This window comes from Toxorhynchites rutilus, chromosome 1 (assembly GCF_029784135.1).
Source record: "Toxorhynchites rutilus septentrionalis strain SRP chromosome 1, ASM2978413v1, whole genome shotgun sequence".
NCBI classification, from domain to species: Eukaryota; Metazoa; Arthropoda; class Insecta; order Diptera; family Culicidae; genus Toxorhynchites; species Toxorhynchites rutilus.
This window is the reverse complement of record NC_073744.1, coordinates 199,350,711-200,387,735: the sequence shown is the minus strand read 5'-3', so window position 1 is coordinate 200,387,735 and position 1,037,025 is coordinate 199,350,711. Positions and strand designations below refer to the sequence as shown.

Below are 1,037,025 nucleotides of genomic sequence, written 5' to 3'. Positions count from 1 at the left end.
ATCCTTACATTTAATTCGACATCTAGCTAATTGGAGAGACCTGTTATGCGACAGGTTAATTGGACATTTTTAGCTCTAATTGGACATTTTGTGAACATCGAGTTCGTGGCCCAAATTATGGATCCACATTGAAAGTCGTCACCAGACGTCGACACTGTACCACTGTCATCGGGAATGTCCAATTGCAGGTCAAAACCACCTTCAATGCGACTAAGCGGTGTCTCGACATGTCGTATTAAATGTAAATTACTGTACTACAACCTGTCGTGTTCCCGTTTAAGCATCGTTGAATTCCAGTGACCGTTTCTGCTAACTTTGTTCTAGAGACTGACGTTCCATCGAATTAGTGGCATGCATCAGCCAAAGAGATATTTTAATTGCTCATTTTTCTCATTCTTATTAGCTGATACTATTCCGGACCAATGGTGCCAATGTTTCCGAATTATGTTCCTTTTACTTCTAATGCATCCGGATAATCGTATAAGACATTTGGCAACGCTGATCGGAACAGAGACAGATTAGAGCTTTTTTCTAATTTCGCTCTTATATTATTTTCCTCTCCTTATTTGTGGAGGAATGTTCTCACGTATTGCTTGCCTGTATGGGTAATCCAAGAATTCACTTGCATACAAAGCCAAAGCTTTACCATAGATCATGAGTAGATGAAACACAACGATTTTGTAATCGATTTTATTTACATATACCTATATTTCAATTGTTTCGCATTTCTTCTCTTGTCTTCATCTCATCTCCTACACAACCCTGTACTGTACTTACCACGATGTAAAGGTTTGTTACCAGTTCTGATCAGTTCTTTGTTTTTAAGAGGCTTTAAACTTTTCAGTTCATTCGTCTCTATGACAGCTTACCAAGTCCGACCACAATAGGCAACCCAGAAAGGTCGTAGCCAGTTCCGTAGGCGCTCCTCATGGTAAATTTGATCAGAAGTAATTTATTCACGGTTTCAGAAGTAACGGAAATTTCCGTACAGTATCATCGAGCCCTTCTTCGCCTCGAAACACTGCTTTGCATTACAGCTCGGCACAATATGGACCTCGAAAATTCCTAATCCAGCCATCTTACTCGCTATTTAAGTGTAGAATTACGAAACATTTGTCTTTTTCGTCGCTCTCTTCGATGGAAGTTCCGACTTTTGCTCGAAAAGACCCACTGCTTTCAAATGTATTTTAGGAACCGCTCTCTTTCCTGGTCTGCCCCTTCTGGGTTTCCAGGCCGTGATCAGATTTTCCCCAAACCGTTTCAGATCGTCACACATCGTTGATTTCGGAAAACAAAATATTTTACTAACTCCCAAATAGATAGATTTGAATTTTCGAGACGCGACGCGTTTGAACCATGATGTAAAAAATGAATTTATCCTGACAATCAACGCCTACTGTGATTCGATACTCTCTTAACTTGATGCAATTAATTTACAACTTGCAATGACTTGTAACAAGGTTGAAGGTGTTCCAGTCAAGAAACGCTCAAATCTGATAAGGAACGAATCGAGCGAGCAAAGATGCGGATGTCAAAATTAGCCAGAGTAGCCCGCAGTCCAATTTGACAACAAAAAGGCGACAGCTGGATCCCCTATAAGCGTTCAAAAACAGTTTTCTATTCCTGTAATTGCAGACTAAAGATACGATGTAAAATAAACGAAACTAATGTATCCAAAATTAAAAATTTTGTCCCGAAACTATGTTTCGCAAACTGGTGGGAGTCATACCTCCGGAACAGTCCATCCGATTTTGCGGACATAGTTTTTCCCAGATTCTCGACTGGATTTTCTGTCATCGTACGTATGAATTTTTTCGATATTTTGAAAACTGAAATTTTGATGAATGTTTTTGTTTAGATTTTGGAGGCAAAAACGCATTTAAAAAAAAAAGTCGCAATTTTATTAAAAATCAATATTTCGAAAAAAAATCCTACGTACGATGACTGAAAATATATCCAAGATCACGTAAAAAAATTGGTTGAAATCAATACAATAGAAAAACTTGTAGAACTCCCAACAGTTTACAAGGTTTAGGTTGAGAGGGATCAACAAACCGGTTGCAGCTATTCAGGGGACAGTCCAATTGACACAAATTTATTTTTTGTTTGTTGAATAACATACAGTAGAACCCCAATTATCCGCCAGCGGATGGTCCGCGGTGCGGACTATTCGTTACAACGAGTTCCATAGTAAATTCATTGGCCTTCCTGGAATGTGCCAATGAGTGGTAGGATCATGCTCTTCTGTTTTGGTCATGGCTTTCACATTATCTGACCATCGATGAACACGACCTTATAGATGGATAGTTTTATGATTTATGTACTGATAAAACATAGTTTTCATGCTGAAATGTGTTTTTTCGTGTTTGCACTTCATTTTTATTCCATTATAGCGTTATCCGCGATTTTCGTTACTCGCGGTGACGTTACCCGACTATTCCGCGGATAATCCGCGGTTATATCAGCTTAGTACAGTAGAACCCCCGATCGTCTTAGAATCGAAGTCAGCTGCTCAATCGTACGGGATCGCATTGATTTAATTAGAAATAAAGATGGAATTTGGTTACGTAACGATTACGGAAATAAAATCGATGCCTCCACCAAACAAAATTGTATCACTGTGTGCAATATTTATCTTCCATTCCTTCATTGTATCGAGCTAAATAGCTGTATCTGACAACAACATCGATCGAGAGAATGAGACTGTGGTTTGCCAACAAACAAATATTAGCTGTTATTAAGGTGAAGGTGGAAGCTAGCCACAAATGGCTGCCACAATGGCGCTCATTTCTTTCATCTCCCTCCCTTACCCCTCGCCGGAAAATCAATAATTCTGCGAAACAGTGTGAAGAAAATGATCGTTTGCACAAACTTCCCACCAAGTAATATTAACCAAAATCTAATCGATTACTCACCAAATATTAAATTTTCATCTGCCGTCGCAATGTATGGTGGAAAACGTCGGAAAACTCGAGCTAGTGCTCTGAAAGTTAACTTTTCATTTTTCAACTTTCCGCAATGGTTTTGTTTGCATTGGTGAAAACAATTTTATTTTTTCGACACTGATGCCAGACAACATCATTGAAACAGCTATAAAAACCACTCAATAAAATGTTATTCTTGAGTCATAGCGTTTCATGTAATGAAAATCAATAAAATAAAATTGTGTTGATATCAATACAATTATTATTTTTACGTTTAATGTGTCTATAATGTAAGTTTTAGCAACTTGAACATTGGTTAAGAAAATTGTTTTGCAGAGCTCGGAACACTGCCACGACTGCCTATGCTTTCAAAAATAGTAAACAGAAAAGTATTACATTCAATCAAAATGCCTCGGCCAACGAAGAGAAAGGGTTAAGGCTCTCCAACGTGAGTATGTGAAAACAATACGATTAACGAAGGAAAATATTAAGGAATTATCAATATCGAATTACTGTGCGGAAGAACTTGTTAATACCAAAAGAACCCCAATTCGCATGTGTTATAAGTTTGCTCATGTTACGCTCGCATATAATCAGAATTTTACTTCATATGCAAATGCACCTTCTATATATATATTTATATTTGCAATTGTTCATCGGAACATATCGTTCATACATTTTACTTTAGTATTGAATTGATATTTTTTTTTTAATGTATTCAAAGACTCGTGTCAATGATGCGCCACACAGTCTGATAAGTGAATTAATCTATTTACATGTGCTTCGCTTTTCTCTCACAAACACTACTACCCCATTTTTACACGTGTGTTTACCTATACTACTACAATGGCTAGCTTCCACCTTCACCATAAGGTCTAGCCATTGTACAGGTAAACCTCGATTTAACGTACATTTCACTTTCAAAATTGTACGTTGTATCGAATTGTACGTTATATCGAAGCATAATAAAGTACTCACAAACGTAGTCTATAATACATTATTGTGTTGTTGTTTTAGTAAAGTTAATGAATAACTTCAATCAGAAGACGAAGCCAGCCTTTCTCATGATGTTTTCCTTCGTACTGTTGATTAAAGCTTGATTCATTTAGAATCCGGAATCACAAAACCAGCTGTATTTTGGGATTTATTGAAGGCACAAAACTTGTTTTAGCATCACAATACAGGTAATTCATTGTTCTATCAGAAAAAAAAATATTGAAAAAAAATTTCCTTTACACTTTGGAAATGTGTACGTTATATCGAGGTAAAATGTACGTTATATCGAGTGACGTTATATCCAGGGTACGTTATAACGAGGGTTCGTTATATCGAAGTTTCCCTGTAGTAGTATAGGTAAACCCACGTGTAAAAATGCTGTAATAGTGTTTGTGAGAGAAGAGCAAGGCACACATAAATAAATCAATTCACTTATCAGACTGTGTGGCGCTCCATTGACACGAGTCTTTGAATACATTTGAAAAAAATAGCAATTCAATACTAAAGTAAAATGTATGAACGATATGTTCCGATGAACGATTGCAAATATATATATATATAAGTTACATATCAGTGGATAATGGATAAGTTTTTAAAAAAAACAAACACAATTTATGACCGATCACTAGTAACGACTAAAACAGACTGATTTATTCCTTCCAATAAACATTCATGCAAAGCCTAAGTCCCTGACTCTATTTCCCTATATCAGCAAATTCCATTACGTTTGGGCTGTCGCGTCGTCGGACTTCGCAGGAAGGTGTTCGGTTCAGGTGACTGTTAGCGTTGCAATTCATGTGCTATGTGCAGGTATGCTGTTGTTGCAGTTCTCGCTGATGGCCGTGGGATTTTGTCGGTTGCTACGTCGTAGTGCTGACCAATGATGATAACGTTGTTGCTAGTTATTCTTGTTGTTGTTGTAACGTCTTCAGCCGTTGGATTGGGTCGGATTCCTGGTTATGATTGGCTTCGCTGATAACTTTTTTTTTGATTGAATGTAATACTTTTCCGTTTACTGTTTTTGAAAGCATAGGCAACCGTGGCAGTGTTCCGAGCTCTGCAATACAATTTTCTTACTTAATGTTAATGTTGCTAGAACTTACATTATAGATCCAATAAACGTAGAAATAATAATTGTATTGATATCAACACAATTTTATTCTATTGATTTTCATGATATGAAACGCTACGGCTCAGGAATAACATTTTATTGTGTGGTTTTTATAACTGCTTCGATAATGTTGTCTGGCATCAGTGTCGAAAAAATAACGATGCTTTCACCAATACAAAAAAAACCATTGCCGAAGATTGAAAAATGATAATTGTTACGAAACCACAGGACAGTTTTGTCTGACAGTTGAGTGAATTCCGTACAACCCTGTTTTTCATCGCATATGTAAAGTGGAGCATAGCGGATAACTTCACTCCAAAAGTGACAAGCAACAACATAGTCGAAAAACGTGCTAGTAGCTACAGCTAGGCTATTTTCAAATTCAAATTTAGTAAATTGCCATTTCTTTTAATTCTTTAGTTAAATTAAAGTCTGCAAAAAGGTAAATATGGAACCTCCATCGATGAAATGTTGATCAAGTGAATTCAAGTTAGAATTTATTTCCGTTTAAGACCAGATTTATCGTAGCATACAGGTAGTCAGTAAGGTTTCAGGTAGAACATCAAAAAGTAACACGACAATGTAAGTGTACAGTAATCAGTATAAAAACGTCAAATCAGTACAAATATGTTTTCAGCTTTGAAGCTGTGTGAAAGCTGCTGTCAAAAGGTCTTTTCATCTGCCTGAAAACCTATCCGAACAATCTTCAAAGATTGTCTGCGGTTCTAGTCGAACAAAAAATGAACGACAACACAGCGAAACACTGTACCAAGTGCGATCGACCGGATTCGGCGGACAATCTCGTCGGTTGTGATACCTGCGAGACGTGGATGCATTTTTGGTGCGCGGGAGTGACGGAAATGCGAGTTGGAAATGCGATCAAAGCTGCATCGAGGATACCATGACCCAGTCTCGAGTGTCAACCGGTCGATCCGGATTTAGTAAATGCTCTTCACGGGTGGAGTTGAGCCTGCAAATGTTGGAGGAGCAGAAAGCCTTGCGGATAAAGAGGATAATGGTGGAAGCCGCTGTACAACGAAAGCTTGCCGAGGAGGAGGAAAAGTTTCTAAAGCAGAAATACGAGCTACTTATTGCCGAAGCAGATAACGCGGAAGAAGAAAGCAGTAGGAATACTAAATTGAGTAGTCGAGCGAGTAGAGTAAGGCCGATTACACATTATCCGGTTTCTGCCGGACCGGTTTGAAACCCAAATGGCAAATTTCGACCGTACCAACCTCTTCACGGCGCCGTGATGTAGCCGTCTACTGCGACTACAATGTCCGGTGACCGGACAAGCATTATTCGCGATCTCAGTAGTATAGTATCGACGTCTGGTGGAGACATCAGTTTGGGGAAGCAAATCATCCTCTATAAGATTATTAGACCTCAAAACTGTTTTAAGTTACTCAATTTTTTAATGAAAATTTTTACTTCATGTTATTTTATTACTCCAAACACGAAGTACTGACTTTTACTTAACCATTTTTGTATAATTTTCTTGATATTTTCACTAAAACTCATCATTATAATATAAAATCAATGTTAAACACAATTCTTGTTCAGGGATTTTTCCCTACTTGCAAAAGAACGTGTTACTTTATTACAAAACGAACATATTTCATCAGAAAATAATAATTTTCATTCATAATTTTTATTTTGTATATGAGTTTATTGCACCTGAAAATCCATTATAACTATCATTTCCCAAAAGCGGCGCACGAAGCTCTATGCCATCAACATGAATTGACAGTTTTTTGTCATGCTGTTAGTATTAGTGCAATTCAGGCAATTTTTCGTCTCATGTAATAGTATGTGTGCACTATTGACGTTTGTTTGTTGATTTTGAAACCAGTTGATAATTTGCAAGTGATGTGGATGCTGAAATTTTTATTTCACTTCTTCAACAACTACCAGTGCTGTGGAACTAATTCTGTGATGCAAATTTCTGCTCAAAGAGAAGCAATGGTCACAGGTGCACGATGTCATCATTGAGCATATTGCCACGGACGGTGTTATTAACGGTGAGTGGTGTTTTTCGACAAGCAGATCGAGTTATTTAATTAACCTCTATTTTTTGTTCACAGGCAACATTCCTTATTTGAAATTATTACTGAACGAGATCGGGGAGGTCAAACAAATCTTCAACTGGTTCATCGAGGGGCGGATTTTGAGCGACTTAATCGAGCTGAATGAGAAGGTTAGTTTTTGTTAATTTGAACACACTAAAAATAATTCTCTCGTCTAATATTCTTTGGGTATTCCAGTTTGACCTGACCCGGGACACGATCGACGACGAAACCGAGGCACTCAAGCCCAAACTGTCCTATATGTGCTCTGTGGTCAAAATGTTCCCATGCCCGACCCCAAAGCATCGGTTCTGTCAAAACGAAATTCCAGCTTATCTGATTCGGTCATTCTTTGCTCCGGATCCGCGTATTTATAGCTGTGATGCGAATTGGGCTCGAGAAGCTGCCATTGCCCCAGGATTACGTGCTCGAGGAATTGCGGCATATGTTGAGCGCGTTCTTGGACGAGGATCAGCGGAAGCAGCAATGGAATAGTGTTTGAACGAATTATGTTATTTTAATCGTTAAATTTTTTCTGTAATAATGAAATAAAAAACACTCTAAAATGAATAGATGTGCATACATACTCTTGTAAGTAATTTCCAAAATAATCACAGGAAGTGAACACATTATACATATAAATAAATAGTGCCTCTAGCTTATTACGGAATGTTATTATTATTGGTTCATCAAATTACACTTTTATCTAACCGTGTTTCTGAGACTGTTGAAAAAATATGTGGCAACAGAGCGTGTGAAATAAATCATGCTATTCGTGTATGCTTGGAAACAAAATAATTATGCGTATGAATGAGTAAACCGCAACTGGACTAGAGTTAGTTTTTGTAAACGTATTCTGAAGTGGGGCGGAAGTATTCACGATAGGTACGTTAAGAACGCCGTTATGATGCAGGATGTGCGTAATGTCCGTGAGGCCTGGTCTCACTTTGATCATGCTCATGTGTGCTACACTCCAACAATCGGCCTTATGTACTTTCCAAGGAACAAACATATGAGAACGCTCGTGGTTGCCGCAGCAGCTATGGGTTTAAGATTTTCCGTCTGCAGTCAGCTGCAAGTAACCGGAATATTTGAAGCAATGTTTACCTGTCAAATCCACTTATAAATAAATGCATGTATGTATTTGTGAGAGATGTACGGTTTTGTGTAGCACGAGGTCTCTTTCACATTGTTGTCCGGTTTTCCGTCCAAACCCAGCGGCGCTTTTTGAAACCGGTCCGGCAGAAACCGGATAATGTGTAATCGCCCTAAAGGTCCAATCGTGGCTGAGTAAACACAAAACCGGCACAGTTCAACAAGTCGCAGCTGAGCCGTCCAGTAGCGTGTTGCCATCGATGGTTGAAACAGCTCACCAGTTTAGTTTTTCCAAATCATCTCTTCCCATTGCTGAATTGACAATGAATACTACGATTCTGGCCTCGGATAAGTTAGAGCCGATGACGTTACCCTCGATTCAAACCAGTGGTCCATTTGGTGGACATACAGGATTGGGCGGCGGTGTGCCTGATTCCATTACTGTTCCACCTCCGTTTGTTGTCAATCAAATCAACTCAGTGACTGGTGGTATTTCTGCGTTGCGTATGTCCACTGCAAAACCGATGCAGGAGTCGCAGTATCCGATCTATAGCCAAGGATTAAGCAGGGTGCAGCAAGTGATGACAAATCCTACTTCGTCAATTTCAGTTATGCCGGCAGAGAATCAAGTTCCATCTTGGACAAATCGGAACCCCATTTGTTCATCAATCCAGACTCAACCAATCAACAACTTTACCGGTCCAACGAACATCTATCCTTCGGTGTCATCCGGCGTTCAACAGTATAGTGGAAACATGAAGCTGCCGACAGGAATTCCTAGTTTTCCAACGATGCAACCAGTCAGTCAAGCGTTTCATCCGTCGGTGCCGTTGCGAGGTCTTGGTCCGTCAGGTGAGCAACTGGCTGCGAGGCAAGTAATGCCAAGGGAGCTTCCATGCTTTTCTGGAAATCCTCAAGAATGGCCGCTTTTCTATAGCTCATTCTGCAATTCAACGGAGGCATGCGGTTACTCTGATTCCGAAAATTTAGCTAGGTTACAGCGATGTTTAAAGGGGAATGCACTGGAAGCAGTCAAAAGCAGGTTGTTGATGCCGCAGTCAGTACCATCTGTGATAGATACGTTGCGGAGATTGTATGGTAGCCCGGAAATACTGATTCACTCGCTCCTTCAAAGGCTGCGTACAGTTCCGTCTCCGAAAGTCGACAATCTCCATTCGTTGATCACATTTGGGCTGGCAGTGCAGAACGTAGTCGATCATATGTGCGTCGCAAATCTCAATGATCATTTGTGGAATCCAACACTGCTTCACGAGCTGGTGGAAAAACTCCCTTCCCAGCTTAAAATGGATTGGTCCCGGTTCAAGAGAGGCAGCACAAATGTCAATCTGGCGACATTCAGTGCATTCATGTCCGAACTAGTAAAGATGGCTTCGGATGTGACGCTTCCCATAGATAGTCTAGGAACACAGTCTAAATCCAACAAAGCTGAACAAAAGTTGTATGTACATTCCGAGAAAATGCAGAGTGAGAAAGTTGAAGTCCACGAGAAGAAACAGTCAATAGAACCGACGAAAAAAACCTGTACAATACGTCGGCAACGAAAATCACGTAATCGTGAATTGCGTCCAGTTTGAGGCGCTGAATATGGATGAAAGATGGGAAGTTATCAGACAGAAAAACTTGTGTAGAAGTTGTCTCATACCGCATCGAAGACGGCAAGGCCACCGTTCCAACAAGGAATGTGGTGTCGACGGATGCAGAATTCACCATCACAAGTTTCTACATTCAGCGAAGAGTCCTTCGCAGAATAGTATGGGAACCGCATGCTCAGTGCAGTCTACAAATAGTGCCGAGAGTGTCGTGCATCAAAATCTCCACTCTTCTGTCGCATACACTCTATTCCGATATTTACCTGTAACTATTCACGGCATTGGTCAGAAATTCAGCACCTTTGCTCTCTTAGATGACGGGTCAACATCTACCCTACTCGAATCTAATATTGCATCTGCGCTAGGTATTACTGGACCAACAGATGATCTTTGCTTAAACTGGACAGGTAATATATCGAGGGAAGAGAAGGGATCTCAACGAGTTACTGTGGTCATTTCCGGAGATAGAGAGACTCAACAACGTGCGGACAGTGCAGAAGCTCCGACTGCCGAGCCAAACAATTCAGTACGAACAGTTGCAGAAAAAGTATCCTCATCTGAAGGGTCTGCCGGTTCGCAGTTATATGGAAGCTACTCCTGAAATCATCATCGGACTGGAACACGTTCGACTTCTAACTTCGTTAAGAGTACGAGAAGGCGGAGAAAATGAGCCTGTGGCAGCGAGTACACGACTTGGTTGGTGTATTTTTGGAAAGAATTCCGACAGTGGTGTCATGTTGGAACAGCTCAACTTGCATATGGTTGGTGATATGGGAAATCGAGAGCCAAATGAGTCGATGAAACAATGTTTGGCTGTCGAGCAATCGAGCGTGACTGTCATGTCGAAAGCTGAAGAAGACGAGCGTGCGCGTGGTGCAACAGAAACAACCACTCGTCACGTGAACTTGTCTTCCGAAACGGGATTGGTGAGTAGTGTTCTGACATCCCTAGATCTTCATGTGACGAAACGAGTCCGGCCAACCGTACTGCCTTGTTTGAGATCAGGTAGTCGCAGGTATCTGGATGACTATGTACCATCCAAACTCAACATGACAGATACCGTTATCAAGTGGAAAAATGGGCGCGGATTCGGCAGTAAGAACCCTTGGTATAACGTATCAGATTTCCTGGACAAGTCATCGGAACACTGGCAACCAAATAAGTTCGAGGTAGTCTTCCTATTGCGCGGTACAGTACAGCAAATTGTGATAGACGTTTCCAGATTCACAGACTGGAACCGCTTATTGAGAGTAGCTAGCTTTGTCATACAGAGTGTATATTGTTACGGTTGAAAACAACCGGAACAAAATAGAGCCATTGATTCAATAATAAGAATTGAATGACAGTATAAATCGCGCAACCTAAAATAAATCCCACTCATACTTACCCAATCCACTTTGATACCTACCTGAAAGGCAATGCATGCTGTCAAAACAAAACGGAAATAATTGTAAAACTACTAACACAATATGTACAATGAGACCTAACATTCGGTTGGGAGATTTCCGGTCCCGAATGACGAAGGAATAGCTGGAAAGGAAGCAGTAGAGAAAGAGAGAGAGAGAGAGAGAGAGAGAAAGATGAAAATGAAGAGAAGAAGAATTCGAGCTTTGAAGGAAAGGAGGATGACTCGACTCCTTCTTAGCTCACGGACCGTCGAAGGAATCAAGTCGAGATTCGAGAAAAATTAAAGTTGGAATTACCTACCAAGAGTTCAAGTGAAAGTGCGTGAGTAAATAGGGGCAGGAGAAGTCACAGCTCCCAGGGACCGTCCATGCCGGGTGACATCCGCCCTCCTCGCAGAAGAAATCCGACGGTGGAGGTACCTCAGTGCCGGTGGTCAGCGAGCCCCCCTCGTAATCGTTGTTCCACACGCATACGGGTAAGTCGGTTGGACGCTTTTGAGGGCAGTACGGTGAGATCTGGTAGAGCCTAGCCCCGCTCACCGATACTGGAACCGATGAGATCGACCCCCGTGTGCGGGCACCGTGCGTGAGTAGAAAATCCGCCAAAATCTCTCTCTCTCTATTCTTCGGACTTACCTGGTTCCCATCTGTTCCTGTTCGGCCGCATCAATATACTAACCTTTAAACCTGAAAAGAAATAAATATAGATATATAAAGATACTTACCTTTCTCTTCTTATTGAATAACGAATCCTCATGATATAGTGATTCTACTTTATTCCGTAATCTTCCGTTGAAAAGTGAGTCCACGGCGCGTTATCGGTGAAGAGCCGACCCTGAGGCCATAATAACCTCTGAGCTAGCCGATACTTACAATATTACATGAAGGTTGCTAAGATTCCGAAACCGAAATTGTTGAATCAGAAGGAGTTTGAGTGTGCTGAAGACCTTCTTTGGAGCACCAAGTTGTTTGAACCAACGATGCCGTTCGAACCTGGCCATTTCGTCTTAGTCGTTGATGGAAGAAAATGGAATGAGTTGATCAAAGGTCAAGTAGTAGACGTAATCAGTGCAGCTGACGGGCAAATACAGCGTACGGTGGTGCAGACTAAAAGCGGACAAGTGACTGTAAAGCAAGCTCCTCTAGATCTTAAGGTATGTGGGTTCTCCGGAACTACACGGGCGGGGGAATGTTACGAAACCACAGGGCAGTTTCGTCTGACAGTTGACTGAATTCCGTACAACCCTGTTTTTCATCGCATATGTAAAGTGGAGCATAGCGGATAGCTTCACTCCAAAGTGACAAGCAACCACATAGTCGAAAAACGTGCTAGTAGCTACAGCTAGGCTATTTTCAAATTCAAATTTAGTAAATTGCCATTTCTATTAATTCTTTAGTTAAATTAAAGTCTGCAAAAAGGTAAATATGGAACCTCCATCGGTGAAATGTTGATCAAGTGAATTCAAATTAGAATTTATTTCCGTTTGAGACCAGATTTATCGTAGCATACAGGTAGTCAGTAAGGTTTCAGGTAGAACATCAAAAAGTAACACGACAATGTAAGTGTACAGTAATCAGTATAAAAACGTCAAATCAGTACAAATATATTTTCAGCTTTGAAGCTGTGTGAAAGCTGCTGTCAAAACGTCTTTTCGTCTGCCTGAAAACCTATCCGAACAATAATTTAACTTTCAGAGCACTAGCTCGAGTTTTCCGATGTTTTTCACTATACAGTGCGACAGTAAATGAAAATTTAATATCTTGTGAATAATCGATTAGATTTTGGTTGATATTACTTGATGGGAAGTGTGCGAAAACGATCATTTTTTTCACACTGTTTTGCAAAATTATTGATTTTCTGGCGAGGGGTGAGGGAGGGAGATGAAAGAAATGAGCGCCATTGTGGCTATAATCTAAGGAATCGAAATTCCCTAGATGCTTGCTATGAAGGCAAGACTTTTCGCTCGTCCTCTCTCGAGCGCTTCGTGATTAATCTAGGGAACTTATTTCCCTAAATGTCGGCAATTGAGGCCTAAGAATCACGGGAGTCAAATCTTTGCTAAGCCAGGGAACCTATTTCCCTGGACTTGTTTTTTGTCTCTTACGGGCTAAGCCCCTTCCATAATTCCCGTAATCACGAATACGTTTCAGAATCAGACGGCTCCAGATTGGTCCGTCCGAGTGAAACTCGTAACTACTTTCGGATGGGAAAATTTGGGTATGTTTTGGTTATACCTTTAATTTTGAGCTCCTTCCTTGTTAGGAGCTCTGGCCATGGATGCGTGGCGCCTAGTTTCCAACACTGGTGGGTGGTTTCGGATTTTGATTCACGAGAGCACAGTTTACGTTGTTAATTAGTTTACTTGTACTTTACAATTTGGAATTGAACCTTAAACTTAACGGTTAAAATTAGAAATTGAACTATGAAATCGAATATTGATCTTTAATGTTTGAAATATGAAATTGAACTTTAAAGTTTGAAATATGAAATTGAACTTTACAGTTTGAAATATGAAATTGAACTGACTTACTTCTTCCTCACTTAAACTATATATACATGTTTTTTAAGGGAGAGAACAATCTCCCTTTCCTATTCTCACAGATAACCAACCACGTGGTTATCTGCCTCCGAATTTCTCAGCGTGGGATTTTTCCCAGCTGTTTCCTATTCAGATAACCGAAACATATCGGTTATCTGTATTTACCGCATGGAACCTTTTCCACTTGTTTGCGGTCCTATGCTTCTCCCGTCATTCGCGCTTATCTTTGGTGCGCCGAAGAGGACGGGACCTAAACAAATTAGTGCGCTTTGCGCATGTTTACGCCTGTCGTAAACATATGCCTGATTATTTTTCCCTAAGTTGTTCTATCTTATTGGCGTGTACGCCCTTGTTCATATTTAGAATGTCAACAAACATCCTGATAATAGTTTACCCGCCTATTTCGTGCGGTCCTAATCTAATCTACCAGCGTGAGAATTTCTGTTTCTCTTCCTCCACTACGCCACCGTGTAGAGTCCCAAGCAAACATATGCCCTAATTTGCGTGCGTCATAAATTTACGCCGCTTATCGCTTAAACGCATGCGTTTAGCGTCCTATTTGGTCTTCGACCCTTCGCTCTCATGCGATAAGGCGCGAGACCATGCGGTTAGCAATTAGACTTTGCCTTCCGTACGGAACATCATCTTGCACGCTCTTTTGGTTTCTTCGTCCTCATGCGATAAGGAACGAACTTGGCTAATTGCCGTCATCAGGCATTATTTATTTTGTCTGGCTCCCTATCTGGGCTGCACTTGATCTTGTTGGAAGCTAAAGATGGAAAGAGAAACAGTCCCTTTTCGCCAAATGCGCTATTAAATCAAAATTTACATTGCGCCTGGAAGCGCTCCTATCATTCTGTGTGGGACACGACATAACTACTGTATGTCACCCTGCATTATATACTGCATATGCCGATGTGTAGTAAGAAATTGCACACAGCTCCGCAGTGAGCGTCTAACAGCCAAACTGGTAAGACAAGTGATAGGATTCCAGACAGTGAAGGGCGTAATGGGGGATTTCCTGATGGAGTTGGATGTCACACATTTGGCTACCGTGGTAGGTTTTGCTGCTGATAATTTGCAGCATTTAAATTAACCACATATATTGGATATTCAGGAAGAAAGGTAATCCCCCATTGCGAATCGAAGCAATGTGCCTTGTGAAAACAAAAAAGACGGGTGGGTAATGTCGGGGACATAACCGGAGTGACGTAGAACTATACAAAGGGGACAGCTTTTGTTAAATATATATTTTAAATATATTGTTTTATTTTCTCCTCCTACGTGAATACCTACCTATCTACCTGAAAAATGGATTAGTTTACTGTTTACTCTTTATGAACATGTTGATGGTTCTGAAAAGAACCTTTGGTGTTGTGTTTTTGTTATCACTCGATATTCCCATCTTGTTCGGTTAAACCTTCCTGTTTAGCTATTGTGTTTGCCACTCGCCACAACTTTCACGGTTGGAAAATTTCTTCCCATCCAGCTTGTGACATGTTGTTCAGTAAATTACATTTAATGCGACGTGCCGGAGAAACACTTTGCCACTCACTGAAACTAATTGTTGCCTTGATGAGCATGCAGGCTAAAAAGGGTCCTTTTCAGGATCACAAAATTATCTTCAATCTAAAGAGTTTATTGTTTTGTTATCACTCGATATCCCCATCTTGTTCGGCTAAACCTTCCTGTTTAGCGATTTGTTGCCACTCGTCACAGCTTTCACAGTTGGAAAATTTCGTCCCATCCAGCTTTGTGACATGTTGTACAGTAAATTACATTCAATGCGACGTGCCGAAGCGCCACTCAGTGTCGCATTGGAGGCAATTTTAACCTGTAATTGAACATTTGCGATGACAGTGGTACAGTGTCGACTTTCAATGGATAATTTGGATCTCTATGTTTACAAAAATGTCCAACTAAATATGTCGCATTACATCTCCGTCCAATTAGCTAAATGTCGAACTAATTGTAAATTACTGTACTTTCAATCTGGAAACAATTTAAGAATTGGTGAAAATTGAATAATCAGGAAAGCCCCCAACTATCAATAAGCTCAGAACAACTGCCAAATTCACATACTCATCAGATCCTGGCAAACAAATTATGAAAAAATCAATTTGTGTTTTATAATTATTTTGGATAATGTTTTAGAAAGCATTGAACTGTATTTCCTAAACTCTTTTTTGGAAGGTTTAATGGCCCTGAAAAGCGCCTTGTTTTATGGAATGGTTCCAATTTAGAAAACTTAGTACTCGTGGTTTTGAAAAAAAACCATTTCGAACGCCCTCGATGCCGCCTTATTCTGGATTTGCCACCAAAGCAGTTTGTATAAAGAACAAACTTTTTTCTTCTGCTACCTGATGCCGTTTTGCGATTGCGTTTGCCACTCGCCACTCGCTGCAACTGCCTGTTGTCTTGATGTCCACCGAACCGATGTGTTCTGTTCTGAATGCGGGTTTTCTTATCGTCGCGAGCAGCTTTGCCTGCTAACTCGATCACTTCGGGGGCCGAAACTATATAACGCCGGCTAGGTGGACTGGTGCTCTGGTACTATCGCGCTCGGCCTAGCTACCCTTGCGGGGAACTCCAGATCAACACGGTTCGAGCGGGATTTTGCCTTTCCCTTCACTTTTCCTCCTTTACCATGTCCAGACATGGCTGCTTGGGTTGATTTGTTTATGTGTTGTGATGCGAACCGATGTGGTGTACGGTTTGAATGAGAATGATCGTTACAGAAGGAAGGTATTGTATTATAGAGACTTTAAACTTTTGCAGTTCATTCGTCTCTAGCCTTGAGAAAGGCCCTTTGAAAACTCTACTCTATTTTACTCCAGCGCTACCACCTCCGCCCTCTTGCCTTGAGAAAGGCACTCGATCCCTCGCCGTCCAGCCCGTCCAGCAACGATGTTGTCCAGTCGGTGTCCACACAAAGAATGATCGTTACGGCAGCGGAGCGGGGATTTTTAAGCTGACTGGCTGGCTCGAGAATTACGCATGTGTGAGACTGCGACCAATGTTTCGTTCATTTTTTTCTTTTTCCTTTCCAATCGTGCTTCATTCTATTTCGCTGCTGCTCTGGTTGCCCGTTTTGGTCGGTACGATTTGAGGAGCACAAAATGGACCAATCAAAAATGGGCACATAGTGCATTTTGACAATGCTTGATATTTCACAATTATTCAATTATTTATCTCAAGAAAAATGAAATGTTATTCGTTATGATAGATGCGTAGATATATTTCCTATCAATTGATGCAAAAACCTTTGCGATCTATTGAGAAATGCTCGAGTTATAAGCGTTCCAAATCTTGCATTTTTTCCTACTTGTTCAGTGCCTAGATTTCCATTTCACCCCCTATATCTTCCGGTTAGACGTAGTCCTACGTCAAAAGTGAGAGAGAAAATATTGCGCGTTGAGAGAACCGCAGAGAAAAAAACATTGTTTGTCATGATTCAGGTCTATGCGCGTTGGGAGGACAGCATAGAAAAAGACAAAAAAATGTGTGCATGAGAAAAGCCCACAAAGCGTGTTGAGAGGACCGCATAAAACAATTGCTTTACATTTCTGTTAATGCGCGTTGAGAGTACCGCATTACAAAGATTAGAGAGATGTGTGCTTGAGAAGAACACACAAAGCGTGTTGGGAGAACCGCAAAGATAAAAAATTTGGCCTAAATTTTGTAAATGCGCGTTGAGAGAACCGCATAACAAAAGGTTAGAAAAATTTGTGCGCAAGCATAGCCCACAAAGCGCGTTGTGAGAACCGCATACCAATTGGAACCGTATTGGAAAAAACAGGAAGTGGGTTATATCTATGGTATAACCGCAAGGGTGACGTAGGACTATCGTTGATTTAGAGATCATTTGTTTGAAGTTGAATCTAAATCCATTCTGAATGAATGAATAAATGAATATTTGGGGGACTTCGAAAACGAGAGCGTTACACGATCGAGGCACAAGGTTTTATGCATCCAATATAGGATACGAAAAACCTTGTTTTGAAGAATAATCTTCAGAAGCTTTCCTGCTAACTGCACTTGATTAACAAATCACAAAACCAAATGTATTACATGGATATTTTATGGATAGAAAACATTAAAATAAACTCTTTCACATGAATGTATTTTCAAATTCCCAGAGGAACTGGCAGATTATTTTCAGTAACGATTAGATATTTCCACATTTTCCTCGATACTGGAAGCCACTGGTGGGCTAAATGCTAACTCGATAACCACCTGTTAATAGTACTTGATTGAAACATATCTGGACACAGTGTTACATGGATAGGAAACATTAAAGTAAACTCTTTCACATGAATGTATTTTTAAATTCCCAGAGGAACTGGCAGATTATTTTCCGAATCTTTCTCGATGCTGAATGTCATCCAAACGGAAAGAATTCCGTGCGTGTATGTGTGTGTGTAGCGGCTGCTTCGATGGTCACCTTCTCTTCTCCTGAAGGATCGGCTTCTCTGTGCTCCCTCACAGTTTCAAACAAACTGCTTGCGTTTGTTTACGGGCAGATCCCGATCCTTCGCCGTCAGGCACCCTCAGCATCGATGTTGTCTTGTCGATGTCCTCACGAAAAATGAATGCGTCTCACCACCAGAATATCGCTTAAGTATGCTTTTTGTGCGTGATTGAATCGAGAAAAGGCGCGGTTTACGATGGCAATTTGGAAGGCAAACTAGAGGGAATGAGCTCTCTGAGCTCGGAACTTTCGGCGACTGAGCAATAATCGATTGCGTACGCATACAATATTGGATACGGAAATATCCTACTGATGGGGAAGAATAATCTTCAGAAGCTATCCTGTTAATTGCGATTGATTGAAAAATCACAAAACCAAATGTATTTGGTCACAGTGTTACATGGATAGAAAACATTAAAGTAAACTCTTTCACATGAATGTATTTTTAAATTCCAAGAGGAACTGGCAGATTATTTTCAGTAACGATTAGATATTTCCACATTTCCCTCGATACTGGAAGCCCACCAGTGGTTAATGCTAACTCGATAACCACCTGTTAATAGCACTTGATTGAAACATATTTGGTCACAGTGTTACATGGATAGAAAACATTAAAAAATGGGTGGGTTATATCTATGATATTACCGCAAGGTTGACGTGGGACTACCTTAGCTTAGTAATCATTTGTTTGTATTGATTGAATAAAACAATTTCCAAATTCAATTGAATTCAATATATTTGAGTTGTGAGAAAAAATTTGAACAAATGCAATGTCTCTAGTGTCTGCACGATCTTACCAGGTACCTAAGTTTAGAAGACCGTGTTAGGGAAACGCATTCTAGTCTGTACAAAGGTAAGCGAGTACAAAAGTACTCGCAGTTTGCATGTGATTTCAATGCCGATTTCCCCAGACACCTTGGTTTAGAAGTCTTTATAGGTAATCAGATTTCAGTCGGAACAAAAATACTCCCGACATGCATGAATTTGCAATCCCAATTTTCCTAGACACCTTGGTTTTGAAGCCTGTGTTCAGGAAACATATTTTAGTCGGAACAAAAATGCTCTCGACTTGCATGTATTTGCATTGCCAATTTCCCCTCGCTCCATGGATTTGAAGTCTGTGTTAAGGAAACACATTTCAATTGGAACAAAAATACCCCAGACTTGCATGTATTTGCAATGCCAACTTCCCCACGCTCCTTGGATTTGAAGTCTGTGTTAGGGAAACACATTTCGGTGGGAACAAAAGCTCCCCCTACTTTCATGTATTTGCAATGTCGGTTTCTCCAATGTTGCTTGGTTTTAAAGTCTGTGTTAGGGAACACATTTCGGAGAGAACAAAAGTCCCCCTACTTTCATGTATTTGCAATTCCGATTTCCCCAAGGCTGCTTGGTTTTAAAGTCTGTGTTGGGGAAACCGTGAAGCGGGCCAATCAAAACGAGGCAGTAAGGGCGTTTAGATAACGCTTAACATTTTACAGTTATTCAATTATTTACCTAATGGAAAATAACATTTTACTAATTGCGATAGATGCGTAGAAATATTTCCTATCAATTGATGCAAACATCTTTCCGATTCAGTAGAAAATGTTCGAGTTATAAGCATTCGAAATCTTGCATTTTTTCCTGCATGTTTAGTGTTTATGTTTTCATTTTACCCCCCATATATTCCGGTTAGACGTAGTCCCACGTCAATAAGCTCTTTCACATGCATGTATTTTGTGTTCCTCTGGCAGATTATTTTCCGGATCTTTCTCGATGCTGAATGGCATCCAAACGGAAAGAATTCCGCGCGTGTATATGTGTGTGTAGCGGCTGCTTCGAGATCTTCCCGGGGAACCGTTTGTGGCATCACTCTCCTTCTGATGGATTCCCTTCTGGCCTAAGGTGCACAAACAGGCTCTTGGTGACACCGTTCATCCGCGCTTAAACGAAGAGCTTCACCACAACAGCGACAACATGCTCCAATGGCTGTTCAATTAGAACTGAGTGGATTTCCGAGCGGCGCTCGCTTATATACCGATTGGTGATTTCAATAGCCTGTTTTGAAAGCAATTTTAAGACTATTGAAACAAGTTTTTGGATCAAAAAGTAACAAGTATAGAACGCGTAGACATTTTATCTTTCGAATGAAGTTTTTATCATACCATTTCGTTCAGTTGTTTAGGAGCTATTAACGCTCAAAATCTCGGTCTCCGGCGTAACGCTTTCGTTTTCGAAACTTTGATTTTACACCCCGGTATAGAAATGAAAGACGTAGTCCTACGTCAAAAGAACTGTGTGCGTGAGAGGAGTCCAACGTAAATACATAGCGAGTTGAGAGTACCGTTGTATTATCTGCAGCAGAAAGAAAATAACGTAATGTACATGAGAGCATGTTGCATATTATAAGAAGGGATATGGAACTGATACGAACGAACTATGGCCGTATGTAATAGTGTTGAATAAAATATACATATACGTATGACGGTTGCCTTATAACAGTTTGTGTAATGGTTTAATAATACAAGTATAATGTGTAAATTATTTTCTGCGAGCCGCCATTACACAGTGTCCATGAACAGAAATAGGTGGAGCAGATGGAAAAGTTTGCGAGTATAGGGTGCGTGATAGCACGCGCTGCCATAGCTACTTTTCACATCGTGACGTCTATTATTATTTTTCTTGTTAGCTCATGGTTAAGTTAATTCATGGTTAAGTTAATATCATATTGAACAGTAGGAAGTAGACACTCATTGAGAAAAAAACAATTTATTTTCTATTACTCGAACGCCACATCCGAACGAAAAAATCAACATGTCTAGTGCGGAAAAGTATGCCCAAAACCAGTGGAAAGCTTTGAACACAGTGTGGGCAGAATGACCATCATTTTCAATAAATCGCGTAAAGAGCCGAAACGAGCATTGACAAGAGCCGCTGGATGGGCTCTACGTCTCAGCCCGTACAACTATGACATTGAGTACATAAAAGGGATGGGCAATATAGCGGACCCTTCGTCGCGGCTATATTGTGGAGATGATGACGCATTCAATGAAGAGGTCAGTGCATGGGAACTTTGCCACTTAGAACCGTTCGAGAGCGAATTCCTCACTGAGGAGGGAATCCGTGAGAACACAGAGCAAGACGATAAGGCCCATTTATACGTTGCTAGTAGCTGACTTGACAATGAGCAGCTACTGACCCGGTGGACTCGCTTGACAATTGGTTGACTCGCCTTGTCCGTTCACACAGTGTGAGCTGCTGGCGAGAAACAAGATACTACGGCACGGGTTTACCAGGGATGCCAGGCGACTTTTCAAATGTCCATCAAATAGTCAGAAACAGCAATCAGGTCCGAATTTGTCAAATGATTGGTCCAAAATCGACTTCTTTATTGGCAGTTTTCATCTTAGGTTTTCAGTTGAATGTATCATCACACAATTTTATAGCAAAACAAACGCTGATCGTGTTTAAAAATACATACTTTGTGCTGAATTTCTTTGAACTGAAGGTACTATCCGAAAAAGCAGAAAGAGAAAAGGATTCGGGCCAGGAATTAGATGCAAAGAAAAGGAGCAACAAATACAATATTGAAGGAACTCTACGATGAGGATCCCCGAGATTACAGAGCAGTGTTGATAATAACACCTGAACAAGTGAAAAAACTGTTGGATTTAATTGCTCCACGAATACAACGCCAAGATACAGTCATGAGGGATGCTGTACCTGCAAGAGTTAAATTAGAAATGACATTGATGTGCCTTTGTTTTGGAATATCGTTGGGATTGTTGTCGATATTTTTTAGAATCTCGAAAACATCCATAGCTCAGATAATTCCGAAAGGATGTGATGTTATAAATGGTAGTCTAAAAGATTTTTTTTTTTAATTTTATTTATTTTGTGAAATGAAAATGATAGTCGATTTGCAGGTGCAATAAATACGCTTCAAAAATTTTAATAATGAATGAAAATGTACTTTTTTAAATCGAATATGTATTCTGTTTCTTAGAACAATACTTTTTTTTGTAAGTTGTGATCTGATAATGATTCTATATTAGAGATTCTCAAGAAAACTATCTCAAAAAGAAAGCGTGCCCCGCCAGCGTGCAAAACGAAATAACAATTATTTCGTTTAGAAACTATGAGGGTTTTATTTGTTTTTCCAATAATTTTCAAGTCTATAAATATCTTCACATATTTTCAAATATCTTAAAAATAGAGACATTTCATTACATTTGGCATCACTGATTCGAACGCTAAATTCTGTTTTTGACGTTGTGAAGCATGCAAGTGCGAGTAAATTCAAAAAACTTTGAAGTAGCTCGCACGCCGGATCACACATGACAATAACTGGCATGATGTGTTCACACGGTGTGAGTAGCTGCACTGCAGTAACTGACTAGACCGACTCGTATGCTTACTCGCACCGTCTGAACCCGGCTATACTCTGACGGGTGTAATTCGTGGAAACACACACAAAAAGTTTGTCCTAATTCAAGTCAGAAGCGGACGATCTTGTCTTTATCGGTGGATTCATAACGAAGAAAGGGTGTGCTGTTATTCCTCAGCACTTCGTGAAAAAGCGCTGAAGGTAGCTTATGTAGGAATCCACTTGAAGCTAATATGAAAAGCATTCTTCGTAAGCGTGTATGGTGACCTAGGATGAGTGCTGATGCGGAAAAACAGGAAGTGGGTTATATCTATGGTATAACCGCAAGGGTGACGTAGGACTATCGTTGATTTAGAGATCATTTGTTTGAAGTTGAATCTAAATCCATTCTGAATGAATGAATAAATGAATATTTGGGGGACTTCGAAAACGAGAGCGTTACACGATCGAGGCACAAGGTTTTATGCATCCAATATAGGATACGAAAAACCTTGTTTTGAAGAATAATCTTCAGAAGCTTTCCTGCTAACTGCACTTGATTAACAAATCACAAAACCAAATGTATTACATGGATATTTTATGGATAGAAAACATTAAAATAAACTCTTTCACATGAATGTATTTTCAAATTCCCAGAGGAACTGGCAGATTATTTTCAGTAACGATTAGATATTTCCACATTTTCCTCGATACTGGAAGCCACTGGTGGGCTAAATACTAACTCGATAACCACCTGTTAATAGTACTTGATTGAAACATATCTGGACACAGTGTTACATGGATAGGAAACATTAAAGTAAACTCTTTCACATGAATGTATTTTTAAATTCCCAGAGGAACTGGCAGATTATTTTCCGAATCTTTCTCGATGCTGAATGTCATCCAAACGGAAAGAATTCCGTGCGTGTATGTGTGTGTGTAGCGGCTGCTTCGATGGTCACCTTCTCTTCTCCTGAAGGATCGGCTTCTCTGTGCTCCCTCACAGTTTCAAACAAACTGCTTGCGTTTGTTTACGGGCAGATCTCGATCCTTCGCCGTCAGGCACCCTCAGCATCGATGTTGTCTTGTCGATGTCCTCACGAAAAATGAATGCGTCTCACCACCAGAATATCGCTTAAGTATGCTTTTTGTGCGTGATTGAATCGAGAAAAGGCGCGGTTTACGATGGCAATTTGGAAGGCAAACTAGAGGGAATGAGCTCTCTGAGCTCGGAACTTTCGGCGACTGAGCAATAATCGATTGCGTACGCATACAATATTGGATACGGAAATATCCTACTGATGGGGAAGAATAATCTTCAGAAGCTATCCTGTTAATTGCGATTGATTGAAAAATCACAAAACCAAATGTATTTGGTCACAGTGTTACATGGATAGAAAACATTAAAGTAAACTCTTTCACATGAATGTATTTTTAAATTCCAAGAGGAACTGGCAGATTATTTTCAGTAACGATTAGATATTTCCACATTTCCCTCGATACTGGAAGCCCACCAGTGGTTAATGCTAACTCGATAACCACCTGTTAATAGCACTTGATTGAAACATATTTGGTCACAGTGTTACATGGATAGAAAACATTAAAATAAGCTCTTTCACATGCATGTATTTTGTGTTCCTCTGGCAGATTATTTTCCGGATCTTTCTCGATGCTGAATGGCATCCAAACGGAAAGAATTCCGCGCGTGTATATGTGTGTGTAGCGGCTGCTTCGAGATCTTCCCGGGGAACCGTTTGTGGCATCACTCTCCTTCTGATGGATTCCCTTCTGGCCTAAGGTGCACAAACAGGCTCTTGGTGACACCGTTCATCCGCGCTTAAACGAAGAGCTTCACCACAACAGCGACAACATGCTCCAATGGCTGTTCAATTAGAACTGAGTGGATTTCCGAGCGGCGCTCGCTTATATACCGATTGGTGATTTCAATAGCCTGTTTTGAAAGCAATTTTAAGACTATTGAAACAAGTTTTTGGATCAAAAAGTAACAAGTATAGAACGCGTAGACATTTTATCTTTCGAATGAAGTTTTTATCATACCATTTCGTTCAGTTGTTTAGGAGCTATTAACGCTCAAAATCTCGGTCTCCGGCGTAACGCTTTCGTTTTCGAAACTTTGATTTTACACCCCGGTATAGAAATGAAAGACGTAGTCCTACGTCAAAAAATGGATAAAATCTTGCGCCATTTGCTATGTAAACGGACGATCAATGCAACCACCTCCCGTGCAAAGAGCATTTGCCCCAAAAGTCGTATAGAGAACTACCGCTCTTGATTTCAACGGACCATACATAAAACTAGGGGGAATATCCATTTTGGTTATCATAGATCTCAGATCCAGGTACACTATAACGCGACCTGTGAAGTCAACAAAATTTGAGCACAGGAGAGCAGTATTGGATTTTATTTTTGACAGGGAGGGTTTCCCAAGGGCGATGAAGTCGGATAACGAACTGCCATTCAATGGCGAAGATTACATTAAATATTGCTCGGAGCGTGGCATTCAAACCATATTCTCGATACCTTTCTAGCTCCAGCAGAATGGGCTGGTAGAAAGCTTTATGAAAGTTGTAAATAAAGCCATGTATACTGCATTTCCAACAGAAACAAGCTACCAGAAAGAATTGCATGTTGCAGTTCAGTCTTATAACGCGGCAGATCACAGTGTAACCAAAATATCTCCGGAAGAAGTGTTAAATGGTCGCAAAATTAAGCATTGGTTGTCACTTTTAAGTTATGGTAAATCGGAACACGATGAACGGCTACTGGATGCAAGAGATCGTGAGACTAAACTCCTCTCGAAACAACGAGAGGATATTCGCCGTGGTGCAAAGGCGAGTAAGGTTAAACCAGGAGATATAGTTATCGTTGAACTCCCTTTCCGATATAGAGCTGAAAGTAGGTTCAGCGCGATGCGTTTTACTGTGATGCATGAACGAAACGGCAGCTTGATCCTTTGTAATTCTGGGGGGTCATCATGTGAGGCGTCATGCTACGCAGACCAAGAAGGTCCAGGTCCAGAATGATCTAATCCCATAGATTCGGCCAGGGATGGTTTCATTGAGCGACAAAATTTTTCATCAGGGCGGAAACTATCGGTTTGTGTCGTCAGCATAAATTTTCAATGCAGACTTTGATTTCTCCTAATGATTTTACTTTGCAATGTATAATGTATAGCTTTTTTTCAAATTGTTTTATTTTCTCTAGAGAAAAAGGGGGATGTGTGGGACACGACATGTCACCCTGCATTATATACTGCATATGCCGATGTGTAGTAAGAAATTGCACACAGCTCCGCAGTGAGCGTCTAACAGCCAAACTGGTAAGACAAGTGATAGGATTCCAGACAATGAATGGCGTAATGGGGGATTTCCTGATGGAGTTGGATGTCACACACATTCAATTTTACTGGGTCCGTAACAGTGGCAGTCATTTGTGGCTAGCTTCCACCTTCACCTTAAAGAACTGTAGTTTTTAAACAAATAAACGAAATGTCATGAAAGTTCACTCATAAGTTAATGACAAATGAACCTCTCGTAATGAATCTTGTTCATTTTTAGTAGCGCCATCATTTTTTTACTGGAATTTTCAACATCCCAGCCGTGATCCTCGAGTGACGTAAGCTGGCGTATATTTTCAAACGCTGGTAATTGATTTGTTTATCCCATCCTAAATTGTTCTGAAAAACTACTCCAATATTGATAGCATTATCAAAGTAGTTTAAAATCTCATTTCCCAGAGTAATATATGGCTAATTTGAAGGATTCTTTTGATGGGTTATAAACATTATTTTTGTTTTAGTTGTTTCATGCACACTCTAAGCACGATCGGTAAATCATTAATAAATAATGAAAATAATAAAGGAGCGATCCTTGAAGAACACCTGACAGAATGTTACCATTACATTTTACGACTTGAGTCCGTTGAGACAGGTATGATTCAATAAGTGTCACGGCAGCACTAGAAACTCCAAATTGCCTGGACTATGTTTTTAACAGTTTTACGTGAGAAATTCTGTCGAATGCTTCAGAAAAATCAATTTGTAATTAGAAATTGTGTACCTTTCTTATTGAAACCTTCAGAATGCTGAAGTTGATGAGCGAATTGGGCAGAACCAACAACCGAGCAACGCAACGGACACAATCCCGACGGACAAGAACCGTGGACTTTCGGATCGCGTGTATGGTAATGAACGAGCTGAATAATTTTCACGTCTTGTATTTGCGAGTAATGAATATGAACTGAATATAAGGTTAACAATGTGTATGAGAAAGGTATGCACTTTTCGCCCCGCCGTACCACAGATATGTGGAAAGATATCGTACATTCTACACTCCTCCTCGATATCTTAGCGGCTGCTGGCCTCGATTAGGCCCATCATCTCCGAGAACTCCTTCTGCTTCAGGCAACCTAGTGGCTTTGTGAGAATGTCAGCAATCATTGATTCTGATGGACAATATTGAACAACCACCAAGCCTTTATCTGACAGATCCTTAGCGAAATACATTCGTGTGTCGATGTGTTTGGATCGTCTGGAAGAACGATCAACCGAAATAAAATCTATACAGCTAGTATTGTCCTCAAACACGGTAGTAGGACCGTTCTGCTTCTCCTCAAAGTCTTCCAGCAGTTTTCGAAGCCAAAGTAGCTCCCGACATGCTTCCGATAAAGAAATGTATTCTGCTTCCATACTAGAAAGTGAAACGCTGGTCTGTTTGCGGCTGGCCCAACAGATAGTCGCTTGCCCAAGCTGGAATAAATACCCGGTATTGGACTTTCGGTCATCCGTGTCCCCGCTCCAGTCGGCATCGCTATAACCGACTAACTGTGCTGGTTCACCCCTGACACACTTTAGCTTGAGTTTGTAGTGGTTTGTCTTGACGAGGTATCTAACCACCCTTTTCAATTCCACCCAATCTGCTTCTGAAGGCTTACTCACTCTTCGACCGAGGATCGATACACTTGCTGACACATCCGGCCGCGTATTAACAGCCACATAGAGTAAGGCTCCGATTAAGCTCTGATACTGCTTGTTATCAGGCAACGCTTTGCTGCCTTCACGACTGCGGAAATATCCTGTGTCAAGAGGAATCTTGGAACCCTTGGCGCGTTCTAGATGAAACCGATTAGCGATCTTCATGATGTATCCGTACTGATCCAAAGAATAGTAACCTTCCGAATCCTTGGTGACTCTAATACTCAGAAAACAGCTGACTTCTCCAAGGGATGATAGCTTTAGCTTCTCTTTCAGCGCATACTCTACATGATCGATTTCTTCTTTGGACTCACATGCGACGATTATATCGTCCACATAAATCAGGAGATAGACGAATCCCCCAGAGACGCGTTTCTTGTACAAACATGGATCCACTCTAGCCTGCTTTAATCCAATCGCTCTGGATAGTCTCGTTCCAAATCCGCGCCCCCTGTTTGAGTCCATAGATACCGCGTTGAAGTCTACATACTAGCTTCTCCTGACCAGGCTTCTGAAACCCCCTGGGCTGTTGCATGTACAGCTCCTCATTTAATTGACTGTGCAAGTATGCATTCTTCACGTCTAAATGGCGAACGTTCATCTGCTTCTGACCAGCGAAAGTTAACAGGATCCTTAATGTGGTTTGCGTAGCTACCGGTGCAAAAACGGAATCGTAGTCGACACCAAACTGTTGTGAAAAACCCTGGGCAACTAAACGGGCTTTGTACTTGATAACGTTACCAAGGCTGTCCTCCTTTTTCTTGTACACCCACTTACTGCCAATTGGTTTTCGACCGACGGGCAAATCCACTAGTGTCCACGTTTCATTACGTATCAATGAGTCGTACTCTTCGTGCATAGCAGCTTCCCACAACTCCTTCTCCGAGCCTCGAGTTGCCTCCTCGTAACTGCTCGGGTCATCTTCCACAACCATTGCCACGTCAACAACGAAGTCTTGAAGCCACATCGGTTGAACCCCTCTGTTCGAACGCTTTTCACCAAGTTGCTGTCCATCAGACGCTGACGCTACAGCACGGTTATCGACCGGTTCTTGGTCGTCATAACCGTAAAACTCCTCCTCAGAATCATGCCCTGGCTCCACTTGAGCTTGCTGCTCCTCCTGAAGCAACTCCTCATGCACAGACTGTTCTTCGTCAACATCCAACTTGTTCTGCAACTCAGCGCCATCGACTCCAGCTTCTGGCCATCCGTCACTATCTCCAGTTTCATTCGATTGATTCGATTCAGATTCCATCATGTGTGAACCATTGCAATGTTCGATGAATCGCGCATCACGGCTGACCGTGATTCTGTTGGTTTCAGTATCCGACGAAGACTAGTTTCTGTGCTTTGCAGTCTAACTTGACCCTCTTAACTTCCGGAATATGTACATAAGCTGGGCATCCGAACACTCGAAGATGGCTCAATACAGGTGCCTTACCGAACCATTTCTCAAACGGCGTCTTGTCAACTGCACGGGAAGGGAGTCGATTTTGAACGTAAGCGGCAGTCATGATCGCCTCACCCCAATATTTCACATCGAGGCTTGCGTCAAGCAACATACACGTTGCCATCTCCTGCAACGTTCGATTTTTGCGCTCTGCTACACCGTTCTGCTGAGGGCTGTATGCAGCTGTGTACTGAGCCTGGATCCCCTCTTTCTCGAAAAACGCCTTCAACTCGCTGTTGACGTATTCGCCTCCTCCGTCCGATCTGATTACACAAGGCGCTCTTCCGAAACGCGTCTTGACGTGAGCGACATATCGTTTTATGCATCCTGCTACGTCTGACTTCTGGCGCAGCAAGCAAACGACAGTGTACCGGCTGAAGTCGTCAATGAGTGTCATCATATATCGGTTGCCTCCCGGGGTCACATTCACCATGGGTCCGCATACGTCGGTATGCACCAGGTCGAGTACTCTGGAAGCTCTACTACTGGAGGCTTTAGGGAAAGGAGTACGTGGAAGCTTACCTTTAAGACAGTCCTCACAGACCTGCCGTAATCCGCAATCTTGCATCCGGAATTCCACTCCAAGATTTCCCGCTTTCAGTTGGTCCAGGACCGTAGGATCTCTATGGCCAAACCGCCGATGCCAAATGTGTTGGCAGTTCGGCAGATGCTTTCCTTCCACACTCAGCTTTACATAATCAACAGTCTTCAGCATGAATAAATTTCCGTTTATCTCTCCCATCGCAACTGTCTTACCGGCTTCACTCACAACAGAGCACACTGAGTCAACAAAATTCACAAGAAAACCTTTCTTCGTCAGCTTTCGAACTGATATCAACCCACTGTCCAAATCCGATATGAAGAGCACTTCAGTTAACTTCACTTCAAGCACATTTCCTTTATCGTTCACACATTTCACGAATCCTTCGCCGATTCCGTGCGACTTTGATGTAGAACCGTCCGCGAGCACAACCTGCACCTGCTTGCTTTCATCCAACTCGGTGAAAAAGGCCCGATCATTGGTCATATGGCACGAACATCCACTGTCTATATACCAACAACCCTTTCTTCGTGAATTTCCGACGGTGAAACATATCGGAACATCCTTCTCGGTTGTCAATTTCGCCTTCACGTCACCTTTCTTCGCCTTCGATTTTCCCGCTCTGCCGCTTCTTGAGTCTTCACCACTTTTATTCTGCTGCAACTGCAGCCAAGAACGACAATCGTTCCGGAAATGGCCAGGCTTCTGGCAATGAAAGCACAACCGTTTCTTCAGCTTACTTGAATCCATCTTCATCGCTTTCTCACCAGACACCGAGAAACGCTCCTTCCGCCTTTGGTACTCGTCGAGCAACTTTTGCTTCACGAGTGACATTGTCAAATCTTCTTCCGGTCGGCTCTCCAAGGCCGTCACCAGACCGCTGTATGACTCCGGCAGGCTCCGAAGTATCATTGCAATTTGCAACGATTCTTCAAGCGCTTGGCCCGCGCACGCAAGACGAATGAAGAGCTCCTCCATTTCATATAGATGCTTTTCCAAATCTTCACCATCACCGTAATTAATGCTACATATCTTTTTAAGCAAGGAGACCCGCGACGTCATGGTCGTTTTTTCGTGATACTGCTGCAAACGACGCCAAACATCCTTGGCCGAAATCGCGTCTTTCACCAAATTAAGTTGATTGTCTTCTAAATACAGAACAATCACCGCGTGACACTTCATATCGTCTTTCGTCCATGCACTTGTGACCGGCTCCGGTTTTGCATCACATATAACGTACCACCGTTCTTCCCTTTTTAGGAGCATTTCCATTCGGGTTTTCCATATTGAATAATTATGATTATTCAATCGCGAGAATAAAAATTTCTCACTCATTTCTATTTCTTATTCACCCCGCGCGCGACGAATGGAACAAGTAAACCGTCAAACCGAATGGCTTTTACACACACACTCCCGTGCCCTACTGCACGTTATTTGAGGGAAAGTTTTCTTAACACACGCGGTCACGCTCAAATTTTCGTCCAGTTTTCTTAATAGAGTAGCCTCACTGTGCGTTTTGCCACTGCTACAATAATACACAGGAATCCATCACATCCACCGGAAAAAACAAGATGGCTCCTCTCGAAATTTCACTGGAGAAAACCAACTCTACTTATACACAAAAGCCGCCTAAAACATTTCACTCGAACGTCAATACCAAACTGGGCCCATAACCTGATGAGCGAATTGGGCAGAACCAACAACCGAGCAACGCAACGGACACAATCCCGACGGACAAGAACCGTGGACTTTCGGATCGCGTGTATGGTAATGAACGAGCTGAATAATTTTCACGTCTTGTATTTGCGAGTAATGAATATGAACTGAATATAAGGTTAACAATGTGTATGAGAAAGGTATGCACTTTTCGCCCCGCCGTACCACAGATATGTGGAAAGATATCGTACATTCTACAGAAGTTAAGGTATGATTTAAGTGCGATTCACATACAACATACACGTCACGTTCACGTCCCGTCACGTCACGATACGTCAATGATTCTACCATGCAATTCTCATGAAAACATTCACATACACCAGCAACGTAACGACCCGTCAGCATACGTTCAACGAAAACGACCGGCAGGGTTTGTAGAAAAGAATAATTGACGGAGACGGACGGCTCGTTTGGTTTTTGTCTGGGCTTTGTGTCTCGGCTTTTGTTTTGATTTGGTTGCACAGTAATTTACATCTACATCGACATTAAGCTAATTGAACAGATCTGTGATGCAACACGTTTCATTAGACATTTTTACCTCTAGTTGGACATTTTTGTAAACATTGAGTTCGGGGCCCAAATTATGGCCCCACATTGAAAGTCGCCACCAGTCGCAAATGTCCAATTACTGGTCGAAACTGACTCCAATGCGACACTGAGTGGTGCCTCAGCATATCGCTTTATAAGTAACTTACTGTACTTTTTATGCCAACATATCTCTTTGGAGCTAAGTCATTCGGAGTGAAAATCATTCGCGACTAGTTGAAAGAATTATTCTATTTATTATTATTGTTGCATAAGGGTCGGACTACGGGGTTTAAGCATTTAAATAATTGATTCTAGGCATGCTGATTTGAAAGAGGGCATTGCAATTTAAAATTGTTGTAGGTGGCGACACCATGAATAAAATTAAATTAATTAAATAAATCATTCGTTTGGCATTTGACGTGACGGTGCTGGTGGAAGCATTGACTGCATGTGTGAATTGGTGGAGACGTTGACGGAACGTAGACGTTCTTCTCCGTAACGTGCTATGTGAATCGCACATTAAACGGAAACCCGATTGGTAAGGACTGATCAAATCAAATCGAAATATTTCGAGATTGACTAGAAGATATGGAAAGTATTGCAGAAGATATATCTGACTCATCACACATGTTGAATTTCAACCCATTGTCTTTCATCGGAAGAACTGGTAAGAACTCATCCCAGCTTAAACATAAACAACGAAATGCGAACGGACACTTTTCTACTCAAACAGGACAAAACGTTTGTCCGTAAACCAAGACACCATTGCTACTCAATGCTCATAGATGAGGGCCTTGAGTAGCAATCTTCCTCATAAAGTCACCTTTATTTAGTGCAAGCTGAAAGTGCCTCTTCACTGAACAAGAAGCACCAATTGGATAATACGTCATTCATCGTAGCAGTAGACCCGAATCACAAAAACCACCAAAACAATGATCCTCGCGAAGGCGAAAGTCTCCTCCGGTCTCCACCCCACCCACGTAACAACAAGCGCAAGCAGAACGGCAAAGTTTTGCCCATTCAAAGTCGGTCCCGTTTTCATTTTTAAATAGACGGCCTTCATCAAATATCTGAATATAAATTAGGGTGCAGAAGGGATGGGGTGGGATTGAATCAAAATAACTTTTGGAGAGAGAAAGAAAAGAGCAACCCAAAATAGAGTGTTTATCTTTAATTAAAACCCAAAAGATTCACCTTCACCCAGCAATGTGCGCGGTTTAAAAATATCCTTTTTGGGAGAGAAACGCGAATAAAGACATTTTACCTGGAACATCGGTAAGCTATTTTCGTATTAAATTCTGGCAAAAAAAGAAATTAGTTTTTTTTCCTTCATTATAATTCTATAATTATATCAATATTAATATTAATTGTTACCAAAAATCCTAAATCTAAATCATATATCGAGAATAGAATCGATAAGAAGCATTCGTGGGATGAGGGCTTATTTTGTCCAAGATACTTTCGGGATGTCGAAGTGCTCCGTTAGGCTGTCCAGATGTTGGTTAAACTGTTCCACCCGCTGTTTGTGGGTCATCGAGGCCTTGTCCATAATGCGTTTCTTTTGCTGCGGGAATTAAAAAAAACCAGCCCAATGAATATAACTGAATGGTCTAAAGATCATCACATTTATAACTCACCATTTTCTCCTGCATCTTCTTGAACGATTCTTCGGCTTTCGTAAGCACCCGGCCCGGGGCACTCGGTTGTGACTGGTTGGATTGGCTGTTGGCGTTATCTTTCCCGCTGCTCTGTTCCACACTTTTCGCCACCTTTTCACGTAGCTTTTCCTTGTCCTTGCTTTTTTTCTTTTTCTTCTTGATTTCTGAGTCGCACTTTAGCTTGAGCTTGCTTTTGCTCGCATACTGATATTCATCGGACATATTTTCGGGGGAGGGCAGATCCTCTTTTAAAAAAACTTCGGAAAACTGGAGTCTGGTAGCGATTATTTATACGCTTTACGCGTCTCAACCAAAACAAAAACAATCTACCTGCTCATGTTTGACAGTTGTGTTGAGAAAGAACCTTACGAATGTTCAGTATTACACGGTGTATAGAATATTTTAAAGATGAGGATACGAGCAAGGCGCGTAGAAGTATATCCTAAGGTGGGCCAACTTGCTAAAACCACTCTTCAGCCATCTTGGAAGTCTACTGTGTTTTGTTTGTAAACAAAACACAATACGCTTGTGCCCAAGCTCGCTCGTGATCAGTCTGTCTCTTTCACACTTCAAGGAAAAAATTCCCTTTCTGCTTTCTTCCGTACTGTTTTCATATACCAACTTAGTGACGAAACGGCCTCACCTAGTACCATAGACCCGTCTTGGATACGAGAGCACCCACAGCGCAAAGTAAATAGAATACCAGGTATGCTATGTCGAAAAGAACTTAACTTTGAAATATCTCTGTTCGATGTCGTAAAGTTTTTCAAATATTGTGTTTCATTACTTGTTTGAAAATTAGGAAAAACTGACACACTTGAAGCTGATCTGATGATAAATACGCTATGAGCAGAATTATTAGATGGAGGCGATGGTAGAGTTTGCGAGCGTAGTGTGCGTAATAGCATGCGCTGACATAGATACTTTTCACAACGTGACGTCAATATTTGTGTTTACTTTCACTTGCCTTCCACATCTATGTGAAAACGCTATTTTCAGAAAGTTCTTTTATCAACTAAAATCAGATCTTGGAGTTCTTTTTTTTTTGGAGTTCCCACTGAATATGAGTATAATGTGACAGTGTGCAGTGGATATTTGTGGAATGATGTCGGAAAAGATTAATAAAAATGATATTTTTGTATGTCATTTTCACTCTCTCACCTTCACCGAAACTAACAAATTTTCGTTGTTTTCGCGTCGATATGATGATATTTTTAAGGCTCACAGTGTCGGTGTATGTGATTTGAGAAAACTGGTGCAGGATTAAGTAACATTTCATTGAAAATACTGCTATTCCCAAGGATTAACCCCCTACAGCCCAAGCCCGCCTTTAGCCGGGCTTCGCGGACTCTCTTTTCAAATAATCAGACATTATTTTCAATGTTCACCGCCACTAGAACGTCTTTAGAATATTTTCATCTATCACACATACACATTGTTTTTATGCTGGCAGTTTTCTGCTAGAAGTACGTTATGTTGAAAGTTGGAAATTCGTGATAAAAGTGGAGTAGAGTAGAAATTGGGCGGTAGAGGGTTAAGAATACGACTGTTCTTGGGACCTTTTTGCTCATGAAATGATGGAAATAAGTCACAATACAATTGTCATCTGTTAAAAAACAATCAGTTACAAGTTTTCATGAGCTATTTGGCTCATAAAATCATGATACCGTGAGTTTTTTTAACATTATTTTGTTTCTTCCATACACATTTCATATTGAATAAAATAATGACATCACCATGTTTAGTTTACCAATCCGTATATACTCTGCCTACTGTTCCACCTCATATGTACCTCATTGACAAATACGATATCGATATCGTGTTTTCATTGCAGGTAAAAGCTGGTTTAGAGTCTCCGTGAACGTGAACATGAACAGGTGGTGGAATTGTACGATCATTTTACGGTGAACTACATTGCGAACAAACGACTCAAAAAATCGTGGTGAGTAAAATGTTTTTGTTCACGTTCAAGTTCATATTAAAAGTTCGCCCGTTAAACCTAAACATCGAGCTTCAATAAAATAATTCGTATAAAATAAACAGTTGTTCACGGATCAACCCGAAGCAACGAAGTTTCTCAATCCGTGCAGAGATCCGATTGAATGGAATTGCATCCATATCGAAATTTTCATTGAAAACTCAAGAATTGCTAAACATATCCATTTACAGTTCAAGGTAGGTTTAGTGTTCCCGTGAACGTGAACGCGGACAATCACTTCAATCTGGCATCTAAAATACCCCATACTCCTGGAGACAATTCGCGAAGTGAACTAAACCTGCTGGCAAAGGGGACCACCATGGAATCTGGCACAAATCAAAACACGATCACTTATGCGTCGCAACACACTTTTTTATGTTAGATTTTATTATTCTGAACACTAGAATTATATTTTTTGAACTTTTTTCTTCTCATTAAAAAAATAACTAAAAAATACAAATTACACAAACTACAACATTTATTTCAATTCTGATTCAGTCAAAAAGGTCTGAAAACGTTTGCTCTTTTTATAGGAGAAACATTTGACAACATGGAGGAAAAAGCTAAATACACTTGAAAAATAAATTTTATTGACTCCTCACCCCCCAGATTACATCGTATTACCCACACAGTATCGCTTGGTATGCTTCAGGTTGAGCGAGGACCACTCACAGCGCTCATTTCTCTGAGGCAATTCGTGCGCTTCGCCCTCCGTAACCTTCCCTGGAACGACCCGGCTAATCTCCCTGATTATACGGCTCGCTGCCAACTTATAGACCTTCAGTTACTATCAGCACGAAGAACCCAGACACAACGGCTGTTCATATTCGACCTTTTGAAAAACAACATCGATTGTCCAGACCTACTTGAAAAAGTTTCGTTTTACGTTCCTCAACGTCAACTTAGACAATTGCCTTTAATTATCGTTCCTAGACATAGAACAAGTTATGGGTTCAACAGCCCATTCAGCAGCTGCCTAAGGGCGTTCAACAATGTTAGTAGCAGTTTCGACTTTAATATGGCTAAAAATGATTTTAAAAACCGAATAATGAACGTAGTTTAAGTTTAAGATCTGTGCGACTAGGTCGAAGATTAATAATAATAATAATAATAAAGGGAAGTCCACTGGTCCCGAACACATCGGTTATAAGATGATCAAGCAGCTGTCCCCGTTAGGTCAAACCACTCTCCTCGACATTTTTAACCCATTAACGACCAAGGTGTAAAAATTATTTTTTTGACGAAAGCCATTGTTGTATTTTCGATTATTAACGCTAAAGGAACTCCAATGTTCAAGAATTATTTTTTTCCCATCTTCCATTTTACGGGAAATGACTGTTCGAAAAATCGAACATTGGCCGAAACCCGCACTTTTTTTTTGCAAGTACAAACATACTGCGAACTAAAAGTCACTTCAATTTCCAAAACCTGCAAAGTACCAGAGTACTGAGAAAAAACAATGGCATAAAGGGTTGGGAGGTTATCATTCGGTCCGGCGGAAGAATATTCACACAAACAATCTCATTAGAATCCTCGTTACACGTACTGAACATTTCCTCCAGCACCTCCATAAAAGAATTTCTACGGGCCGCCATCACCTAAGGTTATTACGGACAAAAAATCATACAGATTTTCAATAATATTTGCTAAATTAATCGATATTTTCAAACATTTACAATTGAGAATGCCAGAATAAATGAAAAACCTTTCGTTTTCTAAAGTAAACAAATAAAAATGCGCAGCGGAGTTTGGATGTGTTGGTGTTGATTCAGCAGAAAAAAAAATTCTTTATGGCCAACGTTCGATTTTTCGAACATTCAATTCCCCCGGCTGTTATTTTCCTGTATGCGGCTCAATCGAATGATTTTCGCTCTATATCACAATGTATGTTCTTTTATCAAAGCAATACTGTAGAAAACTTCACATATTTTTGTATTTTATTGGGGTTTTTAATTGAAATTGAAAACACCTTCCAAACATACTTGCTTTAAATCGAATTTATTATCCAATAAAGTTACTCAAAATTGAATGAAATCGATATAAGTGGTAGCTAATAAATTAAGCTATCTTTTGGTGCAAAAACATTACCATATGGTCCCTGTCCAAAGACATGAAAAATTATCAAAGTTGCTGTTCGATTTTTCGAACGCTTGGCCTAAAATGGGTTAATGATCTCTGGTTGAAGCACGGCTTCCCAGCGGAATGGAGACATAGTATTGTGATCCCCATCCCCAAAGTCGGCCAGAACAGCTGCCCCGTGAAAGGATACCGGCCAATATCCTTGACCTCCTGTACGTCCAAGACCCTAGAGAGGATGGCGAACCGACGGCTCGTCACCTACCTGACCGAAAACAAGAAGTTGGACTGCCGACAGTTTTCCTTTCGACCGGGGATGGGCACAAACACGTATTTCGCATCCCTTGGAGAGGTGGTAGCTGAGGCCAGAAAAAATCGACAGCATCTGGAGATGGTAGCCCTGGATCTAGAGAAGGCGTACAACCGAACCTGGATTCCATTAGTTCTTAAAACACTGGCTGACAGGGGGGTAGACGGCAACCTGCTGCACTTTGTTCAAAACTTCGCGACAAACCGGACCTTTGAGGTAAAAGTCGGGAGCACCAGCTCCAGGCGCTTTCATGAAGAAACTGGTGTACCTCAAGCTTCCGTCTTAGCCGTCACACTCTTCCTGTTAGCGATGAACAGCCTGTTCCGGGTTATACCGAAGGGAGTATGCGTATTCACGTATGCGGACGACATCCTTTTGGTAGTGGTGGGGAACACGCACAGGGCACCACGCATCAAGATCCAGGCAGCTACCAATGCTATCGGTAAATGGGCTGTCGAACGAGGTTTTCGACTTTCGGCGCAAAAGAGTGGTCACATGGTGGTATGCAGTCACAAACACCAAGGTTGCAATTCGGGAGTCAAAATCTACAACGACCGCATTCCCCGCCGTAGAACGTTGAGAATCCTGGGAGTGGTGGTCGATTGCAACCTGAACTTCCAGCACCATTTCGACGAGGTGAAGAAAAGCTGTGCCACCCGGTTAAACCTCTTAAAAACCATCTCCAAACCTCACCGGAGTAACAACCGAACGATCCGTTTACGGGTGGCCAAAGCCATCATCAATAGCCGCCTCACCTACGGTCTCGAAGTGACATGCCTGGCCAGAGATAAACTCCTAAAAACTCTATCACCGATTTACAACAATGCACTACGGATTATCTCTGGTCTGCTACCATCAACACCAGCAGCCTCGGTATGCGCCGAAATAGGAGAACCTCCGTTTGACATTTTTGTGGACGCGGCGATAGTTTCCAGAACTGCGAGCTTTCTTGCTAAAACCAGCGGAGGTAAGGAGACACACCTGACTGTTTTAACGAACGAAATCTTGCAGCAGGTGACACACTCAAACGCCCCTCGATAGCTAAACAGCTTTGGTTTGGGACTAACGACTGGAGGTTGCCGGTGGTCCAAGTGGATGATACAATCAGGAACAACTTTCGAGCTGGGGCGAGCTCTGTGGGTCTGAAGCAAACCTTTGTCGAACTTGTCTCAAAAAAATATCACAATTATGAAATTCGCTACACGGACGGTTCCAAAGGGATGCAAGGAGTTGGTTTCGGGGTAAGCGGTCATAATAACTCTCTTATTTCCAGCAAGAAGCTCGTCGACATTTGCCAGGTTTTCTCGGCCGAAGCTGCCACTATACCGTCAAGCAAATCGATCCTGATAGTTACCGACTCGGCTAGCGTCATCGATGCCGTTGGCGCGGCTATAACTAGGCACCCATGGATACAAGCTATCAGGAGGTATCTGCTGCCGGATATAGTCCTCATGTGGGTCCCCGGACATAGTGGCATAGCCGGCAATGAAGCGGCCGACCGTTTCGCTGGAATCGGTCAGCTTGGACAACTTTTGACGCGCAAAGTACCGCTAGACGACATCAGACTATGGATCGCCAACACATTCAAAACTTTTTGGGCGGAAAAATGGTCCGTTGAAGCGACGCTGTTCCTCCGGAGAATCAAAGGATCCATCACCAGATTCGAAGACGTCAAAACGATGAGAGAGCAACGAATCTTATCCAGGTTAAGAACCGGCCACTGCAACATGTCACACAACTTCAACAGAGGACCCTTTCATCCCCTTTGTGACTTGTGCGAGATTCGCAATTCAGTCGAACACATCCTCTGTATTTGCCAAAAGTATGAGAACCTCCGGAACTCACACGGGATCAGCGGGAGCATTCGAGATGTGCTTGGCGACGACCCTTCACAAACTACTGCACTGCTCTGTTTTTTGAAAGATGCCGATCTGTACTTTAAAATTTGAACAAAAAAACTTGTGATTAAATCGAAGATCCTTGTTCCTTCCCCTTCGCGATAAGGGGAACAAGAACAGTCGGCATCTTCGAGTGGCGCGGATTCCCCATCTGTGGCCTGGGGCCATGGCAAGCGGACATCCTCGTCAAACCAGGGGAAAAAAAAGCTCAAATGCGTAGAAATTCTCGTGACGAAATCTGTTTTTGTTTTATTGTTTTATTGTTAATTGCCTGTCCGTATGTGCATGTAGAATGGATAGTAAGCGCACTTTGCGGCATGGTTTCGGCCGTTTTTACTAAGACGAACCAGCCAAGGAGGCTGAAAGTCTCAAAAATAAAGAATAAATTAAAAAAATAGGGTTTATGATTATGAATACGCGCTAGTTAAACAATTTAACGTTTCGTAGGTTTATGCAACATTCACTTGTAAATTGAACTGATAATATTAGTGTAGAAAACTTCTAATATTAGACTTGTCGATTTGTACTTCTATATTCATTACTAGCTGACCCGACGAACTTCGTCCCGCCCAAAATTGATTTTTTTATACTTTCAAACACTCACATTTTCTTACTACCGTCCAACACATATGGCCTTCCATTTTTATTCATTTAAATAGAAGATATAGGAGTGCGTCATTTCGCCTGAAAATCCATTTCCACTTTCGAACAAAGATCAATTTCATTAGCGCAAACATCAAATGGACTAACAACACTTATCATGATGTAATTGTAGAATATATGGGAATTCAATTTTCCGACCTTCGTTCAGAGTTTTCCGGAAATTTTCCGATTTTCTCTCCTCTATATGGATCTACGGGAAAAGATGAATAAAGCAAAATGAATACAGCTCAAAACGGACCATCCCTTCCTCGGGTTTCCGCACACCGACTCATTTGACCTTCGATTTTTATTTATGTAGATAGAAGATATAGGAATGCGTTATTTCGCCTGAAATCTAGTTCCATTTTCGAACAAAGTTCAATTTCATTAGCGCAAACATCAAAGTCGCAAAATTCAAAATTTCGAGTTATTGATTACATTTGGTTAAGCATTATTTAAGCTAGATACCACATTTATCAGACTTGGAAAATCACGCATACAGCAGGAATAACGGATCGAAATTGTTATGATTGATCAACGAAAACCCCTCAAAGTATGCAGTCAGAGCGGACCATTTACCATTTACCATGGCGAAATGGATCTATTTCAGACAGAATGGACAATTTCAAAATTTGAAAATTCAAAAAAATTCCAAGCGCCGAATTCAAACCAACAAAACTTTTTCTTGAAGCTAATAGGTATTTTGTCGAAATGGGCTTGAACCCGTTAGTGTAAAACGTGCACATTCTGAGTATATTAAAAATTTAACTTGATCCACTCTGACTGGACGGAACAGTGAAAAATACTAGTTTTCAGTGTGAATGATCGCAAAATGTACTATTTCAGAGTGCGGATTAGACTGTAGTCAGTGACGTTGGGTGAAGATTTCGCACCCGGGACGGCGAAGTAGATTTGTACCCCCCGCCGCCAGAAAAGGAATCAATCATATTTATGCAAGTTCTTCACATAAATTTGGTTCATTCTGCACCACTAAAATCGTCCACCCGGGGACGATCCTCTCCCCCCGTACCACCCAGTCAACGCCACGGACCGTAGCGATGTCAATGAATTCGTATTTGACGTATTTGAGATGATTGAAATAGGAAGTTTATGCTTGAATATGTTAGCCGTACAATCATATTCATACCTGTAATAGATTTTTTTTTTGACGTAGGACTACGTCTTTCATTTCTATACCGGGGTGTAAAATCAAAGTTTCGAAAACGAAAGCGTTACGCCGGAGACCGAGATTTTGAGCGTTAATAGCTCCTAAACAACTGAACGAAATGGTATGATAAACACTTTATTCGAAAGATAAAATGTCTACGCGTTCTATACTTGTTACTTTTTGATCCAAAAACTTGTTTCAATAGTCTTAAAATTGCTTTCAAAACAGGCTATTGAAATCACCAATCGGTATATAAGCGACCGCCACTCGGAAATCCACTCAGTTCTAATTGAACAACGATTGGAGCATGTTGTCGCTGTTGTGGTGAAGCTCTTCGTTTATCATGAAAGCGCGGATGAACGGTGTCACCAAGAGCCTGTTTGTGCACCTTAGGCCAGAAGGGAATCTATCAGTAGGAGAGTGATGCCACAAACGGTTCCCCGGGAAGATCTCGAAGCAGCCGCTACACACACACACACACACATACACGGGCGGAATTCTTTCCGTTTGGATGCCATTCAGCATCGAGAAAGATCCGGAAAATAATCTGCCAGTTCCTCTGGGAATTTAAAAATACATTCATGTGAAAGAGTTTATTTTAATGTTTTCTATCCATGTAACACTGTGACCAAATATGTTTCAATCAAGTGCTATTAACAGATGGTTATCGAGTTAGCATAAACCACTGGTGGGCTTCCAGTATCGAGGAAAATGTGGAAATATCTAATCGTTACTGAAAATAATCTGCCAGTTCCTCTGGGAATTTAAAAATACATTCATGTGAAGGAGTTTATTTTAATGTTTTCTATCCATGTAACACTGTGACCAAATACATTTGGTTTTGTGATTTTTCAATCAATCGCAATTAACAGGATAGCTTCTGAAGATTACTCTTCCTCATCAGTAGGATATTTCCGTATCCAATATTGGATGCATAAAACCTTGTGCCTCCAACGTAACGCTCTCGTTTTCGAAGTCCCTCAAATATTCATTCATTCAGAATGAACTCAGATTTAACAAATGATATCTAAATCAACGATAGTCCTACGTCCCCCTTGCGGTTATACCATAGATATAACCCACTTCCTGTTTTTTTTATCCAAAATATATATTTTTATTAAGGCTCATATGGCGTCAACCTGACCGGGCCGGGAGTTCAATATTTCGACAATGTTTGCCTTATAACTATGTTAGTAATATGTAACCGATTACTCGCGGTTGGCTCGAGGTTAGTATTACAAGTGTTTTCGTAATTGTGATGTTACTGTCTCCAATGCTCTGTACCTGTGCCCGACACAGGATACTTCCTTTTGGGATGCAGCTGACCATCATCACCAAGCCCCCTAGTCTGTACCCCATATCTAGCGTGGTGCGTCTTCTCGACTCGAGGAATCCAGGATAGAATGGTCACTAGCCGGCGCAAACATCAGCTCGTGTAGAGTTGTCATGAGCGGTACAACCTTTGGCTCTTGTTGAATGATCAGTGGACTGCACAACCTTTAGCCCGTGTATCTGTAAAGAGTGTGTGTATGTATTGCCGCGACTAAGTAAAAGTTTATATATCGGATAGGAGGGATATGAAACAGGGACACAACGAAGGAAACATCATTAAACGTTGACATCGGCGTTTCTGAGGAACAGGTATAGATGAAGCAGAAGATCAGTGTGATATTCCCACAATCAACAACACACAACACTATCAATTGTTCAAAAACCGAAATCCATTTCTCTCTAAATGTAATAATCAACACGCTCGTGCTGTCATACCAATTACACTCTAAATCTAGAATACCACATCCTCCCCTCACATTAAAAATAACGATACCAGAAAACACTGTACAAGAAACCTTATTCATTCATCAACTTGATCGATAGTATTAAAGAATCTCTGGGGTTTTCTGATCTGCTACGTGTCAAGGCGCTTCGTGATTGATTCTCCGTTATCTGGTAATGCACCTTCAGACGAACAGAACTTCTTAGGATCCTTTGTTAGTGATTCATGTGTTGTCAAAATGACTGCGATATCTTTATGTTGATTCAGGAACTTCCTCCCGCGCTGTTTGAATAAAAATGAGGGTAAACTTAGAGAAAAAAAAACTTCGCTCGCATGTTTTTTTTTTAAAAAATCATTTTTTTAAATTATTGATTTCTTGATTTCTCTCGTTAACTTCTATCCGAATATAATAAAAGTTGTTACCATTCGCCGAAATCCGTTCCAAATCATTCTTAACTATATCGCTCATCTTAAAGTTTTGTCGTGATCTCCCATGCAGAACATCTGATCAGCGTTTGAACGTTGCTCTGATTCCGCTCTGTGTACATTGAGGGGCGAATTCTCTTAAAAAGGCTTGAACCGCCACGAACCCGATAGCACTTTTGATGCTTATTTTCCTTGCTTAAGCTCTATCACTTTTGTTTCTTCCTAAACTCTACGCAATATACCGATCTCCACTAAAGTGATTCCTGGCCTTTCTCCATTCTCAACACTTTCCAGTTCTTCACTTGATTCCCCCGAAGACGAAATATCACTCACCCGCCAAAATCCGCTCATATTTACATAAAATTAACATTAAATATTGTAAATATTCGCGTTCGCAAACTGCGACTGGTTTCAGTGCAAGCAATTTTGAAATTAGGTTGAACGTCAACGCTGCTTATTTTCTTTTGTTTCATTTCATGAGCGGCAGTGTGGCTGTTTTCTGTAATTATATAATTATTTCAATTAATTTATTTTTAATGTTTGTTCATTTCTTTTATCCATTCACTTGTATATGCTGCTATTGTGCATTACCTGACTCAGCTGTTTTGTTGTAAACAAGTTGGCCTTGGGCTTGACCCGACTCAACTGTAACCGAAACACGATGTATAATTTTTCTGTACAAGTTGGTCTTGGGCTCAACCCGACTCAACTGTTTTGGCCTATACTCGACTCAAAACTTTTAGTACAAGTTGGCCTTGGGCTTGACCCGACTCAACTGTTTTGATCTCAGTAAAATCATTTTTCTGGCATCCCTTCTCGTCAGTTTCATTTCGAAACACTGGAAATGAAGGTAATGGAGATAGTGGAGTAACGAGCGATATCGCATGCACTGCCATAACCACCTTTCATATCGCAACGTCAATACTTGTGTCTGTTTCTTCCATATTCACAATGACGCCATCACATTTTGCTTACCAATACTGATATACTTCTTCTACTATTCCACCTCGATTTCTAACTCATTGTTTTCATCTGTTTCCCCGTCCAAACTAGAAACAAAATTATTATTTATCGTTTCTCTTTTTTATCACTTACCAATCTGAGAATTTGAATAAAATCATTCTCCTATCCAACGAATCTAGTATGGCAGGATCGCCAATGTGATATTCCCACAATCAACAACACACAACACTATCAATTGTTCAAAAACCGAAATCCATTTCTCTCTAAATGTAATAATCAACACGCTCGTGCTGTCATACCAATTACACTCTAAATCTAGAATACCACAATCAGGATCACGGCTACCTAAGATATCCCGGACGGGAATATCCGATTGTCTGCCTTTTGCTCTCAGTGCTCTAGAGAGCTGAGAGCGAGCAGCATGGAACCGGATACACGACCAGACAACATGCTCGATGTCGTGGTAGCCATCGCCACAATCACAAAGATTGTTTGCTGCGAGCCCAATGCGATAGAGATGCGCGTTTAGGTTGTAGTGATTGGACATAAGCCGAGATATCACGCGAATGAAATCACGACCTACATTCAATCCCTTAAACCAAGCTTTCGTCGAAACCTTAGGAATAATCGTGTGTAACCAGCGACTGAACTCATCTTCACTCCACATGCGCTGCCAACTAACGAGTGTGTCCTGACGAGGAATGTGAAAAAAATAATTATAGGCAATTTGCCTTTCAAAAAGTGTGCCTTCTGAAGCGCCCACCTTAGCTAGCGAGTCCGCATTCTCATTCCCCGGAATCGAGCAATGAGAGGGAACCCATGCTAAGGTAATCTTGAATAATTTTTCGACCATAACACTCAATAGATGTCTTATTCTTGTTAGGAAATAAGATGAGCGTTTATTAACTTTCATTGAGCGGATTACCTCTATTGAGCTGAGACTGTCTGAAAAAATAAAATAATGGTCGATGGGCAGTGTTTCAATGATCCCTAGAGCATAGTATATCGCACCCATTTCTGCGACATACACGGAACAAGGATCTTTGATGATATGATAGATGGCAGAGACTATTATGCTGAACGCAACTAAATGTTTATGCAGTTCCAACCTCACACTCCTTCTCGCTCTTAGTTTTCATTCATTGAGAAATATTTTTAAATTATTTAGTCATAGTGAACCAAGTCTCAAAAAATGCTTCATTTGGTTCAGTCAGAGTGGACCATGTACGTATAGGCAGCCAAATAATTGCCTTTTTTGTCATAATACTTGATGTTTTTTTACAATTATCATACAACAGAGAGTAGCTAACATTTCTGAGGACAATATTGATCAAAAAAAATAATAGCTTTGAAAATTGTAAAAAACTACAGTCCAAGTTCGCTTTTCTCATGAAAATGTAACATGATCCGTTTTAACTTAACACCGATTGTTATATGTGAGTTCAACTTTAAGAATTTTCTGTCCTTCGTTCAGAGTTTTCTAATTTTTCTCTCTGCCATATTGATCAACGGGAAGAAACGAATACAACAAAGGAAGGATGGCTCAAATCGAACCATTTCTTTCTCGGGTTTCCGCTAACCAACACACTTGGTCTTCCTTTGTTATTTATATAGAGGCAACAGGAATGTGTTGGAAGTTACAAGACTAAAATTATTAGTGGAATTTCGATAGTGCGCAGGACCCCAGGTTGAAATGTGTAATTGCAAAATATTGAGCCCAAAGCACCGATGACTTTCCCACCTACTTGAACAACCTTACCCCACCGAGCAGCGCGTTGCTGCATGGGAGCAAACTGTTCTGACGCCAACGTCAGTTTCAACTTTTCGGCAGAGAGAAGCACATCGGAAAACATAGCGAACCGTGCGACAGAAAGAGTCAGCCAGAAAAAATAGTGGCCGAAGAAAAAGCTGTTGAGCAAAACGAAGAGAAGTACGGAAAAAGTGATACGAACTCAAGCGAATGCGCTGCTTCTCTTCGGTCCCATACTATACATACTATGTACTCCGAATATTAACTGCGAAAGGTGATGATGATCACCCATCATGAAGCGTGTTTGTGCATCGAAAGTATACGGAAATCGTGCGAATAAACTCTCGAATCGTTGGTAATCCGTGGTGAAAAGTGTACCCTAGTGCTTCCCGCAAGTGAATAGTGCAGTGAGAGTCGCCAAGTCGTGCCGGAAGCCAGTGAAAACGATGGCCATGTCCAGCTGGATGATTCGCCATCGCAGCCAGCGACAGAAAAGTAAATATCGTGCGTTTGTGTGCCCGCAAATTCATTTATATATTGTTGCTCCAATCCCATCGTTCAAAATAATATGAAGACGACGATTGTCCAATTCCGGCCGTCGATGTTTGGTTCTTGGTGATTTGCCTTCCGTAGTGGCGTTGCATTCATGTTTGGTGCGGGAAAAAGTTTCGCAGTGTAGCCTCTCGTTGCGGGTATAATTTGGATGATCGGCAATAAGAAAGAAGCGGAAAAAAATCCGATGGGATGACGGCTTCATCCCTTGTTATTAGGTCATGCTTTACCAATAAACATCCGCTCGTGGATGGTCCGAGGCGTTCGTGGAATTCTTGCGGGATCCAAGACGAAAGGGAGAGTTTAGTTGTGCATTTGGTGTGAAGAGGTGAAATGGGAGCTGCTCGCGGCCGGTAGGGTTGCCAGTTTTCATCGATGGACAGCCGTGTCAAAGGCGGAAGGAATGCTGTGGTATTTTGATGACGATACTTGTGGAAATTATCTAGTTAATGGATGAATGCATGAATTTCATGCCACTGTCCTGTGTCCTGGCTGTCCTTAGGAAATGCGTAAGAATTTCGGTGTCCGTAATGAGAATAGAACACATAAATCATGTACAGTGATTCAAGCTCGAAATCGTACACCACCATTCAGATCTCTTTTGACGTAGAACTACGTCTTTCAGGAAGGGTGTCAAATCAGAAAACAGGTCACGTTTTTGTCAAATAAAGTTAACGTTAATAACTATTTTCACAGCGAACAAATTCTGATACTTTGCACACCAATGGAACCGGAAATTCTCTAAGATTCGTTTGATATACTATACAGTACAATCCACAAATGCCTAAACAGTTTAAATTAATGAAAAGTGGAACCATTCTCATTTTCCCATACATTTGTTCTGCCGATTTGTATGTATTCCCGAACAGAGCTGTCAGTAACGAGCAACTGACATTCGTTTCTGCCCGTTTTCAACATATTTGGTTTTGGGAAAGGGTTCCCGTACAACATCGAGTCTCACTCGTGGGTACTTTAATAACATAGAGCGATTGGAATTTAATTTCTTTTTTATTTTTATTGTCGTCAATCTAAATTGTAGACCGATACATTCTTAATACTACTTAAAACTAAAAACAGGAAGTGGGTTATATCTATGGTATAACCGCAAGGGTGACGTAGGACTATCGTTGATTTAGAGATCATTTGTTTGAAGTTGAATCTAAATCCATTCTGAATGAATGAATAAATGAATATTTGGGGGACTTCGAAAACGAGAGCGTTACGTTGGAGGCACAAGGTTTTATGCAACCAATATAGGATACGAAAAACCTTGTTCTGAAGAATAATCTTCAGAAGTTAACCTGCTAACTGTACTTGATTGACAAATCACAAACCCAAATGTATTATATGGATATTTTATGGATAGAAAACATTAAAATAAACTGTAATTTTCAATTCCAAGGGGAACTGGCAGATTATTTTCCAGCAACGATTAGATATTTCCACATTTTCCTCGATACTGGAAGCCCACCAGTGGTTAATACTAACTCGATAACCACCTGTTAATAGTACTTGATTGAAAAATATTTGGTCACAGTGTAACATGGATAGAAAACATTCAATTAAACTCTTTCACATGAATATATTTTGAAAATTCCCAAAGGAACTGGCAGATTATTTTCAGTAACGATTAGATATTTCCACATTTTCCTCGATACTGGAAGCCCACCAGTGGTTAATGCCAACTCGATAACCACCTGTTAATAGCACTTGATTGAAACATTATTTTATTTTTCCAGCAATGATTAGATCTTTCCGGAACTTTCGATGCTGAATGGCATCCTAACGGAAAGAGTTCTGCGCGTGTATGTGTCGATCCTTCGCCGTCCACCTCCTCCAGCACGTTAGGCAACGATGTTGTCTTGTCGATGTCCTCACGAAAAATGAATGTGTCTCACCACCAGAATATCGCTTAAGTATGCTTTTTGTGTGTGATTGAATCGAGAGAAGGTGTGGTTTACGATGACAATTTGGAAGGCAAACTAGAGGGGAATGAACTCTCTGAGCTCGGAACTTTCGGCGACTGAGCAATAATCGATTGCGGGCGCATACAATATTGGATACGGAAATATCCTACTGATGGGGAAGAATAATCTTCTGAAGCTAATTGCGATTGATTGAAAAACCACAAAACCAAATGTATTTGATCACAGTGTTACATGGAAAGAAAACATTCAAATAAACTTTTTAACATGAATATATTTTGAAAATTCCCAAAGGAACTGGCAGATTATTTTCAGTAACGATTAGATATTTCCACATTTTCCTCGATACTAGAAGCCCACCAGTGGTTAATGCCAACTCGATAACCACCTGTTAATAGCACTTGATTGAAACATATTTGGTCACAGTGTAACATGGATAGAAAACATTCAATTAAACTCTTTCACATGAATATATTTTGAAAATTCCCAGAGGAACTGGCAGATTATTTTCAGTAACGATTAGATATTTCCACATTTTCCTCGATACTGGAAGCCCACCAGTGGTTAATGCCAACTCGATAACTACCTGTTAAAAGCCGCGCGTGTATGTGTGTGTAGCGATGTCTTCCCAGGGAACCGTTTGTGGCATCACTCTCCTCCTGATAGATTCCCTTCTGGCCTAGGGTGCACAAACAGGCTCTTGGTGACACCGTTCATCCGCGCTTTCATGGTAAATAAAGAGCTTCACCGCAACAGCGACAACATGCTCCAATCGCTGTTCAATTAGAACTGAGTGGATTTCCGAGCGCCGCTCGCTTATATACCGATTGGTGATTTCAATAGCCTGTTTTGAAAGCAATTTTAAGACTATTGAAACAAGTTTTTGGATCAAAAAGTAACAAGTATATAACGCGTAGACATTTTATCTTTCGAATGAAGTGTTTATCATACCATTTCGTTCAGTTGTTTAGGAGCTATTAACGCTCAAAATCTCGGTCTCCGGCGTAACGCTTTCGTTTTCGAAACTTTGATTTTACACCCCGGTATAGAAATGAAAGACGTAGTCCTACGTCAAAATCTAAAGAGAGCTGGCTGGATAATTTATTCGTTTAATTTAAAAGACGATTTTAACAAGTTACAGAATCAATTTTTTTTAAATTTATTTATTTCGTCAAACCAGCGTAGACTAAATATGCTGCCCAAATATTACAGTGCTATATTATACTTATGCTATTCAGATAGTCTTTGAGCATTGATCTTGACATGGTTACATCAATTGTTTCACTGTGTTCGTTACAGAGGCTCATCATACGATTAATAGGACTATATTTGGCATAATTCGTTCTTCGATAATCTATGTAAAAAATGTTAGGGTTTCTCAGGTTCCTAATCGGTGCGTAAAAATTCAGGGTTCCTAATATTTCTTCTGAGTCCACTCGTTGTGATATGATATCAATAATAAATAGAATCATGGCAGAGTTCCGACGTTCTTTTAGGCTTTTAATATTGATTAGCATACAGCGTGCTTCATATGGAGGTAGATGATATGAAGACCAGCCTAGTTTACGAAGTGCAAATAACAAAAATTGTTTTTGTACAGATTCAATTCTGTCTTCGTGTGAAGTTATGTAGGGGGACCATACAATACTACAGTATTCGAGAATTGATCTGACGTATGTAATATACAATGTTTTTATTGTGTACGGATCGTGGAAATGGTAACTAAAGCGTTTAATGAAGCTCAACATATTATTTGCTCTATGGATGATTGTATTATAATGATCCACGAAGGTTAGTATCGAATCTAAGATCACACCTAAATCTCTTACTCGTTGACATCTACTGATGGGTTGATTACCCAGTATAACACCATTGTTCAATGGTGTTCTTCTTCTTGTAAAAGTAATCAAAGTGCATTTTCTAACATTGAGCTGTAATAAACTCTTAGTGCACCAATTATAAACTATGTCAACTTCATTTTTGAATGTTTGAGTCTTCTTCATTCTTTATTTCCATATACAGTTTCATATCATCTGCGTAGATAAGTGCCTTAACACTTTTAAGAAAAACGCAAACGTCATTAACAAATAAAATGAACAAAAGTGGCCCCAAATGAGAGCCTTGAGGAACTTCGGATGTAACAAATATTGGTTTTGAAATTTCCCCATTAAATCTTACCATTTGGGTGCGGTCAGTCAAATATGATTCTAGCCATTTCAATAGCTTGACTTCTATCCCTATTTTTTGAAGTTTAAGAAGGAGTAAGGGTATACCAACACGATCGAAAGCCTTACTAGAGTCAGTGTATAGAGCTTCAACTTGATTACCATTATCCATTGCATTCAAAGTGAATGTGACAAATTCCAGCAAATTTGTTGTTGTTGATCGTCCTTTGAAAAAACCGTGTTGCTTATTCGTAATTCGTGTCTTTAGTTGTTTAAAAAGTTTTTGGTTTATTATGGCTTCAAAGAGTTTTGGAATGCAAGATATAATTGCTACTCCACGATAATTTCTTACATCGGATCTATTACCGGATTTGAATATTGGTACAAGAAAAGAGTTTTTCCATATTTTTGGGAACCTTTCTGATTCCAATGACGTATGGAAAAGCCATAAAAGTGGATGAGTTAATTCAGATGCCAAATTTTTTATAAAAACCGGTGGAATTCCGTCAGGACCTGGCCCTTTCGAGACATCGAGCTTATTTAATGCGTCAAAAATTTCAATGTAAGTTAGTTTTCTGACTCCAACATCACATGGAAATTCTGGAAGAAATGCAAAGAAGTCACGATCTCGGTCCTCCTCAGCTGTTACAATATAAACTTCTTGAAAAAATGTTGCAAAGAGGTTGCAAATTTTTTCTGGGTCATTCCCCACGGTATCGTCAAGGTGCATGCGTGATGGAAAACCATTGCTTTTTAATTTTGTTTTTATGTAATTAAAGAAACTTTTCGGGTTTGATTTTATGTCCGACTGTTTTTAAGCTGTAATCTTCAAAAGCGCTTTTAACAGTTGAGTTGAGCTGTTCGCAAATGTTCAGATATTTTTGGAGATTAGCGTCAGATTTGTATTTCTTATAAAATTTATGTGCCTTCTGTTTTTTATTTTTTAGATTCTTTATGCTTTGATTAAACCAAATCGGATATTTTGTGTTCATATTTCTCCTTTTTCGTCTTCTTGGTATCTCCTGCTCTATAATTTCATTGATCATCGAGTAAAAAGTCGTCACTGCTACTTCAATGTTTTCCACACTTCTAAATAAATCCTGCCAGTTGATATAGTTAAGCTTACACCTAATTGATTGGTAATTTGCTTTAGTGTAATCAGAGACTTCCTCAAATTCATAATCAAATGGTTTTTGAGTGTTATCTATAAATATAGAATATTCGATAGCTGTGTGGAAAGCTTCATTTTTCCTAAGTGGAGTTAATGATTCGGTCACACAAAAATCTTCGGTCATATTTGTCAACAAGAAATCCAAGAAGCATTTCTGTCGATTCTGAACATTGTTTATTTGATTCAACCCAAGACCGGCTATTTTATCAAAAATAAATTGCAGAGTCTTATTATCACCAACAACTGGAAGCAAGATAAATTCATTTTCAGAATCAGTGATAAAGTCCGCATTTCGTTGATTGAAATCTCCGTATATATGGCTTTTTGATTCTGGTGCAAAGGAAGATAAAATATTTTCAGCAACTTCAAAGAATTTCTCATAACAACTAAGTTGAGCACGATCAGGGGGGAAGAAAACAGATGCAAATATATGTATCTCTCCCGCAATTAGTGCTTTGACCCACACTTGCTCAAACTCGTCGAATTCTGTTGTTGGAATATGTTCTGAATTTATTAATGAATTAATAGCAATAAGGACGCCGCCTCCCGATTTTTTATGGGATTTGTGAAGATTACGGTCATCTCTGAAGACATTAAAACGATCTCCGAATACTTCCTCGCTTCTAACACTATCATCCCAACTTGTCTCTGTGGCCATAATTATCGAGAAAGTAGAATCCAGAACATTAATTTGGATTTCTTTCATTTTAAGTGGACTAAACATTAAAGATATACACTGCATTTATTTAGATAAATGTATATTTCATGAAAGTATGTCTCCAGATTCCAGCAGAATAATCTTTCTGTTGCATGTTGTGAGGTTCGATCACATGTCAAGCGGAATATAGGAGCAAAAGGGTTCATAGTTGAATATAGGAGCAAAAGGTTCATATATAGACGCACCACTCTAGATATGGGGTACAGACTAGGGGGGCGTTGCTGATTAATGGTTAGCTGCATCCCAATAGGAAGTATCCCGTGTCGGGCACACGTACAGAGCATCGAAGACTGCAACATACCAATTATGAGAACACTTGTAATACTAACCTCGAGCCAACCGCGAGTAATCGGTTACATATTACTAACATAGTTGTAAGACAAAATATTGGACTCCCGGCCCCGTCAGGCTAACGCCACATGTGCCTTAATAAAATATATATTTTGGGGGAAAAAAAAAGTTTTTTATCGATATCTGATTGGGAAGGAAAAGTCTAATGCGAGTTGATTCAAATAAACGAGAAGATCTGATAGTCTTCGACTCTACTCGACTCTTTCGAGTCTACTGAAGAAATGAAAAATTAAATAGCTAAAAAAATACTACAAAAATTTCGATGCATTCTAAAATAATATCCGAAGTGATAAACAAGTAGATTCAATAATATAGTTTCGCAGTTCTACGTCGAAAACTGCGGTCGTGTCCTAGATACAACCCATTACAATTTTTTCCTTCTTTTGAAAGTTGAAAACCAGTTTTCGGAACATTCTATTTAGATGAAGTCATAGTGTCATATGAGAATGAGAAGGTTTGCTATCTGCTTTTAGAATAATGGTTTTTATTTCTCTAAGAATGACGAATGTATTAAAATTGATTCAAAGTCATATTCGTACGGTAGTTGAAATGTTAACTAGAGCCGATCCGAGTTCTTAATTATATTTAAAATACTATATATGAATAATATCCATAATGGACGGCGCCAGTGGTTAGCGTAACAGCCTCACAATCCGATCGGCCTGGGTTCAATCCCAGCTGGCGTCGTTGGGATTTTCTGAGGCGAGAAATCTCTGGTTACGTCTTCCTTCGGAGGGGAAGTAAAAGAAGTTGGCCCGGCTCATAAGTTGTTGAGTCTGATAGGTAGGAACAGGTGGAGTCGCCTCCCTGTTGTCGGTGATTGGCACTGAAGTGGCGGAAATAGGCCGACGAAAAATGAGCGAAGATAAAAAAAATATCCATAATGCTTTAGTTAGTAAGGTAGAAAACCGATTATTCGCGGTCGACTCGTGTTATGATCCCTTCATAATTTAGGTAACCTTGTAGTCAACACGCGAGGAATGTCATCATGGCGCGACAGGCTCTCGGTTTGTAAAACGACATCCAAGTAGCTAGGTGGTGATTTTGAAAACAGAAAAAATTGTATTCTCATACCGCAAGTACTTGAAGTGGTAAACTCTATTTTTTAGTATTTAAATTATCAAGGGAAATAGCTTCCAATTCATGTTCGATTTGTGTGTCGATTAACCCACCCATTGACAGGTTGAGAATAACCTAAAAATACGAAGAATACGTGTTCAAGAACTATTTTTCGTATTTCGAGAGCCATATACATAGTTCGTATTGGAGTTCCATATATTCCCGGCATGTTTCCAACAGCAGCTGAAGGTTAGAGTAGAAATCTGAAACGAGAAAAGATATAAATTCGGAAAAAATATAGCAAGTGCGGATAGAAAGAAGTAGTAGAAAAAAGGTGTAAAGGTGGGACCAAGGCGCTTATATCAATGTATAACAGGTGAAGCAAGATGTTACGAACACCCTCGAATGTTGGACGCTCGATGATTCGACGCATCGTGTAGTCGACTGACGAGCTACGAACCTTTAATGTCGAGTATCGAATATTCGCGTTGGAAGGTAATCCGTTCGTTGTGGATTACCTTCCAACGCGAGTGGCACATGTCAAAGGATTTTTGTCATTCGTTGATTCGGCACTCGATGACATTCGATACACCGCTACACGATTCGTCCGAATCTATCTTTGACAGGTTGGTTTGTTTACAAGTTTTAGATGAAGGAACTATGAAATTGATTCATAAAATTCAAAATATTGCAGTTTAATAATGTTGATTTTAAGCATTTTTAATTTACAGCCCGATATCAGTACAATTGCTACGGCAGCAATTTCAATACTCGCATCGTCATCCAGTTTTCTAACGTTTTTGATGGTAAATAAAAACAATAAACATTCGATCCAAATACTCGCCGAATGTTTGGACCGATTGCATTGAATCGAACATTCACTTCACCGTGTAGCAGCACATTCGTCACAACATTTGTCCATTCATCGAGCCAAATGTGTGAGTCCAACATTCGAGTGAAACGTTGGACGAACCGTGTAGCGCCCGCATAAGAAGGGGATTACGGTTTGTGGAGCGGGGGTTGTTCGTTTTGTTATTGCTAGTATACGCCATTTTTGCCTTACCACATGCTAGAATAGTGGAAATGAGCATCAAGCAATTTCAATATGGCTGAAAGTGCATTTCGTATGATTGTTTCACCTGGTATATATAGAGGCGCCTTGGGTGGGACCAGAGTGCCGCGCTATTCGTCGCGTTGCGACAATTGTGCTCTGACACTTCATTTTAAATATGTCTGTTTCCATTTAGTCGAACACAATAATGCGTTGCGTCATTAGCATCGTTGTACTAAACGCTAACATTTGTTCCAAACTGCTTGCGCCGAATTCGCGATGATAGTGGCATGGTGTCGACGTCTGGTCAGGGGATAGTAACTTCGAGCAAAAAAGTGGGACCGATTCGAGATTGCTTTTATGTAAACAGTGAACTTTTTTTACACTCTAAAAATGCTAAGACAAGACGTGACAACTGGCTTCTTACTCTTCTTTCTGCATTTTCGTCGACCAAGTGCTAGATAACAGGAAAGCGAGATGTGAAGATTGCCAAATGTCGGAAGATTATTTTCCAATGAAAAACATGTGTTCTTCGTGTCATGTATTTTCTGAGCTGCATCATTTTTTTGTGTTAATTCTTCAACCGAATGTCACATATTTCAAACAATAAGTACTTTCCTGTTATTTTGGTATGCAAAAAAATTAAATGTGAAGAGATAAAGAAAACTAGAAAACGTAGATTTGATAGCAGGAGTATATGTTGAAATACATGAATTAAATTCATAGTTCATTTTATTTATCAAGAGATTATGGGCCTTACCGTTTACACTTCACGATGAAATCGAAATGAACGACGCGCCATTAAATTTCGTTTCACGAGTTAAAGAAAATTATGCGTTTTCAGGTAGAATGAACCCTTTTCAAATAGAAATTATGAATAAAAATTAAATTTTCCGTATCAAATTTGTGTGAATGTGAATGGAAAACTTTGCTTTCTTCATTTGGTAAAATAATCTCGTACAAAAATTATATTTGAAGATAATTTTATATTATGATGATAAGTTTTAGTGAGAATATCGGAAAGTGTATAGAAAATAGGTCAAGTTAGGGTAAGAAAGACGTGCTTCAAGTAAATAAATAACGCCAAGTAAGAATTTTCATTCAGATTTTAGCATTTTAAAAGTGCCTTCGGACTGTGTAGTAAGGCTTGTTAAAAACTAATTTCGTATCCAGATGTCGGCACCGTATCGTTTCATCGCGGATACACTTCATTTCGTTTTCGCCGTGAAGTGTATACAGGAATAAGGCTTTATAATTCAACTATTTTTTTATCCCATTTATTTATTTAAGGCTCATTAGCATTTTTAGCTGTAACAGAGCCGAATTTTAATCGTGTACATGTCACATGGTTATCATATCTATAATTAGCACATTACACAGTTGCCATTCGCCAGTATTCCTTCTATACCATTACATATGGTACATTCACACAGTAGCCATTTAGGCGTAAGAGTTATTCTTTCTGTTCTTCCATTATCCAGTTGGACCACCGGACAGCGGAGACAGTTGATTGAGTTATTTATAGAACAGTAGCCCGATGTGTCTGCAGGGCAGAGCAGTTGTATGGATGAATCGATCTTATTTCGACCGTGGATCGATCTCCATCGCTGATGATTGTTGCGTGGACGTAGCTATTCTGTAACAACACAAAGATGGTCAATGAGGGCCCTGAGTTTTGAACTCACGATCGATCGCTTACTAAGCGAACGCGTAACCAATGTGGCTACGGAGACCCCCTTAATAATTCAACTATGATATTGTTCAAATACTAACAGTACTGAAATATTGATGAAATAATACATTCCCAAAATATAACATAGCGTTTATTCAAGTTTTTTTTGTAGGTATGCATGCTTTGTTCAGGTTCCAACATGTTTTTAAAATTTTTCCTGCTGCCTTGGTTGTTATTTGTTATTTGATCCTAATTTTATTGCTAACTGCTTTACTGTTGGAAAATAATTGAATGTTCTTCTCTGCTAGGCCGCTGCTATTATGCTATGCTAGATGGCAATCACAAAAAGATGTAGGGTGGAAATTCTGATGCAATGTTTCCCTCACTTCAGGAACTGAGCACCGGACGTAACAGAAACGAAAATATACAAAGAATCCATAATAGAAATTTTCGCTAAAATGAAATGTGAATGCAACTATTATTCAATTTTGAATATATTTGGCAACACTGTGAAAATGTTGGAAATCCCATTTTTGTATATTTATCTTTGTCAATTGTTTTCCTCATCAACCAATCAGAAGCCGAGTTGCAAGTGGTCCGAGTTTGACAGAAGAAGTGTTTCGGAATCGGCCCCCTATTGTCATGTCTCGTCTCAGTAAAAATGCACCGACTCGCACTGACAACTCAATGATATTGTCAATTTGTGCGAGATGCCTCAAAACAGCTGGGAATAAATATTGTTTATATACAGTAAGTTACATTTAATGCGACGTTCAGATTATTGGACAGACCTGTAATGTGACACGTTTAATTGGACATTTTTGTAAACATCGATGCGCCCAAATAGCATATACAGTAAGTTACCTCTAATCCTCGACATACCGAGGCACTACTCAGTGTCGCATTAGAGGTGATTGGCCTGTAATTGGACATTCACGATGATAGTGGTACAATGTCGACATCTGGTGGCGACTTTCAATCTGGGGCCATACTTTGGGTATCAAACTCGATGTTTACAAAATATTCAATTAGAGATGAAAATGTCCAATTATTTGTGTCCCATTACAGGTCGAAATGTGGAATTAGAGGTAACTTACTGTACATGCAAGGTTATTAGGCAATACCTAATAACATAATAAGTCTGTTGTCATACGAATATACGATTCATCACTGCCGTAAAAAAAATTGGCGGAAATTATTAAAGTAAAACGCGGCAGAGTTCTAAACGTAAGATAACTGGTTTGTAAATGTTTGTACTCATCACAAATTAAAACTCGGAAACCAGCTTATTAATTTTCTTCTTGTTGGGCTATCTTCAACATTTTCTTCAGGAAAAGTAGGGAATATAAGGATATTGTAACAACTTTGATGATTACACTATGTTCTTAAATCTATTCTTATATCTAATATGTATTTACATTTCAACTTATTCTACTGTTTATAGCAAGTAAATCAATTACTCGCAAAGAAAGAACATATTTGCTTTGTGAATAACCGAAACGACCGAAAAAATATTTGAGGTATTCAAGAACTGAATATTTGCTTGTCGTGTTTTGTGTCGCATATATTCGATAAGTACACGTTGATCAAATTTAATCGAACAGTGTATGAGCACTAGAGTGCCAATGGATGTATGGAAAAAAGTGACGCTTAAAGCGAACTTGATTAAAAACGTTGATTCCCACGAAAAAAGTCCTAGAGTGTCGATTTTTGACAAAAAAAAATCGGGATGACTGTAGATCTCGACGTTTCATGCAATTTGAAGACATTTGGCATCAATTTTTTTTTCGAACACCTTGATTTCCTATACTCCCCCCTTGGGTGATTTTTCGGTTTTCAAACAACTTAAATTTTGACCGCTGTCCGACACTAATAAATGAAGTCCGATTGAGCTGATATTTTGCATAGGGTAGTTTTTTGTGGGAATCAACATTTTGATTCAAGTTCGCTTTGAAAATTCGAGATGGGCATTTTCATTGCACTCAGAAAGAGAGAGAGAGAGAGAGAGAGAGAGAGAGAAAGAGAGAGAAAGAGAAATTTTCTTAATGAATTATTAAAGAGATTCAGTCTCCTGCGCTGCTTTGCCTCAAACGCTCGAATAAGGTTTGATTCATTCAGAATCCGGGGACACTGTCCATTTCATAACAGCGGTCCAAGCAGGCGTATCTAGATTTTTTTCGGAGCACATTGTTTGGAAAATCAATATTTTTCGATGGTAACAATTTCACGTTGATAGGTTTTGTTTGAAAAAGATGTGTAGGATAGAAGCCGAGAAAGGTAATTTGATTTTTGGACACTCACATTGAAAATCCGGCGTGGTCAGGCACTGAAATCACAAAACCTTTGAAAGCGGCTAAATCGACGTGTAAGATGTGCTGAAACGTTTCCGTGAACGTACAACTATTGTTCGGATGGATCAGAGGAGGGTCGTAGTGGGACTTACGATTGGAAGGTGAGGTTGAATATACAGGGTGGCGCATAAGTTACCCAACGCTCTCTCAAGGAAAAAAATCAACGATCGCGCTGCAACTATCGAGCGTGGTGGTTCCTAAGCGGTTCAGTTGTCGACTTCGTATCGTTTTTTATTCGAGAATAAAGATTTTGTATCGTGAAACATTTTTTATACGATTTTTTTTGTGCAAATCGGTTGCGTGACTTATGCGCACCCCTGTATTGAGAACAACTAATAGAACGCAAAAAACACAACTCCAGTTAAAGTACCATCCGGAGAATTGGTATGCGAGAAGGTTATTTAAAATTTCCGTGTCTGCAAGCAAACAAACAGGACAATGAAGCAAAATCTGGTGGCTAAAAAAGACGTACAACAAAGTTTTGATAAAGTACGAAGGATTCATGCCGATGGATGACGAAACGTACGTGAAGATGTATTCTGGACTATTCCCAGGCTTGAAATATAGAGTAGATATCCCCAGCAAATCTAAGTTCGTTTTGGCTGATAAATTTCCCTGCAAGGTATTCCCAGCTTTGGACAGAAAACCGAGGTTCTCGTCACAAACAAGACAATGGACTCGAAAGTGTATAGGGAAGAGTGTGAAGCGGAAATTGAAGAAGGTTGCCAAAGTGATTCGAGATACTGTAGACATGAAGAGATCGTGGGATAAAATGACCGCTGAGATCGACCAACAGGAAGTCTAGACTTTGATGGACACTTTTCCGAAGAAAAGTACGAAAGTTTATCAAAATCTGCATTTTTAAATAAAAAAAAACATAGAAGTATCAAGGAAGAGAAAGAAAGAGAAATATAAAGAAATAGAGAGGGAGAGAAATAGAATGTAATAGAGAGAGAAATATTAAAGGAATAGAGAGAGAGAAATATGAAGGGATAGAGAAAGAGAAATATGATAGGGATAGAGAGAGAGAAATGCGAAGGGATAGAGAGAGAAATATAAAAGAATAGAGAGATAAATAGAAAGGGATAGAGAGAAATAGAAAGGGAGAAAGAGAGAGAAACAGAAAGGGAGAAAGAGAGAGAAATAGAAAGGGAGAAAGAGAGAAATAGAAAGGGAGAGAGAGAGAAAGAGAAAGGAGGAGAGAGAGAGAAAAATAGAAAAGGAGAAAGAGAGAAATAGAAAGGGAGAAAGAGAGAGAGAGAGAAATAGAAAGGGAAAAAGAGAGAAATAGAAAGGGAGAGAGAGAGAAATAGAAAGGAGGAGAGAGATAGAGAAAAATAGAAAAGGAGAAAGAGAGAAATAGAAAGGGAGAAAGAGAGAGAAATAGAAAGGGAGAAAGAGAGAGAAATAGAAAGGGAGAAAGAGAGAGAAATAGAAAGGGGGAGAGAAATAGAGAAATAGAAAGGGAGAAAGAGAGAGAGAGAGAGAGAGAGAGAAATAGAAAGGGAGAAAGAGAGAGAGAGAGAAACAGAAAGGGAGAAAGAGAGAGAGAGAAACAGAAAGGGAGAAAGAGAGAGAGAGAGAAACAGAAAGGGAGAAAGAGAGAGAGAAACAGAAAGGGAGAAAGAGACATAAATAGAAAGGGAGAGAGAGAGAGAAATAGAAAGGAGGAGAGAGATAGAGAAAAATAGAAAAGGAGAAAGAGAAATAGAAAGGGAGAAAGAGAGAAATAGAAAGGGAGAAAGAGAGAGAAATAGAAAGGGGGAGAGAGAGAGAGAAATAGAAAGGGAGAAAGAGAGAGAGAGAAATAGAAAGGGAGAAAGAGAGAGAGAAATAAAAAGGGAGAAAGAGAGAGAGAGATAAATAGAAAGGGAGAAAGAGAGAGAAATAGAAAGGGAGAAAGAGAGAGAGAAATAGAAAGGGAGAAAGAGAGAGAAATAGAAAGGGAGAAAGAGAGAGAAATAGAAAAGGAGAAAGAGAGAGAAATAGAAAGGGTGAAAGAGAGAGAAATAGAAAGGGAGAAAGAGAGAGAAATAGAAAGGGAGAAAGAGAGAGAAATAGAAAGGGAGAAAGAGAGAGAGAGAAATAGAAAGGGAGAAAGAGAGAGAAATAGAAAGGGAGAAAGAGAGAGAAATAGAAAGGGAGAAAGAGAGAGAGAGAAATAGAAAGGGAGAAAGAGAGAGAGAAATAGAAAGGGAGAAAGAGAGAGAGAAATAGAAAGGGAGAAAGAGAGAGAAATAGAAAAGGAGAAAGAGAGAGAAATAGAAAAGGAGAAAGAGAGAAATAGAAAAGGAGAAAGAGAGAGAAATAGAAAGGGAGAAAGAGAGAGAAATAGAAAGGGAGAAAGAGAGAGAAATAGAAAGGGAGAAAGAGAGAAATAGAAAGGGAGAAAGAGAGAGAAATAGAAAGGGAGAAAGAGAGAGAAATAGAAAGGGAGAAAGAGAGAGAAATAGAAAGGGGGAGAGAGAGAGAAATAGAAAGGGAGAAAGAGAGAGAAAGGGAGAAAGAGAGTGAAATAGAAAGGGAGAGAAAGAGAGAAATAGAAAGGGAGAAAGAGAGAGAAATAGAAAGGGAGAAAGAGAGAAATAGAAAGGGAGAGAGAGAGAAAGAGAAAGGGAGAGAGAGAGAGAAAGAGAAAGAAGAGATAGAAGGAGAGAGAGAGAGAGAGAGAGAGAGAAAGAGATAGAAGGAGAGAGAGAGAAAGAGATAGAAGGAGAGGGAGAGAGAGATAGAGAAAGAGATAGAAGGAGAGGGAGAGAGAGATAGAGAAAGAGATAGAAGGAGAGAGAGAGAGAAGGGTGGCGACTACCTGGAAAACTCCATGAAAATACGAAAATTTCAGGGATTTGCATCATCTGCGGAACTACATTCGAGTTGGATTCCACATACATTCCTTCGTACACACAGAATGTGTTCGAGCAAATCCCATGGCAATTACAGTTTGCCGTGTAATGTTATTCACATTTTCAGACGATGCGAAAGGTTTCCCCGACGAAAATTTCTCTGCGCACAGGATCCGTTCTGTTCAATGTTGACAGAGGAATCCTAGCAATATAAGCTCCGCCGTGTTCAAATTATTGAGTATAATGCAGCCATTCGTGGTTTCAAATCACCGCATTCACAATTTATCAATTATCCAGCTAGCGGTCAGACGGCAGCGGCTTTTCAAAAAGCCTTTCCCAAGGCTGAGTTTAGTTCTCCAAGTTGGAACCGGAAAAAAAAATTGTTCAATTCCTTGAGTATGGCTACAGATCAGCTCCGCAGAAGGAATTTGAACAGAATCCAAGAAAACGACCAATAACATTGGACAGAGAGAATGTACAGTGGATCAAGACTGCTAACAATCGAACGCAGCCTAGTTCCTCAAAAAGTGTGCCGGAATGATTAGCATAACTCGATTATTCACTGACCAAATAAATCATGCGTCTAACGAGTGCAGATTATCATACCATCATTCTCGGGGTGAAGTCAAATGACACACGCGTGACATCGGTAGAATTAATCAATTAAAATCGCTCCGGGTTGTCGGGTAAACAAAAACAGTTCGAACCATGCCCTAGAAATGCTCCTTTTTAGAGTACTCCAGGGAACACCTCACAGAATAAATCCGCAACTTTTCGGAAGATATCGGGAATATTTAACAAGATTAAATCATCGTTATTATTACTGACATCAGATGGTGGGTTACATCATCGAGCCTATGCTACTGCGCCACCACAGAGAGAAGCTGCCCATGAAACGATCACCTTCAAATTGGTCCACACCGGGAGCACTGCTGGCAGCAGATTGTCCGCTCTCTCCTGCCCTCCCCCCCCCCAACCACAAACGACAGCGACGAGTGCCATAAATATGCACATATCGTCGTAGCATGACATGACGGATGTGCGCATTCCGGCCGCGACCGAATCGGGGCCCCCGTTTCGATTCTATACGACGTTTCTGTTGAATCAATTTCTTCACTTTTACTACCATATACACCACTCTCTTGGAGCAGTTTTCTACTACCAGCTGCTTGAACTGGTAGTAGTAGTAGTAGTATTTGTAGTTGGTGTAATAGTAGCACCAGTATTGGTGGTGCTGATAGTAGCTGCGCAGTATTATTTCATACCCATTCTGCACACACAAACGTGAGAGGGTTGCGGGACGATGCGTTGAAGAATGCTCCAACCGGGCGCAGCGGAAAATGTAAACAAAAAGTTGTAAGAACTGCATTGACCCTCTTTCCTCGCGCACAGTCTACCAATGGCTATTATTTTTCTCCTTTTTTATTGGGGAGATTTTTCAGCCGTAGGCTGGTTCATTTTTAATACGGATTTTCCTTGTTTTGCCCATAATCAAAAGCAAGAGACAAAAATATTCTACCCAAAAATAGTTGGCAACCGTACGAGAAAGCGAACATTCTGTTGAATAACCGCGTCATCGTCATCTGTCCGGGGGGAAGAAGAAAGAAGGATGCTGCTTCGAATACCGAAAATAAAGTAGGTTTTTGTTTTGTCGAACCAACAGATCGGACCAGGTGAAGACGCACGCGAGTGTCGGGGGCGAGCTGGGGGCGGTTCACGACCAATCGCGAAAGAGTGGCATACTAAAGACCACTTGTTTATTTGCGTTCAGAGTTTGTTTTGCTCGTTTGCTAGCCAGAAGACGGCCGACGACCGCGCCGCGCGTTGAGAATGTGCTTCGTATTCGCATGTTGTTTCTAGAAGCATTCTTGCGTGCATGCGTTATGAGCGAAGACGATCGGGGAAATCAATCGTCTGGCGTCGATGATGGAGAATGCGCTGCATCCGAATGAATCATAACTGCGCAACGAGTAGCTTTCGTTTTCTGATTTTGCCTTTCAAGGATATCCAAAAGATGGATATTGCGCATCATCACGTGTAACATGACATCTCGGAGGCAATGACGATGGGACGATAATGACGGAAGCCGGAAGAAACAATAAACTCCTTTGTTTCCCCGCTTTTCCTATCTTCCGAATACCGCATTAATTGCAGGTATTTTTGCGCAATTTGTTCACGATTTCCATAAATATTGGTATGGTACGAAAATATTCAGTCATCAAAACAATTATTCTCATTTCTATTTTGTTTATTTTCCTAAAATCTTTAATTGTATTCATGTGTTGGTGAAAAGTGCCCCCAAATCTTATCACCAGCACATATGAAACATACATATGCGTCACATCCCAAATTCGGCTCCATTTCCTTTTTTTCTTCTCGAGTTATGCGTTTCATTTGTATGGGAGCCCCCCTTTAGAGAGAAGGGAGGAGTGTCGAACTACCATAGAAACGTTCATCGATCCCTAAAACCTCTATATGCTAAGTTTGATTCCATTTGTTTGATTAGTTCTCGAGTTGTTCAGCTCTTTAGAGAGGGGAAAGGAGTGTCAAACCACCATAAAAACATTTATTGATCCTTAAAACCTCCACATGCCAAATTTGGTTCCGTTTGCTTGATCAGTTTTCGAGTTATGCAGAAATTTGTCCTTCATTTGTATGGCAGCTCCCCCTTAGAGAGAGGGTGGAGTGTCTAACCACCATAGGAACATTTATTGCACCTTAAAACCTCCATATGCCTAATTTAGTTTCATTTGCTTGATTAATTCTCGAGAAGTGCAGAAATTAGTGTTTCATTTATATGGCAGCCCCCCTTAGAGAGGGGGAGGGGTCTCGAAGTATCATAGGAACCTTCCCCGACCCCAAAAACCCCTACATACCAATTTTCATGTCGATCGGTTCAGTAATTTCCGAGTCCATAGGAATAAGACAGAAATCCATTTTTATATATGTGGGACGATTGGCATACCCCCCGGCGAAAAAACGAAGCGAAAGTTAGTTCTAAGTGATACTCCGATCGATGCAGACGCATCTTTGCGTTTGTTAATAATCTAAATTGAATAAAGATAATGTTAATATTTCTCAACAACTCCTTTCCCCAACTTTTCTTACATGGGGGCTCGTCCGGGAAGGAGTAATCGAGAAATTACTCGGTTGACGCGTAAAATCGCGAAAAAGTGATAAAAGTTGTAAAGAGTTGTAAAGTTGTAAGAGTTGGTTCCGAAATCAAAATGGCGGAACAAGTGGACGAGTTGTGCGAAGTTTTCACAAAAGCCGGATTGATGCGTGAATGTGAAAAACGAGGCTTGGCATCGGATGGATGCAAAAAGGAGATAGCACAGCGAATCGCATACCACGACAACACGATGGTTGCAAACGACGGTCGTTCGGGTACCAACGAGGTGTATGGAACGGCAAGCAACAGAACAGTGGTGACGATGACGCTGAAAATAACGATGATGAAAACGATGACAACGGTGTAAACGACGATGATGGTCATTATGATGACGACGGCGTAAACGATGACAATGATGACGATGAGCACGATGGTAGTAATGACGGTGAGCATGTTGGTAATAACGAAGAGGACGGCAATAGCCACGATATGTTTCACATTGCTCTGACGAAGAGAGGACGCACATCGACACCGAAAGACAGGAATCGGTTCATGCCTGAGCAGCACCAACCGTATTCGTTCAGAGATGTTGAAGATAGCATTGAAACGTACGGTGCCGAAGAGGGACAAGATGTTAAACTCTGGATGTCACTGTTCGAAGCGATATCCCGAACAGCTTATTGGAACGATGAACAAAAGCTAGTCATGTGCAGAAAAAAGTTGACGATCACTGCACGGAAATTTATGTTTGCGCAACGAGATGTCACTTCGTTTGCTAAATTGAAGAGTGCGTTGATCAAAGAGTTTGCTCCTTTCGTTCGTGCGAGTGACATTCATCGCCAGCTTGCAGCGCGAAAGAGAAAGTCAGACGAAGCCATACGTGATTACATCTACGCATCTACAGCGTATTGCTCACTCTATCGACCTTGATGAGCCGAGCGTTTGCGAGTACATTGTTGACGGAATAACCGACGATGAATTCCACCGATCACTGCTGTACGAGGCGCAAACGATTCGTCAGCTGAAGGAGAAGCTGTTAAATTTCGAGAAAGTACAGAAGAAGATCGTCAAACCGAAGTCACACGATGGTCAGCAGAGAAGAAAGGAGCAACGCGAGAAGGAGAAAAAGCAGCCGAACGTTAAGAAGTACTGCTTTAACTGTGGTGATTCGTCACACATTGCTGATGTCTGCCCGCAAAAGAGCGAAGGACCGAAGTGTTTTAATTGTAATTCGTTCGGTCACTTGTCGAAGAACTGTACGAATTCGGGTGAAAAAATGAAACACGATGGTGTAAAGAAGAGTGTGTCAAAAGTAAACAGATTGAAAAGTGTTGAGAGTGTTAATCCAAGTGTTTTGATTAACATTGACGACCGCGAAATCAGTGCAATCATTGATACATGAAGCGAGATTTCTCTGATCCGAAAAGATTTGTGGTTAGAACTACCGAATAACGAACGCAAACTCAAGAAGTCGGACATGAAAGTGCGCGGTTACGGTGGAGACGTGGAAGTTGTTTGCGGCGAATCAGTGCTTAACGTTTTTATCGAGAATGAGACGTATGAAATGCTTGTTTATGTTGTGCCGAAGGAAGCGATCGACGTGAAACTGCTGATTGGAATGGACTTCCTACGTGGTGTCAATTATTCTATCACCCCGAAAGGCGTACGAATCAAAAAGTTTCCGACAGAAGAGCTTGAGTGCGATGCAAAATGGATCCGCAGGATCGAAGAATATGTTGGTGTGAGTGAAATCGACGTACCATACCAGTACCGTGATGACGTCAAGAATCTTATTGGAAAATATCAACCGGTGTCATCTGTAACGGCGGCGAACAAATTGAAAATCACCTTGAATGACAATGAAGTAGTGTGCGTGAATCCACGACGGCTAGCTCCTCTCGAGAAGGAAATCGTGAAGAAGCAGATTGACGAGTGGTTGGCAAAGGGTATTATTCAACCTTCGCAAAGTGAGTACGCCAGTGCTGTAGTGGTAGTACCGAAGAAAGACGGATCCCGTCGCGTGTGTATTGATTACCGCGAAATCAATAAGAGGATGATCCGTGACAATTATCCTATGCCGAACGTGGAAGAACAGATCGATCAGCTGTCTAGTGCGCGAGTGTTTACAACGTTGGACTTGGAGAATTCGTAACTCCACGTACCTATTGATGAAGACAGTCGAAAATACACATCGTTCGTAACGAGTGACGGACAATTTGAGTTCTTGCGTGCCCCATTTGGACTGTGCACGAGTGGAAATGCTTTTGGACGGTTCATACACTCTGCTTTGAAAGAGTTGATCAACGATGGGACAATTTTAGTATTCGTGGACGACGTTATAATCCCATCGAACACTGAAGAAGAAGGACTGAAAAAGTTAGAAAAAGTGATGAAAGTGGCCGAAAAGGCAGGACTCAAGTTCAGTTGGAAGAAATGTGTGTTCCTGCAACGTCGTGTCGAGTACCTCGGCTACACGATCTACGATGGACGTGTTGAACCAGCGCCTTGCGAAGATAGAAAAGGTCAAGCAGTTCCCGATTCCGACGACGGTGAAGCAACTCCAGAGATTCTACGGTTTGGCAAGTTACTTTCGGAAATTTGTGCCCGCGTTTGCCGATGTCGCGCGACCTTTATCCCGTATGTTGAAAAAAGATAGTAAATTCGATTTTGACGACGAAGCGATTGCTGCCTTCAACCGCATAAAAGAATTTCTCGTAAGTTTTCCTGTGTTGCGAATATTCCGACCTGATGCAGAGACCGAAATTCATACCGACGCCAGTAAACACGGTTTAGCTGGCATTCTGATGCAACGCGCTGATGACGACAGTAGGTTCCACCCTTGTTATTATTACAGTCGTTTGACAAGTAACGCCGAGAAGAATTACCATGCCTATGAGCTAGAAACTTTGGCAGTGGTAGAAACGATCAAGAAGTTCCGATGCTATCTGTTGGGTCGTAAATTCGGGGTCATTACGGATTGCAGAGCTTTTAAAGATTCGATGAATAAAAAGAAGATGAACGCTCGAATCGCACGATGGATCGTCGATCTAGCTGAATTTGATTTTGATGTCGAGCACCGCCCTGGAGAAAAACTACCGCATGTTGATGCGCTGTCGCGAGCAAATGTTTTAATGATTTCTGCTTCTGTTAGCGCCCAAGTTGCTGAAGGTCAGCGAAACGACGAGAAAGCCAAAGCAATCATGGCTGCATTGGAGATTAACGGCGAGTACGGTGGATACAGCACAAGTGGCGGAGTTTTGTACGAGGATAACGGAGAGAACCGACGGCTGTATGTTCCGCAATCAATGGAAGCAACGATCGTACGAACGGCTCACGAGAAAGGGCACTTCGGAGTGAAGAAGACGAATGAACGAATCGCTAAGGACTATTTCATTCCTAGTCTGGAGGATAAAATCAAGCGCTGTATTGCCACGTGTGTTCCGTGTATCGTCAGCGAAAAGAAGCGTGGAAAGCTGGAAGGAGAACTTAAGCCGATCCCGAAGGGTGACGTGCCTTTGGATACCCTGCATGTGGACCATCTCGGACCAATGCCATCGACGCGCAAGTCTTATAACTATATTTTGACGGTGATTGACGGGTTTACGAAGTTTGTGTGGTTGTTTCCGACTAAATCAACTGGATCTGAAGAGACGTTGAAGAAGTTGCGAATTATATTCGATACGTTTGGCAATCCTCGAAGAATAATCAGTGACCGTGGTTCAGCGTTTACGTCAGGATTGTTTACCAAGTTTTGCTCGGACGAAGGGATTGATTTGCATATGATTGTCACCGGTGTTCCCCGTGGCAATGGACAGGTTGAACGTGTTCATCGCGTCATTATTCCGATGCTCACGAAGCTTTCGATCGACAAGCCTGAAGGATGGTTTAACCACGTCGCGAATGTGCCTAAACAACAGTTGGCAGAGGGCAATCCGAACAACTCCGTGTGAACTACTAATTGGTGTCAAAATGAGAACGAAGGAAGATGAAGCCCTGTACGAGATATTGCAGCAAGAATTACGGGACGACTTTCAACAATCACGGAATGAGTCAACGGAACTTGCTCATCAAAGCATCCAACAGATCCAGCAAGAGAATAAGAAGCAGTATAACCTACGCAGAAAGCAGTCGCAGCACTACCGACTTGGTGATGTTGTGGCCATTCCGAGAACACAATTCGGCGTTGGCCAGAAGGTGAAGCAGAAGTATTTTGGACCGTATGAGATTGTAGGAGTATGGCCGAACGATCGATACGAGGTGCGTAAGCTAGATGCCGAATCTGAAGGACCGAACAAGACGTCAACATCCGGAGATTCCCTTAAGCCGTGGTCACTTCCGGGACGGAAGTAATGTCAGGAAAGGCCTGTGGGACGATTGGCATACCCCCCGGCGAAAAAACGAAGCGAAAGTTAGTTCTAAGTGATACTCCGATCGATGCAGACGCATCTTTGCATTTCTTAATAATCTAAATTGAATAAAGATAATGTTAATATTTCTCAACAACTCCTTTCCTCAACTTTTCTTACATATATATAGATATTCAACTTGCAAAAAAATGAATTTTGTTTCGTAATTATTGATTGTAGTCGTTTTTTATTGTTTTCATGGCTTTGAACTAGGGGGCGATATGTCGATCATCTGAATCGGTCCAGTTCAAGAGTTGTGAATTTTTCTAGTGGAAAAATGGGGGAAAATTGTTTTTTCGAACCACTGGTTAACTTTGAAAAATCATATCTCTAAAACGAAACAGTAGTATCCGATATCGAGATATGTTATGTAAAAACCTTCAGCTTTCAAGAAAAAATATAGCGCCCTCTAGTTCGAAGCCATGAAAAAACGAATACAATCAATAATTATGAACACAAAATCCATTTGTTTTTTGCAAGTTCAATATTTTTCAATAAATTACTAGCTCATTGGCTCCAATTTGATCATTTTCATTCATTCGATCGTTCGATCATCTAAATCAATGGATCAAAAGTTATGAATTTTTGAAAAAAAAGGTATTTTTGGGAAAAAGTGGAAAACATTCATTTTCCGGATCACCCTAAAATGGAAATGGGCACCCAAAAAAAAAAAAATGCGGGTCTAATGTTTTGCGATAAAGATCAAAATTACCACTTTTGACGTATATCTGAGAACCACTATATCGTTTTGCCTTGGAATGGCTGTATTATTAGTCAAAGCCCAATACACAAACCACAAATCTTGTAAAAGCTTCACACAAAAAAAGGGTGGGTTGTATCTATGATATAACCGCAAGGTTGACGTGGGACTACCTTAGCTTAGTAATCATTTGTTTGTATTGATTAAATTTTTGATTAAATGAAACAATTTCCGAATTCAATTGAATTCAATACATTTGCGTTGTGAGTAAAAAGTTTGAACCAATGCCTTGTCTCTAGTGTCTGCACGATTTTACCAGGTACCTAAGTTTAGAAGACCGTTTTAGGGAAACGCCCTCTAGTCTGCACAAAGGCAAGCGAGTACAAATGTACTCGTAGTTTGCATGTATTTGCAATGCCAGTTTCCCCAGACACCTTGGTTTAGAAGTCTTTATAGGTAAACAGATTTCAGTCGTAACAAAAATACTCCCGATCTGCATGACTTTGCAATCCCAATTTCACTAGACATCTTGGTTCTGAAGCCTGTGTTGAGGAAACATATTTTAGTCGGAACAAAAATGCCCCGACTTGCATGTATCTACAATGCTAATTCCCCCTCGCTCCAAGGATTTGTAGTCTGTATTAGGGAAACACATTTCAGCCGGAACAAAAATGCCCCCAACTTGCATGAATTTGCAATGTCAACTTCCCCATGTCTTTCGATTTGAAGTCTGTGTTAGGGAAACACATTTTGGTGGGAACAAAAACTCCCCCTACTTTCATGTATTTGCAATTAGTGATCCCCGATAATCGTTCGATTAATCGATTAATCGAATACTTCCTAAAGAAATCGATTATTAATCGAACGAATACTGCGCAACCAATAATCGAAGCGAACGATTAATTTACGTCGATTAATCGTTCCAAACCCACAGAAAAAAACGCAGTTTTATCCTGAAATTCAATCATTATCTTTGGTGCTCCCCTAGACTCGTAAACGAAACTCAATGCAGTCAATACGAATTGAGCTTCTTTTGCGAGTTTGGGGGAGCGTAGAAGATGATAATTGATTTTCAGGCGAAATGAACACTTTTTTGATTCCAGATGGCTTTCTAGCAAATGAGAAATATTAGTCTAACTAATTATTTCTCTCATTGTGAAAATTAATCGATTAATCGATTATTTGGGACGATTAATCGTATCGAATAGCAAACTGCTGAAAAGTATGCGATTAGCTGATGAACGATTAATTTAAAAAATCAGAGATCACTATTTGGAATGTCGATTTCTCCAACGCTACTTGGTTTTGAAGTCTGTGTTAGGGAACACATTTCGGAGAGAACAAAAGTCCCCCTACTTTCGTGTATTTGCAATTCCGATTTCCCCAAGGCTGCTTGGTTTTGAAGTCCGTGTTGGGGAAACCGTAAAGCAGGCCAATCGAAACGAGGCAGTTAAGGTGTTTAAATAACGCTTAACATTTTACAGTTATTCAATTATTTATCTAATGAAAAATTACAGTTTTATTAATTGCGATAGAAACGTAGAAATATTACGTATCAATTGATGCAAACATCTTTCCGATCCAGTAGAAAATGTTCGAGTTATAAGCATTCGAAATCTTGCATTTTTTCCTGCATGTTCAGTGTTTATGTTTTCATTTTACCCCCCATATATTCCGGTTAGACGTAGTCCCACGTCAAAAAAACATCGGGCCTGATCACGAACGTTACTACACGGTGAAAAGGAGGTGAATTGTGTACAACGTTATTACGGCTGTCACCGTGTGTGTAGAATCCGGAAGAGTTCATCCGTCGTGACAACTTTGATGAACTCGGTGTTATTATGAATACCACGATACTGTCACGTCACGGAGAAAAACAAGTATATTTGTCACTTGTGTTTTAGATGGTGAAAGCTAGTCACGCGGAATGGAGTAAGTTTAATTTCGGATTTATTTAGCTTTTTTGCTAACATTTTAAATCTTGTCTTGCTTTTAGAGAAAAAAAAGATAAACAAACAGCAATTTACCCGCTTGGAGGCATTTTTAGAACGAAATCCTGACGTATCCAGAAAACGTGAATTTGTTTATTTAGATTCGATAAATGCGCTATGGGATATAATTGAGGATTAAAAATGTAGCTCCCGTAGACCGATTGAAACATGGCGAAAGGTCTAATTTCGATTGCCTTAAATGAATAGAAATTTTTTGTTTCTATTTTAAAAATTAGACTAACAGAGAGTTGCAACCCCATAAAATGGCAATGGAGGCCACTGGTCCAAAACGATAATTATGATTGATTATATATAGAATTGATTTGTTGATCTTTTGAATATAAAATAATAACTGTAATGTTCTTCCAATATTGCAGAGCTGGTTTTTGTAATTCAAACATTCGAAATTGGTGGACAAGACCCGAATCAGGACGATAGTTACATCGAATAAGGCCATCGATCTCTTGTTTTTACGTAATAGATATTTTCAACGATATTGTTTTGAAGACATACTTTGAATGAAAGAATATTTAAGTTTCAAATAAAAAAGAATCTATCATAGCAAAGCTTTTAAATTAATAATTTTTAAATTATTCTCTAGTTCTTTTTCCATAATTTTGATATCCGTCTAAAGAAAATCTGAATCATTTTCTGCTTTTGGCAAATTCCTTGAAACTCATCAGATGTTCCATATGAAAATTATGCTTCTGACCGACGCTACTGACCAGTTTCTGTTTAAATAATTATATCAAACCTCATGTCCCGTATATCAAATTAACCGAGAATGGGAAGGATATAAGGATTAAAGTTCAGAATTCCATATGGGAGTAGCTCAGATTATACTGATCATGACATGGATAAATTCGGGTTTATTCTGAGATATAGAAGATATTATTATTCATCAAAATTGTAGAAACGGTTCTTAAAAAATGATTTGACCGTTGACCTATACTAAATACTTCGCACTATTCAAACGAGTAAAACAGAGCTGAGTACAAGACTATGCGAGATATCGATTATTAAACTCATGATAGTCATGCTTTATCTCTAGAGTAACTTATACAGGGTTTTCCATTTCGGGCTTCCGAAAGTATACAGCCCTGCGCTGACAACCGTTTGACATAGCTGTCAACCAAAGCGTCATATCGTTAGTTGAATGTCTGCCATTTTACAATATGGATCGTTTTAGCATCGCACAACGTGTTAATTTTGTTAAATTATACTATAAAAATGATGAAAAACCGGCAAATGTTTTTCGAGCATTACGGACGGATTTTGGTCGTCATGGACGGCCTACAGAGCACACAATCGCTAATGTAGGGCGTAAATTCGAACAAACTGGATCCGTAGCGGATATTGTGAAACATGTGCATCATCGTAATGTGCGTTCGGCCGAAAATATTGCTGCTGTTGCTGCCAGTGTGGAGGATGACCCGAATGTTTCGATTCCACGGCGTGCTCAGCAATTGGGCTTGTCAAACACATCATAGTGGCGAATTTTGCATTTTGGACTTGCACCTACATCCATATAAAGTCCAACTGGTACAAAAATTAGAGCGTGGTGACGATGGAATGCGTCGGGCATACGTCGATTGGGTGAACGAACAACAGCAGTAAAATGCTGAATTTTCGCATCAAATTTTCTGCAGCGATGAGGCACATTTCGAGCTCGGTGGCTATGTGAACACCCAAAATTTCCGTACATGGGGCTCAGAAAATCCACACGTGATTGTTGAGAGGCCATTGCATCCGCCAAAAGTCACTGTTTGGTGCGCATTATGGTCTGGTGGAGTCATCGGGCCGTATTTCTTTGAAAATGAGGACGGCGAGACGGTAACTGTGAATGGTGAGCGCTATGGCCGCTTGTTAACCGATTTTTTTTTCAAAAATTGAAGATATCACCATGGCCATATTGCGAACGAAATTTGAGGGACGCATAATTTCGCGTTTTGGTGATGCCAATTGGCCGTCCAGATCATGCGATTTGAACTCGCTAGACTTTTTTTTTGTGGGGTTATGTGAAAGACCGTGTCTATGCCAACTCTCCGCAAACTCTTGAACATTTGAAAAACAACATTCGTGAAGTTATGACCGAGATACCGCCCCATATGTGCCGAAAAGTAATCGAAAATTACCTGTTCCGGATCAAGGTGTGCGAGGAAGCCCTAGGTGGACATTTGAATGATGTTGTATTTCACACATAATGGCATAAACCAAACTTTAATTTGAAATAAAAGTTTCATCGAAATTCGAATTCTAAGTGTGTTTTATTTCAATTTACTTTCGGAATTTAAAGTTGGAAAACCCTGTAGAAAGAGGAAATAAAATTACATTCTCATACGTTCAACAACTACATTATTCAAGAGCAGCCAAGTATTCCTCCTAATCTTTGAACCAGCGTTTGATTCAGCCAACTAACGCACCAAGCAAATGATTCATTGAATGAGTCCGAATAGTTGGCATTGAAATACCGAATCATCGAGGAATAACCGCAAACTTGTCATTCTAAAACATACGTTCAATTGAATGGAATATTATCTCATACACTTATTAATTTTACCTACATAACGTTTAAACGTCCGAAATTATGCAACCGACAGAACGTTCAAACGCCCGAAACTATGCAGCTGACATCTCTCTTATAAACGGGAATGAACTCTTTCACTTCACGGAGTTTATTTTGACACGTGACAATGATGATAGATACAAAAAGATTAAGGGCCTGATTCTCGAATACACTACGAATACACTTCACGGTGGAAACGGTATGAAACGCATTCGCGATGACAACAGTACGGTGTCGACATCAGGATGCGTGATTAGTTTCCCACTAAATTTATCATAATAAAATCAAATTATCTTCAGATTAAATTTTTGTATGAGATTATTACATCACAGTTTGATAAGAAGAGGTTAATTTTCATTAATGATTTTTTATTTGAAAAGTGTTCATTCTGCCTGAAAACTCATCATTATCTTCGACACTTCACTAACTCGTAAAACGTAGTTCAATGGCGTGCCGTTTATTTCGTTTCCACCGTGAAGTGTATTCGAGAATCAGGCGAAGTAAGTGAAGTGTAAGTGACGTGAAAGCGTTCGTGATCAGGCCCATCGATTTCTTTCTCATTTCACCCGGTCACTGTTCTGGACGTTTTTTTTTATCCCATTTATTTATTTAAGGCTCATTAGCATTTTAGCTGTAACAGAGCCGAATTTTAATCGTGTACATGTCACATGGTTATCATATCTATAATAATAGCACATTACATTACACAGTTGCCATTCGCCTGTGTTCCTTCTATACTATTGCATATCGTACATTTACACAGTAGCCATTTAGGCGTAAGAGTATTATTTCTGTTCTTCCATTATCCAGTTAGACCACCGGACAACGGAGACAGTTGATTGATCATTGTTGAGTTATTTATAGAACAGCAGCCCGATGTGTCTTGCAGAGCAGAGCAGTTGTATGGATGAATCGATCTTATTTCGACCGTGGATCGATCTCCATCGCTGATGATTGTTGCGTGGACGTAGCTATTCTGTAACAACACAAAGATGGTCAATGAGGGCCCTGAGTTTTGAACTCACGATCGATCGCTTACTAAGCGAACGCGCAACCAATGTGGCTACGGAGACCCCCGTTCTGGACGTTGCTGTTGATGAAATAAAACTGAAACTCAAAGCGATTTTTTTCTATTTATTTTCTATTTCATCCAAAAAAATATTGAACAATTTAAATATTGAAAATCCACAATTTAGGAAACTCAAAAACTACATATTTTGAAATTTGAAAATTTAATAATTTGAAGGGTTGAATAGTTTTAAAAATGTGATATCAAGAATTTCAAAAGAAAGTGAGGAAAATATGATTTGAGAAATCAAAAATTGCGTATTCCCAAATCAGAAAAATTCGCAAACTAAAAAATGGAAAAATTGAAGCATTTTGAAAATAGAAAACGTTGATAAAATTTTAAAGTATTGTTAAATATTGAAAAACTGAAAGCAAAAAAAAAACGAAAAATTTTAAAATTAATACATCCAAAAATTAAAAAAAAAATAATTTCAATCGAAAATAGTAATATAGGGCGGACTCGATAATATACAGTTTCGAATTTATTTTCACTGTATATAATCGAATTCTGTATATAATCGGGTCAAAACAATTTTTTTTAATCGGTTTTTAATTATATATTTTTCGTTTTTTTGAATAGAAAGGATCATATTTGATGAAAAAATCCTTCTATGCATATGTTGGAATTTCAACAACTACAGAGTTGTTTTTCGTGAAATAAGTCATATTTGAAATATAGAAAAATATTTCTTCTTCTTTTTTGGCTTTAAGAGGGTTTAAACTTTTCCGTTCATTCGCCTCTAAAAAATTCGCCTTTTTTTTCAAACTGTATATAATCGAAGCACATAAAATCGAGTCTGTATATAATCGAGCCCGACCTGTATTGGGAAATGTGGAAATTGGAAAAATAAAATTAGAAGAATTAATCGTGGAAGCGAATGATTTAAGAGTTCAAAAATAATGAACTCATATTCCTATTTTTCAAAATTGAAGAGTTAAAAAATCAAATTGAAAAATAGTCAATTGATACAAGTAATTGAAAAAATCTAAATTTATAATTGAAATAATAAAATGTCAAGAAAATTATGAAAAAAATGATGAATTTGTAATTAAAAATTTCAGAAAGAATATCAACTTTCCGAAATAGAGAAATTCGAAAATTCCAAAATAGTCACGTGAGGGTTGTGTCCGAGACACGACCGCATAGTTGACCTAGGATTCCGTTAGACTATCTGTTGATTTTAGATATGTTTGAAGAATTTGGTGGCCCTGAAAAGGGCCGTTTTGTTTGGTTGTTAGGAATTGTTTGTTCACTCCACCAGTGTTTACCGAGTGACGATGACAGAAGTATGATAAACAGTCGTTGGATGGTGCGTATCAGATAAAAGATACCAAAGTGGAACGAGATATGATGAAAACCGCCCTCTGTGATCCTAGACTAGATGCCTCCTGGGTTATGTATGGATGAAATAAAGAAAAAAACTCACTAATGTAATATAAGATAATTACCAATACCGAACACAATTATCAATTTTTCTCATCAGTAAAAACATGTTACTTTAATATAGAGAAAACATATTTGAAATGGAAAAGGTAAATTTCTTATATAATTTTTACTTTCTGTGTGTTTATTCAACCCAATGCGGATTTTAATTGGACTAACAACAACTAATACTAAATGTAGAGCATAGACGAAATCATTTTTTCTAATATTTCTTCACTTTTTCAATTTTTCTAACCGCATAAACTTTCCTTGGGTGAAAATGAACATAACGAAACAGACAGCTTAAATCAAACGACCCGTTCTCGAGCGGGAACACACCTTGATTTTTATTTATGAAAATTGACATAAATCGTTCCATATTTCAAGTCATTTTTAACACAACTGCAATAATACAATTTGACGCTTACACTTGTGCTAAATTTTTCACAATACACGATCGGTCACTGATATGAAATTTCACGAAGCAACGAACATTAAAGTTACACAAATTTAAATTTTATTTGCTAGAATTAATCGTATCACTCACCTCACTTGCAATATAAAAATACCCCTGACTTGCATATCTTTGCGATGCCGATTTCCCCCGGGCACCTTGGTTTTGATATCTCTGTTAGGGAATACATTTCGGTAGGAACAAAAGTTTCCCCTACTTTTATGTTTTTGCAATACCGATTTCCCCCAGGCAGTTTGGTTTTGATGTCTCTGTTAGTGACCCGCCGCACGAGTCGTCAATTCGACCAATTTGGGTATTTCCGTTGGGATAGGGGTTGAGATTTTTCAATTGTTCGATAGTTAGTTTCAGGCCATATATTCTCTTTAATATAAAAAATTGTTATGAAGTACCGAAACTGATTGACACAAATATTGCATCAATCCATTATGAAATGACTGAAATTGGACAATTTTCACGATGTGCTCGATTTTCGATTTTTATTTTGTACCCTAATATGTTCCCGAAAGTAATCCTACGTCAAAAGGAGTTATAAAAATCAAAAATCGAAGAGTTGAGAATAGAGAAAATGGAAAAATTAAAAGATGGTTAGATTTCAAAAAAATAAATTTTTCAACAATTAAAAAACGTGAAATAAAAACAAATGGGGAAACAGGTAAAAAACATAAAAAATAAAAATTTTCAAAAACTGTGAAATGCAAAAAAATATATATAAATGAATCCATCGGTGGCAAATTTCATTTCTGGAATTATACTTGCTCAGGAAGACGAAATCAGTAGTGTTCATAGATCTTCAATATCTGAGGTCGTACACTTTTCCATAATCGATGAACCCCGCGCTGTATCAAGCCCGTAAGATAGTCGTCGATAGATAGGTCTGACCTCCCAAACGAATTATTGTTCCACGTAGTCGATATGGGGTTAACATAATTTCCCTTTAACAAAATTTTTTTTTAATGTTTTTAACTGGGGAATTCTTCGCGAAGGCAAAAGATAAGTCATTGATCTATGTTATAAATATGAATAAATAAAGATTGAAATCTACGAATAATTGATGTTTGGCCATACGTTCGTAATTTAGGTTTTAGCTTTGTTTGTTCGATTATTCCAGTCTCTTTCAGCATCGGCCTTTAAAATATCCTAAATTTTCAGCGGCGGTATCCAATTTCGTCGAGCAACATTTCTTTGAGCTTTACTTTTATTTCATAAATTCCCCCTCCATTCCAGCTCGTGCCCCGGACAAGGACTGCTACCGTCTGGACCCAGCCAAAGGCACCCGGGAGAACGCCCACGATATCTACGCTTCGCTCAGCGTTCGCGCAACGAACGATACCAAACGACTCAGCCTGTTGAACGGGCTGGTGAAGCTGATCGAACGCTGGAAGAAGGAACATGAGATTGGCAGCTGCACGCTGCTGATCGGTAGTCCCCAGCGGAGACTGCTGCTGCAGCGAGATGTTGCACTGAGCTTCACCGTTGAAGAGTGGCTGTACGTTGTTAGTGCTTCGCTTGTGCATCAATCGACCCAGATCCGAGCCGGGGCGCTAAGAGCGGTACGGCATCTGCTGATGGTTCCTGGGGACGTGAGGATGCTCAACGAACTGCAGCTGGGACATTTGATTTGCCGGAGTTTCGATGTGTTGCTGAAGAACGAAGAAGAGCGAGTGCAGGCGCTGAAACTTATCCGTAAGCAGCTGGTGATAGCTCCCGAGCTGGTTTGCCCGGCGGTGGTGCGATGTTTGGTATCGCTGGGCGAAGGTGGCACAGAGGATCGAGCGGTGCGGGTTGACCGCAGCGATCGGATGCTGCGTGCTTGCTTGGCAACGCTGTGCGAATTTGGTGTCCTCAACCCGAAGCTACTGATTGTGTGTGGAGGCGTCAGTGCGATTACCAGGAACGTGCTGGAATGTCACAGTCCGCGGATAGCGGAAAGCCTGTGCGGAGTTTTACTCCACTTTCTAGAATGGCCAAAAACTCGACAAATCGCGGGAGTTAGGTTGGACTGTTTAGCCGCTCCGTACTGTGATTTCACCTATCGGCTGGGAATCATGGACAAGAACAAGGACGCAAGAGATCTCCGATTTACCTGTAGTCGTCTGGCGCTGCTCTCTGTCCTTCGCAGCTGGGCTGGAACAATCGAATTCTGCAATCCAACGAATCCCTCCGGTCTGAAGGCCATCATCGATGTGCTCTATCTCAATCAACTCGAAGTTCGCAAAGCTGTTCTAGATTTCCTCTACGAACTGCTCGGTCTTCCGCAGCCCGTTTGGACCGATGAATATTCGGTTGCCCTTTCCGTTGTCGATCCGGCCGAATATCAGGATTCGTGGCGCCTGAACGAGGGATTCGTCGCAGCGGAAGGTACAGCTGTGCTGCCATCTCTTGCCAGTCGGGTGCCAAACATCGCCGACATACACCTCGCACTGCTACTTTACTGTTTCATCGAGAATGGACTCCTCAACGCGCTGGTCGAAGTTATCGTTTCCAGTGACACCTTCATTTCGATTCGCGCGACTATTCTTCTGGGGAAAATTCTCCATCAAGTACATCAGCTGCTTCCGGCGGAAATCTGCAGCTCTTCTCCTTGCGCAACTCTGCCCACGCTGATCGCGAAGGCGACCGAAGGAAATCATCAGGCAAAGGCAGCGATTGCCTCGCTCCATCAGTTCCATCAAATGCTTCAGAATCGACCAGCAGCCTGTTCGCTCTTCCTCGATTGCATCATTCAGAACGGTGAACTGATAAACACCAGAATGTTCAAGCGGGAACTCAGTTCGCAGGTAAGCATTTTCAATTGTTAAATACCATTTTGGTTTGATTCATGTTTCTAACCTTGCAGGAAGCAGTTCCACTGCCGGCCACCAAGTATGCCACCGTCGACAGCAGCAACTCCGGCGTTAAACGAACCCGTCACGATTCCGTTGGTTCGACCGGGAGTTCGAGCGGTGGTGGTGGCATCAGCGGTCGTCTGGGCTATCTCTTCACCGGTAGTCTACCCCTGCCGAACGGATCATCGCTGGACGACAGCGCCATCAGTAGTATGGGCGGGGGCGGCGGTGTGGGAAAATCGGCCACAAGTGGGAGCAGCAAACGATCCAGTTTGAAGCGGACTCGCTTCCTGCACTTTTTCGACCATCTCAAAGAAAACGAACGACTGATTAAGGACTCGAATGTGCTGCTCAATAAGGACGCGAGCATGTGGGACTGGGACATTGTGATAACGATCTTCCGCTCGGACAGTCTGGGCAGCAAGCTGGACGATCAGAACACGCGGTTCATCAAGCGGATCATCGAGTATTTTAAGCCGAGCAACAATCGGTTTTCGCACCAGGAACTCAGCGGAAACACCAGCAATAGCAAGCTGCCGGCATACGTGACGGCGGCGTTGGAACTGATTGATTGGATGCAGCAGAGCCAGGAGGTGAGTTGTGAATGATCTCGGAATTTCGGTTTTTAACCCATTGCGGACCGCTCAGAGACTTCAGAGGCGAATGACATTTAAGTTTAAAGCCTCTATAAAATGAGCAAAGAAGAAAAGAACGAAACTGCGATTATTTGATAAAATTTATTGAATTAATTGATAAAGTTTGCATTTTTTGCACAATCTCTACGATATGGCTTGAAGAATAGGGATGCACGCGATCATTTTATCTATTCACTTAAGATTTGAATCAATTAGAATTCGGAATCCCAATTCATTTTATACTGGCGGTCGTAGTAGGCGTATCTTAAATCTTTTGACTGCAAATTGTTTGAAAAACAATATTTCTCGACAGTGAAAATTTCAGTTGATCCCTTTTGTTCAGAATAAGTTGTGTAGGATGGATGCCGAGAGAAGAAATTTGATTTTGAACACCTGCTTTAAAAATCCGGTGTGGTCAAATACTAAAATCACGAAATCACTGAAAGTGGACACAACTCTAACCAAAGTACCATCCGGAAAACTATATGTGAGAAATTTATCGTAATTTCTGTACCTGCAAGACGCTGCAGCAAAATTTGATGACCAAAAGACGCGCTCGTAAATTGTACAACAAGGTTTTGACGAAGTACGGAGGATGCATGCTGGTGGATGACTAAACGTACGTGAAAGTGGATTTTGGACAGCTCCCAGACCTGAAAATCTATAAGACACTGCTAGCGAAGACGTTCACAGCAAAGTGAGGCTCGTTTTGGCTGATTAATTTGTCAGGGTGTTCTTGATTCTTCTTCTTCTTCTTTTTGGCTTTAAGAGGGTTTAAACTTTTCAGTTCATTCGCCTCTAAGGGTTCTTGATTTGGTAAGGGATTTGCAGCTGTGGGTAGAAAACCAAGATTCTCGTCACAAGTAAGACGATGGACTCGAAAATGTGTAGAAGAGAAGTGCCTGCAGAAACGTCCGATGAAGTTTTGTATCGTATAACGTATAAAATCAACAACTTTTACGCCATATGAGCCTTAATAAAAAAAATATACTTTGGATAAAAAAAAACCTTTACGTGCGATTCAGTACACAAACTCTCTTCACCTAACGGTATGAAAATCAATGATGTACTGAAACTGCGTGAGCTTCCGCACCAATCTACTCGAGGCTGTCGTGACTATTCGACATTGGCAATGTTTCTTCTTTCAAACAATGCAGTCTCTTTGATATGGCGAAATATCAAAACATTTCATATTCTCCGCTATCGAAAACTCGCCCTTCGCCGACATCCTGAAGGAATTCCAAGACATCACTTTGCTCAATCAGAACCGACGACCCACCAAGACCATTCACCATATCATAACCATATATAATCTAGTTGTCTGACGCCCCCGGAGACTGCCGATTGACAAGCTGAATTTCGGTTTTTGATGGATCAAGGGATATTCCAGCCCTCGAAAAGCTGCTGGGCACTTGCTTAAGAAGTAAAACGGAACCTGGCGACCATGCAGTGACCATAAATGACTCATTGCAATCACGCTACCATGTACCGCACAGTCAAGATTTCTCTAACATCTTGCACGTTAAGAAAATTTTCTCCTGCATAGATCCCCTGCGAGCATATCATCAGATCCCCGTCACACCCGAGTACATACCGAAAACCGTCATCACAACTCTTTTTGGGCTGTTCGAATTCAAGTATATGACGTTCGGACTTCGGAATGCCGGTCAGGAGCTGCAGCGACACCTGCACGATATTTTGGGCGACCTCAACTTTATCTTCCCGTATGTTGACGATCTCAGCGTGGTATCCGACGATACTACGCAGCACAAGCAGCACCTGCGTACAGTATTCATCCGGCTACGTGATAATGATTTCACCATCAACGTTGGTAAGTTCCAAATCGGGCAAACAAAGGTTGAATTCCTCGGCCATCTCATCACTCAGGATGGCATCAAACCAAAACCAAGTAAGGTGAGGCTATCCTCACACCACAAGCCCCTCATCACTGCTTTCCAACAACGTCCAGAGAGAGCAAGTCTGACCTAGCAACGGTACCTCAGCACCATCAGCGAAAATACAACGGATATTCGACACGCACCCGGCGAGGAGAACCGAGTACGAGACATGTTATCGATTTCGATGCCTTAGCAACACAGCAGAAAACTGATGAAACTGAAGACATTATTCTCTATCTACCGTAACCTTTCTACTGAAGCCATCCGACCATTCGTCTCGCAGAACTTTCGGAATCAAATTATCGCTAAACTGCATAGCGATTCACACCCGGAGTTCGTGCGACTGCCAAACTCGATATTTTAATAAAAATTTGTTATATGCATTTTTAATATAAATTTTTTTTTGTACCTTCCATCAACCAGAAATACAACTGGTTTTGTGATTCCGGATTCTAAATGCTTGAAGCTTTATTACAATAGTTTTCCAATTTCTAATTGGAGCTATCTTCAATTTTCAAATGTTTGAATGCATGTCCAATAATTTTGGTTCGACCTATCAATGATACAGTAACTCCCCCCCCCCTCCATTTTTCGTTCCGCCCCAAACAGCTCGAATGCATACGTCTCCTGACCGACCTGTTCACCGACATCAGCCGGCAGCTGATGGCAATTCACGCGAAGAAATCTGCCCACGAGTGTCTGTTCAGCCCGGAGCACATGACCAGCACGATGAGCCAGCAGTACTTCCTGCTTATCGGGCGCATGTGTCGAACGGAGAAGGGTCTTAGTGTGCTCACCAACACCGATGTCTTCAAAGAGTAAGAGCCATCCATCGTTAGCGGTGCAAAATCATTTTATTCTCGTGCTCTTCTTAATCACACAGATTAACGACCATCGTGACGAAGACCAACCACATGTGTTACGTGAAGCTGATCGTTTCCGGACTGGACTACACCCTGGATGGTGAACCACGACGAATCCTAGCACGGGCACTGCTCAAGCATCCCTCGGCAAAGTTTCGACTGTACGCAACACAGTTTCTGCGGGTTTTGCTGCGCGCCCGACTGCCCAACTTCGAGGTGTGGGGCGTTCCGCTGCTGCTGAAGCTTGTCGACGAGAGCCAGGCTCGGTGCGTGCAGCTCGCAGCGCTTGAAATCCTCGAGGAGGCCTGTTACGAGCGGGTGTACCTGGAGGAACTAGTCAACGTGTGGCCCAACTTTGGCCGGACAGGGGATCACGGGAAGCTAGTCATGATGAAGTTCTACTCGATCCCACGCGGGTTGAACCATCCGGAGGCGAGGATCAAGAAGGAGATCGAACTGTGGGTTAGCAGCTACAACAAAAGGTATGTTGCAGAGAATCTCTTGATTGTGATTTTAAGTAACACGGGTGTCATTTTAACTTCAGATACGTTCTGCTGATCGAGGCGGATATCCACGCTCACCTCACGCAACACACCAAAACGGAGGACGGGACGTACAGTCGACGCCACTGTGCCCAACGAACAGGCGTATCGCCTCCAAACATGCTGCCGCATTTGTACGGTCAGCTAGTGCAGACCAACCAGGGGATGTCCAACCTGCAAGTCCACGGCGATATTCACAGTCTGGTCGAGACACTGGTGCGAGCGAAATGTGAAAACGATCGGGAAGTGTTGGAGCTGAAGGCCGCAATGTGGGCACTGGGACACTTCAGCACCAGCAAAGATGGGGTAGCCTATCTGGGCGAATCGCCCTTCAAGATCTACGAGCGGTTCGTGCATTTGACGAAGCATGCCGAGGTGTTTTCGGTCCGTTCGACGGCGCTCAATTGTCTGTGCCTTGTAGCTACCACCCAGCTGGGAGCGGATATTATGGCGAAGCTCGATTGGGTTTCAGTGCGGCACGATAGGAACACTAGCTGGCCGGTGTACGAGCCGGAAGAGTGGTGTCCAAAGCCATTCAACACCCCAGTGCGACAAAACTACGAACTAGCGCCGTATAACTACCCGGCACTGCCGGGAGTCAACGGAAAGTAAGTTCAGGGTAATTCCAATTCCCATCTTGTGCTAATTATTCAATTTTTATTTGCAGCATCTTGGAGGATGAGGCCGACGAGCAGCGATTGATTATATCCCGCATGGAAAGCACTTCTGTCGGTGAGGACCAAAGTGATTGCGCCCCTGGCGGCGGCACCGCCCTCTCCTCTAACATAACATCTCGCTCGAGAACACTCCCGGAGTCAGTTCTCGCTGCCAGTCGTACTCCCGCCTTCCAAAAACACAAACGATCGTTGTCCGAATCGAAAACAACGGACGGAATCAACCTGGTGAGTGCACTGTCGCATCAAAGCAATACCTTCCTGCAGCATCCCCCGCGGACGCGCTACAATTCCGGCACCTCGGATTCCAACACATCCGGCGTGAGCAGTTACGAGTCCATTTTCGGTGGTCGCTTCCAGTCGGACATGATGCAGCAGAGCCAACTGTCTCCCATCCCGAGCAGCTCGAATCTGATCGAGCTGAAGAAGACCTCGTCCGCGGAGGAAAAATATCGTCGCATATCGCTGACCGGGTTGCCGTTGCGCGAGTCGAACCAGATGTCGGCCCAGGACCTCCACGGGTACCACACGTTGCGAATATTGCGGCGTCGCTGTCGCCCAATGCTGTCGGAATCCGCCGCGGACGAGCTGGCTGAGATGATGGACGATGCGATGGCTAGCGTGACGTCCTCCTCGTCGACCTCGACCATCTCGAAGTTTCGGCTGCGTGCGTCCCGATCGATTTCCGAGCAGAACCGGAAGCTGAAGGTGCGCAGCCTGGATCGGAACTGTAGCTTCAATGCGATGATGGGGTGAGTGAAACTTGTATCTGTAGCTCTAAGTCAGTTGTTACCAACCGCAAGGGGTTGGTAACGTGATGAAAAAATCTTATTTACCTTCTTTAAAAAAATGAAATCTCGCATGATTTTCGAAATGGACCAATGTAGTATTATTTTTCCAATTCATTTATTTGTAAGGCTCAATCGCATGAGCTTTGTGGAGCCACTAATTCATGATTTGTTTATACAGAATTTCAACTTAAATCTATGTTTAGTAGGTTTCGACCGATTACTCGCGGTTTACTCGAGGTTAGAGGGGCAATAATTTTTGTGTGACGGGTCAGGTTAGGGATATGGATATGAGGTATCGTTGTCTCAACCGAGAGTTGCCGCACGCACTGTAGCATCGGGCATAATGACCAGGGATAGTACCTGGTGTTCGACTATCTGTCGAGGGTGGGTGATGGTGAGATGAGGGGACAAGACAAACAAACTAATAACGAAAAAGAAAAAAACACATTAAATTCATTACATTAAATTCTTATACTAGCCCGTTTCACAAACATATAGATCAACTGCATATAGCAGATGTCGCGAGTTCCCAACACGTCTCTAACAGGAACATAGGGTTGTCTTCCTTGGGCACTAAGGGCATTCAAAAGGTACTCTATGGATGCGTAGTTATTCGTACATTGCCAAGCTGCGTGATCGATGTCATCGTAACCGTTTCCACATCGACAGACATTGCTTTGAACAAAATTGATTCTGTGGAGCACATCTAGCGAGTAGTGGTTGGACATAAGTTTACTCATTACACGGCTGAAGTCACGACTTACGTCCAAACCTTTGAACCACGCTCTCGAAGAAACCAATGTAGTATTTACGTTAAACTAGAAAATGAATTGACTAGCGAGGATGAATGATTAACTAGCCCAGTCAGTGGTTATTCTAACTGATGCGACTAATGATTACAAATCTGCCTCTTCATTCAACTGACTTCAATCCACATTTCCACCCGCCTAGGAACGAAATTGTTACCCGCGTACGCAATCTTATTTTTACGTCCATATAAAGAGGAACGAAAATTTGATTTCTGATGCAAAAAAGTAGTTACCCCATTAATGGACGGTTTATTGACTATCCATCGTGAACTCAAACCAACGGAACTATACACTTATCAGGTATGCTATAAAGGTCCTAGTGTTAGAATTAGTAAACACCGTGCAAAATATCACACACACTGCACGCTTTTTTGACGAAGGCCTACGTCTAACCGGAAGATAAAGGGGGTGAAATGGAAATCTAGGCACTGAACAAGTAGGAAAAAATGCAAGATTTGGAACGCTTATAACTCGAGCATTTCTCAATAGATCGCAAAGGTTTTTGCATCAATTGATAGGAAATATATCTACGCATCTATCATAACGAATACCATTTCATTTTTCTTGAGATAAATAATTGAATAATTGTGAAATATCAAGCATTGTCAAAATGCACTATGTGCCCATTTTTGATTGGTTCATTTTGTGCTCCTCAAATCGTACCGACCAAAACGGGCAACCAGAGCAGCAGCGAAATAGAACGAAGCACGATTGGAAAGGAAAAAGAAAAAATGAACGAAACATTGGTCGCAGTCTCACACATGCGTAATTCTCGAGCCAGCCAGTCAGCTTAAAAATCCCCGCTCCGCTGCCGTAACGATCATTCTTTGTGTGGACACCGACTGGACAACATCGTTGCTGGACGAGCTGGACGGCGAGGGATCGAGTGCCTTTCTCAAGGCAAGAGGGCGGAGGTGGTAGCGCTGGAGTAGAGTAGAGTAGAGTTTTCAAAGGGCCTTTCTAAAGGCTAGAGACGAATGAACTGCAAAAGTTTAAAGTCTCTATAATACAATACCTTCCTTCCTTCCGTAACGATCATTCTCATTCAAACCGTACACCACATCGGTTCGCATCACAACACATCAACAAACCAACCCAAGCAGCCATGTCTGGACATGGTAAAGGAGGAAAAGTGAAGGGAAAGGCAAAATCCCGCTCGAACCGTGTTGATCTGGAGTTCCCCGCAAGGGTAGCTAGGCCGAGCGCGTTAGTACCAGTGCACCAGTCCACCTAGCCGGCGTTATATAGTTTCGGCCGCCGAAGTGATCGAGTTAGCTGGCAAAGCTGCTCGCGACGATAAGAAAACCCGCATTCGGAACAGAACACATTCGGTTCGGTGGACATCAAGACAACAGGCAGTTGCAGCGAATGGCGAGTGGCAAACGCAATCGCAAAACGGCATCAAGTAGCAGAAGAAAAAAGTTTGTTCTTTATACAAACTGCTTTGATGGCAAATCCAGAACAAGGCGGCATCGAGGACGTTCGAAATGGTTTTTTTTCAAAACCACGAGTACTAAGTTTTCTAAATTGGAACCATTCCATAAAACAAGGTGCTTTTCAGGGCCATTAAACCTTCCAAAAAAGAGTTTAGGAAATACAGTTCAATGCTTTCTAAAACATTATCCAAAATAATAATAAAACACAAATTGATTTTTTCATAATTTGTTTGCCAGGATATGATGAGTATGTGAATTTGGCAGTTGTTCTGAGCTTATTGATTTTCACCAATTCTTAAATTGCGCTAGAGTATAAAACACGCGGACCCCAAAAAAATATCTTATTTTCTTTCAAACCGTACACCCGTGTGGTTGTACGGCATCGGCATCGTGGACGTAACAAAGGAGGACAAGTTAAGGGAAAGGCAAAGTCTCACTCGAACCGTGCAGGTCTCCAGTTCCCTGTTGGTCGCATTCATTGATTGCTCCGCAAGGGTAACTAGGCCGAACGGATTGGTGCCGGAGCACCAGTATACCTAACAGCGATTATAGAGTTTCGGCCGTCGGAGTGCTCGAGTTGGCTTGCAAAGCTGCTCACGACAATCAGAAAACACGCATCAAGAACAGAGCAGCTTCGGTTCGGCAAGGCAACAATTAGTTTCAGTGAGTGGCAAAGTCGCATTAAATGTAATTTACTGAACAATATGTCACAAGCTGGATGGGAAGAAATTTTCCAACTGTGAAAGCTATGGCGAGTGGCAAACGCAACAGGAAGGTTTAACCGAACAAGATGGGAATATCGAGTGATAACAAAAACACAACAACAAAGGTTCTTTTCAGAACCATCAACATATTCATAAAGAGTAAACAGTAAACTAATCCATTTTTCAGGTAGATAGGTAGGTATTCACGTAGGAGAAGAAAATAAAACAATATATTTAAAATATATATTTAACAAAAGCTGTCCCCTTTGTATAGTCCTACGTCACTCCGGTTATGTCCCCGACATTACCCACCCGTCTTTTTTACGTGTGAGTAATTATCGTGTAAGATACAAAAAAATCTAGCTCACCTGTAGCGTATGTCAAACCTCGTTGGACTCAAACATCGATGCAAGCATACGTGATACATGGGAGAATTCGTTTTGGGGGAAGTCACTTCAAAATGCAATGAAGACAATTTGACTGGGAAGAATGAAATGAGACAGTCGAGTCGTAGAGGGGGAAGGGGCTAAGGGACCGACTGACTGTTTAGTCGAAACTGCGTAAAGAAGCCAGAAGTCATTTCCAACTGAATACGGATATAGTCAGTCAGATAGTCAGCTGACTTTCCTCAGTTGACTGTGACTATGCCGAGCCCTGACTGGGAGTATGAAGAAGTACCGGAATACAACAAGACGAACTTTGAAGCGATCAAATGTAGGTTACAAGCCATAAAATGGCAAACTTTATGGAACGGCGAAAGAGATGTCAACTCAACTGTACATGTTCTTCACGAAGTTCTGCATAACATAGCATCAGAATTTGTGCCGAACAAATGAAGACGAAGAAATTCAACCAGCAAATATCCTATTTGGTTTAACGCTCAAAAAATAAATTTAAAGAGTAGAAAACAAAAAGCACATGAAAACAAAAAATAGACAAAAGTCATCAAAATTTGCTGGAATATCAGAATATTCCTCAAGAACAAGATTTTTCCATTAAGAACACGAACCACACGAAGAGTATAATAGCAAGGTCAAAACTGAAGTCAAGTCATGCTCGAAGAAATTATTTAATTACGTAAAGTCTAAGTACAAAAGCAAAAACTTTACATCGCAGATGCATCTTCCAACGAAAATTTGTAATCTCTTTGCAAACGGAAAATTCAGTTTGTCTGTCCCCAGGGAACCGACGCTAACGACGTTAACGATTTTAAGTGCGTATATGATTTCAACTGATGTAGATTTGTTTTTAAACATACAATTAGGATACAATAGTTCCATATGGAATAAGGGAACTTTACTTCGGAGCTCACTTCCTTCGTGGGGGAAGTAAAATACGAAGTGCCCTGCCGGTCGTTGCCATCCAGGGTGAGATTGGTCTCGTTGTCCATCACCGCCACGTCTCGATTCGTCGGGAAAATCGACTTGACCATCTTATTCAGCCGCTGCCGCTGCGTCATTGCCTACTGCTCCGAGACCAGTGGTCGGGACTTCCGCTTCCTAACACATATGTCCATGTTCGCCAGGTACTTTCACACTGGTTTGGCTGGTTGCACCGACCTCCCGGTCAAGCACACGCAGCGATGTACCCACTTTTCCCTCGATCTTCCGCTTCAGCGTCTTTTGGAGCTTCAGGTTGCTCAGGGTCATCGGCCGTCCGAAACCGGGCTTTCTTGCTGCTCTGATTGTTGTCCAATAGTGCCAAGATGTTGTAGATGTCGGAACGGGCGTATCCGCCGTCCGCAAAGTGCCGCACGATGTCCGTTTTCGACGCGGCGGGGTACCGTTCTTTGAACGCGCACACTTCTGAACGGAGTAGCTTCACTGTTTTCGCCATCATGGTTACAGTACGACTGATAGATCTGTTATTTTTTTTCTGCTGACTCATGGGTTACTATGATTGATGCTGCATGGGTAGTTTCGTCAGTGCGTGAGAAGGTAAACCCATGAAAAATCGGCAATTTACAAACGTTAAGCGATATATTTTACAAAAAAAAAAACAATTGTGTGGCATTCCCTGGTCGAAAATTATTCGTTTTATTTTTTCTTCTATCTATCTCTCTCTTTGATAAAAAATGTGTTATTGTTGTTTATATTGTCATTCTTCATTCCGATAAGGTATGACGATTTCCGGAAGAGTCTACGACTGAAGCACCAAAGACTGCAGGTTCAAGCGAACGTCCGTGCACCTTGTTATGCAGGTAAATACAACAAAAAACGTTTCTCATAGTTGCAAATTACCAATTAGGAGTGTACCTTTTCCAGGAATTTGCCTCCCGCGCAATATTTTGGATCTGTTCCCGGTGGAACCATCCAACGGCACGTACGTATCCAGTTTCACACAGGACGAGCTGGAGGCGAGCGAAAATATAAGCAGCGTGAATAACCACAAAACACCCAACAGCAACAACCACCTGCTGAATGCCGATCGCGGGTCGATTGACCGAATGAAGTTCCTCAGAGCGGCATCTGTCGACAGCAACGGCGCAGCTTCTCATCTCCACGAGGAGTGTCTCCAGTGCTGCCGGCGGAGACGCAATCCCTCCGTCACAAGCAGTAGCAGCCGCAGTGAGTTCCTAAACTCGCCGGAAAGCTCATTCAGCGACGAGGCCGATCGGGTTCGAATGAACATCCTGCGGCACGTTCAACGGATGGCAAACCCGGTGTGGAGCAAACAAAGCCAAACGCACCTACTCGATCTCAAGCAGAAGCATGCGAGCACCTTCCAGGATATCTGTTTGTACTCCCAAGTGTGTCAACTGCTGGGGAAAAGCACCTATCGGCTGGGCTCTAGGAGGTTTCTCCAGGAGCTCTTTCTTGATTTAGACTTTGATACGTTCTACCGGGATCTGGAAGATATCTGCAACTCTAAGGCGGATCATCCTCCACCCGAAGAATCGCCAGTGAATGGAATCGTTCCCTGTGGTGGTGCAACGTCTCCGATAAAGACGAAAACAAATAAATCGACCATAGCGAACAACAATATTAGCAGTAGTGGTAACATAAGCATTAGGACTAACAGCAGTACGAAAGTGAACCATGCAGCTAGCACTAAACAACCGAACTCAACCCCAGAAGTAGAGCAGAGTAAGCAGACGCGTAGCAAGACGCCACCTCCGACCACTACCCCCGCAACAGTCGATGGTGGGAGCATTATCAATCCCATTGGTAAACCACTTCACCTGAGGTCACCTCCTTTAGCAAGTCTATACGAAACCAGTGTGGAGAATATCGCCGAAATGGGTTCAACACCGAAAGAGTCAGCCCTGCTGCGGGTGCAGGCTGCCCTTGGGCAGATTGAGAAGGTAATTCAAATATTGAAACGAACCGCTTTTCTTTGTTCAATGGCTCAGAATCCTTTTTTTCCCCGCTCAGCTTCAAAAGGCACTCAATCGTCACTCTACCGGCTCGGATGCCACGGATGGTGTCACCATGATCCCCTCGCAGCAGCAGCAGCAGCACGACGACGACGATGACGATCCGTCCTCTTCGTCCTCGTGCAAGACGACGGCCATCACTTTCGCCCAGGGCCAGAACCAAAACACCAAGTACCGGAACCGGCCGCGCTTCCACACGCTGGAGCTGGATCTGAGCTGCACCCGGAACAAATTTCCCATCCGGCGGGATCGATGTGGTCCGCGAGGCACGGACTATTCGCCCACAACTCCGACCGGTGGTTTTGGTGGTGATGGGGTTACCGGGCCAATTTTCGAATCCACCACGGAGCGGGCAGTTAGTAGTGCGCTCACGAGTCCCACACAGCCGGAGCTTCCGACGCTGTATTGTGAGCAGCGAGCGCAACAGCAGCAGCAGCTGAAGGGTTCCAAATCGGAGGCAGCTTTGATGGTTAGGAAATAGGAACGATGCAGGTATAATGGGCGGCGGCGGAATGCGTGCGAAAGAGATATGTGTTTGAATGCAAATTCTCTATTATGTTAGTTGTATTTTTTTCCTTCTTTAGATATTAACTATTTGTATTATATTCGACACCCACATGGAATGGTGTGGTGTGCAGCTGTTGCGCGGACAGGTTTTTCAGTCATTAGGATATTTATCTCGGACGACTATCATATTCATTTGGAGGACGCATACAAAAGATATACCTAGACGGAAGAATAGAGAGACTGTCAAGTGTGTTCCTACGGGGGCTCGAAATCGGGAGTGATGTTGAATCTCAAAGCATGAAATTTTTCAAGCAAGTTGCCGCTGAGAGTTCGTAACAAATTATGTATTGCACCGTTTTTTTTTTTCAATAAAAAGTGCAATTGGAGCCATCCTTGTTAAATAATATGAGGTCGCGTCTCAAATTATTCGATGTAAAGCAGATACAGTTCACGCGAAGGTGTTTTGGGTCAGGGGAGTGCAGCTATACGTCTCATCGTGGTAGAAATGGGGCTTACGTCACTCCGTTTTTATGATTTTACAGGATCATTGTTACGCGCGTTATGGCGGGTTTACATTAGGGAGATCTATAGCTATAGATGGATTTATTCACGTGAAAATAGGTGTAAACGGGTGAGAATAAATATGATACACTTATTCGAGGTATATATAACTTGAATAAATTCAGCAACGCTTGTGAATTTCTCACTGGTGAGAAATCACTAAAGTTGGATGCAGTTCTACTTTAGGTGAATAAATTCACCGAAAATATGAATACATTCATTATAAAAGTTCACGCTAGTGTAAACGGTTGATGCGATTTCTATAAATCTCATTATATTTCTTCACATGAATATATCACTAGTCTAAACCCACCCTTAGAAAGTCTCCCCGCGCGAAGGTTCGGGTTCGCGAGACTTTGTTAACCGACGAAACTGAAAGTACCGACGCGGTATCAACTGTTCTATGGCGGACCAATAAACGCACTTAGATGAGCTGATACTCGGTCTTTCCATCTTCCTTCTAGTTGCCTTGCTATTAAGAAGGCCTATGATACTGGAAGGAAGAAAAGAGTTTCACTCTTCTTAGTGCACTGGTTAGTTACAGTAGATTCCCTTGGCCTGGTCCGACTTCTAGCCTTACAATTTTGAAGGACTATGCACCTTGAAATGGGACCAAAGACAAACCTCTGTATAACCAGAGGATTTTCGGATCTTACCAAAACAGCTAGGCTATGCGTGTAGCGCGGGTCTCAATATAAACAAGTGCATTATGCTTATACTTTAAACGCCCTGGTTAAGTGATATAGCTTGCTTGCACTTTCCGTCAAGGTCATAAAATTATATTCTCAGAAAAAAGGGAAGGAGAGAAAAGACACATGGTTTTCTTCAGATAATTTATGTTTACATCTGTTTATGTTTTGGTCCTGCTATGGGGGAAAAGGATTTATTGAATTAATTTTATCACAGCGGTAACACTCATTTTTTCCCATTCTTGCAAACATTAGTGTTCGAATATCAGCGGCAACGAGGCTTTCTAATTGACCTTTCTCATGGTTTTCCAAAATGGCTGATAAAGTCTGAGAGCTTGAAAAATCCCTATAATTAGAAACATCATCATCATTACACCAATAAATCCGCACAGGCTGCAACATTCACAGAAACTCTCTAATTGCTGATATAGTAACATGAAATCGAAAAAAAAATCCAATTGACTTCAACGTGTGTTCCCCGCGTGCAACACACCGTATCTATCCATTTGCCCGATCAGTATCCACTCTCCGTTTTTCTCTCTCTCGACCATTCTCTGTTCTCTTAGGTCATGGCACACTTCTTCGAGCAGTGATGCCAGAGTATCAGACACCACTATGTCAATTCTACCAAAAAACCAAAAAATCATCGGTTGAGTAATCGACCTGTGGTTTATCCTCCTCCAAGATAATTTCTATATCTGGAGAAATCTGGACGAATCCTAAAAAGTCTAGACTAGTCAAAGGATAGTCTGGACGTCTGACCGAGCGATAGCTATCGGCGCAACTGTGAGACCCCCCGCATACTACAGACTTCCTGTCAACCAATAGTTTGGCCAACAGGTCAGCCTTCTGGTGCAAAAACCGACCCAACTGGATCGGCGTAATGTGCGCACATGCATACCTCTCCGTACTGATTAAGAAGCCGACCAAACTATCGGCCGACAAATCAGTATGCAGCCTGCGGGGGCTCCAATAGTTTGATTTACTTGTTACATGCGTGTAGGCATGTTTTGAGTTCTTTCTTCGTTTTATCCATCAATTCCTTCTCAGTTTTCGCGACAAAATTGTTGGAGTAGATCTTACGCTTCAGGTTTGCCCAGAAATTCTCGATGGGACGCAGCTGGAGGACGTTGGGCGGACTCGCCGACTTGGGTACCACATCGATATTCAACCGCTCCATCTTCTCTAACGATCGCTTCGAGTAGTGGGCCGATGCCAGATCCGGCCAGAATCGCGTCATCGCTCTTACGGTATTTCTTAATGAACGACGCAACTTCCGGCAGGGACTTCGGACTTGAAATTCGCTGCTGTGGATGACAATCCACACACAGCAGCACCTTCTTGGGGAACTTGGCGTGTGAAATAAACTTCACTTAGGAGTTCACTTCCTTCGTGGGGGAAGTAAAATACGGAGTCCCTGCCAGTAGTTGCCATCCAGGGTGAAATAGGTCTCGTCGTTCATCACCACCGCCACGTCGCGATTCGCCGCGAGAATCGACTTGACTTGGAACGGACTTCCGCTTCCTGACATGTATGTCCATGTTCGTCAGGTACTTTTTCACTGTCTGGCCGGTTGCACCAAGCTACCGGCCAAGCGCGTGCAGCGGTATAGCCACTTGTCTCTCGATCCTCCTCTTCAGCATCTTTTGGAGCTTGTTGTCGCTCAGGGCAGTCGACCGTCCGGAACCGGGCTTTCTTTCGATGCTCTGATTGTTGTCCAACAGAGCCAAGATGTTGTAGATACCGGAGCGGGCGTATCCGGCGTCCACAAAGTGTCGCACGATGTCCGTTTTCTACGCGGCGGGGTACCGTTCTTTGAACGCGCACACTTCTGAACGGAGTAGCTTCACTGTTTTCGTCATCACGGTTCGAGTTCGACTGATAGAGCTGTCAAATTTTCTCAGCTGACTCATGGGTTACTATGATTGATGCTGCGATGGTAGTCTCGTCAGTGAGTGTGAATGAAAATTCGGCAATCTTTATGCATTTTTTTTAATGCAAACGTTAAATAAGAAATTCTGTCACTGGTATCAATTTTAACGCGGGTTCGTTTTAAGGATTCTGTAATCGGAACGGAAGATCAAAGAGGATAAAAGTATGTTTGGGAGATTCAGTTGAAGTAGACTCAGCACACGAAGTATGCGCATTCATCACATGATTTCGAGGGGCAGGACCACTTGACACCAATTGACAGCCGTAAAAAACTCTCAATCCTCAGTACCCAACAACACTAACTAACTTAGACAGACCCCTCCCCCCTCACACACACACACACACTCCCAGAAAAATCAACCGATGATCAAAAAACGGAAGTATACAAAGCGAAACGCGAAATCAATGCAGGTTCCTAATATACATATATTGTACTGTATAATTATTGTGTAAGTTTTGCAGAGATTGTTTGTGTATAATTATATTTTTAACTTATTTATTCGGTTTTTGTCCACCATATAAGACAGCAGCAGCAGCTCTAATCGGACGCCACTATATTTTTTGCCCCAACGCTTAGGAATAGTGACCACGAATATATGTAGAAGATGGGAAATCATTCACTTTCCATCTTTCCTCAAAGAAATGAATAATTTATCTCAGAATATAACATGTATACATGTGTATGTAATGCTTTAATAGTCCTCTTTGTTCTTGTTTGGAAGGATAGGCTGAGAGAAGATTGAAACAAAAGAAAAACAAATACTAGAAATCACTATTCGAATACACAGGGGTTTAGTGAGTAACAACAGTTGTGTACGGAAATAAGAGTATTATCGCATAATTTTAATCCTTATCTACAACTTGGTTCGAGAGAGGGGAACAACGACTAGACACAAAGGTAGATACGCAATCAGAGAGTACTGTTTAACTTAACACTTTCTCGAATGTTCTGAGTTAGATATAAGAACAGTTGACGTGCGAAGCTTATTTATACGAATGTTGACGGAAAATTTATGTGTGCATGATGGTGAGTGGGTGGTTGACACGATCCAAAATACCTTCTCCTTACGTCGTCTACACGGTACTAGCTCATAGCGTTCCGGTTCCGGATGTCGATATCAAATTTCGAGGCAATTGATTTGTGAGTGTCGTCGTCAGTGTTGTTTCCGAGGTTTTAGTTTTGCGAGTTTGATGTAGACAATGAAGGAAACAATGAAAGATTGCGGGAGTTCTGATCCTAAGTAGATCCCCTTCCGGGTGAATATTGTAGGTAAAATAATTTGTATGTTCTATTTTTTGAGGAAAAATAAATATGGCGCGTTTTCAAAATTGAACTGTCCATTGTTTTATTTGCAAAAAAAGGTTGAAGAATCCAGAGAATGTTGATGAAGAGAATCGATCAATGCGGATGTGTCCTTTTTCTATCTATTTTTATGTGCATTTTTTATTGAAAGAACTAAATGCAGAAATAGAAGAACCCGAATTATCACCACCCTCTGACTGGCTTTTGATTTCGTCGATGACAAAAAAGAACTCCAAAATTGTAGTTTATATTCAGGGCGACCCCATTTGACATCGAACAAAATATCCTCGGCCCGTGCTGATTTCCCGTTACTTAATTCAAAGTTTGTATGCAAATTTTCGGATGTTTTCTCATCTCATCATCACTTGCTGCTGCTGTTGCTATTTCTATCTCTTTCTCGACAGTTGCGCGCGGATTGCCTTGAATGGGGTTCGTGGCGACTGAAACGCGCTGAAAGTAACAGGAGAGCAAATTTCGAAGGAGACGCCCGCCGAAAACGTCGCTCGCTTGAAGTTGCATAAATGTGGGTGTGGATTTGTATATATGGAAGCGCACGGTTGGATAGAGAGAGAGAGAGGGCGACTGAGTACATTTCTACGCTCTCTACATTCACATTCACTAACCCGTTAGGGGAATCTGTCAAACCATGTGAGTGCCACATATTTGCGAAGCGTCCGTGAGCGGCTAATGCAGTGATGCCATCTGCTCAATAGCCACAATCTTTTAAAAGTTGGATCATGCGGATTCGCGACTACGAAGCTGAATTTGACAGCTTGTGTGCGTGAAGCGAATGTCAACAAAGAATTGCAAAAAGAATGTGATTTTTAAACGCACCGTTTTTAACGTTTTTTGCAGCAATTTTCTTAATGGTGAGTATGTATCGAAAGAACTATCCTCTAGGATGCTAATTTAGTTAAATCACATAAATTTACTGCAGGGGAAAACGTTTTCTTACCGCATCCAAAGGACACTGTCTTTACTTGTGAAAAAGTAAACAAATTTTCAGGATACTAAATTTTAATAAAAATTAATAATTGTGTGCAAAATTTATCTTCCAAACAGTTGGAAAATGAGTTTTCCTTATGCAGTGAAAAAAACTTTGCCGTAGCTTAAGCTGAATTTAACTTATAAGTGTTTTTCTGTGACCTTGTGTCATGCATTATCAGGAGCCATCAGTCGGAGAAAATGAAACCTGCTACGTGGCTGTGGAGTTTGCGGATGTGTTCGATTACGCTGCGGGTGGAAGCCGTTTAGTCGTCGAAGGCGAAAAAGTATTCAAAGCTGGACATCTTTTAATAGTTGGTGTTGGAGAAGTTCACGATGAAGGCTTCAGTATTTTCTCGTCCTGCCTCCAGTCATCATCTCCAAGCTCGGAACCCCATACAATAAAAATTCGTACGAAAAACTCCTTCTCCAAATGGTTGTTTTCGTGTTCCTGTAAAGCTGGCAAAGGGAAGTGCAAACACGTCATGGCTGTTTTGTATCATTTGCTTATGTTTTATTTTATTTCTTTATTATTGCACATTTTGCACCAAGTTGGACTGTTTCACACTTTTTCAAAAGTGCGAAAATGTGAATAAAAGTGCGACCTTGCATCAAATCGATTTGCTGTCTTCAGCGCACTTATTCGTTATCAATCGAAGAATAAGTGCGCTGAAGACACCAACATGATTCGATGTTAGAGCGCACTTTTATTCGTATTTTCGCACTTATGGAAAAGGCCGAAACAGTCCAACTTGGTGCAAAATGCGCAATAACGTGTTTTGAATCATAAGTAATTAATTCGCCTCTGTGCATAAGGAATTACTTTGAACTCATCAAGAGGCTACTAATAAACGACTTGTTAAATAAAGGTAGTTTCAGGGAAGAAACACTTTAGTAAAGGCCTATTTATTTAAAAAAATATATTCATGTCTATTGTGCAGGAATCCGGTATTTCCTCTTCTAGCTTCACTGTAGATTTAGGCTTTTGACGATACTGCTTCACGAGAGACACTGCTTTGACAATAGATTCGAGCATTTCTCTTGATTTAAATCCAGTCCATGATACAAGATCGTCATCGCTTCCAAAGGAGATCGCTGAGATACGCTTGACTTTAAGTTCATCCAAATCCGTTGTGTCTACCTGAACTGCTTTCTCTACTGTAGGAACACAGACTTCGGGATGATCTGCACATTCAGCATCGATGGCAAGATCTGAAAGATTTGGTGTATCATGTCTCTGGTCCATCGCTGCCCCAACTTTGGCACGGTTTGCAGCACGTTCAGCACGGCCCTCAATAAGTCTTTTCCTGGCTTCGCTGATGGGAGGTTGTGGCAAATTCAAGTCGGGAACTGCTGATGGCCTAAGAATTAAGCGATCAGTGGCACGGCTTGTTGCTATAAAAAGTAAAATAATAATAAAAAAAATTATAATATTATTGCATCAAGGCGTGTATTACACTTCATACTTGGAGAGTAGAAGTTCGACACGGTGAAATGGAGGCTACTAATACGGGAGGTTTTTGTAGGTTCTATCTTTAGCCGTAGTCGTTGGATCCAGTCTAGATACCGCGATTTGTCCGTCGCAAACAATACGGCTTTTGAATTTTGCAGATTGTTCGGAGTCAGCTTCAAGCAAATTTCGTCCGACTTGCATGTTCTCCGGGCAATTTGCGCAGCTTTTGACGTCCATATTTCACACGTTCTAATAGCGAATTCGTTTTTAAAACTGAGTCAGTGCCACACTGACTCTGTAATAAAAAAACGTTTTCAGTTTCACGAATGCGGTGGTTTGTTGGTGTGCGTTGTATAGTCTGATTTGTTTATATTTGCGACGACAAATGTACAGTGTCGACGTCTGGTGGAGATATTAGTGCTTGGGAGGTAAAGTATTCTCTATAAGATCAGAAGGGCCAAGTGCAGTGTAAAAATATAAAAGTTTGAATGAAAATTTTTACTTCATATTGTTTGATTACCTAACACATGTAGTCCTGACACTCACTTAACCATTTGTCGATGCATTTCCTGTTTGTACCACAAATAATTACTATTATAATATAAAATCATCATTAGACACAGTTTTCGTTCAATGTTTCTGCGATATCGGAAAAAAACCCTCTTATTTCATCACATAAAATAAATATTCGATACGTTAAAGTAAATTTTCATTCCTAATTTTGATTTTGAGAGCATGTTTATTCCTCCTGAATATCCATAATAATTTTCGCCTCCCAATGAAAGCACACAGAGCTTAATGCCGTCTACACGAATATACTCTTCAGAATCAGAATCCGAATTGGATTACGATTCAAATAATACAAAAGCAAGAGCAGCAGGTTTTCCATTTCCATAGTCTCTATTTTTAGATTTTCCAAAACAATACTCGGAACTTGACAGTTCAGTATAGTTGTATTGGTGAACCCGAGTGCCAACCTGTGAAACATCTCAGTGCGAAACTAACAGCTTTCGGGGCGAACTAGTGCGAAACTGAGTGAATAAAAAAACGTTTTGACAGCAGTTAGGGCGGCACAGGGGTTGAAACTGAACAAAAACGAATTCGCTATAAGGAAAATATTTTGAAAAATATTAGAGCACTGATTGAATAGAAGCCAGATCTTTGTATTTTAGGTATTTTATGAACACTAAGCGGATATTTTTATATCAAATTTCATTAATTCGGTTTACCTCTCTCGCAGGTAGATTGACAGAGGGTGTACTTCAACGGCTTTTTTTCACTACTAAATGACAATAAATTTTGGTTCGTAGCATCGAAACAGCTAAGAAAAACTATTTCTCAACAATTTCCACTAATTGTAAGATAAACACGGTACAAGTTTTCGAGAAATCAATATATTAATTACAGAGAAAATATGCAACGGTTTGTTTACATATTTTTCACTCACACGCGAAACATTCATAGGTAGCAACACCGTACCTTCGATGTCGCGAATAGATTCAAATTGATTGTCGAAAAGAATCTATTGGAAAGGGCCTGGCCGGGTAAGGGAGTAAAAAGTGCCCCCAAACCAAATCACTAGCTGTATGGCAAATATTGTAAAGGATATTAAATAAGAAATTTTGGCGGTTTATTTGAAACCCTATGTGGTTTGACGTAGGATCTATAGTGAAAAACGTACTTTTTCGTTTATTTCACGCCATCCTCAATAGATCCGAGATAAAAATTTGAAAAAAATACTGAATGTACATCTTACCACGGTGTGTCAAGAAAAATTATCAAAAAAATATTTCATCAAAAATTTTAGTACTAAAAAATATTTTAAATTTTGAAATTTTTTTTTGGGATTTAGAGATTCAGTACTACTCTAATTCATATTTAAATGTGCTCTTACGGATATTCTAGATTGATAAATATCTTCAAGCTTTTTTTTTCAAACATCTAATAATAAAAAAAAAATAATAAAAGACGGGTGGGTAATGTCGGTGACATAACCGGAGTGACGTAGGACTATACAAAGGGGACAGCTTTTGCTAAATATATATTTTAAATATATTGTTTTATTTTCTTCTCCTACGTGAATTCTACCTATCTACCTGAAAAATGGATTAGTTTACTGTTTACTCTTTATGGACATGTTGGGGGTTCTGAAAAGAACCTTTGGTGTTGTGTTTTTGCGTTTTTTTTTTACAAACTTGATTTTTGATTTTTTTCTGAAGGCTTTGTACTTATTGAATGTTCAACGACGCGTATCTTTCGACGTATACACATATCGTACAATCAAAATGATGGCTGTGATAGGGAATGCATAGGTGGTCATCAGCTCGTTCACTATCATATATTTCACTATTGAGCACATTACCGTACCTTAAGCTGTGGTTTCGGAGACGAATGAAGTGTAAGATTTGTAGTCTCCGCAAACAAAGTGAATAGAAATGAAAAAGAACTGAGGTTTTGGAGACGAACTCTACGATCTGTCGAGAAATAAACGAGCTATAAGCGTTCTGAAAAACCAACAGTAAATACAGGGACGGATGACCTTCGGATTAAAGTCCTTTAAAATAAGAACAGAGCAGCAGGAAATACATAGCTCATCATGTTGCTCCTTAGTTATTTCTTTATGCAATGCAGATGTAACGTCAGTCAATTTTCAACATCAGTTATCAACCAAAGAAAGCAGTTATTGCTACCGAGAAAATTCGTTAATGCCATCCTGCATACAATGTGTTGTAATTTGAAGCCACTTTTAATTCGGAAACCATGCATGGGTTTGTGAAAACTGAATGATCAATTTAAAAGACCCAACCACCAATAAGTTCAAAAACAAGCATAAACAAAAAAAATCAGTTTATATTATATGTCATATTATGTCACTTTAGAATGCATTGGTATTGTGAAAAACTTTTAATAACTCTTCTTTGAAAGGTTTAATGGCCCTGAAAAGCGCCGTGTTTTACGGTGGCTGGTTTTGCCACCAAAGCAGTCTGTATAAACAAACTTTTTCTCTCTTCTACCTGCTGCCGTATTGCGATTGCGTTTACCACTCGCTGGAACTAGTTGTTGCCTTGATGAGCGCCGAACCGAAGCTGCTCTGTTCTTGATGCGGGTTTTCTGATTGTCGTGAGCAGCTTTGCAAGCCAACTCGAGCACACCGACGGTCGAAACTCTATAATCGCTGTTAGTGCTCCGACACCAATCCGTTCGGTCTAGTTACCCTTGCGGAGCAATCAGTGAATGCGACCAACAGGGAACTGGAGACCTGCACGATTCGAGTGAGACTTTGCCTTTCCCTTAACTTGTCCTCCTTTGTTAAGTCCACACGTCCACGTTGCTGCTTGTTTTCTTTTTATGATGTGATGCGATGCGATGTTAAACGATACCGTACAACCACACCGGTTTGAAAGAAAATGAGATATTTTTTTGGGGTCCGCGTGTTTTATACTCTAGCGGTACACGCTCACAGGATAGAGACACATCGGCTGATTCAGCCAAAGGGCGAGTCCAACGAGACGAACGAATGAGCGTTAAAAGGCAGCGATGGCAAAAAAATACATTCATTACGATTTGTTCGCTCGTTGGATTCACATGCAGGCTAAAAAGGGTCCTTTTCAGGATCACAAAATTATCTTCAATCTAAAGAGTTTATTGTTTTGTTATCACTCGATATCCCCATCTTGTTCGGCTAAACCTTGCTGTTTAGCGATTGCATTTGCCACTCGCCACAGCTTTCACAGTTGGAAAATTTCTTCCCATTCAGCTTGTGACATATTTTACAGCAAATTACATTCAATGGCACGTCGCATTACCACCACTCAGTATCGGATTGGAGGTAATTTTAACCTGTAATTAAACATTTGCGATGACAGTGGTACGGTGTCGACTTTCAATGTGGGGTTATAATTTGGATCTCTATGTTTACAAAAATGTCCAACTAAATAAGTCGCATTACATGTCCGTCCAATTAGCTAAATGTCGAACTAATTGTAAATTACTGTACTTTCAATCTGGAAACAATTCAAGAATTGGTGAAAATTGAATAATCTGGAAAGTCCCCAACTATCAATAAGCTCAGAACAACTGCCAAATTCACATACTCATCAGATCCTGGCAAACAAATTATGAAAAAATCAATTTGTGTTTTATTATTATTTTGGATATTATTTTAGAAAGCATTGAACTGTATTTCGAAAACTCTTTTTTGAAAGGTTTAATGGCCCTGATAAGCGCCGTGTTTTATGGAATGGTTTCAATTTAGAAAACTTAGTACTCGTGGTTTTGAAACAAAAACCATTTCGAACGCCCTCGATGCCGCCTTGTTCTGGATTTGCCACCAAAGCAGATTGTATAAAGAACAAACTTTTTTCTTCTGCTACCAGCTGCCGTTTTGCGATTGCGTTTGCCACTCGCCACTCGCTGCAACTGCCTGTTGTCTTGATGTCCACCGAACCGAATGTGTTCTGTTCCGAATGCGGGTTTTCTTATAGTCGCGAGCAGCTTTGCCAGCTAACTCGATCACTTCGGCGGCCGAAACTATATAACGCCGGCTAGGTGGACTGGTGCACTGGTACTAACGCGCTCGGCCTAGCTACCCTTGCGGGGAACTCCAGACCGACACGGTTCGAGCGGGTTTTGCCTTTCCCTTCACTTTTCCTCCTTTGCCATGTCCAGACATGGCTGCTTGGGTTGGTTTGTTGATGTGTTGTGATGCGAACTGATGTGGTGTACGGTTTGAATGAGAATGATCGTTACGGCAACGGAGCGGGTATTTAAGCTGACTGGCTGACTCGAGAATTACGCATGTGTGAGACTGCGACCAATGTTTCGTTCATTTTTTTCTTTTTCCTTTCCAATCGTGCTTCATTCTATTTCGCTGCTGCTCTGATTGCCCGTTTTGGTCGGTACGATTTGAGGAGCACAAAATGGACCAATCAAAAATGGGCACATAGTGGATTTGGACAATGCTTGATATTTCACAATTATTCAATTATTTATCTCAAGAAAAATGAAATGTTATTCATTATGATAGATGCGTAGATATATTTCCTATCAATTGATGCAAAAACCTTTGCGATCTATTGAGAAATGCTCGAGTTATAAGCGTTCCAAATCTTGCATTTTTTCCTACTTGTACAGTGCCTAGATTTCCATTTCACCCCCTATATCTTCCGGTTAGACGTAGTCCTACGTCAAAAAAAAAATACACAGTACAAAAAAATGTTGAGCTTGAGCTTGGGTAGGCTGTACAATTCGTAGGTGCTCTTCGTGATTGACCTTAACCAACCAAATTGCACACAGAACACTCAGAATGACGCTTTGGACTAGCAAATCATTCTCGTTGTGCAATTTTCGGTGATTCGAGCTTTAATTGGTCAATAACGACGCCGGCCACGTCCTTACAGTCACCAGGGGAAGGAAAGGAATGTTAGTATGATATTCGCCGCCCGAAGGCCAGAAGGGTCGCCTCTATAGCGTGGTTCCCTAGCGTTTATCATGGGAGGGATAGTTGTTAGTGGGAGAAGGTAAGAATCAGGATTCACTGAGGTAAGTGATGTGATTATGTTAACGTTGCAACTTCGTTCATATATACTATGACTTTTCACGTTCTATTTTAATGTAAAATTGCGACGCCGGTGGTTATCAATTTGCTACCTTAGAAGGTAACGGGATAGACTCCTCTATAAGGGTTCGCATTATGTGATATTCCACGCGTAGTACTCTATTGAGTACTCAAATCACGACTCCGAAGATTATTAGGGTGTAACCCGAGACGGTCGGGTATGAATGAATGGGGGAGTTGCTAGTGAACGGCTTAAGCGCCACTCCCGAAGGAGGCCGTTCACCACTGTTTCGGTGCCCAGCTGAGACTCTGCCAAAGGGCAGGTTTTTTTCCTTTGAACCCCCAAACACAGAAAGGTTTCAGGTTCGACCGTCCCAAGTACTTTGGGAAACGAACTGATTGCTGTGGCAATTGTTGCTAGCAACAATCGACCTCAGATCGATAAATAGATCCCACTTTTGCCTGCGTTATCATCACAGGTAATAATACCAACGGTCTCCGTATTCCCTTCTCGCTTGGGTAACCGGAACCAGCAAAATCATCAACCTAAAAAAACCAACGGGGAAAGCAAGGCTCGCTACTCGAGTTCCCTTCACAAAACCAGTTTTAGAATTCTCATCAAAACAAATAAACTAAATTTGCAAATACTCCAAAGAAAAGGTCTCTATTGATTTCCAATTTTCATTACAGTTCCATAAATTTCGTTACATTTTATTTACACGTTTTAATGAATCTATTTCCCCTATCACTCTCTAACATTTCCCTCAATTTAATTTATTCTCTCTTTCTACCTAAACTCCACTACCCTATTCTTCAGTTGGCTCGTTAAACTTTCCTACTAAAAACTTCACTTCTCTCATCATCATATCTTTATCCCCACAATCACATAATTTCTCGGGTGTTTTTCATTCAAATAACCGTGCTTGTTCCGTGATCATTCATAATCTCCCCTCTCTTTCCATCCCTATTTTCGGCAACAGTAATTTTTATTCATCGTGTCACTTCTTCATGTGTTCCTCCATAGGGAGCGGTGGGGGTGTGCTTATTCGCTCAACTTAATTTAGCCATTCAAACCAAATAATCGCAACCAGCGGAAAAATTAGCGTCGCTGGGAACTAGGATTTTTGTCTATTTGTTTCGATTCATGAAATTCATTACATACGTGGAAATTTAATTGGTTTGTTCGAATATGATCATATATGTTGTTAACTTGGGATTCGAACCGGGTACCCTTAACATGGGGGACCGGTCGACCAACTCGCTCGGCTACGATCGCTACTTGTATGCTTTCACGACCGTACCAGCTGAAATATCGTCATGCGCATGGAATAATAGTTTTTGTGTTACTCACGACCTTTTGAGTGCGATGTCCTAATTTTGATTGCGATGCTGCTTATGTTGCTTAGATCAGCGGGCCACCTCCCGCTTGTCGATGGTTATTTGATCGCTTGGATTAGCGGGTCTCCCCTCGTTTAAGCCAATCTTCGATGCTCCTGATGCTTGGTTCAGTGGGACTTCCTCCGCTTGAGTCGGTCGTTGATACTAAGGCTGCTGGGACCAGCGCTTAAACCGGTCGTCGTCGTTGCTCAATCCCTGCCAGCGCTTCGCGCTCTTTAGCTTGTGGTTGGCTGGCTCCTTCTCGCTGCACCGTGGGGTCTGGAGCGGCTCTAACTTCAAAACGGTGTTTCGGGAATTTGTTGCTGTTGGATTAATGCATATATTTCCACCCACGTGGAATATTAGGACATGTTTAATCACGCAATCAATCAAGCACGTTTTACCTTTCGATTTGACCACGCAAAGCACGATATTTCCTTCCTGTCTCTAATTTTTGAGCCACTATATAAAAAAAACTATCTACCCGGGAAAAAAATCCTAAAACTGGTTTGTAACAAAAAAAAAACACGTTTAACTAACCTAAACTTTTACACCGAGGCTCTTGGCGATGTCCGCCGGGTCCAGCCTCTTCCACGATACAGGATAAAGTGACCGAGAAGAATTTCAAAAATCCTCAGATCACCCAGGCGCGAAATAAGTTTTGTCTCCGCTATGTAATTGCCACAAAAGTGCGCAAGTACATAACATTTCTAAGAGTCGATTATCGCGGGCAACAATTGCCTCAATCATTAAGGCCATCCACCTTTAATCCCAAGTTCCTGATCTTGTCGGACCCTCCGTCCAACCCATATTTGGGCACAAAGCACCTGCTCTTTTGCAGAGTTTCAAACCCGAAACAGGAACAGCTCTTTCACTCCCCCTTTGAGTGAAGATGCAGCTCAACGTTCCCACAAAAGACATGTTCCAAAACAAAGAAGAAAATACTGAGTGCCGCGTCGCTAGAATGAAATGATTTTTGTCATCCCAGTTCTATCGACGTCTAAGCACTCATTGGAACCCTACAAATGCCTCTTGTAGAAAGTTGCCCGAAAGAAGCTATTCTGAAGCTAAGACAAGACCAGACAACTGGCTTCTTACTCTTCTTCGTCGTCCAAAAACGAAGCCATGACATGAAGATGCCAGAGCTGCCAAATATTATAAAATATCGGATTTTTCAAATTTCTATTTTAATGAATCGTAACATTTGGTTGGTGCGAATTCAATGATTATTGCATATTTTCAAATAGACAATCTCAAAAATATGCTTTAAAAGGATAAAATAAGTCTTTTAAATACCCATATCTATAATATAATCGTTTCCAAAACAAATTTGGGATTTTTTTTTAGCAAATAAATCTAATCTGACAACCGTTACAGCGTTATGCAGATTCTCATTGTCTGAACCAAAACATTCTATCTTATTATATGAGCAGGAATACAACCAAAACAACGTTAGGAAGCCATTTTATTCATACAAAACGTAATTCAAAAATAAAAATGAAGTGTAAAGCCTTAAATTGTGAGCGAAGGACGGATACTCATCCTGAGTATAAATTTTATCGGTTCCCTCAAGACAAAAATATTCGGAAAGAATGGATTCGATTTTGCGTGAACAGTGAATTAGAAGTTCCATTCTTTGAAATCAAATCAAGCACAAGAATATGTAGCGTAAGTATTAAAAACTAATTCTAAAACATATCCTAATACTAGTATATATACAGGCTCATTTTGTTGATGGGAAATACAATGAAAATGGAGTTACGAAAATTCCGACCTTAGCTGCATCCGCGAATGAGGAATGGGAAGAGATACAAAGTATTGAGAACAATTATGATTTGGTTGACGTATATGAAGGAGATAAACAACTACAGGAAGAAATATTTCGTTTGAAACATCAAATTTCCAAAATATGTTATTTTCTAATATTTTATATTGATGTAACCGTTAATAGAATTGTAAAACAATGGGAGAAAAAATGCGGATATCTGACCTCGAGAATTCGTGGAAAACAACCCTTGAAGAAGCTTTTCAGAGAAGATCAAATTAAGCTATTAACAGGAGAGGTTAAAAAAGTGAAACGTTGGTCCAATGAAACGATTACGGAAAATTTACAAATTCGGTTTGCATGTCAAGGTGGATACGACAAGCTTATTCAAAAAGGCTTCCCGTTCCCATCCACGAGGACTCTACTACGCCAAATTGAAGGAGTTCGTTTCAGTCCTGGTATGTAATTATAATCATATGTCTCATCGCATGTTAATATATGAAATGATATTTTGTAGGTATTCTTGAAGATATATTCGAGCTGCTACAACATAAAGTCTCCACAATGTCGGTTGAAGAAAAGGACTGCGGATTGGTTCTAGACGAAATGAGCATAGACGAGGCAAATGAGTTTTGCCAAAATACGAAGCAGTTTGTTGGAACAACAACGCTTCCTATGTCCCAAACTTTAGCCTGTAAAGCTTTGGTATTCATGCTAGTTGGAATCGCAGCGCGCTGGAAACAGGTGGTTGCTTTCGAGTACACCGGCAACTCTATACAAAAAGAGTTTTTGAAGAATGCTGTATTGTCTGCAGTTTCAAGAGCAGAGGGAATCAGTTTGCGTGTCCATTTTATAACAACAGATTCCGGGTCCGAAAACCAGCGCATGTGGAAGGATTTGGGGATCGATATTCGTCGCAAAAATGAGACATTAAATGCTGCGATACCTCATCCAAACGCTGAGAACAGAATGCTAGAGATCATACCCGATCCCGTACACGTATTTAAAAATACAGTACATGGCTGGTTGAACAATGTCTACCTGAAAGTTCCGGATTGGTATGTTCGTGAAAAAAAGCTAACATCCAATATTGTTCATCGAGACCATTTAACCACAATCGTGAACTCCGAAATAAACAACACGTTGCGGCTTTGTCACAGACTAACGGCCTCGGATGTGTGCTTTGACAACAGAACATCTTCAATAGATAAAATGAAAGTATGCAACGCAACAAAATATTGCAACAGGACGGTGGCTGCAGCATTGAAGTTTCATGCGGAAATACGAGAATTACCGGAGCTTCTTACTACCGCATGCTTCATAGAAGCCTTTGCTCGATGGTTCGAGCCCCTCAATAATAGGGCAGAAGAAAAAGTATTTTGTTTGAATGATCCTATGAAATATGACGAGGATATCGCTCATCTGAAGACCATGGTGCGGTTAATGTATGATCTCCAAGTAGGACACGGACATTGGAAACCATGGCAAACAAGTGTAATCGTTTGCACGAATGCAATTGTGAGGTTGACAGATCGGCTTTTGCATGAAGGACACCCACAAATATTTACATCGCGGTTCGTCCAAGATTGTCTGGAGAGTCTTTTCTCATTGATTCGTGCAAAGCAACGACGCCCAACTCCATTGCAATTCAGCAATAACTTGAAAATTGTGACTCTTTCGCAATACATGACCGTAGTACCGAATGCTTCGTATACAGCCGATACACAACAACATCTTATTGGATTGATAGATTTGCTATCAAAGCGGCGTGAAGAATGTTCAACCCAGAAATTGATGGACAATGAAGCAGCATCGACATCATATCGAATTTCAGCTTCATCTAATTCTAGTGATAATGTGGATGATATGAATATTGAATTCGACTATGAGTACACCGTCGATGAAGCGAAAACTTTTCTCGACAGAACAGAACAAAATTCGTTGTTCTATATAGCTGGTTTCATCATCAAAAAAATTATTCAGCGGGAAAGAACATGTCAGCAGTGTAACAAGAGATTGGTAGTCAGCAAAACACAACCTAGATTGTATCAACCGTCTCTTTTTTCATATTTGCGAGCTACAGCTTCTAACTCTCCCATCTGCATAGTGAATGATGAGACTTTTAATTTCTTCTTAGCAATGGAAATTCTATTCCGAAATATGAAATCGCATTTGGAACCTAACGAAGCTGATTTGCCGAAGAAAATGGCAGGAGAAATGTATGTTTTGCCATCCACTTTATTCCATTGTGAAAAAACAAGGAATGACATTATAAAAAAATTTATATCTTTTCGTTTAAAAAGCGGAGAAAACAAAAAAACAAGGAAACGAAAATTTGATAGTAGGAGCATGGCATGGTAGAAATAAAATATATTAGTATCAGAAACCAAATAGATTATTATTAAACTAAACTTATGTCCATTTCCATTTTAGTGTTGTCCGAAAACTCATTTTTTCCACTTTTTCCCAAAAATGACTTTTTCAAAAAATCATAACTTTTGTACCTCTGAACCGATTCAGATGATCAATAAATCTAATTGAAGCCAATGAGGTAGATTTTTAATAGAAAAAATATTGAAAAAAGTATTGAACTTGGAAAGAGGGTTCTAGAGAGGTGTTTTTTTCGTTTTAGAGTCATTATTTTGTAAATTTAACATGTTTTAAGTCTTCGTTCAATATTCTTATGTGACTAGACTAGACCTATGCGACTAGAATCCTATCTTTCCGGTAAGTGTGATATTTTTTCAAAAAAGATTGGCTTATTGGCTTCAATTTAATATGTCGATCATCTCAATCAGTTCAGTAGTTCAAATGTAATAAATTTTTGCAAAAAAATATTTTTGGATAAGAGTGGAAAAATGATTTTACGGACGACCGGTTAACTTTGAAAAGTCACTCAAAAACACAAAAAAGCCTATCTGATATCGAGATATGTTATGTAATAAATCCTCAGCTTTCAAGAAAAAACATAAAATATAAAAACATAAAAACAAAAAACATAAAAATAACAAAAAACAACTACAATCAATAGTTACGAAAACAAAATTCGATTTCTTGGCAAGCCTAATATTTTTCCAAAAAAGATTAATTGGCTTCAATTTGATATATCGATCATCTAAATCGGTTCAGTGATTCAAAAGTTATGAATTTTTAAAAAAGGCACTTTTAGGAAAAAGTTGAAAAAAATGATTTTTCGGACCACCCTAAAATAAGAAAAGGTCACCCTAACGAAAAAATAAAAAATACGGGTCTAATATTTTGCAATAAAGAAAGAAACTACCACTTTTCATGGAAATCTGAGGAGCACTATATCGGTTTGACATGAAATGGATGTATATATATATATATATATATATATATATATATATATATATATATATATATATATATATATATATATATATATATATATATATATATATATATATATATATATTTCAATTGGCAACACTGGAAAAATCGACTTTGTTTACAAAATTTATCGAAATCGACCAATCAGAAATCAGAACGACTGACAGAAATTTGGTCCGTAAAAGACCCCCTATTGTCTGATCTTATCTTAGTTCTGAAGCTTTGCAAAATCAGGGGGTCGGCATATCTGCATTTGTGTACCATGCTACAAGGGAGCTATCTAAAAAGGTAACGGAAAGAGCTCCTCTATGACGTTTCGAATCGACGACTGATGCTGTGACTAACGCTAATACTGTATTGTATTCTCAAATCGCGACGCCGAAAATTACTAGGGAGCTACCTAAGAAGGTAACAGAATGAACTCCTGTATAATGAATCAAATCAGCGATATATTCTATGATTTTTAATACCTAGTACTTTATTGTATTCCTAAATCGCGACACCGGAAGTTGTGGGCTAATGAAAAGGTAACAGACATAAGTTCCCTATAATAGCTAGAATCGAAATGTCCTGTGTCTTTTCGCGCATAGTACCATATTGAATATATAGAATGCGGAGCTGAAAGTTATGAACGAACTATCTAAGAGCTTTCAATAGCATAGAAACACACAGATTCATATAAACCACGCTTAACCCTTCAACAGGCCCCATCCGTCACGATCGACCTTATTCATCGACATTCTCTACGACTCAACGATAATAGCGTTTCCTCATCTGTTCGAAAACCAGGAGTGTAGAAGGGAATCTCGTTAATCAAACTATGGGGTCGAACTGTTGCAAAATTTGTTTGCAAGGCCGTGGTAATCGAAAGAGAAAGTCGACAGAGAGAATCGATCAAAACAGACATGTCCCATTGAAAAGTTAAGCATGAACTACTAACTACACACAAATAGAGTACATTATCTTACAAAGCAACCAAATTGAACGGTTTTAATGGCATTTAATTGAGACACTGAATCTAAAATCTTAGTTTCATGATCCTTTAGAAGAAATGCACAAATACTTCACATATTCATTTTAACAAATACAACAGATAACTAAGACAGAGATGAAACACTAATCAAGTTAGCTATAAAACATATAATAGAAATAACCGGCAATAAAAATCTGGATCCATCGCTAGTAAATTTATTATTAGATACAAAGATCTGCAGAAAAGCACGAATTCATATCCACATAACTAGCCATTATACGACATAAAGTATCTATGGTATCAAAAACAAACCGAAACATCCAAACCAACACAGGCACTCACATGCACACAAATATTGAGCAAAATAAAATAGTGAAACAGAAGAAAAATGCATTCATTTCTTAAGCGGACCTTACACGGTCAACTTTATTGACAATATGATGACATTTGAGAGCATAATGACAGCTGAACATGGCCGACGACGCAGAAATCCGGATTTTCTGATTTTCGAGCATCAATATCGTGACATTTCATATGGATGCATGATGTTGACGTTTTACCTCACGGACTTCCAGACTGAGTTGCCAGATATGCAAGCGCACATTTCATTTTTGTTAGTCTTTTTTGCGATTGCAATTAAAATTTATAAACTACTGAAATTGTAGGAATCATAAATGGAAGCTTTTGGTTTGGAAAACCGATACTTTGAATAGCAAAATACGGTACTTTTCACGATACAAATCAAAACTTCAAAGTAAACTGACAATGTGATGGTGGTGAGAGAGTGGATGAAACTTAACAACGTTTTAGGAATTTTTTAACGTTGAACTCGGTCATTCATTGCGCTAGTGAGCGGGTTGTGTGTTTCTTCACACTCCGCTATAAAATTTGGAGAATGAGAAGATCTGGGAAAATCACAGATGAAAAATCATCATGTGTTAATTCAAGCTACAGTAGAATCCCGATTATCCGCGGAATAGTCGGGCAAACTCACCGCGATTAACGAAAATCGCGGATGACCCATTAAAGGACAAAAAAATGCAAACACGAAAAGAGATGTTTCAACATAAAAACTATGTTCTATCAATACAGAAATCAATCAACTATCCCTCTATAAGGTCGTGTACATCAGTGACTAAATAATGTAAAAGCCATGACCACAACAAAAGAGTATGGGCCTACCACTCACTAACAAATTCCGGAAAGGCCTATTGATTTACTATGGAACTCGCAGTCACGAATAATCCGCAGGGCGGATCACCCGCTCGCGGATAACAGGGGTTCTACTGTCATAGTCTCATTTATGGAATAAAAACATTTGCTTGCAGATAAAATAACTTACATATATTTTCGCAAACTAAAATAATCTGGCATCTCTGGAACTGAAAGGAACAGTCTGTATTTGTGAAACGAGTATTATGATGTATTTTTGAGAAGAAAAACCGAATTCTAAAGTGTAAATTATGAATGAAAATGAACTTTTACGAATCAAATTAGTTTTCTATGTGAATGCAAATCACTTTTTTTCTGCAAGTGGTGAGAAAATCCCATACAAAAATTATGTCTGAAATTGACGTTATATTATAATAATACATTTTAGTAGGAATATCTGAAAATTCAGGGGAAATAGGTTAAGTTAAGGTTAGGACTACGCGCTTCAACTAATTAAATAATACCAAGTAGATATTTTCATTCAAATTTTACCAATAGAAAATTGCCTTTTAGCCTTCTAATCTGATTGAGAATAGTTTGGATCCCAAACTCAAATGTCGCCACTAGCCATCGCGGACATTTTCGTTGTCTCGGGTTGAGGGCGATATTGACCGTGTAAGGTGGAAAAATATTGATTGAGGTTAGATCAGATGTTGAAAGCCTAGCTGTCACGATATTGAAGACACTTATTGTCAATCCGGTTGATCGTGTAAGGTGCCCATTAGATTTATAGTTCAGCTACTGGCGACCAAGGAGCTGGAATTGACAGGTGGTTCGTTTTCGACAGTATGAGGATGAGGCATAGAAGATGCGGGAGGGGATGAAAAATTACAGCGACTTTTTTGTTTTCCAAAACTGCTACAGTGGTATTTATGCTCGTGAAGGGAAAAAATTGAAGATTTTCGGAAAAAGAAACATAATAGTGCGAAACGTAGAAAAAAGTCACAGTAAGTAATTCAACAATGTACACATTCTAGAATTTCATCACTGCAATGAAGGCACATTCTTTTTCCCTTCATTTCAGATGCCGTATTATTGCGCGGTGAAAGGATGTGGAAACAAGGCTCTACTTACAAAATGTGATCCGGACATTGTTTATCACACTTTCCCAAAAAGCGGAGAGAGATTAGACAGATGGATTAATTACTGTGGCCAATCAGAAAACTGGAAACCTCTGAAAAAGCAGGGTATCTGCTCGCGACATTTTCATGCAAGCAGTTATGATGAGCGGTATCGGATACGTCACCAGCTTATTGGTGCGAAGCAATGTAGGATGCTGCTTTCTAATGGTACTTTCTATTTTGTAAATTCTAAAATATTTGTACAGAACATGATTGACATTGCTTTTAGCCATTCCCACAATACATCGCCCGAATTTTCCTAGTGAGACCATTGCATGTTCCCTGGATGTCGTGACCACTGAAGAACACGAAAATCCATCATTTGAATTATGTAAGTAAAAGCGTTTACAAAATAGCGGTTATTACATTGAAAAACAATGAATTTTTTTCTTCTACACAAGCTCTACAACACACTAGATTTGAAGAAAATAGAGAAAACAATCTGAATACTTCCAATGTGTTCAATTTGGAGTTAAACTCAGCTTTGGCTACTATTGAAGAACTGAGAAAGAAGATAGAGGAGTTGGAAAAACACAAAACGCAAACAGCGGATAAAATTTTGGAGTTGAACAGTACATTAGTAGCACAACGCCAGCAAATTGAACTACTCAAAAAAGCAAATATGATGTTGTCATTGGAGAAAGAAAAAAATATGAAATCGTTCAGTAAGCAGTTGAAAGAACTTAAAAAGAAAACCACAATTTGTGAAACGGAACACATACTTAACACACAACTTATCAAACATGTACAAAAAATGTTGGATGGTGTTCTAACAAGGAATCAATTAGATGTTATCCTTGGGCGCAAGCAGAAGCCACGTTGGACTCCGGGTGAAATTTCGACAGCCTTTGCTATTCGCTATCTTAGCAAGCGATGTTATAAGTTTATTCGCGAAGATTTGCGCATTGCATTGCCAGGACTCACAACGCTCAATAACCATGCCAATTACTGTCCGATATCATCAGATATATGTACATTGTTGGCTTGGGAATGCAAGAAAAGCAGCTGGCATGCGTTATAACATACGATGAAATGAGCGTGCGTCAACTCATCGAATACGATCAAAAAATGGATGAGATTGTTGGACCGTACAAATATGCACAAGTAATCATGATACGTGGATTGTTTGCAAGTTGGAAGCAAATTGGGTTCGTTGCTTTTGACCAGCCAATGACAAGGCAAATTCAGAAAACAATCTGTGAGTTACACGCAATCCGTTACAACGTAGTTGCGATTAATTCGGACAATGGACCTGGAAACGTAATGCTGCGCAAAAATTTGGGAGTGACCTTAGATAGATCGTATTTTGAACATCCTGTCACAAAAGAGAATATTTATGTGTTCGGAGATAGTCCACATAACTTGAAGTTGTTGCGAAATTGGTTCGTTGGAGAGGGAATTCTGTGGAAAAACTTCAATATTAACTCTAGGTTAATTAGGGCCATCATTGAGGACAGGTCCTATTGTGAACTAACTCCGCTTTTTGCTCTTAATTATGGACACATCAATCTGACATCTCTTGAAAAACAGAACGTTGCAAAGGCCGCTCAACTTCTGTCTCACACAACATGAACTGTTCAGAAACAACTATTCAAAAATACAGCCGAAGAAGAAGAAGCCAGTATTGTAGCAGAATTCATAGAAAATTGTAATAGCTGGTTCGATATTTTCAACTCATACAATCCATTCGCACCAGTTGAAATGAAGAAATCTTATTCTGCCACTGATTACCAACTCCAAGCGTTGGACCAGATGATGCAAATGATGCAAGATTGTCGACCAATCAACAAAAGCGGGAAAGTCTATATGACCCTAACAACATTTCAGCAGTCGATCATAATGTCGATAAAATCGCTGAAATGCTTGTTCGCAGATATGAAACGAAAATATGACATAAAATTTATTTCAACATTTAAGGTAAGCGTAAATCTCTTTGAATAAATATATGAGGCCTTCCTATAAATCTATATGCATTTTCAGTTGAACCAAGATTTACTTGAGAATCTATTTTCTCAAATTCGTTCCAGAGGGGGTCTGAATGATAGGCCAGCTCCCCTGGACGTTATACGCCGAATACGCCTAATAATTCTCGGAAAAACTCCTGGGATCACACAAAACAACGTGAATACATACGACCAGAAGAATATATCTCACGTAGAGGACAACTATATCACGACCACGTTGTTCCAAAAAGCTGATATACAGTTGCTGGAAAATTCAGATTTGGCTGATGCGGAAGATTCTTCAAATCAACAATCTGATGAATGAAAGTATCCTGAAATGAGAGATGATAACTTCATGTAATCAAATTTTTTTTTCCTGCAGTTTTAACATTCACTGTCTACGACGATAACACTTGCCTTGAACATCGGAATGTGAATTCGTCATTACCGACCTCGGTTATGCAAAACAATCAAGAAAAGGATGGTTTTGCATATCTTTTAGGTTGGGTCGCATTTAAGTTGAAAAAAACACACCCAGACCTTGGAGATAAAACGAGCAATCTGTCTAATCGTGATGTTCCTCCTTTTTTAGCTAATTTGTCCTATGGTGGCTTAACTGTACCATCTGCAGCATTTCAAGTCGTTGGATTAGAAATGGAAAAAATCTTTGTTTCAAATTTAGGAGTTAATGGGTTCAATTTCAAGAAAGATGTGGTGTCCACCATTGTAAAACGAGTTCTTGAAGCTTATCCGAACTTCGATCCTACTATAGTCAAAACCTATATTAAAATAAGAACAATCGCTAGACTACGCTATTGCAATCTTCAATTGCAAGGGCTTCTAATGACTAGAAGGAATAACACAGATTTTTGTATAAATCGCAAACGAAGGAGTGGAGGAGCTGAAACTCGGAAAGATGTTAAAAAATACAAAAAGTTGAGCTCACAATAGAGTAGAACTGTATATATTATAGATAATACATTTTAAAAAACAACGAACAAATTGTTATATTATCTTAGTAAAACATAGCAACACATTGTTTCATTCATGTCCACCACTGTTTACAATCTCTAACTCCAACTTATTGAAAACAAATTAGACATATGTAATTATTTTCGACCTCTGGCTACTCTTATGGATAAGTCCCAAAAACAGTGTATACGATGTACATGGTCCATTGCAAGAATGTTTCTTGACATCAATACACTTCTAAATTCTCTTCTTGTGACTGCATACTTCCTCTCTTTTTAATGGCAAATTTTATTAAAATTTCAGCAGTCTCACATTGAAATAGAAAATGGTGTGAGCCTCATATATAATCGATTTTCAAAATTGTGCATCGATTACTCCAGTCCGATCAAACACACCTGAGCTGCTGCGAAAATCTCTAGCGCCTCTACAATATAAAAAAACAATTAATAACTTGTCTCAAATATTCTATTTTAACTTACCATATTGTAAGTAATTGAAACAATGATTTGCATTGCTGTTAGGGCTGACGACGTAGAACAGTAAACGCTTCATACAATGGGATACACATCATTTCATCCACGCAATTCAAAAGCAAACTGGCAGCAAACTCACTTTGTAAAACATTTGCACGCGCAATCCAAGCTACTGCGAAAAGCTCTAGGGGTTCTAGAAACAAAACGACAATTAATAACTTTCCTCAAATACTCCATTCTTACTTACCATATGCAGAATTGCAACAATCGTATGCATGATTTCTAGCTCTTTGTTTTGCTTCCTTTCCTCGTTTATGGCGCAGACCCGTCGATTCATGACAGCCAAATAGCTCTTGGTTTTTAAAACCGTTTGGCCGCTGTCAACCCGAACTCAAGTAATGGCCGAACGGCAATTCTGACATACCGTTCCACCTTACTGTACCGCCTTGCTGGCGACGTTCTAATGTGGTGATAGCATCACTGCGCATTTCAAATACTAATGCAAATGCGCTTCTTGCAGTTGAATAGTTCTCTGCTAGCGCTGGCGCTGTGTTGCTTCAATTTAGCGTAGTGTTTCACTTATACATACACACTTTTTCCACATTTGATGCTGTTGAGGTGATAACTTCATTACGCAAATCAAATACGGATGCAATTGCACGCAGCTGACACGAGCTAGCACATTCAAGCCGCTCAATAAAAAAAAAACACAAACACAGGCAAGAGAGATACACAAATGCTTCATCGATCACCAGATGATTTTCTTCCGAATCAATTTTATCAATGCTAATCGCTAATCGCGAAAACAAATCACAGCACTAGAACTAGATATCACTATTTTAACTTTTGATAGCACGGGTTTTTATCCTCATTCCATAACACACACGTGCAATGAAAAAACATGTCGCGACAAGAAATCGAGCGGGTGACGAACACGAACATATTAATATCGGCCAAACGAAATGGAGCACATCCAGACAACATTTTCTTCGCCGGATGATAATGCTTTCTTTCTCGAAATTTCTCCAGAGACATGAGGTGAATTCCGCTGGATTCGAGTACACTTAGAAGGAAGGCACACTTTTTACATTAATTAATACAGTAACTACAGCCTGAAAGACGAAAAACACAAACATTTGAAGAGAGAGTCAATACACAGTACAAAAAATGTTATAGATTTTCTGGCATTTCGAAATTTTGAAAAAAAATATTACTTTGAGACCACAAATCCGATTTGTTTTGACGTAGGATTACGTCTTTCGGGAACATATTTGGGGTACAAATTGAAAATCGAAAATCGAGTACATCGTGAAAATTGTCCAATTTCAAACGTTTATTGCTCGGTCATTTCATGATGGATTGATGATTTTTTTTTGCGTCAATCGATTGCGGTACTCCATAACAATTTATATTGACGAAAATAATATATGTCATGAAACTAACTATCGAACAATTGAAAAATCTCAACCCCTATCCTGACGGCAATATCCACTTCTGATTGGTCGAAATTGACGACACAAGCGGCGGGTCCCTAACAGAGACATCAAAACCAAGCTGCCTGGGGGAAATCGGCATTGCAAATATATGCAAGTCGGAGACATTTTTGTATTGCAAGTAAGGTGAGTGATAAGATTAATTCTAGCAAATGAAATTTAAATTTGGAACTTTAATGTTGGTTGCCTCGTGAAATTTCATATCAATAACCGATAGTGTATTGTGAAAAAATTAGCACAAGTGTAAGTGTAAAATTGTATATGTTAGTAGTTGTGTCAAAAATGACTTGATATATGAAACGATTTATTTCAATTTTCATAAATAAAAACCAAGGTGTGTTCCCGCTCGAGAACGAGCTGTCTGTTTTGTTGTGTTCATTTTCACTCAAAGAAAGTTTATTCGGATTGAAAAATTGGAAAAGTGAAGAAATATTACAAAAAGTTATTTCCCATATGGTCTACATATAGTGTTAAGTGCTGTTAGTCCAATTAAAATTCGCATATAAAGTAAAAGTATATAAGAATGTAAAAATTATGAAAGAAAATTACCTTTTCCATTCCAAATATGTTTTCTCTATGTTAAAGAAACATGTTTTTATGATGAGAAAAAATGATAATTGTGTTCGGTATTGGTAATTATCTTATATTACATTGGTGAGTTTTTTTTCTTTATTTCATCCATACATATCACAGGAGGCATTTCGTCTAGGATATCAGAGGGCGGTTTTCATCATATCTCGTTCCACTTCAGTATCTTTTATCTGATACGAACCATCCAACGACTGTTTACCATCCTTCTGTCATCATCACTCGGTAAACACTGGTGGAGTGAATAAACAATACGCAACAGCCTAATAAAATGACTCTTTCCAGGGACACCAAATCATTATCAAAGAGTTTAAAGATGTAATTCTTCAAACATATCCAAAATCAACAGATAGCCTAACGGAATCCTACGTCAACTATGCGGTCGTGTCTCGGACACAAGCATCCTGTGACTTTTTTTTTTATTTTAATCTTTCAATTGAAAACCACGAATACAATAAATTATCGTTTACAAAAAAATAAAAATAATAATGCAGACGATGAAGAAAATTATTTTTGTGTCACACAATGCTCTTAAAAATTCAGGAAAAATTACGCCACATGTAGAAAAAAGACACATACGAACGCATTTAAATAAAAATTTGAGCAGGAGTGGGTCTCAAAGGTATATTTTTTTTAAATTTCGAAATGTATGTGTATTTTTTTAAATTTTATTTTTATTATTAGATATTTGAAAAAAAAACAGTTTGAAGATATTTATCAATCTAGAAAATCCGTAAGAGCACATTTAAATATGAATTAGAGTAGTACTAAATCTCTAAAAAAAATTAAATATTTTTTCTAGTACTAAAATTTTTGATGAAATTTTTTTGATAATTTTTCTTGATACACCGTGGTAAGATGTACATTCAGTATTTTTTTCTAATTTTTATCTCGGATCTATTGAGGATGGCGTGAAATAAACGAAAAAGTACGTTTTTCACTATAGATCCTACGTCAAACCACATAGAGGTTCAAATAAACCACCAAAATTTCTTTTTGACGTAGGACTACGTCTTTCATTTCTATACCGGGGTGTAAAATCAAAGTTTCGAAAACGAAAGCGTTACGCCGGAGGCCGAGATTTTGAGCGTTAATAGCTCCTAAACAACTGAACGAAATGGTATGATAAACACTTCATTCGAAAGATAAAATGTCTACGCGTTCTATACTTGTTACTTTTTGATCCAAAAACTTGTTTCAATAGTCTTAAAATTGCTTTCAAAACAGGCTATTGAAATCACCAATCGGTATATAAGCGAGCGCCGCTCGGAAATCCACTCAGTTCTAATTGAACAGCGATTGGAGCATGTTGTCGCTATTGTGGTGAAGCTCTTCGTTTATCATGAAAGCGCGGATGAACGGTGCCACCAAGAGCCTGTTTGTGCACCTTAGGCCAGACATGAATCCATCAGGAGGATAGTGATGCCACAAACGGTTCCCCGGGAAGATCTCGAAGCAGCTGCTACACACACACACACACACACACATATATATATATATACACGCGCGGAATTCTTTCCGTTTGGATGCCATTCAGCATCGAGAAAGATCCGGAAAATAATCTGCCAGTTCCTCTGGGAATTTAAAATTACATTCATGTGAAAGAGTTTATATTGATGTTTTCTATCCATGTAACACTGTGACCAAATACATTTGGTTTTTTCATTTTTCAATCAATCGCGATTAACAGGATAGCTTCTGAAGATTATTCTTCCCCATCAGTAGGATATTTCCGTATCCAATATTGTATGCGCCCGCAATCGATTATTGCTCAGTCGCCGAAAGTTCCGAGCTCAGAGAGTTCATTCCCCTCTAGTTTGCCTTCCAAATTGCCATCGTAAACCACGCCTTCTCTCGATTCAATCCCGCACAAAAAGCATACTTAAGCGATATTCTGGTGGTGAGACGCATTCATTTTTCGTGAGGACATCGACAAGACAACATCGTTGCTGAGGATGCTGGACGGCGAAGGATCGAGATCTGCCCTGAAATGCAAGCAGTTTGTTTGAAACTGTGGGGAGCACAGAGAAGCCGATCCTTCAGGAGAAGAGAAGGTGACCATCGAAGCAGCCGCTACACACACACATACACGCACGGAATTCTTTCCGTTTGGATGAATGGCATCGAGAAAGATCCGGAAAATAATCTGCCAGTTCCTCTGGGAATTTCAAAATACTTCATGAGAAAGAGTTTATTTTAATGTTTTCTATCCATGTAACACTGTGACCAAATATTTTTCAATCAAGTGCTATTAACAGATGGTTATCGAATTAGCATTAACCACTGGTGGGCTTCCAGTATCGAGGAAAATGTGGAAATATCTAATCGTTCCTCTGGGAATTTAAAAATACATTCATGTGAAAGAGTTTATTTGAATGTTTTCTATCCATGTAACACTGTGACCAAATACATTTGGTTTTGTGATTTTTCAATCAATCGCAATTAACAGGATAGCTTCTGAAGATTATTCTTCCCCATCAGTAGGATATTTTCGTATCCAATATTGGATGCATAAAACCTTGTACCTCCAACGTAACGCTCTCGTTTTCGAAGTCCCTCAAATATTCATTTATTCATTCATTCAGCATGGATTCAGATTCAACTTCAAACAAAGGATCACTGAATCAACGATAGTCCTACGTCACCATTGCGGTTATACCATAGATATAACCCACTTTCTGTTTTTTTATGAAAGTTTGAGACCCCTTCCCCCTCTCTGAGTTGAATACCTAACATTTGAATACCAAAAAAGTGAACAAACCAAGATAATATTTTCGACTGGATAATCCAACATCAAATACTTTATCACTTTTTCCGGAGAGTGCACCCTCCATCACCCATATGCAACGGAAATTCCGTAGATTCGAAAGCCTTCGGATTTACACGAAAACAAATCTGGCATCCCTGGTGAAGAGCGACCGCTCCAAATCATAAAAGAGTTGTGTTTACATCGTTCTCGACTGAGTTCTCATCTACAATAGAATGTTAAAGGTTGAATACTATTAATATTTATAGGAAATTCAACAGTTTTTATATCACTTTAACAATATGAACGTGTTCGGTGCTTATAATTTGCTCAATATTAGTTTATTCCGTTATCCCAGCGAGATAAACCAGTGCAACCGAAAGAAGTACTAGAATCACAACAAACTACACACGACACAACAAAAAATGCCGATGCACAACATTACTAACAAAAGCATTTACTTCCAGAGGCGACCATATGTGTATGTGTGAACGCAACGAAACACCCAACTCGCGATACATAACAATATCGGATATGTCAGTCTGCATTGGACTGCTCAGCGAAACGAATCGGTTGGTTCCGCGAACGCAAACAATACAAAAGTGTTTTTCCTATAAAACCGAGCTTCAAGTGCAAGATAAGATTGCCTGCGAGTTGCAGAAGAATGTAACCATCATCAGCGCAGCGTGAATGATAGGTTGTTCAACATTCCACAAAGTGACGATAGTTAGTAATTAGATTAACAGTTCTGATGGACTAAGGTATTTTTCTATGTGAACAACTCGGAGAAGTCTACTGCTGAAGGGAGGAAAAAAAATCGAAAGTGACCACCGTCGTGTTGCTGTCGTCGTCATCATCGTGGGACCCAGGTCAGGTCAGTCAGCAGCTAGCCGCCTGTGGTAATCGCGTGTACCGTGGATATTTCGTCAGAGTGCAGCACTTCGACGACAGAAGGGATAACCTCGGGGCGGCCGCAGAGTGTGTGTTGTGATTATATGCCGTGTTTTTACAGCTATTTGCCTGCTGAAACAGCGATATTATGTAAATTTATTCATCCGACGGCAGTACAAAGTGGTGATAGCCCGCAGACGCTATGAGCGCAGTGAATAGTCGCGGTTTCCAGTGGTGATATCTCTCCCGAGAGTGTGCATCAAAGCTGTTCCAATTTGAATCCAGCAGGAATTAGGTTCTGCCTGTGTCGAGTGGGGGCGGCGACGGTGACGTTATTCGGTGTGAACCGAGTGAGGATTACTGCAGGACGAACGGCGAAAGTATGCATCCGTACTCACTATGATAGCGACGGGATCTAGGCGAGCTGGACAGAAAATGTCCAAACAACAGGGAAAATATGAGTTGCTTAAGGAGGATACTAGTTTAAGGTAAGAATACAAACACTGCATGTCCTCCAGAAGCACTGATTCTCGCGCACACGAAGTCACGTCGCGAGAGTAATGGGAACAAATTACCGAACGGAAGGACGCGACTAGTCTCGCATTTTTGCGTTTCTATTCCACGCTTCCTGTGTCTCATTGTCATCTTCGCACAGTCGTCGTTGTGTTTGCTGCTGAGCAATTCCAAATGAAATCGACAAATGACAAAACATGAGTATTTTTGATTCGAATGTAAACTTATATTCAGTTTAGGTTGGAGGAAATATGAGTTTCCCACAGCACTTGGGAATTTTTTTACTAATTTGTAATTTTTGAAAAGGGCGTATCAATTTCAGCAAGAGAAATCTTTGATAATTTATAGCTCAACAACTATGAGTCCTATCGAAATAGTGTCTTAGAAAGAGTTATAGAGTATTGATGTCCAAACGTGAAAAATATATACACTGAGAAAAAAATTGTACTTTTTTATTTACAAAAAAAAACTTTAATTTGCAATACAGCGCGGACTCGATTATACACAGTCTTCGATTTCTTTTCACTGTATATAATTGAATCCTGTACACAATCGAGTCAAAAAAAAAATTTCATTCGTGTTTTATATATGCATAGAAAACGAATAAAATTTTGACGTGGGACTACGTCTAACCGGAGTATATGGGGGGTGAAACGAAAACCTAAACACAGAACACGCAGGAAAAAATGAAAGATTCCGAATGCTTATAACTCGAACATTTTGTACTGGATCGGAAAGATGTTTGCATCAATTGATAGGAAATATTCCTATGCTTCTATCGCAATTAATGAAATGTTATTTTTCATTAGATAAACAATTGAATGACTGTAAAATGTTAAGCGGTATCTACATGCCCTAACTGCCTCATTTTGATTGGTCCGATCTACGGTTTCCCTAACACAGTCATCAAAACCAAGCAGCCTTGGGGAAATCGGCATTACAAATACATGAGAGACGGGGGTATTTTTGTTCCGAATGTGATTCCCTAACACAGGCTTTAAATCCAGGGAGCGTGGAAAAATTGGCATTCCAAATACATGTAAGTCGGGGTCATTTTTGTTCCGACTGAAATGTGTTTCTCTAACACAGACTTCAAATCCATGTAGCGTCTGGAAATCGGCACTGCAAATACATGAAAGTCGGGGGAATTTTTGTTCCGACTGAAATATGTTTTCCCAACACAGACTTCAGAACCAAAGTGTCTGAGGAAATTGGCATTGCAAATTCATGCAAGTCGGGGGCATTTTTGTTTGAACTGGAATGTGTTTGCCTAACACAGACTTCAAAACCAAGATGTCTGGGAAAATCAGCTCTGCAAATAAATGCAAACTTCGAGTACTTTTATACTCGCTTACCTTTGTGCAAACTAGAATATGTTTCCTTAACACGGTTTCCTAAACTTAGGAACCTGGGAAAATGTTCCATAGAAACCACATTAGACGATCATCCTAGAAGCCCATGAATAATCAAGCTGGTTGACAGCCTAATTTTGCACTATTAAGTATTGTTCCAACCTTCGAAGAATATAGACATACCAACAAACAAGTCTTTCCATTTGCTGGAGTCTGTAACAATTTTCAACCCACGACGAGTTCATTTCAACCCACTTCAAGACGATCCAGATCAAGCCCTTGCAAGATGTCCGACCAGGATTTGAGGAACGCAATTCTCCGGCTAACTGAACTGGTAGCTAGCCAACAAGAGCAGATTCAACTTCTCAACCGAACCGGTCAAGCCAACCAACCGGGAAGTGAGAAAATCATCGAATCGTTGGCCACGGGAATTGAAGACTTCTACTACGATCCTGACGGTGGAGTGTTTTTCGATGCATGGTTCGCGCGCTACGAGGATATCTTCAAGGTTGACGGCAAGAATCTGGACGATCCGGCGAAGGTGAGGCTACTCTTGAGGAAGATCGGCACCAAGTTCCATGAGCGGTACGTAAACAGTATCCTGCCAAAGCATCCTCGCGATTTCGGCCTGGACGACACGGTGAAGAAACTTAAGAAGCTTTTTGGCCGCCAAACCTCGCTGTTTAACGATCGCTACCGTTGTCTACAATATGTCAAGAACGAAGCAGACGATTTTTCAAGTTACGCTGCCTCTGTGAACAAGCACTGCGAAGCATTCCAGCTGACCAAGCTCACCGACGACCAATTCAAGGCACTACGTTTTGTTTGTGGTCTACAATCTCCCCGCGATGCAGACATCCGAACTCGATTGATCGGTAAGTTAGAAGCTGAAGAGCATGCTCCGCCAGCAGACGGCACGAAGCTCACACTGGAAAATCTCGTCGAGGAGTGCCATCGGTTTAACAATCTGAAGCAGGACACCAAGATGGTAGAGAAGCCCGTTCCGGAAAAATCCGTCGTCAACGCAGTTTCTACCAAGCCTGCTAAGAAGAAGCAACCGAAATCGCCGTGCTGGTTCTGCGGTGATTTACACTTTGTGAAGGAATGCCCCTATCAAGACCACAGCTGTAGCAAGTGCAAACGGAATGTGCATAAAGAAGGTTACTGCTCATCCGTGGAATCAAAACCGAAGTCTGCAAAGAAATTCGAAAAACCGAAATCCAAGGAATATGTGAAGTCCAAAGGAATTTCGGTGAAACGCATCGATCTCCAAAGGAAGAGGAAATACGTTACCGTCGGAATCAATGGCAATGATTCTGTTCTCCAGTTGGATTGCGCTTCCGATATCACGATCATTTCTACGCAAACCTGGAAGGCGATCGGAAAACCAGCCATCAGCGAAACCGAAATCACCGCCATCAGCGCTTCCAGAAATAAGATCGACATGACTGGAGAGTTCCTTGCTGAATTAACCATCCAAAGCGTGACGAAAGCAGGCTTTGTCTACGTGTCATCAAGCTCCGATTTGGATGTCCTTGGAATTGAAACAATCGACCTATTCGATCTGTGGTCAATTCCATTCAGCTCGCTGGTTAATGCTATCCAACATAAACCGGAAGACACTGGGCAAAAGCTGCGTACGAAGTTTCCTGAAGTGTTCCAGAGTACACTAGGCCGGTGCACCAAAGCGAAGGTTAAACTCTACCTGAAGCCCGAAGTCCGTCCAGTGTACTGTCCAAAGAGACCAGTTGCATACGCTGCCCTTCCAAAGGTGGATGCCGAACTTCAACGTCTTCAAGACAAGGGAATAATCTCACCAGTGAAGTTTTCCGACTGGGCAACCTCGATAGTCATGATCCGGAAGTCAGACAACGTTTCCGTCCGTATCTGCGGCGACTATTCTACAGGGTTGAACAACGCACTAGATTCAGATGCCCATCCGCTTCCGCATCCAGATGATGTTTTTGCTGATCTGGCTGGTTGCCGGTGTTTCTCCCAACTCGATCTATCTGATGCGTACCTGCAAGTCGAGGTTGAGGAGGAATCTCAGAAGTATCTAACGATCAACACTCACCGTGGACTGTTCAAATACAACCGTCTGCCGCCTGGAATCAAGTCCGCTCCTGGTGCGTTCCAAAGGATTATCGATAGCATGGTCGCTGGTATTCCTGGAGTGAAACCGTATCTGGATGACATCATGATTGCCGGTAGGACAAAGGAAGAACACGATCGCAGCCTCCATGAAGTTCTGGAACGGATCAAGACGTACGGTTTTCATCTGAGGATCGAAAAATGTCGATTTGGCCTATCGCAAATCAAGTTTCTAGGTCATATAATCGACAAAGGCGGCTTACGACCTGATCCAGCGAAGACTACCGCAATTTCGCAGATGCCAGCTCCAATGAACGTATCACAGCTTCGATCGTATCTTGGAGCTATCAATTATTATGGGCGTTTCGTCAAGCAGATGAAGGAGCTGAGAGCACCCATGGACTACTTGCTGAAACAAAACGTCAATTGGGAATGGACTGCAAGCTGCCAGAAGTCATTCGACAAGTTCAAAACGCTGCTCACTTCCGACTTGTTGCTGACGCACTTCGACCCGAACAAGGAAATCATTGTAGCAGATGATGCATCCAAAGACGGCTTGGGCGCTGTTATTATGCATCGCCTCCCGGATGGATCAGTGAAGGCAATTTCGCACATTTCAAGATCACTGACCCCTGCAGAGAAAAATTACGGCCAGATCGAGAAAGAAGCTTTGGCGCTGATTTTTGCTGTGACACGATTTCATAAAATGTTGTTCGGCCGGAAATTTACCTTGCAGACTGATCACCAACCACTTCTCAAGGTGTTCGGAAGCAAAAAAAAATTCCGGTATACACGGCCAACCGACTTCAACGCTGGGCGCTTACGCTGATGCTGTACGATTTCGACATCCAGTTCGTGCGCACTGAAGAATTTGGACACGCGGACCTCCTTTCAAGACTGATGAAATGCCATGCAACAGCCGATGAAGAATATGTCATTGCTTCTGTACAAATGGAAGCCGAAGTTTTAGATTCTTGCAAGCCGAGAGTACTTCTGCACCCGCATTTTTGTTGCACTCCGAAAAGTGTTTTCCTAGCACGGACTACAAAAGCGGATACGAACACAACGCTTTGGCTCGGTTATTAATTATTGCATTGAAGGATATGCCTTCATATCATCTGCTCACTGAATTTCTCCGCATACCATTTGATGATTAGGCAAAATGTTGTTATCCATTTGCTGCGATAACGCCTATTGATTAAACAACGTTCGACGTTTCAATATTCGTTCGACGTATATGTCAAAACCGGAACAGAGTGCCTGAAGTTCATCGAATCAATCAAATTCGCGGTTCGAGAAGTACGTACACTTGAGTGATGCATACTTCAGAAGGAAATCGTTTAATCGTTTGATAATTCTTCCGGTCACATATGTTGTCCTAGGCATCATACCAAACGTAAAAGGACTGTCATTAAATTTACCTGTAACGAAGAACATTATCTATCACAATGGATGAATTGACCTTACATGGCATTATACAATCTTTTTACTCACAATGCAAATATATTGAATTCAACTGAATTCCGGAATTGTTTCATTCCATCAAAAATTTAATCAATGCAAACGAATGATTGCTAAGCTAAGGTAGTCCCACGTCAACCTTGCGGTTATACCATAGATGTAACCCACCCATTTTTTTTTTATTTCGTTTATTGAGAATAAAAGGAGAATTTAATTTGTGATCCATCCCTTAAAGCCAGAAAATACCTTTCTCACATGAAAAAAAAATTATAGAAGGGTGTGTTCAAGACACGACCGCATTGTTGACGTAGAATTATGCGCTGTAGTTTAATTCAATTCGTTTGTTTATAACCGCGGATATTGTTTTACAATGCTACGAAAATTTTGAAATAACCATTCTACCAATTTGGTCGCCCTGCAATGTTCTTTTTTATTGTAGAATCATTTGACGATAATTGTTTGATGATTCATTCTTGTGCTCGCAGAACAATACATGCTCGAGATAAGCACAGCTGTCATCCATAGTGGAGAAAGTTTTGCTACCGACAAGCGAAACCAAATCACATACCAAATTTCAGAACGACATTTACTTTCTTGGTGACTAAATAAACGAAATAAACTCTATCTGTTAATCTCAACAACCTTGAAAAAAGTAGCACTGCTTCGTAATGCACACGGGAGCAGAATCAAATGGGGTTTCTGCGTAGCGAAGATGCATTATTTTACGTACGGGTTATGAAACACGCACGTACGCGTACAAATATCCATATATCGATAGCTTGAAGCAACTAACTATTGCCAGTGTAGATTAGCTTGGCTGTCATCCTTTGTGGAGAGAGTTTTCCTACCGTCATGCGAAATCAAATCACGGACAAAATTCCAGAACATTTATTTTCTTGGTGAGCTGACGATAGCCTAGCTTGATGATTCCCCACACAATTGTGTAGCTCAGAACCTTAAAGCAATGGCATCAGTTTGATGTAATGATTGCAATGCCAGAGACATCAGCGAGTGAGTAATTTGGTCGCGTCCACAGCTCAATCCGAAACGAAGACATGTGATGACGCAAAACAAGGAAGAACAAGCGATATTCATTGCTTTGAATACAGAACGTCTCGTCTCTAACCTTCAAAAAGGCCCTTGGAAAATTTTACTTCATCCATAATGTTACTCCTCCACCCCCATCGCCTGTAGAAAGGCATTCGATCCCTCGCCGTCCAGCTCGCCCAGCAACGATGTTGTTCAGTCGATTTCCTCACGAAGAATGAAAGTTTGCCTCAGCGAAATCCACTGTTTATACTCTAGGCAAATATTCCCTTTCGTTCTTCTTCTTTTCCTTTGTTCACGGAGACTTTACATCTTACGATTTCCCCTTCGTTGCTCGTCGATAAGTTGCTCGTTATTGACAGCTCTGTTCGGGAAAGCACACAAATGGACAGATCGAATGTATGAGGAAATGGGAATGCTTCCAATTTTCACCAATTAAAACCATATACAGACTATGGGATTGTAATGTGTAGCATATCAAATAAATCTTAGGGAATTTCCGATTCGTTTGTCATGCAAATCGACAGAATCCGTTAGCGGCAAAAATAGTTATTAACGTTAACTTTATTTCATAAAAACGTGACCTGTTTTCTGATTTGGCACCCTTAATGAAAGACGTAGTTCTACGTCAAAATCCTTCTACGCATATGTTCGAATTTCAACAATAACAGAGTTATAGACTTTGTTGCCTCAAACTTACTCTACACTAAAAAGTACGCCGCGTAAGCCAATTCTGTTGCTAAATGAGTGGATTTAAATAACTTTTTGGAAGTAAAAATTTCAAAATCAGTCATTTTTAATGTGTAATTATTAATTTTATCCCACAAATTTATATTAAACTTTTTTATCAATCAAATTAAAGCTCTCAAACCACTCTACAATTTGTTCTTTGACACCCAACTTCTATCTTTCTTAATTCCGCTGTAATATCGATATAAACAATTATGCGTTGAAAGCCACTAAAATAGAGAGAAAAAACAAAGATATAAACAATTCCTGGTGAAAATTCAAGCAAAATCTTCAAAAATCACGATTTTTACCCCACTGTACATATCACAGCCACTTAAATTCCACCTCAACGTTCAAAGGATACATTTTTTCTTGAAACAAGTCATTTTTGAAATGTAAAAAAAAATTCAATCTGTATATAATCGAATTACATATAATCGAGTCTGTACATAATAGAGTCCGCCCTGTATCTGAAATACATACTTTCTATTTTTTTTTTCATATAAAATAGAAGTCATGTAGAAAATTTTAAAAAAATAGGTACAAGATGGTAAAACTGGAACATCGAATCTTAAATCGAAAATTAAATCTTCGCGTGCGTATGTCTGTTCTCAGCCAAGAAAAAACTTTTTTACCGTGCAGAACTGTAGTCAAAAACCAGGACTGTTTCGAAAGATGGCACACGAACGAGAGTTTATATTCTATTTTTATATAAAAACAGCATTTCAAAACACATTATTCAGTAGATACACATCTAAAGTTCACAACGAATTGAAAAAATCTTGTTTATCTTTCATTGTCATACAAATTATGCATCACTGCTCTTCCAAGGAAAAATAATTCCAACCAGTATGGCGCCCATATCCGAATTGAATACGACCGCAAAGGGTTAACATGCAACTGTGTAACTATATAAAGACTATCATTATTTTGATATTTTTATACAATTTTGGTACATAGTCATGATTTGCAACTACAGTATGAATTTTGCATGTTTTATTTTGAAATGAAAAAACAGGAAGTGGGTTATACCTATGGTATAACCGCAAGGGTGACGTAGGACTATCGTTGATTTAGAGATCATTTGTTTGAAGTTGAATCTAAATCCATTCTGAATGAATGAATAAATGAATATTTGGGGGACTTCGAAAACGAGAGCGTTACGTTGGAGGCACAAGGTTTTATGCATCCAATATAGGATACGAAAAACCTTGTTCTGAAGAATAGTCTTCAAAAGCTTTCCTGCTAACTGCACTTGATTGACAAATCACAAAACCAAAGGTATTGTATGGATATTTTATGGATAGAAAACATTAAAATAAACTCTTTCGCTTGAATGTAATTTTCAATTCCAAGGGGAACTGGCAGATTAGTTTCCAGCAACGATTAGATATTTCCACATTTTCCTCGATACTGGAAGCCCACCAGTAGTTAATACTAACTCGATTACCACCTGTTAATAGCACTTGATTGAAAAATATTTGGTCACAGTGTTACATGGATAGAAAACATTAAAATAAACTCTTTCACATGAATGTATTTTTAAATTCCCAGAGGAACTGGCAGATTATTTTCCAGCAATGATTAGATCTTTCCGGAACTTTCTCGATGCTGAATGGCATCCAAGCGGAAAGAATTCTGCGCGTGTATGTGTCGATCCTTCGCCGTCCACCTCGTCCAGCACGTTAGGCAACGATGTTGTCTTGTCGATGTCCTCACGAAAAATGAATGCGTCTCACCACCAGAATATCGCTTGAGTATGTTTTGTGTGTGTGATTGAATCGAGAGAAGGTGTGGTTTACGATGGCAATTTGGAAGGCAAACTAGAGGGGAATGAACTCTCTGAGCTCGGAACTTTCGGCGACTGAGCAATAATCGATTGCGTGCGCATATAATATTGGATACGGAAATATCCTACTGATGGGGAAGAATAATCTTCAGAAGCTTTCCTGCTAATTACACTTGGTTGAAAAATTACAAAATCAAATGTATTTGGTCGCTGTGTTATTTGGTTAGAAAACATTAAAATAAACTCTTTCACATGAATTTATTTTTAAATTCCCAGAGGAACTGGCAGATTATATTCCAGAAATTAGGTCTTTCCGGAACTTTCTCGATGCTGAATGGCATCCAAACGGAAAGAATTCCACGCGTGTATGTGTGTGTGTAGCGATGTCTTCCCGGGGAACCGTTTGTGGCATCACTCTCCTCCTGATGGATTCCCTTCTGACCTAAGGTGCACAAACAGGCTCTTGGTGACACCGTTCATCCGCGTTTTCATGATTAACACGAAGAGCTTCACCACAACAGCGACAACATGCTCCAATCGCTGTTCAATCATAACTGAGGGGGTTTACAAGCGGCGCTCGCTTATATACCGATTGGTGATTTCAATAGCCTGTTTTGAGAACAATTTTAAGGCTATTGAAACTAGTTTTTGGATCAGAAAGTAACAAGTATATAACGCGTAGACATTTTATCTTTCGAATGAAGTGTTTATCATTCAATTTCGTTCAGTTGTTTAGGAGCTATTAACGCTCAAAATCTCGGTCTCCGGCGTAACGCTTTCGGTTTCAAAACTTTGATTTTACACCCCGGTATAGAAATGAAAGACGTAGTCCTACGTCAAAAAAATTCTCTGACGGTCCACCCCCAGGAGCTCTAGCCATACTGACTTTTGGAAGAAGATTGTTTGGACCGATTAGAGTAAGTTTGGGGTTAAATAACACAAAGAAGTGACAGCCTGAATTCTGAGCTATCCAGCCTACTCAAGCAACAGCAAGCAAGTGGAGGATCACTGCTTGTGTGGGGCTGCTTACTTGGAATGGGGTGGACAATCTCGTCAAGATCATTGTAAAGAAGACTGCTGAGTCCTACGCCAATGTCTTGGAGGAGAACTTAAAGCCGTCACTCAGGAAAATTAATACTAAAGGCTACATTTTCCAACAGGTCAATGATCCCAAGCACACCTCGAAGGTTGCGAAACGCTATTTGCCGTCCAAAATAATTAAAATGCTTGAGTGGACATCCCAGTCCCCAGATCCCAACTCCATTGAACATCTATGCACAATACTGGATGAAAAAATCCAATTAATTGGAGTTTTATATAAATGTGAAAATGAATACAAACAATGGCTTGTTTACATCCTTTCCATTGTAAGAAATGCGTTCATTTTCAAAAACAAAATCATGAAAAAGTATTTTGCGTGATGCTGTTTACTTTTTCCTTCCCAACACTGTACATAGAATATTTGGTAACTTATCGAGAAGCTCTTGATCAACCTGATAAATCTTCACAAACTGCTTTGTGATTAGTTCTCTGACACCAAATTGCTAGACTATTTACTTCCGTAGCAATTTAATTTTAAGCATCTTCAAAAATCACGAATTCTACCATTGTGTTCACACTGACAAGTATTTGAAAAAAAAACATCAGACAGCTCAACCTTTCTATTGTGAAATATGCAGAACCAGCATGAAGGAAAGTTTGAAAGTTCTTATTATTTCTAATTTATTGTCTTTCAGATTTACATATGTATGTTTTTATTTTTTATTTTCTATATATATGAAAATCTCGCCGTGAGGTTTGTTACCGAACTCCTCCAAAACGACTCGACCGATTTTGATGAAATTACGCACAAAAAACTTGGTAGGCATGAAAATAGGTTGTAAACTATATATGATACCGCTAGGATACCGATTTCCATATATTTGCTACCGATTAGGGTGGCCCTATGCAAAAAAAAAATCGAAAAATGATTAATTTTCGTGATTTTGTTTCGGAAGTAAGGAATGAAGTGCAATGTTCGGGTATTTTGAATATTGTTTAAGGTATATTTGAAGATGAGTTTTTAATTTTAATGCACGAAAAATGTTTATTACGCTGTTGAGAGCTGGATGCTATCTGAAAATCGGTACCTTGCTGGGGATATTGGTTCTGAAGCAACGGGGTGTTGCAGAACGAAAATTATAAGCAAATTCATAAAATTTCATGAATATGGCGGTATAACATGACGAACATATTAACCCATTAACGACCAAGCTGTAAAAATTATTTTTTTTTTACAAAAGCCATTGAAGTAATCTCGATTATTGACGGTTAAGAAACCCCAATGTTCAAGAATTATTTTTTTCCCATATTCCATTTTCCGGGAAATAACTGTTCGAAAAATCAACCATTGGCCGAAACCCGCATTTTTTTTTGGTACTACAAACATACTTAATATGTCAACTTCAATTAGTAAATTTACGGTATTCATAAATGCATCAATTTTACATTCCTGGACGAACAAGCACAGGAGGATGGTGGTCTCTAAGCATAAACCTAAATTAATCCACCTAAGGTAGATGTGACATTTCTTATTTCATGTAATTTTAACTTATTACTGGCCGGCTTTTTCTTTCAATTGAAAACATATGCAATAAAAATGTTAGCCGTGGAGAATTGTCAATGTTTAAGAATTATTTCTTCCCATTTATTCACTTCCCGAAAAATTGAACATTTCCCAAAACCTACACTGCCGTTCTACGCATGTCCCATGTTACTTTTTGATAATTTTTACTTTTCTTCATAAAACGATGTTTTTACACCTAATCTGCCGGTAAAACACGAAAAACAAAACTTATAGTTTGTTCACAGCTTCTAAAAAAACCATAATCTCAATTGTCCCATGTTGATATTCTAAGCATAACTGTACCACAGTCATTTCTGGTTTGAAAGAACGAATTAATTTTCAAACAAAAAAAATTATAGGAGGTTGTATTCAAGACACGACCGCATTGTTGACGTAGAACTACGCTGTCGCTTGTTTATAACTGCGGATATTATTCTATAATGCTACGAAAATCTTGAAATAACCATTCTACCAGTTTGGTCGCCCTAAAATGTTTTTTCATTGTAGAATTATTTGACGATAATTGTTTGATGATTCATTATTGTGCTCGCAGAAGAATACATGATCGAGATAAGCTCATCCTTAGTGGAGAAAGTTTTGCCACTGCCAAGCGAAACCAAATCACATACAAAATTTCAGAACGACATTTACTTTCTTGGTGACTAAATAAACGAATTAAACTCTATCTGTTATTCTCAACAACCTCGAAAAGAGTAGCACTGCTTCATTATGATCAATATTAGCGCAAATGCAATCCTAGTTGAAAGCAGCTGGCACGCGAGCCCAAATGAATTAATAACTTAATATAACTTATTGAACAACTTGGTATTTCCCAAATAGTTTTTTTTGGCGCACAACCTCAACACCTGCTTCACCATAGCGTCAGTTCAATGCATTGATGGCAGAACACACAATGTTAACTGATTGGAAAAAGGCTGAATATTTGCCTCAGTAGCGATTCAAAACCAATACCCTAGTGTAAATATTTCCCTCCCGCTATCTTTCTTGTTTATATTTATCATTACGACTGCATAATTTTCAACACCAAATCATTTGCCTCTAACCTTCAAAAAGACCCTTGACAAACTTTACTTTATCCATAATATTACTCCTCCACCTCCATTGCATTGAGAAAAGCATTCGTTGTTCAGTCGATTTCCTCACGAAGAATGAAAGTTTGCCTCAGCGAAATCAACTGTTTATACTCTAGGCAAATATTTCCCGTCGTTATTCTTCCTTTCCTTTGTTCACGGAGACTTTACATCTTACGATTTCCCCTTCGTTGCTCGTCGATAAGTTGCTCGTTATTGGCAGCTCTGTTCGGGAAAGCACACAAATGGACAGAACAAATGTATGAGGAAATGGGAATGCTTCCAATTTTCATCAATTAAAACCATATACAGACTATGGGATTGTAATGCATAGCATATCAAACAAATCTTAGGGAATTTCCGATTCGTTTGGTAAGTAAATCGCCAAAATCCATTCGCGGCAAAAATAGTTATTAATGTTAACATTATTTCATAAAAACGTGACCTGTTTTCTGATTTGGCACCCTTAATGAAAGACGTAGTTCTACGTCAAAAAATGGGTGGGTTATATCTATGATATAACCGCAAGGTTGACGTGGGACTACTTTAGCTTAGCAATCATTTGTTTGTATTGATTGACTTTCTGATTGAATCAAACAATTTCCGAATTTGATATATTCAGTTGTGAGTAAAAAAATTGAATAAATGCCATATAAGGTCAATTCATGCATTGTGATAGATTATGTTCTTCGTTATAAGTAAATTTAATGACATTTCTTTTACGTTACGACAAAATATGTGAACGGAAGAATTATCAAACGATTATTTTATTTTACATTTCCCTCTGAAGGTTGCATCTCTCAAGTGTACGTACTTCTTGAACCGCGAATTCGCTTAATTTGATGAATTTCAGGCACTCAGTTTCGATTTTGATATGTACGTCGAACGCATATTGTTTAATCATCGTTTGACAACGGAGAAGGAAAATCAAAAACAGAATCCGAGAGTATTGGGTACATCCCATTCTCAGTGATTCGCACGGCATGTATGTCGGATTCCAAAATTGAGAGCGAATTGAACTATCGATCAATAAACAATCGTCGTATGGCCGCAGGTCAAAACTAGCCAGTACTGATTAAACAGACGGCCGATAGTTTGCCGACAAAACAGTTTGAATGCGGTTTGCCGATACTGAATCGGTGAAGTGTGTGCATATGCATGTCGCTTTGTACTGATTAAGTCGGCCAGTCAGACTATCGGCCAACAAAAAAAAAACCCCGACTTGCATGAATTTTCAATGCCAATTTCCCCACGCTCCATGAATTTGAAGTATGTGTTAAGGAAATATATTCCAGCCAGAACAAAAATACTCCTGACTTGCATGAATTTGTAATGCCAGTTTCCCCACGCACCATTGATTTCAAGTCTACGTTAAGTAAACACATCAGAGTCGCAACAAAAATGCCCACGACTTACATGTATTCGCAATGCCAATTTCCCCACGCTCCATGGATTAAAAGTCCGTGTTAGGGAAACACATTTCAGTCAGAACAAAAATACTCCCGACTTTCATGTATTGGCAATGCCGATTTCCCCAATGCTGCTTGATTTTGATGGCTGTGTTGGGGAAACCGTTGGGGTAGTTAGGGCGTTTATATAACACTTAACGTTTTACAGTAATTCAATTGTTTATCTAATGAAAAATAACATTTTATTAATTGCGATAGATGCGTAGAAATATTCCCTATCAGTTGATGCAAACATCTTTCCGATCCAGTAAGAAATGTTCGAGTTATAAGCATTCGGAATCTTTCATTTTTTCTGCATGTTCTGTGTTTAGGTTTTCATTTTACCCCCCATATACTCCGGTTAGACGTAGTCCCACGTCAAAAAAGATCAACAGATCACGTGTTCACCTTGATTCAGCAAAGGTATTGCAGATCACTCCCTTCATCATAAAACGATGTTTTTATGCATACTCTTTCAGAAAACAACATCAAGCTCAATTGTCCCATATTGATATTCTAGGCATTACTATCCCACCATGAATTTTTAAACCCTTAACTAAGATGGATTGATTCAATTGAGGAAATCTTTTCACATTTCATTAAACAATAGTTTTCTGCTTATAAAAAATGGGTGGGTTATATCTATGATATAACCGCAAGGTTGACGTGGGACTACCTTAGCTTAGCAATCATTTGTTTGTATTGATTAAATTTTTGATTGAATGAAACAATTCCCGAATTTAATTGAATTCAATATTTTTGCTTTGTGAGTAAAAAGATTGTATAATTCCATATAAGATCAATTCATGCATTGTGATAGATTATGTTCTTCGTTACAAGTAAATTTAATGACAGTCCTTTTACGTTTGGTATGATGCCTAGGACAAAACATGTGAACGGAAGAATTATCAAACGATTATTTTATTTTACGTTTCCTTCTGAAGTTTGCATCTCTCAAGTGTACGTTTTTCTCGAACCGCGAATTTGCTCGATTTAATGAAATTCAGGCACTCAGTTTCGATTTTGACATGTGCGTCGATCGCATATTGCTTAATCAATAGGCGTCATCGCAGCAATTGGTTATCAACATCTTGCCTAACCATCAAATGGTATGCGTGGGAACTTATAGAGCAGAAGATATGAAGGCACATCCTTCAATGCAATCTTGAACAACCGAGCCAAAGCGTGGTGTTCGTACCCGCTTTTGTAATCCGTGTTAGGAAAACACTTTTCGGAGTGTAAAAAAAAAACATGCAAGTGCCGAAGTACCCCCGGAAGACCGTTTTAAGGAAACATATTCTAGTTTGCAAGCGAGTGCAAAAGTACTCGCAGTTTGCATTTATTCGCTGAGCCGGCTTCATCAGACATCATGGTTTTGAAGTCTGTGTTAGGCAAACACATTTCAGTCGGAACAAAAATACCCCGACTTGCATGTATATGCAATGCCAATTTCCCTAAGCTCCATGTATTTGAAGTCTGTGTTAGGGAAACACATTTCAGTCGGAACAAAAATGCCGCCGATTACATGTATTTGGAATGCCAATTTCCCCACACTCCTAGGATTTCAAGTCTGTGTTAGCGAAACACATTTCAGTCGGAACAGAAACACCCCTGACTTGCATGTATTTGCAATGCCAATTTCCCTAAGCTCCATGTATTTAAAGTCTGTGTTAGGGAAACTTTCATGTATTTGCAACCTTCATGTATTTGCAACCTTCATGTATTTGCAATGCCGATCTCTCCAACGCTGCTTGGTTTTGATGTCTGTGTTAGGGAACACATTTCGGTGAGAACAAAAGTCCCCATACTTTCATGTATTTGTAATGTTGATTTCCCCAAGGCTGCTTGGTTTTGATGGCTGCGTTAGGGAAACCGTAGATCGGGCCAATCAAAATGGAGCAGTGAGGGCGTTTAGATAACGCTTAACATTTTACAGTTATTCAATTGTTTATCTAATGAAAAATGACATTTTATTAATTGCGATAGAAGCGTAGAAATATTCCCTATCAATTGATGCAAACATCTTTCCGATCCAGTAAGAAATGTTCGAGTTATAAGCATTTGGAATCTTTCATTTTTTCCTGCATGTTCTGTGTCTAGGTTTTCATTTTACCCCCCATATACTCCGGTTAGACGTAGTCCCACGTCAAAAAAACCCAGTGTATTGCTAAGTAGAAAAGCTTCAACGTTCTAGTAGACAAATATGTTAGAAAATTTTGATTGCGTTTTTCTCAGTTGCTGATTTAGGAACATGGGACAACTATGCGTAGAACAGCAGTGCAAAGTACCAAAATGATGGGAAAAAACAATGGCATAGAGGGTTGGGAGGTTATTATTCAGCTTCTCCACTCACGAAATTCTACGGGCCGCCATCACCTAAGATTATTACGGACAAAAAATCATACAGATTTCCAACAATATTTGCTAAATTAAGCTATATTTGCAAACATTTACAATTGAAACCTATGAAAAACCTTCCATCTTCCAAAGTAAACAAACCGAAATGCGCTGCGGAAGTTAGATGTGTTGGTAAATGTTGGTTATGGCCAACGTTCGATTTTTCGAACACTCAATTTTTCCGGCTGTTATTTTCCTGTAGGAGACTCAATCGAATGATTTTTTACCTATATATCAATGTATTCATTTATCAAAGTAATAGTGTAGAAAAGTTCACATATGTTTGTATTTTATTGGGTTTTTTAGTTGAAATTGAACACACCTCCCGAACATACTCGCTTTATATCGAATTTATTGCCCAATAAAGTTATACAAAATTGAATGAACTTGATAGTAAGTGATGGGCAATTAAATTAAGCTATCTTTTGGTGCAAAAACATTACGATTTTTCGAACGCTTGGCCTGAAATGGGTTAAAGGAGCCTATTTACTATAAAAAAAAACAATAAATTAGAATTTTAAATATCTCGAGAATGACTGCATTTAGAAGGAGATTGATAAAAAGATTTTTTGTTTCAAATCACATCAGGATTCATAATTTATGGCTAAAAATGATTGTGAACATACAAAAATTCGAAGTTTCGAAAATTCATAAAAATTCACAGTTCGTCAAAAAAAATTTTACCATCTTGTACCCATTTTTTAAATTTTCTACATCTACATTTTTTTTGTAAATAAAAAAAGGGTACTCATTTTTTTCTCAGTGTATATTTCTTTTCACGTTTTAACATTAATACTTTGTAACTCTTTCTAAGATATTATTTCGATACGACACATAGTATTTGAGATATAAATGATCAAAGATTTCTCTTACTAAAATCGATACGCCCTTTTCAAAAGTTACACTTGAGTCAAAAAATTCCCAAATGCTGGGGAAAACTCATATTTCCTCCAACCTAAACGGAATATAAATTTTCATTCGAATCAAAAATACAAGATTTTAAAATTGGCATTTTTAGGTCGATTTCATTTGGAATTGCACTGCTGTTATTTACGACTAGTAGTGGCGCACTGGGGAGGCCCGAGAGCGGCTCGCCATGTTTTTCACCCTCCCCCTATTTGCTCCAACGTGTCGTTGTTGTTGTTGTTGATGCGTGTTGTGCTGTTTTTGCAAGGCAGCACTTATCATTCGACTGACTGGGTTTGTTTGCTGGCTGCTTTTAGCTGATTGGATGCGTCATTGATGTCCGCTGGTTATCACGCCACCAGCTCGACACGGTTCTGAAAGAAGGAATGAAAACAACTGTGATACGGAATTTGAATCAAAGCATGAAAATCACTTCGAGAAACCCTACAAAATAGGTCATTCGATACGGTAGTGATACTATCCAAAGCGGAAGGCATTAGTGGCAAAACCTCTCCTTTATTCTTTTCATTCTTCAACAGAGCCTCGAGGGGATGCAGAAGAAAATCACACACGCCATTGTCAGGAAGAAAGAAGGTGCTATCGAATTTCAAGCCATAAAGCCACCCTCTTCGGGTTGCTAAGAAATCCGTTTTCCCACTTGCAGGTGGTATACCGTTGCACCGGAACTGGGATTTTATTGCGGTTCCCCTACCTTGGGTCAGGTTTTCGTTGTGAAGGTTCACGAACGGAAATTAACACCGAAATACACAATTTATCACGAATGGGAATATTTCGTTTTCGTGAAATCAGGCCAGTTGATATGTAGAATTTTTCCAGGCAGCAGCAAGCGGTTAGTCAAACACAGTTGTTCCGATTCGGCACGCCATTCTCGCCTACACTGCCTGGAAATCGGTCCAGATGTTTTGAATATACAGTTGAAACGAATAGGTGCTGCTGAAACTAGTTGAAGTAGATTACGGCTGATTGACATCCAATTGTTGTAATAAACACGCCGAATTGTTGCGCGCTTTGGAATTAGGCATGTCAAACGTTGGAATGCCAGCGCGCAAAATAGTGTGTTCTAATTAATTTGGGAAATTTCCCCTATTTTGTACACAATGTTAAGTTTGTCTTATACATAATTCTAATTTGACGACAATTCCGTAGACCCCGAATAAGTTTCTCGTGTCGTTAGTTTTGGGTAAAGCTTCTAATTGTTTGTTTTTTGGATCTCATGAACAAGAGGATAGGATCTTAATAGATCAAACAGAAGATCAACAAATTCTACGAATTCATGATGAATCATTATAATCTTCACTCTATAATTAAATACCAAATCTACCGTCGCTATCGCCGGACGTGAACAGGAGGAGCTGCTAATGATAAGAACCGTGTTTTCTATGAGGACATTTGAACACAATTTTACTAGTCAAATTATTTTCGAATAACATGGAGTTATTACGGGGAAATCCACTGTAACGAATCCCGTAAAATTAATCTCTAATTATACACTAGATTTGAAGGGGGTTTTCGTGGCCACTTGATTGCGCGTTCACTTACTAAGCAATCGATCGTACGTACAAACTCAGGGCCCTCAAGCGATGGAGATCGATCCACGGTGGAACGAAGATCGATTCATCCGTACAATTGCTCTGCTCTGCAAGAAACATCGGGTTATTGTGCTATAAATAACACAACAATGATTATATCCAGTGTACCACGTACAGATTTATCTGGAATGGTACACATTTTTTTGACGTAGAACTTCGTCTTTCATTAAGGGTGCCAAATCAGAAAACAGGTCACGTTTTTATGAAATAAAGTAAACGTTAATAACTATTTTTGCCGTGAACGGATTTTGGCGATTTATATACTAAACGAATCGGAAATTCCGTAAGATTTGTTTAATATGTTATACATTAGAATCCCCTGGTTTGTAAATGGTTAAAATTCATGAAAACTTTAGCGTTTCTATTTTCTCATTCTCGTTCTGTCCATTTGTGTGCTTTCCCGAACAGAGCTGTCAATAACGAGCAACTTATCGACGACCAACGGAGGGGAAATCGTAGGATTTAATGTCTCCGTGAACGAAGGAAAAGTGGAAGAATGGAGGGGAATACTTGCCTAGAGTATAAACAGTGGATCTCGCTGAGGCAAACTTTCATTCGGCATCTAGTGATCCCCGATTTTTGAAATTAATCTTTCATCAGCTAATCGAATAGTTTTCAGCAGTTCGTTATTCGATACGATTAATCGACCCAAATAATCGATTAATCGATTAATCGCAATACTGAGAGAAATAATCCGTCAGACTAATATTTCTCATTTGCTAGAAAGCCATATGGAATCAAAAATATGTTAATTCCACCTGAAAATCAATTATTATCCTTTACGCTCCCCTAAAGTCGTAAAGAATGCTCAATTCGCGTTGACGGCATTGAGCTTCGTTTATGAACTTAAGGGAGCGTCAAAGATAATGATTGATTTTCAGGATAATGTGCGATTCACATAGCACGTTACGGAGAAGAACGTCTACGTTCCGTCAACGTCTCCACCAATTCACACATGCAGTCAATGCTTCCACCAGCACCGTCACGTCAAATGATAAACGAATGATTTATTTAATTTTATTCATGGTGTCTCAAATCAGCATGCCTAGAATCAGTTCTAAATTTTGAAAAATTCAATGAATGATTCTCATTGAATTTTTCAAAATTCAATTATTCAATTCAATTATTTAAATGCCGACCCTTATGCAATAATAATAATAAATAGAATAATTCTTTCAACTAGTCGCGAATGATTTTCACTCCGAAATTTGGAACTAAGAGATATGTTGGCATAAAAAGTACAGTAAGTTACTTGTAATGCGATATGCTGAGGCACCACTCAGTGTCGCATTGGAGTCAGTTTCGACCAGTAATTGGACATTTGCGACTGGTGGCGACTTTCAATGTGGGGCCATAATTTGGGCCCCGAACTCAATGTTTACAAAAATGTCCAATTAGAGGTAAAAATGTCTAATTAAACGTGTTGCATCACAGATCTGTTCAATTAGCTTAATGTCGATGTAGATGTAAATTACTTTATAATCAAATCAAAACAAAAGCCGAGAAACAAAGCCCAGACAAAAACCAAACGAGCCGTCCGTCTCCGTCAATTATTCTTTTCTATAAACCCTGCCGGTCGTTTTCGTTGAACGTATGCTGACGGGTCGTTACGTTGCTGGTAGATGTGAATGTTTTCATGAGAATTGCATGGTAGAATCATTGACGTATCGTGACGTGACGGGACGTGAACGTGACGTGTATGTTGTATGTGAATCGCACTTAAAACTGCAACGGCCGTACGTTTTTTTCTCTCAGCGTTTGGATCGATTAATCGACGTAAATTATTCGTTCGCTTCGATTATTGGTTGTGCAGTATTCGTTCGATTAATAATCGATTTCTGTAGGAAGTATTCGATTAATCGATTAATCGAACGATTATCGGGGATCACTATCGGCATCGTACTGTTGAGCAATCCAGTTCACTTTGCTTTCGCTGCGCTTCGATCTAAGATTGGACCCCACCAGTGGTAATTCAACTTGGATATCGTCGTGCGGTTTTTCCAGTTCGTTTTTCGCGATATTCGTATCGTGTATTTTTCTTTCCGCGTTATAAATTGGACGCTTCGCGTAGTGTGTGATGAGCAAGAAGAAACGAATGCATTCGAGGCAAGCGTCATCTAATGATGCACGCGATATTGGTGCAGTGAACGGCGCTCGCACTGAACCGAGCCTTCGCGAGTATGACACCGCATCGAACAACATCGAAGTAGGCGATTTCGGCGCGTCGGTCGAAAATGTAAATGCCGTTACCCAGGCAGCAACCAACATCAAGCTCCCCCCGCTGGTGGTGAAGGCTGTCGCTCATGACAAACTCATCACCGAATTCGCATCGATGGGTGTTACAGCAAAGTACAAGCTGTGTGGCATAATTCAGTCTTTTTCCAAGCAGTTAACATTGTTTGTTTTCCGTCATCATAAGGGCTTCGTTGGTGCCTTTGGTGCGCCAAAAAATGATTTGGGGAATACCAAGCATCTTGAATGTCTTACTGGAATGTTATAAGTTATTTGGGTTCGCGTGCCAGTTGCAAAACTGCCTTCAACTAGGATTGCACTTGCGCTAATATTGATCATAATGAAGCTTTGCACATGTTTTCGAAGTTGTTGTTAACAAAAAGAGTTTATTTCGCTTTTTTAGTCACCAAGAAAGTAAATGTCGTTCTGGAATTTTGTATGTGATTATTTTTCGCTTGCCAGTAACAAAACTTCCTTCCTCGCCTGACTGCCGGCGACACTACAGTGGTTACGTGCGCATAGTATCTCAGTGGTCGGCGACAGCACTTTAGTATCGTTTGCATTCTGTTGGGGTTTTGTTTAGGCAACAATAACTTACACACGCTATCGAGTTTTATGTTTTCATAAGTAGGAGAGATGGGGAAAAATGAGACATATTAAGAAGAACTTTAATTATATCTTTCGAAACTCATGTTTTTCCAAACTTAAATGCCTTAAATGAAATTTTTCGATTTTTTCGAATTAATCGGCCGAATATTTTTCAATGTTTTTACTAAAATCAAAACAGACCGAAAAGTAGAACATTTTTTCGATGATTACCCGCATGGACATATAGTGGAGGGAATATGGACAGGTTTGCAATATTTACGTATGTATATCTTCGCAAATACATGAAAGTAGGGGAACAGGGTTGAGAACTTATAAAAACTAACGATAAGATTAGTAAAACTTAACAATTTCTAATTTCCCGATAATTTCAAGAGCAGGCGGCGACAAGCCAAGTAATCCGAGTTAGCGCTGCCGGCGCCAAGCGCATATCTTTTTACGAACCGTGCGGACGTCAAAGTGTTAATTGATTTTTTGATTCCTAGTGAATAAATGAAACTATTTACGAATTCAATTGCAAACAAATCGCAATTAAATTCGTAAATAGTTTCATTCATTCACTAGTTTAATCAATAATTTAATCAATACACACAAAAGATAGCTCTGCGCAGCGGCGATATCGTACCCAATGAGAAACATCCGAGGTGGGATTATCGCTAATTGAAAAAATACAATTAATTACTAAACCAGCGGCAGTCCTACGTCAACCTTTCGGTTATATCATAGGTATAACCCGTCCATAGTTTTTGTCCTCCAACTCTGCACTTGCTCGTTTTCTGAAATTATGATTTCCTTTTTTTGGGCTACAGAATTAATTCTCCACATTTTGTACATTTCCATTGTAGAATCCTGGGAACGCTTCTAACACAACGTTATGGCTAGTCAAATTCAAATTGGAAAAGTTTCTGGGATTTGGCATTGCCGTAAACTTGAGCGTCATCAAAATCGAATCTTTTTTCTCATTTGTTTGATCAGCTCCATGGAAAAAAACTGCGACAAAATATCCTTTGAAATGATCTGCCTTTCGCTGTCCATCGTTCTGATAATTTCTTCTGCTGCTAGTCCAACCTAAAATTCTTGTCGCTTCTTAAATGATCTTCATATTTAAAAGCATCGGACATTGAAACAACGTAAGATTCCTAGCAGATATTAGTGACAATGATCAAATCAAAATATTTCAACTCTTCATGTAGCATCGTGAATTCAGGTTTTTCAGTCTGGAACAAACTATTCAATCTGTTGATATGGGTCAAAAAATATGTCGCACAGTCCGACGCAAATCCTTTCAGACGATTGTTGTGAGGAATTTCGTCCTTTTGAAACTGATCAATCATTGCATTGTAAATGCTTTTAAGGTCAGCAGTATCAAGCGATACTGCGGCGTAAAAGTCGTCATGTACCTTAATGTTGCTTTGTTCAAATGTAAGTAATTTCACAAATGGAAAAAAATCTGTACCAATCTGCACTTTTTGACGAAAATCTGTACTCTGTACCGTACAGAATCTGTACCAAAAAATAATAGGAGGTTGTGTCCAAGATACGACCGCATTGTGGACGTAGAACTACGCTGTTATTTTATATAAGTCGCTTGCTTATACCTTCAAATATTATTCTATAATGCTGTGAAATTTTAGAAACAACTGCTTGGTAGAATAATCTCTGAAATGATTTTTTCATTGTAGAATCAGTTGACGATAATTGATTTATGATTCATTCTTGCCCTCGCAAAACTATACCCTAGTCCTATCGTATGTCACAATTTGTTTCATGTCAATGCATTGAAAATTTACCTCGAACGCTATTCCGGCGGCCTTTTTCGCAATAGACATAGACTCAGTTTTTTATTTATTTATAATGATACTACATCCCATTGAGAGATTAGATCTTCTTCACAATTTTTCGCCAATAATCCCGATCCATGGCTGCAGTTCTCCAACTCCCGGCTGCACCGATTCTTGCCAAGTCCTGCTTCACCTGGTCCAACCACCTCGCTCGCTGGGCTCCTCTCCTTCTTGTTCCTACCGGATTCGATGCGAACACCATCTTTGCAGGGCTGCTGTCCGGCAATCTTGCAACATGCCCTGCCCATCGCACTCGTCCAGCCTTAGCGACTTTCTGAATGTTGGGTTCGCCGTAGAGTTGCGCCAGTTCGTGGTTCATTCTCCTTCTCCATACTCCGCTTTCCTGTACACCACCGTATATAGTTCTGAGCACTCGGCGTTCGAAAACTCCTAGCGCTTGTGAGTCCTCTTCAAGCATCGTCCATGCTTCGTGCCCATAGAGAACAACCGGTCGAATTAGGGATTTGTACATGGTACACTTCGTACTGGGTCGGAATTTGTTGGACCTCAAGGATTTGCGGAGCCCATACTTGCGGAGCACGACTTCCATTGACAATGCGTCTTCTAATTTCACGGCTGTTGTTGTCGTCTGTTGTTATCAACGAGCCAAGATAGACAAATTCCTCTACCACCTCGAGCTCGTCGCCGTCGATCACAATACTACTACCAAGAAGAACTCTGTTGATATCAGTTCCTCCAGCTAGCTTGAGCTTGGGTAGACTGTACAATTCGTAGTTGCTCTCCGTGATTGACCTGAACCAACCAAATTGCACACAGAACACTCAGAATGACGCTTGGGACTAGCAAATCATTCTCGTTGTGCAGTTTTCGGTGATTCGAGCTTTAAATGGTCAATAACGACGCCGGCCACGTCCTTACAGTCACCAGGGGCAGGGAAGGAATGTTAGTATGATATTCGCCGCCCGAAGGCCAGAAGGGTCGCCTCTATAGCGTGGTTCCCTAGCGTTTATCATGGGAGGGATAGTTGTTAGTGGGGAGAGGTAAGAATCAGGATTCACTGAGGTAAGTGATGTGATTATGTGAAAGCGAACAATCGACGGAACGAGAAAATGAAATTTCGAAAATCCTATGTGTCTCAACGCGCGGCAGAAATTATCTCTAGGTATCCTGAGAAGGAAAACCTGCAAAATTGATTGGACCGACTATAAATTCTATTATTTATTGCACGTATTTTTTATTGAAATCCAATCGTGACGGCGGAGAGTTTTCTTTGAGAAAAACTTGAGAAGGTAACCGAGAGAACAGCTCCAAAACTAATAATTCTAAATTCATCACGCGTCTTCTTTATCGACCTCCAATCCCGACGATGAAGAGTTGTCTTTGGGAAACCTGAGAAGGTAACCGAAGTCACGAGTACTATTTATAGAACTCCAATAACGATGGCGGAAAACTGTAGATTTCAAATATTATTTCCTGAAGCTGAAATTTGTAGTCTCAAACTTCAGATTGAAAATTTAAATATCGAATTCCGAATACCAAATCTAAAATACTCAATTTAGAATTTTCAATCCTTTAAATTTTATATTTCAAGCCTATGTTTTAATTATGAATTTAATTTAAAAAAATTAATTTAATAAATTATAAAAATTTTTAATTTCAAGTTCTAATTCCGAAATTTCATTATCTCACATTCTATTCTTGCCCATCTTGCATTGTGCACCCCAAGGGTTCGGCAAGTGAGCCAGCAGCTACCACATTTACACACATTTTCTATCTCACTCTCATTCTCAAATAGTTCCCTCTCCGGAAAAGCTGCCAGTCCTTCCTTAAGAGAATCACATTCATTTTTTCTAATTAGATTCCTGATGGAGCTGAAGAAAAGATGAAAAACAGAGAGACACTGGTGCTATTCGATTATAAGCTCTAAAGAAGTTAAGTAGGATTAATGTATGGATATAAAAAGAAGTAATATTATACAAAGAGTAATAAAGAACTTAGCTGGGATCGTTGTCAACTGATCATTCCTGCAATCCACCCTATAGTGATACCTGCACTACCGAACACACAGGCACATACTTCGCCCTAGCAATGATAAAAAAGAAGAACACACACATATACACACAAATGGAAACAGTCCGATAAAGCCAAACGAAATCTTCGCGTCTTCGCATCACAAACAATTGCTTTATTCGGAGATCATTAATTTTTAACTGCTTCAGTGAATCCTAAACACACTCGCGAATTTATGGCCAACCGCTAGAATCATACTCAACGATCAGCAGAGAAAAACGCGTTCGAACATGTCTGACGAAGCTAGAAGAACCAAACGAGGAGCGAAGAAAAAATGCGTCTTTTCCCGACGACTGCCCGAACGAACCTCCCCTATCAGTCCCTCCAGCTAGCATGTATTTAGTCTTAGACGCATTTATCCCAAGCCCAATCAGCCCTGCTTCGTGTTTCAGTCGGGTATACAAGTCGGCTACCGTCGCATGTGTTCTTCCGATTATGTCCACGTCGTCGGCGAAGCAGATAAACTGACTAGACTTGTTGAAAATCGTGCCCCGCATGTTGAAGCCCGCTCTCCGCATAACACCTTCCAGCGCCACGTTGAAGAGCAGACAGGAGTTACAGTTGATTATATACATGTTGCACCTGCACCTTTATTCCACATCTCATAACTACATCAATATATCTTTGGCACCGCGAGGAAACAACAACAATGACAACACTTGGAAGTATCAAATATCATGCTACATGTTATTTAGTATTGCCTCAAAGGGATCGCACCTCTAGGCATCGTTCGTACAACGTAAACCAAGCGCCAAACAAGCGTTCACCATAGCATGCCTACAGAGTCATACATTGGTGGCTTGAAACTACTAGGAATATAAACACTTCTCATCATTTTGCGCTATTCTCAAAAGAAACGCTTCTGTTAATATTACTGGCCTCGAAAAACAGTTGCATTACTTTCTCATGCTCGAGAGAAGCGCAGCTGTCACCCTTAGTGGAAGAAGTTTTGTTACTTTACTGGCAAGCGAAACTTAATCACATACAAAATTTGAGAACGACCTTTACCTTCTTGGTGACTAAACAAGCGAAATAAACTCTTTTTGTTAATAACGACCTCGAAAACAGTAGCAATGCTTCATTATGATCAATATTAGCGCAAATGCAATCCTAGTTGAAGGCGGTTTGGTGACTGACACGCGAACCCAAATAACTTATAACATTCCAGTAAGACATTCAAGATACTTGGTATTCCCCAAATAATTTTTTGGCGCACTACCTTGGCGCCTGCTTCGACATAACGTCAGTTTAATGCATTGATGTATTCTCAAAGGCACCAACGAAGCCCTTATGATGATGGAAAACAAACAATGTTAGCTTTTTGGAAAAAGATTGAATTATGCCACACAACTTGTACTCTGCTGTAACACCCATCGATGGGAATTCGCTGATGAGTTTGTCACAAGCGACCGCCTTCACCACCAGTGGGGGGAGCTTGATTTTGGTTGCTGTCTGGGTAACGGCATTTACATTTTCGACCGACGCGCTGAAATCGCCTACTTCGCTGTTGTTCGATCCGGTGTAACACTCGCGAAGGCTCGGTTCAGTGCGAGCGCTTTTCACTGCACCACGTCGCGTACCTCATTAGATGACGCTTGCCCCGTTATTTTATTGCCCCTGGCAAAGCGTTCGTTTTTTTGCAGGGCTCGAGCCTGCCTTCCTCTTCTTCTTGCTCATCACACACTACGCGAAGCGTCCAATTTATGACGCGGAAAGAAAAACACACGATACGAATAACGCGAAAAACGAACAGAAAAACCAAACGACGATATCCAAGTTGGATTACCACTGGTGGGGTCCAATCTTAGATCGAAGCGCAGCGAAAGCAAAGTGAACTGAATTGTCCAACAGTCCGAAGCCGAATGAAAGTTTGCCTCAGCTAGATCCACTGTTTATACTCTAGGCAAGTATTCCCCTTCATTTTTCCTCTTTTCCTTTGTTCACGGAGACATTAAATCCTACGATTTCCCCTTCGTTGGTCGTCGATAAGTTGCCCGTTATTGACAGCTCTGTTCGGAAAAGAACACAAATGGACAGAACAAATATATGGGAAAATGGAAACGCTTAAAGTTTCCATGAATTTTAACCATTTACAAACCAATGGATTCTAATGTATAGCATATTAAACAAATCTTACGGAATTTCCGATTCGTTCAGTATGTAAATCGCCAAAATCCGTCCGCGGCAAAAATAGTTATTAACGTTAACATTATTTCATAAAAACGTGACCTGTTTTCTGATTTGGCACCCTTAATGAAAGACAATTTAGTAAATATTCTAATTACTAAATGGCTATTACCTGGCAACTTCGATATAACGTACAGTCAATCGCAAAATTATGTATACCCCCCGTGTTGGTTAGTTATTGTTGAGTTTTCCGTGGTTAAAAAGTAAATGATTATAAGCGATTCATATTCATCGTAAAATTTGTCCTTTTCACTCTCATGTAGTGATTAGAAAAAATTGAAATGGTCACATTCCTACGTTGCAAAATTGAGTGTACAGTTCAAGATTTTCTTGAAAAGAAAATTGAAATCAGTTCAGGAATGGTCACTGAACACGGAATGCTCTCCCAGATCTCCTCAATCGTCTTTTTGAGTTCTGTTTCGTTCGCTGGATTTTTATTCTTCAGTCATTTGTTGATTCCCCGCCATAGATGCTCAATAGTGTTCAAAATCGGTGATTGCGGAGGTGTTTTGGGTTGATTGGGACATAATAGAGTAGGCACTCCCGCACGATGAAATCAGTTTGCTTCGGTTCATTATTTTGTTGAATAAACTCCATGGTTCCAGTTCCAGAAGCCGCCAATGAACCATACATCAACTGACTGCCGCCGCCGTGTTTTACTGTGGGAACCAAATGCTGAATCTGGAGCACCGATCCTGGTTTCATTCACACCATCTGTCCACCATCCGATTCAAAGAGATTAGGTTTCATCTCATCCGTACAAAGGACCTTGTTCCAGAACACCTTAGGTCTGTTCACATATGCCTTAGCTAACTGTAGTCGTTTTTTCATATTCACCTTTGAGATGAAAGACTTTTCACGGCAAACACGACATCTCAGATTGTTCCTGTATGCTACCCTCCGGACAGTGTCTGTGCTGGCAGGTCTTCCAATGGTGCCGGCTACTTCGGTAGTCAATTTAGGAATGTTTGTTTTAGGGTTCTTTCGAAATGTTCGCACAATTACTCGTTCATCATCAGAAGACAGGATATGTTTATGTCTTCTACTCGGGAGATTTTCCATGGTTCCTTTGTATTTCCACTTGTTTATGATTTTTTTTTTGCTGTAAAGTGAGTTCTTCAGACCCATATTTGTAATGGCGAAGATTGCAGTTCGTTGTATTTTGTGTCTAAGGAATATTACATAGTTGTTTGTGAAATCCTGTTCAATTTTGTGATAAATTGTAACCAGCTGGAAGCGTAATTGATAGTGCAAAAGATAAGTATAAGTTGCTACATCAACTGATATTTATTTTCAGCATTATCCCTAAAACAGCAGCAAGTGGGATTACCGCAAGCTGCTGTTGACTGAATTTCGTTTTTTTTGGTTGTGCTATTGTGTTGGAATTTCGCTACGCTCGTGCTTAGGCCAATGGATGAATGTGGTGTATGTAAGGATGGTATTGTGATCAGCGATGATCCGGTTGCTTGTGTTGGAAATTGTGGCGCTCGTATGCACAGGCGCTGCTCGAATCTAACTAAAGCAGCTGCAAAGCTGATCAATGATAATGTAAATATACTGTTTAAGTGTAATGAGTGTTTATCTGCTAGCAAAAGTGAGGCACATGATTTGATTGTTGACAATTCATTTTTGAAAGAGGAATTTTTTTTTTTTTTATTAAATCGTTTATTTTTACAGGCTCAGTTACATAAGTTTAAAGGAGCCAAACTCCTATTTGTATAGTTACAAGTATATATAAACATTTTTTATTAATTCTAATGTTAATGAAGTAGAGAACCGATTACTCGCGGCTTGCTCGAGTTTAGAAGGGTGACATTTTGTTTCAGGAAAAGGATGGGATATAAGGATATGTTGACAATGTTCACACTCACATTCGCACTCACATTCATCATACTCAATTCTTAAGCCTATCTTATATCTAACATGTATTTACATTTCACCTTATTCTATTGTTAGTAAGAAGGGATTTGATTTCTCGCGAAGGAAAAGGAAAAGGAGAATATAAGGATATAAGGACAATCACACACGAAGATCGATAGCTTTTAGGAAGACATATATTTGGGACATGTAATCAAGGTCTAACCGAGCCAACACATCTCTCACCGGCACATTGGGCTGCCTTCCTCTAGCCCGAAGAGAGTTTTCTAAATTCGATCTGGCAACAAGATACTCCTCGCACGACCAAACAACGTGTTCGATGTCGTGGTAACCTTGGCCATCGGCAAGATTAAAACGAAAGAGTAGCGCGTCTAACGAACAGTGATTGGACATGAGTCGGGAGAAGGTGCGAATAAAGTCCCGACTCAAGTCCAGACTTTTGAACCATGGTTTGAGGCTAACCTTAGGGATAATCGAGTGAAACCACCGGCCCAATTCATCTTCGTTCCATTTACGTTGCCAGTTAGCGATGGTATTTTTACGGACTAAAGAATAAAATTCATTGAAAGCGATTTGACGCTGATAAATATCGCCTTCAATTGCACCTACCTTCGCCAATGAGTCAGCCCTCTCGTTACCCGGAATTGAGCAATGTGAAGGGACCCAGACAAAGGTAATGACATAACAGCGTCTGGTTAAAGCACTCAAATTTTCTCGTATTCTCTCAAGGAAGTACGGCGAGTGCTTTTCCGGCCTCACTGAACGGATAGCTTCGACAGAGCTAAGACTATCCGTTACAACGTAATAGTGTTCAACAGGTCGTGAGGCGACGCTGTCCAGCGCCCAATGTATTGCTGCCAATTCAGCAATATACACAGAGCAAGGATTCTGAAGACTGTGGGAGGTGCTAAAAATTTCGTTGAACACTCCAAAACCTGTGGACTCATTCATAGAGGACCCATCAGTAAAGTACATATTATCACAATTGACACGCCCATACTTTGCATTGAAGATCGTAGGAACGATCCCCGATCGATGATAATCTGGAATTCCATGGATTTTCTCCTTCATGAACAGATCAAAATGTACAGAGGAATTTATGTAGTCAGGAAAACAAACACGGTTGGGAGTATACGAAGAAGGATCAACCTGCATGGAGATGAATTCATGATATGAGCTCATGAATCCTGAATGAAAATTTAGCTCGGTAAGCTGCTCAAAATTTCCGATCACCAATGGGTTCATTACCTTACACCGGATGAGGAACCGAAGAGATAATAAATTGAAGCGATCTTTTAGTGGGAGTACGCCTGCCAAAACCTCGAGACTCATGGTATGCGTTGAGGGCATACATCCCAACGCAATACGGAGACAAAGATACTGAATTCGCTCGAGTTTAATGAGGTGTGTTTTGGCAGCTGATTGAAAACAGAAACTGCCATACTCCATCACTGAGAGAATAGTTGTTCGATACAACATTATAAGATCTTCGGGATGGGCTCCCCACCAGGTGCCGGTAATTGCACGGAGAAAGTTTATTCTTTGTTGACATTTTTTACTCAGATACCTAATATGGGCCCCCCAAGTACATTTGGAGTCGAACCAGACCCCAAGATACTTGAATGACATAGCATGAGTGATCGGTTTACCCAAAAGTTGAAGCTTTGGTTTTGCTGGTCTATGCTTCCTAGAAAAAACCACCATCTCTGTTTTCTCCGTGGAGAATTCGATCCCTAGCCCAATGGCCCAGGTTGAAAAATTGTTCAAAGTATCTTGTAAGGGACCTTGCAGGTCGGATTCGTTTGATCCTACGACAGACACCACTCCATCATCTGCAAGTTGTCTTAGGCTGCAATTTTGTGTAAGACAATTGTCGATGTCGTTTACATAGAAGTTGTACAAAAGGGGGCTTAAACATGAGCCCTGGGGGAGGCCCATGTAGGAGACCCGATTTACTGTCGAATCCCCGTGAGAAAAATTCAACTGTTTCTCACAAAGCAAGTTATATAACATATTATTCAATAGAGGCGGCAGACCCCGAGAGTGGAATTTGTCTGACAAAACCTCTATTGAAACTGAATCAAAGGCCCCCTTTATGTCCAAGAATACTGAAGCCATTTGTTTTTTTTTCGGCGTAAGCCATTTGAATTTCTGAAGAAAGCAACGCAAGACAATCATTCGTCCCCTTGCCCCTGCGGAACCCATATTGTGTATCTGAGAGGAGGCCATTCGTTTCAACCCATTGATCAAGGCGAAACAAGATTATTTTCTCCAACAATTTCCGTATACAAGACAGCATTGCTATTGGGCGGTACGAATTGAAGTCGGACGCGGGTTTTCCGGGTTTTTGAATAGCTATAATTCGCACTTGTCTCCAATCATCTGGAACAATATTATGCTCCAGAAACCGATTGAATAAATTCAACAAGCGATGTTTCGCCACATCAGGGAGGTTTTTTAATAAGTTGAACTTAATTCTATCCGATCCCGGAGCAGAATTGTTACATGAAAGGAGAGCAAGTGAGAATTCTACCATCGAAAACTCGGAATCAAGATCGCACCTATCTTGTGGTATATCTCGAACAATTTTCTGCACGGGAGCGGAATCGGGACAAACCTTCCGTGCAAAATTAAAAATCCATCGATGTGAATATTCTTCGCTTTCATTCGATGAAGAGCGATTTCTCATGTTTCGAGCCACTTTCCATAATTTTTTCATTGACGTTTCTCGTGACAAACCTCCCACGAAATTTCGCCAATATGCACGTTTTTTCCCTTTGATCAAGTTTTTAAATTGATTTTCAAGGTCCAAATACGTTTGAAAATTCTCAATGGTTCCACGTTTCCGAAAAGCTTTAAATGCGTTCGATTTATCCTGATAAAGCTTGGAACATTGGCTATCCCACCATGGATTGGGAGGCCTTCGACGAATAGTGGAACCTGGGATGGGTTTCGTTTGAGCGCGAACCGCGCTGTCATATATCAAACGAGAAAGGAAGTTATACTCCTCCAATGGAGGTAAACCATCTCTGGAATTGATGGCTAGAGTAATCGCGTCCGCATATTTTTTCCAGTCAATGTGTCTTGTGAGGTCATATGCCAAATTTATAGATTCAGAAGAATTCGACCCAGTGGTGATGGAAATTTTGATTGGCAAGTGATCACTACCGTTGGGGTCCTGGATTACATTCCACTTGCAATCTAACGATAGTGAATTCGAGCAAAGCGAGAGGTCAAGAGCACTTGGGTTAGCAGGAGGTTTAGGTACACGTGTTGTTTCCCCAGTGTTCAAAACGGTCATATTGAAGCTGTTACAAAGGTCATATATCAACAATGAACGATAGTCGTCGTACTGTTCCCCCCAGGCAGTTCCGTGAGAGTTGAAGTCTCCCAAGATCAATCGTGGCTCAGGAAGGAGTGAGCACATGTCAACAAGTTGATTGCGGCTAACCGCAGCTCTCGGAGGCCAATACAAGCTGACAATACAGAGGTCTTTGCCTCTGATGTTTGCATGACAAGCAACAGCTTCGATCCCTCCAATAGGTGGAAGGTCAATTCGAAAAAATGAGTGGCACTTATTGATACCCAATAGCACCCCTCCGTATCTGTCATCACGGTCCAAGCGTATGATATTAAAATCGTGGAAATAGAGATCATCTCGCGAAGAAAGCCAAGTTTCGGACAGAGCAAAAACATCACAATTGAAGTTATGAATTAAAAATTTGAATGTATCCAATTTAGGGATAAGACTACGACAATTCCACTGTAAAACAGTGATGTCTCCGACCTCTCTATTTAAATTAGACATCAAGAGAGATAATCATTGCAAAGAGGGGCCATGTTTGCATCAATTGCTGCAAAATTGTCTTTAGTACTGGAAGCATTGCGGTGAAAATGGTTCTGATGGAGTCGGAAACATTAAAACACTTGAAGATTTGGTCCAAAAGGTCAGACAACTTTATAAATCCCGATTGGGAAGTTGAACTGGACGGAAAAACAGGGACAGTTGGGGTTTTTGATGTCCCCTCGAGTGCTGGGTCGTTCGAAGGTGAACTATTCCCACGGAATCCAGGAGGAACCTGATTTTGCTTGTCCGCTGCACTCGATTTTTTAGGCATGCTAACAGGGGATATCACCGGAGGGGCTTGTCCTTGAACTTTGGGAGTGGTCACATTTTTGCGCCGGGGATTCCCTTGGAAAATGAACGGTGTGCCCCCGTTAGCTGTGTCCGCTTCTATTTCGTCAACGGGCAACGTGGCGAAGACATTTTGTGTGTTGATTGGTTGTTGTTGTTGGGCCCGTGGAGAAGCGCCCTTTAAAATATCCGCAAAAGTGCGTTTCGAGCGTTCCTTCAAAGAGCGCTTCTGTTTCTCCCAGCGACTCTTGTAAGTTTCACACACTGAGAGCTCGTGTGGGGATCCCCCGCAATATGGACATTTATGCTCAGTCGCACTGCAGGATTTCCCCTCATGTTGCTCTCCGCAAGTGGCACAGCGCTCCTTGTTGGCACAATAATCTGAAGTGTGACCAACTGACTTGCATGTCATGGGCTTTGGCACGAAGAATCGCACAGGCAATCTCAATTTGCCCACCATGACGTAGTCAGGTAGAGCGGAACCAGCAAAAGTTACTCGAAACGAGTCTGACGGCGTGAATTTAGTTTTTCCCTCTTCCTGGGATACTTTTCCTAGTTGGCGGCTGTCCAAAATTTTAACACCCACCAACGGGAGTCTTTTAAATTTACCAACTCCTTCTTTTATCATTTCGCACGTCAGACCAGTTTCAGTTACCACCCCCGAGATTTCTACGTCATGGGAGGGCACGTAGACGCGATACTCTAGGGAGAATCTCTCGTCGATCACAATTGCATTCGCGTGTTTCCGATCACTCACGACAACACGCAGTTTGTTCGGTCTAACCTTAGAGATTTCGACCACGGAGGAATATAATCTTGCCAGATCTTTCGAAACCTGAATGACATTAATTGACTTTCCTTTTGGTTTAGGCCGGAAAAAAACAACCCATGGACCAGCTCCAAGTGCATCGTCTGGATAGACCTTGACACGAGGAGAGGAAACAACTGAGGGGGAGGACGAGGTCGATTGTTGAACGGGAGCGGGATCAGTTGGGCTGGGAGGCAAGTTCGGTAGTAGAGCGGAAGCGGGAGCAGGAGATTGAGGGGGCGAGGAGGAAAAGTTTGCCAATTTTCTTGAGGGGGGCTTGTTAAGGTAGATTACCTCTTTCTCTGAAGTGACATCTTCTGAGGGGGGAACGCGTTTAAGCGACTTCCCAGCCCCCGTTGTAGCTAGTGAGGAGGAAACAGTAGTTTCAATCTCCATGTCAACATGACATTCTGCCATTACGGCAGTTATAAAATAATATAATTTTTATTTTTTTTTGTATTTCTAAACCTAATATATATTATACCTAAATCGCACATCAATGCGAATGAATTGAAACGGTGTCCCAATCGAACCGCGTGGCAATCGCTCGGCACAGATGCAACGGTATATCGCACCAAAACACGATGATGGAATCGATGACGATGCTAAAGCACACACAGCGATGATACGGCACACGCACCGCGTTCGCCGTGGAGGACTTCTTCCTCACGCTGGTAGTGATTGCTGCTCTCCTCACTCGCGCAATAAAGAGAACCCCGTTAGGGCGAAATAACTTCACCAGCCACGAACTGATAACGGTATAATCTCCACTCTATAATAGACGCGAACAAATTTGCGACCGATGTCTTCGGACTGCGCGAGCTGAATGAACCAAAGAGGAAATGAAAAAGCTCAATTTCATATCTGAGACAATAACCAATATTCGTGATACGGTTGCTTTGCAGATAAACAGTGCATTGGAAGAAGCTAAACATGTTTTGGAAACGAGCCTTAATACTGCTCTTCAAGAACATATGAATAAGCTTGAGAGCAGTGTGGCTAGAATTGTGGAAAAAAATATATTGAACAAAAAACATGAAATTGAAAGTCAAAATATAGTTGCAATGAACAGGAAAAGAAGTGTTGAAAGCGATACGCGATCGGAATCTGATTTTAATCCTAGAAGGAAAATAAAGATTCTGTCGAATAGTAATGATAAACCAATTCTCATTGAAACCAAAAATGACGAGGTTTTTCATACTACTGACACATTATCTTTCGCGAACGTTGTTTCGAGAAATCCCAAGATATCAGAAAAACGTAAGGCTGGTCCTGTTATTGTTGTTAAACCGGTAGAGTCGATTCAAAGTAACGATAGTACCCGAAATGAAATAAAGAAAAAACTCGATCCAAAAATACATAATGTCCGCAGCTTTCGAAACGGGAAAGAAGGCTCGATTGTTATAGAGTGTGCAACAGTAGAAAAATGTAATTCGATAAAATCCGATATTGAAAGCAAATTAGGTGAAAAACATAAAGCTGTTGTCCCGAAACCATTAAAACCAAAAGTGAAAATTTTGGGAATGTCTGATCGGTATTCCTCTGATGTTTTCATAGACTTGTTGAAAAGTCAAAATGAAAACATCGGGATAGGTGACGTTAATGTGGTTACTATCTATGAGAATCCACGCTTCAAGTACAATAAATATAACGTAGTGCTTGAAGTTGACAGTAAGTCTTTCAAAAATTTAATTAGCGCTGCAAAAGTCAACATAGGATGGGATCGGTGTCCCGTAGTAGAAACATTCAATGTTATTAGGTGCTTCAAATGTGGATAATTCGGCCATATAAGTAAAAATTGTCCAAATGATGAAAAATGTTCTAAATTCATTCAACAACAACATTCCACATCTGAATGTTCATCGATATCGACCGAATGCGTTAACTGCCGAAAAATGAATAAAGAACGTAAGCTAAATTTGGACGTCGGTCATCCAGCATATAGTACAGACTGCCCAGCTCATAGAAACATTATAGAAAAGAGGAAATCTATCATTCGGTACGAACAATAGCAAACAACGACAAGTGCTCGAAGTAAAAACTCTAATATTCTGTATTTCAATATTGCTGGGTTGCCTACACACTTCAGTGAACTGAAACTAATTGTAGGTAACGAACGTCCATCGTTGGTATTTCTCACAGAAACTCATATAGTGAAGTGTTCGTAATAATTATATATTTACCTTGACTGGTATAATGAGTAAATTATAATCTGAGTGTATATTCCGTTTAACGGTCACCAACACAGTTATGGTGTAAATGTCATAACGCAGACGAAGGTCTGAACGAAGCGAGAGATAAAAAGTAAAGGCATTCGTATTCGAGTGCTCACTCCGAACAGTTGGTTTATTTTAATCAGTGAAAGAAAGAATATAACAAGTGGCGACGAGGAAAAAGGACTCCAAAAGAAAGGACGGCGAGGAATCATTTTCAATTGGTATTATACATCCTTGTACCATTGAAAAAGAATATAAAAGCATCGCAGCCCATAGACGCCAACGGACGCCATTACGCTGAAGGAATAATAGATTTATTATTCCTTTGTTATCGGATTGAGGTGTCCTGTCGTAGCTCCTGGTGAGTTTCCAGCGCTTCCACTTCATCCTTATCATCAGCGCAATCGATCTGGTTTGAATAGTGGCTCGTTTTTGTCGGCTCGTCCTTCTTGAGCAGTGTCGGATCAGGCTGCACTGCAGCATCAATTTGTGCGCTAGCCAAAGGGTGAAGTCCGCTAGCAGATACAGTAATTTCAATCCGAGTCGGCAACAGCTGAGAGGTGTTTCTGGTGAGTCAGTTTTTTTCTTTACCTTTTTCTGAAGAATAAGTGGCAGTCATTATCTGCGATAATTTTTATTTTTCTTACAATACAATATGGCTCAATCGAATATTAATAGTATTTTGGAACCATTCCGCAAGGGAAATTCCTTTAGTGACTGGGTTGAACGTTTAGGTTTTTTCTTTAATATGAATAAGGTTCTCGAGGGGGAGAAACGAGACCATTTCATAACCTTGAGTGGCCCTGTAATTTTTAGAGAGCTTAAATTATTGTATCCCAACAGCAATTTAGCTGATGTTTCTTATGAAGATATGGTTGCTAAATTAAAGGCACGACTGGACAAGACCGAATCAGATCTTGTGCAGCGATTAAAGTTTAATGTGAGAGTACAGCAGCCGGATGAATCGTTAGAGGATTTCGTGCTGTCTGTGAAACTTCAAGCGGAATTCTGTAATTTTGAAAATTTCAAAGAAATGGCTGTTAGGGATCGCATTGTAGCGGGTGTTCATGATAAAGCTCTTCAGCAAAGACTTTTGAACGAAGAAAAACTTACCTTGCAAACTGCGGAAAAGTTGATTGCGACTTGGGAAATCGCTAAAAACAATGTAAAAAACATGGATTATAATAATACTGCAAGTCTAATAGCTTCGATGAAACCCAGAGGGAGTCCAATGGGATCAAGTATGCGGAAATTAGCAACTACTTTTGAACTAGCTGCCAGATCCAATGGTATGACTGGTGCTGAGCAGAACAAGGGTGCAGTTAAGAGCCGGTTAGGTTATTCACCGTACCAAAGTGATCATCGGCAAAATCAGCAATGGCAGAGCAGGCACGGGCAGAATCGGCAATGGCAAAGTCGTGAACAGGACAAGCATAGGAATTATCAATCGAGTCGTCGAGATTACTCGCAGTTTGTATGCGATTTCTGCGGTGTCAAGGGACACATTAAGCGGAAATGTTTCAAATTGAAAAACATGCAAAGGAACGCGGTTAATATGGTTAATACTGATAATGCTGAATCCAACCCAGATGACATTTTGAGTGCTATGGTCAACCGTATGCGAGCGGATTCAGAGAGTGAACATGATGTGGATGGTAAGGAAAATATATTTCAATGTATGCATGTGTTGTGTGTTGGTAAAATAAGTGAACCTTGTCTTTTGAAAATGAAAATTAATAACGTTTGGTTTGACATGGAGGTGGATTGTGGTTCGTCTGTAACTGTTATGAGTAAAAAACAATATTACGAAAATTTTTCTAAAGTTTTAGCGAAAAGTGAAAAGAAATTGGTTGTTGTGAATGGGTCAAAACTTATGATTGAAGGTGAAGTAGATGTATTGGTGAATTTTAAAGGAAATTCTAAAATTTTAAGGCTTTTGGTGTTGGATACCAGCAACAATTTTACACCTTTGATTGGAAGGCCATGGTTGGATGTTTTTTTTCCAGATTGGAGGATTTTTTTTGTGAATTCCATTTGTTCTAATTTTGAAACAAATTGTACAGAAGAAGATGAAATTAAAATGAAGTACAAAGATGTTTTTGTTAAAAAATTTTCTTCCCCAATCCAGGGTTTTGAGGCGGATTTAGTTTTAAAATCTGAAGTTCCAATTTTTAAAAAGGCTTATCAAGTTCCTTTATCGTTTAAGGGATAAAGTCGTAGAATATTTACAGAAACTAGAAGATGAGAAGGTGATAACACCAATTAAGACGAGTGAATGGGCTTCCCCTGTAATTGTAGTAATGAAAAAGAATAATGAAATAAGACTAGTGATAGATTGCAAGGTTTCGATCAATAAATTTATTATTCCAAATACTTATCCTTTACCCACATCTCAAGATGTTTTTGCCGGTTTAGCTGGATGTAAGATTTTTTGCTCCTTGGATCTCGAGGGTGCTTATACTCAGTTGTCATTATCAGAGAGATCCAAAGAATTTATGGTAATAAATACTATTAAAGGGCTTTACAAATACAACCGCTTACCACAAGGCGCGTCATCCAGTGCTGCAATTTTCCAGCAAGTAATGGATCAGGTTCTACATGGAATTGAGCATGTTTCAGTATATTTGGATGATGTTTTGATCGCAGGTAAAGACTTGAACAATTGCAAAGAAAAACTGTTAATGGTGCTGGACAAACTTCAGAAAGCCAATATCAAAGTAAACTGGGACAAATGTCGATTTTTTGTAACGGAATTAGTTCATCTGGGACATATTATCAGCGAAAATGGTTTGAGGCCATGTTTAGACAAAATTTCTACAATAAATAAAGCAAAGTTGCCTCAAAATGAGACGGAACTGAAGTCATTTTTAGGATTAATCAATTACTATCATAAATTCATTCCTAATTTGTCTTCGAAGCTTTATTATTTATATAAATTATTGAAAACAGATGTTAAATTTAACTGGGATCGCAATTGTAATGAAGCCTTCATAGAAAGTAAAAAAGCACTCGTGGAAGCACAATTTTTAGAATTTTATGATCCCAATAAGCCAATTGTAATAGTTTCTGATGCTTCCGGTTATGGCTTGGGTGGAGTGATGGCTCATCTAATTGACGGTGTTGAAAAACCAATTTATTTCACATCTTTTTCGTTGAATGCAGCTCAACAAAAATATCCAATTCTGCATTTGGAGGCATTGGCTTTGGTTTGTACTGTGAGAAAGTTTCATAAGTTTGTGTTTGGCAAAAAGTTTTTTATTTATACAGATCATAAACCTTTAGTCGGCATTTTCGGTAAAGAAGGAAAGAATACAATTTATGCTACTAGATTGCAGAGATTTATATTGGAACTGTCGATTTACGAATTTGAAATTAATTATAGACCTTCAAAACGCTTGGGAAACGCTGATTTTTGTTCACGTTTTCCATTAGATCAACCTGTCCCTGTTGAATTTGACTTGAATATAATCAATAGTATTAATTTTAGTAGGGAAATTCCTATAGATTTTACTGTGATAGCTAGTAAAACCAAAGAAGATGAATTTTTACAGAATGTTATTTCATTCATGACAAATGGTTGGCCCGCAAAAGTAAACAAGCAATACATAGATGTGCATGCTAATCAGCAAGATTTAGAATTGGTGGATGAATGTCTACTATATCAAAATAGAGTAGTAGTACCTGTAGCAATGAAAAAACGAATTTTAAAACTTTTACATGCCAATCATGCAGGGATTGTTAAAATGAAGAGACTAGCTAGACAATGTGTTTATTGGTTTGGTGTAAATTCCGACATTGAAAATTATGTAAAGGCTTGCGATATATGCAACAGTATGATGATTGTACCAAAGACAAAAACTGAGTCCAAGTGGATACCAACAACAAGACCTTTTAGCAGAATCCACATTGATTTTTTCCATTCGAGCACCGCACATATCTGTTAGTGGTTGATAGTTATTCTAAATGGGTTGAGATAGAGCTGATGCGCGATGGCACAGACTGTAAGAAGATTTTGATAAAATTAGTAGCGCTATTCGCTAGGTTTGGATTACCAGACGTTGTGGTATCAGACGGAGGTCCTCCATTCAATGCGCATGCTTTTGTGAACTTTTTGAAGCAACAAGGAATTAATGTTCTAAAGAGTCCACCGTATAATCCATCTAGCAATGGACAAGCTGAAAGATTGGTGAGAACTGTAAAAGATGTACTTAAAAAGTTTTTAATTGATCCTGAATTTACACATCTGCATGCAGAGGATCAGATCAGCTTATTCTTAATGAATTATAGAAATAACTGTCTTTCCTTTGATAGAAATTTTCCTTCCCAAATGATTTTTTCTTATAAGCCTAAAACAATATTGGATTTGCTTAATCCAAAAAATTATTATAAAAAGTTTTTGTGGGAAGAACATAAGCATTATGATCAGACTACTAATGAAAAAGTCCCAGTAATTGATGATTTTGGTTCGAAGGATGGCGGGAATATCCCGAAAAGCCTAATAGATCCTTTCGACAATCTGACACCGGGGGATGAAGTTTGGTTCAGAAACCATAACCCTCATCATACAGCTAAATGGATCAAAGCAGATTTTATTAAAAGGCTTTCCCGCAATACTTTTCAGATTCAAATTGGAAACGTGCTAGCTATGGCGCATCGCGGTCAACTACGAATGAGTAAATGTGATGGTACTCACGAAAAACCCAATATTCGCTTGGTCCGGCAACGGCCGAGGCTAGACATCAGTGGTACCAGCCAGGAGGAGATTCACGGGTTCTCAAACGAAGAGATCCGGTGTAGGAGGAAAAGAAAAATCATGGTTGAAAGTTCAACGCAAGATATCGATGAATTGCCGAATGGTTTTCCAAGGCGCTCGAAAAGAATAAGAAGAGCGAATGTTAACGAAGATTATATTTATAATGTTGTTCACAGTTAGTGATGTCGAATTATTGTATTAGCATTAGTGAAGATTCTTGAATTATTTAAAATGGATTATAAATGTATATTTGAATTTTTTGAAACATGAAGTAAAAAGTCCTGAGAATAGTTAGAATTCTGAGCTTCCAAAAGGGGAAGAGCTGAAGTGTTCGTAATAATTATATATTTACCTTGACTGGTATAATGAGTAAATTATAATCTGAGTGTATATTCCGTTTAACGGTCACCAACACAGTTATGGTGTAAATGTCATAACGCAGACGAAGGTCTGAACGAAGCGAGAGATAAAAAGTAAAGGCATTCGTATTCGAGTGCTCACTCCGAACAGTTGGTTTATTTTAATCAGTGAAAGAAAGAATATAACAATAGTAGATGCGGAAGCTTGCGACCAATACTATATTTTGGGTTATAGAGTTGTTTTTTGCTTGTCGCACTCCAAACATACTGGAGGGGTTGCTATGTATATCCAGGAATCAATATGTTTCAACATTCGGTTCAACGAAGCGATTGATAACAATTGGTTTTTGGGTATTGTTATCGAGAGCGGCAATCAGATTGGAAATTACGGACTATTATACCACTCTCCCAGTTCTAGTGACCAGCGTTTTATTGAACTTTTATATAACTGGTTAGAGCATTTTTTAAATTTCTGTGGAATTAATATTATCGCAGGTGATTTCAATGTTAATTTGTTTGATGACTCATTTGCAGTGCCTGATGAATTATTTCGGATTAAAACAAACGGTTTTTGAAGCTAAACGAATTACCCAGTACAGCAAAACACTGATTGATCATGTTTATACAAATTTCGACACGGTTCAATCATTTACCGTTGATGAACTGAAAATAACTGATCATGAAACTATATACCTTAAAAGAATTTGTTTTGTACTAGAAAAGTCGGCTGGCATTGATGACGTCAATGCACAAGTTGCTCACTGAAAATAACTGATCATGAAACTATATTTATTAATTTCCATGATACTAACTGTGAAACAAATGATAGAGTTTTGACAAAGTGCTGGAAGAATTATTCCAAAGAGGCTCTGTGTGCGCTTGTAACTAGAAGCTTGGATTCTTATCCGGTATCGGGTGATTTAGAAACCAGGGCATCTTTTCTTACAGATTCTCTGCGAACATGTACTAAAAAACTAGTCAAACTTAAGTTGGTCGAGACTGAAAACACGAGCTTTTGGTATTGTCTTGACTTAGTGAGAATGAAACGTACGAGGGATAGATTTTTTTTTTTTTTTATCCAAAATATATATTTTTATTAAGGCTCATATGGCGTCAACCTGACGGGGCCGGGAGTTCAATATTTCGACAATGTTTGCCTTATAACTATGTTAGTAATATGTAACCGATTACTCGCGGTTGTCTCGAGGTTAGTATTACAAGTGTTTTCGTAATTGTGATGTTGCTGTCTTCAATGATCTGTACCTGTGCCCGACACGGGATACTTCCTATTGGGATGCAGCTGACCATTAATCAGCAACGCCCCCCTAGTCTGTACCCCATATCTAGCGTGGTGCGTCTTCTCGAGGAATCCAGGATAGAATGGTCACTAGCCGGCGCAATCATCAGCTCGTGTAGAGTTGTCATGAGCGGTACAACCTTTGGCTTTTGTTGAATCATCAGTGGACTGCACAACCTTTGGCCCGTGTATCTGTAAAGAGTGTGTGTATGTATTGCCGCGACTAAGTAAAAGTTTATAGATCGAATAGGAGGGATACGAAATAGGGACACAACGAAGGAAAAATCATTAAACGTTGACATTGGCGTTCCTGAGGAACAGGTATAGATGAAGCAGAAGATCAGGATCACGGCTACCTAAGATATCCCGGACGGGGATATCCGATTGTCTGCCTTTTGCTCTCAGTGCTCTAGAGAGCTGAGAGCGAGCAGCATGGAACCGGATACACGACCAGACAACATGCTCGATGTCGTGGTAGCCATCGCCACAATCACAAAGATTGTTTGCTGCGAGCCCAATTCGATAGAGATGCGCGTTTAGGTTGTAGTGATTGGACATAAGCCGAGATATCACGCGAATGAAATCACGACCGACATTCAATCCCTTAAACCAAGCTTTCGTCGAAACCTTAGGGATAATCGTGTGTAACCAACGACCGAACTCATCTTCACTCCACATGCGCTGCCAACTAACGAGTGTGTCCTGACGAGGAATGTGAAAAAATTCGTTATAAGTAATTTGCCTTTCAAAAAGTGTGCCTTCTGAAGCGCCCACCTTAGCTAGCGAGTCCGCTTTCTCATTCCCCGGAATCGAGCAATGAGAGGGAACCCATGCTAAGGTAATCTTGAATAATTTTTCGACCAAAACACTCAATAGATGTCTTATTCTTGTTAGGAAATAAGATGAGCGTTTATCAACTTTCATTGAGCGGATTGCCTCTATTGAGCTGAGACTGTCTGAAAAAATAAAATAGTGGTCGATGGGCAATGTTTCAATGATCCCTAATGCGTAATATATCGCACCCAGTTCAGCGACATATACGGAACAAGGATCTTTGAGTTTGAAAGAGGCACTGGAATTTTCATTGAAAATGCCGAAGCCAGTGGACCCGTTTATGCATGAACCGTCAGTAAAGAACATTTTATCAGATCTAACTTTCCCATATTCTGCCGAAAATATCTCCGGAATGTAATCGGAGCGTAGATGATCTGGGATTCCATGGATCTTTTGTCGCATGGACAGATCAAAATTGACAGAGGAATTGCAAAAGTATGGGAAGCAAACTTGGTTGGAGATGCCCGGTGAAGGGTGCACTTCATGGGTAAGGTACTCATGGTATAGAGACATAAAACTTGACTGAGGAGTCAGTTGGAGTAGATTTTCGAAGTTATCAATCACCAATGGATTCATGATCTTGCAACGGATGAGAAATCTGTAGGATAATTCTGTGAACCGAAGAGTAAGCGGGGGTACTCCTGCCAAGACTTCGAGACTCATCGTATGTGTCGAATGCAAACACCCCATGGCTATACGCCAGCAACGATATTGTATTCTTTCCAGCTTGAGAATATGAATCCTGGCAGCTGATCGGAAGCAAAAACTGCCATATTCTAACACTGATAATATCGTTGTTTTGTATAACTGAATGAGGTCTCCTGGATGGGCGCCCCACCATGTTCCGGTTATTGTTTGGAGAAAATTGATTCTTTGCTGGCATTTCTGTTTCAAATACGCAATGTGTATTCCCCAGGTACATTTAGAGTCAAAATATACTCCAAGGTATTTGAAAAACATCGAGTGCTTGATCGTTTTGCCGGATAGGTGAAGCTGGAATTGGGCGGGTTCGTGCTTCCTAGAAAAAAGGACCATTTCAGTTTTCTCCGTAGAGAATTCGATACCCAGCTTGAGAGCCCACGTGAACAGGTTGTTCAGGATATCTTGCAAGGATTTTTGCAGAACGGCGGGATTAGTACCGGTGATGGAAATAACTCCATCGTCTGCAAGTTGTCTCAACGTGCAATCTCTAGTTAGACAATCATCTATATCATTGACGTAAAAACTGTACAAGAGGGGGCTTAGGCAGGAGCCTTGTGGGAGGCCCATAAAACTGTAACGAGAAGATTTCAAGCTGCCATGATTGAAAAACATGTGCTTTTCTGAGAGTAAATTGTACAAGAAATTATTCAGAATTGGTGAAAGTCCACGATTATGAAGTTTCTCTGAGAGAATTTCCATGGAAACTGAATCAAATGCCCCTTTGATATCGAGAAAAACGGAAGCCATTTGTTCTTTGCGAGCAAATGCGATTTGGATTTCAGAAGATAGCAGCGCGAGACAATCGTTCGTCCCTTTACCTCGGCGGAAGCCAAACTGCGTATTTGACAGCAAATTGTTCGTTTCAACCCACTTGTCCAAACGAAGTAGAATCATTTTCTCTAACAATTTACAACGAATACAGGATAACATTGCAATCGGCCTATACGAGTTGTAATCGCATGCCGGCTTGTTGGGTTTCCGTATGGCTATCACTCTCACTTGTCTCCAGTCATGCGGGACAATATTCAGCTCCAGAAACTTGTTGAACAAGTTCAGCAAACGCTGTTTTGCCAAGTCGGGAAGATTCTTCAACAAGTTGAATTTAATCTTGTCCGACCCCGGAGCTGAATTGTTACATGAGAGGAGGGCAATTGAGAATTCCACCATCGAAAAATTCTCATAGTCGCATTGGAGTGGAATGTCGCGTACGACGCTTTGTGCAGGAACGGAATCGGGACAAACCTTTCTTGCAAATTTGAAAATCCAACGGTCAGAGTATTCCTCACTTTCATTTGTATGGTTCCAGCCACGCATTCTCCTAGCCGTATTCCAAAGAGTGCTCATAGCTGTCTCCCTTGACAAACCATTGACGAACTTCCGCCAATATCCACGCTTTTTTGCTTTAATCAGACCTTTTAGTTTGGCTTCTAGAGCTTGGTACTTTCGAAACCATTCCACTAATCCAGTTTTCCTGAATTTTTTGAAAGCGGATGATTTTTCAAGGTAGACCTTTGAGCACTCCTTGTCCCACCAAAGTGATGGAGGACGACGTCGGAAAGTGGTAGCAGGAACACGTTTCTTTTGAGCTTGAAGTGCGCTTTCGTAAATCAAACTCGATATAAAGTTATACTCTTCGAGTGGAGGAAGTTCATGCATTGAAACAAGTGCTTCAGATATTGTTTCTGCAAATTTTCTCCAGTCAATATTTTTCGTGAGGTCATACGCAATATCGACTGACTCACGAGAACCTGATTCATTGGCGATCGATAAAATTATTGGCAGGTGATCACTACCGTGGGGTTCTTGGATTACCTTCCACGTGCAATCCAGGGATAATGAAGAAGAGCAAAGTGATATGTCTAGCATACTTGCCCGTGCAGGAGGGTTGGCTATCCTAGTTGCTTCCCCTGTATTTAAAACTGTCATGTTGAAGTTGTCGCACAGATCATAAATCAACGTGGCACGGCTGTCATCATAGTGTGACCCCCATGCTGTTCCATGGGAGTTGAGGTCACCTAAGATTAGCCGCGGCTCCGGCAATGCCGCGATGATATCAAAAAACTGATGGCGGCCGACCATGGTTCTTGGAGGAATATATATCGAGGCAATGCAGAAGTCTTTGCCATTGATTTGTGTCTGTCAAGCGACAACTTCAATGCCTATCATCGATGGGAGAGTGACTCTATAGAAGGAGTGACATTTTTTGATCCCCAATAGTACGCCACCAAACGAGTCATTTCGATCGAGGCGAATAATGTTGAAATCGTGGAAATTCAGCTCGTCGGCTGAAGAAAGCCATGTTTCACAGAGGGAAAATACATCACAGTTAGAACTATGAACTAAAAATTTTAATTGATCTAGTTTAGGGATGATGCTTCTGCAATTCCACTGTATTACAGTGGTCAAATCCTTGACCTCTTGCACTGAATCAGGCATCGAGGGAAATGAACGCTGCTAAAAAACCACATTTTTCTTTCAAAAATGTTCTCACAATCGGAAGCAAACATAATACTATGCTTTTAAGAGGGTCATTTATATTTAGAGCATTTAAAATGTTGTCCACCAGGTCAGAAAGCGCAAGCAAACCAGATTGTGGCTGTTGCCTCGACCGCGAAAATGGAACAGACCGGGTGGGTGCTGCTCCGGGAAGTGTTGAGGACCCCTGGTGCGTGGAAGAACAGCTTAAACCAGGAGGTACTTGCTTCGGTCTATTCTCAGCACGTTCAATTCGAGTTTTCATTCCAACTTGGGAAGTTTCGGTCGTCTTTCTGGGGAGTGAAGGAAAAGAAGTAATTTTTCTTTTCCTGACGGCACCCTGCGATGTACCGGAACTTCCTGCATTGGGAGCGTCAGCAACAGGCTCGTCGTTCTGCAGAATGGAGTAGGGATTGTCCTGAGTCGTTGGAACGGAACTCTTAAGCATTTCTGCATAAGTCCGCTTGGAACGTTCCTTTAAGGAACGCTTGATTTTTTCTCCTCGTTGTTTGTACACCGGGCATTGAATAATATCAAGAGGAGTCCCGCCGCAATGAAGACACTTGTGCTCTTTCGCGCAAGGATTCTCATCATGGCTCTCTCCACAATCTGCGCAACGTTTTTTATTGCAACAATAGGCGGCCGTGTGACCGAGTTGCATACATTTGTTGCATTTCATTACCCGGGGTACAAACAACCGAACAGGTAAACGAAGTGCACCTATTGCAACGTAGTTTGGAAGGGCGGAACCCTCAAATGTCACACGAAAAGAGTTTGTCCGATTGAGAACACTTTTGTCATTTTTAAGTGACACAGATTTCAGTCGATCGCATGCAAGAATCTTCACAGTTTTTAGTGAAGAGTTCTTGAAGGGATAGATGTTACAAAAAGTTTCGTAGCACTAATAGTGCTATCGATTGGCGTTATTATACAGTTGCTCGCAATAATTATTCGAGATCGTTGAAAAAAGCCAGAACAGATCATATCCAGAGAAAGATCGACTAGAACAAAAATAATAGCAAACAGTTGTGGAAAATTTTAAAAAGGTTGGTGAAATCTAAAAACAGTTGCCCGCGATCCATAACTTTCGAGAATTCAGTTATAACATCAGAAAACCTAATAGCCAATAAGTTCAATTCATATTTCGTTGACAGTGTTTCACTTATTAATGAAAGTATCGATTTGGTAAGTGAACCTGACGAAATAGTACAGCCGACGGCCAGTGGATGTAAACTGGATTGTTTTCACCCAATAACTTTTGCGGACCTTAAAAGAATTTGTTTTGTACTAGAAAAGTCGGCTGGCATTGATGACGTCAGTGCAAAAGTTGTTCAAAATTGCTTTCATGTTATTGGACATTCCCTGCTGGACCTGATAAATGATTCTTTAAGAACTGGGCACGTGCCCATAGTTTGGAAGGAATCGTTAGTGGTTCCAATACAAAAAAACTATAGAAAAACTGCTAGAATTAGTCGTTAATGGCCAGCTGGTGAACTATTTGAATAATAACTCATTACTAGCACCACAGCAATCGGGATATCGGGAATCATATTCCTGTGAAACCGCCTTGAATTTGGTGTTAGCTAAGTGGAAGGAATATATCGAGAACAAAGAAGCGGTCATTGCAGTGTTTTTGGATTTGAAACGCGCATTTGAAACTATTTCCAGGCCCTTGTTGTTACAGACTCTGCGGGGCTTTGGTATGGAGGGTTCGGCATTCAAATGGTTTGAAAGTTATTTGAGTAAGAGAACTGTTTTTGCTAATTCTGTTTCTGAATCAATAGCTAGTACGTTCGGTGTTCCACAAGGAAGCGTGTTGGGGCCTATTTTATTCATAATGTACATAAATGACATGAAACGAGTCTTACGTTTTTGCGATATGAATTTATTTGCGGACGATACCGTTTTGTTCATAGCAGCCAGAAAATTGGAATCCGCAGCATTGCACTTAAATGGAGATTTGCATTGTCTTAGTATTTGGTTGAATTATAAGCAGTTAAAATTAAATGTTGGAAAAACCAAGTACATGGTATTTTCTTCGAGATATTATAACCGAGTGTTTGGTAGAGATAAATGGTGAGACACTTGATCGCGTTAGAGAGATAAAGTATCTTGGTGTTACTATAGATGACAAACTGCTTTTTAAGTCTCACATAGATAATGTCATCAAAAAAATTGCAAAAAATACGGTATCATGTTCCGTTTAAGAAACGAGTTGACAATTTCGAGTAAAGTTCAATTATATAAATCAATAATATCGCCACACATAGACTTCTGTTCATCCATTCTTTTTCTTGCTAACGAAACACAAATGTTGAGGCGTTATAATAGATTCACTTCTTCAGCTTTCATGCTAAACACGCTTCAATGGCTATCTGTGAAGCAAAGGATTGTATATTTAACTATGGTGTTCGTTTTCAAAATTATAAATGGATTGCTGCCTCGATATTTGTGTGATCGAATTGAAAGAAGTGATATTCATAGATATAATACCAGAAATGCAGACGAAGCACGAACACCTAACTTCTTAAGTAGAGTGTCACAGAACTCCCTATTTTTTAAAGGTGTAACTTATTTCAATTCGATGCCTAGGCACATTAAAAAAGCAACCACATTAGTGGATTTTAAACGACAGTGTATTTCACATATCAAAAATGTAATATAAATGGTTAAATTGTAATGAACGAAGTTGTTTTTAACGAATTGTGTTGGTGTATGTGTATGAAAGAATGAACTGCCATCTTCGTCCCAATGATAATGAAGGATTTTTTGTATGTTAAAGAAATGAAAAGAGAAAAAAAAGAAAGTAGTCTACATAAGTTTGAGCACGCGCGCGATAATGCAGCCATGAGAAATCTGAATTGTGATAGCGATTGGAACATGGTAGAGTTTGTTTTTATTGTGGAATTGGATATGTTAATTTCGTTAAAAAGAAGCACAGCTATGATTGGGGTTCGTTTAAGATCGAGGGAACGACTGTTGTCAAGTAAAGAAGGCTCAATAGCTATTTCTGAAGGATCAAGCAGACAACCGTCAGAATGAAGGGATAGGCTACAACCTGAAATTCATCCAACGGGTCAAATGTTCGATTAATCTGAAAAGTTAATAGTCTGCCAATTTTGGCAGTCAGTTTACAGTGAACTCAGAAGATGCTATGGGATAGCTTGACGGGACAGCAGGCGTTTCTTCTTGAGATTTAACTGAACTGAAAGATTTGCTGTGACTTCTTACAAACATGTCCGAAGAAACTTTTGAATAGACGAAGCTAAGTGAAATACCGATATCACAAAGAGGTGATTTCATATCTGCAAATTAAATCAGTTCATTTTTATTTGTAAAACTGGTTATGTATTAATTAACTATCAACTAGATAATCGACCAACTCAAACCTATGTAAGGGAATGAGGCGAGACCTTCATTATAATATATCTGCTATTTCCTGCAATGTATTTCCACGACAGTTCATATTTATTATCATTGTACGTGTAACAAAAATTTTTTCTTTCCTCTAACTTGCCATTTTGATAAAAAAAACCTTTTCAAAAATCAATAAAACAAGCACCAACTCTGCCCATGCAGTGGTTAAGTTTTGACACCAATCACTGTCGAAAAAAAGTGCGCTTATTCGCAAAGATCTAACTAACAAGGCTAATTTGATCGGAGAAATTTAAGGTGTAAACTCAATTTTGCGATGCCTAGAAAACGAACGTGATGAATTAAAGAGGCTTCAAACTTTTCAGCTCATTCGCCTCTACTAGAATAGAGATTGTTTTCAATTTTTAGGAATAAACAATTAGCAGAAAACTCTTCGCGGAATTTTATTGCACGTAAATGTGTGAGTAATTAATGTGCATCAAAAGAATCAAAATATTTTATACCAAATAAATGGAGAGTATAGTCAAGTAGCCATTGTACACTCAAATTTGCGATTGACTGTATGTCATGAAACTAACTATCGAGCAATTGAAAAATTCCAATCGTTATCCAAACGGAAATACCGCATTCTGATTGATCGTTATCGTGGATACATCCTGTATTTCCGAAATCGAATTCTGGGGTCAGACAGGGGACAGAAAATGAAGAATATCTCGGTCCATCAGCTCAACAAGAGCAGTTTTTCTGTAGATATCTCACAATCACTGCGACAAAGTATAACAAAACGTAGATACGTTTTATGACACCATGATAGTGGTTATTTTATTGGAGCTAAAACAACCCAAATGATGTCTGTTAAAAGATGAAGAGGGCTGAGATCAACTATGCTCCTATCGCACAAGTTTAACGGTGCCAGCTGTGCAAAATTCCGTTGATCAATATTCGTATAAATCATACAACGATAAACCAGACGCGGAGTGCCGAATGCATCCAAAGAATCGGAATATTCAAATCCCCTCGTCCCTGTCTGGCATCAAGTCGGCTATTCTCTCTTTCTGTTCTCACCGAACATAAAACAAAGCAAAACCAAATCCATATTTCATTATTCCAACAGGCTTCGCGTGATCCTTGATGAAATGACCTGTCCAAAGTCCGCCAACCGTGCAGTCGCCGTCCTTTGTTCACCACCATTTCGTTCGCCAAGGAAGCGGAAAAATGAGAATGGGAATCTCCCAGGAATAATGCTGAACAATGTTTGCTAACTCAATTGTGTAGTGAAAACGAATGGGTAATTAAACAATAAAGGCATACTGTTTGACTTTAGGGGGCAGAATTATCTCACCTTGCAAATATGCTGCATTGCACGGCGCTTATCACTTATCACTTATCAAATATCATTTAGGTGGGTCACAAATCAGGCTGATGTCGTAATATGTTTTCTTCGACTAGCTCTAGAGGAGAAGATGAAGTGGTTTAAATGAAATACAATACTAATTATCGGAGATACTCTCTGTCCCTCATCGATTTCTTTTGTGTTGTAACATACATATTGTTATGAAAAAAAAAATAGTGGTAGCCTTCACAATTGACCCCACTTCCCACCGGAAGTCGAACACTAAACACAACTCACCAAAAACCTCCATCGATGAAAGTCAACCGTAAAAAATGGGTGGGTTATATCTATGATATAACCGCAAGGTTGACGTGGGACTACTTTAGCTTAGCAATCATTTGTTTGTATTGATTGACTTTCTGATTGAATCAAACAATTTCCGAATTTGATATATTCAGTTGTGAGTAAAAAAATTGAATAAATGCCATATAAGGTCAATTCATGCATTGTGATAGATTATGTTCTTCGTTATAAGTAAATTTAATGACATTTCTTTTACGTTACGACAAAATATGTGAACGGAAGAATTATCAAACGATTATTTTATTTTACATTTCCCTCTGAAGGTTGCATCTCTCAAGTGTACGTACTTCTTGAACCGCGAATTCGCTTAATTTGATGAATTTCAGGCACTCAGTTTCGATTTTGATATGTACGTCGAACGCATATTGTTTAATCATCGTTTGACAACGGAGAAGGAAAATCAAAAACAGAATCCGAGAGTATTGGGTACATCCCATTCTCAGTGATTCGCACGGCATGTATGTCGGATTCCAAAATTGAGAGCGAATTGAACTATCGATCAATAAACAATCGTCGTATGGCCGCAGGTCAAAACTAGCCAGTACTGATTAAACAGACGGCCGATAGTAGTGTGTGCATATGCATGTCGCTTTGTACTGATTAAGTCGGCCAGTCAGACTATCGGCCAACAAAAAAAAACCCCGACTTGCATGAATTTTCAATGCCAATTTCCCCACGCTCCATGAATTTGAAGTATGTGTTAAGGAAATATATTCCAGCCAGAACAAAAATACTCCTGACTTGCATGAATTTGTAATGCCAGTTTCCCCACGCACCATTGATTTCAAGTCTACGTTAAGTAAACACATCAGAGTCGCAACAAAAATGCCCACGACTTACATGTATTCGCAATGCCAATTTCCCCACGCTCCATGGATTAAAAGTCCGTGTTAGGGAAACACATTTCAGTCAGAACAAAAATACTCCCGACTTTCATGTATTGGCAATGCCGATTTCCCCAATGCTGCTTGATTTTGATGGCTGTGTTGGGGAAACCGTAGGGGTAGTTAGGGCGTTTATATAACGCTTAACGTTTTACAGTAATTCAATTGTTTATCTAATGAAAAATAACATTTTATTAATTGCGATAGATGCGTAAAAATATTCCCTATCAGTTGATGCAAACATCTTTCCGATCCAGTAAGAAATGTTCGAGTTATAAGCATTCGGAATCTTTCATTTTTTCTGCATGTTCTGTGTTTAGGTTTTCATTTTACCCCCCATATACTCCGGTTAGACGTAGTCCCACGTCAAAAAATTATAGGAGGTTGTGTCCAAGACACGACCACATTGTTGACGTAGAACTACGCTGTTATTTTGCTCAAGTCGCTTGTTAATAACTTCGGATATTATTTCAGAATGCTGCGAAATTTTAGAAAAAACTGTTTGATAGAATGGTTTGTTCGCCATGAAATGATTTTTTTATTGTAGAATCAGTTGACGATAATTGATTGATGATTCATCCTTGCCCTCGAAGAACAATACACAAGCTGATCGCATGTCGCACTTTGTTTCATGTCAATGCATTGAAAATTTACCGCGAACACTATTCCAGTGTCCTATTTTTTTACAATCGACATACACTATTCCACATCTCATAACTACATCAATTTGTCTTTTGCACCGAATGGGAATAATAACAATGACAATACTTGCAAGTATCAAATACCATGGTACATGTTGTTTAGTATTGGCTCTGTGGAATCATACCACTAGACATCGTTCGTACAACGAAAACCAACCAGCACTAAACAAGCGTTCAACATAGCATGCATACAGAGCCATACATTAGTGGCTTGAAGCGACTAGGAATATAAACACTTCTCATCATTTTGCGCTAATCTCAAAAGAAACGCTCTCTGTTTATATTACTGGCTTCGAAAAAAATTGCATTACTTTCTCATGCTCGAGATGAACGTAGCTGTTATTCTTAGTGGAGAAAGTTTTGCTAGTGGCAAGCGAAACCCAATCACATACAAAATTCTAAAACAAATAAACGAAATAAATACTGTCTGTTAATCTCAATAACTTCGGAAGGACTTACATTGCTTCATTATGATCAAGATTAACGCAAATGCCATCCTTGTTGAAGGCAGTTTTGCGATTGGCACGTGAACCCAAATAACTCACAACTTTCCAGCACGACATTCGCTATGGTTTAGTTTGATATTCTTCAAATAACTAGCGGCCCGGCCTTTTATTTTTATAAGCTTCCCGCATAGTCGTTATATATAGATTCTCGCATTTTTTGACGTAGAACTACGTCTTTCATTAAGGGTGCCAAATCAGAAAACAGGTCACGTTTTTATGAAATAAAGTTAACGTTAATAACTATTTTTGCCGCGAACGGATTTTGGCGATTTACATACCAAACGAACCGGAAATTCCCTAAGATTTGTTTAATATCCTATACATCACAATCCCCTGATGTGTTAATGGTTAACATTCATGAAAACTATAAGCGTTTCCATTTTCCCATACATTTGTTCTGCTGATTGTGTACTTCCCCGAACAGAGCTATCAATAACGAGCAACTTATCGACGAACAACGAAGGGGAAATCGTAAGATTTAAAGTCTCCGTGAACAAAGGAAAGTAAGAAGAACGAAGGGGAATATTTCCGGAATATAAACAGTGGATCTCGCTGAGGCAAACTTCCAGTCTCGTTCTGTTTTCGAAGCAATGAACATCGCTTGTTCTTCCTCGTTTTACGTCATCACATGTCTTCGTTTCGGGTTGAGCTGTGGACGCGACCAAGTTATTCATTCGCTGATGTCTCTGGCATTGCAATCATTGCATCAAACTGACGCCATTACATTAAGGTTCTGAGCTACACAATTGTGTGGGGAATCATCAAGCTAGGCTATCGTCGGATCACCAAAAAAATTAATGTTCTGGAATTTGGTCTGTGATTTAGTTTCGCAAAAATCTCTCCACCAAGGATGGCAGCTAAGCTAATCTAGACCGGCAATATTAAAAGAAGGGGCTCATGTTGAAAAGAGCGCAAAACGGAATTAAATGTGTGTATATTTAGTTGCTTCAAATCATCGAAATATGGATATTCATGTGCGTACGTGCGTGTTTATTAACCCGTACGTAAAAATAGTGCTGGAGGGAAATATTTGCGTTAGGGTGTTAGTAATGAATCTCTGCGGAGGCAAATATTCAGTCTTTTTCCAATCAGTTAACATCGTTTGTTTTCCGTTATCATAAAGGCTTCGTTGGCGCCTTTGGCATTACATTCAATGGATTGATCAGACGGTATGGCGAAGCAGGCGTTAAGGTTGTGCGCCAAAAAAATATTTGGGGAATACCAAGCATGTCGTGCTGGAATGTTATAAATTATTTGGGTTCGCGTGCCAGTCGCAAAACTACTTTCAACTATGATTGCATTTGCGCTGATCTTGATCATAATCAGTGTTGCCACATTTAAATCTGTTCCAGAGGGGTTAAAAATCTTTCTCATCTGTACTTTTTCGTCCAAAAATCTGTACCATCGAAAATATTCGTTGTAGAAATTTAGCATGAAAAAATACTCATTTATTTACTACAAATACTACATTTACATTTCCAATTCCTTCGTGTGTTTTATAATGTTTATACATAGTTATTTTGAATCTAGATTGCGTACTATCATGAATAAAATATTTAAAAAAATCACTACAAGCGATACTGCGGCGTAAAAATCGTCGTGTACCTTAATGTTCTTTTATTCGAATGTAAGAAATTTCATGCACGGAAAAAATCTGAACCAATTTGTACCTCTTGACTAAAATCTGTACCGTACAGAATCTGTACCAAAAATAACGAAAAAGTCTGTACCTTTTCAGATAAATCTGTATGTGTGGTAACACTGATCATAATGAAGCAATGCTACTCTTTTCGAGGTAGTTGAGATTAACAGAAAAAGTTTTAAAAAAAGAAAAAGTCTTTCACCAAGAAAGTAAATGTCGTTCTGGAAATTTGTATGTGATTTGGTTTCGCTTGCCAATAGCAAAACTTTCTCCGCTAAGAATGACAGCTGCGCTTGAACATGGAAGAGTATTGCAACTTTTTTCGAGGCCAGTGATATAGGGTTGGGGAAAAAGAAATGTCGTATTTCTGATCGAAATTTGACGCTTTATTTAACAATTTAAGTCAAATATGCATCGTTTTGTTCGCAAACTTGTTGCCATTTAGAAGGCAACTTCATTATCCCCCTCTTTATTTGCAAAAACTCAGACAGCCAGTTTTCGCAAGCCTCTTTTGAGGCCATCTTAGTATCACCAATAGCGTTTTGCATGGACCGGAAGAGATGATAATCACTTGGAGCCAGGTCCGGACTATACGGTGGGTGCAATAGAACATCCCATCCGAGCTCCCGTAGCTTCTGGCGGGTCATCAAAGATGTGCGAGGCCGAGCGTTGTCCTGGTAGAAAACAACACTATTCCTATTGATCATTTCTGGCCGCTTCTGATCAATCGCCTGCTTCAAACGGTCAAGCTGCTCACAGTAGAGAACCGAGTTGAAGGTCTGGTCCAATCCCACCAAACACACATCAAAACCTTCCAGGCCGTCAATCCGGGCTTGGCGATGGTTTGGGCCGGCTCACCGCGCTTCGAACACGACTATTTTCGCTTTAGGCTGTCGTACGTGATCCACCAGTAACCATCTTCTTCAAAAATGGGTCGAGTTCGTTCCGTTTCAGCAGTGCATCGCAGGTGTTGATTAGGTCTAAAAGATTTTTTTGCGTCAACTCGTGTGGCACCCATTCATCCAGTTTTTTTGGAATTCAATCTTCTGCAAATGGTTCCAAACGGTTTTATGGTCTATACCCAGTTCCTGGCCAATCGAGCAAGTGCTCACATGCCGGTCTACTTGGATGATTTCAACGATTTTATCGGTTTTCACGACGATTGGCCTACCAGTACGGGGTGTATCTTCGACAGCCACTACACCAGAACGAAATCGATCAAACCAACGCTGTGCTGTGCGAATCGTTAAAGTATTGGGTCCATAAACTACACGAAATTTTTCGACCGCCTTCGTTGCAGGTAGTAAAAACGTAAAATATGGCGAATTTCTTGCTTGGTGGACACCATCTTTGAAGCGCTATAACATGAGACTGAAAAGGACAATCACAACACTGTCAAAATGACACTTGTAGCACAGATTGTCGTCTTTAAATAGCCGTATAGTATGTCCCGATGCGATAAGTACAGCACAAAATATGTTTAAGTGTTGCCATATATTGACAATATACGACATTTCTTTTTCCCCAACCCAATATTAACAGAAGCGTTTCTATTAAGAATAGCCAAAATGATGAGAACTGTTTATATTCCTAGTAAAGGGTGTGTCACATCAAATTGCATCACGGAAAAAACGCTGTAGAAATTTAATTTTTAGGAATTATATCTTCAGCTTTCGCTTATAATCAGATAAGAGTGTATAGATCACGTTGGCCATGCTTCACTGTCAATTTTTCGTAAATTTGGAAAAATGTCGTCGAACGAAAAAGAGCGTCGTGAATTAATCCTGTGCACTCATTTCGAGAATCCGGAGTTGTCACATCGGGACATCGGTAAGATGCTGGGAATCGTCCAATCCACGGTCAGCAGAGTACTAAAACGATACTTCGAGAACCTAACCATCGACCGGAAGGTGAAGAACGGCAAAAATGGTGCTCCGTCAGTGAAAAAGATCACAAGCGCGTAGTTAAGCAGTTTAGACGTGATCCGAGAAGTTCGGTCCGGGATGTCGCCAATAAGCTGAATTTGTCAAGTTCATTCGTCCAAGCAGCGGGAGGGCCTGCGTACATACAAGGTTCAGAAGGCTCCTAACCGCGACGAAAGGCAAAACATGGTGGGGAAGACGCGAGCCCGGAAGCTGTACACCGAAATGCTGACGAAGCCGCATTGCCTGGTAATGGTCGACGAAACCTACGTCAAAGCGGACTTTCGTCAGCTGCCGGGCCTGTTGTTCTTCTCCGCAGAGGACAAATTCAGCGTTCCGGAGGAGATTCGCATACAGAAACTATCCAAGTTTGCCAAAAAGTACATGGTGTGGCAAGCGATCTGCTCTTGCGGAAAGCGGAGCGCCCCCTTCGTGATGACCGGCACGGTAAACGGGCAGGTTTACCTTGAGGACTGCCTACAGAAGCGCTTACTACCACTATTGAAGCAGCACGAGGGCCCGACCATCTTCTGGCCGGATCTCGCTTCGTGCCACTATTCGAAGGACGTGTACGAAGCCAACGGGGTCACCTTCGTGCCAAAGGAAATGAACCCGCCCAACGCGCCGGAGCTTCGCCCAATAGAGAAATATTGGACGATTATGAAGCAGGCCCTCCGGAAGAACCCAAAAGTTGTCAAATCGGAGGCGGACTTCAAGAGAAAATGGATTTCTGTTCAAAAAAAACTACAACCTGACGTTGTACAGAACCTTATGGACGGGGTAAAGAGGAAGGTGCGAGCATACGGGCTTGGGCTCGAAGTATGAATAAAAAGAAAATGCCAAAAATTGTTTAATAGTTTTTATTTTACTGTCTAAAATTTTCAAAAGGATCGGTCTACTGGGCGAATTTCTACAGCGTTTTTCCGTGATGCAATTTGATGTGACACACCCTTTAGCTTCAAGGCACCGATACATGCATGCTATGACGAAACCTTGTTTTGCGCTGGATTTACGTTGTACGAATGATGTCTAGAGGTGCGATTCCACTGAGGCAGTACTAAATAACATGTAGCATGATATTTGATACTTGCAAGTTTTGTTAATGTTGTTGTTTCCATGCGGTGCCAAGGTTATATTGATGTAGTTATGAGATGTGGAATAATGGTGCTGGTACAGCCATATAATCGACTGTAGCTGAGTCTATGTAAATTGCGAAAAAGGCCACCGGAATAGCGTTCGAGCTATATTTTCAATGCATTGACATAAAACAAATTGCATTATACGATCAGCTAGTGTATTGTTAAGCGAAGGCAAGAATTAATCATCAATCAATTATCATTAATCAATTATTATAATTCTACAATAAATAAAACATTTCAGGGCGATCAAACCATTCTACTAACAGTTATTTCTAAAATTCCACAGCATTATAAAATAAATTATTAACAGTTATATAAAATAACAGCGTATTTCTACGTCAACAATGCGGTCGTATCTTGGACACAACCTCCTATATTTTTCTTTTCTTTTCTTTGATGTTTGTTTTTTCCTGTCACTATGTCACTATGTCTCTTTTCTTCAACTCTTTCTCCGCTTCTAATTTTTGCTCTTTTAGTCGTTTTTTCGCCTACAATTTAAAACTGAGTTTCTAACATAGCTAATATCGCTGCAGATTCTATTGCGATCCTGATCTGCTATAAGTTGTTTCAACGGTTTTTATTTTTATTTATTTTTCTTCCCTCCACTCACCCCCATCTCGAAGAAACTCTTATTCGAGAATCCTAGAGTTGGGCACCAATTATTTTTTGCTGAAAAAAAATATTTTAAGACAATTTACAATTCCACAGGACAAAACAAGATACTTAGGTACGAGGTGAGCGGACAATAACATGTAAAGCAAAGATGTATGGATCCCAGTGAAAATAGGATTTCTTTTAAGGGATCCAATATAATATACGAATATAACATAGTAAAAAAGATAAATAGAAACAACAAAAATTTGAATATAAAACATAGATTGTACAAAATTATGAGAAAAACTGGCAAGTATACAAAAATAAGAAAGCTAAACACTGAGGTGGATTATTGTGGTTGACCGAAATCTATACTAGGAAAACTCTTATGATCGATTTTAGGTATAGCTTCAATTTATTTTTAAAAAGATCTGAACGTGTTATTGCTCGGATTTCCGGTGGCAAAGCATTGAACCGGGACGGTCCATAAAACAAAATGCGCTGTTGACCAACATTGGTTGTTGCCCGACTTCGCATTACATTTTGGGCTTGTCGTGTGGAGTGTTGGTGATTTGCTGTAGGTTGTCAGGTTGTGATGGATATTATTGTCATTTATAACGCTGTAAATAAATTTTACAGTCTGTAATTCGCGCAGTCCAATAAGAGGCAGTATACTATGAGAATCGTCAGAGTACAAGTGCGAAATAGGATGAAGAATTGGTAGTCTGTATATGATTTTCAAACATCTATTCTGGAACACTTGTAATTTTTTTTAGTTTTGGGTCGGGACAAACGATGATTTTTTTTCCTAGGTGAGTGGAAGAACACATATTTTGTTTTTGAAAGATTAAGTGACAAAAGATTGTCTTGAAAATAAGTAAGAAGAACATTTAGATCATTTTCAATATTTGAGACGACGGTTTTTGATTCAGAACAAGGATAAAATAATGCAGTGTCGTCAGCAAATAGTCTAGCTGTTCCTATCAACGGAAGGTTACCTATATCATTAATGTACATAAGAAACAGCAGAGGCCCGATATTACTACCCTGGGGTACTCCTATATTTATTGGACGCAGGATACTTCTGGCATTATTCAATGCAACATATTTTTTTTTCTCAAAATATATATTTTATTAAGGCACATGTGGCGTTAGCCTGACGGGGCCGGGAGTCCAATATTTTGACAATTTCTGTCTTACAACTATGTTAGTAATAAGTAACCGATTACTCGCGGTTGGCTCGAGGTTAGTATTACAAGTGTTCTCATAATTGGTATGTTGCAGTCTTCGATGCTCTATACGTGTGCCCGACACGGGCTACTTCCTATTGGGATGCAGCCGACCATTAATCAGCAACGCTCCCTAGTCTGTACCCCATATCTAGCGTGGTGCGTCTTTCTCGCCTCGAGGAATCCAGGATAGAATGGTCACTAGCCGGCGCAATCATCAGCTCGTGTAGAGTTGTCATGAGCGGTACAACCTTTGGCTCTTGTTGAATGATCAGTGGACTGCACAACCTTTGGCCCGTGCATCTGTAAAGAGTGTGTGTATGTATTGCCGCGACTAAGTAAAAGTTTATCGTTTGGATAGGAGGGATATGAAACGGGGGCACAACGAAGGAAACATCATTAAACGTTGACATCGGCGTTTCTGAGGAACAGGTATAGATGAAGCAGAAGATCAGGATCACGGCTACCTAAGATATCCCGGACGGGGATATCCGACTGTCTGCCTTGTGCTCTCAGTGCTCTAGAGAGCTGAGAGCGAGCAGCATGGAACCGGATACACGACCAGACAACATGCTCGATGTCGTGGTAGCCATCGCCACAATCACAAAGATTGTTTGCTGCGAGTCCAATGCGATAGAGATGCGCGTTTAGGTTGTAGTGATTGGACATAAGCCGAGATATCACGCGAATGAAATCACGACCTACATTCAATCCCTTGAACCATGCACTCGTCGAGACCTTAGGGATAATCGTGTGTAACCAACGACCGAACTCATCACCACTTCACATGCGCTGCCAACTTACGAGCGTATACTGACGAGGAATGTGGAAAAATTCATTATAAGCAATTTGCCTTTCAAAAAGTGTGCCATCAAAAGCGCCCACCTTAGCTAGCGAGTCCGCTTTCTCATTCCCCGGAATCGAGCAATGAGAGGGAACCCATGCTAAGGTAATCTTGAATAATTTTTCGACCAAAACACTCAATAGTTGTCTTATTCTTGTTAGGAAATAAGATGAGCGTTTATCAACTTTCATTGAGCGGATTGCCTCTATTGAGCTGAGACTGTCTGAAAAAATAAAATAGTGGTCGATGGGCAATGTTTCAATGATCCCTAATGCGTAATATATCGCACCCAGTTCAGCGACATACACGGAACAAGGATCTTTGAGTTTGAAAGAGGCACTGGAATTTTCATTGAAGATGCCGAAGCCAGTGGACCCGTTTATGAATGAACCGTCAGTAAAGAACATTTTATCAGATCCAACTTTCCCATATTCTGCCGAAAATATCGGCGGAATAGAATCGGAGCGTAAGTGATCTGGGATTCCATAAGTGAGAATTGAACTCGTGACCTTGAGCGTGAGAGGTACGGATGTTACCACTACGCCACTACGTGAGAGGTACGGACGTTACCACTACGCCAGGATGTTACCACTACGCCATCTACGTACGCCGTGAGAGGTACGGATGTTATCACTACGCCGGATGTTACCACTACGCCACTACGCGAAGTACTGGTAGTAAGGGAACATCACTGAATATATGGCATATATGCAACATATTGGTGTCTATCGGTGAGATAATTTTGCACGAGGTCGTTGGCTATTCCTCGAATACCATAGATATTCAATTTTTTTAGTAATACATTATGATCGATTGTATCGAAGGTCTTTTTTAGGTCAAGAAATAGTGCTCTAACTACCTTTCTGTGATCGATTCCATCTATCAGCTCATCCACAAGCTCAGTGATGGCAGTTACAGTGCTGCTGCCACGCCGAAATCCGTACTGGAGCTGGTAGAAGACGTTATTTTTATTAAAAAAATCAAGAAATCTGACAATAATGAGCTTTTCAAATATTTTATTAAACACTGATAGGGTTGATATCGGTCGATAGTTGCTAGGATTCGTACAATCGCCGGATTTAAAATTTGGCACGACTCTAGCAATTTTTAGACAGTTTGGGTATCTTCCTGTAGACAGCAATATGTTGAACATTTCCGAGCAAATCCTAGAAAAGGCAACTGCGTTCGTTTTTATTACATTCACTGGGATATTATCAGATCCGCAACCTTTTTTGCTGTTCAGATCTTGTATGATCGTTAGCACCTCAGCTGGATTTGACGGATATAAAAAAATTGAGTTTGGGACATAACGAGTGTACATCGATGGATTACCATTATTACGCTTAGGAATTTCACGAGATAGTTGAGTTCCGATGCTTGAAAAATATTCGTTAAAAACTTCACACACTTCTCCGTCCTTTGTATACTCAATACCATCATTAATAAGATTAATTTGTGTTCTTTCCTTGGAGCGTCCAAAAATGGAATTAATTGCTTTGAGCCATGTCTCGCCAATCACTATGCATCTATGGACACGTCACACTGATTAATGAATAAAATTATTTTGTCGAATTTTGACGTAGGATTACGTCTTTCGGGAACATATTGGGGTACAAATTGAAAATCGAAAAACAAGCACATCGTGAAAATTGTCCAATTTCAAACGCTTATTGCTCAGTCATTTCACGATGGATTGATGAGATTTTTGCGTCAATCGAATTCTGCACTCCATAACAATTTTTGATATTGAAGAAAATAATATATGACTTCAAACTAACTATCGAACAGTTCAAAAATCTCAACCCCTATCCTAACGGAAATACCCACTTCTGATTGGTCGAAATTGACGACACATGCGGCGGTTCCCTAACATAGACAACAAAACCAAGCTGCCTGGGGGAAATCGGCATTGTAAATGCATGAAAGTAGGGGGGACTTTTGCTCCCACCGAAATGTGTTCCCTAACAGAGACATCAAAAACAAGCTGCCTGGGGGAAATTGGCATAGCAAATACATGAAAGAGGGAAAACTTTTGTTCCCTAACAGAGATTTCAAATTCAAGGTACCTGGGGAAAACCAGCATGTTAATACCCTCGTGGTCGATAGTTTAACAAATGGCGCGCACAAATAGATAGTGCTCATTATAACTTGATGGACGGTATTCGGAATTGTTTCCGATAATTCACAAGAAACACAATTTTACGAAAGGACACTTTATTTCAACGGACACTACATTTATTGGGGACAACTATTTTACGACTAACTAATTTAAAATCTGTGGTGGCGAACGAAAGCTCATCAGCTGTGTTATGCTGTTGTATTGGTGAATTTCTTGTTGATGTAACTAAGCGAGATCGACGTATAGCCTATTTCGAAATGCAATCACAGGGTTGAACAGCAATTGATTTCGGGCGAAATTCAATCGTCACTCACCCGTTGCTTATTAAATACACTAACTACTAACTCAACTCAACATAACTAGCGTGGACATTGCTGATTGCATACGTGCTGACAAATAAGTTGGGGGCGATGAACGAGTGTTTTTAGTGTTTAAGAATATTGAAGAATAGTAAGAAAATTAAAGAATGATGTTTCAATGAAATGAATAGAACTTATGTTTGATAGAATATAAATGAAATTTTAATTTGGAACTTTTATATTGGTTACTTCGTGAAATTTTATATAAAAAATTTTTCTCTGTAATAAAGTAACACGTTTTTTTTCTGGTGAGAAAAATTAATAAGTGTGTTCTCTCGTGATACGCATCACCCATTGACTAATCACCATCCTTCTATCATCAGTCGGTTGTGAACACTGGTGGAGTGAACAAACAATACCTAGCAACCAGACAAAACCGCTCTTTTTAGGGCCACCAAATCATTATCGAAGAGTTTATCAATGTTATTCTTCAAACATATCCAAAATCAGCATACAACAGATAGCCTAACGGAATCATACGTCAACTATGCGGTCGTGTCTCGGACACAACCCTCCTATGACTTTTTTTAAGTCATTTATTTCACGAACATTCCATTGAAGAATTCTCAAAAAGTTACCGTTAATATTTCTCAAGCTAATGTTCAGATCATTCACGTCGTCATGGGAAAAGTTATTGGTATTTGTATGAGTCATAGATTAAAAACCGGTAGCATCAATTCCAAGCTGCAGTAATTCATGTATTTAAAATTAAAATACCTTCATCTTGAACGGAATAACAAATTTGGCATCTTTTCTCTAGAAAAAAAGTACATAGAATCATAACCGCCTTTTTTCACCGCCTTTAAGAATAATTCAGGAATAATTCACAATTGTCTTCAGATTGATATATCATTTTGTCTTGTTTCGTGTTATGTTTTCTGCAACTCGTAACGCTGCAACACAATTGCAAGAGAATCTGATAAAATAAATACTATTTTTGGCATTTTCTGTTGAAGAAAAGTCTCATCCATGATACTAACTGTCGCTTTGGTCTCAACACCTCGAAAACGACAAAAACCCGAATTTTTCAATGATTTCGCCTAAGTTGCCTAAGACATTTGGAGTTCTGTTCAGTTTAAAGCAGAAGCGTTTGAAAATATTTTTTTTCATGCGTAGTACTGGTAGTAAGGAAACATCACTGAAACTTGAAAAAATTGAAATATACGTTTCAATCATTTCTGGTCGGATTTTTAAAAAGTTCACAAACAATACATTAGAGTACAGTAGACTTTCAATATGACCGTAGGTAGGTTTAGCAAGTTGATACACCAGTTTTCACACACCCAGAAAAAAACCTTGGTAAAAGAAGTTACCAAATATTTGGTAATGCAAACATTAGTAGAATGTACATATTGTCTGTACATATTACCAACCGTATGAAAAATGAATGTCAGATGCAATACACATCCCTACCAACGATTGATACATTTTACTATACGGTGTTGGTAAGTTTAACGATTGTCATTACTGGCAACCGCGAAAAAAATATATATCTGTCACCGTTTCAAATTTCACCGTGCGGATAGCAGCATAACATAAATTATTTTGGGAAGAAATCTGTGACGCTGACAAATGTTGTGATATCAGCCACGACAAACGGAAGCAGCCCAGGAAAGGCTGCCAAGTTAAACAAGAAAAATAAAAAAACAAATGCTGAGGTTGACCGAAGATCAATTGAAAGTACGATAAATAGCCCTGTGTTTTGTTCGTCCGCTGGAACCAATGAATCGGCGGTAATGTAATATTATCCGGCTATTTGTGGCCAAATTCCCAGCCAGAATATGCTGATGAACTTAGGAGCAACTAAAGTTGAGTTCGCTCGAGCCAGCGAAAACACCAGAGAAGGCACTTAATATAGCTTTCAAGTTCTGACTTACACAGCCGGTGCCTAAGGTACGGATGAATAGAACCGATACAGGCAGACAAATCCATGTTTAGATTCGATTATCAGCCGACCTTCTTGAAGTGAGCACTTCAACCATATGGTTGGTGCTCGGAATGCCACTGTGGAGTAAGAGTAGTCAGGTTCGGTCGGCTGATATGATTCATTTCGGCTATTCCTGGTACTCTCCATGCAGAATCAGAAGGGTAAATTTTACTGGGATCTTTCAAGCGGTCTACACGGCAGGTGTTATGCTGCCAAAACTAGTCGCTTCTCGTCGCCACTGCTGGTTATCGCCAAGAAGCTGGTTGAGGTAAATTCGGTTTGGCCAGAGAGATTTTTCGCAGATTGATCAAATGGCTTCAGGTTAAATTTTCCCATCTCTTACGGAACATGACGATGCAGAGAACAATCAAACTGCATAAACTGTCGGATGATACGATAACGCCTGGTTTCCGCAAAATACGAAGGCGGATTTGAAAGACACCCATCTATGCCGGAGAACAAGTTCCTTCACTGGTTCTTGCCCCAGGATGGTATCATCGATTGTTTCGTGGGGGAGTAGCGATTTTTTTCATTAAGTGTTATAACCAATGGCAACGATGGCCGATCATGACCGTACTAATAAAAGTGATTCAACCCATGTGTCAGATATGATAGTCCATCACTGCGGCTTTTGCAATGGTAGCATCCTTCGAACAGACTCATTATTCACATCTTCCTCAGTCACATCCGGTTTTGCAACAACAGCAGCAATATCATCACCACCAACCAACATAACTATGAAGCTGCAAAGGAGCGGGAAAAAACACGTCAATTCTTCCCGAAATCATTGGTTTTTCATCAATAAGTAGACAGTAGTAAACCTTGACAAAGGAATACTAAAATAACGTCATTATGAAAATGCTGTAGATTATTGTAAGTAGACTCTCAAATTTTAGAGGTTTTTGTTAACTTAAGGGGGAACCCCTGTCAGGAAAGTCGAAAAATAATTAACTTTAGACAAGAATTCATTACATTTTCGCTATCCAACTCTTGACGAGTAAAGTTCAGTGTCGTTATTGTGCGTTGCCACTTTTACTATTGTGCGATTGGTATAGTGTACGAGTGAAGGTCATTGCTGTCCGCTTTCGAATTGACCTTTTGTGAAGTGGAACAAAGGAAGCAGCGCTCTTGCAGCTTGCAGCCCTTGGCGGCTGTTGAACATCGGCATAACGGAATCGCCATCGTGTGGCTGTCGTTAACGGGAATTATCATCACGTGACCGTGTGAGCTATTCTTGCGCTATTGTGTTGATCCATAGCGCGTAGCCTCTGTTTCTCCCTGGTTAGGGCAGTAGAGCGCAGTATCGGAACAACTTTTATTTTAAGGTACACATATTTAATATTAATATTATTATTCAACTCATTTGTTCATTGTTTAATATTATTATCATAATTTATTTTTTTTTTTATTTTTTTTTTTCCAAAATATATATTTTTATAAAGGCTCATATGGCGTTAGCCTCACGGGGCCGGGAGTTCAATACAATTTTTCTTATTATCTATGTTAGTAATATGTAACCGATTACTCGCGGTTGGCTCGAGGTTAGTATTACAAGTGTTTTCGTAATTCGGATGTTGCTGTCTCCAATGCTCTGTACGTGTGCCCGACACGGGATACTTCCTATTGGGATGCAGCTGACCATTAATCAGCAACGCCCCCCTAGTCTGTACCTCATATCTAGCGTGGTGCGTCTTTCTCGAAACGAGGAATCCAGGATAGAATGGTCACTAGCCGGCGCAATCATCAGTTCGTGTAGAGTTGTCATGAGCGGTACCTTTGGCTCTTGTTGAATGATCAGTGGACTGCACAACCTTTGGCCCGTGTGTCTGTAAAGAGTGTGTGTATGTATTGCCACGACTAAGTAAAAGTTTATCGATCGGATAGGAGGGATATGAAACGGGGACACAACGAAGGAAACATCATTAAACGTTGACATCGGCGTTTCTGAGGAACAGGTATAGATGAAGCAGAAGATCAGGATCACGGCTACCTAAGATATCCCGGACGGGGATATCCGATTGTCTGCCTTGTGCTCTCAGTGCTCTAGAGAGCTGAGAGCGAGCAGCATGGAACCGGATACACGACCAGACAACATGCTCGATGTCGTGGTAGCCATCGCCACAATCACAAAGATTGTTTGCTGCGAGTCCAATGCGATAGAGATGCGCGTTTAGGTTGTAGTGATTGGACATAAGCCGAGATATCACGCGAATGAAATCACGACCTACATTCAATCCCTTGAACCATGCCCTCGTCGAGACCTTAGGGATAATCGTGTGTAACCAACGACCGAACTCATCTCCACTCCACATGCGCTGCCAACTTACGAGCGTATACTGACGAGGAATGTGGAAAAATTCATTATAAGCAATTTGCCTTTCAAAAAGAGTGCCTTCTAAAGCGCCCACCTTAGCTAGCGAGTCCGCTTTCTCATTCCCCGGAATCGAGTAATGAGAGGGAACCCATGCTAAGGTAATCTTGAATAATTTTTCGACCAAAACACTCAATAGATGTCTTATTCTTGTTAGGAAATAAGATGAGCGTTTATCAACCTTCATTGAGCGGATTGCCTCTAATGAGCTGAGACTGTCTGAAAAAATAAAATAGTGGTCGATGGGCAATGTTTCAATGATCCCCAGTGCGTAATATATCGCACCCAGTTCAGCGACATATACGGAACAAGGATCTTTGAGTTTGAAAGAGGCACTGGAATTTTCATTGAAGATGCCAAAGCCAGTGGACCCGTTTATGAATGAACCGTCAGTAAAGAACATTTTATCAGATCTAACTATGCCCCCATATTCTGCCGAAAATATCGGCGGAATAGAATCTGAGCGTAGATGATCTGGGATTCCATGGATTTTTTGTCGCATGGACAGATCAAAAATGACAGAGGAATTGCAAAAGTATGGGAAGCAAACTTGGTTGGAGATGCCTGGTGAAGGGTGCACGTCGTGGGTAAGGTACTCATGGTATAAAGACATAAAACTTGACTGAGGAGTCAGTTGTAGTAGATTTTCGAAGTTATCAATCACCAATGGATTCATGATCTTGCAACGGATGAGAAATCTGTAGGATAATTCTGTGAACCGAAGAGTAAGCGGGGGTACTCCTGCCAAAACTTCGAGACTCATCGTATGTGTCGAATGCAAACACCCCATTGCTATACGCAAGCAACGATATTGTATTCTCTCCAGCTTGAGAATATGAATCCTGGCAGCTGATCGGAAGCAAAAACTGCCATATTCTAACACTGATAATATCGTTGTTTTGTATAACTGAATGAGGTCTCCTGGATGGGCACCCCACCATGTTCCGGTTATTGTTTGGAGAAAATTGATTCTTTGCTGGCATTTCTGTTTCAAATACGCAATGTGTATTCCCCAGGTACATTTAGAGTCAAAATATACTCCAAGGTATTTAAAAAACATCGAGTGCTTGATCGTTTTGCCGGATAGGTGAAGCTGGAATTGGGCGGGTTCGTGCTTCCTAGAAAAAACGACCATTTCGGTTTTCTCCGTAGAGAATTCGATACCCAGCTTGAGAGCCCACGTGAACAGGTTGTTCAGGGTATCTTGCAAGGAATTTTGCAGAACGGCGGGATTAGTACCCGTGATGGAAATAACTCCATCGTCTGCAAGTTGTCTCAACGTGCAATCTCTAGTTAGACAATCATCAATATCATTGACGTAAAAACTGTACAAGAGGGGGCTTAGGCAGGAGCCTTGTGGGAGGCCCATAAAACTGTAACGAGAAGATTTCAAGCTGCCATGATTGAAAAACATGTGCTTTTCTGAGAGTAAATTGTACAAGAAATTATTCAGAATTGGTGAAAGTCCACGATTATGAAGTTTCTCTGAGAGAATTTCCATGGAAACTGAATCAAATGCCCCTTTGATATCGAGAAAAACGGAAGCCATTTGTTCTTTGCGAGCAAATGCGATTTGGATTTCAGAAGATAGCAGCGCGAGACAATCATTTGTCCCTTTACCTCGGCGGAAGCCAAACTGCGTATTTGACAGCAAATTGTTCGCTTCAACCCACTTGTCCAAACGAAGTAGAATCATTTTCTCTAACAATTTACGAATACAGGATAACATTGCAATCGGCCTATACGAATTGTGATCGCAAGCCGGCTTGTTGGGTTTTCGTATGGCTATCACTCTCACTTGTCTCCAGTCACGCGGGACAATATTCAGCTCCAGAAACTTGTTGAACAAGTTCAGCAAACGCTGTTTTGCCAAGTCGGGAAGATTCTTCAACAAGTTGAATTTAATCTTGTCCGACCCCGGAGCTGAATTGTTACATGAGAGGAGGGCAATTGAGAATTCCACCATCGAAAAATTCTCATAGTCGCATTGGAGTGGAATGTCGCGTACGACGCTTTGTGCAGGAACGGAATCGGGACAAACCTTTCTTGCAAATTTGAAAATCCAACGGTCAGAGTATTCCTCACTTTCATTTGTATGGTTCCAACCACGCATTCTCCTAGCCGTATTCCAAAGAGTGCTCATAGCGGTCTCCCTTGACAAACCATTGACGAACTTTCGCCAATATCCACGCTTTTTTGCTTTAATCAGACCTTTTAGTTTGGCTTCTAGAGCTTGGTACTTTCGAAACCATTCCACTAATCCAGTTTTCCTGAATTTTTTGAAAGCGGATGATTTTTCAAGGTAGACCTTTGAACACTCCTTGTCCCACCAAAGTGATGGAGGACGACGTCGGAAAGTGGTAGCCGGTACACGTTTACTTTGAGCTTGAAGTGCGCTTTCGTAAATCAAACTCGATATAAAGTTATACTCTTCGAGTGGAGGAAGTTCATGCATTGAAACAATTGCTTCAGATATTATTTCCGCAAATGTTCTCCAGTCAATATTCTTCGTGAGGTCATACGAAATATTGACTGACTCACGAGAGCTTGATTCATTAGCGATCGATAAAATTATTGGTAGGTGATCACTACCGTGGGGATCTTGGATTACCTTCCACGTGCAATCCAGGGATAACGAAGAAGAGCAAAGTGATATGTCTAGCATGCTTGCCCGTGCAGGAGGGTTGGCTATTCTAGTTGCTTCCCCAGTATTCAAAACTGTCAATTTGAAGTTGTAACACAGATCATAAATCAAAGTGGCACGGTTGTCATCGTAGAGTGAACCCCATGCTGTTCCATGGGAGTTGAGGTCACCTAAGATTAGCCGCGGCTCTGGCAGTGCCTCGATGATATCAAAAAACTGATGGCGGCCAACCATAGTTCTTGGAGGAATATATATCGAGGCAATGCAGAGGTCTTTGCCATTGATTTGTGTCTGGCAAGCGACAACTTCAATGCCTGTCATCGATGGGAGAGTGACTCTATAGAAGGAGTGGCATTTTTTGATCCCCAATAGTACGCCACCAAACGAGTCATTTCGATCGAGGCGAATAATGTTGAAATCGTGGAAATTCAGCTCGTCGGCTGAAGAAAGCCATGTTTCACAGAGGGAAAATACATCACAGTTAGAACTATGAACTAAAAATTTTAATTGATCTAGTTTAGGGATGATGCTTCTGCAATTCCACTGTATTACAGTGGTCAAATCCTTGACCTCTTGCACTGAATCAGGCATCGAGGGAAATGAACGCTGCTAAAAAACCACATTTTTCTTTCAAAAATGTTCTCACAATCGGAAGCAAACATAATACTATGCTTTTAAGAGGGTCATTTATATTTAAAGCATTTAAAATATTGTCCACCAGGTCAGAAAGCGCAAGCAAGCCAGATTGTGGCTGTTGCCTCGACCGCGAAAAAGGAACAGACGTGTTGGGCTCTGCTCCGGGAAGTGCTGAGGACCCCTGGTGCGTAGAAGAACCGCTTAAACCAGGAGGTACTTGCTTCGGTCTATTCTCAGCACGTTCGATACGAGGTTTCATTCCAACTTGGGAAGTTTCGGTCTTCTTTCTGGGGAGTGATGGAAAGGAAGTAATTTTTCTTTTCCTAATGGCACCCTGTGATGTACCGGAACTTCCTGCATTGGGAGCGTCTGCAACAGGCTCGTCGTTCTGCAGAATGGAGTAGGGATTGTCCTGAGTCGTTGAGGCGGTACTATTAAGCATTTCTGCATAAGTCCGCTTGGAACGTTCCTTTAAGGAACGCTTGAGTTTTTCCCCTCGTTGTATGTACACCGGGCATTGAGAAAGATCATGGGGGGCCCCGTCGCAATAAAGACACTTGCGCTCTTTTGCGCAAGAAGTCCCATCATGACTCTCTCCACAATCTGCGCAACGTTGTTTATTGCAACAATAGGCGGCCGTGTGACCGAGTTGCATACATTTGTTGCATTTCATTACCCGGGGTACAAACAACCGAACAGGTAAACGAAGAGCACCTATTGCAACGTAGTTTGGAAGAGCGGAACCCTCAAATGTCACTCGAAAAGAGTTTGTCCGATTGAGAACTCGTTTGTCATTTTTAAGTGACACAGACTTCAGTCGATCGCATTCAAGAATCTTCACACTTTTAAGTGAGGAATTCTTGAAGCGACCGACACCATCGAGTATCTCTTTTCGAGTCAAACCCTTTTCGTTTATTACACCGTCTATTTCAACGTTGCAACAGGGTACGTATACGCGATACTCAATCGCAAAGAGATCACAGCGCGTTATTGCATTCGCTTGGGTCCTGCAAGAGACGACAACTCGTAATTTGTCTGGCCCCATCCGAGTAATTTCAGTAACTTTGGAAAATTTCTGCGTTAGTTCTTTTGAGATGCGAATGACATTAAGAGGTTTTGATTTTCGTCTAAAGTATACAATGAATGGACCTTTGAATCCCTCCGGGTATTCCTTTAGACGAAAATCATGTTTTTCATCAATTTCCTCATCTTCAGAACTTTCTACTTCATATACAGAATTTTCCTCCTCAACGTCTGCTTCATCCTCCTGCTCTTCAGGAGGTGGGTCAGCATCAGAAACATTCAATGACGTGGATGGGGGATCCTCCCCACCCTCAGCCATAATAATGAATTAGTCACCTGTTCGATGTGAACAGTGTAGAATAATAATAAAAAATAGAAAAAAATAAATGAGTAAATAAATTATATTTGTATTCAAGGTATATATAAATTATATTTATTTCAATTTTTTATTGTATAAAATTCAAAAATGAAAAAAAGTTTCAACAAAAGTTCAACGGTAATGTAAGAAAGATGTACACCCCTAATGCCAACGCTTGCCGATTTGGTAAACACAATGTTGGACAATGGTGTAAATCGTACACAGGAGGTTGAAGGAATGATATATGGAACAATAGAAAAATAAAATTCTACTTGCCGCTGCTGTGTAGCGTGTGATGAATGTGTGTTGATCTGAACTGGATCCTCAGCGTCTCGATCGTGCACCACTTTTAATTGAGCTCGCTTCACTCGCAAGCACTGATGAAAAAAAAGCACAATATAGATCTGCGTGAAAAAAAAAACACCGTTATCGGATCGATTCTCAAACTTGTCCGATCAGCTCGCGAGTTCTCGAACGAATGATTTTATTTTTGTTTTGTAATTTTTTTTTTCGAGATTATTGTTAAAATCAATAATATATTAGAAATAAGACAGAAATTTTTGTACTATCCTCCATAGTGGAGGATCTCCAGAGATGGAGATCTCCGATAATGAATCCCATTTAAGATCTGGGAAAAAACATAAACGAGTCCCTCAAAAAGAAGATAATTCTTCTGGGGACGAATCTGCTCATCCTACCAAGCCCCCCTCTAAGAAAATAGCAAGCCTCCCTTCTGAACCGACTGTTACTTCCACTCCCCCTCTCCCACCATCGATTTCGCTTCACCCTTCTGATGTTTCAGATCCAACCCAATCCTCGTCCTCGTCCTCGTCCTCGTCTTCTCCCTCTGTTGTTTCCGCTCCACGTGTCAGAGTTTATCCAGAAGATGCACCTGGAACTGGCCCGTGGGTTGTTTTCCTCCGGCCAAAACCAAAAGGAAAAAGCCTTAACGTGATTCAGATCATGAAAGATCTGGCCAGATACACTTCTGTATCTGAAATTCGCAGGGTTAGACCGAACAAATTGCGGGTTGTCGTGAATGAACGGAAACACGCAAACGAGATTGTTGCTGACCAACACTTCACTCTCGAATATAGAACATTTATACCCTCCCATAACGTAGAAATTGAGGGGGTGATAACTGAAACGGGTCTGACGAGCGAACAAATAAAAAAAGAAGGAAAAGGCAAGTTCAAGAAGCTTCCCTCAATGGAAGTAAAGATCTTGGACTGTCGCCAACTCGGGAAACTCTCCCATGATGGGGACCAAACTAAATTTACGCCGTCAGACTCGTTTCGAGTCACTTTTGCTGGTGCCGCCCTCCCTGACTACGTTATGGTGGACAAATTGAGACTACCTGTGCGACTCTTCGTGCCAAAGCCCATGACTTGCAACAAATGCAAGTCAGTTGGTCACACTTCGGATTATTGTGCCAACAAGGAGCGCTGTGCCACTTGCGGAGAGCAACATGAGGGGAAATCCTGCAGTGCGACTGAGCATAAATGTCCATATTGCGGGGGATCCCCACACGAGCTCTCAGTTTGTGAAAATTACAAGAGTCGCTGGGAGAAACAGAAGCGCTCTTTAAGGGAACGCTCGAAACGCACTTTTGCGGAAATTTTAAAGGGCGCTTCTCCACTGGCATAACAACAACAACCAATCTCAACACACAATAGCTTTTCCACGTTGCCAGTTGATGAAATGGAAGCGGACACAGCTAGCGGGGGCACACCGTTTATTTTCAAAGGGAATCCCCGGCGCAAAAATGTGACCACTCCCAAAGTTCAAGGACAAGCCCCTCCGGTTATACCCTCTGTTAGTTTGCCTAAAAAATCGAGTGCAGCGGACAAGCAAAATCAGGTTCCTCCTGGCTTCCGTGGGAATAGTTCACCTTCGAACGACCCAGCACTCGAGGGGACATCAAAAACCCCAACTGTCCCTGTTTTTCCGTCCAGCTCAACTTCCCAATCGGGATTTATAAAGTTGTCTGACCTTTTGGATCAAATCTTCAAGTGTTTTAATGTTTCCGACTCCATCAGAACCCTTGTCATCTCAATGCTTCCAGTATTAAAGACAATTTTACAGCAATTGATGCAAACATGGCCCCTCCTTGCAATGATTATCTCTCTTGATGTCTAATTTAGATAGAGAGGTCGGAGATATCACTGTTTTTCAGTGGAATTGTCGTAGTCTTATCCCTAAATTGGATACATTCAAATTTTTAATTCATAACTTCAATTGTGATGTTTTTGCTCTGTCCGAAACTTGGCTTTCTTCGCGAGATGATATCTCTTTCCACGATTTTAATATTATACGCTTGGACCGCGATGACAGATACGGAGGGGTACTATTGGGGATCAATAAGTGCCACTCATTTTTTCGAATTGACCTTCCACCTATTGGAGGGATCGAAGCTGTTGCTTGTCATGCAAACATCAGAGGAAAAGACCTCTGTATTGTCAGCTTGTATTGGCCTCCGAGAGCTGCGGTTAGCCGCAATCAACTTGTTGACATGTGCTCACTCCTTCCTGAGCCACGATTGATCTTGGGAGACTTCAACTCTCACGGAACTGCCTGGGGGGAACAGTACGACGACAATCGTTCATTGTTGATATATGACCTTTGTAACAACTTCAATATGACCGTTTTGAACACTGGGGAAACAACACGTGTACCTAAACCTCCTGCTAAACCAAGTGCTCTTGACCTCTCGCTTTGCTCGAATTCACTATCGTTAGATTGCAAGTGGAATGTAATCCAGGATCCCAACGGTAGTGATCACTTGCCAATCAAAATTTCCATCACCATTGGGTCGAATTCTTCTGAATCTATAAACATGGCATATGACCTCACAAGACACATTGACTGGAAAAAATATTCGGACGCGATTGCTCTAGCCATCAATTCCAGAGATGGTTTACCTCCATTGGAGGAGTATAACTTCCTTTCTCGTTTGATCTATGACAGCGCGGTTCGCGCTCAAACGAAACCCATCCCAGGTTCCACCATTTCCCGAAGGCCTCCCAATCTATGGTGGGATAGCCAATGTTCCAAGCTTTATGTAGAAAAATCGAATGCATTTAAAGCTTTTCGGAAACGTGGAACCCCTGAAAATTTTCAGACGTATTTGGAACTTGAAAATCAATTTAAAAACTTGATCAAAGGGAAAAAACGTGCTTATTGGCGAAATTTCGTGGGAGGTTTGTCACGAGAAACGTCAATGAAAAAATTATGGAAAGTGGCTCGAAACATGAGAAATCGCTCTTCAACGAATGAAAGCGAAGAATATTCACATCGATGGATTTTGAATTTTGCACGGAAGGTTTGTCCTGATTCCGCTCCTGTGCAAAAAATTGTTCGAGATATACCACAAGATAGGTGCGATCTTGATTCCGAGTTTTCGATGGTAGAATTCTCTCTTGCTCTTTCTTCTTGTAACAATTCGGCTCCAGGAACGGATAGAATTAAGTTCAACTTGTTGAAACACCTCCCTGATGTGGCGAAACATCGCTTGTTGAATTTATTCAATCGGTTTCTGGAGCATAATATTGTTCCAGATGATTGGAGACAAGTGCGAATTATAGCTATTCAAAAACCCGGAAAACCCGCGTCCGACTTCAATTCGTACCGCCCAATAGCAATGCTGTCTTGTATACGGAAATTGTTGGAGAAAATGATCTTGTTTCGCCTTGATCGATGGGTTGAAAAGAATGGCCTACTCTCAGATACACAATATGGGTTCCGCAGGGGCAAGGGGACGAATGATTGTCTTGCGTTGCTTTCTTCAGAAATTCAAATGGCTTACGCCGAAAAAAAACAAATGGCTTCAGTATTCTTGGACATAAAGGGGGCGTTTGATTCAGTTTCAATAGAGGTCCTGTCAGACAAATTACACTCTCGGGGTCTGCCGCCTCTATTGAATAATATATTATATAACTTGCTTTGTGAGAAACATTTGAATTTTTCTCATGGAGATTCGGCAGTGAGTCGGATCTCTTACATGGGCCTCCCTCAGGGCTCATGTTTAAGCCCCCTTTTGTACAACTTCTATGTAAGCGACATCGACAATTGCCTTACACAAAATTGCAACCTAAGACAACTTGCAGATGATGGAGTGGTGTCTGTCGTAGGATCAAACGAATCCGACCTGCAAGGACCCTTACAAGATACTTTGAACAATTTTTCAACCTGGGCCATTGGGCTAGGGATCGAATTCTCCACGGAGAAAACAGAGATGGTGGTTTTTTCTAGGAAGCATAGACCAGCAAAACCAAAGCTTCAACTTTTGGGTAAACCGATCACTCATGCTATGTCATTCAAGTATCTTGGGGTCTGGTTCGACTCCAAATGTACTTGGGGGGCCCATATTAGGTATCTGAGTAAAAAATGTCAACAAAGAATAAACTTTCTCCGTACAATTACCGGCACCTGGTGGGGAGCCCATCCCGAAGATCTTATTATGTTGTATCGAACAACTATTCTCTCAGTGATGGAGTATGGCAGTTTCTGTTTTCAATCAGCTGCCAAAACACACCTCATTAAACTCGAGCGAATTCAGTATCTTTGTCTCCGTATTGCGTTGGGATGTATGCCCTCAACGCATACCATGAGTCTCGAGGTTTTGGCAGGCGTACTCCCACTAAAAGATCGCTTCAATTTATTATCTCTTCGGTTCTTCATTCGGTGTAAGGTTATGAACCCATTAGTGATCGGAAATTTTGAGCAGCTGATCGGGCTAAATTTTCATTCTGGATTCATGAGCTCATATCATGAATTCATCTCCATGCAGGTTGATCCTTCTTCGTATATTCCCAACCGTGTTTGTTTTCCTGACTACATCAATTCCTCTGTACATTTTGATCTGTTCATGAAGGAGAAAATCCATGGAATTCCAGATTATCATCGATCGGGGATCGTTCCTAAGATCTTCAATGCAAAGTATGAGCGTATCAATTGTGATAATATGTACTTTACTGATGGGTCCTCTATGAATGAGTCCACAGGATTTGGAGTGTTCAACGAATTTTTTAGCACCTCCCACAGTCTTCAGAATCCTTGCTCAGTGTATATTGCTGAATTGGCAGCGATATACTGGGCGCTGGACAGCGTCGCCTCACGACCTGTTGAACACTATTACATTGTAACGGATAGTCTTAGCTCTGTCGAAGCTATCCGTTCACTGAGGCCGAAAAAGCACTCGCCGTACTTCCTTGAGAGAATACGAGAAATTTTGAGTGCTTTAACCAGACGCTGTTATGTCATTACCTTCGTCTGGGTCCCTTCACATTGCTCAATTCCGGGTAATGAGAGGGCTGACTCATTGGCAAAGGTAGGTGCAATTGAAGGCGATATTTATCAGCGTCAAATCGCTTTCAATGAATTTTATTCTTTAGTCCGTAAAAATACCATCGCTAACTGGCAACGTAAATGGAACGAAGATGAATTGGGCCGGTGGTTTCACTCGATTATCCCTAAGGTTAGCCTCAAACCATGGTTCAAAAGTCTGGACTTGAGTCGGGACTTTATTCGCACCTTCTCCCGACTCATGTCCAATCACTGTTCGTTAGACGCGCTACTCTTTCGTTTTAATCTTGCCGATGGCAATATCTGTGCTGGTGGCCAAGGTTACCACGACATCGAACACGTTGTTTGGTCGTGCGAGGTGTATCTTGTTGCCAGATCGAATTTAGAAAACTCTCTTCGGGCCAGAGGGAGACAGCCCAATGTGCCGGTAAGAGATGTGTTGGCTCGGTTAGACCTTGATTACATGTCCCAAATATATGTCTTCCTAAAAGTTATCGATCTTCGTGTGTGATTGTCCTTATATCCTTATATTCTCCTTTTCCTTTTCCTTCGCGAGAAAGCAAATCCCTTCTTACTAACAATAGAATAAGGTGAAATGTAAATACGTATTAGATATAAGATAGGCTTAAGAATTGAGTATGATGAATGTGAGTGCGAATGTGAGTGTGAACATTGTCAACATATCCTTATATCCCTTCCTTTTCCTGAAAAAAATGTCACCCTTCTAAACTCGAGCAAACCGCGAGTAATCGGTTCTCTACTTCATTAACACTAGAATTAATGAAAAATGTTTATATATACTTGTAACAATACAGATAGGAGTTTGGCTCCTTTAAACTTATGTAACTGAGCCGGTAAAAATAAACGATTTAATAAAAAAAAAAAAAAAATACTTGTTGAATTATTGACCGGAATGTTCACATCTCCAATAATAGCACAATGCGATCCTCGATTGAAAGCACACATCGAATCAATCTTCTTGAAAAACGTCGAGAGATCATACGATGGGGGTCTGTACACGGCATGCAGATGAAAAGGGGATTCTCCGATATTCAATTTAACATACATATGATGAAATCCATTATGTTCCTCTTTGGCGAGCACATCAAAGTGAATTGCACTTCTGACGTACATGGCCAGGCCACCACCTTGGGAGTGAAGTCTACATGAGAAAATACTTCTATATCCGTCGATTCCATAAAGCCCACTGCGATCATCTTTCACCCATGTTTCTCCGATAACTATTACATCGATGCTTACACGACATACCGACAAAACTTCCTTAATTCTATCGAATTTGTCTAAGCAATTCATTCCTCTTACGTTGAACTGTAGTGTTTTAATTTGAAAACGTTTATTGTGCTGATTTGTATTTTTATTCAAAAGGTCATAAGATTCATAATAATAGTTAGCCATTCTTTATTTGTAACAGAAATCAATAAGTGTTACTATTCACGTGGACAAATGGGAACCTTTCGGCGAAGGAACATGAGAAGACGAGCTCATTACTGATGAGTTTAAAGTTCGCTTGAAGGTTGCTCGAGCCAAGGACTGTAACTGCTGTTTGCTACCAATTTGTTCAACTGCTGCTCCATCGTGACGCTTCAGCAATATCTTTCCATTTCTGCCAGGCCAAACGTATTTGATACCCAAAGTAGTCTGGAAATCCTTTGCTTCCTGCAACAAACTCCTACCATAATCCGTCAGCTCATCCCGAATAGTCACCGTCCGTTTCGAACCCACCAAAGATTCTGCAATCGATGATGCCAATAGTATACCGTGCGCTCGCTTCCGCTTAAATAATTCTTCTTTGTCTCGCTTGTTACGGAAAGTGACAAGAATGGGAGCCACCTGGTTTTTCGAAGCTTTCCCGAGCAGTCGTCTCACCTCACCGAAAGCAATTGGCTCAGAGAAATTACATTACCAATTTCCGATTCATTTGGTATGTGAATCGTCAAAATCCTCTCGCGGCAAAAATAGTTATCAACGTTAACTTTATTCCATAAAAACGTGACCTGTTTTCTGATTTGGCACCCTTGATGAAAGACGTAGTTCTACGTCAAAATATATAACAAGTATTCACATTGAACGACACGCGACCGCTTCCATCCCTTCCGGTTCGGTCCGGTCTGGTTCGGTCTGGTCTGTTGTGAGCGTTGGCCCACACTTAATCCTCCCTTTCTGTTTGGTTTTATTTGCTCTCTGTGCATTATTCATTCCCCAAATGTTTGCATAACTTGTTCCATTCGCTAATTCTTCCTTTCACGTCTTCTCCTCCCGTTACAGGAAAAAACACACCTACATCCAAGGATGCCTTCTGTTGGCCTTATGCACGATGTCCAGCGTGGCCGTGTACGCGACCTGGACGATGATCTACCGGCAGAACGTTATCATTCCACCGACACTAATCGGTAGGTTTGAATTTCCCCCGAAGTGAACCAAAATCAATTATTTCCGTCATAAATCCCTCGGCGTCAAAACTATCCGTCAATCATCAAAGCGTTCCACAATTTGAAACATTCGCACACACGAACGAAGTTCCCAAGTCACGAAAATCGTTATGCAAATGGGATCCTCTCGCTCGCCACCGACTGTTGCGTGTCCACCGCTACCAAAACCGAAACGATAACAGCACACACCTGATTACCTTTTTCCGTTTCTTTTTCCCGTTTTTCCTCTGTAGACATTCCACCCATTTGGCGGGAGCGGCTTCGCCATTACGCTAATAGTTACCACACCATCTTCCAGCAGCAGCACTACTCGCCGGGGGTGCCGCCTCCAGTGGTCTTCCCCGGCACACCGGAGACGGATGCACCGTTCGTGAATGTCACGGCGAATCTGGATCTGCTCAGTGCTGAATCGAGCACCACCGAAGAGCAGCGGCGCATCAAAGAGCTGGAAAATGAGCGGATTTTGCCGTCCAAATTCGGCAATTTCATCTACTCCCGGGAGATGTCCAAGGGAACGAAGGAGACGGCGAAAATTGTTTGCTACTACACAACTCCCTCGATGAGTGCGGACAGCGGGAACGTAAGGCTGCGGAGTAGTCTCTATCCGGAGCGCATCGATCCGTATCTGTGCACCCATTTGAACGTGGGCGTCATTGGGATCGTGAACGGGACGCTGTTCATCGACCAGGATCTGAGGGCGGTTTTCAACAGCACGCGGCAGCTGAAGAAGGCGAATCGGGACCTGAAGGTGCTGCTCTGGGTGGGAGGCGGTGGCATTGGGGGTTTCTCCGAGATGGTGGCCAACCATGCCAGTCGAAAGCAGTTCATCAAATCGCTGAAGGAAAACCTCGAGCTGTACCAGCTGGATGGGGTGGATCTGGACTGGGAGTTTCCCGGTAGTGGGAACAAAAATAGGATGCACTTCTCGCAGCTGCTGCACGAGATTCGAAGGGAGTACCAGCGGGAGCATCGAACGTACATTCTGAGCGTGGCGGTGGCCGCTCCGGCGACGATTGCCTATCTCTCGTACGATGTGCGGGAGATCAACAGCTACGCGGACTATGTCAACATAATGACGTACGACTATCACTTCTATTCGGGCTTTACGCCGCAGACAGGTGGGTAGTTGCAGTTATGTGTCATGTTTATCATTTTTGACGTATGACCACTGTGAGATTTTAGCCACCAAAATAGACCAGCCATTTCGGAGATGCTTTATGCTTTTGGCTGCAGAGCACCCGTCTTGCCCTCACCGCTGACAGAATACCGCTATCAAACACAGTCGTCTCGATCCACTTAAAACACTCAAAGCGCGGTCGTCTCAATCCGCTACAAATTTTCAAAGCACGGTCGTCACGATCCGTTACAAACTCTGCGGTCGTCTCGATCCGCTATAAATACTGCGGTCGTCACGATCCGCTTTCAATAACACCAAACGCGGTCGTTTTTGATGAACACAATTACGATCCGTTCCATCAACAATGTACATCATTACACATTTCAAGCAAAAAAATGCACATCACTACACATTTTCCCCTCATTCAACATAAAAAAAACCAAATGTGAGAAAAATACTCGTGTTCAACCATCTTTCTAGCTACCAGTGATAACACAAAAATCACAATGACACTTTCAATGAATACGATTCCGATCCGTTCTATCAACAATGTACATCACTATACATTTCAAGCAAAAAACGCACATCACTACATAACCACTAGGGTGGCAATGGATGAATGGAAAAAATTTCATCATCGAATTTCAAAAACCGACCACATTTTGTTTATTGGTCCAAAAAAAAAGACCTGTGCAAAGTTTCAGCTCATTCGAACATGATTTAGGGGTGCCTCAGAGCTCTCGAAGTTTTGATTTTTTTATCCTCGAAAATCTTCCTAGGGGGGGAGTAAAGGAAATTTTGAGAATCAAAATTTTGACGTAGGACTACGTCTTTCATTTCTATACCGGGGTGTAAAACCAAACTTTCGAGAACGAAAGCGTTACGTCGGAGACCGAGATTTTGAGCGTTAATAGCTCTTAAACAACTGAACGAAATGGTATGATAAACACTTCATTCCAAAGATAAAAGGTCTACGCGTCATATACTTGTTACTTTTTCATCCAGAAACTTGTTTCAATAGTCTTAAAATTGCTTTCAAAACAGGCTATTGAAATCACCAATCGGTATATAAGCGAGCGCCGCTCGTAAACCCCCTCAGTTATGATTGAACAGCGATTGGAGCATGTTGTTGCTGTGTTGTGAAGCTATTTTCGTTTATCATGAAAGCGCTAATGAACGGTGTCACCAAGAGCCTGTATGTGCACCTAAGGCCAGAAGGGAATCCATCAGGAGGAGAGTGATGCCACGGTTCCGCTTGAAACATCGGCCGCCACACACACATATACACGCGCGGAATTCTCGATGCTGAAAAATAATCTGCCAGTTCCCCTGGGAATTGAAAAATACATTCATGCGAAAGAGTTTATTTTAATGTTTTCTATCCATATAACACTGCAACCAAATACATTTGGTTTTGTGATTTTTCAATCAATCGCAATTAATCGGAAAGCTTCTGAATATTTTTTTTCCCATCAGTGGAAAACTTTCGTATCCAATATTGGATGCATAACATGAAAAACGTGAAAATCAAGTCATTTTCGAGCGATTATTTGCTTTCTACTCATATAATGCTGCGACCAAATACATTTCGTTTTGGATTTTTTCAATCAAGTGCGATCAACGTAAGACCACGTCTTTCGGCAATTTATTAGAGGTGCAATGAATCTTTAGGAATTCCCGCTCTACGCGCACTGGCAAACAATGTTTACTCAACAATTTCTCAAACGAGAAATGGGTGTTGTGAGAAAGGATTAGCGAACGCGAAAACGACAAACGGGAGAAAGATACGTTTGGAGGTTGAAGGAAATTGGCAGAAAACTTCTTCATTCTATCATTCAAATAATGTGATTCATACCACTTCGTTTTGCCAGAAAGAGATTATTAATGCTCAAAAGAGGAATCGAGTCCTCCGAGGAAATTACCCAGCGCAAATTAGAGTCGACTATCGATTGCGGCATTCGTACACAAATAATTTTATAATGCAGTTTCACCAAAGTGATTTCTTCGGATATATTCACTACATCATGTCATGTATTTCATATTCTTCATAAGGAAATCCATATCCATGGCACCTATCGGTATCGAATTATCATCGACACCACGATTTTCGCTAAATGCTCCTTTCAGTTCGGCCTGTAAAAAACTTTTCTGAACTCTAATCCATCAAATTGGGAGCCCTGAAAAGGGCCGTTGATTATATGCTAAGCTAATATAGCACGCTCTCCTCGGATACGATGGGCCAGCTGGATGTCCTTGGGCATGATGTGACGCGTTTTGCATGGATAACACACAAATTTTTTATCTTGAAGAAATGAACGAAAGCAAAGGAAGCGTCATTTTATAAACCATAAAAGTATAGAATCTAAACCCCATCCTTATTATATTCGTAAGTATACAGTAAGCTTATATAATAAAGAGGGTGAGGTTTACATTCGATACTTTTATGTTTTATAAAATGACACTTCCCTTGCTTTCGTTCATTTCTTACTCTACTCTTGCACCGTGAGGACTCGAGCTCGTTAGTCTTTCGCAGACAGCTAGTTAGTCTTTCAGTGGTAAGGCACATGAAAGCAGCTCGGATAAGCGCACCAGCAGCAGGATAGGTGAAGAAGCCACATCGCTATCGACCGGGAACTTTGCGTGAAATTCGTCGCTATCAGAAGTCGACCGAATTGCTGATCCGCAAGCTACCTTTGCAGCATTTGGTTCTTGGAATTGCTCAGGACTTCAAAACCGACTTGCGCTTCCAAAGTTCCGCGGTTATGACGCTGCAGGAGGCCTATTCGAAAATAACAATTTGTGTGCTGTCCATGCAAAACGCGTCACATCATGCCCAAGGACATCCAGCTGGCCCATCGTATCCGAGGAGAGCGTGCTATATTAGCTTAGCATATAATCAACGGCCCTTTTCAGGGCTCCAAATTTGATGGATTAGAGTTTAGAAAAGTTTTTTGCAGGCAAAACTGAAACGAGAATTTTCGTTTGGATGCCATACAGCATCGAGAAAATTCCGGAAAGATCTAATCGTTGCTGAAAAACAATCTGCCAGTTCCCTGGGAATTGAAAAATACATTCATGCGAAAGAGTTTATTTTAATGTTTTCTAACATATAACACAGCGACCAAATACATTTGATTTCGTAATATTTCAATCAAGTGTAATTAGCTGGAAAGCTTCTGAATATTATTCTTCCCCATCAGTAGGATATGTTCGTTTCCAATATTGGATGCGCGCGCAACGGAAAATGTTTCGTATCGCGAAAATTATATAATTTTCAATCACTTATTGCTCAGTCGCCGAAATTTTCATACTCAGAGAGTTTATTCTCCTCTAGTTTGCCTTCCAAATTGCCATCGTAAACCACACATTCTCTCGATTCAATCACGCACGAAAGGCATACTGAAATGATATTCTGGTGGTGAAACCGATTCATTTTTCGTGAGGCGTCGTACACAAATTACGTAACGCGATAAGGGGGGAGGGGTTAGATGTTGCGTTACTTTCTGTTTATTAGAGATAGGAAATTGCGTTACGAAAGTGGGGGGGGAGGTTCAAAATCCGGATTTTTGCGTTACGTAATTTGTGCACGACGCCTGAGGACATCGACAAGACAACATCGTTACTGAACGAGCTGAACGGCGAGGGATCGAGGTATTCATTACCTGGCTTGACCTGACCTGAAATGCAATCAGTTTGTTTTAACTGTGAGGGAGCGCAGAAAAGCCGATCGATCAGAAGGAGAAGAGAAGGTGACCAAGAGAGTATCAGCATCGAAATCCTCGGGAAGACATAGAAGCAGCCGCCACACACACACACATACACGCAACTCTTTTCGTTTGCTGGTTATCGAGAGGAAACCTGGAAAGAAATTATCGTTGCTGAAAAATAATCTGCCAGTTCCCCTTGGAATTGAAAATTACATTCAAGCGAGTTTATTTTAATGTTTTCTATCCATATAATACTGCGACCACATACATTTGGTTTTGTGATTTGTCAATCAAGTGCAGTTAGCAGGAAAGCTTCTGAAGATTATTCTTCAGAACAAGGTTTTTTGTATCCAATATTGGATGCATAAAACCTTGAGTCTTCAAAGTAACACTCTCGTTTTTGAAGTCACCCAAATATTTATTTATTCATTCATTCAGGATGGATTTAGATTCAACTTCAAACAAATGATCTCTAAATCAACGATAGTCCTACGTCACCCTTGCGGTTATACCATAGATAAACCCGCTTCCTGTTTTTCGCTCAGAGAGGCTTCGGATAGAAAACACGAACTGTAGACATCAAAGTGAAGGTGGAAGCTAGCCATTGTAGTAGTATAGGTAAACCCAAGTGTAAAAATGGGGTAATAGTGTTTGTGAAAGAAGAGCAAAGCACACGTAAATATATCAATTCACTTATCAGACTGTGTGGCGCTTCATCGATACGAGTCATTGAATACATTTGAAAAAATAACAATTCAATACAAAAGAAAAATGTATGAACGATATGCTCCGATGATCAATTGCAAATATAAATATATATAGAAGGTGCATTTGCATGTGAAGTAAAATTCTGATTATACGCGAGCGTAACATGAGCAAATTTATAACACATGCGACTTGGGTCTAGTTTGGTATTAACAAGTTCTTCCGCATAGTAACTCGATGTTGATAAATCCTTAATATTTTCCTTCGTTGATCGTTCGATTGATATTTCTTGATGGGAAGTGTGCGAAAACGATCATTTTCTTCACACTGTTTCGCAAAATAATTGATTTTCGGGCGAGGGGTGAGGGAGGGAGATGAAAGAAATGAGCGCCATTGTGGCAGCCATTTGTGGCTAGCTTCCACCTTCACCTTAAGGAACAATATTCATCCAATTTTCCATTTTCGATGCGGTTCTAAATTTTCCTTTTCATGTGCTTTGTGTACTTATGGGGTTCATATTCTGTGTTAAATGTACTAATCACAGCTACAGGTTGCTGTTGTCGCTATTCGTTATGCGCTTCGTATGCTCAGAAACTAAAACGAGTATTTATATGTGTGGTAACAATTTATGCATTTATTCATTCATTATTATAATTATAATTAATTATAAGAGAAGCAATATTTTTTTGGGTCATTGATTACTGGTGTGAAAATGTTTGAATATATATGGCCATACTAACTGATTGGTTATTGTAATGTTGTGTTCTGTTGGAATGGTTTGTTTTATGTGAAGTGTGGGTGGTGGTGGAACAAATGTATACTCGTAGTGTGCTTCAGTTGTATAGGAATCAGCCGCGATACATTTTCAGAACAAACTGACGTTTGCCAAATCAGCCAAAATTCGCGTCTGTAGCGTACAAACTTATTGTAGGTCCATTTTATTGTAGAGTTATTTCTCGGTAACCATCTCAGGTTCTCCGTGAATAAGATCTGTCATCGTGTGGCAGAATATTCTGAAAATAGGAATGTATGCGACGTGATAGGCCATTGAATTCAATGTAGGTTTATCCTACTACAGAGATGATTCCCGGCGACCTTCTCAGGTTTATCATAAATAACCTCCGTCGTTAGGTGATATTTAGAGTATTTACCGTGGAAAACATAGATTATATAACCGATTCGATTCATCATAGAGAAGTTCTTTCGGTTACATTCTTAGGTAGCCTAATAATGACCTCTGAGAATACAAGAGAGTACTATGCGCGAGAAGTCATATAATAAGTCGCCGATTCAAGTCATTGTAGAGGAATTCTACCTTCTCAGTGTGGGAGATAGGATTGGTGTTATAAAAACGGCACGCAGATGTTATAAAATTCATTCGATGTGGCAACAAATTTATAATAATAAATAAAGTGCTTCATCTGGTCAGGAGCTTTGAATCATTTGTGAATATGCTCTGAGAGATTAGAGCAATCGTAAGCCCTGTTATAAGGAATATGTATTGAACAATGCTGCTAAATGAAGGCGAAGACGGGAATGAGATTGCGAATCGGGAGTGTCAACCGAAAGCACTCTCCTCTCTTCTGTATGACATAATTGAAGATACCGAAAATATTAAAGAGGTACACAAGGACTTAACGATCTCTCGAGAATGAGTTGGATATTGAGTTTCAATGTCAGTCTCTGGATTATTCTTGTAGCGAGCAGTTGATTTTAAGCGACGCAGAGTGGTTACGACACTCAGGTAGCCCATTCATAACCCTTAAAGAATGCAATAGAGGAATACTACGCGATCTCATAATACTTTGTCGATTGAACCAAGGAATTGAGTTTTTTTTCGGTTACGTTCTCAGGAAGCCTAATTTGAATAATCTTCGACATCGCGATTTAAGAATACAAGAGAATACTAGGCGCGAAAATCATATAATAAGTAGTCGAGTTCTTGTAGACTTCTTTCGTTACCTTCTAAGGTAGCTCGTTGATAACCTCAGCCGGTGTTACTCGAAACATTCGATTTGTTCCATGTTTCGTCGAATCATTTCATATCCGCGTTAACATAATCACATCACTTACCGCAGTGAATCCTGATTCTTAACCTTTCCTACTAACAACTATCCCTCCCATGGTAATCGCTAGGGAACCACGCTATAGAGGCGACCCTTTTGGCCTTTGGGCGGCGATTATCATTCCTTCCCTTCCCCTGGTGACTGTAAGGACGTGGCCGGCGTCGTTATTGACCATTTAAAGCTCGAATCACCGAAAATTGCTCAAAGAGAATGATTTGCTAGTCCCAAGCGTCATTCTGTGTGTTCTTTGTGGAATTTGGTTGGTTCAGGTCGATCACGGAGAGCAACTACGAATTGTACAGTCTACCCAAGCTCAAGCTCAAGCTCAAGCTCTACAACAAGCGTCGAGCTGGGCGGTATGTTATTGTTTTTAGTTGTTGGAGGTCGTATACAGGGAAGTTTGGCGTGCCATAATAGCGTTCAGCCGATGTTATGAAATTAGTTGGTTTGGGGGATTTCCGTAAGGAAATCAAAAGTTGCTGACGAATGTAAATGTTGTTAGATATGGTATGCGGAAAAGTGGTTATATATAAGAATGCGGAATTGAGGATGAGAAAGAATGAGGGTCAGGATGTTTTGTGTTTAATTGGAATTGAGGTTAGTTAGTATGCTACAGTAATACTAACCTCGAGCCGACCGCGAGTAATCGGTTACATATTACTAACATAGATAATAAGAAAAACTGTCAAAATATTGAACTCCGGCCCCGTCAGGCTAACGCCATATGAGCCTTGATAAAAATATATATTTTGGAAAAAAAAAAAATTTGTAGATGTGATTCAATACAAGTATATTAGACACCGTACAGCCCGTTCTGTCGTTCTGCCCACTAATTAACCCCTTTCTTCCATATACCCGTAGGTTTAAACGCCCCGCTCTACCGGCGCCACAACGAGCACTCGATCTTCGGCACGCTCAACATCAACGCCTCCGTCCACTACTGGCTCTCGCAGGGCCTCGAGAAGAGCAAAATCGTGATCGGGCTGCCAACGTACGGGCACAGCTTCCGACTGGTCAGCTCACTCAACACCCGCATCGGTGCACCGGCCGCCGACTTCGGCCGGGTCGGTATGGTTGGGTTCGCTTCCTACTCGGAGATCTGCTGGTTCCGGCGGCATAACATCTACGTCCACCAGGTGTACGACGTGGAAAGCTGCTCGCCCTATCTGTACGCCGGCACGGAGTGGATCTCGTACGAGGACGAACGCAGCCTGGAGTGCAAAGCGAACTACATCAAGGACAATGGGTTCGGCGGCGCGATGATTTTCTCGCTGAACACCGACGACTTCGGAGAGTACTGCGCCGATAATGCGCTGTTTCGGGGCCAGCAGGAGGATGACACCGCTGGGATGCCCCTCGGCAGCAGCAGTAGTTTTCCTCTGCTGAGGAAAATACATTCAGTGCTGACGGGTTGATGATGTTCCACAGGGTGAACGGGGAAACGATACAATAACTAAAATACGACTTATAATTCTTAAGGGGGTGACGATACGAGACGATATTTGAGCGAACAGGGAAGAGAAGCTGGGAGAAGCTGGGTTCAATGGTAATTATTAGCTCGACTAAAGAAAAAAAAAACAAATAAAACATAAAATTGTAGCTAGCCATTAGAGAAGGAAAAAAAAAGTTATGAAAACAAAGATCAAATTGATATTACACCTCAAACTTTGGGGGAACACAGCACGGTCAAGACACAAAACAAAGCAAAAACAAACAAACAAAAAAAAAACTAGTGCTGATCTAGTCAACTCGCTTGATCCGATGGCGCGATTTCATGTTAGGAGGGAAGAGGGCAGCAAATAGACATTTCCTTTATCACGGCGTTATCAAGTATTCGTTGTTCGTTTATCGTCAAAAAAGCTGAGTGACAATTTAAAAAAATATGTGCACCTGTTTTAATTTAAACAATTGTCTTCCAGCGATGCAAATTGAAGTTGTTCTTAGATTTAATGCGACGGATTTTATTATGTTTCGAGTTCAGTATTCATTCCCCTGGGTATTACCAGAAAGACTTATGTTTTTGTTTATTTCAAAACACTTGCTCCGATTAAAAAGTGTTTTATTTCGATAAACATGCAAAAACAAGTAGTTAAACAAAAAAGAAAAACCAAGCAGCCTTATAGTTAGCTTGTATGTTGAAGCGGAAGGCGAGTAGCGCAAAGGATGTGACGCAACTTATTTTTATACACCACTTTTTGGGGGAGAGATCAAAATACGGCCCAGATACTCTTCCGTCTGCCGTCTTTGCATTTTATATGTTTTCAGACTGTGTAAGCTTTTTGTTCAATAATCAATACAGCAGAGCTAATAAATACAGATGGTGTGACTAGTCACAATATTTGATCGCAACCGTATCCGCAGATAACCCTAGTGCCAAAAACCAGAGAACTAAACAGATTATTCAATTACCACATAACTACTATTACCAACACAACCACCATTACTACTAATACTACGGCTACTCTCAAAATATTTATCGGTACAGGATATTCGCCAGACAAATAACAGAGCAAACAAAACAAACAAACGCCTACGCTTCATTGTAGAGAGAGAGAGATCTAATCGTTAACAATAGAGAGCGGCATGAAAGTAGAAACACACAAACACAAATTGCAGTTGAATTAAGGGGGTATTCTAGTGTAGAGACACGAATTTCGGACGTTTTTTCGAACTCCGTAAAAATAAAACAAAGAATATTTTTACTATCCATTATATCATTATTCGTTTATCTATCTTTCAACAATAAAACAAAAATAGGACGGAAAAAAAATATTCATAATTAGAATAGTTACATGCTGGTGAAGTGAGGGTGTTCAAAAAAAAGTTGTGCCATGGCGTACACGATTCCAGTCCTTCTGGTTATCCGAAACAAAAAAATCGAACAGATTCTGAATCAGTAAAGATGTCGCTATGGCATGAACCTCGGACAAGTCAAAAACATGGGTTTTAACAAAATGGCGGCCGTTTGAAAACAAAAATGCTGTTTAAAACGTCTTTTTTTGCGTTTACCGATTTTTTAAAAATAGTAAAATTAAAAAGTTATAATTTTTATTGGTTCATGCGATAGAGAGATGTATGCAGATTATTTTCATATAAATTTGACATAAATCGGTTCAGTAGAACTTGAGATATCGTGTACGCCAGTTAGAAAAAAACTAGTTCCGAGAGAAACGCGTTTGAAGTTCATTGTGATGGCCGTAACAGGTTAGATACCACATCACTAAGATGGCTCTAACTAGGTAAATAATAGGATTTTCGATAAGTCCTTTCTAGAGTATATTCTTGAATGCCTAAACTACAGAAATATGGTAAAAAAAAATTCGATTTTTTCAGATTTCTAGACTAGAATACCCCCTTAAATAGAAACACTTGTTAGAAGAATGGAACAGAGCAAAACGATCGATCGTCACACAATTCGCATTCGAACAATCAGGCAAAATTTGCGCGATCCGCGCATTAACTGACTTAATCCAAAATACGACAAAAAAAAAACTACTGCTACAAGGCTATGGTGTTTTCATGTTCTATGTTTTCGATTGATTTTCAAAAGTTTTTGATTCAAGATTGTTTATTTTTTATTTATTTGAAAACTTGTTTCACATTAAACGAATTTAGAACAAAAGGATATTATGGGGGAAAATTGGGGCTATAATAGATTGTTTTGTTGAAAATTAACACCAAAAGAATATTGCAACACAGTGAAAACAACAATGAAATTAAAAATCGCAAATCGGTGATAAATATAAGTAACTATTTTCCAAGCTCTGTTTTTTCTTTTAAATTGTATTGAGAAACCCACGGAGCATTACAACGCTAACTACCGTTGGCCATCCCCTTGAAATTGAGCGAACAATTTCCGTTTCAGTCTGTGTTGTCTAAAATGAGTACATTCATCGATTCTTCTAATGAAATCTTCAATTTTCTATTTCTCCATTCTCAATTCTTCGATCTTAAAAAATTTCAATTAATCGAATTCTAAATTTTTAGTTTTTCGATTTTTTAAATTCTCTGCATTTCCAATTTTATGAATTCCCTATTCCCTGTTTATTTTTGTTTTTGATTCTTGGAATATTCATTTTTTAATTTCCCGATTTTTTTTTCGAATTTCAATTTTTTTTTTTTCAAATTTTTAGTTTTCGCCTTTGAAAATTTTAGAAAATCATTTTAATTATTTCTATTTTTCAGTTTTCTCTATGTTTATATTCTTTTTAATAATTTAAATTTTATTTTTTTTCGAATTCTCACTTTTCAAAAGAATTGAAATTTTAAAGAAGAGAATTTAAGACATTAAGAATTTAAACATTTTCAGTTTCCTTATTTTTTTTTTTAATTTTTGGAATTCACAATTTACTGATTTATAATACTTCGAAATTTGAAATTTTAGGTATTCTTTTTTATTTTTTTTTTTAATTTACCGTATTCTAAAGTTTCGAGACATTAATTTTAGAAAATTTTCGATTTTTTTTTTTATTTTATCGATTTTTCTATTCTCCTAATTATTTTTCTTCGAATTTTCAATTCAATTCAATTTAATTTTTTTAGAGCTTCAAAATTTTCGAATTTAAAATATGTAAAACTTGATTTTTTTATAGTTTTTAGAACTTCAAAATTCTTGAATTAAAATTTTTTCCTAAATATAATTTTTCTAAATTTTAATTTTCTGAATTTAAAAAATTTTCAAAATATTCCAAAATTTCAAAGTTTTCTGATTTTTTTCTGTTGAATTCCCTGATTTTTTGAATTTTTTTCCAATTTTCTATTCTTCTTTTTTTAATTTTCTATTTTTCCATTCTCAATTCTTCGAATGTAGAATTGGATAAAATAACAATTTAAAAAGACCTTTTTAAATTGTTATTTTATCCAATTCTATGTTTTTAGTGTTCCGATTTTTCAATTCTCTGCATTTCAAATTTTCTGAATTGAATAATTGGATAAAATAACAATTTAAAAAGACCTGCTTAAAGTGTTATTTTATCCAATTCTAATTTTTTAGTGTTTCGATTTTTCAATTCTCTGCATTTCTAATTTTCTGAATTCCTATTCACTGATTTGATTTTTTTTTTGAATTTTGAATCTTTGGAATATTCATTTTAGAATTTCTCGTATTTCTTTTTTCGAATTTTATTTTTTTTAATTTACATTTTTTATTTTCAAATGTTTAGTTTCCGCATTTCAAATTTCTAGAAATTCAATTTGATTTTTTCTATTTTTCTATTTTCTCGAAGTATTTATTCTTCTAAATATTTTGTTTTAATTTTAAGTTTATCGAATTTTATTTTATTCTGAATAATCGAAAAATTATAAAAAAATTCTATTGATTTGATTATAATTTTTTTAATTGAATTTTTTCGTATTCTCAATTAGTTGAATTCAAAATTTTGAGAAATTCAGAATATTCAAATTTTTGATTTTTAAAATTCTAAATTTTCAGTCTTCCAACTTTTCCATTTTCCGATTTTTTGAAAATTTTTGGAATTCTAATTTTTCTAAACTCATTGAGTTCAAATTCATTTTTTTTAAATTTATAATTTTTTTAATGTTCAAATTTAGAATTTTCATCTTGTCAAATTTTAATTTTTTTTCAGTTTTCTAATTTTTATTTTTATTTTCATATTTTTGGATTTTGAAATTATTAGTTTTCATCTTTTCAAATCTTAGGTTTATCGAATTGAAAAATTCTCTAATCCCAAATTTTCGCATTTCAAGTTTTAATTTTTCTAAATTTAAATTGTTCAAAATGTTTAAAATTTTCGATTTTTTTTCATTTTCTCAATTTTTTAATTCTTTTAAATATTTTTGTTAGAATTTTCAATTTTTGTAATTTTCAATTCTTCGAATTTTAAATTCTTAGAATTTCTAAATTTTTGAATCATAATTTTTAGAGCTTCAGAATTTTCGAATTTTTAATCCCAATTTTTTTTTTGCCACTTTTTGAATTTTCTTAATTTTTAATTTTTTAAATTCCCATTTTATTGAAATTTTATTCTCCAAAATTTTGAATGATTCTAATTTGAAATTTTTAAATTTATTAATTTTTCGGAATTTCGAATGTTGGAATTCCTATTTTTATTCAAATTTCTCGAATCTTCATTTTTGTCTTAAAACATAATTATTTGAATTTCGAATTTAAAAAAAAAAATTCAAAGTGTTCGAAACCAAATCTTCTGTTACCTCTTTTACCATTTTAATGAATGTTCAATCTTTCGAATTTTGAATTCAGATTTCTCTATGAAATTTTTATTCTTCTTTCTTTTAATTTAGAAATTTTCGAAATTTCAATTTTTGAATTTTTAAATTCTTCATTGTCATCATTTCAAACCCTTCTTTAATTTCTTGAATTTAAAATTTTTCGAATCACCAATCCAAATAGATTGGAAATTCGGAAATAAAAAAAAACATTTTTCGCATTTCTTATTTAAATTTTTCTAAACATGAATTGTTCAAAGTTTAAAATTTTCAATTTTTTTTCATTTTCTCGATTTTTCTATTCTTCAAATTATTTTTCTTCGAATTTTAATTTTTCCGAATTCTCAATTCATCAAATTTAAAATTTTCAGAACTTCAAAATTTTCGAATTAGAAATTTAAGATTTTTCTTTTGCCACTTTTTGAATTTTCCAGGTGTTGAATGTTCTAAATTCTCAATTTATTGAATTTTCATTTTTCGAAATTTCAAATGATCCAAATTATCTTTTTTTTTCAATTTTTTAATTTTTTGAGATTTTAAATTGTTGGAATTCCTATTTTGATTTTAACTTATCGAACTTTATTTTTTGATTATATAAGATTATTTTTAATTTTTAATTTTTCGAATTAAAACTCTTCTGGATTTATTATTTTTTAAATTAATTTATAAATTTCCTTTTTTTCGAATCTTTCATTTATTTTTAATTCGCGAATCTCAGTCTGTGTTGTCTAAAATGAGTACATACATCGATTCTTCTAATGAATTCTTCAATTTTCTATTTCTCCATTCTCAATTCTTCGATTTTAAAAAATTTCAATTAATCGAATTCTAAATTTTTAGTTTTTCGATTTTTTAAATTCTCTGCATTTCTAATTTTATGAATTCCCTATTCCCTGTTTATTTTTGTTTTTGATTCTTGGAATATTCATTTTTTAATTTCCCGATTTTTTTTTCGAATTTCAATTTTTTTTTCAAATTTTTAGTTTTCGCCTTTCAAAATTTTAGAAAATCATTTTAATTATTTCTATTTTTCAGTTTTCTCTAAGTTTATATTCTTTTTAATAATTTAAATTTTATTTTTTTTCGAATTCTCACTTTTCAAAAGAATTGAAATTTTAAAGAAGAGAATTTAAGACATTAAGAATTTAAACATTTTCAGTTTCCTTATTTTTTTTTAATTTTTGGAATTCACAATTTACTGATTTATAATACTTCGAAATTTCAAATTTTAGGTATTCTTTTTTATTTTAAATTTACCGTATTCTAAAGTTTCGAGACATTAATTTTAGAAAATTTGCGTTTTTTTTTATTTTATCGATTTTTCTATTCTTCTAATTATTTTTCTTCGAATTTTCAATTCAATTCAATTTAATTTTTTTAGAACTTAAAAATTTTCGAATTTAAAATATGTAAAACTTGATTTTTTTATAGTTTTTAGAACTTCAAAATTCTTGAATTAAAATTTTTTCCTAAATATAATTTTTCTAAATTTTAATTTTCTGAATTTAAAAAATTTTCAAAATATTCCAAAATTTCAAAGTTTTCTGATTTTTTTCTGTTGAATTCCCTGATTTTTTGAATTTTTTTCCAATTTTCTATTCTTCTTTTTTTAATTTTCTATTTTTCCATTCTCAATTCTTCGAATGTAGAATTGGATAAAATAACAATTTAAAAAGACCTTTTTAAATTGTTATTTTATCCAATTCTATGTTTTTAGTGTTCCGATTTTTCAATTCTCTGCATTTCAAATTTTCTGAATTGAATAATTGGATAAAATAACAATTTAAAAAGACCTGCTTAAAGTGTTATTTTATCCAATTCTAATTTTTTAGTGTTTCGATTTTTCAATTCTCTGCATTTCTAATTTTCTGAATTCCTATTCACTGATTTGATTTTTTTTTTGAATTTTGAATCTTTGGAATATTCATTTTAGAATTTCTCGTATTTCTTTTTTCGAATTTTATTTTTTTTAATTTACATTTTTTATTTTCAAATGTTTAGTTTCCGCATTTCAAATTTCTAGAAATTCAATTTGATTTTTTCTATTTTTCTATTTTCTCGAAGTATTTATTCTTCTAAATATTTTGTTTTAATTTTAAGTTTATCGAATTTTATTTTATTCTGAATAATCGAAAAATTATAAAAAAATTCTATTGATTTGATTATAATTTTTTTAATTGAATTTTTTCGTATTCTCAATTAGTTGAATTCAAAATTTTGAGAAATTCAGAATATTCAAATTTTTGATTTTTAAAATTCTAAATTTTCAGTCTTCCAACTTTTCCATTTTCCGATTTTTTGAAAATTTTTGGAATTCTAATTTTTCTAAACTCATTGAGTTCAAATTCATTTTTTTTAAATTTATAATTTTTTTAATGTTCAAATTTAGAATTTTCATCTTGTCAAATTTTAATTTTTTTTCAGTTTTCTAATTTTTATTTTTATTTTCATATTTTTGGATTTTGAAATTCTTAGTTTTCATCTTTTCAAATCTTAGGTTTATCGAATTGAAAAATTCTCTAATCCCAAATTTTCGCATTTCAAGTTTTAATTCTCAATTTATTGAATTTTCATTTTGCGTAATTTCAAATGAACCAAATTTTCTTTTTTTTCAATTTTTAAATTTTTTGAGATTTTAAATTGTTGGAATTCCTATTTTGATTTTAACTTATCGAACTTTATTTTTTGATTATATAAGATTATTTTAAATTTTAAATTTTTCGAATTAAAACTCTTCTGGATTTATTATTTTTTAAATTAATTTATAAATTTCCTTTTTTTCGAATCTTTCATTTATTTTTAATTCGCGAATCTCCAATTTTAAGTTTTTCGGTTATGGTTTTGGTTTTCAATAACCAAAATTTTAATTTCTCGATTTCTCATGAATTTTCTATTCTACTATTTTTTTTAAAATTTTTAATTTTTTGAATCTCTAGTTCTTCGCATTTTTAATTCTCAGAATTTTCAATTTTAAAATTGGTTTTATTTTAGAATTCTTAAATAACAGTTTCATCATTTTCATTTTTCGGAATCCATTTTTTTAAATTTTTATTTTTATTTTGAATTAAATATTTTTCATCTAATTTTTCGAATTTGTTTCTCTTTAAATTTATTCTTTGTTTAATTTTTGAATATACATTTTTTTTGCATTTTAAATAACCCAAAATTTCAATTCTTTCTTCAATTTTCTATCCTTCTATTTTTTTTTAAATTTTGAATTTTTCGAATCTTCAATTCTTCAAATTTTCAATTTTTAGAATTTCATAATTTATTTTTCTTATTTCATTTTTCGGAAGTCAAAATTTTTGAAATTCTAATTTCTTGATTTTTTTCGAATTTGTTACTTTTTGAATTTTCAAATTTTTTCTCTGTTTCATTTTTTGTTCGAATGCTTCATTTTTTTTAAATTTTCACTTTTCTGCATTTCATAATTTTAATTTTTCCCCTTCAATTTTTCAAAAAAAAAAAATAATTGAATTCTATATTCTCAGTGTGCTAATTTTGAAATTTTTAAATTAAATTTTTTTTTTTTAATTTAGAAAAAATTAAAAAAAAATTGGAATTTTGTATTTCTCAAATTTTAAATTTTGTGCGCTTTTAAAATTTCCAAAATTTTAATTTTGTGAATTTGGAAACTTAGAAAAATAAAATAATTCTCAATTTTCAAATTTTTTCGTCTTTCTAAATATTATTTTTTCTGAATTTATTTTTTTCTGAACTTTTAAAAATTTCAGAATGTTCCAAAGTTTTTAAATTTTCATATTTTTTTTTTTTTAATTTCTTGAATTTTTTGAATTTTTAAATTTTCAAAATTTTCTTTTTTTTCTAACTATTATGAGTTTCCAGAAATTTCAGAATTTTTAGAATTACAGCGTGGACTCGATTATATACAGTTTTTGATTTCTTTTCACTGTATATAATCGAATCCTGTATATAATCGAGTCAAAAAAATTTTTTTTTCGTTTTTTTTGCATGTATTTTTCGTTTTCTGAATATAAAAGAAGAGTTTGATTTTTGATTCATCCCGTTAAAGTCAGAAAACACCTTTCTCACATGAAAAAAAATAATTTATCCAAATTATCTCAGAAAGTGATAGACGATAAAATTTGAATGAAAAAATCCTTCTACGCATATGTTCGAATTTCAACAATGACAGAGTTATTGAACTTTTTTTTGTTTCGGACTTTGTTGCCTCAAACTGGCTCTACATTACAAAGTACGCTACGGAATACAATTCTGTTGTTTTCATTTGAAAGATGTGAAAATTTAGTATATACAGACATACGATGAGTCTCGAAGTTTTGGCAGGAGTACCCCCGCTTACTCTTCCGTTCACAGAATTATCCTACAGATTTCTCATCCGTTGCAAGATCATGAATCCATTGGTGATTGATAACTTCGAAAATCTACTCCAACTGACTCCTCAGTCAAGTTTTATGTCTTTATACCATGAGTACCTTACCCACGACGTGCACCCTTCACCAGGCATCTCCAACCAAGTTTGCTTCCCATACTTCTGCAATTCCTCTGTCATTTTTGATCTGTCCATGCGACAAAAAATCCATGGAATACCAGATCACCTACGCTCCAATGTTATTCCGTCGATATTTTTGGAAAAATATGGGAAAGTTGGATCTGATAAAATGTTCTTTACTGACGGTTCATACATAAACGGGTCCACTGGCTTCGGCATCTTCAATGAAAATGCCAGTGCCTCTTTCAAACTCAAAGATCCTTGTTCCGTGTATGTCGCTGAACTGGGTGCGATATACTACGCACTGGGGATCATTGAAACACTGCCCATCGACCATTATTTTATTTTTTCAGACAGTCTCAGCTCGCTCAATGAAAGTTGATAAACGCTCATCTTATTTCCTAACAAGAATAAGACATCTATTGAGTGTTTTGGTCGAAAAATTATTCAAGATTACCTTAGCATGGGTTCCCTCTCATTGCTCGATTCCGGGGAATGAGAAAGCGGACTCGCTAGCTAAGGTGGGCGCTTCAGAAGGCACACTTTTTGAGAGGCAAATTGCCTATAATGAATTTTTTCACATTCCTCGTCAGGACACACTCGTTAGTTGGCAGCGCATGTGGAGTGAAGATGAGTTCGGTCGTTGGTTACACACGATTATCCCTAAGGTCTCGACGAGTGCATGGTTCAAGGGATTGAATGTAGGTCGTGATTTCATTCGCGTGATATCTCGGCTCATGTCCAATCACTACAACCTAAACGCGCATCTCTATCGCATTGGGCTCGTGTGGACACCCAGTAGTTTCTTTCGGTTATATGAAAAGACTTTCACGTACGCGTTCATACTGAGTTCGCCCAACTGGGTCAGACTCCCTTTTATTCAATTCGTTTATTTCTTACAACTAGCTACAACCTAAATTCTATTATTATGCGTGGTCAGGCGAATTGTAGTAAAACACATAACACATGTGTCCGAAAAGATGTCAACCGGAATCGAAAGCATAAATAGGAAACGTTTGCGCATTTGCGCAAGCATGTGTTTGTCATTAAATTCACGCTAGCGAAGCTAGCGAAGAAGTGCAAAAGTAAACAAAGGAAGTTAATGGTCAGCGCGTCATATTATGCAATAAATAACCATCGGAACCTTGGCCTGAATTTACGACATGGTTCGCATGTTTATTTTGGTTGCACAGCGTGACGCACTTGCTAGAATTTTGTTGCCATAAGGGCATGTGTATCGGGTTGTAGGTGGTCCAGTGATCCTGTTACACCTTCCCTCTTTTTGAGAATGATGTAATCTAATGGAATCATTCGTGTTCAGTAAATTTCGCCTAGAATTCGTCTGACCTTACAATTATTCTGGTTTTTGTATGTATAAACATGTTTGTTTAATATTTGGAATATGTACATTTTTTTTTGTATTCGAGTTAATTAACTAACTAATTACTAACTTGGTAAACTGTTGTAGTATACAATACAACATAGGTATTTGAATAGGTAATATTATAAACTCGTGATCGTCTGGGAATTTAATTTAGTTATGCATTCCCTTCCCCCTAATGGAGATGGGTTGCTCATTAGTTGCATTTTATTATGCGATTTTTATGTATAGTCTGTTTGTTTTTAGTTTTAATGTCTACAATTGTGACATTGGGATGCTCAATTGATATTATTTGGAATGGTCCAAGGTATATTTTATCTAGTTTTCTTCTGTTCTCATTCGTTAACAGGACTGAGTCTCCTATTTTTATTTGTATTGGTTTGGCAAGTTCACTTTGTTTATCTGTACGCTTCTTTTTTATTTTATCAATTAACTCTTTAGTAGTCTTTGCTGTAACTTTTAGTTTGAACTGTAGCTCTTTGTGGTAGTCTTCGAGATTGTATATTGGTTCTATATGTGTAGGATTTTGGATATTGAAGGGTAGTATGGCGTTTCTGCCAAAAACGAGTTCGAAAGGTGTGTAGGAAAAGTCTGTGTGAGGAGTCGTGTTGTAACAGAATGTGTAGTAAGGCAGCCAGTCATCCCAATCACTTTGTGTAGGGTTGACAAATTGTCTTACGTATTCATTCAGACAACGGTGATTCCTTTCTAGTCCTCCTATGGATTGGGGGTGATAGGGTGTCGAAAAATTTTGTTTTATCTGTAATAGTCTAGATATGTTCTCGAATAATTCATTCTTGTATTCGGTTCCTTGATCTGTTTGGATAACAGAAGGAGTGCCGTAAACAAGGATGCAGTTTTCGACGAAAGCTCTTGCTATTGTAGATGCTTGTTTGTCGGAGGTTGGTTTTATTATTACATATTTGGAAAGGTTACATTGGATAGTTAGGGCGTATCTGTTTCCGGAATTTGATTTATTGAAGGGGCCAATCGTGTCCATGGATATATGGTCGAAGGGTTTTTGAGGGGTTTTGGTTTGTATATAATTTTCGTTAGATGTCGTTAAGTATTTGTTCTGTTTGCACTGTATGCAATTTCTGACGTAATCATAAATTTCTTGTTTCATTTTTGTCCACGAATAGAGTCTACTGAGTTTTTTGTATAGTCGGCTGGCACCAACGTGTCCGCCTATTGGTGTGTTGTGAAAATTTTTTAGGATACTTAGTTTTTCTTCACTGCTTTCTATCACACGCTTGGGTGTGTAGAGCACTATTTGCAAGTCTTTTAGTGAGTCGTTACAAGTCTTCTTGAAGAGTTGAACGCTGCATAATTGGAATATTGCGCTCGATAACGCTAGAGCTATCACGCTTATTCTCAGTTTCTTGGTCATATTTTCAATTTTTTGTAATAAGTTTCCTAGGGATTTTTCGTCATTGCTTGCAATTTCAGTGTATGTCGACATTTTTTCTCTATATCCTGTTTTGTTTGTTATTGCGCATTTTATTATTTCAGTTTCATTTTCACAAGTGATTTCATTACTTTCAAATGCGCGTCCGCATTGAAGTTTGGGTAGACTCTCCCATTCTCTAGGTTCGACTGCCTCGTACACTTTAAGTTGATCAGACTCGGTGTTGTCGAGTGCAGTGAAATTCGCTTTTTCGGGGTTATTTTCAATTCTTTGTGTTTTCCTAGTCATGGCTCTAGTTTGCATGGCCATCACTGTTTTCAGTGTTTCAGAGTCAATTTTTATTCTTGATAGGGCATCAGCCGTTACATTTAGTTTTCCTTGTAAGTATTCTACGTCGAAATTAAATTCCTCTAGATCCAGCCTCATTCTAGTGAGTTTTGATGAGGGGTCTTTCATAGAAAATAGGTAAACTAAAGGTCTATGATCTGTCTTCACAGTGAATTTTCTACCATAAAGATAGGGTCTAAAATACGTTATTGCCCAGTGAATTGCAGTCAATTCCTGTTCAATCGTTGATTTATTTGCCTCACCTTTCGTGAAGGCTTTGCTCGCATAGGCTATTGGAAGTTCTATTCCGTCTTGTTCTTGGGTTAATACTGCGCCACATGCCACTTGCGAGGCGTCAGTTATTAGTTTGAATTCTCGTGTAAAATCAGGAAATTGAAGTAACGTTGGTGAAATGAGTTCATTCTTTAATTTATTAAATGCTATTTGACATTCGGGGGTCCAGTCAAATTTTACGTTTTTTCTTAGCAGTTTGTTCAATGGGTGTGCTATTTCTGCGAAATTCGGTATAAACCTTCGATAATAATTACAGAAGGCTACAAAACGCCTGACTTCATCGGGAGTCGAAGGTGTGGGGTAATTTAATATTGCTGAAAATTTTGTTTGGTCGGGCTGTATGCCGACAGCTGAAATATTGTGTCCTAGGTATGTCACGTCGGGTCTAAAAAATAAGCACTTTTGGGGATTTAATTTTAGGTTATACTTTTGTAGTTGTTGAAATACATTTTCTAAATTGTTGAGGTGATGAGTTACAGAACATCCAACAACGATTATGTCGTCAATATAAAGAAATGCACATTGGGGAGGTAGTCCGCTGAGAGCTATGGACATCATTCTCTGGAAACTGTTTGGGGATATATTAAGGCCGAAAGGTAACCTAGTGAATTCGTAGTGGCCGTTAGACGTTGAAAATGCTGTGTATTTTTTTGATTTGTCGTCAAGTTCTATTTGGTGAAAACCTGACATTAAATCTAATGTGGAAAAGTATTTTGCTCTACCTAAATTATCAAGGATTTCGTCTATTCTTGGAAGTGGAAATTTATCTGGTGTAATTTTTTTGTTTAGTTGGCGGAAATCAACCACCAATCGCCATTTCTTATCTTGGTTGTTAGATTTTTTGGGAACCAGTAATATTGGTGAGTTATATGGTGAGATGGAATGTTGAATTATTTTATTATCGAGCATGTGATTAATTTGTTTATTTATTTCTGTTGTTTGGGCTTCAGGTGTTCTGTAATTTTTTATATATACTGGAGTTTTGTCTTCTAAACATATTTTTTGCTTGTAGAAATTGTTTGTTGTTAATGTATCTTTTTCCAAAGCGAAAATGTCGTTATAAGTTGTACAAAGTTTGATAAGTTTAGTTTTCGCATTGTCTGGTGTGTTTTCCAGTTTTAATTCTTTGAGTAGTTGGGTAATTCTATTCGGAGAATCCTGATTTATTGTTGTGTTAAGTTGATTAATGGAATATTCGCTTAAAGATATTGCTAGTGGTTTGAAATCTGTTGGTATTGTTGTTTCACTTGTATTAGTGTTTATGAGATTAATATATGATGAATTTTTAGAGATTATTGAGTTTGCGCAGAATAGGCCTGGTTTAATTTCTTGTGCTATTATGACGGTATCCTCTTCTATGTTCGGTAAGAAAAATTGTTTTATTAACTGACATCTTGGTGGGATAACGTAATTATTATCCCAGTTATCTTGAATTGGTATCTCTATCTGCGTATTATCATAAAAGAATGTCATTAGCCATGTTTTCAGACATAGGTTACATTCAAATTTGGTTAGAAAGTCTCTACCTAAGATGCCATCAGCTTTTATTGGAAATTTATTGCTGACGATTTGGAATTGATGTGGAATTTCTATGTCATTGAATATAATGTTTGTGCATGTGCTTGCAATTGTTTCTATTTTTCCTTCTGTAACTCCGTTAATAATGCATTTATTGTTGGTGTCTATTATTTGCTTTCCGTTAATTGGGTCTTCTTTGATTATAGAGATGTCCGCACCTGTGTCGATTATTAATGTGCATGGTCTTTTAGTCATTTGCATTTTTAGGGTGACGAACATTGAACAAGTTACGTCACATTTGTAAATGTTTAACATCGGTTTCCTAACTGTTGGTTTCCCTCCAATGACATAACCGGCTCGGACTGGAGGTCGTCCGTCGGAATTTCTTCGTTTCCCGTCAATCGGATGTATTGTACCGGACGGTTAAAATTAGCATTGTGTTGGTTGTTGTGATATCGCTGCGTGTTATTATTTCTTTGAGGAAAAGTTGAGTTGTTGAAAAATTGTGCGTTTCTGCGTTGTTGATTATTAAAGCTGTGTTGGTTTCTACCTCTGTTGGTAGAATTAAATGGATAACGCTGATAATTGCCCCTGTTAGCAGGGTGGTTGAAATTGTTATTGTATCGATTTGTGTTTCTGTTAATTTGCGAATAGGAGAGAATGTTAACGTTCGAACTTGTGGAATTTTCTTCCAGTGCTTTTGTTGTTGCATCTGAAAATGAGTTGAAAGTACCCGCTCTGATGATTAGAGAGGTTTTTTCGTTTTTCAGTCCGTTAGCTAGGCTTTTTATTCCTTCCTTTGTTGCCAATGATTTAGCAACCTGTGTTGGAACTTCAATTCCGATGTATGCATTTTCTAATTTGTTGACCAGTATTTCGAGATCTTGGCAAAAATTTTCTATATTACCATTTTGTCTCAGACCGGTCATTTTTGCTATTATTTGAGCGGGGGGTGTGGATTTAATTGTCGATTTAAGGGTTTGAATGATTTCTTCCAAAGAAGATGGTGTGTCGGGGAAGGCATTTCTAGCTCTTCCTTCGAGTTTTGTTAAAATAACTGTTATGATAGTCGTTTTATTGTCATTTGTTTCTAGTGTTTTTACTAGGTTCAGTGCGTCCAAAAATGATTTTAGTTTGTCGATTGTTCCGTCAAATTGAGGGACTATGGAGGAAGTGAGTTTAATAGTTTCTGGAAGGTTTGCCATTTTTGATTTTATTTTGTTCAATCCTACTGTAAATAAAACCGCTAGTCCAATCTCTTTTAGGCTACGTCTTTTATACTGTTTATTACTAGTTATAGTTTCTCTAATATTTTGGATAGCTTCTTTAGCTGTTGATATGTAGTGGGTGCAGTCCGATCCCTTAATAGTATTTATATTTAGTTTTAAAATTCGTTTTACTTCGGCATATAATTGCTCTGCTTCTTGTAGTTTAGCCCTCAATGTAGTTTTTCTAAGATTTTTTACTATTTCTTGTTGGATCGTCTTGTTGATTGTTTGTAGTTTTTGGACGTTTTTATGTAACTTAGCTGTAGTTTGATCCATCTGGTTTTATACTAGGTCGGACGCCGCTTGCGTTTTACGTGCCGCCTCCACAGCTTGAGCTGTTACCCATGTTTTGTAGGCTTTAAAAAGTTTCATGAGCGTTGTTATGATAATTACGCCTAGAAGAATACAAAGGATTGTTCCTTGGTATTCGTGCATTTGACCATGATTTTCTAAGTGGTTCAATATTTGGACCTGAGGGTCTCCTGTATTTGCTACAGTTTTAGAGCTAAAAAGACCCATGCTGGTCTCAAAACACATTGGGCAACAACTATCTATGTATTTATTTCGTTTTTTTTTTTTTTTTTTTATTAAGAACTGCTTATATATATAATGATTTCAGGAGCTCACCCGCCTTGCTTTTCCATCCGGCACCTCTGCATGTGGTGGCTGCTTCCTGTCTGACTTAGTTGATTTCCTTCTATGTTGACGAGGGGGTAACACTTAGCGATGCTGTGGTGAAGTAACGCTACTGCTGCAGGTGGTACCAGTACGATTGCAAGTACCAACGGAATCACTGTATTGCGGGAACGCCTCTTTAAATGGGAATGCCTTGCTGACCGTTGAGGCTACCCAGTGGTGTGTTTTAGCGTCATGCCCTCGCGCACCTGTTTTGCTGCTTTCAATATCGATTCGCTGATTCTGTCATGCGTCTCATTTATCAGCACTCACAAATCACAAATCACTCTCTTTTTTTTTTTCACCAGCACCAGCTAAAATAATTTTTTTGTCTTTTTGTCTCGCGCTGGGCCCCGACGGCTCGGTGGTTCTGATGTAAGGATAGGTTTGTTCAGTTAATGACTCTTTAAGGATTAGAGCACTTGCAGTTCAACGTAAACATCGATCGTGAATCAAACTTCTCAGCAGACAACGATGGCACAAACAAATGAGCTTCTCCAACCGACTCCGTGCAGGAATCATTTTCCTTCAACATGCTTTCCACTTTGCTGTATATGCTCGACAGCATGTCTTTATTGTTCAATCAATCCGGAACAAGCGATTCATTGTCGGAATTTTCTTCTTCTTTCACTACAATCTTTGACCAACGTCTATCACTCACTTTATTCTTTCGAGAGAAATAAATTTGTAGATCACTGTTTGCACCTTAATTTGCTTAATTGGTTTCTGTTCAGTCGCACAACAACACTTTCCGGCTCACCCTTAGTACCGCACAGATCACACTAGTCCCGGTCTCGGTCGCCATGTCGCAGGAATTTCACAGGTCGCAGGATCGCCATGTGGACACCCAGTAGTTTCTTTCGGTTATATGAAAAGACTTTCACGTACGCGTTCATACTGAGTTCGCCCAACTGGGTCAGACTCCCTTTTATTCAATTCGTTTATTTCTTACAACTAGCTACAACCTAAATTCTATTATTATGCGTGGTCAGGCGAATTGTAGTAAAACACATAACACATGTGTCCGAAAAGATGTCAACCGGAATCGAAAGCATAAATAGGAAACGTTTGCGCATTTGCGCAAGCATGTGTTTGTCATTAAATTCACGCTAGCGAAGCTAGCGAAGAAGTGCAAAAGTAAACAAAGGAAGTTAATGGTCAGCGCGTCATATTATGCAATAAATAACCATCGGAACCTTGGCCTGAATTTACGACATGGTTCGCATGTTTATTTTGGTTGCACAGCGTGACGCACTTGCTAGAATTTTGTTGCCATAAGGGCATGTGTATCGGGTTGTAGGTGGTCCAGTGATCCTGTTACACTCGCAGCAAACAATCTTTGTGATTGTGGCGATGGCTACCACGACATCGAGCATGTTGTCTGGTCGTGTATCCGGTTCCATGCTGCTCGCTCTCAGCTCTCTAGAGCACTGAGAGCACAAGGCAGACAATCGGATATCCCCGTCCGGGATATCTTAGGTAGCCGTGATCCTGAGCTTCTGCTTCATCTATACCTGTTCCTCAGAAACGCCGATGTCAACGTTTAATGATGTTTCCTACGTTGTGTCCCCGTTTCATATCCCTCCTATCCGATCTATAAACTTTTACTTAATCGCGGCAATACATACACACACTCTTTACAATACACGGGCCATAGGTTGTGCAGTCCACTGATCATTCAACAAGAGCCAAAGGTTGTATCGCTCATGACAACTCTACACGAGCAGATGTTTGCGCCGGCTAGTGACCATTCTATCCTGGATTCCTCGAGTCGAGAAGACGCACCACGCTAGATATGGGGTACAGACTAGGGGGCGTTGCTGATTAATGGTCAGCTGCATCCCAAAAGGAAGTATCCCGTGTCGGGCACAGGTACAGAGCATTGGAGACAGCCACATCACAATTACGAAAACACTTGTAATACTAACCTCGAGCCAACCGCGAGTAATCGGTTACATATTACTAACATAGTTATAAGGCAAACATTGTCGAAATATTGAACTCCCGGCTCCGTCAGGTTGACGCCATATGAGCCTTAATAAAAATATATATTTTGGATAAAAAAAAAAAACTATATTGTATGCTCCAGCCAGGCTCTGCACAAGACAACATCAAACAGAATCTTGCGCAGGACGGTATCCAGTGGCATCTAATCTCTCCCCGGGCACCAAACTTCGGCGGACTATGGGAAGCCGCGGTGAAGGTGGCCAAGAAGCAGCTTGTGAGACAACTCGGCGACGCTTTGCTGACCTACGAAGAATTGGTTACCGTGCTCGTGTCCATAGAAGGAAGTATGAATTCTCGTCCTTCTAATGCATTTGTCGGATGATCCCAACGATTGCCGCGCATTGACACCATCACACTTTCTGGTCCGGAATATGATCCGACCGCTTCCCGAACCTAATGTTCGCAACATTCCACTGAATCGTTTGGGACAGTATGAGCGACTCCAATCCTATTCGCAAAGGTTCTGGCATCAGTGGAGAAGCGAATACTTGAAGGAATTGCAGGTGCTGTACAAAACCAATCCCAAGCAGTTTAAAATCGACGTTGGCAGCAGGAGAATTTAAGCGCGCTGTTTCGAAAATTTGTGGACTACCATGTTCTGAAGATTAATTAGGTTTTTGAAATATGTAATTATTAGTATTAGTAAGCAAAATAAGTTAAATGTTTGAAATGAATTTCAGAAGGTGGCCGGTATGTTAGGTTTAGTAAAATTGAAATATGCCTGTACTAGATTATCTTGGTATTCTATAATTCTCATGGTATAAAACGGCAACCGTTAAAGCTCTACTACTTTGTTTATCGCTTTGTTATCAAACTTTCTTGGTAAATTCTTATTATATTGAATATATTGTAGTTTCCGGTACTGAAAAAAAATAAAAAAAACCAAATTTGCATTAGAGAGGCAAGCTGTATCCAATAGTGATAATGTTTTGAATTATAGAGGCTTTCTCAAACTTTCAGACTATCTCAGTTCAATATGGCCTGTGAAACCAATATGGAAAACTAAACTAAACACTCGGCCTTGAGAAAGGCCATTTGAAAAACTATGCTGCCGCTGCCATTCGGTCTGCCATCAGGATGACTTATGAATCACGAATGACTCATTGGTGATTTCTTATCAAACGATCAATCGTTTTCGCGAATTCGAGTATTGTTTCCGGATTAAAAATAGCGTCAAAGTACAGCGCATTTCATGCCGAATGCGAAGGAGGTATTTATCGGCGATGATAGCTGCGGTATTCGGTGGAAAAATTAAGGTGAAAGTTTGTTTCACAGTGGTTGCCGTCGACGTCGCCATCCTGATTCGAACTCGATTCGATTCGAATTTTCTAATGCCGTTTTGACTGTTTCTTTGGAGCGTTGTTTTTGGGATCGCTGGAAATGAATTTTGCTAAGACATAATGAAAAACTACTTGGATATTCAGTAAGTTCAGTTTAACAGTATCGCTCTAGACAGCGAGCAATGAATAGTACATGTTAATTATGAGAGTTTATTCATTGATCGAAACATATGTTTGTGGCTCCTCTGAAAAAAAAGTCTTTTGTGGTATTGTAGTGATTTTCAGCCTTGTTAGAAAAAAAAATCAGTCAGCAATGATTAAAGGAAGACGATTTAAAAACAATGCAAAAAAATCGTTTGAATAATCTAACGTCACATCAGATACAGGCTTTCTTTTGGTTCCATTTCCCAAAACAACTAGGATTCTTTATAATTATAAAAATCTCGATATCTATTATCATGCTCCATGACCAATTAAATTTCCTATTATCTTACATTGTTTCTAAACATTTTGTCAGATCCTGTACAAGTCAATACCGTTGTCTCGCGTCACGCAAAGCAATCTGGCAATTGTGGTTAGCCTCCTCATAATGCTATTCTAGGGGAAAACATGTAGCTCCCCTTTCAACACGTTTGCATAAATTTTATTGCGGCAGTTTTTAAAACAAAACAATTCACGTGCGTGTAATTGTCAACCACGTGGTGCGCAATCGCCGTTTGGAATATTTATATATTGGGACAAAGCGTTTCAACGTTTGTATTTATTTTTACATTTGCAGGGCATTGATTGGTCCGCTCATCTCATGAAAATCCTTCCTCATGAGGTTGATTGTATGCACATAATTCGATAAATTTCATTGTTCAACACTTTTATTCAAAAGAAAGGAAAATTGTCTCTCTTTCTCTCTCGGCGATCCGATGTTTGATCCAATCAAAAGGTCGCCAAAACAAAAAAAAAGAATCTCACATTGAAAATCAAAAATTAAATACATTAATTTGTACATGTCATTTGTTCAAAGAAAATCAACTTATTCAGTAGAGATCTCATCGATAACGTCGAGAAGTGGAATCGATTACGACTCACGTTCAAAATTATTAACAATAGAAAAAACGAACTTGGGAATCCAGTTAAGTTACGGTTAAGTTACCTTTTTTTTCTCTCTCATGCCCATTCTCGCGCCAACAAATTTCATACGCATTCTCGCGTCGGTTTACTCGCTTGTGGTCCTCCTTTCGGGTTCATCTCAGAAGAATATACTATTAACGTCGATTTTAGGATAGACAATATCACCGCTGCTGCTGCCTCCGATAACAGTCCCCGTCGGCAGCACACCTCCAGTTGCCGCCGGCGGAAACTGTGGGTATTGGGTACCGGTGCCACTGCCGCTGCCGGCGCCGGTTCCTCCTGCACCAAAGTAAGGATCGGTGAAGGCGGGATCGTAGTAAGACACTGGGAGGAGTTTCGTATGCTTTTTGGTAGGTTGTTGTTTGGCACCTGATTCGACGGCCGCAGCATCCGCTGCTGCTGTGGCGGCCACTGCAGTGCGACGACGGTGGGTTAATCAAAGAATTCGGCTGCAACGGCCGTTTTGTGCACCATCACCGTTGGTGCTGCTGCTGCCGCATTGCATGCTGCTGGCTTTGGAAAACACATGGTGCCATATGAAATCGAACCTGGGGAGAGTAAAAAAAACAATTTGGGGTTCATTATAATGTGCACAAGACGTCGACTAACATTTACTTTGCTCATTATCCCCTAGAAAACCACCAAAAAGGAACATCATATTCTGTATAGAGGCTAAATCTGGATTTCAATTTATGCATTCACGCAGCGTTTAATGTAGCACAAGTGCATGAGAATGAAGTGTCGTTTTCCCCAGGCTTGAGTTCGGATGAAGGATGAGGACTTTTAATCTACTTTGAATGCTCCATTGCGGTGCCAGTTCCCAATGATAACCCAGCTATCCCGGAGTCGGGAAGCTTGCTCACTGGAAATAGCACCTCGCGTCACAACGTATTTTTTGCTCCCGCCTGCGAATTTTAACAATATCCGATGAACCTAAAAAGAATTTTAACTCAGTCGATTCCATAAAACAAATTAGAACAAACCTCGCGTGGTTGTAAGCAAGCCACTGAAATTACTCAGTGTAGGCTTTTTACGACCCCAGTCTAACGTGTGATAATATTAGGCTGTCAAAAAAGTCCTGCGGTAATTCCGCGAGGTGTCGTTGTAAGCGCGTAGTTCTAGTTGTATTCATTGTATCGAGTCATACTATAGCTTGTTGGAAAGGTATTTTTGCGCGCTATAATATAGTCCTTGACAGTGTTTTGTTTGGTTAAGTCGTTCGTGAGTTATAGTGTCGCAAATATGGAGCAAAATAAAGAGAAAATCCGACATATTTTACAGTACTACTATGACAAAGGCAAAAATGCATCTCAAGCTGCCAATAAAATTTGTGCAGTTTATGGACCCGATACAGTTTCCATTTCCACCGCACAACGATGGTTTCAACGTTTTCGTTCTGGTGTAGAGGTCGTCGAAGATGCGCCACGCTCCGGAAGGCCTGTCGTCGAAAATTGCGACAAAATCGCTGAATTAGCCGAGAAAGACCGGCATAGTAGCAGCCGTAGCATCGGCCAAGAGCTGGGGATAAGTCATCAAACCGTTATTAACCATTTGAAGAAGCTTGGATTCACAAAGAAGCTCGATGTATGGGTGCCACACACGTTGACGCAAAAAAACATCTTTGACCGTATCGACGCATGTGAATCGCTGCTGAATCGCAACAAAATCGACCCGTTTCTGAAGCGGATGGTGACTGGCGATAAAAAGTGGGTCACTTACGACAACGTGAAGCGCAAACGGTCGTGGTCGAAGCCCGCTGAAGCGGCTCAGACGGTGGCCAAGCCCTCATTAACGGCCAGGAAGGTTCTGCTGTGTGTTTGGTGGGATTGTCAAGGAATAAGCTATTATGAGCTGCTTCCCTATGGCCAAACGCTCAATTCGGGCCTGTACTGCCAACAACTGGACCCCTTGAAGGTAGCACTCATGAAGAAGAGGCCATCTTTGATAAACAGAAGCCGCATTGTCTTCCATCCGGACAACGCCAGGCCACACACTTCTTTTCTTTGGGATGGGAGGTTCTTTTGCATCCGCCGTATAGTCCGGACCTTGCACCAAGTGACTACCACCTGTTTTTGTCCATGGCGAACGAGCTAGGTAGTCAGAAGTTAGCCACAGAAGAGGCCTGTGACAATTGGCTATCCGAGTTTTTTGCCAATAAGGAAGCGAGCTTCTATAACCGGGGTATTATGAAGTTGGCATCTCGTTGGGAACAAGTCATCGAACAAAACGGCGCATATTTGACTTAAAACAGATGATTGTAACTAATTTTATGAACAAATGAAAATTCAAAAAAAAATACCGCAGGACTTTTTTGACAGCCTAATATATTACACGAAGGAAAAGGTCGGCTCAAGGATGCCATTGATTCTTGATTCTCCGAAGAGACTCGCTTGTAGAAATTCGCTATCATATTTCGAAATAGGTTAACAGTATTCCGAATCAGGTTCGTTTTGGGTAACCTTTCCCCGAAAAGCACTTCCACAATTCGTGGAAATTGAAAAAGCTTTGCTTCCGGTGCGCCTCTACGTACCTAAAGTGATGAACTGTCCGGAATGCAAACCGATGCCGATTCCGATTTTATTTTTGTAAAGCTGTGTGTCAGACCTTTGTATTGCGGAAGAAAAAGGTCAAGAACTCTCGCAAACAACGCTCCAAGATGTCTTGTACTGAAACGCTCAAAAAAGCTGTCAAAAGACCTTTAATGTTGTAGCACAAGAAAATCCTTACGCAATTCTGCCAACCGACGAATGTAAAGATTTTACTTTCAATGCTGAGCTTGAGCTTGGGTTGACTGTAAAGGGTGTGTCACATCAAATTGCATCACGGAAAAAACGCTGTAGAAATTTAATTTTTAGGAATTATATCTTCAGCTTTCGCTTATAATCAGATAAGAGTGTATAGATCACGTTGGCTATGCTTCACTGTCAATTTTTCGTAAATTTGGAAAAATGTCGTCGAACGAAAAAAAGCGTCGTGAATAAATCCTGCGCACTCATTTCGAGAATCCGGAGTTGTCACATCGGGACATCGGTAAGATGCTGGGAATCGTCCAATCCACGGTCAGCAGAGTACTAAAACGATACTTCGAGAACCTAACCATCGACCGGAAGGTGAAGAACGGTAAAAATGGATGCTCCGTCAGTGAAATAGATCACAAGCGCGTAGTTAAGCAGTTTAGGCGTGATCCGAGAAGTTCGGTCCGGGATGTCGCCAATAAGCTGAATTTGTCAAGTTCATTCGTCCAGCGGACCAAGCAGCGGGAGGGCCTGCGTACATACAAGGTTCAGAAGGCTCCTAACCGCGACGAAAGGCAAAACGTGGTGGGGAAGACGCGAGCCCGGAAGCTGTACACCGAAATGCTGACGAAGCCGCATTGCCTGGTAATGGACGACGAAACCTACGTCAAAGCGGACTTTCGTCAGCTGCCGCGCCTGTTGTTCTTCTCCGCAGAGGACAAATTCAGCGTTCCGGAGGAGATTCGCAAGCAGAAACTATCCAAGTATGCCAAAAAGTACATGGTGTGGCAAGCGATCTGCTCTTGCGGAAAGCGGAGCACCCCCTTCGTGATGACCGGCACGGTAAACGGGCAGGTTTACCTTAAGGAGTGCCTACAGAAGCGCTTACTACCACTATTGAAGCAGCACAAGGGCCCGACCATCTTCTGGCCGGATCTCGCTTCGTGCCACTATTCAAAGGACGTGTTGGAGTGGTACGAAGCCAACGGGGTCACCTTCGTGCCAAAGGAAATGAACCCGCCCAACGCGCCGGAGCTTCGCCCAATAGAGAAATATTGGGCGATTATGAAGCAGGCCCTCCGGAAGAACCCAAAAGTTGTCAAATCGGAGGCGGACTTCAAGAGAAAATGGATTTCTGTTAAAAAAAAAACTACAACCTGACGTTGTACAGAACCTTATGGACGGGGTAAAGAGGAAGGTGCGAGCATACGGGCTTGGGCTCGAAGTATGAATAAAAAGAAAATGCCAAAAGTTGTTTAATAGTTTTTATTTTACTGTCTAAAATTTTCAAAAGGATCGGTCTACTAGGCGAATTTCTACAGCGTTTTTTCCGTGATGCAATTTGATGTGACACACCTTTTACAATTCGTAGTTGCTCTCCGTGATGTAAAGATTTTACTTTCAATGCTGAAGCATTTAACTCACAATCGGATGGCTCGAAAAAAAACATTTTTTCGCTCCTCTTGCACCTCCGACTCCTCGTGTCCTCTGTTCTCCGAGGTCCTCTGGAAATGATAACATTCCAAAGCTAATAACCTCCTGGTTTTACTTCCCCAACACACAAAAAGACCCGAACACGGCGTGTGACTGTTTTCGAACGATTTTATTGTTTGTGCTACTGGTTTGTGTGTTTCAAGTCCCGTTTTCATGATAAAATCGCACAAAGAGAGTCACACAAACAAGGAATTGCACAAAAACAGGTTTGCCCGTATTATCGTTAGTTTTGTTCCTGCACTTTTTGCTTTCTTGGCAGAAAAATGGCCTCTCCTCGCAACCATTTTCTCTCTCGGTGTCGAATTGTTCTACAAGTGGTATAGTTCCAATTATAGATATTCAGTGGAACTGCAGTAATAAACACAAAATCGAATCGCTAAAAATTTTCAGTCAACAATATAAATTGTGACGTAATTACTCTTCGTTAAATATGGCTTTCCCCTGATGAGAATTTGAATGTCCACGACTTTAATATTATCCGTCTAGAAAACGTGAATGTTTGAAGGTATTGATAACAAAAAACAAATTTTGAGCGGGACGAACTTTGCTGGGTCAGCTAGTTAGTGAATAAAAATGAAAATATCGATATGAAAATATGAATATGAAATCATTACCTTTTTTCAGTAATGGTACCAAATCAGAAAGATTTTTTTTCGGTAATTTATCCATTGTGGTTCCCTAACCCATAAATAATTTAAATAAAGGAAAATGGGAAAATACATAACAGTTCGAAGGAGAAGAAAATCCCTCCGTATCCTACGACGCCTTCCTGATGGAAGCGCTTGCAAAATGATTGCCCTAACCAACTTCCAAACGGCTAGAGCTCTAGCCAGGAAGGTAATAACCGAAGCCAAGCAAAACAGTTGGATGGAATTTCTTGATTGCATCAACCCTAATACTTCGACATCTGAACTTTGGAACAAGGTCAACTTACTTAGTGGCAAGAAAGCTTCAAATTGCTATTCCTTCGAGATTAATGGCACCTTCACCGAAGATCCAGGCATCATAGCCGACCACCTAGCCGAACACTTTGCCACTATTTCAGCCACCTCCAACTACACCAACGAATTCAAGGCTATTAAGGCGAAGGCGGAACTTAAAGTTTTTCCTCCTGCTTCGGAACAGGTCCACAAATACAACGATAAGTTCTCTTTGGACGAGTTGTTATGGGCAATAAAAATATCCAAAAGCAAATCAGCTGGCCCAGACGGAATCGAATATCCGATGATCAAGCATCTACCTCTTCATGCAAAAATTCTACTCCTTCAGATATACAACGAATGTTGGGCTAACAGCTATTTCCCAGATACATGGAAAACGGGCTTGGTAATACCTATCCCAAAGGTGAAGGAGAGTAAACGGACGGCGAACAACTTCCGTCCCATAACCCTCCTCAACTGCTTAGGGAAAGTCTTCGAAAGAATGATCAATCGAAGACTTAGGACGGCCCTTGAAGAATGCCAACTATTAGACCCAAGACAGCATGGTTTCCGCCGAGGTAAAGGTACGGGCACCTACTTCAGTCAACTCGATCATTTCCTTCAAGAAACTATCGAAAAGGGCCAACATAGCGAAATCGCTTCACTCGATCTAGCCAAAGCCTACGATACCACATGGCGTCATAACATTATCGATCAACTCCACCGATGGGGTTTTGAAGGCTCCCTCTTCAACATTCTTCGCTGTTTCCTCACCAATCGAGGTTTTCAAGTTTACTTCGGAGGAGTACTTTCGGATCACCGTTGCCTAGAAAACGGAGTACCACAAGGTTCGGTTCTATCAGTTTCCCTCTTCCTCGTTGTTATGCAGTCGGTTCTAGAGGTTATCCCTAAAAACACCGAGGTACTGGCCTATGCAGACGATCTACTGCTGATGGCAAGAAATGCTTTCCCAGAAATGGCCCGCAGAAGACTGCAGGAAGGAATCTCGGCGGTTAGTAACTGGGCAAATTCCATCGGGTTTAAGTTTTCGGCAGAGAAGTCTAATATAATGCACTGCTGCAAATGTAAAGGTCATAGGAAAAGGTTTAGAACATGTCTAATCAATGGCAGGCCTATTAAGAGAGTCAGCTCTGTCCGAATTCTCGGAGTGCTAGTTGACAGTAAACTATCTTTCGGACAACACCTCAGAAATGCTAAAGCTAGTATGAAGTGCCGCCTGCGGCTGGTGAAAGCTCTAGGTGGCCGATGCCACTTGAGTTCTCGTAAAACCATCTACAACATAGGCAAAAGCATTATCTTCTCTAAAATTCGTTACGGCATCGAACTTTTCAGCCGTGCCTCTTGGGCTCACTTGAATTACTTAAAGCCTGTCTACCATAATGTGATTAGATATGCATCAGGAGCCCTTCAGACCAGCCCAATAAACGCTCTGCTTGTGGAGGCCGGCGTAGTTCCTTTCGAACACTTCCTCACAAATATCCTAGCCACTAAAGCCATCCGGACGTCCGAGAAATACCCGGATCTTCTATCCATTTACTCCAGAGCCAACATTTGGCTACAAAATATTAGCCAAGTCACCCTCCCGACTATTGCCCCATTAAGCAGAGTCGGTCAACGCCCATGGCATGCACATCCGCCAAAGATAGACTGGTCAATCAAAAATGCTGTCAGGGCTGGGGAAGCCAGCAGCATTGTTACGGCCTGTTTTAATAACCACCTTCATAACAAGTATCACACCCACCGCAAAATCTTCACAGATGGGTCTTTTGATGGAAACCTAACAGGGTTTGGAGTTTTTGCCAATAACACGGAGCTAAAATTCCACCTGCCTTCCATATGTTCGGTATACTCCGCCGAAATTGCCGCTCTCCTTGTCGCGACATCACTCTGTGATAACGACAGTAAAGTGGTGGTCTCAGGATTGCTATAGTGCATTACGGGCGCTACAAAGCGACGACAGTAAACACCCTTGGATACAAAGCATTGAGGAAAAAATTACAGGGAAGGACATCACTTTCTGCTAGGTCCCAGGGCACTGCGGAATCCAGGGTAATGAACAGGCTGATCGTCTCGCCAAGGAGGGTAGGCTCTCCGAACTATGGACCACCTCCCACCCAGCAAATGACACCATCAAATGGGTCATGCAATCCCTCAGATTGAGCTGGGAGAACAGTTGGTTTTTTTCCCGTGACCTCTTCTTAAGAAGGATCAAGAATACTACCCTTCCCTGGAAGGATAGTATTCTCCGATCTACTCAAGTATGTCTGACACAAATTTATCATGCGTAGATTGGAACCAACACTATGTGAGTCGTGCAATGTAAGACTCACGGTGGAACACATATTAATCACATGCCCTAAATTTAATGCTTCAAGAATAAAGTTTCAGGTTGCAGACACCATAAGGACAGCACTATCGGACGACGCCGTCGAGCAAAAAAGGACCATCGATTTCCTAAAGGATACAGGTTTATTCGATCAGATCTAATGTCAAATTACTAAATCTACCTATACTGATAAAACTACGTTTGTTTTCTCTTCTAATTTCAGCAAAAGATGAGCAGGTTTTTTACGCCCTTTTTAGAAGAAGCTCCTCAAGCACACTAAAAGGGGCTTTTTCCCTGCTCCATTTGTTTGGTTATGTTTTTGGCCCCAGAGCCGTGTAGGGTGCGGCGATACGACATACATCCATAGCGGTTACTAGGACTGAGTCGAGCGAGAATAACGAATTTTGCAATAGTTTTTCTTAGTTTTCCTTCAGTTAAATTTCCCGCCCTCAAGGGCAAGAGACGAATGAACTCTCTGAGTTTAAAGTCTCTTTAATTCAATACCGTTACCGTTACCATAACAGTTCGGCTGAAAAATTTCTAAGGTAACACAGTAAAACTATTTTTTTTTGCAAAATTCAATTTTATTATTCAACATAATTGCCTTCTAGTGCGATACAGCGATCGCTTTAGAACTTGCAACTTTTCGATACCATTTGCATAGTACTCTTTCGGTTTTTCCAAAATAGGCATCAGTTTCGGTAATCATGATCGGTCTTAAATTTCATGCCAGCGAGCATTCTCTTCAGGTCTGCGAACTGAAAATAGTCGCTGGGGGGCAGATCTGGAGAATACGGTGAATGCGGAAGCAATTCAGAGCCCTATTCATAAAATTTTGCCATTGTTCATTAATTTGTGATTTTTCCATTTTATTCACAATAACAAAAGTTGCTTCACTCTCAATGCTGTAGCTCACGAACCAATCGATCGATTGTTGTAAAATTTTGACACGTATCCATTGAAAGACGGTGCTTTGTGATAGTCAAGTAGATTTTTGCGAGAGGCGCCATCTAGACGTCAACCGTATGAACTTTTCAGCTGAACTGTTATGTACGAGGGAGGTACAATATTCAAATATCACTGCTAATAAAAAAGGCGTAAATTGGTCGCTCGAAATGCAACTGCAGTTATCTTTTTACGGACAATGTGGGTACAGATAACATTGCAATCTTAGCTCCCCCATATTCTATTCATTGAGTATAAACAAGCCATTCGCGATTTCAAAACACAGTGTTCACAATTCATCAGTCATCTAGCTAGCAACCAGACGGCAGCGAGTCTTTCGAATAACCTTTCCGAGCTTCGGTGGGGGCACCGCGTCGATTTGCTTGCCGTCTGTATTTTTACCTCACATGATATTTGAACCTGTTTGAATCTGAATCTGGGGTGAAAGATTAAAATTCCTGAAACAAGAGCGTTACGTTTGGGATGCAAAGTTTCGAGCATTAACACCTCTTTGTCAGTTGTACAGAGTGGTATGGCAATCACTTCTTTCGAAAGATAAAATGTGTATGAATAATGCTGTTTACTAATTGACCCAAAACTTGTTTCAATATCTCAAAACTGCTTCGAAAGCAAACTATTCAAATCACGAAAATCTATAAATCTATACATATAAAAATGGAGTGATGTCTGTCTGTCTGATTCTTATGGACTCGGAAACTACTGAACCCATACAAATGAAACACAAACTTCTGCATAACTTCTAATCAAGCAAATGGAGCCAAATTAGGGATGTGGGGGTTTTTGGGTACGAGAAATGTTTTAATGATGGTATGACACCCCTTCCTCCTCTGGAAAGGAGAGGGGGTCCCATAAAAATAATGCACATATTCCAACCAAACATGACAATTGAAATTTTTCGGAAAACTGGAACTTTCGGAAACTGAAGGAAAATGGGAAAATTCGAAAAATTCAATTCGCATGTTCTACAGTTACATATTAACATGCGTTGTTAGTCCATTTGATGCTTGCGGTAACGAAATTGATCTTCGTTCGAAAGTGGAAATGAATTTTAATGTGATAAAACGCATTCCTATATCTGCCGTAATCTCGCAAAGTGACGCCAGCGCCAGAGGTAAGAATTTTCAGTACGAGACATTTTTTTAAATTGCATGTATAATCAGCATACGCGTACATTGCGAAAATCTGATCTGTACAAAATGTGTATTGTTGATGGAAAAACATTGCCATCGGCTTGATTTTTGAAGAAATGCAGTTTTATTTAAGCTATGCCACCAACGCCAATTTGTTTTGGAAACAGCAAATTTAAATCGCTGTTTTCACAACCGATTGGCGTTCATCCATCAAAGTATGTGAGAATCTGTTTCCAATTATTTTCTCCAACATGCTGCCGTTGAGCGAAGCATCAGGGAGAAGAATTCACATACTTACCCAACTTTGTAGCATGAGTCGAGTAGGTGAACGTAGTTGAGAACCCGATTGTAATAATTATGGACAGCATCGATTTTTTCGAATTCAAAATGCAATTGAAACCATCCGTGTTAAATAACATAATGCCGTCCGAAATAATCCGAAGTAAAACAGATTCAGTTTACGCGAGGATGTTTTGAGTTTTGTTACAAGATGTGTTTCGTTTTGTTTGGAGCATTTAGAAGAGTGCAGCTGTTCACCAAATCCGACATTTTTCCTTCAATCAACACTCAACTTCAATTTACCCGAAAGAGAAATTGAACAGGCGAGGAAAGTAAACATCGTTAAGAAGCTTTGTCCCTTGATGCCTGAAGAAAAAAGACACTAAATATTAGGGAATCTTTGTAATCAACAATTAAATTGATGAGTTTGAACTATTCAGTTCTAATCTTTATGAGCTATATGTGAGAACAGCAATACACTTCAATCTAGGATAACTGTACTTTAAGATGAGTTTGATTTTATGAATTTAAAGTACATGGTTTTGTGAGCTTCTTAGTACATGATTTCTAATTCTGAAACAAAATTGCTATTATAAAAGTAACATTACATAGGGATGGACTGTTTTTGATTAAAATACTTGGCATGACAAGCTTCTCGGAAAAGTGATTTTTACAAGAAAGAAGGCATGTGACTTTTATTATGCTAAACGTTCATTACGGAAGAAGTTGTTATGTGAATATTGCTGTCCCTGTTCGTTCATCGTACTCTATCAGAACAGATAAAAAAAAATCACATCGCATCATTATCAAATTGCGTCACAACATAGGGAAAATGGCGCTTGCGGCCCATCACAGTGGAAATGGCGTTTGCGCCACTCCGTTTTCAAGCTTTCACGGGGTCATTTTATCACATTTCTGTAAATGTTCACAGTTGTTTGGAAGGATTTGGTATTCTTTATCGATCTATAACAAAAAACGTAAAATGTCAATGTTGGCGCTTGCGTCACTTTGCGAGATTACGGCAGATATAGTCTTCTATCTATACAAATAAGAAAGTAATTGTCCGATTTAGGGCTATCTTCATTCTATCATATTTTCTGTATCAAACATTTATTCAATGTAACGGAGATTATCTTGGCTACACTCTAACATTCCCAAAGTTTCGACAAGAGTCTGGTTTACCTATTTTGACTATGAAATTAATAGATGCGTGTTAAACAATAGAATTAAGATTTTTTGGAGTAATTAGTAGTCTGTACGTTTAAATCGAAAACGAATATATACATAAATAAATAATTTCTAACAGGTTAGACCTTAAAAGAGGTTTTATTATGGCGGGTTTACATTAGGGAGATCTATAGCTATAGATGGATTTATTCACGTGAAAATAGGTGTAAACGGGTGAGAATAAATATGATACACTTATTCGAGGTATATATAACTTGAATAAATCCAGTATATGTAAACGCTTGTGAATTTCTCACTGGTGAGAAATCTTCAATGAATTTATTCTACTTCAGGTGAATAAATTCATCGAAAATATGAATATATTCATTATAGAAGTTCACGCTAGTGTAATCGGTTGATGCGATTTCTATAAATCTCATCATATTTCTTCACATGAATATATCACTAGTCTAAACCCACCCTTAGAGTTACGTCCAGGTTATTGTCCAATCATTTCGCGCTGAATGCGCATCTCTATCGCGTAGGTCTTGCTACTAACAATTTATACAATTTTGGCCAAGGATATCAGATTGTTTGTTCATTTAATGAATTATGCAATGAAAGAATCAAACTGGTTTTCGATTTAGAGGCTCCAGAATCACCCACACGCATGCCAGTTCGTGATATCTTAGCTAGTCGTGAACTTTGTCTTATGTTCCTCATATATGTCTTCCTAAGAAGCGCTAATGTTATTATTTAGTCCGCCTCTCTTACCCCCATTTGTCATTCTCCCTTCCTGTCGTCTGCCGTCATTATCCAACTTCCACCCCACGATAAACACCCCCAGAACACTCAATTTCCTTCTTGCCTTGGATGTGTTCTGAGACTCACCCAGTCTATATCACACACAAACCCGCCGCTTTCGGTTAAACAATTCGAAATATGATTCATCCGTCCAAAGAACCTTTTCCCAGGTTCTTTTCTATTGTCTTATCAGCATGCTCCTTAGCAAACTCAGAGGCTTCTTGCTTGTACCAGGGCGATCCACCACTGATCCGAACGGTTTTAGTTTCAGAAGAATTTTCCCAACCGCTGGCTTGCTGATACGTTACTTCCTAGAGGCAGCTCGGTGCGATTCACCGTTTTGCACATCACAAACCACTAATTCTCGGATACACAAGAGCATTTACTTTCAAAATCACTGTGTTCCCCTTTTGGAACTGAATCAAATTCGATCATGTGCATAAATGCACCAGGTCAAGCCCTTTGCTCGAAAACATGTTAAAGTACCAAAGCATAAACAATCGAGAGGGTTTTCTGATGGAAACTTATCGAATACATATCGATTTTCGATACAAATTGATAACAATACGATTCATGATGCGTATATAGGGTTTATAGTAACAAAACATGGCTGCATCTCTTCAATTTGTTGTGCAACAGTAGGCTTCGCTTGGCGGGGATGCGTTTTGGCAATCGGTGCCCTGCAAGGGCTTCATGAAGCTGTCCGGCAAACCTGATTCTATCGATGTTGAACATCCAAAAATTGAAGGCCTTATTCCACCGGGACTAAGCACCTACTACCCCCTCAGAAGCACATAATTTCATTCCAGCCTAGAGACTGTGTTACTCACTTCTCCGTCTCGGGAATGTCGTGGACCAACTGCAGCCTGGTGAGACGCTTCGTCGAAACACTCGCCACGGCACAGTGCTTCTGCATGTAGGCCAGCGCGTACAGCTGCTGTTCGGAGTATTTGCGCAGTCCGGGCTGGAGGTGTCGTTCGCGCAGCCCCAACAGCTCGTACGTAGTCTTCTCCGATATCGCACTCTCGAATATGCGCTCGTTCCGGTGGATTTTCTCCACCAGAGTTTCGAACGCCCTCGTCAGCATACCGACCGACGACACTTCCAGATAGAGGTTCAGCCGGTTGACGTTCCCGATTCGTTCCAGCTGGCGGTCCTTCGGGGTGCCCTTGGGGACACTGGGAACGCTGGAAGACGCAAAACTAGGGGGTAATCTCAGTTTCCTTTTTCTGCTTGCTGCAGATGGTCTCACTTACTTGGTAACACATCTCTGTGCCTGCTTGCTGAAAATGTTTCCCAACCGTGCGGACGATAGTCCAAAGTGCTGCGATTTATCGCCTTCTATATTTTTTAACTGTTCGGCAAAGGTGTTGATGGCATCCTGAATCACAAGGGAAATGTCGGATCCAAGACGAGCAAAGTTAAGCGATCTGAAAACATTGATAGAATCCGTTTTAGCAAGCAATTTTCGACGACGATCACAAATATTTTCACGTTACAAAGGGTATTTTATGTGAAAGTATGGCTCTCGGAGTTTCTGCCTGGAAATGATGACCATATTGAGACTGATCGAGTACTTCATGTTAGCCACGGGGGCTTTGCGTCCTCCGGACGCGATCGGTGGGTACAGTTCTGCTATGATCCTGCAATTTTGAAGAAAGTTCTTTTGTTTAATGCACTCTGGAACCACATGTGTTAAACGCTACAAACCTCTCGCCTTCCGTCACGTTACCCATCAATCGATTCATCGTCGTTTTCGCGCTCTCCCATTGAGCGACTATGTTATCCATGAACAAAAACTCTGGCATATACAACTCCCGATAGTATTCGCCCAGCGTTTGTTCACTCTTCAGAAGATCATTCGGAATGCCAATCTGAATCCTCATCCGCGATAGCTTGTCGGTAATATATTCCGACACATTTCCGTTGATCCAATCGGCGTTGATTACCGCCTGTTTGTACTCGTCTCTCACGTGGTAGAACATGATCTTCACCAGTTCGTCGTCGAACTGAACGTGCTGCTCGTTGGTTACCAGGTGTGAGCTGTGGTATGGATTTGGCAAATCTATTTCCGCCGGATGGGTCATCGAATCAGGCACGATCAGGGCTGGATTTTCGCGTAGCGCCTCCAATCCGTATGGCAACCACTGCTGGATCAGTTCGGTGCACGAGTGCCAGAACGGTGGTTTCGTTCTGACCCCGTACAAGACCTTGTCAAATTCCCAACGCGACTGCCGCAAATCGCTAGACATGTACGGAAGGTAGCGCTGTATGACGGACCATATCACGAAGTGGTTCAGCGTTTCGATGTCGGTAGTTTGGATGACCTGGGTTATCGCTTTAAACACCGCCGGATTGTCCACCAACACCGGTGTATCGTGGGTTATTCTTAGCGGAAACATGGCACTGGCCGTTCGATTGATTGGTAGCTATATTTGGCGGGAGAAAAAGTGTTGAGATTTATATTTTTGAAGATAACAAGACAAGCGGTCATGTAAACGTACCCACCGTGTACTTTTATCATCTGCCACCTGGGACAGTTTACGGATCCGGGGCCGGGTTGCGTTGTCGGCGGCATCATTAACGAATCTTGCAACAGTCAATGCGAGACGCTTCTCGTAGTTGTAGATAATATCGGCGTAATGGTAGGCCTTGGTTGAGGTAGAAGCCATCAGGTTGGTGTAAATGTCCCGCAGATAGGTCCGATAGGCTTGGCTAATCTGCAATCGAAATGAAAAAATGAACGAACCTTAGAACCTCGAACCTCAACAAAGCAAACATTCGCTACCGGATGGCTATCGTCCAGGGCGTAATACTCCTTGTTCGGCATTCCCAAGTCGCCCTCGGTCAGGGTGAGTATGTAGTCGAAGGGGGGTTCATTTCGGGTATCGATTCCAATCTTGTAGAATGCTGACACTCCGTACATCGCTTGCGCTTTGGCCAGATGCTCTGGCAGGTCCCATCTGGATAATCCTCTGCCTCCGCTAGTGGGAAACAGCTGCGAGCCACCTGTGGAACGGAATAGAAACGTCGACATTTAAAACAACAAATCAACCGATCGTTGGTATTTAAGCAGGGAACAGAAATAGATCGTTCGCTCCATCCGGTGTGAATTGAAAAATATATACAAGTTTACGGGCAGTCATTTCAAAAATAGGGCACCTATAATGAAAAGATTATTTAATTTTATTTAATTCCGAGTAGTTTTTGTAACAGCGTATTTTTGTGTATTTTTCTCTCCATACTCCATTAAATTTCCGAATACTTTATCGAAAACACATTCCGATCAAACAAGCACTTTTCAGCTTATGTTTTTGAAAATGCTTCAAATTATCGATATCACTCATAAGAATTATCTCAATATGCCATATGATAATAAAAAATTAGTGACCGTCACCATGAGTACGAATATCTTAGTTTAATATTTTTTTATTTTCAAAATTTTCCAAATTTCTTAATTTTCCATTTTATTTAAATTTTTCATATTTTTTATTTTTACTAATTTCTCATTTTCCGAATATCTTTGTATTCAATTTTTTTTTGCAATTTTTGAAAATAAAAATATTAATTTTCCGATTTCTGATTTTTTTGCTAAACTTTTAATATTTATTAATTATTTAATTTTTAATATTTTTTTCTTGGATCTTCTAAATCATGTTTTTTCAATTTCTTGACTTTTTTCTTAATTTTTAATTTTAATTTTATTAATTTAATTCTATTTCTTTTAATTCTATGACTTTTCAATTATTTCTCAGCTTATCAATTCCATATTTTTCTTTTTTAAATTTTATAAATTTCTCATTTTTCCTTTTTTTTTTAATTTTGAAATCAATTCAGTTTTCATAAAAACTTGAGTTTTGAAATTCCACGAATTTCCATATTTTTCAAATATCCTCTTGATTTCTTCTCTATTTTGTTTCCTAATTTTATCGTAATTCCTTCTCACTTTCCTAATTTCAATTTTTCAATTTCTCCTCTTAGTTTTCTAAATTTTTAAATTTTTTATATGCCATTTTTTTTAAATTCCAAATTATTTGATTTTCTGAAATTTCCTCATTGTACGTTTTTTAAATTTTATTTATTACTAGCTGACCCGGCAAACTTCGTCCCGCCCAAAATTTGTGTTTTGTTATCAATACCTTCAAACATCCACGTTTTCTTACTATGAGCAAGTTCATGGGTCCAATCGCAGAACTGTTCATTGATTGATCTTCTAATTGACCCCGTTGAATTTACCTTTTACTATAAAATTCCTAGTATTTCTAACAAAACTGTTTCATTTCTATGGCAGACCTCCCGCCTCCCATCTTCAGAAAGGTAGGAGAAGTGTTGAACCACCTTAGAAATGTTTCTTGCTCCCTAAAACCTCCACATGCCAAATGTGGTTCAGTTTGCTTGATAATTTGTATGGCAGTATCCCCTTCCCCCCAAATAGATGGGAAACTAAAACCTTCAGATGCCTAATTTGGTTTCATTTGCTTGAATAATTCTCGAGTAATGCAGAAATTTGTGTTCCATTTGTATGGCCCTTTAGAGAGGGGGTGGAGAGTCTTACCACCATAAAATCATTTATTGCACCCTAAAACCTCCATATGCCAAATTTCGTTTCATTTGCTTGAATAATTCTCGAGTAATGCAGAAATTTGTGTTTCATTTGTATGGCAGCCCCCCTTAGAGAGGGGGGGGGGAGGGGTCTCAAACTATCACGAGAACCTTCCCCGGCCCCAAAAACCCCTACATACCAATTTTCATGCTGATCGGTTCAGTAGTTTCCGAGTCCATAAGAATCAGACAGACAGACAGAAATCCATGTTTGTATATATAGATTTTTATAATTTTCAAATTTTCTAAAATTCTTAAAATACCAAATTTCTTATTTTTTTAGAATTCTTCTTGATTACTTTTCAATTGAATATCAGTTTCTAATTTTCTTAATTTTCCATCTTTTCTCATTTTCCTTTTCCATTTTTTATCTATGAAGACATAGCAGGGTTTATTGTTTTTACTTGAGCTTCAATATTTTTTATTAGAATATTTATTAGAATTTAATAATTTATTAATAGACTCAGAAAATTTCATTCCAGCTAGCCCAGTAGTAACTCCAGTCTATGTTCTACCTGAATGATACTTTTTATTTGCTTATGTAATTTTACGATCAGTTCAGGAGTAGGAGTAGGAGTTTTTCCAAACGCCATTCTGCAAAAGGTAAAGTTTATTATTTTTAGTTGAATTTTAATTTCAAAATTTAATTATTTATTAATAGACCCAGAAACTAACTAACCCATAACCCAGCTAACCCATTAGTATATCCAGTTCATATTCAACCTTAATGATATTTTTTATTTGCTCATGTTAATTTTGTTAATTTTTATAATTTTTTTCTGAATATTTCTTATCATAAAAAAATTAATTTTTCTTGAATTTTAAAGACCAAGAAATCTAAATTTTGAAATTTTTTTTTCAATTTTCTTATTTTTTTTTTCATTATTTTGTCATTTATTTTGTAATAATTTTATTGAGAATATTCAAATAATCAATTGAATTATCTGGATTTAATAAATTTTCTGATTGTCTTTAAAACTTTCTAAATTTGTAAATTTAGGAATTTTCTGATATTTTTCTATTTTTGAGCTCGTAGATTCTTTAAATTTACATATATTTTTTATTCTTTTTTTTAATGAGATTTATTTTTTTTTTATTTTCTATATTTACTGAATCTTCAAATTTTTTAACTACTTTTAATTCAGATATTTTATGAATTTTCTGAATCTTTTCAATTGAATTTAGTTTAATGTTCTTACTTTTCAATTTACCGATTTTTTTGGAACTTTTCAATTTTCTGAAACTTTTTAATTTAATTTAGTTTAATTTTTATTTTCTGATTTTTTCCATAGATTTCCTAAATTTCTAGAGCTTCTAGTTTTTGACGTAGGACTACGTCTTTCATTTCTATACCGGGGTGTAAAATCAAAGTTTCGAAAACGAAAGCGTTACGCCGGAGACCGAGATTTTGAGTGTTAATAGCTCCTAAACAACTGAACGAAATGGTATGATAAACACTTCATTCGAAAGATAAAATGTCTACGCGTTCTATACTTGTTACTTTCTGATCCAAAAACTTGTTTCAATAGTCTTAAAATTGCTTTCAAAACAGGCTATTGAAATCACCAATCGATATATAAGCGAGCGCCGCTCGGAAATCCACTCAGTTCTAATTGAACAGCGATTAGAGCATGTTGTCGCTGTTGTGGTGAAGCTCTTCATTTATCATGAAAGCGCGGATGAACGGTGTCACCAAGAGCCTGTTTGTGCACCTTAGGCCAGAAGGGAAACCATCAGAAGGAGAGTGATGCTACAAACGGTTCCCCGGGAAGATCTCGAAGCAGCCGCTACACACACACACACATACACGCACGGAATTCTTTCCGTTTGGATCGAGAAAGATCCGGAAAATAATCTGCCAGTTCCTCTAGGAATTTAAAAATACATTCATGTGAAAGAGTTTATTTGAATGTTTTCTATCCATGTAACACTGTGACCAAATATGTTTCAATCAAGTGCTATTAACAGATGGTTATCGAGTTAGCATTAACCACTGGTGGGGTTCCAGTATCGAGGAAAATGTGGAAATATCTAATCGTTACTGAAAATAATCTGCCAGTTCCTCTGGGAATTTAAAATTACATTCATATGAAAGAGTTTATTTCAACACTGTGACCAAATACATTAGGTTTTGTGATTTTTCAATCAATCGCAATCAACAGGATAGCTTCTGAAGATTATTCTTCCCCATCAGTAGGATATTTCCGTATCCAATATTGGATGCATAAAACCTTGTGCCTCCAACGTAACGCTCTCGTTTTCGAAGTTCTCCAAATATTCATTCATTCAGAATGAATTCAGATTCAACTTTATACAAATGATCTCTAAATCAACGATAGTTCTACGTCACCCTTGCGGTTATACCATAGATATAACCTGTTTTTTTTTAAATTTTTGATTTTTTTGAATAATCTAATTTTTTTTGCACTGTCTGTATTTTTAAAATATCTTTCTTATAATTTTTATAATTTTCATAATTTCTATAATTTTTATAATTATCATAGTTTTTAAAATTTCCCAAACTTTTAAATTTTTTGCAATTTTTAGAAAATATTTAAAAATTTTAAGAATTAGCATAGATTTTAGAATTTTTTAATTTTATTTTTCTAAATTTCACACTTTTTTCTGTCGTTTTTAAACTTTCTAAATTCTTCAACTTTCTGAATTATTGAAATTTTTTGACTTCAAAATTCTTTAATTTTGTAAATTTTTTGTTTTGCCTTTTCATTATTTTTTACCATTTAATAAATTTAAATTTTCTAGGAGGTCTTCGTAGACACATTTGTTGCGCGTTCGCTTAGTAAGCGATCGGTCGTGAGTTCAAAACTCAGGGCCCTAATTGACCATCTTTGTGTTGTTACAGAATAACTTCGTCCACGCAACAATCATCAGCGATGGGGATCGATCCACGGTCGAATAAAGATCGATTCATCCATACAACTGCTCTGCTCTGCAAGACACATCGGGCTGCTGTTCTATAAATAACTCAACAATGATCAATCAACTGTCTCCGCTGTCCGGTCCGGTCTAACTGGATAATGGAAGATCAGAAGGAATACTCTTACGCCTGAATGGCTATTGTGTAATGTAATGTACCATATGCAATGGTATAGAAGGGAATTATTCTTACGCCGAAAAAATGGCAACTGTGTAATGTGCTAATTATAGATATGATCAACATGTGACATGTACACGATTAAAAATTTGGCTCTGTTACTGCTAAAATGCTATTGAGCCTTAAATGTTTGTTTGGGACAAAAAAAATTTTTTTTTCGCATCTATTAGGCTTTTTTGGCGTTAGGCTTGATCCTAATTTCAATTCAATCAATAATATGGAACACACCAACGATGCCAAACCAGAAAGATACTCGACGAGAACTTCATCTTGTAAATGTTCTGCGGTTAAATGATTGACGCAGAAAAACTTTAATCCCGACAATGATTTCAATTGATGGTCGCTGCCTATGTTGGAGGTTAGATACTAAATCATAATTGAGAATTCTTTCCATTGAGCATTGCATCGGTTCAATAAATATCCAAGTTTCCTCGGTTGATGTCGGCAATAGAGCTTTAAACCGTTTATCGGTGATTCATTCATTGTTGAATGAGACTGTGTTATTTGATCTTTTTATGAACCAAGAGAATTTATCTTGTGGGATGACTTCTATTCGAAAAGTAAGTTATAGTGACACTGAAAAAAATATTAGACTACAACCACCAACTAGAGTCGTCTCGAAAGATCAGGGTTAAGCTGTGTCATCCATTTGGGGCGGGCAAAGATGTCATTGGAGGCTACTACTTATGATGTAAATTCGCATTATGAATAGATTAAGTTATGGAACTCGCTTTTGGCCAACACTCAAAGCATGTTTAAAGCAACTGACGGAAATGAATCATCGCACGGTATGAATCCCAGTCATCGCATGCAAAATATCCTTACGAGAGCGAATTGCCCCTGAAATACTTTGAGTGAAAATTTTGAGATCAATCGTTGGCGCATTTTACGTAAGGTCCACTAACCACAACACATTTCAAGGTTAGTCTTTCGAACGGTGATTTTCATCGATCATTTATCGAATACCAGGATGAAACTGAAGACTGTTAAGTTTCACTAATTTTTGCATCACATTTCACAGTTCTTCGACAATTATTACATTTTTTTTTCAACTCTCTCGCGGCGTCTCCCCGGCCGTCATCCAGCCGCCTAATTCGACGCCTCACTGAGTGTTGACACCTTTAAGCTTCATTTTTCGCTTGATTGCCATTCGCTATTAATTCGTATTCAGTGTCAATAACGAACCGTTATTTTTCACAGATTATCACCTTGCTCAGGTCATTAACGCAGTATTTTCGGGGAAAACTCATTTTTGTGCAATCATGACGTAGGTCAGTAAGCAGATGTTTTTCAATAATGTTACACCGCCAAGTTCGAGTTCCATATGCGGTTTTTAGAGCTTCTGTCACTTTTGCTATCAGAAGATGCTATGTTGCTGAATTATTTATTTACTAAATTGGTAAATCTACTACTTTAGAGAACGGCATGAGCGGTCAAACTGAGGGATGTGGTTTCGATTATTCGATTAACCGCATACTCACTACAAAAGCCGCGCTGTAGTGGCCGTACCAGTTTTGACGTAGGACTACGTCTTTCATTTCTATACCGGGGTGTAAAATCAAATTTCGAAAACGAAAGCGTTACGCCGGAGACCGAGATTTTGAGCGTTAATAGCTCCTAAACAACTGAACGAAATGGTATGATAAACACTCCATTCGAAAGATAAAATGTCTACGCGTTCTATACTTGTTACTTTCTGATCCAAAAACTTGTTTCAATAGTCTTAAAATTGCTTTCAAAACAGGCTATTGAAATCACCAATCAGTATATAAGCGAGCGCCGCTCGGAAATCCACTCAGTTCTAATTGAACAGCGATTGGAGCATGTTGTCGCTGTTGTGGTGAAGCTCTTCGTTTATCATGAAAGCGCGAATGAACGGTGTCATAAAGAGCCTATTTGTGCACCTTAGGCCAGAAGGGAATCCATCAGGAGGAGAGTGATGCCACAAACTGTTCCCCGGGAAGATCTCGAAGCAGCCGCTACATACACACACATACACGCGCAATTCTTTCCGTTTGGATGCCATTCAGCATCGAGAAAGATCCGGAAAATAATCTGCCAGTTCCTCTGGGAATTTAAAAATACATTCATGTGAAAGAGTTTATTTGAATGTTTTCTATCCATGTAACACTGTGACCAAATATTTTTCAATCAAGTGCTATTAACAGATGGTTATCGAGTTAGCATTAACCACTGGTGGGCTTCCAGTATCGAGGAAAATGTGGAAATATCTAATCGTTACTGAAAATAATCTGCCAGTTCCTCTGGGAATTTAAAATTACATTCATGTGAAAGAGTTTTTTTTAAGTTTTTTCTATCCATGTAACACTGTGACCAAATACATTTGGTTTTGTGATTTTTCAATCAATCGCAATTAACAGGATAGCTTCTGAAGATTATTCTTCCCCATCAGTAGGATATTTCCGTATCCAATATTGTATGCGCCCGCAATCGATTATTGCTCAGTCGCCGAAAGTTCCGAGCCCAGAGAGTTCATTCACCTCTAGTTTGCCTTCCAAATTGCCATCGTAAACCACGCCTTCTCTCGATTCAATCACGCACAAAAAGCATACTTAAGCGATATTCTGGTGGTGAGACGCTTCATTTTTCGTGAGGACATCGACAAGACAACATCGTTGCTGAGGGTGCTGGACGGCGAAGGATCGAGATCTGCCCTGAAACGCAAGCAGTTTGTTTGAACCTGTGAGGGAGCACAGAGAAGCCGATCCTTCAGGAGAACATTCTTTGTGTGGACACCGACTGGACAACATCGTTGCTGGACGAGCTGGACGGCCAGGGATCGAGAGCCTTTCTCAAGGCAAGAGGGCGGAGGTGGTAGCGCTGGAGTAGAGTAATAGAGTAGAGTAGAGTTTTCAAAGGGCCTTTCTCAAGGCTAGAGACGAATGAACTGCAAAAGTTTAAAGTCTCTATAATACAAGACCTTCCTTCCTTCCTTCAGGAGAAGAGAAGGTGACCATCGAAGCAGCCGCTACACACACACATACACGCACGGAATTCTTTCCGTTTGGATGCCATTCAGCATCGAGAAAGATCCGGAAAATAATCTGCCAGTTCCTCTGGGAATTTAACAATACATTCTTGTGAAAGAGTTTATTTGAATGTTTTCTATCCATGTAACACTGTGACCAAATACATTTGGTTTTGTGATTTTTCAATCAATCGCAATTAACAGGATAGCTTCTGAAGAATATTCTTCCCCATCAGTAGGATATTTTAGTATCCAATATTGGATGCATAAAACCTTGTACCTCCAACGTAACGCTCTCGTTTTCGAAGTCCCCCAAATATTCATTCATTCAGAATGAATTCAGATTCAACTTTATACAAATGATCTCTAAATCAACGATAGTCCTACGTCACCATTGCGGTTATACCATAGATATAACCCACTTCCTGTTTTTTTTCTCTTTGAATTTTGAATAGATTATCTAGGCAAATCATTTCGCTTCGATTATCGGTTATGCAAAAATCATTCGATTAATAATCGGTTTGGAATTCTTGTATCGGGTTCTTGGAATTTTCAGAATTTTCTCAATTTTGACGTAGGATTACGTCTTTCGGGAACATATTGGGGTACAAATTGAAAATCGAAAATCGAGCGCACCGTGAAAATTGTCCAATTTCAAATGCTTATTGTTCAGTGAATTCATGATGGACTGATGAGATTTTTGCGTCAATCTATTTCAGCACTCCATAACAATTTTTTACATTGAATGAAATCATATATGTCATGAAACTAACTATCGAACAATTGAAGAATCTCAACCCCTATCCTAACAGAAATACCCACTTCTGATAGGTCGAAATTGACGACATATGCGGCGGGTCCCAAACAGAGACATCAAAACCAAGCTGCCTAGGGGAAATTAGCATTGCAGATACATGAAAGTAGGGGGAGATTTTTTTCCCACCGACATGTATTCCCTAACAGAGATTTCAAATCCATGGTGTCTGGGAGAAATCAGCATGTAAATACCCTCGATAGTTTAACTAACGACGCGCACAAATGGATAGTGCTCATTGTAACTAGCGTGGGCATTGCTGATTGCATACGTGCTGGCGAATAAGTGGAGAGCGATGAACAAGTGTTTTTTTGTTCCAATAAGAATCTTTTGAGTGAAAAATGATGTTTCAATGAACTGAATAGAACTTATGCTTGATAGAATATAAATAAAATTTAAATTTGGAACTTTTATGTTGGTTGCTTCGTAAAACTTTTAGCACAACTGTAAGTGTAAAATTGTGTATGGTAGCTATTGTGTTAAAATGACTTGAAATATGAAACGATTTTTTTTCTCCCATGGAAAGTTCATGCGACGAGGAAAATTGGAAAAATGAAGGAATATTCGAAAAAGTGATTTCACATATGCTCTACATACGTATTGGGTGCTGTTAGCATTGAGGCATGTAGCATCGTGTTCCGTTGGGTTTAAAGTGAAAAGGAAATGGGTTGAATAAATACTCAGAAAATAAAAAGTTATGAATGAAATTACTTTTCCATTTCAAATATATTTTCTCTATACTAAAGTAACACTTTTTTTCTGGTGAGAAAAATTGGGTTCGATAATGAAAATTATCTTATATTGCTTTGATAAGCTTTTTTTCTTTATTTCATCCATACATAACACAGGCGCCATCTCGTCCAGGACCACGGAGGGCGGCTTTGGTACGTGATACGCGCCATCTAATCTATCATTATCACTCGGTTATGGACACTGGTGAAGTGAACAAACAATACCTAACAACCAGACAAAACGGAGCCAAATCATTATCGAAGAGTTTAATAATGTAATTCTTCAAACGTATCCAAAATCAGCGTGCAGCAGATAGCCTAACGGAATCCTACGTCAACTATGCGGTCGTGTCTTGGACACAACCCTCCTGTGACTTTTTTAATTTAAAATCTTTTTATTCTTCGGTTTTTCGCATTTTCGAAAATTTCAAAATTTTTGAAATTCTTCAATTTTCTAATTTTTCCAAGTTTTGCGAATTTTTGACATCTTTTGATTTCGAGATTATTTGTTTATGTAAACTTTGTAGTATCTCGGAATTTTTCGAATTTTTGATTGAAAATTCTCAATTTACTTATTTTTCAAAATATACTTGTTTCTGTATTTTCTGTATTTATTTTGTAAGTGTTTTTTCAAATTATTGTTTTTTTACGAATTATCGGAATTTTGAAAAAAAAAATTAAAAATTCACAATTTTTTTTGACTTTTCCATTTTTTTTATTATCCTATTTTTTTTAAATTTTCTTTTTATTTTTCAAATTTTCTCAATTTTTGGAATGTTCTCATTTTCTTTATTTTCTGATTACTTCATATTTTTATTTTCTCAATTTTTTCAACACAGGAGTCAAATCCATGGCCACATTGCGAGATATATTTTATGATCGTGTAAATATCTTGGAGTGAGAAAATATAACTGCCGGACAACGTATCGTGAGCAAATACAGATGTGTAAACAGAATAGATATTCGATAACGATTTACGAGGGAAGAAAGAACATCGAATACTGATTAATCGAATCGCATACTGACCACAATAACCGATTTATCAATCGAACGATTTATAATCAATAAATAATCAAAGCAAACCAATAATTTGATAAATCTCGTCTCAGTTCATTGATTATTCATTGCGCAGTAGGTGTGCGATTAATCGATTAATCGAAACGACATCACTTATCGCAATGTAGTAAAAAAATAAAGTAACATATTTGTAATTAGAAAATTGAAGAATAGAAAAACAGTGAAATAAAAAAAATATATACAACAATAATTTCGAAATAGAAAAGAAAATGTGAACTAATCATCATTCAGAAAATAAAACAATATAATCCAGAATGTTCTTGAAAATTTCAGAAAAATCAAAATTAAAGAACCAAAAGTGAAATGTACAAAATATTCAACAAGTTTGCCTTTCTGTTATTTAGTCATTTTGTAATTTTGTCTTTTTGTCTTATTGTAATTTTGTCATTCTGTCATTTTGTCATTTTGTCATTTTGTCATTTTGTCATTTTGCCATTTTGTCATTTTGTCATTTTCCCTTTTTTGTCATTTTATCATTTTGTCATTTTGTCATTTTGTCATTTTGTCATTTTGTCATTTTGTCATTTTGTCATTTTGTCATTTTGTCATTTTGTTATTTTGTCATTTTGTCATTTTGTCATTTTGTCATTTTGTCATTTTGTCATTTTGTCATTTTGTCATTTTGTCATTTTGTCATTTTGTCATTTTGTCATTTTGTCATTTTGTCATTTTGTCATTTTGTCATTTTGTCATTTTGTCATTTTGTCATTTTGTCATTTTGTCATTTTGTCATTTTGTCATTTTGTCATTTTGTCATTTTGTCATTTTGTCATTTTGTCATTTTGTCATTTTGTCGTTTTGTCATTTTGTCATTTTGTCATTTTATCCTTTTATCATTATATCATTTTGTCATTTTGTCCTTTTGTCATTTTATCATTTTGTCATTTTGTGATTTTGCCATTGTGTCATTTTTTCATTGTCATTTTGTCATTTTGTCATTTTGTCATTTTGTCATTTTGTCATTTTGCCATTTTGTCATTTTGTCATTTTGTCATTTTGTCATTTTGTCATTTTGTCATTTTGTCATTTTGTCATTTTGTCATTTTGTAATTTTTTCATTCTATCATTTTGTCATTTTGTTGTTTTGTGATTTTGCCATTTTGTCATTTTGTTCTCATTTTCTCATTTCCTTATTTTATGAGTTTTTGAACCTGTCCTTTTCTTTTTATTGAATTTTGAATTATACCTAGATATTTAAAATTCTGAAAAAAGAAAACATTATTTTTCAACACATTTTTTTTTGAAATTGTTTTTCAATGTAAAATATTTCGATTTCAGATTTTGATATTCAAAGATGATCTGTTCACTTATTGTTCACAATCAATTCACGTTTAGCTCCTCGATATGACCTATCTGTTTCAATCGATTCTCTTTATTGATTACCTCTTTCTTATTTTCAGTTAGTTTGATAAATGAAGTTTTTTTTTTCTAGAATCCAGATCGTTGAACAGATCAGGAAAAGTTATTATCGCTGAGTTATTAACGGTAGAGAATGTTGATGAACAATGATCAAGTGAACAATAAAATAATTTTTTTGAAATCTTATTGGTGATGAAAACTGATGATTTAAATTACTATTTACCGATATCAATGCCGAATAACACGTTTGTAATATATTTGAGGTAGCAAGCTCAAAAAAATGATTGTACCACTGCGAGTTGAAGGAACATTTTTGTCAGAGAAAAACCCGACAGGTACGGGAATCGTGCTCGTATCCACATTTTTTCTAACATTCCATTGAATTCTTCGCCGTCTTCAGTTTGTAGACAAATGATCCGTTTGAAAAGCCAGTCTAGTATCTCTTAGTTTGTTTTTGAAAGTCGACGCTCTGTAGTGGGTGTTTTGCATCGTATAAATCACTTTTGAAATGTCTACAATGACCTTCTGAATTTATTCTCGTAAACCTTCTCCAACTGACCGTGACGATTGTGGCCAATTTTTATTGATCGATTCAGATCGACTTTTATGTAGAATTTCGTGGGTCAGCTGAACTTTCCATGCAACCATGGAGCGCTATAAAATAAGCTCGTAAGCTTCTCGACACGTCCAGTAATGGATCAAAAGAGAGATGCGAGGGTGTGTAACAAGCTCCACTCCGATCAAAGAGTTTAGCATCCAAACATCGATGCTATATTTCCTAACGAACAGAGTACCAATCGAAATTTGTGGCTTCATGACATTCAGGTTTATGAAATGCCATCCGTCGGCCAAATCCGAAACTCGATGATCTGAATATTGACGAAATATTGACGACCGACTGATCAAAAATTTTCCGAAGATGGATCTTCCTGTCTACTGACTAACAACAAATTAGCGAGTATGGGAAGAAGGTGCATCATACAGACCAGGTCTAAATTTTCAGCTATCGCACCCGAAGGAATCGACTGCTGCTCTAAAAGTCAGCAAAAAAATTCAAGGTCGGCCGACAAACAAAAAAAAAACGAAAATGTCGAAGCCGGCTGAAACCGCGTTTCGAACGTTAGTGACACCTTTGCAATCGAAACAAAAAGTGGGTGATAATGAATTCGAGATGTGTTACGGTATCGCAGGCGGGCGAGAAAAAAAGCTAAACTAAAAACTAAACGAGTTTAGAGCAGCAGAGATGAGTTTCAACGAAGCTCTCGTTGGGTAGCATCTCTTTCGCCTTGATTCCGTGTTTTTGTCTCATCAGCTTCTACATGTTCCCGTTTATGATAGGCTGAGTATTATCGCTTGAAACATTGGTTCCTTCTGAAACCACATCTGCAAAGTGCTGAATCATTTTTCAACGACACGGGATTTGTAGAGAAATACAAACAATACAGGTATCAATGGCTCACGAGACAGCGTATAATATTGAGATAAATTAGACTTAATCGCGGAACTAAAAAGCTCAATATTTTGACCTATGATCTCTGGCAGACTGATATATGGGCTAATTGATTTCCATAGACACGAAAAAGATCTACTGTGAAAATGTCACCAGATCTTTCAACCGAAAAGCTCGATGATTATCGATGATTTGGAGATAAATAGGTGACCTCTTCAACTTTTTCCATCAGTCGCTACGATCCATAGAATATGTTGTCCGATCGCAATCTTACCTTATTTTTATCATACAATTGGGTGGAGACTGTATTTTCAGTGGAAAGTTCAAAGACATGTCTGTATCAGGGTATGTCGTATGCAGTTCGAAAACTTCTGTCGCGGGTGACGCCGCTTGTCACATAGACACGGAAGCCAGGACCACTTTTAAACATCCATTGAAAACTTCAATGTGAATAAAAAATAGGAGAATTGGAAATCGACGGTTAAAACTCCAAAAATTTGGTCAAATAAAATGAAATATGAATGTATGAAGAAAAAAAAAATGAAATGAAAATTAACAATTCGCAAATAACAATCAAAAAGTTATAATTCTGGAGTAGAGATCATCTACCTAGAATCAAAAACTGAAAACTGGGAATTCTAAAAAAAATCATCCAACTCAATTTCCTAAAACAATAATGAAAATAATTGAAATAAAATGAAATTTCAATTTCCATTTTTAAGCTTTAGTTATTCGTTTAAGGTTTGAATCCAGGATTAAAATTTTGAATCCAGAAGTCATAAGTAAATTAATCAAAATCCACGATTTTTTTTCGATTAATATTCATTCAAATAAGAAATAGCTGAATTGAAAATTGAGAATCGTTAAGACTTGACTTTCGATTAAAAAAGAGAAATAGAGGAAATTGAACACAAAGATAAATAACATTCGATTTTTTTGCAGTTTTTTGAAAGCTTCAATCAGAATTCTGTAACGCTCAATTTGAATTAAGAATATTTAATTTTAGATATGAATTTGAGATTTAATTTTTATTAGCCATAGCCATACAAAAATCCTAAACTCACTCTTCCAATATTAAAAGAAATGTTCGTTGATTTTAAACAGTAAATAAATGAATGAGTGATAAATCAAAAATTTAATTTTAGATATTTATTCCTTAAATATAGGTTTTGGATCCTGAAGTAGTAAAACATATTTTTTATCGACATTTTTTCGATTTTCAATTTAAACTAGGAAATATGAGAATTGAAAAACAAGAATTAATCATAAATGAGATAAAACATAACATAAACAAGCGAAATGGAATAAATAGAATAGATGAATAATGAATATAAAAAGTCATCAGAAAATTTAAAAAGAATCAGTAAATCCTAATAAAATCCGAAAAACTTTTTTTGATTAGAAAATCAGAAAATAATAAAAAAGGGAAAATAATATAAACAAAAAACCACCAGAAAAAGAAAAAGATCAAAATTTAAAAAAACCTGAAAATAATAAAATCTGGACCAGAATGAAAAAAACATATTAGTAAATCAGAAAATGGAATTGGAAAAAATCAGCAAAACGTAAATCTACAAATATAAAATAAACAGATTATTAGAAAATTTAAAAAACCATCAGAAAATCATAAATAGGGAAGTCAAATCATCAGGAAATCATAAATCAAAAAAACATCGGAAAATTTAAGAAAAAAATCAGATGATCAAAAAAAAATTCATAAAATCAGAAAATCTTGTTTGTTCATATCAGAAAATAATGAAATCAAAACATCCGTAAATGAAAAAACATCGTAGAATTTAAAAAAAAATCAGAAAATTTGAAAAACAGAACTATCATTCTCACAGATTAGAAAAAAAAAACATTAGTGAATGAAAAAATGAAATTAAAAAAACATCAGAAAATCGTGAATCAAAAAATAATAAGAAAATTTACAAAATCAAATGGCAAAAAATTAAAAAATCATCGGAAAACTTAAAAATTATCAGAAAATCAAAAAAATGTCAAAAAATATCAGAAAACATGAAAAAAATTCGAAAATCATCTGAAAATGAAAAAAAAAAACAAACAAATAAACTAGAAATATTCAAAATCTGACAATATCTGAAAAAAATTTGGAAAATAAATAGAACTCACAGAAGGTCACACATTATCGGAGAAACACAGACAAAAAAAATACGAATTTAGAGATCATAGTCAGCTCAGAACATAAAAAAATAAATGACTAAAAAAATCAGAAAATCATCAGAAAATTCAAAAAATCTGAACATAACAAAAAAAAATAAAAAATCAAGAATAACTGATAACCGAAAAATCAAAAACCATCATGAAGTCAAATCATCAGGAATTCATAAATCAAAAAATCGTCGGAAAATTCAAAAAAAAATTCAGATGATCAGAAAAAATTTCACAAAATAAGAAAATCTTGTTTGGTCATATCAGAAAATAATGAAATCAAAACATCCGTAAATAAAAAAACATCGTAAAATTTAAAAAAATCAGAAAGTTTGAAAAACAGAACTATCATTCTCCAAGATTAGAAAAAAACATTAGTGAATGAAAAAATTAAATTAAAGAAACATCAGAAAACCGTGAATCAAGAAAAAAATTTACAAAATCAAATAGTCAAAAAATTTCAAAATCATCAAAAAACTTGAAAATTATCAAAAAATTAAATAAATTTCAAAAATATCAGAAAAACATGAAAAAAAAATACGAAAATCATCTGAAAATGAAAAAAAAAACAAATAATTTAGAAATATTCAAAATCTGACAATATCTGAACAAAATATTGGAAAATAAATAAAACTCACAGAAGGTCACCACATTATCGGAGAAACACAGAGAAAATAATACGATATAAGAGATCAAAATCAGCTCAGAACATAAAAAAAATAAATGACCTAAAAAATCAGAAAATCATCAGAAAATTTAAAAAATCAAAAAATAACAATAAAAACATAAAAAATCAAGAATAATTGATAACCGAAAAACCAAACAATCATCAAAAAAAAAAATTATAATTGCCAGAAGCATTAAAAATATATCAGGAAATCAAGAGATAATTTAGAAATATTAAATAGTCACATCTGACAATATCTTAGAAGATATAAGGAAATCTGAGAATATAAATGAAAATCAGAGAAGATCGGAAAGGTCCAAGAAATGCAGAAAGGATAAATTAAAATCAGACCATAAAATCATAGAAAATCAGAGGAAGTGGGACAAAGGCTCAGAAAACAAAAGAAAACAAAAAAAATCACCAGAAAAGCAAAAAATTAAAACAAAATGATTGTCTTATAGTATTAAAGTATCAAATTTGAATTTCTGATTTTGATATTCTGACATTTGGAAATTCAGTTCCTTAAGCTTCTTATATTCTATGTTTCTGGCTTCTGAATTTATAAGAAATAGATTCCTATTAATTATTTTTTTTTATATTCAACCTATAATGATAAATAGGAGAACTAAAAATCTAGAATTTTGAGTAATAGAATTCAACTCATATTGAATGAATTATAAATGAACAAAGAAGCACACTTCAAATAAATAATATAAATAAGCACGAATAAAGAATATTTAAAATTAGGAATTTACATGTTTACATCTACACCTGATGTATCCAAAATATATATTTTTATTAAGGCTCATATGGCGTCAGCCTAACGGGGCCGGGAGTTCAATATTTCGACAATGTTTGCTTACAACTATGTTAGTAATATGTAACCGATTACTCGCGGTTGGCTCGAGGTTAGTATTACAAGTGTTCTCATAATTGGTATGTTGCAGTCTTCGATGCTCTGTACGTGTGCCCGACACGGGATACCTCCTATTGGGATGCAGCTGACCATTAATCAGCAACGCCCCCCTAGTCTGTACCTCATATCTAGCGTGGTGCGTCTTTCTCGCCTCGAGGAATCCAGGATAGAATGGTCACTAGCCGGCGCAATCATCAGCTCGTGTAGAGTTGTCATGAGCGGTACAACCTTTGGCTTTTGTTGAATCATCAGTGGACTGCACAACCTTTGGCCCGTGTATCTGTAAAGAGTGTGTGTATGTATTGCCGCGACTAAGTAAAAGTTTATCGTTTGGATAGGGGGGTTATGAAACGGGGACACAACGAAGGAAACATCATTAAACGTTGACATCGGCGTTTCTGAGGAACAGGTATAGATGAAGCAGAAGATCAGGATCACGGCTACCTAAGATATCCCGGATGGGGATATCCGATTGTCTGCCTTTTGCTCTCAGTGCTCTAGAGAGCTGAGAGCGAGCAGCATGGAACCGGATACACGACCAGACAACATGCTCGATGTCGTGGTAGCCATCGCCACAATCACAAAGATTGTTTGCTGCGAGCCCAATGCGATAGAGATGCGCGTTTAGGTTGTAGTGATTGGACATGAGCCGAGATATCACGCGAATGAAATCACGACCTACATTCAATCCCTTGAACCATGCACTCGTCGAGACCTTAGGGATAATCGTGTGTAACCAACGACCGAACTCATCACCACTCCACATGCGCTGCCAACTTACGAGCGTATACTGACGAGGAATGTGGAAAAATTCATTATAAGCAATTTGGCTTTCAAAAAGTGTGCCTTCTAAAGCGCCCACCTTAGCTAGCGAGTCCGCTTTCTCATTCCCCGGAATCGAGCAATGAGAGGGAACCCATGCTAAGGTAATCTTGAATAATTTTTCGACCAAAACACTCAATAGTTGTCTTATTCTTGTTAGGAAATAAGATGAGCATTTATCAACTTTCATTGAGCGGATTGCCTCTATTGAGCTGAGACTGTCTGAAAAAAATAAAATAGTGGTCGATGGGCAGTGTTTCAATGATCCCTAATGCGTAGTATATCGCACCCAGTTCAGCGACATACACGGAACAAGGATCTTTGAGTTTGAAAGAGGCACTGGAATTTTTATTGAAGATGCCAAAGCCAGTGGACCCGTTTATGAATGAACCGTCAGTAAAGAACATTTTATCAGCTCTAACTGTTCCGTCCCAACGGAAGAGAAAAACCCCGATCATATGCCACGCCTACGAACGTCGTATGCCACGCCACCAACGGAGTAAATTGATAACAACGCAATTCGCACTTGCTTTAAAAGCGAGGTGCGCTGCCCGAAAACCACCACTTTTACACCGACCACCGCGACGACAACATCACAGAAAAGCAGCAACACCAAACGAAGAAGCAGCCGAACACCGAAGAAACAAGAGTTGTAGAGATAGAAAGAAATATACGTATTAGAGTAAAAGTTTTCTACCATCTTTCTTCTCTGCTATCATCCCGGAAGAGTATTTAGCCTTTCTCAAGGCTTCCGATCCAGCGAATCAACCCGCATCCGACCACGATCCCCGACGAGAGCTCCACCCGTTCAGCCAATTGGTCCCGAGCTCAGAAGTTCCCGAAAATACAGTCCACCGCAACCTAGTCTTTGTTCCCAGACTGAACACTAACTATGCCCCCATATTCTGCCGAAAATATCGGCGGAATCGAATCTGAGCGTAGATGATCTGGGATTCCATGGATTTTTTGTCGCATGGACAGATCAAAAATGACAGAGGAATTGCAGAAGTATGGGAAGCAAACTTGGTTGGAGATGCCTGGTGAAGGGTGCACGTCGTGGGTAAGGTACTCATGGTATAGAGACATAAAACTTGACTGAGGAGTCAGTTGGAGTAGATTTTCGAAGTTATCAATCACCAATGGATTCATGATCTTGCAACGGATGAGAAATCTGTAGGATAATTCTGTGAACCGAAGAGTAAGCGGGGGTACTCCTGCCAAGACTTCGAGACTCATCGTATGTGTCGAATGCAAACACCCCATGGCTATACGCCAGCAACGATATTGTATTCTCTCCAGCTTGAGAATATGAATCCTGGCAGCTGATCGGAAGCAAAAACTGCCATATTCTAACACTGATAATATCGTTGTTTTGTACAACTGAATGAGGTCTCCTGGATGGGCACCCACCATGTTCCGGTAATTGTTTGGAGAAAATTGATTCTTTGCTGGCATTTCTGTTTCAAATACGCAATGTGTCTCCGCCAGGTACACTTAGAATCAAAATATACACCCAGGTATTTGAAAAACATAGAGTGTTGGATCGTTTTGCCGGATAGGTAAAGCTGGAATTGGGCGGGTTCGTGCTTCCTAGAAAAAACGACCATTTCAGTTTTCTCCGTAGAGAATTCGATACCCAGCTTGAGGGCCCACGTGAACAGATTGTTCAGGGTATCTTGCAACGACTTTTGCAGAGCGACGGGATTAGTACCCGTGATGGAAATAACAGCATCGTCTGCAAGATGTCTCAGCGTGCAGTCTCTAGTTAGACAATCATCCATATCATTGACGAAATAAACTGTACAAGAGGGGGCTTAGGCAGGAGCCTTGCGGTAGGCCCATAAAACTGTAACGAGAAGATTTCGAGCTGCCATGAGAGAAAATCATGTGCTTTTCTGACAGTAAATTGTACAGGAAATTGTTGAGAATTGGTGAAAGTCCACGATTATGAAGCTTCTCTGAGAGAATTTCCATGGAAACTGAATCAAATGCCCCTTTGATATCGAGAAAAACGGAAGCCATTTGTTCTTTGCGAGCAAATGCGATTTGGATTTCAGAAGATAGCAGCGCGAGACAATCATTCGTCCCTTTACCTCGGCGGAAGCCAAACTGCGTATTTGACAGCAAATTGTTCGTTTCGACCCACTTGTCCAAACGAAGTAGAATCATTTTCTCTAACAATTTGCGAATACAGGATAACATTGCAATCGGCCTATACGAGTTGTAATCGCATGCCGGCTTGTTGGGTTTCCGTATGGCTATCACTCTCACTTGTCTCCAGTCATGCGGGACAATATTCAGCTCCAGAAACTTGTTGAACAAGTTCAGCAAACGCTGTTTTGCCAAGTCGGGAAGATTCTTCAACAAGTTGAATTTAATCTTGTCCGACCCCGGAGCTGAATTGTTACATGAGAGAAGGGCAATTGAGAATTCCACCATCGAAAAATTCTCATAATCGCTTTGAAGTGGAATGTCGCGTACGACGTATTGTGCAGGAGCGGTGTCGGGGCAAACCTTCCTTGCAATGTTAAAAATCCAACGGTCAGAGTATTCCTCACTTTCGTTTGTATGGTTCCAGCCACGCATTTTCCTAGCCGTATTCCAAAGAGTGCTCATAGCGGTCTCCCTTGACAAACCATTGACGAACTTCCGCCAATATCCACGCTTTTTTGCTTTAATCAAACCTTTTAGTTTGGCTTCTAGAGCTTGGTACTTTAGATACCATTCCACTAATCCAGTTTTCCTGAATTTTTTGAAAGCGGATGATTTTTCAAGGTAGACCTTTGAACATTCCTTGTCCCACCAAAGTGATGGAGGACAACGTCGGAAAGTGGTAGCCGGTACACGTTTCCTTTGAGCTTGAAGTGCGCTTCCGTAAATCAAACTCGATATAAAGTTATACTCTTCGAGTGGAGGAAGTTCATGCATTGAAACAATTGCTTCAGATATTATTTCCGCAAATGTTCTCCAGTCAATATTCTTCGTGAGGTCATACGAAATATTGACTGACTCACGAGAGCTTGATTCATTAGCGATCGATAAAATTATTGGTAGGTGATCACTACCGTGGGGATCTTGGATTACCTTCCACATGCAATCCAGCGATAACGAAGAAGAGCATAAAGATATGTCTAGCATGCTTGCCCGTGCATGAGGGTTGGCTATTCTGGTTGCTTCCCCAGTATTCAAAACTGTCAATTTGAAGTTGTCACACAGATCATAAATCAAAGTGGCACGGTTGTCATCGTAGAGTGATCCCCATGCTGTTCCATGGGAGTTGAAATCACCTAAGATTAACCGCGGCTCCGGTATTGCCTCGATAGTATCAAAGAACTGATGGCGGCCTACCGTAGTTCTGGGAGGGAGATATATCGAAGCAATGCAGAGGTCTTTGCCATTGATTTGTGTCTGGCAAGCAACAACTTCAATGCCTGTCATCGATGGGAGAGTGACTCTATAGAAGGAGTGACATTTTTTAATCCCCAATAGTACGCCACCAAACGAGTCATTTCGATCGAGGCGAATAATGTTGAAATCGTGGAAATTCAGCTCATCGGATGAAGAAAGCCATGTTTCACAGAGGGAAAATACATCACAGTTAGAGCTGTGAACTAAAAATTTAAACTGATCTAGTTTAGGAATGATGCTTCTGCAATTCCACTGTATTACAGTGGTCAAATCCTTGACCTCTTGCCCTGAATCAGGCATCGAGGGAAATGAACGCTGCCAAAAAATCACATGTTTCTTTCAAAAATGTTCTCACAATCGGAAGCAAACATAATACTATGCTTTTAAGAGGGTCATTTATATTTAAAGCATTTAAAATGTTGTCCAATGTTGTGGCTGTTGCCTCGACCGCGAAAAAGCAGCAGACGTGTTGGGTGCTGCTCCGGGAAGTGCTGAGGACCCCTGGTGCGTAGAAGAACCGCTTAAACCAGGAGGTACTTGCTTCGGTCTATTCTCAGCACGTTCGATTCGAGTTTTCATTCCAACATGGGAAGTTTCGGTTTTCTTTCTGGGGAGTGATGGAAAAGAAGTAATTTTTCTTTTCCTGATGGCACCCTGCGATGTACCGGAACTTCCTGCATTGGGAGCGTCAGCAACAGGCTCGTCGTTCTGCAGAATGGAGTAGGGATTGTCCTGAGTCGTTGAAACGGGACTCTTAAGCATTTCTGCATAAGTCCGCTTGGAACGTTCTTTTAAGGAACGCTTGATTTTTTCCCCTCGTTGTATGTACACCGGGCATTGAGTAAGATCATGAGGAGTCCCGCCGCAATGAAGACACTTGCGCTCTTTCGGGCAAGGATTCTCATCATGGCTCTCTCCACAATCTGCGCAACGTTTTTTGTTGCAAACAATAGGCATTACTCGGGGTACAAACAACCGAACAGGTAAACGAAGTGCACCTATTGCAACGTAGTTTGGAAGGGCGGAACCCTCAAATGTCACACGAAAAGAGTTTGTCCGATTGAGAACACTTTTGTCATTTTTAAGTGACACAGATTTCAGTCGATCGCATGCAAGAATCTTCACACTTTTAAGTGAAGAGTTCTTGAAGCGACCGACACCATCGAGTATCTCTTTTCGAGTCAAACCCTTTTCGTTTATTACACCGTCTATTTCAACGTTGCAACAGGGTACGTATACGCGATACTCGATCGCAAAGAGATCACAGCGCGTTATTTCATTCGCTTGGGTTCTGCTGGAGACGACAACTCGTAATTTGTCTGGCCCCATCCGAGTAATCTCGGTAACTTCGGAAAATTTCTGTGTCAACTCTTTTGAGATGCGAATGACGTTAAGAGGTTTGGACTAAGAGGTATTTTCGTCTAAAGTATACGATAAATGGGCCTTTGGCGCCATCAGGGTATTCTTTTAGACGAAAATCCTGCTTCTCGTCTTTTTCCTCATCTTCAGAGCTTTCTATTTCGTATACAGAATTTTCCTCCTCATCTTCTGTTTCATCCTCCTGCTCTTCAAGAGGAGGTTCATTATCTGATATATTCGTTGGCGTGGATGGGGGATCCTCCCCGCCCTCTGCCATATTAATAAAAACGAAGAAGTAGACAACTGTTCGATATGAACAGAATATAATAATTTGGAAAATATAAATTAGTAAAAGAAATTATATTTCTATAAAAGTTATTGTTGAAAATTTTATTTATTTCAATTTTTGTTATTATGTGTAATTTGAAAATGAAAAAAGTTCCAACAAAAGTTCAACGGTGATGTAAGAAATGAACACCCCTAATGCCAACGCTTGCCGATATGATAAACACAATGATAAACAATGGTATAAATCGAGCACAGAAGCTATACAGAATGATGGAAGAGGTAAGAGAAAATAAACTTCTACTTGCCCCGCTGCTGTGTAGCGTGTGTGATGATGTGACTTGCTGCCGGATTGTCTCGATAGCGCACCACTTTTTATGAGCTTTACTCGCTCGCAGCGCACCAGATGAAAAAATACACACTAGAAACGGATGTAAAAAAAACACCTGTATCGGATCAAATATAGGTTCGACCGATCTGCTTGCGAGTTGTCGAAGCAATGAACTACACCTGATGTTTACACATAAAAACTGCAACATTGGAAATAATCAATCAAAAATTTTAAAAATATATCACATATTTGAGTATACATCAAAATCCAAAACATTGGAAACTTCGAATTTAAATTCAAAATGTAACACTGAATTATTAATTTTCTTCCTAATATCTATATGTCATAATTCAATCAGGAAATATCAGACCCGGTTATTTCACCGGATATTGTGGCAAAGAGTTATGTTATAAGTGTTGGTATGTTCAGTGTTAATTGAAATCAAATTAAATTATTTTTAATGTACAATTTGAAATTTGCGATTTTTGAATTCTTGATATTTCATTTTCAAAATTCTATTTCAGTTCAGTTTCAATTAATCTATCTATTTCCGGATACCTATTCAATTTTATATTTGAGTTCGAGATGTATATAATTTTCTGTTACATATTCTCATTTATTTATCTGATTTTCCAACAATGATAAAACATACTATTTGATGTTAGCCTTGAAATCTCTGGCGTCGGCCATCGTGTATCTCTGTTAGAAATTGTTTCACAAATTTTTCCGATGAATGTCAACATTTTCAATAAAAATAGTATACTTTATTGATGATCATGTATTCTACTAGCTTGAGTTGCTAGGGAGCATTAAACTCCCAAAAATGCCACACCTGAAACTTACGTGGAATCCTGAAAAACATATCGAATACTAATCATTGTTTGTCAGTAGCAGCAGCGACCGGTATTGGCTGACGTTTGTTTCTCATCCACTAAAACCGGTCCACTTAGATCCAGTCAGCATCCAGAAAGGAATTCAAGCTAACTAGAATATCACACAGGAATCGTCAGAATGTTTTGAGACAGTAAAAACACCGACATACAAATTCTAATGGAAACGCATGGTGAAACAAAACCCGTGCCGAGAGATATATATGATTATTCAACAGCCATATCTCACCACCTGACCCTGGGGACTAGACTGGATTGGAGCTTGCTGGACTTTAGTGGATGGCAAAAACCGGTTGGAGGTCAGAGCTCGAACACAATCTATTTGTAGCGTGGCCCAGCCACCGGTGGTGTCATGCTGTGTTTGTGTCAACCCTACAAGAATAGAACTACACAAAACATGTTGCGATAGCACTTTCGACGAGCAGAATCAAATTTCAATTCCACTCTTCTCGAACCTCAAATGTGTCCAAATCATGATTTTATAGCACAGTCACATTTGAGAGGTGCAAAACAACACTTCTGACTGACAGACAACAACCAGCCGAACGCCGGGAGGAGTTGATGTGGTTTTCCCCGATTGGAGCTAATCACTCTTCATTTCATGGTTTTACAACTGTTCGTTTGTGTGCAGAATGCGCTTCGACTGTGGTGTGTGACGACATGTCAACATGTTAACCGAGCAAGTGAAAAACGATTATTCAATTGTTGTCAGAGGTTAGGAGAGGCTCGTTTGATAACTGCAAGAAAATGCATCACGTGTTTATCTATCGCGCACATATAGTTAAAGTTCAATTTTTCATGTCGAAAAAGGTATAAACAGACCCTGCGTGAACTCGTCGTTTCGGAGCTGACAGCACATCCTAAGAATTAATTCAAACTTTGTGGATGTGAAGTTTTTTAAGTATCTTTTTAAGCATTTTTCTCTACTCCTTTTTTTAAATTAGTCTAGACTCTAGACTGTGCTTTGGAAAGGGCAAAGCTTTTCGATTTTTCCAACGGCCAAAAAGTTCACCGCGATAAATAACTGTGGATGACGCCATCTTCAAAGATACGAGAGAGATAATTTTGATTTTCTTTACGACGTTTTTCAATGTTACCCCTCGCATACAAAGAAGAACAAGAACGTTCGCGATGCATACATAAGTACAGCTCGTGCATTGATATATGGAAACAAATTGCGACATATGGTCAGCTTTTGTAAGATTCAACCATCTCCAGCTGATTCTACGAAACCACGCAAAACGCGCCGATCAACAAATCTATCTACTAAAGAGCAAATTTAATATTTCAACTCATAATTTTATCCGAAGTGATGAAAAAGTGAATTGAATAACATAATTTCGCAGTCCTACGTGAGCAATGCGGTTGTTCGCGACCGACAGCGCGAATGATGAGCAATTGTCCCATGTCAATTCCATGCCCATTCCTATCCTTTTCCCATCTAATCCACTCCATATCCGTCATGCATGCAATGTGTGGTGTATGAAACAAATACAGACAGTAGCATATTCTGAAAACGAACAAAAGCCGAGCGCACACGAACAAATGTGTGCAACCGATGATCCCTACTAATGCAATATTACATTCAAAATCCGAACGCCAAATGTACAGCATCGCGAAGTAAATCTGTTGTGTTTAGTTAGCAGTTATCCAAGTGTGTTTAATTCTCCAACATTTCACATCCAAACCGTATGGTCTTCCGTAAGACCAAAAGTGCGACATTATCCCGAATCCTGAACTATCATCCAGGCCTCCTTCAGCCGAAGGAACCGTCATCATCCTCAACGGTGTGATCCACAAGCGGTCGTGCCATATTCTTTCTAAATTCATTCATTGCAAGTAGTTTTTTTCGTAGTTTAAAATGGATAGAATCATCCTCTATTTATTTTTATTGCTCTGAGTCACAAACAAAACGCAGAAAAAACACCGCGAAATAAACTGGGGAAAATGTAGAGACGACGTAAACACATGGGACTCGATTCGAGCATCAGGAACGAAATGTTGGACTAAGAAACAAACACACAAAAAATAGAAAAGGATTTCAAAAATGAACGAGAATTTAAAGAAGCGTTTTTAAAAGTAAAACACAATGAAAGAAAACAAAAGCGAGAATAAAAAAAAGTAAATGAGTATAGAAGAAACGAAAGTGAGTATGAGGGATGAGGAATGAGAAATGAGGAATACGGAGTACGGACAGGTAATCAGAAAATCGTAAAAAAGCTCAGAAAACCATATATCAAAAAATTAAAAATACATCAGCCTATCAGAGAATTTCAAAATCAGATAACCAGAAAATTAAAAAAAAGATGTAATAAAAATTCAAATCAAAATATTATTTGATCAGAAAATCAAAAAATAATAAAAAAAGTCACCAAAAAACAAAAAAAAAAAATACATCGGAAAACAAAAAGTAAACAGAATATTTTTTGATAATTTTATGTTCTTTTTTTAAATTTTATGATGATTTTTTGATTTATGATTTTCTGATGATTTTATGCTTCGATTTTCTGAGTTTTTTCTCCTGGTTCTTTTCTTCTTTTCTTCTTCATCGGAAAACAAAAAGTAAACAGAATATCAGAAAACCAGAATCTTGTCCAATGAAAGAAAAACATATTTATTAATGTTTTTCTTTCATTGGACAAGATTCTGGTTTTCTGATATTCTGTTTACTTTTTGTTTTCCGATGAAGAAGAAAAGAAGAAAAGAACCAGGAGAAAAAACTCAGAAAATCGAAGCATAAAATCATCAGAAAATCATAAATCAAAAAATCATCATAAAATTTAAAAAAAGAACATAAAATTATCAAAAAATTATAAATTTAAAAAAAAAATCAAATGAGCAGAACAATCCTCGTGAAATTCAAAAATCCTTTTGGATCGACAAATCAGAAAATGATAAAAACAAAAAACGATCCAAATAACAAAAAAAAACATAAAATAGAAGAAATAGAAGATTAGAAAATCAGAACCAGAATCTTCTTAAATAGAAGAAGACATCAGTAAATCAAAAAATTAAATTGAACAAAAAACATCAGAAAATCATAAAATTATCACAGTATTTACAAAATTAGATAATCAGAAAATTAGTAAAACATCCGATAATCTAAAACATTCAAAAAATATAAAAATTATCACAAAATCAAGAAATTGTCAGAAATAAAAAAAATAGAAAATCATTTAAAAAATCCAAAAATTAACAATAAAAAAAATCGAATCATATAGAAATATTGGAAATCTGGCAAGACCTAAAAGATTCTAAGAAAATAAATAAAACAAAGTGAAGATCACTGAAAATCAAAGAGAATAAAAGTGAAAAAAATTTTTTTTTATGATCCAAATATGACTTATTTTAGGGAAAAATGTGTGAAAAATAAAAATGGTAATTTGTGATTTCTGAAGATTTTGACAAAACCATCAGAAAATCATAAATCAAAAAATCATCAGAAATTCCACAAATCAGAAAATTGAAAAAAAACATAAAATTATAAAGAAATAAAAATAAATAAAAAAAAAAGCATCAGAAAATTTATAAAAATATCAGATGAGCAGAAAAATCCTCGTGAAATCCAAAAATCCAGTTGGATCCAAAAATCAGAAAATAATAAAAACAAATCAGATAATCGAAAAATTAAAAAAAAAATCTGATATTCTAAAAGCAGTCGAAAAAACATAAAAGTTATCAGAAAATCAAAAAAGGTGTCAGATATAACAAAAAAAAAGAAGACCATTAAAAAAATGTTAAGAAAAATTCGAGAATCATAAAAAAATCAGATCATATAGAAATATTGGAAATTTGACAAGATCTAAAAGATTGTAAGGAAATAAAATTCAGAGAGAATAAAAGTTAAAAAAAAGAAACATTTTTTTTTATAATCCAAATATGACTTATTTTAAGGAAAAATGTGTGTTAAATAACAATAATTTTCTTGTAAAAATTGTAATTTTAGAAGATTTTGATTGAATTCTCACCAGAAATTGTTTATAACGATTTGGTAGTGAAATCAAGGAAGATAGAAGTCGGGTGCCACAGAACAAATTTTAGAGCGGTTTGAGAGCTTTGATTTGGTTCATAGAAACAATCACGTTTATTGTATATTTTTGGGTTAAAATTAATAATAACCATAGTGGTTATGTCTTTCAAGTTTTTTTACTTTCGAAATGAAATTTAAATCCACTAATTTAGATGTTTCACAACTGTATTCTGTACTAAATTTACTCATCTTTCAAATGGAAACAACAGAATCCTTCTATGTAGCGTTCTTTTTGAAGTAGAGCCAGTTTAAGTCGAACAGATTTCGGATCAATAACTATGTCATTGCTGAATTTGACCATTTGCCCAGAGGGATTTTCATCAAATATAATCGTCAATTACCTCCTGAGAGTTTCTGGATAATTTTTTTTTCATTTGAGAAAGGTATTTTCTGACTTAAAGAGGATGAATCCAAATTTAAATTCTGTTTTAATATTTAAAAAACTAAAAGCATTTGTATATATTTTTTGATTCGCCCTGTATTGAAAAACCGTCAAATAATCTAGAAATTTCAAAAATTTGGTAATATCTAAAATAAAAAAAAATGAGGTAATAAAAAATAAAAATCAGAGAAGATATAAAAATCGGAGAAACAGACACGAATGATTTAAAATCAGAAAAAATCAAAATCAGATCATAAAACCAGAAAAGATCGGAGACAGTGGAAGAAAGGCTCAGAAAACAACACAAAAAAAAAACTTTAAAAAACCACCAGAAAATAAAAAAAACTTCAGAAAATTAAAAAAAATACGAGGACGGTCCGATAAGTACTTAGCCTCATTGCTCGATGGTGTCAGTATCGCAAAAGAGATTACTTTTCGTGTAGTACATTCTCGTAAACGGCTACTGTCAAAATTTCAGCCGAATCGGACTCGTAGTTTTGTTTTGACCGTGCGTGGAAGCGGGCGTGTTCGCGGATTTTAGAAAAATGGAAAAAAAATGGAAGATCAGCCATCGCAACGGCCGAATTGCACTACGAACTGCAGCCTCATCCACTATATTCTCCCGATTTGGCCCCGTGTGACTTTTCTTATCGTACTTATCGGACTGCCCTCGTATATAGATTATCGAAAAGTTAGAAAATCATCAAGAAATCAAAAAAATCACGTAAAAATGAAAAAAATGATCGAAAAATTGTTAGAAAATCAAAAACTCGCCAGAAAAACAGATAATAATCAGAAAATTAAATTTTTTTAGATAATCAGAAAAAAAAAATTAAAAATAATTCAGAATGTTTCAATAAGTATAATCATTATAATAAAGATGATCAGAAAAAAAGATTATCAAAAAATCATCTGAAAATTATCAAAAAGTTATGAAAAAAGAAAATATTATCAGATAATTTAATATCACATAATCAAACAATTAGAAAATAAAAAAAATCAAATACTATCGAAAAATTGAAAACATATCAAACAACCATCAAAAAATCGAAAATCATCAAAAAATATAAGTTAGTTAGAAAAAAAAATCAGAAGAAAAATCAGAAAACGGAGGAAAAGGGAGAAAAGCAGAAAACATCGAAATAAATTAGGTAAAATTATAAATAAAAAATAGTAGTAAGCGACACAGAAAATGATATGAATTCCGTGATCATTGATATATTACATGATTTCTCAAAACTATTATTTTTTGTACTTTTTTCAAGATGAAACTGCGAATTTAATTTTGCCAATGGAAGTCGGGTTTTTAAATGAGAATAAGAATTGAGTTGAAAAATAAAAACCTTAGTGCGACGGAGAATGCAGAAAGAAACAATGAAATCACGAACTGGGAACGAAAAAAAATATAACTAAAAAAAAGTTGCAATAAAAAAATAGAAAATGAAACATAAATATATTTTGCGGCTATTTTTTTTTTAAGACACATTGGATTGAATCTTGCTTTTCTTCAGTTCCTTGCTAAAGTCGGAAGGGAGAGAGGAATGGATCGTATCAACGATCTTCGACGTCACGCTGTCATGACGTCAGTTTTTTTCGATTTTAAAACCGGTCTTAGATTAGTATCATGATCTTCGAGAAAGAAGAAATAAGCGTTCTACTCAGAAAAGGTCATTTTTTACTCCAAAGCTTGCCGAAGAAGCTCGTATTATATTAATTTTTGAGTGTGCATCGCATTACTTTTCTGACTTTTTGACTATTTTGAACGATTTTAACCAGAAGCTAGAAATACTGAATCGCCAGTTGCTTCGCTACCGAATGACTGATGACGCCCTTGACTTAATAACCCCTCCAACATCGCGATCACATCGCAACAAAGGTAGGCGCTTCACTCGGAAGTCCGGTTTGCTTCCGCGCTGCGAGATCCTTACCAGACAAATACAACCCACCATAGGAAATAGGAAACGCGATATGATTTCGTTTAGGGTCGAGATCATCAATTAGCCGCATGAATGATCGAGCCGAGAGATATCGCGATCGCGATCGAAAGGTCGCATCATTGTATCTTTTTTTTTTTTTGGAGAGAACCAGTTTAGCTAACCTTCGCACGATCTGAATTTGGATGATTTTGGAAATAGCGATCATAAGCAGAAAAAATAGAAACGCGTTTTCGCGCGCACATTATTCAAATCCTAGAAATGATACCCTTGCACAACACGAGCCACTGGTATCTCGGACTCAGAGAACAAAATGCCGCGCGTGAAGAATTTTTCCGCAAAATACTATTGGTTCTGTTTTGTATTCGTTGAAATGAAGGCGTCCGCAAGAATTTGCGGTGACACCCTGCCTCTTGGAGGTCAAATGCGCGTTGATGGTAGAGAGATCACGATGCACAATCGGTGATCGGTGAACCACAAAAAGGTTCGCGAGAAGGCGAGAGGAACGAAAGCGAAATGAAGATCATCTTCTTTTCGAAACGGTAGCCCCCAACAGCAGCAGCAGCCCACTGACTCTTATCGGCGAATCTTCGATCCGATTATAGGCGCGCTCGCTACGCTTGACTTATAAAGAGCGAAAGTATGATCTAATCCTCATTTCGGTTCGATTCTTCGTTCTCGTAGCAACACCGCCCGTCTGAGTTGAGGAGACGATGCGTGCGTTTGTGGTAGGTGTCCGCGTGTTCTGGGTAACCTAAGATGAACCAGAACTAGTTCTAACTGTAAGGTACTTTTTTGTCCCCAGCTTTTCTCCGCCTGTTTGGCGCTGGCGTCGGCCGATATAGGACTGAAGCTGCGTCAGGCAGCCGCTGCTCGTGCCCGTGGCGGCCTTTCCAGCTACGATGTTGGTCAGAGTTCAGTATCGGTTGACTATTCTCAGGGAGCCGGTGCCGGTGCTGGTGGGTTCTCTGGGTTAAGTGCGGGAGGTTTTGGAGGTGGACTTCAGTACGACACTTCGTCCGCTGCCTTCAATGGCTTTGGAGCGTCGGGTGCTGCAGGATTTAGTGGATTTGGTGGATTCGATGGTGGAGCAGCTGCTGATTTCGGAGGATTCGGTGGGGCTGGCGTGAGTGGTTTCGGTGGTGGAGCTGTTGACTACAGTGATGGTGCCGCTGGTGCCACCTTCAATGGTGGAGCAGCTGCCTTCAACGGTGGAGCTGCTGCCTTCGGAGCAAATGGTGCAGCTGCATACAGCGCTGATGTTGGTGTAGGTGGTGCTGCAGCTTACAATGGAGGTAACGTCCGCGTTGTCACCAAGCCAGCGATCGTCAAGAAGCATTTCTACTACCACGCCGCTCCTGACAACGAGCCGGAAGTCGAGCCAGAGGCCCGTCTCGAGATCCAACCCCAGACTCACTACAAGGTGCTGTTCATTAAGGCCCCATCTCTCCAGGCCAGACCCGCCAACCGTGTCGCTGCCCGCACCCGCACACAAGAGAAGACCCTGGTCTACGTTCTGGTCAAGAAGCCAGAGGCTCCCGCCGAAGTGGCCGATACCCCCGTGGACACCTATACCAGCGGCAAACCGGAGGTGTACTTCATCAAATACCAGGGCAGGGGTCGTGCTGATAATGTTGCCGCCTATGCAAGAGCTGGCACTGGGTAAGTTCCATCGCCATCAACCTCCTTGAAATTCCTTGAATTTCACGAGCAATCCTTCTCGCAGAGCTGGCGTCGCCGCTTACCAAGGTGCAGCCGATGCCGGAGCTGTCTACGCCTCGAATGACGCTGGCGCTTACACGGGGTCTGACGCGGATGCCGACTCCGGAGCCGGTGCTGCCGTTTACGCTGGTGACGATGGATCTTCAGCTCAGTTAGTCGGCAATGGTGTTTCCGGTTCGATCGACGCCTCTTCGCATGCTGCCTACGTTTCGGGTGATGCCGCTGGTGGTGCCGACGATGGTACCGTCCACGCTGGCAATTCCCCATCGCACGCGAGAAACGGACTTGAGTTCTGAAAACCTTCGAAAAGATTTGATGAAAAAAAACCGATGAAACCTAATAAAATAAATTTATTTTTCTCTAGAATCAGACTGTGCGAGCAAAGCTAGAGTTTGCGGATAAATATAAAAACGATGTTCCAAATATGACTGTAATATAGGTTTAGCGAGAATAGGGAATACGGAAGGAGCCAACTTTGTACCGGATGTGAGGTGTGTATGTGATTTAAATAATTCCTGTATATACAAAGTATGTACATATAAATTCGAAATCGAATAAAAATAGAAAAACTAAGCGACGCGTACGATTATTTATTTTAACCGCATAATTAAGCATGCGTTGTGACAGCCCATTATGCGTAATCTATCAAAGTGAAGATTCTTCACTCAACGAAGTGTCGAACGCTAATATAATGCTATTAATATAAGGCTCTGTTCCCGAATACGTAACATGTCGTGAGAACTGCGAAACAGGATGTGTTCAAAGGGTTAATTGGCGAGGATTAGTCATCGAAAAAAAAATCCGAAATCATTAACAATCAAGATATAACACCCCCCCCCCCCTCCATTGTAATCAGAAGCGAAAAAGAAGTTTGAAAGTAGATTCGCTTGTCGTTGTTGTTGTTGTTGTTGTTGTTGTTGTGAATGGAACACCTTGCTTTCCTTGATATTCAAAGAAACACTACCGGCTTTTATGATGGCATGTTTTGAAAGAAATTACAATAAAATGATGCATTTTTTTCGATGAACTTGTTTAAAATATGCATACACGAAAAAAACAAAAAACGAGACGAACGGATAGATAATGCTGCACATAAATTTACGTTTTGAATTCGAAATTAGATCTGTCAGTCTATAGTAGAAAAAATTGTATTAATGTTAAACTAATAGAAATGATCGATCCTATTGAGGCCGAGTTTATCGTTATGAGTTTAGTAAGAAGTGATAACTGTTTGATCATTTTGCAAACAAAATATTGTCGATTATAAAACTTACGGCTATAGCTTTAAGTTTTCACTTGCCAAATATGATAGCCAAAAAGATGCATAATAAACTTTTTTGGTAGAAACAATCAAGTTTATTGTGCATTTTTGGGTCAAAATTAATAATAACACTTTCAAAACCACTGTTTTTTAAGTGAGGAAGGTGTTTTCTGATTTTAAGGGGATGAATTAAAAATTCAGCTCTTTTTTTAGATTTAAAAAACGTATAAAAAAAAAAACAATAAAAAAAACTTAAGATTTCGAAAAAAATAGAAACAAAAATTAATCTCTCTCAATGTTTGTGTGTGCGTAAACAATCTTGAGAATCTCCCTCTATTTCTTTCTCTCTCTCTCTTTCATCCTTCCTCCTTTTCATTCTTTCTCCCTCTGTCCCATTCTTCCTCTTTTTTCTTTCTATTTTCTTTTTCCCTCTGTTTATTTCTCTTTTCATTTCTTTCTCCATCTGCTTCTTTTCCCTCTCTTAATTTCTCTTTTCTCTACCTTCCTTTCTCTCTTTTATTCTTTCCCTCTCTCTTTTTCCTCTTTTTTCCATAACTCCCTTTCTTCATCTCTTTTATTTTCACTCTCTTCTTCCCTATCCTTCTATTTCCCTCTCTACATTTCTCCATTTCTTGCTTTCTCTCTCTTCCTCCCTCTCCTTCTATTTCCCTCTCTTTTTTCTCTTTTTTCACTGTCTCCCTTTTACACTCTTTCAATCTCATTCTCTTTCTTTCCTTCTTCCTCTAGTTCTATTTCTCTCTACATTTTCCCTTTTTTCTTTTTCCTTCTTTTTGTTTTTCTCTCCCTTCCTTTTTATCTCCTTTTCTTCCTTCCTCCCTCTTTTTCTATCAACCCTAAGTTTCCTTTCAACTCTCTTCTTTCATCTCTCTCTCTTTCTTCCTCTTTTCCCTCTCTTCATCCTTCGTCTTTTTCTTTTTTTCTCTCTTACTTTCTCCCTTCTTTTCCTTTTCCCTGTCTTTCTTTTTCTCTCTCTCTTCAAGATTCGTTTTACGAGATCTATCAACTTTAAAAAATTTCTAATTTCAACAAATTTTATGAATTTTTATAAATTTTCATGAAGTTATGATTTTTTATGAATTGGATTAACTATGATTTTTTCGAATTTTACTAACTCTTACGAGTATTACATACAATTAAGTTTTACAGTTTAATGATTTGCTACGAATTAAATTAAATGTACTTTTACAAATAATATGATTTTGTTTTACTTTTACAAATTGTATAAATTATATACATTTCAAAAATTTAATGAATTAAATAAATTCTATAAATTTTGTAAATTCTTACGAGTTTCAACGTATTTCTAGTTTTTACAAGTTTCTTTTTCCCTTTTTTTTTAATTTTTACAAAATTTATAGGTTGTACCAAATTTTATTAATTTTTACAAATTTTATTATTTATTCAATCTTGGAAAATGTGGAAAATTATATGAATGTTTATGAGTTAAATAACATTTTACAGATCTCACGAATTTCTAAGAATTTTATTATTTTCGAAAGCCTCATGAGTGTTTACGAATTGAATGAAGTACATAAATTTGTATATATCATGGCAAGTGTTTTAACAAATTTTATAAATTTATGCAAATTTCCAAATTTTTGTGAATTTTACAAATTTTATGAATGCTTGATAAATTTTAGAACCTTTTTAAAGGATTTCAACGTTTTTCCAAATTTTATGAATTTCTAGGAATTTTTACGAAACTTATTAATTTTAACGAATTGAATTAATTTCGTTGATTATTTATGAATTTGGACAAAATGTGAATACATTATTTTTTACGAATTTATTTCGTTTTTTTCCGAATTTTTATAAACTTTTACAAATTTCATAAATGTTAAGGAATGATTTTATGATTTTTTCAAAGCTTTTCAAATGTTTTTAAATCTATCTTATTTAAATTTTCTAGTTAAATGAAATATTTCAGCGAATTTTATGATTTTCAAAGTTTTTCGTCGAAATTTTTAATGAGTTTTCCATGACTTCTACAAGTACATAAATTTTTATGATTTTTTATTTGAATTTTTGCAAATTTTATTAAATTCTACGGATTCTTTGTATTTTTACAAACTTTGTAAATTTTTATAGGGATAATTAGTTATAAAATTTTTATATTTTTTTACAAATATCAATAAATTTTATGATTTGCGGATTTTTATAATTTCTAATTTTTACCGAAATCTGGGGTTATTAACGAATTTATCTTTTTTTACGCATTTTCAATGAGTTTTCTACAAGAATTTGATGAATTTATAAATTTTAGCGATAGTCATGGTTTTCTTTTGGAATTTTATAAAATTTGACAATTTTCATAATTTTTTACGAATTTTATAAATTTCTGTGGTTTTGATGAATTTTTAAATTTGTTTTAAAATTTTTATGAATTCTATACATTTTGAACAAACTTTATAAATTTTTATAGAATTTCTTCATTTTATGAATTTTGATGATTATTATTATTTCGAAAATTAGTGCAAATTTTTCAAACCTTCACATATATTATAAATTTTTACAAGTTCAATTTTTTTTTTCAAATTATATTTACTTTCAATTTTTTTAATTAAATAAATGTAATATTTTTTTTTAATAAACTTCATTTACATTTTAAATTATATAAATTTATTTTATTTTTATGTATTATTAATCATTTAATTATTCGGTGTTGATTTATTAATTTATTGATTTAGAACTTGTTTGTGAACGAATTTTTCATTCTGAAAATTTTAATTCACTCTAATTTTCATCATTTTTCGATGTCGCTTTCAATTTCCATTCCATATTATTACATTTTTCTTTCAATTGAAGCTGGAAACAAAATTAAACTAGATTTTATATTTCGGATTTGAAAAAAAAAGTGAAAATTAAATCTTTGAATCTAATGAACTTTGTATTTTTTCAATATATCATTTAAAAAATAGAGTTCCCAAAGTTTTGAGAATTCCCTTATGTAATTTTTTCTTTTTTGTCTAGCTGTTTTGAATTTTCTGAAATTTTAAAATTTAAATTTCCCAACACTTTTAGAATTTTTAAATTTCTTAATATTGAAATATTTTAATATTTCAAGAAATTTCCCGAAATATACATATTTTTTTAAATCATTTAGATTTTAAAATTCCTAGAACTTAATTTTTTTTAGAATTTCCAGAATACTTCCAGTTTTTCAAATTTCCATGATTTTTAAAATTTTACAAATCACAAAGTTTACAACTTACAAATTTTACAAAGCCTGGCCGGGTAAGGGAGTAAAAAGTGCCCCCAAACCAAATCACTAGCTGTATGGCAAATATTGTAAAGGATATTAAATAAGAAATTTTGGCGGTTTATTTGAACCCCTATGTGGTTTGACGTAGGATCTATAGTGAAAAACGTACTTTTTCGTTTATTTCACGCCATCCTCAATAGATCCGAGATAAAAATTTGAAAAAAATACTGAATGTGCATCTTACTACGGTGTATCAAGAAAAATTATCAAAAAAAAATTTCATCAAAAATTTCAGTACCAAAAAAAATATTGAAATTTTAAAAATTTTTTTTGAGATTTAGAGATTCAGTACTACTCTAATTCATATTTAAATGTGTTTCTACGGCTTTTCTAGATATGTGTGATTTTTTTCAGTGTTGCGCGGTATCAAAAAATATTTTTTTTATATTTCCAAAGAGTGGTTAGGTAAGGGAGTAAAAAGTGCCCCCAAACCAAATCACTAGCTGTATGGCAAATATTGTAAAGGATATTAAATAAGAAATTTTGGCGGTTTATTTGAACCCCTATGTGGTTTGACGTAGGATCTATAGTGAAAAACGTACTTTTTCGTTTATTTCACGCCATCCTCAATAGATCCGAGATAAAAATTGGAAAAAAAATACTGAATGTGCATCTTACCACGGTGTATCAAGAAAAATTATCAAAAAAAATTTCATCAAAAATTTTAGTACTAAAAAAAATATTTAAATTCTGAATTTTTTTTTTGGGATTTAGAGATTCAGTACTACTCTAATTCATATTTAAATGTGCGCTTACGGCTTTTCTAGACTGATAAATATCTTCAAACATTTTTTTTCAAATATCTAATAATTATAAAAAAAATTTAAAAAAATGCATAGTACAAAAATATGTTATAGATTTTCTGGCATTTCGAAATTTATAAAAAAAAAAATATAACTTTGTGACCCACTCCTGCTCAAATTTTAATTTAAATTCGTTCGTATGTGTCTTTTTTCTACATGTGGCGTAATTTTTCCTGAATTTTTAAGAGCATTGTGTGACACAAAAATTATTTTCTTCATCGTCTGCATTATTTTTATTTTTTTGTAAACGATAATTTTATTGTATTTGTGGTATTCAATTGAAAGATTAAAATAAAAAAAAACAAATCGGATTTGTGGTCTCAAAGTTATATTTTGTTTTCAAAATTTCGGAATGCCAGAAAATCTATAACATTTTTTTGTACTGCGTATTATTATTATTTTATTTTTTTTCAAATTAATTTATTTTTATTATTAGATATTTGAAAACAAAAACAGCTTGAAGATATTTATCAATCTAGAAAATCCGTAAGAGCACATTCAAATATGAATTAGAGTAGTACTGAATCTCCAAATCCCAAAAATTTTTTTTCAAAATTTCTATATTTTTTTTAGTACTAAAATTTTTGATGAAATATTTTTTTGATAATTTTTCTTGACCGTGACCGTGGTAAGATGCACATTCAGCATTTTTTTCAAATTTTTATCTCGGATCTATTGAGGATGACGTGAAATAAACGAAAAAGTACGTTCTTCACTATAGATCCTACGTCAAACCACATAGGGGTTCAAATAAACCGCCAAAATTTCTTATTTAATATCCTTTACAATATTTGCCATACAGCTAGTGATTTGGTTTGGGGGCACTTTTTACTCCCTTACCTAACCACTCTTTGGAAATATAAAAAAAAAATTGCGCAACACTGAAAAAAAAAAAAATATATATATATATATATACAATAGATATACGAATAGATTTAAGAATCGAGTTTGATCATCAACATTGTAACAATTCCCTTATATCCCATCCCTTTCCTGAAAGAATATGTCACCCTCTAAACTCGAGTAAACCGCGAGTAATCGGTTTTCCACCTTACTAACCATAGTGTTAGGAAAATTATTTATGTATAGTTTTAAAACATATATTTAAGAATTCGGCTCCTTTAAACTAATGTAACTGAGCCTGTAAAAATAAACGATTTATATAAAAAAAAATAAAAAAAGAAAAACACTGAAAAAAATCACACATATTTAGAAAAGCCGTAGAAACACATTAAAATATGAATTAGAGTAGTACTGAATCTCTAAATCCAAAAATTTTTTTTTCAAAATTTCAATATTTTTTTTAGTACTAAAATTTTTGATGAAATTTTTTTTTGATGATTTTTTTGATACACCGTAGTAAGATGCACATTCAGTATTTTTTTTCGAATGTTTTATCTCGGATCTTTTGAGGATGGCGTGAAATAATCGAAAAAGTACGTTTTTCACTATAGATCCTACGTCAAACCACATAGGGGTTCAAATAAACCACCAAAATTTCTTATTTAATACAATAATTACAATATTTGCCATACAGCTAGTGATTTGGTTTGGGGGCACTTATTACTCCCTTACCCGGCCAGGCCCTTTTACGAATTTATAAATTTTTAGGAATTTTATGAATTCTATAATATTTTACGGATTTTACGAATTTTACGAAGTTTACAAATGTTTGCTTTCCAAGAATTTTATAAATTAGTGCGGATTTATACTTCTCGAGTTAGTACAATTATTTCGTTTTCAATGTCAATGCACTATGGTCCAGGAGGTGCATTTAAGTGGAAATTAGCATCTAGAGCTCGACAGTGATTCTCTAGACAAAAACTGTCTTCGACAAAGTTGTTACATATAATAGAGCGCTCATTTTTATGTTATCAAAAATAGGGTGACCAAAATTGTCGATGAAATGAAAAATCTAACTTTCTTATCTTTATAGATAGATGTAAACAAAGTTCGACAATATTGTAGCCCTGGTTATTTTAAGTAACTTTGTGGAACAATATTTCTTTCTATCTCTTCAAATAACCGATATAGCGCTTTTTCTCTAGGTTGAGTTAGGGTTACCATGAAAAAATAGGTTTTTTTGCTCTAACTTTTATATGTAAAATTCTACATCAAAACTGTCTTCGAATGACTTTTAGAGCTTTCCAATCCACGCATTTTACGGTGCATAACTTGTATGTATCTTAATTCTACTCAATGTTATTGATGTTTTTCCCCGAAAACACGACCTTTTCATTTGCTTGTCGTTCTTTTTGGGGCAAACATAAAAAAAATTATTGATAGCATTTTAAAGAGCACATTTGACTCTACATAAGGTGAAACTTTCAAAAGAGTGTTATTTTTTGTATTTGAGTAAATTAAATTTGAAATTATGAGTTTTTGCATATAAATGAACAAGTTGCAATTTTTAAATGCATATAGTAAGCGTAGACTTCAAAGCAGCATCACTTCAGTTCAGTCCTATAGCCACTCAACATGGAGGTTTAAAGAAGACACATTGTTGATTTCCTTTTTCGGTGGACGAAATATAGAAGACGTTATGCAATTATTACAAGAAAAATTTCTGACTATTTTCTTTTTCTACAATAAAATATATTTATCGTATAAAAAGAAAAGCGGGGACCGACAAATTATCAAATGCTTCCTGAATAGAAACCGTATGAAGAGCAACTCGGGGCTCGACGTGTTATTTTTTAGTTATATATTGACATATTTCACTGGCAATGAGTTGATTGATGACATTATTTTACCAAACTTTTGTTGTTCCGATTGTTTTATTCAAATTTATTTTTATAATCTTCCGTACGTACATATTAACCTGTTTTAGTTGTTATAATGGAAATTAAATTCATAGTAATAAATAAAAATCATACATATAAAAAACTACAAAATCAAATGCTTATGTGTCTTCTTTGAACCTCCATGTTGAGTGCCTATAAGACTGAACTGAAGTGATGCTGCTTTGAAGTCTACGCTTACTATATGCATTTAAAAATTGCAACTTGTTCATTTATATGCAAAAACTCATAATTTCAAATTTAATTTACTCAAATACAAAAAATAACACTCTTTTGAAAGTTACACCTTATGTAGAATCAAATGTGCTCTTTAAAATGCCATCAATAATTTTTTATTATGTTTGCCCCAAAAAGAACGACTAGCAAATGAAAAGGTCATGCTTTCGGGGAAAAAACATCAATAACTTTGAGTAGCATTAAGATACATACAAGTTATGCACCGTGAAATGCGTGGATTGGAAAGCTCTAAAAGTCATTCGGAGACAGTTTTGATGTAGAATTTTACATATAAAAGTTAGAGCAAAAAAACCTTTTTTTTCATGGTAGCCCTAACTCAACCTAGAGAAAAAGCGCTATATCGGTTATTTGAAGAGATAGAAAGAAATATTGTTCCACAAAGTTACTTAAAATAACCAGGGCTACAATATTGTCGAACTATGTTCACCTCTATCTATAAAGATAACAAAGTTAGATTTTTCATTTCATCGACAATTTTGATAACATAAAAATGAGCGCTCTATTATATGTAACAACTTTGTCGAAAACAGTTTTTGTCTAGAGAATCACTGTCGAGCTCTAGATGCTAATTTCCACTTAAATGCACCTCCTGGACCATAGTGCAATGTCTTCCAATGTTCATTCCATATTATTCCAATTTTTTTCAATTAAAATTGGAAACAATTTTTTTTTTATTTAAATTTTTCAAATTCCTAGAACTTTAAATTTGTTAGGATACTTCCAGTTCAAAAATTTCCATAATTTTCATAATTTTAAAACTTTTACGAGTTACAAGTTACAAAGTTTACAAATTTTACGGATTTGATAATTTTTAAGAATTTTATGAATGTTTCAGAATTTTATAATATTTTTATAATTTTACGAATTTTAAGAAGTTTGTAAATCTTTTCGATTATTATGAGTTCTACTAAGTTCAACAAATTTTATAAAATAATGCGTATCTACAAATATTTTATCAGTTTGACAAATTTTTGAAGAATTTTAGCGAATTATAACTTCACAAAACAAAATTTTTAAAAAACTTAAAATGGTTTTCAAATTTTTAAACCTTTCGAATGTTATTTTTTTTGTATTTTTATAATTTTCTGGATTTTCTGAATTTTTTATAATATTGTGGATTTTCTAAATTCTTGAATTTTTTTGATTTTTTCTAAATTTTCTAGGTTTAACTCGAATATGCTCGCTTTTGCCGTAAGTTCTGAGAGGGTTAAATATTCTTTTTTTACTTTCAGAATTTTCAAATTTTTTAAAATTTTCGAAATTTTTAGAATGTTCGAAATTTGAAGAATTTTTAGATTTGATTTTAGAGTCCAGTGGTTTTTTTTGAGTATTAATTTGTTTTAATTGTGTAAATTTTGTAAGTTTTACAAATTTTGTACATGTTGTAAATTTAGTGTTTTTCGATGATTTTGTAAATTTTGCAAATTCTCTAAATTATCTAAATATTTCAAATCTTTTAAGTTTTTAAATGTTCATTTTTTTTTATTTTTTTGAGTTTTCTAAAGTTTTTAATTTTTAAAAATTAATAATTTTTAATTCTTTTTTTAATTTTCTGAAATTTCATCACTCAAAACCTTGAAATTTTTTAAGTTTTTTTGAATTTTTTAATCATTTAAATTTTATTTGAATTTCTCAAATGTTCAGATTTTTCTTAGTTCCCCAGATTTTTTAAAGCTCCACATTTTCTAATTTATTAGTTTTGTTATTTTAGTCAATTCTATAAATTTTGTGAATTATGGCAATTTTGTTCTTCCTTATAGAATGTATATAGCAGTTGTTATGCCAATTATGTCCTTCAGCTAGTTCTTTAAGACTCATAGAAGAGAAGACTGCTCATAATGATGATTGTATGATTTATAACTGTTCACAAATTCATAAATTGATTTTCGAATGAAAATAACACATTTTCATTTCAAGTTTCACTTCGAAAGAAACTAGAACCGTGACTTAATCCAGCAATAAAAAAGGTACGATTGATTGTGTTCTACATGAATTCCGTATAGACGATTGGCTCATGTTTCTATTTTTAGCCAGACGGCATTAACAAATTCAAAAAACAACTTTACACTTATTTTCCAAAAAAAACTTAAAAGTTTAAGTTGTATGTCCCAATCACGGCGGCATTCGGTTTGTCCACCTGTTAGAAAAATTTAAATTTTCTATCATCGTTTTTTATGATTCGATTCAAAGTTCGCGAAAGTTCGCCACTGGCCGGGTCAGAATCGAGGGTTAATCTCCGCATAATCGGAAGGCAAACGACGACCGAGCTGCGTCGCGCCACCATCCGGAAAAGGTTACGCGTTTGATGGGGCGGCGGGAAATTAGCATAAAACACATCTACACAAGACAAGCGATGGAGATGCGAGTCAAGGCGAGATTGATGTTTCGAAAATTGTGATGATCGCGACGACGAGGTATTAGAATTCGTTCGATCGATCATCCAGTTTGGTGGTTTCCATAGAGCTCTGGCCTTCAGTGGCGCGCAAGTATTACCCCAATTGGCTGGTGGTGACACTCCGTAATCCAAAATCCGAAATCCGCTCTCGGTGGAGGATTCGCACGCGCATGGTTTGTTGTTTTTCGCGGAATGCTAATTGACGAGTATAAGTTTTTCGAGAGCCGATCAGTGTTCCCCCACGACAAAAAAAAATTGATGATCACCGTTTGCTATTTCTTTCTCGCGCCTCTGAATTTCGGTCCAGAACAGGACTAGCAAGGCTCCTCTGAGCGATTTGTGTGTGTGGCAGAGTGGGCAAAGCGGACTGCACACTCCACATCAGAGACAGAAATAGATGGTGGAAAAATGGTCACAACTGGATCCACCGGGAGACCTGATGCTGCTGCTGCTGCTTCGGAGGTGTTTTTTCATCGTATATAAGCGACTAGAATTTCCCACCCATCTTCAGTGAGTTGTGATTCTTCAATCAGGAAGGCAGCAGCAGCAGCAGCAGCAGTAGCGGCAGCAGAGAAAAGTTTAATTCGAAGATGCGTGCTTTTGTGGTGAGTTCTGAGAGAGTTGGATTCTCTCCGAAGCCTTTTGTGTGATTCTTGGATTTTTGGACTTTTGTGTGATGGTTACGCAACAAGTGTGAGAATGGAAACTGGTGCAACTGGTTTTGTTTTTGTGAAAAGCAGGGCAAAAAATAAATGAGAAGATCAAGTGACATTTTCAGTGAAAGAACACGATACCCCGGATATGAATACTGATCAGGAAATCATTCTTCCAGCTAATATCCGCATGTCTGGCGGTGGCTTCCGCTCAGTCGCTTCTGAATGGTAACACCCTGTCCAGCACCGGAGGATCATTTTCCGGCTTGGGATCCAGCGGATTCAGCTCGGTAAGTTCGTCGGTAACCGTAAGGCCTTTGGGCAGCTCCGATTAATCAGGAGGGTTCCCCCACATTTGTAATTCAAGGGTGGTTTGTCGGGAGGTTCCTTCGGTGGAAGCATTGGCGACGCCGGAGTCGGTCTGAGCAGTGGTGGTTTGTCGGGATTGGGAGGCGCCGGATTCAGAAGCTCTTTTGGAGGCGCTGGACTCAGCTCGTTTGGAGGTGCTGGACTTAGCTCTCTCGGTGGTGGCGCTGGACTTAGCTCTTTCGGTGGTAGCGCTGGACTTAGCTCTTTCGGTGGTAGCGCTGGACTCAGCTCTTTCGGTGGAGCTGGACTCAGTTCCTTCGGTGGTAGCGCTGGACTCGGTAGCTTCGATGCTTCCTCCCTCGGAGGTGCTGGTCTTGGATCTATCGGTGGTGGAGCTGCATTCCTTGGCGGTGGTGCCGCCATTGGAGGAGGTGCCTCGCTGGGCGGCGCTGGTGCCCAAGTTCGGTACAATGTTAGACCCGAGGTAATTTGCAATGGATCATGGAAATGCTAGGACCCTTTTTGACGTTCTTTCCCCCCAAATAGGTCGTCAAGAAGCACTTCTACTTCCACTCTGCCCCCGAGGAACCAGAGGAGCCAGAGGGTCAGGCCCGTGTTGAGATCCAACCCCAGACTCACTACAAGGTGCTGTTCATCAAGGCCCCAACCCTGAAGGCCCCATCTGCCAACCGCGCCTCCACCCGTACCCGCACCCAGGAGAAGACTCTTGTCTACGTTTTGGTCAAGAAGCCCGAGGCTGCTGCCGATGTTGCCGATGCTCCAGTTGATACCTACACCAGTGGCAAGCCTGAAGTTTACTTCATCAAATATCAGGGCAAGGGTAACGGAGCTGGCGCTGGAGCCATCGGTGGAGCCGTTGGTGGAGGTGCTGACTTTGGATCTGCTTTCGGAGCTTTGGGATCCGGTAGTGGACTTTCCGTCGGTGGAGCTGATGCTGGCGCAGGACTTATCGGATCTGCTGGACTCAGCGGTGCTTCGTTCGGTGGTGATTCCGTCTCCGTCAGTGCCGATAATGGACTTAGCTCGTTTGGTGGTGCATCCGATTCGGTTTCCGTGAACGCAGCTGGTGCTAGCGGCATTAGTGGACTTAGTGGATTGAGCGGACTGAGCGGACTGAGCGGACTTGGTGGAGCTGGACTGTCTGGTGCCTTCGGAGGAGCTTCCTCCTTCGATGCTGGCTCGTTCAGCACTGGCGCTCCTTTCATTGGCAGCACTGGTGGTTCGTTCATCAGCAGCACCGGAGCTCCGTTCTTCAGCAGCACCATCGGACCACTTGCCAAGCGGGAAACTTCGTCAAAGGACAACAAGAAAACCAAGAAGCAATAAACTGGCCACAACCAACGCTCTCCCGTCTGCCAGAGGCAGACCAGGAGCTTTGGAAAAAACGTCAACGGGTGTATAAATTAGCTAAACATAAGAGTTACGACGTGTTGCAATATTTTCTCTAGGGTAAAATAGATTTATTTTTCTTTAGGATAAAAAACGAACCGAAGAGAAGAAGTCCTTGTTTATAAATTTCATGCTGTATAGGAAGCCAACTTTGTACCATATATATAAAAACCACGGAAGCATCATCTTACGTAATAAGGAAAAAAAAATGAACAAATAAAATTTCTCGAAACGAAACCAAGACTCACCCAATTCGCGAAACACCCGCTTCAGCCATATTGTCGTGTCGCCGGTGGTCGTTTGATCAAGCGAGGTGCAGAATGCATGCAGCTTCTTGACGGTGTGGCCTAGTCCCTTGACCGAGGGCAACTTGAAGATAAACTCGTAGGTGGACATCGTGTCTGGAAGTAATTAACCGAAACAACAACAACGAAATAGAAAAACTCGATCGGTGACAACATATTAGCATAACGGGCAATCTCAAAACAAAGCCAGACCTTTATAGTGCAGATGCGTGTTAAAGTTCCACTCGCCCTTGTGCGCCTCGAAGAAGTTGTGCTTTCCGAAATCTTCTTCAAATCGGCCGCAGGCCCACTCGTATGGATTGAGGCATTCGTTTGCGCGCGGATTGGCCCACGCGAGGATCTGAAAACAGAGATAGAGAAAAATAATCAAACGATGAGAGACGATTGATGATGGTTATTCGACAATGATGGATTCCCATCTAACAGTAGTGATTGTTAACCTAGATCTGGAAAAATGTGCGCTGATATACCGCTTATATTTGGAATTCAATCAGGAAACTAACTTGGTAAAAAACAATCATCTGAAACCAGAATCTGAGTTTCAGAATTAAAAACGGGAAGAGTCTGTAATGTAAGAAATCTTAGTCTGAATTTGAATCGAAGGTTAAGATCAGAAAATCAAAATAATTTTGAATAATATGAAGAAAATTAAAAGTAACCAATTCTTCAATCAGAAAATAAGAAAATGGAAAAAAAAGTAAATTAGAAAACTAGAATAAATATGGAGAATCAAAAAATCAAACAATTAAACGAAACTAAAAATCAGAACATCAAAATATTTAAAACTTTAGATTTGGAAAAGTCAAAAAATTATAGAAAAGTTAAAAAATTTGAGATCATGAAATATCTGGATATCATTAGATAAAAAAAACCTGGGGGTCTCCGTAGCCACATTGGTTGCGTGTTCGCTTAGTAAGCGATCGATCGTGAGTTCAAAACTCAGGACCCTCATTGACCATCTTTGTGTTGTTACAGAATAGCTACGTCCACGCAACAATCATCAGCGATGGAGATCGATCCACGGTCGAAATAAGATCGATTCATCCATACAACTGCTCTGCTCTGCAAGACACATCGGGCTACTGTTCTATAAATAACTCAACAATGATCAATCAACTGTCTCCGCTGTCCGGTGGTCCAACTGGATAATGGAAGAACAGAAAGAATACCCTTACGCCTAAATGGCAACTGTGTGAATGTACCATATGTAATGGTATAGAAGGAATACTGGCGAATGACAACTGTGTAATGTGCTAATTATAGATATGATAACCATGTGACATGTACACGATTGAAATTCGGCTCTGTTACAGCTAAAATGCTAATGAGCCTTAAATAAATAAATGGGATAAAAAAAAAATTAGATAAAAAAATCAAAAAATCTTATTCGAAAAATTTAATAATAAACAGAAACTGAACATTAATGTTCAAAATTAGCAATTTTGGAAAATCAGAAAATTCGGAATTAGGAAATCAGAGAACAGAATTCTTTAAACAAAAATTTGGATTAAAAAACACGAAGAAAAAAATAAATCAAAATCGAATAATAAAAAAATAAAAAAAAATATTAATACTGCTATGAGAACGAAAATTCACAAAAATTAAAATCATCAAAAACAATAAATTTTAAAATAAGAAAAAACTGAAAATCAGAAAATCAGATAATCATAAAATTTGATGATCAAGAAATCAGAAAATTATGAAACTGGATATTTAAGAATAAAGTAATCACAAAACTAGAGTATCACAAAATCGTAAAATCTTAAAATCAGAAGAAATCATTTCAAAAAGAAAAAACACGAAAATAAGAAATAAAAAAACAGAAAAAAAAATAAAATCTGAAAAAAGGCAGTAAATCAGAAAACTTGTTGATCGAAAAATCTGAAGAATTGAAAAAAGGTGTTCGAGACGACTCTAAGAAATTCACGAAGTCGCGATGTACGAAAGGAGATTAATTCGAAAAACGACAAAATTTTAATTTCTTCCAATAATGGAAAAAAAACCGAACGAGATCGAGATGAAAGACGATGCTGATGCTTCGAGATCTTTATTTCTACTAACCGTGGCTACTATTGTGTGGTGACCGGCTAATTGAAACAATAGGCATACAATATGGTGTGCTTATGGCATATTTGGATTATGTACAATGGGGTTCGAAAAATTGTTTGCTATAAAACTATATGTTACAAAAGTAAAATCTTAGATTATGAGATTCAGAGAATCAGAAAATGAGCTTGAGCTTGAGCTTGGGTAGACTGTACAATTCGTAGTTGCTCTCCGTGATTGACCTAAACCAACCAAATTGCACAAAGAACACATAGAATGACGCTTGGGACTAGCAAATCATTCTCGTTGTGCAATTTTCGGTGATTCGAACTTTAAATGGTCAATAACGACGCCGGCCACGTCCTTACAGTCACCAGAGGAAGGGAAGGAATGTTAGTATGATATTCGCCGCCCGAAGGCCAGAAGGGTCGCCTCTATAGCGTGGTTCCCTAGCGTTTATCATGGAAGGGATAGTTGTTAGTGGGAATAGTAAAGAAAAAAATTTCACTGCGGTAAGTGATGTGATTATGTATACGCAATCTATCTACCACTCGATGATGCAATTCCGAAAATCATATATATATCACAACACGCGGTAGAGATTATCTTCAGGTAACCTGAGTAGAACAACTTCATAGTTCATTGGACCGGCTAAATATTCTAATATTTTCGCAGTTGCTTTTTTTTTAAAATCGAATCACGGAGTTATATTTGGGAAAGCTGAGGAGGTAACGATTGGTCTTCAACTCGTACACTTTATAGAACTCCAATCGCAAAGGCGATGAGTTCTATATCGATGACTCCAACGCGATAGCGGAGAGTTAACTTTGGGAAACCTAAAAAGGTAACCGTGAACATTCCTGTAGAACTGGTACGACCGTAAATATATGTATCACAATTTATTGCACTTATTCTTCATCAAACTCTACTCGCGAGGGCGGAGCAGCGATATCGCGAGTTATCTTTAAGAAATCTAATAAGGTAACCGAGATCATTTCTGTCAAACTCCTTTTGCATGATAAAAAGAATAAAGAAATAAGTAAGTTAAAGTATCAAAGGAATGACCCTTACGATTCGCGATCTACGATTTATAACTCACGTTTAACGATTTACGACTTGGGAAAAACAATCAAATTCATTATGTATAAATTCCCGCGCAACTCCCGATAAGGACCCATCCGCAACGATCGACTCTCTTCCTCAACGTTCTCTTACGTTGATAACTCAGCAGTAAAAGCACAGTCTGATGTGGTCGACGATCAAGAGTATAGAACAGAACTTCGTTTGTTAAACTATGTGCAAAATACGGCAAAATCTGTCTGCAAGGCCGGGGTTATTGGAAGAGAGAGTCAATGAAGAGAGTCGATCAAAGCAGATAGGTTCTCCTCAAATGCTACACGATAATTGATTCATATGATTGCCGGTTCTAAATTTTAGATATTTAATGTTATGATTGATACTTATCTTGCTTCGTGTGACACACCCTGTGTTTCGCTTTCTCATATTTCCTCTCCGGAAGATTCGCGTTTCTTTCGCTGGTATTCTATTTACTTTGTTCTAGCACATTGTATCATGCACTCAATATATTCGTATGCATGGGAAAGAAGATGATAGCAGAGAAGAGAAGTGGAACTTAAAAGGAAAAAGTGGTAATGATTTGTGGTAAGAAAAAATAAAAAGTGAAAACAAGCATACACTGCGTGAGAGCGGATATCAATATTCGAGAGAGCGTATGGAATTACACGCACACCTTTTTATATTGCGATGTCCCCGGCACAGAAACAAAACCTCGCGCAAACAAAAACGTAAAATGGAGGAAAAATTAACACGAAATGCTTTTTTCTTTCTTTGTTCTGTCACTGTTAAATTGTCTCTACGACTTTGAAACATGGAGAACCTGGCCTCCTGAAAATAGCTGTACAAATCGGTGGAAGCACCGTACAAACGGGTGATTAAACGGCGAATATTTTTCATTTGAAATGCTGCTGCTGCAAATCACTCTGAGGGAATTTCCTCCTGCACACTGAAAACAACTGCCCCTTCACACAATTACTGCTTCGAAACCACTTTCAAAAAATAAAAACTGCCCATAACAGCAGTTGAGAAAGTAAATAATACCGAAATGCGTTCGATCGTGTCGTAACGAAACAAGTTATACTATGAACGGAGCAAACGAGAAAGAAAATGATGAAAAAACTCAACAACGTTTAACATGAGAAAAAATTAAAAATAAGAAATCATCAAATAATGAAATTGAAAATTTGGAAATCAGAAAATTAGAGAATCATAAATTAAATCTGAAAAAAATTCAAAATTGAAATCAGAAATTCAAAAAATCTGAAAAAAATCAAATAATCCAGAAAACTAAGAAATAAAAATTTTCAGAAATTAGAAAATCAGAAAAATTAAAACACAAGACATCTGAAAAAACCAAAACATGAAAATTTGATAACCACAAAATAAAAAAAAATTGAAAAAAAACTGAAAAATACAGACAAAATTTCTTGTTAAATTTGGTAGTGAATAATAAAAAATCCGAAACTAAAGTAACATTGGTGAATATAAATGAAAAATTAAATTGAATAAAAAAAAAACAAAACCGGAACATCAGAATTTGTGAATCCGAGAATCAAAAAAATAGAAAACCATTAAAACATTGAATAGAAAAACGAAATTAACAAAATTCATACAGAAAAAAGTGGAAATTATATAAATTAGAAAATAATAAAAATCAAAAACTCTGAGAAAATCTGAGAAAAAGAAAATTATATTATGAAAATCAGAAAATTTGAAAGAAACAGGATGACAGGAAACAGGAAATTTCAAATATGAATAAAAGCAAACTTATGAAAAACTAAAATCTGGGAAATAAGATTGAATCAGCAGTCAAAAATTAGAAAATCAGAAAATCATAAATAATAAACTCAAAAAAAGATAATATATAATTAAAATTTAAATATTAATAAGCCAGAAAATCAGAAAATCAGACGATCAAAATAAAAAAAAATATTTAAAAAAAATTAAAATATGAAGAAAAATCTGAAAATCAGGTAATCAGTTGATCATAGAATTAGATAACCAGGAAATCAAAAAATAGGAGAGTGAAATTTTAGGAGTTAGATAGTCATAAAATTGAAGTATAACAAAATCGTAAAATCAGAAAATCAGGAAAATTTCAAAAACAAAAATAGACATAAAAATAAGAAATAGAAAAATAAAAAAAGTCATATTCTCAAATGGGGATCAACACTAGGGTAGGAGCCTACCTGTTGGTCTCAAATGTTCCTATCTCACGCCTCCACGAAGATCATATGACGACATTTTTAGATCGGGCGTGAACTGGAAACACACACCTGGTCTTGACTCCGAGAACGGGTGTCGAAAGTGGCTAAGTGAGGGGGTGCGAGCGAGTCAGAGCGCTATATCTCTCCCGGGGAAGGCCTCCCGGGTCATGGAGGCCTTGCCAACCCGCTGTCTCCCGGGCAAAGGAGATACACCCAGAAAATGGAGCTACGTTCACGAAGAATACTCAGAATGCGATCGCCCGAGGAGGGTCCCCGAACTGGAGCTGGTCCTGGAACGGGCGTAAGAGCGAGCGGCCAGCGGCTGGAGGGCGATGTGCAAGAGCGGGCCACCAGCCGGGTTCAACCCGAAGAGCTACCGCCACACGGAAACAGCAGCCATCGACATCACCAACGAAACGCTGCGCCTACGAGGCGTGTTGCGACTGTCAGACGACAGTCGTCCACACTTGTGGGTACTACTAGGCGACGGATCATGTGGACACATGAAATGAATGAATTCGTGATCCGCGCCTATTACATCTGCACTGCTTTGGAGACGGACATGAGCGGTCGCCCTCGAATACTCGCAATGTTCGAGGAAGCGTATCCAGAGTTCGTCGGGAGGCTTGACCAAAACGCGATGAACGCGAGGCGTAGAGCGATTGTACGCAACAATATGCTCTCCCAAACGCAAGTCGACGAGATCAAGCAGCAGGTGCAGAGAGAACTAAGCTCCAGGAACAACAGAGCAAGCGATGTGTCGAGACGAAGTTCAGTACGGCTGAGCAATTCATTCGCGAGTGGGGCACGCGAATCAGCACCAGTGGAGGCCACAGTACAACAACCCCCTGAGCCGGAAGATCCACAGCCAGATCAACAACTACTACGCGATCTGGTCTTCCATTACGACGAGGCGATCTCACAGTTCCGCGACACGGACCCTTTGTCGCGCCCCAGGATCCCGAAGTTGCAGCATTCCCGCAGGCTGACAAGTGCAGTAAAGCTCATGAACGAGCACGTTCTTCCGCTGCACTTGGTTGATGCTGAGAACATGGAGGAGCTGCAACTGAAAGTTTACTGTGCTGCTGTGGCGACCGCCAAAAGTTTAGGATACCGTATTAGGCCAAGAGGCGGACTGCTCCAACATCTCCGTGAAAGGCGTGAGCCTCCATGGCGAAGGAGATTGGAGCAACGGATCCTAAACAAGCGCGCCGCAATTGGAAGACTGATGGCGTACAAAAGAGGCAGCAGATCGGCGAAATTATGTCGCCAAGTTGCTGTGATCGTGCGGCCTACTGAACTTCGCCAGCTGGGAGCTCACCAGCTGACGGAAAAACTCGACACACTGGTACAGCAATTGAGCGTCCTAACTAAACGGCTGAAACGTTACTCTGACTCTGCAAAGCGCCAGGAACAAAATCGGATGTTCAGAGATAACGAAAAAGCGTTCTACGACCACATTAGCGACGAGAAGCCCGACTACCGCGAAGGTTTGCCAGATATTAGCGATGTGACGAACTTCTGGGCTGGTATTTGGGAGACCCCAGTAGAACATCGCGACGGGCAAATGTGGTTAAGACGGGAGGAGGAGAGTTGTGGTGAAATTGGAGAGATGCCAGCTATCATCGTCGGAGAGAACGATGTCCGCGAAGCCTCGCGGTACCTGAGGAACTGGGCAGCACCGGGCCCCGATGGTGTCCAGAACTTTTGGCACAAGAAGCTGACCGTCGCACATCCAAAGATAGCTGAGTGCTTCAACAAGGTGCTACGTGACCCACACAACCTTCCTGAATTCGCCACCCGTGGCGTCACCTTCCTCCTCCCGAAAGACAGTGTTGGAGCAGCCTATCATCTATCGAATCAGCAGCATCCTATCCCCCAAAAAATACTCCTATTGTTAATCCCATCATCTATTGCGTAACCCAATGTACTGAAATTGAAACCTAGCTGCGACTAGGGAAAGAGAGAGAAAGCTAGAATAGATTGGCAGATCCGTTTGGCTATAAAAGAAGCCAGACAACTAGGCGCAGCCTCTTTTACACCAGATCTGATCCACAAAACAGTTCGCGCGTTTTCTTTCGAAATAAAAAATATCGAAAAATTCAAATAGTTCGTTGTTTCCGCATAATTAATTCCGACGGTTCTCGCCTGATCATTTTTGGTCCTCCAAAGCCGGATTTATCGCGTGATTTCGAAAAATCACGAAGTTAGTGAAAAATTCTTATCGTCAGAATTAATTAGATTGTGTCGAAAATTGTACGTTACGCGTGAGCAATCAGACAATTAGTGGAGTGAAAAGTGCGAGAAAGAACAAAAACTGAACTGTGATCTCGTTAGTGTTCTTTATCAGTTGGACATTCTATATCTCGAAGCGTCGAGATTTCGTATATCCACATCACATCACACATCATCGGATGCTGAGCTGGCGTGGACTTCTATTGTTGCGAGTGAACAATAGCATCGATTACGCGTCCTTCGCTGGATAAAAGGGATTGACCGTGAGTACTGCATGCGAGTGAAGCCTCGATCGATAGTTTTGTATGTCGAAAGGAAGTTTATACGGAGAAGCAAATAAAGGAAATTTGTCGTTTTATTACCAGAATTTTGATTTGATCGATTATATACAATTTCGAGAGTTGTCATCACAAAGCGTTAGTTGGTGGCATAGTGTAAGCCGAATCCACAAGGTGGATAACCATCGTGTGAAATTGCGAGTAGAGTTGAGAAAATTTCATTAGTTGTTGCAAAATGTCGTCAAATTTGCGGAAGCTTTCCCGCCAAGAGCGGTTTTATCTCGATACAATGGTCAGTTTAAAGCAATTTTGTGCGAGTTTCGATCCTGAGACAGATGTCATTCAATTAGAAGGATGGAAACAACGGTTAGATACACTACATAAAGAGTTCTATGCAAATCGTCTTCAAATTGAATTGTTGGAGGATGATGGTGATAAACGTGATAGTGGTGACGAAGATCATGATACAGTAGACAATGCAAATCGCACGATTCGTCAATCGTTTGAGATGGATTTTATCCAAGCACAAGGTTTTCTAACCTCTGAAATGAACAAACTGAAAATTGATCCGAATCGAATACGAGATTCGTCTATGAAAGCCGAAGTGTTTAATTACTCATCATCTCGTATAAAATTACCTGAAGTGAAGCTACCATCTTTTGATGGCGCCATTACTGAATGGATCACGTTCAGAGACACATTTAAGTCACTGATCGATTCTAATCCTCAGTTATCACAAATCGATAAGTTCACATACCTCGTGTCAACTCTAACAAAAGATGCTCGACGGGTTGTGGAATCAATTGAAATCACATCTGCAAATTATTCTGTAGCTTGGCAGTTGTTAGAGAACCGCTACAATAATAAGAAGCTTATAGTAAAACATTACCTTGATGCGTTATTCTCAATCGATTATATGAAAAAGGAGAATTACAATTCGCTGATGCAATTGATCGACGATTTTGAGAGGAATGTGTGTTTATTAGATAAAGTGAATATTTGCACGGATAACTGGAGCGTATTGCTAGCTCACATGTTATGCAGTCGTCTTGATCAGTCGACGCTCAAACATTGGGAGATGTATCATCAGTCAACGGAGGTGCCTACATATAACGAAATAATCACATTCCTGCGTAACCATCTCACAGTTCTCCAAACACTAACACCACTAAGGTCTCGTCTGTCGGAATGCCAGAAACCGGAAATAAGTCGACCAACCAAATCGAAAATCGCTACAGTTCATACAGTTATTCAGGCTGTTTCATCGCTTTGTCCATTTTGTTCGAAAACCGCACATTCACCATTTAAATGCGACATTTTCCAAAAGATGTCAGTTTCACAACGTTTCGACCTGGTGAAGAAAAAGAATTTATGCATCAACTGTTTTTCGTCCTCGCACATCATGAGAAATTGTTCATCCAGTTCCTGCAGAGTTTGCAGCCAGAAGCACCACACTATGCTCCACCAAATTCCGAATGATCGCTCTTCTTCGCAATCAAAATCGTTTCCACCATCCACACACTATTCATCGACTTCGCCATCGACTCAGAATGCTCAAACAAACATCTCGAATAAGTCTTCCTCGCAATTGCATACCACGTTGTTACCAGAACCTCAAACACCTTCGACCTCGGAGACTGTCACTAGCCTCATTTCTACTTCACTAGTTGGTAGTACAAGAACCATACCATCCACCGTACTGCTACAAACAGCGCTCGTAAAGGTCTTCGACCTCAACGGTCACACACAATGGGCAAGAGCACTGTTAGATCCTGCATCCCAGCTTAACCTCATCACGGAAAACCTGGTGCAGAAACTCAAGTTGCGCCGTTATCCCGATTACCAAGAAATCGGAGGCGTAGGCAATTCTTTCGTCGTATCGTCGCACACAGTCAAGGTTCGGATTGGATCACACTGTTCAGATTTCGTTACCGAAGAATCCTGTCATATTTTGAAGAGGATTACTCATGAACTCCCTACGAGGTCCATCAATAAGTCGTCGTGGATTATTCCTTCGGATATCACTCTAGCTGATCCCAAATTCTACGAACCGGGATCAATCGACCTTCTGTTAGGAATGGAGATGTATTATGATTTACTTTTGAATGGTTTCATCAAACTCGGACCTGAACAGCCAATCATGCAAAACACAGTGTTTGGCTGGGTTGCTTCAGGAAAAATAGACTCTGGGCATACAGAGCATACAGATCGAAAATTTGCTCATGTTTGCGGATCCAAGTCACTTGAGAAACAATTATATCGATTTTGGGATTTGGTGTCCTGTTGGCGTGATAGTACACATTCCCTAGAAGAATCTGCTTGTGAAGAGCATTTCTCAAAATTAACCTTCCGTGACACCTTCGGAAGATTCGTAGTTACCCTACCCAAACGTCAAGCTTTTCTGACTCAACTTGGACAATCGAAACAAATTGCAACCAGAAGATTTCTGGCATTAGAACGTCGATTGGATTCCGATGTCAGATTAAAGGAATCTTATTCAAACTTCATCCAAGAATATTTATCGCTAAATCATATGAGAGAGATAGATGATGAAAAATCCATAGTCACTCCATCGTACTATTTACCACACCACTGTGTACAAAAAGCGGATAGCACCACTACCAAGCTACGCGTTGTGTTCGACGCATCATCGCGAACGGATAGCGGAGTTTCATTAAATCAAGCGTTGATGGTCGGTCCAGTCATACAGGACGATTTGTTTTCGCTAATCGTCCGATTTCGAATACATAAAATTGCAATCATAGCGGACATCGAGAAGATGTTCCGCCAAATTGGGATACACCCATCTGATCATCCACTCCATAGAATTCTATGGCGAAATTCCTCACAGGAGCCGATACGTACGTTTGAGCTCACGACCGTGACATACGGTACGGCTTCGGCGCCATACTTAGCTACCAGATGCCTGAAGGAGCTGGCCAAGCAAGAGAGCATCAACTATCCAAATGCATCGCGGGTCCTTGAGAATGATTTTTTCATGGACGACATGTTGACTGGAGTGAATACCATCGAAGAAGGGAAGGAACTCTGTACACAACTGATCCAGCTGTTACAATTAGGCGGATTCAACCTACGCAAATGGGCGTCGAATTCCAATGCTACTCTTTCGAAAATTCCGGCTGAGTTACGTGATGAGAGATCACTGTTCACATTGGATGTCGATCCTACGCCTATCAAGGCTCTCGGTTTGCAGTGGGAACCATCACTCGACAGATTTAAATATGCCATACCGGAATGGTCACAGGGACCCATAATCACTCGACGTGTCGTTCTATCGGACACCGCTAAACTCTACGATCCGCTTGGGTTAATCGGTCCGGTTGTGGTAATAGCCAAAATCTTCATACAAACTCTTTGGCAACGCACTAACTCATGGGATGAGCCACTAGAAGAAGCACACCAAAAGTTTTGGCTCGAGTTTCGCAGTACTTTGAATGATTTGTCATTGCTTTCTATTCCTAGATGGGTTGCCTGCAGACCGACTCCAGCAGCAGTTGAATTGCATGGTTTTTGCGACGCGTCGGAAAAGGCCTATGGAGCCTGCATTTATATGCGAACAGTTTCTGCTGATGGAATAATCTCTGTGCATCTTATGGCGGCAAAATCGCGAGTAGCGCCGCTAGGTGTTTCGAAGGGCCAAAGGCGAATATCTTTGCCGAGGCTAGAGCTTTCATCAGCACTTCTTTTGAGTCATCTTTTCAATAAAATAAACACTAGTATTCCGTTGAATTTCAAACCGTTCTTTTGGACGGATTCCTTGATCACGTTACATTGGCTCAGATCGACGCCTTCGCGCTGGAAGACGTTCATCGCGAACAGAGTATCAGAAGTGCAACATCTCACAGCAAATGGTATTTGGGCACACGTTCCTGGGATTGACAACCCTGCTGACATCATATCCCGAGGAATGTATGCTGTTCAGCTCAAGGATACAGCAGCATGGTGGAATGGTCCATCTTGGCTTAGTCAACAGCCTCGTTTCTGGCCTGCATTAGTACAACCACCCTTAGTAGACGTGCCTGTAGAATATCTCGAAGAACGACCGATTTCGTTACCGATTCAAGTCTCTCAACCAAATGAATTATTTTATCTTCGCTCTAGCTTCTCGAGTATGACTAGACTTGTCGCTCTTTTAATGCGCTTTATTCACAACACTAGAGCGAAAAACCATTCCGATCGTCACTTTGGGAACATTCAAACTTTCGAATTGGGTGAAGCAGTTAAAACCCTCGTAAGGATTGCCCAACGTGAAGTTTTTGCTATTGATATCGCAGCAGTATCCAAAGAAGGGCAAGTGAAACCGAATTCGCGGTTGAAAAATCTTTCTCCGATTATGTCTGATGGAATCCTACGAGTAGGAGGTCGTCTTAGAAATGCTTCTATTCCTGAAGATCGGAAACACCCAATGATACTCCCTTCACGACACCCTCTTACGGATACCATTCTCCAACATTATCATACAAAATATTTGCATGCTGGACCGCAACTTCTTGTTGCCTGCGTACGCGAGAAATATTGGCCACTTTCGATTCGTAACTTGGCACGGAAGGTGGTACACTCGTGTATACATTGTTTCCGCTGTAGACCAAGTAATCTTCAACAGATAATGGGAGATTTACCACCAGAAAGGATTACTCCCACCCTACCATTTGTGAATACCAGTGTAGACCTCTGCGGACCATTTCAGTACCGGAAAATTCGCAAAACACAACCAGTTAAATGCTATATTGCAATTTTTGTATGCCTTGTTACGAAGGCCGTTCACATAGAACCTGTCTATGATTTGTCGACTGCAGCATTTATTGCGGCGTTACACAGATTCATTTCCAGAAGAGGCAAGCCGAAAATCATCGAATGTGATAACGGTCGAAATTTCACGGGAGCATCGAGAGAGCTTGCTGACCTAGCGAGGCAATTCCGTTCGCAAAATCACCAATCAGCTGTTATCAAGAACTGCGCTGAAGAAGAGATTACGTTCAAATTCATCCCGCCTCGCAGTCCACACTTCGGCGGCTTGTGGGAGTCAGCGGTGAAATCATTCAAGCGCCATTTCCGCTCGACGGTTGGGAATTCTATTCTCACACAAGATGAGTTCGTCACCCTGCTAACACGCATTGAAGCTTGTTTGAACTCCAGACCGCTCACTCCACTGAGCGCAGATCCGAACGATCTGGAAGTGTTAACGCCAGGACACTTCCTGGTACACCGTTCTCTTACGTCAATTCCAGAACCCGATCTCTCAGCAATTCCCCGCAATCGACTAGACCGCTGGCAGGAGAACCAAGAACTCCTGCGTCGGATTTGGAAGCGGTGGACAACTGATTATTTATCCGGTCTACACCCTCGCACAAGGTGGACCCAAGTTCGAGATAATATATCGATAGGAACAATGGTTCTTCTGAAAGAAGAAAATCTTCCACCATTGAAGTGGAAATACGGGAGAATCACGCAAATATTCCGAGGAGACGACAACCACGTGAGAGTGGTATCCGTGAGAACAGCTGACGGCGAATATAGGCGAGCAATTGCTAAAATTTGCGTTCTACCAATCCATCAAGCAACAACCACCCCCACTGGCGATGCCAGTTCCAGCGTAGATTTCATCTAATCTTCCATCGCGGGTTCACCGCGCAACGATCGGAGGCCCATTGGCCTCCGAACCATGTAAGTGTTTGTATTTAATGAACTTTCAAAAAACTCAAGGAATTTTTTTTCTCCTGCATGTTTGGTTTCGTCGACGGCTACTGCAACCCACAACCCGAGTACACCCAACGTGTGTTACTAGAAGCTTCAGAGGACGCATATCTGGATTTCTACAATGCCCATAGACCATGGCAGACCATTCCCTTACGATTTTCGATGACATCTCCAGGATTACGATGGAACAGATGACCAACAAGTGACCAAGCAGATGAACCAGGACCGAGCAACAAAACCTTACTAAAACAGTGAATAAGCATCTTACAATTCAATGAATTAAAAACAATAGCATTAGGACTCATATATGAAATCGCAATTAGGATCAATATGTACGATTAATTTGGTTGAAAGGATTAACCTTTCAACGGGGGCCGGCTTATGTTGGAGCAGCCTATCATCTATCGAATCAGCAGCATCCTATCCCCCAAAAAATACTCCTATTGTTAATCCCATCATCTATTGCGTAACCCAATGTACTGAAATTGAAACCTAGCTGCGACTAGGGAAAGAGAGAGAAAGCTAGAATAGATTGGCAGATCCGTTTGGCTATAAAAGAAGCCAGACAACTAGGCGCAGCCTCTTTTACACCAGATCTGATCCACAAAACAGTTCGCGCGTTTTCTTTCGAAATAAAAAATATCGAAAAATTCAAATAGTTCGTTGTTTCCGCATAATTAATTCCGACGGTTCTCGCCTGATCAGACAGCAACACATTGAACCCATCAAAGTACAGACCGATAACGTGCCTATCGAGTCTGTACAAAATACTGAGCAGCATAATTACCGCCAAAGTTTCTGCTCACTGCGAACAGCATCACATCATCGCAGAAGAGCAGAAAGGATGCAGGAAAAATACGCATGGCTGCAAAGACCAGGCCATCATCGACGCAGCCATAGTTGGCCAGGCGGTATATAACCAGCGGAACCTAAGTATGGCCTACATCGATTACAGGAAGGCTTATGACTCCATACCTCACTCGTTTCTCGTCCGGGTATTGGAGCTCTACAAAATGGATCCCGTCGTCGTTAGGTTCCTGCAGCATGCGATGAGGCAGTGGAGTACGTCTCTGCACCTCAGTGATGGGGAAAATGTGTTGCAGTCTAGAACGCTGCAGATAAAGAGGGGGATATTCCAAGGCGACTCTTTCAGCCCGCTTTGGTTTTGTCTGGCACTGAACCCCCTCAGTAGGACGCTCAATAGAAACGGTCATGGCTATAAAATAAGGTATGGCGACGGCGCCCACGAAGAAGTGACCCATACCTTTTACATGGACGATCTCAAGGTCTACGCTGATTCACGTCAGCGTCTAGGTGTAGCTATCCGGGTTGTCGAAGACATAAGCAGGGACATCTGTATGGAGTTCGGCCTCGACAAGTGTCGCTGTGTCCACCTGCTGAAAGGACAACTTACCGAATCCGGAGGCTACGAGGTCTATGACGGCGAGTTTATAAGAGACATGGTTCGTGGCGAATCCTATAAATATCTTGGATTCCGACAGCTCACCGGGATTCGCCACTCCGACATCAAGACGGAGCTGCGAGACGAGTTCTTGAGTCGAGTGAACTGTGTCCTGAGGACTTTCCTCAACGCGGGGAACAAGGTACGCGCGATCAACACATTCGCGGTTCCCCTGCTGACCTTCAGTTTTGGTGTAGTCAAATGGAGCAAAACTAACCTAGAGGACCTTGAGAGGAGGATGAGGAAAGCATTCAAAGAGGCCGGAATGCACCATCCTCAATCGGCACTGGAGAGAGTTTCACTACCACGCAAAGAAGGGGGACTTGGAATCGTCGACATTTCTGCACTGTGTGTTGCCCAGGTACAACTGCGCGAGTACTTCGCAGAACGCGCCAACCAAAACGCGCTATACCGGGCTGTCTGCGCCGCCGACAGAGGATACAGCGCTCTGCACTTGGCGCAAGCGGAGTACCAACTCAACTGCAATCTGCAGACAGTGGAGGAGAAGATTGCAGCTTGGAAGCAGAAGGCAGTGCATGGTGCCCACCCCCATCAACTGGACCGGCCACACGTCGACAAGGCCGCATCTAATCTGTGGCTAACGCGTGGTGAACTCTCTTCAGTAGTAGAAGCCGACATGATAGCCATCCAGGACAGGATAATGCCGACGAGAAACTGCAGGCGGTACGTCTGGCATCAAGACGTTGATGACATTTGCCGGATGTGCCATCAACCAGGTGAAAACATAGAGCACATTATGGGAGGCTGTCCCGTTTTGGCCAACGCAGCCTACACCGAGCGCCACAACAACGTGGCCCGTATTGTTCATCGACAACTGGCGCTCCAATGTGCTCTACTGGAAGACAACGTACCAAACTACCGGTACCTGCCTGCACCTGTCCTGGAAAATGACCGTTCCAAGCTGTACTGGGATCGCACTGTTCTGACCGACCTCTCGATCCACCACAACCGCCCAGATATAATGGTTTACGACAAGAGCGACCGCAAAGTCACCATCATCGATGTCGCTATTCCACTGAACCAGAATCTGGAGGAGACCCACGGTCGCAAAATCTGCAAGTACCGACCATTGGCCGTGGAGCTCAAGGAACTGTGGGGGCTAAGGGAGGTCCCAAGAATTGTTCCAGTCGTTCTCTCTGGAACTGGAATTATCCCGAAGACACTTCTGGAAGCGCTAAAGGTGTTGAACATCGAGAAGGAATTGGCCGGCATCCAAAAGTCGGTCATCCTTAGCACCTGCGCGATTGTCCGACAATTCCTCGGTCAGGACTAAAACAGCACGAGCATGCAGATACGTGCATTCCGCAGAGCCTAGTCCCCCTTTGGCATTCAGAAGCCCGGGGGCAGGTGAAAATTCTGGCTAGGTTCGCCTAGTTAAGAAGTGAGATAAGTCTGCCAATTAAAAAAAAGAAAGAAATTGTGAAAATTAATAAATTAAGCAATCAGCTAATCAGAAAACTTTAAAATCAAAAATTCCGTAGATTTGAAAATAGAAAAATGCTAAATTATGAGACGTAGAAAATCAGAAAATTAAAAAAATAGAATAAAAGAAAACGTCAACAAGATCAGAAAACTTGAAAGATACAGTAATCTGAGAATCATGAAATCATAAAATAATTAAATTAGGAAATCTAACAATCTGAAAATTAGAGAATCAGAAAGAAAATCCAAAAAAATGGAAAAAAATCAGAAATTTAAAAAAAAAAAAAAGGTGTAGTCATGAAAATCTGCAAATCCACAAAACCAGAAAACTAGAAGATCAGAATATTCAGAAACTAGAGAATCAGAAAAATAAAAACTCAAGCCATCCGAAATATAAAAATTTAATAACCAGAAAAAAAAACATTAAATATTGAACAAAAAACTTTTTTTTGTTAAATTTGTATGGTAATATACGAGGGTCACTATTTATCACCCTTATTCTCATTTACGGCCGTATCCGTATATTCATTCGTCGGATACGATACGTCGTCAAAGAAAAAGCTATCCTCATTTACGGCCGTATTTCTGTGTACTAGATTTGTTTGGGTAAACTTCATTATCGACATCCATGACAGATGTTTTTCATTTTAAACATCGGCATCAACGAAACATCGGTTATGGTGAAATTATGACGATCTTCCAGCTGCTTCGCAGCACTGTTCACAGCACATATATAAGCATATTATCCAAAGACATTCGACGCTCATATGGAGAAACATTTGGAGTGAGTATTTTCACATTGGTAAAATCTATTGAAAATAAAGAAAACCCATTGTAGAAGGAAGCAATTTCCAATGTGACATGGAATTCGAAACTAAAAGAGTTGGACAAGCACAAACGTCTCGAGCATCGCGACTTGTATGCGACACATGTGGATTATCTATCGAGCAGAAATTTGCCCTAGAAACTCACAGGAAGCGACATGAGAATGTGAATATATGGAGTGAATGTATGGAGTACAATGGAGTACTACACTCGTCCGAAAATGTTTCCCTACGTGAAACAAGTCCACCTGAATGCTTTCCAAGTGAAATGTCCCTATTGCGGGCTTAGCTTCTAGACGAAATAAATATCGAACAATTTGACTTTTAGATTCAAGTATATTTTGTCTGTAACATTTGTTTGCAATCATACAATTCAAAAGACAAATTTCGTATGCGTAATCCGTACAGCTGCTGTTGGACACGGTCATCTTGATCGGGGTGCCATCAGGAATGGGTATTTTACCATTGCTCATTGGGGAACATCCCACCGAGGCGGCACTCATCGAGAGATGATGGTTCCCTTTCAGATGGTTAGTAGACTGTTCCGCCTGATATGTGGATATATTTCGCGAAGCGATGACTTTCTGCACCGGTCGTTTGTTAGGTGTCGAAGTGGTACTGTTACCGTTATTGTTGGCACCTTCAACAAACGATGGCAAAATGTTTCGAACCTATTATGTCACCACCACTGAGCAGACCTGAAAGACCATTTGCACCTGCAGATGAGAACAGAGGACACATTAGAATGACCAGCTGTACCTGTTCCTGCTGTTGGTGCACTGAAGCTAGTGGTTGTTTTTTTTTGAATGGTGGTGGTTTCCCACTGAAGCCTGTTTGAATTGAAATGGGCGACCATTTGGGCGAATAGATACCGCCACTATCGTGCGAGTTTTCCTGGGACCAACGCTTACCGTCGAAACCACCATCGCTTGTGTTATAACCAGAATCTTCGTGAGCACGTCTGTTCCGGGTACCGTCCAACAGACTTCTGGAGTATTTTCTCGACGAGAATGCCGACCTCTGTAGGGTAGCGTCCCATCGAGACCACTCTTCGATTTCTCCTCTTTGGCTGCTGTTGTTCCTAGATACTTGAGCACGAGACCTCGAACGCAAAGTTAGGGGTAAAAGTTTTACATGAGAATAATTAAGACAGTTTTGAGTCAATATACGAGATGCTAACGCTTGCTGGTGATGAGCGTCAACAACGGATTTTCCAAAAAATATTTAGCGATTGCAGTCTCAAAAAATAACAAAACAAAAAGAATGAACATTTGTTTCTGTAATTTACAAACAATCGTCTTATACTAAGAAACATGGTGGGAAAATCTACCACAAATTAATCAATGCAATTTTGCAAAATATAAATCAGACAGTAAGAATTTGTATAAAAATTTCGCTTGCATAAACAATGTGACAATGATGAAACGAAGCACGTTATTATAAAAGATAATAAAATAAAAAAGAACAACCACAAACATGTGAAAATGTGATCACGAGGAAAGGTAATATATAGTAGAAAACAGCATTAAATTTGAATGTTGTAAGAGATAACCATTTCTGCAATGGTAAATGCATTGTAAGAATCCAGTTCTCTCGTAACAAGTAAGAATTGATCTGTAGAATTCGATGTTTTCTAAGAACTTCTAGCACCCATGAGACCACCACGTTCCTCTTGATACAGTTTTTGCGTGACGGAGGGTAGTTGCTCCTGCAGAGTCGGCTTTGCAGAGAAATATGTACCATTAGGATATTTGTCACCGGCTGGGAACAGTTAATTGAAGGGATTACAATTGTTAGCAGTTCGGCTAAGAACCGAAAGACTTCTCTGCATATTCGGACAAATCGATTGCTGAGCAATTATGTATTTGTTGACTTGATATCGTGCTAGCATATCGATTAATCGATTTAAGGCAGTATTCGTCTCAGAAATGATGATTATTCGGTCCAATGTAATTAGTCTGCAAACTTCGGTTAAAACGTTGATGGTAGTTCTGCGGTGTTTGGTTGCGATCGTCCTCGTTCATTAGTTGAACCGAACGACTGATCATACGCATTACGTCTGCTGAACCATTTGCGAAAGTGCGAACCTGGAGAGCTGATGTTTGTTACTTTATTCGCCTCAAGCAACGAATCAAGCTTTATGGATTCCTCAAAGGTCATATTGTTCATATTCAGGCTAGCTTGTCTCGGTTGCTGATGAAATTTAAGGTAAGAATCATTAAGCTTTTCACCGGTCATTTGATTTTGTCGGGGTGCTACGAGCTGGCGGTGGTGAGTTAGTATTGGATGAAGCAACACTTTCAATATCATGTTCACGTACGGATGTGTCACTCTAATTCGAGATACCGTTACCACGTTCACCTTGCGCGTGTTCATAGTGATTAATCATAAAACGATATAGGTTTCTCGGAACTTTTACCGGTATTTTATGCTTTCTCCAATGAAGATGACGAGGTGTTGATTGAGGCATCTTCGTCGAACCCACCAAGCTCGATTGTGTCCAGGCGAGAGGTAGGTCCTGCCGACACCCATTTTGGCACTTCCTCGTTTGCTGTATCTTGGTGTTGTTGTTCATCTGCACTTATGAAGTTTTTTCATAATAACATGCTGGTTTCGGTTGGTAAACTCGTAATTGTGACGGAACCTTGGAGCGACGAAAGTTAATTAAGTTGATTTTTTTTTTTTTTTAATTCGTTTATTTTTACAGGCTCAGTTACTTAAGTTTAAAGGAGCCGCATTCTTAAATATATTTTTAAAACTATATATATATATAGAAACAATTTTCTTACATCTATGGTTAGTAAGGTGGAAAACCGATTACTCGCGGTGTACTCGAGTTTAGGAGGGTGACATATTTTTAGGAGAAGGATGGGATATAAGGAAATTGTAACAATGTTGATGAGCACTCAATTCTTAAATCTATTCGTATATCTATAGTTTATTTACATTTCAACTTATTCTACTATTTATAGCAAGGGGACGAATTACCCGCAAAGGAAGGAAAGGAGGGTATAAGGATGTAGGGACAATCACACACGAAGATCTATAGCTTTAAGGAAAACATATATATGGGACATGTAATCAAGGTCTAACCGAGCCAACACATCTCTCACCGGCACATTGGGCTGTCTTCCTCGGGCCCGAAGGGAGTTTTCTAAATTCGATCTGACGACCAGATACACCTCGCACGACCAAACAACGTGCTCAATGTCGTGATAACCTTGGCCACAAACGCAGAGATTGCTGCTGGCAAGATTGAAACGGAAGAGTAGTGCATCTAACGAACAGTGATTGGACATGAGTCGGGAGAAGGTGCGGATAAAGTCCCGACTCAAGTCTAGACTTTTGAACCACGGTTTGAGGCTAACCTTAGGGATAATCGAGTGAAACCACCGGCCCAATTCATCTTCATTCCACTTGCGTTGCCAGTTAGCGATGGTATTTTTGCGAACTAAAGAATAAAATTCATTGAAGGCGATTTGACGCTGATAAATATCGCCTTCAATTGCACCTACCTTTGCCAATGAGTCAGCCCTCTCATTACCCGGAATTGAGCAATGTGAAGGGACCCAGACAAAGGTAATGACATAACAGCGTCTGGATAAAGCACTCAAAATTTCTCGTATTCTCTCAAGGAAGTACGGCGAGTGCTTTTCCGGCCTCACTGAACGGATAGCTTCGACAGAGCTAAGACTATCCGTTACAATGTAATAGTGTTCAACAGGTCGTGAGGCGACGCTGTCCAGCGCCCAGTATATCGCTGCCAATTCAGCAATATATACCGAGCAAGGATTCTGAAGACTGTGTGAGGTGCTAAAAAATACGTTGAACACTCCAAATCCTGTGGACTCATTCATAGAGGACCCATCAGTAAAGTATATATTATCACAATTGATACTCCCATACTTTGCATTGAAGATTGTAGAAACGAACCCCAATCTAAGATAATCTGGATTTTCATGGATTTTCTCCTTCACGAACAGATCGAAATGTACAGAGGAATTGATGTAGTCAGGAAAACAAACACGGTTGGAAATATACGAAGAAGGAACAACCTGCATAGAGGTGAATTCATGATATGAATTCATGAATCCAGAATGAAAATTTAGCTCGATCAATTGCTCAAAATTTCCGATCACCTATGGATTCATAACCTTACACCGGATGAGGAACCGAAGAGATAATAAATTGAAGCGATCTTTTAGTGGGAGTACGCCTGCCAAAACCTCGAGACTCATGGTATGCGTTGAGGGCATACATCCCAACGCAATACGGAGACAAAGATACTGAATTCGCTCGAGTTTAATGAGGTGTGTTTTGGCAGCTGATTGAAAACAGAAACTGCCATACTCCATCACTGAGAGAAACGTTGTTCGATACAACATTATAAGATCTTCGGGATGGGCTCCCCACCAGGTGCCGGTAATTGTACGGAGAAAGTTTATTCTTTGTTGGCATTTTTTACTCAGATACCTAATATGGGCCCCCCAAGTACATTTGGAGTCGAACCAGACCCCAAGATACTTGAATGACATAGCATGAGTGATCGGTTTACCCAAAAGTTGAAGCTTTGGTTTTGCTGGTCTATGCTTCCTAGAAAAAACCACCATCTCTGTTTTCTCCGTGGAGAATTCGATCCCTAGCCCAATGGCCCAGGTTGAAAAATTGTTCAAAGTATCTTGTAAGGGACCTTGCAGGTCGGATTCGTTTGATCCTACGACAGACACCACTCCATCATCTGCAAGTTGTCTTAGGCTGCAATTTTGTGTAAGGCAATTGTCGATGTCGCTTACATAGAAGTTGTACAAAAGGGGGCTTAAACATGAGCCCTGGGGGAGTCCCATGTAAGAGACCCGACTTACTGCCGAATCTCCGTGAGAAAAGTTCAAATGTTTCTCACAAAGCAAGTTATATAACATATTATTCAATAGAGGCGGCAGACCCCGAGAGTGTAATTTGTCTGACAAAACCTCTATTGAAACAGAATCAAAGGCCCCCTTTATGTCCAAGAATACTGAAGCCATTTGTTTTTTTGCGGCGTAAGCCATTTGAATTTCTGAAGAAAGCAACGCAAGACAATCATTCGTCCCCTTGCCCCTGCGGAACCCATATTGTGTATTCTACTATTTATAGCAAGGGGACGAATTACCCGCAAAGGAAGGAAAGGAGGGTATAAGGATGTAGGGACAATCACACACGAAGATCTATAGCTTTAATGTCCAAGAATACTGAAGCCATTTGTTTTTTTGCGGCGTAAGCCATTTGAATTTCTGAAGAAAGCAACGCAAGACAATCATTCGTCCCCTTGCCCCTGCGGAACCCATATTGTGTATCTGAGAGTTGGCCATTCGTTTCAACCCATCGATCAAGGCGAAACAAGATCATTTTCTCCAACAATTTCCGTATACAAGACAGCATTGCTATTGGGCGGTACGAATTGAAGTCGGACGCGGGTTTTCCGGGTTTTTGAATAGCTATAATTCTCACTTGTCTCCAATCATCTGGAACAATATTATTCTCCAGAAACCGATTGAATAAATTCAACAAGCGATGTTTCGCCACATCAGGGAGGTTTTTCAGCAAGTTGAACTTAATTCTATCCGATCCCGGAGCAGAATTGTTACATGAAAGGAGAGCAAGAGAGAATTCTACCATCGAAAACCCGGAATCAAGATCGCACCTATCTTGTGGTATATCTCGAACAATTTTTTGCACAGGAGCGGAATCGGGACAAACCTTCCGCGCAAAATTAAAAATCCATCGATGTGAATATTCTTCGCATTCATTCGTTGAAGAGCGATTTCTCATGTTTCGAGCCACATTCCATAATTTTTTCATTGACGTTTCTCGTGACAAACCTCCCACGAAATTTCGCCAATAAGCACGTTTTTTCCCTTTGATCAAATTTTTAAATTGATTTTCAAGGTCCAAATACGTCTGAAAATTTTCAGGGGTTCCACGTTTCCGAAAAGCTTTAAATGCATTCGATTTTTCTACATAAAGCTTAGAACATATGCTATCCCACCATAGATTGGGAGGCCTTCGACGAATAATGGAACCTGGGATGGGTTTCGTTTGAGCGCGAACCGCGCTGTCATAGATCAAACGAGAAAGGAAGTTATACTCCTCCAATGGAGGTAAACCATCTCTGGAATTGATGGCTAGAGCAATCGCGTCCGAATATTTTTTCCAGTCAATGTGTCTTGTGAGGTCATATGCCATGTTTATAGATTCAGAAGAATTCGACCCAATGGTGATGGAAATTTTGATTGGCAAGTGATCACTACCGTTGGGGTCCTGAATTACATTCCACTCGCAATCTAACGATAGTGAATTCGAGCAAAGCGAGAGGTCAAGAGCACTTGGGTTAGCAGGAGGTTTAGGCACACGTGTTGTTTCCCCAGTGTTCAAAACGGTCATATTGAAGTTGTTACAAAGGTCATATATCAACAATGAACGATTGTCGTCGTACTGTTCCCCCCAGGCAGTTCCATGAGAGTTGAAGTCTCCCAAGATCAATCGTGGCTCAGGAAGGAGTGAGCACATGTCATCAAGTTGTTTGCGGCTAACCGCAGCTCTCGGAGGCCAATACAAGCTGACAATACAGAGGTCTTTTCCTCTGATGTTTGCATGACAAGCAACAGCTTCAATCCCTCCAATAGGTGGAAGGTCAATTCGAAAAAATGAGTGGCACTTATTGATCCCCAATAACACCCCTCCGTATCTGTCATCACGGTTCAAGCGTATAATATTGAAATCATGGAAAGAGAGATCATCTCGCGAAGAAAGTCAAGTTTCGGACAGAGCAAAAACATCACAATTGAACTTATGAATTAAAAATTTGAATGTATCCAATTTAGGGATAAGACTACGACAATTCCACTGAAAAACAGTGATATCTCCGACCTCTCTATCTAAATTAGACATCAAGAGAGATAATCATTGCAAGGAGGGGCCATGTTTGCATCAATTGCTGTAAAATTGTCTTTAATACTGGAAGCATTGAGATGACAATGGTTCTGATGGAGTCGGAAACATTAAAACACTTGAAGATTTGATCCAAAAGGTCAGACAACTTTATAAATCCCGATTGGGAAGTTGAGCTGGACGGAAAAACAGGGACAGTTGGGGTTTTTGATGTCCCCTCGAGTGCTGGGTCGTTCGAAGGTGAACTATTCCCACGGAAGCCAGGAGGAACCTGATTTTGCTTGTCCGCTGCACTCGATTTTTTAGGCAAGCTTACTGGGGGTATCACCGGGGGGACTTGTTCTTGAACTTTGGGAGTGGTCACATTTTTGCGCCGGGGATTCCCTTTGAAAATAAACGGTGTGTCCCCGCTAGCTGTGTCCGCTTCCATTTCATCAACTGGCAACGTGGAAAAGCTATTGTGTGTTGAGATTGGTTGTTGTTGTTGTTGGGCCAGTGGAGAAGCGCCCTTTAAAATTTCCGCAAAAGTGCGTTTCGAGCGTTCCTTTAAAGAGCGCTTCTGTTTCTCCCAGCGACTCTTGTAAGTTTCACAAGCTGAGAGCGCGTGTGGGGATCCTCCGCAATATGGACACTTATGCTCAGTCGCACTGCAGGATTCCCCCACATGTTGCTCTCCGCAAGTTGCACAGCGCTCCTTGTTGGCACAATAATCTGAAGTGTGACCAACTGACTTGCATTTGTTGCAAGTCATGGGCTTTGGCACGAAGAGTCGCACAGGTAGTCTCAATTTGTCCACCATAACGTAGTCAGGGAGGGCGGCACCAGCAAAGGTGACTCGAAACGAGTCTGACGGCGTAAATTTAGTTTGGTCCCCATCATGGGAGAGTTTCCCGAGTTGGCGACAGTCCAAGATCTTTACTTCCATTGAGGGAAGCTTCTTGAACTTGCCTTTTCCTTCTTTTTTTATTTGTTCGCTCGTCAGACCCGTTTCAGTTATCACCCCCTCAATTTCTACGTTATGGGAGGGTATAAATGTTCTATATTCGAGAGTGAAGTGTTGGTCAGCAACAATCTCGTTTGCGTGTTTCCGTTCATTCACGACAACCCGCAATTTGTTCGGTCTAACCCTGCGAATTTCAGATACAGAAGTGTATCTGGCCAGATCTTTCATGATCTGAATCACGTTAAGGCTTTTTCCTTTTGGTTTTGGCCGGAGGAAAACAACCCACGGGCCAGTTCCAGGTGCATCTTCTGGATAAACTCTGACACGTGGAGCGGAGACAACAGAGGGAGAAGACGAGGATAGCTCACACGGTCACGTGATGATAATTCCCGTTAACGACAGCCACACGATGGCGATCCCGTTATGCCAATGTTCAACAGCCGCCAAGGGCTGCAAGCTGCAAGAGCGCTGCTTCCTTTGTTCCACTTCACAAAAGGTCAATTCGAAAGCGGACAGCAATGACCTTCACTCGTACACTATACCAATCGCACAATAGTAAAAGTGGCAACGCACAATAACGACACTGAACTTTACTCGTCAAGAGTTGGATAGCGAATGAATTAAGTTGATTAAAGCCAATTAAAATCGTATTTAGGTCCGGTTTATGTTCATATAGTTTGTCATACCTTCGCTTCTATCAAATCCATAGTCTTTCGAGTTAACTTTGAAACCTTTTGGATTGTAGACTTTTCTCAACTTATCAGGTCCAAATGGCAAAATTTGACACAATATGGTCATCTGCTTCTCCCGGATGGCGGTTGCAGAGCAGGGATTTTCTCAATGCGAACAGCTGACTATTCGTATAGCGGATAGTGCAGGTATACACGGGCTGTATGTCTAATAGTATGATAGCCGGCAATTCGCAATTTAGAATAGGCCAATCTAGTTCCTCTTGCAGAAGATTTTATGCGTTTAACAATTTTGCACAATCAATTTATAAATTTAACACGTTCGATATGAAAACACCTCCTAACTGTCAACGATGTCGATAATGTAGTATACCAATAACTTGATCTAGTACGACTGTAAATTGAAAATACGACGAATGGCTCGTACGAAAACAAGGATGGGATTTGCGTACGTTTCCTATTCGTTCGAAAACTATGATAAGGGTGTATATTTCGGGAATTGGCAACACTGATGTCATGTGAGTCCATCTGACGGTTCCATCGTAAAGTTTGACATTTTTGACGATATACGTACTCAGAACATTTTGTCATATGGACGCTATCTGTTTATTTTATATTTAGTTGAAAGTTTGGTCTCGGCAAAAAAAAATGGAACTGAATCGTGAACATTTTTGTGCGATGATTTTTTACGACTTTCGACGTGAATTATCACAACAAGAGTGCGTCAATCAACTTGATTTGACTTTTGGCGATGAAGCTCCATCAAAAACCACTGTGTATCGCTGGTATAGTGAATGCAATCGTGGTCGTAGTTCGCTGTCCGACGAGTTTCGTGAAGGTCGTCCAAAATCGACTGTAGTGCCAGAAAACATCGATGCTGTGCGCGAAATGATTAAGCAAGATCGTCATGTAACCTATTGTGAGATTGAGGCATCCCTAAGCATTAGTTCCACCAGCATATATGCGATTTTACATGAACACTTAGTTGTGCGAAAATTATGTTCACGTTGGATCCCACATAATTTGACAATCGCTCAAAAAAAAAGGCTCGTGTCGATTGGAATAAATGCTTTGAAAATTGGTTTAAGCGCATGCAAAAGTGTATCGATCATCGTGGCGAGTACTTTGAAAAACAATAAAAATATATTCGCAGCTTAACTATTTGTTTTTGTTCCTATTCCCGAAATATAAATAGTGACCCTCGTATAAAGGTAATAAGGACAAATCCGAAATTAACAAAAAATCACAAAATAACATAATAAAATCTAAAAATCAGAGAAACAGAATTTCAACATGTTTTAGATACGGAAATTTGAATGATAAAAATTTAAAATATGAAAAAGAATTAGATCTTATGGATAACCAAAAATCTGGAAAATAAGATAGAGCCAGAAGCCAAAAATAAGGAGCTCAGAAAATGATAAATAACAAATATAAAAAAGGCAAATTATGAAAATATAAAAAACGAGAAATGAAAATAAAAGCTCAGGAAATCAAAAAATCTGAAAAAATACCTGAGATTATGAGAATCAGAAAATTTTAAAAATGAAAAAATTTGAAAATCTAAAAATCTATTTAATAATTAAAATCTGATAATTATGAAATAACAGAAAATCAAAAAATCGAAAAATTTGAAAATAAGAAAGAATTAAAAAATTAGAGAAAAAACAGAATGCCAAGAATGCCAACAATGTTCAAAATTAGAAAATATGAAAAAAAAATAGAGTAGAGCAAAACTGATAGTGATGCTAATCGTATTCGCGAGTCCTTATGTAACCATTTTCACGAGCATCGGTTCAGTTGTTTTCGAATCTTCATCGGACATACAGATAGAATTTTTATATACAGAAATTTTCTCTGATTAGGCTCAAACCTCGTATATGTGTACCTTTCCTCAACTGAAAGAAGTTTCAATGAACGTGTAAAACTGCGTCCCAAATACTTTTAGACGAAAATTTAAAAATAAAACAAAATATTTTTATGATTTTTGACGAGAAAAAGTGACCCAATATTTTTTTCTAAACACTATAACTTAATGTTTTTATTTCATCAATGCATGCTTTCTAAAAATGTTATAAACAGCTAGGGCCTCTTCTAGCCCGACACCTGAAAAAAAAATAGTGTTTTGAGATATTTTTGCGGTTGCGATTGTGGTGACTGTTTATATAACTTTTGGAGAGCCTAAGACTCTTGACGTAATGTGGATATAGAAATTCAAAAAGGTATATTTAAAGTAATGTGGCATTAGAAATTAAGAAAGGTATATTTGATGATTCAATGTTTCAAGTTTTGAAATTTCAAGGTTTCAAAGATTTAAGGATTTGAGGTTGAAAGATTGAAGAAGTGAAAACTTTCGAGATTCAAAGATTTGACGATTTAAAGATTTAAAGGTTAAAAAAATATTTTGAAGATCTGAAATTGATGAAAAGTTTTCTTTTTATTACAAATCTTCTGGTATGAAGTTCTGAAATCTACAGAATAGTTTGAGCTTTTGTGAAGGATTTGAAGGAATTTTCAATCAAAGTTCGAGTCACAAAATGGCATTTTTAAACCTCCATGTATTTTATTCATCATCATTAAAAATAGGTCCATTACATTCCACACTACTTTTTCCCTTTTCCACCCTTTTTGCCCGATCTACCCTTTCCTTTCTTTTTCTTTTTCTTGAGCTTTTGCTTCTCAAGAATCTTCCGCCAGGCCCTCTGAAACACCCTGACAGCGTGCAGGTATCTGAACTCCTCAACTTGTTTTTCAATCAATTCGTCCTCAACCATCTGTCTGCTAAATCTCAACTGCGTGAAACGTTCCTTCCGGGGCTCATAAACGGTTCGCTTCCATTCCCTGTATTGCTCCGCTATGGCTTCCTCTTCTTCGCACTCATGCGCCACTTCGCCAACATATAGATCATACTCCCTAATGACACGTTGTAACCGGACGGTGCTCATTCTAACTTTCCTCGCTTTCTGCTCGTGCACTTTAAGCAAATCGTTATATTCTTTTTGTTGTACGTTAATCGCAGCCATTTTTTTGGCTACTTGTTCTTGAAGTTCTTCGAACTCGATATCGCCATCTTCATACATGAAAGTCATTTTCTGTGCTGACTCTTCCAGTATCTCATTAAGTTCCCGAACACAACGTTTGTTGAAAGTGTACAATTTTCTCTCGAGTTCTTCGACTTCCTGCTCCAGGGATCTCTCATTTTTTTTCATGATACAATCTCTCGCTTTATTCATCAGAATGTCCGGAACGCGCTCGAACAGGTCATGGTCGGTTCTCTTCCGTCGGTATGTCGGAGGTTTTTCTTCGATGGACCCACATCGACGGAGATTCTTAATAAAATTCAGTATGCGCCGTTGTACTTCAATCAACTATTACAAGAGAGAAAAGTGTTTCAGTGTTATCAACCCAATCAAACATACCACCGCTACCAACCTCACACTGTCTGATTTTGTATTTGTATTGAATTGTATCCAAGAGGCCAAACACGGTTTCCGGTGGCTCTTCGTCTGCGACGACTCGCTGGATTTCCAGCATCAACTGATTTCGTAGTTGCACATTTTTTAAATTTCGCACTCGATTGTACACAACAAAAAAAAGGTTTAATTTTTTTCCAGTTCCTCCAGATATGAATCTCTCCACTTCTTATGCAGGTATTCAAAGTTTGCGGGCTCATCCCGTCCAAGTACCTCGTCAACCCAGCTCGGATTGTTCGGAATGAATTCATCCATAGATAAACTGGTCATTTTCTGTTCTTATATGTTTTTGTTTTGTATTATTTATGACAGCAAATACATTTTTCTGTGCCCGAAGCCTACTATTACTAACATCGCAAAATCAATCATCCGTTGTGGGGTTTTGCTCTGTTTTTATCTAAGACAAGACCAGACAACTGGCTTCTTACTCTTCTTCGTCGTCCAAAAACGAAGCCATGACATGAAGATGCCAGAGCTGCCAAATATTATAAAATATCGGATTTTTCAAATTTCTATTTTAATGAATCGTAACATTTGGTTGGTGCGAATTCAATGATTATTGCATATTTTCAAATAGACAATCTCAAAAATATGCTTTAAAAGGATAAAATAAGTCTTTTAAATACCCATATCTATAATATAATCGTTTCCAAAACAAATTTGGGATTTTTTTTTAGCAAATAAATCTAATCTGACAACCGTTACAGCGTTATGCAGATTCTCATTGCCTGAACCAAAACATTCTATCTTATTATATGAGCAGGAATACAACCAAAACAACGTTAGGAAGCCATTTTATTCATACAAAACGTAATTCAAAAATAAAAATGAAGTGTAAAGCCTTAAATTGTGAGCGAAGGACGGATACTCATCCTGAGTATAAATTTTATCGGTTCCCTCAAGACAAAAATATTCGGAAAGAATGGATTCGATTTTGCGTGAACAGTGAATTAGAAGTTCCATTCTTTGAAATCAAATCAAGCACAAGAATATGTAGCGTAAGTATTAAAAACTAATTCTAAAACATATCCTAATACTAGTATATATACAGGCTCATTTTGTTGATGGGAAATACAATGAAAATGGAGTTACGAAAATTCCGACCTTAGCTGCATCCGCGAATGAGGAATGGGAAGAGATACAAAGTATTGAGAACAATTATGATTTGGTTGACGTATATGAAGGAGATAAACAACTACAGGAAGAAATATTTCGTTTGAAACATCAAATTTCCAAGCTGAAAAGGTAGTGTGTCAAAAAATATGTTATTTTCTAATATTTTATATTGATGTAACCGTTAATAGAATTGTAAAACAATGGAAGAAAAAATGCGGATATCTGACCTCGAGAATTCGTGGAAAACAACCCTTGAAGAAGCTTTTCAGAGAAGATCAAATTAAGCTATTAACAGGAGAGGTTAAAAAAGTGAAACGTTGGTCCAATGAAACGATTACGGAAAATTTACAAATTCGGTTTGCATGTCAAGGTGGATACGACAAGCTTATTCAAAAAGGCTTCCCGTTCCCATCCACGAGGACTCTACTACGCCAAATTGAAGGAGTTCGTTTCAGTCCTGGTATGTAATTATAATCATATGTCTCATCGCATGTTAATATATGAAATGATATTTTGTAGGTATTCTTGAAGATATATTCGAGCTGCTACAACATAAAGTCTCCACAATGTCGGTTGAAGAAAAGGACTGCGGATTGGTTCTAGACGAAATGAGCATAGACGAGGCAAATGAGTTTTGCCAAAATACGAAGCAGTTTGTTGGAACAACAACGCTTCCTATGTCCCAAACTTTAGCCTGTAAAGCTTTGGTATTCATGCTAGTTGGAATCGCAGCGCGCTGGAAACAGGTGGTTGCTTTCGAGTACACCGGCAACTCTATACAAAAAGAGTTTTTGAAGAATGCTGTATTGTCTGCAGTTTCAAGAGCAGAGGGAATCAGTTTGCGTGTCCATTTTATAACAACAGATTCCGGGTCCGAAAACCAGCGCATGTGGAAGGATTTGGGGATCGATATTCGTCGCAAAAATGAGACATTAAATGCTGCGATACCTCATCCAAACGCTGAGAACAGAATGCTAGAGATCATACCCGATCCCGTACACGTATTTAAAAATACAGTACATGGCTGGTTGAACAATGTCTACCTGAAAGTTCCGGATTGGTATGTTCGTGAAAAAAAGCTAACATCCAATATTGTTCATCGAGACCATTTAACCACAATCGTGAACTCCGAAATAAACAACACGTTGCGGCTTTGTCACAGACTAACGGCCTCGGATGTGTGCTTTGACAACAGAACATCTTCAATAGATAAAATGAAAGTATGCAACGCAACAAAATATTGCAACAGGACGGTGGCTGCAGCATTGAAGTTTCATGCGGAAATACGAGAATTACCGGAGCTTCTTACTACCGCATGCTTCATAGAAGACTTTGCTCGATGGTTCGAGCTTATCAATAATAGGGCAGAAGAAAAAGTATTTTGTTTGAATGATCCTATGAAATATGACGAGGATATCGCTCATCTGAAGACCATGGTGCGGTTAATGTATGATCTCCAAGTAGGACACGGACATTGGAAACCATGGCAAACAAGTGTAATCGTTTGCACGAATGCAATTGTGAGGTTGACAGATCGGCTTTTGCATGAAGGACACCCACAAATATTTACATCGCGGTTCGTCCAAGATTGTCTGGAGAGTCTTTTCTCATTGATTCGTGCAAAGCAACGACGCCCAACTCCATTGCAATTCAGCAATAACTTGAAAATTGTGACTCTTTCGCAATACATGACCGTAGTACCGAATGCTTCGTATACAGCCGATACACAACAACATCTTATTGGATTGATAGATTTTCTATCAAAGCGGCGTGAAGAATGTTCAGCCCAGAAATTGATGGACAATGAAGCAGCATCGACATCATATCGAATTTCAGCTTCATCTAATTCTAGTGATAATGTGGATGATATGAATATTGAATTCGACTATGAGTACACCGTCGATGAAGCGAAAACTTTTCTCGACAGAACAGAACAAAATTCGTTGTTCTATATAGCTGGTTTCATCATCAAAAAAATTATTCAGCGGGAAAGAACATGTCAGCAGTGTAACAAGAGATTGGTAGTCAGCAAAACACAACCTAGATTGTATAACCGTCTCTTTTTTCATATTTGCGAGCTACAGCTTCTAACTCTCCCATCTGCATAGTGAATGATGAGACTTTTAATTTCTTCTTAGCAATGGAAATTCTATTCCGAAATATGAAATCGCATTTGGAACCTAACGAAGCTGATTTGCCGAAGAAAATGGCAGGAGAAATGTATGTTTTGCCATCCACTTTATTCCATTGTGAAAAAACAAGGAATGACATTATAAAAAAATTTATATCTTTTCGTTTAAAAAGCGGAGAAAATAAAAAAACAAGGAAACGAAAATTTGATAGCAGGAGCATGGCATGGTAGAAATAAAATATATTAGTATCAGAAACCAAATAGATTATTATTAAACTAAACTTATGTCCATTTCCATTTTAGTGTTGTCCGAAAACTCATTTTTTCCACTTTTTCCCAAAAATGACTTTTTCAAAAAATCATAACTTTTGAACCTCTGAACCGATTCAGATGATCAATAAATCTAATTGAAGCCAATGAGGTAGATTTTTAATAGAAAAAATATTGAAAAAAGTATTGAACTTGGAAAGAGGGTTCTAGAGAGGTGTTTTTTTCGTTTTAGAGTCATTATTTTGTAAATTTAACATGTTTTAAGTCTTCGTTCAATATTCTTATGTGACTAGACTAGACCTATGCGACTAGAATCCTATCTTTCCGGTAAGTGTGATATTTTTTCAAAAAAGATTGGCTTATTGGCTTCAATTTAATATGTCGATCATCTCAATCAGTTCAGTAGTTCAAATGTAATAAATTTTTGCAAAAAATTATTTTTGGATAAGAGTGGAAAAATGATTTTACGGACGACCGGTTAACTTTGAAAAGTCACTCAAAAACACAAAAAAGCCTATCTGATATCGAGATATGTTATGTAATAAATCCTCAGCTTTCAAGAAAAAACATAAAATATAAAAACATAAAAATAACAAAAAACAACTATAATCAATAGTTACGAAAACAAAATTCGATTTCTTGGCAAGCCTAATATTTTTCCAAAAAAGATTAATTGGCTTCAATTTGATATATCGATCATCTAAATCGGTTCAGTGATTCAAAAGTTATGAATTTTTAAAAAAGACACTTTTAGGAAAAAGTTGAAAAAAATGATTTTTCGGACCACCCTAAAATAAGAAAAGGTCACCCTAACGAAAAAATAAAAAATACGGGTCTAATATTTTGCAATAAAGAAAGAAACTACCACTTTTCATGGATATCTGAGGAGCACTATATCGGTTTGACATGAAATGGATGTATATATATATATATATATATATATATATATATATATATATATATAAATTTTTCAATTCAATCAAAATATAGTAACAAAATAATTAGGTAAAACGTGTATACAATTCCTTCACATTTCCTCTAAACTAAGTATCGTAATATCAATTAAATTCATTTTTTTTCTAAATTCAATACAAACCCAACGTAATTTATTTTTATTGGCAACACTGGAAAAATCGACTTTGTTTACAAAATTTATCGAAATCGACCAATCAGAAATCAGAACGACTGACAGAAATTTGGTCCGTAAAAGACCCCCTATTGTCTGATCTTATCTTAGGTTTTTATCAGACACTAATTAGACAACAACGAACTACTGAAAGTAAACATTTCTTTCTTTGCAGTAAACATTTCTTTCTTTGCATAATTGCCATGGATAACAGCTTTTACAACCATCCTCCTAAGGGGCTTTGGATTCTCCGTCATTCGCAGGCGGAGTTAATTTTTTTTTGAGAATCACCGTCATGATTACTTCCTCGCAGGTATGGGCGAAATCGCATCGAAATTCGTTCAACAACACTCACTCACAGATAAAACTCACCCTTCTATTCTCCGTTTATGCCTCACTTTATTTGAGACAGAAAATAATAACCTATCATCTTCGCAAAGCTCATTCACGAATTCAACGGAAAAATACTGTCTCGATTCCGCTCATCTATTCTCAGGGAATTTTGCATTCTCTCATTTGCCTCTCGGAGTGACGTTAGATGGTGAGAGAATCAGATTGGAAATTTTTGCTTGAGCCAGCCAGTGTCTCTGTGATACAGTTTACATTCAATTATCGTACATGCAAAATCGTTTGTTTTTCACTCAAATAGCAACCATCGGAGCATCGATCGCGGCAGTAAAATACAGGCAGGTAATTGAAATCGAGTTGTTTCCTGTTCACTATTGTAATGAAATGTTTTTGTTTATACTATGAAACGATCTAAGCCAACGCAAAAGACAGTATTAACCCAAGTTATTGGTGTGCGGGAAGGTAGATTCATTTGCATTGCCGATAACAAATGCATTTATGAGCCAAAAGTGTTGAATTATGGGAACTTCAAGCGGCATATTAAAAACAAACATCCAAGTGTTTATGATAGGTTGGGGTTGCTATCGTTTGAAGCTGTTGATTCTGATTCATCGACAGTCAACAAAAAACCTAAAAATCTATTAGTGGAAACAGACAAAGGCAAACTGATATTGGGAACCATGCAACTGTTAACTGAAAGTCATATGTCATATAATTTTTTTTGAAAAAGGTTCATACAAAACTCTTCTTGAGTCACAGTACGTAGCTGCAGGTCTTCACATTAACAGGAAGACAATCTCAGACTTGGTTGATAAAGCTGCTATTCTGATGCGTATTTATGTTAAGAAAGAAATGGAAACAAAATTAATAAGCCTCAAAATTGACAGCGCTTCACGTAAAAATCGCCAAATATTTGGTATTAATGCGCAGTACTATCACAATGGCGAAATGTTATTTCGAAATCTTGGTGAGTTTAAACCGTCTGTAGACACTTCATCAAATTTTGAAAGCATTTTTTCTCAACTATTTCAACTTATTTTTCTCTGCAATTAATTTTTTTCAGCCCTAAAGGAAATGCATTGTCGACAGACGAAGGAAAATCTAACAGAAACATTAGAGTATGTGCTCAACCAATATGGTGTTAAATTGAACCAAATTTATTCTGTCGCCCACGATAATGGTAGCAATATGGTGGCGACAGTTGGATTGTTGAAGAAAATGTTAGAGAAACCTAATTTAACTAACTGCCCACCAATTAATTTGCTCCTTGCTAATGAAGAAGCTTGTGGCATTTTCGAGCATGCTGATGATACTTGTAATGACACGGATGACGACGACGACAACGAAGCTGTATCTAAGTATCAGTTTTGTACTCCATCCAATAGTGCATTACCTGCAAACGATTTTTTTGATAAAAACCGAGAAGAGACACGATTTGTTGCACCAGGCGAAGAAAACGACGACTATGAATTCGAGGGAATACTTGATAGTACGCGATGTGCGGCGCACACGGCTCAATTGGCTGTGTGGGATGTCATACGTCCATACAAAGAACGTATCGCGAAGATCCAAGGCATAGTTGTAAAGCTGCGAAACCGTAAATATCATAAATGTTTCAAAACTCACGATGCTCATCTACCTCCTATCGCCAATGATACAAGATGGAATGGAAAGTATCTAATGGTGGCATCCCTACTTAAACAACGGCAATTTTTCAATTTGTTGAAGACAAGTTTTCCCGAAACAGGTGAAATCGTATTATTTCCAAATATTTTCATTTTGTATACCATTTTCATTTTGTAGATCTTACTCAACACAGGCCATTCATCGAGAAGTTTTGTGAAGCCTTTGAACCTGCCGTCATACTTACGCTTAAACTGCAAAAAGTACATTGTGCATTGTCTGAATTTTACACGTATTGGCTACAGTGCCAAGCAAACCTGGATAAATTAAAAGCCAACGAGCTCGCCGTACAATTGTTAGAGGCTTTCAAAACACGAGCTCAAAAACTGGTTAGTACATTGCAGTTCAAAGCATGCATGTACTTAGACCCTAGATATAATTTTTTGGGTGCAAAGCGTATATCTACGGAGGACAAAGCGAAAGTTGAGGTAACAATTGTTTTCGTCATTTGATGAATAACGATTATTTGATAAGAAAAAAGTTAAAATGTATTAGCTTCCTAATTTCACAGACATTTCTCCTCAACTTGCATCATCGACTCAATGACATCGAAGGTATAAGAACAGAGCAGACTCACTAGCTGGAGCCGCAGGACGATTTGGATATATATATCTCGTCATTTTTTGAAGAAGAGAATATTCCGATGGGACTATCACACTCTATCGACGAATCAGTACTTTCTCAAATCAAAGAACTGGAAATACGGGAGCAAGTACCAATAATTCAGTCCACAATACATGCTGATCCAAATGCTCAATTCGATTTACTTAAGTATTGGGAATCGCAGAAAATAACTTCACCGATACTGTACCGTTTAGCGATGGTAGTTTTAGCAGCCCCTTCTACTCAGGTATCTGTTGAGAGGGCTTTTAGTGACCTAAAACTAATCCTCACAGACCATCGAACGCGATTAAGTGAAAATTCAGTGGAAAATTTGCTTGTGTTGAAACTCAACTCAGATCTACTTCCTAAAGTTGCTGAAATGTTGAGCAATGACATCGGATTGCAAGCTAATATAAATCTTTAGCTTAGTTACCTAAAACATTACTATATATTTATAATGTATTACCTGAATTGATGCTCAGATAAAATAAACGATTGAAATCATATACAATGATCTATTTGTTCCGTTATTAGTCAATTTCCATTCTATTTTATTTCTTTTGAGACAATTTCCGTTGTCTATTGAAATACGTTGAAGAAAACAGTACGTAATATAGGAATATTATATACTGCATTCCATAGGAAATTCCTAGTTATTATTTTATGTAAAATATTTGATAAAATGCACGTTTCAGTTTTAGACGTTTCAGATTCTGACATTCTTATTTGAGAATCCTTATTGGATTCTTCCCTATATTCTGGTTAGATTATCTCATTAAATCTATTTGTAAAGGGGTGCTGCAATGACACTTGCAAAAAAAAATGGATTTGTGTTCGTGATTATTGATTGAACCTGTTTTTTTTATAGTTTACATGGTTTCGGAACCAAGGGCGCTATATTTTTTAATATTTTTTACAAAACATCCAAAAATCAGAGATATATTCTTTTTCGTTTTGGAGTTATGATTTTTTTAAATTAACATGTTTTTAGTCCTCGTTCGATATTCCTCTGTGTGAAAAGAATTTCATTTTTCTACAAACGTAATATTTTTTCAAAGAGAACTAGCTCATTGAATTTAATTTAATATGTCGATTATCTGAATCGGTTCAGTAGTTCAAAAGTTATGATTTTTTGAAAACGTCATTTTTGGAAAAAAGGAGGAAACTGATTTATTTTACTATCGATTAGCTTTGAGAAATCATAATTCAAAAACGAAAAAGAACACATCTCTGATTTCTGAATATATTATGTGAAATTTCCTCAGCTTTTAAGAAAAAATATAAAAAAATACAGCGCCCTTGATCCCGAGACCATGAAAACTATAAAACCTAATATAATCAATAATCATACGAAGATACAATTCATTATTTTTGCATCTGTAGCATATTTTTCAAAAAAGACCGGCTAGCTGGCTTTAATTTGATATGTCAATCATCCGAATCGATTTAGTAGTTCAAAAGATATGAATTTTTGAAAAAAGTCATTTTTCTAAAAAAGGGGAAAAATTAGATTTTTCGGACCACCCTAAATTGAAATGGACACCCTTATGAAAAAATTAAAAAAATACGGGTCTGATATTTTGTGATAAAGAACCAAACTTCCACGAAAATCTGAAAACCGCTATATCGTTTTGGCATGGAATGGCTGATATATAATGCTGATGGAGATACAAGGCTTGAATGCTAACAAGGAAGAGAGTAGAAGGGAAAATAAAATAATACATGAACGCAGATTGAGCCTATTTTGAATCAATCGTTATTTTGTTTCGAGCGATCCTTCCAAAGGAGCATTCATGCATCGAATGTTGTTTTCCATTCTTTGTTTTGTTACGTTCACTCTCAGTTCCGATTGTAGATGGTCGGATAGTGAAAAAAAAAATCATCGTGCAATATCACGATTGTTTGCTGCATTCTCTTCGCCATGATTATTCCAAGCAGATACAAGTTTGATTCATAATCAGGTGTGGAGAAATGAGTGAATGAATTTTTCCATACTTGCTTCCTCGTTGTCCTGGTGGATTATGTTCCTAGCGACAGAATACAACAGTCCAAACAAGTGACGTGCTAATAATCACACAACCGATTCTGCTCTCTCACAATCGTTACAATTTTTTTTTTTTCTCTATTATAGTGATTTTCAGCACATTTCGGCTGGTTCGTCACTTTTACTTCCATTTTTGGAAGAATGTCGGGAGTGAGAATTGAACTCGTGATCTCTGCGTGAGAGGTATGGATGTTACCACTACGCCAGATCGCCTCCCCATCGTTACAATTGTTTTTAACAGCGTTTTGAGTTTCTATAGTGTAGGACTAGTATTGCTACTTTTTCTATTCCAGTATTGTTCTAGCCAGCGAGCAGTCAACAGTCTTTGACTGAGAGTTTATTGTTAACACATTTCGACGGCCGTAGTCACCTTTTTTCACCTTTTGAATAATAAAAACGTCGTTATGCTACAATTGAAAAAGATATGGATTTTCACTTATTAAATAGAATAAGTATCTGTCTCATTTTATTTACTACCAATAAAGCTTTCAAACATTTATGCCAACAAAAAGGGCATAGCATTCTGTTACATTCGCGGTCATCAAGATATTGAGATTAAGACTTAACCCATCAAACATCCAATAGAATAGTTCTGGAATTGAACCCACAAACGTTCTCATAATAACAAAACGTCCATTTGGGCGGGACAAAGTTCTCCGTATCAGCTAGTGTAAGTATATAATTTGTTATATCTACAGAATGGTTAGTCTTAGGATTAAATGAGCCATATAACTTTTCAAAAAAAGTCAATTAAAGGGTGTGTCACATCAAATTGCATCACGGAAAAAACGCTGTAGATATTTAATTTTTAGGAATTATATCTTCTGCTTTCGCTTATAATCAGATAAGAGTGTATAGATCACGTTGGCCATGCTTCACTGCCAATTTTTCGTAAATTTGGAAAAATGTCGTCGAACGAAAAAGAGCGTCGTGAATTAATCCTGTGCACTCATTTCGAGAATCCGGAGTTGTCACATCGGGACATCGGTAAGATGCTGGGAATCGTCCAATCCACGGTCAGCAGAGTACTAAAACGATACTTCGAGAACCTAACCATCGACCGGCAGGTGAAGAACGGCAAAATGGATGCTCCGTCAGTGAAAAAGATCACAAGCGCGTAGTTAAGCAGTTTAGACGTGATCCGAGAAGTTCGGTCCGAGATGTCGCAAATAAGCTGAATTTGTCAAGTTCATTCGTCCAGCGGACCAAGCAGCGGGAGGGCCTGCGTACATACAAGGTTCAGAAGGCTAGAGAAATATTGGGCGATTATGACGCAGGCCCTCCGGAAGAACCCAAAAGTTGTCAAATCGGAGGCGGACTTCAAGAGAAAATGGATTTCTGTTCAAAAAAAACTACAACCTGACGTTGTACAGAACCTTGTGGACGAGGCAAAGAGGAAGGTGCGAGCAAACGGGCTTGGGCTCGAAGTATGAATAAAAAGAAAATGCCAAAAGTTGTTTAATAGTTTTTATTTCACTGTCTAAAATTTTCAAAAGGATCGGTCTACTGGGCGAATTTCTACAGCGTTTTTTCCGTGATGCAATTTGATGTGACACACCCTTTATTTTGAATAAATCGTTATTAAAAAAAATAGTCGCAATCAAAATTTGTCACATGATGATGAAAATTCAAATTTTGGGTAGCTGTCATCTTATGGAGGGGTCGGATATAAACCGTTTTTCGGCGAATTTGGTCCTATATAGAATAATAAAGTGAGGATTGAACAAGTTTCAAGTTGAAGAATTTTTGAGTATGTCTTTAATAGTAGGTAGGTTTTGATGTTCGAATCAAATTTTGATTTTTTACATTGAAATATTTTCTTATTATCAGAAACTTTTGATTTTCGATTTATTGTGCAATAGATATTAAATTTAATGTTTGGATTTTAGATTCCTGATTTTCGATCGGCGATTTAAGAATGTTTTGATTTCTTATTTTTGGTTTATAAGTTCACACATTATTCACATAAATTTTCAATTCTATTTACGTTTTCCATAGTTCTTTTTCTATTCTTTCCCAAATTTTGATTTGATACTAATTATTTTCACTTTTTTGTGTTCTAAATCGAGATCCTTAAATTTATTTGATATTATATATTTCAATTTTGAACTTTTTGATTTAAAACTTTTTATTGGTGATTTCAGAATGTTTTGATTTTTCATTTTTAGTTTATTATTTTCTATTTTTTCGAGTTTAAATCATTTTATTCTCATTTCAAATTTAAACCTTAGTCGAACTTTTTTTTCTACAAATATTTAATTATTAATATTCTGCGGTTGATGTTGATGGTTGGCTTAGGCAGTCACGATCCGGCGCAGGAAACCTTTTCTTTTCTGTCGCTGAAGCAGTTGTTCGCAGGTGAAAAAACGCCTTTCAATGTCTCTCGGCTTCAAGTCATATGCGACCCTATTGCCTTCTTTTTATTGATGTGAAATTGTGTGAAATGTGATGTGAAATTGCTTGTTGTGTTACTCCCAACAACTCCCGCTAGTTCTTCTTGTGTCTGGCATAGATCTTAATCGAGTAACATCTCCAATACCTCACCTCTTCTTTTGATTTTTGATGTTATACCTTCGATTCCAAATTATGAATCTATGTTGAAGAATTTAACACTTTTTATTTTTGAGTTAAGTTTTCTGAATTGGGGATTTTATTCCCAAGTTTGAATACTTTTTCGTAATATTACATTTTCATTTATTCGAAAGTAACAAATCATTTTTTATTTTTCATTTTTATTATTTTTCGAAGTGGAATCGACATTTTTAACATATCAATTTTTAATTCTCAATTTTTGTTCTTTAATTTTCTGTTTTTGGTTTTTGATAATTGATCTTCGTTTCGACAAATCATTAATTCATATTATAAATTCTTAATTGCCATACAGGGCGGACTCGAATAATACAGTCTCGGATTTCTTTTCACTTTATATAATCGAATCCTGTATATGATCGAGTCAAACTAAATATATTTGTATTCGTTTTATTCGTTTTATGCATATATTTTTTTGTTTTTATAGAATATAGAAAACACCTTTCTCACACGAAAAAATAAATTCATCCAGATTGTCTCAAGAGGTGATGGACGATCATATTTTTCGGAAAAAATCCTTCTATGCATATGTTCAAATTTCAACAATGACAGCGCTGTAGATTCTTTTTTTGTTTCTGACTCTGTTGGCTCTGCACTAAAAAGTACGCTATGTAAGACGATTCTGTTGATTCCTTTTAAAAGTTGAGAAAAATTAGTACAGGATATAATAGTGGAATATTTAAATTGGTAGATTTAAAGAACATTTTGGAAGTGAAAAACCTAAAAGTGAATAAACACGCTTAAAGTGTGATTTTTATTAATTTTATCCTAAAAATTTATGTTAAACTCGATTGTTTCTATCAATTAGATTAAAGCTCTCTAACCAATCTACAATTTGTTCTTTCACACCCAACTTCTATCTTTCTTAATTTCGCTGAAATATCGATATGAACCCGGTGAAAATTCAACAATCACGATTTTTACCCCACTATACATATAATAGTCACTTAAATTTCACCTTAACGTTGAAAAGTTACATTTTTTCTTTATATAATTCATATTTGAAATATTAAAAGAATTTTTTTTTAAACTGTATATAATCGAGTCCGACCTGAGTTTCAATTCCAAAGTTCACAACGATTTATTTCCGATTTTCATTTTCTGAATGATTTTTTTTTATATTTGATTTTATTAATTATTCAAACTGAAATTTTTCAGTATATAATAGATATTATATGTTCCTAATTTCAAATTTTATATCTTTAACTTTTGATTGATGATTGCAGGATGTTTTGAATGATTTTCTCTTTTTTCTTTTTTAATTTTATAGTTTTGGCATGCTATTCAAAATGCTCCATTCCAAATTCGAAAAATTATTCTGATTCGTATTATTTGATTTTTTTCATTTTAACAGTAAATTCCTTTCTACCTAGTGATTCTTATTTCTTATTTCAGATATTCAAATGACTTTCGGTTATTTAAGAGATCTCGAAATCAGTTTTTATTTATTTTGCATGATTTTTCGAAGTAAATTTGAACTTGTACATTCTCAATGTTTTTTTTTCAATTAATCTTAATTAAAAAAATTGATTTAATGACTCTATGGACATTTTTAAACGTATTAGGGGACATCGTTTCTTATAGTCGCCGGAGACTGACGCAGCCTGAGCGAAAACTCGGTGTTAGTCACTGACATGGCAGTCAACGTGTTATACGGAAACATTGGCCAAAACCTGCATTTTCTCTCTTGTAGATAGTTCAATCCAATGGATTTATTTCTACATCACAATGTGTATTCTTTTACCAAAGTAATAATGTAGAAAAGGGCGGACTCGATTATATACAGCCTCGGATTTCTTTTCACTGTACAGGCAAACCTGTTTTTGTGCGGGGGATAGGGACCGCACACAAAAAGTCGCATAAAAAAAAATCGTGCAAAACTTCACCAGCAGCTTTAAAAAATCGTGTTCTGTACACATTTTGAAAGCAACTTTTTTTGTGCGGTAGATAGGGACCGCATAAAAAAAGTTTCCCCAAGAAATCAACTCAAATCCACGCCATTCACCGTTCAATTTCCTTTTGTTTCCCTGCTTTGCGATGGGACACTTTGCCTCTTCGGTTGCGTGTGGTTGTTTTGTGCTTTCAGTTGCATGTCGAAACGTGTTGCTGTTAGAAATCATGTCATAAATCATGTCATGCAAAAACTTAGAAAAACTTAGAACATTTGATGAGAGGAGGGGAATTATTTCAGAAGTGGGTAATTGAGACGCAAATATGCTTTTTTCGCACTGAAATGCATATAAACCATCGAAAAAAACTAAATGGACGATAACTTCGTATGCTTCTTTTCATACAACGCACAAAAAAAATCGCACAAAAACAGGTTTTACTGTATATAATCGAGTCAACAATTTTGTTTTGTTTTATTCGTTTTTTAGGCATATATGTTCTGTGTTTTGAATATAAAAGAAGAATTTAATTTTTTTATTCATCCCCTTAAAGTAAGAAAACACATTTTTTTACATAAAAAAAATGTATTTAGAATCTCTCAGGAGGTGAAATAAAACCATTCTACGTATAAGGATTATAAAATACAAAAATGATCATTTGAAGGATGAGATGACATAAGGTGATGAATAAAACGATTGACGGTAAAAGTGGAAAAACGTCAGAAAGGAAAAAATGGACTGATAGATAGATAGGAAAATGTGAAAATTACACATAATTTAGTACCTTTGAAAAAAGCCATTCGAGCGGGCTCGTGTCTTCATCAAGATAAATGTAAGAGAAATGTTTCATTGATTCTCCATCACTTCGAAAATAAAAAGAATTCCAATTTTCTTTTAAATGTATTCTGTATTTTTTCTCTGCTTCATAAGCCAAACCGTCAATTACGAGTACGTTTGCTTTCTTGTTTTTCTCTTCATCTCTTGTTTCCCTCATTTTATCTACTTTTTTCCAGTTTTCATTTTTTCTTTCCTTTCCTTTTCTTATGTTCTTTATTTATTCCTTTTTTCTTCCCTTCTTTTATTCTTATCTATTTTTTTATTTTCTTCTCTCTTTCTCTTCATCGTTTCTTTTTTTTTCATTTTTTAATCTTTTATCTTTAATTTTTTTATTTCCTTCTCCTCTCTTCATTATTTTATAATTTTGTAATTTTGTCATTTTGTCATTTTCTCATTTTTTCATTTTGTCATTTTGTCATTTCGTCAATTAGTGTAAATTAATTTGTTATCGTTTTAGAGTCGCTGGCACTGGATATTCAAATCAACCTGGCTAATTAAATTCAATTTTTCTACAATTCATAACTATTCGAATAAATAATCGCTAAAAATAATTACTTCTTTCGAAACTGATCTGCCATTTAGCAAAGGCTCATCTTAATTTGTGATATTCACAAGGAACGTCACTTCACGTTGTAAACGAAATGAACTGCATACGAATTGCATACAATCCATTTCGTTTTCACCGTGAAGTGACGTTCGTGATCAGGCCCGATAGGACGATAAAAGAAACAAACGACAGGAGCGAAGCACAAATACATGCATTGTCCTGTATATCACGTCGTCACAAGAAAATAAAAGTTCTTTCGTTGCTGCTTATGCGGTTTAAATTCAGCTTCAGCTTCTATTGATTGAGATTGGAAAAAGACTCGTCCATTTCGCTGCGGGAGAGCTGTTTGTATGTACTTCTGGTTGGTTAGTGAATCACTGAGGCTTGGCAATGCAGCTTTCGCTTCTCTTCAGGCACTACGCATAATACAAAAATACACAAGCGCTCTCTACCAGCCGACATGAAAAGCGACGGTTTGTAATCATTTCCACCATGGCAGCAAAAAATAGTTATTAACATCAGCGATAATTCAAGAAAACGAAATTTGAAACGTTTTATGATTTGCACCCTTAATGAAAGACGTAGTTCTTCGTCAAAAGTACCTCCAGAATAAAGTGCGCTACATATACAACATCTCATCAAATATATTTCGTATGGTTGGATCCACATACTCCATCAACGGCAACATCGACGTCGGCAAAATAAATCCAAGAGAACAGTTGACGGAACGGAGTAATCTTGTTAGCTCACGTGGGGGTATTCTTGAGTTTCCAGAACAAATGATGATCAAATGAAAAAATGAAGTACAGCGAAATTTCGATATAACGTACATTTCACTTTCATTCAAATTGTACGTTATATCGAAGCATAATAAAGAACTCACGAAAATAGCTTATATTACTTTTTTGGGTTGTTGTTTGGGTGTTGTTTGACGGACTTTATTCTATATGTTTAGTTTTAAAAACCATTAAACAAAATATGGTTCTTATTCAATGTTCTTATTTAAATGACGACTGATTTTTTTATGAGAACGTACCCACAATCATTAACCTTTTCTCAACAAAAAAAAAGAGCGTCTAGTTTCATCAAACCTCTGGATTTTGATGTTGGAGGTCAATGTTTAAGGCTTTTATATTTCGAAACAGCCCTTCATCGATATTTTCAATATACCTTTGTTAACATACAGTTTAAATTGACAAAAGTTTGACGAATTGCGGGGCCGTGTTGGACTAACGCATATGAAGATTTGTTTTTGCTAATTTATGAAATATCAACACTTTGCGTAATATTTTGCGACTGTATCAAGAGACAAGTTAGTCTTCAGATTATATGCATAATTTTCCATGTAAAATAAATAACTTTTCTTTTCATAAACTTTTACAAACTTACATTTTCATTATTATGATTCCGATACATAATCACTTTATAGATCTTAAAATTCAGAATTCAACTAATAATTTTGTTTTATTATAATTTGTTGTAAATTTTAAACATTATATTTTTATAATTCTAATGTTTCAAATTTTAAATGTTCTAAACCTTTCAAGATTTATTCAAAACTCTAAAATTTGAACAAGTAGTATTAGTTAAAACTTTTTCGAGATTAATTTTCTTATATCTTATTATTTTTCTTGATTTTTAATTTTTGATAATAAAAAGGTCAATGTTTTTATATAAGTTTTTATATTTCGAAACAGCCCCTCATCGATATTTTTAATATATTTTTATTAGTATACAGTTTGAATTGACCAAACATTGACGAATTGTGATGCCGTTTTGGACTAACTTTGCGTAATATTTTATGGCTGTATGCCAAGAACGGTTAGTCTTAAATTTTTTTTTTTTATAAATTCGTATATTTTTACAGGCTCAATTACATAAGTTTAAAGGAGCCGAAATCTTAAATATATTTTGAAAACTATATATATGAACAATTTTCTTAAATCTATGGTTAGTAATGTGGGAAACCGATTACTCGCGGTGGACTCGAGATTAAAAGGGTGACATATTTTTCTCAGGAAAAGGATGGGGTATAAGGAAATTGTTACAATGTTGATAATCACACACACTCAATTCTTAAATCTATTCGTACATCTGTTGTGAATTTACATTTCATTCTCCTGTTTATAGCAAGCGGAAAAATTACTCACAAAGGAAGAAATGGAGGGTATAAGGATATAAGGATAATCACACACGAACATCGATAGATTTAAGGAAAACATATATTTGGGACATGTAATCAAGGTCTAACCGAGCCAACACATCTCTCACCGGTACATTGGGCTGTCTTCCTCGGGCCCGAAGGGAGTTTTCTAAATTCGATCTGGCAACAAGATACACCTCGCACGACCAAACAACGTGTTCGATGTTGTGGTAACCTCGGCCACAAACGCAGATATTGCTGCCGGCCAGATTGAAACGAAAGAGTAGCGCGTCTAACGAACAGTGATTGGACATGAGTCGGGAGAAGGTGCGAATAAAGTCCCGACTCAAGTCCAGACTTTTGAACCATGGTTTGAGGCTAACCTTAGGGATAATCGAGTGAAGCCACCGGCCCAATTTATCTTCGTTCCATTTGCGTTGCCAGTTAGCGATGGTATTTTTGCGGACTAAAGAATAAAATTCATTGAAGGCGATTTGACGCTGATAAATATCGCCTTCAATTGCACCTACCTTTGCTAATGAGTCAGCCCTCTCATTACCCGGAATGGAGCAATGTGAAGGGACCCAGATAAAGGTAATGACATAACAGCGTCTGGATAAAGCACTCAAAATTTTTCGTATTCTCTCAAGGAAGTACGGCGAGTGCTTTTCCGGCCTCACTGAACGGATAGCTTCGACAGAGCTAAGACTATCCGTTACAATGTAATAGTGTTCAACAAGTCGTGAGGCGACGCTGTCCAGCGCCCAATGAATTGCTGCCAATTCAGCAATATACACTGAGCAAGGATTCTGAAGACTGTGTGCGGTGCTAAAAAAATCGTTGAACACTCCAAATCCTGTGGACTCATTTATAGTGGACCCATCAGTAAAGTGCATATTATCACAATTGATACCCCTATATTTTTCATCGAAGATCGTTGGAGCGATCCTCGATCGTTGGTAATCTGAATATCCATGGATATCTTGCTTCATGGACAGATCAAAATGCACAGAGGAATTGATGTAGTCAGGAAAACAAACACGGTTGGGAATATACGAAGAAGGATCAACCTGCATGGAGATGAATTCATGATATGAACTCATGAATCCGGAGTGAAAATTTAGCTCGATCAGCCGCTCAAAATTTCCGATCACCAATGGGTTCATGACCTTACACCGGATGAAGAACCGAAGAGATAATAAATTGAAGCGATCTTTTAGTGGGAGTATGCCTGCCAAAACCTCGAGACTCATGGTATGCGTTGAGGGCATACATCCCAACGCAATACGGAGACAAAGATACTGAATTCGCTCGAGTTTAATTAAGTGTGTTTTGGCAGCTGATTGAAAACAGAAACTGCCATACTCCATCACTGAGAGAAACGTTGTTCGATACAACATTATAAGATCTTCGGGATGGGCTCCCCACCAGGTGCCGGTAATTGTACGGAGAAAATGTATTCTTTGTTGGAATTTTTTACTCAGATACCTAATATGGGCCCCCAAGTACATTTGGAGTCGAACCAGACCCCAAGATACTTGAATGACATAGCATGAGTGATCGGTTTACCCAAAAGTTGAAGCTTTGGTTTTGCTGGTCTATGCTTCCTAGAAAAAACCACCATCTCTCTTTTCTCCGTGGAGAATTCGATCCCTAGCCCAATGGCCCAGGTTGAAAAACTGTTCAAAGTATCTTGTAAGGGTCCTTGCAGGTCGGATTCGTTTGATCTTACGACAGACACCACTCCATCATCTGCAAGTTGTCTTAGGCTGCAATTTTGTGTAAGGCAATTGTCAATGTCGCTTACGTAGAAGTTGTACAAAAGGGGGCTTAAACATGAGCCCTGGGGGAGTCCCAGGTAAGAGACCCAACACACTGCCGAATCTCCGTGAGAAAAGTTCAAATGTTTCTCACAAAGCAAGTTATATAACATATTATTCAATAGAGGCGGCAGACCCCGAGAGTGTAATTTGTCTGACAAAACCTCTATTGAAACAGAATCAAAGGCCCCCTTTATGTCCAAGAATACTGAAGCCATTTGTTTTTTTTCGGCGTAAGCCATTTGAATTTCTGAAGAAAGCAACGCAAGACAATCATTCGTCCCCTTGCCCCTGCGGAACCCATATTGTGTATCTGAGAGTAGGCCATTCGTTTCAACCCATCGATCAAGGCGAAACAAGATCATTTTCTCCAACAATTTCCGTATACAAGACAGCATTGCTATTGGGCGGTACGAATTGAAGTCGGACGCGGGTTTTCCGGGTTTTTGAATAGCTATAATTCTCACTTGTCTCCAATCATCTGGAACAATATTATTCTCCAGAAACCGATTGAATAAATTCAACAAGCGATGTTTCGCCACATCAGGGAGGTTTTTCAGCAAGTTGAACTTAATTCTATCCGATCCCGGAGCAGAATTGTTACATGAAAGGAGAGCAAGAGAGAATTCTACCATCGAAAACTCGGAATCAAGATCGCACCTACCTTGTGTATATCTCGAACAATTTTTTGCACAGGAGCGGAATCGGGACAAACCTTCCGCGCAAAATTAAAAATCCATCGATGTGAATATTCTTCGCTTTCATTCGTTGAAGAGCGATTTCTCATGTTTCGAGCCACTTTCCATAATTTTTTCATTGACGTTTCTCGTGACAAACCTCCCACGAAATTTCGCCAATAAGCACGTTTTTTCCCTTTGATTAAGTTTTTAAATTGATCTTCAAGGGCTAAATACGTTTGAAAATTTTCAGGGGTTCCACGTTTCCGAAAAGCTTTAAATGCATTCGATTTTTCTACATAAAGCTTGGAACATATGCTATCCCACCATAGATTGGGAGGCCTTCGGGAAATGGTGGAACCTGGGATGGGTTTCGTTTGAGCGCGAACCGCGCTGTCATAGATCAAACGAGAAAGGAAGTTATACTCCTCCAATGGAGGTAAACCATCTCTGGAATTGATGGCTAGAGCAATCGCGTCCGTATATTTTTTCCAGTCAATGTGTCTTGTGAGGTCATATGCCATGTTTATAGATTCAGAAGAATTCGACCCAATGGTGATGGAAATTTTGATTGGCAAGTGATCACTACCGTTGGGGTCCTGGATTACATTCCACTTGCAATCTAACGATAGTGAATTCGAGCAAAGCGAGAGGTCAAGAGCACTTGGGTTAGCAGGAGGTTTAGGTACACGTGATGTTTCCCCAGTGTTCAAAAGTGTCATATTGAAGCTGTTACAAAGATCATATATCAACAGTGAACGATTGTCGTCGTACTGTTCCCCCCAGGCAGTTCCGTGAGAGTTGAAGTCTCCCAAGATCAATCGTGGCTCAGGAAGGAGTGAGCACATGTCATCAAGTTGTTTGCGGCTAACCGCAGCTCTCGGAGGCCAATACAAGCTGACAATACAGAGGTCTTTTCCTCTGATGTTTGCATGACAAGCAACAGCTTCGATCCCTCCAATAGGTGGAAGGTCAATTCGAAAAAATGAGTGGCACTTATTGATCCCCAATAGCACCCCTCCGTATCTGTCATCGCGGTCCAAGCGTATAATATTAAAATCGTGGAAAGAGATATAATCTCGCGAAGAAAGCCAAGTTTCGGACAGAGCAAAACATCACAATTGAAGTTATGAATTAAAAATTTGAATGTATCCAATTTAGGGATAAGACTACGACAATTCCACTGTAAAACAGTGATATCTCCGACCTCTCTATTTAAATTAGACATTAAGAGAGATAATCATTGCAAGGAGGGGCCATGTTTGCATCAATTGCTGCAAAATTGCCTTTAATACTGGAAGCATTGAGATGACAATGGTTCTGATGGAGTCGGAAACATTAAAGCATGTGAAGATTTGAGCCACAAGGTCAGTCAACTTTATAAATCCCGATTGGGAAGTTGAACTTGATGGTAAAATAGGGACAGTTGGGGTTTTTGAGGTCCATTCGAGTGCTGGGTCGTTCGAAGGTGAATTATTCCCACGGAAGCCAGGAGGAACCTGATTTTGCTTGTCCGCTGCACTCGATTTTTTAGGCATGCTAACAGAGGGTATAACCGGAGGGGCTTGTCCTTGAACTTTGGGAGTGGTCACATTTTTGCGCCGGGGATTCCCTTGGAAGATGTACGGTGTGCCCTCGTTAGCTGTATCCGCTTCCATTTCGTCAACTGGCAGCGAAGCGAAGACATTGTTTGCGGTTAAAGGTTGTTGCTGTTGGGCCAATGGAGAAGCGCCCTTCAAAATTTCCGCAAAAGTGCGCTTCGAGCGTTCCTTTAAAGAGCGCTTCTGCTTCTCCCAGCGACTCTTGTAAGTTTCACAAGCCGAGAGCACGTGCGGAGTTCCTCCGCAATATGGACACTTTTGCTCAATCGCACTGCAGGATTTGTCCACATGTTGCTCTCCGCAAGTGGCACAGCGCTCCTTGTTGGCGCAGTAAGCTGCTGTGTGATCAACTGACTTGCATTTCAGGCAAGTCATGGGCTTTGGCACGAAGAGTCGCAGCGGTAGCCTCAATTTGTCCACCATAACGTAGTCAGGGAGGGCGGAGCCAGCAAAAGTGACTCTAAACGAGTCGGAAGGCGTAAATTTCGATTCTTTCCCTTCCTGGGAGACTTTGCCGAGTTGTCGGCATTCTAAGATTTTAACCTTAATTAAAGGCAGCTTTTTAAATCTGCCATCTCCTTCCATAATTGATTTGCACGTCAGACCCGTTTCGGTTATCACCCCCGAGATTTCTACGTCATGGGAAGGCACGTAGACACGATATTCCAGGGTAAACCTCTGGTCGACGACAATACCGTTTGCGTCTCTCCGATCAGCCACGACAACACGCAGTTTGGTCGGTCTAACCTTCGTAATTTCTGTCACGGAGGAGTATCTTGCCAGAACTTTCATGATCTGAATAACATTAAGTGCTTTTCCGTTTGGCTTAGGCCTGAAGAAAACAACCCACGGACCAGTTCCAGGTGCATCTTCAGGATAGACCTTGACACGTGGAGAGAAGACAACAGGAGGAGAAGGAGATGACGAGGATTGAAGGGGATCGGGGACAACAGGATGGGGAGGCGAAACCTGAGCTGGGGTAGGAGCGAGGGGGGTTGGAGAGGAGATATTTGCAGGTTTTTTAGAGGGGGGCTTGCTAGAGTTAGCAGACTCGTCCCCGGACGAAACATCCTCTGATGTAGGAACGCGTTTAAGTGTCTTCGCTGTTCTTTTATTAGTTTTTTCAACCAGAGGGGAGTCATCATCAGAGATCTCCATATCTGGAGATCCTCCCCCTCCTTCTGCCATTCTGTAATTGGTACTTATAATCTAATATTTTGTTTTAATAATAATAATAATTTAAAAATAAAAAATAAAATAAAAAAATAATAATTCTAAGATTTTAACCTTAATTAAAGGCAGCTTTTTAAATCTGCCATCTCCTTCCATAATTGATTTGCACGTCAGACCCGTTTCGGTTATCACCCCCGAGATTTCTACGTCATGGGAAGGCACGTAGACACGATATTCCAGGGTAAACCTCTGGTCGACGACAATACCGTTTGCGTCTCTCCGATCAGCCACGACAACACGCAGTTTGGTCGGTCTAACCTTCGTAATTTCTGTCACGGAGGAGTCCTCATCCTCGGAATAAATCCTCATCCTCGGAATAAATCTTATATCTTATTTATTTCTATTCACCACAATGCACCCCAGTGCTGATGAACTGGCAACCGCTGCTTGCTTCTCAATCGGAGCGCTTGAGCGCTCGGCACTATCACACACCACTAAGAAGTGATGCTCTCCTTCACACTGCTGTAAGTGAGCAGCGAATCGCATTGGTATTGTGTGCGTGCAACTGAGCACCGATGTCCGACTTCGATTGCGATGGCGACAAATCGGCGAAAACTGAAAGCAGACTGGCCTTGCCAGGCTTTGATGATTCTGCTTTTCTCACTAATTCCGAGTTCACACTGCGTTTTACGATATCTCGAACAGTTCGAAAACGCGCGAAAAAAGCACACCCGGCGATAAAAAAAATAACAGCCAACGGTAACCGAAAACAATGCTTTAACGGAGACGCTCACAGCACATGACTCGAAGCTTATGCCGAAGAATGTCTTAAAATTGCATATGTCACATAATATTTCATGATTTTTTATTTTACTATTCTTAAATAGCTTCGATTTCTTGAGGCATTCATATTTCATAATCATAATAAATTTCGTTAAATGTCAATTTTGAGCAAATTGTTCAATGCTGTAATAAGAGTTCAGTTTTTACTAGAATGTTTTTTGGCCTTCCAAGAACATTGCGAAACATCATATTTGAATCAGACAGCTGAATTTCGAGCTATGATTGAATTAAAAAAGGCCAATATGTTCCCTATTTCGCATTTACATTTCGTTATATTTATATTTATTTATATTTCAAATTTATAGTTTATATATTTAGACTACAAAGTTTATTATTTGTTTTATTTATTCCTAATTTCAAGATTTTCATCTTTTTTTGTAATTTGTTGTACTAAATTGAGATTTCCAGTTTAGTTTTTTGATAGATATTGAATTCCAAATTTTTAGTTTTTAATCTACTATTTTTTATATTTTATTATTTTTCTTTCTCAAGTTAAAATGTTGAATCCACAATATTCGATTTAAAGATATTTTCAATAGGAAATGACATTTTACAATAATACAAACGATTGGACGTGCATCTTTTGCATTCGCTATCCAACTCTTGACGAGTAAAGTTCAGTGTCGGTATTGTGCGTTTCCACTTTTGCTATTGTGCTATTGGTACGAGTGAATCGTGTACGAGTGAAGGTCATTGCTGTCCGCTTTCGACCTGACCTTTTGTGAAGTGGAACGAAGGAACAAAGGAAGCAGCGCTCTCTAGAGGCGAATGAACTGAAAAGTTCAAACCCTCTTAAAGCCAAAAAGAAGAAGAAGAAGCAGCGCTCTTGCAGCGAGCCGGATTGCGGCTGTTGAACTGATTCGGCATAACGGGATCGCCATCGCGTGACTGTCGCAAACGGGATTCATCATCACGTGGCTGCGTAAGCTATTCTTGCGCTATTGTGTTGTCTCCGTAGCGCGCAGCCTCTGTCTCTCCCTGATTAGGGCAGTAGAGCGCATTATTGGAACAACTTATATATTAAGGTACACATATTTATTATTAATATTATTATTCAATTCATTTGTTCATTGTTTAATATTATTATCATAATTTTTTTTTGCTATTTTTTTAAGATTATTGTTAAAATCAATAATAATTTAGAAATAAGACTGAAATTTTTGTAAAATGGAGAATAGTGGAGGATCTCCAGAGATGGAGATCTCCGATAATGAATCTCATACAAGATCTGGGAAAATACATAAACGAGTCCCTCATAAGGAAGATAATTCTTCTGGGGACGAATCCGCTCATCCTACCAAGCCCCCCTCTAAGAAAATTGCAAGCCTCCCTTCTCAACCCACTGTTACTTCCACTCCCCCTCTCCCATCATCGATTTCGCTTCCCCCTTCTGATGCTTCCGATCCAACCCAATCCTCGTCCTCGTCCTCATCCTCATCCTCGTCCTCGTCCTCGTCTTCCCCCTCTGTTGTCTCCGCTCCACGTGTCAGAGTTTATCCAGAAGATGCACCTGGAACTGGCCCTTGGGTTGTTTTCCTCCGGCCAAAACCGAAAGGAAAAAACCTTAACGTGATTCAGATCATGAAAGATCTGGCCAGATACACTTCTGTATCTGAAATTCGCAGGGTTAGACCGAACAAATTGCGAGTTGTCGTGACTGAACGGAAACACGCAAACGAGATTGTTGCTGATCAACATTTCACTCTCGAATATTCAGCAATATATTCAGCAGAGATATTCAGCAATATATTCAGCAGAGATTGAAATGGCTTCATTTATACCCTCCCATAACGTAGAAATTGAGGGGGTGATAACTGAAACGGGTCTGACGAGCGAACAAATAAGAGCAGAAGGAAAAGGCAAGTTCAAGAAGCTCCCCTCAATGGAAGTGAAAATCTTGGACTGTCGCCAACTCGGGAAACTTTCCCATGATGGGGACCAAACTAAATTTACGCCGTCCGACTCGTTTCGAGTCACCTTTGCTGGTGCCGCCCTCCCTGACTACGTTATGGTGGACAAATTGAGACTACCTGTGCGACTCTTCGTGCCAAAGCCCATGACTTGCAACAAATGCAAGTCAGTTGGTCATACAGCAGACTATTGCGCCAACAAGGAGCGCTGTGCCACTTGCGGAGAGCAACATGAGGGGAAATCCTGCAGTGCGACTGAGCATAAATGTCCATATTGCGGGGGATCCCCACACGAGCTCTCAGTTTGTGAAAATTACAAGAGTCGCTGGGAGAAACAGAAGCGCTCTTTAAAGGAACGCTCGAAGCGCACATTTGCGGAAATTTTAAAGGGCGCTTCGCCACTGACCCAACAACAAGAACAACCAATCTCAACACACAATACCTTTTCCACGTTGCCAGTTGACGAAATGGAAGCGGATACAGCTAACGGGGGCACACCGTTTATTTTCAAAGGGAATCCCCGGCGCAAAAATGTGACCACTCCCAAAGTTCAAGAAGAAGTCCCCACGGTTATATCCTCTGTTGGCTTGCCTAAAAAATCGAGTGCAGCGGACAAACAAAACCAGGTTCCTCCTGGCTTCCGTGGGAATATTTCATCTTCGAACGACCCAGCACTCGAGGGGACATCAAAAACCCCAACTGTCCCTGTTTCGCCGTCAAGCTCAACTTCCCAATCGGGATTTATAAAGTTGTCTGACCTTTTGGATCAAATCTTCACGTGTTTTAATGTTTCCGACTCCATCAGAACCATTGTCATCTCAATGCTTCCAGTATTAAAGACAATTTTACAACAATTGATGCAAACTTGGCCCCTCCTTGCAATGATTATCTCTCTTGATGTCTAATTCAAATAGAGAGGTCGGAGATATCACTGTTTTACAGTGGAATTGTCGTAGTCTTATCCCTAAATTGGATACATTCAAATTTTTAATTCATAACTTCAATTGTGATGTTTTGCTCTGTCCGAAACTTGGCTTTCTTCGCGAGATTATATCTCTTTCCACGATTTTAATATTATACGCTTGGACCGTGATGATAGATACGGAGGGGTGCTTTTGGGGATCAATAAGTGTCACTCATTTTTTAGAATTGACCTTCAACCTATTGGCGGGATCGAAGCTGTTGCTTGTCATGCAAACATCAGAGGCAAAGACCTCTGTATTGTCAGCTTGTATTGGCCTCCGAGAGCTGCGGTTAGCCGCAAACAACTTGCTGACATGTGCTCACTCCTTCCTGAGCCACGATTGATCTTGGGAGACTTCAACTCTCACGGAACTGCCTGGGGGGAACAGTACGACGACAATCGTTCATCGTTGATATATGACCTTTGTAACAGCTTCAATATGACCGTTTTGAACACTGCGGAAACAACACGTGTTCCTAAACCTCCTGCTAACCCAAGTGCTCTTGACCTCTCGCTTTGCTCGAATTCACTATCGTTAGATTGCAAGTGGAATGTAATCCAGGACCCCAACGGTAGTGATCACTTACCAATCAAAATTTCCATCACCATTGGGTCGAATTCTTCTGAATCTATAAACATGGCATATGACCTCACAAGACACATTGACTGGAAAAAATATACGGACGCGATTGCTCTAGCCATCAATTCCAGAGATGGTTTACCTCCATTGGAGGAGTATAACTTCCTTTCTCGTTTGATCTATGACAGCGCGGTTCGCGCTCAAACGAAACCCATCCCAGGTTCCACCATTTCCCGAAGGCCTCCCAATCTATGGTGGGATAGCCAATGTTCCAAGCTTTATGTAGAAAAATCGAATGCATTTAAAGCTTTTCGGAAACGTGGAACCCCTGAAAATTTTCAAACGTATTTAGCCCTTGAAGATCAATTTAAAAACTTAATCAAAGGGAAAAAACGTGCTTATGGGCGAAATTTCGTGGGAGGTTTATCACGAGAAACGTCAATGAAAAAATTATGGAAAGTGGCTCGAAACATGAGAAATCGCTCTTCAACGAATGAAAGCGAAGAATATTCACATCGATGGATTTTTAATTTTGCGCGGAAGGTTTGTCCCGATTCCGCTCCTGTGCAAAAAATTGTTCGAGATATACCACAAGGTAGGTGCGATCTTGATTCCGAGTTTTCGATGGTAGAATTCTCTCTTGCTCTCCTTTCATGTAACAATTCTGCTCCGGGATCGGATAGAATTAAGTTCAACTTGCTGAAAAACCTCCCTGATGTGGCGAAACATCGCTTGTTGAATTTATTCAATCGGTTTCTGGAGAATAATATTGTTCCAGATGATTGGAGACAAGTGAGAATTATAGCTATTCAAAAACCCGGAAAACCCGCGTCCGACTTCAATTCGTACCGCCCAATAGCAATGCTGTCTTGTATACGGAAATTGTTGGAGAAAATGATCTTGTTTCGCCTTGATCGATGGGTTGAAACGAATGGCCTACTCTCAGATACACAATATGGGTTCCGCAGGGGCAAGGGGACGAATGATTGTCTTGCGTTGCTTTCTTCAGAAATTCAAATGGCTTACGCCGAAAAAAAACAAATGGCTTCAGTATTCTTGGACATAAAGGGGGCCTTTGATTCTGTTTCAATAGAGGTTTTGTCAGACAAATTCCACTCTCGGGGTCTGCCGCCTCTATTGAATAATATGTTATATAACTTGCTTTGTGAGAAACATTTGAACTTTTCTCACGGAGATTCGGCAGTGTGTTGGGTCTCTTACCTGGGACTCCCCCAGGGCTCATGTTTAAGCCCCCTTTTGTACAACTTCTACGTAAGCGACATTGACAATTGCCTTACACAAAATTGCAGCCTAAGACAACTTGCAGATGATGGAGTGGTGTCTGTCGTAAGATCAAACGAATCCGACCTGCAAGGACCCTTACAAGATACTTTGAACAGTTTTTCAACCTGGGCCATTGGGCTAGGGATCGAATTCTCCACGGAGAAAACAGAGATGGTGGTTTTTTTCTAGGAAGCATAGATCAGCAAAACCAAAGCTTCAACTTTTGGGTAAACCGATCACTCATGCTATGTCATTCAAGTATCTTGGGGTCTGGTTCGACTCCAAATGTACTTGGGGGGCCCATATTAGGTATCAGAGTAAAAAATGCCAACAAAGAATACATTTTCTACGTACAATTACCGGCACCTGGTGGGGAGCCCATCCCGAAGATCTTATAATGTTGTATCGAACAACGTTTCTCTCAGTGATGGAGTATGGCAGTTTCTGTTTTCAATCAGCTGCCAAAACACACCTCATTAAACTCGAGCGAATTCAGTATCTTTGTCTCCGTATCGCGTTGGGATGTATGCCCTCAACGCATACCATGAGTCTCGAGGTTTTGGCAGGCATACTCCCACTAAAAGATCGCTTCAATTTATTATCTCTTCGGTTCTTCATCCGGTGTAAGGTCATGAACCCATTGGTGATCGGAAACTTTGAGCAGCTGATCGAGCTAAATTTTCACTCCGGATTCATGAGTTCATATCATGAATTCATCTCCATGCAGGTTGATCCTTCTACGTATACTCCCAACCGTGTTTGTTTTCCTGACTACATCAATTCCTCTGTATATGTTGATCTGTTCATGAAGGAGAAAATCCATGGAATTCCAGATTATCATCGATCGGGGATCGTTCCTACGATCTTCAATGCAAAGTATGAGCGTATCAATTGTGATAATATGTACTTTACTGATGGGTCCTCTATGAATGAGTCCACAGGATTTGGAGTGTTCAACGAATTTTTTAGCACCTCCCACAGTCTTCAAAATCCTTGCTCAGTGTATATTGCTGAATTGGCAGCGATACACTGGGCGCTGGACAGCGTCGCCTCACGACCTGTTGAACACTATTACATTGTAACGGATAGTCTTAGCTCTGTCGAAGCTATCCGTTCAGTGAGGCCGGAAAAGCACTCGCCGTACTTCCTTGAGAATACGAGAAATTTTGAGTGCTTTATCCAGACGCTGTTATGTCATTACCTTTATCTGGGTCCCTTCACATTGCTCCATTCCGGGTAATGAGAGGGCTGACTCATTAGCAAAGGTAGGTGCAATTGAAGGCGATATTTATCAGCGTCAAATCGCCTTCAATGAATTTTATTCTTTAGTCCGCAATAATACCATCGCTAACTGGCAACGCAAGTGGAATGAAGATGAATTGGGCCGGTGGTTTCACTCGATTATCCCTAAGGTTAGCCTCAAACCGTGGTTCAAAAGTCTGGACTTGAGTCGGGACTTTGTTCGCACCTTCTCCCGACTCATGTCCAATCACTGTTCGTTAGATGCACTACTCTTCCGTTTCAATCTTGCCAGCAGCAATCTCTGCGTTTGTGGCCAAGGTTATCACGACATCGAGCATGTTGTTTGGTCGTGCGAGGTGTATCTTGTCGCCAGATCGAATTTTGTTTATATATATAGTTTGTTTATATATATAGTTTTAAAATTATATTTAAGAATTCGGCTCCTTTACACTTAAGTAACTGAGCCTGTAAAAATAAACGAATTAATAAAAAAAAAAAAATAATAATACAAACGACGAAAAAATTCAAGAAACAGAGTTCGAAGTCAAATTTTGAGGCGATTTTTGAAGTAGTCTCGTGAAAAATCAACGTATGAAGATAGAATAAGAATTATGAGGATAAACACTATGTGGAAGCTTCAATTCACAAATTGTACGCGAAGCATTTTATACTTCTGGTACAATTTGCAATGAAGTACTCCTCTAGTGTTCTCAAAACTTGAATCGTTCACGTTCACGTTCACAGATTTTGGGGATACACTAGGTTAAAAAAATTCTGCTAATATTAGAACTTACTAAACTTCAGGCAAAGTTACAAAAGATGTTTTAAAATACTAAAAACCTGTTTTTGGTATTTTTTTTTAATTTGACGCAAAAAAATCAGCAAAAAAAATCGTCTAAGCATCAAATTAACCTTGTACAGAATTTATTCGAGTTTTCAAAATTCGATTTCAATTTTCGGTATTGTTTATTCAATTATTCATCTTCACAGACGAAGGGGTAAATTTTTCATTCAAATAAAAATATCTCTTGTATTGAATGGTCTTACAAGAACGATCCTGGAATCAAATGAAGGCTGGTTGTTAAGACTGATTAGATTTGCTGTTGACTTTGTTATCAAAAAAAAAAAAATTGTGTTGGTCTACAAAAACTTGAAAACAGAAATAAATCGTATTTGTTTTTCCTCGCTATTCTACATAAAAAATACGTACATAGAATATTCCACAACATAAAAATTGAAGCTTTAAAATGATGTATACCCAAACTTTATGCGTCAATTGTCCACAAGTTGCAGCATTTCAAAAATCACTCTATATTTCTAATTTTTTGTCGAGTGTATATTACTTCCTTTTTTTCAAATGATTAATAATTAGTTTTTGATTCTTATTCACTTTTCCATTTTTGCCATTTTCCTCCGTGTACTTCGAATGAGCTACTTCCTCTTGCACTCGAATAGCGCGCGCTGACGTCGTGAGAAAGATTGGTTCGCGCCTCGACTATGTCGAATCTAGACGAATCAAATTTACTTCTCGTCGTCCGTTTCTTTCTCGTTCGCTCAGCAGGGGCCGAATCCATTACCGCCACCTGTAGGAGTCCACAGTTGTCGTTTTTTTTTTCTCACAGCATCCAACACGTGTGTGAAGATATATTTTCGGTGGTGTCGGTTAAATAAATGATAGAGAGTAAGAGAGCTATAAACAAGTTCCATCCATCAGCGCGAGAGGACCATTCGGTATGTCACTCACATTATTGTTAGTGATAATTAAACTAACTTCACATGCAGCACTCGGTCGTTTTTCATGACCTTTGCGTAAAGATTGACGGTGGAGATTTACACGTTCCATTCAATTCCTCCATTTAGTGGACGTGACAACTAAGCAGAAAGAAATTGCTAATCGAACAGTTTTTGCCATCAAATTCCAATAAATCATTTCGACTGTTCGACGACTTTTTAGATAGCAATTTCGTTCGAGCCGTCGCTCTGTCTCTCACTCTCATTCCTTGTGGGGGAGAGGAAAATTTTGTACATTGGTTTACATCTCATACCCCCGTCCAAGATTCATCTCAGTTTCTACTTGAAATCAATCACTTGTTCGATCCCCGCTGCTTTGCGGAAGAGAATCATTGTCGCCACCGGAGGAACTAAGCGAAGAAATTGCTATTCTTCTTCGGGTGCATCATTTCCATTTGACTTCCAACCGGCCGTCCCGCCCTCGTCCCCAGCGGGCGCGTAATTAAATAAACCCCTCTCTCTTCATCGGAAGCGGTGATAGATTTTACCCAAGACGAATTTTACTTGAATTTTGTTGCTGCTTGCTCTTAATTTGAAGGACATTTTACGAGCTTCGCCCGCTCTGCTTCCCCGTCCTCCAATGTGCCGCGCGTTCTAATAAGTATCATGTCCTGCGCTTTTATTTCACGGCGGCTCAAATGGCTCTGCTAATTGAATTTCAAGTCGTCCAAAATGGGTCTTCGGCTGAACAAAGTCGATGAAAGAATAGAATTGGTGCCGGAACGTTGTCGTTTCTTTTTTAAGTCCGTTTGGCTTTAACTATGAAATATGTAAATAAATGATTGTTATCCCATTGATACAGATGGATTTTCTTTTGGACAAACGGACAGCCGACGAAATGTCCTGGACCACAATGAATAATTTCTACTGCTTCTCGTTCGAACAGATACACATCCCACTTCTCTTGATACTTGATCTTGCCATGAAGCAGGCGGTTATAAACTAATAAAACCAGAACCAGGACAATCGTTTGTTTATTTTGATCTGTCGCGCAAAAGTGGAGGATTCCCTACTGTTTATGTTTATTGATATGTGCGCCCGCACTCATAAAAACATCCACTTTTCATTTCACGCATTTTACAAGCGTTGATGCCTTTGTTCTCGCCGTTTGGGGCTCCGGGAGTCGCGCTCTGGATGACGATTCTTGATGATTATGTGCATAGTTAATTGTAGAGGACGGATCAAATACCGATGAGGGATGAATTGGAGGATTCGATTCTTGAGCGATTGACGAAAATCTGCTCTTCATGCATTTCAAAGCCCCAGACACTGTATTCGGAATTCGGCTTCCAAGCTTTGTTCGTGCGAAAAAACATTTGAATGCCGACAAAGAAAGCAATGCGAGTTTATTTAATTATCACCATAAACAATTCATCCAGCTCTTTCATTTATTAAATTACTTTCAGTTTTTCCTTTTTCAAAAATTATTTTCTTAATTTCAATTTTTTATAATCGATTTTTTCAAATATTAATTTTTGAAATTGATTTTCATCCCTCCGTTTTCCTTTTCAATTTTCTATTCCTTTTTTTTTTGTTTTTTATTAAAAAATATGGATTAGTTCTTGAAGCTCAGAATTCAATTAATAATTTTGTTTTGTTCTAATTTGTTTATTAATTTTTAACATTTTTAAAATTTTAAACATTTTTTTTATTTCTCAAGTTTTAGATTTAAAATCTTCTAAATCTTTCTATTCAAAGCTTAAAAGTTTCAAAGCGAAATATTTAATTTTCACTTTTTTGAGATTCATTTTCCTAAATATTATTATTTTTCATGATTTTTTATTTTTTTATCATGGAACCACCTTTTGATTTTGATCTTTTAATATTTTATGTATTATGTATGTTTATCAGAAATTTCTAATTCCGTTTCTTAAATTGTTCCTTTTTCAAGTAAATTTCAACTTTAGAATGCTCGATATTAGTTTCAAAGTGAATTCCACCCCTTCGGTTTCAATTTTCTTTTTCTTGTTTTTTCGTTTTAATTTTATCTTTGATTTGAATTTTTTCTAAAATTATTGAAATTTTACCTTCAATCAACTTTTTTTTTGTTAACTATTTTCTGTTTCCAAATTCAATTTTACAATCTTATCCGTTTCTTCTACAACATCGAGATAATTTTTGATAACTGAATTTGAGTTTTTATATTTTTTTTATATATTTGATCTCTTTGACCTTCGATCTCCTTTTTCCGAAATTTTTAATTATTCTAGATAAAAATACAAATTTTCTGATTTTTAATTTCTGGGTGTTTAATTTCATTTCAGATTTTTGATATTTTTAATTTTTTTAAATTGGGATGATTTTTAGGTTCGATTATTATTCTACATTTCAAGTTTAAAGCTTGAAATTGGAAATTTAAACTGAAATACTTTTGATCGGCGATTTTAGAATGTTTTTATTTTTAACATTCAGTTTATTATTTTGTATTTTTTTTCCTTCTTTATTGTATTCATATCCAATTAAAAATGCTTAATATTCAATTTTAAATTATCTTTCTTGTTTTCTTATGTTTAAGTTTAATACTTTATCGAAATTCTAGTTTTTAGATGTTAGACTGGGTTTGGCTTTAGTAATTGCATTTTTCTCAATATTGTTTTTTTAATTTTTGGGTTTTTTCCTAATTTTTTTAATTCTTATCTTCTAAATGAAAATCCAAATTTTACGATTTATTTTTCAGAATATTTTTTCTAAAATAACATCTCTTATAATTGATATATTGATTTTTGTGGTGGTTTAAAAAAAAAGTTATACGAAAAATAGAACCTACATGCCATTCTACATGAAAAACTATAACAAATGTAAAATACAGATTTTGCTTACGCCTCTATATAAAATCCATCATAATAAAATAAAAATGGTCATATGACAATGAAAATCGTGATTTTGAGTAGTTGCCATCTTATGTACAACATTTCAAAATCTTTAGATTTTTAGTTAAATTTTACTTATGATTTTTAGTTTATCATTTCACACTTCTGAATTAAATGAAATTACCAATAATAAAAGACACATAAATTCAATCAAAAATCGAGAATCAACAATACAAAATTTGGAAAATAGAATTTAAAAAAAAATCATTTATAAATTCAATAAATTAATAAATTTAATAAATAAATAAACAATTCAGTTCAAAAATAAAACTAAACTAAAAATGAAATCCAAACTTCAAAATTTGATATTTGAAAATTGAAAACTTTAAACAAATTGAATTGTAAAAAAGTAAAAGAAATGGAAGTTTAAATTCTGAAATTCAAAAATTTTGAACTGATTTCGTTTCTAATTATCAATTACTAATTGAAAAAAAAAAGAATTCGATTTTCGTTTTTGGGTTTCAATTAATTTGAATTTAGTTTTCAGTTTCAATTAATTTGAATTTAGTTTTCAGTTTCAAATTTTTGGGATTGTAGAATTTGAATTTGGAAAATTTCAATTTTTTCGATGTTCATGTAATTTCAAAATAACAATACACTCGAATTTTTGATTTTCGATCATTGATTCGATTTCTGTAATTTTTAGTTTTCCTTATTGCCAGAATCATTGATTATTTTCCCACATTTCAATTTTCTTTTTTTTCTAGCTTGAAATCTCTCAAAAATATTTTTTTATGTTTATTTTTGTTTCCTGGATTGAGCGTTCTAATTTTGAAATTTTGAATAGTTTTTTTTAAATTTTCTTTTCGTATTTTTTAATTCATTCAATGTTTAGTTTCCTATGTGAAATTTTTAATTTTGTTTTAAGTTTTTGGCTCTAAAATTTAAATTTAAAACATTACATTTTGTTCAAAAGCTGAAGTTATTAAATTTAAAAAAAAATTATTCCAGATTCATATTTTTGATTTTGATTTAATTGAAAGCCTTCATTTTAAGCTCTTCTTACCTGCTGAATCACATTATTTTTTTTTTATTTCCAAAATTTTTGACTTGAGAATTTCAGTCATCCATAAATTTTTATTTCGATCTTCAACTTTTAATTGAAAATTCGTTTTGAATTTTCCATTTCAATTCCCAGAATAATTATATTCAGAATTTCTTTCAAAATGATGGAAACAATCTCTGATTTTATTTTTGAATTAGATTTATAGACTAACATAATAACTATCATACAGAAATAGACTAACAAATTTTGAATATCAGATAAAAAATTGTTTCGAAACTATTTTTTAAAATTTTTATCTTAATACTTTCGATTTTCAATTTAATTTCTGTTGTTTTTCTCATGATTGGTTTCTGTTTACCAGTTTAAAGTTTTGATTTCCGAGCTTTGATTTTACACTATCATTTAGTTTGTACAATTTTTATTTTCATTGTAAATTAAAAAAAAATAATTTCATTTCCTTTGTTTTAAGATTTTTAAATTTATTTTTTATTGAACTATAATCACACATTTTTAATCTTTATTAGAAATTTTTGGTTCGGTTCTTTAATTTGATTTCTGTTATTTTCTTCTAATTTTCTTTCTTCCATATTAAGAGTTCAAAAAGTTTGTGATTTCAAATTTAAAAAAAATAATGTAGAAAATAAAAACAATCATAAATAAAAAATCAAAAATGTTTCATTTAAAATTTTTAATTTTTGAAATTTGATTTTGAATCATTTCTTTTTAATTTTCATTTCCTTAATTGAGGCTTCAAAATTTGGATTTTGTCTCAAACTTTTAGTTACTAATTCCGAAAAGCGAGTTTTTGATTTTGATTTTCGTTTTTAAGTTTTTTTTACTTTACATTTTCATAAAGTTCATAAAGTTTTGAGTTCCGTTTTTTGAGTTTTTTTCCTTTGACATTTCAATTATCGATCTTCAATTTAGTTTCTGTATTTTCGAATATAGGTTACTATATATTGTTTACTATTTTTCTATTAAATTTGCAATTTTTGGTTTTTTTTACAATTTTTAGTTTCTATTTTGTCCTTCGATTTGAAAAAAAAACAATTTCTTCTAATTTTTTTAATTTCAAAATTCTAATATTGAAGTTTAGTCTTTTTCGACATAAAAAAACTCATCTAAATAAAAAAAAATATGGATTGAGATAATTTTATTCTTGTTTTTCAACCATTCAAGTTTTCACAATCACATTTATTTTATTTCTGTTGTTTCATTATCAAATCAAAATTCAAAAATTTTGCAATTCTAAAATCGAAAGTTGTTATGTCTGTATTTCGATGTTTGATTTAAAATTATTAATTTGTTTTTTATTCTTAATTTCCAAATTTAAACTTTAAAGTTAAGATTTCTTTCCTATAATTTCAAGAAAAAAAAATTATTTACGATTTTTTTTTCATTTCTATTAGAATTAGTTTTTTTTAGTTTAAATTTATAATTCCTTATTTCTTTTTATTTAAATTCATTACTATTTCTAATATTCAATTTTTCGTCAAAGAAATTCCCTCCGACTTGCACTGTGATCACGCGTATTCTAGAGCTTGCCACTCAGAATGCATTCAAGGCGTGTTATTTGGCATAGAAATCTCAACTAAGTACTAATAAAAATGACGCAAGTAATACTACGTTGAGACGGCGAAGTTCCTCTAGGAACGTTAGTGCCATTGAAGAAGAAGAAGAAGAACTTTTTCTAATATGTCTTTTTTTTGTCAAATTGCTGATTGTTTATAAATAAATTTTAATTCAATTTCATCTATTCCTATTTTTTTTCGCTAAATTTCTCATTGATGACAGACTTCATAATCTAAATCTTTAAATTTTAACAATGTTATCTTTTTTGATATGTAATCACTTACTTTTGTTGCTAGAATTTATATTTCCATGTTTAATTTCAAATGTTTCATTATTTTAATTTATTTTCTTTTGTTTCCAATTTTCGGTTAACGAATGATCAATTTTGGCTTTGTCTTTTCGATTTTGCTCAAATTTGATCGATTCTTGACATTCATTTTCCGATTTACAATTTATACTTTTAATTTTAGATACCTGCAGTTTTAAATTTTAAAATACGATATTCAATTTTTTCTTCGTGCCTGTTTTTTTTTTATTATAATCTGTAAAATTTAGATTTTGAACAGTAAAACTCAGGTTAAGGATTTTGGATTTCAGATTTAATTTTTTTTGACGTAGGACTACGTCTAACCGGAAGATATAGGGGGTGAAATGGAAATCTAGGCACTGAACAAGTAGGAAAAAATGCAAGATTTGGAACGCTTATAACTCGAGCATTTCTCAATAGATCGCAAAGGTTTTTGCATCAATTGATAGGAAATATATCTACGCATCTATCATAACGAATAACATTTCATTTTTCTTGAGATAAATAATTGAATAATTGTGAAATATCAAGCATTGTTAAAATGCACTATGTGCCCATTTTTGATTGGTCCATTTTGTGCTCCTCAAATCGTACCGACCAAAACGGGCAACCAGAGCAGCAGCGAAATAGAATGAAGCACGATTGGAAAGGAAAAAGAAAAAATGAACGAAACATTGGTCGCAGTCTCACACATGCGTAATTCTCGAGCCAGCCAGTCAGCTTAAAAATCCCCGCTCCGCTGCCGTAACGATCATTCTCATTTAAACCGTACACCACATCGGTTCGCATCACAACACATCAACAAACCAACCCAAGCAGCCATGTCTGGACATGGTAAAGGAGGAAAAGTGAAGGGAAAGGCAAAATTCGGCTCGAACCGTGTTGATCTGGAGTTCCCCGCAAGGGTAGCTAGGCCGAGCGCGTTAGTACCAGTGCACCAGTCCTCCTAGCCAGCGTTATATAGTTTCGGCCGCCGAAGTGATCGAGTTGGCTGGTAAAGCTGCTCGCGACGATAAGAAAAACCGCATTCAGAACAGAACACATCAAGACAACAACAGGCAGTTGCAGCGAGTGGCGAGTGGCAAACGCAATCACAAAAGGTATCAGGTAGCAGAAGAAAAAAGTTTGTTCTTTATACAAACTGCTTTGGTGGCGAATCCAGAACAAGGCGGCATCGAGGGCGTTCGAAATGGTTTTTTTCAAAACCACGAGTACTAAGTTTTCTAAATTGGAACCATTCCATAAAACAAGGCGCTTTTCAGGGCCATTAAACCTTCCAAAAAAGAATTTAGGAAATACAGTTCAATGCTTTCTAAAACATTATTCAAAATAATAATAAAACACAAATTGATTTTTTCATAATTTGTTTGCCAGGATCTGATGAGTATGTGAAATTGGCAGTTGTTCTGAGCTTATTGATAGTTGGGGACTTTCCTGATTATTCAATTTTCACCAATTCTTAAATTGTTTCCAGATTGAAAGTACAGTAATTTACAATTAGTTCGACATTTAGCTAATTGGACGGACATGTAATGCGACTTATTTAGTTGGACATTTTTGTAAACATAGAGATCTAAATTATGACCCCACATTGAAAGTCGACACTGTACCACTGTCATCGCAAATGTTCAATTACAGGTTAAAATCGCCTCCAATGCGACACTGAGTGGCGCTTCGGCACGTCGCATTGAATGTAATTTACTGTACAACATGTCACAAAGCTGGATGGGAAGAAATTTTCCAGCTGTGAAAGCTGTGGCCAACTGTGAAAGCTGAGTCTGCCGATTTGTCTCTATCCTGTGAGTGTGTACCGCTAGAGTATAAAACACGCGGACCCCAAAAAAATATCTTATTTTCTTTCAAACCGTAAACCCGTGTGGTTGTACGGCATCGGCATCGTGGACGTAACAAAGGAGGACAAGTTAAGGGAAAGGCAAAGTCTCACTCGAACCGTGCAGGTCTCCAGTTCCCTGTTGGTCGCATTCACTGATTGCTCCGCAAGGGTAACTAGGCCGAACGGATTGGTGCCGGAGCACCAGTATACCTAACAGCGGTTATAGAGTTGCGGCCGTCGGAGTGCTCGAGTTGGCTTGCAAAGCTACTCACGACAATCAGAAAACCCGCATCAAGAACAGAGCAGCTTCGGTTCGGCGCTCATCAAGGCAACAATTAGTTTCAGTGAGTGGCAAAGTGTTCCTCCGGCACGTCGCATTAAATGTAATTTACTGAACAACATGTCACAAGCTGGAGCTGTGGCGAGTGGCAAACGCAATAGCTAAACAGGAAGGTTTAACCGAGCAAGATGGGAATATCGAGTGATAACAAAAACACAACACCAAAGGTTCTTTTCAGAACCATCAACATATTCATAAAGAGTAAACAGTAAACTAATCCATTTTCAGGTAGATAGGTAGGTATTCACGTAGGAGAAGAAAATAAAGAATATATTTAAAATATATATTTAACAAAAGCTGTCCCCTTTGTATAGTCCTACGTCACTCCGGTTATGTCCCCGACATTACCCACCCGTCTTTTTTATGGTTTGGTTTCGCTTCCGAAACAGAGGTCTTCAATTTTTGTTTTTAAAAATTATGAATTATCTAAAATTAATTTGAAACTTCCATTTTTTTTATATCACGTTTCACAATTCATTCGAAGTTCAATTTCAAAATTACTTTTTATTGTAATTCTCAGAACTCAAAAATTCGTTCTAAATTTAAGATTCAGGATTCTGTACTAAAGATATTATATTGCAGATTTCATTTTGAAAATTTTAAATCCAAGAAACTATGTTTTTGTTTTTTGAATTTGTCTTTTATTTTTTTGGTAATAAGATTCCAGCTTTTAATTCTTAATTTTTATCAATGGAAAAGTACATCATTTACGATTCTGAAATTTTGTTGTTTGATCGCAGATGATTAAAAATATCAAAGGTTCAATTTTCAGACTTTGAATTATATATCAAATTTCGAAAGTATTTTATTTATGTTTTGTTTACGTTTTCAAAATTTAGGTATACAATTTTCGATTTTTGATATTGTATTCATAAAAATAAATTTAGACAGCCAGTATGCAGATAGTATTCACAATTTTAAAATTCCAAACAATTTTTTTACTGTCCAAATTATTAACTTAAACTTGAACTCTAATAATGAACCATAGAAGTAGAATTCCAGATATCATATTCAAAAATTTTAGATTCAAGATTTTCTCTGTTTCAGGTTCCATGATTGATGAACTCCTTCACACAGAAAAATTGTCACATTAAGGCTAGACGTTTCCAATTTCACAACACATGGAACCACTCACCTTGCTTCAAGTCAAACGGAATTAAAAATTCAAAGATGCAAAAGTACCAACAACCCCTTTGCATCACCATCATCATCTCTATCTATTTGTTAGTCTCTGCACTTGACTTTCTTCCGAGGACAAGTGTATGCTGACGAACTTTGATTGTTATCTTTCCTAACCCCGTCTTCCGGATGGATGGGAGGGATGATCCGCCACCCACCGCTAAGGTATGCTCGAAAACAATGGTAACACAATTGAAGGAAAACTTCCCTCGCAAGCAAGACAACAGAGCTTCGCGACACAGCCTCCTGATGAGAGGAGTATACAGTTGTGCTCTAAATATTTAACTAGTTTTCTTTTCGCTCCCAACGGGAAGATTCATTATTCTAAACTTCAGGACTCGAATGTCATAGCCTTGCTGAATGTCACGTAGATATGGAAAAAGAATATCAAACAGTTCGTCAAGAGGAATGTACTGATGATGTGACTCCAACACTGATGAGGCTGGATTTAGGCGAGAATCTGTTTCCAACTTCAATAGAATTGCAAAATTTAGTATTATCATTTGTTGCATTTTTTCTAAGCTAATGGCAAACGAACTATTCGGAAAAATGTCTCATTCGGTCAACAAATAACACTTTCCGAAATTCCACCTTTCGCGGTATTACTCATAGAAAAAAAACGACCATAATAAAACTCCGGAAAAAAGAACATCTGTTAATGGATGCTTCCTACCAAAATAAAACACAACGTCGGAATTCAACAGTCAGAGGGGGCGGCCGGCTCAACCCAAGCTCGTTTTCCAGTAGATTAATATTGTTTTGCTAGGCGGAAGATGAAAATAAAAGTTGAGAAACCACCAACACCACAATTTTCGCCCCCCGGGCGCGACGGACGCTCGAGATTCTTTTGGGAAATATAAAATGGTTAATGGTTGTTATTCTTTTCTTCTCGCCGCCCTCCCTCCTCTCCCAAGAGCTGCGATGAAGATGATGATGATGGTTTGTTTGCGGGGTTCAATTGTGTGCGGTTTTGAAGTGGCGCAAGCCGTCACCCGTCGCCACCGTGGTGAGGAGCACGGGGAAGGGTGTAATCGCTTTTCCAGCCGGCGAGAAAAGTTTATTTTCATTACACGAACATTTGGGAATGTAACAATTTTGAGCGAACGAATTGGGTGCGACAGTAAACGCAAATCGCGATCGAGAATAGTTGTTGCTCGAAGGTAATATCTGAGATGAGATTATTTTTCATGATTCAATTATCGATTTTTATAACGGATTTTATCGCTGAGCGCGATGTAAAAATCTCATTTCGTGTTAAAGAGTGCAAAGAAAATGGTTAATGATATCACATTGTCGCATAATGTCCATCAGTGGGAGGAACCTGACCGGATAATGGTGGCGAAGGCAATATGAAGTGAAAATCTCTGCATGCCCACCAGCGAGGTCATGGAATATTGTTGGTGGTATCGTTCGATAGCTCTCACGAGCTAAAATGCCTTCACCATGATCCCATCTTGCACTTCCTAGACCGAGAGCTGGTTAACCAGGAATTGGAGCAAAGTTATACGTTACTCACGCGTCTGTTAGTCTCCTAATATACACATAAGAAGCGCCACAATCATCCAATATCGATTTCATTGTTGTTTAGAAATCATTTTAAAATATTTTTTCTTAACGGAAATTTAAAAATAGGATCAGGATTTTTTTTTTGCTCTAGCATAAACAATAAAGGAAAAAAATAGAAATTTGAAAATTAAAAATTGGGAAACTTTAAATTAAAAGTTTGAAGAAGGATGAAATTTGAATTGAATTAAGATGATTTTCGGGGGTCTCCGTAGCCACATTGGTTGCGCGTTCGCTTAGTAAGACCCTCATTGACCATCTTTGTGTTGTTACAGAATAGCTACGTCCACGCAACAATCATCAGCGATGGAGATCGATCCACGGTCGAAATTAGATCGATTCATCCATACAACTGCTCTGCTCTGCAAGACACATCGGGCTGCTGTTCTATAAATAGCTCAACAATGATCAATCAACGTTCTCGGCTGTCCGGTGGTCTAACTGGATAATGGAAGAAAAATACAATACAGAATACTCTTACGCCTAAATGGCTACTGTGTAAATGTACCATATGCAATGGTATAGAAGGAATACTGGCGAATGGCAACTAGGTAATGTAATGTGCTATAATTATAGATATGATAACCATGTGACATGTACACGATTAAAATTCGGCTCTGTTACAGCTAAAATGCTAATGAGCCTGAAATAAAATAAATGGGATAAAACAAAAAATAAAAAAGATGATTTTCGATTCTCATATATTGTCCATTTTTGTAGATGTTTTTAGAAAGCGGTTTGAACATTTGAAATATTTTGTTTGTTTAATTTCTGCTTTATGTTTATTATTTATTACTGCATTTGTATTTTTTGTACCTGTATTTTTTTTTGTATTTCTTTCTTCTTCTTCTTCTTATATGGCACTAGCGTTCCTAGAGGAACTCCGCCGTCTCAACGTAGTATTACTTGCGTCATTTTCATTAGTACTTAGTTGAGATTTCTATGCCAAATGACACGCCTTGCAATGCATTCTGAGTGGCAAGCTCTAGAATACGCGTGACCACAGTGCAAGTCAGAGGAAATTTCTTGAAAGAAAAATTTCCCCGACCAGAACGGGAATCGAACCCGAACCCCCGGCATGTTAGGTTTGACGCTAACCACTCGGCCACGGGAGCCGAGTATTTATTGTATTTTTATTTGTATTCTCGATTTTGAATTCTCCTATTTCTATTTGAAAAGCAAAAAATACAGGGCGAATTCGATTTTAGACAGTTTCGAATTTCGTTTCACTCTATATAATCGAATCTTCTTCTACTTCTTCTTAAATGGCACTAACGTACTTAGAGGAACTTCGCCGTCTCCACTTAGTATTACTTGCGTATTTTTTTTTGTAATTAGTTGAGATTTATATGCCGAATAACACGCCTTGAATGCATTCTGTAGTGGCAAGCTCGAGAATACGCGTAACCACAGTGCAAGTCGGGGGAAATTTATTTGACGAAAAATTAGAAGTCCAAAATTTTAATTTTTTATTCAAAATTTAAAAAAAACGAATTTCGAAAATTTAGGAAAAAAATAATTTTCATGACTTTGAAACCAAATATCTTGAAAATAATAGTGATGTTTATTTTCAAGATATTTGGTTTCAAAGTCATAAAAAGTTTTTTTTTATAAATTTTCAAAATTCGTTTTTTTTTAAATTTTGAATAAAAAATTAAAATTTTGGACTTCTAATTTTTTAATTTTTTAATTCAAATTTATAAAGATTCTAAAAAGAAATTTTGAAAATTCAATTCGAAATTGCTATTGAATTCGATATCAAAGATTACAAATTTTTTTAGCATCAAATCAAATTTTATAGTAAAACAAGTCGGACTCGATTATATACAATTTTGGACTCGATTACATACAGTTTGAAAAAAATATTTTTTTATACTTCAAATATAAATTATTTTACGAAAAAAAATTACCTTTCAACGTTAAGGTGAAATTTAATTGTCTTTTACATATACAGTGGGGTCAAAATCGTGATTTTTATAGATTTTGCTTGAATTTTCTCCAGGAATTGCAGCCAAATTAAGATAGATAGATGTTGGTTGTCAAAGAACAAATTGTAAAGCGATTAGAGAGCTTTAATTTAATTGATAGAAACAATCAAATTAAATATGAATTTTCAGGATAAAGTTAATAATAACACATAGAAAATTACTAATTTTGAAGTTATTCACTTCCAAAATGTCATTCAAATCCACTAATTGAGATTTTTCAATACTATATCCTGTACTAAATTTTCTCATTTTTCTAATGGAAGCAACAGAATCATTTTCTGTAGCGAACTTTTTAATGTAGAGCCAGTTTGAGTCAACAGAGTTCGAAACAAATAAAAAGTTGTATAACTTTTTTGATCCTCTATGACTTCTCGAATGAATTCGGATTTTTGACGTAGGATTACGTCTTTCGGGAACATATTGGGGTACAAATTGAAAATCGAAAATCGAGCGCACCGTGAAAATTGTCCAATTTCAAATGCTTATTGCTCAGTCATTTCATGATGGATTAATGAGATTTTTGCGTCAATCAATTTCGGCACTCCATAACAATTTTTTACATTGAAGAAAATAGTATATGTCATGAAACTAACTATCGAACAATTGAAAAATCTCAACCCTTATCTTAACGGAAATACCTACTTCTGATTGGTCGAAATCTACGACACATGCGGCGAGTCCCTAACAGAGACATCAAAACCAAGCTGCCTGGGGGAAATCGGAATTGCAAACACATGAAAGTAGGGGGAGCTTTTTCCCACTCACATGTATTCCCTAACAGAGATTTCAAATCCAAGGTGTCTGAGGGTAATCAGCACGTAAATACCCTCGTGGCCGATAGTTTAACTAACGACGCGCACAAATGGATAGTGCTCATTGCAACTAGTGTGGGCATTGCTGATTGCATACGTGCTGGCGAATAAGTTGGGAGCGATGAACGAGTGTTTTTATTTTGTTATTTTCGTTCCAATAAGAATCTTTCGATGGGTTGATTGAAGAATGATGTTTCAATGAACTGAATAGAACTTATGCTTGATAAAATTAAATGAAATTTAAATTTGGAATTTTTATGTTGGTTGCTTCGTGAAATTTCATATCAATGACCTAATCGGTATTATAAAATTTTTAGCACAACTGTAAGAGTAAAATTGTATATGGTAGCTTTGTGTTAAAATGACTTGAAATATGAAACGATTTTTTGACGTAGGACTACGTCTAACCGGAAGATATAGGGGGTGAAATGAAAATCTAGGCACTGAACAAGTAGGAAAAAATGCAAGATTTGCAACGCTTATAACTCGAGCATTTCTCAATAGAAATCGCAAAGTTTTTTGCATCAATTGATAGGAAATATATCTACGCATCTATCATAACGAATAACATTTCATTTTTCTTGAGATAAATAATTGAATAATTGTGAAATATCAAGCATTGTCAAAATGAACTATGTGCCCATTTTTGATTGGTCCATTTTGTGCTCCTCAAATCGTACCGACCAAAACGGGCAACCAGAGCAGCAGCGAAATACAATGAAGCACGATTGGAAAGGAAAAAGAAAAAAATGAACGAATCATTGGTTGCAGTCTCACACATGCGTAATTCTCGAGTCAGCCAGTCAGTTTAAAATCCCCGCTCCGCTGCCGTAACGATCATTCTCATCCAAACCGTACACCACATCGTTTCGCATCACATCATATCAGCAAACCAACGCAAGCAGCCATGTCTGGACATGACAAAGGAGGAAAACTGAAGGGAAAGGCAAAATCCTGCTCGAACCGTGTTGTTCGCAGTTCCCCGTAGGTATATTCGCCAATTGTTCCGCAAGGGTAGCTAGGCGCGTTAGTACCAGTGCACCAGTCCACCTAGCCGCCGTTATATAGTTTTGGCCGCCGAAGTGATCGAGTTGGCTGGCAAAGCTGCTCGCGACGATAAGAAAACCCGCATTCAGAACAAAACACATTCGGTTCGGTGGACATCAAGACAACAGACAGTTGTCTTGACCAATTCTTAAATTATTTCTAGATTGAAAGTACAGTCGACATTTAGCTAATTGGACGGACCTGTAATGCGACATATTTATTTGGACATTTTTGTAAACACAGAGTTCGGGGTCCAAATTATGACCCCACATTGAAAGTCGACACTGTACCACTGTCATCGCAAATGTTCAATTACAGGTTAAAATCGCTTCCAATGCGACACTGAGTGCTCGCCCCTTTGGTTGAGTCTGCCAATTTGTCTCTATCCTGTGAGCGTGTACCGCTAGAGTACAACACGCGCGGATTCGCTGAAAAATATATCATTCTCTTTCAAACCGTGAATCAGTGTGGTTGTATGGCATCGTTTCACATCACATCGCATCAACGGATTGGTGCCGGAGCACCAGTATACCTAATAGCGGTTATAGAATTTCAGCCGCCGGAGTGCTCGAGTTGGCTTGCAAAGCTGCTCACGACAATAAGAAAACCCGCCTACAGAACAGAGCACATTCGGTTCGGTGACAACAACTAGTTTCAGCGAGTGGCAAACGCAATCACAAAACGGCAGCAGGTAGAAGATGGAAAAAGTTTGTTTATACAGACTGCTTTGGTGGCAAAACAAGCCATCGTAAAACACGGCGCTTTTCAGGGCCATTAAACCTTTCAAAGAAGAGTTATTAAAAGTTTGTCACAATACCAATGCATTCTAAAGTGACATAATATGACATATAATATAAACTGATTTATTTTGTTTATGCTTGTTCTTGAATTTATTGGGGTCTTTTAAATTGATCATTCAGTTTTCACAAACCCATACATGGTTTCCGAATTAAAAGTGGCTTCAAATTACAACACGTTGTATACAGGATCGCATTAACGAATTTTCTCGGTAGCAAGAACTGCTTTCTTCGGTTGATAACTGATTGTTGATTGATTGACTGACGTTACATCTGCATTGCATAGAGAAATAACTAAGGAGCAACACGATGAGCTATGTATTTCCTGCTGCTCTGTTCTTATTTTAAAGGACTTTAATCCGAAGGTCATCCGTCGCTGTATTTGCTGTTGGTTTTTCAGAACGCTTATAGCTCGTTTATTTCTCAACAGATCGTAGAGTTCGTCTCCAAAACCTCAGTTCTTTTTCATTTTTATTTACTTTGTTTGCGGATACTAGGAATCTTACAATTCATTCGTCTCCGAAACCACAGTTTAAGGTACGGTAATGTGCTCAATAGTGAAATATATGATAATGAGCTGATGACCACCTATGCATTCCCTATCACTGCCATCATTTTGATTGTACGATATGTGCATACGCCGAAAGATGCCCGGAGTTGAACATTTCATAAGTACAAAGCCTTCAGAAAAAAATCAAAAATCAAGTTTGTAGAAAAAACGCAAAAACACAACACCAAAGGTTCCTTTCAGAACCCCCAACATGTTCATAAAGAGTAAACAAAAACTAATCAATTTTTCAGATAGATAGTTAGGTATTCACGTAGGAGAAGAAAATAAAACAATATATTTAAAATATATATCTAGCAAAAGCTGTCCCCTTTGTATAGTCCTACGTCACTCCGGTTATGTCCTCGACATTACCCACCCGTCTTTTTTCTCCCAAGGAAAGTTCATGCGACGAGCAAAATTGGAAAAATGAAGGAATATTCGAAAAAGTGATTTCACATATGCTCTACACATCGTATTGGGTGCTGTTAGCCTAATTGAAATTTGCATTGAGGCAAGTAGCATCGTTTTCCGTTGGGTTAAAAGCGAAAAGGAAATGGGTTGTATAAACACTCAGAAAATAAAAAAAATATATAAATGAAATTACCTCTTCCATTTCAAATATACTTTATCTATACTAAAGTAACACTTCATTTCTGGTGAGAAAACTTGTGTTCGATAATGATAATTATCTTATATTACATTGATGAGCTTTTTTTCTTAATTCCATCTATACATAACATAGGAGCCATCTCGTCCAGGACCACAGAGGGCGGCTTTAGTACGTGATACGCACCATCTAATGAATAATCACCATCTTTCTAGCATTATCACTCGGTTATGGACACTGGTGGAGTGAACAAACAATACCTAACAACCAGATAAAACGGACCCAAATCATTATCGAAGAGTTTAACAATGTAATTCTTCAAACATATCAAAAATCAGCATGCAGCAGATAACCTAACGGAATCCTACGTCAACTATACGGTCGTGTTTTAGACACAACCCTCCTGTGACTTTTTATATGAGAAAGGTATTTTACGACTTTAAGTGGATGAATCAATTAAATTCATCATTTATATTCGAAAAACGAGAAATATATGCATAAAAAGCGATTGAAAAAAAATTTATTGATTCGATTATATACAGGATTAGATTATATATAGTGAAAATAAATCCGAAACTGTATATAATCGAGTCCACCCTGTATTTCTAACAGAGTATCTAAAATATTTTTGTTCTAAATAGTTCAATGATTTTCTAACAACTTTGCCGTATATTCTAATCAGCCATCTTGATTTCGAGTTTTTCTACATACCTTATGGAAAATCAGTCCTAAATAAAATTGGTCATATGATAATGAAAATTGAGATTTTGGGTAATTGCCACCATATGTGCAAAATTTCAAAAAAAAAAATGGGAGAGTATCGTTTAGCTGATTTGGCATGAAATTGCACCTTAGATACATCACACAGTCTAATTATCACGAATGTGTTTCGACGTTGTAGTTTAAAGGGTTCAGTCAAGATTTGATTGAATCGAAATATGAAAATATGAGACGAATAGAATTTAGATGATATTCGGTTCTTATTTTTGTTTCCAAAGTTTGATTTATATTTTTCTTCTATCAAATTTGCAATCATTGGTATGTATTTATTTGATTTAATTTATTCTATTTCTGCTTCTTCTATTTACTGTTTAAATTAGAATCAAAAATTAAAAATTTCTAAATTACCGAAAATTTTTCATAGTTCTATAATTCACAATCTAAACACTCAAACTTTCATATCGAAGTAAAATTAAAATTCAAAGATAAAAAATCTATATAAAAACTTTCGTCCAATGTTCGGCAAAACCAAAATTGTATAAAAAATATGTTTGTTTAAAAATGAAAAGTTCAAAAAAATCGATGAATTAAGAATTTTTGTTTTTTTTTTTGTGCATTTAAAATCTGCAATGGTTACATAATAATAATGCAAACTTGGATCCGGAATACAAATAAACAATCAAATATCCAGAATATAACAAACATATTGGGGAAAATCAAATTGTAAATACCAATGTGGAAAATCGAGAGTACGAAAATCAAAATCTGATAATTATAATTTGAAAAATCATATTCGGGATACCAAACATTTTTCTGTGGTATTTTTCATGTCTCATTTGCCAATTCTCGGTTCCTGAATAAGACAATAGATTTTAGATTTACAGTTTTCAATTTCGATTATTGATTTAAAATTCCATGCTTTGATTTTTGATATTTTTTTATTTGTTTGTTATTTTCGATGTTCAATCAATGTTCGGTTTCAAAATATCGGTTTTCTATTTTCTATCGATTTTTAATTTAAGAAGTAAATAACATGATTGTCGTGAATTTCGCTTTTCGAAGTTCAATTAATGATTTTCGATTTTCTCAAACAAATTTTTCAGATTTCTTGTATTGAATAAAATAAAATAAACAGATTTAAAAAATTCAAAAAAAGATTTTTGGGTTGAAATCATTTTTTGTTTTTAATCTTAAGCTCATATTTGAAGTTGTTCCGAATATCAGTTTTCTATTTTTTCTTTCCTTTTTTAAGAATATTTTAATGATTTTCGATTGTAGAAACTGTGTTTCAGGTTGTAGTTTTTAGACATCAAATTTGAATTTCTGAATTTCAAATATGTTGTTTCAAGTATTCCATATTTAGATTGTAAAAATTAAATTTTCGATTCGATAGTGTGGATCATGATTGCAGTTGTTTTTTAATTGACAAAACAAATTTAAACAATTTATTCTGGTTTTTATTTTTATCTTTTGGTCTTCAAATTAAATTCAGAAATCCCTTTCCAATGGATTGTACATCAATTCAAATTTTAATAATTTAAAATATATTTTTGAAGCCCGTTTATGAAACTCTGAAGCTCAAAAAATCGCTCGGTTATTATAATAAATTACAGGTCACCTTTTTTTACTTCAAATTTTTCATATTATTCTCAGCGACATTTCGTCTTTTTATTTTAGATAATTTGTTTCTTTTTGTTTTAGAATTTTCAATGCTTTTCAAAATTTTAACCATTGATTTTTTTTGTTTTCTATTTCTGATTCTACTAACAATTGATTCAATTATATATTTTGATATTTACATTTATATTTTACTTATTATTTTCGTTTAATAAGTGCAGTGACCCTCTTCCACGAATAGAACATCTCAGATAATTTCAATATGAATAAGTATTTACAATAAGAAAGATTCCTACTGAAGATAGGGGAGAATCCAACCAAGGATTTTCCAACAGGAACGATGGAATTTTCCATACTGTGCAAGTTGAAAATTCCCTACACATAGCAGGTAGCCAGTAAGTTAGTTCTAACGTTTTTAGAGTTCTGTACATCCTCACAGAGGGATCGAGGATTAGAGAGAAAAAATAAATCAGTTGATAGTTGAACATCGTGAAGAACAGTTGTTTCTCTCGATAGAACATAAAAGAAAAGTGCCCCAGACCGCTCGGGCGTTACATAAGATTTAGTTAGAGTTTTCAATTTGAAATTGCAAATTTTAGTTATTTAATGTTTATTTAAAATTTCACGTTCTGATTCTCGATACTGCTATTTCCAAAGTTTATAAGTCAACTCAAATATTAAATTCTGAGTTCACAATGGAAAATTCGAAATATTTTTCGAAAAATTTTTTTTTAAATTTTTCCTTAAAATTTCGAATTTTCGATCTTCCTTTTTAGTTTTGTCATTTGATTAATCAAAAATCGACAATAAAAGAAACTAGAATGGAGGATCAAGAATTCAAAATAGAAGGATAAGAAAAATCTAAAATTAGTTGATCATAAACTATTTCATAATTTGAAAGAAAAATTAAAACTGACTATTCAGAATCAAAATTTTAGAACCAGAAATACCGACTCGAATGGAATGAAAATATACATTAATGGTAGAAACTGAAACAGAATCAATAAATGAAAATAATTATAGATAAGTAAACATTTTTTAAAAAATTTTAACAATTGAAAATTTGAAACCAAAACTTGCAAAACGTAATTTTTAAAATGAAAAAAGTACTATCTAGAATAAAATCTGAAGATCATTAAAAAAATAACTAAAGAATCAAAGGTCAATGAACGAAAAAAAATGAAAACTCAAACGTTCGAAATGACCGGAAAAATTTCAAGCTTCAGAGCTTCAGACGTGAATACTACTTCCATGAGTTTAGTTTTGTTTATTTCCGATTCTATTTTTTATCATTTTTAAGGTATTTTTCCGATTCAAAAATCACCTGTAATAAATGATAATCCACCGCAGAGAGTCTGGCATAAATCAGCTCCCCAAAATCCCACCGTAAGCCGTTCACAAGCGATGGAGGAGAGAAGGAGGAGGACAAACGACCAACCCAAAGAGACATCACAACACGTAACGCTTTCGATAAATATGCACTACGACCCGACCCAAGGCTATTTTTGACACACAATCCAAATCCAATCGCCGCCGATGGCCGTGTGTGATAATCGATGCTGCCGGGAGCTGCCGCAGCATTGTATCACACACACGTAGCATCCAAAAATAGCTTTTCCCCACAATTATCATTAAAAATTGAGCGCACTTTCTCGATCGAAGCCGCCGGCAAATACAAAATCCTCGCCCGGAGGAGACAACCGGATTTCCCGCCGCCGCCTTCGCGTAAGCCGATTCGGTTATGATGAATGGGAATTATCGACATATCCGACGGCGGCCGTCCAGCAGGTCGATTAGGAATTTTCTTCGAGATTTTCCATCCTCTCGTCCTCTGGACGAGGCGAGCGGGGAAGGAAATCCACTTGAGTCTTGAATTTAGAATGAAAATAAATGCATTCCCCCGTGTGTGTTGAGCAGCGGGTTGAGCAAACTCAGCTGCAGCTTCGGCTGATTGGAGATGGTGGTGCCGCTGTAAATCTCCCAGCGGGTTTGAAGGTGGTCTCGCTGCTATCTGGGTTTCTATTTATTTCGTTCGCTATCTTCGGTGGCGCTTCGAGATGCTGGAACTGGAGAGCGGTGGCGGGTGGGCCACGGAAAGCGGAAATTATGAGATGTTTTAATTTTAATTTGTTTTCGGAGCACACTCACTCACACTCACACAGCACACTCACTCACATATATCACCGGTCGGCCATCGAAACAGAGGATGTTGAAAGATGGGAGGAAATTGTTTTACAAATTGTTTCTAAATGTGTTACGATGTTGTTGTATAGTCGAACAATCTCAGACGAATAATAGCTATGATATCATTACTGACTACTTCTTATTATTTAATTAGTCTTCGAAAATTCACAACTTGATATGCTTCTTGTGTCAAAACATACTCAAATACAAGTTAAAAAAAATAGATTTAGATTTTTGAAGGTAGCAGTTACCCAAATTCACAATTTTTATTAACAGATGATCAAATTAAATTACGACTGATAAGGACGCATCCAGAATCACTGACAAAAAAAAGGTAACTCAAAATCCAGATGTCTGATAAAAAAATTATGTAGAAGAAAGTTGTTGGAAAATCAACTAACTATTTAGGAAAAATGTCATTTCAAATACACTGTTAAAAAATCTTACTCGGAAATTGAATTTAATATTAAAAATGCTTACAACTCAAAACTTTTCAAATATTTTAAACCCTAAATTGAAAATATTAAATTTCACAATACTTATTTTTGATTTGGAAAATATCAAATTAAAATGTTCAAAGTTCTTTAAAATCTTAAATTTCGCATTGTTGAAAAATCAAAAATTTCGAATATTATCTAAACAAAACAATTCAAAACAAAACTGAATCATAACTTGCCAGCCATCTTTTATTTCTAACATTCTTTCTTCCTTATTACTAACCTTTCTTATTTCTATACCTACTCATCTACGTATGCTTATCTGCCTACGCATAACAGATAAGAAAAGGAGAGACGGATTGAGTATAAACACGTCTCGTCACGTATGCCGATCTACTCTTACACGGCTGAATCCTAAATAAACAATGTCGGGGCGATATTCGCACCACAACTAATTTTTTGATCTGTTTCTAAAAATTTGTCTTTTATTATACCAAGACAAGTCATTTATATTTTTCAAATTTCCGTTTTTGAATAATTTTTCGATTTAAATTTTTTGAATTTTGTATTATTTAGCTTTTCGTTGTTTCAATTTTCCGATTTCTCTTTTTTCAAGTTTCTATTTCTCTAATTATCGTTTTTCAATTTTCCATTTTTCCAATATCCCATATTTTATATCAAATAATAAGAAATTTATTATTTAATTTATTGAATTTTTCTTATTTTAGATTTTACATTTTTTAATTCATTTTTGAATTTTTAATTTTCTATTTTTCGATTTTTCATTTTTATGTTTTGGATTGTTTTAATTTCTTCACTAGCGGCCCAATACTATGTTTTAATAAGTGTACCGCAAAGTCATTGGAATAGCTTTGCTGTTGCACTCGAACAGACACGTAACTTTCTTTTTCTCTTTTTTTATTCAATGTTTCTTTTTGAGTTTAAATGTCTCTGTCTCAAACTTCTACTCTTTCTCTGCGATCAATTTTTGCTCTTTCAATTTTGACTTTAACTTTCAACTCTCTACTCTTCATTTCCTACTATCTACTCTAAACTTTGGTCTCTCTTCTCTCTACTCCTTGCTCTTCATTTTAATCTCTCTACACTCCACTCTCTGCTCTCTACTCTCTTCCTCTACTCTCTAATATCTCTACTCTCTCCTCTCTACTCTCTAATATCTCTACTATCTTCTCTCTCCCCTCTCTTTTTTTTATAGGGGTGAGGAACGCTCTTCTAGCCTTATCTGAGAAGGGATAACCCAGACGTCGAGTGGGGATCGCACCCACATACACCAAGCCCTCTCGTAGCCTCATTCCCCCCGGGACCACATCTAGGCGACTACTTCAGGGGGCGGCTGTGCTCATGCACTTCACGAGTTTTCAACGCAAACTAGCGTTGATCCTTCCCTTTTTCTCTATATTCTTATTCACCATTCGTTGCTCTCCACTGCGCTTATGACCATTTTGCAGGCATCCATTTACCCGTCGAGACGTGCACCGATTAGGAAGCGCCCTCCAACCTAACGCGCGCCCCGTCACAGTCACCCTCGCAGGATTTCTCTTCCCAACGGAGCGCCGATTAGGTAGTGCCCTCCAACATGACGCGCACTCCGTCACAGCTACTCTCGTGGGGTATGCACCAGTTTGTCGATGGCTTCCTCCATGATGCTCGCTCTTTCGAAATGTTTGCAGTGTTCCTCCATCCAGGCCACGATAAGGCGTTGCCAGGCAGGCATTTTTCTGTTCTTCGCGACAGTATCCGTTTACCTATCGAGACGTGCACCGATTAGGAAGCGCCCTCCAACTTGACGCGCGCCCCGTCACAGCCACCCTCGCAGGATTTCGCTTCCCAACGGAGCGCCGATTAGGTAGTGCCCTCCAACATAACGCGCACTCCGTCACCCAATCCACCATGAGGCATTGCCAGCAATTTGTCAATCCTTCTCGCCAACTTCCGCTTACCCGTCGAGACGTGTACCAATTAGGAATTGCCCTCCAACTTGACGTGCAACCCGTCACAGCCACCCTCGCGGGATTTCTCACCTGTCGAGACGTGAACCGATTAGGAAGCGCCCTCCAACGTAACGCGCGCCCCGTCACAGTCACCCTCGCAGTATTTCTCTTCCCAGCGGAGCGCCGATTAGGTAGTGCCCTCCAACATAACGCGCACTTCGTCACGGCCGCTCTCGTGGGGTACTCCGGTGCTTCAGATCTCGCTGTGGTTCATCTTTTATAGTCAGGCGTTATCCGCACGCTGGTCGGTCCTCCCCTTCCGCTGTAGCTCGGACATGATGTGGACGATCGCACTGTTCACTGCGTTCCAGGTGCCCTCGTCACGACACATTTCCTCTACGATGTTCCCAGCATGAAGGGTAGGCCATATCCGTCATATCCGTTTTCCATGTCATACCAGTATGTCGTAATCAGGATCTTACTGGTGTCGATCCTGATGTGCTCGGCACTCCTCTCGCTGCTCCTGTACACGGTATTTCCCCCGTGCATTCTCCATAGGCTTTACCGCGCCCTTACTCGCGTTGTTACCCGATTAGTCGCCTTCTACGACAGGGACGGGGACCTCGACCCGAAGTGCTATTCTAGGCCGGCAGCTCCACGGCTCGTCAGATTTTTTTCTCTCTCCCCTCTACTCTACTCTCTCTACTCTCTCTACTTTCTACTCTCTACTCTCTCTACTTTCTACTCTCTACTCTCTCTACTTTCTACTCTCTACTCTTTCTACTTTCTACTCTCTACTCACTCTACTTTCTACCCTCTACTCTCTCTACGCAAACTATTCTCTACTCTCTCTACGCAAACTACTCTCTACTCTCTTTACGCAAACTACTCTCTACTCTCTCTACGCAAACTACTCTCTACTCTCTCTACGCAAATTACTCTCTACTCTCTCTACGCAAACTACTCTCTACTCTCTCTACGCAAACTACTCTCTACTCTCTCTACGCAAACTACTCTCTACTCTCTCTACGCAAACTTCTCTCTTCTCTCTCTACGCAAACTACTCTCTACTCTCTCTACGCAAACGAACACACGCAGACGCGCACGGTCTCACACACATAACACATGCAAACGCACACACTCTCTCACACAAAAAAAAAACACATCGCAGCAGCTGACTGCTCACTCTCTCACTCCGTGTGTTTACGTTGAGAATACGACCATTTACGACCGTTTACGACTATTCACGACGACCGCGCTTTTTTTTAGCGATTTTTTATAGTAAGATTTAAATTTTTTATTTGTTTTTCATTTTTAAATTTTGTTCTCATTATTTCATTCTTGACTTTTTTTTTGGTTTTTCAAAATTTCAACTAGAAAATAAAATTAAAAAAAAATAAAGAAAAACTTGACAGATTTTTTTCGGATTTCAGTAAACATTAGAAAGCACTTTTTTGTGCAACATTAGACGGATTAGTTTGAAAAATGGTAGAAATTAAAAAAAAAAAGAATTCAGGTTATGGGAAACACAAAATTGTAAAAAAAAGATTCATAATTCAATTTCAGACTACACCGATTAAAATTCTTAACCTGTTCCTCTCGAAAATAATCCAATCGAAAATAATCCAACTCTCACAGCACCAACTGAATCAATGTTCTCCCAGTACTGCACCCAGGGGACCAAAATCCAACCGGTTGTTGGCGATGGAAGCGAATTCCGGAGGAATGCGATGAAAGCTCATATGATGCTTGTGCTCTGTGTTTTCGCTTCGTCGTCCTGTGTATCATGTTTTCCAAAACAGAAAAAAACACGGTCGGATTGGGTGGATGGGGAGGGGTTTGGAGCTAATTGAGCACAGCCGTGGGAGTGTTCGATTCTCGTTCTCCGATCTCTCGCGGCAAGAGACGAAGGGCTTCTATATGTGACCGAGTTTCCGTAATTCGACTGTGGCGTCCCCGAAGCATCCAAGCATCTACACACTTGTATATATTTTTCCAGAGCGATCCCGTGGGGAAAATGCAGCAGCAGCAGCAGCAGCAGCAGCAGCAACCGGCTTTCGAGGCCGACAAACGCTGGTCTGGTCGGAGTTTGTCATGAATAATCAAACAATTACCCTTTACCTAGATTTTTGCCACACATTTAGGTGAAACACAAAAGTTGAATATGGAAGCAAGCGCAAAAATAGAGCATCTTCACCCACAAACGGCACACAGCCCGCCAGAGGGCGACAGACATACAGGGAGGCTAGGAAACCGGGTTGGAGTCACAAATCTTTTCGATTATCGGTTGTCGTTGTCAGGTCGCCTTATCGGCCGGGTAAAATCTTGCAGTTCTCTCGGCCAGTGCCAAGATCGAGGTGAGAATTTTAATGCATTATTCATAGCTGCAAAGCGGGAAATGAGGCAAATGAATGTGTGCAGCGGTGGTGGCGGTGACGGTTTGGTATTGTCGCATTTCGGAACGAAAAAACTGGTCTAGCCGTACTAGAAATACCAGAGGATAAAAGCCGTGTTATTGTTCGAATCTGAACGGGAATGGGCTTTTAATTGCACCTTCAGGAAAAATATCTAAAAAATTATTTCTATTGTTTTTTTCTGATTTGGATTTGCTTGGGGTTCCAAAACTTCTCTTTGAAAAGCTCGCATAAATTTTCAGGCACCTTGTGTGCAATCTTACAAAAAAGATTAATGTAATGCGAAAATGCGAATGTAGGGCTCATGTAATGCTACTGTAACAGCATTTAATAAGCATTACTAAGGCTTTAACAGAAAACTATTCATTCTGTTCATTTGGAAAACAATTATCCAATCGATCGAAAATTTTTGTTAGCCAACATCGATCTACATATATTTTCGTCGTCCGTCAAATAAGCATCCAGTAAAAAGCAGAGCAATGGAAAACTAAAAAAAATCTAAAATTAAGACAAATAAAAATGAATTCATTCTTATTCTTTAGTTTACCCTTACTCAATTTTTGATTTGTCAAGTTTTGGCTTCCCAATATCTCAATTTTTATTTTTTTTTTGTTTTATTTTTTTTCATTTTTGTTTAAAAATAAAAAAAGCTGTTTTTTTCACCTTCCGCTATCCCACACACCAAAGAGATCGACTGAGCCCCCTGGTAGTGGACGCAACTTTCTCAGCTCGAGCGCAAAAAAATAAGATGTGACAAAAAAAGCTAATAAACTAATAAAAATTAGCTGAGAAAAGGAAACTAAAAATTTAAAAAATATATGTGTGACAGAATAAGTCATTTATTTGAAATGGGTGTGAAGTCCCAGTGGGAAAAAAATCCTTTTAAGAGACTCACTGGTATAAGACATATAGAACCATTACAAATTTACGTTTACATTTATGTTGTAAACTAGTTAAGGTTTCTGGTAGATCATACTAATGTTACTCAACCAAGGATGTCATGTAGATTTTCCTTCAGAAACTTTTTAAGTTTGATTTTGAATATGCTGCGATTGCTAATTCGTTTCAGTTCAGTAAGCAATGCGTTATAATTTTTTGGACCAACGATTAAAATCCTCTTTTGACCAAACTGTGTGTGTGCTCTTAATAATCTTAAATTGCTAGAATTTCTGGTCGGATAACTATGGCTAGTGGAAGGTATCTGGATAAAATGATGGAAGTTATTGTTATGAAGGGTGTCGTTGAGAGATTGAAAAAGTAAGAAATTTTAAATTTAGTTATCAACAAATAGAAAAAGGAAAAATTAAGAAATGTTAGATTGAAGAAATTTAAAAAAAAACTCAAAAATTGAGAAATGGAAATGGAAATGGATAAAGAGATAATAAGTAATGATGAAAAAATAAAAATGAGAGTTTGAAGAAGGAAATAAAAACTGAAAAATTCAAAAAAATATAAAAATTAAAAGTTAAAAAAAAAAAAAAAAATAACACCTGGTCTTGGCTCCGAGAACGGGTGTCGAAAGTGGCTAAGTGAGGGGGTGCGAGCCAGTCAGAGCGCTATATCTCTCCCGGGGTAGGATACCGTATTAGGCCAAGAGGCGGACTGCTCCAACATCTCCGTGAAAGGCGTGAGCCTCCATGGCGAAGGAGATTGGAGCAACGGATCCTAAACAAGCGCGCCGCAATTGGAAGACTGATGGCGTACAAAAGAGGCAGCAGATCGGCGAAATTATGTCGCCAAGTTGCTGTGATCGTGCGGCCTACTGAACTTCGCCAGCTGGGAGCTCACCAGCTGACGGAAAAACTCGACACACTGGTACAGCAATTGAGCGTCCTAACTCAACGGCTGAAACGTTACTCTGACTCTGCAAAGCGCCAGGAACAAAATCGGATGTTCAGAGATAACGAAAAAGCGTTCTACGACCACATTAGCGACGAGAAGCCCGACTACCGCGAAGGTTTGCCAGATATTAGCGATGTGACGAACTTCTGGGCTGGTATTTGGGAGACCCCGGTACAACATCGCGACGGGCAAATGTGGTTAAGACGGGAGGAGGAGAGTTGTGGTGAAATTGGAGAGATGCCAGCTATCATCGTTGAAGAGAAAGATGTACCTGAGGAACTGGGCAGCACCGGGCCCCGATGGTGTTCAGAACTTCTGGCACAAGAAGCTGACCGTCGCACATCAAAAGATAGCTGAGTGCTTCAACAAGGTGCTACGTGACCCACACAACCTCCCTGAATTCGCCACCCGTGGCGTCACATTCCTCCTCCCGAAAGACAGCAACACATTGAACCCATCAAAGTACAGACCGATAACGTGCCTATCGAGTCTGTACAAAATACTGAGCAGCATAATTACCGCCAAAGTTTCTGCTCACTGCGAACAGCATCACATCATCGCAGAAGAGCAGAAAGGATGCAGGAAAAATACGCATGGCTGCAAAGACCAGGCCATCATCGACGCAGCCATAGTCGGCCAGGCGGTTTATAACCAGCGGAACCTAAGCATGGCCTATATCGATTACAGGAAGGCTTATGACTCCATACCTCACTCGTTTCTCGTCCGGGTATTGGAGCTCTACAAAATTGATCCCGTCGTCGTTAGGTTCCTGCAGCATGCGATGAGGCAGTGGAGCACGTCTCTGCACCTTAGTGATGGGGAAAATGTGTTGCAGTCTAGAACGCTGCAGATAAAGAGGGGGATATTCCAAGGCGACTCTTTCAGCCCGCTTTGGTTTTGTCTGGCACTGAACCCCCTCAGTAGGACGCTCAATAGAAACGGTCATGGCTATAAAATAAGGTATGGCGACGGCGCCCACGAAGAAGTGACCCATACCTTCTACATGGACGATCTCAAGGTCTACGCTGATTCACGTCAGCGTCTAGGTGTAGCTATCCGGGTTGTCGAAGACATAAGCAGGGACATCTGTATGGAGTTCCGCCTCGACAAGTGTCGCTGTGTCCACCTGCTGAAAGGACAACTTACCGAATCCGGAGGCTACGAGGACTATGACGGCAAGTTTATAAGAGACATGGTTCGTGGCGAATCCTATAAATATCTTGGATTCCGACAGCTCACCGGGATTCGCCACTCCGATATCAAGACGGAGCTGCGAGACAAGTTCTTGAGTCGAGTGAACTGTGTCCTGAGGACTTTCCTCAACGCGGGGAACAAGGTACGCGCGATCAACACATTCGCGGTTCCCCTGCTGACCTTCAGTTTTGGTGTAGTCAAATGGAGCAAAACTGACCTAGAGAACCTTGAGAGGAGGATGAGGAAAGCATTTAAAGAGGCCGGAATGCACCATCCTCAATCGGCACTGGAGAGAGTTTCACTGCCACGCAAAGAAGGGGGACTTGGAATAGTCAACATATCTGCATTGTGTGTTGCCCAGGTACGACAACTGCGCGAGTACTTCGCAGAACGCGCCAACCAAAACGCGCTATACCGGGCTGTCTGCGCCGCCGTCAGAGGATACAGCGCTCTGCACTTGGCGCAAGCGGAGTACCAACTCAACTGCAATCTGCAGACAGTGGAGGAGAAGATTGCAGCTTGGAAGCAGAAGGCAGTGCATGGTGCCCACCCCCATCAACTGGACCGGCCACACATCGACAAGGCCGCATCTAATCTGTGGCTAACGCGTGGTGAACTCTCTTCAGTAGTAGAAGCCGACATGATAGCCATTCAGGACAGGATAATGCCGACGAGAAACTGCAGGCGGTACGTCTGGCATCAAGACGTTGATGACATTTGCCGGATGTGCCATCAACCAGGTGAAAACATAGAGCACATTATGGGAGGCTGTCCCGTACTACCGGTACCTGCCTGCACCTGTCCTGGAAAATGACCGTTTCAAGCTGTACTGGGATCGCACTGTTCTGACCGACCTCTCGATCCACCACAACCGCCCAGATATAATGGTTTACGACAAGAGCGACCGCAAAGTCACCATCATCGATGTCGCTATTCCACTGAACCAGAATCTGGAGGAGACCCACGGTCGCAAAATCTGCAAGTACCGACCATTGGCCGTGGAGCTCAAGGAACTGTGGGGGCTAAGGGAGGTCCCAAGAATTGTTCCAGTCGTTCTCTCTGGAACTGGAATTATCCCGAAGACACTTCTGGAAGCGCTAAAGGTGTTGAACATCGAGAAGGAATTGGTCGGCATCCAAAAGTCGGTCATCCTTAGCACCTGCGCGATTGTCCGACAATTCCTCGGTCAGGACTAAAACAGCACGAGCATGCAGATACGTGCATTCCGCAGAGCCTAGTCCCCCTTTGGCATTCAGAAGCCCGGGGGCAGGTGAAAATTCTGGCTAGGTTCGCCTAGTTAAGAAGTGAGATAAGTCTGCCAAAAAAAAAAAAAAATGGGAGGCGATCTGGCGTAGTGGTAACATCCATGCCTCTCACGCTAAAGGTCACGAGTTCAATTCTCACTCCCGACATTCTTCCAAAAAAATGGAAGTAAAAAGTGACGAACCAGCCAAATGAGTTGAAAATCACTATAATACAGATAAAAAAAAAGTTAAAAACGAAGAAAAAGAAAGTTCTTTTTAACTTCAAATGAAAGGCACGAATAAATGGAAAATTTGAGAAAATATGGAAAACAGAAAGTTGAGAAAAGAAAAATTGAAAAAAAAACTTGAGAAATGGAAAGTCACTTTTTTATTTCTTTCAATGTTTTCATTTCTCAAATGTTCATTTTTCATTTATCAAAGAGACAGAAAATTAAGAATTTGAAAAATTAAAAATTGGAAATGAGAAATTGAAAAAATGAAAAATTGAGAAATAAAATTGGTAAAATAAAAATGAAGGAAATCAGAAAGAACTTTAAATAAAGATTAAAATAAAAAAATAAGAAATTGAGAAATGAAAAAAATATGAACAATGAATAATGGTGATAAAAAATTGAAAAACGAGAATTTTAAAAATAAACTGAAACGAAAAAGACAAAAGATGGTAAATTGAGGAATAGAAAATAGAAAAATCCAAAATAAAGGAATAGAAAATTTTAAAAAGTCATATCTGGAAAATTGAAAAATAAAAAATTGAGGAAAGAGAAATTAAACATGAAAATTTGAAAAGAAATAATTGGAAAATGAAAAATAAAATACAGGTCGGACTCGATTATATACAGAATCGAATTATACGTGATTCGATTATATACAATTTTGGACTCGATTATAAACAGTTTGGAATTTTTTTTATATATTTCAAATATGACTTATTTCGAGAAGAAATGTAACCTTTCGACGTTAAGGTGAAATGAGGGCCTTAGAATGCAAGGGGTGTAAGTGACTTGATCGATTTCTCTCCATCAACTTTTTCTTTAGTTAAAACTCAACTGCAAAAAAGTTCCAATTTAAGTTCGCTATAGAATCCGATATATGAGGTTCTGACCTATCTTCCACATTGTCAAATACAACTGGGAATGTATTTGCAGCTAAGTTATGACCAAAAGAGAGAGTTGATGTAGAGAAATCGATTAAATCACTTACACCCCTTTCATTCTAAGCCCAAATTTGAGTGGCTATTACATGTACAGTGGGGTAAAAATCGTGATTATTGAAGATTTTGCTTGAATTTTCCCCAGAAATTGTTTACATCGATATTGCAGCCAAATTAAGAAAGATAGAAGTTGAGTGTCGAAGAACAAATTGTAGAGCAGTTGGAGAGCTTCAATTTAATTGATAGAAACAATCTAGTTTAATGTAATTTTTTAGGATAAAATTACTAATAACACATTTGAAATTATTAACTTTTAAGTTTTTTACTTCTAAAATGTTATTAAAATCCACTAGTTTAGATGTTCCACTACTATATCCTGTGCCAAATTTTCTCATCTTTCAAATAAAAGCAACAGAATTGTCTTCCGTAGTGTACTTATTAATGTAGAGCCAGTTTGAGGCAACAGAGTCCGAAACAAAAAAAAAGTTCTATAACTTTGTCATTGTTGAAATTCCAACATATACGTAGAAAGATTTTTTTCATCAAATATGATTGTCTATCACCTCCCGAAGAGAATGTGGATAAAATTATTTTTTTCCTATGAGAAAGGTGTTTTATGACTTTAATGGGATGAATCAAAAATGAAATTCTTTTTTATTCAAAGAACGAAAAATACATGCAAAAAAAATAATGAAAAAATTTTTTTTTCACTCCATTATATACAGGATTCGATTATATACAGTGAAAAGAAATCAGAAACTGTATATAATCAAGTTCGCCCTGTATTGAAAAACGAAGAAATGGAAAATTGAAAAACGACAAAATTGTATAATTAAAAATTGCAAAAAATTGGAGAAAATTAGAGAGAAGAGAGCATGAAAATAAAAAAAATCGGAGCACGAAAAAATTTAAAATTCAGAAAAATGGGAAGCGGAGAATTAAAAAAAAACCAAAATTTGACAAAAGAAAAATTGAAAAATAAAAATTTGAGAAATGAAGAGTTGAACGATTAGAAGAAGTTAAACACTTTTTTTTCAATTTTTTTATTTCTTTCATTGTTTCAACTTTTTTTTTTAAAGGAAAATTAAAAATTTAAAAACCGGGAAATTAAGAAAAGAAAATTGAAAAATTAAAAATGGAGAAAATTAGAAAATCAAGAAATGAAAATAATATAAGAAATAAATAATACAGGTCGGACTCGATTATATACAGACTCGATTATATGTGATTCTATTATATACAATTTTGGACTCGATTATATACAGTTTGGAATTTTTTTTTATTCAAATATCACTTATTTCAAGAAGAAATGTAACCTTTCAACGTTAAGGTGTAATTTAAGTGGCTATTACATGTACAGTGGGGTAAAAATCGTGATTTTTGAAGATTTTGATTGAATTTTCACCAAGAATTGTTTATATCGATATTGCAGCCAAATTAAGAACGATAGAAGTTCGGTGTCAAAGAACAAATTGTAGAACGGTTAGAAAGCTTCAATTTAATTGATAAAAACAATCTAGTTTAATATAATTTTTTAGAATGAAATTAATGATAACACATTAAAAATAATTAACTTTTATGTTTTTCACTTCCAAAATGTTATTAAAATCCACTTATTTAGATGTTCCACTACTATATCCTGTACTAAATTTTCTCATTTTTCAAATGAACGCAACAAAATCGTCTTCTGTAGCGTACTTTCTAATGTAGAGCCAGTTTGAGGCAACAGAGTCCGAAACAAAAAAAAAAGTTCTATAATTCTGTCATTGTTGAAATTCGAACATATGCGTAGAAGGTTTTTTTCATCAAATATGATCATCAACACGTTCTGAAAGAATCCGGATAAATTTATTTGTTTCATGTGAGAAAGGTGTTTTCTGACTTTAAGGGGTTGAATCAAAACCCCAATTCCGAAAATTTTTTTTTTGACTCGATTATATACAGTGAAAAGAAATCAAAAACTGTATATAATCGAGTCCGCGCTGTAATGGTAAAAAATTGAAAAATGAGAAATTGGAAAATAAAAATAGAAAAAAATTGAAATTGAGAAATAAAAAATTGAAAAAACAGAAATAAAAGAATAGAAAATTCAAAAATTGGGATACGACAAAATGAGAAATTGATTGAGAAAATCTCAATATTTAATATATAAAATCAAAATCAAAAAATTAAAATGAAAGGAATGGAGGAAAAAATAAATAACTGAAAAATAATAAAAAAGGATTTTTCAAATTTGAGGAATTGAGGAATTAACCCTTTCCCGTATTAGAGCAGTGAAATCACTTGATGTGTGACGTATTCATCACACATCAAGTGATTTCACTACTCTGTTGAGCGTTCTAGTGCCCTATGTTATGCACGAACCACGAGTGAGACTCGATTTTGTACACGAAAGGGTTAAAAACTAAAAAAATAAAAACCTTGAAAAGAGAAATGAAAAACGGAAAAAAATTAGGAATTTGAAAAATTAAAAATTGAAAAAAATGGGAAATTAAGAAAAGAAAATTGAAAAATTAAAAATGGAGCAAATTAAAAAAAAACTAAGAATGAAGATTGAACTAAAAAATCGAGAAATGGAAAAAAGGATAAAATAAAATGGTAAAAAATTTAAAAACGAGAAATTGAATGGAAAAAAATGACAAAAATTGAAAAAATGTCAAATTGAGAAATAGAAAATTGAAAAAAAAACAGAAATAAAAGAATAGAAAATTCAAAAATTGTGATACGGCAAAATGCCGTGGCCGAGTGGTTAGCGACCCACGCTACGATTCCCGTCCTGGCCGGGAGATTTTCCGTCAAAACAAAATTCTTCCGGCTTGCACTGTGGTCACGCGTATTCTAGAGCTTGCCCCTCCAGAGTACATTCAAGGCGTATTATTCGGCATAGAAATCTCAACCAAGTATTACTGATAAAAATGACGCAAGTAGTACTACGTTGAGGAGGCAAAAGTTCCACTGGAACGTTAGTGCCATCCAAGAAGAAGAAGAAAGTGAAAAATTGATAAAGAAAATTTCAATATTCAATATATTAAATCAAAATGAAAAAATTAAAATGAAAGAAATGGAGGAAGGGATTTTTTTAATAAATGGAACATTTGAAAATAAATAACTGAAAAATTAAAAAAAATTATTTTTCAGATTTGAAGAATCTTCTTAACCTCTTCCCGTATTATTTATTCACCACTGTGCTGGGCGTTCTTGTGCTCCATGTTATGCAAACCACGAGTGAGATTCGGTTCTGTACGCGAAAGGGTTAAAAACTAAAAAAATAAAAGCCTTGAAAAAAAGGCGAAAAAATGAAAAACGGAAAATTGAAACTGGAAATAGAATTATCAAAAAACTGAGATCCTAGACATTATATTTCATAAAATAAATAATAAAAAATAAGCGTATATTTTAGAACGAAGTGAACATTTTTACTCTATTATCTAATTTGTCATGATTTTAAAATAGCTGGTGGGGAATAATATCTCAATATAGTTCATACAAATTGATTTGAATAATGAAATAAGATATTTAATTCATGTATCACTCACAACTCAAAAAACATTAAAAAATGAGAGGAAATTGAAAAAATAAAAGTTTTGAAGCAAGTTTCAAATTGAAAGGAAAAAAGATTAACGAATGTTGGTAAAAGGTAAAACCCTGTTTATTTAAAACTAGCTGACCCGGCAAACTTCGTCCCGCCCAAAATTTGTGTCTTGTTATCAATACCTTCAAACATCCACGTTTTCTTACTATGAGCAAGTTCATGGGTCCAATCGCAGAACTGTTCATTGATTGATCTTCTAATTAACCCCGTTGAATTTACCTTTTACTATAGAATTCCTGGTATTTCTAACAAAAATGTTTCATTTCTATGGCAGACCTCCCCCCTCCCCTCTTCAGAAAGGTAGGCGGAATCTTGAACCACTTTAGAAATGTTTATTGCTCCCTAAAACCTCCACATGCCAAATATGGTTCAGTTTGCTTAATTAGTTCTTGAATTATGCAGAAATTTGTGTTTCATTTGTATGATATATATAGAAGATAGATAGATAGATTATAGTGAAAAATTATCTCTTTGAAATATAAGAAGACACAAAAAATGTCATCTTCTGCAGCTCTATGAATCGGTTGCGTTCAATACAAATAACACCAGTCGAGAGTATAAAAGATGTCATGTGTGATTTATGTGTCAGTATCGCTCTACCCAACGAGCAGTCAACAGCCTTTGTTATGGCTGAGAATTTATTAAAATGTTTTCAAATGTGGTCTCTAAAAGCTGCGTGAGCAGCAGCCACCTTCAAAAACCCTGTGAAGAAAAATTTGCCCAAAAAATATTGTGAAAATCTGTTACATCAATAGAATTTCTCGTGCTAAACCTTTAATCGTTCTCAATATCTTTCTACCGTAAGGCAACTCTGATGCATTCGAACGAAAGTTTTCTGTTTACGGCCCTTTGAGTCCATTGCAGACAAGAGCCAAATTCAACGATTTGGTCAAAATTAATCAAGTGAACCAAATTTAACAGCATTTATAGTTGTGTTGGGAAATGTGTCAATAAAGCGACCCTTACCTGTTTGCTTGCCTCCATACATTCCGTTTCCACACAAATCTCCTTGGTGAGATACTCCGGAATGCGAGGCCAGACGATAATGAGAACGATCAGAACTATCAACAGTACGAGGGTCGTCAGAATGAGGCCGACGAAAGGGCGTTCGGACTTCTTGGATACATCGAACGCATTCAACAGTCGGTCGTAGAGTTCTGTAAAAAAGGGCTACCTTAGATATCGACTCCGAACAGAAATGTTCTATTTGCCATACTTTCGAACACATTTTTCTTCATGCCCTTGAGCGATGATTTGTACGGCTGGGTCCCGCCGCTGTCTGCAATATCGATCACAGACACCCCCAGGCCACCATCTCCCCGTCCTTTTAGGTCTCCATTTTCCCTTTCATTGTCGGCAATATCTCCTTCGCTCTCAACTTCTGGAGACCTCTCTTCACCGATCCGTTCCACCGCTTGGAGTGTTTTGAAGAAATTCTGCTTGTGCAACAATTTCGCCTCCTCGTCTGCCGACGAATCTGGACTTCCCTGCTGACTGGAGATCAGATGCACAGGCCCCGAAATGGGCACGGGGCGGAAGGATCCAAAGCGGCTACCACCATTTATGTTGCTCCGACGCGCCGGTTCGTCACCATCATCACCATTCGATCTACCCCCCATGATAACACCAACGTTAGTGGCATCCTCTGCCATTTTGGTACGGGTTTTTTTGAACTTCAAAATTTTGACTCACTCCCGGCCTATTCAAACCCACAACACTCTCCGCTTTTCTCACTGCAGGTTTCCACAGCACTTCCACAACTTCAGAAGAATGATTTTTGTATATTTTTTCACTGGTTTAACGCATCACCATCATATTTCTCACCACACACCCAATTGGCGACCATTAATCTTCGTGTGATCTTCGCGCACTCAAACAGCTATCCTCTTGACGAACAAAGAAAATGCACGGACCACTTGCGAAGTTCTTTCCAATAATAACTTTATGACATAACCTTCGGGCAGTAGCAGTCCCTAGGATTGTTACTCTTACTGCCGTCGCCGCCATTGCAGATCACAAACCGCGGGATGATGATCCTGCACTCCGGACCACAACGCGCTAACAGGTGGGAGATCTCCCATCGCGCGAGGGGACACGACTTCGCGTGGAAATCTGGAAGAGAGAAAGCGAAATCATGTTAATTCAGTTTGACCGTATAACATAGTGGAAGCTGCTGTTGTTTACAATTTTACGATTCAACAATTAAAATGTGAGTTTGTGTTTTCATTAATGATCTTTCTCGGTTGGTGTGTCTCCATGAAAATCCAGTGGCCGTTGTTTTTTGGTGGAAACAAGTGAAGATTTTTTGAATGCAAGTCAGTTGGTCATACTTCAGATTATTGTGCCAACAAGGAGCGCTGTGCCACTTGCGGAGAGCAACATGAGGGGAAATCCTGCAGTGCGACTGAGCATAAGTGTCCATATTGCGGAGGATCCCCACACGCGCTCTCAGCTTGTGAAACTTACAAGAGTCGCTGGGAGAAACAGAAGCGCTCTTTAAAGGAACGCTCGAAGCGCACTTTTGCGGAAATTTTAAAGGGCGCTTCTCCACTGGCCCAACACCAACAACAACCAATCTCAACACACAATATCTTTTCCCCGTTGCCAGTTGATGAAATGGAAGCGGACACAGCTAGCGGGGGCACACCGTTTATTTTCAAAGGGAATCCCCGGCGCAAAAATGTGACCACTCCCAAAGTTCAAGGACAAGCCCCTCCGGTGACAACCCCTGTTAGCTTGCCTAAAAAATCGAGTGCAGCGGACAAGCAAAATCAGGTTCCTCCTGGCTTCCGTGGGAATAGTTCACTTTCGAACGACCCAGCATTCGAGGGGACATCAAAAACCCCAACTGTCCCTATTTTTCCGTCCAGTTCAACTTCCCAATCTGGATTTATAAAGTTGTCTGACCTTTTGGATCAAATCTTCAAGTGTTTTAATGTTTCCGACTCCATCAGAACCATTGTCATCTCAATGCCTCCAGTATTAAAGACAATTTTACAGCAATTGATGCAAACATGGCCCCTCCTTGCAATGATTATCTCTCTTGATGTCTAATTTAGATAGAGAGGTCGGAGATATCACTGTATTTCAGTGGAATTGTCGTAGTCTTATCCCTAAATTGGATACATTCAAATTTTTAATTCATAACTTCAATTGTGATGTTTTTGCTCTGTCCGAAACTTGGCTTTCTTCGCGAGATGATATCTCTTTCCACGATTTCAATATTATACGCTTGGACCGCGATGACAGATACGGAGGGGTACTATTGGGGATCAATAAGTGCCACTCATTTTTTCAAATTGACCTTCCACCTATTGGAGGGATCGAAGCTGTTGCTTGTCATGCAAACATCAGAGGCAAAGACCTCTGTATTGTCAGTTTGTATTGGCCTCCGAGAGCTGCGGTTAGCCGCAAACAACTTGATGACATGTGCTCACTCCTTCCTGAGCCACGATTGATCTTGGGAGACTTCAACTCTCATGGAACTGCCTGGGGGGAACAGTACGACGACAATCGTTCATTGTTGATATATGACCTTTGTAACAACTTCAATATGACCGTTTTGAACACTGGGGAAACAACACGTGTGCCTAAACCTCCTGCTAACCCAAGTGCTCTTGACCTCTCGCTTTGCTCGAATTCACTATCGTTAGATTGCGAGTGGAATGTAATTCAGGACCCCAACGGTAGTGATCACTTGCCAATCAAAATTTCCATCACCATTGGGTCGAATTCTTCTGAATCTATAAACATGGCATATGACCTCACAAGACACATTGACTGGAAAAAATATTCGGACGCGATTGCTCTAGCCATCAATTCCAGAGATGGTTTACCTCCATTGGAGGAGTATAACTTCCTTTCTCGTTTGATCTATGACAGCGCGGTTCGCGCTCAAACGAAACCCATTCCAGGTTCCACCATTTCCCGAAGGCCTCCCAATCTATGGTGGGATAGCATATGTTCCAAGCTTTATGTAGAAAAATCGAATGCATTTAAAGCTTTTCGGAAACGTGGAACCCCTGAAAATTTTCAGACGTATTTGGACCTTGAAAATCAATTTAAAAACTTAATCAAAGGGAAAAAACGTGCTTATTGGCGAAATTTCGTGGGAGGTTTGTCACGAGAAACGTCAATGAAAAAATTATGGAAAGTGGCTCGAAACATGAGAAATCGCTCTTCAACGAATGAAAGCGAAGAATATTCACATCGATGGATTTTTAATTTTGCACGGAAGGTTTGTCCTGATTCCGCTCCTGTGCAAAAAATTATTCGAGATATACCACAAGATAGGTGCGATCTTGATTCCGAGTTTTCGATGGTAGAATTCCCTCTTGCTCTTCTTTCATGTGACAATTCTGCTCCGGGATCGGATAGAATTAAGTTCAACTTGCTGAAAAATCTCCCTGATGTAGCGAAACATCGCTTGTTGAATTTATTCAATCGGTTCCTGGAGCATAATATTGTTCCAGATGATTGGAGACAAGTACGAGTTATAGCTATTCAAAAACCCGGAAAACCGCGTCCGACTTCAATTCGTACCGCCCAATAGCAATGCTGTCTTGTATACGGAAATTGTTGGAGAAAATGATCTTGTTTCGCCTTGATCGTTGGGTTAAAACGAATGGTCTACTCTCAGATACACAATATGGGTTCCGCAGGGGCAAGGGGACGAATGATTGTCTTGCGTTGCTTTCTTCAGAAGTTCAAATGGCTTACGCCGAAAAAAAACAAATGGCTTCAGTATTCTTGGACATAAAGGGGGCCTTTGATTCTGTTTCAATAGAGGTTTTGTCGGACAAATTACACTCTCGGGGTCTGCCGCCTCTATTGAATAATATGTTATATAACTTGCTTTGTGAGAAACATTTGAACTTTTCTCACGGAGATTCGACAGTAAGTCGGGTCTCTTACATGGGCCTCCTCCAGAGCTCATTTTTAAGCACCCTTTTGTACAACTTCTATGTAAGCGACATCGACAATTGCCTTACACAAAATTGCAGCCTAAGACAACTTGCAGATGATGGAGTGGTGTCTGTCGTAGGATCAAACGAATCCGACCTGCAAGGACCCTTACAAGATACTTTGAACAATTTTTCAACCTGGGCCATTGGGCTAGGGATCGAATTCTCCACGGAGAAAACAGAGATGGTGGTTTTTTCTAGGAAGCATAGACCAGCAAAACCAAAGCTTCAACTTTTGGGTAAACCGATCACTCATGCTATGTCATTCAAGTATCTTGGGGTCTGGTTCGACTCCAAATGTACTTGGGGGGCCCATATTAGGTATCTGAGTAAAAAATGTCAACAAAGAATAAACTTTCTCCGTGCAATTACCGGCACCTGGTGGGGAGCCCATCCCGAAGATCTTATAATGTTGTATCGAACAACGTTTCTCTCAGTGATGGAGTATGGCAGTTTCTGTTTTCAATCAGCTGCCAAAACACACCTCATTAAACTCGAGCGAATTCAGTATCTTTGTCTCCGTATCGCGTTGGGATGTATGCCCTCAACGCATACCATGAGTCTCGAGGTTTTGGCAGGCCTACTCCCACTAAAAGATCGCTTCAATTTATTATCTCTTCGGTTCATCATCCGGTGTAAGGTTATGAACCCATAGGTGATCGGAAACTTTGAGCAGCTGATCGAGCTAAATTTTCACTCCGGATTCATGAGTTCATATCATGAATTCATCTCCATGCAGGTTGATCCTTCTACGTATACTCCCAACCGTGTTTGTTTTCCTGACTACATCAATTCCTCTGTATATGTTGATCTGTTCATGAAGGAGAAAATCCATGGAATTCCAGATTATCATCGATCGGGGATCGTTCCTACGATCTTCAATGCAAAGTATGAGCGTATCAATTGTGATAATATGTACTTTACTGATGGGTCCTCTATGAATGAGTCCACAGGATTTGGAGTGTTCAACGAATTTTTTAGCACCTCACACAGTCTTCAGAATCCTTGCTCAGTGTATATTGCTGAATTGGCAGCGATACACTGGGCGCTGGACAGCGTCGCCTCACGACCTGTTGAACACTATTACATTGTAACGGATAGTCTTAGCTCTGTCGAAGCTATCCGTTCAGTGAGGCCGGAAAAGCACTCGCCGTACTTCCTTGAGAGAATACGAGAAATTTTGAGTGCTTTATCCAGGCGCTGTTATGTCATTACCTTTGTCTGGGTCCCTTCACATTGCTCAATTCTGGGTACTGAGAGGGCTGACTCATTAGCAAAGGTAGGTGCAATTGAAGGCGATATTTATCAGCGTCAAATCGCCTTCAATGAATTTTATTCTTTAGTTCGCAAAAATACCATCGCTAACTGGCAACGCAAGTGGAATGAAGATGAATTAGGCCGGTGGTTTCACTCGATTATCCCTAAGGTTAGCCTCAAACCGTGGTTCAAAAGTCTAGACTTGAGTCGGGACTTTATCCGCACCTTCTCCCGACTCATGTCCAATCACTGTTCGTTAGATGCACTACTCTTTCGTTTCAATCTTGCCAGCAGCAATCTCTGCGTTTGTGGCCAAGGTTATCACGACATCGAGCACATTGTTTGGTCGTGCGAGGTGTATCTGGTCGCCAGATCGAATTTAGAAAACTCCCTTCGGGCCCGAGGAAGACAGCCCAATGTGCCGGTGAGAGATGTGTTGGCTCGGTTAGACCTTGATTACATGTCCCATATATATATGTTTTCCTTAAAGCTATAGATCTTCGTGTGTGATTGTCCCTACATCCTTATACCCTCCTTTCCTTCCTTTGCGGGTAATTCGTCCCCTTGCTATAAATAGTAGAATCAGTTGAAATGTAAATAAACTATAAATATACGAATAGATTTAAGAATTGAGTGCTCATCAACATTGTTACAATTTCCTTATATCCCATCCTTCTCCTAAAAATATGTCACCCTTCTAAACTCGAGTACACCGCGAGTAATCGGTTTTCCACCTTACTAACCATAGATGTAAGAAAATTGTTTATATATATATGGTTTTAAAAATATATTTAAGAATTCGGCTCCTTTAAACTTAAGTAACTGAGCCTGTAAAAATAAACGAATTAATAAAAAAAAAGTGAAGATTTTCTACTTGCTCGAGAGTTAACAGATTTCGATAATTGAGATTCCATTGGAGCATTTTTTGAGCTCATAAAATGATCTTCGGTTTTCTTTTTTTTTAACGCTTTTCTCTTGTTAATAGTTATGAAGAGAACGTTTCTGATGTGATTTAAACGCTATCGATAACTTTGTCTTTGTCTTCCTATGGACAAGATTGAGAAAGGCTCTAATAAATATTGTTCGAGGAAAAATAAAAAAAAGGAGATTTTTGTTAGTGATGAAACGGATATTGGTTCGGCCGAAAATTCTGCTCTTTATTAGTATATACAAAATTGAGAGAAACGGCATGTGACATGGTGCAAATAAAGTTTTAAATGTGAGAAAGAAATAAACACATTTTTAAATAAAAAATCTGAACGAATATTAACATTTTTCTTTTAGGATAAGTATCCAATTCAGCTTTGCGCTGTGGCGATATCGTAACCAATGAGGTTATACCGAGGTGCGATTATTGCTAATTGAAAAAAAAACCATATTTAACCCTTTAAGCCCCACGTCGGTCCCTAGGGACTGACACTGAAATGTCCGTCCTTTTAGCGCCGATCTCACTGGACTGACAGCAGACCTCTCGTTCGGATAGTGTCGACATTGGGAACGGCAACAACAAAGTTACAAAATGATATTTAGAAAAGTCCACTACCGTTTCGCTGGGACCGACACGGGCAGACGAAAAGTTCATTCACTTACTTCACTACAAATCGAAATTATTATGATCGGCGACAAATTCTCTAATTCCAACATGAAGACTCAACAACTGTTAGGCTTGGAGGAGAAGTGCGTTGAGCTTTTATATATTCGAGATAATTTCACATTCCTGCGTCAAAAAAGTATTTGAATAAGGACAAGACTGCACAAAGAACACCGAACTTACTACGTATGAGAATATCTTTAAACACTGGAGAGGTCGTTTCAACTACTTAGAAGAAGATCAAAATTGTCTGATTGCAACATTTTTAGAACCGAGGTTCAGGTCGGACGACCATTTAGGTGTTCTCGAAACGTTAACAAACAGACAAAATATTTAAAATATCAAAAATATCTTGAAAATATCTTGAGACGAATCTTCTGAGAATAACAGCTTATTGCCGTCTTCAACGAAACGTTAAACAAAACAAAAAAGAACGATGGAAACGGATAAAACTTTGATGATTGTTTTTCATTCTGATTTTGTGATTTCCTGATGTTCTGATAATCTAATTTTATGAACATCTATTTTCCAGATTTTCAAATTTTCGTTTAACTGATTTTTTGAGTCACTGATTCTCTAACTTTATAATTATCAGATTTTCAGTTTATCTTTACTCTTAATTTTAATTTTTTTAAATTTTAATATTTTTTTGCATTCTCATTATTTTTTTTATTGTTTTTATCGTTCGTTTGACTTGATTTATTTTTTCGTTTCGTTTTTCAGAACATCCCGATTTTTTACTCTAAAATTTTCTAATTTTCCGGATTTATAAATTTTTTCAGATATTTTTCAATTCTTTTTTATTTTTATTTTCTTCATTCTCAGATTTTTCTCATTCACAAATCTTCATTTTTCAATGATGACTTATTGTTCTCAAAATTTCCAATTTTTTTTAAACATCCCGGGTTTTCTACTCTGAAATTTTATCACTCTCCGGATTTTTAATTATTTTTGAGATATTCTTCAATTCTTCATTTTTTCTTATAATTCCAAAAAATAAATCCCAGTTTTTTTTATTTTGATTCTCTTAATTCTCAGATTTTTCCTATTCTCAAATTTTCATTCTTCTATTATGACTTTATTGCGCTCAAATTTTTTAAATTATTTGTTTTCATTTTCGAATATTTTGATGTTTTAATTTATTTTTATTGTTTGCATTTAAAATTTGTTTCATTTTCAGATTTGTAGATTTTTAAATTTTAGTTTTTTTTTGTCATTTAAGATTTTCAGATTTCTTGTTCGTTTTTCTTTCCGATTTTGTGATTTCCTGATTTTCTGATAATCTAATTTTATTATCGTCTAATTTTCAGATTTTCAAATTTTCGTTTTACCGATTTTTTGAGTTCCTGATTCTCTTACTTAATAATTATCTGATTTTCAGTTTATATTTACTCAATTTTTGGTTTTTTTCCATTTTTAATTTGGTTGTTTTTTTGCATTCTAATTATTTTTTTTTATTGTTTTTATCGTTTGATTTGATTAATTTTTTCATTTCGTTTTTGCAGAACATCCCGATTTTTCACTCTACAATATTCTAGCTTTCCGGATTTTTGTTTTTTTTTGAGATATTTTTCAATTCTTCATTTTTTTTTTCAATTCAAAAAACTAAATCCCTGTTTTTTTTTATTTTGATTTTCCTTATTCTCAGATTTTTCTTATTCTCAAATCTGTTCTTACTGTTCATTACTGTTCTCAAAAATTCCAAATTTTTTTGTTTCATTTTCGAGTAAATTGATGTTTGAATTTATTTTTAATTATTTGTTTGATTTTTCTTTTGGGTTCGCAGGTTTTTTTTTTTTTTTTTAAATTTGTAGATTTTTCAATTTTCATTTTTTTTTCATTCAAGATTTCCAGATTTCTTGTTTGTTTTTCTTTCTGATTTCCTGATTTTCTGATAATCTAATTTTATGAACATCTCATTTTCAGATTTTCAAATTTCCCTTTTACTGATATTTTAGTCCGATTCTCTAACTTTTTAATTATCTGATTTTCAGTTTTTCTTTATTCTTACTTTTTTGTTTTTTTTTTCAATTTTTATTTTGGTTGATTTTTTCTGTATTTTAATTTTTATTTTTGATTGTTTTTATCGTTTGATTTGATTCGTTTTTTCGTTTCGTTTTTCAAAACTTCCCGGGATTTCTACTCTAAAATTTTATCACTCTCCGGATTTTCAATAATTTTGAGATATTCTTCAATTCTTCATTTTTGCTTATAATTCAGAAAAAATAAATCCCAGTTTTTTTTATTTTGATTCTCTTAATTCTCAGATTTTTCTTATTCTCAAATTTTCATTCTTTTATTGTGCTCAAATTTTTCAAATTATTTGTTTTCATTTTCCAATATTTTAATGTTTTAATTTATTTTTAATTGTTTGCTTTTAAAATTTGTTTGATGTTTTTTTAAGATTAACATATTTCACTTTTTTTTAGATTTGTAGATTTTTCAATTTTAATTTTTTTTCATTTAAGATTTTCAGATTTTTTGTTTGTTTTTCTTTCCGATTTTGTGATTTCCTGATTTTCCGATAATCTAATTTTATGATCGTCTAATTTTCAGATTTTCAAATTTCCGTTTTACTGATTTATCTGATTTTATTTTTTTTTATATTCTTAATAATTGTTTTTTTTATTTTCATTCTGGTTGATTTTTTTGTATTGCAATTCAACAATTCAACAATAACAATCAAAAATAATGCTTTTATCGTTTGATTTGACTTATTATTTCGTATCGTTTTTCAAAACATACCAATTTTTTTTTCTCTAAAATTTTCTAATTCTCCGGATTTTTAATTTTTTTAAGATATTTTTCAGTTCTCTATTTTTTCTTTTAATTAAAAAAACTAAATCCCTGTTTTATTTTATATTTTGATTTTCGTTATTCTTAGATTTTTCTTAATCTCAAATGTTCATTTTTCAATGATGACATTGTTGTTCTCGAAACTTACAAATTAATTTTTTTTTCATTTTCGAGTAAATTGATGTTTTAATTATTTGTTTTTAAACTTTTTTGATGTTTTTTTTTAATTACGTTTCTTATTTTTTTTTTGAATTTGTAGATTTTTCAATTTTTCAATTTTTCTTCATTCAAGATTTCCAGATTTCTTGTTTGTTTTTTTTTCTGATTTTCTGATAATCTAGTTTTATGAACATCTCATTTTAAGATTTTCAAATTTCCCTTTTACTGATTTTTTAGTCCAATTCTCTAACTTTATAATTATCCGATTTTCAGTTTTACTTTATTCTTTTTTTTTAATTTTTATTCTGTTTGTATTTTAATTCTTAAAAGCAATCTTAAATTAAAAGCAATCAATTTTATCGTTTGATTTGATTTATTTTTTCGTTTCATTTTTTAAAACATCTCGGGTTTTCTACTCTAAAATTTTATCACTCTCCGGATTTTTGATTATTCTTGAGATATTCTTCAATTCTTCATTTTTTTCCTATAATTAAAAAAAAACCCAGTTTTTTTATTTTGATTCTCTTAATTCTCAAATTTTCATTCTTCTATGATGACTTTATTGTGCTCAAATTTTTCAAATTATTTTTTTTCATTTTCGAATATTTTTATGTTTTAATTTATTTTTAATTGTTTGCTTTTAAAATTTGTTTGATGTTTTTGCAAGATTTACATATTTCTCATTTTTTTAGATTTGTAGATTTTTCAATTTTAGTTTTTTTTTTCATTTAAAATTTTCAGATTTCTTGTTTGTTTTTCCTTCCGATTTTGTGATTTCCTGATTGTCAGATAATATAATTTTATTATAGTCTAATTTTGAGATTTTCAAATTTTCGTTTTACTGATTTTTTGAGTCCCTGATTCTCTAACTTTATAATTATCTGATCTTCAGTTTTTTTTATTCTTAATATTTTGTTTTTTTATTTTTTATTTTTATTTTGGTTGATTATTTTGTGTTGTAATTCAACAATTCAACAATAACAATTAAAAATAATGCTTTTGTCGTTTGATTTGCTTATTGTTTCGTTTCGTTTTTCAAAACATCCCGATTTTTTTCACTAAAATTTTTTAGTTCTCCGGATTTGTATTTTTTTAGACACTTGGAATTCTTTACATTTAAAAAAAAAGAAATCCCAGTTTTTTTTTATTTTGATTTTCTTTATTCTCAGATTTTCCTTATTCTCAAATTTCCTTTTTTCTATGATGACTTTATTGTTCTCAAATTTTAATTTTTTTTAAATTTTCTAATATGTCTTATTTTATTTTTAATTGTATGTTTTTAAATTTGTTCAATGTTTTTTTCAGTTTTACATATTTGTCATGTTCTAGATTTGTAGATTTTTCATTTTCATTTTTGTTATTGTTTTTTTTCTGTTTAATTTCAAATTGTATGTGTTTGAATTCTGCGATTTCCTTTTTTTCAATTGCTTTTATATTCTGATTTACCAACTGAAGGATTTCACAAATGTTGAATTTACCTTTTTTTCATATTTTTCACAAATGTTTTGTTTATTTTGATTTTCTGATCCTAACCTTCGGTTCAAATTCAGACTCAGATTTTTTACATATATGTTGTCGCCGATTTTAATTCTGTAATTAAGATATGGATTTACAGGTGATTCAGATTTACGATTTTCTTTTCACAGACTCAGATTCTTAATTGAATTCTAGAATCATGTTCTCGGTGTAGATACAACTAAGATTCCGTCGTGTTTTACATTCTGAATCTCAATTCATATCTCTTATTCACACTCATTCCCCGATTTTGAATAAAGAAAGAGTTGTGAAGTACTAATAAGGCATTTAAATAAAAAAAAACAAAGGGAGAAAACAACTCCACATTCATAAATGTTTGAATGAATTCTGAGAGTTTGCTTACTCTTTCAGTAACCTTTAAGTCGTATTCCTACGCGAAAGCAAACAAGAAACAACATCCATTTAACTTGCATAACACTCATTGACTCACAGAACAAAAAGACCTGATTCATCTCAAAAACAGCGAAAATCGATCGAAAACAAGCGAAATAATTCAGATATCAGTTATCATCCGGGGTCTACGATAATGCTACGAGAAACTAGTCACAAAAAATGATTTGCTTTCGTTGGACCCGTTTCTCACTCCTCATCGATCCCAGTATCAATTCCACGTCTCTAATTGAACGCGGCGGCAAGCTCTCCTCTCTAATGGTGGGTAAAATGCTGACCACTACACTAAGCAGATCATCAATCCACGACGGCGGCGGATGATAACGATAGCGAAGTTTCGAAAACTATGCCACTTCAATCCATTGACCGCGTGCACTATGGTGATGTCTACACAGCAGCAATAGTCTAATGAGTGCAAACAGACATTGAAACCTCTCGCGGGGGGTGGTAGAGGGCGGAAGTTGGCCATCAAATTGGCGGTTTCCGGTTCTAGCGAAGAGAACTATTCTATTATTATATGTACATCTTCTTCCTGCGTGTTTAGGAGTGGAGTGGACAAAATAAAAACAACTGGAAGACCAACCAAATATGCGCTTTTAGTGGGCTTGGAACCGCCCGGTCACGCTCGATCAATCATCCAGAAAGTGCTCAAAATTTCCGTTCGAACGAGATTGAAAGGTTCGGCGAAATTTATGCCTTTCAGCGCGATTGACTGTTTCGATTTTTGGGTTTGGTCTCTTATAGCTACTTACTACTCATCTTATGGGTCGGGAGGATTAGCTCGCTCTCATGATGATGGGAGTCATTTGTTCCGGAATTTGCTGACACGGTCCGCCGAAAACGTTTGGTTCATGTCCCACGAACGCGATAGCGCCAATAACATCCCGAACCACCCCCTCAGAACTATTATCGGAATTTTGCACCAAATCTGAAGCTCACATACACCAGAGAGAGAGAGACTCATGACGATGCACATAGGATCTTTGCCTCCACGAGATTATAGTGGGGGGAAGCAGCGTTCCTCGCTTTGGTGTAGAAATACAGGAATTAGTCCGGGTCGAAATTAATGAGGAAACTTGTTTACGATAATGACCTCTGGTGGACGATAGTAGCAACAGTCCACGTTTCTTATTAGGTTCGGTTCAAATTGGAATTCGGCGGAGGGATTGTGTGGGGAGGTAAGTTCGTTGTTTTCCGGTTCGCTGTGTACCGATTTTTGCTGACTGGTCATGGTTTTCGGATTCTCGCCCCTCTTGCACACGCATTACTATATCCTATCCGGTTGTGCCTGTGCTGAGGTTAATTTGTGTACCATTTCAAGGCGGAAGAAGGCTCCTGAATAATCGATTGTGTCTCGATATTGTGAAACAAGAACAGGAATGGGATATGCACAATGTAGCGATTCTAATTACTATTCATGGTATTCACGATGTTCACTCATGATGATTGCGAGAATTTCCAAATGTCGAAGGTAAAAAAAGGGTCGCTAAATGGTATTCTAACTTGTACAAATATGTATTCATCAGCTCAACGTGAAGCTAAGTTAAAAAGCCGGCAAATTTTATCCCAATTGCCAGAGAAGACATAATGGCAACAAACGACCTCTTATGTAACTAAGTCTTCTTCAGCTTAGTCAGAATAATAAACGTGAAATATCCCCATAAAGATAAAAAGTTCTTACTATGCTCACAATAAATACTGTCTCTGCTGTGGCAAATCGTCAATTTATGATCAGAGCTTTCATTCTAATCTCGCTCCAACCAGCGAGCAGCTACCAGAATTTGTTACTTTTAGAGCTGGGATTCCACTGAACGAACTGAGTGACGTGGGTGTCGAATATGCAATGATATTTTTCGACACGTCAATTATTTAGAAGGAACTGCGTAAATTAATTCTACTGAAGAGCATTCGAAAAGAAATAATTTCTTAGTTCTACGTCAAAAATGCGGTCCTGTCTTGGACACCTCATTCTATATAAATTTTTATTTTTGGTTTCTAACTATTTTTTTATGTTTGACTTTTTCTAGATTCAGTTCAGATTTATCTTCAGAGACAGATTCTGAGATTTATAATTTCATTTATGATTTTAAAAAAAATCACAAAAAATTATATTCCGAAAACCGTTGAAGTATAGCATGTAAATTTACTTTTCTTTAATAGTAACGATGTCCTAAATTTTGAAATTCATCATGTTTCTAAATTTCATTCATCTATTTCGTTGGTCCGATACGGCTTTGATACAGCTTTGATAAATAAAAACAGTTAAAAAAACGAAAAAATTGCACAAAAAAGATTTGCCCGTATAACAAAATTCTAAACTAAAAAAAAAAAAATCTAAAAATTATAATATCCGATAATTCTTTGGTCAGGCCTTAAAAGCACGATCATGCAGATACGTGCAATCCGAAGAACATAGTCTCCCTTTACCATCAAGAAGTCCGGAGGCAGATTAAATTTTCTGGCTAAGTTGGTCTAGTCAAGAGGTGTCGAAATTCAGCAAAAAAAAATCAAGATCAGATAATCATAATCAGATACATATAATCCGATAAACAAACAATCAGATAACCCAGTAATTGAAATCGAAAAGTCTAAAAGTCGAAAATTCGAAAGAAAAAAAAATAAACATTGTGAAATCAAAATATAAAAATAATTGTAAAAAATCAGATAACCAAATAAGTAGATAATGAATTAATCAGATGATCAGTTGATCAAATAATCAAAAAATCATATAATCAGGTAATCAGATAATCCGATGAACCATTAATCAGATAATCTTATAGTTAGCTATTTAGATAATCAGAAAATCCTTCGATAAACAGACAATCAGAAAACCAGAAAATCAAGAGAATAAAAAAAAATCTAAAACAAATCAAAATGAACTTCAAACAGAAAATCCGGTAAACAAACGATCAGATAATCGAGCACTTGATATCGGAAATCGAAAAGTCAAAAATACAAAATCTAAAAAAAATAATAAAAAAACATTGGAAAATCAAAACATATAAAAAATTCCAAACTGAAAAAAATTAAAAAGTTTAAAAAAATAGAAAAATGAAAAAAAAAACAGATAATCAAATAATCATATAATCTGATAATACGATAAACAGACAATCAGATAATCAGATAATCAAATAACCAGTTAATCAGATATCCAAATAATCAGTTAATCAGAAATTTAAAAAAAATGCAAAAATTAAGTTTGCCTGTATAACAAAATTCAAAAACTGAAAAAAAAAATCTAAAAATTATATTATCCGATAATTCTTTGGTCAGAATTAAAAAGCACGGGTATGCAGATACGTGCATTCCGAAGAACCTAGTTCCACCTTTAGTATCAAAAAGTCCAAATGCAGGTTAAATTTTCTGGTTTAATTCGTCTAGTCAAGAGGTGTCGAAACTCAGCAAAAAAAATCTAGTTCAGATAATCAAATAATCAGATAGTAGGTATACATATAATCCGAGAAACAATCAGATAATCAAGTACTTGAATTCCAAAACCGAAAATTCAAAAGTAAGAAATTAAAAAAAAACTAGGGAAATCAGAATATAAAAATAATAGAACAATGTAAAAAAATGTAAAAAATCAGATAATCAAATAACTAGATAATGAATTAATCTGATAATAAGTTAATCAAATAATCAAAAAAATCATATGATCAGATAAGCAGATAGTTAGCCATTCAGATAATTAGAAAATCAAGAAAATAAAAGAATCTAAAACAAATATTAAAAATAAACTTAAAAGAGAAATTTCGATAAACAAAATTTCAGCTAATCAAGAAATTGAAAAAAACAACCGAGAAGTCAAAAACCAAAAAATCTAAACACATAAGAAATCTTAAAATAAAAAGAACGGAAAATTGAAAAATGCAAAAAGAATCAGATAGCCATGTTGCCAGATAATCAGATAATCAATAATATTCAATAATTTGATTATGAGATAATCAAATAATCAAATAATCATATAATCACATAAACCGATAAACAGACAATCAGAAAATCATGAATATATTTAATTAGACAATCGAATAATACGATGCACAGAAAATTAGATAATTATATAACCAGGAAATAAAAATTGCAAAAAAGTGATTCCGATGAACAAAAAATCAGATAATCAAGTAATTGAAATGGGAAATCGAAAGGTATAAAATTAAAAACCAAAAAATTAGAAAAAACATTGAAAAATAAAAAAAACCTGAAAATATCTCCAAATAAAAAGTCAAAAGATTAAATGAATAAAAAGTGCAAAAAATCAGATGACCGAATAACCAGATAATCATCTGATAAACATAAAATCAGATAACCAAATAACCAGTTAATCAGATATCCAAATAATCAGTGATTCAGATAATGAGATAAGCAGATAATCAGCTAATAAGGTAGTGATCATTTACTCAAATAATCAGATGTTCATATAATCAGATAATCATCCGAGAAACAGATAATCAGAAAATCAGATGATCATATAATGAGACATCAGATAATCAAATAATCAAATATTTTAATAATCAGATAATATGATAAATAGACAATCAGATGATGATCAGATAATCAGGAAATTGAAAAATCAAAAAAATTAAAAGAAAAAAAAAACAGAAAATCGTAAAATCGAATAATAAAATAAATCCGAATATCAAAAAACAAAAAAAAACAATAAATTCTATTTTCAAATAAAAAAAACAAATTATATTTTCAAATAAAAAATTTAAAAGGATACAATTCGAAAATCAAATAATCAAATGATCAGAAATTCAGATGATCAAATAATCAGATAATTAGATGATTCGATAAACAGACAATCAGAAATTCAAAATCAGAAAAACAAAAAACACAACAAATAAAAAAAAATTAAAATCTAAGTTAAAAAAATGAAAAGCCAACCCGCTGTCTCCCGGGCAAAGGAGATACACCCAGACAATGGAGCTAAGGTCAAGACGAATACTACGAATGCGATCACCCGAGGAGGGTCCCCGAACTGGAGCTGGTCCTGGAACGGGCGTAAGAGCGAGCGGCCAGCGGCTGGAGGGCGATGTGCAAGAGCGGGCCACCAGCCGGGTTCAACCCGAAGAGCTACCGCCACACGGAAACAGCAGCCATCGACATCACCAACGAAACGCTGCGCCTACGAGGCGTGTTGCGACTGTCAGACGACAGTCGTCCACACTTGTGGGTACTACTAGGCGACGGATCATGTGGACACATGAAATGAATGAATTCGTGATCCGCGCCTATTACATCTGCACTGCTTTGGAGACGGACATGAGCGGTCGCCCTCGAATACTCGCAATGTTCGAGGAAGCGTATCCAGAGTTCGTCGGGAGGCTTGACCAAAACGCGATGAACGCGAGGCGTAGAGCGATTGTACGCAACAATATGCTCTCCCAAACGCAAGTCGACGAGATCAAGCAGCAGGTGCAGAGAGAACTAAGCTCCAGAACAAGCAGAGCAAGCGATGTGTCGAGACGAAGTTCAGTACGGCTGAGCAATTCATTCGCGAGTGGGGCACGCGAATCAGCACCAGTGGAGGCCACAGTACAACAACCCCCTGAGCCGGAAGATCCACAGCCAGATCAACAACTACTACGCGATCTGGTCTTCCATTACGACGAGGCGATCTCACAGTTCCGCGACACGGACCCTTTGTCGCGCCCCAGGATCCCGAAGTTGCAGCATTCCCGCAGGCTGACAAGTGCAGTAAAGCTCATGAACGAGCACGTTCTTCCGCTGCACTTGGTTGATGCTGAGAACATGGAGGAGCTGCAACTGAAAGTTTACTGTGCTGCTGTGGCGACCGCCAAAAGTTTAGGATACCGTATTAGGCCAAGAGGCGGACTGCTCCAACATCTCCGTGAAAGGCGTGAGCCTCCATGGCGAAGGAGATTGGAGCAACGGATCCTAAACAAGCGCGCCGCAATTGGAAGACTGATGGCGTACAAAAGAGGCAGCAGATCGGCGAAATTATGTCGCCAAGTTGCTGTGATCGTGCGGCCTACTGAACTTCGCCAGCTGGGAGCTCACCAGCTGACGGAAAAACTCGACACACTGGTACAGCAATTAAGCGTCCTTACAAAACGGCTGAAACGTTACTCTGACTCTGCAAAGCGCCAGGAACAAAATCGGATGTTCAGAGATAACGAAAAAGCGTTCTACGACCACATTAGCGACGAGAAGCCCGACTACCGCGAAGGTTTGCCAGATATTAGCGATGTGACGAACTTCTGGGCTGGTATTTGGGAGACCCCAGTAGAACATCGCGACGGGCAAATGTGGTTAAGACGGGAGGAGGAGAGTTGTGGTGAAATTGGAGAGATGCCAGCTATCATCGTCGGAGAGAACGATGTCCGCGAAGCCTCGCGGTACCTGAGGAACTGGGCAGCACCGGGCCCCGATGGTGTCCAGAACTTTTGGCACAAGAAGCTGACCGTCGCACATCCAAAGATAGCTGAGTGCTTCAACAAGGTGCTACGTGACCCACACAACCTTCCTGAATTCGCCACCCGTGGCGTCACCTTCCTCCTCCCGAAAGACAGCAACACATTGAACCCATCAAAGTACAGACCGATAACGTGCCTATCGAGTCTGTACAAAATACTGAGCAGCATAATTACCGCCAAAGTTTCTGCTCACTGCGAACAGCATCACATCATCGCAGAAGAGCAGAAAGGATGCAGGAAAAATACGCATGGCTGCAAAGACCAGGCCATCATCGACGCAGCCATAGTCGGCCAGGCGGTATATAACCAGCGGAACCTAAGTATGGCCTACATCGATTACAGGAAGGCTTATGACTCCATACCTCACTCGTTTCTCGTCCGGGTATTGGAGCTCTACAAAATTGATCCCGTCGTCGTTAGGTTCCTGCAGCATGCGATGAGGCAGTGGAGTACGTCTCTGCACCTCAGTGATGGGGAAAATGTGTTGCAGTCTAGAACGCTGCAGATAAAGAGGGGGATATTCCAAGGCGACTCTTTCAGCCCGCTTTGGTTTTGTCTGGCACTGAACCCCCTCAGTAGGACGCTCAATAGAAACGGTCATGGCTATAAAATAAGGTATGGCGACGGCGCGCACGAAGAAGTGACCCATACCTTCTACATGGATGATTTCAAGGTCTACGCTGATTCACGTCAGCGTCTAGGTGTAGCTATCCGGGTTGTCGAAGACATAAGCAGGGACATCTGCATGGAGTTCGGCCTTGACAAGTGCCGCTGTGTCCATCTGCTGAAAGGGCAGCTTACCGAAGCCGGAGGTTACGAGGTCTATGACGGCGAGTTCATAAGAGACATGGTTCGTGGCGAATCCTATAAATATCTTGGATTCCGACAGCTCACCGGGATTCGCCACTCCGACATCAAGACGGAGCTGCGAGACAAGTTCTTGAGTCGAGTGAACTGTGTCCTGAGGACTTTCCTCAACGCGGGGAACAAGGTACGCGCGATCAACACATTCGCGGTTCCCCTGCTGACCTTCAGTTTTGGTGTAGTCAAATGGAGCAAAACTAACCTAGAGGACCTTGAGAGGAGGATGAGGAAAGCATTCAAAGAGGCCGGAATGCACCATCCTCAATCGGCACTGGAGAGAGTTTCACTACCACGCAAAGAAGGGGGACTTGGAATCGTCGACATTTCTGCACTGTGTGTTGCCCAGGTACGACAACTGCGCGAGTACTTCGCAGAACGCGCCAACCAAAACGCGCTATACCGGGCTGTCTGCGCCGCCGACAGAGGATACAGCGCTCTGCACTTGGCGCAAGCGGAGTACCAACTCAACTGCAATCTGCAGACAGTGGAGGAGAAGATTGCAGCTTGGAAGCAGAAGGCAGTGCATGGTGCCCACCCCCATCAACTGGACCGGCCACACGTCGACAAGGCCGCATCTAATCTGTGGCTAACGCGTGGTGAACTCTCTTCAGTAGTAGAAGCCGACATGATAGCCATCCAGGACAGGATAATGCCGACGAGAAACTGCAGGCGGTACGTCTGGCATCAAGACGTTGATGACATTTGCCGGATGTGCCATCAACCAGGTGAAAACATAGAGCACATTATGGGAGGCTGTCCCGTTTTGGCCAACGCAGCCTACACCGAGCGCCACAACAACGTGGCCCGTATTGTTCATCGACAACTGGCGCTCCAATGTGTTCTACTGGAAGACAACGTACCAAACTACCGGTACCTGCCTGCACCTGTCCTGGAAAATGACCGTTTCAAGCTGTACTGGGATCGCACTGTTCTGACCGACCTCTCGATCCACCACAACCGGCCAGATATAATGGTTTACGACAAGAGCGACCGCAAAGTCACCATCATCGATATCGCTATTCCACTGAACCAGAATCTGGAGGAGACCCACGGTCGCAAAATCTGCAAGTACCGACCATTGGCCGTGGAGCTCAAGGAACTGTGGGGGCTAAGGGAGGTCCCAAGAATTGTTCCAGTCGTTCTCTCTGGAACTGGAATTATCCCGAAGACACTTCTGGAAGCGCTAAAGGTGTTGAACATCGAGAAGGAATTGGCCGGCATCCAAAAGACGGTCATCCTTAGCACCTGCGCGATTGTCCGACAATTCCTCGGTCAGGACTAAAACAGCACGAGCATGCAGATACGTGCATTCCGCAGAGCCTAGTCCCCCTTTGGCATTCAGAAGCCCGGGGGCAGGTGAAAATTCTGGCTAGGTTCGCCTAGTTAAGAAGTGAGATAAGTCTGCCGAAAAGAACAAAATAAAAAAATCTAAAATTAAACGAAATATAAAAATTTAAAGAAAAACAGAAAACCCGAAAATCAAATACCCATTAATCAAATAACTAGATAATCAGTAAGATAGCCAAAGTTAAAACTCAAAAAAATGTCAAAAAAGTTAATGATCAGAAAATTTCAAAGATAATTCAAATTAAAATTAAAAAAATTGGAGAATAATAAATTTAAAAATCTCAAAAAAATTAAATTAGAAAAACAAGAAAACAAAATTAGAAAATTGTTGAAAATCTAATAATTAGAAATAAAAAATCAGAAAATCAGCAAATAAATCAGAAACTCAGGAAATCAAATAATTTAAACTGAAAAAAAAATATGGAAAAGAGCAAACGGAACAAAAAATGGAACAAATGAATAAAACATTAATTATTTTAAAATTAGAGAATCGATAAAACCTTTCAAAAATCTGAAAAAAAGATAATATTAAAAACAACAGATAAACAAAAAACAGAAAATAAAAAAATTTGAAAAAAATAATAAACTGCAAAAAAACCAGATTAACACATACAGAGCCATTACTTTAGTTGCATGAATATTTCACTTCGATGTTGACGTTCTCGGTTGGCTGGGCTTTACATACGATCTCATTATTTCCTTACTTTTCAATTTATCTTGCAGCTTTGAGTCGTTTATAAATAGCTATTCGAGTTACTCCCAATGATTCTGCAAGCTCTGTTTGCATTTGACCCAAATACTGATCGAGTAATGTCTCTAATTCTTCGTCATCGAACTTTTTCGTTTGACCGGGACGCTTTTTGTATTCAAAACTAAAATTACAACTTTTCAAACGCCCAAACCATTCCCTACAAAATCTTTCCGTACGAGTTTTCGTTGGTAGAATTCTCTCTTGCTCTCCTTTCATGTAACAATTCTGCTCCGGGATCGGATAGAATTAAGTTCAACTTGCTGAAAAATCTCCCTGATGTGGCGAAACATCGCTTGTTGAACTTATTCAATCGGTTTCTGGAGCATAATATTGTTCCAGATGATTGGAGACAAGTACGAGTTATAGCTATTCAAAAACCCGGAAAACCGCGTCCGACTTCAATTCGTACCGCCCAATAGCAATGCTAGTCTTGTATACGGAAATTGTTGGAGAAAATGATCTTGTTTCGCCTTGATCGATGGGTTGAAACGAATGGCCTACTCTCAGGTACACAATATGGGTTCCGCAGGGGCAAGGGGACGAATGATTGTCTTGCGTTGCTTTCTTCAGAAATTCAAATGGGTTACGCCGAAAAAAAACAAATGGCTTCAGTATTCTTGGACATAAAGGGGGCCTTTGATTCTGTTTCAATAGAGGTTTTGTCAGACAAATTCCACTCTCGGGGTCTGCCGCCTCTATTGAATAATATGTTATATAACTTGCTTTGTGAGAAACATTTGAACTATTCTCACGGAGATTCGGCAGTAAGTCGGGTCTCTTACATGGGACTCCCCCAGGGCTCATGTTTAAGCCCCCTTTTGTACAACTTCTACGTAAGCGACATTGACAATTGCCTTACACAAAATTGCAGCCTAAGACAACTTGCAGATGATGGAGTGGTGTCTGTCGCAGGATCAAACGAATCCGACCTGCAAGAATCCTTACAAGATACTTTGAACAATTTTTCAACCTGGGCCATTGGGCTAGGGATCGAATTCTCCACGGAGAAAACAGAGATGGTGGTTTTTTCTAGGAAGCATAGACCAGCAAACCAAAGCTTCAACTTTTGGGTAAACCGATCACTCATGCTATGTCATTCAAGTATCTTGGGGTCTGGTTCGACTCTAAATGTACTTGGGGGGCCCATATTAGGTATCTGAGTAAAAAATGTCAACAAAGAATAAACTTTCTCCGTACAATTACCGGCACCTGGTGGGGAGCCCATCCCGAAGATCTTATTATGTTGTATCGAACAACTATTCTCTCAGTGATGGAGTATGGCAGTTTCTGTTTTCAATCAGCTGCCAAAACACACCTCATTAAACTCGAGCGAATTCAGTATCTTTGTCTCCGTATTGCGTTGGGATGTATGCCCTCAACGCATACCATGAGTCTCGAGGTTTTGGCAGGCCTACTCCCACTAAAAGATCGCTTCAATTTAATATCTCTTCGGTTCCTCATCCGGTGTAAGGTAATGAACCCATTGGTGATCGGAAATTTTGAGCAGCTGATCGAGCTAAATTTTCATTCTGGATTCATGAGCTCATATCATGAATTCGTCTCCATGCAGGTTGATCCTTCTTCGTATATTCCCAACAGTGTTTTCCTGACTACATCAATTCCTCTGTGCATTTTGATCTGTCCATGAAGCAGGATATCCATGGAACATCAGACTATCTTCGATCGAGGATCGTTCCAACGATCTTCGATGCAAAGTATGGGGATATCAATTGTGATAATATGTACTTTACTGATGGGTCCTCTATGAATGAGTCCACAGGATTTGGAGTGTTCAACGAATTTTTTAGCACCTCACACAGTCTTCAGAATCCTTGCTCAGTGTATATTGCTGAATTGGCAGCGATACACTGGGCGCTGGACAGCGTCGCCTCACGACCTGTTGAACACTATTACATTGTAACGGATAGTCTTAGCTCTGTCGAAGCTATCCGTTCAGTGAGGCCGGAAAAGCACTCGCCGTACTTCCTTGAGAGAATACGAGAAATTTTGAGTGCTTTATCCAGACGCTGTTATGTCATTACCTTTGTCTGGGTCCCTTCACATTACTCAATTCTGGGTACTGAGAGGGCTGACTCATTAGCAAAGGTAGGTGCAATTGAAGGCGATATTTATCAGCGTCAAATCGCCTTCAATGAATTTTATTCTTTAGTCCGCAAAAATACCATAGTTAACTGGCAACGCAAACGGAACGAAGATGAATTGGGCCGGTGGCTTCACTCGATTATCCCTAAGGTTAGCCTCAAACCATGGTTCAAAAGTCTGGACTTGAGTCGGGACTTTATTCGCACCTTCTCCCGACTCATGTCTAATCACTGTTCGTTAGATGCGCTACTCTTTCGTATTAATCTTGCCGACAACAATCTTTGTGTTTGTGGCCAAGGTTACCACAACATCGAGCACGTTGTTTGGTCGTGCGAGCTGTATCTTGTCGCCAGATCGAATTTAGTAGTCACCCTTCGGGCCCGAGGAAGGCAGCTCATGATGCCGGTGAGAGACGTGTTGGCTCGGTTAGAACTTGATTACATGTCCCAAATATATGTATTCCTTAAAGCTATCGATCTTCGTGTGTGATTGTCCTTATACCCTTAGTTTTTCCTTTTCCTTTGTGAGAGATCGGATCCCTTCTTAAGAATAAGATGAAATGTGAATACATATTAGATATAAGATAGGTTTAAGAATTGAGTGTGATGAGTGTGATTGAGAGTTTGAGTGTGATTATTGTCAACATATCCTCATATCCCCTCCTTTTCCTGAAGAAAATATGTCACCCTTCTAAACTCGAGTTGACCGCGAGTAATCGGTTTCCTATATTATTAACATTAGAATTAAGGAAAAATGTATATATATACTAGTAACAATACAGTAAGGAGTTCGGCTCCTTTAAACCTATGTAACTGAGCCTGTAAAAATAAACGATTTGAATAAAAAAAAAAAAAATCTTTCCGTAAACTTCCGCAAGAATTCGATGCGCTAAAACTCTAATTCTTGAGCAAAAATGGAATGGATTGCGCCATTCAATGTGTTTTACGTGCACTTTCGCTAGTTCAGGTCAATCCCGAAGAGCAACTACGATATATACAGTCTAATCAAGCTCAAACTAAGCATTGACCTTCGATAAGTCTTTTAATATTCTAGTTGCTTCATCCTGGGAATATCATCAAAATACCCGTTGTAACTGCATGTTTTCACACCGACGAAATACCAATATTTTCAGGGTTTTCTAGGTGGAATCACAAAAATGCACAATTCTTACAAGCAAATATTCGCAGCAGCACAGAGTCTCCCAAATATCAGGGGAAGTGTGTCTGAACCGAACAAAAAAATAAATGCAAAGCGTCGATCCACTTATCATAATAAAGTGGCAGCGTTATCGACGTCGACAATCTCGTCAAGTGCCATTAATATCCATAAATGATATTTTCGAACCCGGCGCGGAGCGGAAGCCAAGTGAAAAATTCGCTGGTTTCCTGGAAAACAGAGTGAACAAAGCGTGGAAAACTGGATAAAGCGATTTCCACATTGGAACATCTCCCGAGGAATCCCTTACGCGCGCACACAGAAGACGAGTCGAGAAGTCATCTTGTCCGTCATAATGTGAAGAAGCTGGCAGGCAGTGGGTAAATAAACGCGACCACTTTCTTCCATGTCGAAGCGGCGCGTATTAGTACGAGAGATAAACCGCTTCAGATTGCGATAAATTAATTAACTAATTTAAAATTCAGTCGCGAGAGCCACTCCGCTGAAAAAATGACCCAATTTATTCCCAGATTATGAGAGGCACTTAATAAACGGAAATCATTCTTCGAAGTTGATGATTTATCCGAAAAGATGATGGGATGAAAATTACTTCGAGCAAAGTACAATATTCAAAGACAATAACACAACGCATCAATTTGGCTCAATCAAAATGAATCTCGCTTGCATTGTGTTGCGCATCCCTCCCCGCAAAAACCGCAAAATCGTTTTCGAGCATCGAAGCGGAACAGGGATTGCCGTTCGCAAGACGTCGTTCTGCCCGCTTATGAATGCGATTTTGGGAACGAGGTTTGAAGTAAAACAATTTGCGCTGCGTGGGTGGAAGTGGAGGAGGATGAGGAGGGACAGACGGGCGAGGGTTCAGCGGCACACAATCGAAGGATATTTAGATCGCTATCGCGTGACGCCAGCGTTATGGCGCAGAGTACTGCTCTCTTTATGCTGCTGTGCCGGCAGCACTCGAATTCGAGGAAGCGAGGGAAGGAAATGCGTTTTAGATATTTCCACTCCCGGTCAAAAACATGACAGCAGCAGCTTAGGATAATAGAGGGAGGGGAATTTTGGGTGGTTCTATTGTATGGAAGCTGCGTCGTTTAGTTGTGATTCCTGGGTTGGTTGAGAAGAGGGGGCGTCAAACTGATACTTGTTACAGAGGAACGATTACAAGGATTGTTGTTCTTCTCTGGATGACACAGTGTTATAAAGACATCTACAATGGTTTAACAAACGCTTGATGCTACGGGCCGTGCGGTGAGGATAATTCAAATATAATCGAATGTGATTCGCTTTAACGGATTTTACAACTCTGCAGGAAGGATTTGGGAGAAGACAGTGGTAAAAAACAGATTAGATCCAAATAGTGGGGTCCACAGCCGGCGATGACATAATCAGATGACGGGCGTAAAATTGGGGATTCCAACTCCAACCATGTTTCTATTCCACAGTGCTTGAATTCCGTTGGGTTTTTGGGCGCAGAGTGGGCCTTAAGATGGATTCAAAAATTTTATGATGAGATTCTAAAGGAAAAACGCAGCGGAGGATTGAAGGGAAAATATTGGCATGATTTGTGTTAAAAAATGGACAATCAAACCTACGATATTATCTGAGGAAACAAAATTTACAAAATATACTAACACTTCAGCTTTATTAAAAATAGAATATGATGATGTTCAGAATTAGAGAGAGTTTAAACTGGAAGAAATTCAATCGCCTCTAAGGGTGGGTTTAGACTAATGATATATTCATGTGAAGAAATATGATGAGATTTATAGAAATCGCATCAACCGTTTACACTAGCGTGAACTTCTATAATGAATATATCCATATTTTCGGTGAATTTATTCACCTGAAGTAGAACTGCATCCAACTTTAGTAATTTCTCACCAGTGAGAAATTCACAAGCGTTTACATATGCTGAATTTATTCAGGTTATATATACCTCGAATAAGGGTATCATATTTATTCTCACCCGTTTACACCTATTTTCACGTGGATAAATCCATCTATAGCTATAGATCTCCCTAATGTAAACCCGCCATAACAATAACGGTGGAATAGAAATCGCAAAAGACATATTTTATATTTTCGCCCGGTGCAATGTGCATCGAGCGCAACCAATCCACTAATTAGCTGCAAATGCATAGTTAACTGTGCTACTTTTTACTCTTGTTTCCATAAAGTGTAGATTCTGTGCACATCACACTTAGTGATATTCACGATCAGAGAGTCGACTCTATATCATGGGTCCCCCCTGCGACTAATATGAAAGCGATAATTATTCATGGGGGAAAGGCTAAAATCAGAATTCACTGCAGTAAGTATTGTGATAATGTTAACGCGGGTTTCTACTACTCGACGAAATGGGACCTCGAACATCTCGCATCGCAAACTCCGAAATATTTCACGGCGGAGGGTATCCATTGAGAACAACCGGGATAACACCTCCTCTACCATAAACGGATCGGAACGGATATTTTGAGACTCATCGGGTCACGAACTTTCGAGTTTTTGAAAGGTACTTTACAATTCATGTTTCAAGATTCACGATATAAGACAATTTGAACAACATTTTTAACGATTTTCATTTTTGATTTAGATTTTTTTGTTTTTGGATTATTTTTTTTCAGATCTTATAGTTTTCACATTTTTAAAATTGAAGTTTTTCAATGTAATAGATCTTTAATAAACATTTCATATTTTGAGTTTTTTTTATATTTTTCTATTTTTAGATTTTCACATTTTCTTTCAGATTCTAAAACTCGTTCAAAAAAAAACGTTTCTGTAGGATTTTCAAATTTTAATTTTATTGTGGTTTTTCTTAATTTTAAAATTTTTAGAATTTTTAATTTCGGATTTCCAGAATTTGATAATTTAACCCTTCACGGTTGGAATATATTTTCGTTGAAAGATATCCTCTTATCATTCCACGCTCATAATCTGTTGTTTGCACCGAGTACTGTTATCTATTATCCTTAGAAACTGCGTATTAACCCTTTGCGGTTGAAATTAATTTCCCTTGAAAGAGATCGTCTTATCTTTCCACGCTAATAACATTTCGTTTATACCGAGTACCGTTATCTATTATTCATAGAATCACTGTGTTAATTCGTAAACAGGGCCACTAGACATTAAAATTCGTTTAGAAAAAGTGTAAACTGTTTCATGGATCAATAAAGTATTTAGTATGATTCATAGCTATGGTGGCTGAGAGCAGACATACGAAGTTAATTTTAATACGAGTTAAAAAAAATAGATTCTCAAATATTCAAATTTAATTTTTTTTATTTTTTTCCATTTTAAATTCTTAGTTTATCAAATTTCTATTTCATTCTCAAACACAAGGAATCTCAAATATTTGGATTTTGAAATTTGTAGTTTCGTGATTTTATATTTTCATATTTTAAATTTCTCTATAAAAATCATGGACTTCAATTTTTTTTAATTTCATTATTCATATTTTTATTTTTTTTTGTTTTATTAAATCAATAATATTTAGTTTTTTTTTTTAATTTTCAAATTTTTTATCTTTCATATTTCTATATTTTAATTTTTTTTTTTGAAAAACTAAAAATTAATAATATCTAATCTATATATCTAATGTTCAGTTTTTTTTTAATTTTTAAAAAATTTTATTTTTTTTAATTCTTGAACTTTCATATTCTTTTACTCTCAAACTTCAATTTTAAAATTTTTAGTTATTCAACATTATCACACTTTTTTTTGCACATTCTTCAAATTTTAAATTTTTTTATGTTCAATTTTTTCAGAGTTATATTTTGAAAACTGCAATTTAGTTTTTATTTTCTCTATATTATTTTCAATTCTTAGAATTTTTTCAAACTTTTAGATATTCAAAATTATTTTTTTTTTAGATTTTCAATTTTTTTAAATTTTAATCTTAAAATTTCTTTTATTATTTTTTCAATTATTAATATTGATTTATATAGATTTTCTAATTTGTAGATTCTTAAATTTAAAAATTTTTATATATCCACAGTTTTAAATAATTTTTTTTTGTATTTTATATAATCGTAAATAGTCAGTTTTCTAGACATGTAATTTTTCTGATTTTTCATATTGCCACATTTTCATGTTTCCAAATTTTTTGAATGATCAATTTATTAAATTTTAAATATTTTTTTTTATTCCATTATTTAATTTTTTTTTGAATGAAGTGGAAAACCTCCATTTAAAAAAAAATAAAATTTTTCTAGATTGTTTTTTCAAATTTTCCAAAATTTCCAATTTTTAAGATGAATTTGTTTGTGTCAGTTAATTTTTTTTAATTTATCATTTTTTTTATTCTGCTTTTTATTTGATTTATATGATGAAATTATTTAATTTTCACATTTATAATTTTGAAATTTCATTAGAAATTTTTGTTTAATGATTTAAATTTTCAAATTTCTGAAATTTTTAGATTTTTTAAAAGATTTTTAAATCTAAATTTTTAAGTCTTTGATTTTTTAACTTTTCATATTTCCATACTATTAAATTTTCAAAATTTTCATTTCAATCTTTTACATGAAAATTTTATATGCTTTTAGATTTTCAGTATTTTTTTTCATTCACTTCAGAATTTTAGTGCTTTCATACTTAAAAATTTTGTTTACTCAATTATGTTTTTTCAGATTTTCAATATACAGTAAAACCCCGATTATTCGCGGAATTGCAAGGTCAAGGTCATGCTATTCCGGATAATTTCCGCACGCGGATAACGCAGTAAAGGACTAAAAAGAGATGCAAACACGAAAAACATTATTTCAGCATGAAAACTATGTTTTATTAATACAAAAATCATTAAACTATCCATCTGTAGCGTGTACACCAGAGGTCAGATAATATGAAAGTCCTGATTCAAAACAAAATTTAAAAATTCTAAAAAATATTTTTTCGAGCTGTAGAAGTCTAAAATTGTATATAATCGAATCATATATAATCAAGTCTGTATATAATCGAGTCCGACCTGTACTATGAAACTTGTTTTCGCAGATAATCCGCATTGCATCATCCACTCGCGGATAATCAAGATCCTAAATCATTTTGAGTTTGCAAAATTTTCGAAATAACGAAATAAAACTTATATAAAACTTTTTCTGAATTTAGATTTTCAAAAAGTTTTATATGATTTTTATATAAAGTTTTATATTTTTTATATTAAAAATTATAAAAATTTCAATTTTTCTATAGCTTTTGGGTTGTTAATACATCCGCATTTCTAAATTTTCAAAATTTATCTTTTAGTTTCTTCAATTTCTATATTTTGAGATGTTTAATGTTCAAATTGGTTTAGAAATGTTCACTTTAGAATTTTGATATTTCTCATATTTCTATATTTTAAAATTTCTACAAAAATTTTTGGATTTTTTATTATTTCATTATGTTTTATTTAAATTTTGAGATCGGTATCTTTCAATTTTTTCCTATTCAATTCCTATTCTAATTAAATTTTTTCCTATTCAAATTTTTGGATTCTAATATTTTTTATAATTTAAAATTTTCAAACTACAGGTCGGACTCGATTTTATACAGACTTTATATGTGATTCGATTATATACAACTTTGTACTTGACAGTTTGGAAATCACGGATAATCGAGATCCTAAATAATTTTGAGTTTGTAAAATTTTCGAAATTTAAATTCGTAGGTTTTAAAAAAGTTCCTTTTTATATTAAAAATTTTAAAATTTTCAATTTTTCTGTAGCTTTTGGGTTGTTAATACATCCGTATTTCGAAATTTTCAAAATTTATCTTTTAGTTTGTTTGATTTCTGTATTTTGAGATTTTTAATGTTTAAATTGGTTTAGAAATGGTCACTTTAGAATTTTTATATTTCCCAAATTTCTATATTTTCAAATTTATCCTAAAATTTTTGGATTTTAAAATTTTAATTTTTTTTTTTCATTTTCAAACATGAAAATGTTTGATTTTTTTATTTTTATATGTGCTCATTTTTTTTTAATATTTGAATTTTGAGATCGCAATATATTAAAATTTTCGTATTATTAGATTTTCGGATTTCTAAATTTGAATATTTAATTATTTTAAAATTATACACTTTCACTGTCATTTTCAATTCTTGTAGATTTTCAAATAATGTTGCTATTTTAAAATAATCACGATTTGAAAAAAAAATAATCTTGAAAGTTTTCATTTTTATTTATTTTAAAACTTTGTATTTTAAATATTACTCTTTGCGGTCGTATAAACTCATTTTTTTTAATCTTCAATCAAATTAACCAAATCTTCATTTTCCTTTAATTTCAGTATTTCATAATTTTCAATATTTTTTTTATTATACAATTTAAAAAAATATGTTCGAACTTTCAAATTCTATTTTTTTTTGAATATTTAAATTTTGAGATCGATATCTTTCGATAAGATCTTCAAATTTTTAGATTCCAATTTTTTTTCCTATTTTCAAATTTTCAAACTACAGGTCGGACTCGGTTATATACAGACTGGATTATATGTGATTCGATTATATACAATTTTGGACTCGATTATGTACAGTTTGGAAAAAAACTTTTTTTTTATATTTCAAATATGACTTATTTCAAGAAGAAATGTAACCTTTCAATGTTAAGGTGAAGTTTAAGTGGCTATTACATGTACAGTTGGGTAAAAATCGAGATTTTTGAAAATTTTGCTTGAATTTTCACCATGAATTTTTTATATCGATATTGCAGCCAAATTAAGGAAGATAGAAGTAGGGTTTCAAAGAACAAATTGTAGAGCGGTTAAAGAGCTTCAATTTAATTGATAGAAACAATCTGGTTTAATATAAATTTTAAAGATAAAATTAATAATAACACATTCAAAATTATTAACATTTAAGTTTTTCACTTCCAAAGCGTTATTAAAATCCACTAATTTAGTTGTTTCATTATTATATCTTGTACAAAATTTTCTCATCTTTCAAATTAAAGTATCAGAAGCGTCTTCCGTAGCGTAATTTTCAATGTAAAGCCAGTTTGAGGCAACAGAGTCCGAAACAAAAAAAAAAGTTCTATAACTCTGTCATTGTTGAAATTCGAACATATGCGTAGGATTTTTTTCATCAAATATGATCGTCTATCACCTCCTGAGAGAATCTGGATAAATTTATTTTTTTCATGTGAGAAATGTGTTTTCTGATTTTAAGGGGATGAATCAAAAATCAAATTCCTCTTTTATTTTCAAGAAACGAAAAATAGATCCAAAAAAACAAATAAAGAAAAAAATTTGTTTTGACTTTATTATATACAGGATTCGATTATATATAGTGAAATTTGATTTTTTTAAATTTTGAATTTTTTAGATTTTTATTTTTTAAATGTTTTAAATCTTTAGAATTTCAATGTTCTCTCTCCCAAAGATCATCATGTTTTTCAATTTAAAAAATTTTAGATTCTCAAATCTTCAAATGTTTAAATTAGCAAATTTAGAAAATTTCAAATTTCCACAAAACTTGAAATATGGAGATTTTTCAGATATTTGAGATTTTTAATTTTTTGGAAAATTTTCGCAATTCATTATTTATATCAAGAAAATCGAATTTTCAACTTTCCAGATTTTCAAATTCTTAATTTTCAATTATTTGGATTCAAAATTTTTAAGTTTTCAAATTTTAAGTTTTTTTTAAATTTGAATATTAAACTTTCATTTAAATAATCTTAAGTAATCGACTATGCATTCGAGGAATAAAATATACAAAAACACAATACAATACAAGAATTGATCACAATATGAATTGAAAGTGAAATGCCAAACAAAAAACAAAAACGATTGCTCTCATATCATGCGGATCCGCTGTGCGAGCAAAAGTGGATCACCTAATTGAACCTACAAATTGAAATAAGGCCACCGCACCGTGAGTTACACCCATTTATCTCCGGCTACCAGGCGAGGAAGAAAGGAATCAGCAGCTGCATTACGTTCGTTCATAAGAACACGGCGGTGAACGGTGTGTGTGTGTGCTGATTTATTTATTATTGCCATTGCACACTCCAAGATATTGTTAAGTGCAATAAATAAATTTCGCAATTGGGACGTGTTGAAAAACAACAACCGCAAAAAAATAAGCGTGCGCGTAACGCCAAAAGTCATCCCTCAAACGGTGTGTTTATTTGACCAGGGCGCAATCCTAATGCAAGGAGGCGGTCGGTGGTGGGAGAGCGAGGGAAGACGATGGTAAATAAACCATTTCCATGTAATTATAGCAATTAGCCGTGCGTGTTTGGTCAGATTCATTGGATCTATTGCCGTCTTCGAAACGGGTCAAAAATCAACGGCGCAGAGCAGAATCGTGATACCAACGGACGCGAAATCACCTCCAAATGATACAGAAGACGATGATGGAACAGATACAATTACGCAACGAATGTTGTGTGCTTATCTGGAAATTCCTGTTTCTATAAATGTGTTATCCCATTCGTAATGCAAATCGGGGCGAACTAAATCTGGGCCAAGTTTTCGGCAACTGATTTGCGATAATTTTTGAATGGGTAACGAATGACCCCTAAAGGCGAAGCCCCACATTGTGCATGTAAAACACACACACACACACAATAGAGCAGAGTTGACCGTTGCCCGGGAGGAAGGTTAATTTATTAGATATTCAACAGTTATTTTTCATGGGAATAACCACCCACCCACCGGACAGCAAACTTCGCTCCTTGTGTTTGCGCTTATTCGGCCACAGAAAGCGCCGGGAAAGGTCAGAAGTCAATTGAGGGAGGAGCGGTGCGACGCGAGTGTCGGTGAAATGGATGACCGAATTTGCTCCCGCTGCTGCTGCTGTTGATGACGACGACAGGACCAAATGGAGCGAGTGCGAGGAGGAAACGGAAGGAATGTTTTATTCATAATCTTTGCCTTCCCCGGTCAAAGGCGGCGGCATGCATATTCGGCGAAGGGCGTCGAAAGATGCGGGGGAAAACAGATGTAATCATCAGCAGAAAATGGCAATTCTCTTGTGGCGCGCACTCTGTTTGCTACCGAGAGCAAAAATAAATGGAGGATAATCAGTGTCAGTGCAATTGCTTCCTACATCCTTCGGTGGAACGATGCGAATTCTCTGCGGGCGGTTCCCGTTGTTTCGTTATTACCCGTTCCAAAATTCAGCTGATGTTTTGTTTTAAAATTAAAATTGGTTAGATTAGACCTAAGAGAGAATACCTGAACCAGCCGCTGTGTCTCAATCATACGAAAATAAGCCCGTTGCACGAAAGGTATGACCTATACAATACAGACCTTCAATACCTTTTACAAAAACGGTATGGTTCACATGAGGCTTCTCCAATCTCTTCACATCCCAGCGCTTGTTACGCCAGGGTTATACCTCTTATATGAAGAAATATGTACAGAAGGAAACATATCATTGTCAACATCTGGTGCAAAAAGTCACTCAAACGTGTTCCAAATACGGAAGATACTTCTTCTGGGGACTAGTCAGCTAACCCTACCAAGCCTCCCTCCAAAAAACTAGCAAATCTCCCATCTGCCCTTAACGATCCCACTCTACCTTCAACCTCGTCTTCTCCCTCTGTTCTTCCCGCTCCTTCTCAACCTTCGCCTTCCCACTCTCAATCCCCGTCCTCGCCTTCCCCCCCTGTTATTCCCACTTCCCGTGTAAAGGTCTATCCAGAAGATGCGCCCGGAACTGGTCCCTGGGTTGTTTTCTTCAGGCCTAAGCCAAATGGAAAGGCGTTGAGAGTCATGCAGATCGCGAAAGATCTGGCAAGGTATACCTCCGTTTCGGAAATTTCGAAGGTTAGACCAAACAAATTGCGAGTTGTCGTGACTGACCGGAAAGACGCAAACAAGATTGTTGTCGATCAGCATTTTACAATTGATTATCGGGTTTACATTCCCTCTCACATAGTCGAAATTGAGGGTGTGATAACCGAAACGGGCTTGACGTGCGAATACATTACGAGTGAAGGTACCGGCCGTTTTAAAAAACTGCCCTCGACGACTGTTAAGATCTTGGGTTGCCGCCAGCTCGGAACAGTCTCCCATGAAGGAGAAGAAAAGAAATTTACGCCGTCCAACTCGTTTCGAGTCACCTTAGCTGGTTCAGCTCTCCCTGACTACGTGATGGTAGATAAATTGAGGTTAGCCGTGCGACTTTTTATTCCAAAGCCAATGACTTGTCTAAAGTGCAAGTCAGTTGGTCACACGGCTGCTTATTGTGCCAATAAAGAACGATGTGCCACTTGCGGAGAACAACATGAGGGGAAATCCTGCAGTGCGACTGAGCATAAGTGTCCATATTGCGGGGAATCCCCACACGTGCTCTCAGCTTGTGAAACATACAAGGCTCGCTGGGAGAAACAGAAGCGCTCTTTGAGGGAACGCTCTAAACGCACTTTCGCAGAAATTTTGAAGGGCGCTTCTCCACTGGCTCAAGAACAACAACCAATCAATACACACAATGTCTTCGCTACGTTGCCAGTTGACGAAATGGAAGCGGATACAGCTAACGGGGGCACGCCGTTTATTTCTCAAGGGAATCCCCGGCGCAAAAATGTGACCACTCCCAAAGTTCAAGGACAAGTCCCTCCGGTGATACCCCCTGTTAGCTTGCCCAAAAAATCGAGTGCAGCGGATAAGCAAAATCAGGTTCCTCCTGGCCTCCGTGGTAATAGTTCACCTTCGAACGACCCAGCACTCGAGGGGACATCAAAAACCCCAACTGTCCCTGTTTTTCCGTCCAGTTCAACTTCCCAATCGGGATTTATAAAGTTGTCTGACCTTTTGGACCAAATCTTCAAGTGTTTTAATGTTTCCGACTCCATCAGAACCATTTTCACCGCAATGCTTCCAGTACTAAAGACAATTTTGCAGCAATTGATGCAAACATGGCCCCTCCTTGCAATGATTATCTCTCTTGATGTCTAATTTAAATAGAGAGGTCGGAGACATCACTGTTTTACAGTGGAATTGTCGTAGTCTTATCCCTAAATTGGATACATTCAAATTTCTAATTCATAAACTCAATTGTGATGTTTTTGCTCTGTCCGAAACCTGGCTCTCTTCTCAAAATGATCTCTCTTTCCACGATTTTAATATTATACGCTTGGACCGTGATGATAGATACGGAGGGGTGCTTTTGGGGATCAATAAGTGTCACTCATTTTTTAGAATTGACCTTCCACCTATTGGAGGGATCGAAGCTGTTGCTTGTCATGCAAACATCAGAGGCAAAGACCTCTGTATTGTCAGCTTGTATTGGCCTCCGAGAGCTGCGGTTAGCCGCAAGCAACTTGTTGACATGTGCTCACTCCTTCCTGAGCCACGATTAATCTTGGGAGACTTCAACTCTCACGGAACTGCCTGGGGGGAACCGTACGACGATAATCGTTCATCGTTGATATATGACCTTTGTAACAGCTTCAATATGACCGTTTTGAACACTGGGGAAACAACACGTGTACCTAAACCTCCTGCTAAACGAAGTGCTCTTGACCTCTCGCTTTGCTCGAATTCACTATCGTTAGATTGCAAGTGGAATGTAATCCAGGATCCCAACGGTAGTGACCACTTGCCAATCAAAATTTCTATCACCAATGGGTTGAATTCTTCTGAATCAATAAACATGGCATACGACCTCACAAGACACATTGACTGGAAAAAATATGCGGACGCGATTGCTCTAGCCATCAATTCCAGAGATGGTTTGCCTCCATTGGAGGAGTATAACTTCATTTCTCGTTTGATCTATGACAGCGCGGTTCGCGCTCAAACGAAACCCATCCCAGGTTCCACTATTCGTCGAAGACCTCCCAATCCATGGTGGGATGGCCAGTGTTCCAAGCTTTATGAAGATAAATCGAATGCATTTAAAGCTTTTCGGAAACGTGGAACCATTGAGAATTTTCAAACGTATTTGGACCTTGAAAATCAATTTAAAAACTTGATCAAAGGGGAAAAACGTGCTTATTGGCGAAATTTCGTGGGAGGCTTACCACGAGAAACGTCAATGAAAAAATTATGGAAAGTGGCTCGAAACATGAGAAATCGCTCTTCATCCAATGAAAGCGAGGAATATTCACATCGATGGTTTTTTAATTTTGCACGAAAGGTTTGTCCCGATTCCGCTCCTGTGCAAAAAATTATTCGAGATATACCACAAGATAGGTGCGATCTTGATTCCGAGTTTTCGATGGTAGAATTCTCTCTTGCTCTCCTTTCATGTAACAATTCTGCTCCGGGATCGGACAGAATTAAGTTCAGCTTGCTGAAAAATCTCCCTGATGTGGCGAAACATCGCTTGTTGAACTTATTCCATCGGTTTCTGGAGCATAATATTGTTCCAGATGATTGGAGACAAGTGAGAATTATAGCTATTCAAAAACCCGGAAAACCCGCGTCCGACTTCAATTCGTACCGCCCAATAGCAATGCTGTCTTGTATACGGAAATTGTTGGAGAAAATGATCTTGTTTCGCCTTGATCGATGGGTTGAAACGAATGGCCTACTCTCAGATACACAATATGGGTTCCGCAGGGGCAAGGGGACGAATGATTGTCTTGCGTTGCTTTCTTCAGAAATTCAAATGGCTTACGCCGAAAAAAAACAAATGGCTTCAGTATTCTTGGACATAAAGGGGGCCTTTGATTCTGTTTCAATAGAGGTTTTGTCGGACAAATTACACTCTCGGGGTCTGCCGCCTCTATTGAATAATATGTTATATACCTTGCTTTGTGAGAAACATTTGAACTTTTCTCACGGAGATTCGACAGTAAGTCGGGTCTCTTACATGGGCCTCCCCCAGGGCTCATGTTTAAGCCCCCTTTTGTACAACTTCTATGTAAGCGACATCGACAATTGCCTTACACAAAATTGCAGCCTAAGACAACTTGCAGATGATGGAGTGGTGTCTGTCGTAGGATCAAACGAATCCGACCTGCAAGGACCCTTACAAGATACTTTGAACAATTTTTCAACCTGGGCCATTGGGCTAGGGATCGAATTCTCCACGGAGAAAACAGAGATGGTGGTTTTTTCTAGGAAGCATAGACCAGCAAAACCAAAGCTTCAACTTTTGGGTAAACCGATCACTCATGCTATGTCATTCAAGTATCTTGGGGTCTGGTTCGACTCCAAATGTACTTGGGGGGCCCATATTAGGTATCTGAGTAAAAAATGTCAACAAAGAATAAACTTTCTCCGTACAATTACCGGCACCTGGTGGGGAGCCCATCCCGAAGATCTTATAATGTTGTATCGAACAACTATTCTCTCAGTGATGGAGTATGGCAGTTTCTGTTTTCAATCAGCTGCCAAAACACACCTCATTAAACTCGAGCGAATTCAGTATCTTTGTCTCCGTATCGCGTTGGGATGTATGCCCTCAACGCATACCATGAGCCTCGAGGTTTTGGCAGGCGTACTCCCACTAAAAGATCGCTTCAATTTAATATCTCTTCGGTTCCTCATCCGGTGTAAGGTAATGAACCCATTGGTGATCGGAAATTTTGAGCGGCTGATCGAGCTAAATTTTCACTACGGATTCATGAGTTCATATCATGAATTCATCTCCATGCAAGTTGATCCTTCTTCGTATATTCCCAACCGTGTTTTCCTGACTACATCAATTCCTCTGTGCATTTTGATCTGTCCATGAAGCAGGATATCCATGGAACATCAGACTATCTTCGATCGAGGATCGTTCCAACGATCTTCGATGCAAAGTATGGGGATATCAATTGTGATAATATGTACTTTACTGATGGGTCCTCTATGAATGAGTCCACAGGATTTGGAGTGTTCAACGTATTTTTTAGCACCTCACACAGTCTTCAGAATCCTTGCTCGGTATATATTGCTGAATTGGCAGCGATATACTGGGCGTTGGACAGCGTCGCCTCACGACCTGTTGAACACTATTACATTGTAACGGATAGTCTTAGCTCTGTCGAAGCTATCCGTTCAGTGAGGCCGGAAAAGCACTCGCCGTACTTCCTTGAGAGAACACGAGAAATTTTGAGTGCTTTATCCAGACGCTGTTATGTCATTACCTTTATCTGGGTCCCTTCACATTGCTCCATTCCGGGTAATGAGAGGGCTGACTCATTAGCAAAGGTAGGTGCAATTGAAGGCGATATTTATCAGCGTCAAATCGCCTTCAATGAATTTTATTCTTTAGTCCGCAAAAATACCATAGTTAACTGGCAACGCAAATGGAACGAAGATGAATTGGGCTGGTGGCTCCACTCGATTATCCCTAAGGTTAGCCTCAAACCATGGTTCAAAAGTCTGGACTTGAGTCGGGACTTTATTCGCACCTTCTCCCGACTCATGTCCAATCACTGTTCGTTAGATGCGCTACTCTTTCGTATTAATCTTGCCGACAACAATCTTTGTGTTTGTGGCCAAGGTTACCACAACATCGAGCACGTTGTTTGGTCGTGCGAGCTGTATCTTGTCGCCAGATCGAATTTAGTAGTCACCCTTCGGGCCCGAGGAAGGCAGCCCATGATGCCGGTGAGAGACGTGTTGTCTCGGTTAGACCTTGATTACATGTCCCAAATATATGTATTCCTTAAAGCTATCGATCTTCGTGTGTGATTGTCCTTATACCCTTAGTTTTTCCTTTTCCTTTTCCTTTGTGAGAGATCGGATCCCTTCTTACGAATAAGATGAAATGTAAATACATATTAGATATAAGATAGGTTTAAGAATTGATTGTGATGAGTGTGATTGAGAGTGTGAGTGTGATCATTGTCAACATATCCTCATATCCCCTCCTTTTCCTGAAGAAAATATGTCACCCTTCTAAACTCGAGTTGACCGCGAGTAATCGGTTTCCTATATTATTAACATTAGAATTAAGGAAAAATGTATATATACTAGTAACAATACAGTAAGGAGTTCGGCTCCTTTAAACCTATGTAACTGAGCCTGTAAAAATAAACGATTTAAATAAAAAAAACATCTGGTGCAAACCATGATTGGGAATAACAATGAATACATCAAAAATTATAATACAGAATAAGACTTCAGCAAGATGTGAACTAAAGCGATAAGGAGATTGACGTCAATGAAAACCAATGAGTTTAAGTAGTGATGAGCAATAAGTTTTGTTACTGTTGTTAACGGATTTTCTTCTTTTTTTCATAGATTTCGGCTTTTTCTTTTTTTCTTTTCTGGTATTATTATTCTTCCTTGTTATGAATCTAATGACGAATTTCATGCCAACTCGTCTTAGGAGTTGGCAGCACCATCTCAGATTGAAACGTTGTGGGTGTAAAGACATGGGCCAATTAACCCTCCTGTACTCGCGTGCAAAATCATAACACGTATACCCGCGCACGGTGTCACAGACCGAAAATTGAACTTCTCTGTGATGTTTCCATTGTGTATTTTTCAGGCTTTATTGGCATTTATTTGAAGAAGAGGGTATGATTGAATGAAAAAACTCCAAAAAAATATGTTTTCTTCGTCTTTATTATGTTTAAATAGTCATCTAATTCAACCTCCTCAAAACAGAGTAATTTTTGATACTCCAACACAAATAACGAAATTCGTTTTTCTCACTGTTATTATTTAAAAGTGAGCAACTGAATATAATTGATGAAAGTATATAGAGCTATAAAATAACATTAAAACGTATTAATCGATTGTGGTTTCATTGGAGTAAGAATCAAAACATAGCATAACTGCATGCTCGAAACAAATATATTTTTTACATTTCATGCAGTTGTTGTGTGTTTTTCGGGCCTTTTATCGAAGAGAAGAATGTATAACCATCTTCTAGATAATTACCAGATGATAAAGGCTCTGGAACATGATGTTTGCATATTTCTAATATTCTTTGTCTCTGTATTCTTGGTAAACTGAGAATTAATGTCTTTTTTTAGATAGGGCATAAAAAGATGATATAACAGGATTTCTAGGAACTTTTTTTTCTTGTTTTCTTGTCGATAAAAAAACCGAGACTGTTGTTAAAAATTACCATAAGCCACCGATTAGTTTATAGTTTACTGTTTACAATTCTTCCACAACTGAAATTCTTTTGCAAGTGTGTATATGTATGACCATTACATTTAGGGAATAACTATACGAAAGTCGAACATTTATATTTTGCTTTTGAACGTATGAATCTAACGACGAATATATCGACGAATAGTTAATATATGAATCCGTTCAATCCAGTTACAAAAGGGACTGAAATCAAATAAGAATAGTCCGGTAATGATCGAATGCATTATATTCAATAAATATTCCACGCCACTAACATTAATTTATACATTTCATTCAACAATATTCTAGAATATGAAAAAATGCACTTGTCCAAAAAAGTTACTCCTATACTCGCGTCGGGGTGTCAGACCGAAAGTGTTGAAAAGTGGCACACGTCCCCTTTGTACAAAAAAAGGGGTACGCATGACGAACGACGAATGACGAAGCTAGAGAGAATCGCAAAGTTGTAGTGTTGATATTTTCTGAGAAATGAACGAATTATTGATTTCTCGGTCTGACAGACCAATGCGCGAGTATAGGAGTGTTAAGCAAGTTTGCACACTTGAAATATTCGAAAAAGAATAAGACTACTTTGTGGAAAAAGCCCAATTGTTTTTTTCTTAATTTTTTACAAAAATTTATAACTTAAAAATTATGATACCTACAAAATTCTTGTCAAAGGATGAAATGCAGGAAATTGTTTAAATTTTCCCAAAAAAAAATACCAAAAATTTGTTGGAAAAAAATTCGCTGCAAAAAAGTTATTTCGAAAATTAAAATTCTTTTTTCAGAAAAACGTATTTTTTTTAAATTCCCAATAATATATATATGAATAGCCCTTACAATTTCCAACAATTCGTCCATATACATCAGAAGATGGGCCTTTTACAGGGAAAAGCTTTTCGAACAACAACTTTTTCATGTTTTCTTTGAAAAAAAATACAGCTTATTCTAATTTTGTTTAAAGTCAAGATAGCGATATGTTGTATTCGACAAAATTTGAGATCTTGTTGAAAAACAAACTTTTGTCGAAGACATCAACTTTCTATCTTTTATAGTTTTTGGAATATTTTTTTTTTTGGAAGTCATTTTTGTATGAAGACTCCAGAAAAAAATAATTTTTTACTCGATAGTATTTTTTCAAAAAAAAATATTGAAAAGTTGTTGTTCGAAAAACTTTTTCCATGTAAATGTGCCCATCGTCCGATGTATGGAAAACTTGTTCGAAATTTTGAAAAAAATTTCATTGAAAAAAAAATATTTTGAAAACTAAAATTAATTTTTCCCGAAAACATATGCTTTTAAAATTCTAAAAAAAATAGATATAAAAAGCCCTTAAAATTTTCAACAATTTTTCCATACATCGGACGATGGGCACATTCACATGGAAAAAGTTTTTCGAGCAACAACTTTTTCATTTTTTCTTTAAAAAATACTAAATATTAATGTTTAATTCGTAACATTTTTATGTATAAATTATCGCAATTTACATGCTCTGCTAACTTTTCTCTATTTTGAAACATATCAAAAATGAAAATTTACACACAAACATGTTACGAGCAAAACATTATTTTTTTCAGGAGTCTTCATACAAAAATGATTTATTCCAATGATTATTCCAAAAACTATAAAAGATAAAAAGTTGATGTCTTCGACAAAAGTTTATATTTTCACAAGATCTAGAACTTTGTCGAATACACTATATCGCTATCTTGACATTAAACAAAATTAGGATAAGTTGTAATTTTTTCAAAGAAAACATGAAAACGTTGTTGTTCGAAAAACGTTTTCCCTGTAAAAGTGCCCATCTTCCGTTGTATGGACGACTTGTTGGAAATTGTAAGGGTTACTCCTATATATATTTATGGGAATTTTGGAAAAATGCATTTTTGAGAAAAATGAATTTTAATTTTTAAAATAACTTTTTTTCAGCGAAAATTTTTTCCAAAAAAAATTTGGTATTTTTTAATAAAAATATAAACAATTTCCTACATTTCAACTTTTGACATGAATTTTGTAGGTATCATAGTTTTTGAGTTATAAATTTTTGTAAAAAATTAAGAAAAAAATTGGCTTTTTCCACAAAGTAGTCTAATTATTTTTCGAACATTTTAAGTATGCAAAGTTGCTTAAATGATCCATGTCTATACACCCATAACGTTTCACTACTATCTGAGTAGTGCTGCCAACGGCCAGTCGAGTTGGCATGAAATTCGTCTAATACTTAACAAATACTGGTTTCTTTCCGGAACTGATTCTACGCAAATGGTCATAGCTTAGTTGTTTCTCAGCGGTCAATTATATATATATTTTTTTAGTGGTGAATTCAAATATTGAGTAAGTTTTTAACGGTATATTCAAAAATCATTTTACAAATCATTACATCATTAAACTAATTAGACATCTTGATTTCCACTCATCATTTAAAAAAAAAAGATTTTGGAGACCCCTATCCCAATTTAAAGGTTGTACAATGTACAAGGTTTAAAAGAATTACAGAAGGTCGCGTCAAAATCAGTTGTATTTCGGCAAATTTGGCGTAGAAAATGCTCATCATTCAGGTACGGTGAAACTAACGGTCGATCAGAAGTTTGTCGGCTGTTGCGGTGACTGAAATCAGTGAATGAAAGTTCTAATATTTTCACCACATTCGCCCGATTCAATCTCCAGCGACTATCATCTGTTTCATAACCTTGAAACATGATTTAAAGGAAATCAATGAGACAATGGATATTCTGTTGAAAAGTATAGCACGAAAATGTCGTTTCTTTTAATTTCTCTAATTTTTAAAATTTGTTTCTTGTCAATAGGAAACGTTTTCTTCTCTCCTATGCGAATGTGTTAATGTGTTAAGTTTATACTGAAATATGAAAATATGAAAAAAAATATGAAAATCTCAAAAATCTAATGGTTAAAAATCTGAATGAGAGTATTTCAATATCTGAAAATTTGGCAAGGTAAAAATTTCAAAATATAGAAATCTAAAAATTGAAGAAATTAAACTTTGTGAATCTATAAATTTAAAAAAAACACAAAAACTCAAAAGTTTAGAACAAAAATTAAATCATTACACCCAAAAATTTGAAAATCGGAGAATTTCATGAAGAAAATAAAATTTAAAAATCTGTCAATTTGAGAATCTGGAAATACTGAAATCTAAATAATCTAAGAAAATTTCAAAATTTAAAAATCTTCAAATACTTAAAAATTAACATTATCTTAAAATTTTGAAAATGAAATTGGAAATTACCTATATATTTAAATATTTCAGAATTCAAATAAAATGTAATTCAAAAATTTTAAATTTATAAATCATGAAATTAAAAATTTGAAGTTTTAAAATTTATTTTTAACATAAAAAAATTAAAAATTTTAATTTCTCAAAATTTGGAAATTAAACAATTTTGAAAGTTAAGAGTTTGTAAATATAGGTCAGACTCGAATATATATTGACTCGGTTATACAGGTCGGACTCGATTATATACAGACTCGATTATATACAGACTCGATTATATGTGATTCAATTATATACCATTTTGGACTCGATTATATACAGTTAGAATTTTTTTTTATATACAGACAACCGTTTTTTTTGTGCGGGGGATAGGAACCGCACAATAATAATGAATAATTGAGACGCAAATATGCTTTTTTCGAACTGAAATGCATATAAATCATCGAAAAAAAACTAATTGGACGATAACTTCGTCAAATATGCTTCTATGCATACACACAAAAAAAATCGCAAAAACAAAAAAAAATCGCACAAAAAACCGCACAAAATAAATCGCACAAAAAAAATTCGCACAAAAGCAGGTTTTACTGTAGTTTAAATATGATTTATTTCAAGAAAAAATGTAACCTTCCAACGTTAAGGTGATGTTTAAGTGGCTATTATAAGTAATGTGGAGTAAAAAAAACACGATTTTTGGAGATTTTGCTTGAATTTCCACCAGGAATCTTAAAAAAATATTGCAGCGAAATTAAGAAAGATAAAAGTTGGGCGTCGAAGAGCAAATTGTAGAGTGGTTTGAGAGTTTTAATTTGATTGATAGAAACAATTTAGTTTACTTTAAATTTTTGGGATAAAATTAATAATCACGCACTAAAAATTACTAACATTTAAATTTTTCACTTCCAAAATGTTATTTTAATACACTAACTTAGATGTTCCACTACTATATCCTGTACTAAAGCAACGGAATTGGCTTAGGTAACGTACTTTTTAGTGTAGAGCCAGTTTGAGGCAACAGAGTCCGAAGCAGAAAAAAAGTTCTATAATTCTGTCATTGTTGAAATTCGAACATATGCGTAGAAGGATTTTTTCCATCAAATATGATCATCTATCACCTCCTGAGAGATTATGGAAAAAAATATTGTTTTATGTGTGAAATGTGTTTTCTGACTTTAAGGGGATGAATCAAAAATTAAATTCTTCTTTTACTGTCAATAAACGAAAAATATATGCATAAAAAACAAATAAAATAAAATATTTTTTTTTGACTCGATTCTATACAGAATTCCATTATATACAGTGAAAAGAAATCGTAAACCTGTATATAATCGAGTCCGCGCTGTATATGATTATGTACAATTTTAGTTTCGATTGTATTTACAGATTAAAAAAAGGTTTTTTGATATCTGACACAAACATTTTTTGGGATAAAATTAATAATAACATATACAAAGCCATTATCTTTCAAGTTTTTTACTTCCAAAATATTGTTTCAATCCACTGATTTAGATGTTTCACATTTAGATCCTGTACTAAATTTTCTAATCTTTCAAATAGAATCTGTAGAATCATCTTACGTAGCGTACTTTTTGAAGTAGAGTCTATTAACGGCCAACATCACAAAAAACAAGATCAATAACTATACAGTTTTTGTCGAAATTCAAACATATGCGTAGTAGGATTTTTTTTCATCAAATATGATCCTCTATCACCTCCTGGAAGATCCCGAATTCATGTAATTTTTTATATGAGAAAGGTATTTTCTGACTTTCAGAGGATAAAACAAGAATTAATTTTTTTTTGTATTCAAACAACAAAAAAATTATGTATATAAAACAATTAAAAATAAAAATAGCCTCTTGATTAAACTACATACAGTAGAAACAAATTGAAAAATGTATATAATCGAGTCCGCACTGTGAATAAATTCAGAAATCTCAAAAATTTTAAAACCTGAAAATTTCAAAATTTGTGAAAATTGAAAATATGAATAAATAAAAATGAAACGCCAAATGTATTGGTAAGCGTTAAACTCGAGAGCGGATCGTCCGATTTAAGCTGTTTTCATTTTATTGTGGTCGCTTCTGTCCCCAGATTAACGGCGAAAAAAATCGGAAAATTTGAAGGAAATGGGAAAATTTGGATAATTGTATTCCCACATGTTCTACAATTACATCATGATAAGCGTTGTTAGTTCAACCTCTTACTAAAGAATTTATGAAAATTCTTTACATTCTAAGATAAACCTATCCAATCTTAAACCTAAATATCCGAAGCAATGAAACCAGAGATCGAAATGTTCGCCGATTTGAGAGAAAAAGCATCCGTTTTCACCCACCGGAAAAAATAGCTGAGAATATGCGACGAGAGAATTTTCTACGCTCACTTTGATTCTCGCGAGAAACACAATGCCGATTTTCATTTTTCAACGAGTTATGATTAGTCGAAAAATGGTTTCGTTTTCAGTGACTTCTTGAGCCGAGAATGGTTTTTCAATTCTTCAGTACCACTGAAAAAAATTGCATGAAAATGTGCAATAACATTGGACTTCATCGTGAAGTCTAAAAAGGCTAACGTCGGTAAAATTAGCTTTGATTTTTCGCTCCATATTATCAGTTCTAAAAGAGAGACGAGAAAGCATTCTCGTTGAACTTCAGAAAGAGAGATTATCCCATATCTTATTCTTCAAAAGAATTGAAAAGGAGGAGACGAAAATATCAACATAACACAACTCATCGAAAACTAGATTGATTGAGTGAATACTTACTTAGCATTTATATATTTTCGTAGTCCTACGTCAACAAAGCGTTCGTGTCTTTGACATCATCCTGTATAATTTTTTTCTTCATTTGTTCCATTTTCTTCTCATTCTCATGTTTTCTCGTTTGTTTCAATTTTTATTCTCACTCTCTCTCTCTGTCTCATCCTATATATATTTTTTTATATCCTTTTCACCATTCTTTCTTGTTCTCAATCACGATTCATAATTCTCAATTCTCAATTTTTCCTTCTAACTGTTTCTATCGTTATAATTTCCTTATATTATTATCATTATCATTTCCATTTTATTTTTATTTTTTCTGCTCTTTCTCCCACCCCCAATAGTTATACCTCATTCCATTTTTCTCGTTCACATTTTCATCGTCTATCAGTAATTACTTTCCTTTATTTTCCTTTCAAAAATTGTACTTTTTATCGCTTCCATATTATGATTGCCATCCGAATCATCACCACCTATGCTATTTCTATTCGGTTTTTCTTTGACTCTTTCTTCTTATCGTGCTTTTTTATTTGTTTCTCATTCTTGTTTTCACCTTCTTCATCGTTCTTCTTACCATCTTCCTTTGTGTTTGCAAAGACAGGCACCGATTAATAGATCTCGAATATCGCGTTAATCTACCGGATTATGGTTTTGTCATGGATGCTCAACATCTGTTATCGCGGGATGCAAAATGAAGTTAGGGCATATAGTGGACCAATGTGTATTGCAGTTCGTCCAGGAAGGCAAAGTTCTTCAAACGTATTTTTTTTTAATTTTATTTTTATTAAATCGTTTATTTTTACAGGCTCAGTTACATAAGTTTAAAGGAGCCAAACTCTGAACTATATTTTAACTAGAATGTATGAACATGTTTCCTTAATTCTATGGTTAATAAAATAGGAAACCGATTACTCGCGGTCGACTCGAGTTTAGAAGGGGGACACATTTTCGTTAGGAAAAGAAAGGGATGTAAGGAGATTGTAACAATGTTCACACTCATACTCACATTCTCATTCATACTCACACTTCACACTCAATTCTTAAAAACTATCCTTACATCTAATATGTATTACAATTCACCTTATTCTAATGGAAGTGAACCGATAACTCGCAAAGGACGAAAAGGAGGGGAAAGGATGTAAGAACAATCACACTCGAAGATCGATAGTTTTAAGAAAAACATATATTTGGGACAAGTAATCAAGATCTAGCCGAGCCAACACATCTCTCACCGGCACATTGGGCTGCCTTCCTCTGGCCCGAAGAGAGTTTTCTAAATTCGATCTGGCAACAACATACCCCTCGCACGACCAAACAACGTGTTCGATGTCGTGGTAACCTTGGCCACAAACACAGATAATGCTGTGGACAAGATTAATACGAAAGAGTAGCGCATCTAACGAACATTGATTGGACATGAGCCGAAAGAAGGTGCGAATAAAGTCCCGACTCAAGTCCAGACTTTTGAACCATGGTTTAAGGCTAATCTTAGGGATAATCGAGTGAAACCACCGACCCAATTCATCTTCGTTCCACTTGCGTTGCCAGTTGTATTTTTACGGACTAAAGAATAAAATTCATTGAAGGCGTCAAACGTATTTTAACATGGGCTCGATTTTAAAAGGGTGTGCGAGTTGCCTGAATTCGAGATTATTCGGTATCAATGAATAATCAAGCCAATAATCATAGTTAATGTGAATGGAGGACCAAGCGAGAATTTTTGTGTGGATCAACATCAGTTTACCATTAGCCCATGTTTATCTCAACTAAACGCCACATGGTTTGAAAGCACTAATTTCAACAGGTGTGAGCATTAATTTTCCGTCTTTATTTGTTCTTCTTTCTATGAACTTCCAAATTCTTCCAAAGTGCCTTCTCGCATATAAGAAACTTTTTCATGAACAATTGATTCCGGCCTGGGCAGATGACTTTACGTTGATCTTTTCATTGCTCAAAAAAAGCTAAAGAGAAATTCCATGCCAACTCGACCGGTCATTGGTGACAGCATCTCAGATTGCAGTGAAACGTTCTGGATGTAAGGACATTGGTCATTCAAGCACCTTTGCATACTTGAAATCATCAAAAAAGAATTAGACTTCTTTTTAAAAAGGGCCATTCTTTTATTTTTTTTTTTTACAAAAAAATATAACTCAAAAACTATAATCCATACAAAATTCGGTTAAAAAATGAAATATGGAAAATTGACGAAAAAAACTCAAAAAATTACACAGAAAAAAAGTTATTTTGAAAATTGAAATTCATTTTTCCTAAAAATGTTTTTTTAAATTACAAAAAATATATGAGCACCTTATACATTTTTCAGCAAATCCCCCATACATCGGACAATGGGCCCTTTTACAGGGAAAATCCTAATCCTAATATTGTTTGGAGTCAAGATTGCGATGTAGTGTATTCGACGAAGTTTAGATCTTATTAAAATATGAGCTTTTGTCGAAGACGTCAACTTTCTATTTTCTATAGTTTCAGGAATATGTGGCATTTTTATATGAAGACCCTTCAGAAAATTATGTTTCATTCGTAATATTTTTATGTGTAAATTCATGTTTCTAAATAAAAAAAAGGTTAACAGAACATGTCCATTTACACATGAAAATGTTACGAGTTAAACATTAGTAGTAATTCTTCAAATAAAACATTAAAAAGTTGTTGCTTGGGAAACGTTTTTCCCTGTAGTAGTGCACTTCTTCCGATGTATGGATGACTTGTTGGAAATTGTATGGACTATTCATATACTTTTTCAGAATTAAAAAAAAATGAATTTTCAGCGTTGCATATTTTGTGCACCACGCCTAATATGTTGCGTTAACTTTCGTCTAACATACTAGAGATCCCAGAATTTGGGTCTCTATAATAATTTTTTAAATTTTATCAATTATTTTGGGCGTTATGATTTCAACGGAAAGAGTTTCTCAGTATGGAAACCAGTACTTCTTTAAATTGTAGTGACATGAGCAGGGCCTTAAAAATCGTGTAATCGGGTAATGACGATCGGGCTGACGATCAACTGAACTCAACTCACACGACATTCGCGCCAGTTAGTCTACCGCAATACACACAAAAAGGACTACCTTCGCCGGGATGCACCTGCGAAAGCCGTAAGGAAGACCCCCACCCACCCGAAACAGTCGTGCCAACCACCGATAGCAATCGCACAACACGTGACTCAGTCGAATTATGTCACCAGAGTCATCCCGGCCCTGTATTCGTGGAAAGGGAAAGGGTTTTCCTCAATCCACTCGCAGGCAAGTATTTGAATTGTTCCTCCATTCTTCGGCCTGAAGTTTTTTCGGATATCAGTTGCCCTGGACATGTTGAAACGAATGGCGCATCTCCAATTGATTCGGCTCTAATGTTCAACACAAACACGACGTCAACCAATCGCTTTCTGTCGGTGTATTACCAAAATGTCAGGGGACTGCGTACCAAAACGAACGAGCTTCGACTGATGCTTTCCAGCTGCGATTATGACATTCTTGTGCTGACAGAAACATGGCTTCGACCTGACATCGTTGATAGCGAACTGTCATCCGACTATCATATCTTCAGATGCGATCGAAGTGATTCTACAAGTGAACTATCAAGAGATGGCGGAGTGCTCATTGCCGTCAAGATTTCCCATCAATGCAGTGCAATCCCTGTGGATAATTGCGATCAGCTTGAACAAACTAGTATTCGCATCAAATTAGCAAACCGTTCACTTTATGTTGTCGGAATCTACCTCAGACCGTCGTCTAATGCAAGCAAATATATATTGCGCACACTAATGCAATCCAGGACGTATGCGACAACTCAACTAACGCTGACATTGTTTTAGCATTAGGCGACTACAACTTACCAGACCTTCGATGGAAATTTGACTAAGATATAATCGGTTATCTACCCGTGAACGCATCAACAGAGCAGGAGATAATGCTGACCGAAGCAATGTCCGCTATTGGACTTGTTCAGATGAACGGACTCCGGAACGTGAATGGTAGAATTCTCGACCTAGCGTATGTCAACATTCCTGATTACGTCGAACATTTTAGCCCTCCAACTCCACTCCTAAAATTAGATGAACATCATAAACCGTTCATTCTGAGGCTGGACACTCAATTAACTGTGCCATGTTTCAGCCACGCTCCGGCGGAAGCCACGTATTTCGACTTCAAAAGATGTGATATTAGCTCGTTGAAAAATGAACTTTCGGTAATTGACTGGGCACAACGCTTGAGCTGTACTCCACTGGATGAAACTGTGGCTGCTTTCTATGCTACGCTACATAACGTTTTCGATAAGCTAGTTCCACGTCGCCACACTGGCACTTTCATTGTTATCCGTAAACCTTGGTGGACGCCCGAGCTCCGTCACTTGCGCAACAAGCTTCGTAAAGCCCGCAATCGATTCTTTAGTGCCAGATCTGAAGAAAACAGCAACATCCTACGACACATTGAAAGTGAATATAATGTTCTGCTTAAGACAACATATGCAGCGTACGTAGATAAGCTCCAATCTGATTTGAAGTTGAATCCTTCATCTTTTTGGGCTTTTGTTAGAGCTCAAAAATCATCGTAACGCATTCCATGCAATGTGGAATATAAAGGACGCCGAGCAAGCACAGCCAAAGAAGCCGCCAACCTGTTTGCTGAACTACCGTGGAATATCGATACTTTGCTGTCTGGGCAAAGTTTTCGAAACAGTCGTCCATCGTTTTCTGAATAATGCTGCTAAGCCTTTAATCAGCGAATTCCAGCATGGTTTCGTCGAGCGTCGTTCAACGACGACCAATCTGATGGAATACAGTAACACATTGTTTCCTGCAGTAGAATCCCGTTGCCAAGTAGATTCGATCTACGTGGACTTCTCAAAGGCTTTCGACGTGGTTCCTCACATCCTCGTTGTCGACAAACTTTCAGATTTAGGCTTCCCAAATTGGATAGTTGATTGGCTGAAGTCATATCTTACCGGGCGGATAGCTTTCGTACAAGTTGATCACGAAGTCTCGGCATCGTTTAACATTACATCTGGAGTTCCTCAAGGAAGCGTACTCGGGCCTCGGGTTCTATACATAAACGATCTCGCCCACCGTTTGTCATCGAAAAAATTATTCTTTGCCGACGACCTGAAAATATTCCGGTTGATTGCATCCGTCCTGGATTGTGAAGCTTTGCAAACTGATATAGATCAACTTTTGTTGTGGTGCGATGCAAATGGTATGACTGTAAATATCAAAAAATGCAAAGTTATCTCTTTTACCCGCTGTAAAACCGCTATTAAATTCAGTTACCATATTAATTCGACCGCTCTTGAGCGGGTTAATTCCATACATGACCTAGGTGTGACCGTGGACAGTAAGCTGAGATGTGAACATGTTGTGTCAACTGCAGCCAAGGCATTCTCTGCACTGGGATTCATTCGTCGCCACACAGCATTCATCACTGATGTATATGCTCTTAAATCATTATACTGCTCCGTAGTACGCAGTGTTATGGAATATGCAGCGCCAGTTTGGGCACCTTATCACGTCTCACATGGTCTGAAACTTGAACGAGTACAGAAGCATTTCATCCGATTCGCTCTTCGTCAGCTTCCCTGGGCTAACCCTGCCGAATTGCCACCGTACACATCACGCTGCCTGCTGATTGGTTTGGAGACATTATCAGCCAGACGCCTGAAGCTGCAGCGAGTGTTTATCTTCGACATTCTCACAAATCGTATGGATTGCCCGGCATTACTTCAGAGTATCTACATAAACGTCCCGTCTCGCACTCTTCGACATCACAACGCTCTTCGACTACCAGATAACAGAACAAACTACGGGTTCAACAATCCTTTTAGTGCATGTATTCGTGCTTTTAACGCAGTTTATGACAATTTTGATTTCTGTATCAGCAAGGATGTGTTCGTTAACAGAATTAGAAATTTAGTTTAGTTTAAGTCACAGTCTGTACGATTTAACACCGAAGACTAAGAATAAATAAATAAATAAATAATGTTATAAGCTTCAGAACTTCACGAATGCTCCTCAAAGAAATTTTGTAGAATCTATACCAATTTTAAATTAATCATTTTGAATTAAAAGCTGGTGATTCAAAATTTAAGTTAAATGTAGAACACTTCAGGATTACTAAAAATTATATCACAATTAAGACTTACGAATTTATAAACATAAAAATTAAATACCACAGTGCAGGTCGGAAGAAATTTGTTTGACGAAAAATCTCCCGACCTGAATAGGATCGAACCCAAACCCTCGACATAATGTGTGACGCTAGCCACGGGACCACACGACAGTCTACGGACTCCGAAAAATCAGTCACCGAGAGAAAATCAAGACACAAATGTTCGCCTTCCTACAACCCAAAACATAACGGCAAATAATTGTGCCAATGAAATTCTCTTCCATAACTTCCTTTTAACGAGAATATGGCATCGATTCGTTCCAGCGTAATGTGTTAACCGGGAAAACCCGTTGAACCTGTTTATCAATGGGCATGCGAAAGGAAGAGTGACCCATCGCCGATAAGGGAGATTCTGTCGACATCGCCATCCGATGAATTCATCTCGGGGAAGCTATAGAAGCTTCCGATTACTACCCGGCCCTCGGCCGATTCTAGATGAAGATTACCACCCCAACGGGACAGAAGTGATTGCACGAAAAAAAAGTTATGATATCACTGATGTTTTATCGCTTTTCCTGGGGGAGGATTGCACTCCACTTCCTGCTTTTCTTGCGAGGCGAGAAGTATGATCGGAGAATTATATTGCACCTCGATATAGTTCATCGAGGATAGAAACAAGGTCAGGGATGTTATCGACTTGACATGTTTTCAATTTTAATATCCCGTACGGGGAAACTGGGATTTATGATAATGTATGAAATAGGTCGTTTGATTTAAGACACCCACTTCCTGATTATCACCCATCTGCTTTTTTGTTGTGGTAAATATAAGCATATAGCCCAACCTACCCTAGGAAGCCAGTGAGCGCGTTTGTTATCTCGTTATCTCCCGTTGTCACTTCCTTTCGGAACTCTACACGTAATCTGATTTTACACCCGTCTAACACAGTGGAACCTTTTCATTCGAGCGTGACTACGTGACCGTTCTTTCGCGGCCCGCGGCTTGCAAATTGACATAGTTGCCCGCGTCTAATGTGACTCAATTGTAGCTATGCGCAATTCCAGAAATACTATGTGCATTCTCAACGAGAGTATGTATACCCACACTGTGAGTAATTTCCAAGTCATGCGACCTTCCGAAGTTCGAAAATCGAATGACTGAAAATTCTTTCCAAGACCTCTTCCACGTTACAGTTTCTAATCCAAGATCTGTTCCACAAGATTGGTGACGGTGGAAATCAAAACGACAAATTTCCTTTTTTTTTACAGTGCAATTCTCCTCTGAAAGGCCCAAGAGGGGCTCCTGCTCAGGGTCAATATGTGGCGAAATAAAACAAGAATGAATCCCATCCCATTCAAAGCAACATAAATCAGAGTGACTTCCAACGGGCCGAGCAAAGGGTACTTTTGCATGCTAAATAAAAGAAGTGTCTAAGGTTTTTGGATACTGTTTGCATGCTGGCCCTTGCGCCTTTGAGGGTAGCAGCAAACGGCAGACAAAACAAATCTATTTAAACAAACTTTGTTGGCGCTAAACAGTGATTTGTCGTTTCATAAATGGTATGTCACATTGGCCTCGTGCTGTTGATTTTACAACCGATAAAGTACTTTAATTATCTTCTATATATTATATATAAAAATCTCGTGTCACGGTGTTTGTTATCGAACTCCTCCGAAACGACTCGACCGATTTTGATGAAATTATGCACAAAAAACTTGGTAAGCATGAGAATAGGTTGTAAACTATATACGATACCGCTAGGATACCGATTACTAAATATTTAATACCGATTAGAGTGCCTCTATGCAGATTTTTTTTTCTCAAATTTTGCTTCAAACAATACATATAACCAGAAATTTAAACCCCATACCCTATTTTCAATCGCGATTTTAGTAGTTTTGTATAAACAATATTCAAAAAATTTAACCGTTGGTCGTTTTTCAAACAGAACGAATTTATTTATGTTGTTAAATAACAGATGGCGCTAGATCGAACTTTCATCCACACATTCGCAAGTAACTTTACTTCGTCTAAAGCCAGGCATATCGCCCGCGAGCTGGAAATATTGTTGAATGAGCACAACGAATTATTGAAATACTTCAAATCCCACTTGCTCGGTTTACAAAATGGCAATCACGTTATTGTCACCAATTCTGATAGAACATCTGCTGGAGAGCACGTGTTTAGATTCAGTGCGCAAGCGTTACTAAAATCATAGAAGGTGTCTGCACAATGACGCGAGAAATTGTGATTCGAAGAAAAAACAATAATCTTGAATCCATCGTTAACGCACATCTTTCATACGACTTTCTCCATGTTCTTCTTCAATAGCACTAACGTTCTCAACGTTTGCCTTCTCATCGTAGTATTACTTGCTTCATTTTTACTAGTACTTAGTTGAGATTCCTCTTCCAAACAACAAGCCTTGAATTTATTCTGAGTGGCAAGCTGTAGAATGTGTGTGACCACAATGCAAGTCAGAAGAAATATCTTTGACGAAAAATGCCCGACCGTCTTGAATAAACAAGATGAACAAGAAACACTAGACAACATGTTACTGCTACAGGTACTCCATTCATTATGAACATCATTACTCATTTTGAAATAATATTTATGAATAGCTATATCAGACGAATAAAATAAAGGAGTGCCCTCGATGGATTTTAAGTATAGCGTATGATGTCATTATATGATGTCGTGAGCTGTAGCAACAAATCACGATCGACTTGTAAGCGAAGGTAGAGAGTGAACGACTGCGATTCCTACGAACTAATCAACATAAGCTTGATGAAGAATACATTCACTTGAAAAACGCTATCGTGAGCAACGCCGTAACAGCGTCAGAGCCAATTGCTATCCGTACGGATTGCAATTTTGCATTCTGAAATCCGTTCGACTCAAGTCCAATCAAGTTATGCAAATGTGTCAACCTTGCGATGCAATTCGACATAGACAACATTGAGCTCTGTGTTCAATTTCTGTGGAGCAAATATGCAAAATGGATATTAGGGTGGAAAAAACGCTTTTAAAACAAAAATTTCAAACTAAAATTAGCTCTGTATCAGCTCCATTGAAGTTGCCTGGCGTATCTTTGGTTTCCCAATTCATGAACATGACCCAGCAGCTATAAATTTAGCCGTTCATCTTGAAAATGACAAGGGCGTATTTTCCATCAACGAGACAGAATTTGAACCCCAATGATCAAGAATTATTTTTTTCACAACTTCCATTTTGCGGGAAATCGAGTATTAGCCGAAGCCTGCACTTTTTCTTGCAATTACAAACATACTGTGAACTGAAGGTCACTTCAGTAAGCTAATATACGGCATTAATAAATGCATTAATTTTACATTTCTGGACTACCAAGCACAGAGGAATGAAAGCTTCCAAGTATAAACCTGAATTGATCCACCTATGGTGAGATGTGACCTTTCTTCTTTCATGTAGTTTTAATTTATTACCGGCCGACTTTTTTTTTTAAACGAATGCTATTGCTTTCATTTAGATTGTTGTCCGTGGAAAAATGTTAATGCTCAACAAGTATTTGTTTCCGATTATCCATTTCCCGAAAAATCGAACATTTTTCAAAATCTGCAAATACGCTGCGAAAAATTAATGGCTAGAGGGTTGGGAGGTTATTATCCTGTTGAATAGAATCATCATTTAGGTTTTCTTCATCGATGAGATCACCCACCCAATCCGGCGGGAGAATATTCACCCAGCAATCTCATTAGAACCATTCTTCCACGCACTGATTTCCTCCAACTCCTCCACACACGAAATTCTACGGACTGTCATCACCTAAGGTTATCACGGACAGAAATGCAATTTTTCGATAATATTTACTGAGTTAATTGATACTAACAAATATTCACAATTGAAATTTCTGAAAAAATGAAAAAACCTTCCGTCTTCCAAAGTAAACAAACTAGAATGCGCTGAGGAGGTCAGATGTATTGGTATTGATTCAGCAGAACAGAAATGTCCGTTATGGTTAACGTTCGATTTTTTTAACACTCAATTTCCCCAGCTGTTATGTATGTTCTTCTATCGCAGTTATACTGTAGAAAAGTTCACGTATTTTTGTATTTTATCGGTTTTTTATTGAAATTGAAAACACATTCCAAACATACTTGCTTTAAATCAAATTTACTGCCCAATAAAGTTATGCAAAATTGAACGAAATTTATGGTAAGTGGTAGCTAATAAATTAAACTTCCTTTTGGTGCAAAAAAATTATCATTTGGTTGCTTTCCAAAGGCATTAAAAATTATCAAAGTTCGATTCTTCGAACGCTTGGCACAAAATGGGTTAATGAAATACATTAAACATATAAACATCCGTTCAAATCGTTTCATTCGTTCTTCTTTATCGATCACATTCGATTAATTTCATAGATCGTTAAAACATTCAAACACACTTACTTAATACATCAGTTATGTTTTATTTAACACCCAACATATTCGTTAGGAACAATTTATATGGCAGAACAACGTTTGCCGGGTCAGCTAGTAATTTATAAATAAATGATATAAGGAGCCGTGTCAGGCAAACCACATAACGCTAACAATTGAAATTTCGAAACATTCAAATTGCATTCAAGCAGAATACAGCTTTAAAGACTTATCGATCAATAATACTTACAGCTTTAAAGACAATAATCAATAATAAATTGTCAAAAGTGCGTGAAAGGTTTCCAAATGATCTGAAAAAGAAAAGAAGGTGATCCATTAGTACACTTGTGAAACAATTTTTTCCTAGATATGTCGCAAAAACTTTTACGCTGGAAATATTTCTACAAAAATTCCACGTTTTGATTGATCCATTGGCACGAACAATCTGCGCATGTGCACATAATGTAGCGTCGAAGTGCATATCAGCGGGCGAAAATATAAAATATGTAATTTGCGATTTTTATTTCATTATCACTCTAACCAACGTGCAGTCAGAAGCATATCTTCAAGCTGAGAGTTAATGTTGAATTGGCTTTCAAGGGTAAAACCGTGCAAACTTTCGGTTCTTTTCAGGACCACGATTTTTGACGTAGGACTACGTCTTACATTAAGGGTGCCAAATCAGAAAACAGGTCACGTTTTTATGAAATAAAGTTAATGTTTATAACTATTTTTGCTGCGAATGGATTTTAATGATTTGCATACCAATCGAATCAGAAATTTTCTAAGATTTGTTTGATATGCTATATATTACAACCCCATAGTCTGTATATGGTTTAAATTGATGAAAATTGAAAGCATTCCCATTTCCCCATACATTTGTTCTGTCCATTTGTGTGCTTTCCCAAACAGAGCTGTCAATAACGAGCAACCTATGCAGCCGCTAGAATAGAAACAGTCGGGAGACGAATGAATCGTTGGATTTAAAGTCTCCGTAAACAAAAGAAAAAAGAAGAAGAAGAACAATAGAATCAAAGAAGGGGGATAGCGAAAAGAGAATATTTGCGAAGTAAGTAAGTATTGTAATTTGAGGAATTTGAGGAAAATTCTCAGAATCTTTCTGTGCCCGAAACAACAAGGTCGCTTATTCTGCTCGTTTTGTGTTTTATGTTTCCCCTCGAGCTGTAAACGTTAGCGAATATTTCACTTGAAGTTTATCGCTGCAACTTTGTGCATCTGTTAGACGTGTGTTTGATGCTTGTTGAATGGCGATACACGGAAGATGCCTCTCGTTAAATACTCAGTGCAATGCGTGCATTGATATAAAGAAACAAATTGCGACACATGACCAATTAGTGTATTGTTCTCGCAAAGGCAAGAAAGAATCGTTGCTTCTCTAAATGATTCTACAAGGGGGGCCTCCGTAGCCACATTTGTTGCGCGTTCGCTTAGTAAGCGATCGATCGTGAGTTCGAAACTCAGGGCCCTCATTGACCATCTTTGTGTTGTTACAGAATAACTACGTCCACGCAACAATCATCAGCGATGGAGATCGATCCACGGTCGAAATAAGATCGATTCATCCATACAACTGCTCTGCTCTGCAAGACACATCGGGCTGCTGTTCTATAAATAACTCAACAATAATCAATCAACTGTCTCCGCTGTCCGGTCTAACTGGATAATGGAAGAACAGATAGAAAACTCTTACGCCTAAATGGCTGCTACTGTGTAAATGTGTACTATATGGAATGGTATAGAAGGGAATACTCTAACGCCGAAAAATGGCAACTGTGTAATGTGCTAATTATATATATGATAAATATGTGACATGTACACGATTAAAAATCGGCTCTGTTACAGCTAAAATGCCAATGAGCCTAAAATAAATAGAAGGGACAAAAAAAATGATTCTACAAAACCACGCAAGCCATTAAACCTTTTCTGGGTCCCCGGAACTTTTAGCTAAAGAGTTATTTATGAACATTCGCGAATACGTGCGAATGATATCCGAAAAGATAAACCAAAAAAATTTAAAAAAAGATTGCGTAGTCCTACGTCCTAAGCGGTCGTGTCTCGGATACAACCCCGTGGATTTTTTTTACTAATAAATTAATACACAAAAACTAAAGAATCAATAAAAATATTTTTTTCTTTCTTAAATAATATCTGAAGTAATGAAAAGATGAATTGAAAAAAGTGGTGTATTGGAAAGCACCCCTGTTTGTATGGACCAATGACACTATTCTCCATTGCACCGGGCGAGAGTAAAACAGATTTGTGATGCCTTGAAATCATAAAATCAAAATTATTATAAATAGAAAACACTATAGAAAACAATTGGAATTCAGGGACCGAAATATGAAAATTTAATTCCCAAAAATTCAAATCCTGAAATAAATATTCACAAATTTTAAACTTAAAAATTAATTAACTTTTAATCCGGAAAGTTAAAAAAAAAGATCTCAAAATTTGAGGTCTTCCAAAACGAATGTCAAAGCATTAGAAAATTCACAAAAATTAAAAATCAAAAATAGGAAAAAAAACCCCAAAAAATTGAAATCCTTAAATAAAAATTCAAAAATTCGAAACCCAAAAATTTGCTAATTAGAGTGAAAAAAATAAATCCGGGAAATTGAAAAAAAATCTCTAAAGTTCAGATCTTTCAATCAAATTTTAGAGCATTCAAAAAATCGCAAAAGTTGGAATTCTCAAATTAAACTTCAAAGATTAAATTTTTTAAATAAAACTTCAAAAACAAAAAAAGAATCTCCAATAAATTGAAATCCTTAAATTCGAAATTTTAAAATTGAAAATTCTCCAAAAGTTAATCCTAAAAAAATCAAACAAAATTAAAAACTTTGAAACTGAAAAAAGAACTTCAAAATTATTTTAAAAAAAAAAAGAAATCACTCAGAAATTGAAACCCAGGAAACAAAATTTAAAATCCCATTCTCAAAAATTGATATCCTGAAAAAAAGATTCAAAAATTCGAAATTCAAAAACATTATAATATTCAAAAAACAAAAATAAAAAAAGGATTAAAAAAAATTAAGCTCAAATCTTCAAAGCTTTCAAAAATTTGCAAATATAGATATCCTGAAATAACAAATTTGACAGTTTAAAAATTTTTTCAAAAATTTAAATCAAGAAATCAAAATTCTCAAAATAAAAATCATTCAGGAAATGAAATTTTGAACCAAACTTTAAGAATTTCATTCCCTAAAATAAAAAAAATTAAAACTTAAATAATTTTTTAAAAACAAAATCCGAAAATTTAAGATCTCAAAAATATAGGCCTTTCAATCGAATTTCAAAGAATTTTGAAATTCTCAAAAATTGAAACCCTAAAATCGAAAATTTGACAGTTTGATAATTGAAAAAAGTTTCAAAAATTGAAATTCTTAAATGAAACTTGAAATTCTTTAATTAAATTTCAAAAATAGAATAAAAATTTTAAAAAATTCAATTCCTAACATAAAATTTCAAAATTTCAAAATTGAATTTAATTCTTGCAAATAGAAATTACTCAGGAATTGAAATCCGGGAAACAAAATTGAAAAATTATATACCCAAAAATAAAAACCCTGAAAAAAAATATATTTATATAAAAATAATTTAAGAATTTTCAAAAAACGAAATCCGTAAAATCGATAGAGGTCTCAAAAATTTAAATCTTTAAATCAAATTTCAAAGCAATTCAAAATTCGCAAAAAATGAAACTCTGGATTCGAAAATTAAAGTTTGAAAATAAAAAAAAAACAAAAAAATTATTTATATATTTTTTTTAATTTATTAAATTTAAGAACTCTCTAAAATGTTAAAAAGAATCAAAAATTCTAGAATACTCAAAAATTGAAAATTCGAAATCAGCGATTTTAGATTAAAAATTTTCAAAAATTGAAATCTTGAAATCAAAAATTTAAAACTTCTCAAGTTTGAAAATTTAGATGCTGATATCGAATGTTTACAAATTCTCAAATATTGAAATTCTGAAACAAAAAAATTAAGAATCAAGAAGTCCCCAACTCAGAAATTTTGAAATCACAAATTGATATCCTGAAATTTTAAATTCCAAAGCTCTGAATTTCATGTTCCTAAAATTTAAAAAAATCAAATCATTTTTTAAAATTCGAACAGAAATTAAAAATATGAAAAACTCCTGTAAAATTTTGTTTTGTAATATATTCATTTATAGTTTTTTTTCGTAAATCGTAAATAGTACATCGTTCATCGTAACAAATTGCAATGTGTGAATCGTAATTATTCTTTGGATTTCTATGAGTACGTGGTCCGATAAATAAGTCTTGAAATACATCGTCGGTTCGTTTTATTGTTGAGGAGTTCTCCCGGTTGCCCATGGATAGCCTTCAACAACGGGTATTAAAATACGATAGTCATTGAAGAATTCGTGACGCGACGAGTCACAAAATGTATCATGTATATTATTGTTGAGATCTTCTCAAAATTATTACATTTTACAAAAATATAGCAATTTAACTATTTAACAATTCTACTACGATTATGTTCTAAAATTAAGAAAATTTAAAGAAACTCGGTAAATTTTAAGACTTTCGAAAGTTAAAACGAAACGAAAGTTGTAAACCTTTACAAGATTTTAAAAATACATAAAATTTGATAACTCAAAAATTCGAATATTGAAAAATTAAGAAATTATTAAAAACTTAAATGTTGAAATTTGAGATTCTTCAAAACTAAAATCTTGAAATCAAGAACTCAAAAATTAAAAACTAAATAAATAAAAAAAGTACCAAAAATTATAAAAATTCAGGAATTTCAATGCAAACATGTAACATTTAAAAAATGCAAATCAAAAAGTTCAAAAACTCAATAAAGGGCCTGGCCGGGTAAGGGAGTAAAAAGTGCCCCCAAACCAAATCACCAGCTATATGGCAAATATTGTATAGGATATTGAATGAGAAATTTGGCGGCTTATTTGAACCTCTATGTGGTTTGACGTAGGATCTATAGTGAAAAACATACTTTTTCGTTTATTCACGTCATCCTCGAAAGCTTCGAGATAAAAATTTGAAAAAAAAATACTGAATGTGCATCTTACTATGGTGTATCAAGAAAAATTATCAATTTTTTTTTATCAAAAATTTAAGTACTAAAAAAATATATAAAAAAATAAATTGTGATTTTTTTTTTTAGATTTAGAGATTCAGTACTACTCTAATTCATATTAAAATGTGTTCCCACGGCTTTTCTAGATATGTGTGATTTTTTTCAGTGTTGTGCGGCACAAAAAAATATTTTTTATACTTCCAAAGGGTCTGGCTGGGTAAGGGAGTAAAAAGTACCCTCAAACCAAATCACCAGCTTTATGGAAAATATTGTATAGAGTACTAAATAAAACATTTTGACAGTAGTACCATATATTTGAGTCCTTTTATGGTACACCATAGGATCTATGGTGAAAAATGTACCTTTTCGTTTTTTTCACGCCATTCTCAATAGCTTTGAGACAAAAATATGAAAAAAAATACTGAAAGTGCGTGTATCGAGGTGTATCGATAAATATTTTCAAACAATTTTTTCATCAAAAAATGTAATTATAAAAAAAATTAAATATGCGGTATAAAAAATTTAATATATTTTTTGGCATTTCGAAATTTTGAAAAAAATATAACTTTGAGACCCGCTTCTGTTCCAGTTTTTATTCAAAGGCGTTCGTATGTGTATTTTTTTCTACATGTGGTGCAATTTTTTCCTGAATGTTTAAGAGCATTGCGAGACACAAAGATAATTTTCTTCCTCCTCTGCATTATTATTTTTATTTTCTTGAAATCGATTATTTTATTGTATTCGTGGTTTTCAATTGTGAGATTAAAATAAAAAAAAATTATAATAATTTGGATGTTTTTAAGTGTTTTTCTCATTAATCCGAATGATCTTTCCACAAGGACTTTATTTTTTTCTCACAGAGCTATATCGTACTGCTGACTCCTATGAATTTGGTAAACCATCTAAATCCGATGTAAAGATAATCTCATATATTTCAAGATATGAGTAAAAAATCTTTGTACAGTGCAATGCTCTAAATATACCGACAAAATTTAGACATATAACAACAAAATTTAAATAAATATCAGAGCAGTACTGGGTCTCTAAATTCAAAATAAACTAAAAATGCCTAAAGACCAAAAACATATTTTTTGCGCAATCCTCTTAAAACTTCAAGAGAAAATTGCGCTGCATGTAGAGAAAACAACACATACGAATGCATTAAAATAAAAATTAAAGCAAAAGTGGGTCTCAAGTAATATTTCTTTCAAAATTTCGAAATTCCTGAAAATATATATTTTTTTGTACCGCGAAAAACACTCTAAAAATTCTGAAAAAAATCACAGGTACCTAAAATAGACGTAGGAAGAAATTTGAATACAAACTAGAGTAGTACTGAATCTCTGAAATCTGAAATAAAAAAAATATATTTAATTTAAAATTGAAATTAAAATTAATTTAATTTTTTTAATATTTCTTAATTTTTAATATTTTTTGATGAAGAAATTGTTTGAAAATATTGATCGATACACCTTAGTAAAATGACTTAGACTTTCAGTATTTTTTTTTCCATATTTTTCTCTCAAAGATATTGAGAATGGCGTGAAAAAAACGAGAAGGTGCATTTTTCACCATAGATCCTATGGTGTACCATAGAAGGACTCAAATATATGGTACTACTGTCAAAATGTTTTATTCAGTACTCTATACAATATTTTCCATAAAGCTGGTGATTTGGTTTGAGGGCACTTTTTACTCCCTTACCCAGCCAGACCCTTTGGAAATCTAAAAAAATATTTTTTGTACCGCGCAACACTGAAAAAAAATCACACAGATCTAGAAAAGCCATAGGAACACATTTAACGAAAAAGTATGTTTTTCACTATAGATCCTACGTCAAACCACATTAAGGTTCAAATAAACCGCCAAAATTTCTTATTTTATATCCTATACAATATTTGCCATACAGCTGGTGATTTGGTTTGGGGGCACTTTTTACACCCTTACCCCGCCAGGCTCTTTCTAAAATTTCTAAAATTTTGAAATGAGTTTTTGAGTTCAAAAACTTTTATTAAATTCTAATAATTTTAGCATTTTAAAATTCAATAAATTTTCATATGATCCTATTAAGGCTCCATGAAGTTGTTCGTAGTACTACAGGGCTGACTCGATTATATGCGGTTTCTGATTTCTTATCACTGTATATAATCGAATCCTGTATAAAATAGAGTCAAAAATTTTTTTTTTTCATTTGTGCTTTTGGCATGTATTTTTCGTTTTTTGAATGCAAAAGAAAAATTTGATTTTTGACTCATCCCCTTAAAGCTAGAAAACACCTTTCTCACACGAAAAAAAAATATCCATAATCCAGTCTCTCAGGAGGTGATAGACGATTATATTTGGTCAAAAAATCCTCCTACGCATATGTTCGAATTTCAACAACGACAGAGTTCTCTACATTAAAAATTTGGCTGCAATATCGATATAAACAATTCCTGGTGAAAATTCAAGCAAAATCTTCAAAAATCACAATTTTTACCTCACTGTACATGTAATAGCTACATAAACTTCACCTTAAAGTTCAAAGGTTACATTTCTTCTTAAAATATAGTCAGTAATATTGGTTACATCCGGAGTTCCTCAAGGCTCTCATTTGGGGCCACTTTTGTTCATTTTATTTGTTAATGACGTTTGCGTTTTTCTTAACAGTGTTAAGGCACTTATCTACGCAGATGATATGAAACTGTATATGGAAATAAAGAATGAAGAAGACTCTCAAACATTCAAAAATGAAGTTGATATAGTTTATAATTGGTGCACTAAGAGTTTATTACAGCTCAATATTAGGAAATGCACTTTGATTACTTTTACAAGAAGAAGAACACCATTGAACAATGGTGTTATACTGGGTAATCAACCCATCAGTAGATGTCAACGAGTAAGAGATTTAGGTGTGATCTTAGATTCGAAACTAACCTTCGTGGATCATTATAATACAATCATCCATAGAGCAAATAATATGTTGAGCTTCATTAAACGCTTTAGTTACCATTTCCACGATCCGTACACAATAAAAACATTGTATATTACATACGTCAGATCAATTCTCGAATACTGTAGTATTGTATGGTCCCCCTACATAACTTCACACGAAGACAGAATTGAATTTGTACAAAAACAATTTTTGTTATTTGCACTTCGTAAACTAGGCTGGTCTTCATATCATCTACCTCCATATGAAGCACGCTGTATGCTAATCAATATTAAAAGCCTAAAAGAACGTCGGAACTCTGCCATGATTCTATTTATTATTGATATCATATCACAACGAGTGGACTCAGAAGAAATATTAGGAAACCTGAATTTTTACGCACCGATTAGGAACCTGAGAAACCCTAACATTTTTTACATAGATTATCGAAGAACGAATTATGCCAAATATAGTCCTATTAATCGTATGATGAGCCTCTGTAACGAACACAGTGAAACAATTGATGTAACCATGTCAAGATCAATGCTCAAAGACTATCTGAATAGCATAAGTATAATATAGCACTGTAATATTTGGGCAGCATATTTAGTCTACGCTGGTTTGACGAAATAAATAAATAAAAAAAATTGATTCTGTAACTTGTTAAAATCGTCTTTTAAATCAAACGAATAAATTATCCAGCCAGCTCTCTTTAGATTTTTAGTTTAAAGTAAGTAGTTTTAAGTAGTATTAAGAATGTATCGGTCTACAATTTAGATTGACGACAATAAAAATTAAAAAAATAAAAAAATAAAAAAAAAATAAAAAATGGTTCTCAAATGGGGATCAACACTAGGGTAGGAGCCTACCTGTTGGTCTCAAATGTTCCTATCTCACGCCTCCACGAAGATCATATGACGACATTTTTAGATCGGGCGTGAACTGGAAACACACACCTGGTCTTGGCTCCGAGAACGGGTGTCGAAAGTGGCTAAGTGAGGGGGTGCGAGCGAGTCAGAGCGCTATATCTCTCCCGGGGAAGGCCTCCCGGGTCATGGAGGCCTTGCCAACCCGCTGTCTCCCGGGCAAAGGAGATACACCCAGACAATGGAGCTAAGGTCAAGACGAATACTACGAATGCGATCACCCGAGGAGGGTCCCCGAACTGGAGCTGGTCCTGGAACGGGCGTAAGAGCGAGCGGCCAGCGGCTGGAGGGCGATGTGCAAGAGCGGGCCACCAGCCGGGTTCAACCCGAAGAGCTACCGCCACACGGAAACAGCAGCCATCGACATCACCAACGAAACGCTGCGCCTACGAGGCGTGTTGCGACTGTCAGACGACAGTCGTCCACACTTGTGGGTACTACTAGGCGACGGATCATGTGGACACACGAAATGAACGAATTCGTGATCCGCGCCTATTACATCTGCACTGCTTTGGAGACGGACATGAGCGGTCGCCCTCGAATACTCGCAATGTTCGAGGAAGCGTATCCAGAGTTCGTCGGGAGGCTTGACCAAAACGCGATGAACGCGAGGCGTAGAGCGATTGTACGCAACAATATGCTCTCCCAAACGCAAGTCGACGAGATCAAGCAGCAGGTGCAGAGAGAACTAAGCTCCAGAACAAGCAGAGCAAGCGATGTGTCGAGACGAAGTTCAGTACGGCTGAGCAATTCATTCGCGAGTGGGGCACGCGAATCAGCACCAGTGGAGGCCACAGTACAACAACCCTCTGAGCCGGAAGATCCACAGCCAGATCAACAACTACTACGCGATCTGGTCTTCCATTACGACGAGGCGATCTCACAGTTCCGCGACACGGACCCTTTGTCGCGCCCCAGGATCCCGAAGTTGCAGCATTCCCGCAGGCTGACAAGTGCAGTAAAGTTCATGAACGAGCGCGTTCTTCCGCTGCACTTGGTTGATGCTGAGAACATGGAGGAGCTGCAACTGAAAGTTTACTGCGCTGCTGTGGCGACCGCCAAAAGTTTAGGATACCGTATTAGGCCAAGAGGCGGACTGCTCCAACATCTCCGTGAAAGGCGTGAGCCTCCATGGCGAAGGAGATTGGAGCAACGGATCCTAAAAAAACGCGCCGCAATTGGAAGACTGATGGCGTACAAAAGAGGCAGCAGATCGGCGAAATTATGTCGCCAAGTTGCTGTGATCGTGCGGCCTACTGAACTTCGCCAGCTGGGAGCTCACCAGCTGACGGAAAAACTCGACACACTGGTACAGCAATTGAGCGTCCTAACTAAACGGCTGAAACGTTACTCTGACTCTGCAAAGCGCCAGGAACAAAATCGGATGTTCAGAGATAACGAAAAAGCGTTCTACGACCACATTAGCGACGAGAAGCCCGACTACCGCGAAGGTTTGCCAGATATTAGCGATGTGACGAACTTCTGGGCTGGTATTTGGGAGACCCCGGTACAACATCGCGACGGGCAAATGTGGTTAAGACGGGAGGAGGAGAGTTGTGGTGAAATTGGAGAGATGCCAGCTATCATCGTTGAAGAGAAAGATGTCCGCGAAGCCTCGCGGTACCTGAGGAACTGGGCAGCACCGGGCCCCGATGGTGTTCAGAACTTCTGGCACAAGAAGCTGACCGTCGCACATCAAAAGATAGCTGAGTGCTTCAACAAGGTGCTACGTGACCCACACAACCTCCCTGAATTCGCCACCCGTGGCGTCACATTCCTCCTCCCGAAAAACAGCAACACATTGAACCCATCAAAGTACAGGCCGATAACGTGCCTATCGAGTCTGTACAAGATATTAAGCAGCATCATAACCGCCAAAGTTTCTGCCCACTGCGAACAACACCATATCATCGCAGAAGAGCAGAAAGGATGCAGAAAAAATACGCATGGCTGCAAAGACCAGGCCATCATCGACGCAGCCATAGTCGGCCGGGCGGTTTATAACCAGCGGAACCTAAGCATGGCCTATATCGATTACAGGAAGGCTTATGACTCCATACCTCACTCGTTTCTCGTCCGGGTATTGGAGCTCTACAAAATTGATCCCGTCGTCGTTAGGTTCCTGCAGCATGCGATGAAGCAGTGGAGCACGTCTCTGCACCTCAGTGATGGGGAAAATGTGTTGCAGTCTAGAACGCTGCAGATAAAGAGGGGGATATTCCAAGGCGACTCTTTCAGCCCGCTTTGGTTTTGTCTGGCACTGAACCCCCTCAGTAGGACGCTCAATAGAAACGGTCATGGCTATAAAATAAGGTATGGCGACGGCGCCCACGAAGAAGTGACCCATACCTTTTACATGGACGATCTCAAGGTCTACGCTGATTCACGTCAGCGTCTAGGTGTAGCTATCCGGGTTGTCGAAGACATAAGCAGGGACATCTGCATGGAGTTCGGCCTTGACAAGTGCCGCTGTGTCCATATGCTGAAAGGGCAGCTTACCGAATCCGGAGGTTACGAGGTCTATGACGGCGAGTTCATAAGAGACATGGTTCGTGGCGAATCCTATAAATATCTTGGATTCCGACAGCTCACCGGGATTCGACACTCCGACATCAAGACGGAGCTGCGAGACAAGTTCTTGAGTCGAGTGAACTGTGTCCTGAGGACTTTCCTCAACGCGGGGAACAAGGTACGCGCGATCAACACATTCGCGGTTCCCCTGCTGACCTTCAGTTTTGGTGTAGTCAAATGGAGCAAAACTGACCTAGAGGACCTTGAGAGGAGGATGAGGAAAGCATTTAAAGAGGCCGGAATGCACCATCCTCAATCGGCACTGGAGAGGGTTTCACTGCCACGCAAAGAAGGGGGACTTGGAATAGTCGACATATCTGCACTGTGTGTTGCCCAGGTACGACAACTGCGCGAGTACTTCGCAGAACGCGCCAACCAAAACGCGCTATAACGGGCTGTCTGCGCCGCCGACAGAGGATACAGCGCTCTGCACTTGGCGCAAGCGGAGTACCAACTCAACTGCAATCTGCAGACAGTGGAGGAGAAGATTGCAGCTTGGAAGCAGAAGGCAGTGCATGGTGCCCACCCCCATCAACTGGACCGGCCACACATCGACAAGGTCGCATCTAATCTGTGGCTAACGCGTGGTGAACTCTCTTCAGTAGTAGAAGCCGACATGATAGCCATCCAGGACAGGATAATGCCGACGAGAAACTGCAGGCGGTACGTCTGGCATCAAGACGTTGATGACATTTGCCGGATGTGCCATCAACCAGGTGAAAACATAGAGCACATTATGGGAGGCTGTCCCGTTTTGGCCAACGCAGCCTACACCGAGCGTCACAACAATGTGGCCCGTATTGTTCATCGACAACTGGCGCTCCAATGTGCTCTACTGGAAGACAACGTACCAAACTACCGGTACCTGCCTGCACCTGTCCTGGAAAATGACCGTTTCAAGCTGTACTGGGATCGCACTGTTCTGACCGACCTCTCGATCCACCACAACCGCCCAGATATAATGGTTTACGACAAGAGCGACCGCAAAGTCACCATCATCGATGTCGCTATTCCACTGAACCAGAATCTGGAGGAGACCCACGGTCGCAAAATCTGCAAGTACCGACCATTGGCCGTGGAGCTCAAGGAACTGTGGGGGCTAAGGGAGGTCCCAAGAATTGTTCCAGTCGTTCTCTCTGGAACTGGAATTGTCCCGAAGACACTTCTGGAAGCGCTAAAGGTGTTGAACATCGAGAAGGAATTGGCCGGCATCCAAAAGTCGGTCATCCTTAGCACCTGCGCGATTGTCCGACAATTCCTCGGTCAGGACTAAAACAGCACGAGCATGCAGATACGTGCATTCCGCAGAGCCTAGTCCCCCTTTGGCATTCAGAAGCCCGGGGGCAGGTGAAAATTCTGGCTAGGTTCGCCTAGTTAAGAAGTGAGATAAGTCTGCCAAAAAAAAAAAGTCATATTTGAAATATAAAAAAGAAATCCGTGGAACGATTCGATGACATTTCGGTCGCCAGAATCAAATTTAAGCGATCAATCTCTTGTCATCACTTCTTCATAATATCATCACATGGTATGACACAATTTCAACGCTATTCAACTTCCCCGGTCTTCTAGCGCTATAATACCAAGCCAATTATTCTGCAACTCCACCGGTTCTGTTTCTCACATCCACATCCCCCATCGCATCACATCAAATCATTTCCGGATCACACATTTTAATATTTTAAATAAGCCACCAGCGGTCGCAAGAGAATGTCAAATCTTGAACACATGACGACGATACGAGATGTTCGACGGGGTGGAAATTTCGAAACTATTACTGAAAGTCAACCGCCTGTGCATATTATCCTCTCTCTTCCGAGGAACTCCATTGCTGCTGCGGCTTCTGTTTGGCGGACATTTTCAATATGAACTGTCGGTTCCATCAAACGCTCCTTTGCCTCCCATTTTTTCCTTTCCCATCGCACACCCTCTCCCTAATCCCAAGCGGTTCTCCAACACAAACTAACCTCTTTTAACCACCCATCCCATTTCCCTCCAGATGAAGTACGTAATAGGATGGATTGGATGGAAGTCATCACTGCAGCCGCTACTCGACGTTTCGATTTGCGGCGGAATGCTTCAACACGACACCGAAACGCTCTCGAGGCGACGTATCGCCATGTGCAGCCTCTTCGTGTCATCTCATCGTCATCGAAGGGTGTGCGGTTGTAATTCGGTGAGTATACGACGCACGCACCGATGACTGTTCAAAACTCTAAGTGATGGAGTTGGGAAAAATAATCGTAAGTATTCGAAGAAGGCCTTTTTTGCGTGTTGAATGGGATGAGATTCACAATTTGCCTCTTTAAGAACCCATTTATCCGAGAGGCGTTCTTTTTTTCCCCTGTTCTTTTTCAAGTTCAGATCACCAATAAATGGGCTCTTGAACATGCCGCGCCGTCGATCAGCCGTCGACTGCTGAAACATCATTTTTTATCCTCGTTCCTTTCAGCGCAGCTCTGACACTTTTATTGAGTGGGGGGAATCATGGACTGATATTCGTTCGAAAAAGGATTATTTCTTCAATTTTTCATCCCGGCTCTTATCCTTCCACTGTCTTGGATGGAATTGGGATGGGGACGACATACAATGGACAGCACTCCCAAATCCGATATGCTGCTTTTGAGAGCAAGATTACAAAAAACGGACGTTCTTCATTGTTCCGAAAGTGGGTCACAGCAGCAAATGCATCGCAACACACACTTCAAAGATTCCCAAAACCCAAATTTTCCAACAAGAAAAATCATCATCAGCAATCCGGCGAAAAACCGCCACAGATGTTGGCACCTGTTGTTGACGACTTTTGCCCCCTTCTTTCACTTCCCCCCGCAGGCGGTCGAATGGATAAACGCTAAAGACGAAAGAAAAGTGAAACTGAAATCCATAAGTTTCTCCGCGTCGTGACCGCTCTCTTCTCGGGTTACTACTTCCCCCTTGCTTATTGTTATGAGTTTTGTGTTTTTCCGTTTTCCGAGGAACCAATTTGCGTACTCTCGGCGGAAAATGATTTACTGCAGCGCGCGGTTCAAAAGAATGGACACGTTGAAGATGTGAGGGGGGGGTCGGTGGCAAAGAAGGTAAAGCAATCGGTCTGCCGCAGTCATATCCGCGGCGATAGTGAAACTCGGAATAAATTAAACACATTCGAGAGAGCGCGCTCCCGGAGTGTCTGTCGATGGTGCGATTTGATTGTGAATAATAGTTGAACCCATGTTGGGCACGAGGAACATACACCTTGAGAAATTGATATAAAATAATGAAAATTATTTCGGAATATTTCGAAAATGCTCATAGCTCAAAAAAAAATATAATAGTACGAAAACATTAAAAAAACGAAAACATATCCCAAACAAAATAAAGAATGAGAGGAATATATAAAATAAAAGAAAACAGAGAAAACATAAATGAACAGAACTGTAAAAGGTACCCAAAATAGTTTCCATTGAATGAATTATTCGCCATCAGTAACAGATTTCAGAAGTGAAAATGCATTGAAAATAAACACGGTCCAACGAACTTCGGGTTAAGATCGCTTAGATTCGCGCCAAAAGGAGTCTCCTCTATAGCGAGATTTCCCTACAAACAACAAACTCACAAACTAACAAATAAACAAATAAACAAATAGACAAATAGACAAATAAACGAATAAACAAATCAACAAATAAAAAATACAAATTAACAAATTAAAAAATTAACAAATTAACAAATTGAAAAATTAACAAATTAACAAATCAACAAATCAATAAATCAACAAATCAACATATCAACAAATCAACAAATCAACATATCAACAAATCAACAAATCAACAAATCAACAAATCAACAAATCAACAAATCAACAAATCAACAAATCAACAAATCAACAAATCAACAAATCAACAAATCAACAAATCAACAAATCAACAAATCAACAAATCAACAAATTAACAAATTAACAAATTAACAAATTAACAAATTAACAAATTAACAAATTAACAAATTAACAAATTAACAAATTAACAAATCAACAAATCAACAAATCAACAAATCAACAAATCAACAAATCAACAAATCAACAAATCAACAAATCAACAAATCAACAAATCAACAAATCAACAAATCAACAAATTAACAAATTAACAAATTAACAAATTAACAAATTAACAAATTAACAAATTAACAAATTAACAAATTAACAAATTAACAAATTAACAAATTAACAAATTAACAAATTAACAAATTAACAAATTAACAAATTAACAAATTAACAAATTAACAAATTAACAAATTAACAAATTAACAAATTAACAAATTAACAAATTAACAAATTAACAAATTAACAAATTAACAAATTAACAAATTAACAAATTAACAAATTAACAAATTAACAAATTAACAAATTAACAAATTAACAAATTAACAAATTAACAAATTAACAAATTAACAAATTAACAAATTAACAAATTAACAAATTAACAAATTAACAAATTAACAAATTAACAAATTAACAAATTAACAAATTAACAAATTAACAAATTAACAAATTAACAAATTAACAAATTAACAAATTAACAAATTAACAAATTAACAAATTAACAAATTAACAAATTAACAAATTAACAAATTAACAAATTAACAAATTAACAAATTAACAAATTAACAAATTAACAAATTAACAAATTAACAAATTAACAAATTAACAAATTAACAAATTAACAAATTAACAAATTAACAAATTAACAAATTAACAAATTAACAAATTAACAAATTAACAAATTAACAAATTAACAAATTAACAAATTAACAAATTAACAAATTAACAAATTAACAAATTAACAAATTAACAAATTAACAAATTAACAAATTAACAAATTAACAAATTAACAAATTAACAAATTAACAAATTAACAAATTAACAAATTAACAAATTGACAAATTAACAAATTAACAAATTAACAAATTAACAAATTAACAAATTAACAAATTAACAAATTAACAAATTAACAAATTAATAAATTAACAAATTAACAAATTAACAAATTAACAAATTAACAAATTAACAAATTAACAAATTAACAAATTAACAAATTAACAAATTAACAAATTAACAAATTAACAAATTAACAAATTAACAAATTAACAAATTAACAAATTAACAAATTAACAAATTAACAAATTAACAAATTAACAAATTAACAAATTAACAAATTAACAAATTAACAAATTAACAAATTAACAAATTAACAAATTAACAAATTAACAAATTAACAAATTAACAAATAGACAAATTAATAATTAATAAAAGAAGAAATAAATAAATTAACGAGTTGACGAATTGTTGAGTGGATTATACACAGTCTCTGATTTCTTTTCACTGTATACAGGGAAACTTCGATATAACGTACCCTCGTTATAACGAACCCTCGATATAACGTCACTCGATATAACGTACATTTTACCTCGATATAACTTACGTATTTCCAAAGTGTAAAGGAAAATTTTTTTCAATATTTTTTTTCTGATAGAACAATGAATTATTTTTATTGTGATGCTAAAACTAGTTTTGTACCTTCAATCAATTCCGAAATACAGCTGGTTTTGTGATTCCGGATTCTAAATGAAACAAGCTTTAGTCAACAGTACGAAGGGAAACATCATGAGAAAGGCTGGCTTCGTCTTCTGATTGAAGTTATTCATTGACTTTACTAAAACAGCAACACAATAATGTGTTATAGACTACGTTTGTGAGTACTTTATTATGCTTCGATATAACGTACCATTCGATACAACGTACAATTTTGAAAGTGAAATGTACGTTATATCGAAGTTTACCTGTATAATCGAATCTTGTATGTAATCGAGCCCAAAAAAACAATTTTCTGTTTGTTTTTCGTTTTTTGAATATAAAAGAAGACATTTGTTTTTGATTCATCCCCTCAAGTCAGAAAACTCCTTTCTCACAAAAATCGGTAACAAACATGATTGTTTCTATCAACTAAATTAAGAATCTCTAACTGCTCTACAATCTTTCTTAATTTCTCTGCAAATCGATACAAACAATTCCTGGTAAAAGCTCAAGCAAAATCTTCAAAAATCACGATTTTTACCTCACTGTGCAGATCATAGCCACTTTCAACCTTAACGTTGAAAGGTTACATTTTTTCTTGAAATAAGTTTTGAAGCATTTTTTTTCAAACTGTATATAATCGAGTCCAAAATTGTATATACTCGAATGTAATCATATAATCGAGTCCGACCTGTATTCGAATTCAAAAATTTCCAATTTTTATATTTTTGTATTTTTGCTTTCAGAAAAATTTCAATTTCTATCGGATTTTCAGTTCTTATATTTAAAATTTTGAGGTTTTTTTTGTTTATTATTTGTTTTAGTTTCCCAGACTTTTTCTTTTTTTCATTTTTTTTAGTTTTGAAGAGAAGAAAAGGGAAAGGATCAAAACGTGTAATGAAGATAGGGATAAAAAACCTAGCGAAAACATAAAAATAGAAAGAGCAAGTGAATAGGATAAAGAGCGGTAGAATAAAAAACACTAAGGAGATAAAAGAGAAATGAAAAATTGAAAGGAAGAGACGAATAGCGAAAAGGATGATCGAGAAAAAAGATCAAAAGGTAGAGAAAAAAAGAGATAAATCGTGAGGCAAGAAGTCGAGAAAAAGATAAAAAGGTAAAGGAAAAAACAAAAGAAATATACAGTCAACTCTCCCTAACTCGATATCCAAAGGGACCATCGAGTTAGGGAGGTGTCGAGATACAGAACATTTTTTCCTAATTTTTTTTTATGTCTCAAATTGTCATATATTAGGGTAAGTGTCCCAATTATGGTATGAATTTGAATTTTTGATTCATTCCCTTAAAGTGAAAAAACACCTTTCTCATATAAAAAAAATTTTTTTTTCCAGAATCTTTCAGGAGGTGATAGACGGTTATATTTCACGAAAAAAATCCTTCTACGCATATGTTAGAATTTCAACGATGACAGACTTATAGAACTTTTTCTTTGTTTCGGATTCTGTTGGCTCAAACTGACTCTACATTGAAAAGTATGCTACGTAATCCGATTTTGTTGCTTTCATTTGAAAGATGAGAAAATTTAGTACAGGATATAGTAGAGGAACATCTAAATTAGTGGATTAAACATTTTTGAAGTGGAAAATTTAAATTTTATTTTTTATTTGTAATTATTAATTTTATCCTAAAAATTCATACTAAACTTGATTGTTTCTATCAATTAAATTAAAGCTCTCTAACCTCTCTACAATTTGTTCTTTGACGCCCAACCTCTATCTCTCTTAATTTCGCTGCAATATCGATATAAACAATTTCTGATGAAGATTCAATCGAAATCTTCAAAAATCGCGATTTTTAACCCACTGTACTTATAAAAGCCACTTAAATTTCACCTTAATGCTGAAAGGTTAATTTTTTTTCTTGAAATTATTCATATTTGAATTATAAAAAAAACTTTTTTTTTCAAACTGTATACAATCGAGTCCTAAATTTTACATAATCGAATCATATATAATCGAGTTTGTATTTAATCGAGTCCGACTTGCACGAGGCACTAGGTTAACAAAGAAAATATTGATTAAGTATGTTACTCAAACTGAATTGTAACGATCACGCAGGAACTGTTCAATCACAAAGAAATGTTCGAAAAGTTTCACAGGAACATTTTCAGTTGATTTCAATATTCCGGACATATTCTTCAGGTTTGATTTAACGTTCGAATTAACATCTCAATAGAACTACTATCTTCAGCGTTTTTCTCAGATTTTTCAACACTTTCTAGTATATCGGTATCTGGCATCAGATCACATCAAATCACGTTTTGGTCCTTTTTGCACTAATTATTAAAAGACATTGAGCAATCGAACGGTATTGTACCGTCGACATCGCTCACGACACATTAATTATGCCAGCGGAATATCACTCCCGTCCATGTTGGTTGTGCTTTAAAGTTAGGATTTCCCAGTTTCTGGACAAATTCTCAAGCCATATCCCGAAGAATAGAAGAGGGGTTTATTTTTTTTTGTCTAGCTTGACAAGACAAAAATACATTGACCGCTCCAGCTTCTCGATTCTGACCAACCTTATATGCTTTTGGTCTAGATACAATTTTCCATTCCGATTCCATTTTTACTTTAGTTTGAGTAGTGTTGATACCGCACTTTGTGCAATACTGAAATTATTTGCAGCTTCAGACCCCTTCCGTCCATATTTTTCGACCTGCTCGATGATGCTCAAACCTTGCGCAATGGTTAGCGTTTTGATTGTTCGCTTGAAAGGTTTCTCGTGGTTTTCCATACTTGAAAAGAAATTGTTTGATGAAACGAACACTCCGTCTTCACTTTCAAGGGCAATTGAAATCTGAGGTAATAACGCACAAAAACATGTACGCGAAAATCAATCGAGTTAGGGAGGTGAAAATCCATGGAAAAATGAATCAAAACACATCGAGTAAGAGAGGCATCGAGTTAGGGAGGTATCGTGTTATGGAGAGAAGAATGCTTGTAAAATCGAAGGTGCCATGAAATCCATCGAGTTAGGGAAAATATCGAGATACAGAACATCGAGTTAGGGAGAGTTGACTGTATAATCAATGGAAAGGAAAAACCAGTGAAAGAGGTGAAAAGAGAAAGGAAAAAAACTAAGTAAAGAGACGAAAAGATAGAGGAAAAATCGGGAGGGACAACAAGGTAAAGAAAAGAATCGAGATAAAAAGTAAAGAAAAAAGCGATCGAAAGAGACGAAAAGGGAAAGATGTGTAAGGGAATTAAAAAGAGGAATAAAAAAAAACTAATGAAAACATATAATAGGGAAAAGCAGGTAAAATAAATAAGAAGCGGCAGCAAAAAACCCCTAAGGAAAAAAGATAAAGGAGAAATGAGAAATCGAAAGAAAGGGATAGGAAAGGAAAACAATGAGAAAAAATAAAAAAAAATCGAGGATAAAAAGAAGAGAAATAAAAAAAGAAAAGAGAAAAACCAATATGAAAAAGTATAAAAGGCAATGCAAAAAACGAAGAAAAGAGATAAATGGAAAAGAACAAAAGTAGTGAAACAAAGAAAGAAAAGAAAACAAAAACTAGCGAAGAAAAATATGAAGATAAGAAGAAAAGAAATAATGGAAATATATGAAGAACGAAAAGGGGAAAAAAATGATGGAATAGATAAAAAATAAAAGAAAAAAGTAAAAGGATAAAAAAGAAAAGAAAACTAAAACAAGAAAAGAAAAAAAAAGAATGAAATAGACAAAAAGGGACGGGGAACCCCTGAATTAGGGACAAAAAGGTAATTGATATAAAGTTGTAACAGATCTAGAGAAACAGCGATAGGGACGGATTGAAGAGCAAAAAATTGAGCGAGAGAGATTGCAAGAAAAGGAAGAAAAATGTAAAGGAGGGAACATGTAAATTCAGAATGAGAGTCAAAGTTAGAAACAGATTTGATGAAAGGAAGAATACGTACAGAAAAGTGATTTAATGAAAAATTGATGAAGAAATGGTTATAGAGAGATTGGGAAGAACAGTGACGGAGAAACAGTTCGAAACTAATATAATATAATATAAAAGACATTAAAAGAGATTTCCGATTTAAAAGTTGAAAAAAAATACTGATAAATGAAGAGAAAATCCCATCTTGAATTAGGGTGATTCGAAAAATTCGGTTTTTGCAGATTTTGCTGAAGAAACTCATTTTTAAATTTGTTATTTTCAACCATTGAACTGGTTTATGATTTGGAATGAAATTTTGAAAAAAAGAGAAACTGCACCTCAAAAATGTCTATTTTTACGCGATTTTCATTGAAAAATATCAACTTTCTTTTAAGGTTTTTTATTTGTCGTACATTTTTATTCTATTTCTTGAATAACTGTTACGTTTTCATTATGAAGTTGCTAGAGGAATGTCCATCGTACGAAAGTCATAATACTAGCACTTTTTATAGTTTTTATAGTTTTATAGTATAGTTCCATTTCCAAATAACACGTTTTATTATATGTATATTTTGAAAGCGCCGACATGGCGGAGTAGAGAAGCCTGAAGAATCTATTGAGTGCGTCCAAGACAGAACCGCACTGTCGAAGTAGGTTTACTATTCAATTTATTCAATTCGCTTGTTTATCACTTTGGATATTAATGTGTTATGGAACGAAAATGCAGGATAATATTCTGTTTGTAGCTATCGGTCATCATTTTATTTATGATATCAGCAACCAGCTGTTGCAAACTATCAAACGATAGCTTCACCCAGTTTCTCACTTGGGAAACGTTTCACTTCGCAGCGGTTGGGCCCTTTATCATATTAGAGGGAGGCTTCCTCATAAAGCGGCAAACGTGCCACTAAATACGAATGAAGCAAGCTTCAGAATATTGGGAACTCCGAAAAAATGCAACTGATTCGCATAGGAACAACTGTAATAGATGTTTTGTCACTTATGGGAACATCTTCATTTTCATACTAACTATTTTTTATTATTATTTAAAAGACCGTATTGTATGTAAAAAAAACTCGTTGATTTTTTATGAATTATTTGACATAAAAATAACCGAATTCTGATCGCAATAAATTGAGTTATAAACGTTTGAAATATTTCAACAAAACGTGACATTTTTTTTAAACTGGCAACCTTCCAAACAACACAGAGTTCAAAAATTTAAAAGAATTATTTGAATGCACAATGTATCCAATGATCTATTATCCATCGTGAAAACAGATCCGGTTTTTCTCACAGTGACCCCACTTTCCACGATAAGTAAACAGTCTGCGGCACGGAAATAATATTTTAAGAACCCACAGCGCGCGTCCATGTAATCCGAAGGAGGAAGAGTCCGATGGATGATTGCAAAAATGATTTAGCGCTCCAGTTTCACTTTTCTCCACAAAGTCCGAACCGTGATTATTGGTTCCATTCGTGCTTCTCGCGTGTGGGCAAAACGAAAAGTGTTGTAACCTAATTATGGTCGCTGCGGGGCTGCGGATACGTGCGATGCATCGATGCATCGAGCTCCCGGATAACATCATCTCCCGCCGGGAGAAGATAGAGATCGGAAAAATGTCAACCCCGAAATAGAATATCTTAGGGAGATTTTTCGTACGCTGACATTCGCGTAAATTTCCCACTGACTGCAACCAGCCGTTACTAAATAGTCTTCTCTTCCAGAATTTGTTTCACATGTTTGCGAAGAACCCTGAGTTTAACGGAACGGTTGAGGGAAATGAGGGAAGAAACGCATCCGAGTGCCATTAGGTGCATGTAGGTGTTTCGCATATTTACCGGCTGGAAAAAATGAGTTCAGTTTGTTCCTGCTGGTTGTTATGACGAGGTAACAACAAAGTCGAATAAATTTCGACTCATTGACGAAGGGCGCGGGCGCCAGTAGCATTCAGTGACAGATCGTTAATTTTTAATGAGCACCGGAGTGAATGGGTGAGAAATTTGATCGCTATTTGTTTGTTTACATATCATGTATATTAATGGGTTGTTGATTCGGGTCCTAACGATGGAGTAGCATTAATTGAAAGTGTTCAATGGGAGATATTTATTCTGTTTATTTTGCCGAACTCTAAATCTTTAAAGTTTTCATTCGTCGATTTTATAACGAATCACAAAAGCCAAGAAATAACTGCAATCCGCTATCGACTCATTTGAAGAATTGGGCTAATTTTGTTTCTCACCTCCGTTATGCAATACACATCAAACAGTTCAGAAAATCACATAATGAATGTAACGCGTCACTACGTGTGAGCGCGTTTCAGCGCGAGTAGAACTTGTTGATTCCAAATCAAATCTAGCGGTGAGACGACCCATTGAATTACCACCTGATTCATTCGATTCAATTTATATAACTTCACAGCTCTAAAAGGTGCACATACCCACACACAGCCATTTGTCTTTGTTTAAAACGATGAGAATGATTCTCTCTCGCGTGTTACGATTCTAATTTAAACACCCGCATGCCCCGCTACCTCAACCCAGCATGCCCAGCTAAAATAATACCCCGCATTAAATCTGGAAAGGTGTACCCAATGGTAAATCCTCATTATTATCAACACACTCACGTCCATTGACTGGTACGTCTTCCTAAGTGTACATTGTGTTAATCCGTGAAAGAGCAAACGACGAGGTACAACCTTTTGTGGCAAATGTTTCAAATGTTTCCATCGATTGACATTGACCTGTTGAGCCGTTTTCCATCGGTGCCCTACTCTTCGAAATTGGTCCTCCCGCGCAATTGTGTGCCGGTCGATCGAAATGGACCAGAAATGTGATGTCCCTCGCCACTGATTGCACTTTTCGGATTCTTTACCTATCTCTATCTATCTGGAAATCTGCAAGCGTATTTTCTGGGGAACGTTATTATGCCGGTCCGGCTTATCAGATTGGATCCAAGGGAATAGGTTGAGGATGTATCGGAAAAAGCGATATTCCGGTTTTATCCACACTTTTTTCAATACGAATTCAATATGAATTCACATACGAAAGTTGATAATACTAACGAATATGACTGTTCACACCGCTGGGCATTAATTTCTCAATGTCGGTGTAATGGGCGAGAACCGATTACAGTGACAGAAGATGCAGTAGAATAAACAGAAAAAGAAAATCAGTAAGCTATTGAGTAATTCATTTCATGAGAATGTTATTGAAGTTTATTCAAATCGATACAATTTATTCAAATTCGACACAATTATACAATCGAAACAATTAAATATATATTTCAATTGCAATTTCGATATTAAGCTGTAAGTACCAAAAAAAGGAAATAAATCATTAAAATAATTAATAAACAAAAATGATTGGATGCAGGAAATACAGTAGGAGAGGATTCGGAGAAATTAGGAAAGGACCAGGGAAGATTAATATCGTTAGGAAGGAGGAAACTATTTGAGTGAGTATAGAAATCTGTAACGGAACCTGTAAAAAATCAATGAAATAAAAAATATATTACAGTTTTTGAGCTGCTTCAAAAGTTTGCTGTAAAATAAATAGTTCATCCGAACAATCTCAAAAATCAAATAACGAGATTTCGGTAACCTCCATCACGATGAGTAATAAATCGCTGGATCTGACCTCTACGCCTTGTACAAAATGCGGGCAAACTTCAACCCAAAACGAAGACATGATTGCCTGTGACAAATGCGACAGCTGGTTTCATATACGCTGCGTAGGGATAACTGTGTTGCCTAAAAAGGATAAAAACTGGTTCTGTCCCGAAGCGCCATGCCAATTAGCCTTCCAGGAGTACCAGAACCGAAAGAAAACATTACGTTCGAAGAAGAATATGGACCTGCTGACAATGCCCCCATCCGTGGAAGAGAAGCTGAAAGCTATGTAAGCCGAACAGAAACGCTTGGAAGAGGAAATGGATGCAGAATGTTTAATACGAGAGAAGGAGATCGAAATGAATAATAAGTTGAAAGAGAGAAGAATGCGTAAGGAGCGTGAATTACGCGAAAAGGAGCTGAATTCAGTTAGGGAGCTTCGAGAGAAGGAAATGGAAGAAAAAAGAAGTCAATATGAGGCGGAGCTTCAGGAAAAAGGAGATCATCTTGGTCGAATGAGGGAAATGGAAGCAGAGTACCGTAAAAAAAAATGTCCAGCATTGAGAATCAATTAAAAGAGTTTGTAGTCATCGGGAAGCAGAAGGAACCTAAAGAGATAACCGAAGCTGTATCCCAAGCAGGCCCTAGTGCAACAAAGGACTCGCCGAAGAATCACCCTCGGCAGCACACATCAATTGGTCAACTGACGGAAAGGAATCTCAAGCGCCATGCGGAGAATGAACAAAATCCTATTAATGAAGAAGATTGTGACAAAGATGATATTGAAGATGAAATAAACACTAGTGATGAGGATGAGAAGAAAAGCGTGAATGAATCTCGAAACGGGCAGGAGCCCCATCATGCTGGACCGAGTAGAGCACAATTAAGTGCAAGAAACGGACTCACAAGAAAACTTCCTATCTTTTCTGGGAAGCCGGAAGAGTGGCCTCTGTTCTTCGGTGCCTACCAAGCGTCTAACGAAGCTTGCGGTTACTCCGATGTGGAGAACTTGGTAAGACTCCAAGACAGTCTGAAAGGTGCAGCTCTCGAATCTGTTCGTGGACAACTCCTTCTTCCCAAGTCTGTTCCAAGGGTCATCTCAAAGCTCCGTCAACTATATGGTCGCCCGGAACAGTTATTACAAAGCCATCTAGAAAGGGTTAGAAAACTTGAACCTCCAAGAGCTGATAAGTTAGCTAGTTTCATTCCGTTTGGAAACGCAGTGGAACAGCTTTGTGAACATCTGGAAGCTGCAGATCTTACGTTTCATCTGGTGAATCCAATCCTCAATCAAGAGTTAGTCAATAAGCTTCCGGATGGAGAAAAGCGACAGTGGGTGCAATACAAAAGAAAGAAGGATGTAGTAACCTTACGTACATTCACAGACTTCACCTCGAAAATCGTGTTTGATGCTTGCGAGGCAAATGTAAACTACGAGTATAAACCGGATACTAGGTTTACAACCGGGACAAGCGGTAAAAGCAAGCCGAAGGAGAAAGCAGCTCTATATAGTCACAGCGAGATGAACAGATCTTATTTTCCTGACCGAAAAAAACAGAAACCGTGTAGGGCGTGTCAGCGGGAAGACCATCGACTTCGATTCTGTCAAGATTTTAAAAATTTGTCTTACGCGGATCGAATGAAAATTGTCACAAGATGGAAACTGTGCACAATATGTCTCAATGAGCACAGTGGGCAATGTCGATTTAAGATCCGTTGCAATGTAGGTGATTGCAGAGAATCTCACAATCCGTTGACTCATCCGATGGCTACCGTAGTCGCCATGAACACGCACATTAAACCCAGCTGCACGATGATGTTTCGCATGATTCCAGTGAAGATTCACTGTGGAGAGTGATCACTGAAGGTGTTAGCATTCTTGGACGAGGGAGCTTCCATCACACTAATAGAAAACGAGTTGGCAGATCGTTTGGGACTCGTTGGAGTGAAAGAAAAGCTTGTTCTAAACTGGACTGCAGACGTTTATAGAGTGGAGAAAAATTCAAGACGTATGAACCTTTGGACTTCTGCTGTTGGTGAAAAGAACCCTGAGAAAACCTTGCTACAGTCTGTGTACACTGTCGAAAAATTGAAATTGCCGCACCAAACTTTGAACGCTGACGAATTATCGGCACGGTACAATCACATGCGCGGATTACCAATTACATCATACGATGGTCGTCCAGGAATATTAATAGGGCTAGGCAACATCCACTCGTTTGCCCCCCTGGAAGCGAAGATCGGCACAACAAGCGAACCAATCGCTGTCCGCTGCAAACTCGGTTGGACAGTTTATGGGCCACGATGAGCAAATTCTGAGTCACGAGACAATTTACTAGGCTGCCACCGAGAGGTCTCCAATGAAGAGCTTCATGATCTCTTAAAGAACCATTACGCACTCGAAGAATCTGTGGAAACGAGGACTTTCAACCAAGACAAACATTACGCACTCGAAGAATCTGTGGTGCGAGTGCGTCAAGAATCGACTGAGGACCAAAGGGCTCGCTCGATATTAGAGCAAACTACGAAACGCGTGGGTGAACGATTTGAGACAGGACTTATATGGAGAAAGGATGACGTTTTCTTTCCGGACAGTTATCCAATGGCATTGAAGCGGTTAAAGCAGCTAGAGAAAAGACTAGAGAAATCGCCGGAGTTGTATCAACATGTTCGGAACCAAGTCGAAGACTACGTTGCTAAAGAATATGCACATCTAGCCACCGAAGAAGAATTAACCAGTACAGACCGCAACAGAGTGTGGTTCCTTCCCCTGAACGTGGTTTTGAATCCGAAGAAACCTGGAAAAGTCCGGATAATATGGGACGCAGCAGCAACCGTCCAAGGAGTCTCGCTAAATTCAATGCTACTGAAAGGGCCAGACCTTCTAGTGCCATTATTATCGGTACTGATCATCTTCCGCGAGAAGAGGATTGCATTCGGCGGTGACATCCGAGAGATGTATCACCAAATGAAAATTATATCCAAGGATAAATCAGCACAATGGTTCCTGTTTCGGAAGGACAGCAGTGAATCACCAAGAGTATTCGTCATGGACGTCGCTACGTTCGGTTCAACATGCTCCCCTGCATCAGCACAATACATAAAGAACCGGAATGCGGAGGAGCATGCAGTTCAATACCCGGAAGCGGCAGCGGCCATCATTACTCGACACTATGTTGATGATTATTTTGACAGCGTGGACACTGTCGAAGAAGCAGTAGAACGAGCGAAGCAGGTGAGGTTCATTCATAAACAAGGCGGTTTTGACATTCGAAATTGGGCGTCGAACTCGCCGGAAGTTCTCACTGCGTTGGGAGAAATTAAACCCGTGGAACCAGTCGTTTTCAACCAAGACAAACATACTTCTAATGAACGGGTACTCGGGATTATCTGGGATCAGGAGTTAGATGCCTTAGCCTTCTCCATAACACACCGTGCAGAAATTCAAGAGTATCTATATGAGGGAAAGCGGCCTACAAAGAGAATTGTTTTATCCTGTGTAATGGGGCTTTTCGATCCCCTAGGATTACTTTGCCCATTCACAATTCATGGCAAGATACTCATTCAACACCTGTGTCGTAGCGGTTGCGAATGGGATCAAGCAATTGATGAAAACTGCTGGGTCCAGTGGAAGCAATGGATAGGGTTGCTGCCTGATGTCGAAGCTTTACGGATTCCGCGATGTTATTTGGGTGATGCTGTATCTTCGATGGTGGATTCTCTCGAGTTACACATATTTACTGATGCGAGTGAACATGCTTATGGTTGCGTAGGATATTTGCGAACAGTTATCGATGGAGAGGTTAAGTGTAGTCTGATTATGTCTCGAGCAAAAGTGGCACCACTAAAACGCCAGTCAATCCCTAGACTAGAACTGTTGGCTGCTGTCCTTGGAGCTCGAATGAGCCAAACAATTTTGGGAGCAACTTCGTTGCAGATTGATCGCACTACATTGTGGACAGATTCTCGAACCGTGCTGTCCTGGGTCAAATCCGATCAATACAAATATAAACAGTTTGTTGCGTTTAGAGTTGGAGAAATTTTAGATTTAACCAACATGAGGGACTGGCGATGGGTGCCATCGAAACGAAATATTGCGGATGTGCTCACTAAGTGGGGTCGCGGTCCTCCATTACAAAGGAATTCGGAGTGGGTAGATGGTCCGACGATACTTTATCAATCGAGCTGTCAGTGGCCTTCTGCCGACCCAATCGATGAGACTAATGAGGAGGCTAGAGGATTATTGTCGTTCCATGAGGTGGTTGCCGTGGGAAAAATTTCTTGTTGAACAAAGTTACTGCGGGTTACCGCTACCGTTGTTCGATTTGTCACCAATTGTAGGCTCAGGAAAGCCGGGTTGCCAACCATTACTTCTCAGGCTACGGAGTATCAACGTTCAGTGTTGAAGGCAAAATTTCCAACTGTTCAACAGCCGCTTCAGCAAAATGAACTTCAACATGCAGAAAACATTTTATGGAAGCAATCACAATTTGATAGTTTTCCTGACGAAATGAGCGCACTCACAGAAAATCTTCAACATGATACGGGACGCTCGCTGAGGAAGATCGAGAAGTCTAGCAGCCTGTATAAACTTTCTCCGACACTAGATGCAGAAGGTGTTCTGAGAGTTCGTGGTAGAATGGAAATAAATGAAGCAATTCCATTCGATAAAAGATTCCCGATTATACTATCGGGGAAACAAGAAATAACAAGAAAATTAATTATGCACTTACACGAAAAGTTTGGCCATGCAAACAGAGAGACTGTGTTCAACGAATTGCGTCAGAAATTCTGGATACCGAGCGCGCGTGCAGCTATCCGACAGGTGTCCAAGGAATGCGTGTGGTGCAAGGTGAATCGATGTGAACCTTCTATACCGATGATGGCCCCATTACCCATTCAGCGCACTACACCTCACCTACGACCTTTCAGCGCAGTAGGAATAGATTATCTGGGACCGGTTGACGTAACGGTTGGCCGCAGAAATGAGAAACGATGGGTAGCGGTGTTTACGTGTATGGCTGTTAGAGCCGTACACTTGGATGTGGTCTATAGTCTGAGCACACAATCTTGTCTGATGGCGATCAAAAGATTCACGAGCAAACGAGGAGTCCCAGAACAAATATTTTCGGACAATGCTACGTGTTTCCATGGAGCAAATACCGTCATGAGAGGCGAAATAAACAAAATCAACCACGAGTGTGCAGAGAAAATCATATCACCTGTTACATCGTGGCATTTCAACCCTCCCGGAACACCGCACATGGGCGGTGTTTGGGAACGGATGGTACGGTCCGTCAAAAAGGCTCTACGCACATTGGACGACGGACAAAGAATGACGGATGAGATTCTCGTAACGTCGTTAGCAGAAGCTGAGGACTTGATAAACTCCCGCCCGTTGACGTATATTCCACAAGAATCAGCCGACGAGGAAGCGATAACTCCGAACCACTTCATCCGTGGAACAACGACAAGTGAAGATGTACACCTGGATAACTCGGTTGAATTTTCTGAAACTCTTCGCAACGTCTATAAACGATCAAGGTATTTGGCCAATAAGTTTTGGGAACGCTGGTCAAAGGAGTACCTACCCACACTGAATCATCGTTCCAAATGGTTCGAAGAAAAAAACCACTGGAAGTCGGAGATCTAGTGTTTGTTGTTGAGGGAAAGGATCGGAAAAAATGGAAACGAGGACTTGTACAGAAAGTAATCAAGGGAGCGGATGGAAGGATTCGTCAAGCGGAAATAGGAACAGCAGACGGCAAAGTATACAGGCGTGCTGCGGCAAATCTAGCGGTGTTAGAAGTCCAGTAAGGTAAATCCGGAACTCCAGGAAGATTGACCGGATGTTACGGGCAGGGGCGTGTTCACACCGCTGGGCATTAATTTCTCAATGTCGGTGTAATGGGCGAGAACCGATTACAGTGACAGAAGATGCAGTAGAATAAACAGAAAAAGAAAATCAGTAAGCTATTGAGTAATTCATTTCATGAGAATGTTATTGAAGTTTATTCAAATCGATACAATTTATTCAAATTCGACACAATTATACAATCGAAACAATTAAATATATATTTCAATTGCAATTTCGATATTAAGCTGTAAGTACCAAAAAAAGGAAATAAATCATTAAAATAATTAATAAACAAAAATGATTGGATGCAGGAAATACAGTAGGAGAGGATTCGGAGAAATTAGGAAAGGACCAGGGAAGATTAATATCGTTAGGAAGGAGGAAACTATTTGAGTGAGTATAGAAATCTGTAACGGAACCTGTAAAAAATCAATGAAATAAAAAATATATTACAGTTTTTGAGCTGCTCCAAAAGTTTGCTGTAAAATAAATAGTTCCTCCGAACAGATATTCTTGTAAATTCATTTTGCAAACAAAAAACTTATGAAGATAACACAATATGTCATCGAAATAGTATTGTTGGCGAAACAGGGTACAGGGAGAAGACATAAAGCTCGAATCTTGCAAAATTTGAAAATGAATCAAACTTGAGAAATTTGTGAATGTTCAAATAGCAATAACACTCCTTAGAATAGACTTATCCAGATGCATCAGGTTGAACTTGATGGAAAAATACTTTTGTTTCATTGGTATACCTTTAACTCTGGGGTAGCTAGACCCAAGCTAGGTTCGATGCTTTCGCATCCCCGGCTTTGTGTTCAAAAATATCTGACAAATTTATTAGTTAATTGATTACTCTAAATTAGGTAGCTTTTTATCGGTGAAATATAAATTTTTGGTCTAAACTGATCTAAAATGACCTGAAAGACAACATAAACAAGAGGAACTTAGCAAGGAACGTATCACAAATCCCCCTTGTCGATAATTTGCCAATCAATGGAAGGTATTTAGGTTAAGTATATTTATAAAAAAAAATTATATTATCATTTGACATATTGCATGAAAACTATAACTCTGTTTCCCATTCAGGTCATAGCAGATTCAATTAAGGGGGAGGGGGTCTGTCTGGAAGGTCGGATAAATAATGAATTTTCGTAGACTTTTTTCGGATGTTACGAATAAAGTGAGGTGTTCGTGTAATTTGGTTATTGTTTAAGGTATATTTGAAGATTTATTTTCCATTTTTTTGAGTGCACGAATAACGATAACTGTTGACAGCTGGATGCGTTGACAGCTGGATGCGTAGATGCTGTTTGAAAATCGGTACCTTGCTGGTGGTATTGGTTCTGAAGCAACGGGGTGTCGTAGAACAAATTCCAATGAATATTTTGAAACTTTAGGACAATATCTAAAGCGTTACATAGGGTTTTTTTAAAAAAATTCTGAAAATTGCCAAAACGGCGGCCATTTTTGTAAAATATGAGATATTTTTCATGAAAAATCTCTAAATAGCGATTTTTTAAAAAATCGACAAAATGAAATATTAAAAAACGGTTGTGTGATGCCTTAGATAATTCATTTTTACATGCTGATAAAAAATTTCAGCCAAATCGCTCGAGTAGATCCTGAGATATCGATACCACCAGTTGAAATAACATGGTTTCGGGAAAACGCGTCTCAAAATTCGTACAGCAATACTATATCCCTTGAGGTGACTTCATTATTTCGGCTGTAACTTTCCAACGAAATCAAATATCGAAAAATCCTTTTAGGACAACATTTTTGAGGGCATAGCTTCCCAAAAATGCAAAAAACAAAAATTCATTTTTTTCGATTTTCCCGACCGGGGTCCCCCTTAATAAAATCATTTAGAACTATTATTATTTTAAATGAAAAAAAGAAAGGAAAAACCGAAAAAAGAAAAGCGAAAAACAAATTCGAAAAAGCTGCTTTTAGCTGCTCATAATATCCCTGAACATCAATGAAGACTATTCCAAGTTTTTTTTGAAAATAATTGATTGATGTTCATCGTCATTATTTTTAAGTAAAAATGTGTTTATGTACAAAAAATGGAAAGAGAAAAAAATCAAATGAAGAAAATTCAAATTTGAAAGAAAAAATTGAAATACCAAAGAAATTTCAGAACATCAAAATTCGATAAATATAAAAAAATCAAAATGAAAAAAAGAAACGTTTAAAAGAATAACATCAAAATGAAAATTTAAAAATTTGAAAACTTGAAATAAAATCATGAAAAACCATTTCTTTTTGATTTAAGAAAATACAAGTAAAAACTCAAAAAGTGAAAAGTGAACACTGACAAATAAAAAAAAATGATGGAAATAATAAATGGAAAATTTGAACCTTGAACAATTTAAAAAAATAAGAACTGAAAAAAATTAACATTGAAAAATAAAAGCTTGAGCTTGAGCTTGGGTAGACTGCACAATTCGTAGTTGCTCTTCGTGATTGACCTGAACCAACCAAATTGCACAAAGAACACACAGAATGACGCTTGGGACTAGCAAATCATTCTCGTTGTGCAATTTTCGGTGATTCGAGCTTTAAATTGTCAATAACGACGCCGGCCACGTCCTTACAGTCACCAGGGGAAGGGAAGGAATGTTAGTATGATAACCGCCGCCCAAAGGCCAGAAGGGTCGCCTCTATAGCGTGGTTCCCTAGCGATTATCATGGAAGGGATAGTTATTAGTGGGAGGAGGTAAGAATCAGGATTCACTGTGGTAAGTGATGTGATTATGTAAACGCGAATTATCAGCCACTCGACGAAATGAAATTCTGAAAATTCTACTTGTCACAACACGCGGTAAAGATTATCTTTAGGTATCCTGATAAGAAAAGCCTGTGTTGTTAATATTTATAGCACGTACTTTGGGAATTTTAGACAATTTGAAAAAAATTCTATGATCATTCTATGAGTTTCTACGAGTTTCATCATCCTTCGAACGAAGTGTATGAATATTGCACAATTATATCCACATATACCATAAATAACTACAGGTAAACACACAAATCGATGACCGTCCGAAAGGAAATATGAGATTTGGGAACACAATATAAAAAACTGAATTAGGAAACTGAAGTCTGAATAAGGATCAAGAATCATTGACAGATAATAACAGGAGCTTCTAAAACCTCTATATGCACAAACACACGAAAGGAAACGAACGATCTGTCTTTACAGTAAGTTCCCAGAATGAAGCACGTCACGACACATCGCCTCCCTCCATTCGGCGGTGGACGCCCGGCAATGTAACACAATGCAGAACATTTTCGAAGTTTCCTCATAAACCACAAATATGCTCCATACTGCATCACACCATCAAGCAACCACCGAAATACAAGAAATGGTACATCATGACGCATCTCACTTCGAAAACTTACTGTTAATAAATTACAAAATAAGTGAAGAACTTTACAGATTTCCTGTTTGCAAAACGATTAATATTTTTAAAAAAAATCATCTGGCATCTCTGAACATCAAACGCACGAACACATAAACACCTATGGAGGAGAAACCAAATCTTCCGACCTGAACCAAACACAGGGCGCAGTGATACAACCAGATTACTATTACATATGAACGCAGCAAGCGCCCTATAGTGTCATATAGTACCACTACTACTATAGTTTACGTGTTTACGTGTTTACACACAAACACAACCCACGTCTTTTTCTGTGCGCTGATCATGCCCCCTGCTCAACACTCAAATGCGATATTTTCACTGCAGCAAAAACTTCCTATTGAATTTGGATCAACACTTAAAACACCTTTTGGAATGAGCGAACCAACTTTATTCCATGTCATCGTCTCGCGATTCAAAAACACGTCACAACATGAGAGCCAGACAAACGCCGTAATGAAATTCACAGGCAGAAACAAAATACATGTCATCGCTTCTTTCCAAGATTGATTCAGTAAAATTAATATTGATTTTGGATTTAAACTGGATTTAATATGGATGCGGGAAACACTGATTTTCACTATTTCAAATCGTTTTCTACACATGAAAATTAACACTTGGTAATGAAAAATTGAAGGGCAGAAAATAACGAAAGTGAACACGGAGCAACGTAAAACACAACCACACTCGACGCCTGCTTGATCAGATCTCTGAAAAAAATTAACATTGAAAAATAAAAGATTCAAAAACTACACATTGGAAAATGAAACAGAAAGTAAAAGCCAATGTAAAAAAGATTTTATATTTTCCAGTTTTAAAGTTTATTTGATTTTTTTTATCTGTTTCAATGTTTTTTTTAAACTTCTTCTGTTCCCAATTTTAATTTAATTTTGATTAGTCAATTTTCTATTTGAAAATAAAAAAATAGGTGAATAAATTTCCGAAAATTAAAAAAATCAAAAATTGAAAAAAAATTAACGTAAAATTTTTTAAAAATTAATAAATTTCAAAAAATTATAAATGAAATGCATAAAGTAAAAAAAAACAAAAACAGGAAAATTTAAAAAAAATTAAATTGAAAAAGGTGAAGAAATGGAAAATGGAAAAATTCAAAAATGAACAATGGAAGAAAAATTAAAATTATTTTTAATAATAAAAATACAGTCAACTCTCCCTAACTCGATATCCAAGGGACCATCGAGTTAGGGAGGTATCGAGATACAGAACATTTTTTCATATTTTTTTTATGCCACAAATTGCAAATATATTATGTTAGGGTAAGTGTCCCAATATTAGGGCTTAAAAATATGACCCAATTAGGAATAAACCAATTATGGTACATGGGGTTTACTATAATTGGTACCATTGCGTATACAGGATATTACTATAATTGATTTGTTTTTGTGCATTAGTACATTTCCCCTATATGTACTAATGGGCATGTACTATTATACATTCTTTTCTCAAATTTTAATATAAATTTAAAATACATAGGATGTTTGTTTAGTAGGCCAATTTTATTGTAAAATGGAATTGGAAATGGAAAAGGAATTAGGTTAACAAAGAAAATATGAATCATGTATGTAATTCAAACTAAATTGTAACGATCACGCAGGAACTGTTCAATCGCAAAGAAATGTTCAAATAGTTTCACGGGAACATTTTCAGTTGATTGCAATATTTCGGACATATTCTTTAGGTTCGATTTAACGTTCGAAGGTGTAACTTCAAAACAATCAGCTGAAACTTTCTGAACCTCCTCTAACTCCATAGGACTACTATTTTCAACGTTTTTTTTTTTCAGCTTCTTCAACACTTTCCAGTATATCGGTATCAGTCATTAGATCACAGCAAATCACGTTTTGATCCATTTCGCAATATTCATCAAATGACGATGAACAATCGAATGGTACTGCACTGTCGACAGCAGCAAGCTCACGACGCATTAATTCTGCCAGCGGAATATCATCATCATCATTTATGGAAAATCCGGCTTTCCTGAAGTAATTTTGAACAGTCTCAGATTTAACCTTGTTTATCCAAGAGCGTGAAAGTAATTCAATTGCATCCAATACCGATATATCTGAAGGGTCCTAGAGTATATTTGAATACAGTATGAGTGCTGAATAACATGAATGTAAAAAGGAAAAAAATACCGTTGTATCCTCCATTTCTAGCAGTCTTCGTTTTACTAATTCATGGCGATAGTACTGTTACAGGTTCTTGATTATGCCCAAGTCCAGCGGCTGAACTACTGAAGTAGAGTTTGGTGGAAAAAACTGCAAATTTATCGATTTAAGCTTTGGTTGGAGAGATTTTGGGTGCGCTGTACAATTATCAACGAACATGACCACCTTTGAGGAGAAAGAGATATAAGTATGATACATTCCCATTACACATAATTCCCAAATCAATACCTTTCTATTTTCTTTGGAAAATCTTTCGTCAAGTTGCATAATCCATTTCTCAAAAAGAATAGAGGTCATCCAGGCCTTGGTGTTACTCTCGTATATCACTGGTAATGATTTCTTCTTTTTAAAACACCGTGGGTTTTTACTCTTTCCAATGACCAGCAATGGTAGTTTATCGCTTCCGTCCATGTTGGTTGCACACATGACTGTCAGACGTTGTTTCGAATATTTTCCTCCGTGGCAAGTTTCTGATCGAAATGCAAATGTTTTGTCTGGCAAACATTTGTAGAAAAGTCCTGTTTCGTCTGCATTGTAGATATCACGTGCATCATACTCGGCGATTATACTGGGTAGGGCTTGCGAAATCCAGTTGTCCGTTACACTGAGATCTACACTGGCACTCTCGCCACATAGCTTCCGAAATGTCATCTTTTGCCGTTTTAAAAATTTACTTAGCCATCCAAAACTTCCTCTAAAATTGAGAATTCCCAGTTTCTGGGCAAATTCGCAAGCCTTCTCCCGAAGAGTAGAACCTGAGAGAGGTAAATTATTCTCTCTGGCTTGATTGACAAAAATTTCCATTGATCGTTCCAGCTTCTCGTTCCCAACCAACCTTATACGCTTTTTGTCCACATTCAATTTTCCCATCCGATGCCATTTTTCCTTTTGCTTGAATAGTGTTGACACCGTACTTTGTGCAATACTGAAATCTTTTGAAACTTCAGACACCTTTCGCCCATCCTTTTCGACCTGCTCGATGATGCTCAAACGTTGCACTATGGTTAGCGTTTTAATCGTTCGCTTGAAAGGTTTTCCCTGGTTTTCCATACTTGAAAAAAAAATCCTTGATAATACGAACACTTCGTCTTCACTTTCAAGAGCAATTGAAATGACAGCTAGAAACGCACAAAAACAAGTACGCGAAAATCAATCGAGTTAGCGAGGTAAAAATCCATGGAAAAATGAAACAAAGCCCATCGAGTAAGAGAGGCATCGAGTAAGGGAGGTATCGAGTTAGGGAGAGAAGAATGCATGTAAAATCAAAGGCGCCATGAAATTCATCGAGTTAGGGAAAATATCGAGTTACAGAACATCGAGTAAGGGAGAGTTGACTGTATTATAAAAATTAGGATTGAAGAAAAAAAAAATCTAAATAGAAATATCGAAAATTGAGAAAATTAAAAATTAGAAAATGCACAATTGAAGAATTGAAAACATTGAGCATTGCATTGAAAAATATAAAAAAACGTGGATGAAAATTTCAAAAAGTTTAAAAATTATAAATATAAATGATTTTTTTATATTTTTTGAAAAAATATAAAAAAATGGAATTTGGAAAATTTTTGAAAAAACAGTTTTAAAATATGAAATATAAATGATTTTTTTTTATTTTCTTTAAAAAAATAAAAAATTGGAATTTGAAAAATTATGAAAAAATTGGAAAATGGAACATATTAAAATTTAAAAAAAATGAAAAAAAAGTGAAGGTACGATGGAAAATAAAAAACGTAAATGAAACCTAATGAACTAAGATAGCGTAAATAATAAACTCGGAAACGAATTAACTTATCCTTTTGCGGTCGGAATTAATTTCCCTTGAAAGAGATCCTCTTATCTTTCCACGCTAATAATATTTTGTTTATACCGAATACCGTTACCGTTATTATTCATGGAAACTTCGTATACATTCGTGAAAAAGTTCACTAGGCATTGAATTTCGTTTAGAAAAATGTAGACTATAAGATCATTGGATAAAGTATTCAGTATGGTTCCTTGCTATGGTGGCTGAGAGCAGACAACGACCGCAAAGGGTTAAACATGGTTCTGGCTGTTTAAGTTGATTAGATGAAGCAATAAATAAATAAATTTAATCATACAGATTTCGTCGGTAAACTAAAGTAACATTCGAAATGATTTTAAACGATGAACGGAGCGATAAATTATTGAAGGCAAAAAATGCAAAATATTTTATTGTTGCCATGCACACTTCAACTTCCAGCAATATTTCCTACCGTGTTTGCAAAAGGAACATCGAATGCAATAATTATCCTGAACTAAATCCTCACATAGTTAAATGGTTAAATATTTAGAGTTGTGTGGGTATTAGTAAGCATGAAAAGTAAACATGAATTATGTAGTTTCCCCATCACATAATTTTACAGGTTTACTTTTCATGCTTACCGAAACGAGCCCACACAACTTTTATTATTTAATCATTTAACCATATGAGGATTTAGTTCAGGAACATTATTGCGTTCGATGTTCCATTTGCAAACACGGTAGGAAATATTGGGGAAGTTGAAGTGTGCATGGCAACAATAAAATATTTTGCATTTTTTGCCTTCAATAACTTTAATTATTCAACTATCATTTATGATGACTTAGTTGAGAAAAATTATTGCGTTCGATGTTCAATTGCAAACACTGGAGGAAACATAAAACAAACATGTATTGAAAAAGCAAAAATAAACTGAATCAATGATAACTCAAGGATTCTAATTAATAACATGAATCCCTAGAAATTCAATTACTAAGGTAGTTTGTTTGGCCTCAAGTTTCATATTTTGCCCAAGCAGTCCAAATAATAAAATTCTAAATAATATGTTTTTTTTCCATTTGAGGAATGGGTAAACCCGTAGATCTGGTTCTCAATTTAAAAAATGAGAAAGGTCAGTGAATAAAAAAAAATCGACCCGAAAGAATGTACAAATTTATTCTAGCAATTTATTTCCAGAGAACTGATTGAACGAATTGACCCAAAATTAGCAAATATAAACAACTGAAAATAGAAGAAAATTTGATAACATAAAATAATACTCTTGATTCCTTCCAAGTGTGAAACATTGCTGAGCTTTCTTATTGACTACAGCAGCAGCTGACTCGTTATCACTCGACTACACATAATAATGTATACACAAAACGCGACATTCGTATTTCTATCTGACCCGTTTCAAGTTTTATTTGTGCAACTCTTAGAATACACACTGTGTGTGATATTTGTGTTCTCAGCGAAAAAAAAAGACAGGTTTTCGCTTGATCAACTCGAAACAATTGGATCACATTTCAACCGGAGTATCGATCGACACACGACAGTGAGCAGTCTTTCAATCAACCAGTCGTCAGCAAAAAAGGGCGTGAGGATCGATTTGCACGATGTTGTAATTTTTTTTATGTAGTGGAACCCAAAGTCATCGTTTGTCGCTCTGTTTGATAACGCGACGGAAGCAGCTGGTTCTTCACAACCCCATACACCTTGCAGAAGGGCACCAGTGGAATTATGCAATTTATCTTGAAGGAGTTCAAATATCGCATGACCGGCTTCTGCTTAACGAGTTGCAATTGATTTTAATTTGCCGCGCCGCACGTTGACACAACGAAATGCGATTTACAGGAATGGCAGCGCATCAGAGACACGGCGCTCTTGGACTCCACAGCTTAGACATTCTTTTGTATACATGATTGGAAAATGAGCGAAAAAATAACAAACTCTGATCTAAGCCACGTTCTTCAAATAAAGAACGATTCGAATTCAGCCTCAACAACAATTTGATTATTACGAGAAAATAAATTCATTATAATTTGCGCTCTGGTGGCGTTATTACGTAAAAAAAAACAAAATAACTACTAGAGATGGAAGTGTAGTAAAATAACTCCTGTTTTTTGAAAACAAAAAAAAATATTATCAAAAATTTATTAAATAGTCAAGAGAAAGACAATCTATAGATCAATAAATGAGACCAACAATCAAATGAAGGTCATCCACAAGCAAATTGTGAAGGGGAAGCAAATAAATAAAATTAATAGAGAAAGCGTTTCCAACAAAAAGAGATATCAACTGTAGAAATTGAAAAATTTAGGATTTGCACACTAAAATGCTTTATTGGATTTCTTTTTTTTTCTGATATATGTTATTTTTTCCCATCTGTTTTCCTGATTATTGTGATTATTATTTATTTGTTTTTTCTTCTGATTCCTGTTTAATTCCTTCTCCTTAATCAAAGTTTCACTCAATTTTGTTCCCCTCTTGATTTAGTTTTATCCAATTTTCCTCTCTCTTATGTTTCTGATGGCTTTTCATTCCTGTTTCAGTTCGTGTAGTTCGATTATTACTTCCTAGCGTTTTCGTTTTCGCTTGATTCCATTGTTTTCTTTAGCACTTTAAAATTGTTTTTTTTTTCAATTCTCCTTAGTTTCTCTACTATTTCTTCTATTTTTCCCTCATTGTTTGTTCCTTTTTTTCATTTTTTTCTTGATTTTTTCATCTATTTTCTCATTATCTCCTAAATATAGTTTCGTGAATTTGAATGTTTTTTCTTTTTCTATTTTTCCTAATTTTTTTTACTAATGTGAATCACCGTTCTCTGTTTTGCTCCTTTTCCTTATCCTTCATTGTGAGTGTTTTTGATAATCTTTATATTTGTTATTGTATTTATGTTTGCGGTCGTAACTTTCAATTGCACAAAATTGAAGGAAATATATTACCAAAAAATAATTGCAACTGAAAAAAAAACATTAATGCAATAATTATTTTTCAAAAATAATTACATTAGAAAAACATAAATCAAAATAAATAAAAGAAAAGATTTTAATTTGAAGAAAATTAATTAAAAAAACAATTTCAATTTGAAAAAAAAATCAATAATTACAAAAAAACAATTTCAGTTTGAAAAAGGATAATCACAAAAACAAATAATTTGAAAAATAATAATATAAATAATATTTGAAAAAAGTACTGACAATAATATAATTTCAATTGTAAGAAAGTTATACGTGTCCAAAACTGTCTTTAAAAATAGGATTAAGAATTTAATATAAGGATTCAGTCTTCAATTATAAACAATTCGAGACGGTGATAAATAAATAAAAAATAAAAAAATTAAAAATATACTGGGTAACTTCGATATAACGTACATTTCACTTTCAAAATTGTACGTTATATCGAAACATCATAAAGAACTCAGAAACGTAGCTTATGTTACTTTATTTTGTTGCTGTTTGAGTAAGGTTTATGAATAAATTCAACTAGAAGACGAAGCCAATCTTTCTCATGACGTTTCCCTTCGTACTGTTCATTAAAATTTGATTCATTTAGAATCTGGAATCACAAAACTGTTGTACTTCGGGATTGGTTAAAAGTACAAATCTCGCGTAACTTTTGAAAAGGTCCTATGTAACAAATGTAAACAAATCGAGTTAATGGATGCACGCTATTAGTTTTCAATCATTGAATGTATTACAAAAACCAATCGTTCACGTATCTATCTTCTTCATCTTTTTATCGCCGATACAAAAAATATCCAATGTACAGATTCGGATTTTAAGCGCCCGGTTGTTACTTCGGACGCTTCCTTCCTCCGACGCCCGAAACGTCCGAAGTAACAAAGCAGTCAAAACAATACGAAGTCGTACTTCGGTCGTTTCGAGTTTTTGTTTCTTACAGGTGTTGTTACCGATTTCAGTGCAATTCGACGAGTGATAACAATAATAATCTGCCTTTAGAATGAAATGCTGTTATTTGGATTGTTGTTTAGTAGTTAGTTTCAAATTCTTATCGTGCAACGTAATATGTCTAATGTGCAAATGCGGGTAGTCAAAACGTCCAATGTAACATTTTTCGCTCCTAGTCTTCAACTTTAATCTCAAATCACGGAACAACAGTTACGATTGGTTTTTCAGAGTTATTCTTGACTGCTAGTGGTGAAAGTAGCGATAATGATCGAAAGCTTTTAAGACAATTCGCGGAATGATGTTTGGGTCTTCAACTTCGTTTTCTCGAGTTGACGAAAATGTTACATTGGACCTTTTCAAAAGTTACGCCAGAAATCAATCTTTAGTATCATAAAAAGATAATTTATTGTTTTTTTCAGAAAAACAATATTCAAAAAATTATTCCTTTGGACTTTGGACATGTGTACGTTATATCGAAGTTTCCCTGTACAATTGCAAAACAAATAATCACAATTGAAAAGTAATTTTTAAAATAATAACTAAAAATATTACAATTGAAATGTAATGAGAAATAAACATAATTTACGAAAAAATACAATCAGGAAAATAGTTGCAATCGAAAAAAAATAATACAATTTGAACTAGGATACAATAGAAAAATTAACAAATGAAAAATAATGACAATAGGAAAAACAATACAATAAAAACAAATACAGTCCAAAAAATATCCCAGTCGTTGAAATAATTACAGGAGAGAAAGATAATACAACTGAAGGCATAGATGTAATCATAAGAACGATCGGAGAATACACAAATTCAATTCTTGAAAATATTAAAATTTAAATAATAAAAAAGCCAAGAATAAATCAAATTGATAACATAAATAAATAAATAATAAATATAAATGAAAACATTGAAAATTTAAAATATAATTGAAAACATGAATAGGTAAATAAAAATTCAACCGTAAAAATAATACATATCGAAAAAATAAATACAGCCAGCAGAGTAATAAATTACAAAAAAAGTAATTACCCAGGAATAATTGCAATAGAAAAAAAACAAAATAGTTACCAAAAAATAATTGCAATTGAAGACAAAATAATTACCAAAAATTTATTGTAGTTGAGAAAAAATTACTAAAACATAATTTCAATTGAAAAAAAATTATTACCAGAAATAAATTTCAATCGAAAAAAATATGACCAACACATTATTGCATACAATAAATACAACAACAAATTACCAAAACAGTGCAACTAGAAATATTACATTAAAATTATATTACAATCGTAAGATCGAATACAATCGGAGAAAAATAAAATTCGAAAAAAATACAATCAGAAAAAAATGAGTACCAGAAAAAATAAATTGGATCGGAAAATAATTAGATGTTGAAATGAATGAAATGAAAAACAAATATTATTTAGAAAAATAATAACAATCAGAAAAAATATTAAAAACCTAAAACCTAGGTTCTCAAATGGGGATCAACACTAGGGTAGGAGCCTGCCCGTTGGTCTCAAATGTTCCTATCTCACGCCTCCACGAAGATCATATGACGACATTTTTAGATCGGGCGTGAACTGGAAACACACACCTGGTCTTGGCTCCGAGAACGGGTGGCGAGAAAGTGGCTGAGTGAGGGGGTGCGAGCGAGTCAGAGCGCTATATCTCTCCCGAGGAAGGCCTCCCGGGTCATGGAGGCCTTGCCAACCCGCTGTCTCCCGGGCAAAGGAGATACACCCAGAAAAAGAGAGCTACGTTCACGAAGAATACTTAGAATGCGATCGCCCGAGGAGGGTCCCCGAACTGGAGCTGGTCCTGGAACGGGCGTAAGAGCGAGCGACCAGCGGCTGGAGGGCGAGGTGCAAGAGCGGGCCACCAGCCGGGTTCAACCCGAAGAGCTACCGCCACACGGAAACAGCAGCTATCGACATCACCAACGAAACGCTGCGCCTACGAGACGTGTTGCGACTGCCAGACGACAATCGTCCACACTTGTGGGTACCACTAGGCGCCGGATCATGTGGACACACGAAATGAATGAATTCGTGATCCGCGCCTATTACATCTGCACTGCTTTGGAGACGGACATGAGCGGTCGCCCTCGAATACTAACAATGTTCGAGGAAGCGTATCCAGAGTTCGTCGGGAGGCTTGATCAGAACGCGATGAACGCGAGGCGTAGAGCGATAGTACGCAACAACATGCTCTCCCAAACGCAAGTCGACGAGATCAAGCAGCAGGTGCAGGGAGAACTAAGCTCCAGAATGAACAGAGCAAGCGATGTGTTGAGACGAAGTTCAGTACGGCTGAGCATTTCATTCGGGAGTGGGGCACGCGAAACATCACCAGTGGATGCCACAGTACAACAACCCCCTGAGCCGGAAGACCCACAGCCAGATCAACAACTACTACGCGATCTGGTCTTCTACTACGACGAGGCGATCTCACAGTTCCGCGACACAGACCCATTGTCGTGCCCCAGGATCCCGAAGTTGCAGCATTCCCGCAGGCTGACAAGTGCAGTAAAGCTCATGAACGAGCACGTTCTTCCGCTGCACTTGGTTGATGCTGAGAACATGGAGGAGCTGCAACTGAAAGTTTACTGCGCTGCTGTGGCGACCGCCAAAAGTTTAGGATACCGTATTAGGCCAAGAGGCGGACTGCTCCAACATCTCCGTGAAAGGCGTGAGCCTCCATGGCGAAGGAGATTGGAGCAACGGATCCTAAACAAGCGCGCCGCAATTGGAAGACTGATGGCGTACAAAAGAGGCAGCAGATCGGCGAAATTATGTCGCCAAGTTGCTGTGATCGTGCGGCCTACTGAACTTCGCCAGCTGGGAGCTCACCAGCTGACGGAAAAACTCGACACACTGGTACAGCAATTAAGCGTCCTTACAAAACGGCTGAAACGTTACTCTGACTCTGCAAAGCGTCAGGAACAAAATCGGATGTTCAGAGATAACGAGAAAGCGTTCTACGACCACATTAGCGACGAGAAGCCCGACTACCGCGAAGGTTTGCCAGATATTAGCGATGTGACTAATTCTGGGCTGGTATTTGGGAGACCCCAGTAGAACATCGCGACGGGCAAATGTGGTTAAGACGGGAGGAGGAGAGTTGTGGTGAAATTGGAGAGATGCCAGCTATCATCGTCGGAGAGAACGATGTCCGCGAAGCCTCGCGGTACCTGAGGAACTGGGCAGCACCGGGCCCCGATGGTGTCCAGAACTTTTGGCACAAGAAGCTGACCGTCGCACATCCAAAGATAGCTGAGTGCTTCAACAGGGTGCTACGTGACCCACACAACCTTCCTGAATTCGCCACCCGTGGCGTCACCTTCCTCCTCCCGAAAGACAGCAACACATTGAACCCATCAAAGTACAGACAGATAACGTGCCTATCGAGTCTGTACAAAATACTGAGCAGCATAATTACCGCCAAAGTTTCTGCTCACTGCGAACAGCATCACATCATCGCAGAAGAGCAGAAAGGATGCAGGAAAAATACGCATGGCTGCAAAGACCAGGCCATCATCGACGCAGCCATAGTCGGCCAGGCGGTTTATAACCAGAACGCAGAACGCGCCAACCAAAACGCGCTATACCGGGCTGTCTGCGCCGCCGACAGAGGATACAGCGCTCTGCACTTGGCGCAAGCGGAGTACCAACTCAACTGCAATCTGCAGACAGTGGAGGAGAAGATTGCAGCTTGGAAGCAGAAGGCAGTGCATGGTGCCCACCCCCATCAACTGGACCGGCCACACATCGACAAGGCCGCATCTAATCTGTGGCTAACGCGTGGTGAACTCTCTTCAGTAGTAGAAGCCGACATGATAGCCATCCAGGACAGGATAATGCCGACGAGAAACTGCAGGCGGTACGTCTGGCATCAAGACGTTGATGACATTTGCCGGATGTGCCATCAACCAGGTGAAAACATAGAGCACATTATGGGAGGCTGTCCCGTTTTGGCCAACGCAGCCTACACCGAGCGCCACAACAACGTGGCCCGTATTGTTCATCGACAACTGGCGCTCCAATGTGCTCTACTGGAAGACAACGTACCAAACTACCGGTACCTGCCTGCACCTGTCCTGGAAAATGACCGTTTCAAGCTGTACTGGGATCGCACTGTTCTGACCGACCTCTCGATCCACCACAACCGCCCAGATATAATGGTTTACGACAAGAGCGACCGCAAAGTCACCATCATCGATGTCGCTATTCCACTGAACCAGAATCTGGAGGAGACCCACGGTCGCAAAATCTGCAAGTACCGACCATTGGCCGTGGAGCTCAAGGAACTGTGGGGGCTAAGGGAGGTCCCAAGAATTGTTCCAGTCGTTCTCTCTGGAACTGGAATTATCCCGAAGACACTTCTGGAAGCGCTAAAGGTGTTGAACATCGAGAAGGAATTGGCCGGCATCCAAAAGTCGGTCATCCTTAGCACCTGCGCGATTGTCCGACAATTCCTCGGTCAGGACTAAAACAGCACGAGCATGCAGATACGTGCATTCCGCAGAGCCTAATCCCCCTTTGGCATTCAGAAGCCCGGGGGCAGGTGAAAATTCTGGCTAGGTTCGCCTAGTTAAGAAGTGAGATAAGTCTGTGAAATACAAAATAGAAAAAAAATACACAAAAAACATGACAACATAAATAAGTCAAATAATAAATATAATTAAAAACATAAATAGGTAAAGTAAAAAGTAAATTTTTATAATTTGCCAGATTTTATAATTTCTCTAAAAAAATGAATCTTGCGGAATGGGTTTTTCCAATGATTCTCCTGTACGAGTTCAGATTCCAAGTTGGATGGAGAAATCACATTAAAAAATATAAAAAAAACACCCTATAACCCAATTCCCAACATATACAAGAAATCACAAATGAATAAATAAATCATTCGAATTGTTCATTTCATTATTCTCATGCCATCACATTTAGAAACTTTGAAACAAAGGTAGAATATTCGAAAGCCACGTTCCACCGAATATGTAATTCAGATAATTCTTAATTAAACCTCGTTGTAGATTTTCGGATTTCGCAAAAATTGGGCATTGAAAAAAATATTACGCATATAACACTGATAAGATTTTGATGAAAAATTGTAACACGTACCTTACTTTCCAAACTTTTGGATATGCCTTTCTCAGCAGCTGGACAATTACGTATTACAGGATAGATTCTCTCACTGCAGAAAAACGAAACAAACAGGAAAACCGCGCTTTGATAAACTAATTTGAAAAGTTTCTTATGATCAAATATGTATGTCACTTGTTTTCAATTCAAATTTGCCGAACTACAGGGTGGCGCATAAGTCACGCAACAGATTTGCACCAAAAACAAAAGTCGTATAAAAAAATGTCTCACGGTACAAAATCTTTATTCTCGAAACGATACAAAGTTGACAACTGAACCGCTTAGGAACCAATACGCTCGATAGTTGCAGCGCGATTGTTATGTTTTTTCCTTTAGAGAGCGTTGCGTGACTTATGCGCCACCCTGTAAATAAAACCGTTTAAAAATTAAGAGAAATGGAACAACGGTAGCCAATATTGATTTGTTTATTTAGAAGGAAATTCAACAGATCTTCTTCTTCTTCTTTGTTTTTAAGAGGCTTTAAACTTTGCAGTTCATTCGCCTCTAACTACAGATCAATCGACACAACATAAACAACGCGCGATCTTGGGGCAGCTAGAAAACAATAACAAACACTCCAAAAACGTCATTCATTTTTCATAGCCTATTATCTTGTTGGAATCTTATTAGAACATGACGGATAGATGGGATGATCATCCGTCTCCATTATTCTTCACTACCACTCACGCACGCCTTTGTTTTGCTTCACAGAAAACAATTTTTTTCGGCGTTTAAAAAATAACGCATCCGAAACGAACCTTGATGAGCGCCCACACGCGTTGAAATCACTTTCTATTCCCTTTTCTTACCGAATCTTTCCACCGGCACCAGTTGCAGGGAAGAAGTCCTACAATAACATGTTTTCTTCTTCAACTGTCAGGAATCGCGAAACAAAAAAAAATCACTAAACGGTCACAATTGATTTCAAAATTTCAAAGCGCCTACAAGCCGCGAAATTTCCGCAAAACACCGCGAAGCACGCGCACGCTGGCGTCTTCTTTCACACCACCTCTCTTGGACCAAGAACTGCTTTATTTATCCGGTTCCGGCTTAACACTAGAGAAAAATGACTGAACGCACCCACATCCGACCAAATGCACGAACGAAATTAAACTAATCTGTCTCGTTGAAGCAGCCGCTGAAATACGAATGAGCGAACGTTACTCACGCGCACACGTTCCATAGAGTTCGCGAGAGCGTTGGTGAGTGGCCTTTTGTTTATCATTTCACGATGCACTTGCTTTACGCCGGATAGGGTGGCACGAGCCAGAGAGAGATACGCCGCAGAACGATGCAGCAGGGGTGTGCGAAACGTTTGAATTTTTTCACCGTAACATCTTGCTCCAAGAAAATACTAAATTTATTGTATTTCACTATGTTTTTACACTTAGAAAAATCCCCGGTCGAAAACTACCAAATACATTTGGTAATGCAAAATTAGTAGAATGTACAAATTTTTTGTACATATTGTCAACAAACCCGCATCCCTACAAGAGTTTAGTACATTTTACTCGATAACATTTGTAAACCTGAATAATGTCATATCTGAAAACTGGTGAGAAAAACGCGTATTAACCATTTTCATTGTTGCCATAATGCAATACGGAGGTATAATATGGATATAATTCTGATACGTGCATTTTCAGCGGGAAAATGCAGCCGATATTGGGCTTACGAATCATGGTTCTGCTTGACATACATGTTTATTAGTACGGTCGAAAATGACTATAGATTGGTATTATTTACCAAAAAAATCGTTATATTTACTAAATATTTCTCTCAGTGTAGATTCAGATAATATGTTATGCATAATTGTTTGTTAATCTGTTAACTAATCATCAAAATTTTCATTATCATGCGTGCATTGTATGTAATTCTTAGAATGATCGTGTTCAATTGTCCCTCATATATCGTACAATTCTCGCGTAACTTTTGAAAAGGTCCAATGTAACATTTTCGTCAACTCGAGAAAAACGAAGTTGAAGACCCGAACATTATTTCGCGAATTGTTTTAAAAGCTATCGATCTTTATCACTGTTTTCACCACTAGCTATCAAGAATAACTCCGTAAGACCCCTCGTAACTGTTGTTCCGTGATTTGAGATTAAGGTTGAAGCCTCGGAGCGAAAAATGTTACATTGGACGTTTTGACTGCCCGCAATTGCACATTGAACATATTACGTTGCACGATAAGAATTTGAAACTAACTAATAAACAACAATCCAAATATCAGCATTTCATTCTAAAGACTGATTATTATTGTTTTCACTCGTTGAATTGCACTGAAATCGATAACAACACCTGTAAGAAACAAATTCCAAAACGACCGAAGTACGACTGCGAGTTGTTTTGAATGCTTTGTTACTTCGGACGTTTCGGCCGTCGGAGGAAAGTGGCGTCCGAAGTAACAGCCGGGTGCTTAAAATCCGAATCTGTACATTGGATATTTTTTGTATCGGCGACAAAAAGATGAAGAAGATAGATACGTGAACGATTGTTTTTGTAATACATTCAATGATTGAAAACTAACAGCGTACATCCATTAACTCGATTTGTTTACATTTGTTACATAGGACCTTTTCAAAAGTTACGCGAGAATTAATATCGCTCATCTCTCTACTCTATTGTATTCATTGTGTACCCGATCCAGTCGTGCAACGTTTTTTTATCCCATTTATTTATTTATTAGGCTCATTAGCATTTTATCTGTAACAGAGCCGGGTTTTTATCGTGTACATGTACATATGTTTATGTTTCTATAAATTGTAAATTACACTGTAGTAGCCATTTAGGCGTAAGGGTATTCTATCTGTTCTTCCATTGTTCAGCAGACCGGACAGCGGAGACAGTTGATATTGATCATTGTTGGGTTATTTATAGAACAGCAGCCCGATGTTTCTTGCAGAGCAGAGCAGTTTTATGGATGAATCGATCTTTGTTCCACCGTGGATCGATTTCCATAGCTGATAATGGTTGCGTGGACGTAGTTATTCTATAACAACACAAAAATGGTCAATTGAGGGCCCTGAGTTTGAACTCACGATCGATCGCTTAGTAAGCGAACGCGTAGCCAAGTGGCTACGAAGACCCCCCGTCGTGCAACGTTAAAATCAACGTTGATATAAACATTTTGGGTTCCGTTGTTATCAATCAGTTATCAATAGCTCAATCTCCGTCCTGAGCCTTAACGGCTCATTCGTTTTTGATGAAAGGTTACAATATTCTGGGTTTATATCTTAATTTTTAATCAAGAACGACTATACAAATTAGGCGACAGTTATGTTCAGCATTATTATCATATTTTTCAGTACCACTAACAGAATCAATTACTTTATTGTTAGGGCAACTCGTCCAACTTTTGAGGTTCACTTTTCAAAGGTTCTGGTGGAAAAATTTAGAAGTTCTTTTAGTAATAATTGTATACGGATCCGGACTATGTAATATGACCATGCAAACAACATTTCAAAGTAATTTTCATTCAATGTTTGAAAATTTACAACTGCCTTTGAGCATGCTCATCTTAATGGAGATCAATTATTAGGTACTCAACACTATAAATAAACAGTTCCTCAAGTTAAAAGTACTTTTCTAAACTTCACTCTATCACTACGTATTCGTTTTTTATAAACTACAAAAGAATTCGAGAAAAAATAGCACTCAAAGTACAGTTGAAAAACACACGGTTTGCTTACTTTTTCCTCGAACAATCATAAAATCCGCTAGACGGCGACACTGTACCTTCTATGTCGCGAATAGAGAATAGTTGGGATTCCAAACTCGATAGACGTCACTGTATACACTGTATCGAGAAATTAAATAAACGAAAGGTTTTCCCTGAACAATCTGGAAGTTTTACATTGAGTGCGACTACAGATATGCAATATAATGAGGGGAAATTATTTTGCGTTTCGTTTACAGTACTTATCACTATGGATATTTCATCCGGACCGAACAGAAGGCGTAAGCAAAAAAAATCATTCTTTGGCAGAGAAAGTGAGAATTATAGATGACTATGAAAGCCGTGAACGCATTAGTTTCTTGAGAGGAAATATGGTGTTTGTTCATTCTCTGTGAAACGATTCATTCAACGTAGAAACGATATTCGACATAAACTGGATAAATATAAAGAACATGGAGCAAGCAGCAGAAACACTAAAATAGATCAAAGTAACGTTGCAGTGGTTCAAGGCTTCTACAGAACAAGCAGCTGAAAGATGATGAAGGAGCAAAATTTCCCTTCATAGAGAAATCCTTGTATATGTGGATTCTTCAACAGAGGGAAGCCAACATCATTGTCACCTCCGAAGAATTACAGGCCATGGTTGTTGTTATTCCACGAGATTGAGTAGCGTGGTCATTACGTTAATCAGGTATCTCATCTTCGGATTGCTCGATGCACCGGTTTAAAAAGCGGTTTGGACTGCGAGTGAAGCGTGTGGCAAATGAAAAAACTTCTGTTGACATGCAAGCTAACCACAAATTTGAGGATATTTTGACGTTAAAAATCACTAAAATGAAGCACTTCGGACCTCAGATATACAATGCAGATGAATCGGTAAATTGTTAGCCTTACGATGCCTGGCATTTTCCAACGAAAAGAATGTATGCAGTCATGGACTGAAGGAGATGCGCTACACCTCCATGTCATGCAGTGGCTCCAACAAACTGCGACCAAGCAACATTCGTTGCCAGTCAATAAATTTCCCAGTATCATATTACAATTCGAAAAAAGCTTGGATGACATGAAATTTGTTTTGGTAGTGATTTAACGAAAAGTTTGTCCCGGCAGTGAAAAATTTTTTTCAGTGAGTGTTCTTTGGAACCAAAAACTCTTCTAATCAAGATAGAGAGTTCTAGAAAACATGGCAAGCCGCCAATTTAATCTATATATTTTTTTCAATAAACAGACCCGGCAAAAACAATGCTGTCAAAGTCCGATTTGAATGTTTATATGAAAGCTTTGATCGCAGCGGTAGATTCTCTTGCTGGAACCAGAGAAACAGATAGAGATTATTGTGAATGAACGATCAGGTATAAGATGTCGACAACAATCCTGCCTAGCTTACAAGCGAGGTATTCACTGATCAAGAGATTGCTGATTCAGTATTGCGTGAAAACGCTGCTCCATTCGAAAATTCATCGGTAGAAAAATCAATCAAGACGTATTTCGAGACACCGCGAATGAGCGCTATTAACCTGTCAGAGGAAGTACTCAACTGAATGAATCGACAATGAATGACTGAATGACTGCTGCATAGTTTTGTATTTCTGTTTTTAAGGCGGTATTCTAGGGTAAAGGCACGGATTTCTGACGTTTCTTCGACCTCCTAAAAAATATAACAAGAAATATTTTTACTATCCATTATATTGTTTTTCGTTTTTCTATCTTTTAACCAGACTTCCTGTGCGCGCGCTTTATTTTTGAGAGACGAGTATCGATTTTCGCTTCCTCACAACCCTTCCATGTGCAAGCGATGAGACCAGGCTTCAGCACACGAGCCTGGGTTCGGCTCCTTCTCTTCTTTTTCGTAAAATATTGAGATGCGCTCAAGAATACCTCGTTGCACCTCAACATGAGCGATGCACATGTGTTGTATGCATGTAAGAGAAGCTTGCGCATTAGTGCTCGGGAGACTTTCTCATGTATCAGCCTCAAAGTGACATTTGGTGCTGTCGGGGGAAGTTTTGCTTCTAGTGTTTTTTTTCTTCGTAATATAGCACGTAAAGCAATTAGTGATGAAGCACTGTTTCACATAAATATCGCTGCTAAAGTCATCCAATCAATTCATTCATTTGTTGCAACAGCTCGCAATGATTGTGTGAGATACGAGGCTGAATAGGGCAAAGCACATTGCCTCTTCTACGTGCTGTGCGAGATCTCAGAAGGCCTAACCAAATGTCACTTTGAGGCAGTTACACGAGAAAGTCTCGCGAGTATTAATGAGCATCTCTTCGTGTACACAACACATGTGCATCGTTCGCATCGAAACGCGACGAGGCATTCCTGAACGCATCACAAAATTCGAAGGTCATCTTTAGTTCTCGATCAGTTCAAATAACCCAGTCGGGGTGGTCTCGACCAAGCTGCGCCATGTTGTAGTGTGTATCTCGTTCTACGCAGAGGACACTGCTCGTTTATGCTCTTCAAATGACTCGTACTGCTTGTAAGCTGCATCTACTATTCGTCCAATCACTCCTCATAAGTTCCGGACAGGGTTTTGATTTGGTAAACAAGCTGACCAGTAAGATTCATTCGTAATTTGTAATTCATGTTAAACTGACGTTAATTTTGTAAAGGATTGTGAGCTTTTCCATCTGGTTCTATAGTTATGAAACACAGGAATTTTAGTTTTTTGAATGTTTCGCGCCTGAACATAACAATAAAGTTGAAATGGCCAGTCTTATAAATGAAGATAGTTATTGTATTCTACACTATATACTTCAATTCAACCGACTTCTTACATATCACTGAAAACTCAGAAAAAATGAGTGGTTCTGTAGTTGTGAAACGCAGTGTATATGTTTCACAATCTATCTTAAATTTAGATAGATTATTTGAGAACAAACATTTGGAAGCATTATGTTTGTACTAAATTGTGCTGTCTCCATCGGTTCACGCCGCACTCCGCCCCTGGGATTACATCCTTTGTATTTTACATCCGAACGCGAACTGTCAAAGAAGAGAAAATGTCAACACGCTCACGATCTGGGTGGGTTGGTTGAGCAGCAGCAGCAGAAGCAGCAGGGGAGCGAGAGTTGGGAAGTTCCATTAGAAATTAGGGAGTGCAGCTGCTCGTCTGCGAATTATATATCCGCAAGGGAATATCTACTGAAACATTGGTTCCGCTGCCGCTTGGTTCCAAAGCTTTTTTTTTATCTCCCTGGAGTTGTGCAATTGGTTTCGAGAGTGAAGGAGCATGAATGTTTAAAATGGGAAATATTCATTGCTAGAATTTTTCCCTTTTCGTTGGGGTAAGTGGAAAATTGCTGTGTTTATCTAGAAAGTGATCGTTGAAGGTTTTATTTCCCGGATTCAACGAGATCCGCAGGTATGACGGAAATGAGAAAGTGAAAGCAATATGTATATCTTTTCCAGTTCAGAACCAACCCAAATCGATAAAAAGGGCCTGCGGTTAGATGCGAAGTTGAGCTGCAGCAAAGTGTGTGCAGCGAGCGGAAGGGGACTGTCCTACTTTGAAGTGTTTATCGGAAACGGACAGACGGACACTGTGAGCCGTGCAATGAGATTTAACAAGCAGGAACTGATCACTTTGGCCACCCAACCAAGCAACAAGTTCGACAAGGAAGGGCCACTGTGTGTAACCGAGAAGCAGGAGGGCTTCTTCCGGAAAACCGAAGGTAATGGCAATCACTACTGCTCGCATGCTCCCATCAAGCATCCAGTTTTTGAACAAAAAACCCAGAAGAAGGAGGTCATCTTTTGTTACCGTTGTTCATATATCGCAGGCATCATTTTTGATTATAATTGTTCATTTCCTTGTTTCGTTTTTGAAAGATTTTTATTTCTAACTATTCATCTAAACACAAACCCTCGATAATCTTCAGGCGAAGAGACCAGTAACAGCCACTTGCAAATCGCCGGCAGTAAAACTCATCTGAAACGCAATAAATCACTCAGTTGCATCGGTGGTACCACGAAAGGTTTGTTATTTCCCGTTTCCGAGGAGAACCATGATTTGTTTGCTTTCCAGTAGACGCCTTCGTGACGCCGCACTCTCTAACTAACGCACCGCAAAACATTTGTACATACGTGTCTTTTGAAGGTGGATGGGAAATACTAACCAAGGAATTAAATTTACACCCCGGGGGTGGATTTTTTTTTAAGGATCGTCACACTGAACGACAGCTTCTTATTAACACGAAAAACACTCAAACTGTTGGGGGAAATTGGGATCACGTTTGAAACCATACGCACAATCTAACACCGATAATAACCAAATTGTAGCGTCTGCCATTAACTAAATCTGATTCTGCATTTGCCGTTTTTTCACTTGTTCTGTTTTTTCTCTCTAACCTATCAAAATAGTAAGCCTCGAAAAGTGGTGCCGCCTGCGCGGGAATCTCCTATTCTACTTCAAAACCGGCGATCAATTTTCCGAACCCCAGGGATGCATTGTGCTGGAAAAATATCACTGCGTTAAGCACAACGAGCAGAAGGAACACGACGGTTACGTTTTTTTTCTCGGTGAGTATGATTGGGTGCCTTCAAGAAGAATTTTGGGATATTGGTTCAGTATATTCATTGATCAGCATGCGCTTCGACTTATTTTGCGCGTCTTATGCAAACTGTATAACTTTTAATATTTTCTCATTTTCAAATATATACTGCAAAGTTAAGCTAAATACTTTCCCAGCTGTTCAGAACGACGAGTAAAATGAGAATGAGATTGGTTGGTTTGCGATATGAATATAGTTACACCATTCGCCTTCGGGAATACGGACCTCACGTCATTCGTCGAGCAGAATAGGAAAAGAGAGAAATATCTCTCGTATACTGAATGATCAATATCAGGGAAATCTAATTATTATCCTCGCAATTATACAGCGAACGAACGTGAGTTCCGACCCACTCAATGATTAATCTTCTAATTTTTAAAAAGTAGAGGCTAAATTTTATTTCCTGAAATTTTCTAAAGTTTCCTGTTTTGTGGTTTTTCTGAATTTTCTAATTTTTTGAACCTTCCTGATTTTTTCTAAATATTTTTAAACTTTTTTTTTTACTAAATTTATCTCAATTTTCATGTTTTGTTTCTGTATATTTATTTTTTTCTGTGTTTTTTCATATATGTCTGAATTTTTCAAATTTCTGAAATTTTTGAACTCTTCTATTTTTTTTTGTTTGTTCTTGGCAGACTTATCTCACTTCCTAACTAGGCGAACCTAGCCAGAATTTTCACCTGCCCCCGGGCTTCTGAATGCCAAAGGGGGACTAGGCTCTGCGGAATGCACGTATCTGCATGCTCGTGCTGTTTTAGTCCTGACCGAGGAATTGTCGGACAATCGCGCAGGTGCTAAGGATGACCGACTTTTGGATGCCGGCCAATTCCTTCTCCATGTTCAACACCTTTAGCGCTTCCAGCAGTGTCTTCGGGACAGTTCCAGTTCCAGAGAGAACGACTGGAACAATTCTTGGGACCTCCCTTAGCCCCCACAGTTCCTTGAGCTCCACGGCCAATGGTCGGTACTTGCAGATTTTGCGACCGTGGGTCTCCTCCAGATTCTGGTTCAGTGGAATAGCGACATCGATGATGGTGACTTTGCGGTCGCTCTTGTCGTAAACCATTATATCTGGGCGGTTGTGGTGGATCGAGAGGTCGGTCAGAACAGTGCGATCCCAGTACAGCTTGAAACGGTCATTTTCCAGGACAGGTGCAGGCAGGTACCGGTAGTTTGGTACGTTGTCTTCCAGTAGAGCACATTGGAGCGCCAGTTGTCGATGAACAATACGGGCCACGTTGTTGTGGCGCTCGGTGTAGGCTGCGTTGGCCAAAACGGGACAGCCTCCCATAATGTGCTCTATGTTTTCACCTGGTTGATGGCACATCCGGCAAATGTCATCAACGTCTTGATGCCAGACGTACCGCCTGCAGTTTCTCGTCGGCATTATCCTGTCCTGGATGGCTATCATGTCGGCTTCTACTACTGAAGAGAGTTCACCACGCGTTAGCCACAGATTAGATGCGGCCTTGTCGACGTGTGGCCGATCCAGTTGATGGGGGTGGGCACCATGCACTGCCTTCTGCTTCCAAGCTGCAATCTTCTCCTCCACTGTCTGCAGATTGCAGTTGAGTTGGTACTCCGCTTGCGCCAAGTGCAGAGCGCTGTATCCTCTGTCGGCGGCGCAGACAGCCCGTTATAGCGCGTTTTGGTTGGCGCGTTCTGCGAAGTACTCGCGCAGTTATCGTACCTGGGCAACACACAGTGCAGATATGTCGACTATTCCAATTTCCCCTTCTTTGCGTGGCAGTGAAACTCTCTCCAGTGCCGATTGAGGATGGTGCATTCCAGCCTCTTTAAATGCTTTCCTCATCCTCCTCTCAAGGTCCTCTAGGTCAGTTTTGCTCCATTTGACTACACCAAAACTGAAGGTCAGCAGGGGAACCGCGAATGTGTTGATCGCGCGTACCTTGTTCCCTGCGTTGAGGAAAGTCCTCAGGACACAGTTCACTCGACTCAAGAACTTGTCTCGCAGCTCCGTCTTGATGTCGGAGTGGCGAATCCCGGTGAGCTGTCGGAATCCAAGATATTTATAGGATTCGCCACGAACCATGTCTCTTATAAATTCGCCGTCATAGACCTCGTAGCCTCCGGATTCGGTAAGTTGTCCTTTCAGCAGGTGGACACAGCGACACTTGTCGAGGCCGAACTCCATACAGATGTCCCTGCTTATTTCTTCGACAACCCGGATAGCTACACCTAGACGCTGACGTGAATCAGCGTAGACCTTGAGATCGTCCATGTAAAAGGTATGGGTCACTTCTTCGTGGGCGCCGTCGCCATACCTTATTTTATAGCCATGACCGTTTCTATTGAGCGTCCTACTGAGGGGGTTCAGTGCCAGACAAAACCGAAGCGGGCTGAAAGAGTCGCCTTGGAATATCCCCCTCTTTATCTGCAGCGTTCTAGACTGCAACACATTTTCCCCATCACTAATGTGCAGAGACGTGCTCCACTGCCTCATCGCATGCTGCAGGAACCTAACGACGACGGGATCAATTTTGTAGAGCTCCAATACCCGGACGAGAAACGAGTGAGGTATGGAGTCATAAGCCTTCCTGTAATCGATATAGGCCATGCTTAGGTTCCGCTGGTTATAAACCGCCTGGCCGACTATGGCTGCGTCGATGATGGCCTGGTCTTTGCAGCCATGCGTATTTTTTCTGCATCCTTTCTGCTCTTCTGCGATGATATGGTGTTGTTCGCAGTGGGCAGAAACTTTGGCGGTTATGATGCTGCTTAATATCTTGTACAGACTCGATAGGCACGTTATCGGCCTGTACTTTGATGGGTTCAATGTGTTGCTGTCTTTCGGGAGGAGGAATGTGACGCCACGGGTGGCGAATTCAGGGAGGTTGTGTGGGTCACGTAGCACCTTGTTGAAGCACTCAGCTATCTTTTGATGTGCGACGGTTAGCTTCTTGTGCCAGAAGTTCTGAACACCATCGGGGCCCGGTGCTGCACAGTTCCTCAGGTACCGCGAGGCTTCGCGGACATCGTTCTCTCCGACGATGATAGCTGGCATCTCTCCAATTTCACTACAACTCTCCTCCTCCCGTCTTAACCACATTTGCCCTTCGCGATGTTGTACTGGGGTTTCCCAAATACCAGCCCAGAAGTTCGTCACATCGCTAATATCTGGCAAACCTTCGCGGTAGTCGGGCTTCTCGTCGCTAATGTGGTCGTAGAACGCTTTTTCGTTATCTCTGAACATCCGATTTTGTTCCTGGCGCTTTGCAGAGTCAGAGTAACGTTTCAGCCGTTTAGTTAGGACGCTCAATTGCTGTACCAGTGTGTCGAGTTTTTCCGTCAGCTGGTGAGCTCCCAGCTGGCGAAATTCAGTAGGCCGCACGATCACAGCAACTTGGCGACATAATTTCGCCGATCTGCTGCCTCTTTTGTACGCCATCAATCTTCCAATTGCGGCGCGCTTGTTTAGGATCTGTTGCTCCAATCTCCTTCGCCATGGAGGCTCACGCCTTTCACGCAGATGTTGGAGCAGTCCGCCTCTTGGCCTAATACGGTATCCTAAACTTTTGGCGGTCGCCACAGCAGCACAGCAAACTTTCAGTTGCAGCTCCTCCATGTTCTCAGCATCAACTAAGTGCAGCGGAAGAACGTGCTCGTTCATGAGTTTGCCTCGTCGTAGTGGAAAACCAGATCGCGTAGTAGTTGTTGATCTGGCTGTGGGTCTTCCGGCTCGGGGGGTTGTTGTACTGTGGCATCCACTGGTGCTGATTCGCGTGCCCCACTCGCGAATGAAATGCTCAGCCGTACTGAACTTCGTCTCGACACATCGCTTGCTCTGTTGTTCCTGGAGCTTATTTCTCTCTGCACCTGCTGCTTGATCTCGTCGATTTGCGTTTGGGAGAGCATGTTGTTGCGTACTATCGCTCTACGCCTCGCGTTCATCGCGTTCTGATCAAGCCTCCCGACGAACTCTGGATACGCTTCCTCGAACATTGTTAGTATTCCAGGGCGCCCGCTCGTGTCCGTCTCCAAAGCAGTGCAGATGTAATAGGCGCGGATCACGAATTCATTCATTTCGTGTGTCCACATGATCCGGCGCCTAGTGGTACCCACGAGTGTGGACGACTGTCGTCTGGCAGTCACAACACGCCTCGTAGGCGCAGCGTTTCTTGGGTGATGTCGATGGCTGCTGTTTCCGTGTGGCGGTAGCTCTTCGGGTTGAACCCGGCTGGTGGCCCGCTCTTGCACCTCGCCCTCCAGCCGCTGGTCGCTCGCTCTTACGCCCGTTCCAGGACCAGCTCCAGTTCGGGGATCCTCCTCGGGTGATCGCATTCTTATTACTCTTCGTGATCGTAGCTCCATTTTATTGGGTGTATCTCCTTTGCCCAGGAGACAGCGGGTTGGCAAGGCCTCCATGACCCGGGAGGCCTTCCCCGGGAGAGATATAGCGCTCTGACTCGCTCGCACCCCCTCACTCAGCCACTTTCGACACCCGTTCTCGGAGCCAAGATCAGGTGTGTGTTTCCAGTTCACGCCCGATCTAAAAATGTCGTCATATGATCTTCGTGGAGGCGTGAGATAGGCACATTTGAGACCAACAGGCAGGCTCCTACCCTATGTTGATCCCCATTTGAGAACCCAACCCGTTTCATTTCAGTTCTGTTTCTGAGACGAACCAGCCCAGGAGGCTGAAAGTCTCAAAAATAAAGAAAAAAAAAAAAAAATAAATAAATTTCAGTTCTGATTTTTTCAATTTTTTTTTGAATTCCTTTTTTTACTATTTGTTTTTCAGCATTTTCCTTTTTTTTTCGTTTAATTTTTTTCGGAACATTTCTGATTATTGAATTCTTCTGATTTTTTAATTTTTTCTAAATTTTCAGAATTTGACTATTATTTCGAAATTTTTCTCATCGTTCCTGAAAGTTTCATGTTTTTCAAATGTGTTTTTTCAATTATTTTTTCTTCGAATTGCTTTTTAATTTTTTGAATTATGTGCGTATTTAATGTATTCATCCGATCTTAATTTTTTTTAAATTTTCCTAATTATTGCGACTTTTTTCAATTTTTGTTATTTTCTTCTCGAATGTTCTGAAAAATTTATATAAATAAAAATGTAAGGGTAAGGGTGTTCGTAAGCGCAAAACCCGAGAAAGGAATGGTCCGATTTGCGTCGTCTTTATTTTGTTTTATTCGTCCCTTTTATATACCTATATAAATAAAAATGGATGGTAAGCGTGTTGGTAAGCGCTAAAACCTAAAAAGGAATGAGCCGATTTGAGCCGTATTTCTTTTGTTGTACGTTGTCCGCTCGTTTCCGTGTCATTTGTGTTGGTGAAGGCGCAAGTATGTCGGAGGATCTCGGGCAAATATGAAATACAGTAGAACCCCGATTATCCGCGGAATATTCTGGCTAGTTCACCGCGAATAACAAAAATCGCGGATCACGCAATAAAGTACTAAAATGAGTTCCAAACAAAAAACGAAAGATATTTCAGCATGAAAACTTATAAATTACTAGCCGACCCGGCAAACTTCGTCCCGCCCAAAATTTGTTTTTTGTTATCAATACCTTCAAACATTCACGTTTTCTTACTATGAGCAAGTTAATGGGTCCAATCGCAGAACTGTTGATTGATTGATCTTTGAATTAACCTTTTACTATACCCCGTTGAATTAACCTTTTACTATAAAATTCCTAGTATTTCTAACAAAACTCATCATTATAATATCAGATTATTTTCAGACACAATTCTCGTTCTCGATTTTTCAACCACTTGCAAATAACATGTTTCTCCGTTACATGGAATAAATGTTTTATACAGAAAATAAGATAGAATAAAGACAGCCCTAAATCGGACAATTCCTTCCTCGAGGTCTGCTCTTATCAACACATCCGGCGATCCTTTTTTTGGTATATATAGAAAAAGATATAGGAGTGCGTTTCATCACATTAAAATCCATTTCCAGTTTCGAACAAAGATCAATTTCGCTAGCGCAAACATCAAATGAACTAACAGCTCTTGTCACTATGTAATTGTAGAACACATGGGAATTAAATTTACCGAATTTTCCCTTTTTCCTTCAGACTTTTCCGAAAATTTTCAATTGTCATGTTTGGTTGGAATATTTTTGGTTGAAATATGTGTAATATTTTTATGGGACCCCCTCACCATTCCAGAGGAGGGAGGGGTGTCATACCATCATAGAAACATTTCTCATACCTTAAAACCTTCACATCCCAAATTGTGCTTGATTAGTTCTCGAGTTATGCAGAAGTTTGTGTTTCGTTTGTATGGCAGGTCCCCTTAGAAAGGGGGGATAAGTGTATTCACCATAGGAACGTTTCGTGCCCGTTAAACCTTCTCATGCCAAATTTGGCTCCATTTGCTTGATTAATTTTCGAGTTATGCAGAAAATTGTGTTTCATTTGTATGACAGCCCATCCTTAGAGAGCGGGAGAAGTGTCTAACCACCATAGAAACATTTATTGTACCCTAAAACCTTCACATGCCAAATTTGGTTTCATTTGCTTGATTAATTCTCGAGTAACAAATGAATGCGGCAATGAGTGGGGTTCATAACTTCACTGTTATTTATACTTTGAATATCAAAAGCAGCAGATATTCATCACATTCGAAACGATATTCGTTCTGGCAGTGAATTTGAGTCAAAATTCAAAAATTTAAAAAAAATATAGGAGGTTGTATTCAAGACACGACCGCATTGTTGACGTAGAACTACCCGTCGCTTGTTTATAACTGCGGATATTATTATATAATGCTACGAAAATTTTGAAATAACCAACCATTCTACCAGTTTGGTCGCCCTAAAATGTTTTTTCATTGTAGAATCATTTGACGATAATTGTTTGATGATTCATTATTGCGCTCGCAGAAGAATACATGATCGAGATAAGCTCATCCTTAGTGGAGAAAGTTTTGCTACTGGCAAGCGAAACCAAATCACATACAAAATTTCAGAATAAACGAAATAAATTCTATCTGTTATTCTCAACAACCTCGAAAAGAGTAGCACTGCTTCATTATGATCAATATTAGCGCAAATGCAATCATAGTTGAAAGCAGCTGGCACGCGAGCCCAAATAAATTAATAACTTAATGTAACTTATTGAACAACTTGGTATTTCCCAAATAGTTTTTTGGCGCAAAACCTCAACACCTGCTTCACCATAGCGTCAGTTCAATGCATTGATGGCAGAACACACAATGTTAACTGATTGGAAAAAGGCTGAATATTTGCCTCAGTAGAGATTCATAACCAATACCCTAGTGTAAATATTTCCCTCCCGCTATCTTTCTTGTTTATATTTATCATTACGACTGCATAATTTTCAACACCAAACAAACGTCAATCATAGCATAAAAAAATAGGCGATTGTTGCATCGTTATAGGGCCAATGCACACGGGAGTTGATAAAAATGGAGTTTCATGTATGCATGCGAAGATGCACTATTTTTACGTACGGGTTATGAAGCACGCAAGTACGCACACAAATATCCTTATATCGATCGCTTGGAGCAACTAAATATACACACACACACACACTTATCTCCGTTTCGCTCTCTCAACAAAAGCCCTGTTGCTTAGCTGTCATCCTTCGTGGAGAGAGTTTTCCTACCGTCATGCAAAACCAAATCACTGAGAAAATTCCAGAACATTAATTTTCTTGGTGAGCTGACGATAGCCTAGCTTGATGATTCCCCACAAAATTGTGTAGCTCAGAACCTTCATGCAATGGCGTCAGTTTGATGTAATGATTGCAATGCCAGAGACATCAGCGAGTGAGTAATTTGATCGCGTCCACAGCTCAATCCGAAACGAAGATATGTGATGACGCAAAACAAGGAAGAAGAAGCGATATTCATTGCTTTGAATACAGAACGATACTAAAAGTTTGCCTTCCTTCCATGCTTGAGGCTTTAAAACTTCTTCAGTTCATTTGCCTCTAACCTTCAAAAAGGCCCTTGAAAAACTTTACTTTATCCATAATATTACTCCTCCACCTCCATTGCATTGAGAAAAGCATTCGTTGTTCAGTCGATTTCCTCACGAAGAATGAAAGTTTGCCTCAGCGAAATCCACTGTTTATACTCTAGGCAAATATTTCCCTTCGTTATTCTTCCTTTCCTTTGTTCACGGAGACCCTACATCTTACGATTTCCACTTCGTTGCTCGTCGATAAGTTGCTCGTTATTGACAGCTCTGTTCGGGAAAGAGTTCGGGAAATGGACAGAACAAATGTATGAGGAAATGGGAATGCTTCCATCAATTTAAATTTCATCAATTTAAACCATATACAGACTATGAGATTGTAATGTATAGCATATCAAACAAATCTTAGGGAATTTCCGATTCGTTTGGTATGTAAATCGCCAAAATCCATTCGCGGCAAAAATAGTTATTAATGTTGACATTATTTCATAAAAACGTGACCTGTTTTCTGATTTGGCACCCTTAATGAAAGACGTAGTTCTACGTCAAAAAATAGTCAGGCTGGATCATTTAGAGAACAAAAACGCCAGAGTTCGATGGAACGAACTTTGCGAGAAATCGTGCAGGATTTTATTTGGGGCGACGGTAACAACGGCATTTTCGAACACGGCAGCTGCAAAGAAGCACGGGCTCACAAAACATTTGGATAGTGACAAGTAAAAAACCGCGTACGACCCCTAAACGCTGTATTTGAATTGATAAACAATGGCTCCAAGACTCGATGGTCAAATGGATTACATATCATAATCTTCCTTTTGCCTGCGTTGATTGAAAGGACTCCAGCAGCAGTACAATAAAAGTCTGAACTAAATAAAAACCAACCGAAGTTGGAACAAAAGCTGATATTCATTTGGCTAAGATGAAATTCAATTCTGACGTCTTCAATAATCAAGACGAAAATGACACTGGGTGGAAAAACAAAAATTCAAAACATAGTGACGAACAAAAGTTCATTTGCTCATATTTACTGGTTGTCTGGATCTGTCATTTTGTTTTTCGTTTCAAATATGTAGGTTTTCGATGCAACATATCCCGAAAATAGGGTGCACCCGTGGCCGAGTGGTTAGCGTCTCACATTATCATGCCGGGTGTTCGGGTTCGATTCCCGTTCTGGCCGGAGGATTTTTCGTCAAAGAAATTTCCTCCGACTTGCACTGTGGTCACGCGTATTCTAGAGCTTGCCCCTCGGAATACATTCAAGGCTAAGTATTAATGAATGACGCTAGTTAATGCATATGTTGAGACGGCAAAAGTTCCACAGGGAACGTTAACGCCATACAAGAAGAAGAAGATATCCCGAAAATCCATGCATTTTAGCTTAGCGACGATGATTTTTTTCAACACTGGTAAGAACTCATAATAACTTGTAATAACTCTTTTGTGAAAAATTTGGTGGCCCTGAAAAGCGCCGATTGATTTATTCTTGTCCTCGCGATGTCGAAAATAACGTCCTCATTTTGCCAATGTGCTTTTCTAGAAAAACTGAATGCAGCCACAGGCAATTTGGCATCAGTGTCATCATCGTGTGCTGGATCGATTACACGAAAGCGATGGGTGAGGGTTGTCCATTGGATGACAACGAAATGAAAACTCGTTGGTCGTTGCTGATGATATTCGACGGACAGTGGCCTTGAAGCTCCCGCAGACTGCATACTTTTTTTATCATCCAAAAGTTTGTTCCGCTTCTTGATCGGTACGGAGAGATATGCATACGCGCACAATGCATTGCTCCTGTTGGGTCGGTGGTTGCACTAGCCCAAAGCTTGTAAAAACTATCGGCCGATGAAATGTCTTCAGTTTGCGGAGGCTCTTAGTGTATGAGCGCTGGTCTTATCATATAAGCTCTGCTTCGCGGTTAGAAAATGAATGATGATTTCGGAAAGGAACTGTCAACTTTTTCTACTCGACTGGCTTTAGAATCAAAAGGGGAGTGGCTTACAATACAATATTCTGCTTGTATTTAAATTATATTCCGCGTTTGCTCTGGTTGCTCCTTTTGGTCGGAACCATTTGAGGAGCAGAAATTGGACCGACCAAAACGTGGACAATGCTTGAAATTTCACAATTATTCAGTTGTTTATTTCAAGTAAAATAATAGTTTATTCATTCTGATGGATGCATAGGAATATTTCGTATCAATTGATGCAATCATCTTTGCGATCTATTAAAAAGGCTCGAGTATATAAGCATTCGAAATCTTTCATTTTTTCCTACATGTTCAGTGCCTAGATTTTCATTTTACCCCCTATATCTTCCGGTTAGACGTAGTCCTACGTCAAAAATTAACAATTCATTTTTATTTTTTCCGCAGTCTTAGCTTCATCCCAAATACTTGATGATTCTCATAATTTTCTTATTTTTTTCAACGGATTGCGAAAATTTGCGTTTCTTTAACAAAATATTCCTAGATCGCTTTAAGATACGGGACGACTCTTTTTTAACACAGAATTTGTTTACCGCCTGAAGCATCATGAAAAGTCGCCGATAACTTGTATGACATATTGATTGGAACATATTTTACTTATGTGATTACTACTGTTGCAGAAATACATCCTCCAAAATAATGCTGTTCCACACGTAGAATCCAATAAAACTTTGAATCGAATTGTGAATGAGATGTTGCATAACCCTAGTCAAAACTACCGCCCCTAAATTATAGTTTTAAAATACATAATTGATGTGTTCCGGATCACCGAGGGAAATCCGAGGGAAACTACTATATGATACTTAATCCAATTCTTCGGAGTATAATAAAAAGACGTGTGACTTGTTTGGGAGCCGAAGTCGGAAAGAAAGTTTATTTCAACAATTACTTTGACAGCAGTATGTTTATCTAGTGATCCCCGATAATCGTTCGATTAATCGATTAATCGAATACTTCCTACAGAAATCGATTATTAATCGAACGAATACTGCGCAACCAATAATCGAAGCGAACGAATAATTTACGTCGATTAATCGATACAAACCCAGAGAAAAAAGTCACAGGAGGGCTGTGTCCGAGACACGACCGCATAGTTGACGTAGGATTCCGTTAGGCTATTTGTTGATTTTGGATATGTTTGAAGAATTACATCGTTAAACTCTTTGATAATGATATGGTGGCCAGTCGAGTCGTTGGGTGGTGCGTATCAGATAGAAGATGCCGAAGTGGAATGAGATATAATGAAACTCACTCTCTGTAACTCTAGATGTAATATAAGATAATTACCAATACCGAACACAATTATCAATTTCTCTCATCAGTGAAAACATGTTACTTTAATATAGAAAAAAACATATTTGAAAAGGAAAGGGTAATTTTGTTTTATAATTTTTACTTTCTGAGTGTTCATTCAACCCAATGCGAATTTTAATTGGACTTACAACACCTAATACTATATGTAGAACATATGGGAAATAACTTTTTCGAATATTTCTTCACTTTATAATTTTTTCTCGCCGCATGAACTTTCCTTGGATGAAAATGAACACATCAAAACAGACAGCTTAAACTGAACGACCCGTTCTCGAGCGGATCATTTTTAACACAACTGCTACCATATATAATATTACAATTACACTTGTGCTCATTTTTTCACAAGACGCGATCGGTCATTAATATGGAATTTCAAGAAGCAACCAACATTAAAGTTCCAAATTTAAATTTTATTTGCTATAATTAATCATATCACTCACCCTACTTGCAATATAAAAATGCCCCTAACTTGCATATATTTGCAATGCCGATTTCCCTCGGGCACCTTGGTTTTGATATCTCTGTTAGGGAACACATTTCGGTGGGAACAAAAGCTCCCCCTACTTTCATGTATTTGCAATGTCGATTCCCCCAGGCAGCTTGGTTTAGATGTCTCTGTTAGGGAACCGCCGCATGTGTCGTCAATTTCGACCAATTAGAAGTTGATATTTCCGTTAGGACAGGGGCCTTCGGGCTTGCTAGTTCGATGGGAGATTAATCTGCCTCCCTAAATGAATATTGCTCATGGCGTCGCTTGGTGCCGCCGAAAGCAGACTCGTTTGCTGAGGAGTGCTGAGCGACAATGAAAATGTCTTTCTAAAGGTAGGTCGAGAAAGAGTATGAACTAGTTTTCTTCGCAAGGGCCCTTCTCAGGGCTAGAGACGAATGAACGTAAAGTTTAAAGTCTCTATAATTCAAAAGAAGAAAAATATTGCTACCAGATGTCACGAACTTCGACATTTTTTGCTACTATGGTGCTACTCGCCCGTGTAGTTGGCGCAAAGGCACCGCAAAAATATTATTTTATAGAATTCCTTCATGCATTTGTCTGATACGGGCTGTGTATCGTTCGTTCTTGTTTTTGAAGGGACTTTAACCCAAAGGTCATTCGTCCCTAACGGGCTGTGTATGACTGGAGCGTTCCGTTATATACATGCATGCATATGTCCTTCGCTTCTTTTGCCAAATCCAGTAAAAGGTGGTTGAAGAAACGTATGTTTTTGACGTGATACGATCCATGTTAGTTGTTAGTAGAAAATGTAAAAATAAACAGTATTTTTGATCGATCTTATATAGTTTTTGTGGTAAGTGGAAAACAGTAAAATAAACTCTTTTGTTTCAAAACAAATTGATAGTCCTAAGAAGGACTGTAATGGTTTAATGAGTTGTACGGAATCTGCTGCGTTTCAGTCCTTGACTTTGGCGCCATCGGCTTCTGTGCGTCGATTTGCGAGGGTTTGATTGGCACCACCACGACGAGCTAAACGACGGATAGCGGGTGTGATACGATGCGATGCAATGCACTTCGCTCCTCTGCCTCTTTTGCCGCATCCAATTGTTGATGCGAAGAGGAGCGCACCAGCAATGCACACTAGATTTAATTCGATGCTCTCCGCTGCTTCCTCTTCTTTGCTCCCTTTGCCGCACCGCATCCATCGTTGGTTGCCGATGGCTTCCTCTCCTTTGCCGCACCGTATGGTTATGGTTGATTTGTAGAGCACTGCACACTAGAAGCTCAGATGTTTGCCGATCTGAGCGTTGAACGAGAATGAGAAATCCAAAAATGCTACCGTCCTTTTATATCAGTTGGTATGTGAGAAATAGGCGCCCCCACTCGCTCGCCATGCAAATATTTGACTTATCGGGGAACGAAAGAAGCGAAGCAGGCGAAAAAGAAATGACGTCAGTTTCGACCAATCAGTACCGTTTGGATAGAGGTTGAGATTTTTCAATTGTTCGATAGTTAATTACATGATATAAATTATTTTATTCAAGGTGAAAAATTGTTATAGAGTGCCACAATGTTTTGATGTAAAAATCTCATCAATCCGTCATGAAATGACTGAGCAATAAGCGTTTGAAATTGGACATTTTTCACGATGCGATCGAAATTCGTTTTTCAATTGGTACCCCAATATGTTCCCGAAAGACGTAATCCTACGTCAAAAAACGTAAGGCCGCTGTAGTTTTATCCTAAACTGGTAAATGAAGCCCAATGCCGTCAACGCGAATTGAGCTTTGTTTCCAAGTTTAGGTAAGAGTAAGAGATAATACAATAGAACCTCGATTTTCCGCGAGCGGATGATCCGCGACTACGAGTTCCTTAGTAAATCTATAAACCTTCCCGAAATTTGTCAGTGAGTGGTAGACTCATGCTCTTTTGTTTTGGTCATGGCTTTCACATCATCTGAACACTGATGTACACGACCATACAGATGGATAGTTCAATATTTTCTGTATTGATAAAACATGGTTTTCATGTTGAAAATATCTTCTTTCCCTCACTTTTAGCCCTTTATTGCGTTATCCGCGATTTTCGTTATACGCGGTGATCTAGCCCGACTATTCCACGGATAATCGGGGTTCTACTGTAATTGATTTTCAGGCAGAATGAACACTTTTTTGATTCCAGAATGCTTTCTCGCAAATGAGAAAATCAGTCTAACAAATTATTTCTCTCAGTGTGACGATTAATCGATTATTTGGGGCGATTAATCGTATCGAATAACAAACTGATGAAAAGTATTCGATTATCTGATGAACGATTAATTTCAAAAATCGGGGATCACTATGCTGAATACACGAATAATTGAAGTTACCTAAAGTGTCTATACAATATAATCATTTGATAGATGTTCGAATACACTCTAAAATTGAACTTATCTAAATTGTAATTCAATGTACAATAATAATGAATAGCTGACTGATAATGTACCATCTCTCGTTCCACACCAACAGAGTTCGAGGACGGCCTGCGGCAGCGCTTCGCCACCAACACCGACCAGGAGCGGCTGGAATGGATGCAAGCGATCGGTCTGGCCGGCTACGACGTCAAGCGGGCCCAGCTGAAGTACCTGCGGGAGCAGATCGACAAAAAGCAGGGCACCATTCACGACGTCGACGTGGACATGCTGCGGTTGCAGACCGGCAAGGAGATAGGTGATTTGATTAGCTTTTAATCGAGGTGCTGGTTTTCACGCGTGTGCACAGGTGGATCGAATCGCGTGGTAGATGTTAGTGTTTTTATTTGTTTTTTTTTTGTTAATCGCGACATATCGACGGTTGTCTCCAACTTTTGCTGGACCAAAGTATTTGTAATGTAGTGTTTTTGGATGCATTTAACTGTGTTATAATCGTTACAATAAAAAAGAGCGCTTCGCCGCAATCACACGGTGATTCTGCCATTATCAGAACGTTACTTTTTGCGTTTTTTCTTCCTTCCACTTACTCTCCAAGTTCCGCAACACAGTAGTCTACCCAGATTGGTTCTGTTTTCGATAACGTATCACTTTTTCGAAGCGATTCAGTTGGAGACGACCGCATTGTGTTTTTCGCGCTTTCGAATCCACCATCTGGGAAACGGCTAATCAGTTCGATCGTCAGCCCGTCAAAGCAAATGTCTAAAGAGAAACGCATTCTCCTCTCCCCAACAGAGCTCAACGAAATTCCAATATGCGAATCGGCCATCTCCTGCGATAATCTGCTCTGCGACGGCAACGGTAAGCCACCGAACCCATCGGTGGTGGTCCAGGTCACATCCAGTAATCGTGCCGCCAGCGGTTGGGTCAAATATGGCCGTACTGAGGTGATCGAGCGCAGCTCGAATCCACAGTTCATCTGCACGATCACATTCCGCGCTGGCGATGGGTTGAATGCGAAATCTCTGATCCGTTTCACGGCGTACGACGTGCGCGAGAAGGTCACCCAAACGGCGGTCCCGATCGGGTGGGCCGAGGTAGCGCTTGGTGTTGTCACCGACACGTCTCGACTGAGGATCCCCCTGCGGACGCAAAGTCCCTGCGGGGGGAACGCGGGCTTCATCACGATCGCTACGTGCGCTCCGGACACGGAGAAGAAAACCTCGCGATCGCCGGCCAAAGCTGGGACTGAACACCATCAGCAACAGCAGCAGCAGCAGCAGCAACACGCAATCGGACACAGACGCTCGCAATCGTTGCCACCCAAGCTGGGTGTTAAGTTGTTCATACCGCCGCCCTCGAAGGTGTCGCTGGTTTTCACCAATCCGAGTGTGAGTATGATAAGTTTTTTGGGTGGGTTTTTGGACGACATATTTCGTGAAAGAGTTTTTTGTTTGCTTGCAGATTCACACATATCGACTGCATTCGGGACTGGGCGGAGACATCAGCGTTCAGGAGATCATGCTCGAGAGTCAACTCTGCTATATCATTCCCCAGCAGTTGCTGTGAGTATCGTTCTATTGGGTGTCTGAACTTTTCGAAGCCAACTTTATTCGTCCGAAAACAGTTTTTTGTAATTTATAATTTCTAACAACAGAATAGATAGTTACTGGATGTTGACTAGGTGGATTTCAGTTGATAAATCTGCGAGGGGGAATATTTATCATTCATTTTTGACGTGGGACTACGTTTAACCGGAGTATATGGGAGGTAAAATGAAAACCTAAATACAGAACATGCAGGGGAAAATGAAAGATGCCGAATGCTTATAACTCAAACATTTCTTACTAGATCGGAAAGATGTTTGAATCAATTGATAGGGAATATTTCTACGCTTCTATCGCAATTAATAAAATGTTATTCTTCATTACAAAAACATATGAATAACTGTAAAATGTTGAGCGTTATCTAAACGCCCTCACTGCCTTGTTTTGATTGGCCCGATTTACGGTTTCCCCAACACAGCCATCAAAACCAAGCAGCGTTGGGGAAATCTGCATTGCCAATACATAAAAGTTGGGAGTATTTTTGTTCCGACTGAAATGTGTTTCCCTAACACAGACTTCAAATCCATGGAGCGTGCGGAAATTGGCATTGCAAATTCATGAAAATCGGTGGCATTTTTGTTCCGACTAGAGATGTCTAAATTTTTCGTTTATTCGATTATCGATTAATCGTCGGATCATTTCGAAATATTCGATTCATTCGAATGATTGTCTTTCAGTATTCGATTAATCGAGCGAATATTTTTTTCTTGTAATAATAATGAACAGACAATGCATAATAAAAAAGATTATGATATTATAATTTTAAAAGTTGCATTAAATATAATTGTAAAATAAACATGGAGTAGAATCACGGTTGAATGAAATGATGTTTTAGTATATTGATAAATTTACCATTTCATGATTGATAAAAAAACCCATAGCCTAACTCTTGACTTAAAAATGTATTAATCTTGAAAATGGTTTCGTTTTTCATTAATCGCGATTACTGTGATAACTATTCGATGTATTCATATTTTGATTTCTCATTATTCGATACCAAATTACTCGATTATAATTGCAGATATTCGATTATTTGAATTAATCGAGCGATTAACCGACGTCTCTAGTTCCGACTGAAATGTGTTTGCCTAACAAAGACTTCAAAACCAAGATGCCATCACACCAAACGTAAAAGGATGACAGTCCTAAATTTACTTGTAATGAAGAACATAATCTATCACAATGCATGAATTGACCTTACATGGCATCATACAATCTATTTAGTCACAAAGCAAATATATTGGATTCAATTGAATTCGGAAATTGTTTCATTCAATCAAAAATTTAATCAATACAAACATATGATTGCTAAGCTAAGGTAGTCCCACGTTAACCTTGCGGTTATATCTTAGATATAACCCACCCATTTCTTTTTTTTATTTGTTTTACCGGGTTAAGCTGAATCGCATATAACGGAGCAAATTCAAAACAAATGTATGGATCGACTAATTAACGGATTTCGCGCCAACTCGATTTCCCTCTCATAACTTAATGAAACTTTCTGGGCGTGAAGATCTTAGCTAATTAAGCAACTTGGCATACTATGTTTTTCGAAAATTTATATGGAATGAAAATATGGAAAGGGCTAAATATTTTTGTTTTACTCGAAAATGGTAAGTCCTACAGAAAAGAGATCTATGGAATATTGGAGACCCCCCCGTCGTTGTTACGTGAATCCACCCCTACAGTATGCGCAGGAGGTGAACCCACCCCTGATGATGTTAGGAGAACAGAAAACGAAGAAACAATTTTCATTCCAAAGTAACGCTCAGTTTAATAAAGACGTATAAAATAGTCTCCGCGTTTACGTTTAATTATATTCGTTTTTCCCGTTTCCGCTGCGTAGTTGTTCCTACTCTGCCGTTGGTCCGCCAATAGGTTATGGGCCCAGAGTAGAAGAAGTGAAAATTTAGATAAATTGCGGTACGGAAGTCGCGTTCTTCGTCGCGAGTGTTTAGTCGTTTACCCGTGAGTGCGGAAGAAAAAAGAAGATGGCGGACGGACAACGTTTCGCGGTGCCAAAGCTAACGAACCACAACTATCAAGCGTAGAAATTTAAAATGGAGATGCTTCTCATTCGGGGAAAGCTTTGGAGTGTGATTGTGGACGCGAAACCGGAGCCGGTGACAGAAGCATGGACGGAAGCGGATTCGACAGCTCGTGCTACGATTGGTCTGTGGATTGATGACAGCCAAGCGAGCTTAGTTCGTGCGTGTACCAGTGCGAAAGCTGCCTGGGAAGCCATCAAAAATTACAACGACAAAGGGTCGGAAGTGTATTTGTTGAAGAAGTTAACCCACTTGGAGCTAGCGGAAGGAGGTAACATGGAGAACCACTTGCAGGATTTCACCGATTTGCTGCAGCGCATTGCGGACATTGTTGATCAGATTCCCAAAAAGTGGCAAGTTGCGATGCTGCTATGCTCGTTGCCGGAGTCATACGATGCTTTAGCAACTGCCCTGGAGCAACGGCCTGCCGACGAGCTAACGCTAGAGTTAGTGAAATCTAAGCTGCTGGCAGAAGCTGAGAAGAGACGCGAACGATCCGAAGGTGCTGCGGCTGGTGGCGGAAAAGCATTGCTAACGGAGCATCATCACAATCGTCGAAGCTGTGGTGGTGGAGGTAGCGGTGTAAACAAAGAAAGTCGTGTGTGCTACCACTGCCATAAACCGGGTCATCTGAAGAGGAATTGCCGTCTTCTGCAGAAGGAATCCGGAAAGAAGAAGGAAAATACCAGTCAGCACAAGAAGGAAGAAGATCCCAAAGTGAAGAAAGTGCAGAGCATGGAGGGACCGGTTGCATGGATCGTCGGTCAAGGTGAGCCGGCTAGTTGGTTCGTCGACAGCGTTGCGTCGCGCCATATGACAGGCGATCGGAACTTCTTCAAGATTATAAAGTCGACGAAGGGAATGAACGTAACGCTGGCTGATGGTGAAAAGGCGGAAGTAGCAGGTATCGGAGATGGGACGATCATTGTTATCAACGGACACGGTGATGCGGTCGAAATTGCCGTGGCGGATGTGCTGTTCATACCGAAGCTGACGAGTGGACTTATTTCAGTGAGTACCCTCGCAAGTAAAACTTTTCGAGTAATGTTCAGTGAGAATGACTACGAAGTACGGAACAAGAACGGTGAAATAGTGGCCGTGGCCAGTCGCTATGGCAGCCTGTACAAGCTGTGTACGCCGGAGCAGGCATTGATAAGTTTACAGCCATCTCATACGTTAGATTGTCAGCATACATGGCATCGCAGGTTAGGCCATCGTGATCCCGACGTGGTCAAGGCGATTTCTGCGAATGGACAGGCACTTGGGTTGAAGATAGTGGACTGCGGTATGAGAACGACATGTCGTTGTTGTCTAGAGGGCAAAATGGGGCGAACCCCCTTCCCGAAAACGGCCGATCGTGGATCGAAGGAGCTCTTGGACCTGGTGCACACTGACATCAGTGGTCCGATGGTGAGCACGCCCAGTGGGAATAAATATTTCCTGACATTGATAGATGATTTCACTCGGATGGCATTTGTGTTCCTTCTACGACAGAAGTCTGAAGCTGCTGACAAGATACGAGAATTTGTGGCCTTTTGCAAAACTCAAGTTGGAAAGACGCCACGCCTGCTGCAATCGGATTGTGGAGGTGAATACATCTCGAACGAGCTACAAAGTTTCCTGAAGAAGGAAGGAATAGCGAGCCAGTTTACCGCGCCATACTCTCCCCAACAGAACGGTGTGGCAGAGAGAAAGAACCGCTATTTGAAGGAAATGGCCTTGTGTATGGTTCGAGATACAGGACTGGAGCAGAAATTCTGGGGCGAGGCGGTCCTAACCGCCACGTACATCCAAAATCGTGTGCCGTCTCGGTCAATTGGAATGTCGCCGTTTGAAAAGTGGTATCAACGGAAGCCGAATCTCGAGCACTTCAAGATATTTGGTTCAGAAGCATGGGTGCAGATTCCCGCCGAGAAGCGGAAGAAGATGGATGTTAAGGCTCGGAAGCTAGTATTTATCGGCTATTCTAACCAACAAAAAGCATACCGATTCCTTGATAAAGAAACCGAACGCATAGTCATTAGTCGGGATGTCAAATTTGTGGAAGATGTGAACATGGACAAGGAAACGCCGTCAAAGACCGATAAGTCGAATATAAAAGAATCGACAGTTGTGTTGGTGCCACCAAAGCCTGATAAGAAGTCGGATGATGATGAAGAGAATTTGCTGGGGTTCGACACTGCCGAAGATATTTTTTACGGACAGGAGGAGTTAGCCGAACCCATAGAGGACCAACAACAAAATGAAGCGGAAGCCGAACGCGGAGAGGTTCCCCGTCGTTCGACAAGAGGTGAATTACCAGCGAGATTTAACGATTACGTGCTTGGTTTGGCTACGATAGATTGCGGAGAACCAACAACATTCGAAGAAGCTACGACGTGCAAGGAGAAGAATGACTGGATGAAGGCGATCAACGAGGAATACAAGTCTCTCATTTCCAATAACACTTGGGAGCTAGTAGATCCACCGGACGGTTGCAACGTCATAGGCTGCAAATGGATTTTTAAGAAAAAGTTAGATGCGGCTGGGAATGTCGACAGGTTCAAGGCCAGGCTTGTAGCCCAAGGATTTGGTCAGCGCTACGGTTGGGATTACGAAGAAGTTTCAGCCCCCGTTGCTATGCAATCTACATTTCGTGTATTACTTACCATAGCCGGACACCAGAAATTACAGGTTAAACATTTAGATATAAAGACCGCGTACTTATACGGAACGCTGGAGGAAGTGATTCACATGCGCCAACCGAAAGGTTTTGTAATTCCCGGGAAGGAGCACCAAGTTTGTAGGCTTCACAAAAGTATGTATGGTTTGAAGCAGGCCGCGAGGGTGTGGCATAAGACCATGACTGCAATCCTGAAAGATTTAATTTTCGAGCAATGTTTGTCGGACACATGTTTGTTTCGGAAGCGTCTGGAAAATGACCAGTGGATATTTCTGCTAATATATGTGGATGACATCGTGATCGTTTGTAAACACAGTGAGGAGATAAGAAGAATTGAGTTGGCTCTTCGTGACAAGCTGGCGGTGACAACACTCGGGGACATCAACTGGTTCCTGGGAATGCGAGTAATCAAGAAAGACGAATTTTACTATCTGAAGCAAGACCACTTTATCAAGAAAATCGCGACACGCTTTGGATTGGAGGGAGCAAAAGGTTCGAAATATCCCATGGACACGAACTATTTCAAGCTGAGACTCGACAGCGAGAAGTTGAAGGATAACGTGAACTACCACAAGCTAATCGGATGTTTGCTCTACCTAGCAACATACAGTCGTCCGGATATAGCCGCAAGTGTTGGTATACTGAGCCGTTGTGTGAGTTGCCCCACAGCGGTCGATTGGACGGAAGCCAAACGAGTCGTCCGCTACCTGATCTACACCATTGATTACGGGTTGAGGTTGGGTGGAAAGGACGAAATGAAGCTGGAATTGACAGGATATTGTGACGCAGACTGGGCGGGAGACACGTTCGACAGGAAGTCATGCAGCGGCTACTTGTATCGATTAGGTGGAACAACAGTATCGTGGACGAGTCGGAAGCAAAGCTGTGTTGCCATGTCGACAATGGAGGCCGAGTACGTGGCCGTATCAGAGGCGGTGCAGCAAGCAGTGTGGTTACGATCGCTGCTAGAAGAAATGAACCAGAAGCAGATCAACGCAACGATTATATTTGAGGACAACAGAAGCTGCTTGGACTTTGTCTCTTTTGACTACCAGAAGAAGAGATCCAAGCATATCGACACACGGTTCCATTACACCAAGAACTTGTGTTCGTCTGGAGTGATAAACCTAAAATATTGTTCATCAGAAGACATGATCGCGGACATCCTCACTAAACCTCTAGGGTCGTTGAAGGTGAAGAGGTTCGCAATGGAGCTGGGTTTGGTACCAGTACCGGATTAAGAAGGAGTACACCAGGGTTGAATCCACGAGGAGGAGTATTGGAGACCCCCCGTAGTTGTTACGTGAATCCACCCCTACAGTATGCGCAGGAGGTGAACCCACCCCTGATGATGTTAGGAGAACAGAGAACGAAGAAACAATTTTCATTCCAAAGTAACGCTCAGTTTAATAAAGACGTATAAAATAGTCTCCGCGTTTACGTTTAATTATATTCGTTTTTCCCGTTTCCGCTGCGTAGTTGTTCCTACTCTGCCGTTGGTCCGCCAATATGGAAGTGGTCTCGCGCGGAGCGTCGTCGTGCATAGACATGTTTTTGTTTCGCTCCGTGCTTAGTTCCATTTTTTCTGTTATTTCGGTGGTGTGATTAAAACGTTTTATTTCCAAACCGGTCCGAAAACTTTTTTCAGAGATCGGAAGATCCTTTGTACATGTTTTATTAGCTTTCTATTACATGAAGTGGAGTGAAATGCTGCAATAGAAAGTAGTGAAGTTTAGCGATTCAGTGTGTTAAGCGTTCATTTTTGCATATTTCCTGCATGGACACGCGCAAATATCTATGTGTGTGTGTGTGGAGTGCAGAGCAGTTTACAGTGAGAATATTGGGCTGCATCAGAGAATGAAACCCGCATTTACACCAGTGACGTGATGAATACAATCAGGCTAAGTCTCTTCATGTTATGCTCTTTCTCTTAGTCTCTCTATATCTCTGCATCTGTAACTCTCGTTTGCTCAGATCTTTCGTGACAGTAGAGGTCCGATGGAGGAATAGGTAGTGTTATTTAGAACTGTTAGATATAATTTGGCAACAACAAGTGTGTTCTCGCAGAAAAGCTATTTTTTGTTTCCAACCAGTGTTTGGATTTCGATCAAAATCGAATGATACACAATGTGTCATGCAAGTAAACTCTCACGAACATATAACCAAATATGAGAGGATCATTCAGATACTTGTATGATTGTCAGTAATCACTTGTGTAATATTTAGTGATTAAACTGAGAGAGGAACGAAGACTGTTGATTGCATATCCGATCTGTATCAAACATCGCATACCATTTTCGAAGCCTGCATACAAGTTTGAACCGCATATATCGTCCCGCTCTACTATAGCGAAACCCACTGCACAGGCAAGTGCAAAGCAATAAATGATACAAGAAAAATTACGTCATCATTCGGTCACCATTTGCGGAGAGCAACAAATGGGGAAAGAGAGCGGTGTTGCTAGTAAAACTATGCGGTCTATATGAATATACACATTTCAAGGGATAGAGGCGTTCAAAATGGAAAATATAATCTGACTACCCTTCCCTTAGCCTCTATCGAGCTAAATAATCATATAGTTTGCACTCTCTGAGACTTAAAAATCAGGATCTGCTACATTAGCTGAATATGAATCTATCGCTTTGCGTTGTCCGTACGATCCTGCTGTTTCATGATACATGGAGAGGTCGGTATGCATATGTTAGATGCAAAGAAGAAAATAAGCTTTCTGCGCCGAAAGCGTATATGATAGCTTTGCTTGCATGCTGGTGTGCAATGAAGTGCGAGCCGATGCAGAGTTGTCTCGTTCTCTTTTGTGTCGTGATTTGCAGCACATAACAACAATAGAATACCGCTGGGGGAAATGTTTCCTGAAAGATCATATTTGAACGAACGAAAGCGATTTTTTCAATGAGTGGATCATTTGGCAAACACTGTTTCCAACATAGCTTTTGATAGCGGACTTCATATGCTATTAAGAAAAAATGTTTTGCTGGACCGCGGAAGACATTTGATACTCAAATAATAAAGCAGCGAAAGGAAAATTTTGAATATATTTTTAATTTCGTATGTTCGTTTATACTTGCATCTATGTATGCAGCTATGAATAATTGAGACAGGAGATATTGCGCGTGTTTTTCCATACACTCTCCCAAGAGTCTAGCAGTTTTCTCTCGTAAGAAATGCCGCGCAATGATGGTGGTGTGCATAATTTAATGTGCAATGTTTCAAGGAACGACGGAAGTTATTTAGGAAGAATGGAGACAAGCATGAAACAGTTTTGGGGAGCAGATGAAAAGGGAGTAGCTAGTGATCCCTGATTTTTTTAAATTAATCGTTCAACAGTTAATCGAATACTTTTTAGCAGTTTGTTATTCGATACGATTAATCATCCCAAATAATCTAATAATCGATTAATCGTTATATTGAGAGGAATAATTAGTTAGACTAATATTTCTCATTTGCTAGAAAACCATCTGGAATCAAAAAGTGTGCATTCCGCCTGAAATTTAGTTATTATCTTTGGCGCTTCCTTGGACTCGTGGACGAAGCTCAATTCGCGTTGACAGCATTGAGTTTCGTTTGCGAGTTTATGGGAGCGTCGGGGATGGTGATTGAATTTCAGGATAAAACTGCAGCGGCCGTACGTTTTTTTTTCTCTAGGTTTGAATCGGTTAATCGACGTAAATTATTCGTTCGCTTCGATTATTGGTTGCACAGTGTTCGTTCGATTAATAATCGATTTCTGTGGGAATTATTCTATTAATCGATTAATCGAACGATTATCGGGGATCATTAGGAGTAGCATTCCGGATTGAAGTATGATACAGAGGGCCTCATTACGAGCGTCGGTGGGGGCGAGATGTTTTGTATGCAAGGTTATATACACTTCATCTCGTTTTCACCGTGAGGTGATGTTCGTGATCAAGCTCAGAGTATGTGTGATGAATAACAGAACATATCGCTGGATCGGTTGGCCTTGGAGGAGTTTTCTCGGTTACCTTATCAGGTTTCCCACTATTGAATCTCCGCCAACGCGATTGAATATCGATGAAAGGTATATGAATACTAGAATATATTATTATAATAAATTATATAAAATGTAAATTTTTAAGCTTTTCCTTCTCAGGATACCTAAAGATAATCTATGCCGCGTGTTGTAACACATGAGATTACCGGATTTTTGTTTTGTCGAGAGGTCAATTGTTCGCATTTACATAATCACATCACTTACCGCAGTGAATCCTGATTTTTCTTAACCATTCCCACTAACAACAATCCCTCCCATGATAAACGCTAGGGAACCACGCTATAGAGGCGACCCTTCTGGCCTTCAGGCGGCGAATATCATACTAACATTCCTTCCCATCCCCTGGTGACTGTGAGGACGTGGCCGGCGTCGTTATTGACCATTTAAAACTCGAATCACCGAAAATTGCACAACGAGAATGATTTATTAGTCCCAAGCGTCATTCTGTGTGTTCTTTGTGCAATTTGGTTGGTTCAGGTCAATCACGGAGAGCAACTACGAATTGTACAGTCTACCCAAGCTCAAGCTCAAGCTCAGAAAAGAGATCTATGGAAGAATTTGAGGAAAATAATTGAATATTCAGAAAAAATATTTTTTGAAATCCTACACCGAAAAAAAATCGATTTCAAGAACTAAAAGTCGAATAGTCGTCTCAGTTTTTGATGAAATGGTGAACAAATGGTAGATAATATGTGCCCTACAACACTTCCATACATTGCAACTTGTGCATATTTTAGGCAAAAAAGTTTTTCTAACAAAAACTTTTTCAAGATTTTTGTTTGAAAATTTTCTATTTTTTTTGTATACAGTTATAGAAAAAAATCAATAACACGTAGAAATGAATTGATGGTGACCCTTGGATGCTAAAGTACAGTTTTCAGCTTGTTTTTGTAGTCAAATACAACATGTTTCAATTCAGAGAGCAACGACATCTCTCAAACAATAGCCAACTGCCAAAAATCTCTTGATCGGTCGGTCAGGTATCGAATAGTTGTTGTAGACTTAGGTATCTATTAAGAGTCACTGATAATAATAAATGGATTGTATAGATACCTAAAGAATGAATAAAATGGCTCTGCAGTTGTTTGAAAATTGCCAGTCGTGACCGGCAGCAAATACAAAGTGACGGAAAATAAATAGCATTATTTTGTTTCTGCGTAATCATCAGAGTTCAACAAAGAAAAGTGTGACATTGTTTAGCAACATGAGTTAGGCCGTGATCTTGCAGGATTTGCAAGGATTACAAATGCAGTGCTGATATTAACTACCCAAGGGTCATGTCAACATCAGGTCGAGTTGGTGCGGAATCCGTCTATATTGAGTTGTACGGCTACTGTTAGAAATTAAAATCAATATAGGATAGGTGCGGTAGTATTGGCAAGTGCATCGGCATAAGCACCATTCTCATAAGTACAATGGCATCAGTTTTGGCACTACTCCATTTGTACTCAGCGAAAACTGAAGGATTTTCTAACTATTGCCAACACTACCACACTCTGCTCATTTACGTACCTTCTGCATTATCGAACTCCAGACCATTTGGCGGAGCTTGTGAATCTTCAATATTTTGGTTAGTTTTATCCTCATTTATACGTCGATTTTTCTTTGGAACGCACCTATTGTGCCAAAACACAAGCATCCAAGGGTCACCATAAATCCATTTCTACCTGTTATTGTTTTTGACGAAGGATTACGTCTTTCGGGAACATATTGGGGTGCAAATTTAAAATCGAAAATCGAGCACATCGTGAAAATTGTCCAATTTCAAACGCTTATTGCTCAGTCATTTCATGATGGATTGATGAAATTTTTGCGTCAATCGATTTCGGCACTCCATAACAATTTTTTATATTGAAGAAAATAATATATGACATGAAACTAACTATCGAACAATTGAAAAATCTCAACCCCTATCCTAACGGAAATACCCACTTTTGATTGGTCGAAATTGACGAAACATCAAAACCAAGGTGCTTGGGGGGAAATCGGCATTGCAAATACATGAAAGTAGGGGGAACTTTTGTTCCTACCGATATGTGTTCCCTAATAGAGACATCAAAACCAAGCTGCCTGGGGGAAATTGGCATTGCAAATATGGATCGATAGTAAGTGGTAGCTAAATACTAAGCTACCGTTTGATGCTAAAACACAAACAGCGCTTGGCCTAATATGGGTTAAACTATTGTTGGTTCTCTGTCAAGGATAGGATTTCGCAAATCAATTTTATTGTGTTTTAGTTGAAGAGGACGCTATTGTATTCAAAAATCGTATTACTCTCGCGAAACAGTACCGCTTTGAGTGATGAGACACTATTTGATGGTCAACAAACGTTAAGTTTGAACAAAACGGTATCACATTATCAAACTGAACACTAACGTATTACGCGCTGCGAAAGCTCTCAAATAATTGAAGGGAAAATATATGTTGTGTTTCAAAATACCATGGCTTGCTGAGATCAAAATCGATTAGAATCTTTATTTCAAATTTTCATAATTGGTTCAAAAAAAAAAATACATATTGGTTCCTTTTCCACAGTTCTATCTGGATTGCCCGCGAGAAGGAACTTCTGCAGGAAATCTCCGGCATGGGGGAGCTTGGTGGCGAGTGGCGCCACCGTCAGATGGAGCTGCTGGACAAGCACCTGAAGCTGCTCAAGGACTACTCCCAGGCGAAGCAGTTCCTACTTCAGCAGCAGCAGCAGGGCAAACACTTCAAGCCGAGCTGCAAGAAGTCGGACGAGACGCTGGAATTCGCTCCGGTCAATCTGCACCTGCAGCGCATGTGGGCCCACAACGACACCTTGAAGCGGGCGGGAATTCTGGACATTATCACCGTCGGGGCGTTCACGAGGCACACCGGCAAGTCGAAGACCGGCGGTTTGGTGAAGCTGCTGCAGCAGATTAAGGATGCGGCCGCCAAAGGGAACGGGGTAGGTGGCGTGTACCTATGGCATGATCTTTTTTGTTATAAAAATTTACATTTTTAGAACGCATTGAAAGTGGCATCGGCAAACGATGCAGTCCAGGCCATCAAGCAGCTCCGCAAGGAGATCGTTGAGATCATGTCGCAGCTGCTCTTCCTGGCGAAATCGAAAAATCCCAAAGGGATGCTCCCGTTGTGTAACGAAATGATGACAAAAACCCGAGCGCTGCTCAACATATGGGAGCCCAGCCTAGTGGAGGAGGCGTTCGCGTTCATCGAACGGCATCGAATCGTCGAAGATCAGCTGTTGCTGACGGATGGCGGCGGAGGCGCCGCCGGTGCCGGAGCGAACGGAACATCTATTCCGATGTCGCCTTTCAAGAAAATCACCCAACAGTTAGGGGCGCTCGATTTGAAGAGTCCCGAACTGGAGGACTTTTCGACTCCGATGGGTCCGGCGCCCGATCTGTGGCCCCAGGTGAGAACGAGTAAATCGGGTGTACTTGGTTCGTTTGGAAGTGGTACAAAAACAAAATCGCCATCGTCGGTAGACATCAGCACGATCGCTACCATTCAGAACACCTTCAACCAGTTGAGCAACGGCAAATCTAAGGAATATCTTATGTCCTGCTCGCTTCCAGCGGCCTGTTATTTGCCCACGGAGCAGCCAAAGGGGGGCAGATCGAAGAGAACGACGCCAACGGAACCCATGTCTCTGGATGGCGAGCTCAAATTCAGCGAAACACATTTCGATATCAATGGAGATGTTACAACGGATCGGTTGGCGAAATCTCCGGAGGATGAAAAGGGGGACGAGCTTAGCACGGAAGCTTGCCCTCGTGCGTCTCTTTCGGTGAATCAGCTGCTGGAAAACAAGAACGAGCTGCTCTCGAATGTGTACGACGAGAATGGGTACCTTATTGAGAATACCGCCATAGTTTTGGGTCACAATGGGGCCTTCCTCGATACCAAGGTGATGAGTTCGAGTCCCTCGGCGAACTATTATCGGCCTACGGAGGAGCCGGAGCCGTTGGATCTGACCCAACTCAATATCGAAGCGAGTGTGATGTGTTTGGTGAGCAAGGTGAAGTTTTTGTGTGGTCGCTGCGGGAGTCCGGCCGTGAGATTGAGGCAACCCAAGGGTTGCAATGCTGCGAGGAGAGGTGGGACGGCAGGCGGGCCTTTTGCAGCGCTCCCTCCCGATGTCGTGACGAGCCAGCCACTTTCGCTTCCGTACGTTGGGGACGGACAAGAACCAGAGCAGGACGGTTCACTGAATGCGGCCAACGGGTTGCCGAAGGATCTTCTACCAGGACCTTCGGGTAAACCTCCTCTCTGTAGTAAAGATCTGAATTTGGCGTTGACTCAGGCCGTCGGTGAGGTTACGCGGAAAGTCAAGAAGGGCAACAAATTCACCGATGGTTTGGATCTGTCGATGACCACCGACTGGGCTTCCGAGCTGCGACCATCAATGAAAAAACTCCGCCAGGCAATGGATGGGCTGCTGAAAACCGCCAGACTGATGCACTCAGTGCAACGCTTGCAGCAGGACATGAAGCAGACGTCCGCCATTCTGGCTGTGATGTACCGGAGGGACGTTTGCTTCTCGCAAGCACTGACGGCGGTGACATCGGCTCTGATGGCAAAACTGTGGGGCCAGAATGTAACGGAAAACTATATCAACTTGTTGTGCAATTTGGGACCTCTGGCTTACTTCGAGGGACTGCTTTCGTTGTATGGAAGCGAGACGGACATGTGGGGCGATATGAGCGTGGCGATCGGTGATCTTGCGACGGTCAGCTTCACGTTGGTTCGAAGCAATATCCAGCGGGATTCGAAGGCGGGCCCTGTGCCGAGGGTGACCGGCTCGAGGCAGGCCATCACGGTGCTGATGCCCGTTCCGGAGTCAGTATTTTGCCATTTACCTACGAAAGAGGGTGTCAGTTTTAAAGTGAGTATCAGATGAGGTCTACCGGATGCGTCGGACTTCATGGAGATTATCCTTTTTCAGATCACCCCTGTGTTCTTCAACATCGGAATCAACGAAAAAGCAACACTTGCGGAGACCTTGGGGTACACTAAGGAGCAACATCGCATCAACTGGGAAAATTACGACAAGCTGAAGCAGTTCCACATACGCTACAAGAAGATTCCCTTCAATTTTGTCAACCCGTCTTGCTCGGCGGCGTTGGATACCCCGACGAAAGTGGGACTGGTGACGGCCCAACAGAAGGAGGCCCTCGTTCCGGAGCATGCTGTGGTCACCCTGTTGAACGAAATGGAGGATCAGCTGCGGGTGAATTGCTCGAAGAACTATCGGGTTCTCACGCTTGCCGAAGACATCTGTCGGGCGATGCAGGGACTGAGGTTCACCTCGTGCAAGAGTGCCAAGGATCGAACGTCGATGGGCGTCACGCTGGAGCAGTGCCGGGTTCTGCAGCAAGAGTTCCACCTCTCGAGCGCCAATGTCCAGATCGTGCTGGATACGATGCGTAGGTAAGTGTAGATACCGGTATCAATGTCGTTTCGGAAGTTCTCTTAGAAAAAAATCTCGAAGCAAATTAGGGGCACGATTTTAGACATCCCCTCCCCCTCCGGGGACAAGCGTGGATTTTTTCTACACCCCTCCTCCTGTTTTCCACGTGGACATTTTATCTCTTCTTGGAAACAAAACTCGAGAAAAAAATTGTATTGCGCCTAAATTCCATTTAAGGTTCGTTTCCAATGTTCTATTCTATGTTTTTATGCTATTCTATGTTTCCCCAACATTGCCAGTGAAGTTATTTGCATCGTTGTTTAGTTAGAAGCATCATTTGTGAATCTGATCTCGGACATTTACTATCAGGCGTCGTGCACAAATTACATAACGCTAAAAATGCGGTTTTAAACGTGCGTTCTATCACATTTTCACACTCCAAATTACAAAATCCACACCGTTGTTTTAGTTGTTTTGGTCAATCAAATCTGCAAAATGCCGAAGGGAAAAGTCCTCACGAAGAGAGAAGAAAGACAAATCGATACATTTCACCAAGAAAATGTTGGTATCAGAGAAATTTCTCGTCGGATTGGACGATCTCATCGAGTAGTGCTCAATTATCTGGCGAATCCTCAAGGATACGGTAAGAAGGAGAGAGCTCCACATAAATCGAAGCTCTCTGACCGGAAAAGCGGGAAATAGCTAAAGAGGTTCGAATATCTCAAAATCGCAAGCAATATTTCAACTACTCAACTGCTCGGGTGACAATTCGTCAAGTTTTGGTAAAAAATCCTCACATAAAGAGGGATTCAAAGGTTAAAACTCCTCATCCTCCACCATCTCACATCGGAAGACGGCTCACATGAACCGACAGTGGGACATGATATGTTGTGACAAAGAACGTTTCCAAAAGAATACATTTTGCTATCTACCATAACGAAAAGTTCTTCAATGCATAGGTTATCTTCACTGACGAAAAAAAGTTCAATTTGGATGGTCCTCATGGTTTCAACGGGTATTGGCGTTATTTACGGAAGGAACAGGATTTTTCATTCAGGTTCGGTTGGGGCGGGATTATGTGTAAACGGAAAGCTCAAAATAGCTTTCACATCATTCAAAGATTACACACATGTTCTGGAATCCAGCAAAACAATGCTACTACATATACCAGCAAGTAAACTGAGCAATGGATTAAGGACCAAAAACTTAATTTTTTGGACTGGCTGGCTCGCTCTCCATACTTGAATCCTGTTCAAAATCTTAGAGGGGGTCCTTGTACGCAGAATCTACACTGGGGGAAACGGTACACCACGGTTGAAGAGCTCAAGGTCGCATTTTCGAAATAATGGATAAATATCGAGAAATCCATTCAGCAGAATTTGGTAAATAGTATTCCAACACGAATTTTGAAGGTTACTAGTCGAAATGGCAAGGTTACCAAGGTTATTGGCATGTAAATCAGCCGATCGTTTTGAATTTTTCATTGATAATACTTATGAATTTTGAAGTGGTCTTATTATCATTTTTGAGCACAATAAATAAACACACAACTCTTTTGAACGGAATATATTTCAAGAGAGTTTGTATGTTATCGTTCAGATCTGTAAAATTTATCTAAATGATGATTTTCACACCGAAACATACATATACGTACCTCTTATTTTCGAATTTTCTGTTTTTATTTTGAATATCCTTGTTTTATATATAAAGATATGCATAGTCATTTTTTTCGATTTTTTCTAATCATCTCAAATGTTTTCCAAAGTACTCTATCATTCTAATTTGGGTGAAGACAAACTCAAAAAATATATTGACCGCGCTGATCTGATCAGCCGTTTTCCTGTGATGATATTTTACACGCACGTGGGAAAATCCTTCTTTTATATATAAAAATATAATATTCATTCTGATTGATTTCCGTAATATGAAGACTTTGATTAAAAAAAACTGGGGCTTAGGTGAGTTTCCACATTCCTGCACATAGTTTGCATTAGCTTTCATGATACCGCTTTTTTTTCTTAGTTGTTTCTTTTGAAAACTAAATATCTTCGTAGTGAATGAAATGGAAATAAAATATATTCGAAATTAAGGCATGTACTTACATTTGACAACCCATTTTGGATTTGCATTTTTCATAAATAACTGTGTTCTACTAGTCAATCCCTTTCATTTGATATACATATTGATGGGTTTCTGAGAAAATATGTAATCCACCATTTCGTAGCGGCCGCCATCTTGGATTTAAATTTTTCATGAATAACTGTGTTCTACTAGTCAAAACCATTCATTTGATACCCACATTGAAGCGGTTCTGAAAAAATCTGTAATCCGTCATTTTGTAGCGGCCGCTATCTTTGATTTACATTTACCATAAATAGCTGTGTTCTACTGTTCAAGCCCTTTCAATCGATACCCATTTTAAGATCATGGAATACGCAGTGTTCCAAATTTCAGATCAATCGGTCAACAGGAAGGGGGTTAAATTTATATTAACGGGCTGTAGGAGATGAGATGAAGACAAGAGAAGAAATGCGAAACAATTGAAATATAGGTATATGTAAATATAAATCGATTACAAAATCGTTGTGTTTCATCTACTCATGATCTATGGTAAAGCTTTGGCTTTGTATGCAAGTGGATTCTTGGATTACCCATACACGCAAGCAATACGTGAGAACATTCCTCCACAAATAAGGAGAGGAAAATAATATTAGAGCGAAATGAGAAAAAGCTCTAATCTGTCTCTGTTCCGATCAGCGTTGCCAAATGTCTTATACGATTATCCGGATACATTAGAAGTAAAAGGAACATAATTCGGAAACATTGGCACCATTGGTCCGGAAGAGTATAAGCTAATAAGAATGAGAAAAATGAGCAATTAAAATATCTCTTTGGCTGATGCATGCCACTAATTCGATGGAACGTCAGTCTCTAGAATAAAGTTAGCAGAAACGGTCACTGGAATTCAACGATGCTTAAACGGGAACACGACATGGGCCTGATCACGAACGTCACTTCACGGTGAAAACGAAGTGAATTGAATACAACCTTATTACGGCTGTCACCGTTCGTGTAGAATCCAGAAGAGTTCATCCGTCGTGACAACTTTGATGAACTAGGTGTTATTATGAATACCACGATACTGTCATGTCACGGAGAAAAACAGGTATATTTGTCACTTGTGTTTTAGATGGTGAAAGCTAGTCACGCGGAATGGAGTAAGTTTAATTTCGTATTTATTTAGCTTTTTTGCTAACATTTTGCTACATTGTTTTGTCTTGTTTAAGAAACAAAAGATAAACAAACAGCAATTTACCCGCCTGGTGTCACTTTTAGAACGAAATTCTGACGTATCCAGAGGACGTGAATTTGTTTATTTGGATTCGGTAAATGCGCTATGGAATGTAATTAAGGATTAAAAATGTAGTTCCCGTAGGCCCATTGAAACATGGCGGAGGTCTACTTCCGATTGTCCTGAATGAACAGAAATTTTTTGTTTCTATTTTTAGGATTAGACTAAGAGAGAGTTGCAACACCATAAAAAAAGTCAATGGAGGCTACTGGCCCAAATACGGTCATGATTGATGATGTATAATATTGATTTGTTGATATTTTGAATATAAAATAATAACTGTAAAGTTTTTCCAACATTGCAGAGCTAGTTTTTTGTAATTCAAACATTCACAATTGACGGCCCAGACCAGAATCAGGACGATAGCTATAACTTTTTACGTTATAGATATTTTCAACAGTATTGTTTTGAAGACATACTTTGAATGAAAGAATATTAAAAAAGTGATAAAAAGTTTCAAACAAGGAAAACATGAGTCAAAGCATTCACAAGATACTGTTTTTAAATTCTTCTCTAGTTCTTTTTCCATAATTTTGATATCCGTCTAGAGAAAATCTGAATCACTTTCCGCTTTTTTCAAATTGCTTGAAACCCATCAGATGTTTTCTATAAAGATTATGCTTCTGACCGACGCTGCTGACCAGTTTCTGTTCAAATAATTAAATCAAACCTCATGTGCCGTATATCAAATTACACGAGAATGGGAAGGATAAGATGAATAAACTTCAGAATCTCATATGGAAGTAGCTCAGATTATACTGATCGTGAGGTGGATAAATTCGGGTTTGTTGTGAGATATAGAAGATATCATTATTCATCTAAATTGTAGAAACGGTTCATAAAAAATGATTCTAAATACTTCTCACTATTAAAACGAGTAAGACAGAGCTAAGTACAAGAGTATGCGAGATTTTGATTATTAAACATAATAGTCATGCTTTATCTCTAGCGTAGAATTACATTCCCATATGTTCAACAACTACATTATTCCCGAGCAACCAAGTATTCCTCCTTATCTTTGAGCCAGCATTTGATTTTACCTGCATAACGTTCAAACGTCCGAAATTATGCAACCGACACAACGTTCAAACACCCGACATTATGCAACCAACACTTTCACTTCACGCAACTGTCCGTGACAATGATGATAGACACAAAAAGATTAAGTGAAGTGTAAGTGACGTGAAAGCGTACGTGGCAGTGATGTTCGTGATCAGGCCCAATGTGGTACAGCGCTACAGCGCTACAGACAAAGTTACAAAATTACAAAGTCATAAATATACAAACGGGTCAAGCTGGATAAAACCGTTCAATAAATAAGTGCAAATCATAATTATATTACGTTCACCGAGAGAAAATTGGTTTTTTTATGATACGATTATCCGGGGGATTCGATTATCCGGAGTGAAAAAAAAAACAATACTCCGGATAATCGAGTCCGACCTGTACTTTTGTTTCCTAATTTTTCTCATGTTAAGAAAAATCTCATGTAAAGTTGTATTTTTTTAAAAACATTTTTCATAAATAGCTCCTCATATGATTTCTTTTAGTAGTTAAAGAAACGGCATCACTGCCAGTTTATTATGACGGATGAAAACTTAACGATTTCATCACGTTTGAGTTGCCTCAATGTGCAGAGCTGAGTTGGAGCTGAGACGAGACATGACAATAGGGGGCCGATTCCGGACCACCTCTTCTGTCAAACTCGGACCACTTGCAACTCGGCTTCTGATTGGTTGATGAGGAAAACAATTGACAAAGATAAATATACAAAAATGGGATTTCCAACATTTTCACAGTGTTGCCAAATATATTCAAAATTCAATAATAGTTGCATTCACATTTCATTTTAGCGAAAATTTCTTTTATGGATTCATTGTATATTTTCGTTTCTGTTACGTCCGGTGCTCTGTTCCTGAAGAGAGGGAAACATTGCATCGGAATTTACACCCTACATCTTTTTGTGATTCTTTTGTCATCTAGCATAGCATAATAGCAGCGGCCTAGCAGAGAAGAACATTCAATTATTTTCCAACCGTAGAGCAGTTAGCAATAAAATTAGGATCAAATAACAAATAACCACCAAGGCAGCAGGAAAAAATTTAAAAACATGTTGGAACCTGAACAAAGCATGCATACCTACAAAAAAAACTTGAATAAACGCTATGTTATATTTTGGGAATGTATTATTTCATCGATATTTCAGTACTGTTAGTATTTGAACGATATCATAGTTGAATTATAAAGCCTTATTCCTGTATACACTTCACGGCGAAAACGAAATGAAGTGTATCCGCGATGACAACGATACGGTGCCGACATCTGGATACGAAATTAGTTTTTAACAAACCTTACTACTCGGCCCGAAGGCACTTTTAAATTGCTAAAATCTGAATGAAAATTTTTACTTGGCGTTATTCATTTACTTGAAGCACGTCTTTCTTACCCTAACTTGACCTATTTTCTATACACTTTCCAATATTCTCACTAAAACTTATCATTATAATATAAGATTATCTTCAAATACAATTTTTGTACGAGATTATTTTACCAAATGAAGAAAGCTAAGTTTTCCATTCACATTCACATTCATACTAATTTGATACGGAAAAATTAATTTTTATTCATAATTTCTATTTGAAAAGGGTTCATTCTACCTGAAAACCCATAATTTTCTTTAACTCGTGAAACGAAATTCAATAGCGCGTCGTTCATTTCGATTTCATCGTGAAGTGTAAACGGTAAGGCCCATAATCTCTTGATAAATAAAATGAACTATGAATTTAATTCATGTATTTCAACATATACTCCTACTATCAAACCTACGTGTTCTTTATCTCTTCACATTTAATTTTTTTGCATACCAAAATAACAGGAAAGTACTTATTGTTTGAAATGTGTGACATTCGGTTGAAGAATTAATACAAAAAAATGGTGCAGCTCAGAAAATACATGATACGAAGAACACATGTTTTTCATGGGAAAATAATCTTCCGAAATTTTATAACATTTGGCAACCTTCACATCTCGCTTTCCTGTTATCTAGCACTTGGTCGACGAAAATGCAGAAAGAAGAGTAAGAAGCCAGTTGTCACGTCTTGTCTTAAAGCGAATTCGTTTTTAAAACTGAATCAGTGCCAAACTGACTCTGTAATAAAAAAACGTTTTCAGTTTCACGAATGCGGTGGTTTGTTGGTGTGCGTTATATAGTCTGATTTGTTTATATTTACGACGGCAAATGTACAGCGTCGACGTCTGGTGGTGATATTAGTGCTTGGGAGGTAAATTGTTCTCCATCAGATCAGAAGGGCCAAGTGCAGTGTAAACATATAAAAGTTTGAATGAAAATTTTTACTTAATATTGTTTGATTACCTAACACATGTAGTTCTGACACTCACTTAACCATTTGTCGATGCATTTCCTGTTTGTTCCACAAATAATTACTATTATAATATAAAACCATCATTAGACACAGTTTTCGTTCAATATTCTGCGATATCGGAAAAAAACTTTTATTTAATCACATAAAATAAATATTCGATACGTTAAAGTAAATTTTCATTCATAATTTTGACGTAGGACTACGTCTAACCGAAAGATATAGGGGGTGAAATGGAAATCTAGGCACTGAACAAGTAGGAAAAAATGCAAGATTTGGAACGCTTATAACTCGAGCATTTCTCAATAGATCGCAAAGGTTTTTGCATCAATTGATAGGAAATATATCTACGCATCTATCATAACGAATAACATTTCATTTTTCTTGAGATAAATAATTGAATAATTGTGAAATATTAAGCATTGTCAAAATGCACTATGTGCCCATTTTTGATTGGTCCATTTTGTGCTCCTCAAATCGTACCGACCAAAACGGGCAACCAGAGCAGCAGCGAAATAGAATGAAGCGCGATTGGAAAGGAAAAAGAAAAAAATGAACGAAACATTGGTTGCAGTCTCACACATGCGTAATTCTCGAGCCAGCCAGTCAGCTTAAAAATCCCCGCTCCGCTGCCGTAACGATCATTCTCATTCAAATCGTACATCACATCGGTTCGCATCACAACACATCAACAAACCAACCCAAGCAGCCATGTCTGGTAAAGGAGGAAAAGTGAAGGGAAAGGCAAAATCCGGCTCGAACCGTGTTGATCTGGAGTTCCCCGCAAGGGTAGCTAGGCCGAGCGCGTTAGTACCAGTGCACCAGTCCACCTAGTCGGCGTTATATAGTTTCGGCCGCCGAAGTTAGCTGGCAAAGCTGCTCGCGACGATAAGAAAACCCGCATTCGGAACAGAACACATTCGGTTCGGTGGACATCAAGACAACAGGCAGTTGCAGCGAGTGGCGTGTGGCAAACGCAATCGCAAAACGGCATCAGGTAGCAGAAGAAAAAAGTTTGTTCTTTATACAAACTGCTTTGGTGGCAAATCCAGAACAAGGCGGCATCGAGGGCGTTCGAAATGGATTTTTTCAAAATCACGAGTACTAAGTTTTCTAAATTGGAACCATTCCATAAAACAAGGCGCTTTTCAGGGCCATTAAACCTTCCAAAAAAGAGTTTAGGAAATACAGTGCAATGCTTTCTAAAACATTATCCAAAATAATAATTTTTAGAGGCGAATGAACTGCAAAGTTTAAAGCCTCTTAAAAACAAAGAAAGAAGAAGAAATAATAATAAAACACAAATTGAGTTTTTCATAATTTGTTTGCCAGGATCTGATGAGTATGTGAATTTGGCAGTTGTTCTGAGCTTATTGATAGTTGGGGACTTTCCTGATTATTTAATTTTCACCAATTCTTAAATTGTTTCCAGATTGAAAGTACAGTAATTTACAATTAGTTCGACATTTAGCTAATTGGACGGACATGTAATGCGACTTATTTAGTTGGACATTTTTGTAAACATAGAGATCCAAATTATGACCCCACATTGAAAGTCGACACTGTACCACTGTCATCGCAAATGTTCAATTACAGGTTAAAATCGCCTCCAATGCGACACTGAGTGGCGCTTCGGCACGTTGCATTAAATATAATTTACTGTACAACATGTCACAAGCTGGATGGGAAGAAATTTTCCAACTGTACAGCTGTGGCGAGTGGCAAACGCAATCGCTAAACAGGAAGGTTGAGCCGAACAAGATGGGGATATCGAGTGATAACAAAACAATAAACTCTTTAGATTGAAGATAATTTTGTGATCCTGAAAAGAACCCTTTTTAGCCTGCATGTGAATCCAACGAGCGAACAAATCGTAATGAATGTATTTTTTTGCCATCGCAGATCGGCAGACTCAGCCATCGCCCCTCTGGCTGAGTCTGCCGATTTGTCACTATCCTGTGAGTGTGTACCGCTAGAGTATAAAACACGCGGACCCCAAAAAAATATCTTATTTTCTTTCAAACCGTAAACCCGTGTGGTTGTACGGCATCGGCATCGTGGACGTAACAAAGGAGGACAAGTTAAGGGAAAGGCAAAGTCCCACTCGAACCGTGCAGGTGTGCCGTTCCCCGTTGGTGTATCCGCCAATTGCTCAGCAAGGGTAGCTAGGCCGAGCGCGTTAGTACCAGTGCACCAGTCCACCTAGCCGGCGTTATATAGTTTCGGCCGCCGAAGTGATCGAGTTGGCTGGTAAAGCTGCTCGCGACGATAAGAAAAACCGCATTCAGAACAGAACACATCAAGACAATAGGGAGTTGCAGCGAGTGGCGAGTGGCAAACGCAATCGCAAAACGGCATCAGGTAGCAGAAGAAAAAAGTTTGTTCTTTATGCAAACTGCTTTGGTGGCAAATCCAGAATAAGGCGGCATCGAGGGCGTTCGAAATGGTTTTTTTTTCAAAACCACGAGTACTAAGTTTTCTAAATTGGAACCATTCCATAAAACAAGGCGCTTTTCAGGGCCATTAAACCTTCCAAAAAAGAGTTTAGGAAATACAGTTCAATGCTTTCTAAAACAATATCCAAAATAATAATGAAACACAAATTGATTTTTTCATAATTTGTTTGCCAGGATCTGATGAGTATGTGAATTTGGCAGTTGTTCTGAGCTTATTGATTTTCACCAATACTTAAATTGTTTCCAGATTGAAAGTACAGTAATTTACAATTAGTTGGACATTTAGCTAATTGGACGGACATGTAACGCGACATATTTAGTTGGACATTTTTGTAAACATAGAGTTCGGGGTCCAAATTATGACCCCACATTGAAAGTTGACACTGTACCACTGTCATCGCAAATGTTCAATTACAGGATAAAATTACCTCCAATCCGATACAGAGTGGTGGTAATGCGACGTGCCATTGAATGTAATTTACTGTAAAATATGTCACAAGCTGGATGGGAAGAAATTTTCCAACTGTGAAAGCTGTGGCGAGTGGCAAACGCAATAGCTAAACAGGAAGGTTTAACCGAACAAGATGGGAATATCGAGTGATAACAAAAACACAACACCAAAGGTTCTTTTCAGAACCATCAACATATTCATAAATAGTAAACAGTAAACTAATCCATTTTTCAGGTAGATAGGTAGGTATTCACGTAGGAGAAGAAAATAAAACAATATATTTAAAATATATATTTAACAAAAGCTGTCCCCTTTATATAGTCCTACGTCACTCCGGTTATGTCCCCGACATTACCCACCCGTCTTTTGATTTTGAAATTTATTCCACCTGAATATCCATCATTATTTTCACCTCCCAATGAAAGCACACGTAGCTTAATGCCGTCTACTCTACTCTTCAAAATCAGAATCCGAATTGGATTACGATTCCAATAATACAAAAGCAAAAGCAGCAGGTTTTCCATTTTCAAAGTCTTTATTTTTAGATTTTCCAAAACAATATTCGGAACTTGACAGTTCAGTATAGTTGTATTGGTGAACCCGAGTGCCAACCCGTGAAACATCTCAGTGCGAAACTAACAGCTTTCGGGGCGAACTAGTGCGAAACTGAGTGAATAAAAAAACGTTTTGACAGCAGTTAGTGCCAAGGGATTGCTAAGATGGCCGCCATTCTGTAGCCAGCATAGAAACTCATGAGCATAGAAATCATAACCTAAATTTAAAAATGAAGTGCTCCACGCGATCCTGTAACAGTGATTTTAATTGCAAATCGCCATGAAAGCTTCCGGGTGGGTATAAAAACATTGCTTGCCAAAGGAAACTATCCAACGTAATCAAATATTAACATATATGACTCCAAACAGTAAACAAAACGTGAGCCCCCTTAGCGCGAGCCCTGCTTTATGCTGCCTACGCTCAATTTCAATTGGTTGGGATAGGGTTGCCAGAGCCCCGGTTAGTGCGGCACTGGGGTTGAAACTGAACAAAAACGAATTCGCTATTAGGCGGCTCGCACACCGCAGCAATAAGCAACTAGCAAACTGCAATACGCAATATACAACATGCAACATTTTTTTTTGTTCTACGCATACCAGAGCAATAAAAACCCCTTACATTATGCAAACAATCGGCTTAATGTACGAAACTTGTCAAAATATGGGCGATAAGTTGCTCTTCAACCGACATGCCGTGTTGCTAGCGACACGTGTTGCTCTGTAAAGGCGACAGCGATATCGTATTGCGTCGGTGTGCGAGATCAACAAAAATTAAATGGAAAAATCCATTGGCGATAATATTGCTTATTGCATGTTAACAGTTGCTAGTTGCTTATTGCATCGGTGTGCGAGCCGCCTTAGAGTTGGAGATGCGATTGACATCGCCAACATAGATCGGGTTGCGGTTGCCCCTTGTGTAGAAGTGAATTGTTTGTGTTGCAACGAAATAGAATCAGGGTGGTCTTATTGAAGTTGGACAGAGTGTATTAGGTTGTCCTCCTAAAATACAATGCCAATATCATTTGATAAAACTACCATACAGCAAGAAGAGCTTCAACGAAGAATGCTTTCGAATAAAATTTTCATTATTTTCCCTCCCGTAGCGAGGGTACCCGCTCGGACAACACGATGAAGAACATTGGTCTCCGGAAGTACGCCTTCAATCTGCCCCAGGTCCTGTCGTTGCCCCAGGTGTACCGACCGCCGGCCGGGTCCTACGGGAAGGCCCAATCATAGGCAATCGCTCCGCGGCTCGAAGATACCGAGCCCGCGACCGCCACCTGTTTTCCGATTGTTTTTCTCACAAGCCAAAGGGCGATCAAACACGCATAGGTTTCGGGTTTTAAATCGTGTGCTCTCTGCACCCAGCGGAGATTTTAGTTTATTACACGCAATTTTACTCTTGTTTTGTTTTTTAAGAGGTTCACACTAACTTTAAGCCGAGCTCCCTTGGAGGGACCGCTTGGGTTGTACTAATTGTTGTTGATGTTTAAAACATATAGATATTATTTATTGAGCTCTAGTGGTACGTGTAAGGTAGAGAGTTGTATTCGTTTGGTTCTTAATTTTGGACAAACCATTACTAACAATTACGAAGCTAACAACAGGGATTTGAAATTACTCCAAACTCATTAATCCACACTAATCAAAAAAAAAAAAACCCAATCTACTTACAGTTCGTCTTGTCGAACGCGAAACAACACAACTAAAGTATTAGAGAGTATAGTTGTTGTATTAAAAACATTAATGGAAGCAGTTTTTTGTTAAACAGTCGCTCGTTTGCAAACAATCCATTTTTTATCGAAATAAGAACCTTTAAAAAACACAAATTGACTGATAACAATGAAAAGAGTGAACGGAAGAACATTTTTACACCGTACGATTCAAATATATTAACACACAAACACACACTAAATAGATTTTAGCAGTTTAGGGTAGGTTAGTGCTCGTTCAAATTTCCTAATAACCGAAGCGAGATAAACACCCCTGTAGGCGGGATAAAGAAGAATGTGCCAAACTGTTTCATTTTGTTTTTCTGTTTCTGTTCTACTATTCCGCGATTGTTTGTTTGCTATTGAATTGAGGGACAAATTTGCGGCCATACATGGGAAAATATTCATCGTTGAACTTGATCAAATACGAGCAGTTTTTATTATCCTCGGTAGAACGTTTTGAACTTGGTCGTGTTGTCTTCTTAGCAGCGGAGGTTATGGCAGTGGAAGAGAAGGGGACTAGGTACTCGAAAGTGTATCCGATTTTTGGAATAAATAACAAAAAGTGTAAAAGTTGATACTCAGACACGGGCGCAGTTTTGCTTGCATTGATGACAGCCATTTATAATAAGCCGAAGGATACGAAGGAGAGAGTTAGATGCGAATCAGCTGTATATGCTACTCAAAAATCACCTTTATTTATTTAATTTGGCTCAAGAGGAGCCAATATTTAGCAGTAAATTTCTGAACTTAGGTCTAAATGGACTATAACGACATAAATTATCAACCTAAGTTTAATTAGTCTACAACTACAGAACAATAGTTCATAAAAACTATAATTTATTCCTTCGTTGCTTCGTCGGTTTTATCCTTGCCGGGATCAGCGCCTAATTCGTTTTATAAAATGAAAATACTTCCCGGTGTTGTTATTCGGCCGACCGAGAAATAACAGATTCACTACCACTTCCTCCATCGATAATACATTCACTATTTTGTTGGACCCACCACCAGTCGTGGTTGTCTAGTTTGTATTATGGGTTATTTTGCGCTTCATCCTTAGCTTGAAATCTGTCCAGAATTGCAATTTGTTATAAAGTTAATAATTAATCATTTAGAAAACGAGATCATTTCATAGCAGCGGTCGTAGTAGGCGTATCTGAAATCTTTTGACAGCAAATTGTTTGCATAACCTGTATCTTTCGCCATCCACATTAAAAATTCAGCATGGTCAGATACTAAAATTGCAAAAAACCGCTGAAAGTGGCTAAATTGTCAGTGTATGGTGTGCTGAAAAGTTTTCGTGAAGGTACAACTATGGTTTAGAGGACGCGTCGTAGTGGAACTTACGATCGGAAGCTGAGGTCTACGGACTACGACATCGCCTAAAACACAACTCTAATCAAAGTACCATCCGGAGAATTCTTATGCGAGATTGTTTTCGTAATTCCCGTGCTTGCAAGCAACCAGTTCGAGAATCGGGAGAATGGTGCGCACGTAATCTGTATTGTGCTGACGCGAATCGTTTTTAACACAGTTGTCTTTCAGAAACAATTTAATATTTCTTCGCGAATCGGGGAACTGATAGGTAGCGTCGAAGTTTTTTGCGCGTGTTCCACCAAATCAACACGTATATTTTTGCTGAAATTAAGAAGTGATTTATCTTAACTTCTTTGGATCGACAAGCCATGGGTGATAAACAAAGGAGTTAAATTTGAGCAGTTTCCTAGTTTAATCTCAACAACGGTGTCTATTCTGTATTTCAATCGATTCGAAATATTTCGAACGACTTGGTAAATTCCATTCCCTGTTTCGTTCGAGGTGTTTTCAAATTCGAATACCTTTCGTTCGGACTGTTTTGTTTTCGAACATCTTTCATTCGAATCAAACCAAACGTCAAACCCACTTTGTTTATGAAGGAGTGAATAATTTCCGCAGCGGATGAGCGGTGAACTGCAAAAATGTAAGCTAATTTTTAATCATTTTTTTCTTTAAATTAATTTTAACGTTCAACAGGGAAAAAAACAAAAACAAAACAACCACTAAAAATCAGTTCGAGCGGATTGTGCTGCTTCTGGAGCAAGAGCCGGACATAGCAAAGGGTTTCTCCCGAGGAAATTCCGGACCCTTCTGGGATGATCTGGCGGCAGAAGTCAATAGTTTGGGACCGCCTATTCGCGATGGAAGTGGATGGAAAAAGGTATATACTAAAACGAATCCGAAACATATGTTTATAGTCTTATTTTTGCCCTGGTTTTCTGTGTAGGTTTGGGCGGACTATAAGTCCGGATTAAAGCGAAAACTCGCTCACAACAAACGGGAGCAGAGGGCGACAGGTGGAGGACCCAATAAAATTATCAATTTGTCCGAGCTGGAGGAGCAGGCAGTTCTACTAACTGGGTTACTTGCGACCGTGGAAGGAATCCCGGGTACCTCATCTCATGGAACACAGTTGGGTTCGCCTTCGGGTGAACCTCAAGCTGCAGACCAGGAAAATTTTATATATTATGGTACTTCCGACGACGGTATCAATAATACCATTCACTTCCAGCCCTCTCAGCCGAAAAAATCCAGACCTTCTACCACGAGGCTATTAGAGCTGCAAGTCGAGCAACAAAACAAATTTCACACCAATGTGAAATCCCTGTTAAAAAACACAAACAAGAATTTGAGTGATCTGGTTCATTATCAGCGCCAATCAGCTCGAGCGATTCTTTCCGTGGATGCCACACTCAAAGAACATCTGAGTGAACAAAAACGACATAACCACGAGATGGAGAAGATCGCGCTGGAGAAATCAATAGTCAAGCGACAAATCCTTGAAACGCAGATTGCGTATATTTCAGAACATTAGAATAATGTTTCAAAATATCAGTGATCTGATTTTTTATCTTTATATTGTAACTCAAGTATAAAAAAATGAAAAGAGTTCTAATCGTATTTTTATATCTTTCCATGGAAGAAAAATCTTACTTAATTTTTTCTTTGAAGTTTGTTTGGAATAGCATCAAAATTATATAAACTTTTTTAAAATTCACGAATTTCGCCTATAGTTTATGGAACTTCCTTAACCCCTTCACGTACAACATTGAACTTCACTCGTTGTTTCTCGATGTGAAATAATTACATAGCTTCAGGCATATGATGAGGATACCGACAACTGAAGATTATCAAATTTCCGTTATTTAAAAAAAAAATTGAATGAGCTAAAAATATAAAATATAATTTGAATATTATAATTAAAATAAAAACGAACGAGTTAGTACGTAGTAATAACTCCTTCGTTTTTATTTTAAACACAACATGTATTTGCTCATCATAGGGCACCCATGTTAGATACCCACACTCAGCAGAGTAGCGGAACGACTCGAAGTGCTCGTTTTGGGCCGTGCTGTTGGAAATTAAATCGTACAGCAAGGGGTTAAAACAACGCAAAAAGTATTAATAATGGTTATTTGAATACTTGGCCTGCTTACGAGAAATCGATAATGACATGTTCTCAAAGTGTTGGCAGGAATAAGAGTAAATAATTCTGCCGAAACCATAGTTAAGTAAGGAAGACACTTCCTTTTCCGGTGGTTGTTATTTATTTGAGCATTTGCAAACAAGTTAGATGAAATTTAACAGTCATAAATATTAATTTAAACAAAAGTTTATTATGTAAACAGCTGCATAACATATTATAACTACTGAGAACGACCAAATTCTAAGCATATATTGTGAAGTGCACAGCATACATTTATAATTTGAGCGCATTTAGTAGGATTGTAGTGAAGTTGTCTCGCGCCAAGGATGCATCTAAACCGATTTTTTAGTAAACCAATTGTCCGCTCGACGATAGCACGACCCAAGGCATGCCTGCGATTAAAATCGCTCTCCAAACTCCCTTCCTCCGCTGCTCTGAATGGCGTTACTAACCAAGGTTCCGATGGATAACCAGCATCACCTGAAAATATTTTATCACACAGTACATACAAGTATACTAAAATATTGTAGTTGAACATTACCTAGAATCTTAGTATTAACTTCACCATTTTGGTGAAGCTGCTCAAAGTGAGTTCTTGCAGGGCTTACACGCCATATATGAGAGTCATGATTAGATCCCTGGAAGGTAGGATCAACGAAACGAATCCTTTGCTGATCGTCACAAACCTATGTTGATAAAAAAGAGTATTTGTTCATTGATTTGTTAATTCAAATACTAATAATACTTACAATCAGAACGTTGAGACTATAAAATCCCTTCCGATTAAAAAACAAATTTCGATTCAGCTTAGGTGGAATAATTTTTACGTGGGTTCCATCCAAACACATAATAACACCCGGAATTGATGTTTTCTGATAGAAGTGTAGTTTAGCACGCCGCTGTTCGTCTTCCGTCATATTTAGGGAAATCCATTTCTTACACAGTGTCCGCTCCAGAATGTTAAGCATTTCAGTCAGCACCTTGGAAAATGTGGGCTGTGCTATGGCAATGTGATAATCTTGCCCTGCTCCATGTTGATAATTTCCTTCAGCAAAGAATCGCAAACATGCTGCGAGTTTCACCTCCGTGGATAGACCACCTTTCCTTGTGGTAAGGCAGTTCTCAATTTCCTCTAAAACGTACCGAAAAGCTTCCTTACTTAGACGAAAACTTTTGATGAATCTGAATAAGGGCAAAATTAATCAATAAGAGAAACAAACATGGGATTTTTGAGACGGATACTTACGCTTCATCAGAAAGTTTCATGAAGTCGGTTGATTTTCGGTGGTTTCGCCGATGGTAGCAAGGCATTCCAATTTCTTCTTGCTCCGCCAAAATCGGTAACAAAACGGAATCCATTGAACGAGAAAATTTTCTCACAAATTTCTCTTAGGATCAAAAATTAACTGAAATTCAACTCGCACTCGCCGCTATTTAATACGGTGTTTCTTTTTGTTTATCGGTTTTTGACAGATCGATGCATATTCGAAATTTTCTAACACTTTCGTTCGAAACGAGCAAAACGATTGGAATAGGGAATGGTAAATTCGAAAACGATAGAAATATCACTTTCGAACGAAATAGAAATCCGTCGGAATACAGAATAGGCACCAACAACACAACCACTATGGCAAGCGAACGTGGTCTTCGAAGTAACTCAACTACGACTTCTAACGAAGGTTCCGGATCGACTGCTGATGCAGACATGAAGGTAAGGTAAGGTATTGTATTATAGAGACTTTAAACTTTCGTCTCTAGCCTTGAGAAAAGCCCTTTGAAAACTCTACTCTACTCCAGCGCTACCACCTCCACCCTCTTGCCTTGAGAAAGGCACTCGATCCCTCGCCGTCCAGCTCGTCTAGCAACGATGTTGTCCAGTCGGTGTACACACAAAGAATGGAGACATGAACGTTGCAGAACTGGCTAATATGATGAAGTCACAGTTTGTTATGTACCAGAAGAATATGATTGATGAAATCAGAGGACTGAAAGATTCCATGCAGACACAAATGGATAAGCTACGGTCGGATATCGCGAGTGACTTCGAGCTTATTCGTAAAGAGAGCGATAGAGTTACCACCCAACTCACCAATTCCATTGCTGATAGTAAGGCTGAGTGTCTGGTAGCTGTAGATAGATGTTTGTGTTCTAATGATCTCATCGTTAGTGGAGTTCCATTTCGCTCAGGAGAGAATCTGATGGAGTACTTTTTAATTTGGAACCGCTCTCTGGGATACACCGACGACAACATTCCACACGTGGATATCAGAAGACTCTTCAAAGGCACTCCATCGAACGGGACCGCATATCTAATTCTCATTCAGTTTCCTATAACTGTGCAGCGTAATGATTTCTTCGCTCGTTACTTGCGCTCTCGAAAGCTTTCCCTCTCGGAACTTGGATTCACAACCAACAAACGTATTTTTATGAACGAAAACCTAGGAGCCGCGGCGAGGGAGCTACGATCCAAAGCTCTACAAATGAAAAAACGAGGACAGCTAGTTAAAGTTTACACGAAGTTTGGTATCGTACATATCAAGGAGAGTGGTGATGGACGAGAAAAGCCTATTTTCTCGGAGAACGATCTAAAAGCTTCGCCATAACCTTTCCTATTACGTTGTAGCGGACCGGGTTTCAAAAGACAACCCGGAACCTACGGCCAGCTCGAAGAAGGCTAAGATATTAGCGTTCCCACCCGTCCTCTCTTAAGCGATTGGCATTAGCGCCACCTCTTTCGAGGACCAATCGCCGTGTTCGATTGCCCAGCTAGAGACCTGACACGCAGGCCTAAATTGTGTCCTTTTATAAGGATCGGAGAACGGTCGAGCTGTATCAATTCCAGTCAGCGAAGGCTGACAGAAGACACCCGCAGAAAGCTCCAAGAAAATTACCAAACACCTGAGAATCACCCTAAGATCGACGGAAAACCTCTACAGGGTTTTCTCATCATAGGCAATGTTCAACAACAATCCACCAGACTGGCACGGCCATCTGGGAAACAAAAATGTTGACGGCAAGAATTCCAGACATTAACCTCGATACACGGATAACGTGAAATTTTTATGAAATAAAAATTAACAATCACAGGCTCACATTTATACTAACGACTTTTATTCCTAACAAACGACATGACGAAAAACTTTCTAAATGGACTACCGATTTACATTTATATAATTTATTTGTACATTTACTTTTGCTTAAACTATGGGGACATCACATGTGCACATGGACAAAACTATACAATACAGGGTACCTGGGGAGTGCGGTGAGGACACAAATTTCCTCACCGACTCCTTCTGCTTCTTTGCGGCGGATTCTCCGCCGGTTGATAGCTTCCAGCGGGTCTGTTGAAGGCGCGATGGTAATGGCGCAGCCTTTTCTCCGACGCGTTTTGGTTCGTCGGGTCTCGCCAAAAGGAATTTCCCTATTTTAGTAATTTGTTCACAGTTAGAAAAATGTCCCTAAATTATACAATATATGTACCTGTTGTAGTCGCTTTTTTTTGCTCGTTAAATTTTATTGAGCGTTTGTTTGCTAACTAGGAACAAATGATGGCACTGAAACAATTCAACTTTATCACCACAAAGACTTCACGTTATATAAAAAGAACTTACAATTAGCGATCGCGAACAAAACACACAATGGTTCCGCGATGTCGGACAGTTCTTGGCAAAATGGTCGAAGAACATGGTAGTCCTCAGATAAACCGCAGGGTATCTCGCGATTCAGAGCTCAAGCTCAGCCGAAGACAATTTCCCCAAAGCATCCCCTTGTGTGCATCTTGCTTCAACTAACCGTCCTTGAATACGACTTTCTCATTCCCCTCCCCAAACTCAAGGCCACGAAAGTAAGCGCTGCGCGAACAGACACTCATTGGCCGAACAACTTTGGCGATTGAACTTTCGCCCAGCTCCAGGGAGGTGGGATGGGAAATCTAAGCTCTTAAGTATACTTTCTGGAGTATCAATAAATAAATAATTATAAATACACAAAAATATTGTAAATAAATTAATTTTGAAATAAATAAACAACACTCAATAAATATGCACACCAATAATAAATAAGTAAATAACTAATCCAAAAATATCATATGATGAAAACAGTTGTGGCAACTGTTACAACGTTTCTGTTTACTCCTATGTATTCCATCCTTCTGGTCCCATGACTCCATTCCTAAAAGCTAATTGATGTTACTGCTGATGCTGATGCTGCTGTTGCTGTGGCTGTTGTTTCTAGCCTGGAAGATTTTTTTCATGTTACCTGATTTTATAGTGCTAACGGGTGTTAAATAAAAAATGAGAATTTTTTCAATACCTTTCAGTAATTCAAATAAAGAGCGTAAAATTTTCTTTCTCCAAGAAATTGCTCTTTTGGCTCCCTAGAAACAGTAGGCGTGTTTGGTTTTGCTAGTTTGAATTTAGTCAAAGCAAGGATGGCGTCGAAACAGCACGTGCTTCGCGAACGCATTGTACGGTTCTACGAAACGCATTTCCAGCAGGGAAAAAAGTTCACGGTGGCACATTTTAAGAAAGAAAATGTACCTGTCAGTACGGTATATCGTATCCTGGGTTCCCTGAACGTAGAGCGGAAGGTCGGAAGTGGTCGTCCGGTGACGATAATGACGAAGCAGAGGAAGACATCGTTAAGGAAGCTGTTTGACAACAAGGACGCAACCAGCCTGCGTGACGCCGGTCGGAAATATGGCTGCTCCCACGTATTGATCCATCGGACCCTCAAGATGGAAGGAATCGTCTGCAGGAAGAAGACGAGGTCGCCGGAGTACACGGAGGGGAAGATTGAGACGGTTAAATCACAGTGTCGGTGGATGACCAAAAAATACCGCGGGACGTCTTTCGTTCTGGGAGACGAAAGCTATTTTCCGCTGTCCAAAACGCATATTTCAGGAAATGATAATTACTACTCCAGTGACAAGTCATCCACACCGCCTGAAGTGAAATACAAGTTGAAGCACAAGTTTTAAAAAAAGGTTATGTTGTACATCGCCATTTTCGACACGGAGCATTTCAAAGCCTTGGTTTAAGCCGAGCGGTCTGGCAATCAACCAACAAATCTATCGAGAAGAGTGCCTCGATAAAATCCTGCTGTCGTTCCAGAGCGAGCATCACGCGGATGGGAAGTACGTCTTCTGGCCGGACAAGGCGTCTTCTCATTACGCCAAGAAGACGCTGGCGTATCTTGAGGAGAAAAAGACACCGTTCGTGCCGAAAGACCGTAACCCAACAAACTTGCCCCAGTGCCGCCCAATAGAGGATTTCTTTGGCTCACTCAGTGCCCTAGTGTATAAAAACAATTAGAGGGCCAAGGACACGAAGCAACTGACTACAAGAATCCGGAATTGTATCCGGAAAATGGAAGTAAGTGCCGTACAACGTTCTTGTGAGAGCATCGCGACAAAGTTGCGTCGAACAGCAGACCACGGCCCTTACTCAAACATTCATTGACATTTTTTTGAAGAAAGTACATTATGTTATTAATAAAAAATACTGAAATCGATGAAAAAAAATAATTTTTTTTTTATATGTGATTGAAAAAATTCTCATTTTTTATTTAACAGCCGTTATTCACTATGTAAAATGAAAGTAATTTAACTGAGACGGAAACCTTGCATGCTTGAACAATTCAATTTCTTGTCACTATTATGAGCGATCTGTACTTTCTTATCTTCCTCAACGGATTTCTCCGTTTCGGTCAGTGTCCGAGAACGATGCTGATAGTGAATGTTAATGTATTGTATTGTATTGTATATTGTATAATTCATCCGACATTGTGTTTGTGTTAATCAATAAAAACTTAGACTAGTTTACATACATGAAACTCCACATAAATACACAGATAAAAACAGTCATGCTCTCCTCAATCTATTCCTAAATCGGTTTGACGGTTCTCCAAACTCAAACGCAGATTCCACCAAAGAAAATTCACGAATCATCGCTGTCATCGGTTCATGATATCCGTATAGAGTTCGATGGAAACTTGGCTGTTGCAGGGATGATTGCCGCAAAGTTCTTCGGGGAACATGGAAGTCAAGTTGTGCAAGTAACTGAGGGCAGTCCACTTCACCGTTCAGGAGTTTCGCTACGAATACCTGCCGGTGCAGTTTCCTTCTGTCTTCCAGCGTGTCCAAGGCTAGTAACATGCATCGATGTGAATAGGGTGGCAAATTCAACGGTTCACGTCACGGTAGGTTGCGCAATGCGATTCTCACGAACCTTTTTTGGACACACTCGATCCGATGTTTCCAAATTAAATCATATGGAGACCAGACGATAGATGCATTCTCGAGGATAGGTCGCACTAACGAGCAATACAGCTCTTTCAGACATTGCGGGTCTTTAAAGTCACGAGCTATTTTGGATATAAATCCCAGTTGTCGATTTGCCCTACAGATGATAGAAGAGTAGTGAAGATTGAAATCCAACTTCGGGTCCAATAGAACACCAAGGTCTGTTACACGATCTACTCTGCACAGCCTAACATTTTCAACAGAGTAATCGTAGAGGATTGGGTTCATCGAGCGGTGAAACGTCATCACCGCACATTTTGGAACGCTGATATTGAGTTTATTGCGATGGCACCAGTCAACGAAAGTATTCAGCAAAGTTTGAAGACGATGGCAATCCTCAATCGAGTAAACAACAGCATACAGATTAAGGTCATCAGCAGAAATCAGTTTGCATCTGACTCCCAGCAGAGCTGCCACATCGTTGAAGAACAATGTGAACAGAAGTGGTCCCAGGTTGCTTCCCTGCGGTACGCCGGAAGTGCTACTGAACGCGGAAGAGATATACGAGCCAAGTCGCACCCGAAGAGTTCTTCCAGTCAAGTACGATTTCAACCACGTTATTAGATGCTCGGATGCTCCAAGTCGCGAAAGTTTGCAGAGCAGGATTTTGTGGTCGATCTTATCGAATGCAGCTTTCAGATCCGTATATATTACGTCCACTTACACTCTTTCACCAGAGCGTTGATGCAAGTACTAGTGAAGTATAAAAGGTTGGTAGTTACCGATCGCCCAGAAATAAATCCATGCTGGTCAGTTGATATGTACCGTTTCGAGCGATTCAAGACTACTTCACTCAAAATAATCTCGAACAACTTGGACGCCGCCGAAAGACTGGTGATAAACTTGGTGCCTCGGCTGCTTATGTGGACTGGCTCAAATCCTACCTTTACGACAGGAAGCTTTGTGTAAAGATTGGCTCATATACTTCAACATGGTTTCAAAACCATTCCGGCGTCCCGCAGGGCAGTAACCTCGGACCACTACTATTTGCACTCTACATCAACGATGTCTCAGCTCTATAGGGTGTTGGTTGTAGACTGATGTATGCTGATGACCTCAAAATCTATAACGTAGTCGACAGCCCAGCTGACTGCGTTCACCTACAATGCCTGTTAAATCTGTTTGTCGAATGGTGTAAACTGAACAACATGATGCTCAGTATTAACAAATGCTCCGTGATAACATTTTGTCGCTCTGCCAATCCGATCCACTGGGAGTACAAAATTGATGATATAGTTATTGAACGAATGCATCAAGTAACAGACTTAGGAGTTCGGCTTGACTCTAGGCTGACCTTCAATGATCATCGCTCCATAGCTATTGATCGTGCCAATAGATTGCTAGGACTCATCATGCGGACAACTAAAGAGTTCACTGACATGCATTGCCTCAAAACGCTCTACTGTTCGTTGGTTCGATCAATCCTTGAATCCTCGTCAGTGATTTGGAGTCCCTATCAAGCTATTTGGATCGACAGGATTGAACGCATACAACGACGATTTGTTCGTTTCGCCCTGCGCTTGCTTCCTTGGAGGGATCGCATTAATCTCCCTCCTTATATTGATCGGTGCCGCCTGCTGGGAATGGATACCCTTGAACAACGACGCTCTGTTCAACAAGCAGTCATTGCAGCGAAGATTTTGAATGGAGAAGCTCGAAGTCGGGAAGTCGTCCCAGCCTACTTGCAAAAATGTCACTGAACGCTCCCACCCGGATTCAACGACGAACTCTGGATCAGATGCTGACTGTTCCATTCCACCGCTCGCTATTCGGTTACTTTGAGCCGATGTCCACTATGACAAGAGCATTCAACGAAGTGTCACATTTGTTTGATTTCGATATGTCTTCGACAGTGTTTAGACAGAAAATCCTCCGCTCTAGACATCCTCCACATCATTAGGTTAAGTTATTTTCATTAAGACTATGAGTCAGATGGATTAATAAATCAAATCAAATCAAATCAAATCAATACCTCGATAGTTTCTTACATCCCGCTTGTCCCCCGCCTTGAAGACAGGAAACATAAATGACTCCTTCCATAATGTTGGGAATTTACCTTGCTCAAAAGATGCATTGAAAATGGCTGCAACAGGCTCAGCTAAAGCAGCTGAACACCACCGCCGGGATTCCATCCGGACCAGGAGTAAGCGAGTTCTTCAGTTTTCTCGTTGCTGAATGCACCATAGCTGGAGTTACTGTGAATGTGGACAGATCCAAGAAGTCAGCCGGAGTATCAGTTGCAGCAGATGTCGCATCAACATCACAAGTTGTTCTTTGTTCGAAGACTGATGCAAAATGTGTCGCAAACATTTCACACGCATCGTCAGGGGATACTGACTCTTTCCCATCAAGAATCACGTTAGACGGAATGCTCGAGTTTTTCCTTTTGCTGTTGATAAATCCCCAGAAGCTTCGAGGGCGGCTCCGCAAATTCCGCTGAACTCTGAGTACGTGAGATTTATACAAAGCACTATTTAGCCTACAATAAGTAGCACTAGCGCGCTTGAAATCACACTTAGTGTCAGGCGTTCTATGACGACGCAATTTTCGCTGTGCTGAGTTACAATCACGTTTTAGCTGTCTGAGCTGAGGGGTACTCCAAGCTGGAGAAATGGGACGTCGCTTGGGAGGGACATGTGATTCCAGCCAAAGTCGAATTATTTTACAGAAACGGTCAACATCTGCACATTCGGTAATAATGTCAATGAATGACACAACTAGGGATATTTTCTTTTGCTCACATTCCGTGAACGCAGAACAGAACGAAAAACAGAATGAACAAAACTGGATGAATCAACTGTGAGTGCCTTGCTGTGATTGTGAGGTTGGCGTTGGTTCATTTTCGGTATCCCGAATGCAATGATATAATGATCCAATATGGCCGGAAATTAAAAGATCGATGTGATACAGATATTTCCAAGCACTGCTCACGATCGATCGCTTAGTGAGCGAACGCACAACCAATTTGGCTATGAAGAACCCCCGTCTTGAGTACTGAGTGCTGCTGAATTAAGTAACGATCCTGCATCAACTGAAGAGTAACGATTGGGTTTTCAAATAGAGAAAAGTTAGCAGAAGAAGTTGATGTCTTCGACAAAAGTTTATATTTTAACAAGATCTAAAACTTTGTCGAATACATTATATCGCTATCTTGACTTTAAACAAAATTAGGATAAGTTGTATTTTGTTGTACATGAAAAAATTGTTCGAAGAACTTTTGACGTAGGACTACGTCTAACCGGAAGATATAGGGGGTGAAATGAAAATCTAGGCACTGAACAAGTAGGAAAAAATGCAAGATTTGGAACGCTTATAACTCGAGCATTTCTCAATAGATCGCAAAGGTTTTTGCATCAATTGATAGGAAATATATCTACGCATCTATCATAACGAATAACATTTCATTTTTCTTGAGATAAATAATTGAATAATTGTGAAATATCAAGCAGTGTCCAAATGCACTATGTGCCCATTTTTGATTGGTCTATTTTGTGCTCCTCAAATCGTACCGACCAAAACGGTCAACCAGAGCAGCAGCGAAATACAATGAAGTACGATTGGAAAGGAAAAAGAAAAAATATGAACGAAACATTGGTCGCAGTCTCTCACACATGCGTAATTCTCGAGCCAGCCAGTCAGCTTAAAAATCCCCGCTCCGCTGCCCCAACGATCATTCTCATCCAAACCATACACCACATCGGTTCGCATCACAACACATCAACAAACCAACCCAAGCAGCCATGTCTGGACATGGCAAAGGAGGAAAAGTGAAGGGAAAGGCAAAATCCCGCTCGAACCGTGTTGATCTGGAGTTCCCCGCAAGGGTAGCTAGGCCGAGCGCGTTAGTATCAGTGCATCAGTCCACCTGGCCGGCGTTATATAGTTTCGGCCGCCGAAGTGGAAAAGCTGCTCGCGACGATAAGAAAACTCGCATTCAGAACAGACCACATTCGGTTCGGTGGACATCAAGACAACAACAGGCAGTTGCAGCGAGTAGCAAACGCAATCGCAAAACGACAGCAGGTAGCGGAAGAAAAAAGTTTGTTCTTTATACAATCTGCTTTGGTGGCAAAACCAGAACAAGGCGACATCGAGGGCGTTCGAAATGGTTTTTTTTTAAAACCACTAGTACTAAGTTTTCTAAATTGGAACCATTCCATAAAACACGGCGCTTATCAGAGCCATTAAACCTTTCAAAAAAGAGTTTACGAAATACAGTTCAATGCATTCTAAAATAATTTCCAAAATTATAATAAAACACAAATTGATTTTTTCATAATTTGTTTGCCAGGATCTGATGAGTATGTGAATTTGGCAGTTGTTCTGAGCTTATTGATAGTTGGGGACTTTCCTGATTATTCAATTTTCACCAATTCTCAAATTGTTTCCAGATAGAAAGTACAGTAATTTACAATTAGTTCGACATTTAGCTAATTGAACGGACATGTAATGCGACTTATTAGAGGTGCAATGAATGCAATTTATTAGAGGTGCAATGAATCTTAAGAAGGAATCCCCGTTCTACGCGCACTGGCAAACGATGTTTACTCAACAATTTTTCAAACGAGAAATGGGTGTTGTGAGAAAGGATGTAGATTGATTTGATGCAACAGATATTTTGTCTATTGGAGATGGAATACAAATCAGATTACAATACAAGCAATGTATTATGTATCATACAACTTTTGTGTGATTGCTTCTTTTGCTGAATATTGTGCCTCCAACGTTTTCGAAGTCCCCCAAATATTTATTTATTCATTCATTTAGAATCGATGCAGATGCAACTAAAAACAAATGATCACTAAATCAACGATAGTCCTACGTCACCCTTGCGGTTATACCACAGATATAACCCACTTCCTGTTTTTTTCGATGCTATTGCTTTCGCCTCCACCACTGCCATATAATAGATTCGGTTCGGATTTTCTGTTGCCATTCTGCGTCTTCTGAGATGTTTCGTTCTGTGTTGGAGATGTAATTTTGCAAAGAGATACGAACAGTTGCGAAGAGATACTAAGATATTCGAGAAGCTCAGTGTATCAATTTCTGTGCTCTAGACAGCGAGCAATCAACAGTACATGTTGATGCTTAGAACGAATTTCACAATCTACTCAAATTGTTCCGCATGAAAGAATGAAAATTTCTTACCAGTACTATCAAATATTTGTATCAAAGAGTTTAATTATTAAATTTCTTTAATGTTTGTGCTCGCCGGTAAAAATTTCGCAGTTCTATGTTAACAGTACGGTCGTGTCTCCAACATCACGACTGACATGTGTTCGCGACCTTTCTGAAAACAAGGTTGAGTACCGCTGCTCTAACCGAACTATGTATGTGTAAATCCGTGCAAAAAATACGCTACGTAGGACGATTCTATCCATTTAAAAGATGAGAAAATTTTATACAGGATGCAGTTATGAAATTTCCAAATTAATGAATATAAGTAATATTTTAGAAGTGAAAAGCTTAAGAGTTAATGGTTTTCAAGGTGTTATTTTTAATTTAATTTAAAAAATATATGATAAACTTGAATGTTTCTATCGATCAAACTAAAGCTCTTTAACCGTCCTACAATTCGATCTTTGACTCTCAATCTCTATCTTTTTTAATTTCGCTGCAATAGAATTTTAAACAATTATCGGTGAATCTTCAACTGGAATCTACCAAAATCACGATTTTTACTTCACTGTACTCATAATAATCAATCAACTCTCACTTTAACGATGAAATATTTCATTTTCGCTTGAACTAAGTCATATTTGGAATATAAAAAAGTTTTTTTTGAACTGTATATAATCGAATCTGTATACAATCGAATCTGTATACAATCGAGTAGGATCCGTACCCATATTTTCAATTTTTGGGATTTGAATAGTTTGCTTGAAAGTCCATTCCAGTCAAGATTGACCAGCAGTTGATGCTTGTCATCGGTTGGCAGTGAAAGCACAAATTGTGAAAGTGCATTTTTTTTTCGCCTTAGAACACATTTTCAGTATATGCACGAAGCAAGCTTAGTGCAGAGCTTGTACTGATGTCCAGAAGCAAAGCAGAAGAGAAATATTAATTAAAACGCACCGCGTCCGTTTCCACACCGTTAGTTGGGAATTGTTTGTGTATGATTGAATCACACGTACGAACTGTTGATTTTATGCGTTATCGAATACATAACGGTTTTTTGCAGATCTTCCGTTGATTTCGATCTTTCTATGAAGGACGAAACTCGAGACATTTCAGATCATCTTCGATCATCGTTAATCCCTAATATTTTCGCTTCAAAATATAATCATATCAATTCTTCAAGAATGTTTTTCACTGATGGTTCAAGAATAAACGGATCCACTGGTTTTGGTATCTTTAATGAACATTACACTAGCTTTCATAAACTTGAAGACCCTTGTTCAGTGTATGTTGCCGAACTGGCTGCAATATATCATGCAATTAAGACCATTGAGTCCTTACCACCTGATCACTATTTTATTTTCTCAGATAGTCTTAGCAGTATACAAGCCATTCAATCCTTGAAACAACAGACGAAAGCATCATATTTTCTTATCGAAATTAGGAATGCATTGAATTTTCTTGTTGATAAAAGTATTCGAATCACTTTCATTTGGATTCCTTCCCATTGCTCTATTCCTGGTAATGAGACAACATAGGGTTCGGGGTCCAAATTATGGTTAAAACACAGGTTAAAATCGCCTCCAATGCGGCACTGAGTGTTTCGGCACGTCGCATAAAATGTAATTTACTGAACAACATGTAACAAGCTGGATGGGAAGAAATTTTCCAACTGTGAAAGCTGTGGCGAGTGGCAAACGCAATAGCTAAACAGGAAGGGTTAACCGAACAAGATGGGGATATCGAGTGATAACAAAAACACAACACCAAAGGTTTTTTTCAGAACCATCAACATGTTCATAAAGAGTACTAATCCATTTTTCAGGGAGATAAGTAGGTATTCACGTAGGAGAAGAAAATAAAACAATATATAAAAAATATATATTAAACAAAAGCTGTCCCCTTTGTATAGTCCTACGTCACTCCGGTTATGTCCCCGACATTACCCACCCGTCTTTTTTCTGTGATTTTCAGTTATATTCAAGACTATTTTTGACGGTATTTCGAAAGAAACCGGGATGATATACTGAGAAGAAAGGAATTTTCTTGAAGTCGGAATTATTTTTCAAGTTTTTTTTTTGAGTGTGAAGTTGCCATTGGACCCGCTTCAAGGATTTTAGAAGTTCTCTATCATTCATCTAGATACATTTAAGATAAGTTTTCGTTTTATTTTTCTTTCACGCATACGTATACATATACATACACATATTTCATTTTATTAATTTTTTTTTTAATTTTATCATTTAATATTTACGTGTTCTAAAGAATCTTCTCTCTCATTTTTACGACTCTTTCGACTCTTTTTTTTTGAAAATGGAGGGTAATGAACCCTCCGATGCTGAAATGAGGGTCTTAGACCCTCCTCCAGATGATTTTACGGTTTCTTCAGGAAAAAAACAAAAACAATCGCGGTCAAACTCTTCGTCTGTACCAAATAGTGACTCTGTTCTCCGCACTTCGACACAATCTCTGCCTAATTCTGCTCAACTTCCACGTATTAGACAATACCAGAACGCCCCGGCATCATCGAAAAACCGTTGGGTGGTATTCTTCCGTCCCAAAGGGAAACCTCTAAGAGTATCTCAAATTTGCAAAGACCTGACGTCTAACTACTCAGGTGTCTTAGAAATGACGAAAGTCAATAAAGATAAACGTCGTGTTGTGCTCTCAAATTTTAAAGACGTTAACGCGATAGTGAAAAACTCTTTGTTCACTAATGAATATAGAGTTTATATTCCGGCTCACATTGTTGAAATCGATGGTGTAGTTACGGAAAAATCTCTTCAACTTCAAGATTTTGTAAAAGCTAAGGGTATCTTCCACAATGCAACTATTCCACATGCTAAAGTTTTGGAGGTGAGATCTCTGAACTCTTTGAAATCTGAGGGTACAGAAAAAAAGTATTATCCTTCTGGCTCTTTTAGAATTTCCTTCGAAGGCACAGCACTTCCAAATTATGTGCTTATTGACAAACTTCGTCTTCCAGTTCGGTTATATATTCCTAAAATAATGACTTGCCTAAATTGCAATCAGTTAGGTCACACTAAAACCTACTGTTGTAATAAAACGAAATGCTCAAAATGTGGTGACGACCATGACGAAGTCACTTGTAACAAAGATGCTGATAAATGTATCTTTTGTGGAGATGTTCCTCATACAATTAAGGATTGTCCGAAATACAAATTACGTTCGATGAAACTCAAGCAATCACTTAAGGATCGTTCTAATCGATCCTTCGCTGATATGCTCAAGGCAGCTTCACCTCAGGTACCCGAGGCTTCAGAAAATCCTTTCTCTGTTTTATCAGAGGATGATGATTCGGATTCTCAATTTGATCCAGTAATCACAGGAAGAGTCAGGAAGAGGAAAATTGCTTCTTCCTCTAAGCCATCTGAAAAAAGAGGATTGATCTCTAACAAGCCAGAATCTTCAAATTATTCTGCTCCACCCAAGAATAACCCTCCTGGTTGGCCAATTTGATTTATGATCTTGGACTTCAACATGGCAATTTTGAATACAGGTGATGTAACAAGAATTGCTCCATCTTCAGGCCGCACTAGTTGCTTAGATTTGTCCCTGTGTTCTTCCTCTTTTTCTTTAGATTGTTATTGGAATGTCATCTAAGATCCACATGGAAGTGATCATTTGCCAATCACTATTTCCATTTCAAATAATTCAAAATCGTCTGAAACAACAAATATTCAGCATGATTTATCTAGAAACATTGATTGGAAGAGATTTTCTTCAATTATTTCAGAATCGGTGGCAGTAGTTCATGAGTTACCCCCGCTGGAAGAATATAATTTTCTAACTGGTTTAATTCTTGACAGTGCTATTGATGCTCAGACGAAGCGCTTTCCTGGTAATTCGTTTCGTAGACGTCCTCCTAATCTATGGTGGGACCAAGAATGTACAACTCTCTATAAAGATAAATCGAATGCGTTCAAGGATTGGCGAAAATTGGGCACCCGTGAACGTTATGATAACTACATTTATCTGGAGCGTAAATTCAAAAGCTTCATTAAAGCTAAAAACAGGAAGTGGGTTATATCTATGGTATAACCGCAAGGGTGACGTAGGACTATCGTTGATTTAGAGATCATTTGTTTGAAGTTGAATCTAAATCCATTCTGAATGAATGAATAAATGAATATTTGGGAGACTTCGAAAACGAAAGCGTTACGTTGGAGGCACAAGGTTTTATGCATCCAATATAGGATACGAAAAACCTTGTTCTGAAGAATAATCTTCAGAAGCTAACCTGCTAACTGTACTTGATTGACAAATCACAAACCCAAATGTATTATATGGATATTTTATGGATAGAAAACATTAAAATAAACTTTTTCACATGAATGTAATTTTAAATTCCCAGAGGAACTGGCAGATTATTTTCAGTAACGATTAGATATTTCCACATTTTCCTCGATACTGGAAGCCCACCAGTGGTTAATACTAACTCGATAACCATCTGTTAATAGTACTTGATTGAAAAATATTTGGTCACAGTGTTACATGAATAGAAAACATTCAAATAAACTCTTTCACATGAATGTATTTTTAAATTCCCAGAGGAACTGGCTGATTATTTCCCAGCAATTATTAGATCCTTCCGGAACTTTCTCGATGCTGAATGGCATCCAAACGGAAAGAATTCTGCACGTGTATGTGTCGATCCTTCACCGTCCACCTCCTCCAGCACATTAAGCAACGATGTTGTCTTGTCGATGTCCTCACGAAAAATGAATGTGTCTCACCACCAGAATATCGCTTAAGTATGCTTTTTGTGTGTGATTGAATCGTGAGAAGGTGTGGTTTACGATGGCAATTTGGAAGGCAAACAAGAGGGGAATGAACTCTTTGAGCTCGGAACTTTCGGCGACAGAGCAAGAATCGATTGCGGGCGCATACAATATTGGATACGGAAATATCCTACTGATGGGGAAGAATAATCTTCAGAACCTATCCTGTTAATTGCGATTGATTGAAAAACCACAAAACCAAATGTATTTGGTCACAGTGTTACATGGATAGAAAACATTCAAATAAACTCTTTCACATGAATGTATTTTTAAATTCCCAGAGGAACTGGCAGATTATTTTCCAGAAATGATTAGATCTTTCCGGAACTTTCTCGATGCTGAATGGCATCCAAACGGAAAGAATTCCGCGCGTGTATGTGTGTGTAGCGATGTCTTCCCGGGGAACCGTTTGTGGCATCACTCTCCTCCTGATGGATTCCCTTCTGGCCTAGGGTGCACAAACAGGCTCTTGGTGACACCGTTCATCCGCGCTTTCATGATAAACGAAGAGCTTCACCACAACAGCGACAACATGCTCCAATCGCTGTTCAATTAGAACTGAGTGGATTTCCGAGCGGCGCTCGCTTATATACCGATTGGTGATTTCAATAGCCTGTTTTGAAAGCAATTGTAAGACTATTGAAACAAGTTTTTGGATCAAAAAGTAACAAGTATATAACGCGTAGACATTTTATCTTTCGAATGAAGTGTTTATCATACCATTTCGTTCAGTTGTTTAGGAGCTATTAACGCTCAAAATCTCGGTCTCCGGCGTAACGCTTTCGTTTTCGAAACATTGATTTTACACCCCGGTATAGAAATGAAAGACGTAGTCCGTAGACGTAGTCAAAAGAGAGGCTATTGGCGTCATTTTGTAAATGGGCTTTCACGAGAGACTTCCTTGAGCACTCTTTGGAGAGTTGCCAGACAAATGAGAAATTCATCTCATTCAAATGAAGAAGTTGAATATTCAGAAAGGTGGATTTTTGACTTTGCCAAGAAGATATGTCCAGACTCAGCCCCCGCACCTTCTCCCTTCTTAGAGACATCTGATGATGTTGAGCCTCCGTTCAGTATGACTGATTTTTCTCTTGCTCTTCTTTCTTGCAACAACACGGCTCCAGGGTCAGATAGGATCAAATTTAATTTGTTGAAAAATCTACCTGATAATGCGAAGAGACGTTTGTTGAAACTGTTCAATGCTTTCCTTGAGCAGAATACTGTTCCGCATGAGTGGCGACAAATTAAAGTTATAGCTATTCTGAAACCTGGTAAACCTGCGTCTGATTATAATTCTTATAGACCAATTGCAATGCTATCTTGCATTCGCAAATTACTAGAAAAAATGATTCTCCATCGTTTAGACAGCTGGGTTGAATCTAATAATCTTCTCTTGCCATCGCAGTTCGGGTTTCGTAGAGGCAAAGGAACCAATGATTGTCTTGCGCTTCATTCATCAGAGGTTGACTTTGCCTTGTGTAGTAAGCAACAAATGACATCAGTGTTCCTAGATATCAAAGGTGCGTTCGATTCTGTTTCCATTGAAGTTCTTTTTCAAAAACTTCGTCGAAATGGGGTTTCCCAAAAAATAAATAGTTTTCTGTTTAACCTAATGCGTGAAAAACATATGAGTTTTTCTCATGGTTCTTCGTCAGTTTTACGCATTAGCTACATGGGTCTTCCTCAAGGCTCATGTCTTAGTCCAATTCTTCACAACTTCTATGTAAATGATATTGATGTTTGTTTATCGGGAAATTGTACTTTGAGACAGTTTGCAGATGATTGTGTTGTATCGGTAATAGGCAAAGACAACACCCATCTTCATAATCCTTTGCAAGATTCTCTTGACAATTTGGTTGATTGGGCCTGTAGATTGGGTATTGAATTTTCTACTGAGAAGACAGAGATGGTTGTATTCTCAAGAAAACATCATCCTGCACAAATACAGCTTAAACTTTTGGATAGACCTATTCGTCACTCGATGTCATTCAAGTATTTAGGTGTTGTGTTTGACTCCAAAGGAACATGGGGTAAACACACAGGCAACTTGAAACAAAAATGTCAGAAAAGAATAAATTTTCTTCGATCCATAACAGGAACTTGGTGGGGAGCTCATCCTGAGGATTTGATTAGGTTGTATAAAACAACCATTTTATCTGTTATGGAGTATGGTAGTTTTTGCTTCAGGTCCGCTGCCTGTACCCATATTTTGCATCTGGAAAGGATTCAATATCGCTGTTTGCGTATTGCTCTAGGTTGTATGCAGTCAACACATACAATGAGCCTAGAAATTCTAGCTGGCATACTTCCTCTTTCCGTACGTTTTTTCGAGTTATCATTCCGTTTTTTAATACGGTGTGAAACACTTAATCCGAAGGTGATAGCAAACTTTGAAAAAATGTTGAACTCAGGCTTTCGATCTAGGCGAATGTCTCTATATCATGAATTTATGACTTTGGAAAGTCCATCTACTTTATCTGGTTTCCAGATCATTCCTTCAATTTTGTTCAATTCCTCTATTACTATTGACCTGTCAATGAAGGATTATGTGCATAATATTTCAGATGTTCTCCGCCATTTTGTTATACCTGCGATATTCCTGTCAAGGTATAAACATATTGACCCAACCAAATCTTTTTTGACGTAGGACTACGTCTTTCATTTCTATACCGGGGTGTAAAATCAAAGTTTCGAAAACGAAAGCGTTACGCCGGAGACCGAGATTTTGAGCGTTAATAGCTCCTAAACAACTGAACGAAATGGTATGATAAACACTTCATTCGAAAGATAAAATGTCTACGCGTTATATACTTGTTACTTTTTGATCCAAAAACTTGTTTCAATAGTCGTAAAATTGCTTTCAAAACAGGCTATTGAAATCACCAATCGGTATATAAGCGAGCGACGCTCGGAAATCCACTCAGTTCTAATTGAACAGCGATTGGAGCATGTTGTCGCTGTTGCGGTGAAGCTCTTTATTTATCATGAAAGCGCGGATGAACGGTGTCACCAAGAGCCTGTTTGAGCACCCTAGGCCAGAAGGGAATCTATCAGGAGGAGAGTGATGCCACAAACGGTTCCCTGGGAAGACATCGCTACACACACATACACGCGCGGCTATTAACAGGTGGTTATCGAGTTGGCATTAACCACTGGTGGGCTTCCAGTATCGAGGAAAATGTGGAAATATCTAATCGTTACTGAGAATAATCTGCCAGTTCCTCTGGGAATTTTCAAAATATATTCATGTGAAAGAGTTTAATTGAATGTTTTCTATCCATGTTACACTGTGACCAAATATGTTTCAATCAAGTGCTATTAACAGGTGGTTATTGAGTTGGCATTAACCACTGGTGGGCTTCCAGTATCGAGGAAAATGTGGAAATATCTAATCGTTACTGAAAATAATCTGCCAGTTCCTTTGGGAATTTTCAAAATATATACAAAATATATAATATATTCATGTTTTCTATCCATGTAACACTGTGACCAAATACATTTGGTTTTGTGGTTTTTCAATCAATCGCAATTAACAGGATAGCTTCAGAAGATTATTCTTCCCCATCAGTAGGATATTTCCGTATCCAATATTGTATGCGCCCGCAATCGATTATTGCTCAGTGGCCGAAAGTTCCGAGCTCAGAGAGTTCATCCCCCCTCTAGTTTGCCTTCCAAATTGCCATCGTAAACCACACCTTCTCTCGATTCAATCACACACAAAAAGCATATTTAAGCGATATTCTGGTGGTGAGACACATTCATTTTTCGTGAGGACATCGACAAGACAACATCGTTGCCTAACGTGCTGGAGGAGGTGGACGGCGAAGGAGAACACATACACGCGCAGAACTCTTTTCGTTAGGATGCCATTCAGCATCGAGAAAGTTCCGGAAAGATCTAATCATTGCTGGAAAATAACTGCCAGTTCCTTTGGGAATTTTCAAAATATATTTATGTGAAAGAATTTAATTGAATGTTTTCTATCCATGTAACACTGTGACCAAATATGTTTCAATCAAGTGCTATTAACAGGTGGTTATCGGGTTGGTATTAACCACTGGTGGGCTTCCAGTATCGAGGAAAATGTGGAAATATCTAATCGTTACTGAAAATAATCTGCCAGTTCCTTTGGGAATTTTCAAAATATATTCATGTGAAAGAATTTAATTGAATGTTTTCTATCCATGTAACACTGTGACCAAATATGTTTCAATCAAGTGCTATTAACAGGTGGTTATCGAGTTGGCATTAACCACTGGTGGGCTTCCAGTATCGAGGAAAATGTGGAAATAACTAATCGTTACTGAAAATAATCTGCCAGTTCCTCTGGGAATTTTCAAAATATATTCATGTGAAAGAGTTTAATTGAATGTTTTCTATCCATGTAACACTGTGACCAAATATGTTTCAATCAAGTGCTATTAACAGGTGGTTATCGAGTTGGCATTAACCACTGGTGGGCTTCCAGTATCGAGGAAATTGTGGCAATATCTAATCGTTACTGAAAATAATCTGCCAGTTCCTTTGGGAATTTTCAAAATATATTCATGTGAAAGAGTTTAATTGAATGTTTTCTATCCATGTAACACTGTGACCAAATACATTTGGTTTTGTGGTTTTTAAATCAATCGCAATTAACAGGATAGCTTCAGAAGATTATTCTTCCCCATCAGTAGGATATTTCCGTATCCAATATTGTATGCGCCCGCAATCGATTATTGCTCAGTCGCCGAAAGTTCCGAGCTCAGAGAGTTCATTCCCCTCTAGTTTGCCTTCCAAATTGCCATTGTAAACCACACCTTCTCTCGATTCAATCACACACAAAAAGCATATTTAAGCGATATTCTGGTGGTGAGACACATTCATTTTTCGTGAGGACATCGACAAGACAACATCGTTGCCTAACGTGCTGGAGGAGGTGGACGGCGAAGGAGAACACATACACGCGCAGAACTCTTTTCGTTAGGATGCCATTCAGCATCGAGAAAGTTCCGGAAAGATCTAATCATTGCTGGAAAATAACTGCCAGTTCCTTTGGGAATTTTCAAAATATATTTATGTGAAAGAATTTAATTGAATGTTTTCTATCCATGTAACACTGTGACCAAATATGTTTCAATCAAGTGCTATTAACAGGTGGTTATCGAGTTGGCATTAACCACTGGTGGGCTTCCAGTATCGAGGAAAATGTGGAAATATCTAATCGTTACTGAAAATAATCTGCCAGTTCCTTTGGGAATTTTCAAAATATATTCATGTGAAAGAGTTTAATTGAATGTTTTCTATCCATGTAACACTGTGACCAAATACATTTGGTTTTGTGGTTTTTCAATCAATCGCAATCAACAGGATAGCTTCTGAAGATTATTCTTCCCCATCAGTAGGATATTTCCGTATCGAATATTGGATGCATAAAACCTTGTGCCTCCAACGTAACGCTCTCGTTTTCGAAGTTCTCCAAATATTCATTCATTCAGAATGAATTCAGATTCAACTTCATACAAATGATCTCTATATCAACGAGAGTCCTACGTCACCCTTACGGTTATACCATAGATATAACCCACTTCCAGTTTTTACTGATGGATCTTGTCTTAATGGATCCACAGGCTTTGGTATATTCAATATCAACTTCTTCACTTTCCGTAGGCTTAGTTTACCTTGTTCGGTGTTTGTTGCAGAATTGGCTGCAATATACATGGCCTTACTCCATATTCAGACCTTGGCCCCAGATCACTTTTTCATTTTTTCTGATAGTCTCAGCTCTTTAGAGGTACTCCGTTCAGTGAGAACTAGATGTGCGTCGTATTTCTTATCTGAAATCCATCAACTTTTAAGTGCTCTGATAACTAGTTCATTTAATATCACTTTTGTATGGATTCCGTCTCATTGTTCGATACCAGGAAATGAGAAAGCAGACTTTCTTGCTAAGAAGGGCGCTATGGAAGGAGACTTATTCTATAGGCCTATTACTTTCGATGAATATCTTCATTTTCCTCGTGAACGGGCACTTGTATCTTGGCAGTCAAGTTGGAATAGTAGTGATAAAGGCCGATGGCTAAATTCTATCATTCCTAGGGTTTCTCTCAAACCATGGTTTAAAGGGTATAATTTTTCTCGTGATTTTATACGGGTAGTGTGCAGACTCATGTCTAACCATTATTCTTCGAATGCACATCTTTTTCGAATTAACATCAGTGATAGTAACCTATGCGTGTGTGGTATAGGATATCAGGATATTGATCATATTGTGTGGTTTTGTTCTGAGTTTCAAAATGACAGGTTATCTTTAATAGAAAATTTTCGCAATAAGGGAATGCCACTTAATTTTCCGATTCGCGACGTTCTGGCTACTCGTAATATTGATGCTATTTCTTTAATTTATGATTTTCTCAAATCCATACACTTTCAAATATGAATATATATGTTTAGTTTTCCTTTATTGTTTTGATTTTTATTATTAGCGTTTCCTTTTCTCTATTGCAACTTTCTTCTTCAGAATTCGAAAAGTGAGCAGATTTTCATCCCTTCCTCAGTCCCAAGGAGATAGCAAGTTCCTAGGAGATGGACATCTCTGTAACAAGAAGCCTATAATATTATGTTATTGTGAATTTTGTCATTATCCATATTGTAACATTTTACGAAAAGATAATAGGGTTTTTATGCCTTTTAGAGAAAGAACATTGGAATTGTTCTACTCAAATAGGCTTTTCCCTATTCATTAACTCGGCTCATTGTTACTTAATGTTGCTGAGCCATTTGAAAATAAATTTAGTACAAAAAGACGGGTGGGTAATGTCGGGGACATAACCGGAGTGACGTAGGACCAGGCATCCCAAAAGTACTGCATTTTCATAACAGTCGGTATGAAATTGAATCGACAGTCTCTGTGAGCGCGCTACACTCGTATACAAGCGACAGAGCATGAATGCATAAAGTAATACTATACAGCAACAGTCGGTGTTTCGTCGAATTCATCTAATTTGTCGTGCCTGGCCGTAGTGAGCCGGAGAGACTGTTCGTTTCCGATTTTTTCGTGTCTGCTATTCCGTTCGCTCTGTCGCCGTAACAGTCGCTGACGAAGCGATGAATCTCATCGGTTTACCCGGGTTACTGTCACACGTGACTGTCGCCAGAAAAATGTCGTAATGCTAGCCTGTATCTTATGCGTTTGTGCTTCTTCACCAGTACGCTTTGAGATGTGTTTCGGCCATATGGCTGTGATCACTAGTTGCGTGCACACATAGGAAGCCGAGTTAATTTCATATCGACTGTAATAAGAATGCTTTACTGTTGGGATGCCTGAATCCAGATACACAAATGATCAACAATTCATATGAGAAAAACACGCACAGCTTAATAATTCTAGGCGAGAGTTTCTTCGATAATATATTGGTGACGTCGGAAATACTCAGTGTTGGGAGTGTTTAGATTTATCCTCCAAGTTGGAAACTAATGCAGCGCGAACTCGATTATATACAGTCTCCGATTTATTTTCACTGTATATAATAAAGGGTGTGTCACATCCAATTGCATCACGGAAAAAACGCTGTAGAAATTTAATATTTAGGAATTATATCTTCAGCTTTCGCTTATAATCAGATGAGAGTGTATAGATCACGTTGGCCATGCTTCACTGTCAATTTTTCGTAAATTTGGAAAAATGTCGTCGAACGAAAAAGAGCGTCGTGAATTAATCCTGTGCACTCATTTCGAGAATCCGGAGTTGTCACATCGGGACATCGTTAAGATGCTGGGAATCGTCCAATCCACGGTCAGCAGAGTACTAAAACGATACTTCGAGAAACTAACCATCGACCGGAAGGTGAAGAACGGCAAAAATGGATGCTCCGTCAGTGAAAAAGATCACAAGCGCGTAGTTAAGCAGTTTAGACGTGATCCGAGAAGTTCGGTCCGGGATGTCGCCAATAAGCTGAATTTGTCAAGTTCATTCGTCCAGCGGACCAAGCAGCGGGAGGGCCTGCGTACATACAAGGTTCAGAAGGCTCCTAACCGCGACGAAAGGCAAAACATGGTGGGGAAGACGCGAGCCCGGAAGCTGTACACCGAAATGCTGACGAAGCCGCATTGCCTGGTAATGGACGACGAAACCTACGTCAAAGCGGACTTTCGTCAGCTGCCGGGCCTGTTGTTCTTCTCCGCAGAGGACAAATTCAGCGTTCCGGAGGAGATTCGCAAGCAGAAACTATCCAAGTTTGCCAAAAAGTACATGGTGTGGCAAGCGATCTGCTCTTGCGAAAAGCGGAGCGCCCCCTTCGTGATGACCGGCACGGTAAACGGGCAGGTTTACCTTAAGGAGTGCCTACAGAAGCGCTTACTACCAATATTGAAGCAGCACGAGGGCCCGACCATCTTCTGGTCGGATCTCGCTTCGTGCCACTATTCAAAGGACGTGTTGGAGTGGTACGAAGCCAACGGGGTCACCTTCGTGCCAAAGGAAATGAACCCGCCCAACGCGCCGGAGCTTCGCCCAATAGAGAAATATTGGGCGATTATGAAGCAGGCCCTCCGGAAGAACCCAAAAGTTGTCAAATCGGAGGCGGACTTCAAGAGAAAATGGATTTCTGTTGAAAAAAAAACTACAACCTGACGTTGTACAGAACCTTATGGACGGGGTAAAGAGGAAGGCTCGAAGTATGAATAAAAAGAAAATGCCAAAAGTTGTTTAATAGTTTCTATTTTACTGTCTAAAATTTTCAAAAGGATCGGTCTACTGGGCGGATTTCTACAGCGTTTTTTCCGTGATGCAATTTGATGTGACACACCCTTTAGAATCCTGTATATGATCGAGTCAAAAAAATGTTTTTTTTAATTTGTTTTTCATGCATATAATTTTTGATTATTGAATGTAAAAGAAGAATTTAATATATTTTCCCAGAATCTCTCAGGAGGTGATAGATGATCATATTTCATGGAAAAAAACCCTCCTACGCATATGTTCGAATTTTAACAATGACAGAGTTATAGAACTAAACTGGCTCTACACTAAAAAGTACGCTACGTGAGCCAATTATGTTGCTTTCATTTGAAAGATATATTTTTTTTAAATCTTTAAAACATTTTCTTGCTAGTTGTACGTTTTTCTCATAATCCAGTGGACCGATATGGCTGATTTTTTTAGCATGTAAAAATCTTATTATCTGAATTGTTACGTAGCGGTTTTTGAAAATTATGAAAATTGCCAAAATGTCGGCCATTTGAATAATAATAAAAAATTCAACAAAAATCGTAAGGCCGTGGTTATCAGAGAAGTTATCAATGATGATAATCGATCAACGCAGATAGGTCATTTTCGTAGGTCAGAATTCATTTTTGCATGCTGAAAAAAAACTTCTGCTAAATTGGTCCACTAGATTCTGAGATAAACGTACCACCAGCTGAAAAAATACTCTTAAAGATTCGTACAGCCATGTTACTCTTGAGATGACCCCATAGTTTTTACTGCAGATTTTCAACGAAATGAAATATCGAAGAATCCTTCCGGTACAACATTGCATAAAAACCATTTTTTCGATTTACCAGAGTTGATTCCCCCATCAAACAGATTCCCGCAAAAATCGCAAATGAAACAAGTATAACGAAAATTTTCGCACGTAGAAGATTTCATGGAAATAAATTTGTACATAAAAAAAGGCAATGTTTTTTTTATTAACTTCACACTTTCAAAAATAGCTGAATGTTCAAATCAAAATATCTCTATATGTGGAAAATTCTTCAGATCATGATATAATTATAGTTTTGAATGTCAATGAATCATATATTTCAAAGCAAGAATCAACCAGGCAAACCTAATTCACCAGGTAAAAGTATACCGTCGTATTCTGAAATACAATCGAGTTAGAATTACCCGAACGGATTGCAATTTTGCATTCTGTAATCCGTTCGACGACTCAAGTTCAATCGAGCTATGCATCCTAGCCACACTCTACCGTATCAAACATGTGTTCTATGTAACAGAGTAATAAAATCTTGCATGAACAACATATATATTAATGTTCTGCAGTTCTGTAGTTCCGTGAAAAGCATTAAATACATTTGCAAGTCCGTGAATGAGGGCAGTAAGGTGGCTGTATTTCAATTATCTAAATGGCAGCATAACGTTTACCGGGTCAGTTAGTAATAATGATACTAAAATTTTGTTGATAATATTAAGATTACGCGCTAAACATATTTTATTCATAAATAAAATAAAATCTCCTTCATGTCCAAACCTACATTGCTAAGTGCACAACACTTCCCCCAGCCGCATTCTAATCTGGCCCTACAGTTGCATTCGCGTAACTTTCATTCACACGACTTCCACCCACGACACTTCTCCACGCACCTCTTTCAACAGATTCTCTTCTGTTGCTCACACTATTTCCCCCGAAAACTTCTCTACATAGAATAGCTGCGTCATCAACAAATTAAATTTTCCCATATCGGAATATGCTGCAGAATTCGCCAGTTATTAATTGTTATTAATTCTTCGCTGCACAGCAGGTTAATCTCTTTAGTTTGCGAAAATGAAATGAAATAAAATGACGTTGTACTGGAAAAATACATACTAAGACACCCGACATCATCAGCACGAGGGAAAAAATCATCAACGACGGTAGCAACGTATAACTATTGCATTCAGAATCTACAAAAACATCACTAATGAGCAAGCGGGTCTGTCGCAGACGAAAGACCAAAATACTCTCACATGGGAATGTATTCGTGTACAGTACACGACAGTAACAATAAATGTCGCATAACATTTCCACTGTGTGACTGTAGTAAAAATTCAATCGCGTGACTGTCACGGGACAATGGTGGCGACAGTCATGAGATTACTGTCGTGATGCAGTACATTTGGTACCCCTGCGTAGGACTATACAAAGGGGACAGCTTTTGTTAAATATATATTTTTTATATATTGTTTTATTTTCTTCTCCTACGTGAATACCTACTTATCTACCTGAAAAATGGATTAGTACTCTTTATGAACATGTTGATGGTTCTGAAAAAAACCTTTGGTGTTGTGTTTTTGTTATCACTCGATATCCCCATCTTGTTCGGTTAACCCTTCCTGTTTAGCTATTGCGTTTGCCACTCGCCACAGCTTTCACAGTTGGAAAATTTCTTCCCATCCAGCTTGTGAAATGTTGTTCAGTAAATTACATTTTATGCGACGTGCCGAAACACTCAGTGTCGCATTGGAGGCGATTTTAACCTGTGTTTTAACCATAATTTGGACCCCGAACCCTATGTTTACAAAAATGTCGCATTACATGTCCGTTCAATTAGCTAAATGTCGAACTAATTGTAAATTACTGTACTTTCTATCTGGAAACAATTTGAGAATTGGTGAAAATTGAATAATCAGGAAAGTCCCCAACTATCAATAAGCTCAGAACAACTGCCAAATTCACATACTCATCAGATCCTGGCAAACAAATTATGAAAAAATCAATTTGTGTTTTATTATAATTTTGGAAATTATTTTAGAATGCATTGAACTGCATTTCGTAAACTCTTTTTTGAAAGGTTTAATGGCTCTGATAAGCGCCGTGTTTTATGGAATGGTTCCAATTTAGAAAACTTAGTACTAGTGGTTTTAAAAAAAAACCATTTCGAACGCCCTCGATGTCGCCTTGTTCTGGTTTTGCCACCAAAGCAGATTGTATAAAGAACAACTTTTTTCTTCCGCTACCTGCTGTCGTTTTGCGATTGCGTTTGCTACTCGCTGCAACTGCCTGTTGTTGTCTTGATGTCCACCGAACCGAATGTGGTCTGTTCTGAATGCGAGTTTTCTTATCGTCGCGAGCAGCTTTTCCACTTCGGCGGCCGGAACTATATAACGCCGGCCAGGTGGACTGATGCACTGATACTAACGCGCTCGGCCTAGCTACCCTTGCGGGGAACTCCAGATCAACACGGTTCGAGCGGGATTTTGCCTTTCCCTTCACTTTTCCTCCTTTGCCATGTCCAGACATGGCTGCTTGGGTTGGTTTGTTGATGTGTTGTGATGCGAACCGATGTGGTGTATGGTTTGGATGAGAATGATCGTTGGGGCAGCGGAGCGGGGATTTTTAAGCTGACTGGCTGGCTCGAGAATTACGCATGTGTGAGACTTCAACCAATGTTTCGTTCATTTTTTTCTTTTTCCTTTCCAATCGTACTTCATTGTATTTCGCTGCTGCTCTGGTTGCCCGCTTTGGTCGGTACGATTTGAGGAGCACAAAATGAACCAATCAAAAATGGGCACATAGTGCATTTTGACAATGCTTAATATTTCACAATTATTCAATTATTTATCTCAAGAAAAATGAAATGTTATTCGTTATGATAGATGCGTAGATATATTTCCTATCAATTGATGCAAAAACCTTTGCGATCTATTGAGAAATGCTCGAGTTATAAGCGTTCCAAATCTTGCATTTTTTCCTACTTGTTCAGTGCCTAGATTTTCATTTCACCCCCTATATCTTCCGGTTAGACGTAGTCCTACGTCAAAAAACACAGAAGGCATCTCGTCTAGGATCACAGAGGGCGGTTTCCATCATATCTCGTTCCACTTCAGAATCTTTCGTTTGATACGCACCATCCAACGACTGTTCACCATACTTCTGTCATCATCACTCGGTAAACAGTGGTGGAGTGATTAAACAATACCCAACAACCAAACAAAACGGCCCTTTTCAGAGCCACCAAATTATTATCAAAGAGTTTAACGATGTAATTCTTCAAACATATCCAAAATCAACAGTTAGCTTAACGGAATCCTACGTCAATTATGTGGTCGTATCTCGGACCAACCCTCCTGTGACTTTTTTTTTCTCCAATGAATGACAACCTGAACAGTAGGCTTTCGGAATGCTCTAGCAAGCGAGACTGGCAGCACTGCTTTCGATTATTTCTACACTTTACTGAATACGATTACTATGTACATCATTTTTAATCAGGACTTTCCTCTGTCCTGAGAGGGAAAAAGTGGCAAACCGCCATTTTTCCGTCCCCTGTTTTCTTACATTTTTTTCTCGTTTGGTTTCACGTTATAAAAATATATATATACCAACACGAAACAACGTTTAACCAGCTTTAACTTTCCTCGCTGTGTCTCCTAAATACCACTAACATAAAATCATTGTTTTTTCCCATGATTTTCGAATTAGTTGCATAACAATTATGATACTTTTTTTTTAAATTTGTCTAATATACCGATTAAATTGTCAACATTTTACAACAACGTACTTGAGCGCGCTTTGTGTTTGTTTGTTTGCTTTTTTTTTTCTTCTCGCCTTCTCGCGGCAGAAGATAATAAATCACACGTTTGTTAACGCCGTGGTTAACAACACGGCCGTGTTTTCCAAATTGGTATCGAATGAAATGCAAAATTGTCCCTACCTACGATTAATCGAAGATTGTTGTTCAAGCTTTTATATTCCTGTTATTGTGATTGAGGGAGGTTGTAGGGATGGGTGGTGCTGAAATAGATGCACTATTCCTAGAACTTTAATGGGTTGGATGGAGGTTCACTAGAACACACGTATATATTGCAACTCTCTTCTGTGTTAATCTTTGTCTTCGAGCTTAAACAATGGTTTACAATTCTCGCGCGGCTACCGCCGACGAGAATGAGAACTTAACAAACTTTGCATCTTAGTTATGTTTAACAAACAACGAAAAAGGCGATAACAAAACATATCGTTATTATACTAGGGGGATAATCCAAAACAAAAAAAAAAAACGATTCAATTGGTAATAAATTAATGACTTTCGATGAGAAGGGTTAATGGGTGGTGCGATGGGCGGTGTGTTGAAGGAGAACGAGGGGTTGATTGTGCGGGGAGCACTGTCGACCGTGTCTAAACGCCTGCGTCCCCTCCCTCCCACGATTTTTGTTTATTCTAAAGTGATATACCACAAACTAACACTGCTAGCGGGGGGCGAGGGACTTTCGGGGGGTTTCGGGTTTAGACGCGGTCAAGATCGATCCCACCGAATATGTGGATACTAAGGATAGGTGAATGGATGGTTAGATACGAGTATAATCCGTGGAAAGGGAAGGTGGGACTTTCTGAAAGAAATTTTCAAGCACTTTTGTTGCCGTTTCTTAAGTTTGCTACTAAGATATTGTGTGAGGGAAAGGTTGGGATTGAAGTCCTACCACATTATGGTACATCACAATCAAAATCGGAAGAAAATTTCTTTCAGTGCATCTGTCAAAATGGTGAGTGCCGTGTGTGGATGAAATGTTTACGTTTTGACTATCAAATTGCTTAATGTTAATTTTGTTCAGTGAATATTTTTTTGGAGTAGTTTTATGTTTTTTTTCGAGTAAGATGAAGATCGCGAAATTTTAAAAACGCGCAATAAATTAATACTTTCGTATGATTAGAACAGGAGCTCAGAATACGGAGAGGGAAAGAGTGTTTCTGTTTTTAAGACAGTGAAGATGAAGATGACAGAAAGAAAGTGGTTTTCAGTCCCAACGTGGGCCCATCAGGACCCAGTCCTTCTTTCCTTCCATTCTGACAGTGATTACCATTCTACGGTGTCAATAGTGTCTGTGGTCCGCTCGGCGTCCGTTTCCGTTGCCCCCGCTGCCGATGATGTTCGGCTCCCGGAAGTCGCCATTGTCTCGGTGGATGCCACCGCCGCCGCCAACGCGACCCCGATCTCCCTCGACGCCTCGGTAGTTGTTGTTCTTGTGGTGATGGTGGTGGTGCCGTTTCTTCTCGCCCTTGACGCACACGTCCGATACGACCATCTCGGATCCGTCCCGGACGGCCATACTGTCCCGCGGGTAGTCCCGGCTGCGGTTGGAGGAGAGGTTCTCCCGGGATCTGTCGATAAAAAATCTGCGGTAGGTGAAAACAGGTCGGTAACAGCGTTCGGTCAGGGTGGCTTGAACCACACGCAAACGGGGTTTTGTGGTTAGGTTTTTGTAGAGGCTACCCGGGATTCGGTTTCTCAACTAGCGTATAGTGGTTTTCCTATCTCTCAAACTGCATGAAAACGTAGAAACAAAATATTATTTTTTTTTCATGTTTTTATTACTAGTGCACTCACTAGTAGCCTGATGAGACGAAAAAAAAGTAAATTTATATTGATATCTGTAAAAATCAGAGTCCTCAAAAAGGTTTTTATATATTAGATGTATAAGTATTACTTTATGGATTTATTGCTAATGTCGTACTATTGGTGTATTTATTGTCCAACCTTGTTCGTAAACCGTTGAAACACGCACACACCACAAGAAACGGCTCTAGCTGTGGACAGCCCCTTAACTTAATCCTCATAATTAAGCATTACTGGCAACATTGCCTTTGTTGCCGAGGCCCCCCGTCGCGACGTTCAGACGGATTTTTTTTTTTTTTTTTGTAGAGGTGAGGAACGCTCTACCAGCCTTACCTGGGAAGGGTTAACCCAGACGTCGAGTGGGGATCGCACCCACAAAAACCAAGCCCTCTACTCGTTGCCTTATTCCCTCTGGGACCACATCTAGGCGACTACTTCAGGGGGCGGCTGTGCTCATGCACTTCTCGAGTTTTCAACGCTGACTAGCGTTGTCCTTCCCTTTTTCTCAATATTTTTTCTCTCTATTCGTTATTAGTTCCACTGCGCTGATGTCCTCTTCGCAGGCATCCATTTAAAGTCTGCTTCATTTAATATTGGAACACAAACAATTGCGTGTAGTTCAGTCATTTATTAACGAATTCATAATTTGTTTTTCATACAAATGTAGCATTTTCTTTACTCTTTCATAAAAAAAAATTAAAAAATTATTCATTGCTGTTTCGAAGAAATTATCGTACTTTTCCCGTAATACGGCACATTAGGCGGCTCACACCCTTTTCGTCCACCGTTTTGGCGATTTGATTCCACCAGTTCTTCATTTGAGTCATGTTCCTAACAAGTTTTCCCTTTGCCTTAAGCCTCCGCTTCGTGATTGCCCAGTATTTCTATATCGGCCGGTACTGGGGGCAGTTTGGGGGGTTGAGGTCCTTCGGTATTACGCTGACCCCGTTCGTTGCGTACCATTCCATAACCGTTTTGCTGTAATGGCAGCTTGCGAGGTCCGGCCAAAACATTACTGGACGGTCGTGGGCACGAATAAACGGCAGAATCCGTTTCTGTAGGCACTCTTTTTTGTAGACTTCTGATGTCATTGTCTTGTCAGTGAGAAAGAAATTGGTTTTCTGTCCACAACTGCATATCCCCTGCCAAATCATGTTCTTGCGGGCGAATTTATCCGCAAACACGAACTTAAATTTTGCAGGTACATCCCCCCGAGCCGTCGCCAAATAAAATTTTTGACCTGGGATTTGCCCAAAGTCCGCCTTCACGTAGGTCTCATCGTCCATCAGAATACATCCGTCGAACTTGGTCAGCACTTGGTCGTACAGCTTTCGAGCACGGATTCTGGCCACATTGTTCTGCTTCAGCGTCCGATTTGGCTGTTTGCTGGCTCGGAATGACTTTATTCCTTCCCGGAGACGAATTCGTCGCACCGTACTGTGAGCGGCCTGGAACTTATTGGCCAAATCGCGGGCTGAAAGATTGGGATTCCTCTTGACGGCCTTGATGACTTTCCCACGCAGTTTCCGGTCGACAGTTCCACTCCGACGCTTCGAATGCGGCTTCCGAGCCGTCGTCAATGTTTCCTTGTACTGCTTGATAACACGCCATACGGTATTTCTGGGCATTTTAAGCTGTTTAGCTAGCTTAGGTGCCGACAACAATGGATTTTCAAGAAAACTGTGCACAATTTTATCTCTCCGTTCGGCTTCCATGGCGGTTGTTTACAAAATGATATCGTTCGGTGTTATGACATAAATACATGGTGAAAGGTAATGAATTTCCCGACACGTGGGTGAAAAAAGTTTCCAAATCCGTCCACTAGGAGCGCCACAATGAGCAAAAGAATTTGTTCAAATATTGAATGAAGCAGACTTTACCCGTCGAGACGTGAACCGATTAGGAATTGCCCTCCAACTTGACGCGCAACCCGTCACAGCCACCCTCGCGGGGTTTCTCTACGTCGGGACGTGAACCGATTAGGAAGCCCCCTCCAACTTGACGCGCGCCCCGTCACAGTCCCTCTCGCAGGATTTCTCTTCCCATCGGAGCGCCGATTAGGTAGTGCCCTCCAACATGACGCGCACTCCGTCACAGCAGCTCTCGTGGGGTATACACCAGTTTGAAGACGCCCTCCTTGACACTCACTCCGTCGCAGTTATTAAATCGGCATCCGTTTACCTGTCGAGACGTGCACCGGTTAGGAAGCGCCCTCCAACTTGACGCGCGCCCCGTCACAGTCACCCTCGCAGGATTTCTCTTCCCAACGGAGAGCCGATTAGGTGGTGCCCTCCAACATAACGCGCACCCCGTCACAGCTACTCTCGTGAGGTACCATCTCTTGCAACAGCCGTCGCCGTTGTTCACCTTTCACCGTCGGGCGTTGTCAGCACTTTGGTCAGCCCTCCACCTTCGCTGCAGCTCCGACATGATTTTGTGTGATTGCACTGCTCACGGTATTCCAGATCATCTCGTCGCGACACATCTCCTCCACAATATTCCCGACATGAAGTGCAGGCAGCCCCTCGCGCCTTTCGGTGAACCTGGGACAGACAAAAACGACGTGATCCGATGTTTCCTCCATATCTCCACACTCCGGACAGAGGGGTGAAACTGCGTGCCCGAACCGGTGTAGATATTGCCTGAAACAGCCATGTCCAGACAGAAACTGCGTCAAGTAGAAGTTAACTTCACCGTGTTTCCTGTTCAAAAGAAAGTAGTTCTGGTACCATTTACCGAGGACTTCACTTCACTAAAGCCTTCACTTTTCAGCAAGATAATGCAGCCATTGATGGAAAAATATGCAGTGTTTTTCGGAGCGAGACATCAAGGCCTTGGATTGGCCAGGACGTAGTCCAGACCTAAATCCAATTGAGAAACTTTGGGAAATTCTTGCATGTCGCGTGTATAGCGGTGAAAGGCAGTACGGAACAGTTCGGAACTAGGAGCTGTGGTGAAAAAATCCTGGAGGTTTATCGCTGCTGCAACGTTTGAAAATCTCGTTAATTCCATGCCGAACAGACTTTGAGAGAAATGTATAGAAAGCCAACAATCCGTCAATGTTTTGTGTGACTCCAGAGTCTTGAACAACTCGTACAATTTCTGTTGTCCCGGTAGCCCCCGGAAAACCTACTACCGCCACCCCTATGGGAATCTCCTCGGCTAGTCAACACTCACCTATCAAGATCCCGCGTCTGGCGTTCGGCCGCGCCGCCGCTGCCCAGGTTCTCCCGCGAGCGCGACCTGCTCGGCGTCGGCGCATCCATCGTCTCCTTGCGCTTCAGCCCGCTGTGGGTGCTGTTGTGGCTCTTGGAGGCCGTCTCGTGCAGGTTCTCCCACGCCTGCCGGTAGTACCGGTTCAGCCCGTTGCGGGACTCCGAGCTGGAGCTGGAGAAGGACGCGACCGTGTTGCAGTCCGGTGAGGCCCGGTGCCGGTAGTGCTGGTTCGCCGTGCGATTTCTGTGGAAATTGGTAACTGGTTGGGTTTTGTTTCTGGTTTTTGGTTTCGTGGTTTGTTCAAAAGTGTCATACGGGTGGTTTGGGGGAAAGTGTCACTATTCATATGATGTACATATATTTTGTTTTTTTTTTTTGGTTCGTTTATCCTCGGTACACTTGAGTTTAGGTGTTCCTGACGAGAGACAGAGTGAAAGAGTGCGCGAAGGGATAGTTCGGAGCTGGATGGGCGCTTACAGCGTCCATAGCCTAGATGCCCATCGAGCGCTCCTGGTGCGACGAAAGCAACAGTTTTTTTGTGACTACAGCTACTTGGATGAGGTGCGGGGTGTCGTAAAAAGTAGAAGCAGTAGGCGAAAGTGAAGACATAGGTTAGACACAGCATTGGAAAGTCAGCGGTTACTAGATAGGAACAAAACAAAGGTGTGTTTGTGTGAGAGAGGTAGGTAAGTAATATGAACTAGCGGTAGGTTCTTACATTGTATGGTTACGAATTTGTACGTTAGTATTGGGATGGTTATGGCACGTCGTTTGATTAAAGTAGTTTTTGTAATAATAGTAATGGCGTCTGTAATAGCGCAGATGATGCTGCGGTGATGGTGATGCGGAGGGCTCCGAAGTCGAGGATGGGCGTTTGATAGGGCGCTCGGTGCCCTGCAACATCTGTGTCACTGATCATAACGAGGGCTGATGGTCGGAGCTGTAGTACTCGTCGGTCGGTGGTCGCTGGTATAGGGCGGATGTAGCAACGCTACTGCTATCACTATCGTCAACCGGACTGTTCGAGAACAGTCGCAGATTGCTCGACAACGTGGGTGATGGCGATTCTGAAACGGCGAACATTGGAGAAGCAGCAGCAGTGGTTTTCCGGGGTCGATAGCTACGATCCAGCGATCGCGAGAACATCTGCTCGGCTTGATACTGGTCCTGCTGGAGCCGAGGGCGACATCCATAGGGTGTGCCAAGAATATCACGACGTCCGACGGTCTGATCTGGAAACGGTAGCGCCAATACAGTATACCAACGCGAGGGCATCTCAGAAGCATCCGGTGGTTGTTGTTGTTGTTGTTGTAGTTGTTGGGTGGACGACAACGAGGTCGCGGACTTGTAGCGATCTTTGGCGACGCGCGGCGCCGTGTTGTTATTGAAATCTCGGGACTTGTCGGGGAAGTAGTACCGCCCGGTGGCTGCCGAGGTGGTGGCGTGAGAGAAGAAGCGACGCCGGGCTGCCGGCTGTCGTGTTGTGTCTACACGCGGACGGTAGCGACGCTTGCGGCGTCTACCGGATGGCTTACCATCGGGTGCCGAACTGTTAGGGGAGGGTGTTATTGTTTGCGTTTTTTTTGGGCAACAGGAGATATAGATGACGGTTAGGGCAGGCAACCAGCGGAAGGGTAAAAAGATGTTAATTGAAATCTTCGATCGAACTCGGAGCTGATAGGGGCGAGAGTGTAGGAATGCGCGTGATGCGCTCTGCGACAATCGCTGTCTTTTTTCCAGTCTCGTGCTGCGTGACACTTGCGGAAGTAGTTGAAGAATTGGTGGGAAGTGAGAGAAAGGAAGAGAGCGGAAAAGTTGACAGACGAAAGACAAGAACAGGTGGTATAGAGGTATAGCGCAGTGGTGGAAAGGGTGATGAAATCTCTCGTGGTTTATTTGGTGACCGTGCGGATTATTTGGGGTTATTTGATCGTCTTCTACTAGGACTCTTCTTCATTTTTTCTTTCTCGCTTTCGTCACGTCACCCTCTAGGAGTACGAGAATGTATTTTTCTTGTGTGCCCTCGCCGTTGAATATAATGTATTCATTCTACCAGGTGGATGATGTTGTTGGTTCATTATTGGTTGTTTGTTGTTGTTGTTGTTCAGATGACGGTTGTGGTTATATATTTTTATTTGTGGTTGTGGTGATGGTGGTTGTGGAACACAGAACAAAATGCGGGAAAAGGAGGAAGAGGTACTTTAATTGTTGTTATTGCATCTGTCATATGGTTTGGATTTTCATGTTTTCGAACAATAGGTGAGTGATTGCGATGGTGTGTATTTTGTTGTTCCTCGCAGCAGGAGAAAGCACAGGAAAGAATGGAAACGTGAAACGATTGGAAAGGACAGGGACAGAGACAGTTGAGAGGGCACAATCGAGTGAGTATGTGTCTGTTCATCAGTTCCATTGTTTTGGAGTTTCTGGCAGTAGGCTCTGTTCTCGGAGTACTTTGATGCGATTGTGAGTGTGTGTGCGTGTGCCGATTGTCGATTTGGCGACACACGAAAACTTAAAACTAACACATAAACGATAGAGTAAAACATGCGAGGTATTACTACTACAACCGGAGAGAATTGAAACGCAATGAAACAGGAAGAGATGATAGATTCTAGGAGAAGGATACAGGAAAGATGTAGAGCTGTTCCACCGCAAATGACAATTTTTTTCATTAATTTTATTTTTGTATTTTTGATTTGGCTCAAATTTTGTAAACGCATTCTTTATTACCAAAAAGGGCAATTTGCTTCATCGGCTTGCCTTGCCTTTCACTCTAGTCTTACCTTGATAGCGGCGTAAGCATATATTGCTTGAAAATGTTAAAAAAAAAAAAAATAACTCGGTTGGTTCAATTGACTTGGTGTTTTCCGCAATGTTTCAGGTTATTATTAGGACTATGTGGAGAAAGCATGCACTGTTGAAAAATGGTAAACGTTAAATGCATAATTTGCAGTCAAAAAGGTATACCGCAAAATTTTGCGCAATGCTACCGTTTCAGAGGCACAGTGAATTTAAAAGAGAATTTACTGAAAATTCTCAACTTTGGGTCATTTTCGAATGTTTTTCGAGTTTTTTAACCTAGAAGTCAACAGTAGATAATTTTCGACTGTAATGCTTAGTTATGTAAGTGATGTGTTTAATTTTTACGGTACAAGGTTGTGTAAAAATGTATACATCATAACAAATCTTATTATAGTTATGTTTTAGTCGGGTAGAATTTTCATAGAAAATAATCTTTTGATGTTTAATGTTTTAGATGTTGCAGCTGTCGTAGCCAGGTTCTTCAGTTTGTCCAAAACCAACCGCTCGCAACAACTTTAATCCAGAGAATGAATTTCAATCTCCAAGCCACAATTATTTCATGTGTATGAACTTTCATTTTTCTTTCTGGCAGTCTCCCGTTTTCTTCTCTCTCCTTGAGTGCAATATAAATAATGAGAGAATAAATCTCCCAGTACGCGTTACCAACTCGCTCTTTCGTTCAGATTTTTAGTCGTTGACAAGTTCGCTCTCAACTCTTTTGAACTTGTCCAATTCCAACACTGTCAAAGATCAGAACAGATGCACTACTAATTGTATAATACACAAAAGTATTACCCAAGTAACATATTTCGGGCAGTATAGTGAAACTCCATAATTCATTCCTTTGATTGACACTTATCTCCCACAGCAGCGTATAACAAATGTTACTAATTGCAAAGTGGATTATTATGGAAAAAATGGTGGACAAAAATATTGTAAGTTTATAAAACAATAAAATCACGAATAAAAATCAATTTGTGAGATATATTTGGGTCGATTTAAGAAAATGAAATATGTTCAGATCGAAAATAATAACTTGATGAGTAGAGGAGTATCATTTCTCACAAACATAACTGATGTTTTCTATAAGTATCACGGTAATATATTTTTTGTGATCAGCCAGGAACGTACCTAATAGTTGTTTGTGGTACCCATGTTCGTATATAAATCAGTGCTGACGCTGCAAAGACACGAGCAAGTGATAAACAAGTAACAAGCAAGTGTTAATCAAGTGAGAAGCAAGGGGTACACCCAAAGTTCATTTTTAGCACAAGTTATGGCATCCCGATTCATTACATTGAATGAGCTGAAAAATAACAGAAAATGTTCTACTCCCCAATACATGTATATTATTTGTATAATATACAAGTCACTATGGAAAAGTTTGCGTTATGAAAAAAACTTCTTGGGTTTTTTATGTTCAATATTTCGTCATACTACATCTTTCATTTCTGTACCAAGGTGTACATTCGAAGCCTCGAGAACGAGGGGGTTACGTTCGAAGTACAAAGTTTTGAGCGTAAATATTCCTCTACCGGATGAACGAAGTGGTACGAAAATAACACTATTCGAAAAATAAAAGTTCTATGAGAGATGTGTTTTTTGTATTTATTGCCTTTTTTCAATAGCTTAAATCTATTCCGAAAGAAAGCTATTTAAATCACTATAAATAGCGATAGCTTCTTTTTTGCTGTCGTGATGAACGGACATGCAAAATCGTTTGCTTGTGAATGCACCCAAGGGATAGAGTATGATTTTGCACATATTTGGTCAGTTAAATAGGTGTTCCCGTGATGTGATTTTTCATATAACGGAAAAGATATTTCGGATGTACGGAGGATTGACTAAGCTTGTCTTGATGATTTGAGTGTCGAACATCAAAAAGAGATCTCAAACGAAAGAACATCATTTCGTATATATTTGAGCAGAACGCAAAACAATTCCGAGGGAAACCAAAATATCCATTCATCCATTTATTGAGAAATTATGTAGCTGCAACTTCAAATAAATGGTTACTATACCAATGGTAGTCCTACGTTATCCTTGCGGTTATATCACAGATATAACAAATAAATGAGTAACGTTGTGACCAGACTCAATGAAACAGTCTAGTCGAAATGGCCATCAGAAAGGGTTTTTATTAAATCACTAGCTAACCCGGCAAACTTCGTCCCGCCCATTTACTTGATTAATTCTCGAGTAATGCAGAAATTTGTGTTTTATTTGTATGGCAGCCACCCCTAAGAGAGGGGGAGGGGTATCTAACCACCATAGAAACATTCATTGCACCCTAAAGTTTCCATATGCCTAATTTGGTTTAATTTGCTTGATTAATTCTCGGGTAATGCAAAAATTTGTGTTTCATTTGTACGGCAGCCCCCTCTAAGAGAGGGGGAAGGAGTATCTTAACACCATAGAAACATTTATTGCATCCTAAAACCTCCACATGCCAAATTTGGTTTCATTTGCTTGATTAATTCTCGAGTAATGCAGAAATTTGTGTTTCATTTGTATGGCAGCCCCCCCTTTGAGTGGGGGAAGGACTGTCTAACCATCATAGAAACATTTATTGCACCCTAAAACTTTCACATGCCAACTTTGGTTTCGTTTGCTTGGTTAATTTCCGAGTAATGCAGAAATTTGTGTTTCATTTGTATGGCAGCCCCCCCTTAGAGAGGGGGGAGGGGTCTCAAAATATCACGAAAACCTTCCCCGGCCCCAAAAACCCCTACATACCAATTTTCATGTCGATCGGTTCAGTAGTTTCCGAGTCTATAAGAATCAGATAGACAGACAGACATCACTCCATTTTTATATATATAGATAGATATGCTAGAGCCAATATGAGCGAGTGAAACAGGAGACACATTTAAATGAAAGCATATGAAAGCTTTCCGTATAGTTTGCCAATACACGGCCCAGACAGAGAAAGATTTATTTTCGTTCATGTTCTTCTTTATCCTCTTAGAAAACACTTTCCAATTTCATTTTATGATGCGGTGTAATATTATCATGCTTCTTAATAACAGCACTGGCAGCTATACGGATAGCGTGGTCGTGTGAAATAGCTTTGCATTCTAGCCGACCTTGGTTCGATCCCCAGCGAGGTCGTATGGACTTTTTTTTGGCACAATCAAAAATTAAATGAGAAAAGAAAACAGAAAAAGATGTCTGCTCGCATACATACAAACCATTTTCAGGCTTTTAAAACAGCTCATTATTTGCGCATTTGACTCTCCAGCATATGAAATGGCATCATTTCTACCGAAAAAGAAATGTTTTCTGCCAACGCTAGTTTGGGTGTAGTTCAGAAGAGAAGAATGAATACAAAATGAGTACCTTTTACAAGGATTGTGTAAAGGTGTTTTCGAAAAAGCGTTCAAATAATTGCCCAAATCTCACGGATTTGCAAAAGAAAACCAACCTAATCAAAACATTAAATTTGCGATTCGTGTCGTCTGCAGTTGGTCAAACGATCAGCCCTATCTAGTAGTGATGATTTATCCAGCAGTGAAGAGGAAGATGTTTGTAAGAACGATCCCAGTCAGGAAACAATAGAAGCGACATCAGCAACTTCAATAGAGTAAATTTCGAATTCCAACATGAATGTCCCTAGTCAGGAGACATTATTAGAAGCAACTTCAGCAACATTAACTGAGACAACGGACTCTGGAATATAATTGATATCAATATTAACTTTTTCGATGTGTTCAGGAATATCCAAAAAGTTAATATTGGTATTCTCAACGAATCAATTTCAATTATGCTAAGACGATAATCAGTTCCGCTAATTATTTCATGAAGAAACATCACGAGATAATCAACAGTAGTATTAGAAAACACATCTTTGCTCTAATAGCGGAAGTTAAATTTGACGAAAGTAGAACCAGCGAATTGTATGCAATAATTGAGCAGCTCAAAGAAAAGTTCCCAAGAGAAGGGACGAAAAGGGCTGAGCAGTTTCAACTCTTGACTGTATTGCCTATGTCATGGTCAGCCAAGAAAACCAACACAATATTTAATACAACTTTTCACACGCCAACGGAGGCAAAAAGATTAGTGAATAAAAGCGGCGTATTGGTCCGAGCACGGGAATTCACAAGATGTGACCACCGTTCACGAAAATGTGAATCTCATAACCCACAGCTTAACAAAAATACGGCTTATCTATTGATTTCAAAGTGTTTACTGATAGTTTGACATGTGAAAATGCAGCAGTAGATTGTTTTTTACGTCGATCTGAAAATTACATTGATACAACTTCCTTGGAAAAAAAAGTTTATTACAAGAAATAGATGAAAAATGTGTTGATAAAATTATTTTTGAACAATGGGATCCAACTGACAGATACGATATAGAGACATTCACAAACAATCAATCGTCGATTTGAACCAGTACGGAGTATAATTTGCAATGGGTATTTCTAGAATAATGATTGAATTTGGACGTCAATCATGCTTTGAATGTATAGTATATCAGAGACTTTTTGATTTGAAGAAAAGCAGCTTACATTTCAATAAATAGCAACCAGGTTCCAGAAGAATTGTGAACCAATATTATATTTTGTATTTGAATATTGCGGGAAACACATTGTTGAAATAGAATCATTTGATCAGTATAGTATTCCGGGATATAATGTTGCTGCGTGTTTATCACATTCTAGGCACACTGGCGGTGTTTGAAAACAATTTGAAACAAACAGTACATGAATTTACGCGCATTTCCAGACACAATAAAACTTGAATTGATCATGTTTATTCCAATTTCGATACTATTTACACAGTCACGGATACCAATTTGAAAATAACTTTTGAAATTGAAATTTGCTGCTTCGAATCCCGGTAGTGAGAAGGCTGGATTTTCCATTCGAGGTCGATAATTTAGATGAATCAGCGGCTGTTCTAACTAATACCTTGAAAACATGTACAAATCGGCTTGTTACGCAAAAATTTGTTCCTATGAAAAACTCGAACAACTGGTACAATTTGGATCTTTTACGCTGTGGTGACCCTATTCAATAAGTCGTCCTAGCACCTGGCTGCACTGCAAGTGCAGCAAAGTCAGTCTAAAGGTATCCTCACGTATGTAAACACATGTACAGAAATAAAGTTAAATTTAATTGATTTATTTCGTCGCGTTATTTGCTCCTCGTCAATTCCGACCCACATTTGGTGACCCCGACGTGATTGAAACGGACTCCAGTCGAAAAAACGCTAAAACTAAATCGACAATCGGATAATTTTGCTTTTTTCCGAAGCAGTAAACAAAATGGTGGACTCAGCTCCAGCGTAGCAAAATATTGCAGCAGTGGCAATTAAGTTGCCAGATTTCTGGAAGAACGATCCACACATGTGGTTCGCACAGGCGGAGGCGCAATTCCATCTGGCACAGGTTACGAAAGATGAAACAAAATTTTGGCACATCGTTGCAAAAATAGATCAGTCCGTAATATGCCACGTCTCGGACTTAGTGTCAAATCCTCCACTTGAAAATAAATACGATGCAGTTAAAGATCGACTGATTGTTCGTTTTGCTCTTTCGCCACAGGCGCGACTCGAACAATTACTTGGTTCTTGCGATTTGGGTGATCTTCGACCCACACATCTTCTCGCCAAGATGCAGGAAAGCTCCACGGGATTGAACGTCGACGATGCATTAAGGAAAATGCTATTCCTCCAAAGGATGCCGCAAAATGTTCGAGTGGTACTGAGCATAAGTGATGGAAGTTTGCAGAAACTAGCAGAAATGGCCGATAAAATGATCGATTCATCTACGGTCACTACCGCAGCTGTTCAGATTCCAGCTCAACCCACTGGGCAGAATGCTGATTACACCAATCTGAAGGAAGAAATTGAAGTTCTTACAGCCGAAATTCGACGCCTCAAGACTACCCCAGTACGAAACCGTAGTAGATCTTCTTCAAACTCGAGACCCCGTGGCGAAGACGTTTGCTGGTACCACCGTAAATATGGCAATCGAGCAGATCGTTGCAGAGAGCTTTGTTCATTCACACGTCAAAAAAAAACTAGTTGGTTGCCCGCCTGAATCGGCACAGGTGGGTAGCACTGTCCAAAGCCGCCGACTTGTAATTTTCGACAAAACAAGCAAGATTCGTTTCCTCATCGACACAGGCTCGGATGTGTCCATCATTCCAGCAAATGGAACAAAAATACAGACCTATGGGAGTAAATTTATCGCAGTGGATCTCGGCCTCCGACGATGTTTCAAGTGGCGCTTCCTAGTGGCAGATGTAAATATTGCCATCATTGGTGCGGACTTGCTAGCACATTTTGGATTGCTAGTGAATCTAAAAAACCGGCTCTTGATTGACGAGACAACGAAACTACGAACTACTGGTTGTTTGTCGGAAGTGCCTCTCCATGGAATAACTGCGGTGGACGCTCAACATCCGTTTCGAGACTAGCTGACATTGTATCGAGAAATATTAATTCCGTCATCAATTCAACAGGAAGTTAAGCACGATGTCACACATCATATAATTACACGGGGGCCTCCGGTGGCTTCAAAGCCGCGTCGTATGCATCCAGAAAAACTTCAAGCAGCCAAAAACGAGTTCCAAACTATGTGCGAAATGGGAATATGTCGCCCTTCGAGCAGCAGCTGGGCAAGCCCTCTCCATTGTGTTCCCAAAAAAAGTGGCGAATGGAGGTTTGTGGGCGATTATCGGCGCTTGAATAAAGCTACAATCCCTGACAGGTACCCCGTACCTCACGTCCACGATCTTGTCAACAGATTCCAAGGTAAGATCATTTTCACTACGATGGATCTTGTCAGAGCGTATTATAATATTCCGGTGGAAACTACAGATATTCCAAAAACGGCCGTCATCACTCCTTTCGGTCTGTATGAGTTTATGCGCATGCCATTTGGCCTATGCAATGCAAGTCAGACCTTCCAGCGGTTCATGCACAAACTTTTCGGAGATTTGGACTTCGTTATCGTGTTTATCGACGATATTTGTATAGCGTCAGCAAGCATGGCTGAGCATAAGGAACACGTCAAAGTTGTCCTCGAACGCCTCAAGACATACGGTCTTGTAATAAATGCCGAAAAGTGTGTTTTTTCGAAACCGCAGGTACAGTTTCTAGGATATTTGATTGATAAGGACGGAATACGTCCCATTGCATCACGTGTTCGCGCTGTTCTTGAATATAAGATACCAACAGTGGTGAAGGATTTGCGCCGGTTCCTGGCATTGATTAATGTCTACAAACGTTTCGTACCACATGCTGCAGAAGTTCAAGAGCAGTTACGAAAGCTAATTCCTGACAATCGAAAAAACGACAACAGAAAAATTTCATGGGATAAAGAAACATCTCATTGTTTCGAACGATGCAAACAATCGCTAGCCGAGGCAACATTGCTTTACTATCCCGACGCATCAAAGCCTCTTGGGCACATGGTAGATGCATCTAACAGCGCTGCGGGCGCTGTGTTGCAACAATACGATGGTGAAAGCTGGAAACCCATTGGATTTTTCTCTCAAAAATTTTCCACTAGTCAAAAAAAGTACTCTACTTTTGGTAGAGAATTAACTGCTGCACATCTAGCAGTGAAATACTTCCGGCATTTAGTGGAAGGACGAGAATTCACCATTTTCACTGATCACTTCCCGCTGACTTGTGCTTTGACCACGAATCCGAGTAGCCGTCTCCCCCACGAGGAGCGATATCTGGCATTCATAGCGGAATTCACAAGTGACATTCGCCACATAAGTGGAAAAGACAACATCGTTGCGGATGTTTTTTCTCGAGTTGATGCGGTAACAACCGGGATCGATTTTGATGCGATCGCTAAAGATCAACAAAATGACCAACAATTGAAAACAATTCTGTCGTCGAAAAATTCTTCCTTAAAACTCGAGCTTCGGACATTCACTCATCTGCGCTCACCGTTGGTTGTTGATGTATCTACTAACAAACACCTTCGTCCTTATGTTCCAGAAAACCATCGAAACAGCGTAATGACACAACTTCATGGATTAGCTCATACAGGTGCTCGTGCAATAAGAAGGTTGATCACCGCTCGATTTATTTGGCCCGGCATGAACAAAGATATCAACCAATTCGTGAGAACATGTCAGCAGTGCCAATTATCAAAAGTAACAAGGCACACCGTAGCACCTTCATCTACTTTTGATATACCCAAAGCTCGCTTTCGGAACATCCACATCGATCTCGTTGGACCACTTGCTCCTTCTTGTGGAAATCGTTATTTGTTGACCATCATTGACCGTTACTCGCGATGGGCGGAAGCGATTCCACTTAGCGAAATGACTGCGCCAACCGTCGCTAAAGCTCTCTACGCAGGATGGATAGCTCGTTTTGGGACTCCAGAGACGATCACATCAGACCAAGGGAGGCAGTTTGAGTCAGAGGTTTTCAAGGATCTCACGCGATTGCTTGGTGTACATCATAGACGTACCACTGCATACCACCCGCAGTCCAACGGAATTATCGAAAGATTTCACTGAACTCTAAAAGCATCCCTCATGTGTGCCGGTGGGCGGAATTGGCATGATCGGCTTCCTTTAGTACTACTAGGGCTTCGCTCCGCTTACCGAGAAGACTTAAAACGTTCATCTGCAGAGTTGGTGTACGGTCAAGCCCTCAGAATTCCGGGAGAATTCCACGACCATCCAACAACAAACATCGATCGTTCAGAGCTATCAAGTTTTTTGCACAAGACATTCAGCGAGTTAAATGCACCAGTTCCGATCCACCATGCGAAAGAAAAAGCGTTTGTACACCAAAAATTGAAAGATTGTAGCCATGTCTTTCTGCGAGTAGATTCGGTAAAGAAGCCGCTCCAACAACCATATGAAGGACCTTACGAGGTTTTAAAAAGGAATGGAAAATTTTTCGAAATCTCAATTCGAGGAAACAAGCATATCGTATCCATCGACCGTGTAAAACCAGCGTTCATATGCGATGGAAGCATCTCGCGTCATCCCCAGGACGACACCAAAACCGTAGTTACACAATCAGGACACAGAGTTCGTTTCTTAGTGTAACTGGAGGGGCATATGTGGTGACCCTATTCAATAAGTCGTCCTAGCACCTGGCTGCACTGCAAGTGCAGCAATGTCAGTCTAAAGGTATCCTCACGTATGTAAACACATGTACAGAAATAAAGTTAAATTTAATTGATTTATTTCGTCGCGTTATTTGCTCCTCGTCATTTCCGACCCACAACGCCTTAAACGTGAGAGAGACAGATGGTACAAGAAATTTTGTATAACAAATGATGGAAATCATTGGAATATGTACACAAACGCGCCCAATAGATATTCACAATCGAAAACGAGAGAAAACTCGTTCTGAATATATTCAGAGGAAGATTGATCTGCATCAAAGCAACAGCAAGGAGTTATGGAAAATTTTAAAATCTTTATTAAAACCTAGTGATAGCAAACCGCGGTCCATAACTTTTAATGGCACACTTGAACAGTCGGAACAGGCTATACCATCTAAGTTTAACGATTATTTTGTCAATAGTGTTTCATTGATCAATCAGTCCATTGAATTGGTTGATAAACCTGATGAGATAAAACAGCCGGTTAATAGTAGTTGAAGATTTAAAAGTTTTAACCCAATTACATTGAACGAACTTAGAAAACGGCTGGAGTGGATAATGTCAATGCTAGAGTTGTTCAAGATTGCTTGCATGTCATCGATCACATCTTGCTGGACCTTATTAATAAATCTTTGCTAACTGGGCATGTGCCTAAGGTGTGGAAGGAATCTTTAATAGTTCCAATTCAAAAAGTTGCTGGAACGATTAAAGCTGAAGAGTTTCGTCCCATCAACATGTTGCACACATTAGAGAAAATATTAGAATTAGTTGTTAAAGGCCAGCTGTTGCAATATTTAAATCTCAACGCTTTGCTAATACCAGAACAATCGGGATATCGAGAAGGACATTCCTGTGAAACCGCATTGAACTTGGTGTTAGCAAAATGGAAAGTGAAATTAGAATGTAAAGATACCATCATTGCTGTTTTCTTGGATCTGAAACGCGCTTTCGAGACAATTTCTAGGCCCTTGTTGTTGAATACGATTAAGCGCTTTGGAATTACGAGTACTGCATATAAATGGTTTGAAAGCTATTTAAATGACAGAACTCAACGGAATATTTTTAATGATTCAATTTCCAATCCCCTAGGAAATAATCTTGGAGTACCTCAGGGAAGTGTATTATGGCCCCTTTTATTTATTATGTATATCAATGACATGCGAAGAATTTTACGATTTCGTGATATCAATCTTTTTGCAGGTGATACTGTGTTATTCATTGCAGCTAATGATTTAGATCAGGTCGTTTTACATTTGAATGGGGATTTACATTCTTTAAGTAGATGGTTGAGGTATAAGCAATTGAAATTGAACATAAGTAAAACTAAATATATGGTAATCTCGCGAAATCGTTTGAAGAAAACGTCTAAATCGTTATTGATAATGAGACTATTGATCGAGTTCGGGACATTAAATATCTTGACGTGATTATTGATGACAAACTCATGTTCAACACTCACATTGACAATGTCATCGAGAAAATTGCCAAAAAGTATGGAATCTTATGTCGATTGAAAAATGATTTAACTATTTGTAGCAAATTACAGCTTTACAAATCAATCATCTCTCCTAATTTAGACTTTTGCTCTTCCATTTTATTTTTAGCCAATGATACACAAATATCGAGATTACAGCGCTTGCAAAACAAAATAATGCGGTTGATACTAAAATGTAACTAAATGAGAAAAGCTATGATTAAATTAGAGCGGAAGCTCTTATCGGTTCCGTGCATCATTGGTTTTCATACCATCAGATGCAGAGTGTTGGTGTACGATTGAATCGCACGTAAGCGTTATTGATTCTATACGTTGTCAAAGACATATAATGGTAAAGGCAAATATAAAATCGCCTGTGGAGGCCGTAAATGTCTAGAAGAAGAGATACAAACAGGCGATAAGGACTCAAATCTCGTAAATTGATCTAACGAGAACAAGAATGAATCCTGTATCAACCGAATGGTTACTAAGCCACCGGTAGTCCTACGTCTAACTTGCGGTTGTTATATCACAGATATAACGCACTCCCAGTTTTTTAAAATTATGATTTTTTTGTCCATTATTTTTCCATCTTGACACACTGTGCAATAAACTTTAGTTGTCCGCTAAAGCATATCAAAAAATGAAAAAAAAATCGAAATAAAATAACAACAAAACATTTTTTTAACAGTGCATACTTTCTCCATAAACGCCAAAAAATAACCTAAAACATTGCGGAGGACCACAAATCAATCGGACCAACCGTTTCTGAGTTATATTTTTGTTTTGGTCCTTCTCAAAAGTAAGGTTAGAGTGTCAAAATGAAAAACCGACGATACAAATCATTTGTACCTTTTTGGTCCTAAAGAATGCGTCTGCAAAATTTGAGCCGAACAAAAAAAAAAAAATACGGAAAAAAATCCGAATGGAATCGCTCTGAAAGAAAGGTTCATATTTGGGAAACGGCAAGCATCTAAACTCGGGTGTGAATATGTGTGTTGTGTTGGTGCGCGTGTGTCCTCGGAAGACACGTCCGATTCTCTTTGGTGTGTGTGCGTGTGATTTGTATCGAACGACGCAGTTTGCGGCTGTGTGTACAACCTCAATTACGTTAATGTTGTGTACTGTTGTGTTGTTCGTTCGATTGTTTTTGTTTTTGTTTTCGGTTGATAAACAAGCAAATCACCTTCGCACAACGATCACAATGGTGGTGATGACGGCGGCTAGAAACACGAAACCACCGAAGGCTCCCAGCGCCACGATGGCTCCCAGGTTGAGGCGGGCATTTTTGGCTTCCTTGCGATCGCCGTGGCCGCCGTTCGCTCCTCCGAGACCACCGAATGGTCCGCCCGAGGCTTCGCCGCCGGCGTCGGAGTTGTCCACCGCGAACGGTATGTTCACTTTGGGTGACTGGTCCTGCTGGATGTTGACGGATCCGGCGATTTCGTTGTCCTGTGGGTGTTGCGAGAGAATGATGTCCTGTGGGGATCGCGTGGTGGTGGTCGTCTGCCGTGTCGTGGTAGTCGTAGATGGTCGTGTTTGTAGTGGAGTCTGTGTAGTTGTGGTAGTAATGGTAGTAGTAGTAGCAGTGCTTGTAGTCGGTAGTGGTTCGTGGTATTGCGGTTTCACTCTGATCGGTGGAACTTGCTGCACGGTTGGGATCTTCGGTATCACATTCTGAGTCGGGTGGAAGGGTTTTCGCGGAGGTAACTCTTCTCGAACCACTCCCGGGCGCACTTCTAGAGGTGGGAGAGAGTAATCCTCGTTAGTACCGACGAAGAATCCATCTAAGCCATCGCTATCGTTACCATCGTCAATCTCGATGCTAAACAGCGGAGACTGAGTGGTCGAAGTGGACGTCGTGAAACGGGTCGTTGGACGCGTCGGGCGTCTCGTCTGGGGCCGTTTCTGTGTGTACTGAGTGACCGGGACCGTAGTTGTCGATACAATCAACACCGGCGCAGGTCTAGGGGTGGTAGTCGTTGGGGCCGCCGTCGTTGACAGTATCCTACTGTCCGGGTCTTCCACGCATTTTGGCAGAATGTTGCTCCACTGACCGGTTGCCGTGCAATGAATCTCCGTCTCTTGAGTTTCCGGTATGTAGCCACGGTTACAGACAACTTCCGCGCGGGAGCCGTACACTGTAGTGTTTGATGCTATGATATCTCCGTTCGGGAACAACGTTGGTAGCGGCTCGCACTCGATAATTTCGCAACGGGGTGGCGGTCCATTCCAACGTTCGTCAATATCGCAAGTCAACAGCGCCCGGCCAACCATTTCGTAACCTTCGTCACATCTGTAGAGTACCGAACTGAGATATCCAACAGAGCCGTTAATCAGGTTGTAGCTGCCATAGGGGATTGAAGCCGGAAGACCACACTCAATGTCTGCAAAATGATAACAATAGAGAATCATTCCCGGAAAAATTCGTACAATCAAAGTTCGCTACTCACATTTACACACCGGAGGGAACTCATTGTAGAAGCCCGTCTCCAGGCAAGTCCTTTGAGCAGGCCCAACCAGCAAGTGTCCTTCGTCGCAGTTGTACTCAACGGTGGCGCCAACGTCGAAGCCCTGTGGGGAGACCATTGTCGAGTTGGGAGGCTGCTCCGGACGACCACAAGCCTTAGGCTCTGCAAAACAACACAGAACAGATCAATCACCAATCACGACCCCCCTTCAAAGCACATCCACTTACGATGTTGACAGATAAAATTCAGCTGCGTGTTACAGTTGGTGTCACTCCAGAGCCAACCCTTGGATCCATCATACCGTGCGCAGTCCTCATCTCCTCCGGGGAGATTCCAGAACGAGACCGACACCTCCTCGCCTCCGATCCACTTCCAAGTGTTCCTGTCCTGGGTGTCCCGAACCGCTCCCATCCAGTACTGCGAGGAGGTATCGCTACGGTGTCTCCGCCACAGTTCCCAGCTGATGAATCCCTGCAGCGCCGGGTTGCTCTCGTTGATCAGCGTTCCCCCGCGGGACCGACAGAATGCCAGCGCATCGCGCAGACCCGTTGGCTGCCGGTTGTAGAAGATGTAGCACTTTCCGTTGTACGAAGCCGATGCACCGGGTGGCATATCGCGGAACGCCGGACAGCGCTCGATCGGAAGCGCCTGGTCGGTGTACACAAACGCCTCGCAGATCGACAGCTGGCTGGGTGCGTTGGTCTCCAGATGGACCGACACGAACGCTCCCGGCATCGGTGGGTTACAGGGCAGAAACAGGGGTTGACCCTCCTCGAGCGTACCGGTGAAGCGGTTGCAGATCGGATTGGTTCCCAGGTCCGGTCGATTGTTACCAACGCGAACCACAATGGTTGCGGGTTTCCCATTGCCTGTGGAAACAGAAGAGCAAAAACAAAACCAGCAATCAGAGTCAGCACCGGCAGAATTTATATAATCGCCGCGGAATCTACGAGTCGAGAGAGCGTGCGCGAGTGCGCGGGTTGCGTCACTCTGGACCCAGCGCGCTGTAGGGCTATATAATAAGCTGGCTGGTGAACTGCCAATTTCTGTACCTTCTTTTTTCCGCGAAGCGAAACTGCTGTTTTCTTTCTCTCAACTTCGCGCAACTTTCACTTTCTATTTGCGTCCGCTTCTCTCGGCGCGAATCGAATCGGCAACGAGAGTCGTAATCAAACGATAGCGTCCAAGAATGACCCCAAGAAGAAGGAGGGGCAGGTAAGGGAAAGCACTTCGTTTTGAGGGGTTTTGGAAACTTTGTGATAAGGGGTCTGGAACAGGAAATTGATTGCGACTGACTGTGAGAACTTTTTTTCGAGACGCAATTATCAGAGCGTGAAATTACGTTACCCGGGAAGTTGTCTTCTGTCAGAATGGTGGCGTTTGCAAAGTATAGTAGGCGACGATTACACCACAGGAGGCAGGTGGTTTTGTTTTCTTTTCGTGGCTTGAATAAACGTCCGGTTACCGCTGCGGAGTTTTGTTTACGAGTTTTTTTTTGTAACGAGTGAAATCGAAGAATCTTTCATTGTGAGGTTAAGGAACAGGTTTTGAATGAAAAAAGACAGTTTGACGGAAAGTGTTGAAATGTGAAGCTGAGGGTTGTACAAATATCTAATAGTCTTGTTCGATGTGTATTGCACTGATTGTCATTAATTTTCTATTTCGATCGGTTATTCAAATTCGTAGCTTGAGAGCGTAAAAAAATAAGCGACAGGCGATTCTGTTCATCATACATAAAAATACTAAACCTACCAAAATTCATAAATTACACTTTCTAAGTTTTGTTTCTACCTGGTGCCAAAAAAATAAACAGTGTGTTGGATCCAATTTTCTGAAAGCGAAAAAGTGCAATTCCGTTAATATTTGACTAACGCATTTAGAATCATATAAGAGGGTCCACAAAATCAAAAGTTGGTCGAATCTAAGGATCAGAATGGAGTCTAACTTCTACGGATTCAAATACTGAGATGCTCCTCCGAGATTTAGATGCCATTTCATACTTAACTGGTACATATCGAACAATAAATTTAACCGTTCCATATCTATGGAATTCGAAATGGGGTTCTCTATACTTCTGACGAGCAAAGAACAGAAATCGTTTGTCAGGAATTATGCGATTTATTCGAACCTAACATTTTCGGCCTTGAGAATTTCTTCTCATATCCCATACAAAATAGAGCCAAAACTGCTACAACCCAGTTGGAAATGTTATTGTTTATGAGCAACTATTTTTGACAAAAGCAAAATGCAGGTTACTCAATATAAGCAAACGAAATTTTTATCAAAAATAACTACATCAGTAGTAACTATTCGATTGAATGTAATTTCCCAGACCTGCAAAACAAAAGAAAGGCAAATTGGCACTTTTTTCAATGCAGTTTTACAAATAAGATAATTATAGTTTTACAATTATCAAAAGCAAACCGAACAAAGAAGAACTCTCAGTTAGTTTTTTTTTTTTTTTATCTTCGCTTATTTTTCGTCGGCCTATTTCCGCCACTTTAGTGCCAATCACCGACATCAGGGAGGCGACTCCACCTGTTCCTACCTATCAGACTCAACAACTCATGAGCCGGGCCAACTTCTTTTACTTCCGCTCCGAAGGAAGACGTAACCAGAGATTTTTCGCCTCAGAAAATCTCAACGACGCCAGCTGGGATTGAACCCAGGCCGATCGGATTGTGAGGCTGTTACGCTAACCATACAACCACTGGCGCCGTCTCTCAGTTAGTTGGATGCATACATTTGTAAAAATAAACAAAAACAACCGGTTATTGTCTACGACGAACAGATGGGTGGAAAGAACTGAATGGCTGGAAAGTATAACACAAAATCTATATCTCGTAGACAGGCTGTCTAATGGCGGGTTTACATTAGGGAGATCTATAGCTATAGATGGATTTATTCACGTGAAAATAGGTGTAAACGGGTGAGAATAAATATGATAAACTTATTCGAGGTATATATAACTTGTATAAATTCAGCATATGTAAACGCTTGTGAATTTCTCACTGGTGAGAAATCACTAAAGTTGGATGCAGTTCTACTTTAGGTGAATAAATTCACCGAAAATATGAATATATTCATTATAGAAGTTCACGCTAGTGTAAACGGTTGATGCGATTTCTATAAATCTCATCATATTTCTTCACATGAATATATCCCTAGTCTAAACCCACCCTAACGCTTTGGATTTAATTGCTATAAATGCTTGGGTTTTATATTATATGATCAAAACAATTGGAGTAAGAATATTGCCACAAGAATTTTCATTTCTGTTGGCAGATGAACTTTCCACTGAAAGTTAAGGAACCTCATCCTACACCATCTCACATCGGAAGACGTTTGAGTTTGGTCAAAGCTCACATAAACCCACAGTGGGACATGATATGTTGTTACAAAAAATGTTTCCAAAATAATACATTTTGCTATATACCATAACGAAAAGTTTTTCAATGTATGGGTTATCGTCACTGACCAAAAAAGTTCAATTTGGATGGTCCTGATGGTTTCAACCGGTACTGGCGTGATTTACGGAAGAAGGAACAGTATTTTTCAACCAGGAATTTTGGTGGAGACTCGTGCATGGTTTGGACGGGATTCTGTGCAACCGGAAAGCTCAAGATAGCTTTCACATCATTCAAGGATTTCATACATGCTCTGGAATCCTCTCTCCTATCGTTTTTGCGTGGATATCGTCACTTTCCAGCAAAACAATGCTACTATTCATACCAGCAAGGAAACTAAGCAATGGATTAAGGTCCAAAAACTTATTTTTTTTTGGGCTGGCGGGCTCGCTCTCCAGACTTGAATGCTTTTAAAAAGCTAAGGTGGATCCTTGTACGCAGAATCTACACTGAGGGAAAACGGTACGTCACGATTGAAGAGCTCAAGGTCGCAATCTCGGAAGCATGGAAAAGTATCGAGAAATCCGTTCAGCAAAATTTGGTAAATAGTATTCCAACACGAATTTTCCAGGTTATCAATCGAGATGGTAAGGTTGCCAATTATTGACATGTAAATCAGCCGATTGTTTTGAATTTTTTATTGATAATACAGTGAAAGCTCTCTACAGCGAGATCGCAAGGGACCGTCGTTATAGAGAATTGTCGCTATAAACATTGTCGTTATAGGGAGCTCAAACGTCGCTATAAGGAGAGAAACACCCAAGCTCACGCAAAAAAATCAAATAATATCAGAAACAAAAGTAATTGATGTCTAACCATCTTGGAACTAAAAACATTAAATAATGAATATGAAATTCAGCTCATTCGTCCGGTAATTTGTAATTGATTTTTGTTGTTGTTAATAAACCAGCATAGATAATCTGGAAAGCACCTGCTTGCTGGTTTTGAGAAGGTGGGCTCATAGTTTCATTGTTGAATGCTCCATCAGTCCCTGAATGATAGATTTTCTTATCTCATCGCCAGACAAAATATACCAATTGAACAGCATTGAAGCCATTATTCTTACCCTTTTCACGACTCTAGTCCATATTTTTGATGATGAATGAATTCGCATTGTGCGGCACATTGAATGTTGTTGTTGGGAAATTTTGTTGTTTTTTTGCCTACTAGCGTAACCATGAAAATTTTCAATGAAATAATCTGTCCAGTTGAAGGATATTATCGGCAAAATTTGAGATTTTGCGGATTAAAACATATTTTCTCCATTTGGGAAACACTTACGTCTATTTATGCGGACAATCAATCGTTTCAATGAACATTTGTTCGCATAGCTAGACGTAATCACCAGGTTGCTCTGTCGGTTGCGTTAGTATTTACATTTCTGATAATAGTCTCCATCGGTAGTTTCAGTTGTTATCGAATAAAATCAAAAAGGTTTGGAAAAAATTTAGTGAAATGTCTGGAAAAGGTGCTCTGGATTTGTTGCGAGTCTAGAATAGTACTTTTTTCCTGAACACTCTGGGATATGATAAGAACAGCAGGTTCGTGTTTCTTCAATTATTCAATTTGTAAGACAATCTGCAATGTTGGTAATTTTAGCAACATGGTTTACCGATGTCACGATCAATCGCATAAAGATGGTGGAGTGACTAACACCAACGGTATGAATAATGCTGAGTATGTGGAATAAGTCGATGTCAAATCCGAGGAGTTATAAAGCTAAGAACCAATTATATTTTAATTTTACTACTGATCTGATTGTTTCATTATCTACTTGAAGATTCAAGCGCAGACATTTAGGTAGTTATAACATTAAAAAACACAATTGCTCTCCTTTGTTCATCGCAGTGCAGTGTACAGAAAATAGTAATTATATGATCAGTGTTTCAATTGTTTCTTATATTCATCTGTTAGGATACACTAAGTAATAAGACACTATCGTGACGGCATGTTTGGACTCTACAAAGAATTTGATTGAAATGTAGATTTAGCTTCTAGCGCATAGTCATTATAATTGTTGAGTTTCGAACGATGTATGAAGGCTGTATGGAACTACGCCTTTATACGGACAAACAGTGATTTTTCGGAATCGTTTTATTCAAAATTGCTCAAATGTTTTCGAACAAAAAATGTTTGTTTGCATGTTGAGCAGATGTATTACATTGCGTAGAACGCAAAACGACGAAAAAGTTGATTTTGTTCATTTTGTTGCTTACGTCTCCTATACAAACATGGGCAGTATAGGGAAGGTCGTTATAGAGAAATGTCGCAATAAAGAAAAGAATTTGTATGCGATTTTGAAGGGACTCTCAAACATGTCGTTATAGAGAGATTTGTCGCTATAAAGATTGTCGTTATAGAGTGCTTTGACTGTACTTATGAATTTTGAAGTGGTCTTATAGAAACTGGACAGCTGAAATTATTATATTTTAGCACAATGAATACACAAACAACTCAAAAAACAATTGCGGGTTCGGTTTTGGGAACTGTCATATCGCTTCCTAATCCGAAGCGAAATCATGAACCCATTAGTATTTGAAGATTGTAACAAGCTTCTCGAATTGAACCAACGGTCGAGAACCGTGGATCTGTACTATCATTTCAATTCTCAAGAAATAAAACCATCAGCAGACATCTTCAATAATGTTAGCTTCCCGAACTTCTGTCGATCTTCCGTTGATTTCGACATCTCGATTCCACGGTGGAAATTCAGAATCGTTGAGAAATATTGAATTAATCCACTTTTATCAATATGTGTAAACATGTTTTTCAACTAGAAAATGCTTCTTCCTATCGTTTCAAGATGTTTTCCTCACGTTTTATGCATGAACTGATGAATTATTCACAGAAAAGTGTTTGTCCGCGTTCACGTTCACGGGAACTCTAAACCAACCTTTACACGCGAAGTGCGAGAGCGAGATGAATGGTGTAACAACATAACAACGAACAACACCCGAGCGAGCCGATCGTAGCCGACAGGATGAACACCCCACCAACTTTCTGGAAAACGCAAAAGTAACGCAGAATAGAACATTCATCTTTGCCAGTTTTTACCTCTACCATCCAATGAGGTACATATAGAGGTGGAGCAGTAGGTAAATTATGGGCCCTATTTCAGAAAACGAGACGAGCAGACGAGCGCTCGTCTCGTTTGTTTTTATATTCCAGAAGCCGAGCTCGAATAAAAACAGACGAGTAGCTCGTCCGGCTCGACGACAGTTTGGCCGCACTCGTCGATGAGTCAGTCGAATCGTCTAGTTTGTTTGATGTGTTTGTTCACCTTGTTCATTGAAAGCAACGGTATTCTTCTGCTCCGCCTTTATATTCAAAAATTGTTTTACAGCTAAACTAGTATTGCATAAGCAATGTATGTTTTCAACTGCAACCATCAAATTCAATTCAGTAATTGCAAGATTTTACATATTTTCAAATGGGCTTCTTCCAAACAACACAACCAAATGTAAACATTGAACTCATATCCAGGGATGCTAGATGACTGTTTTGAATATATTAACACGGCACGAAAAAGGCCTTCACATATTGAACGAAAATGAGTAATTCAAAAAAACTACTTTATTGGAAATGCATATATATATATATATATATATATATATATATATATATATATATATATATATATATATATATATATATATATATATATATATATATATATATATATATATATATATATATATATATATATATATATATATATATATATATATATATATATATATATATATATATATATATATATATATATATATATATATATATATATATATATATATATATATATATAGATTCAAAATTTTTCTTGATAAATCGTTGATTAGGTGAACAAATATTGCCCCCAATAAATCCATAATAAAAAAAAACGTCTGAGTGATGAAACCATATGTTCGAGGAAAAATATCAATGAAACCTAAAGATATATGAAACTTATTCCTTTTTGTTATGTTTTTTAAATATGTTGGCACTGAGAAAAGAGTATCGATTGAACAATTTTAAAACTGTTTGTTGTTTTTCTCAAAACAAAAACTTGTCTTCTCATCTGACATCACTGATCATACCGAGAAAAACTGTCTCTCCAGTCTACCAAATAAAACGTTTCAATGAAACTCGTGTACTGGAATGGGATATTTTGCTCGTCTCGACAGTGACTGAAGCCGAGACGAGACGAGACGAATTGCTCGTCTCGTTTTATGGAATAGGGCCCTATATCTGTATTGGCAAGCAAAATATCGTGTCGTAATTATTTGCGTTCAATATGCAATGTATATGGAAAAACAAAACAATGTTGAAAGTTCCCACGGTTGCATGATAATGTGAGCTAAAATTCTCATGAAATCATTCAACTGTTTGTTTTTTAACAGATGACAATTGTATCGTGACTTATTTCGATTATTTATGTGGTAAAAAGGTCCAGAGAGCAATCGTATGCTCAGTTCTTGAAATCAATAATATTTTCGGTGAAATTTTGATTAATTGGCGATTATTCTCTCACAGCATACACACTGACACTGAGAGCCTTCGAAACATACACTTCATAACGTTAAAATAATGAAACATCTTTTGTTTCTATGAACGTGGGAGAGTGAAAATTGCACATGGAAATATCACTTTTATCCGTCTTCTTTGATGTGATTTCACAAATATATATTGATAAATTACTTTCTGAAAATAGCATTTTACATGGATGCGGTGGGCAATCAAAGATAAACACAACGACTGACGTCACTATTTGAGAAATAGTTATGGCAGCGCATGCTATGTCGCTCGAAACTCTACCATCTTCATTACCTTTTTTCCAGGACATTGTCTACCATCCAAGTGAAAGAGACATGCAAAGTGAAATATAAAGAGAAAATTTGGACTACAACATCGTGCGTTTTTATCTTCCACAGTGTGCTTAGCCAGAACCGTTCCAACCGCAGATAGCCCGGTTTATGCGCTATCAATCACAACTCGTATAGTAGCGCACGGTATTACTGTATTACAGTATTACCGTATTACCCATGATGTTTTACCGTGTCAGAATTTTTCTAGCCTACTTGTGACCTTACACTTTTTTGTGAGTAGTTGTTTCTCTTGCAGTTGTTTTCCGGGGGGATTTTTTTTCCGGGACTCCTTACTGGTAAATTTACCACTGAGCTTTGATGCTTTGATATTCAAAAAACAACTCAGATGGATTCCAAAGCCTGCTGTGATCCATATTGAAGTGACATAACACATCGTCGCATGTGAATAATTTCTAATGTTTTGCCTTGTGAGACCACATCCACCATATACAGTGTCGGACAAAACTTTAAGAACACTGCTCAAGCAAAAAAAAAAACAAGTGACGAATTTAAAATCCAATGCAGTGCTTCAATTCATTTATAATAATAAATTTTCATTATTCGAAGAAATTTATAATATCTGTAGGTAAAACAATAGTCATTCATTAAAAAATTCGTTTTAAGCATACTTAACAACTAAAATGACGCGACAAAATTTAGGACCAGTTCCTCGTTTCGGCTGTTTCGAAAGTAGTTTCGACCAATTTTTGCAGAAAATTGTTTGTTTCTCGGTGGTGAAAATAAATGATTATAAATGGATTGAAGCACTGCATTGGATTATTGACGTGGGACTACGTCTAACCGGAATATATGGGGGGTAAAATGGAAACCTAAACACAGAACATGCAGGAAAAAATGAAAGATTTCGAATGCTTATTCCTCTAACATTTTTTACTGAATCGGAAAGATGCTTGGATTAATTGATAGGGAATATTTCTACGCATCTATCGCAATTAAAAAAATGTTATTTTTCATTAGATAAACAGTTGAATAACTGTGAAATGTTAAGCGTTATCTAAACGCCCTAACTGCCTCGTTTTGATTGGTCTGATTTACGGTTTCCCCAACACAGACTTCGTAACCACGCAGCCTTGAAGTAATCGGCATTGCAAATACATGAAAGTAGGGGGATTTTCGTTCTCACCGAGATGTGTTCCCTAACATAGACTTCAAAACCAAGCAGCATTGGAGAAATCGGCATTGCAAATACCTGAAAGTAGGGGGAGTTTTTGTTCCCACCGAAATGTGTTCCCTAACAGAGATTTCAAAAGCAAGGTGCCTGGGGGAAATCGGCAATCCAAACACATGCAAGTTGGAGGTATTTTTGTTCCGACTGAGATGTGTTTCCCTAGCACAGACTTCAAAACCAAGGTGTCTGGGGAAATCGGCTTTGCAAATAAATGCAAATTGCGAATACTTTTGTACTCGCTTGCCTTTGTGCAGACTGGAATATAGTATATGAATATGATATATTTGCACCCGCATGTTTTTTTTTTGCTTTCCGGAAAGTGTTTTCCTAACACGGATTACACAACGTTTTGGCTCAACTATTCAAGATTGCATTGAAGGATATGCCTGCATGTCTTCTGCTATCTGAATTTCTACGCATATCATTGGAAGATTAGGCAAAATGTCGATAACCATTTGCTGCGAGAATGCCTATTGATTAAAAAATATGCGCTCACAAATATGTCAAAATAGAAAATGAGTGCCTAAAGTTCATCAAATCAAGTAAATTCCGTATTCGAGAAGTGCGTACACACGAGAGATACAAACTTCAGAGGGAAATGTGAAATACAATAATCGTTTGATAACTCTTCCGTTGACATATTTTATAACTCCTAGGCATCATACAAAACGTAAAAGGGCAGTAATTTGATGTACTCGTAATGAAGAACATAATCTGTCACAATGTATGAATTGACCTTACATGGCATTTGTTCAATATTTTTACTCACAAAGCAAATATATTGAATTAAATTCAATTCGGGAATTATTTTATTCAATCAAAAATTTATTCAATACAAATAAATGATTACTAAACTAAAGTCCCTAACTAACTAAACTAAGATAGTCCCACGTCAACCTTGCGGTTATGTCTAAGATATAACCCACCCATTTTTTGTTTCTTAAAGTTTTGTCACTTTGTTTTGCCTGAGCAGTGTTTTGTCCGATGCTGTATGATGAAATTCACCAATTATTTACATAAACAGCTGAACTATTTGACGAGATAGCAATTGACTTGAGCATCAATAGGCTTAACATGCGAAGAAGTATTGTTTGAAAACTCAATTACGACAAACAAAGCTCTCTGGCAGAGCGATTCGCGGTAAACAATACTTTTCATCCGTGCGGTCAACGACACCGACTCCTCCCAGTCGGACCCCTCGCTGTCGTCCCCTCCGCAGCCGATGGCTGCGTGCAAGTTCAAGTTTCAAAAATTACACTTTCCAACTAGTTAATCTCGACATTCACCCCAAGACCTTTCGTCGGCAAGATGGTTGCGAGCTTTGTTGTGTGTTAAGCAAATTATTCGGAGGCACAGCATACGACCGGTCCCATTCACCTTATGCTGCCGGACGGCTTCGGAGACCACCACCACTCGGGTTTGTAAAGACCCACACCGACTTTCACTTCGCCATATGAGCGCCACCATACAGACAAACAGGCATAGCTAATTTCTTCGCCGGGCGAAGAGAGAGAGGAGATTTTGCAGCCTCAGCACAGAGCAGTTGTTTTCCACTGAATTGGCGCGAGCTCCGGCAATAGTTATTTTCCCACCCTGTAACGCATACATGTACTCCACGGCTAAGTTCTAAACACTTACCGCAGCAGGACTTGCCAAAGTCCAGCCGAACCAGCTGCACCATGTAGGGCTCCAGGAGATTCACGTACCACCAGGGCACTCGTTCCGGCTTGGTTAGCGAGCAGGTGTCCGGCGAGAAAAAAGACGACGACGATCCGTCGATCGCCTTCTGGGGGATGCCGGAGGCATCCGTCGAGATCTGCATCGGAGCCTTGCCTGCGGCCACGTTCAGCACTGTGATTAGAGAGAGAGAGAGAGAGGAAAATTGAAAATAAATAAATCAATCAACAAATGATGTTTTTCCTACATATTTGATATCAAATTAATAGGTTTGGATTTGAGCAACGGCATCATAAATTCTCTATTCAGAGTGCAGTTAAACCCTCAATTTTCGAACGGCCAGAATGATACAGTTGAGGGGGGCTCGGTATCGGGGGTAGATTTGGCAGCCCGTGTTGAATCTTTTTCCGCTAACTGCCCCGCTGCTGTTGGCGGTTGTGATTAATGGATTTTTAGTGCACGGTGAAATCGTTCAATTTACGGTTAGAAGTATTTTTGAGAAATCGTTTCTCCTTCGCACACTTTCTACTTAATCGAACCGACAGGTTGATGTTGTGCGCAGTTGTTTCGGAAAGTGAAAACTTTTTTCATTGGTCTTTTTTGAATTGTTCGGATTAGTATTTCCGATTGTTGAAAGCACAAGTTGTTTGAAGACGTTTCGAAACATGGGCAAAATATAGAGTTAAAAAATCAAGCATAACGTTGTACCTAGTCTTCAAAATAGATGGAGTGTTAGAGAACTAAACAGTCCATTGCTGTTATTCACTTTCTCTCACAAATAACAATATGATATAACAATAAATTGGATAATGATTTGAATTCAGATCCTCAAAAGAATTCAATGGTCCAAAAAACCTGACTTCAAAATCTACATATCAAATTTCTAATCGGACATTTATACAGTGAGGTGAATGTTAATGAAATTTAATGAGTAAATTAAATCTATTCTCCATTGACCAAAAGACAGAGATAACGTTCGATTCGGATCGATTGATCGAGTTATCAGTTTTCTGTGTGTATTTCTTCGGACATTGTCTTCGGATCTGTTTTGCTTGGTACATTATTGATGAATAACTTATTAAAAAGCATTCACGATTGTAAAAAATTTTCTCTTATTGTTTTCTCACTCCTAAAATTTTTGTGAATTAATCTATTTTTGCTTTGTTCGTTTGACTTATTGAGAAATTTGCCATGTATTTGGAATATTGGAAAACTACATCCAAACATTTTTCGGTGTTTTATTTTTCACCAAATATTAAACCCCATTTTCTCGCTTCTTCTTTATCTTGTTTTTCCCTCTTTCTTTGTCATTTATTTTATCAATCATATTCTTACTCTTCTATATTTTCTCTCAAACTATCCGTTCTGAAAACATGTTATACTCGATTCCGATTTCATCACATGAACAATTATAATATGGAACGTTTCTAGAACTTTCGTTTCGGTTTATGATTCGCACTAACGTATGTTTTTTAACCCTCCTGTACTCGCGTGCAAAATCATAACACGTATACTCGCGCACGGTGTCACAGACCGAAAGTTGAACTTCTCTGTAATGTTGTCATTGTGTATTTTGCAGGCTTTATTGGCATTTATTCGAAGAAGAGGGTACGATTGAATGAAAATACTCCAAAAAATATGTTTTCTTCGTCTTTATTATGTTTTGATAGTCATCTAATTTAGCCTCCTCAAAACAGAGCAATTTTTGATACTCCAACACAAATAACGAAATTCGAATTTTTCACTGTTATTAATTCAAAGTAAGCAACTGAATACAATTCATGGAAGTATAACAGCTATACAATCACATAAAAACGTATTAATCGATTGTGGTTTCATTGGAGTAAGAATCAGAACATAGCATAACTGCATGATCGAAATAAGCTTATTTTTTACATTTCATGTAGTTGTTGCGTGTTTTCGGGTATTTTATCGAAGAGAAGAATGTATAACGACCTTCTAGATAATTAACAGATGATAAAGGTTCTGGAATATAAAGTTTGCATATTTCTAATATTCTTTGTCTCTGGTAAACTAAGAATTAAATCCTTTTTTTAGATGGGGCATAAAAAGATGATATAAAAGGGTTTCTAGGAACTTCCTTTTCATTTTCTTGTTTTCTTGTCGATATTGTTCATTATAAAAAAATATCCCCGAAACTATAATTGTTAAAAATTACCATAAGCCACTGAGTAGTTTATAGTTTACTGTTTACAATTCTTCCACAAGTGAAATCCTTTCACTTGTGTGGATATGTATGACCATTATATTTTGCGAATAACTATACGAAAGTCAAACATTTATATTTTGCTTTTGAACGTATGAATCTAACGACGAATATATCAACGAATAGTTAATATATGGATCAGTCCAATCCTGTTACAAAAGGGACTGCAATCAAATAAGAATAGTCCGGTAATGATCATATGCATTATATTCAATAATTATTCCGCGCCACTAACATTAATTTATACATTTCATTCAACAGTATTCTAGAATATGAAAAAAGTCACTTGTCCGAAAAAATTACTCCTATACTCGCGTCGGTGTATCAGACCGAAAGTGTAAAAAAACACACGTCTCGTTTATACCAACACATGCGATACGCTAAACGGTGACGAACGACGAATAACGAAGCTAGAGAGAATCGCAAAGCCGTAGTGTTGATATTTTCTGAGAAATGGACGAATTATTGATTTCTCGGTCTGACATACCAATGCGCGAGTATAGGAGTGTTAATGTAAAGCCTGTCCACGTTAAATTTCGGACACCAAGATGATGCCAGTAAAACAAAAAAAGTGGGTGGGTTGTATCTATGATATCACCGCAAGGTTGACGTGGGCCTACCTTAGCTTAGCAATCATTTGTTTGAATTGATTTAATTTTTGATTGAATGAAACAATTTCCGAATTCAATTGAATTGAATATATTTGCCTTGTAAGTAAAACGATTGTATCATATCATGTGAGGTCAATCCACGCATTTGGATGGATTATGTTCTTCGTTACAAGTAAATTTAATGACAATCCATTTACGTTTGGTATGATGACATCTTGGTTTTGAAGTCTGTGTTAGACAAACACATTTCAGTCGGAACAAAAATGCCCCCGAATTGCATGTATTTGCAATACCAATTTCCCCACACTCCATGGATTCGAAGTCTGTGATAGGGAAACACATTTCAGTCGGAAGAAAAATGTCCGCGAATTGCATGTATTTGCAATTTGCAATATTTGACCTCATGTGCATTATACCATTCCAGGATGGATTTTGCATAGTGACAAGAGGCCAAGTCTGGCCAAAACAACGCTGGAGAGTCGGGGCTTCTTATGAATGGTAGCAACCGCTTCTGGAGACATTTCTTCTCGTAGACATCTTTGTTGACAGTGCCGGTGGAGACGAAAGATTTGGATTTTCGGCCACCACTGCATATGGTCTGCCAAACCAAGTACTTTTTGGGGTATTAAGACTGCTTCTTGGTTCGGAAACACTCGGCTACGGCATTCCTTCGCATTGCAGTATAAAAAGCGAGACCCGGAAGCTTTTTGAATTCTTCGAGAACATAAGTTTCATCGTCCATTATGGTGCATGAACATTTTTGCAAAAACTGAGTGTAGAGCACCTTAGCACGGCTTTTTGCAGTGAAATTTTGCTTATCATCACGATTGGGCACCTTTTACACTTTGTACGCCTTCAGTCCATGTCTCTGCTTCACTTTTTGTACATATGATTTTGATTTTCCAACCTTTCGAGCCACATTTCTAACTGAAAGGTTGGGATGTTGCTCAATAATGACAACCACCTTTCGTCCATCTGTCGGGAGCATACTTTTCGATTTGTTCCGCTTCCAACCTTCCGATCCACAGTTAAGCGCTGTTCAAACGATTTGCACACACTAAACACGGTACTCTTCGGCAGTTTTAGCTTTTTGGCGAGATCGCGTACCGACAGTGTTGGATTTTGCGGCCGTTCGCGTAAAATGCGTTTGCGTACTTCCACTTGATTCGACGCCATTTTACCAAACTGAAGAATAATGTAAACATGTTGGACAACGAAATAAAACGGAGGGTTTCAGCTGTCATGTAAGTGAAATATTTCATTGATTAGTGAAGTATTTCATAAACTACACTGAAAGAAAAGTGTCCGAAATTTAACGTGGACAGCCTTTATATAGGGCCCTATTATATAAATCGAATCGAAATGTCGATACAATCACTATCACTATCACACCGAGCAAAATTTCGTATTTTGGTGATAGAGATAATACCTTACCGAGCTTGAATTTCATGGGTTGCAATTGCATATTTTCGAGCGTTTCTGAATTGTTTCCCAAAGGCAAACATCAAGGACGCAAACCGAAATAAAATAATTTTCTGAAGATATGCAACACCCAAACCAAACAACTCGAAAAAGTATAGCAGTAGCAACGATAGCTATTACTCGGTTGATGCTATCGACATGCTCGATATCTATAATAGTAAAATAGAGCTAACGAGCAAAATTCTTATGGAATCGATTTCTATGATGGGGCCCATCATCACAGTAGGCATTTGTTGGTTTATTTACCGTTTTATTTACATTTACATATTGGCGTCTTCGGAAGGAAGACGTCGCAAGGCAAAACAAAAACTTAATTATTTTTATTTAGACGTAGGACTACGTCTTTCATTTCTATACCGGGGTGTAAAATCAAAGTTTCGAAAACGAAAGCGTTACGCCGGAGACTGAGATTTTGAGCGTTAATAGCTCCTAAACAACTGAACGAAATGGTATGATAAACACTTCATTCGAAAGATAAAATATCTACGCGTTCTATACTTGTTACTTTTTGATCCAAAAACTTGTTTCAATAGTCTTAAAATTGTTTTCAAAACAGGCTATTGAAATCACCAATCGGTATATAAGCGAGCGCCGCTCGGAAATCCACTCAGTTCTAATTGAACAGCGATTGGAGCATGTTGTCGCTGTTGTTGTGAATCTCTTCGTTTATCATGAAAGCGCGGATGAACGGTGTCACCAAGAGCCTGTTTGTGCACCTTAGGCCAGAAGGGAATCCATCAAGAGGAGAATGATGCCACAAACGGTTCCCCGGGAAGACATCGCTACACACACATACACGCGCGAAATTCTTTCCGTTTGGATGCCATTCAGCATCGAGAAAGTTCCGGAAAGATCTAATCATTGCTGGAAAATAATCTGCCAGTTCCTCTGGGAATTTAAAAATACATTCATGTGAAAGAGTTTATTTTAATGTTTTCTATCCATAAAATATCCATATAATACATTTGGGTTTGTGATTTGTCAATCAAGTACAGTTAGCAGGTTAGCTTCTGAAGATTATTGTTCAGAACAAGGTTTTTCGTATCCTATATTGGATGCATAAAACCTTGTGCCTCCAACGTAACGCTCTCGTTTCCGAATTCCCCCAAATATTCATTTATTCATTCATTCAGAATTTGATTTAGATTCAACTTCAAACAAATGATCTCTAAATCAACGATAGTCCTACGTCACCCTTGCGGTTATACCATAGATATAACCCACTTCCTGTTTTTTTTATATCTCGTTCGATCGGTAGAGTACCCCAGAAGATCACAAGATGGAAAAGAGACCGAAGTTTTCGAAGAAAAGTTCCTCATTTAGCATGTAATGTTCGGCGGCAAACTATAAATCAACAATTTCGTAACTTCTGGAACTATGGACCAGGAAATTTTATCAAAAGTAGTGTGCTCAGAGTAGGGTGGGGTATTCAAGTTCGACCTGAAATCCCATCAAACAGTGATACAACGGCAATGGCGTCACTTTGGTTCTAAATGAGTGGAATCCGCCCATTACCCTGATCCGGATGCCCGATTGAGGAATATTGGTCGATTGTGAAGGACAAACTAAAGAAACTACAAATTTATTTTTTTTCCACAATTTTATTCAACTGTTTAGGCGAAAATTTCTTAGCTTTCGAATGGATTCTATGTAAGACATTTCCTGTGTCGGAATGAGTTTGCGACAAGTATAATATAAAGATGTCAACTGATTGTTTTTTTTTTTATACATACAGCATTGGACAAAACATTTGCAACTGAAATCTGCATTTGATGAAATACATTGGTAAATGAAGATGACGGAGTCACGAGCGACATAGCATGCGCTGACATAACTATTTTTTACATCGTGATATTTGTGTTTATATCTAATTGCCTACTACAATTCTAATTTCAGTAAGGGTTTTATCAATGGAAAACATATATTTCATTTGAGTTCTTGCTGATTTTGAGTATAGAGTAGCAGCGTGCAGTGGATATTTGTGAAATCACGAAGAAAAAAAACGAACAAAAGTGATTTGTTAGTACGACATTTTTACTTCCCCACGGCTATAGAAACATACGAACTTTCATTATTTTGAGGCTACCATATTGATATTTCTAAGGCTTTCAGTGTCGGTGTGGGATGTGGGAAAATAGTCTTCAATTAAGCACCATTTCATCGAAAATATTACTGCTTTCGAGGACTAAGCATACGTTTGCTCTCTGGTCCTTTTCACCACATAAATAATGGAAATGAGTAACAATACAACGGTCAAACAAACAAACAGTTGTAAGATTTTAGGAGAAATTTGGCTCAAATCGTCACGAAACGGCGAGTTCCGTATAAACTTCACATATAATGCAAATAATTACGACACCATATTTTGCTTGCCAATACAAATACAGTGTCTCAAACCCGTAATCATACTCCACCAGACAGATCTCTTCCCTTGTTTTGAAAATCGAAAATAAGCTTTCGGAACATTCTATTTAGAGAAAGTAATAGTGTCATATGAGAGTTAAAAGGTTTGCTATCTGTTTTCAGAACGATGGTTTTCATCGATGGTGTATTGCATCAGAACGTTTACATGAACATCCTGAAGGAGAATATGAAGCAAAGTGTCAACAAAATGTGATGGAATCGAGGATTCAAGTTTTGCCAAGACAATGACCCAGAGCACAAGACATAAAATTCGTACATGGTTCCATTAGAATTGCTCAAAAGTTATTGATATTCCTCTACAATCTTCCGACATCAATCCCAGTAAAAAACTGAGGAAGTTATATGTGTAGGAAATTAAAAAACCATTAAATTTCTTAAAATAACGATTTCAAAAACCACTTGATGAAAAAATTTATAAATATTCCTTCCGAATACACCAAAAAACTCGTAGATAAGGCTAAAGACAGCTGGAGATGAGCAAGGGGTACCATACTAATGATGGAATTCGGAAGTTGGCCAACGCCTTCGAAATCGAGTTGAGATTTCAACCAGCGTACGAATATGAGTTTGAGTCAATTTCCATACATTAGCATATGCATTCGCCATTTTTAGAGAAATAAAAACCATTATTCTGAAAACAGATAGCAAACCTTTTAACTCTCATATGACACTATAACTTTATCTAAATAGAATGTTCCGAAAGCTCGTTTTCGACTTTCAAAAGAAGGGAAAGAAGATCTGCATGGTGGAGTACGATTACGGGGTTTAGTCACTGTATACTTCGCCTACTGCTCCACCTCGATATGTACCTCATTGATCACAGTGGTAGAGTTTTGTTGCCAAGATCTTGTTCGTGTTGCTCAAAACATTTGCAAACATTTTCTTTTTCAACTGTTTATTTCCTTCGCAGAGAAGAAAACCCAATTGAAATTAGTTCGAACTTAGAAGAAATGTGCTTTTTGATTGGTACTCCTGTATAACAAGGTAAATATTTCACGATTTTGCTCGATTTTTCCCAACTATTGTTAATTTTTCTTATTTGTCATGGCTCCAGACAGTCTTGGAATTGGAATTAAAAAAGAAGATCAAGTAGCATAACTATCCTACCATGGGAGGCATGATGATTTTCAGTAAGTAAATGGTACGATTGGAAAAAGTATAAATTAAACATCATGGTTGGCAGAAATTGTAAGGCTGTATGTTAAACTGCAGGTTGACTTGAATGATAGTAAAATTGAAATTTGTTGCCAGAAATAACGATTTTTTTCAAATAATTCAGCTCAATACTTCGGTTACTATAGGGTAACAAAACAAAATATTTGTTTTAAATTATGTTTCTATGCTAAAAAAATAAGTACTGATGCACATCAGTCTTCTAAATCCATTGCATTAGGTATTTATATAGGTATTTACTTCGCAGTAACGCATTGAAGGAAGGAAGGCATTGTATTATAGAGACTTCAAACTTTTGCAGTTCATTCGTCTCTAGAAAACGCATTGAAACTCAAGATTACGGGTCATATATCAATAATGAGCGTTACTTTAAAGATGCACAAGGAAAACGAACAAATTATTAACACCGATATGTTCCACTTTTCTAAATACAGCAAGGTAAAAATAGATAAAGCACTATATATATAAAAAAGTTCTGTTCGTTTGTGTACGCGTCAAAACCTCGAAACGTACGGAACCGATTGAGCTCAAAGTTGGACACAATATACAATCCACTTCAAGGAGTGTTGTTACGGCAGAAAAAAAGGGGGAAAATTTAAAGAAAAAATGATTTTATATATGACCAGAGTGCGTTTCTGAAATTGAGCTTCTAATGAAAATCGACTATTCAGTTAAATGAATATGTGTTCTATGTGATGGAAACATCTTTTTCTCACATGTTTGACAAAATCGTGAACTGAAATTGTGTTTCGAAGTGATTTAAAATGTTCTGTTCTCGAAAGCACGGAATCGATTGAGCTCAAACTATGATACAATATACAAAACAACCAAACACGTCTAGGATTGTTGTTACAACATAAAAAAATGAAAAATTCAACTCAACCATGCAACCACAATGTGCCACAGCAAAGCGTGGCACGGTACAGCTAGTCTTTTATAACAAGTACAGATCGAGGCGACCTTATGGGTACAAAAGCAAAATAAATATAATGGATCGGGATGACCGTACGAAAAAAAGACAATGATAAGAGTGTGGCTCGGGATGACCGTGCTGTGTAAAAACGGAAGTAAAATTATTTGAGTATTGGGACGATCGCACAGAACAAGTACCGCTCAGGACGACCGTACTGCGTGAAAATGGAAGTAAAACTATTTGCGGATCTGGATGACCGCGCAGAACATGTATGGTTCAGGACGACCGAATAAAAAAATGATAATGATAAGAGTGTGGATCGGGATGACCGTGCTGTGTGAAAATGGAAGTAAAACTGTTTGCGGATCGGGACGACCGCGCAGAGCAAGTACGGCTCAGGACGACCGTATAAAAAATGATAATGATATGAGTGTAAAAATGGAAGTAAAATTATTTTCGGTCCGGGATACACTATACCCTATGTCGAAAGGAATATCCCAAAAAAGTGGGTAGTCCAACAAGATAACGACCCTAAACATACTGCCAAAGTGGTCAAACAATGGTTCAACGACAATCAGATTGCGATGATGGACTGGGGCCACAATCTCCTGATCTTAACCAGATGATCAATCGATCGATGGAAGATCGTGGATTGAAGCATCGATCGCGAAGAAGTGCGTAATCAGGACCAATTGTTTAAGTAAATTCAAAAATGCATGGGAAGCTATCCCACAAAGTGCTGATAGTGTATCTGCTGTAATCGAGAATGAGCAATTCGCTACGGAATACTGAATGCCATCTTTAACTTGCTGACCATTATTTGAAACTGCTAGTGTTTTGACTAGTAGTAACACTACTGTTATTTGAATTTTTATAGCGTTTTTACCTGTTTTTGTTCAAATTTATGTCTTACGATAAGAAACGATGGCCCTAATACATTCAAAACTTTCCATCGAGTAAATTATAATTTTCCTGTATTGCGCTTCGCATTACTGTTCTACGATATCACTGCGTGGCCTGACGGGAAAGTCGCTATAAAACCGCGTGGTACTCAACGTGTAAAATGCACTAAAAATATACAACATATAAATAAAGGCAACCATTTGGACGGAACGGAAGAATGTAACGAGGGCGATTGGGATACTGAAAAAAAAAAGAATTTGTCATTCACAAGCAAAATGCATGTGACGTGTGGCTTACTTTGGTAACTTTGGTAACTAGATTTACCAAAATGATATTACAATAACAATAACACTACAAATATTTGCAATAAATGCAAAAAAAGTTCAGGCGGAAAGCGTACACACAGCAAAAAGTGGATATGTAGAAATTGTGAGGAACCAATTGCAAAGAATTAAGTGTTTAGTTATTTGACAATGTCTATAAATTCATTTGTCCATTACAGTTAATATTGATAAACTTTTTTTTGTCATTTTTTAAAAGTGAATAAAGTCTGTATACCACAACAAGCTTTCTTTTCTTATGCACCAGTTATTTTGACTGGTTTTGTTATAAATAGGTATATTCAAATAGCTGGTAAGTCTAGTGTTAATGTATGCTCAATTTTCAATTTGAAATTCGGTTTGGTTTTATCATTGCAATCAAATGAGATTTTCAGAATTTTAAAGGAAAGCAGTAAATTTGCAATTTCATGTATTTTGTTTTCAATTCATGATATTACACATTATATACTTTCTGTTTATCAGAAAAACTCAGGAGAAAGCTAGGATGATTTATGAATTAGGTAAACAATTTTTTTTCTAGTGTGGAAGCAAATTGAAAAATTTTTTTTCGTTACTTTCAATCGATTGTTTGGCCTATTGCGTGTGCAAAATTTCAGCTCATTCGGGCATGATTTAGTACATGAAATCAGGATATTAATTTTTTTTTATGCCAAATGTCTTCAAATTTACTTGAAACGTCGAGATTTACTGTTATCTCAAAAAACTATTTTTGGACAAAAAATACTAGATTTACCAAATCAGTTATAGTCTTTATTTTTGGTCAAAAATATTTTTTTGGCGCTCGGTCGTTTTTCCGGTCGATTTTCGGGGAGTCAAAGAATCAAATCTTTGAGCGCTTTGAGGCACCCCCAGATTATGTCCAATTGAGCTGAAAACATGCACAGGTCATTTTTTGGGCAAATGAAAAAATGTATACGGTCGGTTCTTTAAATTCGATGATGATTTTTTTCCATACATCCACCCTAGTGACGTGTCATTGTGACAATGATTACCGTGTCGTTTGTGAAAATTGAATTTTTGACGTAGGATTACGTCTTTCGGGAACATATTGGGGTACAAATTGAAAAACGAATATCGATCGCATCGTGAAAAATGTCCAATTTCAAACGCTTATTGCTCAGTCATTTCATGACGGATTGATGAGATTTTTACATCAAAACATTGCGGCACTCTATAACAATTTTTCACTTTGAATAAAATAATATATATCATGTAATTAACTATCGAACAATTGAAAAATCTCAACCCTATCCAAACGGTACTGATTGGTCGAAATTGACGTCATTTCTTTTTCGCCTGCTTCGCTTCTTTCGTTCCCCGATAAGTCAAATATTTGCATTGGTCGAGATTGACGACACATGCAGCAGGTCCCTAACAGAGACATCAACACTAAGCTGCCTGGGGGAAATCGACATTGCAAATACATGAAAGTAGGGGGAGATTTTGTTCCTACTGAAATGTGTTCCCTAACAGAGACATTAAAACCAAGGTGCCCGGGGAAAATCGGCATTGCAAATATAAGCAAGTCGGGGTCATTTTTATATTGTAAGTAAGGTGAGTAAAACGATTAATTCCAGCAAATAAAATTTAAATTTGGAACTTTCATGTTGGTTGCTTCGTGAAATTTGATATCAATGACCGATCGTGTATTGTGAGACATTCAGCACAAGTGTAAGTGTAAAATTGTATATGGTAGCAGTTGTGTAAAAAATTGATATATGAAACGATTTATTTCAATTTTCATAAATACAAACCAAGGTGTCTTCTCACTCGAGAACGGGTCGTTTGGTTAAAGCTGTCTGTTTTTTTTGTGTTAATTTTCACCCAAGGAAAGTTTATACGGAGAGAAAAATTGGAAAATGAAGAAATATTAGAAAAGTGATATTACATATGTTCTACATATAGTATTAGGTGCTGTTAGTCCAAATCAAATTCGCATTGGGTTGAATAAACCCTCAGAAAGTAAAAAAAATAAAAAATTAAAATACCTTTTCCATTTCAAATATGTTTTCTCTATATTAATGTAACATGTTTTTACTGATGAGATAAATTGATAATTATATTCGGTATTGATAGTTATCTTATATTACATTGGTGAGTTTTTTTTTATTTCATCCATATATAACACAGAAGGTATCTCGTCTAGGATCACAGAGGGTGGTTTTCATCATATCTCGTTCCACTTCGGTATCTTTCAACTGATATGCATCATCCAACGACTGTTTACCATCCTCTTGTCGCCATCCCTCGGTAAACACTGCCCAACAAACAAACAAAACGGCCCTTTTCAGGGACACAAAATCATTATCAAAGAGTTTGACGATGTAATTCTTCAAACATATCCAAAATCAACAGATAGCCTAACGTAATCCTACGTCAACTATGCGGTCGTGTCTTGGACACAACCCTCCTGTGACTTTTTTTTTCTCGGAATCATTATAAACATGATTTCTCATGGAACCTAGGTTGAGTAATAACCGAAAATATTTTTGAAATGTAATGTTTCAAGTAAATTAAATCAATCAAAATCAAAATCAATTTTATACAAATAGCCTAACGTAATCCAACGTCAATTATGTGGTCGTGTCTCAGAGAGCAACCCTAGTTTTTGCAAATTCTGTGAATATATTGAAAGCTGTGTCACATGATAATTTTATATTACGTGGAGTAGGGGAACTGGAGGTAAGACCGGTACCCCTTGAGTTTCACTAGAAAACTCTAATTAACTATGTTTTTCAACACATTGTGTTTTTTACATGTTAGTATTTATTATTTTAGACGTTTTAAATCAAGTTCAACCCACCGTGATTCGTCCAGTATTTAAATATTAATGCAGACAAATGCGAGTGCCTATGACGTGCAACCGGCTGTAATTTCTCGGTAGTGGAATTTAGGCTTTTATTCTTGAACAAGGTTTCAAATCCTTTTTCGTTGTTCTACAGTTTGTTCCCTGGATTGTTAACTATCACTGAGATTCGAGTTGAGTTAAGTTAAATCATGATTTCCAGTTAGTTGAAGGTTATTGGAACATATTTTCCATCTATTTCAGATGTCGCGCAGCCTCCAATGAAATCGAATTGTGAGGGTGGGTCCCAGAAGAACCTCACCCTTGCAAAAGAGGCTATCGCTGATGGAGTTTCTGTCAAAAGTGCTTCCAAGACTTTGGAATCCCCAGGTCTCCATAACAGAATCACGTTTTGTGAAAGGTGGTAAGCTCGAAACTAGGACCTAGATTCCATCGAACTATAAATTGAATTGTGGTGTGGTTTGAGGTGCCGCATGATAGATTTGACTAATATCAAATTCCTTTCTTTTCCATATTCCATGTTCACCGGAGCTTGTCCCGTGCATATCTCCGGAAACAGATGAGCGATTCGAACCATATTCGATAGCGACATCTAGAATTAGAATATCTTCAATTTGGCGGTTGCCACATTCAAGCTGGTTCGACTGGTGTCAAGTATATTTATTGACAAATTGAGGGTGCCAGTGTTACTCTCATGGAGTGCCGGTTTTACACGCACGGATTGGTGAACTCTGTATTTATGTCAATTGCCGTTTAAAAGCACTGCTGTTTCTTCTATCTCATGGAAAATAATCTAGACAATGATTCTGTGAGGGAAATATCTCACAAAACAGTACTTTCCTTTATGGGGGTGGGTTTACCCTCAGTTCCCCTACGTGTTTTTAGTAATCATATAACATGATGTAGAAATTTTCATTCAAATTTTAACATTTTAAAACAGTTATAAAAGGCCTGATCATCAGATCTGATAGAGAATAGTTTTGATCCCAGACTCGAATGTCGATGTCAACACTGTACATTTGCCATCGTGGATGGATTGCTACTGCCGGTTCACTCGCCTTCTGCCAAACCTATCAACGCAGTCTTCCAGTGTGCACCTTGGTAATCCATTCATATACACTGCGTGCGCGCAAGGTAAACGCGCAACACCTCTCGTTTTAGTACATTGCCCTAATGACACAAGACGTGTTCGGTATTGTGCACCACAAGTCTTGCTAGTGCTGCGTAGCGTGCGAACAAAATAAAACACAAAAAGCTTCTAATTTAATCAGCCCATCAACGAACCACAAGCGCTACACACGAAAGTGAAACACATCATCGACGCAAACGCAACAACGTGTGCGATGCAAAGGCTCACGAACGAATCGAAAGTGAAAGCGCGCACTTCTTGGTACCGTGGATCCGCACTGGTTAACCGTCTTCGACAACTCATACACTCAAAGAGAGGTACGCAATCTTCACTCTCTGAAAGGTAGAGGGCTCGATGGTAATAATAATTGTACACCTGTGGAAAAAAAATAGCAGAATTACTCAATCGAAGCGAAGAAAAGCAAAAAATTCTTCGTTCTATCCAAGCGGCGTCGTGGTTGAGTTGAAAGGGTACGCGGCGCGGCGTAAAGTTTCACTTTTGTTGGAAAGCTGTTGATTTTCCGCTTGTTTTTGTTTCACTCTCGTGTTCCGTCTCTCCTCCTACTTCGCTCGGTTCAGACCTTATGGAGACCCCGTCGTCGGCTTGTTGGAGTGTGGAGTGCGAAGCTGAAAGCAAAGCGTGTATGCCTCAAAACAATGAGAATGAACTTTGCGCGTCTGCGTTGTGCCGGTCGGTCACGGCTGCGGGTTCAAAAGCGGGCCGACCTTCCCTCGGCCTCTAGGAGCTTCCTACTCCTCCTCATTCGCTATTTCGATGAATCGTGACGTGAGGTGATGATGATGATGATGTAAGCCCGGCGCACATCCGTGGCTTGCTTGGCTATTGTTGTTTACACAGACGAACTTCGTTCTAATCGATTACACTTTGCGCCTTAGATTTGAATGATGAGTTGCGTTTTCTCTGCACACATCCAAGAATGCTTTGATTGATCGGCGTGAAGTGTGCCGCGCAATGTGCGTTCAGAAAAGCGTGTCGAATTAGACGCGCAAGCCATGTTTTCGAACCCGACAGGGGTCGAAGTTCGGGGTAATTCAGAGTGAAATGACTTATTAAATTGAGTGGAAATGTTTAATCGTGCGGTTTGTTGTGCGACGAAAACGAAAGTTTGTCGGATTGTGTCTGGTGGTTGTGTTTTGTGATTTTCGTTTCTCTTTTCGGCCGGTTTATGGATCACTTTTGTAAACAAGATAATAAAGCTCTAGTCGCTTACTATGTGGTGCGGACTCAATCCACTTCATTCTCAAGCAAATTCATACCACCAGAGATGCCAGATTTACAAATATGTTTGTAAATTTACAGACATATCTGTAAAACATTCATCACATCTATTCATCACATCAAAAATATTTGACTCACCATATGACATTTTTCCATAGTTTTAATACAGAAAAGTTATTATATTTAGTATATATCAATACACATGACGTTAGACCAGCGATACTCAACCTGCGGCCCGGCAGTCCTTCTGGTTGGCCCATCTGGTGTGTATGAAGTTTGGAACTCATACACATAAGTACTTTTGCCTTGACATCATTGCAGACGAATAAGGAGTTCGGCTCCTTTAAACCTATGTAACTGAGCCTGTAAAAATAAACGATTTAAATAAAAAAAAAAAAAAAAATTGCAGACGAAAGAGAGGATACGGTTATTCACAATTAATGAAAAATTGCATTCTCTGCAGGTAAGGAAAAATCTTGAACGAAAATTGTCTCTGATAATTATTTTCTGTTCTAGATAAGATTATTTTGCTGAAATGCAAGGAGATTTATTGAAAAATAGTTAAGTTAGGGTCAGGACTATGTCTTCTAAGTATTTAAACAACATCGAATAAAAATTTTCATTCTATTTTCAACAACTTACATTTGCTTTCGGGTCTGCTTATGACGAAATATGGGTTACTGTTCGATATTGTTACGACAGACATGGTTCATGGCCGTGTGGTGATCTAAAACTTGTATAGCCTTGCATGGCGGATGGAAAATATACATTGCATTTTTTTTTATAAATTTCATCAACGACAAGCCCGCAAGCCTTGGTTGACAAGACCGCAATGTATCAACGGAGAAATACTGTTTTTTATAAAAATTAACAACGCGTATGTATGTGTATGTATGTGTGTGTAGATCGTTGAAACATTTAAACACACTTACAGCACATAAGTTATTAAGTGGTCCGAAAAATCATTTTTTCCACTTTTTCCCAAAAATGACAAATGAAAATTAATAACTTTTGAATCACTGAATCGATTTAGATGATCGACATATAAAATTGACCTAGCCTTTTATTAAAAAAAATTTAACTTGCGAAAAAAATTATTATATTTTAGTAATTATTGATTGTAGTCGTTTTTTATTTTTTTATGACTTTGGACTAGAGGGCGCTATATTTTTTTATATTTTTTCTTGAAAGCTGAGGATTTTTTACACAACATATCTCGATATCAGGGTTGCTATTTTTTCGTTTTTTAGATATGATTTAAAAAAAAAATCATTTTTCCCCATTTGCCCAAAAATAATTTTCTGCAAAAAATCATAACATTTGAACTACTGAACCGATTTAGATGATCGATATATTAAATTGAAGCCAATAAGCAAAATTCACACTTGCGGGAAGATTGGATTCTAGTAGCATAGGTCTAGTTTAGTCACATATGAATATTGATCGAAGACTTAAAACATGTTAAATTTACAAAATTCTAACTTAAAAACTATAATTATAGCATCTCTGATATCGAGATGTGTTAGGTAAATAATGCTCAGCTTTCCATAAAAAATATAAAAAAATATAGCGCTCCTATCTTTAACCGAGAAAACTATGAAAAACTAACTCAATCAATAATTACAAAAACAAAATTCAATTTTTTCGCAAAAGTAATATTTTTTCAGAGAAAAATAACTCGTAAGCTTCAATTTGATATGTCGATGATATTAATCGGTCCAATAGTTCGAAAGTTATGACTTTTTGTAGTGGGAAAAATGGGGAAAATTTGTTTTTCGAACCATCGATTAGTTTTGAAAAATCATATTTCAAAAACGAAAAAAATAGCATCTCTGATATCGAGATATTTTATGTAAAAAATTCTCAGCTTTCAATCCATATTAAAAATAGGATCCATATTATATGCAAGTTAAATATTTCTCAATTAAAGCTCAATGTCTTAAATTTGATATGTCGATCATCTAAATCGGTTGAGTGGTTCGAAAGATATAAATTTTTGAAAAAAGTCATTTTGGGAAAAAGTGGAAAAAAATGATTTTTGGGATCACCCTAAAATGGAAATGGGCACCCTAATGACAAATTAAAAAAATACGAGTTTAATGTTTTGCGATAAAGAACAAAATTACCACTTTTGACGAAGAGCTGAGAACCACTATATTAGTTTGGCATGGAATGGCTGTATATATATATACAGAATACAATCTTACGTGCATCGTGATGTACAAAGTATTAATGAATAAGTGAAAATTAACGTTAAAAGACATTTCTATAGATCTGCACACTTTTACAGACTTTTCCACATTTTTAACAGACATTCACATGTTTTTACAGACTTTTTTTTAAAAATCATCTGGCAGCTCTTCCTTCCACTTTTAATCGAATATTTCCAAATCGCAGGAGTAAACATTTACGTGACTCTGACTTTGTTTGTTTTTATTACGTTCGGAAAAACGTTATGACAAAGAGAGGGGACATTAAAAATGCGTTGCTCAGTGAAAGACTGAGATGCTCTTTCAGAGATGCAATGGTTAATTAAACAATTGACGGAAAAATGTAGTTCGTTCATTTTATAATTTTACTTATTTTTACCCTTGACAACAATACCTCTTTTATAGTGTTGATTATCATAAGAAAAATAACACTCCTGATCGTTGGATCTCTTTTGACATTCCAATTGGATCTTTTTTGACAGCCGTTTTGATTCAGTCCGCACTACCTAGGTCGCTTAGAGTTCGATGAAGTTGAAATAAAGGTTATCTAATGCATTTTCAAGGCACAATTTTGAAGATATATTCCGATGTGGTTTTGACGAAACCGCGAGCTTTTGTTCTTATATTCCGCATTATATTTTTGACATTCCGTTGTCGAAAATGAGTGGTATTTTTCGCAGCCAAGGCGGGTCTATGATACTAGGTGAGCCCATCTGACCACTATGTGGTTTAGGGGATGGATATATGAAAGAGGAAGACTGACCACAATCGTCTGAATTTCTGCATTCTCTTGAAAATTTCAGTGGTATTCAGCTATATTCGAAGATAAGCGTTTTACGCATAGAAAAGACGAAATTCAACAACGTAAAATGTTTTATTGGATAGAGTTCCCAAACCGTGTACAATCGTATCGTGTTTTGTTTACCAACCAAACACAGTTTACTTTAAACTAGCTGTAGAATGGTTTTGACATATTGACCCACCTTAGGATATATTTCTAAGCGTCTTGATTGCACCATCTCTTCTTTCCTGTCGAATCTCGTGTCACTCCGAGATGGAGAATAGAAGGTGGGAAGATTCACGGGTATTGGTTGTGTTGAACTTTGATTGTATTAGTAACCAGGAAGATAGGAAGTTCACATATCAGGCAAATCAGGAAACAAATGATATATTTTTTTTTTGGATTTGCGAGCAACTTCATGGAAGTTTATCTCTTGTCAGCAATTGTAATTACATTTTTCGCAATTAGTGTGTGTTCAGTCCATTCCTCTAAAACTAGGACGCAAACGGAAAACTTCTCGTCTCAATCTAGGTCATGCGGAGTCAATAAAATTTATATTTCAAGTGCATTCTACATGAAAAAACATGCAACCTTTTTTCCCACGCGCTGTCAAATGTTTTCCCGTCAGAGGAACAAACGATTTTGTGACTCTGACTTTGTTCATTTACCTTTTTTTTGGACGAACCAGATTATCCGTCTGCAGAATTGTTGCATTACTTTGTGACGTTAGAATCTTGCTACACGCGGCTGAGAGACGAAGGTATCGAAAATTTAGGAAATGTTTATTCAAAATATTAAAATTCCTTGTCGGTTTCAATAGTTATACCAGGCTGTCACGATTTGAATCGTTTTTTCTTTTTTAAAAGAAATTGAATACGAAAAAATGGGTGGGTTATACCTATGATATAACCGCAAGGTTGGCGTGGGACTACCGTAGTCTTAGTAAGCATTTGTATTGTATTCATTAAAATATCGATTAAATGAAACAATTTTCGAATTCAATTGAATTCAACATTTTTGCTTTGTAAGTAAAAAGTTCGAACAGTTGCCATGTAAGATCAATTCATGTATTGTAATAGATTATGTTCTTCGTCATAAGTAAATTTGATGAACTTCCTTTTACGTTTGATATGATGCCTAGAGCTATCAAAATATATGAACGGAAGCATTGCCAAACAATCATTGTAGTTTACATTTCTCGAACCCCGAAAGTTCATTCACCTCTAGTATCTGAAAGTACGATTTTCCCAGGCTTCTCAGTTTAGAAGTACGTTTTAGGGAGACATATTCCGGGCTGCACAAGTACAAGGAAGTAGTAAAGTACTCGCAGCTTGCATAAAGGGTGTGTCCCATCAAATTGCATCACGGAAAAAACGCTGTAGAAATTCGCCCAGTAGACCGATCCTTTTGAAAATTTTAGACAGTAAAATAAAAACTATTAAACTACTTTTGGCGTTTTCTTTTTACTTCGAGCCCAAGCCCGTATGCTCGCACCTTCCTCTTTACCCCGTCTATAAGGTTCTGTACAACGTCAGGTTGTAGTTTTTTTTGAACTGAAATCCATTTTCTCTTGAAGTCCGCCTCCGATTTGACAACTTTTGGGTTCTTCCGGAGGGCCTGCTTCATAATCGCCCAATATTTCTCTATTGGGCGAAGCTCCGGCGCGTTGGGCGGGTTCATTTCCCTTGGCACGAAGGTGACCCCGTTGGCTTCGTACCACTCCAACACGTCCTTTGAATAGTGGCACGAATCGAGATCCGGCTAGAAGATGGTCGGGCCCTCGTGCTGCTTCAATAGTGGTAGTAAGCGCTTCTGTAGGCACTCCTTAAGGTAAACCTGCCCGTTTACCGTGCCGGTCGTCACGAAGGGGGCGCTCCGCTTTCCGCAAGAGCAGATCGCTTGCCACACCATGTACTTTTTGGCAAACTTGGATAGTTTCTGCTTGCGAATCTCCTCCGGAACGCTGAATTTGTCCTCTGCGGAGAAGAACAACAGGCCCGGCAGCTGACGAAAGTCCGCTTTGACGTAGGTTTCGTCGTCCATTACCAGGCAATGCGGCTTCGTCAGCATTTCGGTGTACAGCTTCCGGGCTCGCGTCTTCCCCACCATGTTTTGCCTTTCGTCGCGGTTAGGAGCCTTCTGAACCTTGTATGTACGCAGGCCCTCCCGCTGCTTGGTCCGCTGGACGAATGAACTTGACAAATTCAGCTTATTGGCGACATCCCGGACCGAACTTCTCGGATCACGTCTAAACTGCTTAACTACGCGCTTGTGATCTATTTCACTGACGGAGCATCCATTTTAGCCGTTCTTCACCTTCCGGTCGATGGTTAGGTTCTCGAAGTATCGTTTTAGTACTCTGCTGACCGTGGATTGGACGATTCCCAGCATCTTACCGATGTCCCGATGTGACAACACCGGATTCTCGAAATGAGTGCGCAGGATTAATTCACGACGCTCTTTTTCGTTCGACGACATTTTTCCAAATTTACGAAAAATTTACAGTGAAGCATGGTCAACGTGATCTATACACTCTTATCTGATTATAAGCGAAGCTGAAGAGATAATTCCTAAAAATTAAATTTCTACAGCGTTTTTTCCGTGATGCAATTTGATGTGACACACCCTTTATATTTGCAATGTGGATTCCCCCAGGCATCTTTGTCTTGAAACACATTTTTGTGGGAACAAAAATACCCCCGACTTATATGTATTGGCAAAGCGGATTCCCCCAAGTACATTGATTTTGAAGTCCGTGTTAGGGAAACACATTTTGGTGGGAACAGAAATATCCCCTACTTGCATGTAAATTTGCAAAACGGATTCCCACAGTTACATTGATTTTGAAGTCTGTGTTGGGGAAACCGTAAATCAGGCAAATCAAAACGAGGCAGTTAGGGCGTTCAGATAACGCTTAACATTTTACAGTTATTCAATTGTTTATCTAATTAAAAATAACATTTTATTAAATGCGATAGATGCGTAGAAAGGGACTATTTCTACGCAATGATGCAAACATCTTTCCGGTCCAGTGAGAAATGTTCGAGTTATAAGCATTCGAAATCTTTCACTTTTTCCTGCATGTTCTGTGTTTAGGTTTTTATTTTACCCCCCATATATTCCGGTTAGATGTAGTCCCACGTCAAAACCTTGGAAAATGAGAAAAAACGAAGCGGCAGCTGAAATGTTCATTTAAGTCTTATGTTTTGATCTTTTTTTTCTTTGTCTTTTGAATGAACATGAAAAAATAAATGCTGTAGATTGTGCAATTTTGTATTTTTAGCTGTTTAACGAAAGAAAAAGTTCAAATAATCTAATTCTAGAGATCAAACAATATTGAAGTTTCAGTTTCTGCTAAATTGTCAAATCATAAGGACCCATTTTGAACGCTAGCAAAAATTTAAGAAAAATTATTAGTTCGTTCATTTCATGCGATTATTTTTACTTTTAATGACAATACTTTTCCTATGCAGTGGATATTATAAGCAAAGTAACACAAAACAAAATCTGTGACGTCACAGATTTAAAAATCTTCCCACCTTACATTTTCCATCTCGGTGCCACTCTGCATGCCACGACCAAGTAATATAGGTGGAAGCAAGGCGCGTAGAAGTATGTCCTAAGGTGGGCCAACTTGCTAAAACCACTCTTCAGCCATCTTGGAAGTCTACTGTGTTTTGTTTGTAAACAAAACACAATACGCTTGTGCCCAATGTGCGCTCGTGATCAGTCTGTCTCTTTCACGCTTCAAGGAAATAATTCCCCTTCTGCTTTCTTCCGTACTGTTTTCATATACCGCTCCCCTAACCAACTTAGTGACGAAACGGCCTCACCTAGTACCGTAGACCCGTCTTGGGTGGAAGATGGTAGAGTTTGCAAACAAGGACGATGCACAAACGTATAAGTTTTGACGTAGAACTACGTCTTTCATTTCTATACCGGGGTGTAAAACCAAAGTTTCGAGAACGAAAGCGTTACGCTGGAGACCGAGATTTTGAGCGTTAATAGCTCTTAAACAACTGAACGAAATGGTATGATAAACACTTCATTTGAAAGATAAAATGTCTACGAATCATATACTTGTTACTTTTTCATCCAAAAACTTGTTTCAATAGTCTTAAAATTGCTTTCAAAACAGGCTATTGAAATCAAAAATCGGTATATAAGCGAGCGCCGCTCGTAAACCCACTCAGTTATGATTGAACAGCGATTGGAGCATGTTGTCGCTGTTGTTGTGAAGCTAATTTCGTTTATCATGAATGCGCTGATGAACGGTGTCACCAAGAGCCTGTTTGTGCACCTAAGGCCAAAAGGGAATCCATCAGGAGGAGAGTGATGCCACGGTTCCGCTTGAAACATCGGAGCAGCCGCCACACACACACACACACATACACGCGCGGAATTCTCGTTGCTATCATCGTTGCTGAAAAATAATCTGCCAGTTCCCATGGGAATTGAAAAATACATTCATGCGAAAGAGTTTATTTTAATGTTTTCTATCCATATAACACTGCAACCAAATACATTTGGTTTCGTTATTTTTCAATCAATCGCAATTAACAGGAAAGCTTCTGAATATTTTTTTCCCCATCAGTGGAAATTTTCGTATCCAATATTGGATGCATAACATGAAAAACGGAAAATGTTTCACATCGCGAAAATCAAGTCATTTTCGAGCGATTATTTGCTTTCTACTCATATAATGCTTCGACCAAATACATTTCGTTTTTGATTTTTTCAATCAAGTGCGATCAACGTAAGACCACGTCTTTCGGCAATTTATTAGAGGTGCAATGAATCTTTAGGAATTCCCGCTCTACGCGCACTGGCAAACAATGTTTACTCAACAATTTCTCAAACGAGAAATGGGTGTTGTGAGAAAGGATTAGCGAACGCGAAAACGACAAACGGGAGAAAGATACGTTTGGAGGTTGAAGGAAATTGGCAGAAAACTTCTTCATTCTATCATTCAAATAATGTGATTCATACCACTTCGTTTTACCAAAAAGAGTTTCTTAATGCTCAAAGGAGGAATTGAGTCCTCCGAGGAAATTACCCAGCGCAAATTAGAGTCGACTATCGATTGCGGCATTCGTACACAAATAATTTTATAATGCAGTTTCACCAAAGTGATTTCTTCGGATATATTCACTACATCATGTCATATATTTCATATTCTTCATTAAGAAATCCATATCCATGGCACCTATCGGTATCGAATTATCATCGACACCACGATTTTCGCTAAATGCTCCTTCCAGTTCGGCCTGTAAAAAACTTTTCTGAACTCTAATCCATCAAATTGGGAGCCCTGAAAAGGGCCGTTGATTATATGCTAAGCTAATATAGCACGCTCTCCTCGGATACGATGGGCCAGCTGGATGTCCTTGGGCTTGATGTGACGCGTTTTGCATGGATAGCACACAAATTGGTATCTTCGAATAAGCCTCCTGCAGCGTCATAACCGCGGAAGTTTGGAAGCGCAAGTCGGTTTTGAAGTCCTGAGCAATTCCACGAACCAAATGCTGCAAAGGTAGCTTGCGGATCAGCAATTCGGTCGATATCTGATAGCGACGAATTTCATGCGAAGTTCCCGGTCGATAGCGATGTGGCTTCTCCACCTATCCTGCTACTGGTGCGCTTATCCGAGCTGACTTCGTGTGCCTTACCACCGAATGACTCCTTGGAATTGAAAATTACATTCAAGCGAGTTTATTTTAATGTTTTCTATCCATATAATACTGCGACCACATACATTTGGTTTTGTGATTTGTCAATCAAGTGCAGTTAGCAGGAAAGCTTCTGAAGATTATTCTTCAGAACAAAGTTTTTTGTATCCAATATTGGATGCATAAAACCTTGAGCCTCCAACGTGACGCTCTCGTTTTTGAAGTCACCCAAATATTTATTTATTCATTCATTCAGGATGGATTCAGATTCAACTGCAAACAAATGATCTCTAAATCAACGATAGTCCTACGTCACCCTTGCGGTTATACCATAGATATAACCCACTTCCTGTTTTTAATTAAAAATTTGAAAATTTTGCCCTCCAATAGTTTATATGCTTCCTAGTCGAAAATTGCACAATGTATTAAGGTAAAATATGCTCTTGTCCTAGAGAGAATTTTGCAGAGTCCTGAAGCATGATAAACTGAAGGTGAAATATCCAGTTAGTTTCCATGGCGGGAAATCATATCTTAGCCAGGCTCCAAAACATTTTCTTGTGTTGTCAAAAAGACATGCAGTTTGCCGTTGCCCTGAAGGAACACGACGCCTATCACATTGACTAATTCTGGAAGATTGTTCTGGATCGCTGCCTTCAATTTGTCCGGTTGCGAGTTAAGGGTGTTCAAGACAAAAAAAAAATGAGAATAATTAGCGTAAACGTAAGAGCGTAAGAGCTCACCGAGAGAATTACTCTCTGGGCTCCCTGGAAACGGGTTGCTCATTTCTTTTCGCTCGGGTGCTGTCAGTTCGATCAAAGATGGCGTCGAAACAACAAGTACTCCGCGAGCGTGTTGTACGGTTCTTCGAAACGCGTCAAGGAAAGAAGTTCACAGTAGACCTATGTATTTCTGGACGAAAATGTGTCGGTGAGCACTGTTTATCGGATCCTGGCATCGCAGAACGTCGAGCGAAAGACCAGTAGTGGCCGTCCGACGAAGATCGTAACGAGGAGCAGGAAGGAATCTCTGAAAAAGCTGTTCGACAACAAAAATGGTACGAGTTTGCGTGACGCCGGTCGAAAATTGCGCTGCTCCCATTCCTACATCGACAGAACCCTCAAGCAGGAGGGCATCGTCTATCAAAAGAAGACTAGGTCCCCAGAGTATACGGACGAGCATTTTGCGACCGTGAAATCTTAATGCTGGTGGAAGTCGAAGAATTATTGCGGGACGTCGTTCGTGCTGGACAACGGGAGTTATTTTCCGTTGTCAAAGTCCCACGTTCCCGGCAATGACCTGTACTATACTAACGAAAAGCGACACCCCGCGGGGTGAGGTACAAATACAAGCATAAGTTTGAGAAAAAAGTTGTGCTGTATATTACAATCTTCGACAAAGGAATTTCAAAGCCCTGGTTTAACAAGCCGAGCGGACTTGCCATCAACCAGAAGGTGTACCAAAAGGAGTGCCTGGAGAAGATTCTGGTTCCGTTCTAAGAGGAGCATCATCCTGATGGCAAGGCGTCTTCCCATTACGCCAAGAAGACGTTGGCGTACCTCGAGGAAAAACAGATACCGTACGTACCTAAGCAACGGAACCCTACCAACTTGCTCCAGTACCGTCCGATCGAGGGATTTTTTCGGCTACCTCAGTGCCCTGGTGTACAAGAATAATTGGCGGGCCACGGACACGAAGTAGCTGACCACGAGGATCCGGAATTGCATCCGGAAGATGGATGTCAGTGCCGTCCAGCGCTCTTATGAGAGCAACTCTACTAAGTTGCGCCGTACGGCTGAGCACGGCCTCTTTGTCAACATTCAATGACTCTTTTTTGAAGAACAAACGTTATGCTTTTAATAAAAAATACTGAATTGCCTGAAATATTTTTTTACTATATCACTATAGAATAAATCTAATTTTTTATTGAACACCCGTTATTTTTTTAAAGTAAAATACTGCTTCAAGCCATAAATCCATTGTATAGGTTTAGTGGAAGAAATTCTCCAGTTTAAAATCCACATCGTGTATTTGATCAGAACACGTTAAACAAATTTTATCTGTCAAAAAGGGTCAAATATTTTGCTTTGGTCAAACAGTTTATGGACACCCTTACGAATTGAAAAAACAACATGCACACGAAAAGAAAATCGTTCGCTGGAAGTGACACTGGTAAACAGGTGTACAAGTATGAAACCGTTTTTTTTTCGAACACGTTTATTGCATTAAAATGAAAAAAATTACTTCATTCAAAATATTTTCCAAGTGCGTCAAGTGGAAGGTGGAGTATTACAAAACATCAAAATCATCACTAGCACACAAAAGTCGACATACTCAAAGCTCTTCGAACTAATGCTGCTGAGTAAAACTTATTTTGTTTTGACTCTCTAGACGTCACAACAAAGCAATGTTGCCAATAATTAATTAGTTGTTGCCAAATTCCGGTATCATATTTTCACTCACTGAATAACAAATGTGTTATTCAAATTACTCTAATGTCGTTGATTATTTGGGAAATCATATGATTTATACATGAGAAAGAAAGTAAACCTATTTGTAATCAACCACGTCACTTTGGAGTGGGTCCACGATTGCACTGAGTAATAACGATAAAGAAATTAAATTTCTCCTCAAATGGTCTCGCAATGCGCCATTTACCATTTGATAAAACACAAAGCTTAATGACTGATACAATTGAACAATTATAGAAAACAAAAACGCAACAAATAAAGTGACGATTACGTAAAGTATTGTCACTGTGTACTTGTAGGCAACTGTCTATTGTACGGCTGTGGGACTGGACACTGGGATAGACGCCAAGATGCAATCGCATATTCGATTCGGTGTAATCTTTATCAGAACCTCGATGACATCGCACCAGTCCGCCCCTGATGTGACTGACCACCTGAAGTAGCTCAAGGCGGTAATCGACCGTTTTTGCGACGCTTCCATGCCTACGGATTGGTACATGCAAACACTTTTTTTTTTGTTGTGGTCTGAGGAACAACATTTCGCAAAGATGATCAGTAGTCAGCTTTGTACGCTTTGAGAAATTATCATACATGTCACGTTCCACGGTGTACTCAACAATTGCTATACGGTTGCAAACACAGACATAAACTCTCCAAGCGTTTCCGATGATTGATAGTGAAGTCGAGGGGAGAATGTTAAACATTTGGCACACTTTGGTGGAATGTACAAGGTTAAGATCCGCCACTAAGTCATCAAGTTATCTACTGATAAAATTGTGGATCTGCCATTAGGGACAAAGTGAATCAATTCGTACCCTTAGAAAAATCCTCGGTCGAAAACTACTAAATACATTTGGTAATGCAAAATTAGTAGAATGTACAAATTTTTTGTACATATTGTCAACAAACCCGCATCCTTACCTGAGATTAGTATATTTTACTCGATAACATTAGTAAGCTTGGATATTGTCATATCTGAAAACTGATGAGAAAAGCGCGTATTAACCATTTTCATTGCTCCCATAAGGCAATACGGTGGTATAATAAGGATATAATTCTGATACGTGCATTTTCGGCGAGAAAATGTAGCCGATATTGGGCTTCCGAATCATGGTTCTGCTTGACATATGTGTTTATTAGTACGGTCGAAAATGACTATAGATTGGTACTATTTACCTAAAAATTCGTTATATTTACTAATTATTTCTCTCAGTCTATGTTATCCCAACCGAAACCACGTCCTGCTTACCCACTGATCGATAAACTGTCATAACTGGAACAAAACGTACATTTAGCCGCAGTAGGCCTCTGCACTTGTGATTATGCATTTCCTATCACAGCCAACCCTATTTTGGATCGATTCGCGTTCCGTTGCGGCGCTGCAATTTTCATCGTAAGCAGTTGGTAATGCAAACAGGGCCTACTTCGCACAGCAACTGCACCTGTGCGCTTCGCCTTATGGAGAATGACAGTGTTACCCAACTTACCGAAGCGCATTTTACGTTCGGCAAATTGTAGAAATTTGCCTCTTTCTCGTCGAATGATTGCACACACCAGCCACCCACTCGCCCCATATTCGCCCCCGTTCGGAACTCTTCTCGGTGCGGCGAAAGCGGAAACAGACTGCAATGGCATGCAATTATTTCCAGTTGCGCAATCGCTGCTCTTGCGCACACAGCTTTTGGCTTTGCTCTGGATGCGCCCCACTGAGGGAGAAGGTATCATCATTTTTGTACGCTCCACTCGACTCAGGTTGCCATTGTTTGGGATATGATCGAAAGCGACTGTCAAATTGATGAGATGATGCCTCGCAAGATGGGTGGCTGAGTTCTGCTATGAATCAAAGCAGGCGTGTTGAATCGATTGAACCACATGGGGCTATGAATTAACCGATAATAGACCGTGACTGATTGTGATGTAATCAGACGCGATTGGGTTGAGAGAATCCTGAATGGATGCTCCATTTCAGAATGACCCAATCACTTGAAATAAATGATACTTTCCAACCAATTTCTTCGGAATCAACCTTTTTCTTATGTGCTCAGAGCAAATGATGGCCATTCGATTCCGTCACTCACACCTTAACCCACATTTCACACTTTCTCCACATGAAGCGCTCAGATTGCAATCAACATCATCATCTCGATCGTCACTGTCACCATTACCGGGGGAATTGCGCTGCTCGCTAGATTATTACCCTAACATCGGTTACATTGTTCACCAGCAACGGTTGTAAAGCCATTTATGTTATACTCGGAGGCCGTGCATGGCTTCCGGCTGCAAGTTATTACGCACGCTGACAGTGTTGTTTTTGACGTAGGATTACGTCTTTCGGGAACATACTGGGGTACAAATTGAAAATCGAAAATCGAGCACATCGTGAAAATTGTTCAATTTCAAACGCTTATTGCTCAGTCATTTCATGATGGATTGGTGAAATTTTTGCGTCAATCGATTTCGGCACTACGTAACATTTTTTTATATTGAATAAAATATTATATGTCATGAAACTAACTATCGAACAATTGAAAAATCTGAGTTCCTACCGAAATGTGTTCCCTAACATAGACATCAAAACTAAGGTGCCCGAGGAAAATCGGCTTTGCAAATATATGCAAGTCGGGGGCATTTTTATATTGCAAGTAAGGTGAGTGATACGATTAATTCTAGCAAATAAAATTTTAATTTGGAACTTTAATGTTGGTTGCTTCGTGAACTTTCATATCAATGACCGATCGTGTATTGTGAAAAATTTAGCACAAGTGTAATTGTAAAATTGTATATGGTAGCAGTTGTGTTAAAAATGATTTGATATATGGAACGATTTATTTCAATTATCATAAATAAAAACCAAGGTGCCTCGAGCGGGAACGGGAACGGGTCGTTTGGTTTAAGCTGTCGATTTTGATGTGTTCATTTTCACCCAAAGAAAATTCATGTGGCGGGAAAAAATTGGAAAAGTGAAAAAATATTCGAAAAAGTGATTTCCCATATGCTTTACATATAGTATTAGGTGTTGTTAGTCCAATTGAAATTCGCATTGTGTTGAATAAACACTCAGAAAGTAAAAATTATAAAACAAAATTACCTTTTCCATTTCAAATATGATGATGATGAACACAATTATCAATTCTTTCTTGCAATTGATAATTGTGTTTGATATTGGTAATTATCTTATATTACATTGGTGAGTTTTTTTCTTTATTTCATTCATACATAACACAGGAGGTATCTTATCTAGGGTCATAGAGGACGGCTTTCATTATATCTCATTCCACTTCGGCATCTTCTATCTGATACGCACCACCCAACGCCTGTTTACCATACTTCTGTCATCATCACTCGGTAAACACTGGTGGAGTGAACAAACAATACCCAACAACCAAACAAAATTGCTCTTTCCAGGGCCACAAAATCTTTATCAAAGAGTTTAACGATGTAATTCTCCAAACATATCCAAAATCAACAAATAGCCTAACGGAATCCTACGTCAACTATGCGGTCGTGTCTCGGACACAACCCTCCTGTGACTTTTTGTTTATCTGCAGTGACTCAAACTCGAACTCGTACCCCACCATGCAGATCTTTTTCACTACTTTTGAAAGTCGAAAACAAGCTTTCGAAACTTCCTATTTAGATATATACATCGAATAACCAATAAACCATCAGTTTTAGGAATATTTTACGAACATAACGTGTGAGGAAAAAAATCCGAACAACTTAAGAACTAATCTATGATTATGACGTACTGCACAAATTGAAAAAAAACTTTTTCTACAAAATGAAGAACCACTTTGATATAACTGTCAACACTGCCAATCAATTCTGTCAAGTGACGCCTAGTTGAAAAAATGGCATTGTCTGAAGAAGGCCGCCGTAAATTAATTTTCAATTTTTGTGAGCAAAACAAAGAAAAGACTAAAAGTGAAGTGTTTTACTACTTTAAGGATCTTGGGTTCAAAAAAACGTGTATATACCGTACTGTCAAACTCCTCGGAAATGTATATACCTTTGAAAGAAAATCCGGTTCTGGACGAAAATGCACTTCACAAGACAGAAAAGTTCGAGCGAAACTGAAGGCAGATACGGCTGGTTGGTCGACAAAATCATATCGTGAGCTGGGAAGAAAATATCAGGGGGAACGGTGAAAAAGTCTTTGCGCGGAATGGGTAATGGCGAAAAAACATGCCGCTGCGGTCACCGAAAAGTAGTCCAATATAATTAACGAGCTCTTTCCCAAATTTTTTTCGCTGCTTCCTCGGAATATGAGTGTATCATGGACGATGAGACATATTTTACTGTAGAGGGTAAAGAATGACAAGCATAATTCTACTACGAGTCTCCAGATAAGGAGGTAGCATCAGATGTGAAGTTTATCCGTAAGTCAAAGTATCCGACTAAGGTTATGTTATGTATGGTCATCAGTGAACGTGGAAAAAGCGAACCAGTGTTTTTCAAGAAGAGCCTGGCGACTAATGTGCAAATCTATGTGAAAAAGTGTATGCCAGTCTTCCAAAAATAATTAAAATAAATAAATTTGGAAATAGGAATAGCGTTTTTTCTGTGATTATAAACTCATGACTCATGAATTATAAACTGTCAACTGTAGCATCCCGGGTGCAAGTGATTCTATTTTACAGATCTTGATTCTATCCAGGTACAAAAGTCGACAATCTAACCTTTCCAAATCTAAAATCCATACAGCAGATTATAACACTGATTTGAAATCTTTTGCTAAATGTCAAAGATAATATTGCCAAAAATGCATTCTGATGAGGCAGTGGCTTAGTGTTTGGGGGGGGGGGGGTGCGAGGGTACGGTCCGCCCCGGATGCCTCTCTCAGAGGCGTGACACCATGGCCCTGCTTCCGCCTAAAGGGCGAACAAGAAATTATTGCGACACATTCAACAGGGCATCACTTTTTTACCATTGGGTAAAAATCAACCAAATTTTGCACACTTTCCCATTGATGTGTATTGTCTACATGCTGTCAAACTCGAAGTCGTGTTTTTCGATTCAACGAAAATGGAGGTGAACCAACGCGAGTCGAGAGAACAAATTCTTTCCAAACATCTGGAATTTCCTGACCTGTCGCACCGGCAGTTGGGAAAAATGTTGAACATTCACCATTCAACCGTCTCCAGAGTGTTGAAGCGGTTGCAGGAGCGGTTGACGTTGGACCACGGCAAAGGAGCTGGAAGAAAACCGGGACCGGAGAACAAAAAGACGGAGGGAAAGGTGAAGCGGATGATTAAAGCAAATCTCAACGTCTCAAGCCGTGATTTGGCTAAAAAGATCGGCATGTCGCAGAGCTACGTCTAGAATGCAAAGAAGAGAGCTAGACTACATACATACAAGGTACAGAACTTCCCAAACCGCGATGAGCGGCAACAATCGACGGCTAAAACTCGGGCACGGAAGCTCTACGAGAAGATGCTGACAAAATATGGCTGCTGTGTGATGGACGACGAAACGTATATAAAAGCCGATTTTAAGCAAATTCCGGGGTTGGAGTTTTCCACCGGCAAGAGCAAGTTCGATGTGGACGACAAACTTAAGAAGAAGAAAATGTCGAAGTTCGCCTCCAAATATCTCGTTTGGCAGGCCATCTGCTCTTGCGGACTGAGGAGTGAGCCTTTCGTGACCAAGGGCACAGTAAATGGCGAGATCTACAAATCTGAGTGCCTCGAGAAGCGCCTTTTGCGGTTCTTGCAGCAGCACGACGAAGCTCCGCTATTTTGGCCAGATTTGGCGTCATGCCACTATTTTAAAAGTGTCCTGGAGTGGTATGAGGCCAATTCTGTCCATTTTGTTCCAAAGGACATGAACCCGCCAAGCTGTCCGGAGACAGTACTGGGCAATAATGAAGCGGGAACTTCGGAAGAGCAAGAAGACAGTCAAAGACGAGAAGGACATGTTAAGAAAATGGGAAAAAAACTGAGAAACTGGTACCGGATGACACTGTAAAGACTTTGATGGAGGGCATCAAGCGAAAATGCGTTCAATTTTACACTCAAGGCTCCATCGATTAACTTTTCTTTTGATTTTTGAAGTAAATATATGTATAAAACTACTCTAAAATTTTGGTTTGATTCTAAACATTATAAGAAAATTGGCATGACATTTTCGGTGTCGCAATAATTTCGTGTTCGCCCCTTATATCTTCTCAGGTGCTCAGATGATGCCAACATCAAAGTTTAGTGGGGTTCAAAAATTATAAAAGTGTCTCAGTCTCAGCCGACGCAGTTCACAGCAAGTTTCAGAACCAATAAAACCGTCTATGTATCAGATGTTTCGGTGCTCGAGATGTTGGCATCAAAAACATGGCTGCCTAAGAGATGGTTGAGTGACACCGACGCTATGATAAGTAGAGTATATTGTTTCGGAAAATCTCTAAGATTTTAAATGAACTCACCAAAAAAATTAACATACAAATTTCTACGACGATGTTTTGGAAAGAGAGCTTTCGCTAGAGACATCCAGATTCTGTGGACATTATGAAGGCCACTGAAATTAAGCTGGATGATGCCAATCTGTCTACGCTCAATGCGTATTGGTTGGGATAGGAAAGCCAGGGCCCAGGTGTTAGCCAATCATTTTTCGGATTGGAACTAGTGTAAACTGTGTTTGCCGATCGAACGTTTCACTGAAATACTCACTTTCGTTTGTTCAAAAATGATCTTCCTGAAGCCATTTCCACCAGTTGCATTCGTTTGTTGTTACTTGTTACAAATCATGACACGAGAATTTTGCTTCGGTTAGCACGGTTAGCAGCACTGCACAAGCACGCGAACTAGAACGTCATGATCGCTTTCGGTGCGAAATCAAAAGTATCTCGCTGGCGCCGAAAGTATGTTTAAGTTAAATAAAAAGAAAATAAAAACACATTTCGACAACAGTTAGACTGGAACTCGAAAATACAGTGGAACCCTGATTATCCGCGAGCGGATGATCCGTGGAGCGGGTTATCCGCGAAAGCAAGTTCCATAGTAATTCTATGAAGCTTCTCGAAATTTGTCAGTGAGAGGTAGGCACATGCTCTTTTATTTTGACCATGGCTTTCACTTTACTTGACCACAAGTGTACACGATCTTACAGATGGGTACTTTAATGATTTATGTATTGATAGACCCTAGTTTTTATGATGAAATATCCTCATTTCGTGTTTGTATCTCATTTAGTTCATTATCGCGTTATTCACGATTTTCGTTAGTAGTGGTGACCTTGCCAAACTATTTCGCGGATAATCGGGGTTCTACTGTACCAGGCGATTTAAAATTGAATTTTCCGATCGGACTTCGGTGTTTATATACACCAAAGTTTCAATGAAAAATAGCAAAGAACTATCGTTCGAAGAAAGCCAAATTCATGGCAATCAGCACTAGATTTATTTCAATTCAAATCTTATGACTTTTTAAAAACATCGTGTTGTCAAAAAAATAATAAAATCGACGTTATTGAATCCATTATTGTTCATTCGTAAAGTGCCTTAGTTGTTCTGTTTTGCCCAACTTTACGGAAACAAAACGATTGGCGATAAAGCAATAAAAAAAAATTACAGGAGGTTGTGTCCAAGATACGACCGCATTGTTGACGTAGAACTACGCTGTTATTTTATATAAGTCGCTTGTTTATATCTTCGGATATCATTCTATAACGCTTTGGCGCACAATCTTAACGTCTGCTTCGCCATAACGTCAGTTTAATGCATTGATGCATCCTCAAAGGCACCAACGAAGCCCTTATGATGACGGAAAACAAACAATGTTAACTGCTTGGAAAAAGACTGAATTATGCCACACAGCTTGTATCCTGCTGTAACACCCTTCGATGCGAATTCGATGATGAGTTTGTCAAGAGCGATCGCCTTCACCACCAGCGGGGAGAGCTTGATTTGGTTGCTGCCTGGGTAACGGCGTTTACATGTTCGACCGACGCGCCGAAATCGCCTACTTTGCTGTTGTTCGATGCGGTGTCACACTCGCGAAGGCTCGTTCAGTGCGAGCGCTTTACACTGCACCAACATCACGTGCATCATTAGATGACTCTTACCTCGGAATTTTATTGCCCCTGGCAATGCGTTCGTTTTTTTTGCAGGGCTCGAGCCTGCCTTCCTCTTCTTCTTGCTCATAACAGACTAAGCGAAGTGTCCAATTTATGACGCGGAAAAAAAACACACGATACGAATAACGCCAAAAACGAACTGAAAAAACCACACGACGATATCCAAGTTGGATTACCACTGGTGGGGTCCAATCTTAGATCGAAGCGCAGCGAAAGCAAAGGGAACTGGAACTGGGAACTGGCAAAAATTCCCCTTTATTCTTCTACTTTTTTTTTGTTCACGGATACTTGAAATCCTACGACTTCCCCTCCGTTGGTCGTCGATAAGTTGCTCGTTACTGACTGCTCTGTTAGGGAAAGCACACAAATGTACAAGCAAATGTATGGGAAAATGAAAACACTAAAAGTTTTCATGATTTTTAACCATTTCCAAACCAGGGAATTCTAATGTATAGCATATTAAACAAATCTTACGGAATTTACGATTCGTTTAGTATGCAAATTGCCAAAATCCTTTCACGGCAAAAATAGTTATTAACGTTAACTTTATTTCATAAAAACGTGACCTGTTTTCTGATTTGGCACCCTTAATGAAAGACGTAGTTCTACGTCAAAACAATGTCCATTCAACGCACTAAAAGCAAAACAAAACAACGGCAACCTATTTTAATCGCAGATTTAATTCACCGCTTAATTCGGCCATTACAACCCAATTAAGCCCGGTTTCGGTTAACAGAGCCAACAACAGCAATGAGTAACGTATTTACGTGCATGCATATACATATCCGGTCCCGAAATATCTCCAGAGCTCATATCCACATCCGAGTGGCCTAACGGAAAGCCGGGCTATGTCTTACCCTTTTTTATTTTGCTGGGCACTGCCGTTTAGTCGGGCAACCAAACCAAAAACCGCACACCGAAAACGAGAAAAAAAAAACCGGTAATCACAACCAGCGGCAGCACATGGTTTCATGCTGAACCTGTCATAATCCACGCGGGCGGAGAAGCGCCGCGCATTGGGTACTCTATGATCATGAACTTTAATTTTGCGTTTATGTCTTCCCACCCGAAAAAGGGGCGAAAGATGCTTAGCATAACGCGAAAACCCACTGATTGGTCGCTCAGGATTCCCCTTATGGGTGGAGTTGGCAGCACTTTTGTTGACAGGCTAACACTAAGCTGACAAACTGTCACTTGGGCGAATTTGTTGTGAAAGGGCTGCAAAAAATTTGGGTCAGGAAGTGTGAACATAGTGAGTGCATAGTGTGCGTTGGTTTTTATTTGCGGTGTGAATGGTCAAGGTTTATTTTCGTTCGATTTCACCTGTTTCAGGTTTCAGTCGGTACTGTTGCTGGGTCCCCTATTGAAAAGTTGTCGTCCCCTCGAGCAGTATTTATAATAAATAGCATATGGGCATATTTTCGACTCACAAAGGGTTATCCGCCCCGAGAGAAGAGATGAATTAGCTTTAGCCCAGGTATACTCAACCTGCGGACCGCGAGCCGCATGTGGCCCGGTGGGCTCTTCAAGTTAACCCTTCTGGTGTTTTTTTCTCACAGAATTGTATGTGTAACAATAAAGAAAAACCTAGAAACCCTTGCTTGTTTTTTCGTAGAGCTACACCTATCAGTGAAGGTGCCAAATCAGAAAACAGGGCACGTTTTTATAAAATAGAAATAGAAATAGAAATGCAGCGTTCGTTCTACGGACGACGTGGATAGAAAAAATACTGCATTTTAGGCTCCGTCCGTTTTCAATTTTTTGAGCATAAACAAGCTGTTAGCGAATACACGATTCATCAGTCATCCGGACAATGACCCGAAGGTAGCGAAGTTTCCTGAATAGCAGCCGGCTTAGTCTAGTTTTCAAACTTGGCCTTTTCAAGCCTAGAAGCGAATGGAATGATCAATTTTAGAGCCTCTATCTTTCAAACCAGCGTACAAATCATCATGCCGGGTTCAATTCCCGCTCTGACCGGGGGACTTTTCGTCGAAGAAACTTCTTCCGACCTACACTGATACACGCGTGATCCAGAACTTGCCACTTAAAGTACACTCAAGGCGAATTATCGCTCCAGCTATCAGATAACAGTTTTTCTCAACGTCGATGTGAGACACGGCTGCTCGATACAAAGGAAGAATGGAAGGTAGGTATCATACATAGTTGTGCATTTTTGTTTTGTTTGCGATGCAATCCGTCGATTTGCGTGTCGTCTGGTGGAGGGTGCTTCTTTATTTTTGCACAAAATCGTCTCTTTTACTGGGGTGTAAGTTTATAATTTCGAAAACAAGAGCGTTACGTTCGGAGTGCCATACAGTGATCGCTCATTAATTAGGAGGAGACAGCGATTATCATGCGAAGACTTATTGCGGTCGGCATTACATCGCATCACAAAAATGAAACGAAATGAAATATTAATATTCTTCATGACTCATATTCCTTCTAAGATAGATTGAGCAGTAGAACCAATACGACTTGATTGTGATAGTCTGCAAACGAACATTATTTCACCGAAAAAGCACCTGCTCCCGATGCCTAATAATAGGAATAAGACAACGGAAGCAAAACACGATACCATAGTTATCCATTAAAAATAAAGCAACTTCATGATTTCATGTGTATTTTTTCCTCAAAATATTACGAAATCATGGGTGTTTTCAACTGGTTTTTTCGTTTCTTCCCCATAAATTTCATATTCAATGTAATCACTTGTAATTAAACTTCCTGTCTAGGCGTATTGTCTTACTTTGTTCGTTACAAACCGTTTGAAGGTTATGAGTACATACAACAAACGGCCCTTTTCAGGGCTACTATTTAGAGTTTCAAAACAGTCAAACTAACAGTTTTCTGAACAATGAAAAGAATTACATTGAAAATAACCAAGTTTTCTGAACAATCACAGTCCACAGATCCTTCTACTTTTTACATTTGGTTTTTGCTGGAACAGAGCTTCTGTGAAGCTTGTAGCGAGTTTGGATTTATTGGTGTAATGATGATGATGTTGTGAATTATAGAAGCTTTCTCAGATTCTCAGGCTTGCTCAGTTCATTCGTCTCTAGCCTTAAAAGAGACCAATTTGGAAAACTAAACTAAACACTCGGCCTTGAGAAAGGCCATCTGGTCGCTGGAAGGATGACAGATAAATCGTTAATGACTCATTGGTGACGTTTTCTGATGCGATCAACTAACTTTCGTGAATTCGAGCATTGTTTCCGGGTTAGAAATGGCAGAAAGTGCAGCGCATCTCAAGCCGAATGTGAAAAAGGTTTTTTTTTCAGCGGCGAGAGCTTCGTCCTTCGGTGGCAAACTGAAAGTGAAAATTTGTTCCGCAGCGGTTGCAGTCGACACGGCCATCCTACCACACATCCAATTCGGTTCGGATTTCGTAGTTAACAGTAAACAATGCATCAATTGTATCTTCACACTACCCTTCTATATTATTTTGTTGGCGACCCGCGACACTATGGCTAACAAGTGTTTGGGTTTGGGCTCCGAGCGGTATTAGGATTTGCTTTCTACATTACAACTGAAACACGACCGTTCCTCTTAACGTATAACTTTATTCTACTTCTCGTAATGAAAACATTATTTAATATCGAAAGAACTCTTCAGGTAGAGTTTTTCTATTCTATTACCTACCTTCTATTCATATCTCTATCGCAACCTGTCTCTTTATTTATGGAATTTTATATTAGTATGGAAAATTCAAACGAAATTGGATTCATTCCTAAATTCTAGTTGAAAAAAATATCTTGTTACATCTATTATAAAGAGGTGCTGCTAATAACACTTTGGCGGCTAAACGAAGTGGTATGAAAATCACATCATTCGAAAGATACAATGTCTAAGATTTATATGGTAGTTACTTATTGACTCGAAAAATTATTCCAATAACCTAAAAAATGTTTTGGAAACAGTCTACTGAAATCACACAAATCTGTATATAAGCTGGCGTCCGCTCGAAGATCCATCATCATCATTCTTTGGTGCTCATCGGAGCAACATCGTTACCGACGAGCGTCAAGCGGGAATGGAGTGTCTTTCTTCAGTCAGGTGAAGGAGGATTAATGGAAAGCCTCTATAAACCAAACAAGGAAGGAAGGAAGGAAGGAAATCCATTTAACTGTGAATGAAATGTGACCGGAATGAGGTCTCGCTCGCTCTAAACACATTTATCTCTTCTCTCCCAGCATCAAACTCCAAAAACGAAGTGTGGATGAAAATTCGATACAGTTTTTTTTACAAATGGTGACATTGGGGCTATGATTTTGATAGCGAAGAAAATGAAATAATTGGCGGGGAGCGGGTATTATTTGTGCTGGGGATTTTCGAGATGAAATCGATTCCTCTTTGAGCGGTAATAATTCTTTTCCAGTTAAACGAAGTGGATTGTAATCATTTTATTCAAAAGATAAAATGTTTAAGAGTTTCATGTTTATTAATTATTGACCCGAAAACATGTTTCAATAGCTTAAAAATTGCTTTGAAAACAATCTAACGAAATCACAAATCTGTATATAAACTAATGCCCGCTCGGAAATCCATTTCAAGAACGTCGTTTGATGTTTGCAGAAAAGGACACGGTTTGCTGGTGAGCGTCGAATGACAATAAAGTGTCTTTGTCAAGGCAGGTGGAGCGGTCTTTTTGGCACATGTCACATATAGCGGCGTAAGCTTCTGCGAGGTAGCGACCATACAACCCATAAGTCCTCAATTCCAAGGAATGAGGCGTGGAAATATGAGTACAAGACGCAAACACAATGACAATCTTATGAAGTCCATCGCAAAAAACAGGAAGTGGGTTATATCTATGGTATAACCGCAAGGGTGACGTATGACTATCGTTGATTTAGAGATCATTTGTTTGATGTTGAATCTGAATTCATTCTGAATGAATGAATATTTGGAGAACTTCGAAAACGAGAGCGTTACGTTGGAGGCTCATCCAATATTGGATACGGAAATATCCTACTGATGGGGAAGAATAATCTTCAGAAGCTATACTGTTAATTGCGATTGATTGAAAAATCACAAAACCAAATGTATTTGGTCACAGTGTTACATGGATAGAAATCATTCAAATAAACTCTTTCACATTAATGTAATTTTAAATTCCCAGAGGAACTGGCAGATTATTTTCAGTAACGATTAGATATTTCCAAATTTTCCTCGATACTGGAAGCCCACCAGTGGTTAATGCTAACTCGATAACCATCTGTTAATAGCACTTGATTGAAACATATTTGGTCACAGTGTTACATGAATAGAAAACATTCAAATAAACTCTTTCACATGAATGTATTTTTAAATTCCTAGAGGAACTGGCAGATTATTTTCCGGATCTTTCTCGATGCTGAACGGCATCCAAACGGAAAGAATTCCGTGCGTGTATGTATGTGTGCAGCGGCTGCTTCAATGGTCACCTTCTCTTCTCCTGAAGGATCTGCTTCTCTGTGCTCCTTTCTGCGTTTCAGGGCAGATCTCGATCCTTCGCCGTCCAGCACCCTCAGCAACGATGTTGTCTTGTCGATGTCCTCACGAAAAATGAATGCGTCTAAAGGAAGGAAGGTCTTGTATTATAGAGACTTTAAACTTTTGCAGTTCATTCGTCTCTAGCCTTGAGAAAGGCCCTTTGAAAACTCTACTCTATTCTACTCCAGCGCTACCTCCACCCTCTTGCCTTGAGAAAGGCACTCGATCCCTCGCCGTCCAGCTCGTCCAGCAACGATGTAAATAATTTTTTTCACATGAATGTAATTTTAAATTCCCAGAGGTACAGGCAGATTATTTTCAGTAACGATTGGATATTTCCACATTTTCCTAGATACTGGAAGCCCACCAGTGGTTAATGCTAACTCGATAACCATCTGTTAATAGCACTTGATTGAAACATATTTGGTCAACATGCTCCAATCGCTGTTCAATTAGAACTGAGTGGATTTCCGAGCGGCGCTCGCTTATATACCGATTGGTGATTTCAATAACCTGTTTTGAAAGCAAATTTAAGACTATTGAAACAAGTTTTTGGATCAGAAAGTAACAAGTATAGAACGCGTAGACATTTTATCTTTCGAATGAAGTGTTTATCATACCATTTCGTTCAGTTGTTTAGGAGCTATTAACACTCAAAATCTCGGTCTCCGGCGTAACGCTTTCCTTTTCGAAACTTTGATTTTACACACCGGTATAGAAATGAAAGACGTAGTCCTACGTCAAAAAAAACTTCGCGGGAAGTTCATATAGACAAAGCACTGCAAGATCATTGAGCAGCTGTTTCATCAATTTTCTTCAAAAGAACATCTTTAACGCCACACATGTGCATTCTGTCAACGTCTGTTCCGTGACAAAACCTGCACTTCCCACATGGCCAACCGGTATTCTTTTGTTTCACTTCGTGTTGTTCCCATAAGCGCAGGAATTCAGAAGTAACAGTTTTTACCGATAAATTCCATCTGATCATCATCATCAGCGCCATCATTAGCATCCCCGTGCAGCAAGCAGCAAGTGGCCTTCTCCGAAGAGATGGTAATGAGGCCAATCGAGTTATAACTATGCCTGCTCGCGCGTCGACTCCCAAGCTGAGCGCTTCATCAATCATCGTCACTTCCCGCCCCCCGGTTGCTTATTAGGTTAGAAGCAAATTGGTGGTTTAAGCGTTCGGCTAATGAACCATCGCGCGGCTATTTTGGGGGAAATATTTAGCATTCGGTTCGCAACCACATCCTGCCTGGCAGGAGGGACGCCCCAATCAAAACACTTCTCAAAATGATGCGATTCTCCACGTGCAGAAGGCAGCACCGTCGGTCGACGCCTACTTGTGTTGTGTTTGCCGGCGGAGGATTTTCTTCCCATCAATCATCGACAGCTCTCAGCGATCGGTCGATTCGTGGTCTGTAATTCGGGTGGTATTATTACCGACGCGTGTTTATGATCTATTGATAGTGCTGAAATTGATCCTTGGTTTTTGGACAATCTGCTTGAAAAGGAGGGAACCTCCCAAACACAGGGAGAGTGAAAAAGAGAAAGACGAAGAATGACTCGAAAGCGCAGGAAATTGTGAAACCCTGTCCAAACGAGTGGGCACTAAAAATACAGACGATTATAAGCTCATAAAGCCAAACAGCGGACGAACACAAAGTGAAATGCCCAAACAAAAACAACAAACGCGCACTGCAATAAAGAAACAATTGAGAAGCGCGCACGCCTCGGTTGGAATTCGTGACTGTTCGTTGAGCGGAGAGCGGTTGACAATTCGTTGCTGTCACTCCCGCTTAGGGTATGGCAGTGCCATAAAAAACAAGTAGGCACTTTCTATTTTACTTTATGGACCCCCAACAATCCCACCGAATTCGCTGAATTTGGGAGCTCAAACATTTGTGACTGCAAAGGTAATGACCCCCAAAAACAAACTATCGTTTTGTACTTACCGCAGAATGGAATTCCTTCCGGAATCCACTGGCCATTGTTACAGACCCGGCGTGAGGGCCCAAGCAGTTCGAAGCCTCGCTCGCACGAATACGATGCAACCGTTCCGTCCGATAGGTTGTCATCTGTGAATTGAACGGTGCTGTGGGCGGGGGCTCCCGGGAATCGACAGCTTGCACCCGCTGCCACTTGTGGGGATGCCGTGGGTTGTTCTGAAACAAAAAAAAAAAACGGAGAGGGTAACGATTAAGAAATTTGCTCATAATGTTTTCGCAGTGTTGCTCATTTAGGGTTAATTCAGGTTAAACTGATGATTGAAGCAAATAGCTGATGATTGACTGAATTGTGGCCTCCGAAGAGTTTCGTTAACGGCATTTTCTTGTTTTTTTTTAATGTGCATGAGGTGAGAGATGCGGAAGCCGCTTATCTTTAAGTGCTTCTTAATTGGAATATGTTGTAAACGCGTGGCGCGTTCGCATCCAGAATCAAATTTGGTGGCCATCCACGAGCCATTAGGCGGATGGTTGTTCGTTAAATCGAGATCATTGTTTTCGGGGAGCTTTTAAAGGGTCTTTAAGGTTCCCAACGGAATGCTGAAACTTTTTGGCCTAATTCTTCCGATGCAGAGATAGCATCAGTTGTGACTTGATCATGCCCTGATTTTAGATTGTTGTTTGTGCTTTCTGTTTTTTTTTTTCATATTTGAGGATGTTTCCTGATTCTCCATGAATTAAGTTTTGCGTATGTAATTGAAGAATTGACAAATTGACGATTTAAAGAAAATCAGCATTCTCTTTAAATTTCCCGATTTCAAGAATTCTTTCTACGCTAGGTTGGAGAATAATTTTTTACTTGGAATAAGTGTTGTAATTTACATTTTTACTAGGTAAATTATGGATAGCATGTGTTACGCCTTTAATACTGCAGATGCCTTCTCGTATCGGTCGAACGGAATCTCTTACATAATCGATGATATCAACCAACTTAAGGTGATATCGATTTCATCACCATTAGATGGGGCATGAGTCTCTGAAAAATGTCCAGAAGTTAGTATTCGTAACCTATAAGCACTACTAAAATTAAAATTTTCGAAGAGTGTCTATGACTTTGATCCGATCGCGTGTTGAAATCATTGTTCATATAAAAAAATTTTATCATTTACTAACGACATTCAATGGTTAAAATGAATGTTGGGGGATTCAGGTTCATGGGTTGAGTACTACCTCCTAAACGCTTCGAAAATGCACCTTCAGCACGTACTTTTCATCCTGCGTTGTGTAATTTGTAATTTGTCCCAACTGAATTCCTTCTTTTCTTACTGAATACCGTCCTTTCCAAATCACGAATCCAATTATCCGCTTTCCTTTTCCTCCATAGACTGATGTAGCAATACCCAATTCCAACCACTTAATTTTTGACATATACCAATTAATTAGAATCACTTTTCAATTTTTCACAATAATATAATTTTTGTATTTCACTATATTTATTCCTTGGTGATCGGTCCTATACTGATCACTATAGCAAATCTATCTCCCATTTTACATGGTCTATTGAGTTTCGTTTGTGTTCGGTGTCTATTGCCATAATTTTCTGAATGTATTGTGAGTGTACCATATCTGTGTTATTTGTATAACAGTTCGTACAGGGTGGTCATTTTGTGTGTCAGTTCATTCTTAAAATTAATGTTTGATAATAATTTGTTACATTTAAGTTCACGATGGCAAAATAGGCAAACAATGAATTTGAATCAAAATGAGTAATTACAAAATGAATAATTACTATCGAATCTCGCTTTTGAGCGCGTAGTTATACAAACGTCATCACTTTTGTGGTTCTTGGGCTTAGAGACGTCGGTTAATCGTTCGATTAATTCAAATAATCGAATGTCTGAAATTTTAATCGAGTAACTTTGTATCGAATAATTGAAAATCAAAATATGAATACATCGAATAATTGTCCCTGTAATCGCGATTAGTGAAAGAAGGGATGTTTCCAAAGGTTAATGCATTTTTTAAGTTAAGAATTAGGCTATATAATTTTTTTATCCAACATTTTTTTATTCAACCATCTAGAATGACTAGAATGACTACGTGATACGTGATTATTACAAGAAATAAATATTCGCTCGATTAATCGAATATTGAAAGACAATTATTCGAATGAATCGAATGTTGAAAAACACCCCAACGATTAATCGATAATCGAATAAATGAAAAATTTAGACATCACTACTTGGGCTCAAATGTCGATGTCGCATGAACTGATGCAGTTTTGCATCAATCCGTGAATTACATAGAGTGAATATTTGATAAGAAACGGTTAATTTTCATTATGAAAATACGTTCTATTCTAATTTTCGCATCACAAGTTGAACGCACATTAGTAGTTTATTGAATGCGTTTGGAGCAATAGATTGAGCGTTCGAGTGCGGGATAATTTTAGTGGGCATGCAGATGAGTTGGGGTATAGATTCTAGATTGTTTCAATTTGTGCCCTCAATACCACCAGACCCCGTTAAAAAGGTGCCAAGTCAAAAATGCTAACAAAAAACAAGAAAAGCGCTATCTTCCGTCCTCAAACGGTTTAAGAATGGGAATAGGGTGGAATAGAGTAGCACAAGTCGGAATCTGCAATAACACTAAGTAGAGCTCATTGTGTGTTTCTCAGGATGGGAGTCCCTTTTTGGATAAAAGCCTTGGTATGCTACCGACATAGCCAAAGTCAGCTTAAGGAAAAAAGAGATTTAGATTCAGAACCCGGGCTAGAGACAAGGGGCTTGAGTTAGAACTTAAACCGAAGCCATATCCAAAATTGAAGAAATCGGAATCCAAAACTGAAACTACCGAATCTGGTTGAATTTGGAAGTTCAAGATATTTAATTTCTATCACAAACAGCATTCCAGACCGCTCTTGAGTCTTCGAATTTTATCTTGATTTTTCATTATAAATCCAACATTACAGAATCAACATTATAATCACAGTTAGAATTTATGTTTCAATTTTGAGTTACCTGGATCGAATTTGAGAATATAAATTTTAGATATTCATGCACGTTTCAAGTTCTCGCTCAAGCTCTCTCTAACTCCGAATCCAACTCTTGAATCTAGAATTCGGACTGAGATTCAGTAACGGCGGTGTAGATTTGGTGCGACTGGAATTTGGAATCTGTAATCTTTAAGCTGTCAATCTTGAGTGTGCAATATGAATGAATATCAGGCCAAAAATTGAAAATCCACAAAGTTTTTAAAAACAGTTTGAATCAAAATCAGAGCATATGTTAAGCATACAGGATCTGGAACTAAGTTCTTTCATTTAGAATCTTCAGAAACATCAGATCCGGATTCAGATTCAAAATAAAAATTGACCTCAAATCCCAGACTCAGATTTCAGATCTCAGACATATTACACATTCAAGATTTGTAGATTAAAAATCGACAAATAGAATCCAGAACAATAATATGAAATCCAAACAATAGAGCTGATATTTAAAGGGTGCGTCACATCAAATTGCATCAGGTTGTAGTTTTTTTTTTTAACAGAAATCCATTTTCTCTTGAAGTCCGCCTCCGATTTGACAACTTTTGGGTTCTTCCGGAGGGCCTGCTTCATAATCGCCCAATATTTCTCTATTGGGCGAAGCTCCGGCGCGTTGGGCGGGTTCATTTCCTTTGGCACGAAGGTGACCCCGTTGGCTTCGTACCACTCCAACACGTCCTTTGAATAGTGGCACGAAGCGAGATCCGGCCAGAAGATGGTCGGGCCCTCGTGCTGCTTCAATAGTGGTAGTAAGCGCTTCTGTAGGCACTCCTTAAGGTAAACCTGCCCGTTTACCGTGCCGGTCATCACGAAGGGGGCGCTCCGCTTTCCGCAAGAGCAGATCGCTTGCCACACCATGTACTTTTTGGCAAACTTGGATAGTTTCTGCTTGCGAATCTCCTCCGGAACGCTGAATTTGTCGTCTGCGGAGAAGAACAACAGGCCCGGCAGCTGACGAAAGTCCGCTTTGATGTAGGTTTCGTCGTCCATTACCAGGCAATGCGGTTTCGTCAGCATTTCGGTGTACAGCTTCCGTGCTCGCGTCTTCCCCACCATGCCTTTCGTCGCGGTTAGGAGCCTTCTGAACCTTGTATGTACGCAGGCCCTCCCGCTGCTTGGTCCGCTGGACGAATGAACTTGACAAATTCAGTTTATTGGCGACATCCCGGACCGAACTTCTCGGATCACGTCTAAACTGCTTAACTACGCGCTTGTGATCTTTTTCACTGACGGAGCATCCATTTTTGCCGTTCTTCACCTCCTGGTCGATGGTTAGGTTCTCGAAGTATCGTTTTAGTACTCTGCTGACCGTGGATTGGACGATTCCCAGCATCTTACCGATGTCCCGATGTGACAACTCCGGATTCTCGAAATGAGTGTACAAGATTAATTCATGACGCTCTTTTTCGTTCGACGACATTTTTCCAAATTTACGAAAAATTGACAGTGAAGCATGGCCAACGTGATCTATACACTCTTATCTGATTATAAGCGAGAGCTGAAGTTATAATTCCTAAAAATTAAATTTCTATAGCGTTTTTTACGTGATGCAATTTGATGTGACACACCCTTTATAAGCTGAATCTGAATATAGAAACTAGAACTCTAGTGTATAGAATTCAAAGCCGGAATCCGGGATTCGAGAGCGATATCTCGATATCTCGAAATAATTTATAATATTTTGGTTTCTCAAAATTAATATTCACTTTCTATTCTCTATATAAGGTAAATGATTTTGGTTTGTCCAGTCGAAAATATGATCATGGTTTGTTCACTTTTTTGAATGCTCTAATTCAGCACACCTTTGTCAAATCAGGTATTCGAATGTTTCAAAAAATATAAATAAAATTGTCTGTTTCGTGATTTACAATAGTTTTATAGTATATTTTTACGGAATCACGTGTTTTAAAGGATTATAAAATACATCATCTATTGGTGTCAATGCGCCCCTCATTCGAGCTAGCTTTTAATCGATCACCAGATGATTATTTCGCAAGTATTCAGACCTATTCTGGATTATAACACTTACAAATATTGTAAAAATCATTCTTGCAAACCATTTGTATCAGATTTACATAGCTAAATTATTAAATTCACGCATTTTGATAAATTCAAACTTAACATCTACTTGAGAATTCAAATCTGCTTGAGAATGCAACAAGCAACATCTACTTGAGAATTCGAATATTTTCATTCAAAAATGGTGGTTTCTAAATCTGGACAAACCATGATCATTTTTTGGGCAAACCATGATCAGAGGTGGTCAAACCATGATCATAATTCCTCTTTGAGGAAAATCGTTAAAAAACATTAAAATTTGAATAATTTCAACGCCTTATGGTAGTAGACGGCGCCAGTGGTTGTATGGTTAGCGTAACAGCCTCACAATCCGATCGGCCTGGGTTCAATCCCAGCTGGCGTCGTTGGGATTTTCTGAGGCGAAAAATCTCTGGTTACGTCTTCCTTCGGAGCGGAAGTAAAAGAAGTTGGCCCGGCTCATGAGTTGTTGAGTCTGATAGGTAGGAACAGGTGGAGTCGCCTCCCTGATGTCGGTGATTGGCACTAAAGTGGCGGAAATAGGCCGACGAAAAATAAGCGAAGATAAAAAAAAAAAATAAAAAACGCCTTATGGTAGTATTAGTAACTAGAGACTTGGGGCTTTTCAACAAACCCAAACTCGTATAGATTATGTGTGATTTTCATGAAGAAAAATCGATTTCCCTTTTACTAGTTGCGTAAAAACGCCCCGAATCGGACAAACCAAGATCATTTATCCTAATTTGTAATACTAGAAATTGGAAACATAAATCAGAATTTGAATTATGATTCATCCGCTTGCAATTCTTAGTTCGATTTTAGGACAGGACTGAATTCCGAAATATGAATCTGGATTTAAATCCGTAAACTAAATATGACTGCGAATTTTGGAACAGAACTTCCAGCTCTGAATTGTAAAATTTGTGAGCAAAGATACTATAATCTGAAATTAGGAACAAGGAATATCGAATTTGAAGTTGAAATTTGAAAACTTAAACTTTTGCTCTATAATTTGTAATATGAAATACGAATTCTAAATCCGAATCTTATTCGTACCCTCGAATCCAAATCTGAAATCTGTCATATCTGATTGAGTATTGAGATTAAAAATTTGAAAGGATGTTTGGAATTTGTAGTTCGAATATGGAATTTCGAATGTTTGGAATTTTGTGATGTACAATTTGGAATACTAAATCCTGTATTTGTGTTTTTTTTTTTTCAAAAAGAACCTGTATTTGGATTTTGAAATGTAAGTGTAAATGTGATATTAAGAGTTTGGAATATGACTCTGGAGTTTAAACCAAGAGTCAGAATCTGGATCTGGGTCTGAAAACCAAATCTGCGATCTAATATCTGAATCTGGATTGACTAGATTTTAGATTTGAATGTTTAATAATACTCTAGAATCCTAATCTGGAATCTAACTCGAAAATTCAAATTTCTACTTTGAATATTAAATCAGTGGCCGCTCGATCGATCTGGAATCATTCTACGGAATTGGCATTATTTTCCCAATTCTTCCATTTATCTTCTCTATTCCCAAATCTAAACTCATGAATTTGAAATCTTAAATCTGGAATATTGATCCGAAGTCACTACCGAAGCCAAAGTGAGAGCTTAGCCAAAGTCAGAGATAAAGATAACCGGTAAGAGTCAAGGATAGACCCAAAAGTAGAGATGAATGACCTAATTATTCATCTCTACTTCTTAGTCTTCTGGAAGTTCTGGGTCAGGTTTAGAGCCAGAGACAAACATGATGAGTCGATGCCGAACCGGAGCAAGAGTAATAGCAAGACACAAAATCAAAGTTTGATTAAAATCCAATCTATAATCTGAAAACAGTGCCAGGACTGAATTTAGAGACGGGGAGCTAGAGCCATCCACAGAAAGTGCGAGCCACACTTCGAACCAGAGCCAGAACAAGAGCTATAGTCAGTGCCAGAGCAATAACCAAATCTAGAGTCATAGTTAGAACCATAGCCAGATCCAGAGCCATCAATAACCCGCAAATAGAATCAGAACCTTAGTTAGACACAGAGAGCTAGAGCCATTGTCACAGCTTCACTGAAATAATTCGTTTTTGTTCGTTCGAACATGATCTTACAGAACTCAATTTGCTTTTACGTGCAACAAATCATGACACAAAACAGAACGAGACAACTCTGCTTCGGTTCGCACTTCATGATACACGAGCAAGCAAACCAAAACCGTCATGAACGGTTTCGGTGCAGAAAGTTTATATTCTTCTTTGCCTCTAACTCATTAGGGGAAATCAGGGAAAAACCGACACCCCGATTTTTTCAGTTAGAAGCAATATTTTGAAAATTTTCCGATGTCCTCTGTACACACTTGTCATTTCTTACGTTTCGAGGTACCTCACATCGGCGGAAGTCGCTTTGCTGTCAAAACAAACAACAAAACAGAACCGGTGAGTAAACATGTCCATGTCCATGTAAAATTTCGCTCGTGGAATTTAAGTGTTTAAGTCGGAAAGTTGTGGGAAATTCGATACTTCTATGAGCTTAATTGATCGTAGATCATTGTTCAATGTAGTTTGTGAGACAGTAGGTGATGTTGTTGCTTATCGATTCTCGAAAACATTGTTTTGAAATTTCGAGTCCATTTGGGGTAACACCGACACCTTCAGTTAGGGTAAAACCGACACCTGGTTTGTGTTTCACAGGCAGAAAAAACGCTTTCTTACCTTTTGTAGATGCCTCGTGTTTATATTCGAAAGAAAAAACGGCAGAACTGAACTGATAAAACAGCCAAAACCAACCAATCGGGCATGTCAACCCGGGACGCTCGACACAAAGCAGTAAGGAAGCCCCTGACTCACCTTGCTCAGTCGTGCCAACTATCTTCGAACAGCCACAGTACCTTCACTCTTGTCCTTCAAGTCGTCCCGGCCCTGAGTATAGTGTTGACGAAGGGGTCTTCCGATCTGCCTCCCATGGCAAGTACTCCATAAGGAACGGCAAACCTTGTTCTGATGTCTACTCACCCCACAGGAATGAGCAACAACAGAGAAATGGCAGTCCTGATTCCTCGGATATCTTAATTTACTACCAAAACGTTGGTGGTATCAACAACTCTCTCGTAGAGTACCAATTGGCTCTGAGTGATGGCTCCTACGACATTTACGTCTTTTCCGAAACCTGGCTCAATGGAAACACTGCATCAAGTCAGCTGTTCGACAACTCTTACTCCGTCTACAGGCAGGATCGTTCGTCGCTGAATAGTAACAAACGCACGGGAGGTGGTGTATTGTTGGCTGTTCACTCAAGGATCAAATCCCGTACGCTCAATCCTCCGAGTTGCTCGACGGTAGAGCATCTGTGGATCGCTATTACCACTTTGGACGCTACACTTTACTTGTGCGTAGTTTACATGCCTCCTGATAGGGTAAACGATGGACCTTTGATCAACCAACATCTTGACTCTCTCTATTGGGTTGTTTCACAACTAGAACTGAGAGACAACATTATGATCCTGGGCGACTTCAACTTGAGCTCAATCTCTTGGCAGCATAACTCGCATGGTTTTCTCTACCCGGTTTCTTCTCAATCCTCGATCTGCTTGACATCACAAGAACTGCTTGATTCCTATTGCACCGCTGGACTGAGGCAAATGATAGGAATCAAAAATGAAAACGATCGCATACTTGATCTGTGCTTCGTCAACGAAGAACTATGTGAGCACTGCACAGTCATGCAAGGACCATTCACCACTTGTTAAAATAGTGCGACATCATCCTCCTATACTGGTGAATCTCAATTTGAAACCTTTCCGACAATTTCACGATGCTTCTGAAAGTGTTTCGTACGATTTCAGTAAAACTGATTTTACCGCGATGAACAATTTCCTCGCACAAATCGAGTGGATGTTTTTCAAGGCTGTGACGCTAACCTCGCTGCATCGATCATGTCGAGTATTCTGCTGTATGCAATCGATCAGTTTGTTCCATTGAAGACGAAACGTGAGGATACCAAGCCTGCCTGGTCAAATAGTGCCCTGAAGTATCTTAAAAGAGTGAAGCAGTCTGCTTTTATCTAAAGACGAATGCTGAGTATAAACAGCTCAATAATCGTCTCTTCAGTGCTTATCAAGACCGTCTGCAGAGACGCCTTAAGGTAAATCCTAAAGGATTTTGGCGTTACGTCAAAGACCAACGTAAGGAATCCGGTCTACCATCTACGTTGACCAACGGTTTATTGGAAGCTGATACGACTACCGACATCGCTGACCTGTTTCGCTCTCAGTTCAGTAATGTGTTTGTCAATGAACACATCGATCCACAGGATGTTGCTGCTTCTACCAGAAACGTACTTCGACTTCTTGCTTCTGAGCTGGATTTTGTTATCACTGACGATATGGTAATTGCAGCAACTAAGAACATGAAAACCTCCACAGGATGTGGTCCGGACGGCATTCCATCACTCGTCTTGAAAGGTTGTGTAGACACACTTGCGTCACCTCTAGCGACACTGTTCAATCTGTCCTTATCTTCCGGTGTATTCCCGAGATGCTGGAAAGAGTCGTATGTTTTTCCAGTATATAAGAAAGGATGCAAACGGAGCGTTTCGAGCTATCGAGGTATTGCTGCATTATGTGCCACCTCGAAGTTGTTTGAGCTGATCGTGCTTCAGGCGTTAATGCAAAGGTGTTCACAGTATATCTCATTGGAACAACACGGATTTATGCCTAAGCGTTCCACGACCACTAACTTGACGTGCTTCACCTCGTTCGTGATACATCAAATTGAGAATGGACTACAAGTAGACGCTATCTACACCGACTTATCCGCAGCGTTTGATAAGATGAATCATCGAATAGCAGTAGCTAAATTTGACAAACTTGGAATGAGTAACCAAATGGTCATCTGGATCCGATCGTATCTCACTGGTCGCAGCATGGCAGCCAAAATTGGAGATCATGTTTCATCACCGTTTCCGGTTTGGTCTGGTGTTCCGCAGGGCAGTCACCTAGGACCATTTTTGTTCCTGCTGTACATGAACGATGTCAACTTCACTATGAAATGTCTGAAACTCTCGTATGCCGATGACCTGAAGCTCTACTATGTGATATAGCAACCGCGAGACGCATTATTCCTGCAACAACAATTGGAAGCTTTTGCCGAATGGTGTCTAACGAACCGTATGTCGCTTAACGTGTCGAAGTGCTCCGTTATTTCATTCGGGCGTAAACACACACTCTTCTGCTTTGACTACACATTGGCAGGCGTACAACTCAAACGCGAATCAATAGTCAAGGACTTGGGGATTCTGATCGACGCTAAAATGAGTTTCAAAGATCACGTCACATATGCTGTATCTAAAGCCACTTCGCAATTGGGGTTTCTTTTTCGCTTTGCCAAAAAATTCAAGGACGTTAACTGCCTAAAATGGGGGTCTCCGTAGCCACATTGATTGCGTGTTCGCTTAGTAAGCGATCGATCGTGAGTTCAAAACTCAGGGCCCTCATTGACCATCTTTGTGTTGTTACAGAATAGCTACGTCCACGCAACAATTATCAGCGATGGAGATCGATCCACGGTCGAAATAAGATCGATTCATCCATACAACTGCTCTGCTCTGCAAGACACATCGGACTGCTGTTCTATAAATAACTCAACAATGATCAATCAACCTCATTGACCATCTTTGTGTTGTTACAGAATAGCTACGTCCACGCAACAATTATCAGCGATGGAGATCGATCCACGGTCGAAATAAGATCGATTCATCCATACAACTGCTCTGCTCTGCAAGACACATCGGACTGCTGTTCTATAAATAACTCAACAATGATCAATCAACTGTCTCCGCTGTCCGGTGGTCCAACTGGATAATGGAAGAACAGAAAGAATACTCTTACGCCTAAATGGCTACTGTGTGAATGTACCATATGTAATGGTATAGAAGAAATACTGGCGAATGGCAACTGTGTAATGTGCTAATTAATTATAGATATGATAACCATGTGGACATGTACACGATTAAAATTCGGCTCTGTTACAGCTAAAATGCTAATGAGCCTTAAATAAATAAATGGGATAAAAAAAAACTGCCTAAAAGCCTTATATTGTTCATTTGTGCGTCCTATCCTGGAATACTCATCCATTGCTTGGTCACCGCACTACCAAAATGGAACACAACGCATTGAATCTGTTCAAAGGAAATTCATCAGGTTTGCACTTCGTCACCTCAGCTGGAGGGATCCTTTGAATTTGCCAAGCTACACAAGCGGGTGTAAGCTCATCAACCTGGAACAATTGGCCGCGAGACGCAAGGTAACGAAAGCATGCTTCGTTGCAAATCTTTTGCAGGGCAATCTCGATTGTCCTATACTGCTCAGTATGCTGCACATTAATACCCGTCGTCGTCATCTACGATCACACTCATTTTTCATCATACCTCATGCTAGAACGAACTATGGCCTACATGAACCAGTGCGGAGTATGTGTCGTGTTTTCAATAAGTGTTACTTTGTGTTTGATTTCAATGTATCACAAGAATCGAATAAGCGCGAATTTTGACGATTTTTTTGTTAGCTTACGGTGTTGTCAGTTTTAAAATTTGTGTTGTTAGTTTAAGTTAGTTTAAGTACTAATGCCATTGGGATGGAAATCATCTGTTGGCAAATACAAAGAAATACAAAAAGCCTGGCAGAGCTCATGATATCTCTTCGTTCAACGCCCATCGGCACATTTCACGTGGGTGCTCACCTAAGCTGGGATCTTAAAGTGTCCGCATAGTATATAGATAACCTCTTAATACTTTGAAATTATTTTTCATTCGTTTCTTCAAAGATGTCGGTTTTACCTGACAGGCTGTTGATCTCACCCGCACTCCTATTTATTTCACCTGAAAACATAAATTTTTGTATTCTATCAAAATTCGAGCACTAATCATAGAATGATCAACAGATACTATAGAATGGTTCATGAACAGTTGAAGAAATGTTCTGTAACGATTTGAAGTCGAAGACACATATGTGGAAATTCCTATGGTGTCAGTTTTACCCTGATTTACCATACATGTCGAATCTGTCCATGCATCATGAAGCAGCAGAATCATACGGACTGCGCAAAGCGTATGATTCATATTCAGTTACATCAACAAATCCTGACCCAAAAGAGTCGGAGAGTGCAAACTACGTGAATATTTAGCTCGGAGAAGGGTAGTCAGATTATATGTTTCATTTTTAGCGCTGCTATCCCTTGCAATATTTATATTCATATAGACCGCGGAGTTTTACTAGCAATACCGCTCCAGTGAGAAAAAAAAACTCTCGTTTTAGTTCTTCTCCCATTCGCTACTCTCCGCAAATGGTGATCGAATGATGACGTAATTTTTCCTGAATCATTTATCGGTCTGCACTTGTCTGTGCAGCGGTTATTCGCTATAGCTAGAACGGGACGATATATGCGGTTCAAACTTGTATGCAGGCTTCGAAGGTGGTGTGCGATGTTAGGTACAGCTCAGATATGTAATCAACAGGCTTCGTTTCTCGCTTCGTATATTCATTTAGTGCAACAAAAGTGAATACTGTCAGTCGCTCAAGGACATCCAAGTTAGATTATATGTTTGTGAATAGTTACTTGCATGACACATTGTGTATCGTTCAATTTCGTGAGAAATTCAAACACTGGAATCACGTTCCACAGATATTCGGAATACTTTTTTCATGGGTGTAAATTATTAATCCAACGCCGGGTTTTTCATCGAAAACCTTCACATAAACGTATTCTCTTCAATTGTATTCTTGAAGATTGCATTTACCTATTGGGTATTTTCTCTTGAAAATTTGGCTAGAAGTAGTGTTTACTTGTTTACTCCATATTTTTATCGCTGCCCGAAAAACGACGTCGCGAATTGATTTTGCGCAAGCACCCTTAAATCTCTCATCGGGACATCGGAGAACAACTCGGAATCGTGCAGTCAACGGTGAGTCGTGTGATCAAACGTTACCACGAAACTCTGCGCATCGAACGGAAAGAGAATTGCGGTCAGAATGGATTCTCTATCAGTGATCAGGATCACAAGCGTGTCGTGAAAGCGGTTAAGCGGAATCCCAAAGCTTTTGTTAGGGATGTGGCCAAAAAGTTGAATCTGTCCAGGTCTTCCGTTCAGAGAGCCAAGGACCGGGAGGGACTGCATACGTACAACGTGCAGAAGGCTCCAGATCGTGACGAACGGCAAAAAAACGCTGGGAAAGTCATGGGCCCGGAAACCCTACACCTAGATGCTGAAGAAGCCTCATTGTCTCATCATGGATGATGAGACTTACGTCAAGGCGTACTTCCGGCAGCTTCCGGAGCTACTGTTCTTCACCACCCAGCACGAGTTTGATGCTCCGGAGAAAGTGAGGAAGCAGAAACTTTCAAAGTTCGCCAAGAAATACTTGATTTGGCAAGCGATCTGCTCGATCTGTGGCAAATGGAGTTCGCCATTCTGCAAATATACGTTCAGCCGTTTTTTCTAGCCGATTTTTCAAAACTTGGAGTAAATAAGAGGAGTATTTAATCGCAAATCGTATCAGAAGTACAAAATCCAACGCGACTCTCAGAACGAACTATTTGTAACGTATAAATCGTTCATTCTGAGAGTCGCGTTGGACTTTGTACTTCTGACACGATTTGCGATTAAATGCTCCACTTATTTACTCCAAATTTTGAAAAATCGGTTAGAAAAAACGGCTGAACGTGTCAATATGAAACGTTCTCAAATGTTTAGGGAATACACTAGGCTAAAAATTTGCCTGCAAACATAAGAACTTACTGCGATATTTGCAGAATTACGGTGGATTTTGTAAAGCACTATAAAAATCCTGTTTTCGACACTTTATTGAAATCGATGCAAAAAATTGAAATAATTTTTTTTTCGTCAAAGTAACAAATTATACTTGTGCAGAATTTATTTCCAAAACTGCCTTTCGATTTGCGGTGCGATAGTTGTTTATTGAATTATTCGTCATCAAAGACGAAGGGATAATTTTTCATTCAAACTGAAATACAGTGCGAGAAATTCCTATAAGCGCACATGTATATTTTGGCTGTAAGATTAACTAGATATATATTTCCAAAATATTTTCATGGGCCTTCGAACATCGAGTTAATCTTGTCAAGAAAAGTCCCAATCCTATTCTCAACAGTTGTTCAGAATGAGAAAAAACGTGTTTTCAAGGTAGAAATTCTTATAAGCGCACATCAGACTTTATTCTCAAAGAACGATTTATACATGAAAATGACAGCATTCAATATATGGTTGGTTTACCATTTTTCAGAATAGTTTCATAGACACGGTTTGGCATTGACTCAATCAGATTATCCAACATTTCATGTGGAATTTTATTCCACTCGTCCTTTACACATCTCTCCAACTCACGAACTGTTGCAAATTGCCGTCCACCACTGTAGACTCGCCCTGCCAGGATTCCCCAGAGATTCTCGATGGGATTGAGATCCGGGCTACGAGCTGGCCAGTCCATAACCTGAATGTTTCTTTCGGAAAACCATGACAACGATTTCTTGCTTACGTGAATGGCAGCATTATCCTGCTGGAAGATGAAGTTGTCGTCCGTAATGTCTTCTGTAAATGGCACCAAAACACTGTCCAGCAGCTCTACATATTTGTCGGAGTTCATCCTTGTCGAAATAATGGCGATAGGAGTCTTCCCTTTTCTTGAAAACGTAGCCCACACCATGAGACTTCCACCACCCTAATTCCTGCTCAACTTCACTTCGAGATTTTTTCGTAGATCATGCCAATAATACGCGCAGCAGTCGGGACCATCAAGATTGAACTTTTTCTCGTCGGAAAAGATCACTTCATCCCACTCTGCCTTCCAATCCATGTGCTGTTTAGCGAAATCCAATCTTGCTTTAATGTGCCTTGGGGTGAGGTTTGGTTTCTTTGCCTTCTTCGTGTAAACCAGATGTCCAGATCCTCGCAAAATTTGGGAAACACGTCGTTTGGATATGGGAAGGTCCAGTTCTTGCTTTATTTCCGAAGCATTACATTTTCCAGCCTCCCCAAGCTGAATGATGCGGATCCGGTCGCGGTTTGAAATTTTGCAGTTACCTTTATTCTTCCTTCTGATGCCATTTTTGGGCCCTTCTGGAAAAAATTCCGGACCACTGTTTCTCCTCTATCGATCCTTTTTGCTATCTCCCGGTTGCTTAAACCAATATCCTTCAATTCGGTTATTAATCTCCGCTCAGTTTCGTCCAAGAACTTTCCTTTCGGCATCGTGCTTCAAATTCAATTGCGCTACTTCACTGCTTAGCTGATTGTGGTTAACTCGTTCTCACGTTACAACCTTACCAGGATGTGTTGAAAAATGGCCAAGATGTTTACATATTGGTGGGAAAATATTTAAAATGCCAGTTGCGCTTATGAGAATTTCGCACCATAATTTTAAAAATGTTTTAGTTAAAAAAATATGTTTGCACCAATTATGACTTAAACAACAAAGTTAGTACACATTTAGTCATTAGGAAATCACTACCTTAAAAAAGGAATGGTTTTATCTACTATATATCTAGAATTTTCAGAAAACCCAGGTGCGCTTATAAGATTTTCCCCCACTGTATATATGTGTGGGAAGGTCCTACAGGAACGGTCTTGGCAAGCTACTTGCGATGATAATTGATAATATTGTTGCCCACTACACACATACCAAGATAAAAATATGTACGTAAAATACTCTAATAACTGAAGGTTGTAGCTTCTAAATGATGCGCATCCCATCGATATGCGTTGATTTTTCACGAGGTTACAGCATGTCAAAAACCACTTAAAATTTACTACTTCGCGTTCTGTTCCTGTAATTTTTTTGTCGAGTTTAGTTAAGTGCTTGTTTCGAAGAGTTCTTGATGCAAACAAATAAAGTTATCATGACAACACATGCCTACTGTGATGCTATACACTCTTAACGTAATTCAGTTGAATTTTGGAATTGTTTACTCATGAAATAAATAAAGGCAAAATAGAATATTCGTTAGTTTGGGGTGTAATTCTTCATATTCTTTTATTTCATCCTGATTGTGTTTCCGATGCTGATTCACTCGTTTCACCGTTTTCTGGATCGTAAATCTGTACTGTAGAATTCAAATATCCGAATATGGAAAAAGGAATTGGAAGAAGATGCAGGCTTTACTTCCCGTGCCCGAATAAATTCAGTGTCGCTTAGGGTGCTCATACACTGTTTGACCGTTGCCAAATATTTGACTCTTTTTGACAGATAAAATTTGGTCAACGTGTACTGATCAAATATATTCTACACAAAACACGACAAGCAAATATTCAATTAATGGATGCCTAAAATATTTTTTCAGTCTGTTCTTCGAACCTGTCGGTACATGGTTAGGTTACCTTGGATATTTTAGTTGATTTTTTTTCCATGTTCGGTGTTTGCTATTGTTTACTACTGTCTAAAATTGAAGAGTGGCAAACAAAATAGTGTTTGTACAAATATCAAATCAAACCTTATCTGTCAAAAAATATCAAATATTTAACCTCCGGGCAAACAGTGTACGGCCACCTTAAAGGTAACCTAACCATGTACCGACAGGTTCGAAGAACAGACTGAAAAAATATTTTAGGCATCCAATAATTGAATATTTGCTTGTCGTGTTTTGTGTAGAATATATTTGATCAGTACACGTTGACCAAATTTTATCTGTCAAAAAGAGTCAAATATTTGGCTTCGGTCAAACAGTGTATGAGCACCCTTAGTCTTGCTGTACAACCAATGTCCTGGAAAAAAGGTCATGAAGATGGTCGAGTTTCCAACGACATAGCATGCGCTGCCATAACTATTTCACAAAAAGTGACGTCAGTCGTTGTGTTTATCTTTGATTGCCCACCGCATCCATGTAAAAATGCTATTTTCAGGAAGTAATTTAAATGTACGTTTATAACATTTTTGTAGAGCTCCCGCTGAATATGAGGCTAATGTGATAGCGTGAAGTGAATATTTGTGAAATCATGTCGAAAAAGACGGATAAAAGTGATATTTCTATGTGCCATTTTCACTCCCCCACGTTCATAGAAACAAACGAAGTTTCATTATTTTACCGTTATGAAGTTGATGTTTCGAAGGCTCTCAGTGTCGGTGTGTATGTTGTGAGATAATAATCGCCAATTAATCAAAATTTCACCGAAAATGTTACTGCTTTCTAGAACTATGCATACGACTGCTCTCTGGACCTTTTTGCCACATGAATAATCGAAATAAGCCACGATACAATTGTCATCTGTTAAAAAACAACCAGTTGAATGATTTCATGAGAATTTTGGCTCGAATTATCATGCAACCGTAAGTACTTTCAACATTGTTTTGTTTCTTCCATATACATTCCAAGTTGAATGCAAATAATTACAACACGATATTCGGCTTGCCAATACAGATACACTTCGCCTACTGCTCCACCTCTATATGTACCTCATTGCTGTATAACATATATGATGTATGAAAACCTGTTCGCATTAATGAATGGAAGATTCACTCGAAAATCTCCATTCACAACTGGTATTGGCACTTCAAACATCTCTTAGATCTTGTAAACACCGGGAACTAAAATAGCCGAGTGAGTACTTCCTCACTTTAAAAGAAACCCATCCAACATATATCATTGAGAGACATTCTCATTCAATGCTGAACGTAGTAGAGTTGTTATCGACAATAGTGCTTGTGCCACCTGCCTTTCACTCCGTTTCATCCAATTGCTTCCCCATCGAATAAATCTGCCCCAAGTTATTATGGTAAATATCCACTAGACTGGCGAATTAGTAAAAGCACTAGAAATAAATCATCGTCCAAAGTGCTGAACATTACGACTGATTCTCACTGACTCATAACTCAAAACTCATTGAACCAGCGCTTAATTTGTGGCAAAATGCTCGAAGTGAGAGTTGGTCAAAATCACTCCTTCCGCGAACAGCACGTGTATCGGGAAAAATATGTGATTTGCTTCGGAAGTGACTAAAACGTTCGTTGCAATGTTTTGAAGTACTTCATTTCATCAGCAGAGTGAACGAACCGAAACTATTTTTTTTTCCAAAAATGGTATCGCCAAACCGAATGAAATCAATCAAATTATTTACTTAATTGAACACGCCAAAAATTTGTTTACTTTCGCGGCGTGGACCCTACTTTTCCTCCCGGCAAACCACGGAGAATCTGATTTATACCCAAATAATCCACTCAATTCGATGGTTTTTTCATTCAATTTACACGCTTTCCACCATCCAGGGGTGCGAATGCTGTGCGGAGAGGAAGCCAAAACTCTTCCATACATCACACCTGATCTCAGGTATTCATTTTACCCAAAACACCTCTTTCGATCGACCACTCTCGGAGTGATGCCGCCACCGCTTAATCATCGTTTTTTCTTTCCCCATTCCTCAAATCAACAGTTTTCTCGCCCCGTTGGATATCTTGGTTTCTCTCCCCGCTTTGGGGGAACATCTATGATAGAAAATCAAACAACAGACAGACAGATATTAAGAGGGAGGAGAGGCATTAAACACCAATAACGCATCGGTTATTGCTAACCGAAAATTGGGCAAATATTTTCGCTTTGTTGGGGCCTCTCATCTGCCGGCACTTGCTGGGAACTGGGAAGATCGGGAAGATCAACAAAAATGCGATCGAGAAACTGAGAAACGAATCTCCCAATTAACGGAATCGCCTCTATATCTGGGATGGATTGGAGTGTGCTCGATATGGGATAAACCGTATGAGTTATATTGGATATGTGGGAAGTTGTTCGGGGCAGTTTTAACTGCACTTGTTCCGCGTGCGCTGTCCGGAAACAGGTGAGAGTTCGGGCCTCAGGTATCGATAAAAACCTGATTCAGTTGTTTGGCCTACATTTCAATTGCTGATTGGGGTTAATAAGGTCCAGTGTATGATGTGCTTTCTCCAAAAAAACAGGAAGTGGGTTATATCTATGGTATAACCGCAAGGGTGACGTAGGACTATCGTTGATTTAGAGATCATTTGTTTGAAGTTGAATCTGAATTCATTCTGAATGAATGAATATTTGGAGAACTTCGAAAACGAGAGCGTTACGTTGGAGCCACAAGGTTTTATGCATCCAATATTGGATACGGAAATATCCTACTGATGGGGAAGAATAATCTTCAGAAGCTATCCTGTTGATTGCGATTGATTGAAAAATCACAAAACCAAATGTATTTGGTCACAGTGTTTCATGGATAGAAAACATTAAAATAAACTCTTTCACATGAATGTAATTTTAAATTCCCAGAGGAACTGGCAGATTATTTTCAGTAACGATTAGATATTTCCACATTTTCCTCGATACTGGAAGCCCACCAGTGGTTAATGCTAACTCGATAACCATCTGTTAATAGCACTTGATTGAAACATATTTGGTCACAGTGTTACATGGATAGAAAACATTCAATTAAACTCTTTCACATGAATATATTTTGAAAATTCCCAGAGGAACTGGCAGATTATTTTCCAGCAATGATTAGATCTTTCCGGAACTTTCCCGATGCTAAATGGCATCCTAACGGAAAGAGTTCTGCGCGTGTATGTGTCGATCCTTCGCCGTCCACCTCCTCCAGCACGTTAGGCAACGATGTTGTCTTGTCGATGTCCTCACGAAAAATGAATGTGTCTCACCACCAGAATATCGCTTAAGTATGCTTTTTGTGTGTGATTGAATCGAGAGAAGGTGTGGTTTACGATAGCATTTGGAAGGCAAACTAGAGGGGAATGAACTCTCTGAGCTCGGAACTTTCGGCGACTGAGCAATAATCCATTGCGGGCGCATACAATATTGGATACGGAAATATCCTACTGATGGGGAAGAATAATCTTCTGAAGCTATCCTGTTAATTGCGATTGATTAAAAAACCACAAAACCAAATGTATTTGGTCACAGTGTTACATGGATAGAAAACATTCAATTAAACTCTTTCACATGAATATATTTTGAAAATTCCCAAAGGAACTGGCAGATTATTTTCAGTAACGATTAGATATTTCCACATTTTCCTCGATACTGGAAACCCACCAGTGGTTAATGCCAACTCGATAACCACCTGTTAATAGCACTTGATTGAAACATATTTGGTCGCAGTGTAACATGGATAGAAAACATTCAATTAAACTCTTTCACATGAATATATTTTGAAAATTCCCAGAGGAATTGGCAGATTATTTTCCAGCAATGATTAGATCTTTCCGGAACTTTCCCGATGCTGAGTGGCATCCTAACGGAAAGAGTTCTGCGCGTGTATGTGTCGATCCTTCGCCGTCCACCTCCTCCAGCACGTTAGGCAACGATGTTGTCTTGTCGATGTCCTCACGAAAAATGAATGTGTCTCACCACCAGAATATCGCTGAGGTATGCTTTTTGTGTGTGATTGAATCGAGAGAAGGTGTGGTTTACGATGGCAATTTGGAAGGCAAACTAGAGGGGAATGAACTCTCTGAGCTCGGAACTTTCGGCGACTGAGCAATAATCGATTGCGGGCGCATACAATATTGGATACGGAAATATCCTACTGATGGGGAAGAATAATCTTCAGAAGCTATCCTGTTAATTGCGATTGATTGAAAAATCACAAAACCAAATGTATTTGGTCACAGTGTTACATGGATAGAAAAAACTTAAAAAAAACTCTTTCACATGAATGTAATTTTAAATTCCCAGAGGAACTGGCAGATTATTTTCAGTAACGATTAGATATTTCCACATTTTCCTCGATACTGGAAGCCCACCAGTGGTTAATGCCAACTCGATAACCACCTGTTAATAGCACTTGGTTGAAACATATTTGGTCACAGTGTAACCTGGATAGAAAACATTCAATTAAACTCTCTCACATGAATATATTTTGAAAATTCCCAAAGGAACTGGCAGATTATTTTCAGTAACGATTAGATATTTCCACATTTTCCTCGATACTGGAAGCCCACCAGTGGTTAATGCCAACTCGATAACCACCTGTTAATAGCACTTGATTGAAACATATTTGGTCACAGTGTAACATGGATAGAAAACATTCAATTAAACTCTTTCACATGAATATATTTTGAAAATTCCCAAAGGAACTGGCAGATTATTTTCCAGCAATGATTAGATCTTTCCGGAACTTTCTCGATGCTGAATGGCATCCTAAGGGAAAGAGTTCTGCGCGTGTATGTGTCGATCCTTCGACGTCCACCTCCTCCAGCACGTTAGGCAACGATGTTGTCTTGTCGATGTCCTCACGAAAAATGAATGTGTCTCACCACCAGAATATCGCTTAAGTATGCTTTTTGTGTGTGATTGAATCGAGAGAAGGTGTGGTTTACGATGGCAATTTGGAAGGCAAACTAGAGGGGAATGAACTCTCTGAGCTCGGAACTTTCGGCGACTGAGCAATAATCGATTGCGGGCGCATACAATATTGGATACGGAAATATCCTACTGATGGAGAAGAATAATCTTCTGAAGCTATCCTGTTAATTGCGATTGATTGAAAAACCACAAAACCAAATGTATTTGGTCACAGTGTTACATGGATAGAAAACATTCAATTAAACTCTTTCACATGAATATATTTTGAAAATTCCCAAAGGAACTGGCAGATTATTTTCAGTAACGATTAGATATTTCCACATTTTCCTCGATACTGGAAGCCCACCAGTGGTTAATGCCAACTCGATAACCACCTGTTAATAGCACTTGATTGAAACATATTTGGTCACAGTGTAACATGGATAGAAAACATTCAATTAAACTCTTTCACATGAATATATTTTGAAAATTCCCAGAGGAACTGGCAGATTATTTTCCAGCAATGATTAGATCTTTCCGGAACTTTCTCGATGCTGAATGGCATCCTAACGGAAAGAGTTCTGCGCGTGTATGTGTCGATCCTTCGCCGTCCACCTCCTCCAGCACGTTAGGCAACGATGTTGTCTTGTCGATGTCCTCACGAAAAATGAATGTGTCTCACCACCAGAATATCGCTGAGGTATGCTTTTTGTGTGTGATTGAATCGAGAGAAGGTGTGGTTTACGATGGCAATTTGGAAGGCAAACTAGAGGGGAATGAACTCTCTGAGCTCGGAACTTTCGGCGACTGAGCAATAATCGATTGCGGGTGCATACAATATTGGATACGGAAATATCCTACTGATGGGGAAGAATAATCTTCTGAAGCTATCCTGTTAATTGCGATTGATTGAAAAACCACAAAACCAAATCTATTTGGTCACAGTGTTACATGGATAGAAAACATTCAATTAAACTCTTTCACATGAATATATTTTGAAAATTCCCAAAGGAACTGGCAGATTATTTTCAGTAACGATTAGATATTTCCACATTTTCCTCGATACTGGAAGCCCACCAGTGGTTAATGCCAACTCGATAACCACCTGTTAATAGCACTTGATTGAAACATATTTGGTCACAGTGTAACATGGATAGAAAACATTCAATTAAACTCTTTCACATGAATATATTTTGAAAATTCCCAAAGGAACTGGCAGATTATTTTCAGTAACGATTAGATATTTCCACATTTTCCTCGATACTGGAAGCCCACCAGTGGTTAATGCCAACTCGATAACCACCTGTTAATAGCCGCGCGTGTATGTGTGTGTAGCGATGTCTTCCCAGGGAACCGTTTGTGGCATCACTCTCCTCCTGATAGATTCCCTTCTGGCCTAGGGTGCACAAACAGGCTCTTGGTGACACCGTTCATCCGCGCTTTCATGATAAATAAAGAGCTTCACCGCAACAGCGACAACATGCTCCAATCGCTGTTCAATTAGAACTGAGTGGATTTCCGAGCGCCGCTCGCTTATATACCGATTGGTGATTTCAATAGCCTGTTTTGAAAGCAATTTTAAGACTATTGAAACAAGTTTTTGGATCAAAAAGTAATAAGTATATAACGCGTAGACATTTTATCTTTCGAATGAAGTGTTTATCATACCATTTCGTTCAGTTGTTTAGGAGCTATTAACGCTCAAAATCTCGGTCTCCGGCGTAACGCTTTCGTTTTCGAAACTTTGATTTTACACCCCGGTATAGAAATGAAAGACGTAGTCCTACGTCAAAACGAATGCACAATTCACCGAATTGTCCATTTAGAATATTGGAAGATGTACGAAGTCAAAATAAAATTGAGACAAAATTTATTCCTTATTTTCCATTTTACGTGTTGACTTTATTCCCAAATGAATGACGGAATACAGAGTTTTCAATGAGGTTTCGGAACTGGAAGTGAAAATCAATTTTTAAACAACTTGTTTGAATATTTATTGATTTCATTATTCAAAGTTATATTCGCTGGAACGGTTCTTTACCGGTGAGATTTTTCCTTCGTGTTTACACTTGCAAATTTCATAGAAAAATAAACACAAAAAACGAACTCACCCATATTCCGGAACACGAACGGATTTTAAACTTCACAATCCGATCGAGATTGACTTCTGCATTCTACAATACGTTCAGGATTCGAACCCAATCGTCATTTGACCATCTCAGATAGTAGTGAAACGTTGTGGGTGTAAAGACATGGGTCATTTAAGTAACTTTGCATACTTGAAATATTCGAAAAAGAATTAGACTACTTTTCGGAAAAAAAAATTTTTTTCTTATTTTTTTACAAAAAATTATAATTTAAAAACTATGATACCTACAAAATTCTTGTCAGAGGATGAAATGTAGGAAATTGTTTAAATTTTCACAAAAAAAACTGCTGACAAAAAAGTTATTTTAACTGTATTATTTTAAAAACTAAAATTAATTTTTCTCAAAAACGTATTCTTTTTAAATTCCCAAAAATATATATATGAATAGCCCTCACAATTTCCAACAAGTCGTCCATACATCGGAAGATGGGCACTTTTACAGGGAGAAAGTTTTTCGAACAACAACTTTTTCATGTTTTCTTTGAAAAAAATACAACTAACTCTAATTTGGTTTAATGTCAAGATAGCGATATAGTGTATTCGACAAAGTTTTAGATCTTGTTAAAATATAAACTTTTGTCGAAGACATCAACTTTCTATCTTTTATAGTTTTTGGAATATATGTCATTTTTTGACTCCTGAAAAAAATAATGTTTTGCTCGTAATATTTTTGTGTGTAAATTCTCACGTTTGACATGTTTCTAAATAGAGAAAAATTAGCAAGGGCTATTCATATATATATTTTTTTAAATTTTTAAAAAATACGTTTTTGAAAAAAACAATTTTATTTTTTAAAATAACTTTTTTGTCAGCGAAATTTTTTTCCAAGAAATATTTAGATATTTTTTGTGAAAATTTAAATATTTTCCTACATTTCATCCTTTGGCAAAACATTTGTAGGTATCATAGTTTGTAAGTAATAAATTTTTGTAAAAATTTTAGAAAACAAAATAGTCTTTTTCAAAAAATTAGTCTAATTATTTTTCGAATATTTCAAGTATTCAAAGTTGCTTAAATGACCCATGTCTTTACACCCACAACGTTTCACTACTGTCTGAGATGGTGCTGCCAACGGCCAGTCGAGTTGGCATTAAATTCGTCAAATATTAAAAAAAACTTTTAAAATAAAAAAACTTTTTTGTTTTTTTAGGTATTTTTTGTGAAAATATAAATACTTTCCTACATTTCATCCTTTGACAAGAATTTTGTAGGTATCATAGTTTTTAAGATATAAATTTTTGTAAAAAATTAAGAAAAAAAATTGTCTTTTTCAAAACATTAGTCTAATTATTTTTCGAATATTTCCAGTATGCAAAGTTGCTTAAATGACCCATGAATTTAAATCTCGAACGGATTTTAGAAAGCAGCAGTCGATCTCGTTCGGGTTACAGAATGCAACATTGTGCTAATTTCACATCCGATCGGGTACCGGAATAGGGTTGATTAACTTCGAATTTAACCAAAGGTGTGTCCCTACGGATCGTACACAATCATCAGAAGCAAAAAAAAAAGTTTCATGGAATTTTATTGGAAAGATAAATGATGTTGGTTTGTCCGATTTTGGGTGTTTTCACGCAACTAGTAAATTCAAATCAATTTTTCTTCATGAAAATCAAATGTTGTTCAAGACGAGTTTAGGTTTGTTGAAACGCTCCAGTTGCTAAAAATACCATAAGGCTTTCGAATTGTGCATTTTTTATGTTTTTTTAACGATTTTCTTCAAAGAGAAATTATGATCGTGGTTTGTTCATGTCTGATCATGGTTTGTCCGAAAAATTATCATGGTTTGTGCGGTTTTAGGAATCCATCCATTTTTGAATGCAGAAATTCCAATTTTTCAAGTAGATGTTGCATTTCTCATTGCTTGAGTTTACTGTCATCATATTGATCCATTCATAATTTAGCCTTTCTTCAGAATATTGCCTTTTCTTGGGCATTTTGAAGGTGAACTTCACTCAACACAGAGAAACTTTATTACTGTTATGCGCGAAAGACAACATAAACAAACCGCAGCGCGCCAAGCGGCTGCCATGGTAACAATGTGGACAAACCAACATCAGCACATCGGACAAACCATGATCAGAATAGAGGTCATCGAAATGCATTGATTACATGATTTAGATATATAAATCTGATCCAAATGACGTGCAAGCATTATTTTTAAGTGTTTTGTAAGTGTTATAATCTAGAAAATGTCTGAATATGGTTGATTGAAAGTTAGCTCAAATGAGGGGCGCATTGGCACCAATAGAAGGTGGACTTTATAAAGCTTTAAAACATGTGAATCCGTAAAAATATTCTATAAAAATATTGTAAATCATGAAAAAGACTATTTTATTTAAATGTCTGGAAGCATTTGAATAGCTGATTTGACACATGTGCGCTCAACAAGAGCATTCAAAAAGTGTAACAATCCAAGATCAGATTTTCGACTAGACAAACTAAAATCAGTTACCCTATGCAATGATTACTCTCTCTCTCTCTTAAATCGAATAGACCCGCCCGACTACTTCGATCGTTCAAAATTCTTGGTATTCTTGGTTTATCGTACGATGTTAAACTATCGGCGGAGTTTATGAGTGTTGAAAAAGAGACCAAATCGTCCCTTTTTTCGACACTTTCAAAAATGGTAGTCCCAGGCTGATCTTCTATTTTTTGCAGCGAATTTATGACATACACCTCCAATTATATAAATAATAGGAGAAATAACTGACAAGCAGGAAGCGAATATAATCTTGTTTTGACTTTCGATTTGTTGATACTGTCCCTGAAAGAATGCAAAGCCAACGTCAACGCCCAACGGCCAACGATCAATGATCAATGATCAACAGTCGAACATGCAAACGCAAACGCCAACGCCAACGCTCATGTACGCACACACACACACACATCGACAGACTCAAATACATGGTTTAAAACGTTCGCGCCCAGAAGCTAGACAAAAGCGTTCCCCCAGTAGTGAACGCCGCCTGATGAGCCAGGTTTGTGTGAGGCATTGATGGTAAGGGTAAGCACCTGAGGGAACGTGTTGGATAACTACGAAACAAAAACAGAGGTTCGGTCTTCTTGAGATCGGTTCAGGTCAATTTATACAGCTTGTTTCGATCAGCAGACTAAAATGGAATGAAGGCAGCAGGTCACCATACAACCAAATTGAGATCGTTGAATCGCCTTTAATTCGACACTACTAGAAAATATGATAGGTAGCGCCATTCCCGAGACCCAAGGGGGGGTCGGTCCAAGACCGCCGGTCAGATTAGGATCACCTTCCTCTAGAATACATTTAGGAGTAAGGAAATCTGAATAAAACCAGAAAATGATTCATTCATATCTTTCAAACGATTGGGAGTAGAGAATTGTATGCTTTCGAATGTAGAGTAGTTCCAACCCATGTTACGAACTCGTATGATGGGACATATTCGGACAACCAAATTGTTTTATCAACTCGGATCCAATGTAACTGCAAATCTTAAAATAGTTTTGTTGTTGTAAAATTTGATTGTACATACTACTGTCAACTGTCAACTAATCCACCGTATGTATGTATTCTGGCTAGCTTTTTATCTTCATCTCTGGATTTGACTCTTGATTTATGTCATTCCTAACTCAGTTTCTGATTATAACACTGGTTCTGCAGGGTGACGTTCCAGTCGTTTGTCCGTCGTCGTTCCAAAATGCACATTAACGGCGGTTCTACTTGCGATGATTTTTAATTTTTGTTTTGTGTTACTGAATTTTCATTTTTTGTTATATACATTCTTTCAAATATATATCCCGGAAATTGTAATTCTGAATCTTCCTGCTGAACATTTTTCCTTTTTTAAGTTGGTACTACTGTCAGTGGACGTAAACAAAATTTCTTTTGTCGAAACGTTGAAAATGTTGCAGAATACATTTGTTGACTAAACTATGTCAAAAAAAAATGAGTGGGTTATATCTATGATATTACCGCAAGGTTGACGTGGGACTATCTTAGCTTAGTAATCACTTGTTTGTTTTGAATAAATTTTTGATTGAATGGAACAATTTCCGAATTCAATTGGATTCAATATATTTGCGTTGTGAGAAAAAATTTGAACAAATGCAATGTCTCTAGTGTCTGCACGATCTTTACAGGTACCTAAGTTTAGAAGAACGTGTTAGGGTAACGCATTCTAGTCTGCACAAAGGTATGCGAGTACAAAAGTACTCGCAGTTTGCATGTATTTTCAATGCCGATTTCCCCAGACACCTTGGTTTAGAAGTCTTTATAGGTAATCCGATTTCAGTCGGAACAAAAATACTTCCGACCTGCATGAATTTGCAATCCCAATTTTCCTAGACACCTTGGTTTTGAAGCTTGTGTTGAGGAAACATATTTTAGTCGGAACAAAAATGCCCTCGACTTGCATGTATTTGCAATGCCAATTTCCCCTCGCTCCATGGATTAGAAGTCTGTGTTAGGGAAACACATTTCAGTCGGAACAAAAATGCCCCCGATTGCATGAATTCGCAATGTAAATTTTCCCAAGCTCCTTGGATTTGAAGTCTGTGTTAAGGAAACACATTTCAGTTGGAACAAAAATACCCCCGACTTGCATGTATTTGCAATGCCAACTTCCCCACGCTCCTTGGATTTGAAGTCTGTGTTAGGGAAACACATTTCGGAGGGAACAAAAGCTCCCCCTACTTTCATGTATTTGCATTTCCGATTTCCCCAAGGCTGCTTGGTTTTGAAGTCTGTGTTGGGGAAACCGTAAAGCAGGCCAATCAAAACGAGGCAGTAAGGGCATTTAGATAACGCTTAACATTTTACAGTTATTCAATTATTTTCATAATGGAAAATAACACTTTATTGATTGCGATAGATGCGTAAAAATATTCCCTATCAATTGATGCAAACATCTTTCCGATTCAGTAGAAAATGTTCGGGTTATAAGCATTCGAAATCTTGCATTTTTTACAGCATGTTCAGTGTTTATGTTTTCATTTTACCCCTCATATATTCCGGTTAGACGTAGTCCCACGTCAAAAAAAACGGGTGAATGAATGGTATAAGGTACTCAAAGACGGCCGAGAAGAAATTAATGATTTGATACGTCGATGACGATCATCCACCTCTTCAACTGATGAAAATGATGTTGTTGATGATGTTGATGTTTTGGGCATGAGAAAAATCGCTGCACGACTAGTGTCAATAGGCTTCAATTTTCTTCAAAAATTTCATCGCAATCAAGGGGCTGAAGACTTGAATGCTTGAACAATCGAATTCTGACCCCATGTTCAACCAGCGCATAACTACTACATAACTACCTTGTCATTTTTCGTCGCAAACGGCCAGATTTGTAGAAGGATTGGATTTTACACCATCAACGATCATTGTGAAAGACAGCATTAACAACATTATAGACGAATTCGCTGTATAAACCGGAGGCTATTCCTGAATACAGCTCTAAAAAGTGTTTAAATGATTGGATTGCTCGTTGAAAAAGGGTTGGAGGCTACAATATAACATTAGATGATAAATAGAGCACGTAAGTTTAGTAGGTAGTTTATTTCAATAATTACAAATAATTAATACGTTTAACATTTAAAATCTAAAAAAAAATCCAATCATACAAAACAAGCGCTTTTGACGTAGGGCTACGTCTTTCAGGAAGAGTGCTAGATCAAAAACATGTTACGTTTTTGACGTAGGACTACGTCTTTCATTTCTATACCGGGGTGTAAAATCAAAGTTTCGAAAACGAGAGCGTTACGCCGGAGACCGAGATTTTGAGCGTTAATAGCTCCTAAACAACTGAACGAAATGGTATGATAAACACTTCATTCGAAAGATAAAATGTCTACGCGTTATATACTTGTTACTTTTTGATCCAAAAACTTGTTTGAATAGTCTTAAAATTGCTTTCAAAACAGGCTATTGAAATCACCAATCAGTATATAAGCGAGCGGCGCTCGGGAATCCACTCAGTTCTAATTGAACAGCGATTGGAGCATGTTGTCGCTGTTGCGGTGAAGCTCTTTATTTATCATGAAAGCGCGGATGAACGGTGTCACCAAGAGCCTGTTTGTGCACCCTAGGCCAGAAGGGAATCTATCAGGAGGAGAATGATGCCACAAACGGTTCCCTGGGAAGACATCGCTACACACACATACACGCGCGGCTATTAACAGGTGGTTATCGAGTTGGCATTAACCACTGGTGGGCTTCCAGTATCGAGGAAAATGTGGAAATATCTAATCGTTACTGAAAATAATCTGCCAGTTCCTTTGGGAATTTTCAAAATATATTCATGTGAAAGAGTTTAATTGAATGTTTTCTATCCATGTAACACTGTGACCAAATATGTTTCAATCAAGTGCTATTAACAGGTGGTTATCGAGTTGGTATTAACCACTGGTGGGCTTCCAGTATCGAGGGAAATGTGGAAATAACTAATCGTTACTGAAAATAATCTGCCAGTTCCTCTGGGAATTTTCAAAATATATTCATGTGAAAGAGTTTAATTGAATGTTTTCTATCCATGTAACACTGTGACCAAATACATTAGGTTTTGTGATTTTTCAATCAATCGCAATCAACAGGATAGCTTCTGAAGATTATTCTTCCTCATCAGTAGAATATTTCCGTATCCAATATTGTATGCGCCCGCAATCGATTATTGCTCAGTCGCCGAAAGTTCCGAGCTCAGAGAGTTCATTCCCCTCTAGTTTGCCTTCCAAATTGCCATCGTAAACCACACCTTCTCTCGATTCAATCACACACAAAAAGCATACTTAAGCGATATTCTGGTGGTGAGACACATTCATTTTTCGTGAGGACATCGACAAGACAACATCGTTGCCTAACGTGCTGGAGGAGGTGGATGGCGAAGGATCGACACATACACGCGCAGAACTCTTTCCGTTAGGATGCCATTCAGCATCGAGAAAGTTCCGGAAAGATCTAATCATTGCTGGAAAATAATCTGCCAGTTCCTTTGGGAATTTTCAAAATATATTCATGTGAAAGAGTTTATTTTAATGTTTTCTATCCATGTAACACTGTGACCAAATACATTAGGTTTTGTGATTTTTCAATCAATCGCAATCAACAGGATAGCTTCTGAAGATTATTCTTCCCCATCAGTAGGATATTTCCGTATCCAATATTGGATGCATAAAACCTTGTGCCTCCAACGTAACGCTCTCGTTTTCGAAGTTCTCCAAATATTCATTCATTCAGAATGAATTCAGATTCAACTTCATACAAATGATCTCTAAATCAACGATAGTCCTACGTCACCCTTGCGGTTATACCATAGATATAACCCACTTCCTGTTTTATGGAATAAAGTTCACGTTAAAAACTTGATTTTTATACCAATGGAATCGGAAATTCTCTAAGATTTGTTTTAAATACTATACATTACAATTCCTTAATCCGTAAACGGTTGAAATTAACGTTCATTCAAAACATTTCCCTTTTTTTTTCATACATTTGTTCTCCCCATTTGTGTGCTTTCCTATCGGTACCGTCAATAACGAGCAAGTGAGGGATTCGTTTCTGCCCGTTTTAAACTTGTTTAGTATAAATAAGCCATCCGTCATTTGAAATCACAGTCGCGAGCGAGCTGGCAAGCACAGCACAACGAGTAGACATCATCTTTTCCTAATGCTGATATCACACACATGTACACATGTCGCTACAAGAATAAAAGAAATGGAAGATATTTCGAAAATCGCAGGGCCATTTTGTTCGGCGAATGAGCACATCGATTTTCATGTCAATATTCGTCCGAATTGCGGCACTGAATGCAGCGTTCATTCTGGTGATAATGAGAGAGGAGAGAGGAACCATTGTAATCAGTGCTCTCTTAGTTTTGCTGTAGAAAGAGCCAGTAATGTAGCGATCATGATGCAACATGTCGTGACGCTTCAAACAGCTTTCAGTCAACGTCATATGTTAAAGTAGAGAGTACACAAGAAAATATTTCTGCTCTGACTATCGCTCGCGTAGCTCAGTACAATGGTATTATACGTTTGTAGAATAAAATAAGGTTTTGCTAGAAGTATGCATTTGGTCAACCAAATGACAAATTTGGAAAACTGGATGAATTGTGTCTGAAGAATGCGTTTCATCTTCTTGGTTGAAACTATTGAAATCACAAAAAAAGGGTACCTGCATGAAGTCGTAATCGGTCAGAGATTGAATGCATGTCCACAGGCGGCGAAAGTGAAGTTTGTTATTTGCATTGTTGCATACAATTCGAGCTTCCATGGCTTTTATTTGCATTCAATTAGCTTGTATGGTTTTTTGTTTGGCATACAATACAATTTTTTCACACGCACACTCACAAAAATTACTTTCAGTAATCTTCTAAAGTATCAGTTTATCCATTCATTGAGAATTGATTTGGATACAGCTTCAAACAAATCATTACTAAGCTAACGATAGTCCTACGTCAACCTGGCGGTTATATCACAGCTATAACCCACCCATAGATTTTTTTCATGTAATTTTATCCAGACCTAAGATGCATAGCAATAGCTAATCACTTAATATGTTAAGTACTTTGTATCAAACAAAAACAATCCATATAAATAAAAAATGGAAGGCCAAATGTGTTGCTAAGCGCAAAACCCGAAGAGGGAATGATCCGATTTGAGCCGTCTTTATTTTGTTTTATTGGTCTCGGTCCGTAAATCAATATAGTGGAAAGAAAAATCGGAAGAAAAAAATCGAAAAACTGTGAAGGAAGGACGGTAAATTCGCTAAATTGAATTTCCATATGCTTTATAATTACAGCATGATAAGCGTTGTTAGTTCACTCCATATTTGCGCTATCGAAATTAAAGTCTACCCAAGCTCAAGATCCATATTTGCGCTAACGAAATTGCTCTTTATTTGAAGGTAGAAATGGATTTTCATGCGAAGTAACGCACTCCTATATCTTCGATCTATTTAAATAAGAATGAACGGCCAAATGTGTTGCTAAGCGCAAAATCCGAAGAAGGAATGGTTCGATCTGAGCCGTCTTCATTTTGTTGCATTCGTCTCTGCTCATAGATCAATTGTTTGGGGTGAGCAAAAGTTACGAAATTTTTGAAAAGCTTCGAGAGAAAGTTCGAAAAAAAAATTCTCATGTGTTCAACAATGACATTGTTGTTAGTCCAATTAGATTTCACATTTGCGGAATGATGCTTCTAGTTTCGTTAGTGCGAAGCGAAAATGATATATGTAATGGAGAAAATGTATTCCATGTAACGGACAAACATTTTACTTGCAAATGAACCTAAAATCTTGAGCGAAAATTGTGTTTGAAACTAAATTTTTAAAGACGAGTTCTGGTAGAAGTAATAGGAAATTTATAGTAAATGAAAACTGTACTCGATTGAACCCACGAATGTTCGCTCGGTAAAAAGACGTTAATGTTCGAAAGAATTCATATATATTTTTTTTGGGTAGGACAAAGTTCGCCGGGTGAGCTAGTATGAAATAAATAAATTTATGCAAAAAAAAATACGTCAAACAAATTACGAAGAGAACAAGTGATAGAAAGGAGGAATTCGAGGCTTGGTATCACTTACGGAGCTTACGGAGAAGTCTATGTACAAACTTGAAGACTTGTCAAAAGTGGAAAATTTGAACAAAAAAATAAAATCGTAGGTGATTTTGCATGTTGATGTGAAGTTTAAGACCTTAATTTGAATCGGTGATAGGAATGTACAAAAAAAAGTTAATTCATTTGTAAATAAAAAATTGTGAATGATTCAAATGATCGTACTGGTGGGGTGAGACGAACAGCTGTTAGTGGGGGTAAGACGGATAGTGAAAAGTCAGTGATGGAAAGATCATTCAACTACACCAAAGTTGATTTTTAGCTCATGTTCTGTCATCCCGATTTATTACATCAAATGAGCGTAAACATGACAGAAAATGCCATGACTCACAAATACTGGTAAGCTTTTGTATAATATGTATGGTAAGGCAATGTAAGATTAATACGAGCGAGCACGCATTACTTCGCCATATATTTATGTACTAGGCCCAGACCAAGATGGATATAGTTCTCCTTCATGCTGGAAAGTGTTTTCTAAGAGTAAAATTTGAAAACACTTTCCAACTTCAATTTGTAATGAGATGTAAAATTATCACGCTTCTGTGTAACAGCATCATTAGTTATGTGGATAGCGTGGTCGTGTAAAACAGTATATCATTCCAGCCGGCCTTGGTTCGATCCCCGTTGACGCCGTTTGAACTTTTGTTTTGTGTGCAATCCCAAAAAAGACGAAAAAAGAAAAAAGGAAAAGATGTCTGCTTCCATACATACAAACATTTTAAAGCGTTGGGGGACATATGACATCAGTTGCCTATTTGACGCTTCAAGCATGGAAATGGCAATGGTCTGTCGAAAATGAAATGCTTTCTGACAACGCTAGTTTGGGTGTAGGGTTCTCCTCTCTCTGTTTTCATCTCAGTTGCTGAACATACAAACGAAGAGTGAGAGGAAATGAAACTATTCTTCTTACGAGCGATAAGCTTCTACGCTTGACGTATTATATCACCTGTCAATCTTACCCTTACTATGTGTCCGTTGCGCTCGCACATAAAAAAGATCAAAGGATGGACTACGAAGTGTCCAAAATACCATGCGGGGGGTCGAAGGAAAGTTCGCAACTTCGGAATACTTATTTTCGCCAGTCTATGTAACTTAATTTCGAAAGGAACGTTTTACTTGGTGCATAAAACCACAAATTGCCCCATTCACTCGCAATAACAAAACGCTCATAGAGCATGGGAGAAATGATCTCTCCACTCTCCATCCATCACGCGCGAATTAATGCGAACTTAAACTTTCGATTTAGCGTAAGCGCAAGAGGAAAGTCAAATCGCCCAATACTATCCGCCAATTAGTGCAATTTCACACCATCCCAACAGAAGAACCACGATCAATCTCCCACACTTTACCGATTACCTCATGGGCGAATGGTTTGACGGTTGTGGAGGCCCACCAAATGGTTCCCAGGCACCGGAGGTGCATTTATTGCCATGTCAAGTGGGGAGGGGTGGATCAATGCGCAAAGCGCGGGCAAACTTTGACTGGACAGACAACAATACCCATCGCGCCTCCGTCAAAGTTCAGCGCCGCCTGCTGCGGTTGTTGTGTAACATCTTCCCAAGCCGTCATTAGTGTCATCGCGATGGGCGGATGGATGGAAATGGGGTGTGTGCCAGCGGAGGGAGGCCAATAAAAGTGCACTATCGTGTGGAAAGTGATAGTGAATTATGGCCGTGTTGTCGTGGGAACAAACGGCGCCCTTTCAATGGTTTAATTTGAAATTTAAATTTACTGTTCACGGGTTTTACGGCGGATAGACATATTACAACTGCGCGATGGTATGCAGAATGTGTTATGCATGCGGAGAAGGCACAGCGTTTCACTTCGTTATAATTATTGTCAAAAATTTGTTCGAAATTTACGTTTATTGGTATGAATTCCAAATTCGTTTGTTGCCATCTGAGAGTGGAATCCAAAAAGTTATCACGAATCTCCCGAAACAAAACCAGATATGATATCAAAGAATCGTTTTCTCCAAATTATAGTCATACATCTGGTTAAGTGGAGTGTGGCATGTTTGAAACAATAAACCTTCACCACAGAAGTAATAAATGGGAAGGAATATCAAGAACCAGATCATCTGCCGATAGCAGAACCCGTTCGAACCATAGGAGGGAGCCAACATCGACACCACTATCTAATTTCCAGATTATTATTTTATTACCGGCAACCGGTCCCCAGCAGAGGCGAGAAAAGTGACGTGACAAACACGCATCTTTTAAAAAAACACATTTTCTTCATTAAAAAGTCACAGGAGGGTTGTATCCGAGATACGACCGCATAGTTAACGCAGGATTCCGCTAGGCTATCTGTTGATTTTGGATATGTTTGAAGAATTATATCGTTAAACTCTTTGAAAATGATTTGGTGGCCCTGAAGAGGGTCGTTTTGTTTGGTTGTTGGGTATTGTTTGTTCACTCCACCAGTGTTTACCGAGTGATGGTGACAGAAGGATGGCAAACAACTGTTGGATGGTGCGTATCAGATAGAAGATCCCGAAGTGAAACGAGATATGATGAAAACCGCCCTCTGTGGTTCTAGACGAGCATATGGGAAATCACTTTTTCGAATATTTCTTCACTTTTCCAATGTTTTCACCGTGAAACTTTCCCTGGATTAAAATGAACATAACAAAACAGATAGCTTAAACCCGTTCTCGAGCGGGAACACACCTTGGTTTTTATTTATGAAAATTGAAATAAATCGTTTCATATATTCAGTCATTTTTAACACATCTGCTACCATATACAATTTCACACTTACACTTGTGCTATTTTTTTCACAATGTACGATCGGTCATTGATATGAAATTTCATGAAGCAACCAATACTAAAGTTCCAAATTTAAATTTTATTTGCTAGAATTATTCGTATCACTCACCTTACTTGCGATTTAAAAATGACCCCGACTTGCATATATTTGCAATGTCGATTTCTCCCGGGCAGCTTGGTTTTGATGTCTCTGTTAGTGAACACATTTCGGTAGGAACAAAAGTTCCCCCTCCTTTCATATATTTGAAATGCCGATTTCTCCTAGGCAGCTTGGTTTCGATGTCTCTGTTAGGGAACACATTTCGGTAGGAACAAAAGCTCTCCTACTTTTATGTATTTGCAATGCCGACCTCCCCCAGGTAGCTTGGTTTTGATGTCTCTTTTAGGAACCCGCCGTATGTGTCGTCAATTTCGACCAATCAGAAGTGAATATTTCCGTTAGGATAGGTGTTGAGATTTTTCGATTGTTCGATAGTTAGTTTCATGACATATATTATTTTCTTCAATATAAAAAGTTGTTATGGAGTACCGAAATCGATTGACGCAAAAATTTTATCAATCCATCATGAAATGACTGAACAACGAGCGTTTGAAATTGGACAATTTTCACGGTGTGCTCGATTTTCGATTTTCAATTTGTACCCCAATATGTTCCCGAAAGACGTAATCCTACGTCAAAATGAATGCGCGAAGTGATCACCGGACCAGCAGAGAGCTTCGTGGAAATTTGCCGATTCTGCGCGCAATTAAACCAGAATAATCGCTCTCTATTTCTGCGCCGGCACGCACCGAATCGTTTTCCGCTTTCATTCTCCCCGTTTCAGTGCTTAATCCTTCTGTTTTGACGTAGAACTACGTCTTTCAGGAAGGGTGCCAAATCAGAAAACGGTCACGTTTTTGTGAAATAAAGTTAACGTTAATAACTATTTTCACAGCGAACAAATTCTGACACTTTGCATACCAATGGAATCGAAAATTTTCCAAGATTCGTTTGATATACTATACAGTACAATCCACTAATTCCTAAACAGTTTAGATTAATGAAAACTGGAAGCATTCTCATTTTCCCATAAATTTGTTCTTCCGATTTGTGTGCATTCCCGAACAGAGTTGTCAATAACGAGCAACTGATACATTCGTTTCTGCGTTTTCAACATATTTGGTTTAAATAAGCCATGAGCGATTTGAAGCCACACCTCTTCTCGTTTGGTGGCCATCGAAGCCGCATCGAGCGGGAGAGGATTGTTTTCTTGCCCTCTGCATCGAGGTGTGCTACGTTAAAGAAGAGCAGCATACGAGATTTTTTTGTGCTAGTGCGGATATGGAAGAGTATCCAGAATTTTGGAATATAGATATACACTGCATTTATTAAACAAACGTATATTTCATGAAAGTATGCTTTAAAATTCCAGCAGGGTAACCTTACTGTTGCATGTTGTAGGGTTCGATCACATCTCAAGCGGAATATAGGAGCAAAAGGGTTCTAGTTTGTAATCGATATCTGAGTGAGAAGGAGAAAGTTTGATGCGAGTTGAACCAAATAAAAGAGAAGTGCTGATAGCTTTCGACTCTACTCGACTCTTTCGAGTCTACTGAAATAATAAAAAAAAAATTAATATCGAAAAAGACATTACAAAAATTTCGACGCATTCTAAAATAATATCCGAAGTGATAAACAAGTGGATTGAATAATAAAATTCCGTAGTTCTATGTCGAAAACTGCGGTCGTGTCCTAGCTACAACCCATTACATTTTTTTTTCTTTCAAGTCTCGAGGTTTATCCGGCGACCTACAATCGATCTACTATGACAGTATGATGTTTTGTTTATTTCTTTGGTCGGAAACATCGCCTGTCACCGGTCACGACAAGTGCTCCCAGAAATAATTGGAATTGGAATCTCTGAACGCAAACAATTAGCACATCACCGTTACGCTGTCGAAATATATGTGTAACAAACAAATCGGTTACCGTGTAACATGCGAACAGAGCGACCGCTCCTCCGAAAATGGGTCACAACATCTGGGGCCGAAGATAATGACCGCCGTCAGGCCCTGCGGTGATTTACTAACCCCACCTAATTGGTTCCAATCATTTTTCCAGGGCGGCTAGCAGCTCAACCTCTGTGAGGTTTTGTTTCTTCCGAGAGTCAAAAAAACCAGTTGCTACCTCAGAAACTGTCAACACACCTTGTCTCTGTCTCCTCCGAAAGCAGCATCCCGCGGTGGATCGCTTTCGCCGGCGCGCCAAGCGCTTTTACACACCTTTCAACGGGATGACGACGGCCGAATCGACGAGGTGCGATAAACTGCGTTTAATCGGAGATAACACAAGCCGCCCCGTTGTTCGTGGTGTGCCCCGGTGGTGGTTGGGTCAGGTTCATTTTCCCGATTCCCTGATTCTCTCTGATTTGTTTCTCTATTTGGGTTAATATGATAATTTGTGGTTGCTTTCTTCAGGAGTCCGGGCGCGCAACACCACGAAACGACGGCGTGCGAAGGAAACTGGTTCTTGATATCTCGTTGCTCGTCGGATTGTGGCCTTCTGCTAGCGGATCAAGCTGATCTGCGCTCGCTGGGAATATGCAGGCAAATCTAGCCCCGTTTTGGTGAAACTTTGTAATCCTCCGCAAGCACGTGAACAAAACAGGAATGTTGCTCGCTGTTCGCACTGTCTTGTTTGCTGACTTATCCCGGTCAGCTGTTTGACAATTTGCTTGGATGTCAAATTCGCATTTTCTTAATTTTATCCCACGGTAGAAAGGAATTCGCAAATCGAAATTTGGTTACCAGGTATACAAGCATAAAACGTTTTTTTTATGACGTAGAATTACGTCTTTCATTTCTATACTGAGATGTGAGTTCAAAGTTTCGAAAACGAGAGCGTTACGCTGGAGCAACAAGATTTTGAGCGTCAATACCTCCTAAACAACTGAACGAAATGGTATGATAAACACTTCATTTGAAAGATGAAATGTCTACGCTTTATATCCTTGCTACTTATTGATAAAAAAAAAATGATTCAATTGCTTCAAAATTGTTTTCAAAACAGGGTATAGAAACCACACGAATCTGTATATAAGCGGCTGCCCGCTCGGAAATCCACTCAGTTATGATTGCGCAGCGGTTGATGTATGATCGCTGGAATCTGTATGTTTCCTCAATACTGACTTCAAAACCAATGAACCTGGGGAAATCGGCATTGCAGAATATGCGGGTACTTTTGTATTCACAGGCATTTCTGCGGATTGCAATGTATTTCCCTAAAGAAGATTTTAAAACTAATGAGCCTGGGGAAATCGACATTGCAAATATATGCAAATCGGTGTTACTTTTGTACTCACTTGCATTTCTGCAGATCGGAATAAGTTTCCCCAACACAGACTTAAAAACCAAGAAGTTTGGGGAAATCGACATTGCAAATATATGCAAGATACCCACATTCAAAAAGCGATATGAACACAACGCTTTGGCCCGGTTATTTGGGACTGCATTGGAGGATATTCATGTATTCAGCTTCAGAAATGTTGATAACAATTTGCTGCGATAACGTCGATAACGACGTTATTGAACAATGTGCATTCAACTTACAGGTCAAAATCAAAACAAAGTGTCTGAAGTTCATCAAGCAAGCAAATTTGCGGTTCGAGACGTACGCACACTTGGGGGATGCAATAACTTCAGAGGGAAATGTAAAAAACATTGGTCGTTCGACAATTCTCCCGTCCACATATTTTGGAGGTTCACGATAAATGAATGAAATGAACAAGGCACCATGTCATACGTCAGATTTGCAACGAAGAACATAATCTAAAACAATGCATGGATTGACCTAAATGTGATTTGTCTGCAATCGAATTTAGAAATTGCTTCCTTCAATCACTGGTTTGATCAATAATATCATCAATACACTAAAATGATTACTAAGCCAACGATGGTCCTACGGCAACCTTGCGGTTATATCATAGGTAATATCAACCCACCCATAGTTTTCTAAATTTTACCTCAGCCCAAAGGAAGTCACAAATCGACATTTGGTTAACAGGTATACAAGCATGAAACTTTTGAAAAGATACACGTTTATTGTATAAAATGAAAAACTATTTTATTCAAAGTATCTGCCACCGATAGCCGTTCTCATCTGGAAATTTGTGGATGTTACGAAAAAGAATTCGAAAAAGAAAAATTATTAATCAATTTTTGCGCTACTCCTTCCCCTGTTGACCACGTGGACATTATTTAATTTTTCCACTCTAAATTATGGAAATAATTGTATTGCGCCTATATTGCATTTCAGATTTGTTTCACTCAAATTTTATGTTTTCTAAAAGTAAACTATTTGTATGTTTAGGATATAAAAACTCAATAGAGCCCTCATTCTTTAGAAGTAACTCAATATTGCTTCGTTTTTGGAGCCTGTAACGTAAATTTTGTTTAATTACAATACCTTCACTTCACGCACAGTTTACTATAACGGGTGTTAAATAAAAAATGAGAATTTTTTCAATACCTTTCAGTAACTCAAATAAAGAGCGTAAAATTTTCTTTCTCCAAGAAAATTGCTCTTTGGGTTCCCTAGAAACAGTAGGCGTGTTTGGTTTTGCTAGTTTGAATTTAGTCAAAGCAAAGATGGCGTCGAAACAGCACGTGCTCCGCGAACGCATTGTACGGTTCTACGAAACGCATTTCCAGCAAGGAAAAAAGTTCATGGTGGCACATTTTAAGGAAGAAAATGTACCTATCAGTACGGTATATCGTATCCTGGGTTCCCTGAACGTAGAGCGGAAGGTCGGAAGTGATCGTCCGGTGACGATAATGACGAAGCAGAGGAAGACATCGTTAAAGAAGCTGTTTGACAACAAGGACGCAACCAGCCTGCGTGAAGCCGGTCGGAAATATGGTTGCTCCCACGTATTGATCCATCGGACCCTCAAGACGGAAGGAATTCGATCTGGACGACGAAAGCTATTTTCCGCTGTCCAAAACGCATTTTTCAGGAAATGATAATTACTACTCCAGCGATAAGTCATCCACACTGCCTGAAGTGAAATACAAGTTCAAGCACAAGTTTGAAGAAAAGGTTATGTTGTACATCGCCATTTCCGACCGGGGCATTTCAAAGCCTTGGTTTAAGCCGAGCGGTCTGGCAATCAACCAACAAATCTATCGAGAAGAGTGCCTCGATAAAATCCTGCTGCCGTTCCTGAACGAGCATCACGCGGATGGGAAGTACGTCTTCTGGCCGGACAAGGCGTCTTCCCATTACGCCAAGAAGACGCTGGCGTATCTTGAGGAGAAAAATATACCGTTCGTGACGAAAGATCGTAACCCAACAAACTTGCCCCAGTGCCGCCCAATAGAGGATTTCTTTGGCTCACTCAGTGCCCTAGTGTATAAAAACAATTGGAGGGCCAAGGACATGAAGCAACTGACTACAAGAATCCGGAATTGTATCCGGAAAATGGACGTAAGTGCCGTACAACGTTTTTGTGAGAGCATCGCGACAAAGTTGCGTCGAACAGCAGACCACGGCCCTTACTCAAACATTCATTGACATTTTTTTGAAGAAAATACATTATGTTATTAATAAAAAATACTGAAATCGATGAAAAAAATATATTTTTTTTATATGTGATTGAAAAAATTTTCATTTTTTATTTAACACCCGTTAGAGCAATTCCACGCTAAATCAACCGGTCGCTACCTTGGTCCATCCCGGTTTTTTGTTTCAAATTCCGTACATACATTGTAGGCTACCCGAATCACAAGTTTCACTGTATTTTTGTTTTTATAAAAGCGTATCTTCAATCATTGGCCTTATTTTCAGAAAACCAAGAGTCAGCTGTCTGTTCAAAATGCGATGTTTGACGATGTTTTTTTTTGCAAAATAAATAAACTTTTTGAAAATCACAAAAATTTAAAAAAATATTAAAAATTATCTATTCAACTCAAAAATTGAATTTGACGGCTAGTGTTTCGTAGACAATATCAGGAGAACGTGGATATAATTTTTTAGAAATTTATTGAATGTCAATACTTTGCAAAATGTTAACTTTGCGAGGAAAGTAACACAAACAATCGACTCTATATGAAAAACTGTATAAGGATTATGATCTTAAGACTAGCCGTTTTCGAGAGATTCTATAAGCCATGGTTTAGGCATTTTTAAACAATTTCGACAACTTAGTCATAACATCCAGCTGCACTTTGTGTTTTAAATTATTTATTTTTATATTACAAACAAATCGTCTTCAGACACCAAAGCTGTCAAATATACCCATTCTGTTAGACAGCTCGCTAGGTGCTGGAGTGAAATGGCGGAGAATCGCCGCCACTGTATAGGCAGGTTCTTCAACGTCTTGATTGTCATGATTCGGGACATCGAAGCTGAGTTTGACAGTCAGTTTATATGAAGCAAAGATAAACAAAACGCAAAGCAAAAAGTTGTGGATTTTAACAAGTAGTTTCACAACTGTAATGAATTAATTTTGATAATGGTGAGCGTTGAATGGAAGAATAATGTTCTACAGAACTAATTAGGTTGAAATATATACACTAGCAACATTAGAAACATCTTTCTATTGCTGTAGAAAATGACGCTTTCTCTGCTGCGGGAAAAATGAACACAGCTTCGGGAACAAAATTATCAATGAAAATCAAATTGTCCGTATCAAATGAATATTCTTAGTAAAAGTGTAGAGAGTTTTGTACATAAAAAAATAAAAAAATCGTGAGCGAAAACAGTGTTTAGTAATGATTTTTCGCGTTTTTTCAGGAGCCATTATTGGGAGAAAACGCAACATGCAATGTATTTGTGGGCCTGGGAGATACTTTTAATTTCACTGCCGGAGGAAGTCGTTTGGTCGTCGAGGGTAATTTTACATGCCTGGTGGAAAGAAATGCAACTCGTCGATATGAAGATTTCAGGTACGGTTGTTTATCAAAGGCACAATCTTCATCCTGAGCCGTTAAAGCTATTCGAGGTATCAGGTTTCATCTGTTTTCGATGAAAGGTTACACTATTCTGGGCCAATATATTAGTTTATAATCTGGAACGACTATACAAATCGAGCGACAGTTAGGTTCAGCGTTATGATCATATTTTTCAGTATTACTAACAAAAGCAATTTCCTTATTATAAAGGCAATTCGTTCAACTTTTGAGGTCAATTTTTCAAAGGTTCTGGTGAAAAGATTTAGGAGTTCTTCTAGTGATGATTATACACGGATCCGGACTATGTAACCTGATCATGCGAAAAACATTGCTAATTAATTTTCATTCAATGTATGAAAATTTACAACTGCATTTGAGCATACTAGTCTCAATGAAGGTACTCTTATTCGAGTCTGTATTGTATGTCAACGCGATAAATAAACGGTCCCTGAAGTAAAAACTGCTTTACTAAGTTTCACTCTATCATTAGGTATTCGTTTTTTTTTTTCATAAACTACAAAAGAACTTGAGAAAAAAACACTCAAATGACAGTTGAAAAACACACGGTTGGTTTACTTCTTTTTCATACATTCATAATATCCGCTAGATGGTGACAGCGTACCTTCTATGTCGTGAATTGGTTTTCGAGTTTTTTGGGGTATAGTTGAACTAGCTTTTATTGTAAATGAACACAATTTTACTTCTACGTCTAGTCTTTGCAAGGGTCGAAACTATAGCAACGGCTAACAAAAATTTTCACACATCGCCTCCTGCGATGCGTTTCCTGGATTTGCTCTTTATAGGGTAACGAGCGAATTTATGGTGATTGATGTCGTTCTCATGTATCGTAGAGCAGCTGATACGAACACATTCCGTTTAACATGCAACAAAATTAACGTAAGTCTAAATTCTAAAAAAAATAATTAATTCCTCTGGTATCCCTGAACTTTTATAGTTTTGGGCTCTGTATGTCTAAAACTCGTTCGGAATCAAAAAAGTAAGCTAACCTCGCATTTGCTTGTAAATAAATAATTTATAAATTTTTTTTAAAGTTCAAAATTAGAGGTTTTGTTTTTTCTACAAAAAATCACAACAAACTTATATGTTTTCGTTCAATCAAAATCTACTCCATTGTGTCTAAGTATACTTATTCGGAGCATGACGCATGTTGACGAAAAATACCAACGAACGCATAAATAACTGGCACCAACAATTTACGTTCAAAATATTGCAGTTAACAATATATTCCTTTTTTGCCTCTTGATTTCGTATCAACTTCTGAAGCAATTGTTCAACTTAGTTATGAGAAATCCAAACAACGTATTTGGAATAAAATTGGTGCAATAGCAATAGAGCATTAAGGATTTTTTATGAATTTTCGAAACTTGGGATTTTTGAATGATGACAATTTTGAGGCACAAATTATGAAGCCTGATGTGATTTGAAACAAAAAAGTTCTTTAACAATCTCCTTCTAGATGCAGCCATTCTCGAGATATTTAAAAAAATATTTCTTTATTATAGTAAATAGGCTTATTTAATATTTTTGTCTATTATGCCACCATGTTCATGAAATTTTATGAATTTGCTTATAATTTTTAACAACTTTTCCAAATACACCATTATGGTAAAACTATATGTTCAGGAGTTACGTTGGAGAACATTATCGCTTCGTTTTGTATTAACCCACATGTCTTCAAATGTCTAAACGAGTGATTTTCAACCGGTGGGGAATTCCCCCCTAGTGGGGAATTTGATCATTAAAAGGGGAGAATTGTTCAAGGGAATATTGCACATTTACTTCACTTTGAAGATGCCAGTGATTAGCAAAAACAAAAACATTATTGGATACGAAAAACATTGCGATCCTCGGCAAACATTTCCAAATCTGAAACGTATTATTCAGTTGAGCAACTTCTCAATGTTTGAAAGACTTTCGTCAGTGAATTATGATGAAACAGACGACGAAACAGTACAGAAGATCATAAAAAGGAAATTGTACAGCATTTGTCAAGACTTTTACAAGAAGTTAAACTTGAAACATATGTTCCTTATATCAAAGAACAAATTTGGACATGGTTTGAAATGCCTACCTGCTGGCAGTTACGAAAGATTCGGATCAATTTCAGAACAAACTCATCGATCTACAAATGGTCGATTCTTATCCTGATATGCGGAATAAACGTTACGAGCAGGGTTGCCAATAATATTTAAAAAAAACTGGATCCTGTAGAATCGTTTTATTTTAAAAAAGATCGGCTTTGGCTCATCAAAAATGCTTTCCAATGCTTGGAAAATAGAATTTTTCTTAAGTGAATATTTATATGTAGTTCTTGAAAAAGCGAAATAAACCATTAATCAATCATATAATTCAAGCAGATCAAAATAACGTTTCCAGCAACTCGAGCATTACTGTGAAACAATATTTGAAGATCTTTTCATCTAGAATCACTAAAAATGCTTATAGATGAAAGAAAATCGTCGCAAAACTCGATAATGTGATTGGTTGAAGTGCATGGGGCTACGGTTTCAGGTTATAGATCACTACATCGAACCATACCTCTGTTCTTTTTCTTCTGAGGCGACATTTTGACATTTCTGTAGTGTTTCTTTTGACCATTTTCGTTGCTAGCTTTTCGCACTCACTAAAAACGTACAAAAAAAATATATTTATATACGGAGCCTAACCTTACCTTTCGTTTGAAGTTTTTGCGTGGTTTGCTTTAGCTCCCATCCGTTAACATTTGAATAAGGACATATGAAAATTCCAACGAATGGGAACTGAAACAAAATACTCAAAACTGTCAAACTGACGCCTCCGTGTACTGATTTATGCAGTGATCTATGTGTAAAAATACTGGAATAATATTTGATTGGGTCCCACAATATTATTTCATCACTAAAATGAGCACATCCAATATCTAAACAACATTGCTCAAGTATTACTTTGATATTGAAATTATCAAATTTTGGTATTGAAAAACTAGTTCTCTCCACCTTTTTGGTATTTTACTTTTTGTACCAGATTTGCTCAAACAAAATTTTGGTATCAAGATCAAAAGGAGGTATCCCCAAGTATTTTGAAAAAATATACATTCTGTCAAATATATTTGTATTTGTAATTTCAAATCTTCCCGCTGATTTTTTTTCATTTTTTAAGTTGGTACTGCTGTCAGTGGTCTTAATGTCAATTTCGAGCATGATCTGTCATTTAGTTTGTTTACACCTTCATTTTTTTTTCTCTGCAATTTTTGGTATAAATATTTCTATTGGTCAAAGATATCATGTGAAATTTCGTGTTATGCCAAAACGTTGGAAATTTTGCGGAATACATTTGGTGACTCAACTACGTCGAAAACACGGGTGTATGAATGGTATAAGGAATTCAAAGACGACCGAGAAGAGATAAACGATTTTCCACGTCAAGGACGACCATCCTCCTTTGCAACTGAAGAAAACAAGGACAAAATAGAAGGAATGGTGCTCGGAAATCGTCATTTAAGTTTGAGAGTGCTAGCTTTTGAATAAAACATCTGTCATGAGACCGTTCGTCATATTTTGGTTAATGTTTTGGGCATGAGAAAAGTCGCAGCACGATTAGTGTCAAAAGAGCTCAATTTTCATCGCGATCAGGTGGCTGAAGACATCTTTAAATGATCCAATTGTGATACCACGTTCATCCAACGCATAATTACTGGCGATATGGCCCGTGTCACTTTTACTTACTCAAATTACCGCTTCGTGGGATTGTTGTTTTGTTTTGAAGGCGATAATATAAATTTAGATGACAAATAAATTATTTTATTTAAAAACACAAATTCTGACCAAGAGAAACCAATATCCGTTTGAAATAAACGGAAGCAAGGTCGAATGGAGCACATCGACTCTATAATTTTCTAAACTAATTTGGAGGACCTATAACATCTGATGTTTATATTAATTCAAAGCCAGCATAGAACGTGGGCTCAATGAACTATTTTGGGTAAGATTTCTTGCTATGTACATAACACCAGTTGTGGTCGAAATGGTAGTTCAAAAAGCACTGCGCGCTAACCGTTATGAGCTCAGAAGTGTAAGCAGGAAATAACATTGAATAAAGAAAGATCAATCCGATCAAATATACTTTGGATCTAACGAATGATGAATGTCAAAAAACAAAATTCGTCAGGGGATAGGAAGGGTGGAAAGGGATAATATTAATACATTGTTAATTTATTTTACATAAAATGGGTAAAACTGAAGACCATATATAAAAAACTGGATAAAAGTGGATAATATATGAAAAACTGGAAGATTTCAGGATTTAACTGTTTGACTGGATCGAGTAAAAAAATTGGAAGAATCCAGTTTAAACTGGAACATTGGCAACGCTGGTTACGAGTGTTGTTATCTTTTGCGTACGAGTTATGTGAATCTGGATTACCTACTATGCTGCTGATGGGAACATAACACAGTAACAGAGTGAATATCGAAGACATGAGGTGTGCTTTTCGACAAAGTTCTCAAGAATTACGATTTTGGTGGAAATCGTTCAGGCTCAGGTACCATACTGACTTTCCAAACCTTATATACCTTTTTGTAGTCAGATACAAGTATAAAATCAAATTTGTTGCGAATATAACTTGAACACTGTTTGTATTCTTACATTACTTTACTGATATACTACAGATTTTTTTGCAAAATACTGATAGGGGTGAAGCACTGGAATTAATTTTCGTAAAGGGGGGAATTGAGCAAAAAAGGTTGAAAACCACTGGTCCAAACCATACGTTTTACCCTCTGTCATGAGGAGTCAATAAAATTCATTTTGCATTTTGCGTGAAATTTTTTTTTCTTTTCCATGCTGTCCAATGTTTCTCCTATAGAAGAAGCAAACGTTTTCGTGACTCAGACTTTGTTTAATTACCTTTCTGGTCGAACCACAATTGAAACAAATTTTGTAATTTACGTAACTCGTATTTTTAAAAGAAAAAAGTTCAAATAATATAATTCTAGCGTCTAGAATAATATAAATCTAACATTTGGCGAGAAACGAAATTGAATTATAATTGAGTTTAGAAGTCAATGAGACTAAATTTCAGTATCTGCCAAAATGTCAGTGGGGCCCTTATGATTGGAAACGCTGGCATTAGTGCCGTTCCACGTATAGCTGTCCCATGCTCCTTTTTGACAATTTTCACTTTTTTTTATAAAACGATGTTTTTATGCCCAAGCTTCCGGAAAACCACAAGAAAGTTAATGTTTGTTCCCAGCTTTAAAAAATTACAAGCTCGATCGTCCGATGTTGAAATTCTAAGCATAACTGTCCCACCATGTATTTTTTGTGGATCCATAATAATTTAATCGGTTCAAGTAACAAAAATTTTTTGCCACTCCTTCAGCAGGACTAAGGCGCTCATTTCTGGTTTGGAAGAACGAACTAATTCTTAAACAAAACAAAAAAAAAGTTTAACAGAACATACACCTTGTTAGGGGATGCCTAATAACAATGAGATTTATATCCTGCGAAGGTGTTGCGGATCGCTCCCTTCTTCATAAAACGTTGTTTTTAAACATAAAAAAATGAGTGGGTTATATCTATGATATAGCCGCAAGGTTGACGTGGGACTACCTTAGCTTAGCAATCATTTGTTTGTATTGATTAAATTTTTAATTCAATGAAACAATTTCCGAATTCAATTGAATTCAATATAGTAGTAAAAAGATATAATGCCATGTAAGGTCGATTCATGCATTGTGATAGATTATGTTTTTCGTTACAAGTAAATTTAATGACAGTCATTTTACGTTTGGTATGATGCCTAAGGCAAAATATGTGAACGAAAGAATAATCAAACGTCATCTAACCAGACATCTTGGTTTGGAGTCTGTGTTAGGCAAACACATTTCAGTCGGAACAAAAATACCCCCGACTTGCATGTATTTGCAATGCCGATTTTCCCAGACACCTTAGTATTAGGTGAACACATTTCAGTCGGAACAAAAATACCCCCAACCTGCATTAATTTGCAATGCCAATTTCCTCAAATACCATGGTTCAGAAGTCTGTGTTGGGGAAACACATTTCAGCCGAAACAAAAATGCCGCCGACTTACATTTATTTGCAATGCCAATTTCCCTACGCTCCATGGATTAGAAGTCTGTGTTAGGGAAACACATTTCAGTCGGAACAAAAATGCCCCCGACTTACATGTATTTGCAATGCAGATTTCCCCAATGCTGCTTGGTTTTGAAGTCTGTGTTAGGGAACACATTTCGGTGAGAACAAAAGTTCCTATACTTTCATCTATTTGCAATGCCGATTTCCCCAAGGCTGCTTGGTTTTGAAGTCTGTGTTGGGGAAACCGTAAATCGGGCCAATCAAAACGAGACAGTTAGGGCGTTTGGATAACGCTTAACATTTTACAGTTATTCAATTATTTATCTGGTGAAAAACAACATTTTATTAATTGCGATAGAAGCGTAGAAATATTCCCTATCAATTGATGCAAACATCTTTCCGATCCAGTAAGAAATGTTCGAGTTATAAGCATTCGAAATCTTGCATTTTTTCCTGCATGTTCTGTGTTTAGGTTTTCATTTTACCCCCCCATATACTCCGATTAGACGTAGTCCCACGTCAAAAAACTATGGATGAGTTATACCTATGATATAACCGCAAGGTTGACGTAGGACTGCCGTTGACTTAGTAATCAATTGTATTTCTTCAATCAGCAATAATCCAACCTCGGATGTTCCTCATAGGGTACGATATCGCTGCTGCTCAGAGCTATCTTTTGTGTGTATTGATTAAATTATTGATTGCACTAGTGAATGAATGAAACTATTCACGAATCCCAATTTAAGTCAATTCATGCATTATGGTAATAGTTATCGCAGCAAAAAGTTAGCAATATTTTGCCTAATCATCAAACGGTATGCGTAGAAGTTCAGTGAGCTGGCGACATGAAGAGATATCTTCCAATGCAGTCTTGAATAATCGAGCCAAAGCGTTCCATTTGTACCCGTTTCTGCAGACCGTGTTACCAAAACGAATTCCGGAGTGTAAAAATGCATGGGAGTACAAAAGTATTGCCGACTTGACTGTATCTGCAATGCCGATTTTCCCAACTTCTTGGTTCCGGAATCTGTATTGGGAAAACACACTCCAGTTTGCAAAAATGCAGGCGAGTACAAAGTACCCGCTGCTTGCATCTAATTTGCCATGCCAATTTCCCCTGGCTCCATGTTTTTTAAATCTGAGTTAGTGAAACATTACTATTTGCAGAAACGCAAGCGAGTACAAAAGTACCCGCTGCTTGTTCGCAGTATTTCAGAAAACTACATCAAGTTCATTCGTCCCATGTTGATATTCTAGGCATAACTGTCTCACCATGAATTTTCAAACTTTTCACATTTCATTGGACAATAGTTTACTGCTTATAAAAAAACTCGGTGCGTTGATAAACTGAAATGCTTAAAGCTTCTGGTAGACAAATATGGTACAAAACTATGATTGCATTTTTTCTCAGTTCCTGATTTTGGAACATGGGACAACTATGCGTAGAGCGGTAGAATTAGTTGATGAAAGAATGTAGTTCGTTAATTTTTATTGATTGAATTGTTTTTGCCTTCAATAACATTGTTTTCTCTATGCAGTGAATGATTATAAGAAAAGTAACATTTTTTCCCCCTCCGGATTATTGATTCCTTTTTGACATCTCTATTGTTTTTTTTAGACATCCAATTTGTCTTGCATCAAAACACAAAAACACAACAGAAACTATAAGAACCGGCAAACACGAGCCACAAGAAAAGCAACGAACAGCTGCCGGTTACGAAACTACAAAACGGTAGCCATCCCACACACCTGCCGGAGTTTTTTGGTGTATTTTTTTCCGGCTTCCAGCTCTTGCTATCCTGCTTCCCTCCCGATCTTAAACGTCAAAACTCGAGTCTTTCGACACTTACGACGTGCGAAGAGACACGGATTCGGACAAAAATATGGCAAAAAAAAAACAAACACCGATCGCGTTCTCTGTGATCTCTCGCTTGATCGGTTCCGCTAATGGGGGCCCACATTACCGTTTATTTGTTTGTTTTTATTATTAGCGATGATTTGCGGTTCGCACCGTGGCGCTTGGCTTACGATGAGAGTTGTGGACCTTCAGACCGATAGAAGAGGTTCGCTTGCGGTAAATTCTCAATTAGTTTCAAGAGCCTGACCTGAATGCAATGTGAAAGTGTGAGGCAGCCTCAAATGGTTCCGCTATAAATTGGTGGATATTTTTGTTCGTATGCTGTCTGTTGGCAAATTCTTGGGAATTGTGCATTGTTTTTTGACGTAGGATTACGTCTTTCGGGAACATATTGGGGTACAAATTGAAAATCGAAAATCGAGCGCACCGTGAAAATTGTCCAATTTCAAATGCTTATTGCTCAGTCATTTTATGATGGATTGATGAGATTTTTGCGTCATTCAATTTCGGCACTCCATAACAATTTTTTACATTGACTAAAATAATATATGTCATGAAACTAACTATCGAACAATTGAAAAATCTCAACCCCTATCCTAACGGAAATACCCACTTCTGATAGGTCGAAATTGACGACACATGCGGCGGGTCCCTAACAGTGACATCGAAACCAAGCTGCCTGGGGGAAATCGGCATCGCAGATACATGAAAGTAGGGGGAGCTTTTATTCTCACCGACATGTATTCCCTAACAGAGATTTCAAATCCAAGGTGTCTGGGGGAAATCAGCATGTAAATACCCTCGTGGTCGATAGTTTAACTAACGACGCGCACAAATGGATAGTGCTCATTGTAACTAGCGTGGGCATTGCTGATTGCATACGTGCTGGCGGATAAGTTGGGAGTGATGAACGAGTTTTTTTTTGTTATTTTCGTTCCAATAAGAATCTATCGATAGTTAGATTGAAGAATGATGTTTCATTGAGCTGAATAGAACTTATGCTAGATGGAATATAAATAAAATTAAAATTTGGAACTTTTATGTTGGTTGCTTCGTGAAATTTCATATCAATGACCGATCATGTATTTTGAAACTTTTAGCAGAACTGTAAGCGTAAAATTGTATATGGTAGCTATTGTGTTAAAATGACTTGAAATATGAAACAATTTTTTTTTCTCCCAACTAAAGTTCATGCGACAAGCAAAATTGGAAAAATGAAGCAGTATTCGAAAAAGTGATTCCACATATGCTCTATATATCGTATTGGGTGCTGTTAGCTCAATTGAAATTCGCCTTGAGGCATGTAGCATCGTGTTCCGTTGGGTTTAAAGCGAAAAGTAAATGGGTTGAATAAACACTCAGAAAAAAAAATTATAAATGAAATTACCTTTTCCATTTCAAATATATTTTCTCTATACTAAAGTAACACTTTTTTTCTGGTGATAAAATTTGTGTTCGATGATGATTGATGAGCTTTTTTTTTCTTTATTTCATCCATACATTACACAGGAGCCATCTGGTCCAGGAATACAGAGGGCGGCTTTGGTACGTGATACGCACTATCTAATGACTAATCACCATCCTTCTATCATTATCACTCGGTTATGGACACTGGTGGAGTGAACAAACATTTCCTAACAACCAGACAAAACGGACCCAAATCATTATCGAAGAGTTTTACAATTTATCCAAAATCAGCATGCAGCAGATAGCCTAACGGAATCCTACGTCAACTATGCGGTCGTGTCTTGGATACAACCCTCCTATGACTTTTTTTGTAAATAAGTTGGTGTCTTCATGAGGTACAATAAAACCTCGATCATCCGCGGATTATCCGGGCTGTGTAGGAACAGTAGATTTCCTTGTTAACCGTTCCCGATGACCTGCCATACTATTTTTTTTTTGGGGAACTTGGCCTTCTTCTTTGTCCTGAGACTCTCTGCGACGCCATTCATTTTCATGACAATGTGAAAGAAAACAAAAATAAAGTCAGGAAGCTGTTTGAAGTCTTCTAGGACGTACGTTTCATCGTCCATTATAACACATGGAAACTTCGTCAAATATTCGTGATAAAGCTTACGAGCACGTGTTTTGGCCGTGTCTTCACCTTGAAAGACTTGATGCCTTGTCGGTGCTTAGAAGAGTACACGAAAGTTGGCGACTTTTTGATTTTACAAACAGTGAACTGGACTCCTCCGTAGTATTAGTTTTACCTTCGCATCCTTGTGATGGCTCCATTTCCCTTCTTCCTAGCTATTGTCAAGCGAACATCGAACGATTTTGAAACACTGTGAACAGTGCTCGGAGGAAATCGAAGCGTTTCAGTAAGTTTTCTTATCGAGAGATCCGTATTTTCATTGCGACCGTTAAATTGATTTAACGTTCAGTAAACAAATAATGAGTATGCCTATGTTGAGTCTTTGATCTACATGGATAAGCTATAGACGATTGGCGCTTTGGAATACCATTCAGCATTTTATCACTGATATACCGCCTCCATTGCTGCTTTTACTCCCAATTGGACTTCCTCCGAGCAAACCGAGGTAGCCGCACTCCGGAAATCAAATTAAAATAAAAAATGGCAAAACATTATCTTTCGAATGAAGCCATATTCGCGGCAGGTAGCACCGGTACACAGCACCTTTTCATTAACATCCTCATCCGTTCTGGTTTAGAAATCATTCAAACCCGTTTTGGTTTGCAGTGAAATTCGTACACACAATTCGAGCCATTTTCACAACACACACATTCGCAAACATACACACCCATGTCCCCCTAATTAAAACTCTCAGATTAAAACGAGTGCAAAACATTGCTTCATGGCCTACTAAAACCCCACCACAGCAATAATCGCTGGGTCTTGAGACGGAACAGGGGGAACGAAACGAAGCAAGCGGTTTGTAATGGACAAAACGAGGGGTCCATAAGCCAGGTAGCCGAAAAAGGTTGGCGGGCGCGAAAAAAAATAACAATTTTAACAAGTGGGATGAAATCATGAGCAGAAGGAAAAGTCTAACGGAGCTCAGTGTTCGGTTGTGCAGTGCTTTTTATTCCTCTCCCTCTGTTTTGCCAGCAAAGTTTGAGGAAGCTAAGTACAATGCCAACACACACGTGTTGTAATTTGATTATAGACTCTGGATTGAGCGCTGTTATGGTTGCTATTACGATTATATTACATTACAGTTTGGCGGTTGCATTGGAAACTTTCATTGGTTTGGTGGTTTTAAATGAATAGGTTAGTAAAGCTGAAACATTATTGAGAAATGGGGGTTCTTCCGATTCAACTTTCATGCTTCGGGAATGATTTTTGTATCACTATATCTCTGTTCAATTTTCTCGAGATGTTTACTTGACTATATCCACATGTTGGTTTATTCCATTTTTAAGAGCAGCCTTCGCATTGGAATTGTGGTACACACCTGAAAAGAAAAACAAAAACAAGAGATGATAAAAGCATTCGAAAAATTGGTTTTCACAATGTCGAAACATGTATTTTCGAATTCCAAAAACATGACATGACTTCTACCTCTATAGAAGGAGAAAACTCACAAACTTTGCATCATAATAACAGCAAACTTCGAAACCAACAACATTTCATATAAAAGAATTCTTCTGAGCAACACTTCAGGTCACGTTAGTGTCATTGTGAGACATTCAACCACATTTTTAATGTTGCAGGATTGTACATCGATAATGAAATCAAAGTTTTGAAAAGTTCAAATATCCAACGAATTAGTTCCCACTTTTTTCGGCGGTTTAGAATGAATATTCTATCTCCAACTGGTATTCTTCTGGCGCAGCAGTACTGATATTGTCAGTCCAAAACATGAATAAGAGTAGAAATCGAATATCGAACGAAACAATGAATGAAATATTAAGGTCCAAAAATTGGTGGAGCATTGGAGAAATTGGAAAGCAAATAAGAATACTTCAGCAACTTTCACCAAATTTTGAATAAAGTTGACTAGATACCTCAAATCGACATATTTGAGCGATTTATTGAAATAATGGATGGTTATTTTATCGTCCTTTGGGCCGGGAGGTCCGAACACCGGGCCAGGCAGTGAACAAATACCCATTATCATGCGGAAACGTAAGTTAAGACCGGTCGTGTCGGAACAGCAAGCTGAGACCCACAAACGAAGGCTGAATGTGACGTTTTCGCCCAGAGAGGTATCTGAGCGGAGTTCCAGAGTTGAGAGTAGAGACTGATCGAAATATGGACAAGATACTTGATCTATACTGATCTAGAGATTATTCGCAACTGACTGTTCTTAACATTTTATGCCCTATTTATATGATTGGTCCCATAGTCATCTGAATAGCCTATAATTGCGATTGATTCTTTTGGTCGAGTTCCTTCTCGAATGTTCGCTATAAACAATAAGTTTTGTATAGCGGGTTCGTTTTCATGCGTTCCCTATTCCATGACAATTCACAATTAGTGTTATGATTGTTCAGATGTTGTTTTGTTGTGCTGTCGTGTTGTGTTTAGTGATCGGTAGGAAAAATTCCATAATTACTTAACTGAATTGTCGCCAAATCAAAATAATAATTACTCACTATGGAAGGCAACTAAGAATCTAAAACGACCTCAGTTACAGGTCCCGCCGTTTAGAATGCCCTCTGGTAATTGGGCCAGAAGTGACGATGAAAAAGCAGCAACTTTTGCAAACCATCTTCAAAAAGTTTTCACTCCGAATCAATCCGGACCTAATCAAGAAACGCTCGAATTTTCTGGTGCTATAAACCAAAACAAAATGAAAATCAAACATCGGCTGGTGAGACATGTTATCAATAATCATATCAATGTGAAAAAGTCACCCGGTATCGACCATATCAACGGATATATGATCAAGGAACTACCTGACCTAGCAATTAAACATCTCACGAGAATTTTCAACGCAATGACCCATAAAGGATATTTCCCACAAGCATGAAACATTTCGACCATCATTATGATTCCTAAGCCAGGGAAAGACGCACAGAAAGTGGAATCTTATAGACCTATCAGCATCCTTCCAATCTTCTCAAAAGTGTTCGAAAAAATTATCCTGATAAAATCAGCGCCCGAGATTGAAAGATTAATCCCGAATCATCAATTCGGATTCCGAGCAAAACATGGCACTATTGAACAAGTGCACCGATTGATAGAAGAAATTCGTAAAGTATATGAAGGCCGCGGATACTGCTCAGCGCTTTTTCTTGATGTAGCTCAAGCTTTCGATAAAGTCTGGCACGAAGGACTGCTCTATAAAATTAAAAATATGCTACCACAAGTATATGAAATTATGCGTTCTTATCTACTGGGAAGAAAGTTTCATGTTCGGTATAACCAAACTCTATCACCAGAGCAAGAAATTTATGCTGGCGTTCCTCAGGGCAGTGTTCTTGCACCAGTTCTCTAAAGGGTGTGTCACATCAAATTGCATCACGGAAAAAACGCGGTAGAATTTCGCCCAGTGGACCGATTCTTTTGAAAATTTTAGACAGTAAAATAAAAACTATTTAACAACTTTTGGCATTTTCTTTTTATTCATACTTCGAGCCCAAGCCCGTATGCTCGCACCTTCCTCTTTACCCCGTCCATAAGGTTCTGTACAACGTCAGGTTGTAGTTTTTTTTTGAACAGAAATCCATTTCCTCTTGAAGTCCGCCTCCGATTTGACAACTTTTGGGTTCTTCGGGAGGGCCTGCTTCATAATCGCCCAATATTTCTCTATTGGGCGAAGCTCCGGCGCGTTGGGCGGGTTCATTTCCTTTGGCACGAAGGTGACCCCGTTGGCTTCGTACCACTCCAACACGTCCTTTGAATAGTGGCACGAAGCGAGATCCGGCCAGAAGATGGTCGGGCCCTCGTGCTGCTTCAATAGTGGTAGTAAGCGCTTCTGTAGGCACTCCTTAAGGTAAACCTGCCCGTTTACCGTGCCGGTCGTCACGAAGGGGGCGCTCCGCTTTCCGCAAGAGCAGATCGCTTGCCACACCATGTACTTTTTGGCAAACTTGGATAGTTTCTGCTTGCGAATCTCCTCCGGAACGCTGAATTTGTCCTCTGCGGGGAAGAACAACAGGCCCGGCAGCTGACGAAAGTCCGCTTTGCGGTAGGTTTCGTCGTCCATTACCAATGGCAATGCGGCTTCGTCAGCATTTCGGTGTACAGCTTCCGGGCTCGCGTCTTCCCCACCATGTTTTGCCTTTCGTCGCGGTTAGGAGCCTTCTGAACCTTGTATGTACGCAGGCCCTCCCGCTGCTTGGTCCGCTGGACGAATGAACTTGACAAATTCAGCTTATTGGCGACATCCCGGACTGAACTTCTCGGATCACGTCTAAACTGCTTAACTACGCGCTTGTGATCTTTTTCACTGACGGAGCATCCATTTTTGCCGTTCTTCACCTTCCCGTCGATGGTTAGGTTCTCGAAGTATCGTTTTAGTACTCTGCTGACCGTGGATTGGACGATTCCCAGCATCTTACCGATGTCCCGATGTGACAACTCCGGATTCTCGAAATGAGTGCACAGGATTAATTCACGACGCTCTTTTTCATTCGACGACATTTTTCCAAATTTACGAAAAATGGACAGTGAAGCATGGCCAACGTGATCTATGCACTCTTATCTGATTATAAGCGAAAGCTGAAGATATAATTCCTAAAAATTAAATTTCTACAGCGTTTTTTCCGTGATGCAATTTGATGTGACACACCCTTTATCTCATCTACACAGCTGATCTCCCGACCGCGCGTAACTTAATGACTACAACATTCGCAGATGACACAGCTATTCTCAGCAGTCACAAAAACAGAACGATTGCTTCACGGGATCTCCAGGAACACATAACGGTCGTGGAAAAGTGGCTTCAAAAATGGAGAATTAAAGTAAATGAAACAAAATGTGTCGTGACGTTACGTTCACGCTTAATAAGAACACATGCCCACAAATTAAGTTCAATAGATCTGCAGTACCTCAATCGAATGAAATTAAATATCTTGGTGTACATCTAGATCGTCGTCTAACCTGGAAGAAACACATAGATGCGAAGAAAACGCAATTGAAGATGCGAGCAAAACAAATACATTGGCTAATCGGGAGGAAGTCGAAATTAAAACTAGAGTTCAAACTACTTCTATACAAATCCATGCTGAAACCTATTTGGCATTACGGCTGTCAACTATGGCAAACAGCTTCAGCAAGCAATATCGAAATCATCGAAAGAGTACAAAATAAACTGCTAAGACAAATTACTGGCGCCCCTTGGTACATCCGCAATAGTGTCATACATCGAGACTTAGGGATGGCGACGGTTAAAGAAGAACTTCATAAAACGAGGAGGAAATATGCGGAAAAGGTGAAGAATCATCCTAATCCACTAGCAAGGCGACTCGGTCAACCTATGGAAACACGTCTGAAGAAAAAAAACTTTAATTATTTGAACGTGGTCAAACGTTAGTGTTGTGCTCCAGCACACATGTGAAATTTTAACTGTAAGAATTAACAACAAACGTAATACTTTATTATGTTAGAACTAAATGTATAACCAATTATTGTTATTTCCACATTATGGAAGATTCAATAAATTTATGTATGAAAAAAAAAAAAGTGATCGGTAGGTAGTATTTGTTGTGATTGATATAACTGTTAATTCTTTTGCAGGTAATTGTTGTTGGATGAAAAGGTAAGTGAATAATGTTCTCTTATGTATCTTCTCCAATTGTCCTCTTCCACAGGTGCGGATTACCGCCTGGATGTTTTTTTAGTGTATAATAAAGTGTTTTCCTTTGTCATGTGTGGAGTGTTAAATATTTTTGGATAAAGTTTTTTTTTGTGTTGGAATTAATGTGTATTTTTCTTTTGTGTATTCTCCGCCTGGGCCGCATTCAACCGAATACATTCAGCAACGTGTGGGACTTAATACGTGTAATGTCGCAATAAAGGACATTGAAGACTTCAATTTTTGCTCGAACGCACGTACTGTAATGTCATGTGCATTGTGTTTTGGTCTGGCAATAGCAAAGGCTGTGTCGGCATTGCTCATGATAGTGTGAATGTATTCTTCGAGCTCCCTCTACTCCCCTATTTGTTTTGTCCTCTCTAACTGCATGTTCATATTTTTTTTCATTCAAATCGAGAAATGATGTTTACATAGTATAGTCTTGAATAGTGGTACATGAGTAAACGTATTCTACAAGCAAACATTAATAGGCGCATCTAATCCTTCTCCTCAGGTATTTGACAGTTGTTACTTTTAGTTTATTATTGCGCAATAAATTTGTAGTATCAGTCATTCACAATCATGTGGGGACACGTCGAAAATCGTATTGTGTTAGTTGGACTCGGAAAATGTGGCATAGATAATGGTGATATCAATCGCACTTTGCAACCACTTGGAATCACCCGCAATTTCGTACATCGTGCTGATTAGAGGCTGTGGTTTGTTCTACTCGTCCCCCGTATATTGAGTCGCTCAAGTACAAGTTGTTTGTGTGATTTGTAGCTGATGAGTAACTGAATAAAACTTTGAAAGAAATTTCATATAAGATTATTGGATGGCCAATATGATTTGTGGCTAATATTTCGTTTACCAGAATTTATGACTATACTAGGTATAATGATTGAAGTACATGTGGTGGGATCTCGTTGTTTAATGTTCACGCAATATTTGTTGTGTTGTTTCAGAACAGGAAAAATATTTAAGGTCACAAATATTCTAGAGCTTGTTACTCAAAATACTTCAAGGCGTCTTGCTTGGCATACAAATCTCAACTAAGTATTAATAAAAATGACTTAACTAATACTACGTTGAGAAGGCGAACGTTGGGAACGTTAGTGGCATTGAAGAAGAACATGGAACATGGAACATAAATTACAGATTATTGTTTTTTCTTCGAATCACAATTTCTCGCGTCACTGTGCAGTCGCCTACCATGATTTCAGCAACGCTTGCGCATTGAATCTACACACGTGATCTTCAGCTGGTGTTTTAGCAGTATTGATGGCAACAGCGTCATTGTCATTCCGTAATCCGCGCAAAGAGTGATTTGAAGTATTGAAATAATTTATTGTGCTCATTCAAAAATGTTTCCAGATCGCCAGCGATGCACCTGTCTTTAGATGAATTAAAGTTACTTGCGCATGTGTGGATGAAAGTTCGATGAAGCGGGCGTAGCGCCATCTGTCATTTTCATGATTTGAATTTTGACACTTTTGCTTTGAATTCCGGACACATATCATCATCAGTATTTCGTTAAGAGAAATAAGTTATTGATTTTTGTAGAGCTTATTATCTCACTGTTATTCTCTTATAATCTTAAAACAATCATCAATAATGAACAAAAGTTATGAAATTAATTTCAGGGTTATTTATAGACGATAATAACCATGTAGCTAGCCGTCTGACCATGTTATTGGCAACGCTCTTGGGAAATTTCTAGTGTTTTTCATAAAATCATTGCTCCATTCTGCTGAGATGATGGATTTGGGGGTATCCAACATTCTTTCTTTTTTCCAATCCACGATAATTCTTGTTCCTCCGTTGGAACGAATGTTGCTTCATTTTTTTGTGAATGAGTAGCGTTCCGATTTTCCAGTGTATTCTTCAGTATACCGAAGAATTTTGCGATTTTCAGGTTCGAGTATGTTTGCTTTATATTTTACATGATTTGTAACATACCCTTGAGAAACTCCTTCAATAAGAAATTTCATCGTTAACTTTTGATCCGTCCTTATTTGAAATCATCTTCTGAATGTATTCTTTATTCCGGAAAATACAAATACACTCTGTCCAACTTCTATAAGACCACCTCGAATATATTTCGTTGTAAAACAAACAGTTAAAATTTCAACAAGATATTTTCTCACATTGTTGAATGCTTAGAATAAAGTATATTTAACGTCAATTTCGCTCAAAATAGTCGTTTGTTTATTTATTGGGCTTAAATATGATAATTTCAGCTGTCCAGTATGAATAGTCTTGCTGGAATGTGAATATTTACAAAAATGAACGGAGAGAGGATTCCAGAACATGTATGTATTCCTTGCTATTCATTTTGAAGGATGTGTCGGTTCTTGTGAGCTTTGGCAAAACTTAGACATCTTTCGATGTGAGATGGTGTAAGATTATGAGCTTCAACCCTTTTAGTCTTTCTTCATGCAAGGACTTTTTACCAGAACTTGACGAATTGTCTTCCGGAAAACAATGAAATTCAAAGATTACTTCATTTGTGTGTGGACTGCAGAAAACATATTGACAGCACTGCCAGCTATAACTGTCTCGTCATACTCGTTCATCCCATCTTTTATGTTTACCCCTTTTATAGCAACCCTTGAGCTCGGTCTGACAGCTCATATGAACACGGCACACAGATAATATGCCTCTTTCTTGTTACAGCCATTGCAGAGATAAGATGTGTTCGCGAGTCCCGGGGAAAAGTAGCATACCCCACGGAGCTCGGTGATTCACACATTGGCGATCCTGCCAGGAGCTGGAGTTTTCTGCAGTACGGTTACTAGTTTTTCTCGCATCTAATTGACTGTTTGGCCGATTATTTAGGGTGTGAAGTGAAAAAACTTAATAAATTTCGAAAATAAAAACAACTACGTGGCAGTGAGAAAAAAAACATGGCTGTCATTCTGGCTTAGTAGTTGTGATTGGTGTATTGTCGCCGGTAGCTGGAAGGACGGAACGCGAGTGTTTTTTTTATTTCACTTTTCGTTTGGTGTTGTTTGTGTTGGCGCCACACATAATCATGCCGGGAGTTCGGGTTCGATTCCCGTTCTGGTTGGGGGAAATTTTCGTCAAAGAAATTTCATCCGACTGGAGCACTGGGGTCACGCGTGTTCTAGAGCTTGCCACTCAAAATGCTACAAAGCGTATTATTTGGCATAGGAATCTCAACTAAGTACTAATAAAAATTATACTCCGTTGAAACGGCGATGTTCCTCTAGGAACGTTAGTGCCATTTAAGTAGGAGAAGAAGATATGAAGTGAAATACTTTTTTGACGTCTTTCATTAAGGGTGCCAAATCAGAAAACAGGTCACGTTTTTATGAAATAAAGTTAACGTTAATAACTATTTTTGCCGCGAATGGATTTTGGCGATTTGCATATCAAAATCGGAAATTCCCTAAGATTTGTTTGATATAATATACATTATAATCCCATAGTCTGTATGTGGTTTAAATTAATGAAAATTAGAAGCATTCCCATTTCCTCATATATTTGTTCTGTCCATTTGTGTGCTTTCTCGAACAGAGCTGTCAATAACGAGCAGCGAAGGGGAAATCGTAAGATGTAAATTCTCCGTGAACATAGGAAAAGAAGAAGAACGAAGGGGAATATTTGCCTAGAGTATAAACAGTGGATCTCGCTGAGGCAAACTTTTCATTCTTTGTGTGGACACCGACTGGACAACATCGTTGCTGGACGAGCTGGACGACGAGGGATCGAGTGCCTTTCTCAAGGCTTTTTTCACGTGGGACTACGTCTAACCGGAGTATATGGGGGGGTAAAATGAAAACCTAAACACTGAACATGCAAGAAAAAATGAAAGATTCAAAAAATTTTCAATATTTTTTTTTCTGATAGAACAATGAATTATCTGTATTGTGATGCTAAAACAAGTTTTGTACCTTCAATCAATCCCGAAATACAGCTGGTTTTGTGATTCCGGATTCTAAATGAATCAAGCTTAAATCAACAGTACAAAGGGAAACATCATGAGAAAGGCTGGCTTCGTCTTCTGATTGAAATTATTCATTAACTGTACAAAAACAGCAACACAATAATGTATTATAGACTACGTTTGTGAGTACTTTATTATGCTTCGATATAACGTACAATTCGATACAACGTACAATTTTGAAAGTAAAATGTACGTTATATCGAAGTTTACCTGTACTTGTGTACTCACTTGCCTTTGTGCAAACTAGAATATGTTTCTTTAACACGGTCTCCTAAACTTAGGAACCTGGGAAAATCGTGCAGACACTAGAGGCGAATGAACTTTCAGGTTTAAATCCTCTATAGTATAAAAATGCATGTTGCATGAATCAACAAGCCGGGGTACTTCTGCATCCGCATTTTTTTTTTTCACTCCAAGGAATGTCTAACACGGATTACATAAGCGGGTACGAACACAACGCTTCGGTTCGATTATTCAAGATTGCATTGAAAGAAATGCCTTCATATCCTTTGCTCACTGATTTTCTACGCATACTATGCTGCGATAACGCCTATTGATTAAACAATACGTTCGACGTACATGTCAAAATCGAAACTGAGTGTCTGAAGTTCATTAAATCAAGCAAGATCGCGGTTCGAGAAGTACGTACACTTGAGAGATGTAAACTTCAGAAGGAAACGTAAAATAAAATAATCGTTTGATAATTCTTCCGTTTACATATTTTGTCCTGGGCATCATACCAAACGTAAAATGACTGTCAATAACTTTACTTGTAACGAAGAACATAATCTATCACAATGCATGAATTGACCTTACATGGCATTATGTAATCTTTTACTCACAAAGCAAATATATTGAATTCAATTGAATTCGGAAATTGTTTCATTCAATCAAAAATTTAATCAATACAAACAAATGATTGCTAAGCTAAGGTAGTCCCACGTCAACCTTGCGGTTATATCATAGATAAAACCCACCGATTTCTTTTTTTTTTCATTTAAATCGTTTATTCTCAAGGCTTTCTCAAGGAGTAATATTATGGATAAAGTAAAGTTTTCCAAGGGCCTTTTTGAAGGTTACAGACGAATGAACTGACGATAGCGGGAGGGAAACATTTAGCCTAGAGTATCGATAATGAATCTCTGCTGAGGTAAATATTCAGCTTTTTTTTCTAAGCAGTTAACATTGTTTGTTCTCTATCATCAATGCATTGAACTGACGCTATGGTGAAGCAAGTGTTAAGGTTGTGCACCAAACGAATATTTGGGGAATTCCAAGTTATTCAAGTAATATTAAGCTATTAAATTATTTGGGTTCGAGTGCCAGTCGCAAAACTGCTTTCAACTTGGATTGCATTTGCGCTAATATTGATCATGATAATGCAGTGCTACTCTTTTCGAGGTTGTTGAGATTAACAGATAGAGTTTATTTCGTTTATTTAGTCACCAAGAAAGTAAATGCCATTCTGAAATGTTGTACGTGTTTTGGTTTCGCTTGCCAGTAGCAAAACTTTCTCCACTAAGGATGACAGCTGCGCTTATCTCGAGCATGAGTTGTTCTGCGAGCACAAGAATGAATCATCAAACAATTATCGTCAAATGATTCTACAATAAAAAAAAACATCTCAGGGCGACCAAACTGGTGGAATGGGTATTTTAAAATTTTCGTAGCATTATAAAATAATATCCGCAGTTATAAACAAGTGATCGAATTAAACTACAGCGTAGTTCTACGTCAACAATGCGGTTGTGTCTTAAACACAACCTCCTATAATTTTTTATAAGGGCTTGTGGAAGGGATTGGAATCGTGTTACATTGAAAGTGGATCGAGACGACCGCGCCTGTAAAAATTGAAAGCGGATCGAGACGACCGCGCTAGTATAAATGTAAAGCAGATCGAGACGACCGCGCATGTATAAATTGAAAGCGGATCGAGACGACCACGCTTGTTTTAAAATGAAGGCGGATCGAGACGACCGCGATGGCATAAATTGAAAGCGCATCGAGACGACCGCGCTGGCAAAAGTTGAAAGCGAATCGCGACGACCGCGTTAGGTTTCAATGAAAGCGGATCGAGACGAACGCGCTGGTATAAATTGATAGCGGATCGAGACGACCGCGCTGGTATTAATTGAAAGCGGATCGAGACGACCGCGCTAGGTTTAAAATGAAGGCGGTTCGAGATGACCGCGTTGGTATAAATTGAAAGCGGATCGAGATGACCGCGTTGGTATAAATTGAAAACGGATCGAGACGACAGCGCTGGTATATATTGAAAGCGGATCGAGACAACCGCGCTGGTTTAAATCAAAGCGGGTCACGACGACCGCGCTATGTAGAATAGGAATATAATCGCGACGACAACGCTTGGTCGCGTGATGAAGACACGTGTCACAGGCGGAAAAAATGTTCACCTATGGCGGGGTTCTAAAACAACGGTCATCACAAACAGAGACAATTCAAAACATAACGAAGCACAGCGACCAATACGTGATATCCCACCTTTTATGTTTACCCCTTTTATAGCAACCCTTGAGCTAGGTCTGACAGCTCATATGAACACGACACACGGATAATATGCCTCCTCATTGTTACAGCCATTGCAGAGGTAAGATGTGTTCGCGAGTCCCGGGGAAACCTTTGTCTGGGTCCCTTTACTTAGCTCAATTCCGGATAATGAGAGGGCTGACTCATTAGCAAAGGTGGGTGCGATTGAAGGCGACATTTATCAGCGTGAAATCGCCTTCAATGATTTTTATTCTTTAGTTCGTAAGAATACCATCGCTAACTGGCAACGTAAGTGGAACGAAGATGAATTGGGTCGGTGGCTTCACTCGATAATCCCTAAGGATAGCCACAAACCATGGTTCAAAAGTCTGGACTTGAGTCGGGACTTTATTCGCACCTTCTCCCGACTCATGTCCAATCACTGTTCGTTAGACGCGCTACTCTTTCGTTTTAATCTTGTCGATAGCAGTATCTGTGCTAGTGGCCAAGGTTACCACGACATCGAACACGTTGTTTGGTCGTGCGAGGAGTATCTTGTTGCCAGATCGAATTTAGAAAACTCTCTTCGGACTAGAGGAAGGCAGCCAAATGTGCCGGTGAGAGATGTGTTGGCTAGGTTAGACCTTGATTACATGTCCCAAATATATGTCTTTCTAAAAGTTATCGATCTTCGTGTCTGATTGTCCTAATATCCTTATATTCTCCTTTTCCTTTTTCCTTCGCCAGAAATCAAATCCCTTCTTACTAACAATAGAATAAGGTGAATTGTGAATACATATTGATGAATGTGAGTGTGAATGTGACATTGTCAACATATGCTTATATCCCTTCATTTTCCTGAAGAAAATATGTCACCCTTCTAAACTCGAGTAGACCGCGAGTAATCGATTTACTACATCACTAACATTAGAATTAAGGAAAAATGTTTATATATACTTGTAACAATACAGTGATGAGTTTGGCTACTTTGAACCTATGTAACTGAGCCTGTAAAAATAAACGATAAAAAAAAACATTTTCTTGGTGAAATGCATCGATTTGTCTTTTTCTCTCTCTCCGTGAGCATTTTTACCTTCGACATTTTCCAGATTTATTGATCAAAACAACTAAAACAACGAAAAATTTTATACTGATTTTATACCAACTTGAACTTGAAAAATATAAAAACACTTGTTTACGCTTAGCGCTTGCACACACACATATGAAAATCATGCAGTGCATGATAGTTATTGGTATTGGTAACTAGAATAAAAAATGAAGCGTTGTTTGTTTACAATGACTCAAAGCACACAGCCGGGTGCTATGATTGATGCTAGGATCGTTAGCAAAATCTCAAGCAGAACTGTCAGTGGGATACCCAATTCATATGAAAACAAAGGGAAAATGTCAGTGGGATACCCGATATGTTGGCTCCTGTCAGTTCAATGGGGGTTCTCTAAAGACGTCACCCGGCTGAAAGCACAAGATCATCATATGTTCTTATAGAAGTTGGATAGAGTGTATTTGGATTTATTTTTGACATTTTTTGTCAACAGTTAGATACCTTGTATGACACTACGCTAAGGTGATACAATATTAACTATCAGTCACATTAATTCAACTTAAAAAGATGTTATGGAAATCTTTCGTGTATCTATCTAAGGAATGTACTTATCCACCATCTATAGGTATAATTTATAATTGCTGGATCATCAACACCATTCTGATAACGCCAGCTTTGTAGATGATGTTTAGCGTTCGTTTCCATTTCCAGATTATTTCAGTCTCGTGGTATCAAAATCCACAAAGGCTTACGATTTAGAACTTTTTAGGTTCTAAGTGTGATCTTCCCTAAATGCCCGATTATACTCATATACTCAAGCTCCAGCAGCGTCGTAACGAATGCTATGGACCGCATTAAGAATCATAAAGCCTAATTAAAATCTCCCTGCACCTTCACACAACCATCATCGGTGCCAATCAACCCGGAGAATCCCGGTTGATCGCTACCTATAATAGCCACTCGGTGCCAAAACGCCTGTCGACACGTCGGCTCCCATCACATCACAACGCGCGCGCTAATTCGCTTCGCTGGATTTCGAAGTCACGATTTACGATTTCAGACTCGGCTTGAGGATTTGCTTGGGCACTTTGTGGACACAGTTCGATCGAGTGAATCGATGTCATCCCTTTCCTTCGTGTGTTTTGTGGATGTTGGTGTGTAGTGTTCCACGTGTGGTCCGTTAGATCCGGAGCAGCATTAGCAGCAATCAGCCACCCGCTGAACCCGCGTCGAATATTGTTTACACAACATAAATTATACCCCGAAAGGGCTCTAGCGTTCCCCCCACCGGGTGTCGAAAAAGAGACGACAGAAAAGCCCATCAAAACGGGGGCTGCTGCTCCTCTAATCAGGTGAAATTATTGCATGATATCTGATTGGCTGCCCATGCATTCCACACAGAGATCTTGCTGCGATCGTTGCGTGATCACCCGCGCCCGAACCGCTGAAGATGATGATGATGAGGATGAGTCGATTATTTTGCTCCGCGCTTTGGACGTTTGTGGTGCGATTGATCGAATCCGATCGCTGTGGCGTGGGCTCTCGCACTCGACTCACATGCCAGGGCTACATTTGCCGGTCTGGTTGTGATGGGCGTCTCTCCGCCACAACTCTCACAGCTGCCCATTATGGGGCGGCTAGCTGTTCCTGAAATTAAATTCGCTACGTGTGAAGATCATGAATCATGAACGGATTGCAGTCCGATAAAAATAGATCTGCCGGAAAAAATGAGTGCAATTTGGACCGTTTGTGTGTTGATGAAACGCTGCTTACGGTAGGTTTATGTTTTGACACATAACCTAAAATTAAGACAGTGTTTAATTTTGCTACGGAACAATCGCCGGAGGAAAACTAGGTGCGATCGTACAGTTAGTTCGGGTGTTTTATTTTTTTTCTGCATCGCTGACCGATCTTCTGCAGTCAGAGTCATTTATGGTTGACTAAAAACTGACATTTTCTCCAGGAACCTCCTCCTCATCATCATCATCGTCGCCGACAGCAGCGTTGCAGTGATGGGCCATTTCTCGCTTTCCCTCCCCGCAATCTGAGGCTGCAGCGAAACGCGGTGCAGTGCAGTGAAATGAAGAACTGCATCTTCGACCTGTTTTTTTTCATTTTCTCTCCACTCGAATCTCGAGTGTAAAGTGTCTGGAGAAAGCGGCGGCAGTCATCCCAACAGAGTCGATCGGTCGCTCGGTGCAATCTACCTGTCGATGTGCCCATTTGGGGCTGCGCGAAACGGGGATCTACTGGAGATCATGTGCATGCACATTCCACTTCCACTAACGCGTGGAAGTGCTGCTGCGCGGAAGCATCTGGAGGCTAATTGAGTTCGAGTTTTTGTGTTTTGTTTTTGATTATCTTGGCCATACGATTATTAGTTCGAGTGGCGGTAATCGCGTTGTCCGACCGAGGATTACTATCATTTTTCTTCTTCAGCTCGGCGCAAAACAAACGGGAATACTTCGAAAGTTTTTCGCCTCTGTGCTTTTAGAGCTCCTACAGCGCTCTAAAACGCGCACCTGAGATGAAATCTCCGTCGTCGCACAGATAACGCATCACTCCGTACCGAATCGGGCCGCTCTGCTCGCTGTTACCCGCCTCCCTCCGCACATTTCTTGTTTCTGAGGAAAGTGCAAAATTGGCACAACAAGTCAACATGAGCGAAATAGGAGTTTGCGAGCTGCCACCGGTATTACACATCACATCCAGGGGAGCACTCCTAGCTAGAACAGGTTAGCTCTCAGCGGGGCGGAAAAACGCGCACATGGCAGAGGCTGCCGGAAAACTGGTTGGGGATTAAGCTCGGAAACCGCGTGCTAGCACGGTTGATGGCCGCCCATGGATGCCCTAGTTTTCCCTGCTTCACAGAGCCTTGACCTGAATCTCACCGGGACGGATTCGCGGTGGATTAGTGCCGAGTGAGTGAGTACTTTCCGAGATCGCGATTACGGTCACCCTCGCTGGGCCCCTCTTTGTGCAAGGGGTTTCGATCCGAACAAAAATAAATACGAACGCTTGGAGTGATCTAATATAGAATTTCACAATCAGAACCATAATCACACACACGGAAATCCAAACTAGACGATCGGAGAAGTTTCTCTGTAACAATATCGTGTTAAAAAAACATAACATTTTCAAATCATGTTTCAGGTTCGTTGTATAATAATAACTTACACAAAGTCAAAGTCATCAAGAGAGCGACTAATGATTCCGATATATTCACCCCTATTCAGGAACCCGATCGAGTTCGAATGTTTTGCATTCCGCTACACATTCGTCCCAAATCCAAACAGGCTGTGAATTTCGAATTTCGAACTTCGATCGCAGTAGTCGGACAAATATGAAATGAAAACAAAAACAAATACAAAAACAGACTGCAAAATGTTGCCAACAAAACCATATGCAGAGAAGAGAAGTGGACCTCGAGAGAAAAAAGTGGCAACTAGCTAGAATTAGTGTGGTAAGAAATTGTGAACAGTGAAAAAATTGACAGATGGTTTACGCTCTAAAAATTTAACAGAATGTTGAGATGTCTCTAAAACGGTGGGAGACATCATATATAAGGTGGGAGGTTCGTATATAATGTTATTAGTGTCAACATAATCATGATAAACACGGCGAATGGGTTAGAATTTACAAATTGAACATTGCAAAAAATATATAGATATAGACGCTGAAAGAGCTGTGGACGAATATTATAACGCATTTTTATCGATTTATGTATAATGTCGTTAATATTTGCATTATCAAAATCAACACATCTGTATTGTAATCTTAACTTGCTGTGCTATTCGTAGCAACATTTACGGTCGTATTCCACCAATGATGACAAATGTGTCGTAATTTACGAATAAAGCTTCACCATAGAAGCTGGACATTGAATAAAATAATCAAAACGTGGCAAGAGCATCAGTTGTGAAAAAAATATGTTAAAGCATTTTCATCGGAATAAATAGAATGGTTAAATAATTATACGACTGAACAATGTATGTACGTTTAAAATACAACATAAAAATATGATTTCTGAATAAACCTTTAACACACTCCGTGAAAAGCCATTTTTATTTCTGAAAATATCCTCTGTTGGTGATATTGTATCTAGAATTTACAATGTTATGAAACATTAGCATCAATGAGTTTCCAGTAATCAGTTTCTTAGTTGCCGGTGAAATTGATACCAATCTATATTTTGTTTTGTGTTCACATATGTGATGTTGACAATGAAAACATTACAATTGGTATATAGTAGTATTTCAGGATTGTCGAAAGGGATTCATTAAATCACAAAAACGGAAAAGAAAATATGTTTTGTTGAAAGCTGTGTTCAGTTTCAATGGTTTTATTTCAAGAAAAATATTAGATTCGTATTTTTTTTTTATTAGGGTGCCAATTTCTATTTTAGGGTGGTCTGAAAAATCATATTTTCCATTTTTTCCCAAAAATGACTTTTTTTTACAAATTCATAACTTTTGAGCCACTGAACCGATTAAGATAATCGACACATCAAAATGAAGCCAGTAAGCTAGTAGAAAATATTGAACATGCAGGAAGACGGATTTCATTTTCGTAATTATTGATTGTAGTCTTTTTTTTTATTGTTTTCATGGCTTTGACTGGAGGGCGCTATATTTTTTTATATAGCTGAGGATTTTTTACCTTACATGTCTAGATATCAGAAAGGCTGTTTTCGTTTTTGAGATATGATTTTCCGAAGTTAACTGGTGGTCCGGGAAATCATTTGATTGGCGCGTGCTCAACTCAAACTAGCGAACCGCCAATTAAAAAGCACTCCAAATAAAAAAATGCCAATAAGCGAATGTGTACTGTATGCGTATTTATATTTTTTCGGATATCACCATCGCAAGTGTGATATTTTTTCTATATAATTAAATTTTATCATATAATATTTTTCTATCATTACATATCGAAGACACTTTTTGTCGTTTTAAGTTAGGTTCTGTAATTTACTACTGGACATGTTTGCGGATTCATGGAAAGATAAGATTCCATTTGATATGTCGATCTTTGAATTAAGCTTAATGGTTTGAAAGTTTAGAATTTAAAAAAACACATAAAACTCATGATGTCTTCCAAAAATTCGTAACTTTTCAACTATTGAGCCGATTTCAAAAATCGACATATCAAATGAAATATCATTCTTCCATGAATCATCTGCCATTCAACAAACTCAGAAATTTAGCACTACAGAAAAACTTAAATTATAAAGCTGAAAAAATTTACCACTTCATTTTTCACATTTCGTTTTTTCAAAATTAATTTCTATTTTGTCGCAATTTTTGCAATTTCAAACCTCTCAAATTGAATTGTCAAAATGATAGGTCAAAGAACGAAAAGAAGGAAAAATTGGCAAATAATGGAGGGTAAATGATAAAGAAAAGGTAATCATGGATTTTTAATAACCATATCAGGAAAATTGTTGAAAAAACGCATTCCTTTTTCTATTTCTCTTTCAAATTTTGATAAAATGAGAATGAGAATAGGTTGTAAACTATATAACACACCGCTACGATACCGATTACTGTATATTTAATATCGATTAGGGTGACTTTCTATAATTTCCGAATATTTTTTGGCTTCAAAATGTACATATAACCTATAATTTTCATCCTCTTATCTCGCCCTCCACTTTTAAATCCCGATTTTTTTTTGTATAAACAATATCCAAATAATTACATTTGTCTCTCAAACAGAACGTATTTACTTACGTTGTTGAATGGCAAATGGTCCACTAAATCGAACTTTCATCCACACATGTGCAAGTTCGCCTTACTGGATAACCATAATAAATTATTAAAAATCTACAAAATGACAATCATGCGACTGTCATCAATTCTGATGTATGTGGGGAGTATGTGCCGGAGGGCCATTCTGAAGGAACAAGAAGAGACAACGACGAGATCCCGCCACAGATAATCATTGCTCATTTTGGCTAAGAGTTCATGAACATGTGGTTAGAGGAGACGAAACAAACAAGAGAGTGCGCTCGATGGATTTTTATGTGTATCCTATGATGATCCGATGCGGTCAGGGCAACTTCATTCTACGATGTCGTGATTATGTCTACACTTCACGAAGGTGAAGAGCGAACGACAGCAATTCCTACGACAAAATATACAGAAGCGACATGAGAAAAAAATAAATTCACTTGCAAGATACTATCATGAGCAACGCCAGCACAGTCTTCGCTCGCTATTGCCACGTTTAGAACTAGAAATTTGAAAAAAATTAAAAAATTTTCCTTCATATTTCTGTAGTTTAGGCATTCAAGAGTATACTCTATACAGGACTTATGGAAAATCCTATTATTTACCGAGTTAGAGCAATTTTAGTGATGCGGTATCTAAGCTGGTACAACCATAACAATGAACTTCAAACGGGTTTTATTCTCGAAACTCGTTTTTTTCAAACTGGCGTACACGATATCTCAAGTTCTGCTGAACCGATTCATGTCGAATTTATATGGATACAATCTGCAGACATCTCGTTATCGCATGAACCTCTAAAATATTATATTTTGCATCGTCATACAATACAATGCATCGTCATGTTAGCGCGTGTGTTCAAACAAACAAATAAAGTCTTTAATGAACTTTATTACGATATTACACGGTTGAATGGCAATTGAATGGTTTAAACATTTTAGTTTGGTTAATCGTCAATCGTCCGTTAATCGCCCTGAGGTGTAATTTTTCTCGGAAATTCCAGATTCGTCTACATATCAACTACTCACCCTTATTCTGAAGTGTGATTGAGTCTGAGTCTGAGTCTGAGTCCGGGCGGATCGCAAGTTTACATTCTATAATCCGTTCGACTCAAGTCCAAGGAGCTTCGGTTGGATTTTCGGGTTAGATAAACACACTTTTCAAACAAAACCTATACATGAAAATCAGGTCTTCCGTATTAAATATGTGTTCTATCTAATAGCGTAACACATTCTTTGCAAGTGAGGAGAAACTTAAGCTGAAATTGTGTGTGATAAGGATTTTATATTATGGATAAAGTGTTGGTGGGAATTTATATAAAAATATTTAAATTAGGATGAAATATTTTAATTAGAATCAGGAATATGTCTTCTAAGTATTCAAATAATGTCGAGTAACAATTTTCATTCAAGTTCTTACAATTCGAAGTTCTGATAGAAAATGTATTTACAAATAAGGATATTTTATACGGACTCTTCGTTAGGAGTCTGAACAGAGAACGGCAGTCTATCCTTCTGCTTCAGCACTTTCCAGAAGAGATGAAATGAAAATGGCAAAATGAAAACCTAAACACAAAACATTCAGGAAAAAATGAAAGATTTTGAATGTTTATAACTCGAACATTTCTTAATAGACCGGAAAGATGTTTGCATCAATTGATAGGAAATATTTCTATGCATCTATCATAATTAATAAAATGTTTTTTTTTCCTGAGATAAGCAATTGAATAACTGTAGAATGTCAACTGCTATCTAAACGGCCTAACTGCCCCGTTTTGATTGGCCCGATCAACGATTTCTCCAACACAGTCATCAAAACCAAGGTGCCTTACATTACATTGCGGTCGTTCAAATTTTTTACATAAACAACAAATATGTTGAATTCTATTGAATTCGAAAATTGTTTCATTCAATCAATAATTTAATCAGTACAAATAAATGATTACTAAGCCGACGGTAGTCCCACGTTATCTTTGCGGTTATATCATATATATAGCTCATCCATATTTTTATACATTTGTTTGTTTCTCCAATATACGCTTCATTTTCAATGTAAATAATTACGATTTTATTTACCATTCAAAATATACTTCGCCTAGTACCCAGCATACATAAAATCATATAACTAGCGGGAGTGGAATATAAATATTAAATATGACTGGTGGTGTTGGTTAAGAAAAATTGCTCCGATGTATCTCGCACGGTTATCTGGAATATAATTCTAGAGCAGCTTAAACTTGTACATACAATACGAAAAAGATGCAATCGGATACGTCATTCCTGGTGGTCTATTGTATTTAAATGGAAATGTAATTAAATTTATATAGAAATGGTTAAGTAAGGATCGATGCTACCTGTTTTAAGTAATCAAATAACATGGAGTCAAAATTTTCATTCCAATTTTACAAATTTAAAACTGCCTTCGAGCCTGCTGATCTGGTAGAGATTAGTTTGTGTCCCTAAATCACCATATCACGCCCAGACGTTGACGACATCGCGAATCTTGATATGTCAAATTCCTAATATGATGTAATATGGCCCCAATTACGATCTAATACTACATGGACTGAAAAATCCCGGGGTTTTCCAACAGATGGCGCCATTAGAAAATGAACTAGATTCATTTCGAGAGGTTCATCTGTCACTAGCTTATGCAGTGATTCACGAAGTGATATTCCACTTCTGCTCCTTCGAGAACAACAGCTTATCGGTGGTTTAATGAAACTAAAATGGGCCGTGCAAGCACCGCAGATGCACCTCGTTTTGGAAGGCCAAAAGAATCGAGGAATCGTAAAACAAGTGCATCGACTCGTTTTGAACGATCGTAAAGTGAAGTTTCGCCAATTAGCTGAGGCCGTAGGCATTTAAAAACCGCTGACCGTCGACTAAAAATAGCGGCGCGTAGATGATTCAACAGCCGGGGTCCAAAAACCACATTTTTAGCGTTACGTAATTTGTGCACCACGACTTACTAAGCCAAAGAATAGTCCTACGTTAACTTTGCGGTTATACCATAGATATAACCCACTCATTTTTTTAAGTAGCATTTGCAGTGAAATGCTTCTTGTTTACCGACTATTCTCCCATATCTCAGAAAGACCGATTTACACTGTTAGCTTTGAAAATAGCATCTTGGTATCGCTAAATTAATGAAAATTTGTTCGTTTCAATGACGATAAGGGAGTGAAAATAACACACCGAAATAGCACTTTTATTCGTCTTGCCCGAAGTGATTCCACACATATTCACTGCACACTGCACTCATATTCTGCAGGCAGAAATTTCATATTGAAGTGTTAAGGACGGTATGCAAAAAGATGGCGATGATTTCGTGCTTATTTTAACAATCTGTGCGAAACAAACTTTTGTTCGAGAACTTTTACAGTTTGCTTGAGAATTCTAATCAATTATTTTAAGAGACCGTCTTATCGATTTATTTTCTCACACACTTTGCGTTTTTTGTGACAGATGTATTGACACTTTCTAATCCGTTACTGAGCAAAACTATTACTATCGAAATTTTCAATAGTGGGGAAAAAACCATACAATTGCTCTAGAATATAGTTTTTTTTTCAGTTTATCAAAAAAACAATCTATGTAAATAAACATGGAAGGAAATGGGTTGGTAAGTTCAAAACCCGAGGAAGTAATCATCACATTTAAGCCGTCTTCATTTTGTTTGGAAATGTTTGAAAAGGTCGAGTACTGCGGTTCAATCCACGGGCACTCGTTTAACCCTCCTGTACTCGCGTGCAAAATCATAACACGTATACTCGCGCACGGTGTCACAGACCGACTTCCCTGTAATGTTGCCATTGTGTATTTTTCAGGCTTTATTGGCATTTATTTGAAGAAGAGGGTATGATTGAATGAAAAAACTACAAAAAATATGTTTCCTTCGTCTTTATTATGTTTTAATAGTAATCTCATTCAGCCTCATCAAAATAGAGTAATTTTCGATACTCCAACACAAATAACGAAATTCGAATTTTTCACTGTTATTAATTAAAAGTAAGCAACTGAATATGATTCATGGAAGTATAAAGAGCTGTAAAATGACATAAAAACGTATTAATCGATTGTGGTTTCATTGGAGAAAGAATCGGAACATAGCATAACTGCATGCTTGAAGCAAACATATTTTTTACATTTCATGCAGTTCTTGCGTGTTTTTCGGGTCTTTTATCGAAGAGAAGAATATATAACGACCTTCTAGATAATTACCAGATGATAAAGGTTCTGGAATATAAAGTTTGCATATTTCTAATATTCTTTTTCTCTGTATTCTTGGTAAACTAAGAATTAATGCCTTTTTTTAGATGGGGCATAAAAAGATTATATAAAAGGATTACTAGGAACTTCCTTTTCTTTTTCTTGTTTTCTTGTAGATATTGTCCATTATAAAAAAATATCTCCGAAACTGTAACTGTTAAAAATTTCCATAAGCCACCGATTAGTTTATAGTTTACTGTTTACAATTCTTCCACAAGTGAAATTCTTTCACAAGTGTGTATATGTATGACCATTATGTTTAGCGAATAACTATACGAAAGTCAAACATTCATATTTTGCTTCTAAACGTATGAATCTAACGACGAATGTATCGACGAATAGTCAATATATGGATCCGTTCAATCCACTTACAAAAGGGACTGAAATCAAATAAGAATAGTCCTGTAATGATCTTATGCATTATACTCAATAAATATTCCACGCCGCTAACATTAATTTATACATTTCATTCAACAATATTCTAGAATATGAAAAATGGCACTTGTCCAAAAAAGTCACTCCTATACTCGCGTCGGTGTGTCAGACCGAAAGTGTTAAAAAAGTGGCACACGTCCCCTTTGTACCAACACATGCGATTCGTTGAACGATGACGAACGACGAATAACGAAGCTAAATAGAATCGCAAAGTCGTAGTGTTGATATTTTCTGAGAAATTAACGAATTATTGATTTCTCGGTCTGACAGACCAATGCGCGAGTATAGGAGTGTTAATAAAAAAAAAACCGTGAATGCTCGAAAGAATTCATATATGAAAAAATAATTTCAGGTGGGATGGAGTTCGCCGGGTCAACTAGTCAACTTACAAATATATTGTTTACTATAAAAACGACACCGACTTCTCCAAATTTTGCTTCACTTTTTTTATGTATGATGGATCTAGTTAGCCATGAGTTCAGTCACTTTGTAAACAATGAAGCTTTAAAATTGTTCCTATCTCCGCCTGCGAATGACGGATCTCTAGAGTAGTAAGTCCCAATGAGATACATATCGAGGTGGAACAGTAGGCGAAGTATTGGCAAGCAAAATATCGTGTCGTAATTATTTGCATTCAATATCGAGCAAAAATTCTCATGAAATCATGCAACGGTTTGTTTTTTAACAGGTGACAATTATATCGTGGCTTATTTCGATTATTCATGTGGTGAAAAGGTCCAGGAGCAGTCGTATGCTTAGTTCTTGAAAGCAGTAACATTTTCGGTGTTGTTTTGATTAATTGGCGATTATTCTCTCACATCATACACACCGAGACTGAGAGCCTTCGAAACATCAACTTCATAACGTTAGAATAATTAAACTTCGTTTGTTTCTATGAACGTGGGGGAGTGAAAATGGCACATGGAAATATCAATTTTATCCGTCTTTTTCGACGTGTTTTTACAAATAAAGGGTGTGTCACATCAAATTGCATCACGGAAAAAACGCTGTAGAAATTTAATTTTTAGGAATTATATCTTCAGCTTTCGCTTATAATCAGATAAGAGTGTATAGATCACGTTGGCCATGCTTCACTGTCAATTTTTCGTAAATTTGGGAAAATGTCGTCGAATGAAAAAGAGCGTCGTGAATTAATCCTGTGCACTCATTTCGAGAATCCGGAGTTGTCACATCGGGACATCGGTAAGATGTTGGGAACCGTCCAATCCACGGTCAGCAGAGTACTAAAACGATACTTCGAGAACCTAACCATCGACCGGAAGGTGAAATACGGCAAAAATGGATGCTCCGTCAGTGAAAAAGATCACAAGCGCGTAGTTAAGCAGTTTAGACGTGATCCGAGAAGTTCGGTCCGGGATGTCGCCAATAAGCTGAATTTGTCAAGTTCATTCGTCCAGCGGACCAAGCAGCGGGAGGGCCTGCGTACATACAACGTTCAGAAGGCTCCTAACCGCGACGAAAGGCAAAACATGGTGGGGAAGACGCGAGCCCGGAAGCTGTACACCGAAATGCTGACGAAGCCGCATTGCCTGGTAATGGACGACGAAACCTACGTCAAAGCGGACTTTCGTCAGCTGCCGGGCCTGTTGTTCTTCTACGCAGAGGACAAATTCAGCGTTCCGGAGGAGATTCGCAAGCAGAAACTATCCAAGTACATGGTGTGGCAAGCGATCTGCTCTTGCGGAAAGCGGAGCGCCCCCTTCGTGATGACCGGCACGGTAAACGGGCAGGTTTACCTTAAGGAGTGCCTACAGAAGCGCTTACTACCACTATTGAAGCAGCACGAGGGCCCGACCATCTTCTGGCCGGATCTCGCTTCGTGCCACTATTCAAAGGACGTGTTGGAGTGGTACGAAGCCAACGGGGTCACCTTCGTGCCAAAGGAAATGAACCCGCCCAACGCGCCGGAGCTTCGCCCAATAGAGAAATATTGGGCGATTATGAAGCAGGCCCTCCGGAAGATCCCAAAAGTTGTCAAATCGGAGGCGGACTTCAAGAGAAAATGGATTTCTGTTAAAAAAAAACTACAACCTGACGTTGTACAGAACCTTATGGACGGGGTAAAGAGGAAGGTGCGAGCATACGGGCTTGGGCTCGAAGTATAAGTAAAAAGAAAATGCCAAAAGTTGTTTAATAGTTTTTATTTTACTGTCTAAAATTTTCAAAAGGATCGGTCTACTGGGCGAATTTCTACAGCGTTTTTTCCGTGATGCAATTTGATGTGACACACCCTTTATTCACTGCACGCTATCACATTAGCCTCATATTCAGCGGGAACTCTGAAAAAATGTATGTTTTTAGATTGATAAATTACTTCCTATTCCGTGAAAATGTTCCACAATGATGCGGTCGACAATCAAAGATAAAACAACGACTGACGTCACTATTTGAGAAATAGTTATGGCAGCGCATGCTATGTCGTTCGAAGCTCTACCATCTTCATTCCCTTTTTTCAGTACATAAAGCGAGTCTGAAATAGGAACCTGCAACTATTGAGAACCAGAGCAGAGGGTTCAAAGCCCCTAGGGAAGATGGTTGTATTATCTGCTATTTGTGTGGTACGCAGTCATACTATATTATCGATCTAGTAGAAATGTCAACTGAACTCAAGTAGACATATCGATCATAGCCAGCCATGCTTTGGTAATCATCGAATATAATGACTCGGCCTCTTTTCCCTTTGGACCTTCATGCAGGTAAGACGCATCATAGCGTTGAGGGATTTTGCTTCATACTATCCATGGTTGATATACAAAAAAGTCACAGGAGGGTTATGTCCGAAACACGACCGCATAGTTGACGTAGGATTCCGTTAGACTATCTGTTGATTTTAGATATGTTTGATGAATTACATCGTTAAACTCTTTGATAATGATTTGGTTTTAATGTCTCTGGGAACATATTTCTGTGGGAACAAAAGCTCTCCCTACTTTTATGTATTTGCAATGCAGCGTGGTTTTGATGTCTCTGTTAGGGACCCGCCGCATGTATCGTCAATTTCGACCAATCAGTAGTGGGTATTTCCATTAGGATGGGGGTTGAGATTTTTCAATTGTTCGATATTTAGTTTCATGACATATTTTATTTTCTTTTTTTGTTTTATATTGACACATTTTATGGAGTGTCGAAATCGATTGACGCAAAAATTTCATCAATCCATCATGAAATGACTGAGCAATAAGCGTTTGAAATTGGACAATTTTCACAATGTGCTCGATTTTCGATTTTTGATTTGTACCCCAATATGTTCCCGAACGACGTAATCCTACGTCAAAAAGGAATGAAATAAACCCCTAAGCCAATAATATTATCCCTTTAACGGGTTGTGGAACTATATTGCTACCAACTATTTTATTATTATTTTTTTCACTTCTTCAATAATAAATTGTCACTACTAGCTTTATGTGGTAACTAGTTATGATATCTAGCAACATGTCAGATTTTTTTTAGCGGAAAAAATCAAAAAAACTATGCATTTTGGGGCCATTTTCGTGTTAACAGTTCCCAATGTTAAGTAGCAAGAGCAAATTTCCTGAAAAATTATTGAAAAACAGTGAATTTGTTGAAGTTTCATTACATACTAGATGACCCGGCGAACTTTTCATCCAAAATTATTGTTTTGATATGAATTCTTTAGAACAAATTTCAAAACTTTTTCTCATCATAACATTGTTCAGAATACAACAAATACAACAAAATGAAGACGGCTCAAAAGGGATCTTTCCTTCTTCATCAATTTCGTTAACGCAAACATCGAATGTACTGACAACGCTTATCATGATGTAATTTTCGAACATATAGGTATTCCATTTACCTAATTTTCCGAACTTCCTTCAGAGTTTCCGAAAATTTTCCGATTTTTCTATCCGCTATATTGATCTATGGGCCAAGACAAATACAACAAAATAAAGACGGCTCAAAAGGGACCTTTCCTTCTTCGGATTTTACGATTAGCAACACATTTGGCCTTCCATTTTTATTTATAGAAGATATAGAAGACAGAATACAGGGAAACTTCGATATAACGTACCCTCGATATAACGTCACTCGATACAACGTACATTTTACCTCGATATAACGTACACATTTCCAAAGTGTAAAGGAAAATTTTTTTCATTATTTTTTTTTCTGATAGAACAATGAGTTATCTGTATTGTGATGCTAAAACAAGTTTTGTACCTTCAATCAATCCCGAAATACAGCTGTTTTTGTGATTCCGGATTCTAAATGAATCGAGCTTTAATCAACAGTACGAAGGGAAACATCATGAGAAAGGCTGGCTTCGTTTTCTGATTGAAGTTATTCATTAACTTTACTAAAACAGCAACACAATAATGTATTATAGACTACGTTTGTGAGTACTTTATTATGTTTCGATATAACGTACAATTCGATACAACGTACAATTTTGAAAGTGAAATGTACGTTATATCGAAGTTTACATGTAAATAGGAGTGCGTTATTTCACCTGAAAATCCATTTCCACTTTCAAACAAAGATCAATTTCAATAGCGCAAACATCGAATGGACCGACAACGCATATCATGATGTAATTTTAAAACATCAACCAATTTTCCGACCTTCCTTCAGAGTTTTCGGAAAATTTTCCGATTTTTCTCTACGGGCAGAGACGAATACATCAAAATAAAAATGGCTCAAATCGGATGATTCCTGTTTCAGGTTCCGCGCTTAGCAACACATTTAGCCTTAAATTTTTAATTTTTTAGACTGTTTAGGACCTGAACATGAGTTTTATTAGTTGTTTCTCTTGAAACTAACATCAAAAATTCAAATATTAGGCTGTCAAAAAAGTCCTGCGGTATTTCCGCGAGGTGTCGTTGTAAGCGCGTAGTTCTAGTTGTATTCATTGTATCGAGTCATACTATAGCTTGTTGGAAAGGTATAATATAGTCCTTGACAGTGTTTTGTTTGGTTAAGTCGTTCGTGAGTTATAGTGTCGCAAATATGGAGCAAAATAAAGAGAAAATCCGACATATTTTACAGTACTACTATGACAAAGGCAAAAATGCACATCAAGCTGCCAATAAAAATTGTGCAGTTTATGGATTCGATACAGTTTCCATTTCCACCGCACAACGATGGTTTCAACGTTTTCGTTCTGGTGTAGAGGTCGTCGAAGATGCGCCACGCTCCGGAAGGCCTGTCGTCGAAAATTGCAACAAAATCGTTGAATTAGCCGAGAACGACCGGCATAGTAGCAGCCGTAGCATCGGCCAAGAGCTGGGGATAAGTCATCAAACCGTTATTAACCATTTGAAGAAGCTTGGATTCACAAAGAAGCTCGATGTATGGGTGCCACACAGGTTGACGCAAAAAAAAAACATCTTTGACCGTATCGACGCATGTGAATCGCTGCTGAATCGCAACAAAATCGACCCGTTTCTGAAGCGGATGGTGACTGGCGATGAAAAGTGGGTCACTTACGACAACGTGAAGCGCAAACGGTCGTGGTCGAAGCCCGCTGAAGCGGCTCAGACGGTGGCCAAGCCCTCATTAACGGCCAGGAAGGTTCTGCTGTGTGTTTGGTGGGATTGTCAAGGAATAAGCTATTATGAGCTGCTTCCCTATGGCCAAACGCTCAATTCGGGCCTGTACTGCCAACAACTGGACCCCTTGAAGGTAGCACTCATGAAGAAGAGGCCATCTTTGATAAACAGAAGCCGCATTGTCTTCCATCAGGACAACGCCAGGCCACACACTTCTTTTCTTTGGGATGGGAGGTTCTTTTGCATCCGCCGTATAGTCCGGACCTTGCACCAAGTGACTACCACCTGTTTTTGTCCATGGCGAACGAGCTAGGTAGTCAGAAGTTAGCCACAAAAGAGACCTGTGAAAATTGGCTATCCAAGTTTTTTTGCCAATAAGGAAGCGAGCTTCTATAACAAGGGTATTATGAAGTTGGCATCTCGTTGGGAACAAGTCATCGAACAAAACGGCGCATATTTGACTTAAAACAGATGATTGTAACTAATTTTATGAACAAATGAAAATTCAAAAAAAAATACCGCAGGACTTTTTTGACAGCCTAATATAAAAAAATCATTTCTACCATCAAATGTTTACCGATAGATGGGAATTCAATTTTTCAATGCTTTAAACTGTTTTGCGTATTGAATTTTTGTTGTGCTTTTTAGCATGTAAACATATCGTTGTATAGTGGTTTACATGCCTAGTTCTCACGGCCCGTTAGAGGATTAAAAGAGTTTCTCGGCGACCTTCTCAGATTGCCAAGAATAACCTTGGTCGAGACGATTGCAAAAATGTATGTGTAATACGAGTGAAGAATAAAAATATATAGTTCGAGTGTTTTTGAAGGGGTTTTCTCAGTGATTTTCTCAGGCCAGAATGAGTATTATTTTTTACAAATCTAGTTTCGCCGATTAGTTGAGAGTCAGCGTTTTCAAAATCATATCATTCACCATAGTGAATCCTGTTTCTTCTCACCTATTCCCACCTAGGTAGTGCGGACTGAATCAAAACGGCTGTCAAAAAAGATCCAATTGAAATGTCAAAAAAGATCCAACGATCAGGATTGTTATTTTTCTTATGATAATCAACACTATAAAAAAGGTATTGTTATCAAAGGCAAAAAAATTAAACTTATAAGATGAATGAACTACATTTTCCGTCAATTGTTCAATTGACCATTGCTTTCTGAAAGAGCATCTCACATTGCATGGTATCAGAACTTGACAGAACCTTCCTGCACCTACATAAACAAACTACGAATAACGCTTAGTTCACTCCAAGAATTTCGGTACGTACATACATATCAAAAGTGAAATTTTTGGGGACGTTTTATTTTCTAACGTCGGTGAAAACAACTTTGATAATGAAGCTGGCCAAATGAAATCCACGTAATTATGATCCGCTAGAGCTGGTGATAAATGTAATGGTAAAGCAATCTGCGCTTCGTGTGGACTACCGGCTTAATTGTGGAGAAGGCATTACGGTTTCTCACGAGGTTTCCTATCCGGTTGAAATGTAACGATGTATTTCTATCAAAATAATCCTGAAAATGTGTATGAAAGGTTTGCTACACTTTTGGTTTCCAATAATTCAAACATCGTACTTACTCCACAGATACGGGAACCCTTATGTGCGATTCACATAGCACGTTACGGAGAAGAACGTCTACGTTCCGTCAACGTCTCCACCAATTCACACATGCAGTCAATGCTTCCACCAGCAGCGTCACGTCAATTGCCAAACGAATGCAATGCCCTCTTTCAAATCAGCATGCCTAGAATCAGTTCTAAATTTTGAAAAATTCAATGAGAATCATTGAATTCAATTATTTATATGCTTAAACCCCGTAGTCCGACACTTATGCAATAATAATAATAAATAGAATAATTCTTTCAACTAGTCGCGAATAATTTTCACTCCGAAATTTGGAACTAAGAGATATGTTCGCATAAAAAGTACAGTAAGTTACTTATAAAGCGATATGCTGAGGCACCACTCAGTGTCGCATTGAAGTCGGTTTTGACCAGTAATTGGACATTTGCGACTGGTGGCGACTTTCAATGTGGGGCCATAATTTGGGCCCCGAACTCAATGTTTACAAAAATGTCCAACTAGAGGTAAAAATGTCTAATTAAACGTGTTGCATCACAGATCTGTTCAATTAGCTTAATGTCGATGTTGATGTAAATTACTGTATAACCAAATCAAAACAAAAGCCGAGACACAAAGCCCAGACAAAAACCAAACGAGCCGTCCGTCTCCGTCAATTATTCTTTTCTACAAACCCTGCCGGTCGTTTTCGTTGAACGTATGCTGACGGGTCGTTACGTTGCTGGTGTATGTGAATGTTTTCATGAGAATTGCATGGTAGAATCATTGACGTGTCGTGACGTGACGGGACGTGAACGTGACGTGTATGTTGTATGTGAATCGCACTTTATTCGGAACTAGTTTGTCGTTTCCGCAAAAATCGACCCAGTGTTTCAGAGGGTATACGATAAAAGCTTAGGCGAACATTTTCTCTCGTATTAAGGCAGCCTTTCACTGAGTAACGCTTTTTAATGTCCACTTTCCCTGATATAATATTTCTCCGAACGAAATAAAAACAAACGAAGTCACAGTCATGTAAATGTTTACTCCTGCGATTTGAAAACATTCGATGAAAAGTGGAACGAAGAGTTGCCAGATGATTTTTAAAAAATATCTGTAAAAATATGTGAAAGTATGTTAAAAATTTGGAAATATCTGTAAAAGTTACGGATCTATAGAAATGTCTTTTAACGTTGATTTTCACAGATTCATTAATACTTTGTACATCGCGATGCACGTAAGATTGTTTTTTGTATATTATTGTATATTTTGTTTATGTGTATTTTGCATATATACAGCCATTCCTTGCCAAACCGATATAGTGGTTCTCAGATTTCGATGAAAAGTGGTAGTTTTGTTCTTTATCGCAAAACATTAGACCCGTAGTTGTTAATTTTTCGTTAGGGTGACCATTTCCATTATAGTGTGGTCCGAAAAATCTTTTTTTTTCCACTTTTTCCCAAAACTCTTTTTTTCCACTTTTTCAAAAACTTTAGAACCACTGAACCGATTTAGGTTATCGACATATTTAATTGAAGCCAATTATCTAGCTCTTTATTAAAAAATATTGAACTTGCAAAAATGGATCTTATTTTAGAATTATCGATTGTAGTTGTTTTTTTTTATTGTTTTCATGGCTTTGGACTAGATGGTGCTATATTTTTATATTTTTCTAGAAAGCTGAGGTTGTTTTACATGACATATCTCGATTTCAGAGATACTATTTTTTTCATTTTTGATTTTTCAAAGTTAACCGGTGGTCCGAAAAATCATTTTTTTCCATTGAGAACCACTTTATCGGTTTGGCATGGAATGGTTGTATATATACTAGCTGACCCGGCGAACTTCATCCCAAGTACTAGCATTGGCAAAACAAAATACATGCTAATTTCTTCAGCAAACTCCAGTATTGACGTAAATTTCGATATAGATGGTGAGACATTAGAACGCGTGAATGAAATCAAATACCTAGGAGTTATCATTGATGACAATTTAACATTCAAGTTTCACATTAATAATGTCATCAAGAAGATTGCCAACAAGTACGGCGTTTTGTGTCGTTTGAAAAAACACAAAAGTAAAACACAAAAGTACTGTTCACAAAAGTGAACAGTAAAATTAAATTGTATAAATCATTGATCTCACCGCACATAGACTTTTGCTCGTCGATCCTATTCCTTGCAAACAATACACAATTAACGAGATTGCAGCGTTTACAAAATAAAATTATGCGTTTGATTTTAAGATGTAGTAGATACACTTCCTCTAATTTGATGTTGGACGCGCTACAGTGGCTATCTGTGAAGCAAAGAATTTACTATTTGACAATGGTGTTCATCTTTAAAATTTTAAACGGTATGCTGCCTCGATATTTGTGTGATCGAATTGAAAGAGGAAGTGATGTTCATAGATACAATACTAGAAACGCGGATGATGCAAGAACACCTAACTTTATATTCAGTAGGTCGCAGAACTCGTTGCTATACAAAGGAAAACATTTTTTCAATTCGATGCCCAGGGAAATAAAACGAGCGGCAACAATGGCAGAGTTTAAGCGAATGTGTATTTCCCACGTTAAATCTGTTTTGTAAACAGGGTTTCGAAATTTTTTTGTAAATTAATTTATTTATGTTTACTAATTATTGAAATTTTAAAAAAAATTACAGGTATCTCTACCATCCCTTCTTCGGGTTTTCCGCTTACGAACAGATTTGGTCTCCATTTCTATTTATATAGATAGATATAGGCTAACAGTACGAGGTTGAAGGGATGCTTAAGGACTAAAATGAAACGGTCTCCGTTATCGCTTGGATGTAGTCAATCTTAATATTACTCAAAGATGTTCAGTTAGGGCTTTGAGAATTAACTCATTGCCGTTTGCTCAAAAGATACCCCTCTAGGAGTCTGTTTTGAGTAAATTAGCGACGCACATGTTGCCATCCGCACGTTTGCTAAAAAATGATTCACTTGGTGCCGGCAACGCTCATTCGGTTTACTTGGTTTGTCGCCGGCCGTTCTTGACATTATCGGAAAATTACAATCTCTTCGATAGTTCTCATAGGCTCTCGACTCTGTTCCCTCACTGTCATGAAATTTCGAATTATAATATAGTAAATGTATAGTATTGTAGTAAATGAATGCAATTTTTCATTTATCGTGAAGAATCGTATCGTCTCTTTTATGTGCAATGATGTCAGGACAAAAGTAATTATGTAATGTAATGTCTAATGGTATATAACACAACATATGTCACAATAACGATTTTGAGTAATATGCGTTTGAAAACATGTGCACCCGTGGCCGAGTGGTTAGCGTCCCACACTATCATGCCGGGTGTTCGGGTTCGATTCCCGTTCTGGTTGGGGGATTTTTCGTCAAAGAAAATTCTTCCGGCTTGCTCTGTGGTCACGCGTATTCTAGAGCTTGCCACTTTAGAGTACATTCAAGGCGTGTTATTCGGCATAGAAATCTCAACCAAGTATTAATGAACGACGCTAGTTAATGAATACGTTGAGACGGCAAAAGTTCCACAGGGAACGTTAACGCCATTCAAGAAGAAGAAGCGTTTGAAAACTCTTAATGAATCGTTATATTTTTCGTAGAGTGATCCCCCTATATAGAAATCAAAGACATAGTCCTATGTCGAAAGTATTTTACAGATATGTCTGTAAATTTACAAACATATATGTGAATCTGGCATCTCTGGTGGTCTGAGAATTTATTGCAAGAAATCGCTTGAAAACATACATGAATTTGCTTGAAAATGAAGTGGATTGAGTCCGCACCACTTAGATTCCCACTAACATTTTTCCTTCCATGATAATCGCAAGGGGACCACGTTATAGAGGCGTTCCTTTCCTTCCCCCGGTGACTGTAAGGACGTGACCGGCGTCGTTGACTACTTAAAGCTCAAATCACCGAAACTTGCATAATGAGAATAATTTGCTACTTCCAAGTGCCATTCAGTGTGTTCTCTGTGCAATTTCGCAATTAATAAGTGTGTAATTCATGTTGTGCTCATTTTTCTTCACAGCATTAACTCTGCACCGCTGAACTCACCTTCTGCGATATCCTGCGCGTTGATAACAACCCCTAGCAGTACCAGCGCCAGCTGGTAGATGTGTTTACGACGTATCATTGCTTCACCGTAGTTCACTTTCCAGTGTCGATCACTTCCTCTTCCGCAAACAGTCTGTGAGTTGCCCCAAATATCCGATCGAAGAAATAACACCACACAAAGTAAAGTTGTCTGTTCGAGCAATTAACTTTCGTCACTCGTCACCTGTTACCACACAAAATTCAACGTTTCTCGTTTTTTTTTTATAGCTGTTCACAGCATGCAAATTTCACATTTCATTTTCCAAGGGTCACACTCTAGGTAGCAGTACTTCCTCACTCACAAAATTTTCATTTTCTTCCGAGAAACGAAAACTGTTTCCTTCCTTCCGCACAGTGGATTATTCTACTATTTTCCGCTTTATTAAAAATTCAAACACGATTTTCTCTTTCACCACAATGCGCAGCGCGCGCTTTGGGCTGTTTTGTCACTTTCCAACGATCAAACAGTTTTTCTCCCCAACTGGAACTCCATTATGAGTCAGTCTGCGCAAAAAAAAACCTTAATCCAATTTGGCGTGGCCACTCTCACTTGTCACTCGCGTTGGCTGGCGTCGACTCTGCATGCCAATAGTATCCGGTTTGGGTCGCGAAGAAGTGCTGTATCCCTGCGTTTCTTTCGGACAGGGTGTATGTGCGCCTGCGCGTTTGAGGAGCCTTCCGAAGGGTTGGTTCCCCCTGTCTGTCCGTTAGGTTTTCCTTTCTCTCGAGATCGTCGTTCGAGGCGAAATTGGCGTTTCTTCAACTTCACTCGACTCGACTCGACTCTTTTCGTGGGATAGCAAAAGCCGTCTTGCTCGAACCGCGGTCACTGCCGAACTGCAGCAAGAAAACCTCCAACGGACCACAAAACGGCACCACCACCGGAGGAGACCAAGCCAAACGCGTTGCTACCGTTTGCGGATACTTTGCGCACTCCTCGGGCTCTCTCTCTCTCTCTCTCGCTCGCTATGCTTCGTCTTCGTCTCCGAATATGCGCAGAGGAGAAAAGCAACTTTCTTTCCACCGTTTTCTGCATATGTTTTTTTTTTGTTTGTTTCTTTTCATTTCTTTCAACTCACGCCAAAGACCCAGAGACTTGCGCGCCGACGGCAAGCGAAACCCCCCTCGTATTTCGGACCATACGGCGTGGAATCGGCGAAGCGTATCGCGCACGCTGCCTTCGGCAAGCGCGAAGCTTTCCGTCGCGGCTATAGTCTTTTCCAGCCGAAGAGTCAAAAAGCTTTTCCTTCTCCCTTGTTTCGGCTCGGCTTCGGTCCGAAGTCCGAAGTCAAATCCTCCTTCGGTGCACGGATGGAATTGTGTCAAATTTTTGTATTTCTTAATTTGCGTTTTTCTTTTTGACTCATCATCGTACGCACACGCTTAAGTCGACGCTTAAGGGACACAAACATATGAGCTCATCGTCGGTCATCGGACGCACAGGTTTTTGCGGTGTCGCTTTGCGCGGGATTTGATACGGTGGTCTTTGCTTGATGGCATCTTTCCACCCCCTCCTCGTCGATCACTGTTGGGCTGCTGCGGCTCTGAATCTCCGAGTCGCACTGGAAATGCAATGTTGTTGGTCGTTTAGGGTGCGGCTTTTGGGGTTTCCCCTTTTTTGTTGCATATTATGAAAATTGCCATCCGGAGAAGATCTGGTACTTTGGGTTTACCTTGGATTGATGAAGGGAAGTTTACCTTATGGATATATTGGAAATAATGGACTCTGAAATGAAATCTGAAGCAAAAAAAAATGTGTGGGTTATATCTATGGTATAACCGCAAGGTTGACGTGGGACTACCTTAGCTTAGCAATCATTCGTTTGCATTGATTAAATTTTTGATGGAATGAAACAATTCCGGAATTCAGTTGAATTCAATATATTTGCATTGTGAGTAAAAAGATTGTATAATGCCATGTAAGGTCATCCATTCATCCATTGTGATAGATAATGTTCTTCGTTACAGGTAAATTTAACGACAGTCCTTTTACGTTTGGTATGATGCCTAGGACAACATATGTGACCGGAAGAATTATCAAACGATTAAACGATTTCCTTCTGAAGTTTGCATCACTCAAGTGTACGTACTTCTCGAACCGCGAATTTGATTGATTCGATGAACTTCAGGCACTCTGTTCCGGTTTTGACATATACGTCGAACGAATATTGAAACGTCGAACGTTGTTTAATCAATAGGCGTTATCGCAGCAAATGGATAACAACATTTTGCCTAATCATCAAATGGTATGCGTAGAAATTCAGTGAGCAGAAGATATGAAGGCATATCCTTCAATGCAATAATTAATAACCGAGCCAAAGCGTTGTGTTCGTATCCGCTTTTGTAGTCCGTGCTAGGAAAACACTTTTCGGAGTGCAACAAAAATGCGGGTGCAGAAGTACTCTCGGCTTGCAAGAATCTAAAACTTCGGCTTCCATTTGTACAGAAGCAATGACATATTCTTCATCGGCTGTTGCATGGCATTTCATCAGTCTTGAAAGGAGGTCCGCGTGTCCAAATTCTTCAGTGCGCACGAACTGGATGTCGAAATCGTACAGCATCAGCGTAAGCGCCCAGCGTTGAAGTCGGTTAGCCGTGTATACCGGAATTTTTTGACGTAGGACTACGTCTTTCATTTCTATACCGGGGTGTAAAATTAAAGTTTCGAAAACGAAAGCGTTACGCCGGAGACCGAGATTTTGAGCGTTAATAGCTCCTAAACAACTGAACGAAATGGTATGATAAACACTTCATTCGAAAGATAAAATGTCTACGCGTTATATACTTGTTACTTTTTGATCCAAAAACTTGTTTCAATAGTCTTAAAATTGCTTTCAAAACAGGCTATTGAAATCACCAATCGGTATATAAGCGAGCGGCGCTTGGAAATCCACTCAGTTCAAATTGAACAGCGATTGGAGCATGTTGTCGCTGTTGCGGTGAAGCTCTTTATTTATCATGAAAGCGCGGATGAACGGTGTCACCAAGAGCCTGTTTGTGCACCCTAGGCCAGAAGGGAATCTATCAGGAGGAGAGTGATGCCACAAACGGTTCCCTGGGAAGACATCGCTACACACACATACACGCGCGGCTATTAACAGGTGGTTATCGAGTTGGCATTAACCACTGGTGGGCTTCCAGTATCGAGGAAAATGTGGAAATAACTAATCGTTACTGAAAATAATCTGCCAGTTCCTCTGGGAATTTTCAAAATATATTCATGTGAAAGAGTTTAATTGAATGTTTTCTATCCATGTAACACTGTGACCAAATACATTTGGTTTTGTGGTTTTTCAATCAATCGCAATTAACAGGATAGCTTCAGAAGATTATTCTTCCCCATCAGTAGGATATTTCCGTATCCAATATTGTATGCGCCCGCAATCGATTATTGCTCAGTCGCCGAAAGTTTCGAGCTCAGAGAGTTCATTCCCCTCTAGTTTGCCTTCCAAATTGCCATCGTAAACCACACCTTCTCTCGATTCAATCACACACAAAAAGCATACTTAAGCGATATTCTGGTGGTGAGACACATTCTTTTTTCGTGAGGACATCGACAAGACAACATCGTTGCCTAACGTGCTGGAGGAGGTGGACGGCGAAGGATCGACACATACACGCGCAGAACTCTTTCCGTTAGGATGCCATTCAGCATCGAGAAAGTTCCGGAAAGATCTAATCATTGCTGGAAAATAATCTGCCAGTTCCTTTGGGAATTTTCAAAATATATTCATGTGAAAGAGTTTAATTGAATGTTTTCTATCCATGTAACACTGTGACCAAATACATTTGGTTTTGTGGTTTTTCAATCAATCGCAATTAACAGGATAGCTTCTGAAGATTATTCTTCCCCATCAGTAGGATATTTCCGTATCCAATATTGGATGCATAAAACCTTGTGCCTCCAACGTAACGCTCTCGTTTTCGAAGTTCTCCAAATATTCATTCATTCAGAATGAATTCAGATTCAACTTCATACAAATGATCTCTAAATCAACGATAGTCCTACGTCACCCTTGCGGTTATACCATAGATATAACCCACTTCCTGTTTTTTTGCTTCCGAACACCTTGAGAAGTGGTTGGTGATCAGTCTGCAAGGTAAATTTCCGGCCGAACAACATTTTATGAAATCGTGTCACAGCAAAAATCAGCGCCAAAGCTTCTTTCTCGATCTGGCCGTAATTTTTCTCTGCAGGGGTCAGTGATCTTGAAATGTGCGAAATTGCCTTCACTGATCCATCCGGGAGGCGATGCATAATAACAGCGCCCAAGCCGTCTTTGGATGCATCATCTGCTACAATGATTTCCTTGTTCGGGTCGAAGTGCGTCAGCAACAAGTCGGAAGTGAGCAGCGTTTTGAACTTGTCGAATGACTTCTGGCAGCTTGCAGTCCATTCCCAATTGACGTTTTGTTTCAGCAAGTAGTCCATGGGTGCTCTCAGCTCCTTCATCTGCTTGACGAAACGCCCATAATAATTGATAGCTCCAAGATACGATCGAAGCTGTGATACGTTCATTGGAGCTGGCATCTGCGAAATTGCGGTAGTCTTCGCTGGATCAGGTCGTAAGCCGCCTTTGTCGATTATATGACCTAGAAACTTGATTTGCGATAGGCCAAATCGACATTTTTCGATCCTCAGATGAAAACCGTACGTCTTGATCCGTTCCAGAACTTCATGGAGGCTGCGATCGTGTTCTTCCTTTGTCCTACCGGCAATCATGATGTCATCCAGATACGGTTTCACTCCAGGAATACCAGCGACCATGCTATCGATAATCCTTTGGAACGCACCAGGAGCGGACTTGATTCCAGGCGGCAGACGGTTGTATTTGAACAGTCCACGGTGAGTGTTGATCGTTAGATACTTCTGAGATTCCTCCTCAACCTCGACTTGCAGGTACGCATCAGATAGATCGAGTTGGGAGAAATACCGGCAACCAGCCAGATCAGCAAAAACATAATCTGGATGCGGAAGCGGATGGGCATCTGAATCTAGTGCGTTGTTCAACCCTGTAGAATAGTCGCCGCAGATACGGACGGAAACGTTGTCTGACTTCCGGATCATGACTATCGAGGTTGCCCAGTCGGAAAACTTCACTGGTGAGATTATTCCCTTGTCTTGAAGACGTTGAAGTTCGGCATCAGACGTTGAAGTCAATCAAATCAATTCATCGAAATGATAAATGGAAACATAACCTTCCCAGGTGATTTTATCAGACCACTTCTCAAGTTTTTCTACATGCAATGTTGTCCAGGATGATCTTTCGCAAAGGACCGAACAAACAAGCAATAGCTGTAATTAAACTAGTCAGCTGAAAAATGGTCGAACAATAGCAATGAGAGCCTGATAAAACGATATGCCGAACTATACGTTGTATAAAAGATTGTTCAGACCAAAACTAAGCTTTTGTTCAACAACTCATGAAAAGAACTGATCATTGAACGTGATTGAAACGTGAAACGTAAATACATGTTTTCAAAATGTGAATGTCTGTGTCTATTTCAAGCGAGAATACAACAGAAGTATTAATTATATGTGCACTAGCCTCGTCTCTGTAGTGTCCAATGATGACAACAAACATACACAACTGGAAACGAACGAAAATTTTTGTGAACCGTTAAACAAATCGTTTCGAAATTTAAAGATTTTCATAATTCTCAGCACAGCAGCAATTCAGATTAAGGCCTACTGAAGTGGGCGCTCTGCTATAATATCCCACTTTTTGACGTAGAACTACGTCTTTCATTAAGGGTGCCAAATCAGAAAACAGGTCACGTTTTTATGAAATAAAGTTAACGTTAATAACTATTTTTGCCACGAACGGATTTTGGCAATTTACATACTAAACGAATCGGAAATTCCGTAAGATTTGTTTATTATGCTATACATTAGAATCCCCTGGTTTGTAAATGGTTAAAATTCATGAAAACTTTAAGTGTTTCCATTTTCCCATACATTTGTTCTGTCCATTTGTGTGCTTTCCCGAACAGACCTGTCAATAGCGAGCAGCTCATCGACGACCAACGGAGGGGAAATCGTAGGATCTAAAGTCTCCGTGAACAAGAGAAAAGTAGAAGAATGAAGGGGAATACTTGCCTAGAGTATAAACAGTGGATCTCGCTGAGGCAAGCTTTCATTCGGCATCGGACGGTTGAGCAATCCAGTTCACTTTGCTTTCGCTGCGCTTCGATCTAAGATTGGACCACACCAGTGGTAATCCAACTTGGATATCGTCGTTTGATTTTTCTGTTCGTTTTTCGCGTTATTCGTATCGTGTGTTTTTCTTTCCGCGTCATAAATTGGACGCTTCGTGTAGTGTGTAATGAGCAAGAAGAAGAGGAAGACAGGCTCGAGCCCTGCAAAAACGAACGCATTGCCAGTGGCAATAAAATTTCGAGGCAAGCGTCATCTAATGATGCACGCGATGTTGGTTTAGTGAAAAGCGCTCGCACTGAACCGAACCTTCGCGGATGTGACACTGAACCGAGCCTTCGTGAGTGTGACACCGCATCGAACAACAGCGAAGTAGGCGATTTTGGCGAGTCGGTCGAAAATGTAAACGCCGTTACGCTGGCAGTTACGCAATCAAGCTCCCCCCGCTGGTGGTGAAGGCGGTGACTCTTGACAAACTCATCAGCGAATTTGTCAAGGTTGTTATTAACAAAAAGAGTTTATTTTGCTTGTTCAGTCACCAAGAAAGTAAATGTTCTGGAATTTTGTATGTGATTAGGTTTCGCTTGCCAGTAGCAAAACTTCCTCCACTAAGGATGACAGCTGCGCTTCTCTCAAGCACGAGAAAGTTATGCAACTCTTTTCGAGGCCAGTAATATTAACAGAAGCGTTTCTTTTGAGAATAGCGCAAAATGCTAGAAGTGTTTATATTCCTAGTAGTTTCAAGCCACCAATGTAAACCAAGAAATAAATTGCGACATACGATCAGCTAGTGTATTGTTTTGCGAGGGCAAGAATGAATCATAAATCATTTATCGTCAACTGATTCTACAATGAAAAAACCATTTCAGAGATTATTCCCCTAAGCAGTTGTTTCTAAAGTTTCACAGCATTATAGAATAATATCCGAAGGTATAAACAAGCGACTTATATAAAATAACAGCGTAGTTCTACGTCAACAATGCGGTCGTATCTTGGACACAACCTCCTATAATTTTTTTTCGTAGCAAATTCGTAGCGGTTCCATACAAACAAAACAACATTGTATTACTTCAGCTTCTCCATATAATTTGTGCAGGCTAATAAACTGAAATATATCAAAAAGCACAATCTTTCTACATCAAGGTATATTTTTGTGAGACTGTCTATTCTTGTATTGGCTGAATCAAACATTTATTACACTAGCTGACCCGGCGAACCTCGTCCTGCCCAAAATTTTTGTTTTGATATGAATTCTTTAGAACAAATTTCTAAACTTGTGTGTGCTTCTGATCGTTATATAGTATAACGTACCTTAGGATTTGGGCGTAGAGGTACTGGTCCATGATTATATCCATCCAATACAGGAGGTCAACCCCGTACCAGGAGAAGTACCCTCACATCATAATGTTTCCTTCTCCATGCTTCAACGTGGTATACTGTGGCATGTAGGCGCAGCCGATGGGGTGATGGACCCAAGTTTTTCCATCCGAGCCGATGGGGTTTACCTTCCTCTCACCTGACCGCAGTTTATCAGTATATTTCGCCACAGCTTTTCCTTCTCCGAACCGATCCAACTGACGAGGTCTTTCGCGAACTTCAGCCGCGCCTTCAGATGCTTCGGCGTCAGCATTGGACTTTTTACCGCCTAGCCCTTGCTAGCCCACAAACCGCCGCTGAACTGTCCGGGAACTCACGGACAAGTTCAGTTCGTCCTGGATCTTTTTCGAGGCCTTTCTTGGAGGCTCGCTTCACGGCAGAGTCAACCTTCGTGGTCGTTTTCCTTGAGCGTCCAGTCGTTTCGGATTTTTTGTGGTCGTAGGGGGCAAAGGTATTGGATCGTCCCAAGTATCTATTTTCCGTTGACTGCAACTAGAATTCGTGAATTAAATCCTTACATACTTCTTGTTTATATGATACATATTTTCCAGGATCCGAAAAACACAAAATACCACCGAGAAACAATCAATTTTCTTCAAAAATCGGTCGAAACAACACTCGAAACCGTTTTTTTTTAAATTTTGATAGTCATCAGTGCGTCTTGCTAAAACAGGTTGCTTTGATTGTTTTGAACTTGCGGTTTGCCTAGTTGTCATACTAGTATAAGTGCTCGTCGCTTGGTTTCGCACTGGCATCAAGAATGACAGGTTTGAAGACATTTGACTTACTGTGAAGACATTTGAAGTTGTGAAGACATTATGAAGTATGTGAAGACATTTCAGTATGATAGTTTATGTGAATTTTTGGAGGATACTTTTCCCATAAAATTCTTACTATTGACCGAAAATATCGTCGAAAACAAAAGACAAAAGTAAGGCTTTTGTCTCATATCATTCGCTCGCATTTTTATTATCAGTGTCATCTGTTTAATTTTATCCTAAGTAATCAATTCAGACTTTTGTCTCGATGTCATTCACTCGCTGTTTTCACGACCACTTCACAAATAGAAGTGGTTCCGGTTACAAACCGTTTCAATATTTAATTTTATAGATATGGTTTGAGTTACAAATCAAAAAATCAGGATAAGTTCAGGATAATTTGTAATGGGTTTTCCATAAAATTCGTGCCGATTTTTGAGAAAACCAAACCATCGTTTTTATAGACAGATGTGCATTAATTCAATTATATGCGCACAGTTTTGTTCCACAATCTTCAAAAGCATTAAAAGCAGTCAAAACAATTTACATTCTCGTCGAAAACTGTTCAATATATTTTGAATGCTGTCCATAGAGTCGAAGTTTTTTCCCTTGGGAAAATTTGGCGGGGAACTAAACCTATAATAGTCTCTAAAGGTACAAAAAATGGATGGGTTATATTTATGATACAACCGCAAAGTTGACGTGGGACTAGCATAGCTTAGCAATCATTTGTTTGTATTGATTAAATTTTGATTGAATGAAACAATTTCCGGTTTCAATCGAATTCAACATATTTGCTTTGTGAGTAAAGAGATTGAATAAATGCCATGTAATTCATTTTGCCATGTCAATTCATGCATTGGGATAGATTATGTTCTCCGTTAAAAATAAAATTTAAGGAAAGTTCTGCTATGATGCATGTGAGGCCCTTAATCCAGACAGGAATCACCCGGCGCATCAGAGCACTTATTCATTGCGTAAGTCCACACGTCTTACCTCGAGGTCGGTCCGTAATCGAAAGAGGACTATGCAACGATGTTCCAGAGCTTCTCGCCACGTTGACGTGTTGCCAGTATCAATAATAAATGCACACCATTGCTTCCTAAATGAGCTACTCTTATTGAGGGGTATATTGAGCTCACTCACAATGCCTAGGACAAAATATGTGAACGGAAGAATTATCAAACGATTATTTTATTTTACATTTCCATCTCAAGTTTGCATCTCTCAAGTGTACGTACTTCTCGAGCCGCGAATTTGCTTGATTTGATGAACTTCAGGCGCTCAGTCCAAAAGTACCCCCGGCTTGCCTGAAGCAACAACTTCAACTTATACTTTTTATATTATAGAGCCTTTAAACTTGAAAGTTCATTCGCCTCTAATCTCTGCAAGATTTTCCCAGGTTCCTAAATTTAGAAGACTATGTTAAGGAAACATATTCTAGTCTGCACAAAGGCAAGCGAGTTCGAAAGTACTCGCAGTTTGAATTTATTTGCAATGCCGATTTTCCCAGACACCTTGGTTTAGATGTCTGTATTAGATAAACACATTTCAGTCGAAACAAAAATACCCCAGACCTGCATGAATTTGCAATGCCAATTTCTCCACGCTCCATGGATTTGAAGTTTGTGTTAGGGAAACACATTTCAGTCGGAACAAAAAATACCCCGACTTTCATGTATTTGCAATGTCGATTTCTCCAACACTGCTTGGTTTTGAAGTCTGTGTTAGGGAACACCTTGCGGTGAGAACAAAAATCCCCATACTTTCATGTGTTTGCATTGCCGATTTCCACAAGCCTGCTTGGTTATGATGGCTGTGTTGGGGAAACCGTAAATCGGGCCAATCAAAACGAGGTAGCTAGGGCGTTTAGATAACGCTTAACATTTTACAGTTATTCAATTGTTTATCTAATGAAAAATAACATTTTATTAATTGCGATGGATGCGTAGAAATATTCCCTATCAATTGATGCAAACGTCTTTCCGATCCAGTAAGAAATGTTCGAGTTATAAGCATTCGGAATCTTTCATTTTTTCCTGCATGTTCTGTGTTTAGGTTTTCATTTTACCCCCCATATATTCCGGTTAGACGTAGTCCCACGTCAAAAGTAAGTTGAGCTGGTGGAATAGCAAACCCCAGTCGGCCTCCAATATAATTTGTGGTATTGACAGAGAGACATAAGGTTTGGCGTTACCCTGGTGGAATACGACGTCTATCACATTAAGCTTTGAACATTTGTCCTGGATGGGTGTCCTGAATGGACTAAATGCTTGGTAGAAGCTCATAATACAGAACTCCTTTCCAATCTCACAGACATTCTACTGGTGAAGGCCGGCTTTTGGGTTGTCAATTGGTGGTTCATTAAGCTTACTCCGAGTTTTTTTTCCTGCTTAACTTTCTTACAAATGATCGATGTTTGCGATTGGCTTCCAAACGGCATTATCATTGCGTTTATGAAGCGAATGAAAATGTAATCCAAAAAAATACTATTTGCAAGTGATTGAAGAATCTTGAACGAGAATTATGTTCGAAAATAGTTTTATATTATAATGACGAGTTTTGCTTGAAGTAAATTTTATAGTATATTTATAGGAAAAAGAAAAATGGAAAGAGTCAAAAAGACCCCCGAACGTTCGCTTAGTAAGATAACGTGAATGTTTGCTGGTTATATATAATTATATAACGAGTTGTGTCCTAAACACGACCGCATTTGCTAACGTAGAATTGCCAAATTATTTAATTCAATTCTCTTGCTCTTCAGGTATTAGGCTAGAATGCATCTAAATTTCAGAAATGATTCTTTAGTAGAATGTTTTGAAGACATTGGAAAGGGCTATGATTTTGTAGATGCTGCTGGAGACGGTTGATTTATAATTCATTCTTTCCTATGCTTACAAAGAAATCCAATTGATTCGAGATTCCGATCAAAATAAAACTAGATGAACTTACTGCCGAGAGTTAGCTGGTTATTCTACACCCAAACTAGCGTTGGCAGAAAACATTTAATCTTTGGCAGAAATGATGTCATTTAGTTTGCTGGAGAGTCAAATGCGCAAATAATGAGCTGTTTTGAAAGCTTAAAAATGGTTTGTATGTATGCGAGCAGACATCTCTTTCTGTTTTCTTTTCTCATTTCATTTGGGATATTGCAAAAGAAAAGTCCATACGACGTCAATGGGGATCGAACCAAGGTCGGCTGGAATGCAAAGCTATTTTGCACGACCACGCTATCCACATGGCTAATGATGCTTCAGCAGTTGTTCAGCAAATACGTGATAATATTGCACCTGATTATAAAATGAAGTTGGGAAGTGTTTTCTAAGAGTAAAAACAGGAAGTGGGTTATATCTATGGTATAACCGCAAGGGTGACGTAGGACTATCGTTGATTTAGAGATCATTTGTTTGAAGTTGAATCTAAATCCATTCTGAATGAATGAATGAATGAATGAATGAATATTTGGGGGACTTCGAAAACGAGAGCGTTACGTTGGAGGCACAAGGTTTTATGCATCCAATATAGGATACGAAAAACCTTGTTCTGAACAATAGTCTTCAAAAGCTTTCCTGCTAACTGCACTTGATTGAAAAATCATAAAACCAAAGGTATTATATGGATAGTTTATGGATAGAAAACATTAAAATAAACTCTTTCGCTTGAATGTAATTTTCAATTCCAAGGGGAACTGGCAGATTATTTTCCAGCAACGATTAGATATTTCCACATTTTCCTCGATACTGGAAGCCCACCAGTAGTTAATACTAACTCGATAACCACCAGTTAATAGCACTTGATTGAAAAATATTTGGTCACAGTGTTACATGGATAGAAAACATTGAAATAAACTCTTTCACATGAATGTATTTTTAAATTCCCAGAGGAACTGGCAGATTATTTTCCAGTAATGATTAGATCTTTCCGGAACTTTCTCGATGCTGAATGGCACCCAAACGGAAAGAATTCCGCGCGTGTATGTGTCGATCCTTCGCCGTCCACCTCGTCCAGCACGTTAGGCAACGATGTTGTCTTGTCGATGTCCTCACGAAAAATGAATGCGTCTCACCACCAGAATATAGCTTAAGTATGTTTTGTGTGTGTGATTGAATCGAGAGAAGGTGTGGTTTACGATGGCAATTTGGAAGGCAAATTAGAGGGGAATGAACTCTCTGAGCTCGAAACTTTCGGCGACTGAGTAGTAATCGATTGCGTGCGCATACAATATTGGATACGGAAATATCCTACTGATGGGGAAGAATAATCTTCAGAAGCTTTCCTGCTAATTACACTTGGTTGAAAAATTACAAAATCAAATGTATTTGGTCGCTGTGTTATATGGTTAAAAAACATTAAAATAAACTCTTTCACATGAATGTATTTTTAAATTCCCAGAGGAACTGGCAGATTATATTCCAGAAATGATTAGATCTTTCCAGAACTTTCTCGATGCTGAATGGCATCCAAACGGAAAGAATTCCGCGCGTGTATGTGTGTGTGTAGCGATGTCTTCCCGGGGAACCGTTTGTGGCATCACTCTCCTCCTGATGGATTCCCTTCTGGCCTAAGGTACACAAACAGGCTCTTGGTGACACCGTTCATCCGCGCTTTCATGATAAACACGAAGAGCTTCACCACAACAGCGACAACATGCTCCAATCGGTGTTCAATTAGAACTGAGTGGATTTCCGAGCGGCGCTCGCTTATATACCGATTGGTGATTTCAATAGCCTGTTTTGAGAACAATTTTAAGGCTATTGAAACAAGTTTTTGAACCAAAAAGTAACAAGCATAAAACGCGTAGACATTTTATCTTTCGAATGAAGTGTTTATCATACCATTTCGTTCAGTTGTTTAGGAGCTATTAACGCTCAAAATCTCGGTCTCCGGCGTAACGCTTTCGGTTTCGAAACTTTGATTTTACACCCCGGTATAGAAATGAAAGACGTAGTCCTACGTCAAAAAGGAGCGCATGAAGGAGAACAATATCTATCTCGGTCTGGGCCGTGTATGTGGTAAGGTATGCGGAAAGCTTATTTGTCTTTTGTTTCACTCGCTCGTATTAATATTATATTACTGTACCATGTATATTATTCAAATGCTTACCAGTATTTGTGAGTCATGGCATTTTCTGTTATGTTATGTCTCATTTAATGTCATAAATCGGGATGACAAAACATGAGCTAAAAATCAATTTTGGGTGTACCTCTCGAGCATTTTGGAAAAAGTGCACAATGCAGAACGATAAGGATTTGGAAATAAAAAAAAATATTTTCAATGCTCTGCGAGATTGACCATTACGTTGACAACAACGGTAAAGCTGAGATACTACGACTGAACAGGATCCCTGTCTAGGAAGGTGAACCAAAAACCTAGACTGAAGACGCCCTGAAAGAAATAATTTTTTTTTTTTTAAATCAATTATTTACTTCATATTTTGCCAAAAAGTGGAAGAATGTTCTCGTAGACAACAGGAGGAATAGTATAGTCAATGTCCATGGTTGTCCACGAAGGGGGAGCGGGTGTCTTCAATCGTGCATTTTCTGTCCACGCGGTATATGGACAGCCCCTTACGTGTGTAAAAGTTCAGTTTGCACCCCATGTTTTGCTGTTAATCGTAGTCCTACGTGAAAATATTTGTATTTAGTTATTGATTCCCTTATGCATCTTTGGAGGGCTCGGAACGTTTTCACGGACAAATTACGCAATGGATTCTCAATAGACGATAGTAAGCAATACTCGTCACCAGATTCCCGTCGACACAGATACGTGATCCTCACACTCCGGTAGCTTCGGTTAAAAGTGAAATTTCGACCAACAGAAACAGCAAATTAATACCATTAAACGATATGATTCCTACCTCTGAGTGCTCAAGCATGGCCGGGCAAGTGCACAAAGCAAATAGGCCGAGCGAGGCGAGAAACGAGAGTACCGCAAGCAAAAGCGCCACTCATTTCGACGGTCCGCGGTCGGCCGGACCCGGGATTGGTGCAGCGTTTCTAATTGGCCCAGTTTTTCGCCGATTTCCGAGCCAGGTGCGAAGCCTACTTCTACTCGCGAGCGCGATCTGAGCGATATGGCTGAGCGGTTTGCTGGGTTGATGCCGGGGAAGGTTTACTTAGTGGTGGCCGAAATCGAGATCATATTCATCCAAAGGATGGGGTGTCATTTATGACGCCCACTGAAGCGAGACTATCCCTCGAGATCTCGGGTGACACACAAAACATGCAACGGATTACCCCCAAATGACGCATGCACTCGTTTGCCTGTGCTGTTTTCGTTTTTGGATTTTACTTCTTCCGAAACGGCACTTGCCTGAATACCTGAGCAAACAGTGATGATGGCCACCGGAAAAGGGTCACCGAGAAGTGAAATTTTTATTCGCTAATCAGTATTCAGAAACAGTGCCGCGCGTCGAGTCGATTCAATGTCAATAACCGAAATTCCTCGTGCGGCTCAAACGTGTACAAACCTTCCGTCTTGGTGAATGAAGCCGTCAAGTAAGGTGTCATATGACATGCTTGGAAGTGGTCATCGATCCGAACCAGAGAGGCGGATGGAATTCAACCCGATTTTAACCCAATCGAAGGCGATCGGGTTAAAGAAGATCGTACTTACAGACCGAAGTCTGAATTCGAATTCGAGCAGATTAATCGAAAACTTGCGCAAAAAGGAAGACAAACACTGTCCTATAAGTGACTATCGCACCGCGGCTTGCATTTCTAATCCCTCCGAGCAAGCGCCCGGCGATGACCGGTGGAATTTATACACATGCTTTTGAAAGTTGTTGCAGAAAACATGGACAGGTTTGCTTCCCACTTTCACTGGCACTTCGCTTGGTGTGGTGGCGCGCCGCAAATGGCCCCCCCTCCCCGACTTGTGTGAATATGTGAACATGCTAAAATGTATGCGCGCTCACAGCCTCGCGAGCGTCGTCCGTTCCGGAGAAGCGATAATCGGGTGCGGAACTGGTCCGCCTTGTCTGAAACTAGCTTTGGGCTCGGGTTTTTTTTTTGGATGATCTCGCGATTATGTGCAGTAAAATTTTCGAAGAATGAGTGATCAGTGCTAGAGATGGAAGTAATGAAAATCAATGAAGGTATCCTTTTAGGACATTTCATCCAATTCTTCTGGCTGTGATTAGATTATGCGTACTGACGTAAACCGTTTTGCGTTCAATTCATCACTTGATTTATCTGTTATGAATCTAGAATCTGTTATTTATTATTCCATTCTACACCCAAACTAGCGTTGGTTGGAAACATTTCGTCTTTGGCAGAAATAATGCCATTTCGTGTGCTGGTGGGTCAAATGCGCAAATAATTAGCTGTTTTAATAGCTTAAAAAAGGGTTGTATGTATGAGAGCAGCTATCTTTTTCTTTTTCCTTTCTTCATTTCATTTGGAGTTGTGCAAAAAAAATCCATGCGACGACAATGGGGGTCGAACCAAGGCCGGCTGGAATACAAAGCTGTTTCATACAACCACGCTATCCATATAGCTATTAGTGCTGTTATATAAATTATTATAAATATTACACTTGATCATAACATTAAGTTGGAAATGTTTTCTAAGAGGAAAAAAAAAAGCATGAATGAGAATAGATATTCTTCTCTGTCTGTGCCGTGTATTTGGCAAACTATGTTTTGTTTTCGCATTTCACCATGGAAAAGTTTGATTTAGAGAAATTGCTCGTCGAACTGATCGATCCTATAATACTCACACTTGAACTCACACTCAATAAGGATATTGAGCTAACAAACCAGCAAATCGTATAACACAGTAGCATATATCGTAACACACAGTATTGCATTAAAAAATGGACAAAATTGCTGATTTTTCATGTTGTTTCAGTCTATCTTCACACGCACTGACGAAACGACCCATGCAGCATCAATCATAGTAACCCACGAGTCAGCAGAAAAAAAAATGACAGCTCTATCAGTCGAACTCTAACCGTGATGGCGAAAACAGTAAACTACTCCGTTCAGAAGTGTTCGCGTTCAAAGAAAGGTACCCCGCCGCGTCGAAAACAGACATCGTGCGGCACTTCTTGGACGCCGGATACGCCCGTTCCGGCATCTACAACATTTTGGCACTTTTGGACAGAAATCAGCGCATCAAAAAAAAAAAAAAAAAAGACGGGTGGGTAATGTCGGGGACATAACCGGAGTGACGTAGGACTATACAAAGGGGACAGCTTTTGTTAAATATATATTTTAAATATATTATTTTATTTTCTTCTCCTACGTGAATACCTACCTATCTACCTGAAAAATTGATTAGTTTACTGTTTACTCTTTATGAATATGTTGATGGTTCTGAAAAGAACCTTTGGTGTTGTGTTTTTGTTATCACTCGATATTCCCATCTTGTTCGGTTAAACCTTCCTGTTTAGCTATTGCGTTTGCCACTCGCCACAGCTTTCACAGTTGGAAAATTTCTTCCCATCCAGCTTGTGACATATTGTTCAGTAAATTACATTTAATGCGACGTGCCGGAGAAAAACTTTGCCATTCGCTGAAACTAATTGTTGCCTTGATGAGCGCCGAACCGAAGCTGCTCTGTTCTTGATGCGGGTTTTCTGATTGTCGTGAGCAGCTTTGCAAGCCAACTCGAGCACTCCGACGGCCGAAACTCTATAATCCCTGTTAGGTATACTGGTGCTCCGGCACCAATCCGTTCGGCCTAGTTACCCTTGCGGAGCAATCAGTGAATGCGACCAACAGGGAACTGGAGACCTGCACGGTTCGAGTGAGACTTTGCCTTTCCCTTAACTTGTCCTCCTTTGTTACGTCCACGATGCCGATGCCGTACAACCACACGGGTTTACGGTTGGAAAGAAAATAAGATATTTTTTTGGGTTCCGCGTGTATTATACTCTAGCAGTACACACTCACAGGATAGAGACAAATCGGCAGATTCAGCCAAAGGGGCGAGTCCAACGAGACGAATGAATGAGCGTTACAAGGGAGCGATGGCAAAAAAATACATTCATTACGATTTGTTCGCTCGTTGGATTCACATGCAGGCTAAAAAGGGTCCTTTTAGGATCACAAAATTATCTTCAATCTAAAGAGTTTATTGTTTTGTTATCACTCGGTATCCCCATCTTGTTCGGCTAAACCTTTCTGTTTAGCGATTGCATTTGCCACTCGCCACAGCTTTCACAGTTGGAAAATTTCTTCCCATCCAGCTTGTGACATATTTTACAGTAAATTACATTCAATGGCACGTCGCATTACCACCACTCAGTATCAGATTGGAGGTAATTTTATCGTCGCGAGCAGCTTTGCCAGCTAACTCGATCACTTCGGCGGCCGAAACTATATAACGCCGGCTAGGTGGACTGGTGCCCTGGTACTAACGCGCTCGGCTTAGCTACCCTTGCGGGGAACTCCAGATCAACACGGTTCGAGCGGGATTTTGCCTTTCCCTTCACTTTTCCTCCTTTACCATGTCCAGACATGGCTGCTTGGGTTGGTTTGTTGATGTGTTGTGATGCGAACCGATGTGGTGTACGGTTTGAATGAGAATGATCGTTACGGCAGCGGAGCGGGAATTTTTAAGCTGACTGGCTGGCTCGAGAGTTACGCATGTGTGAGACTGCGACCAATGTTTCGTTCATTTTTTTCTTTTTCCTTCCCAATCGTGCTTCATTCTATTTCGCTGCTGCTCTGGTTGCCCGTTTTGGTCGGTACGATTTGAGGAACACAAAATGGACCAATCAAAAATGGGCACATAGTGCATTTTGACAATGCTTGATATTTCACAATTATTCAATTATTTATCTCAAGAAAAATGAAATGTTATTCGTTATGATAGGTGCGTAGATATATTTCCTATCAATTGATGCAAAAACCTTTGCGATCTATTGAGAAATGATCGAGTTATAAGCGTTCCAAATCTTGCATTTTTTCCTACTTGTTCAGTGCCTAGATTTCCATTTCACCCCCTATATCTTCCGGTTAGACGTAGTCCTACGTCAAAAGCGGTGGTGATGGACGACGATGTCTATCTCACCCTGGATGGCAACGACTGGTAGGGCACTTCGTATTCTACTTCCCCCACGAAGGAAGTAAACTCCGAAGTGAAGTTTATTTCACACACCAAGTTCCCCAAGAAGGTGCTGCTGTGGCTGACAATCAGCGAGAAGAGGATGTCAAAGCCGCTCTTCTTTGGCTCCGGACTGACCGTAAACGGGAAAATTTATAGTACGAAGTGCCTGCTGGAAGTTGCGTCGTCCCTCAAGAAATACCATAAGGTCGAAAACGCGGTGTTCTGGCCGGATCTGGCGTCGGCCCACTACTCGAAGCGATCGTTAGAGGAGATGGAGCGGCCTGAATATCGATGTGGTATCCAAGTCGGCGAACCCACCCAACGTCCCCCAGCTGCATCCCATCGAGAATTTCTGGGCAAACCTGGAACCAAAGATCTGCTCCAACGATTTTGTCGCGAAAACTGAGAAGGAATTGATAAATAAAACAAAGAAAGAACTCAAAAAGATGCCTACACAAATGTTTTCGTCCGCCATGGCGCCTGGCCGCTCGCCAGAGCGTAGATTTTTTTTTTGCAAGTAAGCTAATACTATTACCTTCCCTGGGAAATTTATCAAACTGCTGTTTTGCGTTTTCTGAGATGTTTCGTTCTGCGTTGAAGATGTAAGTTTGCTAAGGGATACTAAAAAATTACTTGGATATTCAAGAAGATCAGTATTTCAGTTTCAGTTCTCCAGACAGCGAGCAATCAGAAGTACATTTTAATGCTTAGAATTAATTTGACAATCTACCCAAATTGCTTCGCGAAACGTGAAAGCATTCATTTATCGGCCCTTGCCATTGCTATCAAATATTTGTATCAAAAAGTTTTATTACATATTAAAATTCTTTAATGTTTCTTTCCGCCGGCAATGATTTCGTAGTTCTAACAGTTCGGCTGAAAAGTTCATACGGTCGACGTCTAGATGGCGCCTCTTGCAAAAATCTACTTGACTGTCACAAAGCACCATCTTTCAATGGATACGTGTCAAAATTTGACAGCAATCGGTCGATTGGTCCGTGAGTTACAGCATTGAGAGTGAAGCAACTTTTGTTATTGTGAAAAAAATGGGAAAATCAATGAAAACGATGGCAAAATTGCATGGGCTTCGAATTGCTTCCGCATCAATCGTATTCTCCAGATCTAGCTCCCAGCGACTATTTTCTTCTCGCAGACCTGAAGAGAATGCTCGCTGCCAAGAAATTTAAGACCGATGATGAAGTGATTACCGAAACTGAGGCCTACTTTGGAAAAACTGAATGAGTACTATAAAAATAGTATCGGGAAGTTGTAAGATCGCTATAATCGCTGTATCGCCCTCGAAGGCAATTATGTTGAATAGTAAAATTGAATTTGGCGATAAAAATAGTTTTACTGTGTTACCTTATAAACTTTTCAGCGAAACAGTTAGGTTAACTATGCGGTCGTGTCTTGGAGACCACTCTTCTTTACTTATTTATTTGCGGCCCGCGACATCATGACTAACACGTGTTTATGGCTCCTATGAAAACACAGGATGGGTTTTATCTATGATATAACTGCAAGGCTGACGTGGGACAACCATTGGCTTAGTAATCATTTGTTTGTATTGATTAAATTATTGATTGAATGTATTAAATTATGTTCTTCGCTACAAGAAAATTTTATGATCGAAAAATCGATTTTTTCTTTTTGCCTTTTTGGGAAGCCAATGCCCTCAGTAATGTTGTGTTGAAAAGTTTTTTTGATATTTCATCTCGTTGAAAAGTTACAGCAAAAAATATAGGGTCACCTCAAGGGAAGTAGCATTGCTGTACGAAACTTCAAACGCGTTTTTCTCGAAACCATCTTTTTTCAGCTGGTGGTATCTATGGGCCTGATTCTCGAATACACTTCACGGTGGAAACGAAATAAACGGCACGCCATTGAACTACGTTTTACGAGTTAGTGAAGTGTCGAAGATAATAATGAGTTTTCAGGCAGAATGAGCACTTTTCAAATAAAAAATTGAAGATTGAAAATTAACTTCTTCGTATCAAACTGGTATTCAATGTGAGTGGAAAACATTGTCAACCGCCTGAAAACCGCGTGTTGAGAAACCGCTTGGAAGAGACGTGTCGGGACAACCGTCTAAGAAAGCTGCGTGTTGGGACAACCGCTTCAGCAAAAGAATGGTGGCGGAACAGCCACCCAATGTCGGCGAGTTGGAATGGCCGCAGAAGTGATAATGCGAGTTGGGTTGATAGCATATTAGCCTCCAACTCAATCAGCAGGGTTTTCTCCAGAGAAAGTAATGCGGGAAGGAAAATCCAAAGGTTTTCGCCCCTATTAGACCGTGGAGGAGCACATAGTCAGTGTAATGGTCGAGTGACAGTCTGAAACTAGGGGAAGTTCCGGATTTGACACCGAACGTTACATTGAGAAGAGCATTGTACACCGTTTCATTAATGATAATCAGCTGGATAACCTAAAGTAGAGGTTTTAGCGAGCAGTATATATATTTTTAAATCATGTATCCACAACTGACATGCCTGCACCAAGAAAGGTTTCAATTCTGTTTCCATTTCTTATTAAGATAGTTGGAATGTATGTATCTTCTCCCGTTAATAACGTGGATATTTGTTCCGGTGTGCAGCGTATGGAGAAACTACGGATATTTTCGTTGCCATTTCCTGGTAGGTTTTTCTGTATGCGAGTATCTATAATTTGACTCTGTGGAAATTTAGATGATACAGGAACAAGAAAAGAATAAAAAAACACAAGCAATGAACAATTTTGACAGTTGCGTGTTATTGAGTGCGTACAGTACTTGCTTATATCTATTGAGTGCGTGCAGTACTTACTTAGATCTAGCCCATGATTATATATACAAGTGAAGCAACATCATTACTTCAATAGGAAGAGGATTACGGTTTGTCGAGCGGGGGTTGTTTGTTTTGTTATTGCTAGGGTATGCCATTTTCGCATTTTCACATGCGAGAACGAGATACGAGAGATGAACTGTGTGAGAATGAAATTCTACAAAATCCTTCCTTCTCTTTCACATAAATTCGAGAATGCCACATGATTGCTTCATCTGGTATATATAGGCACTAGCCAAAGTATACAAAACAAGGCAGTCCATTCCCGCAAGTAGACATCCAATTTGGATGTAAACATATTACGTCAGCATTATCGAACTGCATTTCACCCAGAGAATTTGCCGCCATTTTTCGTTCCTTTAAAAAATCATGCTAGTTACAAAACACCTTTCTGAATTATAAACCGTTCTACAACTGTTACGCAAATTGTAAGAATAGATAGAGTATGCAGATCAGTATAGACCGTTGGGATTGTAATCAGACAAAATGCACGCAGCTGTACATTTTTTTAATCCGTTCACACTATTTCAAGTATTCTATAGCGTTGATTGAAGAAATTAAAATAAATTGAAATGACAAATCATGACACAAAAAAGTAAAATAACATAAAAAGAATAAGGGAGAAGGAAGATGTGAGGTGCATGAAAGACACAACGTCCTATCCCTCGCAGTTGACAGTATAACAGTGATGTTGATATTATATACTGGCAACACTAGTTAGCCATGCATTGGGCATCATTTCCTCTCACATCAGACAACTGTCGAGCCGGTAAGTCATACTCAATATTTATTCCCTGTGTCGGGTGATTTCACTGTAGGTTTATACCGACTACATTGAGGAACCTGTACAGTAAATATATGAATGCTTCACAACCCCGTTGCTTCAGAACCGATACCGCCAGCAAGGTAAGGTAAATGATTTTGGTTTGTCCAGTCGAAAATATGATCATGGTTTGTCCACTTTTTTGAATGCTCTAATTTAACACACCTTTGTCAAATCAGATATTCGAACGTTTCAAAATATAGAAATAAAATTGTCTTTTTTATGATTTACAATAGTTTTATAGTATATTTTGACGTAGAACTACGTCTTTCATTTCTATACTGGGGTGTGAGTTCAAACTTTCGAAAACGAAAGCGTTACGCCGGAGAACGAGATTTTAAGCGTTAATAGCTCCTAAACAACTGAACGAAATAGTAAGATAAACACTTCATTCGAAAGATAAAATGTCTACGCGTTATATGATTGTTACTTTTTGATCCAAAAAGTTTCAATAGCCCTAAAATTGCTTTCAAAACGGGCTATTGAAATCACACCAATCGAGTGCCGCTCGGAAATCCACTCAGTTATAATTGCGTAACGATTGAGGTACGATCGATGGAATCGATGGATGTTTCCCTAACACACACTTCAAAACCATGGAGCCAGGGGAAATCGGTATTGCAAAATATAGGTAAGCAGTGGGTATTTTTGTATTCGCTTGCGTTTCTGGAAATGGGAATATTTCCCTAACACAGACTTCAAACCCATGAAGCTTGGGGATATCGGCATTGCAAAATAGATGCGAGCTGCGGGTACTTTTGTACTCGCTTGCGCTTCTGCAAATCGGAATGTTTCCTCAACACAGACTTCAAAACCATGCAGCCAGAGGAAATTGGCATAGCAAATTAGATGCCAGCAGCGGGTACTACTGTACTTGGATTGACTATAGATTTGATATGGTACGATGTAGTGGATATGATCGAAGTGGATATTATATTACATATCGAAGAAATCACATTTATAAAAGCAGCATTATAAAATTATTTGTTCACGAATGCTGAAACCGATCGTGGTTATTGGGAAGGTGGAATTGATGGGAAGGGGGTCTTATTTTCGCTGTGTAATTCCGAGGAGGAATCCATTCTTTCTCAAGCGTTAATTATCCTGCTCCGGATCAACGATGATTCCAATTGTCGGGGTTTGGGGAGTGGGTTCTATTTGCACTTGGAATTTCCGAGGAGAAATCGATTCCTCCTTTGAACGTTGATAATTCTTTTCCGGCTAAACAAAGTGGTATGATAAACACTTTATTCGAAAGATGAAACGTCTAAGATTTATATGCTTGTTACTTATCGATTGTTGAGTCAATGTTAGTTCTACGTCCACCTTGCGGTTATATCAAAGACATAACCCACTCTTAGTTTTTTCGGAATCATATGTTTTCAAGGATTATTAAATACACCTTCTCAATGCGCCCCTCATTTGAGCTAACTTTCAATCAATCACCAGATGATTATTTCGCACGTATTCAGACCTTTTCTAGATTATAACACTTACAAATATTGTAAACATCATGCTTGCACACCATTTGTATCAGATTTACATAGCTAAACTATTAAATTAACGCATTTTGATAAACTCAATTCTGATCATGAGTTGTCCAATTCACTAATGTTGTTTTGTGCACATGATTTTCATGGCAACCGCTTGGCGCGCTGCAGTTTCTTTATAGTGTCCTTCACGCAGAGCAGAAATAATTTTTTCTGTGTTGAGTGTGTTGAGGTGAACACTTTTAAAATGCCCAAGAAAAGGCAATATTCTGAAGAAAACCTAAATTATGAATGGATTAATACAATGATAGTTGTTGCAGCAGCTCATTAGAAGATAAATACATTGTGAACCCTACTACTAACCCAAGTTACATTGTGGTAATAGATTGCAACATGCGAGGGAAATATTTCAATATTGAAAATTACAGTAAAATTATAGTATACCTCATTCTCTCTAAGTATTATTTCTCCTGATATAAATGGCTGATCTCAGCAAGAACACTAGACTCTATTGAAGCAGATAACGAGCATTCAGCATTCAGTTAATAAAAGTCATCTTTGAAATAAGACGTAGTTTGCGCAGTCAGCCTTTTTCTTACTACAAGTTGGCGTCCATTCGGAAGGCTGCAAAATTGGAGCAGTATCCTCGCAATTTCCTCAAATTCAATCATCGAGGACACGTGCAAACTTCCTGTCCGCTTCAGGATAGTTTCCTCAGCTAAGATCCGGAACAATAGTATTCTTAAACAATAATAAATGCAACATCTACTTGAAAATTCGAATGTTTTCATTCAAAAATTGTGATTTCTAAAGCCGGACAAACTATGATCATTTTTTGGACAAACCCTGATCAGAGGTGCTCAAACCATGATAATAATTCCTTTTTGAGGAAAATCGTTAAAAAACAGAAAAATTTGAATAATTTCAACGCCTTATGGTAGTATTAGCAACTAGAGACTTGGGGCTTTTCAACAAACCCAAACTCGTATCGATTATATGTGATTTTCATGAAGAAAAATCGATTTGCATTTACTAGTTGCGTAAAAACACCCCAAATCGGCGTAATAATCATTATTCGTGCACTCAAAAAATGAAAAAAAAACATCTTCGAATATACCATAAACATTAACCAAAATACCCGAACACTTCACAATATCCGAAAAATAATCACGAAAATTAATTATTTCACGGCCTTCCAAACAGGGGTCCCCCCTTAAGCGAACTTAATAATGAATTAAACAAAGCCAAAAATATATGTTTGTGTTAAATAAATGAATGTAATTACATGTTAAATTATAATAATTCAGTTTTACAGTGCTCACCCTCCCGAGTAGGGAATTCAGCGACGGGATCCCATAAACAACCAGTTTGCGCATAAATGTAAAATAATTGAGCGTGAAATGTTGTTGCCCTGGGGGTGAAAGTTTTTCTTTCCCCGTTTTCTTTCCCTGCGCAAATTTTGACGACTTTCCGGAAGGAAAAGAAGGTGATCGCCACCCATCCGCAATTGTCGTTGAGCAAACCGCGTGCGTGTGTATAAATTCATGTCACTCCGTCTAAGGTCGTTCGGTTTCCTCAGCGTTCTTTTTTGTTTTTGGTGCACGACTAGAAATTTTGTCTTGTCTTCCGTGCATTTAATTTTTTTTGAAATTATTATTGTTTCGAACAGCACCGCGTGCGCGATCTCCGCGAAACGGTTCGTTTACCCGCGCATATAAATCGCCTACTATTGCTATTGCGCATGCACTCCCCGCACACGATTATGCGCGAATGAGTCACACAGGCAGAAATAGTATCCACACAAAATGAGCCACAGGCTACTTTGACGCTTTCGATAACGGGATCGTGCAAAATGGCGTGCGCCGCTGCGCTTTCCCGGAGGTGGATTCTGACTGCGCTTGCGCTTGCGCAGCAGCTTTCGGTCGAAAATAGCCATCCGGGGAGCAGCGCGATGGATGGAGAGCGGCAAAGCCAATCTCGTTCGTTCCTGCTATCTGCACATCGAGGTTCCTCCTGCATATCCAAAACATCACCATTATGGTGGGTAGTTAGTTATGATTAAGAGCGTGGCTTCGTTTGCCTCATGGATTATGGAAAAATAAGTTCCGATCTTGATGTGTTTACTCTGCTGCCGTGTTTCGCGGCACAACGATTTGTGTTTTTTTTTGTTGTTGTCTAAACTATGACAAGCGAATATCTAATTCCGATGGTTCCGCCACGACCCAACCCGAATGCAAAGGTGTGGCAACGCTTGAAGGCTGTCATTCCGGCCGGCTCACGGATGTACCGTAAACTATAATCTTCTCTGCTGGGGTTCAGAGGGTACGACCCTCGCGCCCGATTCTTCGGACTCGCGCGGAAATCGTTGATCGGTGGTTTTGCGCGCGGATAATTAACATACCATTGGCGAGTTTGCCGATTACGCGATCACTGCCAACCATCATTAATTGGGCTTTTGTGTGGCTGCGACCCGCGCGATGAGAGACCCGCGAAGGGGAGAAATAAGCCAAAGAGAAAAGGTCGCACAGAAAAGGTAAACAATGAAAGCGAAAGTCAACGTTTGGGAATCGAGAAAAAAATTGTTCGACAAAAGAATGTTTCGGATGACGCAACGCGTCAGATGTTTCTGCTAATCGGTCGCGTCGTTCCCGTGTGTCAACAACCTGCCTGATCGCTATCGAAGAATACCAAACGCTTCTCACAATAATCACGAAAGTTAATCGGAGAAATGTTGCCGCCTCACATGCCACCGAAATCGATGCCGATCGTGTCAATTATCACGTGAAATTCTAGCAAACTTTCACTCAACCATATCATTCACGCCTGCGGTGACGTGACCAGACTGTGAATGCAGGAGGTGGTGGGTTCGTTTCGGCGGGGACATTCCGATGGTCCGCTTAACCGCATCGTACGCGACCAGCAAAACAGTGATCTCATTGTTGATTCACATTGCGCCTTCGCTCGCGCGCTTCTTCGAATGGGAACAAAATTAGGTTAGCAAAATAAAAGAAAATGCTTTCATGTCACAAGACGCGACGTGGAGACGCCTCTCACACAGGAAGGTATCAATATTAATATTGATAATTTCAATTATTCAACTCTTGGTGTGTCTCTCAGTTGAGGCTCGAGTGTTGCAGTCCTCACTTTAACCCCCGTCCACTGTCAGAAATTATTCGGACAATGTTTGGAAAACCTGTTTGCTGGTGGTATACAGAAAAGGTGCGCGAAAACGATAATTGAATTCCAAGTTTCTTTTGGTTTCGTTTTTTTCTGTTATTTTGGGCACGAAATTTCACCTCCAGAGAAACGTGACAAAATGTTTGCCTAGATTACGAGCCATCTGACAGATGTTGGCGGCCAACATTGTGCCAAAATTGGCGTGTTGTTCTGCGAACATGTGAAATTATTTAGAACAAAAAATACCTTTTTCCACAAAGGTTTTACTAAAGGCTGTACGTTTGACTGTCAACACTCACACTTTAGTCGTATTGTTTAAAGAATAAAGCATGGCTTTCCATATGAAATTTCCTTATTTCGTTTCAATTATTCACGTTTATTGACCTTCCAAACATAAACATATGCATTGTGTTTTTCGACAAATATTTTTTATTTCTCTGGATATTGTTCGGGAAGTTTTGATATTCAAGAAACTTTTGAATTGTCAATTTAGTAAATAGTTCAATTTATCGAATTCGGTCGTTCGTGTTTACATGAAACGCTTCTGTTGGGAAGCGAAACCATATTTAGTTGTTCTTGTTGGAGTGTACGCTAAATCACTGCACGCATACTATGACAGAGAAAAGATTGTATCACCTTCTTATGTATACCACCTTTGTTGTGTCATACGATACTTTCCTATGTACAGTTAGTCCGTAATAAAGTACAGTTGAGTAAACACGTTTCGTACAAACGAGTCCGATTATATTTATTCCTACACGCGGTTGTTAATTCCCTGTGGTCATATCTCTGCTCTGGCCATTCCTCATTCCGACAGGTTATGGGCCCAGATATCGGGAATTACGGGATCGGTTCGGTTTGTTGGTGAAAAGAACGTTTTTTCACAAAAGTTATTCGGCGTCGCTGTTGCGGTGAGGTTGGAATTTTCACCTCGAGGAGCTGCTGAATGTGAGCAAGATGGCGGATCTTGGAAAATTCTCGATTGTCAAGCTCGGGAATAGCAACTATGCGACCTGGAAATTCCAGATGGAAATGTTTCTCACCAGGGAGGAACTATGGCACACTGTAGACGAAGCAAAGCCGGATCCTGAAACAGATGTTTGGCGGAAGGCGGACAAAAAAAGGCGAAAGCAACGATTGGATTGAGTATCGAGCAGAGTCAATACCCTCTAATCAAGGAATGCACATCAGCGAAGGATGCGTATCACGAGAAAACAACAATTACATCTCAGTTGGCGTTACTGATTCGACTTTGTGATTCGAAGCTGGAAGAATCGGGAAATGTTGAGAAACATTTACTGGAAATGGATGTGCTATTCGACAAATTACAAAATGCTGGTCTGGATCTGGAAGGTAAACTAAAAATCGCCATGGTGTTGCGGAGCATGCCCGAGTCATATCATTTTTTGGCATCGGCTTTGGAAGCTCGACCGGACGCTGATATTACCATGGAGCTGGTTCGTTCGAAGCTCATGGACGAGTATCATAAGCGGTTGGAGCGGAGCGGAAAGTCATCGTCGAAAGAGCAGGTACTCAAGACGCAGAAAGTGAACACGGAAAGAACATGCTATTTCTGCGGGAAGCCTGGTCACTTCAAGCGTGACTGCAGGAAATGGCAGGCTCAAAAGAATGCTGGTAACGCGGAATCTTCGGGAAGCAAAACGACAGGGAAGAACAAGAAAGCTGATGCGAAGCAAGCGACTGATTCAACTGATGGTGCTGCTGCTTTTTCGGCGAATGAGAAAAGTGAATCCACTAGTTTGGCAAAAAAGAAAAATGTGTGGACTGTTGACAGTGGTGCATCGTGTCATATGACGTGCGATGAGAAATTTTTCGACAAGTTAATGAAATCGCAGAACATTCGAGTGTCGATGGCAAACGGGAATAGCGCGCAGTCTGGCGGCTATGGCAGCGGAAGTGTTAGTTAACCGAGCGGGAAAATCAGTTAAGATAGATCTCGGAAAGGTACTCTACGTTCCGGATTTAGAAAGCGGGTTGCTCTCAGTTAGCAAAATTGCAGATAAGGGATACGATGTTTTGTTCAAGCGCGAAAGTGTTGAGGTTATAGACCAATCCAATAATATCATTGCTGTTGGAACACGTAGCGGAGACTTATACGAGTTGAACCAATCAGAGTGTGTTGCGGTGGTGAAAGAAAAAGGGCATACTATCAATTGCCAGCATACGTGGCACCGGCGGTTCGGACATCGGGACCCAGCGGTGTTTGGCAGGTTTAAAAAGGAAAATCTCGTCGTCGGCATGAAGCTAATCGATTGCGGTGCGAGGGTCGTGTGCGAGCATTGTATGGAAGGAAAGATGACTCGCTTGCCATTCCCTCAGCAGGCGACACGGAAAACTACACAGCCACTGGAGTTAATACACACGGATTTGTGCGGGCCTATGAGCAACATGACAGTTGGAGGAAAAAAGTACTTCATGACTATGATCGATGATTTCAGCAGGTATGTTTTATATTTGCTGAACGATAAGGCTCAAGCTAAAAATTGCATAATGAATTACGTACGTTTGGTGCAAAATAAGTTCGGCAGGAAGCCACGGATTATTCGTTCTGATCGCGGTCGTGAATTCATCAACCGGGAACTCGAACAATTCTACCGGGATGAAGGGATCGAGATGCAGCTGACAGTAGGTTACTCGCCGGAACAAAATGGTGTTGCTGAGCGTCGAAATCGCTACTTACAGGAGATGGCGCTTTGTATGCTTCTAGATGCTGGTTTGGAAAAACAGTATTGGGGAGAGGCAATGGCAGCGGCTGCATATACACAGAATCGGTTGCCATCTCGAGCAACAGAGGTAACTCCATTCGAATTATGGCATAATCAGAAGCCGGATATAAGTAATTTGAAGGTGTTTGGGTGTGAGGCTTTCGTTCACGTTCCCACTGATGAGGTACAGAGTTGTTAGCGCAGCAATGGTTTATTTGATAAAGAGAAAGATACAATTTAATGACAGTGTTTTTATAGCTACAGAAAAATAAAGAGCCTACTACTCAAGAGCATCGTAAAGGATATGTCGAAATGAAAAACTTATCTAGTTATCTAGATCGCGTGTCTGTTATTCAACACCCCCTCTCAGACGCAGCGTTGCTCGATGTTCCTTGAACGTACACACCGGAAGGCCTTTGGTGAAGAAGTCCGCAAGTTGTTGCCCCGTTGGTATGTACCGCACTTGGATGTGCTGATTCTGGATACACTCGCGAATGAAGTTGTACCTGATGTCTAAATGCTTCATCCTCTTTTGGTCGCGTGGTTCCTCGGCAATACGAATGCATGACTGATTGTCTTCGTGTATTACCAACGGTGCACTCAGAACAACGTCGAATTCTCCTAGCAAGTTCCTCAACCATATGGCTTCACATGCTGCTTGGCTAAGAGCAATGTACTCTGCTTCGGTCGACGACAGTGAAACGGTGTCTTGCTTCCGGGTGGTCCAACAGACAGTGTTACCGAACATTTGAAAAATGTATCCCGAGGTTGATCGGCGATCGAGGATATCGCTTCCCCAGTCGGCGTCGGCGAATCCAACCAAAGGATCTGCTCCTGGACTCCGTTGATACTCCAGGCTGAAGTGCTTCGTACCTTGCAAGTACCGAAGAATCCGCTTCAGATGGACCCAGTGGACTTCGGTGGCGCCGTTTTGGAAGCGACTCAGATAATTCACGGCCACACTGATATCAGGCCGCGTGGATACCATCAAGTAGGTCAGACATCCTATTAACTCTCGGTACGGATGCTTAGTCGAGACGTCGCAATCTTTCATCTTTTCCAGCTTCAGATTCGACTCCATTGGGGTTGATGCAGGCTTGCATCCTTCCATGCCGAATCGCTTCAAGAGATCAAAAACGTATTTAGACTGATTAATTATTAATTTACCCGTTTGATGATCTCGTTCGAACTTGATTCCGAGAAAGCTGTGAAGCTCGTTCATGTCATCCATCTCGAATTCCTCCGACAGTTTCTGCTTAACTTTTCCAATCTCTTCCAGACAATTCGACGCCAGGATTATATCGTCCACATAAAGCACCAGATAGACCTGCACGCCGTTCTCGTTCTTCGTGTACAGGCAACTATCGTACTGAGAACGACGGAATCCCAGCTTCAGTATGAACTCGTTGAACCGCTCGTTCCAGCTGCGTGGTGCCTGCTTCAAGCCGTATAGAGATTTGTTCAGTCGGCAGACCAAACTTCCCCTCTCAAATCCGGGAGGCAGCCGCATGTAGACCGTTTCTTTCAGTCGTCCGTTTAAGAAGGCAGTGCGCACGTCCATCTGGTGCAGATGTAGATTCCGCTGCACCGCAACCGCCAGTAAGGTCCGCACAGTCGACATCCGGACCACCGGAGCGTAAGTTTCCTGGTAGTCGTAGCTCTCCCGCTGAGAGCACTCCTTTGCCACCAGACGCGCCTTGTACCTGCCGTTCGATCCGTCTTCATTTTCCTTAATTTTAAACACCCACTTGCTTGCAACCGTCCTACAGCCAGGAGGGAGTTCCACCAGATCCCAGGTGTGGTTTTTATTCATCGCTGCCATCTCGTGGTTAATTGCACGTTCCCATTCCGGCCAATCGTCCCGCTTCCGCAATTCCTCAACCGTACCAGGCAGCTCTCCTACATAGCTCTGCGCATTCAATGCAAACGCAACGCACATGTCGTAGTCACCGAATCGGGTTGGTAGATTCCGTTCACGATCGCTTCGTCGCACTCGAACATCTTCAACGACTGGAACTTCCACCGCAACTGGTTCAGGCAGCTGCTCGGGTAGCTGGTCCGATACTAAATGATCTTCGGTGTAGACTTCCGTATACTCACGTTTCCGTTTAGTTTCTTCCACAGCCACATCTCGAGACACAATGACCTTGCGACGAACAGGATCCCACAAACGATAGCCGTTGACTGCGTAGCCTACCAAGAAGCACACTTGGCTTTTAGCATCCAGCTTGGTTCTCTTCTCTTTCGGCACATGACTGTAGACTTTGCTTCCGAAGACTCGCAGCTTGGACACATTTGGTTTGTGCCCGAACCACATCTCGTACGGCGTTTTCGATTCCTGCAAGGCGGACGTAGGACTTCGGTTGATCAGATATACCGCAGCCAACACCGCTTCGCTCCACATCAAACGCTTAAAACCTGCATCGTCCAGCATCGCCCTCGCTCTCTCCATAATCGTCCTATTCATTCGTTCGGCAACACCGTTCTGCTGCGGTGTGTATGGAACGGTGGGTTCCATGACGATTCCGGTGTGCTCACAAAAATCAATGAATTCGGCGTTGATGTACTCACCACCGTTGTCACTGCGAAGTCTGGCAATCCTGCTTCCGAATCTCGCCGTGGCCATGGCAGCAAACTTCCGGAATGCGTCTAGCACGTCACTTTTCGCCTTCAGCGTGTACACCACGGTGAAGTGTGTGTAGTCATCGATGAACGTCACAAACAGCTTCTGATCATCCCATGAGCATGGTGTGAATGGACCGCAAACATCCGTATGGATCAGCTCCAACGGACGAGACGAACGAGGCGAATCGGCTTCTTCAAACGGCAACCTGTTTTGCTTTCCCACCATGCACGAGCCGCAAATTTCGGATTCCGGTTTCACGCTTCTGTCCACGTCGATGCCTTCGACCATTCCACTTCGGATGAGCTTCAGCAGATTCGTATTCCCGATGTGCCCGAAACGCCGGTGCCACAACGGTAGGCTGTTTTCCACACTTCCTGTCATCGCCGATTCCGGATGCTTCAGTTCCACGTCCAGCTCGTACAGGCGCCCTCTGCGACTGGCTGTACAGACCACTTCCGACTGCTTCATAATCCGCGCACTATTGCTTCCGAAAGTTACCTCCATGCCACGTTCCGTAATCCGTTTCACCGAGAATAAGTTTGTATACAGTCCCGGCACGTAGAGAACGTTGTGCACCGTACAGCTCAGCTTTTTGCTTCCAACAGTCGAGAACATTTCAACTTCACCAGCTAGAGCACTAGTGAGTTTAACCCCACTTTTTGCCACGTTTATCGTCACAGGCGTGTCGAGCGGCCGAACATTTTTAAGATAGCTTCTGGTACTCATCATGTGTTCGGACGCCCCGCTGTCCAGTACCCACTGGAAATCACCGCTACCCGACTTTGATTCGCTCGTCATGAAGGCGATGTCACTGTCGGTTTCCGCTGAATGGGCTTTACTCTGCTTCTTTTGCTGCTTTTCCGGTTTCTTAGACGATCGTTCCTGCTTCACTTGTTCTGGGCAGTTCGCACGCTTGTGTCCTGGTTTTCCGCAAGAGTGACACTTAAAATTGAAGTTCCTGCTCTTTCCCGCAAACGCAGTGCCAACTTCCTGCTTCACGACGAAATGCTGTCTCTTAACATTTTCGCTTAGCAGCCTCGTTTTGACGAACTCCAACGAACATTGTTCCACGGGCAACGTTTCCAGCACGGTGATGAGCTGCTCGTAGGATTTCGGCATCGACTGCAGCAAAAAGAACACTATAACGGATTCGTTGAATTTGATGTCCGCTGACTCCAATTCGCGAACAATCTTCTCGAACTCCAAAATGTGCTCTTCCATTGGCCGACGATCGTCGTACTTCGTCCCGGCCAACTGTTTCAGGAGAAAGAAAATTCCCGAAACTCCTTTCCGCTCGAACGTGTTCTGCAGCGTCAACCAGATGTCTCGTGGGGATGTTTTTCCGCGGATGTATTCCAGCTGTGAATCGGCAATCTTGTGGATCAGTATTGATTTACACTTGGCGTCCTCCTGCTTCCGTCGATTTCGCTTCGCCTCCTTCTCCGCTTTCACAGCAACCGTGTCCGCTTCATTTTCTCCGAAAAAATCTTCCTCTTCCAGCTTCTTCTCGACGCAATGACGTATACCCATTTCTTCCAGGTACGCTTCCATCCTGAAGCTCCAATTCGAGAAATTTCTCCCGTCGAAAAGATACACTCTTTGGACGCGGTCGTCTTCCATTTGATACGATCCGAAAAAAAATTTTCACTCGCAAACGAAACTACTCGCGACGCGCACACTTTCAAACAAACTTCCGTTACTATGGTAACCTGCTCGCTGGGCCCATAACCTGATGAGGTACAGAGTTGTTAGCGCAGCAATGGTTTATTTGATAAAGAGAAAGATACAATTTAATGACAGTGTTTTTATAGCTACAGAAAAATAAAGAGCCTACTACTCAAGAGCATCGTAAAGGATATGTCGAAATGAAAAACTTATCTAGTTATCTAGATCGCGTGTCTGTTATTCAACACCCACCGTGAAGCGAGGAAAGATGGAAAGTAAAGCTGAAAAGCTCATATTCGTCGGTTATGAGTGTGGATCTAAAGCTTATCGTTTCCTGAACCAGCAGACACACAGGATAACTATCAGCCGAGATGCCAGATTCTTGGAGATAGGTTCTCTGTTTCAGGAGGAGCCAACTCTGAAACAGGCAGAGAAACCTTCGGTTGAGAAGAAGCAGGAGCCATCGGAAGTGGAATTAGACATTTCATCATTGCCTGCAGATGTGGTTGCACCGCCAGAGGACGAAGCTGAAGAGCTTGAAGAGTTTTTTGATCCGGATGATTTAGATGACAACGCTGAATCACAACGAAGATCGAGACGATCCAACATTGGTGAGTTACCAAAGCGCATGGAGAATTATATTGTTGGTGTTACACGATTGAGTGAGAGTGAACCGGAAAACTATCTGGAAGCGATCGGAAGTGTTAACAAAAAGGAGTGGATTAAAGCTATGGACGAAGAATATCAATCTCTTCTGTCGCGTGGCACATGGTCTCTCGAGAAATGCTGGACAGACAAAATGGGTATTTAAAGAAAAGAAAGATTCGCGTGGGCAGACGGTTAGGTTCAAAGCCAGGTTAGTTGCACAGGGATTCGCACAGCGGTTTGATGTGGATTACGGTCAGGTATTCGCGCCAGTGGCTATGCAGTCGACGTTTAGAGTTCTCCTCACGGTAGCGGGACATAGAAAGTTCCACGTGCGTCACATTGATGTGAAAAATGCTTATTTAAACGGGAATCTTCAGGAAGAAATTTTTATGCGACAACCGCCCGGGTATGCGGAAGCGGGCAAGGAGGAGCTCGTATGTAAGCTGAAACGGAGTCTCTACGGGCTGAAACAAGCGGCAAGAGTATGGAATGAAACGGCTAAGGACATTTTGCAGGAGCTAGACTTTCGTCAGTCGGAGTAGGATGCTTGCTTATACTCGAAGCAGTTGACAAGTGGAGATTGGATGTATATTCTCATGTATGTAGATGACATGCTAGTAGCGACCAAGAACGATCGGGATATAACACGGTTGGAGAATGCGTTGCGGGAGAAAATCGAGATTACGTCTCTGGGCGAAGTTAGTCATTTCCTCGGTATAAAAGTGAGGAAAGATGAAACAGGTGTATTCTGTCTCAGTCAGCAAGCGTTCATACGTGAGATTAGTTGTCGTTTTGGGCTTGAGGATGCAAAGCAATCAAGGTACCCCTTAGATACCGGATATTGGAAACAAGAAAGTGAAGCGTTTCCTAACCAGGCTCAGTACCACAGTCTAGTCGGTACACTTCTGTATGTGTCAACAAATACGAGACCGGATATCGCGGCTGCAGTGTCAATACTGAGTCGCAAAAGTAGCTGTCCAGCACAGCATGATTGGATCGAGCTGAAGCGCATAGTGCATAGTACATCATTGGAACAGAGAACTACGAACTACGATTGGACGGTGGAACAGCAAAACAATTGAAGCTCACTGGTTTCAGTGACGCAGATTGGGCAGGTGATTCACAGGATAGGAAGTCAACCAGCGGATTTGTGTTTCAAGTTGGTCTAGCGACGATTAGTTGGGCGAGCCGTAAACAGAATTGCGTGGCGACGTCTACCATGGAAGCCGAGTATGTCGCACTCTCGGAAGCGGCATCAGAAGCTGTTTGGCTACGCAGGTTGTTGGAAGAATTGGGCGAGACGCAGCAAGAAGCTACAGTGATTCATGAAAATTCCCTGTGGTCATATCTCTGCTCTGGCCATTCCTCATTCCGACAGTTCTCACAAAAGATTTAATCACATTGAAACCATACAAAATGTTGTTTGCTTGTTGAATCCATCACTGGTGACGAGAAATGGGCTGTTTCCATTTCCGCACACCATCAAGCCTCTACCAGGTGCATACAGTGTCGGAAAAAACATTAAAACCACTGCTCCAAAAAAAAGTGAAAAAACTTTGAGTAAAAATAATCCAATTCAGTGCTTCAATCGATTTATAATATTTTATTTGGATTGTTCGATGAAAATTATAACATCTGTAGTTAAAATCAGGGCTCGGCATAGTCATAGTCAACTGAGGATAGTTAGTTGACTATCTGACTGACTATATCCGTATTCAGTTAGTAATGATTTTTCATTTCCTTTGGCACGAAGGTGACCCCGTTGGCTTCATACCACTCCAACACGTCCTTTGAATAGTGGCACGAAGCGAGATCCGGCCAGAAGATGGTCGGGCCCTCGTGCTGCTTCAATAGTGGTAGTAAGCGCTTCTGTAGGCACTCCAGCAGTGCCACAAATTATCAAAATCTGTTCACGAATGAAGACATTAGCTTTTTCCCAGTGTCGGATGAATTTTCTTCTGTTGAAACTCAACGCCATATCTGTCATAATGAGTATAACACAAGAGTCGAGACGCGTGAACTTTGTCTGGTATATTGAACGAATAGAGCATGAACGAATTTCGGAAAGCCTGTATTCAGGCACTTCCATTACTGTCAATAATTTCAGGTGATTATCACGAACGTTAAGTTGATCCTCATCGCTTGCAGTGAATTTTTATTGAAAACGTGTTTGATATCATATTTAGAAACAAAGGAATCCGGAGAAGGCAACATTAGCTTTCGTTGAGCGTTGACCGTTGTGCGGTGTTGAGCGGTTGAGCGACATCTTGCGTTGAACGGCGTTGAGCGTTCCGTTTCCATTTCCGTTTCTTTTGACGTAGGACTACGTCTAACCGGAAGATATAGGGGGTGAAATGGAAATCTAGGCACTGAACAAGTAGGAAAAAATGCAAGATTTGGAACGCTTATTACTCGAGCATTTCTCAATAGATCGCAAAGGTTTTTGCATCAATTGATAGGAAATATATCTACGCATCTATCATAACGAATAACATTTCATTTTTCTTGAGATAAATAATTGAATAATTGTGAAATATCAAGCATTGTCAAAATGCACTATGTGCCCATTTTTGATTGGTCCATTTTGTGCTCCTCAAATCGTACCGACCAAAACGGGCAGCCAGAGCAGCAGCGAAATAGAATGAAGCACGATTGGAAAGGAAAAAGAAAAAAAAGAACGAAACATTGGTCGCAGTCTCACACATGCGTAATTCTCGAGCCAGCCAGTCAGCTTAAAAATCCCCGCTCCGCTGCCGTAACGATCATTCTCATTCAAACCGTACACCACATCGGTTCGCATCACAACACATCAACAAACCAACCCAACCCTGGACATGGTAAAGGAGGAAAAGTGAAGGGAAAGGCAAAATCCCGCTCGAACCGTGTTGATCTGGAGTTCCCCGCAAGGGTAGCTAGGCCGAGCGCGTTAGTACCAGTGCACCAGTCCACCTAGTCGGCGTTATATAGTTTCGGCCGCCGAAGTGATCGAGTTAGCTGGCAAAGCTGCTCGCGACGATAAGAAAACCCGCATTCGGAACAGAACACATTCGGTTCGGTGGACATCAAGACAACAGGCAGTTGCAGCGAGTGGCGAGTGGCAAACGCAATCGCAAAACGGCATCAGGTAGCAGAAGAAAAAAGTTTGTTCTTTATACAAACTGCTTTGGTGGCAAATCCAGAACAAGGCGGCATCGAGGGCGTTCGAAATGGTTTTTTTTCAAAACCACGAGTACAAAGTTTTCTAAATTGGAACCATTCCATAAAACAAGGCGCTTTTCAGGGCCATTAAACCTTCCAAAAAAGAGTTTAGGAAATACAGTTCAATGCTTTCTAAAACATTATCCGAAATAATAATAAAACATAAATTGATTTTTTCTTAATTTGTTTGCCAGGATCTGATGAGTATGTGAATTTGGCAGTTGTTCTGAGCTTATTGATAGTTGGGGACTTTCCTGATTATTCAATTTTCACCAATTCTTAAATTGTTTCCAGATTGAAAGTACAGTAATTTACAATTAGTTCGACATTTAGCTAATTGGACGGACATGTAATGCGACTTATTTAGTTGGACATTTGTGAACATAGAGATCCAAATTATGACCCCACATTGAAAGTCGACACTGTCCACTGTCATCGCAAATGTTCCATTACAGGTTAAAATCGCCTCCAATGCGACACTGAGTGGTGCTTCGGCACGTCGCATTAAGTGTAATTTACTGTACAACATGTCACAATCTGGATGGGAAGAAATTTTCTAACTGTGAAAGCTGTGGCGAGTGGCAAACGTAATCGCTAAACAGGAAGGTTTAGCCGAACAAGATAGGTATATCGAGTGATAACAAAACAATAAACTCTTTAGATTGAAGATAATTTTGTGATCCTGAAAGGACCCTTTTTAGCCTGCATGTGAATCCAACGAGCGAACAAATCGTAATGAATGTATTTTTTTTGCAATCGCTCCCTTTTAACGTTCATTCGTTCGTCTCGTTGGACTCGCCCCTCTGGCTGAGTCTGCCGATTTGTCTCTATCCTGTGAGTGTGTACCGCTAGAGTATAAAACACGCGGACCCCAAAAAAATATCTTATTTTCTTTCAAACCGTAAACCCGTGTGGTTGTACGGCATCGGCATCGTGGACGTAACAAAGGAGGACAAGTTAAGGGAAAGGCAAAGTCTCACTCGAACCGTGCAGGTCTCCAGTTCCCTGTTGGTCGCATTCACTGATCGCTCCGCAAGGGTAACTAGGCCGAACGGATTGGTGCCGGAGCACCAGTATACCTAACAGCGATTATAGATTTTCGGCCGTCGGAGTGCTCGAGTTGGCTTGCAAAGCTGCTCACGACAATCAGAAAACCCGCATCAAGAACAGAGCAGCTTCGGTTTGGCGCTCATCAAGGCAACAATTAGTTTCAGTGAGTGGCAAAGTGTTTCTCCGGCACGTCGCATTAAATGTAATTTACTGAACAATATGTCACAAGCTGGATGGGAATAAATTTTCCAACTGTGAAAGCTGTGGCGAGTGGCAAACGCAATAGCTAAACAGGAAGGTTTAACCGAAGAAGATGGGAATATCAAGTGATAACAAAAACACAACACCAAAGGTTTTTTTCAGAACCATCAACATATTCATAAAGAGTAAACAGTAAACTAATCAATTTTTCAGGTAGATAGGTAGGTATTCACGTAGGAGAAGAAAATAAAACAATATATTTAAAATATATATTTAACAAAAGCTGTCCCCTTTGTATAGTCCTACGTCACTCCGGTTATGTCCCCGACATTACCCACCCGACTTTTTCTTATTTATACTGTATTATAATGACTTTCAACTGGCTTTTTTTGGCTGGCTTGTCACTTCCATTTTTGGAAGAATGTCGGGAGTGAGAATTCAACTCGCGATCTTTACCGTGAAGGGTACGGTCCGTTCCCGTTTGCGTTTCCACTTTATATGATCTTTTACTATCGCCATTTCGCTCTAACACGATCTTAGTTTCTAACACTTTCTTTATCTAACTCCATTTCACTAACTCCATTTTCGGTCTCCTAGGGCGGTTTTCAATGCACCGGAAGCCACCGGAATACGATATTCGACTTCCGCTGTTTAAGCCCTTCCATCCAATACCCATATCGTAGGGGTTTTATATGATTGCTAGTCATTTATAGCCAGTATCATTAAACCGAAAATCAAAACAAGATTATGTTCGTTTTTCGCTCGTCTGTTATTGTCACCCATTGCCCATATAATTGGGGTGTACGCCATTTCTGGCCAATCGGGAGTAGATTCATAAAATATAGCTAGAGTTATACCATACATTTCATTGCCAATGTCGCCAAAAACAAGAATTTTGTATAATAAATGGCTATCCTTTACCATTAATCGATTTTACTCTCAATTAGTTGACGTTGAATTTTATGCTTTGATTTTCACTAACACGCAATGATATTCAATTTCGACGTTACGAATATCACGGTGAAAATGAATATGCAAATGAAAAATGAACTTTATGGCAAGCTGATGTTGATGTTCATTGCACTGGTGTTCATTCCTCTTGTTGTTCCATATTTATCGACTCTCGCTTGAGCAGTAGGTTGTCAATACAAGGCAGGCTGAAATTCGCCGTATTTGAATGCCGTGAACGTGAATATTTTCGGCACTGATTACCAGGCAATGCGGCTTCGTCAGCATTTCGGTGTACAGCTTCCGGGCTCGCGTCTTCCCCACCATGTTTTGCCTTTCGTCGCGGTTAGGAGCCTTCTGAACCTTGTATGTACGCAGGCCCTCCCGCTGCTTGGTCCGCTGGACGAATGAACTTGACAAATTCAGCTTATTGGCGACATCCCGGACCGAACTTCTCGGATCACGTCTAAACTGCTTAACTACGCGCTTGTGATCGTTTTTCACTGACGGAGCATCCGTTTTTGCCGTTCTTCACCTTCCGGTCGATGGTTAGGTTCTCGAAGTATCGTTTTAGTACTCTGCTGACCGTGGATTGGACGATTTCCAGCATCTTACCGATGTCCCCATGTGACAACTCCGGATTCTCGAAATGAGTGCGCAGGATTAATTCACGACGCTCTTTTTCGTTCGACGACATTTTTCCAAATTTACGAAAAATTGTGACATTGTGATTTGTGACAGTGAAGCATGGCCAACGTGATCTATACACTCTTATCTGATTATAAGCGAAAGTTGAAGATATAATTCCTAAAAATTAAATTTCTACAGCGTTTTTTCCGTGATGCAATTTGATGTGACACACCCTTTATTTGACCTCTGGTCAAACAGTGTACGTCCACCTTAAGACACTATTTCGGTGCGACTCATAGTTTTTGAGATATCAATTATCAAAAATTTCTCCTACTAAAATCGATACGCCATTTTCAAAAGTTACGTGTGTGCTTCCAAATATTTCATCCGCCGAATTGAACAAACAAAAACCAACAAGTGGATGAAAGATGAAAGATAGGAAGACTTTGTGGAATGCTCCTATGGAATCGCACCTCCGAAGCGCAACGGTATCGGCCTTTCCCAGCTTTGCCTCAATTTGCAACGTTTTCAGGCTGCAAACGAAGACGATTTCCACCGGCGGTGGAAGCTTCTGCCCTGTTTGTTCCACCTGATTGCATTCTGTTTTGATCATAATTTTTTTTTTCGACTTATAATTTGGCTCCGATTGAGCACTGATTGGGTCTCCATTTTAACCTGCTTCTGTGGGCATCTGTGGATTTAAATTTCTGTGCATTTTCCATCCGAAAGTGTAACGAAATATGCCGGATTGAGTGATTCGATAAGGTGCCTGAGAAGAAATGGCACACATCTGGCGATCTTGGCGGTGCGGCTGAAAGTAAGAGTCCATTGGTTTATTGGATTGAATGGTGTCGAGGCGCAACGATTCCGCTATATGGTCATATTTTTGTCAATTGTCGGCCACTGTGAGTCATTGCTATAAATCTGTCGCTGGGGAAAAACCTGTACCACGGGATCAAGCCGGAACGATACGATCGTACACATCGTGTGCATCACCAAATTAGAGTCAGAAAAAGATGAAAAAGTTAGAAACCTAACTCACGTATGTGGCGGTACTTTCGGTCTGCCTGACCACACCACAGTTAGCATCTAGGTCGGGAGGCATAATTAAATTATGAACCGATTAAATCTCTCGCCTTTTTCATAAACACCTTATTTGGAAGGTTAATAAAATGGATGTGGATGGAAGGAAAAAAACAAAAACTTTCCTCGCACTTGTGCGTTACCCCGGGGAGAAAAGAAATTGAGTTGAACCTGAAATTTTGGGGTGTAATTCCGCTCACGGCCATTGACTTTGGCAGACTGCATAAAGTGTGCGACGAAAAAGTTTATCGGTTTGTACTTGTGGACTTTTTGACATTTTCACATGATCGTACACTCAAAAAAATATTCACCTTGAATTTATGTGAAAACTCCTATACATTGAAAACGGGGTTCATTCTGGATGAATTACGTGACTGTAGTGATTCTTATAGGAATGTCTTGAAAACACAACGTATTTGACATTTCATTATTTGGGCGAGCTATGTGAATTTCCTGCGTGAAAATGTTAAGAATTCACAATGGCGTCTCGACTGCTTGCAGATTTAGAGTTCCCAATCAATTTTATTAATATTTTGATGAATGTGTGTGGATGCTCGAATGTATGCTGGTAGCACTGCAGAGTACCGATAGCTTTATGGCATCCGCCCCAGCATATACACCCCTGTTATGGCATCTCCCCTGGCAACGCATCAACAAACGATTACGTGCGACACCAAGCTCCGTGATCGGCCCCTTTCGCATTCAAGCATTAGCCCAGGTAAGACGTGATTCGCAACATAGGAGCAAAATGGTGGATTCCCGTGCTGGCGAATTACACATTGGCGATCCTGCCAGGAGGCTGGATTTTCCAGTAGCTTGACGAATCTCTTTGTTGTAGTTGTCCGGGAATCAATCATTTCGCAGTAGGGAGAATTAATTTTAACATATATTTCATATCGAAATATTACGGAGGAGTGATTTGAAAAGAAGTGCAAGTGAAAACCACAGCCTGCTTTTCTATTTTAGACTTTAGCAACCCACCGCGGGTTGCTATGTGGAAATCGTCCGTCGTTAGCATACAAAATGCTAGAATAGTGAAAAATCGTTACCTTTTCCTTTTCCATTCAAAAAGGTGAATAGTGTGGCCAAGTTAGTAGCGGATCGAGACGACCGCAGTTGGCTAAATTAGTAGCGGATCGAGACGACCGCAGTTGGCTAAATTAGTAGCGGATCGAGACGACCGCACTTGGCTAAATTAGTAGCGGATCGAGACGACCGCGTTTGGCCAAATTAGTAGCGGATCGAGACGACCGTGTTTGGCCAAATTACTAGCGGATCGAGACGACCGCGTTTGGCCAAATTAGTAGCGGATCGAGACGACCGCACTTGGCCAAATTAGTAGCGGATCGAGACGACCGCGATTATTTTGAACAGTAACGGATCGAAACGACCGTGTTTGACTTAGTTAGTAGTGGCGCGAGGCGACCACATTTTGTTCACTTTTATTTCGGTTCAGGACGACTGTGCTTGATAATCATTAGAATTACGTTTCGATTATGTCCTAAACGCAGTCAGGCCATAATTTATTTTTCCTAATGGAAACAGTTTTCCTAATTGTAGCGTTTTCTGACACTTTGTTACAGACTCAGGCAAAAAAAAAAAATGTCGTCAGGAGGGAAATATGTTTGCGCTCCCGAGTACCAAAGCGACACGGAAGATTCCGACGAAAGCATCTCTGATGAACCATACATCGAAGAATTGAATGACGAGGGACACGTTTCGGGCAATGATAATGCTGGCACCGAGGATGAACAAGGAGAAACTGAGCATCCTATCCCTGAAAAAGACGGCGTTAAGGAATGTGGAGAAGGGAGCTCTCATGATGGCGACGAGGAAACCAACAACGCGGCACATTCGGCAACAAATGGCGAAAATCAAAAATATATCCAACAGATGAGGCAATTGCAGGATACCCTGAATCATATTATGCGCACCATGGAGTTCAACCGACCAATCAATCGGCCTAATGAACCAACGACCAACCAGTTGGACCAGCGGCTCGATGAGGTTGACCGGAGCTGGAACCTCGACAGCGAATTTCCAGGGCCATCGTCAAGCTCAGCTAGTGTCCGTTGGCAGAATATCCAACCATTCCCGGATGACGTCGCCGCAAGTAAAATGTGGGAGCAATGGCACCGATTCATAGATCGTTTTGAGATCGCTGTGTCTCTCGCCAACATCAACGACCCGGTAAAGCGCACACATACTTTGTTCTTGTCACTCGGCGAAAAATTACAAGGAATAGCCAGAGCAGCTAACCTTCGCCCAAGCTTGAAGAATCCCAACTGCTACGCCGTCTTCGTAAAGAATCTGGAGAATTACCTACGTTCAATGGTGGACGTAACAGCGGAGCATGCGGCATTTACCAACATGAAACAAGAACCAGCTGAGTCAACCTTGGCTTTCCACGCCCGCTTAAAGGAGAAGATTCGCCTTGTCGGATATACGATCGCTGACCAGGATCAATCCGTTTATACCCAGCTGTTGAGAGGAATGAGAAATAAGGAACTGGTTAAGGCAGCGAGAACCTTCGGATATTCAGCCTCCTTCGTCGTACAATGTGCCACCCGTGAAGAAGCCTATACAGCAGAAACCGAGCAATTAGGATCATCGCAAGCGTTTGCAGTTCAACGGAATCGACGACAGGCTTCTAAAGAGTCACAGTGGAAGCGAAAGCGTGAACAAACTGACGACGATGTGAATCAACGGAAGAAGCGGAATGCAGACGATAGCAGGGATCGTGGACTAGGACGTCGCTCCCGTTGCTCAAAATGTAACATGCAGCACCACAGATTCGGAGCCTGCCCGGCGGAAAAGAATAGTTGCAGATCTTGCGGCAAGCGTGGCCACTTCGAGGCTGTGTGCTGGAAGAAGGTCGCCAACGCCGTTCAAACCGAACGCAATCTTCCCCAAGGATGGTCGAAAGAGGAAGACGAAAATATAAAGGTAAACGAATGAGTTCATACATTTCATTTAATTTTCTTGTTTTATTAAATGAATACAACTTGAATTGATAATAATGTTCTTTGAATAAAAAAAATACAATGTTAATTTAGAGAAACCTAAAAATAGTTTTCTTAACTAATCCTTTCCAGCACATAAATGCAATTTGTTTAACGGACGCCTTAATCGATTGTCGGGTGGGATCTTCAAACCCAATTTGTTTTCTGATAGACTCGGGGGCGGATGTCAATACTATCGGTGGCGATGACTGGAAAAGGCTCAAGCATGAATTCCACGTTGGTACAGCCAAGTTAGAGCCATTTGAGTTATCGAAGGATAGTGACTTGCGACCATACGCTTCGAGCAAACCCCTCTCAGTAACGCGCGCATTCAGGGCCATAATAGAGGTTGTGGGTCATGATAAACCATTGATCAATGCTGAGTTCTTAGTCATCGACCAAGGCACCCGTTCACTTTTAGGACGTTCCACGGCGAGTGATTTGAAGCTGTTAAAAGTTGGTGTATCTGTTAACAGCTGTGAAGGACCAGAAAATACGGCCACATTCCCTAAAGTACCAAGCGTCCTAGTAAAGATAGTTATCACTGAACACTTGTGTTGAGTAGACGCATTCACAGAGAGATCGCTTTGAAAGGAATAAGAAGTTATTTGCGTAGTAGGGGTTTAAAGCTTGAAAAATCAGGCCCCCATCTATTAATATGGATACGCTAAGAGCCCACACGTTCTACATTGATATCCGTAGCATACGAAAGTTGAGGGATGAGACCATCTTTGCGTTTATCGCAAAACAATTGAAGCTGACCCCTCAAGATGTTACTGCCATACAAATCGACAAAGTCGAAGGAAAGGTATTCGTAGAGATGCAGACACAGGAAAGAGTGGAAGAGGTCGTGGAACAGTACGATGGCAAATTTGAGCTGAACAACAATGGTACCATCCATCGTATCAGATTGTACGTTGAGGATGGGGGAACGGACGTAAAGCTGCACCACTTACCTCCAAAAATGCCTGACCAATGGATCTCTGAATACTTCTCTACATACGGTGAGATCATCAGCGTAAAGCACGAGATGTGCCGTTCGGAGTTCTTCTCGCAGATACCAAGTGGGATACGAATAGTCCGTATACGAATAAACCATTCTATTCCTTCCTTCGTGAACGTAAGAGGATACAACACACACGTCACCTATACACATCAAATCCAAACATGCCGACACTGCAATCAAGAGGTTCACTTCGGATCAAGTTGTGCACAAAATCGAACACTTTTACAAATTCAAAACAAATCGTCATCACTCTACTCCGACGTTGTCGCTGGCCCGGGAAAGGCTAGCGCAAACGAAGCTCAGAAACGACCAGCATCATCGCTTGAAGACCACAACAATCGAGACAAAGCACCGAAGATTTCAACCGATACCACGAATGCAAAAATCACAACTGAAGCAATATCCAGCAAATACAAGGCAACGAAAGAATACGACATACCAACAAATGTAAGTGACAACTTAGGCCACTCAAGGGCTACACCAACAAGCAGCCGATCAAACTCACTTACCCGACTATCCGAGAGAGGCGTTATGGAGATTTCCGATGATGAATCCTCGGAAAGGCTACGGCGCTCAACAAGAACTTCGCACCAAGCGGCAAGTAAACTCGTAATCGATCATGCAAGAAATAAACAGTAGACAAACCTTCTCTTATACTCTCGCAACTATCAATCTGAACGGTATCAGTAACGAAAACAAAATAAACTCTCTCAAGTCACTTATATATACACTAGACCTAGATATACTTTGCATGCAGGAAGTTATCAATGAAAATCTCTGTATTCCCGGCTATAATATTACATTCAATATAAGCGAAACTTGTCGTGGTACGGCTTTTGCTATACGAAATGGAATTAAAATAATCAGTGTGTCCCGGAGCCTGGATTCTCGTATATTATGCATCAATCTAGAGCATGACGTTCGAATTTTAAATATCTATGCCCCATCTGGATCAAATAACCGATCGGCGCGTGAAGAGTTCTTCAATCAAACCGTGCCCAGATTCATGCAAGATTACCCTCCATACACTATATTGCTGGGAGATTTCAACTCCATAGTTAATCCAGCTGACGCCACTGGAATATCAAATATGAGTCCGGCTCTAAAAAGATTATGTGAAAGGCTAAACTTCAAAGATGTGTGGAGAGAATTCAACACGCAAAATGATTACACTTTTGTGCGTGGTCGGTCGATGTCAAGGATCGATAGAATCTATGTCACTCCAAACTGCTTACCCAACGTACGATACTGCAAGTTACAAGCGAACAGTTTTAGCGATCACAAAGAAGTTGTTATGCGCATTGTACTACCTATACGCATACAAAGAACTCATAGACCATTCTTTAGGGTGAATAAGCATTTACTGTCTGATCAAAATATGAATGAGCTCAGATATAAATGGGCTTACTGGACACGACAGAGGAGGCATTACGCAACATGGGCGGATTGGTGGTCTTCGTATACCAAAGGGAAAATTGCGTCGTTTTTCAAATGGAAAAATTCTATCGCTATTCGGACATTCAACAACACAATGGGTTTTTACCACACGTGCCTGAAAAATGCATACGAAAAGCACAAGGATCAAGACTGCACACCAGAAATAAATAAAATCAAAGCCATAATGTTACTAAAACAGAAAAAATTCACAAATAGCAGGAAGAACACGAATCTTCGTTTTCTTGGAGGAGAAGACGTTTCCATATTTCAACTGGCAGATCAAGCTAACAGAAGAAGAGAAACCAGCGTAACATCCTTGACGATCGATGGGCAATCTATAACCAACACAGATAACATACGCAGCTATATCTTGGAACACTATCAGAGTTTATTTCATGAGGACGAGATTGAGGATGACGATCGTTTTCTTCCGGCAAGGACGATGATGGAGAATCTGAATGAAAATAACCACTTGATGGAAGATTTTGGAGAAGATGAAATTTATGCAGTCATTAAAGGATCAGCACCAAACAAGTCACCAGGAAAGGATGGTCTTACCAGGGAGTTTTATCTGAAAGAATGGGATATAATAAAGAACGAATTAACACTTGTAATAAATGAAATCAAAAACGGTTACGTGAGGGATGATTTACAGGATGGAATAATAGTTCTAGTTAAAAAGAAAGGAGGAGATAATAGCATCAGCTCATTGCGTCCGATCACTTTACTGAATGTGGACTACAAAGTACTGAGTAGAGTTTTGAAGCAGCGGGTGGAAAAAATTGCAACAACGGTACTTTCAAGTCACCAGAAGTGCAGCAACGGAAAAAACACGATATTCGAAGCGGTCTGCACAGTCAGGGATCATATTGCTCTATCCAAACAAGAAAGAAACGGCGGAATCGTAGTTGCATGTGACCTGAGTAATGCATTCGACAGAGTTAGCCGTTCATTTCTTTTGAAAAATATGAGAATGATGGGCTTCAATAGACAGTTTGTAGATCTGTTAGAAAATTTAGCTATGAAAACCAACTCTCAGCTGATCATCAACGGTCAAGTTACCGAACTTTTCTCGATAAAGAAATCGGTACGACAAGGCGACCCCTTGAGTATGCTGCTTTTCGTCATCTATCTGCAACCTTTGCTGGACAATCTTGCTGAGATTTGTAGCGCTCCAAGAGAATGTGTGATAGCTTATGCAGATGACATCACTATAATTATTCGATGCCCTTCAAAAATTGATCGTATCCTAACATGTTTTCAACAGTTCGAGAAGGCTGCAGGAGCAAAGCTAAATATGAGAAAAACTGAGGCTATGGATATTGGACCAGGGATACAACACTGGGAAGGTTTTGCGAAGAAAGATGAAATCAAAGTTTTGGGAGTACGGTTCAAAAACAACATAAAAGACACTGTCTGCCTCAATTGGGATAAAATATACCACAATATAAATTCACTTATATGGATGAATCAACCGAGAATAGTGAACATCAAGCAGAAAGTTGTGTTGTTAAACACATTTATCTGCTCTAAAATGTGGTATATGGCTTCGATATTGCCTATCCCAAACAGATATGTTGGAATGATAACGAAGAAAATTGGATATTTTTTGTGGGCAGGCGTTACAGCTCAGCGTGTTAGGATGACAGATGTAGTTCGACCAAAGAAACAAGTTGGTTTGGGACTCCATTCACCAAATCTAAAAACTGAAGCCCTTTTGGTTAATCGCTATATCAGAACGAGATCAGTTTTGCCGTCCATGGAATCATATTCCCAACAAACTCCAGCAGATCTACTCCACATAGGAATAATTAGAACAATAATGGGTAGTTTACCACAAAGTCATTTAGATAATCCGGAGGCCATGACGATCTATCAGCATCTTTTAGATCAGTTGCCACCGGTGAAAATTACAGAACAGGTGACAAGAAGTTGGAAACATGTTTGGAAAAATATCAACCACAAAAAGCTGACCTCAGACGAGAAATCCACATACTTCCTACTAGTGCATGGAAAAATACCACATAACGATAAGCTGTACCACCAAGAACGGCGACCAGATCCTAATTGTGGCTTCTGCGGGGAGAGAGAAACCTTGGAACATAAATTTACATCGTGCCGAAGAATAAATCAATTATGGGAGCACGTCAAGATAGTAATGGGAAGAACATTTCAACAAACTGGAATTAATTTCAAAGATTTTCACTATCCAATACTTAGAGGTAGAAACAATGGAGAAAAAGCAAATATTATGAAAATATTCATAAGATATATTATGTATTTTTTGGAAACTCCTGACGAAAGTAAAAATAATGTTACACTAAAAAGCTACATTGATATGTATACATAAAAATCTGTAAATAAAGCAATATTGATAATGGTCAAAAAAAAAAGTAAAGTTCAGCGTTGACAAATCTGTGCCTCCAACGAAGAATGCTTTCTACAATGTACCCGCGGCTTATAGAGAAAGTGCGAGGAACAGACTAGCGGAAATGGAACAGCAGGGCATCATAGAACGCGTAATAACAGCTCCAGACTGGATCAGCGGAATGTCAGCGGTGCCCAAAGGAAAGAACGACTTTCGTTTAGTCGTGAACATGCGGGCACCTAATCGTGCGATCAAACGCGAATACTACCGCCTGCCGTTGCTAGATGAGATGAGAATTCAGCTCCACGGAGCGAAATTCTTTTCGAAGCTCGATCTGGAAAACGCGTTCTACCATTTGGAATTACATGAGTCGTCGAGGGATCTCACAACTTTCATGTCGGAACATGGCATGTTCCGATTCACTCGGTTGATGTTTGGGGTCAACTGTGCCCCAGAGATCTTCCAGCGTGAGATGTCCAGGATTCTCGGAAGTGTTAAGAATATTATCGTCTACATAGATGATATCCTCATCTTTGCGAGAACTCTGGAGGAGCTCCGTAAGACCACAGCTCAAGTTTTGAATTTTGAGGTTTCGGATGGGTCAAGAGGAAGACCGAATAAGAAAAAATAGAGAACACACTTTTAATGTAAAAGTAAAACACGTGTTATATTTGCTCGTATGGTTTACAGAATGAATATACTGATGACAGTATTCTTTAGCAGTGTCGTAGTTTAACAGTAGGGGCAAACCGCGCAGTGGTTGCCATCCCAACACCCCTGCTCAACCATAGCAAGGTTTAATTCCCAACGCCGATCGCAATTTTTCGAAAGAAGCCGAAGGTAGAGCCTTCGTCATAATATCCGCCTGCTGCTCTGATGAACAAACGAACTTGACTGCAACCACCGCTTGTTGTATAAGCTCTCTCATGAACTGATACTTCGTGTCGACGTGTTTCAAGCGTCCATGATCTCGTTCATTTTCTACTATCCTGATCGTCGACTGATTATCTTCAAAAATCGTGATGGGGTCCTCAGATTCCAGCCCTATATCTAGAAGAAAGCGTTTCATCCAGAGCGTATGGCATGCAGCTGTAACTAATGCTGCCAGTTCTGCCTCGGTAGACGACAATGAAACCGTGCTCTGCTTCCGTGTAGTCCAACTGACTGTACACCCGTAAACTTTGTATACACAACCCGTAACAGAACGGCGATCAATGAGGTCGTTTGCCCAGTCTGCATCTGAGTAAACCTCCAACAATTTTGCTTCTAACTGCGCCTTGTATATTAGTCCATAATCCAGTGTACCTTTCACGTATCGAAGAACCCGTTTGAGGTGTGTCCAGTGTTCCTCATTCGGGCAGGCCTGAAACTGACTGTAGTAGTTCACGGCTGCTGATAAGTCCGGTCGGGCCGTAAGCGATGCATACATTAAACACCCCACTAGTTCTCGGTAAGGCTTCTCTATTCTTCCCTCCTCAACTCCCTTTTGCAATCGCAGACGATTCTCAATTGGCGTAGATATTGATTTGCACTCGATCATTTCAAACCGTCTCAGCAAGCTCTCGAGATATCCTCTCTGGCTAATCTTTAGGATTCCAGCTTCGATGTTCCTGTCAATCGTCATCCCGAGGAACTGCTTGACTTCACCAGCATCTGTCATCTCAAATTCTTCGCTGAATTCCTGCTTGATGCCCTTCACGATTGCCAGCGACGCTCCAACGATTAAGATATCATCCACGTACACTATAACGATGATTCTTTCTTTTTCCTTTCCTTTGATGTATAGACAGTGGTCATTGGCACTCTGTTTGAACCCCAGCTTCTTGACAAACTGGTCAAATCTTTGATTCCATGCATGCGACGCTTGTTTGAGTCCATAAATGGAACGATTCAAATGGCAAACCAGATGCTTCCCCTGCTGAAATCCATCAGGCTGCATCATATAAATCTCTTCATCAAGTTTACCGTTCAAAAACGCTGTCCGTACGTCCATCTGATGAACGAGTAAACGATCTCGATTTGCCAAGGCTAATACCGCGCGTATCGTGTCCAGCTTCACCACTGGCGAGTAGGTTTCAGTATAGTCGAAGCCTTGCTTTTGACTGAATCCTCTAGCAACCAGCCTCGCCTTATACCGATCCGGAACATTTTCATCTCCTCGCTTGATGCGGAACACCCACTTACAAGTAACAGGCTTTCTACCTGCCGGAAGCTCCGTCAGAGTCCATGTATTATTTCGCCGAAGTGAATCCATTTCTTCTTTTATAGCTGCTCTCCAGTTGTCCCAATCGTCTCGTTTCTTCAATTCCGTAATCGTACTCGGAATATTGTCAACATAGCTCATCACATTCAGTGCGAATCCGACATAGTCCATTTCAAAGTCTTTATGCCAAACAGGTGGAGCACGGTTTCGCTGTGGCTTTGCTTCGACCACACCGTTGTCATCTCCTTCATCAACGCATTCACCTTCACGAACTTGTCTTACAGATTCCTCCTCTTCATCATACACAAAGCTATTATACTCGTCGGCAGACGAAGCAGTATCATCACTATTTCTAGCTGTATCTTCATCAATCTCTGTAACATGGTTCGACGAAACTCTAATATATTGGTCAACAGTTAACGGCTTTCGCTTTCCCTTGATCTCTGTCTCCACAAAGTCGACATCTCGAGCGGTTACAATTCTGCGGCTAACTGTATCCCATACTCTGTAGCCATTTGGAGAGTAACCGAGAAAAAAATCCACGCCACGATTTCGAATCCAGTTTCTTTCTAAGCTGTGATGGCACATGTACAAATACTGAACACCCAAACACTCTCAGTTTTGAAACGTCTGGTTTCTTGTTTTCCCACAACTCGAATGGCGTTTTCTGCGACTGTACCGCACATGTAGGACTTCTGTTTAGCAAATACGCTGCTGTCTGCACAGCTTGCCCCCAAAACTCCTTGCTTACACCCGAATCGATCAACATTGCTCTAGCCTTCTCAATTAGTGTGCGGTTCATCCGCTCGCTGACACCGTTTTGTTCAGGTGTATATGGGACTGTCAGCTCCAACTGAATCCCCTTTTCCGCACAGAATTTCTTAAAACATTTACCGGTGTACTCACCTCCATTATCACACCGTAATCGGGAAATTCTCTTCCCGAATTTCGCTGTCACCAACGCTTCGTATTGTTCAAAACAACGGAGTACCTCACTTTTCGATTCCATCAAAAACACCATTGTGAAATGCGTCCAATCATCGATAAACGTTACGAAGAATTTCGAATTAAACAGCCCGACTGGCGTCACAGGACCACACACATCCGAGTGAACGAGCTCGAGGACACGCGACGAACGTCTGTTTTCATTCTGCGAGAACGGGTTTCTCGTCTGCTTCCCAGCGATACACGGCTCACAAACGATCATGTCACACCTCTTCTTGTCAACGTCCACTTTTAGTCCCAATACCATGTCGTTGCGAATAAGCACTTCCATATTCTTCTCAGATATGTGACCAAACCGACGATGCCATAGTTCGAAGTCTTTCTGAACCCTACCGCACGACAACAACGATTTTTCGTTTTCACTTTTACCGATCGGTTGAAAATCCAGCTCATACAGTGATTCGCGACGCGTTCCACTGACAACAATTTCGGATTCGCGATAGATCAACGCTTTTCCGTGTTCAAACACCACACGCATACCGGCTTTTTCGACACGTAGCACCGAAAACAAGTTATATGGCAATTGCGGTATGAAGAGAACATTTTTCACAGTGCATTCAATACCTCTTCCGTTCACAATTGATAACACTTTCACTGTACCACTATGTTCTGCGACGATGGACTCACCGTCTTTCGCGACAGCAATTTCGACCGGCTTCTTCAATCGATATAGGTCTATGAAAAGTTCTCTGTCTCGAACCAAATGGTCTGACGCTCCGGAATCGATGAACCATTTTGTTCGTTGTGTCTGCTCAGCACCAAGACCACTAACACTAACAAAACTTACACCATCCCGATCGGTCGAATCAGCAACATTCGCCTTCGAATTACGTTGCCCTTTCTGATTCGATGGCTTCTTTTTGTCCGGACAATCGACCAACTTGTGTCCTTCTTTCTGGCACCTGAAACACCGTATCTTCTTTGATTGCTTCGCTCCGGAAAATGCAGCTGTATCACTGTTGGAATCAAACTTCTCCGAATTGACACTTCTTTTCTTCGTTTCCTCGTCTAACAAACGACATTTCACAAATTCCATTGACAGGGCGTCTTCCGGCATTGTTTCGAGGGCGGTAACGACGGTTGAATACGACGGTCCGAGAGTCAACAGTAAATGACATACCGCATCCAGCTCCTCCATGTCCGCGCCAGTTCCACGATACTCTCGTAACAGCTTGTCAAAACGAAGAAAGTGTTCTTGCAATCGGCCACCGTCGAACCGCATACTAAGCATTTGACGCTTTAAATGCATTCGACTAGCGATGCTCCTCCTTTCGAAAACGCGCTTCAGTGCATCCCAAACTTGCTTCGGTGTGGATTTTTCCTGAACGTACTCCAGCTGCGAATCGTGAATCCTCGAAATCAATATCGATTTACATTTTCGTTCTCTTTTTAGACGATGGTCACGTAACTTTTTCTTTTCCGCACTCTGCGCCGCATCGTCGTCCTCCTGTTCCACTAATTCCATCAAATCACCAAGCTCCGTTTGAATACAATCCCACAGTTCGTGCTCTTCCAAAAGCACTTGTATTCGAAACTTCCAAGCGGAATAATTTGATCCATCAAATAGGGCAACATGAAAACGATCACTTTGCACTTCCTCCATCCTTATATCGAATAAACTATTGCTCGACACTTAAACGTCCTGGGCCCATAACCTTTTGAGGTTTCGGATGGGTCAAGAGGAAGACCGAATAAGAAAAAATAGAGAACACACTTTTAATGTAAAAGTAAAACACGTGTTATATTTGCTCGTATGGTTTACAGAATGAATATACTGATGACAGTATTCTTTAGCAGTGTCGTAGTTTAACAGTAGGGGCAAACCGCGCAGTGGTTGCCATCCCAACATTGAAGATTCTGAAAGAGAATCACTTGACGGTGAATACCAGTAATTGCGAATTCGATTGCAGTCGTATAAAATTTCTGGGACACGAGTTGGATGAAAAAGGGTTTAACATCGACGAAGCGAAAGTGAAGGATATTCGAAGGTTCAGGCAACCGAACACCATTTCCGAGCTACGTAGCTTCCTGGGTTTGGCTTCCTTCTTAAGCCCCTACATTCAAGGCTTTGCTAATATAACAGGGCCGTTGTGGGCGATCACTAGTCAGAATGTTTGGTCCTGGGGCAAGGAGCAGGCGGCAGCATTTGATCAATTGAAGAACCGCATTGTCCAGTGTACTACTTCACTTGGATATTTCTCGGAAACAGACAGGACTATTTTATATACGGACGCATCACCACATGCTCTTGGTGCCGTCCTGATTCAGGACGATAGCAGAAATTCCCCCCGCGTCATTAGCTTCGCATCGAAAGCTCTGACAACAACCGAAAAGAAGTACCCACAAAACCAACGAGAGGCGTTGGCCGCGGTGTGGGCTGTGGAGCACTTCGCATATTTCCTGCTGGGAAGACCCTTTACGCTTCGAACTGATGCTCAGGGCTTCACGTTCATCCTAAACAGATTGCGCGAAGACTCTAAACGAGCTTTGAATCGTGCTGACGGATGGGCACTTAGACTTAGCCCTTATTGCTTTGATGTGGAATATGTGCGAGGGAAAGAGAACATCGCGGATCCGTCGTCAAGGCTGTACGAAGGTGCAGACGGTCCATTTGAAGAAGAAACAAGCCCGTGGGAAATCGCATCCCTTGAAGTGAGCCAAGTGGGATTCCTAACAGAGAATGAAATTAAACAGGCAACGGCGATAGATTCACAGCTTATAAAGGTATATATATATATATTTGTCTTGATATAATCCTTTAATTTGAATTTGTAACCCAATAGGTAACAGATGCTCTTGAGACGGGTATTTGGCCATGGGAACTGAAGAGATATGAAGCACTTCGTGATGATTTAACCCTGCGTGACGGAATGTTGGTTAAAACCGGCACAGCAGTCATACCAGAGGCTTTACGTCAGAAAACGCTACAAATTGCTCATGAAGGCCATCCATCAACGGCAAAATTCAAAAGCATCTTAAGACAACGCGTATGGTGGCCTGGTATGTCGAAGGATGCGGAGGCATGGACGAATTCATGTGCGGTGTGCGTAACCAACGGAAGACCCGAAAGACCTACTCCCATGGCAAGAGTTTTCACTCCCGATTCGGTGTGGGAGACGGTCGCCGTAGACTTCAACGGGCCCTATTTGAAGTTCAATAATGTCTCAATCTTGGTAATAGTGGACTACCGGTCTAGATATCTGATTGCTAAACCTGTTAGATCCACAAATTTTGAGCATACAAGATCTGTTTTGGATGAAATTTTCGACAGAGAAGGTTACCCGAAACACATAAAATCCTCCTTTAACCGGGGAAGGATATAAAGAATATTGCCTTGAGCACGATATTCACGCAATCTTCTCCACACCACTGTACCCACAACAAAACGGCCTGGCAGAGAGCTGCATGAAGCTGATAAATAAAGCGATGACTGCGGCGGCTTCAAATGGGACAAATTATAAAACTGAACTGAAAGCGGCGATCCATGCCTACAACGCTGCTGCACACTCCGTCACAGGGATACCACCAGAGGAGGTAATGACGGGAAGAAGAATAAAGCGTGGACTGCCTCTCCTCTGTCGCGGAAAAGCTACGTTCGACGATAACCTACTGAATTCAAGAGATCGAGAGTCCAAAATACAATCAAAGCGACGAGAGGACACTAAACGTGGTGCGCGTATGTGCCGGGTTGGACCAGGAGACACAGTAGTTGTGGAACGTCATGTTCGTGCGAAAGCAGAGTCTCGATTTGATCCCCGAAGGTACACAGTAATGAAAGAACGAAATGGTATGCTTGTCCTTTGTGACGAAAACGGACAGATTTTGAACAGGCACGTATCACAGACAAAAAAGGTGAGCGATTGGAGGAATTCAGAAGGAGTGATGAGCACAGCTGACGGTAGTGGTATAGGATCTACTGCAGAACAGTCCCCAGTGCAAAGATCCACATTGCAATCAGACGGAATTCAGCGACCGACGCGGGAGAAACGTAAACCAGGCTACCTGGAGAACTACATTCATAGTGTAGAAGAAGAATCGATCAGACTGAATAGAATTAATTAAAGAAATCCTATGGCAAATAAAAATAAATCCTATGGAAAGGGAAAATATTTGTTCGATTTTGTTTATTACAAGGTTTTTTTTTCTGTTTTCTCTTCTCTTTGGAGAAGGGGGGAGATGTGTGGATGCTCGAATGTATGCTGGTAGCACTGCAGAGTACCGATAGCTTTATGGCATCCGCCCCAGCATATACACCCCTGTTATGGCATCTCCCCTGGCAACGCATCAACAAACGATTACGGTCGTGCGACACCAAGCTCCGTGATCGGCCCCTTTCGCATTCAAGCATTAGCCCAGATAAGACGTGATTCGCAATATAGGAGCAAAATGGTGGATTCCCGTGCTGGCGAATTACACAGAATGGTAAGTATAACTTCGATTTTACACCTGTAAAATATTAAATACAACCGGATTTTATTTATTCTATTGTTTTTTCACGGTTTTTCGGATTGTGAACTTGGAATATTCGAGTTATTGACATTCGATTTAGAGGACTTCCGTCGAATCTTAGAGCCTTGTGGAACAGATTGGTCTTATAAAAACCTTTCTGAACGGATAAGTGCTTGGAGAAAACGAAACGTAATTACTTGTATCATATATCCCATGTTTATGAAAATTTTTATATACGTTTACATTTCAGAAACAGCAAATAGCAGCTCTTTTGAACAGCGACGCGGTACGGAAAACATTGCATTCAAATGCAGCGCCTGTTGTAGATCAGCTCGATACATCAGCGGAGGAGCTATTGGAACAGGATCCAGTGTTGGTGAAAACCGAGGTGGAAGCGAGTAATCCGGAAGAGTGTGTTGAACAAGTGACATTAGAACTGCCAGCGGTCATTGATTGGGAAGTTTCATCAAAAAACAGTCCAACAGAAAAAAGTTGCGAATGTATAGGTTAAGGAAATGTTGAAAGCGAACCTTCCGAGTATGATGTTCCCGACAAGTTAAGCAGTTCTCCTCAACGAACTGTACTGACTACAAACGTATTGAGAACCCTGCTTGAGAAAACTGAGATCAGAAAAGAAATTATTAATAGAGCAAATGTAGGGGAGCTGTCGGAAGCGAAACAATTACAACTGGCTGGCATTGTAGCTCAATATCATTTCACGTTGAAAAAGAAGTTGAAGGCAGATGATTTGGAAACATTCAATCGAACAATAATAATGTTGTTTAGATCAGAAAAAAAGGTAAGAAATATACGATAACGATCAAATAATGAAATTAATGCAATATTTCATAGGACAACTACTATATACCACGAGGGAGAGATGAAATAAAACCCGGACGGCAAAATCGCGAATAAAATTGGCAATCTGAAACAAAGTAAGAGGAAGAGTGACAAAAAAGAAACGATTCACGAGAAGCGATCGAAAGGTATAGTTTACGACGATCAGCCAAGCATCAATGAAGCAGTAGAGTGGTTGATGCTCAATCAAAATTCTTGGTCTACAGTACTGGATAAATGGGCAGCAAGTTATTCCTTCAGAAAACAATATCTTGGAAATGTGAAAACATTGCCGAAACTTTTGGCGGAGTTTCCGCACTACAAAAACGCTTTTGGTTACCAACTGGTAAGTTTATCCATCTATCGCATACTAGTCTTTAAAAGCAGGAAATCCCATGAGAAAATTCTTGATTTCATTCTATTTAGCAAATTTTAATTTATTGAACATTTATATGTTATGTTTCGTTTGTAGATTGATTCTGATTTCATTGAACTGTTTCCAACGGTGATCAAAGGTTTGAACACTCTCAAAAGTGTCGGTGCTGATTTAGAAGCGTACTTCGAAACCACCTCGAAGGATCCTTCAGCGGTAGAATTATTACCATATCTAAAAGATTTGAATGAAGGTATATTCAAATATTCTTATTTACCGTGTACCTTCTCCAGAATCTGATGTTCCTTTTATAAATTATTAATGTGTAATCTGTCCAATGTAACTAGCAACTTAAGCTACCGGCAAAACCAAGCACAACATTTTTTTATTTCTATATCAAGAAACAAGTTGTGTTATTAAACCTATTGTAATTGTTAGACAAGTTATAACTAATGCATTCTATTAATAGTAATGGTTGCGTAACATAAATGTTCTATCTAGTTATGTAAAGAAAGTTTATCAGCCATTCCATGTGAAATCGATATAGTGGTTTTCAGCTTTTCGTGAAAAGTGGTAATTTTGTTCTTTACCGCAAAACATTAGACCCGTATTTTTTCATTAAGGTGACCATTTCCATTTTGGGGTGGTACGAATAATCAACTTTTTCTCCTTTTTTCCAAAAATTCAAAACTTGTGAAGTACTAGACTGACTCCGATGATGAATATATCAAATTAAAGGCAATAAACTAGTCTTCTTTGAAAGAGTATTACATTTGCAAAAAAAAAATGATTTTGTTTTCAAAATTATTGATTGTATTTGTTTTTTATGGTTTACATGGTCTCGGGACCAAGGGCGCTATATATTTTATAATTTTTCTTGAAAGCTGAGGTTTTTTTACATAAAATATCCAGAAATCAGGGAGGCGTTATTCTTGTTCTTGAGTTACGATTTTTCAAAATTAACCGATTGTTCGAAAAATCCTTTTGACCTCTTTTTTCCACCACAAAAATTCATAACTTTTGAACTACTGGACCGACATATCAAATTAAAGCCAATGAGCTATTCTTGTTAAGAAAAATATTATACTTGGGAAAAAATAGAATTTTGTTCCCGTAATTATTGGCTGTAATTGTTTTCCATAGTTTTCATGGTTTCGGGACCAACGGCATCATATTTTTTTATTTTTCTTCTTGAAAGCTGAGGTTTTTTCACATAACATATTCGAATGTCAGAGGGGTGTTTTTTGTTTTTGAGTTATGAAATTTAACACGTTTTAATTTTTCATTCTATATTCCTAGGTGACTAGACTACATTAATGTAACCACTAGTTTTTACGCAAGTGTTGTATTTTTTTCATTGGCTTCAAATTGATGTGTGGATTATCTGAATCAGCGCAGTAGTTCAAAAGTTATGGATTTTTGAAAAATAAAGCCATTTTTGGAAAAAAGGAGAATAATGATTTTCGTACCATCAGTTAACTTTGAAAAAAGCGTAACTCAAGAACGACATATAAAGCATCTTTGGATTGTAGATATGTTATGTAAAAAATCCTCAGCTTTCAAGAAAGAATATAAAAAAGCGCCCTTGATCCTGAGACCATGTAAACTATGAAAAACAAAAACAATCTATAACTTCAAAAGCAAAATCCAGTTTATTCGCAAGTGCTATGTTTTTCAAGAAAAACTGGCTAGTTGGCTTCAACTTGATATGTTGATCATCCGAATCGGCCCAGTAGTTCAAAAGTTATGAATTTTTGGAAAAAGTGATTTTCGGAAAAAGGGGGAAAATCCATTTATTGGACCACTCTGAAACGGAAATAGGCACCCTAATGGGAAATAGAAAAATACGGGCTTAAAATTTTGCGATAAGGAACAAAACTACCGCTTTTCACAGAAATCTGAGAACCACTTTATCGGTTTAACATGGAATGGCTGTTATAATATATCATTATATCAACGTTGAATACTTAAATTTTATTCTAACGGTTTCGTTTATTTTAGATACCATAGTATGTGCCTTACTTCTCTTCTGAACACCGTGTTAACTCCTATATCTGCTGGTGTTATATATAAGCCAACCATCTATGTTGCCCAGGAAGACACAATTATTTTTGCTAAGGACGAGAACGAGATACTTTCTAATACTACAAAAGTCTACACAAGATACAGCAAACGAGGATTTCCAATCGAACCAAAGTTGGTTTTCCTAGGGAGTAGCTTGAAAGATCTCGGTCATCGGTATTTTGTGCAGTACGGTGATTTGCGATATGAACTTTCATCGGCAGCGCGAACAGTTGATGTTGTTCAAGCTTAGGTCAATAATAGACTCGGTACCCTAAATGATTTGCCTACGCTCACACTTTATCGCGCAGATCATTATTATCTCAAAAATCTAATCTGCATACGCACAAAGCACATAATAGTTTTATAATCCCTTTTGTCACAGAACGAAACGAAAGACAGATAAAACTAGATACACCGATAGCTTCAGCCTCTTTCTACGTAGATAGTTCACAGAGTACGCATCAAAAATTATATCGTCGGTCAAATACAATTTCGAGCAAAGGAATTGAATAGTTTTTTTCCATTACTTATCCGCGCCAACAGTGTCCCGTCCACAATCCGGTGAACCAGTCGAATTGCGTTAGTTTCCCTACAGATGTGCTTATTAAATTTTCTACTGTCCTGGGAACACCTGTCCAAATTCGTATGGCACTTTATAAGTAGTGAAATCTATAAGATTCCGCAGCGCGACTCCTACGCAAGTGTGAACAAACTACGCAATTTTATGAGAGCTAATAAGCTGCCAACGACATCTGTCGAATCAACAAAATGATTAGTTGTATGATGACGGATTGTAACCAATCATTTACAACTGGTCATGCATATCTCCATCACCTCAAAGTATTTCATTCGATACCAACGGAATTCAGATATCGATGCACAATAATATCTTACGATCAGATTTTCTCGAAATTCTATCCTTTCAAAAAACACAAAAATAACCACTTCATGGCAGAACTATCCAACATACATAAAGGGTGTGTCACATCAAATTGCATCACGGAAAAAACGCTGTAGAAATTTAATTTTTAGGAATTATATCTTAAGCTTTCGCTTATAATCAGATCAGAGTGTATAGATCACGTTGGCCATGCTTCACTGTCCATTTTTCGTAAATTTGGAAAAATGTCGTCGAATGAAAAAGAGCGTCGTGAATTAATCCTGTGCACTCATTTCGAGAATCCGGAGTTGTCACATCGGGACATCGGTAAGATGCTGGGAATCGTCCAATCCACGGTCAGCAGAGTACTAAAACGATACTTCGAGAACCTAACCATCGACGGGAAGGTGAAGAACGGCAAAAATGGATGCTCCGTCAGTGAAATAGATCACAAGCGCGTAGTTAAGCAGTTTAGACGTGATCCGAGAAGTTCAGTCCGGGATGTCGCCAATAAGCTGAATTTGTCAAGTTCATTCGTCCAGCGGACCAAGCAGCGGGAGGGCCTGCGTACATACAAGGTTCAGAAGGCTCCTAACCGCGACGAAAGGCAAAACATGGTGGGGAAGACGCGAGCCCGGAAGCTGTACACCGAAATGCTGACGAAGCCGCATTGCCTGGTAATGGACGACGAAACCTACGTCAAAGCGGACTTTCGTCAGCTGCCGGGCCTGTTGTTCTTCTCCGCAGAGGACAAATTCAGCGTTCCGGAGGAGATTCGCGAGCAGAAACTATCCAAGTTTGCCAAAAAGTACATGGTGTGGCAAGCGATCTGCTCTTGCGGAAAGCGGAGCGCCCCCTTCGTGACGACCGGCACGGTAAACGGGCAGGTTTACCTTAAGGAGTTCCTACAGAAGCGCTTACTACCACTATTGAAGCAGCACGAGGGCCCGACCATCTTCTGGCCGGATCTCGCTTCGTGCCACTATTCAAAGGACGTGTTGGAGTGGTATGAAGCCAACGGGGTCACCTTCGTGCCAAAGGAAATGAACCCGCCCAACGCGCCGGAGCTTCGCCCAATAGAGAAATATTGGGCGATTATGAAGCAGGCCCTCCGGAAGAACCCAAAAGTTGTCAAATCGGAGGCGGACATCAAGAGAAAATGGATTTCTGTTCAAAAAAAACTACAACCTGACGTTGTACAGAACCTTATGGACGAGGTAAAGAGGAAGGTGCGAACATACGGGCTTGGGCTCGAAGTATGAATAAAAAGAAAATGCCAAAAGTTGTTTAATAGTTTTTATTTTACTGTCTAAAATTTTCAAAAGAATCGGTCCACTGGGCGAAATTCTACCGCGTTTTTTCCGTGATGCAATTTGATGTGACACACCCTTTAGAAACCATTCAACATCAATTACACATCACGGTGAACCGCAGCAAGTGACAAGTGCTGAGGAAGGACCAGCTTCAGAAATAAATAAAGCAGATAATAACACAGCATCGGAAATATTATCAGTAAATAGTTTAAATATATTTGATAAATATACTCTAGATTTTACGTTAGGTCTACACGCGAAAACCAATCTTACAAGAAAAGATGTGTACCATTGTCACAAAGATGTTACAGCAATGTTAACTGAAATTTCTACCTACATTGAAAGTTTAAATTTAGTTATACCGGATTCAGAAACTGCTTTTATGTTCCAAAGTACAATGTATAAAATGAAATCCTTATTTTAAGACATGAACTCTGATTTCAAACTATTCAAGTACTTAAGTATAACAACCGGTTTAAAACTCCCTTCAATTATAACAGTGGAAAGAGATAGGAGAATTGTCTCCTCGATTCAGGATTTAGCCGATGAAGAAATGAATAGAAATTATTTAATATTACTGCCTATTTGGATGTTCACCAAAAGTTGACATTTTGAATATCGATAATTCTACCATCCCACCATTAATAATACATATAATAAATGCCGGAATTAATAGAAAAATTATGTTATTTAGAATTAGGAATTCGTTTTGATAACACAAAAATGTAAACATAAATTCAAATCACCACTGCACCACATCTTTCTTTTTTCTGAAATGATACTAAAAAATATGAAATATGTGTGATTCATCTGCAATGACCTGGATAACCACTATACGTTTTGCCATGTGAATGTTATGCGTCTAGCAGTATATATTACTGGAATGTCACATACGGATCACTATATTTATATATTGCTATCGTCTGCTATGCATCCATATGTCAATCCTGTAATTTTGGCATGAATTGATCAATGGATAATATTCATGTATATTTTCACGTAACTTTGACATGATTATTTTTTTGAGTGTATGTTTCGTGTCATCTGCTAGAGAAAAAAAAATATATAGGAGGTTGTGTTCAAGACACGACCGCATTGTTGACGTAGAACTACGCTGTAGTTTAATTCAAGTCGCTTGTTTATAACTGCGGATATAATTTTATAATGCAACGAATTTTTTTTTTTAAATAACCATTCTGCCAGTTTGGTCGCTGTTCGAGACGACACTAAGTATAATTCGCGAATTGCGATGTACGAGAGGAGATTAATTCGAAAAACGACGAAATTTTAATTTCTTCCAATAATGGAAAAATAAGCCGAACGAGATCGAGACGAAAGACGATGCTGATGCTTCGAGATCTTTATTGACACTGATTGTAATTACATCTGTGTGGTGACCAGCCGATTTAATCAATAGACATGAAATATTTTGTTCTGATGGCATATCTGTCTTATGTATTCGATAGGGTTCAACAACAAATTAATTGGCTTTAAATTGTATTTTACATGCCGGCCACCTTGAAAGTCATTTCAACATTATTCATTTTATAATTCAAATATATTTTTTTTATACGGTTTGTGCTGGAGGTTCGGTCGTTGATTGTGGACGCTCGGCTACGGTGACAGCATCCACTTCCACTGGTAGTCGACAGATTTTGGTTATCGGACGCTTTATTAATTTTCCGCTGGGTATCCTGAGGGTGGCAACCCGTACGAGTCCACCCTCTCCTGGGTGAACATCCGTAACCCTCCCCATGGACCATTTCCCTATTGGTTGATTATCATCCCGTATAAGCACGATTGATCCAATGAGGAGGTTTTGGTTGACTGTTGTCCACCTGTAGCGAGTCTGCAACGTGGACAAGTATTCGTCCTGCCAACGTCTCCAAAAGTGCTGAGTTAAAAGCTGCATCTTCTGCCACATATCAAGCCGAGACGTCGGTATCTCCGAGAGGTCAGGTTCTGGTAATGTCAGAATCGGACGGCCAATCAAAAAATGACCTGGCGTTAAGGCCTGTAGTTCGCTTGGGTCAGACGAGAGGGGAGTTATTGGCCGAGAGTTTAAAACGCCTTCGATTTGAGCCAACACTGTGGAAACGGCTTCAGCTGAGAGTAGACTATTCCCCACTATTCTGCGGAGGTGGTGTTTGAAAGACTTCACGCACGCCTCCCACAGGCCACCGAACGTTGGGGCATGTGGCGGGATGAAGTGAAACTCGATCTTGAGTGTGCTGGCTTCGTTGTGTACTGCTTCCTTGTGTTTCTGTGAAAGAAACTGTTGGCGTAGCTCTTTTAGCTCACGTTGCGCTGCTGTGAAATTAGTGGCGTTATCACAGTACACGGTAGTTGGCACCCCGCGTCGGGCTATGAACCGGCGAAGTGCGGCGATGATAGCAGCTGAAGTTAAGTCGGTTACTAGTTCGAGATGTGATGCCTTCACCACCAGGCAAACAAACACCGCTACGTAAGCCTTAATAGGTGCTCCTTTCCGTGTGTTTTGTCGTAGGTAAATGGGTCCGGCGTAATCTATTCCTACAAACTGGAATGGATATGCTGGTGAAACTCTTTCCGGTGGGAGTTGACCCATAAGTTGCTCAATGGTTCGAGGCTTTGCCTTCGCACATGTCACGCAATTGTGGACGGTCTTTCTGGCCAGATTTCGACCTCCTAACGGCCAAAATTCGTGACGAATGGTCGACAGGAGCAGTTGTGATCCTCCGTGCAGCGTTTGTTGATGTATTGTGTCTGCAATTAAAGAAGTTAACGGATTTTTATCCGGTAACACGAAAGGAAACTTCCTGTCAGGCGAAATCTTGGCAAAATGTAACCGGCCACCAACTTGAATGAGGCCATTCTGTAGCATGGGGTGGAGGTAACGTAGACGCGATGAACGAGATACAGATCTTCCCGCAGCGAGAGCGCTTATTTCTGCAGGAAAATGCTGTTTCTGGACTAGTCGTATCAGTGACAATAATGTTTGTCTTATTTCTAGCTTCGTGAGTGGACCCAGACGACGTACATTGCCAGAACCACTGTTGTGTGCAAAACGACGACAGAGAGATGCTATGCGGAGTAATTTTGTCAATGAGGAATATTGTTCAATTAACTCAGACGGTGAACACGATGAATGGAGTGATATTTTGCGAGATTCCAAAAATTGATCTGCAACTTGCTGGGAAGGACGAATGTTATCAGGCCAAGGGTGGTTGGTTGTAGCTAACCATTCCGGCCCATTCCACCACAACGAGCTGTCCATTAGATCCTTTGAGATCATCCCTCTCGAAAGCAGATCGGCGGGATTTTCCAAACTGGGAACGTGTCTCCAAACTACATTGGGTGTAAGTCGTTGTATTTCGGCGACTCTGTTCGCGACAAAGGTCTGCCAAGTTGACGGTGTCGCCGCTAGCCAGTGTAAGACTATAGTAGAGTCGGTCCACAGAAATATCTCTTAGACGCGACCAATGCTATCCAAAACGGTATTGGTTAGTTGCGAAAGCAAAAGAGCTGCGCACAGCTCTAGTCGAGCGATCGACTTCACTTCTAGGGGAGCGACACGAGATTTGGTGGCGATCAGGCGAACAGTACAATATTCGTCAGGAGCAATAGATCGTACGTATATGCATGCTCCGTAGGCCTGCATGGAAGCATCGCAGAATCCGTGCATCTGCAATGCACTATTTTTGCAGAGGGACAATACAAATCGTGGAATGCGTATGTTTCTGATTTGGGCTACTTGTACTTGATATTCTTCCCACATTTGACGAATGACAGGGGGCAAGGTACTGTCCCATGGAATTTGTTCCTTCCATACGAGCTGCATTGTGATTTTTGCAGTCACAACGAGAGGACCCAACAATCCAAGTGAGTCAAATAGACTCGACATCCGCGACAACATAATTCGTTTTGTATATCTTTCAATAGGTGACCAATCAGGAACATTATAACTGATAAAGTCTGATGCTGGTTCCCACAGCAATCCCAAGGTTTTGATTGAGGAACCAGATTCAAACTCGAGAATGGTTTTTGACTCCCTCAGATGCTCTGGGATCATGTTGAGGACATCCTGGGAGTTTGACGAAAATTTACGTAGCTGAAATCCAGCCGAGTCTAACATGGAAACGAGTTGCGAGCATGTTTCTTTCAGCTTGTTGAGATCTTCGCAGCCAGTAAGAAGATCGTCCATGTAAAAATTGGTGCCATAAGTAACCGTCTGTAACTGGAATATTTTGAGCGTTGTGTTTTTATCATCTCGCCAATAAATCCGCTGTAGTGGCTGATCGGTAGGATGTACCATTATTTGGCGGTACATTTTGGCGATATCGGCGGTTACCACGTACGCATGCATGCGGAATCGCATTACTAGAGCGATGAGCGATTGTTGTATTGTGGGTCCGGTCAATAACACATCGTTGAGCGACAGTCCGGATTGCGATTTGCATGACGCGTCGAAAACAGTACGAAGCTTCGTCGTCGAACTTTCGGGGCGTAACACCGCGTGGTGGGGTAAAAAATATTGAGGCGACTGATCATTTTCCGCCGATATTTCCCGCATGTGGCCCATCGATATATATTCATGAATGAACTCGTGATACATGGTTTTGAGTTCAAGATTTGCTTCCAATTTGTGCAAGGTGCAAGTGCAAGGAAACGACGTTGAGCGTTATACTTATTGTCCCGCAACTGGGAAATTAATTCGAGTCTTTTCGGTAACTTGACAACATATCTTCCGCGATCGTCACGGGTTGTATTTTTTTTTTTTTTTTAATTCGTTTATTTTTACAGGCTCAGTTACTTAAGTTTAAAGGAGCCGAATTCTTAAATATAATTTTAAAACTATATATATAAACAATTTTCTTACATCTATGGTTAGTAAGGTGGAAAACCGATTACTCGCGGTGTACTCGAGTTTAGGAGGGTGACATATTTTTAGGAGAAGGATGGGATATAAGGAAATTGTAACAATGTTGATGAACACTCAATTTATAAATCTATTCGTATATCTATAGTGTATTTACATTTCAACTTATTCTACTATTTATAGCAAGGGGACGAATTACCCGCAAAGGAAGGAAATGAGGGTATAAGGATGTAGGGACAATCACACACGAAGATCTGTAGCTTTAAGGAAAACATATATATGGGACATGTAATCAAGGTCTAACCGAGCCAACACATCTCTCACCGGCACATTGGGCTGTCTTCCTCGGGCCCGAAGGGAGTTTTCTAAATTCGATCTGGCGACCAGATACACCTCGCACGACCAAACAATGTGCTCGATGTCGTGATAACCTTGGCCACAAACGCAGAGATTGCTGCTGGCAAGATTGAAACGAAAGAGTAGTGCATCTAACGAACAGTGATTGGACATGAGTCGGGAGAAGGTGCGAATAAAGTCCCGACTCAAATCCAGACTTTTGAACCACGGTTTGAGGCTAACCTTTGGGATAATCGAGTGAAACCACCGGCCCAATTCATCTTCATTCCACTTGCGTTGCCAGTTAGCGATGGTATTTTTGCGGACTAAAGAATAAAATTCATTGAAGGCGATTTGACGCTGATAAATATCGCCTTCAATTGCACCTACCTTTGCTAATGAGTCAGCCCTCTCATTACCCGGAATGGAGCAATGTGAAGGGACCCAGATAAAGGTAATGACATAACAGCGTCTGGATAAAGCACTCAAAATTTCTCGTATTCTCAAGGAAGTACGGCGAGTGCTTTTCCGGCCTCACTAAACAGACTGAACTTCGACAGAGCTAAGACTATCCGTTACAATGTAATAGTGTTCAACAGGTCGTGAGGCGACGCTGTCCAGCGCCCAATGAATTGCTGCCAATTCAGCAATATACACTGAGCAAGGATTCTGAAGACTGTGTGAGGTGCTAAAAAATTCGTTGAACACTCCAAATCCTGTGGACTCGTTTATAGTGGACCCATCAGTAAAGTACATATTATCACAATTAATACCCCCATACTTTTCATCGAAGATCGTTGGAGCGATCCTCGATCGAAGATAGTCTGATGTTCCATGGATATCCTGCTTCATGGACAGATCAAAATGCACAGAGGAATTGATGTAGTCAGGAAAACAAACACGGTTGGGAATATACGAAGAAGGATTAACCTGCATGGAGACGAATTCATGATATGAGCTCATGAATCCAGAATGAAAATTTAGCTCGATCAGCTGCTCAAAATTTCCGATCACCAATGGGTTCATAACCTTACACCGGATGAGGAACCGAAGAGATAATAAATTGAAGCGATCTTTTAGTGGGGATAGGCCTGCCAAAACCTCGAGACTCATGGTATGCGTTGAGGGCATACATCCCAACGCGATACGGAGACAAAGATACTGAATTCGCTCGAGTTTAATGAGGTGTGTTTTGGCAGCTGATTGAAAACAGAAACTGCCATACTCCATCACTGAGAGAATAGTTGTTCGATACAACATTATAAGATCTTCGGGATGGGCTCCCCACCAGGTGCCGGTAATTGTACGGAGAAAGTTTATTCTTTGTTGACATTTTTTACTCAGATACCTAATATGGGCCCCCCAAGTACATTTAGAGTCGAACCAGACCCCAAGATACTTGAATGACATAGCATGAGTGATCGGTTTACCCAAAAGTTGAAGCTTTGGTTTTGCTGGTTTATGCTTCCTAGAAAAAACCACCATCTCTGTTTTCTCCGTGGAGAATTCGATCCCTAGCCCAATGGCCCAGGTTGAAAAATTGTTCAAAGTATCTTGTAAGGGACCTTGCAGGTCGGATTCGTTTGATCCTACGACAGACACCACTCCATCATCTGCAAGTTGTCTTAGGCTGCAATTTTGTGTAAGGCAATTGTCAATGTCGCTTACGTAGAAGTTGTACAAAAGGGGGCTTAAACATGAGCCCTGGGGGAGGCCCATGTAAGAGACCCGACTTACTGCCGAATCTCCGTGAGAAAAGTTCAAATGTTTCTCACAAAGCAAGTTATATAACATATTATTCAATAGAGGCGGCAGACCCCGAGATTGTAATTTGTCTGACAAAACCTCTATTGAAACAGAATCAAAGGCCCCCTTTATGTCCAAGAATACTGAAGCCATTTGTTTTTTTTCGGCGTAAGCCATTTGAATTTCTGAAGAAAGCAACGCAAGACAATCATTCGTCCCCTTGCCCCTGCGGAACCCATATTGTGTATCTGAGAGTAGGCCATTCGTTTCAACCCATCGATCAAGGCGAAACAAGATCATTTTCTCCAACAATTTCCGTATACAAGACAGCATTGCTATTGGGCGGTACGAATTGAAGTCGGACGCGGGTTTTCCGGGTTTTTGAATAGCTATAACTCGTACTTGTCTCCAATCATCTGGAACAATATTATGCTCCAGAAACCGATTGAATAAGTTCAACAAGCGATGTTTCGCCACATCAGGGAGATTTTTCAGCAAGTTGAACTTAATTCTATCCGATCCCGGAGCAGAATTGTTACATGAAAGGAGAGCAAGAGAGAATTCTACCATCGAAAACTCGGAATCAAGATCGCACCTATCTTGTGGTATATCTCGAACAATTTTTTGCACAGGAGCGGAATCAGGACAAACCTTCCGTGCAAAATTCAAAATCCATCGATGTGAATATTCTTCGCTTTCATTCGTTGAAGAGCGATTTCTCATGTTTCGAGCCACTTTCCATAATTTTTTCATTGACGTTTCTCGTGACAAACCACCCACGAAATTTCGCCAATAAGCACGTTTTTTCCCTTTGATCAAGTTTTTAAATTGATTTTCAAGGTCCAAATACGTTTGAAAATTCTCAATGGTTCCACGTTTCCGAAAAGCTTTAAATGCATTCGATTTATCTCCATAAAGCTTGGAACACTGGCCATCCCACCATGGATTGGGAGGCCTTCGACGAATAGTGGAGCCTGGGATGGGTTTCGTTTGAGCGCGAACCGCGCTGTCATAGATCAAACGAGAAATGAAGTTATACTCCTCCAATGGAGGCAAACCATCTCTGGAATTGATGGCTAGAGCAATCGCGTCCGCATATTTTTTCCAGTCAATGTGTCTTGTGAGGTCGTATGCCATGTTTATTGATTCAGAAGAATTCAACCCATTGGTGATAGAAATTTTGATTGGCAAGTGATCACTACCGTTGGGATCCTGGATTACATTCCACTTGCAATCTAACGATAGTGAATTCGAGCAAAGCGAGAGGTCAAGAGCACTTGGTTTAGCAGGAGGTTTAGGTACACGTGTTGTTTCCCCAGTGTTCAAAACGGTCATATTGAAGCTGTTACAAAGGTCATATATCAACGATGAACGATTATCGTCGTACGGTTCCCCCCAGGCAGTTCCGTGAGAGTTGAAGTCTCCCAAGATCAATCGTGGCTCAGGAAGGAGTGAGCACATGTCAACAAGTTGCTTGCGGCTAACCGCAGCTCTCGGAGGCCAATACAAGCTGACTATACAGAGGTCTTTGCCTCTGATGTTTGCATGACAAGCAACAGCTTCGATCCCTCCAATAGGTGGAAGGTCAATTCTAAAAAATGAGTGACACTTATTGATCCCCAATAGTACCCCTCCGTATCTGTCATCGCGGTCCAAGCGTATTATATTAAAATCGTGGAAAGAGAGATCATTTTGAGAAGAGAGCCAGGTTTCGGATAGAGCAAAAACATCACAATTGAGTTTATGAATTAGAAATTTGAATGTATCCAATTAGGCTACGACAATTCCACTGTAAAACAGTGATATCTCCGACCCCTCTATTTAAATTAGACATCAAGAGAGATAATCATTGCAAGGAGGGGCCATGTTTGCATCAATTGCTGCAAAATTGTCTTTAGTACTGGAAGCATTGCGGTGACAATGGTTCTGATGGAGTCGGAAACATTAAAACACGTGAAGATTTGATCCACAAGGTCAGACAACTTTATAAATCCCGATTGGGAAGTTGAACTTGACGGAAAAACAGGGACAGTTGGGGTTTTTGATGTCCCCTCGAGTGCTGGGTCGTTCGAAGGTGAACTATTACCACGAAGGCCAGGAGGAACCTGATTTTGCTTATCCGCTGCACTCGATTTTTTGGGCAAGCTAACAGGGGGTATCACCGGAGGGACTTGTCCTTGAACTTTGGGAGTGGTCACATTTTTGCGCCGGGGATTCCCTTGAGAAATAAACGGCGTGCCCCCGTTAGCTGTATCCGCTTCCATTTCGTCAACTGGCAACGTAGCGAAGACATTGTGTGTATTGATTGGTTGTTGTTCTTGAGCCAGTGGAGAAGCGCCCTTCAAAATTTCTGCGAAAGTGCGTTTAGAGCGTTCCCTCAAAGAGCGCTTCTGTTTCTCCCAGCGAGCCTTGTATGTTTCACAAGCTGAGAGCACGTGTGGGGATCCCCCGCAATATGGACACTTATGCTCAGTCGCACTGCAGGATTTCCCCTCATGTTGTTCTCCGCAAGTGGCACATCGTTCTTTATTGGCACAATAAGCAGCCGTGTGACCAACTGACTTGCACTTTAGACAAGTCATTGGCTTTGGAATAAAAAGTCGCACGGCTAACCTCAATTTATCTACCATCACGTAGTCAGGGAGAGCTGAACCAGCGAAGGTGACTCGAAACGAGTTGGACGGCGTAAATTTCTTTTCTTCTCCTTCATGGGAGACTGTTCCGAGCTGGCGGCAACCCAAGATCTTAACAGTCGTCGAGGGCAGTTTTTTAAAACGGCCGGTACCTTCACTCGTAATGTATTCGCACGTCAAGCCCGTTTCGGTTATCACACCCTCAATTTCGACTATGTGAGAGGGAATGTAAACCCGATAATCAATTGTAAAATGCTGATCGACAACAATCTTGTTTGCGTCTTTCCGGTCAGTCACGACAACTCGCAATTTGTTTGGTCTAACCTTCGAAATTTCCGAAACGGAGGTATACCTTGCCAGATCTTTCGCGATCTGCATGACTCTCAACGCCTTTCCATTTGGCTTAGGCCTGAAGAAAACAACCCAGGGACCAGTTCCGGGCGCATCTTCTGGATAGACCTTTACACGGGGAGTGGGAATAACAGGGGGGGAAGGCGAGGACGGGGATTGAGAGTGGGAAGACGAAGGTTGAGAAGGAGCGGGAAGAACAGAGGGAGAAGACGAGGTTGAAGGTAGAGTGGGATCGTTAAGGGCAGATGGGAGATTTGCTAGTTTTTTGGAGGGAGGCTTGGTAGGGTTAGCTGACTCGTCCCCAGAAGAAGTATCTTCCGTACTTACTACGCGTTTGAGTGACTTTTTTTTATCACTTAGGAGGGAACTAGAGTCAGAGACCTCCATATCCGAAGGTCCCCCACCCTCTGCCATTTTAAAATTGGCACTTATATTCTAAGTATCTGTTTTAAAATAATATTTCACAATAATAATAATTCACAAAAACAAACAAAAAAAAAACTTATAATTAATAAATATTTTCTCTCACTATATTCAATCTTATTCACCTATGAACGCACTCCAGTGCAGATGAACGGGAGCGTGCTGAAAGCTCGTTGGTGGTGGAAATGTGCCTACGACACCACTACACACAGTCGTCGGTGAAAGCTTACCCGCACTGTCACTGTTGGCACGATGACTCGGCGAAATCTCCAATGTCGGCGAAGCAGCGACAAAACAAAAACCAATGCTTGGCTTTCCGAGGATGAAAGCCTCTATCCACTTGCAGGCAGGGCACTTCACTCACTATTCAGATAGCGAAATGAACTCTTCAGTGGCAAAAAAAACAACAATCACGCGATAACCGATAACGGAACTTGGACGCGACTTTCCTTCGTCTGGTTACTTCGGGCAATCGGCGAAGAATGAAATTACAATGTTATAATCAAAAAAGAACATTTGATTGCGATGAGATTGTAAGAAATTTAATTCTGCGCAATTTTATATATAACATGTTATTTATTAACCTCTTTCAGTAGGGAAAACTATAAAAATGTTGACAATGGTTGAATTAAAGAAGGAAATTCGAGAGCACAAATCAAACACAAGTAGAAAAATGCACGATTCCTGCATGTGAGAACTACCTTGGAAAGCCCGGAAGTAAAATATACGTGATTTGTTTTTTGAGTTTTAGGTTACATTAGCATCATTTTCTTAGTTCAAAAACAAAATCCAGATGTCTCACCGATCGTTTACGTTTTGCGTTAGATCGCCAATTGCTAAAAGTTTTTGCATCCAAACCAGAAATCCAAACACAGATCACCCAACATTTGTTTGGACTTCCAATGAAGCAGAAGGACGCAAATTCGGACTGAGATAGCTGCGATAATCAGACCACCGCGCAGAGCCCATGACCATGACCGGTAGCCCAAATAAATAATACATACAGACAGACCGGGTCGTGCGTTCGGTTCAAGCAGGTAGGTGAGCAGAGCAGATCCAATTTTCTGGGGAGGCGAAGAAAATTTGTAACCCGTCGGAGAAAAGTGATTTATTATTATCATTTTCCAGAGCCTCGGCGGCGGCGGATAACATTCGATCATGCTCCAGTGAGTCCCCTTTGTCGTACACATGTTTGATGTTGGGGAGGCTAAAATGCGTGTCAATGCTTTAATTTTCTTGTTTTCAAGTGAAATTTGTTGCATTTCCTGGCGGTGGCAATTAGAGGTGAAATCTGGAGAAATTTAGCAGCTCGAGGATAACCGAAACTTTATGCGATTCGATGAACCGGAGCTGAGACACCGAAAGCCACAAGTCACTGATATGTAGGAGGAATAATTGCAGACATAAACGGGGATAATCAGCACTGGTTTGTGTGGATTATAGTTATTAAGGGCTTTGCAAATTAAAGTTCCTCATTAGTAGTCTAATAAACTCACAGGATGTTTTGCCGTCAGTCCCCCCGAGGGGGGCAACTTTCTTCGATTAGATAACAACCTCAGCGCGTCAAGCGCTGGGTCCTAAAGGCTGATTTAGACGGTGCCAGTCAACGCGCTAGTAGAAGAATGCAATCACTAGAGTCTAGTAATTAGAGCCATGTAAACACCCGGCTCCAGTTACTTGCGCAAGTATCGCACAAGTAATTGGCCACGCCAGCGAATAGAAAATTTTCTAGATACTGGCGCCAATAGATAAATGACAATTGCTTCCAAACAGTGCGTCATATTAGACATTTGTGTGAAATCGAAATGCCAGGTAGTTTCAGTGTTGCCAGATATTTATTTGTACTGGAAGGGGAAAAATCTTTTTCGGCTATGGTGAAGACAATTATTAAACGGTGTTATTTGGCTTGCTCTGTAATTTGTATATTTGTCTGTTTGTAACATGTTTGTTTGTAGGGCTTTACCGCATTTAAAGAAATTTATCTCTTCCTGTTGACCGATAGGTCTGAAATTTGGAACACACCTTTATCTCTGCAGTCATTATAAAACTGGGTATTTCATTATTTAAAAAGACGGGTGGGTAATGTCGGGGACATAACCGGAGTGACGTAGGACTATACAAAGGGGACAGCTTTTGCTAAATATATATTTTAAATATATTGTTTTATTTTCTTCACCTACGTGAATACCTACCTATCTACCTGAAAAATGGATTAGTTTACTGTTTACTCTTTATGAATATGTTGATGGTTCTGAAAAGAACCTTTGGTGTTGTGTTTTTGTTATCACTCGATATTCCAATCTTGTTCGGTTAAACCTTCCTGTTTAGTTATTGCGTTTGCCACTCGCCACAGCTTTCACAGTTGGAAAATTTCTTCTCATCCAGCTTTGTGACATGTTGTACAGTAAATTACATTCAATGCGACATGCCGAAGCGCCACTCAGTGTCGCATTGGAGGCGATTTTAACCTGTAATTGAACATTTGCGATGACAGTGGTACAGTGTCGACTTTCAATGTGGGGTCATAATTTGGATCTCTATGTTTACAAAAATGTCCAACTAAATAAGTCGCATTACTTGTCCGTCCAATTAGCTAAATGTCGAACTAATTGTAAATTACTGTACTTTCAATCTGGAAACAATTTAAGAATTGGTGAAAATTGAATAATCAGGAAAGTCCCCAACTATCAATAAGCTCAGAACAACTGCCAAATTCACATACTCATCAGATCCTGGCAAACAAATTATGAAAACATCAATTTGTGTTTTATTATTATTTTGGATAATGTTTTAGAAAGCATTGAATTTTATTTCCTAAACTCTTTTTTGGAAGGTTTAATGGCCCTGAAAAGCGCCTTGTTTTATGGAATGGTTCCAATTTAGAAAACTTAGTACTCGTGGTTTTGAAAAAAACCATTCCGAACGCCCTCGATGCCGCCTTGTTCTGGATTTGCCACCAAAGCAGTTTGTATAAAGAACAAACTTTTTTCTTCTGCTACCTGCTGCCGTTTTGCGATTGCGTTTGCCACTCGCCACTCGCTGCAACTGCCTGTTGTTGTCTTGAAGTCCACCGAACCGAATGTGTTCTGTTCTGAATGCGGGTTTTCTTATCGTCGCGAGCAGCTTTGCCTGCTAACTCGATCACTTCGGGGGCCGAAACTATATAACGCCGGCTAGGTGGACTGGTACACAGGTACTAACGCACTCGACCTAGCAACCTTTTCCGGTGCAATTGGCGGATACACCTACGGGAAATTGCAGACCACCGCGGTTCGAGCGGGATTTTGCCTTTCCCTTCTCTTTTCCTCCTTTGTTGAGTACACGATGCCGATGCCGTACAACCACACGGGTTTACGGTTTGAAAGAAAATAAGATATTTTTTTGGGGTCCGCGTGTTTTATACTCTAGCGGTACACACTCACAGGATAGAGACAAATCGGCAGACTCAGCCAAAGGGGCGGGTCCAACGAGACGAACGAATGAGCGTTAAAAGGGAGCGATGGCAAAAAAATACATTCATTACGATTTGTTCGCTCGTTGGATTCACATACAGACTAAAAAGGGTCCTTTTCAGGATCACAAAAAGTCTAAAGAGTTTATTGTTTTGTTATCACTCGATATCCCCATCTTGTTCGGCTAAACCTTCCTGTTTAGCGATTTGTTGTCACTCGCCACAGCTTTCACAGTTGGAAAATTTCTTCCCATCCAGCTTGTGACATATTTTACAGTAAATTACATTCAATGGCACGTCGCATTACCACCACTCAGTGCCGGATTGGAGGTAATTTTAACCTGTAATTGAACATTTGCGATGACAGTGGTACAGTGTCGACTTTCAATGTGAGGTCATAATTTGGATCTCTATGTTTACAAAAATGTCCAACTAAATAAGTCGCATTACATGTCCGTCCAATTAGCTAAATGTCGAACTAATTGTAAATTACTGTACTTTAAATCTGGTAACAATTTAAGAATTGGTGAAAATTGAATAATCAGGAAAGTCCCCAACTATCAATAAGCTCAGAACAACTGCCAAATTCACATACTCATCAGATCCTGGCAAACAAATTATGAAAACATCAATTTGTGTTTTATTATTATTTTGGATAATGTTTTAGAAAGCATTGAATTTTATTTCCTAAACTCTTTTTTGGAAGGTTTAATGGCCCTGAAAAGCGCCTTGTTTTATGGAATGGTTCCAATTTAGAAAACTTAGTACTCGTGGTTTTGAAAAAAACCATTCCGAACGCCCTCGATGCCGCCTTGTTCTGGATTTGCCACCAAAGCAGTTTGTATAAAGAACAAACTTTTTTCTTCTGCTACCTGATGCCGTTTTGCGATTGCGTTTGCCACTCGCCACTCGCTGCAACTGCCTGTTGTCTTGATGTCCACCGAACCGAATGTGTTCTGTTCTGAATGCGGGTTTTCTTATCGTCGCGAGCAGCTTTGCCTGCTAACTCGATCACTTCGGGGGCCGAAACTATAAAACGCCGGCTAGGTGGACTGGTGCTCTGGTACTATCGCGCTCGACCTAGCTACCCTTGCGGGGAACTCCAGATCAACACGGTTCGAGCGGGATTTTGCCTTTCCCTTCACTTTTCCTCCTTTACCATGTCCAGACATGGCTGCTTGGGTTGGTTTGTTGATGTGTTGTGATGCGAACCGATGTGGTGTACGGTTTGAATGAGAATGATCGGTACGGCAGCGGAGCGGGGATTTTTAAGCTGACTGGCTGGCTCGAGAATTACGCATGTGTGAGACTGCGACCAATGTTTCGTTCATTTTTTTCTTTTTCCTTTCCAATCGTGCTTCATTCTATTTCGCTGCTGCTCTGGTTGCCCGTTTTGGTCGGTACGATTTGAGGAGCACAGAATGGACCAATCAAAAATGGGCACATAGTGCATTTGGACAATGCTTGATATTTCACAATTATTCAATTATTTATCTCAAGAAAAATGAAATTTTATTCATTATGATAGATGCGTAGATATATTTCCTATCAATTGATGCAAAAACCTTTGCGATCTGTTGAGAAATGCTCGAGTTATAAGCGTTCCAAATCTTGCATTTTTTCCTACTTGTTCAGTGCCTAGATTTCCATTTCACCCCCTATATCTTCCGGTTAGACGTAGTCCTACGTCAAAAATCCAAGATGGCGGCCGCTACAAAATGGCGGATTACATATTTTCTCAAAACCCCATCAACATGGGTATCAAATCAAAGGGCTTGACTAGTAGAACACAGTTATGCATGAGGGATGCAAATCCAAAATGGCCGCCTCCACAAAACGGTGGTTCACATATTTTCTCAATACCCGGTCAATATTGGTATCAAATGAAAGGGCTTGACTAGTAGAACACAGTTATTCGAGAGAAATGCAAATCCAAAATGGCCGCCACCATAAAATGGCGGATCACATATTTTCTCAAAACCCTATCAATATGGGTATCAATTGAAAGGGCTTGACTAGTAGAACGCAGTTATTCAAGAGAAATGCAAATCCAACCAAAACGGTCGTTCACATATTTTCTCAAAACCCTTTTAATATGGGTATCAAATGAAAGGGCTTGACTAGTAGAATACAGTTATTTACGAAAAATGCAAATCTAAAATGGCGGCCACTACAAAATTTTCAGAAATTTATGGAAAACTATGAAAAATGTAAATCGAAAATGACCGTCATCATAAAATGGCGCCATGTTTTTTCAAAGCCAATCAATATGGGTATCAAATGAAGGTCTCGACTGGTAGAACACAATAGATCATGAAAAATCCCAACAAATATCGAAACATACTTTTAATTCTACTGTCATTATAAAACTGCGTATTCCATGTTCATGGAAAATTTGATTTGGCCGCCGCTAAAAAATGGCATTTTGGATTTGCATTCCACATGAATAATTGTGTTCTACTAGCCAAACCCTTTCATTTAATACCCATATTGAAGGAGGATCTTGAATTTTAAAATAATGAAATACCCAGTTTAATAATGACTGCAGAGATAAAGGTGTGTTCCAAATTTCAGATCAATCGGTCAACAGGAAGAGGCTCAAATTTCTATTCATGTGGTAAAGCGACAAACATGTAGCAAACATATAAACGTACAAACATACAAACATACAAATTACAGGGTAAGCTAAATAAAACCGTTTAAAAACAGTTCCTATCGGTGCTTTATGAGAAAAATCTGTGTTCTTACCGTACAGAACAAAACAAACAAAACTGAAAAAATATACCTTTCCGGATAAATTTGTACATTTGCCAACACTGGATGGTTCGATGGTACAAGGAACATCAAATTCAATTCCCTCAACGTATACATGGAAGAATCTCCATTCGCGTTGACGGCATTGTGCTTCATGTGTTCGATTTGTGAAGCGAAAATGATAATAGACAATGAAATCATGGAAATATCAGGAAATTTATATAAAAACAGCTGATGAAGGTTCAGTACGACGTGTTTTAATTAGTAAATTAACAAGAAGTAAAATTTTTCATTCAAATTTTTACAATTTAAAACTGCCTCCGGGCCTACAAAACCGATAAAGATTAATTTGCCTCCCAAAATGGTTATCGCCACCAGACGTCGACACTGTCATTCGTCATCGAGGATAAAGTGACAGCCAAGCTGTCCAGTTGCTGAAAATGTGTATGAACGCACAGCACCAGTCAACTGGTGATCTAAATATGGCGTGCCGTTGACGTTCAAGTAACTGACGCCAATTACCGGTCAATGTGTAAATCAGCTATAACTGAGTGTGCGATAGCCAGCTACTGATAAGTTGCGCTGATTTTGTATTTGCACCTCGTTTTCTGCTTCATTGCGCTCACATAACAACTCCCATCGACACCGGAAGTGCGTTTTACGAGCCACTGCCGCTAACACAATTCCACACTACAGAGTCTTTCGCTCGGGATTGGCGGTAGTAAAAGAGCCATTTGGATCACTACCGCACTTGGGTACGATATGAGTGATGACGGAAAATGGCGATTACTCGAAATATGCGTAATGATAGCACTTTCAGCGTTAACATGTTGCCTCGGGAAGGGTGCATTCGAGCATTGTGGGCAATCACTTCAATTAGTTGGATATATTTCACTACCTTTGAAATAGGTTTTTGACGTAGAACTACGTCTTTCATTAAGAGTTCGGGTTTGGCGTTCGTGCAGACTAGACGTGTGTGTTTCAATTCCTACAAGTGTCCTTGTTTCGAGTCGTTTATATAGCGGGAAGCGTATAAATTTCGCGAGAAAGTGAGCTTTTTGCATCAGAGAACGTATATTTATTTGTAATTCGCTTGGATTCAACGACAGAATGTGTTGCAATATGTATGCACCCCTCGTAACTATCGTTTAGTAGTGTGTGTGCGCTAGCATGAATAGAGCAGTAGAGTGCGATAGAAGAACAATGAGAGCCCGCCATCAGTTTGATATGTACGTTTGAAGAGTAAAGACAAGATAATAAATACGTTATAATAAATCATCGCATATTCTTTACAAAATATAATATAGTGTCAGAAGCAATCGCGTGCTTCTAATATTTCCGGCATCAATAAGTATATCGCGGAAAAAAAAAGAATGAAAAGTCACAAAATTGAGAGAGGAGACTCTTTAGAACACGCAAATACAGGTCGGACTCGATTATCTGGAGACTCGATTATCCGGGATTCGATTATCCGGAATTTGAGACTCGATTATCCGAAGTATTTTATTTTTGATTTTCGGAAATTTTGAATAATTTGTATAACAATTCTATATTGAATAGCTAATATGGGTATCAAAAGAAAGGGCTTGACCAGTAGAATGCAGTTATTTATGAAAAATGCAAATCCAAGATGGCGGCCACTACAAAATGGCGGATTACATATTTTTTCAGAACCCCATCAATATGGGTATCAAATGAAAGGGCTTGGCTAATAGAACATAGTTATTTATAAAAAATGCAAATCCAAAATGGTCGCCACCGCAAGATGGCGCCATATATTTTTTTTTCACAACCCCATCAATATGGGTATCAAACGAAAGGGCTTGACTAGTAGAATACAGTTATTTATGAAAAAAGCAAATCTAAGACGGCGGTTACTACAAAATGGCGGATTATATATTTTCTTAGAACCCCATAAATATGGGTATCTCATGAAAGGGCTTGACTAGTAGAATACAGTTATTTATGAAAAATTTAAACCCAAAACGGCCACCACCGCAAGATGGCGCCATATATATTTTTTTCACAACCCCATCAATACAGGTAATCTTCGATATAACGTAAATTTCACTTTCAAAATTGTACGTTGTATCGAATTGTACGCTATATCGAAGCACAATGAAGTACTCACAAACGTAGTCTATAATACATTATTGTGTTGCTGTTTTAGTACAGTTGATGAATAACTTCAATCAGAAGACGAAGCCAGCCTTTCTCATGATGTTTCCCTTCGTACTGTTGATTAAAACTTGATTCATTTAGAATCCGGAATCACAAAACCAGCTGTATTTCGGGATTGGTTGAAGGTACAAAACTTGTTTTAGCATCACAATACAGATAATTCATTATTCTATCAGAAAAAAAATATTGTAAAAAAATTTCCTTTACACTTTGGAAATGTTTACGTTATATCGAGGTAAAATGTACGTTATATCGAGTGACGTTAAATCGCGTACCCTCGATATAACGTCACTCGATATAACGTACATTATAACGAGGGTACGTTATATCGAAGTTTCCCTGTATGGGTATCAAATGAAAGAGCTCGACATACATTACTGGAACATACATTTAACTCTACTGTCATTATAAAACTGCGTATTCCATGATCTTGAAAAATTCAATTTGGCCGCCGCAAAAAAATGGCTGAATGGCTTGATTTGGAGAATACACTACACTATGAACAACATTTTTTGATTTTTTGCAATACCTTCAATATTGGTATCAAATGAAATGATTTGACTAATAGAATACAGTACAGGTCAGACTCGATTATATGTGATTCTATTATATACAATTTTGGTCTCGATTACATTCAGCTTGGAAAAAAATATTTTGTTTATATTTCAAATATGACTTATTTCATGAAGAAATTTAACCTTTCAACGTTCAGGTGAAGTTTAAGTGGCTATTACATGTACAGTGGGGTAAAAATCGTGATTTTCGAAGATTTTTCTTGAATTTTCACCAGGAATTGTTAATATCGGTATTGCAGCCAAATTAAGAAAGATAGAAGTTGTGCGTCAAAGAACAAATTGTGAAGCGGTTAAAGAACTTCATTTTAATTGATAGAAACAATCAAGTTTAATATAAATTTTTAGGATAAAATTAATGATAACACATTAAAAATTATTGACTTTTAAGTGTTTCACTTCCAAAATGTTATTAAAATTCACTAATTTAGTTGTTCCACTACTATATCCTGTACTAGATTTTCTCATCTTTCAAATGAAAGCATCAGAATCGTCTTCCGTAGCGTACTTTTTGATGTAAAGCCAGTATGAAGCAACAGCAACAGAGCCCGAAACAAAAAAAAAGTTCTGTAACTCTGTCATTGTTGAAATTCGAACATATGCGTAGGACGATTTTTTTCATCAAATATGATCGTCTATTACCTCCTGAGAGAATCTGAATAATTTTTTTTTTTCATGTGAGAAAGGTATTTTCTGACTTTAAGGGGATGAATCAGAAATCAAATTCCTCTTTTATTTTCAAAAAACGAAAAATACATGCAAAAAAAAACAAATAACGAAAAAAAAATTGTTTTGACTCGATTATCCGGAATGAAAAAAAATCAATACTCCGGATAATCGAGTCCGACCTGTATTAAATGATAAAATTAAAAAAAAACAATAAAATTTTATATGTGTATGTACGTGTATATGTATACGTATGCGTGAAAGAAAAAAAAACGAAAACTTATCTTCAATGTATCTAGATGTATGTTAGAGAACTTCTAAAATCCTTGAAGCGGGTCCAATGACAACTTCACACTTCAAAAACACTTGGAAAATAATTCCGACTTCAAGAAAAATCCTTCCTTCCAGTATATCGTTTCTGCTTTTTTCGAAATTCCGTCAAAAATCGCCTTTATTCGTGATGATTTGAAATATACGTCACCTTTTTCTCAAGGCTTGCTGCTATGAAGTAAGTGTTGACAGATGAAAATATTACACTTTAAACTAGTTTTACTCATATTATCGGATTTTTATTCAAATGTGGTCGATGTGTATCTAATACACTAGGTCTGCATTGGAGGACCCCGTATAGGTGGTCAAACTAATTTGAAGCATTTCTAATAAATTTATAAACATTTCAATCCAACCCAACAAATCTGAACTTTACTATTGCCTATCAATATCGTGCATATATATTTTCTAATCGACCATCTAAGTAACGGTGTCCATTTTACTAGCATCGTGTTAGCCACATAATTTGCGCTTCCGATTGGCGCGATCAGCGCCAGTGTTCGATATGTTAATCAAATTTCCTGGCTAATTATTTCACTCGTAACACAAATTCACCGCCGATATCGGTCAGTACACACACGCGGAAGGATGGACCAAAAGGCGGAAGCCGCTCGTAGGAAGTTGCGTGGGCAAGCCTTCGCCAGGCAGTGGAGTATGAAAATAAATTTGAGGAACGACAAATAAAACATGGAGACGAGTTACTCCACCAGAACTTGAAATAACTTCACTCATTCGAGACGCGGGTCGTTTGGTTTCCATTCGATAGGAGCGGCTTCGATGGCATTTGACACTTTCCAACCCCTCGGCAATGGGGCTTTTTCTTAACGACCGGCTCTTCTGCCTTTTCCACTGGCGCTTCTTTCCGCCACGAAACTTATATTCAAATCACAACGCCAAGCAGAGAGCGGAGCGGATGTGCGAGCAGGTTTTTCCTTCATTACTACCGGTATTCAACTCAGCACTTTGCGGTGTGCGGAGATTAGATTACGAGTTTTTCGTTTTCAGTTTTAATACAACGAGCATCAATTGAGCATGAGGAGGCGCATTGATACGAAGTGTCAACAAAAGCCGCGGAGGTTTCATCAATTAGACGATTTCACTAAAAAAAAAAAACTAGTGACGGGTTGGAACATAAAAATGACAGCTGCTCGGTGTACCTGATCCAGGGTAGATCGTAGCTGAGAGATATCAACAGACATCGTTCATCTTTCACTGTTGAACTGCGGCTGCAAGACAGATTTCTTCTGCGGTTCAAACGCTTTTGAATGATTTGTCCTCGCGGATAAATTCCAATGCGCGCCGCGTGCTTATTGCTTATGGCAGGGCGAGCATTTCAATACGATGACGATGAAAGACTTTCATTTTCTATGAATCATTCGAACCCCATCTCACCTTGGCGGAAAGTTTACAATGACGTCGCGCGAACTTCATCCGGTTTGGACCGAAATGTCGAACGGCACAAAACAGCAAAATGCCATTGTTTTGACCTATTCCGTGGGAGGTGGAGGAGGAGGAGGAAGAGAGCCGGGGAACATAAACATTGTGTAAGGCAGTCTCTGAGGTAATCATGTCGTGAGTTCCCACCATATATTTTTTTTTCTGTACCTCCAACTAAAAAGCTTGGTCAGTGTCAGTGCCTGGGAACATGACCAGCCGAAATTGAGCGCGGTACAATCCCGGGGAGGAGCTCCCGACTGAAAGTAAAAGTTGCTAACCATCGTCCGGTAGCACTTGGTTGGTTGGGTTGGAGGGGGGTTTGTTTTGGCCAATTTCAGCTAACAATGTGATGCAACAATTGGCTGTCATGAGTCGTTCGTTTCGTGTTATCAATTATATCATTAGGGGTGGTGATTCCACATGCGCGATTGGATGACGCATAGATCGTTTCGATTGAGTATCTCATTCCTGTCATGTTGAATGCTGTGATGTGTCTTCTGGCCTTCATGTTGTGGGCATACATTTATCTTTTCTCACTGGTACCATGTGTCAGCAAAAGATTTCCACAAAAAGATTCTTTTTACGCGTGAAGGCCATCCTTTGAATGTGAACAATTGTCCGTAATCGATTCTCTCAAATATTCGGAAAATAGATATCATTGGTACTTTTTTTGACGTAGGACTACGTCTAACCGGAAGATATAGGGGGTGAAATGAAAGTCTAGGCACTGAACAAGTAGGAAAAAATGCAAGATTTGGAACGCTTATAACTCGGGCATTTCTCAATAGATCGCAAAGGTGTTTGCATCAATTGATAGGAAATATATCTACGCATCTATCATAACGAATAACATTTCATTTTTCTTGAGATAAACAATTGAATAATTGTGAAATATCAAGCATTGTCCAAATACACTATGTGCCCATTTTTGATTGGTCTATTTTGTTCTCCTCAAATCGTACCGACCAAAACGGGCAACCAGAGCAGCAGCGAAATACAATGAAGCACGATTGAAGAGGAAAAAGAAAAAAATGAACGGAACATTGGTCGCAGTCTCACACATGCGTAATTCTCGAGTCAGCCAGTCAGCTTAAAAATCCCCGCTCCGCTGCCGTAACGATCATTCTTTGTGTGGACACCGACTGGACAACATCGTTGCTGGACGAGCTGGACGGCGAGGGATCGAGTGCCTTTCTCAAGACAAGAGGGTGGAGGTGGTAGCGCTGGAGTAGAGTAGAGTAGAGTTTTCAAAGGGCCTTTCTCAAGGCTACAGACGAATGAACTGAAAAAGTTTAAAGTCTCTATAATACAATACCTTCCTTCCTTCCGTAACGATCATTCTCATCCAAACCTAACACCACATCGTTTCGCATCACATCACATCAACAAACCAAGGACCAAGGATCCCAAAACCAAACCAAGGATCGCGACGATAAGAAAACCCGCATTCAGAACAGACCACAATCGGTTCCGTGGACACCAAGACAACAACAGGCTGTTGCAGCGAGTGGCAAACGCAATCGCAAAACGGCAGCAGGTAGCAGAAGAAAAAACAGGAAGTGGGTTATATCTATGGTATAACCGCAAGGGTGACGTAGGACTATCGTTGATTTAGAGATCATTTGTTTGAAGTTGAATCTGAATTCATTCTGAATGAATGAATATTTGGGGGACTTCGAAAACGAAAGCGTTACGTTGGAGGCACAAGGTTTTATGCATCCAATATTGGATACGAAAATATCCTACTGATGGGGAAGAATAATCTTCAGAAGCTATCCTGTTAATTGCGATTGATTGAAAAACCACAAAACCAAATGTATTTGGTCACAGTGTCACATGGATAGAAAACATTCAATTAAACTCTTTCACATGAATATATTTTGAAAATTCCCAAAGGAACTGGCAGATTATTTTCAGTAACGATTAGATATTTCCACATTTTCCTCGATACTGGAAGCCCACCAGTGGTTAATGCCAACTCGATAACCACCTGTTAATAGCCGCGCGTGTATGTGTGTGTAGCGATGTCTTCCCAGGGAACCGTTTGTGGCTTCACTCTCCTTCTGATGGATTCCCTTCTGGCCTAAGGTGCACAAACAGGCTCTTGGTGACACCGTTCATCAGCGCTTTCATGATAAACGAAGAGCTTCACCACAACAGCGACAACATGCTCCAATCGCTGTTCAATTAGAACTGAGTGGATTTCCGAGCGGCGCTCGCTTATATACCGATTGGTGATTTCAATAGCCTGTTTTGAAAGCAATTTTAAGACTATTGAAACAAGTTTTTGGATCAAAAAGTAACAAGTATATAACGCGTAGACATTTTATCTTTCGAATGAAGTGTTTATCATACCATTTCGTTCAGTTGTTTAGGAGCTATTAACGCTCAAAATCTCGGTCTCCGGCGTAACGCTTTCGTTTTCGAAACTTTGATTTTACACCCCGGTATAGAAATGAAAGACGTAGTCCTACGTCAAAAGTTTGTTCTTTATACAAACTGCTTTGGTGGCAAATCCAGAACAAGGCGGCATCGAGGGCGTTCGAAATGGATGGTTGTGGACTTTCGCAATTATTCAATTTTCACCAATTCTTAAATTGCCTCTAGATTGAAAGTATAGTAATTTACATTTATTTCGACATTTAGCTAATTGAACGGACATGTAATGCAACATATTTAGTTGGACATTTTTGTAAACATAGAAATCGGGGTCCAAATTATGACCCCACATTGAAAGTCGACACTGTACCACTGTCATCGCAGATGTTCAATTACAGGTTAAAATCGCCTCCAATGCGACACTGAGTGGTGCTTCGGCACGTCGCATTAAGTGTAATTTACTGTACAACATGTCACAATCTGGATGGGAAGAAATTTTCTAACTGTGAAAGCTGTGGCGAGTGGCAAACGTAATCGCTAAACAGGAAGGTTTAGCCGAACAAGATAGGTATATCGAGTGATTTTTTTTCCCCTGTTGGATGTGAACCACTGCGTCCATTATTCTGAACTATTGTGGTATATCCCATTTTTTTGTACTCCGCTTCAAGCTTACCTACTGCTTATTGATGAAGAAGTAGACTGAAAGCTATAGCAAGATAGGTGACAATCAGGAATACTCTGTTTGATAAATTTTATAATCCTGATCGGCGACGCAGACCAAATTTCCTTGGGCTCCAGAATAGCCTTATCAAGGTATTGAAGTCTGCGTCTAGTTAGAGCTCCACAATTACAGAGCAAATGTTCCGAGGTTTCGCTTTCGATATTACAAAAACGACAAATATCATCTTGCACTAAACCTATGTTTTTGAGATGGTATTTGCTATGTGTCCTATATCGAGTGATAAACAAAACAATAAACTCAATAAACAAAACAATAAACTCTTTAGATTAAAGATGATTTTGTGGTCCTGAAAAGGACCCTTTTTAGGGTTTGCTTCCGGATCAGCAGTCGGAAAACGCTCTTTACTTGGAGCAGATATACTTCGTCACCGCTTTGGTACCTTCGGAAACCGCATGCAAGTTCACCGGGCAGCAACAGACTGATTACGATCTGAATTTCCCACGCCGTAATGGTTGACTGCTTATTGTAGTGGATCAGACGCGGAGCTTCCGCTACGATACGCTCAAAGATGCATTGAAGCTCATCGCCTTTGATGAGAAACCGGTGTCGGAATGATCCTGATTCAGCACCTTATGATGTAGATAGCATATGATTCCTTCTCCTTCTTCTTGTCGGTTACCGAAATATTCATCTGCGCCGTGCCGAACTTTTTGGCGGCTTTTCCACTATTCCACTAGTCTTCGGTGCCTTCGTGTTCGTTAGAAACAACTGCATGTGATCCAACGAGCGAACAAATCGTAATGAATATATTTTTTTGCCATCGCTCCCTTTTAACGCTCATTCGTTCGACTCGTTGGACTCGCCCCTTTGGCTGAGTCTGCCGATTTGTCTCTATCCTGTGAGTGTGTACCGCTAGAGTATAAAACACGCGGATCCCAAAAAAATATCTTATTTTCTTTCAAACCGTAAACCCGTGTGGTTGTATGGCATCGTTTAACATCGCATCGCATCACATCATAAAAACAAAACACAACACCAAAGGTTCTTTTCAGAACCACCAACATGTTCATAAAGAGTAAACAGTAAACTAATTAATTTTTCAGGTAGATATATATATTGTATAGTCCTACGTCACTCTGGTTATGTCCCCGACATTACGCACCCGTCTTTTTTTTTATTAAATCGTTTATTTTTACAGGCTCAGTTACATAAGTTTAAAGGAGCCAAACTCCTATCTGTATAGTTACAAGTATATACATATATATATATATATATATATATATATATATATATATATATATATATATATATATATATATATATATATATATATATATATATATATATATATATATATATATATATATTAGAGTGTCAATAAAAATGACAATTTCGAAACGAAAAACTACCCTATGCAAAATATCACCTCTATCGGACTTCATTTACTAGTGTCGTATAGCGGTCAAAGTTTGAGTTTTTGACGTAGGACTACGTCTTTCATTTCTATACCGGGGTGTAAAATCAAAGCTTCTAAAACGAAAGCGTTACGCCGGAGACCGAGATTTTGAGCGTTAATAGCTCCTAAACAACTGAACGAATTGGTATGATAAACACTTCATTCGAAAGATAAAATGTCTACGCGTTCTATACTTGTTACTTTTTGATCCAAAAACTTGTTTCAATAGTCTTAAAATTGCCTTCAAAACAGGCTATTGAAATCACCAATCGGTATATAAGCGAGCGCCGCTCGGAAACCCACTCAGTTCTAATTGAACAGCGATTGGAGCATGTTGTCGCTGTTGTGGTGAAGCTCTTCGTTTATCATGAAAGCGCGGATGAACGGTGTCACCAAGAGCCTGTTTGTGCACCTTAGGCCATCAGGAGGAGAGCGATGCCATAAACGGTTCCCCGGGAAGAGATCGGAGCAGCCGCCACACACACACACATACACGCGTGGAACTCTTCGTTTGGATGCCATTCAGCATCGAGAAAAATCCGGAAAGATTCAATTATTGCTGAAAAATAATCTGCCAGTTCCCCTGGGAATTGAAAAATACATTCATGTGAAAGAGTTTATTTGAATGTTTTCTATCCATGTAACACTGCGACCAAATATTTTTCAATTAAGTGCTATTAACAAGTGGTTGGCCTATCACTGTTCGTTAGATGCGCTACTCTTTCGTTTCAATCTTGCCAGCAACAATCTCTGCGTCTGTGGTCAAGGTTATCACGACATCGAGCATGTTGTTTGGTCGTGCGAGGTGTATCTTGTCGCCAGATCGAATTTAGAAAACTCCCTTCGGGCCCGAGGAAGACAGCCCAATGTGCCGGTGAGAGATGTGTTGGCTCGGTTAGATCTTGATTACATGACCCAAATATATGTTTTCCTTAAAGCTATCGATCTTCGTGTGTGATTGTCCCTATGTCTTTATACCCTCCTTTTCATCCATTGCGAGCGATTGCCCCCCTTGGTATAAACAGTAAAATAAGTTGAAATGTAAATATACAATAGATATAGGAATAGATTTAAGAATTGAGTGTGATCATCAACATTGTAACAATTCCCTTATATCCCATCCCTTTCCTGAAAGAATATGTCACCCTTCTAAACTCGAGTAAACCGCGAGTAATCGGTTTTCCATCTTACTAACCATAGTGTTAGGAAAATTGTATATAGTTTTAAAAAATATATTTAAGAATTCGGCTCCTTTAAACTAATGTAACTGAGCCTGTAAAAATAAACGATTTATAAAAAAAACAGCTGGTTATCGAGTTAGCATTAACCACTGGTGGGCTTCGAGTATCGAGGAAAATCTGGAAAGAACTAATCGTTACTGAAAAATACTCTGCCAGCTCCCCTGGGAATTGAAAAATTCATTGATGCCAAATTGTTGTCCAATGTTTTCTATCCATATAACACTGCAACCAAATACATTTGGTTTTGTGGTTTTTCAATCAATCGCAATTAACAGGAAAGCTTCAGAAAATTTTCGTATCCAATATTGTATGCGCGCGCAACGGAAAATGTTTCGCATCGCGAAAAACATAATCCTCAAAATTATTGCTCAGTCGCTGAAAGTTTCAAACTCAGAGAGTTCATTCCCCTCTAGTTTGCCTTCCAAATTGCCATCGTAAACACACCTTCGTTCTATTCAATCACGGACAAAAAGCATACTTAAGCGATTTTCTGGTGGTGAAACGGAATCATTTTTCGTGAGGACATCGACAAGACAACATCGTTACTGAACGAGTTGAACGAGCTGGATGGTGAGGGATCAAGGGATTCATTACCTGGCCTGACCTAACCTGAAACGCATTCAGTTTGTTTGAGACTGTGACGGAGCGCAGAAAAGCCGATCCATCAGAAAGAGAAGAGAAGACGACCGAGAGAATACCAGCATCGAAAATTGGTTCCACTTGAGACATCACACACACATACACGCGCGCAACTCTTTACGTTTGCTGGTTATCGAGAAGAATCCGGAAAGAAGTAATCGTTGCTGCAAAATAATCCCCTTGGAATTGAAAATTACATTCAAGCGAAAGAGTTTATTTTAACGTTTTCTATCCATGTAACACTGTGACCAATTACATTTGGTTTTGTGATTTTTCAATCAAGTGCAATTAGCAGGAAAGCTTCTGAAGATTATTCTTCCCCATCAGTAGGATATTTTCATATCCAATATTGGATGCATAAAACATTGTACCTCCAACGTAAAGCTCTCGTTTTCGGAGTCCCCCAAATATTCATTTATTCATTCATTCGGAATGGATTCAGATTTGACTTCAAACAAATGATCACTAAATCAACGAAAGTCCTACGTCACCGTTGCGGTTATACCATAGATATAACCCTCTTCTAGTTTTTTGAAAATCGAAAAATCACCCTCCCACCTTGGGGAAATCGGGGTTTTTGAAAAAAAAATGATGCCAAATGTCTTCAAATTGCATAAAACGTCAAGATCTACTGTCATCTCAAAAAATTGTTTTTTTTTTGTCAAAAATCGACGCTCTGGGACTTTGTTGTTTTTTGACGTAGAACTACGTCTTTCATTAAGGGTGCCAAATCAGAAAACAGGTCACGTTTTTATGAAATAAAGTTAACGTTAATAACTATTTTTGCCGCGAACGAATGCCTTATATCCTAAACGAATCGGAAATTTCCTAAGATTTGTTTGATATGCTATACATTATAGTTTAAATTGAAGAAAAGCATTCCCATTTCCTCATACATTTGTTCTGTCCATTTGTGTGCTTTCCCGAACAGAGCTGTCAATAACGAACAACTTATCGACGAGCAACGAAGGGGAAATCGTAAGATGTAAAGTCTCCGTGAACAAAGGAAAAGCAGAAGAACGAAGGGGAATATTTGCCTAGAGTATAAACAGTGGATCTCGCTGAGGAAAACTTCCATTCCTCGTGAGGAAATCGACTGAACAACATCGTTGGGGGGCGAGCTGGACGGCGAGGGATCGAATGCCTTTCTCAAGGCAACGGAGGTGGAGGATTTATATGATGGATAAAGCAAAGTTTTCCAAGGGCCTTTTTGAAGGTTAGAGACGAATGAACTGAAGAAGTTTAAAGCCTCAAGTAAGGAAGAAAGGCAGACTTTCAATATCGTTCTGTATTCAAAGCAATGAATATCGCTTTTTATTCCTTGTTTTGCGTCATCACATGTCTTCGTTTCGGATTGAGCTGAGGACGCGACCAAATAACTCACTCGCTGATTTCTCTGGCATTGCAATCATTGCATTAAGATGACGCCACTGCATTAAGGTTCTGAGCCACACAATTGTGTGGGGAATCATCAAGCTAGGCTATTGTCAGCTCACCAAGAAAATAAATGTTCTGGAATTTTGTCATTGATATGGTTTCGCATGACGGTAGGAAAATTCTCTCCACAAAGGATGACGGCTAAGCTAATCTAGACTGGCAATATTAACAGAAAGGCCTTCTGTTGAGTAGAGCGCAAAACGGAGATAAGTGTGTGTATATTTAGTTGCTTCAAACCATCGATATATGGATATTTGTGTGCGTACGTGCGTGCTTCATTACCCGTATGCAAGAAATAGTGCATCTTCGCTACGCTGAAACCCGATTTGTAATGATAAATATAAACAAGGAGGGGAGAGAGCGGGAGGGAAAAATTTACGCTAGGGTATTAGCAATGAATCTCTGCTGAGGCAAATATTCAGCCTTTTTCCAAGCAGTTAACATTGTTTGTTTTCTGTCATCAATGCATTGAACTGACAGAAAACAGCTATGGTGAAGCAGATGATAAGGTTGTGCACCAAAAAATTATTTGGGGAATACCAAGTTATTCAATGAGTTATATTAAGTTATTAATTTATTCGGGCTCGCGTGCCAGTCGCAAAACTGCTTCCAACTAGGATTTCATTTGCGCTAATCTCGATCATAATGAAGCATTGCTACTCTTTTCGAGGTTGTTGAGATTAACAGATAGAGTTTATTTCGTTTATTTAGTCACCAATAAAGTAAATGTCGTTCTGTTTTGTATGTGATTTGGTTTCGCTTGCAAGTATTGTTCTGCGAGCACAAGAATAAATCATCAAACAATTATCGTCAAATGATTCTAAAATAAAAAAAATATTTCAGGGCGATCAAACTGGTAGAATGGTTTTTTAAAACTTTTCGTTCCATTATAAAATAATATCCGCAGTTATAAACAAGCGACTTCAATTGAACCACAGCGTAGTTCTACGTCAACAATGCGGTCGTGTCTTCACCACAACCTCCTATAATTGTTTTTTTGAATGCGACGCAAAACGTATAGTTTAGGATGCCAATGAAAACCGTCATATCGATTTTTCATGTGGGACTCCCTGCGAAATGTTGATTGGCACGATAAAATACCCTCTGCAAAATATTAGCTCATTCGGACTTTATTTACTATTGTCGCAGATGTCAAAATTTAAGTTTTCTGAAAATCAAAAAATCCTCCAAGAAGCCAAGGGGAGTAAAGGAAATCGGGGTTTTCAAGAAAAATGTTTTGATGTCAAATGTCTTAGAATTGCATGAAACGTCGAGATTTACTGTTATCTCGAAAAAATTTTTTGACGTAGAACTACGTCTTTCATTAAGGGTGCCAAATCAGAAAACAGGTCACGTTTTTATAAAATAAAGTTAACGTTAATAACTATTTTTGCCGCGAACGGATTCTAGCGATTTACATACAAAACGAATCGGAAATTCCCTAATTTAATTTGTTTAATATGCTATACATTAGAATCCCCTGGTTTGTAAATGGTTAAAATTCATGAAAACTTTAGGCGTTTCCATTTTCCCATACATTTGTTCTGTCCATTTGTGTGCTTTCCCGAGCTGTCAATAACGAGCAACTTATCGACGCCCAACGGAGGGGAAATCGTAGGATTTAAAGTCTCCGTGAACAAAGGAAAAGAGGAAAAATGAAGGGAAATACTTGTCTAGAGTATAAACAGTGGATCTCGTTGAGGCAAACTTTCATTCGGCATCGGACTGTTGAGCAATCCAGTTCACTTTGCATTCGCTGCGCTTCGATCTAAGATTGGACCCCACCAGTGGTAATCCAACTTGGAAATCGTCGTTTGATTTTTCTGTTCGTTTTTCGCGTTATTCGTATCATGTGTTTTTCTTTCCGCGTCATAAATTGGACGCTTCGCGTATTGTGTGATGAGCAAGAAGAAGAGGAAGGCAGGCCCTGCAAAAAACGAACGCATTGCTAGGGGCAATGAAATTTCGTGGCAAGCGTTATCTAATGATGCACTCGATGTTGGTGTAGTTAAAAGCGCTCGCACAGAACCTAGCCTTCGCAAGTGTGACACCGCATCGAACAACAGCAAAATAGGCGATTTCGGCGCGTCGGTCGAAAATGTAAACGGCTTCTTGGTGCCTTTGAGAATGCATCAATGCATTACACTGACGTTATGGCGAAGCAGGCGTTAAGGTTATGCTCCAAAAAAAATATTTGGGGAATACCAAGCATCTTGAATGTCTTACTGGGATGTTATTAGTTATTTGGGCTCGCGTGCCAGTCGCAAAACTGCCTTCAACTAGGATTGCATTTTTATTTATTTATTTATTTATTTGCACAAGGTAAGTATCAACAGATTACATTCAAACCAACAGATACAACTTACTTAAACTATCTTATACATAACACTAACATTATTACATTATTACAAACAAGTTATACATTCAATAGTCATGGTGATAAAATATTGTAAAACATAAACTTAAGACTAGCACGAGAATGATTAAAGTCAAATATATGATAACATTTGTTGAATATTTTACACATGCTGGTCAGAGGTTCATTTGCACCATAGTTTGTACGAGATGCCGGAATATTCAGAAACGGGTGGGAACGTAAATTTATTCGTCTTATGTGTATATTTAACTGTTGGAGAAGTGCAACGCAGTCTATATCTGACCGTAATAGATCAGCAATAAACATTGCCTTAGACAGGTCTCGACGCACATTTAGAAGTTGCAGGCTCAACAAATTACATCGACTTTCGTAACTTGGCAGGTTAACGGGATCCCTCCAGGGTAGTTTTCGAAGAGCAAAGCGTACAAATCTTCTCTGTATGGACTCAATACGATTGACTGCATTATTGTAGAACGGCGCCCAAATTACTGAACAGTATTCTAAAGTTGAGCGGACTATTGAACAGTACAAGGTTTTCAAACATGCAATGTCTCTGAAACCCTTTGCATAGCGAAAGATAAATCCAAGCAGAGAAGATGCTTTGCTGGCGACATATGACACATGCTGTTTAAAGGTGAGATGAGAGTCAAGCATTACTCCCAAATCCTTCACAATAGACTCTCGGTTTAGTGACTGCCCACGAAGAGAGTATGTGAAGCAGATGGGTGATTTCTTCCTACAGAAACTGATGACAGAGCATTTCGAAGCATTCAGTATCATCATATTGTTTTGACACCACTCAGCAAATATGTCCAACTGTTGTTGAAGGAAAACTGCGTCAGTACGATCGTTTATGACAAAGTACAGCTTGAAATCATCCGCATAAGACAGCTTCTGGCATTTGATTGAGAAGTGAATGTCATTCAAATACAGCAGAAATACGAATGGACCGAGATGGCTGCCTTGTGGTACACCAGATGACACAGGAAAAGATTGAGAAACATGATCACCTATTTTGACGGACATTTGACGACCCGTGAGATAAGATCGAAGCCAGTTGAGGAGTGCACCATGGAAGCCAAACCGCTCTAGTTTGGCAACAGCAATCTTATGGTTGATTTTGTCAAACGCAGCCGAGAAGTCAGTATAGACAGCATCAACCTGTTTCCCGTTATCAAGCTCGCGGATTATAAATGATGTGTATTGCACTAGATTTGTTGATGTTGATCTTTTCTTCATGAATCCATGTTGTTCAGCAGCTATATAACTGGAACAACTGTGTTTAACGTAGTCTAGGACGATTAACTCGAAAAGTTTGGACACAGCACACAATGCGGCAATGCCTCGATAGTTCGTAACAGAATGCTTGTCGCCTTTCTTAAAAACAGGAAAAATGAAAGAATCCTTCCAACCGTTAGGGAAAATTCCAGATTTTAATGAGAGGTTGAATATGGCTGCAAGTGGTGTACTCAAGACGTCTATATAGTATTTAATCACCAAGGCGGGGATTCCATCAGGACCAATGCAGGTGGAGTTTTGACGTAGGACTACGTCTAACCGGAAGATATAGGGGGTGAAATGGAAATCTAGGCACTGAACAAGTAGGAAAAAATGCAAGATTTGGAACGCTTATAACTCGAGCATTTCTCAATAGATCGCAAAGGTTTTTGCATCAATTGATAGGAAATATATCTACGCATCTATCATAACGAATAACATTTCATTTTTCTTGAGATAAATAATTGAATAATTGTGAAATATCAAGCATTGTCAAAATGCACTATGTGCCCATTTTTGATTGGTCCATTTTGTGCTCCTCAAATCGTACCGACCAAAACGGGCAACCAGAGCAGCAGCGAAATAGAATGAAACACGATTGGAAAGGAAAAAGAAAAAAAATGACGAAACATTGGTCGCAGTCTCACACATGCGTAATTCTCGAGCCAGCCAGTCAGCTTAAAAATCCCCCCTCCGCTGCCGTAACGATCATTCTCATTCAAACCGTACACCACATCGGTTCGCATCACAACACATCAACAAACCAACCCAAGCAGCCATGTCAGGACATGGTAAAGGAGGAAAAGTGAAGGGAAAGGCAAAATCCCGCTCGAACCGTGTTGATCTGGAGTTCTCCGCAAGGGTAGCTAGGCCGAGCGCGTTAGTACCAGTGCACCAGTCCACCTAGCAGGCGACATATAGTTTCGGCCGCCGATGTTATCGAGTTAGCTGGCAAAGCTGCTCGCGACGATAAGAAAAACCCGCATTCGGAACAGAACACATTCGGTTCGGTGGACATCAAGACAACAGGCAGTTGCAGCGAGTGGCGAGTGGCAAACGCAATCGCAAAACGGAATCAGGTAGCAGAAGAAAAAAGTTTGTTCTTTACACAATCTGCTTTGGTGGCAAATCTAGAACAAGGCGGCATCGAGGGCGTTCGAAATGGTTTTTTTCAAAACCACGAGTACTAAGTTTTCTAAATTGGAACCATTCCATAAAACAAGGCGCTTCTCAGGGCCATTAAACCTTCCAAAAAAGAGTTTAGGAAATACAGTTCAATGCTTTCTAAAACATTATCCAATAATAATAAAACACAAATTGATTTTTTCATAATTTGTTTGCCAGGATCTAATGAGTATGTGAATTTGGCAGTTGTTCTGAGCTTATTGATAGTTGGGGACTTTCCTGATTATTCAATTTTCACCAATTCTTAAATTGTTTCCAGATTGAAAGAAATACAGTAATTTACAATTAGTTCGACATTTAGCTAATTGGACGGACATGTAATGCGACTTATTTAGTTGGACATTTTTGTAAACATGGAGATCCAAATTATGACCCCACATTGAAAGTCGACACTGTACCACTGTCATCGCAAATGTTCAATTACAGGTTAAAATCGCCTCCAATGCGACACTGAGTGGCGCTTCGGCACGTTGCATTAAATATAATTTACTGTACAACATGTCACAAGCTGGATGGGAAGAAATTTTCCAACTGTACAGCTGTGGCGAGTGGCAAACGCAATCGCTAAACAGGAAGGTTGAGCCGAACAAGATGGGGATATCGAGTGATAATAAAATAATAAACTCTTTATATTGAAGATAATTTTGTGATCCTGAAAAGGACCCTTTTTAGCCTGCATGTGAATCCAACGAGCGAACAAATCGTAATGAATGTATTTTTTTGCCATCGCTCCCTTTTAACGCTCATTCGTTCGTCTCGTTGGACTCTCCCCTTTGGCTGAGTCTGCCGATTTGTCTCTATCCTGTGAGTGTGTACCGCTAGAGTATAAAACACGCGGACCCCAAAAAAATATCTTATTTTCTTTCGAACCGTAAACCCGTGTGGTTGTACGGCATCGGCATCGTGGACGTAACAAAGGAGGACAAGTTAAGGGAAAGGCAAAGTCTCACTCGAACCGTGCAGGTGTGCAGTTCTCCGTAGGTGTATCCGCCAATTGCTCAGCATGGGTAGCTAGGCCGAGCGCGTTAGTACCAGAGCACCAGTCCACCTAGCCGGCGTTTTATAGTTTCGGCCCCCGAAGTGATCGAGTTAGCAGGCAAAGCTGCTCGCGACGATAAGAAAACCCGCATTCAGAACAGAACACATTCGGTTCGGTGGACATCAAGACAACAGGCAGTTGCAGCGAGTGGCGGGTAGCAAACGCAATCGCAAAACGGCATCAGGTAGCAGAAGAAAAAAGTTTGTTCTTTATACAAACTGCTTTGGTGGCAAATCCAGAACAAGGCGGCATCGAGGGCGTTCGAAATGGTTTTTTTTCTAAACCACGAGTACTAAGTTTTCTAAATTGGAACCATTCCATAAAACAAGGCGCTTTTCAGGGCCATTAAACCTTCCAAAAAAGAGTTTAGGAAATACAGTTCAATGCTTTCTAAAACAATATCCAAAATAATAATAAAACACAAATTGATTTTTTCATAATTTGTTTGCCAGGATATGATGAGTATGTGAATTTGGCAGTTGTTCTGAGCTTATTGATTTTCACCAATTCTTAAATTGCTTCTAGATTGAAAGTACAGTAATTTACACTTATCTCGACATTTAGCTAATTGGACGGACCTGCAATGCGACATATTTAGTTGGACATTTTTGTTAACATAGAGTTCGGGGTCCAAATTATGACCCCACATTGAAAGTCGACACTGTACCACTGTCATCGCAAATGTTCAATTACAGGTTAAAATTACCTCCAATCCGATACTGAGTGGTGGTAATGCGACGTGCCATTGAATGTTATTTAGTGTAAAATATGTCACAAGCTGGATGGGATGAAATTTTCCAACTGTGAAAGCTGTGGCGAGTGGCAACGAATCGCTAAACAGGAAGGTTTAGCCGAACAAGATGGAGATATCGAGTGATAACAAAACAATAAACTCTTTAGATTGAAGATAATTTTGTGATCCTGAAAAGGACCCTTTTTAGCCTGCATGTGAATCCAACGAGCGAACAAATCGTAATGAATGTATTTTTTCTTTCTTCTTTCTTTCTTTGTTTTTAAGAGGCTTTAAACTTTGCAGTTCATTCGCCTCTAAAATGTATTTTTTTGCCATCGCTCCCTTTTAACGCTCATTCGTTCGTCTCGTTGGACTCGCCCCTTTGGCTGAGTCTGCCGATTTGCCTCTATCCTGTGAGTGTGTACCGCTAGAGTATAAAACACGCGGACCCCAAAAAATATCTTATTTTCTTTCAAACCGTAAACCCGTGTACGGCATCGGCATCGTAGACGTAACAAAGGAGGACAAGTTAAGGGAAAGGCAAAGTCTCACTCGAACCGTGCAGGTCTCCAGTTCCCTGTTGGTCGCATTCACTGATTGCTCCGCAAGGGTAACTAGGCCGAACGGATTGGTGCCGGAGCACCAGTATACCTAACAGCGATTATAGAGTTTCGGCCGTCGGAGTGCTCGAGTTGGCTTGCAACGCTGCTCACGACAATCAGAAAACCCGCATCAAGAACAGAGCAGCTTCGGTTCGGCGCTCTTCAAGGCAACAATTAGTTTCAGTGAGTGGCAAAGTGTTTCTCCGGCACGTCGCATTAAACGTAATTTACTGAACAACATGTCACAAGCTGGATGGGAAGAAATTTTCCAACTGTGAAAGCTGTGGCGAGTGGCAAACGCAATAGCTAAACAGGAAGGTTTAACTGAACAAGATGGGAATATCGAGTGATAACAGAAACACAACACCAAAGGTTCTTTTCAGAACCATCAACATATTCATAAAAAGTAAACAGTAAACTAATCCATTTTTCAGGTAGATAGGTAGGTATTCACGTAGGAGAAGAAAAAAAACAATATATTTAAAATATATATTTAACAAAAGCTGTCCCCTTTGTATAGTCCTACGTCACTCCGGTTATGTCCCCGACATTACCCACCCGTTTTTCAAACGAAGACCAGCTTTACGGACGTCATCTATCGATAAATGTGGAAGGGGTTCAATGGCTAAGTGCATGGGAACTTCTCTTGCAGCATTTGAAACGAGTTCATCAGAAACCACTTCGCTAACGAAAACACTGCGAAAATGTGCCATGAACAAATCGGCGATTCCATCAACGGTAGACATTTCCCGATCTCCATTGGACATCGTGGAAGGAAGGCCGGATTCCTTACGTTGATCTTTCACGTGATTCCAGAAACTTTTGGGATTAGATCTAAGCTTATGTTGAAGACGATACTGATGATTGCGATAGAGATGTTTGTTGAGCGCCTTATACTGTTTGTTGATTCGTATGTATTTCTTTCTCGATTCTTCTGTTCGCAGTTTGCAAAACTTCTTCAGAGCAGCCCGCTTAGAGGTTTTTAGGCGCTTCAAACGATGACTGGACCATGGAGGGTGAATTAGTGAGAGCGAAATTTTCTTTGGTACGAACTGGTCGATTGCGTAACCAACAATACTTGTAAATATATTCGATGCAACATTCACGTCACAACCTCGCATTTCTTCATCCCATTTAATGTTGTCGAGAAAAGCGATCATTCTAACGAAGTCAGCTTTCCAAAAGTCGTATGAGATGCTTCCTGTGGCGTTTCGGTAAGGAAAAGCCTGGCACAATTTTAGCGATACTTGTAGAGGTGGGTGGTGGATGCAATGTTTCACTAGTGGCTCAGGTGCCTCAAAAATTGAGCAGTTGGAAATTAGTTCCTGACTGAGAAAACATAGATCGAGCAGTCTATGATTCGCATTGGATACACTATTCAGTTGACGGAGACCTGCAGTACTATAACTATCCAGAAGGGCAGCCGCTAAGGGTCCAATGTTTGAGCAACTGGATTGAGTATAGAGGTATCCGGCATCGTTTACACACCATTTGAGTGAAGATAGATTGAAATCACCAATAACAAGAATGTCGTCGTTTGTACTCATCTTCGATACAATCCAGAAGAGAGAATTTATGTGTTGATTTATCAATTCAGAATCTCTTACTCGGTCGGGAGGCAGATATACTACACAGATGAATACAGATTTTGATTGTAGAGTGAAGGACATCCACAGTTGTTCAACACCAGTGCAATTCGGTGGATGGAGCTGTCGAGATTGAAAAGTTGACCGAATGGCAAGTAAAACTCCACCACCATTACTTTTGGGGCTCGTGTCTCGTGACCGATCAGTGCGATATACTGTGAACTCCGTGCTGAATATTTGCCTAGAGAGTGTGCTGCTTTTTAACCATGTCTCCGTGAATGCATAGATGTCGTAACAGGCGTCTGAACAAGCCAATCTGTATTGAGCCACTGACGTGTTGATGCCTCCAACATTCTGGTAATAGATGAGTACGTTATCTTCCAGTAGTGTGTTATAGTTACACGGGACACGGTCGCTGTAACGCGAAGATCCATTATGTGGAGAACAAGATGAAAACAATGGATACTTTCCTGATATTACAGGCTGGACGACTCCTCCACCAGACCCAAGCACAGGCCTGGGACGACTGTTGAACGCAGGCAGGAAATGCTCGACTGTGCTGGGGGGCTCAGAGTCTCCCATAATACTGAACGGTTTGCGTCCCAGGTGATGAAGACTATCAGAGTTGGAGAAGCTGCGATGTGAAGGATTTTCAACGTATGAAATGTTCGTATTTAGAGTGTACTTGCCAGAGGGGGTAGCACGGAAGACCCCGTCTCCAGAACTGAACACAGAGCCAGGACGACTAGGACACTGCTGGTTAGACTCAGGATGCAGCACGACTGTGTCAGACGGAGAGGAGTCTTCCATAGTGCTTATTTCTGTGCGTCCTGTGATGCGATGATCTAAGTTGCAGTTAGGTGACGGATGGATGATCCGTTTTTTTTGGTTAGGCTCAAACATACGTACAGTTACCCCATCAGGCCAGTACCATGAGTCACCAACAATTTCAGATACGGCTTTTGATATGACAACTTTGAAGGATACGAAAGAGAGATCTTCTAGACTCTTCCCTCGCGGTACTAGCTTGGTGATTTTTAATAAAGATGAGTCAATGTTAACAATATCATGAATATGCTTCTTCAAGTCGTTTTCGTTCTGTTCCGGTGCGAAGGGGGTAACATAGAAAGACACCATATCGCTGTCAGCTTGATCCTTTTTTTGCCACTTTCAGGAATGCGGTGTTGGGCCTTGTAGTGCATCCCGTATTAACACGCGATGCAGCATCAGAGTCGATGCGAGACCGATTACCTGCATCTTGGGTGGTAATATTATCGACAATAGTCGAACGATTCAGAGTTTGTGTTGGAGTGGATTGGCACGAAAGGTTATTACGTGGTGGAATGCTGCTCGTGGGACGGGATATATTGGTGGTTTGAAATGGTAATATCCGCACCCGCTTGTTGGGACCAACTACAAACTTTTCTGTTGGTCGTGCAATTGTGCCGTTGATTTCATCAATAACCTCGAAGAACGATGTATCGCAACAGGACCTTGTATTATTTGTGCGATCATCTAAAGTCTCATCTAGAGTAAGGCGATTCAGGTCATGCAAAAACGTTGATTGATGTGTTGGTTTATTTTGTTGATTTTGTTGCTGTTTTCCATAAATTATTGAATTATGTTTTCGAAGATTTTCTCCGTAGACTCCTAAACGAGTATCCATTGAATCAGTCCGAATCATTAGCTCACGTAGAGCTTTCATGATGGTTTTTTCTCGGTCGTAGACGGCTGGCTCAAAATTCAAGCGACAAGCATTACAGAACCAGAACAGCCCAACACTGGCAGTCCAAGATGAATATTGGACCTTAGTAAGTCCTACGCAAGTATGATGAAATGCCGTACCGCATGTTCCGCTGCAGGTTATTGCCCTACCTGAGTTCAGCGGTCTCGTGCAAACATTGCAGGTATCAATGCTAATAAAGCGCCAGTTCTGCATCGCCAGTTCTGCATCGCCAGTTCTGCATCGCAAAATGTTGGTCTTGATAAGCTCTAAAAGTCGTACGAAGACTGGCTTGATGCAGAATTTGAAATATAAAAGTTAGAGCAAAAAAACCCGCTTTTTCATGGTCACCCTAATGCAAACTAAGAAAAAAAAGCGCTAAATCGATTATATTAAAAGATAGAAAAAAGTTTTGTTCTACAATGTTGTTTCAAATAATTGAGGCTATAACATTGTCGAACTATGTGTATCTCCATCTATAAATATAAGAAAGTTAGATTTTTTTATTTCATCGAAAATTTTGGTCACCCTATTTTTGATAAAATAAAAATGAGCGCTTCATCATAAGAAACAACTTTGTTGAAGACAGTTTTTGTCTAAAGAATAAATATCTCCCACAAAGTTGTTTTTTAACTAAGTTGCATTAGGGTAATCATGAAAAAAACAGTTTTTACTATAACTTTTATATTTAAAATTCTACATCAAAATTGTCTTTGTACGACTTTTAGAGCTTATCAATACCAACATTTTGCGATGCAGAATTTATCAATGTCGTAATCCTGCCAAAAGTTATTGATGGGTTTTCACCCAAAAACTCATGATTTCAATTTTAATTTAGTCAAATACAAAAAATAACATATCTTTGAAAATCACATATTATATAGAGTGTAATATGATTTTTATGGCCAGATTACCAATTTGTGTTCCGTGTGTATTCCGACTTATTCCGTTTACAACACCTTTCCGATGAGTGTGTATTCCGTGTGTTTTCGTGTTGTTTTCGTTCAGTGTGGTTGCCGCTCTTTCGAAACGTCACCGGTGAAAAAACCCAGATTGCATCATTCGATTTTAGACAAGCCACCGCGCGGACGGGAAAACTTCGGTCTGTAAAATTAAAAGTTTTGGTTGAGGAATAAAACGTCGGTTTAAAATTCAAAGTTCCGTTTAATCTATGATACATTTGGCCCTTTACAAGAGTGAAATTTGTTCTTTCAAATTCCGTCAACAAACATTTTTTATGTTTGCCCCAGAAGCAATTGAAGAGAGCGTATTTTTTGGAAAGAAATATCAATAACTTTGAGTGAACTTGAGATATTGACAAGTTCTGCACCGAAAAATCTTTGTATTAGTATGTTCTAAAAGTCTTTCGAAGACAGTTTGTATGTAGAATTTGAGATAAAAGTTAGAGCAAAAACAACAGTTTTGTTCATGGTGACCCTAACGCAACTTCGAAAAAAGGCGCTATATTGGTTATTTCAAAAGATAGAAAAAAAAACTTTGTTGTACAAAGATATCTCAAATAACTGGGACTACAATATTGTCGAACTATATTTACCTCTATCTATAAAGATAAAATAGTTATATTCTTTATTTCATCGACAATTTAAGTCACCCTATTTTTGATAACATGAAAAAGAGCGCTCTATTATGTGTAACAACTTTGTCGAAGATAGTTTTTGTCTAGATGATGATGATGATGTTGGATTAAAGAGGCTTTAAACTTTTCAGTTCATTCGCCTCTAAATCTTTTGTCTAGAGAATAACTGTCAAGCTCTAAATGCTAATTTCCACTTAAATGCATCTCCTGGACCATTGTGCATTGGCACTCTTATAAATATACAGAAAATGTGAGACCCATATTGGAAAAAATGTCCATAAATTTTATGTTTGGTGCAATTTCTTCTTCTTATATGGCACTAACGTTCCTAGAGGAACTCCGCCGTCTCAACGTAGCATTACTTGCGTCATTTTCATTAGTACTTAGTTGAGATTTCTATGCCAAATAACACGCCTTGAATGCATTCTGAGTGGCAAGCTCTAGAATACGCGTGACCACAGTGCAAGTCAGAGGAAATTTCTTTGAAGAAAAATTTCCCCGACCAGAACGGGAATCGAACCCGAACCCCCGGCATGTTAGGTTTGACGCTAACCACTCGGCCACGGGAGCACTTGGTGCAATTTAGTTTTCTTGTTTTTGGCTTGATTGTTTTGACGTGGGACTACGTCTAACCGGAGTATATGGGGGGTAAAATGAAAACCTAAACACAGAACATGCAGGAAAAAATGAAAGATTCCGAAAGCTCATAACTCGAACATTTCTTACTGGATCGGAAAGATGTTTGCATCAATTGATAGGGAATATTTCTACGCTTCTAACGCAATTAATAAAATATTATTTTTCATTAGATAAATAATTGAATAATTCTAAAATGTTATGCGTTATCTAAACGCCCTAACTGCCTCGTTTTGATTGGCCCGATTTACGATTTCCCTAACACAGCCATCAAAACCAAGCAGCCTTGGGGATATCGGCATTGCAAACACATGAAAGTTGAGGGTATTTTTGTTCTGACTGAGTGTGTTTCCCTAACATAGACTTCAAATCCATGGAGCGTAGGGAAATTGGCATTGCAAATACATGCAGGTCGGGGGTAATTTTGTTCCGATTGAAATATGTTTCCCCAACAAAGACTTCAGAACCAAGATGTCTGGGGAAATCGGCTTTGCAAACAAATGCAAATTGCGAGTATTTTTGTACTCGCTTGCCTTTGTGCAAACTAGGAAATGTTTCCTCAACACGGTCTCCTAAACATAGGAACCTGGGAAAATCGTGCACACATTAGAGGCGAATGAACTTTCAAGTATAAATCCTTTATAGTATAAAAAAAAGAAGATGAAGTTGTTGATTCATGCAAGCCGGGGTACTTTTTTGCTCTCCGAAAAGTGTTTTCCAAACATGAATTACAAAAGCTGGTACGAACACAACACTTTGTGTCGGTTATTCAAGATTGCATTGAAGGATATGCCTTCATATCTTCTGCTCACTGAATTTCTACGCATACCATTTGATGATTAGGAAAAATGTTGATAACCATTTGCTTGATTAAACAATATGTGTTCAACGCACATATCAAAATTGAAACTGATTGCCTGAAGTTAATTAAATCAAGCAAATTCGATGTTCGAGAAGTACATACACTTGAGAGATGCAAATTTCAGAAGGAAAATAAAATAATCGTTTGATAATTCTTCCGTTCACATATTTTGTCCTAGGCATCATACCGAACGTAAAAGGACTGTCATTGAATTTACTTGTAACGAAGAACATAATATATCACAATGTATGAATTGACCTTACATGGCATTATACAATCTTTTTACTCACAAAACAAATATATTGACGTCAATTGAATTCAGAAATAGTTTCATTCAATCAAAAATTAAACCAATCCCAACAAATGATTGCTAAGCTAAGGTAGTCCCACGTCAACCTTGCGGTTATGTAATAGATATAACCCACCCATTTTTTACCTATCAGTTGGGTAAATTATTTTAAGAGTGAAAATACATTTCTCTCTCCCTTTGTTCCATTTACCAAACATTCACATGCTCCAAACGAGGAACAGTTGAGATACTGGGACAATGTAAACATTCAACAGCTGTTCTCCGTTCTTAACCCAAAACAGCTCGATCAACGTCTCGGAGACCGACTGGTTCATTTTTTTAAAGTGTTGTGAAGTGTAAAATGTAATTTGTGTTCGTTGCAAAATGTTAGATAAATGTAGCAAAATGTCAAATCAATCGGATCAATTCTACGAGGGCTGTGGCCGCGAGGGTCCGATTCGGTGCATTCTGCTCAGCGAGTTCCATGCTGTCGCAGGTTCGAAAATCAGCTGCCAGGTGCCGGACGGTTACATTTCCAAGGAGGTGTTCGACTCGATTCGTTTCTTCATCATTCCGAAGCCCCAGCTGCAGCGGTGCACTCTGACGGTGTAGGGCATTCCCCATAATATGCGCGCAAATTCAGTTTATATCGATCCTAATTTTTCCAGCAACGCACTCGGCCACAAAGTGATTGGTTATCCCGTCCGAATCGACCACCAGCGCTACCCACGGAATGCGTTCTACTTTAATCTCTGCTTCGTGTGCGACAGTTGGGCACAAACCGTGCAATACGAGGCCGCGGTGAAGAAGCTTTCCGAATATATGCTGATGATGGAGGAAGAAACGGGGTTCCTCTCGAATTCGAGCAATAACACACGCATTCAGAACCTACTGACCTGCATTTTACATGACCTCAATGGGAAGCAAGTGGCGACGATTGTCGAGGGGGAGACAACCATTTATCTGAAGATAACCAAGCTGAAGCCGGATCCGTCGCTTGTGCAGGATCACCAGGTGCCACTGATTTGCAAAGGATTCGAAAACATTTCGCTGGAATCGTGGGATCTAACCACGCAGCAGGTGGTGCCGTTTATCAACGGGGTAAATCATGTGGCTCGAATCGCCGCCGAAGCGGATGTCGAGAATCAACTGGTCAAATCTTGCATCCAAAATTTGGTCTACTACGGAGTCGTTCAGCTGTATCCGTTGCTGAAGTACAGCAACGTTTACATGTGCACCCGAAATCTGCAAAATCTCAGCAAGGACCGCTCATTTGCCGAGGACTGTCGGCGCGGTGTCCAACTTCAGGGCGAAAAGGAGCCTCCGCGTAAGTTACCCTCGCTGCACAAGATTCTGCTGATGTACTCGCAGATGACGCATGGAGTCACGCTGCGGGCGCTCTGTCAGAGACTCTGCCCACGGGAACATGGGATTGACGAGAGGAAGTTGGTCACTTTCGGGCTTCAGCACTCGCTGATACGCTGCATCAACAAGTATCCGATTTTCACCGGATCGTATCCGAGCGCGAGGCACAAACTGTACACCGGGCTGAACAGTTTGGACGAGATTTGCTGCGAGACGGGGCTGCCTCCGAGCCGGATCGAGGAGGACATCGATGTGGACTCGAATGTGACCGTCATCTGGAAGTGAGAACGGGGCGCGCGCGTCCCATTGAATAAGAGAGTTTTGTAATATATGTGGTAACTGTTTTTGTGTGTGTGTGTGTGTGTGTGTGTGTGTGTGAAATGTCTCGATCCGGTTTGAAGAATCTGCATGTCTCACTAAGCTATTGTAGCCGGGCTTAAAATATTGAAACGAATTAGGAATTTGAAAATTTTCTTTAACTTTTGTCTCCTTCTTATTGTTTAGGTGGATCACCCGATAACTAAAGCAAAGAGAAGCGAATATGATCCCCAAAAAATATATCTAGCGGAACAATTCTAATCCCCAATTGGGTGTGGCAAAGGCTTGATAAGTTTTTTTTCTACTGTAGAATTCAGGGCGCTATTATACAAATGAAAGGCTTCCATTTCTCATATAATACTAGAAATAGCAATGAAATTCGAATGTATGCTAATGAAAAAACTTCTAAATTTCTCTTGTACGAGACAAAAGTCCACATCAACCTGTCATTGTAAGATGAAGGACTCTGTAATGTTTCAACAACAGAAATCAACTGGGTATTTATTCAAAACTGTCCAATACTTCAGTGATCTTTTAATAAATTCTAGGAAAAATATGAATCATGTAAGTAATACAATTGACCATAAACTATATATTTTTGTTATCAGTATAAATAAAAATGGAATGCCAAATGTGTTGATAAGCGCAAAGCCAGAGGAATATTTCAAATATTTTCGATGGTACAGATTTTTTGCCCGAGGAATCATCCAATTTGAGCGGTCTTTATTTTGTTTTGTTCGTTCCTGCCCGTAGAGAAAAAAAATAAAATTTATGGAAAACTTTGGGGGAAAATTCGAATAAAAAAAAATTATAGGAGGTTGTGCTCAAGACGCGACCGCATTGTTGACGTAGAACTACACTGTAGTTTAATTCAAGTCGCTTGTTTATAGCTGCGGATATTATTTTATAATTGAAATAACCAGTTTGTTTCGCGCTGAAATGTTTTTTTCAATTGTTGAATCATTTGATGATAATTGTTTGATGATTAAATCTTGTGCTCGCAGAATAATACATGCTCGAGATAAGCGTAGCTGTCATCCACAGTGGAGAAAGTTTTGCTAATGGCAAACCAAACCTAAACACATACAAAATTCCAGAACTACATTTACTTTCTTGATGATTAAATAAGCGAAATAAACTCTATCTGCACTCGAACCCAAACAAATTAATGACTTATTATAACTTATTGAATAACTTGGTATTCGCCAAATAATTTTCTGGTGCACAACCTTAACACCTGCTTCACCATAGCGTCAGTTCAATGCATTGATGCAATATCAAAGGCACCAACGAAGCCTTTATGATGACAGAAAACAAACAATGTTATCTGCTCGGAAAAAGGCTGAATATTTGTCTCAGCAGAGATTCATTGCTAATACCCTAGCGTAAATATTTCCCTCCCACTATCTTCCCTCCTTGTTTATATTTATCATTACAAATTGGGTTTCAGCGTAGCGAAGATGCACTATTTCTTGCATACGGGTTATGAAGCACGCACGTACGCACACAAATGTCCATATATCGATGGCTTGAAGCAACTAAATATACACACACTTATCGCTGTTTTGCGCTCTCCTCAACAGAAGCCCTTTCTATTAATATTGCCAGCCTAGATTAGCTTAGCTGCCATCCTTTGTGGAGGGAGTTTTCCTACCGTCATGCGAAACCAAATCACTAACAAAATTCCAGAGCATTTATTTTTGACGTAGGACTACGTCTTTCATTTCTATACCGGGGTGTAAAATCAAGGCTTCTAAAACGAAAGCGTTACGCCGGAGACCGAGATTTTGAGCGTTAATAGCTCCTAAACAACTGAACGAATTGGTATGATAAACACTTCATTCGAAAGATAAAATGTCTACGCGTTCTAAACTTGTTACTTTTTGATCCAAAAACTTGTTTCAATAGTCTTAAAATTGCCTTCAAAACAGGCTATTGAAATCACCAATCGGTATATAAGCGAGCGGCGCTCGGAAATCCACTCAGTTCTAATTGAACAGCGATTGGAGCATGTTGTCGCTGTTGTGGTGAAGCTCTTTGTTTATCATGAAAGCGCGGATGAACGGTGTCACCAAGAGCCTGTTTGTGCACCTTAGGCCATCAGGAGGAGAGTGATGCCATAAACGGTTCCCCGGGAAGAGATCGGAGCAGCCGCCACACACACACATACACGCGTGGAACTCTTCGTTTGGATGCCATTCAGCATCGAGAAAAATCCGGAAAGATTCAATTGTTGCTGAAAAATAATCTGCCAGTTCCCCTGGGAATTGAAAAATACATTCATGTGAAAGAGTTTATTTGAATGTTTTCTATCCATGTAACACTGCGACCAAATATTTTTCAATTAAGTGCTATTAACAAGTGGTTGGCCTATCACTGTTCGTTAGATGCGCTACTCTTTCGTTTCAATCTTGCCAGCAACAATCTCTGCGTCTGTGATCAAGGTTATCACGACATCGAGCATGTTGTTTGGTCGTGCGAGGTGTATCTTGTCGCCAGATCGAATTTAGAAAACTTCCTTCGGGCCCGAGGAAGACAGCCCAATGTGCCGGTGAGAGATGTGTTGGCTCGGTTAGATCTTGATTACATGACCCAAATATATGTTTTCCTTAAAGCTATCGATCTTCGTGTGTGATTGTCCCTATGTCTTTATACCCTCCTTTTCATCCATTGCGAGCGATTGCCCCCCTTGGTATAAACAGTAAAATAAGTTGAAATGTAAATATACAATAGATATAGGAATAGATTTAAGAATTGAGTGTGATCATCAACATTGTAACAATTCCCTTATATCCCATCCCTTTCCTGAAAGAATGTCACCCTTCTAAACTCGAGTAAACCGCGAGTAATCGGTTTTCCATCTTACTAACCATAGTGTTAGGAAAATTGTATATATATAGTTTAAAAAAATATATTTAAGAATTCGGCTCCTTTAAACTAATGTAACTGAGCCTGTAAAAATAAACGATTTATAAAAAAAAACAGCTGGTTATCGAGTTAGCATTAACCATTGGTGGGCTTCGAGTATCGAGGAAAATCTGGAAAGAACTAATCGTTACTGAAAAATACTCTGCCAGCTCCCCTGGGAATTGAAAAATACATTGATGCCAAATTGTTGTCCAATGTTTTCTATCCATATAACACTGCAACCAAATACATTTGGTTTTGTGGTTTTTCAATCAATCGCAATTAACAGGAAAGCTTCAGAAAATTTTCGTATCCAATATTGTATGCGCGCGCAACGGAAAATGTTTCGCATCGCGAAAAACATAATCCTCAAAATTATTGCTCAGTCGCTGAAAGTTTCAAACTCAGAGAGTTCATTCCCCTCTAGTTTGCCTTCCAAATTGCCATCGTAAACACACCTTCGTTCTATTCAATCACGGACAAAAAGCATACTTAAGCGATTTTCTGGTGGTGAAACGGAATCATTTTTCGTGAGGACATCGACAAGACAACATCGTTACTGAACGAGTTGAACGAGCTGGATGGTGAGGGATCAAGGGATTCATTACCTGGCCTGACCTAACCTGAAACGCATTCAGTTTGTTTGAGACTGTGACGGAGCGCAGAAAAGCCGATCCATCAGAAAGAGAAGAGAAGACGACCGAGAGAATACCAGCATCGAAAATTGGTTCCACTTGAGACATCACACACACATACACGCGCGCAACTCTTTACGTTTGCTGGTTATCGAGAAGTATCCGGAAAGAAGTAATCGTTGCTGCAAAATAATCCCCTTGGAATTGAAAATTACATTCAAGCGAAAGAGTTTATTTTAACGTTTTCTATCCATATAACACTGTGACCAATTACATTTGGTTCTGTGATTTTTCAATCAAGTGCAATTAGCAGGAAAGCTTCTGAAGATTATTCTTCCCCATCAGTAGGATATTTTCATATCCAATATTGGATGCATAAAACATTGTACCTCCAACGTAAAGCTCTCGTTTTCGGAGTCCCCCAAATATTCATTTATTCATTCATTCGGAATGGATTCAGATTTGACTTCAAACAAATGATCACTAAATCAACGAAAGTCCTACGTCACCGTTGCGGTTATACCATAGATATAACCCACTTCCTGTTTTTTGGAGAGCTGACAATGCCAGAGACATCAGCGAGTGAGTAATTTGGTCGCGTCCACAGCTCAGTCCGAAACATGTGATGGCGCAAAACAAGGAAGAACAAGCGATGTTCATTGTTTCATATCTGGGACGATACAGAAAGTTGGCCTTTCATTCCTTTCCTTGTTGAATTAAAGAGACACTTTGAACTTCTTCAGTTCATTCGTCTCTAGCCTTCAGAAAGGCCCTTAGTAAATCCCCATTGCCGTGAGAAAACCATTCGATACCTCGCCGTCCAGCTCGCCCAGCAACGGTGTTGTCCAGTCGGTGTCCTCACGAAGAATGAAGTTTGCCTCAGCAAGATTCACTGTTTATACTCTAGGCAAATATTCCCCTTCGTTCTTCTTCCTTTTCCTTTTCCGTTCTTCTCCTTCTTTACCTTTATTCACGGAGACTTTACATCTTACGATTTCCCCTTCATTGTTCATCGATAAGATGCTCGTTATTCAAAGCTCTGTTCGGGAAAGTACACAAGTGGACAGAACAAATGTATGAGGAAACGAGAAGGCTTCCAATTGTCATCAATTTAAACCATATACAGACTATGGGATTGTAATGTATAGCATAAAGTGACCAGATGGTCAGAGGTCTAACGCGGGACACAAAAAACAAAACGTTATGTATATATGTTATGTGAACATAAACCATAGTTTAGCGATTCTAAACTGATCAGTATTATTTTTTTCTGAGTATCGGCACTCAGTTGTGATTTTTCAGTGGTTTAGATTTTGTTTACGCCCGAAAATCACTCGCTCAATCAGAGCATTTACGCCTGGCAAGCACGATTCAAATTCTACAATTTTCTTCGAATTATCGAATGGAATGCTCGAAAATTCCAATTGATTTTTAATCGATTTTAATGTTAACGTATGCATTCAAAAAAAAATGACTTATTTCGGATGGCGATGAAAGATAATTTATAGGAACAAATTTTCTTTAAATCTTACGTTTATTAAGTCTTCAAGGATGTTGATTCGCAGCAGCAGCAGCAGCACTAGCACTGTCAAGCAACTTGATGATTTTTCCATACTGTAAGCTCCACCTTACATCTGAGCAGCAGGCAATTACCCAGAAGGAGTAGCTTGAGGTTCTGTTAAAAAACTTCTTTCCGGCGAAAGAAGTTAAAAACTTCTTTTCGTACTCATAATGAAAGACGAGACGTACTTGATGCTTGAATTGCTTGAATATGTCATTCACATCAAGTTCTCGAAGAAGGTCCTTCTCTGACAGACGTGAAGGGAATGCCCAAGCCGCTCTTTCCGGATCTTTCGAGTCATATGGTGCACGGGGAGATATATTGTACGAAGTGCTTGCCGGAGTTGGGAAGGTGATGTGGTCTTTATGCCGAACCTGGGATAAGCCTATTATGCCAAAAGATCACCGGAGAATGGATCGGTTGGGGATAAACATTGTCGCGAAGACCACCAACCTTCCCAACATTTCCCAGCTTAGCCTGATAGAAAACTTTTGGGCGAAAGGCCAAAATAGAGTGACAGACGGCCACCAAAGCCACGAAAAGGTAAAATAACACGCCGATATACATATTTTCATCGGCCATGGTTCAGGTTTCGGCCAACTTCCGTAAGACCGCCCAGCGCTTCATTTACGATACTTCATCGAACAACTCTGCCTTTTCCTATCGAGTATACACTAGTTCTTCCGGCTTATTGAAAACGTTAAGCCCTGACCGAGCTAGGGGACCAAAGATGAACTTTTCGTCTGATTCACGTTGGTCCCTGCCGATCAATAGGGGACTTTCATAAAAATCATTTTCCAATTTTGTTGCTGTCGCTTCCAGTTGACACTCTCTAAACAAAAAGCCCAATGTCGGTGCGATGAAACCAGCTCAACGTATTAATCTTTGAATGCACCAGAAGCGCTCTTGAACAGTCTGCCAAATAAAAGTTTTTTTTGAGGTTTATCCATTTAAGAAAATCAACATGATCAAATTGTGATATTGAAATATATTGATATCGCGGGACATTTTTGTTTCTTTTGCCAAATGCGGGACGTTTCGCGGGACGGAATCTTACGTTGAAATGCGGGACTGTCCCGCGTAACGCGGGACGTCTGGTCAGTTTAGTATAGCATATCAAACAAATCTTAGGGAATTTCCGATTCGTTTGGTATGTAAATTGCCAGAAACAGCGCCGAGTAATCGAAAACTTTCGAGCTCTTCCAGCGATACGTCTCAACGCAAAGCATTCGGCTGGGAAACAGGCCGCTGTCCTGATTCCGCTCTGTCTGGTGGACGGCAAAGTTAGCCTACTATATACCCTCCGGTCGGCCAAAGTGAGCACCCACCGGGGGCAGGTGTCGTTTCCAGGTGAGAAGCATAGATTTGAATCGATTTTTTCTGTGCTTTATCCATATTATCGTTCTGGGTTGGTGGGACATTAGTCACCCACATTCTGTATTTCGGTCGATCCGAAATATTTCGAATGATTTGATAACGTTCCTTTCGAGTTGTTCTTGCATTTCGTTCGATCTGTTTCTCTTCGAGCATTAAATAGACAAAACGTTCGAAATACGGAATGTGAAATGATAACTAGAACGTAAATAACGGTTCCGAAATAAAAAACAAAAATAAAAAAAAATCCTTCAAAATCAAAGCAGTTTAAAAAAAAAATCAGAAAAATTCAAAAAATCATTTTCCAATTTTGTTGCTGTCGCTTCCAGTTGACACTCTCTAAACAAAAAGCCCAATGTCGGTGCGATGAAACCAGCTCAACGTATTAATCTTTGAATGCACCAGAAGCGCTCTTGAACAGTCTGCCAAATAAAAGTTTTTTTTGAGGTTTATCCATTTAAGAAAATCAACATGATTGTAAGAAATCGAAAGAATTTAGCAATTTAATTTCAATATCGTAAACGATCGAAAGAAGGACAGAAGAAAAACACTATACGATAAGAGCGAACCGTGTGTAAGATCCTAAAATAACAATCCTATCGGGAGCGGGTGCAATAAAACCTGGTGCAATAAAACCTAGTAGAAAGGAAAGGAACCGAAAACAATCGCACACATTTCTTATCGCGTTAGGCTCCGTTGCTCTTAGAATGCAGTTATGGATATCGTATGTTTTGAAATACAGATAGCGATAGGTAAAGGACTTGTATGAAAAGAAGCAAGGACGTTTATAGTCTTCTCTTTCTTTCGCACGTTAGACTTAAATTTAGGGTAGATTTAGGATAAACTAAAATTGTATAAAAACCCAAGGTTCTCTGAATAAAGCAAGTAGTCTTTGGAATCGTGTCTTACGATTAAGTAGTCCGAAACCACCTCCATTGAATCGACTGACGAGAGTTCTTCAGATTCAAGTCTTCCAACGTTCGCAGCAATAGTTGTATAATTTGCGCTCGGAGTTCGTGAAGATCTTGTACTCGTTGATCCTCCCGCTTAGTTGATGTTCGATATTTTGATCAGCTCCCGTTCGTTGCTCGTTCCGTACGGAATTAGTGCGAAGGCAGTCAGTTCAATTTATTGAAAGGAATAAGTCTGATTAGCTTCCGTTCGTGGCTCGTTCCGTACGGAATTAGTGCGAAGGCAGACAATTCAGTTTATTCCAGGAATAGGTTATTTCTCGTGACGCTTTTCTTCTACTTCAACTTTGTAAATTGCCAATCCAGACTCAGAAAGGTTGATTCCTTCGCTCAACCGAGTTTGCGTATTGGGCAACTTTTACATTTGGTGGCTCCAGAGAGGAGGAGCCTTTCATTACCAACGAACTCATAAGTGCGTGCTCATCGCCATAAGAATGAGCAAAGGGCCAGTTGGATTGAGAACCCAACAGGATTAAAAGCTTAATAGAAGCTTATGCGCGTGCTCAACGCCATAAGAGTGAGCAAGTTGGATAAACAAATCCAACAGGACTAAAAGTTTAAAAGGCCTTGTGAAAGTGCAAATCACCTTGAAGTGAATAAGTTGGATAAAGAATTCCAACAGGACTAAAAGTTTAAAAAGCTTTCTGAAAGTGTGCTAACCTGAAAGCGAGAAAATAAATCTCTCAAGCTTAAGAAAGCTTAAAAAGGCTCAACGCCTTGAAAAGTGAGCAAAGTGTAATTACAAACAACTGGAAACGGATCCTGAGAATTATACATTATTTCAACGGCTGAGTATCTTGAAAGCAACACCATGATACGTTTCGTGGAAAATCAAAACGGAAATTGCCGTTTGTGCTCGGAACCAGACCATAAACAGGATATGGTTGAATGCGACGATTGTGACCGATGGTTCCACATCGGTTGTGTTAACTTAACGGTCGCGCCGACAGCGGAAGAAAAATGGATCTGCCCGAAATGCGTGCAGATCCAACAAAGATTAGCATCATTGGAAATATCTGCTCGGAAGAAAGATGAGCAGATAAAACAACAACTGGATGCAATGGACAAATTAATGGCGACTATGAAAGGCCAATGCTCAACGTCATCCTCGGGCCAAGTAACAAATCAGCCCACGGATCGATCATTTACCCAAACAGTGAGTATGTCTAGTGACTGGACTATATATTTAAAGAGGCAATCATTGACGACCCTACCCAGATTTTCTGGCGCATCAAAGGATTGGCCAAAATTTAAGAAAACATTCCATGATACAACGGCAGAGGGAGGTTTCTCAAATTTAGAGAACCTCAACCGCCTGGAACAAGTTCTGAAAGGGGACGCGTATAAAACCGTCCAACAATTGATGATTAACTCAGAGAATGTTCCGAAAATAATCGAAAAGCTGGAAGAATGCTTTGGAAGGAAGGATCTTGTATATAAAGAACTTCTGAACGACCTGAGACGTATCAAAAAGGACAGCCGAACCGTAGTTCCGGATATATCAGACGCACTAGATAACATGGTGGTGAATATGGAGGCGCTGGGCCAAAAGGAATATCTACGTGATCATCGTTTAATAGAGGAAATCATAGAGAAGCTGCCATACACGATACAAGTGAAATGGGTTGAAGTGATCCAAAGCAACACTTCGATCCCAACACTCAACGATTTGAATAAGTGGTTATTGCCACATTCAAGAATAGCCCGTATGATGCAAAAGTCTAATAACAGTGTGTCGACTACGGAAAGGAAACCTCGAGTTAATGTTCATCAAACTATGAAATGTGCACTTTGTTCAGCCAGTCATAGGCTATTCCAATGTAAGAATTTCAAACAAATGAAAACATTGGAACGTAGAGAGTTTTTGGCTAAAAAAGGAATTTGTTTCAAGTGCCTAAACTCCAATGACCACATTATGAGAAATTGTAGCATGAAAGGAATATGTGGAATCGATGGGTGCAACAAGGAGCACAATCGCTTACTTCATCAAAGATCGGAGTATAAAAGAAATCAGGATACGGCTGCTGACGTACGACGAGGTCCCGAAGAAACCACGAATATTCATCGACAACGCAAGGAACACCTTTACTATCAAATAGTTCCTATAACAGTCCAAAACGGCGAAAGAATGATAGACACCTACGCCTTCCTGGACACAGGATCATCAGTAACACTATTGGACGAGAGAATGGCTAACATGTTAGAGTTGGAAGGAAAAGTTGACCCGCTTACATTAAAATGGACACAGGATTGTTTAAAATCCTGCTCAAGCAAGAGGGTAAAATTCTGGATAAAGGGCATAGGAAAACCAGTGATGGCCCGGACTATGCATGATCTAAATCTTCCTATCCAAACAGTTGACATGGAACAAATTGCCAAGAATTATCCCTACTTGAAGGACATTCCGCTTCAAGATTATAAGGAAGCTCAGCCTACATTGTTAATTGGATTGGACAACAGCGAATTACTGAGTGCCATCAAAACGGTAAAAGGAAATGGTCCTATGGCAGTAAAAACGCGACTCGGATGGGTGATATACGGAAAGGAGTATAACATAAACCGTCAAGATTATACAATGGTCATCCAGGAAGAACAGGAGATGAGCAAAATGATGCAGCGATACTTCTCAATCGACGATTTTGGAGTGAAATTAGTGGAAAAACTGCCAAGATCACCAGAGGAAGAAAGAGCACAACAGATTCTCGACAACACCATCAAGCTAAAAGACAACCGTTATGAGGTCGGTCTGCTATGGAAAACCAAAGATGTACAATTTCCGGACAGCTATCATACAGCCTTACGGAGATTGGTGATTATGGAGAATAAATTGAAACAAGATGAAAAATTGAAGGATTGGGCTATCAATACCTTCGCTGATTATGTGAAAAAGGGATATGCTAGAAAACTAGCACATTCAGAGCTAATTAACGCGGTTCCGAGAACATACTATCTCCCGCATTTTATAGTTCACAACCAGAATAAAATACCTCCAAAACCAAGATTGGTATTTGATGCAGCTTCAAAAATAAATGGCGTATCGTTTAACTCTAATCTTTTGTCTGGACCTGATGCTACTACATCACTCGTTGGAGTATTGCTGCGATTCAGAGAGGGACGTATTGCAGTTTGTGGAGATATTCAAGAGATGTTCCACCAAGTCAAAATAAAACCGGAGGATCAGCATGCTCAACGATTTTTATGGCGAGATTGTGAAAACAATCGAGAACCTGATGTATACATTATGGAGGTAATAATTTTTGGATCGACATGTTCACCATCATGCGCGCAAGCAGTGAAAAATAAAAACGCTGCAGCATTTATGGAATCGAAACCGAAAGCAGCCCTGGCAATTGAAAAACAACACTATGTGGATGACTATCTGGATAGTTTTACAAACATTCGAGAGGCAACCGCTATTACCAAAGACGTCATCGATATACACCAACATGGCGGATTCTTCATTCGAAACTTTATATCGAACAGTAAGGAATTACTGAGCAATTTATCCAGCGATCGGATCCAATCTACCGACATTAAGGTAATAGAGGATAAGGATTCATGTGCTGAAAAAGTTCTTGGTGTCTATTGGAACACGAAACTGGATTTGATCGGGTATCGATTATCGTTGAAGAAGCTGAGCAATGAAGTAAGACAAACGCTACGATTACCCACGAAAAGAGAGGTGTTAGCATTTGTTATGAGTTTGTATGATCCATTAGGATTGATATCAAATTATACGATAATGGGAAAGATTTTGCTTCAAGAGCTGCACAAAGACGAGTTAGACTGGGATGATGAAGTACCCAAACATTTGAGCAAACAGTGGCAAAATTGGCTTGCGAAAATTCAACAAGCCTCTAACGTAAAAATACCCAGGTGTATAATACCGGATGGAGCAGGAAAATTGGAGCTACATACATTCGTAGATGCATCTGAACGAGCATACGCTGCAGTTATATACTTACGTTGTATTGCAAACGGCTCGGTTTATATACGATTATTGGCAGCAAAGGCAAAAGTCGGACCTATTCATCAGTTGTCTATTCCAAAAATGGAACTACAAGCAGCCTTACTAGGAACCAGATTGACAAATACCATTCAGAACGAGCAACGAATTAAAATAGATAGTATTACCTACTGGACAGACTCGGAAAATGTTTTGTCATGGTTACAACCGAAGAATAGAAGATATAAAATATTCGTCACTCATCGAGTTGCTGAGGTTTTAGATACAACCAATATACAGCAATGGCGTTATATACCGTCTGAATTAAATCCCGCCGACGAAGCTACAAAAGATTTCAAAGGGCAATCTATATGGACAAAAGGACCTCAATTCCTTAAGAAGCCAGTGATCGAATATCCTAACAGGAAGATTAAGGAGTCAACGGAAGAGTTGAGACAAGTAGTGGGATTGCACCAAACAAGTTCTATATTCATCGGAATCAAACGATACTCCAGTTGGAATGTGTTGATACACCATGTATGTGTTGTGAAAAAATATGTTGATTGGCTGCAATACAAGAAAAACCAACGATTGAATATACAATCTAATTTTAATCGCAATATAACATATGAGGATCGAAAAATTGCAGAAAGAGTTGTGTTTCGTAAAATACAAATGACACATTTCGCTAAGGAAATTCATGACATTGAATTAAACGGTTATGTTGATATTAGAAATAAACAGTTATCAGCGGTTACTCCAATACTAGATGAATATAACGTAATGAGAGTTGGAGGTCGTCTCGAAAATGCAACTAAATTGCAAATGAATACAATACATCCTGTGATTTTACCTGCTGAAGACCATGGAACACGTTTGATCGTTGCTGAATATCATCAAAAATACTTTCATCGTTCGGATAACGTAGTACTTGGAGCATTACAATTACGGTATTATATACCACACATGCGTACAGTTCTCAACAAAATAAAAACGGACTGCTCTAAATGCATTATAATGAAAGCTAAACCTTTGCCACCTCAAATGGCACCATTACCGGCAGCTAGAGTAGATTTGTATGCTCATCCATTCACGAATACTGGAGTGGACTACTTCGGTCCTTTTGAAGTATTGGTAAGACGATCAATAGAGAAAAGATGGGGCGTGCTCTTTACATGCATGACTACGAGAGCCGTGCATATTGAAATGGCTGAGAAGTTAGATACAGATCACTTCCTAATGTGTTTTAAAAACTTTCAAAACCGCCGTGGAAAGATCAAACATGTATACAGCGATAATGGCACAAATTTTGTTGGAGCTGAAAAACAACTAAACAAACTAATCCACGAAATCGACGAAAGGATGTCGAAATCTGAAGCTGTAAAACTGAAGATAGAATGGACCTTTAACCCACCAGCATCACCGCACTTTGGAGGAGTTTGGGAGCGACTCATCAGAACTATTAAAGACAATTTATATTATATGATAGGTTGTAGTCGGACACCTTATCCTGAAACGTTACGAGCAGCTCTAATACAAGTAGAGTTTATCTTAAACTGTCGCCCACTAACACACATACCGTGCAATAATGATGTGGAAGAGGCTCTAACACCGTTCCATTTCCTAATTGGACGGGCAGGTGAATACGTTCCACCTCAAAATTTGGACAGCAACAACCTCACTCGAGTTCAATGGGAACTAGTGAACCACTACAGTCAACAGTTTTGGGATCGATTCAAGAAACAATATATACCAACATTAATATCGCGACAAAAATGGACGCATAAAGTTCAGCCCATTGAAATAGACGACATAGTATTGATAACAGACAGTACTATACGTTGGGGCCTATGGTTGAGAGGACGAGTAACTGGAGTTATAAAAGGAAAAGACGGCCAAGTACGTACAGCGTTCGTTAAAACACCCAAAGGGACCTTTAAACGAGCAGCACATAAGCTAGCAGTATTGAATATACGCAAGGATGCCGCTCTGAAAGACATAACGTCTAAAGAAGTAAACAAAATGAACACCTCATTTACCGCACTCCATCAAGTTATTGAAAGAAACAGCAGTGTGAATTGTGAGAAATTTGAGCCGAAGAAAAAGAAACGACGAATCAATCCTTGTACTACAACTGTATTAACAGCGGAAACTTCAAAAGTTTTGGTACAATCGGATTACTCTCAAAAAGGCGAATCTAGAAGGAAAATAAGATGGAAATCAGATACAGTTAACCGGTTAACGCTCATGCAACTGTTGATTGCTGCAATGTTATTCGTGGGATGCAGTGTACTAGGCTCAACATCTCATGGATTGATCGCATACGACTGTGCCAATGCAGATGTAAATATGACTTCATATTCTTTGTTGGATGTGGCATCTTGCTTACCGCCAACAACTAACCTGACAACAACGGAACTTCGGATACAAATGTTACAAAGAAATTCGAAAATTCAAACAAAGGTATTTCAATGTAAAGTCATCATCAAGAGGTCGATTCGACACTGTGGTATGCACTCCCACACTTCTGATTATCAACACGGCTTTGCCTACATCGTGAAGGAGTTTTCATCCGAGGAATGTCGAAAAGCTCACTATAGTGGAGCAGTTACACTAGCCGATAACACTGTTATTCAGGAATTGAATCTCAACAGCACAAATAGAGGTCAAGTATTGGTGGTAGGATCAATAACTGGCAGTTCCTGCAGTGGAGGAGTGTACAAAACGCCGTTATACACGTGGACAAACGCCTTAGTATATTATGAATATACGATTACACTTCAAGATTATGTCGCCTCTGTAGACATTGAAAGTAGCCAGATAATGTTGAAAGGAGGTTTAACGTGTACATACACACATGGACGTTGTTTGGACGCTGAAGAAGGCTATCTAACTTGGGACATCGACATGAACCGTAGATGTGAAGAAAGCGAGTTTGAAGTTATTTTTGAAGGAGTTGTCAACAAAACAACGAATAACCAAATGAAAACCATTGGAGAGGTTGTAGTGTACAGCACAATATCGGAACGACATTTATTTTCGATAAAAACTACAGCAAGGACATATATATGTGGACACGTTGGGTTTAAAACAGACCATCCCAGAATATTAGTTTTGGAGTTATCCAACATGAGATCGCCATTTGTTAGAAAACCTACGTCAGGTTCAAATAATGATCTATTTACTTACTTCAATTCGAAAATAACATTCGTCGAAAACTACATTGGTCAGAAATTAGACGACGTATACAATTCGGTTATGACAGAGATGTGCAAACTAGATAAGGCTCTACTGGAAACTAAATTGACATTAGCAAGAATCAATCCAACGGAGTTTGTATCGAGCATAATGAAGAGGTCAGGATATACAGCAGTTGTTGCTGGGGAAGTGCTTCATGTTATTGAATGCAAACCAGTATTTGTTACGCCAAGATCCGAAGCGCGATGCTTCCAAGAAATTCCAGTTGAATTTAACAACAGGTCGATGTTTTTGGCACCTGTGACAAGAATACTCCAGAACCGCGGGATTGAAATAGATTGCACACCTTTAATACCAGCAAAATTCATGTTCGGAGGAAAATGGTATACAACTGATGGACGATTACGTGAAACAACTCCACCAGAGAAATTAGTGTCGGACATAGTTACAACATGGTCCTACACACCTCTTCCAAATCTAATGCAAAGTGGTGTCTATGATGCAGACAATCTTAAAAAGATGAGGGATATGATTTATGAACAAGGAGATCGTAGAGTGGCAACGAATGTAATACACAAGGTGCTGATTGGACAACGACCCAATGATCAAGGATTCAACTTCGGAGCCTTAGTATCTGGAGATGTAATCGACGATGCAATAACAAGGTATTGGATGCGGCTTATGTCTTGGTCTACATGGCTCGGAAACATCACATCAACGGCGATTGGTCTATATATGATGGGCAGGATGATAAAGTTTATCGTCGATACAATCATGCACGGCAGAATTCTATACGACATATATGGATTCGGCTGGCAATTGATGGCATCTTGCTGGGATTCACTCACAACGTTTCTTTCTCACCGGAATGCAGTACGACATTTACGTGAAACATCAATCAATTCAAGGAAGACTGAACCATCTGATGACATCAATATTGCTACGACTAGGGAGACGGCAATACCTATGGAAGATACGACAACACAACCCATTTGTGGACGAATTTTACCAAGAGTATAAATAATGTGAATTAGTGAATTAAAATAATTAAAAGTGAATTAGATAATAGCTAACAAAAATTTATAAAAAAAAAAAAACAACTGAATACTTATACAATTGCTAATTCTTTGAAGTGTAAATTCGAGCAGGTAGATTTACGGAAGGGGAAATGTAAGAAATCGAAAGAATTTAGCAATTTAATTTCAATATCGTAAACGATCGAAAGAAGGACAGAAGAAAAACACTATACGATAAGAGCGAACCGTGTGTAAGATCCTAAAATAACAATCCTATCGGGAGCGGGTGCAATAAAACCTGGTGCAATAAAACCTAGTAGAAAGGAAAGGAACCGAAAACAATCGCACACATTTCTTATCGCGTTAGGCTCCGTTGCTCTTAGAATGCAGTTATGGATATCGTATGTTTTGAAATACAGATAGCGATAGGTAAAGGACTTGTATGAAAAGAAGCAAGGACGTTTATAGTCTTCTCTTTCTTTCGCACGTTAGACTTAAATTTAGGGTAGATTTAGGATAAACTAAAATTGTATAAAAACCCAAGGTTCTCTGAATAAAGCAAGTAGTCTTTGGAATCGTGTCTTACGATTAAGTAGTCCGAAACCACCTCCATTGAATCGACTGACGAGAGTTCTTCAGATTCAAGTCTTCCAACGTTCGCAGCAATAGTTGTATAATTTGCGCTCGGAGTTCGTGAAGATCTTGTACTCGTTGATCCTCCCGCTTAGTTGATGTTCGATATTTTGATCAGCTCCCGTTCGTTGCTCGTTCCGTACGGAATTAGTGCGAAGGCAGTCAGTTCAATTTATTGAAAGGAATAAGTCTGATTAGCTTCCGTTCGTGGCTCGTTCCGTACGGAATTAGTGCGAAGGCAGACAATTCAGTTTATTCCAGGAATAGGTTATTTCTCGTGACGCTTTTCTTCTACTTCAACTTTGTAAATTGCCAATCCAGACTCAGAAAGGTTGATTCCTTCGCTCAACCGAGTTTGCGTATTGGGCAACTTTTACAATGATCAAATTGTGATATTGAAATATATTGATATCGCGGGACATTTTTGTTTCTTTTGCCAAATGCGGGACGTTTCGCGGGACGGAATCTTACGTTGAAATGCGGGACTGTCCCGCGTAACGCGAGACGTCTGGTCAGTTTAGTATAGCATATCAAACAAATCTTAGGGAATTTCCGATTCGTTTGGTATGTAAATTGCCAGAATCCGTTCACGGCAAAAATAGTTATAAACGTTAACTTTATTTCATAAAAACGTCACCTGTTTTCTGATTGGGCGCCCTTAATGAAAGACGTAGTTCTACGTCAAAACTTAATTCCCATATGTTCTACAATGAAATCGTAGTTAGCCCAGTTGGATTTGCGGAATTATGGTTCGTGTTCCCTTGGTGTAAAGCGCAATAGATTATCAGGTGGAATGATGTTATTTGCAATCTTGAATCTTGAGTAAAAATTGTGTCTGAAAAGAAATTTATATTGTGCTGATGAGTTTCAATAGAAGTGACAGGAAATTCATAATATAAGGAAATTGTAAAGGATCAATTAGGGTAAATGATTTTGGTTTGTCCGATTTGGGATGTTTTTACACAACTAGTAAATGCAAATCGATTGTTCTTCATGAAAATCACATATAATCGATACGAGTTTGGGTTTCTTGAAAAGCCCCAAGTCTCTAATTACTAATACTACCATAAGGTGTTGAAATTATTCAAATTTTCATGTTTTTTTAACGATTTTCCTCAAAGAGGAATTATGATCATGGTTTGGTCACCTCTGATCATGGTTTGTCCAAAAATGATCATGGTTTGTACGGTTTTAGAAATCACCATTTTGAATGAAAACATTCGAATTCTCAAGTAGATGTTGCATTTATCATTGTTTTAGTTTACTGTCATCATATTGATCCATTCATAATTTGGGCTTTCTTCAGAATATCGCCTTTTCTTGGGCATTTTAAAATTGTTACCCTCAACACAGCTATAATGATTTTTTTCACATTCCTCGTCAGGACACACTCGTTAGTTGGCAGCGCATGTGTAGTGAAGATGAGTTCGGTCGTTGGTTACACACGATTATCCCTAAGGTCTCGACGAGTGCATGGTTCAAGGGATTGAATGTAGGTCGTGATTTCATTCGCGTGATATCTCGGCTTATGTCCAATCACTACAACCTAAACGCGCATCTCTATCGCATTGGGCTCGCAGCAAACAATCTTTGTGATTGTGGCGATGGCTACCACGACATCGAGCATGTTGTCTGGTCGTGTATCCGGTTCCATGCTGCTCGCTCTCAGCTCTCTAGAGCACTGAGAGCACAAGGCAGACAATCGGATATCCCCGTCCGGGATATCTTAGGTAGCCGGGATCCTGATCTTCTGCTTCATCTATACCTGTTCCTCAGAAACGCCGATGTCAACGTTTAATGATGTTTCCTTCGTTGTGTCCCCGTTTCATATCCCTCCTATCCGATCGATAAATTTTTATTAGTCGCGGCAATACACACACACACACTCTTTACAGATGCACGGGCCGAAGGTTGTGCAGTCCACTGATCATTCAACAAGAGCCAAAGGTTGTACCGCTCATGACAACTCTACACGAGCTGATGACACGAGCCGGCTAGCGACAATTCTATCCTGGATTCCTCGAGTCGAGAAAGACGCACCACGCTAGATATGGGGTACAGACTAGACAGGTTAATGGTCAGCTGCATCCCAATAGGAAGTAACCCGTGTCGGGCACACGTACAGAGCATCGAAGACTGCAACATACCAATTATGAGAACACTTGTAATACTAACCTCGAGCCAACCGCGAGTAATCGGTTACATATTACTAACATAGTTGTAAGACAAAAATTGTCAAAATATTGGACTCCCGGTCCCGTCAGGCTAACGCCACATGTGCCTTAATAAAAAATATATTTTGGGAAAAAAAACACAGTGAAACTTTATTTCTGCTATGCGCGAAGGACACCATAAACAAACTACAGCGCGCCAAGTGGTTGACATAGAAATCATGTGGACAAACCAACATTGGTGAATTGGACAACTCATGATCAGAATTGAGGTCATCGAAATGCGTTAAATACATGGTTTAGCTATGTAAATCTAATACAAATGGTGTGCAAGCATGATGTTTACAATATTTGTAAGGTCTGAATACGTTCCAAATAATCATCTGGTGATTGATTAAAAGTTAGCTCGAATGAGGGGCAAGTTGACACCAATAAGAAGGTCCTTTAAAACATGTGAATCCGAAAGAATACACTATAAAACTACTGTAAATCATGAAAAAGACAATTTATATAATTTGAAACATTCGAATACTTGATTTTACAAAGGTTTGCTGAATAAGAGCATTCAAAAAAGTGGATAAACCATGATCGTATTTTCGACTGGACAAACCGAAATCATTTACCTTACTTTCAAAAAAATCTGTCGTAATTCAAATTGGTTATCTGATTATGAAAAATATGATTTTCTGTATCTGTCACTATGTGTACAAAGTTTTACACTATTATTCGGAGAGAGTCGAGACATTGATCGGCTGATTGGTGTGGAATTGCTCTATACGTTAAATAATTAAAAAAAAGGTCCTGGCCCAATGTGCAGTTAACACCAACAGAAATCACGAAATGAATTATTACACATTAAAATGATGAAAAATAATCGATGTACCCTCCGTAGCGATTTTTTTCCTCTGTGCACCTCAATCAGCTGTAGCAAAAGTAAACATAAACAAACTCACCGAGCATGGGTGTCACTGGTCGGATTCTTCGTACTTACAGCACCAAACCGCCACCATCCGGCTCTTACAGGCTGAGTCCTTCCATTCTCTCCGGTCGGGCCGAACAGCGCCGAGTAATCGAAAACTTTCGAGCTCTTCCAGCGATACGTCTCAACGCAAAGCATTCGGCTGGGAAACAGGCCGCTGTCCTGATTCCGCTCTGTCTGGTGGACGGCAAAGTTAGCCTACTATATACCCTCCGGTCGGCCAAAGTGAGCACCCACCGGGGGCAGGTGTCGTTTCCAGGTGAGAAGCATAGATTTGAATCGATTTTTTCTGTGCTTTATCCATATTATCGTTCTGGGTTGGTGGGACGTTAGTCACCCACATTCTGTATTTCGGTCGATCCGAAATATTTCGAATGATTTGATAACGTTCCGTTCGAGTTGTTCTTGCATTTCGTTCGATCTGTTTCTCTTCGAGCATTAAATAGACAAAACGTTCGAAATACGGAATGTGAAATGATAACTAGAACGTAAATAACGGTTCCGAAATAAAAAACAAAAATAAAAAAAAAATCCTTCAAAATCAAAGCAGTTTAAAAAAAAATCAGAAAAATTCAAAAAAGTTTGTAAATTAAAAAAAAAATATTTTTCTCAAATCAGAAAAAAAATTAATATAAAAAATCGGAAAAATTCGAAGAAATAGACAAAAATTAGCTTAAAGAAAAATAAAAATCAGAAAGTCAAGAAAATTCAGGAAATACAGGAAATTCAAAAAAAAAACAAGTTCTGAAAATTCTCCAAATTTGGAGAAATCCTAAAAAAAGAAGAAAAAATTGGAAAAAAAACAGAAAATTCAGAAAAAAACGAAAAAAAATTTACTTTTTATGATTTTTTTTTCTTCATTTTTTGATGTCAAATGTTTCAAAATTCTACGCCTAGATCTACTGTCCTATCGAAAATAAATGTGTCAAAAATCGACACCCTGGGACTGTCTTTTTTTTCGGAATACGAAAACGTATGGTTGAGGGTGAAAATGATCATCTCGATTTTTCATATGGAACTTCGTGTGAAATGTTGATTGAATAAGTTGATGAGATAAGATGAGAAATATTGATGAAATGAGGCGCAAATTTTTGACATAGAACTTTCATTAAGGATGCCAAATCAGAAAACAGGTCACGTTTTTATGAAATAAAGTTAACGTTAATAACTATTTTTGCCGCGAACATCAGAAATTCGCTAAGATTTGTTTGATATGCTATACATTATAATCCCATAGTCTGTATGTGGTTTAAATTAATGAAAATTAGAAGCATTCCCATTTCCTCATACATTTGTTCTGTCCGTTTGTGTGCTTTCCCGAACAGAGCTGTCTATAACGAGCAACTTATCGAGAAATCGTAAGATGTAAAGTCTCCGTGAACAAAAGAAAAGAAGAAGAGCGAAGGGGAATATTTGCCTAGAGTATAAACGGTGGATCTCACTGAGGCAAACTTTCATTCTTCGTGAGGAAATCGACTGAACAACATCGTTTCTGGGCAAGCTGGACGACGAGGGATCGAATGGGAGTGAAGGAATAATATTATGGATAAAGTACAGTTTTCCAAGGGCCTTTTTGAAGGTTAGAGACGAATGAACTGAAGAAGTTTGAAGTATCAAGCAAGGTCTTTCCTTGGCAAACTTTCAATATCGTTCTGTATTCAAAGCATCGCTTGTTCTTTCTTGTTTTGCGTCATCACATGTCTTCGTTTCGGATTGAACTGTGGACGCGACCAAATTACTCACTCGCTGATTTCTCTGATATTGCAATCATTGCACCAAACTGATGCCATTACATTAAAGTTCTGAGCTACACAATTGTGTGGGGAATCATCAAGCTAGGCTATTGTCAGCTCACCAAGAAAATAAATGTTCTGAAATTTTGTCAGTGATTTGGTTTCGTATGACGATAGGACAACCAGGAAACACCAAGGATGACAGATAAGCTAATCTAGACTGGCAATATTAATAGAAAGGGCTTCTGTTGAGAAGAGCGCAAAACGGAGATAAGTGTGTGTATATTTATAAGCTTCAAGCCATCGTATATGGATATTTTTATGCGTACGTGCGTGCTTCATAACCCGTACGTAAAAATAGTGCATCTTCGCTAGGCTGAAACCCCATTTATTACATTACATTGGTCTTGTAACGATGCAACAATCGCCTAACTTTTTATGCTATGATTGATAATTGTTTGGTGTTGCAAATTATCATTACAGTCGTAATGATAAATATAAACAAGTAGGGGAGATAGCGGGAGGGAAATATTTTCGCTAGGGTATTGATAATGATTCTCTGCTGAAGCAAATATTCAGCCTTTTTCCAAGCAATTGAAATTGTTTGCTTTCTGTCATCATGACGCTATGGTGAAGCAGGTGTTAAGGTTGTGCACCAAAAAATTATTTTGGGAATACCAAGTTATTCAATAAGTTGTATAGGGTTGGGGAAAAAGAAATGTCGTATTTCTGATCGAAATTTGACGCTTTATTTAACATACTTAAAATTATCCAATTTAAGTCAAATATGCGCCGTTTTGTTCGCCAACTTGTTGCCATTTAGAAGGCAATTTCATTATCCCCCCTTATAAAAACCCCCTCTCTTTATTTGCAAAAAACTCAGACAGCCAGTTTTCGCGAGCCTCTTTTGAGGCCAACTTAGTATCACCAATAGCGTTTCGCATGGACCGGAAGAGATGATAATCACTTGGAGCCAGGTCCGGACTATACGGTGGGTGCAATAGGACATCCCATCCGAGCTCCCGTAGCTTCTGGCGGGTCATAAAAGATGTGTGAGTCCGAGCGTTGTCCTGGTGGAAGACAACACCATTCCTATTGATCATTTCTGACCGCTTCTGGTCAATCGCCTGCTTCCAACGATCAAGCTGCTCACAGTAGAGAACCGAGTTGTGAGTCTGACCATAGTTGAACAGCTCATAGTGGATGACTCCCTTCCAATCCCACCAAACACACAGTAAAACCTTCCTGGCCGTCAATCCGGGCTTGGCGATGGTTTGGGTCGGCTTACCGCGCTTCGACCACGACTTTTTTCGCTTTAGGTTGTCGTACGTGATCCACTTTTCATCACCAGTCACCATCTTCTTCAAAAATGGGTCGAGTTCGTTCCGTTTCAGCAGTGCATCGCAGGCGTTGATTCGGTCTAAAAGATTTTTTTTGCGTCAACTCGTGTGGCACCCATATATCCAGCTTCTTTTGGAATCCAATCTTCTGCAAATGGTTTCAAACGATTTTATGGTCTATACCCCGTTCCTGACCAATCGAACGAGTGCTCACATGCCGGTCTACTTGGATGATTTCAACGATTTTATCGGTTTCCACGACGATTGGCCTACCAGTACGGGGTGTATCTTCGACAGTCACTACACCAGAACGAAATCGATCAAACCAATGCTGTGCTGTACGAATCGTTTTAGGGTCCATAAACTACACGATTTTTTTCGGCCGCCTTCGTTGCAGTTTTACCTCGCAGGTAGTAAAAACGTAAAATATGGCGAATTTCTTGCTTGGTGGACTCCATCTTTGACGCGCTATAACTTGAGACTGAAAAAGACAATCACAACACTGTCAAAACGGCACTTGTAGCACAGATTGTCGTCTTTAAATAGCCGCATAGTATGACCCGATGCGATAAGTACAACACAAGATATGTTTAAGTGTTGCCATATATCGACAATATACGACATTTCTTTCTCCCCAACCCAATTTATATATTTATATTTTTATATGATGCATGCAGTGATACATGCTCTTTCGAGGGAAATTGATTCCCATAAGTACGATATCCATATACAAATTGAATACGACAGTGAAGAAAAACTATGAAAAATTATGGAGTATTTGAAAACAATCGGAAAAATTCAAGAAAATACATAAAAATTCAAAGAAAAGTCCAACATTCGATAAGCACAGAAAAATAAAACAAAACAAAGAAACATAAAAAATCGGAATTCAGAGTTTACAGAAAACGTCAAATGAAATCAAAATAATTTAGATTAATTCCGAGAAATTTGTAAACCAACAGAAACTCTCCCTTACTCGATGTTCTGTATCCCTAACTCGATGAACTTCATGGCACTTTCGATTGATTTTACATGGGTTCTTCTCTCCATAACTCGATGGTCCCTTCGATATCGAGTTAGGGAGAGTTGACTGTATAAAACTTTGAAATAAAAAAGACGGGTGGGTAATGTCGGGGACATAACCGGAGTGACGTAGGACTATACAAAGGGGACAGCTTTTGTTAAATATATATTTTAAATATATTGTTTTATTTTCTTCTCCTACGTGAATACCTACCTATCTACCTGAAAAATGGATTAGTTTACTTTTTACTCTTTATGAATATGTTGATGGTTCTGAAAAGAACCTTTGTTGTTGTGTTTTTGTTATCACTCGATATTCCCATCTTGTTCGGTTAAACATTCCTGTTTAGCTATTGCGTTTGCCACCCGCCACAGCTTTCACAGTTGGAAAATTTCTTCCCATCCAGCTTGTGACATGTTGTTTAGTAAATTACATTTAATGCGACGTGCCGGAGAAACACTTTGCCACTCACTGAAACTAATTGTTGCCTTGATGAGCGCCGAACCGAAGCTGCTCTGTTCTTGATGCGGGTTTTCTGTTTGTCGTGAGCAGCTTTGCAAGCCAACTCGAGCACTCCGACGGCCGAAACTCTATAATCGCTGTTAGGTATACTGGTGCTCCGGCACCAATCCGTTCGGTCTAGTTACCCTTGCGGAGCAATCAGTGAATGCGACCAACAGGGAACTGGAGACCTGCACGGTTCGAGTGAGACTTTGCCTTTCCCTTAACTTGTCCTCCTTTGTTACGTCCACGATGCCGTTGCCGTACAACCACACGGGTTTACGGTTTGAAAGAAAATAAGATATTTTTTTGGGGTCCGCGTGTTTTATACTCTAGCGGTACACACTCACAGGATAGAGACAAATCGGCAGACTTAGCCAGAGGGGCGAGTCCAACGAGACGAACGAATGAGCATTAAAAGGGAGCGATGGCAAAAAATACATTCATTACGATTTGTTCGCTCGTTGGATTCACATGCAGGCTAAAAAGGGTCCTTTTCCGGATCACAAAATTATCTTCAATCTAAAGAGTTTATTGTTTTGTTATTACTCGATATCCCCATCTTGTTCGGCTAAACCTTTCTGTTTAGCGATTGCATTTTCCACTCGCCACAGCTTTCACAGTTGGAAAATTTCTTCCCATCCAACTTGTGACATATTTTACAGTAAATTACATTCAATGGCACGTCGCATTACCACCACTCAGTATCGGATTGGAGGTAATTTTAACCTGTAATTGATCATTTGCGATGACAGTGATACAGTGTCGACTTTCAACGTGGGGTCATAATATGGACCCCGAACTCTATGTTTACAAAAATGTCCAACTAAATATGTCGCATTACAGGTCCGTCCAATTAGCTAAATGTCGAGATAAGTGTAAATTACTGTACTTTCAATCTAGAAACAATTTAAGAATTGGTGAAAATCAATAAGCTCAGAACAACTGCCAAATTTACATACTCATCAGATCCTGGCAAACAAATTATGAAAAAATCAATTTGTGTTTTATTATTATTTTGGATAATGTTTTAGAAAGCATTGAACTGTATTTCCTAAACTCTTTTTTGGAAGGTTTATTGGCCCTGAAAAGCGCCTTGTTTTATGGAATGGTTCCAATTTAGAAAACTTAGTACTCGTGGTTTTAAGAAAAACCATTTCGAACGCCCTCGATGCCGCCTTGTTCTGGTTTTGCCACCAAAGCAGATTGTATAAAGAACAAACTTTTTTCTTCCGCTACCTGCTGTCGTTTTGCGATTGCGTTTGCCACTCGCTGCAACTGCCTGTTGTTGTCTTGATGTCCACCGAACCGAATGTGGTCTGTTCTGAATGCGAGTTTTCTTATCGTCGCGAGCAGCTTTTCCACTTCGGCGGCCGAAACTATATAACGCCGGCTAGGTGGACTGATGCACTGATACTAACGCGCTCGGCCTAGCTACCCTTGCGGGGAACTCCAGATCAACACGGTTCGAGCGGGATTTTGCCTTTCCCTTCACTTTTCCTCCTTTACCATGACCAGACATGGCTGCTTGGGTTGGTTTGTTGATGTGTTGTGATGCGAACCGATGTGGTGTACGGTTCGAATGAGAATGATCGTTACGGCAGCGGTGCGGGGATTTTTAAGCTGACTGGCTGGCTCGAGAATTACGCATGTGTGAGACTGCGACCAATGTTTCTTTCTTTTTTTCCTTTTTCCTTTCCAATCGTGCTTCATTCTATTTCGCTGCTGCTCTGGTTGCCCGTTTTGGTCGGTACGATTTGAGTAGCACAAAATGGACCAATCAAAAATGGGCACATAGTGCATTTTGACAATGCTTGATATTTCACAATTATTGAATTATTTATCTCAAGAAAAATGAAATGTTATTCGTTATGATAGATGCGTAGATATATTTCCTATCAATTGATGCAAAAACCTTTGCGATCTATTGAGAAATGCTCAAGTTATAAGCGTTCCAAATCTTGCATTTTTTCCTACTTGTTCAGTGCCTAGATTTCCATTTCACCCCCTATATCTTCCGGTTAGACGTAGTCCTACGTCAAAAAAAGAAAATTAAAAAAAATAAGGACAAAAATACATAAAAATAAAAAAACAAATATACAGCAAAATACAAATCAATTAGGATAAATTTGGAAAAATACAGAAAAACTGATATTCTTTTTCGAGTGGGACTACGTCTGACCTTTCAATATTTCAATATATCTATGTTTTCGTCCGAGACATATACGCTTTCGATTCTGCTAGAATCAGAACAATGTTTCTTGTGCAGCGAGAATTTTTTTATAGACTTACAAAGAAAAAAAAATGTTTTCAAATACACTGGGTGGCCTGGGTGACACAGCCTTATAAAGGGTAAAAAATAATAAGTTGCACTGAATGTAATGAAAAAATGAAATGTTTATGTACAAAGCCTCAATAAGACAAATCAAGAAAATCTATCAAAAATTTAGAAACAAATAGAAAATAAATCTAAAAATTCTAAAAACACAAAAAGAATCTGAACAAAACAGTAAAATTCATAAACAACCAGAAAAATTCCGAAAAAATAGAAAACAAAATATCAAAAAAAAATCAGAGAAATTCATAAAAATACAAAAAAAGAAGGGGAAAGTTTGAAAAATTTCAGAATAATCAGAACAAACTGTAACATTTAGGAAAGTTCAGAAAATAAAAATCAAAAAGAATCAGTAAGTTTGGAAATTTTTGACATATACAAAAAAATATAGAAAAATTGACCAAAAAGGAAAATTAATAGAAAAGAAACATTTAAAATAAAAGGCTAATTTGAATTTAGCTGAATAAGCGAAAGCGCATCCGGAAACCTCACATTGCCAATTGCGAGGATAATAATTTAATTTCCTTGATGTTGAAAACATTCAGTATTGAGGAGATATTCTCCCCTATTCTTATTCTGCTTGGCGAATGACGAGAGATGCTTAAGTTACAGTATTCCCGAGGGCGAATGGCGACCCTATAGTTATCTTCAGATGTAATTTGAAGTCGTGTCTTCTTCTGCTATTGACTGCGGTATGAGCTTGAGCTTGAGCTTGGGTAGACTGTACAATTCGTAGTTGCTCTCCGTGATTGACCTGAACCAACCAAATTGCACAAAGAACACACTGAATGACGCTTGGGACTAGCAAATCATTCTCGTTGTGCAATTTTCGGTGATTCGAGCTTTAAATGGTCAATAACGACGCCGGCCACGTCCTTACAGTCACCAGGGGAGGGGAAGGAATGTTAGTATGATATTCGCCGCCCGAAAGCCAGAAGGGTCGCCTCTATAGCGTGGTTCCCTAGCGTTTATCATGGAAGGGATAGTTGTTAGTGGGGAAGGTAAGAATCAGGATTCACTGTGGTAAGTGATGTGATTATGTTAACGCGGACTTTAAATGTAGTACTCTATTGCAATCTTTGATCGTGACGCAGGAGATTTTTATTCAGTTGCCTAACAAGGTAACCGAAAGATCTTCTAGTATAAATCGCATCGGTCATACATACTTTGACTTTTCACGTCAAGTACTCTATTTTAATGTCAAATCACGACGCCGGCGGTTATGAAATTGCTACCTGAGAAGGTAACCAAACAGACTCCGAGAGACAGTTCGAATCGGGTATAAATTGTGGGACTTTTCACACGTAATACTCTATTGAATACTCAAATCACTACCTAAGAAGGTAACTGAAAGAACTTCTCTATTATGATTCGAATCGGAGACTTGTTCTGTGCCTAACGCCAATACTGTATCGTATTTTTAATCGCGACGCCGAAGATTATTAATGATACATAAATCCAATTGAATTGTCATAGAAATAATGAGGGTAATAAAATAGCTAAATAGAAGGGAACTTCTCCGTACACTATACGCTTTTAAACCAAATTACTTGTTGTAAGTGTGTTGTAAAATAATAAATTATAAGTTCGATTTTTAGAGAATGAAAAGAAAAGTAAACATAGCAAAATATTTTGGTTTATCTATTAGGCTGGTACACAATTACGATACACCTAATCATGGTGATAAAATCACTGCAATAATAAAATATTGAATTTCTGGCAGCCACTGGATCTTCTTCTTGCATCACTTTGGTTATATTATTTCATCGATAAATCACAAACACTGAAACTTGAAGCACGACAGCATTTTTTATTTCCCACATACACAAACACAGCCGCGTAGAGAAAGTCCACTCTACTATAACAAAGCGGATGGAGAGAAAATATGTCTTTGCGTGTTAAGCGTTTCGCGAAAATCAAACGGGCTCCGCCAAGTGGATGGGCTAATTAATCACTTCATTCGTACAGAGAATTTCATTACATTGCACTAACACTTCGTTTCAAATTTCAAATTGTTTTCCCGATAGACTGAACACTTTTTAAACGTATTAAAATTGTGAAGAAATGCTCAGAGCGCAAACGCGCGCGTCTGTCTTCCATCGCTGCTCAACCCGAACTCCCTTCTGCTATTGACTGCGGTATGAAATCGGAACTAAACATAAGGTGACCTCTAGAATAAAAAGGGCAAGATTGGTCTCCTCGATGATCGATGATTTCAGCACATTCCATTATTTTTCTTTAATCCCAAAACTCTCTCCCCAACAGGTGGCATCAAGGACCCCTCCGACGTCGACTTGGAAGCATGTGCCCTCCGTGAAACGGAGGAGGAAATTGGCATCGCTCGCGAGAAGCTCCAAGTATGGGGCCACGGCAATGAACTGGTTCCAAATTTTGGTCCCGCCATAACCCCAGTCGTGGCAACGATCGAGCTCGGTGTCGACCCGAAAACACACCTTAGGCCCAATCCCGATGAGGTACAGAAAGTGTTCACGGTACCGATAGAAACCTTCCTAGCTGAGGGTAATCGACGGCACACACAGTCTCGGTCCGGTTACACCGTTCCGGTTTATCTCGGTGGCGAAGAAGTGGTGTGGGGAATGACAGGAATCATCACACATCTGTTCCTGTCGGCGCTGTTACCAAGGGAGCTTTACCCGCGAAGGTTACCTTTCCTGAAAAAGTACACTAGTTGATGACTATTGGTGGTGCTGAAGATACTCGATTAGGCGTTCTCTAGTAATATAGTTGAATCATTGCAGCACACTGCAAAATCGCGTTCGAAAAAGTTTCCCTTTTATTACTGCTGTCTCCTGCCTTTTCTAGAGCAAATATAAAACAAGTTGTAGTAAATAATTTACAACCAAAAAAATAACTTCTCTTTTTTCTCGCAAATAAAGTTGAATTTGTTTCGTTTAAAATCTGATCCGCACAGGTCCGTTCACTCTGGACTGCCACAACCAAGTGATCTGGATGAAGCACAACCAGTTGTTGACCCACTCTGGTCCCTAAGCTAGGTTACAAACTCTGTATAAAAAAAATCTATCCGTTCTGATTACTATTTTGTATTTACAAAATCGCAAATTATATGTATTTGATTGGATGACAGGGCCGCATGAGACCCAGGAAGGATTAGCTCCAATACAAAACCGTGCAAATATTTTCGATTTGTATTAACCTATTTCTGTTTTGGGAGTTTTAGGAAACAAGTAAGACCGATCGAAGAGGAAAGTGTACATTTTTCATAATTTGGCTAGAAACGAAAAGTTTTTGTACCATCTTTAAAACAAAACCCATAAAACGCAAGCGCGCATCGTTTAACAAATTTAAAAATGAAACCAAGAATGGTAAGGCATATTTTTTTATACGTTCCTATTATCTTTCCCCTATACATTAAAAGCGAAATAGAAATCATCTTTAAATTCAATGTTTTTTGTTTGTTTGATTATTATTTTTTTTGCATCGACATTAGAGGCTTGTCTTTTTCGCGGAAACACGGTCGCATAAACAAGGCTGGCTTTCTTTACGATTAGCTTCTACTACTTAGATTAAACTTTACATTTGTTACTCTCTTCTCCGTTACATCGCCACGCCCTCTGTCTCTTTCTTTGTCCCTCTCACACACACGTCACCTCACGACTACTGCTTTCAACAAGATGATGGCCGTCGCGAAATTGATCGAATCATAGTAATAATAATAATAGTAGTTGTAATAATAAACAATAGGCATAGTTTAGAACGAATTCGTATTGCGGTTGGCAGCACTGCTGCCAACGGTTTTACATTATATAATGTATAGTAGGCGAATTATCAAGTCAACAATGCAAGGAAGAGGGTCTTGTGTTTGTGTGTGAGTGTGGTTCTACATGTAAATGGTTATCAAAAATGATTTTTTTTATAGTTTTGATGTTCCTTATGCTGACTGCTGTTGCTGCTGCCATTGTTGTTGATTTTCCGTTGAATCCGATGATTCCTCCTGCTGAAGAATTGAATCTGAAAACTTTTGATCCAATGCTAATTTAGTGGTCGTTTAGGTCAATCGGGATCGATGTGGTGAACGTTGGCGTTTCCAGTTCTTCGTGTTTCTTCATCTTCAGCATCTGTGGTATGACGAAAACGAGCAACGACGGTAGAAAAATGAAAGAAAGAAAAAATTAAATATGAGATTTTGCACTTGTGTATTTCAGGTCTGTCGAGATTTAAACTACATCCCCTCCGAAGAGATAGGGTAAATCATGCACCAGGAAAGATCAGATATATGAATGTAAAAGTGGCGATATAGTACATGAAAGGTGACTGTAAAATGAAACAAGCGAAGGTGTGTAATGAAGCCCCAACTAAGAATTGATATCCTTTTTTTGGGTACAAATGCCTTCAGTAATGGTATTTTTGTTGGATTATAGTCAACGTTCAGAGACATAGAAATAATCAAAAAAAAATCTACTACAGTAGTCGTTCACTAACTGGGTGAGGAAGGTAGCCCAGTTATCGACATAACATAACAGAAAAATGTCATGACTCACAAATATTGGTAAGCATTTGTTAATAAACATGGTACAGCAGTATAAGATTAATATGAGCGAGCGAAACAAAAGACAAATAAGCTTTCCGCATACTTTTCCACATACACGGCCCAGACCGAGATAGATATTGTTCTCCTTCATGCGCTCCTTTTTTACTCTTAGAAAACACTTTCCAACTTCAATATATAATCAGGTGCAATATTATCAAGTATTTACTGAACAACTGCTGAAGCATCATTAGCCATGTGGATAGCGTGGTCGTTTAAAATAGCTTCGCATTCCAGCCGGCCTTGGTTTGATCCCCATTGACGTCGTATGGACTTTTTTTGGCACAATCCCAAATGAAATGAGAAAAGAAAACAGAAAGAGATGTCTGCTCGTATACATACGAACCATTTTTAATCTTTTAAAGCAGCTCATTATTTGCGCATTTGACTCTCCTGCACACGAAATGGTATCATTTCTGCCAAAGATGAAATGTTTTCTGCAAGCGCAAGTTTGGTTGTACAGGACTAACTCACCTCGGATCACGAAAATCGCGGATAACACAACAAAGGACTAAAAATTAGGTGCAAACACAAAAAACAGATTTTTCCGCATGAAAACAATGTTTTATCAATACAGGAATCATTGAACTATCCATCTGTAAGGTTGTGTGTACCAGTTGTCAAGTAATGTGAAAATCATGACCAAAACAAAAGAACAAAAACTTACCACTCATTGACAAATTTAGGGTAGGTTCATAGAATTACTATGGAACTCGCTTTCGCGGATAAACCGCACCACGGATCATCCGCTCGCGGATAATGGGGGTTCTACTGTAGTTGAGATTCCTTTGCCGGATAACACGCCTTGAATGTATTCTGGAGTGGCAAGCTTTAGAATACGCGTAATCACAGTGCAAGTCGGAAGATTTTTTTTGACGAAAAATCTCTCGGCCAGAAAGGGAATCGAACCCGAACCCCCGGTATGATAATGTGGGACGCCAACCACTCGAGCATTCGCTATCCAACTCTTGACGAGTGAAGTTCAGTGTCGGTATTGTGCGTTGCCACTTTTGCTATTGTGCTATTGGTACGAGTGAATCGTGTACGAGTGAAGGTCATTGCTGTCCGCTTTCGACCTGACCTTTTGTTAAGTGGAACGAAGGAACAAAGGAACCAGCGCTCTTGCAGCGAGCCGGATTGCGGCTGTTGAACTGATTCGGCATAACGGGATCGACATCGCGTGACTGTCGCAAACGGGATTCATCACCACGTGGCTCCGTAAGCTATTCTTGCGCTATTGTGTTGTCTCCGTAGCGCGTAGCCTCTGTCTCTCCCTGATTAGGGCAGTAGAGCGCATTATTGGAACAACTTTTTATATTAAGGTACACATATTTATTATTAATATTATTATTCAATTCATTTGTTCATTGTTTAATATTATTATCTCTACGCCTCGCGTTCATCGCGTTCTGATCAAGCCTCCCGACGAACTCTGGATACGCTTCCTCGAACATTGTTAGTATTCGAGGGCGACCGCTCATGTCCGTCTCCAAAGCAGTGCAGATGTAATAGGCGCGGATCACGAATTCATTCATTTCGTGTGTCCACATGATCCGGCGCCTAGTGGTACCCACAAGTGTGGACGACTGTCGTCTGGCAGTCGCAACACGTCTCGTAGGCGCAGCGTTTCTTGGGTGATGTCGATGGCTGCTGTTTCCGTGTGGCGGTAGCTCTTCGGGTTGAACCCGGCTGGTGGCCCGCTCTTGCACATCGCCCTCCAGCCGCTGGCCGCTCGCTCTTACACCTGTTCCAGGACCAGCTCCAGTTCGGGGACCCTCCTCGGGCGATCGCATTCTAATTAATCTTCGTGATCGTAGCTCCATTTTAGTGGGTGTATCTCCTTTGCCCGGGAGACAGCGGGTTGGCAAGGCCTCCATGACCCGGGAGGCCTTCCCCGGGAGAGATATAGCGCTCTGACTCGCTCGCACCCCCTCACTTAGCCACTTTCGACACCCGTTCTCGGAGCCAAGACCAGGTGTGTGTTTCCAGTTCACGCCCGATCTAAAAATGTCGTCATATGATCTTCGTGGAGGCGTGAGATAGGAACATTTGAGACCAACAGGCAGGCTCCTACCCTATGTTGATCCCCATTTGAGAACTCAGATCAATTATTATCATATTTTTTTTTGCTATTTTTTGTTGTTGAGATTATTGTTAAAATCAATAATAAATTAAAAATAAGACAGAAATCTTTGTAAAATGGAGTATAGTGGAGGATCTCCAGAGATGGAGATCTCCGATAATGAATCTCATACAAGATCTGGGAAAAAACATAAATGAGTCCCTCATAAGGAAGATAATTCTTCTGGGGACGAATCCGCTCATCCTACCAGGGGGGCTTGGAATTGCAAGCCTCCCTTCTCAACCCACTGTTACTTCCACTCCCCCTCTCCCATCATCGATTTCGCTTCCCCCTTCAGATGCTTCCGATCCAACCCAATCCTCGTCCTCGTCCTCATCCTCATCCTCGTCCTCGTCCTCGTCTTCCCCCTCTGTTGTCTCCGCTCCACGTGTCAGAGTTTATCCAGAAGATGCACCTGGAACTGGCCCTTGGGTTGTTTTCCTCCGGCCAAAACCGAAAGGAAAAAACCTTAACGTGATTCAGATCATGAAAGATCTGACCAGATACACTTCTGTATCTGAAATTCGCAGGGTTAGACCGATCAAATTGCGAGTTGTCGTGAATGAACGGAAACACGCAAACGAGATTGTTGCTGATCAACATTTCACTCTCGAATATTCAGCAATATATTCAGCAGAGATATTCAGCAATATATTCAGCAGAGATTGAAATGGCTTCATTTATACCCTCCCATAACGTAGAAATTGAGGGGGTGATAACTGAAACGGGTCTGACGAGCGAACAAATAAAAGCAGAAGGAAAAGGCAAGTTCAAGAAGCTCCCCTCAATGGAAGTGAAAATCTTGGACTGTCGCCAACTCGGGAAACTTTCCCATGATGGGGACCAAACTAAATTTACGCCGTCCGACTCGTTTCGAGTTATGGTGGACAAATTGAGACTACCTGTGCGACTCTTCGTGCCAAAGCCCATGACTTGCAACAAATGCAAGTCAGTTGGTCACACTTCGGATTATTGTGCCAACAAGGAGCGCTGTGCCACTTGCGGAGAGCAACATGAGGGGAAATCCTGCAGTGCGACTGAGCATAAATGTCCATACTGCGGGGGATCCCCACACGAGCTCTCAGTTTGTGAAAATTACAAGAGTCGCTGGGAGAAACAGAAGCGCTCTTTAAAGGAACGCTCGAAGCGCACATTTGCGGAAATTTTAAAGGGCGCTTCGCCACTGACCCAACAACAAGAACAACCAATCTCAACACACAATACCTTTTCCACGTTGATGAAATGGAAGCGGACGCAGCTAGCGGGGGCACACCGTTTATTTTCAAAGGGAATCCCCGGCGCGAACATGTGACCACTCCCAAAGTTCAAGAACAAGTCCCCACGGTTATATCCTCTGTTAGCTTGCCTAAAAAATCGAGTGCAGCGGACAAGCAAAACCAGGTTCCTCCTGGTTTCCGTGGGAATAATTCACCTTCGAATGGCCCAGCACTCGAGGGGACATCAAAAACCCCAACTGTCCCTGTTATTCCGTCCAGTTCAACTTCCCAATCGGGATTTATAAAGTTGTCTGACCTTTTGGACCAAATCTTCAAGTGTTTTCATGTTTCCGACTCCATCAGAACCCTTGTCATCTCAATGCTTCCAGTATTAAAGACAATTTTGCAACAATTGATGCAAACATGGCCCCTCCTTGCAATGATTATCTCTCTTGATGTCTAATTCAAATAGAGAGGTCGGAGATATCACTGTTTTACAGTGGAATTGTCGTAGTCTTATCCCTAAATTGGATACATTCAAAATTTTAATTCATAACTACAATTGTGATGTTTTTGCTCTGTCCGAAACTTGGCTTTCTTCGCGAGATGATATCTCTGCCACTCATTTTTTAGAATTGACCTTCCACCTATTGGAGGGATCGAAGCTGTTGCTTGTCATGCAAACATCAGAGGCAAAGACCTCTGTATTGTCAGCTTGTATTGGCCTCCGAGAGCTGCGGTTAGCCGCAAACAACTTGATGACATGTGCTCACTCCTTCCTGAGCCACGATTGATCTTGGGAGACTTCAACTCTCACGGAACTGCCTGGGGGGAACAGTACGACGACAATCGTTCATTGTTGATATATGACCTTTGTAACAACTTCAATATGACCGTTTTGAACACTGGGGAAACAACACGTGTACCTAAACCTCCTGCTAACCCAAGTGCTCTTGACCTCTCGCTTTGCTCGAATTCACTATCGTTAGATTGCAAGTGGAATGTAATCCAGAACCCCAACGGTAGTGATCACATGCCAATCAAAATTTCCATCACCAATGGGTCAAATTCTTCTGAATCTATAAACATGGCATTTGACCTCACAAGACACATTGACTGGAATAAATATTCGGACGCGATTGCTCTAGCCATCAATTCCAGAGATGGTTTACCTCCATTGGAGGAGTATAACTTCCTTTCTCGTTTGATCTATGACAGCGCGGTTCGCGCTCAAACGAAACCCATCCCAGGCTCCACTTTTCGTCAAAGGCCTCCCAATCCATGGTGGGATAGCCAATGTTCCAAGCTTTATCAGGATAAATCGAACGCATTCAAAGCTTTTCGGAAACGTGGAACCATTGAAAATTTTCAATCGTATTTGGACCTTGAAAATCAATTTAAAAACTTGATCAAAGGGAAAAAACGTGCTTATTGGCGAAATTTCGTGGGAGGTTTGTCACGAGAAACGTCAATGAAAAAATTATGGAAAGTGGCTCGAAACATGAGAAATCGCTCTCCATCGAATGAAAGCGAAGAATATTCACATCGATGGATTTTTAATTTTGCACGGAAGGTTTGTCCTGATTCCGCTCCTGTGCAAAAAATTGTTCGAGATATACCACAAGGTAGGTGCGATCTTGATTCCGAGTTTTCGATGGTAGAATTCTCTCTTGCTCTGCTCTCATGTAACAATTTTGCTCCGGGATCGGATAGAATTAAGTTCAACTAGCTGAAAAACCTCCCTGATGTGGCGAAACATCGCTTGTTGAATTTATTCAATCGGTTTCTGGAGAATAATATTGTTCCAGATGATTGGAGACAAGTACGAGTTATAGCTATTCAAAAACCCGGAAAACCCGCGTCCGACTTCAATTCGTACCGCCCAATAGCAATGCTGTCTTGTATACGGAAATTGTTGGAGAAAATCATCTTGTTTCGCCTTGATCGATGGGTTGAAACGAATGGCTTACTCTCAGATACACAATATGGGTTCCGCAGGGGCAAGGGGACGAATGATTGTCTTGCGTTGCTTTCTTCAGAAATTCAAATGGCTTACGCCGAAAAAAAAAATGGCTTCAGTATTCTTGGACATAAAGGGGGCCTTCGATTCTGTTTCAATAGAGGTTTTGTCAGACAAATTCCACTCTCGGGGTCTGCCGCCTCTATTGAATAATGTTATATAACTTGCTTTGTGAGAAACATTTGAGCTTTTCTCACGGAGATTCGGCAGTAAGTCGGGTCTCTTACATGGGCCTCCTCCAGGGTTCATGTTTAAGCCCCCTTTTGTACAACTTCTATGTAAGCGACATCGACAATTGCCTTACACAAAATTGCAGCCTAAGACAACTTGCAGATGATGGAGTGGTGTCTGTCGTAGGATCAAACGAATCCGACCTGCAAGGACCCTTACAAGATACTTTGAACAATTTTTCAACCTGGGCCATTGGGCTAGGGATCGAATTCTCCACGGAGAAAACAGAGATGGTGGTTTTTTCTAGGAAGCATAGACCAGCAAAACCAAAGCTTCAACTTTTGGGTAAACCGATCACTTATGGTATATCATTCAAGTATCTTGGGGTCTGGTTCGACTCCAAATGTACTTGGGGGGCCCATATTAGGTATCTGAGTAAAAAATGCCAACAAAGAATAAACTTTCTCCGTACAATTACCGGCACCTGGTGGGGAGCCCATCCCGAAGATCTTATAATGTTGTATCGAACAACGTTTCTCTCAGTGATGGAGTATGGCAGTTTCTGTTTTCAATCAGCTGCCAAAACACACCTCATTAAACTCGAGCGAATTCAGTATCTTTGTCTCCGTATTGCGTTGGGATGTATGCCCTCAACGCATACCATGAGTCTCGAGGTTTTGGCAGGCCTACTCCCACTAAAAGATCGCTTCAATTTATTATCTCTTCGGTTCCTCATCCGGTGTAAGGTTATGAATCCATTGGTGATCGGAAACTTTGAGCAGCTGATCGGGCTAAATTTTCATTCTGGATTCATGGCTTCATATCATGAATTCATCTCCATGCAGGTTGATCCTTCTTCGTATATTCCCAACCGTGTTTTCCTGACTACTTCAATTCCTCTGTATATGTTGATCTGTTCATGAAGGAGAAAATCCGTGGAATTCCAGATTATCATCGATCGGGGATCGTTCCTACGATCTTCAATGCAAAGTATGAGCGTATCAATTGTAATAATATGTACTTTACTGATGGGTCCTCTATGAATGAGTCCACAGGATTTGGAGTGTTCAACGTATTTTTTAGCACCTCACACCGTCTTCAGAATCCTTGCTCAGTGTATATTGCTGAATTGGCAGCAATTCATTGGGCGCTGGACAGCGTCGCCTCACGACCTGTTGAACACTATTACATTGTAACGGATAGTCTTAGCTCTGTCGAAGCTATCCGTTCAGTGAAGCCGGAAAAGCACTCGCCGTACTTCCTTGAGAGAATACGAGAAATTTTGAGTGCTTTATCCAAACGCTGTTATGTCATTACCTTTGTCTGGGTCCCTTCACATTGCTCCATTCCGAGTAATGAGAGGGCTGACTCATTAGCAAAGGTAGGTGCAATTGAAGGCGATATTTATCAGCGTCAAATCGCCTTCAATGAATTTTATTCTTTAGTCCGCAAAAATACCATCGCTAACTGGCAACGCAAGTGGAATGAAGATGAATTGGGCCGGTGGTTTCACTCGATTATCCCTAAGGTTAGCCCCAAACCGTGGTTCAAAAGTCTAGACTTCAGTCGGGACTTTATTCGCACCTTCTCCCGACTCATGTCCAATCACTGTTCGTTAGATGCACTACTCTTTCGTTTCAATCTTGCCAGCAGCAATCTCTGCGTTTGTGGCCAAGGTTATCACGACATCGAGCACATTGTTTGGTCGTGCGAGGTGTATCTGGTCGCCAGATCGAATTTAGAAAACTCCCTTCGGGCCCGAGGAAGACAGCCCAATGTGCCGGTGAGAGATGTGTTGGCTCGGTTAGACCTTGATTACATGTCCCATATATATGTTTTCCTTAAAGCTATAGATCTTCGTGTGTGATTGTCCCTACATCCTTATACCCTCCTTTCCTTCCTTTGCGGGTAATTCGTCCCCTTGCTATAAATAGTAGAATAAGTTGAAATGTAAATACACTATAGATATACGAATAGATTTATGAAATGAGTGTTCATCAACATTGTTACAATTTCCATATATCTCATCCTTCTCCTAAAAATATGTCACTCTCCTAAACTCGAGTACACCGCGAGTAATCGGTTTTCCACCTTACTAACCATAGATGTAAGAAAATTGTTTATATATATATAGTTTTAAAATTATATTTAAGAATTCGGCTCCTGTAAACTTAAGTAACTGAGCCTGTAAAAATAAACAAATTAATAAAAAAAACAGGAAGTGGGTTATATCTATGGTATAACCGCAAGGGTGACGTAGGACTCTCGTTGATATAGAGATCATTTGTATGAAGTTGAATCTGAATTCATTCTGAATGAATGAATATTTGGAGAACTTCGAAAACGAGAGCGTTACGTTGGAGGCACAAGGTTTTATGCATCCAATATTGGATACGGAAATATCCTACTGATGGGGAAGAATAATCTTCAGAAGCTATCCTGTTGATTGCGATTGATTGAAAAACCACAAAACCAAATGTATTTGGTCACAGTGTTACATGGATAGAAAACATTCAATTAAACTCTTTCACATGAATATATTTTGAAAATTCCCAAAGGAACTGGCAGATTATTTTCAGTAACGATTAGATATTTCCACATTTTCCTCGATACTGGAAGCCCACCAGTGGTTAATGCAAACTCGATAACCACCTGTTAATAGCACTTGATTGAAACATATTTGGTCACAGTGTTACATGGATAGAAAACATTCAATTAAACTCTTTCACATGAATATATTTTGAAAATTCCCAGAGGAACTGGCAGATTATTTTCAGTAACGATTAGTTATTTCCACATTTTCCTCGATACTGGAAGCCCACCAGTGGTTAATGCCAACTCGATAACCACCTGTTAATAGCACTTGATTGAAACATATTTGGTCACAGTGTTACATGGATAGAAAACATTCAATTAAACTCTTTCACATGAATATATTTTGAAAATTCCCAGAGGAACTGGCAGATTATTTTCAGTAACGATTAGTTATTTCCACATTTTCCTCGATACTGGAAGCCCACCAGTGGTTAATGCCAACTCGATAACCACCTGTTAATAGCACTTGATTGAAACATATTTGGTCACAGTGTTACATGGATAGAAAACATTCAATTAAACTCTTTCACATGAATATATTTTGAAAATTCCCAGAGGAACTGGCAGATTATTTTCAGTAACGATTAGTTATTTCCACATTTTCCTCGATACTGGAAGCCCACCAGTGGTTAATGCCAACTCGATAACCACCTGTTAATAGCACTTGATTGAAACATATTTGGTCACAGTGTTACATGGATAGAAAACATTCAATTAAACTCTTTCACATGAATATATTTTGAAAATTCCCAAAGGAACTGGCAGATTATGTTCCAGCAATGATTAGATCTTTCCGGAACTTTCTCGATGCTGCATGGCATCCTAACGAAAAGAGTTCTGCGCGTGTATGTGTCGATCCTTCGCCGTCCACCTCCTCCAGCACGTTAGGCAACGATGTTGTCTTGTCGATGTCCTCACGAAAAATGAATGTGTCTCACCACCAGAATATCGCTTAAGTATGCTTTTTGTGTGTGATTGAATCGAGAGCAGGTGTGGTTTACAATGGCAATTTGGAAGGCAAAATAGAGGAGAATGAACTCTCTGAGCTCGGAACTTTCGGCGACTGAGCAATAATCGATTGCGGGCGCATACAATATTGGATACGGAAATATCCTACTGATGGGGAAGAATAATCTTCTGAAGCTATCCTGTTAATTGCGATTGATTGAAAAACCACAAAACCAAATGTATTTGGTCACAGTGTTACATGGATAGAAAACATTCAATTAAACTCTTTCACATGAATATATTTTGAAAATTCCCAAAGGAAATGGCAGATTATTTTCAGTAACGATTAGATATTTCCACATTTTCCTCGATACTGGAAGCCCACCAGTGGTTAATGCCAACTCGATAACCTCCTGTTAATAGCACTTGATTGAAACATATTTGGTCACAGTGTAACATGGATAGAAAACATTCAATTAAACTCTTTCACATGAATATATTTTGAAAATTCCCAGAGGAACTGGCAGATTATTTTCAGTAACGATTAGTTATTTCCACATTTTCCTCGATACTGGAAGCCCACCAGTGGTTAATGCCAACTCGATAACCACCTGTTAATAGCACTTGATTGAAACATATTTGGTCACAGTGTAACATGGATAGAAAACATTCAATTAAACTCTTTCACATGAATATATTTTGAAAATTCCCAGAGGAACTGGCAGATTATTTTCAATAACGATTAGATATTTCCACATTTTCCTCGATACTGGAAGCCCACCAGTGGTTAATGCCAACTCGATAACCACCTGTTAATAGCACTTGATTGAAACATATTTGGTCACAGTGTTACATGGATAGAAAACATTCAATTAAACTCTTTCACATGAATATATTTTGAAAATTCCCAGAGGAACTGGCAGATTATTTTCAGTAACGATTAGTTATTTCCACATTTTCCTCGATACTGGAAGCCCACCAGTGGTTAATACCAACTCGATAACCACCTGTTAATAGCACTTGATTGAAACATATTTGGTCACAGTGTTACATGGATAGAAAACATTCAATTAAACTCTTTCACATGAATATATTTTGAAAATTCCCAAAGGAACTGGCAGATTATTTTCCAGCAATGATTAGATCTTTCCGGAACTTTCTCGATGCTGAATGGCATCCTAACGAAAAGAGTTCTACGCGTGTATGTGTCGATCCTTCGCCGTCCACCTCCTCCAGCACGTTAGGCAACGATGTTGTCTTGTCGATGTCCTCACGAAAAATGAATGTGTCTCACCACCAGAATATCGCTTAAGTATGCTTTTTGTGTGTGATTGAATCGAGAGCAGGTGTGGTTTACAATGGCAATTTGGAAGGCAAAATGTAGGAGAATGAACTCTCTGAGCTCGGAACTTTCGGCGACTGAGCAATAATCGATTGCGGGCGCATACAATATTGGATACGGAAATATCCTACTGATGGGGAAGAATAATCTTCTGAAGCTATCCTGTTAATTGCGATTGATTGAAAAACCACAAAACCAAATGTATTTGGTCACAGTGTTACATGGATAGAAAACATTCAATTAAACTCTTTCACATGAATATATTTTGAAAATTCCCAAAGGAAATGGCAGATTATTTTCAGTAACGATTAGATATTTCCACATTTTCCTCGATACTGGAAGCCCACCAGTGGTTTATGCCAACTCGATAACCACCTGTTAATAGCACTTGATTGAAACATATTTGGTCACAGTGTAACATGGATAGAAAACATTCAATTAAACTCTTTCACATGAATATATTTTGAAAATTCCCAGAGGAACTGGCAGATTATTTTCAGTAACGATTAGTTATTTCCACATTTTCCTCGATACTGGAAGCCCACCAGTGGTTAATGCCAACTCGATAACCACCTGTTAATAGCACTTGATTGAAACATATTTGGTCACAGTGTTACATGGATAGAAAACATTAAATTAAACTCTTTCACATGAATATATTTTGAAAATTCCCAGAGGAACTGGCAGATTATTTTCAGTAACGATTAGATATTTCCACATTTTCCTCGATACTGGAAGCCCACCAGTGGTTAATGCTGACTCGATAACCACCTGTTAATAGCACTTGGTTGAAACATATTTGGTCACAGTGTAACATGGATAGAAAACATTCAATTAAACTCTTTCACATGAATATATTTTGAAAATTCCCAAAGGAACTGGCAGATTATTTTCCAGCAATGATTAGATCTTTCCGGAACTTTCTCGATGCTGAATGGCATCCTAACGAAAAGAGTTCTGCGCGTGTATGTGTCGATCCTTCGCCGTCCACCTCCTCCAGCACGTTAGGCAACGATGTTGTCTTGTCGATGTCCTCACGAAAAATGAATGTGTCTCACCACCAGAATATCGCTTAAGTATGCTTTTTGTGTGTGATTGAACCGAGAGAAGGTGTGGTATACGATGGCAATTTGGAAGGCAAACTAGAGGGGAATGAACTCTCTGAGCTCGGAACTTTCGGCGACTGAGCAATAATCGATTGCGGGCGCATACAATATTGGATACGGAAATATCCTACTGATGGGGAAGAATAATCTTCTGAAGCTATCCTGTTAATTGCGATTGATTGAAAAACCACAAAACCAAATGTATTGGTCACAGTGTTACATGGATAGAAAACATTCAATTAAACTCTTTCACATGAATATATTTTTAAAATTCCCAAAGGAACTGGCAGATTATTTTCAGTAACGATTAGATATTTCCACATTTTCCTCGATACTGGAAGCCCACCATTGGTTTATGCCAACTCGATAACCACCTGTTAATAGCACTTGATTGAAACATATTTGGTCACAGTGTAACATGGATAGAAAACATTCAATTAAACTCTTTCACATGAATATATTTTGAAAATTCCCAAAGGAACTGGCAGATTATTTTCAGTAACGATTAGATATTTCCACATTTTCCTCGATACTGGAAGCCCACCAGTGGTTAATGCCAACTCGATAACCACCTGTTAATAGCACTTGATTGAAACATATTTGGTCACAGTGTTACATGGATAGAAAACATTCAATTAAACTCTTTCACATGAATATATTTTGAAAATTCCCAAAGGAACTGGCAGATTATTTTCCAGCAATGATTAGATCTTTCCGGAACTTTCTCGATGCTGAATGGCATCCTAACGGAAAGAGTTCTGCGCGTGTATGTGTCGATCCTTCGCCGTCCACCTCCTCCAGCACGTTAGGCAACGATGTTGTCTTGTCGATGTCCTCACGAAAAATGAATGTGTCTCACCACCAGAATATCGCTTAAGTATGCTTTTTGTGTGTGATTGAACCGAGAGAAGGTGTGGTTTACGATGGCAATTTGGAAGGCAAACTAGAGGGGAATGAACTCTCTGAGCTCGGAACTTTCGGCGACTGAGCAATAATCGATTGCGGGCGCATACAATATTGGATACGGAAATATCCTACTGATGGGGAAGAATAATCTTCTGAAGCTATCCTGTTAATTGCGATTGATTGAAAAACCACAAAACCAAATGTATTTGGTCACAGTGTTACATGGATAGAAAACATTCAATTAAACTCTTTCACATGAATATATTTTTAAAATTCCCAAAGGAACTGGCAGATTATTTTCAGTAACGATTAGATATTTCCACATTTTCCTCGATACTGGAAGCCCACCATTGGTTAATGCCAACTCGATAACCACCTGTTAATAGCACTTGATTGAATCATATTTGGTCACAGTGTTACATGGATAGAAAACATTCAATTAAACTCTTTCACATGAATATATTTTGAAAATTCCCAAAGGAACTGGCAGATTATTCTCAGTAACGATTAGATATTTCCACATTTTCCTCGATACTGGAAGCCCACCAGTGGTTAATGCCAACTCGATAACCACCTGTTAATAGCCGCGCGTGTATGTGTGTGTAGCGATGTCTTCCCAGGGAACCGTTTGTGGCATTATTCTCCTCCTGATAGATTCCCTTCTGGCCTAGGGTGCACAAACAGGCTCTTGGTGACACCGTTCATCCGCGCTTTCATGACAAATAAAGAGCTTCACCGCAACAGCGACAACATGCTCCAATCGCTGTTCAATTAGAACTGAGTGGATTTCCGAGCGGCGCTCGCTTATATACCGATTGGTGATTTCAATAGCCTGTTTTGAAAGCAATTTTAAGACTATTGAAACAAGTTTTTGGATCAAAAAGTAACAAGTATATAACGCGTAGACATTTTATCTTTCGAATGAAGTGTTTATCATACCATTTCGTTCAGTTGTTTAGGAGCTATTAACGCTCAAAATCTCGGTCTCCGGCGTAACGCTTTCGTTTTCGAAACTTTGATTTTACACCCCGGTATAGAAATGAAAGACGTAGTCCTACGTCAAAAACCACTCGAGCACATAACTTTACTTTCTACTTTTGGCAAATTCATTGGAATCCATCAGATGTTTATATAAAGGTTATGTTTCTGACCGACGCTGCTGACCAGTTTCTTGAAATAATGAAATCAAGCCTCATGTCCCGTATATACAATTATACGAGAACGGGAAGGATAAAGGAAACAAATTCAGAATCCCATATGCGAGCAACTCAGATTAAACAAATCGTGAGGTGGGTTTGTTATGGGTTATAGAAGGTATTATTATTCAACAAAATACAGTCAACTCTCCCTAACTCGATGTTCTGTATCTTGATATTTTCCCTAAGTCGATGGATTTCATGGCACCGTTGATTGATTTTACAAGCATTTTTCTCTCCATAACTCGATACCTCCCTAACTCGATGGTCCGTTGGATATCGAGTTAGGGAGAGTTGACTGTAGTAGAAATGGTTATTACAAAATAATTCTAACCTTGAACTATACTAAATGGTTCTTGCTATTCAAACGCGTAAGACAGAGCTAAGAACAGAGCTCCCTTATGTTCAACAACTACATTGTTCACGAGTAATCAAGCATTCCACCTCATCTTTGGACCAAACCAGTGAATCATGGGATGAGACCCAGTAGTTGGCATTAAAATATCGGATCATCAAGGTATGATCGCAAACCCATCATTCTATAACGTTTTCTCAATTGAATTGAATATTATATCTTACACTGAATTAATTTTACCTCATTTGAATGTGATGAATGTATTGAATTGAACGAAAATAATTAATTCATGTCCACAAGCTCTGCTTTCCGCATTGATATGATTTCGTTTTATTCATATAGACAAAGCATGGACAGAGCAGGCGATGGGAGAGCATTTTCTAATGCCCTCTCCTCATGTGTTATGGTGGGTTTACACTAGGGAGATCTATAGCTATAGATGGATTTATTCACATGAAAATAGGTGTAAACGGGTGAGAATAAATATGATACACTTATTCGAGGTAGATATATTAGGCTGTCAAGTCCTGCGGTATTTTTCTTGAATTTTCATTTGTTCATAAAATTAGTTACAATCATCTGTTTTGAGTCAAATATGCGCCGTTTTGTTCGATGACTTGTTCCCAACGAGATGCCAACTTCATAATACCCCTGTTATAGAAGCTCGCTTCCTTATTGGCAAAAAAAACTCGGATAGCCAATTTTCACAGGACTCTTTTGTGGCTAACTTCTGACTACCTAGCTCGTTCGCCATGGACAAAAACAGGTGGTAGTCACTTGGTGCAAGGTCCGGACTATACGGCGGATGCAAAAAAAACCTCCCATCCGAGCTCCCGGAGCTTCTGGCGCGTCACCAAAGAAGTGTGTGACCTGGCGTTGTCCTGATGGAAGACAATGCGGCCTCTGTTTATCAAAGATGGCCTCTTCTTCATGAGTGCTACCTTCAAGCGGTCCAGTTGTTGGCAGTACAGGTCCGAATTGAGCGTTTGGCCATAGGGAAGCAGCTCATAATAGCTTATTCCTTGACAATCCCACCAAACACACAGCAGAACCTTCCTGGCCGTTAATGAGGGCTTGGCCACCGTCTGAGCCGCTTCAGCGGGCTTCGACCACGACCGTTTGCGCTTCACGTTGTCGTAAGTGACCCACTTCTCAACGCCAGTCACCATCCGCTTCAGAAACGGGTCGATTTTGTTGTGATTCAGCAGCAATTCACATGCGTCGATACGGTCAAAAATGTTTTTTTTGCGTCAACGTGTGTGGCACCCATAATACATCGAGCTTCTTTGTGAATCCAAGCTTCTTCAAATGGTTAATAACGGTTTGATGACTTATCCCCAGCTCTTGGCCGATGCTACGGCTGCTACTATGCCGGTATTTCTCGGCAAATTCAGCGATTTTGTCGCAATTTTCGACGACAGGCCTTCCGGAGCGTGGCGCATCTTTGACGATCTCTACACCAGAACGAAAACGTTGAAACCATCGTTGTGCGGTGGAAATGGAAACTGTATCGGGTCCATAAACTGCACAAATTTTATTGGCAGCTTGAGATGCATTTTTGCCTTTGTCATAGTAGTACTGTAAAATATGTCGGATTTTCTCTCTATTTTGCTCCATATTTGCGACACTATAACTCACGAACGACTTAACCAAACAAAACACTGTCAAGGACTATATTAATACCTTTCCAACAAGCTATAGTATGACTCGATACAATGAATACAACTAGAACTACGCGCTTACAACGACACCTCGCGGAAATACCGCAGGACTTTTTTGACAGCCTAACTTGAATAAATTCAGCATATGTAAACGCTTGTGAATTTCTCACTGGTAAGAAATCACTAAAGTTGAATGCAGTTCTACTTCAGGTGAATAAATTCACCGAAAATATGAATATATTCATTATAGGAGTTCACGCTAGTGTAAACGGTTGATGCGATTTCTATAAATCTCATCATATTTCTTCACATTAATATATCACTAGTCTAAACCCGCCCTCAGCGTCCCACTCTCACAGTAATGCAAGAAGCGTAAGAATGAAAGAAATAAAAAATTCGCTCTCGCCAGCTGCTCCTCTGTTTTCTCTGAAAACAAACAATAGCATTCGATTGTGTGTCCTTCTCTAGTTCAATTGATAAGGACAAACGTAAATTTCAAATAATAGCATGACGAGCAGCTTGAATAGAGGTGCGGTTATTCAATAGAATGGAAGGGATAGCTCGAATCCTATCGAAGCAATTTTATTACCCATCACCACCACTCATTTTAAACATTTATATTCTACTCCCACCAATTGAATAGTTTTTATTTCTACAAACATGAATATCCTCATACATAAAGGGTGTCCCAAATCAATTGCATCACGGAAGAAACGCTGTAGAAGATTACCCTTTGTATATTTTCTCTTGAAGATTTGGGTAGAAGTAGTTTAGAGTGTATTGTTTACATTGTATTTTAATCGCTGTCAGTTTTTCGAAAATTGTAAAAATGAAAAACAAAATTCCGAGATAACAGTAAATCTCGACGTTTCATGCAATTCTATAACATTTGGCATCAAAACAAAAAATATAAAATCCCGATTTCTCTTACTCTGCACACTAGTAAATGAACTCCGATTGAGCTGATATTTTGCATAGAGTAGTTTTTCGTGGGAATTAACACTTTCAACCAAGTTCCTTTTTAAAATTTGAAGGTCATTTTTTCCCATACATCCATTGGCACTCTACTGCTCTACACACTACACACTCTACACACGGGGATACGTACCTGCGTAAAAAAAACGACGCTAATTGGACAATCCGCGTAAAAAAACGTTAATTGGAAAATCCGCGTAAAAAAACCCTCGTACAAAAGTGTACAGTCATTCCATGACAAACCGATATAGTGGTTCTCTAATTTTCAAAGTGGTAATTTTGTTCTTTATTGCGAAACATTAGATCCGTATGTTTGTTTTTTCTCATTAGGATGACCATTTCCATTCTAGGGTGGTCCGAAAATCAATTTTTTACCCTTTTTTCAAAAAATGATTCCATAAAATTCGACCTATTGGACCAATTCAAATGATCGACATTTTAAGGCAATTTTTTCTTTGAAAAAATATTACACTTGCATTCAAAAAAAAGAATTGATTATTTGTTTCGTAATTTGTAATTGTACTTGTTTTTTATGGTTTACATGGTCTCGGGTCCAAGAGTGCTATATTTTTTTCCTTGAAAGTTGAGGGTTTGTTGCATAACATATCCAAAAATCAGAGATGTGTTCTGTATCGGTTTTGGGTTATGATTTTTCAAAATAAATCGATGGTTTGAAAAATCATTATTCCTTTATTTTTCCAGAAATAACTTTTTTCAAGAACACATAACTTTTGAGCTATAGGGTGTGTCACATCAAATTGCATCGCGGAAAAAACGCTGTAGAAATTTATTTTTAGGAATTATATCTTCAGCTTTGGCTTATAATCATATAAGAGTGTATAGATCACGTTGGCCATGCTTCACTGTCAATTTTTCGTAAATTTGGAAAAATGTCGTCGAACGAAAAAGAGCGTCGTGAATTAATCCTGCGCACTCATTTCGAGAATCCGGAGTTGTCACATCGGGACATCGGTAAGATGCTGGGAATCGTCCAATCCACGGTCAGCAGAGTACTAAAACGATACTTCGAGAACCTAACCATCGACCGGAAGGTGAAGAACGGCAAAAATGGATGCTCCGTCAGTGAAAAAGATCACAAGCGCGTAGTTAAGCAGTTTAGACGTGATCCGAGAAGTTCGGTCCGGGATGTCGCCAATAAGCTGAATTTGTCAAGTTCATTCGTCCAGCGGACCAAGCAGCGGGAGGGCCTGCGTACATACAAGGTTCAGAAGGCTCCTAACCGCGACGAAAGGCAAAACGTGGTGGGGAAGACGTGAGCCCGGAAGCTGTACACCGAAATGCTGACGAAGCCGCATTGCCTGGTAATGGACGACGAAACCTACATCAAAGCGGACTTTCTTCAGCTGCCGGGCCTGTTGTTCTTCTCCGCAGAGGACAAATTCAGCGTTCCGGAGGAGATTCGCAAGCAGAAACTATCCAAGTTTGCCAAAAAGTACATGGTGTGGCAAGCGATCTGCTCTTGCGGAAAGCGGAGCGCCCCCTTCGTGATGACCGGCAAGGTAAACGGGCAGGTTTACTTTAAGGAGTGCCTACAGAAGCGCTTACTACTATTATTGAAGCAGCACGAGGACCCGACCATCTTCTGGCCGGATCTCGCTTCGTGTCACTATTCAAAGGACGTGTTGGAGTGGTACGAAGCCAACGGGGTCACCTTCGTGCCAAGGGAAATGAACCCGCCCAACGCGCCGGAGCTTCGCCCAATAGAGAAATATTGGGCGATTATGAAGCAGGCCCTCCGGAAGAACCCAAAAGTTGTCAAATCGGAGGCGGACTTCAAGAGAAAATGGATTTCTGTTCAAAAAAAACTACAACCTGACGTTGTACAGAACCTAATGGACGGGGTAAAGAGGAAGGTGCGAGCATACGGGCTTGGGCTCGAAGTATGAATAAAAAGAAAATGCCAAAAGTTGTTTAATAGTTTTTATTTTACTGTCTAAAATTTTCAAAAGGATCGGTCTACTGGGCGAATTTCTACAACGTTTTTTTCGTGATGCAATTTGATGTGACATACCCTTTACTGGACCGATTTAGATAATCGACATTTTGATCTGAAGTCAATGAGCTAGTATCCATTGAAAAAATATCACACTTCTTCGAAAAATTGGATCTAGTCGCATAGCAATATTGAACAAAGACAGAAACTGTTAACTTTGAAATCATCATCTCTGATTTTCGTATATGTTATGTAAAAAAACCTCAGCTTTCAAGAAAAAATATAAAAAAGCGACCTTGGCCCCGAAACCACGTAAACTGTAAAAAGCAAATACAATCAATAATCACGAAAATAAAATTCATTTTCTTTCGCAAGCGCAATACTTTTCAAAGAAGACCGGCTCATTGGCTTTAATTAGATATATCGATCATCTGAATGCGTACAGTAGTACAAAAGTTATGATTTTTTGAAAAAAGTTATTTTTGGGAAATAGGGAAAAAATGATTTTTCTCACCATCCTAAAATGGAAATGAACACCCTATTGAAAAAATAGAAACATACGGATCTAATATTTATCGACAAGAAACAAAACTATCACTTTCACGAAAATCTGAGAACCACTATAGCGGTTTGGCATGGAATGGCTGTATGGATAATAATTTGAGTCCTGGAACTCAATTAACACGTGATAAATTCTCAGTATTGTCAAGTACAACGCGCAAAAATAGGAGAATACCCCAGGAAAAGAAAGTCAATGTGAATTCCGATGGATCAGATATGATATATAGACACAAACACACCTCGAAATCGAAAACTAAAATACAGAAAGAAGGATCCAAACTAAAGGAGGAAAAATAGTGAGAATACAGTCCCGAAGAGAGCCGTTTTGAAAACCTCAGAATCTCACAACCAGGGTGTGACAGAAGTTGGAGAGGGACAAAAAGTACCACACACACACAACCACCACTTTTGTGACATACCTTGATATCACCTTTGGCCTGCGTGTTTGTATGCCATTGATTGATTTGTTTTATTTTTGTTTTCATTCGTGAGCGAGCGCAAAACAAGTGAGCAACAAAATAACAAGAAAAAACAAATAAATGAGAGAAGAACAATGATTGAATGAGCGTTTTTTGTTGTGTTCTTTGGTGTTGACTAATAAAGACATTTGAAGTGCTGGGCGAAGCAACAAGCATGGCTCCAGTCTCTATCTCACCTGCTGCAGTTTGTAGTGATTGATGATATCCTGATCGGCGGGACAGGACTGCGTGAAGGCATCCAGCTGGTACATGTGGTACATATATCGCCACAAGGCGGTAAGGTGTTTCTAAAAAATAGTAAATGTTATAGAGTATTTTTTTCGAGGGTGTGAGTGGAATATAGTCCAAGGGACTCTCACTGGTATTTCAAAGTCGACAAAATATTTTCCGGCCACCCGGATGTGCTGCAGCCGGGGCATCAGCTCGCAATCGAAACAGCACATGGTGTCCCCGGTCAGGAAGCGAGTTCCCCGCGTTACCAAATGGTCGTTGATCTTCCGCAGATGCGTCAGCAGTGCGTTGTTCTTGTGTTCGTCCTTCTTGACCAGCATCAGCTTGAGCTTGGAGTACAGGTTCTCGATCAGGGTGGCCACTTCTTTGTCCTGTCATGAGAAATTGATCAATCAGGGTCACACGGATAGACAATCTCTGACTAACCTGCACGAAAAGATTGTAACCACCGGGCACTGACTTCATGATGTGTCGTTCGATTTTATCATTCTCAAGAATGGCGAGTCCGTTATCGATCAGAATCGGTGGATGTGTTGCCTCGAAGTTTGTACGGAAATCGGGAGGCGGCTTCTGCATGTCCACTGTGGTGACCTGCGGGAAGTAAAGTTGAAAAGCAGTTAGTGGCACGTTTGTTTGCCATTATTACACAAGCGTTCCCCGTCGCATGTGCAACAAAATCCGTATGCATAATATCAGAACTAATGTGCGCGCTTGGACGGAATTGACATATTGCAAGTGGGGTTTTTTCTAACCTATGGCGAAACACAAATCATCAAATCAACTTATCTGAGAACTCTCAGAGCCAAGAAGCTGAAGGCGATGCAGCATCAGCAATTCATCATCTTGGATGAATGAGAACCCAGAGGAAATCTATCAGAATGAGTTTTTTTTCATTACAAAATAAATAATTCCAAACACATCGCAAGTCAGCAGCATCGACATCGACAAACACCATCAGATGGAAGAGTGGCTAAATTTAGCCAGCTGATTTAATACAGTCAAGTGTTTTCTCGAACGTATTCCGGCGAATAGAATGATGGATAGGCGAACCTTATCATTCAAACTGCACATCAAACTCAGACATATACGACTAGGAAATTCGAGCTTACTGAGTCGATGCATGTTTAGACACGAAAAAGCAAGCTCCGTGTAGTTTCTTCGGAATAGGAAAACTAGTAAACAACCCGTCAACAATCGCTACCGAGCTCGAAGGCCGTCTCGCTAACTAGCATGTGCTGCTTCCGTCATTCGCCACGGTGGTCACTGCGGTTGTTAATTACCTCATACGAGTTCTTTTCACTCAACTTTACAACCAGACTTTCTCCCCTTCTGTTACGCATTTACCAATTTTGCAATATTTTTGTTTATTTGATATTTGCGTCCTCCCCAGGGGACGCGGACGGATGCATTAGTACGAGTGACCTCCAAAACATTCGAACGGAGCGGCGGCGTTAATGAACAGATGGCACCCCGAACACACTTCTATTGCTTTCCCCTCGCCCTACGAAATGACCTTTGCCAAGGGGCGGATGGTAACAACAGAAAACGAGGTTACGTCACGGCTTTTCTTGGGTATTTTTTCGACGCCCGAGGTTGCCATTCAAAAAGAAAACGACCAGCCATTAGCAAAGTTCCGTTGTTTTGTTTACAACCAAATCTCTGTTTCTGCACACGGCCCGCCCCGGCGTTGCACGCGAGAGTGATGTCATCTTCGCTGGGCTTCGGTGGTTTTACGCGCCGCCATAAGGCAGTATAATAATTATCGTGGAATTTTGTGGCCTAGCGCATTTTTACTGCCAATTTCCTGGCAATGTGCGCAATGGATTGATAAAGGTTTCTTTCGCACTCAAGAGGCATGATGAGTGTCTCATCGAACAAGCAAATAGCAGATGGTTCTGCTTCTATGGAAAAAATCGTATCCCCGAAAAGTCGCCTGAAGATCCGATCCGTAATGGGTAAATCTAGTGCAATCTATCCATGTAAAGGATGTGCCACATCAAATTGCATCACGGAAAAAACGCTGTAGAAATTTAATTTTTAGGAATTATATCTTCAGCTTTCGCTTATAATCAGATAAGAGTGTATAGATCACGTTGGCCATGCTTCACTGTCAATTTTTCGTAAATTTGGAAAAATGTCGTCGAACGAAAAAGAGCGTCGTGAATTAATCCTGCGCACTCATTTCGAGAATCCGGAGTTGTCACATCGGGACATCGGTAAGATGCTGGGAATCGTCCAATCCACGGACAGCAGAGTACTAAAACGATACTTCGAGAACCTAACCATCGACCGGAAGGTGAAGAACGGCAAAAATGGATGCTTCGTCAGTGAAAAAGATCACAAGCGCGTAGTTAAGCAGTTCAGACGTGATCCGAGAAGTTCGGCCCGGGATGTCGCCAATAAGCTGAATTTGTCAAGTTCATTCGTCCAGCGGACCAAGCAGCGGGAGGGCCTGCGTACATACAAGGTTCAGAAGGCTCCTAACCGCGACGAAAGGCAAAACATGGTGGGGAAGACGCGAGCCCGGAAGCTGTACACCGAAATGCTGACGAAGCCGCATTGCCTGGTAATGGACGACGAAACCTACATCAAAGCGGACTTTCGTCAGCTGCCGGGCCTGTTGTTCTTCTCCGCAGAGGACAAATTCAGCGTTCCGGAGAAGATTCGCAAGCAGAAACTATCCAAGTTTGCCAAAAAGTACATGGTGTGGCAAGCGATCTGCTCTTGCGGAAAGCGGAGCGCCCCCTTCGTGATGACCGGCACGGTAAACGGGCAGGTTTACCTTGAGGAGTGCCTACAGAAGCGCTTACTACCACTATTGAAGCAGCACGAGGGCCCGACCATCTTCTGGCCGGATTTCGCTTCGTGCCACTATTCAAAGGACGTGTTGGAGTGGTACGAAGCCAACGGGGTCACCTTCGTGCCAAAGGAAATGAACCCGCCCAACGCGCCGGAGCTTCGCCCAATAGAGAAATATTGGGCGATTATGAAGCAGGCCCTCCGGTAGAACCCAAAAGTTGTCAAATCGGAGGCGGACTTCAAGAGAAAATGAATTTCTGTTAAAAAAAAACTATAACCTGACGTTGTACAGAACCTTATGGACGGGGTAAAGAGGAAGGTGCGAGCATACGGGCTTGGGCTCGAAGTATGAATAAAAAGAAAATGCCAAAAGTTGTTTAATAGTTTTTATTTTACTGTCTAAAATTTTCAAAATGATCGGTCTTTTCGGCGAATTTCTACAGCGTTTTTTCCGTGATGCAATTTGATGTGACACACCCTTTATACTAGTTATTTTTTTTTCCAAAATATATACTTTTTATTAAGGCACATGTGGCGTTAGCCTGACGGGGCCGGAAGTCCAATATTTTGACAATTTTTGTCTTACAACTATGTTAGTAATATGTAACCGATTACTCGCGGTTGGCTCGAGGTTAGTATTACAAGTGTTCTCATAATTGGTATGTTGCAGTCTTCGATGCTCTGTACGTGTGCCCGACACGGGATACTTCCTATTGGGATGCAGCTGACCATTAATCAGCAACGCCCCCCTAGTCCAGTGTCTTAGAATATCAACAAATATTCACGAGAAATGAATATGATTTTGTTCCAGTGTAAATAACTTTTTTTCAGCTTGAAACACACTGCCCTCATTATATTGATGACAATAACAAACGAGTTCATTTTGTTCATATTCTTGTTGCATGAACAAATTTGCTACAATGAATGAATGCGACATTGAGTGGGGTTCATAACTTCGCTGTTATTTATAGTTTGGATATCAAAAGCAACAAACTGATACTCATCACATCCGAAACGATATTCGTTCTGGCAGTGAATTTAAGTTCAAAATAAATTTTATTTGGCGAGACGGTAGCAACGGCATATGCAGAATGGATACAACGAGTGGTTTTAGCTACCGTCAAGTCATTTGCGACATCGGGAATTTCATAAGGTATTTCCGATTATGGCATCCAGCAACTGCAAAACCCAACCGCACACAACAGCTTCAGGTTAGAAGTTAACAACAGCTGATATTCAGTTGGCTGAAATGAAATTCAGTTCTGACGTTTCCGATAATCAAAATGAAAATGACACTGGTTGGAAAAAAAAAACATCAAAACATATTGAAGGACAAAAGTTCATTTGCTCATATTCAATGGTTGCCTGGATCTGAAATTTTAATTTTCGTTTGGAATATATAGGTTTTCGATGCAACCTAGCCCGAAAATCTATGCATTTGATCTTAGCGAAGATGATTTTTTCCAACACTGCCCTAGTCTGTACCCCATATCTAGCGTGGTGCGTCTTTCTCGACTCGAGGAATCCAGGATAGAATGGTCACTAGCCGGCGCAATCATCAGCTCGTGTAGAGTTGTCATGAGCGGTACAACCTTTGGCTCTTGTTGAATGATCAGTGGACTGCACAACCTTCGGCCCGTGCATCTGTAAAGAGTGTGTGTATGTAGTCAGTTGATTTCCATATATCAATCTCCGAAATGACCCAACAAACTCAATATAAGAACTAGAGGATTGATCTAAACTCTTCAAAGGTTTGCCGATAGAGTTTTGCTCAAAGGTACGTTTCAAAAAATCTCAAAGTTTTCCAAAGTATCGCCACTTCACTAGTTAAACATTTTTGCCATCACCTAGACGATGAAGCAATATAGCGAAAAGATTGGGCGAAAATCGCCAGGTCAATCCATTCAGTAGCCTCTAGCCTTGAAAAAGGGCCATTTTAGAAGATTTTTACAGAAGGTCTTTGGGAACCGTTCAGTAAGACACGTTTAGTAAAACACGCAACGCATTTGGCTACGAAGACCCTCAATCCCCCCCTTCCCTAACCAAGCCATGTTACATCGACCGAAATAAAATTTTATCAGAATTTCGGAAGCGAGTTTATAACACATTCACCCGAATTCCGCAAAATCCTATCCACCCGCCCACTCACTCCTTCTGATCAAATAAAAAAATTCCGTTCCAAAAATATACACTCGACTGAACAATTTTAGGGGAACAGAGTGCGAGTTCAAAATTTCTAGATGATTTCTGAAATTCTGTAGCTTTGTGAAAAAGCAAATCTAAGTATGAACATGGAATGCATATCATTTTGAAGCTTAAACATTCAAATTTTAGAATAACTTGTGAACAATTTTTTTTTATCATGGTGTGATGGGCAAATAGTGCGCAAGAAAAATCGCGAAAGAATAGAAAATTGATTTCTATTCCTTTGCTATTGCTTGACCTAAGTCAATAACAAATCCAATTTATTTCATCAATCAGTTTTCATTTGAATCCTATAACGTTTCTGTATGGCCATTCAATAACGAGATATTTTTGTTTAAATTTAAAAAAAAAGATCCTTCGTATTTGGTGATGAATATTTCAATACATAATGATCGCACCACAAATCCAATGGCAATTTTGAAAACTCCATTGAATTCGTGTACTAGGATAATTTGTTACTTCGACGAAAAAAAAATTTAATTTATTTGCATCGATTTTAAAAAAGTGTCAAAACAAGTTTTTTATAGTACAGGTCGGACTCTATTATATACAAACTCGATTATATACAGACTCGATTATATACAATTTTGGACTCAATTATATACAGTTCGGATTTTTTTTTTTTATTTCAAATATGGCTTATTTCATGAAAAAATGTAACCTTTCAACGTTAAGGTGAAGTTTAAGTGGCTATTATATGTACAGTGGGGTAAAAATCGTGATTTATGAAGATTTTGCTTGAATTTTCACAGGAATTGTTTATATCGATATTGCAGCAAAATAAAAAAGATTGAAGTTGTGCGTCAAAGAACAAATAGTAGAGCGGTTAAAAAACTTCAATTTAATTGATAGAAACAATCAAATTTTCAAAAATATTATTAAAATCCACTAATTTAGTTGTTCCACTACAATATCCTGTACTAAATTTCCTCATCTTTCAAATGAAAGCATCCGAATCGTCTTCCGTAGGGTACTTTTTAATGTAAAGCCAGTATGAAGCAACAGGGCCCGAAACAAAAAAAAAAGTTCTATAACTCTGTCATTGTTCAAATTCGAACATATGCGTAGGAGGATTTTTTTCACCAAATACGATCGTCTATCATCTCCTGAGAGAGTCTGGATAAATTTATTTTTTTCATTTGAGAAAGGTGTTTTCTGACTTTAAGGAGATGAATCAAAAATCAAATTCCTCTTCTATTTTCAAAAAATGAAAAATACAAATGAAGAAAAAAAAATTGTTGTTACTCGATTATATACAGTGAAATGAAATCAAAAACTTTATATAATCGAGTCCGCGCTGTATTTTACAAAATCTAATTCATAAAATTAGTGAAACAAAATTTAAATTTCAATAAAATTATGAAATTTGTTAAAATTGTGAGGAAATTCGTGAAAAAAATTATAGGTTTTGTGAAAATCCGTATTACATGTGGAAAAATCATACAATTTTTCAAAAATTGTAAAACTTGAAAGAAACCATAAAACTCACAAAAAATAGTTGATTAGAATAGTTGATGAAATAATTCATAAATTAATAAAAATTCGTAAAATTAATAAAAGCCATTAAAAAATTTCAAAATTTGTTAAATTTCGTAAAATTATAAAATTCGTTAACATTATTAAAGTTAATTAAAATTCATAAACTTTATAAACGTTCCTGAAATTCGCAAAAATGTTTAAATTACATGAATTTGTAAAAATATATAGGAACTATAAAAGTTCATTAAATTCCTAAAAAATCATACAATTCTTTATTAAAAAAAATATATAAAAAACCTTATTTTGTTAAAATTCACAAAATTTATAAAACTCATTACACTCGTATCATTCACAAAAGTTCGTAAAATTAATAAAATTCGCTAATTTTTTTGTTAAATTGTAAAAAAAAATTGTGAACCTAGTAAAAAAAACATTCATAAAACTCGTCAAAACTAGTTAAGTTAAAATGAATAAAATTCGTTAAAATTAATAAGATTAGTAAATTTTCCAAAAATTTGTTAAAATATAAACATTTTTAAAAGAAATTCGTAAAACATTATAAGCTAATAGAAGTCATCAAATTCGTTCGTTGAAATTTGTGAAAATCAAAATTTGTAAAACTCAAAATTCATCACTTAAAATTCTTGAAATTCGTAAAAATTCATAAAATTATTCAAAATTAATATAATTCATACAAGTTATGACAATTCCTTAAAATTTGTGAAACGTTTTCAAAATTAGTGAAAATTTATAAAATTTTGAAAAAAAAATCACAAAGATAATAAATTGAAAAATACAAAATTAATAAAAATCATAAAATTTATTAAAAGTTATATTATTTGTAAGAAAAACCATATATATTTTTCAAAAATCATACATTATTTAAAAAGTCTTGAAATTTTCAAAAAATAATTAAAATCGTAAAAAATCGCTAAATTTGTAATAGTTCCTAAAAAAAACATTAAATTTGTTAAAATTCGTAAAATTTATAGAACTTGTTAAACTCGTATAATTCGCAAAAATTCATAAAAATTTATAAAATCTTACTATAAATAAAATCGCTAAAAAATAAAGCGCGGTCGTCGTGAACAGTCGTAAACGGTCGTAAATGGCCGTATTCTCGACGTAAACACAGATTGAGAGAGAGAGCAGTGAGCAGCTGCGTTGTGTTTTTTGTGAGACCGTGCGCGTCTGCGTCTATGCGTGTGTTCGTTTGTGTGTGCATGTGCGAGTATGTGTTTGTGTGTGCGTTGCGTGTGTGGGAGTCAGTGTGTGTTGTTGGTTGGTTGGTTGATGTAAACAAAAACAATGTGAGAGAGTGAGCAGTCAGCAGCTGCGATGTGTTTCTTCGTGTGTGAGACTCTGCATGCGTGCATGTGCGTACATGTGTTTGAGTGTGCGTTTCTTAGAGTAAAGAGAATAGAGAGTAGCGAGAATAGAGAGTAGAGAGAGTACAGAGTAGAGAATAGAGAGTGTAGAGAGAGTAGAGAGAGTAGAGAGAGTAGAGAGAGTAGAGCATAGAGAGAGTACAGAGTAGAGAGTAAAGAGGGAGTGGAGAGAGTAGAGAGTAGAGAGAGTACAGAGAGTAGAGAGAGTAAAGAGTAGAGAGAGTGGAGAGTAGAGAGAGTGGAGAGTAGAGAGAGTAGAGAGAGTACAGATAAGAGAGACAGTACAGAGAAAAGAGAGAGTAGACAGAGTAGAGAGTAAAGAGAGTACAGAGTAGAGAGAATGACGAGAATACAGAGTAAAGAGTAAAGAGAGAGTGAAGAGAGTAGAGAGTAGAGAGAGTAGAGAGTAGAGAGAGTAGAGAGTAGAAGTGGAGAGTGTAAAGAAAATAGAGAGTAGAGAGTAGAGAGAGTAGAGAAATTAGATAGAGTACAGAGTAGAGAGAGTAGAGAGTAGATAGTAGATAGAGTAGAGAGTACAGAGAGTAGAGAGTAGAGATTTTAAAATTAAGAGCAGAGAGTAGAGAGAAGAGAGAACAAAGTATAGAGTAGATAGTAGGAAATGGAGAGTAGAGAGTTGAAAGTTAAAGTAAAAGTTGAAAGAGCAACAATTAAACGCAGAGAAAGAGTAGAAGTTTAATACATTTGGACTAAAAAAAACATTGAATAAAAGAAAATAAAAAAGTTGCGAGAGTTTGTTCGAGACTTTGCGGTAAATTTATTAAAACATGGAATTGGGCCGCTAGTTCGTAAAATAAAAAAAAACCTTATAATTTTCTTTTTTTGAATCAATTTTTGTAAAAAAAAATTCATTAAATTCATAAAATTCGTTGAAAATCATAAAATTTGGAATTTTTCGAAAAAACTCAAAAAATTCGAAGTTTTTTCAATGAAATTCGTAAAAAATTATAAAGCTATTAAAAATTCATCAGATTTGTATAAATAGAAAATCATTATTTCAAAATTTGTGAAAATCAATATCCGTAAAACTCGAAATTCATTACATAACACTCATGAAATACGTTGAAATTCATAAAACCCATACAAGTTATATAATTCTTGAAAATTTGTTAACATTTATAAAACCATCGAAAATTTTGAAAATTTTGAAAAAAAATCACAAAATTAATCAAACTAAAAATTTAATAAATACAAAATTAATAATAAACATAAGATTTAGCAAAATTTCTAAAATAAAAAATTCGTGAAAACTCGTAACAAAAAATCATAAATTGTGTTGAAATTCATAGCACTTGTAAAACATCATACATTTCTCCAAAAATCATTTAAAATTCAGTAAAAACCTAATTAATCATAAACAATCATTAAATTTGTTGAAACTCATGAAAATAATAAAACTAGTTAAAATCGTACAATTCTCGAAAATTCGTGAAAATTTTAAAAATTCTTGAAATCAACAAACCCGTCAAAAAAAATCATAAAATAAATCTAAATTAAATCTAAATAAAGCTAAAATTCATTAAATTCATGGAATTCGTAAAAAAATATCAAACTAGTATAAAATCATCAAAATCGTAAACGATTATAAAATTCGTAAAAATCCATAAATTTTGTAAAAAATTATAAAATTAATTAACTTTCATAAAGTTTGTAAAAATTATGAAAATTATTAAAATTTGTGAACTACCTAAAATTCACAAAATATCCTAAAATTCGTGAAAATCTTTGCTATTCATAAAAAAATTATAAAAACATAATTTTAAGTCGTGTGACTCGATAATTTTTTACAACTCACAAAAATTCGTAAAATTCATAAAACCAGTCAAAAAAAAAATTAAAATTCGTGGAATTTTGTAAAAAAAAAAAATTCATAAAAATCTATAAAGTCTAAAAAGTAAAAATTCATAAAACTTGTAAAAATTTTTAAAATTTGTAAAAAAAAAATTAAAAACTTTATTATAAAAAAAATCTCATAAAATTGGAACGGGTTGGGAGCACATGCAGATGAGGCCAGAAATGTCGTATGCACCTATTATTTTCACCAATTGACTACTTTTTGGATTCCAAGTTGTTAGAGTTTTAGCAAGTTAAAACTAGTTAAATTCTCGAAAATTCGTAAAAACTTAAAAAATTCTTGAAATCATCAAACCCGTAAAAAAATAATGAAATAAATCGAAGTAAATCTAAAATTCAGTAAATTCTTGAAATTCGTAAAAAATCAATATCAAACTAATAAAAAATCATCAAAATCGTAGACGATTATAAAATTCGTAAAAATCCATAAATTTTGTAAAAAAATATAAAATTTAATATCTTTAATAAAGTTTGTAAAAATTATGATTATTAATATTTGTTTGTACCTAAAATTCACAAAATATGTTAAAATTCGTGAAAATCTTTGCTATTCATAAAAAAAAATTATAAAAACATAATTTTGAAAATAAATAAAAGTCATGAGACTCGATAATTTTTTACAACTCACAGAAATTCGTTAAAATTTATAAAATTCGTAAAATTCATAAAACAAGTCAAAAAAAAATTCAAATTCGTGGAATTTTGTAAAAAAAAATTTCGTAAAAATCTATAAAGTCTAAATAGTAAAAACTGATAAAACTTGAAAATTTTTTAAAAATTTGTAAAAACAAAATAGAAAAAACTTGATTTTAAAACATAAACCCGTTAAATTCGCACAAATTACAAAAAATCGTTAAATTTCATAAAATTCGTCAAATACACAAAATCTCTAGAAAATTAATAATAGGGAATTTATCAAATCTGTTGAAATTTATAAAGCTTGTAAATGTTCCGAAAATTCGAAAGAAAAAATCATGAAAAATTTTATAGTTAGTATAAATTTATATAATTCGTTCAAATTTATAAAGTTTGTAAAAATTACAAAAAAAGTGTCACTCATAAAAATTTTCAAAAACGTAAAAAAATCAGAATTCGGAAAAATTCATGCAGGAAACAAATTTGAATTTGAATATACCAAGGGGAAAACAACGGATTGGAACGGGTTGGGAGCATATGCAGATGAGGCCAGAAATGTCGTATGTACCTATTATTTTCACCAATTGACTACTTTTTAGATTCCAAATTGTCAAGTTTCAATAATCAATAATCAAGTTTCAAATATAATTAGAAAAAAATCGAAGTCTCTGATTAAGGGAGAAGTTTTCACCACGAACAACTTTTGAAAAACAACAAACGAATCGTAACTAAATTTCTACTGTCAGAATATATTGATGGCAACAATCATAGATATGGCGACAAGGAATGCTACTATAAAACAAACGAGCAGTGACTCCTAGTTTTAAATGATTTAAGTTTTACTACTTCTGTCTTACTTACCTTTAGACTGATTGTTTTTAGCTCTGCCAGCAGATATAAATCCATGAAATATTCCTGACAAAAAAGACATGCTCCCTTACGTCTTCCGTCTATTGTGGAGGCCTGAAAAAGAAAATTAAAGAAAATCACAATTACTACACTGATTACATTTACATGTAACATTGGCTATCATGTTTATGCAATTATACGGACGGATGTGAACCAATCGGAAACGAATAACAAACGTGATAAACTACTTCAAACATTACACATTGGTTTCCTCGACTCAAAACCTCGTACCGTATGGACTGCCACAAATTACGAGACTTTCTCGTTCGCACAAAACCCTACACTACTTATGCACGAACACACCAACATTTCGGAACCTTCAATTCACACCAAGCGGCTTATTCCATCAACCAAATCTCTTGACCCGCATCTCGCTAGGTCGATTTTTTATCATCTCGTGCAAGTCTGCCAAACCCTCCGCCGCCTCGGCTCTACCGAGTTTGTGGTCTCGCAGTAGTTCAGTAGGTTTGAAGTTTCGTACGCCTTGTACGAAATATAGGCAATGTTTTGCGCCAGACTCCACCTCCGAGTCAACCGATTGCAGCGAGAGACTCCGCGCGTAAACACAGCGCTTTCCGAGTCATGTGATAAATGTCAAGGAGAAGTTTATCCAACCCCAACAACCCCTCGTCGGAACGCGCCGCAGCTTTTATGCCTTTATGCTACATATGATTATGAGTCATTCATTCTGAATTCGGAACTCAGTAAGAACGATGCGCGATGTTTGTTGTTCCCATATGCGCGCTGTTATTACTTGTGAACCGATTCTGATCCTTGAAATGACAATCAACGATTCCGAGATAACGCAATAGAGGACACCATTGGCTATTTATCTGAACCAGCAATACTACTTTGGCGATTGGATCATTTCACTTCATTCGACTATTATGTTCGCTCTCTCTCCCGTCCGCGTTTCAAAGCGATATATTTTTCGCTGTTTTCGCTATGCATGCCCCAGCATGAAATATGATTTTACTTTCTATGATTGCTTTGTTTCTAGCTTAAGCTATTAACCTATGGGATATGATTAATGGTGACGGTTTCCAAGTGAAAGCGATTGGTGGGCTTGGTTTGACCGTAACTGGCAGAAATAAAAAAAGAAAAAAGATCCTCAAAGAACTAAAAACACCGACAAATTGTTCATAAACTGTGTATAATGATAATTTGTTATCGCGTTTATTTGTTTGCCTTTTATCTTATCACAGGCGATAAAAATCGCATCCTTCACAAATATTTCACACATTCGCTCCCAATAACTTCGCCGCGCAGCTAAAGTATCGTTGGTCCCACATATTGGAGCACAACATGCAGACGTGGAACGCGACATTTCCGAAGGCGACAGTCCAATTATGATATGGACTTCGAGCACTCACACTTGGGCCGCATTTTATGGGAGGTGCGAACGAATGCGTTATTTAGAGATCGTCTTTCCGTGCCCGCAGAGACAGGAGAGAGGGTGTCTGTTTGGAATGCAATTATCAATTAACTCCGAACATGCCGACGGCGACAGCTTTGCGCGGTTGATAAGGGTACCGAATTTGAAGGGTCGACACCATGTTCTTCATAATTGCCGTTATACAAATTCTGTTCCGTCGCAACATCTGTCAGCTATCTGGATTATAAACGATCATGAAGTGTTTATCTGGATATCGGGCCCTTGCCCTCGGTGTGGTTCTCCTGGATTGCGATATATCCACGATATTCGCACTTGGATTTTCGGCCCACTTGCTTTTCGCAAACAACGAATTCCAATATTTTTGGTATGGAAACACTTTATTTTTTATCAAAACGTAATTTCACACTCCAAAACTTTATTCTACAATACTATTTACAGCAATCTACTAACTCTTAATTCTTTGTAATTTGGTAAATTTCTCCACTCAATGACTATCTAACTATTCTCCTTAAGCTTGGGGTTATCAATAATTTCCTTTCTTTCCTATTATTCACACTTTCCCATTTCATTTCTCAGTGTTTTAGTGTTCGTGATTAAAGGTACCCACAATATAAAAATCTAGCCCATGCCGCAAAACTGATCATGTCAGAGGAATCCGTCTCCATAAAATCGCAGTGTATCCAACATGAAGTTTAAATTTTCTATCCGACTATTTTTAACATTCTAGATGCACTTCAAAAATTATTGTTCATTTAGAAATACACTCGACAAAAAAATTAGAGGAACAGAGTGCGGAATCGGAAATTTTAAGTGATTTTCGACATGCTGTAACTTCGTGAAAAATCACGCATATCGATGGGCATCATGCGCATCATTCTGAAGCTACAACTTTCAGGTATTAGAATATTTTACGTACATATTTTTTATGTTGGGATGTGTACGTGTAGTGGGCAAAAATATCGGAAAGAAATGAAAAATCAATTTTTGTTTGTGTTTTTAAGAATATTCTGGACTAACACAAATTTTTGCTAACCAACTCAATAGCAAATCCAATTAACCATATCAAGTTTTCATTTGGTTCCAAAAACGATTCTGTAGGACTTTCCCACACAGAGATATTTCAGTTTGAATGAAAAATTACCCCTTCGTCTTTGATGATGAATAATTCGATAAACAACCATCGCACCGCAAATCGAAAAGAAGTTTTGAAAACTCCAATAAATTCTGCACAAGGATAATTTGATACTTTGAAGAAAAAAAAATGAATTTTTTACATCGATTTCAAAAAAGTGCCAAAAACAGGATTTTAATAGTCCTTTGCAAAATCCACAGTAATTCTGCAAATATCGCAGTAAGTTCTAATGTTTGCAGGCAAATTTTTAGCCTAATGTATTCACTAAACATCTGTGAACTTTTCATATTGAACCGTTCAGTCGTTTTTTCTAGCCAATTTTTCAAAATTTGGAGTAAATTAGAGGAGCATTTAATCTCAAATCGTATCAGAAGTACAAAATCCTACACGACTCTCAGAACGAACGATTCGTATCTTTCGTTTTCATGCGTTTGATGATGCGCAATTTTTTTGTCGAGTGTATGTAGGCTCTTCTGTTATTGTTCTTGTCCCGCAAGAGGCCCGATAAAAATGCTCGAGAGCTATTTTGGGTGGTCGAATCCTAGTAACTAGGCTTGCTAATTATGTTCCAATGTATTTGTATGTAAACATTTACTTGATTAATTCTCGAGTAATGCAGAAATTTGTGTTTTATTTGTAGCCACCCCTAAGAGAGGGTGGAGGGGTATCTAACCACCATAGAAACATTCATTGCACCCTAAAGTTTCCATATGCCTAATTTGGTTTAATTTGCTTGATTAATTTCTCGGGTAATGCAAAAATTTGTGTTTCATTTGTACGGCAGCCCCCTCTAAGAGAGGGGGAAGGAGTATCTTAACACCATAGAAACATTTATTGCATCCTAAAACCTCCACATGCCAAATTTGGTTTCATTTGCTTGATTAATTCTCGAGTAATGCAGAAATTTGTGTTTCATTTGTATGGCAGCCCCCCCTTTGAGTTGGGGAAGGACTGTCTAACCATCATAGAAACATTTATTGCACCCTAAAACTTTCACATGCCAACTTTGGTTTCGTTTGATTGATTAATTTCCGAGTAATGCAAAAAATTGTGTTTCATTTGTATGGCAGCCCCCTCTAAGAGAGGGGGAAGGAGTATCTTATCACCATAGAAACATTTATTGTATCCTAAAACCTCCACATGCCAAATTTGGTTTCATTTGCTTGATTAATTCTCGAGTAATACAGAAATTTGTGTTTCATTTGTATGGCAGCCCCCCCTTTGAGTGGGGGAAGGACTGTCTAACCATCATAGAAACATTTATTGCACCCTAAAACTTTCACATGCCAACTTTGGTTTCGTTTGATTGATTAATTTCCGAGTAATGCAAAAAATTGTGTTTCATTTGTATGGCAGCCCCCTCTAAGAAAGGGGGAAGGAGTATCTTATCACCATAGAAACATTTATTGCATCCTAAAGCCTCCACATGCCAAATTTGGATTCATTTGCTTGATTAATTCTCGAGTAATGCAGAAATTTGTGTTTCATTTGTATGGCAGCCCCCCCTTTGAGTGGGGGAAGGACTGTCTAACCATCATAGAAACATTTATTGCACCCTAAAACTTTCACATGCCAACTTTGGTTTCGTTTGCTTGGTTAATTTCCGAGTAATGCAGAAATTTGTGTTTCATTTGTATGGCAGCCCCCCCTTAGAGAGGGGGGAGGGGTCTCAAAATATCACGAGAACCTTCCCCGGCCCCAAAAACCCCTACATACCAATTTTCATGTCGATCGGTTCAGTAGTTTCCGAGTCTATAAGAATCAGACAGACAGACAGACATCACTCCATTTTTATATATATAGATATATATATATATATATATATATATATATATATATATATATATATATATATATATATATATATATATATATATATATATATATATATATACATAAACATATAATTTGTTCCACAGATTTCAAACCAAGCGCCGTTCATATATAAATTCTGAATATTTAGTAGTTATAGAACGTATTCCATTACAGAGGTAAATTGTTCCCATGACAATCTGCTTTTTATGTTTCATATCAATAGTACACCCAGGTTTTTTCACGCGGAGGATACGCCTCGTAAAAAAAACCGCGTGAATTGGAAAATCCGCGTTAATTCGAACATCCGCGTAAAAAAAACCGCATTATTTTAAAAATCCGCGTAAAAAACCATGTCACCTAATGATAGATAGCAAATGGGACTCTCCTCACGTAAAACAGAAATAAAAAGTTGAGTGTTGATCTCTTCCGAAAACCCGTAGTGTTTCCTGCCATTTAGTTGGTTTAAGCTACCAGTCTATAGTTCGGTTTTCCTCACGAATGAGATCATCTGCTGTTGTCAGAAGATTCCCTTGTGATTTGTACACTCTACTGCCGATGCACGTGCACGTGTTGGACCGTCCAGAGCTAAGTAGACAGAAAAAGACGTTCGCGAATCGCTGCCCGTTAAAACCCCGTCCAGTTGTACCGCCCGGTGAGCTTCCCGTTATCCAACACCCAACATTGGCGTAAGAATCGTGATAAGGTGCGGCACTAATTTCCTTCATAAGCGCTAAGCTCCATTACAAACACTAATTACCGTAATATGCTCTGAGTGAGTCTAAGGAAGAAATGTGAGCTGAGGAAGAGACGTGATATTGCACCGCGTTAATTGGAAAATCCGCGTAAAAAAACCTCGTGAAAAAAACCGCGCAAAAACCGTGTAAAGAACACCTGGGTGTATAATAAAAACAGAGTTTTGAGCGTCAACTTGAAATTGAATTGAAAGAATGCATCAAAATCAAAGGACATTTCAAATAGAAAACTTCGAATATTATATAATAACTATTATAATACGTTGAGTAAGTAGCAGATCTTGATATTACAATCGTAGACTCTCTCTGGCGATAACACGTCATCTCAGAATGCATTTCTTATTCGTGCGTTTCATTGAACACGACAAAATCTAGACACACAACAAATTCGAACAAACGAAAAAAAAACTCGAACGCACAAAAAAGCATCCGAACACTTAAAAAAAATTAGACACAAAAATGAGAACAAAAAAACGAAACAACAGGACACAATCCAAAAATGACCGGACACACGAAATAAAGTACTGACACTCAGACAAATTCGGACACAAAAAAAATCGGACACAAGAAACATCAGGATACAAAAGAATCGGATCCAAAAAAAAAAGTTTTAAAAAAAATCTAAATCCGAACATACAAAAATTTGGCATGAGAAAATTCCCAAAAAATTTAAAAAAATATAAAAAAATCCAGACACAGAAGCCGAACGAATGAAAAAAACAACTCACAAAAAAATCGTGTACACAAAGAAGAAATTCTTACTTTAAAAAATCCGGACGCACGAAATGATCGGACAAGAAATCATAACACGAAAAAAATCCGACAATAAAAGCAAATCCAAACACACAAAAAACTCGACACAAAGAAAAATATTAATCTATGAATATAAAAATGGAGTGATGTCTGTCTGTCTTTCTGTTTTTCTGATTCTTATGGACTCGGAAACTACTGAACCGATCGGCGTGAAAAATAGGGTTTTTGGGACCGTGAAAGGTTTTTACTATAGTTTGAGATCCCTCCTCCCTCTCTAAGGAAGGTACCATACAAATGAAATACAAATTTCTGCATAACTCGAGAGCTAAGCAAGCAAACGGAACCAAATTTGGCATTTGGAGGTTCTAGCGGACAAGAAATATTTTTATTGTGGTACGACTCTTCTCCCCCTCTCTAAGGGGGACTGCCATAAAAATGGAAAACAAATTTCTGCATAATTCGAGAACTCCGAACGTCCGATTTCAGATGTTGTCGTTTTATTATATTTTCTTTATCAAACATGTTTTCCATGTGAGGGAGAAACGCGAATTGGGTCTGAAAAAAATTGATATTATAATGACGAGTTCTGGTAGAAGTACTAGCAAATTTATAGTAGAAGGAATTTGTTGAGGGTCAAAATTAATCAATGAACAGTTCGGCAATTGAACCCATGGACGTTCGCTTAGTAAGAAAACGTGAATGTTTGAAAGTGTTCATAACAAAAACCATTTTGGGCGAGAGGAAGTTTGCAGGGTCAGCTAGTATTATTATAAAATTCGGTACTTAAAAAACGAATGCAGTATCCGTTTGTTAACTGGGCTGGAAATTCAGCATAGTTACCGAATTCCACTCGCTAGATAGGCTGCAAAATAGCAAAAGCAAAACTTCAAATTAAATATGATGGTAAGAGTAGTGCGGGGCAAAAGTGCGCACCTAACTGTTGTCGTCCAACAACTCTTGAAATAAAAGCAAATGAAATTCTGTTTGCTTACCAAATTGTAACTATATACACCCATACCTCGCTTTAGGGCCTAGATACGTTCCTGGCCCGCTAAGAAAAAAGCCGTATAGCGAATCAATTATTCCAATACAAATTCATACAAACTCTATCGGATCGGTTCCAAGCTTGTTCAACGAAAAGCTGTATAAAGAGCGGCCGTATAGCGAGGTATGGGTGTATTAGGGTGGCAGCGAAAATGATCATGTCAATTTTCAAAAACCGACCATGTACATTTTGTTTATTGGCCCAAAAAATACCTGTGCAAAATTTCAACTCAATCGGACATGACTTAGGGATGCCTCAAAGCTCTCGAAGTTTTGCCAACCGCCAAAAAGTTCGAAATAGTTGAATTTCATGTTAATTACAATTTCATAACTATACTCATCCACTGTGTCCAACTTTCAGCAATTTAAAAAAATATTAATTAATTCATTCATTGAGAAATGATTTAGATGCAATTTCAAACAAATGATTACAGAGCCAGTAGTAGGTCTACGTCTAAATTGCGGTTTTATCACTGATACAACACACTTCTAGCTTTTTTAATTCATCTCGTTCTGCTAAGTTCTGCTTATTTATAGGAAAGCAACTGGAGAACGGACGAGTGAATTCGGGGAAATGAAGCGGGTAAAATAAAAACATAATTACTTCTGAGGAAGACATATATGGGTAATACAATTTTAAGATCGCGACTGCTTAAGCTATCATAATCTGACATATATGAATATACCCTTTTAAACCTCTAGATCAGCTGCTAGCTAAATTCTTTAATTGTATTTTTTTGCATTACCAAACAACATGCTCGATATCATGATATCCTAGATCACAATAACATAAATTATTAGTAGCAGACCTACACGATAAAAAACAGGAAGTGGGTTATATCTATGGTATAACCGCTATGGTGACGTAGGACTATCGTTGATTTAGAGATCATTTGTTTGAAGTTGAATCTGAATTCATTCTGAATGAATGAATATTTGGGGGACTTCGAAAACGAGAGCGTTACGTTAGAGGCACAAGGTTTTATGTATCCAATATTGGATACGGAAATATCCTGCTGATGGGGAAGAATAATCTTCAGAAGCTATCCTGTTTATTGCGATTGATTGAAAAATCACAAAACCAAATGTATTTGGTCACAGTGTTACATGGATAGAAAACATTAAAATAACCTCTTTCACATGAATGTAATTTTAAATTCCCAGAGAAACTGGCAGATTATTTTCAGTAACGATTAGAAATTTCCACATTTTCCTCGATACTGGAAGCCCACCAGTGGTTAATGCTAACTCGATAACCATCTGTTAATAGCACTTGATTGAAACATATTTGGTGGATAGAAAACATTCAAATAAACTCTTTCACATGAATGTATTTTTAAATTCCCAGAGGAACTGGCAGATTATTTTCCGGATCTTTCTCGATGCTGAATGGCATCCAAACGGAAAGAATTCCGCGCGTGTATGTGTGTGTGTGTGTGTAGCGGCTGCTTCGAGATCTTCCCGGGGAATCGTTTGTGGCATCACTCTCCTCCTGATGGATTCCCTTCTGGCCTAAGGTGCACAAACAGGCTCTTGGTGACACCGTTCATCCACGCTTTCTTGATAAACGAAGAGCTTCACCACAACAGCGACAACATGCTCCAATCGCTGTTCAATTAGAACTGAGTGGATTTCCGAGCGGCGCTCGCTTATATACCGATTGGTGATTTCAATAGCCTGTTTTGAAAGCAATTTTAAGACTATTGAAACAAGTTTTTGGATCAGAAAGTAACAAGTATAGAACGCGTAGACATTTTATCTTTCGAATGAAGTGTTTATCATACCATTTCGTTCAGTTGTTTAGGAGCTATTAACGCTCAAAATCTCGGTCTCCGGCGTAACGCTTTCGTTTTCGAAACTTTGATTTTACACCCCGGTATAGAAATGAAAGACGTAGTCCTACGTCAAAATGGAATTAAGCACGAATTGAGTGAGCAAAATCCTGAACATCAATCTAATAAAATCTCTATCAGCGTTTACCTTTTGAACCAGGCTCTTATCAAATCTCTGGGGAGAATAGAGTAAAACCATCCAAGATCACCTTCAAGATCATTCCATGATTATCCCTCCATTGATTCTGCCAACTGATAAATGCAGTTGCAATGCATAAAATGATAAAAAAATAAATTAAAAAAAATAAATGAGGGATAAAAATAATAAATATAATAAATATAAATTGAAAAAATTATATGTATGTCTATATCTGTATATGTTCGATTTTTATATTACATGTCAATTATTGGCGATTCTACAAAACAGTAATCTAACATCAAAAGTGTTGTTGCTGCCTGATAACCAAAGCTGAATAATGTAGAGCTCTGCACCTCCTACAAATGATCTCGACTTGAAATATTATTTTAAGTACTGTTCCTTATTTCCGGTTGTAATCAAAACAAAATTAATTCCTTCAATTCTGTAATTTCGCAATTCCAAATGAAAAATTAAATGATCATGTCTCCAAAAATTTCCCAAAACGCCTTATCGATCAACATTGTTGAGCTTTTACAGCTAAATCAACATAATTTTTCTTTTTTTTTAATTTCTTCGTATAATACGTTTATCAATATCCCCTTGTTTACTCTTTTATTTCATTCGTTATATATTTGAAGGGTGTGTATGTCTCTTCCATTAATTTTCTTCGCATTTTTAGCGCTATTCAGGCGTGTCCGCGGATTTAAAAAAAATGGAAAAAATGAAAATTTCGCCGTCGCCACGTCCAAATTGGTCGAATTTCACTACGAACTGCTGCCCCATCCACCGTATTCTCTAGATTTGGCCCCGCGCAACTTTTTTTTTGTTTCCAAACTTGAAAAAGTTACTCGCCGGTCAGAAATATGAGTCGAATGAGGAGGTCATCGCCGCCTACTTTGCAGATCTCGAGAAAACGTATTTTTCAGATGAATTAAAGAAGTTGAAGCATCGCTCGGTCAAGTGTATCGAGCTAAAAGGAGACTATGTTGAGAAAAAAAATCGCCATTTTTTCAATTTTTTTTTCTTGTAGGCTAAGTACTTTTGAGACTACCCTCGTATATCGCGATAACATATATCGTAATATGTTTTGCGTAATACGTGTTTGAAATCCCTTCATGAATCGTTACAAGCCTTATTTTCAATTTCGTACGGTGATATAGAAATCAAAGATGTAGTCCTACGTCAAAAAAAAAAATAAATAGAACCGATGTTTCGGTACGCGTAGAGAATACACTTAATCGAAAATTACTCTGATCTTAGAGAAAGAAAGAAGTAAAAAAAAATTATAATATTCTAGTTTCGAAATTGTCAATCCCTACAACTTCCAAATTCATTCGCCTCCATCCTTGAAAAAGACCATTCTGAAAATTGTGAGTCCAATCGCCCACGATGGCTCAATTTTGAATCTAACTGGACGCGGAAACATTTGGCTACGAAGACTTTCTGTCTCGAGTAATGCTCCGATATTTCCTGGAAAGCATCTTATATCTGCAAATACGACCAGTCAGTCCGTTTCTTACCCGCGGATAGGTTTAAGTTGGTTGGATAACTTAAACCTATGCGCGGGTAAGAAACGGAACCTTAATCAACATCATTCGGCGAATCTCGCGATGGACACATCCGAATGGAAACGCGTACCTCCGAGACAATACCCACTCACCGGATGTACGCTCTCAAGTTATCCCACCATTCATAGAAGCAGTGCAATCGGAGAAAAACTAATCTTGTGCGCATTGTGCGCCAAACTATCTGACACTATCGGTTAGCTACGATCGAAAGCAGCGATATATATATGTGTGTGTGTGTGTGTGTGTGCGATAGTTGCCGGTAAATCTATTAACGCCACAAAACCTCTATCCGTGAGTGACCCACTATGCGTGGGAAACGTCTTCTGGCCGTCATTGTAGCGCCAATTGATTGCTTCCTGTGTTGATAATCCAAGCGGCGAATGCCAGGGGAAATCCATTGAAAATCGATACCATTGGTGCAACAATAACAATAGAGGTCGAAATCCGGCTAAGACTTTCGATGCGATCTTACTTCCGCTTTGATTTTCGACGGAAAATGGAACAACCAACACAGAGTTGCTTGACCTTCGTGCATCGGATTTGAAGGCCGGCACAAATGCATTTTCAGCGCAGCGGAATGGACCTTCACTTTCACTTTCTACCATCGATATTGGGATGTTCATTGTTGATCGATGGCGATCACTTTTTAGAAATATGGGACAAAGATCGTCAAATTATCAAGCCAAGAAACGAATGTATCATAGATATCCGGCACCCGTTTTAAGGGGGGGGGCGAGGAAAGCCAGCCACAACGACGACAACGACGATCGCTGCTGGTCTGTCAGTGCGTTTCAGTTGAGTGATTGTTAATTATTTCCAATATTATGCCCTGTCGGAGTCCGCCCACCGATAGGCCGTTGTTGTGATGGCATCGTGAGCGAACACCACTTCACCGCATTTTTCCGATCAATCAACCCGTGAGGCAAAACAGCGCGCGCTCTGCGGTTTCGATCGCGAATGTATAGACGAATGGAATCGAGTCGTTGATGGGGAATTTGAATATGAAGCCAATCGTGTGGGGCACTGATGAATTCCGTAGGGAAACGGCATATCCGTGGACTGTGGACTGTGTGGGAGAGGTGCTTGACCTGACAGGAAAATGTGTGGAGAGGTATTTACCTTTTACATTTTTGGAATGTTGACTAACTGTGAAAGAACGCCACGAAGATGTGGTGTTCTTCGAAATGTCTCGAGTACAATGTCGCAGACAGGATTACAATTGCTGTATGTTCAATAAATCAGTTGCGACCCGCGAGTTCTATAGCTCTATAAAACACCCATCCGGACCACCCTATCAATACTTGCACAAAATGCAACCGATTGGGAGACATGCTCGATATTGGCAACTCTATCCGAGTGTGCAAATTTCGCAGAACAGAGAATCGTTTTATAATGCAAATTCATTCACGTGATGCTGCCTTTCCCCCTGAGTGTGACTAATGTGTGGAATGAATGGCGTGGCGAAGTGAAGTTCTACGATCTCCCTGTCCGCTGAACCGACGATTGTACTTAAGTGTGTGTCACATCAAATTGCATCACGGAAAAAACGCAGTAGAAATTTAATTTTTAGGAATTATATCTTCAGCTTTCGTTTATAATCAGATAAGAGTGTATAGATCACGTTGGCCATGTTTCACTGTCAATTTTTCGTAAATTTGGAAAAATGTCGTCGAACGAAAAAGAGCGACGTGAATTAATCCTGCGCACTCATTTCGAGAATCCGGAGTTGTCACATCGGGACATCGGTAAGATGCTGGGAATCGTCCAATCCACGGTCAGCAGAGTACTAAAACGATACTTCGAGAACCTAACCATCGACCGGAAGGTGAAGAACGGCAAAAATGGATGCTCCGTCAGTGAAAAAGATCACAAGCGCGTAGTTAAGCAGTTTAGACGTGATCCGAGAAGTTCGGTCCGGGATGTCGCCAATAAGCTGAATTTGTCAAGTTCTTTCGTCCAGCGGACCAAGCAGCGGGAGGGCCTGCGTACATACAACGTTCAGAAGGCTCCTAACCGCGACGAAAGGCCTGTTGTTCTTCTCCGCAGAGGACAAATTCAGCGTTCCGGAGGAGATTCGGAAGAAGAAACTATCCAAGTTTGCCAAAAAGTACATGGTGTGGCAAGCGATCTGCTCTTGCGGAAAGCGGAGCGCCCCCTTCGTGATGACCGGCACGGTAAACGGGCAGGTTTACCTTAAGGAGTGCCTACAGAAACGCTTACTACCATTATTGAAGCAGCACAAGGGCCCGACCATCTTCTGGCCGGATCTCGCTTCGTGCCACTATTCAAAGGACGTGTTGGAGTGGTACGAAGCCAACGGGGTCACCTTCGTGCCAATGGAAATGAACCCGCCCAACGCGCCGGAGCTTCGCCCAATAGAGAAATATTGGGCGATTATGAAGCAGGCCCTCCGGAAGAACCCAAAAGTTGTCAAATCGGAGGCGGACTTCAAGAGAAAATGGATATCTGTTCAACAAAAACTACAACCTGACGTTGTACAGAACCTTATGGACGGGGTAAAGAGGAAGGTGCGAGCATACGGGCTTGGGCTCGAAGTATGAATAAAAAGAAAATGCCAAAAGTTGTTTAATAGTTTTTATTTTACTGTCTAAAATTTTCAAAAGGATCGGTCTACTGGGCGAATTTCTATAGCGTTTTTTCCGTGATGCAATTTGATGTGACACACCCTTTATTTTGAGAGCGCAGAAACAAACCCCGAACCCGATTGACGGCGCGGTGATACAAAGCCACTCCTTCTATCCATCATCTCCACGAGCACCACTGCATGTGATCTCCCGCCTTGCCGTTGACGGCCGATTTAGTATTGCGCCAAAATACTTCTGAGCAATCGTTCAAAAAAAGAGCGTTGCGTAATCACGAGTGACGAGATTGCAAAATGTCGCAACTAATCTAAAGGGAACAGTTTATCGGTCTGTTATTACACACAAGACCGCATATAATCGAGCCCGATTCAATCGAGACCTTTCCACGTCTTCAATCCATCACGTGAAGCCTCGGATCGGAGGTGGAGCGCGCTTGTGTGATGTGTATGTGTGCTATGGTGTGCCTTAGAAGCCGTGTCATTTGGGGGACACGTCAGGCGATAAACGTTAATGTAAATAGCGCGACACAGACTGGTGACGCCATCTAGTATTGGCCGCCGCTACTTCACGTGTGAATGATACGAAGAAAGACCCAAGGAGAATGCCATTCTCGGTCGGAGTGTGTGTTGTCGTGGATTTTATCCGGAATGCTGCTGATCGATTGCGACGACGTTGACGACGACGCATTCGTGAATTTGTGGAATGTGTGTGTGTTTCTAATAACAATGAAGCGGCGGGATTTCCAGGAGGTAATTATGGTATGTTTGCTATTTTTAAACATGTGATCGCGCGATTCTGGACTGGATTACAGATGATGTCATTCGATTGTCGATGTCTCATGGCAATGGAATCAGAATGTTGAAATCTATAACCGGCACCAAAAGTGGAGGTATTCAACATTCTCGAAGTTATTCTTCAATCTAGTAACTATGCGGTGACAAACTCAACTACAAAAGGCAGTATTCTAGTCTGAAAATTTAAAAAAAAAATTAAGAAAGTAGAAGGGTCTGAGCCTAGAGGCACGGACGGGAACTTGACGTAGGGAGATTTTGTAACTGTTCAGAAATCCGTAAGTTTAACTCATTCAATACTAAACAATACAACTAGAAAAAGAATGCCACTAGAAAAAGTACTCCAAACTGAACTTCAAACGGATTGTAGTGGAATTTTCAATAATCCTGTATATGTGCGATAGTAAACTGCTGAAAAAAATCAGATAGTTACTTCATAGGCTGAAAAGTTCCGGGATTTTTAATGAAAACAATAGTTTTTTGGACAAAGCTGTATTTATGTCTTAACATAGTCTCCTTCGAGGACAATACACTTGGTATAACGAGGTTCCAACATTTCGATTCCCTTTCTGTAGTACGAAACGTCTAAGTCTTCGAAATGTGCTTGTCATCTACTCTGCAGACTGCCTATTGGACTCAGATATGTGGTAATGGATTCACGTTTCATCCATTGTCACAAAACGTCGAAAGAAGTCCACTCGATTACACTTCAACAACGCCAAACCGTCTGCTGAATCATCAACGCGCCGCTGTTTTTGGTCGACGGTCAGCACACGCGGCACCCATCGCGCGTATAGCTTCTTCATGTCCAACAAGTCGTGCAAAATGTATCCCACTAGTTATTTTAAAATGCCTACGGCCTCAGCTAACCTGCGCAACTTCACTTTACGATCGTTCAAAACGAGTCGATGCACTTGTTTCACGATTTCTGGATTCGTAGCTTCTTTTTGGGCCTTCAGAGCGAGGTGCATCTGCGACGCTCGTAGGCCCATTTTAAATTTACTAACCCACCGATAAACTGTTGTTCTCGAAGGAGCAGAAGTGGAATAACATTTCGTCAACCACTGCATTGATTGTTCAGGAGTTTTTCCCATCAAAAAACAATGTTTGATCAAAATACGACGTTCCTCTTTTCCCTTTTTTTATACAAATTCTCAATCAGTGACACTTAATCAACTGTAGTTGGGAACAAATAAACGAAATGTCATGAAACTTCACACATAAGCTAGTGACAGATGAACCTCTTGAAATGAATCTTGCTCATTTGTTAGTGGCGCCATCTGCTGAAAAATCCCGGGACTTTTCAGCCCATGTAGCTAACATCATCACGAAACACTCGACATTCTCTGGTTTTCTTGTATCGATGTTTATAAATGTACATAAAAATCTTTATTAACAAAACCGTCCCTACAGAAATATTAATCGTAAGGTCGCCTTTTCTCTTTAGTTTATTTAATTGAGCTGAATACGAGAAGAAGCCATCATTAGAGTGCCAATGAAAATGGCCATCTCGATTTTTCAAAGGGAATTTGATTGAAAATGTTGATTCCCACGAAAAAATACCCTAATATCAGCTCAATTGGACTTCATTTACCAGTGTCGCACAGCCGTCAAAGTTTGTGTTTTTTGAAAACCGAAAAATCACCACAGGGGGGGCGTTGTCCTTGTCTAAAACATTGCCTGTGGAGACTCGTAATAATTATTTTAACAGTTGATGCCGATTAGATATTTCATGACCGCGAGTGAAGTCCCTTGTGAAGTTTGTGTGGATTCTGTAGTGAACTGATCCCAATGGGTGATGTTTATTTTGACGTAGGAATACGTCTTTCATTCCGATACTGGGGTGTAGGTTTAAAGTTTCGAAAACGAGAGCGTTACGCAGGAGCAACAAGATTTTGAGCGTTAAAACCTCTTAAACAATTGAACGGAATGGTATGAATAAAAATTCATTCGAAAGATAAAATGTCTACGTGTTATGTGATTGTTACTTATTGATCGAAAAAATGTTTCAATAGTTTTAAGGGGGTATTCTAATGTAGAGACACGAATTTCGGACCATTTTCGAGCTCCGTAAAAATAAAACAAAGAATGTTTTACTATCCATTGAATCATTATGTTCATTATGTTCATCTATCTTCAACAATAAAACAAAAACTGAACGGAAACAAAATATTCATAACTAGAATAGTTACAATGAGGTTACAATAGATATACAGTGAGTATCGCATGGACATCGGACAAGGCAAAACCATCTTTTTTGGCAAAATGGCGGCCGTTTGAACAACAAAATGCGGTTCAAAACGTTTTTTTTTACGTTTCCTGATTTTTTAAAAATATTAAAATTTCAAAAATATCATTTCATAGTGATTCATTTGAAAAAAAAAACTAGTTTCGAGAAAACACGTATGAAGTTCATTGTTATGGCCGTACCAGGTTAGATACCGCATCACTAAAATGGTACTAACTCGGTGAATAATAAGCTTTTCGATAAGTCCTTTCTAGGGTATATTCTTGAACTCCTAAACTACATAAATGTGAAGGAAATAAAATTTGATTTTCCTCTAATTTCTAGACTAGAATACTGCCTTCAAATTGATTCAAAGACATTCGCCACAGACTGCTGTGGCGAAGCCAACTTCGTACTCTTTTCGTTTGGTGGTCATCAAGTTAGCATCGATTGCCGGCGGGCGTCGAGCGGTACAGCTGTGGCAAAGAAAAAAAAACAACTAAACCATCAAACCGTTGCACAGAAGACGAAGACACCGACGCCACAGAAAGCAGCAAAGCGATTCTGAGCACACAGCACAGCACGAGGGATTTTGTTTTCAGCTTATCAAATCCAGTACGTCTGATCGATCGATCATACAATTTCAAGTTTAGGCTCGCTGTAAAGGTGACATTTCACACTAATTATTTTGCTGTTTTTTGTTTGTTCCATTCAGTTGTGAGTTACGGGGTGTAGACAATGGAAGTCAAAAAAGAGAAAAATCGTTACATTTTACACTTTTCTATTAATAATGACGAAAAGGCAAGCCAGACCGCTGAGCTTGTGAATGGTATTTATGGTGTCGATACTGTAACAGTAAAATACCTGCAATTTATTTTTTATTTCATTTCATAATTTTTATTTATTCTATATTTTTTTATAAATTTTTTTCATTTTTTTAAATTTTTTTCAAGTGCAATGCATTAAATTCAGACCTCCACCATATAGTCCAGATATGGCACCAAGCGATTACCACCCTTTTTTCACATTGCAAAACTTTCTGAGTGATAAGGAATTGGGATCAGGAGAAGATTGTAAAAACATACTGCTAGAGTTTTTCACCAATAAGGACCAAGACCTCTATGAGAAAGGCATTATGAAGCTACCTTTAGCATGGCAACAAATTTTACAACAAAACGGGGCATATTTGACCCAGATCGCGCAATCCGAAGCATATTAAAAAAAGATTTGAATTTCGCGCAAAAATAGTGGATTACTTTTTCCACAACCTGATATATTACTGCGATCACATATATTTTGTTTTGTAATTTTTTTTTGACGTAGGATTACGTCTTTCGGGAACATATTGGGTTACAGATTGTAGCATGGTACCGATTTGAGTATTTGGAAGCCCCTCGTTTGATAACTTTGAAGCCCAGAGTCAACACAAACTCGGTTGTGTTAATCTGAGCTCCTCTCTTCTTTCTCTGTATGGGACGTTTGGCAGCGCGAGTGCCTCCTCTGCTTTTGGATTCGAGCGTTTAACCATAATGGGTGCTGAATGTGACTTGGCGGCTGTATTTAGCCAAGACACCCACTGACACCAATACACATCTAGAAGACTCATGCTTTCCTTTTTTGGTATTTTTCTTTTGGATATTTCCTCCAAATAGCAGAGTCTTTCGGCGGGGTTTTCTTATTCTTGAACTTCCAAAACCCGGCGAGCACCTCGACTTGAACTGTGCTCGGGAGGTTAAAGGGTATCGCCCGCGAATGCTTGAATGCCGGACCAATAAAAACACAGAGGAACTTCGGTATAATTACTGAATAGTTAACATCGTTAACTATTACGTAGTTTCGGTCCTTTTAGTATCTCGCTGATCTGAGGATTTACTAATATGCTCGACCATTCTTACTTCAAACGTGGAATAGGCAGGAGCGGTCAAGTTAGTTTTTCGAACCGCGAGTTAAAGTCAAAAAGGTAAAGTCGGTGCAAAGTTACATCGTACAGTCAGTGTAGATAAGTTTTTTTTTCTGTTTTTTTTTTGTACCATGTTCGAAACCAGTTAGTCGTCGTTAGTGTTTTTCGGTGTGAGAAACTTCGTTTTCCCAACGACTAAATAAAATTCGAGGTAAGCTCTATTGCACGTGGCGTAATTTAAATTGTGGTTTTGATGTTAAAATGTGGCATTTGTGTGGTATTCGTTCCCCGTGTATAGAGGATGAGCCGCTTCTGACCCCGCGCTTGAGGTCTGGATACGACCACCAAATCCGACAATTCCGGTGGTCGCGCGTAGTACGCTGGCGCATTATACTCGCGCACGAAGGAATCACCCCACGGATCACGTATGACACCGTGTGCAGACATCGCAGCAGTAACGCCATTCATCGCTAGGAACGGCGATAAAGCAGAACGGCTCCACGTAATTCCTAGGTTGTGTGAGTACGAAAACTATTTTTGTCCAATAATACATGCGCATGTAGGATAAATTATTAGAAAGCCACATCCCTAACAATGAAAAACCACAGAACAATGCCACACAGCGAAGCACGATGCCGATGGTAGGCAAATGCCCATCGGTATAGAACGCAACACATTCAATATGAGCGGATAGATCAGTTAGTAAACGCGTTGTGCTTGAGTATATGAACGCTATGGGTCGAGGGTTCGAAACCGATACTGTAAATAAAATGTTTATGTTTGAAGTGTAGGTTTATTATATGGTTCATTAAATGTTTCTGGTAGAGTGTGTAATTGAATGAGTTTTGTGATTTAGAATATTAGTAGTAGTAATGTGAATGAGATGATAATTATATAGATTTAATAAATGTTGTGGAAATAGTATAGTAGTGTAGAACACTCTACCTTTTCTGGCTGGCGGTGTAGCCTAAAAACCCGACAAATCGATTGAATTTTCAGTTGGTCACGAGTCCAGGGTTGGGACTCCTCTTCTTGTGAAGTTTTTCAACCCCCGCTCCTGTTCTACGAAACTAGGTTTTCAAGGTGGGTGGGACGGACATTGTTCAGTAGGTCCAGTGAGGAGACCCTTTCAGCGTAAATCGGTACTCATTGGATCGGCCGAAGTGTCCCTTTGTTGTTGGAATTGCGGAACGCGGACAAACGGTGTCGCGGGTCCGCAGTAGCGCAGGTGAAAGTCGCGGAACAAACCAGGGTTTTGAAGGAAAGGACAAACCCGCCCTTAGGTGTTGGGTGTCTCATCGCCGGGCAAAGCGAAAAAACGGCGGTTGGTCTCCCCCGCGGGAGTGGCGCTTAAGCCAACCGCTCACCTGCGTAAACCCTCCGATAGCGACGCGCGCTTCCCCGGCGTCGCGGGTTACAAAATTGAAAACCGAAAATCGATTGCATCGTGAAAATTGTCCAATTTCAAACGCTTATTACTCAGTCATTTCATGTTGGATTGATGAAATTTTTGCGTCAATTGATTTCGGTACTCCAAAACAATTTTTTTTATTGAACAAAATAATATACGTCATGAAACTAACTATCGAACAAATGAAAAATCTCATCGCCTATCCTAACGGAAATACTCACTTCTGATTGGTCGAAATTGACAACACATGCGGCGGGTCCCTAATCAAAACCAAGCTGTCTGGGAGAAATCGACATTGCAAATACATTAAAGTAGGGGGAGCTTTTGCTCCCACCGAAATGTATTCCCTAACAGAGACATCAAAATCAAGCTGCCTGGGGCAAATCGACATTGCAAATATATGCAAGTCGGGGTTGCTTCGTGAAATTTCATATCAATGACCGATCGTTTAATGTGAACAATTTAGCACCAAGTGTAAGTGTAAAATTGTATATGGAAGCAGTTGTGTTAAAAATGACTTCATATATGAAACGATTTATTTTAATTCACTAAAATCAAAAACCAAGGTGCGTTCCCGCTCGAAAACAGGTCGTTTGGTTTAAGCTGTCTGTTTTGTTGTGTTCATTTTCACACAAGGAAAGTTTATACGGCGAGAAAAATTGGAAAAATGAATAAATATTAGAAAAAAGTGATTTCCCATATCCTCTATATATAGTATTAGGTGTTGTTATTCCAATTAAAATTCGCATTGGGTTGAATAAACACTCAGAAATTAAAAGTATAAAAGAAAATTACCTTTTCCATTCTAAATATGTTTTCTCTATATTAAAGTAACATGTTTTTACTGATGAGAAAAAATTATGATTGTGTTCGGTATTGGATTGGTAATTATCTTATATTACATTGGTGAGTTTTTTTCTTCTTTATTTCATCCATACATAACACAGGAGGTATCTCGTCTAGGATCGCAGAGGGCGGTTTTCACCATATCTCGTTCCACTTCGGTATCTTTCATCTGATACGCACCATCCAACGACTGTTTATCATCCTTCTGCCATCATCACTCGGTAAACACTGGTGGAGTTAACGTACAATACCCAACAACCAAACAAAACGGCCCTTTTCTGGGCCACCAAATCATTATTAAAGAGTTTCACGATGTAAATCTTCAAACATATCCAAAATCAACAGATAGTCTAACGGAATCCTACGTCAACTTTGCGGTCGTGTCTCGGACACAGCCCTCCTGTGACTTTTTTGAATCAATTGCAATCAATGTAAGATCACGTCTTTCGGCAATTTATTAGGGGTACAATAAACCTTAACCGTTTGAATAGCGCCCCTCTTGTTGTATGCGAAAAGTGCGGAGAGCCCGAAAGCGCTCTTCTTGTTCTGTGTAATTATTTTTGACTTAACACCTCTTAACGTAGGATTTCGTCTTTCGGGGACATTTTTTAAAAGAGGACTTCACGCGCTTTGTGCCGTAAGCCATAATTTTGAATGAAATTGTTTAAATATATTTTTTCATTATTTAAAAAAAATAATTTATGTATAGCTAAGAGAGTTTATGTTAGTAAAATTTACAAACCTCACTTTCTATGTTTTTTTCCTATTAATACAACTTTTGTGACCTAATCAGTTATCTAAGCTCTTTAGTATTTATTAAATATACCCAAACTCATCCGCATTTTTGGCATATGCTAACAAAATTTGCTCCGCACTCAAACGGTTATTAAAGACAATTCCCGTCGCGTCTTTCGCCGGTAAACGATGTTTACTCAACAATTTCTCAAACGAGAAGTAGGTGTTGTGAGGAAGAAAGAGGGAGCGCAACATTATTGTAAACTAATTGTAAACGACAGATATTTTGTCTATTAGAAATGGTATACAAATTATATCACTCACAATGGGGGAAAGAATGCGAATTAGAGACAAGCAACGTGTTCAAGCTTAGGTCAATAATAGACTCGGTACCCTAAATGATTTGCCTACGCTCACACTTTACCGCGCAGATCATTATTATCTCAAAAATCTAATCTGCATACGCACAAAGCAGATAATAGTTTTATAATCCCTTTTGTCACAGAACGAAACGAAAGACAGATAAAACTAGATACACCGATAGCTTCAGCCTCTTTCTACGTAGATAGTTCACAGAGGACGCATCAAAAATTATATCATCGGTCAAATACAATTTCGAGCAAAGGAATTGAATAGTTTTTTCCATTACTTATCCGCGCTAACAGTGTCCCGTCCACAATCCGGTGAACCAGTCGAATTTAGTTAGTTTCCCTACATTTTTATGGTCCTTCGAGAAACCGGATATGTGTAATTAGTGGCCAAAACTGGCAAAAGTGAACTGTTGGAGTGCGAATATCACGGACTTTCACATCGGACTGTGAACATCTACATCACCCTACGCGTGCGGAAGTTTCATCGGCGTCGATTGGTCTATCGGCGATTACGGGTCCAGCTGAAAAAAGGATTTCTTCTGCATAGACTCAGGATCGGATTTCGGCAACTTATATCGAACGTGGAGCTCTCGGCCGTGGCAAACGGATTTCATCCTCCTTCGTAAAATTATAGCGTGGCTCGCTAGTAGCGTGAGTATTCAGAAAAGAAAGGTGCGAATAGAAATAAATCGATATAGTGCATGTGAGTTTCAATTGCTGGATTATTAAAGAGTGATTTCATATAAAAAGTTGGAAATTCGAGAGGGTTAGTGATCTGAATAACGATAGAAACAAAATGGCGTCGTTACGTGGGCTCACCAAAGTTGAGCGTGGTTTCATCGATTCACTGAAGAATTTACAGAACTTCGTGAATGATTTTGATAATTCTCGTGATCATGTGAAAATTGAGTCTCGTTTGGAACATCTTGAGACATTATTCAAAAAGTTTCTTGATAATCGTGCAAAAATCGAAGCAATTCAGGAACCGGACTTAAGCCTGGTTGGTCAAACTAAGGACGAAAGAGAATCCGAAGTTATTAGAGACGTGGAATCGTCCAATAGAAAGACGCGCATTGAATTTGAAAATACGTATTTCGATATAAAGGATTTTTTCCTTTCTCTACGATTAAAACCGACAGCTGTGACTGATCTTTCCCCTCCGCCTTCCCATTCAACCGTATCCCGTGTTCATCTTCCGGTCTTCAAAATCCCTTCTTTTGATGGTAGTGTGAAAGATTGGCTTAGTTTCCGGGATGCCTTCCAGAGTATGATCGATAAAGATGCATCGCTTACACCCGTTGACAAATTTAATTATCTGCTCTCTGTACTAACGAAGGAAGCAAAAACATTAGTTGAGTCGATCGAAGTAACAGTGTCAAATTATGAAGTCGCTTGGAAAATGCTACAAGAACGATTTGAGAACAAGAAAATTATCGCTAGAACTCTGATGGACGGTTTTTTGGATGCCGAACCCATCAGACGGGAATCTTACGATTCGTTAGTTACGTTGATAGATTCGTACGAACGCAACCTCCTCCAACTTAAGAAACTAGATCTTGATACTGATGGTTGGTCTCATATTTTGGCACACTTGTTGTATAAACGTTTGGATACAGAAACCCAAAGATACTGGGAGCGTCATCATAAATCTCGTGAGGTACCGCAATATCAAAATTTGTTGAAATTCCTTCGTGATCACCTGGCTACCCTACAACCTATAGCAGCGGCAAAGACTCGTGAACAAACTATCCGAAATGATACTCGCAGACTCTCAACGAAACAAAAATATGGATCGACACTCACAACTACAGCCACACAAAATAAATCTTGTCCACTATGTCAAAAACCATATCATTCTCCTTTCAAATGCGAATCCTTTGCTAAACTAAATCCCGTCCAAAGGCACGAAATGGTGAAAAAGACTGGTCTTTGCCTAAATTGCCTCTCCTTCTCCCATATGGTGAAGGCTTGTCCCAGTTCAGCCTGTCGCGTTTGTGGACAAAAGCACCACACAATGCTGCACATGCGCTCCACTGATAGTAATTCCAACCGAGGACAAGAGATAGCTTCGTCACAATACGTTCCAATTACCACAACCCCTCGACCTCTACACTCATCGAACGCTCCAATCATATCGAACACACCTCACTCACAATCGCAAACCTTCGCTACTAGCCCAGTACCCCCAATCGTGTCACAATCACTTCCAGTGGGAGCCCACGCGCCGAATGCAGTTCGTGAAAATACATCCTCTTGTGGAAACGTTGTATTCCTGTCTACCGCAATAATCAAGATAGCAGATTCTCACGGCAACATTCATTTGGCCCGTGCTCTATTAGATAGCTGTTCCGAAAGAAATTTAATTAGCACACAACTGGCACAAAAGCTAATTCTTCATCGTCAAAACGATTCACTCTCTCTCCAAGGAGTTGGTCCAAGCATGATACATTCAAAGCAATCAGCCATGGTCAAGGTTTTGTCTCGTTACACCAACTTCGCAGTAGATTTGAAGTTCCATATTCTACCAGAATTCAAACCGATTATTCCGTCGAGTCGTTTATCGGTTTCACAATGGAAAATACCAACTTCCGTGGTCCTTGCCGATCCACGCTTCTTCGAACCCAGTCACATCGATGTTATAATAGGAGCTGAAATCTACCATCGTTTACTACTTGATGGCTTTATCGAACTTGATTCAAATTTGCCCATTTTAAAGGAAACCGTCTTCGGCTGGATTGTATCCGGCAAATGTAGCAACACTATCAGCTGCCATTCCGCTGTCACCATGGTATGCAGCAATGCGGATTTAGAAAAGCAGATGATGCGTTTCTGGGAGATTGAATCATGTCACTCCAACAACATTCTTTCTGTGGACGAACAGCAGTGTGAACAATATTTTGCAGAGACGACCACGCGTGATGCCAATGGTAGATTTGTTGTATCCCTACCGACGAAGAAAACTGTTTTATCGAAGCTTGGAAGTTCTCGAGAAATTTCACTACGGCGATTTCTCTCACTCGAACGTCGTTTGCACGCAAATCCCGAGTTAATGAAATCGTATACGGATTTTATTCGAGAATATATCGAATTGGGACACATGACCTTAATCGATCCTAACGCTGATTTATTGTCTTCTACTATTCAACCTTATCATATGCCACACCACTGTGTTGTACGACCTGAAAGTTCAACTACGAAACTGCGCGTTGTGTTTGACGCTTCCTGTCCGACGGATACTGGTGTATCGCTCAACGATGCCCTCATGGTCGGTCCAGTCGTACAAGACGACCTCTACAATATCATCCTTCGATTTCGACTCTCACGGTACGCTATAGTCGCCGATTTGGAAAAAATGTATCGGCAGATACTCATTCATCCAACAGACCGTCATCTCCTACGGATTTTATGGCGAAACAAGCCTAATGATCCTGTGGACACGTATGAACTTCGCACCGTTACGTATGGGACAGCGAGTGCCCCATTTTTAGCTACACGCTGCCTTCGGCAACTTGCGATGGAAAACGTCACCTCATACCCTACTGCGTGCGCTATACTCGATAAAAACTTTTATATCGATGACTTGCTTTGTGGAGTGGCATCAGAGCAAGAAGGCATCGTGCTTTGTAAGCAGCTAACTGATATTCTTCGTAGTGCTGGTTTCAAGTTGCACAAATGGGCGTCAAACAGCACACATATTTTAGAGAGCATACCAGCCGAATTGAGAGAAAATCGCAATGTTTTTGAACTCGATTCGTCATCACCTGTAAAAACTTTAGGTCTACTGTGGCAGCCAGCAGGAGACGTCTTCCGGTTTAAAATACCCTCCTGGAATTATAACGCTGTAATCACCAAACGACTTGTGCTCTCGGACGCAGCACGCTTATTTGATCCCCTTGGGCTTGTGGGTCCAATTATAGTACGTTCGAAAATGTTTATGCAACAATTGTGGCAATCGAAAATATCCTGGGATTGTCAATTAGAAGACCAGCAACTACAGTTTTGGAAAGAGTTCCGAAACGATCTGCAATCTCTAGAAGGTTTTGCCGTTCCTCGCTGGGTAGTCCCATGTAGTCAACTATACGTCATTGAACTACACGGCTTCTGCGACGCTTCAGAGAGCGCGTATGGAGCTTGCATCTACCTTCGCTGCATCTCCGAGAGTGGATCAACTTGTGTACACCTCCTCACGGCTAAGTCGAAAGTTGCACCGAAAGCTCAAGGAAAAGGTCAAAAAAGAATTTGTCTGCCTCGCCTCGAACTGTCATCCGCCCTCCTACTAACCCATTTGTATGAGAAGGTTAAGAGTGGTTTGAACCTCAACACACGTGACTTCTTCTGGTCAGATTCAATGATCGTCATCCATTGGCTAGCTGCATTGCCATCTCGTTGGAAGAGATTTGTAGGAAATCGCGTGGCGGAAATCCAGCAGATTACTGCCGCTGGATCTTGGGGCCATGTAGCCGGTTTTGAAAACCCTGCGGATGTAATATCCAGAGGCATGCTAGCTAGTCAACTGATCAAACACACTCTCTGGTGGAGAGGCCCACTTTGGTTGAGCACATCAAGTGAATTTCGACCAAATATTTTGCGTACTACCGACGATCAATTCGATAGTCAATTATTAGAAGAGAAACCATCGACTTCCCTAGCCACAGTTTCTCCCAGCAATATATTCGAATTTAAATCAACGCTCACCGGGTTAATTCGATTAGTTGCTCATCTCCGCCGATTTGTGTTCAACACTAGATTAAGAAACCGAAGTACACGACAAGTTGGACCCTTATCGACTGCTGAATTGGACATTGCTCTACAAAACCTAGTACGAATCGCTCAAAATGAATCATTCGGAGAAGACATCCGCTCAATTCGCTCATCTACACAAGTTAAAACCACTTCCAAATTGAAATCGCTTTCACCCATTCTGAAAGATGGCATTCTTCGAGCTCGTGGCCGTCTCAGTAATGCTTGCATCAACTACGATCAAAAACAACCAATGATTCTCGATCATGATCATCCTCTAACATTATTAATTGTTCGCCACTATCATATAAAATATCTACACGCTGGACCCCAACTGTTATGTGCAGCAGTTCGTTCAAGATTTTGGCCTCTTCGACTACGAAACATTGCCCGTAAAGTCGTGCACACCTGCGTCACTTGCTTTCGCAGCAAGCCTGAAGTTACCGAACAAATCATGGCGGATCTTCCACCAGCACGTGTAACCCCAACCATGCCATTCCTGAGAACAGGAATCGATTTTTGTGGACCACTATATTTGCGACCGCTTACCCGGAAACGTGCTCCAGAGAAGTGCTATGTTGCAGTTTTTATCTGCATGTCAACGAAGGCGCTGCACTTCGAGTTAGTGGGCAATCTCTCCACAGACTCTTTCGTCGCAGCGCTCAAAAGATTTGCCGCCCGACGTGGCATACCACAAACAATTTTTTGCGACAATGCCACTAATTTTGTCGGCGCTAGACGATTATTGAACGAATTTTTGCAGTTATTCCGAACACAGCAAAGTCGAGATCAAGTTGTAAAACTGTGCTCAGACGAGGGCATAGAATTTCGATTCATTCCGCCAAGATCTCCTCATTTTGGGGGAATTTGGGAAGCTGCGGTGAAATCCCTAAAACATCACCTGTATCGCACTCTTAAAAACGCTTTAGTAACCGCCGAACAAATGGAAACATTACTGTGTCAAATCGAGGCGTGCTTAAACTCACGGCCTCTCACACAGCTTAGCAGTGACCCTCAGGATCTGAACGTCCTTACACCAGGACATTTCTTGGTGCATAGATCGCTAACCGCGATACCTGAACCGTCTTATGAGGAAATTTCATTGGGAAAGCTTTCACAGTGGCAACTAGTTCAGGAATTCCTTAGACGCATATGGCAACGATGGTCAACGGAGTATCTCGCCGACCTACAGCAACGAACCAGATGGACCCGAAGACGCAACAACATCCAGATTGGTACCATAATGTTGGTCAAGGAGGATCATCTCCCTCCAATGAAGTGGCGATACGGCCGTATCGTAGAAGTTTTCCCTGGCAACGACGGCTGTATACGTGTAGTCAACATCCGGACAAAAGATGGCATATTCAAACGAGCCATTACACGCATCTGTGTTCTCCCAATTCAGGACAATCTGCAGCGCAATGCAGAGTCAGCATAGGTCCAGTTGTTCGCGGATCCAGAAAACAAGCATTGTTGGATGGGAGAGGGTCTTATGGCCCTCTCACATGCTAAGTATCCCTGTTTCATTCACTATATTTTGATTTGGTCTCGGCCTAAATACTATACATTGGCAGATGACGACACTATCCCGCAGACGAATCCACATCCAACCTGGCATCTCCTGTGAAGACGACCCGTGCAAGATCCGGCAGGAACCTTTCCCGACACCTCACCCCGCAGCCGTTGGAAGAAGCAATCCTGTCATCGAGTAACTAATATGTCAAACATGAAAACAGCGTAGATAGTTATTGTTTTCGCTCTCATCGCCATTATTCTTTTGCGAAAAATAACATTGAAATGAATTGAAATCAAATACCGACATGTATCTAGTAAGATTGATAGCCCCCACCATTAATACGCATGAAAAAAAAAATTGTATTGAAATAGAATTTCAATGGTGGGCGGTATGTTCAAGCTTAGGTCAATAATAGACTCGGTACCCTAAATGATTTGCCTACGCTCACACTTTACCGCGCAGATCATTATTATCTCAAAAATCTAATCTGCATACGCACAAAGCAGATAATAGTTTTATAATCCCTTTTGTCACAGAACGAAACGAAAGACAGATAAAACTAGATACACCGATAGCTTCAGCCTCTTTCTACGTAGATAGTTCACAGAGGACGCATCACAAATTATATCGTCGGTCAAATACAATTTCGAGCAAAGGAATTGAATAGTTTTTTCCATTACTTATCCGCGCCAACAGTGTCCCGTCCACAATCCGGTGAACCAGTCGAATTTAGTTAGTTTCCCTACACAACGTATTACGTATAGGGCAAAGATGAAAATGAGAAGAATAAATTTTGCACTTTGCAAAGTGATTGCTTCTTTTGCTGAATATTTGGCTTCGACGCTCCAAGTTGTTCCACGACATTGTGCACCAAACGAACGACAATCTTGCTTTGCTATACGTGTTGACTGAGATGAAATTTCAAAAGGTATCCATGTTTATAGATTTTTGTGGTTTCAATAATTTCGTGTTGTTGTTGTCTTAAATTATAGAGACTTGAAACTTCTTCAGTTCATTCAACTCTATCGATAGTTTGCTTTAAGGCATATAACACGTAGACATTTATCTTTCGAATGAAGTGATAATCATGTGACGTCGTTCAGTAGACAAAGAGGTATTGAGGCTGAAAACCTTGTGTCTTCAACGTAGCGTTCACTAAATATGCATTCATTCATTCATTGAGAATTGATTCAGATCCAACTTCAAACAAATGATTACTAAACCAACGTTAGTCCAACGTCAACCTTGCGGTTATACCACGGATGTAACCTATTTCCTGTTTTTTTTTCCAAACTGCGTACACAATATCTTAAATTCTATTGAACCGATCTATGACGAATTTATACGAATACAATCTGTATGCATCTCTCTATTGCATGAACCAATAAAAAAGGTCATATTTTTTCAATTTTACCATTGAGCAATTCCAGGCCAAATCGGCCGGCCGCTAACCCAACCCTCTCCGATTTTTTTGAAACATGGTACTTATGATGCAAGCTACCTGAAATCACAATTTTCGTTGTCATATGACGACGAATTTTTCACTCTCAAAATTGTACGTTGTACCGAATTGTACGTTATATCGAATCATAATGAAGGACTTACAAACGTAGCCTATAATATATTATTGTGTTGCTGTTTTAGTGAATGAATTCAATTAGAAGACGAAGCCAGCCTTTCTCATGTTTCCCTTCTTACTGTTAATTAAAGCTTGATTCATTTGGAATCCGGAGCTTGAGCTTGAGCTTTGGTAGACTGTACAATTCGTAGTTGCTCTCCGTGATTGACCTGAACCAACCAAATTGCACACAGAACACACAGAATGACGCTTGGGACTAGCAAATCATGCTCGCCCGAAGGCCAGAAGGGTCGCCTCTATAGCGTGGTTCCCTAGCGAAAATCATGGAAGGGACTTGATTCATTTGGAATCCGGAATCACAAAACCAGCTGTATTTCGTAATTGATTCAAGGCACAAAACATGTTTTAGCATCACAATACAGATAGTTCAATGTTCTTCTCCATTCGCTATCCAACTCTTGACGAGTAAAGTTCAGTGTCGGTATTGTGCGTTGCCACTTTTGCTATTGTGCTATTGGTACGAGTGAATCGTGTACGAGTGAAGGTCATTGCTGTCCGCTTTCGACCTGACCTTTTGTTAAGTGGAACGAAGGAACAAAGGAACCAGCGCTCTAGCAGCGAGCCGGATTGCGGCTGTTGAACTGATTCGGCATAACGGGATCGACATCGCGTGACTGTCGCAAACGGGATTCATCACCACGTGGCTCCGTAAGCTATTCTTGCGCTATTGTGTTGTCTCCGTAGCGCGTAGCCTCTGTCTCTCCCTGATTAGGGCAGTAGAGCGCATTATTGGAACAACTTATATATTAAGGTACACATATTTATTATTAATATTATTATTCAATTCATTTGTTCATTGTTTAATATTATTATCATAATTTTTTTTTTTGCTATTTTTTTTTAAGATTATTGTTAAAATCAATAATAATTTAGAAATAAGACAGAAATTTTTGTAAAATGGAGAATAGTGGAGGATCTCCAGAGATGGAGATCTCCGATAATGAATCTCATACAAGATCTGGGGAAAAACATAAACGAGTCCCTCATAAGGAAGATAATTCTTCTGGGGACGAATCCGCTCATCCTACCAAGCCCCCCTCTAAGAAAATTGCAAGCCTCCCTTCTCAACCCACTGTTACTTCCACTCCCCCTCTCCCATCATCGATTTCGCTTCCCCCTTCTGATGCTTCCGATCCAACCCAATCCTCGTCCTCGTCCTCATCATCATCCTCGTCCTCGTCCTCGTCTTCCCCCTCTGTTGTCACCGCTCCACGTGTCAGAGTTTATCCAGAAGATGCACCTGGAACTGGCCCTTGGGTTGTTTTCCTCCGGCCAAAACCGAAAGGAAAAAACCTTAACGTGATTCAGATCATGAAAGATCTGGCCAGATACACTTCTGTATCTGAAATTCGCAGTGTTAGACCGAACAAATTGCGAGTTGTCGTGAATGAACGGAAACACGCAAACGAGATTGTTGCTGATCAACATTTCACTCTCGAATATCGAACATTTATACCCTCCCATATCGTAGAAATTGAGGGGGTGATAACTGAAACGGGTCTGACGAGCGAACAAATAAAAGCAGAAGGAAAAGGCAAGTTCAAGAAGGCCCCTCAATGGAAGTGAAAATCTTGGACTGTCGCCAACTCGGGAAACTTTCCCATGATGGGGACCAAACTAAATTTACGCCGTCCGACTCGTTTCGAGTCACCTTTGCTGGTGCCGCCCTCCCTGACTACGTTATGGTGGACAAAAAAACCTGTGCGACTCTTCGTGCCAAAGCCCATGACTTGCAACAAATGCAAGTCAGTTGGTCACACTTCGGATTATTGTGCCAACAAGGAGCGCTGTGCCACTTGCGGAGAGCAACATGAGGGGAAATCCTGCAGTGCGACTGAGCATAAATGTCCACATTGCGGGGGATCCCCACACGAGCTCTCAGTTTGTGAAAATTACAAGAGTCGCTGGGAGAAACAGAAGCGCTCTTTGAAGGAACGCTCGAAACGCACTTTTGCGGATATTTTAAAGGGCGCTTCTCCACTGGCCCAACAACAACAACCAATCAACACACAAAATGTCTTCGCCACGTTGCCCGTTGACGAAATAGAAGCGGACACAGCTAAGGGGGGCACACCGTTTATTTTCCAAGGGAATCCCCGGCGCAAAAATGTGACCACTCCCAAAGTTCAAGGACAAGCCCCTCCGGTGATACCCCCTGTTAGCATGCCTAAAAAATCGAGTGCAGCGGACAAGCAAAATCAGGTTCCTCCTGGTTTCCGTGGGAATAATTCACCTTCGAATGGCCCAGCACTCGAGGGGACATCAAAAACCCCAACTGTCCCTGTTATTCCGTCCAGTTCAACTTCCCAATCGGGATTTATAAAGTTGTCTGACCTTTTGGACCAAATCTTCAAGTGTTTTAATGTTTCCGACTCCATCAGAACCCTTGTCATCTCAATGCTTCCAGTATTAAAGACAATTTTGCAACAATTGGCCCCTCCTTGCAATGATTATCTCTCTTGATGTCTAATTCAAATAGAGAGGTCGGAGATATCACTGTTTTACAGTGGAATTGTCGTAGTCTTATCCCTAAATTGGATACATTCAAAATTTTAATTCATAACTACAATTGTGATGTTTTTGCTCTGTCCGAAACTTGGCTTTCTTCGCGAGATGATATCTCTGCCACTCATTTTTTAGAATTGACCTTCCACCTATTGGAGGGATCGAAGCTGTTGCTTGTCATGCAAACATCAGAGGCAAAGACCTCTGTATTGTCAGCTTGTATTGGCCTCCGAGAGCTGCGGTTAGCCGCAAACAACTTGATGACATGTGCTCACTCCTTCCTGAGCCACGATTGATCTTGGGAGACTTCAACTCTCACGGAACTGCCTGGGGGGAACAGTACGACGACAATCGTTCATCGTTGATCTATGACCTTTGTAACAGCTTCAATATGACCGTTTTGAATACTGGGGAAACAACACGTGTACCTAAACCTCCTGCTAACCCAAGTGCTCTTGACCTCTCGCTTTGCTCGAATTCACTATCGTTAGATTGCAAGTGGAATGTAATCCAGAACCCCAACGGTAGTGATCACTTGCCAATCAAAATTTCCATCACCATTGGGTCGAATTCTTCTGAATCTATAAACATGGCATTTGACCTCACAAGACACATTGACTGGAAAAAATATGCGGACGCGATTGCTCAAGCCATCAATTCCAGAGATGGTTTGCCTCCATTGGAGGAGTATAACTTCCTTTCTCGTTTGATATATGACAGCGCGGTTCGCGCTCAAACGAAACCCATCCCAGGTTCCACTATTCGTCGAAGGCCTCCCAATCTATGGTGGGATAGCCAATGTTCCAAGCTTTATGTAGAAAAATCGAATGCATTTAAAGCTTTTCGGAAACGTGGAACCCCTGAAAATTTTCAAACGTATTTAGCCCTTGAAGATCAATTTAAAAACTTAATCAAAGGGAAAAAACGTGCTTATTGGCGAAATTTCGTGGGAGGTTTGTCACGAGAAACGTCAATGAAAAAATTATGGAAAGTGGCTCGAAACATGAGAAATCGCTCTTCAACGAATGAAAGCGAAGAATATTCACATCGATGGATTTTTAATTTTGCACGGAAGGTTTGTCCTGATTCCGCTCCTGTGCAAAAAATTGTTCGAGATATACCACAAGGTAGGTGCGATCTTGATTCCGAGTTTTCGATGGTAGAATTCTCTCTTGCTCTGCTCTCATGTAACAATTTTGCTCCGGGATCGGATAGAATTAAGTTCAACTAGCTGAAAAACCTCCCTGATGTGGCGAAACATCGCTTGTTGAATTTATTCAATCGGTTTCTGGAGAATAATATTGTTCCAGATGATTGGAGACAAGTACGAGTTATAGCTATTCAAAAACCCGGAAAACCCGCGTCCGACTTCAATTCGTACCGCCCAATAGCAATGCTGTCTTGTATACGGAAATTGTTGAAGAAAATGATCTTGTTTCGCCTTGATCGATGGGTTGAAACGAATGGCCTACTCTCAGATACACAATATGGGTTCCGCAGGGGCAAGGGGACGAATGATTGTCTTGCGTTGCTTTCTTCAGAAATTCAAATGGCTTACGCCGAAAAAAAAAAACAAATGGCTTCAGTATTCTTGGACATAAAGCGGGCCTTCGATTCTGTTTCAATAGAGGTTTTGTCGGACAAATTACACTCTCGGGGTCTGCCGCCTCTATTGAATAATATGGTATATAACTTGCTTTGTGAGAAACATTTGAACTTTTCTCACGGAGATTCGGCAGTAAGTCGGGTCTCTTACATGGGCCTCCCCCAGGGCTCATGTTTAAGCCCCCTTTTGTACAACTTCTATGTAAGCGACATCGACAATTGCCTTACACAAAATTGCAGCCTAAGACAACTTGCAGATGATGGAGTGGTGTCTGTCGTAGGACCAAACGAATCCGACCTGCAAGGACCCTTACAAGATACTTTGAACAATTTTTCAACCTGGGCCATTGGGCTAGGGATCGAATTCTCCACGGAGAAAACAGAGATGGTGGTTTTTTCTAGGAAGCATAGACCAGCAAAACCAAAGCTTCAACTTTTGGGTAAACCGATCACTCATGCTATGTCATTCAAGTATCTTGGGGTCTGGTTCGACTCCAAATGTACTTGGGGGGCCCATATTAGGTATCTGAGTAAAAAATGCCAACAAAGAATAAACTTTCTCCGTACAATTACCGGCACCTGGTGGGGAGCCCATCCCGAAGATCTTATAATGTTGTATCGAACAACTCTCTCAGTGATGGAGTATGGCAGTTTCTGTTTTCAATCAGCTGCCAAAACACACCTCATTAAACTCGAGCGAATTCAGTATCTTTGTCTCCGTATCGCGTTGGGATGTATGCCCTCAACGCATACCATGAGTCTCGAGGTTTTGGCAGGCCTACTCCCACTAAAAGATCGCTTCAATTTATTATCTCTTCCGTTTTCATCCGGTGTAAGGTCATGAACCCATTGGTGATCGGAAATTTTGAGCAGCTGATCGAGCTAAATTTTCACTTCGGATTCATGAGTTCATATCATGAATTCATCTCCATGCAGGTTGATCCTTCTTCGTATATTCCCAACCGTGTTTGTTTCCCTGACTACATCAATTCCTCTGTGCATTTTGATCTGTCCATGAAGCAAGATATCCATGGATATTCAGATTACCAACGATCGAGGATCGCTCCAACGATCTTCGATGAAAAGTATGGGGGTATCAATTGTGATAATATGTACTTTACTGATGGGTCCTCTATGAATGAGTCCACAGGATTTGGAGTGTTCAACGAATTTTTTAGCACCTCACACAGTCTTCAGAATCCTTGCTCAGTGTATATTGCTGAATTGGCAGCAATTCATTGGGCGATGGACAGCGTCGCCTCACGACCTGTTGAACACTATTACATTGTAACGGATAGTCTTAGCTCTGTCGAAGCTATCCGTTCAGTGAGGCCGGAAAAGCACTCGCCGTACTTCCTTGAGAGAATACGAGAAATTTTGAGTGCTTTATCCAAACGCTATTATGTCATTACCTTTGTCTGGGTCCCTTCACATTGCTCCATTCCGGGTAATGAGAGGGCTGACTCATTAGCAAAGGTAGGTGCAATTGAAGGCGATATTTATCAGCGTCAAATCGCCTTCAATGAATTTTATTCTTTAGTCCGCAAAAATACCATCGCTAACTGGCAACGCAAGTGGAATGAAGATGAATTGGGCCGGTGGTTTCACTCGATTATCCCTAAGGTTAGCCTCAAACCGTGGTTCAAAAGTCTGGACTTGATTCGCACCTTCTCCCGACTCATGTCCAATCACTGTTCGTTAGATGCACTACTCTTTCGTTTCAATCTTGCCAGCAGCAATCTCTGCGTTTGTGGCCAAGGTTATCACGACATCGAGCACATTGTTTGGTCGTGCGAGGTGTATCTGGTCGCCAGATCGAATTTAAAAACTCCCTTCGGGCCCGAGGAAGACAGCCCAATGTGCCGGTGAGAGATGTGTTGGCTCGGTTAGACCTTGATTACATGTCCCATATATATGTTTCCTTAAAGCAATAGATCTTCGTGTGTGATTGCCCCTACATCCTTATACCCTCCTTTCCTTCCTTTGCGGGTAATTCGTCCCCTTGCTATAAATAGTAGAATAAGTTGAAATGTAAATACACTATAGATATACGAATAGATTTATAATTTGAGTGATCATCAACATTGTTACAATTTCCTTATATCCCATCCTTCTCCTAAAAATATGTCACCCTCCTAAACTCGAGTACACCGCGAGTAATCGGTTTTCCACCTTACTAACCATAGATGTAAGAAAATTGTTTATATATATAGTTTTAAAATTATATTTAAGAATTCGGCTCCTTTAAACTTAAGTAACTAAGCCTGTAAAAATAAACGAATTAAAAAAAAAAATGTTCTTCTAGAAAAAAAATATTCTAAAAAAATTTCCTTTATAATTTGGAAATGTGTATGTTATATCGAGGTAAAATGCACGTTATATGGAGTGACGTTATATCGAGGGTACGTTATATCGAAATTTCCTTGTATTCATAATCATTGACCTATCTTTAAAAAAATCGTAACTCAAAATCCAGATGTCTGATTGAAATAAGATGTTTGACACAGTTGTTGGTAAATCAATGAACTATTTAAGAAAAATAACATTTACTATTTAGAAAAAATAACATTTTAATACACTGTTAGTAAACCTTACTCAAAAGTTGAATTTAATATTAAAAACTTTTATAAAAAAATCGTAATTACATCGCTCACTTATGGTGTAGCCTTGGTATGCGAGTATCGGCTGATTTAAACCGTTAAACTCTCATTCCCTGATCGTCTTCATCATTCCAGCTGCTTGGCCTTGCAACGTTTAAATGATTTATGGCGCCTAATTCATCCAATTTTTCACCACCTGCTCGCATTCATAGCATTCTTCCGCCAACCAAAACGGAAGCGTTCAATGATGGAAACAGATCCGTTGGGCTCACACAGTGTCAAACTGCCATGGATTTCACCAGAAACGCCTGTAACAGAAACAAACAAAAACGGCGAGCGCATCATCGGATGTCATACATCCATGACCACGAAAGTCAAGGTTAGCAGCCCACCCCAAACATTGTGTGTTTGTGTATTTATATGGCCTGCAGCAGCACCAGCAACAGCGTTGGAATCCAAGAAGGAAGTTCAAAGACGACGACGACGACTACGGCCATGTTAGCCAGCCATAGCCAAAACCGCAGAAGAAAAACAAAACTGTGGTATTTTGGGGCTGTAAATGAATACATCGTCGTGTCTCAAATCTCTCCTCCATCGGGCGTAGCGCGATGGAACGCAATATTTGACCTTGGCCTGACGTCGGCTGCAGTCTCGTCCGGTAGGTATTGCTGCAAGCTGACGTGGTTTCGGAGCTCGATGATCGCGCGAATTTGGTGGTACTGCACAACAATGTTGCTGTTACGATCGAATGCTCGTGTGTGTCGATCCGGGTGTATGTCCGATGAACAGCAACGGTTGGATGGGTGAGAAATTTAAATCGCCTCCGAACGATTACCCTCAGCTGCTAGCCCTAGCTAGCATGGCGTGGAGCTGATGATCATTTGCATACATTTTCCACGCCAATCTATACGAGCCGATAATTCGCGTTCGCAACCAAATTATCCCGATCTTGTGGGGCTAATAATAGCCGCACACTCATCCGACGCGTTTCAATCGCGTTCGGGTCTTCGCCTCCATCAGTATCACTTTCAATTGATAGTTGTTAGGCGTTTAGCGTGCGGAATTTGGAAGTGACCTTCATATCCGAGGTAAAATATGCCGCTGTGCTTTACTGGAAGCCCTTTAAACGCGCACCCTATGTCTTCCCCATCGCTTCTTCCAGTGTCCAGTGCCCTGCAACCGTAGATGCGAAGGAATGCGTTTCACTTTTATCGCTGTGCTCTCGTGTGTGCAAAGAAGCAACCGCGCAAAAATTGCACTCGTAAAAACCATGTTAGACATGCAATTTCGATGCTCATCGAGGCATTCTGCTTTATTTGTTTTTTTTTAAGATCGCCGCTCCCTCCAATACCCTTTCTTAGAGCCATATCATGGGTATGTTCATGAAACCCACACGTTACCGCACTTGATTGCAGCCAACGACGTTCTTCCGAAGCGGTCATTCCAAATATAGTTGTGAGTTCCACAACATCAACTGCACGTTGGCACCTTTGGCAACCGCTTGAGTGTGTGTGTGCGAGAGAGCGCTGATATAAGTAAATACTTGGCATGTTTTAACGCCCTCACATCGATCATCATCACCTCAGCTCACAGAATTATTGAGCGATCCGCAAGCTAGAGTGAAAAAAGGGCCATCATGTGTAGGAGCGATTTGTTTTCATTTGCACGCCCGTTGGGCCGGAACACCATAAACAATGCGCTTCGGCAGCGATATGGTGGAGATGACGGATTGGCGGTTGAGAGCTGCATCACTCGTCATCCAAGTGCATTACGTTTCGACCGGTTCGCCATAAACATTCCAGTTAAGTCCTGGTCGGTCTGTCGAAAGGTATGTGTTATGGGCGTTGGAAAGAACAATAAACAATACAATGAGTTGTACAAATGTACTTTGGACAAATTCTTATAATTTCGCAATCTAGACTGTCCATCGTGATAACACGTAATAATTTAGTCGTCTCTCGCTGACTATGCTGTTCAACCGAACATTATGCTGTGTAAATTTTCCGTGAATATGTTAAAATTCTTCCGTTTGTCAAGTCTTCAAAACGCAACTGTAAAGTTCACAACAACGGTTCTTATTTTCAAGGAACTGTAACCCCCAAGGTTACCCGTCCCTGTGTTATAGAGGCATAGTTCGCCTTTCATCTGTTTTCAAGCTATTTGAAACGATGATTGTGATCTTTATCTCCCTTGCCGACATCAGACTTCATTCGATCACATCAATAAATCACTGACGCCATTCAAGGCTTTTTTAAACAGTTCACGCTTGATTTTGGCGACCCACCGGGCTCTTCTGGTTGGCATAATCATAACCTAAGAACAAAAACTAAAGCCTCTCTGAATTTTGGATATGTTATGTAATAAAACCTCAGCTTTCAATAAAAAATATAAAATAAGTATAGCGCCATTGGTCCCGAGACCATGTAAACTAGGAAAAACAAAGACAATCATATTACAAAAACAGAATCCAATATTTTAGCAAGCATTGTAATTTTTCAGAGAAGACAAGTTAATTGGCTTCAATTTGATATGTTGATCATCGGAATCGGTCCAGTAGTTCAAATGTTATGAATTTTTGAAAAAGTGATTTTCGAAAAAAAAAGCGGAAAATTTTTTGGACCACCCTAAAATGGAAACCCTAATAATAAATAGAAAAATACGGGTCTAATATATTGCGATAAGGAACAATACTACCGCTTTTCATGGAAATCTGAAAACCATCGGTACATCGGTTTGGCATGGAATGGCTGTCAAAACATAATAATAATCATCATCATTCAAGTCGTCGCGCTCCAGCAATCAGACCACCGTCTCTCTCAATGAGATGTAAGTTAAAACTTCTAAAACGAGAGCGTTACGTTTGGGATGCAAAGTTTCGGGTGTCAATACCTCTTTGTCAGTTGTACAAAGGAGTATGCCAATCACTTCATTCAAAAGATAAAAGGTATATGAGTAATGCTGGCCTTCAATAGCTGTTACCGAAAACTATTTGAATCGCAAAAAATCTATAAATATGAGTACCTTTGTCGATGCATGTCGTTGGCTATCGGTGAAACATCTCTAAATGTTGTGCTTGCCTTGGCCAACCTCAATTTCTATTTTGCTGTGTTGAACCATTCTTTGACGTAGAACTACGTCTTTCATTAAGGGTGCCAAATCAGAAAATAGGTCACGTTTTTATGAAATAAAGTTAACGTTAATAACTATTTTTGCCGCAAACGGATTTTGGCGATTCACATACTAAACGAATCGGAAATTCCGTAAGATTTGTTTAATATGCTATACATTAGAATCCCCTGGTTTGTAAATGGTTAAAATTCATGAAAACTTGAGGCGTTTCCATTTTCCCATACATTTGTTCTGTCCATTTGTGTGCTTTCCCGAACAGACCTGTCAGTAACGAGCAACTTATCAACGACCAACGGAGGGGAAATCGTAGGATTCAAAGTCCCCATGAACAAAGGAAAAGTAGAAGAATGAAGGGGAGTACTTGCCTAGAGTATAAACAGTGGATCTCGCTGAGGCAAACTTTCATTCGGCATCGGACTGTTGAGCAATCCAGTTCACTTTGCTTTCGCTGCGCTTCGATCTAAGATTGGACCCCACCAGTGGTAATCCAACTTGGATATCGTCGTTTGGTTTTTCTGTTCGTTTTTCGCGTTATTCGTATCGTGTGTTTTTCTTTCCGCGTCATAAATTGGACGCTTCGCGTAGTGTGTGATGAGCAAGACGAAGAGGAAGGCAGGCTCGAGCCAGGGGCAATAATATTTCGAGGCAAGTGTCATCCAATGATGCACGCGATGTTGGTGCAATGAAAAGCGCTCGCACTGAACCGAGCCTTCGCGAGTGTGACACCACATCGAACAACAGCGAAGTAGGCGATTTCGGCGCGTCGGTCGAAAATGTAAACGCCGTTACCCAGGCAGCAACCAAAATCAAGCTCCCTCCGCTGGTGGTGAAGGCGGTCGCTCTTGACAAACTCATCAGCGAATTCGCATCGATGGGTGTTACAGCAGAGTACAATCTGTGTAGCATAATTCAGTCTTTTTCCAAGCAGTTAACATTGTTTGTTTTCCGCCATCATAAGGGCTTCGTTGGTGCCTTTGAGAATGCATCAATGCATTAAACTGACGTTATGGCGAAGCAGGCGTTAAGGCTGTGCGTCAAAAAAATATTTGGGGAATACCAAGCATCTTGAATGTCTTACTGGAATGTTATAAGTTATTTGGGTTCGCGTGCCAGTTGCAAAACTGCCTTCAGCTAGGATTGCATTAGCTGTATGCATGCTATGGCGAACGCTTGTTTGGCGCTTGGTTTACGTTGTACGAACGATGCCTAGAGGTGCGATTCCTTTAAGGAAATACTAAACAACATGTATCATGATATTTGATACTTGCAAGTGTTGTCATTGTTGTTGTTTCCAGGCGGTGCCAAAGATATATTGATGAAGTTATGAGATGTGGAATAATGGCGCTGGTGCAACATGTATATAATCGACTTTAGCCGAGTCTATGTCAATTGCGAAAAAGGCCAAAAAAAAGAAAAGCGTTCGGGGTAAATTTTCATTGCATTGACATGGAATAAATTGCGACTTACGATCAGCTAGTGCATTGTTTTGCGAGGTCAAGAATGAATCATCAATCAATTATCGTCAACAAATTCTACAATGAAAAAACCATTTCAGAGATTATTCTATTAAGCAGTTGTTTCTAAAATTTCACAGCATTATATAATAATATCCGAAGGTATAAATAAGCGACTTATATAGAATAACAGTGTAGTTCTACGTCAACAATGCGGTCGTATCTTAGACACAACCTCCTATAATTATAGAATTATAGAAGCTTTAAGCATTCTCAGTTCATTCGCATCTAGCATTGAAAAACACCAAACTATACAACCCGGCCTTGAGAAATACCATTTGGAAAGCCTTGCTGCCGTCCGGTTGCTGGCTGGATGACTGGTAAATCGTGAATGACTGATTTGTGATTTTTTTTCAATCGATTTTCGACAATTTTGGTAATCTCAATTATTGTTTCCGGGTTAAAAGTGACGCAAGGTATTTTTCAACGTTGAGAGTTGTGTTCTTCGGTGGAAAACTGAAGGCGATTTTTGACATAGGACTACGTCTTTCATTTCTATACCGGGGTGTAAAATCAAAGTTTCGAAAACGAAAGCGTTACGCCGGGACCGAGATTTTGAGCGTTAATAGCTCCTAAACAACCGAACGAAATGGTATGACAAACACTTCATTCGAAAGATAAAATGTCTACGCGTTATATACTTGTTACATTTTGATCCAAAAACTTGTTTCAATAGCCTTAAAATTGTTTTCAAAACAGGCTATTGAAATCACCAATCGGTATATAAGCGAGCGCCGCTCGTAAATCCACTCAGTTATAATTGAACAGCGGTTGGAGCATGTTGTTGCTGTTGTGGTGAAGCTAACTTCGTTTATCATGAAAGCACTGATGAACGGTGTCACCTAGAGCCTGTTTGTGCACCTTACGCCAGAAGGGAATCCATCAGGAGGAGAGTGATACCACAAACGGTTCCGCTTGAGACATCGGAGCAGCCACCACACACACACACACATACACGCGCGGAACTATTTTCGTTTTGTTGCCATTCAGCATCGAGAAGATTCCGGAAAGATGTCATCGTGGCTGAAAAATAATTTGCCAGTTCCCCTTGGAATTGAAAATTACATTCAAGCGAAAAAGTTTTCTATCCAAATACCAAATACATTTGATTTTGTGACTTTTCAATCCAGTGCGATCAACGTAAGACCACGTTTTTCCGCAATTTATTAGAGGTGCAATGAATCTTAAGAAGGAATCCCCGTTCTACGCGCACTGGCAAACGATGTTTACTCAACAATTTTTCAAACGAGAAATGGGTGTTGTGAGAAAGGATGTAGATTGATTTGATGCAACAGATATTTTGTCTATTGGAGATGGAATACAAATCAGATTACAATACAAGCAATGTATTATGTATCATACAACTTTTGTGTGATTGCTTCTTTTGCTGAATATTGTGCCTCCAACGTTTTCGAAGTCCCCCAAATATTTATTTATTCATTCATTTAGAATCGATGCAGATGCAACTAAAAACAAATGATCACTAAATCAACGATAGTCCTACGTCACCCTTGCGGTTATACCACAGATATAACCCACTTCCTGTTTTTTTCGATGCTATTGCTTTCGCCTCCACCACTGCCATATAATAGATTCGGTTCGGATTTTCTGTTGCCATTCTGCGTCTTCTGAGATGTTTCGTTCTGTGTTGGAGATGTAATTTTGCAAAGAGATACGAACAGTTGCGAAGAGATACTAAGATATTCGAGAAGCTCAGTGTATCAATTTCTGTGCTCTAGACAGCGAACAATCAACAGTACATGTTGATGCTTAGAACGAATTTCACAATCTACTCAAATTGTTCCGCATGAAAGAATGAAAATTTCTTACCACTACTATCAAATATTTGTATCAAAGAGTTTAATTATTAAATTTCTTTAATGTTTGTGCTCGCCGGTAAAAATTTCGCAGTTCTATGTTAACAGTACGGTCGTGTCTCCAACATCACGACTGACATGTGTTCGCGACCTTTCTGAAAACAAGGTTGAGTACCGCTGCTCTAACCGAACTATGTATGTGTAAATCCGTGCAAAAAATACGCTACGTAGGACGATTCTATCCATTTAAAAGATGAGAAAATTTTATACAGGATGCAGTTATGAAATTTCCAAATTAATGAATATAAGTAATATTTTAGAAGTGAAAAGCTTAAGAGTTAATGGTCTTCAAGGTGTTATTTTTAATTTAATTTAAAAAATATATGATAAACTTGAATGTTTCTATCGATCAAACTAAAGCTCTTTAACCGTCCTACAATTCGATCTTTGACTCTCAATCTCTATCTTTTTTAATTTCGCTGCAATAGAATTTTAAACAATTATCGGTGAATCTTCAACTGGAATCTACCAAAATCACGATTTTTACTTCACTGTACTCATAATAATCAATCAACTTTCACTTTAACGTTGAAATATTTCATTTTCGCTTGAACTAAGTCATATTTGGAATATAAAAAAGTTTTTTTTGAACTGTATATAATCGAATCTGTATACAATCGAGTACGATCCGTACCCATATTTTCAATTTTTGGGATTTGAATAGTTTGCTTGAAAGTCCATTCCAGTCAAGATTGACCAGCAGTTGATGCTTGTCATCGGTTGGCAGTGAAAGCACAAATTGTGAAAGTGCAATTTTTTTTCGCCTTAGAACACATTTTCAGTATATGCACGAAGCAAGCTTAGTGCAGAGCTTGTACTGATGTCCAGAAGCAAAGCAGAAGAGAAATATTAATTAAAACGCACCGCGTCCGTTTCCACACCGTTAGTTGGGAATTGTTTGTGTATGATTGAATCACACGTACGAACTGTTGATTTTATGCGTTATCGAATACATAACGGTTTTTTGCAGATCTTCCGTTGATTTCGATCTTTCTATGTAGGACGAAACTCGAGACATTTCAGATCATCTTCGATCATCGTTAATCCCTAATATTTTCGCTTCAAAATATAATCATATCAATTCTTCAAGAATGTTTTTCACTGATGGTTCAAGAATAAACGGATCCACTGGTTTTGGTATCTTTAATGAACATTACACTAGCTTTCATAAACTTGAAGACCCTTGTTCAGTGTATGTTGCCGAACTGGCTGCAATATATCATGCAATTAAGACCATTGAGTCCTTACCACCTGATCACTATTTTATTTTCTCAGATAGTCTTAGCAGTATACAAGCCATTCAATCCTTGAAACAACAGACGAAAGCATCATATTTTCTTATCGAAATTAGGAATGCATTGAATTTTCTTGTTGATAAAAGTATTCGAATCACTTTCATTTGGATTCCTTCCCATTGCTCTATTCCTGGTAATGAGAAAGCGGATACACTCACAAAGATGGGTAGTATGCAGGGCACAGTTTTTGAAAGACAAATAGCGTATCGGGAATTTCGGGTATCGGGTATCTCCATTTCCCGACAGCAGTCACTCACCAGTTGGCAAAACCAATGGAACAGACATGAGCTTGGGAGACGGCTATACTCTATTATCCCCAAAGTTTCAACGAGGGCTTGGTTTAAAGGGTTAGATCTTGACAGAAATTTTATTAGAACTATGTCCAGATTGATATCCAATCATTCCTCGCATCTCTTCCGCATAGGTCTTGCTACTAACAATTTATGCAATTGTGGTCAAGGATATCATGACATCGAGCACGTTGTTTGGTCATGTAATGAATTTTGCAATGAAAGAATTAAACTGGTTGCCGATTTAGAGGCTCAAGGAGTACACTCACGCATGCCAGTTCGCGATATCCTAGCTACTCGTGACCCTAATCTTATGTACCCCATATATGTCTTCCTAAGAAGCGCTAATGTTATTATTTAGGTCGCATCTCCTACTCCCACTGTCCATTCTCCCTTCCTTTCCTATTACACAAGCAGAACTTAGTACCCGTTGAGATAAGATCATTACAGAAGCCATTAACATAACAAGGAGGCACTCACTACCAAAGGATACCGTTGCTACATCAACTGGCGATGTAGTTGTTACGACCCACCACAGGCACTGTTCCAGACAAGGATAATACCGACGAGGCAACGAAGGAATATTTTTGACGTAGGACTACGTCTTTCATTTCTATACCGGGGGTAAAATCAAAGTTTCGAAAACGAAAGCGTTACGCCGGAGACCGAGATTTTGAGCGTTAACAGCTCCTAAACAACTGAACGAAATGGTATGATAAACACTTCATTCGAAAGATAAAACGTCTACGCGTTCTATACTTGTTACTTTTTAATCCAAAAACTTGTTTCAATAGTCTTAAAATTGCTTTCAAAACAGGCTATCTAAATCACCAATCGGTATATAAGCGAGCGCCGCTCGGAAATCCACTCAGTTCTAATTGAACAGCGATTGGAGCATGTTGTCGCGGTTGTAGTGAAGCTCTTCGTTTATCATGAAAGCGCGGATAAACGGTGTCACCAAGAGCCTGTTTGTGCACCCTAGGCCAGAAGGGAATCCATCAGGAGGAGAGTGATGCAACAAACGGTTCCCCGGGAAGACATCGCTACACACACATACACGCGCGGAATTCTTTCCGTTTGGATGCCATTCAGCATCGAGAAAGTTCCGGAAAGATCTAATCATTTCTGGAAAATAATCTACCAGTTCCTCTGGGAATTTAAAAATACATTCATGTGAAAGAGTATTTTTTAATGTTTTCTAACCATATAACACAGCGATCAAATACATTTGATTTTGTAATTTTTCAACCAAGTGTAATTAGCAGGAAAGCTTCTGAAGATTATTCTTCCCCATCAGTAGTAGAATATTTCCGTATCCAATATTGTATGCGTACGCAATCGATTATTGCTCAGTCGCCGAAAGTTCCGAGCTCAGAGAGTTCATTCCCCTCTAGTTTGCCTTCCAAATTGCCATCGTAAACCACACCTTCTCTCGATTCAATCACACACAAAAAGCATACTTAAGCGATATTCTGGTGGTGAGACAAATCCGGAAAATATTCTGCCAGTTCCTCTGGGAATTTAAAAATACATTCATGTGAAAGAGTTTATTTTAATGTTTTCCATCCATGTAACACTGTGACCAAATATGTTTCAATCAAGTGCTATTAACAGGTGGTTATCGAATTAGCATTAACCACTGGTGGGCTTCCAGTATCGAGGAAAATGTGGAAATATCTAATCGTTGCTGGAAAATAATCTGACATTTCCCCTTGGAATTGAAAATTACATTCAAGCGAAAGAGTTTATTTTAATGTTTTCTATCCATAAAATATCCATATAATACATTTGGGTTTGTGATTTGTCAATCAAGTACAGTTAGCAGGAAAGCTTCTGAAGATTATTCTTCAGAACAAGGTTTTTCGTATCCTATATTGGATGCATAAAACCTTGTGCCTCCAACGTAACGCTCTCATTTTCGAAGTCCCCCAAATATTCATTTATTCATTCATTCAGAATGGATTTAGATTCAACTTCAAACAAATGATCTCTAAATCAACGATAGTCCTACGTCACCCTTGCGGTTATACCATAGATATAACCCACTTCCTGTTTTTTTATATTGCACTGTAGTTTTAGCTAATTAGACTTAAGTTAATAATTATGTAGTTATAATATATTCAAATAGTTTTAAAATGTATTGCTTGATGGTGGCTCTTTATCCACTTGAGCCTAATTAAATCAATAAAGGAAAAAAAAAGAATACATAACGGTGATGGGGCAGAAATATAAAATCGCCTGGGGCCATCTAACACGCGAAGAATGCTCACGGTGCTTACTGGGTACAGTACGTGCATTGGCAATAGTGTATTCTTATTTAGAAAATATTGCAATTCAAGCATAGATCAACCATCTTCAGCTGCTTCTACAAAACCCACCATCGTCCCTTTTCAAGGCTACCAAAACTTTCGAATAAAGAATTATTATTTTAAAAATTTCGATGTGTTCTAAAATAATATCTTTGGTAATAGAAACGGATTGATGTTTGATTTTTCCGCCGGAAGTGAACTTGTGTGTGAGTGTGTTTATTGTGTTTAGTGTGGATTAATTGGTGATGATGTTCATGATGTTTCGAATTGTAGAGGCTTTAAAATTTCTCAGTTCATTCGCCTCTAGCCTTGAAAAAGATTAATTTGGAAAACTGAAATAAACATTCGCCTTTGTGAAAGGCCATTTGGAAAGCCTCGTTGGCTAATGAATGACTGCCTGGATGACTGATAAAACGTGAATGACTCATTGGTGACATTTTTCCTATCGACAAAAAAAATCGTGAATTCCAGCATTGTTTCCAGGATAAAAGTGGCATATCAAGTCGGCGAAAAGTCGGTGAAAAAGGTATTTTTCAGTGCTGAGAGCTGTGTTCTTCGGTTCAAAATAGAATGTTGTATTTGGGAGCGTTGAAGATGTAATTATGCTAAGAGATACGAAAAAACTACATAGATTTCAATAAGTTCAGTGCCTCAATGTCGCTCTAGACATTTGTTCTCGCCGGTAATAATTTCGTAGTCTTGCGTTAACAATGCCGTCGTGTCTTGGATACCACCCTTCTTTAGTTTTTTTGAATTTTTTTTTGCGGTCCGCGACACCATAATTAACGCGTTTTTGTGGTCTCTTTGAACTATTTTTTTCGTTGAAATAGATTCATTGAATTTGTAGTAAATCTACTGATTCTCGTATCGTGTACCGATAGATTATCTTGATCAGCGTCTCGATTCGGTTAACATCAGTGCCGATACGAGCTTACCGGACAATCAAATACTTTTCGGTAGTAGTGACCACTTGGAAAATCTGTCCGAAACCTCACAGGTGTTTCGTATGTTTCAATGTATGATTGTATATACTTTTCAGACACTCCAGCCTGTTCAGCTTCGTCCCCTGAGTTTGGTTTGCCTTATCGAACTTTAGCCTCCGAGGCAGCCAAAAACCTTCCTCACGCACAACTCTTAATCTATAAGTAAGCTTCCTTGATGCTTGATGGAGAGAAAAAAATGCAATAGAATGGAAACGAGTAACCGCATAAGAGAATGAAAGAGTGAAAAAGATGGAAAGAAGACAAAATCAGAAACTGGAAAAAGATCAAAGAAATAGAAAAAAAACTGGAAAAAAGAGGGATGGGAGAAAAAAGTGGACAATCAAAAGATCAAGGAAAATGAAACAGCGTTACTAATAGCGAATTCGTTTTTGTTCAGTTGCAACCTCAGTGCCGCACTAACTGCTGTCAAAACGTTTTTTTATTCACTCAGTTTCCACTTACTGTCGCACTGGGTTCGCACCGAAAGCTGTTAGTTTCGCACTGAAATGTTTCACGGGTTGGCACTCGGGTTCACCAATACAGTTACACACGGAACTGTCAAGTGCGTTGTTGTTTTGAAATATAAATCCTCCTGTGCTGTTTCGTCTTTAATGGGAAGCGATTTTTCTACGGTTCCGCATTTACGTGTTTGATATATCGCGCAATACAACCTCTAAAACAGTAAGCATTCTCCAGATCTCCAATTATTTGATTGCACATAGGAAATTCACCGAAAGCTTACGTTAAATTTATTCTTTGTTCTTATTTTCAGCATAGATATGGAAAACGATGCAAAGGTGATCTGTCTCGCTGCTTCTGCTATCGTATTGATTGAATCGGAATCGGAATCCGATTCCGGGAAGTTGCTAGTTTGTTCAATCTTTCGGAATCAACGTTTTTCAAATGCTTAAATAATATTTTGGACTTTTTTTACGATCTCTCCAAATCGATCATCCATTTCCCGGAAGCAATCACTGAGAAAGAAACGATCGCTGCAGATTTCAGAAGAGTAAGTTTAAATCAGGATGATTTCGATGTAGTTAATATTATATAAAATCTTTTCAGATTGCTGGTTTTTCTAATGTAATAGGGTGTATTGATGGATGTTACATCTACATTAGAAAGCCGGCAAATAAAATACGTTCAACGTACATCAATCGCCACGATTTACTCTCAATAACGCTCCAGGGAGTATGTGATGCACAAAGAAGATTCCTTGACGTCTGTGTGGGTTCTCCCAGTCTCGAGAGTATTCTCTTTGTCACCACTCAGCGATGAGCTACCAAGAATTTGCGATGGAAATTATCATCTACTAGGTGACGCTGCTTATCCCTTACGGGAATATTTGCTGACACCGTTCAAGGACTATGGTAATTTAACGCAGAAGGAGCGAAATTACAATTTAAAGCATAGCCAAACTCGAGTGAGGATTGAAAACTGTTTCGGGATTTTGAAACAAAGGTTTCGTCAACTTACCCGACTTGATTTTTTCCACGTTGAGAGAATGTGCAAGTTTGTTCTAGCCTGTTGTACACTTCATAATATGTGCATTGATCACAATGACGTATACAATTATGATGAGGAAGCGGATAATCTCAGCGAAACAAATGAAATCGGAAGCAGCCAAATGTCAACCTCCGGTCGAGTGGTCTCTCAAAATATGAGAAATGCTGCTTTGCGTAGACTTGGAGAAACTAAAAGGATTGAAATGGCCGAAGCATTGCTATAACAATAATCGAATAAAACAACATTATATTAAAACTATAACAACTAACGAGTCCTTGATATTGTTGAAGATGAAAGATATCTATTTTTGATTTTCCTGATGCAATGAGCCCTTAACCACTCCTCTGCTGTGGTGTCTTGCCGATTTAATCAAGTGTCCGCTATAAGAGTTTGATATTGACATCGATATTGTTCTGAAATTTATTTTGTCGTCTAAATAACGAAAATTCTCTGTTATTTCTCTGTACAAAATGAAATAAAACTTAATAAGACGAAATGGTTATTATGTTGTAGTCTAAACATTATTATTTAAATGTGCGTATTCGGATATGCGCGGAAATGGAAATAGTAGGAAAAAAATTAATTTGAAAGTTTTTTATATTTTCTTTATAAGCTCTTCTATGCTATTATTCAGCCGGTCTATTTTTTCCCATTTTCTCACTGTGTCGTTTTTTTCTTTCTTCCTCTCTAGCTTCTTTTTTTTTACATTCCGCTTTATATGCCTCCAAAAGCTGAGTTGGAACATCTCCTTTTCTGGTTTTCTTCAATGGAGTCGACGTACTGCGTACTGTTTTATCTGAGGGATCGGTCTCACTTATGGATGTGTCCGGCTCTGACTGGCGTTTGCGCCGAATGATCCGAGGAGTCATGATGATTTCGGGCTCCACCGAGTCATCTACTGCCGCTATTTGTCGCATTTCCTTATCATACGGCGTTACAACAATGGAAGAGCCAGATGTACGATTGTTTTTTACGATTTCCTTCGACTTTTTCGCAACAGTCTTGTAACGGTTTTCAATCTGTACCGGCGAAAAAAACACACCAAGCTCGTTTTTTATTTGTTGAGAGATGTTCTCCCACATTTGTCGTTTCGTTTTGAACTTTTTCAGAGGACCAACGCTCTCCATGTTCTGAATATATAGATTCAGAAGAAGACGCGTTTGTTCCTCTGTCCAGGTTACGACCGTTTTCGACGTGCCGGATGGTCCAGGGATACCAAGCTCTGCACTTTCTGTAACTGTGGTTTGAAATCCATAGTGATCAGCAACGTCAGTGTATTTAGCTTGCACCACTGCATTACCTTAAATGTGAATACAAAATAAAATAAATTTCCGTTTCCCCATATCAGCGACATAAACATGAAATTAAACAACGATCATAATGCTTCAAATATCCTGCATGCAGGATTACACTAACTTATCGAAGTAAAATGGATTCGATTGTTACGAACGTAAAGTTTTTCTTTATTTTTATTGACTTTCCTGTACTTGTGCGCAAAATCCTAACTCGTATACTCGCGCACGGAGTCAAAGACCGAAAATTTGAACTTCTCTGCAATATTACTATTGTGTAATTTTTATGCTTTATTAGTATTTTCTTGAAGAAGTGGGTATAATTAATGAAAAAATATGTTTTTTCATCTTCATTCAGTTTTAATATTCACCTAGGTCAGCTTCCCCAAAACAGAGTAATTTTTGATAATCCAACACAAATAACGAAATTCGACTTTTTTCCTGTTATTAAGTTAAGTGACTAACTGAATTTAATTCATTAAGGTATAACTATAAAATAACATAAAAACGTACTAATCGCTTGTGGTTCCATTGGTGTAAGAATCAGAACATACCATAATTGCATGCGGGAGACAAACGTATTTTTAACATTTCATACAGTTGTAGCGTGTTTTACGGGTCTTTTTTGACGTAGGATTACGTCTTTCGGGAACATATTGGGATACAAATTGAAAAACGAGAATCGATCGCATCGTGAAAAATGTCCAATTTCAAACGCTTATTGCTCATTCATTTCATGATGGATTGATGAGATTTTTACATCAAACTATTTCGGCACTCCATAACAATTTTTCACATTGAATAAAATAGTGTATATCATGTAACTAACAATCGAACAATTGAAAAATCTCAACCCCTATCCAAACAGAGATACCCAGTCCTTATTGGTCGAAATTGACGTCATTTCTTTTTCGCGCCCGATTCGATGGCGAACGAGTAGAAGGCGCCTACTTCACACGTACCAAATGATATAAAAGGAAGGAGCATTCGTGGATCTCATCTATTCTTACAACGGACAACAACAATGAATAACGACCTTCTAAATAGTTACCGGATGATAAAGGTTTTGGAATTTCAAGTTTTCATATTTCTAATATTCTTTGTCTCTGTGTTCTTGGTAAACTAAAAATTAATAATAATAAAAAAACTATGGGGCACAAAAAGATTATATAAAAGGACTTTTGGGAACTTCCTGCGACTTATTTTCTTGTCGATATTGTTCAGCCCATATATTATATGAAAATATCCCCGAAACTGTAACTGCAAAAAATAACCATAAGCCAATGATTAGTTTAAAGTTCACAGTTTACAATTCTTCCACAAGTGTGTATATGTGTAACCATTTTATTTAGCGAATAACTATGCGAAAGTCAAACCTTTGTATTTTGATTTAGCACGTATGAATCTAACGACGAATATATCGACGAATAATATATGAATCCGTTCAATCCGGTGACAAAAAGTACTAAAATCAAATGAGAATAGTTCGATAATGGTTCTGTGCACTATATTCAATGAAAATTTCACGCCACTTATATTTATTTATACAATTTATTGAACAGTATTCTAAATAGGTCTCACAGACCTATGCGCGAGTATAGGAGGGTTAATTAATTCATAGTGCATTTACAGGAATCAAAAATATCATTGATAACTTTTAATAAAACGCACTTGTTTTGCTCTGAAGCAACACGAATCCCTCATCTGGCCGTACACTGTCTCCATCTTCTACTAGAACGACATCAAAATCGTTCAAGTTGATCGTTTGTTGACTCATTTCTGTTTTTTTTGCAGTAATAAAACAAAAAATAATGCAAGAAAACAGGCTACGTGAACGTACAAGAACTTTTAATTAACCACAGATTATAGAAAAAGGGGATCAACATAAACAACTCAGTTTGACAGCTTGAAGCATAACAGACTGTATCACGCACACCAACAAATCGCCTCACCCGAGAACTGCAAACGTTTTTTTATTACAGAGTCAGTGCGACACTCACTCAGTTTTAAAAATGAATTCGCTATAAGACGCAACGAAATCGATCCATTTCTGAAACTAATCATCACGGGCGATGAAGGATGCAATGCTGAAATATCGTTCTCAAATAGTCATGGGGTAACCACGGGCGGCGAACGACAACAAACAAGATGAGGGTTAGGATTGAAGTTAAAATGAGGCTGTTTATGATGAGATTGGAAGGAAATCACCCACTATGTGGTGTTGCCACATTCCCTAACGATTATTCCAAAACTCTACTATTCACGACTGGATAGACTACACGAAGCGATTGAGAAAAAAAAGGAACAGAATTGATCCACACAAAAGGAATCTGGACAACGCGAGATTATAAAGATCTTAGATGACGCGCCAAAAATTGAGGGAGCTCGATTGGGAAGTTTTGATGCACCTACCACATAGTCCGAATTTTGCACCATCTGACTACCTTTTGATTCGATCTCTGCGGAACTCTATCGATGGGGAAATATGGGGTGACCATGAAATCACTTGAAAATGCTTTTCGTCGATAAACCATACTTCTGATGGATGAGGAATGGTGAAAGGTTGTAGATAAATTGTCACTTGATTGGTATTCATTTTCAATAACGAAAAATTTCATTCAAAAATTAAACCATAAATCGCGGATACTTTTTAAACGACCTGCTCGGGAATGCATGAGTGGTGTAACAACCTTCATCACCGATTAAACAGAAATAAATATTTCGCATTTCATGTAAAAGTAAAGCAATAATCACTGTACCAGCCTTGCGTTTTGCCATCGCTTCAAGGAAGCAGTCCTCTTCGCGTGAACTATTACGGAAATCCTCTGCAACTATATTACAAGCACACACCAAAGGCGCACCTAAAACGTCGTGTAAAGGCCTCCGGCAACCAAAACCTGCTGAAGTTTTGAAACATTGCGCCAAACACGGCTCTGCATGAGCAGTACACTTTAAAGGTCCATTCTCTCACGAGAAATGAAGTGTTTCGCTGCTTACCCACCAACTACCTCTACGTCTGCTTCTTCTTTTTCGAAGAGCCAACGCTTCTTCTTATCGAGAGTCCACAGCCAAGTGCAGCAGCAGGTGCATTGATCGGTCCGCGCAGGTATTTTACTGGCACGAAAGTTGTTTCATTTTATTCCGCTGCCCTGCAGCAAGAGTTCGTTGGGGAGCAAAGCTCAGGGAGATTCGATAAGCCTAAGCCACAAGGCGCATACTTTACGATCGCGCGCTGTGATTTATGGTCGATCGGTACGTGTGGATTTGATGCGGCCGCCTAACAAACAATTTCTTTTCAAGCAACCGATTTCGATTTCAGTCGCTGGGGATTGTTTTTCTTCCACTGTTTGGCTCAACTGTCGGACGAATGTGGGAAACAGAACGGACAGAATTGCAACAGCAGTAGCGGGACCGCGGTGACAAAAGTGACGAATTTCCCTCGAGAAATGAGCCAACAAAAAAGTGTTTTATGACCGAAAGCCACCGGTTGCATAAAACGACCAAATTGGGAGAAAACAGACGCAAATTTCATTGCAAATAATCTCCAAAACAGTTTTGCCAAACCCACACACTTTTACTCGTGCGTTCGCTTTCGCTTTCGTCAACTTCGATTTCATCATGTTTTCTCGTTCCGTAAGTACTGCACAGCATGCCTCCTTTCCTGTGTCATGATGGCCATGGAAGGGGGCGGCACGAGGCGATCGCTGACGGAACAACACAACGGGCAAATGGAATGCATTGCAGCATACACACGAAGGCACCAGCGCTCAAAAGACAGCGGCTAGCTTATCTGTTTACCCGATTGGTTTGCTACGCGTCTACGCGGCATACCATCACCAGCACCCGCACTCCGCTGCCTGTGTGTATTACGCGGTTATGGTGTAACTTGCGTTCGGAAGCAGATGCCGTTCCGTCCCGTCCGGCGGGCGAGTGAATCCAAAACAATACTTTCGTAGCAGCATTGCGCATCCTCACGCTTGCGAACATATGGTTTAAACATGTGGTCCTGCGCATGAAGACACATTTGATGTATGTTTCCACAAACCATCGTCGTTTTCTCAGCAGGGGCAGCTGGATAATCAGTTAGAGGAGAAAAACAAACAAACAAATTTTGTAAACCTTCAGGTGAATCAAGAAACGATCCTCAAAAAAGGATTGTTTCCCTCTGTTAAATAGATAGGTTACACCCCTCGTAAAGATATTTAGATCAATAGATCAACTAACTATAGCTTGAGTTTATAGTGCTTTCTTGAAATGAATTTGTTTTTCCGGTCTAGAATTATAAAAGCGATTGTTCTCCGAAGAAACACTCATATCCTTTTAAGCAATCAAAGACCGTGCGTTCTTGGTGATAATAGTGCTAAAAGCTATAATATTTATTGTAGTTCAAGGATTATACTTATTTTATATCCACTTACATTAATACTATCCTCCCTTTTAGGTTATATCCACAAATCAATATGAATTAATATAAATATAAATATTCTGTAATTCATTATATAGATATGTTTCAATTTAAATTCAATAATTTAACTTGCGATATAATGACTCACTTGGAAAATCGTGATAAATGTACACTAATATTTTAGCCAATGTATAATTTTAATATTTTTGCGTACTCAGTTCACTACCTCGTGCTATAGAATGAGACTTTCTTTGTTTTCTCATATTGCGCTCCGTCATGCGTTGACAGATAAAACGCATCGTAATCGCGTTCCGCTACGACCAAGGGGCTTACAATTCTCGAACCGTAGTTAGTGTAAATCTCGGTTACATTTCCCCGACCCGTAAGACTGGTCAGAGACCTCAAGACCAGTTTTACTCTGCTTTAAATCCAATCGCGCCAGCTTAGCTACTGGTCGCCGTACTAGACCCGAGGCTGTCTGCACCATGGCTTGTCGAATTCGGCCGTCTTGGCCAGCGATGACCTCCAGTACCCGTCCTCGTGTCCAACCATTCCGGATGCCATCTTCGACCACGATCACCAGATCACCAATGCAAATGGGCTTCACGTCATCGAACCACTTGGATCGGCGCGTAAGAGTGGGAAGGTATTCCCGGACCCATCTACGCCAAAATTGGTCCAACATCACCCGTCCCAGATTCCAATTACTTCTACAGGCAGATTCAGACTCCGCCAATGCTTGTGGTCGTTGAACCACGCCGCTAGAGCTCAGGAGCAAAAAGTGATTGGGAGTTAGAGCTTCCTGCTGTTCTACCTCCAACGGAATGAATGTCAATGGTCGTGAATTCACCACGCATTCGGCCTCAACTACCAGCGTAATGAGTGTTTCTTCGTTCGGAGTTCTAGTAGTGTACATGGCAGCCAGTGCTATTTTCACTGATCTCACTAGTCTCTCCCACGATCCGCCCATGTGTGGAGTTCCGGGCGGATTGAATACCCACTTGGTATGAGCGTTACTGAAAACTTCTGCCAATTGGTCATCAATCTTCGACATCTCTCTGCGCAGCTCGTTGTTGGTCCCCACGAAATTGGTGCCTCTATCGCTATGGATTTCAATCGGTGCTCCACGACGGTTTATAAAACGCCTCAGGGCCATTTTACATGACTCTGTGGAAAGAGAATGGACAACTTCGAGGTGCACTGCTCGGATGGTGAGGCACGTAAATAGTGCTATCCACCTTTTTGTCTCGCTTCGGTTCACACGTATGAGAGTTGGGCCGAAATAATCGAGGCCGACGTACGAGAAAGGACGCTCGTACGCACTCAGCCGGGCCGCTGGAAGTGGTGCCATTCGTGGTATTTCAGGAACAGCTTTCCTGATTCTGCAGAGTGAACAAATCTTCTTGATCTGTCGTACAATGGTGCGGAGATTAGAGATATGAAATCGCTGTCGCACCTCATTGACGACGGTTTCGGCGTTTGCATGTAGGTATTTGCGATGGTACCACTCAATTAGAAGTTGAGTTGCTGGGTGCTCTTTTGGCAGCACTATCGGACACCGGGTATCGTAGGATACACATGTGGCCGCTACAATTCTGGTGTCCAAACGAATTACTCCGTCAGTATCGAGAAATGGCGATAGCTTCCGGAGTTTACTCGTACCGTGCAGCTTTGCCTGCTTATCCGGGTGCTTGCTCTGAGCTGCTTTAAGCGTTTTCATCTCCTCTGGATAGCTTTCCCGTTGAATTTGCCGCCACAGACATTTTTCCGCATTGTAAAGCTCTTCTTGCGTTAATGGCCCAACTTGCAGCTCCCTTCCTTTCGCTTTCAGCATAAAATTCTCCACGTATCGTTGCACGTACCCAATTGTCCTCCAAAGACGTTGCCATTTGGAAAACCGTGACCAATCAATGACGACCTCCCCATTTATTGTCTGGTGGACTAAACACGATTTCATCTCCTCAGTCGTCGTTTCTAAGAATGGCTTAACGTCCGCTGGCCATTGTTCCTCCGGCAATAGAAGATATTCTGGCCCAGTAAACCAGCGGCCACTTGTTGATAGGCAGGGTCCTCGGCTCCACTTCGATGCTTCGTCTGCTACATTTTCTCTAGATGGAACCCAACGCCATTCTTCCACCTTCGACTTCGATAAGATTTCGCCAATACGACATGCAACGAATTGCCGATAGCTGCAGTGGTTGGCATTGATCCAGGCCAGAACTGTCCTTGAGTCGCTCCAGAATATACATCTGTCGATCGGGAGTGAGTGGAAATTCATAATGGTCTTTCGCAATCTCACTCCAATGACTGCCGCCATGAGCTCCAGCCGCGGGATAGAAAGCGTTTTGAGGGGAGCAACCTTGGTTTTCCCTCCAATGATTGCACATTGAATTTTCTCGGAGAACTCTGCCCGTAAATATGCTACGCAAGCATACGCATCTTCCCCAGCATCTACGAAGATATGCAGCTGCAACGACGAAATATCTTTCACGGATCTTTGCGGGAAGTAGCAACGTGGGATGCTAATCTGGTCTAAATACTTGAATTCTGCTGTCCATTGAGTCCACCGTTCACAGAGCTCTTTCGGTATCGGATCATCCCACCCTGTTTTCGCGCGCCAAATCTGCTGGATTATGATTTTTCCGAAAACGAGGAAATGAGAGAGTAGTCCGAGTGGGTCGAAAAGGCTCATAACGGCCCGCAAAATCTGTCGTTTCGTAGGATGTGCTTCCTCTTGTCCCACTGAGTAGGTGTATGTGAAGACGTCTTGCTCAGGACGCCAGTACATCCCAAGCACGCGCTCGGTTGAGCTAGCCTTATCCAGCAGAAGGCATTTTTCTGAACCAGGATTTCTTTCCCCGACCCGTTTTAGGACGTCTTTGGAGTTAGAAAGCCACTTTCGAAGATGAAAACCACCGCGTGAGTGAACGTAGCTTACATCCTGAGCCAATCTCACAGCTTCCTCCACACTGTCCGCACTATCAAGGTAATCATCAACATAATGTTTCCTGATAATGGCATCGGCTGCAGCGGGGAAATCTTGTTCGTGTTCGGTCGCATTTACATTTTTGATGTACTGTGCTGTACATGGCGAACAAGTGGCGCCGAATGTCGCCACGTCCATGAGATAGACTTTCGGTTCCTGATTCGGATCATCTCGCCAGAGAATTCGCTGAGCATGTCGGTCTTCTTTACGTATCTGAATTTGATGGAACATTTCCATAAGGTCCGCACAGATCGCAATCCGTTTTTCTCGGAATCCAAAAAGAACTCCAAGCAGGCTGTTTAATAAATCAGGTCCCTTAATAAGCATGGAGTTCAAGGAAACGCCATCCACCATCGCCGCAGCATCACAAAAGATCCGTATTTTAGACGGCTTCTTGGGGTGTATGGTAACACCTAGCGGTAAGTACCACGTTTTGCGTGGATCCGCTTCTTCGAGCTCCTCCTTCGTCGCTTCGTGCAAGTATCCCTTTATCCGGTATTCCGCCAGTTGCCTCTTCACGCTATCTCCGATCACCGTATCGCTTCGAATACGCCGTTCCAAGCACTGCAAGCGACGCATAGCCATCGCATAACTATCCGGAAACTCGAAGTCGTCGAACTTCCACAGCAGACCACTTTCGAACCGCATGCCAACCCGCTTCGTCGTTTCAGTAAGAATACGAGTCGCCCTTTGTTCCTCCTTCGACTGTGGAAACGATGCAGCTGCAACTCCCACATTGTCGACCGAGAAATATTTTTCTACCATCTCGTGTAGGCCCTGATCACGATTGCATTCACAAATCAGGAAACTGTGAGCGTTTTCAGCGTTTAAACTAGAACCAAATATGGTCCACCCCAACCTAGACTTCGCTGCGATGGGATCACCTGCTCTGCCCTCGCGTATTTTGAGAGTGGCCGTGACATGTGCATGATTGTTTCCAATAAGGATACGAGGGTGTGCATTAGTATAGTCCTTTACAGGCAGACCCTTCAGATGCGGAAAGATTTTGGAAAGCTCCGCATATCGCAAAGTCTGCTGAGGCAGATCCAAGCTGCTCACCGTACGGACATCGGCTAATGGATATTTTACTAAATCGTTACCACCGGATATCTCAAGTCGGACTCGTTGTGATTCAGCCTCCGATCTTTTTACATTCGCCGTCCATTGAAGGCACAACGGGAGTTGTTCTCCCGTTACCCCAAGCTCCTTCACGACTCCTTCGTCTATCAGCGTTGTCGAAGAACCGTCATCCAAGAATGCGAACACAGAAACTGAACGGTTGTTACCATACAGCGTAACGGGAATGATACGAAATAAAGCCCGCTTCTCAGTTTTGTGGTAGCTTACAACTGCCTCGGATTCTTTGGGGTTGCTCTTAGGTGGGATAGAATGAAGCAACGGGTGATGCCTGAACTGACAGCCACCTACTTCACATCGCCGCTGTGATTTGCAGGGTCTTCTCCCGTGAGCGCCTAAACACTGCCGGCAGAGGCCGTACTGTTGGATCGTCTTCCATCTTTCTTCCACGCTTTTCCTGCCAAAAAGGTGACATTCCTTCACCCTATGGTTGGGGTCCTGACACAGAAGACACGCTGGTTGGGATGAACGATTTTGATTCACAGGAGTATGTGGGCCCTTCCCTTGCTTCGACGATTCTTCCACCGTGTGGGATCCGCAGAAGGACTTATCTTTTAATAGCTTTTCGGGTTTTACTGCTCGATGCTGTTGGACTACATGCTGTCTTGGATCGAAAAGAGTAACGTCCGTCGCCGCCCGAACTAGCATGGACATATATTGACTGAATATACGAATATTCACCTCTCCACAACGTTGCTTATACAACGACCAGTCGAGTTTGAGATTCGCGGGAAGTTTTTCAACTAATTCGGAAAGCAGCATCGGATTATTGTAGTGTGCATGCTGACCGCCAGCTTCCAGGTGATCGCATAAATTTTGCACTGCTACGCCGAACGCAATCAGCGAATCGAGGCGATCATGCTTAGGCGGTGGGACTGATCTAACCTTCTGCAGTAGGGTATGGATGAGCAATTCTGGTCTTCCATACATCATCTCCAACGTCGCAATTACGTGTGGAACACCTGCTGGTAACAGTAAGCGACTCCGTACGATTTCAAGGGCGTGACCCCTTAAACAGCGTTGCAGTCGGGCTAAATTTTCTGCTTCCGAGTACCCACACACTTGGGTAGAGTTCCGATACGAGCTGATAAACAGCGGCCAGTCTTCAGGATTTCCCGAGAAAGGTGGCAGTTCTCTCGACATTACTTGTCTGGCTGCCAGTTGCTGTGGTGTTGGTCCTAATCCAAACCCAGGTGGCAGTGCGGAGCTCGTGGAATAATGAGGCAACCCATACTGCCCAGTTGCTGCTGGTTCGGAATTTGTCAAAAATCCGTACGATGATGGTATTTGGTTGCCCTGGTTCGATGGAACTCCCTGCAGGTCTGCACCTGGTAGACCTCTACGATCTAATGGATGTTGCTGTACACTATGTGTAACTTGTGGATCATTCGCGTGCACCGTACTATACTTGGGGCCGTCGAGCGTCTCAATCGCATTTGACGATATACCAGTGACGCGATTCAATGACTGAGTTTGATAAACGGAGGAAAAGGGAAACTGATGTGACGACTGAGCTACTTGTGGATCATTCCGAACAGGAGTCGGCGTATCGCTATCAACCGGAATATGTTTGCTACCTTCTGTTTCTAATCCCTGGTCACTACTTGGCTTACTTATAGTATTGATCATTCCACAAAAATTAGTATCTGCATTCGATCCTAATGGAATATCTGCTGCGGTTAGACTTTTCGAGAGTCCCAGTTGATTCCTGTTAACCACCCGCGAGTGCACCTCCGGCTGAACATTGTTTCTAACGGTAGTCATGGTCGCGACGACAGTCGTCTGTACTGCTTCAGGCGATACAGCTTTTCCTACCGGCTCGGTGGTATGTTGAGGTTCAATCTTCCACTGCTCGACCTTACTGAAACTGCTTTGTTGGGACCGTAGGCTTATCCCATCATTGCTTTGATCGTCCAACTCTTCCTCTTGGATTCGGAATTTCTCGTCCAAGATCGCCTTCTCTAGGCGTAATTTGACCTGCTCGATCTCGGCATCCTTCAGTAGTCTCTCCTGCTCATGTCTTAAAGCTTGTTCTCGACGTTCCTGCTCCAACATTTTTGTGGTTAGAGCCTTTTCGGCCTCGAGTTTTTCAAGCTGTAAGCGAGCCCTCCTTGCTCGTACGCTGGAGGTGGAAGAAGCTGCTACACTGCTGCCCTTACTGGTGTTTCGCTTAGGCGACTTCGTCCGGGATCGACCATCGAACGGAATCGTGGGTGATGGTTTTTGACACCTTGGGCAATTGAAGGTCCGATCTGCTGCGCTTATACCTTCATCAACACCTACGCAATCGTAGTGCCACCACACCTTACAGTGACAGCAGGAAACCATACGCTGATCGTTGGGGTTATCACATGCCGGGCATTTGGATTCATCCGGTGTAGCACAACGTGCGCTCCTTGTCTGACGGGATGACATCCTCGCTATTAATCTTTTAGATTTTGTTGGAACGGGAGTAAATATCCTTTTAAGCAATCAAAGACCGTGCGTTCTTGGTGATAATAGTGCTAAAAGCTATAATATTTATTGTAGTTCAAGGATTATACTTATTTTATATCCACTTACATTAATACTATCCTCCCTTTTAGGTTATATCCACAAATCAATATGAATTAATATAAATATAAATATTCTGTAATTCATTATATAGATATGTTTCAATTTAAATTCAATAATTTAACTTGCGATATAATGACTCACTTGGAAAATCGTGATAAATGTACACTAATATTTTAGCCAATGTATAATTTTAATATTTTTGCGTACTCAGTTCACTACCTCGTGCTATAGAATGAGACTTTCTTTGTTTTCTCATATTGCGCTCCGTCATGCGTTGACAGATAAAACGCATCGTAATCGCGTTCCGCTACGACCAAGGGGCTTACAATTCTCGAACCGTAGTTAGTGTAAATCTCGGTTACAATAGCCCTTTGCCCAGATAGACGTTGAGCAATGAATAAATAGATTGGTTAAATGTACCAAGTAACATTTATCAGTGGCGACGAGAAAATAGCAAAAAAAAGTTTTGCGGGAAACGCGTGTAAGTGAATCATCGAATCATCGTCATCGCTACAGATGCCGCCGAAAGAGGAACAGGCAGCTATGGCTACTGGGTCGCAGATCGCGAAACAAGAAACAGTCTGTGGAACGAGGCTGATCGGAACTTTGGAAAACTTTGTTCCAAGTGCAGACTTCGACGACTATTTGGAGAGAGCAGAAAACTTCTTCGAATTGAATGAAATCAAGGACAACACGTTCAAACGGAAGCTGATTGTCCATTTCATCGGATTGCCAGCCTTGAAAAAGCTTCAGCAGTTGCTGTATCCCCAAACGCATAAGGATGTTTCGTACGAGACGGATCGCTCAATCAGTGGAGTCCTTCAAACGGAACCAGAACAGCTTCGAAAAGGTAGCAGATTTCGCTGTTGAATTACAAGCTCTCTCAAAGCACTGTGTTTTCGGAGAGTTCCTCGACAAGGCGCTCAGAGACAAGTTCATAGCAGGCCTTTGGAATGCCAAAATCCAAGGAGAGCTAATGACAAGCGCGGACGACACCACTTTCGACCAAGCAGTATCCAAAGCCAAGAATCTGGAGCAAATCGAGGAGGACCAGATGAAGATGAAAAGGAAGCAGGAGTACAACAACCGGATCAATGCGGGACAGTACATGAAACGAGGTCGTTCGAAGACACGTGGCCACGAAGATGGCAAGCGCAGCCAGCAAGGGAGCCAAGGGGGGCGGTCCATTTCCCGGAAGAATTCGACGAGTCGAGGAAATAAGCACGTTCGGTGTTTCTGTTGCGGAAAGCAGGGCCACATCGCCAGGAACTGTTGGAGTAAGCGGAATATGAACGGACTGGCGAACGACGACGATAAGGTGGAATTACCGGATTTTGACAACGAAGCCGAGTTGAACCACGTGACGAATCTTCCCCTGTTCAGGAAAGTATGACTAGAAGGCAAGTGGTATCATTTCGAGATCGACTCTGGGGCAACGTATACCGTTATGAGCAAGTACGATTATATTCAGAATTTTCCCGATTTGCGTCTTCGGAAGTGTGAGGTTAAGTTGAAAGTGATTTCGGGGAGTTTACTTAAGATCGCAGGATCGATCCAAGTGGAGGTTAGGTGCGATGATGATCGATTATTCGTTTTACCGTTGATCATAGTTGATAGTGATAGATTTTGTCCACTCATGGGTCGGGATTGGTTGGACGTATTGTATCCTGATTGGCGAGGTTATTTCGTTCACGTATTGTGTGAAAGTACAGGTATGAATGTGTCGATGAGTGACCAGATGTGTGATCGAGAAAGAAATAAGATACTTTTTGCGTTAAATACCAAGTACCGTGAGTTATTCGCAGAAAATCTGCAGCATCCAATGGAAGGTTTTGAAGCTAATATTGTTGTGAGAGACCATGCGTCTCCAGTGTTTTACAAGCCGTATGATGTGCCGTTTTCACTCAGAGAGAAGGTCTCAGAGGAGTTAGATAGGTTGGTGAGAGAAGATGTTCTTAGATCTGTTCAACACAGCGATTGGGCATCACCAATCGTAGTGGTTCCTAAGGCAGACGGCAGCGTGAGAATCTGTATGGATTGTAAGGTGACAGTGAACAAAGTCATTTGCAATGAGCATTATCCGTTACCGAATATTAACGATGTGTTCGCCAATATGAGTGGATATAAGTATTTCGCTAAGTTGGATCTGCATGGTGCGTATATGCAGATTAAGGTTACAGAAAAGTCGCAAAAATTTTTAGTTGTGAACACTCACAAAGGTCTGTATGCGTTTACTAGATTACCTTTTGGAATCTCGAGTGCAGCATCCACTTTCCAAAGGATTATGGATGAAATCTTAACCGGAATAGAGGGAGTTCAGAGTTCTGGACGATATTATGATAGGGAGCGATACTATTGAGGGTTTGATTGCTACAACATACGAGGTACTTGATCAATTGAAAAAGCACAAAGTCAAGGTCAGCTTGAGCAAGAGTGAATTTCTAGTGAGAGAAATTCAGTATCTAGGGCACAAGGTGTCAGAGAGGGGTCTCAGTCCGTCGGATGGGAAAGTTAAAGCGATTAAGGAAGCTCCACGTCCAAGGGATGTCTCCCAGTTGAAATCGTTCTTAGGAATGATTAATTATTATTCGAAGTTTGTTCCGAATCTGTCGATGAAACTCAGTCCATTTTATGCGCTGCTGACGAAAAACGTTCGTTTTGAATGGAATGACCAATGTGAGAAAGTTTTCAGTGAGTGTAAGAAGCTTTTGCTTAGCCACAAGCTGTTGGCGTTGTATAATCCCGAGCTACCCATCGTGATCATCTGTGATGCGAGTTCTAATGGGGTTGGAGCAGTGTTGTGCCACAAATTAGGAGGGATAGAGAAGCCTGTATTTTATGTGTCAAGTACTCTTTCAGTGTCGGAAAAAAATTATCCGAATCTTCATCGAGAGGCACTCGCGGTAGTATTTGGTTTAACGAAGTTTTTCAAATACATTTACGGAAAAAGTTTTACAGTTGTAACAGATAATAAGCCATTGGCGAGTATTTTCGATTTCAAGAAAGGTATTCCATCGTTAACCGTCACTAGATTGCAAAAATATGTCCACATGTTGTCGATTTTCGATTTCAACATTGAGTATCGACCGGGTTCGAATGTCTCGAATGCCGATGCCTTAAGCCGATTTCAGGGTGAGACAGGGATAGCAGATGTAGCTGATCTTCGCTGGTTAAGTGGCGAAGCGGAAGTGGTCGATCTAGAGTTGATAGGTCAGGCTACTCAGGATGACCCGAGAATGAAAGAGCTTTCTCTGTGTGTGAGAGTCGGATGGAAAGAGAGCGCAATTCCAGCAGATTTGAAATTTTACTTTTCGAATCAGGGCTGTTTATCGCTGTACAAAAACTGTGTGATGTATTCTGAGAGAGTAATTGTTCCAAAGTCTTGTCGGAAACGTACCTTAGAGTTGTTGCATGGATGTCACCTTGGTGTCATTCGCATGAAACAGGCAGCTCGTAGATTTGTATATTGGCAAGGCTTAGATAAGCAAATCGAAGAATTCGTTCAACAATGTGAGGTATGCCGTAGTATGGGCAGAGCCGTCAAGAAGAAGTTCTCTGAATGGCCAAAAGCTCTTTGTCCCTTCGATCGAATACATTTGGACTTTTTCCACTTAGCAGGGAGGACGTTTCTGGTTATGATTGATGCCTATTCGAAATGGATGGACATCAGAATGATGCATAGGACGGATGCGGAAGCATTGATCAACGTGCTGAATTCAATATTCAGAATTTTCGGAATTTGTGGTACCATAGTCAGTGATAATGGACCTCCATTTACTAGTAATGCCTTCTCGGAGTACGCTAAATCAATGAGGATAGAGTTAATGAAAAGTCCAGCTTATTCACCTGAAAGCAATGGACTTGCTGAGAGAGCGGTGCAGACTGCAAAAAATGGGATTAGGAAGCTTCTTGTCGATCCGAAATTTAATCACAAAAAGTTAGCGGAAATTGTTGAAATATTTCTATTTAGCTACCGTAACAGTTACAGTCAGGCCATAGATTGTACGCCTGCTAGTAAGGTCTTTTCGTTCATTCCAAAAACGGATCTCGAGTCAAATTTGAAACCGAATGTTGAAACAATAAAGAAGAAAGTTAGTTTTAAGGAAGATGTTAATAGTAAGAAAAATCATGCAAAAATTGAATCAAAATTTAAAGTAGGCGATCTGGTGTGGTATAAAAGTGAGATTAGAAGTACCAGATCATGGATCGAAGCAAAGATTGTTGGTGTCAATAGTACTAACACGTTTTACGTGGACGTTAACGGAGCCTTGAGATTAGCGAGCAGGAATCAGTTGAAATTGAGAATGACAAAGAGAGAGGATTATATTTACCCAAAAGTTGTAAACAAGAGAAGAGTGAGCACCCCTGATCAACCGAGATCTCCTAGAAGTGTAAGCGTTGATTCTCCAAGAAGATCTCCTGAGATAGTTCGCAGGAGTTGAAATTCGCAGGAGTAAAAGAGTAGGAAGACGACCGGATAGATTTTGTGTAGGTTCCTTATGAAATAATGAACTGAATTAAAGCAGGGAGGTGTTAAATAGATAGGTTACACCCCTCGTAAAGATATCTAGATCAATAGATCAACTAATTATAGCTTGAGTTTATAGTGTTTTCTTGAAATGAATTTGTTTTTCCGGTCTAGAATTATAAAAGCGATTGTTCTCCGAAGATATAGCCCTTTGCCCAGATAGACGTTGAGCAATGAATAAATAGATTGGTTAAATGTACCAAGTAACATTTATCACCCTCATAGGGTCGAATCGGGGAAAAGTTTTAGATCATGTTCGCTTTCTCGTCGAAAACTGTTCAAGGTATTTTCTGTACTGCCCATAGAATCGAAGTTCTTGCCCTGGAATGAATTTTGTAGAGGCCTGAACCTGTGATAGTCTGAGGGTGTAATGACCGGTTAATTTGAGAGCTGGTAATGTAGGATCTCCTACCATGACTCCAAAATAATTGATTGTGTAATTTATCGAAACATGCATCGTTGGCCTGATGGAAAGGATTTCATTCAAATTGTGTGGAACCCACATATCGTCTCAAAATACGTACCAAGCTTCAGCAGATGCTCATCAACGATGGATTTAGATATCTGTATTGAATTTGCTAATTCATTTGTCGTACACTGAGGATTACTCTTGATCAACATCTCGATTTATTTATCATCAATGGCGGCACAAATTTGCTGCGAAAACATAAGGGAACCTTTATCTTCTTTTTTCAGTTCTACATAATTTTTAGTGGCTAATATTCTTTCCAATATTTCCATACCCAATCTATTAATAATCATTGTTATATTAATTTTAATACTTTGTTTTATACTTGAGCAAACTTCTTGTCTTTATTTAGGCATTTCCACAACTATGCATTATTAGTATTGTGGTTTGTGATACTATGACTACGACAATAAATGTCATACATTTTTACGGTTTTTGAATAATTTATAATTATAAAATCTACTAAATATCTATTACTCTGTAATCTTTGACATAAGGTTTTGGGGAGAGAGAGAAAAATATCTCGCAAAATTATCCTCAATTCATTCAATTGGCGTTGATGGTTTCATTTTCTGTCATAGTGCAGCGAAAAACATAATGCATTTTCAGGTGGAATAAACGCACTACGTGTTTTAAGCATTCGAATAAATATTAATACGTAATAATAAATAATACACGAAAGAAAGAGCAATCACTATACAAGGGAGAACCAAAGAGCTATGTTTTCATTTCTAACCAGTAAAACTAAGACAAGAATCCCGGTATACATAATACGAATCCTTTTTATTGTGATGAAAAAAACTAAAAAATCAGGGAAAATCATCACTCATCACTCCAGAAAAGTCAGGCAAAATCGAGTGTTTGTCAGAGTGTCAGGATGTGGGCCAAAAGGTCTGGGAAATCCTGAAAAATCAGGAAGGTTGGCATCTCTATTTGCAATGCCAGTAAAAGATGGTAAACGCTTGGTGCCAGGGCCGGACTATACGGTGGATGCATTAAAACATTCCATTCAAGCTCCCAAAATTTCTGGCGAGTCACTATAGACATGCGTTGTCTTGATGGAACACAACACCTTTTCTATTGGTCAATTCGGGACGTTTCTAGCCATTAACTAGCTTCAAACAAGCCTTTACTCTTAAAAACACTTTCCTACTTCATGTTATAATGTGGTGTAATATCATCACCCATTTATGCAACAGCACCAGTGGCCATGTGGATAGCGTGGTCGTGTAAAACAGCCTTGCATTCCAGCCGGCCTTGGTTCGATCCCCGTTGACATCGTTTGGACTTGGTTTTTTTTGGTACAATCCCATGCTGACGTTCAGTCTGAGAGAAAGAGATGTCTGGTTCCATACATACAAACATTTCAAAGCTTTTGAAAAAGGTGAGTTTATTTAGGCATTTCACTCTTCAGCACACGGAAAAGCGTTTTTTTTTCTGCCGAAGATGATATGTTTTCTGCCAACGTTTGGGTGTAGAGCGGCTTCAATATTTTTTTTACCATCATCATCACGCATCCTTTTACTACGGGTATTGCTTCACGCCGGTGGGAAAAACAATTGCAATGCGGGATCATGAATAGCGGGGTCGCTCCTCGACCTACCAGTTGAGGAACTTATTGAGTCGCTTGCTTTTTACAACATGTGGAACTTCACATTTTGTTGCTCAGAAGGCATCCTAGATGAGACTCGACGTCGATGCTTGCGCCCAACGTTTCATCCGGTTGGCCGTGTGAATGCGAACTCCTTACTTCGATACGAAGACTTCCACCAGTGGTTCGTGTAGGTCTCACTACTAACAATTTGTGTAATTGTGGTCCAGAATGTCATAATATCGAGTATGTTGTTTGGTTATGTAAAAATGTAATAAATGAATTTAAATGGCTGCCGATTTAGAAGATCGAAAGGGTATACCCACGTAAATCAGATTATGATAGCTTGAGTAGTCGCGATCTTACAGGGCTATAAAGTTATTACAAACAATTTTCCGGACAACGTGGTAACGAAGGAGATAGTGATTTTCATCTATAATATATTTTTGTAGTCATAGATTGATTTGACTCAGTCTTATATTGACGTGGGACTACGTCTAACCGGAATATATGGGTGGTAAAATGAAAACCTAAACACAGAACATGCAGGAAAAAATGAAAGATTCCGAATGCTTATAACTCGAACATTTTTGACTGGATCGGAAAGATGTTTGCATCAATTGATAGGGGATATTTCTACGCGTTTTTTGCAGTTAATAAAATGTTATTTTTCATTAGATAAACAATTGAATAACTGTAAAATGTTATGCGTTATCTAAACGTCTTAACTGCCTCGTTTCGATTGGCCTGATTTACGGTTTCTCCAACACAGCCATCAAAACTAAGCAGCGTTGGAGAAATCGGCATCGCAAACACAGAGTAGCAAAATTGGCAGCATCTAGGCAGAGGCAGCAACTCTTCTCAGGAGAGTAGGGGGAGTTTTTGATCCCACCGAAATGTGTTCCCTAACAGAGATTTCAAAACCAAGGTGCCTGAAGGAAATTGGCACTGCAAATTCATGCAAGTCGGGGGCATTTTTGTTCCGACTGAAATGTGTTTCTGGGGAAATCGGCATTGCAAAATACATGCAAGTCGGCAGCATTTTTGTTTCGACTGAAATGTGTTTGCCTAACACAGATTTCAAATCCAAGGTTTCTGGGGAAATCGGCTTTGCAAATAAATGCAAACTGCAAGTACTTTTGTACTCGCTTGCCTATGTGCAGACTAGAATATGTTTCCCTAACACGGTCGTCTAAACTTAGGAACCTGTAAAATCGTGCAGATACTACAAGCGAATAAACTTTCAGGTTTGAAGCAAATTCGCGGTTCGAGAAGTACGTACACTTGATAGATGCAAACTTCAGAGGGAAAATTAAAATAAAATAATCGTTTGATTATTCTTCCGTTCACATATTTCGTCCTAGGCATCATACCAAACGTAAAAGGACTGTCATTTAATTTACTTGTAACGAAGAACGTAATCTATCACAATGCATGAATTGACCTTACATGTTCAATCTTTTTACTTACAAAGCAAATAAATTGAATTCAATTGAACCAATACAAACAAGTGATTGCTAAGCTAAGGTAGTCCCACGTCAACCTTGCGGTTATATCATAGATATAACCCACCCATTTTTTTATGTAGGTCTTAACTATTTAGACTTGTGTTTAAAAATGATACATGATGACTCATTGTCTTCTTCTGCATGATTGAATAAATAGAAGAAAAGGGTAGTAATGGCTTTCATGGTATTTTTGTGTACATTTTTGAACAGAATGCGGTACCGAATTCTACCACGTTATGTCATCTAACCCGTTTGAAGGATACAAGTACATACAGGAAACGGTTTTTCCAGGGCATCCATTTAATGTATCAAAAGAGAAAAAAATACAGATTTTGAACAATGAAAAACTCAATTAAAATGAAGTTACTACACACAATCACAGTCCTATGTCAAGATCCCGTCCGTGCCCCTAGGCTCAGGCTCATAAACTTTTTAAATAAGATTATGTACGCGGGCAACGAGGTACATGTCAGGATGGGGTAGTAGTGGTAGATTGAAATCAGATTGAATGAAGAAGCAGATTTGTGTTCATTCATTACGTCGATTAGGATAATCATTTGCTAGAACTGAATTGACTAGAAATGAATTCACGAGCGTTAAGAGTGAGGATGATTCATGAACTAGTGTTGACGGCGAATGCCGAAGCGAATCGACTGAGAAGAGAGTCAATTTGCATGTTTCGCCTACGAAAATGTTAAACCCTGGCCATCACAACGAAAAAGAACGAACTCACAAATGTGAATATCGAATCAGAGTCAGATTTCCGCAACCTTCAAGCCGGTTACTTCAAGACGACTACTCAATATTAGAACTACAACGTTCCAATCGATGTGAATCGTTATTATGGACCCCGCATAATTTCCATTCGCCCCTATTTTGCAATGACTACATTAATTTCTTTTTTTCATCTCATTCGTTTTTCATCGATCTTAAGCCGGCTCTGTTTCAATTTTCCCTCCGGTTTACCACATTGGCCACGTCGCCGCCCTCAGTCCGATCTTATTCATCTGCTTTTTTCTACCCACTCCTCCAAACTACATTTACTGCCCCTGTGGGGTTGTAAGTAGATAGCGCTGTAAAGAATGATGTCATTATTATGATCATTTTTGCTCATATTTGTAGTTTCTCATTGGGGGAGGCAGGGGGTGGGGCCCTTGAGGGGAGACAGACGACGATTCGTCGCCGTCGTCTTCGTTGTATTTCTCGCGTCGCTTTTTCTACTATTTGATTATTCGAGTCATGCCTTTCGGGATGTAATTTCCTTGTTGCAACACGACGGCACACAGACAGAAGGTGCGGAGGGCAGAAGGGCTCGAGGCGTGGGCTACATGAAATTTGCCTTAGCGTGTACCGCAGCCGCGAGCGATGACTCCGCCGCTATCTCCGGTTGCTATGCGTACGTGTAGAAGCTCAGCAAATGTATTTATCACATCCAGGTGACACCAAACGGGCAGCTGCCACGTTGTTACTCGGCGGGAAGTAAACAGAGTCATAAGCCCCTAATTAGGGCGTGAATTCTCGAATAATGCCATACTCTGTTATCGGACATCAATACAGGTTCATGTCTTGATAGAGACAACTGCGTCGAGTGCGAGTCGTCAGCTCAAATTTATGGTTTTCCTGCTTTCAAATTTTAAAGGTGTCATCAGTGGCAACCGAAGTGCGTGACTCATCATTGGCTTTATTCCCCCAAAACCTTCGTTTCGTCCCAACACACCGGGCTTGGAGAGCGAAACATTTCCAAACATGCACAAATCGTGACTGCAATCAACAAAATCTCGCGCTTTACGTCTTTAAGGCAACAACCATATTGTGTGTTTTCCAGTTCGAGTTCTCACCTCTCTCACGAACATTTGTGTGTACTTTTTCATTGTCGCTCGAGGGAAGCCATAAACGCGACACCACGGGCTCGGTCCGAACACTCGGCATTACGATTTTGTACCGTTCTTTCATCCACTCCAACAACAGCAGCAAAATTAAAGCCGAAAACAGGCAAATTGAGTCACGTTTTGTCATTTGGCGCAACGATTCATTGCCCTGATGTTGGTGTTTTTGGTAAAAGTCACGATAAAACCGAAATAGTTGTTTCGATTAGTGGGTATTATGGGTAGTGAAATTTACTCTCGCTTTTAGTTTCGTTGTGTTTTCGGCGCTATTGTAGTTGTGTTGTTGTTGTATTTGCAGAGTGTTTAAGATTTTCTATCTTTGGTTTGGATTTTTATCTCGAATTGGACGACCAAATACTGGCACAGACAAACCCAACTGGTGTTATGTAAACACGACACCTTTACGGGGGGTGAATAAACATTGCGAGATTGTACTAATTTGGAAAAGTAAGCCGATTGTGTCACTTCGCTATTGGTTGAGGTTTACAGGGCAATGAGATCTCGAACGCTTTGCAAATTCACGCTAGGCACAGCGACACCAAGCTAAAAATAGCAGCTTGGATTGGCTTGCAGAAAGTTTTGCGAAGTAATGTGGATCAATTGAGAAGTAAATCATTACAAGATCTCTCATTCTTAACCCTAGATTCATAAAAACACGACTCTCATACACAATCTACTAAAAGAACAGCACATGGCATCACATGTCTATGAAGCATCACCCTACTGTATGCCTAGAATGCTCAGATATTTTTTTCAATTTTTTTCATGTTTTCCATTTGTAGATTTTTATTAATCAAAGTAAGGTGTATCAAAGACATATGTTTATGAACAAAATGATCGTAAATATATTTTGTGAATCTAGGGTTAAGGGAATATTCTATGTTTTTTTACATACTTCTGATGTCTAAATATTCAAGAATATGTAATTATATAATTTTTGGAAATTCTCATTATTTTAGTGACGCGGTGTCTGATATGGTATGTCCTTCATTCAAAACTTTTGACGTCTTGTTCTCAGTACTACTTTTTCCAAACTGGCGTACCATGTGTACTCTCAACGACTCAACGACCCGCATCAAATTTCCTAATAAGATTCGATTCAGTTAGAATCGGGTACAATTCATTTTATATCAACACTCAGACAAAAATCTATAAAAGCACATTTTCTTCTATTCTAACCACGTAAGAGGCATTGTGAATTGACAAACTCTGTCAAAAAGAGAGATCTACTACTAAACTTCCAGTAGAGGAGTGGTGATAGATAAAGAGAACAGTTAGTTTTAGTACAACATGAAATCTAATAGCTTTATTCTATCGACATTCTTATATTAAAAAAGTTAATGGGTCTGAGCCCAGGGGCACGGACGGGATCTTGACATAGGACTGTGATTGTGTGTAGTGAATGTGTGTAGTAAGTAATGAATTGAGTTTTGACGTAGGACTACGTCTTTCATTTCTGTACCGGGGTGTATGTTCAAAATTTCGAAAACGAGAGAGTAACACTGGAGTGCAAGATTTTGAACGTTAATACCTCTTTACCGGCTGAATGGGGTGGTATAATAATCACTTCATTCGAAAGATGGAATGTCAAAAAGTTCTATGATTGTCACTTATTGGTCCGTTTCAATAGCTTAAAAATGCTTTGAAAACAGGCTATTAAAATCATAACAATCTAGCTCATTGATGATGATGGCTCGGACCGATGATTGGACCCTCTGTTCTAGTTCTCAATAGTTCTCTTCGGTTCTCTTCGTGAAAACACTACACAAATGTGAAAAGAACAGAGGATTAAGGTTAGGTTTCATGCAATGATCTATAACCAGAAATCCTGTCCCATGCACTTCAATCAATCACATTGTGGAACAAGTACTAAATTTTCCAAGTTTTATCCAAATAAACCTTTCCAAGTTATGTCTAGAAGAAAAGATTCTCAAATATTGTTTTGTTTTGTTTTTATTGTCGTCAATCTATGTCAATCTATGAAGTACATATAAATACTACACTAATAATCGATTAAAAAAAAGAAGAATTTTGCAGGATCCAGTTTTTTTTAAGAGTAATCTTCCAGTTTTTTGATCGGCAACCCTGGATGCAATCGTATCCATGAGCATCAAGTTCCATTCTGCTTCCGCGTGGGGTGGTCATGAAAACTCTCATGTATTATTCTCACGAGAACAAAATAGAAATATGTATCAAACTTCATCAGTTGCTTTTGCAAAATCCACGGTTCTCTTTTGGACCACCAACAAGTTCGAAATAGTTAAATTTCATGTTAATAAAAATTTCATACTCATACTCATCCTCTCACACAATAACAAGGAAAACATTCAGCAATCTTTAGAAATAATTATTCACATTCAAATTGAGAATTGATTCAGAGTGACTACAGAGCCAGCGGTAGTGCTACGTCTACCTTGCGGTTATATCACAGGTATCACCCACTTCTAGTTTATTCATTGATCAAAATCTGTATTTTTTTCTCTTTTGATACATCAAATGGAAGCCCTAGGAAAACTGTTGAATTGAGCACGAATTGATCGAGCAACATACAATACAATAACTGATAAATGCCTATTATCGGTAAATGGAGAATAATTGATTATACGCATCAATTCACATTGTGAGCTAACGCCCGAATTTAGGCAAAAAGATTGCTCGTTGCGCCGAGGACGAAAACGAGTGGTTAGTGCCAAGGATGGTTCCAATCGTATCAACGAGCGCTCGTTACATTCTCTTATTTAATTCATTCAACGCACACAATAATATGTTTTAAATCACTCATGAAACAGAAAACTGACGTGTCAACGAAAACACCTAATAAACACAGCGTGAGAGTCATCGTTTGGTATCTGTGCGCGTGTTCATCGATGCTCGCTTGTATCATTTAATGATTCGTTCGTTAGTTTCTGCTGTCGCTTTACTTTCGTTTCCTGATCCGATTGGGTGCTTAGCCTCGGAGCTTTGGATCGAATCGCTTTGTGATAGATGATGATGATGTTGAATTAAAGAGGCTTTAAACTTTTCAGTTCATTCGCCTCTACTTGTGATAGAGTGGTGTCGCTCTCAGAAAAGAATTGAAACACAAGGCAAAAATGCGATGCGATGAAAATATAACTTTTCGATGTGCTAATGCTCGCAGGTGCGCACCTAACAGTTGTCGTCTAATAACTTTTAAAAGGAAAGCCAATAGGGTTCAGTTTGCCTACCAAATAGAAACTATATATAACCTTCGAAACGCAATTTATAAATACTTCGAGTTTTGCTTGTCCAATATTTATTGTAATACAAATTATCAAATGCGGACTTTTCGGCACAAATTCGCAGCCTATGGGGCAAACGATCGCACTTATTGAAATAAATTTGTATCAAAAATAAATGATTTATCATTAGTAGCATGTGTAGGCACCATCTAAGAGGGGATGGGTAGTTGATTACTTGCTGGCTAGACTAATTTGTTGTAAATTTCGAAAAGGCATACGATGCATCCTCATGAAAGTAGTTCTCGTCCCTCTAGTTTTGTAACCTGGTTGTATCCACGCTGGACTTTGATGGCTTTCGCAAAAACACCAAATCTTCGAAGAAATCGTTTTGTCCAATGGTCAGCAATGGATGATCAGTTTCTCAGACTGCTCACTCTCGACTAGAGTTGAAACGGAATGTTGATTTTATTTTCACTCCGGATGATCAAATTTTCCGGATAATAGAATTATTAAAAAATTAAAAGGAAATCTCCCGGTAAATGTAAACTAACTATGATTTGCACTGACTTATTTGTATAATGCAGTATCTTAGCCACAAATTGACTAGCGCCCCATGAGGGAGGAGTAATGTTTTGAAATTCGAAAAAAAATCATTGCCTTGTTACAGCTCATGAACCGAAATATTATTCAAATGATCAAGTCCAAATACAAGCAAAAGCTTGGCATCCAGGAGCCAAGGAGAGTTCGATGAGATGGTTAACGGAATCAACATTAGGGATGCTATGTTTTGGGTGGCCGAGGCTTGGGGCGAGGTACCGACTGATTGCATTGTGAAGTCAAGGTAAATGTTGATATCCCGTTGTTGACTGTAAAAGAGCGCATGAACGCATTAACGGTGATTTTATGGTTTTCGGAAGACTCAAACTTTGGCGTCTTTACGACAATAGTAAGTAAAGTCTGAATGAGCTAAAATGTTGTATAGTGTATTTGTTCGAGGTAATCAATACTTTTCAGGAAGTCCCATTCGTAAATTTGAGATGACCATTCTCACTGGAACTCTAATGCACATCGTTACTCATGAATTTATTTTTAAACCGAAATAAATAATAATTTGCAAGAAAAAAAAATTAAATTAAATTAAATCTATTCTGCGATAATATCGTAACATATGAAGATGCTAAATAGACATCTTTTGAGAATCCAATAAATCAAAGGACTATCCAAGCGGATTCAAAGATTTATCACTTATTTTGTATTCTTTGCAACAATCTCACCACTCCTACCCCAACTTTTACTTTTCTTTACTACATCCATGATTATTCGAAAGATCATATTATATATGATGCACTGTGGATAACCGAATTAAAACATACTGAACAGACCCTGCTCATCCTAACTACATCCATGTTTCATTAAATAATCATATAAGGTATGTTTAAATATTCAATCGATGTATTCATTTAAATTTGGAATTTCCAACGTATATAAATCTACTGCAGATAATCGAAACTAGTTGTATTGACCAACCCCTTTTACAGTCCTCTCCTCTATCTAGCTTCGTACAAATTTGTTCAAATAATCATATTTATAAAGTATATTAACAAATTACTCAAAATTTTCGATACAAAAAAAAATCAAAACCAAAATACTCCGGATGATAGAGTCTAAAATTCCGGATGATCGAGTCCGACCTGTACTTACTCTTTCTTAACTAATATTAAAATTATTTCAATATATCCCCAAAAAATCATAATTGTAACCTTTTCTGTTATTAAGTTCTTAACAGAAGAAAATCTGTTCAACATTCCTTGCAGAAAACGTGATACTCTATTAATGTGTGTTCTTCATCTTCACTCAGTTTTTAAAGTCAATTAGTTCATCCTCTTTAAAACAAAATTATTGATTGTCGGCCTGGGAAACCATTTGCGCGAGTATATTAGGGTTAAAAACAGGTTAAAAACAGGAAGTGGGTTATATCTATGGTATAACCGCAAGGGTGACGTAGGACTATCGTTGATTTAGAGATCATTTGTATGAAGTTGAATCTGAATTCATTCTGAATGAATGAATATTTGGAGAACTTCGAAAACGAGAGCGTTACGTTGGAGGCACAAGGTTTTATGCATCCAATATTGGATACGGAAATATCCTACTGATGGGGAAGAATAATCTTCAGAAGCTATCCTGTTGATTGCGATTGATTGAAAAATCACAAAACCTAATGTATTTGGTCACAGTGTTACATGGATAGAAAACATTAAAATTAACTCTTTCATATGAATGTAATATGAAATTCCCAGAGGAACTAGCAGATTATTTTCAGTAACGATTAGATATTTCCACATTTTCCTCGATACTGGAAGCCTGGTTAATGCTAACTCGATAACCATCTGTTAATAGCTTTGATTGAAACATATTTGGTCACAGTGTTACATGGATAGAAAACATTCAAATAAACTCTTTCACATGAATGTATTTCTAAATTCCTAGAGGAACTGGCAGATTATTTTCCGGATCTTTCTCGATCCAAACGGAAAAAATTCCGTGCGTGTATGTGTGTGTGTGTAGCGGCTGCTTCGAGATCTTCCCGGGGAACCGTTTGTAGCATCACTCTCCTCCTGATGGATTCCCTTCTGGCCTAAGGTGCACAAACAGGCTCTTGGTGACACCGTTCATCCGCGCTTTCATGATAAATGAAGAGCTTCACCACAGCAGCGAGCACATGCTCCAATCGCTGTTCAATTAGAACTGAGTGGATTTCCGAGCGGCGCTCGCTTATATACCGATTGGTGATTTCAATAGCCTATTTTGAAAGCAAATTTAAGACTATTGAAACAAGTTTTTGGATCAGAAAGTAACAAGTATAGAACGCGTAGACATTTTATCTTTCGAATGAAGTGTTTATCATACCATTTCGTTCAGTTGTTTAGGAGCTATTAACTCTCAAAATCTCGGTCTCCGGCGTAACGCTTTCGTTTTCGAAACTTTGATTTTACACCCCGGTATAGAAATGAAAGACGTAGTCCTACGTCAAAACGTTTTGTTGGGAAAAGTAATGGATACAATCTGGAACGTAACGTTATTTGATTGTGTGAAAAGTTCTTTCGGAATTACATTAGAACTTCATTTCTTTTCTGAAGAAACATTCCGCAAAAACTAAAATATGTATATTCGGAAGATTACTGTATCGTATTTATTTTCCATCGATTGGTGAAACGCTATACTCCATGCGACAACTGATAAATATTGACCATCCGGATAACAGAAAAATTCTTGCTATCAATTTCATATCACATCTGTGTGTATATTCGCATGCACCAGATTTTTTTATTCGATGTTTTCTTCTTTACGTTAGCCATGTGGTCCTGATCTTTTGTCGTTATAAGTTAACTACTGGCGGTTTTCCAATTTCCTTTAATGCTGCAAACAAACAAAAACAGACTACTGTACCACAAAAACAAACTACTGTACCACAAGCGTTTACAAAACATAACATCTTTTATCGCATATACAATTAGCCCGCATTAATCTAAAATATGTATTACACCTGATAAATTTTAAGAATAAGTGGGGACATTAAAAAAAACTGATCGAATAAAAATCGCAGCTTTGTTCCCTGCTTATAAATTTTTGTTCGGTGTGCATCACAATATACAGACATTTGCTGCATTGACCCCAAAAACGCTTGCTGTCGGTATGATAATTGTTCAAATGAGTGCAATCACGGGAAAATTATCGCTTGGCGATCCTTCTCTGTCTCATCAACTCACAAATCCGATCGATGGAGAGTGAATCATCGGTCGACAGAGCTGCTGTTCTTTCTACTTACGAGACAGAATGCACTTGTCTACCACATGTTTGGATTCGCTCACTCACTGAGTGGTATCGTATGATGCGAGACCAACACGTTGATTGAAGAAGCTGTTTTCACTTGCTGGAAAAAATTGTTGCTTTTTGGTTGCTTTCGACGATTCTCTCGTCAATCACCAACATTGGTTAGTGCAATCGAAAGAACCCATTTTAATCGTCGAATTGTTAACTATTTGACGTGGGACTACGTCTAACCGGAATATATGGGGGGGTAGAATGAAAACCTAAACACAGAAAATGCAGGAAAAAATGAAAGATTTCGAATGCTTATAACTCGAACATTTCTCAATAGATCAAAAAGATGTTTGCATCAATTGATAGGGAATATTTCTACGCATCTATCACAATTAATAAAATGCAATTTTTCATGAGATAAACAATTGAACAACTGTGAAATGTTATGCATTATCTAAACGCCCTACCTGCCACATTTTGATTGGTCCGATTCACGATTCCCATAACACAGACTTCAAAATCAATGTACCTGTGGAAATCCGCTTTGCGAATACATGCAAGTTGGGGGATTTTTGGTTCCTATCAGTATGTTCCCGAACACAGCCATCAAAATCAAGATGTTTTACATTACATGGCGTTTGTTCAAATTCTTCACTTACAAAGCAAATTTGTTGAATTCAATTGAATTCGAAATTGTTTCATTCAATCAATAATTTAACCGATACAAACAAATGATTACTATGCCAACGGGTGTCCCACGTTAACCTTGCGGTCGTTCATATCATAGATATAACCCACCATTTTTTTTACTATATTCAATGTTCATGTTTTAAGCAAACAAATTGCTGGATTAACTTCCTATCTAAAGGTATATAACACAACATATGTGGCAATAACGATTTTGAGTAATATGCGTTTGAAAACTCTTAATGAATCGTTACATTTTTCGTAGAGTGGCTCCCCTATATAGAAATCAAAAACATAGTCCTATTTCAAAATAATTCAATCCAGTACTTCAATCCATTCATAATAATTTATTTGCATTGTTCGAAGAAATTTATAACATCTGTAGTTAGAACAATAGAAACGTCTGGACGCCCAAGGAAAACAACTGCGAAGGTTGACTTTTCCATAAAGCGACCTTCCAAGAAAGATCCCTTCAAGACCTCGAAAAACATCCGGGACGAACTGAACTTGTCCGTAAGTACCCGGATAGTTCAGCAGCAGCTGGTAGAACAAAGGCTAGGCGTTAAAAGCCCCCGAAATGATTCGATGCTGACGCCGAAGCATCTGAAGGCGCGGTTGAAGTTGGCGAAAGACCAGTTCGATTGAATCGGTCCGGAGAAGGAAAAGCAGTAGAGAAATGTTCTGTGACGAAGACAAACCTCATCGAAGACAAACCTCATCGGCTCGGACGGAAAAACTTTGGTCCATCACCCAATAGTCTGCGCTTACATGCCATGCCACAGTATACCACAAAGACATTCAAGCATGAAGGAGGGAACATTATAGTGTGGGGTGCTTCTTAATAAAATGTTATTTTTCATGAGATAGACAATTGAATAACTGTAAAATGTCGAGTGCTATCTAAACGCCCTAACTGCTACGTTTTGAATGGCCCGATTTCCGGTTTCCCCAACATAGACGTCAAAACCAAGAAGCCTAGGAATCGTCATTTCAGATACAGAGGGGAATGAAGCCATGTTTAAAGCCTATATAGTATAAAAAGTAGAAGTACATTCATGCAAGCCGGAGGCGCTTCTGTACCCGCATGTTTTTTTGCACTCCGGAATGTGTGTCTAACACGGACTACAAAACGGGGACGAACACAACGCTTTGGCTCGGTTATTCAAAACTGCATTGAAAAATATGCCTTCATATCTTCTGCTCACTGAATTTCTACGCATACCGTTTGATGATTATGCAAAATGCTGTCATCGAATTTATTTGCAACGAAGAACATAATCTATTACAATGCATGAATTGATGTTACATGGCATTTATTCAAATTCTTTATTTACAAAGCAAATATGTTGAATTCAATTGAATTCGAAAATTGTTTCTTCAATTGATAATTTAATCAATACAAACAAGTGATTACTAAGCCAACGGTAGTCCCACGTCAACCTTTCAGTTATATCATAGATATAACCCACCCAGATTTTTTTTTCATCCAGTATTGTCCTTAGATACTCAATGGAGTTGAGATCTGGGGACTGAGGTGGCCACTCAAACATTTTAATCATTTTAGACTGAAAATAGCGCTGCGTAACAATCGAAATGTGCTTGGGGTCATTGTCCTGTTGGAAAATATAACCTTTCACATTTATTTTCCTGAGTGACGGCTTTAAATTTTCCTTCCAGACTTTGACGTAGGATTCACCATCTATCTTTCCATCCATATTGACAATATTGTCCATCACATTCCTGGAAAAACAGTCCCACACAAGCAGTGATCCTCCTCCCTGTTTAACTGTTGCTTAGGTAAATCTGAATAGCAGACGCTCAGACTTCAGGCAACGAGATCGCTGATGTTTCTTCGTATTTTTTTAGCTCAAACTTACTACCATCGGTCCAAATAATCTTCTTCCAAAATTCAGTAGGACGAGGAGCATGTTTCCAGGCGCTTTTTGATATTGGCTTTCCGTAATAATGGCTTTTTCTTTTTGAAGAAGCTCTGTAGACCTGTCTCGCGAAGTTGGTTGCTCACACTTCGTCTGGTTATGTTGAGTTCCAACTCTTCCTGGACCACCCGACAAGATTTATCGGGTTCCGATCGAACCTAGCGGTGAAGTGAATGAAGTGAATTTTCAATGAATATCTTAAGAATGAAACTCCAGGCTGTCATGTTTTGAATGCCATCCTTTCGTTGGTCTGCGTTGTATTGTGTGCACAAAGAATCTATGATATCATCCGTAACATTTCAAAGCAAAGCACCACTGGGTCAGTCAAGAGGACTGTAAAGCCGCACTGATCCGAGAAGTGCACAGCAATCCCTTCCAAATAAGGCAAACCCGTCGCAACATTTTGCTCTCAACCGGTATCTTGCAAAGCATGATTCGGACGGCTTCCAGCATCCATACAATATGCTACAACACACCGCGAATGTGCACTCCTCCTCGTGTTCTTTTTATTTTGCTGTTCCTCCGCTGCAAGTCATCGGCGGATTCCAACGGAGCGCCGTAATGAAAGGGAACTTTACGTTTGGAGCCTGAAAACCGGTTTGTTTTCACAGTCTTGGCAGGCAGACCACCGAAAGGCTGTGTGTTTGCGTACCGTGTAGATCAATACACGAAAAAGTTTCGCCAAAGCAGGTTCGTCCATGTGGTGTGGCCATCAACGAAGGCATGTGCCAGTTGTTGAATGAATACTTTGCCGCACTGAGCAATATGTTGATGAGCATGACCAATTAACATCGTCAAGCTGCTCCCAGATCAACTCTGGAAAAGACGGCAACTTAATAGAGACCTCTCTTATAATGCGGGTGTTCCATAATCGATTAGAACACGCAACGCAGAAGTGACGCGCTCGAGAGAACCCCACCCAGCCAATCTATGTAATAAGTCGAAAATAGAATGGCTTATCTTATCTCTTGGCGAGAAATTAAAGATAGCTGGCGCAATCCAGTTGAATATTGGAACATCCCGCGGTGAAATTTCAACTTCACGACTTCATAACCAGCAGGAAATATACTTCAAACTGTTGAACGAACGTTCATTGGGATAAATCATCGGATCAATGCCTGCCAGCAGACATTGGCAGCATTACGCGCAAGCGTTTTTTGCACTCGGCGCTCGGTTCGTCTGTTATTGCCAGCCGGAGGGCAGCGACTTCATAGCGTCATCATATTCCTCATTCCTCCCACAGACAGACCTTCACGGGCGTAAACAAAGGGAAAAACAATTTTTTTCCAAGCCATCATAACTCACCTTGATGATCAGTTCAATTTCTGGAACATCGCCGTTGCGGGTTCCATTCTCCTGATTATCGTCGGACATCGTGCTGCGGAACTTTGCCGTCTCCCGAGAGGGGTTGTATAATTATTCCCCGAAAAAAAATCAACTTTACGACACACACTCCGTTTGCCTCGCTGTATATTTCTTTTTTCCAATCTCGATAATTCTCCGGTTGCTGGGCTCACCGCGAATACACAGGCACTCTTTTTCCTCCTATATTTATCTTCCTCTGCTGCGGTCGCGCGACGTTTGCAGAGTTGCACAGAATGCACTTTTGCGCAACTATATTATTCCAGACGCTTCTTCCAGCACTGGGGTCTGCCTCGAGATCAATTCGCACCACAGCACCGTTTTCGAAACACTCCAACAAGGGGAGTGGTACCCGAATTCACGAAACACCGACCGCTACCGTGACACAACCGCTCGCTTTCCGTTCACACGGATTGACGATTTCGCAGGTCTAGTTTTCCTCTACTTCTTCTTTCGCTTTCTTTTGTTTCCACCGAACTCTCTGAAGACAGCAGCACTCGCACCAAAACGAAATGAGAACCGAAGACGATGACAGTTGAAAATGGACTGACTGCTCGCTGCTGGCGGCTGGAGAAAAGTTCGCGAAAAACACTGCACGCGAATCGACAGTTGCTGGTGGCGCTGGCAACACTGCTTCCATTTCGCGTTGACGGCGGAATGGTGTCGACACCTGGATACGATATTAGTTTGTATGAGGTCAACTATTCTCTATCAGATTAGTCGACCCTAAGGCAGTTTTAAATTGCTAAAATTTGAATGAAATTTTTTTCTTTGCGTTATTTGCCTTCTATAAGTACGCTGTTCTGACCCCAATTTAAACTATTTTCTATCAATTTTCAAATATTCTGACCAAAACTTGCCATTATAATACAAAATTATCTTTAAACACAATTTGTGTATGATATTTTTTTACTACTTGCAAGCAAAAGTGATTTTAGTTTACCTAGAGTACTAATTTGGTTTGGTAAAAATAATTTTCATTCATAATTTTTATTTTAAAAGCACGTTTATGTCTTTTGCAAACCCATATTGTCATGCCTGCTCCCCCATTTCGTAATACGAAGCTCAATGCCGTCAACGCGGATTGGATGAAGTTTTGAATTTTCTGTTGACGGCTGGACGATATGTGGTGGCCTGCAGGAAAACATGCATTTCGAGTGATGTCGATAGAGGGGTCACGAAACCAGAGAGCGAACAAATAATATTCCTCAATCTATCTCAAAGATATTTTATTTTTTATTCCAATACTGGTTAAGGGCCGTCCACATACCACGTAAACAGAGAATGCACGATTTTAGACACCCACCTCCCCTTCCGTGGACAAGCGTGGATATTGTCTATACCCCTCCCCCTTGTGTCCACGTGGACATTCTTCCATTTTTTGGAAAAAATCGGGAAAATAATAAAAATGCGCTTAAAGTTTGTATCTATTTTTCATTCTATGGCTTACCATCGATAGAAATGGTATGGTTATTAATAGTAGCGGTTTGTGCTCAATTCTTTGATTATATTTCGTTTTTTATTCTTTATTATTGAGGCTTTCAGCTCTCTTCTCTTCTTCTGGGACTCCTGGGCTGAAAAGTTGTAAGGGAAAAACAGAAAAAGCACGATTTTAAACTCCCCCCTCCCCCTCCGTGGACAAGCGTGGACATTTTTCTTGATTTTATTAGAATAATTCGAGAAATAACTGAATTGCGCATGAATTAAATTTTAATTCCATTTAAGTTTATTTTGTTTCAAATTTTACTTGCTGAACCCTGCCACGTTTGCCGTGGCTCATTTGTGTTTTATGACAGAAAAATGAGTAGTAAATATTCCATATAATTCCATATGAGTTTAATTTTGAAATACTTGTATGTTCTTTGTTTTTTGTTTTTAAAAGGCTTTAAACTTTGCAGTTCATTCGCCTCTAATTAAAATACTTGTAATACTTTGTTTTTCTATTATCTTAAAGGCTATCTGCTATCTGGTTTGTCAACACGGAAACGCACAATATCCAGTTGAACAATCCGCATCCGAAAATAAAATAAAATTCCAAGGATTGATCTTGAGCAAAGCCAATCGAATAAAATTAAATAGATTTAAAATCACTATCAGATACAATTTAAGCTCACTATTCTTGAACACATGCAAAGAATTGTGTTGCTGTCGCATAGAATACATATTCAATACTAGAAAGTTAATTTACTTTCACAGATTTATTTCAGAAGTGTGCTCATTTCATGTGGAAAGCTTGAAGCTTCTTGAGGCGTTGGCAGTAGCAACAACAATTTTTGAAGTGGCTCGTATGTTGTGTTCTAATATGAGCACCATCAGAGCTCGAGTTTTTGAAGCGCACAAAAACGAACAGAACGATTTTATATACATAGACTCTTTTTCTATCATTTAAAAAGAATTTAAAAAAAAAGATAAAGTGGGAAGCATGTTCTGATATCTATAGATCCTCACTTGACAAAGGATGAGGAGTAAAAGGTCGAAATTTTTCAGAGATTTCGGAACGCCTGAATCTTCGATATAAATGATGACATTAAGATAAAAAATACAGCATTTTCAAGCTACAAATTTCTAGTGTGTGATGTGTATATGTGTTGTAGATAAAATACTTTGCAAGAAAAGATAACGCGTTTATAGTTTGTTTTCAAAGTTTCTCTAGATTTTGAGAATATATGCTTAAAAGCAATCCAATCAACATGATTATTTCGCGTCCATTTTATTCATAGAGAGTTTCAGTAGAACTATTTACTACAGAGGTATTCTCTATCGAATGAAAAATTATTCTTTGATTTCGAATTAAGAATATTTCATGAAATAATGAACGCACAGCAAATCGATGGTCAAATCTACTGATCGCAATCTTGGAAATATTTAATACATGGTCCAGTTGATGCTTTGACGAATGCATTATTTTATAACAGAGTTAGAGCGTTTCAAAGATCACTCAAAACATTTTCGACATTTCGCCACAGGAAATGTCTGTTCATTCAACGATCAATTCACATTTAGGCATCAGCGCAATAGAAACCTTTTCCGCAATAGTTTCAAAGGGTACTAATACCTTATTAAAAATATTTTCAATATCTATATATATTTTTTTATTTTTCAACTGCTTATTGACCATCCTGCATTGAGTGTCTAGATAGCTTCCAAAATGCTCGTGGGGAAAAAACATCAGAAAACTCACGACTCAATATTTTTTTACTAATCTTGCACGATAAGTTATTTGTATTGCTCATTAGTTTTCCTCCACTTAAATCCTTATTAAAACGTCACAGTTTACCAGAGAGCAATTCAACGCCAAATTAATCCTCCGATCCTCCCCATTTTATTGAAATTTTGTTCATTTTTTCCAAAAATGGCCCTGAAGCCTGTTGCCCGATTGCAAAATTTTTTTTTTTTTGAGAAATTCATTAACCTTCTATTATTTTTTTTTACAAATGTTCAAACTATTGAGAAAACTTTCTCATAAATTGAATAAAATATCAAAAACTATTATATCTGTTTAAAATAATATTATTATATATATACCTAAGCTGATCAGAAAAATTTGAAGAGATAGGGGATCATAAAAAATCTTCCACGCTGATGATCAAATCTTAACTACGAAAGAATTATTGAACTTTCCTTGAGACCGGTTTTTTGCCTTAAAATGACTGAACTGAAAATTCAAAAAGTGCGCACGATGCTTTCATTTGAAAATTTGCATAAAATTATGTTGTGAACACATTTAAATTAGTGGAAGAAAACAAGAAGGATAATAGTGCGGTGTCAAGGAAGGAACAGTAGAGTGGTTGGAGAGCTTCAATTTGGCTGATAGAAACAATCCAGTTTATCATGCATTTTTGGAAAATTAATTAAAAACACAAGATTTGAAGTTGGTTCCTTACATTTAAAAGTTGATCCTGGGTTCTATTAATTTGAAAGTTTTACAATTGCATTCTATACTAAATTTTCTTATCTTTCCAATGAACAGTATAATTATTCTAAGGAGCGTACTTTCTAAATTAGAGTCAGTTCAAAACATAAAATTAGACTTAACAAAAATTCAACAATTTCCTAGTTGAGAATTGACTACATGCGTAGGATTTTTTCATCAAATATGATCCTCTATCACCTCCTGAAATATTCTATAATTTATCAGAACACTGGCTCAATTGTTTTAAGTTGACGACTAGTGATGCATAGACAATCTCCTGCAAATGTAAATATTTATTCCTAGAAATTAATGGAAAGAAAATACTTTGGAAAAATGATTTTACACGCAATTCTGTATGAAAAACTATACAGACGTTATTATCATATATTGTTCTCGAGATATAACAAAACGTATAGAAAATTATATTTGATAAAAATCATTTACGCATATCATGGAATCTCAACCATTATGGAATCGTTTAATTTTTATAGTTTTGGCTATGAGGGCTCTGCATATCCCGTAACTATAAAAGTTCGATCATAGGAAATAGTTGGTCATTCACAATTTACGTGAGATATTTTTATAATACAGATTTCACTGAAGAAGATCCATGATATGAGAGAAAATATATGAACGTTTGACTGGGCAGCACTCTCAGGCTTCTCAATCCGTTTATTGATAAATACGCAGAGAAAATTCTTCCTGTCCACGTGGACTCAGTCTATACCCCCTCCCCCCTCTCCGTGGACAAGAGTGGACATTTTCTTACCCCCTACCCCCCCTAAAGTTGTCCACGTGGTATGTGGACAGCCCCTAACCTGATTTCCAGGTTCTTTTGCGACAGATTGAGGAAGTCTGTCGATTGCCATATAAATACATCACACTTACACAGCAGAACAACAGAACAGAACATATCTTGGCTGGGGCAAGCTGGGAAGAGAATCAGTAGTGGTCAGTGGGTATAATTTCATCTTCTGTACTCTCTCTAGAGAACTGGAACCCAAGAAGAAAGCTGGTCACTCAATTTCGAGGATATAAAAGGAGCCAATGTAGTAAAACGAGGTCTCCTATTTGCTGGATAAAAAATTGGAAAACCGGCATGCTGCGCGTACCCAATGGCTAAGTAGACCAGCTAACATCAGTCTTCTTCCATCCTGGCCACGGGTCGAGTGACCAGGTTCTTTGCGACGCCCCCTCTAATGGGCTACCGGGCAAGGAGGTGACCAAGTCTCAGCAAAAACGGCCTCAAAAGTACCGCGAAATGTGTTTACAATGAAATTTTACTAACGTTCATATATTCGCCCCGCTTTCGATTTACCACCGTTCGAAATAACTTAGCACGATGTCTCATCTGCCTTGCATAGACTTGACGTGACCAAAAGTTCTGGAACTAACAAACTTTCGCCACTGTTCCTGCCTCATCTCTGCAGACACCACTAACGATAATTTTCAATAAATCGCTAGTTACTGCACTTTTCCGCAGCAGTGGAAAATCGCTTCAATGTGTCCGATCTTCAAATCAGGCTCTGACCATGCCGTTGAAAATTATCGAGGCGTTTCCGTCCTATGTTGTGTGGCGAAAGTATTTGAGGGACTAGTTCACAATGTGCTGTATGCTGCATGTCAACCGATGATATCGGAGTATCAACATGGTTTCGTCAATAAACGATCGAAAACGACCAATCTCATGACGTTCACTATTTTTTGGCAACGCGAATCGAGCTCAGACACCAGGTAGATGCAATTTTCTTCGATTTTCCGAAAGCGTTCGACAAGGTTCCCCATTAACTCGCAGTAGCAAAGTTTAGTCACCTGGGTCTACCATATTGGATAACTGAGTGGCTGCGTTATTATTTATCTGGGCGGGAAGGATACGCTAACATCAATGGCTCGCATTCTCGATTTTTTCCCATCACATCTGGAGTACCGCAAGGAAGCGTTCTCGGACCGCTTATCTTCGTTTTATTTAGAAACGACCAGTGCTTCCGACTGAATGTTGGGAAACTGCTCTACGCCAACGATTTGAAAATTTATAAAGTAATAAAATCTCACCTTGACTGTTGTGCGCTTCAAGCTGACATAGAAGGGCTACGGCTGTGCTGTAGGGATAACGGAATGTAGCACAACAGTTCTCGAAGGGTCATCACCCGGTATGTCACTAATACTCCTGCTGATCTGGTAAAAGTTCCGGCGATTCTAGAATTTCAGAAATACACCAACGATATATTCGACCGAATTACGGAATTGGCAAAGAGCCCAAAGGGGATGAAAGAATCCCTTGTTGAATTTGTATGATATGCTGCAGTGGCGGTTCCTTAGTCCGGACAAGATCCGCTGCTCCCTCATCGTTTTCACATTTTCGAACCTAGCTATGGAGCCTTCAATTTTTCATGAAAACAACCTCGCTTCAGAGGATTTATATTACACCCAAATAGTTCTGAATGTGTTGTTGATCTATAATTTGAGGTCGTCCTATCCGAAGTGACTGATTCTAACAAAACGACCGTTCATTGCCGGTTATGTCGTTATGTCCGGGGGCCTACATGAGGAATGTATCCGGCACTAGATACCTCCTGATAGCTTGTAATCATGGCTCCCTAGACCGAGCGGAATTGAAGGCGCTAACCAAGTCGGTAATTATCAGGATTGGTTTGAATGCCTGACAGATGCCGGCGAGTTTCTTGTTTGAAATTAGAGACTTATTGTGCACACTTACCGCGAAACCAACTCCTTGCATACCTTTGGATCCGGCTGTGTATCAAATCTCGTAGTTGCGGTATTTCTTTGAGACGAGTTCGACAAAGGTTCAGGCCCACTGAGCTCGCCGTCTCTGATGGTATTTTCCATATGGACCACCAGCATCCTTCAGTCATTGGTCCCGAAACTAAAGCTATCTAGCAATCGATGGTAGGGTGAAGTGTGTCATCGGCTAAAAGATTTCGTTTGTTAAGGTAGTCAGGTGCGTCTCGTCACTTTTGCTGGTTTAGGAAAGGTAGCTCGCAGCTGTGAAGACTATTGCCGCGTCCACGAGGGTGTCAATCGGAGGTTCCTCTACATCAGTGCATACGGTGGCTGCTGATGTTGATGATAGCAGGCCAGATCCATTACACAGTGCATTGTTGTAGAGCTTTCAGAAGGTCATCTCTGACCAGACAAGTCAATTCGAGACCGTAGGTGAGGTGGCTGTTGATGATTGGACTGATCATTCTGGATCAGTGTCTCGATTTAATTATCATCAGTGGCAGCACAAACTTTCCGGACAACCCAAAAAATCGTATTCCAGAAAATATTATATTTCAACAAACTATTCCTAGGAGCATTTCTTCAGAGATGCGGTCTGTTCCATTTTCGCAAAACTTGGTCTATATATAGTTTAAATTGAGGAAAATGTTTGATCTGGCAAACAAGCTGACCAGTCCAGAAGCTGAAGCCCTCATTCATCAAATCATGCCATAACTTTAACCAAAAACCAATTAACCAATTACCAAACTGTTTTTGATGTAAAAACTTCATTGATTCAAATGATTCTGAAGTACTTCTTTGCACTTCTGACTGTTCATTTGTGTTGATGGCAGGCTACCTAAACCAGGCCTTTTTGAGGATATTCTCCCCATAAAATGCCATAAAAATGCCTTCTGGGTCCAAAATCTAATGTGGGAGATAATCCCATGGGTTTCAGGAGACCTTCTGTGATAAAAAGAAATCCAACTTGAATAGAATTTCTTCATACCGGAAGGACTCATGGAACGTGTCATGTATTTTTTCAACACGTAATTTTGCAGGCGGCTGTTTGATGGTTTAAGGAAAATATTTTCAAAACAGCCTGGTTCAGATAGCTTTCCATCAACACCTATGTACAGTCAGAAGAGCAATGAAGTACTTCTATTTTTGCATCGAAAACACCTTGATAATTGGGTAATTTGGTACCAAATCATAACATCCGGATAGTCAAAGCATGGTTCATTGAATAGGGGCTTCAGATTCTGGACTATTCTACTTGTTTTCCAGATCAAAACCCTATCAAGAACTTATGAGGAGTGATCGTACGTATAGTAGATGCAGCTTACAAGCAGTATGAGTGATTTGAAGAGCTTGAACGGTCAGTATCCTCTGCGTAGATGTCATTCTGGTCGCGTGGTCTATCGAGTTGTCGATGTTAGATGGTTGGATAAAAAATGTTGGATATAAAAAATTAAATAGCCTATTTCTTAGCCTGAAAATGCATTAACCTTGAGAAAGATTCCTTCTTTCATTAATCGCGATTACAGTGACAATTATTCGATTTATTCATATTTTGATTTCAAATTATTCGATACAAAATTAATCGATTATAATTTCAGATATTCGATTATTTGAATTAATCGAACGATTAACCGACGTCTCTAGTTTCACATTTATAAAAGTGACGCTGTATTACATCTGCTATTGCGCGTGCCTTGATTTTGTACAACTTGCAAAATTTGCAAAATCAATCGAATTCGTGAACATTTGGCTAAAAACGAAACGAATACCATTCAACAACCACCGAATTCAGCTGAGTTGGCTCCATGTGACTTTTGACGTAGGACCACGTCTTTCATTAAGGGTGCCAAATCAGATAACAGGTCACGTTTTAATGAAATAAAGTTAACGTTAATTACTATTTTTGCCGTGAACGGATTCTGGCGATTTACATACCAAACGAATCGGAAATTCCGTAAGATTTGTTTGATATGCTATACATTACAATCCCAAAGGCTGTATATGGTTTAAATAGATGAAAATTGGAAGCATTCCCATTTCCCCATACATTTGTTCTGTCCATTTGTGTGCTTTCCCGAACAGAGCTGTCAATAACGAGCAACTTATCGACGAGCACCGAAGGGATATCGTAAGATGTAAAGTCTCCGTGAACAAAGGAAAAGAAGAAACAGTGGATCTCGCTGAGGAAGCCTTCCATTCTTCGTGGGGAAATCGACTGAACAACATCGTTGCTGGGCGAGCTGAACGGCGAGGGATCGAATGCCTTTCTCAAGGGAATGGGGATGGAGGAGTAATATTATGGATAAAGTAAAGTTTTAAAAGGGCCTTTTTGAAGGTTAGAGACTAATGAACTGAAGAAGTTTAAAGTCTCAAGCAAGGAAGGAAGGCAAACTTTCAGTATAGTTCTGTATTCAAAGCAATGAATATCGCTCGTTCTCCTTGTTTTACGTCATTTCATGTCTTCGTTTCGGATTGAGCTGTGGACGCGATCAAATTACTCACTCGCTGATGTCTCTGGCATTGCAATCATTGCATCAAACTGACGCCATTCCATTAAGGCTCTGAGCTACACAATTGTGGGGGGAATCATCAAGCTAGGCTATCGTGAGCTCACCAAGAAAATAAATGTTCTGGAATTTTGTCAGTGATTTGGTTTCGCATGACGGTAGGAAAACTCTCTCCACAAAGAATGACATCTAAGCTAATCTAGACTGGGAATATTAACAGGAAGGGCTTCTGTTGAGAAGAGCGCAAAACGGAGATAAGTGTGTGTATATTTAGTTGCTTCATGCCATCGATATATGGATATTTGTATAAGTACGTGCGTGCTTCATTACCCGTACGTAAATAATAGTGCATCTTCGCTACGCTGAAACCCCATTTGTATCTGCGCCCGTGTGCATTGACCCTGTAACGATGCAACAATCGCCTAATTTTTTTATGCTATGATTGACGATTGATGTTGCAAATCATGCAGTCGTAATGATAAATATAAACAAGGAGGGGAGATGGCGGGAGGGAAATATTTACGCTAGGGTATTGGTAATGAATCTCTGCTGAGGCAAATATTCAGCCTTTTTTCAAGCAGTTAACATTGTCTTTTCTGTCATCAATGCATTGAACTGACGCTATGGTGAAGCAGGTGTTAAGGTTGTGCACCAAAAAATTATTTGGGGAATACCAAGTTATTCAATTAGCTATATTAAGTTATTAATTTATTTGGGCTCGCGTGCAAGTCGCCTGCTGCTTTTAACTAGGATTGCATTTGATAGAGTTTATTTCGTTTATTTAGTCACCAAGAAAGTAAATGTCGTTCTGGAATGTTGTATGTGATTTGGTTTCCCTTGCCAGTAGCAAAACTTTCTCCACTAAAGATGACAGCTGCGCTTATCTCGAGCATGTATTGTTCTGCGAGTATAAGAATGAATCATCAAACAATTATCGTCAAATGACATTTTAGGGCGACCAAACTGGTAGAATGGTTATTTCAAAATTTTGCGGAGTATTATAAAATTATATCCGCAGTTATAATCAAGCGACTTGAATTAAACTACAGCGTAGTTCTACGTCAACAATGCGGTCGTGTCTTGAACACAACCTCCTATATTTTTTTTCTATTCGAATGGCTGAAGAAACCACGTTTCAGCACTCGAGATGAGATAATGGAAAAATTTGAGATGGCGCTGATGGCCATACCCCAAATCGAATATAATAAACGTTTCGAGGATAGGATCAAGCGCTGGCATAAGTGCGTTGCATTCGACGGGAAGCACTTTGAAGGGGACAATTTCGATATTGAAGTATGATCTTATATTTTTCAATTCCTGAATAAATTCCGGATACCTGTTGATCAAGGTGATATGGCTGAAAATATGGTTAATTCTGACCTTTTCTAAACGAATTGGCTGTTACGTAAAATGGGTTTTCCAATAATTCTCAATGGTTTTCGAACAAACATCATGTTTATACGTTTGGCGTATGTACAGCTGGTAAAGAATGTGAACCAGCAAAGAAGTGGATTTCGGTCATGTTGGCGCTTACGTCAACCATTCATATTTGGGCAGTATCCGTGCTAGGATTGGGCGACCTTCATAAAAAGATAGATCTTGTCGAATCGATTTTTCAAATCGATCTTTGAACAATCAAAAGCTTTTTTCTTTTTTTATGAAACGGTACACAAATTTCATACTTCTATTCAAACATCAAAAGCATTTAGTTTTGTTCCTTAGCATAAAGGGCACAAATAAATTTAAAGTCGAAATAAAATATTTTCCTGGGCATTTGTCTGGGGCCGTCAGGGAATCGTCTTGTTGAATAAATTAATTGAAAAAGCATTATGAGAAATTCAACAACTGGTATCTGCGCAGAACTCAACTGACAACGATCCCATAAAAGACAATGAAGGAGTATAAAAGATGTCATTTGTAATTTCTATTCCTCGTTTAGAGGCGAATGAACTGAAAAGTTTAAAACCTCTATAATTCATCACGTTCGTTCGTTCTATTCCTCACATCATTCTTTGTGTGGACACCGACTGGACAACATCGTTGCTGGACGGGCTGGACGGCGAGGGATCGAGTGCCTTTCTCAAGGCAAGAGGACGGAGGTGGTAGCGCTGGAGTAGAATAGAGTAGAGTTTTCAAAGGGCCTTTCTCAAGGCTAGAGACGAATGAACTGCAAAAGTTTAAAGTCTCTATAATACAATACCTTCTATTCCTATAGAGACGAATGAACTCTCAGAGTTTAAAGTCTCTTTAATTCAATACCGTTACCGTTCTATTCCTCATTCTTTGTGTGGACACCGACTGGACAACATCGTTGCTGGACGAGCTGGACGGCGAGGGATCGAGTGCCTTTCTCAATGTAAGAGGGTGGAGGTGGTAGTGCTGGAGTAGAGTAGAGTAGAGTTTTCATAGGGCCTTTCTCAAGGCTAGAGACGAATGAACTGAAAAAGTTTAAAATCTCTATAATACAATACCTTCCTTCCTTCTATTCCTGAGAGGCGAATGAATTCCCCGAGTTTAAACACATCAAAACATTCCATTCTATTTTATCCCAGTATCGATTTAGATAGCGCGAAGTCAACTAAAGTTTTCTAATTCGGTTTTTGAACGAATCGTCACGGCGCTTGAATTTTTTTCTCCATCTTAGAGAATCACCCTGGCGCCTGCATAAATATAAGGCTTCGCGGTGTCCGATTTACCAGTCTGTGCTAGGGAAACGTTTGCTAGGCTGCGCAAATGCATGGGAAATGAAAATGAGAGCATCTTTAACGTTATTTCGACGACAAACTGTTGAATATGATAAATAACCAAGATAATAAATGTAATTCCATGCATTCTAATAGATTTTAAGGAAGTATTCAAAATCGATTGGTGTAAGTGAATCCATCAAGAAATGACTGACCCATAAGCGCTGAAAGTTGGATGTTCTCAAATATGTAAATTTGAGAATGAAACGAAATTTGTTATCTTAAGGCTTTTCTCTACGAGGAGTTCAGCGAATTTATGCTTAGGAAGCAGTTGCCTCTCGTCATCGGATGATTCTTCATCATATTGACCATTTTGAAAATGTGAGTGCCCTCACAAATTCAAAGCTCTCCAAAAATGCAACAGATCCGCATGGGAGCAGAGTAACAAATTGACAATAAGTAACTGTACTTGACAATTTTCCGTAGTAGAGATGTTCATAGGGTGTTTTTATAGAGTTATAGAACTTTAAATTGAAATGAATCACAGATAAAAGGTTTTAATTCTCACGAATTTGACGATTCTTTGCCATTTTAATTTGGATTTAGTTGAATTTTCGGTATACGACACCTTCGGCTGGTTCGGACCAAGTCCAATTATGTTGCTGAAAATTGAAGTGAGTTTTTTAACGATTCATAGAAGTTTTGGCCGAATAAAAACGATAATCCATATTATGTCGCATTGCTCAAAACAAACATTTATTGGCAGCCTCTTATAAAAATAATACAATTAGACACTTTTTTCCTGCAAACTACTGATCGTAAGTGCATTTTAAATGGAATTATTATTTGACCCATTGGCATTGAAATGCTTCACTGTTTCGCTTATAATCCCGTATCAACCGATTCTAAAGCCAATCATACCGACGCAATAAATGCTGGTTTTAACAATTTTGACTACTGCTCTGCAACTGTGTTTCATCTAGCGCGCGCCCTCACATTTATTCGTCCTCGGCCGCGGGGGCTGGGTAGGAAAGCTCGTAGATAAGTTTGCCCATTCCTACGATGGCTACTCCGCACAGCACGGTGGTGAGACCGAACAGCATCTTATCCACGGCGCCACGCTTCAAGTGTACTGGCAGACCATCATGTTTCTACGGGGGCAAGAATAATTGTTTCAGATGATTTGAAGCAAGCAATAACACGAAAACCAGTCTCCGTTACTCACCTGGAACTGCTCCTGGACGTGCTTCAGTTTCTTGTAACCCTCGGCGACCTCGCTGGATGAGGCTGTTGAGGTTCTGGAGAACTGGCGACTGTTCCGCAGGAATAGCTGGGCGACATTCTGAAAGATGGGACAATTGATCGTGGTCAATGAATGCAGCCAAAATAATTACGTAATGAAAGGTTAAACGAATATTTTTATTTTTAACAACTCTTTGTGTATAGAAATAATTCAGTCAGTGGCTACCTTTGCACTCATGATGACACGGATGGATGCCTTACTAGAATTTCGACGAGAATAACTTTCTGTTGCGGTGATTTCTCCTGCGTTGTGCAAATCTCTACCAAGAACAGAAAATATTGAAACCAGGGAAAGCATCGGCTAATGACAGCTCCAGAAACATCGAACTTCATAGGTCACCGACCCAGGTGGCAGAATTGTCCAAATATTAATAAAGGGCATTATGAACAAGACCGGTACATCCAAGGTGGACGGACTTTCGATATGGGGAAATATTCCGTGTTTTTGGTGCTCGTTGCATATTAAACTGTTTGCACCAGGGTATGTTTATGTAAAGGTAGTCTGGACTGATGACTAGTGCATCAGTAAAGCGGACCTTACACGGTCAAATTTATTGACAATATGATGACATTTGAGAGCATGATGACAGCTGAACATGGCAGACAACGCAGAAATCCGAATTTTCTGATTTTCGGGCATCAATATCGTGACATTTCATATGGATGCATGATGATGACGTTTTACCTCACGGACTTCCAGACTGAGTTGCCAGATTTGCAAGCGGACATTTAATGTTTGTTAGTCTTTTTTGCGATTGCAACTAACATTTATAAACTTCTGAAATTGTAGGAATCATAAATGAAAGCTTTTGGTTTGGAAAACTGATACAGTAATTTACATTTAATGCGACATGCCGAGGAACCACTCAGTGTCGCATTGGAGGCGATTTGACCTGTAATTGGACATTGAAGATGAGAGTGGTACAGCGTCGACGTCTGGCGGCGAATTTCAATGTGGGGCCATAATTTGGGCCCGAACTCGATGTTTACGAAAATGTCTAACTAAACGTGTCGCATACAGGTCTGTCCAATTAGAAAAATGTCGCATTAAATGTAAATTACTGTACCTAAAATAGCAAAATACAGTACTTTTCGCGATACAAATCAAAACCTCAAAGTAAACTGACAATGTGATGGTGAGAGAGTGAATGAAAATTAACAACGTCTTAGGAATTTTTTAACATTGAACTCGGTCATTCTTTGCGCTAGCGAGCGGGGCAGCCGCTTTAGTCTAAGTTGTGTGTTTCTTCACACTCCCCTATAAAATTTGGAGAATGAGAAGATCTGGGAAAATCACAGGTGAAAAAACATCACGTGTTAATTCAAGTTACAGTAGAATCCCGATTATCCGCGAATAGTCGGGATGATGTTTAAACATAGAAACTATGTTTTATCAATACAGAAATAGATACAGATACAGATAATCGGGATACAGATACAGATACAGATAATCGGGGATCTACTGTCATAGTCTTATTTATCGAATAAAAACATTTGCTTGCAGATAATATAATTTGCATATATTTTCGCAATCTAAAATAATCTGCCATCCCTGAAACTGAAAGGATCAGTCTGCATTTGTGAAGCGAGTATTATGATGTGTTTTTGAGAAGGAAAAACGAGTTTTAAAGTGTAAATTATGAATGAAAATTAACTTTTCCAAATCAAATTAGTATTCTATGTGAATGCAAATCACTTTTTTTCTGCAAGTGGTGAGAAAACCCCATACAAAAATTGTATCTGAAACTGACGTTATATAATAATAATAAATTTTAGTAGGAATATCTGAAAATTCATAGAAAATAGGTTAAGTTAGAGTTAAGAGTTAGGACTATGCGCTTCAACTAATTAAATAATACCAAGTAGATATTTTCATTCAAATTTTACCAATTGAAAATTGCCTTTTAGCCTTCTAATCTGATGGAGAATAGTTTGGATCCCAAACTCGAATGTCGCCACTAGCTATCGCGGATATTTTCGTTGTCTCGGGTTGAGAGCGATATTGACCGTGTAAGGTCGCAAAATATTGATTGAGGTTAGATCGGATGTCGAAAGCCTAGCTGTCACGATATTGAAGACACTTATTGTCAATTAGTTTGATCGTGTAAGGTGCCCATAACAGTGAGGCTGTGACGTGTTAGCTTTGCAAGTATCATGGAGTGGTATCAATGAGGTACATATAGAGGTGGAGCAGTAGGCGAAGTATATCTGTATTGGCAAGCAAAATATTGTGTCGTAATTGTTTGCATTCAATATGAAATTTATATGGAAGATACAAAACAATAATAAAAGTACTCACGGTTGCATGATAGTTCGAGCCAAAATTCTCATGAAATTATTCAACTGTTAATTTTTTTAACAAATGACAATTGTATCGTGGCTTATTTCGATAATTTATGTGGTAAAAAGGACCAGAGAGCTGTCGTATGCTTAGTTCTCGAAAGCAGTAACATTTTCGGTGAAATTTTGAAAAATTGGCGATTATTCTCTCACATCATACACACCGATACTTAGAGCCTTCGAAACATCCACTTCATAACGTTAAAATAATGAAAATTTGTTTGTTTCTATGAACGCGAGGGAGTGAAAATGGCACATGGAAATATCACTATTATCCGTCTTTTCCAACGTGGTTTCACAAATGTTCACTGCACGCTATTACATTAGCCTTATATTCAGCGGAAACACTAAAAAAATTACTGTTTTTAATTGATGAATTACTTCCTGAAAATAGCATTTTCACATGGATGCGATGGGCAATCAAAGATAAACACAACGACTGACGTCACTATTTGAGAAATAGTTATGGCAGCGCATGCTATGTCGCTGGAAACTCTACCATCTTCATTACCTTCTTTCCAGTACATTGGAGTGGTATAATAATTTTGTCTAAATAAGTTTATTCATATTGTACTTTAGCTTAATGTATATATTCATTCATTGCAGCGTAAAGATATTCTATTTAGATTTTCTTTCTACTCAATTTTCTAATCAATTGTGGACGGCAATTCGGATTTCAGCTTCCTGAAGCTCTTGGTTCAACTTTTGGTTGATGTCAATCATGACCTTTCGGCGAGCCATTTGGTTTTGATTTCCCGAGGCATGAAAATCGTTTGCCTTTCTGACACTAGGAACAGCTAAAAATAAACTGTTTTGGATACTATATGTATAATTTGGATTTATTCAAATTCACCTGTTGGTATCAGTTTTCGAAGATGTTGTACTTCCAAACCATCGATATGCATAAAACAATCTGGACTTAAGTAAAGCAAGCTAGTTTACATGTCTTTAGTATTGCTGTTTAGGTCCTGTCCGAAGAATCGAAGTCATTTCTTCCGAATGGTCACATCCCTCGGGAATCGATGAAATGATAATTTGTGGGATATGTTTTCAAAATTCGTGTTGAACTCGAGCCCGGGTATCAATGGTCGAACGCTCACGCATCCGGGTGCCACACATCGAGCCATAGAGTTGTGGAAAAATGGAAATATTTTATATATATTCCTTCGCAGTCGAGCCGCCGTAAAAATACCAGTTTCAAAAAGCAGCACAGAAACAACACATCCTGGCTACTAGTTTCGTTATTTTGGCTTTAATGGTTCACTAACTCCTCTGTCTCACGTATTATTGACGAATTTTCAGAAAAAAAAGTAGCAGAACACGTAATATTCGCAACAAAAAAAAAACACTTGTAATGAATTCTCGCGTAACTTTTGAAAAGGTCCAATGTAACATTTTCGCCAACTCGAGGAAAACGTAGTTGAAGACCCGAACATTATTTCGCGAATTGTCTTAAAAGCTATCAATCTTTATCACTGTTTTCACCACTAGCTGTCAAGAATAACTTCATAAAACCAATCGTAACTATTGTTCCGTGATTTGAGATTAAGGTTGAAACCTCGGAGCGAAAAATGTTACATTGGACGTTTTGACTGCCCGCGTTTGCACATTGGACATATTACGTTGCACTATAAAAATTTGAAACTAACTAATAAACAACAATCCAAATATCAGCATTTCGTTCTAAAGACTGATTACTATTGTTATCACTCGTTGAATTGCACTGAAATCGATAACAACACCTGTAAGAAACAAATTCCAAAAAGACCGAAGTACGACTGCGAGTTGTTTTGACTGCTTTGTTACTTCGGACGTTTCGGCCGTCGGAGGAAGGTGGCGTCCGAAGTAACAGCCGGGTGCTTAAAATTCGAATCTGTACATTGGATATTTTTTGTATCGGCGACAAAAAGATGAAGAAGATAGATACGTGAACGATTGTTTTTGTAATACATTCAATGATTGAAAACTAATAGCGTGCATCCATTAACTCGATTTGTTTACATTTGTTACATAGGACCTTTTCAAAAGTTACGCGAAAATTGCTTTGCGATCACTGCTTTCCGTCAAAGCTGTCATAGTTGAGAGTGTATAAGTGAATCGTGTCGTTACACACTTCGAGTCCAGGTTACCTTTACATAAAAGTACCCTGGTTTACACTCTAAACTTGCCAGTACTAATAACGAAACGTGTCAATCGTTTTGAGGCCGGTAATTCTAAGCAATCAAATGTTATACAGTAGAACCTCCATTATCCGCGAGCGGAAGATCCGCGGTGCGGTTTATCCGCAAATGCGAGTTCCTTAGTAATTCTAAAAACCTTCCCGAAATTTGTCAGTGAGTGGTAGAGTCTTGCTCTTTTGTTTTGGCCGTGGCTTTCACATTATCTGATCACTGATGTAAACGACCTTACAGATGGGTAATTCAATAATTTCTGTATTGATAAAACATAGTTTTCATGCAAACATATCTTTTTTTCGTGTTAGTACCTCAATTTTAGCCCTTTTTTGCGTTATCCGCGATTTTCGTTATACGCGGTGTTCTAGCCCGACTATTTCGCGGATAATCGGGGTTCTACTGTATATAGAAAACTGAAGAATGAATTCAAACTTATATCATTCACGTTCGTTTAGCGTTTTTGCTAGATATGAATAACGATGTTCTAGGAATTACAATCTTGAGCACTGTTTCCAGTGATTTGCACGCATTTGTACTCTATTCGACCGTTATTAGACTCAATCGGTTTTCCGGAAAACGACGCAGACATCCAGTGAACCGCGAGTGAACCGATTTAAAGCTTTGTTATTTTTTCTGTTTCAGCATTTTCTAAAAAAAATCTTCGCACAACTGAAATGAAATCTTTTTCAGTGCGTCACAAATCAGAGCCAGACATGCCAGAAGATTTTTTTAAGTCTTCGAAGAAAATCTTAAATGTCGATGTGTATAAATATCTGCCAGCTACCTTTGTGACCACGAGAATCGCAAAGTGATGTCTGAAAAAAGAGGTTGATAACGCAGGTAACTGAACCAATTCATAGAGAAAACAAATGCCATATCCAAATACCAATAGCATTTGGAAATATAAGTCGGCAACAGGACAGAGTTTGCGACAAAAATTAAATATCAGTCAAGTTGAGAACATATCTGCAAATTTGGCATCATTGCAATGATGAAAAACAAATTTCGAGTTTATTCGAAGCCGAACGGATTGATAAATATGCTCAATCAAAGTCGAACGGGTTACAAAATGCATCATTTTGCTAATTTCAAACCCGATCGGGAGCCGGAATAGAGGTGATTTTCTCAGAAATGAACGAATGATTGATTTCTCGGTCTTAAAGACCTTTGCGCGAGTATAAAAGTATTGACGTAGGACTACGTCTAACCGGAAGATATAGGGGGTGAAATGGGAATCCAGGCACTGAACAAGTAGGAAAAAATGCAAGATTTGGAACGCTTATAACTCGAGCATTTCTCAATAGATCGCAAATGTTTTTGCATCAATTGATAGGAAATATATCTACGCATCTATCATAACGAATAACATTTCATTTTTCTTGAGATAAATAATTGAATAATTGTGAAATATCAAGAATTATCAAAATGCACTATGTGCCCATTTTTGATTGGTCCATTTTGTGTTCCTCAAATCGTACCGACCAAAACGGGCAACCAGAGCAGCAGCGAAATAGAATGAAGCACGATTGGAAAGGAAAAAGAAAAAAATGAACGAAACATTGGTCGCAGTCTCACACATGCGTAATTCCCGAGCCAGCCAGTCAGCTTAAAAATCCCCGCTCCGCTGCCGTAACGATCATTCTTCGTGTGGACACCGACTGGACAACATCGTTGCTGGACGGCGAGGGATCGAGTGCCTTTCTCAAGGCAAGAGGGCGGAGGTGGTAGCGCTGGAGTAGAATAGAGTAGAGTTTTCAAAGGGCCTTTCTCAAGGCTAGAGACGAATGAACTGCAAAAGTTTAAAGTCTCTATAATACAATACCTTCCTTCCTTCCTTCCGTAACGATCATTCTCATTCAAACCGTACACCACATCGGTTCGCATCACAACACATCAACAAACCAACCCAAGAAGCCATGTCTGGACATGGTAAAGGAGGAAAAGTGAAGGGAAAGGCAAAATCCCGCTCGAACCGTGTTGGTCTGGAGTTCCCCGCAAGGGTAGCTAGGCCGAGCGCGTTAGTACCAGTGCACCAGTCCACCTAGCCGGCGTTATATAGTTTCGGCCGCCGAAGTTATCGAGTTAGCTGGCAAAGCTGCTCGCGACGATAAGAAAACCCGCATTCGGAACATAACACATTCGGTTCGGTGGACATCGAGACAACAGGCAGTTGCAGCGAGTGGCGAGTGGCAAACGCAATCGCAAAACGGCATCAGGTAGCAGAAGAAAAAAGTTTGTTCTTTATACAAACTGCTTTGGTGGCAAATCCAGAACAAAGCGGAATCGAGGACGTTCGAAATGGTTTTTTTCAAAACCACGAGTACTAAGTTTTCTAAATTGGAACCATTCCATAAAACAAGGCGCTTTTCAGGGCCATTAAACCATCCAAAAAAGAGTTTAGGAGATACAGTTCAATGCTTTCTAAAACATTATCCAAAATAATAATAAAACACAAATTGATTTTTTCATAATTTGTTTGCCAGGATCTGATGAGTATGTCAATTTGGCAGTTGTTCTGAGCTTATTGATAGTTGGGGACTTTCCTGATTATTCAATTTTCACCAATTCTTAAATTGTTTCCAGATTGAAAGTACAGTAATTTACAATTAGTTCGACATTTAGCTAATTGGACGGACATGTAATGCGACTTATTTAGTTGGACATTTTTGTAAACATAGAGTTCGGGGTCCAAATTATGACCCCACATTGAAAGTCGACACTGTACCACTGTCATCGTAAATGTTCAATTACAGGTTGAAATCGCCTCCAATGCGACACTGAGTGGTGCTTCGGCACGTCGCATTAAATATAATTTACTGTAAAATATGTCACTAGCTGGATGGGAAGAAATTTTCCAACTGTGAAAGCTGTGGCGAGTGGCAAATGCAATCGCTAAACAGAAAGGTTTAGCCGAACAAGATGGGGATATCGAGTGATAACAAAACAATAAACTCTTTAGATTGAAGATAATTTTGTGATCCTGAAAAGGACCCTTTTTTAGCCTGCATGTGAATCCAACGAGCGAACAAATCGTAATGAATGTATTTTTTTGCCATCGCTCCCTTTTAACGCTCATTCGTTCTTCTCGTTGGACTCGCCCCTCTGGCTGAGTCTGCCGATTTGTCTCTATCCTGTGAGTGTGTACCGCTAGAGTATAAAACACGCGGACCCCAAAAAATATCTTATTTTCTTTCAAACCGTAAACCCGTGTGGTTGTACGGCATCGGCATCGTGGACGTAACAAAGGAGGACAAGTTAAGGGAAAGGCAAAGTCTCACTCGAACCGTGCAGGTCTCCAGTTCCCTGTTGGTCGCATTCACTGATTGCTCCGCAAGGGTAACTAGGCCGAACGGATTGGTGCCGGAGCACCAGTATACCTAACAGCGATTATAGAGTTTCGGCCGTCGGAGTGCTCGAGTTGGCTTGCAAAGTTGCTCACGACAATCAGAAAACCCGCATCAAGAACAGAGCAGCTTCGGTTCGGCGCTCATCAAGGCAACAATTAGTTTCAGTGAGTGGCAAAGTGTTTCTCCGGCACGTCGCAATCAATGTAATTGACTGAACAACATGTCACAAGCTAGATGGGAAGAAATTTTACTGTGAAAGCTGTGGCGAGTGGCAAACGCAATAGCTAAACAGGAAGGTTTAACCGAACAAGATGGGAATATCGAGTGATAACAAAAACACAACACCAAAGGTTCTTTTCAGAACCATCAACATATTCATAAAGAGTAAACAGTAAACTAATCCATTTTTCAGGTAGATAGGTAGGTATTCACGTATTCAAAATAAAACAATATATTTAAAATATATATTTAACAAAAGCTGTCCCATTTGTATAGTCCTACGTCACTCCGGTTATGTCCCCGACATTACCCACCCGTCTTTTTGTTCACATTAACGTTCACGAAAGCGCTAAACCAGCCTTTAGCACGAATAAATGAATGAACTGCTCGAATTCGTAATTTCTTTAATATACATTTTGACAGTTCAAGCCAAAACAAAATACCGTTCGCGATTTGCGACTATATTGTGTGGGGTAAAAGAAATATTTTATCTTGTTCGTGCCATCGAAACGTAATCATCGATTGGTTTCACTTCCGAGCCTCGGCGGAATTGTTGCAATGGATTTCTACGCAACGATATGTAGACTGTGCGAAACGTCCGACAGACTGAGCGGCGACGATAAATGGTCGGATTTGTTTTCCGCCGGTAGCGAGACGCTGCTGATGATGATTGGGGCCTGCACCAGTGTTGTGGTAATTAATTTGAGCACAGGGGATTTCAGTGATGGACCATTGTTTAGGGTGCTTTGATTTCTTGTAGACAGACAAAGCGGATAACCTACCGAAACGAATATGCGGCCAATGTAACACGTACTTACAGCAGGCGTACGATTTTAGGGTGCAATGTGAGCTAACGGATGCTAAACTGAGGCACGAAATTGAATTTCTCGAAAAGAATAATTGGGATATCGGTTTGAGCATTCCACCGTTTGATGACGGGAATTTTTTGCCGATTAAAGCGGAGGACCATCAGGAACGGACAGCTACAGATGATGGACTGGTGGATATCAAGGCGGAACAAAGCGAACGAATTCCAGAAGAGGACGCGCAGGTTATTTTGACCGCTGAGGAATCGGAACTAGATGAAAAATTATCGGAGATCAAGGAAAATCCCGAGATGGATAAGGATCAGACCGCAGACGAGGCGTTGAGCAACGATTATGATGAGGCGCAGAGTCAATCAGAGCGATCGGCTGAACCGAGTGATTCGGACGGATCTGAATCCGTGGCGCTTTCGCAGAAAAAAAGGAGACGACCACGAATCATGTCTGACGAAAACGATGGGAAGGCTCGCGCGAATATATGTGAAACATGTGGAGAGCAGTTCGAAAAAGCTTTTCAACTCTATGAACACGCGCGATCAGTTCACGGGAAGAAACGTTTCCAATGCACCACTTGTTCGAAGTGGTTCTGCCGACGATCTCGCTTGCGAGATCACGAATTGCAACACAGTGGAATTCGGCAGTTTGAGTGTACAGAATGTGATCGCAAATACGCAACCCAACAGGGTCTCAAAGCGCACATGGAATGCATTCACATCGACGTAAAGCCGCATGTTTGTGACAAATGCGGGAAGGGGTTCGCCAAGCCGGGAAAGCTGCGCGACCATTACGGTATGCATAGTGAATCCAGAAACTTTTTGTGTGGCGTTTGCTCGAAGGGGTTCAAAACGAAGGCTCACTTGAATCTGCACATGAACACTCATCTGCCGGAGGATCAGAAAAAAGTGCGAAGCCGACGCTGTCGGCAAAAGACCTGCGTATGCCCGTACTGCGGGAAGGTGTCCAATTCTGTTGGAACTCACACGATGCACATAAGAACCCATACAGGTACGGTCTGAATTTGTTTATTTTCGAAGATAACGGTTCGCTTGAGGTGTTCCATTTCAGGCGAGCAGCGCTACGAGTGTCATATCTGCGCGAAACGATTCACCTCCTCCGGGTCCCACAAGAAACATTTGCGTGTCCACTCGGGTGAGAAACCTTTCAGTTGCGAGTTTTGCCAAAAGACGTTCCGTCAGAAACACCATGTGACCACGCACATACGAGGCGTGCACACCAACGAGAAACCTTACGAGTGCAAGTTTTGCCCGAAAGCATTCGCAACCAAAGGCAATTTGACGTTGCATCTGCGAAGTCACGGTGGAACCGAAGCGGCATCGATGATCACTGCGGATTGCTTCGTCGTTAATGAATCGAAACGGAAGCGATCGACAGCGACCAACCACCTCGAAGAAGAGTTCAACGGTAGTCTATCGGATGCTTCCCCAATGTTGTCCGCCGCGAGTGAGTCGCCCATGATGAACTCGGGCCTAGTGTTGGCATGCGCTGTTTTAACAGACCAGTCAGAGCATTACTTGCAAGATCAGGATCAGTGAAACACGGCTGAACGCAAATGTAAATAACTTTATTGTGGAATCGAAACCAACGTTTTTGCATTACCCGAGAGTATCTCCCACTCCTCAAAGAGGGGAAATTTATCCTAACATCCTAACCTTGTCACAAGGGGTTTCGGAATTTTTCTCCTCATCATTGAACCGAAGGCCATTTTCGGGGCCTCCTACAGATCACAAGTTGTGCCATTTGAACCAGTGCCACAAATTATCAAAATCTGTTCACGAATGAAGACATTAGCTTTTTCCCAGTGTCGGATGAATTTTCTTCTGTTGAAACTCAACGCCATATCTGTCATAATGAGTATAACACAAGAGTCGAGACGCGTGAACTTTGTCTGGTATATTGAACGAATAGAGCATGAACGAATTTCGGAAAGACTGTATTCAGGCACTTCCATTACTGTCAATAATTTCAGGTGATTATCACGAACGTTAAGTTGATCCTCATCGCTTGCAGTGAATTTTTATTGAAAACGTGTTTGATATCATATTTAGAAACAAAGGAATCCGGAGAAGGCAACATTAGCTTTCGTTGAGCGTTGACCGTTGTGCGGTGTTGAGCGGTTGAGCGACATCTTGCGTTGAACGGCGTTGAGCGTTCCGTTTCCGTTTCCGTTTCTTTTTCTTTTTTATACTGTATTATAATGACTTTCAACACCTTTTTGGCTGGCTTGTCACTTCCATTTTTGGAAGAATGTCTGGAGTGAGAATTCAACTCGCGATCTTTACCGTGAAGGGTACGGTCCGTTCCCGTTTCCGTTTCCGCTTTATTTGACTATCGCCATTTCGCTCTAACACGATCTTAGTTTCTAACACTTTCTTTATCTAACTCCATTTCACTAACTCCATTTTCGGTCTCCTAGGGCGGTTTTCAATGCACCGGAAGCCACCAGAATACGATATTCGACTTCCGCTGTTTAAGCCATTCCATCCAATACCCATATCGTAGGGGTTTTATATGATTGCTAGTCATTTATAGCCAGTATCATTAAACCGGAAATCAAAACAAGATTATGTTCGTTTTTCGCTCGTCTGTTATTGTCACCCATTGCCCATATAAGTGCGATTCACATACAACATACACGTCACGTTCACGTCCCGTCACGTCACGATACGTCAATGATTCTACCATGCAATTCTCATGAAAACATTCACATACACCAGCAACGTAACGACCCGTCAGCATACGTTCAACGAAAACGACCGGCATGGTTTGTAGAAAAGAATAATTGACGGAGACGGACGGCTCATTTGGTTTTTGTCTGGGCTTTGTGTCTCGGCTTTTGTTTTGATTTGGTTGTACAGTAATTTACATCTACATCGACATTAAGCTATTTGAACAGATATGTGATGCAACACGTTTAATTAGACATTTTTACCTCTAGTTGGACATTTTTGTAAACATTGAGTTCGGGGGCCAAATTATGGCCCCATATTGAAAGTCGCCACCAGTCGCAAATGTCCAATTACTGGTCAAAACCGACTCCAATGCGACACTGAGTGGTGCCTCAGCATATCGCTTTATAAGTAACTTATTGTACTTCTTATGCCAACATATCTCTTAGCTCCAAATTTCGGAATGAATATCATTCCCGACTAGTTGAAATAATTATTCTATTTATTATTATTGTTGCATAAGGGTCGGACTACGGGGTTTAGCATTTAAATAATTGAATTCAATGATTCTCATTGAATTTTTTAAAATTTAGAACTGATTCTAAGCATGCTGAATTGAAAGAGGGCATTGCAATTTAAAATTGTTGTAGGTGGCGACACTATGAATAAAATTAAATAAATCATTCGTTTGGCATTTGACGTGACGGTGCTGGTGGAAGCATTGACTGCATGTGTGAATTGGTGGAGACGTTGACGGAACGTAGACGTTCTTCTCCGTAACGTGCTATGTGAATCGCACAATAATTGGGGTGTACGCCATTTCTGGGCAATCGGGAGTAGATTCATAAAATATAGCTAGAGTTATACCATACATTTCATTGCCAATGTCGCCAAAAACAAGAATTTTGTATAATAAATGGCTATCCTTTACCATTATTCGATTTTACTCTCAATTAGTTGACGTTGAATTTTATGCTTTGATTTTCACTAACACGCAATGATATTCAATTTCGACGTTACGAATATCATGGCGAAAATGAATATGCAAATGAAAAATGAACTTTATGGCAAGCTGATGTTGCTGTTCATTGCACTGGTGTTTATTGCTAGTGTTGTTCCATATTTATCGACTCTCGCTTGAGCAGTAGGTTGTCAATACAAGGCAGGCTGAAATTCGCCGTATTTGAATGCCGTGAACGTGAATATTTTCGGCACTGATTTGAACTGATGCTGCGTACATTATTAACTGTAGTTTCAAAACATTCCGCAGGGTAGGGTAGGGCGGGGCTAGTTGGTCATAGGGGTATGTTAGTCAGTGACGATATCTTGAAATCTGGGCGTCCAAACTATGGGCGTCCGATCTATGGATGAAAAATAGCGAATTGCTAATGCAATAAAATGAGCAAATTGGGAACATTTTTTGTTAAGTTGGTTAAAAAATACGAACATCGATTTTGCCAAGTCAAGTCTGTTTGCGCATTAACCCATTAACGACCAAGCTGTAAACATTATTTTTCTGACGAAATCCATTGGTCTAATTTCGATTATTAACGCTAAAGGAACACCAATGTTCAAGAATAATTTTTTTCTCATCTTCCATTTTCCGGGAAATGATTGTTCGAAAAATCGAACATTGTCCAAAACCCGCTCTTTTTTTTGACAAACATACTGAGAACAAAAAGTCACTTCAATTAGCAAATATACGGGATTCATAAATGCATCAATTTTTCATTCCGAGAAGAACAAGCACAGGAGAATGGATGTCTCTAAGTATAAACCCATATCAATCCATCTAGGGTGAGATGTGGCATTTCTTTTTTCATGTAATTTTAACTTATTACTGGCAGGGTGTTTCTTTCAAACGAAAGCATATGCCTTTTTTTATTGTTGGTTGTAGAGAAATGTAAATGCTTAAAAAATACCTGCAAAGTACCGAAATAGTACGAAAAATCAATGGCATAGAGGGTTGGGAGGGTATTATTCGGTATGGCGGAAAAACATTCACATCAACAATCTCATTAGAATCCTCGTTACGCGTACTGATCATTTCCTCCAGCTCCCCCACACACGAAATTCTACGGGCCGCCATAACCTACGGTTATTACGGACAAAAAATCATACAGGTTTTCAATAATATTTATTATATAATTAATCGATATTTGCAAACATTCACAATTGAAAAAGCAAGAATAAATGAAAAACCTTTCGTCTTCCAAAATAAACAAATCAAAGTGCGTTGCGGAGGTTAGTATGTTCGATTTTTCGAACACTCAATTTCCCCGACTGTTACTTTCCTGAAGGAGGCTCAATCGAATGAGTTTCGTCCTATATCACAATGTATGTCCTATTGTCAAGGTAATACTGTAGAAAAGTTCACATATTTTTGTATTTTATTGGGTTTTTTAATTGAAATTAAAAACAACTTTCAAACATACTTGCTTTAAATCGAATTTATTACCCAAAATTGAATGAAATCGATGGTAAGTGGTAGCTAATAAATTAAGCTATCTCTTAGTGCAAAAAAACATTACCAAAGACATGAAAAATTATCAAAGTTGCTGTTCGATTTTTCGAACGCTTGGCATAAAACGGGTTAAAAAGTTGTTCTAAAAATGGTTAATAATCATGAAAAAGCGGTTCCAACGTAAACAAAGGTTTATTGTATGTATTAGTTTTAAATGTAAATGGAAATCGATTTTTAAATTATTTTTATTAATTTTTCATTTTCATGGGGCTGGTTTGGAGATAACCTGATACCTACTGCACCTGTGAAATTTTTGTTAAATATGATAAACGCTAACGTTGAATATCAACAACTCACAATAATGCATCGAGTAATGTAGCATACCTGGTAGTTATTTCAATATACTTTGGGGCGAACGAAACAAATGTCAAAACAAATGGAAGCAAGAAACCGGCCGTGCGTAGAGACGTCGGTTAATTGTTTGATTAATTCAAATGATCAAATATCTGCAATTTAAATCGAGGAATTTTTTACCGATTAATGAAAAACCAAAATATGAATACATCGAGTAATTGAAGGGTGTGTCACATCAAATTGCATCACGGAAAAAACGCTGTAGAAATTTAATTTTTAGGAATTATATCTTCAGCTTTCGCTTATAATCAGATAAGAGTGTATAGATCACGTTGGCCATGCTTCACTGTCAATTTTTCGTATATTTGGAAAAATGTCGTCGAACGAAAAAGAGCGTCGTGAATTAATCCTGTGTGATACTTCGAGAACCTAACCATCGACCGGAAGGTGAAGAACGGCAAAAATGGATGCTCCGTCAGTGAAAAAGATCACAAGCGCGTAGTTAAGCAGTTTAGACGTGATCTGAGAAGTTCGGTCCGGGATGTCGCCAATAAGCTGAATTTGTCAAGTTCATTCGTCCAGCGGACCAAGCAGCGGGAGGGCCTGCGTACATACAAGGTTCAGAAGGCTCCTAACCGCGACGAAAGGCAAATTATGGTGGGGAAGACGCGAGCCCGGAAGCTGTACACCGTAATGCTGACGAAGCCGCATTGCCTGGTAATGGACGACGAAACCTACGTCAAAGCGGACTTTCGTCAGCTGCCGGGCCTGTTGTTCTTCTCCGCAGAGGACAAATTCAGCGTTCCGGAGGAGATTCGCAAGCAGAAAATATCCAAGTTTGCCAAAAAGCACATGGTGTGGCAAGCGATCTGCTCTTGCGGAAAGCGGAGCGCCCCCTTCGTGATGACCGGCACGGTAAACGGGCAGGTTTACCTTAAGGAGTGCCTACAGAAGCGCTTACTAATGTGGCAGGATTACGCACACATTTCGACGAAATTGAAATCTTGGTATCCAACAAAAAACCGAAAATACTAATATTGGTTGAAACACACTTGACGGTTTCAACCGATCTAAATGGATTCAATGTAGCTGGGTATTCAATGGTAAATTGCTTGTCGAGATCTGTACATACTGGAGGTGTATCTATGTACATTTCGAACCTTATGAAATTTAAAGAAATCTATAATGATACATACGGGGACAATTGGTTTCTAGCTGTAGAAGTCAGAGGATGCAAAATGGCTGGGATATACGCTGGCATATACCATTCGCCTAGTAGTAGCGATAGGGACTTTTTAGAATTTCTGGAAGATTTGTGGCTGCAACACATTCAAATTCATGAACAAAAGAGAATAATCATTACTGGTGATTTTAATATTGATTGGGCCGAACGTAAGAAATCTCATGAATTGAAAGCAATCACACAAGCCGCTGGATTCAAACAGAGAATTAATGATCACACCAGAATAACAAGGACAACTTCGACGACTATTGATTTAGTTTTTACTAATTTGGTGTTATCGAGATTCTTCATGACAGCAAAATCTCGGATCATGAAACAATTGGTATGATCTATAACTTCTCTGATGTGCTGGAACAATTATTCGAAACGCAAATTGGAATCTGTTTTACAGAACAAAATAATGCCGATTGGAGAACACTCCTCTCTTCATGATGTTGCAAAAAATCTTGAGGAAGCACTTTGCTCTTCAATGAAAAAGATATTGACCCCTAGAGGATCGGGCATTCCAGCACAAAGACAGAGCGGAGACAAAGCCTGGTATACCACTACGCTAGCTTCCATCAGAAGAAGACGGGATCATTAGGGGCTGTCCACATACCACGTGGACAGAAAAAGCACGATTTTAAACTCCCCCCTCCCCCTCCGTGGACAAGCGTGGACATTTTCATACCCCTCCCCCTGTTGTCCACGTGGACATTTTTCTTGATTTTATTAGAATAATTCGGGAAATAACTGAATTGCGCATGAATTAAATTTTAATTCCATTTAAGTTTATTTTGTTTCAAATTTTACTTGCTGAACCCTGCCACGTTTGCCGTGGCTCATTGGTTTTTTATGACAGAAAAATGAGTAGTAAAACAAAGCAAATATTCCATATGAGTTTAATTTTGAAATACTTGTATATTTTTTGTTCATTGTTTTTGAAAGGCTTTAAACTTTGCAGTTCATTCGTCTCTAATTAAAATACTTGTAATACTTTGTTTTTCTATTATCTTAAAGGCAATCTGCCATCTGGTTTGTCAACACGGAAACGCACAATATCCAGTTGAACAATCCGCATCCGAAAATAAATTACAAAATTCCAAGGATTGATCTTGAGCAAAGCCAATCGAATAAAATTAAATAGATTTAAAATCACTATCAGATACAATTTAAGCTCACGATTTTTGAACACATGCAAAGAATTGTGTTACTGTCACATAGAATACATATTCAATACTAGAAAGTTAATTTACCTACACAGATTTATTTCAGAAGTGTGCTTATTTCATCTGGAAATCTTGAAGCTTCTTGAGGCGTTGGCAGTAGCAACAACAATTTTTGAAGTGGCTCGTATCTTGTGTTATAATATGAGCTCCATCAGAGCTCGAGTTTTTGAAGCGCACAAAAACGAACAGAACGATTTTATATACATAGACTCTTTTTCTATCATTTAAAAAGAATTTAAAAAAAAAAAGATAAAGTAGGAAGCATGTTCTGATATCTATAGATCCTCACTTGACAAAGGATGAGGAGTAAAAGGTCGAAATTTTTCAGAGATTTCGGAACGCCTGAATCTTCGATATAAATGATGACATTAAGATAAAAAATACAGCATTTTCAAGCTACAAATTTCTAGTGTGTGATGTGTATATGTGTTTTTTTTTCCAATTCGTTTATTTGTAAGGCTCAATCGCATAAGCTTTGCGGAGCCGCTAACTCAAGTTTTGTTTATACAAAAATTTCATCTTAAATCTATGTTTAGTAGGTTTCGACCGATTACTCGCGGTTTACTCGAGGTTAGAGGGGCAACAATTTTTGTGGGACGGGTCAGGTTAGGGATATGGATATGAGGTATCATTGTCTCAACCGAGGGTTGCCGCACGCACTGTAGCATTGTGCATAATGACCAGGGATAGCATCTGGTGTTCGACTAGCTGTCGAGGGTGGGCGACGGTGAGATGAGGGGACAATACAAACAAACTAATAACGAAAAAGAAAAAAAAACACAAAAGCATTAAATTCTTATACTAGACCGTTTCACAAACATATTGATCAACTGCATATAGCAGATGTCGTGAGTTCCCAACACGTCTCTAACAGGAACATAGGGTTGTCTTCTTTGGGCCCTAAGGGCATTCAAAAGGTACTCTCTGGCTGCGTAATTATCCGTACATTGCCAAACTGCGTGATCGATGTCATCGTAACCGTTTCCACACCGACAGACATTGTTTTGAACAAGATTTATTCTGTGGAGGTGCACATCTAGCGAGTAGTGGTTGGACATAAGTCTACTCATTACACGAATGAAGTCACGACTTACGTCCAAACCTTTGAACCACGCTCTCGAAGAAACCTTTGGAATAATTGAATATAACCACCGCCCAAGACTTCCAGTGTCCCAATCGGTTTGCCAACTCAAGAGGGAACTCTGACGCAGTAATTGGAAAAATTCATCGTATGAAATCTGTCTATCAAACAATTCGCCTTCCTGGGCACCCACCTTTGCTAGAGTGTCCGCCTTCTCATTGCCAGGAATTGAGCAATGAGAGGGGACCCATACAAAGGTTATCTTATAAGATCTTTCGATCAGTGCACTCATCTGCAGCCTCACTTTTGTGAGGAAATAAGATGGGTGCCTACTAGTTCTCATCGACTGGAGAGCCTCAAGCGAACTGAGACTATCCGAGAAAATGAAGTAATGGTCTGCAGGCTTGTTGGAGATCATCCCCAATGCGAAGTCGATTGCTGCCAGCTCAGCAACATAAACGGAACAAGGTTCCTGCAGTTTACGGAAGGCGCTCGAATTTTCATTGAAAACACCGAAGCCAGTGGATCCATTGAGGCGAGACCCATCAGTGAAGTATCTTTTCATGCAATTGACTTTTGAGTACTTTCGGTTAAAAATACGGGGAATGTAAGTTGATCGAAGCTGATCTGAGATTCCAAGTATTGCTTGTTTCATCGACAGATCGTATTCAATTGAGGAACTGCTGATGGTGAAGTGAGCACGGTCTGGAGTAAACGATGGAAGACAAATATCTGACGAAATATAGTGGTGGTAAATTCTCATAAACCGAGATTGTATATTTAGATGAAGAATTTTTTCAAAGTTTTCAATCAAAAGTGTGTTCGTGACTCCGCATTTCACCAGTATTCTGAGAGAAAGTTCCCAGAATCGGTTCTGTAGAGGAGTTACTCCTGCCAGAACCTCGAGACTCATGTTATGCGTTGAGTGCATACAGCCAAGAGCTATACGCAGACAATGATATTGAATTCGTTCCAGTTTTAGAAGGTGACTTTTAGCTGCTGAGAGAAAACAAAAAGAGCCATACTCCAGAATGGATAGAATAGTTGTTTTATAAAGTGTTATGAGATCTCCCGGATTAGCTCCCCACCACGTGCCGCAAATCGAGCGGAGGAAGTTGACCCTCTTTTGACATTTTTGCTTCAAATACGTAATGTGGGTATTCCAAGTGCATTTTGAATCAAACCAGACACCAAGGTACTTGAAAGTCAATGATTGGGTAATGCTTCTGCCCAAAAGCTTAAGTTGCAATTGGGCTGGGAACCGCTTTCGAGTAAACACTACCAGTTCGGTTTTCTGCGGCGAGAATTCGATCCCTAAGTTCCTTGCCCAAGAAGACAAGTTATCTAAGGAATTTTGCAATGGTCTTTGCAAATTTTCGGCATGGAGACCTCTGACGGAAACCACACCATCATCTGCAAGCTGTCTAAGCGTGCATTGTTCTGCCAAACAACTGTCAATATCTTTCACATAAAAATTATAAAGAAGGGGGCTCAGACATGAGCCTTGGGGTAGACCCATATAACTATTTCTGGAAGTTGTCAGTTGTCCAAGGGTGAAGTTCATTCGCTTTTCTGACAACAAATTGTACAAAAAGTTATTCAAAATTCCAGGAAGTCCACATCTGTCCAGATTGTCTGACAGAATTTCTATGGTAACCGAATCAAAAGCTCCCTTAATATCCAAGAATACTGAAGCCAATTGCTCCTTGTGCGCAAAGGCCAGTTGAATATCTGTAGAAAGCAACGCTAGACAATCGTTTGTTCCTTTGCTCTTGCGAAACCCAAATTGTGTACTTGATAGCAAATTATTTGTCTCGATCCATTGATCGAGTCTTCGAAGGATCATTTTCTCCAACAATTTTCTAATGCACGAGAGCATAGCAATCGGACGGTATGAGTTATGGTCAGACGCTGGTTTGCCAGGCTTTTGAATTGCTATTACTTTGACCTGTCTCCATTCGGGTGGCACAATGTTGTTTTCTAGTAGGGTATTGAATAAGTCTAGCAAGCGTCTTTTCGCGATATCGGGAAGATTTTTTAGAAGAACGAATTTAATCATATCGCTTCCGGGTGAAGAGTTGTTCGATGAAAGAAGAGCCATAGAAAATTCCAGCATTGAGAATGGTCCGTCCAGAGGTCCACTGCTCGGAGACGTTTCTCGAAGAGTATGTTGGGCTGGAACTGAGTCTGGACAGACCTTTTTCGCGAAATCGAATATCCATCGGTTGGAGTATTCTTCACTCTCGTTGGTAGATGAGCGGTTACGCATGTTGCGAGCTACCCTCCACAAGGTACGTATTGAGGTTTCACGAGAAAGACCTTCAATGAAATTGCGCCAGTAACCGCGTTTTTTTGCTTTAATTAATTGTTTCAGCTGTATTTCAAGCTTTGAATATTCCTCGAAGTGTGTGGATGTTCCATGTCTACGAAAAGCTTTGAAAGCATCAGATTTTTTCAAATACAATTTTGTGCATTCATCGTCCCAGCCAGGAGTGGCTGGTTTTCTTTTAAACGGAGCACTTGGAACTTTTCTTTTTTGTGCTTCCAGTGAGCTTTTATACATCAAATCGACAAAGAATCGATATTCTTCCAATGGTGGAAGTATATCTATTGATTCGACACCGATTGTTACCGCCGTTGCAAATTTTTGCCAGTCGATGTTCCTTGTTAGATCAAATGGAACTCGAGATGGTTCAGTGGATTGCGGGCTACACTTGATTGATATACTGATTGGCAAGTGATCGCTACCATGGGGATCATTGATGACCTTCCACTGGCAATCCAATGATAACGAGCTTGAGCAAAAAGAAAGGTCGAGACGACTTTCTCGAGCCGGAGGTTTTGGAATTCGTGTCGCTTCACCAGCGTTCAAGATAGTCAAGTTGAAATCGTCACATAAATCGTAAAAAATAGCCGCTCTGGCGTCATCATAAGGATCACCCCACCCAGTACCATGAGAGTTCATATCACCCAGAATTAGAACTGGGGATGAGAGAATCGAGACTAGATTCCAAAGATGACTACGGCTAATGTTAGTATTTGGAGGAACGTATACTGAAGCTATGCAAAGTTCTTTACTCTTTGCAGTTATTTGACACGCGACAATTTCGACGTCTGATAGAGCTGGGAGAGGAATTTTATAGAAAGAGTAGCACTTTTTGATCCCCAAAAGTACTCCTCCATAAGAATCATTTCTATCCAGGCGAATAATGTTAAAATCGTGGAAGTTGAGTTCAGTGTCAGAAGAAAGCCATGTTTCAGAGAGGGCAAATATATCACAATCATAATTTTGAAGTAAAAATTTGAACGAATCTAGTTTTGGCACTAGACTACGGCAGTTCCATTGTAGCACATTGATCATATCTTCTACTACGCTAGGGGAATTATCCATCGAATGATATGATTGATGCAAGGAGGGGCCATGAAGCAGTCAATTGCTTAAGATAAGACTTTAAAGATGGAAGCAAGGCAGAAATAAAGCTTCTGAGGGGGTCTTGAATTTTTAACGTGTTTAGTATGAAGTCCACAATGTCCGAAAAACCTATCAATCCTCGATTAGACGCGAATTTTCTACGAGAAGTTCGAGGAGCAGCGTTTTTATTTCTCTCTTCTCTGGGTAATGACGTAAAATCCTTGCTGCAACCAGGAACTGGCTGAGAAGGAGCCTTCGGATTCGTTTTTTTATTACTATTACCCTTGGAATTAGACAATCTTCCGAGGGTCACTTTAGGTTTCTTACGGTGCACCGTTGGTGAAGAGAGCTTTCTTTTTGATGATTCATCCTTTATTGAAGATTCTGGTGCAGCCGTAATATGACCCTCATCAGAATCAGAGTCCGATTCTTGAGATGACAAAAATGACAAAAATTGGTTTTCATCTTGAGCGGCTGATGCGGTCTTTAGCATTTCAGCATAAGTCCGCTTGGAGCGTCCAGCGATAGAACGCTTCACTTTATCGGAGTGCTGTTTGTACCTCGGGCACTCCTGTAGAGGGTGAGGATTCTCGCCACAGTGGACACATTTTTCCACTGTTTGTGTGCAAGAATCCTCACTATGTTTCTCGCCACATTTACCGCAACGAAATTTGTTGCCGCAGTGGCTAAACGAGTGTCCCAACTTTTTACAGTTGGTACAATTATAAACCCGTGGTACAAACAGGCGCACTGGGAAAAAAATATTTTCTACTTTCACATAGTTTGGGAGAACAGAACCTGCGAAAGTAATCCGAAAAGAGTGCGAGGGCTTATAAACCTTTATTGTTTTCTTCCAAAGATGCTGAATGCAGGTTTCTAACATCCAGGATCTTTACAAGATCACCTATCATCGAGTTTTTGAAAGAACCCGAAGCTTTTTTCAATTCATCGACACTCAGACTCGCGTCGGTTACTACGCCTTCTATCTCCACCTCTCGAGAAGGGATGTAGATGTGATATTCCCTGTTAAAAGCTTCGTGGTCAACAATCTTGTTGGCCACATCAAAAGTCAGTGCTTCTACACGCAATTTATCCGGTCTCTCTTTATGTATCGAGACGCCCGAAAATTGACGCAGCAAATCTCTTGAAATATCAAGAGTTCTCAACGATTTTCCCTTGGGCCGAAAGAAAACAACCCATGGTCCCTTTGAGGTCGATTGATAATAGCGCGTCCGCGCAACAATGGCATCGGTAGATGTCATAACGGTTGCGCAAACGGTGCGCAACTGTCTATGAAAAAAAACACACACACACACACACGCGCGCTCAAAAACTCAACTTAAAACTAACTTAGACTAATAATTAACTTAAATTTAAGAAAAATATATAAATATATATATATCTCAAAAAAAAAAATTCTTCCAAAAAAAAAAACAAAATACTAATTTGCGGTGTCCGAACAACCTTGAACACCCCTATTCGAAGCTATACAACACCGCACGCTACGAGGTAAACACAATAGCGTGACGGCAAAAGTTGTTGTTGATTATACTTCTCTATGATGAAATCGATGCCGCTGGAACCAATTCACAGATCGCCGGTCCGGCGTTGCCGGAGAGGTGCTGCTTCCTCGCTGTTCCGGGTATTAACGGCACTTATCTTGCCACGAACGGTCAAAGAAAAAAAAAACCAAAGGCACTTTGGCGGAGGGGAAAAAAAACTTCACCAGCTTCGATTTGTAGCAGAGACGCGAACAATAAGCGTCCGGCTCTTTCAACTATCGATTGAGGAATGTGTATATGTGTTGTAGATAAAATACTTTGCAAGAAAAGATAACGCGTTTATAGTTTGTTTTCAAAGTTTCTCTAGATTTTGAGAATATATGCTTAAAAGCAATCCAATCAACATGATTATTTCGCGTCCATTTTATTCATAGAGAGTTTCAGTAGAACTATTTACTACAGAGGTATTCTCTATCGAATGAAAAATTATCCCTTGATTTCGAATTAAGAATATTTCATGAAATAATGAACGCACAGCAATTCGATGGTCAAATCTACTTATCGCAATCTGGGAAATATTTAATACATGGTCCAGTTGATGCTTTGACGAATGCATTATTTTATAACAGAGTTATAGCATTTCAAATATCACTCAAAACATTTTCGACATTTCGCCACAGGAAATGTCGGTTCATTCACACAATCAATTCACTTTTAGTCATCAGCGCAATAGAAACCTTTTCCGCAATAGTTTCAAAGGGTACTAATACCTTATTAAAAATATTTTCAATATCTATATATATTTTTTTATTTTTCAACTGCTTATTGACCATCCTGCATTGCGTGTCTAGATAGCTTCCAAAATGCTCGTGGGGAAAAAAATCAAAAAACTCACGACTCAATAATTTTTTACTAATCTTGCACGATAAGTTATTTGTATTGCTCTTTAGTTTTCCTCCACTTAAATCCTTATTAAAACGTCACAGTTTACCAGAGAGCAATTCAACGCCAAATTAATCCTCCGCTGCCCCGATCCTCCCCATTTTATTGAAATTTCGTTCATTTTTTCCAAAAATGGCCCTGAGGCCTGTTGCCCGATTGAAACATTTTATTTTGAGAAATTCATTAACCTTCTATTATTTTTTTTTTTATAAATGTTCAAACTATTGAGAAAACTTTCTCATAAATTGAATAAAATATCGAAAACTATTATATCTGTTTAAAATAATATTATTATATATAGGTTATTAGGTAGCTGATCCGAAAAATTTGAAGAGATAGGGGATCATAAAAAATCTTCCACGCTGATGATCAAATCTTAACTACGAAAGAATTATTGAACTTTTCCTTGAGACCGGTTTTTTGCCTTAAAATGACTGAAAAGTCAAAAAGTGCGCACGATGCTTTCATTTGAGGAAAACTTGCATAAAAATTATGTTGTGAACACATTTAAATTAGTGGAAGATAACAAGAAGGATAATAGTGTGGTGTCAAGGAAGGAACTGTAGAGTGGTTGGAGAGCTTCAATTTGGCTGATAGAAACAATCCAGTTTATGATGCATTTTTGGAAAATTAATTAAAAACACAAAATTTGAAGTTGGTTCCTTACATTTAAAAGTTGATCCTGGGTTCTATTAATTTTACAATTGCATTCTATGCAAAATTTTCTTATCTTTCAAATGAACAGTATAATTATTCTAAGGAGCGTACTTTCTAAATTAGAGTCAGTTCAAGACATAAAATTAGACTTAACAAAAATTCAACAATGTCCTAGTTGAGAATTGACTACATGCGTAGGATTTTTTCATCAAATATGATCCTCTATCACCTCCTGAAATATTCTATAATTTATCAGAACACTGGCTCAACGACTAGTGATGCATAGACAATCTCCTGCAAATGTAAATATTTATTCCTAGAAATTAATGGAATGAAAATACTTTGGAAAAATGATTTTACACGCAATTCTGTATGAAAAACTATACAGACGTTATTATCATATATTGTTCTCGAGATATAACAAAACGTATAGAAAATTATAATTGATAAAAATCATTTACGCATATCATGGAATCTCAACCATTATGGAATCGTTTAATTTTTATAGTTTTGGCTATGAGGGCTCTGCATATCCCGTAACTATAAAAGTTCGATCATAGGAAATAGTTGGTCATTCACAATTTACGTGAGATATTTTTATAATACAGATTTCACTGAAGAAGATCCATGATATGAGAGAAAATATATGAACGTTTGCCTGGGCAGCACTCTCAGGCTTCTCAATCCGTTTATTGATAAATACGGAGAGAAAATTCTTCCTGTCCACGTGGACTCAGTCTATACCCCCTCTCCCCTCTCCGTGAACAAGAGTGGACATTTTCTTACCCCCTACCCTCCCTAAAGTTGTCCACGTGGTATGTGGACAGCCCCTTACCTAATAATAGCTAAACGTACAAACAGTATTAAATATTGGAACATGTATAAAGTATGGAGAAATATTTATGTACGTGAACTAAAGAATTCCAAAAATAAATTAATTCAAAGTGAAATAATGGCAGTTCAACATGATCCAAAGAAGCTGTGGAAAAAAATAAAAGATTTGTGTAATCCATGCGGAAGTAAAGATATCGACATTGAATTAGACGGTAATACAGAATGTAATTTCATAACAGCTGAAAAATTGAACAAATTTTTCACGTCAAGTGTGGAGGAAACCCACAATGGTATTGTGCCTCCTACAAATCGACTAAATCTTGCTTTTCCTAGTTTGTCTTCACAATGGAGATGCTTTAGAACCATCAGTATGGAAACACTGAGGAAGGTTGTGATGGATTTAAGAAACTGTGCGGGTGTTGACGATATCAATAAAACGGTATTAGTAGATGCATTTGATTTAATCAAAGAGAATCTACTATATATAGTAAATGTGTCGATGATTCGAGGTGAATGCCCACATAGTTGGAAGAAATCCGTTGTCATACCGATTCCAAAAAATCCGAAATCGACCAAACCAGAAGACCGTAGACCAGTTAATATATTACCAATGTACGAAAAAATCCTAGAAATCGTTGTCAAAGATCAACTTCTGGAACATATAACGGAAAATGAAATACTGGTAGATGAACAGTCTGGATTTAGGAAAAACTACTCTTGTGAAACGGCTCTTAATTTGTTGCTTCTAAAATGGAAACAGGCTATTGAGGAGAAGAAAGTTATTTTGACGGTATTTATTGATTTGAAAAGGGCCTTCGAGACAGTAGACCGGTGTAAATTGATAAAGCTACTTTCCAGTTATGATGTAACTGGACCTGTATTGACGTGGTTTGAAAGCTACTTAAGCGGGCGAACACAAATCACTATTTATAGGGACAGTAAATCATCGGCGGGATCAGTGAATCTGGGTGTGCCTCAAGGAAGTGTTCTGGGGCCGTTACTTTTCTTGCTTTATATCAATGACATCAAACAGGTGTTAAATGACAGCGACGTGAATTTGTTCGCTGACGACACAGCGATATTTGTTGTGGCAGATACATTGCAAGACTGTTACAGAAAAATGAATCTTGAACTACAAAACTTAGATTACTGGTTAAAATGGAAAAAATTGAAATTAAATATAAGTAAAACGAAATACATGGTAGTATCGACACGCAGTCTTGATAGTGGCAATCTAAGTATAAGTATAGATGGGCAACCCGTATAAAGAGTATCATCAATCAAATATCTTGGCGTTATTCTAGACGAAACGCTGCTTTTTGAAGAGAACATTAATTATACTATAAAAAAGGCAGCTCAAAAATATGGAGTCCTTTGTAGAATAAATCGTTTCTTGACTTTTGAAAGCAAAATAACGATCTACAAAGCGCTGATCGCTCCACATTGATTATTGTGCATCTGTACTATTTCTTGCAAATAAGAGACAGATGCAAATGTTGCAAAACAAGGCTATGCGCCTGATATTGAGATGTGATCGACGAACTCCGCGGAGATTCATGCTAGAATGCCTACAATGGATGTCAGTCAGTCAGCGTATTAAATATTGCACGCTCACGTTTATATACAAAATGACTAATAATATGACGCCGAATTACCTACGAAACACTATAATGTATGGAAGAGACATGCATCGATATAATAAAGGGTGTGTCACATCAAATTGCATCACGGAAAAAACGCTGTAGAAATTTAATTTTTAGGAATTATATCTTCAGCTTTCGCTTATAATCAGATAAGAGTGTATAGATCACGTTGGCCATGCTTCACTGTCAATTTTTCGTAAATTTGGAAAAATGTCGTCGAACGAAAAAAAGCGTCGTGAATTAATCCTGTGCACTCATTTCGAGAATCCGGAGTTGTCACATCGGGACATCGGTAAGATGCTGGGAATCGTCCAATCCACGGTCAGCAGAGTACTAAAACGATACTTCGAGAACCTAACCATCGACCGGAAGGTGAAGAACGGCAAAAATGGATGCTCCGTCAGTGAAAAAGATCACAAGCGCGTAGTTAAGCAGTTTAGACGTGATCCGAGAAGTTCGGTCCGGGATGTCGCCAATAAGCTGAATTTGTCAAGTTCATTCGTCCAGCGGACCAAGCAGCGGGAGGGCCTGCGTACATACAAGGTTCAGAAGGCTCCTAACCGCGACGAAAGGCAAAACATGGTGGGGAAGACGCGAGCCCGGAAGCTGTACACCGAAATGCTGACGAAGCCGCATTGCCTGGTAATGGACGACGAAACCTACGTCAAAGCGGACTTTCGTCAGCTGCCGGGACTGTTGTCCTTCTCCGCAGAGGACAAATTCAGCGTTCCGGAGGAGATTCGCAAGCAGAAACTATCCAAGTTTGCCAAAAATTACATGGTGTGGCAAGCGATCTGCTCTTGCGGAAAGCGGAGCGCCTCCTTCGTGATGACTGGCACGGTAAACGGGCAGGTTTACCTTAAGGAGTGCCTACAGAAGCGCTTACTACCACTATTGAAGCAGCACGAGGGCCCGACCATCTTCTGGACGGATCTGGCTTCGTGCCACTATTCAAAGGACGTGTTGGAGTGGTATGAAGCCAACGGGGTCACCTTCGTGCCAAAGGACATGAACCCGCCCAACGCGCCGGAGCTTCGCCCAATAGAGAAATATTGGGCGATTATGAAGCAGGCCCTCCGGAAGAACCCAAAAGTTGTCAAATCGGAGGCGGACTTTAAGAGAAAATGGATTTCTGTTCAAAAAAAAACTACAACCTGACGTTGTACAGAACCTTATGGACGGGGTAAAGAGGAAGGTGCGAGCATACGGGCTTGGGCTCGAAGTATGAATAAAAAGAAAATGCCAAAAGTTGCTTAATAGTTTTTATTTTACTGTCTAAAATTTTCAAAAGGATCGGTCTACTGGGCGAATTTCTACAGCGTTTTTTCCGTGATGCAATTTGATGTGACACACCCTTTACAAGACAAGCAAGCGACCTCAGAACCATGAACTTCCGAATGTCGTGTACCCAAAATTCAATTTTTTATAAGGGAAATCGACTGTATAATACCTTACCCAATGAGGCAAAGACAGCAACAAGCTTTCGAATGTTTCGTAGTATTTGTAAAGAGTTTTTGAAGCATGATTTAAATTTTTGACCTGGTGTGTAATCAATGTTAGTATGTAAGATGACGAAGCTATAACGGATTAATTTTTTTTGGTGCTTTTGTCTTTTTTATCATTAGACTATGATGATGGTGGTATTTTATTTGTTTGTACTCGTTTTTAATTTATTTTTTCTTTTTTATACATTTCGAGTAGTCTACAACAGTTTGAGCATCGTGCACGTGAAACGGCATAGAGAAGCTTAAAATTGAGCATTGGCTAAAAAAATGGTTCTGTTTTTAAGAAAATCATATTCTAAGGGATTGAAAGTGGAAATTGCGAACAAGCTAGGGATAGCTCAACCGGAATTCTTGTGAATTTATCTTTTTTACAGATGATTGACGAGATCTTTCTGTGTTGTGGCAGATCTCATTGCAGATTAAGATTGAAGCGATTATACCCCAGGTTGAATGAAGGGCCTGAAGTATCGGCTGGAATTAGGCTTAGGTTTGCTCAGCTGTCTGGTCTCGAAAACGATTAACAGATCGTTGTCGGGTATCCAGTAAAGCGGGATTTCCTTTGTAAATTCAAAGCTGGTATGGATATAGGTATTAGGTTCGATTCCTGATCGGTCAAGGGTCTTCCCGGATTGGAAATTCTCTTGACATGCCTTGGAATATCTAGCGTTCATATAATGCCTTCACTTGCTCTTTCGAGTGACAATCTATGTCTATGCTCTTATCCAATATATTGGTTTTGTTTGTATTATAAAAGAAATCCATATATATATATAGTTATCAAAGAAAATTCGTCCAGCTCAAATCGTTGTAGGAAAATAAAGTGGGACCGTCATCATTATTATATAATGAATAGAGTACTGTTTTAGGTGTAGGTGCATGTGTGTGTGTTTTTTTTTTTATCTTTAGACTATGATGATGATGGTATGTTGTTTTTATTATTTTTTTTTCAATTTTTAATAATTTTAGTTATTAGATTAGTTTAAAAATAATTGTGAAGTCTACAAGAGTTTGAGCATCGCGCGCGTGAACCGGCATAGTAAAATTTGAATTTGAACATTGGCAAAAGTGATTTTTTTCTTTGTTTTTGTTTTGTTTAATAAGATCGATCCATTCCAAGGGATTGAAAGTGGAAACTGAAAAGAAGCTAGGGATAGCTCAATCGGAATACTTGTGAATTTATCTTTTTTACAGATGATTGACGAGATCTTTCTGTGTTGTGGCAGATCTCATTGCAGATTAAGATTGAAGCGATTATACCCCAGGTTGAATGAAGGGCCTGAAGTATCGGCTGGAATTAGGCTTAGGTTTGCTCAGCTGTCTGGTCTCGAAAACGATTAACAGATCGTTGTCGGGTATCCAGTAAAGCGGGATTTCCTTTGTAAATTCAAAGCTGGTACTGACATACGTATTAGGTTCAATTCCTGATCGGTCAAGGGTCTTCCCGGGTTGGAAATTCTCTTGACATGCCTTGGGTGAGTTACTGGGCCTGAAGTGTCGGCTAGAATTAGGCTCGGGGTTGCTCAGCTGTCTGGACTTGAAAGCGATCGCATTAGTAGATCGTTCTCGGGAATCTAGTAAAGCGGGAAATTCCTTGTAAATTAATGGCTAATGCTGATATAGGCATTGGGTTCGATTCCCGATCGGTCAAGTGTCTTCCCGGATTCTCTTGACATGCCATGGAATATTTAGCGTTCAGATAATGCCCTTACTTGTTCTTTTGATAAACAATCTATGCCAGTGGTACAACCGGACCGTTTTGACGTAGGACTACGTCTAACCGGAAGATATAGGGGGTGAAATGGAAATCTAGGCACTGAACAAGTAGGAAAAAATGCAAGATTTGGAACGCTTATAACTCGAGCATTTCTCAATAGATCGCAAAGGTTTTTGCATCAATTGATAGGAAATATATCTACGCATCTATCATAACGAATAACATTTCATTTTTCTTGAGATAAATAATTGAATAATTGTGAAATATCAAGCATTGTCAAAATGCACTATGTGCCCATTTTTGATTGGTCCATTTTGTGCTCCTCAAATCGTACCGACCAAAACGGGCAACCAGAGCAGCAGCGAAATAGAATGAAACACGATTGGGAAGGAAAAAGAAAAAAAATGAACGAAACATTGGTCGCAGTCTCACACATGCGTAACTCTCGAGCCAGCCAGTCAGCTTAAAAATCCCCGCTCCGCTGCCGTAACGATCCATTCTTTGTGTGTACACCGACTGGAAAACATCGTTGCTGGACGGGCTGGACGGCGAGGGATCGAGTGCCTTTCTCAAGGCAAGAGGGCGGAGGTGGTAGCGCTGGAGTAGAATAGAGTAGAGTTTTCAAAGGGCCTTTCTCAAGGCTAGAGACGAATGAACTGCAAAAGTTTAAAGTCTCTATAATACAAGACCTTCCTTCCTTCCTTCCGTAACGATCATTCTCATTCAAACCGTACACCACATCGGTTCGTCTAGCAGGCGACATATAGTTTCGGCCGCCGATGTTATCGAGTTAGCTGGCAAAGCTGCTCGCGACGATAATAAAACCCGCATTCGGAACAGAACACATTCGGTTCGGTGGACATCAAGACAACAGGCAGTTGCAGCGAGTGGCGAGTGGCAAACGCAATCGCAAAACGGCAGCAGGTAGCAGAAGAAAAAAGTTTGTTCTTTACACAATCTGCTTTGGTGGCAAATCCAGAACAAGGCGGCATCGAGGGAGTTCGAAATGGTTTTTTTTTTCAAAACCACGAGTACTAAGTTTTCTAAATTGGAACCATTCCATAAAACAAGGCGCTTTTCAGGGCCATTAAACCTTCCAAAAAAGAGTTAAGGAAATACAGTTCAATGCTTTCTAAAACATTATCCAAACTAATAATAAAACACAAATTGATTTTTTCATAATTTGTTTGCCAGGATCTGATGAGTATGTGAATTTGGCAGTTGTTCTGAGCTTATTGATAGTTGGGGACTTTCCAGATTATTCAATTTTCACCAATTCTTAAATTGTTTCCAGATTGAAAGTACAGTAATTTACAATTAGTTCGACATTTAGCTAATTGGACGGACATGCAATGCGACTTATTTAGTTGGACATTTTTGTAAACATAGAGATCCAAATTATGACCCCACATTGAAAGTCGACACTGTACCACTGTCATCGCAAATGTTCAATTACAGGTTGAAATCGCCTCCAATTTGACACTGAGTGGCGCTTCGGCACGTCGCATTGAATGTAATTTACTGTACAACATGTCACAAAGCTGGATGGGAAGAAATTTTCCAACTGTGAAAGCTGTGGCGAGTGGCAACAAATCGCTAAACAGGAAGGTTTAGCCGAACAAGATGGGAATATCGAGTGATAACAAAACAATAAACTCTTTAGATTGAAGATAATTTTGTGATCCTGAAAAGGACCCTTTTTAGCCTGCATGTGAATCCAACGAGCGAACAAATCGTAATGAATGTATTTTTTTGCCATCGCTCCCTTTTAACGCTCATTCGTTCGTCTCGTTGGACTCGCCCCTCTGGCTGAGTCTGCCGATTTGTCTCTATCCTGTGAGTGTGTACCGCTAGAGTATAAAACACGCGGACCCCAAAAAAATATCTTATTTTCTTTCAAACCGTAAACCCGTGTGGTTGTACGGCATCGACATCGTGTACTCAACAAAGGAGGACAAGAGAAGGGAAAGGCAAAATCCCGCTCGAACCGTGTTGGTCTGCAATTTCCCGTAGGTGTATCCGCCAATTGCTCAGCAAGGGTAACTAAGCCGAACGGATTGGTGCCGGAGCAC

At 39.2% G+C, this 1,037,025-nt stretch overlaps 23 protein-coding genes, 2 long non-coding RNA genes and 1 pseudogene across 50 annotated transcripts; 15 read left to right on the top strand and 11 right to left on the bottom strand.

The window, feature by feature from the left end:
- Positions 1-6,673: 6,673 nt before the first annotated feature.
- LOC129761753 (uncharacterized) lies at positions 6,674-7,611 on the top strand. The gene is made up of 3 exons (XR_008740463.1): positions 6,674-7,052; positions 7,116-7,228; positions 7,296-7,611. It is a non-coding gene; the product is annotated as an uncharacterized LOC129761753 (long non-coding RNA).
- Positions 7,612-33,105: 25,494 nt separating this feature from the next.
- On the bottom strand, positions 33,106-33,796 carry LOC129776885 (protein FAM32A). The gene is made up of 2 exons (XM_055782803.1): positions 33,433-33,796; positions 33,106-33,359 (listed from the first exon to the last, which is right to left on the bottom strand). The coding sequence occupies exons 1-2, from the start codon at positions 33,673-33,675 to the stop codon at positions 33,237-33,239; spliced, it is 366 nt and encodes a 121-aa protein (XP_055638778.1). The 5' UTR covers positions 33,676-33,796; the 3' UTR covers positions 33,106-33,236.
- A 3,949-nt stretch (positions 33,797-37,745) lies between these two features.
- Positions 37,746-39,766, top strand: LOC129761698 (uncharacterized). The gene is made up of 2 exons (XM_055759433.1): positions 37,746-38,784; positions 38,829-39,766. Exons 1-2 carry the CDS (start codon positions 37,746-37,748, stop codon positions 39,764-39,766), a joined length of 1,977 nt encoding a protein of 658 aa, XP_055615408.1.
- A 6,758-nt stretch (positions 39,767-46,524) lies between these two features.
- LOC129764170 (rapamycin-insensitive companion of mTOR) lies at positions 46,525-97,613 on the top strand. Its single transcript, XM_055763009.1, has 10 exons — positions 46,525-46,933; positions 79,262-80,814; positions 80,874-81,455; positions 84,005-84,213; positions 84,279-84,740; positions 84,803-85,408; positions 85,468-86,226; positions 91,332-91,414; positions 91,479-92,518; positions 92,589-97,613. Exons 1-10 carry the CDS (start codon positions 46,885-46,887, stop codon positions 93,069-93,071), a joined length of 5,826 nt encoding a protein of 1,941 aa, XP_055618984.1. The 5' UTR covers positions 46,525-46,884; the 3' UTR covers positions 93,072-97,613.
- Positions 97,614-118,378: 20,765 nt separating this feature from the next.
- Positions 118,379-119,288, bottom strand: LOC129767549 (uncharacterized). The gene is made up of 3 exons (XR_008741538.1): positions 119,011-119,288; positions 118,770-118,956; positions 118,379-118,714 (listed from the first exon to the last, which is right to left on the bottom strand). It is a non-coding gene; the product is annotated as an uncharacterized LOC129767549 (long non-coding RNA).
- Positions 119,289-123,748: 4,460 nt separating this feature from the next.
- LOC129767530 (chitinase-3-like protein 1) lies at positions 123,749-215,611 on the top strand. Of its 2 annotated transcripts, XM_055768537.1 has the most exons (5): positions 123,749-123,835; positions 124,058-124,969; positions 205,434-205,558; positions 205,831-206,715; positions 214,054-215,611. In XM_055768537.1, exons 2-5 carry the CDS (start codon positions 124,881-124,883, stop codon positions 214,605-214,607), a joined length of 1,653 nt encoding a protein of 550 aa, XP_055624512.1. In that variant the 5' UTR covers positions 123,749-123,835; positions 124,058-124,880; the 3' UTR covers positions 214,608-215,611. The 2 variants fall into 2 exon arrangements, with proteins under 2 accessions (XP_055624512.1, XP_055624502.1); XM_055768527.1 differs by having other exon boundaries at positions 123,794-124,969.
- Positions 161,905-166,680, top strand: LOC129767540 (uncharacterized). Of its 2 annotated transcripts, none has more exons than XR_008741534.1 (2): positions 161,905-162,023; positions 166,076-166,680. XR_008741534.1 is itself a non-coding variant. In XM_055768549.1 (2 exons), the coding sequence occupies exons 1-2, from the start codon at positions 162,110-162,112 to the stop codon at positions 166,129-166,131; spliced, it is 1,056 nt and encodes a 351-aa protein (XP_055624524.1). In that variant the 5' UTR covers positions 162,077-162,109; the 3' UTR covers positions 166,132-166,680. The 2 variants fall into 2 exon arrangements, 1 of the variants encoding a protein (XP_055624524.1); XM_055768549.1 differs by lacking the exon at positions 161,905-162,023 and adding an exon at positions 162,077-163,109.
- An 18,846-nt stretch (positions 215,612-234,457) lies between the features above and the next one.
- On the bottom strand, positions 234,458-496,634 carry LOC129767057 (protein gone early). 8 transcript variants are annotated; one of them, XM_055767702.1, is made up of 13 exons: positions 496,274-496,634; positions 495,495-495,567; positions 392,078-392,973; positions 391,828-392,018; positions 295,682-295,829; positions 295,433-295,585; positions 249,766-249,986; positions 249,482-249,697; positions 248,688-249,406; positions 248,477-248,620; positions 248,234-248,407; positions 247,808-248,179; positions 234,458-235,683 (listed from the first exon to the last, which is right to left on the bottom strand). In XM_055767702.1, the coding sequence occupies exons 3-13, from the start codon at positions 392,511-392,513 to the stop codon at positions 235,572-235,574; spliced, it is 2,886 nt and encodes a 961-aa protein (XP_055623677.1). In that variant the 5' UTR covers positions 392,514-392,973; positions 495,495-495,567; positions 496,274-496,634; the 3' UTR covers positions 234,458-235,571. The 8 variants fall into 8 exon arrangements, with proteins under 8 accessions (XP_055623677.1, XP_055623655.1, XP_055623661.1 ...); XM_055767680.1 differs by having other exon boundaries at positions 495,500-495,567; XM_055767686.1 differs by having other exon boundaries at positions 496,325-496,634.
- LOC129767106 (fibroin heavy chain-like) lies at positions 280,978-282,522 on the top strand. 2 transcript variants are annotated; one of them, XM_055767735.1, is made up of 3 exons: positions 280,978-281,038; positions 281,116-281,972; positions 282,037-282,522. In XM_055767735.1, exons 1-3 carry the CDS (start codon positions 281,024-281,026, stop codon positions 282,326-282,328), a joined length of 1,164 nt encoding a protein of 387 aa, XP_055623710.1. In that variant the 5' UTR covers positions 280,978-281,023; the 3' UTR covers positions 282,329-282,522. The 2 variants fall into 2 exon arrangements, with proteins under 2 accessions (XP_055623710.1, XP_055623703.1); XM_055767728.1 differs by having other exon boundaries at positions 280,981-281,059.
- LOC129767098 (uncharacterized) lies at positions 293,309-295,408 on the top strand. The gene is made up of 4 exons (XM_055767722.1): positions 293,309-293,417; positions 293,645-293,755; positions 293,833-294,258; positions 294,321-295,408. Exons 1-4 carry the CDS (start codon positions 293,403-293,405, stop codon positions 295,119-295,121), a joined length of 1,353 nt encoding a protein of 450 aa, XP_055623697.1. The 5' UTR covers positions 293,309-293,402; the 3' UTR covers positions 295,122-295,408.
- LOC129767119 (dynein regulatory complex protein 10-like) lies at positions 323,914-325,340 on the bottom strand. Its single transcript, XM_055767741.1, has 2 exons — positions 324,771-325,340; positions 323,914-324,706 (listed from the first exon to the last, which is right to left on the bottom strand). The coding sequence occupies exons 1-2, from the start codon at positions 324,870-324,872 to the stop codon at positions 323,942-323,944; spliced, it is 867 nt and encodes a 288-aa protein (XP_055623716.1). The 5' UTR covers positions 324,873-325,340; the 3' UTR covers positions 323,914-323,941.
- On the top strand, positions 398,383-398,538 carry LOC129763663 (U4 spliceosomal RNA; annotated as a pseudogene).
- Positions 477,738-478,880, top strand: LOC129761697 (uncharacterized). Its single transcript, XM_055759432.1, has one exon. It carries the CDS (start codon positions 477,738-477,740, stop codon positions 478,878-478,880), a length of 1,143 nt encoding a protein of 380 aa, XP_055615407.1.
- Positions 496,635-502,209: 5,575 nt separating the features above from the next.
- On the top strand, positions 502,210-709,798 carry LOC129763292 (type II inositol 3,4-bisphosphate 4-phosphatase). Of its 8 annotated transcripts, none has more exons than XM_055762193.1 (12): positions 502,210-502,487; positions 502,612-502,874; positions 503,082-503,177; positions 503,563-503,721; positions 517,933-518,133; positions 518,628-519,223; positions 519,297-519,397; positions 530,715-531,108; positions 531,166-533,052; positions 533,113-533,597; positions 704,565-704,600; positions 709,780-709,798. In XM_055762193.1, exons 2-12 carry the CDS (start codon positions 502,757-502,759, stop codon positions 709,781-709,783), a joined length of 4,077 nt encoding a protein of 1,358 aa, XP_055618168.1. In that variant the 5' UTR covers positions 502,210-502,487; positions 502,612-502,756; the 3' UTR covers positions 709,784-709,798. The 8 variants fall into 8 exon arrangements, with proteins under 8 accessions (XP_055618168.1, XP_055618163.1, XP_055618162.1 ...); XM_055762188.1 differs by lacking the exons at positions 704,565-704,600; positions 709,780-709,798 and adding exons at positions 547,496-547,679; positions 547,746-548,383 and having other exon boundaries at positions 502,617-502,874; XM_055762187.1 differs by lacking the exons at positions 704,565-704,600; positions 709,780-709,798 and adding exons at positions 547,496-547,679; positions 547,746-548,383.
- Positions 547,230-554,405, bottom strand: LOC129763294 (putative nuclease HARBI1). 3 transcript variants are annotated; one of them, XM_055762201.1, is made up of 5 exons: positions 552,429-554,405; positions 550,192-552,369; positions 549,695-550,127; positions 549,487-549,631; positions 547,230-549,425 (listed from the first exon to the last, which is right to left on the bottom strand). In XM_055762201.1, the coding sequence occupies exons 2-5, from the start codon at positions 550,302-550,304 to the stop codon at positions 549,166-549,168; spliced, it is 951 nt and encodes a 316-aa protein (XP_055618176.1). In that variant the 5' UTR covers positions 550,305-552,369; positions 552,429-554,405; the 3' UTR covers positions 547,230-549,165. The 3 variants fall into 3 exon arrangements, with proteins under 3 accessions (XP_055618176.1, XP_055618177.1, XP_055618175.1); XM_055762202.1 differs by having other exon boundaries at positions 550,192-552,502; positions 552,560-554,405; XM_055762200.1 differs by having other exon boundaries at positions 550,192-554,405.
- Positions 578,062-741,016, bottom strand: LOC129763293 (uncharacterized). Of its 4 annotated transcripts, XM_055762198.1 has the most exons (9): positions 739,877-741,013; positions 652,282-652,491; positions 610,376-610,588; positions 599,525-600,166; positions 599,280-599,459; positions 598,635-599,213; positions 598,013-598,565; positions 583,416-583,697; positions 578,062-580,018 (listed from the first exon to the last, which is right to left on the bottom strand). In XM_055762198.1, exons 1-9 carry the CDS (start codon positions 739,953-739,955, stop codon positions 579,715-579,717), a joined length of 3,042 nt encoding a protein of 1,013 aa, XP_055618173.1. In that variant the 5' UTR covers positions 739,956-741,013; the 3' UTR covers positions 578,062-579,714. The 4 variants fall into 4 exon arrangements, with proteins under 4 accessions (XP_055618173.1, XP_055618171.1, XP_055618172.1 ...); XM_055762196.1 differs by having other exon boundaries at positions 598,013-599,213; positions 739,877-741,016; XM_055762197.1 differs by having other exon boundaries at positions 578,062-580,003; positions 598,013-599,213; positions 739,877-741,015.
- Positions 741,017-741,333: 317 nt separating this feature from the next.
- On the bottom strand, positions 741,334-744,983 carry LOC129761696 (uncharacterized protein K02A2.6-like). Its single transcript, XM_055759430.1, has 2 exons — positions 744,057-744,983; positions 741,334-741,477 (listed from the first exon to the last, which is right to left on the bottom strand). The coding sequence occupies exons 1-2, from the start codon at positions 744,981-744,983 to the stop codon at positions 741,334-741,336; spliced, it is 1,071 nt and encodes a 356-aa protein (XP_055615405.1).
- Positions 744,984-782,948: 37,965 nt separating this feature from the next.
- LOC129761695 (uncharacterized) lies at positions 782,949-784,909 on the top strand. The gene is made up of 2 exons (XM_055759429.1): positions 782,949-784,292; positions 784,442-784,909. The coding sequence occupies exons 1-2, from the start codon at positions 782,949-782,951 to the stop codon at positions 784,907-784,909; spliced, it is 1,812 nt and encodes a 603-aa protein (XP_055615404.1).
- Positions 784,910-803,850: 18,941 nt separating this feature from the next.
- LOC129761694 (uncharacterized) lies at positions 803,851-805,146 on the bottom strand. Its single transcript, XM_055759427.1, has one exon. The coding sequence runs from the start codon at positions 805,144-805,146 to the stop codon at positions 803,851-803,853; it is 1,296 nt and encodes a 431-aa protein (XP_055615402.1).
- A 585-nt stretch (positions 805,147-805,731) lies between these two features.
- On the bottom strand, positions 805,732-806,835 carry LOC129761693 (uncharacterized). Its single transcript, XM_055759426.1, has one exon. The coding sequence runs from the start codon at positions 806,833-806,835 to the stop codon at positions 805,732-805,734; it is 1,104 nt and encodes a 367-aa protein (XP_055615401.1).
- Positions 806,836-846,024: 39,189 nt separating this feature from the next.
- Positions 846,025-850,512, top strand: LOC129770136 (GATOR complex protein NPRL2). 2 transcript variants are annotated; one of them, XM_055772788.1, is made up of 3 exons: positions 846,025-846,370; positions 846,431-847,408; positions 847,632-850,512. In XM_055772788.1, exons 1-3 carry the CDS (start codon positions 846,147-846,149, stop codon positions 847,645-847,647), a joined length of 1,218 nt encoding a protein of 405 aa, XP_055628763.1. In that variant the 5' UTR covers positions 846,025-846,146; the 3' UTR covers positions 847,648-850,512. The 2 variants fall into 2 exon arrangements, with proteins under 2 accessions (XP_055628763.1, XP_055628771.1); XM_055772796.1 differs by having other exon boundaries at positions 846,026-846,370; positions 846,431-850,510.
- A 5,192-nt stretch (positions 850,513-855,704) lies between these two features.
- Positions 855,705-858,618, top strand: LOC129761692 (uncharacterized). Its single transcript, XM_055759425.1, has 2 exons — positions 855,705-858,539; positions 858,613-858,618. The coding sequence occupies exons 1-2, from the start codon at positions 855,705-855,707 to the stop codon at positions 858,616-858,618; spliced, it is 2,841 nt and encodes a 946-aa protein (XP_055615400.1).
- Positions 858,619-866,774: 8,156 nt separating this feature from the next.
- On the top strand, positions 866,775-878,395 carry LOC129762446 (mitochondrial coenzyme A diphosphatase NUDT8). 2 transcript variants are annotated; one of them, XR_008740629.1, is made up of 3 exons: positions 866,775-867,095; positions 876,035-877,895; positions 877,954-878,395. XR_008740629.1 is itself a non-coding variant. In XM_055760692.1 (2 exons), the coding sequence occupies exons 1-2, from the start codon at positions 866,816-866,818 to the stop codon at positions 876,460-876,462; spliced, it is 708 nt and encodes a 235-aa protein (XP_055616667.1). In that variant the 5' UTR covers positions 866,775-866,815; the 3' UTR covers positions 876,463-877,917. The 2 variants fall into 2 exon arrangements, 1 of the variants encoding a protein (XP_055616667.1); XM_055760692.1 differs by lacking the exon at positions 877,954-878,395 and having other exon boundaries at positions 876,035-877,917.
- Positions 876,646-992,200, bottom strand: LOC129762432 (chloride intracellular channel exc-4). Of its 2 annotated transcripts, XM_055760671.1 has the most exons (7): positions 991,599-992,200; positions 909,416-909,517; positions 898,602-898,766; positions 898,304-898,546; positions 898,121-898,231; positions 897,885-897,902; positions 876,646-877,866 (listed from the first exon to the last, which is right to left on the bottom strand). In XM_055760671.1, the coding sequence occupies exons 1-7, from the start codon at positions 991,665-991,667 to the stop codon at positions 877,786-877,788; spliced, it is 789 nt and encodes a 262-aa protein (XP_055616646.1). In that variant the 5' UTR covers positions 991,668-992,200; the 3' UTR covers positions 876,646-877,785. The 2 variants fall into 2 exon arrangements, with proteins under 2 accessions (XP_055616646.1, XP_055616652.1); XM_055760677.1 differs by lacking the exon at positions 897,885-897,902.
- Positions 992,201-1,004,228: 12,028 nt separating this feature from the next.
- Positions 1,004,229-1,005,130, bottom strand: LOC129762228 (cytochrome c oxidase subunit 7A, mitochondrial). The gene is made up of 3 exons (XM_055760293.1): positions 1,004,970-1,005,130; positions 1,004,727-1,004,843; positions 1,004,229-1,004,652 (listed from the first exon to the last, which is right to left on the bottom strand). The coding sequence occupies exons 1-3, from the start codon at positions 1,005,099-1,005,101 to the stop codon at positions 1,004,500-1,004,502; spliced, it is 402 nt and encodes a 133-aa protein (XP_055616268.1). The 5' UTR covers positions 1,005,102-1,005,130; the 3' UTR covers positions 1,004,229-1,004,499.
- An 8,189-nt stretch (positions 1,005,131-1,013,319) lies between these two features.
- Positions 1,013,320-1,015,306, top strand: LOC129762978 (zinc finger protein 583-like). The gene is made up of 3 exons (XM_055761619.1): positions 1,013,320-1,013,576; positions 1,013,644-1,014,712; positions 1,014,773-1,015,306. The coding sequence occupies exons 1-3, from the start codon at positions 1,013,442-1,013,444 to the stop codon at positions 1,015,258-1,015,260; spliced, it is 1,692 nt and encodes a 563-aa protein (XP_055617594.1). The 5' UTR covers positions 1,013,320-1,013,441; the 3' UTR covers positions 1,015,261-1,015,306.
- The last annotated feature ends 21,719 nt before the right edge of the window (positions 1,015,307-1,037,025 follow it).

Coding starts and splice junctions, on each gene's coding strand:
- LOC129776885 (XM_055782803.1), bottom strand. CDS start 33,675: ATGTCCGATGAATATCAGTATGCGAGCAAAAGCAAGCTCAAGCTAAAG. Junction 33,360..33,432: donor AGAAGATGCAGGAGAAAATG/GTGAGTTATAAA, acceptor TAATTCCCGCAG/CAAAAGAAACGCATTATGGA.
- LOC129761698 (XM_055759433.1), top strand. CDS start 37,746: ATGGCGAACCGACGGCTCGTCACCTACCTGACCGAAAACAAGAAGTTG. Junction 38,785..38,828: donor TCTTGCTAAAACCAGCGGAG/GTAAGGAGACAC, acceptor GAAATCTTGCAG/CAGGTGACACACTCAAACGC.
- LOC129764170 (XM_055763009.1), top strand. CDS start 46,885: ATGGCCATGTCCAGCTGGATGATTCGCCATCGCAGCCAGCGACAGAAA. Junction 81,456..84,004: donor GGATGCAGCAGAGCCAGGAG/GTGAGTTGTGAA, acceptor CGCCCCAAACAG/CTCGAATGCATACGTCTCCT. Junction 91,415..91,478: donor CCGTGCACCTTGTTATGCAG/GTAAATACAACA, acceptor TACCTTTTCCAG/GAATTTGCCTCCCGCGCAAT.
- LOC129767530 (XM_055768537.1), top strand. CDS start 124,881: ATGATAGCGACGGGATCTAGGCGAGCTGGACAGAAAATGTCCAAACAA. Junction 205,559..205,830: donor CATTCCACCGACACTAATCG/GTAGGTTTGAAT, acceptor TTTCCTCTGTAG/ACATTCCACCCATTTGGCGG. Junction 206,716..214,053: donor GGGCTTTACGCCGCAGACAG/GTGGGTAGTTGC, acceptor ATATACCCGTAG/GTTTAAACGCCCCGCTCTAC.
- LOC129767540 (XM_055768549.1), top strand. CDS start 162,110: ATGGCTCAATCGAATATTAATAGTATTTTGGAACCATTCCGCAAGGGA. Junction 163,110..166,075: donor GAGTGAACATGATGTGGATG/GTAAGGAAAATA, acceptor AATACTTTTCAG/ATTCAAATTGGAAACGTGCT.
- LOC129767106 (XM_055767728.1), top strand. CDS start 281,024: ATGCGTGCGTTTGTGGTAGGTGTCCGCGTGTTCTGG. Junction 281,060..281,115: donor TAGGTGTCCGCGTGTTCTGG/GTAACCTAAGAT, acceptor TTTTGTCCCCAG/CTTTTCTCCGCCTGTTTGGC. Junction 281,973..282,036: donor TATGCAAGAGCTGGCACTGG/GTAAGTTCCATC, acceptor TCCTTCTCGCAG/AGCTGGCGTCGCCGCTTACC.
- LOC129767098 (XM_055767722.1), top strand. Junction 293,756..293,832: donor GATCCAGCGGATTCAGCTCG/GTAAGTTCGTCG, acceptor TTGTAATTCAAG/GGTGGTTTGTCGGGAGGTTC. Junction 294,259..294,320: donor GGTACAATGTTAGACCCGAG/GTAATTTGCAAT, acceptor CCCCCCAAATAG/GTCGTCAAGAAGCACTTCTA.
- LOC129767119 (XM_055767741.1), bottom strand. CDS start 324,872: ATGCTGGAAATCCAGCGAGTCGTCGCAGACGAAGAGCCACCGGAAACC. Junction 324,707..324,770: donor ACAAAATCAGACAGTGTGAG/GTTGGTAGCGGT, acceptor CTCTTGTAATAG/TTGATTGAAGTACAACGGCG.
- LOC129767057 (XM_055767702.1), bottom strand. CDS start 392,513: ATGGCAGAGGATGCCACTAACGTTGGTGTTATCATGGGGGGTAGATCG. Junction 295,830..391,827: donor GTATGGAGGCAAGCAAACAG/GTAAGGGTCGCT, acceptor CTCTGTTTTCAG/ATCCTCGCGTGGGCCAATCC. Junction 235,684..247,807: donor GACATTCCCGAGACGGAGAA/GTGAGTAACACA, acceptor TACTCTCCCCAG/GTTCGATTTCATATGGCACC.
- LOC129761697 (XM_055759432.1), top strand. CDS start 477,738: ATGAGCGCACTCACAGAAAATCTTCAACATGATACGGGACGCTCGCTG.
- LOC129763292 (XM_055762188.1), top strand. CDS start 502,757: ATGAGATTTAACAAGCAGGAACTGATCACTTTGGCCACCCAACCAAGC. Junction 503,722..517,932: donor CGGTTACGTTTTTTTTCTCG/GTGAGTATGATT, acceptor CCACACCAACAG/AGTTCGAGGACGGCCTGCGG. Junction 519,398..530,714: donor ATCATTCCCCAGCAGTTGCT/GTGAGTATCGTT, acceptor CCTTTTCCACAG/TTCTATCTGGATTGCCCGCG.
- LOC129763294 (XM_055762200.1), bottom strand. CDS start 550,304: ATGGATTCCGTTTTGTTACCGATTTTGGCGGAGCAAGAAGAAATTGGA. Junction 550,128..550,191: donor ATGAAACTTTCTGATGAAGC/GTAAGTATCCGT, acceptor GCCCTTATTCAG/ATTCATCAAAAGTTTTCGTC. Junction 549,426..549,486: donor AGTTAATACTAAGATTCTAG/GTAATGTTCAAC, acceptor AAATATTTTCAG/GTGATGCTGGTTATCCATCG.
- LOC129763293 (XM_055762196.1), bottom strand. CDS start 739,955: ATGATACGTCGTAAACACATCTACCAGCTGGCGCTGGTACTGCTAGGG. Junction 610,589..652,281: donor GGAAGGAATTCCATTCTGCG/GTAAGTACAAAA, acceptor CTCTAATCACAG/TGCTGAACGTGGCCGCAGGC. Junction 583,698..598,012: donor ATTGTGATCGTTGTGCGAAG/GTGATTTGCTTG, acceptor CAATTTCCACAG/AAATCGCACGGCGAACCAGC.
- LOC129761696 (XM_055759430.1), bottom strand. CDS start 744,983: ATGATCCGGAAGTCAGACAACGTTTCCGTCCGTATCTGCGGCGACTAT. Junction 741,478..744,056: donor CTTTGGCGCTGATTTTTGCT/GTGACACGATTT, acceptor TTGCATTTCCAG/TGCGACTCGGAGATTCAGAG.
- LOC129761695 (XM_055759429.1), top strand. CDS start 782,949: ATGTCGTCAGGAGGGAAATATGTTTGCGCTCCCGAGTACCAAAGCGAC. Junction 784,293..784,441: donor AGGAAGACGAAAATATAAAG/GTAAACGAATGA, acceptor AATCCTTTCCAG/CACATAAATGCAATTTGTTT.
- LOC129761694 (XM_055759427.1), bottom strand. CDS start 805,146: ATGCTACAGAATGGCCTCATTCAAGTTGGTGGCCGGTTACATTTTGCC.
- LOC129761693 (XM_055759426.1), bottom strand. CDS start 806,835: ATGCGGGAAATATCGGCGGAAAATGATCAGTCGCCTCAATATTTTTTA.
- LOC129770136 (XM_055772788.1), top strand. CDS start 846,147: ATGTTAGATAAATGTAGCAAAATGTCAAATCAATCGGATCAATTCTAC. Junction 846,371..846,430: donor CAGCGGTGCACTCTGACGGT/GTAGGGCATTCC, acceptor TAATTTTTCCAG/CAACGCACTCGGCCACAAAG.
- LOC129761692 (XM_055759425.1), top strand. CDS start 855,705: ATGATACGTTTCGTGGAAAATCAAAACGGAAATTGCCGTTTGTGCTCG.
- LOC129762446 (XM_055760692.1), top strand. CDS start 866,816: ATGGGTGTCACTGGTCGGATTCTTCGTACTTACAGCACCAAACCGCCA. Junction 867,096..876,034: donor GGGGCAGGTGTCGTTTCCAG/GTGAGAAGCATA, acceptor TCTCCCCAACAG/GTGGCATCAAGGACCCCTCC.
- LOC129762432 (XM_055760671.1), bottom strand. CDS start 991,667: ATGTCCGACGATAATCAGGAGAATGGAACCCGCAACGGCGATGTTCCA. Junction 909,518..991,598: donor AAATTGAACTGATCATCAAG/GTGAGTTATGAT, acceptor TTTCTTTTTCAG/GCCTCCACAATAGACGGAAG. Junction 898,547..898,601: donor GTTACAATCTTTTCGTGCAG/GTTAGTCAGAGA, acceptor TTCTCATGACAG/GACAAAGAAGTGGCCACCCT.
- LOC129762228 (XM_055760293.1), bottom strand. CDS start 1,005,101: ATGCTTTCCCTGGTTTCAATATTTTCTGTTCTTGGTAGAGATTTGCAC. Junction 1,004,844..1,004,969: donor GTGTCATCATGAGTGCAAAG/GTAGCCACTGAC, acceptor CCCATCTTTCAG/AATGTCGCCCAGCTATTCCT. Junction 1,004,653..1,004,726: donor ACGTCCAGGAGCAGTTCCAG/GTGAGTAACGGA, acceptor TTGCCCCCGTAG/AAACATGATGGTCTGCCAGT.
- LOC129762978 (XM_055761619.1), top strand. CDS start 1,013,442: ATGGATTTCTACGCAACGATATGTAGACTGTGCGAAACGTCCGACAGA. Junction 1,013,577..1,013,643: donor GGGCCTGCACCAGTGTTGTG/GTAATTAATTTG, acceptor GATTTCTTGTAG/ACAGACAAAGCGGATAACCT. Junction 1,014,713..1,014,772: donor GCACATAAGAACCCATACAG/GTACGGTCTGAA, acceptor GTTCCATTTCAG/GCGAGCAGCGCTACGAGTGT.